The sequence below is a fragment of the Orcinus orca genome, chromosome 15 (genome assembly GCF_937001465.1).
Source record: "Orcinus orca chromosome 15, mOrcOrc1.1, whole genome shotgun sequence".
NCBI lineage: Eukaryota > Metazoa > Chordata > Mammalia > Artiodactyla > Delphinidae > Orcinus > Orcinus orca.
The window spans coordinates 73,123,149-74,178,052 of NC_064573.1; the positions used below are offsets into that span (position 1 = coordinate 73,123,149).

Here is a 1,054,904-nt window from a genome sequence, read left to right on the forward strand (position 1 = left end):
CCAAGGAATTGAGGAGAGGATATGGATTTGGAGAGGTGACGGATAGGGAGAGTGGCCTGGGTCCGGAGGTGATCCAGGATGGACTTCCTCGGGGTTCCCAGGCTAGAGGAGGGAGTTTAAGGCGTGGATGAGATGGCCCCCAGGAGGTTGGGGTGAAAGCACTGGAGGATCTCAGAGACCCAGAAGATGGGGGTGTGAGGAGAAGGAAGACGGGAAGGCGTTTGCCTCCATGGGAGTACTCTAAATTGAGACGGACCGAGAGAAGTAACTCCAAACGCAGTGGGTAGGCAGCCTAGGTTCTTCCAATCCGATGGAGTGGGGCTTAGAACTCTGCAAAAAAAAAAAAAAAAAAAAGGTGGGGGGTCATTCAGAGGGGAAGGTGCACAGCGGAGCCATCGAGCTCCTAAACTGGAAACGGGAAGCTCTGGAGGCGCTGACCTTTCCCCCAGCCTCGGTGGGGAGTTGGGCGCTGAGCCTCTGGAACCTGCTTTCCCGAATCCAGACAGAAGTCCGTGTAGGGCTGACACGAGGGAGCCGGGGAGTGAGGGAAACTGTGGCGACTCCTCACACTGGAGGGGGTTGCGGGCAGCGGCAAACCAAGAACCCGGGCTCGGGGCAGGGGGTTTCTCAGCAGACTATAGAGTCCACGGCTGAGGACGGAAGGGATTTGGGGGACCTGAGAGGGATTCTCAGAAAGGGTTGAGGGGAACGGACACTATTTCTACGGCGGTGCTGAATGAAGGCTCCCCGCTCGGGACGCGAGGCACCGAGAGGGTTCCCCGAATTGGATATGGGGGATATGGGACACTGGGAGCGGACTGAGGGCCGCTGAGGGGGGAACTCTAAATTAGGTTCGGCGGAAACTGGGGGCTCGGAGGGTGATTCTCGCTCGGACCGGGGGAATGGAGGGATCCTCACCAGTCGGAACGTGAGGGGATTGGGGTCTATCTCCCTCCCGACCCAGGGAGATTGGGGACCTCTTAGATTCTGGATAGCGGGGACCTGAGAAGAAGGACTGGGGGGCCCCAGATCCGGAACCGAGCTACCTTGAAGGCACCGGGAAGCGCTTCATTCCGAGAGGGCGTTCCCGCGGCCCGGCCCCCGTGCCGGGGTGGATGGGGGGTGCGGCCGCGCCCAGGTCCCGGCCCGCCTCGGGATTCGGGGTCTCTCTCGCCCTCGGGGACCCGGGAGCCCGGCGGGAGCGGGGTCCCGGCGCCGCCGCCTCCGCGGGCGCCCGGGCGGACCGGCGAGCGCTGGGATTTATGCTCGCAGGGCGGCGGGGGGAGGAGCCGGCAGGTCGGCCCCCGGCGGGCCCTCCCCTCGGCCGTCCCCGCCCGCCCGCCCGAGCGGGGTCGGGGGAGGGGGCAGCATGGCCTGTCCGTCCGGCCCCCTTCGCCGCGCTCCTCATCTGCCCCGCGCCGAGCGCTGCCGCCGCCGCCGCCGCCGCCGCTCCGCTGCCCGCGCCGCCCGCGGCTCCCGATGGAGACTGACGCGCCCCAGCCCGGCCTCGCCTCCCCGGACTCGCCGCACGACCCCTGGTACGGCCCGGCCCGGCCCGGCCCGGCCTTACTGGCCCGCGCCCGCCCCGGCCCCGCCAACATGGCCGATCCGGGTCGGGCCGGGCCTCCCCGGGGCCCGGGCCCGCGCCCCCTGCGCCCGGGCGCCCGGCGCTCACGCGGGCCCTTTGTGTCTCTCCTCCTCCCGCAGCAAGATGTTCATCGGGGGACTCAGTTGGCAGACTACGCAGGGTGAGCGAGCCCGGGAGCGCCCGCCGGCCCGGCTGGGCACCCGGGACCCCCCGGCGCCCCGGAACCGGACACCCCAGCCCGGCCCTGCGCCCCGCTGACCCCAGGCGCCTCCGCGCCCTGTTTCGCGCCCCGCCCGGGGACCCCGAGAGCGCAGGGCGATCGGCTAGCGCGCACGGCCCAGCGGGTGGAGGGGAGGAGATGAGGGGTTCAGGGGGCATCGGGGGGTGGGCTGAGCCCCCGGGACCCGCCGGCGGCAGCGCCAACTCCGCTCGCACCTGCGGCTCAAACTTTTGTGAGGCGGCTCCCGGAGCGGCGGGAACCCGGCCGGAGCCGTCCCCCCTCCAGCCCAGCTCGGCCCTCGGCTTCCTGGGGCCCCCAGTGGGCGCCAGGAGGCTCCACGGCAGCCGGGTGAGGACCGGGGGTGGGGGAAGCGGTGGAGAGCGTGCAGCCTGCTTGGCGCGGGGGCGGCCGGGCCGAGCCGGGGTCACTGGGGGCAAAGGACGCGGGAAGGGGGGAAGGGCGCGGGGCGCGGGCTGGTCCGAAGGCGGGTGTGTGGTTACAGAAGGGCTGCGCGAATACTTCGGCCAGTTCGGGGAGGTGAAGGAGTGTCTGGTGATGCGGGACCCCCTGACCAAAAGATCCAGGTGAGCCCCTCACCCCCTCCTCCTGCTCCCGGCTCGCCCCCCTCCGCCGCCACTCACTGCCTTGTAACCATCTGCCTCTCCCTCACTACCGCGCGCAGGGGTTTCGGCTTCGTCACTTTCATGGACCAGGCGGGGGTGGATAAAGTACTGGCGCAATCGCGGCACGAGCTCGACTCCAAAACAGTGAGTGGCCCTCGGGGCTTCGGGGGTCCTTTGGGAGAGGGAGGTCGCTGGAGGAGAGGGTCAGGCCTCTCCCCAGGGGACAGCTGGATGGGGTCCTGAAGTAAGGAGGGAGTTTTCTGAGTAGAAGGGCTGCCACACTCTGAAACTTTGTCACTAGAGTTGAGGGGAGACGGAGCAGGAAAATCCCAGGCCAGCTAGGAGATGTTACACCCCCCAACCCCTCCAGTACCGGTGAGGGAAGACGCAGCTACCATCCCCTTCTTGTACATACTAATCTTGATGCCTCAGAGAGGAGTTTGGGGTGGGGCTAGGTCCCACCCCTAGCCCAAATTGGGTGAGTCAGGGCTGCAGTGACCCACCCGTGGCTTCTCTGAACTCTAACTAGTATTTGGCTCCCCCCACCCCATTCCAGACCAATGGCAAAGCATCACTGAATCCCCCTCCCTTCTTCCTTCCCTCCCTCCTCCCCTGACTTTTGGTCAATGAGCTCCTGGCTTTGTGTGGAAGACGTGAACCTGCTTTGCTCATGAGGGGATTTATGAGAAGGGAGCTAGCTTGCCTGGAGACAACCCTTTCCAGCTAGATCTGAGGAGAAGCTGCTTGTTGGGCATTCAAACTCCAGGAACATTTTGCTGCTGTCTCACTGCTCCCCCAGTGTCTTGGGCCCTGCAGGGGGCGCTGGCACAGGCCCCAGCTCAAGGGGAGAGGGAAGAGGAGAAAGCAGAGGAGGGGTTCCTCTGTGATGGGGTGACTGCCTGCCAGGGGGCCGGGACAGTGCGATCTCTCACCACACTCCCCCACTCTCCTCCAGCCCTGGGCCTCCCTGCTTGGGTCAGTCATTGGCTCCTGTTTACCTGCAACAATAGCTGGTTGTGCCCAAGAATTTGTTAAATTACCTCCTGTCCCCGGCTCCTGTTATCTCTGCCCAGTGGCTCCCACTCCTGCTCGAAGTAATGAGCAAATGAGGCCAGGCCTCAACTTTGCCGGCTCTGAAAGGATCTTCTTGGCGCAGACTGAGTGACCCAAGCTGGGAATGGAGAGACAGTGGCCTATTGTTTTTGGTGATTATCTGCCATCAAGCTGCCTGTTCTCCTACCATCCCCTGTCCTCAGAATGCACTGATGGCTTCTGCAGCGCTCAGGAAGCAGAGATTTTGGGGCTGGGGCTGGAGCTGAGGGTGGGGGCATGGAAGATGGATAAGGGGAAGAGAGAGGGGAGGAAGGAGGATGAGATGGGCATCCTTCTGAGATTCGGGACTTGAAAAGGGCAAGGGCTTTGTGTTTGGCATTCTTCAGCCTGGGAAGGGAGGTTTATTGTGGGGAGTTTATTTTGGGTTCTGACTTTCACCTTTTATTTACTTGTTGGGTTTTATGTTGCCAGCTGTGAGTCAGAGTGGAGGTAAGGTGTGTCAGGGATTGGGTGTGTGTGGCTCTGCAGGACATAGCTTGGGTACCATCTCCCCATCAGTGTCTGCACATGGGGACTGTCTGAGGTGTGCTCTGGCAGCCTCCAGGAGAAATAGAAGGACGAACATGTCCATCGAGGTACGAAATCATACCTTCGGACAGGAGAATGGGCAGCTGTGATTATCCCTGGAGCCCCTTGGCATTTGGGGAGAGAGGAGGCATTGCCCAGTGTGGATTTTGGAGGTTCCTTCTCTGTGGATAGATTCCAGAGGGGGAACCAGGGAGGCTGGCCCTGGTTTGTGCCATTCAGGCAGGGAGGGACCAGAACCCGTTGCCTAGAACTAGGCTGAGTTTTGAACGGAAGGAGCTCTGGGGAAAGATAGATCTTCCCTGCGATTGGCTGGTGAACTTCTGAGTGGTTTCCACCCATGTGAGTGGCAAGAAACTCTGAAATGACCGGGCCTCAGAGGTCGTGCATTGATCACAGTGTCTCGTGCTCTGGCTTTTGCTGTTTGTCAGTACGAATATAGTACCCGGGAGTACCCAGGTGCATCTTGCTTTTCCCCTTTGGTTGTTCACAGCCAAGGGCAAAGGTGGCCTGCTGGTAATAGCACCTTTGTTTGTGCAATGAAGGGCAGTTCACAAAGGAATGCTTTCACCTGCATTATCTCATTTGATTCCTTGCAGCTCCCTCTGGGAAAAGTGGGTGCTATTGTCCCCACTTTGCAGATGGGGGAACTGAGGCTCAGAGGGATCAGGCAAGTTACCAAGATCACAGGCTTGGCCAGGGGCCCAAAGTTTCTGAGTTCAAATCCCGTGCTCTTGCGTGTCACCAAACCTGCGCTCTGCTTCACCCCAAGCCAAGCTGTATTATCAGGGAACTGTTTGTTTGTGGCCTCAAGAAGGGCTGTTAGATGTCGATGGTACTGGGAAAACAGAACTGAGTCTACCCTTGGTGGTTTATGAACTCTTATCTTGAAGCCTTTTTCAGGCAAAGAGTGTTTCCATTCACAAGGCTTCCGAAGTCTGGATCGCATACCTCACCTGGACAGGTATCTGTCAGGCAGGAAGGCCCTCGATATACCTGGTGCTGGAAGGAATAACACTTTGTTTACTTTTTTCTGGTTCTTGCTGAGGGCTAGACAACAAGTGCTTTGTAAGCATTACCTCAAATAATCTGCAGACAGCCCTTTGAGGTGGATGTTAGTATTGGCCCATTTTGCTGGTGAGCTCAAGCCTGAGGCTCAGAGAGGTTAAGTAATTTGTGCAAGCTCTCACAGCTGGGAAGCAGGGTAAGTGGGATTTGAACCCAACAGCCTGGCTCTAGGGCCTAAATGCTTAACTGTTACATTTTCCTGCCAGAGGCTGTGGTGGTTTCTGTCACCTCTGTGTCCTGGGATGAGAGAGGTCCTCAGATCTTCAGGCTGAGTGTGATAACCAACGCCCCTCTACCTCTCTCTTCCCTTTCAGATTGATCCCAAGGTGGCCTTTCCTCGGCGAGCACAGCCTAAGGTAGGTATGTGTGTGTCTGGGAGCAGCTCTGTACAACCGGCAGTGATTTTCCCAGCATTCCCTTCTATGGAAGAGGCTTCTGGTTAGAGTGTTAATGGCATGGACTGGGATGGGAGGAGGGAGGACTCTTCACGTCCTTGTTCTGTGAATTGCGGACACCATGCATTTTTCCGTCTGTGCTCTGGGGTGGACTAGAGAGAGGGGGCTGCATATATTGAGAGAAGAACCCCTCAGGTGATTCATTGCCCTGTATTTGAAGCCAGTACACTTTGGACCCTGAGTCTAATTCTGACTCTGGAGATCACAGCCTCTGTGCCTAGCACCTCTGGGGGGTCAAACACAGCCCAGACTTACTCTCTGAAGCTGAGCTAAAGTCAGGCCAGGGAGCTACCTCTGACCCCCCAATTACCACCCCTCACCTCTGGGGTGAGGTGTGTTGGGCTTGAAGAGTGGGAAGGGACCATGGTGTCTGACACCTGTTATCTTTCAAGCTGGATGACTGTGGCTGCCCTCCCAGGTATTCTTTTTCCCTGGTGCTGTGGCGAGTTTTTCTGGGTGTATGGAAAACAGATTTCTGAGCAGTTGAGCTATACAGAACTCAAAACTTTTGGTGCAGGACAGGAGCCTATTCCAGAGCCCAGGGCAACTAGCCACATCTTAATTTTTAAGCAGTCGAAAACAGGAGACAGGCGGAAGGCTGACTATAGTACAGAGATCAAGACCGCTGAGTCTGCTGATTTATCATGTGTCCTGGGACTAGGTCCCTCCTCAGAAGATCTCAATTCCTCCTTTGCAAGGGGTCAGTGGGAACTGGGATGCTTTAAGATTTTGAGTCATGTTGCCCAGCTCCTGCCACTGCGAAGGGAGAGAGGCAGGTTTTAGGAGACAGGAAAAGGGCATCACTGAAAGAGTCCAGCAGAGGGCCTGAAAGCAATTATGAAGCAGGTATTTGAAGGAAGCCGCACCAGGGAGCACATGGTCGGAATTGGGTTAATTCCATTAAGCAGTTTGGTGACAGAAGGTGCTTTAGTGTTAGGATGGGGCTGGGAATTGCCATGGATTAGCCATGCGCTCCTGGGGTAATTAGGACCATGTGTTCTTCGTAAAACAGGGCTGGGGCCACGGGGCAGCCAGAGGTTGGGTTGGGAGGAGGTTGATGAGGAAAATGTCGGTGTTGAGTTCAGGGGGACCCTGGGATGGGCCTTGGCCTCTCCCAGGAGGGGCTGGTGGGGTCTTTGAGGTAGGCTGTAGGTCTGGGTCACTAAGCCATTCGCCTTCCTGACACAGACCCCAGGAAGCGAGCCAGCCAGGGTGTGGGGTACACAGCTGCCCGTTACAGGCCTAGAGGCAGGGGTCCAAGGGGGAGCTTGGGGGGAGGGGGAGCTTCCGAGTAGCCGGGGCCACAGAGAGCTTGTCAGCTGGCGCCCTGGCAGGAGGGCTGGAGCCCCTGCTGGTGGCGGTAGGCCACAGGACTCAGATGCCCACTTTCTCATTCCCTCCCCTAACAGATGGTGACTCGAACGAAGAAGATCTTTGTTGGGGGGCTGTCAGTAAACACCACGGTGGAAGACGTGAAGCAGTATTTTGAGCAGTTCGGGAAGGTGGGTCAAAACTGGGGGTGCTGGCTGGGGGGTATGACAGGCCTGTAGAATTTTGGTCAGTAGCAAGTGGAGTCCAGCCAGGTCATTCCAATTCCTGCAAGAGTTGAAAAGGGGGCTGGGTCCTTTTGTGGGTGAGGCTGGGCCAACCCACCGTTCAGGCTCCTGGCCTATCTGTGGGCTTCGGACTCTGGACACGTCCCCAGGGAGAGAAGCCACACAGTAGCTGTCCCTGTTGTTGCCCTTCTCCTGCTTATCTTCACTCTCCTGAGGGAGGCTGTGCTCCCGAAGCCAGTTCAATCCAGTCACCCCTTGGCCTCCTGGGAGTTTGCACCTGTCCAGTCCACGGGCGGTTGTACCTTCCCCCACTCCTTCCTGGTGAGGATGATAAGGAAGCAATAAATATGACTCCCAGTTGTACTCAGGACCCTCCTTGCACAGGTGGGAGCTGAGGGGGAGGGTGCCGATCTCTTAGCTACTGGGGAGGGGCTGAAGAGACCACCCCAAATTCCTGATCAGTCCCGGAGGACTGCTTCTTAGCTCTGAGGTGCAGGGAGCTTACATTTCTGGGCCATTTAGTCCATGCAGAAGCAGATGTGGTGACATGAGACAATAGGGTGTCCCCAGAAAGGGGAGCAATGTGAACATCAAGGTCGCATGGAGAGATGGCTAGGAGGGGACCAAGTTTTAAGTCTGGGGCTGAAGTAGGGCTGCTGTGCTTAGTGCTGGGGTCCCTGGTCTTTTCTGACCTGAGACAGGCTGCAGGCTGGATCTCACTTTCCCGTCAAGGCTCTTTCAGTTCCCTGTTAGGCAAAGGGCACAGGAGAACGTGGCTTGGGAATGGGATGTGAGCTGGGGACTGGGTGGGTTTCCAGCCCCCCCACACACACTCCGTCTCTAGGGTAGAAGGGGAGAGGGTGGGAGGTCCCCTGGCCAGCGGATGCCGGCGATGCAAGGGCCAGAGGCCTAGGCTCAGGCGCCTCAGCGGGGACCCGGGCACAGGACCCAGGGCAGGTCGGCCGCCTGGGCCCCAGAGGGAAGGGCGCTCCTGGGAAGCAGCAGGCCCCGCTCGGCTCCGGTGGGGTGTCTTTGTGTCTGAGCGCCGAGCATTAGAGCTCGCACTAATCTGATCCAGCAGCTGTGATTGGAGGCCGCCTGCCCCCGGGGCCGGCGTTGCCATGGCAACCGGGCCCCAGGAGAAGCCGTCAGCGGCCGCGTCTTTTGTTCGGGCCTAAATCGGCGTTGGCATGTGAAACCGGCCCGGGGAGGCCAGGGGGAGCTGGAGAATAGGCTGCCAGGGAGAGAGGGGGACAGCCGGGAATGCCAAGGGCCCCGCGGCGGGGGGCCTCCCGCCCGGATCGAGGGGCCGCCGCCGAGGGGGTAACAATGGTCAGCCGCCATGGCTGCCACTCAGGCTTAGCGGCCGCCGAACTTGGCGGCTCCCACTGGTCAGCAGGCCTCGGCCGCCTCCCCTCCCCCCGCCCGAGCCCCCCTGCCCCTGGGTTCCCATGGAGACCAAAGCCTATTAAGGACACTGGGCTGGGAGCCTCTCTCCCCTCAGCTGGCCCCAGGAGGGGGACACTGGTGGGGGTCCCCTGAACCCCCAGCCACTTTCCTTGCTCTGTGCCCTGGCCTCAACCCCGGTGCCCCACTCTGGGTCTGTCCAGCCAAGGCCCAGGTTGAAGGGTCTGGGGGGCCAGCGCAGGTAGAGTGGGAAGGTTGGGTGGAGGAAGGGCTGTGGATTTGGGCTGAATCAGTTTTGGGTCCCGCAGGAACTCAAAGCTGCAGGATGGGGGAGGAGGGTGTGGCTGGTTCATCTACTCATTCGTTCAAAAAATAATCACAGTAGCACAGGTCCAGGTGCTCAGTAGGGTGGTCATGGTCATAACTGACACAGGCACTGTCTTCATGGAAACTTCAAAGCCAGTGGTGTCCAGCTGTTCTGTCTCTAGCTTTGCCACCCTCCCCCATGTGACTGTGGGTAAGACCCTCTATAATAAAAGTAATAATAATAATAATAATAATGGCTGTTACTCATTAAGCACTTACTGTATCCCAGGTACTGTGAGTTAAGAGTGTTACACGCACTATCTCATTTAACTCCTCCCTATAAGACACTGTGTATACCCATTTTACAGATGAAGAACTTGAATCATAGAGACATAAAGCTGCTTGCCAAGCTTACTTTCCAATTCCAGCCTGTCCTACTCAAAGCTTGTGCTTCTATCACAAGCCTCCTTTCTGGGTTTCTCTTTTCCCTGTGCTAAACATGCATTCTCCATCCAGTTTGGACGGTCTAGCTAATTTGGGATGTGGGCTCAGAATGGGTCCATAGCATGGGAGTTAGGGTGGCACTGTGCTGCAGGGCCCTGGGGCAGGAGGCTTCTTAGGAAGGGAGATGTAATATCCCTCTGAGATTCTCCAGGGACCCAGCTGCCTCCTGGGTCAGTGGAGGTGGGGTGTGTGCGTGTGTGTGTGTGTGTGTGTGTGTGTGTGTGTGTCCTGGTTCTCCCAGGGGAGAGTCAGGGGCCCAGTGCCGCTTGGTGCCTAAGAAGAACTGGAGGACCACCCAGTTCAGGGGCTGCCCTTTCCACTTTAACAAGGCAGATGACGGCCTGGAAAGAGAGCAAAGGAGAGTGGGTAAGAGGCTGTGCCCCAAGGCCTCAGGAAGTTTTCCTTTATCCCTTGGGTGTCTGACCATTTGGGGGAGGGTCAGCAGCTGGAGTGGGATGTGGAGGGGGGAGAGGCAGTATCAGAGGCAGCCCTTGATTTCCACCGAGGGTGAATCAGACCTTAGCTTAACCCCATGAGACAGCTGACACTGGCTGAAGAATTAAGAGGGCAAGGAGGGAAGCAGCAGATGTAGGCAAAGGGAAGCTCGGACTGCAGAAGGGAAGCAAAGGACTTTGGCTGTCCATGTATCTGAGAGGATGCCTTGAGGGAGTAGCAAGAAGAGAAGACTGGAGTCCAAGGGATGGGGGATTAATGTAGATCCTCCTCCTTCCTCCACCCCTTTCCCCTCCCCCAATCAGTGGGAGGCAAGAAGCCCAGGCACTGAACTCTACTTGCTTTAATTACAGCCTCTAGCAAAAGGAAACCTCAATTAGAGGAAAAGATCTGTACCATGAGAGGGGAGTTGGGTCTGGCTGGAATGGCTGTCCTCCCGGCCTTTTGCAAAAAAGGAAAGAGGCTTTCACTTCCCCACCTCATATCTTACTCCTATATTTTCCCCTCTAGCACCCATTCTATGCCTCCTCCTCCCAGGTTTGATCTGGGATTTGCTGGGTGACCTTGTGTAGGTGACTTCACGTCTCTGAGCCTATTTCCTTATCTACAAAATGAGGATCTTACCCTGCAAGGAATATGGAGGAGAGGATGGTGGGGCAAAGTGCCAAGCATATGTTTGGTGCTTAATATGTTCAGGCTGGCCCGTTGAGATTTTGAGGGTTGAATGGTGGTGCTGTGGCACCCAGTTGGGGTTGCAGATGGAAAGCTGTCCCCTACCCAGGGAGCAGGTTTAAGATAAAGCCTGGACTGGGCAAGAGGGGAACGGGTGTCGGAGCCCTTGCTCCTGCGTTGTGGTGGAGGCCCCCGTGTCTGGTGGGTCGTCCACGGTAGCTCTGTTTCAGGTGGACGATGCCATGCTGATGTTTGACAAAACCACCAACCGGCACCGAGGTGAGTTTGGCCCCCTCCCCCTTCCCAGGCCAGGCTGGGGGCCTGTGGTCAGCCAGGGGGCTACAGGTCACAGCTGCCCTTTCATCTCGCCTCCTGACATCCTATCCCCGAGGATCTGCATCCTCTCCGGGGCCTGGCCTTACAGAAGGCTTTTGTCCCGCCGTTTCCTGTGCTAGAAACTTGCCGAATTGCAGACACCCGAGAGGAGCAGAGGAGCAGACCTCTCCTCCCCTTGCAGCTGAGCCCTCCACCCCCACCCCAGCCGGTGTCTGCCTGGGCTTACCTTGTCCCTGGTAACCAGAGCTTAGACCGGGCCACCCCCGGGTCAGGCTGACTCCACAGCCCCGGGCAGTCTGCTCCTGCCACTGCCCCCTCGCCCCACCCATCGGCTGAGCCCAGCCCCCAGGACCCTTGCCCCTGAACCTGTGAGCATCTGGGCCACCGGGTGTACACTGCCTGGTTGTTTTTCTCCCAAGGGCCTTGCCTTCTGAGAAATCCCATTCCAGCCCCTGGGGCACACCCAGGAGGAGGCGGGGTTGTTTCTCCAGTGCCTTCAGAGCTTTTGGGCCTTTTAGCCTGTTTGGGGAGTGGGGTATGTGCTGGTGGGTGTGTGTGTGTTTTTGTCTGTGCATGTGAGGGTGTCTGTGTCTGAATAGTTTTGTAGATCTAGCGTGTCAGAGTAACTGTACATGTACACAGGGGCCTTTATGCATTTGTGAGCACTGGTGAGTGTCTCTGTGATATATGGGTACCTAGGTGTACCATATATCTGTGTATCTGTGTACAAAAATATATTTGTACACGTTCATGTGCATTTTTAAAAGTATTTGTGTGTGCTCTTTTCCCCTCCTTGGAAAGCATCTGAGGAAGAGAAAAGGCATGTTGAATGTTGTTTGCATCATAGCTCTGCCTCTTTCTAACTTGCTACGTGGTCTTGGGCAAGTCACTTCGCTGAGCCTTGGTTTTCACATCCGTGATTTGGGAGCTGAAACCCTGTCTCATCGGGTAGTTGAGAGGTTGCTAGGCTGGGAACAAAGCTTCTTGTTAACGCTTAGACACTTGCCTGTGAGGGGGGAGTGGTGTTATTGGTATGACTTGGGGCTGGGTTTTGACCATGAGCCCTGTTCTGAGCCTGCCTTTGCCCTCTAGGGTTCGGCTTTGTCACGTTTGAGAGCGAGGACATCGTGGAGAAAGTGTGTGAAATCCACTTCCACGAAATCAACAACAAAATGGTGAGCCGGGATTGGATGGGGTGGAGGTGCAGAGGGAGACTAGGGCTCCAGGCTGAGCCAGCCAGGGCTGCTTGGAGGTTCTGCAGGCAGGCAGAGGGGCCTCACAGTCAGTGGGGCAGAGCCAATTCTCCCACCCGCTGGAAATCTGGACAGGAAGACAGTGTCCCACAGCTGTGAGAAAGCATGGCTGGTGGGCTCAGAGGGACCGGGTTGAAATCCTTACTCCGCTGCTTACTAGTCTAGTCATTGGGCAGATGACTTCCCCTCTCTGAGCCTCAGTTTCCTCATCTGTAAAATGAGAGTGGCAGCAGTACCTCCATCATAGGGTTGGTGTAAGCATTCGATGAACTACTGCATGCACAGCTGATCTCTAGCACTCTGTGATTCCTCCAGAAATGGTAACCATGAAATTAACAATAAAGAGGCCTGCCAGGGAATAGGAGGGTGACCTGCGTCTATAGGAGGGACTGACCGCCAGGTCTCATTGCAGGTGGAATGTAAGAAAGCTCAGCCAAAAGAGGTGATGTCACCGACTGGCTCGGCCCGGGGGAGGTCTCGAGTCATGCCCTATGGAATGGACGCCTTCATGCTGGGCATCGGCATGCTGGGTATGTGCTAGGCCTGCATCTGCGGCTTCTTCCTGCCCAGAACTGCTCCCGGGGCTACCAGGGGCTGCATGGGTGTTGCATCTCCTCGGTGGTCTGCCCTCCTGTCTGTCTGAGTGGTTGGGTAGGAGTGTGGACCGAGGATCTCAGGTCTGCGGGTCCTAATGAAGGTAGGCCGATTTGGTTGTAGGGTGCTGCCCTCTGGTGGTGACCAAAAGAATGGTCCAGCTGCTCCTCATTAATTGGTCCTTCTGTCCATCCGTCCATTCTATTTTTTGTTCACCCATCTGTCCAGTAAACAGTTATTGAGCAACTATAAATGCCAGGCCCTATGCCAGGAAGTACAACGGTGACTTTCCTTGGAGCTTTATGGTCTGGCAGGGGAAAAAAATAAGTAAGAACATAAATAAATAGGTTTAGGATGAGAATTATAGGATGCCAAGGGAGCATGGTCATAGCAAAGTTGACCAAGACTTGGAGAAGCTAAGAAGGAAGTCACATTTAAGCTGAGTCTGTGGGTTGTGTAGGAGCTAGTTATGGGAGGTCAGGGAGCAGGGGAGGGAAAAAGTGGTCAGGCAGATGGAAGAGCATTTACAGACCCAAAGCCCTCTGGGAAGGTAGAAAGAAGGCTGCTTCTTCTTGTTCATTCAACTAATATTTATTGAGCAGCTTCTGAGAGAGAGGACCTGCCTTCATGGGGTTTCCCATCAAGTGGGAGACAGAAGTGAATGGGCAGTGTCACCACAGTGATTGGAGGCTGTGGGAGGCCCAAGGAGACACTTAAATCCACCTGGGGGTCAGGGAGGCTCCCCGGAGGAGGTCAAGGTTACCGTGAGCCTTGGAAGTTGAGCACGAATCAGCAGTGCTTGGGACCCACGACTGAGGGTGAAAAGTCTGAGCTGGGCCCCCAGGAAGGTCACAGTCTCCCTGGAGAGACAAGATGTATATACACAGAAAGAGAACAGTACAACGGGGTCTTTATGCTGGGGATGGGGGAGGGGTGCTCTGGGGACTCATAGGAGGGGCTATAGCATGGGCTAGAGGGTCAGGAGTGGGATCACAGATAGAGGGGTGAGGAATGTACCCGCCAAGTGGAGCATTGTCTTCTCCTGAAGTTTTTGTTTTAACTTTTTATTTGGAAGTAATTTCAAATTTTCAGAAGAGTTGGAAAAATAAAGTAGTACAAAGACCATCCATATACCCTCTACCAGATTCACCTATCGTTTATATCATACCCATTTTGCTTTTATCATTCTCTCTGTATGTGTACACACACACACACACACACACACACACACAGAGTACACTTGTGATTTTTTCCCTGAATCATTTGAGGGTAAATTACATACATTTTGGCCCTTTACCCTTAGATAATTCACTGTGTGTTTCTCAAGATTAGGGATGTTCTTTCATGAAACCACATTATAATTACCAATTTATACTGATAGAATATTTTAATCTAATCTATTATCTATTTTCTGATTTTATCAGTTGATCCAGTAATGTTCTTTATAACTATTTTTGTCCTCCAGAGCAAGTTCCAGGCTAGAATAAAGTATTGAATTTAGTTGTTCTGTCTCTTTAGCCTCCTGTGGAATATTGAGAAAATTTTCTTTTCAAAGCAATTCATTAGCTGGTTTCACCCCATTTAAAAAGTGGGGGGAAAAAAGAAAACCTCTAACCAGTAGTGAGAATTGTGGTTGAGAGACTTGGAGCCAGTCACATCTGAATTTGAATCCCAATTACACCATTATTACTCACTAGGTGATCTTTCTTTCAAAGCTGCAAATATCTATTATAATATATGTATACTAAGTAGCAGGCACCGTGTTGGTGTTTTGGAGAGACAAAAATAAAAGATGGGAAAGACAGAAAATCAGCACTTAAAGAAATCCTGGGATAAGTTCAGATATTGGTCATCAGTGCTATGAAAGGGAAAAACCAGGGTGACATGATAAATATTGAAAGGGAAAAACCAGGGAGGGTGACGTGATGAATATTTTAACTGATGAAAGGGAGGTCTCTTGTGTGATGACCTCTCTGAGGAGGTGACATTTGAGCTGCGTCTTGCACAATGAGAAGGACATAGTTATGTGAAAACCCGGGGAAGAGTGTTCCAGGCAGAGGAATCATCATGTGCAAAGGCCCTGGGGTGGGAAAGAGCTTGCTGAATTTGAGAAACAGCAGGGAGGCCAATGTGGCTGGAGCAAAGTGAGAAAGGGGCAGGGTGTAGATGAGGACAGGATGGAGGCAGGAGCCTGAGCATGAAGGGCCTTGATAAGAGTTTGGATTATTCTCAGCTAATAAGTGTCACCTCTCTGAGCCTTAGTTTCTCTATCTGTAAAATGGGGCTCCTAATAGTACCTCTTGGGATTCTTGTGAGGTTTAAGGAGAGAGTAAAGTGTGCAACAGGCTTTGCACAGGGCTTGGCATGCAGAAGGTATATGGTAAATATGACTGATTATTATTCATGATACAAGGTGGGGAGGGAAATGAGAGGCTCACATCCTTCCCTGCTGAGCTGTAGGTAAGGCATCTGACACTGGTCCCCTTGCCCTATCAGGTTACCCTGGTTTCCAAGCCACGACCTATGCCAGCCGGAGTTATACAGGCCTCGCCCCTGGCTACACCTACCAGTTCCCCGGTAAGTTCTTCCCAGTGTCCCTCTGCTGCCAGCATGTCCCTGGTTCCCGGGCAATCTGACTCCTCATGGGCGGTGTCTGGGGGTGCATGGCATGGGGGAGGTCTGCCTGCTGGAGGCTTGGAAGGAAGGGCACGTCTGAGGAAGGAGCGCCTTCGCCCCACCCATCCCCCCCCCTCCCCAGAAGCTGGGGGGACTCCCCGTGTGGCCCTGCATGGCACCCCTCCCTCCCAGGCTGATCTCTGCCCGCCTCTTGCCTTTCTCTCCTCCCTACCCGCCTCTGGGGTTGCCACTTCCACCAAAAGGGCATTGGGCTTGTGGTGGGGCAACCTCCCTGAGGGCCAACGTTGGTTGTGTCCTTACGGACTCACCGATAATGACCATGTGCTATGCTGAGCCCCTTTCAAGGCAGACAAGACCTTTGGAGACCCTGAATGCTGAAAAACAATTTAAAAGCAAGATGATCACCACCCTCATTTGTAATTCAAAATAAAAACAACACTAGGCCTTCTCATAAGTGGCGAGAAGCCCAACGAAGTTCTGAGCTTTCCCATGATGACTATTCAATGTTTTTTTTAATATCAAATTTCATATTTTTGCAAGGCTTTTGTTTGCTTGTTTTCTGGTCTTATTTTTCTAGAGGTCCCCTAAGCACTTGCACCTTGGGCAGTCCAGCTTGGAATCCTCTATACACGTGTTTTTGTCTAGTCCTGACAGTAATCTCTGGGGGAGGGCATGGTGATCCCCATCTTCTAGGTGAGGAAATAGGCTCAGAAGGGAAAAGTGACTGCAAAGATGACTCAGCTAGAAAGTGGCAGAGCTGCTCTAGGGTCATCGCTTCCCATCAATGCTTCCTTCCCAGCTCCTCCCCGCCCAAAGAAAATAGGAGGAAAGATGGATTCTGGGAGATTTTTTAGTGCAATTTCAAGACTTTTAAGAAAAACAGTGGGAACAGAAGCTCCAGCATCACCCAGTGCCCAGGGTATAGGTGGCAACTCTGCCCACTCTTCCCTTCTCTGTCTGTCTCCCTTCTCTGTGACTGTGTCTCCTTCCCCACCCTTGCCTGCTGGGGACCGTGCTCTCCCCATTCCCAGCTCTCGGGTCCTGTGCATGGCCTGTCCCCCCACCCAGTGTCCCTGTGGGTGCATTTGTCCTCCCTGGGCCACGCCCAAGAGGCCTCCCTGCATCTTCCTAAGCTGTTTTACGTTTCATTTTAGAATTCCGTGTAGAGCGGACCCCTCTCCCGAGCGCCCCAGTCCTCCCCGAGCTTACAGGTCAGTCGCTCGGATTTCGTACACCTCACAGGCCACATGGGGAGAAAGAGAATGACCCAGGAACCTTCCCAGGGAAAGCTAGCGGGACCCTTTTCTCCTGCCCTCCAGTCTATGAGGATGCAGCAGACTCGGGCACTGGCCAGTCTGTGTAGCTGCATGGCCCTTAAGGGTGGGGCATAGGGCCAAGCCCAGCAGATGGAGGCAAAGTCACTCATTCATCCATTTGACAAATATTTATCTAACGCCTCCCGTATGCCAAGCACCTTGTAGGCGCTGGGAGCCAGTGGTGAACCAGCCAAGGTCTCAAACTCAGAGCAAAGTGGGCCGGGTGGGGACATCAGGACATGGCAGTGGGCGTGGCTCCACTCAGTGCCAGCCAACCCTGCCAGGAGGGGATGCAGACCCACACCTTACAGATCTTATTTTCCAAGAGAGGCCCAAAACCCAGCTTTCACTTTCAAATGAATTTTTCAGTTATTTTCAAATGTTGGCAACCAATTTCAAATTTTTAAACCACTGCAGGCCAAATGCAACATATTTGAGGGCCAAATCCAGCCCGTTTGCAACTTCTGGGCAAGTAGGTGATGTGCTTGGCCATCCTGAACCATTTCTCAAGCTGGAGTTTTTACTTGGGCCAGTCAGCTCAGCTCTGGAGCTGGGGCCGGGGCTGAGGCCCAGGCCAAGGGCAAGGGGCGGGGCGGGGTGGGTGCAGATGAGGTGGGCTGCAAGGGGTTTCTCTGTTCAACCCGCTTCTCCCCCCACCCCATCCCCAGACTCCCCCCCAACCTAGCCGTGTGTGGAGGACGTGAGCGTGGATGCTGCTTTAGATGAGACCTTCCTTCCAAGGGATGCTCAGGGGGGCCCCAAAATGGGGGAGGGGAAAGAGGAACCTGGGGTGAAGGAAGGGGAGGGAGTCCTGGTGGTGGGGCTAATAGAGGCTCTTCCCTGAGCAGAGTGAGTGGGGGAGTGAAAAGGGGTCTTTCCTACTCATTTCAGAACTCTTGTGTTGAGGACCTACTGTGTGAGACACTGCCAAGCCCTGGAGGCAAAGCAGGGACCAGACACCCAAGCTCTGATCTGCAGAACTTGTGCTCTAGAGAGAGAGAGAGAAATGCTTATTATACAAATGAGTAATGCTTTACTGCTGTGATAAGAGCATGCTGGATTTGCTTTGTGGAAATGCCTAACTGGGCCCCAGACTAGACCTCAGAGCCCAGCCCTGCCGTTAAAGAACCGAGGAAAGAAATATCCCCTCTGCAGACATTTTGGCCAGGGAGGATGTGGGTTCAAGGCTAAGCAGTTCTTGGAGGTCTGGGGTCCAGACTATTCCCTCGCCTTCAAGAGACGAGGGTGTTTCCCTCGTGCATTTAATCAATATTTTTTGTGCCAAATGCTGTTCCAGGCAGTGGGGATTCAGCAGGGAATGAGACAGACGAGACCCATGCCCTCCTGGAGCTGATAGTCTAGTGGAGGGAGACAGGAATAAACAAGTAAATAAACAAGTATCAGATACTTTCTCAAGGTGAGAAGTTCCACAAGGAAAATAAAACGGGGAGATGTGCTAAAGTGTAAGTGTCAGGGGCGAGGGGCTGCCTCAGCAGGGGTGGTCAGGGAAGGCTTCTCAGAGGAGGTGATGTCTGAGTGAGAAAGTGCCAGCTCTATGAAGACCTTAGGCAAGTTGTCTCCCAGCGGTGCAGGAATGCTATCCTAAACTTTAATCTCCTGGCCCAATGGCCTAGCCAAGGACTTTCAGGGTTGTTTTTCAGGGTCCCTAGCGTCAGGTCCAGTTCAGGGCCAGGGTCACCAAAACAGCCCCCAGGGGCACATCTCGGGATGGGAGAGGGCAAATGCAAACTCCCCAGACCCTGGCTCTGGTTGGGATTGTAGCTTCTCAAGGGCTGCAGTGGCAGAGCCAAGCGGCAGGGGGCGCTCACCCCCAGGCCTGAGGGAGCTCCAGACTCATGCCAACCAATTATTTAAGCAGAGGTCCCTCCTAGTACTGTTCCTTCAGCTGACACTTATTAAACACCAACTGTATGCAAGGCAGGGTGCTAGGCGCTGCGGAGGTGGGAGGGGGGTAGACAGGAAATAGCCAGATCCCTGTGTCTGAAGAGGGGGTCAGAGAAAAGGGGATGAGGAGACTTGGAGGAAGGAGTGGTCATTTCTGCCTCGGTGGTGGTCAGGGGCCCCTGAGGCAGGGAACTGCGTGTACACGATGTATCGAGGACATGCTCACAGGAGAAGGGGAGCGAGGGGAGCCGGCCAGGCAGCAGAAGGAGTGAAATGGGCTTGTGGCCTGGACTGGAGTCTAGCTTCAGCCGGATCCCACCGGGGGGTAGGGGGGGATTAATACACCTCCTGGTTGGTCCCTTGGGGCGACAGCCTGGCTTTTGGTACCCGTGTCAGTCAGTCACTGGCTCCACTTGACTGGGGTTGGGAAGAGGGACATAATCTCTGTATACCCCTGGGCTAAGTAGCCCCCGTCCAGCCAAGGGCCCTCCCTGGAGAAGGGGGCAGCTGCAGGCGACGCTCAGAGCAGCTCGTGGGGGGTGCACCACCCGCACCCGCTATGAGGTTTGGTTGTTCAAGTGTGTCCGTCAAGTCCAGGGGAGAAGCTGAGGATCCCTGGGAGGCGATCCTTTCGCCTCCCTTTCTCCAAGAGAGTCCTTCTGCCTGACCCCAGGGCTGCACTGACCCCTCCGAGGTGGGGTAAGGCTGGAGAGGCTCTGCCCTCATCCCCTGCTGCCCCTCAGCTGCCACGCTGAACCGCCCATACCTTTCCTTCCAGCCATTCCTCTCACTGCTTACGGACCCATGGCAGCGGCAGCGGCAGCAGCAGCTGTGGTTCGAGGGACAGGTGAGGCCTTCTGGGGTGCAGGAAGCGAGGGAGGGGAGCAGGGGGCAGAGAATTCTAGAGGGGTGAGGAGGTGGCCCCTGCCACCCCTCTTCAGAGGGACTCACTTATTCATTCACTCAACGAATATGAACTGAGCACCTGGCAGGCTGGCCAGGAAGGAGACTGACGTGGTCTCCGCCCTCCAGAGCTTACAGGCTGGTGGGGCATCAGGTATTAAAAAGGCAGTCACACGGAAGGAAAATACTGCCCGCTGGGGGATGTCAGCTGTCAGAGGAGCTCACAGGCCTCTCAGGAAGGCTTCCAGGAGGTTGCACCTCTTAACTTCGCATTTGAAGGCAAACAGGAAGAAAAGTATTCCCAACAGAGGGAAGAGCAGGTGCAAAGGCTTAGAGGCCAGTTAGCATGGGTGGAGTGCAGGAGTGGGGAGTGGGGAGGAGGTGGGAGGAACCGGGTCCTGGGGAGACCCTGAACATTTTAAGCAGCAGAGTGATGTCCATTTTAGAAAATGCACGCAGCTGCAGGGTGGGTACAGGTGTGAAGGGGCTCCAGAGGGGAGGGGAGGTCAGTGAAGAGGCTGCTGAGTGGTCAGACAAGAGATTATGGGGGCCCGAGCTGGGGCTGGGGGTGGGGGTGGGTGGATGGATCCTGGAGGATTTCTGGGTGGCGTCGCACATGCCCCTCTGGGTTGTGGGGGGGAGGCAGGGGGGAGGGGCCAAGGTCAGGCTGGGTGGAACGGATTGGAGGGGATGCTGGGGGGTCACAGCGGGCGCCGGGGCTATCACCGTCTTCTTTCTGGGTTGCCAGGCTCTCACCCCTGGACGATGGCTCCCCCTCCAGGTTCAACTCCCAGCCGCACAGGGGGCTTCCTGGGGACCACCAGCCCGGGCCCCATGGCCGAACTCTATGGGGCAGCCAACCAGGACTCGGGGGTCAGCAGTTACATCAGTGCTGCCAGCCCCGCCCCCAGCACTGGCTTCGGCCACAGTCTTGGGGTGAGTGGCTGGACCTGGAGGACCCTGAAGTTGAAGGAGGGAGAGGCCTTGTCTGTCTGTGGGGGCAGAAGGGAGGCGAGAGATGACGGATGGAGAGAGTGTCACCAACCAAGGAACAGTGAGGGTTATCATTCAGTCATTCAGTGGACATTTAATAATCTCCTCTGTATGCCAGGCATTAGGTGTGCTCTGGGGATACTGTGCAAATGAGACTCACCATCTCTGCCTGCATGGAGGCTAGATTCTAGCTCAGGGGTGCCCTACTTTTAACCAGGGTACTGGTTAATGCAGATTCCCAGGCCCTACCCTGGAGAATCTTTTAGTGGGGGCGATATGGGCAGGGCTAGAGAAGGTCTGTGCCTCACCTGGGGCTCCTGTGAGAGACGGAAGGAGCCCCTGCGCTTTCTCTGCTGCCCCCAGGAATCTAGGAGTCAAATTCTTTTCTTTCCAGGGCCCCTTGATTGCCACAGCTTTCACCAATGGGTACCACTGAAGCAGGAGGCAGGTGGCAGGAGGTGAGGAGGTGGGCAGGGGCCTTGGGGTGTGGGTGGCACTGGGAAGGCTAGTACTGGGCAGCCTAGTCTGGGACATGGCCCCCGTCCCTGCCTTCATGGAACCCACAGCCCAACGAGGAGACAGACCTTCATCCCAGCAGTGGTCAAAGAACAGGAGGAGCGGCTCCATAAAGAATGTACACAATAAGGCAGAATGTGCTGCCTCTCAGGCGAAGATTTCTTTTTTCAGCACCCTTTTTTTTTTAAATTTTTGGCCGCGTTGGGTCTTTGTTGCTGCGCATGGGCTTTCTCTAGCTGCAGCGAGCAGGGGCTGCTCTTTGTTGCGGTGGGCGGGCTTCTCATTGCGGTGGCTTCTCTTGTTGCGGAGCACGGGCTCTAGGCGCGCGGGCTTCAGTAGTTGTGGCTCACGGGCTCTAGAGCTCAGGCTCAGTAGTTGTGGCGCACGGGCTTAGTTGCTCCGCGGCATGTGGGATCTTCCCGGACCAGGGCTCGAACCCCTGTCCCCTGCCTTGGCAGGCGGATTCTTAACCACTGCGCCACCAGGGAAGTCCCCGAAGATTTTTTAAGATTGATGATGCCCAGCCGTGATAAGGGGGGAGGACAATCTGCAAATTGGCTCAGGTTTTCCAAAGGGCAGGTTTATCCGGACTAAACATTCATGCCCTTAACACAACGATTCCACTTCTAGGCATTTATTTTTAAAACTGCAAATAACTGAAATGCCCATCAACAGGAGAGCAGTTAAACAGACTGCATGCATACAATGGAGTATTACTCAACTGGTAAAACAGGATACTTTCAACATATATGCGTATACAGAGAGTGAGGGGACGGGAGGACCCTGCACACACAGTCATCATGCTGTGTATGGTGGGGCATTTTGTGACCCAGTGACATTTCCTTTGTTCATTCATTCATTCATTCAAACAACTATTTATTGAGCACTATTCCAGAAAAGGGGAAGGTAGAAGACAGACAAGGCCCCTCTCACTCTACAGACAAAAATCAAGTGAGCAAGTGAGATCATTCCAAATCATGTGTGAGGGGTATACCTACTTTAGGGGTTCAGAGGGCATCTCTGAGAAGGTGACGTTTGAACAAATCCACCTATTCAAAACTCTATGGGAAGGAGGGTTTCAAACGGAACAGAAAATGCGAAGTGTACGAACAAAGCTTGCCTAGGAGGGGATTAGGGAAAGAGGGCTGCAGGAGGATACCTGTGTTCTGGGGGCCGCAGAGAGGTGCGGGGGCAGCACGCCCATAACCTGCCGCTGTGTTCCAGCGCCCCGGCCTGCAGCTGACTGAGGACCACGAGTGAGCCAGCAAGGGGGCGGGGACACCTCAGCCGCAGCCGCCTTCCCCTCCCCCGCAGCGACTCGGACGCGACCGTCTGCCCCACCCCCCCACCCCCCCACCCCCGGCCCCGGCCCCTGCCCTGCTGCCCACCCCCGCCGGACATCCATCGTCTGGCTCCCCTACTAACCTCCCCCTCTTCCCCAGCCTCCCCTGACCTGCCCTGCCGCTTTTATTTATTTTGGATTAGCCAGTTGCCCCCACCGCCCCTGGTTCTCCCCTCCCCTGTCGGGTCTGCACCCCGCTCTCCTTGCCGCGCCCCCCTAGGACTCCCGAGAAGGCTTTTGTATTTGTGCATAGCTAGAGTGAGGGCGGAGGGGGCCTGTTACAGGCCGCAGCCACAACCCTGGTTTTTTATTCCGATTTTCCCTCCTTTTCTCTTTCCTTTTTTTTTTTTTTTTTAAAGAAACCGTTTTTTAGGTTGTGAATGTGAAGCCCCAGGCCGCAGGGGGCAAGGGGCCAGGTGCCCCCCCACCAGCTGAGAACAAAATGTCTATGTGGGTGCGGGCCCCTGGCCAGCTCCCTCCAGCCCTGGAGAGGAGGACAGGGCTGCGTAGGCCAGGCCGAGCCCCTGGAACCATCCCGTCCTGTATCATATGTAAATACTGTGAGGTGAAGCCCACACCCCTCTCTAAGACCCCTTGGGGGTGAGGGCATCGCCTCGCCCCACCTGGCAAAGGTCTCCCCTCCACCGTGTTTCTCTACCTTCCTCAGACACCGTTACTGTAAGCTTGCAGGCCTCAACTGTGGCCGAGTCAGGCCCGCTCTCTCAGGCCCTAGGGGTCAAGGCCTTGGGCCCGCTCACCCCGAAAACCCAGTGTGGGAACGAGGGAAGAGAAGGGCTCACCTGGAGCCACTGCTGGAAAGGAATTAACTCTCCAAAGGTCTCCCCCTGCCCCCTACCTAGTCGGGCCTTCATGGTTTCTGCCCTGAGCCCCTCCGTAAGTGGGCATCGGGCGGGGGGGCACTTTGGGAAGGGGCGGACCCCAGGGGAAAGCAAAGGGCTTCTCAGGGAACCCCCAAATTCTCTCACTGAAGTTCCCCACCAGGATGGTCCCGTGGCCAGAGCCCCTTGGCTGCCCCAAGCCCCCCGAGCCCCCTTCAAAGGAAAAAGAGGCTCAGGTCGTGACTCCTCATGAACAGCGAGTGACCAGGCTGGCATGGCAGGGCTGAGGCCCCCCGCCGTCGTCCCCCCTCTCTGTGTCCTCTCCCCCAGGTCTGAGGCTGGGGTCCTAAGCTCCCTTCCCCATTATAGTCCCTGCCTGTGAAAACCCCCTTTGGAGAGTTAATTGTCTGTGTGAGGTGCTTAACCTATTAGCCCTGAGAACACAAAGCAATAATCTTTGTTACCGAGATGCGCGGCTGTTTGTGTTTTTTTTTTTTCGTTGTTTTTTTAAATGTTTCCTAATAAAAGAGAAGCTGCATTTTATTGGTTTTTATTTTTAATTTTCTACACGTTTGAGCTGAGTCATAAGAGACTTAGCTTCCCTCTCCTCCCCTTCCTGTGATTCCCCCACCCCACTGGGCCCATCCATGGGCTCAGGGCCCTGGAATTCCGTTTTCTGATTTGTTTGGGAAATTTTTTAAAAAGATGTTACACGGTGTTTCGAAGCCAGCAAGTTACCACCCTCCGGTGTCTCTTCTCTCCACATCTGTAACTTCTTTTTCCAGGTTTTATTTTCAGTTTTAAATTCCTAATAAATTATTTGAAAACGGGCCTGAGCTTGTGAGTGTCTTGCATCTCTCTGTGCGTTCAGGTCTAGGTACCCCAACGATACCCTTTTTCCCTTCTCCTATTTTCCTCCTGGAATAATCTCCACCTTCCACTCGACCCAGCTCCCATCTCCAACTCCTTCATCAGCCTCAAAAGCTTAGTGTTGATAATGAGATACCACTTCACACCCATTAGGATGGCCATCATCAAAAAAACAGAAAATAACAAATGTTGGTGAGGACGTGGAGAAATTGGAACCCCTGTGCCTTGCTAGTAGGAATGTAAAATGGCACAGCTATTATGGAAGATAGTTTGGTGGTTCTTCAAAAAGCTAAACATTGAATTACGATCCAACAATTCCACTCCTGGGTATACACCCAAAGGAATTGAAAGCAGGGACTCAGATACTTGTACACCAATGTTCACAGCAGCGTTATTCACAATAGCCAAAAGGTGGGAAACATTCCAAGTATCCATCAACAGATGAAATGGATAAACATGGTCTTTCCATACAGTGGAATATTATTCAGCCATAAAAAGGAATGAAGTACTGATATGTGCTACAACATGGATGAACCTTGAAGAATTATGCTAAGTGGAAGAAGCCAGACACAAAAGGACAAATACTGTACGATTCCACACATTTGAGGTACCTAGAACTGGCAAATTCATAGAGACAGAATGGGAGTAGGGAGTTATTCCTTAGTGGTTACAGAGTTTCTGTTTGGGATAATGAAAATGTTTTATAAATAGGTAGTGCACAACATTGTGAATATAATTAATGCCACTGATTGTACACTGAAAAGTAGCAAATTGGTGAGGGGCTGTAAAAAAGTGGTACATTTTGTTATGTACATTTTACCACTTTTTTTTTTTTAAGCTTAGCATCGGACCCCTTCCTCTGGTTTGCCTTTAACTCAGAGAATCCTAAGAGGGTAAGGTGGGAAAAGCAGCTCAGGTGGAGGTGGGTATCGCCAAATGGTTAGATGTGGGGTTTCCAACACCTGGCTCCTCCCCTTCTTCTCTGAGCTTCCTCTGCCTCTCTGAGCCTCAATTTCCTCATCTATTAAAGGGAATTATAAAGAAGCCAGACATAGAAGGCCACGTATTATAAGATTCCATTTATATGAAATATCCAGGAGCCACAGAGTTAGAAAACAGATTTGTTGGGACTGGAGGGAGGGAGGCAATGGGGAGTAAATGCTTAATGGTTAAGGGATTTCCTCTGGGGTGATGGAAGTATTTTGGAACTAGAGGCGGTGGTGGCACGACATTGTGGATGTGCTAAAAGCCACTGAATGGCTCATTTTTTAAAAAAATTATTAATTTATTTTACGTATTTATTTTTTTTGCGGTACACGGGCTTCTCACTGTTGTGGCCTCTCCTGCCGCGGAGCACAGGCTCATGGCTCACGCGTCCAGCCGCTCCGCGGCATGTGGGATCTTCCCAGACCGGGGCACGAACCCGTGTCCTCTGCATCGGCAGGCAGACCCTCAAGCACTGCGGCACCAGGGAAGCCCATTAATTAATTTATTTTTGGCTGGGTTGGCTCTTCGTTGCTGCACGTGGGCTTTCTCTAGTTGAGGCAAGCAGGGGCTACTCTTCGTTGCGGTGTGCGGGCTTCTCATTGCGGTGGCTTCTCTTGTTACAGAGCACGGGACTCTAGGCACGCGGGCTTCAACAGGTGTGGCTCGCGGGCTCTAGAGCGCAGGCTCAGTAGTTGTGGCGCACCGGCTTAGTTACTCCGCGGCATGTGGTATCTTCCTGGAGTAGGGCTTGAACCTGTGTCCCCTGCGTTGGCAGGTGGATTCGTAACCACTGCACCACCAGGGAGGTCCCAATTGCTCACTTTTAAATGGTTATTTTTATGTTATGGGGATTTCACCTCAAAAAATTTAAAAAGAGAACCATAAGAGTATCTCGGGTGGTTGTTAATTAAACGGGGAGGGCTGACAGGATCCAACACCAGGCAAGGCACAAAGTAACTGGTTGGTAAATGGTAGCTGCTATTAATCCCAGGCTGCCCCAGGTGCCTGGAAATGCATAATTGGGGCTCAGCAATGGCCGCCCCCTCCCGAGTGGGACTGACAGCTGCGGTTCACACATCGCGGTTCCCTTAGTGTCTACTGTGCACAAGTCACTCTTAGGCACTGAGAGGGTGACCAACTTGTCCTACTTTGCTGGGGACTTTTCTGGTTTGAAAACAGGAAGCGCTGTATCCCAAGAACCCTTCCGTCCCTGGAAGAAAAACAGAACGATTAGTCACCTGAAGGCAATGACTTCATTTGGGTTTGTAGCAGGGCGTCAAGTTCTGCTGAGATCTGAAAGAAGAGTAAGAATTAACTAGGCAAGGCTGGGGGCGGGAGGGGGTGGAGGAGCATACCAGGAGGAGAGACCAGCAGGGGCAAAAGCCTTGAAATGGGAGGAAGCATGAGAACGTCAATCAAGGAGCTGAGAGAAGGTCCATTGCGTCTAGAGAAGAGGGTATCCCACCCCACTACAGGCCAGGAGGTAGGTAGGGGCAGAGCAGACTGGGCCTCTAGGCTGCTTTTGTTTCTTATATAAGAGCAGCTGGGAAGGTGTGAAGGGTTTTAGCCAACAGGGTGGGAGAGTGATGACATGATGTAATCAGGTTTGCATTTGAAAAGGTCATTAGCCTATACAATAGGGAACAGATTTGAGATTGTGGAGGGGAGCACAGAGACACTAAGGAGACTGCTGCAACCATCGGGGCAAGAGATGCTGGGGCAAGGACCAGGGTGTTGGAAGTTGGAAGAAGGGTGTGGCTTGAGAGCTGGACTTGGGGTGGGACTGGATGGGGAAAGGGGTGAGGAGAGGGAGTATTGGGGAGAGTTCCTGGGTTTCTGAAGGCCTGGACTCTGAAGAAGGTCAGTTTCCTCGGTGGTTGTGCTCAGTTTGAGAAATATTCTCAGCTGAGCTCAGATGCAACTGGAGACAGAGATGGTGTGATAAGAGGAGGGATGAGAATAAGCCCCTTAGGATGACTCCAGCCAAATTGAACCCAGACCAGTGTTACCTAAAGCCTTCTGGGAACCTCCCAACAGCCACATACTGGGCTCAGTGCCGGACTAAGAGTCAGGAACATGTCGGTTCAAATCCTATCTCCACCACTTTCCAGCTGTGTGACTTTGAGTAAGTTACTTAAGCTCTCTGAAACTGTTTCATCATCTGTAAAAAGGGGAAGATGATGACAACAATAACTATGCCAGAAGATGGTTGTTTGGCTGAAAAACAACATGACACTCTTAGCACAGGGCCGAGCACATAGACGCACTCAGCAAATGGTAGCTGGTAGCTGCTTTGGGGAAGCAGGAGCCGCGTGTCCCAGGGGCTGAGCAGGTGTGACCTTGCTGGGGTGTGGGTACGTTGTCACCTGAAGGAGTCAAGAAGCTATACTTAGCTTCTTTCCACTGGAGAGTGTGTTTTTCCCAGGCTGGGAGAAGATGTACCGTACACACCTGTGCATGGGGCAGCAGTGGGTCACGGTACAGAGTATAGCGGCCTGGTGGGCTACTCAGTGACCTGCCAGGTCCATTCCTCTGCCACCTCTGTGTCTCCTGCAGAGGTTTGGATTGTAACATTTAGCACATCTCTTTCCAGGGGGAGAGGGTTCCAGTAGTGGCCTGACCCCTCTCCCACCAGGTGCTTTGCCTAAGCCCGGGCATAAGTCGCACATGGGAATTTGTCCAGCCTGCCCTTGTGGAAGGCCTCTAGCTGGCTGGGGGAGGGGGAGAGAAGGAGGGAAGCAGGCAGGACTAAACCTCCTTCTGCTCCAGGGGCCTTTGGCACTCCTACCTGCTACTACAATTCCCTGTCATGGGGTGATATTGAGGTATCATAAGCAGCAGATCCAACTCACATCTTGGTCCTGCTGTGTGATATTGGGGCAGTCACTTAACCTCTCTGAGCCTCCATCACCTCTGTAAACTGGAGTTTGTCATTGGACCTACCTCAGAGGTCTATGCCAGGTTCTTCGCATGCGCCCTAGACTAGTTAGCGGTCAGTAAATGGTAGTTAATACTATTAGCCTTAGAGGACTTTGTAGCACCAGCTATTCCTCCTTCCTCAGACCACCCCCAACAGGAGCAGTGCCTGTTCCTCTGTTTTGTTCTCACCCCAAAGAACCCCACATAAGGGGAACTTAGCATTTTGCTGGCCATGCCTCCCCTTTCCTTGGGCAGCCTTCACTCATTCTGGGGGCTGAAGAGGCAGAACCATTTGTCAGACTGATGTTGGGTCCCAAGCTAACCCTGTTCTTTCTCCAGAAGCTCTCACAGGCCTCCTCCCCACACCTCTGGGCCGGCACTGGGACAGGTGCTATACTATCCTGAGCAGCGTTGTCCAATAGAACCTTCTGTGATGACAGAGACATTCTATATTTGCACTGTCCAAAACAACAGCCCCTGGCTACATGTAGCTATTGAACACTGGAAATGTGGCTGGTGGGACCAAGAAACTGATTTTCAATATTATTTGATAGTAATGAATTTAAATAGCTACTTGTGGCTAATGGCTACCATATTGGACAGTTGTAGAATGTCTACAGGCAAGTATGAAGAGACGGGTAGCATGAACCCTGGGTCAAATAGGGTCTGAGTCAGGCCCAAGCAAATAAATCACTTCCCCTTTCTGGGCCTTAGTTTCCCCCATCTGCTTACTAAACGTTGTTTCAGTGTTACCACATTAGCTGAAGGACGTTTCCTGGGGCTCCTGGATTTGGGATGAAACAGGGAAGCCCTTCCAGATGGATTTCTTCTTTCTTGGCTCCAGTGCATGCTCAAGGGAAAAGTACAGAGAGCTGGAATCGTGGGGTGCGTGCGTAAGCAGAGGTCACAGGGTCAGAATTACCGGTTCTGCTCTGACTCACACACGACATAACCTAACATAACCTCACCCAAGGCGAAGGGAAGTGGCTCAGTGGGAAGAGGCAGGTGTGCGTTCAAGTCTTGGCATGGCCATTTCCAGCTCCACCCCAGGCTGAACCTCATCTAGCAGTTCTCATCTGGAAAGTGTCCTCATCTGGAAAGTGCCCAAGATGCATCCCAAGACAAGAGATGATCAAACCTAACACAGCCATTGGATGAAAATGACACTTTACCTCTGTGATCTTCCTTCCCCAAACCCATTAACCAATCCCCAGTCTTATCATGAGAAAAACATCAGACAAGTTCCAATATAGAGGCATCCTATGATACACCTGACCAGTAGCCCTCCAAACTCCCCAGGTCCTCAACAGCAGGCAGTCTGAGAAATTGCCATGGCCCAGAGGGGCCTAAAGAGACAACTTAATATAATGTGCTATCTTGGATTGGATCCTGGAACATAACAAGAACATGTGGTAAAAACTAAGGAAATTGGGCTTCCCTCGTGGCGCAGTGGTTAAGAATCTGCCTGCCAATGCAGGGGACAGGGGTTCAAGCCCTGGTCTGGGAAGATCCCACATTGCCATGGAGCAACTATGCCCGTGCGCCACAACTACTGAGCCTGCTCTCTAGAGCCTGCAAGCCCCAACAACTGAGCCTGCGTGCCACATCTATCGAAGCCCGCGCGCCTAGAGCCTGTGCTCCGCAACAAGAGAAGCCACCGCAATGAGGAGCCCGCGCACCGCAACTAGAGAAAGCCCGCACGCAGCAACGAAGACCCAACACAGCCAAAAGTAAAAATAAATAAAATAAATTCATATTAAAAAAAACTAAGGAAATCTGAATGAGCTATGGACCTCAGTTTATTATCATTATTTTTGATAATGATAATATATCAATATTGGTTCTGATAACATAATCATAACAAAGTACCATACTAATGTAAGATACTAATAACAGGTGAAACTATAGGTGAGGCTGTGGCAGGGTGGGGGCAGGTGGCAGGAGAGCATGAGGGAATTCTCTGCTCAAGAAAGATTAGTAAATGAATAGACAAATAAATGAAAATAAAACAATAGGGTCTCCGTAACTCAGAGGGTTGTTGCAGAGATCACATAAGAACCAAAGGGGAGAGCACCAAGTAAACCAATTATAAAATATTGTATATTATGTGAAATATCCAGAATAGGTAAATCTATAGAGACAGAAAGCAGATTAGTGGTTGCTGAGGGCTGGGGGAAGGTGACTGCTAATGAGGACAGGGTTTCCTTTGGGGAGAATGAAAATCTACTCGAGTTAGGTAGAGATGGTCGTTGCACAACTCTGTGAATGTACTACGTGCCACTGAATTGTTCACTTTAAAAATAAAATGGAGGACTTCCCTGGCAGTCCTGTGGTTATGACTCCCTCTGCGCTCCCACTGCAGAGGACGCGGGTTCGATTCCTGGTCGGAGAACTAAGATCCCACATGCCGCGCGGCCAAATAAATAAATAAAATTTTAAAATAAAATGGTTAAGAGTATAACAAATAACTATATAAATAAATAATAATAAAGTCTTACAATGTGAATTTCACCTAAAAATGTTATTTAGACCTTTGATATGACAATTCTAAAACCCTTTTTATTCTACAAGTCAGATCCAAGCCTTTAGAATTCCAAAGCCCAGGGTTTTCTTACAAGCCCACTGTGGGGAATGGGGAGAGGGGAGTGGTATTGATGTAGTGGGGAAAAAATTAAGTGTGTGCCTTAGAGTCAGACATACCTAAGTTTGAGCCCCTGCTTTGCCATTTGCTAGCTGTGTGACCTGAGGCAATTTGCTTCACCTTTCCGAACCTGTTTTCTCATCAGCAAAGTGCATAATTGATGGAAACCATTCAACGAGACCCACAGCCCAAATTCAAGCACGTGAGAGGACATGGAGGCAACTGTCACTTCCTTCCCATCCCCCTTCTCCCAGTTGTTCAATGGGGTTGACAGCTTTGCCACACACACACACACACACACACACACACACACACCCATATACACACACACACACAAATGATGAAGCTGGGCTGAGTGCAAAGGGGTGGGTGTGAGGGTCAAGATTCCAAGATGTGCACCTCCAGAAATAATCCCTTTCGTTCAAAAGCACTGATGACAAATATGTACACTACTTCCAATGCCCCCCAGCTGCCAGGGCTTGCTTGTTGTTCAGGATTATTTCTGGAACAGACAGACTCAAGGCCAACCCACAGTCAACAGGGAGCAAAGCAAACACTACAGTCTTATCTTGGGGCGGTGGGGCAGCTATAAGAAGGGAGGCCATAATGACATCAGTCTCTTGTGCACCAACTGACAACAGGATGAAACTCCTCGTGTTGGCTGCTCTGCTCACAGGTAGGCGAGTCCCCCCAGCTCCACCCCTTCCTGAGCTGAGATCTGTCTCCTCTGCAATGGGGGCCACAGGTCACAAGGCTGACCAGACCTGGAGTCTTTTTCAGGTGGGGCTCAGCATGGGGCTTAAGAGGTCCCATACTGGGGTCCCCTCAAATCCCCCCCGCAGCTGGCACCCTTTCAACCTTCAGGTCTGAACTCAGATGACCCATCTCAGAAAGGCTTACCCCTTCCATCCAAGCTAAAAGAGCCCCCTCTCCTTTTCCCCTACCATATGGCCTCAGTATTAGGTCTTCTCAGCACCTGTCTTTGCCTGCAGTGTGTCTGTTGTTGATTCATTTCTTTCTTTATCCCACACCCACACCTAAGCATGGGCTCCATGGGAGCAGGAATAGTGCTGTTTGCACTATTTATTGAATGAACTAATAGAATCAGAATTCCCTAGAATTCAAATCCCACCCCATTCAGCCATTGTTCATTCATTCACTCAACATCTATGGTATTACAGCCTCTAAGGCATCAGGCTCAGGGTTGAGACTGGGGACTCAGAGATGAACGAGCCACGCTCCCCGTCCGAGGAGCACGCACGCCCGCACACACACAGGAGCAGTAGCTTTGTGCAGGTCTAGCCTCTGCAAAGAGCAGAGCTGGCTGGATCAGAGAGAAAGAAAGTGGAGGGAAGTAGAAGGGGGTGTCTGGAGATGGGCCAAGGTAACCAGGCCACTCCCGTCTGAGCAGGCTCCAGGCTCTGCTCCTGGACACAGCCTCTGTGGGCTGCCACCGTGGAGGCTGCTCTTGGGGGAGAACGACAAGGTGCTGCCCTTCCTTCACCCTGGAGCTTAAGCACATGGCGCGGCTACAGTGTCCACAGCAGATCAAGCACAGGAAGGGCCTGGTATGGGGCAAAGAGATGACACTGATGGCCGATTGGACAGTATCCCCAAATCATTTAGCGCCATCTTCTCTTTAGGGCACCAAATTTCACAGGCAGGGCTCTACACAGGAGGTAAAGAGATCCTGCTTCCAAGTTGGCTGTTCCAAGCCTTGTGCTTGATTTGGGCAAACACTCAGTTAGAGGCTGACTTTGAAAACTTACTTAATAGATAATTATTGAGTATGTACTATGTGCCAGGCACTTTAAAAAATTCACATATTGGGACTTCTCTGGTGGTGCAGTGGTTAAGAATCTGCCTGCCAATGCAGGGGACATGGGTTTGAGCTCTGGTCCGGGAAGATCCCACATGCTGCGGAACAACTAAGCCAAATAAATAAGTAAATAAATAATTACTTTAAAAAAAATCACATATTGATGATTTCATTCATGTAACTCTTCATATATTTATTGAGTGGTTCCTTTGTGTCAGGCCCTGGGGAATAAAATCCATGAGGTCTGTCCTTGAGGAGTTTATGGTCCTATGAGAGGGAGGCATTAGATAGAGGGATACAGATTGTTCGAGGTACTATAAAGAACATGAAGAAAAGTGGTAGCAGAGGAGCCACTGAGCTTAGGTGGTCAAAGCGCCTCTTTGAAGAGGTAGCGTTTAAACCAAGATGTTCCAGCCTTTTGGAAAGTGAGCTGACCAGTGTGCCGGGCAGAGGGAAGAGGAGGTGCGTGGGTCCCAGGGCAGAAAAGAGGTTGTCCTGTTTCCTGTTGAGAACAGAGGCCACACAGGCCTCTCACTGTTCTTTACATTCCTGCCCCCCCAACCCTGTCATTCCCCCACCCAACCCTCCGTTTAGATTCCCCTGCCCTACACCAATTTTTCCACCTTCTAAAATAATATCTGATTTCCTTATTTATTACTTTTATTGCTTATTGTTTTTCTCCCCAACTAGGACATAAACTCAATGAGGTTATAGATTTTTTAATTTGCTCGATGATGTATCTCCAGCTCCCAGGACAGTGACTAGCTCATAGTAGGTGCTCAATAAATATTTGCTGGATAAATAACAGGGATAGTTTTAAACTATCATATGTTCACACCAAAACTAGTACACAAATGTTCATAGCAGCATTATTCATAATAGCCAAGGACCTCTCTGGCGGTCCAGTGGTTAAGACTCCGTGCTTGCAATGCTGGGGGCACGGGTTCGATCCCTGGTTGGGGAGCTAAGATCCCAAAAGCTGCGTGGTGTGGCCAAAAATAAATAAACATAATAGCCAAAAAGTAGAAACAACCCAAATGTCCATCAAGTGATGAATAGCTAAAAAAAAGTGGTCTATCTATACAGTGGAACATTATTCAGCCATAAAATGGAATGAAGTACTGATACATGTTATAACAAGGATGAACCTCAAATCGTTATGTGAAGTGAAAGAAGCCAGTCACAAAAGGCCATGTATTGTATGATTCCATTCATACAAAGCGTTCAGCATAGGGAAATCCATAGAAACTGAAAGCAGATTAGTGGTTGCCAGAAGGGAGGGGGGAAAGGGGAGCGATTGTTAATGGGTACTGGGTATTCTTTTGGGGGTGATGAAAATGTTCTGGAATTAGTAGGGATGGTTGCACAACTCTGTGAATATTAAAAACCACTGAATTGTATACTTTGGTTAAAATGGTGAGTTTTATGTTTTGTGAGCTGTTAAGAAAATTCCTATTCACTTTACCAGGTTCCTGTAGCCAGCTCTTTTCAGGGGAGGCAGCTGGCCGGGGTCACGGGGACGGCGCGGGGTCTGAGAGAGCAAGCAGGCGGTGGGGTCCCTGGGGCGCCGGCAGCCAACCAGGACGTATTCGAACTCTGACTGTGTCTTCCTGCAGTGGGCGCTGCCCAGAGCGGCATCAGCCCGCGGGCGTTATGGCAGTTCCGCGGCATGATCAAGTGCACGATCCCCGGCAGTGACCCCTTGCTGGATTTCAACGACTACGGCTGCTATTGTGGCCTGGGTGGATCAGGGACCCCTGTGGATGAACTGGACACGTGAGTTGATCTGCCGGGAGAGTATCCCTGGGATGGGGGGAGGGCACAAGCCAAAGATCTCACGAGGCACAGAAAGGAGATTTGCCTATTTGCTGAAGATAACACACGTTCACCTCATATAAACAAGCCTGAATCCAATGCTCTCCTCTGTCGGGGATGGAAAGCGGAAAGTCGGGAATGTAAAGTAGTGGGTGCTGCTTCCCTCTAGTGGCAGGACTTTGCAACACAAAACATCACTGCAAGGGTTCAATCTTCTGAAGTGGTGAAACCCTCACTGCATCTTCAGAATATAGGCTTGTACTGTATTCCTGAAACCATTTTAAAATCGCCTTTAGTAAACTTGAGAAAATGACTTAATTTTTCAAGGACCAGTACCTCTCAGAGCAGGTCAGCTAAAACATCCCCACCTGTTCCCGAGGGGGCACGTTCAGGTAGACCTGCTGCCCTACCCCTGCTCCTGCCTCAGCTCTGTCTCTCCCCTCTCCAGGTGCTGCCAGACACACGACAACTGCTACAGAGAAGCCAAGAAACTAGACAGCTGTACATTCCTCTTGGACAATCCCTACACTGAAAGTTACTCATACTCGTGTTCTAACACTGAGATCACCTGCAACAGTAGGTTTACCCCCTTCTTGGCTCAAAGGCCCTCAGTAGGCATGGGGAGAAATAATTGTAATGATAGTCACCACTGATTGATCATTTTCTTGGTGCCGGGCAGTGTCTCCTTTAATCCTCGAAACAACCCTATGGGATAGGTACTATATATTATCCCCATTTTGCAGATGAGGAAACTGAGGCTCAGAAGGCTGAGCTAATTGCCCAAAGGCACACAGCCCATAAATGGTGGTGTTTTGTTTTGTTTTTTACATAATTTTTTAAAATTTATTTATTTATCTTTGGCTGCATTGGGTCTTCGTTGCTGTGCGCAGGCTTTCTCTAGTTGCGGCAAGTGGGCGCTACTCTTCGTTGTGGTGCATGGGCTTCTCATTGCAGTGGCTTCTCTTGTTGCAGAGCACAGGCTCTAGGCACGCAGGCTTCAGTAGTTGTACCGCGCGGGCTCAGTAGTTGTGGCACATAGGCTCAGTAATTGTGGCTCCCGGGCTCTAGAGAGCAGGCTCAGTAGTTGTGGCGCACGGGCTTAGTTGCTCTGCGGCATGTGGGATCTTCCTGGACCAGGGCTCGAACCCGTGTCCCCTGCATTGGCAGGCGGATTCTTAACCACTGCGCCAGCAGGGGAGCCCCGGTGTTTGGTTTTTGCACATAGGTCTATATGACTCCAAAACCTCTGCTTTTAACTGCCATGCCATACTGCTTCATTGTTTCATAAAAAGAGCTAAGAATTAGCACGTATCAGGTTTTCATCACACGCCAGGTACTAGGCAAGGTGTGTATATGAGATAGGTTTTATTAAGCCCATTTTACAGTTTAGGAAGCTGAGGCTCAAAAATAGTCACTTGCCCCAAATCACACAACTTATGAGAGGTAGGGCCAGCATTTGAACTCAGTTGCTTCTGATTTTAAAGGCTCTGGTCTTAACCACTAAGTCATGCAGCGCTCATGGTGAAATGCATCACTTCATGAAGGCGGTTCTGAAAAGCAGACAATTCAGAGAGGTGTAGGGTATCGTCGTGTGAGACCAGTATTCTGAATTTTCATTGCCCTTCATTTTGCACTCACAGATACATCCCACTTTTTAAAAAACGTACCAACAACACTGGAATAACCATAATCCAACTCCCCAAGGGCCAAGAAAAAAATTACCTGGCATCTCATCATCCTAAGAAATAAATGGTTTCATGCCTCTGTGTTCCTTTTCACCCTTATCTTTGGAATAAGGCTTATGTCATTTTAACTTGGCTAGGCATGTGCCCATCACAAGTCCTTTGCTTCTTCTGCATGAAACACTCCCCACCAGATATCTGATTGAGTCACTCCCTCTTTCTAGATCTTTCTTCAGATGTTGTTTTCTCAGTGAGGTCTTCCCTCAACATGTTCTTTTATTTATTTTTTGTTTTTTGGCCGGGCGCCACGCCCGACCAGGGTTCGAACCCAGGCCCCCTGCAATGGAAGCTCGGGGTTCTAACCACTGGACAGCCAGAGAATTCCCTCAACATGTTCTTTTAAATTGCAAACACATTCCCTCCATCTCTCCAGCATTATCGTTTTTCTCTCTGCTTTATTTTCTCCACAGAATTTCTGAATGGCTGATACATTTATGTTATTTCTTCATTTGCTATCTCTCCGATAGAAAGTAGGATTCACAGGGACAGGGATGGTTGTCTGTTTTCTTCATTGCTGTATCCCCAGAATCTAGAGCAGAGTTTGGCATCCTGCTGGATGTAAATGTTTGATGAATGCACAGTCTAGATACAATCTTTCATTCTGCCTTTTCTCCCTTATCACCATGTTGTTGTTTATTTTTTTTGGCGGTATGCGGACCTCTCCCTGTTGTGGCCTCTCCCGTTGCGGAGCACAGGCTCCGGACTCGCAGGCCCAGCGGCCATGGCTCACGGGCCCAGCCGCTCCGCGGCATGTGGGATCTTCCCGGACCGGGGCACGAACCCGTGTCCCCTGCATCGGCAGGCGGACTCTCAACCACTGCGCCACCAGGGAAGCCCCCCTTATCACCATCTTATGACCATGTTTCCATACTGTTTCATAGTCTTCGTTGTTACTTCTTTCATCACTACATAAAATAGCTTTATTTGTTTACACAGTCCCCTGGTAACAGAGATTTTGGTTGTGCTCCACTTCAGAAAGCCAAATATATGGGAAATCATATTTTTGCACAGCAACTTGATCAGCAAGAGTTTCTTTCTATGGATTCTAGACTCCTTTACGAAGTTGATGAAAGCTATAGACACTCTCCCCAGGAGAAATACACACACACATTATTTTGCAAATATTTTTGCAAATAATTATTTTTAACTGCAACTGCCTTCTCCCCCCAAAAGCAGGTCAAGAAGCCTGCAGCAGATGTTTATTCACATGATTAACAATAACTTGCTACATACACACTATTATATATAAAATAGACAAGAAGGACCTACTGTACAGCACAGGGAACTATATTCAATATCTTGTAATAACTATAATGGAAAATAATCTGAAAAAGAATATATACATGTATAACTGAATCACTTTTGCTGTACACCTGAAGCTAATACAACATTGTAAATCAACTATACTTCAATAAAAAAATTAAAAGAAAAAAACAATAACTCACTAAATAATTATTTCATTATGCACACTTCATAATCTCGTTAAGCACTAATTTATGCTTTAATGGAGTGGGTGAGGAAAACATTCATGATTTTTAAGAGAAAGGAGCAGAGAGAAACAAAACCTTAATAAGATTATTGAAGGTAAGCAGATACACATAATTAAATTATGGATAATAAAGCTGAAATTTATTTTATTTTTTTGCATTTTTTTAACGTCTTTATTGGGGTATAATTGCTTTACAATGTTGTGTTAGTTTCTGCTGTATAACAAAGTGAATCAGCTATATGTATACATATATCCCCATATCCCCTCCCTCTTGCATCTCCCTCCTACCCTCCCTATCCCAACCCCTCTAGGTGGTCACAGAGCACTGAGTTGATCTCCCTGTGCTTTGCAGCTGCTTCCCACTAGCTCTCTGTTTTACATTTGGTAGTGTATATATGTCCATGCCACACTCTCACTTCGTCCCAGCTTACCCTTCCCCCTCCCCGTGTCCTCAAGTCCATTCTCTACATCTGCGTCTTTATTCCTGTCCTGCCCCTAGGTTCTTCAGGACCCTTTTTTTTTTCTTTTTTTTTTTAGATTCCATATATATGTGATAGCATATGGTATTTGTTTTTCTCTTTCTGAGTGACTTCACTCTGTATGGCAGACTCTAGGTCCATCCACCTCACTACAAATAACTCAATTTCGTTTCTTTTTATGGCTGAGTAATATTCCATTGTATGTATGTGCCACATCTTCTTTATCCATTCATCTGTCGATGGACACTTAGGTTTCTTCCATGTCCTGGCTATTGTAAATAGTGCTGCAATGAACATTGTGGTACATGTCTCTTTTTGAATTATGGTTTTCTCAGGGTATATCCCCAGTAATGGGATTTCTGGGTCACATGGTAGTTCTATTTTTAGTTTTTTAAGGAACCTCCATACTGTTCTCCATAGTGGCTGTATCAATTTACATTCCCACCAACAGTGCAAGAGTGTCCCCCTTTCTCCACACCCTCTCCAGCATTTATTCTTTGTAGATTTTTTGATGATGGGCATTCTGATTGGTGTGAGGTGATACCTCATTGTAGTTTTGATTTGCATTTCTCTAATGATTGGTGATGTTGAGCATCCTTTCGTGTGTTTGTTGGCAATCTGTATATCTTCTGTGGAGAAATGTCTATTTAGGTCTTCTGCCCGTTTTTGGATTGGGTTGTTTATTTTTTTGATATTGAGCTGCATGTGCTGCTTGTATATTTTGGAGATTAATCCTTTGTCAGTTGCTTCATTTGCAAATATTTTCTCCCATTCTGAGCGTTGTCTTTTTGTCTTGTTTATGGTTTCCTTTGCTGTGCAAAAGCTTTTAAGTTTCATTAGGTCCCATTTGTTTATTTTGGTTTTTATTTCCATGAAATGTATTTTAAATGTTATTTTTGTTGTTTCTTTTGGTTACAAAAGTAAACAAGGTCAAAGTAATGTAATTTCAAATTCTACAGTAATGTATGTCATGGAAAGAAGAAGGCACCTATAATCCTAATACCCAAGATAACCAGTTAGATGTATTGCCCTTCAAATTTTTTTGGCATATACTATGTATTCTTTCCCTTTAATAAAATATCATGGAAACATTTCCACATACAGACATAATTATTTTAAATGTCTATATAATGTTGTATTTTAAGGACATTCTGTAATTTTTTTTTGTAATTTTTAAAATATGCACTTTAGAGAAATTGGCTTATGAAACTTCACTAAGTTGAAATGTACAATACTTTGCTACCTTGAGTATATGTCATAGTATTTTCCATATGGTTTGCTATTGCTTGCCTATGTTATCAGAGTTCTGTGGTTATATGGGTTTTAAAAGCAGTGAGTACATTTAGAGGTGTGAAATAGACAGAACTTTCCAAAAAGCAGCTATCACACCTAGAATCACCAGATAAAACAGGCTGCCCAGTTAAATTTGATTTTCAGATAGACAAGAAATGATTTTTTTAGTCTGTGTCCCAAATATTACATTTATTGTTGATCTGAAATTCCAGTATTTTTATTTGCTTTATCTGTCAACCCTAAATTTGCACCAATGGAATGGCCACAAGATCATTTCAGTTAATTCTTCTTGCCCCTGGATTGTACAAAGCATGAACTGCCTTGGCTCAGTCCTCTGTTCTTGCCCTTTTCCAGGCAAAAACAATGCCTGTGAGGCCTTCATCTGCAACTGTGACCGCACTGCTGCCATCTGCTTCTCAAAGGTCCCGTACAACAAGAAGCACAAGAACCTGGACACCAAGAAGTACTGTAAGGGCTGAGTATCGTCCCAGGAAATTGTGATTCCCTACCTGCCCCATGGCTTTCACCTTACACCATGCCCTCCAATAAAGTACCTTGTTGAAAGTCCTCCCATTTGGAGATTCTTTTATTCTCTATCTAATGAACATGACTAAATCACTTCCTGGTCCTTTGTGAGCATCATTCCTTCTAGCCTTGGAAGTTGAATTAGAGGGATATTTCTAGGAAGTACCATAAGACTTTAATAATGATTAACAACCACTGATAATTTACTCTGTGCCAGAACTATGTGTCTCTAAATTTCCTGGACAGCCCTATAAGATTATTTATTTATTTATTTATTTTTGGCTGTGTTGGGTCTTCATTGCTGCGCACGGACGTTCTCTAGTTGCAGTGAGCAGGGGCTACTCAGCGTTGCGGTGCGCGGGCCTCTCATTGTGGTGGCTTCTCTTGTTGCGGAGCATGGGCTCTAGGCATGCGGGCTTCAGTAGTTGTGGCACGTGGGCTCAGTAATTGTGGCTCGCAGGCTCTAGGGTGCAGACTCAGTAGTTGTGGTACACGGGCTTAGTTGCTCCAAGGCATATGGGATCTTCCTGGACCAGGGCTCAAACCCGTGTCCCCTGTCTTGGCAGGTGGATTCTTAACCACTGCGCCACCAGGGAAGTCCAGCCCTGTAAGATTTAGACACTATTAGCAAATCCTATTTTTCTAAGCTGAACTTCAATAGGCCAGGTTACTTGCCCACCAAGATTCATCTAGTAAGTAGCAAAGAAGGGATCTGAACCCAGCAAGTCCAACAGAACACACGCTCTTAACCATGACCCTGCCCTGCCTGAAGTGGTGGGCTCCTCAGTTTGAGCCAAATATCACCCCCTTATTTCTCTGCCTCCATTTCCAACTGCGTTAAACATTTTTTCCTATAACTCCTTTCTAAACCCTTCAAAGCCTTCACCGCACTCTACAAGCTGATTTTTACACTGTAGTCATGAAATATAATTAACAATAACAGCTTCTACATCTTGAGCACCTACCACATATCACTGTGCTAAGGGCTTTCCGTGTCTCATCTCAGTAAGCATTCAAACCAGCTCTGTGAGATCGATGTTACTGCCCCCATTTTATGGATGAGGAACTAGAAACTCAGAGAAGTCACTTGCCTGAGATCACACAAATGGCAGAGTCAGGATTTGACCAGATCTGTCTGCTTGGCAATGCCTGAGTTCTTAACCACTAAGTCACTCGGCCAAGTTTCTCTACAAAGGTTTATGACTGCACTGGCACTGAAATTCACCAGAAAGAGTGGGGAGGGGCACAGAGGGAACTGAATTGGAAAAGCAAAGAGATGAGAAAGGATGATGTGGACTATGAGAAGCCATCACTGAGCAATTTTAAACCACTGGAGGCTGCTGGGTGTATGGTGGGCAGCAAAGGAGTGTGTGCAGATTTGTCTTTTGGCCCAGTTTCTCCTTCATTTCATTCATCCATTCAATGAATATTTATTGAATACTCTCTCTGGGCCAGACACAGTACAAAATGCTGAGGACACAATGTATTTGGGACTGGCCTGAAGACAATGATTTATTGTTAGTAGCTGCCTTCAGTTTAGTCTTCTCTGAAACTTTTTTCTTCTTGCTGTCAAACTGGCATATGCTACATAACATATGCTATGCTCTATGCTCCAGACTGTACCAAACATTTTGCACAATTACCTCATCATCCTCACAACAGCTCTATAGTATATACCTCCCCATTTTACAGATGAGCAAACTGGCTCAAAAAGGCAAGTGATTTGTCAAAGGCCACCCTCTCATAGATGGGACAGCTGATATTGGAACCCAAACCTGGATAATTTAGAGGAAAAGTGCCATCACACCACGAATTTGCTGAAGGCAGAATGAGGTGTCTTAATCACTTTTGTATCCCTATCTGCCTGGTACTGTCCTTGATACATGCGGCAGTCAATAAATAATTGCTGAATGAAGTGTTGGTCATTAGCTCTCAGGACCTTTTTGCAGGCAAGAACGGGACTATTGGCAAATGCAAATTCATCAAACCTAGGTAGAATGGCTTTCTATACATACTGTGCTACAGTATGATTGCAAGGGATACACAATTAAGTTAGACCTGGCCTCAGCCTTCAAAGAACTGTAAAGGTTATAAACGTCTTTCTTCTATGAAAGGCAACTGCAAGCCCCTGTTTAGATGGAAGAAAAATAAGTTTCTTTTTCTTTTTTTTGGTTGCGTTGGGTCTTAGTTGTGGCATGCAAGCTCTTAGCTGCGGCATGCATGTGGGATCTAGTACTGGGCCAGGGATCAAACCCGGGCCCCTTGCATTGGGAGCCCTCAGAGTCTTAACCACTGCGCCACCAGGGAAGTCCTGAAAAATAAGATTTTAGGGAACTGTTGCTTATTCCTATTTTTTTCGGTTGATAAACAACAAATAGAGAAAAGAGTCACCCAAGTACTCCAACTGGGCTCTAAAAACAGCCTCTGACGTAAAAACCTACCTCTTTTTATCATCCCAAGTGTTGGGGAAGAGAGAACTAATTCCTTTAACGATCTTTAAAGAGCATCTGCGGGGTGCTCACTACAGGAAACGGAATACGGGAAACACTTGTACAGTAGCTGGACCGAGAGTAATACAATGTCTGGATTACGTACATCCCAGAAGCCACAGTATCTTCACAGTGCTTAGCACATCACACACGCTCATTAAATAATTGTTCAACGAAGGTAGAGCGTCGCGCAACGATTTTCCGCAGGCGAGGAAAAACCGCGTTGCCGTATTTACCTTTTCGGGTCACGTGACCGTGCGCGCCCAATCCTGTCAATCCGTTGGCCACACCCCAGGGACGGAGGATTATGGAGTAGGAAATGTGATTGGGTATCTTTTGGGCACGTGGCTCTCGGTTCCTCTTTTCTATTGGTGAACAGCGGCCCAGTCCCCAGCCTACCTCCGCGCCTCCCAGACTCAGGCCCCGCCCCTCTCGCGCTCGGTAGGAGGCGGGGTGGGGGGGGGGAGGAAGAGAGTCAGCGCAGGCGCAGTGGTTGGCGTCCGCGGAAGGTGGGAGGCGGTCCGCCCTTCAGAATCCCGCAGGAAGGACAGAGAGGGCGAGTCAAGTGTGAAAAGACGGCGACCTCCTGTGCGTGTGACGTTGGGGTCAACTTTCTTACCGTGCGCGTCCCTCTCTGGGTCTCTCATTCCTTGCACACACGCACCTCTTCCCCCAGTTCCCTCTACTAGTTTCCGGCTGGTAACTCCTCCGTTTCATTCATCCTGGGGAGGCACCGAGGGGACCAGGAAAGTGGGGTGCAGGAAATCAAAATGGGGCGAAAAGGAGGAATGGCCAAGGAGAGAAGCGAGTAAATTTCGGACGAGCCAAAGGCCTCTGGGGCGTCCCAAGTTCTCACTTGAGTCCCCACCCCCTTCAAGAGAAAAAGAAAAGGTGAAGGAATTTGCAGTTCTGACTATGTTTTTGCTTTTGCTGTTGCCTCCGTTTGGAATGATCTCCCTCTCCCCGCTTGGTGATTGCCTATTCATATTTTAGGACCCAACTGGGGTCACTCTGAAAGTTTCTTGAGCCTTGCCCTTCTTCCTTCTCAAAGTACAGTTGCTTAGTTACCCCACCGAATTTCGAGAACATTCAAAAGAGAGAGCGAGTTCAAAACTGGACTGGCTTTGATTACTGGCCTGGTCACTTTAGGTGACCTTGGGCAAGTTACATAAGGTCTGTGAGCTTCAGGATCCTCATCTTTCCAAAGAAGTAACAGTGCGTGGATCTTAGGGTTGTGGGAATAAGGTGAGTAAATGCGTTGTAAAATGCTTCCTACAGTGCTTGTTGTAAATGTTCAATAAATACTGTTTCCTAAATAGAAGGAAGGATACTCTTTTTTTAACTTTTTGAATGAAAGAGACTTTAAATTCTATAGTGCTTTACAATTTTCAAAAGTTTCATACACGATTTCATATAATCCCATCATAACCCCCCACCCCTATATTGCCCATCCCCCCTTCCCTCTCCCTACTGGTAACCACTCATTTCTCCTCTATATCTGCGAGTCTGCTTCTTTGTTTTATTGACGTTTGTTGTATTTTTTAGATTCCACATGTAAGTGATGTCTTACAGTATTTGTCTTTCTCTGACTTATTTCACTTAGCATAATGCCCTCCAAGTTCATCCATGTTGCTGCAAATGGCAAAATTTTGTTCTTTTTTACGGCTGAGTAGTTTTCCATTGTATATTTATACCACATCTTCTTTATCCATTCATCTGTTGATGGACACAGGTTGCTTCCATACCTTGGCAATTGTAAATAATACTGCTGTGAACATTGGGGTGCATGTATCTTTTCGAATTAGTGCTTTTGTTTCTTTCCAGTATATACTCAGGAGTGGAATTGCTGGGTCATATGGTAGTTCTATTTTTAGTTTTTTGAGAAATCTCCATACTGTTTTCCACAGTGGCTGCACCAATTTACATTCCCACCAGTAGTATAGGAGGCTTCTGTTTTCTCGAAGAATATGCTTTATTTTCTTTAGAAAGGCTTTATTACATCAAGCAAAGCTTGGCTTTTGTAATTTTTTTTTTTTTTTTAAAGACAAACAGGTACACAAAAAAGAAAAGTGGCTCTGGGGAAGATCCGAGTGAGTCTACTCTAAGGAATACTCAATAGGAGACAAAGGTTTGGCAGGTAGGATGGCTTCCCCTCCCACCCTCCTCCCATACTCTAGTGATAATGGCTAATATCTGCTTACTCTGTCGGGCACTGTGCTGTGAGCTACACATGCATCATTACCTTGTTTAGTCTTCGTAACCACTCAATTGGGTAGCTCCTATTATCCTCATTTATAGAGACTGAAGCTTAGATAAAACAACTTGCCCAAGTTCACCTAACTACTAAGTAGCAAGACAGGGTTGGAAATCCAAGTCTGTCTATTTTCTAAAACTTTCAGTGCCGTGCTATATTCCTTTTCTATTAAATCGAGAAAAAAAAAACATTCTGCTTTCTTGGATGAGTTTAATTTTTTTTTTTCTTCATGAAGTGGAATTGATCTCTTTTGTGACAGAAATTACGGAAACAATCTGGATCTCAGAGCACCATCTTGAATCTCAACAAGAATAATATGTCTGGAATTAACTATTATAGCTGGTGGCAACCTTTGTTATTCCTCAGAGCAAGGTGACCAACTCATCTTTGTTTTAGCACTTCAAGTCCTACATCCGGAAAACCCCTCAGTACTGGGCAATCTGGGATGGCTGGTCACCCTACCTAGGAGTGTCGAATTTCCTATCCGTCCTGACTTTGATCCTCTCAGGAAATGTCTGGCATTCACTGAAGACTGACCTTTATGCATGTCCAAGCATCTCATGTGGGATTAACTCATTAAGTGAGCTAACATGTTGTAAAATACTTTGCACAATGCTTGGGATATAGTGTGCTCAACAAATGCTATTATTTTATTTCTTATTATTTATTTTTTGGCTGCACCACACAGCACATGGGATCTTAGTTCCCCGACCAGTGATCGAACCCGTGCCCCCTGCTGTGGAAGCGCGGAGTGTTAACCACTGGACCACCAGGGTAGTCCCAACAAATGCTGTTATTTAAGGGAGAACTGAGAGGATATTCAATTTATGACAGCATGAAAGAAGGAATATGAGTTAGTGGGAAGGAGATTCGAGTATTCTGTACTTGTTTGCCTTCATGACTTGTACTTACTAAAACTGTGATAGCAGAGCAGTTGTGGAAGCAACAAGGAAGGATATGACTGAAAGTCACAGCCAAAGCTGGGCTTATGCAGTTACAACCATGTAACCAGGGCAGTGAAAGCTGATAGCACCCGCTAGTAGAAGTCTGTTATTCCAACCGAGGGCACTTACAGCAGGTTGGGGACTGCTGTGCTGGTGGAGAGCAAAAGATGTAAAGTAAGGAGACCTGAGAAGCATCAGCTTCAGGAAATACCAGGTTCCTCATGAGACAAACTTTTTGCAAAGAATTCCATCTCAGGAGGAAATATGAACAAAACAAACATTCCTAAGGCCCTCAAGACTCGGTTTCATAAATCGTGCCAGCATTAGGTGATGAAAGAGCCTGCCTTCCCTCCCTCGCAGCCTAACCTGCTCTCCACTGCCCACATTTTAACCATTCCTGGCCGGGTGTACTGTTGGCTTCTGCTTCTACTTCTACTTCAGGCTGACTTCCTTCTAACTATAATCTTCAGACAAGTAGGAAGCGTTGCTGTCTAAAAGAACTGGGAGAAAGATCTCCTCAGATTCTCGTCCTGGCTCTGAAACAACATACTGTGGCCTTAGGTAAGTGTGGATCTTAGTTTCCTCAAAAATAAAATGAAGGGGGGATGGACTAAATTTCCTGTCCTGTCATTCCATGCATGACTCTGTGACATATTCTGGTAAAGGATGAGAGTACGGGAGGTAACACATCCTCTGTGAGCCACTTGAGAGCAAGAGGTTGTATCTTTGTAGCCTTAGTACCTAAATACAGTGTTGGTCAGTAACCGTTTATGAGATTTGTGGATGAGAATGGCTTGGGATTCAAAAGACCCAGATTTGAATGCAATTATTGGTGGTACTGACTGTGGGTAACTGAGCAAATCTGGTTCAGAGCACCTTAGCATCTCTATCTGCAAAAAAGCTGGAGTGAGATTTACCACAGCCTTACGACTCTCCAGAATTAATGAATGGCTGTGAGCGAACCTACAGCTGTGCAGGTGAAAAGAACTCTGTGTTTTCAAGATCTTGGGTTATCCCAGTCAACTGAAATTTGCTTCCTAGGCAGATGCAGGATGAACATGTATTGCTTGCCCTGATTTTAGACAAAAGACTACCCAGAATAGGCTGTGATTCTTTCATCCGCTTCGCTTTTTGATGATATCGTGCAGAAAGCTTTAGCCTGCGACAATGATTCTCTCTGGCTAACACAGTAATCAAACAAGTCTTGCTGCTTCCCTCAGCAGAAACAAATCAATTTAAGAACCCACTTGGGAATTCACTGTTTCCTCTCTGCAGACCAGGTTCAAGGCTGGTCTCATTCTGGCAGCTGAAATCAAGCAGAAATCCTTAGAGAACCGTGTCATAAAGCCACATTCACTTTTAGCTGATTAAAAAATATAAAAGTAACAGCCCACATACCTAATGTGCTATTTAAAACAATGTTTCCTCTATTCCTTGGTTTATAAAAAATTCATTCATATCATTGTTCGTCTTTTCAAAAAATATATCAGAATGGTTCAGTTAAAGACATTTAAGCATTCGGAATTATAAATTAAGTCGTTTCCTTCTCCCTTTACCCACATTAGTGAGATCCCTAGGTTAGTACTCAGGAGGTACATATTTCCTGGGCTATTTCTTCTGCCTGATGAGATAAAAAGGGAGAGAAGGCAGTATTCCTATCAAAAGAAGCTGCGGCTTTGAAAAAGTCCTCTTCAGGGGCAAATCTCATCAGCCAGAAGATTTTAATTCCTGGGCTCTGAAAGCTGCGGGGTTCAGAGATGGGCTGGCAGAGAGATGTCGGTTTGCTGCCCTCTGCAGGCGGCAGTTGGTAAGCCTCGATCAGTTAGAGGAAGCAGGGATGAATCCTTAGGGATCTGAAAAGAAATAAAACAAGTTAATGCCAAAATAAGCTGCCAGTGGGGTGGAGGAAATGATTGTGTACATCAGTCTACCATAAAAAACCCACAGCATTTAGGGAATGTCAAGATGGCCACTCTGTGCTGTTAGGTGCAAACAGGATGTAATATAATACTGTACTGCTTGATTCAACTTTCGTAAGAATAGATTTAGATTTAGTTATACCAGAACGTTAGATTTTGGTTATCTCGGTAGTGGGATTATGGGTAATTTGTATTAAAATCCTTTATACTTATCTGTATCATCTAAACTTTCTGTAATAAATATGTATTATTCTAGTAACAAGAACTAGTTAAAAAGTGATTTGCCAAGGCGACTTCTTGGGTGCTAGCAATGTTCTGTTCCTTGATTTAGATGCTCTACATCGTCATCAAGCTGTCCACTCATGATGGCTGCGATTCTCTGTATGTCAGTATACTTCAATTAAAATGGTTTTTAAAAAGTGGTGTTACCAGGACTCTCACACATTGCTGGTGGGAATGCAAAATGGTGCAGCCACTTTAGAAGACATTTTGGCAGTTTCTTACAAAACTAAACATACTTTTGTCATATGATCCAACAGTCTCACTCCTTGGTATTTACCCAAATGAGTTGAAAACTTACATCCACACAAAGACCTCCACATGGATGTTTATAGCAGCTTTACTTTTTTTTTTTTTTTTTGCCGCGCTGCGCAGCATGTGGGATCTTAGTTCCCCCACCAGGGATCAAACCCTTGCTCCCTGTAGTGGAAGCACAGAGTCTTAACCACTGGACTGCCAGGGAAGTCCAGTGGCTTTATTCATAATTGCCAAAAAGTTGGAAGCATCCAAGATGTCCTTCAGTAGGTAAACGATAAATACCATGTTAGTGAACAGGGGCAAGGAGTATATGGGAATTCCTGCACTTTCTGCTCAATTCTGCTGTGAACCTCAAACTGCTCTAAAAAAAATAAAGTCTTTTTCAAACTGGCTGTACTCCTCTGGGAATATATTAAAAATTATTGAATTGTGTGCAATAAATGAGTGAACTGTATGATATGTGAATTATATCTCAAAGCTGAAAAAAAAGCTGTTATATTTTTTTAAAGTGGTTGTACTCGTAGGTGAAAATATCAGTAGATATAAAGTACTGACACATGCTACAATATGGATGAATCTTGAAAACATTATGCTAAGTGGAGAAGCCAGACACAAAAGGCTACATACTGTATGAAATGTCCAGAACAGGCAAAAACAGAAAGAAGATTAGTTGTTGTCAAGGACCAGGGGGTGGGGAATGGGGAATCACTGCTAATGGGTACAGGGTTTCTTCCTGGGATGATGAAAATGTTCTGGAATTAGTGGTGATTAATGTGCAACTTTGTGAGTGTACTAAAAACACGTTAATTATATACTTTTAAAGTGTACTTTTAAAGGGTGAACTTCATGGCCTAGGAATTACATCTCAATAAAGCTGTTATTTTTTAAAAATGGGGAAAAAGGCAATGGCAGATTTTGGAACATTGTCTTAAATAGCTGTGTGCCTAGAATTCAAAAATCAGTCTTTTGAACAATATAGCGTAATGCACGTTAAAAAATTAGTTTCAATTAAGAATGGCCAGGGCTTCCCTGGTGGCACAGCGGATGAGAGTCTGCCTGCCGATGCAGGGGACACGAGTTCGTGCCCCGGTCAGGAAAGATCCCACATGCCGCGGAGCGGCTAGGCCCGTGAGCCATGGCCGCTGAGGCTGCGCATCAGCGCAGCCTGTGCTCTGCAACGGGAGCCTGTGCTCTGCAACGGGAAAGGCCACAACAGTGAGAGGCCCGCGTACCGCAAAAAAAAAAAAAAAAGAATGGCCATACATTAAGAAACCTAGACCCTTCTCTCTTTTGTCAGTGCTCTCAGTTGAGCGGGAACTGGAATCTGGTATCTGAGAAGGCATTTTACCATTGGCAGCAGAATTCAAGTGAAAGTCCCAGTTTCCGGGTCCGGAATATCAGGCTGTGGTCAGCGTGGGTCTATTAAAGGCAGCAGCTCTCCGCAACGAGAATCCAGTTTCAGACATGCCAAGTCGTCCGACCGTGTGGGCCCGATGTTCAGTATTGCAATTGGCAGCTTCCTCTCCTGGGCAGTGAGGATGAACCTGTAGCCCGAGTACACCTGTCGGAGCAGAAGACGCAGATAAGAGCTCTCTAGAGGCAGGAAGAGATAAACCAATAGGGAGCCTCTCCCGGGCTCCCCAGCCCGCAAAGGGGGCAGTTACCATCCCGACACCAAGTCAGTTACCTGCAAGGACGATCCCACCACCAGGAGGGAGTCGGCTTCTTTTACCCGCTTGTGCACAAAATCAACCTTGTCAGGGTTCACCGTGTCACCGAAGAAGACGACGTCTGGTTTCAGGGGCCCCCCACATCGAAAGCAGGGTGGGACCTGGAAGCTCTGTACCTGCTCCTCAGTGAGAAAGACGTCACCGTCCGGAGCCAGGCCATGGGCCTCAGCGCTCCAGGTGGGGTTCAGGACTTCAAACCGCTCTTGCAGTGCCCCTCGGGGAGTCTGCTCACCGCAGCCCAAGCAGAGGACCCTGAAACCAGAGAGGAGGCCAGCTGTGCTGGGGAGGCACGAAGCTACTGAAGACCTTTCACCCCCAACCATCTCTAGCTCCTCCGTCACCACTTTCTTTCCCTGACACCCACCGTGTTTTCCCCGCTTTATTAATACCTTTTCATGACCTCTTTAGCTACCACCTTCCTTCCACTGCCAACCTTCTAGAAAAACGTGCATCTGTTTCCTTACTACACACTCCCTGCTTAAACCTTCTGCTAGCTCACTTTTATCCTTAACATGACTGCAAAGCCTTTACCACATTTTACTTAGTGCCAAAACCAGGGGTTTTTTTTCCCCCTTCCCCCTCCATCCTCTGCTCTAATCATCTGCTGTAATTGCCGCTGTCCATTGCCATCTTCTCTTTAAAACACTTTCTGGGGAGTTCCCTGGTGGCCTAGTGGTTAGGATTCCGGGCTTTCACTGCCAGGGCCCAAGTTCAGTCCCTGGTCAGGGTAATAAGATCCCACAAGTTGCATGGCCCTCCAAAAAAAAAAAAGAGAAATTTGAGTCCTTTGTCCACTGCTCTGTGCCCATCGCCCATAACAGTGTCTGCACATAGCAGGCACTCACTAAATAGCTGTTGAAAGAAAAATGGAAGTTGGTTCCTCTTCTGCTCCTCCAGCCTCCAACCTGTTTTCTTTCCACTGTCCCTTCCTGGGGTGTCTCTGTGGTCACTGCTACAGTGCCTCTGTGCTAACAGTTTCCTCCTCTATACAGGACTCCACTCCTGCCCTCTCCCCCAAACTTTAGTCCAAGTCTCCTTGATGGTCCTGTCAAACTTAACTTCTGTCTTCAATCCCCCTCCACAGCTTCTCCATCACCTTCCTCCAGTTACTTGGGCTGAAACCCTTGGAAAGAAACTTGTTACTCAGTTTTCTCCCTTTACTCTCTATCTAGTCAATCATCAGACTGTGTTGGCTTTTTTTTTTTTAACTTAAAAGGCCTCCTATGAAATGACAAGAAGTCTTGGATTTGTTTTAAAATATTTCAAGAGACAGAGAAAGGATAAGTAGACACGGTAAAATCTTGATAAAACTCTTTGGATCTGGGTGATGGTATGTGGGAGTTCATCATACTACTCTCTTTATTTTTGTGGATGTTTGAAATTTTCATCATTAAAAAAAATTTTAATGGACCCATAGCCATCCTTAGCTCTCCCATCCCCTGATGCCACCTTGGTCTGAGTCTTTCCAGCTGACTTTCCTGAGCCACTCTAACTCTCTAATCCTGTCCAGGCTTCCTCAAATGCTATTTTTATCATATTGCTTTCTTGCTCAGAAACCACTAACAGTACCCTTTGGTCTCTCACAACAGACCCAAATTGCACTGCATGATTTTCAAATGCATCCAGGATTTGGGTCTAGCCTTCCCAGACAATCTGATTTCATACTAGCCTCCAATGAGACCAGGCCAGACTCTACAAGTTCCCTTCATTTGGAAAGCCCTCTTTCCCCTCCTTTGCCTAGTCATACCTGAGCTATTCTCCAGCCCCACCTCACCCATAAAAGATTACTCCAATCTTTACTAACTCTGTTTCTCTGAACCTGTAAAACATGTCTGTCAAGAACCACATAATTTAACAATCACGTGTGGAGTGGTTTGTTGTTAAACCTGTTATTTTTGCGTCTCCCACCAAACAGATTACAAAATTCTCACATATTAAGCAGACCACGTTTTATATTTTGGTTTTGACCTCTCCACACCAGCAAGTGGCACACCAGTAGCACACCACGTGTTGCAGACACCCAATAAATATTCTATGACTGGCAGACTGATTTCAGTCCTCAGAGGGTGATCTCTGGGGCTTACAGATAAGGAAACAGTCTCCAATTAGATACAAGTTACTGCCAGGGCTACATATGGTCATTTCATCAATATTTATTGGGTTCTGGCTATCCTGTGATCTATGTATCTAGGCACTGGAGACCCAGCAGTTTGTAGCATACGCTCTGCTCATAGTTCCCTCGGGACACTCAGAGGGCACCTCCCACAGTTCTCTTATAAGTTCCAGTGTCTCTCCTGTTTAGGGAGTTCCCTGGCCATGGAAGCCTTCTCCGCAGGAGCAGAGTCAGGTGTTAGGGAGTTAATTCCCCCAGAGTGACCCTCAGCCAATGAAGGATGGGAGGCAGTGGATAAACACCCCAGTTCCCCTTGACTTCCAGTGAGACGGTTCTGAAGCTGCTCTACAGTCAGAGAGCCCCTGACACGCTTGAGCCCCAGATGCCCCAAGCAGTAACCCACTCATTAGCAAAACCTTACCCTGCCTTTCCCACTTCCCTGTTTCACTTCCCATTCCCTCACTGAGTTTGCTGGGATCAACCCCAAAGTAAACAACTTCCTCCCAAATCATTTCCTCGTGGTCTAACGAAGACAACAGTGACCAGGACGGCCAAGGTCCCTGCTCTTATGGAGCACATGTCTGCATTCACACTGTTTAGGCTTTCCTGCACCTGTGCATGCATCCGTGGAGTTCTGTCAGGCGCTGACTCCCCGCCTTGGTGTGCAAGGCATCCACATTTTGGGTCACCAACCAGGACAGCTTTCCGAATCTCTCCCAGTTGCTCAAAGCCCAGTGTGCAGGGTTAGGCTGGTGGGAGGAGAACTGAGGCCAGCCCACAAAGTTTCTCGCCCAGTACCGCTGGCGGATTTGAGCGATCCGTACAAAATCCCCATGCTGGATGGGCCTCCGGTCCGTGCGGGCATAAAGTCCCACCTTTTCTGACCTGTAGTCTGGGATTCCCGACTCAGTGGAGATTCCTGCCCCAGTCATCACTAAGAGTCTCTTGGAAAGGGTGATAAAGCGCTGTAACTCTTTGACCTTCTCAGAGTCCAGAGGAGGACTTGGTGGCACAAATAACCCAGTGGATCCGCGTGAGCACTGCTGGCTGAGGTTTGGCACCCAGCGGCCTTTTGGTGTCCTGAAAGTTAACCCAAAGCTCATCCTCATTCTAGAGAGGGAAAAAAAAAAAGCATCAAGTGAGAAACTGGGTTTTGAAAACCAGGGTAACCAAGGGAAGGGGGGAGGGGCAAGATGGGGAAGGGGATTAAGAGGTACAAACTACTATATATAAAATAAATAAGCTACAAGGATATATAGTACAACACAGGGAATATAGCCAATATTTCATAATAACTATAAATCGAATATAAACTTTAAAAATTATGAATCACTAAGTTGTACACCTGAAAATGTCAACTACACCTAAATTTTTTTAAATTTTAATTTAATGAAAAAAAACCCACAAAACTGATGAATGGGTAAACAAAATGTGAAGTATATAAATGAAACAAGATTAACCAAGGGTTGTTAATTGTTGAAGCTGGGTGATGGGTCCATGGATGGGGGTTCATTATATTACCTATCTCCACAATAAAAAAAAAAATTGGTGGCGGGAAATTCCCTGGCAGTCCAGGGGTTAGGACTCTGCGCTTTCACTGCTGAGTGTGCAGGTTAAATCCCTGGTTGGGGAACTAAGATCCCACAGGCCATGCAAAAAAAAAAAAATTTTTTTTAAAGTAATTTCTTAGAGGAATGTTTGGATTGCAGATGCTCTAGTATGCCCAGAACAGTGGAAGTACAGAAATGCCAAAAGCCATGAGATGAAGGAAAAAAAAACTTCCCCCACAAAAAGAGAAAAAAAAAAAGAAGGAAGGGGGAGGGGAATGGCAGGGGGAGGGGGAGGGACAGGGAGAAAAGAATGGAGAAGTTTGAAGAGAAGCTAAAATGTGGAATGCTTTGCCTTAGAGGTAGACAAAACTCCAATATCTGGACCATATTAGCTTAGCAGTCATATAGTATTTGGAGAAAACATATTTGAAATTAAATAGACAAAGTGAACTAGGGCAGGTAACTGAAACATATGCCTGCCTCATGTTGCCCTTGATCTAGACAAAAATGAAAGCAAGAGCACACGATTATCAACAGAATAGAGATAAAAAAAGGGCTAAGCTTAGCCTAAAAATATAGACAAACCCTAACTAACTCTAGGCAAGAAACTAAAAAATAAAGAATGGACGGGTAGCATCCTTATTTCCCCAAAACAGCCCACCCTAAACAGGATTTGGGAGCAGGTTACTAATGAGATTTCAACTTACATCTGGAAGCTGCCAACCCAAAAGGTATCTAATAATCAGCAAACTGGTACTTTGAAATATTTTATGAGAAGGGTGACAAGAGCCAACAGCACCATATTGAGAAATGGCTGGGGAATAGGAATTTGTTGGCATTGCATACAATACTGTCCTCTGAAAGATAATATCTAGGTATGAGAAAAATGTACTGGAGAGTAGTACAGGTTTTTACCTAATAAGAAGGCTATCCAGGGACTTCCCTGGTGGTGCAGTGGTTAAGAATCCGCCTGCCAATTCAGGGGACATGGGTTCGAGCCCTGGTCCGGGAAGATTCTCACAGGCTGCAGAGCAGCTAAGCCCGTGCAACACAACTACTAAGCTTGCGCTCTAGAGCCCGCGAGCCACAACTACTGAGCCCGCGTGCCACAACTACTGAAGCCCACATGCCTAGAGCCTGTGCTCTGCAACAAGAGAAGCCCCCACAATGAGAAGCCCCCGCACCGCAAAGAAGAGTAGCTCCCACTCGCTGCAACTAGAGAAAGCCCACGCGCAACGATGAAGACCCAATGCAGGCAAAAAAAATTAAAAAAAAAAAGAAAGCTATCCAACCAGACCATATTTCCAGGGGTGGATTCCATGCTTATGAGAACAGCCTACTGATAGTGAATTAATCAATGACTGCAATACCTGGAAGGACAGCTCCCAGATAAACAATTCACTTGAAAGGTAAGCCCCCTTCCCCCCACAGATACTTAGAGTGTATTTATAATCTTGCTTTGTAATCCAAATCAATCTTTGGTAAAATTTGGAAGGGTGTGAGCTAGTTCAGCATCTAATAACTCACGGATGTAATGAACACTGGGGCCCCAGGCTTAGAGAAAAAATTGACCTTTGCTAGGGGTGTGTTGGTAAACTGGCTTCCCCTTTACCCTCCCCCTCAAAAAATGATAAAAGAAAATAATCCTATCGTGGCCAGTTTCAGGCTACCAATGGTTTATCTAACAACTGGCCAGTAAATTCCCAAATATTTAACAACTGACCCTCACCAGTACAAACTGACTCCACACCCTCCTGGGTCCTTTGAAGTCCAACCTGAAACAACAAGCCTACCTTTTTATTATCTTTTTAGTAATTTGTTTTGGTCAAGAATTTCTAATATGTTCCACAAAATAAAACTTTGTCCCCACACTAGACTATTTCATAACAGCCCAAGCCAATCTGTCTTCCTGATCTCCTAAGAACCTACAGCCAGAGCTCTCCTATGCTGGGGCCATCAGATGAAAATTAACTATGGCTGGCAAATCTGCCAAGGCTTTCTGCATCCAAGGGAAACTGCATATTTTGGTTTCTGAAAAGAAAGCGGGGGGGCTCTAAAAAATAAAATCTATTTTAAAAAGGAGGGAGGTAAACTAAAAAATTGATAAAGCAGAATTCTAGCATAATATAAGGCCTATTCTGTCTCTCCCAGTAACACCTGGCTGGTCAGAACTGAATTTCTTATAAACTTCAAAAAGTTAATGGTTTTACCTCAATATCTTTTTTAAGTCCCTTAATTGCTCATTGTTAATATATGACTATATCTAAAGATGTCTCTATCAGAGGAATACATTTATATTTTTAGTTAATACTATCCCTTGGGGGACCGTGTGTCCCATAAACCTACTTCCCATTTTATAAATCAGAATTATTTTATTTCTTCATAAACTAAAGAAGCACATTAGCGTTCCAGTTTAGCTGATGAAACTGTTGCTCAGACTTTTCGAGATTTTGATTTTATTAATGTAATTAAGCACATGCATATCTTTTATTCTATTTCCCCCATATTCTATTAGTTTACCCTCAATTGCAAATAGGGCTTCTTGGACAAGGTGAAGGGTAGTGAGACCTGACAAGGCATTCTACCCCAGCTTTTTCTAGCTGTAAAAACAAGGCCTTTATGTAATATTAGATAAAATGCAGAAATTCTCTAGTGACACGCACCCCATATGTAAACATTATTTTATGCTGGGCTTTCCAGATCTGGGATCAGGACCCTGACTTCTCCCTGACATTCCACAGCAGTGAACAGCTAAACAGATAATCCCGATTCCTGAGACCGGAGGGCTCGGGAAACCCCGCTGAAAAGACGCTCTGTTGGAACAGCTGCTCTCTCCCAGGTCCTATCAAAGGGCAAAGAGGAGAAGTGGAATCCTCAATTTATAGAAACCTGCAGCCCACACAGAACTCACTTACCTTTCACAGCTTAAGGGACACTCCGCGCCCGACAGGGGGACCGACTGGCTGTATGTGCACTTTGGGAAATGTAGTTCATTAACCTGAAATGATGCAAGAAAAACTACAAGTCCCACAAACCTCTGGGCTTCACAATCGAGGGACCCAGGTTTTCCAGTAGCGCCTCCTGTTGGCCTTTTGTGGTCAGAGGCTTCGAACCCTGGTACGCGATGTGCAGCTGTCTACCTAGACATCATCTCTTTGAGAGAAGCGGTTAGAGCTTGTATGTCATTGTTCTGAGTGCAAAATAGTACATCCAAACAGCGTTAACTTAGGAATTCATTCTTTAGAAGCTTTAGTAATGGATCTAGGTTTGACTCATCCTCAACTTCAGTGTTTCAGAACCTTTCCACTCATGGAAACGGAATCAAGTTCCCACCTTTCAGTGAGTTGTGAAGAAATACATTCACAAATAGCTGAAAAACTGATGTTTTTACAGTTAAAATGAACAATTAAAGTGAAATATAATATACAGGGACTAATGTGTTTACCCACGTGGCTTCTCCAACTTTCTCGTCTTTTTTTTGTTTGTTTTGGCTCCGTTGGGTCTTCATGGTTGGGTCTTCAGGGTTGGGTCTTCCTTGCTGTGTGCAGGCTTTCTCTAGTTGCAGCCAGTGGGGGCTACTCTTCGTTGTGGTGTGAGGGCTTCTCATTTTGGTAGCTTCTACTGTTGTGGAGCACGGGGTCTAGGCGCCCCGGCTTCAGTAGTTGTGGCACATGGGCTTAGTTGCTCCGCAGCATGTGGGATCTTCCCAGACCAGGGCTCGAAACCATGTCACCTGCTCTGGCAGGCAGATTCTGATTCTTAACCACTGCGCCACCAGGGAAGTCCCTTATTTCTCATCTTGTGTTTTTACTAAATTAACCAACACAATGCCTGGGTCTTACCCCCAGAAATTCTGATTTAATTGGTCTGGGGAGACACTTGGGCACCAAGTCGATTTACAAACCTCACAGTTGTTTCTAATATGTAGCCAGTGAGAACCACTGATCTGTAGCATTGCCTAAATAAGACATCGATTTCTAAGTGTTTTAGAATATATCAAAGGATATGCTAGCACTGACCTTGAAGACCACTCTAAGGAACCACTTCCCCCATTTTAAAATGAAGTGAGGGGAATTCCCTGGAGGTCCAGGGCTTTCAGCTTTAGGCTCCGAGCTTTCACCGCTGAGGGTACAGGTTCAATCCCTGGTCGGGGAACTAAGATCTCGAAAGCCACTCGGTGCCGCCAAAAACAAACAAGCAAACAAACAAAACTGAAGCCCAGAGGAGTAGTATGAAAGCTGGAGTCAGAGTCTGACTCTCATTGAATGCATAGCAGTAAATATTGGTAAAGTAACCCATTTCAGTAGTTTGGGAGCAATATCTCCAGCCACACCTCAAATAGGTCACTGGGCTGAGAGAGCCACCTGACATGAATCTTTTTTTTTTTTTTGCAGTACGCGGGCCTGTCACTGTTGTGGCCTCTCCCGTTGCGGAGCACAGGCTCCGGACGCGCAGGCTCAGCGGCCATGGCTCACGGGCCCAGCCTCTCCGTGGCAGGTGGGAAGATGGCATGTGGGATCTTCCCGGACCGGGGCGCGAACCTGTGTCCCCTGCATCGGCAGGCGGACTCTCAACTACTGCGCCACCAGGGAAGCCCGACGTGAGTCTTTTGTACCTTAGTTAACCTGACCACATTGGCTGGGAAAAAAATTAAAAAAGGATTAAAATATAGACTGGGGGGCTTCCGTGGTGGCGCAGTGGTTAAGAATCTGCCTGCTAATGCAGGGGACACGGGTTCAATCCCTGGTCCGGGAAGATCCCACACTGTGGCGCAACTAAGCCCGTGCGCCACAACTACTGAGCCTGCACTATTGAACCTGTGTGCCACAACTACTGAAGCCCGCGCGCCTAGAGCCCATCCTCTGCAACAAGAGAAGCCACGGCGATGAGAAGCCCGCCCATGGCAACAAAGAGTGGCCCTGGCTCGCTGCAACTAGAGAAAGCCCCCACACAGCAAGAAGACCCAACACAGCCAAAAGTAAAAACAAATACATTAATTTTTTAAAATGTATACTGGGAACTTTTATGAAGTCAAAAAATTATAGGGCTTTCCTGGTGGTGCAGTGGTTAAGAATCGCCTGTCAGTGCAGGGAACACGGGTTCGAGCCCTGGTCCGGGAAGATCCCACATGCCGCGGAGCAACTAAGGCCCTGCGCCATAACTACTGAGCCTGCGCTCTAGATCCCACGAGCCACAGCTACTGAGCCTGCGTGCCTAGAGCCCATGCTCCGCAACAAGAGAAGCCACCGCAATGAGAAGCTCGTGCACTACAACAAGAGTAGCCCCCGCTCGCCACAACTAGAAAAAACCCGTGCACAGCAACGAAGACACAGTGCAGCCAAAAATAAATAAATAAAAATAAATAAATAAAATTTAAAAAAAGAAAACAAAATTGTAATCCAGAATATTTTCTGCACACATGGGTATTTGATTAAAACCTATGGAAATGTCAAAACATGACACTACCCCCAATCCCAGGCAAATTTTATTGTGGAAAACTTCAGAGCCACATTATTTTTCCAGTTCTTCAAGTGGAATAAGCATCATTAAAAGACTGGCCAGGAACACAGGATTATTGTGCTTTTAGGCACCAAAGAATTTCATGTTCTGGGGAGAAGTTAGCTGAGTTTTCTATTTTTCTTAGTGCTGGGAAGTCATCTGTGGAAGATGAAGTCATCCAAGACAGCTGGTGAAACAATTTCCCTTGATAGCTACTGACAGGGTGTAATGAGCCACCCAATCGAGACATTCTCAAGGGCTGAGAAGTTCTTTGGATGACCCTTGTCTTTTTATTTCTCACAACTCCACCACACTAGGAATTAATGACAAAGTCCTTGGCTGGATCAAAATCAAATATTCTAAATTAATCAGACTGTTAGCCTTTCTTTTTTTCTGCTGTTTTTTCCTACCCTGCCAATTATGGCTGTGGAAAAAAAATTAACTACACATCAGCATCAAATAGGCCTTTTTATGTCATTTTTACATCTAGTTGATGACTACATAAATGTTCAGTGAGCAATACTTTGAACGTTTCATGTTTGAAAGTTTTCCTAATGAAATTTGGGGGGAAATATTTTCTCAGAGTACTAGTTGCATCTTAGTGAGTAGCAAAAACCAAAAGTCTTTTGGAGAGTACAGCTCAGAGCTGAAACAAGTTCAGACATAGGTTTCTAGTAGCTTTCCACTTGCCGAGCCAGTAACAGTGAAAGTTACTTCAAACTCATGAACTGTAGAAATAGCCTCTCTCCTCTGAATTAAGATGTCCACAGAAAACCTTTCCAGGTTAAACATAGCACATCATCCAGAAATTCTACTTCTAGATATAAACACAAAAGAATTGAAAAGAAGGACTCAAACTGATACTTGTATGTCAATGTTCATAGAAGCATTATTCACAATAGCCAAAAGGTGGAAGCAACCTCCTGTCAATCAAAGAATAAATGGATAACAAAATTCCATACAGTAGAATATCAGCCATAAAAAGGAACGAAATTCTGAAACATACTACAATATGGATGGACCTTAAAAACAAGGTATGAAATAAGCCAGACACAAAAGGTCAAATAATTGTGTGATTCTCTTATGTGAGGTACTGAGAGTTGCCAAATTTATAGAAAGTGGAATAGAGGTTGCCAGGAGCTGTGGGAGAGAGGAATGGGGAGTTAGTTTTTAATGGGAAGTTTGTTTGGAATGATGAAAAAGTTCTGGAGATGTACAGTGGTGATGGTTGCTGAACTTAGAAATGGTTCAAATGGTAAATTTTATGTTATGTATATTTTACCACAGCACCCTTACACTGAGCACATTTCTCATCCTCCCCAATTTATAGTCTGAATTAAGTTTATTAGCATGTTCCCTCCCACAATGCTTTGCTTCATTCTCCACTCAAAACTAAGTGAAATCAAGCAACTGAATACTGAGAAACAGCTTATATATTTCTGAGACATCTTAATATGATTGTATAATTTTCACCCCATTAATAATTAAGGGTTTTGCCTTGAGGCTCCAACTCACCTTTCTGAAATAGGAACCTTGCTTATTGGGAACGATGAGTAGGGGGTTATGTTCTCTAGCTTTGCGCAGTGGCAGTATCGTAGCCAATGAGGTTTATCCGAGGCGCGATTATTGCTAATTGAAAACTTTTCCCAATACCCCGCCGTGACGACTTGAAATATAGTCGGCATTGGCAATTTTTGACAGTCTCTACGGAGACTGAATAAGGCAAGTTTAAAGAAAGTATGTGTTTCATAACTACTGTAAACCTATGGGAGAATACGTTGTAAGTCCTAAGTCACAAACAGCGTGAAAGAAACGCTGAGAGTTCAAAATGACCAGTAGCTATATGCCCAACTTCAACTTTTCACCGTTATCAGATAGGGAATTGCCTTGCTAGAAAATCCTAGCACGTTACTGTCGTTTTAGGTTTTGATTTCAATAAAAGCGATTAGCTTTTGTTAACAGTTCGTTTCATACCTGTTCCTCAGTTTTAGTTCGTTCTTTACACTTGCGTGTTAGTTGTTGTCCAAGTCGTATTAATAATTGTTTTTTATTTCTTAATATTTATTTTTCTGGTTTTAACACCAACACTTCCATTTACTCGTCCCGTCTCGCATTACTCTCTGTTTCGGTTTTTTTCTTGTCGCTGTTCTTTAGAACGCGAGTCTTACCCGCAGCGTCTTGGTGATGTCATGGTAATTTGCATAAAATTCTCCAGCGTCCTTAGCGAAAGGCGTTCTTATTTTCGAAAGGTTAGGGTTCGACAAGAGTTGCTCTAATACCCGGCAGCTCTTCGCGCACACGTGTTTTAAACAGGAATGTGTGCAGGGAAATGCTTCATATCTCCCAGCTCGTTGTTAGTCGCTCACCCTCACGGTAAAGACAGTTGTCATCCATGGGGGAGGTAGGTGCGTGCTCATGCTTTCCAGCTTTGCGCAGTGGCAGTATCGTAGCCAATGAGGTTTATCCGAGGCGCGATTATTGCTAATTGAAAACTTTTCCCAATACCCCGCCATGACGACTTGAAATATAGTCGGCATTGGCAATTTTTGACAGTCTCTACGGAGACTGAACGAACCATGTTTAATAACAGGTATTGACTGCTTAGCTTGTAGAAATGAGTGTTTAGATTGTTGAGGTTTCTCTCGGGCTCTTCTTATTCTTACTAAAGCATTACTGGGTTTTATCGTTAAAAGTGAGTGGTGAGTCTGTTCCGTGTTTTCCGAACGTCACGGGTTCGTAGGAACCGACGTGAGCTTGAAAACCTGTCGTCCAAACATTTCCTTTTAAAGCGATTAAGAAAAAAAACACAGTGGGTTTTTTTAGGTTGTACTGTAGAGTCCTGGGCACAGCTTCGCTTGCAATTAAATCTCTTTATTCTTGGTGGGGTACTGATTTCCACTATAACGGCTGCGTATAGTGTTGTGCTGTTAGAAGGATCAGGCGTGTCCACGAACAGAAGGCCTGAGGAGTCCGAGCTCTGGGCGTGGCAGATACAGCTGGACCTGTTTAGGCCACCATCCATAAAATATTTTTCTGTTCTCTAGCAAAAGAATGCGGCTTGTTAGGGTGAAGGTGGTGGAACAGCTTCTACTGATTCAAAGCAGCACAGTGTGGAAAACCGCCCTAGCTGCAGATCAGACACAGTCCCTGCTTCAAGGAACTCACCGTTTTGAAAACACAGATAAACAACATAATTACAGATTATTTCAATGTTATAGACAGATGTGATGAAGCCATCCAGAAGACCAGCCGAGTTCCAACACCACCCACTATGGAGCACTTATTGTGTGCCAGACGCCGCATGAACTGCTTACTTCCTGTGCCAGACTCCATGCAAAGTGCTTGAGATGCTTTGTTTCATTTAATTCTTACAGAAACCTTTCTCCCCATTCCTTTTTTTTTTTTTTTTTACAAACAGCTCTACTGAGGCATAATTGATATTCAATAAACTGCAGATATTTAAAGCCTACGATTTGATGAGTTTTGAGAACATATATACACCCATGAAACCATTACTGCAAACCAGCTGGCGAACACATCCATTACTCCCCAAAGTTTCCTGATGTTCCTTTGCAATACATCCCTCCCTCCCAACTCTCCCCACTACCCCTACCCCATTCTGTCGCTATAGATTAGTTTGTATTTTCTAGAATTTTATAGGAACGGAATCTACGGTATGTGATTTTCTTGAGATAGACTTTTTTCATCAAACAATATGTCCTTGCAGTTCATCCAGGTTGTTGCATGTATCACTAGCTCATTCTTTTTCCTTGCTGAGTAGTATTCCATTATATGGAAGTACCAGGGTTTGTTCAACCATTCATCCATGGAAGGACGTTTGAATTGTTCCTAGTATTTTGCTATCATAAATAAAGCTGCTAAGAGCATTCCTGTACAAGTTTTGTAAGAAGCTGTCAAATTATCTTCCAGAGTGGCTTTCCATTTCCATTTTAGTTTCCACCTGCAGTTTTAAAAAATCTAGGCAAGTGCCCCTGACTTTTTATTTTAATTAATTAATTTATTTATTTTTGGCTGAGTTGGGTCTTTGTTGCCACGCGTGGGCTTTCTCTAGTTGCGGCAAGTGGGGGTCTACTCTTCGTTGCGGTGCGCGTGCTTCTCATTGCGGTGGCTTCGGAGCACAGGCCCTAGGCGCATGGGCTTCAGTAGTTGCCATACGTGGGCTCAGTAGTTGTAGCACACGGTGTCTGTTGCTGCACGGCATGTGGGATCTTCCCGGACTAGGGCTTCAACCCGTGGCTTCCGCATCGGCAGGCGGATTCTTAACCACTGCGCCACCAGGGAAGCCCCCGCCCCGCCCCCGCTGCCTTTTCTCTTTCCTTCATGACACTGATTTTTTGAAGAGTCCGAGACAGTTATCGTGTAGAAGCCTCACATTCCAACTTCACTGACTGTGTTCCCTTTATTTCCTGTAACCAAGACTTGATTCGATTCAACAGAACTTCAGAGATAGCGTTATGAACTTTGTATTGCATCTGCCACTATAATCGATGCTGAGTTTAAGCGCCAGGGTAAAGCAGTAACTGGTCTCTCTCTATTGTAAAAGTGCACTTTCCCCTATGTAATCAGTAATCTGTGGAATGAACAATCCTTGACATTTGGTAATAAAAGCCCTTTGCTTTCCACAACTACTCCCTTAAACCACTTCCTGATCAGTCATCAAAATATGGCTAAGTAAGATAAATTAATGTCACTTCTTCTCTGGAACCCAGGGTAGGTTTGCTGGGACCAAGGAATGCCCTGTGTTCAGGACCTGTGGTCCCAGGAAAGGGAAGAAGAGTCCCCTGAGGAGCCAATGTATTACATTTGAGCAAATATGATGGAAAGAGGGGGTCAGTGATAACTACCCAAAGGGACATCCTGAAGACCCCACTACGATTGTGGGAACTACAAGAGGAGTCGACGTGTGCTACCCAGAGGCTGAAATTTCAAGGAGCTAAAAATTTCCTTGATAGTGTGGTCTGAAAATGCACTCCAACCATTTCTTTTCATCTTAGCTGGTTGCCAAGATGAATAATCTGGGTGTCAGAACAGGCCTGGAGGAGACAGAACATGAATGCTCCCTCCCATGGCAAATTTTGTATTGATTGGAAAGTCAGATGATGCTCTGGCAAATACTCATGTGAATGTGTGTGTGTGTGTGTGTGTGTGTGATTTTCTTAGAATTTATAATAGCAAGTAAGTAAAATAATGACTCATTTGTAAGCATACAAGAAAGAAAAGCATGGAAAAACCACCAAGGGACTTCCCTGGTAGCACAGTGGTTAAGAATCTGCCTGCCAAGGCAGGGGACACGGGTTTGAGCCCTGCTCCAGGAAGATCCCACATGCCGTGCAGCAACTAAGGCCATGTGCCACAACTACTGAGCCTGCTCTCTAGAGCCCATGCGCCGCAACTACTGAGCCCGTGTGCTGCAACTACTGAAGCACGCGTGCCTAGAGCCTGTGCTCCACAACAAGATGAAGCCACCACAATAAGAAGCCTGTGCACCACAGCGAAGAGTAACCCCCACTCACCACAACTAGAGAAAGCCCGTGTGAAGCAACGAAGACCCAATGCAGCCAAAAATAATGAGTAAATGGATTTGCCTTAAAAAATAAATAAATTAAATGAATAATAAATACATTTTTTTAAAAAAACCCACCAAAAATATGAACAAAAAGCTTAAGGAAAGCAAAACAACTTTTTTAAAGGTAAAATTTATAAAGCATACATGTGATATTTTGCTCTCAGCTCTACTGGAATCTTTCTTTGTCTGGGTAGTTTGAGTTACAATGACTTTTTTTTTTTTTAATTGAAGTAAAATTCACAGAATGTAAAATTAACCATCTTCAAGTGGATCCATGTGATTTTTACATATTATTGGTTTCAGTTTCACAATCTAATTTTTTTCTGGTTGTAAAATTACTGCATGTTGGTATATAAAATCCAAACATTATATATATGCAGCAGTGACAGTCAAAGATCACCATAATCCCACCTCCATGGCTAGAGAAAATAGCCACAGATATGTGAGATTATTCCTCCAAATTGTTCTATTTACGTGTCAACCTAATTATTAACAAACATTGGATTGTATTCTACATTCAGTTCTACTATTTCCTTTTTCTTTCTGCTAAACTAATATATGGTGGACCTATTTTCCATGTCAGCATATAGCTCCCCTCTTCCCATATGGTATACCTCACTTCAGCTAACCAATCCCTATGGATGGACATTTGGGTTGTTCCCAGTTTTTCCCAATTATAAGCAATGCTATGATGAACATCCTTGGATGTTTGCCTACTCATAGGGTTTTTTGGGGGGAATTTTGCCTACTAGTGTGCTGTTTCTAGGGGAAATTTCTGTAGGTGAGATTGCTTGCACAAAAACCGTTCACATTTTGCATTTTAATTTTTTTTTTTTTTTTTGGCTGTACCGTGCAGCTTGTGGAATCTTAGTTCCCCAACCAGGGATTGAACCTGCAGCCTCGGCAGTGAAAGCGGGGTCTTAACCACTGGACCACCAGGGATTTCCCCATATTTTGTATTTTAAAAGATGCCCCCAAGTTGGGTCCCCCAAAACTGTACTGTGTATTCTCCCACAAAGCCACATAGGAAAGCGTCTGGAGAATATTCGATGTGTACGTTTGAAACGCTGAAGCTTTCACAGGACTCTTCTGGGTTAGGGAGGGGAAGAAGGAGGAGGGTGAATTCATATCCAGTTCCAACAATTAGTTGTTCTCTAGCTCCTTTCCAGGCAGAAAGCAGAGAGAAGGGGCTGGCTTGGGTGAGGTAATCCTGACCCTCTCCGCTTCCACCATGTATGGAAATATCCTTGGAAACATCAGTTCCAGATGGAGCCAACCCCCACCCCACCCCCTCCCACCCTGTCGCCCAAGCCAGCCTGGACCTACTGGCTCCAGAGGACAGAAAAGCTGGACTCTGAGGAGTATCTCATCAGGGAACGGGTCCACCAGCCCCCAAACAATCTTCCCAGTGTAAGTCCCTGCAGGCTGTCTGTAAGAATCACTGGCTTCTCTAGGTTAAAAATATCCTGTGCCCAAGGGGCCTTCAGTGTCTGTCTCAGAAGAGAGCTGGCTTATACTCTCCATCACTGGGGAAATGAACTGAGACCAACTGATTTTTTTTTTTCCATGAAGCTTTGAAACCAGACTTTCTGGGTTCAAATCTTTGCTCCACTATTCACTAACTGCGTGACCCTAGGCTACTTACTTAATTTCTCTGTGCCTCAGTTCTCTGGCTGTAAAAGGAGTGTCAGGATCATCACATCTATCTCAGAAGCCAGTGGGTCTCCACCCTGGCTGAGCACTTAAAATCACCTGGGGAGCTTTTAAAAATCCTCTTGCCCAGGTGCATTCTGGGTCAATTCAATCAGAATTTCTGAGCATTAGTTCTGGGCAAAAAATATATTTTAAAACTTCCCAGGAACTTCCCTGGTGGCACAGTAGTTAAGAATCCACCTGCCAGAAAACTATAAGACACTGATGAAAGAAATTAAAGATGATACAAACAAATGGAGAGATATACCATGTTTTTGTATTGAAAATCAACATTGTGAAAATGACTATACTACCCAAAGCAATCTACAGATTCAATGCAATCCCTATCAAACTACCAATGACATTTTTCACAGAACTAGAACAAAAAATTTCACAATTTGTATGGAAACACAAAATAGCCAAAGCAATCTTGAGAAAGAAAAACAGAGCTGGAGGAATCAGGCTCCTGGACTTCAGACTATACTACAAAGCTACAGTAATCAAGACAGTATGGTACTGGCACAAACACAGAAATATAGATAAATGGAACAGGATAGAAAGCCCAGAGATAAACCCACACACATATGGTTACCTTATTTTTGATAAAGGAGGCAAGAATATACAATGGAGAAAAGAAAGCCTGTTTAATAAGTGGTGCTAGGAAAACTGGACAGCTACATGTAAAAGACTGAAATTAGAGCACTCCCTAACACCATACACAAAAATAAACTCAAAATGGATTAAAGACCTAAATGTAAGGCCAGACACTATAAAACTCTTAGAGGAAAACATAGGCAGAACACTCTATGACATAAATCACAGCAAGATCCTTTTTGACCCACCTCCTAGACAAATGGAAATAAAAACCAAAATAAACAAATGGGACCTAATGAAACTTAAAAGCTTTTGCACAGCAAAGGAAACCATAAACAAGATGAAAAGGCAACCCTCAGGATGGGAGAAAATATTTGATAATGAAGCAACTGACAAAGGATTAATCTCTAAAATTTACAAGCAGTTCATGCAGCTCAATATCGAAAAAACAAACAACCCAATCCAAAAATGGTCAGAAGACATAAATAGACATTTCCCCACAGAAGATATACAGATTGCCAACAAACACATGAAAGGATGCTCAACATCACTAATCATTAGAGAAATGCAAATCAAAACTATAATGAGGTATCACCTCACACCAGTCAGAATGGCCATCATCAAAAAATCTACAAACAGGGCTTCCCTGGTGGCGCAGTCGTTGAGAATCTGCCTGCCAATGCAGGGGATATGGGTTTGAGCCCTGGTCTGGGAGGATCCCACATGCCGCGGAGCAACTAGGCCCGTGAGCCACAACTACTGAGCCTGCGCGTCTGGAGCCTGTTCTCCGCAACAAGAGAGGCCGCGACAGTGAGAGGCCCGCGCACCGTGATGAAGAGTGGCCCCCGCTTGCCACAACTAGAGAAAGCCCTCACACAGAAACGAAGACCCAACACAGCCAAAAATAAATAAATTTATTTTAAAAAAATCTACAAACAATAAATGCTGGAGAGGGTCTGGAGAAAAGGGAACCCTCTTGCACTGTTGGTGGGACTGTAAATTGATACAGCCACTATGGAGAACAGTATGGAGATTCCTTAAAAAACTAAAAATAGAACTACCATATGACCCAGCAATCCCACTATTGGGCATATACCCGGGGAAAACCATAATTCAAAAAGAGACATGTACCACAATGTTCATTGCAGCTCTATTTACAATAGCCAGGACATGGAAGCAACCTAAGTTTCCAACAACAGATGAATGGATAAAGAAGATGTGGCACATATATACAATGGAATATTACTCAGCCATAAAAAGAAACAAAATTGAGTTATTTGTAGTGAGGTAGATGGACCTAGAGTCTGTCATACAGAGTGAAGTTAGAAAGAGAAAAAGAAATACCATATGCTAACACATATATGGAATCTAAAAAGAAAAGGTTCTGAAGAACCTAGGGGCAGGACAGGAATAAAGATGCATACGTAGAGAATGGACATGAGGACACGGCGAGGGGGAAGGGTAAGCTGGGACAAAGTGAGAGAGTGGCCTGGACATATATACACTACCAAATGTAAAATAGATAGCTAGTGGGAAGCAGAGCATAGCACAGGGAGCTCAGCTCGGTGCTTTGTGATCACCTAGAGGGGTGGGATAGGGAGGATGGAGACGCAAGAGGGAGGAGATATGGGGATATATGTATATGTATAGCTGATTCACTTTGTTATACAGCAGAAACTAACACACCATTGTAAAGCAATTATACTCCGATAAAGATGTTAAAAAAAAAAAAAAGAATCCACCTGCCAATGCAGGGAACACGGGTTCAATACCTGGTCTGGGAAGATCCCACATGCCGCAGAGCAATTAAGCCCGTGCACCCAACTACTGAAGCCCGCGTGCCTAGAGCCCGTGCTCCGCAACAAGAGAAGTTACCACGATGAGAAGACTGTGCACGGCAATGAAGGGTAGCACCCACTCAATGCAAATAGAGAAAGCCCGAGCAACAACGGTGACCCAATGCAGCCAAAAAAATAAAATAAAATAAAAGCTTCCCAGGTCATTCCAATGTGCCAGTGCTGTAGAGATTTTGTGGGTATTAAATGAGATAATATAGGAAAAAGGCTCCCCATGGTGCCTGACACAGAGTTATATGCTTTGGTGGAGGTTGTGGGACCAATTATCCAAGCCTGGGTGGTGGTCAGGGAAGGCCTCCTGGAGGAGGGGGTGTTGAGCTGTGAACTGAAGGAGGAGAGAAGTTAACCAAGAGAAAGAGGACAGGATGCCTTTTAGCCAGGGTATCAGTACCTGCAGTGTTCTGGAGCAAGGAGGATGTGGCCTCTTGGAGGAATTGAAAGTCATTCCCAGAAATTCCCTGGCAGTCCAGTGGTTAGGACTCCATGCTTTCACTGCTGAGGGCCTGGGTTCAATCCCTGGTCAGGGACCTAAGATCTGGCAAGCTGCATGGTGCGGCCAAAAAATTGAAGTCTTTCCCTGTGACTGGAGCTGAGAAAGGAGAAAAGAGAGTTGGTGGAAAATCACTGGGCTTTATTCTGGTGTCAGGAAGATTTTAAGCAGGACAATGAGTGTGTGTGGGGGTGCCCTCCCCCCAAATTCAGAAACAGCAGGGCCTCCTAAGGCATTGTGTCCAAGCCCTCTGGGGAAATTGAACTTGCCAAGGGGTGTGTGACACAGTCCCCAAGCTCCCCTTCAGGAGCCATGTCCTAGACTGTAAAGTCAGACAGTCCTGGGTTTGAATCCCAACTTTGCCACTTCTTACTTGTGTGGCCTTGGGCACGTGACTTCATTTATGAGCCTCAGTTTCCTGGCCTGGAAAATAGGCATAAAACCCCCATTGGATCTTTTTTTTTTTTGCGGTACGCGGGCCTCTCACTGTTGTGGCCTCTCCCGTTGCAGAGCACAGGCTCCTGACACGCAGGCTCAGCGGCCATGGCTCATGGGCCCAGCCGCTCCGTGGCATGTGGGATCTTCCCGGACCGGGGCACGAACCCGTGTCCCCTGCATCAGCAGGCGGACTCTCAACCACTGCGCCACCAGGGAAGCCCCCCATTGGATCTTTGTGAGGATTAAATGAGATGATAATGTAAAAGACCTAACATGTTGCTTCCCACATGCTAAACAATAAATGTTCCCAATATGTGTGTCAGTGTGTGTAAAAGGCTGGTCTAGAAGAATCTACAACTGGTCATTAATTTTGGGGGGATTATGGATACTTTTAATTTTTATATCTAAGTTTATCTGTTGTTGTTGTTTTTCTAAAATTCTTTCTGCAATGAACAACTACTGTTTTTGTAAAGAAAACTTCCACATCTGTATTGTAAGCTCTGGAATTTATTCTTCCAAATCTTTTTTTCCCCTTAATCCCCTCTTTCTTCCCAACATCAATTAGTGCAGTGGTAAACTTAATTCATTAAATGGGTACTTAACAAATGTTATTCACACAACATAGTTTTATTCAGCAACTACTATGTGCTATGTCCTGTGTCAGGTACTGGGGTAGAGCAGTGAATGAGACAGACTTAGTCTCTGCCTTCCTGAAGCCTAGAATCTGGTAGGAGATGGACAGATGCAAATGAGTGCATAAGAAGTATTTAATTACAGCCGTCCCTCGTTATCTGCGATTGGTTCCAGGAGCCCCGAATATACCAAAATCCCTGGATGCTTAAGTGCCATAGTCGGCCTTCTGTATCTTCAGTTCTGCATTCACAGATTCAATTAACCATAGGTTGTGTAGTACTATCTGAATTTATGGAAAAAAAAATCTGCTTGTAGGTGGAACCACTCCACTCAAACCAGTGTTTTTCAAGAGTCAACTGTATAATTATGAGGAGTGCTTTCAGGGTGCTAAAAAAAGGTCTTAATAACAGGAGCCCTGACATAGTCTACCAGGCCAGGGAATGGTTTTCTGGGGAAATGGCTTTTAGGTTGAAATCCCCCCCAAATAATGATGTCAGCTATCATTTGTGTGGTAGTTGTCCAGTGTGGTAGCCACTAGCCACATGTGGCTACTGAGCCCTTGGACTGTGGCTAGTGGAAATGAAATGTGCTGTCAGTGTAAAATGCACATATGATTTCAAAGACTTCCTATTAAAAAAAGTGAGCTATCTCATTGATATTTTTTATATTGATTACAAGTTGAAATGATAACATTTAGGATAGACTGGATTAGGTAAAATATACTAAGATTAATTTTAACTGTTTCTTTTTATCTTTTTTAATGTGGCTCCTAGAAAATTTTTAATTACTAATTAAAAAAAATTTTAATTACTAATTTTAAAATTAAAAAAATTTTAATATGTGGCTTGCATTTTGTTTCTAGGGGATAGCGCTGAGTTAGAAAGTGCTTGTTAGTGACAAGGATTATGCTAAGTAGTAAATGTGTAGTATCTTGTTTAATCCTATGATGACTCTGACAGGTAGGTATTATTTATCTTCTTTCTACAGAGGAGGAAACTGGCACAAAGAGTGAATGGTCTGAGATTCACCACCAGCAAGGAACAAAGCTGGCATTAGAACCTGGGTGGAGTCAGTCCAATGAGCTGTGCACTTAACCTCTACCCCACACTGCTAAGTAGAGGGGCCTGTGGGCTGGGACAGGAAGAGGCATCAAGAGCCATCCAGGTGGAAGGAACAGCACATGTCTGAAAACACTGACATTCCATGGACTAGAGGGCCTCAGAACATTCGGCCGTGGAGTGATCCCATGGAGGATCTACTTTCTTGGAGGCTGTTTTCTCACCATGAGGATCCTGAATGAAGTTTTGGCAGGGCTGTCCACCAATGTCCTGTCAATGTCAGTTCTTTTTTTTTTCTTTTTGAGACTATTTTCCGTCAACCTATTTCCACTTTAAGAGTCTGTAGAAGAACAGCTGAAGACCACTCAGTGGTTGTTCTGCCCATTCAGTGGCCTGAGCAGTGGGAGCTGCAGACCAGCCTTCAGTGGGGGACTGCTGAATAGGCACAGAGGGCACTTGCACACCTTCGGACCAGTCTGCCACCTCAGGTTGAGTAGCAATGAACTCAGGAGGTGGGGCGGTCCATTCACCCTGAAATTCCTCCTTGGTCACAGCCTTCTCAGCTGCTGCCTGCTATTCCTTTTCAATCTCTTAAGGATCTCTGTAGAAGTAGAGATCAGGCATGACCTCCCATGGGTATTCACAGTAGATGGTGTCACGCATGTGCAGAACTTCCCCGGGCGAGTATCCACCACATCAGACCCACTGAGTGAGCTCCCTTATTGCACGGGATGACAATGTCCACACAGTGCAGAGGAGAATCTGTTACACAGACCAATGGTAGGCAGGTTCATGTAAGAGGCCTCTGTGAGAGGCAGGTGGTCAGCCCTGGGATCAGTAACCACCGGAAGTCTTGGCTCCCAGAAGGCTGCCTGGATCTGGTTAGTGAAGGTTCCAGGAGTGAAGCGGCCAGATATAGGAGTGGCTCCAGTGACAGCAGCAAAATTCAGCCCAGCTCGCTGGCCAGTATTCCTGGAGGATATGACACTGACATCAGCTGGGTTTTCAATGGCAACAATGGCACGAGCTGCCAACAGAAGCTTCTCCCAGGTTCTCTTCAGATTTATGATGTAGATGCCATCACTTTTCCTTTGTAGATGTACTGTTCCATTTGGAAGTCAAGGTTGGTGCCACCTAAGTGGGTTCCTGCTGCAAGGAATTTGAGGATATCCTCCTCCTTCATTTGCTGGACATCAAGGGCTCCGGACATTGTGAAAATTTCCCTTTAAGTTACGACGGGAATCCAGAGCAACGCCGTATGGACCCCTGTCTGGGTAGCGCGGAAAGGCAATACCAGTTCATCCTTAGGAAGTATGAGAAAACCTGGTTTGAGTTAACCAAGTCTGATGGCTGGGGGATGGGAGTCCCCGAGGGGAGGAAAAGGTTTGTTGTTTTTTTTTTTAAGATCCTTTTTAAAAAAATTTTTATTGATTGATTATTTTTGGCTGCATCAGGTCTTAGTTGCGGCACATGGTATTTTTTGTTGCAGCACATGGGCTCTTCGTTGCGGCACGTGGGCTTCTCTCCAGTTGTGGCACGCGGGCTTCTCTCTAGTTGCGGCCTGTGGGCTTCTCTCTAGTTGTGGCTTGCAGGCTCCAGAGAGCACGGGCTCAGTAGTTGTGGCACACAGGCTTAGTTGCCCTGTGGCATGTGGGATCTTAGTTCCCCAACCAGGGATCGAACCCGTGTCCCCTGCATTGGAAGACGGATTCTTAAGCACTGGACCACCAGGGAAGTCCCAGAAAAAGGTATTTTGGGGCTGTTTACATTAGGAAATCCCAAGCAGGGGTCTGAGTGTCCAAGGTCACCAGCACTGAACTCCAAAGACTGAGTTCTCCTTAGAATTCCACCCACCAAGGGCAAAATTGACGGCTCAATTGATGTCTTGTTCTTCCTCTCCAGGGAATATTGCTTTGAAAAAGGTTTTGAGACCTTTGAGACAGGGACAAGTGTATGTCCTGGGATTGGTCTAAGGATAATGGTTTCACTTGGCACAGTAGCAGGTTTCCCACACAGGCCTTAGCAAAGAATTCCCAGGTTCAGATCCCAGACTTCCCACTTACTAGCTCTGTGACCTTGGGTAACTCAATCTCTCTGTTCTTAACTTTTCCAACTGAAAAAGGGGATAATAGTGGTCATCTCCTAGGCTTGTGGTCAGAATTAAATGCAAAAAAGCATGGAAAGCACCCAGCCCACAGCCTGTTCATTATATTGATAGTACAATTATAATTGTTACTATTGTTCTGAAGAGAACGCATTTGACCTCCTCTAGAGGAAATGTGACATTACATCCCCGTTGTAATATCCCCTATTACAGTTTTAGCATACTGTTCACCCCAGAAACTCCAGGGCTTAATGTGAATTAGACTAACTGTGGGTTCTTCTTTATGCCTCTCCCAGCTTTAGCCCAGTGTCTGATGCAGGATAGGCACCCCTGCTAACCCCTCTGTACCCCCATTATCAGTCTTCACCTTGTATTCCATGCTGCAATTTCCTTCTAGTTCTTCCAATGCACCATGGTCTCTGTCTTGCCTAAAGGCCTTTGCATATACTGTTCCAGGCAGCTGGGAATGGTGTGAGGTTATTCATCCTTCATACAGGCCTGTTTGCTCTTCTGTCTGCCCTTTTGGACTAAATCCCAAGAAGGCAGGCACCATATCAGTCTTATTCATCATTGTATCGCCAGCCCCAACACAGGACCTGTTCGAAGGGAGTGCCAATAAATATCTCATCATTGAGTGAATGAATGGGTGATCTCACTATCTTAATCTTCCATTAAACTGTGAACTTTCTGAGGAAAGGGACTACAGTTTGCTTTGTTCCAAGTGTCAGGCACAACATCTGCCAGCCATTCAGCAAATATATATTGAGTGCTTACTACATGAAACACACAGACTAAGTACAGATATGAGCAAAAATGGACATGGTTTCTGCCCTTGTGCACTTTTAGTCTGAAAGGGAGAGAGACATTTATCAAACAATCGTACCACTAAATGTAAATTACAGCAGAGAGAAGTGCCTACAACACAGAAGTACATGGAAAGTGTTGGAAGGGCATGTAATAGACTGCCTAGCTGGGAAGCAGTCTTAGCTCTTGAATTTTAATGGAGGAGAATGTGGCATCCACAGAGGAGAGCCACTTGGTTCTGCCTTCAAAAAAGAGCTTGTCATCCAGCTTGAGAAATGACAGCTTCCAGATGCAGGGCCTTCAGGACAAGGCCACACACTTCATGGGCATCCCCAGCTGATGGCTGAACATGGTGGGGGAATTGGGGCCTGGACATTTCTGCCCACTGGGGACTCCTCTAATGAAATTTTGTTCCAGGGCTCTCAATTGAGTTGGCTTATCTTTGTCATATCCAAGTTTCTCCTTGCCAGTCTTGCCTCTTCCTCTTTCTCTCTCACAGGCATTCCTCCAACTCTATCTCAACATCTGCTTCCTGGAGGACCTAACCCGACACAGAGGGTCTTGAGGGCTGGATTTCTGTGGGAAGGGGAACTTTTCTTTTTTCTTTTTTGGCTGTGTTGGGTCTTTGTTGCTGCGCGTGGGCTTTCTCTAGTTGCGGCCAGTAGGGGCTACTCTTCGTTGTGGAGCACAGGCTCTAGGTGCACAGGCTTCAGTAGTTGTGGCTCATGGGTTCTAGAGCGCATGCTCAGTAGTTGCGGTACATGGGCTTAGTTGCTCTGCGGCATGTGGGACTTCCCGGACAGGGCTTGAACCCGTGTCCCCTGCATTGGCAGGTGGATTCTTAACCACTGTGCCACCAGGGAAGCCCCTATTACCCGATTTCTGACTCTGTGGGAGGAAAACCCCTCTGGAGTCTGGGATGGCAGTGGGGTGTTTCAGGAAATTATGCCCAGCGCTGGGTGTAACTTCCCTGTAACTTTTCCTTTACTGTCTAAGGTGGGGTCCTTTTTGCTCCATGCAGAGTTTCGGAAAAATCTCCGTCTATAGAGGATGGATATGTGGAAGATTAAAGGATATATAACCTCGAAAATATTGAATCTGGCCCCAAAGCCTGGGCTGCGAGCTTCACTGCCATCGATCCAGAGGGCGCCCCGAGGAAAGGTCCTCCAAATGTTCCTGGCCTCGCCTGGTACTGATTCGAACAGGTCCCTTGGGAGGCGACTTACTGGGAGATAGAAAGACGGATAAATCTGACTCTCCAGTGGACAGACATGTGATGAATGAGTGACTGATGGATTGTGAGATGTCAAGACAGGAAGATGGATCTGTTAGCCAGTCAGGCATGTGACTCTCAGACAGAGAAAGACTGACAGAGGGCCTGAAGGCCTGGCAGCGTCCCACCTGCCTGCTCGGCCACAAGGCGACGCTGCCGCCTCGCCCAGCGGCGCCCACCGTCCAGGCTGCGCGCGCTCTCGTGGGCCGGCGGCGGGGGCGGGTCCAGCGTGCTCACGGGGCGGGTCCAGCAGCCTCGCGGGGGCGGGGCGCGGGGCGCGCGTGCTCGCGGGGGCGGCTGGGGGCGGGACGCGCGGCGGGCGCGGGCGCGCGCGGCGGCGGCGCGTTCCGTTCCGGGCCGAGGCTCGCGGCGGAAAAGTTGCGCGGCGGTGACGAGCGGCCCCGGGACGGGCAGCGAGCGCGACGCCGAGCCGGCCTCCGGCGCCCGCGGCCCCGCCATGGACGACCTCGGTGAGTGAGCGGGAGGCCGAGCGAGTAGGCAGCGAGGGGTGCGCGGCCCCGAGCCGGTGCGGGCGCGAGCGAGCGGCAGGCGGAATCCCACCCGCGGCGGCCCGGGTCCCGGCTCTGGTTTCGGCCGGCCGGGGCTCTGCGGGGCCGGGATCCCGCGCTGGGCCTGAGTCCCAGGCCAAGGCCAGCCCCGCACCGTCCTCACAGCTGCCACCCCCTCGCTTCGAGGACAGTCCCACCTCCGGACCCTCGACCTCGGGGTGCCACCCCCATCTCCCAGAGCAGCTTCAGGGACCCTCTTCAGGGACCCACGTCAAGGACCCGCCCCGTCCGCCTCAGGGACGGGCCCCCACTGCCCGGACCTGACCACCTCCCCAGCTGTGGGACCCTCACTTCACAGACCTTTCCCCCACCCCGGTCGCATAGATAGAACACCCAACTTGGGGATCAGCTGCCTAATCTCACAGGCTGGGCCCTCAATTCCAGGATCCGCTCCCACCCCCTCGAGGACCACCCCTTCACAGGCTGACATCCCCACTTCAGGGGTAGCCCCACCGAGCCGACGCCTTTCATTTTACAGGTCAGATTCACAAGTTAGAGATAAGCCTCTGATGACACAGCCTCTGATGAGCTTCTGAGCTGCCACAAAGACAAGTTTCCCTCCTGTCCCACTGATCCCCCCAGTCCATTTCACGGACTGCCCTGGCCACTCTGTGGACCAGCCCCTCCCCTTTTATATCACAGATCAGCCTCGTCCTAGAAGAGTAAGCTGGGGAGACAGACTCTGGTGAAATGCCAGAGGAATGAGGTGGGAAGTGGGCCCCAAGGTATGGCCATCTTTGAACTTGTCCAGGCTGGTAACGTTCCCTCCACCCCCACCGCAGCATAACTTGCGGGAAGCCACGCAGGTAAGGAAGTTAAGGTGCCCAGAACAGAGTTTTACTGTTTTTGTTGTTAGTGGAGCTCCCAAATTACTCTTCTCAGTCCAGTCTTGATCTGGTGTTAGGGAAGGGGAAAGTATCTCCTGGAACCAGACACTAAACCCAGGGAGCTTGGTGCCAGGGTTCTAGGAATGCCTTGAGTGGTGTGAACTCCGGAGTGGGAGGATTCACTCTCCCTCCCTCCCCTTCACGCCTGTAGCTGGAGGGCCTCTGAGCCGGGGAGTTGAGGAGGGGGGAAAAGTTTCTTCTCTGTAGGAGCCTTGTCTTCCCTCTATGGACTGTGGGTGGCTTGTGTGACCGCTGATGCTTTCTCTGTCTCAGGCTCTGAGGGGTGGATTCATCAGACAGGACTGATGGGCCTCCCCTGAGCACACAGGGCACTAAATTAAGACTGGCTATTTGTAGGCACTGAATTTCCAAGGGGACAGGGAGGAGGATTGGGACTTGACTGCTTCCCGGAGGCTTCCTTTTGGGATCAGGGTGCCTCCCCACCCCACTGGCCCCGAGATCCTGGAGCTGGGTATGGTGTCCGGTCCTGCCTGTTTTGCAGAGTGAGATGGTTGCCAAGCATAGTTCGGCCTTTGGGTCTGGCTTGGCACCCATTTTTCCAACACACTCAAGGTTGGCATGGCTTTCAGGCAGGTATTTTTTTTTTTTCACATAAAAATAACTGAGCTGAAAGGAGTCTGGGGGGATATTTTTTCAATCAGAATCTGAAAGTCTCAATGCTTTCCCAGTGGGAATTTGCGAGCAGAGTTACTGTTTCTGAAACGCTGATGGGGGTTCTGTTGCTTCTAGACAGTCCCCTTGCTGTTTGAAGGACTGAGAAAGGCTTTTTAGAGTTCGCAGTTGAAGCCCGGAATTCCTGTCCTCTGACAGTCTTCCATTTAGGGCCAGGAAACTGAGTTCGTCTCTGAAAGGAAAGAGAGTGCCCTGGCAGAGTGGATTGTAGGAATTTAAATTTGCTGTTCGAGGAGTACTTCCCCGTACCTCAACTCATCTTGTCCTCACAGCAGCCCTTTTTGAGAGCCCCTTAGGGCCACTGCTATCATTACTACCTGTCTTTTACAAATTGAGAAAACTGAGGCTGAGAAAGGTTGATTCACTTGCCGAGGGCTGCACAGCCACAGAATGACAAAATCATGGCTATAAGCCTAATCCCTAGCTCCTAGGTCTGCAGCTCTGTGTACCCCGAGGCCTTTCTGCCTGAGGAGGGGTTGCAGTGGGGTATGGCTGCCACTTGTAACTTCTGCTGCTTTCCACCATAGGCTCCTCAGTTGTCTGAATCTGGGCTGCCCAGCTTCCTTGGCCTAAGCTCCCAGGGGGCCAGCCACGCCTGGCTGAGCGGAGCCTGGGGTGGGAGGAATGGGCTGTGCAGGAGGAGAGAGGAATTTGCCTCTGCGCTCAGGCTCAGGCCCCATCAGCTGTCTGGATGGCTGCTCAGCACCCTGCCCGTCAGCTGTTTTCCTAGTTAGGCTGGACACATAGGCCAGGCCTCTTGTTTTTATTTTTCTCCTGAGAGTGCTCTCAGCTGTGAGCCTCTTGGTCCCTGAAACAGGGGCGTTTGACATGTAGCAAGTCTAGAGGGGTCAGAGTCTCTGCTGTGACTTTTTTTGGTCTTAAAAAAAATTGGGGAACTCTCCCCTTCCTGGAGCTGTTAGTGACAAACTCACCGTGTGTTGTTTAATAAGTTACAAATTTATAGCTCTCTGGGCAGAAAAACATAAACACAGCATGTCCTGCCCTTCCGTGTGTGTTCTCTCTGCTTTGTGCTGCGGGGTGGCTGGTGGTGGCTTTTCTCATTACTGTTTAGATGCTGGTTTGGCTGGGAGTTCTCCCTGTTCGAGTTCTGGCTGGAGTTTCCTGGACAGAGTTCTCATAACACTGAGATGCACTCTGATTATGTTTTCGGACCTGACTCCTCTCTCTCCCCTCCTTCATGTGTCTAGTGCACTTTGGGGTGGGGGTAGGGGCAGTGACCACAGCTGGGGGCTAATAATGATCACGTGCGCTTGATGGGAGCCAGGCATCCTACTCAGCATTCCTTGGTATCTTCCCAGCCATTCCGAGAGGGAGGTGTTTAATCTCCGCTTTACAGATGCAGAAATCTGAGTCAGGGAAATTCAGTGGGGGGCGCTGGGATTGTAACTCAGATTGATCCAATTCCAGATTTGGTCATCTTCATTATAATAAGGTAGTAAATGCTCGGTAATTAACCAGGGGGATGAGCCATGGGGCCTCCTGAGTAATTGCTAGGTACCTTTTACATTTCTGCCCTGGGGGCCGTCCCATATGGTCATGGTGGCAAAGGGTGGTCTGGTTCAGGCCTTGATAGCTTTGCCTTTCCCATCCCTTGCAGGGGGAATAGCCAGCTGTTGGCAATGCCCAGTTGCTGCTGGAATCTGGACCTGTCTTCGTGCAGCTTCTCAGCAGTCTTGACCCTCTGGAACACAGTGCCTCATTGTCCTTGGGGGGAGTACTGGGGAGCAGGGGAGTTGCCTGGGGCATTCTGGGCTACGGAGCCTCTCTGTTCCATGGAAAGTCTGGACTTTGGGCTCACCCATCTGTGGTGCCTCTGTGTGTTAGGCTAGGGTCAGGGCACCCAGCTGCTGGGCCTGTGACAGGCGCGGCCCGTGGGGTGATGGTGAGTTCCTAGTGGGGCTCTGCGTCAGGGCCAGATCTTCTCCGGGGTTGTGTGCTAGTGAGGTGCAGAGCTGGAATTCAGACCCTGGAGTGCTGGATTCTTAAGCAGGTGCCCTTTCTGCTGGGCAGCCATAGCTTAGTGTGGAAATGTTCAGGCCGCTGGGGGCCAGAGCCCTGCCATTGTGGGTTTGAAGTCCCCCGAGGGAACATCTCAGTATTCTTTTCTTCCAGTTTGCCCAGGGGTGGCTGTGCATTGGCCAGTGGAAGGCCAGATTAACTGTGGATGTGCTGACCAGCCCTCCTCCCCTGTTTATTCATTATTCCTGAGTGTGCCAACTCTCCAAAGCTTCCCTTAGGCCTTTACCTTGTTCCAAGGCCAGAGATGTTGAAAAAACTTCCTCCCAGCTTCACTCTCGTTCCAGCCCTCCGCTGGGTTGTCCTGGTCTCAGTGCCTTCATTAATAATAACAGCCATCTGTAGAACACTTTTTCTTTTTTACAGTGTTTGCAGAACTCTTACTGTAATGTTTATTGAGCACTTACTATGTGCAGGCCCTGTGCTGGGTACCTTACATACATTGTTTCATTGAATCATGTTGGCCCTATGAGGTGCAGGTTCCGTTATTATTACTACTACCCATTTTACAGATGGTAAAATGGAGGCACAGAAAGGGTGTGCCCACTTGCCCAAGTTCTATAACTAGTGAGTGGCAGAGCTGGGATTTAAATGCAGATTGGGCTTGTAACCGTTTTTACATGTCTGTTCATGATACTGGATCGATCTCAGTTGCCTGTTTTTTTAAAAACTTTATTTATTTTTATTTTTGGCTGCATTGGGTCTTCGTTGCTGCACGCGGGCTTTCTCTAGTTATGGTGAGTGGGGGCTACTTTTCGTTGTGGTGCGCAGGCTTCTCATTGCAGTGGCCTCTCTTGTCACGGAGCACGGGCTGTAGGTGCGTGGGCTTCAGTAGTTGCAGCGCATGGGCTCAGTAGTTGTGGCTTGTGGGCTCCAGAGCGCAGGCTCAGTAGTTGTGGCGCACGGGCCTAGTTGCTCTGCGGCATGTGGGATCTTCCCAGACCAGGGCTTGAACCCGTGTCCCCTGCACTGGCAGGCGGATTCCTTTTTTTTTTTTAATAAATTTTATTTATTTATTTATTTATTTATTTTTGGCTGCGTTGGGCCTTCGTTGCTGCACGCAGGCTTTCTCTAGTTGCGGCAAGTGGGAGCCACTCTTTGTTGCGGTGCGAGAGCCTCTCATTGTGGTGGCTTCTCTTGTTGCGGAGCATGGGCTCCAGACGCGCGGGCTTCAGTAGTTGTGGCACACGGGCTCAGTAGTTGTGGCTTACGGGCTCTAGAGCGCAGACTCAGTAGTTGTGGCGCACGGGCTTAGTTGCTCCACGGCATGTGGGATCTTCCCAGACCAGGGCTCGAACCCGTGTCCCCTGCATTGGCAGGTGGATTCTTAACCACTGTGCCACCTGGGAAGCCCTTGGGTTGCCTGTTGGTTTGATTGCTTTCCACTTCTAGGATGCTAAAAATCTTCTCTGCCCCTTCCCACACACACATTCTCTGTTCAGTGTCTCACATCTTTTTCCTGTTCTCTGTGACTTCTTCCCTCTCATTTGTTCGTTCTTGGGGATGCCATGCTGAGGATGGGATGCTGGGCACTTGTGGCAGTGTCTCCTGCTCAGTGGAGGACCTCATTCCTCTCTTACCTGTTACCTCTTCAGTCACCTGTTAGCCTCAAGACAGGGTTGAGAGCTTACAGCACAGCTGCTGCGGAGCACCTGGGGCGGGTTCTGAGCTCCCTTTTCACTCCTTGTGGTTGGAATCAGAGCCCTCTGTGCCCCCCACCCCATACACTCTCCTTTCTTTGTTCAGGTGTTTGCACATGGCTGCCATTGGGAGCCCGCCCATTTCCAGAAGAGGAAGTCCTAGGAAACTTTTGAGGTGGAGAATTGAGGATGTCCTGTGGGAGGGAGAGAGGGAGAGAAAGCATTAGGAAGTTGAATTTTCCCAGAAATCTTGACAAACCAGCAGATTCATAGGGGTATCCAGGGGAGTTCCCTGGCGGTCCATTGGTTGGGACTCTGCGCTTCCACTGCAGGGGGCCTGGGTTCGATTGCTGGTCACGGAATCAGGATCCCACATGCTGGGCAGTGCGGCCAAAAAATAAAGGGGGGGCGGGCTGTCCAGAGATGGTCTCCTGACCTGGGATAGGCCTGGAGCCACCACGGCCTCCCAGGTCCACGTTGCCTTTTCAGTTGGAGTCACACATCCGGCCTCAAGCGTCCATTCACATCCAGATAAGTCTTCCAACTAATGGATTGATTGCCTAACCAGTGGGGCCCAGGGCTGGCCTCTCTAGGGAGGCCTTGGATGCTAGGCCAGTGACAGGCAGAATATGTGGTTGGCCAGGCCCAGCAGAGCCCCAGTGGCCAAATTTTCCCTTAAAGATGGCCTTTTAATGCTTATTTCTTGTGTGATTGTGGTATTGTGGTTTTACGGGAGAACATTGTTACTTAGGTGCATGTGAAAGTATTTGGGAGTGAAATATCATGATGTCTGCAACTTAGTTTTAAATGATGTAGTAAAAAAAAAAAGAAAGGGGTATATGTGTATATACTGTGTATATATGTCGAGAGAGAGAAGGAGAGAGAATTTGTACAAGTGTGTACAAAAAAGTGGCAAAAACATTAACTGTGACTGAATCTAGGTAGAGGGTATATGGGTGCTCATTGCAATGGCCTTTCAACTTCTCTGTATGTTTAGACATTTTCATGGTAAAAAGCTGGGAAAAAAGTAAGAAAACCTTGCTTTTCCATAGTGGGCTTGGAGTTTTTCGGTCAGGGGTGCTCATAAGTGACTACCTGTGGTTGACCTGAGTGACTCTCGGCCTCCCTGGGTGGGCAGAGACAGGAGCCAAGTGGTTCTGGGATGGTGGTGACTGGTGACTCTCAGCTGGGGTTGGGGGCATGTTGTGACCCATGCAGAAAAAAGGACAGGGCCAGGCAGAGACAGTGAGCTTCCCTGGTGTGGAGGGAGCCTCTGGGGTTATTTTGGGTATGGTGATGTTAACCGGACCAGTGTCGGGGCAAGGGAGATGCTGGGCTCTGGTTGGAGTTTGGAAGGGGTTGCCTGGGTGGGATGCAGAGCAATGCTTTACAAAAGGCAGAGAGCAGCCTCTGGGCAGCTGGAGACTGGGGGAGGGGACGAAATGCCATTTGCTTCACATCACGAACCTCCTATCTGTGGCCAAAGGAACACCATTAGCCTGTGGGCAGCGGAGGCCGGAGTGGCCCTAGGCTCTTGCTTGCAGCTCCGCTGGCTGTCCAGTTCTCCAGACTTGAGGCTCCCTCTCCTGGAATCCCCACTCCCAGGTCTCTCTTGTCTTGGTTTGTGCAGACTCAAATCCTGTCCACCAGGCCTCCCATCTGTTTGGGAGAAATAGCTGGGTTCCGGCACCAGTGGCCCCCTTGGCTTTGAGGGCCCTGGTGCCTACTAGAAGCATTTTGGGCAGCCAGTCGGCCCTCGTAAGAGGAGTGCTTCGCCCGAGGGTCTTCTGTGAGCTTCACTTCTGTCTGTCAGCAAGCAAGGATACAGAGGCTGGACGCTGGGTCATGATCGTGGGGTCGTCCTAGGGAGGTCTCAGAGCCGTGTCCAGCCTGACTGCCTGTTTGAGGAGCAGGATGATGTGTGCTTTATGGGGGTGGGGGTGGGGAGGGGTGGTGCTCGGAGGAAGCTTTATGTAATTCTTGGCTGGGACTCAGGTAATTGTTTTAATGAAATGGAATGCAGCTTATTCAGAACTCTCTTGGCAGAAACAGCCATGTTCTGTTCTGTTTTCTTGTTGGAGAGAACGAGTCACACACTTGCAGCCGTTTGAAAGAGTGGAACCCAGGGTGAGCTAGCATGAGTAAGGTAGGCAGAGGCCTCCGGGAATCTCCTCTCGGTTCAGCGCAAGGATCCTCAGACGGCTCGGCTCGACTCTCCTGGACGCCAGTCTGGGAGCCTTTTTGAATGAGCCATGGACACTCAGGCCTCTTGCAACAACAGAAAGACCCTGCTGCAAGTGGGCTGTGAACTGAGCCTGGAGCTGCTGCCTCCCTCGTTGTCAGGAGGCCTCGTGATGCGGACGTGGGAGCGCTCAGCACACAGCAGACAGACCCTCCAGGACGGTCTGCTATTTGCTGTGTCCCCTTTTTTCCACCTCAACACCTCCTGTAACTCCCCGCGCGCCCCCCTTACCCCGCCAGCATCTCCCATCAGTGTCAACATCCGTGGTCTAATGTGACCCATCCGCAGATACACCTGGATCCCCTTTCCTTCTGGTTTCCTTTCCACCCCATCTGCCCCTGCTAACTTCTTTAGCCTGCTCCTTTTTCTGTTTTGAATGCAGCCTGGGCCGTTCTTCCACGTTTTCTTTTTTGCTAAGAATGCATCTCACTCTGTAGCAGCCATATTTCCCCTCCCTTCCTTAAAACCTGCTTCTCCGCAGAACCCCCTGCTTCCTTCCCCTCCTCCTTCTCTGATCCCTTTGTGGGGCACAACATTGCATTTTCCCAAAGGTTTTTTCTGGGCTCCCTGTTTCTCTCCTAGGTACCCAGGTAAATTTATCTACTTGCGTGACCTCTTTTATCACTGGTGTGTTGGCAACTCCTAAATTTATATTTCCACCCCTGACGTGGATTCTATTGTCCAGATTCTTCCGGTCTGCACGCCAGCAAAGACCCAGCTCATTTCCTTCTCACTCTCTCTTCACAGCCTCATTTGTTGTCTGCTCTCTCTGTTATTGCCCCTTCCCTTCTCTTGGCCTGTGTTAAACCATTTCTGCAACAGTTTAAAATTTATTTATTTTATTTATTTATTTTTGGCTACGTTGGGTCTTCATTGCTGTGCCGGGCTTTCTCTAGTTGCGGTGAACAGGGGCTACTCTTCATTGCGGTGTGCAGACTTCTCATTGTGGTGGCTTTTCTCTATGCGGAGCATGGGCTCTAGGCTCACGGGCTTCAGTAGTTGTGGCACACAGGCTCAGTAGTTGTGGCTCGCAGGCTCTAGAGCACAGGCTCAGTAGTTGTGGCTCGCGGGCTTAGTTGCTCCACAGCATGTGGGATCTTCCTGGACCGCGGCTCAAACCTGTGTCCCTGCATTGGCAGGGGGATTCTTAACCACTGCGCCACCAGGGAAGCCCCATTTCTGCAACATTTTAAGGTTTAGGAAACATGTTCACGTACTTCATCATTGTTGATGATTCTGACAACAGCCCTTTGGAGTATGTGGTAGCTTCCTCCATTTTACAGATGAGGAAGCTAAACTGCAGCTCAGGGCACATAGAGGAAAGGGTCACACCCAGTGTCACCACAGATAATGTAGTAAAAACTTGATCTTAGGTCTTTGAGTGCCCAACCCCCTTCTCTTTTTCGTTCTTCATGTTGGAAACCTTAACGCAGAGATGGGAATTTGCAGGTTGGATTTGGCCTGCAGACCCGTGTTACTTGGCCTGCGTGGTATTTAAAAATATTCCGGGGCTTCCCTGGTGGTGCAGTGGTTGAGAGTCCGCCTGCCGATGCAGGGGACACGGGTTCGTGTCCCGGTCTGGGAAGATCCCACATGCCGTGGAGCGGCTGGGCCCGTGAGCCATGGCCGCTGAGCCTGTGCGTCCGGAGCCTGTGCTCTGCAACAGGAGAGGCCACAGCAGTGAGAGGCCCACGTACCACAAAAAAACCCAAAAAAACAAACAAAACAAAACAAAACAAAAATTCCGAATTAGTTGCCAGTATTTAAAGTATCAGGAGATTGCAACCAAAAATCCGTATGTTATTTCTTTCGAAAAATCAAAGTCGGCTACACTGGACGCCCATCCTTCATGGCACTGGTTTGTTGAATTCGACAGCTCCCGCCCTTGCATTGGCCCTCTCTCTTGCCTGCAGCGGGCCCACTTTGGAAGGTTCTAAAAATGCTTTCTTTCTGCCCTGCATTTACGGCAAACACACAGTTGCCAAGTCTAGGGGGCTTCTTGAACTGCATTCTCTGAGTTAGATTTGACTTCTGACCACTCCAAGCACTTAGCTCTGCCCGAAGTCTGGACCCTTGTCCATGTTGCAGAAAATAGCCTCCTGACCTGTCCGTCTCCTTTCACTCTCAGCCCTTAAGGTCTCAGCTGCAGTCACCTTCTTGAGAAGGTTTTTTTTCCGGTTAAAACTAGCCAACCTCTTGACCCTCCCGCTTCACTGTAACTTCACAGATCTGTGTACACTGGGCTTTTTTCCTTTTGTCTCCCCCTCTGCCCTGTAAGCCCATTGAAGACAGGGATCTTACCTGCTGTTCAAGTGTCTCTAACCTCCGAGTATGGCTTGGTTCTCTCTGCAGTTGCTTAATAAATATTTGAAGGTGGCTGATGATTAAATGAGTATGAACTGCAGACACCCATCATGATGCTGAACCTCCAGCAAACCACTTCCTCCATTGGAGAATCTGAGCCAGAAACCCTCTGGGTTCCAGGCAGGTGGGGAGGCAGCGTAGTGCCACAGAAAGAACACAGGCTCGCCTATCAGCCCCTCCTCTCCTGGGTCTGTATCCGTGCTGCCACTTGCCAACTGTGTGACCTTGACAGGTCACCTTATACCCTGAGCCTCAGCCCCCCCATCTGTGAAACAGGCGCATTTCCTGAAATGCTATAAAGTACTCAATAAACGGTAACGATTATCATTATTATTCCCTGGAATAATCTAGACATTGCTCTGGGGGGGGAGGTTGGCTTTCTCTGTCACCTTTCCACCTGACAACTCTGCTGCCTGTGTCTGCTGTGGCCTTGGTGGCGGGCATTTAGAGCACATGTACCTGGATGGCCATTTAGCTGGGCCTGGGGGAGGATTCTGAGCTCTGTTAGCTCCCCGGAGAATGTGATTTGGGACCCTTCGTGTCCCTGTGGGGTGAGGACGAGTGTTTGGGGCTCTGCTCTGCAGGTGAAATAGTCATGTTCTGGTGCTGGTGGTGTTAAGTTGGATTTTGATTGTGTGACATCTCGCTTCCCCTGAGCCTCTTCCGTGGCTTTGAGGAGGAAGCGGTGGAGGAGGACGTTGTTTGGTGGCTTGGTTTATACTGATTGCTCATCTAAGACTAAAATTTGAGAGCGGCCAGAGAGCTGCTCTTGGATCAGTGCAGGGCTTCTCCCAGAACTCGCAGGCCTTCCTCTGGCCAAGGCAAGCTGTAAAGGATGGTCTGTGACATCTACAAAACCTCCCAGGATGGGTCTAGGCCAGTGAGGTTCCTAGTAGCAGTAGAACAAGGGAGAGTTTGGTTTTCTGGGCCGTGAACTGTGGCTTTTGTCAGCTGAGTGGACCCAGTACCTAGGCTGCCCCCTGTCTGCCTCTGTACCCATTTAGGGGCAGCCGATCTGTTGGGTCAGTCCCAGACCCCATTCAGGTTTGAAGTGGTTCAGAGAGTCGTGGCCAGGCTTTTCCTTGCTCTCTGTTTCCAGGAATATTCCTCTTCCTTGGGTGGAAATGGGAGTGTCCCACAGCCTGCACTTGGTTTCCTCCGGATTTACCATTTGCCCCGTGGACTCCCTCCGGACTCTGCTGACCGACTGGGGTGGGTTCTCATCACTGGTGAGCTGCAGGACAGCCGCATGGGGCTGGCTCCTCTGGGGCGGGGATGAAGGAGCGGACACGGCGCCTGGCACACTACACTCGTGCCTCGTCGGAGACCTGACCTGGTTCCTTTCTGGGCTCGCTTGGTTACATGCTGCCCATCTTGGAAAGTCCTATGTCCTCACAAGTGGATGTGTGGTTTCCTCACCGTCCTTAGGAGCATCAGCCTAGCTGCATCTTTGGGGTGAGGGAGCTGTTGAGATAGCTCGGTGGCCTTGTTTCCTCCCTGTCTGAACCCCTCAGATGGTCTCTTCTGCCCTGTCCTAAAATTTCCAAGAATTCCTGCCTCTTCTCTGTCTTTGGAGAGCCGCATTGGAAGTCTTTTTGCCTGGTCTGCTGAGGCAGCCACGCCAGAAACAAGCTGGGGAAGAAGAGGAGTGTCACCTGGAGGTGGTTGTCATGCTTCCTGTGGTCACTTGTGATCTGTTCCAAAACATCCTGTTTTCACCCTTAGTGCAGCAGGAATTCTGACCTGGAGACAGCTATTATCTGCCTGATCTTGGACAGAGGCTCATCTGCCCCGGGGGACCCTGGGCTTGCTGGTTGCTGGCTGTTGATGGCATTGCCGGTAGCAGCTCCTTTCCTCGTCACTGGCTTGGGCTTCATCCCGGCTCTGCCCATTCTCTTCTCCCTGCTTCTACTGCCTGTGAGATTTTTCCTCCAAACGTTCTGTTGCGTGTGACCAGTCAGCCCTCCCTTCTCTGTGGTTCTGGACTTCAGTCTTTCTTAGAGTGGAAGGGGCCTTAGGATGTCACCCACTCCTGTGGTTGGGGTCTCTGCCGATCACCTCTTCAGTCAGAGCTGCTCACTTCATATCTGTTTATATATTGGGCTTCCACTGAAGACTGCAATTGCAAAAGGGGTTTTGTGGTTTTTCAAAAACTTGAAAATAAAAATGTAAAATCATTTGAAAATCACTTATGAGGTTCAACTCACCTGTTTTACAGAGGGACAAACTGAGACCCTCTGAGGAGAAAGTACTTGCCTGGGACACTTCATAGCAGAACAAGCCTGTGCTTTTTTCCCTCTTTCTAGCCCTTCTTGGGAATATCCGGCTTCCTAGTTTTCTTCATGTCTAGAACCACGCACTTGCCACAGTGTATCCTCAAGCCTTGTTTTCTTCTAGAGACCTTTCTCATGCCATTTTTTTGTTTTTGTTTTTGTTTTTGCGGTACGCGGGCCTCTCACTGTTGTGGCCTCTCCCATTGCGGAGCACAGCCTCCGGACGCGCAGGCTCAGCAGCCATGGCTCACGGGCCTAGCCGCTCCGCGGCATGTGGGATCTTCCCGGACCGGGGCACGAACCCGTGTCCCCTGCATCTGCAGGCAGACTCTAAACCACTGTGCCACCAGGGAAGCCCATCTCATGCCATTTTGTATCCAGTATTGTTACTTACTTTGTAAAAGTTTTTATGTCAAAGAAGATACATACCTATTGTAAAAACAAAAAAGAAAAAGGTACAGAGTGAAAGTCCTTCCTTCCTTCCCCCACCAGGGGTAACTGTAGTTAACAGTTTGCCGTGTATCTTACCCACCCATCTTCTACACATTTGTAAATACATAAGCATGCATGTGATATACATACCCTTCACTTTTTTAAAACTAAGATGAAATTCACATAACATAAAATTAGCCACTCTAAAGTATACAATTCAGTGGCATTTAGGACATTCACAATTTGTGCAACCATCACCTCTGTCTAGTTCGGAACATTTTCATCACCACCAAAGGAGTCCCTGTATCCGTTAAGCAGTCACTTCCCTTTACTCCCTCCCCATAATCCCTGGCAGCTACTAATCTGCTTTCTGTCTCGATGGATTTGCCTATTTTGGACATTTCGTATGAGTGGAATGATACAATACCTGGCCTTTTGTGTAGAGTTTTTGTTTTTTGTTTTTTTTGTGTGGTACGCGGGCCTCTCACTGTTGTGGCCTCTCCCGTCGCGGAGCACAGGCTCCGGATGCGCAGGCTCAGCGGCCATGGCTCACGGGCCTAGCCGCTCCATGGCATGTGGGATCTTCCCGGACCAGGGCACGAACCCATGTCCCCGGCAGGCGGACTCTCAACCACTGCGCCACCAGGGAAGCCCCATACCTGGCCTTTTGTGATTGGCTTATTTCACTTAGCATAATGTTTTTCAGGTTCATTCATGTCATAGCGTGTATCGGTACTTCATCCCTTTTTATGGCTGAATAATATTCCATTGTATAGATAGACCACATTTTGTTTACCCATTCGTTGATGGACATTTGGGTTATTTCCAGAATTTGGCTATTGTGAATAGTGCTGCTATGAACATTCTCGTTCAAGTATTTATCTGAATACCTGTTTTCAAATCTTTTATGTTTATATCACTTCATTGTTTATTTTTCTCTCGTTGTTTTTTTTTAAAAATTAATTAATTAATTAATTAATTTGGCTGTGCCGGGTCTTAGTTGCGGCATGTGGGATCTTTGTTGCCACGTGCGGGATCTTCCGTGTAGCATGTGGGATCTTCACAGGGGCATGTGGGTTCTTTAGTTGCAGCATGCCGTTTCCTGAGTTGCAGCACACCAGTTCTTTAGTTGCAGCACTTGGTTCTTTAGTTGCGGCATTCGAGATCTTTAGTTGTGGCATGTGGGCTCTTAGATGTGGTATGTGGGATCTAGTTCCCTGACCAGGGATCAAACCCAGGCCCCCTGCATGGGGTCTTAACCACTGGAACACCAGGGAAGTCCTTTCCTCTCTTTTTTTAATTCAAGTTTATTTACAATATTGTGTTAGTTTCAGGTGTACAGCATAGTGATTCAGTTTTTTGTTCTTTGGGGTTTCTTTTGCAGATTATATTCCAATATAGGTTATTACAAGATTTTGGGTATAATTCCCTGTGCTACACAGTAAATCCTTGTGCTTATCTATTTTATGTATAGTAGTTTTCCTCATTGTTTTTAAAGTTTATTTTACTATATTGTTGTAAATGCCTATGAAAAGGACTAATTATATTTATGTTCCTTTTAATATTTAACTTTTCTTTAATACTGATTATCAGTGTTATACACATTCATTGCAGAAGAACTTAAAAAGTACAGAGATGCACAAAGAAGGAAATAATGAAAACTCAGGGAGATAATCGTCCAGAGATAACCACAGTAACTGTTTTTATACATTTCTGTATAATCTCTTCAATGCATATGTATTTACATAATTGGGATACCAGTTGCCAGCATTAATATAACATTTACCCTGTGCCGGGCACAGATCTAAGTGCCTGACTTGCGTTACCATATATTTTTTTTCCTCACAACAACCCTTTGAAGTAGGTATTCTTATAGATGCAGATGCTAAAGCATGAAGAGGGTAAGTGACTTGCCTGAAGTGAATCGCTGGTAAGTGGCTGAGCTGGGATTGGAATCCAGAGACTGCTGTAAGCCACTGTCCCATACAGCCCCCTTTGATTCCTGTAGACTGTTCTGATTCCCACTCAGAGATGCCACTGGGGAGGGAGGAGGTGAGGGAGACAGGCTGGTATGTGTGCATGTGTGTATTTCGTGTGTGTGTGTATCACAGTGTGCTTGGGAGTGTAGTGATTGAGGAAACGAATCAAACAGATGCATGGCAGGTGTGAACACTGCCCTCCCACCCAGATTTGTCAGGGAGTGAAAACCCCTGGGAAGTATAGTGTCAGTTGGTATGTCTCTCTCTCCCCTCTGGGCGAGGTCTGTGGGCCCCGAAAAAAGAGAGGAGCCTTTCCTGCTCCTTGGTGTCCCCCAGCCACTTCTGCTTCAGCCCTCTGTGGGTTCTCTGTCCTGCTGCTCTACAACTTTCGGGTTATTTGATTATATCTTCCTTCGGCTTCCTTTTGAAAGTTTTTTTTCTCAGTTACTGAGCTTTGTCAATTAGAGAGTTGAACTCTCCAGCTACGATTGTGGATTTGTCTTTCTTTCCTTTCATTTCTGTCGATTTTAGCTTTATCTGGTTTGAAGCTCAGTTATTGGATGTGTATGACTTTAGGACTATTACATGTTCATGACGAATTGACTTCTTATCATTATGAAGTGTCTTTCTTTATCTCTAATAATATTCCTGTCTGGAAGTCCACATCGTCTGATTTTCACAGAACCACTCCAGCTTTCTTGATATTAGTGTGAGTGTGGTATATTTTTCTCCATTGTTTTATACCTATCAAACTGGTAGGAACTGTTTATCTGTGTCTTTATATTTAAAGTGTTTTTCTTAGACAGCTTATTTTGAATCTTGCATTTTTATCCAGTCTGACAATCTCTACCTTTTAATTGGAGTGTATAGACCTTCTAAGATTTAAAGTAATTATCAACACAATTGGGTGTAAGTTTACCATCTTGCCACTTGTTTTCTGTTTCTACCATTTGTTCTTTATTCTTTCTTCTTTTCCTGCCTTCTTTTGGATTCATGGTGTATCTTTTAAGATTCCATTTTATCTCCACTGTTGGCTTATTTGGCTATACTTCATTGGTTTATTTTTTTTTCACGGTTGCTGTATGGTTTACAGGTTTAACTTAACACAGTCTACCTTCAAATCATAAACCACTTCACATATAATGTAAGAACCTTACAACGGTACAGATATTCCCATTCTCCCCTCCCGTCTTTTGTGTTATTGTTGTCATAAATCTTACTTCTACTTATATTATAAAACCCACACTATGTTGCTAGGCTTTTACATTTACCCGCAAATTTACTATTTCTGGAACTCTTTGTTCCTTTGTAAAAAGGGCTTTTTTTAAGTCTGAAGAAATTAACAAAAATGTTTGCAAAACATTATTTTTTTCCCTTCCTCTCTTTTTCAGCTTCTCATCCAAAAACTTGTCGTCCTCTTTCTTTTCCTGGCGAGTTTCCCCTGCCTGTGGAGCTTCCCTCTGCATCGCTAATCCGTGCGTGCTTTTTGGCTGTCTCATCTGTGGCTTGGTGGTGATAATCAATGATGCTACCAGCTGCTTCAACTACAGAGCCCCATGGCTGGTGTTGCTAACACATTCCAGTGGTCCAGGGTTCAGAAAATCCACACATTCCAGCTCCCATCTCCTGCTCCTCTGCCCCACAGGGAGAGGTGTGACAGGATCCAATCTGCAGGATGCTGGGGCTGCATTTCTCCCTGTTCCTCCTTGCCCTCCTCTTCCCCCTCCAGGTCCAAGTGAAAGTGCCACCAGCCCCAGGGCCTGGCTGCCCGGGTACGAGATTCCCGCCAGCTGCCTCACTCTTGTGAGCCAGCCCCCTTCCCTGACCTGCCCTCCCCCACCCACAGAGGAAGCCAGACAGGCCACACAGTGAGTTGAAACCTTATGTACCACCAGGGGCTGCTCTGCTCAGGCCACAAAGTCTTGTGCAGTGTTCCTTTGATTTTTTTTTTCTTTAAAGGGCAGGAGTTGTGCCGGTTGGAGAGGTAACTAGATCACAGTAGAGGGAAATTTCCTGGGATAGAAGAGGAGGGAGGGCTGGGGCCCTGTGCTTATGTGTTGCTCACCCACATGGTGCTTGGCATGTATTGAGTGCTCACAGAAGACCGGAATGGCATGGACTGCAGTGGTGAGCAGGTCTCCGCAACAGATGGGCTTGGTGGGGCTGGGCTCTGCTCGATGCAAGGAGGTAAAGATGGATGGAGACAGACTCCCTGCCCTTAATGAGCTGTCACAAGCTGGTGGGACAGAGGCACTCAGGCAGACAGTTCCTACCGGTTTGATATGTGCTGTCATAGGGGATGTGCACAGTGCTTTGGGAACTCAAAGGAAAGGGACCTGGAGCCCTGTGCCAGGAATGTGGTCAGGGAGGGCTTCCTGGAGGAAATGGTACCCTAAGCTGACTCTTTGATGTGTGCTTATTTTAACTGGAGTCTTGACATTTAGAAAAGCCCCACACTTTCATCCTTTATATAAATCATAAGGATTTCCATAATAAGATTTGGGAATCTCTTACAGAAAATGCTGTAAAACCTGTACATTGTGGTGTATCTGTCCCTAAATAAGTGTTGTCTTCTCCCCTTCAATGTTGCTATAAACAGTGTCACCCATGTAGCATATGTTTGACTTTTTTTTTTTTTGGCCACACCATGCAGCATGAGGGATCTTAGTTCCCCATCCAGGGCTCGAACCCGTACCCCCTGCATCGGGAACGTGGAGTCCTAACCACTGGAGTGCCAGGGAAGTCCCCAGACTACCTTAATTTATGTGTGTTTCCTCATTGTAAGCAGGCTTTTCTTCCTATCTGGATTTTTTTTTTTTTTTGGATTTTTTTTGTGTATATGTGTTCTACCAATTAACTACTTTTGCAGTTTTAATCCTGTATTATTTCTCCTTTGTTTTGTGTAAAAGGAGAAAAATAAAAAAGCTGGAATCCCTGCCCCCTCCAAAATGTTTATTTTCCATAATAAGATTTGGAAATCTCTTACAGAAGAGACCCCCCCCCAGCATAGAAACCACGCGTTCCTATTTATTTAGGTAGGTAGAACGGATCCTTTTTATACTCGTGTTGCAGAAAAGGAAACTGAACTGTGATGAGTCTCAAGGGATAAGAAGGGATTTAGCCTGGAAAAGAAGACAGGAGAGTGGACGGCACAGCATGTGCAAAGGCCCGGAGGGAGGAGGCTTTTGTGTGTATGTGCTAATAAGTTCATGGGTTCTGCTGTGGCACCATGTGTTGTCCCAACAGGATCTTACAGAGTCATCAAACTTAGCCTGAGCGACAAGGCCACGGACAGTCGCTAGCCTTTGTTTCCCCAGTGGAATGACCTTTTTGGGTGGCCTTGGTATGGCAGTTGAGGTGGGGCCAGCCTCTGGGGCTTCTGTTATCCTCCACTTAGGTGTTGAGCTCTGTCAGTGCAAATTCTTCCCCGGCTCAGCTGGGGTGGAGCCCTGGGCCAGTTCTGAAGGGCATTTCCACAAGAGTTTGGGGCCTGAGATTGTGTCCTGGGCCCGCTGGCCCCAGTGGTGAGCCTGTATGCTTGTGTGACAGGAAGGACCTGGTTCCTGTGATAACACGCTTGACTTTAGCCCTCTTCCGGAGGGGGGCTGTCAGGGGATGGAGGCAGCTTTGTATTTGGATTTCAGGGCTGGACTTGGGCACCGCGGGAGTGGGCTGAGGGAGGGGTGAGCACTCTGAGAATTCCAGAGCCAGCTACATGTAGTTCACAGCTTCCCCACACCCGGGCCAGAGCACACAGGAGTGGCAGCACTGTATCGTTCCCCAAACCTCTGCTTCCTGGGCCCCGGAGAGATTCAGAGGTGGCTTGGCCAGGGGAAAAGAAAGGTCCTTGGGCTTGGGTAGCCCCGTGGCTCTGCCTGTCCTGGATCGCTGCCCTTGTCACCCTGACTCTCCTGTGTGCCTTCTTCCCCGAGGCCCTGCTTCTCCTCCCACCTGCCCTATCTCATCTGGTGGATGTTCCGTCCTCCCGCAGGAAACAAATGTGGGAGGCATCCTGTACTCCTCTGTCTTCATAGCCACTCAATTACCAGGTCTCCTTGATTTCGCCTAGTTTTATTTAGAGCATTGTGACTCTTGGGCCGCCTCTGGTCAAGCCCCGCCTCCCTCCCCGCTCCCCTGCACACACTGATGTAAAGCGCAAGCCTGGTCCTGCGTTCCCTCCCCCCCACGGTTTGCCCTTGTAAGTCCAGACTCCACAGCTCCTGCGCTCCTCTTCCCCCAAGCTGGGACTTGTGCTCTGAGCTCCAGCCCCCTCTGTCTGCCAGGCTGTGTCTCACCTCTGCCTCTGTTCCTTCCTGTGCCTGGAAAAAACCTCTGCTCTCTCCCCCTGGCCCAGATTATAACAATCTTCCACTAGTTAGCGCTCTGTGGGGACAGACACTGTTTTGTTTTGTCACTTTTTTTTTGGCTGCGCCGTGTGGCATGAGGAATCTTAGTTCCCTGACCAGGGATTGAACCCATGCCCCTGCAGTGGAAGCATGGAGTCTTAACCACTGGACCACCAGGGGAGTCCCCAGACATTGTATTTTTGCCACCTCTGTGCCCAGCATGGTGTTTGTAGACATTATCGGGGCCACCGCGGGTAAAGGTGAGGCGGCACCCAGGGAGAGGGATGGAAGGACAGGAGGAGGCAGGTCCTGGGGAATTCCCCCATCCCTATGATGTCAGAGGCTGTTATCATACCCAGTCTACAGATGTAGGAACTGAGCTCAAAGAGGTGCAGTGCCAGCAAGTGGCAGAGCTGGGACTTAGAAGTTTTCCAACTACAAAACCCACACTGCATTTCCTTGCAAACTCACGTACTTGCTGAGGCCGCTGGGTGTTGTGAATGGTTGGAGTGGGCCAAAAAGAAAGGGCGTTAGATTTCATGCTACAGCCAGTGGTGGCCCTGCAGGTAAGTAGACCCCTACTGGTAGCTCTTCTGACTGCTCCTGGGAAGCCAGACAATCTGGCTTTCATGGGAAATCTCTCAATTTATTAAGACTAACTCAGATTTCTTTTAAAAGCACAAACAGGGACCTCCACTGCAGGGGGCCAGGGGGTATGGGTTCGATCCCCGGTCGGGGAACTAAGATCCTGCAGCCAATAAAAAACCCACAAACACATCCAGGGAGTTGTGTGGTGGGATACAGCCTGCAGGCCTAGGGCTGGTGGCATCTGCCATATTCTCTGTTGCCTCCTTTAACCCCCCTTCCCCGGGTCCTGCTGCCTCTAGAATCCCCTCTGGAAGAAGAATCAGAGTTCATTACTTGAAAGAGCTCTTGGAAGATTATCTGGGCCAACCCTTAGCCATGTGTGGTTCCTATTTCACCAGAAGGGTAGGTAGGCGTGGGCAAGTAAGGAACTGTAAAATCTGTCCTCGCCGGGAGTCTGGCTCCTGGCCTGAGTGGCTGGGCTCAGCCCCACCCCCAGTGGCTGCTGGCACTTCCTGCTGTCGGCCACTGCACACTGAACTGCCCTTGGCTCTAAGGGTGGCACCACCCCTGGGATCTTCCCTCAGAGGACCTGGACGCCAGGCCAGAGCACCATGGCTGCGCTTTGAGCCTGGGTTTTGAAGTTTGTCCCTCTCACGTGGAAACAGGAGTCTGTTCACAGCCAGTGAGACTTGACTCCTCTTGTCCCAGCTCCTACCTCAACTACGTGTGGGGTAGGACAGTGGAGTGGGGGGACCAGGCACCCCCCCCCCGCCCCCGACTCCCTGCAAGGGACGGTGCCCATGGAGGGAGACCTCACAGTTCGGGGTACAACAGGGAGGGGTGGATGGGGACAGAGACTTGCACTTTTTTTTTTAAGTTTTATTTTTTTATTGAAGTATAGTTGCTTTACAATGTTTCAGGTGTATAGCAAAGTGCTTCAGTTATATATATCTTCTTTTTCAGATTCTTTTCCATTATAGGTTATTATAAGATATTGAATATAGTTCCCTGTGCTGTACAGTGTGTCCTTGTTTATCTCTTTTATATATAGTAGTGTGGATCTGTTAATCCCAAATTTATCCTCCCCTGCTTTCTCCTGTGGTAACCATAAGGAGACTTGCACTTTTTTAAAAAAATAAATAAATACATTTATTTATTTATTTATGGCTGTGTTGGGTCTTCGTTGCTGCACATGGGCTTTCTTCAGTTGTGGTGGGGGGGGGTTGGGGGGTACCCCTCTTGCCATCTGTCCTGGCTCTGCTGGGTTGGATTCCCGAGAGCCCCAGATGTCTCCTCCAATAAAACCCAAAGTAGGGCTGAGATGGATACTTCCCCCACCACCCTGGCCAATCTCCTGATGTAACCAGCTGGGCATGGTGGAGGGAGGCCAGCCATGCCAAGCCAAGCTGAGCCCTGGGACCTTTTCTGCCACATGAGCCCTGGGGCACAGACCACCCTGTTCGGTTCTTCCGTGAGGCTTGGCATCTGCTTGGCTCTCTGCTTCAGTTCTGGGGCTGGTAGGCTTCTAGGTGACGGACTACAGGGGCTTATTTTGGTTCTCTTCCCACCCCGTCCTCCTCCTCTGTACCTTGATGTCCCTACATGTGAGCCCTGCCAGCGAGACTGACAGTCCTTGGATGCTTTTACTTTCAGGCAGGTCTTTCCCTCCTTTTTTTCTCTTGTGGTTTCCCAGTGTGACTCTTGTTAGCCAAAGTCATGAGGACTGTGGCCTCCATCTGCTCCCTCCCTGTCCAGGAAGAGGCCGAATTCCCAGTGCAGAGAGTCAGCAAGGATATGGGCTTCCAGAGAAATTTGTCTTGACCGCCTCAGGAAATGGCTGGAAGCATCTCTCCTTTGTAGATCAGCGACACCATCCCACCAGGGCCTGTGTGGGGAGCTTGGGAAGGACTGGGCCAAGACTTGGGGCTCCTCCCTTACTCAGGAGGTACCAACAGTCAGTCAGGCAGCCCGAGAATTTTGTCTTGCCCCAAACCAAGCAGATGGCTTCCAGACTTGTGAAACTGGGAAGACCAGGGCTGGATGGCATAGATACTTCTAGGGAAGTGAAAGTGTAATTGAGGGTCAACTGGGGGCCACTGGCCCTGGCTCTTTCTTGCCCCCTCTGCCCCTTCTTCTCTGCTCTTGACTATCTCAGATAGTGGTTCCAACTGTGTTCTACAGTGTCATACCCTCCAGATGATACTCGTGACAGATAAGGATCATGAGCTGCCCATCCTTCTTCTGGAGGGTGCTGCCTGGGGTTCTGAGCACCTTCCAGCTCTTTCTGTCCCTCAGGAAAGCATATTGGAACACATGTGGATGGGCTGACAGGCATGAACCCATTTAAGCTTATTTTCAAACAGCGAAAGCAGGGCTTCCCTGGTAGTGCAGTGGTTGAGAGTCCGCCTGCCGATGCAGGGGACGCGGGTTCATGCCCCGGTCCGGGAAGATCCCACATGCCACGGAGCGGCTGGGCCCGTGAGCCATGGCCGCTGAGCCTGCGCGTCCGGAGGCTGTGCTCCGCAACGGGAGAGGCCACAACAGTGAGAGGCCCGCATAACACACACACACACACACACACACACACACACACACACACACACACACATACACACAGAAAAAACAGCTAAAGCAAATAAATAGCAGATGTCCATACTTTATGATCCTTAGCTAAGGACAGGTGGTGGCACACCTCAGGCTGATTGATCGTACATCGTACGAGAGATTCTTTGTCCCTCCCTCAGTTGGCTGTTTGGTGCCTTCAGTGGAGCCTTGACTGCCAGTCTGTCTCCTGATGATTCTCTTGCCACCTCTGCCTGATTCTGGTGGAGGCTGGGGAGCCACTGTGCCCCAGAACGATGGCCCAGGCTCCTCAATCTGTGCAGATAAGAAGAGGGCGGAGGTCAGCGCCTGGGGCAGCCCCATCTTGCATCATGCTGTTTGGATGGGCAACAGGGTGGAAAACACACTTGCAAGTAGACCTACCAGGCAGCAAGTTAGCCTAGAACATGGAGCTCCCCGTGCCACCACTAGGGGCTCATCTGTGGCACAGGGCCCTGCCTGAGGGGCAAAGACAGGAAGGGAGGCCCAGAGCAAGGGCCCAAAAGAGGCCAGGGTGGAGGGGCACCCCAGTGGCCAGCCTTCTTGGACTGCTCGAGGGGCTCTGGAGACTGGTGCTTTGGAAACGGAGAGTGTGGAGAGTGGTGACAGGCAGAATGAGGGACAGCTGCTGACAGCGATGTTCCTCTCCCAGTGGGGTGTCATGGAAAGAACATGGGTGAGCTCTGCAGTCAGACAGAGCTGTCCTCGTTGGGGTGGGGGACTCCGCCAGGCTGCAGAGCGTACTCATCAGACATCTCTGAGCCTCTTTGTCCTGATCTATAAAATGGGGTTGTGAGGCCTGCACGTTTCTCCCCATGCCCCCTTGTCTGAGCTTCTTTCTGGTCACGCGGCCCTGTCTTTACGTTCCTCTGTGGCACTCTGCAGGGCTCAGAGCCTCAGTGGCAGGAGCAAAGGCTGCTCTGCCCTGGGCTTGCTCTGGGAGGTCAGAGACTGAGCTCCTTCTATTGCCGAGATGCCAGCCAGGTTCAATGCCACAGAGCTCTCAGACTGCGGTGACTTCCCAGCAGGTGGCAGAGCTGGCATGGGGCTGGGGGGTGTTGGAGCCCTGTAACTTCTCGCTCTCGCCTCTGTCCTTGCTAGGGAGTGAGTTGGAGGCTTCTGGGCTCAGCTGATGTTCTCTGAGGAGGACTTGGAATGAACCCAAGGAACAGAGGGATGAGGTCAGTGGTTTGCTCAGCAAGGAGGCCCGAGTTAGTGACAGACCTGTCACAGCTCCCAAGATTCCTGGCCGCAGTCCCTGGCTCCGCCTCCTCCCCCTCCCATCCTTAGGGAGATGAAAGTCGGCAATGATGCCATGATGCGATGATGTGGGTTTCTTTCCCCTAGTGTCTCCTTGTGTCACAGCGGGAGGCCTGGGAGGCTCTCCCCAGCCATGGTGGTTTTCGCACACTTTTTCATTGATTACTCACCCTGTGCTCTATGAGCTATCTGAGTAACTAAAGCCCAGAATTGCCACCCAGGCTGGTGAGTGGTGTGGATTTGAACCTGTCCCCCTCTCTACTTGAAGGCCCGTTCTTTCCACTCGGCCACGCTGCCATGCAGGCTGGGATGCCAGGAGGGGTATAGAGAGAGCTATGTGATTGTCCCAGCTCCCAGCGTCACATGGGAAGACAGATCTATGGTATGGACAGGATGGCTTTGTGGGGCTGTTTAAATGTCACCTAAGCCCCCATGTGCATGTACAAAAAAGGTCTCTCTGAAGCCTCAGTTCTTATCTTACAATCATTTGCGTTTTGCACCTGACTCCATAAAGTAGCCTTTTAATTTAAGGCAGTGATTTCAATTTCTTGCTTCTGAGTCAGTTTTTTTTTTGTTTTTTGTTTTTGCTTCTGAGTCAGTTTGATCCTCAGAAGGTGTTCTGGGTTTACCTGTGCCCCTGGCCTCCACGCTCCCCCTGGGGGTGTGGATATCCCTGTAGATGATGGGGGTGGGAGGTATGTTCAGTGCTGTGAATAAAGGCACTTTGCTGGGGAAAGGGAAGAGGGGGCCCAATTTGGCCAGCAAGGCAGGTTGCAGTGAGCGGGCCGAGAAGGTAAGGGCCAGTCGAGGCTGTATTCTGAGATGCTCAAGACCAGAATGCCAACCCCAGGGGTTCCGATCTCGTTCTGTAGGCAGAGAGGGTCATGGTGGCTTGAGTATTCTGACTCTCTTTGGCTTGGCAAACGTCCAGTCACTGTCCGAGAGGCTCATGAGGGTATTCGCGCTGTGGATCTAGCAAGGGGGGAGGAGGTTCCTGCCCTCAGAGGGCAAGCGGTCTAGTGGACGCGCACAGAAGGGGTGAGGTTTCAAGTTCACACTGCTGTCGTCTGCTGCAAGGGTTAGAATGGGGGAGCGCAGGGCAGGCGCTGCCGGCGAGTTCGAGAAGGGGCCGAGCGTGGATTCGGATGCCGGTCTAAGTTGTTGGCTTCCTGTGACAGAAAGGGAGGCAAGTAAAGGGGAGAGGCCCCGTGAAGGAAGAACGGATGGTACTTGGTGACAGTGACATGTGGGGAGCTGGAAGAGGGCCGCAGGATATCACAGGTGCTGTAGGAGAACCGGGGAAGGCCGGCAAGAGAGAGTGCGGTCAGGAAATGGCCTAGCTGCCGGAGATGGGGAAGAACGGACCTGTCCTGTGGCCACCGTGAGCCGTGTTCATTAGTCAGAGCTTGACTGGTCAAGAGGGGGTAAGTAGTGCTATGAAATCCAGAAACATCGGGAAAAGACTACAGCTCATTCCTGGAACAGGCCAACTTTTGAACTTTCTGTTTGGGTCTCTGTAGGGCGGATGACTCACTTCTAAGCCCCTCCTAACCTCTGTTGATGATTAGCAGGGGTGAGAGGCCCCCAGAGCCGCCCTGCTCTGCAACAGACTGACTTGCCACAAAGCCCAGATTGCAGGAATGGATTGGGTGGATTTGGAATAGCTGAGAAAAATTCCAGCCCCTGAGCCGCCTGGGTTCAATGCTGTCTATCTTGTATGTAAATCCACGTTTTACCCTTTGAAGGAACCGGCGGGGTGGGCCTGGAGTTGGACCCTAGACATGACCTTAAAAAAGTCCAGAGTCTCTGGGTGACCCGAGGAGGTGATGAAATCTGACCAATGAAATGCGTCCACTGGGTTCTGGGCCCTCTGGAGGAGGGTGGGGCCCGCTGATCCCGGACCCAGAGATGAGTTATTTACAACAGAAATGAGACTCCGCTGTCCAGTCAGCCTGGACCTGCTGCTGGGCCCATCTTGGGGGGGTGGAGGTGTGCAAAGTATACCTGGGCGGCTTCTCCCACCTGTTGCTGCTTAACCTGCTGGAGCCCCATCAGATGGGGAAGCCGCTGTGGCCCAGGGCCTGGTCACTGGGGGGTCCTGTGTGGGTGCCCAGTGCAGATGGGGCCTGGCACAGTTGGGCTTCTGCCTGGAGCTCGGAGTGACCTCTGGAGTTGCCTTTCCGCCTTTATTCTCTCGTGTCTCTGGTTACCTGTGCTCTGTGACCTTGGGCGCCAGCCAGGCACCCAGTGAAGAGAGCCAACCTGCCTACACACTCATGTTGTGTCAGCCCCTGCAAGGAAGGGCAGACAGGAAACCGCCCTACTAAGGCATGTGGGAAGCCCAGGCAAGAAACGCCTCCTCCAGAGGGCCGCCTCCCACCTCTCGGAGCAGCAGCTTGGAAGACTCCTGGCCGTCTCCCCTGGTTTCCTTTGTGTCACCCCCAGCCCACACTTCCTTCAGGGCTGAGAGTAAAATTGCAGTTCCTGTTGAGTGAGGCATGAGTCAGCGAAGGAGAATGGTGGCTGCGTCTTCATAACCTCCAGGCACTGCTATTAAATATTTAAATGACACTCCAGTATCGATTGTTTCTCCTCCAACCCCTTAGGGACAGCAGTTCGCTGTCTGGGATTCAGATAATAGCAGTATCTTGGATTTAGACAAACTCCGAAGAGCTCCAGAAAGGTTCTGTGTAAATTTCACCGAAAATTATGTTATCTCCTCCTCAGAGCTTGCTATCAGGCATGGGAACAAATTGGGTTCTGCCCGTTTTACAGCTAGAGAAGATGCCCGACCCGATGACAGGCACCCAGCAGGCTGGGCCTGGAATCACAGCATCCTGGCACTGGCAACTTTCTCTGTTCATGGCTCCTTCCCCATCTTCCTCGTCCTCACAGTCCCGCTGTCATTCAGCCATTCATTCTACCTGCAGGGGATATGGCATCAAGCAAGATAGACAGGGCCCCTTAATTCTTGGAGAGGAGGCAGTCGGTTGACAAGAACCCAAATTGGCAGGGGAGGCCCTTCAGGAGATTGAGTTCCTAGTCGGTGTCCAGGCCCTGGGTCCCCGGGCTGGGTAGTACAGAGCAGATCTGGCCTAAATTGTAGATTGGCCCTTACTGGTCACAGATTTGTCTTTCCTCCCAGGACAGTTATCAGGATAAATATACCCAGCTCCCCATTCCTGGGGAGTTACTCACCATGTAAAAGTGCCCTGCTGCCCTGGATTAGATTACCTCTGCTCTAACTGCTCATGTGCTCAGGGCTGGGGGAGGGGGAGACACGCCTTCTCGTCCTGCTCTCCTTCCTAATCTGGAAGAGTCTCAGCAAAGGGGCCGAGATGAGACCATCCCCGTAGAGGGGAGCCGGTCCTGCTGTTTACACAGCTCCTTCCTTAGGAAGGGCCGAGCCCCGCTCACTGCTTATGTACTGAGCTTGGGCAGCTGTAAGGAGGCTGGGCAGCTTCTGCTCTGACACTTGAGGCCACCAAGCCTGCGCAGGTGGTCAGCAGGGGGGCCGAAACCTCTCTTGCCCACAGTTCTGAACCCAGCAAGGTAGGCAGGCTGAAAGGCTGGGTTTCTCCAGGTCCGGTGGGGAAGGGACTCACCAAACTGCTGCTGTCTCTGTTAGAGTCTGGGTCTCACCATAAATGGAGGGAATGGACAGTTGGCCCTGGCCTGGGAAGGCTTGTGCAATGGCAGTCCCTTACGGCTGTGCTGGAGCTCTCAGGGCAGTGTTTGCTACACCTTCCTTCTGCTTCTCAGCTCCCAAGGAAACACCTGCCTGAGCTGCGAAAGCTGAGTTACATTGGCCTGCAGAAAGAAGGTGGGTGAGCTGAGCCTTGTTCTTATTGTGGGCCTCTTCTAGGCTAGGTATCAAGAATATAAGGCATGTCAAGCTGGGGTCTTCCTGGTGGCCAAAGGACCCCACCTCTTTTAGATCGGCCTAGTGCTGGTGTGGCAGGGGAGCCTGTGAACTCTGGGATGGGATGATGCCCCACATGTACCTGCCCCATCATGAAGATCTGCTGGGCAGGCTTCTCCATGGTGACTTTGTTTTCCCCAGAATGGTGCCCCTAACTGACGATCTAGGATTGCAACATCCTTTGCCTTCAGGATGTTGAAGCGCTTTTCTCCTTCCCCTCCAGGGCTAACCATCTCTCTGGGAGGGAACTCCATCTACTGAGCATGTGCTCTATTCCAGGGACTGTGCTAAAGCAGGCACTTTATATCCACTCTCTCATGTAATCCTTACTCCTGTGAGTAAGGTGGTGGAATTCCCATTGGACGGACAGGAAAACCGAGGTACGAGAGCAGTTAAGCAGCTGGACGAGCAGCTTGGCCACAGAGCAGTTTGTGTGACTCAGAATTCCCCTGTGTGAGTTCTAACATCTCGTGTCCTCAGAGCCTGGGAGGGAGAATGAAATCGCTCTGGTAACCGCCCCCCGCCACATTTGAGGGATCCTGGATGGCCCTTTATCTCACTCTCTTTGGCGTCCATCCAGCTCTAGGTCTCTGATCTTGATAGTCTTTATCACATACTAAGAAGTTGCCAGGCTTGGGTAGGAGGAAGCCAGGCTTGTGAAAGAGGCTTGACTTGTCTTTATACTCCAGTTGGGGGTGGAGGTGGAGGTGGTTAGTTGAGTCTCTTTAACTTATTATTGGGCGCCGTGTGTCTGCGGGTCAACCCAGGCCCCCAAGCCTCAGTCTGGCGGAGATCCCCTATGTTGGGGACGTGAGGGGGCCTGGGGCTCCCTCCGTCCTGGGCGCTTGAACTGGTCTGGGAATATGAGGGGCGCAGCTGCAGCATTTGCCCTGGAATGCAGCCCAACTGGCCCCCGAGTCTCCTCCCTCCCAGCGCAGAGAGCCTGGACACCTGAGTCTTAACCCCCTCAGGGCTGCAGAGCCAGCGGCTACCCCCCACCCCCAACCCTGTCCTCAGGATTGTGCTCGGCAGGTGGTTGCTGGGGCCCAGGGAAGGGCCTTTCACCTTGTCCTGGCCCCGTGCGCTGTGCCCACCCACCCGCTTGCTCCTGGGCAGCCTCTCAGTGGAAGCCACAACCCCTCTGAGTGGCTGCTTAGGTGCAGCCGCTGGGCACTAGAAGCTAGGGCATGTATCTGTCTCTTGTGTCACTCTTGAGTCACGCCTTCAGATGACGTGTGCTGCAGGCACGGCCCAGAGGCTTGGCCCCCCGGCGTCGTTGTGCGCCTCCTCACAGCCTGCTCCGTCCCTCCAGCTCAGTCAGGCATTCCCTGGCACTGAAACTTTCCCGGTGCACCCATGGCCGGCTGGGGGCTCCCGGGTCTTCCCCGGCTCTAAAATTCCGTGATTGCGAGAGGTTACCTTCGGTTACTCCCCGTGGCGGAGAGCGGACGGGCCAATAGCTCCCTCTGGCGGGCAGCGGAGGACGGTCTGCACCCCTTCGCTGCCAGGGCGCAACAAGCTGGTTGCCTCTGGTGGACTGGAAACTTTGCATTAACTCCCCCATTCCCAGTTTCGAAAGGAGAACTCTCCCTCTCCACACATACACTGGATAGGCTCCCAGAGACCTGGGCTTTCCCTCTTCTCGGATGAAAGTGACAGAGCCTGCATCCGCTGGTCTGGAGAGGCAAAACGCCTGCAGAATCTAGGGTGATTTCCTCCAGCAAGGGGCTGGGAAGCCCCAGAGAGAGCTCTTTCCCCAGGGTGACTAGGGTGGTCCTAGTTGCTCTGACTTGTTCCGGTGGTCTCAGGCCTGGACCCAGAAGCTTAGTGGAGCGACGCTGAGGAAGTCTGAGGCCTTCCTTAGGCTGAATGAGTGAGCCCTGACTGCTTACTGCTTCTGTGTGTATGGAAGCCATCCTCCAAACATGGGGGAGAGAGGGTGTGTTCCAGCGGCACCATTTTCTCTGACACCTTCTTCGGGGTATGTGTAGAAGGAATCCTGAGCCTGCCCCTAGGGTATTCAGAGCTGGCACCAGGCAGTAACTATAGCTGAAAACTGGGGACCTTCCCCCCACCCCCGCCCCCACTGTGGACTGCAAGTGGACTCCATCTGCCACCTCTGTTCACTCAGGCCGGGGAGGAGTTTGCTGAGCTTGCAAGGAGACTTTGGCCCATCACCATTTTGCAGCCTTTGGGGAGAGAGCAGGCCTCGGCACCCATAGGAATCCAAAGTAGAGGCCAGCGAGTACTCCTCCGTGCCTCCTGTATTCCTGGCTCTCCCCTGAGGCGCTTGTGAGGGGTTTGGTGGGACAGTGGCACCAAGTCCTGTCTATCACAGAGCAAAGACCAAGGATGGAGAGAGAGGAGGAAGCTACACCGCAGAACCGGTGGCTGTGCACGTCCTAACTCTCACTCAGACACAAGTTTGGACAGTGGTGTGCCTCCGCTCTCTGACATCCACAAATGTTTCACTCTGTTTTTGGGGTGTTTTAAAAAAGATTTATTATTTATTTTATTCATTTTTGGCTGTGTCGGATCTTAGTTGAGGCATGCGGGATCTTTCGTTGCGGCGCGCGGGCTTCTCTCTAGTTGCGGCACGCGGGTTTTCTCTTTCTAGTTGTGGCGCGCAGACTCCAGGGCGCGTGGGCTCTGTAGTTTGCGGCACGTGGGCTCTCTAGTTGAGGCGCACAAACTGAGTAGTTGTGGCACGTGGGCTTAATTGCCCTGCGGCATGTGGGATCTTAGTTCCCTGACCAGGGATTGAACCCACGTCCCCTGCATTGTAAGGTGGATTCTCTACCACTGGACCACCAGGGAAGTCCCCAAATGTTTTCCTTTGAATGTTACTTTATTACTTTGCTTTTGCTTTTCTCTTCAAGGTTGCCCTTTTCTTGTCTTGCCCAGATCCTACCCATAGAGGACTTAGGAGAAGTCAGCACTTTGCAACCCAACCTGACCTCCTTGGAGGAAAATCTTTTTCTGAATTTCACAAAGCACCTGAGGTGTGGTGTTTGCAGCTTCCCGTGTACTATAGCATCTCCTATCCCATATAAAGCTCACGCCAGTGCTGTGAGGTGGGGAGCTAAGTGATTTGCTCTGTGGCTGTGGGTAGTGTAGATAGAGGAGCTGGGACTGAACTCAGGTCTGGCTTGACTCCACAGATCTTTTTTCTCCATCCCCCAGGACTGGTCCTTTTGACCAACAGATGTATCTGTGTTGAAAAGAGCCTGTTTAAATCATAAACCAGAATCCATCCGTGAACCAATAAGCCAGGCTTGCAGTCAGGTCATGAGTGAGATGGGAGAAGGTGTTTGGTGCAGAGGCTGGTGGTGTCCCTGGCTCAGAAGGTTTGACAAGGAAGCTTAACCATCTGTCTTCTATTGAGTGGAGCCCGAGAGACCCGAGTTCAGGTCCCAGCGGTGTCACTTCAGCCAGCTCAGGCAGTGTGATGTGCCTCTGCCTCTCTGAACCTCAGTTTTGCCATCTGTGCTAGTGGTATCGTGAGGAGAAAGAGAGGTGACACAGGTGAAACTCCTGGCACGTGGTGGGCATTCAGGCATGGCAGCTGCCCTTGTTACCCCTACTGGACTTGCACTTGTTGGGGGCTGGCTCTGCCCATGATGGAGAAGGAGGGACCCCACCCCTCCTGCTGGCTTGGGCCCAGAGGAAGCCAGGACGCCTTGTGAAGCCAAGGCAGCAGGTGTGGCTGTGGAGAGGCCACTGGGATTGGCCCTGGACACTGGTTCCTTTTCCACTGTTACCTAGACACACAGACTCCCTCTAGTTCCGGTTTGCTAGAGATAGGAAGTCAGACTTCTTCCAAAGGACCTGGAGGAGTCGGGGGCTGCAGGAACTGACCTTCCTTGGAAGTCAGAGACATCCCAGGCCTTGGAACGAGCTTCTGATCAGCTGGGTAGGAGCCTGGGGTAGGTGCTGCCAGCCTTGGGGGTAGGACATCAGGGCACGTAGCTGGGAGGTGTGGGCCCACAGACCCAGGCCCTGGGTGAGGCCCTTGCTTCTTACTTCCTTTGAGCAGGGGTGGGGTTGGGGACAGGGCCACCAGGAAGGATCAGACTGGCAGCTCTCGGAGCTTGGGCCCCGTCATTCAGGAAGTTGTACTGTTTAAATCTGGCACCATCTTGTGATCACAGCAGCCTCTTGCAGGGCAGATTTTTGGGGTTTGGGGCCTCTGAGGAGTCAGTCCTGTCACTTACCGGCTTTGTTATTTGGGGCCAGTCCCACCACCTCTTGAAGCCGGTTTCCCCGTCTGTAAAGGGAGGGTGAGAATTCCAACTTCATGGGGTATTAGGAGGATTAACTGAGACCACGTATGCAACGTGCCCAACACAGTGCCTGTTACTAGTAAACGGCCATGATCCAGCCATTGCTTTCTGGTGATTATTATCACAAGGGCCAGGGACCGAGTTCCCCCACTGCAGCAGGCCAGCAGTGGGGGGAGAGTGAACTAGTTGGTGACACAGCAGGAACGAGGGCATGGCATGTGGGGCCAGGCTGTGGGGCTGTTGAGGGTCCCAGGAGGGCAGGATCAGCAGCTCCTGCCCCCACCCCTCCAGCTATACCCTTCTTGTCTGGGGACTGGGGAGATGCAGGGCCCCCTGTGGGCTGCCTAGTGCCAGGGTAATGGAAGCTTGCACTTGAGGGCTGATTCGGCTCCCTTGCTGCTGTTAAAAGCAGAATAGTGGGGCCCTGGAGCCTCTGGGGCCAGGCTGCTTGCCAGGCTTCCGCAGAAACAGCCTACAGAGCAGTCCTGCCCCTCTCTGCTGACGGGGGCGGGGGGTGGGGGCGGGAACGCTGCACCAGCCTTGTCCCTCACACTTCTCACAGCAGCCCCGAGGCTCTCAGGAGGAGCTTGGAGCCTGAGGTTCGACTTCTACCTGGTCAGGAGGGCGGGTACCACGCCAGGGGCCCCTCCAGGCTGGGGGCTGAGCGGGCTTAAGCTCTTGGAAATTAAGTGGGACCTGGCAGTGCCCAGGCCCCTCCCCGTGACGTGGGGCCACTCCCACCCATTCTCTCCGCCTTGCCCTGCGGAGTCAGAGTGCGGGTTCCAGGCAGGTACTTCTGACTCCCGGCTGGCCAGCCAGCCAGCTGCACAGCCCTGTTGGAAGGGAACGCAGATGCCCGGCTCCCAGAGGTAGGAGAGCCCTCAGGGCGGCCCCAGGAACCTCCAGAGCACCTTCTTCGTGGCTGGGGAGAAGAGCTTTGGGAGCTGTTCTTAGCCAGGCTGGTCTGGGCTGGTACCTTCCTGACCTGAGGCTAGTCATTTCTCCCATGGGCGGGGCAGGTGCTCAGAAGTCATTAACTCTTGGGTGTAGGCAGGGAGGGCGCTGCCACTTGAGACTTCGTCCCCAGGATCCATTTTCTTACCCGCTCCCCACGCCTTCTCTCTGCAGACGCCCTGCTGGCAGACTTGGAGTCCACGACCTCCCACATCTCCAAACGGCCTGTGTTCTTGTCTGAGGAGACCCCCTACTCGTACCCAACAGGAAACCACACATACCAGGAGATTGCCGTGCCACCCCCTGTCCCTCCACCCCCGTCCAGCGAGGCCCTCAATGGCACGGTCCTTGACCCCTTAGACCAGTGGCAGCCCAGCACCTCCCGATTCATCCACCAGCAGGTAAGGTGGGGACAGGGCCTCGGAAGTCAGCTTCAGGGCACAAGGAGCTTGTCTGGCAGTGGCTCGGGGAGCCAGCGATCAGGGAAGTAGGGAGAAGAGGCGGGAAGCGTCTGGCTCTCCCCACCCGCCGCCGCCACGTGAGGGGGCAGTGACCAAGTGTTAATCACCTGTCTCCTGGTCAGAGTGTGGAAACTCCCTGGTGAGACTGGCTGTGAGCAGGAGCCTTCCGGGGGTGACTCGGGCTGTTCCTTTTCCTCCCCGGGGAGGCTCTGAGCACTGTCCTTCCTGCAGCCTCCATCCCCGTCCCCCGTGTACGGCTCCAGTGCTAAAACTTCCAGTGCCTCCAACCCCCAGGACGGCGTCGGCCTTCCGTGTCCCCGAGCTGGCGAGGAAGAGCACGTGTACAGGTACTGCCCAACTCCTCCCCCTGCTTGGGAATCCTGCGCATTGACGGGCAGAGGCCACTGAGGCCAGGGACAGGCACGGCACAGCGCTGGATGGGAGGGGGATTCTGCCTCAAGGGTCACTGGGTTAGACGGCAGAAGGCCTCTCACCTGGCCCGGTGGCCTTATCTGCCATCACCGTGCAGCAGCTGGGCTGGCTCTCACATTGCCCTGCGTTGAGGAAGGTTCAAGAACTGAAGCAAGACTTCCTTCCTCCCCTCTTCTTGCCACATCACTTCCCCGCTCTCCGTCCTCTGGCCGGTGGAGACGCTGTATCCCCTCTGCCTTATTCTCCTTGAGGATTTGGGGGCCACCAGAGCTGGGGAGCGTCTCTCACCAAGGTCTTCCCTTTGCCTCTCAAAGCTTCCCCAACAAGCAGAAGTCGGCCGAGCCTTCACCCACCGTCATGAGCTCCTCCTTGGGCAGCAACCTTTCTGAACTCGACCGCCTGCTGCTGGAGCTGAACGCCGTGCAGCATAACCCCCCAGGCTACCCTGCAGGTAGGACTAGGGCAGGCCCACCAGGCCCACCTGCTGGCCTCTGGATCCCTGCAGGGCTCAGGGCTGAGCACCTTTTCTCTTCCCTTATCCCAAGATGAGGCCAACTCAAGCCCCCCACTGCCTGGGGCTCTGAGCCCCCACTACGGCATCCCGGAGAATAACAGCCCGTTGGGGGGCAAAGCTGGGCCACTGACCAAAGAGAAGCCCAAGCGGAACGGAGGCCGGGGCCTGGAGGACGTGCGGCCCAGCGTGGAGAGTCTCTTGGATGAGCTGGAGAGCTCCGTGCCCAGCCCCGTGTGAGTCTCCACTGGGCCCTCCCAGGCAGGGGAAGGTCTCGCCCAGCCCGTCCCATGCTCCAGGGTCTGCCGTCTCATCCCCAGTGTCACCCGTTCCCTCTGAAGTGCCTGTTGTTTGCCAGGCCCTGCACCAGGCCTTGGGGGATGGTGACGAGTCACGCAGACACCATGCCTGCCTTCAACGAGCCACTATCCATCAGGAAGGACAGACACTGTGCACGCTGAGGGCACCCATAGCCCAGCAGCTGTCAGCACAGGCTTTGGAGCCACACAGTAGGGTTCACATCTTGGCTGTGCACTTACTAAGTGTTGTCTCTCAAGCCTTTGTTTTCCCATCTGTAGAATGGGATAAGGGGAAATGGGATAAGGGGAATAAGACCACCTACCTCAGTAGGGGTGAGACCCAATAACACACATAAAGCACGTGCACACAGGACCCATGGTAAGTGTCTACCGAGTCTTAGCTCTCCTTGGTGTTACTGTGTTGTTGGAACAACTTCACATGTACGTGCAGTGTTGTGGAGGATACACAGGATGCTGGGGCTTGTTGAACGGGCAGGCTTGGACTTGGTCTTCTTGGAAAGAAGTGCCGTTTGAGCTGACCTTGCCTCTCTGCCATCAGCTCACCTCAGTGCTCTGTCTTGCTGGCTGACAGCAGCCCCTCCCAACAATGGGTTCCCAGGAGAGACTGGGAGCTGGTGGGCTTCCCTGGGGTTGGGAGTGGCAGGACCCCAGTGTCAGAGCTGAGTTGTTGATCCCCTGGGGAGGGGAGGGACATGCTGGGGGTGCACGGGCTGGCCTCTGGGGTCCCCGCTGATGCCATGCCTGCGTACAGCCCCGCCATCACTGTGAACCAGGGCGAGATGAGCAGCCCCCAGCGAGTCACCTCCAGCCAGCAGCAGACACGCATCTCCGCCTCTTCTGCCACCAGGGAGCTGGATGAGCTGATGGCCTCGCTGTCGGATTTTAAGGTGCCCTGAGGTCCCTCTTCCCTGCCCTGGCCCCTCAGAACCCCCATCCTTCCCCTCCTGTACCTCAGCATGAGTAGCTTGAACTTGGCCCCTGTGTGTTTGGGTGCCTCGCCCTGAGCCTGGGACCCCGCAGGCGGTGCCCTGGCCTTGCCAGGATATGGGGGAGGGAGGGCCAGGCTGGCCACGTGGGGACTGAGCTGCCTCTCAGCCTGTGAAGGCAGGACGTGCTCAGCAGGACATTCCTTCCTCCCTGGGTGCTCTCAGCTCCCAGCCACCCAGGCGAGGGATCAGGAGGCTGGGACAAAGGACCCTGTGTCGATGGCTGCTCTTGGTAGGGGAGGGGGTGCTCTGCTGGGCCTTGTGGGATCCTATTCTGAGAGGTCATTTGCCCTGGAGCCCCATCTCCCACGCTGGCTGGCTGTCCTCAACACATCCTTTCTTTCTGCCTCTGGCTCCTGAATCCACAGGCCTCTTTCGCCATCCGCCTTCCATCCTCCACGGGCCTCTGAGTCCCCACAAGTTCTCTCTGGGAAGCCTCACCCGTCAGGCTACTGGGCCAGTCCTGCATGAGGCGCCCCATCTCCTCCCCGGGCCTGCCAGACCCGAGATGTTTTATTTAGAGGATGCAGTGCTTTGATGGGGACTGATGGTGACTGAACTCGCCAACAGTTGCTGACTCCACCCTTCCACGGGGGCATGACTTAGGGAATCGGAGGAGGGGAGCCGGCTCTTGGCCCCATTGGTGCCTCCAAGCCTCCCTTCGGCTGGGGTTTCACGGGGCGGGGGGGATGGGTGCGGCCTGGGCTTGTGGCCCTCATGTGCCAGTGGTTCTGAGTGGCCACCGTCAGGAGCAAGTACACTGGACTCAGGAGTTGGCCCGAGGGAGCCCTGCCCCAGCACCCTTTAGGCTGTGCTGCTTTTCTGAGATCCCTTGAGAAGCTGCGCTGGTTCTCACTGTGCCCCTGGAGCAAGGTCTCGGGGGATGTAGGAGAGCTGGGATTGTCTGGGAGAGACAGAGCTGAGAGCTGCCTGTGGCTGTCTGTCCCTTGATTGGTGCCTGGGCTGATCTCCCCGAGACCCACCTCACCTTAGCTTTTTCTCCCTCGTCTGTACTTGGGGTTGGCGGGGTCAGTGCCCAACAGGCATGGCTCAGAGGCTGCTTTCTGCTGCCTGGGTTTGATGGGAGCCAGGGATATGAAGCCCAGGAAAACCTTTCTGGGGGCTGGGTCTTCTTCCAGGGCCAGTCCTTATGCCTCAGCTTCGCCACCACCTTGGTCTTGTCAGTGTAGACGGTCTTGTCAGTGTAGATGGTCTTGTCAGTGTAGACGGGGACTCTCAGAGCCCTGAGGCCCAGCCTGCCCCTTGCAGTGGGCTTCCTTCCTCATCTCTCCCAACTCTCTCTCCTCTCCCCTCTGTCTTTTGTCTTTCTCCTCTAGACCAGCTCCTCTGCTGTGGCCTTGAGCTCCCCAAGGCTGCTGCCCAGCTCAGCTCCATCCCCACACCACATACTTTCTCCTCCTCCTCCTGGGCCCTATGTATTCCTGCCACCCCCTAGGAAACCCTCCCCTCGAGGCCACGGCCACACCCTGGAGGTCCTCTGCCCTGAGGACAATGTGACCCCCAGCTGGCTTGATTTGACTGGCCTTGGGGAGATGCCTGACACCCCCAACTCAAGGTCTCCCTCCACGGAGAGTTCTCTGGGGCCACCGGGTGCAGAGAGCCAGGCTCGTGTTTGGAGGGACCCACCAAACGCGAGCCTGGTGAGTGAGCTCTCCAGGGTGCCTCCCGGCCACACGCTACCCCACGCTGGGTGCACAGGTTCCCAGGAGGCTGGGGAACCCCAAGTGCTGTCAGCCAACCCTTTGTGCCCAGGAGAGGCTGTGGCTGCCACATGGGAGTGGCCGTGGGCTCTGGAGGCGCTTAGGCCTGAGTGCCCCCGGGGAGCTACGCCCAGCTTCCAGGAAGTAATCGAGCCAGCCGCCATGGCCGTGGACCGTCAGGCTATCTTACCGGATACCTGGAGTCTCACGAAGGCACGTGGACAGCAGAAGGAGAGGGCAAGGCCAGAGCCAGGGGAGCCAGAGAGCAGATGCCATGCCCCAGTTGAGGAGCAGTTAGGTGGAGAGACGGCCACGGGGGGCAGCCTGGTCAGGCCAGCCCAGAGACCCGAGACCCCCAGGAGGCCAGAGGGCACCACCGAAGCCGCTGCAGAGGCCAGGAGGGAACGGCCAGAACTTCCACAGGCTGTGGTCATGGACACACCCAACACCACGGAGAGGATTTCCACCTCTGGCCAGGCAGGCGTGAGCTCGCACGGCTGCTAGGCATGGCCCCCACGTGGACCACGCCTGGCTAATTGCATGCAGCCTCCCACTCTGCGCATGTTTGCTTGGGCAGCCGATTCCGAGATGCCATGGCCTGAGACCCTGACAACCAGCCCTGGGCAGTGGGCTCTGTGGGGCCAGCGGAGCTCCCTGGGCCCTGGAATTTCTCTTAGTGTCACCCTGCCTCTTGCTTGATTAAGGCTTTTTCCTTCAGATGAGCTTCCCCTGACATCCTGATGGGATGTGTGTAGAATGGTGAAAAGCATGGGCTTGGGAACCAGATAGAACTGAATACAAACGACGCCTCCAACACTTGCTCCCTGGGTGACCTTGGGCAACGCCCGCACCAGCCTCAGTTTTCTTCTTTAAAATGAGGGTAATAGACCATTTCCCCCAGAGCTGTCCAGAGGATTAAATGAAGTAATGCCTGGAAGGTGCTTAGAAAGAACATAGCACACGGTCCCCAATAAGCCGTGGCTGACGTTAACGGTTATTATTCGCTTCTTGATTAAAATGTTAGGCCCTTTTCAAAAACAAAGTAAAATAAAACAACAACAAATATAACCAAACCAGGACTTCCCTGGCAGTCCAGTGGTTAAGACTGCACGCTCCCAGTGCAGGGGGCACGGGTTTGATCCCTGGTCAGGAAACTAAGATACCGCATGACACACAGCGCGGCCAAAAATAAATAATAATAACCAAAGTGCTAGAAACAAGTAGGTTATAATGTAAACAAGGAAAAAAAAAACCTGGTTGAAGGATTTACTGTAAGGAAAGACCACATTTTTTCTACCACAAATTAGGAAGGGAGGGAGGGAAGAAGGGAAATTCTTATGCCCTTTCAAGAATGTCCACTTACATTCTTTCAAATAATTCTTGTAATAACCCTGTAAGGCAGCTGAGAAAATACTGTTACCCCATTTCAAGGATGGAGAAGCTGAGGCCCTGGAAGTGAAGTGTCTTACCCAAGGTCAGGGCTGACTTGGAGGGTGTCTGCTCTGCCCCCTGCCTCCACCCTAGCTCAGCTTGGCTCTTCTCTGGTGGTTTGGTCCTGCCCACCCCTCCTGGGGGCTCTCGAGTGTGGACTGAGCAGCATCTGCTGAGCCCAGAGTGGCCTGTGACAGCTTCCCTCCCCCCCCTCCCCAGATCCGCTCCATGATCAGAAGGAGCCGGGAGACCAGCCACGCTCACCCCATGTCCCGGGAGCCCTCCCCTCGTCGCCGGCTGGACCCCGCCACCCTGAGCAGGACCCCGTCCCAGGAGCGGCTCATCGCGGAGCTGCAGGGTCGGCTGGGCATCCAGCCGGAGGTGGAGGAGGCCGAGGGGGCCGCGGGGGCCTCTGCCCAGGACTGGCTGACCGAGGGCGTCGTCATCACTGTGCAGCCGTGTGGGAGGCGGGCTAGGGGGCAGCTGGTAGAGAAGGTAGTGAGTAGCTGCCCAGGGCTGGGCCAGGGCGGAGGTCCTCCAGTTCTTCCCCAGCAGCGGCCAGAGGGGAAGTTTGGCATGTGGCGGGGGGGTTCTGCATCCCGTGGCCTTGTGAGGCCAGCCTCACTCTTGGTGTCAGAGTGGGAGGGCCCCAGGGAGCCCCTACTTGCTGAGCTGATGTTTCCTCCACCGTTGCCTTCATCTCTCTCCCTCTCTTCTTCCTCCCAGGTTGTCTTCCCTCCTGGCTCTCCCATTCCCCTGAGAAGAACCTTCTCTGTTCTGCCTTCTCCTTCTCCTCCCAGCCCTTTGCTCCAGCATCGCAAAGACGCCTCAGCCAGCAGCTCTTCTCCCCGGCCCAGCCCGCCCACCTCCTCCACCCTGGGGCCCTCGGCTCTTCCTCGAGGTCCCCCCGGCGTCCAGAGTGCTGGGGCGGGGCCACGGGAAGACGGTGTGCAGGGCCCCACCCCGCCCACTCCTGCGCCCGACTCTGTGAGGTCCATGGGCTGCCAGACCGACGAGGACCCACTCTTCCCCCCGATGCAGGCAGGCCTCCCGGGGCCCTGACACCAGCCCTACCTGTCCCTGTCCTTATGCTCGAGTGGTATTCCCACTCTGCACACATACACATCCCCTCTGTTCCTCCATCCACAAGCCCTGCATGGTACCATGGTCCTTCCTGAGACCTGGCCTTGACCCTGGACCCTCGCTTAACCTGATGTCCACGCTCTCACCCCCGAGACATCAGCCGCCCTCTTTCTTCCCCGTGGGGCCTCCCCTCTGCCTGCCCCTTCCTGCCGCCCCTCGGTCCTGCCCCAGGCTCCATCTGAGGAAGCCATTCCCAGAAGGAAAAGCAAAACCTATCCCCCCGCTTCAGCCCCAGACCCAGTACCTGGCGAGGCCTCCTTGCTCTCCGGCCCCATCACCTCCCCTCCCTAAGTCCTGCACCTTTTGGTTGGCTTACCTCTCTCTCCCTCTTCATCTCTCCCTGGGCCTCTCTCTCGTGGTTGTTTTTCTCTAGACTTTTTCTCCTGATGTTGGTACTGCTAGTAGGGGAAAAAAAAACCATCCTTACATTTCATCCTAAAGTCCTTTTTGTGAAATGGTCCGATGACAAGGTCTCCTTTCTTCCTTAATTAAGAAAAAAGAAATTCTTATTCTTGTTTCCTCCCCTGTCTAAGATCCAGGGCCTGGAACAAAGAGCGGACGGAGAGCTGTGCTGGGCGGCCGGCTGGCCTCCGAACGGCAGCCAGAGCAGCCCTGAAGGGCAGGACGAGGGAGGGGTCAGTGCCAAGGCTGGGGCTTAATGTCCTGCTTGCCGTGTGTTCCCAGGGCTCGGTCAGGCCCACCGTGAGCCCCTCTGACACCAGAATGTCTTGCAGATGCCACTCCCACCTTGAGGGCTTCTGAAGCCCCTGGAGGGGCTGCACTTCCTGCCTCCTTCAGCCCATCTGTCCAGGAGAGGGGAGAGCCCCTGGTGCTGCGAACCTCATCCCCCAAGGCCCAGATGTCCTCACCTGCCTTCTCCCCTCTCTCCACAGTTCATGGCCCAGGGGAAGACAGGGAGCAGCTCTCCCCCGGGAGGGCCCCCAAAGCCTGGGAGCCAGCTTGACAGCATGCTGGGGAGCCTGCAGTCTGACCTGAACAAACTGGGGGTCGCCACGGTCGCCAAGGGGGTCTGCGGGGCCTGCAAGAAACCCATCGCGGGGCAGGTGATGATGGGGTGGGTGGGGCAGGGGAGGGAGCGGTAGGTGGGCACGGGACCTTGGCTTCTCTGGGAGGGTGCTTTGTGGCAGACCTGCGTCCTGAACCGTATCCTGCCTCTCTCCTCAGGTTGTGACCGCCATGGGGAAGACGTGGCACCCAGAGCACTTTGTCTGCACCCACTGCCAGGAGGAGATCGGATCCCGGAACTTCTTTGAGCGGGATGGACAGCCCTACTGTGAAAAGGACTATCACAACCTCTTCTCTCCACGCTGCTACTATTGCAACGGGCCCATCCTGGATGTGAGTTCCTGGGTGCAGGTGGTGCCACCTGAGGCTCAGAGAGGTCACATTACGTGGCCGAGCTCACACAGCTTGGAAACTGGGATTCACACTCAGGCCGGATGCACGGCCCGTCTTAATGCACATTAAGCAGCGCTACCTCTCATCCCCGATTCCCTTCTGCTGAGACTCCCAGAGGTTAGGAGCCCTGCCCAGGTAAATGGAGTGAAGTGAGGGCTCCCTCACTCTCCTGCTGTGTGATGTTAGGGAAACGTCTAGCCTCTCTGAGCCTGAGTTTCTTCCCTTATAAAATGGGAGTCACAATAGAACCTATGATCTCAACTGCACATGAGGATTAAAGGAGACAGAGTGTGCCTGACATATCACATTCTTCAATAAGTCAGAATTCTCAGTGGTATTCAGAGCACAGTTGGGAGAGACCCCCATCTTGGGAGTGTTATACTCTTTCCTTTGCTGGGGCTGGGGGCAGGGTGGAAGGACGGCCTTGCCTGTGGGTCTCAACTGTGGGATCTGTCCAGTGGGGCAGCGCTCAGCTCTGGTCCCACACTTTGCTTTCACAGAAAGTGGTGACAGCCCTTGACCGGACGTGGCACCCCGAGCACTTCTTCTGTGCCCAATGTGGAGCCTTCTTTGGGCCTGAAGGTACTGAGCGGTACCTTCTCACTCGCTGTCACCCGGAGCATTGGGGAGGCGGGGGCATGGTGGGAGACCTTGCTGAGGCTGGAGTCAGGGTGGCTCCTCCTCTGGAGGCCTCATCTGCCCCCCACACCCCCCCTCCTCAGGGTTCCACGAGAAAGACGGCAAGGCCTACTGCCGGAAGGATTACTTTGACATGTTCGCCCCCAAGTGTGGCGGCTGTGCCCGAGCCATCCTGGAGAACTACATCTCGGCCCTTAACACCCTGTGGCATCCTGAGTGCTTTGTGTGTCGGGTAAGGGGCCCCCAGCCCTCCTCTGGAGGGGGCCGAGAGCGGGCAGTGGGGAGAGAAGGGCCTACCTCACTGTGCTTTCTGAATCCGATTTACAGGCCCTGTTTGGGGGTATTAATGAGGTGAGAAGGCAGGGGGTACACTCCTTCAAGTCCAGTAGGTCCTGGGCCAGGGCTCGTACTGAGGCTGGCAGAAACCAAGAGCAAGGTGGTCCTGTGCAGCAGCCCTGAGACGGGTCATGTTTGGGAGAAGGGTGTGTGAGAGTGAAATGAGATAATGCAAGCATTTAGCCGCCTCAGCGGAAATGGGAAATGGTTTCCAGACTGCATTCTGGGGGGTAATGTCCCCCAGATGTTATTAGAGATCCAGTAAGTGTCCCCTGATCAAATAAGTTTGGGAAACTGTTCATTGCCAGACTTCTCAGAGCCTTTAATACCTAAGCGTGCCTTTGGATCTCCAAATGGGAATCTAGGATGCAGAGTTTGACCCTGGAACCCTTTTCTCGACACCAGGGTTTCTGGGCACACCATTAAGCCACCTGCTGAAGTGCCCAGGCGTAAGATCCATGCCTGAATTCAGGCAGTGGCAAGTCAAGGTCATTGGGAGACTTAAATAACGTTTAGCACCACACTTGGCACGTAGAGGATGCTCAGCAAGGGAGAATCATTTCGAGTGTGATCACCCTGACTGTCTCCTGCCCATCACCTGGGAGCTGCCTCAGCCCCCAGCCCCAGCCTGAGCCCCCTGCCCCCCCCCGCCCCACCCCTCTTCTGTCTCCAGGAATGCTTCACACCATTTGTCAACGGCAGCTTCTTCGAGCACGACGGGCAGCCCTACTGTGAGGTGCACTACCACGAGCGGCGGGGCTCGCTGTGCTCCGGCTGCCAGAAGCCCATCACGGGCCGCTGCATCACCGCCATGGCCAAGAAGTTCCACCCGGAGCACTTTGTCTGTGCCTTCTGCCTCAAGCAGCTCAACAAGGGCACCTTCAAGGAGCAGAACGACAAGCCTTACTGTCAGAACTGCTTCGTCAAGCTCTTCTGCTAGGCACACTCATCCCTTCCTCTGCCCCGCTTCCCGGCCCAGGCTCCCAACTGCTACTGTGACCCAGAGGCCTCGCTTAGGGGTGAAGGGGCAAACCCGACTGAAACTGGAACCACGTCCTTGGCTGGTGCAGGATGGCAAGAGGGTCCTGAGGGGTCCCGCCTGCTTTTCTTACCCCCTGCCAGAGCCTCTGGGCCTCCTTCCTCCTCCTGCAGCTCCCCCCAGGCTGCCAGCTCTTCACCCTCCCCAGAGGCAGAGGCTGGAGGGCTCCACCTGTGTCCCCACGAACCCGCCTGGCCAGTCCAGCACCCCACACTGGAGCCATCTCACTCATATTTCGGCAGTGGAGCTGGGGGTGGGGGTGGGGAGGGCAGGCAGGGTCACATGGGGGCCTCTTTTCATCCATATCCCCCCCCCACAACCTAATTATCCTTGTTTTGAGAGTATTGGGGGGACAGCAGCTCCCTCCAGACAATGCCAGCATCCACCCATCCATCCATCCAAGGGCGGAAGTGTCCAAGGGGCCACGGAAGATTCCTTGTGCGCCTCCTGCCCTTCCAGTCTCCCCAGGCCTGGGCAGCTGCCCTCCGACCCCTGTAACTTCTCTGGTTCTACTGAGAATGGCCTCTCCAGCAATAATGTTTTATAATCACTTCCTCCTTCTCCGGGGATGGTGTGAGGTGGGGTTTCACCCCGTGCCTGGACACTGTACCAACTTTGATAGATTTCTACACTGAGGTTTGAATTCATATCGTCTGAGTTGCTTTTACTTCTCTATACAAAAATGATTTTGAAGAGATTTTAAAGACGTCTCCTTTTGTACCTTTCCCCCGTGTGCACTGCCACTGTCCTGTGTATGCCACGGTGGCTCTGGTATATGGGGTTTGCCTTGTACTGAGGGCTTGGAGGGGGTGAAGCAATTTGTATTTTATTTTTTCTTAGCACAAGCAGGTGAACTGGGAGCAGCTCTGTGACTGCCCTTCTTTAACTTCACAGCTCACAAGGACTGTTTTTTATAAACTGCTGTATTTTGAAACCCCTTCCTTACTATCCAGGCCAGCAAGCTCTTCACCGAAACTGGCCTTAAGGGTGTCTTGCCCTTTGGGGCCTAGAATTCCGAACCTCATCCGTCCTGTTCCTGAGGGAGGAGAAGGGGGAAGTACACTTTGGGGGAGCTGTTTCCTAAGTAATCCATTAGGAGTGTCCACTCCCCTGTGAACTTTCTGGCAACAAAGAGAACATTCTCGGCCTTCTCACTGCTTCTCTGGGGCTCTTCTGCCTCCTCAGGAAAGCTGGTGTCTGATTTTGACCATTAGTCTTGTTGATTCCACTGGGTGCATCCCTTCCCCAAATTTCCTGCCCTCCCTGGAGACTGGTGTCCTGGGGAGAAGAGCCCAGGTCGTTGGCTGGGGGCCTGCTAGGATTCTCAGCAAAAGGACAAGATCTCGCTGAAGCAACAGGAAGCCCCCAGAGTGTTCTCCCCCAAGGATGAGATAGGTAGGGCTGGGGTTCTGGGTTAGTGGAACGGGGTCCCAGTGTGGTCTAAAGTGAGGAAGAGCCAGACCACTTCGCTAGCCTCCTAGCAGAGGCTGGGTGTGCTGAGCCTCTCAAGGAGGCTTCCCAGGGAGGGAAGAGGGTCCCTCCTTGGTGGCAGGGCTGAGAGCAGCCCGGGTCTGGGGAGGTCAGCCAGGCCCCGCCACGGGTCTGATGTCTCCACGTCTACCCACAGGCCTTATTGCTCTGTTTACAGTGACCCCTCCCCTAGAGGACCTGGGGTTTCAGAGGTCCACCCTCTGGGTCAATGGTTATTTGATGATTTGATTTTAATTTTTTTTCTCTGTAAACTTATAACCTGGCTTTTCCCCATTTCAATTCCTGTGATTTATGCCAATAAAGTTTGCCATTATTTTCACCTGTGCTAGTGCCGTTTCTCTGTGGTCTGGGATTAACAGCTTAGTCCCAGAAAAGATACCAAACCCTCCCCAGGCTCACAAGGACCACAGTTTGGGGGTAAATCATTGAAGTTCACTTACTTGAGGCCAAAGCCCTGGGGATGGGATCCCTGTCCCACAGGGCACTTGTGGTCCTCCTGGCTTCCTGCATGGGTCAGGCCCTGCCCACTGCAATTTGCCATGGATTCGCCAAGGGCATCCTTACATGGGCCTGGGGGTGGCCTTACACTCATGGATGGGGAAAGAGGTTCAGATAGAACCGACGTGCACAAGGTATCCTGTGAATGAGCACAGAGACAGGGTGTGAACCCAGGGCTTGTCTCTGTCTGTGTTCCTACATTGACCAGACACCACCACTCCCACGTTCCGGCACCACACCTCGGGTGTAAAACCTTCCAGTTGAAAGTGGCTTCACTTACAGTTGAGGATGGTTCTCGACTTCCCCCTGGTGGTCATGTCTGTATTTGCATGCTCCCTCGCTCTCGTCAGAGCCAGAACTCCAGTCCTGGGCCCTTGAGAGCTTCCTGGACAGCTTTGTAACTTCATAGTTTTCCTGTTGTTTGGAATGGTCCTCCAAAAGCTGCTTGTTGACTTCTAGTCTGAACCCTGACCCTTTCACAGTAAGCTCAGAAGTGAAAATCACCTTCACCCCTCACCCAAAGATAATATTTCCAGCCCATGTTGGATTTATTTCTATAAATGAACACAGTACACTTCATTGTAATTTGTTTTTTCACTCAATTATACTTTGTATTTAACCATGTCAATAAATAAATATGTGCATCATTTTTAATGGCTTCATGGTATTCCATTATATTGATGTACTATAATTAGAGACATATTTATATCATTAGAGCCAGGATGTCCTTGGGAAGTTACTATGTGAAAACGTATATACTTGGAAAAGTGCATTTGGAGGGAAACAGCCTTAAGGTTTGGAAGGGACTGTATAGCATAGTGAGGCCCATGGGCTTTCAACTTGCTCCTAGATTTCGGTTCTGAAGCCACCACTTATCAGCTGATGGACTTGGGTGTATTATTTAACCTCTGTGAATTTTCTTATCAATAAAAGTGAAATACTAATACTGTACCTCCCTGGGGGATTGTTGCAAAGATTAACAGTGGTAATGTGCACAAAGTACTTAGCACAATGCTGAGCATGCAGTTATATCAATACATTGTCACTAAAAAGAGATCTTAGCAGTAATGGACTCCAGCAGTTCTCTATACAGGCTCATCATCAGAGGCACCAGGAGGCTTGAAAACAACATACCAAGGTTTCTAACTTGGTCAAGTGAAAAGGGTGGAGATAAGGAGAACCCCTCCCCACTTCCGACCTAGGATCTAAGCTCATTCATTAAAAACATATTTATTTTATTCTATTTATTTGGTTGTGCCGGGTCTTAGTTGCAGCAGGTGGGCTCCTTAGTTGTGTCTCCAGGGCTCCTTAGTTGTGGCATGTGTGTGGGATCTCGTCCCCTGACCAGAGATTGAACCCGGGCCCCCCACATTGGGAGCATGGAGTCTTATCCACTGTGCCACCAGGGAAGTCCCAAAAGATATTTATTGATGTAGCACAATTGTTCAAATAAGTGTTGAATGAAGGTGTAATAAAATAAGTTGACATCTAGTGATTTCCTCCTATATTCCAGGAACTGTGTTGTCTTAAGACATATCGCTCTAGAATGTGAATACTATTATCCCCATTTTACCGATAAGGAAAGGGAAACAGAGGGTCAGCAAGGTGAAATCACTTCCTAAGATGACACAGCTAGCAAGTGGCAGAACAAGGATATGAATCCAAGGTTATCTGTCTGCAAACCCTGCATCCATTTATTCAACAAATATTTATTATAAGCTCACTATGTGCCAGGCACAAGGCAAAAATATCTGGAGAGAGACAAACAACAATGGAACAAATAAATTATATAGTGTGTTACAAGGTGTAAGTGCTGCCAAAAAGATAGAACAGAGGAAGGGGGGGAGTGGGAGTGGTTTTGGGGTAATTTTGAATAGGGCAATCAGGGTAGGCCTCCAGCAGGTGATATTTGAGCGAAGACTCGATGGAGGTGTGGATATCGGCAAGAAGGCTTCCGGGAAGAGGTAATAGCTAGTGCAACATCATCCGGCTGGAAGGAAATGAATCAGTAGGCAAATCGGAGATTAGATTATAGGTGTGGAGGTGGGGAACAGATCATGTAGAGCCTTGCAGGCTATTTAAGTTTTAGGCTTTTTACTGAGGGGAAAATGGGGAGCCTTTAAACAGTTCTGAGCAGATGAGGAAATGATCCGACTTAGGTTTTAAAGGATTCCTTTGTTTCGATAGGGAGAAGAACAAACTGCAGAGGAGACAAGAGACCATTCTGTTTCTAAACCATGAGCAATTTTTTTTTCCTTTTTTTTTTTTTCATGAGCAATTATTTCTCAGCTCCACGTCATACTCTTTAGTTGCGACTTGACCGGAAGAAACGTGGACTCAGCTCGCAAACTCTAGCGCCTACACGAGAGCGGCTCCAGCCCAGCAGAGGGAAGCAACTCTGAGAAAGGTCCTCCAACACACAGCAGTGCCCTCCTTTAACTACCTCGTTTAAAGGAAGCTTCCTGTTGGATGGAATGGCACCGATATCATCCAATGGTTGTCTGTATCAATCCGGCTCCTCCAGACAGACGTTGACCCCAGCCAATAGATGGGAGCGCTGTCCGCAGCTTCTAATTGGCTGCTTCGTTCACCTATAAAATATGCAAGCCGGTGCGAGGCCTTTCTCTCGTCAGGCGTCCTGGAGTGAGGTTCGTTCGTGACCTGCAGTCTCGCCCGGGACTGGCGGCTGGGAGGATACGGTTCTTCGGGGGTTCTTTGGTGGGGGACGCTTCGGGACTGCAGGGTCTGGGCCTGTTTGGTCTGGGCCGCGGCGGCGGCAAATGCAGCCCCGGGCCGGGCCGGGGCGGCGGGCGCCCGCGCGTGGTCTGCTCCACATGTGCCTTGGGCTTGGAGCCCGCCATGTCTTGGGGACTTGTGTCGGGGTGTCTTGAGCTCCCTTTTTCTCTTCAGTGACATCGTCTTTAAACCCTGCGTGGCAATCCCTGACGCACCGCAGTGATGCCCAGGGAAGACAGGGCGACCTGGAAGTCCAATTACTTCCTTAAGATCATCGTAAGTGCGGGGTGGGTCCCAGCCGCCCACCGTGCTGCTTCGGCCCCGGGCACTAACGGAGACAATCAGCAGCCATGTGCTGAGTGCCTACTACCACATTAGGTCGTTTTAGGCAAATCTCATTTAATCTTCCCAGTTTCCCGAGATGCGCGCCCTTTCTCCTCCCTTTGTTGCAGGTAAATAGGCTCAGGCACGTTAAGTGGCTCCTAGGGTAACAGCATTAACGCCCAGGTCTGTCGGCTTCCAAATAGCGCTCATCGTACTTTTACTCCCCTGTCTCCTTGTTTGGGAAGGTCTGAGGCAATGAGTGACTCATTATAAAGTCAAGTTGTTGCATATTCAGGTCCTATTAGTCAAGAAACTAAACTTTAAGTGAATGCTTTCTCTTGGATGGCCTTGAGTTGGGTCTTCCCCTGCCTAGAAATGCTAACCATGCTGCTCTTCAGGCATTAGGATGCGTTGTAGAGTTTAGTCCATTGTATTCTTCCCCATTCATTCAGGGTTTCAGACTCACAAAAAACTTAAAAAGAATTGTAAAATCATATACCCGCAACTTGGGTCCTACAAGCAGTATTTTACTGTATTTGCTTTATGTTGTATTTTGAATAATTTAAATCTAACCTTACTTGGAAAAGTATTTTTTTTGTATTAATGCAGCTGATTTGGTGAAACAGAAACATGCTTCATGGTTGGGAAAAATTAAAATGAAAGTTACAAGTAAAATTTTTTGATTGAATGTAGAAACATAATTTTTACCATTCATACTCAGCAAGCAAATCTTTGAAAATGTAGCGTTGTTTTAAGTCGGGCAGCTGGCAGTAAAAGGAATTGTCCCAGTCTTTGAGACATTTCAAAAGCATAGAAGAAAGGGAGTGAGATGGAAACCAGTTATTGTGGGATTTGGTTTCTATTAATCTCTTCCCTCTTTTGTCCTGTGAAACGTTGCTTGTTTGTGGCTTGTTTCTGTAGCAACTTCTGGATGATTATCCGAAATGCTTCATTGTGGGAGCAGACAATGTGGGCTCCAAGCAGATGCAGCAGATCCGCATGTCTCTCCGAGGGAAGGCCGTGGTACTGATGGGCAAAAATACAATGATGCGCAAGGCCATCCGAGGGCATCTGGAAAACAACCCAGCTTTGGAGAAGTCAGTTCATCCTCCTGGGCATCTTTATCCGCCCTTCTCAGTGTCCTCCTCCCTTTTCCTGGAGAAGAACGGTACTGAAAAGTGACTGTCTCCCATAAACTTCTCTTTGCAGACTGTTGCCTCACATCCGGGGGAACGTGGGCTTTGTGTTCACCAAGGAGGACCTCACTGAGATCAGGGACATGCTGCTGGCCAATAAGGTAAGGGGAGAATCAGGTTGGTTGGAGAGACCTTATTAATTTTGGCTCCTTAAAAGCAACAAAACTGACCGTTCTCAGGTTGTGTCTGTGGAGAGAAGACTTCTCACTGTTTCTCATTTTTTTGTTCAGGTGCCAGCTGCTGCCCGTGCTGGTGCCATAGCCCCATGCGAAGTCACTGTGCCTGCCCAGAACACTGGTCTGGGGCCTGAGAAGACCTCCTTCTTCCAGGCTTTAGGCATCACCACTAAAATCTCCAGGGGCACCATCGAAATCCTGGTGAGTGGACCTGGCTTGCCAGTGCTAGCCGGGCTCGGTTGCTGCCAACTTGCTGGATGTCCAGGTGTTAACTGCCAGCTCCCTTGTTTTTCAGAGTGATGTGCAGCTGATTAAGACTGGAGACAAAGTGGGAGCCAGTGAAGCCACGTTGCTGAACATGCTGAACATCTCCCCCTTCTCCTTTGGGCTGGTCATTCAGCAGGTGTTTGACAGTGGCAGCATCTATAACCCTGAAGTACTTGACATCACAGAGGAAACTCTGCATTCTCGCTTCCTGGAGGTACACGCTGTCCATTCCAGGCTCTTCTTGCATTAATAGTTGAGAGCGTGTCTAGCTTCAGACTGAATCCTGGCCATGCAGCTGACTAGCAGTGTAATAACCAGGGACAGTTGTTTAATCTGTACCTCAGTTTCCTTGTCTGTAAATGGCAATAACAATATAAGATTGTTGAAGGATCTAATGAATTTATGAATGTAAAGCCTTAGAACAGTGCTGGGCACATGGTAAGGGCTGTTATTCTAGGGTGTGCAGTAAGATGTGAGATTTTGAGTAGTGTCAGTGCGTCAAAAGAGGAATGAGAAGATGAGATAGTTAATACATCAGTGTTGCCAAGTACCCTGTCTTGGGAAGATGGACTCTTTCAGGGACTGTTATTGCTTAGTTTTTGCCACTAATATATCCTCTAGTTAACAAATAAGGTGGTAGGAGATATAATTCCTTTTTTATTGGATGAACGGAACATTGCAATTATACATACTCTTAACTCCAGTTACTTTTGGAAATCTCACTAGTGAATGAAATTCACATCTGGAACTAATTTAATGTTTTTCTCTCTTGGAATGCAATGGTTATGTTAATAGTTTATATTTTCACAAGATGGTGGCTTTTGACGTAAATGCCACCATCATGGTATAGGGAACGCCCATGTTGAGAATAACAGCAAAAAGCATTTATAAATTATTGGGTCTGAATTTCCCTGCCAGAAGCATTTGGTGTGAGGTGAAGTGTCCTGTGTGAGATTAATATACTAATCTAGCAAGTCTTGTTTGCTGTCGAGCTTTGCTTGGACTCAACAGCAAAGACATCACACCTGAAGTGTGATTTTTTTTTTCTTTTTTTTTTCTTCCTTCCACAGGGTGTCCGCAATGTTGCCAGCATATGTCTGCAGATTGGTTACCCAACTGTTGCATCTGTACCCCATTCTATCATCAGTGGGTACAAGCGGGTCCTGGCTTTGTCTGTGGAGACTGATTACACCTTCCCACTTGCTGAAAAGGTATAAAAAAAAAATCCACCAGGACCACAGCAGACCTGACAGTTATTAGCAGGAGGATAAATAGCTGCCTGTTAGTGTTTTTATAATTGTGTTTTATGTAGCAGATACATTTTTAAGAGTATAGAAACCCTAGGGGGACTCGTTCCAGGGCTCCCCACGGACACCAAATCCATGGGTGCTTAAGTCCCTTGTATAAAATGGTGTTATGTTAATTAATATTTCTAGGTTACTTACAATACCTAATACAATGTGAATGCTATGTAAATGGTTGTAAATACAATGTAAATAATTGCCCCCGTTCAGAAAATTCAGGTTTTGCTTTTCGGAAATTTTTTCCTTTTTTTGATCAGCAGTTGGTTCAATCTGTGAATGTGAAACCTCTGGATACAGAGGGCCAACTGTATACTTGAGGTTGGGAGGCAGGGGAGGCGTGTTCGCGACTTTAGAAATTACAAGAGACTTAAAGGGGGCTTAGTTAACAGGTAAGAGCTGGGCCTAAGATCACCAGGCTATACCCAAGCTGTCCTGTCTGGTCACTTCCAGAATAAGATTTCACTGATACGGAAATTGGTCCTTAAAACTTTTGAGCTCTGCAGAGGCTGAAGGGTTGTGGGTAGTAGGGGGTGTAGATGGACTATTTTGACCATGAACTTTTCCCCTTGCTTTAGGTCAAGGCCTTCTTGGCTGATCCATCTGCATTTGTGGCTGCTGCCCCTGTGGCAGCTGCCAGCACTGCTGCTCCTGCTGCTGCTGCCGCAGCCCCAGCCAAGGTTGAAGCAAAGGAAGAGTCGGAGGAGTCGGACGAGGACATGGGATTTGGTCTCTTTGACTAGTCACCAAAAAGCAGCCAACTCAGCCGGCTTTATTTGTGAAACAAGGAAATAAAGGCTTACTTCTCTTACAAGTCTCTGGATTTTTCATTTTGTGCATTTTGAGGTTATAGTTCTGTGTGCTAGAAACTGAAGCCATGGTAAAATCATAGAGCTTTATTTGGAGTTGACATTTGGTGTCCTCTTTTTTTTTTTTTTGCGGTACGCGGGCCTCTCACTGTTGTGGCCTCTCCCGTTGCGGAGCACAGGCTCCGGACGCGCAGGCTCAGCAGCCATGGCTCACGCGCCCAGCCGCTCCGCGGCATGTGGGATCTTCCCGGACCGGGGCACGAACCCGTGTCCCCTGCATCGGCAGGTGGACTCTCAACCACTGCGCCACCAGGGAAGCCCTGGTGTCCTCTTTGTAAGTGAAGGACTGCTCTCCTAGCATGCTGTACTTTTTGTGGACCCAGCTTTAACTGTATTCTTAATAAATAGAATTGATTCCATGACCATCAGGCCACTATCCTGGGTCACTCCAAGATACTTTGAGTAGGTGTCATATTGAGATAAGCACTGGATGAGTGCTGCCAGAGTTTTTCAAACTGGGTGGTGATGTGATTAATGATGAGTTTAGTGGTGACCGTTATTTAAGGAGACAGAACAGCTGATGCTGTAGGTGTTGTGAATCTTAGGTTTCACTTACCGATTTGCACTGGGTCACCCAGTAATGTGCTAGTTGTAACCAGGACTCAAAAGTTTTGAAAGCCGTTGCTAACAGGGACAACTGAGCTGTGCAGACCGTATTTGAACTAGTTACAGAGTTGGCAGGTCTGCATGCTGAATAAAACTTAAGCAACTCTGGACCATGAGGCCCACTACCTGCAGCCTCCCACCCTGTGACCTTGTCTTAAGGAGCTGTCCCTGGGCAGGCTTTTCTCTCAGCTCCAGAGTCCTCCCCTGACTGCCAGGTATACCCCTGTTTTTAAACCCTCACATTGTCCACCGCTGGGGTACAAACTCTTAATAGGATAAGACACGAGTTGGCTGCCTGCCTTTTAGCGAGCTCAGTTCCTGTTATCAAGGGAACTCCTCCAGGAAGCATCTAGGACACACTTCTGTAAAATGGTTTTCACGCAGGAGAGGCTCACACGGGGGTGTCTGGGCCGGACCTGCGCACTCGTGGGTCGATGTCTGCAGGGCGGTCGCGCCGCGTTACAAACCCTCAGGGACCCCCGTCTCCCACGAGGCCGGGCTGAGAAAGGCCCTGGGGAGGAGGCCTTGATAGTCCCCGGCGCTTACCCCGGTACCCAGTCCAGTTTCCCGCCTCGAAGCCCAGGCTGCCGCGGCCGCCATCCCGCCCGGGGGCGCCAGGCCCCGGGCCCCAACACTATCCCGGCCTCACTCTGCGGTGTGGGCCCGCGCTGTGACCCGGAAGCGCTCCGGAAGCGGTTCCGGAGTCAGCGCCGGCAGGATGGCGGCGGACACGCAGGTGAGGCGGGCGGCTGCGAGGCCAACGCGGCCAGCGACGGGGCGCGGACGGCGGCGGTCGGGCAGGACCGCTAGTGCCGCTGGCGTAGGGGGCCGGGGGCCGGCGGCTGCGGAGGGCGCGGTCCAGGGGCCGCTTTGGGCCGGTCCTTCCCGGACCCGGCTTCGTCCCGGCTCCCGGCCCGGGTGGCGCGGACCGGCCGCGGGCTCGAGGAATCAGGGACTCCGGCCTCGGCGGCTGGAACCCGTCGGGCCCTCCCCGGTTCCGGAGTTGCCGAAGTTCCTCTTTCAAGGAGTCTCTGCTCCATTTCTCCGAAGCCCTCCAGCAGTGAGCCCCGGCCAACGCCAACTCCCTCTTAAACTTTGTGTTCAGCAAATATTTCTCAAGCACCTACTATGTGCAGGGATTTATAGCATATTCTTTGGATTCATACAGATCTGAGTTGGAGTCTTGGTCAGTTTCAGTTTCTCTGAGACGCTGGGCAAGTTTCTTAACCCTGCCAATTCTCAGTCTTTTCATCCATAAAATGGGGCTAAACTAGTACCTGTCGTGTAGGGTTGTTGTGAGGAGTCAGTGAAAGAAAGTAGGACTCCATGTTGATGGTTGTTATTAGGTGCAGCGTTAGATAAAAGAACTGTCACAATTCAGGAAGAGTCTTGTCACCTTGAGTGTTATTACCTGTGAAGTGCCTCATAGTTAAGGGAAGAGCTGGGGAAGACCTTTTTCCTCCACCCCATCCTCCTTTTAGCCGTGTTTTAGGGTGAAAAGACAATATTATGGGAAAAGGAAATGGGTCTCTAAAGGACAGCATGGCTCACTTGGGTATCAGGGTGAGGAGATTAATTGATTTTGATAGGGAGGCCCTGAGGCCAGAGAGTGACTCCTTAACCTGAGCATTCAAAAGATGCGAATTGGGCTTCCCTGGTGGCACAGTGGTTGCGAATCCGCTTGCCGATGCAGGGGACACGGGTTCGTGCCCCGGTCCGGGAAGATCCCACATGCCGCGGAGCCTGCGCGTCCGTGAGCCTGTGCTCCGCAGCGGGAGGGGCCGTGACGGTGAGAGGTCCGCATACCGCAAACAAAACAAAACAAAAAAAAGATGCGAATTGCGAGTTTCCTGTGCAAGGGACGGGCTGGTAGTTTTTTTTTTAAATATTTATTTATTTAGGCGGCGCCGGGTTTTAGTTTCGGCATGTGGACTTCTTAGTTGAGGCTCGCATGTGGGGACCTAGTTCCCGACCAGGGAACGAACCCGGGCCCCCTGCATTGGGAGCGTAGTCTTACTCACTGGACCACCAGGGAAGTCCCAGGGGCTGGTAATTTGTTCCAAGTTTGTTATAGTGAATCCTGGAAAGAAAAGCATAGTCTCCTGGGTATTTTGAAAAGGGTTGGGAGAATACACGCTGACTGTGTAACATTAAAACTCAAATGCAAAAAAAAAATCTCTCCAGTGCTGTGTTGTTCAGTATGGTAGCTAGTTAATTAATAGGCAAGCGGCTACTTAAGTTAGCTAAAATTAAATGAAATTAAAAATTCAGTTATTCGGTTGCACTAGCCACATTTCAGTGCACCGGTAGCCATATGTGGCTGGTGACTACTGCATTGTACAGTGCAAAAGAACATTTCCATCAACACAGAAAGTTCTACTGGACGGTGCTCCTCTAGAGAGAAACCTGTGAACATTTAAGCTCTTTGCATCTGATCTCATCAGCAAATGACTTCTCTGAAGGATCTTCCTCAGTTTTATTCTGACAGGATCCCAAGTGGGTAACATTCATTTTCTGATTAAGAAAAAGAAGAGCCTTGAACCTGAAACACTCTTTCATCTTTGGGGGAGAAACTATAGCCAGGAATTTAATATTAGCATGGAAAAACAGCTATGTGAGAATTTTAGGTAAAGGGTGGATTATATATATGCATCTATTTTTGCTATCTCCTCCAGCGTCACTAAAACTAGTAAAGAGTTGGAAAAAAAAATGAGAATTGGAAGAATGGGGAGCAGACAATAGCAGCAAACTTTTGGAAGCTAGAAAGTGTTAAGTGGTAAAGGGCTCAGCAGACCCAAGGGAAATGAATCCTAAGCCAAGTTAAGAAAGCTGAGAACCAACCTGATTTACGTTGCAGAATCTCTGACAGCTGGGAATTGGTGGTATCAGCTAACCTCTGGAAATGAGGGTGAGTGGGGAGGGGCTAAGTTAGGAGGATTGGTTGAAAGCCCTTTTCAGATGCAGTCAGAGCCCCAGCTTTCTTTCTCCATCTTGGCAAAAGCCTGAAAGTTTTCTCTCTGGAGAAAACTTGTTCTGTGTAAAACAGGACCACACAAAAGTGTGGGAGGTCCAATATCCACGGAAATCATCAACAGAATAATTCAACATACTTTCTGCGAACGGAAGCATGTGTTTTCAGATCAAAAATGCTCAGTACAATGGATGAAAACAGACTCACAACAAAGCACATTAATGTGAAATTTTAGAACCTTGGACACAAAAAGAAGATCTTAGAAACTTCCAGGGGGGAAAATCAGGTCTCAGACAAAGGATCAAGAACCAGAATGGCGTTGGGTTTCCCAGCAGTAATGAAAGCTAGAACTCAGTGAAGAAAGGTCTTCAGTATTCTAGGAAAACTTCAACCTAGAATTCTGTACCCAGACAAACTTCAGGTAGGAGGCCAAAACATTTTCAAACTTGCAAGGACTTCACGAGATGGAGGATGTACTTTACCCAAACACAAGAAAGTACATTTTCAGGGTGATAGAGTCCCAGCTGTAGGAGATCACCCACCAAATTGGGGCAGGTAGGAAAGCACTGGGAGAGGCTTCTTCAGGAAAATGGAATTTGGTAGAATACCTGGTCTGCCTAAATGTATTGAGATTTAGACAAGTGGCAGAAAGTTTGAGATTGAATTATTAATTAGAACAGATAAAACAAGGCAAACTGAGGTGAGGAGGGAATGGGCATTGGGAGCCTTTATTTAACTCCAGGGTTAATTTTAAAAAAGCTGTGCAAGAGAGTAAACAGTTTATTAAATGGAAATTGAATACCATTTGCATATAATGTAAACTGAATTACTGGGCTAACCCATATTATGAAACAAAGGAATTGTGTCAGGGATATGGGGAGGGTCTCTGGTGGGGTTGAAGAGGGAGAGAGGTCTTTGGTAGAAAGGCAGAAGTAGCAGCACAAGCAAATTATTTAGAGATATGGCGATAACTACCGAAATAATCAGCCAATATTGGTGAAAGAGATTGTCCTTGTGTGTGAGGGCATGCGACTGATTTTTAGAGCAAACCTCCCAGAACTTTTTGACTCTTTAATTATATACGTGAATGACTATAAAAACAAGAGACAATATTAAAACAAATAATTTGTGTAGAAGACAGTTTTGGACATGATTTTATTCATTGCTAATAGAATTATAGCAGGGATTTATCTGTAAGAAGAACTCAGTATTACTTTCTCTCTCTATGCACCCTTGAGTCTTATTCTACTAATAAGGCCAGTCCGTGAAATACCCTCAAAAGAAAAAGAGGGCGGGTGTTACCCACTTGGGTCTTATTATGCCCTGCTCAACTGCTCATGTATCTACAACCTGCCTGCTTTGTAGCCTGTAGAATATTGTTCAGGAGCCAGATTTTCAGGAATATTTGCAAACTGCCGCTCTTTCTAGGTCTTATGCTTATGTCCCTGTGCAGGGGATGCAGTTGTGGTAACATGGATGGTGGTTGAAAGCTAAGGAGTTGTTAGCATCAGTTTTTAGACCTGTTGGTTTCAGGTTTAGTTTCAGAAATGCAGGTGCTGTGGCCCACAGGTCCAGTCTGAGCAGTGGCTTCCTCTCTGGGAGTTGGTTTCTTCATCATCTGTGAAATGGGGATATGGTGCCTGTCTGGAAGGCTTGCTGGTAGTAGTAGCTGATTTTGTGCTCAGGATGAGAGGTAAATGCTCTACATACACTATCTCATTTAGTCTCTGTTTAACAGTCATGAGGTAGGTGCTGTTGCCTGTATAGATGGGGAATCAGAGGGTCAAGGAAATGATATAATTTGACTGAGTTTCCACAGCTGGTAGGAGGCAGAGCTGGGATTCAATTTCTTGACCTTTTACCCGCTAGCCAACTGTGTTTATGAGTTGCCAGGATACTCCTTCTTATGGGAGGTTTACAAGAGATAATATAAAGGGAACATACCTGGCATTTAGTAGGCCCTTCCTAGATTTTGCATAGTTTGGAAGGGATATTTTCTGTCCTGAGGTCTTTGCCTTTGACCTTGCCTCTTTTTGTCCACGTTTAAATGAGGTATACTGAGTGGCTGACTGGTTGGGTTAAAAGCAGTACATCTCACTCAGCTGGGGGTGATTGTGTCCCCCAGGAGATGTTTGACAATGTCTGGAAACAGTTGGGGTTGCCGCAGCTGTGGTGGGAGGATGGGGTGCTGCTACTGGTGTCCATTGGGTAGAGGCCAGAAACGCTGCTCAAAATCCTACGATGTATAAAGGCAGCCCCCAAAGTCAGGGGTGTGGAGGTTGAGAAACCCTGGGTTAGAGAGCTTCACTGAGTTCTGCACCTCCCACAGCTTGCTCGCTCTCTCTGTTTCCGCCCCCCCGCCCCCCCTGCCCCCCCCCGGCCCAGCAATGTTTTGTAGTTTGACTGCTGAAATTTTTCTCTGTGGGCTTGGTCTTCACAGGTTTCTGAGACACTAAAGCGTTTTGCAGGGAAGGTGACAACAGCCAGTGTGAAGGAACGGAGAGAGATCCTCAGTGAGCTGGGGAAATGTGTTGCTGGAAAAGGTATTTTTTTTTTCATTTCATTGATTTCATTTCAAACTAAATAGGGTTCTCTGTTTAGAACCATGGCCTTCTTTTCCCCTCACAGCAACTTCTGTCTTCACTGTCAGTGTTTGCTTGTTATAATCCGCACTGAAGCAGTTGGGTTGGTGGAGAGTTTATCCTTCTAGGCGCCAAACCTTTTTACCAGTTTTAACCATTTGATTGGAAATAGTTCTAAAAGATACCAGCAGTCTTTCTTAAGTGATTTATTGGATGGAAAAACATTTTCTTTATGACCGGGGGCACCATTTTTCCCAGTCAGTGTTCCGTGAAAACAAGCAAGATGGTATCAAGTGATTGGCTAGTAAAGGATTCCAAGATCATGCAAGTTTGTGAGATGTCACATTTTATTTCTTTTATTTTTTAATTTATTTTATTTATTTTTGGCTGTGTTGGGTCATCGTTGCCGCGCGTGGGCTTTCTCTAGTTGCGGCTAGTGGGGGCTACTCTTCGTTGCGGTGCGTGGGCTTCTCATTGCGGTGGCATCTTTTGTCGCGGAGCGCGGGCTCTAGGCGCACAGTCTTCAGTAGTTGTGGCTAGCGGGCTCTAGAGCGCAGGCTCAGTAGTTGCTCCACAGCATGTGGGATCTTCCCGAACCAGGGCTCGAACCCTTGTCCCCTGCATTGGCAGGCGGATTCTTAACCACTGCGTCACCAGGGAAGCCCAGATGTTACATTTCAATCCAGTGTTTCCTTGAAACTCATTTTTGCCAAAAACCTGTTCAGGATCTGGGCACCACATTTTGGGAAATGCTGAGCACATGTAGTTACCCTGATTCTGTACCATAACCCGAGAGCTCTTGCTGCAAATTATGGGGCATGTATAAGACTAGTGTGCCTTCAACCAATAAATGCTCATTAGTTTTGAGTTTCCTTTTGGTGTGTTTTTACTATACAGCATTGGTTCTCAGAATGTGGTCCCTAGACCAGCAGTATCAGCATCACCTCAAAACTTGTTTGAGATACAAATTCTCAGCTCCACCCCAGAGACTCAGATTCACCAAAACCCTGCAGGTGGAACCCAGAGTCTGTGTTTTAACAGGCCCGCAGGTGATTCCTGTGTTTGCTGCAGTTTGAGAACCATGGCGGTATAGAATTGGGTCTCCGTTTCTGTCAGCTTTCACTTGTTGTTAGGAAAAAGCCTACTTCCTACCACCCTCTCACCCCCATTCTCATTCGCTGCTTCTGATCTACTGTTGCCTGGTTACATACCCAAGCTTGTTAAAGTAGTGTGTAAATTAAGTAAATTGCTGTTTGTGAGCTTCTGAGAGATTCTCCTGTGGATCAGAACTTCAGCATATGAGTGTTATGGCACCTTCAAAAGTCTTTCTGGTCACTTCTGAACAGAGTTCTAGTTAGAAAAGGCTGCCATGTGACAGATGCTAGCTGGACTCCCTGAACCATAATGGCTGACTCCCTGCTAAGTAACAGCTGAATACTACACTTTTCCCCATTTTGTGGAGTAAGGAGTTCGACATGTGTGGGTGAAGTTTATGAACTACTCAGGGCCTTTTCAGGGTGATTCTACTCTTCAGTCACCCTGAAATTCTACAATTCAGGGTGAATTACGTTTGTAAAATGTTTAGTAGTCTTTGATATACAAGTTGATTGGGGGAAGTTAACCTCCCATATGAAATTGTTAATTCTCAATTTCCTGATTTTGAGTCTAAGGAGGAGTCATTGCATAGTGATAACTCTTCTGGCCTCTCCTTTTGTTAGGGTAGCAAGCAGGTCACCAGGAGAGTTCATCAGAGGTGGTGCAGTGGTGCAGGGTGTTTTCTGCCAGGGCGAGGAGTTGAAGTCTTCCTCAGAGCTGTCGATGCGGATGGTTGGCCTGGCTCAGCCCAGTCTGGCCCTGAGGCCTCTGATGCTCTCCGCAGTTCTGCCTCGCTGTACTTGAAGCCTGAGACTCTGAGGTGGTGTCTGCTGTGCCTGTTCTTTCCAGTCACAGGCGTCTAGTGCAGAGTCAGAGGTGAAGGGCTCTGCGTTCTAGCCATGACTCTGCCACTTACAGGCTGTGGGACCCGGTTCAGGTTACTTAACCTGTGAGCCTGTCTCCTGGGAGTGAGGAGTGAATGAGAACACATGGGGACGGTGCTTGACTCGGTGCCTGGCTATGGTCAACGCCCAGTGTCTATTAGCTGTTATTACTACTGTTCTCTTAGCCACAACCTGTTCCCGGCTCCAGTCACTCTTTTCCTCCGTTACTGAGGTAGCCTCAAATCAGATGGACCAATACCAGGCTCAGGGCCCTGGGGGAGCTGGGTGCCCGCCCCTCCTTCATTCCCCATGCCCCCATCGTTCGGGTGCCTGAAGTGTGAGGCCCTGTGCAAGCCCTTTGTGGGCCTCCTGCTCTCGGTGCCTCCCACGCTGGTCAGTCTGACACTCAGCGTACATTTCCCCCGTCAGACCCTCCCCTCTTTGTCTGCGGGCTTCAGTCTGGCATGCAGAACCTGTCACAGGTTGGCTCTCCGTTATTGAGCACTATTGTTTCACTAGTTTCTCTTTCACTCAGCTGGCGTGCTTGGTTTTCCATGCCTTGGTTTCTTCATCTTAAAAATGAGCTCAATTGCAGTACCCACCTTACAGGAATTGAGTTAATGTATATAAAATGCTTAGAGCAGGGCCTGGTGCCTCATGAACACTGGTTAAGTGTTGGGTGTTGTTATTCCTCCTCCTCCTCACGCGCCCTGCACAGGCATTGTGCCTTCTTATCCCGTGCACTTCTGCTCATGTTGTTAACACCACTCTGCATGCAGGCCCCTCTTTCCGTTTGTCCACAGCCTACTCATCTGTTAGGCCAAGCTTCTGTGTCCTTAAAATCTTCAGAAACCTCTCTGTTATAGGTGTTCTTCTCTTTTCTGATCCCTCATAGTACTTAAGTTTTGTCCTATGTTTTAAAACCAATTATTAGAACGTACATAAAGAAAAGTACACATATCATAAGTGAACAGGTCGCTGAATTATCACAAACTAAACACAGCCATGTAACCAGCACCCGGATCAAGAAGCAGAACATTTCCTGTACTCTAGCACCTCCACTCGAAAGCATGTTAAATTTCGAGGGCACTTGTCTTGCCTTAGTTTCATTCATTTAACAGATGTTTGTCCGAGAGCCTTCCCGTGCTAGATGTTTCTTTAGAGTCCTATTTTGTCATTACTTTTTCCTGTTGGGAATTCTATCTCAAACGCCCGGGGAGTGTCCAGTGGGCAGAGGTCATGTCAGCAGAATGCCTGGCTCAAGCAGATGCCCAGGAAGTAGATTTTATTGAGTAGATTTTATTTTATTAACCTCTGTGTAATCTTTGGTTTTAGATCTGCCAGAGGGAGCAGTGAAAGGCCTCTGCAAATTATTCTGCTTGACTCTGCATCGATACAGGTGAGTCCCGATCAAAGGCCCAGTGTCCAGAGCAGTTTGTGCAGAAATGTGGTATAGGGTAGTGGTTAGAGCCCAGGCTTTGGAGCCAGACTGCCTGGGTCCTGCGCAAGTTACTGAACCTCTCTGTGCCTCAGTTTCCTCATCTGCAGAACAGGGATGTTGCTTTTACCTACCTCATAGGTGGTTGTCAGTAAGAGTCAAGTTCTTGGAACGTTGCTTGCCACGTTGAGTGCTCAGTCTCTATGCTGGCACCGGTCATGTGTGTAAAAGCACTTGGCCTAGTTTGAGGCCTATAGTAAGTGTTCCCTAAAGGTAGATGTTGTGCTTACAGCCTTAAGGCTCATTTGCCCTTATTAGATGCTTCCAGAACTCTCAGATGAGGTAGATTTATCCAGTTACTTCCTAATCCCATCATCTATGACCCACTGGAATACAGTGCAGTCTAATTTTCCTGAGAAAGACCAGGCTTGGCCTAAACCCCCCACCCCTGCCCCGAGTCCACATGTTCACCTTCCTCTTCTTTCCTCCGCCTAGAGATGCAGCCTCACGCAGGGCTCTGCAGGCAGCAATCCAGCAGTTGGCTGAGGCCCAGCCAGAAGCCACTGCTAAGAACCTTCTGCACTCTCTGCAGTCTTCAGGCATTGGCTCCAAAGCAGGTGTCCCCAGGTAAGAGGTAAAGGTGGTGGCCCACTGGGGGTTGGTGGAGTCCTACTCGTGAGAAGCCGGTGCAGATGAGCAGGCGTGAACATGCCTGCCCCTTTCCCCTTTGCAACTCTGAGGGGTGCCGGCAGTCTGCCTTCTGTATGGATGGAGAAGCCAAGATGTGAGGCCCAGCGGAGAAAACACTTTCCTGAGGAACAGGGTTGGGAAACCAGTGGAAGTAAGGCCATTTTAAGGAGAAACCAAATGCCCACTAGGCACTGAATGGAGGAAACCATCCTTTTGATCTATAGTTGTGAGTGCTAAGAGGTGGGAGTTTGGCACTCCTTGTCCTGAGTTGTCACAGATGATTTGTGGGGAACAAGTTTCCAGTTCCAGTTAGGTCAGTGGAGGGTCTTGCATAGCAGGCAAGGCCTTGCGGTGAGCATTCGTCCTCAAGATGGAGGCTGCTGCTCTGACCTCATCCCTCCCCTCCCCTCCCCTTTCAGTAAGAGCAGTGGCTCGGCTGCCTTGCTGGCCCTGTCCTGGACCTGCCTACTGGTGCGCATTGTCTTTCCCTCGAGAGCCAAGCGGCAAGGAGACATCTGGAGCAAACTGGTAGGTTCCCCGGGTCTTTGCAGTCGTGCTGGTCAGCTCTTTGCACAGAGTTGGGACATGTTTAAGCACCTTCTCTGGCCAGTGCTCTTAGTGCTGGGTGACCAGGCACTTTGAGTTACCCTGAGGTGTGTGACTTTGGTGGATGGGCATGAGTGCAGCATAATAACATTCGTCTATTTATCAAATATCTTTGAGCTTTCCTGGGTCAGGCATGGTGCTAGGCCCTGGGAATACAGTGATGAGCAAGAGAAACGTGGTCCCTGCCTTCATGGCATGTGAGGAAGACGTGACAGGCCAGAATGGGGAAGACAGGCAGAAAACAAGTAACCCAGAAAATACCAATTCTTTCCTCCTGTTCTGTGCCTGCTCCTTCCACATTCCCTATCTTGCCTTTCAGCATGTCTGCTAACCAGAGATGGCCCAATAGGCCAGGTTGGGAGATTCTTTTGAATGTCTAGATATGCTTAGTGGAGGGCAAGAGGGATGGTCTTATGGTTTAACAAAAAAGGAGTCTGAGGATCTTGGTATGGATTTGACTCTTAGCCATGAGATTTGGCCAGATACCTAATTTTGGAGCCCATTTCCCATTGCTGCAAAAATGGGGAAAAGTACCACTCACCCATCCGCCTCAAAGAGTTGCCATGAAGATGGGCTCAGAAGAGGTGTGAAAGGGCTGTAGAAACTTACAGAGGGCTGTGCAGGTAAATGAGGAGTGAGCACCTCTGCCTGACACAGCCAGCTTGTAAGACTTATTGAGGCCTCATCCCTGGGAGCTTATCCAGCATACTTCTGGGGATGACCATAGATTGGCCATCAGCAGTTGATGGAAGGATAAGAACACTGAAACCTCACAGGTAGTGGATATGCTGGAAAACCACCTTCAGAGTGTGGGTTCCATTGTTACCAAAAGGCCTTCTTGTAAGATGATTTATCATGGGCTCCCTCACTAGCATGTCTCCAATGAATTCTTATAACCGTTATCCAAGGTAAGTCAGTGTGGGTTAGTGAAGGGGAGGGGTCAACCCCGGAGTTGTGTTTATGGGACAGGATGCATCAGGAGCTTGAAACCGTGGTGGTGGTTTCTGTGTCTTGAATCTGGGTTTTTCCTTTGCTCATTGCTGATGTTGACTATACACATAGGAGTAGTTCATTCAGTCCCTTAAGTATTTGTTGAGGGCCCCCTGCGTGTCAGGTGCTGTTCGAGGAGCTGAGGCTGAAACAGGGGACAGGTGAGAGGACCTTACTTTCTCATAGCTTTCAGTTGTGGGGAGAGGGTGGACACAAACAGGTCCACATATAAATGACAAGGTGTAGAGTCGTGCAGCAGAAAAGCAGGCAGGAGGATAGAGAGAGTGGGTGGACGGTGATGGCGGGAGGAAGGCCTTTGGAGGAGGTACCATTTGAGCAGGGACCTGAAGGATATGAAAGAAAAAACCATGCCCAGATTATGGGTTAGAACGTTCCAGGAAGAAAGAACAGCAATATAGTTCTGAATGTGATATCAGCAAGCTTAAAAAGCTATTTTAATAATAATTTTTTAAAAAAGGTTCAGTATTCAACAGGTGTAGAATGATATACCAGTTTCCTTCCCACCCCTTCCCTAGCCATCTCGGTCCCCCTCTATTACTAGTTTCTTATGTAGTAGAGGTATTCTCTGTGTATATGACTAAATAGACCTTTTTATACAAGTGGTAGCATACATACAAACTTTTTTCTTTCGCCTTGTGTTTTTTTCCTTAACTGGATTTAGATTTGTTCCAGAGTATTATATAGAGTTTCTCATTCTTTATGACTATTTACTAATCCTTTGAGTGGATGTACCACGGTATATATATAACTAGTTCCCTGTTTATGACCACTTATGTTGTTATAGTCTTTTGTTATAAAAAATTGTTGCCATGAATAACTTTGTACATCTGCCATTTTGTACACATGCAAATGGAATTTGGCAGACTTCTTAAGCATGCCTTTTTTCTCAGGGTGGCAGTCCACTGCTCACCAGTGACCTTGGGTGTTCGTGGCACATACAGTCTCTGTGAGGCTTTTTTTTTTTTTTTTTTTTGCGGTACGCGGGCCTCTCACTGTTGTGGCCTCTCCCGTTGCGGGGAACAGGCTCCGGATGTGCAGGCTCAGCGGCCATGGCTCACGGGCCCAGCCGCTCCGCGGCATGTAGGATCTTCCCGGACCAGGGCACGGACCTGTGTCCCCTGCATCGGCAGGCGGACTCTCAACCACTGCGCCACCAGGGAAGCCCTGTGAGGCTTTTTAATTGAGCACCTATTAGGTGCTTCACTCTGGGTTGGATAGTGGGCCCCCCTGCAGGCAGGATCAGCATATCAGTGTTCACTTCTGTATCCACAGTGCCTAGCATAGTGCCTGCCACTTCATCAGCGTTCATTGCTTGTAGAATTAATGAAGGAATCGTCAAGGCAGATGAAGAAATATATGAAACAGAATGCTTATCCTTTTCCCACATGGCACTTAACCTTCCTGGAATTATGTATTCATTTGTGTGTTTATTTGTTTAGTATCTTTTTCTCCCTCTGGACTATGAGGTGCATGAAAGCAAGGACCGTGTCTGTCTTATTCTCCAGGTGTTTTCATTGTCTGACTCATAGTAGGTGCTCAACAAATACTTATTAAGAAGTGCTTGAGTGAACAGATGTAATTCCGGGACAGGGTTAAGTGGCGGGGGGCAGGGGGTGGAGGGAAGAGGATCTGGCTGGAATTGAGTGGGAGAGGCCTGGCGGAGATGACCTCAGGTTCTGGCGGGCCTGACGAAGGTCTTGGGCAGGCTATGAGGGCCATGGGATCTCCGCTCCCATTTTACGTCCGGACCTGAGCCTCCCTGTCCCTGCAGGTAGAGGTGCAGTGCCTGCTCCTGCTGGAGGTGCTAGGCGGCTCCCACAAGCACGCCGTGGATGGTGCTGTGAAGAAGCTCACCAAACTATGGAAAGAGGTGACAGGAGGCAGCAGGGTGGCGGTCATTTCTTCTTCCGTACCACCTCCACTGCCGTCTGATACACCTGCTTTACCCGTTCCTCTTCAGAACCCGGGACTGGTGGAACAATACTTGTCAGCCATTCTCAGCCTAGAACCCAACCAGAACTATGCAGCTATGCTGGGGCTGCTGGTGCAGTTCTGCACGAGCCACAAGGAGATGGACGTGGTCAATCGGCACAAGGCAAGTGGACTCTCTGGAGGGAAGGAGGGGGAGCTTGTTTTGCCCTGGTGGCCCCCAGCTGCTGGCCTTATCTGAAGTTTGTTGGTTTTCTCACCTGAGACCCCGGCCTTTCATGGTGATATATGAACTTTGAGGAGCTGGAAAGTTTCCCCTCCAGTTGTGGCTTGGGATGGATCCTGCCATAGTTAACGGGATGATGATTTGCCTGATCATGCAGTCATTTATTCACCCACACTGAGCATCTGCCTTGTGCCAAGCTCTGTGCCAGGTGTTGGGGATGCAGCAGTGCGTGAGGGAGCTGTGATCCCTTCCCGGGCGGGACTGAATCTGAGGAGGCTGCCGTTAGACATATCGTCATCTCATTATCTCTGTGAGACACGCTGCAAAGGAAAAGCGCAAGAGGCTGTGATACTCTGGTTGGGACTTGTCTTAGGCTGTGGGTCAGGGAACACATCTCTAATGAAGGAACTTAAAGGGTGAATAGGCGTTAACAAGGTCAAGAGGGGAGGAAGGGCATTTTGGGCAGAGAAAGCAGCGTGTGGGCAGGAATGTAGAGGAGGCAAAGTGCGGTTGGAGGGGCACGTGGGTGTCTGGGTGAAAGAGGGTAGCAGGTAGGCCTGTGAGCCATGCCAAGGACTTGGACTTGCTCCTAGGAGCCATGGAAAGCTGTGGAAGGCTTTTAGATGGGGAATGGAGTGATCACTGGGATCTTCATGCTTGACACCATGACATTTGGGGCACTGATTGGTATTTTTTAGAAGCAGTCCCACAAGAGGGATCTCAGAACGTCAGGGTCTAACCAGGTCTCTGTATTCCCTAGAGTGCCCTGCTGGATTTTTATATGAAGAACATCTTGATGAGCAAAGTAAAGCCTCAGAAGTATCTGTTGGTGAGTGTGAGGTGGCCCTTACTCACCTGGGCAAGCTAAATCCCATTTTAAATTCTGTGATTCAGAACCATCCTTTATTCTTGGTCTGTTCCCACGAAGGCTGGGTGCCTGACCCCTTTCTCTTTGTAGGATAACTGTGCCCCTCTGCTCCGATACATGTCCCACTCGGAGTTTAAGGATATGATATTGCCCACCATACAGAAGTCCTTACTGAGGAGTCCAGAGAACGTTCTTGAAAGTAGGTTCCTGCCAAACAGGACGGTGGGAGGGAGGTGAAGTTGCCTGATAAGCCGGGTCCCCACTACTTGGCAGCAGGAAGTGCTTGGGGCTGGGGGAGATGTATTCACTGTTTACCTCATTGGGCCCTTGGGAGAGAGATCAGGGACCCTTTTGAGAGTATGTTGAAAGTAATGGGCCCTCTTGCTGGAAGAAGCACAAAAGTATACCCACTTAAAATACTGCATACATTTTTAGAGGTCTAAGAACCTTCCGGAAACCAGGTTAAGAACCTCTGCTCTAGACAGTTTGACCTTGGTGTGGAGGTGGCACTTGAAACCATAGGATATGAGAGTTGAGTCTCTGTCTCTTTTTATCTTGGTAAGAGGTGTGGGTGGAATGTCGGAGGGGCAGTTTTTTGCTGATTGGGATGGGGCAGTATACAGCTTTACAGCAGAGCTGTGGGACAAAGGTGTGACCACCATGTGACCATACAGAGATGAAGAGTGGTCATGTCCTATGTGTCTACACAGCAGGCCTAAGCACTGGCTGGGGAGTCAGGCAGAAACGGGCATTTCCCCTGGAGGCCAACATGATGCATGCTTTCTGTCCCCCTCAGCTATCTCCAGTCTGTTGGCATCAGTGACTCTCGATCTCAGCCATTATGCCCTGGACATCGTGAAAGGACTGGCTGGTGAGTGTCCCAACCCCTCTCCAGCCCCTGGAATGGCACCTTGGGTTTCGGTTGTACTTACCCCTATTGTACAAAAAGGGGTAGGAGACAGCTCAGTTTAGAAATAAACTACAGTTGTGTAGTTTCTTTCCTGAGATCCTTTATAATGAGAACACAGAGCCAGGATTGAAGAGTTGGGAGCAGGGAAGACAAAGATGAGAGCCTGGCTACCCAGCTCTCAGCAGCTTCTGAGTTGCGGCTCTCCGTGTCCAGGCCAGCTGAAGTCCAACAGCCCCCGCCTGATGGATGAAGCCGTGCTGGCGCTGCAGAACCTGGTCCGCCAGTGCAGTGACTCCTCGGCGATGGAAGCCCTGGCCAGGCACCTGTTTGCTATCCTCGGAGGTGGGCAAGTCCTTCCCGGGCATGCGGATGGCCAAGGTGTGGCCTCTGGCATTCCTTGGGCACCGGGACCTGTTGGGGGCTTGGTGCTCTGAGTTTGCTTGTGTCAAGAATGAACAGAAAGAAGCATGTGCAGATCAGTGTGGATGGGGGTGATCTCAGTTTTAAGCATAGGCATTATCGTTTGCATAGGGGGAAAAAATAGAGGGAAATACACCAAAATGTTAATAATATTTTAGGTAGTGGGAACATGGGTGATTTTTAGATGTTGCTTTTATATTTTTTCTATTTGTCACATTTTCTGCAAGAACATATTATTTATTTCTTTAGTTAGAAAAAAAAAAAAAAGCCAGTACATGTGATGTTAAGCCCAGCTACATGATAGAAAGGCTGCTTCTGGAATCAGAAACTGTATCTTGATGTCACACACATGACTACCTTATTCACCCCCTTGGGAAATGTGGCAGATGTGAATTTTGAATCTTTGCTATCTCTCCTCTCAGGCTCGGAAGGAAAACTAACTATTGTAGCCCAGAAGATGAGCGTCCTCTCAGGTACAGAATTTCTCTACGGGTAGTAGGAAGTGTAGTAGTAGTAGTGTAACGTAACTGTTAGATAAGGTGAGTCCGTTGGATCTTGACACCTCTGACAGTTTTGGACATCCCAGTCTGGCTGCCGTAAAAGGCAGGACGTCTGATGGGGGATTGAGTGGGGGGTCAGTCATGGCCAGAGGAGAGGCATGGCTGCTGGGGAGGTGGGCAGTGACAGGAGGACTGGTGTGTTGGCAGTTTTGTGCTGATGAAGGGCTGAGCAGGGAATCCCCTGCCTTCCAGGGATCGGGAGTGTCAGTCATCACGTGGTGGCCGGGCCTTCCAGTCAAGTCCTGAGTGGGACCGTGGCTGAGCTGTTCATCCCCTTCCTCCAGCAAGAAGGTAATTGTGCACCATGGTGAGGGTGCAGCCTGGACCCATCCTTGACCCCCGGTTTTCACAGTTGGAGCCTGCCATGAACCCCTTCTGAGGGCCCTGCTTCCTCTCCCTGAAGCATCACTGCTTCCTCTCCCTTTACTCCTACTTGCTTTCGCATGCAACTGGCAGTGATGTGATGTGGGTCTAAGACATAGGGCTGACTGGACTTCTGCTTCTTGCCCTAGTTCACGAAGGCACCTTGGTGCACGCCACCTCTGTCCTGGCTCTCTGGTGTAACCGGTTCTCCACAGAAGTGCCCAAGAAGCTCACTGAATGGTTCAAGAAAGCCTTCAGCCTTAAAACCTCCACCTCTGCAGTGAGGCACGCCTATCTGCAGTGCATGTTGGTCTGCTTCCGAGGTGAGATGCTTCCCTCACAGAGGTGATCGAGGTGATCTTCAGGGCGTCATCACCGTTCCAGGCTTTCCCTTTCGGTCCAGCTTTTTTTGCATCATTTCCTCCTGAGCCACTGGGAGCATCTAGCTTAGTCATCCATAAAGCCTAGAATCAGAGCCCAGTCTTCACAACAGTTTCTGGCTTCTCCTCCTTATCAGACCTTCAGAATACAAAGCTTTATTCAGAGAGGAGCCACAACCAGAACCTGTCACTCTGTTTTCTGAAATCATGGAGAAATGATTCTGATAAGACTGATTTATAAGGTGTAAATTATATAATCTTTACACTGGACCTATTAGAAACAACAACTGCCCTCGCTTCAGTGCTAACAAACCTGTCATTTGGGCCTGAGCATCTACCTCCTTCCCAAGCACAGTGAGGGGAAACTTCAAATCTGTAGGAGCTTGATCCCCAAGGTAAAAATCTCTAATATTGATGTCCACCTCTGAGATGGGCTCATATTTCACTTAAAGTTTAAACTTATGATGACTGGGTTTAAAAAAATGTTTAGGAGACTCCAGAGCTGCCCCTAGAGAGGTGACCCCTTTCTGTACAGTGTCTGTACTTGTGTATCAGTTTGCAGTTTTGCTGCACTGATTGAACTTGATTTTAGATTGAGTTCTAAATAGCCAAGTCTTGGTTTAACCTAGTCTCTTTAGCTTGAGCTGGTTCTGCTTAATACTTTAAAAACAATCATAAAATAAACCTTTAAAATATACATTTCTTGGATTCAAATCCATGGCATCATCCAAATGAAATACTTGTTTCACTGTGAAATACTCTACATACCAATTTAGTAATTAAGAAAACATGGGTTGGGACTTCCCTGGTGGTTCAGTGGTTAAGACGCCATGCTCCCAATGCAGGGGGCCCGGATTTGATCCCTGGTGGAGGAACTAAGATCCCACATACTGCAACTAAGCCTGTGCACTGCAATGAAGACCCAGTGCAGCCTAAATAAATTATACATACATACATACATACACACACATACGTGGGTTTAGCTATAGTTTTAGTAGGTTTCTACTTTTTTTTTTTTTTTTTTTTGCGCGGTGCGCAGGCCTCTCACTGTTGTGGCCTCCCCCGTTGCGGAGCACAGTCTCCGGACGCGCAGGCTCAGTGGTCATGGCTCATGAGCCCAGCCGCTCCGCCGCATGTGGGATCTTCCCGGACCGGGGCACGAATCCATGTCCCCTGCATTGGCAGGCGGACTCTCAACCACTGTGCCACCAGGGAAGCCCTCTACTTTTTTTTTTTTGAACAGAGTTTAGTTCATAGGTCAGCAGATTGGTTCTGGTTTTGGGATTTGGGTCTGGAGGTTGTCTGGTGTGGGAGAAGAGCCCCAGAGAGAAATTAGTCAACTTGAGGTTTGCCCTGGCTCTCCCTCAACCAGCTGTGTGGCCTTGGGCAACTCACTTCACCTCTCTTGGTCTGTTTCCTTATCCATCAAGTGAATACCTGGACTATTGGACTAGTAAGGACCCTTCTAGCTCTAGCTTTATGGTTGTAGAGTTTGATTTAAGTCCTAGATTTTACTTCCACTTATTTGAGATATTTGAAAGGTAACTGAAGGGTGTTAACCATTCAGACATGGGTGACTAACTCCTTTCTCAAGTAATCTTGCCTCCTTGCGATTGGGGTGTTCTGTAAGGTGCTGGTTCTATCTCCACAGGTGACACACTGTTGCAGGCCCTGGACTTGTTGCCCTTGCTCATCCAAACAGTGGAGAAGGCAGCCTCCCAAAGCACTCAGGTTCCCGTAGTCACCGAAGGGGTCGCTGCTGCCTTGCTGCTCTCAAAGCTTTCGATGGCTGACTCACAGGCTGGTAAGAGTCCAGAGATGTCCAGGATGCTAGCAGACAAGGGCCTCTTTCAGAGTCCTTGGGAGGAGTGCCTTGATATTTAGGATTTTACAGGATTAGCTTGGCCACTTACCACACTGGGCAGTCGTAGGGCCACTTGTCACCTGCAGGGATGAATTTTATCTACAAGCCCCTGTCCTGGAGCATTGGAGCAACAGGGCAAAGGAGGACAGTGACAGAGTCCCCTGGCTGCACTCCCGCTGCACAGTGCAACACTGAGGCTCATCCCTGCAGATAAGTGGGATGTTGCTTTTAATTGGTTATACGTTTATAGGGTATAACATTAAAAGCTTCCCCTTAGCCATCCTGTCTTCCAGCCACTAAGTTTCCCTCCTTGGATAGTATTATCCAGTTTCGTGTCTAGAGTGATCAATGTGTAATTGCCGAAACATGCTGGGTGACATACTATACATGCCATATTGCGTACTGAACACATCTTGGAAAAGATTCCAAAATCAGTACAACAAAAAGAGCTTTCCTTTTTTTGTGGCTACACGGTATTCTGTGCTTATTTAGTCTGCATCCTACTCTGCATGGGGACATAGCTGAACTTCTTCCTGTGGTTAGAAATGGAGTTCAGCTCTTTTCATATATATTATTGTGTGCCATCTGACTATATACCAAGGCACTCGGCTACTTCTGTGGCGAGGAGGCAGAACATGACCCTGTTTCAGCAAATTTTAAGCTGCTTTACTCTACTGGGAGAGAGGATATGCAAAAGTTATCTGTTGTTTAAGGCAAAATGTGGCATAAGAGCAGTTTTGAAGGAGGGATTTCTTTTAGTTTAGGGGTTGGGTGTCAGGAAAAGCTTCATGAAGGAGGGAGCATTTGAACTAGGGCCCTGAGGGCTAGAAGGGTTTTCACTAGCTGGCCCAGTGTGAGTTCAAATGAGGGAAGGGCAGGAAAGCACCACATGTGGACCTCAAGTAGTTCAGCCTGGCACCTGGAACAGGTGGGAATTCCAGGTGGGAAGCAGCTCATCTGGGCTCCTGTGGGCTGCAGAGAACCACCAAAGCTTTTCATATAGGCAATGCCACCAGAAGAACCGGTTAGTTCTCGGAACCGGAGGACAGTGAGCCTGGGAGTGACCCGCCCCCGCTGAGGGAGAACTCCTGCCTGCTGCAACAGTGGAGAGTCTGTCAGCAAAGCCAGCCCCCGCAGCTTCAGCATGGCGGGGACTAGCCCTGGCATGTGGGGGGCTGTGTGGTAGAGTGACCTTTTGTTTCTTGCAGAGGCCAAACTGAGCAGTTTCTGGCAGCTAATTTTGGATGAGAAGAAGCAGGTTTTCACTTCTGACAAATTCCTGCTCATGGCTTCAGAGGATGGTGAGTCACTACCCCCTTAGTTGAAGTCGAGTTTGGGGCTGAGTCTCTGGTGGGTCTTCAGAGAGGATCCTTCCCTGACTGCCTGTTGTTTTGACCAGACAGCTCAGCAAAAACCTGGAGCAGAGTGATCTGGCCAACAGCTCAGCTTTTGTGGGAATGAATGTACTCCTGTGGGATGTGGAAGGCTAGGGAAATGGGAGAGAAGTGGGAGATTTGTGGAGACAGCACTCTAATAGTTGTGGAGCTGTGATATTAGGTGTAATTATAGTTGACTGGGTAATTGGTGCTGTCGTAGAGGTTTTCGTGCACTGAGAGGCAGCTGAGAAGCTCTGGCGAAGTGTGGCTGGCTCCACCCACACCAGGAGATAGAAGAACTACTGGTTTCTATCTTGGCAGAGAAGGAACAGTTGATCTTTAAACGTATGTTTAAAATTCTAGGTTGCCTTAGAAGTATTTGCCGCTAATTGGTGATTGGAAAAGCCTTTTGACTGACAAATCACAACATTCTCTTAATGAGCTACAACTGTTAGTCACTTCCTGATGTTTAAAAAATGTTTAGCTAATTTTTGAATAGAAGATATATTCACATAATACAAAAAAAAAAAAAAGACCCAAGAGAGTCTACACTGAAAGTTATACCCTTGCTTTGATCTCTAGCCACACAGTGTCCCTGGCCATGGAGAACCAATTTTATCAGCTTCTTGTGTATCTTTGATATTTTATATTTATACCAATAAATAACCTTATGTATCAGTTCTCTGCCTTTTTTACACAAGTGTTAATATTCCTACTGTATGCATTGTGCTGTCTAGATTTGGAAATAATTTCACGTCAGTATATGATGAGCACTCTCATTCTTTTTTAGAACTGCATAGTAATTAAAAAAACTATTTTATTGAAGTATAGTTGGATTTACAATGTGTTAATTTCTACTGTACAGCAAAGTGATTCAGTTACACGTATATATACATTCTTTTTCATATTCTGTTATGGTTTATCACAGGATATTGAATATACTTTTGCTTGTTCCAAAATACACGTGTGCCTATGGAGAACAATATGGAGGTTCCTTAAAAAACTAAAAATAGAACTACCACACGACCCAGCAATCCCCCTACTGGGCATATACCCTGAGAAAACCATAATTCAAAAAGAGTCATGTACCACAATGTTCATTGCAGCTCTGTTTACAATAGCCAGGACATGGAAGCAACCTAAGTGTCCATCGACAGATGAATGGATAAAGAAGATGTGGCACATTATATACAATGGAATGTTACTCAGCCATAACCAGAAACGAAATTGAGTTATTTGTAGTGAGGTGGATGGACTTAGAGTCTGTCATACGGAGTAAAGTAAGTCAGGCAGAGAAAAACAAATACCGTATGCTAACACATATATATGGAATGTAAAAAAAAAAAAAAAGGTTCTGAAGAACCTAGGGGCAGGACAAGAATAAAGGCGCAGATGTAGAGAATGGACTTGAGGAAGTGGGGAGGGGGAAGGGTAAGCTGGGACAAAGTGAGAGAGTGGCATGGACTTAATATACACTACCAAATGTAAAATAGATAGCTAGTGGGAGGCAGCCGCATAGCACAGGGAGATCAGCTTGGTGCTTTGTGACCACCTAGAGCAGTGGGATAGGGAGTGTGGGAGGAGACACAAGAGGGAGGAGATACGGGGATATATATATATATGTACAGCTGATTCACTTTGTTATAAAGCAGAAACTAGTGCACCATTGTAAAGAAATTATACTCCAATAAAGATGTTAAAAAAATACACGTGTGTAGTTAGCAAAAAAGAAAATTCATTAGATACATGTATATGTATAACTGAATCACTTTGCTGTACACCTGAAACTAACACAACATTGTTAATCAGCTATACTCCAATATAAAATAAAAACTTAAAAAAAATTCTAGTGAACTGTAACTTTCCCTTTACATTTTGGTGTTCATTTTCCAGCTCTTCCCAGTTCTTTCTGGATGTGTTCTCTATTTTAAAAACACTTGTGCTGTTTCTGTCCCCCCCGCCAGCCCTCTGTACCGTGCTGCATCTGACAGAGAGACTCTTCCTTGACCATCCGCACAGACTCACAGGCAACAAAGTTCAGTACGTGGGGCTCGTTTACTTTTCCCCTTTGGCCAAATGACACAAACCCTGACAGGAGCCTGAGACGTGGCGGTGTGTGAGGGGTGGAAGGCTGGCTGTGGAGAGCCCCACACCTGGCCTTACCCCAGGACGCCCTGTCCCTCTGCTGCAGGCAGTACCACCGGGCTCTGGTGGCGGTGCTCCTGAGCCGCACCTGGCACGTGCGCAGGCAGGCCCAGCAGACGGTTCGGAAGCTGCTCTCTGCTCTCGGGGGCTTCAAGCTGGCCTACGGACTCCTGGAGGAGCTGAAGACTGTCCTCAGTTCTCACAAGGTCAGGGCATCTGGGCTGCAGAACTGGGGCTCTCAGACCCCCTTAGCTGACCCTGCTTATGCTGTGGGATTTTAACTAGACTGCTCCTGGGCTGTTCTCACTCACTCAGACTCTGTGTGATGCCAGAATCTTCTGCCCTGGAGTTTGGGTAACACCTTGTTTCATATAATTCCTTTTCCTTTTCAGATGCTTTTCTTTCTTCCCATGTTTTATGACATGTAGCTCAACCTTTTTATTCTTGAGTAATGGAAAAACACTTCTTTTTTTTTTTTTTTTCCTTGCGGTATGAGGACCTCTCACTGCTGTGGCCTCTCCTGTTGTGGAGCACAGGCTCCGGACGCGTAGGCCCAGCGGCCATGGCTCACGGGCCCAGCCGCTCCGCGTCATGTGGGATCCTCCCGGACCGGGGCACGAGCCCGCGTCCCCTGCATCGGCAGGCGGACTCTCAACCACTGCGCCACTAGGGAAGCCCGAAAAACACTTCATTTTTAAAGCACTTTATAATTTTTAAAGTGTTTTCTACCCATTGTCCCTTTCAGTTTTTCACAATGCCTTTAAAAGGCTGACAGGCTTACTATGCTTATTTTGTATGAGTTGTCCAGGGTTCCGGTAGCTGAAATGACTTGCTCAGGGTCCCCCAGACAGTGGGTGGCAGAACTGGGAGTTGACCCGCAAGACCCGGCTCCTAGTTTCAGTGCTCTTTGTGACCTGTTTCACTGCTTCCCTCCTTCCCTAAGCCTGCTTGAGGGATGTGGGCCAGTGACAGACTTGCAGTCTCAGGGTAGGTCCCCTGGACCAGTGTCTGTTGCCTTCTTTCCCCCTGTGGGCTGTTTTAGGTGCTTCCTTCCAGGCCCATCTCATAACCTGTGGGTCCCAGTGCCGGGCACTGGGTGTCAGTATCCACACCAGCAGGGAGCCCAGAGAACAACATGAATGAGAGGCAGCTGCCTCCCTGGCATCTTCATCTCCTGTGTGCCAGGCCTGCACGGGGCTCTGAGCAGTGGGGCTCATGTGTTGTCTCCCCACAGGTGCTGCCCTTAGAGGCTCTTGTGACCGATGCTGGGGAGGTGACTGAGGCGGGCAAGGCCTACGTGCCTCCGCGGGTCCTGCAGGAGGCTCTGTGCATCATCTCTGGGGTGCCAGGGCTGGAAGGTGATGTCACCAACACAGAACAGCTGGCCCAGGAGATGCTGATCATCTCCCACCACCCGTCCTTAGGTGCGTGCCTGGGGCGGGTATTGGAGGGGCGGGGACTGTGTTGTAGGAGCAGGCCGGGCAGAAGGCCTCAAAGAGCTCCCCTTCCCTTCAGTGGCTGTGCAATCTGGCCTGTGGCCAGCACTTCTTGCCAGGATGAAGATCGATCCGGAAGCCTTCATTACTAGGCACCTGGATCAGATCATTCCCAGGATCACCACACAGAGCCCCCTGAACCAGGTAAGTGGCGTGTGAGCTGGTTTTGGTCTCAGGTCAGCGTCCAGACGGGAGATTCAGAGAAACAGGTGAAGGTGTGATGAAAAATGGGTTGAACCCTTGGGTTTCATGTGGCAGAAAGTGCAAACTAGTTTGAACACAAGAGGGAACTTGCTTGTTTCCTCATCTAACTGGTAAGACCCAGGATGTGACTGGACAGGGACTCAGGTGTCTTCAGGACCTTGTAGGTGGTGTATCTCTTGCTCTCTGTCCATCTCTCTGTCTCAGCCATCTGTGTCCCATCTCTGCTTTCCACGGTATGGGCTCCATTCTCAGTCTCCCCTTTTTAGTAGCAGGATAGCTATTCCAGGCTTCTTGTCCCCCATCAGCTCCAGTGGGAAAAGCTTGCGTTTTCCAGTCATTTCAGCTGGCATGGGGTCTTACTGCCCTGCTTGACCTGACTTGGGTCTTGTGCTTATCCTGAGGCCCATCCTGGTCTGGGTCACGTGCCCACCTCTGGAGAGGGTGGGGTCAGCTCCACCTGAACCACGGAGATTGAGATTGGGAGAGGAATGTGTCCCCCAAATCAGGGTGCTAGTACCAGGTAGGTACAGCTCGCTGAGAAGGCAGGCACACACTGTGCTTGTCCACTCCAGTAGGCAGTGCTCAGAAAGAGCAGGCAGTGGCAAGAAGAAGGGGAGCCATTGCCTGGGGCATTTAGGCCTGGCAGAACCCCTCTCCAGTGCCAGCTGTGGCGCTCACTGACCATGTCTGTGTTTGTCTGGCAGTCTTCCATGAATGCCATGGGCTCCCTCTCCATCCTGTCCCCAGACCGGGTCCTCCCTCAGCTCATCAGCACCATCACCGCTTCTGTGCAGAACCCAGCGCTGTGCCAGGTGACACGGGAGGAGTTTGCTATTATGCAGACCCCTGCCGGGGAGCTGTATGACAAATCCATCATCCAGAGGTGAGCCCCCACTCATGGGCTCAATAGCCCCCAAGCCTTAGTTTTCTTTTTTTTCTCTTTCCTTTTTTTTAAAAATTAATTAATTTATTTGGCTGCGTCGGGTCTTAGTTGCAGCACGCGGGATCTTTCGTGGCAGCATGCGGGATCTTTCCCTGCGGCACACGCCCTCTTGGTTGCCACGCACGGGCTTCTCTCTAGCTGTGGCACGTGGGCTCTAGAGCTTGCGGGCTCAGTAGTTGTGGTGCTTGGGCTCAGTTGCCCCGTGGCATGTGAGATCTTAGTTCCTCAACCAGGGATTGAATTTGCGTCCCCTGCATTGGAAGGTGGATTCTTAACCACTGGACCACCAGAGAAGTGCCTGTCAGATGGAGACTATGTGTCCTTTGTAGGGTCTTGTGAGGAGTAAATGAAACAATCTATCTGTTGATTGGAGGAGTGCTTGCTGTGTTCTAGGCACAGTACTTAGGCCTGGGATACAAGAGCATGTAGAGTATCCAGCACTTTCCTGGTGCATATGACTTAAAAACTAGCTGGGGTTTTATGGCTGGTGGGAGGCTGAAGGGCCTGGTGACTGTTTTGAACCTGGCTGATCACCTGCTCTGGTGTTTCAGTGCCCAGCAGGACAGCATAAAAAAGGCCAACATGAAGCGAGAGAACAAAGCTTACTCCTTCAAGGAGCAGATCATCGAGCTGGAGCTGAAGGAGGTGGGTACATGGAGGCCTCACACACGGGGTGGCCTCAGGCGGGTCTCTTGGGTCATCCTGACCCATGGCACACTCCTCCGACCTCCCCACTGATCCTGGGTCCTCCTGCCACACTCTTTATCTGCCCTTTCTCAGGTAGCTTTCTCTACGCCCAACTCAAGGAAAACAAATTTTTCTCTCTGCTGGCAGTAGTTCATGTATTTCCTCTGCTAAGTGGTGTTGCTTGATTCCATGCCTGTCCCCGCAGCTCCTGGAAGGCCGGGACCTATCTGTCCTCTTGATAGTAGGCATAGGGCCTGGCACAGTGTAGCCGCTGGGGCATCGTGGTTTATCGCTCTATTCGGCAGTGACAGAACTGGTTCTGACAGGAGCAAAGCACACAGGGCTCTTTCCTGTCTCAGAGCCTTTGTTTGCTCCTCCCTCGGTTTTTTGTTTTTTGTCCTCCCTCAGTCTTTACAAGGCTGGGTTCTTCTTGTCTTTCACGTCTCTGCCCACATATCCCCTTCGCGGAGAGGTGACCCCTCTGCCCACCCTATCCAGAGTAGACCCCGCGCCTCTTCTCATTTGCTATGCATCATATTTATTCCTTTCATAACATAGGTCATGATCTGAAGTCACCTTGTTTATGTATCTGTTTCCCTGTTCGTGGTCTACCTGCACCCACTAGATTGTCAGCTCTGTGAGGATAGAGACTTGGTCTTGTTCTCATGGTCTCCCCAGCATCTAGAACAGTGCCTGGCACCATGTAGGTGCTAAGTAAAGACTTATCAAATGAATGAGTGCTCTCGGTCTTTGCAGGACTTTAGCTTATACTGGAAGACAGTGTCTGTAGGGCGGGCTGGCAGGAGGGGAGGCTGAAGCTGCATGGCTACCAGAATACCCTTTTTAGCACCTGGAGGGACTTTTCTTTTCTCTAACGTATAAAGGCCCTTCTTGTGTTTGTTAGTAGAGAATCCAGCAAGAAATCCCCTCTCTACTGCTCTCTCTGTTCTGTAGAAACCAGGTGGCTGTGGACTTGTGGGAGTAGGGGAGGCCACATGGCAGGTTGGGGGGCCAGGTCACAGACATAGAACTGTCCTGGTGCTGACTGGGGAGCTGAGCGTGCCCTGCTTGGTGGGAGGGAGGGAGTTCCCTTCCCTGGAGATGGATTTGCTTTGCTTGTTCCCTTCAGGAGATAAAGAAGAAGAAAGGCATAAAAGAGGAGGTGCAGCTGACCAGCAAACAGAAGGAGATGCTGCAGGCCCAGCTAGACAAGGAGGCGCAGATCCGGAGGCGGCTGCAGGAGGTAAGCAGTCGCTGCCACCACACGCCTGTGCCACGAGAGTGTTGGGTTGCCTGCTCCTCGCTGTCCTGGGGCAGGGCCCCGCTGACTGGCCTTCTGGGGTGACTCTGCTTACAGCTGGACAATGAGCTGGAGGCGGCGCTAGGACTGCTGGACACCATCCTGGCCAAGAACCCGTCCGGCCTGACCCAGTACATCCCTGTCCTGGTCGACTCTTTCCTGCCCTTGTTGAAATCTCCCCTCGCTGCTCCCAGGATCAAGAACCCTTTCCTGTCCTTAGCTGCCTGTGTCATGACCCCTAGGCTCAAGACTTTGGGTTAGTCCTCGTTGGCTGGCTGTGGGCATGACCCCGGGGCAGGATGGGGGTGGACAGAGATGCCCCCGAGTGCTCGTGGGGAGGCACGCAGTGACCTAGGCTACTGACTTGTTTTCCTATGGATACAGCCTCAGGCATCTCAAGCAGCGTATCCTTGGGAGCACACAGTGCCGCCTCCTCTCTCCCATTTTATGTCTGCTGAGTCTTCATTCTGAGGGCCAACTTTTAGATGCTAGTCGGTGATCTTTCTGTAGCAGTGTTTTTTTTTTTAATAAATTTATCTTATTTATTTATTTATTTTTGGCTGCGTTGGGTCTTCGTTGCTGTGCGCGGGCTTTCTCTAGTTGTGGCAAGTGGGGTCTACTCTTCTTTGTGGTGCGCAGGCTTCTCATTGTAGTGTTTTCTCTTGTTGCAGAGCAAGGGCTCCAGACGCGCGGGCTTCAGTAGTTGTGGCGCATGGGCTTATTTGCTCCGCGGCATGTGGGATCTCCCTAGACCAGGGCTCGAACCCCTGTCCCCTGCATTGGCAGGAGGATTTTTAACCACTGCGCCACCAGGGAAGCCCTGTAGCAGTTTGAAATTCAGTGGCAGTGGGATGGTTTGGTGCCACGTGGCCTGTCTGTGTAGCCCAGAGCTCCTGAGCAGCCACATGTGGATGACCAGAGGTCTCTGTGGCCTTTAGCTTTCTGTTGGCTGTGGAGAAACAAAGACCAAGTGGGGTGGCTGGGAATTGTGGAGGCCTCGCTTTATGGGTTGTTTAATGACCTTGAGGGTGAACATACCTTGAGCCTGAGGGGTATGTTCCCTTCAGGGTGAGGCTGGAGTCAGGCAGTACACATAGAACCTGCCGGAAGTATTACCTGGCTAGCTGTGCTGTTGCATGGAAGGTGGGAGGACCACATGGATAGAGCTGAATAACTCCCAACTGAATAACCCTTGGGTGGCTTATGCCTCCTCTCAGCGCACTTTTAATTCCTTAGTGTCAGAAGGGTATCTCCTTGCCGGCCTGCCTACCCTTTGGCACTGTCCTGGAGATGAAATGAAAATTAGGTTGAGGATACTTAGGCAGAGCAGAATTGATTACTATTAAGTCAGAGGGACATGGCATCTCTGCCCTGGGTCCCTGGTTTGCACCTGGGCCAGATTCTGTGTCTTTGCGAGGGTCATCCCCTGCTGGGTCCCTTCTCTTGGACACAGGAACTTTGGTGAGCCACGTGACTCTGCGCCTGCTGAAGCCAGAATGTGCCCTGGATAAGTCATGGTGCCAGGAAGAGCTGTCGGTGGCCGTGAAGAGGGCGGTGACCCTGCTGCACAGTCACACCATCACCAGCAGGGCAGGCAAGGGAGAACCAGGTAAGGGACAGGACGGACAAAGGGCACGAGGCAGTGTGAACCGTGCAGGGATTGCACGAGCTATGGCGCTCCGTACCCCGGGGCTCTCTGAGGCTGTAGCCTCCAGTGAGTCTCTTCCCTCCCTGGCCTTGATTTCCTCATCTGAAAAAGGGGGGATGGACGATTTTTGAGTCTGGTCCCTGGTATTCTGAGTCACTGTGACCCCCACTGAGGGTTTAGTTCTTGCCATTGGAAGCTACTTGTCTGTTTTAACTCTCACATTGTGGAACTGGGCAGTGTCTGGGGTAGGAGCAGGATTGGCTTTAGAACTGGGCTACTGCCTGTCATCCCTCTTGTCATGCCACATGCTTCAGGGTGTCAGGGCCTCCAGCCTTCCCCCCACCCACTTGCCCTGAGGATGGACACGGAGGCAGCCGTGCTCGGGGTCCTGCCCAACCTACAGGATCCATCTGCTTCTTGCTCTCACAGACGCCGCGCCCCTGTCCGCACCAGCCTTCTCCTTAGTCTTCCCGTTTCTGAAGATGGTGCTGACCGAGATGCCCCACCACAGCAAGGAGGAGGAGGAGCGCGTGGCCCAGATTCTTCAGATCCTCACCGTCCACGCCCAGCTGAGGGCCTCACCCAGCAGCCCGCCAGGGCGTGTGGACGAGGTTGGCCCGGGGAGCTCGGCTCCCTCTCGGTTTGAGGGCGTTGGGGAGGCAGGGGCTTCTGACGCTTCCCATGAACAATTCTGGGGGGGAGGTCGTGCAGCATATACATATACCTATAGCAGCAACCATTGGTGAGGAGAACCCAAATGTTCTATTCAGTGTGGTTGTCAAGACCTCACAGAAGCTTATGGGTCTCTTGTGTCTGATAGTTTCTGACCCAAAGAAATTGAAGGATTTTGTATTAATTTATTGTTTTGTTTCTAACTCAGAAGATAGTTCTGATCACTCTCTCTCCCTTTGACTTGCTTATGATTGTGAGACTGGAGCTCATTCATTGAGGAGTTTTCTTTTTAATAGATTATGTTCTAAAAATTTGCCAACGTAATGCATGTGTAAAATTCCAACAGTACAGAAGCAAAAAGAGAAATGCCACTCCCTAGAGGTAACTTGCTAACAGTTTGGCCTATACCCTTGTGGACTTTTTTTTTTTTAAGCACATTCAAAACTCATACCCACAAACACAGTAAAGCAAAAATGGATTGCACTGCTTCTTTCATGGGACGATATTCTGTGGGTCTCCTCCGGTGTCCGGATCCATGTGATCCACGTCACATGGATCTAATTTCACAGGCTGCGTGGGGTTCTATGCTGTGGGTTCACCATGGTTTAGTTAACTTTTTACTTGCTGATTGATATTTTAAGGTTGTTTCTAACGTTTCCATATTTTGAACATCGCTGTGGTGTGCCCCCTTGTACATTTATGTCCCTTGCACACTGTGTGAACATTTCTATAGGACAGATTCTTGGGCATGGAATTGTTAGGTTCTGTGACATGTTCTGAGCTATATCCTCACTGAGTGTTTTCTTTTCTCCAATCCTAATACAACCTCACGTAGTGGTAATCTTGCCAACGATGGGTGAAAGAATGGTGTAATGTTTTATTTCACATTTTTTTACTTTACTTGTAAAGTTCAGTATCTCTTCATATGTTTATGGGCCACCTGTATTTCATATTCTGTGAGTTTCAACCAAGGTTAAGAGTTTATTTATTTTTAGTCCCTGAAGATCTGGTTGACTGGGGTTGGCTCCTGTGGATTGAGTTGTAAACCTGACAGGGTTTCTACAGTGGAGTCAGCAGTATGACCCAGAATGTTCCCCTGTGGGTGAGAGGGTGCTGCTTCATGTGCCACCGGACTTGGTTACAGACCTTCCCTGGAGCTTCACCCTGACTTACCTTCTGTTCTCTCTTAGAATGGCCCAGAGTTGCTGCCTCGTGTGGCCATGCTGCGCCTTCTGACTTGGGTGATCGGCACACGCTCTCCCCAACTGCAGGTGATCTGGTTCCCAGTTGGCTTTTGCTGTGACTCAGTTCATGACCCCAACCTCAGGATCTAGTTCTCTCAGCCCTCAGTTCTGGCCTTGGGCAGAAGGGCTGCTTTTGAGAGCCAGCCTGACTGTTCTCAGCTGGTGAGGGGTTTTGCTTGGGTCCTGCCACTGGCCTTGGCCTGGCGCTGGGGTCTGAGCCCTAGTACGGCTGTGGGGTGGGCGTTCTCAGTTCAGATTCCTCCCTGGGCTCCTCAGCCCATCACCTGGCTCCCCTGCCTGGCCCCATAGTAGGAAAAAAAAATTAGGGAACTGAGCCCAGCGGATGGATGTCTTCCTCAGGTTCTGGCTTCAGACGCCCTGACCACCCTGTGTGCCAGCAGCAGTGGCGAGGATGGCTGTGCCTTTGCAGAGCAGGAGGAGGTGGACGTGCTGCTCTGCGCCTTGCTGTCCCCCTGTGCTAGTGTGCGGGACACTGCGCTCCGGGTGCGTGCCCACTCCCTCTTGAGGCTACCTTGGCATCCCTTGTCCCTCAGCGTCCCTGTTCGAGCTGCCCTGATGGGAGATGCCGCACATATGCACCAGCGTGTCCTGGAGGCAAAGAGAAGAGGTCACAGAGTGTGGTTTGGGGTCATTCTAGGAATTGGAACAGCTAAGCAGTTGTCATGTATCACTGCCTATTTTTTTCTTCACCTCGGAAGACTTCACCTAATTTCTAAAACGGAATGTGGATCTTGGTACTTTTATAGACAGATATAACTCACAGGATTGGTTCATTTCTTCAACCTACTACCTTATACTTGCTTTCTCTTGGTGCTTTGGGACCCAAAGCTAAAGGATCCCCTTGGAATATGAGACATTGATTCCCAGATGCCAGACTGCAGGCTCCTGCTATTGCTCTGTGACAGAGTTTGCACTGGTCCTTGGTAAAAATGTGAAAAACAATGGCAATGTGGCAGATAGTTCCTAAAACAAAGGGAATGTCCTTTTTCTGAGGTTTTGTCTGACTTGCGTGTTTAGAGTTAAATTTTAAAATTTTATGTTAGAAAAGATTCTACCGCTATATGCCATCATTTCATGAAAGAAAAGCTCTTTGAAGAGCAGCTAATGAGCTGAACTGACTCATGGCATTCCCAAACCAGTGCTGTCCAGTGGAATGTTCTGCAGGGCTGGAAATATACATCTGTGCTGTCCAGTGTGGTAGCCACCAGCCAGCATATGGCTGTTGAGCACTTGAAATGTGGCTGGTGCAGCTGAAAAAGTTAGAGTTCGTTTTAAATGATTTCACTGTGGAGACCCACGTGCGGCTAGTGGCTACGTCTTGGACGGTTCAGCCCTAGCGGGAGGCAGGGTGGTGGCGGACAGGTCAGAGGCTCTTCCCAAAGGTCATGCCTCACACGGTGTGGTCCCACCCCCTCTCAGGGGCTGTTGGAACTCCACATGGTATTGCCAGCGCCTGATACTGATGAGAAGAATGGCCTGAACCTTCTGCGGAGGCTCTGGGTGGTCAAGTTTGACAAGGAGGAGGAGATCCGGAAGCTGGCAGAGAGGTGAGAGCCGTCGGAAGGCTGGTTTTCCTGCTCTGTTCTCTTTCCCCTCATGAAATAACTGGACCCAGCGTGCTCAGCCTACAGAGGGAAAAAGGGTTGGGTGGTCGGGTTTGGCAGGGCCCGTGGTGCAGATCCTTGTCTGACCAGCTCCGCCTTTGGTCTGCTACAGGCTCTGGTCAACCATGGGCCTAGATCTGCAGCCAGACCTCTGCTCCTTGCTCATCGACGACGTCATCTATCACGAGGCAGCTGTGAGGCAGGCTGGGGCCGAAGCCCTCTCCCAAGCAGTGGCGCGTTACCAGCGGCAGGCGGCGGAGGTTATGGGCAGGCTTATGGAGATTTACCAAGAGAAGCTCTATGTGAGTCGTCTGTGCACCGCGATGCAGTCTGGGTGTGTAAGGGTGGGTTGGACCATTTTCAACCTCCCACCTGCTCCAAACAGGAGCCATACTGTGGCTCAGGGTGGCTTGTGCCTAATCTCCCGTCTCACCTGGGTCATTGGCTTTATTGGAGAGAGCACTGCAGTGCATTGATCAACCTGTCTGTTGCAGCGGCCGCCCCCGGTGCTGGATGCTTTGGGACGAGTTATCTCAGAATCTCCTCCAGATCAGTGGGAAGCCAGGTATAACAGTTGCTTCAGCCTTGTACCACTCAGTGCTTTCTGAGGTGTGGCAGGTTGGCTGGGCTGGGTGCTGTGAAGAGGCAGCATGGGATAATGGATCAGCGGAGGGAAACAGCAAGACCTCCCTCTGAGTCAGAGACCTGAGTTCAAGTTCTGGCTCTTCCTGGCTAGCTAGACGACATGTTTCTCCTTTCCTCCGAGGGACTCTGTTTCTGTAGAGGTCCCTGGGCCCCTCCTTACTGCTGTAGCTGAAAGAATAATAGTACTTAGCCTTTGTAGAGTATGTCCACTTCTGAATGCCTTCACATCTGGTTCCTTCACCTCCCTTTCCTCCTCCCCTGGAGGGAGAGGGGTAGGCGATGCACTCACACATGGGGAAACAGAGGCAGAGCTGGTCCCCTCCCCAAGGTCACCCTGTAGGAGGTAAACTCTGGACAGATAGGAGGTCTCTGTTTTACAAGTGGGCCGTTGCCACACCAGTGGGCACAGCAGTGGGTAAGCACAGGGCATTGGGCTCTGTGTTGTGCTCTGCCCCTGAAGCAGTGTTTGCTGTTGGCAGGCTCACTCTCCTAGTGACATACTGGGATAGGTGCCACCAGCAGGGGAGGAGGCCTCTGGCTTGCCCTTGCCCCTGCCCCCCTGACATGCTCCCCCTTCTTTCCTAGGTGTGGCTTGGCTTTGGCCCTGAACAAGCTCTCCCAGTGTTTGGACAGTTCTCAGGTGAAGCCACTCTTTCAATTTTTTGTCCCTGATGCCCTCAACGACCGAAACCCAGATGTCCGGAAGTGCATGTTAGATGCAGCCCTTGAGACGCTCAACACGCATGGGAAGGTAAAAGATTTCAGCTAGCTGAGGAGGTGGGGAGAAGGCTGGGCCAAGGTGGGCTGAGCAGTGGTGCCACAGGGATGCTGAGTGCTCGAAATCCTGGCAGGGCACTAGCCCCCGTGGAAAATTCCATTTGTATTTCTTTTGAGTCATAAAGACCCCCCCAAAAGGGTGTTAAATTCTTGTAAGTCTGCTGCAGTCCTGCCAGAAAACTGGGAAACCCGCTGGCACTGCTGGCTAGCTTGTTAGGATGCCTGTCCCAGAGCCAGACTTGGGCTTGGTCCTGGGGCAGAGACCGTCATCCCCAGGCACAGCCTATGGGCTGATGTGAGGCTCCAGGAGCTCTTGGCTTTCCAGGAGAACGTCAACTCGCTGCTGCCAGTGTTTGAGGAGTTCCTGAAGAATGCACCCAATGATGCCAGCTATGACGCTGTGCGGCAGAGCGTGGTGGTCCTGATGGGCTCTCTAGCCAAGCACCTGGAAAAGAGCGACCCCAAAGTGAAGCCTATTGTCGCCAAGCTCATCGCCGCTCTCTCCACCCCCTCCCAACAGGTACCTGCCCCCTGGCCTGGGGCCCCAACTGTGGGTGGGCAGTGGGACGCTAGGGACAGAGTTGGGTATCAGGGTGCAGAAGGCCCAGTTCTCTGCGAGGAGTCGTCTCGTCTCGGGACAGCCTGGTTTATAGTCAGGAATACTCACCTCTGGAGGGGGAGTTAGTTTGTTACTTTGTTCTAGTAGACCTCTTAGATGTTTTCATTTTTTTCTACTCATTTTCTAAGAGTCATTTTTTGCATTTAGAGTAAACCTGTCCCTGGGGATACAGAGGTTTAAAAAAAAAAATGAATCGTTCTTGTTGTGTTAGCCTTTTCCTGATCCTCTCCCTGTGTTAGTTATATGTTTTGGGGGCCTTGTGATGCAGCCTCCAAGCCACAGTGCAAAGGATTTTTTTTTTCTCTTATTTAAAAAACACATTTACCTGTATTTTCTGTTATTTGCATTTCGGACAACCCAGAGTGTCCTCCTCAAAGGCACAGTTGAAAACCACAGGTTTACTGAATTGTGGTCAAATAGTCTGTCAGAGTACCTGGCCTCCCAAGCTTCCTGCCCAGGCCCCTGGCTGCAGACTGCCTCGCTGCCCTGGTCGGGCTTCATGAGCTGTGGCTGGAAGACGATTGACAGCATCTTTTGGGACTGCTTGATTTGGACCTGGCCCTGTAAGGCCCAGCCCCATTTCCCTGACTGACAAATTTGAAAACTGAGAGACTTGGGTTGTTTTTAAGGAGGCACAGTAGCATGCTTCTCTCTGGATCTTCCTCTGTGAGTGGGTTTAATCTTCCTGAGGTTTTACCCCACCTGCCCAGGCCTAGGTTCTCTCTTCAGACCAGAAATAGCACCGTAATGGCTGATGCTCTCCTGGCTAACAGATGTAGCGTGCACCCTGACGGAATGCGGGTCAGGCATGAGCTTGTACCGCCATCTGCCTTTCCGATGCTCTGTGTGGTCTGACAGGCGGTGGCTGAGATGGGGCTGGGGGACGTCTAGGGGTGAGGTGCTGCAGAAGACTGCATCGGCTGCCAGGGCCTGGCTGTGGTTGAGCTGCAGCACTGACGCGGCGGGTCCCTCCCCCAGGTCCAGGAATCCGTGGCCAGCTGCTTGCCGCCCCTCGTCCCCGCCATCAAGGAGGACGCTGGAGGGATGATCCAGAGGCTGATGCAGCAGCTACTGGAGTCAGACAAGTACGCTGAGCGCAAAGGGGCTGCTTACGGGCTGGCGGGCCTGGTAAAGGGCCTGGGCATCCTGTCGCTGAAGCAGCAGGAGATGATGGCTGCGCTGACTGATGCCATCCAGGACAAGAAGAACTTCCGCCGCCGAGAGGGTGAGTGTCTCCAAGCTCGGTGCCGCCCAGCGTGGGAGGTCAGTCCCCATGGCTGCCAGAGGAGGGAATCTGGCTTTTCCTCCCCTGCTGAAGGCTGGCGTTTGTGTGTGTGCTGCAGGGGGGGCACCTGTCTGTGAGCCATTCCATCCCATCCTTGCTGATGCGGCCCGGACTTCCCTTTTTTCTAACTCAGCAACACCCTCAGCTGAGAGAGACTTGCCATTCTAGCTGTTAGTGCTCCCTGTTCTCACCTCCTTTCTGCTCAGGGGAGGCAGAGGGGCTGCTCCCTCACGGGGCAGCCACTTTAGTCCCACAGCTGCCCTGAGTGTTTCCAGAGGGTGAGGAGGTGGTGGGGAGCTTGTCCTGTGGCTGCCCCGAGAGGACATCCTGTTCCCAGCCGTCCTGCCTTCTCCCCCAGGAGCGCTCTTTGCCTTTGAGATGCTCTGCACCATGCTGGGGAAGCTCTTCGAGCCGTACGTGGTTCATGTGCTGCCCCATCTGCTGCTGTGCTTCGGGGATGGGAACCAGTACGTGCGTGAGGTAAGTCCTGAGGCTGCACTTGGGAATGGCTGGCAGTGGTTCGAGGCCCCTGCTGCTGGCAAGCCCTCTGCCCGCATCTTGGACACTGGTTACTGGTACGGACTCCTCTGGTTCCCAGTGAAGTACTGAAGCCCTGTGAGGTGAGAAACCATGTTTCTCCTGCTCAGCTGTCTCTGCGGGCCTGGGCACAGGGTCTGACGCAGTAGACCCCCCCAGTGAGCGTTGGTCACCAGGAGAACCCTCGGACCAGCATCAGGCCTTGACCCTTGCGTAGCCGAGGAGGCCCCTGAACATCTTTTCTCCTCCCTTGAGGCTGCAGATGACTGTGCCAAGGCTGTGATGAGCAACCTGAGTGCTCATGGGGTGAAGCTGGTGCTCCCCTCCTTATTGGCTGCCCTGGAGGAGGAATCCTGGAGGACCAAAGCCGGTAAGGCCACTCCCTCCCTCCCTCCCTCAACTTCCTGTTCTGAAAACTGCCCTTACAGGGGTCCAGAGCCACAGCTCTCGTGCTGTGTGTGCTCCCCAGCCCAGGGATGAGGCCAAGACTCTGGTTAGGCAGCTCATTCCTTTATTAGTTTGTTGCTTTCTTGCAAAGAACAGGCCTCTCACAGGAGCCACAGACCTAAGTCAGGAAATCGCAGAGCTTTAAGGCTTGTCTGTGGCTAGGTCTGTGATTTTAAAGCCTTTCTCCCCACCCCATTAAACCGCCTTTTTTTTTTTTTTTTTAAATGAATCAATTTTTATTTTATTTTTGGTGGTGTTGGGTCTTTGTTGCTGCGCGTGGGCTTTCTCTAGTTGCGGCAAGCGGGGGCTATTCTTCATTGCAGTGCGTGGGCTTCTCACGCAGTGGCTCCTCTTGTTGTGGAGCACGGGCTCTAGGTGCATGGGCTTCAGTAGTTGTGGCACGCGGGCTCAGTAGTTGTGGCTCGCGGGCTCTAGAGCGCAGGCTCAGTAGTCATGGCACACGGGGCGGGCTTAGTTGCTCTGCGGCATGTGGGACCTTCCCGGACCAGGGGTTGAACCCGTGTCCCCTGCGTTGGCAGGCAGATTCTTAACCACTGTGCCACCAGGGAAGTCCCGAAACCCCTTTTTAAAAAATGTAATCTTATTTGGAATCCTAATTTGTAAAACAGAGTTGCTCAGGTTTGGGGAGGGTCAGCATTGGGGCTTCCTCCTCAGTCCTTCAGGCTTCCCCCTACATCTTGAAAAATCACAATCTTAATCAGTCTCCTCATTTGTGGATGAGGAGACTGAGGCCAGAGAAATTCAGTGAATTGACCTTGGATCACTGTCAGCTCTAAGCCAGGTCTGGCCACTCTCCCCAATACTGCCCAGCCTCTTGCCCAGGCTCAGCAGGCCTCAGGAGCATTTTGCTCGCTTGGCTGGAGCCCGGCCCTGTGCCCTCTTCCCGGGACTGCTGGAGCAGTCTGCAGAGGAGCAGGCCGTGTGTCCCTTGCCCGGGCAGCCAGCCCAGGCGACTTGCCAACCTGTGCTCAGTGATTTCATGCTGGGCGTGTGTCTGCCGTCTGCAGGGTCGGTGGAATTGCTTGGGGCGATGGCGTACTGTGCTCCTAAGCAGCTGTCGTCCTGCCTACCCAACATCGTGCCCAAGCTCACAGAGGTGCTCACCGACTCCCACGTCAAAGTGCAGAAGGCCGGACAGCAGGCGCTCAGGCAAATTGGCTCCGTCATCAGGAACCCGGAGATCCTGGGTACGCCTCTCCCACGAGGGCACTGGCCCCGGTTCCTCCTCCTATCCCTGGACACTGCAGGGAACATGCACCCATTCAGCTTAGGCCCTCTGAGGACAGATATGTTCACATTGAGGTAACCTCTAAATTTGGGGGAGCCCTTTTCCTACGATAATAAGTGGAAAGTAGTTTGGAAGTGGTCTGTTTTCCTGTTGGTCTGGAGCAGTCATTGACTGCTCAGGTAGGGAAACTGAGTTGTTGGCCCAGAAATAGCTTGACTCTAAGGGAGCCTTGAGGTCAACAGATAAATGACAAGCTCTGGACCACATCTGCATCATCCAAAGTGTTAGGTTTTGGGGAACTTTTCTATTCTCTCTCATTCCAGGAGGCCTGTGATAGAGGGAAGGTTAGGGAGCTTACTTTTTACTGTGGTTATTTCTTGAGTAATTAGGGAAAGATTGATTTCTAGAAACAAACCCCAGCCAGCTACCTTGACCAGTACTGTACTTGTTAATTTTTAAGCTTCAGCATAGAACATCGGTACCCATTCAGTGCCTTTCAGCCTGAGTATTTCCAGACTCGTTTTCATTCAGAAAATGATGGGTTTTTGTTTTTGTTTTTTAAGGGATGAATAGGTAGATGTGGATTTTGTTGTTGTTTACAATGTCCAACACCCCTGGGGATTTCTAAGGCCCAGAATAGTCTCATCTCTATCAAATGAATGCCTTCATTTTCAGAATCCAGCCTGGGGCCTTTTTTTTTTTTTAATTGCCTAGTTTGTATAATGTAAAATTCACTTCTCAAAAATGTACAACTTAGTGGTTTTTAGCATTTTCACAAAATTATGTAAGTATCACTGCTGTTTAGTTCCGGGGCATTTTCATCATCTCAGAAAGGAACCCCACACCCACCCATTAGCATTCACTCCTCATTTCCCCTCCTACCTCTAGCCTCTGACAACCACTAATCTATTTTCTGTCTCTGAGTTTGCCTATTCTGGACACTTCATGTAAATGGCATCATACAGTGTGTGGCCTTTTATGTCTAGCTTCTTGCATTTAGCATTATGTTTTCAAGGTTCATCCACACTGTAGCATGTATCAGTACTTCTTTCCTTTTATGGCCCAATAATGTATTCCAATGAATGAGTATACCACATTTTGTTTATCCATTCATCAATTGGTAGATGTTTGGGTCGTTTCCACTTTTTGGCTGTTAATATTGCTATGAACGTCTGTATCCAAGGTTTTTTTTTTTTTCCCTGTAGGCATGATTTCAGTTCTCTTGGTTAGATACCTAGGAATGGAATCGCTGGGTCATGTGGTAACTGTTTACCTTTTTGAGGAAGTGCTAGACTGTTACCCCACGCGGCTGTACCATTTGACATTCCCGGCAGCAGTGTATGCGAGTTCCAGTTGCCACCTCTGTTATTGTCTGTCTTTTTGGTTACAGTCATCCTCGTGGGTGTGAAGTGGCATTTCATTGTGGTTTTGATTTGCATTTCCCTAATGACTAATGATGTGGAACATGTTTTCATGTGCTTATTTTTCATTTGCATATCTTCTTTGGAAAACTGTCTGTTCAAATCCTTTGCCCATTTTTTAACTGAGTTATTAGTTTTTTGTTGTTGTTGTTTTCTGTTGTTGTTTTTTTTGGTCTGCGTGCTTGGCTTGCGTGATCTTAGTCGCCTGACCAGGGATTGAACATGGGTCCTGGCAGTGAAAGCACCAAGTCCTAACCACTGGACTGCCAGGGAATTCCCTTAAAAGTCTTGACCAGCATGTGTCTTTGTAGTTGTTGAATTCCCTGGGTTTGTGGAAAAGATAAGCCAGGTATTCCTCTTGGAATTCCTTCTGCTGGGCTGATGGTGCTGAACTTTTGAGAGCTTGTTGTACCTGGGCTTAGCTGCTCTGAGTATTGTGTGCTTCACTCCCACCACTGGTTCAGGGGCCTTTGGTGTCTCCAAACAGTTTTTTCGCAAGACCACTTTGGGTTGCTGCTTCCAGAATAAGATCCATGTTGTCCAAGTAGCTCTCCCACGGAGGCCCAGCACTGAGGCTGCAGCTCAGTGCCATTGAAGCTAGCCCACAGGTGCCCCACCAGACCACAACTGTGCAGTGCAAAGGGGTGATGGCTGCTGTCCCCACACCACTTCCTCTTGGGGAGCAAGAATAGAGTTGCTCTTTGCAGACAGGCTGGCTTCCTCAGTTGGCGATTCGCGGGGCTCTAGGGAGGGGTGACCTTGGACTCCCTTCTCTTTTGGCTCCCTCTAGTGCTGGGGATCCAGCAGATTTGCCACACCATAGACTTGTACAAAGCAGGCTCTCTCTTGTTTGGACATGCAGCCATTGCCCCAGTCCTGCTGGATGCCCTGACGGACCCCTCTCGGAAGACCCAGAAGTGCTTGCAGACCTTGCTGGATACCAAGTTTGTCCACTTCATTGATGCCCCGTCCCTGGCCCTCATCATGCCCATTGTCCAGAGAGCCTTCCAGGACCGTTCCACGGACACACGGAAGATGGCAGCCCAGATCATTGGCAACATGTACTCCCTGACAGACCAGAAGGTATCAGCCTATCTGGGGCTCGTACAGGACAGACTAATGGATGCTGGTTTAGGGCACAGAGTCCCTACTGACAGTAGACACAGGAGAGCTATGAGCATTTGGCCCCTGATTATATTTGTGGGGAGAAATGGACCATTTGGGGGTGGAGGGTAGAAATCTAGGCTCTCTGGGCATCTTCCAGAACATAGCGATACAAGTCCTTACTAACTCAGACCCCAGGTGAGGCCTGTCCCACTGGGCTCCTTTTATAGATTGACAGGGAGGAAAGGTCCAGCCTTGCCTTTGACGACCTTTCAGGAGTGTTGGGAAACCGGCTGCTGCTTTGACTGCTTGTCGTGTTTTCTTGTTGAAAGCATTTGCTTCTGTAAGCCTCTCAGAGGAAATTAGCTAGTTTGGGAGATTGACTTTGTTTGTTTACTTGCTCCTAGGGGCTTGGATGTGTGATCTCACTACCACAGCTCTGCTTTGCTTGCTGAGGCTATGGGCACAAGAGATAAAGTGGGAAAGTTAGTCAATCCTAGGAAATTTGGGATAGTTGGAAAACCAAAAAATTTTATCCATAGCCCTCCAAAAGCTAAAATAATTATTGTTAATGTTTTTAAATTACATGTAAAAAAATGATATTTCCGGGCTTCCCTGGTGGCGTAGTGGTTGAGAGTCCGCCTGCCGATGCAGGGGACACGGGTTCGTGCCCCGGTCCGGGAAGATCCCACATGCCGCGGAGCGGGTGGGCCCGTGAACCATGGCCGCTGAGCCTGCGCATCCGGAGCCTGTGCTCCGCAATGGGAGAGGCCACAACAGTGAGAGGCCCGCGTACCGCAAAAAAAAAAAAAAAAAGATATTTCCAAACATAAATGTATTTCTAAGTTATAGCAAGTTATTCATAAAACTGAGTTTTTAATAGTTATGTAATATTCCAACGAGTTTATATATCATAACTTATATAATTCTATTGTTGGTCATACAGTGTCCAAGGTTTTTTGCTATTTTAAATGATGCTGCAGTGAACATAAGGCATTTTCTATATTTAAAACTGTTTCTGAAAGCTGAATGCCGTATCAAGAGACATAAACCTTTTAAGGTGAAGAGAGTGAAAAGATGATAATGCAATTCTGAAAGGAGTGCCAAAAGAATTTCCTAGATTCCTGAGTCTGGGCAGCCCTTGGTCCCAGGAGGAGGAAGAGCATTGAACTGCATCTGGGGGTTCACTCGACCTCTTGAGGATGGGCCTGGGGTCCCTTGTAGGTTTCCCTGAGCAATCACATGGGCCTTCAAGGAACCAGTGGGAGTGATGGGGGTTCTTTGCCAGTGACAAGCACCCCTGTGAGCGCTCCTAGTCAACAGAATGGTGTGGTCAGGGTCCACCGTGAAGCAGGGCTGGAGAAAGCCGGAATTGGGCCTCCCCTGAGCCACCTCTTCTGTTATTGCAGGACTTGGCTCCTTACCTGCCAAGCGTGACGCCTGGTCTGAAAGCTTCTCTTTTGGATCCTGTACCTGAGGTGAGTCTGGGAGGAGAGGGGGCAGGAGCTCGTTATTTTAGCCCAGTCCCAGAAAATTGATTCCTAAGAATTCCCTATAAGCTGCATTTGCGTCTGTCTGGTAAAGGGAAGGAGACCCTAGGGCACCCCGCCTTGCTCCTGCATGGTCACCTGGTCTTGAGCCGCATCTCCTCACCATCCCTGCTCTTGGTTACCTGACAGGTGCGGACGGTGTCTGCAAAGGCTCTTGGAGCCATGGTGAAGGGCATGGGGGAGTCATGCTTTGAGGACTTGCTGCCGTGGCTGATGGAGACACTGACCTATGAGCAGAGCTCTGTGGATCGCTCAGGCGCTGCGCAGGGTGAGGCAGGGCGGGCCCAGGGGCCAGACCGGCAGTGCCCTCTGGGAACCCTTAGATCTGATGGGCTCATTCTGTCCTTTTCTTGCAGGGTTGGCCGAGGTCATGGCTGGCTTGGGGGTGGAGAAGTTGGAGAAGCTGATGCCAGAAATTGTGGCTACAGCCAGCAAAGTGGACATTGCACCCCACGTCCGAGATGGCTATATCATGATGTTCAACTACCTGCCCATCACCTTCGGGGACAAGTTCACTCCTTATGTGGGACCCATCATCCCCTGTATCCTCAAAGTAGGCACCAGCGAAAATGCTGAGGATAAAATTACTGAGGAGGGCAGGACACATGTGCTCTCCCAGAGAGCTAGGGCTCCCCGCCAATTGGGGCTGGGTGGCAGGAGTCCTCATCCTGCTCTTCAGGGAGTCCCATTTCCTCTTAGGTTTGGGTGCCTAGGGGGAGGCAGTTCTGGCTGACCCACCCTCTGTGTGCACAGGCTCTTGCTGATGAGAACGAGTTTGTGCGTGATACCGCTCTGCGTGCGGGCCAGCGGGTCATCTCCATGTACGCCGAGACGGCCATAGCCCTGCTGCTGCCCCAGCTGGAGCAAGGCCTCTTTGACGACCTCTGGAGAATAAGGTGAGAACTCAGGCGGAAAGAGCCAGTGGCCATAGTTCTGTGTTTGGGGAACTGAGAAATGAAAAGCAAAATGCTGCGAAAAACTCTCAATTTTTCCAGACCCTCACTTTTAACCATTTTGTAACTCCAGTATCCCATAGCAGTGTCTTCAATTCTAATTCTCTTCTAAAAAGTTTTCTTTATTCAGTCCTTCAGTTTGTGTCAAAATTTTAAATGCGAATACTTTTTAATCTGAAAATTCTACTTCTAGGATTTTATTGCAAGGACATATTTAGTCAAGTGCTTAAAGATGTATTTAGAAGGATGTTTGTTGTGGTATTGTTTATCATTTGAAAAACTGAAGGTAGGTTTACAAAAGTCATCGCACATCCACACCATGAACTTTGATTTGGCCATTACAAAGAATGGCATAAGGACTATGTCAGCTGACACAGAAAGCTCCTCGACCTATTGTTGATGGAAAGGTGCGGGCCATGGCCCGGTGTATGTGGTGCAGGCCCACTTCACACATGGTGTGTGTGGGAGGGTGATGTGTACAAGGGTGTCACTGGAGTGTCAGAGTGGTTGCCTGGGTGCTGGGAGTCTGGGTGATTGTTTACACTCTCTTTATATTTTTTTTGTATTGTTTGAATTTTCAATTTCAATATTGTATTTCTGTAATCATTAAAAACAATAAATCTGGGCTTCCCTGGTGGCGTAGTGGTTGAGAGTCCGCCTGCCAATGCAGGGGACATGGGTTCGTGCCCCGGTCCGGGAAGATCCCACATGCCGCGGGGTGGCTGGGCCCGTGAGCCATGCCCACTGAGCCTGCGCGTCCGGAGCCTGTGCTCCGCAACGGGAGAGGCCACAGCAGTGAGAGGCCCGCGTACCGCCAAGAAAACAACAACAATAAATCTAATTTAATTTGAAGAGAAACAAAAGTTTATCCTTCTAGGCCTCTCCTTATGTCTGTAGTTCTGATGATCCACATTCCTGGTTTCTTGTTAATACTTCCCTCTGTGCTCTCTTCTCTCTTTTTAATAACTTTATTATAGAAATTTTTGTATCTGCTTTTAAAAAATGTCCTTTTTTATTATTAAAGTAATGTTCATTAGTAGATAACTTGGAAGGAACATATGTGGGAGACTATAAAGAAATGAGTATCGTCTGTGACCTCTCCTGTTCTAAGAGAACCGCCATGAGTGTTTTGGGTACATTTCCTTCTATTCTCTTTTCTGTCTAGTGGCTTGGTTGTGCACTGAGACAGCCTCCTGTGACTGTGTGACTCTGTTCTTGGCCTCCTCAGGTTCAGCTCTGTTCAGCTCCTTGGGGATCTCCTGTTCCACATCTCAGGAGTCACAGGGAAGATGACCACAGAAACTGCCTCTGAAGATGATAACTTCGGAACTGCCCAGTCCAACAAGGTGTGTGCCTTATTTTGATTTTCCTCCCTCTGCTGATGGTAGGGAGACTCCCTGGCACTCACACTGTGGAGGCTTCACCACCTCGTGTTCTCTGCTGCTTTCCACTGTTGCAGGCAATCATCACTGCCCTGGGGGTAGATCGGCGGAACCGGGTGTTAGCAGGCCTGTACATGGGCCGCTCTGACACCCAGCTGGTTGTGCGGCAAGCATCCCTGCACGTCTGGAAGATTGTGGTCTCCAATACCCCCCGCACCTTGCGTGAGATCCTGCCCACCCTCTTTGGGCTCCTGTTGGGTTTCCTGGCCAGCACGTGTGCAGATAAGAGAACGGTAAGTTTCGCAGGCCTTGCTTCTGACCAAGCAGCCCCTGATGCCTCTGATGCCTGCAGAGGATGGGAGAGTCCCTAGGGTCCCCTATCTAACACGGGAGCATTTATTTATTTACTTAGTTATTCAACAAATACTTATCATCTACTATGTGCTAAGCAGCGGCCCAAGACCTGGGGAGATAGTGGAGAAGAAAGGCAGCCTCGTGGAGCTACAGTCTGGTAGAGGAGATGAATGTTAATCAAATAATCACAAAAACAGATGGAAAATGCAACTATGGCAAGTGCTATGTGGCACTGCTAATGCTTATAACAGGTCAACCAGCTGGGGGTCAGGGAAGCCTTCTCAGAAGAAGTGATGCTTGAAGATGAACGATGAGTGAGCATTAATGGGTGGGGAGGTGATGAAAGACTGTTCCAGACCAAGGGACTAGTGCTTGAGATACCAGGATGGGATGTGCACAAGCCATGAGGTGGGCGGGAATGCGGCCAACAGCAGGGGCTGAACGAAGGCCGGTGCAGCTGGAGGAGAGGCCCACCAGGGCTGATGATCGCTCCTGCCAGTCCTCTTTGGCCCACCCCCAACCCCCATCCCTGGCAAGCAGATGTGTATTTGGCTCTGAAGAAGGGTTTGCATGAGGCCTCAGAGGAGATGAGTTTTTTTCCTTAAAGTGTTTATCCCAAATTCAGGGTCCGCTTTCCTGGGCAAGAGCATGAGGGTTAAGTGACTTCTAGGCCCCAGTTTTTGATCCAGGGAAATCGGCCCTTGACTGGGCAGCACATGATGAGTTTCTTGGTCGTATATAAGGTGCCAGCTTTTGCTTTAGGTTGTGTAGGTGTGTGTGACGCAGAGAGATCATTTTATTTTGTCATGTTTTGCAAGCACCGTGGGGGCTCTCCAGGGGTAAGAGCGTTTGGGAAAGTTAAGTCTGGCTTGGATAAAGTCTGGGAGGTTCCAGGGCCCTCATTCTGGAGTTGTGCATGGGGTGCCCTGGGGTTTGCGGGGAGTCGATGTCCTGACTTGAGCTCTGCCGACAGATTGCAGCCAGGACACTGGGAGATCTCGTCCGGAAGTTAGGGGAGAAAATCCTACCTGAGATCATCCCTATCCTTGAGGAAGGCCTGAGGTCTCGGAAGAGTGACGAGAGGCAGGGAGTGTGCATTGGGCTGAGCGAGATCATGAAGTCCACCAGCCGGGACGCCGTGAGTATCTCCGCAGGGCCCTGCGGGTCCTGCACCTGACTCAGAGGGCCAGGGAGGTTACAGGACAAACTGCACCACTAGCGACACTTCACCCTCAGGGACATGCGAACCTCGCTCCAGAGGGCATTGCTGGCAGCAGGGTGCCGGCAGGGCCGCAGTGCATTGGAATTTCCCTCTCAGCTTTCCCATCAGTTTTACAGGCTATAAGACCTAAGCGATTTAGAGGCCTGGAGTAGCTTTTGGAGATTGGAGATAGTCTTTCCCTCACCACTCCTGAGGTTGCTCCAAGAGTAATCCTTTTGTGTCACTACATCAGTTCAGTTAACACGTGTGGTGCACTTAGCGGAGAAAGGAGGTGCGCGTGTGTGAGTGGTGGAGGGCGGCAGAGAGCAGGAGGGTGTGCTCGTTCTCAGAGGGAGCGGAGTAGATGAGAGTGAGTACCCAGTGGGTGGAAACGCATTGTCTCCAGCAATGAGACTGTTTCCATAGCAGCTACATTCAAGAGGGTTGGAGTCCTTTTCACTGACCCTACTTTTCTACGGTAATTGATCCTCCAAACATTGATCCTCCCCAACGTGGGGAGTAGGTTGAGAGTAGGCATAGAGCTCTCGATTGGGATGAAAGCACCAAAGCAATGAATGGGTGGCGGGTCAGAAATTCGAGCACGTAGCCAATTGCTCAGCCTGAAAAGCCTCGTCTGATTTACAGGATTCTTCTCCTCCTGTGTGTATCAGTATACGTATTACATTTGGGGTTTTATATTTGCATTTTTCAAAGAATAAAGGTAAATTCTGTCACCAAAAGAGCTGTGATTCATTAAATAGTAAGTGCCCCAAAGGCTGAGGCCTTGCTGGTGGCCATATTCACATTTAGTCCTTAGATTCATAGGGGGCGTTGCTTTGGTGGAATTGGTTGCAGAGGAAACAGAGCTGTCATTGGCCCCGTTGCAGACGCAAAGACTTCATAAGGAAGCAAGGTTTTTTCAATTTCAATTTTTATTTTATTTTTATTTATTTATTTATTTATGGTTGTGCTGGGTCTTTGTTGCTGCGCCTGGGCTTTCTCTAGTTGCGTCGAGCGGGGGCTACTCTTCGTTGCGGTGCACAGGCTTCTCACTGCAGTAAGAAGCTTCTCTTGTTGTGGAGCACAGGCTCTAGGCATGTGGGCTTCAGTAGTTGTGGCATGCTGGCTCAGCAGTTGTGACTCGCGGGCTCTAGAGCGCAGGCTCAGTAGTTGTGGCACGTGGGCTTAGCTGCTCTGCAGCATGTGGGATCTTCCTGGACCAGGGCTCAAACCCGTGTCCCCTGCATTGGCAGGTGGATTCTTAACCACTGTGCCACCAGGGAAGTCCCAGGGAGCAAGTATTTGAGTTGAGACTTGAAGAAGGACTCGGAGTTTCCTATGAAGATGAGCAAAAGAGTCTGGGGAGTGGAGGCCACATCACTAGGGTCCTTGACATGAGAAGGAGTTTGAAGTTCCTGTAGGAGACCAGAGTATTTGGAGAACTTGCCGGAAAAAATCAGGCTATTAATTATTAAGTCTGGTGAAGGCTCCTTGGGAGTAGATTACACAGCCTCTCTGCTTTTTCATACTTGTGCATTTCCACAGAAACCATCTAAGTTAAAAAAAAAAAAGTCAAGCCCAGGGAGCAGCGGTGGCCTGGCTGGGCCAGAGGTCCTCACCGCCCCCCTGCTGATTTCCTCTCCCTCTGCCACGTCGGGTTCAGTACACCTGTACCGTTGCAGGTGCTGTATTTCTCCGAGTCCCTTGTGCCCACGGCAAGGAAGGCCTTGTGTGACCCGCTGGAGGAGGTCAGAGAGGCGGCGGCCAAGACCTTTGAGCAGCTGCACTCCACCATCGGCCACCAGGCTCTGGAGGACATCCTCCCGTTTTTACTGAAGCAGCTGGTGAGTGGCTCTGCCCCACACCTACCAATCGGGCTTTTACCGTCTCTGTAGAGGCAACATGCCGGGGGCTGATTCTGCCAAGGCAGCCGCAGTGTGGGCCCCAGAGGGAGTGGGTGCACAGGATGGGATTTGGCTCTGTGTTTCTCCTTTGACAGTCAGTCCATGTGGGTGCAGAGGGAGGAGGGGAGGAGACTGGAGAAGGACGTTGGCGCCGGCCCGTCCAAGACAGTGGAGGTGGAGACAAGAGCCGGCTTCTGAACATTGCCCCCATTGCCCCTCTGCAGGATGATGAGGAGGTGTCAGAATTTGCCTTGGATGGTCTGAAGCAAGTGATGGCCATCAAGAGCCGTGTGGTGTTGCCCTACCTCGTGCCCAAGGTAAGTCCCAACACGTGGCAACCCTCTGGCCCAGAAGCCACAGCCACATCACTGTTCCCCGGGCCTGCGTGAAGGCCAACTCTGAACTCAGATGCTGGGAGAGGCTGGTGACTCTTGTAGTGGGATGGGATCTCCCAGAGCTTAGCGCCGCGGCCAGCACAGGGCAGCACCCATTGAGTTGCTGTTAATCATTCCGCAGCTGACGACCCCACCTGTCAATACCCGGGTGCTGGCTTTCCTTTCGTCTGTGGCAGGCGACGCCCTGACCCGTCATCTTGGTGTGATCCTCCCGGCAGTCATGTTGGCCCTGAAGGAGAAGCTGGGGACTCCAGCTGAGCAGCTGGTGAGTGTCACAGTCACTCCTGCAGGCTCTCTAACCCTGCCCCATCCTGTCCTGTCCTGGAGGAGCTGTGCTCAGCCGAGGCATCCCCTGTGGTTTTAGGAGATGGCCAACTGTCAGGCTGTGATCCTCTCGGTAGAAGATGACACCGGGCACCGGATCATCATCGAGGATCTGTTGGAAGCCACCCGCAGCCCTGAAGTGGGCATGAGGCAGGCTGCTGCCATCATCCTCAACATCTATTGTTCCCGCTCAAAGGTGGACTACACTAGCCACCTGCGGAGCCTGGTCTCAGGCCTGATCCGCCTCTTCAATGACTCCAGCCCTGTGGTTCTGGAGGAGAGCTGGGATGCCCTGAATGCCATCACCAAGGTGAGGAGCTGTGGACCCCACAGCCAGCTTCTGGTTGTGGACAATTCCAGGCGCTTATAAGACTAGACTCCTAAGGCACCCCATGTACCTGTCACCTAACTTCAGCATCTGTCGATTCGTGGGCAGTCTTATCTATACTCCCACCCACACCTTTCCGCCTGCTATATTATTTTGAAACAGCCTTGAGAGGGTTTTACCTAGAACTCTGACATCCTCTCTGCTTTTTCCCGGCTTCCCACAGAAACTGGATGCTGGCAACCAGCTGGCACTAATTGAGGAACTACACAAAGAAATCCGGCTCATAGGGAATGAGAGCAAAGGCGAACACGTGCCAGGGTTCTGCCTTCCAAAGAAGGTAAGCCAGGGCCCGTGCAGGGTGCGGCAGGCATGCGGTCTTCCTCCGCCTTCCCCTTGGATCCCAGGAGGTCGGGCCGCTGGAGCAGCCCGTGTGTTAATCTGGCTTAGTGCTTGCTCTAGGTGCCATTCTGCACCTTCACAGGCAGCGTGCTTCGTCCCTGTGGTGACCCCTTGGGGACAGCGTTCATCATCTTCGGTTTAAGTGGTGGAAGCCACCTCAGACAGAGTGAGTGAGTGACAGCAGTGCAGGTACCCTGTGTGGTAGGCCTGCTGGGACTCTGCTCTTCTTGTCACTGTCAATACTGTTCCCCAGCCAGCACCATCTCAGGCTGCGACCCTGGCGGCCTGAATCGATCTCTCATGGAGTTGAGGAGAGATTGGCTAACAGGAGCTCCTTGCTTCGGGTGGGAGACACCTGGGCCCAGAACCTTTGAGATTTGACTCTCAGGTGTGGTTCTCTTGTCAGGGAGTAACCTCCATCCTTCCAGTGTTGCGGGAGGGCGTCCTGACTGGCAGCCCAGAACAGAAAGAGGAAGCAGCCAAAGCTTTAGGCCTGGTGATCCGCCTGACCTCAGCGGACGCCCTGAGACCCTCCGTGGTCAGCATCACTGGCCCTCTGATTCGCATCCTGGGGGACCGGTTCAGCTGGAACGTGAAGGCGGCTCTGCTTGAGACACTCAGCCTTTTGCTGGCCAAGGTGAGTGACTGATGAGTTCACACTCTCAGTCCATTCAGGCCTTAGAGAATGGATTTGTGTGTAGGATGCTGGCACGCGGTGTCCCGTAGAGGCGGGGTGACAGCTTATCTTGGGGAATCGGCAGAGCAGAGGGAGTTAAGACTTTGGAGTCAAGACGCACTGCACATGGTCAATTCCAGGTCCGCCACTTGGTAGCTGTATGGCCAGAATGACCTTGGGAAAGTTACGCAGCCTCTGAGCCTGTTTCCTCACCTGTGTTTTGAGAGTACTAAGACTGCTTGCCTCTCGAAGGGCGGTGTGACACAGGGCTCAGATAAAATAACATCAGGCACGAGGCCTGACACATTCTAAGCACTCGACACACCAGTGCATGTTAATTGCTATTATTTATAAATGGGTCAAAGGACAAAATCCAGGGCCATGTAAATACAATTAAAACCTTGTTCAAAAACATTTTCCTTCTTTATGACCGCCTCATAAATGAGGTGAAAAGAATCTGAGGAGAGAATGAAAAGGAAGTCTGAGAGCAACTGCAGTTAACTTCAGTTTTTGCCCAAGTGTCAGAAGCAAAGATTGAACACATTAACTGTTTCTGATGTTTTATAGTGTAATAATTAAGCCCTTTGGATTTAAAAAAGCATAAACAGCCAGGATTTGTTGTTGTTAAAAAAAAAAAATTTCTTACTTGAGGTTTGGGAACAAAAGCTTAAGATTTGTAGCTTTTTCCTTTTGGGAGAAAAGTGTGGGGAGCATCTTCCCAGATAAAAAATGGGATCGTGAGCATCAGCCTCATTCTGTAGGAAATTGAGTCTTTTTTTTTTTTTCTTTTAAATTAAGTATCATCTTTACATTCTGTGCTGTTCTTTTCTGTGTTTTGTTTTGTTTTTTTAAACTCTGTATACAAATGGAGCCCTTCCCTCCTGGAATTTGTCCCTTAGGCCACAAGCCAGGTGCCACCCATAGGCAGGTGGTTCCCGCCGCAGGTTTGCCAGCTTCACTCTGTGGTCTGCCTCCCAGCTGCCTGCAAAACCCCGACCCCAGTATCTCCAAACTTTAATTGGCATTGAACCTCCAAACAGCTACTTTGATTTTCCCATTTAGCAATAAGTAAATCTTTCATCTTGGACTCATCTGTATTTTGTCACAAATGTGCCTGTTTTTCTATGTGTGGTCAGGGATTAGAATGGATTGTTAATGAGGGGGCGCACATGTGTACAAGGATGACCTTCTGAGGCTGTTTCATAGGATTGTTCTGAAGGCTGAATGTTAAATGCTCAGTAGATGGTACCTGCCCTTACACACCTGGTCCATTTCCCTGTCTTTGCACTAAAATGTTTTTCCATGGTACTGACAGCGTCTCCCAGCCTGCTCTAGTGTATTTGGAGACAAGGGTTTCGAGTCACTTGTCCACGTGGACAGGGCTTCACTAAGCCAAGTCCACGGCTCCCTTGGTGGTGGTGGTGGTGCTGGTGCTGCTGGTGGTGCTGGTGGTGGTGGTGGTGGTGGTGCTGGTGCTGCTGGTGGTGGTGCTGCTGGTGGCGCTGGTGGGGGGATGGTAGTGGTGGTAGTGGTGGTGGTGCTGGTGGTGTCATCTTCCCAGTGCAGCGCAGGATGCTGAAAACGGAAGAGGAGACTGAGTGTGACCTCTCTGTGCTGGGTGCCCCTGCCTTAACGGGACATCTATTCCTGGCCTATGTGTGGGAGCCAGGGCAGCTTATGGTGGTTTGTGATCATTTGTTTTTGTGCCTGTAGTGCACTGTGGCCCTGGATTCCACCTCAGCTGTGCTTTTGGGTGTGGGTCTCTCAAACAGGTTGGGATTGCCCTGAAGCCCTTCCTGCCCCAGCTGCAGACCACTTTCACCAAAGCCCTGCAGGACTCTAACCGGGGCGTGCGCCTGAAGGCTGCTGATGCACTAGGGAAGCTCATCTCCATCCATATCAAGGTGGATCCTCTCTTCACAGAGTTGCTGAACGGAATCCGGGTCATGGAGGACCCGGGTGTCAGGTAAGGCCCTGGTGGGGAGAGCTGTGGCCGTGGGGAGGCCGGGCAGCTCCTGAAGCAGCCCGGGCCCTGCCTGTGCGGCGGGAGCATAGGTGAAGCAGAGCCAGGTTTTAAGTTGGGTGTATTGGTTCTGTAGGGACACCATGCTTCAGGCCCTGAGGTTTGTGATTCAGGGAGCAGGGGCCAAAGTGGACGTGGTTATCCGGAAGAGCATCGTCTCACTCCTGCTGAGCACGCTGGGACATGACGAGGTACAGCGGCAGGTGGACGTGGGGCTGGGGGGCTCGGCTGGTTTCCCTTCTCTTTCCTTTGGTTAGCATCTCTGCTTTGTGTTAGAAGAACTTGGTCAGTAGTGATAATCACTCCCGACATTCATATCACTCTGTGGTTTACCACGCCTCTGGTAGTGAGGGAGACAAGGCGCGTCTTGATATCAATATTGATATCGATGATGTGTTGTATAGATAAGGAAAGTAAGGTTTTTAAAGTCCCAGGTCTCTCATTCATTTGTCCTCTAGTCTTAAACAAGTCATTTTCCCTCTCTGCCCCTCATTTCCCCAGTTGTAAAGTGAAGAGTTTCGTTTATTGGTTTAGGAAACATTTGCTGAGCTGAAGGGCCTAGCCCAGAGGTGAATGAAGCATGGGCACAGCCCTCAGGAAACTGTCTGGTGTCTGTCCAGGTGGGAGGGCTTAGCACTGTTTGAGAGGGTGAGACTCACTTGGGGCTGCACCCTAGCAAGTGGTAGAGTCAAAACCAGCACCTGAGCCCCATGACTCCTGGTTCTGTTCTGATGCCGTTACTGTAGCCCTTCCTGACCCCGTCTAGAAGCATTTGTGAAGTACCCCTTGACAGCCCAGTGCTGTAGCGGGCCCAGGAGGGCTTGAGCCTCTGAGAAGAATTTTCTCTTTGCCCTCTGACAGCCCTCTGCTGCGTGGCCAGATGTGCACTGTGGGGCTGATCTCTGGAGAGAGGCCCCTGGGTTCACATGGAGCTACACCCCGTCGTCTGCCCATGCATGGGGCCGACTGTCACGGCCCTCTAGCCTTCTCTGGGGTACAGATGGGAGACTCCACCTTCTTTTGGTCACAGTCTGTCACGGTTTTTATAGGGCCATGCACAGTGCAAGCAAAAGTTAGTATGTAAACCAATTTGCATTTCACCACAATGGAGCTTAAAATAGATCCAGAGTGGAGAGAGTGGCTGTCGTGTCAGAGAGAGCCAGCTTTAGCCTTGCTTGGCACCTGGGCAGGGAGCTCAGAGACCCAAGGTGCTGGCCAACCACCCTCTCCCTCAGAACTTGCGCTGGATCGAAGGTGGCAATCCAGAGTGCCAGCCCAGCTGATGCCTCCCCATGGGCCCTTGAGGCTCTGGTTGTTTGTTTTGTTTTGGGGGAGGCACGCCAAGTTGGCACTTCCTAATACTGTAGCACATAACCTGAATCCACTGTGTGGTGTCCCGTAGTTAGCTGGCAGGGAGAGCAGCAGGGCTTGTTATGTACGTGGCTTTGGTTTTGACACAAAACACTCGGCCTTTACCTATTGCCTTGGGTTGATCAGCTCTTCAGTTTAACTTCCCGGGACAAACCTGAGTAATGTCGGGGCAGCAGGGAGTCTCTCTGGACATAGGCGGACACATGAGCGGTTCGGGGGTGGGTGTGGGGTTGGGGGTGGAGCTCCAAGTGGTCCTCTGACCGCCTTTCCTGGGCACTGTGGGCGGGAGCTCGCGCCCCTCCCCACCTCACAGGGCTGTTGATAGTAACTGAGATAATAAATATGAAGCATTCAGGCTTGTAAGAAGAAAGGTGCTATGTAAATATAGTTATTCTTGCTATTACGATGATGATTAACGTATGCACACAGGCTGGAGTTTTCTAAAATTAAGTGCTGGGTGTGTAATTTTTAACACGGCACCAAGTGGCAGCTGCAGTGAGTGGCAGTCCCGCTCTGGCGGTGGGAGCGTGGAGTGCCTGGAGGGAGGACTGGACTTAGGGTCCGCCTTCCTTCCAACGTTGTTCCCGCGGAGCCTGTGTGGGCTTGCATCCCCATTCACTGCCTTCTCTGCTCCGTCAGGACAACACTCGCATCTCCTCAGCTGGGTGCCTGGGGGAACTGTGTGCCTTTCTGACGGAAGAGGAGCTCAACACTGTTCTTCAGCAGTACTTGCTGGGTAGGCCTCTTGTGTCCACGGGGGGCTTTCTTTTCAGGGCCTCTCTGTCTCCCCTTCCCCTCAGAGGGTCTTCTGACAGTGGGACCACCCTCTCCTTGGAAATTCAGCTGTTAAAACAAAATGGAGTTTCTGGGGGTTCTGCAGCCCCGAGTGTTTCGGCTCCAAGAACACAAGCCACAGTCTGGAGCAGTTTGTGAGGGATGGCTGCTTGACATCCACTCGGGGCAGGGAGGCCTGTGTGCAGCGTGGACTGGGGTTTCTGCCAGGCTCTGAGCTGCCACATGAGTCTCAGGTTGGGGAGGTGGGCTTCGTGGGTGGTGGGCCATGCTGTGAGGTACAGGTTGACCCCAGTGTGTCCTTGCACCCAGCGGACGTGTCTGGCATCGACTGGATGGTTCGGCACGGGCGGAGCCTGGCTCTCTCCGTGGCTGTGAATGTGGCTCCCAGCAGACTCTGTGCAGGCAGATACAGCAGTGAAGTTCAGGACATGATCCTCAGCAATGCCATGGCAGACAGGGTAAGGCTTTGGGGCAGCCAGACTTGGTGCTCAGAGACCTGGGTTCAAATTTTACCTTTGCCAGTAACTTACTGTGCCCTTGGACTAGTACTTGATCTCTCTGGGCCCCAGTTTCATCATCTGAACAGTGAGGAGTTTGGGTTGGAGCATCTAGAGGTCCCTTCTAGGTCAGAAGGTCTCTGATTCCTGACCTGGGAACTAGTGACTCGGGTTTGGTTCATCTGCCTCACAGCCACGGCAGACCCTCTCCATGAGAGCTGCCGGGGGGTGGGGACTGGTGGGGAAGAGGCAGGGTCCCTGGAAAGTCCTGGGGAAGGGCTGGTGCCTGGCCCTGCTGCCCTGAGGACGGAGCCGGAGGCCACCCCGTCTAGCTCTCTCCTCTCTCCACAGATCCCCATTGCTGTGAGCGGGGTCCGGGGCATGGGCTTCCTGATGAAGCATCACATCGAGACAGGAGGAGGACAGCTGCCAGCCAAACTCTCCAGCCTGTTCATTAAGGTGAGCAGGGCAGCCAGGCTTGTGAGAAGGACCCGTGACCAAAAAACACTAGAGCTGTGTCCTCTGTATTCTAGGAGCTCTCCATGGATAGCCTGCGGGATCTCTGAGCCCATAGGGCTGGAATGCAAAAGAGTCGTGTGTGAGCTTTTCTCTGGAGGAGTGCCCAACTTTTTGTCAGGATGTCAAATAGACCTATGACCCCAAATCACGCTAAGAACCTCCATTTTAGGCATTCTTTCTAGGCACACCAATTTTGCAAACTTTGGGGCAGACCTGGGTTCAAATCTTAATAAACCTCCTCTTCCCTGCCTGCCTTTAGCAGGCATGACACTTACTAGTATGGCTGTCGTGGTGGCTGTTGTGGTGGCTGTGAGACCCAAGGAGGAAAGCTGGGGAGCCTGATGGCGAGGCCCCAGCCCCTGTGTAATAGAGCACACTTCTCAAACGGTTGTGTGCACACAAGACAGAACCAGAGTCTGCATGCTAAGAGATGCGGCCGAGCCTGAGACCCTGCCTTTGTAACCAGCTCCCAGGCAATGTCAGTGCTGCTGGTGCGTTGACCTCGCTCTGAGTAGTGAGGTTCCCAAGGCTGACTGCACCACCCTGCAGGCACCCACAGTGGAGAGTTTACAGGGCCCCGATTAGATTGAGCCTGTATGACGGCATCACCCTGCATGCAGCTTTTATCAGCGTTTATTACTGATGACCTGCTGTGTGCCCAGCCGGGCTAGACCCTGAAGGTGTAGAGGTGAACAGGGCAGACAGGATCTCTGGAGGTGGAGGTACACAAAAAGCCTGTGGGAAGGCTCTGATTTAGATGGGGCTGTCGGGGAGACCTCTAAAGGCTGACGTTTGAGCTGAGCCCTGAAGGATGAGAAGGAACCAACCAAACGAGGATCTGGGCCAAGCACGTTCCAGGCAGTGGGACCAGCCAGTGCAGAGGCCCGAGGCAGGAAGCAGCATGGTGTGTTTGCAGAAGCTGAACGCCCACGTGGGCCGAGAGTGGTGAGCAAAGGAGAGACTGGCATGAGATGAAGTGGAAGAGAATAGGGTCCGAATCACACCTGGTTATTACCCTCCCACAGTGGGGATGGCATCGGAGGGGAGCAGTGGGGTCAGTTTCCACGATGAAGAGAGTGTCAGGGCAGAGTCTGGGCTGCTTTGAGAAACAGACTGGATGTGCCTGGCTGAAAGCCTTGCGCTCCTCTTCATAGTGTTTGCAGAACCCATCCAGTGACATCAGGCTGGTGGCTGAGAAGATGATCTGGTGGGCAAACAGGGACCCACTGCCTGCCCTGGACCCCCAGGCCATCAAGCCCATCCTGAAGGCTCTTCTTGACAACACCAAGGATAAAAACACCGTCGTCAGGGCCTACAGCGACCAGGCAATCGTCAACCTCCTCAAGATGAGGCAGGGAGAAGAGGTGTTTCAGGTGGGAATCTGGGACTGGCGTGCCTCCCCTGGGCGTCTGTGGGCACTGGCCTTGCAGGCCTTCTGCATGACAGTGTTTAAGCATCACTCTTCACTGCCACCCCGTCCGTATGCATGAGTGTTGACAGGCAGATTGTAGTCGAGTGACAGGTCTGGTGCCTAAAAACACATTCCTCTACTCCTGAGGTGTTCAGACGTCTTTCAGCAGCAGAGTCCCTTCTTCAAATAGACTTTCACGTGGCACACAGCCCTACAACAGATCCCACAGTGCTGCCCGTTGAGGCCCAGAGTCCTGTCACTCAGTCCCCTGCCCGCTGAGCAACCTTTAAAGCACTGAACAATACCTCACCACGTGAAAGACGTGATGAGTGGTTGTCTTGGCTTTCCCTGGATCCATCTGATTCCCTTATTTTGCCAGATTCCACCTCAGTGGTTCTAGTCCTGGGTTAACATTCATTTTTGTCTTTGATTGGAGAAATCTGAAGCCATATTTTCTGACTTCGTCTCCTTGTTTCCATCTTCCCCCCAGTCCCTCTGCAAGATCCTGGACGTGACCAGCTTGGAGGTGCTGAATGAATGCAACCGAAGGTCTCTGAAGAAGCTGGCCAGCCAGGCCGACTCCACGGAACAGGTGGACGACACCATCCTGACCTGACAGACCTGGGCCTGTCCACTGGGCTCTGCATCAGCATTTCAGCTCCACCTCTTTGTTCAATGTTTTCATTTTTGGAAATACGTTTGTTCTGATGGGGAGCTTAGGAGATGGCGTTCCCAGAAAGTATTTTAATATTATCAGCAGACCACAGCCAAAGCCTTAAATCAAACCCACACACAACTGAAAATTGCCTCCTCCATCTCTCACCCTTTTCTTTGGAGACGAGAAGGAAAAGCACATTGGTGAGCCTCACCCAGTGGTAACCAAGAGCTGCTTGTCCGTTCTGCATGTAGGTCTGGAACAAGGAGGCTCAGACTTCAGCTTCCTGGTCTCCTGTGCTTGAGCTTTGGTCCCAGGGCCAGTGCTGCCAACCTTTGCCTAGATCCTGAGGGGCACAGAACCGTGGAGGCGTGCCCAGTGTGGTGTGCCTTGGTGTGGCTTTTCAGCATTGTGTAGCCCAACTGGATCTGACCCTCCAGGTGACAATGACACACACATAGCCCCAGCAGTTCGCAAGTCAGGAGAGGGGTATAGGTTAAATGCAGGTGGTTTGAAGGAGGGATGTTTAATAAAGGCTTTGATTTAATCTTGATAAGCAGATTTAAAAAAATCTCCAAACATCCACTAAACATGAAGCTTCCTGCGTCAGGAACAAGGCAAGACTTGCAGCTGTTTTCATAAGCACAGTCAGCAGTCTGATTTCTGGGCATCTCTCTCCTGCTCTTGGAAGTCTTGTAGATATCTACAGACTTCTTTGTCCTGAGGTCGGGTATCAAGGGGGGTGCAGCCAGGCCTGTGTTCTCACCTGCTGTGGAGGTTACAGGGGTCGAATTAGCCACCTCCCTGCTCTGTCCTGACTCAGACCGGTAGGGAGCTTCTGGGAGTCAAGTTTTAAAGAGAAACTCTTCCCCTCTGTGGAATAAGAACAAACCACATTCCTGTAATCAGAATTGCCAGAGGAAACCAAAGTTGCAGTTCAGCATCTGCCTCCTTTATGAATGACTTCCTTCCTCCTAGTTCTTGGAAGGCTCGTGATCCAAACGTCCTGTCTGATGGAGCACGCTCCTCCGGGCCCAGAGACGCAAGTGTTTCTGGGCTGTTTCCCTGGTCACGATATGGAACAAACTTCTATCAAAATTTCTGGTCAGAGCTGTAAAAGGAGGAAAAATTGAACATGGTGGTCGCAGACTCACTTTATAAAGGGCCTGAAGTGCTATACCAAAAAAAGCAAGGCTTTGCTTATTAATGATGCAGCAGAGATAGAAAGTAGCCTTGTGACTCAGCACTTCTGATGAATAAGACAAGGTGACCTCTGAGATAATTGCTTTCTGTGCCTGAGCCGTATATGTCACAGGACTTCCTATTTTCTTGCAGCAGACACGGTCTCATCAGGCTCACTGTAAATGTAGAATCCCAGGGCTGGAAGGGACCTTGAGAGGTCAGCTGAGCTGATCCCCATAGCCAAGGCAGCCAATAGTTACAGCTCTTGGTAGCCATGGTAACTGTTCTCTGCTTCTGGGATTCAGATGGTCATCAGCATCCTCCCAGCTGCCTGGGGCATATGTCCAGCAAGCCGTCTGCATATGCAGTCACCTCTGCCAGTTAGCTGTGGGGAGGAAGATGAAGTTCCTATGTGAGGGGGCGTGGGCTGGGAGACCTCTTTTAAGCCCCTGAGGTAAATCTTCAGTGTTTCCTCTAGAATCTTAGAGGCTTATGTCTACCTCTGGTGTTCAGTCCCTAGTCTGAAGTTGGGAGGGGAGCCTGATGTACTTAGAGGTGGAAGACACTCAGTAAGCAAAATCCAAAGGAAAAACACCAGTTCCAGTTCCAGAAACTGGAGGAGGATGAGATCTCTCTGTTCAGGATAGACGGATAAAGGTTGATTTACAGACGGAGATGACTCAGAGGCTCCCTGAACATACTGAATTGTATTTCCTGAGTCTGGAAGGAGGGTGTGAGCTCCCAGGAAACGAGCTGTGAAGGGCTGTCACAGCCATGATGATGGAGCAGGCAAAGGGCACCCCGTCAGGCCAGAGTCATAGCAGTCCTGAAAACAGCTGCCCAGACTGAACGAACATCCTGGAGGAAATGGAGCTTAGCTGCAGAGACCAAAGCTATTTGCCCTGGTGGTTGGTTTAGCCTTGGACGAGTCACCCAACGTTTCTAGGCCAATTTTCTCATCTGTATAATGAGGAATTTGGAGTGGAAGCTCTCCATATGTCTTAAAGTTATCTTTTGGGGGTTAATAGTAATTAGATGACATTTGGCATTTTTTTCACTTAATCCACTCAACCTACGGAGTAGTTTCTCTTATTATTGTTTTCCTGAGGAGGAAATTGAGGCACAGAGAAGTCACAAGGCTAATAAGTGGCGGTCTGTCCCCAGAGTCATACATATCCTTAGCCTTTCTCTTATTCCTACTGAACTGGCTAGTTGGGCACAAGCACCTGCCACTCTTTAGGCCGGGGCCTGCAGGCCTCTCACATCCTGCAGCACATGAGGTAAAGTGCTGAGGCGGCTCCAGGTGACTGGCCCGGGGCCTGAGCCACCCCAGGCCTCCCCCGGCAGCTCTGTGGGCTGAGCCATACCTAACCCCACGTACAGGACCCTTGCTGTCTTTAGAAAAGACATTTCTAAGACTTCCATGATCCTCTAGAGAGGGGACTCCCATCTTTCTCTGCCATGTGTTTGAAAGGCAGTGACAAAATGGTGTGCCTTTAGCTAATCCAGGGAAAACTAAACAGCATTCTCAACCCTTTAACTCTAGGAGCCTCTGGAATCATGGGCGTCAAGACTATTTTAAAATGTTGGGGAGTGTCACATGGTTCATGTCCCTTCTAGGAACCAAAGGTGAGTTCCCTTGGTCCCACTGCTGTGATGCCGGAGGGCTTGGGAGAAGGGCAAGGGACCTGCAGGGTCAACACTATTTTATTGGCAGGGATTTGGGGACGTTATTTTACTGAGAGCTGATCTCAAAACAAGACAGGCAGTTGGGAATGTTTTTCTTCTGAGTACAGTTCTGTGCAGACTGGTCTTTAACTGCTACAAGCCTTTCTAAATAAGAACAGTAAGAAAAACAGGAGCCAGCCTAACTTAAAGATCTAGGTTCTAAAATATTTTTAAGGAAACGCAGCTATTGCTTTAGAAGTCTAGTACAGGGACTTCCCTGGTGGCGCAGTGGTTAAGAACCCGCCTGCCAGTGCAGGGGACACAGGTTCGAGCCCTGGTCCGGGCAGATCCCCCATGACGCGGAGCAACTAAGCCTGTGCGCCGCAACTACTGAGCCTGCGCTCTGGAGCCTGCTTGCCCCAACTAGAGAAAGACAGCATGCAGCAACGAAGACCCAACACAGCCAAAAATAAGTAAAAAAAAAAAAAAGTCTAGTACAGAGCGCCCTAGTGGAGCTGCACAGACTTGGAAGTCAGGTTTAAACCATGACCACTACATATTAAGCCAGAGCATGTCCCCTAACCTCTCTGAGCCCATGTCCTCATCTGTACAGTGACAGTACAGTGACAAGCCTCACAGGCTTGTCTGGAGTGAATGAGGTAATGCCCTCCATACATGGCTGGGCACGCGGGAGGTGCATATGTGGAAGATGTGATTAAAGTGAGGTATACTGACAAAAATGGACTGAACAGTGGGCACCTAGTACCATTTAAGGTGCGTCGCAGTGCTCTTATCCAGGGGGTAATTGCTGGACCCAGAATTTACAGATGTTAATGTTTTGAGCCTGAAGTTTGAAAAGCTATTAACTTAAAATCAGATTTTTCTTGCAGAGTGATTACTGCATTTGAATATCTAAAACACTGAAAAAGAGGTGTGTAAGCACATGGTTGGGGCTTCACTGTGCCTGGGCTGGAAAGCACTCCCCTGTCATTGCTGGAGCAGTGCTTCCGACAGGAGAGGCCAGGAGCCTGTCCCTGTTTTATGAGTACAGTTGAGGTATGGAAGGAAAGGAGCGTCTCTGAGGTTGTGTGGCCAGTTGGCTGCAGAACTGGAAAAAACCCACATTTCTTGATAACTCTGGTCACCACGTCCCAGGGCCATACTATAAAAATACTTTTGGAAGGTGAATTTAACAAAGGAAGCAGTCAAGTTCTTGGCGTGTGGCTCTCTGGAGTGACTAGGTTTCACCTTTCAGAAGAGGTGGAGCTCAGTTATTTCACTGGGTGGTTCTGAGCTGCTAGGAGGGTTCCCTGCAGGCCTCCCTGGTGGAAGGGTAGTGTTGATATTAACAAAGCTTAGGAAACTAGAAAAACTGGTCCAAGGATTATTAGCTCAGTGGGATTTCTGGGTGAGACTCCTGAGTGTGTCTGCATGGAAACACCGGTCACTTTGTGATGCTGCTCTGAGCTCTCTGGTTGAGATGGCAGCCTGGTCATAAGCTACGTTAGATCTTTCTTACCATTTAGGTTCCCATGGAAAAGGGAGGTGGGAAGCTGGGTGCAGCAGTATCTAACCCAGAGTTGCTCAAACATTTTGCTTCAAGACTCCTCCACACTGTGAAAGATGATAGAGGACCCAAAGAGCTCTGGCTTATATGTAATTTGCCTACTGATACTTACCATCTTAGACAGCAAAACTGGTCAACTATAAAAGCTTTATTAATTCGTTTAAAAAGAATAAATCCATTACATATTAGCATAAATAACCATAACAGATATTTTTTCCAAAACAAGCCATTTTATTTATTTATATTTAAAATTTTTAAAATTTATTTTGGCTGTGTTGGGTCTTTTTTTTTTAACATCTTTATTAGAGTATAATTGCTTTACAATGGTGTGTCAGTTTCTGCTTTATAACAAAGTGAATCAGTTATACATATACATATGTTCCCATATGTCTTCCCTCTTGCATCTCCCAAAAGCCATTTTAATGAGGAGAGTGGCATTGCTCTGCATTTTTGCAAGCCTCTTCACTTCTGGATTCTCATGTCTCCTTCTGCATTCAGTCTGCTGCAATGTCACATATCATGCAGGCGCTGGAAAACTCCACTGTACACTTGTAAGGAATGAGTGGAAAAGGCAAATGACATCTCAGTATTGTGAAAATGTTTCAACTTCACAGATCCTTTGAAAGGGTCATAGGGAGTCCTGGTGTCCCCAGCCCATACTTTGAAAACCGTAATCTCGAAGATGGGAGAAAAATCCTACTGAAGGGTTTAGTGGGAGGGGGTTTGACCCTGATAACGTGACAGACCCCAAATTTGGCCCACTCCTCACAGAAAGCAAATTCCAAGAGAGTTCAACCAGATTCTTTTTTTTAAACTGGATTATTTCTGATGTTCCTTCTAACTCTTTAAATTCTGTGTGTGGCTTCACTTTAACTGAACAGAAACCAAGTGCCTACCATGTGCTAGTCCCCAGCGGATATCAGGATGGTCAAGCATCATCCTGCAGTCAAGGAACTTCATGGTCACTTGATTTGAGGGGGCTGCCGAAGCGCAGGGCAAAGCGATTGCCAAGTCTCTTGATATGGCCTCAGGCATGCAGGTGAGGGGGTAAAGGGCCAATTCCCAGTCCCATCAAAGGGAGAGACCAGATGGTTCCCTTTAGTCCTTCCCTCTTGGACCAGCATGTTGGATGGTGCCCCATCCCACTCATTTGAAGTCCGACAGTCAGCGTACCTGCCCTCTCAATTCTTGTTTACACCGAATTCCCCCATTACATGATTGCAGCATATGCTTCCTCCTTCGATACCTATTTCAGCAACTTTAGAATCCATTGCTGACCAGTCTGAATTGTGGATTTCACAGGTTCCCTCCAGGCCTCCGCCACACTGGCCCTCATCTCTCCTACTGCTACCCTGAGGCACCTCAGGCATGAGGGTCCCTCTCCTTTACCCTCAGCCTCTGACACCACACTTCTTTACGCTCCTCTTTGCCAGTTGAGCTTTTTAAAGTGCTCTTAACCCATCTTCCTTCTACCCTTACTGCTCAGTCCTTACTGTTCACTGGCTGCCAATCCTCTACCTACGCTATCCTGAAAAATACTTTATTCACCCCACTGTTCTCACCAGCCACTCCATTTCTCTTTTCATTCACAACCAAACTTACTGAATGAACAGTATATACCCACCCCTCCACGGCATCACTTCCTGTTCTGTAAACCTGTGTACACTCCTGTCCCCCTTACTCCTTGGTTTTTCCTTTTAACACATATTTGCATTCTCAGAATGTAAGCTCCACAGAAGCAGGGATTTTAAAGCTTTATTTACTGCTACATCTCCAGCTCCTCCATCAGTGCCTGGCACACAGTGAGCCCTCAAATGTACGTTGACTCATCTTCCCCAATTGTACCATAAGCTCCCCGAGGGTGGGGCTTTGTTTTGTTCCTGTTACATCTTCAGTGCCTGGCACCTAGTAGGCACACAATACTTACTGAATTAGCAAAGGAATCCAGTTGTCAGGTAAATTTTGTGATTTTTATCTTATTATTTTCTTTTTGGCTGTGCCACGTGGCTTGTGGGATCTTAGTTCCCTGACCAGGGATCAAACCCGGGCCCCTGCAGTGGAAGTGCAGAGTCCTAACCACTGGACCACCAAGGAATTCCCTATGTGATTTTTTAAAAAACACTAATTTGGTAGATATCGTTTGCATACTATCTTTTGCATCTGTCCCTTCCTTCTGTTACCTCACACCTGGGCTTCGGCAGTAACCTTTATAGCTCTGCAGCTGAAATCCGTCCTGCATGCTTGCACCAGATAACTTTCCCCAAAGATTTTGATATTGCTCCTCTGCTCAAGAACTTTCAATGCTTCCCTATTGTAGTTTCTAATGTATGAACAGGTGGTACTGCAAAGCTCATCTGTAAGCTGGCTGTTCAGAACAGTGGAACAAAGTTTCCCATCAGTGGCACATAACTGCTACTTACCTCAGATCACAAAAGTTTATGTCTATTTCTAAATATAGACTTTATAATCTAGCTACCATAACATAGCTCCAGTCATTGAATTGTAGTTTAGATAATTTAAAACAATGTTTCTAGAGAAAAATGTGCTCACAGTTTCATTTTTGGGAGCCAGGCACACATCCTGGCCTGCAGGGGATTCTCCCTCAAAGCTAAAATAGATGATCCTTACGGCTGTGACAGCAGCTATCTAAATACACCCGCCATTCACAGCTCTCTAAATTCCAATTCCATCATGAAATCTTTATGATGAAATCCTTTCCCCATCATTCTAGCTGAAAGTGATAGCTCTCCTCTGAAGTCTAGGCTGCTTGACAGCTATTTCCTCTCTTGTATTGTCTTGTATATTTTATTTCTCATGAGTGTGTCTTATCTCTAATGAGACTGAAAGCTCCTGGATTGGAAAAGCTCTATCCTATAGTCTGTGGCACATAATAAATAGTGAGTACTCATTAAATGGCTACTTGAATAAATGAAGGAATTAATGCCTATTGCTTTCCAGAAGGCAGGCAAGTCAGGAGTCTGGATAATGGCCAATTCTGTTCTACTTCTTCAAAGTATCCTACAGTCCTGATATCAGGAGGCTGCCTTGGGCATGTGTGCTTGAGTCTGCAACAGGAAATGGCCGAAAGCATGAATGAGTCAGTGGAAAATGACCTTGGTTTAACAGCATTAGTTACTGTTTATCACATGCCTATATGAGCCAGGTAATTTGCAAACATACCTCAAATCTTTACAACTATTCTGAGGAAACTGGGGCTCTGAGACATTGTGATGTGACTTTTCCAAATCTCGAAGCTTTTAAGAGATGGAGCCAGGATTCTAAAGCATCTGAACCAAAGTCTCTGATTCCAGAGCAGGTTGAGAAGATGATCTAGAGTGACCTGCCTCACTGGCTGGTCAGGGGAGGATGTGCTTGCCTGGGGAATACTCTGAGGCTTCTTTTTTCCCTTATATTTCCTAAAACTGTTGGATCAAAGGCGATCCCACTAACCTTTCCCAGACCAAGAAGCATTTTTTTCAGTGATCATATGAATAGCTCCCCTCCCAGCTAGTACTTTTGGATCCCAAGTCCATGTTCTTTTGTCATCACCAGGCTGATTCTCAGCTCCTGGAAAAACAACTCAAAGTTTGAGTCAGATACTCCATGTGCTGTTCAAGGATCTTCCCTGCAACACTGTTTATAATAACAAGAAATTATAAACATGAATGCCTATCAACAGCAGAGTGGTTAAATACCACCATATGATGGAGTGCCAGTACCCCGCTGCTGTGAAATGACAGAAGGTTTAAGTATGTTGTTAAAGAGAAAAGGCAACTTACATACACATGTGATTGCACAGGCAAAGAAAATTCATTGAAGGACATTTATGCATTCAGAAAATATTTGTTAAGCATTTTAAGGTATCCAAGAAACTTATTAACAGGGGTTACCTGTGAGGAGTGGGTCTGAGGGAAAAACAGTAACTTGTGCTTTTTGGTAAGCTTCTGTACATTTAAAAAAACTCCACAAGCAGTATTCTGTATAAAGTCAAGATAAAAAGAAGTTTGAGAAAACAAGTAGAAATATCCAACAGGTACTTGACTAGAAAGGGACAGGGCTGTACAGAACTTACAAGTAACAATTTTTTTCCCTTCTACAAATGAGGATGGCGGTAGGCGCGTCCTACTTTTAGTGCAGGAACTTACTCTAAAACGGGAAAAAAAAAAACCCCTAGGGCTGATGATAAACCGAATACCGCTTAACCTCTGCGGCCCAGGTCTTCCTACCACGCGATCTGGAGAAGTATTATCTGTAGATGGTGTGCAACTGAAGCCGCGGGAGCTGCTGCTGTCGATCCCAGGGGTGCATCTTACACGCCGGGTCATTCATCTCCCAAGTTCTGCGTCAAGCTGGAAGAGACGCTGAATCTGGAACCACCCACCCAGCTTTACCAACGGGGCAACTTAGGCTTCAAGAGGTCACAGGGCTGGGATGTGACTTCGCCCCAGCGCTGACGTCAAAGGCCACACTCCTAACACACTACGTCCCGGCTCCTGTCCTGTAAAACTCCGCAGCCTCCAGCCGCCTAGGCGTCCTGTCCACAGCCCCGGGACATGGTGGAGGGCCCGGTGCCAGCACCCCGGAGGCAGCGTCCAGACAGAAGGGAGCGAAGTGTCCGAGTCCCCAGTCCCGAGAAACCGGGAGCTCGGCCTAAGAGCCGCCCCGCCGGTCACTGCCTGCCAGTCTTTCTCTCTCCGCAGCGCTTGCGAGTCTTGAAGATGAAGAAGCGAGTCCGTCCCGGACCACGGCCCGGCTTCTCCGGCACTCTCCGCTTCTTACAGTTAGGTTTCGACCGCAGCTCCGCTCTCCGAGACTTCCGGGCAGGGGGGCGCGGAGGGCTGGCGGCGGCGACGTTCACAGACGGGACGCAGGGAAGACTGGTCAGCGCCCGCGAGACCCTTCCAGAGCGCATGCGTAGTGCGTGAGCGCGGAGAGGGCGCGGCTGGCCGCAACCGCGGCTGCGCAGAGGCGGTGCCAGGCGCTGCGCCTGCGCAGTGGCGGGGCGGGGCGGGAAGGAGGGAGGTGGTGGCAGCGGCGGCGGCTGCTGAAGAGGAGGAGGAGGAGGGGGAGCGGAGGGAGGTGTTTCTGTCAGTTCCGGCTGTTTGTTCGGGAAGTGGATCCGCCGCTGCCGGAGCACCCCGGAGGGAGCTGCGGATCGCGAGGCCAGCACCGACCCCGCCCGCTAGCGCTCGCCTCCCCCGCCCGCCATGGCCCGGGACTACGACCACCTCTTCAAGCTGCTCATTATCGGCGACAGCGGTAAGGGCCGCAGCGGCCGGAGGCGGCGTGGGCCCTGCCGGGCGCGGCCCGCAGGAGCCTCGGGGAGGACAGGCAGTCGGGGAGGTGCCGGCCCGCGCGGGGCGGGCGGGGCGGCCGGCGGCCCCAGGGGCGCGCGGAGAGGCTCCGGGCCGCGCCGAGGTGAGGCTGGGGTGCCGGGCTGCGGAGCAGGGTGCGCGAGGCTTGGGGCTGGGCGCCCGGTCCACTCGCCGCGCCGGTCCCTGCCTCACGTATGACCTTGGTCAAGTCGCGCGATCTCTGGAGTTGGAGAGACCTGGGTTCTAGTCCTGGGGCTACCAGCTTCCTCACTCTGACCTTGGGCGAGTTGTTTCGCCTTTCCGAGCCTCAGTTCCCTCATCTGAGAAGTGGGGACTTGCCTCGGTGGGTGGTGTGAGTATTGGATGAGATACAGCTGGAAAAGTGCTTAGTACTCGAGCTGGCAGAAAGTGAGCTCCAGTTAGATGTTAGCTGTTGATGTGTTATCAGTAGCCTTTGTAAGCCTCGGTTTCTTCCTCTGTAAAATGGGCATATTCCCAGAACCTGCCTCATGGGATTCCTGTGAGGTTTAAATGAGGTAAGACAGGTAAAGCACTTCGTGCAGGGCCTGGTACATTCCTGCTGCATTATTACCTCTGTATGGTTCCATTTCCTCATCTGTAAAATGGAATAGTAATAGGATCTACCTCACTGGGCTGATTGAGTATTCAATGAGATAATGCACACACAGTGTTCAAAACAGATCCGGGCACATAGTGAGTGCTCAGTGTGTGTTTGCTGTTACATACTGTCTGCTGCTAGACGGGTGTTGGAGGTGGGTTGGCCAACATTACAAAAGTGCTTTGACCATTTATACACTCCTGTAGAGTTCCTAGCTCCCTCTCCAGTGCCTAGTGCAGTGCCTCACACTCAGTAGATGCCTAATGTATACTTATTGAATGAATGAATGAATATCAAGTGTCTTAAGAAAAGATAGGCTGGTTTCTGAGAAAGAGTGGAAGTTTTTTTTTTTTAACATTTATTTACTTATTTAGTCTGTGCCAATTCTTAGTTGCGGCAGGTGGGCTCCTTAGTTGCAGCATGGGAACTCTTAGTTGTGGCATGTGTGTGGGCTCTAGTTCCCCGACCAGGGATCGAACCCTGGCCCCCTGCATTGGGAGCGCGGAGTCTTACCCACTGGACCACCAGGGAAGTCCCAGGGTGGAGGGTTTTAGAAGTGTTTGGAGTGTGGCAGGTAAGCAGGTTTATGGGGTGACCAAGGGGTCAGGGAGGCAGGCCCCAGGAGGTTTATGGGAGCATAGCTGAGGTGCTGGGATTTTATGATGGGGAGGGAGGCTTGGGAATGTGCCAGACTTATAGACCAGACCTGAGTTGAGTGTTGGCAGCAGTGTCATGTTACTGGAGGCAGGGGCCAGGTTGGTGGTGGAACCCATGGATTGTTAAGAAAAGAGGGGACCAAATCAAAGGGGTTGTCAGACCCTGATGTGGGAGTGCTGTGACGGTGTCATAGCTGGACCAGGAAGGTGGGTGGGTCGTGGTCTCACCGTGGAGCCGGGTTGGGACGTGGCTGGTGGTTTGGATCAGGTGAAGGGTGGCTGAGGCTTCTGAGGCTGCTGGTGGAAGGGAGAAAAGTTAGGGGCTAACTAGGGAGATGAAGAGTAGCTGTGGCTGGGGGAGGAGTTAGAAAGGTGGAGGATGGATTCCTTGTGGTTTCAATGAAAGAAAACCAGACAAGCTATGTAGCCTCGCTCTTGGAGATGGCCTCGGGCATTTCACGGGGTCCTGAGGCTTATGCCTTTCAGGTTTTGATTTCAGCCCTCACCTTGGTTCTGAGGGGCTGGCACCAGGGTGATTTCTCTTCTTTTGGAGTTAAAGTCAGGCCACCATGGTCAAGGTCCCTATCCCTCTGCAAGACATCTGGGGCCTGTGTATTGATATACAAAAATGAAAAGCATAAGCTTAGCCAGAAGATGCACCCTATTGGCTTTTCTCCCTGGTGAAACCCAGGGGATGGTTTTGGCCCCTTTCTCACTGTACATTTTGCATGGTGTATTGATTTTTCACTCAGAAGTTAGGTGTGGGAGAAGACTCGCTGGGTCAAGATTTATGTGACCTGGTTCCTTTTTCAGTCCGAGCGTGTAGGACTACGTTGTGTAGAGGAGATGGATGTTTTACAGTTTAATTTCTCCTGACAGTGAGCTGATACTCAAAGCCCGATGCTTATGAGGCTGGGAGATGGTAGCCATGGAAGTTCAAACTAAGCTTTGGCAACTGAGCAAGGAGACTAACATCACGCCCTCCCCTGAACCTGGCTCCTTATGTGATGCTTCCTTAAGGTTTTTCAAACGATTTCATAGACACTCTCTCATTTGATCCTTACACGTTGCCTGTGTGGTTTGTCAAATAAGGAAACTAAGGCTCAGGGTAGCTGACTGTCTTGCCCCAAGTCACACAGCTCTTCAGAGGCAAAGCCAGGAGTTAATGCACATGACGCTTTGTGAGCAGCTGGTGTGGGGCCTGGCACACAGTAGGCCCTCAATGAGTGTAAGTTTCTTTCTGTATAAATCTAGAGCTCTTCTTCCCACTCTGCCACATTGTACACGCTTCTGGAATACAACCCCTCAGCTTTTGCAGCTCTTGTTTGTGCCTAAGATTGTATACTCTCTCTTATGCTCTTCTGACATTGGCTCTGATTTGTAACAGCATTTCGTCCGATCCATGGGCCCAGCCAGACTCATCCTTAGAACCTGGAGGCCGCAGTGGCTGTTGAAGGTCTAATTGAAGCTTTCGACCTCACAGATGAGTGAACTGAGGCTCGGGGGTGCGGTGTGTGTGTGACCTGTCTGATCCTATACAGGGAATTAGTTCCTGAGCCAGGATTAAACCTGAGAACACGTTACTCAAAGGTCTAAGGGTTTCCAACAGTCTAGAACCGAAGCAAAGAGGGATGAGGGAACTAGAGAGCAAGGGAGGAGCACGGCCAAGGGTGGGGGCTTCTATGGAGGCATTTTGAGGACCAGAGCATCTGTGTAGGGCAAGAGGCAGAAGGCAGGGGCAAGAAGGAGTTTGATGCAGGGAGAGCAGTGGTGACTGAGAGTGGGGGGTAAGGTTTTTGCAGAGAGAATCTGTCTCCCTGCTACCAAGAGGCATCAAGGGCCAGGGCCTGTGCTCTCTGCAGGGTTGAGGGTGATGGGGCTGGCCTGTCGGGGTGCGTGCTGGACATGGCCCTTGGAAAGCTGCTGACTTCGGCTGTGGTGAAGGCAGATTGGTACCCGTCACTTCCTCCCCTGGGCGGGTGCTGCAGGGTGGATGGTAGCAGCATGTGTTCCTAAGGTGGCTTCTTCAGGGGTATTTAGGAAACGGTGTTTCTCTGCATGGGTTTCCCTTCCTTTCAGCGGGGAGAGCAAGGCCAGAGGTGGGTGCTGGCCTGAAGAAGCCATTGACGTGGTAACTGTAGTGGTTTTGAGCAGCTCTGCAGATGAACTTGGGGTGAATGAAGAGCACCCGGAGAGGCCAAGCTGGGGGGACGCTGCTGCTTCCCTGCTTCACGCAGAGAGCACCCCCTGCCCTTAGACGTATGTGAGTCAGATACCATTTAACTTAAAAAAAGGATGCTGCCGCCCCCCGAAAGTTTGACCACCTCTGCTGCTTGGGCTTCTTTTACTGCTGCAGCTGTAGCGTTGGGTAGCATGGCTGTCTGTGATTGGCATTGGCTTAGTCATAAATTCACTAAACAGTGTTTTGTTGGCCCCTACTGAGTGCTGGGCCCAGCTTCCAGCCCCGTGAACGTGCAGGGCAAGTGGAGCGAGACCTCCTTCCTAGAGGAACTCATGGCCCAGTGGCCCAGACACAAGGTTTTTGCTGAGTAAGCGGGCCAGGAGGCTCCAGGAGGAAGCAAGGAGCCGGCAGGGCCGATGGGGTGTTGGCGCTGGTCAGAGCGCCGTGAGGGACTAGCCCAGGACTGGGGCTCTCCTCAGGCTGGGCAGGAAGCCTCGCAGAGGAAGTGGCCCCAGCGCGGCAGGCTGAGGCTGAGCGGCGGGGACCGGGGCTGCGGCACCTGTCTGCTCAGAGCTGCGCCCAGCCTGTCTTCAGGATGGTCAGACCCCGGTTCACTCCATGAGACAAGTTCTTCTGGGCATCGCTGGGCGACTCACCCACTTGGAGAGGTCCCCAGAGGAGATCGTCAGAGAGGACTGCCCAGAGAGGACGCCTGGGTCAGCTGGGAATGGGGCAGCGGCAGCTCCCTCTGAGTATCTGGTGAGCGCATGGGTTCCTCCCCACAGCCAGGCACACACACTCAAAGTTCGCTCTTAGCTGGGGGCGTAGGCGTGGGGTCTGAGACCCTGGGTTAAGATCTTCTCTTGTCTAGCTTTGATAGCACTGCTGCTAAGACTCTGACAGGCATGGGACACAGGAGCCACTTTGGGTTTTTTTGTTCCACTTCCCGAAGCAGATGCAAGAAGACCTCCCAAGCAGCATGTATTGGCAAGAGCCGTGGAGCTCCAGGGTGGACAGCCCTGGATTCAGATCCAGCTCCACGCCCCTGCCGAGGCCCCTAGACCAGCCGTGTAGCTTCTTGGAGCCTCTGATACCTCATCTTAATAGATGCAGCTGGACTTGCAGGAACATCCGAGTGCCGGCCACACGCAGTGCCCTGCGTGTGCTAGTGCTTTCCTTCTGTGCTCGGTTGACCCAGCTGGCTTGGGGGGAGGGCAAGGGCGGAGACAGGAGGACACAGGGCACAGGACAGGTGCACCTGGAGGCTAAAGCTGCCGTGTGTTGAAGTAAAGGGAAGCCACCCCTATGACGGTTCTGCCTGTTCTTGGAACAGGAGAGACTGTGGGAAGTGAAATGGTCTGAGCACCCTGAGCACCCCTGAGCTGAGGGGTGTCAGGCGGGCGCCCCCCTCGCCGCCCATGTAGCCACCCGTGGCATCAGCCGGGGTGAAGGTGGCCGACAGTCGGTTCAAGTTGTCTGCGCCTCACTTTCTTCATGTGCAGAATAGCCCTGAGGATCTCCAGGGTGCTCTGCAGCCATGCAGGCCCTTGTCTCTCACCAAACCGAAGCTCCACATGTGATGTGCATTTTCCAGGGACTGCATTCTAGACACACCTTGGGGCCAGTATCCCTTGGTCAGCCTTCCCCTGCTTCGTGTCCGTCGTTGGGTCTCTTCCTTGGGGTTGCTGGGCCTGGCCCTCACACGGGCCCAGCTCGTGTCTTACACTGAGATGGAGGAAGAGGTCAGAGATCCAAGGGGAGAGGTGTTCTGGTGCAGGCTGGTTGGGGAGGAAGATGGGTGCTGCTCTGCCTCTGAAGAGTTAGGACTCGGGACCATCTCCCTGAAGAGGGGTAGGGGTTGGAGTGGGGACCCGGGCCTCCTCTCATTTCCTGCTTTCTCCCCTGCAGGTGTCGGCAAGAGCAGTTTACTGTTACGTTTTGCAGACAACACTTTCTCAGGTGAGTGTGCCGCTGGGATGCTGCCGGGTGTTTTGGTTTTAACATCCCTTCCCCTGGCGCCAGAACACCCTGGCCTCTGCCTAACGTCAGAAAAGTCCTCATTCTGATTGCCAGACAGGGGAGGAGGAGGAGGAGGGGGCGTAGGTTAGAAGTCTCTGTGGTCGGTCTTCATCTATCTTGTTCAAAAAAATCCTCCTGCAGGCCCATCCTTTTTCTACTCAGGGTCTTTTTTGTATCCTAACATTTAAAAAAGAAAGAAAAAGACAAGTTAGGACATGCCTGTATAAAGTGTCAAACAGGAAGGCTCAATACAGTGAAAAAGGAGCACTGCTCCCCACCCCCTGCCCCACCCCCATCCTGGGTACCCTGGTAGCCTCTGCTCAGTGTGATGTGTCTCTCACTCGACTCCACACGCTGTGGGCCAGTCACTTGCCTTCCCCTCGGCATATCAAGGATCATCCTTGCACGTCTACATACAGACCTGTGGTACTTTTGAATGGCTGTGCAGCTTCCTGGGCTGTTCAGGGATGCACATTGTTCATAACAGTGTTCTTGATGCGTGCATGCTTTCTAGTTGCCTCTATTTTAAGTGGTGCTGTATTTCTTGGGACACACTGTGTGTTTATTCTTGCATAAAAGTGGAGTTACTAGGTCAGGGGGTATGTGCTTTTAAAGTTTTCACAGGTACTGCCAGTTCGCCTTTCACAGAAGCTGTACTAAGTTGAAGAGGTCTAAAGAGCCCCTTGTCAATGATGATAGGTACTAGGTCTTAGTGGTGTTCATTTTTGCTCAGCTGATAGGCAAAAAGTGCTGCTCGTTCAGTCTTGTGTTTCCCTGATCACTGGTGAAGTGGGGCACATTTTCATTGGTCGAGCACATCAGGTTCAGTGCAGAGGCTTTGGGCTGTCTTGGCCTCTCTGATCGAGGACTGATGTGTGACTACCTCTGGGAATTCCCGTGATGCAATTGAGGGGCGAGCTTCACTTAGGAAGTGATTACATGGTGGATGCCTCTCTCTTGAGGAAGGGAGAGGTGGGTTTCTCCTGACAGTGGCCCTGCACACCCCTGGTGGCATGACATTGGAAAGAGTTGTCTTCTCTATGTGACCATGAGTGTGACTGAGTCTCAGCTCATCTTTAAAAGTGGGACCGATCCCCATCCCTCCCACGTAGGGTTACTGCGAGGATTCCCCAGGACTAAGTAATCTCTCAGTAAACACCAGGGGTTTGTCGTTGTCTCCTGTTCGAGAATGGTGACTAGTGGGCACTTCTCACTGTGCTGGAAAACATTCCTCTTCCTCCTTATGTCCCTCTGACTCCCCCTCCTGTCAGCTCTCAACTCTTGGAGGGTTCTGTTTTGCAACCTCTCTCCTCCTTTCCATTTCTACTACCAGTTCAGACTGCTGTTGATTCTAGCCCGAAGCATTACAGCAGCTCCTGCCCGTCCCGTACCAGACTGCTGAGTTTATCTTGCTAATGCATGTCTCTGGCAGGGTTTCCTCTGTTTAAAAACCTCAGCGGTCCTCTCAAGTGAGCAGAGTTCACAGCAAGGTTTCTCCACTGTAGCACCACTGATGCTCTGGGCCCTGTAGTTCTTTGCTGTGGCGACTGTCCTGTGCATTGAAGGATGCTGAGCAGCATCCCTGGGCTCCACCCACTAGATGCCAGCACCCTTCCCCCTCCCAGTTGTGACAGCCGAAAATGTCTCCAGACATTTCCAAGTGTCTTCTGGGGGGTGACTCAACAATCCTCTGTTGAAAACCACTGGCCTTCATAATCTATCTTCAGTTCACCTTTCCAGCTTCCTACCTCATGCTGTCTGTTCATGCTTTTTTGTGTTTTCACTAGCTCGCTCACTTATTCAGCCATCAGCTGTGTATCAAGTGCCCACAGCACTAGGTGCTGGGCTGCTCTCCTTGGTGTAATCCAGTCCCCGCAGAGAGCCAGATGCCGCCTTGTCCTCTGTGCTGCCTCAGTTCTTTTCTTCTGGGTGGGATGTCTTTCCCCCAGCTAATCTCAGCCTTTGAAATCATACCTATTCTTTCAAGCCAGGTCTAAATGTGACTTGCGCCCGAGAGCCTTCCTTGATCTCCACCCCACTTTGAACTTTGACCTTTCCTATCCACTCTACACACTTGATAGAGTCAGTTGTGTGTGTGTCTTGTCTGCGGCACCGGGTCACACTGTCAGCTCCAAATGGAGTGAGAACATGGGCTCTTCTAGCATTCGGGCCTTTGTAAGCCTGGACAGGACTATTCTGTTGCCAAAAATTCTCTTTAACTCCATCTTTCACACAGATGCCCCAAGAGAGCTATTTACAATGCAGCTCTCATGCTTGGATTAAACCCTTCAATGCCTCCCTGTCACACACAAAAGAGAAAGTCCAAGCTCTTGAAAATGGCACAAAGGCCAAGATCTGGCCTTGCTCACCTCCACCCCGAACCTGCCTCCCTCCGTGTGCTTGACCTCAGGTCACTACCCCCCGCCCCCCCCGCCCCCCCCCCCGCCCCCCCCCCCCCCCCGCCCCACTGCTACGTTTGCTGCCATCTCCTCTGCCGGGAGCAGTGTTTTTCAAATTGCAGGGCGGGACTTAGTTTTATTTTTTTAGTTTTTATTGGAGTATAGCTGATTTACACTGTTGTGTTACTTTCTGCTGTACAGCAAAGTGAATCAGTTATACAAATACATATATCCACTCTTTTTTGGATTCTTTTCCCATACAGAATATTACAGAGTAGTTTCCTGTTATATATATGTAATAGGTTCTTATTAGTGATCTATTTTATTTGTATATAGATATATATATTTTACATATAGTAGTGTGCATATGACTTATGTTTCAGGAAGTTAATTTTGTGGGTCATTTAAAATGTTAATGCATCATAGGCTCCCACCGTTCCCAGGCCACAGTGAACGTGTCCATGCCCCGGCCACTCTAGTAGAGGGGCATGTCCCCTCCCCCCAGTCACGTCCCCTGTTTTATTTTCTCTGTGGCACTCGTTGCTCTTGAAATTGTCTTCTTTATCACTGTTTCATTGTATCCTGTCTGTTGCCCTCACCTTGGGGCTCGGACTTTGTCTTTTTTGTTCAGGGCTGTGTGTGTCCTCCAGGCACTTGGAGTGAGCGGGGGCGGGACAGTGGAGCCCAGGGTCACCTGTGCCATTTAGGGCGTGGTCTGACCAGGGCGGCCTGTGGGCCCTGCTAACATCTGTGTGTGTGCAGGCAGTTACATCACCACGATCGGAGTGGATTTTAAGATTCGGACTGTGGAGATCAACGGGGAGAAAGTGAAGCTGCAGATCTGGGACACGGCCGGGCAGGAGCGCTTCCGCACCATCACCTCCACGTGAGTCAGGCCAGCCCCGCTCCTGCTCAGACCCCTTGCCACCGACATTCAGACACAGTTGAGCCACTAGTGCCGGGTCACGATAGAAATGCCACTGGGGCGGGCCCCCGCGACTGTTGGGAGGTGAGCTCCTTGCCGGCTGCAGTGGGTGGCGTCAAGTGGGGTCCTTCCTCTTCCTGAGGCTGCAAGAAGAGGAGGGGGCGTGGTGGGACAGCGCGCGCCAGTCCGCTGACCCTCTGGCCTTTGGTTCCTTTGTCTTTAAAATGGGGTAGCAGTGGTGATGTTGGCTTTGCCAGGTGGTGAAACACTTAGGCAATGACAGTGCTCTTGTTAGGTGTCAGCTGTGACAGCCGGGGTCATGGGGTCAGCCGTGCAGGCTCCCGTCACCACCCTGACTTCCGGGAGGGGGCTTCCCTCTGCTGGGAGGCCTGGAAGGAGCACTGGTAGGTAGGAGGCCGTTGGGCGGCCCCTCCTCCCCAAAGCTGTCTACTGGGAACCCAGCTCACGCTGAGGGCTGTCCTCCTTTGCTGCTGCAGTACCTTTGTAATTCTTAGCTGTAAACAGGAGGAAAACCTAGCTGGAGCGCCAGACAGCAGGGGTCCTGTGGAGTGGCTGTTGGTTAATGGAACAGGTTCCAGGAAAGAGCAGGGCTATGAAGGCAGACACTTGGGAATTTACATTTTTGCTCTGCTGTGTGACCTTGGGCAAGTTGCCTAAACTCTATGCTTCAGTTTCCCAGGGGGCTTGTCTTTGGGATTTGCTTTAATGCCAAGTCCAATGTGCTTGGGGACATCCACGTGTGAACATGGATGATGCCATTGAGCTCCCTGCAGCTGGTACTCTCATCATCCCTGTTTTACAAACGAGGGAGCTTCTGAGGGGGTCCTGCTCCCTGTGATGGGCAGCGCCTGCGCTCCACACTGGGGTGTGTGCAGAGCAGGAGCCAGCGCCTGGCCTGGAGTAGTCGCTTCTTCCATCGGCCTCTCCTTTGCCTCCCCCAGCAGAGCCTGTGTGAGTGGGGCTCTTGGGAAGGCACGGGGGAGTGTTGTCTCCTCCCGGCAGGGTGAAAATGGGGCAGACCCCCGGCTGGCCACCCATCTAAGAGGTGGCTCAGGATCTGAGGGGTGGAAAGTGTGAGGGTCGAAGAGCCCTCACGGTGGTGGCTGGGAGTGTCGGGGTGTCCAGGGGTGCCAGCTGGGTGGATGGGTGGCCCTGGTCAAGGGGCTTCAAGGGGCCAGAGCCTGAGCAGGCCTGGAACGGGGGCGGGCTTCTGTCACTGGGCCAGCCCTGTGGTGAGCACACGAGCCAGGATCTGTGACTCCCTGAGACCCCGGGGGTCCCCAGTCCTGGGGGCTGCCCAAGGCAGGTCTCTGCAGCGACTTCCCGATGAGCTGCCTGAGCCCCCTTGTGTCTTGGCAGCTGCCAATGAGGCCTCAGCTAAGGAGGGCAGCTCGGGTCAGGGGGTCCTTGGGGTAGGACAGACATCATGAGCTTTGGGCAGCCCAAGCATCTAGGCCTGAATAAGACCAAGACCTCTTGTCGGGGTCGGGAGGAACGGGCACTGACCCCCAGATATCCTTACTCTGGGCTGGGACTGTCGCCAAGGACCTTACCTGCTTCATTTCATTTAATCCTGATAAAAAGTCCTGTGATTATCTCCAGTTTACAGACAAGAAAACTGAGGCCCAGAGAGGGTGAAGTAACCTAGCTTGCTTGGTTAGGAGTTGAACTGAGGTCTGGCTGATGCCGAAGCTCTTGCCTTTAACTGGTCCACAGCTCTGCTCTCTGCTGGCCCTCCACGGCCAAGGGACTGGGGCCGGGGCTGAGGCAGACGGCAGATGTTCTGGTGCCTCCTGTGGGTTAAAACCAGTCAGGGAATTCAGGGCATCTGAGGATACTGGGCCTGTGGCCACAAGAAATGCTCCAGGCAGGGCAGTGGGGCGGGGGAGCCTGAGCCCTTTCAGCAGAGAAGCACGGCCCTGCCCGGCTGGCCATCCTGAGGTCAGCTCCTTCCAGGGCATCGGGAAGAGGGTGAACTGCCTCACTCATCCTCTGGGGGAGAACTCCGCTGCCTGCAGGCAATCTGGGTTTGCACGGGAGGGGAGAGTGCCGCACGCCAGTCGGCCTGCCTGGGGGCTGAGGGAAGGAGTCTGGAGTTTGTTTCAGGAGTTTGTTCTCTTCCAAGGATTGGGGCAATCGGGGGGCAATAACGTGGCCTTTTCTGATTCAGGGCATTAAAAGAGAAACTAAAATTGCATGCTGTTAGCCTGCTGAGAACGCCCTGTTGTCCCCCTCACTGTTTCTTGCCTCCTGGTGGCTGGGGTTCACTGACCCTGAGCTGTGGCTAGGGGCACGGGCTGGGGTTGGGTGCTGAGGGCAGAGGGCGAGGCAGAGGCAGGGAAGCCCCTTCCGTACCTGGCCCTGGGCTCAGACCCAGGCTGTGGCTTGCAGCAGTTCACTCCACTCAGCCTTACATCCTCACTGGTGACGTGGTGACCCTCCTGTCTTGTACCAGGTGTGGCAAAGATCAGTAAGGTCGTGGGTGTGAAGCACCGGCGCTGTGCTGGCATAGAGCCAAGTTGTGGCGCGTGGACGTGATGACTGATGCAGGAGGAGGTGGAAGCCCAGCACACCGGTGCCCTCCTCGCCCGAGCTCTGAGCTCCGGACTGGTTCTCTCGGGTGACACCCCCTTGCCTGGGTCCCGGAGAAGGCGGAGGGTCCCGGGGAGCAGTGGGGGCTTGTGCTGGGGCCGCGGCTGTAGGTATTTCTTGGCATCTTCAACTGTCTTCAGCAAAGGAGGGTCTGGAAACACAGTCCACTGCTCGCATGTCCTTTGTTGGAGGGGGACAATCATCTGTCCTCACCGGTTCCCGGCATGCTCTCCTGCACCTGCTCAGGTGGGTGTCCACCAGGTGGACCCAGGTGATGACCTGGTGCTCTAGGGGGCAGGGAGGGGCAGGGCCTGGATGGCTTGATTGTTCGGGCTCCCCAGGGCAGGGCGCTGTGTCCCCAGGAAGGCAGAGCTGCGGGCAGATGAAGCTCCTGGGGGATGTCAGCGGGTGTCTGAGGGTGGAGAGCCGGGGTCGTGAGAGAGGCTGGGCTTTTCTCACTGCCTTGGTGGCCGGCCTGGGGAAGCTGCTATTGCTGCTGCCTGCCATGCTGTCCCTTGGCTTTCTTCCATCTGTGTCGGGGGCCCAGATTGTCACTGAAGGAATAGTAATAGTGATAATAAAGAGCTGGCCCTTGTGGAAATATGTATTATCTCCTTAGTCCTCATAACCACCCCAAGAGTCCTAGTACCCCCATTTTACAGTTGAGGAAACCGAGGTGCCATGAGGTGCACGCAGTAACCTTCCCAGGGCCCCACAGCCTTTCATAGATGGAGCTCGTTTGACCTGTGTCCTGTGATCGGGCCTTGACTGTGAGGGGTCGGCCAGAGTGCTGACGGGCAGGCAGGTGAGAGCACAGCTGCACCTGCCAGCCTGGCCGGCCCCATCCTCGTGCAGCCTGTGGTGCCTCAGAACCGCCACCTGGGAGGGGCTGCTTTCCTACGGGCTTGGGGCCCTGATGAGCCCCGGGAGGGCAGAGGCGCTATGGGCTGGGTCGGGGGGGAGTCCCCGTCTACCCGTGAGCACGGCCTGTTGCAGGCAGTGGTTCTTACCCTCGTTGTTCTCAGAAACCCCTGGTGAGTGAGAATCTCTGCAGCGCTGGGTGATGTGACGTGTCAGGGTAAGGGGTGTCACCTGGCTACTGGGTCAGTGAAGGCGCTCTGGAGAAGTGTGAGGCTCTGTCCTCCTCTTCCTTCCAGGGTTGATGTCCTCCATCTGTCCTCCTGAACCATGTGAGTGAAGGGGGATGTGGCGTCTGGAGAGGAATGTTCACATCCTCCTGCCTTGCAGACCTTCCAGCTGACCGTAGGTGCCGGGGTCTGTGCTTTTGGATGCGTCCTGATGCCCAGGTCATTTCCATGCCCTACCTGCCCCCCGGCCTGGATGAGCCTGGAGTGGCAGGAGGGGAGGTGCCCACCTGCCCCCAGGGGAGTGAGAACAGACCTTGGCAGGCTTCACAAGTGGTGCGTGTTCTTGGAATGGCATTTTACTATGACAAATTTGAGGACAGAAAAAAGTTTTGAATGTTAAAAAGAGGACAGTGGTAATATGATGTCAAATGCAAACATCGCCTGAATTTTAAAAATAAAACAACTTCAAAGAAGTTTCAAGCTGTTGGCAGCCTCTGAACGATTTGGTTGGCCACCGCAGGGCCGAGCGCTCCCCATTTACCGTGCCTGGGGAGCAGCATGAGCAGCAGTGCTGCCGGCGTCCTACCTGCTGGCTGGGCTCTGGATGTCCAGCCGAGGCCGGAGGGAGAGGAGACACCAGGCGTGCTGGGGGAAAGCACTCGCCCCCTCGCCGTTTCCCAGCCGCTGTCTGGATGCAGGCAGGCGGGTCCTGCGAAGGGGCTACTCTTGTTTAGGCTGAAGCTCTGACGCAGACCCTGGCCCTACAGATATTATCGGGGGACCCACGGGGTCATCGTGGTCTATGACGTCACCAGCGCCGAATCCTTTGTCAACGTCAAGCGGTGGCTTCATGAAATCAACCAGAACTGTGATGACGTGTGCCGGATACTAGGTGAGGCTGGACCCAGCAGGGTAGACAGTGGGATGGAGGGTGGCAGGGCGTTCCCACGGGGCTGGGCTGACCCTGCTTTGCCTTGAAGTGGGGAATAAGAATGACGACCCTGAGCGGAAGGTGGTGGAGACAGAAGACGCCTACAAATTCGCCGGGCAGATGGGGATCCAGTTGTTTGAGACCAGCGCCAAGGAGAATGTCAACGTGGAAGAGGTGAGGCCTGCGCCGGAGGGGCAGGGGGTGAGCACGGCCCAGCTCTGCTCCACCACCATGGCCTCCTTGCCCCATCCTGGCCTGCCCGGGGCATCCAGGTGGCCGACAGAAAACATCACAGTAACGGCCGTTGAATGAGTGCCTCCTGTGTGTGCCAGGCCTTGTGCTAGGCTCTTTACAGGTGCCACCTCATATCTCACCAGTCCTCTGAGGTAAATTAGTCCCATGTTTCAAATGGGAAACAGGTTCCAGCTCGTGAGAAGCTGAGTCAAACTATGACGTGCTCCACACCACAGCCGTGCACAGTGTCCACTCAGTCCTTTGCCTCCCCGTCCCTCCCCACTGTCACCTCTTCCTGCTCTCTGGCTTTCCTTGGGGCCTTGGCCTCCTGTAGAGACCAGCTAGCTTTCCTGTGGCCTCCAGAGCTTGCTTGGGTGGGTGTCCGGGCGAGCCCCCAAAGGCATCTGGGGAGGCACATCCCCTCAGACTGGCTGGGCCTCTAGACCGGGGCAGCCTCCTGTCACTTAATGCTGCAGCTGCTGGAAAGCGCTTGTGAGTCTTTGGAGAAAAGCAGGACCTTTTGCCACAAGCCCAGGCTGGCTGCCCTCATGGCTTCAGGAGGGTCCTGCCTGTGGGGTGTGGAGCCCAGGGGCGCCAGATCCCACTGCATCCTGGGCTCGGGCTGCCTGATTGCAGGGACCCCGGGCGCCTGCGTCAGGCTAGGGTCACAGTGTGGGCTTTTCCACTTAGGGGCCTGTGGCGGGGCCCTGAGTCCTCTCCACGCTCCACTGTTGCTTGTGTAGATTAGGGTGGGGTGAGAGCCTCTGCCTCCCGGGTTGCGGGAATGAGTGAAGCAAACTATGTCACGTACTTGCTACCTTTCCCAGAAGTGGAGGAGAGCTGTGGGGTGGTCCGGGGAAGGTTCTAGGCAGGGTGTGCAGGGAGGTAGCGTGGAGCGGGCAGGCTCTGGGTGCTTCTGGTCCGTCGCAGGGGCACCTTTATCTGTGTTGTCTGGAGTCCAACTGAAGGAAAGGAGTTCTTTCTCCTTTAAGAGAAAGACTGGAAAACCCCTTCCCTGAGACGTAGCTCAAAGGTCTTTGATGTTGTTCCTCTTTGACCTTTATAATTCACCACCTCCTTCTAGATAGGGTTTGAAGACACACATACAAAAAAAACTCACCTGTAGAACTAGAAAGCTGGGCCTGGGGAGGCAGGGAGTTGGCCACGCTGTGATGGGGCCTCCACGCTGGTCTGAGGCCTGCCCTGCCTCCTTCACCCTCACAGATGTTCAACTGCATCACAGAGCTGGTCCTCCGAGCAAAGAAAGACAACTTAGCGAAACAGCAACAGCAACAACAGAACGATGTGGTGAAGCTCACGAAGAACAGTAAACGAAAGAAACGCTGCTGCTAATGCCCCCAGCCCACTGCAGAGACTGCACTGCGGCCACTCCCCCTGCCCCAGGCCAGGGGGCTCCTCTCCTGGGGGACACTGTTTCGTGCCGTTATTTAAAGAATTCTCTCCACGTTTTTGTACCGGGAGGCGCCATCGGCACTTCCTCCCCTCCCCCATCGAGTGCCAAGAAGGTGTTGGACAGCCTGCCCTTCCCTTCTGGCGCCCCTGCCCCCCGGCCAAGGCGCCTGGGCCCGGCGAGGACGCTGCCAGCCAAGCGGACTGATTAACCGGAGTTTGTACATAATGTATATTGCTTTAACCAGCGCATCACCCTTGTCCTGCTCTGGCTCTTGCCTCCCTAATGCCAGCCTGCTGCGACACCCCCTCCCCACCCAACCCCAAGTTACTGCCAGCAGCTTCCTGAGGGGACAGGATTACATGCTAGACATACCTTTTGCCAACCTGGGCTGGTGAAGTGGGCTCCACGTGACTCGTTCTCTCCTGCAGGCTGTCGGTGTCTGTCCCTGGCATGTAGGGGCTCACCCCTGTTCAGGGCCTCTGCCGGCCCAGCTCCCTCCCCTCTCCATCCCATCCTGTAACCATTCTGGCAGCTGAGGAAACCTGGCCTTGAAGTGGGCCTGGGGTTCCCATCAGAGGCCTGGCCCTTCATTTCCACAGAAGGAGTCACTCCTGCCCTTTGGCCAACGGATTTCTTGTCCTGCCTTCCAGATGCCTCTGAGCTACAAACCCAAGGGAGCCGTGGCTTCTAATTTATATACCAACCTGTTTTGGTTCCAACAGAAAGGTAGGGGTGTGTTTGTGCAGGGATGGGCTTGCAGGGGGACTAAGGAGCATCATTTTAACAGATAAAGAAAAATGAAGCCAAATCAAATGAATTAAGTTCCTCATACTCTTTTTCTCTTACTGAGGTTTGGTTGGCACAGCAGCAAAAGTTGTGGCCGCCCCACTTTGGGTCCAGTGTTTTTAGAAAAACTGAATGGCTTCCTGTCATCGTGGAGCCGGGCTCTTGGCCGAGCGGCTCTGCCTTCCCGGTGGTTTGCTGGTGGGAAAGGAGGGGCCTTCCACCCCGGTCTCTGTCGGCCCAGGGCCTCCCGCTGAGTCTTGGGTCTCCGATGCAGCCCCAGGCACCTTTGAGTGTGGGGAGTGGGTGCCAGGGGCCGCTGGGCTGTGGGGACAATGTCTCTGAGCTGCACGCAGGCAGCCTTGGATCACTGACAGGACTGTTTTAGTACAAAGGTAGCATGAGGATTTCTTAGTGAATGGGAAGGAATGGCCGCTGGGGCTGGGAGCCAGCTCTGACCCACCGTGGTGCCCTGGAGGAGAAACCAGGGTCGTCTGCACTTGATGACTGTCACCGCCACCCCCTCGAGACGCTTCATTCACCTTTCCTCTAAAAGGATCACGTAACCTGGGAATAATTTATTTCAACACCATGATGTGTTTTACGAGATTTCCTTTCCTAGGTGATTTCCAGGCCAAGCCCTGATTGGACAATCACATCACAGATCTCACTGCACATTTTCCATGTCACTGTTGATGGGTTTTCAATCAGTAAAAAACTGGGGGTTTCTTGTGTCCTGTCTCGCCACTTCCCCAAACTGCCAAAAGCCCATAGTTCTGTGTGACAGGCCTTGAGGTGGGAGCGCTGGGCCTGGGAAGGCGGTGCTGTGGGGGTGACAGCAGGTAGCCCTGTCTGGTTGGGGTGCTGAGAGCCACAGCATGGTCTCCATCCTCAGGACCGTCCTGGTGACCACAGGTCCCGTGGAGGGTGTGGAGAGCTCAGGCCTCCTGGGTGGGCCACAGCTCGGCTCTGAGGTGACACTGGTGTGGCAGTGCTTGCAAATTCAAGCGGCAAGAGGAGGGGGTCCTGGAAGTTTCCAGCCCAGGCTAGACGCCACCGTGGCTTCTGGCAACTGGACATCCAGACCCAGGTGGTGGGGTGATTTGGTGATGACAGTGTGCCTGTCCCGCTGAGTGTCACACACGTGAATGGGGGGTGGGGGAGGGGGAATTCAGGGCTGGACCGGCATCCTGGTGGACCTGATGTGAAATTCCTGTTGAACAACAAAACTTTTAAATGGTTTGCTAGGATTATTTCTGTATTGAAAGTTTCTAATTATGCTTTTTAAAAAAATACTAAAAATAAAGGTTCAAGCTGCCAGATTTTCTTCCAGGGTCTGTTTCCTCTCCTCCAGCTGTGCTCTGGGTGGGCCTGGCTGCTTCCCACCCATTGTGTCCAGCTCTTGTTTGTTCTGGTCTGAGTCCTGCACAGGTGCCCATCAAGGCTCAGGGATGCTTTCAGAAGCCAAGTTTGTTTTCTCCATGAAAGGTGGGTCCAGGTTGAGCTTCCCCTCTGGCTGGGAGCACATGTGGTAAGATGCCAGGGGAAATGCCATGTTTATTCTCCGTGTGCCCAGAAGGATGCAGCGGAAGCTTTGCCTACAGTGATTTCTTTCTGCCTCAGAGTCTCTGCCAAGCTGTTGGATCTGCTCACGGCTTGGTAAGCGGTGCTGGCAGGGCCTGCCTGTAGCTGGGCAGCTGCGGCGCTGGCAGGGAGCCCGGGGCCAGGGTGGGCGTAGACATGGTGCCTTGGGTCACTGCTCACAAAACAACTGTCATTGATGGGCTGCCTCCACTCTCCAGGGGAGGTGCCTTTTCCTGGCTGAATCCACTGATTTTGCACCAACGCATGAGGTGACCTCCCAGGTGCATGGGTGACTCACTATCACTGCCTTTTCACAGCCAGCCAGCCAGCGGTTTGAAAACGTAAAGCTGCATTCTGCCCAAACACCCCCTCTAGGTACCCAGTGACTGAGGCGAGAAGCTCTGTAGAAATTCATTTTATTCTTGAGACTATTTTCAAAAGAAGCAGTGGTGTGCTGTTTTTCTAAAAATATGCCTTTATAGATTCATATATAATATGTATATTATAAAATCCATACATGTATTTACATGATTGCTACATACAAAATTACAGCACTGTGGTATGTACATATCTATAGGTACATTCTTTCCACTCATCCCTGCTGTGCTTTTCCCTTGTGAGGGAGGGAGACGAGCCTTTGTAAAGCGGCTTGCGGGCTGGCTCAGTCCGGGTGCCTCTGAGTCAGGGCCTCAGCAGAGAAGGTGAAGTGGTCGCTGAGGAAGGATCAGGAGTCGGGTTGCCGGGTTGGTCCTTCTGTGGGCCTGGTGGGCAGCATGTGGAGGCGTCCACCCCGTGGTGCCAACACTGCCCTTGAGGTGGAATGGCTGACCACAGACCCCTCTGGAGCCATTCTGTGGCCTGGACTTGCTTGGCCAAGCCAAGAACTTGTAATAGGTAAGGGGTGCCAGGGGCCTGTGGGAGGAGCAGACCCCTCTCAGCCCTGGCGCCAGGAAGGGGAGAGGACTGAGGGCTAAGCCTCCAGAGGGCCCTGTTGAGGAGGAAGGCCTGCACTGGAGGGGGTCGGGGAGGGAGGGCAGCAGTGGCAGGGGCTGGGGCAGGCCCTTCTCCCTCTTAGGCTCGGGGTGGCCTTAGCCAAGCCCCGGCAGGGCCCGCTGTGGCCGAGTGCGAGCGTAGCCCTAGCCGTCAGGCCCCACAGGCTGGGGCTCCTGGCCCGTAGATGCTCCAGCAGAGGTGCATGCACGCGGGTGAGGGGCCGCTTCCTCCCTGGGCCAGGCGTTGCTGGAGGGTGGGGTTCAGGCTGAGGCCTGGTGCCCTGCAGGACTAGGCCCCCATGGCTCAGACCAGCTGGGGGCAGCCAGGGCCTCCTGAGGCATGCAGAAAGGGCCTCCATTTCTTCCGTTCCCCGTATTCCAAAGCAGAAGGGCAACGGTGCTTGGGGTTGGGCACGGGAGTCATTGAGGGGTAGGCGGGGTGGGTTGTGATCCATCAGGTCTGAGCAGCAGAGCCCAACCAAGGGGCCACTCTGGAGGCAGTCCGAGCCCTGCTCAACAGCAGCGGATCCCAGGGAAGCCCAGGCTGTGGGGACAAGGCTCCTGCCCATCCCTCTGTTGAGAGCAGCCTTCTGAGGCCGAGTGGGCCCTCCTGGACGACTTGGCCCCTGTGTGGGTGGGCAGTGCGGCTGCTGAGCCTGGCCCGGGGGTGGGGTCTGGTGTGCACACATGGTGCACTGCTCACATGCCCCCTTTTCAGTCGCCTCCAGTGCACCCATCCTTGCTGGCCTGACTCCTCCCAGTTTAAATTTTCCTGAAGAATGAGAAGAGCCGTTTGCCTTCAGCGGTGCTGGGCTCATCGCCACGCCCCGAGCCGTGGGCCCTGGAGAGGGCAGCAGCAGGCCGGCTCTGTTCCTTCAGGTGCGTGTCCATCAGCTGTCGGTCAATGACCCTGTGCATGTCATCCTGCAGAGGGCAGAGCGGAGGGGGCTGAGCAGCTCTGACCCGGCGCTGCGGGTGGGCGGGGAGGTGGCAAATGTAGGAAGCACGAGAGATGAGGATGAGGGATGAGACGAGTGAGCGGCTGCAGCCACGGCTGCCCCGATGCGACCAAGCAAGCAGCAAGTGTGGATGCAGTGCGGGGACACAACAGTAGCCACGCGGCACCTCCAGTCTCCTCAGCGCTTGGGATGGCTTCTCACTAATATTACTCCCTCGGCTGACCCCGCAGACCAGGTGTGTCTCTGTGGGCCCAGAGGATGGCCGCAGCTGATACTTGCCTGTCTGCCTCTCCACCCAGCCTGCCAGCCCACACCAGTGCTCAGCCTTGCCTGTGACCGGCCCTCTCTGTCCTGCTTCCTGTGTCCCCTTGGGTCTGGGTGGGCACCTCTCACTTGGTACCCACCCCCCACCAAACCCTGGGGTGGCCTCAGCTTGCCAGCTCTCCAGCCTAACATCCTGGCCACAGGGGGCTTTTCCTGCCCCTTCATCCCCTTCAAATTACTACCAGCCTGAACTGCTGATGCCCATGCACCCCTGGCAGGCCCACGTGCGAGGTCACAGGCTCCCTGGTGCCGTCCTCGCTGACCACCAACCATGCGCTCGGCCCCCACTGGCAGAGGCCAGGGGCCATCACCATCTTCGGGGCTTGTCTTGCTCCAACTTACGCCCACTTCCTTGGCTTCTTCAATGGGGTAGCACCTTTCCCCTCCGGTGTGTTAAAGTTGCATAGAAAACTCCCCCTTCTCCCTGACTTCACCATACGGAACATCAGCTTTTACGCCACAGAGTGGCTAACGGACGGAGCAGCTCCACTCTCCATTCTACTTGCTAGATTCTGAGTCTGTGCAAGATTCCATGGCGTTCCGCCACTAACATATTATGAAAACTATTGGTTTAGAATCAAAAGCAGCCCTGTCTAGTAACATCAGCCGGAAACACAAGCATCTGCCTGATTCCTTCACCCTGAACCCGATGGGCTCTGGGATGTCCTGGTGAAAAGACCGAGCCTTGGGCCGAATGCTGGAGTGAATCAGCTGCTCGTGTCTGTTCATGCACAGGACTGTGAGGCCTGCTTTCAGGCTGGGCGTTTCCTGAGGTCGGGGAAGATGACCTCAGCAGCCCAGAGCAGCTGCTCACTTGGTGAGCACAGGAAGTGGGCTGGCTGGGCCCCACTCCCAGCTTGACCAGCTTGTCCACCACTCCTACACACTCACCTAAGCTCTCACCAGTCACTCAAATGTCTTTGCAAGTTTCAGTGTGAAACAAAGGGACTTTCCTGACCAGGTCACCAGGTGGCGGCGGGTGTGGACCCCTTGCTCACGTCCTGCTCTCCTGCCTTCCTCCTCTCTTCATATTCAACTTCCTACCTACACCTCTCCTCCTCCTCCTCACAAAAATGAGATATAGTCCCTACTTTGAAGGTCCCCGTGTCGTGTCAAATCCTCAGCACAGTGCCCTGTACTTGGGAAGTGCTCCATAAAAATCTATGTTGTTAAGTGTTCTCTGGTACATTGCAAACTGCATTTTTTTTATACTTTAAGATTTATCAAGATAATTCCGTGAAATATATCAGTTCAAAACTTCGTACACACACATGCATGAGCTGCTCATAATTCCATGCTGGCCGTTACTTCTATAAAACAACCCATTTATGAGGAGGTGGAACCAAGAAACCAGGGCCAGACAGGTCAGCCTGTCAGTACTGGGCCACCTGCTGCCGCGCTCACCGGATGTGACAGTGGAAGGAGGAGGGAGGCCGCTCGATCGATGGCATGGCACGCTGTACGGAGATGACGCCGGCACCGACACACAACACGGTGGACCACAAGGGAGGCGGCAGGGGCGGGACTGCGATGGTGGCAGGGAAGAGGGTGGGGGGATGAGGGCTCAATCTCACCTCAAAGGCAGGAGGGGTGTACAACTAAAGCTGTTGATACGGGAACTGAGAAAGGCCACTAGATCAGAAACCAAAGGAGCCAGATAGTAAAAAGCCCTGAGGAAGCAAACTGTAGCCGAGAGAAAAGAGAGAAGAACAGGGGCGGTGAGCCAGGAAACAGCAGCTGGCTTTGGGGCAGGAGGCAGGGAGCCAGGGAGCAGCTCTCTAGGGGGGAAGCCAGTGCTCCTGCGGCCAGCCCGGCAGGGCCCTGGAGGGACAGTCACTTCTAACCTGCCCTCCATGTGGGGCTTGCCTGGGAAAGCCCAAGGGGACTTTTCATCTATCTGGTTAGGATTTCTTGGGGAGAAACAAGAATGGTTACACCCACATTCTGAAGTTGTACTACCCTAACCTCATTAACAAAAAGCAAGTATGGCCCTGGCCCAGTGGGCAGCCACGTTGGCTGAGTGGACTCTGACAACTGTGGCCCTAGAGACGGACACACTGACTCATTTTCCCCAGACCTGTGCCGGGACAGTGCTCTTTGGAAAAAAGGAAGCTGGCCTTTGAGAAAGGGAAGAGCATCAGCTGCTGGCAACCCAAGGATGGCTGAACTACAAACATCCAGTTGTGAATTTTCAGTCAGTCATATAAGGCTTCCTGGGCCCTCCACGTTAACGGCCGTTTCTTTCTAGCTAATTTAAACAAAGCCAGGACAACTAGCTGAAGGAGGCCCCTGTTCCAAGCCTAGAGGTCGGCACAGCCTGGGGTTCCTTGCTCTCGAGAGCATCTTCCTTTAGGCATTCTTCCCCAGGGACTGGGGGACCGCGAGCCCTGAATTTCATCAAGTGAAGACTGGGATTACTGCTCACCCCACACGCATGGGACCCTCCAGTAACAAGCTCTCATTCCTACACTCAGCCTGGGTTCAGAGACTCTCCCTTACCTGCCAAGCCTCAAGCTGCTGCGAGAGGTTCAGTTTCTGCTGAATGGCATCCAGTAGCTGGCTGTTCAGAGACATCATGTCCATCTTGCACTTGGCGAGTTCCAGCTCCACAGCGTTCTTCCTGAAAACAGACAAGCCAGGGTGAGCACGGACACCTTGTGCCAGAGGCATCAGGTTCTTTGCCTGGGGCACCTGGAGTCCTCAGGATGAGGAAACAGCCTCTGACCCCAAACTCACAACAAACAGTAACTGTAACAGTAACTATGATGTTACTTGTGGAGGGTTGGAAAGTTTTGCAATATGCTTGCATATACATTTTCTCAGTTTTCATAACCAACCTGTAGGTGAAGGAATAATCTGTCATCCCATCTCAAACAAGAAGTGATTAAAAAAGAATGACACTTAAATCAGGACTAGAACCCAGAGATCAAAGGCCTCACAGCACTAAGGAACTAATTTTTCCCCCAAAAGGCCAGTCCCCTTGGAAGTTGGACTTAACCTCCTAGTGCTCTCCTTCTCACTAGCAATCCCCCCTTTAAGGGGTGTGTGCAAAGGCAGCCACACAGTGGTGATCATCACAGCTTAGCTAATCGTTGTAGCCAACAGTTAGGGTAAATTATATGATGGAATACAGTCACCAGTAACAACCACGACACTGTATATTTACTGACAGTGGGGCAATACTCCTGATGCATGCTGAGCGGAGAAAAAAAACAAGAAACAAGGTCACATATGATACACGCTTTGTAAAAGAAAACTTTCCTGTATTTGAAGGTCATACACAAAAATGTCTACTTGGTTATCTCTGGATGAGGATCACTGATGGGTAATTGCTCCCACACTTTTGCATTTTGTATTTTCACATTTTCATGTTTTACATATTATTTTGTGCACCTTTCCCAACATTCCTAAATCATGGTTGTTCAACGCAAAGGACAATTTTTGGGGAGCCAGGGAATGGGAATAAAAAATGCAAGAGACTAGCTGGGCAGCTTCTGCTAGGTGGCACTGGTTGCCCAGCTGCCAAAATGAGCATTATTTAGCCCTTATCTTCATCAACCGTTACCTTTTTTTTTTTTTTAAATAAATTTATTTGGCTGCGTTGGGTCTTTGTTGCTGTGTGTGGGCTTTCTCTAGTTGCGGCGAGTGGGGGCTCCTCTTCGTTGTGGAGCGCGAGCTTCGCATTGCAGTGGCTTCTCTTGTTGCAGAGCATCGGCTCTAGGTGAACGGGCTCAGTAGTTGTGGCTCATGGGCTCTAGAGCGCAGGCTCAGTAGTTGTGGCGCATGGGCTTAGTTGCTCCGCAATGTGGGATCTTCCCACACCAGCGCTCGAACCCGTGGCCCCTGCATTGGCAGGCGGATTCTTAACCACTGTGCCACCAGGGAAGTCCATCAACCGTTACCTTTCACATTCAAAAGGGCAAAACTAACAAAACTCCTCGTCGCACAGAACCAGCGACCAATGTGCATGGCCTTGAGAGGACCCACCGCAGAAGCTGCCCAGCTCACATCAAAGCTAAGCGCGGCCGGAAGCCAGAGCAGTTGGGTTAACCTGCTTGGGCCACCGCGCGACCAGCACTTCGTCTCTGGCCTCAAGTCCACCGAGCAATCGGTCACTTCCCCCGACACTCCAAGGTCCCCAGAACGGCTCCCCGCCCACTCTTCCTAGAGAAGCCGCTCCAGACCTCTCACACCAGGACCGCCCACCCGCACTGCAGCTGCAGGGACAGGAGCCGAGCCTGTCCAATCAGCTCCGGCATCTCAAATGCCGCACGCTGCTCCCGTCACGCCCGCTGCCATTGGCTGGCCGCAAACTGCGGAAATCCTTGCAAGGTGCGGGTTGTCATGGACGCCCGGCTGGCCAACCCCACAGTCCTGGAACATCAACGCAAACCCCTAGTGCCCCGCGGCAGGGCAGCCTCTTGAGCTTACAGGCGTCTCCCGGCAGGTGTCGCCACGAACAGCCTGAAGACCCCAGAATGTGCTGAGTAATGCTGCTGGCGGAGGGGCAGAGGTCCAGCAGCAGCTGCGGCCCGCCACGCACCGAGGGGTCCCCTTCCTTCCTGAAAGCCCCCCGAGCTGGGTCCACCTTGCAGACCTAGGTGTCACAGCCTTGGACTGCACCCTCCGGAACGTTTGCTCACCAGGGAATCTTGGTGCTTCTCGTTCATGGGAAACCCCAGACAAGGAAAGCAATGCTGCAGAACTCCCTGATCAATACATTAATGTTTTTGTAAAAAATATTTTTATTTCACCAGGTCCCAGTTACGTCATGCAGGCTCTTAGTTGCAGCATGCATGCAGGATCTAGTTCCCACGACCAGGGATCCAACCCGGGCCCCCTGCATTGGGAGCACGGAGTCTTACCCACTGGACCACCAGGGAAGTCCCTAAATCAGTTTTAAAAAGGAATATTTCAAAGGGCTAGAAGAATTCCTTATTTAAATGAAACCACTAGCAACTGACTCCTTTTTGTTTTTGTAAGGCAGACTGCTAGCCCTGGATTTTTTTCACTGAGGACCTTTCACCTGCAAGGAGATAAAATTGTTACTTAACTTAGCTGAAACTCACCTATTATATAGGATAAGGAACACCTTAAGGTTGTTGCTGTCCAGTGAAGAGAGGGAAGTTATTTTTCTTGGGGGGTTCTCACCCCTGTCTGCACATTAGAATAAGGGGGTGGGCGTAAGGGGACGCTTTTAAGAAGTTGCCCCAAACTCAGAGATTCAGACTGAATTGTTCTGGAGAGGGCTCTGGCAGGGGGAGACTTCCCCAGATGATGCTAAAGCACAGCCAGGATCAGAGATGATGTATATGAAAGAATCTTGTAAAATTCTTAATGGTCCTATACATATATGTGATTCCCCCACATTGAATGATTCCTTAGGTCTCTTGTCTGAATTTTTGTATACCCAGAATTTCACGTCTAAGGGACAGAAAAAGAACTATCCTGGAGTGATCTACCTCCCTAAGGGCCAGCCCTGTTTTACAGGGTCCAGGAAGGACAGGGGCTTCACTCCAGAATTCTCCCTACTCAGGGAGAAGAGTGTGCAAATCTGTTCAGTCAGACCCCAGGAGGTTAACTGGGCCTTCTTTGGCAGCAGGAAAGGACACGCATTTCAAGGTAGATTTGGTGATTTCCTCTGTCACCCAAGTGTCAGACCTAGGTGCTCTTATTTTAAGGGAGGGGACTGGACAACTGTTTTTTCTGCTCTCCTGCATCCTGGAACTTTCTCTGGCTGTATCTCCCACCTCCCATGCTGATGACAGAGTATGGTCAGAGCTTGATGGTCAGCTCTCCTCCGCCTGTCTAGCTGAGAGAAGGTGACCAACTAGACTCTACTTCTAACTTATTCTGCTTCTTATTCCCATTGGGCTTCGACAATTAGTACCCTAATTTTACCATTTTATTCCCTAATTGTTTGGCACAATCTCATCCTTTGTTATTCATAAAAGTACGGTCTCACTCCAAAGTATCACACTGCTATTCAAGTATTCAGTAACTAAATCCACCAGGAATGGCAAAGATAACACAGGTTTGTGAGCCTCACTAAGGATAATTCCAAAATGAACTGGAAATTGAAAGACAACCTGATACGAGATTCTGACCAGATAGACAAGGGGACCCAAAGGTAAAACTATGAAACGGAGATGATGGAAATGATTAAAGAGAACAGAAGGGAGGGGAGGGGACAATTGTATATGGAAGTGAAAAGTGGGAAGGTGTGAATTTTAAAGTCAGAAATTAAAATGTGTCATATTACTTTTTAAAAAGGCAAATAGTATCTATTTACAAATTGTTTTAAATAAATTCATTTTAGCTTCCTGACAAGCAGCCTTGAGGTAAGGGGAAAGGATGTGGAACAGGAGTCAGAGACTTGAGGTGGAGGCCAGTGATCAGCACTGGCTGTGATCCCGGGAAACTTCCTCATCTGTAAAACTGGGATTAAAAATTTTACTTCTTGCTGTGGCTGGGATGATGAAAGGATGAAGTGTTTTGTAAGTAGTAAAGTGATGCACAAATGTTGTTATTAATGTGTTGTAAAGCCCCCAAAGCAGGTGCATTTTTAGTACCTTTTACCTCCTCACACTCAGTGTATACGGCAGATTGAGTGTGTGATAAATAATTTTCAGGGGAATGGGGAATATGTAAATGTTCTTTGCTTATGTACCGCCACATATTTTGAATGTAAAAGAATGCATTTATGCACTTCTTCTCTGCCGGAGAAAGCCCAAAACATTATTTAAAAATGACCCAGGGACTTCCCTGGTGGCGCAGTGGTTAAGAATCCGCCTGCCAATGCAGGGGACATGGGTTCGAGCCCTGGTCTGGGAAGATCCCACATGCCGTGGAGCAACTAAGCCCGTGCGCTACAACTACTGAGTCTGCGCTCTAGAGCTCGAGAGCCACAACTACTGAGCCTGCGTGCCACAACTACTGAAGCCCACGCGCCTAGAGCCCGTGCTCTGCAATAAGAGAAGCCACTGCAATGAGAAGCCTGTGCACTGCAACAAAGAGCAGCCCCCGCTCACCGCAACTAGAGAAAGCCCACGTGCAGCAACGAAGACCCACCACAGCCAAAAATAAATAATTAAAAACAAAAAGAAACAGTGAAATTACAATGTTAAAAAAAAAAAATGACCCAGTTTACTACAAATATAAAGGACAGAGAAAAATGTTAAATGACACTCTGGGGATGCAATCGAACTTAGAATGCAGAAAAACTATGAGATAAAAGATCCAGTTTCTTCAATAAATGCAAATTGGAAAAAAAAAAGACGGAAGGGGAAGTGTTACAGACTTTTGGGACATAACGAGTAAACAGAGTATGTGGACTTTGGAGTCTGATACTTATCAATTATAAAAAGACATTTATGGGACTTCCCTGGTGGTCCAGTGGCTAAGACTCCACGTTCCCAATGCAGGGGGCCTGGATTCGATCCCTGGTCAGGGAACTAGATTCCACATGCTGCAACTAAAGATCCCACATGCCACAACTAAAGATCCCACATGCCGCAACTGAAGATCCTGCACATGGCAACGAAGATCACTAGTGCCACAACTAAGACCCGGCACAGCCAAATAAATATTTTTTAAAAAATACATTTATGGGACAACTGGGGAAATTTGAACCCTGGATACTAGATGATATTAAGAAATTGTTTTAAGCTTTTTTACGTGTGATAATTCTGGTGTGTGTTTTACAAAAAGAATCTTTTTCTGATATTTATGTGAAAGTGTTTATGGGTGAGATGACACAATGTCTTGTGATCTGCCTTAACGTAGTCCAGAGGGGAGGTGGAAGAAGTGGGTGGCTATAGATGAAACAACACTGGCCATATGCTGGTTAGTGTTGAAACTCAGAGGTATATAGGTCGGAATTCATCTTACGTTTTTCACTTCTGTGTATGCTTGAAGATGTCTATAATGATAAATAAAATATCATAAAATAACAAACAAAAACAACCAAAAAACCTAAAAATTAAAAAGTTGAGGTATATAATGATATTGGAAAGCTCTCTAAGATATAAGTGGAAACAAAAACACAAGACATGTGGAGCAACATCTCACTGATGTTTTTTTTTTTTTTTTTTTGCGGTACGTGGGCCTCTCACTTTTGTGGCCTCTCCCATCGCGGAGCACAGCCTCCGGACGCGCAGGCCCAGCGGCCATGGCTCACGGGCCCAGCCGCTCCGCGGCATGCGGGATCTTCCCGGACCAGGGTACGAACCTGCGTCCCCTGCATCGGCAGGCGGACTCTCAACCACTGCGCCACCAGGGAAGCCCATCACTGATGTTTTTAAAGAAATCTGCAAAAACTATATTGTACACCTGTATATGCATAGGGAAAAAAGCTGCAAAAAATGCATACCTGACTTTTACCAGTAGTGTCTGTGAAGAAGAATGGGATTAGGAGTGAGGGCGGGTAGCGGGGAAACTCTCACTTTCAGTTTTCTATTCTTCTGTATGATTTAACTTTTAAAATTGAGCACATACTCATGTTACTTTCAGTTAAACAAGTGGTGCCCACTCACTTTGCGATGGCCTCATCCCGGTCCCTGATGGCCTTCTGAAGCTGCTCCTTTGGTTCCTTGTCCTCAGATGTCATTCTGAGTCGGTCTCTCTCCTCCTTCAACGCAGTCATCTCCACACTCAGCAGTGTCACCTAATGAGAGACGAAGGGGATAAACATGATGATACCACTGCTGCCGGCCTGGGGTGTTTCCCTCCAAGAGGGAGGAAAGAACAAGGCCCAGGCAGGCTCAGGGCCTATGTGCAGGGCAGGCTGGTGACTTCCTGCTGCCCCCTGCTCCAGGAGAGAGGAGGCCTCATGCTAGGCTGGAGCTCAGTGGCCAGGGAAGAGCTCAGCCCTGGACTGCAGCCCTGGGGCCAGATCCCTGTTGTACAGAGCACAGCACCTCCTTCATTTCAAGGCACTCTCAGGGACCTAATGAGTGAAGGCCACACACGCATCAGGGCACTGAAACACATTTTTGGGGGTAGGGACTCAAGTTTTGTTTCTAGCCATCTTCCACTCAACATGGAACACTGCCCTGTGTTTCACAGGCCCCTGGCTGGTCCCAAAGCCTGGAACCTGGCTCCCATTTCTGTGACAGCACTTGACGCAGCCTGGCTCTTTCACCTTCTTCCTTCAGCTCCCCAGGTCAAAGCTACATGGAATTTAGACAGAAAAATGATGTCATCACCTTTCACTTCAAGCCTGTTACCTTTTCTGTCGTCCATGCCTCAGTGAATGGCACTAGAGCCCATTCACTGGCAGTCAACCTTTGGTGGTGAGATGTCCCTCCTAGGGGCTCCCTCAGTGACCACAGCTTAACCCACCCACTGTACAGAGTAACCCCTTGAATACCTTGAGCTCTGCCATGCGAGAAGTGTGCCCTATCTATCTGTGTGTCTCAGAGCCTGAGTGCATACAATGCTTAATCCCAAATGCTTGTGCAGTAGACAGTTGTCATTTTTGGGCTAGTCAGCATCCAAAATCCCTTCCTATCTGGGGCATTCCTGGCTACATGGACCTTGGTAGGAGGCAGAGCATGCCCTCCCACTAAGGAAGCCAAAAGAAGAGACATCCTTTCCTAGGCGCCTTGGTCCCCCAGCTGGGGCTGCAGCTCTTGAGGGTACAGCAAAGCCATCGGCCACTGGGAAGTTAGTACATGGACAACAAATGGATTTGTTGCCCCACTCCCCATGGCTTCCTGTTTTGGAGCTCAGTTCTCCAGCCTTCCTGTTGATTCTGTAAGATTTCAGATTTAATTCCAATATATTCTCTTTCTGCTTAAGTCAAGCAGAGCGAGTTTCAGTTGTCTGCAACCAGAAACCCTGCCTGGTAGAGCTTTCAATAAATATTTGTTGAATGAATGGAAGGCGGGGAGCCCTTCGTCTCAGTTGATAGGATCAGACTAGAGTCAGGATGCCTGACCATGCCCTCTTATTAAATATTACACACACTTTTACATCTTTCCAAGGGGAGATCCATCCATACAGGTCTTTCCCTCCCACAAGGGGACAGACATCACCTTCTGTACACTCCTCTGCTCTTCAAGGCCCAGGTCTAATCATCTTTAGACAATGAAGCTGAGCAAAGGCCCCAGGACTAAGGCCGAAGAGCAAGTTTCCCTGGAGGTACTTTGGACCCCCCCAAGCTGAGGCAACACAGTTGCCAGCTCCTGGGGTAGCAGCCACTGAGGAGCAAATCAGAGGACACCCAGTAATGAAGAGGTATACAGGACAATTTGTTGTCGCTATGGGCAATGGATTTTGTACTCTCAGGTGCGTGGTAGGGAATGTACCTGGTGCTCTGTGCTTTCATGGCAGGGACAGCTCCAGTGAGCTGGGTGAGAAGCCTTAGGGAAGAACAGGCTGGGCAACTGCACAGGCCAGGGCATGCAGGTGCAATGAGCCTTGAGGCAGATGAGGCAACAGGTGAGAAGCCCAGCCTCACCCTATTCTTAGCAGGTTCCGCAGCCTGGTAGGCCAGAACTCAAGACCCAGAAAGCACCTGGCAGAAACAGCCAGCCCTCCTCAGACCAAATGAGCCCTGATGTGGCCTCAGGCCAGCTGTGGGACAGCCAGGTGTTCTGCCAGCTGAGTGAGTGACAGACAGAACTACATGCTAGGCAGGAAATGCCAACATTTAATGTGCTCCAGACAAAACTCCACAAGAACTTTTTGCTTTGGCCTGGAAAACCTGATCAAGGTAGAGACTGCCAGCTTAGGAGTGACAAAGGACTTATCCTCTCTGAGCTGCACATAAGTTCCATAAAAAGCAGGAATAAAAAGAACTATTCTGGGCTTCCCTGGTGGCGCAGTGGTTGAGTCCGCCTGCCGATGCAGGGGACACGGGTTCGTGCCCCGGTCCGGGAAGATCCCACATGCCACAGAGAGGCTAGGCCCGTGAGCCATGGCCGCTGAGCCTGCGCATCCGGAGCCTGTGCTCCGCAATGGGAGAGGCCACAACAAGTGAGAGGCCCGCGTACTGCAAAAAAAAAAAAAAAAGAACTATTCCCCACCATCAAGTTGTTGTGAGGATCAAACAAAATAAATAACATCAAGGGCCCCGCTCAGGGTGTAAGTGCCTCCCCCTCCTCCCCCCATATAGACCTTCCTGCTGTCATGAGGACCCACTGGGTTTATCTGCTGACTTACGTTACAGCCACCCCTAAATCCACTTTTCCCCATTAAGGTGGGTGTCCTCGAGATTGAATAGCATCAAAGGAAACATCCTGAAGTCATATATCCAGGGCTGACAATCATTTGCATGCCTGCTCTAAGAAAGGTGCTGCACTAGACGCTTTAGGAGAAGACAAAAGTACGTCAGACCTTGAGCTTGTTCTTGCGGGGGGTCTAAGGCTGGACTGGGAGGATGAGATGGGAGTGAGCGTAACCATGACAAGGCAGGGCCGGGGGGCTCCCTGAGGAAGGGAAGCAAGAGAGTTTTGAGGAGGAAGTGAAACCTGATCAGGAACTTGAAGGATAGGGCTGGGCTGTATGTGCAGGTGATGGGGGAGAGTCTTCCAGGCAGAGAGAGCGGAAGAAAAGACCCAGATGTGGGAACACAAGGGCAGCCTGTGCCACGCCCATCTGTAGCCTACATTCAATTCTGCTAAAGCTAAGGAGGTGAGATGGAAACAACAGGAATGGAGGCTGGATGGCTGGATGCAGCCAGACCGTGGTGCCAAGAGGGCTGGAGGCTTCCCATTACTCGATGATGGGAAGTCAATCTAGAACGTGCAAGCGGTGTCCCATGTTCAAGTTGTGCTTCAGAAAGATGGATCCATATCATATGGAAGGGTGACTGGGCTGGGGGAAGGCAATCAGCTGGGAAGTGAGGACCAAAGGCAGGGTGTGAAAGAACGAAGGTCTGAAATGGGACAGTGGCTAGGAGGATGGAGGAGAGAGAACCTGCTGAGATTTTAGAGGAGGGGTCACCGAGATCTCATTAGTAAGGGCCTCAACTGCTCCCAGCACACACTCCCCAGAGTTTTCATGTCCCTGCAGTAACTGGCATGTGCTTCAGTCAAGCATAAAGGAGCCAAATGACCGGGTTGGGGACTGTGTTTCTTACTGTGCCTCCCCCGACCTGGCTTATTGGCCTGGGAATTGGCGAGGAGCCAAGAATAACTACTTTTCATATTGCTCTGCAGGTCCTCCCTGGCTCCCGGCAGCAGCTCCAGACCCCATGGGCAGCGCTCACTGGAGAGCTGCAGGGATGGGGGAGAAAAGGCTGAATGCGTGGGCAGGGAGCTCTCCACGGCCATCACGAGGGCAGGAGGCAAGTCTTCAGGTCTGGCTATGGGTTTCTGCCTCAAACAAGTAATTATCAATTAAATTAAACCTGGGCTCTCTTTTATTTTAAAATTTGGGTAGGCCTCTGAGGGGGTGGGGTACTGCAGGCACTTCACCTTCCAGGCCCCATACCTTTTACCTCTGGCCTAGCTTCCAGGAGAGAAAAGAAAGCAGTGGGAGTGGAGGCTGGATCATGGGCGAGGTCAGACCATGGTCTAGGATCCATTTGCTGGAACCTCGGTCACACGCCACCTTGTCTGGGCCCTGCTCCCCAAAGGGTACAAAATTGGCCTGACTCCCCTCATGATAGTGAGAGGCCCTAGAGTGCAGAGGCCTTGTCACATCCACCCAGCGCCTCTCGAGGTCTCGGGCAGCACAGGCTTGCGCTGAGCTAACTGCACTAGGCACCTCTGCCCGCCATGATGGCTGCCATTTCCACTGTCCTGGTAATTCAACCCGCATCCCATTCACTGCCCTGGGAGGTCAATGTTACTCCCAAGGGACGGCTTGGCTAAGAGGTTTGCAGCTTTGACTAAGGAAGAGATGACCCCTGGCAGAGGCCCAATTCTATATCCTATTTGGGACCAAGCGTAACCATCTGCTTGATGAGGTTTTTTGAAAGGGAATCCACAGGAATTGACCTAAACCAGTTATCAGTTGAACTTTTAAGGAAAATTCCCTGGTAGAGATGGTCTCCTAAATAGTTCCATAGCAGACTCTCAGCAACCTCCACCTTGCTAATGTTTCTGAACCCAATAATGCCCTCTCGGGTTTCCAGTTTTCTAATTCAGAGAAGCAACAAAGCGACTTTTATTAATCCAAAGAACTCTTATATCTGCTTTCTCTTGCATTTTATTCTTCGAGTTTGGAAGGTGTGACACTCCCCCACCCTGCCCCAGCCAAACGAACGACCACCTGAGGGTCTTAGGTTTTAGGCACAAGAATGTCTTTGGCTTCCCAACCCTACTTCCCAGGGGTTGGCCAGGAACAAAATACAGCTTTCAGGAGCATCTTCCTGTCCTCCTTATCTGGTCATTCACAAGAAGAAGAGAGCAGTAATGGCTGGGGGTACAATATCTTCCAAGAGAATAATACTAGAAAGTCTAATGGGTACAACCAAAAAAAGGCAGGAGTTTATTTCTGTAAGTTCCTTTAAATTTAAGAAATACTGACTGAAGTGAAAGCCAGGCTTAAATTCCATCTCTCAGCAATCTCTTCCTGTAGCAGGAAGGGATGACTAGCTTTGGACAAGGAAAGAAGGGGGTAGGGTTTAAAATGGTACCTGTCTGGTGTCCCCCACAAGTGGGACAGAACCTCCACACGTGACCCCAGTCAAAGGGAAGAGCGTTTATTTATCTCCTAGGATAGATTTTAGAAGCTCCTTTTTGGGTGGGGCTGCTCCTAAGCCCTTTAAAACTTTTCAGATCAGAATATAGATGTCCTTCTCCAGTGTTCTTAAGAGATGAGATCATGATCAAACAGGAGAGGAACACTGAGAGCAGCAGTAAGTGCCTCTAAAGCTGAAAAACAGGCTGGCAGAGGTGACGGCACTTACAAAGGGAGAACAGGCCTGCAAAGATCAATTGTTCCTCGGTTTGCAAACTTCCCTGCTCAGAAGCTGCTGGAAAACCATCAATAAGCGTCCTGGGAGCTATGGCACTTTAAACTGTCAGAATCCACCCAATTATTTGGGCTCTGCAGAGGGCAGTGTGTCGCTGGAGGAAATGGAGGGTCAAGCTATTCTTATCCCTGACAATTTCACTTTGGCCTAAACCAGAGGACTGTCTTCTTCGTGGCCACGCAGCATGTGGGATCTTAGTTCCCTGACCAGGGATCAAACCCGGGCCCCCTGCAATTGGAGTGCGGAGTCTTAACCACTGGACCACCAGGGAAGTCCCAGGCTTCTTTTCTTGAAGACACCCAGTTCACCTCAACTTTAGGTCACCGCCCCTGAGATCTGTCAGAGGAGAGCTGCTTCTCAAAGAGACGTGGGAGAGGGAAACTCACAGGGGTCCTGAGGAAGCTGGGGACACGTGCACATCCTGTGCTGGGGTGAGGATGGGGGTGCTCACCTGACTGTGGAGCCGCTGCAGCTCTTCTAGGCTTTGCCTCAGTTTACCCCTCTCTCCCTCCATGAGTTCCCTTAGGGCTCTCGAATCCTCACTGGTCTGCCTTATCTGTTCTTCTAAGGAGTCATCATCAATTCTCCGGGAGCTCTGACAGCAAGAGAGAGAGAGCCGGCCAACCAGAGAGGTGGTGAGAGTGGAGGGGAGTGGAGAGATGGTTAGTGGGAGAGATGCAGAAGGGAGAGAGAAAGAGGAAAGGGGAGCAATGGAGAGGGGAGCAGAGAGATGGTTCGGTTTGGGGAAACACAAGATAGTGGGGGGATGAGGAGGAGAGGGGGAGAGAGGAGAAAAAGAGAGGCAGAGGAGGGAAGAAATAGAGGGTTAGAGAAGAGAGATTCTCTTGCTCAATTTCAACGTGCAAACAACAACTAGACATTTATTTTGTTTCAGGTTTCGGGGAAGGGAAATTGTGTGGAGCCAACAGCACACCTCACTCTGACAGCTCCCTTTCCCACACTGACCCGGCCTCCACACTACAGTACGTTCCACAAATCAACACAGCATGTTCAGGTAAGGACAACCACCCTTTCACCTTACTTCACCTCATATGGGTAGAGAGATGCAACCATTCTGTAGGAGGAGGAAACCTGAAGAAAAACAACAACCCGAGAGCTGGGGTGGTGAATGGAGAGTAAGTCTGGCAGAAATCTGACATGAAGCTGGAAGAAATGCCCGTGTGCCTAGGAAGCCTGTGGGAATGTTCCTCTCCTCCACAAGAGGAGCCACATCTGGAATTCTAAAAGGCCCTTGTTGTTGATCATCCCAACTTTCCGTGCTTACTTCTAGCCTTCGAGCAGAGAAGCTTCAGATCTTTTAACTTTGCCTGTTCACAGCTAACTCCACCACCAGGACCAAGGGACTACAGAAAAGTAACTTGCAGTTTTTACCAGGATGCAAATTTCTACAGTCAAGGCCTCCCAGGAAAGCCCTCACACTCGAGGTCCCCGTGGCCTGCACGTAACCGCATGGAGGGAGGCCTCCTCTGCATCCTGTGCCTGCAGGAAGGGACTCTAGAGTCTTCCATCCCCAGCATCGGGCCCTCTGCCTGCTCCCCAGTGTTCAGTGCTCTCAGACGAGGGCTCAGAAGAAATTCTTGCAGACGTTATAAGGTTCCAGTTCTAGGGTTAACCTCACCCTCTGCATTTGGTTTCAACCTCCCACCAGCCAGGTTCTGTGGAGCAAGGAGCTCTCAGCTTGGCCTCTTACCGTGGGCTCCATGCCATCCACAATGCTCTGTATCAGTCTCTTGAGCTCGCTGAGAGCAGTGCGCAAGCTGCCTGCTGGTACATCCTTGGCAGACGACGTTTCTGAAGACTCGTCCATTGAGGAGTCCGTGGAGACGGCCGAGTCAGCGCTGTCATTTCCTCGAAGGTGTGAGCAGAGATAGCGAACCTGGCAGTAGGCCTCCCAGAGCTGCAGTCTCAGCTGCCCCACAAAGAATTATTCCTGATTATGGATTCTAGAGAAGACTGCCACCAGCCATCTTCTTCTAGTGTATGAATCCAAGATACTAGTTATAGGGAAAGTTTTTTTTTTTTTTTTTAATCACCTGTCCCAATAAATACTGATACTTATTCTGGGCCCAGTACACCTATACAGAGTCCCAATTCTTATTTTCCCTGTCCTCAAGCCCCTCCCATTTGCACGTAAAGCACAACTTTATACAGTCTGTTACTTTGGTGGAAGTCAGCGCATGATTGGGGGAATGAGTGGTTATGAGTAGAATGAAAAGAAGCTAATTGGATGGATCACGAATGTTCTAAAACCCTGTCAATACAAGAGGTATGAGGCTGATATTAGTCAACAAGCATTTCCTAAGAGGCACTGCTTCGTGACAGCTCCAGCCAGCAGGCCTAGGGGCTTGCACAAGTGCAGACCACGGGCCCCTGCCAGGCTGAAACTAAACAGCAGGCACGGGGTGACAGGGATGGCCGACGGGCTCTCAAAGGCCAGGGTCTGCCCCAGGATCCCTGGGCAACCTCACGTGCCACAGCGGTGGCGATGCCAGCACCTGCTCTCTCTCCTGCTCCAGCTCCTCGGCCTCCATGCTCTGCTCTATTTCAGACAGGAGGGACGTGCTGGTGGCTGCAGAGCTCTGCAGACTCCTCTCCTCAGTGAGCTCCTCCACCTTCACCTGCAGCTGTCGGTAGGAGAGCCGTACCTCCTGGAGCTCCAGCTGGCTCTGATGCAGCTTTCAGAGAGACAGCAAACGGTGGTGAGGTGGGCTGAACCCAAACAGAAAAACTGACCCTGAACCCAGTCATGCTTTTAGATCCTGCTACCAGTTTACAGAAAAATACAGAGGAGGGAAGAACTGGCTAGACTATGTTAAGGGGATGCAGTCAGCAAAATCCAGATTTGGGAAATTCTATAGGACAAATAGCTCAGTTTCTTCAACAAATAAATTTCAAGAAAAAAAAAAGAAAGATAAAGGGGGAACCTATAGATTAAGAGACTTAAGAAACATATCAGCCAACTGCCACATGTGGGCATATTTTAATTTGTATCTTGATTCAAGTGAAAAATGTGAAAAACAATGACATTTATAAGACAATTGAAAATTTGAACACTGACTAGATATTTGATGATATTAAAGGAAATATTGCTGAAGTTTCTAGGTGTACTAGTCCTGTGGTTGTATTTTTTCATGTTCTTATTTAGAGGTATTCTTTATTTACAGATGAAATTATAAAAATTCTGGGATTTACTTCAAAATGAGAGGGGAGCAAATGGATGTAATGAAGATAGGGCAGGACTGGCCAGGAATGGACGGTTTGTAGAGCTGGACAATGGGTTACGTGGGATGTCACTGTCTTATTCTGTTTTTGAGTTCATCTGAAATTCTCCAGAATAAAATGTTCAACACGCAAACATACAGGCATACAAAGTAAGGCACCATTAGACTCTCACCAGAATGGCTAAAATAAATAATAGTAACAGAATAATAATATCAAGCTCTGATGAGGATGTAAAATAACTGGGACTCTCATTTCTGGTGGAAATGGAAGATGAACCACCACTGTGGAAAACTGTTCGGCAGTTTCTAATGAGTGAAATGCAGATCTGTCCTACTATTCTATGATCCAGCTGTTCTATCCTATGATCCAGCTGTTCCACTCTTAGGTGCAGACCCAGTAATAAATGACTGAAAATGCAGATGAAAGACAAACAGGATGTTCACAGCAGCATTATTCATAAAAGCCACAGATGGGAAACAATCTAAACACCAATGAAGATAGAATGGATATATTCACATGCTGGAATACTACACAGCAGTGAAAAAAAGAACATACTGCTACTCTATGCCACAACATGGATGAATTTCTTAGACATGATGTTCAGCAAAAACCAGACACAAAACAATATATAATGTATGATTCTATTTATAAAAAGTTCCAAAACTTCATTGAGATAAAAGAGATGAAAGTCAGAATAGAAGTTTGCTTTTGAGGAAGTGTTAGCGTATTGACTGGGAGGGGGCAGGAGGAAGACTTGTGGGTGCTGATAATGGGCTATGTCTTGATGTGGATGGTGTTCACAGAGGTATATATAAAACTTCAACGGGCTATCCACTTATGATCTGTATGCTTTACTATATGCATGTTGTACTTTAATGAAAAAATTAAGAGGAAAAGGGTTGTTTGGAAAGGAGCTAGGGGTGGGATCTGGAATAACATCTGGGCAGTAATACCAAGAGTTCCCAAACCCATGGGAAAAGCAGTCTCTCTCTACTTTGTGTCATACCTCATGGTTTACAGATAAGGCCCTAGGCCTGGGAGGGGCCTTACATAGCACTAGAAGCTCAGAGGAGGAGAGCGACACCAGTGGTAGAGAGGGGACAGCAACGCAGGCATCATGACCTTCGGGCCAGGGCTCCTTCCCTCTCCTTCGTTGCCACTACTTCACCCTTCTCTACATTCTCTGTGGCTCCTTCCCTGTGGAGTCCAAACAGGGCACTGCTACCTGGTGAGGTTGTTACTGCTGAATGTAAGGGGAGACCCTACTGTGGCTGCTAAATGCCACACTCTTACTAATATACTTCATCACTATACTTACTTTTAGCACAACAGACCCTAATTGCAGAATCAATCTGTTTGCTAACTGCTATGCACATGTCCATATACTACACGTGCACAGGAGCAATGTTTCCTACTCTTGTATTTGTGGACTGCCCACCCTCCTTTTAAAATATATTTTTGGGGGTGAGGATGGGAGAAGAACTTCTGGGGATTTAAATTTAATTATTTTATGCTTTTATAAAATAGCATTTCTGGGTCATCCCTGTTCATTAAAAAGAGTGAACACTGTATTGTCTTTTCCAGACTGTCATCCAGGTGGGCTTATGGCTCCTGCAGAGATGCAGAGACGAAGGGGCAGTGGGCAACTCAGAGCTCTGTGGTTCTCATGAATGGGGCAAGCTGCCTTGCAGAGCCCGCAGCCAATCATTTTGGTGCCCTGGGAGCCTCTCTTCTGCTGGTCCAGTATCAGAGAACATTTGCTAATGGCACCAGTGGTCTGGATGTGCCTTAACTAGGAAGAGTTTGGAGCCTGGCTGCTTGGAGAATGAAAAAGGAATTGGCAAGCCTGCTCTGCATGGTTCCAGTGGATCAGCAATACCTGCTGGTCCAGTGGGAATTCCTCCAGCCTTGGTTTTGAGGAAACTCAGAAAGAAGAAATTAGGCTTTGGTTTTTTTTTTTAAGATATGCCTAGGAAGCATTCGGCACAATTACAAACGGCATTTACTAAATTGACAAAATGCTTTGCAATTATTTTCTAGACAACTCCACATACATCTCAGCAGGAGAAGTTCAGCACAGACAAGTACAAGTTCTTAGTCACTGGACAACATTAGTTCAATTACTCATGCACACTCAAAGGTGCTTAATTAATTATAACAGCAAAAGAACAAAGACCAGGACAGGTCTGCCCTCTCTGGTCAATAATTGATCCAAACTCAGAAAAACCAAACCAAAGCAAGGAAGAGTCTATTAAACATAAGAACCCTCTAACATAAGAAATATCACCCTTTATAAAACAAAGATGAAACCAAATGTATTTATATGTATGAACAAGGAAGACACCAAATGTCTTGTGATTGGAGAGTATACTAAGTTCAATACTCATGCCCTTAAAGCTGGCAGAAGTGGGGGCACTCTCCCCATTTTACGTTGCAGGAACTGAGATGGTGTGATGTTAAGTGATTTCCCTAATGGTACACACCCAGAGTCAGGGCGAGGTCTAGACTCCAGTTCATTTGCTTCCTGGGTCCCTACAGTAAGCAGGGCCTGTATTCTCTGCTGATGAAAGCCACCCACTGATTGGGACAAGGCCCCTGCACACATTTATAAGATGCTCAGCTTGGTATGAAATAGGGCAGTTAAGTTGCCCTCAGAGGGACAAATCCTTTACTGGGTATTAAGAGTTCAGCAAAATGCCTGATTTTTAAATTTACTGGGTGCTCAATAAGTAATAATTTTTATCCCTGCTCAGCCTGAAAAAAAAAATCAGAGTTGGATTTGATCAGTGGTTTAAAAATCTGTGTTTGACAGTAGAACCCCAGTTACACAGTAAACCAGATTAAAGGGGGCTACTCTGCCTGTGGCAGCCCTGTTGCCCTGCCTGCTCAGCCTTCTTCTCATCCCTTGTCTGAGGAAAAGGATTAAAATCATGGGATTAGATACATTCCAAGGCCACTAGCTCTACATTTTACAAGTCTGATTTAGGACCATTCACCTACTCCCTGAGTGAGCTGAAATTTCTATTTCTGTATCAGTACAGGCCATTTCATCCATAGAACTAATTAGCAACACCTTAAGGAGATTTTTATATGAATAAAAGGAAAAAAATTACAAATAGTTCGGAAAGATGAGACTTCAGCCCATAAATGCAGATTTTCCAAATCAAGGTGGGAACTCCCTGACGTGATGTAGGCCCTGCACTAACTCTTACTCTTGAAGAAGCCCAATTGGAAGACAGCGAGTGTGCAGATGGTGAGGATGTGAACATGGTGTGACTGGGGACTCTGGCTGCTAGAGAACAGCCCACTGTGCCAGCCAGGCACCGCATGGTCCACACTGGTCCTGGCTCTTCCCCATCTCCAGGTCTCCCATTCTTGATATGAAATAAGGACTTTTCATTTGTGAATTCATGCTGAACTAGAAGTTTGTTTTAGGCAGGGCCATTTTCCCATTTTTCTGTACTTCTTTTCCTTCTCCTCTCCATACTCTACCTCAGCAACCCTCAGGAGAGTGCCTGATGGGGTAATAAATGCTGAAACACTGACTTCCAGAGGCAAGTGATACACTGGAAGCTATCATTGAGCACCAGGTAAAGCAGGTAGGAGGGTCCTCTTCTGGATTCTACCAAGGACTTACTGCACTTCTTAGGATAAAGGATTCATCTTTCTAAGCCTCAGTTTTAGAATATATGCAAAACCACTCTGTTCTCTGTAAAGCGGCATACAGATGTTCATGCTATTATCGTCGTCAACCTTAAAATATGAACAAACTCCGTTCCATTTTGAAAACTGCTGTGAGGCTTCAGCCAGCATCATTTTCTATTCAACATTTACTGAGGCCCCACTCATACAAAGTTCTGAGCTGAAGGTATAAAAGCATGGAGAGAGAAAAACTGTTAATTTGCCCTAAAAGAGGTTAATCACTCAGATGGCCATTTAACTGATGGTGTCAAGTGACCTTAGCCTAAGAGGTCTCCTTAGCCTAAGAGGTCTCCCCAACCGAGGGCTTTCCTCAACAGCCAACTGCTGAGCCCAGTGGGGCCTTCTGAGGCCTGGTCTTTGGGTGGGGACACACCTGGCACTTGAGTATACTTGGCTGACCACTTCCACACGAATGGCACCATTGCAATCTACTCCGCTCCCTGGCACACTCAGAGGACGCCCAAGGGGAAGCAGCGCATTCTTAGCCACTGGCCCCAGTGGTCCTAGGCTAGCACGGCAAAGCTTTCTCGGCAGCAGATGCTACACTCTATTTCTGGGGAGGCTGAGTGATTATCGTTTTGTTTAGGGGGTTGTTTCCTGTCAAGTGTGAGCTTTGGGATTCAGCTGAGGCCTGGTGGCAGTTCCCAAATAAGTACAAATATAGCCATGAAGCAATTTCCTTTAGGAAGAAAAGAGAGGCTAATTAGGCTCATAGAGGGGTCAGCCTGTGCCTTTGTTAACAACTGGCAGAATCAGGATATAAGTCTTGCTGTGTTCAGTGGGCAGCTTCTTGGTTTCTGTTCAGTGCCAGCCAACTGAATGCATCAGCCTGGGGAAGCAGCAGCAGAGAGCACTGTGAGCCAAGCACAGAGTCACAGGATCCCTCTGAAATCTCCGGCAGGTTTCACAAACCCCAGGAGGCAGAACAGCACTCCTGGTGTTCCAGTCATGTTAACAGCCCAGAAAGAACTCAGTGAAACTGCTCCTGGGGCCAGTGGCTCAGAACAAATTGGAAGGATGACCTGTGGTAGCAATGCGCTTGTTCTCGGCAGAGAAAGGCCAGCCCAGTTAGCAGAGCCTGAGGAGAACCATAATCGGGCCCAAGGAGAGACCTCTCAGCTTTACCCACTCCTGACCCCGGTAGTGGCACTGGCCTCCCAGCCTTTCCCTTTGGCTGGGCAGCTAAGCACTCCTTTGACCTGACCCTGGTCCTACATGACTGCTTCTCTGCCCCAGTACCTGGAGGTCTTTGTCATGGCCCTGCCTCTCCAGGATCAGCACCCGGTCCTGTAGCTCCTCCACAGTCCCTTGGAGCAGGTCATTCTCCTCTAAGGTGGCACTGAGACGGTGCTCCAGCTCCCGTTTCCGATCCGACAGCATCTTGATCTGAAAGGGTGGAGAGCCACAAGGGTGGTGTGGAGTTACACCCGGGCTGATGAGTAGGGAGGGAGGGACCAGCCCCGGAACATGAAGGCAGGTGTCTCTCCAAGTGCTCTGCGCAGGGCCCTGGTGCCTCTACCTCTGAAGGAACAGCTGTGAACTCTTAAGCTGAGGAGAAAACCCCTCCCCTTTGGAAACCTGTCTGGGAAGGGGTAGGAGTTGAACTTTGGGGAAGCTGGAATGTGGGGTGCCAGGCAGAGGCAAGGAAGGTTAGTGCTCTCTGGAAATTCCACAGATAAGACAGAGGAGGGCCCCACCTTGCTGCCTATAACTTTTTTTTGGCCCTGCCGCACGGCATGTGGGATCTTAGTTCCCTGATCAGGGATCAAACCCGTGCACCCTGCAGTGGAAGCACGGAGTCTTAACCACTGGACCACCAGGGAAGTCCCCTGCATACAACTTTACTTCAACCCCACAGTTTATGGGGCAGTGGAACCTAATCTGTGGGACCATTCTTCTTTCTCAAGTCCTGAGCACAAGAAAATGCCCAAGACAGTCTCTGGAGCTGCTGTATTCTCATATTCTATGTCTCTCCTTTGTCCTTCCCCCACTGCTGGCAGGTCTGGCTCTTGAGTCATGGTCCAGACCCCGGGTTAATGGGGGAGCCAGAAGGATACAGAAAACAGAGCAGTGCCTGCATCAGCCCGTGTCCTGGGAAGGAACATGACATACACACAAGTAAATAACTGATTTTACTTAAAGTATCTTTTGCTTGAGCAAGAAGTTTGTGAATAGAAGCAATTTTTCTCTTTTTATTAAACAGGTTGATATGTTTGTACACTGAGTATCTAGCTAGTCTCAAGAAAGATACAGACCTTCTTTTAGAAAGGTCTGTCTTGTCTCTTCCGTTTCAGTGAGAAAGCAGAGGAAAAGAGGAAAGAGATGCTGGGTAAGAAGCCGCCCAGCACTCCCCAAGGCCAGCGATGCTTCAGCCCAAGAACACTGCCCTGCTCAGGGGCTATGGGAAGCCTTCCCAAATCCCTTCAATTGCTAGTGGCCTTGGGAACTTTCGGAGTCCTGCAGGTCCCCCAGCTCCTCCCATTTATCAGTTTTCTGCTAGAATGATCTCTCAACCAGTTTCTTGTGAATATTCTCCTGTTGTGTTTAAGATGTTCTCCACACTCTCTAGTCTAGCATGACAACAATTCACTAAAAGGACCAACCTCAGACTGTTTCCAGGGGAGATTTGGAAATGAATGTCTAACTTGTCCCAAGTCCTCTGAAATCTTTACCTTCCCCCTGCTTTTTGGCTGTTCTCACTCTCTGAATTCTGTTCATAGGGCACAGATCTTCCCTGGCCACCCACCTATCAGATAGGATGCTGTCCTGGGGAAATGAAGTATGTGGTCTTTGTCCAGAGGGATCAGGTATCTGGCCAAACAAAGAAACACTGTCTCTCAAGTGTGCACCTGGGTAAGGGACCGAAAGGAGCAGGCCCTTTTGTGAATGGGTCCACTATTCCCCACACTGAAGCAGCGTTACCCACATGAAGGGAATTCTTACTCTAGTTGGTTTTCATTTAAATACCCTCTGACCTTTACATTTTCCTTCCCATGGATCACCTTTGTTTCCCAAGTTCCACTTAGTGAAGTCATGAGGTAAATATGGTTCTGATACACAGCCCCACCCCTTAAAAAAACTTAGCAATTCAGCTCTATGTGAAGTAACTTATTTGAAATAAACAATTTCATAGCTTGGCTTTTAAAAGTAGCAGTGTTATTGGATGAAGCAAGGAATTGGCATTAGGCAGCCAACTCCCTCACCCCATCCTACATACCCTGAAACCTGGGACCAAATCTGGCCATAAATATTCCTGGGAAAGACCCTGTGTCATGAGGGTCTAGAAACAGTGAATTGGGGGCGGTGGGGAAAGGAAAACAGGCAACTCGATGGAGTCAGACTTCGGCAGAGGTGGTTGAACAGCACATCATGCACACAGACCGTCACAGACAGGCATGCCAAACCCACCAGCACCAACTACTTACTTCAAGAACCTGCTGCTCAATACCAGTAGGAATTCCAAGGGAAGGGAAGAAGGAAGGGAGAGCCAGGAGAAAAGAGAAGATATGGACAGACTTTAGGAAAAACATCTTCATGTCATTTATGAAGCAGGAGAGCAGCCATCTGGGCCTCTTGGGCCTGACCACGCTGGCTGGTTCCTTCAGGGGTGCACGATCATGTGGCGCTAGACCGTCCCTCAAAGTGTGACTCAGCCAAAGGGCTACTGTTCGGACACTTGGCTGAGGGGTCCTGGGAGCAGATTAGGTGGAAGCCTCCTCAGGAGGCAGCCCCCATTTGGACTGGTGATAGGACCCCTCCCCTCTCCTCCCCACAACTGGATTCTCAAAGTATTGTCCCCTGAGTGCTACTTTTTTCCCCCCTCTGGCCCTCTCAGGCCATAGACCCTGCCTGCCCTCTCATATACTTTCAATAACATTACTTTCTTCCAAACACCACACACAGTGCTTTCCACGTATTAACTCATCAGATCCTCACAACAACCCTATGGAGTAGACACTTCTATTACTCTCAGTTTATAAGTGAGAATAATAGGCCCTATAAGATGGACTGAACTGGACCCAAATGGAATGGAGGAAGGGAGGATTCCCTTTCCAATCTTCTATTTAGGATTGGCATGGATGTTCTTTGAGGGATCAACATATTCAGTAAAAAGTAGGGCATTCATAATTTCAGCACACTCAGCAGTAACTCTGAGCAACCTTATTTTTCTAGACAACAGGCTACCTGGAGGAACATGGTCAAGTGTTCCCCATTTAGTTTCTCACAGATATGTCTCCCTAGAGATTTTAGATAGAGCAGGTTTTTGTTCAGAGGGCTCCTTGTCTAAAAGACCTGGCACAGCACCTCCAATGTGAAGAGCACTTCCATCCAAGCACTGCTGCACGGGGAGGCTCACCTCGGCCTGAAGGCTCTCGAGTCGGATGATGTGCTGGTTGGTTGATGAGTTTTTCTCCCGAAAGTCTTCTCTGAGGGCATGGACTTGCATAGATAGCTGTCTCTCAACTTCTGATGCCTGCAAGCAGAAGAGACCATAGAGCTGATTTAGAGGTTGTACAAAAGAGGACTGATTTGCCTTTCATTTCTCAAGCATCTCTTTGCAACTCTATTCTACAAGTACACGATGAGAAACTGGTCTCCCATCCCTGGTCCCTTTGTTCCCTCACACCCAAACAAGACTAACCCCTATCCCTACCTCCACCATGAATGACTCTGTCTAGGTCTAAGACCACTTTGCTGATCAGAGGAAACAGGCCTAGAAAATTGTAAGTTCTCAAATGTTAGTTATCATCATTATGATTCTGCACACAGCAGAAGCTCAGCAAACATCTAAATTGAGAGACATTCTCAGTATTTTACATGGAAGAATAAGACCAATATACCTAATACCTTAGAAATTCCTTTATTTCTCCCATGCATTTCCTTAGTGGGGCCCAGGCAAATCATCTCTGTCTGTATTTCTTACTTCCAGTCAACATGGGTACGATTTAAAATACCCGGTTCATGTCTGTTAAGATTTTTTCTGTTCATTCCTCAAGGAACTTTCGATTCTCTGGGGAGTGCTGGCTGAGGTGCTCGTTTCCCACCCTAATCCATTTATTCTCTAATGCTGAAACACAGCAAACACCAAATACCATTTGGTGTGTCAGCACCTTCTCTTGAATATGCAGGAGAGTACTCTGAAAGAATGCACCCTTGGAAAGATATGAACTCAGTCATCCTCCGGAGGGCCCAGCCAAGCCCCCACTGAGGAAAGCCCTGAACCCTGCCCTGTGGAGGAGAGCCACAGGACAGGTTAAGTAACTGCCTCAGTGCTTTTCTGAGGCCAAATAGGGTCAGTAAGCTTTATGCGTTCTCAGGAAAGATCACGGTGTGCAGAAATGGTTGGGAAAGGCTTTCAGAGGAGGTGGGATGGTAATAATGTTGAAATGGTAGGCTAGCTGTTCAATGAGGCTCTTACAGTAATGGTTATAGGTTCAACAGTTCCTTTTATCTTCAAGTGCTGTATAACCAATTGTCCATCTTTTTTTGGTTCCATAGATTCAACAAACGTGCCCCCTGCCCCAGACTACAGCGCCACAAGAATCAACCTATACTGCTAGTTTTTAAACAATTACAAAACATACAACAAAAGAAAATTAAACCATCTCTTTTTCTTCCTTATTCTAAATTTAATTTTAGACACTACCAGCTTGTTTCTTAATCACTTAGAAACACATTTGTCATCCTTGCCTAAAAATAAAATTAGTATTATTTACTGAGTACTTCACTATGTGCAAGAACTGTGCTAAATGCTTTACCTCAATTGTCACAACCAAAGTAGGGCCTGTCACCCTCAATTTACTTCCAAGGCAACAGGCTCAGGGAAGTGAGGGAACCTGCCCCACATTTTAGTGAATGACAGCATCAGAATGGTAAACTTTGGGCTGTCTTACTCCGAAATTAGGACTGCAATACTGCCTTCTTACACAGTATCTTGAAATAGTTTTTCCTATTTCTATCACTCACTATTGAAACTAACTTCATGAGTCCAATTTAGAAAGGCTTGTTTTCTTTTTCTTCTTCTTCTTCTTTTAATACTAAGCAATTTTATTTGACTCTTGAAATTTCTTCAAATAGAATTTAGGGCCCATAAGGAAAATTTCCTCTTATAAATGCTGCAGTTCGACTGCCTATACTGAATTCAGTTGACTATCAGGGTTTCAAATATGTTCAGATTACAAAGCACTGGGTAATTCAGGCAGCTGACCTCATTCTGAGCATCACTGCCTTGACATGAATCATGAGACAACCACAGAGATGCACTGAGGGCTACAAATCTAGCCCAGGTGGTATCAGAAATGCTCCTGTAGACAGTCTCCTCTCAAAGTGATCTTCCTAGAAATAAAATTTGTCTCTTCCCTCCAGGAAGCATGACACCAAAGTCTCAGCTCCTAACCACTATGTTATAATGTTTCCTTTAATTGTCTGACTCCTCAGATGTGCCCAAGGATATACTGTTCACAAAGACTTCTAACCTACAGCTCTCATATGAATCTCCAACAGCCCTAAGAAGCAGGAACTGATGGCCTCATTTTGCAGACAAGGAGGTGGAGGCTGAAAGGAGTGGCACTGCCCTGGTCTTCAGCCTCCCGGTTCTGTGCTCTCCCACCACACCATGGCCACCTCCAGTCAGGTGGCCAGTCATTTGTCTGTGATGGTGATGGAGGGGAACGGATCAATCAGACATATAAGTACCATCTGTAAGGAGCTAATGCACCTTCCAAAGTATATTATTTTCTTCTTTTTCAGAGATGGAAACTGGCTCAGATACTTAGACCTGACTACCAGAATGAATATTAGCTATTTCTGCACATAAATTAAATAATAATCTCTGAAGTTTGACATAACTCTAATGTTCTAAATGCTTTCTGAACAAAGTATCAGAAAGGTTACAAAGCCAATTTTAGTTCCATAGTGGATTTCAGAGCTTCTTTGAAGTTCTTCAAGTAGGAGAGTAAGCCAGAATAACAGTGGTCTTTCTGAAGAGATCTGCCCTGCTCCTGAGAGGAGGGATGTATGATGAAAGGAAAAACAAGTTAAGGGTCAGATGGTCAGGGTTAAGAGTTCCTGTCCTACCATAGATATGGGTATGAGTTATATGAGTCATTTAACCTCTTGGAGTCTCACTTTCCCAATTTATAGACATATTCGTCCTTTACACTGTAATACAAAAAAGGCAGGTTTGAAGGTATGCCCATTTCCCTATTTGTAATTCAGGACTTTGTGGGATTGAGTCTAATCACTGAAGTGTAGGGAAATAAAGAAAGGAAAGAAATATCACATTGCTACAAGTTTAGGGCAACTAGGATCAGTTGTTTGCTTTTTAAAAAAACTCAAGTACGGAGAACACCATGTGTATATTATAAGGAGCTGTCAAACGCATAAGTCCACTGAGAACAGCCTGTTTGGTGACTTGGCCAACATCATGAAGGTCAAGCTAAAAAATACAGGGAAATACAGAAATATTCGGCAGCCATACCTTTCAGTTCTGTTCTCCTGGTGGCCTTGCAAAGATAAGCTATTTAATATCCAGGAGCCATACCTCTCTTGGAGATAAAAAACTTTCTCCTTCTAAGTTTAGGGCAGCTAGTCATGGCCCTGGGACCTTTTTTGGTGGTCGTGGGGTTATATTAGGATAATTCATTTTGAAAGCAGAAAATGACAGGCATGGGACTTACAGTTTACTTCTCAAAATGATGAGTTTTGACTACTGTACCTGATTAAGCAGCCAGTAACAGCTGTGGCAAAACTGTGGCAGAGAATGACATCTATAATCATAGGTGAATATAAGAAAAGATGGTATGCTTTTAGCTCAGATATTCTTTTATTCTTAAACTCTTAAATTTTTTTAATAATAAGAGTAACAGGTGACTTCCCTGGTGGTCCAGTGGCTAAGACTCCACGCTGCCAGTGCAGGGGGCCTGGGTTCGATCCCTGGTCGGGGAACTAGATCCCACATGCACGCCACAACTAAAGAGTTTGCATGCCGCAACTAAGAGCCCAGTCCGCAACTAAGAAGAAGTCCACATGCTGCAACTAAGACGCGGCGCAGCCTAAATAAATAAATATTAGGAAAAAAAAAGAGCAACAAATGTTTAGAGAAAAAAAATTAAGACGAACTGAAGGACTGAAATGAAAGTTTAAGTCCCCACTTATTCCTAATTAGTAGTACCACTCTCCAGTGATATATCTAATATCATCCATATTAGAGATACTTCTTGTTAGTCTTTGTAGAAATTTTCTATTCATATCTATCTATCTATCTAAAACATTACTAAAATTTTGGCTTTAAAAATACATATAGTGTTTTAACATCTTTCTATGTCAATATGTAAATCTACCTTATTCTTTTTAACAGTTGTCTGGCATTTAGTTATATGAATATACCATAATTTATTTAACTAGTCCTTGCTTATGAGCATTTATAGAGTATTTCAATTCTTTGCTATTATAAACAGTGCTTTCAAAAAATATCCTTGCTAATCAATCTTTGTACTTGTAGGAGAATACCCTATAAGTGAATAAATTCCTGTAAGTGGAATTACTAGATAAAAGGAATGCATATTCATTTTTATAGGAACTGCCAAACTGTCCTCCAAAAATGTTGGATCAATTTACTGTACCCCTACTGACAGAGTGCAAATATGCCTGCTTCCTAATACCTTGCCACCACTGGGTATTGTGAAATGTTTTAATCTTTAGATACTTATTTCTAATGTTCTCAAAAACATCTCTTTTACTTTCATTGCATAAAGATTGAATAAAGAAAACAAGACATTCAAGAAATAACTCTAGTTCTGTTAAAGAATGCTGAAAAGTTTAACACATACATTTCTTGAACTATCTGAAATGAACTACTTTTATAATCTGAGTGCTCAGGTAATTATTTATTATTTAATTAATCCTCAAATTGGCAAAAAAACTGACAGTGTGTTCCTTCTGCCCGATATGCTTGATTTGGTCAAGTACCATCTAGGCCAGATTACTTTCTCTCCACTGAGCAGAGCTGTTCCATGATTACTTTTCCAATTGACATGATTAGCAATATAAGAATATTTCACTAAACTGTAACATTTTAAATTTGTTTAAACTGGCCAAAGTAGAACTGTTAACTACATACTTTTTTAAACTTTTTTTTTAATTTTTATTTTTGGCTGCTTTGGGTCTTCATTGCTGTGTGTGGGCTTTCTCCAGTTGCAGCAAGCGGGGGCTACTCTTTGTTGTGGTGCGCGGGCTTCTCATTGCGTTGGCTTCTCTTGCTACAGAGCACGGGCTCTAGGTGCGTGGGCTTCAGTAGTTGCAGCATGTGGGCTCATTAGTTGCAGCACACGGGCTCAGTAGATGCGGGAGCACGTGGGCTTCAGTAGTTGTGGTGCATAAGCTTATTTGCTACGTGGCATGTGGGATCTTCCCGGAGCAGGGATCGAACCTGTGTCCCCTGCATTGGCAGGCAGATTCTTAACCACTGCGCCACCAGAGGAGTACCAACTATATACTTTCTTGTTAAATGGAGGCAAGGAAGTTGCATTAGTTACACATGAGCATCCATTTAACTTATTTGTGAAAAGAAAAAAAATGAGCCAATTAACTTAGAAATTATAGTAGGAGAGATTTACCATTTTATTTTTATTTTTTAATTGAAGTATGATTGATTTACAGTATGTGTTATTCAGTTGTATAGCAAAGAGATTCAGTTATACACACACACACACACACGCTTTTTCAGATTCTTTTCCACTACAGGTTATTACAAGATATTGAATATAGTTTCCTGTGCTATGAAGTAAGTCCTTGTTTATTTTATATATAATAGAGATTACATATAATAGAGATTAATATAATCTATTAATCCCATAAGTTTGTTTTCTATGTCTGTGAATTTGTTTCTATTTTTGTAAATAAGTTCATTTGTATTATTTCTTTAGATTGCACATATAAGTGATATCATATAGTATTTGTTTTCCTCTGACTTCACTTAGTAAGATAATCTCTAGGTCCATCCATGTTGCTGCAAATGACAATATTCCATTCATTTTTATGGTTGAGTAATATTCCATTTATTTGTGTGTGTGTGTGTGTGTATGTGTGTGTGTGTGTGTGTTTGTGTATTGCACACCTTCTTTATCCATTCAGCTGTTGATGGACATTTAGGGTTGCTTCTATGACTTGGCTATTGTAAATAGTGCTGCTTTGAACACTGGGGTGCATGTATCTTTTTGAATTAGAGTTTTCATCTTTTCCAAATATAAGTCCAGGAGTGGGATTGCTGGATCATATGATAACTCTATTTTTAGTTTTTTATGGAAGCTCCATATTGTTCTCCATAGTGGCTGTCCCAATTTACATTCCCACCATCAGTATAGGAGGGTTCCCTTTTCTCCACACCCTCTCCAGCATTTACTATTTGTAGACATTTTGATGATGGCCATTCTGATTGGTGTTTGGTGGTACTTCATTATAGTTTTGATTTGCATTTCTCTAATAATTAGTGATGTTGCACATATTTTCAAGTGCCTGTTGCCCATTTGTATGTCTTCTTGGAGAAATGTTTATTTAGGTCTTCTGCCCATTTTTTGATTAGGTTGTTTGCTTTTTTTTTTTTTTTTTGATATTGAGCTGTTTGTATATCTTGTAAATTAAGCCCTGTTAGTTGCATAATTTGCAAATATTTTCTCCCAGTTCGTAGGTTATCCTTTTTGTTTTTTGTTTCTTTTTGGGTCGCAGCACGCGGCACACAGGATCTTAGCTGCCCGACCAGGGATCGAACCTCCCGCACCCCCTGCAATGGAAGCACATAGTCCTAACCACTGGACTGCCAGGGAAGTCCCTATTTTTCAATTTTCAGTTTCTGTAACAGAACCCCAGAATATGGGTTTGTTTTGAAAATACATTTTGTTGATTTTCCCCCAATCTTTCTACGTGTGTATGTACAATTACCCATGATCATATTACTCATATAGATTTTTTCATTTTTCATTTAGCCTGGTTTCAGAAACATTTCCATGTTATTTATTATTACACTTCTTAATTGTCACTTTAAGTGACTGCATAATATTCCATCAAGTAGATATGTTATGATTTCCTTTACCACTCCCTTATTGTTAGGCATCTGGGATTTCCCCATATTTTGCAATTATAATGAATACGTGTCACCCTGGTGGTGGTAGCAGAACTTTACTACTAGTAGAAGTGGAATAGAAAACCTAAGTTTTCCAGTAGAATGGAAAAACTGAGTCAGAAAAGTAGATGATTATACTTTAGAATAGAAAATCTACACCAATTTGAACCGAAAATGGGTTTATGATTAGCCTTTGCTTAACTGGAAAATCCAATTAACCTGAAGTCTGTATTTTCTTACTTTCAAGGTCTTATAGTTAAAAACTTTCAAATTTGGTAATAGGTGCCATGAGCCTACTGATAGTAAAAAGGAGGCTTATCATGTAATATGCTATCTTGATTATTTATAGTAATAAAAGCAATAGCCATCTACTAGATGGTAAGTAAATGCAAAAATGTATGATAGCCTTTTGTTCTCACTAGGCTTTAGTATGCCAATCCCTCCCAAAGCCTTTCAAAAATAAAACTCAGAAGTTAAGTTTGTTTTGTATTTATATTTTACTTAATATATAAAGATAGTAAGATTTTCACCAATACCTTTCCAAAGAGGAGGTTTCATTTCTGGTAATACAGTGGGATAGGTTGTTTGGACTGACCTTCCTACTGAAAACAGCTAAAAATACTGGATAAAGTGGAAAAGATTTCTTAAAAGCATCAAAGAGCTGACAAGATAGTAACGGAGTCACATTAATATTTCACATATGCAAATTATTACAACCAACCAATGGAACACAAACAGTAACAAATAAGCCTAACTACACCACAAATAAATAGCATAACCACAACTGTAGGGGGCCAAGAAGAAAATAACTTACTTAAATAGCTTTGGAAAACAGTCTTTTGACTGTATACTGTAAGGTTCAGGGAAAAAAGAACTCTACAGAGCTCTGAACTGTAGTTAATAAACTTGTTTCTCACAGATGTATGGTTTAACAATTCTAACATTACTGTATGTGTTTAATAGAATTGAACAAATAAGTAAATGTACCATGGATAATGAGAACTGGATTCTCTTGTGGAAAAAAAAAGTAACAAATAAAGAAAGAGGGAAGGCTAACATGAACTCTGTGGTACTGGATTAGAACTGGAGACATCAGAATGAACTTACGGTTTTTAATACATATATAAATGGAGAGACTGAGAAAGGATTATAGATATCTGTTTATGAATGTGTTAGCATTTCCACACTTATTTCCTAATTCTGTCTTCTGAGAGGGCCTAAAAGTAATGACATTCTACTGCTCTCATTGGTTTCTATATACCAATCTCTAATAAATGAACTAAAGCTCCTTGGAGAAATGGCTTGTTCCAGCATTGGGGAAGGAAAAATACAACATGAGCCTGGAACATCTTGTGATGCCAGAAAGAAAGGAAGTGCTCAAAAAATGATGGAGGTACACTGAATGGACATAGGAGTCAACTCGAAGGAGCTCCCAATGCCTAAGGCTGGGACCATATGATCAATAAAACAAATAATGACAGCAATGGATTATAATGTGTAGAATAAGATAAATATTCATGAGTCCACAATGATAAGTAAATAATTGGATAAATTAATTAATAAGGGAAGAGAGGCAGCTCTTCCTTACAGAAGAATTCCAATTAGTAAATGTAGAAGGACCACTAGAGACAGAAAATCACCATTAGGCAAGCATCACAATAATAACTGTTCCAGGCAAGAGCTAGAGGATGGGGACTTCCCTGGTGGTTCAGTGGCTAAGACTCCATGCTCCCAATGCTGGGGGCCCAGGTTCAATCCCTAGTCAGGAAACTAGATCTCACATGCCGCAACTAAGAGTTCGCATGCTGCAACTGAGACCCGGCTCAGCCAAATAAATAAATGAGTAAATACACAAAAAAAGAGCTAGAGGATGAATGCTAATAACTGGTGGGCAAAAGTCTGACAAGAAACAGGATATTTATATCTCCCTGTAAGACTTATTAATTACAAAGAGGAAAAGAGTAACTTCTCAGTGGAGAAGCCTGGCAGATGCTACCTTAGCCGAGTGGTAGAAGTTAATATCACCAGTAAAAAAATATATATATCAACACCTCATGTCCTCAATATGAAGCACTGAAAAGGGCACAACTGCATTTCTGTGCTATTGCTGCAAAATTGCATAACCTAATTTAATCATGACAAAACACTAGACAAACCCAAATTGAGGGACCTTCTATAAAACAATTCATCATTACTCTTCAAAAGTACCAACTTCAGGAAAAACAAACCAACACTGAAGAACTGTCAGAGATTGCAGGAGACAAAATAAACATGACAGCTAAATACAATATGGGAGGTTGAGCTGAAACCTGGGCCAAAAAAAGGATGCTGGTGGGAAAATTGGCAAAATTCCAGTAGGTATGTAGATTAGTTAATATTGCCTCAATGTTAATTTACTGGTTTTGATAACTGTACTATGGTTATGTAAGATGTTAGTATTAGGGGAAAATAGAAGAAGGGTATATAAGAATCTCTATTTTTTTCCGTAACTTCCTTATAAGGCTAACATTATTAAAAAAAAAAAATACCACATTGGTAGTGCCACTAGACACTTGGCAGGAGAAAACAAGTCATCTCTGAAGGATGGTAACTTCATCCAAAGATCAAATAATTTCCATAAATAATTTTCTAATAAAAATAAGCAGATTGGGCTTCCCTGGTGGTGCAGTGGTTGAGAGTCCGCCTGCCGATGCAGGGGACACGGGTTCGTGCCCCGGTCTGGGAAGATCCCACGTGCCACGGAGTGGCTAGGCCCGTGAGCCATGGCCGCTGAGCCTGCGCGTCCAGAGCCTGTGGTCCGCAACGGGACAGGCCACAACAGTGAGAGGCCCGCGTACCGCAAAAAAAAAAAAAAAGCAGATTATAGTAAAACAAAACCAAAAATACCCATAGAAACAAATACTCATGAGCAAGAATCACCACAAACAACAACAGAAACATTCATAATGACTTCAGATACTAGAATTATCAGATATAGATTGTAAGACAACTGTGATTATGTTTAGATAAATAAAAGACATGATTAAAAATATCTCTGTGGAACAGGAAAATATAAAATACAACTGACCAGACTGAAAATGACACAAGATGTCTAGCAATAAAAAACAATCCTTTGAGTTCACATAGCACCATGGACACACACCTCTAGCAGAGCACATATTACATTTTATTACAGTTATCCATTTGCATTCCTTCTCCCTCACCACATTTTATGCTTTTTAAGGTGAGGGATGACTGAGTCTAATTCATTTTTGTATTCCCAGTGGATAGCACAATGCCTGGCATATGATAAGTATGCAAAAAATGTCTGAACTGAACTGAACTAAATATCTTTCATGGCTGACAGAAACTGCCCTTGAGCAATTAAAAGAATCAAGTCTAAATGTATAGTAGTATAGCTACTATAGGATGAAAAAAACAAAAGTAAAAATCTCCAAAGAACTAGAGTAGACACACAGACCCCCAAATTTAAGTCAAAATGTTAACAAAAGTTTATTAAGCTTTTACTGTGTGGCCAGATTTATGCTATGAACTAGGGATACAATAGTGAGGAAGACAGATCTGGTCTCTACTTTAGGTTCTAAAAATGTCAGAGCTGGAACTTACTAGAAAAAACAAACCAGTTATTTGAACTCCCTCATTGCACAGATAAGGAAACTGAGGCCCAGAAGGGATGCATAAGGGTCACATAACGAGTAACTGAAAGGTAAACAAATGAGATACCAATTTAGGGAGAATGACTGAAAAGAATGGAAAACCAAATCACAAAAAACAGGGACTTAAAATTTTAATAGCAATGCAGTTGATAGAGAAAGGTTAGAGAATGAGAAAACCAAACCAAACCTGAGACATAGTAAGTAGAGCACTGATGTTTGCAAATATTCAAAGAAAAACATTTTCTTTTCCTGGTCTCTCATCTTGGGTTTCAACTAGATTAACTATTTTAATCTCTCTCCTGCTAGACTTTGAGCCCTAGTATCCACATTATTTAGTACATCACTGGTGCTTAAAACATATTTGGAGAATGAATGGTTTATGTTTTATCAGAAAGTCAGTTTTCCTATCAAGTTCTATTTTTCACTTTAGAATACAGAGTATCCTCTCTAGACTTTGCAAAGTACTACTTTACTACCAAGCCAAAGTAAACACAGAAACAAACACCTAACAATTCTTTCAAGTGAAAAATTTAAGATTTTAACAAAATGAAGATAAGTTTCATAATGATCAAGCTTTTCATTTTATTTTAGCTTAATGAGATTATGTTTTTCTGAACAACCCAAAGTTCCATGCCTGTTACAGGTAGACATTTGCCCATCTAATCCATGTTGGGTTACTGGGTTCTTGTAAGTTTATGCTGTTACATGATAATGGTGTGGCTATGGACATCTGCTGTACTACTTTACTAATTAATACTATCTTAGTTCAGATATGTGATGCAGACAGATGAAACTCACTTTGTACCCAAGATTTATGTAGAAGGATGTTCACTGCATAATTGTTTGCAATAGTAAAAGACTGGAGGCAACCCAAGTGTTCACTGTTAGCAGATTGGATGTATCAGTGCAATGGAATGCTATATACATCTACCTGCACTAATATGACAGGTGAGAACTCTACCACTGAATCACCCACGCACTGATTACTTGCATTAATATGGAAAGATTTCAACAATGTAATATAAAGTGAAAAAAACCCCAGCATATTTGATCCTATTTACCTAAGATTATGTGTATATGTTTATTTAAGTGCACACATGCATAGAAGGCCTGGAAGGCTGTTCATCAAAATGCTATCAGTGATTATCTCTAGAGGATGAGATTCCTAGTGATGTTCATTTCAGAAAAAAATTTGTCATAAATTTTGAATATTCTATAGTAGTGTGTATTATCTTAATAATTAGGGAAAATAAAGTTATTTTATTTAAAAATAGGTAGGGCTTCCCTGGTGGCGCAGTGGTTGGGAGTCCGCCTGCCGATGCAGGGGACGCGGGTTCGTGCCCGGGTCCGGGAGGATCCCGCGTGCCACGGGGCGGCTGGGCCCGTGAGCCATGGCCGCTGGGCCTGAGCGTCTGGAGCCTGTGCTCTGCAACGGGAGAGGCCACAACAGTGAGAGGCCCGCGTACCGCAAAAAAAAAAAAAAAAAAAAAAATTAACATCAAATAAAGATCAGAAATTTTAGTAATAATGAGGCTTGGGAGAGTGATACAACAATCACAACAAACCTCAGACAGCATAAGCTTAGAAAGATTGAGGGGGAAGAGACGTTATTATTATTACTTTTAAACTTTTAAAGTTCTAAAACTTACAGTTTCATGTCCCTATGAGGTATATAAAAAATACAAGACACAATCTCCATCCTCAAGTAGCTGAAGGAGAATGAGATGAACACTCGTGAAGAAGCCAATATAAGGTACAGAATAAATATTTGTACATACTGACAGGTAGTAAGAGAAATGCACAAATAGCTCAAGACAAAATATCGTAGATGTCTTAAGAGAAGGAACAACAAAGAATACAGCTGTGTGATCTTGAGAAAACTATACAACCACTATACCTCAGTTTCCTCATCTGAAAAATGGTGATTAAAAGATCTACCTTAACAGTTATGCCAGCATTAAAATGAAATAATGTTAGGGAACCGTGGACCGGAACCATCTGCCCCGGCCAGGCATGAAAATAACTGCTTGCATAAGTTGTCTCACAAGAGAAGGTCCCAATAGGGAACAAGGAACTGACAAACTGCCGCCAACCAGAAGAATGAGGAGGGGCCGAAAAGAGGGAGGAGATGCCAGCCCATAATATATCCTGCCAACCTCCCAGAAACACTCACGCTGGAATCCATATTGACTGAGAGATGTGCATGCCACCAGGAAAAGCCCTGAGTCAGACCAAACATGGGCATGAGCAAAACGACCGGGCACAGACAACCCGGAAATTAACCCCCATCTCCACAAAACCCGAGACTTCGAGCCACGACGATGCAGAGCAGTTCTCCTGGGTTCCTCACCCTGCTGCTGCTCTCTGCTTGAGCGCCGCTTTTCAATAAAGTCTTTTGCTTCATCAGCACGTATGGCTCCTCGGACAATTCATTTCTGAGTGTTAGACAAGAGCCCCTCTTGGGCCCTTGAAGGGGTCCCTCTCTGGTAACGATAATGTAGATAAAATGTTTAGCACTGACTAAATACGTAATATGTTATAGCTATTACTATTATTTATGATAAAGTGAAAACTCCAAATAGAATACTGACATTTGCTCAAAGGAAAACATGCAATTTGAAAGTTGAAACCTCCGAGACTATCTGGCTCTAACCACTAATTTGGTGGCTGATGAAACTGAGGCATGGGTCAACAAAGTGAGGCCTTTGATATGATTTGAGTGAGCGAAAGTAAGGTCCTGCCTAAGATCACACAGCTAGTTGGCGCTTGACTACTATTTTCAGTTTCTTTCCATTTCAATACCATTATTTTTCTTTTAGACAAAAACAGAGTCACATATTGGATGATTTTCAGGGATGCCAAAAACTCATCCCCTAGAATAAGGAAAGCCCGATGCCACTAACAATGTTTATTACTCATGGGAGGGAATGCCTGCTTATATGAGATATGTGGAAAGCTGCTCTATGACATTTAGAAAGTGTACGCCCACCAGATAGGGGCCATGTCTAATTTTGTTTTATTTGAAAGAACTTTAAAATTAGAGCACAATAACGGTTTTATTATCATCCTTTTCATCATTATCACAAACGTAATCCCTCAGCATCAAAGACCTTAATTGAAAAAGAAAAAAAGGAGAAATGTTAATCCACTTTTGTTTCTGGACGAGGGCCATTATTCAATGTCAGATCCCTACTGCTAGTTAAAAAATATATATTTCAGAAGAAGTCAGAACAGATTTTTAAATTTTTATTTTTAAATGTTCTATGAGGACTCATATAATAAAACAGGCCCTAGATACTGCCAATATACTGTATTCATAATCAAAACTTTTCATTCATGTAGTATTTTTTTCTTTTTTAAACCAAAATGACACAATACTGTGTTCACTAGATGGCCTGGCACTTTGCACTAACTCCAACATGGATAAAACACTTGCTTTCTATGCTTTTAATTGAGGATACAGAGATGAATAAAACTCAACTCTTGTGGGAAAACTGTCTTCCAAATTCAGGCTCTGAAAAGAACACGGTCTTTCTTCTCTACCAGTTACTGCATTGTGTAACCTCAGGCAAAACTGCAGCACTCTTTGTGCCTTAGTTTCCTCACTTGTAAAATGAGGATAAAGTGGTAGCTGCCTCAAAAGGTCATTGTGAGGATGAGATAAATTAATCTATGTAAAGTGCTGAGAAGAGTGCCTGGTGCACAGTAAGTACTGCATGTGCGAGCTGTTCTGTTGCTACTATTGTCTGCATCACTATTATAGCTCTAATAACCTCAAAGATCAACTGAATTGAAGACCTGATGTTCAAGTCATTGGCCCAGAAAGTCTAAAAGATTAAATACAAAAGAGGACAGATCTTAAAAAGCCTAAGAAAATTTGGCATAGAGATTGATTGGAGAGAATGACAGCCCTCACTGAGGCCGTGTTGCAGAGAATCTAGGCACTCTCTTTTATCCATGGATGTGGTGTGGTGACCATAGAGAAACCTTGAAAGGTCTCAGGGGTAAAAAAGGGGAGTGGATATGGAAATGTAGCCAACCTAAAAGAATTACTATCCAGCTAAACTGAGGAACTGCATTGTCTGCAAGAACATGTCTATCTTGGAACAGGCCTCCCTGTTCCCTCAGGGTTGAAAATACCATGAGCACTGCAAACTTCCCAGAATTCGAAATGTTTATGCTTTCAAAAGATTACAGGGAGATACTTGGAAAAGAAACTGAGAACCTTTTCATAATAAACAGGAAGGCTGAGGGGGAAGATAGATACTTTGAACGACATTCTACTTAAATTTTAATTTAGGTCAGTGATGGGAATGGGCTGGGGTAAGTAGACACTTAGGAGTCCTTCACAAGAAAACAAATGGTGTTGTCCTAGGGACACACTCAGGATTCCCTTAGAAAATAACTGTCACAGCTAATCCTAATAAAGAAAGAAAATTCTAGTATTATTAATGTTTTTTATTTCTTTTGGTCATATGGCTCACCCGGGGACTCATCTAGACCTTAAAGGTTGGAATGTTCAAATATTCCTGTTTGGAGGTGGGAAAGGGTTTAGGAAAATTTGCTTTCCAAACTGGTGGTCACTTTCTTCTTCCCACCACCATAAAAACAAAACTATTAATCAAATTATGCTTTTTTCTTTTTTCCCTGTACAAGCCTCTGTGATTTTGCTTATGGTGTACTCCCTTCTTAGAATACCTTTCCCTGAAAATTTTCACCTGATAAATTCTTAACCTTAATGGCCCAGTTCAGAGGTGACACCTGTATCGCTTTTATAATCTCCTAGGGTAAAATGACTACATTATTTGCAGTCCTGTAATAATACTCTATTTTGAGTATTACATACTCTATTCTGTTTATTTGTTTACTACACAGTCTGTTCTGTTTATTTGTTTACATGTGTGTTTCTCTCTTACACTGTGAATGACTTAAGAACAGGAAATTGGAACTCATATTAATCTTTGTTTGCTTAAAAAACGTATACAGCACATAGTAGGTGCTCAAATGTTTACTGTATGAGATAAAATCTGAACACCTTAAGTGAGTACTTTTTGAGATAGTCAAGCTAAAACTGGAGAAAACAGAAGTGGGATTAAGCTAAACCACAGGAGTGTCCCTTTAGCAAATTTCCAGCAGGATCATCAGGTAATTAATGAGATAATTCCCTTTGATTTAAATAGCCCATCCCCAGGAAAGGGCACTATTTCCTCCTATAGGTCATCACCAGGACTCAGGCGGATTTACTTACTGCTTTGATGTAAATTACCTATGACTGATCTGCTGATTTGCTGATTGGTGCTTCTACATATACCTTCACTCTGCTTTTGCATGTGGAATCTTTTAATACTCAGAACCCACAACTTCTTCCCCTGTGCCTTCTATAAACCTCACAGAAGTCTTTCTTTTATAAGGTCATTACTGATTGATAGGAAATAGATTTGAATGAAATCCTTTTTGGAGCTTGTCATTAAGTAGGCACCCCCGGAAGTATATATATGGAAGTAGGCTTTAAATTCAGATTTATTTGGGACTTCCCTGGTGGCCCAGTGGTTAAGAATCCGCCTTTCAATGCAGGGGACGTGGGTTCAATCCCTGGTCAGGGAACTAAGATCCCACATGCCACCGCGGGGCAACTAAGCCCACACTCTAGAGCCCATGCACCACAACCAGAGAGCCCTCGTGCCACAACTACTGAGCCCACACGCTCTGGAACCCACATGCCACAACTAGAGAGAAGCCTGCGTGCTGCAACGAAAGATCCCGCATGCCGCAACTAAGACCCGATGCAGCTAAATAAATAAATATTTAAATTCACATGTATTTTATCCTGAAGAGAAGCCCATGTTCTTTTAGTTTGGGTTGAATGCAACAAACTAAATCTGAGGAAAAGAAAGATAATGAATATTTATTAAGCACTTTCCATTTCCAAGCACTGCTCTAGGTAACACGTTATTTCATTTTATCTTAACAATGCTATAGGATATGTCCTGTTAACCTGTTTTAAGGATGAAGAAAGTGAAGCTAAATGAGATTAAGTCACATAGTTGAGGTCACTTAATCAGTAAATGATAGAGCTAGTATTCAAATGCAGGTCCGATCTGAAAGCCAATGAAAATGCCACTCTACAACCACACCCACAGGAAAAGGCTCCTCACACCTACCTCTGGTTAGGTTTACCAGCAACAACCAGACCTCCAGTGGGCACTTCTTCCTGAATGCTTTCAGACAGCTTTTGTAATTTATCTCCAGCCCTGACCTCTTCCCTAACTTCAGGCTCCTCTATCTAACTGCCTACTCAACACATCCAGTTGGATAGCTGATGTGCATCTCAAATTCAATGTATATGAAAACCGAACTCCTCGTTCTAGGGCCCTCCACCCCAACACGCTTTACCTGCATCTTCCCTTTCTCAGGAGATGGCAACTCCATTCTTAGAAGTTTTAGGCCCACACAAAGGAATTATCACAGATTCCTTTTTTTTCCCCTTCTACCCACCACATCCAATCCATCTACAAATCCTGTGGGCTGTACCTTTGAAATTTACCTCAGAGGGTTGTTATGAGCATGAATGAGTTGATATTTATAAAGCTGTTAGAACAGTGCTTGGCATAAGCATTATGAGTATTTATGAAGCAAAAGAAATATCCATCATCCTACCGCTACTCTCTGTCCCCACTTTTCCACCCTAGGTCTGGCCAGTATCATCGTTCACCTAGACTACTGACTGCAGTAAGTCATCACCTAAGTGGTCTCCCCCTGCTTCCAGCCTTGCGTGTCCTCCTAGAGTCTACTCTCCAAACAGCAGAGCAATTCTTTAAAAACCCAAGTCATATCATGTCACTACTCAAAACAATCTAGAGATTTTCCATCTTACTCAGAATAAAATATAACAAAGTCCTTATCATGGCTTATAAGACTCTAAAAGATTCCTGCCCTCACCCGCCCTCATCTCTGATCTGCTCTTTTATCCACTGTGTTCTCTCTGTTCCACTCATCCTGGCCTCCCTGCTGTCCTCAGCCCTGTCGAGCATACTCTTCATCACCAACCGTGCATTTGCTATCCCGCTGCCTGGAACGCTCTTCCCTTAGATATTCACAAGGCCTGTTCCCTCACTCACTCGTGTCTCTTCCCAAATGTCATCTCATCAGAGAGGCCTTCTTTGTTCACCTGACCCCTACATGTGTCAATCTCTAGTACCCCCCTGTTTAATTTTAATCTAGAGCACTTATCACACATGATACTTAGCTTGTTAATTGAGTTATTGCTTCTCTCTCTGCCCCTGACGTCAGTTCCAAAAGGGCAGGGGCAGGGCCTTTATTTCATTTGTCACCGTAACCCCAATACTCAGAACTGTGCCAGGCACATAGTAGACAAATTTGTTGAATACAGGGAAAATGTGTATATATTCATTCATTTTCAACTTACAGTTGTCTATAACATACTCCTAAAATGTCACAGAGAACAAAACAAATTCTATAAAATACCCCATATTACAGGATGAGTTCAGTTTTCAGTAGGAAAATTTTATTTTTAAACATTAAGAATTTTATTTTTAAATCTTTCATTTGAGTAAAACTGACAGAAGATGAGTGAAGCCAGTTTTACCTTTGTACCTAATTACTTACCAGTAGTCACAAAACTCTATCAATAGTTACAAAAATATCTATAACTGGGATATAAAAGCCTTTTCCCCCCTCAGATTTACCTTATTGGTTATGTCCGTTTTGCAAAAACTATTCTAACAGAATTCAAGCATAATGATATTCCCTTATGGAAAAAATCCATGGCAAGATTTTTTTCTTAAAAATGTCTCCCACAGGGGCTGCCCTGATGGCACAGTGGTTGAGAGTCCGCCTGCCGATGCAGGGGACACGGGTTCATGCCCCGGTCCGGGAAGATCCCACATGCTGCGGAGCGGCTGGGCCTGTGAGCCATGGCCACTGAGCCTGTGCGTCTGGAGCCTGTGCTCTGCAGCGGGAGAGGCCACAACAGTGAGAGGCCTGTGTACCGCAAAAAAAAAAAAAAAAAAAAAAAAAAAATCCCACTAAATGTTCAAACATGGAAATGTGGAAGAACAGGGTTTAGATTTTGGAGACAGCAGCTAAGTGGCTGGGTGATCTCCTACGGGACATCCTACAAGTAAATTTGGGCATTTGTTGATGAAAATACTTCTCACAACTTGCCTTACTAAGATTATATATCATCTGATGGTTGCCATGGAAATAGCAATAATGCTAACAAGGTTTGGCTCCATAGGGTTTTACCACTGGGTGCAGAATTACTTTCTGTGACATCACTGGGGAAGCAATACAGATACTATGTGGGGATAAAAGCCGGTGAGACTTAAGTAGGGGAGCCCAAACTCTTCCTCCAAATCAGAGCCAATCCATCCCTCACCCTGATAATACCTATACTTCATCATCTAAGTTCTGATCCGCTTTAAACACTACATCCTCCACAGAGCCTAATAAACCCTAGCTCTCAGTTCTTGCTTCTGTCTCTCAATTCATATTTTTAAAATGGCCTTCATATCATAATTTAATTATCTAATGATAGCATCTTACATGGTTCCCCAGATGCAAACTGAATGAACAATCCCTGAGTGCCTATCCTGCACCAGGTACCAGTGCTAAGTGCTGTCACGTGAATTATTTCCTGAAGTCCTCATAATGATACCTGTTAGGCAGGTATTAGTAACACACTATTTAGATGAGGAAACTGAACTTTGGAGAGGTTAAGTTACTTTCCCAGTATAACAAGTTATTTCCTCAAAACAATCACTAGCGTTTGACTATAGGCTCCTCAAGGAAAGGGTGGCTCACCTCTTGCCACTTCTCCAGGATTCAGAAAGGGCTTGGCTCACAACAGGCAATCAGTTGACAAAAAATGACTTAAAGAAAACCAACAGTGAAAAAAATAAGAACTATGCTTGGTATAAGCAAGTGGGGAGGCAAAGACTGCTGGGACTTTTGTTTGTTTGTTTTTGTTTTAAGAAATCAAACATACTGAAAGACTTCTAATGATGTCCATTTACTATTTTGAAAAAAATATTAATTAAAAGATATTATATAAAGCTCTAACTATGAACATACTGTTTGGTCATGACCAGTTGTGAGATATGTTGCAAGTCATTTGTTATTACTAACAGAGTAATGAAGTAAATATTTCATTTCTTCAGAAAATTTCAATAGTCACAAATTCAAAATGTTCACTCGCTATATTTTCTTGACTAGAAGAGAAAAGGTATTGTATTATAGTTAGAGCTAGCTCTCTGGGCAAATTAAACATGTGTCTTGATGGAAAAAAGGTTAAGAACCAAAAAGTATTGGGACAGGGATCACCTGTCACGGGACTCCATTCCTAACTGGGTGAACATAAGCAATTCATGTAAGCAATCTGGCCTCGGTTTCCTCAGACCTTCAAACACATGGGACAAACTAACTCTACCCACAGCCAAACCACCCTTCAGGGGCAATTAGACGTTACTTTGTGTTCTGAGTTGGCATCTGTTCTATCTTCTTGTTTCTCCAAAATGGTGAGGGAGCAAGAGGAGCTTACTGCTTCTGCAAACTGCCTAGTGTGTTGACTTCGTGAAGACGAAACCCATAAGCCTTGAAGTTGACTCAGTTTTCTCCTGAGAAAAATGGAAGGTCAAAGGATGAGTCTCTTTTTAAAAATTCAGATTAAGAAAAACAGAGGGGCTTCCCTGGTGGCGCAATGGTTAAGAATCCGCCTGCCAATGCAGGGGACACGGGTTCGAGCCCTGGTCCGGGAAGATCCCACATGCCACAGAGCAACTAAGCCCATGTGCCACAACTACTGAGCCTGCACTCTAGAGCCCGTGAGCCACAACTACTGAGCCCGTGTGCCACAACTACTGAAGCCTGCGCACTCTAGAGCCTGTGGTCCGCAACAAGAGAAGCCACTGCAATGAGAAGCCCGCGCACCACAACGAAGAGTAGCTCCAGCTTGCCACAACTAGAGAAAGCCCGTGCACAGCAACGAAGACCCAACGCAGCCAAAAATAATCAAAATAAATAAATTAAAAAATAAATAAACACACCTAAACTTAAAAAAAAAAAGTAAGTTGTTCCAAGTGAATGTCCACTTCTCAGGAAGAGTTAAGAGATTAAAAGCATATCTCACCTTCTCAGCAATTAAGTACATAATGAAAACCCATTTCCGACTTCTCCAATGTGTTGGAAAATTGATTAGTTAATGTCTGCGAAGGCTTTCAAGTATAAAGCGCTATCTCACTGCTAAGCACTATTCTATTTAAACTTGTTTCTGCTTCCTTTCTGTCACCTCCCGTCTTATCTGGGATGCGATGGTGGAGATTAATTAACTGCAGTCTTATAAACCTGAAACTTCTCGGGAGCAAGGAAGCTTAAAAAGATAGAAATGAAAATTTCCGCACTTTCAGACAGAGGCTCATTTAAATGTCAGAATAATTATTCCAAACCAAAAAGAATCCAAACAACCTGCCACCTCAGAGCTCCTAGGTAGAGGAGAAGGTGCCGTAAAAATCAAAATGATCATTCATTAATAGACCTAACATATTAAGAGGAAGAGCAAAAAGCAACAATTCCAAATAACATGGTAATCCAATACTATTCCAACACACAGTTATTGAACATCCACCACAGGCAAGGAAAGATGTTAGGCACTGACTAGGACGCAGCCCTGCTTTCAAGGAAGGACATGAAACAGGTAAATGAACACACGCATTTTACATCTGCTAAAGTGAAAGCAACAACATAGAAGCATGCATATTAAAACATTCAACTGATAGAACTTAAGTTCTGGAAAGTGAATCCTCAAAGCATACTGAATCAATGTCTTTATTTATACATTTGATCATGGATAATTGCTATTTCTATACAATGAGAATCAACAGCTCTAAGCTTTCCCGCCAATCAGCCATAATTACTACATAAACCCAAATGAATGGGTATTAGGAAGCATGAAAGAAGTACATTTCCAGATGGACCTAGAGTTTATCATACTAAGTGAAAAAAGTCAGACAGAGAAAGACAAATATTATATGACATCACTTATACGTTGAATCTAAAGAATAGTTCAAATGAAATTATTTATAAAACAAAAACAGGGACCTCCCTGGTGGTCCAGTGGTAAAGAATCCGCCTCCCAATGCAGGGGACATGGGTTTGATCCCGGGTTGGGGAACTAAGATCCCACATGCCGCAGGGCAACTAAGCCTGAACGCCTCAACTATAGAGCCTGTGTGCCGCAAACTACAGAGCCCACGCATTCTGGAGCCTGTGTATCACAACTAGAAAGAGAAAACCTGCATGCCACAACTAGAGAGAAGCCCGCACACCATAAAGAGCCTGTGCGCTGCAATGAAAGATCCTGCATGCCTCAACGAAGGTCTCACCTGCCGCAACTAAGACCCAATGCAGCCAAAAAAACAAAAACAAAAAAAACCAAAAACAGACTCACAAACATAGAAAACAAATTTATGGTTACCAAAGGGGAAGTGGAGGGGGGGGAGGGAGGGATACATTAGAAAGAAAAAAAAAGGAAAAGAAATACATTTCCAGATGAATCTGAGGAAGAAAACGAGTCTGATGATCCAATACAAGGAAATTGCTTACTGATTCTATAGTTTGCTGCCACACTAAACAAAGTGTAGCTAGTTTACACTGTAGAAGAATTAAACTAGAATAAAGGCTATCCTTCTGATTATGGAGTAAATCCACAGAAGTCCTGAAATTATCTTCCATGGTTACACTTTCTGACCCATTAATTTTACTGCTAGGAATCTATCTTGAAGAATAATCAGAGAAGGGACTTCACTGGTGTTGCAGCGGTTAAGAATCCACCTACCAATGCAGGGGACATGGGTTCAAGCCCTAGTCTGGGAAGATCCCACATGCTGCGGAGCAACTAAGCCCGTGTGCCACAACTACTGAGCTTGCACTCTAGAGCCTGCGCCACAACTACTGAGCCTATATGCTGCAACTACTGAAGCCTGCGTGCCTAGAGCCCATGCTCCACAACAAGAGAAGCCACCGCAATGAGAAGCCCGCACACCGCAACGAAGAGTAGCCCCTGCCAGCCACAAAGGAAAGGATTGATTACCATAAAAGTCTGGAGAGTGGTTCCTCTGGAAGGAGGGGGTATGCCTGTGGAGGGGCTTGTAAGACCTAGAGCACAGGGGCTCAGCTAAGCCAGGCTGACTCCTGCCCACCAGCAATGGTGAGATAACAAATAAAAAGTTTGCTGATCCCTGCATCCCTTCAAAGAAATTGGCATATGAAGCCGAATTCCAGTTTGGGAGTCTCCTGGATGATCTTATATGCCAATCAGAGTCATAAAATCACATGCTATGGTCTCTCCAGGAACCAATGGCCCAGAAACTTCTGTTCAAGCCCAGCACTCCCACTCCAGGGAAGGAGACCCACCACCAGGCTGCAGCTCTCAAACCCCTCTGTGTTTAGTTAACTTTAGTATCATGATTTTAGTTAAAAATAAGTCCAGTCATGCCTTGATTGTACTTCGCATGTTCCCAAACCTGTACTCATTAAAACACAATTCTTGGTTTGTCAGGTAATCTTATCCATTTGAAATCTTCTTAATCTCATTTTTACAGATAAAATATAATTTATGTTAGTCTAAAACTAATACTGTTTCATTTTCCAATATATGAATACTAAATTATATGAACCAAAACCATATGACCATAGGAATCATAGGAAAGTTACGTGCGAAAATTTAGTTGGTGATATGCTATTTTTATCAAACCGTTCAATGACCACAAAGGATGAGAAATTATGTTCCAGTATTTGGTGGTGCTGAAAGCAGAATCCTTCAAAATCAATGCCTGAAAACGCCACAGATTACATGTCTTGTCAAAAGTGAGAAAACACAACTGAATAATGGAGGATCTCACATTATCATCATAAATGTACATCTACTAGCCAAAAATGTTTGATTTGAATCCAGTAAGCTTTAATATATAACCTCCAGTTAATAGGCAATGCCAGGGAATAGAAGAATGAGCTAAATGTCACTATGAGGAAGCAGCCAGACAAATACAGAAGCTGGAACTTTCTACAGGTCAACTGGCCCAGCTTCCTCAACATGTCAATGAAAAAGAGGAATTGTACTACAATAAATAATACTTAAGGGACCAGATATAATGCAACAAACATAATGCATAGTCCTGGATTGGATTCTGGTTTGCAAACCAAGAGTAAAGTACATCTTTGAAGGTCAATTGGGAAAATGTGAATATGAGCTTGAAATTAGGATAATGAAAAATTACTGCAGTGAAAATAGAGACTCCACTTTTAAAGGGTGCACACAAAATCCCACCTGCTCCAGGACCCAGGGCAGAAGCAGTAATTTGAAAGGAGCCTGGGTCAGACACACTTGCTGATCTTGTAGAGTCTCCCCGAGAAGCAGGAGGCAACTGGAGCTCACCCTAGGGACAAAGACACTGGTGGCAGCCATTTTTGGGAGCTTGCTCTACCATGTGGACACTGGTGTCAGCAAGTACCATTCTGCCCATCAACAGATGAATGTATAAAGAAGATGTGACACACACACACACACACACACAAACAGGAATATTACTCATAAAAAAGAATGTAATTTCACCATTTGCAACAACACAGATGAACCTGGAGGGTATTATTTGCAAAGTGACTGACAAGGGATTAATCTCCAAAACATACAAACAGCTCATGCAACTCTATGTCAAAAAAACAAACAACTCGAGCGCGGTGGAATGGTCAGCTGAGTCTCCCGGTTGCGTCTGGGAAGAGTCAGCGTGAGGCCGCGGTGTGAGGGCTCCAGGGACGGCGGAGGCGACCGCCGCTGGCTGGGGCTCGGGGCCTAAGACCCGAGCGTCGACACCACCCGCGCGCTCCACTGAGTGCCTGGGGCCGCCGCCAAGCACAGACCATGTTCATGGTGTGCCTGACTTCCCAGCTGCTCAGGGCTGTTCCCTGGGCAGGTTGTAGTGGGCCTTGGCCTGTCTGCGAGGTGTTGGGCAGGCATGCCTGCAGGCCTCGCTACAGCATGCAACCAATAGGCCCAAGTGGGGTTGCCTCCCTCCCTGACAGGCGGGTCCACATGGAGCTTGAGGAGATGCTGGTCCCCAGGAAGATGTCCATCAGCCCCCTGGCGAGCTGGCTGACCGTTCGCTACCTCCTGCCCAGACTGGATGCTGGGGCCCCAGGGACTGTGTCTCCAGCCCAAGTCTATGAGTGTCCACCCAGCCAAGTGGGGGAAGGGGTCGAGCAGGGGGGTAAGGAGGTCTGGGACGCACCCCAGATACAGTCCAAAAACGTGCTCAAGATCCGCCGGCAGAAGATGAATCATCACAAGTACCGCAAGCTGGTCAAGAGGACCTGGTTCCTGCGGCAGAAAGTCAGGGAGGGACGCCTGAAACGGAAGCAGATGAGGTTCAAGAGAGACCCGAGGCGCATCTGGCGGAAGGCGGGCCTGAAGGAAGCCCCCGCAGGCTGGCAGACCCCCAAGCTCTACCTGAAGGGCAAATGAGTCTTGTGTCTCCCTCCCCCAGCCCTGTTACTGCTGATGAGCCACCGTAATAAATATTTGGAGAACTTAGCCATCAAAAAAACAAACAAACAAACAAACAAACGAAACAAACAACCCAACGAAACAAACAACCCAATCAAGAAATGGGCAGAAGATCTAAATAGACATTTCTCCAAAGAAGACACACAGATGGCCAAAAGGCACATGAAAAGATGCTCAACATCACTAATTATCCGAGAAATGCAAATCAAAACTACAATGAGGTATCACCTTACACTGGTCAGAATGGCCATCATCAAAAACTCTACAAACAATAAATGCTGGAGAGGGTGTGGAAAAAAGGGAACCCTCCTACACTGCTGGTGAGAATGTAAAATGGTACAACCACTATGGAGAACAGTATGGAAGTTCCTTAAAAAACTAAAAATAGAACTACCATACGATCCAGCAATCCCACTCCTGGGCATATATCTGGACAAAACCATAATTTGAAAAGATACATTCACCCGAATGTTTACTACAGCACTATTTACAATATCCAAGACATGAATGCAACCTAAATATCCATCAACAGAGGAATGGATAAAAAAGATGTGGTACATATATACAATAGAATATTACTCAGCCATAAAAAAGAACAAAATAATGCCATCTGCAGCAACATGGATGGACCCAGAGATTATCATACTAAGTGAAGTAAGTCAGACATAGAAAGTCAAATATCATATGATATCACTCATATGTGGAATCTAATTTTTAAAAAATGATATAAATGAACTTATTTACAAAACAGAAACAGACTCACAGATTTCAAAAACAAACTCATGGTTACCAAAGGGGAAAGGTGGGAGGGAGGGATAAATTAGGAGCTTGGGATTAACATACACACACTACTATATATAAAATAGATAACCAACAAGGACGTAATGTATAGCACAGGGAACTCTACTAAATATTCTGTAATAACCTATATTCATTCTTTTTCAGATTATTTTCCTGTATATGTATAACTGAACCATTTTGCTATACATCTGAAATTAACACACCATTGTAAATCAACTACACTCCAATAAAATTTTTAATTTTTAAAAGAAGATGTGATACACACACACACACACGGGAATACTATTCAGCCATAAAGAAAAATGAACTTTTGCCATTTTCAACAACATAGATGAACCTGGAGGGTATTATGCTTAGTGAAATAAAGTCAGAGAAAGACAGATACTGTATGTTATCACTTATACATGGAATTAAAAAAATAAAACAAACTAATGAATATAACAGAACAGAAACAGACTCACAGATATAGAGAACAAACTAGTGGTTACCAGTGGGAAGAGGGAAGGGGGAGGGGCAGATTAGGGGTAGGGGATAAAGAGGTACAATCTACTATGTAAAAAATAAATAAGCGGGCCTTCCCTGGTGGCACAGTGGTTAAGAATCCGCCTGCCAATGCAGGGGACACGGGTTCGAGCCCTGGTCCAGGATGATCCCACATGCTGTGGAGCAACTAAGCCCGTGAGTCACAACTACTGAGCCCACGAGCTGCAACTACTGAAGGCCACACGCCTAGAGCCCGTGCTCCGCAACAAGAGAAGCCACCACAGTGAGAAGCCCACGCGCTGAAACGAAGACTAGCCCCCACTCACAACTAGAGAAAGCCCGAGCGCAGCAACAAAGACCCAACGCAGCCAAAAATAAATCAATCAATCAATAAAATTATTTTAAATAAATAAATAAATAAGCTATAAGGATATATTATACAGCACAGGAAATACAGCCAATATTTTATAATAACTTTCAATGGAATATAATCTAAAAAATTTTGAATCACTATGTGTACACTTAAAACTAATGTAATATTGTAAATCAATTATACCTCAATAAAAAAATAAGTTAAAACAAAATCTCCAAGGCAATGAATAGTAAGTGCTAAGTCAGTGATAATGAGCTCAGAAAATGAAGCAATCACTGCTAGAATGGTGAGGGAAGTCTTCACGAAGGAGCTGAACTGCCAGCTGGTCCTGGAAAAATGGGCAGAATTTGGATAAGCAGAAACTGCCCATTCTTTAACCCATCCGTCTGCCTAAAAGTGACAGGTCTATATGGAGGACAGCCTGGCTAGGCCATGAGATACTGAGACCAAAAGCCCCCCCAAATAAGCAAGCAAGCAAGCAAGCAAACAAACAAACCTCCCTTTAAACCCTAATCAGCTGTTCCTCGTTTTTGTCATGGCTCATGCCCAGCGTGACCCCAGAGCCACACCAGGAAGAGGAGCATTGATTTATTCTGTCCTCATTTTCCTAAAAGATTCCCTCTTCCTGGCTTCTGAGAATGGAATGTTTTGCCTCTGAGAAAGGAATATTCTAACACAGGTATGTGTGGGCCTTCGTATACATGTAATGGATTGAAGGGAAAGTATGGTGGAAGGAATTTTATTTTGAGACTGTCAAGGCAGCAGATACAAAATGCCCTTTGCAAACTGCATAGGGTTCTACCACTTTCATGAATGCACACACTCCAGTCTTCTTTTTGTGTTTTGATCTGACTCAGTCATTCATATATTCAATAGACGTTTGATAAGCACCTATCATGTGCCTGGCACACAAAGTTACAGACACAAATACAAAAGAAACTGTAAACAAACGCTGAACTCTAGTTAATGGTATACATCCTAAAGTATTAAGGAGTAAAGTATACTGATGTCTCCAACTTCCTTTGAAATGCATCAGAAAATAAGATAAAGTGATGGATAACTTGATGCCTTGCCTGTAGCTGGTAGTCAGTTCTCAATAAATGTTTGCTGAATTTGTGAAAACCAAAACTAGAAAAATTTAAACAGAGTAGATTCTAAGTTCATATCTGGAAGCATATTCTATCTGTGAAATCTGTTCAAGTCTAAAGTTTTTGATCCTCTGGGAAATAGGACACCTAGAGACAAACTGGAATTTGTTATGTCCAGACTGTGGATCACTCAGGTGCTGTGGGAAGCAGCAGAGGCAAAAAAGAACTCATGGGACTTCCCTGGTGGTGTAGTGGTTAAGAACTCTCCTGCCAATGCAGGGGACACGGGTTCAATCCCTGGTCCGGGAAGATCCCACATGCCACGGAGCAACTAAGCCCGTGCGCCACAACTACTGAGCCTGCACTCTAGAACCCACAAGCCACAACTAGAGCCTGCACACCACAACTACTGAAGCCTGCGCACCCTAGAGCCCATGCTCCACAACAAGACAAGCCACTGCAATGAGAAGCCTGTGCACTACAACGAAGAGTAGCTCCCGCTCGCCCCAACTAGAGAAAGCCCGCATGCAGCAACAAAGACCCAATGCGGCCAAAAATAAATAAATTTAAAAAAAAAGACACTTGAAAAGATGTATGCACTTCCATGTTCACTGCAGCATATTTACAACAGCTAAGATATGGAAACGACCTAAGTGTCCACTGATGAATAAGCAGATAAAGAAAATATGGTGTACATATATACAATGGGATATTATTCAGCCATAAAAATAATGAAGTCTTGCCATCTGCAACAACATGTATAGACGTAGAGGGAATCTGCTAAGTGAAATAAGTCAGACAAAGAAAGACAAATACCATATGATCTCACTTATATGTGGAATCTAAAAAAAGCAAAAGCAAAACCAAAAATATACCCAAGCTCATAGATACAGAGAACAGATTGGTAGTTGCCAGAGGCAAGGGTGGGTGAAACAGGTGAAGGAGGTCAAAAGGTACAAATTTCCAGTTATAAAATAAGTCATGGGGATGTAATATACAGCATGTTGACTATAGTTAATAAAAGTTTTTATAAGGAAAAAATTTTCTAACTATGTATGGTCACAGATGTTAACCAGATTTACTGTGGCTATCATTTTACAATATATACAAGTATCAAGTTATTATGTTGTACAACTGAAACTAATATAATGTTATGTGTCAATTATACCTCAATTAAAAAAAAAAAAAGTGAAGTGGAGAGAGCAGACATCCTTGCCTTGTTCCTAACCTCAGGAGTCTTTTGCCATTTAAGTACGTTACCTGTAGGTTTTTTGTAAATGACCCTTATCAAAAAGTTCTCTTCGATTCCTAGCCTGCTGAGAGTTTTCATCAGGAATGGATGTTGGATTTGGTCAAATGCTTTGTGTCTGAGATAATCATATGGTCTTTCTCTTTTAGTATGTTAATAGGTGAATTATATTAATTAATATTTGAAGGTTAAATCAACCCTAAATTCCTAGGATAAACCTCACTTATTTTTAATTTATTTAGACTTTTACGGCCCATAATATGGTCTATCTTGGTAAGATGTGTACTTGAAAATAATGTACATCCTGCTATTGTTAGGTGGAGTATTCTATCAAGTCTAAGTCTAATCAGACCTGGTTGATAGTTGGTTCAAGTCTCCTATATCCTTATTTTCTGTTTACTTGTTCTATCAGTAATTGAGAGAGATAAACTGAATTGTGAATTTGTCTATTTTTGCTTTCAGTCCTATCACTTTTTGCTTCATGTATTTTGAAACTCTGTTATTAAAGGCATAAACATTTAGGACTGTTATGTTCTCTTGAGTGACCTCTTCACCATTATGAAATGGGCTTCTCTATTGCTGGTAATATTCTTTGCTCTGGAATGTACTTTATTTTATTACATTATTTGATATTAAATAATGTAGCCACTTCAGCTTTCTTTTGACTAGCAATAGTATGGTATAATTTTTCCATCCTTTTATTTTTAACCTTACTTTTTTATCCAATCAGACAGATTCTGCTTTTTAACTGCTGATGTTTTAACCATTTACATTTAATGTGACCTATTGATAAGTTTAGGTTTGAGTCTATCACCTCCTATTTGTTTTCTATTTGTACTATATGTTCTTCTATTTTTCCTCTCTTTCTGCCTTTAAAAAATTAATGAAATATTTTTATGATTCCATTTTATCTTGTTTGTTGGCTTATTAGCTATAATTCTTTGTTTTATTATTTTAGTGATTGCTTTAGGGTATATGATATTCATTTTAACTTACCACAGTCTACCATTAAGTGTTATCCTTCCACTTCACATATAGTATAATAATTTTATAATAGCATACTTCCATTTCTCCCCTTCTGACCTTTAGGCTATTGTTGTAATGCATTTTATTTTTACAAATGTTATAAACCCCATAATACACTGTTATCATTTTTGTTTAAATAGTCAATTATGATTTAAAGACATTTCTATAATAAGAAAAAAACTGTATTTACATATAATTACCATTTCTAGCTCTCTCCGTTCTTCCGTGTAGATCCAGATTTCCACCTGGTATCATTTTCCCTTTTGCCTGAAAAACTTCTTTTAGCATTTTTTTACAGTGTAAATCTGCTGATAAATTATTTTGTATATCTGAAAATGTCTTTCACCTTAACTTACAAAATATATTTTCACTGTGTGTAGAATTCTAGATTGAAACATTTCTTTTCAGTTCTTTAAAGATGTGCTCCATTATATTCCCGCTTACATTATTTTTGATGAGAAATATGATGTCATTCATTTCTTTGTTCCTCTTTACATACTGTGTCTTTTTCTCTGGTTGCTTTTAAGATTTTCCCTCTATCACCAGTTTTAAGCAATTTGATTATTGTGTGCCTTAGTGCATGTAGCAGTTGGGTCCAACCAGGAGAAAGAAATCACATAGTAGATTAAGAGGGGAAATTTAAGATGAATGGATAAAGAAGATGTGGCACATACATACAATGTAATATTACTCAGCCATAAAAAGAAACGAAATTGAGTTATTTGTAGTGAGGTGGATGGACCTAGAGTCTGTCATACAGAGTGAAGTAAGTCAGAAAGAGAAAAACAAATACCGTATGCTAACACATATATATGGAATCTAAAAAAAAAAAAGGTCATGAAGAACCTAGGGGCAGGACGGGAATAAAGATGCAGACCTACTACAGAATGGACTTGAGGACATCGGGAGGGGGAATGGTAAGTTGGGACAAAGTGAGAGAGTGGTAGTGTATATATATGAACATATAAACACTACCAAATGTAAAATAGATAGCTAGTGGGAAGCAGCCGCATAGCACAGGGAGATCAGTTCAGTGCTTTGCCACCACCTAGAGTGGTGGGATAGGGAGAGTGGGAGGGAGGGAGACGCAAGAGGGAAGACCTATGAGGATATATGTATAAGTATAGCTGATTCACTTTGTTATAAAGCAGAAACTAACACACCATTGTAAAGCAATTATACTCCAATAAAGATGTAAAAAAAAAAAGAGGGAATTTAATATAAAGGGTTATTAACCATGATAAAAGAGTAACTAAAAGAAATAAGGAAACCCTATATGGTACACTATAGCTGAATGAGAATATCCATAAAGGACAGATGTGGAAGGGTTCAGACCTCATTGGGAGGAGGTATGGTATAGCCCCACTGGATAGCAGAGAAGTCTGCTAGTTTGACCAGGTCAGAGGTGGTCTGGAGTTCCCAGGCAAACAATAAGCTATACTGTGGAGTGCAGGTGGGGAGCAGGTAACTGGCAACCAATGACATGCAGGAGAGAGTCTGAGTGTTGATGGGGGAAGGAAGCCTTCAGAGCACAGGGTCACATGGAGGTTCTAGTTTATATGTTCAAAGAGCTGAAGAAAGGACAAGGGTGCAAACATTGCAAAAAGACCATGTTGTGGAAGGCTACACCAGATGTCCTCACACTGACACCTCTGACCCCCAACCGGCACCAGAAACAGCAGGAGAGCTTCTTTCTCCTACAGTGTCCCTCTAGCACCAGAGCCCTGTATTAAGAAAGCTTAACATCACGCTAACTTTAAAGAATTCCTTTGTTTATCTCAGAGTGTGTACTGAGGGTGCATCTGGCGCTGAAAGGCAGTAAATTGTTAACTGACAGTGTAGTTTTCTTCATGTTTCTTTGTCTGGTGTTCCTTGAACTTCTCAGATCTGTGGGTTTATACTTTCCATCAAGTTTGGGTAATTTTCAGCAATTTCTTCAGATATTATTTCTGTACTTCCCTCTCTTTGGGGAATCCAATTACATTTGTATTAGGCCACTTGAAGTTGTCCTGCAGCTAACTGATGCTCTTTTCTTTTCCTTTTTGTGTTTCATCGTGGAGAATTTCTATTGCTATGCCTTCAAATTCCCTAATCTTTTCCTCTGCAATGTCTAATCTGCAATGAATCTTGTCAGTGTACTTTTCATCTCAGACATTGTAGTTTTCATTCCTAGAAGTTCTATTTGGATCTATTTTATATATTCTGTGTCTCTACTCAACTTCTGAACATACAGAGTACAAGTTATAATCACTCTCTTAATGTTCTTCTCTGCTAATTCTAATATCTGTGTCAGCTTTGGGTCAGTTTCAATGGATTGATTTTCCTCTTTATGGATCATGTCTTCTTGCCTCTTTGTTATTCCTATAATTCTTTTTGAGCTTTGTTCTGGGAAACAGTTAAGTTACTTGGACATGGTTTGATCCTTTTGAATCTTGCTTTTAAGATTTGTTAGGCAGGTCCAGAGCAGTGCTCAGTCTAGAACTAATTATTCCCTACTACAAAGGCAAGACCTTCCTGAGTACTCTACCGAATGTCTAATGAATTATGAAATTTTCCTGTCTAGCTGGTGGTAACAGTGCCTGTTGCCATCACTGTGTGAGCCCTGGGCAACACTGCTTGTAATTTCTTCAAATTCCCAGTCTTGACTAGTTTGCTCATGTCTTGTGCTAATCAGTCTCTGCTGAGCATTCAAGAAAGAACTTCGCAGATCTCTGGTTCTCTCCATCTATCTTTTCTTTCTGATACTCTGTCCTATGAACTGTTGCTGCACTGGTCTCCCTAGACTCACAGCTCCATGTTAACTCAGGGAATCTACTGGGCTCTGCTCAGTTCCTGCTCCTGATGTCAGAGCCTGGAAACTCAAGGCAGGATGGGACAATTGTAGGGCTCATCTCTTTTGTTTGCCGTCCCTCAGGGATCACTATCCTTCATTGTTTGATGCCCAGTGTCCTGAAAACTATTGTTTCATATAGTTTCTTTTTGGTTTTTCTTAGGTAGGAAGGTAATCTGGTTCCTATTATTCCAGCTTGTCTGGAAGGAGAAGTTCCCAATATACTTTTATATATTTTTTATTGAAGTATAGTTGATTTACAATATTATATTAGTTTCAGGTGATTCAATGATTTTTACAGATTATACTCCATTAAAAGTTATTACAAGATAGGGCTTCCATGGTGGCGCAGTGGTTGAGAATCTGCCTGCTAATGCAGGGGACACGGGTTCGAGCCCTGGTCTGGGAAGATCCCACATGCCACGGAGCAACTGGCCCATGAGCCACAACTACTGAGCCTGCACGTCTGCAGCCTGTGTCCCGCAACAAGAGAGGCTGCGACAGTGAAAGGCCCACACACCGTGATGAAGAGTGGCCCCCACTTACCACAACTAGAGAAAGCCCTCACACAGAAACGAAGACCCAACACAGCCAAAAATAAATAAATAAAAAAAAGTTATTACAAGATAATGGCTATAATTCACTGGGCTATACAATATATCCTTGTTGCTTATCTATTTTATACACAGTAGTTTATATCTTTTAATTCCATACCCCTGTATCTTGCCCCTCTCCTCTTCCCTCTCCCCAGTGGTAACCACTAGTTTAGTTTGCCTTCTATATCTGGGAGTCTGTTTCTGTTTTGCTATTTACATTCACGTGTTTTATTTTTTTAGAATCCACATATAATGATATCATACAGTATTTGTCTGACTTATTTCACTAAGTATAATATTCTCTAGGTCCATCCACATTGCTACAAATGGCAGAATTTCACTCTTTTTTATGGCTGAGTAGTATTCCTCTGTGTGTGTGTGTGTGTGTGTGTGTGTGTGTGTGTGTGTGTGTGTGTACACCACATCTTCTTAAGCCAATTGTCTGTTGATGGGCGCTTGGGCTGTTCCCATGTCTTGGATATTGTAAATAGTGCTGCTGTAAACATTGGAGTCCATGTATCTTTTTGAATTAATGTTTTCATTTTTTTCTGAATATGTACCCACGAGTGGAACTGCTAGATCATATGATAGTTCTAATTTCAGTTTTCTGAGGAATTTCCATACTGCTTTCCATAGTGGATGCACCAATTTACATTCCCACCAACAGTGTATGAGGATTCCCTTTTCTCCACATCCCCGACATTTGTTATTTGTAGACTTTTTCTTTTTTTACAAGAGATAGACTGACACCAAGCATTGTAAATGGATGACCACAACAAAAGCAACAATGATTGCAATTACCAAACACAAAACACACTCATACTATGTCATAATATTGACATTCAGTCCAGTAATCCTCCACTGTAACAGCTCCTTTACTTTGCAGTGAAAATTCATTTGTATATTCTTTGCCTCTGAGTCCTCGTGGGATTTTTTTTTTTATTCAAACAAAGTCACAAAAATTATAATCATCCTCATCAGTTCACTCAGTCCCATGTTATTTGTAGACTTTTTGATGATAGCCATTCTGACAGGTGTGAAGTGATATCTCATTGTTGTTTTGATTTGCATTTCTCTAATAATTAGCAATGTTGAGTATCTTCTCATGTGCCTATTCGCCATCTGTATGTGTTCTTTAGAAAAATGTCTATTCAGGTGTTCTGCCCATTTTTTGATTGGGTTCTTTGTGAGGTTTTTTTTTTTTGATACTGAGTTGTATGACCTGTTTATATATTTTGGATATTAACCCCTTATCAGTAATATTGTTTGCAAACATTTTCTCCCATTCAGTAGACTGTCAATGGTTTCCTTTGTTGTGCAGAAGCTTTTAAGTTTAATTAAGTCCCTTTGTTTATTTTTGCTTTTGTTTCTTTTGCCTTACCAGACAGATCTCAAAATATATTGTTACAATTTATGTCAAGGGATGTTTTGCCTATGTTCTCTTCCAGGAGTTTTAAGGCTCCAGGTCTTACATTTAGGTCTTTATCCATTTTTTTTTTTAATATGGTGTGAGAAAATGTTCTAATTTCACTGTTTTACATGTAGCTGACCAGTTTTCCCAGCACCACTTATTGAAGAGTCTATCTTTCCCTCATTGTATATTCTTGCCTGCTCTGCTGTAGATTAATTGACCATAGGTGCCTGGGTTTATTCCTGAGCTCTCTATTCTGTTCCACTGATCTATGTGTCTGGTTTTTTTTTTTTTTTTTTTGCCAGTACCAGGCCATTTTGATTATTGTAGCTTTGTAGTATAGTCTAAAGTCTTGGAGGGTGATACCTCCAGCTTTGCTCTTCTTTCCCAAGATTGCTTTGGCAACTCAGGGTCTTCTGTGGTTTCAAATAAATTTTAGGATTATTTGCTCTAGTTCTGTGAAAAATGTCATGGGTATTTTGATAGGAATTGCAATAAATCTGTAGATTGCTTTGGGCAGTATGGTCATTTTAACAATATTAATTCTCAAGTCTTTTAATCTTATTTGTTTTTTTCTCATGCTATTTTATTTTTAATTTTTATTGGGGTATAGTTGATTTACAATGTTGTGTTAGTTTCAGGTGTACAGCAAAGTGAATCAGATATACATATACCCTTTTTTTAGATTCTTTTCCCATATAGGCCATTACAGAGTAGTGAGTAGAGTTCCCTGTGCTGTACAGTAGGTTCTTATTAGTTATCTTTTTTTTGTGTGTGTGCAGTACGCGGGCCTCCCACTGCTGTGGCCTCTCCTGTTGCAGAGCACAGGCTCCGGACGCGCAGGCCCAGTGGCCATGGCTCACGGGCCTAGCCGCTCCACGGCATGTGGGATCCTCCCAGACTGGGGCACAAACCCACGTCCCCCGCATCGGCAGGGGGATTCTCAACCACTGCACCACCAGGGAAGCCCCTAGTTATCTATTTTATATATAGTAGTGTGTATATGTCAATCCCAATCTCCCAATTTATCCCTCTACCCCCTTATCCCCTGGTAACCATAAGTTTGTTTTCTACATTTGTAAGTCTCTTCTAATCTTGAATAAATTCCCACCCCTATCTTTTCGTTTTCTATGACATTGAATAGACCCAGCCAGTTTTCCTATGGGATGCCCACTTTCCAGATTTGTCTAATTGCTTCCTTGTAGCAATTAGACTTGTTCCTCTAAAATAGGGTTGGCAAATTTTCCTTAAAAGTCCAGAAAATAAATATTTTAGGCTTTGTGGGCCACGTACTATCTCTGTCACATATTCTTTTTTGTTTCTTGGTTTATTTGTCTTATTCTAACAATCCTTTAAAAATGTAAAAACCATTCTTAGCTCAAGGGCTACAGGCTGGATTTTGGCCTAAGCGCCATAGTTTGCTCCTGCTCTAACCTCTGCATTTTCTGTAAACTGAAAGTCAATCTAAAAGCCTTGAACAGATTCAGGTTAAACAATTTTTACAAAACCCTTCACAGGTGATGCTGTTTACCTCAAGCTGCACCCCAACAAGAAGCACATAATGCCTGGTTATTCCACTTTCTGTGATGCCAAGATAGACCACTAGGTTAAGGTAATCCCTCTATTGTAAAGTTGTGTTTTTCCCCTTGAAATAACCAAATAATCTGTGGGGTTATATTTCCAATTCTCCATCTGCCTCTCAACTAATAATTTTTATCATCTGTAGATGGTTTTTGCCTGAATCAGGTATTTTATTAGGAGTTGAAATGGTGATTCCTAATTATACCATTACTTCTACAAATATTAGCTGGTATTCTTACATAAAAAAGAACATACCCTCATTACCTGGAGTTATTTGGTTACGTTAAAACAGTTGCTACTGGCCTTCCCTGGTGGTGCAGTGGTTGAGAGTCCCCCTGCCGATGCAGGGGACACGGGTTTGTGCCCCGGTCCGGGAAGATCCCACATGCTAAGGAGAGGCTGGGCCCGTGAGTCATGGCTGCTGAGCCTGCACGTCCCGAGCCTGTGCTCCACAATGGGAGAGGCCACAACAGTGAGAGGCCCGCGTACCGCAAGAGAAAAACAAACAAACAAACAAAAAAAACAGTTGCTACTAGAAAAATGGTCAATTATGTCCTTCCATTGGTGTTTAGAGTAAGGAGTTGATATTAATTTTTAAACTGTGGGGTGGGGGAAGCTTCTCTTTTCTGAGATTTATCATAGACTCATGGATTTTTATATATTTATGTGTATAAATCAACTGCAGCCATTATTCTGCCTAATGCTCCAACTGTCCCAACTTTAGCCAGTGCGGGTCCTTTCAGACTACCTTCTGTGTCCTTTGACACAACTCCATTAGCTTGTTTTCACTTGAAGTACACATATAATTATTCCATTAGATTTTGAAAGCTTTCCTGCTTCTAGCACAAAATGATGTCTCAGGCTCACCCTGTTAAGTTCTTACTCCAGACTTGGAATGACTCTTTTCTCCAAGGAGCGCTGGTTCCTTTTAGTGGGCAATGATATTTAGGAAGTGAAATCTGTGCATTAGGGGTACTCATTACTACCAGTATATCACTGCTTCTAGGCCCTCTGCAGACACAGCTAGGAAAAAAAAAAAACATGATGAAACTTGTCTTACATGTTCTGATTTATACTTATCTATCTGTCCTAAGCTTTTTGACTCTGATTTATCTGATATTGACTTCTTGCCTGATTATTTTTCATAGCTGTCCCTCATACCCATTCTCTTGTTTATATCACACCTGCTGTTAACTATTAAAGCATCTCTTGCTAAATACTGAGGTGTTACTATTCCTGTCCCTAAGTTGTATGACACTGCATGACTTTGACCATGAATCTCATTAAACAAAAATGAAGGGATACTGCCATTACAATACTGTGTAGCAACATTCACTTGCTAAGCACTAATTTTATAGTGTCACATCTCTATTAATTATTTACCTAGGAGAACAGTCAGATTGATTTTAAAAAATCAAATTTTGTTTTCTATATCACATTTTATAACCTTCTGAGCATTAGGGCACTGTGAATGGCACCGGAGATACAAACAAGTCAAAGACAGTCTTTAGCATGAGTAGTAGTATACATACAACTGCTATTTACTAAGCCAGCAAGTACGCTAAGAACTTTATATATAGTCTACAATGCTAACAACCCTGTAAGGTGTATAGTATGACTCTGGTTGTGTTTTTAATAATCTCTATTTTTTTCCACATGAGAAAAATGTGTAGTTGCAAACTCTGAACTCAATCAACACAGCTAGTAATCAACAGAACCAAAATAAATCCAGATTCATCTAGTGCCAAAACCTGAATCCATCTCACTATGTCACATTGCCTCCTAGAAGGAGTGATGATGGATGAAACATGCCCTTACTTCAGCATGGCTTAAAGTTCTTGCTTTCATTCCACACAACCTCCTTTCAGACACTGACTAGGCCACTTAAGTGGAACCTGAGAGGTTCCTCCAGCAGCTTGGTGTCATGCTAACAGGCTATCCCAGAGACTCTGTTTTGCTTAATGCCTCTATTAATGAAGGAATTAAGATATTTGTAACACTGACTCCTGATACTGAAGTAGGCAAGAATGGCTGTCACTAATCCTGGTTTCACATTAGAATAGTAATTCTCATCCTTGGTCACACATTATAGTCACCTGCTTTTAAAAAAAAAAAAAACCTGATGTGCAGGTCACATCCCAGAGCAGTGAAATGAGAATCTCTGGGGGTGGGACCCAGGAATCAGTATTAAGTGCAAAAGCTACCCAGGTGTGGGCTTCCCTGGTGGCGCAGTGGCTGAGAGTCCGCCTGCTGATGCAGGGTATACGGGTTCATGCCCCAGTCCAGGAAGACGCCACATGCCGCAGAGCGGCTAGGCCCGTGAGCCATGGCTGCTGAGCCTGCACGTCCGGAGCCTGTGCTCCGCAACGGGAGAGGCCACAACAGTGAGAGGCCCGCATACCACAAAAAAAAAAAAAAAAAAGCTACCCAGGTGATTCTTAGGTGTAATCAGGGATGAGAATTAGCTTTAGAATACAGGAATAATACTTGCTAAGTGACTCTGATAAATTAAGGGTGGGGAGGAAAAGAAGGTTCCAATCCGAAAACGATGAGACCAAATGAAATGGATAGATACAAACAGCATTTTGAAGTTAGCAAGGAACTAGTATGAAAAGCAGTGTTTCCAAGAATCCATACAGTCTCCATTCCAAGGCAGTTTGACTAAAGGAGAGACTGCTATTATTTTAGCCTGGTTCAGGAAAGTTAGAATTCTCACCTGTATGGCTCCAAAGCCTACACTCTATAGTCAAGTCACACTGATCCCTAGTAGTAATAGCTGTCACTAATTGAGCACGTATTATGGGCCAAATGCTTTAGTTTCTAAACAACTTTATCAGATAGGTCTCTATTTTATAGAAGATGGATAAAAAGATAGCTTATATTTATTTCTAAACAAGTCATCTGGACCAGTAGCTCCCAACCATGGATCCTTGGGGGACCCTGAATTGCTGCTAAAAGAGTGCACACAAAGCACTGCCTGTAGACTAAATATATGATGTCATTAAATGCTGTTGTGATTACAGGCTATAAATCCTTCTAGAAGTATTACTAATTCCTTAATGTCTTTTTTATTCTTTTTTATCAACCTGCAGATACTAAAATGAAATCTACTATCAAGTGAGAGTATACAATTTTTTTTTAATATTAAAAAGGGGTCCTCTTGTGTTGAAACGAACTCTCAGACATCGATGGTGGTAATATAAAATGATAAAGCCTCTTTGAAAAGCAGTTTGGCAGTTACTTAAAAAGTAACACAGAGACATACCAGACAGCAATTCCACTCAAGAGAAATTAAACGAACGTCCACACACAGACTTGTACATGAATCAAATGCATGATCATAGCAGCACTATTCATAGCAGTTGAAAACTATAAACAAATCAAATGTCTATCAACCCGTGAGCTGATAAACAAAATACACTATATCCATGCAAGGGAATACTATTCAGAAATAAAAAGGAACTACTGATATGTGCTACAATGTAAATGAACCTCACAAACACTATGCTGAAGAAGCCAGACACACAAAAAACTACCTGTTTTCTGATTCTACTTATACAAAATATCCAGGAAAGGTAAATCAATACAGATCAAAAGCAGATCAGCGTTTGCATGGGGTTAAGGGTGAGAGAGGGGGCAGGGGGTGGAAACTGACTGCAAAAGGTCACAGAAGAACTTTTGCAGGGGTAGGGGTACAGAAATGTTCTAAAACTGGATCACAGTGATGGTGGCACAATTCTATAAATCTGCTAAAAATAACAATTGTACACTTACAATGGGTGGATTTTATAAAATATAAATTATACCTCAATAAGGCTGTTCAAAAATATTGTAGGGCTTCCCTGGTGATGCAGTGGTTGAGAGTTCGCCTGCCGATGCAGAGGACACGGGTTCGTGCCCCGGTCCAGGAAGATCCCACATGCCGTGGAGCGGCTAGGCCCGTAAGCCATGTCCGCTTGAGCCTGCGCATCCAGAGCCTGTGCTCCGCAGCGGGAGAGGCCACAACAGTGAGAGGCCCACGTACCGCAAAAAAAAAAAATATATATATATATATATATATATATATATATAGTAGAAGGTCACTGGATTAGATTTTTAAGAGGAAGGTCAGCATACTGAAAGACTGGGAACCAGTGATATAGACAATAGTGAAGGAATTCAGCAAGTGGGAGCGTGCATTAAAGGAAGTAAAATATAAATCCTCTGGGTAAAATTTTTTAGTAAACAGTTATATTTGCTATACACTTGAACCATGGAACTAAGTAATATATGCCTATTTGACTTGTGAATGTCATCTTTTTAAAAAAAATTTATTTTATTTATGGCTGCGTTGGGTCTTCGTTGCTGCATGCAGGCTTTCTCTAGTTGTGGCCAGCGGGGGCTCCTCTCCGTTGCGGTGCGCAGGCTTCTCATTGCAGTGGCTTTGCTTTGTTGTGGAGCATGGGCTCTAGGTGCACAGGCTTCAGTAGTTGTGGCACGTGAACTCAGTAGTTGTGGCTCATGGGCTCTAGAGCACAGGCTCAGTAGTTGTGGTGCATGGGCTTAGTTGCTCCGTGGCATGTGGGATCTTCCCAGACCAGGGCTTGAACCCGTGTCCCCTGCATTGGCAGGCAGATTCTTAACCACTGCGCCACCAGGGAAGCCCGTGAATGTTGTCTTATACTCACTCTATTTCAAACAAGGTGTTCAGCCCCCTGTGGGAGGTGCCCTGACTGCACAGCCCTTGACTCAACAGAATCAAGGACATGAATTAACCGTAACAGATAACAGAACATAAATGACAAAAGAAAAGTACTAAAGTGCTCTTGGTAGTCAGTAGGAGAGATTAAAATAGGTGGGGAAAGGGACTTCTCTTGTTGTGGAGCACGGGCTCTAGGCACACGGGCTTCAGGAGTTGTGGCCCCCAGGCTCTAGAGTGCAGGCTCAGTAGTTGTGGCGCACGGGCTTAGTTGCTCTGCGGCATGTGGGATCTTCCCGGACCAGGGCTCGGACCCGTGTCCCCTGTATTGGCAGGCGGATTCTTAACCACTGCACCACCAGGGAAGCCCCTTGCAAAGAGTTTAAACTCTGTTTTTTTCAGACTTTTTACAACACACATTTGCATAAAACACAGCTTTTCTTGCTCTGTGACCTTAGATGAGTCACATCCTCTTAAGGGCCTAGTTGTTTCCTCAAGTGTGAGATAAAAGAGTCAGAAAATAAAAGCTAAGTAACATGGGTTAAGCTTGACCCTCAAAATTGTAATATGAAGGGGTTCTCACCATCTTAAAACTTTATGCTAGAAATCTAAAGTCAAATTGGTAATTAACTACTCTTTCAGTCTTCAGATCAATAAGCCTTTTCTGGATAATACCAAGCATTGCTGGGATAAAAACCAGTTAAAGACACAGTCCCTGCCTTCATATTGTCTAAAACTCAGGAGGAAAACAAACATCATTATGTGTGATACTAAATGGCAATAAAATATAGACCTCAGGCTTTATCATTTAGATAAACTGAGTTTGACAAAGAGCATCCTCAAGTGTCCCTAACCTTTAAGGACAAGGTCAAAGATAATGCTTATATTCCCTGGGTAGCCCTCCCTACAGAAGGAAAGATGCTGTCTGTGTGGTGCATGAGCTGGACACAGTATAGCAGGTCTCCTATTCACAGTTCATAACTTGTTAGGTTTATTTCTGTGAAATAATTATGGAATAAAGATCATAAGTGATGAAGTATATCCAAGGTTCAGTTAATACCTCATTTCCTTAATTTATATAATATTAGAAAACATGGAATTGACATCTATTACTTAGGTCTTATCATTAATATAGATGGAAAGCCATATGCTAAAACATCTCTGACATCATGGTTATGTCTTGCCTGTACTCTGACCCTGACCACAGCAGTGTCATAGGAGAAGGAATAACTGGTATCCATAGAAACATCACCAGACTGGGACCATGTAAAAAGATGTAACCTAGCAACTGATGACGACAGGTGTGCGTAGGGGGAATTCTTCCAGTTCTGCAAATGCTAGACATACAGCACTGAATGTGACTAGTAAAATTAGGGTAATATGGAAAATCTGACTTATTCAGAGAGTTGGGAATCTCAGGTTTGTAAAAGCTTAATACTATGCTGCATAATTTTAAACAGGAAAAGCATGTACACACCTCCTCGCTGCCTACATCATCAGTTGTGTTCAGGGAAAGTACCTTGTATGTCATGACCAGAATGGAAAATAAATTTTGTAGTGGCACCAATCATCTCAACCTCTCTCTGTCTCTCATACAGAGGCAATGAATTTTGGTGAGATGAGAAACCATCCCTGGTCTCAGAGAAGGATGGGTATGTTCTATATGTAAAGAAGGCAGCATTACAAAACAACCAGACTCCCAATATACCACATAACGGGAGAATGTTTCCCTTAAGAATTTTCTTTTTAATAGAGATCACATAAATATCTATATATATGTGGACACTTAGAGAGTGAAAGAACCATCTAATTCAATCCCCTTGTTTTACTGACACAAACTGAGACCCAGAGTGAGGATTTATTTAAGTTCGGAAAGTTAGTGACGGAGCATGGGCTAGAACTGAGGTCCTTCTGCTTTCCAGGCCAATTCTTTCCATTAAAACAGGATGCCATTTTTTTTCTTCATGTCTAAAGAGGAACACTATTTGGACTTTACGGAAATGAGAAACAAAAGCCACTGAGATCTAAGGGTTAATCTGTTACAGTAGTTAGTGTTATCCTACCTAATATAAAAATGAATGTGTCTATACTACCCCAGGGCAATCTGAAAAACAGATCTCTTTTTTTTTGGAAATTCTGGATCAGGTTACAGCTTCAAAGGAATTTACCCAATTTCTAGAGATACCACCTGAGTACAAAAAGACCAACAGCTTCTCTATTTGGAACAAAATGGTGCATGTGGTACTGTTACAACTACGTCTGCCATCCTACTTAGAACTGGTAGAATCTTAGTAATCAGCCACTCCAACTCCTTAGAAAACTGAAGCACAGAAAATGAAAGTCCAGGGTTCTTTCTACTGACGGCATTATGGCTAAGACTGGCTAGCTGTTCACCCATCCACTTCTCCCTGGGCACAAAGCTGGCCTACACTTCCCAGTCTCTCTGGTAACTGAGTGCAGCCCTGAGACTGAATTGTGACCAGTGAATAAGTGGAAGCTACGTGCACAATTTCCAGGCATGGTCCCCAGAAAAGTTCCAGGCTCTTTCCCTCCTGCTATGACCTTGGAAGCCACCTGTTGAAGGTGGCATAGTCACAAGACGGAAGGAAATGGCTGGGTTACTGAATCACTGCCTGAAATGAGAACCACCCACCAATCTGGAATACCAGTTTTTAACTTCCCAGTTAAGTTACTGAGATTTGGGGAATTATCTGTTACAGAAACTTCAGTGTTATTTAATAAAACTATAACTAGGGTTATCCCTCTGCAAATAGTGAACACTACTCCTTTGGTTTTTTTGTGAAAAATAATCATAATAATTTTTTTATTGCAAATAATCAGTATATTATTTACTCCCAACGAGAGCCTTCTTTTATTTGTCAGTCAGAGCCCCACTGGAAGTAGCAAAGGACTAGGACTGCAGATCTGGCAAGTCACTTAACTTCCCTGGGCCTCAGCTTTCTTAACTATTTGTTAATGGATTAGTGATTTACAAATCATGTTTTAATACACAGCTGAAAAACCATTTTTTCCAAATAAAAATTAAGCAGAACTTCAATATAAGAAACATAAAAATGCTCAGGTTGAAATGGAAATGGGGAAGGGGACAGGAATCCACCAGCTAAATGTCCCTTTCAGCTCTTCCTTCCTTGAAACTATTCTGAGGCACTTCTTGGAGACCTACGGCTCCTCAGACCATAGTTTGAGAACCACTGACCTAAACTAATGGCTTTCCAAGTTATATGGGGTGAGGTTTTTCCCACTCCATATGCTTTCCCATATATAATCTTATCAGAAGGCTCAATAAACAGATACAGATAAAGGTTACCTTTTATTAATATTAAATGTGTTATAAATTTAACTGTCTACGATTTATAAGCTCATTAAAAATAATTAGGTCTTTTAAAAACAATCTGAAGGGCTTCCCTTGTGGTGCAGTGGTTAAGAATACTCTTGCCAATGCAGGGGACACAGGTTTGAGCTCTGGTCCGGGAAGATCCCACATGCCACGGAGCAACTAAGCCCATGGGCCACAACTACTGAGCCTGCAAGCCACAACTACTGAAGCCTGCGCGCCTAGAGCCTGTGCTCTGCAATGAGAAGGCACCGCAATGAGAAGCCCCCGCAATGAGAAGCCCGCACACCACAACGAAGAGTAGCCCCCGCTCGCCGCAAGTTGAGAAAGCCTGCGCACAGCAACGAAGACCCAACACAGCCAAAAATAAATTAATTAAAAAAAAAACAATTTGAAATTGGAGGATAAGGATGATAGTGGTAGCACTACTCAATATTGATGAATTTGTGGATTTAGCTTTGATTTTAAAGTACTGAAATAAATTTTTAAATTCACCCAGTGAAGTAGTTACAAATGCCACCAGTTTTTACACCACTCATCTTACAACAGTATAATACCGTTTAGTTAACGGAGAGGGCACAAAGGCAAGGTAAGCTGGCAGCACAACCTGAGGTACCAACGGTCTTTTACCTGTTTAATGTGACATTCATCTCAAGAGAGCACATTATACGTATTCTGGTAATAGTTCTTCAAAGTGACAAAATTTTAAAAATGCAATCAAATTTGTAGAACCTCTGAAAAGAAAACATTTTACAAACATTTTCTAGTCTGGTCCAGCTAGACTAAAAGCTCTTTTTCAGTTCTAAAAACTATATTATAGCATTGGATCATTGTCCTGGACTCAAATGAAGAGCAATGGGGAAGATGCTATCAGAGTCGAAACACTACCTGCTTTTCTGCTGATTAATTTACTCACTGAATACACATACTTTATTTTTCAAGGTAACAATATTTAGGGACCAGAACTATGGGTCACAGCCAGCACAGGTAACAAAAGAGTACATAATTTGCAGCCAATTTTTTTCTCTGCCAGTAAACTCCAACCTTACTACCACCTGCAATTCATTTGCCGGGTACCAAATAGAGGCCTCATCTCACACCAGGCAGGGGCAGCTCAATTAACTCTGTTTTCATCACTCCAACACAATACACTAAGCTGTCTACAGAGACCAAGGGAATCCAGATTTGAATGTCAAAAAAAAAAAGCTGACTGCCAATGTATTAAGTCAAATCTAGCAGCATTAAGAAGATCTACTCCCAGGATTTCCCAGGTGGTCCAGTGGTTAAGAATCCGCCTTCCAATGCAGGGGACGCAGGTTCAATCCCTGGTTGGGGAACTAAGATCCCACATGCCACGCGGCAACTAAGCCCACACACTCCAACTACTGAGCCCAAGCCCCGCGACTACAGAAGCCTGCGTGCCGCAACAAAAGATCCCATGTGCTGCAACTAAGACCTGACACAGCCAAATAAATAAAATATTTTTAAAAAGAGAGAAGATCTACTCCCACAGTGATTTATCTGACTCTTGGGTCTTGCAAACCCCCAAATTTAGACTTAATATCCCAGAACCTTAGGCTCTCCTCTTTTGAAAAAGATAATCAGAACATGATATAGTTGTAACTAACAGAAACAACCTGAAGACTCCTGAATCAGGAATGGCTCCCTGTCTGGGAAAATAATGAAGAGCAGGTTCAAATAATCCAGACATGAATCTACCAAAAAAACACCCATATGCTGAAGAACAAGCAATTACCACCCTAATGTGTTTAACCTACTAATTAGCATTAGTACCAATCTGAAAAAAGCTGAAAATGTTGTCTTCACAGAGGAGAGCTCCTATATGCAAAAACCCGTTTTCTCTTCTAGCTGAAGTGAGCCTCTCAACAAATCCTTCTCAATCCTTGCAGCACACCTTTGATAATAACAGAAGCTGCTAAAAGTGGACCCCAAGCCTTTGGATGCATTTTACTCAGTGACTCTGAAGTTAAGGGGCATCCAACACAATAACATCCAGCAAATATGAACTAAAAAGAAAGCCAATAAGATGGAAATACATGTGAGGAGGTTTTTGTTTCTGACTACCCCTCCTTGAAAAGGTACAAAAACCAATCCTGAAACCCGTAACAAGTGCAAAGCCTTGAGCAAATGTCACTAAACTTCTGATGCTCAGTTTCCTCATCTGTCAAATAAAGAGTAATTACTACCAGTTCCAGTGGTAATGAGACTAGAGGAGGTCCCATGTGTCCCTTTGGAAATTTAAACTACTGTTATTTGGTTGGGAAATAATTTTGCCTTCAAAACTTCTTTCAAGGGTAAGCTGACTAAAAACTGCCATGTCTTTTTTCTACAACACAACACCTGTAAATGAAACAGACTTTAAGAAGTAAAATACAGCCCCATGCCCCCAAAAGCAACAAAAGCTCATTCAGCAATTAAAACTACTTTTGATGAACAGCTGTTGTTGTTCACTGTAAAGTGTTCTAGAAACAAGGATGGTTGTGTGTCACCAGGCAGAGCAACCATGACACTAATGGTCATGATTTTAAAGCCTTTAACTTTGAGAAAGAAATCTGGGAGAAATTTGCTTCAAGAAGTATATGGATGCAACGGTGCTAATCCCAAATGAGCTGTTTAAAGAACAGGGATCTGTTTACTCTTCAGGGGAAAATTAGCTTTTCAGGGAAGATTAGCTCCAGCTAGTACGCATCCTATCTTCTTTGTGTGTGGATAAGACATTAGAGGCAGACTGAGGAATACAGCTCTGAACAGGCAGGAAATAAAGCACCTGTTTGCACCAATGTCCTCCTACTCATGTCATCCCACAGACACCAGCTCAGAAGAGGGGCTCTTCTAGGAGCTGAGAGTGTGGGGGACAAATGAGAAGGAGGGCGGGTCACAGAGGGTATAAGTCGGGGTTGGGGGAGTGGGTATTCATCTGAATACAGCTTCAGTCACTCTGAATAAATTCCTGCTGACAACAAACAGAAGATGGTAAAACAGAGTCTCAGGCACTGAGAGAGCTCATATGGCTGTGGGAAATTTAACTCAATATTTCACCTCAATACAACAGAATTCTCATTGTTCTACTTATGTGAAACTAACATGGATGTTTAAAGGGGAGCTCAAACTTAGTCCAAAAATAATTATTCGATTTTATATGCCAACCTACCCCTCTCCTCTAGTCTTTGGTCTCTCAAGTTAATGATGCCACCATTCCTTCAGTAGCTCAAGACAAAAATCTAGGAGTCATTTCTTATTATTCTTTCCTTAATTCCCTTTCTCACATCCATCCATTCCATTAAAAAGTCCTGGTTGGGCTTCCCTGGTGGCGCAGTGGTTGAGAGTCTACCTGCCGATGCAGGGGACACAGGTTCGTGCCCTGGTCCGGGAAGATCCCACATGCTGCGGAGCGGCTAGGCCCGTGAGCCATGGCCGCTGAGCCTGCGCGTCCGGAGCCTGTGCTCCACAACGGGAGAGGCCACAACAGTGAGAGGCCCGCATACCGCAAAAAAAAAAAAAAAAAAGTCCTGGTTGGTTCTATTATACCTTCAAAACATACAACCCATCGAACCCTTCTCACCACCTCTATTATCAAAGCTACTGCCAAATCTCCACTGGCGAGTGGCTTCTTCCCTGACCTCTATGCTTGCACCCCTGGCCCCTATAATCCATTCTCCTGCGATAGCTAGAGTAATCTGCCTTGGGTCTTCGTTGCTGCGCACGGGCTTTCTCTAGTTGCAGTAAGCAGGGGCTGCTCTTCATTGCGGTGTGTGGGCTTCTCATTGAGGTGGCTTCTCTTGTCGCGGAGCACAGGCTCTAGGCACGTGGGCTTCAGTAGTTGTAGCACATAGGCTCAGTAGTTGTGGCTCACGGGCTCTAGAGCACAGGCTCAGTGGTTGTGGTGCACGGGCTTAGTTGCTCCACGGCATGTGGGATCTTCCCGGACCGGGGCACGAACCCGTGTCCCCTGCATCGGCAGGCAGACTCTCAACCACTGTGCCACCAGGGAAGCCCTAGAGTAATCTTTTAAAAACAGTTACAATCAGGTCATGATGCTCCCCTGCCAAAAACCCATCACTGGCTTTGAAGCACACTAAATAAAACCCCAAATCTGTATCATGGCGGGAAAGGCCCTACATCATCTGACCACTGACTACTTCCCTTTGACCTCACCTCCTACACTCTTCCTAAGCTGACTGCACCCTGGTCACATCAGCCTGCTTTCCATTCATTCCTAGGCTTTTAAAGGCTGTTCTCTTTGTTTGGAATGCTCTTCTATCAGGTGTCTCCTCAAACTTCACCTCTTCAAAGATTCTTTCCTGACAACTCTATCAAAAATTGAACTGTCCCCACAGCCACCACTTTCTCCCCCTTACCTGGCTTTATTTTACTCCTAGCTAGTTATCACTACCTGATTTGCAGTTTTTATGTACTTTCCTTTTTTTTGTTTTTTAAAGCTGAATCAACTTTAATAATTAATTCAGTTAGGGTGAAAGTGAGTTAGAGCTGCCTTGTACCAAATTCTCTTTCAACATCAGAGAATGTTGGATCTACACACTGGGTTCTGGTCCACACATTGAACCCTGATACGGAAGAGTCTCCTGGAGAGGCAGGAGGCAACTGGTGCTCACCCTGGGGATACAGACCTGTATATTCTTCACTGAATTATCTCTGTTACCCAGTAGAGTACCATCATACATAGTAGATGCACATTATTAATATTGGTTAAATGAGTAAGTGATTTTTTCTTTTTTTATATGATGTTTTAGTTTTTATTTATCAAATTATAGGGTATAATTGCAACTATTATGATTATAAATACACAATTGCCTAGAGTATTTTTTCTCATTAAAAATAAATTATAGGGGCTTCCCTGGTGGCGCAGTGGTTGAGAGTCCGCTTGCCGATTCAGGGGACACGGGTTCGTGCCCTGGTCCGGGAAGATCCCACATGCCGCGGAGCGGCTGGGCCCGTGAGCCATGGCCGCTGAGCCTGCGCGTCCGGAGCCTGCGCGTCCGGAGCCTGTGCTCCGCAACGGGAGAGGCCACAGCAGTGAGAGGCCCGCGTACCAAAAAAATAAAAAAAAAATTATAGCATAATTGGATATCTCCATCTAACTTTATTTTTTTAATTTATTTTTGGTTGCATTGGGTCTTTGTTGCTGCACGTGGGCCTTCCCTAGTTGCCGCGAGTGGGGGCTACTCTTCGTTGTGGTGCGCGGGCTTCTTCTTGTGGTGGCTTCTCCTGTGGAGCACAGGCTCTAGGTGCACGGGCTCAGTAGTTGTGGCTCACGGGCTCTAGAGTGCAGGCTCAGTAGTTGTGGCACACGGGCTTAGTTGCTCCACAGCATGTGGGATCTTCCTGGACCAGGGCTCAAACCCATGTCCCCTGCGTTGGCAGGCAGGTTCTTAACCACTGTGCCACCAGGGAAGCTCCTCTCCATCTAACTTTTAATTTATTCTAGCTCAATTACATAGAGCAGAGGTTGGCAAACTTTGTTCTTAAAGGGCCATACAGTCTCTGTCACAACTTCTCAACTCTGCCATCGTAGCATGAAAGCAGCCACAGACAGTATGAAAATAAATGGGTGTGGCTGCATTCCAATAAAACTTTATTTACAAAAATAGGCAGCAGCTAAATTTGGTCTGTGGGCCATAGTTTGTCAACACTTCACATTTTAGCCTGGTTTTTTCTTTTTATTGCAAAATATAACACATATAAAGACAAATACATAAAACACATATGTACTGTTTAACAAATAATTGTAAAATAAACACCCATGTAATTATCACCAAGGTCAAGAAGTAGAACATACCAGAAGCCTCCTCCCCTAGCACCATTCCATGATGACAAACATCCTCTTCCACTGCTCCTCCCTGCCCCACTCCTCCTCCCCACCTCACTCCTCAGGGAACCAGTATCCCGACTTTTGTGATGAAAAACACCTCAGTTTTCTTTATAGTTTTACTACATATGCACGCAGAATGACAGGTTCTTCAGCCTTAACAAAGATAAATGGTAGGGTGAGTACAGACTACTGAAACATTTTTGGTGGGCAATATGGTAATATCTATTAAAATCTTAAATGTACATATCTTTTGACCTAGACATCCCACTTCTAGGAACCCATCATAGACAAATGATAATATGAGTGCAAAGATATATGAACAAGGATGTTCACTGCAACAGTGTTTGTAACAGTAAAATACTGTAACCAGTGCACATGCTCTTCAATAGGAAATGGTTACACTAATTATGGTACATCCATATGTACAAGCAATACTATATTCAAACATTAAAAATATAAAAAAAAGTAAGATCTACTGAGTAAAAAAAAATGAACAAAACCATTCTATTTGAGAAAAAAAGCAAAAATAAATAGAAAAATTATGCACGTGAGTGTGTGTGTGTGTATGTAAAAATACAAAAGAATTAACACCAAACTGTCATTAGCACTTTCTTTGATGGAGAATCAAGAATTTTCACTGTTTACATCAAACATTTCTGTATTGTCTGAATTTCATTTTACCATGAACATGCATTCTTTTTGCCGTTGGAAAAAAACAATGTATACACATATTTTCTTAATTTAAAAACCTGTAAGTGGAAATTTAAGGCGGAGGCAAAATTGAAATTCCTGAATATCTACTAAGGGATATTCAATAAGGCTCAGCTTCTTAAGAAGCCACCCCTCTCCTAGACAGAAAAACCAAGTTTCACAAAAAGAATACCCTACTGAGTGCCAGGCTTTCAGAGACATAGATTTCAAACTGCCTGGTTTCACCTGAGCTGCAAGTGAATCTTTGTTCCTTCATTTCAACTTCTCCATCACCAATCTTCAGACTATTCCTCCAGGTATTTCTTGGCCTAAGCCCTTCAAGTTTAAAAATGCAGGCTTTGGTTTCTCCTGGCCTTGGACCTAGGCCTAACTTCCTGTTGAATTCTTTTTATCTCCTTCCCTATCTCTGATTCTACAGTAACAACCTTTTTTTGGCTTCACGCAGCCTTTGGAACAGTCCTTCTTGCATATTGCCCCAAATATTGCTTCTCCTATTGGCACAATTAGATAGTAACCCAAAGCCTTAGTGACTAGGCATTTGACCACAATTCTGGATGTAAGGAACCAGGCAGAGGTTTGTTAGAGACACTTGTAGAGCTGCAGTGAAGGGGGAAGGAACTCATAGGGAAGGCCCTGGGAAAATAAAAAGTAAAAGAACATAGCACAGTACTAAAACAATAATAAGAAGGGGAAAAATGGTCTTTAAGGTGAATTCTCAAGAGTTTTACATCCAGGGCTGTACACTGAGCAACTATACATCCTCGATGAGGCTCTGTTCAAGAGCACTCACTATACAGCTTTCCAAAGAAAACCTCTGACTGCCTCCTTCTTTATACTTTGGACAATTTGGGGTTCTAAGAAAAGATGACAGACAGTTGGAGACAGTTTTGTCCAGATTATATGCACCCAGCAAAGGAGGGAAAGCCATAATGATACCCAAATAATGGCCAACCATCCCATGAGACAAGAGAACTATTTTTTTTTTTTTTTTGGCTGCACCGCACAGCTTGCAGGATCTCAGGTCCCTGACCAGGGATTGAACCTGGTCTGCAGCAGTGAAAGCCCAGAACCCTAACCACTAGGCCACCATGGAACTCCCCAAGAGAACTTTTTGGTAAAAGCGAAAATGTTCATTTCCCTCTCCACCAGCAAGATCAGAGGACTACAGGGCCAGTCACTCAGTAACTGACCAATCTACAGACCACCGGAGAGACACAGCACAACGCCAAAGTACTTGCAGGTTTTACATCAATACACAAAAAAAGCTCTGTCCATTCCATAGTCACTCTTCTCAATTCATGGAAGTTTGGGGTTTCATACAATTACAGAAGGAGTATCTATGAAGACAACACTAAATTTCTAGGCAACTGGGTCACCATTATCTACAACCTGCCTGTCACAGCGCTGACATGCATGGTTCCTTTGACCACTGGTTTTCACATAGCACACACGTGGCATAACAGTGAGTCTGAAACAGTCTAGAGTGCTCTTCTATGGAGTGCATGGAGGGGTATTGTAATCTTCAGAAAAACAGAGTTCTAATTTCTTTATTAGGTACCCTAGCCAAGAAAAAAAATAACAACCAACAATCTTTTATTGAATGCCCACTCTACTAGTTGCCTGTTTATAACGATAAACAATACAGATGTGATCTCTATACTCAGAGAGTGTACAATCTAACAGGATCCATCAAAGAACCCTGTTCCCCTGACTCTTCTAGGCTGATTCCTCAACCTGCAGGTCTCATCTCAAATGTTACCTCTTCAGAGAAGCCTTCCCTACCTATCCTTTCTAAAGTCACGCTCTTCTTTCTGGTCATTTGCCACCACATCACCCTTTATAGTACCTATTACAATCTATAATTATCTTGTGGATTTGTTTAGTTATTTAAATCTTTCTTCCTACTAGCTTCACACAACAGAAGTCTTGTGTTTCCCACTATATCCCCTGTGCCTTGCTCAATTAAGTATTTGCCAAATGTTGAATTAAAGATCTAGGGACTTCCCTGGCAGTCCAGTGGTTAAGACTCTGCACTTCCAATGCAAGGGGCGTGGGTTCAATCCCTGGTCAGGGAACTAGAATCCCACAGGCTACACAGTGTGGCCGGGAAAAAAAAAAATCTAAAAAAAAATAATAATAAAGGTTTCATTAGTCTACACAGAAGATCTGAATGCCAGTTGGTCATGAGAGGAAAAGTAGGAGGGAGGTGAATCTGGGACTTTTTCAAATAATAAAATTAAAGGTTCTAAATCTCTCCCCATTGGATTGGTCATGGTAGACCTTAGCTGTATGGTCACAGGCATAAGCATCTTTGGTGAGTAAATATGTTATTGAGTGTATGCAACCCACAAAGAAAGTGGCACCAGGGACTTCCCTGGTGGCACAGTGGTTAAGAATCCACCTGCCAATGCAGGGGACACAGGGTCGATCCCTGGTCTGGGAAGATCCCACATGCCGTGGAGCAACTAAGCCCGTGCACCACAACTACTGAGCCTGCGCTCTAGGTCCTGCGAGCCACAACTACTGAGCCTGCACGTCACAACTACTGAGCCCATGTGCTGCAACTACTGAAGCCGCGTGCTGCGCAACAAGAGAAGCCACCGCAATGAGAAGCCCTTGCACCACAACAAAGAGTAGCCCCTGCTTGCCACAACTAGAGAAAGCCCACACGCAGCAATGAAGACCCAACACAGCCACACACACACACAAAAAAAACAGAAAGTGGCACCACTGTGAACACCCCCAACACAGACAGTACTAAGATCCAAGAGTTGAACCTGTTGGCAAAAAAACACCCCAAAATGGTTGTTATGGGTTGAAATTCGTATGTTGAACTCCAAACCTCAATACCTCAGAATGTGACCTTACTTGTAGATAGAGCCTTTTCAGAGGTAATCATATTAAAAAGAGGTCATTACAAGGGCTTAATTTCCAAAATATACAAACTGCTCATACAACTCAACAACAAAAAAACCCAATTGAAAAATTGGCAGAGGACCTAAATAGACACTTCTCCAAAGAAGATATACAGATGGCCAATAGGCACATGAAAAGATGCTCAACATTCCTAATTATTATAGAAATGCACATCAAAACTACAGTGAGGTACCACCTCACACCAGTCAGAATGGTTATCATTAAAAAGTCTACAAATAACGACAAAAAAAGTCTACAAATAACAAGTGCTGGAGAGGGTATGGAGAAAAGGGAAACCCTCCTACATTGTTGGTGGGAATGTAATTTGGTGCAGCCACTGTGGAAAACAGTACGGAGATTCTTCAGAAAACCAAAAACAGAGTTACCATATGATCCAACAATCCCACTCCTGGGCCTATATCCAGACAAAACTATAATTCAAAAAGATACATGCACCCCTCTGTTCATAGCAGCACTGTTCACAATAGTCAAGACATGGTAACAACCTAAATGTTCATTGACAGATGAATGGATAAAGAAGATGTGGTACATATATACAAGGAAATACTACTTGGCCATAAAAAAGAACAAAACAATGCCATTTGCAGCAACATGGATGCAACTAGAGATTATCATACTAAGTGAAGTAAGTCAGAAAGACAAACACCATATGATATCACTTACACATGGAATCTAAAATATGACACAAATGAACCTATCTATGAAAAAGAAACAGAATCACAGACATAGAGAACAGACTGGCGGCTGCCAAGAGGGACGGGGTTGGGGAAGGGATGGAGTGGGAGGTTGGGGTTAGCAAATGTTAAGCTTTTATACATAGAATGGATAAACAACAAGGTCCTACTGTATAGCACAGGGAACTATATACAATATCTTATGATAAACCATAATGGAAAAGAATATAAAAAAGAATGTATATATATGTATAACTGAATCACTTTGCTGTACAGCAGAAATTAACACAAAATTGTAAATCAACTATACTTCAATTTAAAAAAATAGATGTGGTGTATATACACGATGGAATACTACTCAGCCATAAAAAAGAATGAAATAACGCCATTTGTAGCAATGTGGATGAACCTAGAGATTATCATACTAAGTGAAGTCAGAAAGAGAAAGACCATATTATATAACTTATATGTGAAATCTAAAATATGAGACAAATGAAATTATGAAACAGAAACAGACTCACAGACATGGAAACAAACTAACGGTTACCAAAGAGGAAGGGGGGGTGGGGGAGGGATAAATTAGGAGTTTAGGATTAGCAGATGCAGAATACTGTATATAAAATAGATAAACAACAAGGTCCTACTGCATAGCATAGTGAACTATACTTAATATCCTATAATAAACCATAATGAAAGAGAATATGAAAAAGAATATGCATATATAACTGAATCACTTTGCTATACACCAGAAACTAACACAACATTGTAAATCAACTATACAACTATGTAATTAAAAATTTAAAAACAAACAGGTCATTAGGCTGGGCCCTAATCCAGTATGACTGGTGTTCTTATAAGGAGAAGAAATCTGGAAACAGAGACAGATATACAAGGAGGGAGGAGACACAGGGGGAAGACGGCCATCTATTACAAGGCAAGGAGAGCAACCTGGAGTGGATCCTTCCCTCATAGCCCTCAAAAGGAAACAATATTTACAACACCTTGATTTTGAACCTCCAGCCCCCAGAACTGTGAGACAATAATTTCCTGTTGTTTAAGCCATTCAGTCTGTGGTACTTTGCTACAACAGCCCTAGCAAAATAATACAGTTTTACATAACCCTCTAAATTTTTTATTTTAAGTTACCTTGGCTCTTCAGTCAAGACTAAATGTTACGATTTTTTTTTCATTAAAAAATCCACACAGCATTAGAAATTCATGGGGATATAGACAGTGCTGAGACAATAAATCACATAGAAAACACAGCTGGACTCCTATGTCATATCATAGTAAAAACTAAATTCTAGACAGATTAAAGATCTAAATGTAAAAAACAAGTCTTAAATTTTTATAATTAATATAATTATAATTAATACAGGAAAATATCGTCATGACCTGGAGGACAGGCTTAAGCAAAACACTAAAGTCAAATCATAAAGGAAATGATTAATAAATTTGACTTCACTAAAAGAACACACCTCTGTTTGGTAAAAGAGTCCATAAACAAAATGAAAATATAATACCATCAAGAATGTGTAAAAAAAAAAAAACTCTTACACACCAATAATAGGTGAAGGATATAAACAGAACTTTCTATAGTGCCTAAACTGTGTTACAAACTGTAGTAGCTTAAATTAGTGAATAACCACTTCAGGACTCTAATACCGATCAGAACTCTGATATCTTAGCTGCTGCTGTTGGGGAGAAAATCATCTGCAGGCTCTGGAAGTTTCTGCTAAAAACGCTGTTATATTTATGTATCAGAAGGATTCTCAAAAAACCTCCATGTTAAGCATTTATATCTCCTTCTTCTTAGGCAACAAGCATGGCCCATATCTCGCCTTTCCTCTTGAAAGTAAGGCCCACTGTATTCTTTCTACTTTTGATATAGTTCGGAGGATAAGTGTTTAACATGTCCTACACCCCCACTGTCAACGCTATCATAGTATGACTTTCTAACTTAAAAAGTGAATTATACTCTCTCCAGATATGTCAACCTGAGTTTCACAAAAATGAGTCTCACGGAAATTTAGGAGCTAGAAGAGAATTTAGAGGGCATTTTGTCCAAATGAGCAAATGAACTGGGATAAGGGTATCCCCAGGATATATGCAGCAGTGTTGGTTCTAGGTGCTATAGAATAAACCTGACTCAACTCCTAGGAGGGTCAATTTTACACAAATATTTTTGAGTAGAGATTTGACTACTAAACAAAATATTTTTACATGCCAATATGTGCTGGGGACACTTCAGATTCTTCCACTCTCTCAAATTAGAGAATAAACATTGGACAAGATGCAGAAATCTCATCTACATGAGGAGGACATGATAATTACGATGGCTACCATTTATTGAGCACTCACTGTATGCTAGACATTGTGGTTAGAGCTTTACAAACATTAACTCATTTAGTCCTCATAACAGCATCAGATAATAGTAATAGTGTAATTGTTTCCATTATACAGAGGAGGAAACTACGATTTTAAAAAGTGGAAAAACTTTCCCATACTCACTCAGCTAGTAAATAGCAGAGATGGTGTCTGGTCCCAGGGCTGTCTGGGCTCCAAAGTCTGTGACCTTAATTGCTGCCTCAGAAATTTGAAATTGAGGCACAGGAACCTTCATCAGTCTTGAACCAGAGGAGCCTTAATTAAGTCACATATCTTTCTGTCCCTCAAGTTTTCTCAGCTATAAAATTACAACAGTACCCATCCCTTCCTTCCTCATAATGAGGATCCAGAAGCTTATGGGATACATATGCTCACAGCATCCTAATTTAGAGCTGAAAAGAACGTTGATCACACAAACACTTGAACATGAATGTGTATGGCAGTCTTATTCATAAAAGCCAAAAAGTGGAAACAACCCAAATGTCCATCAATTAATGAATCAATAAACAAAATGTGTTATATCCATACAATGGAATATTCTTCAACCATAAAAATGAAGTATTGATATATGCTACAATGTGGATGAACCCTGAAAACATTATGCTAAGGGAAAGAAGTCAGTCACAAAAAGTCACATATGTATGATTCTATTTACATGAAATGTCCAGAACAGACAAATCCATAGAGACAAAAAGTAGATTAGTGGTTGCCGGGGGTCAGGGTGTCAGATAGGGTGTTAGGTGGAATGAGGAGTGACTGCTAATGGGTACAGGCTTCCTTTTTTGGGGGGTGTGAAATGTTCTATTGTATACTTAGATAGTGGTGATGTACACTTTTAAAAAGTAAATGTTATGGTATATGAATTCTATCTCAATAAAGCAGTTATTTAAAAACAAAAACATGGCAGCAAAGAAATACATTTAAAAATACTTTGGACAAATAAATCAACTATACTTCAATAAAAAATACTTTGGACAAAAGCATCACAGAAATATACTACATTTTAGATATTATACATTTCATGCTTATAAAAACACATTATATACATTGTTAGAAAAGCATGGCCTTCTACTACTTTTGCTGGTTGTTAACTTGTCCTAGGAGAATCTTAATTCACTTCAAAGTACCCAATTCCTCTAGTTCCTGAATACCCAGTTAATAAAATGATAATAAAATGCAATCTAAACTGGCGGCTGATGGAAACCCAAGGGGCTTGGCCTGCTTAAAAAGAGAAAGGGAAAAAAAGCCGCAAAACTCACCAAGGGCCTACATTCAAGGCCAGAGAGGATAACAAGAATCTAGATCTAGTGGAAATGTTATCCTCCTATATTCCTTTGGGAACAGCTTATCAGTATTTTCTACAGAGAAATTAGGCAGAGGAACCTCAACTATAAAGATACTCCCTTAGTAAAATAACCATCAACACGGAAACATATTAACTTCATATTCTGCTTAACATAAACACATTACCTCATTTTCATTTCAACAGTACTTGCATGAGGTACAAATTTTTACCTCCATTCTATTTATTTATTTTTAAATTTTATTTATTTTATTTATTTATTTTTGGCTGCATTGGGTCTTTGTTGCTGTGCAGGCTCTAGAGCACAGGCTCGATAGCTGTGGCACATGGGCTTAGTTGCTCCACGGCATGTGGGATCTTCCCGGACCAGCGCTCAAACCTGTGTCCCCTGCATTGGCAGGCGGATTCTTAACCACTGCGCCACCAGGGAAGTCCCCAACCTCCATTTTTTTTTTTTTTTTTTTTTTTTTTTTGTGGTACGCGGGCCTCTCACTGTTGTGGCCTCTCCCGTTGCGGAGCACAGGCTCCGGACGCGCAGGCTCAGTGGCCATGGCTCACGGGCCCAGCCGCTCTGCGGCACGTGGGACCCTCCCGGAACGGGGCACGAACCCGTGTCCCCTGCATTGGCAGGCGGATCCTCAACCACTGCGCCACCAGGGAAGCCCCCCAACCTCCATTTTAAGGATAAAGAAAGGGGGCTTCCCTGGTGGGGAAGGGGGCTCACCCTGCCTCCACAACAAGAGAAGCCACCGCAATAAGAAGCCCTTGCACTGCAACGAAGAGTAGCCCCCACTCGCCACAACTAGAGGAAGCCTGTGCGCAGCAATGAAGACCCAACGCAGCCAAAAATAAATTTAAAAAAATAATTAAAAAAAATAAGTATAAGGAAAGGGGGACTTCCCTGGTGGTCCAGTGGCTAAGACTCCACGCTCCCAGTGCAGGGGGCCCGGGTTTGATCCCTGGTCAGGGAACTAGATCCCACATGCCACAACTAAGAATTCGCATGCCACAACTAAGAATTCGCATGCCACAACTAAAGATCCCGTGTGCCACAACTAAAGATCCCACATGCTGCAACTAAGACCTGGTGCAGCCAAATAATTTTTTTTAATAAAAAATAAAAATAAGGAAAGGGAAGCACAAACAAGATCACCCAGTTAATGAGAAGCAGAGTCAAGATTCAACATTCCAAGCTCAGTGCTCTCGCTATGTCATATTAATATTTGCTTTCTCTGGCTACCTATCTTTCACCAGATCAGAAAGCAGAGTTGAGTCAGCTTCTGCTCACGTTATTTTGTAACATGGACTTAGCTCCCAAGAAATAATTTCCTCTTAAATTGTTCTGGTTTGTTGTATTCCTTTCGTAAGTTACCATTAAGAAACACTAGTTCAGAATAATTATGAATTTTTTTTGAACAAATAAATCAATCTGGCCAGGCCTATTTGGTTAATCTTTCATGAATAATGAATAAAGCCTCAAAAACATATAAAATCTTGGAGTTCCCTGGTGGCGCAGTGGTTAAGAATCCGCTTCCCAATGCAGGGGACATAGGTTCGAGCCCTGGTCTGGGAAGATCCCACATGCCGCGGAGCAACTAAGCCCGTGAGCCACAACTACTGAGGCTGCACTCTAGAGCCTGCGAGCCACACTACTGAAGCCCGTGCTCCACAAGAGAAGCCACCGCATTGAGAAGCCCGCGCACCGCAACCAAGAGTAGCCCCCACTCGCCAAGTAGCCCCCGCTTGCTGCAACTAGAGAAAAGTCCGCGTGCAGCAATGAAGACCCAACGCAGCCAAAAATAAATAAATTTATTTTAAACCCCCCCAAAAAACCTATAAAATCTTACAAGGATACAGATTCCCTTCCCGGTTGCTAAAAAAGATTTTAGAACTGAGTCAGAAAGGCTACTGAGCTGGCCCTATAATGTCTTCTTGAAGAACTTGTCCAGCTCTTCCCTTCCAGCCAGTCAAATGGTGATTTGATTCCCTAGATGAGAAACCTGCAGGCAAGATCTTTAGCTCCACCTACCACCTGAATTCTCACCTTCACGTTCTGATAGCTCCTGCAACTAGCTATTTTCCAAGTTATTAGGCATCTCTCTCCTTCTGTCTCTCCCCTGCCCCCCACAATCTCCCTCAAGATACCCTGTTCCACTCACTCCTTCCATACCTCTCCTTCTTCCTCTCCGTTTCTCTAGTGGTAGCATTTACTTTACACTTTCCTGTGAGGCATGAAGGTTTTGACCAGTCTCAGGGTTTGCATGGGAAGCAACTATGACAAAAACTAGTAAAATAACTTCACATGCTGCTCTAGCTAAGCCTTTCCCAGAGACTTAAGCATCAAACACTAACTATGCAGACAAGGGCAGTACTCTCCTGTGAAGGTTTGTGCTTAGGGATTTTATCAGAGTAGTTCTTTTTCCTCTGGTAACTGAACTCGTTTTATTTTCAACTTGTAAGAAGGTTTGAGGTATGATAGTAAATCCAGCTCTTAATTTTCAAAAGTAGGTGGCTTTAGAGACCAGGGCATAAACAACATTCCTGCATTTGTTAAAAAGTATGTTCTGTATTTAAATTAGATTTCCACCTACTCAGCCCTCAAACTCCTTCTTTGCAATGATTCTACAACCTTGACTTCGGTTAATTAATACATCCATGACACCACCCTATAAAGGTACAAATAAAGAACCTTTACTTAATGTGGAAATAAAGAGAACAAATTTTATATACAGATACACATACCTCCCTTCATATTTAAAGAATAAGAAGGAGTGTACATTCACAAATGTAGTACCAATGAAAATCATTTGCTCTAGAAAATTTCCCTAAGCTTTTCAATTTAAAGGCGGCACCATTTAACATTTGAACTAAATGCATTAACATAATTTTACCAGTGACAGACTTTCGCTAGGTAAAAGAATCACAGACTTGTAGAGATATAAGGAACATCGAATCACTAAGCAAACTCTTACATTTTAAAATGAGAAAACTCCCAAGTTAAGTGACTGCCAAAGTCCCACAGCTGACTAATGACAGGCAAGGGTCTTTGCTCCTGACACCTAGTTACCACAGCTGAAATTCTTATAGGTGAAAAATACTTCATTTGTTGATATCAATACCAAAGGCAACAAAAATCAGAACTACTCTTACCTTATATATGGTTGACATTACACAGAAACTCTGTTTCAACTTTTAGTATTTTATACCATAAATTCTTAACTTGTGACTCACCCTGCTGAGTTGATCCAATAACCTTTGGTTCTGTTCTGATAATTCCTGGACAGCCCGTGTTTTTTCTCGATCTGCTTCCCGTAGATGAACCTGCTGCCTCTCCAACTCATCCTGAAGCTGTTTCACATCACTCTCCAGCTCGGATACACGCCCTTCCCACTCCCCTTCTCGGTTCTCAAATCGTCTTCTTAGTTCGTGTTTCTCTTGCTCTAAGTGCTGGGTGAAAAATGAAGAGGATTTTAAAACCATTAAAATTTCCAGGGACTTCCCTGGTGGTCCAGTGGCTAAGACTCCGCGTTCCCAATGCAGGGGGCCCAGGTTCAGTCCCTGGTCAGGCAACAACACCCCACATGCCGCAACTAAGATCCCACATACGGCACCGAAGACCTGGTGCAGCCAAATAAATAAATAAATATTAAAAAAAAAAATCCAGATCCTTTCATTTTTCTCTTTTCACACTCTTCTAACTTTTCTTTCTCCTAGTCAGTCAGCACAACAAAACACTCTGCCACGTAGGAGAAGTTGCCCATTACACAGCTGCAAAAATATTCCCTTCTTCCAGAGCAGGGAAGGCTGATTTCACAAACAGAATGCCATTCCTACTGATAATACTTAATGTTTACTCTTATCCTTAGGAATGGGGGTTCTAGACTTAGGAACTCACTTGAAATTTAGTAAATCATCCGTTAATTGGTAAAATATACATTTAAACAACTTAAAATGAGTCCTTAAGAAAATTTCTTTTGCTGTCATCTATTATGCCTGGCATAATAGCAGGCACTTAGAATCACAGAATTTTCAGAGCTAGAAAGAACTCCAGAGATGCTTCAGATTAACCACCTTTTCTTACAAATGAAGCAGCAGAAGATAAGAGATTCAATAACAAGCTCAAGGGAGAGCTGGGATTTGTGTCTTAGTCACTTGACTTTGTTTAATGCTCTAAATCACAACTCAATATTTCCTGCTATATATAGCATTGTATTTCAAAATCATTAAGGCAAGTTCAGATTCAGGCCCACTTTATTAAATCATGACTTATTAGCCTTGCATATTTATTTCTGATCTTTTCATTCATTCTTGAGTGCCTGTTATAGGCTAGCCACTGACATAATGGTCCTTACCTTTATGGAGTTTCCATTCTAGTGGGAGAGGTTGATAAAAGTATTAAATTGTACAGCGTGACAAATGGTATGCAGGAAAAGTACAGATGGTTTGAAGTAGCAGCTCGACAGAAAAGAACTCTTTTGGATTGAAGGAAATAAGAACATCTTTTTATTTCTGTGAGATAAATACAAATTTGTCTTTTCAGAGGAAAGTATGTTCTCCTACTTAAAAAACCTAGTATGTACAAAAAAGCCAAGCTATACCTCAGGGAATACATGAAATGTAAAGCAATGGTCCTCAACTTTTGTTGCTGTCAGAAAATCTCTGGTATAATTGTTCAAAATATATCCACCTAAATACTAATTCCAAAGATGTGATTCAGTTAAGAATGAGATGAGGCCTAGGCAGGCATCTATCTATCTATCTAACTATCTAGGTTCTATTGGAAATTCTGATGCACTGAAGGTTGATATCAAGCACTGAGATTGTCTCAAAAAGCTAAGATGAGCATTTGAATCGTCACCTTCAGAGTACTCAAACATCTTTTCACCTTGGGAACCTACACTCTTATTCTACCCAAGTTCTCATCTTTCGAATGTTTTTTGGAATGCCTCTTTTGGAAAGCTTTAAGGGCCAGTGCACAGTTATATAAGAATATCAGTCCCATTACTTCACATCTGAGATGTGCCTAAAAAGAGATTATCTCATTTCATCTTGCCATTTTATTCCCCTAATTTTCTCTGAGTGACTTGTAAATGTTTCGGAAAGTCTAATTTACCCCCAAAAGATGCAAATTTACCATGACAGAGCAGTCAGAAAAATTAAAATTCTCAGAACATCAGCAAAGGCAGTTTTCACTGAAATAAGTGTATATAGCCTCCAAAGTTGACCACTTCAAGGGAATAATTAATTTTGATATAGCCACTCTGGTATATTTGTTGAAAAAGTCACATTATAGTTATACTTTATACAGCCTCAGTTTTGAGCACAGGGGAAAAGGAATGACAAGAGAGGGACTTGTACTCCTCAGCATGAAAATTTTCTGCTCTACGCTTCCCTCACTTTGCTAAACTTCCAAAAATGAGAATGTTTTAGTCACTATACAAATTTCAGAAAGATGAAATGCAGAAGTAAATGGTAATTACCAGCCTAAAGCTGTGATACTTGGTTTTACTGAGTTTTTCCAAAATGGAAAAGATTGAGCAGAAGGAAACAGCAAGAACTCAGTAATCACAGTGGTACTGAGAGGCCAGATAAATTAGGTTTGTGTTCTAAAAGAACAGAGAGACTTAAAAATATTCAGCAAACAGCTGTTAGTGAACAGCCCAAGCAAGCAACTAAAACAATCTAATCCACTTGCAGGGGGTGGGGCAGGGTTGAGGACAGGTGGTGCTGATCAGTCTATTTTGTCCTTACATTTCTTTGCACAAGTGACAAACTTCCTAATTCAGGTTTCCCAATACTTTAATTAAAAAAATCAAGACTTTCCTATTAATGAACATACAGAATTTAGCCTTTTGTCTACTCTGAGAAAAGAAAGGTTTCTCCTAGAATTATACTTTCAATTAAGGCTAAATTAACCAGTAAACTCTAGGCAGAGTATCAGCAAGTGTGGAGGTCAGGCTCTGCCCATGCTATTCCCTGCTTCTTGGGGTTATATGGTATTTTAAAACGTAATATCTACAGCTGAAACTAATATAATGATGTATGTCAATTATACCTCAATAAAAAAAGAAAAAAGTTAATGTCAAAACTATCAAGGTCATCAAAAACAAGGAAAGTCTAAAAGTGTTACAGGAAAGAGGAGACTAAGAAGATACACAAACTAAATGCAAGGTGGTATCCTGGAACAGAAAAAGACATTTGGCAAAGGCTAAAGAAATCTGAATAAACTAAGGATATTAGCTAACAATAACGTATTAGTATTGGTTCATTAATTATGGCAAGTATACAATGCTAATGTAAGATGTTAATAATAGAGGAACTGGGGGCAGGGCATATGGAAACTCTCTGCTGTACCATCTTTCCAATATTTCTGTAAATCTAAAACCATTCTAAAAAAGTTTATTTAAAACGCTGAAAAAACAAAAGTTAATATCATTAGCCCACCTAAAATTGGTTGTTACAGAAATGGATTTCTGCAAAGAACCAAAAAAGCAGCGCTATTCTCCCAGGTCCAGGATATGGTTCTTAAAAAATACAAAGAAAAATACTATTTTTTAAGTGGACCAAGCACTGAATGCAAATAAGGACCCCTGCGTTTGCTTATCTAAATGTACTACCCAATTATGAATCATTTTCCCCTTACTTGTTTTGCTTCTTAAAAAAGAAAACAGTGCTAGAATCATTAGAATTGGCCTAGGGAAGGGGGAAGAAAATGTAATTGAGGAAAAAGATTACCTCTGCAGTAAGAGATAATTCACTCTCAGCTAGAATGGGAAAAAAAGGGAATCCTGGACTTTAAAAACATATATATATATATATTTTTGCCGTATGCGGGCTTCTCACTGTTGTGGCCTCTCCTGTTGCGGAGCACAGGCTCCGGACGCACAGGCTCAGCGGCCATGGCTCACAGGCCCAGCCGCTCCGCGGCATGTGGGATCTTCCTGGGCCAGGGCACAAACCCGTGTCCCCTGCATCTGCAGGCAGACTCTCAACCACTGCGCCACCAGGGAAGCCCTAAAAACATATTTTTAAAAAACTAAACAACGATTTAATCTCTGAAGAAAAAAGTGTATAAACCCAAGTTACTTAGTTTATATTCTGGGGGAAAACAAAGAAACTACTAAGGACCTGGCTGGATATGTTTTAAAAGCAAAAGGGCTAACTGTAGATGCAGAAGAAATAAAATATCTAAAGGCATTAAAAAGAAAAATTAAGCATATGAGGGGCTTCCCTGGTGGCGCAGTGGTTAAGAATCCACCTGCCAATGCAGGCAACATGGGTTCGATCCCTGGTCCAGGAGGATCCCACATGCCACGGAGCAACGAAGCCCGTGCGCCACAACTACTGAGCCTGTGCTCTAGAGCCCGCGAGCCACAACTAGCTCGTGCTCTGCAACAAGAGAAGCCACTGCAATGAGAAGCCTGCGCACCGCAATGAAGAGTAGCCCCCGCTCACTGCAACTAGAGAAAGCATGAGCGCGGCAACGAAATAAAGGATGCAGCCAAAAATAAACAAATAAATAAATTTATATTAAAAAATTAAGCATGTGAAAATCTAATTCAGGGAATGAATAAAATACAGGATAGTCAATTTAAGGGTGGGAAAAAAATGACCAAAACCTTACAATCTCTCAAATTAAATTGAATCTTCATTCATCTTTAAGAGATGCCTAACTAAAAAACTTCTATGTTAACCTTTAAAGACTTTAAAGAGTGTGCCTTTAATGAGAGAGCAGTGTAAGATCAAGTACTTTACGTTTTAAATGACAAAACACAATCTTGGGTTTGGCGCACAGAACTGGAGAGGTATTCAATAATAGCTAATGAATAAGTAGAAAAGATCTTGAAAATGACTTGGTTCTGAAATTAGAAAGGTGCCAATTTTGAAGTAGTAAGTAAGCAGATGGGACAAAAACAAAACCAGTCTCATTATTTAATAGTCAAACCAACATTCTCTCAGAGTCCTCTCGTGTTTATCTTTCAAACTAACCCGTGAGAAAATGTGTTTGACTCCACTGTCTGATAGTTTGTAGAAAATTACAAATGTTTTTTAAAGTAATGGCTGGTTCTCTACTCCTAAATGTTGAATTTAATTGAAAATCTAGCAGAGTGGTTGTATTAAACTTTAGAAAGAATTTGTTCAAGCAGACATTCTAAAATCTAAGCTGCTTAAAAAATATACTTACAGGTGTAATTTGCAAGGGAAAACTCACTTGCAGGTATCAAATGAAATAGTCCCGTTATAATGAGATTTGTCACTCTCATATTAATACTAAAAGAATTAACAAGAAACTAACGACAATACCTTGATAATTTTAAGTGTACTTTTTAAAAAAAAACAAAAACTTTTAATGATAATTTTCAGATATACCTAGAAGAAACTGTACAACTGAACCCCTTCATCACTCATTAATATTGATTAGTGATCAATATTTCACTTTTTAAAAGTTATTTTTCAAATTGTGGTAAGGCATACATAACATAGAATTTACCATATTAACCATTTTTAAGTGTACTGTTGGCTTAGTAGTGCTAAGTACATTCATACTGTTGTGCAACCAACTTCCAGAAATTAAAAATAAACTTTTAACACTAGAGTTCATATGCTGACCTGAGAGGAGTGAAGATTTTTTTAAAGTTTAATAAGAGGTTTTTTTTTTTTTTGCGGTACATGGGCCTCTCACTGCTGTGGCCTCTCCCCTTGTGGAGCACAGGCTCTGGACGCGCAGGCTCAGCAGCCATGGCTCACGGGCCCAGCCGCTCCGCGGCATGTGGGATCTTCCCGGACCGGGGCACGAACCTGTGTCCCCTGCATCGGCAGGCGGACTCTCAACCACTGCGCCACCAGGGAAGCCCTAATAAGAGTTTTAAACTATTTTATTACTATCTATCAAGTCAACAGCAAAAAGTCAAATGTAATTTATTCTTTTACAATAGAACCTTTCTTGTTACAGAATTTGAATATCTTTTTCCTTTGCTGAAGACATGTATAAAGGTTCCAAATGGAAACCAGGATGTGTATAACTGCACACTCAGGATTACCCTGAAATCTATCACTAATCAAACTGACTGATATGATGTTCCTTTCAAGTTAGCTGTCTCTTTAATCAAGTCGCTCACTGAAGGAATTTCAAATCACAAGCATAAATCTCTGTGGTAGTACTTGTATATAGAGCCTGTAATCAAATCTCTTAAAAAAAAAAGACACCCTTTTATTCCTAGACCTCTACTTCAAGTGAAAATTAAACAATTCAATTCACTGGGCTGCTTTTTGGCAGTCTACCTATAGGTTTCACAAACCACTTTTCAGAGAGGTATCTCAGGAGTTCATCGACTGGCAGACCTAGTTAAGAGGCCAACTGAACTACAGGGTTACAGTGGTTTCCTTTTTTTCTTCCCTGATTTACTTTTGATATGTCGTTGGAATACAGACACACTTCTTATTATAGAAAAGTTTCTGAATCTACATTCTGACTGACCCGCAGCAGTGATATGGACCTCATTCACGGCTGTCCTTTTCTCTTCTAACTAAGAATAAAAAGAACTGGTTGCAACCAAACTGGGTAACAACAGTACATGCACAGGCAGAAAAGGATAAGCTCATCCCCACTGCCATGATGCGCCTCCCCTACCCCCACTTTAAAAAAAAAAATCTAATTTTTATAAATGGTGGCAACCTGTACCACTTTCAAGGCCCTTTTCTAGTTAAGGTCAAGAAAACAAACAGGCATAGCTGCAAAAGACTTTGGTCCAGAGAAGTGGCAGAAATCTTACAGACACTTTAAGGGGTATTTATAACAATGGTTAAAGTTGTATGGTTCTCACAGGTTGCATTTGGCGAACCAACTGCATGTGTGAGACCCAGAACAGAAACAGAAAAGTACTGTTTAAATACATATAAATACTGAGGTCCAAATCAAATCCACAACCAGTGGTCACATGCGGAGCGCAGGCTCACCTGATTTCTGCAATGGAACCATACTTCCTAATCCTTAACTATTTGAAGGCTATATAAAGCTCCTTTAGGGGCACTTGTTTCCCACAACTCTGAGCTGCCGGGAAGTTAAGACAAGGGCATCTGGAGGCCTTAACTCCAAAGCTGAAACGCTTTAGGCTAACACCCTGATTAGCGATTAACTACTTCTCTGAAAACATGGAGCATATTTTAAATGCTTCACGACTTTCTAATTTCTCTGTGTGTGGACATCACCTCAGTGCTGTACAAATAAATGTCATACTGTAAACTCTATTTTAGATGCTGTGTACAGTACGTATACAGAACGGCCCACAGTGTTTGGAGCCGTGCATAGACCCGTTTGCTGTGAGTAGGGTGGGAAAGCCAGGTGGGTTCAATGAATGCCCTCGTCTGATAATCCAAAACCCTCCATGCTACCCCGCTTCCAGGTGGTTTTCTGTGAGGGAGGATGAGCAAGAAAGGTGGGATGGGGTGGGGTGGGTGAGTGGCTCCCGAAGCTACCGAGGGCCGGCAGGCGGGTGCCTGGGCTCCCCCCCACCCCCCGCTTCCCACCCATCCCAGAAGGGACGTCCTCACCTCCAGCTTATCTGTCAGCTCCTTGTGCATCTGCTCGTACTGCCGGCTCATGTCCTGGTTCCTCTCGAGCAGTGCCTTGCCCAGTCGGGCCGCCAAGACCAGATCCTTCTCTTTCTGCCGGATCACCGACAGCAGCTCGGGATCCTGGGCGGGCGGCGGCTGCAGTTCGGCCCCCTCGGCTGGAGGCCCGGGCTCGGCCTGAGGATGCTCTCCGGGGTCGGACGGCCGTTCCCCGGCCGCCAGCAGCGCCAGCTCCTCCTCTAACGCCAGTTCCAGCTCCCCGGGGCCCCCGGGGAAGGAGACAAGGGCGGCGGCGGCGGCTGCGGCTGGATTCCCGACTGCGTCCGCGGCCGCGGCGGGCAGCTCCATGCAGCAGGCGCTGTCCGGCTCTGCGGGTGCTGAAGCGCGGCCAGCCAAGCCCAGGCAAAAGGCGGACATGGCCCGCGCGCGCGGAGCCCGCAGCGGTGCGGCCCGGCCGGCGCGCGCCAGGCTGCAAGGGGGAGGGGCCCCGTCGCACCGCCCCGCGCCTCTCCTCACGCCGCGGCACGCGCCCCCCGGGTCTCCGAGAGCCCTGGGCGCGTCGCGCGCCGCCCCGCCCCTCCCCCGCTCCGGCGGCACGCGCCCCCTTCCCCCGCCCCCGGGCTCAGCTGCTCCGCGAGCGCTGGGGAGGAGGACGGGGTGGCAAAGGGAAGGCTGAGAAAGCGAAGACTGAGGGAGGCGAAGCGGGAGGGGCGGTTGCGAGGAGGAACGCCGCCGCCGGCTTTTCAACCACCCTGTTGCTGCTGCTCCCGCTGCCGCCTCTGGCCGGGCAGCGCCTCACGGGGCGGGCGGCGCTCCGCTGTCGCTGCGACGCTCGCTGCTGCTGCTGCCGGTGGCCGCTCTCTGCAGCCGCGCTCCATGTCCCTCGGCTCGGCGGCAGCCCCAGCAGCAGCGGCGGCGACAGCGGCTGCTGCAGGGGCCGAGGCGGCGGCTCCACATGGCGCGCCGCGCAGCCCAACGAGCTCCTTCCTGACTGCCTCAGCTCCTCCAGTTCACCCGGACGGCCGCACCCCGCCCAGGGCTTCCGGCCGCGCCCCCTCTCCCCGCCCCTTGCCGGCGCCTGACGCGCACGGGCACCTGTTCGCCGCGCCAGCGCGCGATTCGCCGGCTCGTGGGTCTCCTCAGCGGCGCCCAGGTGGCGCCGACGGCCTTAACCCCTGCGCTGCCTCACGCCTGGCGGCGGCTGCGCGCGCCGCCCGTGGAGACAGCTGGCGCAGGCTTAACTGTCCGGGCGGCTCCCCGACGCGACCGCGCCTCCGGCCTCACGTCCACCCGGTGTGGCTCCGCCCCCAGCACGCTCACCTCGGGGTGTGGCCTCGCGCGCACCTCCGAGCCCGGCCTCGCCCCTAGCCTTGTTCTCACCTTAGGGGACGGCCCCACCCCCCGCCTCACTCCCGCTTCAGGGCTGGGGCGTTTCTCTGGGTCCAATGGGTCTCAGTCTTAGGTGATCACCAAGGGGACTGAGGACATTTCTCCAAGACGGGTGGCCAAGCCCGACAGAGACTCGCAGCCACGGCTTGTGGGTCTGAGCCCCCGTGAGAGCTAAGCAGTCAAGAGAGGGAGCCCTAGAGAGCAGTAGGAGGGATGACTTCAGAAACCCAGCATCTCAATGATGATGACTCAGGGATATAAGGGACCAGATGCCTCAGAGATCAGCAGCCCCGAAAGAAAGGGGTTATGTCGAGAAACAACGGAAAAAACTGCTCACAGATGGAAATACGAAGCAAAGACGCTCCATGATAACTTCCGTTTATTAGGCGCTTAGTATGTGCCATGTCTTGTGTTAAGTGCTTTATACGCGTTATCTTAGATAATCCTCTCAAGAATCTTAAAAGTCAGTACTATCACTCTTCTCATTTTACAGAGAAGGAAATTGAGGCCTTGAGAAGTACAGGATCAGATCCAGACAGGCTGACTCCAGGGTTCACATATATATCGTTATTCTTTACTTTCCTCACATGTAAGTGTTCAGGAAGGTAAATAGTAATTTGTGATCAAGATGGCCTGTGTCGATATCCAAGGTGCTATCAGGAAAGCTTACTGCAATGATCAAACCAAGGACTGAAGAACCTACTGGGTGATTCCAGTCAGTTCTTGCTTTGACCTCATTGGTAATGCTCTGTCTTCTATTTTCAGAAACAATCCCATCTGAAGCTAGAATTGGTTACTATTCCCTTTCCTCTTGGACAACAACCCATTTTTGAGTTAGATCGTATTTTGATTCTTTTCATTACAGTAAGATGGAATATTTCAGGACACTGAGCGGCTGAAATGAGTCAAATGGTTTCTCATGGCTTTTTGTCCTTATTAAATTCAGAGCCTAAACAATACTCAGGTATATACATCACCTTCTACCCTCAGGCTGAAGGTCAGAATCCTAAAGGTCCTGAGCCTCAGGGCTGACTTTGTTCTCTTGTTGACTGAAGAGGAGACAGACCATAGAGGGGTTCCCACATCAGTCTTAGAGCTAAATTTTGAAAGTTGACCATGGTACCTTTCCAACAATGCATTGTTCTCACACTTTTTATTATGCCCTCTTGAGCAGAAATTGTGGGCCCATGGTGAGACCCAACTGAAGAATCCCTTTTGTCTTTTTTGATCAGGAAAGGAGAAGTTACTCCTATAAATAGATTAGGGACACACATATCAAGAGCAAACAGAATTCCTAATTCAAAGTCGTTTGTTACAGCTATTTATTTTTCCTGATGCAGACTTGCAGCCTGTCTTTCCCTAAAGGTCTTTTTCTTGCCTTCCTTAAACTCAATGGTCCTACTCTATTAGACTTGCCTGTTACTGTGAGAATGAACTATTACAATGCTAACTCTAATTTCTGAGGATCCTTCTTCACAATGTTCCCCTGCCTAACCGGACTAGGAAGTGATCATTTTCTACTACAGGTTTGGCCCTAAGTACTATCTTCTTGTGAATAGTCAAAGGAGACCAGCCCAAGTTTGGAGAACTATTTAGAATAGTGGTTCTTATACTTTTTGGTCTCAGAACCTCTTTACACTCTTAAAAATCATCAAAGATATCAAAAAACTTTATATAGGCTTAGATATTGATATTTACTGTATTAAAAATTACAACAGAAAAAATTTTAATTTTTATTTTAAATATTTAAAATAAACCTGTTAAATCTTAACATAATGTATTTAATGAAAAATATATATTCCCCTCCAAAAAAAAATGAGCAAGAAGAAAGGCATTGTTTTTCATTTTTCTAAATCTCTAATGTTTGGCTTAACAGTAGAAAATGGACTTTCATATCTGCCTCTCCATTCAATGTGGTGATGTTTTGTTTTGGTTGAAATATATGGAGAGAATCTGGTCTCACAAAGATGCAATTGGGAAAAGGAGGAATATTTTAATAGCCTTTTCTGATTGTTGAAGATATTTTTCTTTGATAATACACCAAAACTCGGCAAGTGATAGCTTCTTAAAGGTTAGTTGCAAGGTGGAATCTAAAACCACATCAAGGAAATCCACTGATCTACCTTTCGCTTTGAATGGATCTTTTACCCATGTGTGATTGATTCTTTAAAAGTATGTATCAGTCATTGGGAAAATATTGGTTCACTGAGTTATGCAGATCTTCCAAATATTGTCACATGTCATTATACTATATATATTTTAAAATACCATTCATTAATATAACCACTGATCTCATCAGAAAGGTCTTTATGTACTGGCAAGCTATCAAGCTCACTGAGGTGTGTATGAGTTTTCCAAAATTCTTATTTCTACTGGAAAGCTCCAGTTTTATCATTGGTAACCATAGTGTCTATTGTTTTCCTTGAAGTGACAGACTTGGTACATTCTTTTTTTTTTTAATCCAAAATGTGTTTATTGGGATGGTTTTCCATTCATTTTGATTCAGGATGCTTTTAGTGCTGCTTCTGTCTAAAGGAGCATCCTTCTGTAAGCCTTACTATTCCTCCTGTAGGCTGGCAGAGGACAGTAAAGCAGCCAACACAAAAAACTACTGTTTGTGCATGGCTAAAGATGGTTGTGATTTTATAGCATCCTGGGTATTTCACATCCATGAAATAGGAATTGGGGCTTTGCACCAGGTGCTTCTTCTTGTGTTTCCTCTTCTCCTCTGGAGAGGGATGAAGGGGATCCTTTGCGAGAGGCACGTTCTCGTGGGGAGGTTGTCACTGCCAGAAAGGGTGGTACATTCATTTTTGAGTAAATATCTGCCGGATACCCAAATCTGAATACCAAAGTCTGTCTATCATTCATTCAAGTAAAAACGGTGTTCCATGAAAAACGTGACTAGTTCAACTCCTAATTCAAATGATGGTACAAGGGCTTTATCTCAAGACAACAACATACTTAGGTATGCAGCAGAAGTGCTTTATCGGTACTTTCCATTTCATCACATGGAATATTAAAAAGATGTGTACTCAAGCATTGGGATTTAATAAAAGTACTGCTTCATCAGGCACATTTTTAAATGAAATTAGCTTTCTTCTTCTTCTTCTTGTGAGCACATAGTAGTGAAGAATAACTCGCTTTGGTACCACTGTCATGAATCATGCTAAGGTATCAGTAGAGTTACTTACCCACTATTCCTTTTGCATTACCAATGCCAATGTCAACACAGTGAAAAACAAAAATAGTATTAGACAATTAGTATTATGTCTACTAACATGAAATTATGAAATAAAATATGAGATTATGAAATTAGTTTTACTCTTATTAATAAAATTAGAATTACTATCATTGCAATTATTATGAAAATAGTGCTTCCTTCCTTGACCCTCTGAAAGGCTCTTTGGGACCTCAGGAGCTGACGAACCACACTTCGAAAATTGCTGATTTAAAGCCATTCGAGACAGGTCAACCCTAAGCTAAGAAGAATGAACAAGTACCTCCCCACATGGAAATTAGTGGCAGGATTCAAAACTCATCAAAGCAAAGATATAAAAACCCTCGGACTTCTAAGAAGCTTATTATTTAGTTTATTCTGCTTCATACTATAATAATAGTGGCTAGAATATATTTAGCATTTAATTCCTTAAATCCTTTATGACATCTCATTTAATCCCCACAATGACCCTATAATGCTGGTATATAACACTAGTATATACTAGGACGTGATACTATGATGCTGTCTAACTCTAAAGTGTTTGCTCTTAGTTACTAAGCCTCACATTTTCATCATTTTTATATTCCTTTATAATATATTTGCTTCAGTGTTGCTTTTGGTACCTGGATATTTTGGTGAACTTAGGTATGACCCATCTTAACGTGCAATGGATGGATTTCCACATAAGTGCTGTCACATCACTAAGAGTAAAGCATGAAATGTTTTATTTTTTAGAAACCCTGATATTTCCAAATATGATAACACTCATCGAATTTCCTCAAACTGTTTATTTTTATTAGCATCCTGATCTGCAAAAACTGGAAAGTGTAAAAGACAAAACATATTACAGAAAATTTGTTTTTGAAAAGTTAAGTGTGGAAGAAACATGAGGAGCTGGCAAAACGTGATAAAGCAGTTCTGCACTTGGTATTTTCATTCAGCAATTTTAAGTGTGTGTGCATTTTTTTAAGTTTTATATTTTACTTATGAACTAGTCATGGGAACATAAAAGTCTCAAAAATTCCTAAAATGTTACCCAAAAGCTTTTTATATTTTTTGGAGATGAATTGACTCAACATTTTGCAAAGTGTGGTGTGTGTACCTCTACTGATTCTCAACTTGATTTTTAAGGGAAAAACATTAACTTCAGTGGCTGATGCTCAGTAGTGTCAGTCTTTAGCAGATACCCTGCCTTGCCTGGTGTAGGCGTGTGCTTTCTCTGCTACCTATCACGGTGCCCCAGCATGCCCTGCTGGGACTCCTTCCCAGCCCCTCCCATCTCTAGGTTCTCACCTTGGCAGCCCCTCCCACCTTTCCCTTCATCCTCTCAGGGTCCCCTCAACCCCACCCCACACTCCCTTTTCCCTTTTACTTTTAGGTTGTTATTAAGATAAAAAGATTTCATGTATGTACAGCACTTAAAATAGTGCCTGGTACATGGTAGGCACAGTGTGGGTGCTTGAAAAATAAATACATAAAATAACTGAGCACAGAGAATTCCCTGGCGTCCAGTGGTTAGGACTCCGAGCTTCCATTGCAGGGGCCCGGGTTTGATACCTGGTTGGGGAACTAAGATCCTACAAGCTGCGAGGACTTAAAAAAAAAAAAAAAAGCACAGGTTTCTCCCTCTGACACCGTGATTTTTCATATCTTTTATGTCTGACTTCTTTTTCTTTATATGCCTGTTTCCTTTTTTTTTTTTTTAATTGAAGTATAGTTGATTCACAATGTTGTGTTAGTTTTCCGGTATACAGCAAAGTGATTCAGTTATATATGTATTCTTTTTCAGGTTCTTTTCCACTATAGGCTATTACAAGGTATTGAATATAGTTCCCCATTTCCTTTTTTTTAAAATAAATTTATTTTATGTACTTATTTTTGGCTGTGTTGGGTCTTCATTGCTGTGTGCGGGTTTTCTCTAGTTGCGGCAAGCGGGGGCTACTCTTCGCTGCAGTGCGCGGGCTTCTCATTGTGCTGGCTTCTCTTGTTGTGGAGCACAGGCTCTAGGCATGCGGGCTCAGTAGTTGTGGCTTGCAGGCTCTAGAGCACAGGCTCAGTAGTTGTGGCGCATGGGCTTAGCTGCTCCGCAGCATGTGGGATCTTCCCAGACCAGGGCTCGAACCCGTGTCCCCTGCATTGGCAGGCATATTCTCAACCACTGTGCCACCAGGGAAGCCCCTCCATTTTCTTTTAAAATAAATTTATCAAGTTAAAAAATAGTCAACTCAATAAAAATAATAAATAATAAAGTGTCATTGGGTAGAGCAAAATCATGGCGGTGGTATGCAAATGACTAAAGTTGGCATATAGTGCAGTTACTGAGAGTGATGACCTGAGGCTCCTGGATTAGATCTGTGTTTAACCAGCTGTGTACATTTGAGAAAGGAATTCAGTGTGTTTGGGCTTTGGTTTCCTCATCCGTATGGTACAGGGTTGGGCTGGATGATCATCTCTGCATCCTCTAAACCAGTGGTTCTCAACTGGGGGTGATTTTGCCCCCTGGGGACATTAGGCAGTATCTGGAGACATTTTTGGTTTTCACAACTGGGGATGGGGGTCGCTATTGGCATCCAGTGGATAGAGGCCAGAGATGCTGCTAAACACTCTGCAATGCATAAGACAGCAGCACCCACCCCCAACAAGAATTATCTGTCCCTAAATGCCAGTAGCACCGAGGTTGAGAAATCCTGATCTAAAACAACAGGCTTCTACAATCTGACCATGGGATTTGTTGCCTGAGAAATATATAAATGGGTTATACACAAGAGAGGCTGTGATGTGAGCCCAAGGGTGCCTTTGGTTGCTCTTAAGAATTCGCATCTGGAAACCAGCTCATAATAGAGCCATACCACTTAGGCAAACAAACAAATAAACAACAACAACAACAAAACCCTTCTGTTTTGGGCTGAATCGCTCCCAACATTGACTAAATTGTTCCCTACATTCACTCTCTTCTAGTGATTTGGCAGTCTCCACTGCTCAAACTCATCAGAAAACAACTGCTTTATGCTCAAGAGTTGGGTATTTTCGGGTCTTCCAATGCCCAAATATAGAAAGATTTGTGATTTAATTTTCTGTGCTCACATTTTCCTACTTCTTTTCAATGATCTTGGCCCTAAACACACTACTGATGTGTTTTGTACATAGATCATTCATCTGAAGCTATTTTTAGACACTTCCTAGTTTGTTTGCTTTTTTTTTGCGGTACGCGGGCGTCTCACTGTTGTGGCCTCTCACGTTGCGGCGCATAGGCTCCGGACGCGCAGGCTCAGCAGCCATGGCTCACGGGCCCAGCCGCTCCGCGGCATGTGGGATCTTCCCGGACCGGGGCACGAACGCGTGTCCCCTGCATCGGCAGGCGGACTCTCAACAACTGCGCCACCAGGGAAGCCCCTAGACACTTCCTAGTTTTATTTCATTTCAAGAATTTGCCAAATATTTGTTATGTCTTATTCTTTCTGCACCACATTCTGATTTAATCTGTTGGCTGGCAAGTTAATTATACCTATTGATACTGCTCATAATAACACGGTTTCTTAAGTGAATTCCCCTCCCCCCCATTTTCTCTTTATTTTTCTTTGTCATTTTCAGAGTAAACTGATTGTAGAAGTAGTATATCATCCAGTTGCCAGGACAACTGAAAACTTTTGCTGGTGGATAGGCAAAATGCCTTTAATCTATTTTTCATAGTTTGTGTTATCACTGCTACTACTACCCTTCTTGCTCTTAGTAAAAAGCCTAGATGGGCTTCTTGGTGCCTTTCTGTGATAAAAGGAAACATCATTATCTGAAGAGTCAAGGTTTAATTGCCTGTTCTGCAGAATGTAGTTTTGTTTGTGTCTGAGGTGTATATGTAGGCAAGTTAAGTGTTCTGGGAAGACAGGTGGAATAATGCACCAGTTAATATTGGTAATTTAATTTATACTTGACAGTCACTGGGAGAAATAAGCTTTTATTGGGGATTAATTTTTTATGGTGAATTTTGAAATTCCCAAGTCATGAAGAAGTCCACTGGATTATATAGTTATCAAGGTAGTTGGCCAGTAAGTATTAATTAAGTAACCATCAGAAGTTGGTATGGGTTTGGTATTAACATTATAAAAGCCCTTTAGGATTTAGGAAAATACAAATCCCTATCCTCGAGAATGATTCCATCATTGCTTGTGTAAGAGAGTGTGGTCAAACTGGGCAATCACCAGTCTCCTATGGCTTCTCTATAGCTCACACCAGAGGAAATATAATATAGTGGTTAAGAACATGGTTGCTAGGGTAAGACCCAGTTTCCAAGTGAGGCTCCCTCAGTTACTAGCTGAATAACCCTGGGTAAGTTAGTTAACCTCTCTGACCACCAGGCATTGTGTAAGTAAACAATTTTGTTCGCTAATGTCTTCTTAAGGCCTAGCACAGTGCTTAGGATAGAGTAGGAACTTGATACATTTTTATAATGAATGATGTATGTAAAGCACTTAGCACATTGCCTAGCACAGAGTCAGTGCTCACACAATAAGACGTTAAAAAAAGCCACCTTGGGAATTCCCTGGCGGTCCAGTGGCTAGAACTCCACACTTTCACAGCCAAGGGCATGGGTTTGATCCCTGGCTGGGGAACTAAGATCCCACAAACCGCTCAGTGCGGCCAAAAAAAGCCACCTTGATCTCAGAATGCCAGATGTGTTACATATTAACTTGGTCTGTATGGTTGATATTAACCTCTTCATTTATCCAGAACATTTATTGCATAGAAGCTGTTATGTAGGAGAAACAAGGATTTATATGTTATGGTACTTGCCCTCAAAAAGTTTACAGTTTAATAATGGATAGAAAACGTGAATAGAAATAACTATAATAATAACCAGTATTGAATTATATTAAACAGTATATTAAATACCTTATAAACGATGCTTTGCATTTTTTGGAATTCAGAGAAGGGAGATATTATTAGATACAGTAGCATAAAACTAAAAGTCTGTGTGCTTTCTATTATCACTATGAGCTGGCAATTCTAAACAATGTCAGTGGCAACACATTCTTACCTCCCCCCTTGGCATGCCACTGACAATATTTGACAAAATTGATCAAGGAACACTTCATGACTGTGGCCCTTAAAGGACATAGGGAATTATATGGGCAAAGATGGAAGGCAAGGCAAGTAGAGAGAACAGCTTCTCCAAAGACCCTGGGGCAGGAAGTTGTGTTTGGAGAACAGCCAAGGAAGAAGAATAAAGTTGTAAAGGTAAAGATAGGTTGGCATTGGCTCCCAGAAGAAGGAAAGATGCCATTTATTGAGTGCCAACTACGGGTAGCCAAAGGATTGGCTTACATTGTCTAGCTTAAAACTTACAATAATCTTTCCACTTGGGTATTATTACCCCCATTTTATAGATGTGGAAACAGGTTCTGAGAGGGTCAGGGTCTTGCCCAAAATCCTGCAACTAGTGAAGGGCAGAGCTGGTATTAGAACAGAGATCAGATTGCTTATAAAACCTGTGGTCTTTCCACCTATGTAGCTTTGAATGCTGAGCTGAAGACAATGGGGGGCCACTGGAGATTTTAAAATCGTGAAGTGATCTGAATAAAGCTGTAGTTCAGGGAGGAGAATCATCGGGCACTGGTGTTAAGGATGAGCTCACGGTGGGAGTTGGGAATCAGGGAGGCCAGTTATGATGCTGCTGGAAGAGTCTAGATGAAAGGGATGATGGAAATGGGGAAAAGATGTCAGAGAGGCTGAAAAGAAAGAATTGCTAGGATTTGGAGACTGACTGGAGATTAGGGAGTGGAAATGAGGAAAAAGAAGGATGCAGAGATGCCTCTGAGGTTCTAACCTGGGAAACAGAATGATGGTGCTATTGCCAGAAACAAGAAAGCCAGAAAAAAGAGGGAGAATCACACAATCATGCCCTTCGATCTGGCTATGGCTGAGGACATTTGGCCTGCCCAGGGAAATAAGACAAGCATATAATCAGTATAAACATAGCAATTCTAAGAGTGAGTTGTTGATGAGATGTTGGTCAGGAATTATATCAATGAGCTTGAAAATGAAAAGAGTTTCCTCATCTGGAAGAAACCTCCTTAAAGGAAGCTACACTGGATGGAAGAGAAGGGCTAGAATACTTGACAGGAGGAGAAAGGTTATTCTCTGTAGTTGGAAAAGCATTAGTCAAGGCCTGGCGATAGGAAACAGCTCACAATGGCTCCATGCCTGCGGGAATGGAAGCGCCTCTCTTTTACTGGGCCAGGGTGACTACAGGTGGAGTGACCGTTTCCCCCATCTTCCTCAGTTCCCATCTGTAAGCAAAGAGCATTGGACTTCTCTTCCTGACAGCTCACTCCACCCATCCACCCCCAATCTAATAAAGGAAAGGATTAGGGAGAGAAGCAGGCCTCCCTGATGGGTTTGGAAAATAACTGCATAGAAAAAAGCTGGATGCATGTTCTATTATACATTTGCAATTACAAAAATCAAGAATTTGCAAAGGCTTATATTCAAGAAGGCAAATGAAATCACCCAATTAAAAGAAAAGAAGATGGCAAGGACTCAAAAACTGGTTACAGAATGTAATTTAATTGAAGAAAAACCAAGTATGGCAAAGGTATAATCTGCATTTCCCCTGGGTCTCAATTGAGTGATTCAGCTTTTTTTAGTAAGTGGGTCAGAAAACTGTTAATCCTATAATGATTTTGTTCAACTGCATTCAGCTGGTACATTTGTTTCTTGCAGATTTTAAAAAGCAAGTATGTTAAGACTGTCAAAGTTGTTGTTAACCCAATATCACATTGCTTTGTTTATCACCCATGAATAATGTATTTATTTTCTTGATTGAAGTCTGTCCTTTTAATTGACAAGTAGTGACAATATTGTTTGAGGTTTTACTTTGAAATTTTGTGTTTTGTGTTGCATAGCTCTATGGTATAGCTGATACAGTGATACCATATAATAGGGAGTCTCAAACAGAAATTTAACAGGACAAGCCATTGCACTACATGAGGACAAATATAGGAGCTGATATATTGGTTTTGTGGAGGCAAAGCTCAGGTTTAAAAACATAAGCCATGAGTCACCATGGAAGAGCTACTTTTTTTCAGTCAGTCCCTGGACGTAGTAATCTTAATTAACATGAGTCCTATTCTAAAATGTGGACCTGCTCTTGATGTGCTGGCAAATCAAAGATTTCAAAGCCTTTTAGACAATAGACCAGGGCCAGGTCATAGATGTCCTGAAGCTCAGTTTTCTTATCTGAAAATGGAGTTTAAAAATAGTGCTTACCTTAGGGCTTCCATGGTGGCACAGTGGTTAAGAATCTACCTGCCAATGCAGGGGACACAGGTTCGAGCCCTGGTCCAGGAAGATCCCACATGCCACGGAGCAACTAAGCCCACACGCCACAACTACTGAGCCTGCGCTCTAGAGCCCGCGAGCCACAACTACTGAGCCTGTGTGCCACAACTACTGAGCCTGCGCTCTGGAGCCTGCAAGCCACAGTTACCGAGCCCACGTGTCACAACTACTGAAGCCCATGCACCTAGAGCCCGGGCTCCACAACACAAGAAGCCACCACAATGAGAAGCCCTCACACAGCAATGAAGAGTAGCCCCTGCACGCCACAACTAGAGAAAGCCTGCGTGCAGCAACGAAGATCCAATGCAGACAAAAATAAAGAAATTAAATAAATAAATTAAAAAAAAAACCCTCATATTAAAAAAAAAAGTGCTTACCCAGGGGCTTCCCTGGTGGCGCAGTGGTTGAGAGTCCGCCTGCCGATGCAGGGGACACGGGTTTGTGCCCGGTCTGGGAAGATCCCACATGCCACAGAGCGGCTGGGCCCGGAGCCTGTGCTCCGCAACGGGAAAGGCCGCAACAGTGAGAGGTCTGCGTACCACAAAAAAAAAAAAAAAAAATTTTTTAATTAAAAATAAAAATAAAAAAGATAACCAACAAGGACCTACTATATAGCACAGGGAATTCTGCTCAATGTTATGCAGCAGCCTGGATGGGAAGGGAGTCTGGGGGAGAATGGATACACGTATATGTATGGCTGAGTCACTTTGCTGCGCACCTGAAACTATCACATTGTTAACAGGCTGTACTCCAATATAAAATAAAAAAAGTTAAAAAAAAATAGTGCTTACCTTATGGAGTTGTTGTAATGATTAAATAAATAAATACATGTAAAGCGTTGAGAACAGTGCCTCGCACATAATAAACACTATATAAATGTTGATCTTGTTATTGATGGGAAATTCTCCAAGGCATTATTACCGTATGAAGTTTGTTGGTAGACAGAGTCTGACCTCACGGAACACATTTGCTTCTTTTCTGTTGGAATCTGCATAACTCTTATTCTCAAAGCACAAAGTTGCAAGGGATTTACCTTGCTTGTCTATTCTTACCTCTTCATTTAGTGCCCCTCCCTCTGCTTCCAGGCACCCCACACCCTCAGGATTTTGTGCTCTGGCAAGACAAAGCCAGCACCCCACAGGCAGTAAGTACCCCAAGCTCTGGCCTTCAGATAGCCCAGCTTGCAAGTTCCTAAGAACTGGTCACTGTAGCCAGTATGAGAAATTGACTGATGCCAATGAAGTCATGACTGATAATGACAATGGATTACACACAGGTATGTTTTAACCTTCCTGGCAATTTATTGCCAACATCCAAAAGAATGCTCTCAAATTGTAGAATTTAATTGACTGAGATTGGCCAATAGGGAAAAAACCCTATTTTTTTGGTGCCACCTCTCAAGTCTATAGTTTTCTCTACTGTCCCTTGGAAGAATTCTGGGCCATTACAGAAAGAGAACTTTTGCTCTTGTTGTGAATTCAAGGGGTTTTATGAGATTTGCAGGACTTTGGGTGAGACTAGAGAAATTCTTGGGCTAAATTAGGGGTTTCCAGGTGTGGGCAAGCTGCTGAATAGTAAGTATAAGGTAGTTCCGGGGCAGGTGCAAAAGAGTAACAATGAAATGGAGCTGGTCTGAGCCTAGGACAGACATTGTTTCTTTTGGAGCAAACTAGACTTGGTCCAGGGGACCTAAAGCAAAGAGATGGACTGGCCACCATTCACTTTGCTGCTTTCTAATTGTGAGTCAGTATATGTTGCCAAAACTAGCAGATGGTTCAGAGAATCACAAAATATGGTTAAACAATTGGTAAATAGAACTTACAAAGAAAATGTGAATGAAGAGAATTATTTAACCAGAGACAGGTAATAACATACCCTGTGTTATTTTACTGAAGGTTGGTTGTCTCAGTTCTCCTGGAAAACAGAACCAATAGGAGATATCTATCTATCTATCTATCTATCTATATCTATCTATCTATGTATCTATCTATCTATCTATATATATATGTAGAGAGAGAGAGAGAGAGAGATTTATGATAGAAATTAGCTCACATGATTATGGAGGCTGAGAAGTCCCACCATCTGCCCATATGTCTTCTGGAGAAGCAGGAAAGCTGGTGGTGCGATTGAGTCCAAGGCCAAAAGCTCAAGAACTGGGGGGCTGCTGTTGTAAGTCTAATTCCTAGTTCAAAGGCCTGAGAACTGGAAGAGAAACTGTCCAACAGCAGAAGATGAAAGTCCCAGCTCAAGCAAAAAAAAAAAGCATATAGAGCTTTGCTCTGTTTTTTTGTTTTGTTCAGGCCCTCAACTGATTGGAGAGGGTGAACTTCTTTGTCAGTCTACCGATTCAAATGCTAATCTCTTCCAGAAACAGACGCACCCAGAAATAATGTTTCACCAGCTATCTGGGCATCTCAGCCCAGTCAAGTTGACTGCTAAAATTAACCATCACAGTGGTGATCAATTGTTCGCTAATTGCACTGAGGGTTTTAATTAAACATCAAAGAAAACTTTCAGAAAATGCTGGTTGCCTGACTCTGGGATCATTTACTGAGTTTACAGACTTGCTGGACACCTTTAAAAAACTGGGGAGGTGGGCTAGGATGGCTTGGATGTGGCCATGGTAAACATCTAAATATGAATGAATGATACACAAATGCCTTATCTCTATTATAATTAACCATGAAAACAGAAGTTAGTGTGTATTGACCTAAGCTCACCCACTATATTGGTCACATATGTCAGCATGTAGTGACAATATTTCCAGAAAGTTCTTGCCCTTAATTTAACACTTAAGTCATTATGGTAACTAGCCTTTGCAATGTCTGCAAACAGATCAGGATGGTTTGTGTCAGCTGTGCAAAGTTTTGACCATGAAAAGTGAAGGATACAATTTTTATCAAAGACAGCTGCGACTTCCATGATAAAAATTTCTTTTCATACAAATCGACTTTGACTTTAAAGCTAAGATTAAATCTTCAGGACATAAGTTGGGTTACGGAAGCTCATTAGATTCTTGTGTAATAGATATTGTGAATTAGGTATTACCACAAACTGTTACTCTTAAGAAATGAATTCATGACCATTTCCTAGGGATGGGAAAGCTTTCTATGTCAAAGCCATCTTGAGAACAGTGAAAAGTCCATTGTTCACACAGGTTTGGGCCACTTACCTCATTTACCTTCCACTCGTTTTTCCCTTGAAGTTTTGAGTAAGTGGGACTCCCTTTTGGGAGAGTGCAAATATAGGAGAGAGAGGAAGAGGCCAGAGGAGAAAGAGTGGAAAAATTAAGCGAAGAAACTGTTTGATCAGGGTGTCAGATCAGAGCCAGCTGTCTCAGTCAGCTAGCAAGGGAAAGGGGGTTTTAGATTTGTCCATGTTTTGGCCAGTTAAAGGGGGAACTATGGAGAAAGTCAGAGATGTGCTGGGGATTTTTGTTTTCTTTTGTTTTTTGCCAATTTCTTTTTCTCCTTGAAATGAACACCAGGGAAGTCATTTAAGGTATAGAATCATTGTACAAAACTGAGAAAATATACAGTATCACATGCAATTGCTCTCATAAAAATGGGAATGTCCCAAGAGGATAAATTTACCAAATTTAGTTATGCTGCAGCTCACTAAAAATTGAACCCTAACAACGTAACTTTTAGGGTTTATTCTTTTCAGAACACATTCTTGGGGGTGTGAAGCATAGTCATCTGGTATTATTTCAAATGATGATTAAAAGTGAGTCTTTTGTGGTAAGGAGTTCTGTTATTTTTATTTACTTACTTATTTATCTATTTATTTTAAGCCTCCTTGTCAACCACTGTGGTATAGTTCTGCTTATTTTAGGAAGCATGCATACAATTTGCCATTATTGTATTCAGTATCAATTATCCACTTGCTCTGTGTGGGTGAGTTGCAGAGTTGAGAATTTCCTTAAGAAAATGAGTTGTGATTTTTAAGTTTACTTTGATCACTTTCTTATTTCAGCTGGCTACCTGGGGTGAAGAAAAGCTCAAAAGACATCTGATGCTGCTTTTAACTTTTGGCTTGAGTCATACAGATTGGATTTAACTTTAATGAAAACAGAGGAAATAAACTCTGAATGTATGTGTTTGTCCAAATAAATATGTCTTGGACAAGAAGCCTGAGTTGTTTTTAAAAATTCATAAAGAATGCACTTTTAACTTTTGCTGTTTGAAATCTCAGGTATTGCTTAGCCTAAAACAATCAGGCCAACAAAATGATGTACTATTAGATTCTTGGCAAAAATTTTTTTAACTCCACCCAACCTCCCCTCCCAGGGTCTACCTCTCCCTTGTCAGCCCCTGCTTTCCCCTCATCAACACAAAGACACCCTCATCAGCTTCAGCATGGTAATGAGCTGGGCCCCGCCTGCCTTATTTTCTTTCAACATAGAGACTGTTTCTCAAAGTCCTGTTTGTGATTAACTAACCTTGGTGGTTACGATAACAAAAGGTGAAACAGTTCAAGCAGCATGTGGGAAATTTCCTTTACAGATGGTTTCTTTCCCTTTGGTGGAAAAAACAGAAACTATTGGATGGCATATATTGGCTCATAATTAATCATAAGCCAGGTTTGATATCCATCGAGCTGACTCTCCCAGAGTGTTCTGATTTATAGGATTGCCTCCTTAACAAGAAGGTAGGTAGTTCATCCTCACCTCTGTCTGGGTCTAGAAGGAGTTAAGCCGATGAAAGATTAAAAACGTCTTGGACAAAAACATCTTAGATCTGGCTTTTTATCCAGAAGAATTTAAAGCAGGGTCTTGAAGAGATATCTGTATATCCTGTCCACAGCAGCATTATTCACAATAGCCAAAAAGTGGAAGCAACCCAAGTATCTACTGACGGATGAATGGATAAACCAAAGGTGGTAGAAACACCCAATGGAGTATTATTCCTTACCAAGGAAGGAAATTCTGATATGTGCTTCAACATGGTTGAATCTTGAGGACATTATGCTAAGTGAAATAGGACAGTCTCAAAAAGACACTTATATAAGGTACCTAAAATGGTCACATTTCTAGAGACAGAAAGCCAGATGGTGGTTGCCAGGGTCTGGGGAGAAGGAAGAATGAGGAGCTATTTAATGGCTGGCTATTGAGCTTGCCTTGCAAGATGAAAACGTTCCAGGGGTTGGTTGCACAATGCCGTGAATGTACTTAACAATACTGAACTGTGCACTTAAAAATGGTTAAGATGGTAAATCTTCTGTTACGTGTATTTTACGACAATAACAATACCTGGAAAGAGGAGTCAGTGAGAAACACTGACTGGTGCCAAGTTTGAGACCGCGACAGGGAGAGGCAAGTGTTGGGTCCTGGACACAGATGGGGCTGTTGTGGTTGGCACCAGCCGTCCCCCTTCGGGACTGAAGGGCACTTGTCACAGCTGACACACCCCCGTTACCAGCCCTCAGCTGTCAGCCTTGTGTGAGAATCGCCCTCGGCAGAAGAAAGCCATCCTACCCAGTGTCACAGCCACTTCCCCAGGGCAGCTCGCATCCAATGAGAAGTCAAGGCAGGGGCAGAAAAGGCCCAGTCCTCTTGGCCCCAGATGGGGACAGCTCTGAAGGGTAAGCCCAGCTTCAGATCTCCCTGAGGGGTCAGCTGGAATCTCACTGTGACTATGTCACAACTTCTCTCTCTGTCCCATCTTGCTTCCTTCACTTGTCCCACAGGTGTCGTGCTGAGAGCCTTCTCTAACAAACTTCCTGCCTGCTAAGCTCAGCGATAAGGGTCTGAGTCACATCACCAGCTAAGACACCAAAGCCAGCAGCGGTGGTAGCTGAGACGAAGGTGAATCCAGACCGGGTAGTGGAGGAGGAAGAGAATGGGGACCAACTGCAGCAGCAGGGGCCGCGGCTCAGCCCACTAATTCCCGCTTCCAAGTTCTCCCTCAAGAAGAGAGACCCACGGGGCCATGGAGGAGCCGGTCCATGGAGGAGAGTACATGGAGGCGGGGTCCAAGCAGAGCAAGAGGTGGACTCTGGTAGGCACAGAGATGTCCCATTCAGATAGATCCCTCTTCAAGGAAGGGCTTGCTGCCCAGCTGTGAGGAATGCGGTCAGCAGATGGCCTCCAGCTGTCAGCTTCTTCAGGGTCAGCCTCACCTGAGATCATGCCCTTCCCAGGGCAGCCTGCATCAGGGCTAAAAGGATGAGGACATATAAAGGAATGGCTGTTTTGTCCTATGAGTTTCCTGCTGGGTTGACCCAATGTTTGTGTCCCCGTAAAACCTGTCTGTTGAAACCTAATCCCCAAGGTGATAGTATTTGGAGGTAGGATGTTTGGGGGATGATTAGTGCCCTTAACAAAAGAGACCCCAGAGAACTCCCGTTCTGCCATGTGAGGTTATAGCAAGAAAACAGCTGTGTGACCTAGGGCTCTCATCAGACACAGAATCTGCCAGCACCTTGATCTTGGACTTTCTAGCCTCCAGAATGGTGAGAAAAATGCCTGCTGTTTATAAGCCACCCAGTCTATGGTATTGTGTTTTAGCAGCCCAAGCGGCCTAAGCCATGGGTTGACCAAGGCTCTGTCAAGCTTGCATTTGCACTTTGCCTTCTGCCTCTTCCCAACCTTTAAATGTCCTGCACCCCTCAAAAACTCCACCTTGGTGTTTGCTTCCATATAATCCAACACAACATAAGCACCGATACTTTTAGCAGGTATTTTTAACTTATTTCATTGTCTACCACATTGTAGGTCCTCACTAAATGTTTGTTGAATAAATAAACAATATTAACTACTATGTAAAAAGCATTATTATGCTGGTTATACAAAAAAGAATAAGAAATTCTGTCTTCATTGGGGCTTGTTGTTCCATGCCCTCCTAGCTTGCACAATGGGCCCATGAACAAAGTGACTGGGGTGGCAGAGGTGGAGACGGTGCCTTTCTCACAATTATACCCAATGATCCACTTGCTGATTCTGTGCTTCTCGTCCCTGTAAACTTGGGCTCTCTAGGGTAAGCGTTTCTAATTTTTGGAGGAGCATTTAGGCTGGGGGACACAGGGAGGGTTCCACTGAATTGCACATTGTGACAACACTTAGTCACTTTGGGCTCCTCATGTCACTGAACCGACAGAGAAGGGAGTTACTGCACTACCTGGGTTAATCGGTTCTGATTGCCGGGGGAATTACTAGGGCTGCTGCTATAGTTGGCCCTTGAACAACATGAGTTTGAACTGCAAGGATCCACTCATACTCGGATATTTTTCAATAGTAAATCCTACAGTACTACTTGATCTGGTCTGTGGTTGGTTGAATCCATTGTTGCTGAGGAACCATGGATGCAGACAGCCAACTATAAATTGTATGTGGATTCACCCCCTCGTAGTTCAAGGTTCAACTGTATTTAACAGGGGCAGGACAGAGAATGTCTGGAACCCAGAGGGTTCACTAGTGTTATCACTTGATACTTCTATGCTTGGGATGACTGTTAGTGGGCAGTTACAATAACTGCGACCCGACAAGGGCACCTAATCATTTGCACCCCTTGGGGATGAACGTCTGGGTATTCCATCAGGCAAGTCACCTTGACCAACAAAAATACTAGCTGAAGATGAGGGAAATCCAGGTGGGTAGTGGAGGAGGGAGATGATAAATGAATTATGGCCCTAGGACTTGCTATAGCAGTAGAGACTGTGTATTAGTTTCCTATTGCTGCTGTAACAAATTACCACAAACTTTGTGGCTTGGAAAAACATAAATTTATTTTCTTACAGTTGTTTAAGTCAGAAGTCTAAGATGGGTCTCACTGAGCTAACATCAAGTGTCATCAGGGCTGTCTTCCTTTCTGAGGCTCTAGGAGAAAATCTGTTTCCTTGCCTTTTCCAACTTTGAGAGGCTGCCCACATTCCTTGGCTAGTGGCCCCCTTTCTCCACTGCAAAGCCAGTAACGTAGCATTACTCAGATCCTTCTTCTGTTGTCCTGTTTCTCTTTAACCACAGCTGGGAAAAATTCTCTTATTTTAAGGATTCATGTGATTAGATTGGGCCCACCTCGATAATCCAGGCTACAGTCCCCTTCACCCAAGTCCTTAACTTTATCGTATATGCATTTTGCCATGTAAGATAACATATTGACAGGTTCCAGGGATTAGGATATGGATATCTTTTGGGGATGGGGCATTATTCTTTCTACCACAGACTGTAACTTGTGTCACTAATCCTCTTGTCTCAGCCTTCCTGGAGTTTGTGACAGCCACCTTCCTGAGACAAACTCTGTAATTGACTGAACTCGTTTCTCTCCTCTTTGGGAAACAGTAAGGGCAATGTGGTTCTTACAGACACAATGGTGGCCCAATATTATCCTATGGAAGGGCGTGAATGGACCTGAGTCATGCAGGGGAATTGCACTTTATAAACCTTTCCAGATTTCTCGACTACCATCTTCTTTCTTCTTTCCTGATCAGCTTCCTACCCACACTGAGTTATCCTTCTACTTCTGGGCTTGATGCAATGCCATGCATGGGAATTTTCCAGCCTGGGTGGCTGCAAGGTGCCAGGTTACACAACCAGGAAGTGTAGGGAAGTTAGTTTCCCAAGCAATGAGTCTTGACCACTGGGAAGTGGGAAATGGGAGAGAGCTGAGCAGATACAGTCCCTCTCCTTCCTCCCCTTCACAGATCCCTCTTAGCTGTGGTTTCTTCTGTGGCTCCTCTGGAAAAATCCGTCTGCCAAGCAAACAAGCTTCAGCTTCCTGCTGTGAATGATTGGGATCAGTGGCCAGCATGGAAATGCATCACGTTGCTTTGCATCTTTTCTCACCTCTTTTCTCTTTTTTTCCCACATCCTCACTTCCATAGGATTTTACCTCCTAAATAAAGTGTCAGCACATTAATCTTTGTCTCAGTCTCTATTTTCTAGATGAACCAGGCTAAGTAAGTAGAACCAAGGAAAGGAAACTTTGTTTACGATTGGGGAAGGTCCATAGTGTCAGGCCTCTGGGTGCTTATCAAGAAGGTTGTAAGATTGTAGAAAAAACTAAAAAGGAAGGCCCTAAAGGCGTGTTTCCCTGACTTAACACTTCTGTTGAGGCAAGCCTCTACAATTGGAGATAAAAAAGGGAATGTGGCCTATTCAAATGTCACAGTGACACAGAGAATGTTAAGGCAGAAGGAATTCAGAACTTAAGGGGAGAAATTCCATAAAGCCTTCTTTCCTATAAGCTACAGTCTAGTTTTTCATCCATCCACCCATCCATCCATCCATCCATCCATCCATCCATCCATCCATCCATCCTCTACTGAGCACCTCCTTTGCATCGGGTACCACACTAGGTGCTAGGAAATAGCAGTGGAGGGAGATAATGATTCTGGTCCTCACGGAGCCCACATTTTGCAGGGAAGACAGAAAGGACACATATAGATGAAAAGTGCAGGATTAAAGGGGAGAATTTTTTTAGGAGCTTTTGGTGTCAAGAACCGGATGGTCTCCTATTACTACAAGCATATGAATGGAAATGAGCAAGGCAGAAATCTCAAAAGGCTGCCAGGTCTCATGGGAATCCAGATAAAAGCATACAATTCAGCTTCCCTGCATGTGTGGAAACTGGATCTTGTTGGGTTTCTGAATGACTAGATGGTAGGCAGGAACTGTAAGGCCCTTCAGATCCAGTGCAGTGATCCCAGCTCTATTATTTCCATGAATAAGCTACTATAACAAACAGACCCCAAAATACAGGGATTAATCAAGTTAGACATTTCCTCCTTTCTCACATTCTTGCCCATAGGTAGGAGTTGGTCCAAGGCGATGAGGCAGCTCTGCTCCTGGAAGCTGAATGGGGACCCAGGTTCCTTCTGTGTTGTTGCTCTGCCATACCGGGGTGGGTACTGTCTGTATCTACACAGTCCAAGCTGGCTCTCCAGCACTGCATCATCATTTGATCCTGTGAGAAGGGGGGAAATGGAGGAATTGAGTGGGCAAGTTGCTGAAGTGACACACTTCACTTCCACTTGTTCTACTGACAAGAACTAGTCACATGACCACTCCTACTGCCAGGGAGGCATGGAAACAGTCTCTAGCTGGGCTGAAACTCCTATTACTAAAAGGAAGAAAGGGAGAATAGGTACTGGATAAGATGGCCAGAATTAGCACATAATAATCCCAGTTAACATTGAATTTCAGATAAACAACAATTTTTAGTATAAGTATGTCCCATTTAGACATATTCATTGTTTATCTGAAAATTATTTGTCAGGTATCCTCAATTCAAAGCTAACCGTGTGTCCTATATTTTCTGTGTCAACACTAATAATGGGGCACAAAGAGCATTGTCACTTTTGTCACTGATATTGTCTTTTTGCATTGGCTACAAGTGAGCCATTAAGGCACCCAGGTTCAAGGGGAGGGATTAGAACACCTCTTGATGAGGAGGGAGTGACAAGGTCACACTGCAGAAGAGTGTGTGGGATGGAAGTTATGATTGTGGCCATCTTCGGAAAACACAGTTCGTCTTACACGTTTTATCTCATTTGAGCAAATCAAATGTCACCCCTCTTAAACACTACTTTCATCTCTCTCTTGCACCAAGTCTGTTTAAGGGCACCTGACCCACCCTGGGCTCTCTCCCAGGAATCTGAAATTGGAAGTAGAAAGGAAGGAAATGGGAGGAGACCTGGAACAAAGTGTGTGCTCTTTAATGGCAGTGCTCTGGAGAAAAAGTTCATTAGCTGCTATTGAATTCTCAAAACTCACCCTTGGTTTCTTCCTTTTATAAATTTTAATTGTTCAACTCTTCCTTTGATGCCACAAAATACCTCTAGCATCCTTTCATTAACTTCTTCTTCTCTCATTCGGTTTTTTTTTTTTTTTTTTTTTGGTTTACACTAACTATAGGACACTTCTGTTAATTGCAATCAAAATTTTGCAAGCAAGACATTGCACACAGCCAAATTTAACCTTGAAAGAGGTATAAAAGACAGACACTCTTTGGGGAATATTTGTCATTTCTCCTGAGGCATCTATAAAAGACATCACTTTTGTCAGCAACAGGACTGAATATGCCACCATGGTTTCTATTTTACTGTTGTTGTCATTGCTGTTTAAAGAAACTATCCACCGTCTGTGTTATCAATAAATAAGAGGTATAGATTTATGGTGACAGCTATCACTCCAGTATTAGAAAGGTAGAATTTGAAAACATTTCCACTATTAGACTGGCCAAGAAAAAACTGACCAGTGGAAACTTTATTTACTTTTCTCTCCAATCTAATAAAGAGGGGGGAAAAAAGGCAGTGGGGAGCAAGAAAAACAGAGAGAGGATAAACAGTCCAAGCAGCCTACAAACTGAAGAATCATATTGGGATATAGAAGCATCAAAAATGAGAAAATGCTAAGGAGATACTTCCAGGTAAAGGGTCCTGATATTCAGGCTTAGCTGGGAGGTTTAAAAGATAAACTAATAGGAGAAGTTTTGATAAGAAAGTCTTAGAGAAACACTTCTTGATACCTGAGAGGTATGATTCAGTGCAATGAGAAAAACAAGAGGGGTTGTTGAGCGTTACCTCTGGGGGAGTTGAAAGAAAAGAGCAAATTACTTGTATTCATTTGGGATGGGCCATGTGAGCTCATCAGATCCTTCAGAGCCCTATGAATCATCCTTGGGGTTTCTTAAGGTTTTACGCTCCTAATCATTTAAGCTGCTCTTTTCATGTGTGTCGCGACCAGCACAGTGCCTGCTCTCTGTGATCTTCCTTCTCTGCTCCCCTCCAGCTCCCTGGAGGGGATGGCTGTTGGAAAACATTATAATGACTTATAATGTTCTTGAAGCACAGACCACAAGTTTCTGGATGCCGGGCACCCTTCAGAAAAACTATGAAAGAATCACAACATGCTCAAAAGTGTGACGGACTTAACAATCTGTCACCCAAAACGTGCTGATCATGTGGAACAGTAGCAATCAGATTCATGGCTAACTCTTGTGAAATAGAAACGTGACACTTCAGTGGCTGCCAGGTGGTGCTTAAATAAACTGGGACACTTCACCTTGAAAGCTTTCAGTAAGTGCTGGGAAGCTGTGTCCTGTAAAAACAGAAATAAATGATTTTAAAAGCCCTGACCTCGGCCTAAGAGTAGCTTGGTCCCGTGCTGTACAATGTCAGTCTAGTGCTGTTGAGCACTTGGATTGAGGCTAGTGTGATGGAGGAACTGAAGTTATAATTTTAATTAAATTTTATTCGTTTCAATTTTTAAAATCAAGGTGAAATTCACATAACATAAAATTAAACATTTTAAAATGAACAATTCCATGGCATTTGGTACATTCACAATGCTGTGCAACCACCACGTCTACTCAGTTCCAGAACATTTTTATCGCCCCAGAAAAGACCCCGTACTCATTAAGCAATTACTCCTCACTCCTCTTCCCCCAGCCCCTGGCAACCACCAATCTATGTTCTGTCTCTATGGATTTACCTATTGTGGACATTTCATATAAACAGAATCATAAAATATGTGACCTTCTGTGTCTGGCTTCTTTTACTTAGCATAATGCTATTAATTTCCATGTTAAATTTTAAAACTAATAAACTTGATTCCATTACTGGAAAAACTTTTAAGTATTTTTGGAATTCCTTGGGTATGTGAATCTACTTTTTTTTTTTAACATCTTTATTGGAGTATAATTGCTTTACAACGGTGTGTTAGTTTCTGCTTTATAACAAAGTGAATCAGTTATATATATTCATATGTTCCCATATCTCTTCCCTCTTGCGTCTCCCTCCCTCCCACCCTCCCTATCCCACCCCTCTAGGTGGTCACAAAGCACCGAGCTGATCTCCCTGTGCCATGCAGCTACTTCCCACTAGCTATCTATTTTATGTGTGGTAGTGTATATGTGTCCATGACACTCTCTCACTTTGTCCCAGCTTACCCTTCCCCCTCCCCATATCCTCAAATCCATTCTCTAGTATGTGTCTTTATTCCCATCGTACCCCTAGGTTCTTCATGACATTTTTTTTTTGGCATTTTTCACAGAAGTAGAACAAAAAATTTCACAATTTGTATGGAAACACAAAAGACCCTGAATAGCCAAAGCAATCTTGAGAACGATAAATGGAGCTGGAGGAATCAGGCTCCCTGACTTCAGACTATACTACAAAGCTACAGTAATCAAGACAGTATGGTACTGGCACAAACACAGAAATATAGATCAATGGAACAGGATAGAAAGCCCAGGGATAAACCCACGCACATATAGTCACCTTATCTTTGATAAAGGAGGCAAGAATATACAGTGGAGAAAAGACAGCCTCTTCAATAAGTGGTGCTGGGAAAACTGGACAGGTACATGTAAAAGTATGAGATTAGAACACTCCCTAACACCATACACAAAAATAAGCTCAAAATGGATTAAAGATCTAAATGTAAGGCCAGAAACTATCAAACTCTTAGAGGAAAACATAGGCAGAACACTCTATGACATAAATCCCAGCAAGATCCTTTTTGACCCACCTCCTAGGGAAATGGAAATAAAAACAAAAATAAACAAATGGGACCCAATGAAACTTAAAAGCTTTTGCACAGCAAAGGAAACCATAAACAAGTCCAAAAGACAACCCTCAGAATGGGAGAAAATATTTGCAAATGAAGCAACTGACAAAGGATGTCAGGGCAGACAGAAAGGACACATATAAATGAAAAGTGCAGGATTAAAGGGGAGAATTTTTTTAGGAGCTTTTGGTGTCAAGGATTAATCTCCAAAATTTACAAGCAGCTCATGAAGCTCAATAACAAAAAAACAAACAACCCAATCCAAAAATGGGCAGAAGACCTAAACAGACATTTCTCCAAAGAAGATATACAGATTACCAACAAACACATGAAAGAATGCTCAACATCATTAATCATTAGAGAAATGCAAATCAAAACTACAATGAGATATCATCTCACACCGGTCAGAATGGCCATCATCAAAAAATCTAGAAACAATAAATGCTGGAGAGGGTGTGGAGAAAAGGGAACACTCTTGCACTGCTGGTGGGAATGTAAATTGATACAGCCACTATGGAAAACAGTATGGAGGTTCCTTAAAAAACTACAAATAGAACTACCATACGACCCAGCAGTCCCACTACTGGGCATATACCCTGAGAAAACCATAATTCAAAAAGAGTCATGTACCAATATGTTCATTGCAGCTCTATTTACAATAGCCAGGTGATGGAAGCAACCTAAGTGTTCATCATCGGATGAATGGATAAAGAAGATGTGGCACATATATACAATGGAATATTACACAGCCATAAAAAGAAACGAAATTGAGTTATTTGTAGTGAGGTGGATGGACCTAGAGTCTGTCATACAGAGTGAAGTAAGTCAGAAAGAGAAAAACAAATACCGTATGCTAACACATATATATGGAATCTAAGGGGAAAAAAAAAGGTCGTGAATCTACTTTTTCAAGTCTAAATTTTTGAAATCTAAATACAAAGCAATAATTTCCAATCAAATTTATCATCTCGGGAGTTCCCTGGTAGTCCAGTGGTCAGGACTTGGCACTTTCACTGCCGGGACCCAAGTTCAATCCTTGGTTGGGGAACCAAGATGCCGCAAGCCGCACGGCATGGAAAACAAATTTATCATCTCAATTGAGATATGCTGTAAGTATAAAATAAGAAAGAATGTAAAAGATCTAATTTATCTTTTTAAAAATTTATTTATTTATTTATTTATTGGCTGCGTTGGGTCTTTGTTGCTGCGCGGGGCTTTCTCTAGTTGTGGTGAGCGGGGGCTACTCTTCATTGCAGTGTGCGGGCTTCTCATTGCGGTGTCTTGTCTTTATTGTGGAGCACGGGCTCTGGGTGCCCGGGCCTCAGTAGTTGTGGCATGCGGGCCCAGCAGCTATGGATCGCGGGCTCCAGAGAGCAGGCTCAGCAGCTGTGGCACACAGGCCCAGTTGCTCTGCAGCATGTGGGATCCTCCCAGACCAGAGATCGAACCCGTGTCCCCTGCATTGGCAGGCGGATTCTTAACCATTGCACCACCAGGGAAGCCCTCTTTTTTAAAAAATATTGATTACATGTTGAAATGATACTATTTTGGAAAACTAAGTTTAATGAAATGTATTACTAAAATTAATTTCAACGGTTTCTTTTTATTCTTTTCATTGTGGGTACTAGAAAATGTAAAATTATGTGTGTGGGGAAAAAAATTATGCATGTGATTCACATTATATTTCTATTGGACAGTGTTGGTCTAGTCAAAAGATCTAACTCGGGCTTCCCTGGTGGCGCAGTGGTTGAGAGTCCGCCTGCTGATGCAGGGGACACGGGCTCGTGCCCCGGTCCGGGAAGATCCCACATGCCGCGCAGCGGCTGGGCCCGTGAGCCATGGCCGCTGAGCCTGCGCGTCCGGAGTCTGTGCTCCGCAACGGGAGAGGCCACAACAGTGAGAGGCCCGCGTACCACAAAAAAAAAAAAAAAAAAAGATCTAACTCAAACTAGATACTAATTCAAAAAAATTTTTGAGCACCTACTGTGAACTTTTTTTTTTTTTTTTTGCCATGTCACATGGCATGCAGGATCCTAGTTCTCTGACCAGGGATTGAACCCATGCCCCCTGCAGTGGAAGCACAGAGTCCCAACCACTGGACCGCTAGGGAATTCCCTACCATGAACTTTTTTTTTTTTTTTGCTATCATGTGAGAAAGTTGGTTAGAAATAATGTTTGCCAATTTTATTGACCTTTCCTTAGACTTTACCCTGGACCAGAAATTGGTTATGTGTTAAACTGGGGAGTTTGATAAAGCTTTCCTCCTCTCCTGCCAGTTACTGATGTTCATACAGATCAGAATCACTAGGAAATGTTTTATGATACAATCATTAAAATATTTTAAATGAGGGAAAATAAGGGATGTTTGCTGGCCTCCCTGCTTTTTAACTCATACTTAATGATATACTCTCAGTTTTGGATGAAACAAAAGTATGCATCTTTCTGCTATTGAGAATAGAAAATAAGCACTTGTTTATGTACATTCACTCATCAACATATTGGATGGATATTGTGTGCACTATGATTGGTGTTGAGTATTCAGCAGCAAAAAACCAAACAAGGTACCTGTCCTCAGGAAGCTTACATTCCAGTGAAAGAAGACAGAAAACCGATGAATAAGATAATCATAGATTCTGACAAGTTCTATGGAAAAAAATTGATATAATGATTTGGTAAAGAGTAACTTTATCAAATGGTGGGGAGCGTGTGTGTGTGTGTCTCTAATTTAGGTCAGGTAACTGGGCAATCTCTTTGAGAAGATGACATTTGAGCAGACACTTGAAGAAAAAGGATTCAGCCATAGGAAGAGCCATGGGAAAGGCAGTCCAGGCAGAAGGCACAACAGACGCAAAGGCCTTGAGTTGGAGGAGAGTTTGATGTGTTTGAAGAACAGAAAGGAAGTCATATGACTAGGATGTGGTGAGCAAAAGGGAAAGGGATAGGAGATGGGATTGGCAAGCAGGAGCCAACAGCAGCCAGTAGGTCATATTAAGAAGTCTAAATTTTATTTTAAGGGTAATGGGGAGCCATTGAAGGTTTTAGAGCACAAGAGTAACCAGATGCTTTTCTTTTTTTTCACACAGATGATCCAGTAGTAGCTTCAACGACAGCTGACCCTGTTCAATAATTGCCAGAAAGAACTAAGAACTGATTGGTTTGGGTAGGTGCCCTCCAATATTCAATAGTATTTTAGTTAATAATTCCATATACCAAGACACCTTGCATGTACCCTGTTTGCACCAGGGGCCCAAGAACCCCCAGGAGATAACTCATCAAAAGGAAAGACAGATCAGTCAAATAAATAAGTCAGACTCAAAATAAGGTTAATATTTGGCTAGAGTTTGGATGGGTGATTTCTGAGGAGTGCGGTGTACCTGTCACTCAGATTAGTTCTCACGACCAGTCCTTATGGACTTGCCATGCCTGAGTTTTATGTGGCTATGGCTGTAAGTAAAAACTAAGGGGGTTGTTTAATGAAAACCTCTTCTTGGTCCCCAAAGCAATGTTGGTCTAGCATCTCATCAACACGGTGGAACACAGAGTGGTTGGGAGGCATTCCCCTTGACTGAACATCACCATTGAACATCCAACTGCTTTGGCACCTGGCACCTTGTGTTAGTTAGTACCTGATAGGAGGCAGCAGTGCCTGGTAGGAAAGGTGATACCCAGTGATACAAGGTGGAGATGACTCTTGGATAAAGTGGAAATCAGTCAAGGTAGTCGGTCATAAGCAGCAGAAATAGCAGCATGCCTGGTTGATACAGGGGTGCCCAGAATAGGAGAAAAAGAGGAAAAATCCACAAACATCGTAGCTGACTAGACTTGTTTCTGACCATATGTGACTCCCTCCTGGGCACCCCCAGAAACCCTGATAGGGAGTGAACTTTGCAGGAGCCTGGAGTTCTACAATAAATAGCAGATGAGGGTACGGTGAGCTGTTTTGGGCTGGGTTCCCCAAGAAGCTCATTCTGAGACAAGGATTCAAGGGCAGGTAGTTTATTTGGGCAACGATCCCAGGAAACAACAGGATGGGGAGAGGGAAAGGGCGACACAGAAAGGAAGACAACCAATAAAGGGCATGTGGCAAGCAAGTGACTGCTACAGGCAAGTGGAGCTCAGCATCCCCAGAGGGCACTGGGATACTGCAGAGAACAGGCCTCACATTATCTCAGTGGAAGGAGAGGAAGCTGGGAGATTCCTCTACCAACACCCATCCATCACTGGGTGGGGCTGTTTCTAGGGAAACAAACTCTTTGGAACTTCCAGGCCATCCTGCTTGCTGGCCGGGTGTGCTTCCACAGCCAGAACAAAGCCCTCACTCAGAGTCACAGGTGTAGCAATGAGCATCCTTTGGTGTATAAAGAGGAGTGTTGAGGGACTCTGGGCAGGGCCCCAGCTGCATCTACTACACAAGAGACTACACCAGGCTACAAGCATAGAGGAATTTATCATATAGTCTCATTTCTGGCCCAATTTCAGTCCTCATTCTTATTTTTTCTTTTTCTCCCTTCTCTCCTACTTATAATTTATGCAATATGGCTGTTTGATGTATCCTTGTAAGCTGCCTTAAATCTTTTTCTGGAACACAGCAGCACATAAATAAATAAACACTAGCAAGGTTTAACATTTTCCCTTTATTTACTGACCATTTTTCCCTTCTCTGAACTTCTTGGACCAGAGCCTCATTTACCTGCATCTAGCTCTGTGCTGGGCACATCAGAGGCATTTTATCATTGTTCTGTAGACTGGCACAAAGATATACAGTTGGTTTATAAACTGACTCTGTGACCAGAAGCAGATATAGAGGCACAGGACTCTCTGGCCCCTTCTTTCTTGAACCCAGTGCTTAGAACAGTGCCTGCACATAACAGGTGCTCGGTAAATATCTGTTAAATGAAAGAATGAGACTTGGAGGACCTATATCCATAAGGGTTCCCATAAATCACCATTTAGAAATCCATCAACATACTGGAATTGTGTGCTTTGTAAGGTCAAACTTGCCCTGGAAACCACTATCATGTGGATGTACTTATTTTCATGAGCACAAGCTGGAAGGCAGGGACTAAAGATAGATCTAGAGATGGTGTTTTAAAGTATATACCCAGCAGGCTCCGTGCATCTCAGAACACCCAGTGCTAACTCAAATGCAGTCCGTTTATGAACGTAATCTTTGCTTGTAGGTGTCCTGGCAAACTGTTCTCAATAACATCCCTATTGAGAAACTGGGTTCCTCAGGAATCTCAGATGCTAGAAACTGAGTGACTGCTTTACATCCCATGAATCAGAAAGAAACTGTTGTTTAAGTGGTGGGTCACATGCATGTAGGTATCTGGGTTTTTTGTTTTGTTTTGTTTTTTGCTGTAATACTTTTCCCCTTAAGAGGCAAGCACAGTAGTTTTATTTAATAAAACACTAACTAGAAATTTTTTTTTTGGCTGCATTGCACAGCGTATGGGATATTAATTCCATGACCAGGGACTGAACTCGGGCTCTCAGTGGTGAGAGCATGGCGTCCTAACCACTGGACCACCAGGGAATTCCATAAAACACTAACTAGAAATTTAAAAGTTTAGCCTTTGAAAAACAAATTTTTCCGTTTAATAAATCAGCATTACCCATAAGTAGGTTACTTCTAGGAAGCTCCATTTTTATGTAGATCTTAGCAAAGAAGGAGAGAGAAATAGTTTGGCACTTCTGCTATTTGTGTTTAAATTAAGATAAAATTTACATAATATAAAATTCATCCTTTTAAAGTGAACAATTCAGTGGTTTTTAGTATATTCACGATGTTATGCAAACAACACCACTATCTAATTCCAGAACTGTTTCTTCACCCCCAAAAGAACCCTATACCCATTAGCAGTCATTTCCTATCCCCCCCTCTTCTTAGCTCCTGGCAACCGCTAGTCTATGTGGATTTGCCTATTCTAGATATTTCATATAAATCGAATCATACCATATGTGACCTTTCCTTTCTGGCTTCTTTCACTTACCAGGATGATTTTAAGTTTCATCCATGTTGTAGCATGTATCAGTACTTCCTTTTTTTATGGCTGAAGAATATTCCATTGGTGTATGGATACACCACACTTTGCTTATCCATTCATCCATGGACAGACACTTGGCTGTTTCTACTTTTTGGCTATTGTGAATAAGGTTGCAGTGAATGCTGGCATACAAGTATCTGTTCAAGTCCTTGCTTTCAATTCCTTTGGGTGTCTACCTAGGAGTGGAATTGCTAGGTCATATGAGAATCACCTGTTTTCCAAAGTGGTTACACCATTTTACATTCACACCAGCAATGTATGAGAATTCTAATTTCTCCACATCCTCACTAACACTTGTTATTCTGTGTGTGTGTTCAAAGTATAGCCCACCTGGGACCTCCCTGGTGGTCCAGTGGGTAAGACTCCATGCTCCCAATGCAGGGGACCCGGGTTTGATCCTTGGTAGGGGAACTAGATCTCGCATGCATGCTGCAACTAAGATCCCACATGCCGCAACTAAAAAAAAGATCCCACGTGCCATAACTAAGGTCTGGCACAGCCAAAAAATAAAAATAAAAATAAAATAAAGTATAACCATCCTAATGGGTGTGAAGTGGTATCTTGTGGGTTACCTCTGTTATTTTTTTTGAAAATTTAAGTTTCCCCCTGTCCTGGAAAAAAAATCCATTTTTCCCCCATCTTTCCTCTTTCATACACTTTTGTTTTGTTTTGCTTTTAGAACAATTTTAGGTTTACAGAAAATTGAGCAGACAGTATAGAGAGCTGCCATATACCTCTTCTCTCTTCCTGTCACAGTTTTCCCTCTTAGTGACATCATACATTAGTGTGATATATTTGTTACCATTGTTGAACCAATATTGATACATTATTATTAACTAAAGTCCCTAGTTTACACTAGGGCCCTTCTTTGTGCTGTACATTGGTATGGGTTTTGACAAACACGTAATGTTATATATCTATTATTGTAGTATCACACAAAGTAGTTTCATTACCCTGAAGATCCTCTGTGCTCTACTTATTCATTCCTCCCTTCCTCCCCCAAAGTGCTGGCAACCATTTATCTCTTCCTATCTCTTTTAACTAGAATCATTTTTGACTATAGTTTTGTCTATTCCAGAGTGTAATGTAGTTGGAATCATATAGAGTTTAGCCTTTTCAGAATGACTGCTTTCACTTGTTTGTTTACCTTTTGAAGGACATCTTGGTTGCTTTCAGATTTGGGCAATTATAAATAAAGGTGCTATAGGCATTCTCAGATTGAGTGATGACCTGGAGAAGCCAATGCCATTGAACGACTGTTTATTACTTACATTCCTGAGAGAAGGGGACATGCTATGCCACTCAGGGCCATAGGGAAGGCATCAGGTTTTGATCAGGAGGCAGAAGCAGGAATAAGAGAAAAGCCTAAGCCAGAGCCTTTATTGGAGTTTCTGCAGAAAAGGAGAGACAGTTAAACAGTTTAGGATGGGCTCCTTTGAATAATTCCAGTGGGCTCTAGGGCATAGGAGCTGTCTTCAGTTGTCTGGGACCTGATTCTGGGATGATTAAGACAGAGGAAATATTGGGTTGGTATGTGAGTTACATAAGCAGGTGGGTGGGGACGTGGCACTGGGTCAGGTGGTCTGCGCATGACTAGACACATTCCAGGCAAGCAGTCCACCTCCCCTAGGAATTAGCTAGCCCTATAAGGGCAGTTTCCTCTCAAGTCTGAAAGGTCCCCCAGGATGTCAAAACATCGTAAGATACAGAAAATAAAAAACATGATGAATACACTGAGTTTCCCTATAGGGATGGTTTTGGGATAGGTTCTCTAGAAGCAGATGCTTACATGGGGTTTGGGAAACAAAATGCTTATTAAGGATCAGCCCGTCTGAAAGGAAAGGAAAAGTCTAGTTGCAATACTAGCTTGACAAAGGCTTGGCCAACCCAGAGGGAAGCTCTGGAGTGAGGACTGCCCATCAGACTGTCCCGCATCTGGAGGAAATGGGCAGCCGTTACAGCCTGGCCTTGCTTGGTCAGCAGTGCAGGCTGCTCTGGGAAGGACGTGACCTTGAACGAGGCAGCTCTCTGCCCCTAAGGCAGACCCTGAAGGAGCTGACAGCTGGGGGCCATCTGCTGACCCCACTCCCTGCAGGTGGACAGCAAGTCCTTCCTCAAGGGGGAATGTGGGCGGCACATCTGTGACCGCCTCAGGGATCCTGTTCCAGTTGGCCTCAGCAGTTGCTGGCTTGAGGACACACTCTTATTGGCTACCTTTCTTTCCCTGCCTCACTTCCACACTCTCCTTTACCTCCCTAATAAACTACTCTCACCGAAATCTTTATCTTAGAATCTGCTTTTGGGGGAACTGAAACCAAGACACATCCAACTCACCTTTAGAGTGATGTCCCTTGGGGCCGTTCTGGCAGTTTCCAGTTATATAAATGTACTTTTCTTGCATTACATATACTTAGGGTGATTCCAGTCCTGGTTTGTTCAACATAATTCCTGTTTAATATGTTGCCCTGATGTTCCATTCCATTGATGCCCCTTTTTATCTTAAAACTATCCTGGTTTGGATGATACATTTTATGATCAACCTACAACTCTTTAAAGTGAGTGACCCTTAATAAGATCCATGGACAGGGAAAAGTGGTTTCTTTTGATCTTGAATGCCATCAACTCATAGTTTATTTGGGGTGAATCATCCAATTTTAGAGCTGGAAGCAACTCTATGGCTGGCTTATCCATTGACTCAGCCTTTGGCTTATCCATTGACTCAACCTTTCTTTTTTTTTTAACTATTGGAATGCACATGGTTGGATATTCACGTTTATAACAATCCCATGGGAATTTCCAATATGCCAGCTGTAACTCCACTCCTTTCCTCCTACCAGGAAAGCATATTGAATGCTGGCAAGAATTAACGTTGTTACAGGGATAATGTATTATTTTTAAAAAGATGAATCATTCTCAAGTCCTGGTACTTTAACCATTAGCATCAAATCAGTCATGACACAGTTCATGACTGATTGAATTTGAGAACTGCTGATCTCATTCTAAATCCCTGCATTACATAAAGAAGTCATTTAGCCACATGGTGGCTCCATCTTCTCACCTGGAAATGGGGATGCTAAAATCCCCTTCCCTGTCTGGCTGAGTTATGGTGGAAGGCAAATGAGATAATGAATGTAAAAGCTTTGGGAAAGGGACTTCCCTGGTGGCGCAGTGGTTAAGAACCCGCCTGCCAACGCAGGGGACACAGGTTCGAGCCCTGGTTTGGGAAGATCCCACATGCCGCGGAGCAACTAAGCCCGTGCACCACAACTACTGAGCCTGCGCTCTACAGCCCGCGAGCCACAACTACTGAGCCCGTGTGCCACAACTACTGAGCCTGCGCTCTACAGCCCGCGAGCCACAATTACTGAGCCCGTGTGCCACAACTACTGAAGCCTGCGCACCTAGAGCCTGTGCTCTGCAACAAGAGAAGCCACCGCAATGAGAAGCCTGCGCACTGCAATGAAGAGTAGCCCCTGCTCGCCGCAGCTAAAGTCCATGCACAGCAATGAAGACCCAACACAGCCAAAAATAAAGTTAAATAAATTTATATTAAAAAAATGCTTTGGGAAGTATAAATCCTTTGAACCAATGGAAGCCATTGTGGTGGTATCTGTAGACGGGAAGAAGCAGCCATATTTGCTAAGCATTTTCTAGAGCCACACCAGAATTTACAAAATAGCTGAATTTGCACCCATCTGGTTTGCACAGTACATCTATGAGTGAAAATTTTACCAGTGCTCCTGGTCATTATGTGAATTCTCTTTACAACTTTGCTAAGATGCCTTAGTCAAAACCCAGTGGTTGCAAGAGAAAAAATCCAACATGAATTAGCTTGAATAAATTGGCTCACATAATGAAAACATGGGAACGTCCTGGTTGGAGTTGGCCACAGCGATGGCTGGAACCCGAGACTGGAACATCGCAAGGATTCTCTGTGTCTCTCACCCATGCTGTTCTCTATGTATTGGCTTCGTTTTCTCAGAACAGCTTCTTCAGTAGGTGTGGGCATGGCTACTGAATGCTGGGCTCCCATCTTTACCTCTTTGTGATCATAGAGGAGAGATACCCTTTTCCCCTCCCTGCCCCCTCAGATTAGTTAGAAGAACCCTAGAGAGGTACTCTGATTGGCCCACCCGTGGACCAATCATTGTATTCCAGGAAATAACCTGTAAACTAAGCCCGTTAAGCCAGATGCCCACACCTCAGATCAATTACTCAAGGGCTTCTCATGTACACAGTTGCTTCAGGGATTTTTGGGAGCTGGCAACCATCAGATCTGTGCCTATCATTCAGTGAAAATAAAGTCTTATAGATTGTCAAACCTTTATTCCTAATGAATCTTTTATATTCCTAGAGCTATAAATAGTAAATCCTTTCCCTTTCCTTCCAAATGCAAATATTTTGAATTTTTAATGATTGCTTTCCAAAGCCTACTTTCAGAATCACTCTTCAAAAGGTTTGTGCCAACGTATACTCCCACAAACAGATGGTGGTAGGCATTCTTGAATTGTAAACTGTCACTGATCTATGCTGGTGGTTCTCCATTGAGGGTGATTGTGACTTCCCAGGGTATAATGGCAATGTCTGGAGACATTTTTGATTGTCACAACTGGGGTGATGCTACTGGCTTCTAGTGGGTAGGAGGAAGGATGCTGCTAGACATCCTGCAATGCACAGATAGCAGCTCCCCACAACGAAGAATTATCTGGTCCAAAATCTCAATAGTGCTGAAGTTGAGAATTTCTGATCTATGCAAACAGACATGGTCTTTATTTTTGTATATAGAGAAGTCTCAACAAGAAGACTTGCCTCGACAGAAAAACTTTGGCAGCACACTCTATGGCTGGTCTTGGCATAGGGAGGTACACTTGAAGTCCTATTTTCCCAATTTGGGAGGAGGGCATTGAACATGGCAGGTAAAAGTTTTCAAAGTGCCCAGTTAAACTGCTTGGAAAACTCACTCTCCCAAGCTCTGCTGGACTCTGTTTTAAGGATAGTATTTAAAACACTTTAGCAAAAAGAGGGGTAGCTCAGTATACAACTGAATGTGAGAATTACCCATGCTTGGTTTATTTCTATTCTGATCCTTGGAAAATAATAGTCATATACTATCATTAAGGAAATTTAATGCAGGACAAAATAGAATGTAAGAAAACCCCCACTAACAGGGTCTGGTCTCAGCAAATTATACAACAGGAAATAATTTAGCTTTCAGCTTCCTGGTTTTGTATCTTTCTCCATGTCACTCACTGCCTCCCTCTACCCATTGACCCCAACTAATGGTACCACTTGCTGCTTCTTTTCAGAAGTAGTAAAATGAGGCAGTAAAGAGTAGACTCTGGCATTAGCCCACCTTAATTCAAAGCCTGACTCTGCTAATTACTATTGGTGAAACTTTGGGCAAATTACTTAACTAAGTTTCCTCATCTGTAAAGTAGAGATGATAATAGTGCCTCCTCATAGGGTTGTTGTGAGGGTTAAATAGGTAATATACACAAAGAACTTAGAGCAGTGCCTGGAACATACCAAGTACTATGTAAGTGTTAGTAATGTTATTTTCAATTCTCTACCACTTTATCAAAACCTGATGTTAGACCAATACCCAGTTTGAAGGCTTAAATGAATGGGAACAACTGAGTGTGGAGTGATGGTGATAGCCTTTGGGTTTAAGAACCTGAAATCTCAGGACTTCCCTGGTGGCCCAGTGGTTAAGACTCTGCACTCCCAATGCAGGGGGCACGGGTTCCATCCCTGGTCAGGGAACTAGAGCCCACCTGCCACAACCAGAGATCCTGCATGCTGCACGCTGCAACAAAGATCCTGCGTGCTGTAGCTAAGACCCGGCACAGCCAAATAAATAAATAAATATTTAAAAAATTTTTTTAAAGAACCTGAAATCTCAACTGACAGTACCCCACATACAACCCAGCCAACACATTCTCTACATACTTAAAGCTCATCCAGGAATAGAAATATCTAGAGCAGGGGTGGGCAAACGATAGTCTGAAGGCCAAATCCAGCAAGCCTTTTGTTTTTACAAGTAAAGTTTTTCAGAACCCAGCCACACCCACTTTTTAATGTATTATCTAAGGTTGCTGTTGTGCTATAATGGCAGAACTGAGAATTCACAATGGCGGAGTTGAGTAGTCACAACAGAGACTGTACAACTTGCAAATCCTCAAATATTTCATCCACCACAGGACAAGTTTGCTGGCCTCTGCTCTAGACCCTTGCGACTCAAAGTAGCAGTCTGTGTACCTACAGCATCAGCATCACCTGGGGACTAGTTAGAAATGCAGAGTCTCAGGCCCCACCCCAGACCAAGTGCATCAGAAGCTACATCCCCAGGGAGTTTGTGTGCACAGTAAGACTGGAGGACACTACATAGAGTACACTTGCTTTCCAAGGAAGAGTAATTTATGACTTTCAGGGTTCCTTCTAACGCTAAGCTTCAAGTGAGGAACTTAGTTGATTCCTTTTTACTTTTTGTTTAAAATTAATTTATTTTATTTATTTTTGGCTGTGTTGGGTCTTTGTTGCTGCACATGGGCTTTCTCTAGCTGCGGTGAGTGGGGGCTGCTCTGCGTTGTGGTGTGCGTGCTTCTCATTGCGGTGGCTTCTCTTAGTGTAGAGCACGGGCTCTAGGGCGCTTGGGCTCAGTAGTTGTGGCACATGGGCTTAGTTGCTCCACGGCATGTGGGGTCTTCCTGGAGCAGGGATCAAACCTGTGTCCCCTGCATTGGCAGGCAGATTCTTAACCACTGCGTCACCAGGGAAGTCCCCTTTTTACTCTATTTTAAAAATTTACTTTTAATTGAGTTATAATTGACAAGTAAAATTATATTACTTTTAGGTGTACAACAGAATGGTTTGATATATGTATACATTGTGAAATGATTACCAGAATAAGTTTAGTTAACCTCCATCACCTCACATAAGTTTTTTTTTCTTGTGATGAGAAATCTTAGCAACTTTCAATTGTACAGTACAGTATTGGTATCTTAGTTGATTCTTATTTGTCTCTCACTGATCTGAAATCTTAAACTTTGGGGGTATTACTTGAAATTAATAAATTTTGAGCTGGAAAAAACTTTAGAGAAGCCATTTCTTTCTTCTCCCTCTTCTTGGTCCATTTTCCTTTTCTTTGTCACTTTTAAGGTTTTATTTATTTATTTATTTTTTGCCTTCTACCCAGAATAAAACTAAAGAAGTAATATCAATTTGGTTGTAGCCAGCGAACTAGGAGTCAGATAACGTGGGTTCCAGCCTCATCTGAACTCTGCTCTTTCCCTGCGGCAAGGGCCTGTGCAGGCTGGGTCTCAGTTTCTTCACCTGCAAAATGGGAATAATTTTACGTGCTCAGGGCCTCCCTCACAGGATTGCTATGAGGACAAGTTGCAATACTGTACGTGAAAATGCTCCATCATTGGTAAAGGAGCATAAAAATGTAGGGAATTATTTATAGATTGCCTGGCATAGAGCCTTGAATACAGTAGGTGCTGCATAACTGTTGGGTAGAATTTTTTTTTTTCTTGTGGGAACTGCTCCAATAACAGCCAGCAGATGGCAGCAAAAAGCAAGCTTCCCCTCAGAGGCTCCCTCCGGTCCGCTCCCGGGGTTTTACAGTAGTAACGTAACTGAAGGTTCTCCCTGATTTCTAACAGGTTCATACCCCTTCACTCACTTTCTGCCCACATTTTTGAGGGCACTAGGGACTGGGCCTGCTGGGGCCGATGGAGAAGTTGGCCCTGAGTGAACTCATCCATTTCCATTTCTCCGACTATTGCCTTTGTTCCAATGACACTCAGGTCTCCATCACCAGCCCCATCATCTTCCTTGATGGCACAGCTGACCATCTAGTCACTCAACAGTATCCACATAATGCATCTGGTCCAAAACTGAACACATTGCTTTTCTCTCCAAATCTGCTTTTGCTCCTATGTCCTTATTTGCACCACTATCCAACAAGTCATGAATGGAGAAACCTCAGGATCATCTATGACTCTTCCCTCTCCTTCATTCTCCACATCCAATCAATCACCAAATCCTGCTAACACCACCGCCTGAAAAACACTAGGGAAAAACACAACTCCAAAGCAGATACAGACTCGTTTTTAAAACATTCACAGAAAAAACACTGAAAAACACACATCGAACTGTTTCACTGTTTGGAAGACTGGTGTTTTCTTTGTGCCTTCCGCTTTTCTTCGTTTTCTAAAATTTCTGCACTGAGCTTGTGATTCTTCTGAAATTAGAAAATTTTAAAACCTACAATAAATGTTATTTTTCTCCCAAAAGTATATGTACACACAATTGCTAGGACATCACACATAGCTCTAGTGTACTAACATGCAAAAATAATTTGGCCGTGAGTACAATATTTTGCCAGGCATCTGTGGTGAGGCTGCACAGTGGATCAGCTAGCACGGTGACCCTGTAAGCCCTTCATTAAAAATGTCACTTCCAGGCTTCCCTGGTGGTGCAGTGGTTGAGAGTCCGCCTGCCGATGCAGGGGTTCGTGCCCCGGTCCGGGAAGATCCCACATGCCTCGGAGCGGCTGGGCCCGTGAGCCATGGCCCGCAGAGCCTCTGCGTCCGGAGCCTGTGCTCCGCAACGGGAGAGGCCACAGCAGTGAGAGCCCCGCGTACCGCAAAAAAAAAAAAAAAAAAAAAAAAAAAACCGGCACTTCCTCCACACATGGCTCCCAGAAGCACTTCACTTTTGGATCCATTTAATGTGGAAAAAATTTCTGCTGTAGAAATTCATTGTTATCTCAAGTTTATAGAGAAGATATTTTCTTCTCATGGAGTAGAGTGCCAATACCTCTGAAGGGAAGCAGAGCCCTGCCCGAGTCCTTCTTTCAACAAACATTTATAGGGCGCTGACTTAATGCCCTAGTTTTAGGAGTCTGGGTTCCAGAGGTGAAGGAGACATTCAAGGTCCCTGCTCTTAAGAAGAGGACATCATATAGCTGGTAAACAGATGAACAAGATGGTTACAAAGAGTAATAATGTGAGGGTGGTGAGGGAGAAAAACTAAATCAGTAGGGGTGGCTAATTTTGGGTTGTGTGATCACCCCATAGGAGGGCACATTTGAACCAAGAAATAAACTACAAGATGGAGCTAGCCATCTGCAGAGCTGCTGATAGAGCCCAGCCAGAGGGAATGGCAAGTAGAAAGGCCCTGGGGCAGGAACAAACTTGGCTTATTTGAGGAAGAAAAAGGCCAGTGTGGTTTTCGAGAGGTAAGCCAGTGAGGAGCAATGGGGCAGATGAGGGGGAGAAGGTGGACAGAGTTCAAGCAGGGTCTTGTAGTTTATTGATAGAGGTTGGATTTTACTCCAAGTTAAAAACCAACAATATACAATAGCTTACACGTATGTATTATGTACCTACTATGTGCAGGTACTGTTCTAAGCATTTTACAAGTATTGTTTCATTTAATCATTACAACAACCCCGTGAAGCAGGGATTATTATAATCCTTATTTTTCCCGAGAAGAAAACAGAGTCATAGAGACTTAAATAACTTCAGGTTACACAGGTAATAAGCAGCTGAGCTGGGATTTGAACTCTGGATGGAGTTCTACTTCTGTACACTGTCCAGTGAACCAGGCATATGAACTCTACATCTAATGTGACCAGAAACAAAAAGCTTGTTCCAAACCAATTCCATCTTTGCCACTGTGAGATCATCACAATAATTTGTATAAATAATTGGAAAAGTCACTTGCTTAACAAAAACATATCAAATACCTTCAATGTGCCAAGTATTGTGTGGGTTGTGTTTTTTTTGTTTTTTTTTTTTGCGGTACGCGGGCCTCTCACTGTTGTGGCCTCTCCCGTTGCGGAGCACAGACTCCGGACGCGCAGGCTCAGCGGCCATGGCTCACGGGCCCAGCCGCTCCATGGCATGTGGGATCTTCCCGGACCGGGGCACGAACCCGTGTCCCCTGCATCGGCGGGCAGACTCTCAACCACTGCGCCACCAAGGAAGCCCGGATTGTGTTTTTTATACATTTCTATCATTTTGTCTCCTCAAAGCCAGCATCTTAAAAAAATCTGATAAATGACTTCCTGCTTCAGAACTCCACACCATCTTGCCACCATTGTCAGCCATCGCTTAATAATGGTGGTAATGAGCAAAACAGCCAGGGAGCCAGCCCTTTTATACCAAGAGTAGAAATAATAGAAACAATCTCTTAAATTGCGATAGCTTTTAACCGTTCTCCAAAGGCTTCCCTACTTGCTATTTAACTTGATCCTCTCAACAATCCCTACTCTTTTCCAGTTGGATGTGCCTGTGTGACTTGCTTTTGACAACGAATTGTGAGCAGGAATGACAGCACAGCTTGGTGGGGCTTTGAAGAGCCAGTTCGTGATTCACCACAGCTTTTCCCTTGGTCATGACCACCAATGGCTCTCAAGATGATGGTGGCTCCATCAGCCTGAATCCCAGGGTGACTATGATGAACAGAGCCTCTTGTCAACAGAAGATGGACATTTAGTGTGAGCAGGAAATAAACCTTTGCTGTATTAAGCCATTGAGATTTTGAGTTTGTTGCCTTGGTATAACCTAGGCTAGTGGTTCTCGAATTCGAGCCTGCATCAGAATCAACAAAAGACCTTGTTAAAACACAAAATGCTGGCCCCTCCCTTAGATTTTCTGATTCAGCACATCTGGGGTGGAGCCTGATAATTTGCATTTCTAACGAGTTCCTCAGGGCTGCTGCTGCAGCTGCAGGGACCATACTTTGGGAATTATTACCTCGCCTCTCCTTACCAATTCAATATTATCCCAAGGAAATATTACTCAGCCATAAAAAAGAATGAAATAATGCTATTTGCAGCAACATGGATGGACCTAGAGATTATCATACTAAGGGAAGTCAGTAAGAGAAAGACAAATACCATATGATATTACTTATATTTGGAATCTAAAATATGATACAAATGAATTTATCTATGAAACAGAAACAGAGTCACAGATATAGAGAATGGACTTGTGGTTGTCAAGGGGGAGGTGGGGGGGGAGGGAAAGATTGGGAGTTTGGGATTAGCAGGTGTAAACTATTATATATAGGATGGATCAACAACAAGGTCCTACTGTATAGCACAGGGAACTATATATCCTGTGATAAACCATAATGGAAAAGAATATGAAAAAGAATATATATATATATAACTGAATCACTTTGATGTACAGCAGATAATACAACACTGTAAATCAACTATATTTCAATAAAATTAAAAAATATATATTATTCTAAGGAAATCAAAGCTCAGGCAAAGCTTGTTCATTCCTTCATGTATTTACTAAGCCAGCTACGTGCCAGGCGCTAACCTAAGTTCTGCATAATCAGTGACAAACAAAGCAGACACAATCCTTGCCTTCTTGTCTCATTAACTAGTGATTTGCTCAAGTGTACACAGCTAGTGGTGGAGCTAGCAGTTGAATCTGTGTCTTCTTACTCAAAATCCAGTATGTATTCCACTATGCAATAAGCAACATTGACAAACACCTCCTTGGTTGCTATTTATTTCCCCCTTCAATATCTTCTAATATGGAGGTAACTCTTAGTTCGGGGTAATTCTCAGACCCTTTGTTTGTGGACGGGTTTGCATTTGCAAGTTTGGAGAAGGAAGCTTCAGTGGGGGTGAGGAATGTGAGGGGTTCTCAGCCCTGTGAGGAGACAGGAGAAGAAGGGAAGCCTCCCTGATGGCACCTGCAGAAAGAGAGAAGTGAGTACGGAAGTGCTGTAGGTACTGTGATGCGCTGTCCAGATTCCCCTTCAAGGATGAAGGACTTACTCTCCCAGCTGCTGGGTGTATTGCTGGCTGGCAGTCCTCAGCTCTCAGCTCCCTATGAGGACTACCTCTCCTAAAGAGAGCCACTTCATCCAAGGTCTCAACCCATTCCTATAACCAATAATTGATGGGGGACCAAAAAGCTCTGAAAGGCCAACCCAGCTCCAGCGTTCTTCACAGGGCCAGCCTTCGGGGTGACTGCATCACAGCTCAACTTTTCCCAGTCCTGCTTTCCTTCCGTCCCTTCCCAAAGGTTGGGGTCCCAAGAGCACTCTTTAATAAACACCTTTCATGCTAATCTTCATCTCAGAGTCTGCTTTCCAGCAACCCAACCTGTGACAGGGGATTTCAAGGTATCTGCTGTGGGGTACCTTGAATCTAAATCTTCTCCTGGTCCCTTTCAAAAGCTTTGGTGAAATTGGCATTTCTCACTCATGCTTTTGTGAGACAGCATTATAGTGGATAAAATGATGTCCTCCCCAACCAAAAGAATTTTTTTTCATGCCTACATGGAACCTAAGAATGTGACCTTATTTGGAAGTAGAGTCTTTGCAGATGTAACTAGTTAAGGATCTCAAGATGAAATCATTCTGGATTTAGTCTGGGCCCTAACTCCAAGGACTGGCATCTTTATAATATGAGGAGAGGAGGCAGGGAGGCCCACATGCAGAAGAAGGCCACGTGAAGACAGAAGCTGAGATTGGGGTGATGTGGCCACAGGACAAGGAACACCTGGCACCAACAAAGGCTGGAAGAGGCAGGAAAGATTCTTCTCTGGAGTCTTCAGAGAGAACATGGCTCCTATTTGGGACTTCTAGCCTCCAAAACTGTGACAATTAAATTCCATTGTTTTAACTCTTCAGTTTGTGGTACTCTGTTATGGCAGCCTTAGGAAACTAACACAGTATTCTATTGATGAGGAAAATGAGGTGACAGCTGACCATCGTATGAATGGAAATGAAATGTTCAGTGCTGGGCATGGAGTAGGCATTCAGTAAATGCTTGTTGAACTAAACTGAACAAAATGCTCATAAAGGGGAAGAATGTGTTTCTTAGGATAACTTCTTGATTTATTTTCTTTAGACTCTGGGCATGTGGGCATCTGCTAATATGCATAGTTGCTCATGGTATTTGAGTCTATCCATGGAACTGTGGAAGGGTCAGTATTCATTTTTGGACAATTCTAATAACTCAAAAGTTAGTCACTAATGAGGTCCCTGCAGGGACCTAGATTTATAATTCTAAAATGTCCCTGGCCTTTTCTTCCTTCCTTCCTTCTTCCTTCCTTCTTCCTTCCTTCTTCCTTCCTTCCTTCCTTCCTTCCTTCCTTCCTTTCTTCCCTCCCTCCCTCCTTCCTTCCTTCTTTTTTTGCTCCTCCTGGCCCCTCAGGAGAACTCCAGTTCTATTTTTAGGCACCTAGGCAGGTGGATAACAATGCAATTTATATACAAAGGTTATTTAAGAGCTCTTCACAGCATTAAATGTGAACACCCTTGCTAGTGCTTGTCTTGTTAAGTCACAGCTCAGTCAATCACCACCACATGCCTCAGTTGGCCTTATCTGTAGAATGGAGCTCACACTTCCTTTTCATAAGTTAGCAGCAGTAAGAGAATAAAGTGAATTACCTGATCAACTCTCATAAGCTCAGCTGCTCCTCTGATCACTTTTGAAAGTCCCAAATCATTTCTGAATCCTGCAGGTTGGGTCTTTGGATCAACATCACACAGAGGAGAGTTGTGTTTATCAATGGCCAGAGATGTAAAATAAATGATTTTCTGAGCTTTATGTGGGTTGTTAAGAGCCCGGCATTAGCCCCAAGACGCTAGCTTTCTTTGTTCTTGCCTACTTCTTCACACTTAGGACTATAGGAACGATTTTCAAAGACTAACTAAAATCACAGTGAAAATTTCCGGTCAATCATAAATTGATTTTCTTGCTTAGGTAGGACACTCTAAAAGATTCCATTGGAGGATGCAGACATAGGGTTTCTATAACTGAAGGGGCTCAAGGAGGATCTGTGAATACCCCTTAAAGTGCCAAGAGAGCCTGCAGAGCTTGCTTTGGGAGTTGGGTCCTCTTCAATGACACATGGCCTGATGTTCCTCCATCTCTTACCCCCTAAAGAAGTAGCAGGTTATTCTTATTAAGAGACAGTTGTCAGTGAGGGTGCTTTTGATTGCAGCCTAACTCCAGATGGCTTAAAATTACAGGCAATTTATTATCTATTTGCCCACAAAACTCAACGTCTATACATAGGGCTCCCTTCAGGTAAGGCTTGATCCAGTGGCTTACAGAATGTCACCAAGCATCTTTCTTTCTGCCTCTCCGTTCTAACTCCTATAGTATTGGCATCATCTCCAGAGTCTACCCAGTGGTCCTATGGCTGCTCTGGATTCTGCTACTTTTAGTACATCTCATATCTTCATGCCACACCATTTAGGGGAGGAAAAAATAGATCTTCTGGTATCTCTCTCTTTTTTTTTTTTTTCTTTTTTTCTGGTATCTCTTACATGAGTCCTGGTGTAGGGCTAGCCAACTGGAGGATGAGAGGTCATGTGGAGGAGAACTGAGGCTCCTCAGATGACAGTCAGTCCCCACTACCAAATATTGAGTGAGACCATCTTGATCTTGTAGCCCAGCCCAGCCAAACTTCTAGCAACCCAGGAGTATCGCTTGCTGGTCCCACCAATATGTAGAAAGACAGCATCTCTGATGCAACTTAAACTTAGATTAAAGAAGGTTGGCCATTGTATTTATACTTGGAAAATAACAACTACTAACTCATATAGAACATTTTTAATGTACCAGGCACTATGCTACCTTTACATAGCATTTCTCCCTACAACAGTCCTGTGACATAGGTACTGTATATTAGCTCCTTTTTATAGATGATGAAACTGAGGCGCTGAGAGATGAACTGACTTGTTCAGAGTCATACAGCTTGTAAGAGCCCCCGTTGCACAACCCTGGGGAAATGGAAGGGAAATCATTCACGTGGACTGCAGCGCTGGAATTTTCCCTCGGGGGCACAATTCACATTGCATTCTATGTGTATATGCTGTCCAACTTTGTGCTTTTTTACTCATTATTCTGTACTGTACTGACTCCAACTGCCCGTTCTGGATGCACAAATTAGGCCAACAGAACCTTTGAGAGACGAAGGATACAAAATAGCGTGACATTAGCCATCAGTGCCGTGCTGGGGATCTGGAGTCTTGGAAGTCATCCACAGCCAGGGAACTTAGCAAGGGGGTGGGAACCAGTCGGCAAGCATTAGATGGAACCCTGAAGCTGCAGCTGGGGACCCAGGTAAGACTATGTGTCAATCTAGGCTGGTATGCAGAGACTAGAAAGGCAGAAACTTTAGAAGGCAAAAAGAAGGGAAGTGGTCAAGACTGGGTGGCTGGTTGGAAGCTAAAAAATACACTGATAGAGGCAGACAGCAAAAGTCCCTGTGCCTTTGCTGCAAACTCGGGCACTCTCTCTCCCAAACTGGTTTGGTGGGTGCCAGTCCCAGGAGTATCCATCATCGGGAGCAACAAAGAGGGTGAACTTGAGAGGTACCACTGACATAAAGAAAGCAAGTACCCAAAGCCAGGAAATGTATACCTATAGCTAGGTATGAAGGTGTGTTCCCCCCCCTCCTCTCTTTCTCTGTGTCTCTGTCTCTGTCTCTCTGTCAGTTTCTTAGTCCAGGCCCTGAACCTTGGCAATAATAGGAATCCATATTTGCACCTCATTGGAGGAACATGCCAGAGACTTGAAGGCCTTCCATCCAGGTTACTAGTCCACAGGATCAGCACGATCTCAGGAACTTGCACCACAGGGCAAGTTTGAACAGGGGTCTACTCTTTATAAAGCTGTTTGGGAGGCTTATTAGCATGTTTGAGGTTCTGCCAAAGGTTTGTAATAAAAACACAATGGAAGGACACAAGAAGTTTTAGGGAGATTATTTTCTATAACAAAACACTCTTCTAAACAGACCCCACTGGTTTATATTCCATTCCAGGACTCGATTCCCTCTTGCAAGTGCAAAGGTCTCTATGCCATGTTCTACTGAGTCAGGTAAGAAGATAACTGTCAACTCCACATTCTTAGGTGCAGGTAACTTAGATTTTTTTTGGCTGACAACTCGAATAATGCATGCTCATTATTAAAAATAATCGGATGTGGCCAGGTGAGGCAAGGCCCCCAACGGTAACCAGAGCTCTCACCCTTGGTCCACTCTGAGGCTGCATTCAGTGTTTAAATGCAATGCTAGGAGACCAGTTCCAGTCTGCTATACATGATGGAACGATAAAGTTTTACTGAAGATTTTTTGGAGAAGGTGTGGAAGAAGAGTGACATTGCATACCACGTGGCAAACATCACAGCAATTCCCTTTAAACATCTATGTTCCACTGGAATTTCCTCTCTAAATATCAGCCTCCTGGGACTTCCCTGGTGTTCCAGTGAGCAAGACTCCAAGCTGTGGTGCTTCAAGGACAAAGGACGACCCTGCCTGAAAAGGTTTCAGCGTCACACCCCCTACTGGACTCTTAATCACCCTCCCTACCATGTTTCCATGGTTACGAAATTCCTGAGCCCACCTGGGCAATGGGACCTGTCCCAAATAAGGAAAGGCATCTGCCCTGTCCCAATCCCACTCTATAGAAGGAAGGTATATGTGCCTCGACCAATCAGTAAATGAAATTTTCACCTCGGACCATTCTTTTGTTCTCTGGCTATAAAAACTGACTAATAGCACATGTTTGGAATAGGAAGTCAGCCCACTGTTCTGGGAGCAGCCCTTCCCTCTAATAAATTCTATCTTCTTTACATTCTGCCTTGTGTCTGGAAATTCTTTTCCAACACGCATTTGGACCACGACACGCGCTCCCAATGCAGGGGGCCCGGGTTCGATCCCTGGTCAGGGAACTAGATCCTGCACGCGTGATGCAACTAAGTCCACATTCCACAACTAAGAAGCCCACATGCCGCAACTGAAGATGCCATGTGCCGCAACTAAGATCTGGTGCAGCCAAAAAAAAAAAAAAAAAAAAAAATCAGGCTCCTGTCCCCCATCCCCTTCTCCTTCCCTGTCTCTGTCTTTGTTCCCCATCAAAACATAAATTCCCCTCAATGGTCTGGAAGAACTCAGTTCTGGCTCTCAACTTGCCTATCCCACTCAAAAAGAGAAAAAGCTCAGTAGATGGCTGATTGTACTCTGACCCTTTTGAAAAAGAAAGCAGCTCAATATCCAATTATTTGTCAAGAATGGCTGGGAATGGGCACTGGAGCTAGCTTTCTCAGGCTTGAGAGACCTAACTGCGTGTTTTTCTTCTCAGTTGCACATTCAATGAAATCACGGTGGCAGCTTGAAACGGGCCGTGGTTGTAGCATTTACAGCACAGAAATTGGCGAACACTGTAAAGCACCACCTCCCCCCCGCCCCAGAAGCTAGTTCTTAAGCATTTACCAGCATACAGCTGGACCCACTCTACAAGATATATCTAAAAGTTTTTACCAAACAAAATTAGGTCTTGTTCTGTGGAAGGCAGTGCCAGGAGGTGGGGTTAGGGTGGGAGATAATTTTTGACGTCAAGAAAATAAAAGATTTCTCCATATAGTGACATGTATAATATATATTGTTAAAGAGGAAAACCACTGGCCCCAAATGGCATCACTTGTGCTAGTGCCCATGGTACCAAACCTAGATTTCATACCTAATCTAATTGCAGTTTTGACCTTCACCAGAAATGCAATCTTAATTAACCAGCTTGGAATTTTCTGGTCAGCACCAATGTGGTAATCTGTCATGTGGGTCCTCTCCATTCCCCCCACCCTCACTCCTGCACCAGTGGATGGGGAGGAGATCTGCATGATAATATCCCTGCCTGTTACCTCCCTCCAAAAAGATATCCTGGCCTGAAAATAACCCTTATTTTCTTCTGCTAAGAGCTCCCTTGCCCCACCCTTCTTCCTATAAAAACGTTACATTTTGTACAACCCCTAGGAGTGCCCTTCTAGTTGCTAAATAAAATGCTGCCTGATTCCTGAATTGCTGAAACCAGCCAATTAGATCTTCAAATTTACTAGGTTGAATTTTAGTTTTTCAACAATATAGAAAGTTTAACTGCCATTGCTTTCCCCTCTCACAGCATGCATTCTCCCCAGATAACCACTGTTAAGTTCTGTATATACTTTCCTCATTTTTTTCCCAAGCATCCACAATACTCTTGTAATTTGTATGGGATTATGCTCTACTTCCTGTTGCTGTCTTACTTTTTTTTTTAATCTAACAAGGTATCTTGGACATTTTTCTTTGTGCGCATAGAGTTAATTTTTAAAAGTGGATGCATAGTATTCAATTGTGTGGCTCTAGATATGGAAAGTAATGGGAAGGGCGTTTGAAGGGGAAATTAAGCATCTGGTCTTGGCCCAGTTTACAGTTGAGAATTATCCACTGCATGGGCTCTCCCTGTGCGTGGCCTTTAAGGCAGGGTTTCTCAGCTTTGGCACTACTGACATTTGGGCCAGTTAATTCTCTATGATGGGGGTGCTGGCCTGTGCAACAGCCGGAGTTAGTACCACCCTCATGTCCAAAGGTGCAAGCCCGGGCTCCAGTTATAACTACAGCACAACACACAACTCCAAAACTGCGTGCCTGTCAACAGCGACAGCAATGATCTTACTCATGAATCTGCAGTATGGGGACAGGATGGCTTGTTTGTGCCACTGAGGTGGGTCTCAGGCAGGCGACTGGAATCACCCGAAGGCTTGCTCACACCTGCATGGGGGCAGAAGGGAGCTGAGCTCCCTGAGCCTCTCTCTGTGTCTCTGTGTTTTCCCACCTGGTCTCTCCAGTATGGCAGCTTCCGGGTAGCTGGACTTCTTACCTGGTGGCTCAGGGCTGCAAAGCTGTGTGTTCTGAGGGGAGAGGGCCAGGCGGGAGCTGATCACCTTTTCTGTCCTCGTCTCGGGAGTCACTCAGCACTGCTTCCACCTGCATTGTAATTGTTAGAAGTGAGATGTTTCCAGGGGTGAAGGATTAGACTCTTCCTTTTGTGGCAGGAGTGTCAAAAACCTGCAGACTTGTTTTAAAACCATCTCAGGGAAGGAGTAATTACCAGAACCCAGACATGGCCGCTATGTAGAGAGGGCTACCTGACCAAAGCTGTGGCCCCTGGGAGAGGAATATCCCTCAGTCTTCTGCTGAGAGGGAGGTGGGGAACTAATAAGCAGGCCCCCTTCCCACCACCTGCTGGTGTCCCAGTTGGCTGAGCCCGACTGAGCCAGAGGGCAAGGGAGCTAGTGGATGCAGCCCATGCAGGCTCCCGGGCACATGGGAGGGGTGGGGAGTGCTTCTGAAGGGGTCAGCAGAAGACGCCCAGCACAGAATACACCCTAGCGGTCACTTTTCTTAGCGCTGTCTCCATCCCTTCTATAGCTCCTTCAGGCTGGACAATGTGCTATTTCATCCGGAAATGGCCGAGGTGCTTGCTGTCCTTGACTGGGAACTCGCTACCTCAGATGACCCCCTTGCCGACGTGGCCTACAGCTGCCTGGCTCACTACCTGCCATCCAGCTTTCCCATTCAGCCAGGTAGGAACTGCCGCTGGGGGAGTAAGGGATGGAGCCAGCGCTATTCTCAAAGCATAGGACAAACTTGGCTAAGCCACTATTTCCCCATGTTTGTTATGGTTTTGCAATAAAAGATAACCAAGAACATTTAAGTAAACAGAATGGCTGCTAAGTCCAAACGGTGATGAACAGGTCTGATTGCCTCTAGGCCTTTTCTAGTGGGCTGCTGAGTTCTCACTGCCTTCTGCTCCAGTGCCTGGGGATAGCTGGATTGATTCTGCCATTAAGAATTATCCATTCTAGGGACTTCCCTCGTGGTCCAGTGTTAAGAATCCACCTTACAAGGCAGGGGACGCGGGTTCGATCCCTGGTCAGGGGACTAAAATCCCACATGCCGTGGGGCAACTAAGCCCACATGCCACAACTACTGAGCTCATGAGCCTCAACTAGAGAGCCTGCGTGCCGCAAATTACAGAGCCCACATGCTCTGGAACCTGCATGCCACAACTACAGAGCCCACACACCCTGGAGCCTGCGTGCCACAACTAGAGAAGAGAAAACCCGCATGACACAACTAGAGAGAGGCCCGCGTGCCGCAATGAAAGATCCCACATACCTCAACAAAGATCCTGCGTGCTGCAACCAAGACCCGATGCAGCCAAAAATAAATAAATAAATAACAAATAAATCTTAAAAAAAAAAGAATTATCCATTCTATGGATAAAGAAGATGTGGTACATATATACAATGGAATACTACTCAGCCATAAAAAAGAATGAAATAATGCCATTTGCAGCAACATGGATGAACCTAGAGATTATCATACTAAGTGAAGTAAGTCAGAAAGAGAAAGACAAACATTATATGACATCACTTATATGTGGAATCTAAAATATGACACAAACGAACTTATTGATGAAACAAAACAGACTCACAGTCATAGAGAATGGACTTGTGGTTGTCAAGGGGGAGGGGTATGGGGGAGGGATTGATTGGGAGTTTGGGGTTAGCAGATGCAAACTACTATATATAGGATGGATAAACAACAAGGTCCTACTGTGTAGCACAGGGAACTATATTCAATATCCTGTGATACAGCGAAGGAAAACATAAACAAGACAAAAAGACATCCCTCAGAATGGCAGAAAATATTTGCAAACGAAGCAACTGACAAAGGATTAATCTCCAAAATTTACAAGCAGCTCATGCAGCTCCATATCAAAAAGACAAACAACTCAATCCAAAAATGGGCAGAAGACCTAAATAGACATTTCTCCAAAGAAGATATACAGATTGCCAACAAACACATTAAAGAATGCTCAACATCATTAATCATTAGAGTAATGCAAATCAAAACTACAAGGAGGTATCACCTCACACTAGTCAGAATGGCCATCATCAAAAAATCTACAAACAATAAATGCTGGAGAGGGTGTGGAGAAAAGGGAACGCTCTTGCACTGTTGGTGGGAATGTAAATTGATACAGCCACTATGGAGAACAGTATGGAGGTTCCTTAAAAAATTAAAAATAGAACTACCATACAACCCAGCAATCCCACTACTGGGCATATACCCTGAGAAAACTATAATTCAAAAAGAGTCATGTGGGCTTCCCTGGTGGCACAGTGGTTGACAGTCCGCCTGCCGATGCAGGGGACACGGGTTCATGCCCTGGTCCGGGAGAATCCCACATGCCACGGAGTGGCTGGGCCCGTGAGCCATGGCCGCTGAGCCTGCGCGTTCAGAGCCTGTGCTCTGCAATGGGGGAGGCCACAACAGTGAGAGGCCCGCGTACCGCAAAAAAAAAAAAAAAAAATCAGATACCTGGGAGAGGCTGGGGTTCCAGCATCCAGTCCTGTACCACCCTCCTCCCCTACATGTCCTAAAAACGTTGTTCTTCTGTGACCCCCTCAAAGGTTGGAAGCCCACACAAAAGAAAGTTCTTGCTGGGAATGGCAATTCAAATCAGTTGTATTGATTTCACAAAGATGAAGCAAACCGTTGAGACCAAACAAATATTTCACAAGACACTCTGTACAAAGAACAGAAGTGGTCCAGTGTGTTTGGATTACTGAGCAAACCTGAGATTCACACCCTTCTGAGTTGAGACCGTGTTTTTTTTTTTTCTTTGAAAAGAAAATGCTCCTCTCTAAGGGCTCAGGTATAGTATATAGTACTCCAGTCCCATCCTGCAGAGAAGTTTGACCATACGTGTCAGGAGTCTTACACGGTGCCATAGTATTCACGTGGCTGTTCCACTCACAGGACTTGGTCACAAGGAGTAATTAGAGTTGATACTAGGAGGCTCACCACAGCCGTGATTATAATATGTCGGAAACAACCTATAAGGACAACAATCGGAGCCTAGTCTAGATAACTGTGATATGGGCATGCAGTGAAATTCCAAAACAATGCTATAGAAATCTATTTCTTTCTTTCTTATTCTTTTTTTTTTGGCTGCGCCACGTGGCATACAGGGATCTTAGTTCCCCGACCAGGGATGGAACCTGTGCCCCTTGCAGTGGAAGCGTAGAGTCCTAACCACTGGACCGCCAGGGAATTCCCTAGAAATCTATTTCTTAATATATAGAGAGATGCTCTTAAATGAAAAAAAACAAAAAACAAAAAACAGCAGGCTACAAAGCATTATATAGAGTATGACTCCATTTGTGGTAAAAAGTGCAGATGTATGTATATGCATGTACAAACAGTATAGAAGGGTATCCACCAAATATTAAGTGTAAGTGACTAGATGATGGGATACCGGGTGTTTGTATTTTCTTTTTTTGTCTGCAAATGTGTACTATTTCTGCCATGAGATATATTATTTGTGTCATAACTATTTTTAGTTAAAAAAGCGGAGGGAGAAGGATCCCTTATAACCTTTTCTGATCACTTGTGGCTTTCAAAGACTGTAGAATCCCCGTTGCAATAACGGTTGGCAACAAGGGGGCTCTGGCAGCCAGACTTTGCTCCCGAGGGCGCCCTCTTGGCCTGTGAGGCGCCCACAGTCACTGCCTAGTTTGCAGAGTAGCCCCGGGCCAGAGGCGGCTCAGATCAAGCACTGTCCCTGCCTGGCAGCGGAGCCTGCCCAGAAGGGGTTGGATGGCTGGAGTAAAGGGGTTCCCGGAAGTAATTTGTGCAGCCACCACGTTGACTAGCTCCGCAGTGCCCACGAACTTTGTCTGCATTTGACTCTTCTCCCTGGAAGTTTCCAGTGGCTGGAGAGCTGGCAAAGTGACAAATGCTGCATGGTCCCGCTTCTGCCCCTCTTCCCCTCCAGCCCTCTCCTGTGTGCTTCCAGCCACCTCCTCTGCAGGGCACAGCCCCGAGCCTCCCATCCTGTCTCCTGTGTCCACAGGCGAAGTCCCGAGTGGCCTTTGGGAAGCCCCTGGTAGAGGAGGGCACGGTCTTGGCCGACACCGCCCAGTCCCGCGTGGAGATCGAGCAGGCCCGGCTGCTGGTGCTGAAAGCTGCCCACCTCCTGGACGTGGCGGGAAGGAGGTAGCAGGCCGAGGGGCCTCACAGAGGACAGGTCCTGAGGTCACGGTGAGGGACTGAATCTGTAGGCTCGGACTCTTCCCTCCCCATTCAGCAAACCACAGAGAAAGCGCTTGGCTCCTTGACATAAATAACTTTGACAAACTCTCCTTGGGACTGCTTGGGCAGCTTTTCAAAAATGGAAAAGGTACAATAAAAAAGGATGGAACTGGGCTTCCCTGGTGGCACAGTGGTTGAGAGTCCACCTGCCGATGCAGGGGACACGGGTTCGTGCCCTGGTCCAGGAAGATCCCACATGCCGCGGAGCGGCTGGGCCGCTGAGCCACGGCCGCTGAGCCTGCACGTCCAGAGCCTGTGCTCCGCAATGGGAGAGGCCACAACAGTGAGAGGTCCGTGTACCGCAAAAAAAAAAGACTGAACTTTCTGTTTTATTGACCCGATGAATTTCAGGGTCCAAGACAGCGGGCCTGACAGGGCCACACGGCCCCCGGCCTCAGCTACAGCCCCGCCTGGACTTCCAGGCATCAGGCAAGCTAAGAGTAAACAAGGGAATTAGCCAAAAGAGAAGCTCTACTTTCGGGTGTGACTTTATTCCTTAAAAGGCTCTTCTGAGGGCCTCTATCTCCAAGCACGATGCCACGCTGACCCCTGCCTCCTCCAGCTCTCCACGGGCCCTCCACCCTTTAGCCGAGAGCCTCAGTACGGGTGGGGGTGACCCAGACTCAAGTTCCCAGTTTCTTGGTTCTCTAGTGCCAGCATTGAGGGCTATAAGGGACTTCACTCAAATGCCCACACTCAGGGTAGATCCTTGCAGCTCAATTCCCCAGAGTCCTGGCTGGCCTTGGTCCAATGTCCAGTTGGAAACAGAGTGGCCATGACCCTGAACAAAGCACAAGCCAGACTACACACCCACTCACACTACACAACATCCTGAGTCATCCTCCTAGTCACCACCGCCTCCCCCTCCACCCTCCTTGGTGCTGGATACACACTGTACACGAGGCAGGGCTGCCTCCTGGAGCTTGCGGTCCAGCGGGACCTCAGGTTCTGTTCTGCGCTGTAGTTTCTACTCCTCCCTGTGAAACCGATCATTCTTCCAAGCGTTCGGCCCTCTGGTCTGCCCTCCTAACCACACTCCCTCTTCCTTGCAGGCTGCAGGTTTGGATATTGCCATGATTTAAATGGTGGCCCCATCCATGGCCTGCTGAGTGATTGATCATTCTATTCTGGTGAGCACAGACAGCGGATTGGTGGTTCCGTTGAATCATTTACAACAGATGCAAAACTCCCTCTCCTTCAGCTGCCCTTCGCGCACACTCACCACGCGTGACTTTCCTTTTCCTCCTCAGAACAATGCTATGAGGGGTCCTATTCCCTCCTCTATTTTGAATATGTGGAAACAGAAGCTCAGAAAAGTGAAGTGACTTGTCCAAGGTCACTCAGCTTGCAAGGAGCTGAACTCAGATTTGGGGAACCTAGGTCCTTCTTTGAGCAGGCCCAGCCTCCTAACTATGCAGGGTTGCCTCCTTCCCAAATCTCAATCCCTGGCCCCAACAGAGGGATTTCCCGATGGCAGAAGTCACCTAGCAGAGCAGACCTGGGAGTCTGGCATCCCTGGGATGGCAAGTGCGGGCCCACCTGAAGTCTTCCAGAACATCGTTATCACACAGGTGTCAGGGGACATGCCTGGGAACGTGGCTGTTACGAGCTCTTCTGAGATCTTAGGAGCAGGCACTTGTTCCTGGGGTGCTCAGGGATGAGGGCTCACCCAGGGCTTCCCCCTTCCTGCACTGTGTCTTCCAGGCCTTCAGAGCAGCAGGGCTGAGCAACAACTACCTACTGGCTCAGTTCTTCGCCTGGGCCTGAGCCCTGCACTTTGCCCTGATGAGGTGCACAGGGCGGCAGTGGCCAAGACGGAGCTGAAGTGCTGCATTTAGACCCACAGGACTGCAGGAGCCCAGTCGTCCCTGCAGGGCCTGCAGGGCCTAAAACTTTAAATGATGTGCTTTGAAAGTCCTGATATGTGTGATTCTTGCACCCTGCCCGGCAGCTCTGTCCTTCCATCCTTACTGTGAACTCAGCCTTGGTGGGTCCCCACAGAAGACACTTCTGTGAGAAGCCTGGAGTTGCCTGTTTCAGGCAAGGAGGGAGGGGATTAGCCAAGAGCTGAGTGGGTTTCAGGACAGAGGGTGGAGAGCTGGTCTTCAGTCCAGGCGCCCGGTTGGGCAGCCAGGCCCCCTTCTCTCTGGCTGTGGCGGTAAAGGCTGTGGGACTCTGCACGAACGTTAGGAGTCCTGCTGGGGTGGGGTGCCCATGCTCGCTCCCAACATGGGGCCTCCTACTCCACGCCTCCGCACCCCCGCTCCCAGCTGATGGCTGCAGCCTACAGACCCAGGGCGGGAGTGCTCCTGGGAAAAAGGAATGAAACCCCAATCATGAAGCCACTGCCATCTGATATTCTTCCTTTGAATGTACAAAACACAGAACACTGACATCTATTTTGCAAAGGAACTCTGGGAACACAAAAGAACAAGAAAATATACCTCAGAGATGTCACGAATGTTCAATGTCACACAAAAAGAATGGAGAATAAAGGCTCACACTTCAGCCCCTGTCTCAGTACATCAGTTGCCTCCTAGTACCTGAGTTTACTTGGGATTCTGCCCAGTGCGTCGACCCACTTGTATGCATGGGGGGCACAGACGTGGTGACCCCTGGTAGGTCCCGAATCGGCTGCCTCACTGCTGCTCATGTAAAGGTCAGCAAAGGACCACGGCTTTCTGGTGTGTGAGGGCCACTCCTCCATCTGCTCTATAGTTAGAATGTTCTGGGGGGAGGGGAGGTGGTGGGCAATATGTCATTACAATTCAGAGAGCAGTATTCTTCCCTCGGAGAAAGGTGGACATGCTTGCTCACCTGAGGTCCGAGCTCTTCAAGGAATGGGTGTCCCATGAACCCAGGTGGCAGGCAGAGATAAGCCACTGGCTGTTAGGACCTGGACTGCTAATCTCATGATCTGGGATGATGTAGCAAAGAGCTGCCCATTTCAGGTCAGACCAGATGGGCAGGGACCCTCATCCCCTTGGCTGCTGCATTGCAGACTTGACCTCTTTGAGGGAACTGCTTTACTGGAGAGAGCGCCCACCTGCTGCAGCCAGGACAATGGGCCTTCAGGGTACCGGGGAGTCATGAGGGTGTTGTGAAAGGGCTTCCCAGACATTCTTGCCCCAGTGGTCTGGGGAGACAGGTCCTACTGCTTGTTGCTCACAAAAGGTAAAGTTAAATTCAAACCCCCAAACGAATTGCTGTCACAACACCAGCTGCACTGGCAAACAACCTTTTGCAAACTCTAGCAGGGTTCTAGCAGCCTAACCTCCTGTTTCAAGCCTTAGGAAGGAGGAAGATGCTTTGAAAAAGGAAGTGCTTTGGCCGGTGGCCCAGTGTATCACGTGGCCCTAGAATTTCTCTCATGGCCTCTGAGGTTAACTTTGCTTGTTAAGTAGTACAGCTGCAGGGATGAAAATAGAAGCAGTGCTGTGGGGCGACTCCATGTGTCCCTCAAATACTGTGCTGCAAAGTGGGGAGGCCCGAGGGTGGGACAGTGAACACTGCCTGAAGGATGCGAGTCACAGAGATGTGGCCTCCAGCAGCCCCTCAACCAGGGTCTCCCATTCTGTGAAATAATTCCACTCATTGCTGTCAGTTGCACCCCACCTCTGGGCCTGGTACTGGTCTAGGCCTTGGGGAATGAGCAGGAAAACAAACAGGTCAAGCTGCCATTATCAAAGGGCCCATATCTCAAGTAGGGGATGGTGGTGAGAGTCCGAGACCATGGTGGGTGATGTGGGTGCTGTGGTGGGTGATGAGGGTGCTGTGGTGGGTGATGAGGGTGCTGTGGTGGGTGATGTGGGTGCTGTGGTGGGTGATGAGGGTGCTGTGGTGGGTGATGTGGGTGCTGTGGTGCGTGATGAGGGTGCTGTGGTGGGTGATGAGGGTGCCGTGGTGGGTGATGAGGGTGCTGTGGTGGGTGATGTGGGTATGTGGTGGGTGATGAGGGTGCTGTGGTGGGTGATGTGGGTGCTGTGGTGGGTGATGTGGGTATGTGGTGGGTGATGAGGGTGCTGTGGTGGGTGATGAGGGTGCTGTGGTGGGTGATGTGGGTATGTGGTGGGTGATGAGGGTGCTGTGGTGGGTGATGTGGGTGCTGTGGTGGGTGATGTGGGTATGTGGTGGGTGATGAGGGTGCTGTGGTGGGTGATGAGGGTGCTGTGGTGGGTGATGTGGGTATGTGGTGGGTGATGAGGGTGCTGTGGTGGGTGATGTGGGTGCTGTGGTGGGTGATGTGGGTATGTGGTGGGTGATGAGGGTGCTGTGGTGGGTGATGTGGGTATGTGGTGAGTGATGTGGGTGCTGTGGTGGGTGATGTGGGTGCCGTGGTGGGTGATGTGGGTATGTGGTGGGTGATGAGGGTGCTGTGATGGGTGATGTGGGTATGTGGTGAGTGATGTGGGTGCTGTGGTGGGTGATGTGGGTGCTGTGCTGGGTGATGTGGGTGCCGTGGTGGGTGATGAGGGTGCTGTGGTGGGTGATGTGGGTGCCGTGGTGGGTGATGAGGGTGCTGTGGTGAGTGCTGTGGTGGGTGATGTGATAGGCACTGCTGGGGGTGAGGAGCTGCGGGCTCAGGAGGGGGGACTCGTTCCAGAAGAGGCATTTGAGTCAGACGTGCATGACATGAACAGGCAAGCGTGCTTCAGAAGAAGGAGCAGCAGATGCAGAGGCCCTGGGGGGCAGCCCAGTGTGTCTGGGTGAGGAGCACAGAGAGTGGGAGGTGCCAGGTCTCGTGAGGCCTCAGGGGCCTTGGTCAGGAGTTTGGTGTTGATTCTAAATGTGAGTTTAGATAGTGGTGTGACTTGCTTTGATTTGAGTTTTTAAAAGATCCTTCTGCTTTCCAAAGTTCACCAGGATGAAGAAGGAACAAAGGAGGATTAGAGCTGGTTCCCTAATGCTGCAGAAGGCTCCAAAAGAACCACCCACGAAATTAAAATTAAAATTAAAATTAAAAAAGAAAGAGGGACTTCCCTGGCGATCCAGTGGTTAAGACTCCATGCTTCCACTGCAGGAGGTACGGGTTTGATCCCTGGTCGGGGAACTAAGATCCCGCATGCTGCATGGGGCAGCCAAATAAATAAATGAATAAATAAACAAACAAACAAATAAATAAATAAAATAAGATAAAAAAGAAAGAAAAGAGAAGGAAATCCAGGGCAATGGGGGCAGAGCCTTAACAAGATACGAGCAAAGAATCTAAAGGATAAAGGAAATCTAACCTGGTCCTCATCTGGCTTTTTCCCCACCTTCAGCAGACAGTTGGCATTTCTGGTGGGCCAATGCTGTAACTAGTGTGGTGATGCGCCTGCACCGTGCTCCTCTGGAGTGGGGTCAGCGTGTGGTGTGGGTGCACGCTGGGCGTGGACAGGCTTGGTGTGGTGATGAGCGTGCCTGACCAGTTTTATCTGTGGCACACTTAACATCTTGCCACCAGCCCTACGTGGCTGGGCCTGCCTTCCTATTAGCCTGCCTTGGGATAGGGAACAAAATGTGATCATAACATATTAATGATTTTTTTTTTCTTTCTCACAGCAATTTTCTATCCCCAAACAATTGAACACACATTCCTCTGCTCGTCTCTTGGCATCAGGGGCTAGATTCCTGTAGGGCTGAGCCCTCCCCAGCGGTCCCGTGACAGTCCCCGGGCCTCAGGGCTCCATCCAGGATGCCAGCTCTGGAGAGGCTTCCATCCTTCCCTTCCTATTCTCCCCCACCTCATGCTCCCTGCAGCGACTTGTGGTCTTGGCATCCACAGCTGCCTGTGCTCCTCCAAGCCCTGATTTCAGATGCTGTCAGATAATTCCAGAATAATCCTAGAGAGGCTGTAAGAGACCAGATTTCAGGCAACTCGCCTGGGTGCGACCCCTTCAGGACGTCACTGGGAGTGAAGTTGAAAGAACAGGCTCCAGCGTTCTCCACCAACATTCCCATCCTAGAGTCCCCAGTGGTTGTCTAAGAGATGGCTCCTGTCTGTCACCACCCGGGACTTCAGAGTTCCCCAGGGATGCCTTGGGGATGCCAGGGCTGTGCTGCAGCTCACCTCTCTGCAGTCACAAGGAAACCCAGCGTTGAGCCCCTCTGGGACATCTGGATTGGTATTTATACTGCCCTCCACGGTGCCTTGTGGCTACAGCCCTCTCCCCTCTATTGACCTCGCCAATGTGTGTGAGCGTCAGAGCAGAAAGATGGAGGAGTCCCAGACTCCAGCAACCTGGGGTCCAAACCTGTGATCACCTATTGGACAAGTACTCTGGGAACAGAGTTCTTTTAATCAAGATGGCTGAATAGAGAAATGATTTCAGGGAATTCTATATCTTATTAGCATTAGATAGATAACCTAGTGGTAAGGAGCTGTCACAGATAAACAAAGACAGACACTACAGTATTAAGAACAGATATTAATCAGTAATATGCTATTTCATATATGCTATTTTCTAGTAGGAAAGTGGGCCCGGCATAAACTGACCTCAACTTCCATTTGTACAGAAGGCATTTTAAAGGGAGAATGAGGGCTTCCCTGGTGGCGCAGTGGTTGAGAGTCTGCCTGCCGATGGACGCGGGTTCGTGCACCGGTCCGGGAGGATCCCACATGCCGTGGAGCGGTGTGGGCCATGGCCGCTGAGCCTGCATGTCCAGAGCCTGTGCTCCGCAATGGGAGAGGCCACGGCAGTGAGAAGCCCACGTACCGCAAAAAAATAAAAAAAAATAAAAAGGGAGAATGAGAGAGCAGGCGGGGGCAATGGCGGGGTTTACACATGGAATTGCCTGCTAAATCTATAAAAAGTGGGAAGGTGGAGGGCTCTGGTCCACATGAAGCTTACCTGTGTTTGCTAACTGGCACTTAAGGAAGTTTGGCTCCTAGCCTCTCAAAGAGACTGGGAGATAGGGCCCTATCTTGAGGCGTTGGGTGGAATAAACAGTAACTTCTGGCAGCTTTGAGTTTTCTCAGGCAGGCACATTTGCCAGGCTCCGGTGTGGCCTTGAGCTATTAGAAACTGTTAGTGTTTGTTCAGGTCTTCAGATGTAGTGGGGGTAGACTACATCATGTGTGCTGCAGTTTTTATAGGCTGAGGTTGAGGCTCAGTCAGGAAGAGAGTTTAGGGACTTCCCTGGCTGCCCATTAGTTAGGACTCGGTGCTACCACTGCGGAGGCCTGGGTTCAATCCCTGATCAGGGAACTAAGATCCCGCAAGCTACGCGGTGCGGGGAGGGGGAGGGGGAGGGGGGAGGGGGGAGGGGGAGGGGGAGGGGGAGGAGGAGGAGGAGGAGGAAGAAGAAGAAGAAGAAGTAGAAGAAGAAGAAGAAGAAGAAGAAGAGAGCTTAGAGAAGCCTAGCAAGAGTCCTGTCAAGGAGAGGCTCTTTGTCAGCTGTGCTTCTGGATTCCAACTTCCCTGGGTTTCAATCCTGCCTCTGTAACAGACAGGCTGGGTGACAAGAGGGAAGTGATTTTTCATCTAGTAGGGCTATTTTTCTCATTTGGAAAATGGGGAGAACAGCATTCCCTCCCAGGATTGTTTGAAGATTAAATGAGCTGACCCACAAAGATTACATATGAAGCCTGCAGTACATGCCAGTGTTTCACATGGCTGGAGTCCAGAGGGGGCTAAAGAGGAGGCTGTGCTTCAGCTGAGATACAGTCCTGCGGGGGCCCCACCAGGGCCTGGCACAGCTGGACCAGCTGAGGCTGCAGCCTCTCACAGGCTAATGTGCAGAGGAATGAACACGGGGATCTGGTTATAGTGCCGAGCGTGACTCTGCAGGTCTGCCTTCCTAATGCGCTCACCGTTAATGCTGCTTGTTTGGGGACCCCATCTGGAGAAGCTGGGCAAAGAGAATGGCTAGACTCCCCTCACTTCATCCCCTGGATGGAGTAATAGCTCCTAGGTATTTAGTACCTACCAGGTGCCAAGAACTGCACATGTATTATTTTGAACCCTTAAAACAACTGGCAGATACATTTTGCTGCCCATTTAGGAGGTGAGGAGACTGAGGTTCAAAGAGTTTACATGACTTGCCTAAGATCACACAGCTAGTCAGTGAATTCAAACCTAAACTACGAGACTGTAGAGCTCTTTCCACTTGGAGGCATGGATTTTTACCATCTCTGAGGGGCTTCCTGAGAGGTGCTGGCTGCCTCACCCGGAAAAGGAGGAAGAGGAAAAAGCCCCACCCAACCAAGGAGGGCATGTCCTGCCATGAAGAAAGTGTGTGAGTATGTTTCCAGAGCCGGGGAATCTCGGGGGTACCTCCTCACTGCCTTAGGGGGCAGTCCGTGTGGTGGGTGTGTCTCCTCCAAGGGCTGGGCTGCAGGTGGGGCAGGGTGAGTTGCCTGCGTGTGTGTGTGTGCGCGCACAGGCAAGTAAGGAGGGCAGCCTGCACACAGGCTGGATCACATTTTTTCCTCTTGCCTCTGAGAGAGAATGTCTTCCTGTTTAAATGTTGCTTTGAATTAACCCCCACCATTTTTTGCAAAAAACAAAACACACCTTCCATTTGATAGTGTCAGTGTCCCAGCACTGGGACTATATAAGCAAAGAGCTAAAATCTCATTTTAGATGGACACCTCAGTTACCACCGTTTTTGGAGAGCAGGTGGAAGTAGATCTTTTTCAACCTGAAAACACACTGTTGGGCCATAACAATGAAATGTTTTGGAGTACTTCAAAGTTAAGACTTTGTATATTTTCTTAGAGGAAGTGAATGACTATTTCTTACCCACCTCGGTGCTTCTCCCAATGATCTCAGCACTGTGGGAGGACAACATTTATTCACGTCAAAGTGTTCTGCATCTCTCCCCTCTGTGGTACCTGAAAAGAAGTTACATTTTGCTTGCTTAGTTCCTCCCCCTGCTTCATTCTTCTTCCCTTTAAGGATAATTTGCTTTTGTCAGTTCCTTTCCTGGTAGTGAGTTCCATAGACAAGGGGCAATGGAGAATAAGAAAGTTGGACCCAGAGAAAAAAGAGATTAAAACAATCAGAATAGGGATTTCCCTGGCAGTCCAGTGGTTAAGACTTCACCTTCCAATGCAGGGGGTGCAGGTTCGATTCCTCCTCAGGGAGCTAAGATCCCACATGCCTCGAGGTCAAAAAACCTCGAACGAATATTGTAACAAATTCAATAAAGACTTTAAAAATGGTCCACAGTCAAAAAAAATCTTAAAAAAAATCAGAATAAAGACTTATAGAAGAGCACGAAAACAGATTGAAAGAAAGATGGAAGAAAGAATAGAGCCAACACAGATTGTCAGGGAGAAATCTAGGTTGAGAGTTGAATTGTATTTAATGCTTTGGTCAGACTGAGCCAAATGGAGCCACAAATATATTAGGGTTTCAGTACATGCAGTTAATCTTAGGCTGCAGTGTTTGGTTGACCTTGAACTGAAAATTGTGTCAAAGCAGCTAAAGGAGGCTAGTGTGGTTACAGAAGTCTTCCCCAGAAGACGGGATTTGAGTTGAATCTTGATAGGTAAGATTTCCTTAAGCAGAGAGGGTAGGATGGGCATGGGGAAGATGGGTCCCCAAAACTAGGGGACCAGGGGTGAGAAAGCTGCTGGTGGGGTATGGTGAGCCACAGACGAACAAACCAGAATAAATGAACCTGTGAACCAACGTGTGCTAAAATGATACACACAACCATGCACACCAGTGGGGATCCAAGCATGTCGCCGCACGCCATCTCAGCATAAATGAATGTCTATATGTTAATGCATTTCTCCTTGCTGTCCCCACAACCAAATTTACTGTTTTTCCTGGCTTCCACTTCTTAGTGAACAGCAGAAGGTAGAAATCTCAGCACCATCTTCCACTCCTCCCTCACCCTCATCTCTACCAAGTGACCTGCCAATTCTACCTCCATGCCCTCCTTCCTAACCATCCCTGTTGCTTCTAACCAGGCCCTCATCATTTCCCAAGCCAGCTCTCTGCTTCCAGGCTGTCTCTTCTTTACAATTGATTTTCCATGCTGTCTCAAGAGGGATCCCTCAAAAGCATATTTGCAAACTCATCACTTCCAGGCTTGAAAATCTTGGTCAAGAGAAATGTTAGTACAAGAGATTAAGACTTACAAGAAAGCTATAGTGGCCACAACAGCATCATACTGGCATGTGAATAGGCAGATCCATGAAACAGAATATAGTTCAGAAATACTCAACTACTCGAGGGCATTTAGTAAAAAAAGATGGCTTTTCATATGGGTGGGGAAAAGATTAATTATTGAATAAATGGTGTTAGGAACTCCAAGTAACATCAAAAAAAAAAAAGAAAAAGAACTGGATCTCTAAATCTTTCCTTGTACCAAAATTAATAAAAGAATCAAATTTTAGAGCATAAAATATGAACAATAAAAGTACTAGAAAATAAAGAAATACTCAATAAGGGGTGCTGGGAAAGCAGAAGAATGAATCTGGACCCCTATCTTACATCACTCACAAGAATTAACTCGAATTAACTGGAATAAAGACTTAAGCATAAAACTCCTGGAAAAAAAAACATGAAAAAATCTCCTTGACATCAGTCTTGGCAATAATTTTTTGGATATGACACCAAAAGCACAAGCAACAAAAGCAAAAATTAATAAGTGGGACTACATCAAACTAAAAAGCTTTTGCAGAGCAAGTGTAACAACAAAATGAAAAGGCAACCTTCAGAAGGAGAAAAATATTTGCAAATCATATATCTGATAAGGGGTTAATATACAAAATATTAAAAAAACTCATACAACCCAATAGCAGAAAAACAAATAACCTGACTAAAAAATGGGCAGAGGAACCAATAAACATCTTTCCAAAGAAGACATACAAATGGCCAACAGTTCCATGAAAAGAGACTTGCCTCACTAATCATCAGAGAAATGCAAGTCAAAACCACAATGAGATATCACCTCACACCTGTTAGAATGGCTATCAACAAAAAGTCAACCATAGCAAGTGCTGGTGAGGATGGGGAGAAAAGGGAACCCTTACATACTACTGGTGGGAATGTAAATTGGTACAGCTACTATGGAAAACAGTATGGAGGACTACCTTTTGATCTCTCCATCCTACTTCTGAGTCCAAAGAAACTAAAATAACCATCCCAAAGAGATATCTGAACTCTCACGTTCATTGCAGCACTATTCACAATAGGTGAGATACAGAAACAACCATCAACAGATGAATGGATAAAGAAGATGGAATATTATTCAACCATGAGAAAAAAAATCCTGCCATTTCAACAACATGGATGAACCAGGAGGGCTTTATGCTAAGTGAGATATGTCAGAGACAGAATGACAAATACTGTATGACTGTATTTGTATTGGTATCTGCAAAAGGTAAACCCATAGAAACAGAGTAGAATGGTTATGGTGGTTGTGAGGGGCTGGGGATTGGAGAAATGAGTAGATATTGGTCAAAGGGTACAAACTTCCAGTTATAAGATGAATAAATTCTGGAGAGCTAATATACAGCATGGTATTACAGTTAACTATATTGGTAATATAGTTAACAATATTATATACTCGAAAGTTGCTAAGGGAGTAGATCTTAAATGTTCTCACCACAAAAAAGAAATGATATTTAGGTGATGTGATGGGGATGCTAGTTAATATATCAAATCAACATGTTGTATACCTTAAACTTACACAATGTTTTATGTCAATTAGATCTCAACAAAGTTGAAAAAAAAAGTACTTGAAAAAATATACGAGAAATTAAAAACAAATAATCTCAGAGTGGAAAAGGCTTTCTAGACATACTATAAAAGCCAGAAGGCACAAAAGAAAGCATTGGCCAAAAAACCCCACCAAAAACAAACAAAAAAATCTCTAAAACAAAAATAAAAACAAGTTATAGACTGAGTAAAGAGATAAATGAGGACTGACAGAAAGTATTTGCACTACATATGACAGAATAAAGGTTAATTGCTTTGATATAAGTGAAGTCCCTACAAATCAATTTTAAAGAAACCAACAACCAATCCGATAGAAAAATGAGCAAGGGACATGAACAGTTAGTTTGTAGCACATGAAGAATATGTGACTTTACACAGGCAAAGACACTCAAGCTCATTCCTAAGAAGAGAAATTCAAATTAATGCTATTTTTCATCTACCGGATTAGCAAAGGTAAAAAAAAATAATCTGATAAGCTGTATTTGTGAGGGTGTGAGGAAACTCAGACATGACAGGGGGTGGGGCATAAATTGATCAAACCTGTATGGAGAATAATATAGTAATAGCTATACTTAAATTGTAAATATCCTTCAGCTTAGTAGTTCCATTTCTATGAATTTCTCAAGCAAGACAAGGATATACATTGCAGCATTGTTTATAATGACAAAAGATCAGAAACAACCTAAATGGCCATTCAAGAGCACTTTCCTTGGGTGCAGCTACAGAAGATCTCCCACACACATTACTAAGTGAAAAAAGCCAGATGTCCTGGGGAAGGGGAACAGGAAGTGGGGTCTGGGTGCTGCATTCAGAGAAGAGAGGGAGACTCACTTCGCAGTTTATCTCTGCAGCTGATCTCCAAACTTATTCCCCCTTCTTCCTGGGAACATAGCCTGTTTTGTAGACTCCTTTACATGGAGGAATGGCCACATGACTGAATTCTAGCCAATGAAACAGGCTCAGCCCAGAAAAACCTCCCTTGTGCCACCCTTAATGCTTTTTTCTCTTTCGGTTGTCTGGAATGGTGCTGAGACCTAGGGCGACTTTGGGAATCAGGTTTTGACCTCAGAGTCACCTGGAGGGGAACTACTGTGTGAGACTCATGTGGGCAGGGACTTTATTGTGTTTAGCCATCAGAATTTTGTGGCAAATCTATTTCAGCAGCTTTATTAACTATTACGGTATCCTTTTGACATCATATTAGCTCTTCAAAACAAAGCAAAACTCTCTCTCTCTGCTGGTCTCCTTCAGACGCTGGATCAACATCTTTGCCTGGTACTTCATACTTGGGCCTTGTTCAACCTCTTTGGCCTCAGTTCCAATGGCTGGAGTCTTAAACAGCTCCCCAGACACATGCCACCTAGATGTGCCCCTTTCCTCTGCTTCTCTGCTGTCAAAACACTTATCTCTGACCAGCTCAGCTCCTCCTGCCAGGTTTCTTCACTCCTTCCTGGACTTTTGCTGATATTTACCTAGTTGAAATGCACACATTTCACCTGGTGTCTATCTGCCTTCCTATCCTATGTCCTCTCATTCCTCCCTGTGTCCCCAGTGCCCAGCTCTGGGATGTCTATGGAATAAAAGTTTGCAAGATCCTTACTTCCAGCCTTGCCCTCCTGTAGTCCATTTTCCAAAGAAGGAGAAACCAGTTAGTTTACGATGCAAATCAAGCAAGTCATCCTGAGGTAGGAGATAGATGGGCCCCTGGGCCAGACAGCTGGTGTCTGTCAAGTGGTGTTTGTCCACTCTAAGGACAAAGCTAGTGGCAGAAGCTGAGCTCTGCTGAAGTAAAGAGATAAGATGACCACTCCTGAGGTCAAGGAAAACTTCCCTGTCTGCACATCTGCAGGAAGGCTCCTTAGGGTTCAAAAAGGGAGGGGGTGCCACCCCATAATAAGTGTGGACATACCCCCACAGGCCTCTGAGGTGGGATCCATTTTAGCAAAAAGATGTGCACACATGTTGAGGATGTCCTAGGACTCGTCAGGTGTGAAAAAAGAAACAAGATAATTGGCCAAGGGACTTCCCTGGTGGCACAGTGGTTAAGAATCTGCCTTACAATACAGGGGACACAGGTTCGAGCCCTAGTCTGGGAAGATCCCACATGCCTCGGAGCAACTAAGCCCGTGAGCCACAACTACTGAGCCTGCATGCCACAACTACTGAAGCCCGTGCACCTAGAGCCCATGCTCCACAACAAGAGAAGCCACCGCAATGAGAAGCCCGCGCACCACAATGAAGAGTAGCCCCCGCTCACCGCAACTAGAGAAAGCCCATGCGCAGCAACGAAGACCCAACCCAAACAAAAATAAATTAATTAAAAAATATATAATTGGCCAAATGTAAACAAAGACCTGGAAGAACTGTCCTGTATGAGAGATTTAAATCACCTCTTTATTGCACTCCTCCTCATTAGAGAGGACGTCCATACCCTTTCTCTCTGGGTATGTATTTCTGCCTAACTTCTGACTTACATAAATAAACTGCTTCTCTGTGTGTTCTCCCATACAGTTGTGCTGTGTCTCTAATAGTAAACTTTGTACCTGATTTTACAGTTTTTGCCTCTTTGAACCATTCTTGCTTTCAAATGGGGGAAGGAGCCAGGGCCACTTTGCTTCTAGCCTCTAGCCCCTGGTGGTCTAGCGGCTAGGATTTCTGGTTTTCATCTAGGCTGCCCAGGTTCAATTCCTGGGCAGGGAACTAAAAATCTCTGCTCAGGACCACTCACTGCTGTCTCTCCGAGATCTATCCTTCCCTTCCAAATCCCTCGCCACTGCCTCTAAAATCCTTCCACCTCTGGCCCTGCCCACCTCTCTCACCTCACCTCTCAACCCTCTCCCCCTTGTTCACTGGCCTCCAGTTTTTCCCTTTCTGCAACACAAGTCAGATGTCCCATCTCAAGGCCTTGCCCTTGCTGTTCCTCCCCCTGCAATGCTTCCCTTAGTCACAGAACCTTAACAATTCAGGTCTCAATTCCTGACCAAGGGATTTAAAAGCAGTGCCTTCTGCCCCAACTACCTCTTCACCCTATTCATTTCCTTCACATCCCTTATCACAATCTGAAATTACCTCGTGTTTGGTTTAAGGTTGGCCTCTCCCACTAGAGTGTAAGCCCCCTGAAGTCAGGGCCAGGGTCGCTTCGGTTCTTGCCTGTACACATTAAGGGTTCAGGCACACAGTAGGGGTTCAGGCAACGTGCGGTGAACTCGCCAGATCCTGACACGCTACACCCACGGCGCGCCACGCGCAGGAGGATCTACCTTCGAGCCCCACCCGCCCCTTCGCGGGCGCGCGCGCGTATTGGCGGCGAGCAGCCGAGGCGCAGCTCCGCCTGGGGCAGGGGAAGGCGCGGGTACGCCCCAGGGCCCCGCTGCGCGCCTGCCCATTGGCGGTCGCGCCGGGGACGGGAGGGGGGAGGTCGCGCACGGGGCTGCCCGCCCGGCCGTCCTTCCAGTTCAAGCCGCCAGGGCTCCGCTCGGCAGTCCAGCGTGAGCCTCGGCATGTTGCGCGCAGTTGTGCTCGCCGCCGCCCGGCCCTGCCAGGGCCGCCGGCTGCTGTCGGCCGCCGCCACCCCGGCCGTGCCGGCCCCCAACCAGCAGCCCGAGGTCTTCTACAACAAGGTGAGGCCGCCCCAGCGCTTTGTTCTCTGGGGACGGAGGCCGCCCGGTGGGAAGGGACTGTATCTCTTCGGGCCTCAGTTTATCCAGCTGGGACTCGAGGGGTCTGCTGCAGTTGCTGTTTCCGCACATCTTCCCTTCCCTGCCTGCGAGCAGTTTGGCCCCTTCGCCGCCCCTGACACCTCGGTTCCATTATGCAGCTGTGACTTTGGCCACTTATTTGTCTTGTCTGGCCGCTGCCCGTCTTCCGGGTTCCATCCCCCGCCCCCTCCCCCATCCCCAGTCGTTCTCGGCTTTCGGGCCTTGGTCGTCCTGTGTCTGCGCAGAGTCTTCACGACATCACCCACCCAGAGGACATGTCCATTTAAGACCCTCTTTGCAGGAACAGTTTTGTCTTTTCGTAGTCTTTTATCCCTTGACTCATGCCCTCGTCCAAGAACGTCCAAAAGGAAAAACAAAAAGGAGTCCTTTTCAGCTAAGGGTCACCAGTTCGCCGAGAGGCCAAGGCCACGGCCGCGGCCGCTCGGCGTCCTGGCACTTCCACTGCTGGCAACTGGGAAAGGGTGGAGACCTTCGCTAACAGCGCAATCCCCAAATGGTGTCTGTGCCTTCCAAGGCTCTTTCTTTGGTCAAAGAAAGGAGGGACTTTCCAGGATAACTTTGACTCCCAGTAGCTGATTTCTTGCTCAATCAGGACTTGGGAATATTTTTTCTTTTGATCTTTGAGTTTGGGTAAAGTGCTGAAAGTCACAGAGAAGGAAATTGGTTATGAGAGTTCATTTTGTTTGTGTAGTTGCTGCCCTTCTCTGAGCTTCAACTTCTATAAAGTGGGAAGGGGTCAGAGGGTGAGCACAGGGGTTCATACACCACGTGGGCACTTAACAGGAGTAACAGCTCATATTCTCTGTGTACCTCCTTTGCACCTGGCACCAGTCTAAGCATTTACCTGTTGTGCTGTTTAATCCTTAAACAGCCCGGTGGGGTAGGTACTGTGATTATCTCCATTTTACAGTTGAAGAGACTGAGTTACAAAGAGGTTTAGTGAGTTACCCAAAGACTCAAGTCAACGGCAGAGTTGGGGTCCACATCTAGGCCCCCAAGAGTAAGCCGATAACCAGAACCTTCCATGGTACTATTGTTGCAGCTCTGGGTGGGAATAAAGGGGTCACTGCTGACTTAGGATGCTGTAGAGATGGCCCCTGGCTGGCTGCTTTCAACAGGGGACTTGCTTGTCTGGTCAGGAGCTTGGCTGCAAATCTGCACAGAGACAGTGGGTAAAGGCACATCTGTGTGATTTAAAGGGTGTTACAAATGGTCATTTGCAAGGGAATAAAAACAAAAGGTAAAATAAGATGCCCTTTGCATAACACAAGCCAAAAAGGCAGCGGCTGCTGCTCCTTAGGCTGCTTAAGGAGGAGTTCATGCTTGGAAGACTTGAACATCAAGCAGAAATATCCTCAAGGGAAAGGCAGCAGCATCCCAAGCCTTTGTGGCCGCAGGATCTAATGAAGATCATCCTCCTTTGTGCTTATGTGGAGGTGAGGAAACAGGGTCCAAACATGCACACAGCTCTGGTCGATAGCACGAGCCCTGTTCTCTAGATTTAGTTCATAAGGTAAGTTGGAGCAGAGTGAAATCTTCCTGCAGCTGCTTTTCTTTATCAGATTTTTTTGAGATCCTAAAAGTAACCCTTGGACTTACGTGCTGGTCCAGTGGTTAAGACTCCACGCTTCCACTGCAGGGGGCCCCTGTTTCGATCTAAGATCCCACAGGCCACGCGGTGCAAGAGAAAAAAAAAAAAGAATGCTATTTATAAAAAAAAGGAACCCTTGCTCACTGTATACAAATGCAGAAGTAAGTAAAACTTCCCGCATACCCCATTGCACTCCCTTCAAGAGCACTGTTAACTGGTAGGTCTGTGATCCTGCAGACTTTTTCTTTGCCTCAGTGTGTGTGTGAGAGCGTGCACCAGGTTTTTTTGCTTTTACTTAAATGAGATCCTTGCACTTACTGTTCTGAAGCTGTCTCATTGAACAATGTATCTGGATTGTCTTCTTAAACTAGTACATTCAGATCTTATTTATTCTTCCCAGGGGTTGCAAAGCAATCCGCATGAGCAATCCACACTCTGCTGGAACAGGCCCCTTTTAAAGCTTCTTGGGCCATTTTCAGTGTTGAGTTGTTGCAATCCCTGATGGCAAGAATGCCAAGGTCTAATCCTAACATTTTGAGTCTCTTACCAGGAGCTCTAGGTACAAACTAGATCATATGCCTGGACATTTCCCTGGGGATTATTGATTCCTTGACGTTCAGTGAACTGTTCTGGAGTCTGGAGTTTCCCCAGAAGGAGCTGTTCCAGGCTTTGAAGTTGCTTCTATAGGCGCTGGATTTTCTCACCCAAGGGTATTTGGGGGAATGTTGCATTTCAAGCTTGTTGGGTCTCTCCTTGAAGAGGGGGTGGCACAGGCAATAGGTCTTTTCCTTCCCACATCTATTTCATAACCAGAAGAGTCTATAGAGTGGGGTGGTTTGGTCAACCTTCCTGGGGTCCTTTTGCCTCTACTTGTCCTGGGTGGAGCTATCGGGCTGGGGGAACTTCTTTGTTGGGTTAGGGAGATTACAGGACAAGTTCCTCCCCCACTCACCAGCAGGGACCTGTATGGGGAGCTGATGATGGCCAGGCTTCATGAAGATCAACATTTCTCATCCTTGGTGGGTTTCAGGGACACAGCTCTGTCAAGGAAACTGATTTTCATTTTTCATTCCTTTTTTCTTCCCTGACTTGGAGAGTAATTAAGATCTGGAAAGACAACTCAAAGGAAAACTCAAGGGAGTGTGGTTTCAGCAGAGTAATTCCTTTGGATGAGGTGTGACTAATACTTTTCATCTTCAACATCACCAGTTCATGTTGGTTGATAATAATAATGAAGATGAGAAAAATCACTGGACACTATTTCACTCTCTGGACTCAGGCTGCCTGTCACTCAGTAACATCAATCCGGGTAGGTTCACTCATTCAAAAGACACCTCAGCAACCCCAATTCCAACCAACAAAACAGGCAAGAATCCCTGATCACGGGAAGTTTGCATCCTAGAAGACAAGCGAAATGCATAGTATGGAGCAAGCTGATCGATCGGCGCTATGGAGAAAAATAAGGCAAGGAAAGAGGGATATGGAGGGTGGTACAGTTACTTAGCTCTGTACCTTAGCTGCTACATCTGTAAAATGGGGTAAAAATCCCATCTACATCATATGGTTGCTGTCAGGATAAAAGGGAGGCATCCTTGCACAGCCCTTAGCAAGTGCCTGGCTCATGGCTTCTTGCACCTCCGTATTTACTGCAGCCTTAAATAGGAGATAACAGTGAGGCTTTTGAGCTTCGAATATAATGGTGGTGTAACTCCATTTTATGCGGGCACTGTTGTAGTTGTAATTTGTTTCCTGGAGGGCTGCGCTAGGTTGCGGTAAAGTTGAATGGGAGTTCGGGGTGAATTAAATTTGTGTCTTGGAAACTCCCTGGCATTCCAGTGGTTAGTTCTCTGCGCTTTCACTGAGAGGGTTCAATCCCTGGTCAGGGAACTAAGATCCTGCAAGCTGCGCCTTGTGGGCAGGAAAAAAAATTGTGTCTCTATTCTTAACCTCTTGACCACAACATTCAGGAACTAAAGAGAAAACTGACAAAAAGAGAATTAAAAAAGGGTCTCCTTATATCGAATTTTCTGATTCCAGTAGTAATACATCCTCAGTACAAAAAGTCAAGCATTACAGAAGTATGTGAGGTGGAAATTCACTGGACATATACATAGGCACATATAGATGTTCATTGCTGCATATTAGCAAAAACCAAGAAATAAGCCAGCCTGCCTTCCATGGGGAAACAGATGAACAACATATGTTACAGCTACAGGAAAGAATAATTCTGTGCACACAGTAGTTAAAGGAATTAGCTGGAACCGTATGAATAATGGATCTCAAAAACAATGTTTCAAGAGGGGAAAATGTCTCCTACTCTGAGTGATGTGAAACTAATTAAAATTATCAAAACAGACTTTCTGTCAAATGTGGATAAACATAGGTCCATATAAATGGCTAAAAATATCCTGGAAGGAAAATGCTCCTTGGCGTGAGGGCACGGCTGCATAGGGAATCTGCTTGTGGGCAGTGATTCAAGGGGAGTTTAAATGTTTTATTTCTTTAAAAATAAGTGGCCTATAAGCTAATATAAAAATGAAAAATAAAAGAAAAACAGTCCTCTGATATCCCACCCCTGCAGATAATCACTGCTAACAGGTGGTATATACAGAATAGGAGTTTGATTTATCTTGTTTTCCTTGAGAGATTGTTATGGAATGAGCCAAAACCTGTGTTGGGCTAAGCAGTGGTTTGGAATGGCTGTGTGCTGAATGAGTCAAGTGACGTATCTCCACACTGATCACGTTGCTTTTATTGCTTGTTTAGGAGTTTTAAGATCTTTGTAGAAATAATAGAAAGTCCAGGAATGTGAGACCAAAGGCCTTGGAGGATGAGGAAAGAATGTTCAGGGAGACATTCTGGGGGAGGTGGCTGCCCTTGGCCTTAACCCCAAACTAACCCCGAGGTACCTAAATGATTGTGTGGATAAGTGTGAATGTGGGTGGCATTCCATGTTTATGTTTCTCTCCTTATGATCTGTTTTCTCTTAGACATAAATTACCCAACTGCCACTGAAAAAGCAGTTGCCAGCAGGATTCACCCCAGGATAGAAAGCCACAGCATTTCCTCACTCCTTCTTAGGGAAAATAACATATTCCAGGGGTGTAGATTTCCTAGGTAACAGATCCCTAATTCTTTCATGCATCAAAGCTTGAAAATAAAGTCTTTCTAGAATGGGTCCTACATCTGTAAATTGGAGCTGCTGAGTGGCATTTAACCTTTTTTGGCGACCTTGGGCAGATTATGACTGTCCATTGCCATGGGGTGGAGGTGGCACTAGAATATCACTCTGTCCTCGCTTTGGTTAAGACTCCTCTCCAGGGTCCTGCAGTCCTGCTCCCAGCTCTACTGTCCTGCCCCAGTTTCTCACCCCTCCCCACAAGTTTCTATTTGCAGTTCCTAATCCGCAGGGGCCTGGAATAGAAGATATCCGAGGAAGCCACGGATCATGTTATCCTCCAACTCAGTAATTCTAAATACGGTAACCTGCCCCAGCTTTGCAAAGATGCGTGTCTAAGGATGTTTGCAGCAGCAGCACTGTCAGGAATACAGGCAGACCTCATTTTATTGTGCTGTGCTTTATTGCACTTTGTAGATACTGCGTTTTTTACAAATTGAAGCTTTGTGGCAACCCTGCATTGGGCAAGTCTGTTGGCGCCGTTTTCCCAACAGCATTGGCTCACTTCCTGTCTCTCTGTCACATTTTGGTAATTCTCACCACATTTCAAATCCTCCACCAGCAAAAAGATTATGACTTGCTGAAGGCTTGGAGGATGATTGGCACTTTTTAGCAATAAAGTTTTTTGTTTTTAAATTTTATTTATTTATCTATTTTTGGCTGCATTGGGTCTTCGTTGCTCTGCGTGGGCTTTCTCTAGTTGCAGCGAGCAGGGGCTGCTCTTTGTTGCGGTGCACGGGCTTCTCATTGCAGGGGCTTCTTTTGTTGTGGAGCACAGGCTCTAGGCGCGTGGGCTTCAGTAGTTGTAGCACGTAGGCTCAGTAGTTGTGGCTCGCAGGCTCTAGGCGCAGGCTCAGTAGTTGGGGCGCACGGGCTTAGTTGCTCCGCGGCATGTGGGATCTTCCTGGACCAGGGCTTGAACCCATGTCTCCTGCATTTGCAGGCGGATTCTTAACCACTGTGCCACCAGGGAAGCTCCAGCAATAAAGTATTTTTAAATTAAGGTATGCACATTGATTTTTTTAGATATCATGCTATTGCACCCTTAATAGACTGTGGTATAATGTAAACATAGCTTTCATATGCACTGGGAAACCAAAAGATTCCTGTGACTCCCTTTATTGCAATACTTTATTGCGATGGTCTGGACTGAACCCAAAATATCTCTGAGGTCTGCTTGCAGTGAAAACTTTTCCTAAAAGTGCATTTGTAGGACATGATTAAATAAATTGTGGTCCGTTAGTTTTGAAGATTGCTATGTTGCTTAAAATAATGAGGCAGATATGCCTGTGGAATAACGTCCAAGATAAACTTACTCATAAAAGCAAGTTACAGAATAAAAGTCCATCATCGGACTTCCCTGGTGGCACAGTGGTTAAGAATCCAGTCCTGGGGACACAGGTTCAATCCCTGGTCTGGGAAGATCCCACATGCGCAGAGCAACTAAGCCTGCGTTCCACAACTACTGAGCCTGCGCTCTAGAGCCCGCGAGCCACAACTACTGAGCCCGCGTGCTGCAGCTACTGAAGCCCGAGCTCCTAGAGCCTGTGCTCTGCAACAAGAGAAGCCACCCCAGTGAAAAGCCCACGCACCGCAACGGAGAGTAGCCCTCACTCACTGCAACTAGCGAAAGCCCGTGCGCAGCAATGAAGACCCTACGCAGGCAAAAATAAATAAATAAAATAAATAAATTTATTTAAAAAAAAAAAGTCCATGATCCCCACTGGGAATGGACACTCCCCATGTCTGTCCCGTTCCCTCCAGGACCCCAGCACGAGTGCGGGTCCTGGCACACAGCAGGTGCGGAACCCAGAGCCCCCTCTGTTCTCCCCCACCCTCACTCTGCAGCTACGGGGCCCTTTTGGTTCCTTGTGTCCCCAAGCCCTTGCCTCAGGCACCCCCTCTGGTCCTCACTGTTGCCTGTTTGTTTCTGCTTCTCTCTTCGTTTGCTTGTCGATCATGTCTCTTCTCCCGGGACTTCGGTTCAACGAGCCAGGACTTGGCTGTTTCACTCAGTGCCCAGCATGGCAATGGCACTGGGTTAACACTAACCACTGCATGGATGAGTGACTCCAACTTATAAAATGCAGCGAGATGTATTTATTAAAACGTAGAGAAAATAGAGCACTTTGATGGAAAAGCTCTATGAGTTTTGCCAGCAGTCCAGATTCAAAGTGTCATCTTCTGATTCCATGAGGCTGTCTGTCCCTCTGCTTCTGGAAACTATAATGGGGAAGTGTGAGCCCGGTAGGACCCCCTCCCAGGGAGAGTGAGTTAACATATTATGTAAGTTAGGCGTTGGGTTTTTGGCCGAGAGGTTATGAAGCATTTGGCCTAGAGTCCACTCTTGTGTTTATTCAAGATGAGTCACTATGAAGCTCTCCCCACTTGAAGCAGAACTTTGGCAGAGGCTTAGTATGAGAACGGTTCTCACCCTAGCTCCCCCTCCCCAAGGAGGGCACCACTGAAGTCTGGCTTTAGGAGAAGGGAAGTGGGAACTCTAAACAGAAGGAAGATTCCAGGTTCCTGCAAACCCCAGCTTATCCTATTAGTTAGAAGGGAGGATGGACTATTGAAAATCCAGCAGTGGAGAGTGACTCAACAAATCCAGGGCATTGAGAGGCAGACAGGGACCAGGGAGTGCTCTTTCCAGGGTCCTAGACAAGATCAGGGGACGGTGTGGGCCCCGCCCAGGGAGGAAGGGGTGAGGACCTGGGGAGTTTAACCAGACTGGCCCACTCTCCGCTTCATACTTCCTGATCTTTGCAAAATAACAACGAAAATTTTTTCAGGATAAACTAATTTAGTATGCTGCTGTGCAGGTATCTGGAGTAATGTACTGACTGTGGTGGTGAGACACACTGTGTGTGGGGTCCTGGCTTAGGAGCTTACACCCCTCGTTGAATTTAGTCCTCACATTTAAGCCCCCGGCTGTGTCATCCCCAGAGACTGATGAGCATCTGGAAATGAAGGGATTGGCCCCAAGGTCACAGCTTGTGAGGGGTAGAGCCAAGATTCGAACACATGTCTGTCTGGCTTAGAGGCTGGTGCTTTTTATAGCACCCATAATAAAAACTCAAAATCAAACTGGCAGCAGGGCAGTTAAGTAAACCATAAAGATGGAGATTAGGAAACGAGTTCTGACCTCCTCGAAGGCAAGCATGGGCTCTGACTGGAGTCTGGAGTTGGGGGGAAGAACTGGGTGAAGAGCACAGGCCTTGGAGTTCCGAAGACTTGGGTTCAAATCCCGGCTCTGCTCTCACTGCTGTGTGACCTTGAGCAGGTGGCTTGACTTCTCTGTGCCTCAGTGTCCCCCAACTGTAGGGAGGATGCAGCTTACCTAGGTTTGCTATGAGGTTTAAATGGGAATGATCCAGTAATGGAAAGCTTCTGGTACAGGGGCTGCCACATAATGAGTAGCCAGGAACGGTCAATAGCCATTTCCATGACATGCAGGTGATGGGTAGAACATTCACATGATTCCAGGTGCTGACATCTTGGTCAGCAGAAGGGAACAGTACAAGGCCAGCCAGACTCACCCCCACCCACTGCGGCCTGCCTTTCTCTGTAGCTGACCTCCTCCTTAAAGTGCTTCAGTGAATCAGTGGGTGTGAGGCTGTGAAACCTGAGCCTGCACTCAGGGTGACAACGGGAACAGATGTTTGGAGTGGTCACAGGCTGTGTGCCAGGCTCTCCTCCTTCCTCCACGGGTGTTACCTCTGCTCCTCCCCGTGGGCTTCACTCTCCTCCAAGTTCACCAGGAGGCGAGGCCGATTCTCAGAGAGGGGAGCATGTGGGGAGGGTGTGGCCCAGTCCAGCTTGAACTCGGGTCCAGCTGGCTTCCAGCCTGAACTCTTTCTGCTACACCTGTTCCCTCCACTGGAAACTACCTGTTGCCTGCTTCCCAGCTCTCTTGCAGGAGGAAACAGGGGTGTCTTTTCCCTTCAGATTGATGATCAGCCACCTAATGTGAACCCACACACATTTCCAAAGAACCTGGCTGAGTGACTGCAGACAACTTCCCAGGTCCTAAGCCGGGGCCAGGCCATGTTGGGATGCTGGGGCCCAGGAGAGCCCTTGGGGAAGGAAGGCAGAGTGGCCTTGGACAGGTGTCCTTGCCTTCACCCCACCTGTGACCTTTGCCCCAGCCTTGGTTAAAGTGACTGAAGTGACCTCAGCCCCCTCTGGAAAGACCAGTTTCCCCAGCCTCAGGGGACAGCTTGCTGGGAGATTTCTGCTCTGCTCCCCTGAGGGTTTCACAGGACCTGCCCTCCTCTCTGACCCCATCTCCTAGCACTTCCTTCCTGGTTCATCAGTAACTCTGGCTGCCTTTGTTTTTTCTCAAACACACCAGACTTATTCCTGCCCCAGGGCCTTTGCACTTGCTGTTCCTGCTGCCTGGATTGTTCATCCTCCCATTCTTCCCATGGCTGGCTCCTTTTCATCAGTCAGGGCTCAAGTCAAATGTCTGCTCTTCAGAGAAACCCTCCCTGACCATCCCAGCTAGAGCTCTCTATCTTCCTCCACTTCAGTACTCTCTATGGATCTTGTTTTTCTCCTTTGCACTTATGACTGCAGTCTGAGACTGCCTTGTATATTTGATTGCTTCTTTATTTTCTGTGCCTACCAGAACGCCAGCTCCATGAGAGAAAAGTTCCTGAGTTTGGTTCCCACTGTGTCCTCAGCCCTAGAACCGTGCCTGGCCCATTGCAGGTGTTCACTAAATATTTACTGAATGGATGAAAGAATAATCTAACTTGGTTCTCATAACAACCCTACTACAGTAGTGTGGTAGAGGAACAGCGGTTGCTAATTCTTCGTTGCTCTTCCCAGGCAGAGGTGGAGGCTCTCCTCCCTCCCTGTGAATCTGGACTGGGCCTGTGACTCATGCTGACAAATGGAATTGGTGGCAGAAATAAGGCCATGTGACTTCTGAAGCTAGGTCTTAAGAAGCCTTTCAGCTTTTGCCTGGTGTCTTGGAACACTCTCTAGGGAAGCCAGCTGTCATGTGAGAGGTCTGACTAGCCTGAGTCTGCCATACAGTCAGGAAGCCCAAGCAACCATGTGGTGCCAGACATATGAGTGAAGAAAGTATCTTGCACCTGCAGCCCCAGGTGCCCTCGCTCTGCAACCACATGACCAAGCCCTGCCCAGCTGAGCCTAATCAATGGACACAACTGTGAGAGATAATAATAAAGCATTTTAAGCTACCAACTGTTGAGGTGATGTTACACAGCAGTATATACAGATTACTGATAAGAAAGGAACATAGTCTTCATTTCTCAGGTCAAAGAAACCAGGGCATTGGAAGGTCAAATGACTTACCCACAGTACTTGGCAGAGTGGGTGCTCCAGCTTGGATTGTCTCCAAGGCCTGTGCTTTTAACTTCTAGGCCACATCCCTCTGAAGCTAATTCCTATTTGTTCTTTCTGATTTTTTTTTTTAAACATGGCTGGTGGTCAGTATCAGGTTGAGAGCTGGTCCTGAGGACTTTCTTCCTTCTCATTGTAGATCTTCATAAACAATGAGTGGCATGATTCTGTCAGCAAGAAAACTTTCCCCACCATCAATCCATCCACTGGGGATGTCATCTGTCATGTAGCTGAAGGGGACAAGGTGAGATATGGGAACTTAACTTCAGGGCAGGGCTGAGTGGGTTGGGGGTGCACAAGGTTTCATTCTCTAACATGTTTTTTTATGGTTGAAACTGTGTGTATATTACTTTCATAACTAAAAATGCCAATTAAACTTTTTGAGTTAAGTGAAACCACAGAAACTCTTCCTTGCAGGTAAAAGTGCTAGATTGTACCCGGGTTCAAGAATTCGTACAGTTGTGCAAAGAAGATGTGGAACATAAATACAATGGAATATTACTGCACCATAAAAAGAAACGAAACTGAGTTATTTGTAGTGAGGTGGATGGACTTAGAGTCTGTCATACAGAGTGAAGTGAGAGAAAAATACTGTATGCTAACGCATATATATGGAATCTAAAAAAAAAAAAAGGTACTGATGAACCTAGTGGCAGGGCAGGAATAAAGACGTAGACAGACGTAGAGAATGGACTTGAGGACACGGCGGGGAGGGGGAAGCTGGGGCGAAGTAAGAGTAGCATCGACATATATACACTACCAAATGTAAAATAGATAGCTAGCTAGTGGAAAGCAGCAGCATAGCACAGGGAGATCAGCTCCGTGCTTTGGGACAACCTAGAGGGGTGGGATAGGGAGGGTGGGAGGGAGGCTCGAGAGGGAGGGGATATATGTGTGCATGTGGCTGATTCACTTTGTTGTGCCACAGAGGCTAGCACAGTATTGTGAAGCAGGTTATACACCAATAAAGATATATTAAAAATAAAATATAAAAAAATTCATACAGTTGCAGAATTGTAGACTTGGAATTTAATTTGAGAACATCTAATCCAATCTGTCCATTTCAGACCTGGAAGTTGAAGGTCAGAGAAGGGAAGTACAGAGCTAGATGGAAATCTTCAGCAGAATTCAGATCTCCTGAGATCTAGCTATGGTGTCTATAGTATATTTGGATTTGATTATATATACCCATAGTAATGAAAAAATACTAATTTTAAAGTTAAAAATTAGACTTTCAGGGGCTCCCCTGGTGGCGCCGTGGTTGAGAGTCCGCCTGCCGATGCAGGGGACACGGGTTCGTGCCCCGGTCCGGGAAGATCCCACATGCCGCGGAGCGGCTGGGCCCGTGAGCCATGGCTGCTGAGCCTGCGCGTCCGGAGCCTGTGCTCCGCAACGGGAGAGGCCACAACAGTGAGAGGCCCGCGTACCACAAAAAAAAAAAATTAAACTTTCAGTAAAAAACATTTCATTTATTAAAATAGAAAAAGCATTAAAAATAATTCAAGAATGCCTCCTGTCCTCTGCTTTAAAACAGTCTTCTATATGTACATTTAAGGCCTTTCTCCCTTTGCTAAAAGAAAGTGTGAATACTTTCCTGGCTCATAGGGTAGTCTAATGGTAAATGTATTTAATATTAATGAAAACCATGCTCCGTACCTCCTGATACACATCTCCCTATATGGAAAATGCTAGCTGTGTTGATTTTATTGCTTTCCCAGGAGAGGGAAGCTGGTTAAACCTGCATTAGTTGGAGACTGCCAGTAGTCTCCGAAGGAATGGTTAATTTCACTGGGCTTGTTTTGAAAGGAAGAGGGGGAAAAATGGCCAATTTCTTAGTGCTGATCCCTGAGTGCCTCTCCCTACGTTAACTCTGGGGGATTTTGAAATGGAAACCATCAGGATCCTCATTCCCACCATGACTGCTGGGAAGGAGAGAAGCCCAGTCATTTAATTCTGAAGCTGGTCAAACAGAGCCCTTTTGAGGCTGGGAGGAACTGTTTGGGGCAGTTCCCACACAGGCATTGACTGAAGCTCCTGTGGGCACGTTCGGCAGCGGGGCAGGAGGCGTTTGGAGGTGGTTATTGCTGAGAAGGCCTGAAGTACCTCGGTGGGTGTTTTCCAGGAAGACGTGGACAGGGCAGTGAAGGCTGCCCAGGCTGCATTCCAGCTGGGCTCGCCCTGGCGCCGCATGGATGCGTCCAAAAGGGGCTGGCTGCTGAACCGCCTGGCTGATCTGATTGAGCGGGACCGGACCTACCTGGCAGTAAGTTCTCTGCCCTCTCCCCTCTCATCCCACATGGTGAATGGATGTCCCACGGATAGCCAGGAAAGTGTTGCCTTGCTGACAAGTAACTGGCCAGAATGGCGTAGGCTGGACACCTTTGGGGTACCCTCCTGTACCAACCTGGGAAGCCTCTTAGTGTTTCCTTTGATGCAGTGGGTTTGGCTAAGAAAGGAGGAGACTCGGGTGGGGAGGGGGCTATGATGGGGAAGCCTTCCTGGAGAGAGACCCCCCAGAGGGATGGACACCTCTCCCAGACCCTCTCTGTGTGGTGGGCCTCCTCCCTGTCTGCAAGAGGCAGAAGAAACCAGGAGGCAATACCCTCTCCTCCCCCAGTTCATACTGCACATAGCAGCCAGAGTGAAGCTTCTAGAAGGCAAATTATACCATGGCACTCTGCTCTTAAGCCTTCCATCACATTCTGTGTCCTTAGGATAAAGCCCTGTTCCCTCAACATAATCTACTAGGCCTTCCTGATCTGGCTCTATCTCCCAACTGTGGCCCTCACACACACAGCTCAACTCACCAGCTTTCCCTCAACTTCTTCGCTGCCAAGCTTTGGGCCTTTGCACATGCTGTTTCCTCTGCCCAGGGTACTCTTCCCTCTGTCACCATTCATACCTTCCCCTTTGCTTTGTTCCTTTTACATATCCTTCAGGTTTTAGCCTAAAGGGTGCTTCTCAGGCTGGAGTTTCTCCAGCTGGGTTGGGCACTTTGTAACACTCTTTTAACACTTGTGACTAATTCATGTCATTATTTGCTGGCTTTTTGCTCTTTTTTCTTTTTTTTTTTTTTAACATCCTTATTGGAATATAATTGCTTTACAAAGGCATTTTGTTCTATAAGCTCCATGATCGCCTCTGTATTCCTAGCACCTGGATCCGCCATAGAGTAGAAGCTTGAAAAAAATATAGTGAAATGATTGAATGAGAAGTTGGTGCATCCTTCCTCCCATCCCCCTCCTCTTGCTCCCTGCCATTGAAGAGGCCCAGAAATGCCTCAAAATTCAGCACAAAGGGGCCACCAGCCCTTCTCAGACCATGCTGAGCCTCAATGCTGTTTGTCACCCGATTTACTGATTCATTCCTGTGCCCCCGTGTCCGTGTTGATCTTGTTGTCTTTGCTCAGGCCTTGGAGACCCTGGACAACGGCAAGCCCTACGTCATTTCCTACCTGGTGGATTTGGACATGGTTCTCAAATGTCTCCGGTATGGGCTCAGGCTTCCTGTTCTTTGTTCTGGCCGTGCCAGAGGGGAGGGAGTGTTGCTGGAGGGGTGGAAACAGAATAATGTAAAAGGATCCACAGGAGTTGGAGAAATGTATTCTAGTTAGACTCCATCTCATGGGAATCATCCCTCAATACCAAAACTGTAATTGAGTCATACACGTTTTCTCTATCAGTTTTGGTAATTTATATGTTAGTTGGAATTTGTCCATTTCTTCTAGGTTATCTAATTTGTTGACTACAGTTGCACATAATATTGTCTTATAATGATTTTTATCCCGTTTTTATAATGTCCCCACTTCCATTTCTGATTTTAGTTATTTGTGCTTCTCCCTTTTTTTCTTAGTCTGGCTAAAGGTTTGTCAATTTAGTGAATGTTTTCAAAGAACCAGCTTGTGGATTTGTTGATTCTCTGTTGTTTTTCATTTCACCCATCTCTGCTCTGATCTTCATTATTTGCTTCCTCTTGCTAGCTTTGGGTTTAGTTTAATCATAAACATTTTAATAACCAAGAAATACAAGATGAGGAATAAGAGCTTTGTCAGAGCCCTTGGGTCATAGGTAACAGGAACTCACTCAGCCTAACTTGGGCAACTGTGGAGAGTGAGGGGTCTGAAATCGAGAAGGCCATTCAGTCTAACTGCTGCCTACTTGCTTCCTTCTTCTCTCGACTACACTGGCCTCTCCTGGGGCCAGTCTGCATGTTGGAACCCGGTTGCTCACACCTGGGCTGGCTGCTGTATGAGTGCTTCTGGCCAGACTAAGCTGCAGTCCCTTAGTCCTCGTGCCAAATTCCTGGAAGGGGGGCTGACTGACTGGCTGGCCTTGAGTCTGACCAGATGTGGTTCAGGTGGACAGATCATTGTTCAAATAATGGCTGTTCCTCCGTGACCATGTGGACAGAGGTGGAGGGGAAGAAGCGGTGCCAGAAAAGTATGGGTTGGACAACAAAACTGTAGTTATCCCCCATAACAGGGTTTCTCAACCAGGGCAGTTGCGTCTCCCAGGGGACAGTGGCTAATGTCTGGAGACGTTTTTGGTTGTCACAACTGGGAGGGAGGGGTGCTACTGGCATCTGGTGCATAGATGCCAGGGATGCTTTAAAAATCCTGCAGTGCACAGGACAGCCTCCCACAGCAAAGAATTTTCCAGCCCCAAATGGCAGCAGTGCCAAGATAGAGAATGCTCTGCAAGGACGCCCCAGAGGGAGCAGCCTGGTGAACAGCAGGCAGAGCCCCAGGCCTTCCTGTGTTTTAGCAGAGTGCCTCTGTGCCCATTAAATACCTGTTCTGAGGCGTGCAAACACACGTAATACAGACCTGGGAAGAAGGGAGCAGCGATGCCTTAATTTGTACAGATTGGCAACTCCGTGGCTATTTTTCTCCCTGGCGTCACAAACCTATGTTCACACCCAGGTCAAGTCTGGTCTCAGGCTAACCTCAGCAGACACATTCATTTCAGAAATCTCTCTTTTACATTGCATGTTGCATCTCTCCCCCATCTTTCATTCTTCCTACTTCCCTGAAAATCATCACATACTATAAACACATGACTCTTCTTTTCCCCCCAGCTCTAATTTGCTGTGTTTTTGCCATTTGTGTCCCTGTGTGTCTGGATGGTAAGCTTTACAGGGTTGGGACCCAGTCATTGATTTGTTTCTGGTCACTGTTCACTCAGTCTTAGTACAATGCTCTGCACACAGCAAGTGCCAGCTGTTAGATGGGTTTGCACTTTCCCACTAGAGTCGATCCATGGTTCTCAGATGCTAATCTGTGGTGCTGGGCTGGTGCGACAGTCACAGTTTAATAAATCTGAATGTTTATTAAAAATACTGATTCCTGGGCATCAGCCCCAGAGTCAGTTGAGTAGGTCAGAAGTGGGTACCTGGAATTTGGTGTTTTTTATGAGCACCCCAGGTGATTCTGAGGCTTAGAGGTTAGTTACCGAGAATGAATTATTGTGACCCTAGCAGTTAAGTCTTTCTGGAAATAAGCCCAGAGCCAGGGCAATTATCAGAAAGACCCAGTTGGACCAGTTTGAGTCTTCTCTTTCTGCCAGAGTTTACAGGGGTCCCTGACAGTCATTGACGGAGTTTGGATTTTTTTTTTTTTTTTTTAAGTTACTATGCAGGCTGGGCTGATAAGTACCACGGAAAAACCATTCCCATTGATGGGGACTACTTCAGCTACACCCGCCATGAACCTGTGGGAGTGTGTGGGCAGATCATCCCGGTGAGTGTTAGACTCATAATAAACAAATGAAGGTTTATCAGGAGTGCTGTGAGAGGCAGCAATCTTGGGCAGGTTCATTGCCAAGGTGGGAGGGTCTGTGGGGTGATGTTGGAAGGCGGCCTGGGCAGTGGTTGAGAACATGGTCTTTAACAAAGCCAACCAGCCCTGCCACGGGTGAACTCTGTGACCTTGGACAAGTCACTTATCCCCCTAGGACTTGGTTTCCTTATCTGAAAAGTAGAAGTGATAGTAGCTGTCTTAGGGCAGTAGGGAGGATTGAAGGCGGTGATGTAGCATGGTGCCTAGTATGGAAAAGCATGAATGCGAGTCACTAATATTATCATCCACCACCTGCCTTGTTTATCTGTCTTAAATCTACAATTGAGTGGTGAGGGGAACACGAGAGGTTCAGAAAACCTGGTGTTGCTTCTGCTCCCTGGTTGCCACTTTCTGCTGCCAGTGCAGCTCTCGGCCGAGATTTCGGGAGTGGCTGTTGTTGATTGCAGTGGAACTTCCCGCTCTTGATGCAAGCATGGAAACTGGGCCCAGCCTTGGCGACTGGAAACGTGGTTGTGATGAAGGTGGCTGAGCAGACTCCACTCACTGCCCTCTATGTGGCCAACTTGATTAAGGAGGTGCGTGGCTTGCGTCCATCTTGACCTCTATATGCCTTTGTAGAGGCTTGCTCTATAGGAGTGCTGATGAGGGGCCCCCGTAGTGGGGACGGGTATTTGTAGAGAAGGGAGTGAACCCCCCTCATCCCTGCTCATCACACTTCAGCTGAAGTGACCCGCACCACCTCTCTTCTACATTGGGTTTCATTGCAAGACCCCTCTGAAGGATGAAAACCATTCTAAGTGAGTGCCATGGGGGCAGGGGCAAAGGGCACAGGGAATTCCACAAAACAGGCTCCTTGCTGCACCATTTGGAATTCCTGAGCAGTACCCGGTAAGACTGCTCACCTGTGTGCTGGGCAGACTGCCGCAGCTTCTGGGAGGGGATGTGTATTCCTCTGTCCAGACCCTTTGGAGCGGGAGAACGACTCCCAGTGTCCCTGGTGTTTGCCTACAGGCCGGCTTTCCTCCTGGCGTGGTCAATATCGTACCTGGATTTGGCCCCACGGCTGGGGCCGCCGTTGCCTCTCATGAGGATGTGGACAAAGTGGCCTTCACAGGCTCCACTGAGGTAAGGCATCCTAGGACCTCAGGCTTGTGGTATGTTTGGCTCAAACGCTGCCAGTCCTCAAAGGATGATGCGTTCAAGACTATCCTGGCGGTCCAGTGGTTAGGACTCGGTGCTTTCACCGCTGTGGCCCAGGTTCAGCCCCTGGTTGGGGAACTAAGATCCCGCAAGCCGTGCAGCGCAGCTAAAATAAAGTAAAATAAGATTAGCCTCTGGGTACTGCATGGGGGTCTACCCCAGGACTGCCTTTGAGTAGCTCAAGTGAGGGGCCCCATGTGTGCCAGCAGGGACCATCAGGGTGGAACCCTTTGTGGATTGGTTGACACTCCAGTTGCTGTAGGGGGGTGGCCTGGCATCCCATGTGGGATAAAGAGGCCAGGACTGTCTATGTGTAGACTTTATAAAGCCCAGAGCTGACTGCCTGCCCAAGGTCAAAGCACCTCGGCTGTGTCAGACTCTTTGACTGGCACTGCCCTGGCAATTAAAGAGAGTGGGCTAAAAAAAAAAAAAAAAAAAAAAAGAGAGTGGGCTTTAGGGAGACATGAGTTCAAATCCCAGCCTTGTCATTATGACATGAGGCAATTCACTGAGTGTCTTTGGGGGCTCCATTCATTGTGTTTAAAATGAGGATGGCAGTGGGCTTCCCTGGTGGCGCAGTGGTTGAGAGTCTGCCTGCCGATGTAGGGGACACGGGTTCGTGCCCCGGTCCGGGAAGATCCCACATGCCGCGGAGCGGCTGGGCCCGTGAGCCATGACCGCTGAGCCTGCGCGTCCGGAGCCTGTGCTCCGCAACGGGAGAGGCCACAGCAGTGAGAGGCCCGTGTACCGCAAAAAAAAAAAAAAAAAAAAAAAAAAATGAGGATGGCAGTATCTATGCAGTACAGACAGTGGGTGTGGTGTAGTGGGAAAGATAATGCGCTTTGGAGTCAAACTAACTGTTTCAGCAGCACTTACTTAGCTATGCGACCTTAGGCAAGTTAGCCTCCTGAAGCCTCCTTTTCCCCATCTATAAAATAGGGATAATAACTGTGCCCACCTCCCGGGGTTGGCCTGAGTGAGATAAAGCTTATGATGTATTCAGCAAAAGTCTAGCCCAGAGTAAGTGCTCAGTGAGTGAATGGATGAGTGAGTGCCGCTCTGTGCCAGGCCCCGGAGAGACAAAGACATATAAGCTGCCTGGGGATTCCTTAAACATAATCACCTTGAAAGCAGGGACAAAATTCATTTTTCCTATCCTTGAATTCTTGGAAGCCTTCATTGCATGACTTTAGAGAAGGCATGCTGAATAGTATAATAAAGGTGATCTTTAAAATGATCCCCGAGGTAAAGTTACCTTCAGACATTCAGTCTGTATGCAGAGATGGCGGTTGCGGGAGGGCAGAACTGTGGCCTAGATGACACAGTCCAGGCTCGCTCTTGGCTTAGTCACCACCTAAATTAATGCCTCGAGGGGATGTTGAGAATCTTGCAGATGGGATGGTTTCTTTCTTTCTTTTTAAATTAATTTATTTTTGGCTGTGTTGGGTCTTCATTGCTGTGCACGGGCTTTCTCTAGTTGCAGCGAGCGGGGGCTACTCTTCGTTGCAGTGCGCGGGCTTCTTTTTTTTTTTTTTTAACATCTTTATTGGGGTACAATTGCTTTACAATGGTGTGTTAGTTTCTGCTTTATAACAAAGTGAATCAGTTATACATATACATATGTTCCCATATCTCTTCCCTCTTGCGTCTCCCTCCCTCCCACCCTCCCTATCCCACTCGGGCTTCTTATTGCAGTGGCTTCTCCTGTTGCGGAGCACGGGCTCTAGGCGCAGGCTTCAGTAGTTGTGGCTCGTGGGCTCTAGGCGTGCGGGCTTCAGTAGTTGTGGCACATGGGCTTAGTTGCTCCGCGGCATGTGGGATCTTTCTGGACCAGGGCTCGTACCCGTGTCCCCCTGCATTGACAGACGGATTCTTAACCACTGTACCACCAGGGAAGTCAGATGGGATGGTTTCTTGACCGCGGTATGTGTGCTCATTCAACAGATAAGCACAGGGGTTCTTTGTGCCAGGCTCTTGGAATATGGAGGTGAGAAGCACCCCATCCTTGCCCTGTGCTAGGAGATACCATTTAAAACACTGTGAGAATGAGGCAGGATAGCAGGTCTGAACTGGTGCTGGATGCAGTTTGCCCAAATGTGAATTCTGACTCCACATTTACTGTGTGACTTTGGGCAAGTGACTTGACCACTCTGAGCTATAGCTCCCACATTTCTATATCAAGGGAAAGAGTCGGCCCTACCTCTGAGGTTGTTGTCAGGGTTGAACTTAATGCACACAAAACACTTAGCACAGTGCCTGGTATGTAGGTGGTGCTGAGTGTGTAGAAGCCACACAGCAATGACCCTGCTCGTGTCGTTACTGACATTGTCATCCTACGAGCTCAGAGGATGGGGCAGTGATGGTAAGTGAATGGCCAGATTTGGTGAAATTCTCCAGGTCTCTTGTAGTCCAGCTACTCCCTCAGGTTGCGGGGGCTTCTGTTCTGTGTGTCTGAGAACATTTGGTTTTGTTTTCCTCTGCTGAGTTTGTCTCTGTTCCCGCTTCCCTGTAGGTTGGCCACCTAATCCAGACTGCTGCGGGGAACAGTAACCTCAAGAGAGTGACCCTGGAGCTAGGAGGAAAGAGTCCCAATATCATCATGTCAGATGCTGACAGTAAGTTTTCAGGGGGGAGGTCTGATATCAACCTGCCGCTGGCTCTGTATTCTGTGGTTCCACTCAGTTCCGCAATCCTCAGCATCCCTCGGATTGGTTTCTGCCCCCAGGGCCTCAGGATGAAAGTAAGATTCCTCAGCATGGCCCTGTGGCCTACACGATGTGGCCTCTCCCCCAGCCTTTCTCCTCTCTGCTCCCTGTAATCCAGCCAGGCTGAGCTACTCACTTGCACAAGAATGCAGCCTGCTTTCAGATTAGACTACTTTTCCTCCATCACATCCTTTTTCCTGGTCCTGCTGAGGTGCTCCCAGATTCGTCCTCCTTGAGGGAGTCTTCCCTGATGGCCATAGGCCAGCTGGTTTGGTCCTCCAGCCGCCCTTGGCTCTATTACCATAGTGGGTGATGACCACTGTCCTTCGTGTCTATCTGCCACTTGGTCTCCACACTCAGAGAAGGGAGCGATCGGCCCTGCCTTGTTCCCACACAGAGTCTGGCACCCAGCAGGCATGAACGCTGTTGGTAGTGTTAATGGGTTAAGGGTAGCAGCCACTGGGGCCAGGCTCCTCCTTATCCTCTTCTTATGGTTGCCTTCTGCCTCCGCAGTGGACTGGGCTGTGGAGCAGGCCCACTTCGCCCTGTTCTTCAACCAGGGCCAGTGCTGCTGTGCAGGCTCCCGGACCTTTGTGCAGGAGGACGTTTACACCGAGTTTGTGGAGCGGAGTGTTGCCCGGGCCAGGTCTCGTGTGGTCGGGAACCCCTTTGACAGCCGGACTGAGCAGGGGCCGCAGGTAAGCCCAGTGGTTGCACGCAGGTCTCGGTGTCCGGAGCCACCATGGAGAAGCGGAAAGGGCCTTGGACTCTGAATCCGGCAGGCCTGGCTTCAAGTCTCAGCTCTGCCAGGTACCAGCTGTGTGCCCTTGGGAAGCCACATGCTCTCTCCGAGCCACCATTCTCTCATCCATAAAGCCTGTCCTTCGTAACTCACAGAGTGGCCGTGAAGTGGAAATTAATAATGGAAAGCCCTTTGTAAATTACATACACATAATAAATATGAGGAATGGCTGTGAGAAAGGGAATGCATGTTTCCTGGACCTTGGCCATCCATATAAATGCATCTACCGGAAAGACACACACATACCTGTTGTTAATCGCAGTTACGTCTGGGAGGAGGGCGGAGGGCTGTTGTAGCAGAGGGACTTCATTTCACTTTATACTCTTCTGAGCTGTTTGATTTAAAATTTAAAAAAAAATTTTTTTTTTTTTACAGTGAGCATGTATTCGTTTTAACTAATAAAAATACAGTCAATAATAATTATAACAAAAGGAAACACAGTGCCTCACCCCATCACATCCTGATCCTTTTTCCAGCATTGGCCTTAGACCCAGCCTGTCTTGGGCTCACTCTCCACAGGGCCCTGTGCTGGCCTCCTCCAGCCTCCTCCTTCCAGGGATGAGGAATCCACTGGGTCAGGGATGCTTCCTCCCACAAATCCCTTGCACGCGGCCCTGAGCCCACTTCTGGGGCCAACAGGGGCGTCTCTGCAGGCTTCATTGTCCTGGGGATGTCTGCGTTCCTTGTGTCTACTCCCCAGGCTCCAGTGCTGGCCAAGGCAGCCTTTTTTTTTTTTTAATTAATAGATTCTATTCTTTTAGAAAAATGAGCAGAAAGTACAGAGTTCCCATATATCCCCTAACCTCCCCATCCCCTAGTTTCTCCTATTATTAATATCTTCCATTGGTGTGATACATTTGTTATAATTTGATGAGCCAGTATTGATATATGATTATTAAATGAAGTCCGTAGTTTACATTAGAGTTCACTCCTGGTGTTGTACATTCTGTGGGTTTTGACAAATGAATCAAGACATGTACCCATGATTACGGTATCACACAGAATAGTTTCAGTGCCCTAAAAATCTCCTGTGCTCCACCAGTTCATTCCTCCCTCCCCCTAACCCTTGAACCACTGATTTTTTTACTGTCTCTATAGTTTTGTCTTTTCCAGAATGTCATATAGTTGGAATCATATAGTCTGTAGCCTTTTCAGATTAGGCTTCTTCCTCTTTTTCTTTCTTTTTCCCCCAGATTGCCTTCTTTTACTTAGCAATGTACATTTAAGTTTCCTCTATGTCTTCGTGACTTGATGGCTCATTACTTTTCATGGCTGAATAATATGCTACTGAATGGATAGGCCACATTTTCTTTATCCATTCATCTGCTGATAGACCCTTGGGTTGTTTCTACTTTTTAGCTATTGTGAATAGTGCTGCTGTGAATCCCAGCGTCTTTTTTTCTCTCATTTTTCTTTGTGGTTTGTGGCTATATAATTATTAAGGTAATACAAATTTGTATTAAAAACTTCATAAAAAAGAGTTTAAAGTAAAAAATAAGATCCCCTTGTCCCCTTCATGTCCATTCCTCATAGGTAACCACATACACACAGAGTTACATTTTGGCATGTTTGTTTTAGCAAAAGTAGGGTCATATAATATATATCATCCTACAAGCTTCCCTCCTCTTTACAGAACATTTTAGGCTGTCATTCTGTGTCTGTCTGTGGACAGGTCTGTTGTTAATGATGCCAACATATGGGTGTGCCATATTAACCAGCTCCTCTACTGATGCATACTTGGGATTGTTTCCACTTCTTGCTTCTGTAAGATGTTCCCCAGTGACTATCCTTGTTCAGGTCCCTTTGTCACATGTAGAATAAATTCCTAGAAGTTAAATAGCTGGGTCAGAGGATATGAACATCTAATTTTTTGTCTGATATTAATAAGCCATTTGCCCGAAGAGCTGTACCAGCTTACAGTCCTTTCTCTTTTTTTTTAAATTGAGGTGTAATTGACCTATAATGTTGTATCAGTCCTTCTAATAATGTATGAATATTACAGAGTATGCAGCATACCCTTGGTATCAATGTATTTTCTTACTATTTAAAATTTTTAGTAATCTCATACTTGAAAAACAAAAACAGTAGGCTTGATATTCATTTTGATATTCATTTCTTTGAGGGCTAATGAGTTTGGTGGAATCTATTCTTATGTTTTGGGCCTTGCTTATTCATGATCTGGCCCATTTCCCAGTTGGCTTCTTGCCTGTGTGGTTCTAAGCCTGAAGCCGGGAGAGGTATGGCTGTAGCATCTCTAACTCTGGGCTCCTTCTCCCTCAGGTGGATGAGACTCAGTTTAAGAAGGTCCTTGGCTACATCAAATCTGGGAAGGAGGAGGGGGCGAAGCTGCTGTGTGGTGGAGGGGCGGCTGCTGACCGTGGCTACTTCATCCAGCCCACCGTGTTTGGAGACGTGCAGGATGGCATGACCATCGCAAAGGAGGAGGTTAGCATGCGTCCAGCGCTCGAGGGAATGTTCCTAGGAGGAGAAGCGGACAGTTCAGTCCAGCATCTTGACCCAGGACCCATCCGCTGGCCTTGGGCCAAATCCTGGCTCTATGCATAAGACAAATGATTTGCAATTCACTTCTGATCTTGTGCCTCTCCTCTTCAGTCTCTTATGGCTGCCAGTGGTTGGGGAGAACGTCTGAATTCCCCAGCAGAGCCTACAGGTCCTTTGTGTTCTGGTCCCTGCGAGCTGTGAGTTAAAGGAATGACTCTTCCCAGCCCTTCTCATGGCCTTCATGTAAGCAGACACTGGACTAGATCAAAGGGCTGACTTCCCCACATGGCGAGAGTCCCTTGATCTTCTTTCCCCCTTGGCACTGATTACGAACGTAGGGCAGCAACTCCATCTCATTCATTCGTTCATTTCACAAAAAATTTTTTTAACACCTTTATTGGAGTATAATTGCTTTACAATGGTGTGTTAGTTTCTGCTCTGTAACAAAGTGAATCAGCTATACGTATATATATATCCCCATATCCCTTACCACAAATAATTTTTGAATTCCTACTATGTGCAAGGTGCTCTACAGACACTGGAGATCCAGGGGTATCCGACATGTGTACTCTGCCCTTGTGGATTCAGACTCACTCCACTTCCCCCAGCAGGATGAAGCCCTTTAGTGGCCCTATGCAGGGAAAACATTATACTGCCACCCCCTTTCATGGATAATTCAAAATAAAATAATATTAAAATGCAAAATCAGGGTAAGAGAGTACAACAGAGTTCTGCCTCTTTTCCCATCATGACTACTTCGATGCTATTTTTTTTTTTAATCTTGATGGAAATGGAAAATATCCATTTTCTAGAAGGGCAGGGGCTGCCTTTGCTTTGCTAGTGCCCGAAGTGCAAGATGCCCCGTCTCGCAGTCCTCGCTCCAACCATGATGGGCTCCTGGCAGTCTTCTCGCACCTCCGTCTTGACACTCTCCACCCAGTCCTAGAATCAGTGATTTCTTCAAGAAGTCCTAGTTTCTTTAGTGGAGAATCGTATGTTGTAAGAATGGGTGCTGCGTGTGCCGGTGCCTGGAACTCCATTTCCCTCCTCCCTGCTCCTCATCCTCACTCTGGTTTGGCCAGTTTCTGCTCGTGTGGTGTCACAGCTTGACTATCACCTCTCGAGGCCTTCCCTGATCCCCTGCCTCCCATCACTCAGGCCAGGTACCTCCTCTGGGCTCCCACCACTTGTCACGGTCACATGCCAATCACTTGATTACATCAGGATCTGTTCCCCGGGGTCTCTCCCCTGATAGGGCTGAGAGCAGCCACACCCCAACCGCAACAAGCACACCTAGCTCCCATGTTTTGGTTTCTGAAGCCCACTAAAGCCCACTAAAAGGAACCAGGATGCCTTGAAGAAATGGCTCAGAAATAGGGCAGGGAAAGTATAAGATAAACTCAGAACATCTTGAGATCAGAGACCCTATTTTGTTCATAGCTTTTTGTTCAGCATCTAGTGTGTGCCTTGTTGAATGACTGACTGAAATTCTTTGAAACTAAATTTCCATGTGACCTGTCAGTGCAAGCCCCTACCTCACAGGACTGTTTAGAAATAAGATAAGGTATGTAAGGTTCATGGCACACAGAAGGTAACCAGTCCCCTTAGCTTCCTTCCCTTTGTATTCCAGTGAGTGTGAGAGCTGTCTTCTCCCTCTGGAACTGTTAGGGTGTGTCTGGAGGCTTGCTACCACATCTGGAATCATCTGCTCAGCGCTGTGGAAAGCTGGGTAATAGGTGGTTCCGTGTCTGCCCCACCCACCCATTGTGCTCTCTAACCCCAGATCTTTGGGCCAGTGATGCAGATTCTGAAGTTCAAGACCATAGAGGAAGTCGTTGGGAGAGCCAACAATTCCAAGTACGGGCTGGCCGCAGCTGTCTTCACAAAGGACTTGGACAAGGCCAATTATCTGTCCCAAGCCCTCCAGGCTGGCACCGTGTGGTAAGTGCCTCCCAGCAGCCTCTCACAACCCAGGTAGAGATCCCCAAGCCAGGGTCTTCTGGAATCCACTACTCACATCCCAGAATTGGGGTGCCGGGCTTAGTTCCTCCTGGGTCAGGGTGTGGTATAGCAGATGAGCATGTCCTTCCCCCTCTGCTCCAGATGAAACTTCCTTCCGGTGCATATGCCCGTGCAGCTGTTCTTGGGCAAGCAGATGGATGACTGGGGCTCCTTACCAAGCTGTAACAAGAGCAGGAGACCAGAGCTGAGGGCCCACATCTATGTAAACACTGGTCTTAAAAGCTTAGCACCTATGGCACACCCACTAGGATGGCTGTAATTTATTTATTTTTAATTTTTTTAAAAAAATTATTTTATTTTTGGCTGTGTTGGGTCTTTGTTGCTGCACGTGGGCTTTTCTCTGGTTGCAGCAAGTGGGGGCTACTCTTTGTTGTGGTGCGCGGGCTTCTCATTGTGGTGGCTTCTCGTTGTGAAGCACGGGCTCTAGGCATGTGGGCTTCAGTAGTTGTGGCTTGCGGGCTCTAGAGCGCAGGCTCAGTAGTTGTGGCGCACGGGCTTAGTTGCTCCGCGGCATGTGGGATCATCCTGGATCAGGGCTTGAACCCATGTCTCCTGCACTGGCAGGCGGATTCTTAACCACTGCGCCACCAGGGAAGCTCCGATGGCTGTAATTTAAAAAACAGAAAAGACCAGGTGTTCGTTAGGATGTGGAGAAACTGGAACCCTTACACATTGCTGGTGGGAATGTAAAATGTTGCAGCCACTAGAAAAGTCTGGCAGTTCTCAATAAGTTAAACATAGAATTATCATAGGACCCAGCAATTCCACTCCTGGGTACATACCCAAGAGAAAAAAAACATACATCCACACAAAAAAGTGTATCTGAATGTTCATAGATTATTCACAATAGTCAAAAGGTGGAAATAACCTAAATGTCCATCAGCTGATGAATGGATACACAAAATGTGGTTTATCTGTGCAATGGAATATTCAGCCATAAAAAGAAATGAAGTACTGATAACCTGCTACAACATGGAAAACATAATACTAAATGAAATAAGCCAGACACAGAAGGTCACATGTTATATGATTCCATTATATGACATGCCCAGAATAGACAAATCCATAGAGAGAGAAAGTAGATTAGGGGCTGCCAGAGGCTGGAGGAGGGGGGCGAATGGGGAGTAACTGCTTATTGGGTATAGGGTTTCTTTCTGGGGTGATAAATGTTCTGGAATTATATAGAGGTAATGGTTGCACAACATTGTGAATATATTATAAAGCACTGAATGTACTATAAAGCACTTTTAAAGTGGTGAGTTTTAAATTCAGTTAAAATTTAATAATTAAAAAAAATTGCCCCAAAAAGCTTAATACCCAATTAGCAAAAATGATTCATTAAAATGGGAAGGATGAGATGACTTATGGCTTTATTTCATGTGGCCTGCTTTTGACTTCTATATAGCTAGCTATTAGTAGGGTTCTACCCATCCATTTTTCTCAATAAAATTTTAGAACAATACAGGAGGTCCGAGGGGTATGATGCTTATCCTCCACCCCAAAAGTTACTTCTGAAATCTCATCTTAAATTATAGGGTCAACTGCTATGATGTGTTTGGGGCCCAGTCACCGTTTGGTGGCTACAAGCTGTCTGGGAGCGGCCGGGAGCTGGGAGAGTATGGGCTGCAGGCATACACTGAAGTGAAAACTGTGAGTATGGGCACCTTCTCAGCCCTCTCCCTCGTGCTGGGGTCCATCAGTATTGACTGCTAGTTTCTTGTTTTAAGCCATGGAAGCTACCAAAAAGCGTAAAGACCCAGTCTCTGCTGTGTCTCATGAGGAATAAGTAGGGACTTGACCACCACTATGCCTACACAGTCCTTTGCTGGGCTTTGTTATACACTGAGTTCTGTAAAACCTGAGAGGAGGCAAAGATCCCAGTGGGCTGAAGCAGCGAGGAAAAACTTCTAATAAGAATCAAGCTACGAGGCATTAGATATCAAGGGGCGTATCCTTTGCTTCTGCAATCCTGAAGAACTAAGCAGAAATAGAAAGAAAGCTTTACTTCCCTAAATAGCCATCACAGCATTCTCCAACAGGGAAAAATCAGATGTAACCTAAACGCCCAATAAATTATGGAATATTAAGTAGCTGTTAAAGTATTTTTGTAGAATATTTGATATGAAAAATGCTTATCCTTTAAAGTAAAAAAGGAGGATACAAAGTGATATATGCAGTATAAGCCCAACTTTAAAACTGTATATGCCCATATACAGATACTCAGATATCTTTATCAAAATGAAAAAAGACAGGAAAGATACTAAGGTAAAAATTATTTTCTGTCTACAATGAATACTAATTATAATTTAACCAGGAAACATACTCACAAATGATATTTTAAGAAAAGAGAAATGGGCACAGGGCAAGCAAACCAGCCTGGGGGTGGGGGGCGGCGATGGGAGCAGGATGAGAAAGGGGGAACAGAGCAAGAAAACGTAAACAGTGGTCTTCATTCAGTATATACTATACAGCGTGAAACTCTAATAAGATACAACCTAAGCTCTCAAGAAGATCACTGGAATAAAGTAAACATGTTTACTTGTTTATTGAAATGTTTCCATCATATACAAGAGGTGAGACCCAGATTTGATATTGACATTGAGATGTCATTAGCCTATAACTGTTCATCAAAACAATAGTTGTGGAGGAGATTATTTAGGTATGGAGTGAGGGAGGAGGGAGGCCTAGGACTGAGCCCCAAGGAACTGCAGTATTTAAGGATTGACTGGAGGGCAGTGGAAGAGCCTGAAAAGGAGAGGCTTGAGTTGAGGTGATTTGTGGAGGAAGCCAACTGTAAGCTGCGAATGCTGGGGCCCTCAGGAAATGAGATGTTGGGGAGAACTCGAGAAGGCTTTTGAAGAAATGGCAGGACTTGATGGCTTAGGAGGGTTAGAGGATGTGGGTGAAGGGGGCAAAGCTGATTCAGCCCAGCATCCACACTGTGCTTGGTGCTCATGATAAAGAGTCCTGTTAAAAAAAAAAAAAAATCCTGTATTTTGAGCTTTAGGAACTTGAATGATAACACTAACAAAAATAAGGATTTTTGTGTTATCATTCACTAACAAAAATGACTGTTGCATGCTAAAGGTCTCAGAAGTCAAGTTTGCAAGGGGGACTGATGAGAAAATTTCTTTTTATTTTTACTGAAAGTTTACTTTGTGCCAGGATCTGTGCTAGACTGTCTTATGTATGTTACATCATTTAATGCTCACAACAACCCCATGAAAGAGATATTGCTGTTACCCCATTTTACAGATGAGGGAACGAGTCACACAGAGGTGAAGCACTTGCCCAGTAGCGGGGAACGATGGGATTCAACCCCATATCCATCTGAATCTGGAACCTTCCCCCTAACACGCTGAGACACCTGTGAGCTTGAGCACATTATCTTTTCCTGGCTCTGATTCTTGTGGAGGAACATATGGATCTCGGTCAGGGTCTCTCAGCCTTGGAACTGTGGACACTTGGGGTTGGATAATTCTTTGTGGTGGGGCTGTCATGTGCAGCGTAGGATGTTGAGCAGCATCCCTGACTTTTGCCCATTAGATGCCTGTAGCAGCCCTCCCCCCAACTGTGACAATCAAAAATGTCTCCAGACATTGCCCACTGTTCTCTGGGGGGCACAGCTGTCCCTGGTTGAGAATGACTAGGTCAAGGGGAGGCAGAGTGTGATCTCATGCAGAACACAGCCCTAGCGGTTGCTGGGATTGGCCACTGGCCATCGAGATGTTAGAAGTCAGGAAAGCCCTTCTGTTTATAGCTCAGGCAGCACCCAGCTGAGGGGGCCTGCAGACCAAAGGGAAGCATGAAGATTTAACAGCTTCTCTGCACCCCTCTTACAGGTCACAGTCAAAGTTCCTCAGAAGAACTCATAAAGAACCATGCTGGCTTTACTCATCCAGTGATGGAAAGTTCAAGGAGATAAGCAACAAAACCAAGAAAAATGACCGTTGCATGCTAAAGGTCTCAAAAGAGAAATTCTGCCAGAAAAATCTCTTGGATCAAGAAAGTTCCAGAATTTGAATCAATAAATAGGGTGGGTGTGGGACAAAGGGTATATGGAAAGCCTTTTAAACTGCAACAATACTACTAGCTTTCAGGGTGATCTTTCAAAGATAGATTCAAATATCTCATCCATTCCATCTGAAACACTTCTGTAACTTGCCTTAATGGGGGAAGAAAAAGCCATTGTTTACCACTGTTCCATCTTTGAAGTAGCAACTAGCACCTTTCTTTGTATTCTGGACTAAAACTCATTAAAAACAGTGCTGCTCTTCACTTTTTAGGTAACTCTTCCTCCATCTCAACCCAACGAGATGCTGTCACATAGATATGTTGTCCCCTCTGTGTGTATGTCACATTGTAAACAACTGTCACCCATCCCCTACTGTGGATAAATAGCCTTTGTTTCCTGCACGTAGTTAACAGATGTTTCCGGCCTGCCCATGTGTGGTGGGCCCTGTACGACACACTGAGGACGACACCTACACAAGACTCCCGGCCCCTGCCCTCAGAGAGAGGGAGGTAAACCAGGAAACACACACTTGACACCCAAGGTTGGTTCTCAGTGTTTTAAGTTCAAAAACTTGGTCAGAACAAATGAGACAGATTCCTGCTGGACCAGTTTCATAAGAGATTAATTTGAAATCCAGATGTCAATTTACTCACTTTAAGTGAGGTCTGTATTTCCAATAGCCGGACCTTTTGAATCTTGTATCAAGAACACTGCCTTACTTTAGTCAAGGGACCTGGCAAATTAGTAATCAGTATTATTAGTAAATTAGGAATCAGAAGATTCCTTAGTGAGCAATGGAATTGGAGCAAAAAGAATTGAATCACATTAGTAGTTTGTGAGTGATCACATTTGGGTCACAGATTCCTTTAAGAATTTGAGGCCAAGTTTGATCCTTTCCTGAGGAAAAAACACCTGTATAATATTTGCAGACAGTGTCAGGGAGTGATGGAGCTCACTGGTTGACCCCTGGCTTTATTTCACTGAGGCTAAGCCACATCTTGATAGGCGATCCCTATTCCACTAGAGACTAATTGGACTTCTTTGAATAGCACTTCTCAATTTTTGTCATATATGCATATACCTGTACTATCATTTACTTTTTTCTTTAAACTGACTCTTATTTAGATAAAAATTTTGAAAAATACCTTACTGCAATACCTAAAAAAGAATAGCATTTAACTGCCATAAATAGAAGACATTATAAAAAAGATGAAACAATGTTACTAAATTTAAAATAATGAAATACAAGTAAAGCTAATCTTTTAGATTTTATATATGTATGTATACAAATTAATCATTCTATAGCTGAAATAAGTGTACCTCATTGAGGAGACAAGGATTTTATGACCAGTCAGCAGTAATGGGATATTCCAGTTGACGTTGCTTCAAGAAATGATTCTGTATTTTAGCTTTGATGATGAGCAACAGCAACAGTGCCATTACACGTGAACCGAGCAGCAAAGGGCAGAGCTTTGAGCTCGCCCCCGTTCTCCCATCTTCTCTGCAGCTTCTTAGGCTTAAGGTGGTGCGCGGTGGCACCAGGTCAACTGAAACGTCTGTCCCTGTCCTCATGGCACTTGCATCTACCTGGGGAGAGAGGCATTAAACATAGGGATATAACAGGAAGAGGGTGTTCTGAGAGTGCAAAAGGGGATGCCTGGCCTAAGCTGGGCCTGGTGGAAGAAAAGGTCACGCCCCTCACACATGCATCCATCATAAACACTTACTGGGAGGTTACTGAGTGCTAGGTACTGGCGATGCAAAGACGAATAAGACTTATAAGACACTATCTAGAAGCTCAGGATCTGGTGAGGGGAACAGACTCTCAAAACTGATGATTATAATATAATATAGATGCCAGATATTGACAATGAGAGCGATCAGGTAATGACATCATGGAAGGATAAGAAGGGCCCCTGCTGACTGCAGGCAGGGAAGAATGCTCCCTAGACAATACTCATGTATTTTACTTGCTTTCCAGGCTTCTTGGCAGAAGTTAAATTCTTGAAGGTTTGAGCCTGGGTTATTTGCCTATAATTTACGCCCTTTATGTAAATGGGAGTACCACTATTATCTGCTAAATATTTACCCTAAGCAATAATAAATGCATGTCAAAGTCTGATTTTCAGAAGTTAAAAACATGACTCCTATGTGAATATAAGATGAACACAGGTCAAAGATTTTATTAATTAATAAGATGATGAAGCGGATAAACAACAAAGTCCTACTGTATAGCACAAAGAACTATATTCAATATCTTGTAATAAACCGTAATGGAAAAGAATATGAAAAAGAATATATATAACTGAATCACTTTGCTGAACACCAGAAACTAACACAACATGGTAAATCAACTATACTTCAATTAAAAAGAAAAGATGATGAGTCAGGTTCAAAAATCATTGAGGAACTGGCCGTTTGTGGACTTTTTTTTTTTTTTTTTTTAATCTTTTTTTTTTTTTTTTTGCGGTATGTGGGCCTCTCACTGTTGTGGCCTCTCCCGCCGCGCAGCACAAGCTCCAGACGCGCAGGCCCAGCGGCCATGGCTCACGGGCCCAGCCGCTCCGCGGCACGCGGGATCCTCCCAAACCGGGGCACGAGCCCGCGTCCCCCGCATCGGGAGGCGGACTCTCAACCACTGCGCCACCCGGGAAGCCCCGTTTGTGGACATTTTAATAAAGGTTTTTGCAGCAACGAAGACCCAACACAGGCAAAAATAAAATATATAAAAATAAATTTAAAAAAAAGATTGCTAGGTTAGATACAAAACTGGTTAATGTCCTAGAAAGCAAGAAACAGTAACTAACCATGAGCATTTTGTTTTTACCAGAGAGAAATCATTTGCAGCTGTACTGGACATAAATCTATATATAAATTATAGGTCACTTCACAGAGTGAGCTCTTAATTAGTTAACAGCAAATTCAAACAATGCTACGATCTCCTAGGGCAGAGTTGACAAGCTTTTTCTGTAAAAGGCCAAGGTGATAAACATGTTAGGCTTTTCAGGGTACATAACATCTCTGTCACATTTTCTTTTTTGGTTTTTAGTTCTTTAAAAATGGGGGAAAACCCAACATTCTTAGCTCGAGGGCCGTACAAAAATCGGCCACGGACTGGATTTGGTTTCCTGGCCGTAGCTTGCTGACCCTTGTCCTAGAAAATGAGAAAATCATTGGGTGGGCCTGTGAAATGGGGTTAGGCATGACTTTGAAAGGACATTCATTGATCTTCTTGGCCATATTTGTAAGTTTTGGATAATTTACAAATATGTAATTAAGACAAAGTTTGCCTTTGTACCACCTGAAGTCATCTCAGTAACACCACTGGTGGGCAAAACTTACTTTGGGAAACAGGATTCCTTGTACATCCCAGCGCCAAGAGTCTCCCTCCAGCAGTTCAGACTGAACAAATTCATAGCCTTCGGTTCACTGCTTCTCTGACAAGATTTGGGAACTGCCCAAGCCAACTTGGAGGAGAGAAATGGGGGGACCTGAGATTACCATCCCCTTGCAGCAATGTGTTAACAAATCATTCTGGCAATTTTTTTAGATTTTTAAAATTTTACCTTTTTTCCATTCATTTATCTATTCCTTGTTTCAGGAAGTCTTAAGTAGCACTTATCATAGGCTAGGTACTGTGCTAGGTAACTGCTTCCTCAGGGAGTAATGCTGGTGACATTACTGGCTCCCAATGCTTAGTCTAGCTGTGGAGATAATGAAACAAGCGATTGCACTAAAGTGAAGTGTCACAATAAAATGACTAGACACTCCCAGATTGTGGGATTACAGTGTTGGGGGCTTTGTCACCTTCCATGCACTAAACACATTTTTTAATGTAATATTTATTTTGTTAATCATAATAAACACACTTTTAATGTTTTGTTTTACTGGTTACAAGGAACAGTGAATTAGGAACTATAGAGGCAAAACTAGCATTATATTACCTAGTTTGGTGTCTCTCTCACTGAGTTACAAGGTTCTGACTCTTCCACTCCTTGATTTTGTTCCCAGTCCACATTTCTCAGGCAAAAATAACAACCTAAATAAGGATAAAAGTTTATTTCTCTCTCAAGTAAAAGAAGTCCAAAGTTGGGCAGTTAAGGGCTATTAATGTGATTCCACAAAGTCTTTAAGCAACCTGGGATCCTACTATTTCAATGTTCCATTATCCCTAGAGTATGACCCTCATCCTCAAGGTTTAATATGGCTGCTAACATTCCAGCCATCACATCAACATTCCAGGGAGTAGGATGGTAAAAAGGACAAAGAAAGGTGGGACACTCTTCTCTATAAGGCAACTTCCCAGAGGTTGCCCACAAAACTTCCATTTATATGTCTTTGGACAAAATTAAGATACATGGCCACAACTAGCTGCAAAGGATAAGGAATATTGTCTTTTTAGCCAGGGATCAGCGTGCCTAGCTAAAACTGAAGTTCTTAATTCTAAAGAAGAAAAGGAAAATGGATTTGGGGAGGCAAATAGCAATCCCTACCATGATGTGAAACAGTACCCTCAAAATTTTGGGTGATGCCTCTCCTATGCCTAACCTTACCACTCCAATTTAATCCAAATCTCATGATGTAGGGTGAGAGTACTGGGAAGATTTTCTGAACAGACAGTGTATTACTTAAGAATATTTTAGTTGCAAGTGTCAGAAAACCAAACCAGTGTAAAAAAATGGTTCCTATATTCCAAAATCCTGACATCTCAGCTTTGGCCATGGCTTGATTCAGAAGTTCAAAAAGTTTCCATCTCTTGGCTCCACCTCTGCCAGGTGGGCTTCATTTTTAGACCATACCCATTTTGGTTCTGGTGGGTCTGGATCCTTAGAAGAGCCAACTGACCTCAACAGCTCTCATCTCACACCCAGCCAGACTCAAGTCCACTGGCTAGGAGAACGTCCCTTTTTGCTAGCCCCAGCAAAGAGGTTCATGCTAATTGGTCCAGCTGATGTGACATCCTGCCCCTCCCTCAACCAGTCACTGTAGCCAGAGGGTTGAGATGTGATGATTCACTTAGACCTGAGTCATAATGGTCCACACTTGTGGCCAGGACTGGAGTCCCCTCTAGTCCATCTGGGCTGAAAATGAGGGAGGGATGGATCCCCCAAAGAATACTGGTGCTCTTACCTGAAGGAGAAGACATAGAGATTGGAGAGTTTCCCGAGTTACTGCCGACCTTTTAATATTTCAGGGTTGCCAAAACCCCTGTTGGGGTGAATTGGAGAAAACAGAGGAATGTAATGTTTCTTGCCCCCAGTCCCTGTGAATTAGACTCATTGTAATTGTAAGAGAATCTGTTTTTCAAACTAACAAATAACAAAGGAAATGCTAGCTATTAAGAAATGTCTATAATGTTGATTCTGACATCCTAGACACATTAATCTCCTTGTGCTTTTAGTGACAAACCAGTTAGAACACTAGCTATCTAAGCAAAAAGATCTCAGGTTATAACCTAATCTCTCTGGGTATTTGGATATGGGTCAGTCACAGGAGTATTGGGTGTAAAGCTGCTGTTTCTGCCTTTAGCCTTGCCCAGTGCCCAAGAGGAAATGGCTGAATGAGGGACACAAGGAACTACGCAGCCCCGAGAACCGAGCTGATGAGGCGTTTTCTAAGTCTAGGCGCCACCTCGTGGTCAATAAGTACAACTACAGTGTCATCCACTCCGAGAGCTGATAGGCTAGACCTACCAGGCTGGTGTCTTTCAAAGATGGTGTTACACAAATGATTTTATTTACAAAACAGAAAAAGACTCACAAACTTATGGTTACTAAAGAGTATAGTGGGGGGCGGGGAGATAAATTAGGAGTTTTGGATTAACATATACACACTACTATATATAAAATAGATAAGCAAGGACCTACTGTATAGCACAGGGAACTATATTCAAAATCTTGTAATAACCTATAATGGAAATGAATCTGAAAAAGATTATATATAATATATATATATATATATATATATATAACTGAATCACTTTTCTGTATACCTGGAACACAACATTGTAAATTAACTATACTTCAATTTTAAAAATGGTTAAAACAAGCAAAACAAAACAAAACATGGTGTTACATACAACAAAACTGTATATGGGCAATACCTAGCAGGCAAATGCAATGAGAGAATCAAGAGGCCAGGGTCACATACCCAGAATAACTGAAAACAGGGACTCCAACAAAAACTTGTTTACGAATGTTCACAGCAGTACTATTCATAATAGCCAAAAGGTGGAAACAACCCAAATGTCTATCAACAGATGAATGGATAAACAAAATGTGGTCCATTCACATAATGAAATATTATTCAACCATAAAGAAGTAATGAAGCACTGATACATGCTATAATATAGATGAACCTCAAAAACATGATGCTAAGTGAAAGAAGCTGAACATAAAAGGCCACATATTGTCTGATTCCATGTTTATGAAATGTTCAAAATAGGTAAATCCATAGAGACAGAAAGTAGATTGGTAGTTGCCAGGGGCTGGGGAAAGGAGGAAAGGGGATGGATAATAGATATGGGTTTCCTTTGGGGTTGATGAAAACGTTTTCAAACTAGATAGAGGTGATAGTTGCACAACACTGTGAATGTACTGAATGTCACTGAATTGTTTACTTTAAAATGGTCAATTTTATGTGAGTTTTACCTTAATTAAAAAAAATTAGCCGCCTTACCTCTGGGCCTCCATTTCCTCACGATCCCTACAGTAACATCCAGTTCTCACTCAGCTCTTTTGTGAAGAATAAAAGGGAACTGATATTCATTTACATTGATTTTATTAACCCTTTTCTGAAAAGGAAATAAACAAACACGGTAAAAAAAATGTTCAGTGAAATATACCCCTAGCTCCCAATCTGGTGGCCCCAGGAAGAAGTATTTACTGTGTATCTACTAAGTGCCAGGTGATGCTGATGCTGCTGGTCTGGCGGCCACACTTTGCAAACCACCGCCTGAGGAAAAAATGTATCAGGTCGTTCTTTGACCCTTCCATACAGAAACCCTCATTTCCTTAATATGAGAGGGATCTGAACTTCCTTCAGAAAGACTTGTGTTAGCTCTTTTTTATTTTGAAATTATTTCAAACTTAGAGTTTTGAGAAAAGTACAATCATCTCTCATATACTCTACCCAAATTCATCCATTTTTAGCATTTTTCTCCCATTTGCTCTATCCCTTCTTACCCCCCTTCCCAACTCCCATTATATATTTTCTTTTTTTTCTGGACCATCTATGAGTGAGTTGCAGGCATCATGCCCATTTACTTCTTAATACTTTAATGTGTTTGAATTTTTATCTTGGATACTCCCTTAAGTAACCACAGTTCAGTTACCTAATACAGGGAATTTCATTTGATACACACTGACCCAATACTTGTGGGAGCTTTTGACAACACTAGGAACATCTGAGGAACAGGATTATCCTGGGGGAAGCTGGTGATATTTCCTGGTCCTACTCTGCCTCCTTAGAGACTCTTATATGCCAGCTATGATCCAGGAAGAGGGCCCTCACCCAAACCATGTTGGCACTCTGGCCTCAGACTCCTATCCTCCAAAACTGTGAGAAATACGTTCCTGTTGCTTCTAAGCCACCCAGTTTGTGGCATTTTGTTGGAGCAGCTCGAATAGACTAAGATAGCACCTGCCCTTCACTCATTTCTGACTCCTGCTGATTCCTCTCTTCAATCCCATTGCAAAGGGTAGAGATAACGATATCAGTTCAGTATATTACCTGGCAATAACAACAATAAAAACCATCATCACCATAATCATCTGAGCATTTAATGATTTATTTTTAAAGCTATATCAAAATGTCATGTTCCTGTGTCTCGTTTCAGGTAATCTCTGTGTCTTGTTTCTCAGCTGAAAAGTGGGAATCACAGTCGTCAAATGAGATATTGTAACTCTTTGGAAATTGTGCCTTTTCAGAATCTTACTTTCCCCTTGGGGCTTCAAAAGGCTACCAAGTGAAGTGGTTGTTTAATGGGTATAGAGTTTCACTTTTGCAAGATAAAAAAGTTGTGAATATACTTAAAACTACTAATTCATACACTTAGAAATAATTAAGATGGTAAATTTGATGTTTTACGGTTTTTACCAAAATAATACTTAAAAAAAAAAAAAACTACCAAGTGAGACATCTGAGGAGCTGTCCCAGAAGAGGGATGATGTTTCTGTGGCTCCCAAAGGAGAGACCCGAGCCAGTCAGTGAACAGTGAGGGAAGCAAGCAGGAAATCTCTGGCAATGGGCAGGAAAAGCTGCATGTGGGAAGGTTCACGCCAGGTCAAGGGAAGTGCTCCAGCAGGGGCTGAGGAGCCGCAGAAATGCAGAGCTGCACTGTGGGCACAGGGTTGGACTTGATGATTGCTAGGGTCCCTTCCACCTCAAGAGGCTGAAGGATTTGAACTGAGTCAAGTTGAGCAAATGCTAGAACTTTCCATTCACAGACTGTCAAATTTTATTATGCTATATTTGAGGAACAGAAATTTAGGTAAAAAACCAGTGCATGCTCTCATACTATAGGAGAATATAACTTGGTATGACTTTTCTGGTAGGAATCCACTGCTAAAAATTTATCCAAGATAATAAATGGACAAGTGGACAAAATATGTTTATTTCCTAAGTGCTCTTTCCAAGCACTATTTGTGATAGCAGAAAACTTCAAACAACTTAACTGTCCATTAAGTGACCACTTGGTGACACTCAGAGGGTCGAGACGTCAATCTATCAAGCAGAAGGGAGATGTTTGGGGCAGGATGAGGGATAGCAAGTACCAAGAGAGACTGGATGCTGCTCCTCTTTGCTTCTCTCCACAGCCTTCTCCTTTCTCTGCAGGTTGGCTTTCACTGCTTTAATATTCATGCAGCAGACGATGACTGCCTCAGCCTGGACAGCACGACTCACGGTTGGCTTAATGTTCCAGTCTCAGTTCCCATGAGCTTGATAGGTCCAGCTTGGCCCAGAAGTCCATTCCTGAGCCAGTCAGCTGTGGCTGCAGGATGGGGCCACATGGTACTCACTAGATGTTAAGCCCATCCCCTAAGCAGGGGCTGTTGGGTGATGGGCACCCTGGAGGTGTCTACACTCACTCATCAGTGTGGTCCAGGAGCAACTGGCAGCATCTATAGCACCAGGCAGCTTCTTGGCAATGCAGATTCCCAGGTTCCACCCCATACCTAATGAATCAAAATCTGCATTTTAATAAGGTCCTCAGGGGTCAGTCTGCATTAAAGTTTGGAAGACACTGATTTATCACAAGAAAGGATGGTTCCTTCCCATTTTCTTCCTTCCTTCCTTCTTCCTCCACCCCCTTTCCTCATTAAAATGCCTTTACTGAGGTATAATTCATATACCATACAATTCACCCATTTATTTAAAGAGTACAATTGAATTTTTTTAGTATGTTTACAGAATTATACATCTATCACCATAATAGATTTTACAGCATTTTGACTGCTCTAAAAAGAAGCCTGTACTCCTTGGCTGTCATCCCCTAATCCCCCCCACTCCCCCCACCCCAGCCCCTGGCAATCACTAATCTACTTTGTCTCTAGGGATTTGCCTACTCTGGCTATTTCATGTAAGTGGAGTCATACAGTATGTGACCTTTTGTGTCTGTCTTCTTTCACTTTTTTTTTTTTTTGGCTGTGCCTTGCAGCTTGCAGGATCCTAGTTCCCTGAACAGGAATCAAACCCGGGCCCCCTGCAGTGGAAGCACAGAGTCCTAACCACTGGACTCCCAGGAAAGTCCCTGTTGGGAGTTTTTAAAAATTATGGATTCAATTTCATTACTGGTAATTGGTCTCTTTATATTTTCCATTTCTTCCTGCCTCAGGCTTGGTAGATTGTACATTTCTAGCAATTTTCTTCTAGGTTGTCCATTTTATTGACATATAATTGTTTGTAGTGATCTCTTATGATCCTTTGTATTTCTGTGGTGTTGGTTGTAACTTCCCTTTCATTTTTATTTATTGGAGCCCTTTTTCTTTTTTTCTTGATGAGTTTGACTAAATTTTCAAAGAAACACCTCTTCGTTTCATTGATCTTTTTTGTTGCCTTTTTAATCTCTATTGCACTTATTTCTGCTCTGATCTTTATGATTTCTTTCCTTCAACTAATTTTGAGTTTTGTTTGCTCTTCTTTTTCTAGTTCCTTTAGGTGTAAAGTTTGGTTGTTTGAGATTTCTTTTCTTGTTTCTGAGGTAGGCTTGTATCACTATAAACTCTCCTCTTAGAACTGCTTTTGCCGCATCCCATAGATTTTGGATCACTGTGTTTCCATTTTCTTTTGTCTCCAGGTATTTTTTTATTTCCTCTTTGATTTCTTTGGTGAACAATTTGTTGTTCAGTAGCATATTGTTTAGTCTCCACATGTTGGTATTTTTTGCCATTTTTTTCTTGTAGTTGACTTCTAGCTATCACTGTGGCTGGAAAAGATGCTTGATATAATTTCAGTTCTCTTAAATTTATTGAGACTCGTGATCTTTCCTGGAGAATGTTCCATGTGCCCTTGGAAAGAATTTTCAGTCTGCAGCTTTTGGATAAAAAGTTCTACTTACATCTATTAAGTCCATCTGGTCTAATGTGTCACTTAAGGCCAGTGTTTCCTTATTGATTTTCTGTCTGGATGATCTGTCCATTGATGTAAATGTGATGTTAAAGTCCCCTACAATGATATGTTACTGTCAGCTTCTCCCTTTATATTTGTTAGTATTTGCCTTATGTATTTAGATGCTCCTGTGTTGGGTACATATATAATTGTTGTATCTTCTTATTGGCTAGATCCCTTTATCATTATCTAATGTCCTTCTTTGTCTCATTATGGTCTTTGTTTTAAAGTCTGTTTTGTCTGCTATAAGTATTGCTATCTCAACCTTTTTATTTCCATTTGCATGGAATACCTTTTCCCATCCCCTCACTTTCAATCTGTTTGTCTTTAGATCCGAAGTGAATCTTTTGTAGGCACCATATATATGGGTCTTTTTTTTTTTAACCATTCAGCCACTCTAAATCTTTTAATTGGAGCATTTAATACATTTACATTTAAAGTAATTATTGATAGATATGTATTTGTTGCCATTGTGTTAACTGTTTTCTGGTTGTTTTTGTAGTTCTCTTTTGTTCGTTTCTTCTTCTTTTGCTTTCTTCCTCTGTGATTTGATGGCTATCCTTAGTGTTGTTTGGATTCCTTTGTCTTTCTTGTGTGTGTATCTATCATAGGTTTTTGGGTTGTGGTTACTATGAGGTTTATATATAACAATCATATATACATATGTGATTATTTTAAGTTGATCTCTTAAGTTTGAACACATTCTAACCACCCTGCATATTTACTCACCACTGCATTTAATATTTAATGTTTTTGAAACCATATTTTATGTCTTTTTGTTTTGCGTAGCCCTTAACTACTGATTATGGATATAGATAATTTTACTACTTTTGTCTTTTAACCTTTCTACTAGCCTTATAAGTGGTTGACCTACTACCTTTACTGTATATTTGCCTTTACATTTTTCCTTTAGTAATTTTTATATTTCTAGTTGTGGTCTTTTCTTTTTTTAAAGATTTCTTTATCATTTATTTATTTATTTATTTAATTTATTTTTGGCTGCATCGGGTCTTAGTTGCGGCATGCAGGATCTTTCATTGCAGTGCACAGGCTTCTCTCTAGTTGTGGCGTGTGGGTTTTCTCTTTTCTAGTTGTGGCACACAGGCTCCAGGGTATGTGGGCTCTGTAGTTGTGGTGCGTGGGCTTAGTTGCCCCGTGGCATGTGGGATCTTAGTTCCCTGACCAGGGATTGAACCCACGTCCCCTGCATTGTAAGGTGGATTCTTTACCACTGGACCACCAGGGAAATCCTGTGGTCTTTTCCTTTTCACTCAGAGAAGTCCCTTTCACATTTCTTGTTAAGCTGGCTTATTGGTACTGAACTCTTTTAGCTTTTGCTTGTCTGTAAAACTCTTTGTCTTTCCTTCAAATCTGAATTATAACCTTGCTGGGTAGAATATTCTTGGTTGTAGGTTTTTTCATTTCATCACTTTAAATATATTGTGCCATTTCCTTCTGGCCTGCAAAGTTTCTGCTGAAAAGTCAGCTGAGAGTCTTATAGGAGTTCCCTTGTATGTAACTACTTCCTTTTCCCTTGCTGCTTTTAATGTTCTCTCTTTAATTTTTTTTTCTATTTTAATTACAATGTGTCTTGGTGTGGACCTCTTTGTGATGATCTTGTTTAGGACTCTGTGCTTCCTGGTCCTGGATGTCTGCTTCCTTTCCTTGGATAGGGAATTTTTCAGCTATTATGTATTCAAGTAAGTTCTCTGCCTCTTTCTGTCTCTCTTCTCCTTCTGGGACCCTATAATGTGAACTTCAGTATGCTTGATGTTGTCCCAGAGGTACCTTAAACTATTCTTATTTTTCAAAATTCTTTTTCCTTTTTCGTGTTCAGTTTGGGTGATTTCCACTACTCTGTCTTCCAGTTTGCTGATCTGTTCTTCTGTATAATCTATTCTATTGTTGATTCCTTCTTGTGTATTTTTTATTTCCACTATTGTATTCTTCGGCTGTTTGGTTCTTCTTTATATTTTGTTAAGCTTCTGTGTTCATCCATTCTTCTCCTGAGTTCATTGAACATCTTTATAATCATTACCTTGAATTCTTTAATGGCTAGATTACTTACCTCCACTTTGCTTAGTCTTTTTCTAGGGTTTTACCTTGTTCCTTTGTTTGGAACATATTCCTCTATTGCTTCATTTTGCCTAATTCTGTTTTTAGTTCTATGTATTAGGTAGATTGGATACAATTCTCAATCTTGGAGAAGTGGCCTTATATAAGAGATGTCCTGTGGGGCTTAGCAGCACCTTCTCCTCTGGTTACCAGAGCTATACACTCTAGGGGTGCCCCCATGTGGGTTTCATGGGTCCATCTGTTGTCACAGGGCTGACTGGTAGGCAGGGCTGGCCTCCAGCCCAGTTGGCTGCCAGGCCCTGCCTTGTGTGGAGGCTGCTGGCCTACTGGTGGGCGGGGCATATCCCTGCATGGCTGGCTGTTCAGCTTGGGGATCCTGGGATCCCCAACTGGCTGGTGGCGGTAAGGCCCTGGTACTAATAGGCTAGTAGGAGGACTCCAAAATGGCACTTGGCAGAACCAATGTCATGGTAGAATGAGCTCCTAAAAATGGCTGCCACCAGAGTCTGTGTCCCCATGGGGAGTCCCAGTTGACTCCTGCCTCTCCTGGAGGCCCTCCGAGATCAGCAAGTGGGTCTGACCCAGGCTCCTTTCAAATTATTGCCTCTGTACTAGGTCTCAGAGCATGTGAAATTTTGCATATGTCCTTTAAGAGCCAAGTCTGTTTCCTATAGCCCTCTGGTTCTCCCATACAGAAGCCCCTCTCATCTTCAAAGCCAGACGTTTTGGGGCTGGACTCTTCTGGATGGCCTACCCTGAAGGTGTGGGTCTTAACTATACTGTATCTCTGCCCCTCCTATCTGCCTGGTTGTGGTTCCCTTTCTTTTTTTTTTTTTTCTTTTTGGCCACACTGCACAACTTGTGGGATCTTAGTTCCCTGACCAGGGATTGAACCCAGGCCCTTGGCAGCGAAAACACAGTCTTAACTACTGGACCTCCAGGGAATTCCCTGTAGTTCCTTCTTTCCATCTTTAGTTATGGAAAATCTGCTAGTCTTCAGGTCATTCTCATCAATAGTTGATCTGTAAATAGTTGTAATTTTGGTGTGCCGATGGGTGGAGGTGAGCTCTGGGTCTTCCCACTCCATCATATTGGCCACACCCATAAATGTCTAATTCAAAGACACCCAGTCTACAGTATTTCCTTATAGCAGCCCAAGCTATGACAGATTTTGGTGCTGAGAAGTGGGGTGCTGCTATAACAATTACCTAAAAATGTGGAAGCAGCTTTTGAACTGGGGAAAGGGTGGAGGTTGGAAGAATTTGGAAGTACATGCTAGAAAGATAGATGTTTCTGGTGAGGGCTCAGAAAGAAAAGAGGAGAGGTGGAGAGAAAGCTTTCATTTTCTTAGCAAACACATAAATAATCATGAAAAGAGTGTTGGCAGAAATATGGATGGTAAGGTCCACTTTGTTGAGGTCTTAGAGGGAAATGAGGAACATGCTGTTGGACAATGGAGAACAGACGATCCTTGTTATAAAGTGGCAAAGAACTTGGCTGAACTGTGCCCTAGTGTTTTTGCAAGGTACAGCTGGAGAGCAATGAAAATGAATATTCAATAACTGAATTATTTCGCTGTACACTTGAAACTAACACAATATTGTAAGTCAACTATACTCCAATAAAATTTAATAAAAAAGAAAAAATCCTGCTGCAAGTAAAAGATCAAAGTTAAATATTTAAGTCATATTTGTAAAAAAAAGAAAATGAATATTCAGTGAAGAGATTTATAAATAAAGTGTTTGAAGAGTAGCTTGCTTCCTCCTGACTGCTTACAATAAAATGTGAAAGGAAAGAGATGACTTAAAGAAGGAATTGTTAAGCAAAGGGAACCAGAATTTAATGCTTTGGAAAATTCTCAGCCTGTCCATATCCCAAAAAATGAGCAAATGTGTTTGGAAGAGAACACTAAAGGGTGTGGATGGACTATCAAATGATAAGAGATTATTGGATTACAGGAACAGAAACACTGCCTGTTTGTGCTGAAGGGGACTGAGGTGGGAAGAAATGCTTTCAGATGTTGATTCTACAGGACAGGATGATAAAGCTACTTGGCTATGAATGTGTACTATTCAAGAAAGGGGAAGAATGATCCCAAAAGCAATTCAGAAATCATCAGGGCCATCACCTTGGTTTCAACAGGACAGACAGGCTTCATCTGAAGTCATGGGGGCAGGACCCTTGCCTGGGCAGAGCTGCAAAGGCAGGACCACAACCCAGTGGATCCGGAGGGCAGAGCATCAAACCAAAGAGGATTATTCTCGAGCCTTAAGATCTAAAGGTATTTGCCTTGCTAGAATTGGACTTGGTTGGGACCCATCACTCCTTTCTTCCTTCTGATTACTCCTTTCTTTCTTCTGATTACTCCTTTTTGGAATGAGAATGTCTACCCTATGCCTATCCCACCACTGTATTTTGGAAGTAGATAACTTATCTGGTTTCACAGGTTCACAGCTAGAGAGGAATTTTGTTTCAAGATGAATCATACCTAGAGTGTCACCTATATCTGATGTAGATAGTATTTAGATACTTTATTTTTTTAAGGAAGGCTTTATTCTTTTTTTGACTGCACCACACAGTATGTGGGATCTTAGTTCCCTGACCAGGGATCGAACCCATGCCCCCTGCAATGGAAGCATGGTGTCTTAACCACTGGACCACCAGGGAAGTCCAACAGTATGTAGATACTTTAGACATTAGAGTTGATTCTGAAGAGTTAAGACTTTGGAGCTGTTGGAATGAAGTGAATATATTTTGCATGTGAGAAGACATGCATCTGCAGGGCCACATATTTTGTAATAGCAGCCTGAACTGACAAAGACAGATCATGTTTTCCTTACAGGACCCTGGGTTTGATTTTGCTTGAAAGCCATAGCTTAATTTTAGCCCTGGTTGCCATCTAGAGAGACTAAAAAATTTCAAAATCATCAAGTCCTGACTCCTTATTGTTCAATAATTTATCTCTCTTCTCCCATTTTACTACAAGAAGCAAGATGAAACCAGGCAGCACCTTCTGCTTGGTAACTGCTTTAGTTAGATCACCCAGTTCACTAGGAACATTTTCTCTTTCCACATACCATACTTGCAGATGATACTATTGCTAAACCTTCTGCCACTTCATAACAAGGATCCTCTTTCCTTCAGTTTCCAATAACATGTTCCTTACTCCCTTTTGAGCACTCATTGGCAGCATCATCAAAGTCCAGATTCCTACTAAGTTTGTTCAAGATAATTTAGGCTGTCTCTAACACACTCCTCAAAATCTTTCCTGCTTCTGTCCACTGCCTGGTTCCAAACCACTCCCACATTTTAGGTAGTTGTTAAGACAGCACCCCATTTCCAGGCACCAAAATCTGTATTAGTTATCTATGCTGCATGACAAATTGCCCCTAAATTTAGTGCTTTAAAAACAGTTATTATCTCACAGTTTCTGTGGGTCAGGAATTTGGACACAGCTTAGCTGGGTGCCCCTGGTACAGAAGGTTGCAATCAAGTTGTTGGCCAAGGCTGCAATCATCTCAGGGTTCAACTAGGTGAGGATCCATTCTAAGCTCACTTATGTGACCACTGGCCAGGCCTCAGGTTCTCACTGACAGTTGGTGAGACATTAGTTCCTTGACAATATGGAGCCCTCTATTGGGCAACTATAGTGGGCTGACTAGTATCCCCTCCCCCATTCATGTTCACATGGAACCTCAGAATGTGGAAATAGGGTCTCTGCACATGTAATTAGTTAGGTTAAGATGAGGTCATACTAAATTTGAGTGGGCCCTAAATCCAATGACTGCTGTCCTCATAAGAAGAGAGAACATAGAGGCACACAGAAAAGGTCATGTGGAGATGGAGGCAGAGACGAGAATAATGTACCTATAAGCCAAGGAATGCCAAGGACTGCTGGAAGACTCCACTCTTCCCTAGTCTTCAGAGGGAGCATGGCCCTTATGACACCTGGATTTCAGACTTTTGGCCTCCAGAACTGTAGAGAATTTCTGTTGTTTTAAGCCACCCAGTTTGTGGTAGTTTGTTATGGCAGCCCCAGGAAACTAATAAAGCAGCTCACATTTTTGACCTGGCTTTCCTCAGAGCAAATAAGCAAGAGAATAGGAGAGAGAGGGGTACCCAAGATGGAAGCTACAGACTTTTTGCAACCTAATCTCAGACATGCCATCCCATCATTAGAGGCAAGTCACTCGATCAGCCCACGAGCAGGGTGAGGGGATTAAACAAGATCATGAATACCCAGAGGTGGGCATCATTGAAGGCTATCTTAGGCTATCTACTACCTCCCCAGCAAAAAAATGGAAAAAATGGAGGAAACCTCTCCTTCCTCAGGGCTCTGCCTTCTCCATTCCTTGATTCCTTCAACAAATATTTATTAAACACCTACAGTGGGCCAGCTGTTGGGGATGTGACCAATAATACAGACAAGGTTCTTTCCCTTGAGAGTATTTAGTCTAGTGTGGGAGAGAACACTAAAGAAAAAAAGCAAGTGGATATATAAATTAAAATTGTGATAAGTACAAGGAAGTAAATTATGAGGTAATAGGAATATCTGATTTAGATTGAACCAAGGGTCAGGCCTACTCTTTCTGATAAAATAGTATTTCGAATGTGGTTGAAGACTGTGTAGAAATTGGGCTGTGTGTGTTGGGTGGGGAGAGTACGTCTCTAGATAGAGAAATAGTATGTGCAGATAACAGCCAATAAGTTTAACTGCCAGACTCAGAACATTTAAGGGCAGGGATTTCATCTCTGCATCTCTACTATGTAGCAAAGTGCCCGGCACAGAGAGGCACTTGATAAATTCTTACTGAATGAATGAATGAATCCAAGGTACCTTCTATTTCCTAACTGTTATAGATAATGTCAATTCAAGTCATTTCGAAGTTTCCTCCCAAAGTTCACTGCTGGATCACTGTTCTTATTTGTATTAGGTAGCATAAACAAAGCTGCTATAATAAAAAGATGTAAATAGATAAAAGCTCAACACGAGAGGTTTTTGTGTTTTTTTTTCCCCCTCATATAACAATGCTGAGTGGGTGTTTAGGTCAACAGGGCAGAGTTCTCCTCCACCCAGGTATCTTCCATCTTAAAGCCTTGCCTTCTCCAGAACCTGGTCATCATCTTCCAGCTGGCAGAGTAAGTAAGAGCATCTGTTGACAGATTTTCTGGGCCAGGCCTGGATATGTGCACATCCCTTCTGCTCACTTTCCATTGGGGGAGAGCATAGGCATATGGCCACTTTAAGGGGGTTGAGGAATGTACTATAGGTGTATGGCCAACAAAGAGAACAACTAAATAAGTCAAATACTTGACTTATTCTCTGGTACATTACTCAAGAACCTCAAATTAACCAGATAAAAAAGAACTCTGGATTCCCTGCTTTCACTCTCATCTGAGTCTTTCATTCACTGAATGGCACCACCATCCATGCAAGTTGCTTAAGGCAGTCTCCTGGAAGTTATTCTTGATTTGTTTTTGTTTTTTTGGCTGTGCTACGTGGGATGTGGGATCTTAGTTCTCCACCAGGGATCGAACCCATGACCCCTGCAGTGGAAGTGCAGAGTCTTAACCACTGGACCGCCAGGGAAGTCCCCTTGATTTGTTTATTTTCATCTTCCACGTGGAGTCCTTCAGGAAGCCCTTTCAACTCTACCTCCAAAACATATCATAAACCCATCTATTCTATCTTTACTGCCACTTTCTTAGTTCAAGCTTCCTAATAATCTGGGTTATTCCAAAAGCATTTTAATAACTTTCCATGTCTCCACTTTCGCTTGCCAATATTTCATTCTCCATACAGCAGAGTCTTATCTTTTAAAACATAAATTTGATCATATCACTCTTTAGTTTAAAACCTTCCAGTGGCTCAGAATAAAACCCAAAGTTCTCACCATGACCCCTAAGGGTGTATATGATACAACCTCTGCCTACCTCTCCAACCTCATCCTTTATCACTCTCTGCTACTCACCCTGCTCCAGCTACAATGATCTTGCTGCTCCTTGACCACATTTACCTTACTTCCACTTTAAGACTTTTGCACTTGCTGTTCCATCTGCTCAGAAATCCCCTTGGATTTCCAATAGACAGTTCCTTCTCTTTAGAGGTCTCCGCTTCAAGGTTACGGCCTGGGAGACCTTCCCCGATCATCTACTTGGAAAAAGCCCCCACACCCAGTTATTCTCTTACCTCAGCATCCTATTTATTTGCTTTTTAGTATCCACAAACTCTGTTTTTCCCTCTTTATTTTCTGCTTCCCTTTCTTGAAAATAAGATCCATGAGCAGGTACCGTGTCTTTTTTCTGTTTCCCCAGGGTCGAGTAGGCGTGGCACACAGCTGTGCTCAGTAAATAAGTGAATGAATGAAGAGGCATCAAGAGGTAATTAACCAAAAGCTCCTGCAAGGTTCTTTGACAGATTGTTGGTGTCGTGTAAGGAGCACAAACCTGGGTTCCCGTTCGGACTTGCCCACTTCTCAGCTGTGCGCAAATGAGTGCCGCTCTCTGAGGGCCTCAGTTACTGCATCCGTTAACAGGAAATAAGCACATACTTACCTGAAAAGGCCAAATGCCTACTTTATAAAGGAGAAAGGAACTAAGAGAAGAAAAGAGCTTCACGTAAAATAAACGCTCCGTATATATAACTTATTATACATAATTGTTTTTATCGTAGGACCCGCCCGTGGCCTCAGTTTTCTCTTCTCTATCACTAGTCGATATCCCCGGCTCCTTCCGCAGGGTGTTTCTGGCGCCACAAATCTCGTCCGCGGCACTAGGAGAAAAGAGAAACGCTCCCGCAGCCACGAGAGTCCGGTGGTGAGGCCCAATAGCCCCGCCCCGCGAGCCTGAACCTTTTACGTCATCAACTCGGCGCCAGCGCTGCGGAGGGCCCGGGGGCCTATCCTGGGTGTGGCGCCACCTTGGGGAGGCCTTGGCGGACGCCTGCAAGTCAACTGCTTGGTTCGGGGGCGGCTCGGAAACCGCAGCTGACCGTGACGAGGGGCGCGTGGAGCCGTGGGGACACGAAGTCGGGCGGCAGGAGAGGCGGCCCGGAGCTCAGGCAGGGCACAGCGCCGGCAAGCGGGCGCTGGCGGGGCTGCCCGGCGCGGGTGTCCCGGCGATGTGTGGCGCTGAAGCGGCCGCGGGAGCGGCGGCGGCGGCGGCGGTGGGCTCGGCCTCGGCTTCGCGGCGGTGCCGGCGGCGGAGGCGGAGGCGCAGGCTCCTACTCAGGACCTGGCGAACCCGGGCCTAAGCGGCGGCCCCGCGAGGCCCCAGCACATCGCCCCGGATCGGGGCCTTCCCCGCCTCGCCCTGCCCCGGGAGCCTGCCTCCCCGGCCGGGGATGAGGCCGGGAGGCGGCTGCGCGGGGCCCAGCACAAAGGCTTGTTCCCGGGGGCCGCTGCCGCCGCCGCCCCCAGCCTAGAGCCGCCCGCCGAGGCCGAGCCGGCGCCGGGGCCGTCATCCCCACAGGTCCCCGGGGGCGGCTGCTGCCCGTCTCCCCGAGACCCCGGGCCCCGAGCGCTGAGCCCCTTGTTCCTTCGGCTGCGGCGGGATCCGGCAGCTGCGCAGCCTCCGCTGCTCCCGGCCGTGCGGGCCCCGCGGAGTATGTGGGAGGAGAGCGACATGGAGAAAGCCATCAAGGTAAGGGGGAGATGCCCCCTTCTTCCCCGCTTTGTCTCTGTGACATTCCTCTCGGCTCCAACCTCAGAAAGCGGAGAGAACTTGGAGCAACTCCCGGGTTTCGCTTTTCACTGGGTTCCGTGGACTGCGTTTTACAGCATTGGGGTGAAGGGTTTGTGTGTGTAGGGAGGGACATCCGACTCTCTCCGACTTAACCTGCTTAAAGCAGGGATATGATTCCCCGCTTCGCTAGAATGGAAGGTGAGTGGCGTGGAGATACTTGATGTGAGTAGGACGGAGGGGGCCCCACTACTGTTTTCGATCATTCCCCAAGTGCCATTAGAATTTGTTTTCAGATGATCTGCTGCAACACCACTTGGAGAGCTGGACCTTACCCATCGCTCCAGATTTGTTTTAAATCTGCTGCTGCGGAAGGAGGTGATCGCCTTCTTACAAGACCTGTCCTTTGGCAAATAAGTTGTTCTCACTTTTCCGTGTGGTCCCTCCCCTATTCCTGTTTCCTTTTCCTTCTCCTCCTAGGTAGCGCTAAGTTTATTTAGAAGGAGCTAATGGTGTCCTGTAAGTTACTGCTCTGTTAACCAAAATAAAAGCAAATATGTGTGTTCCAAAGTGTCCCAAATAAAATGACACATTTTTTAAAACCTGCTTTTTACTCTTTTTTAAACAGGCAGACATTGAGGCATTCAGTCACAGGAGTCAGAAAGTTATTATTTAGCTGTACTTAGGAAATTAGGTTCTTATGTGAATTGAACACTAAATCTTAAAGTTTGATATGTATTATTTACTTATTTTACAGTATTAGGCTAACTCTGTGCATTTAAGAATTTCATTTTCCCTTGAGGGACAGGCAACTTGGGGTTATTTTCCCCATCAAGACACAATCACTACAGTCAATAACTAATTAATAACTTACACATCTAACAATTTTGGGGGTGGTAAAGTTTATAGAAGTCATCAGTCACTTCAAAGAAAATTCACCATTTAAACGAGGCATCAAAACAGAACATACACATTAAGGAAGATCAAACTTTAAATAATAGAAATAAAGGTTCTAAAAGACTACTTTGATAGATACATTTTTTTTCTTTTGGTTTGGATTTTATTGGTACAGCGTCGTGAATTGCCTAAAGTTATGTGATTGGGTTGTGAATCAAAATATATTTGGCAGATTTTTAAATTCAAGAAGTATTATCTGCTTTGTGCCAGGTGCTGTCTTAGGCACTTGTGGTGCAAAGCCAGACTCCTAGATGTCCCTCTTTCATAGAGCTTCTATCTAGATGGTGGAGTTAGGTAATAAACATTGCCAGGTGATATAATTAAGTATTAAAAAGTGGGGAGTACTACGTTAGGAAGGGTAGGCAGGGAAGGCTTTCCTGAGGAGGTGTCATTTGCATAGAGCTTTGAAGGGAATGAGGGAACAAACCTCCACTGTCTTGGGGAAGAATATTATAGGCAGTGGGAACAGCAGGTACAAAGGCCCTGAGGTAGGTGCGGGTCTCGTGTGACCCAGGAACAACAAGGTGGCTGGAATGCAGAGATAGAGATATGTGATGAGATAGGTGATGGGAAGCCACAGTATACACAGGGCCTTGTAGGCCATTGTAGGAACTTTGGCTTTGACCCTGAGTAGAAGGGGAAATCTCAGAGAGTTTTGAGCAGAACAGGGACATAGTTCTAGTGGGCAAATGTATAAACGGGGAAGCAGTGTTACTGAGTGGTTGTTATAGTTTCTCCAGGTTGACTGATGAGTTGAAATTCAGCCTGGCCATTCATTTAACTGTGTCCTTGAATAAGTCACTTTACTTCTTTGTCACTTAGTTTCCTCATCCATAGGAAGAGGATAAAAGAATCTCCTCAGCTTAGGGTTTTTTTGAGAATTTAATAAGCACATGTATCTAAATGTGCTTACAGTACCTAACATTTAGTAAGAACTCAATGGATATTAGCTCATAGCAACCTAAGAATGGTTTAGAAAGAGTTGGGGTTTTCTTCAGTCGGTCACTATTGTCCAACTTAGTTTTCTTAAAACTTTTTAGCTTTTCTTCATGTATTTACTAATAGGTCATTGGTGAATCTTCCTACTAATTTGGGTGTGTCCAACCAATACAAATTAGTGGAGTTGAAAATATCTGATCTAACAACCAGTACTGACGAGGATATGTTCCCTTGGCAGCAAGCCAGCATCACATCAAATAAAACTTTTGGTCTGTGGCATTGTGTTGTATTCATTGTTTTGCTTTTTTGAGGCTGTCCCTCATTTGGTAAGAACTGAGACCTCTGGAGTTCAGCTGGAAAAGCTATTTCCCTGGGTTCTCACCACAACATTTAAACTTCTGCTGCCTGATTACCTGAGAGTGGGTGGATTGGACTTTAAGATCTCATCCTATTACTCTTCAAGGTATTAGGATAAGGCCAACTGGCTACAACCATAGACTCTGTCTTCTCATTTCTGTCTCTACTGCCATAGGCCATGACTTCACTGCTCCCAAGTCACTTAGCTAAACCTAGATAATGAACGTTTTGGGATTAGAGATTGCCTTACATATTTGTTTTCTGTTGTATATGGCAGAGTTTTTAATACTTTATGAACTTAACGAAAATTCATTTTCTTAGTTTTAAAAACATTAAAAAAATTGCAGTTATAATTCACATACCATAAAATTCGCCCAAGGTAAGTGTATAATTCAGTAATTTTTAGTGAGTTTATAGAGCTGTGCATCTGTCTTCACAATCCAGTTTTAGAATTTTTCTATCTCGCCTCCGTCTCCCCCACCCCACCCCTGTCCCTGGAAAGTTCCTTCTGCCTCATTGTAGTCAGCCTCTACTGTGACTCCCCACCCCAGACAACTGCTGATCTGCTTTCTGTCACTATTCTTTTGTCTTCTCTAGAAATTCCAAATAATCAAAATTATATAATATGTAGTCTTATGTGTTTGGCTTCTTTTACTTATACTTTTGAGGTTCATCCATGTTAGTGCATGCATTAGTAGTTCACTCCTTTTTATTGTTGAGGAATGTTTTTATTGTTTATCCCCTGTTGATGGACATTTAGATTGTTTCCAGTTTTTAGCTATTATGAATAAAATGATAAATAAAACTTGTCCATACAAGTTTTTGTGTGAACGTATGTTTCATTTTCTTCTGGGTAAATACCTATGTGTGGAATTATTGGGTAGTACAGTAAGTTTATGCTTAACTTTTTAAGAAATGGCAAAACTTTTCCAAAATGGAATTGTTCCAAGACCATTTGTTCAAAACATTGTCTTTTTGCTTGTTGAATTACCTTTGTTGAAAATCAGTTGATCATAAATGTATAAGTTTATTTTTGGATTCTCTTTTTTTCTTCTTTTCCTTTTTTCTTTTCTTTTTTTTGTTTTTGTTTGTTTGTTTGTTTGATTCTCTTTTCTGTTTCATTGATCCATATAACTATCCTTATGCCAGTGCCACACTGATTTGATTACTGAAGCTTTATGGTAAGTTTTCAAATTGGGTAGCATGAGAACCAACTTGGTTTTTCTTTTTCAAAATTAAGCTGGCAGGACTTCCCTGGTGGTCCAGCGGTAAAGAATCTGCCTTACAATGCAGGGGACACGGGTTCTATCCCTGGTCAGGGAACTAAGATCCCACATGCCGTGGGGCAACTAAGCCCACACGCCACAACTACTGAGCTTGCACGCCTTAGCTAGAGAACCTGTGTGCTGCAGACTACAGAGCCCACGTGCCCTGGAGCCTGTGCGCCACAACTAGAGAAGAGAAAACCTGCCCGCTGCAACTAGAGAGAAGCCCGTGAGCTGTAACAAAAGATCCCGTGTGCCGCAACTAAGACCCAACGCAGCCAAAAATAAATAAAATAAATAAATAATAAATCTCAAAAAACAAATAAACCCCAAGAAACCTAGGAAACTGAAGGTTTCTCTATATATAAAAAAATTAAGTTGGTTATTTAAGTTCTTTGTATTTCCAAATAAATTTTAGAATCAGCATGTCAATTTCTACCAAGAAAAGTGTGCTGGGATTTTGACAGGGATTCCATAGAATCTGTTGGTCAGTTTGAGGACAGTTGCCATCTTAACAATATTGTCTACTAGGCCAAGAACATGGTATAACTCTCCATTTTTTTCCGGGCTTTCCCCTATTTATCAGTGTGAGTCTTTAGTGTATAGATCTTCTTTTGATAAATTTATTCCTAAATATTTTATTCTTTATGACGCTATTAAGAGTGGAATTGTTTTTAAAAATAAATTTATTTATTTAGTTATGGCTGCATTGGGTCTTCGTTGCTGCGCGCGGGCTTTTCTCTAGTTACGACGGGGCTTCTCACTGTGGTGGCTTCTCCTGTTGCGGAGCACGGGCTCTAGGTGCGTGGGCTTCAGTAGTTGTGGTGCACGGGCTCAGTAGTTGTGGCTTGCAGGCTCAGGAGTTGTGGCACACAGGCTTAGTTGCCCCGCAGCGTGTGGGATCTTCCCGGATCAGGGCTTAAACCTGTGTCCCCTGCATTGGCAGGCGGGTTCTTAACCACTGTGCCACCAGGGAAGCCCCCATTTCTAATGTTAATAACTTGTGTTTTTTCTCTCTTTCTCAGTCAGTCTAGCTAAAGGTTTGTTAATTTTGTTGACCTTTCAAAGAATCAGCTTTTGGTTTTCATTTATTTTTCTCTATTTTCTGTTTTCTACTTTATTGATTTCTGCTCTACTTTTTAATATTTCTGCTTGCTTTGGGTATAGTTCTTTAGTTTTTCAAGGTAGAAGCTTAGATTATTGATTTGTGATCTTCCTTTGTTATAGAGGTATTGATAGCTAAAGCAGTGTTTAGTGTTTTCATCTAAATGCTGCTTTAGCTGCAGCTCATACGTTTTAGCTTATTGCGTTTTCATTTTCCTTCAGATCAAAATATTTTCTAATTTCCCTTATTATTTCTTCTTCATTGGTTATTTAGAAGCATATTACTTAGTTTCTATATATTTTTAAATTTCCCAAATTTTCTTCTGTTGATTTATAGCTTAATTCCATCATTGTTGGAGAACTTTACATAATTTTAATTTTCAGAAGTTTATTGAGACTTATGACCTAGCATGTGGTTTATCCTGGAGGATATTCCGTGTGCACTTAGGATATATATTCCCCTGTTGTTGAATGGAGTGTTTTGTAGATGTCAGGTCAGGTTCATTGATAGTGTTGTTTTCTACATTCTTGCTGATTTTCTGTCTAGTTTATCTGTTATTGAGAGTGGAGGTTTTGAAATCGCCAACTATTATTTTTGTTTTTCTTTTCAATATTTATTTATTTATTTGGTTGCACCAGGTCTTAGTTGCAGCAGGGGGGCTCCTTTAGTTATGGCACTTGCACTCCTTAGTTTTGGCATGCCTGTGGGATCTAGTTCCCTGACCAGGGATTGAACCTGGGCCCCTGCACTGGGAGTGCGGAGTCTTAACCACTGCACCACCAGGGAAGCCCTTGAATTGATCTTATCATTATAAAAAGTTCCTCTCTTTCTCTATTAACATCTTCTGTTTTAAAGTCTGTTTTATCTGTTGTCAGGTATAGCTACTCCAGCTTTCTTTCGGTTACTTGTGGTATATTTTTTTCCATTCTTTTTTTTTTTTTCATTTTTTTAGTAAAGCATACATAGCATGAAATTTACCATCTTAACCATTTTTACCTGTATAGTTCAGTGGTATTAAATATACTCATAATGTTGGGCAACCATTACCACTATTCAACTCCATAACTCTTTTCATCTTATAAAACTGAAACTCTACCCAGTAAGCAGTAATTCCCCATTGCTTCCTTTCCCCCAGTCCCTAGCAACTGCCATTCTACTTTCTATGATTTTGACTATTCTGAATACTTCATATAAGTAGACGCATATAGAATTTGTCTTTTTGTGAATGGCTTATTTCACTTAGCATAATGTCCTCAAGGTTCATCTGTGTTGTGGCATATTGCAGAATTTCCTTCCTTTTTAAGGGTGAATAATATTCCATTGTATGTATAGCCCACATTTTGCTTATCTATTCATCCATCAGTGGGCACTCAGGTTGCTTGCATGTATTAGCTATTGTAAATAATGCTACTTTGAACATGGACATACAAATATCTCTTCAGGATCCTGCTTTCAGCTCTTTTGGGTTTATACCCAGAAGTAGAATTACTGGATCATATAGTCATTCTATTTTTAAGTTTCTGAGGAACCACCATACCATATTCCACAGCAGCTGTACTATTTTACGTTCCCACCAATAGTGCACAGGGGTTCCAGTTTTCTCCACATTCTCTCCAATACTTGTTCTTTTCTGTTTTGTTGTTGTTGTTGTTTTTAATAGTGGCCATCCTAATGGGTTTGAGGTAGTATCTCATTGTAGTTTTGATTTGCATTCCCCTAATGATTAGTGACATTGAGCATTTTTCATGTGCTCTAGGCCATTCATGTATCTTCTTTGGAGAAATGTCTGTTTGAGTCCTTGGCCCATTTTTTGAATTGGGTTGTTTGGGGGTTTTTTTGTTGTGTTTTAGGAGTTCTCTACATATTCTGCATATTAATCCCTTATCAGATATATGATTTGCAAATATTTTCTCCAATTTTGTGGGTTGCCTTTGTTACACTGTTAATAGTGTTTTTTGTTTGTTTGTTTGTTTTGCGGTACGAGGGCCTCTCACTGTTGTGGCCTCTCCCATTGTGGAGCACAGGCTCCGGACGCGCAGGCTCAGCAGCCATGGCTCACGGGCCCAGCCGCTCTGCAGCATGTGGGACCTTCCCGGGCCGGGGCACGAACCCATGTCCCCTGCATCGGCAGGCGGACTCTCAACCACTGTGCCACCAGGGAAGCCCCTAATAGTGTTTTTTGATGCACAAAATTTAAAATTTTCATACCATCCATTTTGTCTATTCTTTTGTGCCTGTTCCTCTGGGTTTTTTTTAAAATTTTTTTATACAGCAGGTTCTTATTAGTCATCCATTTTATACATATTGGTATATACATGTCAATCCCAATCTCCCAATTCATCCCACCTCCACCCCCACCCCCCACTTTCCTCTCTTGGTGTCCATATGTTTGTTCTCTACATCTGGGTCTCTATTTCTGCCTTGTAAACTGGTTCATCTGTACCATTTTTCTAGATTCCACATATATGTGTTAATATATGATATTTGTTTTTCTTTCTGACTTACTTCACTTTGTATGACAGTCTCTAAGTCCATCCACGTCTCTACCAGTGACCCAGTTTCACTCCTTTTTATGGCTGAGTAATATTCCATCGTATATATGTACCACATCCTCTTTATGCATTCATCTGTCGATGGGCATTTCAGTTGCTTCCATGACCTGGCTATTGTAAATAGTGCTGCAATGAACACTGGGGTGCATGTGTCTTTTTTTTTTTTTTTTTTTGCGGTATGCGGGCCTCTCACTGTTGTGGCCTCTCCTCCGGACGTGCAGGCTCAGCGGCCATGGCCCATGGGCCTAGCTGCTCCGCGGCATGTGGGATCCTCCCAGGCCGGGGCACGAACCCGCGTCCCCTGCATTGGCAGGCAGACTCTCAACCACTGTGCCACCAGAGAGGCCCTGAACAACACAGATTTGAACTGTGTGGGCCCACTTATGTATGGATTTTTTTTCAGTAAAGATGGATTACAGTACTAAATGATCTGTGGTTTGAAACCATGGATGTGGAACTCCTGATACGAAGTCTGACCCTAAAGTTATACTTGGATTTTGTTTTTTTTTTTGCAGTACGCAGGCCTCTCACTGTTGTGGCCTCTCCCATTGCGGAGCACAGGCTCCGGACGCGCAGGCTCAGCGGCCATGGCTCACGGGCCCAGCCGCTCCACGGCATGTGGATCTTCCCGGACCGGGGCATGAACCCGTGTCCCCTGCATCAGCAGGTGGACTCTCAACCACTGCGCCACCAGGGAAGCCCCTATACGTGGGTTTTTGACTGTGCCAGTGCCAGCACCCCTAACCCCCTATCTTGTTCAAGGGTCAACTGTACTTCATTCCATGAGTCTATATCCTTATTTAAGACAGTGTATAGATTAAAAATATATATATTTATTTATTTATTTGGTTGTGCTGGGTCTTAGTTGCGCCAGGCGGGCTCCTTAATTGTGACTTGAGGGCTCCTTAGTTGTAGCTCGCCTGCTCCTTAGTTGCAGCACATGGGCTCCTTTGTTGTGGCTTGTGAACTCTTAGTTGTGGCATGCATGTGGGATCTAGTTCCCTGACAAGGGATAGAACCCAGGCCCCCTGCATTGGGAGCACGGAGTCTTAACCACTGTGCCACTGGGGAAATCCCAGTGTATAGATTTCTTTAGCAGAACCCAGTCAATGTATTTGTCATTGATACATTTGAGGTAGTCCATAATTTTCTTCAATAAAGTGTCTTAATTGACCCATGCCTTTTTACCTTCTCTTTGCCATTAAAATATGTGAGAAAATATGCCATCTACACATAGAAGAGTTCGCTGATGTGAGAATGTTACTTCTTTTGCCCAGCTGGGCTTAGTGAAGTCTTAGAACTGGTTAGTGTTTATGGCACCATCAACAAATGTGCAAGAATTAAACCTGGTAAAGAGGACAACAGACGTAAGAAAAACAGGGTTCAGAGATCAGGGCTGTAGAGAGATCTGGTAGTGCTTCTCTTACCTTCTGCAAAGCCAAGTGTCAAAACTTCAGTCAGAGCCTCTATAATTTGAACTTTCTTGGCTGTCCATTAGGTAGAGTACCATCTTAATAAGCACCAGTGCAGTGAAGAATTTGGTCTAATATTATTTTTACATCCCAGGAGCTGGACATATGAATAGTCCTTTGATCTGACTGTAACAAATAATTCCGTAGAATGAATCTGTCTTTTCCATTGAGTCTCCAGTGAGTGTATGTCTTCATTAGAGGCCTGGCAAATTTTACTCTACCATGAAGCATAGACTATGCTCCAATTCTTTCTTTCCCAATTCTGTCTTCCTCTCTGTCTTCTCAAATACTTCTGAATCCGGCAGGATAGGCAGTGGAAACATGAAGGAGGTAGACAGGTTAAATGGGTAGGTTTGAATTCTGTTTAGGAGATGGTGAGTGGAGACCTGGGACCTCCCTAATTGGGCAGGATTCATTCCTAATCCTCATGCAGGGGCCTGGGCAGTTACCCCTGATAGCTGGGGATGATGCCAAAGATGAATGATGCTGGGGAAGAGGCCAAAGCCATAGTTTCTAGTCTTATCAGTGCCTATAACTCACTGTGTGACTTTGACAAGCTCCTTAACCCTGATATACAGTTTTTCAGAAGAGAGTTTGTGTAATGATTTTGCTAGTCCCTCGCAAATCAATGTCCTTCCATCACCTGGTTTTAGTCCACCTTTCTAGTCATTCATTCCATAGTTATTGAGCATTTACTATATGATGGGAACCTTTATCAAGAACTGGCAGCAGGAAGGTGTGGAGATGAAGGCTATTCTAAACTTGTTTTATACACTTACATATTCATTGGACAGAAGCTGTTTTCATCTCTGAACTTATCCTGGTGTCTGGCACTTACTAACTGCTCATTGAGTTTGTGTTACATGGACAAATATTCTGTTCCTATACCTGGGAATCAAGATTCTGTTGCTAATTATAATCTATCAGATTTTCATTGCAACAAAACAATTTGATAGTCTCATGAGTTTTGGCCTAATTTCTCCAGGTCTGTAGTCGGTTTTCTGTTCTACCCGTGGAACCCTGAAAAATGAATTTTAGCCTACCACAGTTTAAGTGTATGGCTTTCTTGCCTAAAAACATATGGCAACAGAAGCTCAATATTTAGTGACTACACAGTAATTCAATAAAAACTTTAATTAATTTGTAGAGGCTGTATCTGGAACTATTGAAAGCTATTGGAATCTATTAAAACTGTGAAGAATATAGTTATACAGTGAACGTGACAATATCTTTGTACTCAAAATAGCACTTGAAAACTAGATAAATGTACTACAATATTTATTACTATTTTATTTGAACTTTTAAGTTTTAATTTATTCAGTTATTCCAATCTGATCAACTTGTTCAAGGATATAGACCTCTATATCATAGCAGCATATATCAGACCAGTCTTTCTAGAATCTCAGAAAATATATTTGACCATTTGGCAAATAAGTACTTAGTAGTGAAACATTTTGAAAGAATATCTTCTTCCCACACTCAAGAAAAAAAAAAAACCACGAGTACTTACTCACATGGACCTCGCAGATGAGCTGAAGAATTTCTTTTTATCCTAAAGTTTGCCTTCTCTTGTTGGAAAGCAATGCCTAGCATAGTCCTGTAGGCGAAATGTGTAATTATAAAGCCCTACACAAAGCTCTACTTATCAGCTTCTTTCAGAAGCTGAGATGTTGAGCATTAAGGTTTTCTGTTGTCCCACCTCTGCTTAACTATTCAGCTTTTTAACTGGAGAATCATTCTCTGCCTCCTCCATTTTTATTTTAATAGGAAACCTCCATTTTAGAGGAATACAATATCAATTGGACTCAGAAGCTGGGAGCTGGAATTAGTGGTCCAGTTAGGTAAGAGACCCATGTGCAAACTATGACACAATTGTTCTCAAGAGGACCTGTTCGAAATACATCTTAAGTTAGAAGCATTAGGTTTGCCAGATTTGTGAAACAGCCTTAATTTAACAAGCAGAGGTATTTATGATAGGCTTTTTCTCATCCATTTAGAAATATATTTAAGTGACGAAGTCACATGATCTGTAACAGAATCATTTAAGATGTTGATACCATGGAGCCACTGTATGAGTCACTTGTAGCCAGCAGAGGCCATTTTGTCTTTCTTGGCCAGCATCAAGTTGATTTCACATGTCTAAGGCCTGTGAAGGGTGGGCGAGATGCCTTTCTGCCTTTCCATCTGCTAGACCTGGGGGCAAGTTTGTTCTGATGTGCCTGGATATATTTTTGATTAGAAGCACAGTTCTCAAAGAACAGCTTGCTAAATTAGTTTTCACTGTAACTTAGATAATTTCTGATTGAACTTTTTTCTCCAAATCTAGAGTCTGTGTGAAGAAATCTACCCAAGAACGGTTTGCACTGAAAATTCTTTTTGATCGTCCAAAAGCTAGAAATGAGGTATGGTCCTTTATTGCCTTGATTTGCCTAAATATTTGAAGTGCCTAAGAATTATTCTTTTTACAAGTAAGGCAGCTTCATGGAGAGAATACAGAGATTCGCAAAGAATTTTATGTTCATACTTACTCTCTTTATATTCATACTTTTTGCTATTCCATGTTATCATTATAAAGCAGTTCTTCATCCATCAATACCAAAAGCTGTTAGTGAAGTCTTGCTTCCTTTCAAACCACCTTTTGTTCTTTTTCAATTAATGCGATTCTTATACCCCCAAATACTCAGGTTTACTTCAGCTTTTGCTTATTGGAAAAGGTCTTTAAAGAGTGGAGATAAAATAGTATGAGGAAGGTTCTAGTGAATAGTGTATTGAAAAGATGTTGCAGGAGAACTCTGAGGATGTATTTCTAGTTTTTAATAATAGGCATTTGTTTAAAATTATTTGGATGTGGTGATGACATGTTAATAATATGCAATGAAGGACTTATTCTTTTGCTTAGAGATATATGAATAATTTCTGAAATAAGATGTATTATTTACCAAATTTTTCATTTGCTAATAGATAGGACAGTAGAAGTAAATAAACCTGTTGGCGAGGTTTTTTTCATGGAAAGAGCATTAAGGAGGTAATTTCTGTATGAAAACACTTTTTTTTTTACATCATTCCAGGTGATAAGGTTTTTTACTGTAATAGGCTCATCCACGGGCCTAGTGTGGTCAGTTTTGGGGGGAAAGTTTGGAGAGAAAATGTTGGCATCCCCTATGTACAGAAACATTTCCTCTGTTCTTCTTTAAGGTACGTCTGCACATGATGTGTGCCACACACCCAAATATAGTTCAAATCATTGAAGTGTTTGCTAACAGTGTACAGTTTCCTCATGAGTCCAGCCCCAGGTAAGACTACACAGGGTCATTATCACATGACCACCTCTCCATATGTAAGCCAAGGTGTAGTGGGGTCTTCTTTTCTTTTGTGCCCTCTTTCTCTCCCTTCCCTTCCCTCCCTCCCTGCCTGCCTCCCTCCCTTCCTCTTTCTTTTTCTTCTCTCCTTTACTTTTTAATTTGGAAATTTTCAAACATTTGTAAAAGAATCATGTAATGAATCCTTAAGTACCCATCACCCAGCCTCAACAGTTATCAACTCATTGCCAGCCGTGCTTCATCTATACCCTACCCACTCTCCTGGCCCCCCCTGAGTAATGTGGAATTAAAACAGATTCTATTTCAAATTAGCAAAAGGAGACCAAATATTATTCTAGGCAATGTCTTAGAAGTTGATATGGCAAAAAGCCCTTATTGCTGAATCTGACATTCCTTTTAAAGGAAGAAATCAACATCATTCTTTTAGCCTCCAAATGTTTGGCAAGCTCATTGGGTGTCATTCTAAATCTTTTCCAGGGAATTCAAAGTTAAATAAGGTATGGTTTCCATTGAAGGGACTGAGATGTAAACCTATTATTCTAGCAGTGTGATAGGTACCAAGGAGAGGCATGCATAAAGTATTTTGAGCTTACAAAGGAGGAGAGCTGCCCTCTGTAGGCTAGGGAGGCGAGGTGTCTCAGAGCAGTTACGTGGGGGCGAGGACTTGAAGGGGGTGAGTAGGAGTTTTCCAGATGGAAAAAGATGGAATTTGTAAAGAAGAATGGGAAATCAAATGATTATTTCTTAAAATTGTGCTCTGTTGGTGAAAGCATTTGGATGGAAGCTGGAAGCATTTATATCAAAGAGTGGTAACCAAAATTCGGATTTTTTTTTTCACAACATGAGAATTTTTGCTTTTATTTAGTAGCTGTGTAACCCTATCTGGCTATCTTGCTGGGCATGCTGTGGGTCATATGGAAAACTAGTGGAGTGGGGGCAGGGAGTAGAGAGGGACACACACACACACACACACACACACACACACACACACACACACACACACACACACACACACACACACACACACACACACACACACACACACACACACACACACACACACACACACACACACACACACACACGTGAATAACCAAGACAGCCCAACTGAATGACTTGATATTCATGTCCTATACAAAGTCGTATTCTGTTTTCGATACACTTTCAGTGTAGCTTCCATAAAATGTATATACAAGTTAAGTACAGAATCTTCAAAAGGATCATTGTCTTCAAAACTAATTCTTCTGCTTTCTTTTAGCTTCTTAGAAACCTTTAGGTCAGGGATAGTCCTCATTCATAGTGTCCAGCTGGTAGTGACAAGGGATCCAACTCAAAGGGGCTTGGTAGGACTAGATTTAGGAAGTAGTAACACTTTGTAGATGAGGTATCTAGGTTAGCTACTTGATGTTTCAATTTTGTTTTGTTTTGCTTTGTTTTTTAACTTAACAAAATCAAATGCTTTCAAACAGGGCTCGACTCTTAATTGTAATGGAGATGATGGAAGGGGGAGAGCTATTTCACAGAATCAGCCAGCACCGGCACTTTACAGAGAAGCAAGCCAGCCAAGTAACAAAGCAGGCAAGTTAACCCCGGGTACCAATCAAACTGCCAACGGTGTTGGTTAACAAGCACAATTTCATTGGGGGGAATAAAAGAAAGCTTGAAGAAAAGCTCTATTTGATCTCTCATTGCCTGCTTTGTTATGTAATTAGAAAAGATGCCTTGACAGGAGGAATGTGACCCCCTTTTATGCTTTGGTGGGGGGAACCTGTATTCTTAAGTGGTTTTCAATTGTTTGCCTATGATAAGATTTAAATAAACTCTGGAAGGAAGGTAATCTTAACTCCTTTTTAGATTGTAGATAATCTTTAGACGTATAGCTTCCAAGCACTGTTATTGGACTTTGAGATAAAATGCTAGTGATACTACCTGAAAGACTGTATGGTGTAAAAATATGTTCTAAGGCAATTACATATAAGATACTTTATGCTTATGAGTCACCTTTCCCTCATCAGATTTTAATAGTAGTCTAAGGTCTTTGTAATTCTGGGTTATTCCTGGTTTTATGTTCTCTCTATTTTGACATCACATTTTATTGCTAGAGGAATGATGTACGTCACAAACAATACTAGGAATCCAACTGGAAATAACCTCATGAGGAGATGAAAAAGCTAAACCCTCAAGGTTTCTCTTCAGGCCAAGCAAGCAAAGCAGAGAGAAGCAGGACACGTAGCCCAACTGGTTCTTAATGAAAAAATTCTTCCAAATTTTCTGTGAGCCTCAAGCATTTTTTGATGCCTCCTTTCTGGTAGGGAGGAACTGATATTTGGAATGCCAAGGCAATTCCATACAGAGTGTTAAAGAACAGATAAAATCTGTTCTATTTGATTTTAAAAATTATAGCTTGTATTTTTCAAATATTAGGCCTAAAGGATGAGCTCTGATAATCTTCTGTAAAACCAAACTCCTTTAAATCCACCTAAACGGGCAACATTTTCAACCAGTGGGACGGGCAGATTAGAACATCAGGTGGAAAAATCCATTCAGCTGCTTTCTGTTGTTCTTGAAAGCAGAACTTCAAGTTGGGCTCCCTGAAGAGTGCAGGTTTCCTCTGAGTCAGGCGTTAGTGCCACTGCCCTGCTAGGGGGAAGCCAGGCCCTCTGAAGACTGCCTGGCCCAGTGTTTGCTTTGCAGTACTTGTCACATCTCAGATTAATGGAAGTGCAAGTATTTCATTTTTCCCATTTCATACAGGATTTAACCATCAGTTGATTATGACAAAGAATTGTTTTACTGTTGTATTTTTTCTTTTTGTTGAACAAAATACAGCTTAATTCATTTCTATTTCTTGATATCTGAAATCTTACTTAATTTCTGCTTTAAAATTGAAAACTGACCACAGTCTTAATTGACTTAGTAAGGATCATTTTTTAACATCCTGAGTTCTCTAAACCAGGGGAATTAAAGAGCTATCTTTTCTAAGATATGGTTGCTCCATTATGTCCTTTCCAGATAGCTTTGGCTCTACAGCACTGTCACTTGTTAAACATCGCACACAGAGACCTCAAGCCTGAAAATCTGCTCTTCAAGGATAACTCTTTGGTGAGATGACTTGCCCTTCTGTATTTTAGTGCTGCTACTCTCAGTATAGTTCAGGAACAGTGTGTAGGTGTGTATATGTTTGGAGTGCTCTGAATCCATGGTGAAGAGGCTTTAGGCCAAAGCGCTGCAAGCAGCTTACTTTTCCCATATCTGTTTCCTTGCTAGAGGCTCAGAGAAATTGTACCATACTCCTGGCATCGATCATTTTGGATGACACTGATGTGTGTTTGTACATAAGGACTTTAGATTTTGGATATTATTTGGAAGGACTTTGGGAAGGGGCAGGAATCTATATGCTGTTATATGTTACCTTGGAACTTAGTGGTTGTGTTCAGTGTTAACCCTCATAAGGTGTGTTTTCCTCTCCAGCTCCAATCCATGCCCCATGCACTGTGTCCCACCAGATAACTTACTCTGGCTATCATGAAGCTGATGTTGAGGGTGAAGCAGCACCCTAGATTGATGAGAGATAATGGGCCAATAGAGTCAGGAAGCATCTTGATTTTAGTGCTGCCTTTACAAGTTATAAAACAGGGATAATTGTGAGTGGGTAGAAATTCCTTACTTCTGTATTACTAAGAACAGTTTCTAAATATGAATCATTGTCTCCAGAGCTGAGGACATGCTACTCATAGGTTCAGGTCTCAGCTAGAAACTCCTGAGAGCTTAAGGTAACATGTCTTGCACCTGCATTTTCCTTTAACGTTTTCCGAGAACTCTGGAGCAGTGACTCCCATTTGTTTTATTTCAGGATGCCCCAGTGAAGTTGTGTGACTTTGGATTTGCCAAAATTGACCAAGGTGACTTGATGACACCTCAGTTCACCCCATATTATGTAGCACCTCAGGTAAGCATGTGCTGTTTCTTCCGTAGGATGTGTCACCAAGCTGCCTGTAGACTCACGTTTCTTCCATTCCACAGCATGAGTGGGTATATATTACAAATGGAAGGAGGAGGACTCAGCTTCACAAACCTATAGGCTGCTTAATTTGGTGCAGGCATTTTATTCTTTTAAAAGCAGCCTTATTGAGGTATGATTAATATACAATAACATACTTCTACATTAAGTGTAGTTTGATGAGTTTTGACAAATGGATACTCCTGCGTGAACATCACCAAAGTCAAAATACAAAACATTTCCATCACTTCAAAAACTGTCTTGTGTGCCTTTGCAGTCATTCTGCTCCCAACTTAATCCCCTTAATTAAAACCACTGATCTACTTTGTCATTATTGGTTAGTTTTGCCTGTTGTAGAATTTCATAAAAATGGAATTTTGTACCTTTTGTGTTTCACTTCTTTGGCTCAGCATGTTTTTCAGATCCATCCATGTTTCTGTGTGTATCAGTAATTAGTTCCTTTTTATTGCTAAGTAGTATTCCATCATATGACCAAGCCACATTTGTTTATCCATTCACTGACTGATGGCCATTTGGGGTTGTTTCCTATTTTTCACCATTAGGAATAAAGTTGCTAGGAACATTCATTTACGAGTTTTGGGGGACATACCCCTACCTTTAGGTAAAATCTTTTTCCAAAATGGTTGTATGCACCACTAATGTAATGTAAATGTTCCAGTTTCTTCACATTCTTATCACCAACTTATGTTTGTTAGTGTTTATAATCTTGGTCATTCTGGTAGGTATGTTCGTGTTATTTCGTTATGGATTTAATTATAGCATTTTCCTGATGGCTACTGTTGTTGAATATTTTTTCATGTGTCTACTGGCTGTTCTATTGTGAAATATGGGTACAACATTCTGTTGTGTAGTATGGGTACAAATCTTTTGCCCTTTTTGTGTTGTTTAATAAATGAGATATAAGAATTTTTAAAATTATATTCTGGATACAAGTTCTTTGTCATATATATGTATTAATATTTTACTGCTGCTGTAACAAATTGCCACAAACTTAACTTAACTTAAAACAGCACTTAAAACAGCACACATTTATTACCTTACAGTTTTGGAGGTCAGAAGTCTGAAATGGTTCAGGATGTCAGCAGGACTGTGTTCCTTTTGGAGGCTCTAGGGGAGAATCCATTCCCTTGCCTTTTCAGCTTCTGAGGCTACCTGCATTCTTTGGCTTGTGGCCTCTTTTTTTTTTTTTTTTTTGCGGTACGCAGGCCTCTCACTGCTGTGGCCTCTCCCATTGCGGAGCACAGGCTCCGGACGCGCAGGCTCAGCGGTCATGGCTCACGGGCCCAGCTGCTCCGCAGCACGCGGCATTCCCCCAGACCGGGGCACGAACCCGTGTCCCCTGCATTGGCAGGCGGACTCTCAACCACTGCGCCACCAGGGAAGCCCTGATTTGTGGCCTCTTCCTCCATTTTCAAAGACAGCAGTGTAGGTAGCATCTTCCAGTGTCTCTGACTCTGACTGAGGATAATTGGTCAGATTATCCTGGGTAATCCAGGATAATCCCCCATCTCAAGATCCTTAATTTAATCAAATCTTAGAAGTCCCTTTTGCTATGTAAGGTAACATATTCATAGATTCCAGGGATTAGGACAGGACTTCTTTGGGAGGCCATTATCCTGCCTACAACATATGTATTATGAATATTTCTCTCAGTCTGTGGCTTGCATTTCAGTTTTCTTTTTTTTTTTTTTTTGGGCCGTGCCACATGGCATGTGGGATCTTAGTTCCCTGATCAGGGGTCGAACCCATGCCCCCTGCATTGGAAGCACAGAGTCTTAGCCACTGGACCGCCAGGGAAGTCCCCATCAGTTTTCTTAATGATCTTTTGAATAGTAGAAGTTTTAAATATTGATCAAGTCCAATTCACCAATTCTTTTTTTCAATGGTTAGTGCTGTTTGTTCCTAAGAAGTCTTTCCATATCCATGGAGATGAAGATTTTCTCATGTTTTCTTATTAAAGGTTATAGTTTTAGCTTTTACATTTTAGACTGTGATCCATTTGAGGTGTGTGTGTGTGTGTGTGTGTGTGTGTGTGTGTGTGTGTGTGTAAAGGGTCAAGCTTCTTTTTTTCCCTTATGGATGTCGTTGTTTCCATATCACTTGTTGAAAAGACTATCCTTGCCTCATTGAATTACCTTACAGTTTTGTCGAATTGAATTATTTTGCAGTTTTGTCGAAAATCAATTGACCATATATGTGTTGGTCTATTCTAGGCTCTATTCTGTTTATTTCATACATACGTCTATATATCATCTGGATCACTGTAGCTTTATATTAAGTCTCGACCTATATTAAGTCTTGACCTCAGATAGTGTAATAAGTCCTTCAAATGTATTCTTTTTCAAAATTGTTTTCACTATTCTGGATCCTTTGCATTTCTCTGTAAATTTTAGAATTCAATTCTCTATGACAGAAAAGCCTCCTGGGATTTGATTTGAATTGTATTTAATCTATAGATGAATTTGGAGAGAATTGACATCTTAACAATATAAAGTCTTCTATTTAATGAACGTGGTATATCTTTTTTTTTTTTTTCTGTATGTGGGCCTCTCACTGTTGTGGCCTCTCCCGTTGCGGAGCACAGGCTCCGGACGTGCAGGCTCAGCGGCCATGTCTCATGGGCCCAGCCGCTCCGCGGCATGTGGGATCCTCTCAGACCGGGGCACGAACCCGTGTCCCCTGCATCGGCAGGCGGACTCTCAACCACTGTGCCACCAGGGAAGCCCAAACAGTATATCTTTCCATTTATTTAGGTCTTTCATTTTTCTCAGAAAGATTTATATTTCTTAGTGTATAGGTTTTATACCTATTTTCTTAAATTTTTTCCTATATTTTATGTTTATGGAAATTATTGGAAATGATATTTTTAAAAATTTCATTTTCCAATTGTTTGTTTATAGTTTGTAGAGAAATAAATGATTTTTGATCCCTTGAATCCTGGGATCTTGCCTAAATCGCTTATTAATTCTAGTAGATTTTTTTAATAGATTTATTAAGATTTTCTACATACAGAGTCATGTCATCTGTGAATAAAGATAGTTTTACTTTGTTCTTTCCAGTATGTTTGCCTTTTATTTCTTTTCCTTCCCTTACTGTGTTGGCTAGAACTACCAGTTGAATATAAGTGATGAGAGCAGACATCCTTGCCTTGTTCCTGATCTTACAGAAAAAATGTTCAGTCTTTCACCATTAAGTATGATATTAACTGTTATGTTTTTTGTAGATGTCCTTTATCAGGTTGAGGAAGTTTCCTTCTGTTCCTAGTTTACTGAAAGGGAATGTGTTAAATTTTACCCAATGCTTTTTCTGCATCTATTGAACTGATGATATATTTTTTCTTCTTTATTTTGTTAATATGATGAATTAATTGATTTTCAGGCATTATACCAATCTTACATTCCTAAGATAAAACTCAGTCATGATGATTGATTTGTTTTGCTAATATTTTGTTAAGGATTTTGTGTTTTTTAACAAAAGGGATATTGGTCCATAATCCTTTCCCATAATGTCTTTGCCTTGTTTCAAGGTATCAGGGTAATAATGCTGACATCATACTATTAGTTGGGAAATGTGTCTTCCTCCTTTATTTTCTGAAACAGTTTGTGTAAGATTGCTATTTTGGAGTTTTCATTGTGGATTTTTAATGATGTAATCAATTTAAAAATAGGTATAGGTCTATTGAATTTTTATATTTCTTCTTGAGCCAGTTTTAGTAATTTGTGTCTTTAAGAAATTTGACTGTTTTTTAATTTATTGGCATAAAATTATGATAAGCCCTTATTAACCTTTTAAATCTTTGTAGGATCTGTAGAGATGGAGGTGGAAGTCTAGAAGTTGGCTTGCTGCTTCTGCAGTTAGTCCTTTAGTATGGGAGTAGGGAATTGAGTCAGTCTACTTAGGAGTTGAGCTTAGTGTGAGCTCTGTTGTTGCTATTGTTATTTTTACTGTGTCACTGGCTTGAGATTCCTCTCTTGTTACCTTGTGCTTAGGGTGGGGTTTGGGGTGCCACAGGTTTGTGTGTTTTTTTGTGTTTCTTCTCCATCTTTATCTTTAGCATTGGCTGTGTGCCTCTGCCTCAGAGGGGCTTTTGCTTCACAGTCTTTTTCTGCCACTAACAGTGGACTGCTGTTACTTATTACTTGGTGCTTGCTAGCCTGATGGAGGGTGATGGCAACGATGGGTGGAGAGGTATCTCTTTTCTGAACCAGCCTCAGTCTTGGTCAGGTCCTGTTTTCTTGGTTCTTACCATGGTTCGTTTATCCACTCATCTATTGATGGACATATACATATATATATAGCTGGTGCTTATTCTTTCCGAGATTTGTTTTATATAAGCCTTCTTTAAAAAAATTTTTTTATTGAGATGTAATTGATACATGATAAACTATACATATTTAACTTGCACAACTTATAAGTTTTGACATACACACACACTCATTAAACCATCACCACAGTCAAGGTAGTGAACATATTTGTCACCCCCCAAAATTTTACTGTGCCCCTTGAACTCCTTCCCTGCCTCTCTATTTTTCCCTTCATTGCCAGGCAGCAGTTGATCTGCTTTCTGTCATTATAGTTTGCATTTTCTGTAGATTTATATATAAAGTAGCACATCGTATGGTATTTTCTTTTGGGGGGGGTTTCTTTCACTCAGCAAAATTACGTTTAAGATTTATCCATGTTATTGCATGTATCAATAGTTCTTTCGTTTTTACTGCTGGGAAGTATTCCACTATGTGGATATACCATGGTTCGTTTATCCACTTATCTATTGATGGACATCTGGGTTGTTTTCAGTTTTTGGCTGTTAAAAATAAACGTGTTACAAACATTTTTGCACAGGTTTTTGGATGGACATTTATTTCCTTTTCTCTTTGGTAAATACCTAGAGTGGAATGGCTAGATCATGTGGTAGATGTATTTAACTTACTTAGAAACTGCCAAGTTGTTTTCCAAAGTGGTGTTCAATTTTACATTCCCATCAGCAGTGTATGAAAGTTTCAGGTCCTCCACATTCCTACTAGCATTTGGTATGGACAGTCTTTTTATTTTTTATTTATTTATGTATTTTAATTTTTTTTAATATTTATTTATTTGGTTGCGCTGGGTCTTAGTTGCAGCAGGTAGGGTTCTTAGTTGTGGCTCACGGGCTCCTTAGTTGAGGCTCGCCAGCTTCTTAGTTGTGACACGTGGGTTCCTTAGTTGAGGCAGGCAGGCTCCTTAGTTGTGGCTCGAGGGCTCCTTAGTTGCAGCTTGCTGGCTCTTTAATTGCAGCACATGGGCTCCTTAGTTGCAGCATTCATGTGGGATCTAGTTCCCTAACCAGGAATCAAACCCGGGCCCCCTGCATTGGGAGCATGGAGCCTTAACCACTGTGCCACCAGGGAAGTCCCCTGGACAGTCTTTTTAGCCATTTTAGTGACTGTGTAGCAGTATTTCATTGTGGTTTCAATTTGCATTTCCCTAATAACTAATGATGTTGAGCATCCATGGTGCTTCTTTGCTGTCTGTATATTTTCTTTGGTGACGTATCGGATCAGATCTTTTCCCCATATTTTAAATTGGATTGTTTATTTTCTTATTGCTGAATTTTACAGTTTTTTAAATATATTTTGGATATAAGTCATTTATCAGATATATGCTTTGGAAAGATTTTCTTCCAGTCTGTGGCTTATCTTTCATTCTCTTAACAGTGTCTTTTTTTTTTCTTTTTTTAAAAATTGAAGCATAGTTGATTTACGGTGTTTCAGGTGTACAGCAAAGTGATTCAGTTACACACATGCACACACACACATGTATATATACTTTTTCAGATTCTTTTCCATTATAGGTTATTTCAAGACATTGAATATAGTTCCCTGTGCTATACAATAGGTCCTTGTTGTTTATCTATTTTATATATAGTAGTGGGTATCTGTTAATCCCAAATTCCCAATTTATCTCTCCCCCACTTTCCTCTTTGATAACCATAAGTTAGTTTTCTAAGTCTGTGAGTCTGTTTCTCTTTTGTGAATGAGTTCATTTGTATCACTTTTTTAGATTCCACATATAAGTGATATCACATGATATTTGTCTTTCTCTGTCTGACTTCACTTAGTATGATAATCTCTAGGTCCATCCATGTTGCTGCAAATGGCATTACTTCATTCTTTTTTATGGCTGAGTAATATTCCAGTGTGTGTGTGTGTGTGTGTGTGTGTGTGTGTGTGTCTATCACATCGTCTTTATCCATTCCTCTATCGATGGACATTTAAGTTGTTTCCATGTCTTGCCTATTGTAAATAGTGCTACTGTGAACATTGGGTGGCATATATCTTTTCAAATTAGTGTTTTCATCTTTTCTGGATATACGCCCAGGAGTGGGATCACTGGATCATATGGTAACTCTATTTGTAGTTTTTTAAGGAGCCTACATACTATTTTCCATAGTGGCTGCACCAATTTACTTTCCCACCAACAGTGTAGGAGGGTTCCCTTTGCTCCACACCCTCTCCAGCATTTATTATTTGTAGATTTTTAAAAAATATTTATTTATTTGGTTGTGCTGGGTCTTAGTTGCAGCAGGTGGGATCCTTAGTTGTAGCTCACCAGCTCCTTAGTTGCAGCTTGCAGGCTCCTTAGTTGCAGCACTTGGGCTTTTTAGTTGCAGCAGGTGGGCTCCTTAGTTGTGGCATATGAACTCTTTGTTGCGGCATGCAAATGGGATCTAGTTCCCTGAGCAGAGATCAAACCTGGGCCCCCTGCATTGGGAGCGTGCAGTCTTAACCACGGTGCCACCAGGGAAGTCCCTATTTGTAGACTTTTTGAGGATGGCCATTCTGACTGGTGTGAGGTGGTAACAACATCTTCTGAAGAGCAAAAGATTTTAATTTTGGTGTGAAGGCCAATTTGTTAATTTTAAAAAAAAATTTTATGGACTCTGCTTTTGGTTTTCTATCCAAGAAATCTGTCTTAACTCAAGACCACAAAGATTTTATGCTACAAGTTTTATAATTTTAGGCTTTACATTTGGGTCTGTGATCCATTTTGAGTTAATTTTTGTATAATGTGTGAGGTATGGATCCAAGTTCATTTTTTAGCATTTGGATATCTAGTTGTTCCAGTACCATTTGTTGAAAAACTATCTTTACTGCATTGCTTCTGAGCCTTTGTCAAAAATCAGTCGAATGTATATGTGTGGGTTTATTTTTGGATTTTCCACTCTGTTCCATTGATCTCTTTGTCTGTCTTTACACTAATACCATACTGTTTTGATTATTGACACTTTTTAATAATTTTTGAGATAAGGTAGTTTTAGCCCTCCAACTTTGTTCTTCTTTTTCATAGTTGTTTTGGCTATTCAAATTTCTTTGCATTTCCATATGAACTTTAGAATTGGCTGTTTACTTCTACAAAAAAGCATGCTGGGATTTTGACTAGGGTTGTTTTAAACATATAGTTCAGTATGGGATCACTGACATCATAACAATATTGAGCCCTCTGACCCATAAGCCAGCTGTATTTTTGTCTTTGGTTTTGCTCAGCAATATTTGTATAGTTTTCATGTACAGGTCTTTCACATGTCTTTTTAGATTTATTCTTAATTTTTTTTTTTTTTTTTTTTGCGGTACGCGGGCCTCTCACTGTTGTGGCCTCTCCCGTTGCGGAGCACAGGCTCTGGATGCGCAGGCTCAGTGGCCATGGCTCACAGGCCCAGCCGCTCCGCGGCATGTGGGATCTTCCCAGACTGGGGCACAAACCCCTGTTCCCTGCATCGGCAGGCGGACTCTCAAACCACTGCGCCACCAGGGAAGCCCAATTCTTAAATTTTTATGCTCTCATAAGTGGTATTTTCTTTTTCAGTTTTAATTAATTCACCTTATTATTCTTGTGTGAAAACACAAGCCTTGTGCAACACAAGATGGTCAATGAATTGCTTATAGGGAGCCTTGGTGAGCACAGTCCCCTTCGAGAGGTCAGGTGTAAGATAGCTGTAGGTCTTAGAGGTGGCATCGAAGGTGGCCTTGGTAAAGTTGCCCAACGAGCCTGTGCAGCCGCTGACCAAGGGGTAACAGTTTTCAGTGCCTGCTGTCAGCAGCAGCTTTGTGGCCACGAAGACCAAGACACTAGCAGTGGATCTGGGTGCAAGGATGAAGCATACCAGCAGAGAGCTGCAGTATCCTGTCACCTTCAAGGAACTGTATGGGGTTTGCCAATCTTGTGTTTCCAGGAGTCCCATTACCCATGACAGCGGAGTGGTTGGCCAGGAGGATGGCCCTGTGGATGGCAGTGGTTACCTCCTTGGAGCACTTAACACCCAGACCCATGTGACTATTACAGTCCCTCATGGCAACAAATACCTCAAACCTGAACTGCTGGCCAGCACCATTCTGCTTTCACTGCTTTCAAAGGCATAAGGGACTCCCCTAGGGAAAAGTAACCTCAGATCGAGAGGAAGAAGAGATAAATTCTCCTTCAGGGACTTAATCTTCATGTCCTTGACCTCGGCAAACACTGATAATAAATTGCTGATTCCAAGAAAGAAAAAAGTTTTTGAAAGTATTTATGTAGAGTTTTTTCAGTTGTTGATTGTTGACTGCCAGTGACTACCCTCTTCAGCCTTCCAGCAGTCTGTCTCAAGCTGCAGGTCGCTGGTGTGATTTTCAGTAAACTGTCCCCTTTGGTGTAACTCTGACAGGTACTGGAGGCACAGAGAAGGCATCAGAAGGAGAAATCTGGCATCATACCTACCTCGCCAACACCCTACACTTATAACAAGGTAGGAGAGGAGATACTAATCTTTACCCCTTGGGTGTAGCCCCTCTTCTCCTATGAGGTGTTTGTGGCCCTCTGGGAAGGTGGCAAATTCCATTCTTATCCCTTAATATTGCTGCCCAAGAGGCTGAAAGCAGCCACATATGCAGAAGAGTGGAATTCAAGTATTTGTCTGATGAAATAAGATTCATACCAGTTTAGGTTTTGCAGCAGGAACCAAAGGCTATGGTCACCTGGAGGTTATTTATTTGGCTAGCTGTACAGTCCACTGATCACATTTAAAGATATGTTTGTCTTGCTTTTTTGAGGTGGAGGCCATTTCAGAGAATATTATTTGTCCATTTATGGTGCCATTCTTTCTAACCCCATAAAATACCCAACTTAGAACAGTGTCTAGTACACATAGCAAGTGCTCCCAAATGTTACCTGGTACTTCACAGTTCTTAATCAGTAGCCTACACATCAATCTTCTCTGTTCTAAAGTATGAGAGGTTTAGGGCCTCTTGAAACAGGTCCTAGAGGTCCTGGAGTCACTGAGTAGATCAGAAAAAAATGATGCTGCTTGGGGACTCCAGGTGATATAGATGGTAGAGAGGGAGCTGAGGATGGTAGAAAGGCAGGCCAGCTCTTCCCGGTCCCACACCTTTAGAGGGCCCCACATATTCCTAATGCATGTGCGTGCACACATGCAGGCATACATATTGAAGAACACACAGGCTTCTGTGGCACTCAGGACCCTCCACTTGCATTGGCACTGGCACTGGCACAGCATGACCAGAACGCTAAACAACTACTTTCATGATTAACACTGTTCAGTCCCCAAGTAAGAACTGCTCCACATCATCTTGATCTACTTGCAAAACTGTAGGCAGCTGTGCCCTTATATAGTGAAGGTTGGAAATGAGGGCTGTGCTGATTATAGTCAGTCAGAAACTGCTTCCTGCTTCCCAATGCAGACAGGAATTGAGTGGTAGAAGCACTTAGCTAACAGAGATATTAATTTACTTGATACGGTCTTCTCGTCATGAATACAATGGATTCTTGTGTGATACATTATTTCCCAGTACTATTTTTTTCTCCTCTTCCTGTTCCATTTTGTGAATCTAGTGGTGTTTGTGAATTAGCATGGCATTCATAAAATTTACACTCCACAGATGAGTAGTATATTGAAATAAGTTCATATTACTTTTGAATGTGTATATATGTTGGTCTAGTTATAATCTTTATATTGGCAACTAAGTGAACACTGCTACATTTACAAATAATTTTTTAAATAAAAATAATGTAAAAAGATGTAGTTAAAATTTCAAAAGTTAAATAAATACATCAACGTTAATTAAAAAGAAAAAGAGGCAGTAGGCCAGGTGACTTGCTGTGACTCCACCACCATTCAGCTGTATGATGTTGGTTGGTGCACTTAGTTTCACTCTTGACAGATGACCTTAGAGATGACAAGATCTCTGTAGTATCAGTTTCCTCATGTGAACTATTTTTTAAGATTTCTCTCCACCTCTATAATTTTATAAGTATGTTCTACAGCATGGGTCATGTCATCTATAAATGTCTACTAGTATGATGCCAAGACATGGCTGAGAGTACCTGAGACACCTCATTTTCCAGGCTTCACTCAGAGCAGCGCACAGCTGTGGTGTGAGGAGCGTGTGGCCACAGTGGCAGGTTCCCTGGGCTGCCTTTCTCAGGTGGACACTGCTTTTGTCCTGCAATTCAGGAGGACAAGCCTCTGTGTTGAAGCCTCTGAGGACCCAGTTTCCGAGGCAGGTAGAGCTACGTTTAATTAAAATAGGAGTCCTTTATTAATAAGCATGCTGTGACTACAGGCCATGAAATCACCTTAATATCTACAGACATGGTAGTTGGTGGCAGTTTTGTTTTGTTCAGAATATCTTCCCCAAGAATGGTCTTGCAAATGGACACAGTGAGTCCTTCATGGCCAAAGGATTGCTTTTAGCCTCCTGTTTTTCCCTGCAGTGCCTATCCCTAATCTTTGTCAGACTGCTTTGGGCCTTTATAAAATGACTTGTGCTGTTTTATAGAGTCAGCCCACCTGTGTCCTAGCTGCTTTGTTCCTGCACCCTCAGCCCTGCCCAGGTGGACAGAGTAAATGTTTCACAACCAGCTGGCTTATATCTACCACTTTTCTGGCTGGGGACAAAGTATCCTACATCTGTACCCAATAATCAGGTAGCAGCTTGGGCCTAAGCAGTGAGAATAAGTGACTATTTTACCCCAGACTGGCCTTGTATATATGGTGTGCACATGTGTAGGTTGGTAGCACGTAACAAATAAGGAGAGAATGGTTAATTCTCTTAAGACTTCCTGAAGCTTTTACAGTCTCTGTGAAGTGATTCTCGGAGATATCAGCCTGTGTATATCAGGGGCTGTTTCTGGGTCAGTCCTAGGGACTTTATTTTAGAGCTGTGCCTCTGCTGTGAGTGACCATGTTCTTTTTGCTTTCAGAGCTGTGACTTGTGGTCCCTAGGGGTGATTATCTACGTGATGTTGTGCGGATACCCTCCTTTTTACTCCAGACACCACAGCCGGACTATCCCAAAGGATATGCGGAGAAAGATCATGACAGGCAGTTTTGAGTTCCCAGAGGAAGAGTGGAGCCAGATCTCAGAGATGGCCAAAGATGTTGTGAGGAAGTGAGTCCCCAGGCCACTGCGGGGGGAGGCCAGGGAGGCCTTAGAAGTGGTGGAACACAAAGGAATGTTGGGTAAAGGAAAGTCCCAGGCACACTCCTTCTCATTTTAGCATCACAGAAAATTTTCCCTGGAGCCTGAGATGAGAGTTCTCAGTGTCCACACCTTGGTGAAATTGGAGCTTTGCTCCCTCCTGTTGCACTCCTAGAATTTGTCCTTAGGGTTGAATCCAGGTCCCTTGGTAGCCATTGTATCTGTGAGCATTAATTTAGGACCTTAAATGGTAACCCCCCTGGTGTACCCTTCCTGCACGGAGGTTGGTCATTTGGGACAGACATGATTCCAGGAACTGAACTGGGGTGCTAAAATGACCATGATGCTTTTGGCTTTTCATTCCTTAGCTGCTGTGGGAGTGTGTGATTGGTTGTGCAGGGCCTGGACCCCACCTCCTGCCCTTCCTACTGCTAGTTGGTTGCTCTGGTGTATATTAAGATGGAAAGATGTAGAAGAATTAGGGGTAGTGAATGGATGATGGAGACTTGACATTCAGAGTCCTTTGGAGAAATTAGCTAGAGCACTAAGAAAGAAGTCAGACCTAAATATGAGGTGTCTTTGCTTTTTCTACCCACCTGTGTCAGAGGCTTAGCTGACTGGAACTTGGATGCTGTTCTGGTATCCTACTGCTTGTTCTTCACTGAGTAACTTTTCCTCTTTTGGTTTCAGTTTCTTCATCTGTAATGCGATAAAGATAAGCATTAAAAGGGCAGTACCTGGGAACTGTCTCCTAACAGTACAGCTGTTTCTGTATGGAGATTACTCTCTTTCAGAAGTGAGCTTGTTCTGTTGGTGTTAGGTGTTTATGTATTCAAAAAGGGACTAGTTTCTAAAATATACAGGTGAAAGTTTTTTAGGAGGGTGGAGGCAATGTTTAAATCATCATTTGTCTTCCTATGCTCTTTCCCTGCTGTATTCTCAGTTACTTAACCAAAATATCAGTATCCTCTAATTGGTTCTTTGGAGTTCTGTAGAATATATTTCCTCTCCCTAGAGCAACATTGATTATCTTCTTTCAGCATTGAGATTCTTTTCTAAATAATCCTTTCTTTAGAATCTGTGTTTGTTCACAATGATCCAAAAGGTTACAGAGAACATGAAAGAGCAAGTAGGCATGTTGTCCTGACTCTGATGTTTGGAATGGGAGGCTATGTATTTGGAAGAAGGTGCTGTAAGAGGCCCAGGGAATATGCTGGGGTGAGCTAGGAATTGCATTAGGATAAATGTACAAGATGTAAAGAACTATGGTCAAAAAGCCGATGGTACAGAACAATACATTAGGCTTAGAAGGAAATGCCATCCCCTTCTCAGAGATTAGATTTTTAGCTTTTTGTTGTTGTTTTGTGTGGTTTTTTTTTTTTTTTTTTTTTTTTTTGCGGTACGCAGGCCTCTCACTGTTGTGGCCTCTCCCGTTGCGGAGCAGTAGGCTCCGGACGCGCAGGCTCAGCGGCCATGGCTCACAGGCGCAGCCGCTCCACGGCATGTGGGATCTTCCCGGACCTGGGCACGAACCCGTGTCCCCTGCATTGGCAGGCGGACTCTCAACCACTGTGCCACCAGGGAAGCCCTAGATTTTTAGCTTTTGAATGTCTTTGGAATAAAGGGTTCATGTCCTGCCAAATGGTGACAAGAGTTTTATCACAAGTAGCAACCTGGATTTTCAGAACCGTATGACCCCTCAATTTTACAGTCACTGTTAGCCAAAAGAGCACTTTGAGTCCCTTTCGGAAATTATAGCCCACTGTCCTAGAAACATTAGTCTGGGGATTCAGTGTCTCAGAAACTGTAAGCCATATGTAAGATTACTTTACTGAACCTAGAACTCAGTCTGAGGTATCACTGGACTAAGCCTTTTCCTACCATTCTTATCTCAATTTATTTAGTATAGAAAGAACTGCGTAAGGACAGAGTGCCCTCACAACTAACGGTTAGGGACGAGAGCCCCACCTCTGTCCTGCAAATAGAAAGCCTAGGCTTGTAAGAGTTGGTGGAAAGTCAGAAGCTGGAGCTGGTTAGAGCCAGACCCAGGAACTTCCCGGCCTCTGGAAGCAACTGCATGGCAGCCCTGTTGGCCTTTTCTCCACAGGCTCTTGAAGGTCAAACCAGAGGAAAGACTTACCATCGAGGGAGTGTTGGATCACCCCTGGCTCAACTCAACTGAGGCCCTGGATAATGTGCTACCCTCTGCTCAACTGATGATGGATAAGGTTTTGAATGATGCTTATTTTGTTGGCCGAAAAGGCTGTGTTGGGAAGGAATGCTGAGGCTTGACTCAATGAGGGGTTAAAGGCAAAACAATGCAGAGCACACAGTCTTTCCCAGAGAAATATCTCTGGTCTTCCAAAGATCAGGATTGGAAATAAAGAGATTATTTCCGTAAAAGACCAGATCAAGGCCTGGTAAATACACTAAGGGAACACTCAAAGGACTATCCTTCATATTTGTGCTATGGGGTTGGGGGCCCAGAGCAGTATCAGACACCGTTCTTTTGCCCAAGGAGTTTAAACAAGACTGGTTGGAAAGACCAATAAACACAAAACAAAGAGGGAACATTTTCAGACATCAGAGCTTTTGCATGCTAAATTTTCTGTGAATGCTATGGAAATTCAGAAAAAGAGAACATTTTTGAAGGGCTGTAATTAGGGAAGGGTTCCCAAAGAGAAGGCAAAAACCATCACAATTATTAACTATTGTGTGGCATTTTTTAACCCCTTTACATGTTTAACCCCTTTACATGTAATGAAGCCTGACTTCATTGATGGGAAGTTGGTAAAATGGGTGTGGCAGACCTGGCTTTGAAAGTAGACAGAGGGGTTTAAGTCTTAGTAGGACATAACTGAGAGGCTATTGTAGATTTTTGAGAAGAGATTTGCCACAGGGAAGGTGTTTAGGGATGGTTAGTCAGACTTGCAGACTTCCCAACCTAATACTTTTACAATAATCTAGAAGCTGAGAAGCTGCTCTAGGAGCAGAGAAGTAGAGATGAATGAATAGGCTCAATATTTTTGAAGACAAATTTCTACAATTTTTGGTGACTTACTAGATATAAGGGGACAGTGGGTGGCATATCTGGTGACACCATTGACAGAGGGAAATCAGGAATGAGGCTGGTTTTGGGTGAAGGGAAGTCTCTTAGGTTTTAGATATTGTTTAAGGTGGTAGATGGATGTGTGGTGTGGAATCAGAATGTGGCTGAGAGGGAAAGGCAGTGACACAGACTTGAATGTTACTGACTTAGAAGGGATGGAGTTGAAATGTAAGCGAATCAGAAAAAAGAATGCTAAGACCTCCCTTAGTTTAGCTGGAGTATGAGAGAGAAAGGAGAGCTAGAAGGAACAGAGTTTTCTGCTATCTCTGATTTATGTGCAGTTGTCTTCCTGGTTTAAATGTGCCCAGTAGTCCAGAAATGGTTTGTTTGGTCAGTCCAAAATACAAAAGGATTACTTATACCCTCTGGTTGTCAGCAATTGAGTGTTACATTGTGGCTTTCCTCAAGATCTTGAAATGGAGAAATAAGATTGCCTTCTGGAGTTACTTTAAGATTAGTGTATAATGAAGCCAAGTATGGATATGCATAATCTTCTTAATGAGGAGGAGTAGCTCCTGGGCCTATAAGATGGAACTGCAATGTGACAGTGTATTCCCATTTTTAAAGAAATGATGTGGTCAAGATGCAGGCTGGTCAACTTTGGAAGTGTAGAAAAAATGTCCACATATGCAGAAGCTGAATAGTGTCCATCTAAGCTGTGCCTAAGAGATGGAGCCTGAGCTCACAACCTTGAGGTGTTCCCATCTTTTTGGTCGGGCTATCACGGATAAGGAAATAGATTCAAGGGTCTGGGGGTGTGTAGCCAGGGCCAGTTAGTATAGTTCTCTTAAATGAGTTCAAACTCTTCCTGATCTAATTGCATGCTTACCAAGGAACTATTTTTGTAAATTGTCAAATTTTGTTGTTGAAATTCAAACAACACGGAGGTATATAAAATAAAAAGCAAAAGTTCCCTTTCATTACCCTGCCTTAGTCTCACCCCTCAGAGGTGAGGTGACCTATGGCTTGATGTATTCTTCCTGATCTTTTTCTGGGGAGACACACACACACTCACAGAGTTTGTCTTTTTTTTTAAATACAGAAGTGGGATCGTCTCATTCTTACAAAGCCTTTTCTGATTATTTGCCTTCCCTTATTGGTCTGCCCGTAGTAAGAGAACGCACTGGTCATAAAGACAGACTTGAAGAGTGCTAGACCTTATGACAGTTATTTCTCATTGTAAATTAATTGACTGGCTTATAGATCAGTTTGTGAGGGTCTACTATGCTCACCAGGTGAAATGCTTGGGGTTCTGAGCCATCAGGGCTAAGGTGACTGTCTACACCATGGGGGCAGGGAGTAAATGCCAGTCAGGGAGGCTTCTCAGGTGGCAGCCTGCTAGCTTTTCCCCTGATGTACATGTATGACTCTCTTTACACTTGCCCTTGCCAGTGACTATGAGTATGAGCCTTGTTAGTATTTCTTACTTGCATTTCTGTCAGCCCACAGGAAAGAAGGGCTAGCTGTTGGCCTGGTATTCCCTGGGCCCTGCTGATCCATGGGGAAGAGTCCTCTGCCTTATCAAAATTTGTATACTGCCAGCATAAGAATGAAATTGCCACCTTAGTTCTTTGTGATTCTCCTTCCCACTGTCTTAGATTGGCTTTTTAGGTGCCCAGAATGTGAAAAACTGATGGCAGTGTTTGCATTCAGGCGGTGGTTGCAGGAATCCAACAGGCCCATGCAGAACAGTTGGCCAACATGCGAATCCAGGACCTGAAAGTCAGCCTCAAACCCCTGCACTCTGTGAACAACCCCATTCTAAGGAAGAGGAAATTACTCGGGTAACTGAGCTTATTTCTTCAGTTCTCCCTCATGGCTGGTGTGGTTGAGTACAGGGTTCTGAAAGGTCAGCCAGGGGTCTGCCCTTTTTTGTCTCTTAAGAGGGTGGAAAGGATATGTTCTTTAAATAGCATCAGAAGTTGGAGATACTCTATAGTTACTTATTTATCTGAAAAATCTGTTCCTTATGTTTAGCATTAACATCTGTTAAGAGTTGGGTTTTGGGGTCTCACCTTGTTATTACCTCTCTCCCAAACTTCTAAAGCACCAAGCCAAAGGATGGTGTTTATATCCACGACCGTGAGAATGGAGCCGAGGATTCAAATGTTGCCTTGGAAAAGCTCCGAGATGTGATTGCTCAGTGTATTCTCCCCCAGGCTGGTAAAGGTCACACCATTTATGAATGCTCTGTGCGTGTCTGTGTGTGTGCACGTGCACATGACTAAAGGAGTGGTTTAATTTGAAGTTGTCTGTTTCATCTTTGTGTTATAAGAAAATAAGTACATTATATAGTTTGTGCCCACTGAAAAGAATGGACAGTGGGAACTCAGAAATGTGAGGCTCTGGCCCACCTTTGGTTTCCTGTAAAATTTCTAGTTTCGGTGTAATTGCCAGCGTCAGACACAGCACGTAATTTTGTATTTTCCTAGTTTGTTAATGAGATTACAGGATAGAGGATGGAAAATGGAAAATGTGAACAGGGTCAGGATTAGGTTGGGAAGGTCAGGAGCGTTGGGAAATACCATATCCAGAACCCTTAGAGTACAAGGCTGTCATTAACTTGTGAATATAAAGAGACGATCTCCCAAGTTCAGAAGTGGCCCTGGCTGCTACTTGTATCATGGGCAGGGTGGGACTTAAACAGAAGTCCTTTCGAGTGAGAGCTCTCTTTCAGTATGTTCTCTTTCCACCTAATGGGGTATGATGGGCTTTTCTCAGCAGATGAATGAGATGCTTCAAGTAGTAGGCCAGGAAACTGTTGAGTTGACCAGTCTTCCTAGATTCCTTGGCTTTTAAGGGAACTTACTAGTGTGCCTCAGGTAGTCTTCCAAAGTAAGAAATGAGCTTAGGAGAAAGAAGGTAGCCCACTCAGCCTTATTCTCCCTCTCGCTCATGGTCTCTTAAGTTAACCAGGTGCTTTTGCTCAGCAATAGTCTGACATCCTGTGGGATGCCTATTTCCCATCCCCCAGTGCTAAGACTCCGGGGGCATCAGGGAATTTGTGTGAGGTGGTCAGAGCAGGAAGAGTTGAGAAACCAGAAGCGGTCTACATCAGTGGTCCCCAACCTTTTTGGCATCAGGGACTGGTTTCGTGGAAGACAATTTTTCCATGGACTGGGGGCGGGGGTGGCGGGGGTGGTTTCAGGATGATTCAAGTGCATTACGTTTATTGTGTGCTTTATTTCTATTATTATTACATTGTAATATATAATGAAATAATTATACAACTCACCATAATGCTGACAGGAGGCAGAGCTCAGGTGGTAATGTGAGCGATGGGGAGTGGCTGTAAATACAGATGAAGCTTCCCTCGCTTGTCCACCGCTCACCTCCTGCTGTGTGGCCCAGTGGTTGGGACCCCTGCTCTACATGTAATGTAGGGACTAGAAGTAATGATAGTCTGGTAAAGCTTGCACCTTTAATCATCACTTCTCAATAAGTTGGACATCATGTCCTTCCATCTCTGACACTAAAATCCCATGATGCTGCAGGAAAATGCAACTTCTTCTTCATCTTTATCAACAGGAGAGAATGAAGATGAAAAGCTGAATGAAGTAGTTCAGGAAGCTTGGAAGTATAACCGGGAATGCAAACTCCTAAGAGATACTCTGCAAAGCTTCAGCTGGAATGGTAGGAGTCTTAATTATGCCTTTCCCCAGGAATGCAGAGAAGTAATTGTGTTTAGAATATGTAGGATCTCTGGGGGCTGAGCTGGGACTGTTTTCAGGTAAAGTAGGGCTGGCGAGTGAGTGGAATACTGTGGGACAGGGGGTTAGCCCTACAGTAACTGCCCAGGCGTATCTGGACATCTGGCCCTTTCGCTTGTTTTCCAGAGTTCAGATGAATTATGTGTCGCAGATTCATTGCTGCAGAGCCCCCGTCACATACCACTTGGGCAAAAAAACAGTCAGATCTCAGAACTCCTTCCAGATACCTGAACTGTTCACTGGGTCATTAAGGAGCAGTATACTCTGAAGGGGAGAAAGAGGGCAAAGTACCACAGAGTCCGCCCTGCTGATCTGCTTAGCTTAGAGAAGACCTGTTTCACTGAAGAGTAGAGAGTGCCAAATCTGCTGCTCTTTGAATTTTTTTCCCCACAGGCAAACAAGGTACAGGTGTGTTTTTTGAGCTGCTTTTGTATTGTCTTTCTACTTTAGCAGACTAAACTAGACTTAAGGTCTAGGATGCTCAGGGAAGGAAGCAAACTCATTGCCTAGCTTGATTCTTGGACATGAGAAATCCAAAGTGCTAGCCTGGCCATTCCCATACTTGGAGGAGATTAGCTTCCCTAGGATTTTTTTTATTTTTTAAGATTTTGAAATATCAATACAGAAAAGTGATCACATTTGAGGTATGCACGTCCGATGAATTTTCACAAAGTGAACACTCCCATGTAACAAGCACCTAGAACATGTAGTGGAGCATGTGCCCTCTTTTAACTGCTACCTCCCTCCTCACAAGGGTAATTATGATCCCAGTTTCTAGCAGTGTATATTAGTTTTGCCTGGTTTTATATTTTATGTAAGTGGAGTCAGAGAAGTCTATGTTCTTTTGTGTCTGGCTTCTTTTAGTCAAGATTATATTTGTGAGATTCAACCATATTGTTGTGTGTAGCAGCAATTCATTCTCATATATATGTATGTAAATATATATATATTCTCTCTCTATATATTTTTCTCCATATATATATACACATATATATTTTTGTATTTATATTTATTCATTCTGCTGTTGAACGGACATATGGGTTGTTTCCAGGTTTTGGTAATTAAGGAAAGCACTGCTATAAACACTCTTGTGTACATCTTTTATGAATATTTTAATGAACTCATTTCTCTTATGTATCTAGGATTGGAGTTGCTGGTTCATGGGGATATTCATCTGTTTAGCTTCAGTAGGTACTGCCACCAGTTTTCCAAAGTGGTTGTACCACTTTACACTTCCACTAGCAGTGTTTGAGGGTTCTAGTTATTCTATATCCACACCAACCCTTGCTATTGTCTTTTTCATTTTAGTCATTCTGATTAATAAGTACTACTGGTATTGCGTGTCATTTTACTTTGCCTTTCCCTGATGACTATGAGCTTAAGCACGTTTTAATGTTTATTGGCCATTTAGATTTTGTTAAGTGCCTATTCTTTTGCCCATTTTTCTGTTGAGTTGTATCTCTCTTATAGATGTGTAGGAGTTCTTTATATAGTCCGGATATGAGTTCTGTTGTCGACATACATATCACAAAGAACTTCTCCCTCTTTGTGGTTTCTTGCTGTGCTGTTGTACTGAACATTGGATTTTTACGGCCAGGTTAATAAGCTGCTCAGTTCTACTTGAAAAATGGGGGAATTGAACTGCTTTTGATCAGTGTTGGTGATGGTTCTTCCATGGTGAGGGTGAATTTGACACTGGTGAGATGTACCATATTGGGTCCCTGTCAAGAATCTTATCACCTCCCAAACAGTTTGGAGACTGACCTTTTTCTTTTTTGGGTTTCAGGTCGTGGATTCACAGATAAAGTAGATCGACTAAAACTGGCAGAAATTGTGAAGCAAGTGATAGAAGAGCAAACCACATCCCACGAATCCCAATAATGACAGCTTCAGACTTTGTTTTTTAACAAGTTGAAAATTTATTCATTAATGTATAAAGTAATTTGTATGTAAATTAATAAATCATAATTTCATTTCCACATTGCTTAAAGATGCTGTATAAATTTAGATACAGGATTTACTAATAGTATAGTTCATTTGTTTTTAAGAAAAGCTCAGTTCCTAATATATTATTACTTTAGGATTGTTTAGTCATATATGGTAAAGCTGACAGATGGTATTGTCAAGCAAGATTGTTTTATTTGTAATAAAGTATACAAAAACCATTTGCCAGTGGTAGGCAAAGGACCAACTATACTGACCTTAGTAAACAGTTGAATCAAGTACTGTGGAATCTGGTTTCAATTGCCCTGTGTATTTTACTTTCTGCACTATCAGTGGATTAGCTCTGGTGCCAAGAAATTTTTGTGGATCCATGTTGCAGACTGCTTGCCTGTTACAGGGTGCCACCTCCCATGATGGAAGAGGCAGGGAGTTGAGCCCTCACTTCTCTTATCCCTAACTCCCTAGAGAAGAGTGGTAATATTCCTTTTTTGTCATATTTTTTTTAAAGGTATTGGTGTATTTCTTAAATCTAATGGGATTCTCTATTGAGTTTATTCTTTTCATGTTTAACCAGAGCTTCAGCCCTCCCACCTCCATGAGATCCTACTTTGTCCTCTCCCTTTCCTGCAGCCCTCACCAGCTCCATTGCTTCTTATCTCCTTTCCCTGTTCTTCTGGCCCCTTTTATGGGATGATTTTTCTGAGAAAGTTACATATCATAAAAACTGGACTATTGGGTTAGCATCTAAAGATGGTCCAAGTTTTTTCTCTTAAAGCTACCCTTTTTCTCTAACATTTCTGCCTGGGTTTCATGGTGGCATCCCCTGGGATGCATGTATTTTATTTATCACCCTTCATTTTCAGGAAGCATGGTTCTGGCCCAGAGATCAGATACTTGAATAGAAAACAAGGCTGGGTGCTTTTCTACTTTGCTGTTGTACATATGGGCATCCATAACACACCATTTTTATTTTTTTTTTTAGCAGTTCTTGATTGGTGGTTCTGTGTTGGTAAATGGGAGAGCTAATAGGCCAACTCCAATTCACAGAGGAGAAGAAAAGGATCAGTAGGCTCAGTTATTCAGTTTCATCCCATCAAATTCTCTTCAATCAAAATCAACCCCACAGAGCTCACTTATTTTCAAACTCTTCCACTTTGCTGAGTATGTCTTCAGGGTGACATTTGCTTAGTATGTCCCATATGTGTGTGAATGACTGTAGGAATATATGATAAAAACATTAAGTATCTCTTAGAAATTACCTTACACATTGGTTCCCTTTTACTTTGGAGAGTTTTAAATTCAAGGCATTTTTTGAGGTAAGGCTCACTAATCTTCGGTGATTGATAACTGCTACAAATGGATACCCTGTAAGGAGAATTCAATACTTTTTTTTTTTTGCGGTACGCGGGCCTCTCACTGTTGTGGCCTCTCCCGTTGCGGAGCACAGGCTCCGGACGTGCAGGCTCAGAGGCCATGGCTCACGGGCCCAGCCGCTCCGCGGCATGTGGGATCTTCCCGGACCGGGGCACGAACCCGCGTCCCCTGCATCGGCAGGCGGACTCTCAACCACTGCACCACAAGGGAAGCCCGAGAATTCAATACTTTTAAACATGGCAAAATCTAACAGGCAGCAGAGAAAAACAAAATGTTTTCTTATTTACTAACCACAAAACTTAGCTGAGAGTTGAATTAAGGGTTGAATTATTCTGTTTTTTCAGTGAAATGCAGTCTTACAAATCAAAATCACTTCTTACAATCAGGAAAAACTCTGCACTTGTTTCTGGAACAACTGAATACCTGTTATTTTTCTTATCTTAGGGTAGAGGTTCAGTGTTCACTTGGGAGAGGAAGGCAGTAATTAACTTTGTTACTCTTTTTCTTCAGAGGAATCTTCTAGCATGCCCAGTCTACCATTAACTTCTCAAATTTGTTATCTGGGTGTCTTCTAGAGGCTCAAGATGATTTCCTTCCCTGTGTGGTGAATTTTAGGCATGATCTAAAAGGGTATCCAAAAGATTCTTCCTTTTACTCTGAGCAGCAGTTGCCCGTGTTTCTTTAGTTTGAATTAAACTGGCCGCGAAAATGAGTGCTGTATCCAGACAGGTCCATGCTGAAAGTTTGTGAATACCCTGGAGGATGCTCTAGCTGTTGTAACTCAAAAGTGGGTCCTATCCTACAGAGAGCTCCTTGACAAAACAACAGCTTCCAAAAGACTCAGCAATGTTTGGTCTTTAAAGTGGAGTTTTGTTTATGGAATTTGTTTGTAGGCCAGTAGCAAATTCTGCTTTAACTTTACCAGTCAGGTTTACTAATAAAACATTCACATGTACTGGAAGTGAAACAAAATCATCCTTGTCTCTTTTGGCCTGTCTGTCTAATGCCTGTACCTGCAGGAAGTTCACACTGTAAGAACAGTTCTCATAGGCAGGAGGTTAGAGTCTTCAGTTTTCCTACATGATTTGCTAACCCTCTGCTTACTATAAAACCATTACTCAAATACCTTTAGACTTTACCATAGTTATTAATCTGCTTGATGCGAAACAACTTTTGTATTTTTCTGGCTAATGTATTGTATAAGCTATAGGAGAACACCTGTGAGAAATTTATTGTCTGAAACATATGATAGGAGGAACTGCTTTTTAAAAAGAGTTTTGTTTTTGTATTCATTTGAGATAGAACAAGTTGAAGGAATTATTGGTTGAAGAAGTCAAATGATTTAAATCAGATCTTGTGTGTGAATGCTTGCGTGCGTGTGTATTTATTGAAGAAAATGTGTCTCAATTTGAGAACTGGAAAATTGGATATTTGATTTTAATTATATTTTTATTTATTTAAAAAAGTAGAAGTGGTCTTTCATTATTGATTTTTTTGTCCCACAGAATGACTTAAATTTTCCCTGCCTGTTTGGTTAAGACACAGGGGAACATCTTAAATCTGTGATAATTTCCAAGTTACATAATTTTAAGAGGCTTTCCTCTTATACAGAACACAAGGAGAAAAGAAATCCAGCTGGAAATCATTTCACCATTTTTGCTGTAAATTTTTTAATATGTTTGTGATATGATAGTATTAATTTTCTTGCTAGATGTGGATGATTAATTTTTTCATCTGTATTAGGAATTAAATATTATTAATTGGGGTTAATGAGTTGATCTACTCTCATGCTTATATCTGAGCTCTTGTAGTACTATTCCATTCTCTTTTGAATTATATAAGGCATTTCTCCATTTTTGTGTGGTACTTACAGCCATAACCCTTATTTTGAAGGTTTTATATTGTAGATATTTGACTTAATATAAAATTATTTTTATGCAAGATAAAAGATGTAGAGTCTTTAGTTCATCTTATGATGCAAAGGAGAATAACTGGGCAAGGAATGTGGTTAAATAGGGCTTTTTTCCTTTTAAATTTATACTGCTAAATACACCAGGAGATCAACATCAAAATCAAATCCAAGGACTTCCATAGACATTACAGTTCAATTTTAGTTACGAAAGCAAAGAAGTCTTTAAAAAGCTCTTATACAGTCCATTTTTATTTTCTTGATGAAATGGTAACTAGATACCTGGTTAATCAGAGTTTAGTTTTATTCCAGACTTTGTTTTTATGTTGGGAGGAACTGAACTTTGATCTTAGTCACTTGTAAGTCTCCGTAGTGAAACTGAACTCCTTTCATTTAACACTTAGTACGTTTGTGCATTAGGAAAACTTATTAGAGGAAAATTATGTTTATATGCAGACACAAAGTGGCTAAACTCATCTGTTATGAACAAAAGTTAATGAGGGAGAATTTGTGCATCCACATACAAGTTTTCTTGAATTAAAGGAGAAAAACCAGACCCTGACAAAGGAGGGCTGGACTGAAAAACAGTACCCTCAATACTACAGAAATGAGGAAAAGAGGTAATGGGCAACAGAGAGCTTCGTCCTGCTCTGAGATCCCGAAGAATCCCCATCCCCTCCCCCCTGACCTCCTGCCAGAATGTTGGGTTTCAAAGAATGCGCAGATTAACGGATATCAGGAGTAGCGTGGCCCTGGGCTGAGGATAAGGATAATTTACCTGAGTAACAGTCCTGGCTGAATCATTACAGGCCTTCTACTTGGTATATCTCTGTGTAAGCGTAAAGGGAACTTAGCCAAGGAGCATTAAAACCATTGCTGTTGGAAGGAAGTCATATAGTAAGGAAACCACTGAAGGCCAAGAGAGAAAAGCAAGAACAGAAACACAGCCCCAAGGTCTGTAAGACTCAGAGTTGGGCAGTGCCCACCCATAAGGGAGCCAGCATAGATCTGAAGTGAATACCTGTGACGGAGGGTCTGCGTGTCAGGGAAAGCTGCTGCTGCTGGACATAGGCCCTGCATCATCAACTGATTTAACATGGCAGCGTCTGTGACACACTCTGCCTCTATACTGCCTTCTCTACGGAAAAACCAAGTGGCCTTGAAGGAGGGTAAGATGAAGTTTCAGACTTGGGCTCAGCAGAAGAGGGATTTGAGGCTGGGGCCAGTGCCAGGATCTTCATGTTTCAGTTTGAGGATTGTGTTGCTGTTGGTGATTTCTCTGCCAAGCTTGTACTGTGATCTGGGATCAGTATATTACTCTTCCTATGAAACAGTCACCCCCAAGAGTCTGACAGTGGAAGGAAGGGAAGACCAAGTGGAAAAGCTCTCCTATGTGCTATTTATGCAGGGCCAGAAACAGCTGATTCACCTGAAGGTGAAGAGAGACTATTTTGTGAATAACTTTCCAGTCTTCAGCTACCACAATGGCATCCTGGGGCAAGAAATGCCTTTGATCTCACATGACTGTCATTATGAAGGCTACATAGAAGGAGTCCCAGGTTCTTTTGTTTCTGTCAACACCTGTTCAGGCCTCAGAGGCGTCCTGATTAAGGAGGCAAAATCCTATGGCATTGAGCCCATTCACTCTTCAAAACGGTTTGAACATGTGTTGTACACCATGGCCCGTGAAGCTCCAATCTCCTGTAGTGTCACTTCCAATGACAGCCAAGTGGCATTCACCAGCCGGCAACAAGAGAGCAGCAAGCCTCGCAGTCGGCAGGTGCCATCCTACTTGTGGTCACATACCAAATACGTGGAGATGTTTGTCGTGGTCGACAACCAGCGGTTCCAAATGTGGGGCAATGACATCAATGAGACAGTCCAGAGAGTAATGGACATCATTGCTCTGGCCAACAGCTTCACTAGGGGAATAAACACAGAGGTGGTGCTGGCTGGAATGGAGATTTGGACCGAGGGGGACCTCATACAGGTCCCAGTGGACCTGCAAGTTGCACTCAGGAATTTCAATAGCTGGAGACAAGAGAGGCTCTTCCATCGTGTGAAGCATGATGTTGCCCACATGATCGTTGGACACCATCCTAAAGAGGATACGGGGCAGGCATTTCTCAGTGGTGCCTGTTCAAGTGATTTTGCAGCAGCCGTTGAATCCTTCCACCATGAGGATGTCCTCCTGTTTGCAGCGCTCATGGTCCATGAGCTTGGGCACAACTTGGGTATTCCGCATGACCATTCGGCCTGCGTTTGTAAAGATAAACCCTTTGGCCTCATGCGTGAAAATATCACTAAAGAAAGTGGCTTCAGCAACTGCAGCTCTGACTTCTTCTACCAGTTCCTCTGGGAACACAAAGGGGCCTGCCTATTTAACAAGCCTGGGCCCAAAGGCCGCGTACGGAGGGATTCCCGCTGTGGAAATGGTGTTGTAGAAGAGGATGAGCAGTGTGACTGTGGTTCTGACTGTGACAATCACCCATGCTGTGACCAAACATGTAGGCTGAAGGAGAATGCAGAGTGTAGTGATGGACTCTGCTGCGTTAAATGCCAACTGAAATATAAGGGATTCATGTGCCGTCCTGCTTTGGGGGAGTGTGACCTCCCAGAGTATTGTGATGGTTCCTCTGGAGAATGCCCCATAGACAGCTATAAGATAGATGGTACAATGTGTGATAGAATTCACTATTGTGCTGGAGGTCGCTGTAAGAACCCTGATAATCAGTGCATGGATATATATGGGTTCTCTGCAAGGTCTGCCCCAGAAAACTGTTACATTTCAATGAACAGAAGAGGGGACCGGTTTGGAAACTGTGGTATTACCAACTCACCTAGGTTAAGATATTTGAAGTGTGTAGATGATAATATATTTTGTGGGAAACTTATATGTACAAATGTTAGACAGGTACCACAAATCAAACCAAATCATACACTGATCCAGGTCGCTCATGAAGATGACTGGTGCTGGAGCATGGATGCCTATAACACTACTGATATCCCTGATGATGGAGATGTACACACTGGCACTCTTTGTGCTCCAAACAAAGTCTGTGTAAATTACTCTTGTACTGATTATGCTGTGCTCAAGTATGACTGCAAACCAGAAGAAATGTGTAATGGTAACGGAGTTTGCAACAATTTTAGGCACTGCCATTGTGAGGCTGGCTATGCTCCCCCTGACTGCAGAGGTCCAGGAGATGGTGGTAGTGTAGACAGTGGTCCACCTGGCAAACCAACTGAAATTCAAAGTGTAGGTGTAGGTGGCGGTTCTTTTCATCGTAGCATTGAGTTTAGAAATGTTGGCAAGCTAATTTTCATACTCCCTTCATTTCTTTTAATATTGTTGTTAGTTTTAATATTTTACATTACCCTCAGGGCTGTAAATGAGTCAGTAGAGACCCTAGGGCGTACCTTGGAGGAAAGTTCAGAGGAAACCACTAGTAAGGGATTCTTAACGGAGTTTCTACCAGTGGGGCTACAGGAGGAGGAGTCAGAAGAGAAGGACCAAGAAGAGGTGGCCCCCCCACCGGAGGAGGCCCCCTTGCCGCCGCTGGAGGCTCCCCCACCGCTGTAGGCAATGCTGCTGCCGCCGGAGGCCCCACCACCAGGAGAGCTAGCACCATAAGAGGTAGCAGGTGAAGGAAAAGGATAACCAAAGGCAGAAGTGTATTGGTGGAAGAATCCAAAAATATCGAATATCTCAAGCACTGAGTGGGAAAGAGGGGCTCAGAGAAGCAAAGGTGAAGTGAGAATTGATGGCTCCTGTAGCTCTGAACAGGATATATAGTCTACAGAAACATACTAACATGGGAACAGAGATGCCCCTGCTTTCAGTATTCATTTTAGTAATTTGGTTATATGTTCATATATGAACTCATAAAATATTCTATATTTTTGCTGTTTTCCCATTTCATGAAACAATTTTATTTAAGCTCTTCTCATGAATCATACCTATCAATATCATCATTCATTTGGGCCAATTTCTGATCTGAAATTACTTTTCAGGGCCTACCATCTTCCATCTACATTGTTTGATACACAGTATTATCTCTACCTATGACTATCACAGGGTCATTAATCCCACTCATAACACATTATCTTAAAAATGTTATCTGTTGAGTAATCTAATTTGCCCCAAAAGTTGCTATTCACGAATAAAAGGTAATTTAAAATAAATAAAAAGCTATTTTAAGATGAAGCATCGCTTCAGACTCCATACAGCCTAGTCCTTGAGGCTTCTTTATTTTGGGGCTCTCTTGGAAGGGGCTACATCTGATCCAGGGTTGTCCGATCACCCTGGGTCTGGGTGCATGGGGGAAGGGGAGCAACTTAGGCAAGAGACAACCTTGTCTAGTGCAGAGTTAAATTGAAAGTATTAATTGTTCCTTCTTTTCTGTTTTTCGACTTTACTTATTATATTTATTTCTCATTTCCTTTTTAAGTTAACATATTGTTGACTGACAGTCCAAAGGAACAGAGCTTTGGAGGGTAGTCAATTGTCTGTAAAGAGAGCACAAAGCACATACAATAAAACATGCATTCTGTGCAAGACACTGTGCTACTTTACATTTGTTGTCTTAATTTAATCCTCCCATCCACCCTATGAGACCTCCATCTTGTACATGAAGAAACAGAGACCAAAGACTTTTGCTCTAGAGTTGATAAGGGGTGGAACCTGCATACGGCCCCACGTATGACTGAATCTACATTCGCCACTGCCTCATGAGCCTGTTCCTTTAGTAAAAAAAAAGTGAGCAGGAAGACAACTGACATGTCCTTAATTGCCCAGGTGATTAGTGATGCTGAACACCTTTTCATGGACCTGTTGGCCATCTTTATGTCTTCTTTGGAAAAATGTCTATTCAGATTCTCTGTCCATTTTTAAATTCGACTTTTTTCTTTTTGATATTGAGTTGTATAAGTTCTTTTTATATTTGGATATTAACCCCATATCAGATATATGATTTGCAAATATTTTTTCCCATTCGATAGGTTGACTTCATTTTGTTGATGATTTCCTTTGCTGTGCAGAAAGAAGCCTTTTAGTTTGATGTAGTTCCACTGTTTTTTCTTTCCTTTTTTAATATTTATTTATTTATTTGGCTGCTCCGTGTCTTAGTTGCAGCATGCAGGATGTTCATTGCCACGTGAGGGATCTTCCTTGAGGCATGCAGGATCTTTAGTTGCAGCACGCAGGCTTTTAGTTGCGGCATGTAGGATCTAGTTCCCTGACCAGGGATTGAACCTAGGCCCCCTGCATTAGGAGCATGGAGTCTTAACCACTGGATCACCAGGGAAGTCCCTAGTTCCACTTGTTTTTGCATTTGTTGCCTTGGCTTTTGGTGTCAAATCCAAAAAGCCATTGTCAAGGCCAGTGTCAAGGAGCTTACTGCCTATGTTTTTTTCCTAGGAGTTTTATGGTTTCAGATCTTATTTTCACATCTTTAACCCATTTTGAGTTAATTTTTGTATATGGTATAAGATAGTGATGCACTTTCATTTTATGCATGTGGTTGTTCAGTTTTCCCCTTTATTGAAGAGACTGTTCTTTCCTCATTGTATATTCTTGGCTTCTTTGTTGTAAATTAATTGACTATATATGTATGAGTTTATTTCTGAGCTTTCTATTCTGTTCCATTGATCTATGTGTCTGTTTTTATGCCAATACCATAGTGTTTTGATTACTATAGCTTTGTAATATAGTTTGAAATCAGGAAGCATTATGCTTCCAGCTTTGTTCTTTTTTATCAAGACTGCTTTGGCTATCTGGGGTCTTTCATAGTTCCAAAAAAATTTTAGGATTATTCGTTCTATTTATGTGGTAAATGTCATTGGAATTTTGATAGTGATTGCACTGAGCCTACAGATTGCTTTGGGTATTATGGAAATTTTTTTTTTTTTTTTTTTGCGGTACGTGGGCCTTTCACCATTGTGGCCTCTCCCGCTGTGGAGCACAGGCTCCAGACACGCAGGCCCAGCGGCCATAGCTCACAGGCCCAGCCGCTCCATGGCATGTGGGATCCTCACGGACCGGGGCACGAACCCGTGTCCCCTGCATCGGCAGGCGGACTCTCAACCACTGCGCCACCAGGGAAGCCCTATTATGGACATTTTAACAATAATAATTCTTCCAACTCATAAACACAGAATATTTTTCTATTATTTGCATCTTCTTCCATTTCCTTCATCAATGTCTTATAGTTTTCAGTGTATAGGTCATTCACCTCCTTGGTTAAGTTCATTCCAAGTATTTTATTCTTTTTGATGCAATTATAAATGGGATTGTTTTCTTAATTTCTCCTATGATAGTTTGTTATTAGTGTATAGAAACACAACTAATTTTTGTATATTGATTTTGCATCCTACAACTTTACTGAATTCATTTATTAGTTCTAACAGTATTTTGGTTGAGTCTTTAGGGATTTTTATATATAACATGTCATCTGCAAGTAGTGACAGTTTTACTTCTTCCTTATTTTATTTTATTTTTTTCCCGTACGCGGGCCTCCCACTGCTGTGGCCCCTCCTGTTGCGGAGCACGGGCTCCGGACGTGCAGGCCCAGCAGCCATGGCTCACAGGCCCAGCCGCCCCGCGGCATGAGGGATCCCTCCAGACCGGGGCACAAACCCACATCCCCCGCATCAGCAGGCAGACTCCCAACCACTGCACCACCAGGGAAGCCCACTTCTTCCTTTTTGATTTGGATGCTTTTATTCCTTTTTCTTGCCTAACTGCTCTGCCTATGACTTTTAATACTACGTTGAATAAAAGTGGTGAAAGTGGGCATCCTTGTGCTGTTACTGATCTTAGAGGAAAAGCTTTCAGCTTTTTCACCACTGAGCATAATGTTAGCAATGGGCTCAAATTTCATTCTTTTTTTTTTTTTTTTTTTTGTATGCGGGCCTCTCACTGTTGTGGCCTCTCCCGCTGCGGAGCACAGGCTCCGAACGCGCAGGCCCAGCGGCCATGGCTCACGGGCCCAGCCGCTCCGCGGCATGTGGGATCTTCCCGGACCGGGGCACGAACCCTTGTCTCCTGCATCGGCAGGCGGACTCTCAACCACTGCGCCACCAGGGAAGCCCAAATTTCATTCTTGAGTAGAATTCATCATTTGGGGTGGGTGTAGACCAAAATCTCACTGAAGTGTTCTCTTAAAAAAAACAAAACAAAAAACAAAGGCAATCTTTCTCCACCAATGAAAATGCTGAGCAACTTTAAAATAATTTTTCACCTGCTTCTATACATAAAGCTGTCAAAATATTTAAGCTCCATTATTACACAACCTAAATGTACAACGTTAGATGAATGGATAAAGAAGATGTGGTACATATATACAATGGAATATTACTCAGCTGTAAAAAGGAACAAAATTGGGTCATTTGCAGAGATGTGGATGGACCTAGAGTCTGTCATACAGAGTGAAGTAAGGCAGAAAGAGAAAAACAAATATTGTAAATTAATGCATATATGTGGAATCTCGAAAAATGGTACAGATGAACCTATCTGTAGGTCAGGAATAGAGTTGCAGACGTAGACAATGGACGTGTGGACACAGGGGGGTAAGGCGAGGGTGGGACGAATCAGGAAATTAGGTTTTACATAAATACACTACCATGTGTAAAATAGATAGCTAGTGGGAACATGCTGTATAGCACAGGGAGCTCAGCTTGGTGAGCTGTGACGACCTAGATGGGTGGGATGGCAGAGTGGGAGGGAGGTGCAAGAGGGAAGGGATATAGGTATACATATAGCTGATTCACTTCACTGTACAGCAGAAACTAACACAACATTGTAAAGCAATTTTACTCCAATTAAAAAAAAAAGGCTATCTTCCTCCAGCAACAAAAATGATGAACAACTTTAAAATAATTTTTCACCTGCTTCTATACATAAAGCTGTCAAAATATTTAAGCTCCGTTATCACACTCCATAATACATGTCATGGCTCCAGGTGATTACTCGGGAATGAGGAGATGAATCTTTCGTAACCCTCCCCCCAGAAATATGCACACTCCACCACCTTATGTTCTGTTATGGAAAATCCTTCTAATTCCAGATGCTGATTGGTGGGGGGAGCTAAATACTTTGACTATGACCTTACCTATGAGATAGATTTTGTGTCTTTGAAACCTGTAGCATAATGAACTATAATTACAGACATTTCAAATTCTCAGTAGTTTTTGCTTAATCAGAGTCAAAGGCAAAATCTGCATTTACTTGTGGGAGAACCTTTCGGTGAAATTTTAAGATAAAACTCAAGGCCTATTCCTCACTAGAGTGGTTGAGACATGATTTATATACAGCTCGACTAAACTTAAAGATGAGCTGTCTTCAGTGTAGGCAAAATTACATCCTTATGGAGCTCATTGTAATGTTGATCACTGAGAAGGAAGGATTTTGTTGAGAGAAAAGTTGGAAGTTGGGGACCTAGGGTTTGTTTAAGAGGGTCCAGGTAAAGGACCGAGGCACAAGAGGCTGGAAGGTACTGCCCTCTGGAAGACTGCTGCCTCTTGAGTTTTGATGCATTGATGTCACACATCCATTATCTCCTGTTTTCTGAATTGTAATCCCTGTTATTTTCAGAAAGCCCAGACCCAAATACTTTTTAAAAATGGGATCCTATCCTACATGCTCCATTTATTTTGGACTCCCTCCCTTTAAGAAGATGCTATCTTAATTTATTTCATGATCATCTCCTTTTACCCCCTTCACTGGCTGCAGCTCTCCTCACTTTGTTCTTGAAAGTCACTGCTAACTTAGTGTACAACTTTCCATATCCTTTTCCATAGTCATGTAAGTATACATATATAGAGTGTGTATATATATATATATATATATATATATATATATATATATATATAGTGTGTTTTAGGGGTAATCTTTTAAAACTGAGTTCACATTATTTATATTCCTTTGAATCTTGCTTTTCTCTGCATAGTGGCAAGCTCAGCAAGTCATCCTATATTTCGAAATCATTTCTTTTCACGACTGCATAGTATTCCATGGTATTTTGTTAAGTATCTTCTACAGTTAATTCAACCATTTTCAATAGTTGGCCATGAATTTTGTTTCCATGGTTTTGTTTTTAGCCTCTACAAATAATACTGCCAACAAAATACTTCTAAATACACAAATCTGAATATAGTACATCTAGGATTTTCTTCTGGGCCCTATTCTCCAACTGTGCTATCTTCCTATTATTCCTTTCTCTTCTCCACCACTCCTCTTGGCAGAATTCTACTCTCAGGATGACTGACAGACATGTTCAGGAAACTCAGACCAGGTGAGAAGCACCTCCCAGTATCATGCTTCAAGCAATCCTGTTACCTTGAGTTAACTCAAGCTTTGGCTGCTTGTGTTGTGCTGGTTCTGAGAGGCAGTAACTCCACAGCTAGAATTCATTATTGTTAGCAGGGGATAAGGCCGAGGTGATTTATGGGAGCCTGCCCCTCTCCTTTAAGGCCTTGCAGAGGTAGTTTCAGAGGACATCTCTCTATGAAAAAAAAATTAACAAATTTTCCCAGACACCTCATTAAGGGTTTAGGAATAGTACGTTGGGCTTTGGGGCCTTCTGCTCCTTCAATGCACTCACTAAAATGGAATCTAAACTTCTAATCCAGGCATACCACTTCCTATACCACTGGCCAACTCTAGGGTTATTTTGAGAGGTTGGCTAAATCATTTGGGTTTTGAAGTCATAGTGATTTAGGTTTGAATCTCTACTCATCTTTCTTTGCAGTGAGTTTGGATAACTTAATTTTACCCTATGAACATCAGTTTTTTTCAACCATAAAACTGGATAAATCATAAATACCCTGCAGTGTTATCGTGTGGATTACTAATATGTAAAACTTTTAGACTTCTGCTCAGAACAAAATAAAGTCAATAAATATTTGTCCAGGTTACTATTGTTTTCCTTTGTTGCATATCATATTAACAAATTAGGTCTTTATAGGGTATTTCCTGCCCATCCTACATCCTCTTAATTCTCCACAAGTTGTAACAAGTTATAAATCCCAGAAATTTCTAACTAGGGTCTACCCTGAAATGAGGACTCAGTTTATGCTTTCCAAAAATTCCACCTACATTTAACTAGATCAAACTGTCTTCTTTTTTGTAATACTTATCTTCTTAAATGAATATTTATGGGAAAAAAACCTGTCAGGAACTTATAGAAGAAGAGGGAACGGGTAGAGTGGGCAGAAGGATCTTCAGAGAAGGAAAGTAAGGAGCTGAGTTAGCCTCAGCGTATGTGGTTTTGCCTAGAGTTTAGTGGTCAACAAGTATTGACTAATAAGTCTCTTATCGGGACCCAGCTCCACGGTTGAGCTATTCACATTCATACCTGACCATCCATTAGATGTCCCAAACTGGTACTTTCTCATGTCTTTTCTTTTTTTTTTCAATTGAAGTATAGTTTATGTACAATGCTATATGTTACAGGTAGACAGTATAGTGATTCACAATTTTTAAAGGTTATATTCCATTTACAGTTATTATAAAATATTGGCTATATTCCTTGTGTTGTACAATATTGTCTTTTCTTATTAATAACACAAATGTCTTTGAGGTTAATAGAAATAGCTCAATTTTATATATGAGGCTCAGAAAGGAGAACTGTTTGGCAATGTCACATAGTTAATTAGTAGCAGAGTCAGGACTGGAATTTTAGGTCATTTGATTTCATCATCAGTTTTCTTTTTGGTATTAGTGATGTGCTGGAGCAAGTTAATATTGCTGGTGAGAGCTCACTGTAGCATATCTTACCAATTCTGTGTTCAGTGACATCATACTGGTAGCTTGAAATTGGCCATGGTGGTGGGAGTATTTACAGCACAGAAATAGGTAAATCATACAAATTTGAGTACCAATTGTCAAACGCTTACGAGCATATCACCACAATTATTTCTAGTAATACAAAGAAATTATAAACCATGTTCCCTGAATCCAAGGAATTTATAATCTACCTGTCTTTGTAGACAAAACAATATTATATGAACCCAACTGGTTGTGATATGTATAGGACTAACTGTAAGTTCATTAATAGAATAATGTAAGTTCATAACACCAAATAATGGTCAATTGATCAAATGTAGGCGATAAATCCATGGACCTTGACTTACCCTAGAATTATGAACCAGGATTAAAATTGAGGGACTTCCCTGGCGGTGCAGTGATTAAGAATCTGCCTGCCAATGCACGGGACACGGGTTCAATCCCTGGTCTGGGAAGATCCCACATGCTGCGGAGCAACTAAGCTCGTGCGGCACAACTACTGAGCCTGCGCTCTAGAGCCCACAAGCCACAACTACTGAGTCTGTGCCCCTAGAGCCTGTGCTCTGCAACAAGAGAAGCCACCGCAAAGAGAAGCCCGTGCACCGCAACGAAGAGTAGCCCCCGCTCGCTGCAACTAGAGAAAGCCCACATGCAGCACCGAAGACCCAACACAGACAAAAATAAAATAAATTAAAAAATAAAAAAATAATTAAAAAAAGATTAAAATTGAGAAACTAATGGTCAATATCTTTACTGTGAATTGCTATTAAATATGAAATCTGACCTCAACACATTTGTTCACTTTTTCATTGATTCATTCTTTCATTCAAGCTTTCACATTCAAGAAACATTTATATGCCAGGAACTGCACTAGATGCTGAAGATAAAAACACAGATTCTGGATGTGGAAAAACTGGAACTTCTACATATCATTGGTGGGAATTTAAAAATGGTGCAACCACGTTGGAACAAAGTTTGGCAGTTCCACAAAATGCTAAACATAGAGTTACCATATGACCTAGCAACTCCACTCCTATAAACATATATATCCAAAAAATATGAAAACATACACCCATACAAAAATTTGTACACAAACGTTCAGAGCATCACTATTCATCCCCAAAGTGGAAACTATGTAAATGTCTATCAGCTGAAGAATGGATAAATAAAATGTTGTACAGCTATACAACAGACCATTATTCAGCAATAAAAAGGAAAGTAGTACTGATACATGCTACAGTATGGATGAATCTTGAAAACATTATGCTAAGTGAAAAAAGCTAGTCACATAAGGTCACATATTATATCATTCTATCGATGTTAAATGTCCAGAACAGGCAAATCCACAGAAACAGAAAGCTGGGGTGGAAGAAGCTGAGGGGGAAAGTGAGGAGGGACTGCTAACCAGAACAAGTTTCTTTCTGGAGTGATAAAAATGTTCTAAAATTAAATTGTAGTGATAGTTGCACAATATTTATTCTAAAAACTTTTGAATTGTGAGCTTTAAAAGGGTGAATTTTGTAGTAGCTTAATTATACATCAATAAAGCTATTTTTAAAAGTAAAAAAATTAGGGAATTCCCTGGTGGTCCAGTGGTTAGTACTCCACACTTCCACTGCAAGGGGCACGTGTTCGATCCCTGGTTGGGGAACTAAGATCCCGCAAGCTGCGTGGTGTGTACCAAAAAAAAAAAAAATTATAAAAGTAAAAATATTAAATATAAGGCTAAAGTCCCCTTTTATCAGTAGTCCTAATCACTTCCTAATCCTCCTCATTGGGAACCATTATTATCAGTTTAGTGTATTTGTTTCTAGACCTTCTCTTAAGGTAGAAAGAAAATATATAGTATTGTTTCATGTATGTAAGTATAACATAAATAGTACCATGCTTTTTTTTTAACTCATTATGTCTTGAAGATGGGTCCATTTATATATAAGCTCCTCAAAGAAAGTGCTCTGGTGGGATCTTGGGCATTATAAATGTATGTAAGTATAACATGTATGTAAGTATATAAGTATGTATGTAAGTATAACATGTATGTAAGTATAACATAAATAGTACCATGCTTTTTTTTTAACTCATTATGTCTTGAAGATGGGTCCATTTATATATAAGCTCCTCAAAGAAAGTGCTCTGGTGGGATCTTGGGCATTATAAATGCTTACTGTATTTGATGTAATTCAAATAAATAGCATCAAGATATTTGGGGAAAGGCATTGTCATTTCTGCAAAGGATTTCATGCCTGGCTAATTCCCTGGACCTCCATGGTGGGTTAAATATTCCTGATGATATAGTAAGAACTTTGCTACAATCTTCTTCAATTAAAAAAAAACTTTGCTCCAGCAAAGGGTTGAGAGTACAAGCCCTGGGACTTTGTATGGAGGAGCCATACTGGAGGTAAAATAAGAAACAGGAGAGGGTCACGTCTGGAAAGCCAAGTGCAAAAGTGTTTCAAGGAGTGATCAACAGTATTTATGTAGGTGATTAACCAAAAAGCTTAACTAAATGGGATTCTAAAAATTAATATGAACATACTTTAAACTTGAATATTCATCTATTGGACTATTGTTTGATGTGGTAGGTAAGAACCTTTATTTCTGTTTGGTTCATTAATGGAAGTAAAATGTAAATAGAGAATGATTCGTGATTTTTTTTAAAAGAGCCTCTCTGCCATTTACAGTTGTCGTGTTCACATCTAATGCTATAACATATATTTTCAAGTAGCTTTTCCAAATCATTTGACTCAATGCAAAAACGTTTTCTCTTTACAGTCACATCTTAACACTTTATGTAATATTTAATTGGGTACTATAGTCATAGGTACCATAGTCATAAGTATAACTGGCACAAATAGGTTTGGAAATAAACATATCTTGGTACTTGGTGGAAGCAGATATGTAAGGAAAGTAGATATTAAAGTATAGCCTACTAATGCTAAATGTCCAGTGAGTTGTGACTGTCACTTTGTTTTAGAGAAAGAATGGAGAACATCAGTTAATGAAATGAGTAGGTCACTTTGTTTTACAGAAAGAATGGAGAACATCAGTTAATGAAATGAGTAGGTAAGTGAAGGGTAAGAGAACTTCCAGTACATACCAAAATATTAATGTTAAATGAGTATGTTGGGCATTATAGGATACTTTAAAACAATTACAGTCATCACCCCAAACTTATAAGGTCAGTTAGGCTGCAGTTTAAAAATGTGTCCTGAAAAGACAGACTCTTCAGCAAGTGCTGTTGGGAAAGCTGGACAGCGCATGTAAATCAATGAAGTTAGAACATACCCAAAAATAGACTCAAAATGGCTTAAAGATGTAAATATCAGACATGACACCATAAAACTCCTAGAAGAGAACATAGACAAAACATTCTCTGACATAAATCATAGCAATGTTTTCTTAGGCCAGTCTCCCAAGGCAATAGAAATAAAAGCAAAAATAAACAAATGGAACCTAATCAAACTTAAAAGCTTTTGCACAACAAAGGACACGATCAACAAAACAAAAAGACAACCTACGGACTGGGAGAAAATATTAGCAAATGATGCAACTGACAAGGGCTTAATTTCTAAAACACATAAACAGCTCATACAATTCAATAACAAAAAACCAAACAACCCAATCAAAAAACGGGCAGAAAAGCTAAATAGACATTTCTCCAAATAAGACATACAGATAGCCAACAGGCACATGAAAAGATGCTCAACATCGCTAATTATTAGAGTAATGCAAATCAAAACTACAATGAGGTACCACCTCACAGTGGTCAGAATGGCCATCATTAAAAATTCTACAAATAATAAATACCAGAGAGGGTGTGGAGAAAAGGGAACCCTCCTACACTGTTGGTGGGAATGTACATTGGTGCAGCCACTATGGAAAACAGTATGGTGATTCCTTAAAAAACTAAAAATAGAGTTGCCATATGATCAGCAATCCCACTCCCAGGCATATATCTGGACAAAACTCTAATTCAAAAATATACATGCACCTGAATGTTCACAGCAACAATAGCCAAGACATGGAAGCAACCTAAATGTCCAGCAACATGAACATAAATGGATGTTCATGAATGGATAAAGAAGATGTGGTATAGATATACAATGGAATACTATACTCAGTCATAAAAAAGAATAAAATAATGCCATTGGCAGCAACATGGGTGGGCCTAGAGGTTATCATACTAAGCGAAGTAAGCCAGAAAGAGAAAAACAAATACCATAGGATATCACTTATATGCGGAATCTAAAATATGACACAAAATGAACTTATTTATGAAACAGAAATGGACTGACACACATAGAAAACAAACTTATGGTAACCAAAGGGGAAAGTGGGTAGGAGAGGGATTAGGAGTTTGGATTAGCAGATACAAACCACTATATACAAAATAGATAAACACAAGGTCCTAATGTATAGCACAGTAAACTACATCCAATATCCTGTAATAAACCATAATGGAAATGAATAAGGTGTATATATGTATATAGGTATATATATGTATAACTGAAGAATAGGTATATATATGTATAACTGAAGAACAGGTATATATATATGTATAACTGAATCACTATGCTGTACACCAGAAACTAACACATTGTAAATAAAGTATACTTCAATAAAAATAAATAAATAAGCAAATAAATAAATAAAACTGGGAAAAAATTCATGGGAAAGGGGAAATCCTAGGAAAGTTCTCAGTCAAAAGGGAATATGTGAAGGAAGTTGATAATAATATCCTGTGCCTGTGTAGCACTTTTTATTTTACAAAGCATTTTTACAAATATTATTGAATCATCAGAAAAGCTCATATAGATATTATTTCCACTTTACAAACGAAGAAGCTGATGCCCAAAGAGAGTAAATGACAAAAATAAAAAAATTTGCAAATAAACAAACTGAGTCTTGAATTCGGGTTTCTATGTTAAAAACAAAACAAAACAAAAAAAACCTTGTAGTAAGGCTCCATATCACAGTCCATGAAAAAAATTGATTTACCATAGGATGTAGCATTCAATTTCTTAAAGGCTACAAAACAAATTTAAATATAAGGAAGAGAGATTTTCAGAAGGTGGCAGCAGCAGTGCAATTTTTAAAACTCTCCTCAAGTCACCCCATAAAAACAGACAAAGCACTATGATGGTAAAAAATCAAACCCTACAAGCAACAACAAAAACAGGTGATAAGTCATCTTACAAACCCCAAGGTATGGTGTATAAGGACAAACTACCAATAACTCCAAGACCCAAGTGGTAAATAGTACCTGTCATGGAGAAAGCAGAGAGAAGTAATGGGATGCCTATTGGACCTGAGAACAGGATAAAACCGAATATCCAACAGATACTCGCTGGAAAGCATAGTGAGCCAATTTGAAAAAAAGCACCTGAAACTGAAGTTTCTGACACTTCAATTTTGGGGAGAATGCAAGGGGTCGATTGTAAGGGGTGAAGGGGCCAGAGAAGTCTGAGGCCTACAACTTTAAAAATTAAAGGACAAGGGCTTCCCTGGTGGCGCAGTGGTTGAGAGTCCACCTGCCGATGCAGGGGACACGGGTTCGTGCCCCGGTCCCGGAAGATCCCACATGCCGCGGAGCGGCTGGGCCCGTGAGCCATGGCCGCTGAGCCTGCGCGTCCGGAGCCTGTGCTCCGCAACGGGAGAGGCCACAACAGTGAGAGGCCCGCATACCGCAAAAAAAAAAAAAAAAAAATTAAAGGACAAAGTCTTCTAGGACAAAGTCTTATGCTGGGGAGAATCTGCTGTTAGTAGAATTCAAATTGTCCAGGACGAAAAGGCAAAGGAAAGAGATTTTAACTGGAAACACTTCCATTGTTTCACTAATTAATATGTTATTTGGCATTACATTTTGGTAAGTGGTCTTTACCATGTTTATGTAGTATCTTTGTTTTCCCATTAAAGTTTTAAAATAGGAATAGCCAGTGAATTTTAACAACTTTTTGGCATGCATTCATATGTTTATATTTATTTCTCCTTTAACTTTTTTGTGTGATGAATTATGATGATACATTTCTTAATGCTAAACTCATGCTTATGTTTCTGGCATAAATTCTTTTTGAGCATGGTGTTTTCCTTGAATATACTACAAGGTTCTATTTCTAATATATCTTTTAAAATTATTTTAATCTACATTCAGAAAAAGTGAAATTTATTTTGGAGTTTTAAAAAATGCCATCTTTATCAAGTTAGGGAATTAAGATTATATTACCTCCAGGCTTCCCTGGTGGCGCAGTGGTTAAGAATCCGCCTGCCAATGCAGGGGACACGGGTTTGAGCCCTGGTCCGGGAAGATCCCACATGTCGCGGAGCAACTAAGCCTATGAGCCACAACTACTGAGCCTGCGCTCTAGAGCCCACAAGCCACAACTACTGAAGCCTGTGTGCCTAGAGCCCGTGCTCCACAACAAGAAAAGCCATCACAATGAGAAGCCCGCACACCGCAATGAAGAGTAGCCCCCGCTCGCCACAACTAGAGAAAGCCCACGTGCAGCAACGAAGACCCAACGCAGCCAAAAATAAATAAATAAATACATTTTAAAAAATTATATTACCTCCATAAAGAATTTTTCATATTTTCCTTTGGATTTTAAAATTTAGCGATGATAGAGTTGCACAAATAGTTTTGTATAATTTAAAATCCTCTGTACCCATATTATACATTTCTAACATTCATTTTTGTACTGTGGTAAGAACGCAACAATTTTTAACAAAAATTTAAGTGTACAACACAGTATTTTTTTTTAATTGGGGTATAGTTGTTTTGCAATGTTGTGTTAGTTTCTACTATACAGCGAAGTGGAGTTCTCTGTGCTATACAGCAGGGTCTCATTAGTTATCTATTTTATACATATTAGTATATATATGTCAATTCTAATCTCCCAATTCATTCCCACCCACAACACAGTATTGTTGACTCTAGGTACAATGTTGTACAGCAGAGACCTAGAAATTATTCATCTTGCTTAACTGAGACTTGATGTCATTGATTGGTAAATCCCCATTTCCCCATACCCCAGCCTGTGGCAACCATCATTCAACTCTTTGATTCTATGAATTTGACTAATTTAGATACCTCATATAAGTAGAATAATGAGGTATTTGTATTTCTGTGACTGGTCTATTTTACTCAGCATAATGTCCTCAAGGTTCATCCATGTCGTCACATGTTGCAAGATATCCTTATTTCTTAAGGCTGAATAGTATCATATGTATATCACATTTTCTGTATCTGTTGATGAACATTTAGGCTGTTTCCACATCTTAACATCTGATTATTGTGAATCTTGGCTGCAATGAACAAGGGAATGCTAATATCTCTTTGATATCATGCCACTCCTTTCTGGCCTGCAAGGTTTCTGCTGGAAAAAACACTGAGAGTCTTTTGGATGTTTCTTTGTATGTTACAAGTCACTTTTCTCTAGCCTCTTTCAAAATTCTCTGTCTTTGACTTTTGACAATTTGATTATATGCACCTCAGTGTGGATTATCTTTAGATTCATCTTGCTTGGTGATCTCTAGAGTTTGTGGATCTGTATGTCCACTTGCTTCTCTATATCTGGGAAGTTTTCAGTCAATTTTTTGAATATGCTTTCTGGTCTTTTTTTCTCTCTTCCGACTGGGACTCCTATAATGGTTGGCTTGATGATATCCTGAAAGTCCCTTAAGCTTTCTTCACTGTTTTTCATTCTTTCTTTCTGTTTTCTCCTCTGACTGCATTATTTCCAAAGTTCACTGATCCTTTCTTCTGGTTGATCTAGTCTAATGTTGAACCCTTCTAGTGAATTGTTTTTCAGTTCAATTATTGTGTTCTTCAGCTCCATGACTTCTGTCTGGTAGTTTTTAATATCTTCTATCTCTGTGTTGAAATTCTCACCTTGTTCATGCATTGTTCTCTTGACTTCAGTGAACATTTTTAAAACAGTATTTTTGGATTCTCTATCAGGTAAATAATACACGTTCATTTCACTAGGGTCAGTTTCTGGAGATTTATCTTGTTCCTTTAATGTGGAACATCTTTGCCTAATTCTTCATATCTTTGACTTTCTGTGTTGGAGTCTGTGTATCAGACAAACCAGGCACCTCTTTCAATCTTCATAGACTGGCCTCATACATGAGAAGACCTCAACCAATAACTCTGGCCAGAGATTCTAGGGGCCTCTACCAACTCTTTCTCTCCCCAGGAAGCAGCAGGCATCTGTGTTTTTTATATGCTTGCTTTGTGCTAAGCCAAGGGGAGGAGCTGTCTTTAATTTTTGCCAATTTGATTACTGTGTGTCTTGGCATGTTCTTCCTTGGGTTTATCCTGCCTGGGACTCTGTGTACTTCCTGGGCTTGGGTGACTGTTTCTCTTCTCATGTTAGGGAAGTTTTCAGCTATTATCTCTTCCAATATTTCCTCAGGTCCTTTCTCTCTCTCTGTTCTCCTTCTGGGACTCCTAGAATGTGAATGTTGGTGCAACTGACGTTGTCCCAGAGGTCTCTTAGACTGTCTTCGAGTCATTCTTTTTTCTTTATTTTGTTCTGCGGCAATGATTTCCGCCATTCTGTCTTCCAGGTCATTTATCCATTCTTCTGCCTCACTTATTCTGTTATTGATTCCTTCTAGTGTATTTTTCATTTCAGTTATTGTATTCTTCATCTCTTTGTTCTTTAGTTCTACCAGGTCTTTATTAAACATTTCTTGTATCTTCTCGGTCTGTGCCTCCATTCTGTTTTCCAAGATCTTGGATCATCTTTACTATCATTATTCTGAATTCTTTTTTGGGCAGATTGCCTACCTCCACTTCATTTAGTTGTTCTTCTTTGGGGGTTTTATCTTCTTCCTTCATCTGGTACATAATCCTCTGCCGTCTCATTTTCTGCAATTGTGGTTTCATTCTACAGGCTGCAGGGTTGTAGTTCTTCTTGCTTCTGCTGTCTGCCTCCTGGTGGATGAGGCTGTCTAAGAGGCTTGCACAGGCTTCCTGGTAGAAGGGACTGGTTCCTGCCCACTAATGGGTGGAGCTGGGTCTTGTCCCTCTGATGGGTAGAGCTGTGCCAAGGGTTGTGTCTAGAGGGCTATGGACTCAGGAAGACTTTAAGCAGCCTGTCGGCTGATGGGTGGGGCTGTTTCCACCCTGTTGGTTGTTTGGCCTGAGATGTCCCAGCACTGGAGTCTGCAGGCTGTGGGGGTGGGGCCAGGTCTTAAGAAAATGGTGGCCTTCAGGAGGGCTCATGCTAATGAGTACTTCCCAGATCTGCTGCCACCAGTGTCTCTGTTCCTGCAATGAGCCACAGCTCCCCACTGCCTCCACAGGAGACCCTCCAATACTAGCCCAGTCTAGTAGGCCTGGCCCAGTCTCTTACGAGGTCCCTGCTTTTTCCCTGGGTCCTGGTGCACATGAGACCTTGTGTGCATGCTCCAAGAGTAGAGTTTCTGTTTCCCCCAGTCCTGTGGAATTCCAGTGATCAAGCCCTGCTGGCCTTCAAAGCCAGATTCTCTGGGACCTCCTCCTCCCATTGCCAGACCCCCAGGCTGGGAAGCCAGACGTGGGGCTCAGTACTTTCACTCCTGTGGGAGAACTTCTGTGGTATAATTATTTTCCAGTTTGTGGGTTGCCCACCTGGCAGGTATGGGATATGATTTTATCATGATTGCACCCTATCCTACCATCTCACTGTGGCTTCTTCTTTGTCTTTGGGTGTAGGGGATCTTTTTTGTTAGGTTCCAGCACTTTTTTTTTTTTTTTTTGTCAGTAGTTGTTCAGCAGTTAGTTGTGATTTTGGTGTTTTCATAAGAAACAGTGAGCTCACATCCTTCTACTCTGCCATCTTGTCTCTGTCTCAAGCTAAGGTTCTTGACAAGAGCTTTTACTTTTGATGAAGTCCAATTTATGGATTTTTTTTAATGGGTCATGCTTTTTGGTACCATGTTTAAGAATTCTTCACCAAGTCTTAGATCCTGAAGATATTCTATGTTTTCTTCTAAAAAGTTTTATATTTTACATTTATATCTATGATCCATTTGAGGTGATTTTTTTTTTTTTTGTAGTACGTGGGCCTCTCACTGTTGTGGCCTCTCCCGTTGCGGAGCACAGGCTCCAGACGCGCAGGCTCAGCGGCCATGGCTCACGGGCCTAGCCGCTCCATGGCATCTGGATCTTCCCGGACCGGGACACGAACCCGTGTCCCCTGCATCGGCAGGCAGACTCTCAATCACTGCGCCACCAGGGAAGCCCCTGAGGTGATTTTTGTATGAAGTGTTAGGTTTAGGTTGAGGTTCCTCTTTTTTGTCTATGTATATCCAATTTTCCAGCACAATTTGTTGAAAAGATGCTCCTTCCTCCACAGAATTGCTTTTCCCCTTTTGTCAAAAATCAGATGAACATACATGTGTGGGTTCTCTATTTCTGAATTCTCTATTCTGTTCCATTGATCTATGTGTCTATCCCATCACCAATACTACACAGTCTTGAAACTCAGTAGAGTGGTCCCTCCCACGTTACTCATTCCCAAAATTATTTTAACTATTCTAGTTTTTTTGCCTTTTAGAAAACATATATTCACAATAAATAAATATTTCACACTGTGTACATATATATCAAATCATCATATTGTACACTTTAAATATATAAAATTTTATTTGTGAATTATACCACAGTAAAGCTAGGGGGAGAAAGTTGAGAAGAAAAAAATGCCAAGAGCTTGATAGAAAAAGGGGAAAAGACATTAACCGACAATTGTTAAAAGATATAAAAATGGCCTTTAAACATATTAAAACATTTCAAATTCACTCAAAATCAGAAAAATACAAATTAAACAATATCGACCTGCTACTTATCACCTATCAGTCTGGTGAAAATTAAAACGTATGGCATGGCAATATACTCTGTTGCTTAGACTTTGGGGAAACAGGCACTCTGATACACTGCCAGTGGAAATGAAAACTGGCAAAAACCTTCTGAAGGGGAATTTGGCAATATCAAACAAAGCTACATATGCAATTAGCATGAACACTACCTTCTCATTTCTAGGAATTTTCCTCCACAAAAATATATATGTGCAATATTATTTGCTGATGATAGTGTATAATTTCAAAATAATATAAACAATGCAAAAACCCATACATAGGAGAGTGATTGAATAAATTATGGTACATCTATAAAACTACTATGTAGCTATAAAAAAGAGAATGAGGAATATTTCTATAAACTGATATGGAGTGATTTACAGGATGTATCTTTAAGTTTAGAAAGGAAAGTGGAAAATATTATGCTACATTTACATAAAAAAAAAGGGGATACAAGGAAATGTATCTGCTTATTTGTGCAGAAAGAAATACAGGAAAAATAAACCAAGTACTATTGAGACTGATGAATGAGAAGTGGGTGGAAAGAATAAGGACATGGGAACAGGTTAAAGGCTTTGAATACACGTTTTTGTATAGTACTGACTTTTAGAATCATGGAAACATTTCACATACATTTCCCTCCAAATCATCAGCAACATCCCAAATGTGGGGGCAAACCAGAATGAAATACAAACAGTAACATATGACCCTAACTGAATTAAAAATGAATAACATGACCATACTGAATAGGTCTGGATAGAAAAGTACCAATCTAAATAATTTTGGGAAACATTATTGCAACCTCATACTGTAAGGCTAAAGATAAAAAGAACTGAACATATTGGGTTGACCAAAAAGTTCCTTTGGTTTTTAAGTAAAAATAAAAGACACATTTTTCCTTTTCACCAAGAACTTTATTGAACAACGTATTCACCATTTTGTTCCACTACCTTCTGCCATTTTTCAGGCAACTTCATAATTCCATCTTCCCCAAACTGTTTAATCTTTTTGAGCAACGAACTGTTCCAGGTGCCTTTTACAGTCTTCCAGGGAATTGAAATTTTTTCCATTAAGAGAATTTTGTAAAGACCGAAATAAATGGAAATCCGAAGGTGCAATGTCTGGTGAGTATGGCAGATGAATCAGAACTTCCCAGCCAAGCTGCAACAGTTTTTGTCTGGTCATCAAAGAAACATGCAGTCTTGCATTATCCTAATGGAAGATTGTGCGTTTTTCTGTTGACTAATTCCAGATGTTTTCCATCAGGTGCTGCTTTCAGGTGGTCTAATTGGGAGCAGTACTTGTTGGAATTAAACGTTTGGTTTTCTGGAAGGAGCTCATAATAGAGAACTCCCTTCCAATCCCACCATATACACATCATCACCTTCTTTGGATGAAGCCTGGCCTTTGGTGTGGTTGGTGGTAGTTCATTTCACTTGCCCCACGATCTCTTCAACTCCACATTATTGTACGGTATGCACTTTTCATCACCCGTCACAATTTGTTTTAAAAACAGAACATTTTCATTATGTTTAAGTAAAGAATTGCATGCAAAATACGGTCAAGAAGATTTTCTTCACTTAACTTCTGTGGAACCCAAACCTCAACGTGAATAACATAACCAAGCTGGTGCAGATGATTTTCAACGCTTGATTTGGATATTAGGAGTATGTCGGCTATCTCCCATGGTATAACTTTGATTGTTCTCAATTAACGCCTCGATTTTTAAAAAATATTTTAATTAATTAATTTATTTGGCTGTGCTGGGTCTTAGTTGCAGCACGCAGGATCTTCATTGCAGCATGCGGGATCTTTAGTTGAGGCATGCAAACTTTTAGTTGCAGCATGTGGGATCTAGTTCCCTGACCAGGGATCGGACCCAGGCCCCCAGCATTGGGAGCACGGAGTGTTAGCCACTGGACCACCAGGGAAGTCCCTAATATCTCAATTTGATCACTAACAACTTCAACTAGTCTACCCGACCATGGAGCATCGTCCAGCAAAAAATCTCCAGCACGAAACTTTGCAAACCACTTCTAACACATTCAATCAGTCACAGCACCTTCTACATACACTGCACAAATCTTTTTTTGCATTTCAGTTGTGTTTTTACCTTTCTTGAAATAATAAAGCATAATATGCCGAAAATGTTGGTTTTTTTCTTACATCTTCAATATTAAAATGGCTACGCAAAAATTCACCAATTTTGATAAGATTTTTTAAAATGCATGCTGATATGACAGCTATCACGATACAATCTACCAAAATTGTTTCAAATGAAGTTAGAGACAACTAAGCACTACTAGAGCCATCTTACAGAAAAATCTGAACGAACCTTTTGGCCAACCCAATAAACACTGTTCTCTAGTTCATATATTTGCTTTTCACAGAGGCATGGGTTAGTTACTCTAAAAATACTTTACATGTATCCTAGGATTGAGCAACTAAACAAACATATTGTGAATAATTTTTTTTAAAAAAAGGAAAAGGATTGGATGTTTGAAATGGGCTGTATGGTACAGAGTAGGGAATGGTGCAAAAGGCATTAAACAGCAGAGGCCTGTGACCTACCCAGAAATCCACAAACCTCTGCTCTGGAAGTTAAGTTTCAATGACTCAAAACAGTACTGGATGACGGGAAGGGAAGGCTGTTCCATGGGAACTGGGACTAAGAGAAGAGGTTATATATTTTCTTTTCTTGGGGCCTGATCCTGGATCGTTGTACTGACTGGACCTCTGAAAGTTTCCTCTCCTTGGTATACTCCTCTATGAAGACAGCAGGAGCTCAGCTAAGGAGCACTAAAACTGTTGTTCTTTGAGGGTGGTTGCAAAGTAAGGACACTCCAGAAGAGAGAGAGCTCAAGAGGAGTAGGAAGAGACATAGTCAAAAGGTAGGTGTCATCATGTAATACTCTGAGGGTGGGAGCAGCTATCCTTCTGGCAGGCAGCATAGCTTTGATCTTTGGCCAAACAACTGTGTCACTGACAAAGACTTGGGTCCAAGGGAAGTCAACTCACAGACAGAGGTCTGGGATCATTTGCTGTTTCACTTGGGCCATGACAATGACAACCCCAGTTAGTTACTTTGCCTGCCCCCTGTCTTGTCTTCTATGAAATCAAGTGGTCATGGATAAGGTTTGGAGTGATGTTTCTTCAAGGAATGCCGCTTAGGGCATTTGAGAAAGGGCCCTTCCCATATTAAGCTGCATGTCACTTTATTGGTAATTGTGACTATTCTTCCAGGGATGCACTGTAGTGGGAATCTCTTTATTATGAAATAGTCTTCCCTAGGAACCTGATGATGTTCAGAGAACTAGAAGAAAAAGCAGAAAAGGTGTCCAATGTCCTGCTCAAACAAGAAAAATGGCATACTATTAAGTTGAAGCAAAAGAAAGAATTATTTGTCAAGAAGTTCCCTGTTTATACACATCAAAATGGGAAACTTAAAAAAAAAAAAAAAATGGGAAACTAGTCTTGCTTTTATTCAGGATGACTGAGTATTCAGAGGACGACCTGGATTCTTTTGTGACAATCAGCACTTGCTCAGGGCAAAAGGGAATCCTGACCTTAGATGGCACTGTCTTTGGTATCAAGCCTATATATATTGAGCATATATGGTTTACAGCATATCTTTAAAATCAGGTGAGTCTTGTGTAATCCGTGGAGATAAGCAAGAGGAGCTCTTAAGCACTTCACAATTTCAGAGCAAAATAGAACCTTCCTCAGTTCCTATGTCCTATATGTGGCCACTTCCCAAGTATGTACAAGTTGATTGTGGTTGACAATAAGTGATTCCAAATGTGGAATAATAATGTTACCAAGACCACAAAGATGTTAATAGATGTCCATGCTCTGGTCAATAGGTACACGAAGGATATAACATGAAAGTGGTGCTTACTGGGCTAGGGATATGGATAGAGAAAACCCTTGTGCAAATCTTCCTGAATTTGCAGGAAACACTTCAAAATTTTATACACTGGAAAGGCCGGAATCTCTTGAGAGGGGTGAAACATGATGCTGCTCATGTGATTATTGGCCAAATTCTTGGGAAGTATGAGGGCCATGCATTTCTCAGTGGTTACCTGCATTGCCAAGAATGAAACCATTGCTGAATCTTTCTTTCATGAAGATACACCACATTTCACAGCTTTCATAGCTCATGAGGTTGGCCATGACTTGGGAATGAAGCATGACCACGTGGCCTGCAAGTTCCATGGCCAGCACCTCTGTACTACGCATGAATTTATTACTGTAGATATGGGCTTCAGCAACTGCAGCTTCCACTATTTCCACCAGCTGTTGCATAAGCACAGAGAGGGCTGCCTATTTAATAGAACTGAGCTCCAAAGCTCTTTTTGAAAGCCATATTGTGGGAATAAGATATTAGACAAAGGAGAAGAATTTGACTACGGCAGTGTTCTTGACTGTCAAAAGGATCACTGTTGTCTGCCCTCATGCCAGCTGAGGAAGGGTTTAAATTATGCATTTGGATCTTGCAGCAAAAACCGCAAATCTCTAAAAGCAACCACAACTTGCCACCTCAGCGTGGATAAGTGTGACCTCCCAGAATACTGTAATGGCACCCCCAAGTGCTGCCACACGGACACCTACAAGCAAGATGGCACTCCTTGCAAGGAACAAGGTTATTGTTGCCAAGGCCGGGGTTGAAGCCTGGAGAATCTGTGTGTTAAAATCTTTGAAAGGGGCACAAAGGTTGCCCAGGAAAGTTGCTAACATTAATGAATACCAAGGGAGACAGGTTTGGAAACTGTGGCAGTGAATCTAAAGGGATATTTAAAGTCTTCAGCAAGTGCAAGGCCAGAGATGTAAAAAGTGGGAGGCTGCTATGAGAAAACATCCAAAGGCTCCCATGCATTGAAAAACATCAAACACCCAGTTCCCCATGCAGAACACATGGTATTGGGGTGCAGAGATTTTTTGAAGCTACAGACTGGGCTGATGAGGAGGAGGTGAAGGATGATACAACATATGGTTCAAGGAAGATCTGTATTAATCAAAGCTGCATAGATACAACTGTACTCCACTATGACCGTAAACTGGACAAGTCATGAAGTCATGGGAGGGGTATTTGCAGAAATTTTAAGAACTGCCACTGTATCTATGTCTATGCCCCTCCTACATGTGAATTCAAGGGTTACATAGTTTGAATAGTGGCCCTCCTACTCTCAGCATGACGAAGAGTTGATAATCCCAATCTTGCCAACCATTTTATTATTTTCCATTCCTACTATCTTTTTATTTGCCTACATCTATAGAATATCTAAGACCAGTGTCAATGCAAAAAATTCATCAGAGAAGCAAGATGAACAAACCTGACATATATTTGATAATTATCTTCTTTCTGGTAATAAAGTCAAATATGAAGTGATACCAATAGGACATTTTAAGAATTGGACTCCTAAATTCTGGTGTCCCTCAAGGTCTACGGAAATGAGAATCTTGCTTCCATCTGTCTTTCTATATGCTGAATTCTTATTAGTTTTTAAATTAAAAGAAGTTAAAGCAGCTCTCTAGGTAAGGCAATCTTTCTTGTTCTGTGCTACCCAGTAATCTGTGTTATACGTCTTAGGAGGCCTCAAGATGTGTTCTTGACATAATGAAGTCAGGTTACCATCCATAGTAAGGCTGAAGCTCATGGCCTAAAACCTAAAGAACTATTATTGAGCTCCCTAACATTTCTACTGAGAACTCCTTTGGAAAGATCTCTGGAACTTACTTTTCAGAGTATACTGTCTAATGCACCATTATAATCTACTCTGTCAATTTCCTCTAATCTTAAGGATTTTGCCTTGCACTGATGAAGGGAATTTACCAGGTGAAAAGTATCTGATTATTAGTTCCAGATGTTTTAGTTGATTGTCATTCCAGTTTTTGTCCATTTGGCTTTCCCCTTTGTTTTGGCATCATAGTATCTGATGCCCTGGCCTCAGTTTGGCCTTGTTAATGACTTAACTGGAGAGACCAAACATCACTTGTTATGTGACTAAAGAGGAAGAAACATTAAACATCCCTACCCATGAATGAGGCTCTTCAGTGTGGGAATCTTTTATTTCCCCAAAGGTTAAATTCTACTTGTTAGTCATTCATTCATCTGTTCATTCATTTATTCAATACACATATATTTAGCACTTACAGCCAGATTGAACCATGTAAAATTGATATTAGACCATTTTCACCTACAAAAATGGCAAGTTCATATGGTTCAACCTAATTCTACGTCCAAGCACTATGAAACCTACCTTGGGTTTTTGCTTATAAATGAGAGTTGAGAAGTTTTTGATTCAGAGTTTTAGTCCTGATTTCTCTTAAATCTTATTATCCACTGTAACTTCAAAAGACTGGCCTTAATTTTATGGAGCAGGAAGGTTCCTATTGCTAAGGCCTAGAACGGCATGGAATATGTAAGAGACTAGGATGTGGTGTGTATGAGGATCACACTATCACTTTTTTTTAAATTAATTAATTTATTTTGGCTGCGTTGGGTCTTCATTGCTGCACGCGGGCTTTCTCTAGTTGCGGCGAGTGGGGGCTACTCTTCTTGCGGTGCACAGGCTTCTCATTGAGGTGGCTTCTCTTGTTGCGGAGCACGGGCTCTAGGTAGTGCGGGCTTCAGCAGTTGTGGTTCGCGGGCTCTAGAGCGCAGGCTCAGTAGTTGTGGCGCACACACTTAGGTGCTCCACGGCATGTGGGATCTTCCCTGACCAGGGCTCGAACCCGTGTCCCCTGCATTGGCAGGCAGATTCTTAACCACTGCGCCCCCTACTATCACTTTTTTTGGCAGCTTCTGTCCTTGCTTCTTCTGAGTTTCCAAAACTCTTCAAAAAATGTAAACCCAGGACTTTGTACAACCAAAAGGAGAGTAATAGCAATGTGAAGATCTGAGAAAGTTGTTGCATGCCACACTACTTCCCCCACAACCATGGAGTAGAGAGCCTGGAAATACTTTATATAAATAATAACTTGGAATTTATTTTTTGTAGAAGAGACTTAGACAAATCTAATATCTATTGAAATAATGAGTCTATCTCTTAGGTGGAAAGTGGCTTCATCTCCCTGAATAGTGACTTTACTTGTGAATCAGAGAATAATGATTAGATCCCACCCACTTCACCTAGAGTAGCTACTAACCATGGCACTACACTCCCTTTCACTTCCGTAGTTTAAGGCATGGTTAGAAAAGACTTAAGATGTTCTTCCCAAACATTCCTCCCAAACCATTAGTGTAGAATCATTCCAGTTCTGGATGTTCCAGTTTTACAGTTTCAAAGAATGGTGGAGGTGCTAGTAGCAAAAGCAATGGTAGACTCCAGCGGATCTAGGCCTCTGCTATAGAATCTCTTCTGTGAGCATAATAATGGTGTCTGGGTGTCTGCATCATGCCGAGCTTCTTGCTTTAGTTGGTAGAACTTGTACTGTGTCCAGCTGTATACTCCACAGTTGAGCAGACCCTGAGATGATGCTGTTAGAGCCTGGAGGAGATGAAGGGGTGATGGAGCCCATCCTTCAGATTTTCAGAGATTTGGGGAATAATTTCCATTCCTCTTATTTATAAATCACTGTTATATTTATTCTATCTCAAAAATCAAAATTTGGTGTCAGTTTTTAAAAAATATTTTTCTAGCTCTTCCTGAACTCACTCTTCACACCATACCTTGTTATGGATGACTGAGAGTTAGTCATATTTCTTAGTATATACATAAGGATAATGAAGTCGTTTCAATGGCCCTCCTTACTGCCCCATTTCCCAGGTTAGGCTTGAAGAAACTGCCCTATCACCATAGTCGGATAGCCCAAAAAACCCTTCTTAAATCTGATAAAGGATGAAAAGAGAGAACCATTTTTTCTTTACTTCTCTCTCTCCATTCACCTAGAATAGCTAATTTATCCCATTCATTTCACTCTGGGTGAGAGAGAATCATGTCACTATCAGAGTTTCATAAGAACATTATCTGGTAGATCTTTTCTTTTGTTACCCATCCCTTAAAAAAAAACCACATCAATGAAATGAAGTTGGCCTGAGATATACATGCTCTGGAATGCATGGCAGCACTTTCACAAAGGTATCTACCTCATCTGTGAGGAAATTTCCACATTCTTCATGACTGAATATAAATAATATATTTCTCTCTTGCAATGCAGAAAGAAATACCCTAAGGGGAAAAATTGTGCTTACTGAATAATGGCAATGTAAGAGAACAGGATAAGAGAGTATAAGAACAGAAATGCTGGATGTTCAAGGTGTTACCTGGAGAACATAGAGGGCCATGTGAAGTTTGGTGTCCTGTGGCTTAGTCATCTTTATGATCATCAGAATGACAGCTGTGAAAACACAAAGTATAAATCTTGCTGCCAGCCCTGGCTGCCTGAGCATAATTTTTTTCAGTATACACGCCTAAGCATTGTGAGAATTATAGGCATAATGAAGACTAGCAGTGAGATTAACCAGTTATATAAACCACTGGCCTCAGATCTCCAACCGCTATTCCTCATTGATTAAACTTTGCAGATTATTAGAGTAGCAATGGTGGCAAGACATACTACAGGAACATCATAAGTTACAATTCTTAACTTCTTATGTTTACCAAGCTCTTTCATAAACATTATCCTATCTGATCCTTACACTTTAACTTTATGTAGTAGAAAGGGCAGGTGTTAATGTCTCTGAGTTCTGTCAGTACATTTCCTCTCATATCATCTCACATCTAATTCTCTTAATTTCTAAAACATAAGAAGATACGGGTGGAATGAAGGTAAATTTTACATGCTGGACAGAAATTTGTAGTCATCCTTCTTGGTGAGACTACTTTGCTTGACCACAATCTAATGGTTACCCTTTTCATTGCCCAAATCTTTCCATTAAGATACCCACCTGGGCCCCAGCAGCAAAAGAAGGCCACGGGGTAGAAGCGTACTCGCTGCTCCACAATGTGAATCACTGCCCACTGTTCACTCCCCAGAAAGCCAGTCGATTTCAGAAACTTCTTGTAAAGTGTCTGGGCTTGAATGAGTAAGACCTAAACATGAGTATAGCGGTGAGTAGTCTGCCTAAGGCTTACTAAAACTTCCCAGGTCTAGCCTATCATTTTGGAGAGATCCTTCTCTTAGGATCTGACAGCAGGAAAGACCATCCTCCTGTCTTTACCATCTGAGACCAGGCTTTTTTTGAGAGAAAATTATCTCTAGAGTGATCTTTTGCTTGGCCAGGTAAATTGACAGATATTAGTCAAACTATATATGTTCAATACATAAACCTTACATCAACCCTCAGGCTTTCGTTTTTCTCAATGAAGTTAATCACAATATGCATGGGAAGTTAAAACTAAGATCTAACCAGATTCTCTTTTAAAACACTTTATTAAAGGCTGTGTTGCAGGGAGATCAGCTCGGTGCTTTGTGACCACCTAGAGGGGTGGGATAGGGAGGGTGGGAGGGAGACACAAGAGGGAGGAGATATGCGGATATATGAATATGGTGAATTACATGTACAGTAGAGCTGATTCACTTTGTTGTAAAGCAGAAACTAACATACCATTGTAAAGCAATTATACTCCAAAAAAGGTGTTTAAACTAAATAAATAAAGGTTGTGTTATTAAGTGTTCTGTGCTTAATACGCCTAAAATAAATACTTTAGCACTGTGACAGAGCTTAAATTCTCAACTCCCAGAAAAAAAGTTTTAGGAAGTCTCTTCTTGCACTTAGATGGAAAACAGATTGTTTTTCCCTTCCATTTGGGAGCAATTTGAATACGGTTTAGTTAATGAAATAAATATAAATCAGTTCAATGTCCTTTTTGTGGGGAGTAAATTAGGTAATAAAATCTGTCCAAATCTGAAACTTTTTCTAATAATCCAGATCCACTCTGTAAGTTAATAACCCAATTACTTAAGGTTAGCCATGTGGTTTCCTTTCCCCACAGACATAGGAATCATAAAGAGGCTTGAACTTATTTGAGAATATTTACATCTAGTAGAATCAGTTCACCGTTTGCTGATTACAAAAGAATCAGAATGCCAGTCCTGAATGCCCACTGAAGCCTGGGTTATTCTGAAGGAGCAAACAGGAATCCCTAGGGTGCCAGGTTTTGGGACACATGTCTCTCCTGTCAATCAGTTCTAAATGAAAACCATCAAGGCCATTTTAATATAAACTAGTCATTGTGCATTCTTTACAAAGTTGCTGATTTGATCTAAGCTATCTCCATAACTTATTTTTGAATTGTCAAAGAAAATTTTCCACAATTGTATTTCATTCACAGATGTTAGTTGTGTTAGCAAAAGGAAAAAAACTGTGGGATAAAGTTGGTCTGCAACCAGATAGTTTATAATTCCTGAACTAGCATATGAAAAGTGGAGAAAATGATACTGGAAAGTAGATATGACAAATAAAAAGGCATGTTCACTTGCTTACTGATTTCGTACTGGGCAGTTATATATAAATAATGTATTGTCCCATGGATAATTACTTGTCCATCAGTCTGATGATGTCAAATGAGTATTTAATAACTGTCTGAGTCACTCAGCACTTTAAACCCAGTTAGACATAGCATAAATGCAAATTTATAGTCAATAAAGAATTGAGAAAAGAAAACTCTTTAATTATTTGGAAAATTAAAACAGAGAAGATGTCCTGTGTTCCAGAGTATCATACTTTATAAAGAATATACCCGACACATACTAGTTTTCTGGTCTGGTCCTCCATGAGGATCCACAGGAACACATTATTTCTAGAGTGAGCATAATTCTCGCATAATGAATATAGGCTCTTTTCCCCACTCATCATTTGATCTTGGGAAGTCCAAAAGACTGAGGTAGTAATTAAATTATCAATATCTGCTAGACACTTTCTTAGTTCTAGGACTATGAGAAGTGCCTCTCCGCCCCATCTTTCCCAGGCCTGGGTATACTGCCCCATCCCACCCAACCGCCCCCTCTCTTTCCATAAAGGCAAGTAGGGTGGCACCATACCACAATGGTGAGGAGGCTGAGTAGAAAGCTGGCCAGGAAAATGATAAGCCCATAAAAATAAAGTGTGCTACAGACTGATATGTTGGCAGAAGGCAGGACTTTAGCCATGGATGTTGGTGGTGAGTACATCAGGATACACCTAGGAAGAGAATCAATGGTCAGGAATGTTGCTACAGGTATAAGACCAGAGAGATACCTATTTGGTGCAACAAAAGTTAATGAGTATGTAATTTAACTTATCATTTAGCTAAGCCTTGCCCATAATACCTTATTCCTTCTCACTGACACATAATCATCTAGTCATTTTGTGTTGTATTTCTGCTTATATATTTTTGGCCTTGACTGTACAACTTGTCCAAAGCCCATTTCAAATACAAGCACCTTGGCCAGAATGTATGTACAAAGTCTTCCTCCATCTTTGTTTGTAGAAAAGAATAGGTGCAGTCTATTATAAAAATGATAGGTTTGGTCCTTACTTACCTGTGGCTCTGGCTGAAGTTGCGGAAACATTCACTGGCATTGCCCAAACAGAATACAGGTATCATCAATAGTAGAGGTATCAGGCTGGGAGGAAAAAAACTTATCACCCTAATATTCAAACTTTTTTATGCCATTTTCCCTTTGCAAAATATTCTCCTGTCCTTCTTCCAACTCCATCACCCCACCAGCTCTCCGCAAATACATATATTTAATTCCTTCAAGAAAAGTACCTCAAAAACTTTAAGTATACCTTCTTTTCAAGCTCTGGGGGAAGTGGAGTGGGAAATGTATTTTATACCTAGGTTAATAAACCCTAACAGAGTTTCACAGAGAGTCTCTGGGAGCTGTATGATCAGATTAAAAATCCAAGTGGGTAATCGTGAAATGAAAAAGCTACCAAGGAGCTCTGTGATCAGTCTGTTTCACTTTTCATGGTGACCAGTAATAACTTCATTCTCATCAGCTCCTTCCTGAGAGCTTTTCCAAAGCACAGCTTTAAGTAACCAGTTATTTATGCAGCTAAATATATCCAGATCCCTATAAGAGGAAAAGATCTAGGAGTAAAAGTTATAAAGTCTAAAACCAACTCAATGTGACTACCACTTTAGGTGAGATCCAGATCCTTTCTGAGCTTAATAATTTTAAGAGTCTCACCCAATGTTATAAAGGTGAATAAGATCTTGAAAACCACCTACTACAACTTTTCATGATATATGAAAAGGAATTAGAAGTCAAAAGACTTAAAGGGAACTATTTATTGAAGGTCACACAGAGTTAATGGCAGAATTGGGACTAAAACCTAATCTGAAACTTCAAATTGCTTGCCTATTTTACCTGGGAAAATGGAATCAATGATCACACATTTGTTGTTTCTTACTTAGTAAAGCTCTGTGAGGACTCAGGAGTGACAGAATCAATGGAAATAAGGGCATTGTCCTCCTATTTGTTCCTACCTAGACCCAAGACTAACAAGAATCTACGCCTTGCTAGGAAGGAAAGCAAAAATCTTACCTTGACAAAATGATGGCTATTTGACTAACTCGACAGGTATAACCTATAACCTATGAAAAGAATAAATGTGAGTAATGTCTTAGGATATTGCCAATCATATTACAATAAATACCAGATCATCACTTACCATTTGATAGTACAAAAATTCCCAACAGCAGGTTTACTTCAGTTAAGCAATATTTGATATAAAATTCAATGAAATAGGGGGCTTCCCTGGTGGTACAGTGGTTAAGAATCCGCCTGCCAATGCAGGGGACATGAATTCGAGCCCTGGTCCAGGAAGATCCCACATGTCACGGAGCAACTAAGCCCGTGCGCCACAACTACTGAGTCTGCGCTCTAGAGCCCGCGAGACACAACTACTGAAGCCCGTGTGCCTAGAGCCCGCGCTCCGCAACAAGAGAAGCCACCGCAATGAGAAGCCTGAGCGCTGCAGCGAAGAGTAGACCGCGTGCAGCAACCAAGACCCAATGCAGCCAAAAATAAATAAATTTATTTTTTAAAATTCAATGAAGTAGATAGTTCCTTAGCACTGAAGATAACAGACTTTTATCTGTATTACTATATTCTAAAAAGTACACCAAAAGCCACAAAGAGGGCCTGTAGAAAGTAGCTTAATATAAGATTTGGATACCACAACAAATTCTCTTAAGAAGAAAGGCAAATATGAAATCACACCATAATCCTTCATCTTCTAATAATAGTTCAATCCTCTCCTCTTTTAGATCAAGGGAGGTGTAGACTTTTCAGACCATATGGGTGGAGTAAAAGTCTATGTATAAGACGACCAGCAGAAACCATTATAGGCCAGTTTCAGTATAATAGGGCAGAGTCAGAAAAGCCCTTTGAATATAAGACCTATCTAGAAGAAAGAACATTTCAAAAATTCCCAGTTGCATTAGACACTGTAAAACAACTTACAGAAGAATGGCCCATATCCACTAGGAGTCTATGGAGAGAGATTTTGAAGAGAACGTCTTAATATAATAGAAAACAAAATTTTTTCTATTGGGTTGGCCAAAAAGCTCCTTTGGTTTTTAAGTAAAAATAAAGACACATTTTTCATTTTCACCAGGAACTTTATTGAACAACGTATTCACCATTTTGTTCCACTACCTTCTGCCATTTTTCAGGCAACTTCATAATTCCATCTTCCCCAAACTGTTTAATCTTTTTGAGCAACGAACTGTTCCAGGTGCCTTTTACAGTCTTCCAGGGAATTGAAATTTTTTCCATTAAGAGAATTTTGTAAAGACCAAAACAAATGGAAATCCAAAGGTGCAATGTCTGGTGAATACGGCAGATGAATCAGAACTTCCCAGCCAAGCTGCAACAGTTTTTGCCTTGTCATCAAGGAAACATGCAGTCTTGCGTTACCATGATGGAAATTTATGCGTTTTCTGTTGACTAATTCCAGATGATTTTCCTCAAGCGCTGCTTTCAGTTGTTCTAATTGGGAGCAGTACTTGTTAATCGTTTGGTTTTCTGGAAGGAGCTCATAAAAGAGGACCCTTCCAATCCCACCATATACACAACATCACCTTCTTTGGATGAAGACTGGCCTTTGGTGTGGTTGGTGGTGGTTCATTTTGCTTGCCCCACAATCTCTTCCATTCCACATTATTGTACAGTATCCACTTTTCATCGCCTGTCACAATTTGTTTTAAAAACAAAATGTTTTCGTTACATTTAAGTAGAGAATCACATGCAGAAATACAGTCAAGAAGGTTTTTTTCACTTAACTTCTGTGGAACCCAAACCTCAACGCGATTAACATAACCAAGCTGGTGCAGATGATTTTCAACACTTGATTTGGATATTTTGAGTATGTTGGCTATCTCCTACGTGGTATAATGTTGATTGTTCTCAATTAATGTCTCAATTTGATCGTTATCAACTTCAACTGGTCTATCCAACCATGGAGCATTGTCCACCGAGAAATCTCCAGCACGAACTTCGCAAACCACTTTCGACACGTTCGATCAGTCACAGCACCTTCTCTATACACTGCACAAATATTTTTTTGCACTGCGTTTTTACCTTTCTTGAAATAATAAAGCATAGTATGCCGAAAATGTTGCGTTTTTTCTTCCATCTTCAATATTAAAATGGCTACACAAAAACTCACCAATTTTGATCAATTATTTTAAAATGCATGCCGATATGACAGCTGTCACAATATGATCTAACAAAATTGTTTCAAATGAACTTAAAGACAACTAAGCACTATTAGAGCCATCTTACGGAAAAAGCCAAATAACCTTTTTGGCCAATCCAATATTTTAAGGCAGAGATCATATTATATTCTGGAATGCCATTGCTAGGGATCAATAAGGATTAAGTGAGCAATTAATCAATAATCAGAGCTGGGGGCTTCCGTGGTGGCGCAGTGGTTGAGGGTTCGCCTGCCGATGCAGGGAACACGGGTTCGTGCCCCGGTCCGGGAGGATCCCACATGCCGCAGAGTGGCTGGGCCCGTGAGCCATGGCCGCTGAGCCTGCGCGTCCGGAGCCTGTGCTCTGCAATGGGAGAGGCCACGGCAGTGAGAGGCCCGTGTACCGCAAAAAAAAAAAAAAAAAAAAAATCAGAGGTGGGTAACTGATTTTCCCTAAGAACTTTGGATCAGGAATAGCAAATGATTTAAAGTAGAACAGCCAGTGTCGACTTCAGGTAAAATGGGAAATAAGTAAAATTAGTCTTTGGTGACCTCTCCCACTCACGTTTCTTCTTCTCTTTTTATTCTATCTTCTATCCATCATCATGTGGCTACCCTGTGTTTAACTGCTGTTCTTATCCACTGTCAATGAATCTCTGGTAAAAAGCTTACTAGTAATAGTTTAGGGCCGAAGTCTTCCTGGGGTATTTAAAAGAGAACTCAAAAATGAAAAACAAATCTTCAAGGCTCCTGATATAAAGCTATAATGACAGAATAATAGGCAGTGGGGGCAAATTTGGAGATAGAGTTTGTTTTCTTGGAATTAGTGTCATAGCATGGGTTATAAAGAGAAGTATCAATACTGCATTTGTATGCATAGAAAGCAACAGAATATTATATATGAGAGTTAATCTTACATCTCTCCTTCTATTTTCCTTCAAAAATTAAATTGCTCTGTAAGCAACAAGGATATATTATATGGCACAGGGAAATATAGCCATTATCTTGTAATAACTTTATTTTTTTAATTATTATTATATTTTGCGGTACGTGGGCCTCTCACTGTTGTGGCCTCTCCCGTTGCAGAGCACAGGCTCCAGACATGCAGGCTCAGTGGCCACGGCTCACGGGCCTAGCCGCTCCGTGGCATGTGGGATCCTCCTGGACCGGGGCACGAACCCGTGTCCCCTGCATCGGCAGGCAGACTCTCAACCACTGCACCACCAGGGAAGCCCCTGTAATAATTTTAAATGGAGTATAATCTATATAAATATTGAATCAATATGTTGTACACCTGAAACTAATATAATATTGTAAATCAACTATACTTCAATTTAAAAAAAAGGTTAATTTGTTCTACTACCAGGAGCCCAAGACTCAGGATAATATTCCCCCATGTTGTCCCCATCCTTGGCTTCTGGTCTCATGACTACTTCTTTAGAGAATAACTCTGTGCCTGAAGAACTTCTCTCAAATTCCAGTTAGTCTCTTAGCTTATGAGTGAATGAATGAATAAAAACTTTAAATACTATATCTATACATTTCTTGAACTTCTTTGACATTAATCTGCTTGAAGGGAGGGAACTGAACTAATTGTTTCTTTGTAGTATCTTCTAGCTCCAGGATTGTAGGATTATGTAAACAAACATGTAAAATGGATATATAGCCGTGGGTCATTACTAAATTGCAGGGAGTTAAGAAACTATACAAGTTGAAAATATAAAAGAATAATTATAAGGGTTGAATCCTCAGAGGTAAACAAGAGATAAAGGGATCAGAATATAGTCCTGGGCTGTACAATACAGTAGCCACTAGCTTCATGCGGTTAAATTAAAATTAAGATTAAATAAAATAGAGATTAAAAAAATTAAATGAAATAAAAATTCAGTTCCTCAATCGCATCAGCCACATTTCAAGTGCTCAGTAGCCACATATGACTAGCGGCTATAGAACTGAACAGTACATAAAATATTTTAATCATTGTAAAGAGTTCTATTGACAGTACTTGTACAGACTGTAATATCCTGTCTGGGATGCTGATAAGGGGGTCTCGTCATATTAATTTTTCAAGGATTTCCTTACCGCACTTTGTCCTTACAACAAAAAAGAAAAAAAAGAGAGAAAAAAATTTAAAAGCATTCTATACTCCTGCCCTTTTCCAGCAGTATGTATCTAGAGCAAGGCTACAAAAAGCAAGAAGAGTATCTTCTTAAGAAGTCAGTCAAGTGAGAATTTAAGAGTATTGTAGCATTTTAGAGCTGGAAGAAGACATTAAAAATCACAAAGACCAGCACTTCATTTTTATGATGAAAAGTTGAGGCCCAAGAAAGGGAGATGACATGTCCAAGGACATACAGGAGATAAATGACAGAACTAGGTTTATAAGACAGATCTCCTGATTCACTTTCAAATGCTCTTTTCACAGTGCTATAATAGCATTTATTCATTCAACAAACATTTGCTGAGTTTCCCCATATACATGACAGTATACCACTTTCATTTGTTCTAGAACTGATGTGTAGGCTCTGGAAGAAGTATGTTGGGAGGATTTCCAGATTCACTTACTCCATGGTGCTCTTGAACAAAAATTCCCCTTCAAAAAGCCACAACAGAATGGATACTACAGAAATAAAAGGGCTAGAATATTTGTAAGATATGTATAGTAAGATTAAAATACATAAAGACATTTAAAGAAATGAAAATTGCTAACATCAGAAAAATGTCTTCTGTTAAATCACTTAGTGATTTACTGAAAGAATCAGAAATAAGAAACTAAGTGTACTATACAATAGAATACTACTGAGCAATAAAAAGGAATGAATTACTTAGACACACTACAATGAATGAACTTCAAAAGCATTATGCTGAATAAAATAAACCAGACACAGAGACTACATTTTGTATGATATATGAAATGTCTATATGAAATGTCCAGAAAAGGAAAATCTATAGAGACAGAAAGTATATTAGTGGTTGCCTAGCGTAGGGTATGGAAAATGGATTAACAGTAAATGTGCATGAAGGATCTTATTGGGGCAAATAAAATATTCTGAAACTGATCTATGATGATAATTTTACAACCTGGTAAGTTTACTTTTAAAACCACTGAATTGTACACATGAAATAGGTGAACTATGTGACATGTAAGATATGTATACACAAAAAAGAATCCAGATGTACTGACTCACTGACTTTGTGTTCTCCTCTCTTTTTGTAATGCTAGACAGTGCCCCAAACTCTTTGTGAACCAAAGAAGGAAAGACAGTTGCTCCCTGGATCCATCTTGTTTTCTGATTACCACACATGAATTCCTCTGCCCTTCTTCACACCAATACCTGTTACCCACACATACCAAAGAAATACATCAGAGAAGAACAAACACCCTCCCTTTCCAATACCTGTAACCCAAATCCCATGTTAGCTGGCTGAGCACTTTCCCTAACTGCTCTCCAAGATCTTTTTCTTTACTCTAAAAATAATGACGGATTGGCATAGAGCCAAGAAGGATTTCCCTTACTGAAAGGAACCAGGCAGGAATGGCAAAACTATAAATAATATTTCCTATAATCAAATCCTGTTGGTGGTGGCGGTGACGGCAAGAGAGAAGAGGAAGTCATGTCAACAGACTGGAAACTACGCCAGTGTTGTTTGAGTGCTGTTTGTCAAGGATGTATGGGTTTGTCTTAGCATATTGTTCATAACTATTAGCTCTGAATAAAACTTACCAGTGGAACTGTGCTCTGTCCACTCTGGTGGGGTTTCATCCTCAGCTCTTTGTACAGGTACCAGATGTAATTGACAGTGTAGAAAAATGAGGAAATGTAGAGTATCTAGGTGAAAATCAAAACAGCCCATCATAACTGTCCCACTATGGCTTCCTTCAATTTTCTACATTATTTTCTGCTGTAAGAATCCTACCTACTGGTCTATTAGTAACTTACCATCTACTATCCATACCATGCAAAACAGGGCCAAGTCTGGGAAACCTACCCAAGGCCTAAAATATGTCCCAGGTTTCTTATTTTATCCTTTTGAATATTCAGAGGAACCACAGCATTATCTACCTCCTCTCACCCAACTGTTCTAATTTTATGAGGATATCATAGAATCTTCTTCTATTTTATTTTTTAATTGCAAAGGACATAAGAAGGGTACAAATGACCTTGTTTACAAAACAGAAGTAGAGTCACAGATATAGAAAACAAACTTATGGTTACCAGGGGATAAGGGGTGGGGGGAGGGATAAACTGGGAGATTGGGATTGACATATACACACTACTATATATAAAATAGATAACCAATAAGGACCTACTGAATAGCACAGGGAACTCTACTCAATACTCTGTAATGGCCTATATGGGAAAAGAATCTTAAAAAAGAGTGGCTATATGTATATGTATAACTGATTCACTTTGCTGTACACCTGAAACTAATACAACATTGTAAATCAACTATACTCTAATAAAAATTTTCAAAAAAGAAAAGGCCATAAGAATTTCCATTTCTAATAATGATAGCCTAGGCTGTCTTAACCAAACTTTCCAATCAAAAGAACAAAATATGTTGAATAAAATGTTTTTTAAATCTTTAAAAGCATCAAAGAGCTGACAAGATCACAATGAACCAGCAGCACAAAATCCAAGAGAAGGAATTTCTGCTTCCACCTTTGATGAAATAACATGAATAGAATTTGTCTTTCAGCCTTAAAAACTAAAAATTGGACAAAATATATGAAAACACCTTGTTTTCAAACACTGGATAACATCATTACAGAACAGTAATCCCTGAAAGAAGAAAAACGAACAAATTGAGTTCATCAAGTTCCCCAGCTACCTGGCTAGGAAAAGTGAGTACAGTGATGGGGAATCCAAACAGAGACAAGCTGTCCTGGTGAGTTGAGGAGACATTTCAGTGTTTGGGGAGGCCAAGGCAGCTAAAATGTGTGAAGCAAATTATCAGAGAAGAGGCGGACACACAGAGACATAGTGCTCTGGAGATGTGCAGAGGTACCTTCAAGTCTTTGATTAAGTATTGATCTACACACATGGGAGAGAAAGCCATGAAGAGAAGAGAAAGAAGCACCAGAAAGGAATAGGTGGAACAATCTCCAAAGGAATCCCTGAAGGAGTAGTTTGTGTTCCCATCAGCCAGTGTGGAATGACTTCCTAATCCATAGGCTGGAAGGGCAGTACTGTAGAATAATAAGGTAGAATCATAAGAAGAGTATTGCCTTACTATTGGGACCAAATTAGCTGTACATGAAATACTTTCCTAACTAAAGCTTGAAAGCAAGCCTTCAAAAAATAAAGGATCAAACAGACTCAGAGTTAACTATATATAAGACAAAATCCCCAAATTTAAATGGGATTTATATATGTATATAAAATTTATGCATGTCTATAAAACCTAATACCCAACAATGTTAAATCTAGAATGTCTGATGTCTACTAAAATATTGTAAGTCATGTAGATAAGCAGGAAATTATGGCCCATAACTAAGAGGAAAATTAATCAACAGAAATGGACCCAGATACAACATAGATTATGAAAATTAGGAGACAAAAATGTTAAAGGAACTATTGTAAATATACTCAATATGTCCAAGAAGGTAGAGGAAAGCATGAGCACAACATTGAGAAATGGAAGATATAAAAAAGATCCAAGTTGAAATTATAGAGATTTTAGAAAAATTCTAGAAAAATATAATATATGGAATTTAAAATATGGAAAATTAAAAACCGCAAAAAATTAGTAAACTTGAAGACACAGAAATAGAAACTAAAATGAAACATCTAGAGAAAAAAGACTGAAAAAAAATGAACAAAACTTCAGTGAGCTGTGGAATACAAGTGGGCTAACACACCTGGGATTGGAATTCCAGAAGGAGTAGAGAGGAAGGGAGAAACAAAGAAAATATGTTTGAGGAAATAATAACCAAAAATTTTCCAAATATGATGAAAATATTAACCACCATGTCCAAGAAGCTTAACAAAACCAAACATAAGAAACATGAAGAAACCACACCAAGGCACAAGGTAATCATGAATATAGATGCAAAAATCCTCAACAAAATATTAGCAAACCAAATTCAACAACACATAAAAAGAATCATACACCATGATCAAGCTGGATTTATTCCAGGGTCACAAAGATGGTTCAGCATATGCAAATCAATCAATGTGATACACCACATCAACAAAAGGAAAGGCTAAAACCACATGATCATCTCAATAGATGCAGAAAAGAGCATTTGACAAAATTCAACAATTCATAATAAAAATTCTCACCAAAGTGGGTATGGAGGGAAGACATCTCAACATAATAAAAGCTACTTACGACAAACCCATAACCAACATAATACTCAATGATGAAAAGCTGAAAGCCTTCTCACTAAATTCAGAACAAGACAAGGATGCCTACTCTCACCACTTCTATTCAGCACAGTATCGGAAGCCCTAGCCACAGAAATGAGACAAGAAAAAGAGATAAAACGTATACAAATTGGAGAGGAAGAGATAAAACTGCCACTATCTGCACATGACATGATACTCTATAGAGAGAACCCTGAAGTCCCCCACAAAAACTGTTAGAACTAATAAATGAATCCAGCAAGGTAGCGGAACACAAGAATATATAGAAATCTGTTGCATTTCTTTGCACTAACAATGAAATATCAGAAAGAGAAGGTGAAAAAACAATCCCATTCTAAATTGTATCCAAAAAAAAAAATACCTAGGAGATGAAAGACCAAGGAGATGAAAGGTGTATATACTGAAAACTACAAAACATTGATAAAGGAAATAGACGATGATTCAAAGAAATGGAAAAATATCCCATGTGCTTGGACTGGAAGGCTTAATATTGTTAAAATGGCCATACTACCCAAAGCAATCTACAGATTTAATGCAATCCCTACTAAAATAACCATGACATTTTTCACAGAACTAGAACAAATAATCCTTAAATTTATATGGAACCACAAAAGACCCAGAATTGCCAAAGCAATTCTGAGGAAAAAGAACAAAGCTGGAGGCATAATGCTTCCAGATTTCAGACTATACTACAAAGCTACAATAATCAAAACAGTGTAGTATTGGCACAAAAACATATATATAGTACAACGGAACAGAACAGAGAGCCCAGAAATAAACCCACGCACCTAGAGCAAAAAGACACATGACATACATAGGTCAACTAACCTATGACAAAAGAGGCAAGAATATACAATGGAGAAAAGACAGTCTCTTTAACAAGTGGTGATGGGAAAGCTGGACAGCCGCATGTAAATCAATGAAGTTAGAACACTCACTCACACCATATACAAAAACAAACTCAAAATGGTTTAAAGCCTACATATAAGACATGACACCATAAAAGTCCTAGAAGAGAACATAGGCAAAACATTCTCTGACATAAATCGTAACAATATTTTCTTAGCTCAGTCTCCCAAGGCAATAGAAATAAAAACAAAAATAAACACATGGGTCCTAATCAAACTTAAAAGCTTTTGTACAGCAAAGGAAACCATCAACAAAATGAAAAGACAACCTATTGAATAGGAGAAAATATTTGCAAATGATGCAATGAACAAGGGGTTAATATCCAAAATATACAAACAATTCATACAAATCAATATCAAAAAAAAAAATCAAACAACCCAATCAAAACATGGGTAGAAGACCTGAATAGACATTTCTTTAAAGAGGACATGCAGATGGCCAACAGGCACATGAAAACATGCTCAACATCACTAATTATTAGAGAAATGCAAATCAAAACCACAGTGAGGTAACACTTCACACCAATCATAATGATTACCATCAAAAAGTCTACAAATGAAAATGCTGGACAGGGTGTGGAGAAAAGGGAACCATCCTACATTGTTGATGGGAATATAAATTGGTACAGCTACTATGGAGAACAGTATGGAGGTTCCTTAAAAAACTAAAATTAGAGTTACCATATGATCCAGCAATCCTACTCCTGGGCATATACCCAGAGAAAACTCTAACTTAAAAAGATACATGCACCCCAATGTTCACAGTAGCACTATTTACAATAGCCAAGACATGGAAGCAAACTAAGTGTCCATCGACAGATGAATGGATAAAGAAGATGTGGTTATACATACACAATGCAATATTACTCAGCCATAAAAAAGAATGAAATAATGCCATTTGCAGCAACACAGATGGACCTGGAGATTATCATACTAAGTGAAGTAAGTCAGGGAATTCCTTGGTGGTCCAGTGGTTAGGACTTGGTGCTTTCACTGTTGTGGCTTGGGTTCAAACCCTGGTCGGGGAACTAAGATCCTGCAAGCTGTTCTGCGTGGCCAAAAATGAATAAATAAATAAGTGAAGTAAGTTAGACAATGAAAGATGAAACATTTATATATGGAATCTAAAAAAATGATACAAATGAACTTATTTATAAAACAGAAACAGACTCATAGACATAGAAAACAAACTTATGGTTACCAAAGGGGAAAGGTGGGAGGGGGATGGATAAATTGGGAGTTTGGGATTGACGTATACACACTACTGTATTTAAAACAGACAACCAACAAGGACCTACTGTATAGCACAGGGAACTCTGCTCAATATTCTGTAATAACCTAAATGGGAAAAGAATTTGAAAAAGAATAGATATATGTATATGTATAACTGAATCACTTTGCTGTACACCTGAAACTAACACAACACTAAATCAAAATAGTCCAATATAAAATGAAAACTTTTAAATAAAAATAAATTAAAAAAATAAAAATTAGGGCTTCCCTGGTGGCGCAGTGGTTGAGAGTCCACTGCCAATGCAGGGGACATGGGTTCGTGCCCCGGTCTGGAAAGATCCCACATGCCGTGGAGCGGCTGGGTCCGTGAACCATGGCCACTGAGCCTGCGCGTCCGGAGCCTGTGCTCCACAAAGGGAGAGGCCACAACAGTGAGAGGCCCACGTACCAAAAAAAAAAAAAAGATGGAAAAAAAAAATTTAAAAAAATGTTTTTAATTTTAAAAAGTTTTAAAAAAAGATGTGGTATATATACAATGTAGTATTACTCAGCCATAAAAAAGAATGAAATATTGCCATTTGCAGCAACATAGATGAACCTAGAGAATATTATCCTTAGTGAAGTAAGTCAGAGAAAGACAAATATATATGATATCACTTATATGTGCAATCTAAAAATAATACAAATGAATCTGTACACAAAACATAAACATACTCAGATATATGAAACAAACTTATGGTTACCAAAGAGAAGAGGGAACGGGGAGGGACAAATTAGGAGTATGGGGTTAACAAATACAAACTACTGTACATAAAATAGATAAGCAACGAGGATTTCCCATATAGCACAGGGAATTATAGTCAATACCTTGTAATAATCTATAATGGAAAATCTGAAAAAACATATATATAGAACTGAATCACATTGCTGTACACCTAAAATTAACACAATATTGTAACTCAACTACACTTCAATTTAGGAACTTCCCTGGCAGTCCACTGGTTAAGACTCTGCACTCCCAGTGCAGGAGGCACAGGTTCACTCCCTGGTTGGGGAACTAAGACCCCGCATGCTTCATGGCACGGCCAAATAAATTAATGAATTAAAAAAAACTATACTTCTAATTAAAAAAGCGGACATCATAATCAAATCACTGAAAGTCATGGGAAAACAGAAAATACCAAAAGCATCTAAAGCAAAAAGACACATTACATACATAGGAACAAAGATGAGAATGATAGCAGACACAATGCAGAAACAATCAGAAACAATGCAATCCAGAAAACATTAGGAGCAACATCTTTAAAATACTGAAAGGGAAAAAAAAAATCTGTCAACCCAGAATTTTATACACAGTGAAAATACCTTCCAAACAAAGGAAAAAAATAAGGACTTTTTCAGACAAACAAAAGCTGAGAGATTACACCGAAGCACACCATTACTATAAGAAATGTTAAAGGAAGTACTTCAGGGAAAAAATGTAGTAACAGATAGAAATTTGGATCTACACAAAGGGATTAAGAGCATCAAAAATGTGAATCATTTGGTGCTTCCTCAAATAATTAAACATAAAATTACTGTATGATTCAACAATTCCACTCTTAGGTATATACCCAAAATAATTGGAAATAAGTATTCAATCACATGCACGTGCATGTATATAAAGGTGAAAAGGTAGAAGCAGTGCAAATGTCCATAATCAGAAGAATAAATAAGCAAATTATGATGTATACACACAGTGGAATATTATTCAGCCATAAAAAGGAATGAAGTACTGATACATGCTACAATGTAGACGATCCTTCAAGACATTATGCTAGGGCTTCCCTGGCGGTGCAGTGGTTAAGAAGCCACCTGCCAATGCAGGGGACATGGGTTCAAGCCCTGGTCCAGGAAGACCCCACATGCTGCAAAGCGACTAAGCAACAACTACTGAGCCTGCACCACAACTACTGAGCCTGCACTCTAGAGCCCACGAGCCACAACTACTGAAGCCAATGCACCGCAACTGCTGAAGTTCGTGTGCCTAGAGCCTGTGCTCCACAACAAGAGAAGCCACCGCAATAAGAAGCCTGCGCACTGCAATGAAGATTAGCCCCCACTTGCCACAACTAAAGAAAGCCCACACACAGCAACGAAGACACAATGCAGCCAAAAATAAATTTATTAAAAAAAAAAATCTTCCCTGTGTAAAAAATAAAAAAAGACATTATGCTAAGTGAACAAAGCCAGACACAAAAGGTCACATTTTGAATGATTTTATTACTACATCAAATAATATAGAATAGATATAGCCATAGATACTAAATTCAGACTGGTGGTTCCCAAGTGTTGGAGGTAGGAAAGACGGGGAGAAACTGTTTAATGAGTAAGCTGTTTTACTTTGGAAGGACAGAAATGTTTTGGAACTAGATAGAGATGGTGGTTGCACAACACTGTGAATGTACTAAATACCACTAAACTGTTATTCACTTTAAAATGGTTAATTTCATGTTATGTGAATTTCACCTCAATAAATTATTTTTTAAAACCTTCGTGCATAGGACATTATTAAGAAAGTGAAAAGACAACCTAAAGAATGGGAGAAAATATTTGCAAATGATATATCTGATATGGATCTATTATTCAGAATATATTTTAGGGCTTCCCTGGTGGCACAGTGGTTGAGAGTCTGCCTGCCGATGCAGGGGACGTGGGTTCGTGCCCCGGTCTGGGAAGATCCCACATGCCGCAGAGCGGCTGGGCCTGTGAGCCATGGCCACTGGGCCTGCGCGTCTGGAGCCTGTGTTCTGCAATGGGAGAGGCCACAACAGTGAGAGGCCCGCGTACCGCAAAAAAAACAAAAACAAAAAACCAGAATATATTTTAAAAACTCTTACAACTCAACAACCAAAAGACAAAGCTGTGGTGTCACTCTACACAGCTCACCTCCCAATACACACCGAGAGTCCACACAGGCCTCCACCAGCTCTATGGAGCAAAGAGGGCCGAGAGCAGTGGAGGCTGGGAAAGTGATTGGCTGTGAGGGACAAAGGACACCTGCATCCGAGGCTGCATCTGAGTAGAGTCGCAGGCACTTACACAGGCAGCACATCAGACCTGTATCTGCACATGGGCCCTCCCCCCCTTGCTTTGGCACTCCCCTCCTCAGGGGCAAGAGACCTGGTGTGGGGAGAGCGAAAAACACACACTTAAAGGGAACAGAGCCAGCCTGAGTCCAACCCTCAGGGGTTCTGCTCCAGTAACTTGGGATCAGACCCTGCCCCACGTAGGGTCATGATGGCCACTGAGCAGAGGGAAAGCCCTGCCTCACACAGTGCCAGTTCGCGCCCCTCCATCTCCAGCCCCACTCCCTACTGGGGTGATAGCTGCCAGCACACCCTGTGGAAATATGTGACTGGCATACAAGTCAAATCCAGCTCTCCCACCAAAGGCACCGGACACATGCAGTCCGTATAGGGACACTCCCTCATAAGAGCACCCCTTCAAAACTGCAATAGGTAACTATTTCACCTAAATTCATAGAGGCAGAGAAAGTTACACAAATGAAAAAAGCAGAAGAACTACTCTCAATTGAAAGAGAAAATCCCTGAAAAAATGAAATAATGAAATGGAAAGAAACAATTTACCAGATAAAGAATTCAAAACATTGGTAATGAAATTACCAATGTTAACTGAATTAGGGAAAAGAATTGATGCAAACAGCGAACATTTTAACAAGCAACTAGAAGATATAAAAAAAGACCCAATCAGAAATGAATAATTCAATAGCTGAAATAAGAAACAACACACTAGACGGGATGAATAGCAGACTAAGTGATACAGAAGAATGCATAAGTGATCTGGATGACAGAATAATGGAAACAATCCAATCGTAACAGCAGAAAGAAAAACAACTTTTTAAAAAATTAAAGCAATTCAAGAGATCTCTGGGATAACATTAAGCATACCAACATTCACATTATAAGGGATCCCAGAAGGAGAAGAGAGAGTGAAGGGGATCTAAAATGTAATTAAGGAAATTATGGCTAAAAACTTCCCAAACCTGAAGAAGGAAACAGATATCCAGGTACAGGAAGCACAGAGGGTCCCAAACAAGATCAACTCAAACAGACTCACAATAAGACATATCATAATTAAAATGGCAAAAGTTAAAGAGAATACTAAAGGCAACAAGAGAAAAACAAAAAGTCATATACAAGCGAATCCCCATAAGGCTAAGAGCTGATTTCTCTGCAGCAACTTTACAGGCCAGAAGGGAGTGGCATGATTATTCAAAGTGCTGAAAGGGAAAAACCTGCAACCGAGGATACTCTACCCAGCAAGACTATCATTTAGAATAGAAGGAGAGACAAAGAATCTCTCAGATAAGCTAAAACTAAAACAGTTCATCAATATTAAACCTACCCTAAAAGAAATGTTGAAGGGTCTTCTCTAAGTGGAAAAGAAATAAGAATCTACAGGAAAGGGGAAATCCCACTAGGAAAGGCAAATATATATATGGTAAGGACTGGGGATCAACCATTAAATAAGCCAGTATGTAGAATAAAAGATAAAAAATTGTAAAAGTGACTATGACTACAATAAATAGATAAGGGATAAGCACAAAGATGTAAAATATGGCATCAAAAACATAAAATGTTGGGGAGGTGAGTAAAAAATGTAAATATTTTAGAATGTGTTTGAACTTAAAAATTACCAGTTTAAAACAAGTTGATATAATTCTAGGTCAACATATATGAGTCCCATGGTAACCACAAATCAAAAACCTACAATAGATACACAAAAACTAAGAAGAAAGAAACACAAGTATACTTCTAAAGAAAATCATCAAACATAGGGGAAGAAACTAAAAGAAGAAATGAACAGAGAAGAACTATAAAAACAATGAGAAAACAAGCAATAAAATAGCAATAAGTACATATCTATTAAAAATTACTTTAAATGTCAAGAGACTAAATACTCCAATCAAAAGACAGAGTGTGGCTGACTGGATGAAAAAAACAAGACCCTTCAATATGCTGCCTACAAGAGACTTCACTTCAGGGCTAAAGACACATACAGACTGAAAGTGACAGAATGGAAAAAGATATTTCAAGCAAATGGAAATGACAAGAAAGCAGGGGTAGCAATACTCATATCAGACTAAATAGACTGTAAAACATAGGCTATAATAAAAGACAAAGAAGGGAATTATATAATAATAAAGGGATCAACACAGAGGAGGCTACTACACTCATTAACATATATGCACCCAATACAGAAGCGTCTAAATATATAAAGCAAATACTAACAGACATAAAGGGAGAAACTGACAATAATAAGTAGGGGACTTTAACACCCCATTTACATCAATGGACAGATCATCTAGATGGAAAATCAGTAAGGCAACAATAGACTAGTTGGACTTAGATATCAACAGGCCGTTACACCCCAAAACAGCAGAATAGACATTCTTTTCAAGGGCACATGGAATGTTCTACAGTATAGATCACATGCTACACCACAAAACAAGACTCAACAAATTTAAGAGGATAAAAATTATATCAAGCATTTTTTCTGACCACAAAAGTATGCTAAATACATTAAAGGGATCATACACCATGATCAAGTGGGATTTATCCCAAAATGCAAAGATGGTTCAATATCGGCAAATCAATCAGTGTGATACGTCACATTAACAAATTGAAGAACAAAAATCATGTGAGAGGGGCTTCCCTGGTGGCACAGTGGTTAAGAATCTGCCTGCCAATGCAGGGGACATGGGTTCGAGCCCTGGTCCTGGAAGATCCCACATACCATGGAGCAACTAAGCCCGTGGTCACAATTACTGAGCCTGTGCTCTGGAGCCTGTGAGCCACAACTACTGAGCCTGCATGCCACAACTACTGAAGCCTGCACGCCTACAGCCCGTGCTCTGCAACAAGAGAAGCCACTGCAATGAGAAGCCCGCACACCACAATGAAGAGTAGCCCCCGACTGCCACAACTACAGAAAGCCCGCACACAGCAGTGAAAACCCAATGCAGCCAAAAATAAATAAATAAAATAATAAATTTATAAAAGAAAAAAGATCATGTGACAATCTCAACATATGCAGAAAAAGCTTCTGACAAAATTCAACATTCATTTATGATAAAAACTCTTAACAAAGTGAGTATAGAAGGAACATATCTCAACATTATAAAGACCATTTATGACAAGCCAACAGCAGCATCATACTCAACAGTGAAAAGCTGAACGCATTTCCTCTGAGATCAACAACAAGACAAGAATGCCCACTCTTGTCACTTCTATTCAACATAGTATTGGAAGTCCTAGCCACAGCAATCAGACACGAAAAAGAAATGAAAGATAAAAGGAATGCAAATTGGAAAGGAAGAAGTAAAACTGTCACTGTTTGCAGATGACATGACACTATGCATAGAAATCCTATAGACACCAAAAGACTATTAGAACTCATAAATCAACTCCATAAATTTTCAGGATACATAATTAATATGCAGAAATCTGTTGCGTTTCTATACACTAACAATGAACTACTAGAAAGAGAAATTAAGAAAACAATCCCACATACAATAGCATCAAAAAGAATAAAATACCTGGTAATAACTCTAACCATGGAGGTAAAAGACCAGTATTTGGAAAACTTTAAGACACTGATGAAGGAAACTAAAGATGACACAAACAGATGGAAAAATATCCCATGTTCATGGATTGGAAGAATTAATACTGTTAAAAAGAACATAGTACCCAAGGCACTCTACAGATTCAATGCAATCCCTATCAAAATACCAATGGTATTTTTCACAGAACTAGAATAAATAATTTAAAACTTTGTATGGAAACACAAAATACCTTTAATAGAGAGAACAATCTTGAGAAAGAAGAACAAAGCAGGAAGAATCATGATCCCTAACTTCATATTACACTACAAAGCTACAGTCACCAAAACAGTATAGTACTGGCATTAAAAACAGATACACAGATCAATGGAACAGGACAGAAAGCCCAGAAATAAACCCATGCACTTATGGTCAATTAATCTACAACAAAGAAGGCAAGAATATACAATGGAGAAAAGACAGTCTCTTCAATAAGTGGTGCTGAGAAAACCAGACAGCTACATGTAAATCAAATTAGAACATTCCCTAACGCCATATAAAAGAATACATTCAAAATGCATTAAAGACCTAAATGTAAGACCGGATAATATAAAACTAGAGGAAAACATAGGCAGAACATCCCTTGACATAAACACAGCAATATTTTTTTGGATCCTTTTCCTAAATAAAGGAAATAAAAGCAAAATAAACAAATGGAACCTAATTAAACTTAAAAACTTTTGCAAAGCAAAGGAAACCATCACCGAAACAAAAAGACAACCTACAGAATGGGAGAAAACATTTGCGAATGATATGACTGATAAGGGATTAATAGCCAACATACATAAACAGCTCACACAATTCAACATCAAAAAGCAAATAACCTGATTAAAAATGGGCAGAAGAACTGAATAGACATTTTTCCAAAGAGGAAATGCAGATGGCCAACAGAAACATGAAAAGGTGTTCAACATTGCTAATCATCAGGGAAATGCAAATCAAAACCACCATTAGAGAGGAGCTTCAAGATGGCAGAAGAGTAAGACGCAGAGATCACTTTTCTCCCCACAAATACATCAGAAATACATCTACATGTGGAACAACTCCTACAGAACACCTACTGAACGCTAGCAGAAGGCCTCAGACCTCCCAAAAGGCAAGAAACTCCCTACCAGGGTAGGGCAAAAGAAAAAAGGAAAAACAGAGACAAGAATAGGGACGGGACCTGCACCAGTGGGAGGCAGCTGTGAAGGACGAAAGGTTTCCACACACTAGGAAGCCCCTTCGCAGGCGGAGACTGCAGGTGGTGGAGGGGGGAAGCTTTGGAGCCACGGAGGAGAGTGCAGCAACAGGGGTGTAGAGGGCAAAGCGGAGAGATTCCCACACAGAGGACAGGTGCTGACCAGCACTCACCAGCCTGAAAGGCTTGTCTGCTCACCCGCCGGGACGGGTCGGGGCTGGGAGCTGAGACTCGGGCTTCAGTCGGATCCCAGGGAAAGGACTGGGGTTGGCTGCGTGAACACAGCCTGAAGGGGGCTAGTGTACCACAGCTAGCCGGGAGGGAGTCAGGGAAAAAGTCTGGAGCTGCTGAAGAGACAGGAGACTTTTTCTTGCTTCTTTGTTTCCTGGTGCGCGAGGAGAGGGGATTCTGAGCACCGCTTAAAGGAGCTCCAGAGACGGGCACGAGCCGCGGCTATCAGCGCGGACCTCAGAGACGGGCATGGGACGCTAGGGCGGCTGCTGCAGTCACCAAGAAGCCTGTGTACAAACACAGGTCACTCTCCACACCTCCCCTCCCGGGAGCCTGTGCAGCCCGCCACTGCCAGAGTCCCATGATCCAGGGACAACTTCCCCGGGAGAATGCACGGCGCGCCTCAGGCTGCTGCAATGTCATGCCGGCCTCTGCCACTGCAGGCTCGCCCCGCATCCGTACCCCTCCCTCCCCCCGGCCTGAGTGAGCCAGAGACCCCAAAGCAGCTGCTCCTTTAACCCCATCCTGTCTGAGCGAAGAACAGACGCTCTCAGGCGACCTACATGCTGAGGCGGGTCCAAATCCAAAGCTGAACCCCAGGAGCTGAGCGAACAAAGAAGAGAAAGGGAAACTTCTCCCAGCAGCCTCAGGAGCAGCGGATTAAATCTCCACAATCAACTTGATGTACCCTGCATCTGTGGAATACCTGAATAGACAATGAATCATCCCAAAGTGAGGAGGTGGACTTCAGGAGCAACGATATATATATATATTTTTTCCCTTTTTCTCTTTTTGTGAGTGTGTATGTGTATGCTTCTGTGTGTGATTTTGTCTGTATAGCTTTGCTTTTACCATTTGGCCTAGGGTTCTGTCTGTCCAGTTTGTTTTGGTTTTTTTTTACTTAAAAATATTTTTTTCTTAATAATTATTTGTTAAATAACTTTATTTTATTTTATCTTCTTTCTCTCTTTCTTTCTTTTTTTTCTCCCTTTTATTCTGAGCCGTGTGGAGGACAGGCTCTTGGTGCTCCAGCCAGGCGTCAGGGCTGTGCCACTGAAGTGGGAGAGCCAAGTTCAGGACACTGGTCCACAAGAGACCTCCCAGCTATACGTAATATCAAACGGCGAAAATATCCCAGAGATCTCCATCTCAATGCTAAGACCCAGCTCCACTCAACGACCAGCAAGCTACGGTGCTGGACACCCTATGCCAAACAACTAGCAAGACAGGAACACAACCCCATCCATTAGCAGAGAGGCTGCCTAAATCATAATAAGGCCACAGACACCCCAAAACACACCACCAGATGTGGACCTGCCCAACAGAAAGACAAGATCCAGCCTCATCCACCAGAACACAGGCACTAGTGCCCTCCACCAGGAAGCCTACACAACCCACTGAACCAACCTTAGCCACTGGGGACAGGCACCAAAAACAACAGGAACTATGAACCTGCAGCCTGCAAAAAGGAGACCGCAAACAGTAAGTTAAGCAAAATGAGAAGACAGAGAAACACACAGCAGATGAAGGAGCAAGGCAAAAACCCACCAGACCTAACAAATGAAGAGGAAATAGGCAGTCTACCTGAAAAAGAATTCAGAATAATGATAGTAAAGATGATCCAAAATCTTGGAAATAGAATGGAGAAAATTTTTTAAATGAAGAAACATTTAACAAGGACCTAGAAGAACTAAAGAGCAAACAAACAGTGATGAACAACACAATAAGTGAAATTAAATATTCTCTAGAAGGGATCAATAGCAGAATAACTGAGGCAGAAGAATGGATAAGTGACCTGGAAGATAAAATAGTGGAAATAACTACTACAGAAGAGAATAAAGAAAAAAGAATGAAAAGAATTGAGGACAGTCTCAGAGACCTCTAGGACTACATTAAATGCACCAACATTCAAATTATAGGGGTCCCAGAAGAAGAAGAGAAAAAGAAAGGGACTGAGAAAATATTTGAAGAGATTATAGTTGAAAACTTCCCTAATATGGGAAAGGAAATAGTTAATCAAGTCCAGGAAGTACAGAGAGTCCTAACAGGATAAATCCAAGGAGAAACACGCCAAGACACATATTAATCAAACTATCAAAAATTAAATACAAAGAACAAATATTAAAAGCAGCAAGGGAAAAAAACCAAGTAACACATAAGGGAATCCCCATAAGGTTAACAGCTGATCTTTCAGCAGAAACTCTGCAACCCAGAAGGGAGTGGCAGGACATATTTAAAGTGATGAAAGAGAAAAACCTACAACCAAGATTACTCTACCCAGCAAGGATCTCATTCAGATTTGATGGAGAAATTAAAAGCTTTACAGACAAGCAAAAGCTCAGAGAATTCAGCACCACCAAACCAGCTTTACAACAAGTGCTAAAGGAACTTCTCTAGGCAGGAAACACAAGAGAAGGAAAACACCTACAATAACAAACCCAAAACAATTAAGAAAATGGGAATAGGAACATACATATTGATAATTACCTTCAATGTAAATGGATTAAATGCTCCAACCAAAAGACACAGACTGGCTGAATGGATACAAAAACAAGACCCGTATATATGCTGTCTACAAGAGACCCACTTCAGACCTAGGGACACATACAGACTGAAAGTGAGGGGATGGAAAAAGATATTCCATGCAAATGGAAATCAAAAGAAAGCTGGAGTAGCAATTCTCATATCAGACAAAATAGACTTTAAAACAAAGACTATTAGAAGAGACAAAGAAGGACACTACATAATGATCAAGGGATCAATCCAAGAAAAAGATATAACAGTTGTAAATATTTATGCACCCAACATAGGAGCACCTCAATAAATAAGGCAAATACTAACAGCCATAAAAGGGGAAATTGATAGTAACACAATCATAGTAGGGGACTTTTAACACCCCACTTTCACCAATGCACAGCTGATCCAAAAAGAAAATAAATAAAGAAACACAAGCTTTAAAGGATACATTAAACAAGATGGACTTAATTGATATTTATAGGACATTCCATCCAAAAACAACAGAATACATATTCTTCTCAAGTGCTCATGGAACATTCTCCAGGATAGATCATATCTTGGGCCACAAATTAAGCCTTGGTAAATTTAAGAAAATTGAAGTCATATCAAGTATCCTTTCCGACCACAACGCTATGAGACTAGATATCAATTACAAGAAAAAAATCTGTAAGAAATACAAACACATGGAGGCTAAACAATACACTACTTAATAACCAAGAGATCACTGAAGAAATCAAAGAGGAAATCAAAAAATACCTAGAAACAAATGACAATGAAAACACAATGACCCAAAACCTATGGGATGCAGCAAAAGCAGTTCTAAGAGGAAAGTTTATAGCAATACAATCCTGCCTTAAGAAGCAAGAAACATCTCAAATAAACAACCTAACCTTACACCTAAAGCAACCAGAGAAAGAAGAACAAAAACCCCCCAGTTAGCAGAAGGAAAGAAATCATAAAGATCAGATCAGAAAAAAAATGAAAAAGAAATGAAGGAAACGATAGCAAAGATCAATAAAACTAAAAGCTGGTTCTTTAAGAAGATAAACAAAATTGATAAATCATTAGCAGACTTGTCAAGAAAAGAGGGAGAAGACTCAAATCAAGAGAATTAGAAATGAAAAAGGAGAAGTAACAACTGACACTGAAGAAATACAAAGGATCATGAGAGATCCTTTGTACAAGAGAGATCATTTGAGATCCTAGATACAAGCAATTATATGCCCATAATATGGACAATCTGGAAGAAATGGACAAATTCTTAGAAATGCACAACCTTCCGAGACTGAACCAGGAAGAAATAGAAAACATAAACAGACCAATCACAAGCACTGAAATTGAAACTGTGATTTAAAATCTTGCAACAAACAAAAGCCCAGAACCAGATGGCTTCACAGGTGAATTCTATCAAACATTTAGAGAAGAGCTAATACCTATCCTTCTCAAACTCTTCCAAAATATAGCAGAGGGAGGAACACTCCAAAACTCATTCTACGAGGCCACCATCACCCTGATACCAAAACCAGACAAAGATGTCACAAAGAAAAAAAACCACAGGCCAATATCACTGATGAATATAGATGCAAAAATCCTCAACAAAATACTAGCAAACAGAATCCAACAGCACATTAAAAGGATCATACACTATGATCAAGTGGGGTTTATCCCAGGAATGCAAGGATTCTTCAATATATGCAAATCAATCAATGTGATACACCATATTAACAAACTGAAGGAGAAAAACCATATGATCATCACAATAGATGCAGAGAAAGCTTTTGACAAAATCCAACACCCATTTATGATAAAAACCCTCCAGAACGTAGGCACAGAGGGAACTTACCTCAACATAATAAAGGCCATATATGACAAACCCACAGCCAACATCGTCCTCAGTGGTGAAAAACTGAAAGCATTTCCACTAAGATCAGGAACAAGACAAGGTTGCCCACTCTCACCACTATTATTTAACATAGTTTTGGAAGTTTTAGCCACAGCAATCAGAGAAGAAAAAGAAATAAAAGGAATCCAAATTGGAAAAGAAGTAAAGGTGTCACTGTTTGCAGATGACATGATACTATACGTAGAGAATCCTAAAGATGCTACCTGAAGACTACTAGAGCTAATCAATGAATTTGGTAAAGTAGTAGGATACAAAATTAATGCACAGAAATCTCTTGCATTCCTATATACTAATGATGAAAAATCTGAAAGTGAAATTAAGAAAACACTCACATTTACCACTGCAACAAAAAGAATAAAATATCTAGGAATAAACCTACGTAAGGAGACAAAAGACCTGTATGCAGAAAATTATAAGACACTGATGAAAGAAATTAAAGATGATACAAATAGATGGAGAGATATACCATGTTCTTGGATTGGAAGAATCAACATTGCGAAAACGACTCTACTACCCTAAGCAATCTACAGATTCAATGCAATCCCTATCAAACTACCAGTGGCATTTTTCACAGAACTAGAACAAAATTTTTCACAATTTGTATGGAAATACAAAAGACCCCGAATAGCTAAAGCAATCTTGAGAAAGAAAAACGGAGCTGGAGGAATCAGGCTCCCTGACTTCAGACAACACTACAAAGCTTCAGTAATCGAGACAGTATGGTACTGGTTCAGAAACAGAAATGTAGATCAATGGAACAGGATAGAAAGCCCAGAGATAAACCCACACACATATGGTCACCTTATCTTTGATAAAGGAGGCAAGAATATAAAATGGAGAAAAGACAGTCTCTTCAATAAGTGGTGCTGGGAAAACTGGAGAGCTACATGTAAAAGAATGAAATTAGAACACTCCCTAACACCATACACAAAAATAAACTCAAAATGGATTAAAAACCTAAATATGAGGCCAGACACCATCAAACTCTTAGAGGAAAACATAGGCAGGACACTCTATGACATAAATCACAGCAAGATCCTTTTTGACCCACCTCCTAGAGAAATGGAAATAAAAGCAAAAATAAACAAATGGGACCTAATGAAACGTCAAAGCTTTTGCACAGCAAAGGAAACCATAAACAAGACAAAAGGACAACCCTCAGAATGGGAGAAAATATTTGCAAATGAAGCAACTGACAAAGGAGTAATCTCCAAAATTTACAAGCAGCTCATGCAGCTTAATATCAAAAAAACGAACAACCCAGTCCAAAAAAGGGCAGAAGACCTAAACAGACATTTCTCCAAAGAAGATATACAGATTGCCAACAAACACATGAAAGAATGCTCAACATCATTAATCATTAGAGAAATGCAAATCAAAACTACAATGAGGTATCATCTCACACCGGTCAGAATGGCCATCATCAAAAAATCTACAAAGAATAAATGCTGGAGAGGGTGTGGAGAAAAGGGAACCCTCTTGCACTGTTGGTGGGAATGTAAATTGATACAGCCACTATGGAGAACAGTATGGAGGTTCCTTAAAAAACTAAAAACAGAACTACCATATGACCCAGCAATCCCACTACTGGGCATATACCCTGAGGAAACCATAATTCAAAAAGAGTCATGTACCAAAATGTTCACTGCAGCTCTATTTACAATAGCCAGGACATGTAAGCAACCTAAGTGTCCATCAACAGATGAATGGATAAAGAAGATGCGGCACATATATAAAATGCAATATCACTCAGCCATGAAAAGAAACGAAATTGAATTATTTGTAGTGAGGTGGATGGACCTAGAGTCTGTCATACAGAGTGAAGTAAGTCAGAAAGAGAAAAACAAATACCATATGCTAACACATATATATGGAATCTAAAAGAGAAAAAATGGTCATGAAGAACCTAGGGGCAAGATGGGAATAAAGATGCAGACCTAGTAGAGAATGGACGTGAGGATACGGGGAGGGGGAAGGGTAAGCTGTGACAAAGTGAGAGAGTGGCATGGACATATATACACTACCAAACGTACAATAGATAGCTAGTAGGAAGCAGCTGAATAGCACAGGGAGATCAGCTCGGTGCTTTGTGACCACATAGAGGGGTGGGATAGGGAGGGTGGCAGGGAGGGAGATGCAAGAGGGAAGAGATATGGGGACATGTGTATATGTATAACTGATTCACTTTGTTATAAAGCAGAAATTAACACACCACTGTAAAGCAATTATACTTCAATAAAGATGTTAAAAAAAACACCATTAGATTTCACCTCACACCTGTCAGAATGGCTATTAAGAAAAAGTCAACAAATAACAAATGTTGGCGAAGATGTGGAGAACAGGGTACACTTGTACACTGTTGGTGGGAATGTAAATTGATGCAGCCGCTATGGAGAACAGTAGGGAGGTTTCTCAAAAAACTAAAAATGGAACTGCCATACAACCCAACAATTCCATTCCTGGGTACATATCTGAAAAAAAACAAAAACACTAATTTGAAAAGATATATGCAACGCAATGTTCATATCAGCATTATTTACAATTGCCAAGACATAGAAACAACCTCAAAGCCCATCAGCAGATGAATGGATAAAGAAGAAATAGTATCTATATACAATGGAATACTGCTCAGCCATAAAAAAGAATAAAATTTTGCCATTTGCAGCAACATGGATGGACTTGGACAGCATTATGCTAAGTGAAATAAGTCAGACAGAGAAAGACAAATACTGTAAGATATGTGAATTCTAAAAATACAACAAACTAGTGAATATAACAAAAAAGAAGCAGACTCACAGATATAGAGAACAAACTAGTGTTTACTAGTGGGTGGGGGCAATATAGGGATGAAGGAGTCAGAGGTACAACTATTGGGTATAAAATAGGCTCAAGGATGTATTGTACAACACAGGGAATATAGCCAATATTTTATAATAACTGTGAATGGTAACCTTTAAAAATTGTATAAAAAATAAGTAAATTAACTGCAAAGAAAAAAAAGAAAGATTCTGAACATCACTGAGATCACTCAGCATCACTGAACATCATCTGAGAAATACAAAATCAAACCACCATGATGTATCACCTCCCACCCATCAGAATGACTATTATAAAAATGACAACAAATAACAAGCGTTGTAGAGGATGTGGAGAAAATGAACTCTAGTGCACTGTTGGTAGGAATGTAAACTGGTGTAGCCACTATGGAAAACAGTAAGAAGGTTCCTCAAAAAAACTAAAATTTGGGCTTCCCTGGTGGCGCAGTGGTTGAGAGTCCGCCTGCCGATGCAGGGGACACAGGTTCGTGCCCCAGTCCGGGAATATCCCACATGCCGCGGAGTGGATAGGCCCATGAGCCATAGCCGCTAGGTCTGCGAGTCCGGAGCCTGTGCTCCGCAACGGGAGAGGCCACATCAGTGAGAGGCCCACGTACCGCAAAAGAAAAATAATAATAAAATAAAACTAAAAATTGAACTACCTTATGATCCAGCAATTCCACTTCTGGGTATTTTTTGAATACAACAAAAACACTCGAAAAGATATATACACACATATGTTCACTGCAGCATTACTTACAATAGGCAAGATATGGAAGCAACCTACATGCCTATGGATAAAGAAAACATAGTGTCTGTGCATGTGTGTGTGTGTGCGTGTGTGCGTGTGTGTGTGTGTGTGTGAGAGAGAGAGATGGAATATTACTTGGCCATAAAAAAGAATGAAATCTTACCATTTGCTACAACATGGATGGACCTAGAGGGTATTATGGTAGGTGAAATAAGTCAGACAGACAAGGACAAGTACTGAATGACTTCACTTATATGTGGATTCTAAAAAACCAAACAATGAACAAACATAACAAAACAGAAACAGAGTCACAGATACAGAGAACAAACTGGTGGTTGACAGAGTGGAGAGATGTTGGGGGATGAGTGAAATAGGTGAGGGAGATTAAGTGGTACAAACTTCCAGTTGCAAAATAAATGAATCTCGGGGTGAAGTGTACAGCATGGGGAATATAGTCAATAATAATGTACTACTATCTTTGTATGGTGACAAATGGTAACTAGACTTATCATGGTGATCATTTTGTAAAGTATAGAAATGTAGAATCACTATCTTCTGCATCAGGAACTAACATAGTGTTTGTAGGTAAATAATGCTTCAAAAAACAAAGTCATAGAAAAAGAGATCAGATTTGTGGTTACCAGAGGTGGGGGTGGGAGGAGGGGGAACTGATGAAGGTGGTCAAAAGGTACAAACTTCCAGTTATAAGATAAATAAGTACTAGAAATGTAAAATACAACATGATAAATATAATTAAAACTGCTGTATGGGGCTTCCCTGGTGGCACAGTGGTTAAGAATCCGCCTGCCAATGCAGGGGACACGGGTTCGAGTCCTGGTCTGGGAAGATCCCACATGCTGCAGAGCAACTAAGCCCGTGCACCACAACTACTGAACCTGAGCACTAGAGCCCACAAGCCACAACTACTGAGCCCGTGCCTCACAACTACTGAAGCCCGTGTGCCTAGAGCCCGTGCTCTGCAATGAGAAGCCACCACAATAAGAAGCCTGCACACTGCAACGAAGAGTAGCCTCTGCTTGCCGCAAGTAGAGAAAGCCCGTGTGCAGCAACAAAGACCTAACACAGCCAAAAATAAATAAATTAAAACAAACAAACAAAAAAACTGCTGTATGTTATACATAAAAGTTGGTAAGAGTAAATCCTAAGTGTTCTCATCTCAAGGAAAACTTTTTTCCTTTTATTTTTATCTACATGTGATGATGGATGTTCACTAAACTTATTACGGTAATAAATTCCTGATTTATTTAAGTCAAATCATTATTCTGTACACCTTAAACTTACACAGTGCTATATGTCAATTATATCTCAATAAAACTGGAAGAAAAAAGTTTATCTCCTATTGACAGCAAATAGTTGGATCTCTGCCTCGATTCAATTGTTTAATCCGTTCACATTTAATATTATTATTGATATAGCTGTATTTTATCTGATATTTGCCATTTATCTTCTATTTATCTCATGTCTACGTTCTCCTTTGTTTCTCCTTTATTACCTCGTTTTTGCTTAAGTGAATATTTTCTAGTGAGCCATTTGAATTCTTTAATTTTTTTTTTTTTTTTGTGGTATGCAGGCCTCTCACTGTTGTGTCCTCTCCCGTTGTGGAGCACAGGCTCCAGACGCGCAGGCTCAGCGGCCCTGGCTCACGGGCCCTGCCGCTCCGTGGCATGTGGGATCTTCCCAGATTGGGGCACGAACCCACGTCCCCTGCATCGGCAGGCGGACTCTCAACCGCTGTGCCACCAGGGAAGCCTAATTATTTTTTTTTAAACATCTTCATTGGAGTATATTTGCTTTACAATGGTGTGTTAGTTCCTGCTTTATAACAAAGTGAGTCAGCTATACATATACATATATCCCCATATCTCCTCCTCTTGCGTCTCCCTCCCACCCTCCCTATCCCACCACTCTAGTTGATCACAAAGCAACGAGCTGATCTCCCTGTGCTATGCGGCTGCTTCCCACTAGCTATCTATTTTACATTTGGTAGTATATATTAGTCCATGCCGCCAGTCTCTCACTTTAATTATTTTAAACTATACTTTTGGAGCTAATTTCTTGGCGGTTGCCCTAGGTTTTAAAATGTACATTTTAATTTATCAAAACTGACCTCATATTTATACTAACTTAATTCCAATAGGATATACTCCTATATAATCTTTAGATACATATTTATACTAATTTAATTCCAGTAAGATTACTCCTATATAGCTCCATCTACTCTCCTTTTTATTTCTATTTTTTATTCGTATTACATCTGTATATGTTAACTATACATTGTTACAATTATTGCTTTCTATAATGTCTTTTAATGAACCTAAGAGAAGAAAGGGGAGGACAAATCTATAAAGTTATATTAACCTTCTTATTTATCACTTTTGGTTCCCTTTATTTATTCATATGATTTATCATCTAATAAAATGTTCTTACTGTAATATAGCCTTATTCCCACCCTAACTTTTGTGTTGTTATTGTTAAATATATTACATTTATGTATGTTATAGGCCCAACAATATAATACAATTTTATAGATAGTTTTATGTGATTGCTTTTTAAATGTAAGCTGGGACAAAGTGAGAGAGTGGCATGGACATATATACACTACCAAATGTGAAATAGATAGCTAGTGGGAAGCAGCCACATAGCACAGGGAGATCAGCTCGGTGCTTTGTGTCCACCTAGAGGGGTGGGATAGGGAGGGTGGGAGGGAGACGCAAGAGGGAGGGGATATGGGGATATATGTATATGTATAGCTGATTCACTTTGTTATAAAGCAGAAACTAACACACCATTGTAAAGCAATTATACTCCAATAAAGATGTTAAAAAAAAAAGAATTGAGGGCTTCCCTGCTGGCGCAGTGGTTGACAGTCCGCCTGCCAATGCAGGGGACACGGGTTCGTGCCCCGGTCCAGGAAGATCCCACATGCTGCAGAGCGGCTAGGCCCGTGAGCCATGGCCGCTGAGCCTGGACGTCCGGAGCCTGCGCTCCGCAACGGGAGAGACCACAACAGTGAGAGGCCCGCGTACAGCCAAAAAAAAAAAAAAAAAAAAAAAAAAGAATTGAGAAGAAAGAAGCAGAAATATGTAATCACACTGTCTTTCACCATTACCTACATAATTATTTTTATTGGAAATCTTTATTTTTTCATGTGGATTCACATTATTGTATTGTATCACTTCCTTTCAGCCTAAGTAACTTCTTTTAATATTTGTTGTTTTTTTTTTGGCCACACCACGCAGCTTGTGGAATCTTAGTTCCCTGACCAGGGATCAAACCCAGGCCCTTCAGAAATTGAGACACAGATGTAGAGAACAAACGTATGGACACCAAGGGGGGTAAGCGGCAGGGGGGGCAGGGTGGTGGTATGATGATTGGGTGATTGGGATTGACATGTATACACTGATGGGTATAAAACTGATGACTAATAAGAACCTGCTGTATAAAAAAAAATTAAATTTAAAAATTAAAAAGAAACGAATATATATATAGGAATACAAAAATATCCAGCACCCAATTAAAAATTACCAGGCATGCAAAGAAGTAGGACATTAAGGCCCATAATGAGGAAAAATATCAATCAACTGAACCTGACCCAGAAACGACACATATGATAGAATTAGCACACAAAAATAGTTATAAAAACAAAAACCCGGGCCCTTGGCAGTGAGAGCACGGAGTCCTAACCACTGGACCACCAGGGAATTCTGTTTTAATATTTCTTGTCTGCTAGCAACCAATTCTCTCCATTTTTATTCATTTGGGAGTGCCTTTATTTAATCATCATTTGTAAGAAATAGTTTTGCTGGGTATAGGACTCTCTTGGTTGGCAGAATTCTTCCTTCAGCACTTTGAATAAATATTCCTCCACTTGTTACATGTCTTTAGGAAAATTCCCAGGGGCTTTAAATAGTTGTTCTTTGTTTTGTGTTGTTTATAATTTTGACAGTTAAATAGCTGCTTCACTGGGGATAGTGTCTGCCAGGCTCTTCATAGCATCTTTCCAGAAATCCGGCCTCTGTGATATTCAGATTTTTAAAAATATCTTTTAATCACCAGGTTCCCCTTCCATTTTTTGGTCTTTTTTAAATAGAAGAAACAAGATTTTTTTTTTCCTATAGTTCCCCACAGTCTGGATTGTTCTAATTGCATCCCTATTGAGACAGGCTGGGACCTGGGACCCAGGTCTCTTTGCTGCAGTGCTTGCACCTGGGTCTCCTCAAGCAACAAAATACAAAGAAACCACACAGGACTAAAAATAACTGTGTACACGTGCAGTTGGGGCAAATTATGAACAAGATACAAAAAGACCAAAACCCCACATAGCACCACCAAGGGGATAGGCAGACCACCTAAGCCACCCCTCTGCCCCAACCCCTGGACCACCCTTACCCTCACTACCCTCAGGGAGTGAGGAAGGGAACCTGTTACTTGTTTTTGCTCCCCCTGCTGCAGCAGGGGCCCCAATAAAGCCTTGCCTGAATTTTTTGTCTGGCTTCTTATCAATTTCTATTGATTAGGCCAAGAACCCTGGTTGATAACACTATGGTATAGTTTATCATATTTTTCTGTCTCTGTATTTCCCATATATTAGATATATACCACCATCCCAATAGGTCAATTTCAGATTTGATAATTTTTTGCCAGTAATACTTCGTAGTTTGTGTTGTGTTCTTCCATCGGAGACACATAAATCAGATACTCTCTCTTTTTGTAATATAAGCAGTTGTCAGTGTTCAATACTTCCATCTTCTAGTTTATTGGGGGAACATTACTTTTAAAGGATGGATACTGTTCACTACGTGCATGTACCATTATTTAGTAAATCATTCCGTAAGAGGGATATCTGGGTTCCAACTTTTTGCTATTATAAAATATTATGTATGAATATCCTTGCAATTCTTTGCCCAGTTGTGCATACATTTCCTAGATTCCTAGAAGTAAAATTGCTGTAAGATATGAAAAATTATTATTTTGAGAGATGTCACCAAATTGCCTACCAAAAATTTTTTTACCAATTTATATTGCCATCAAATATGCCTGTTTTCTCACATTCTTACCAGCTGGCGTTACCTGTCTTTTAAATTTTTGCCATCTCATTATCACCTTAATTTATACTTTAATTATTAGTGGGGTTGAACATATTTTCATTTATTTGCCTTTGTACTTCTTCTGGGAGTTGCTCATTTACACATTTTGTGGGTCAAATTCCTTCACCTCTTGCAAAGTCCACCAGACTCAGCCAAACAATCAAACTCACATGACTACCATTAGCCACATTTTATACTCAGAAAGATACGGGCCAGGAGACACAGTGTAGGAGCAGGGCAGCATCAGGCATTTCTCTTCATTGAAGACTTTGTGGCACTCCAGGAACTAGTCACTGCCCCCATCCATACCAAGTGAAAGCTTAAGTATTAGGGGACACAATCACATTGTCATTATCAGGGTGTGAAAACCATCTTGGTTTATGTCTCAAATAGGAACCAATATCTCTTTTACTGTCCATGAACTTAGCTTCCAGGTTCTCTGTAAGGAACATGCCTAATTCCAAGATTCACTGTATTCAGAGAAGCCTAAAGATATCACTTCCTAACAGATATTTATATTTTATCTACAATCTTCCTGGTCTAGGTGTATTTTATCTAGCAGAGGTCATTTTTACCATAATCAATGTTGCCTGGTAACAGAACTGATGTTCCATCTTATCAGGTATCCAGGAGAAGAGAGTAGAAAATTAATTCAAGGTCACATTTGTCCACAGAGACAGAGAAAGGAGTTTTTCTTAATACTTTTCCCACACCTTTCTAAGCCTCAGTTTCAGTACAAGAATAAAAGTATCTACCTTTGTAGGGTTGCTGTAAAAATAGCATGAAATAATATATATAAAGTACTTTTTGTAGTCCATGGCACATAGTTTAAGCATTCAAAAACTAGTATGTGTCATTATTTACAGGGATTTTGCAAAGTTATATTGTGATATTTAAATAAAACTAACAGGGAAGTTGTTATTAAAAATAACAGAGAAAATAATGGATGTCAGTTGAGTCACAAAAAGATATGGGGTGTAGCAGTCTCAGTGTCAGAAAGGAAATCAGTGGCAAGAATTTGGGTGAACTACATGAGCTCGTGTACAAACAGCCTGAATGAGATCACTGGGTAAAATGCCAGGTCTCCATTTTTCAGTGGCTAACCATAAAGTCTTGTACTACCTATATCTGCACTGCCCAATAAATTAGTTACTAGACACATGTTGTTATTTAAAATTAAACTAATAAAGTTGAAATATAACTTAAAATACAGTTCCTCACTCATTCTAGCCATATTTCAAGTACTCAATAGCCCAGTGTGATTACCGGTTACCATACTGGACAGCGCAGACAAAGAACATTCCTATCACCACTTATCTTGAGGCCTGACGTTACATCCTTCCTTACATTGCCTGGCTTCAGACCATTTTACTGTTCAAGTTGCTCAGGAAAATAATGAAAGAGAGGAACCTCAGATAAATACATTTTGTTCCTAAGATGTATAGTAAGAAGAGGCTGAAACTTTTGGTTAAGTGAAACTTTTGGTTTTGTTACCCTTTCTGTGATATTTTTCTCAATTTCTCCAGTTAGAATCAATCACTTCTTTCATATTCCTAGTTTATACTTTTATTAAAGAACTGAATTTGCTTTGTGCTGTAATGATTTATATAAAGTATATATGTCCATCCTCCCATTAGGTTTTAAGCTCCTTGAGGTGAGGAACCATATTTGTATCTATATTTATACCACCATACACAGAGCCAATCTCACCTTCTAGAAGCTTAGCACAGAGCTTTATATACAGCAGGCACTCAACAACATGAGGTGAATTATTACTAGAACTGTAAACTCCATGAAGGTAGGAAATTTATCTTTTTCATCAATGTGTGCTCCAGAGTGTAGTATAGTGACTGGCACATTGTAAACACTCAATAAATATTTATCTAATAATTTTGAGTTCCTTTATCCAAGGCCACAGGCAGGTACAAATTTAGCTTTCTGAGAAGATGTGTAGAGAAAGATCCCCCAAACCTAACCATCATTACTAAGGTAGACATGTGAGAGAAGTGATGGTCTATAATAGGAAATAATGTCCTCTAAATTACATGGCTCTCCAACACTGGCAGTAAAATTTTAAATGTGATCTGATTCCCTTGTCTTCCCCTCTCCTATTGCTTCCATGCTGAGGCTGAAGTCTTATGAAGCAGTAGGTAATTTCATTTAAGCCCAGTAGAGGGAATCAGGATGTCATTATATCCGATACATTCCTCCACCCTCACACTAGACACATAAACATTCTAAATTTGACCTTTCTTGCAATTTTCAGATTTAAAAGTTTGTTAAAGCCTGAGAGGTATTCTTGTCAATAACCTTGACCATTGTGATTAATGTTAACATTCTACAATGTCAAACAGAATTGACTAATCGTAAATTTATCATCTTAACTACTTTGTATTCTTTTGAGAAACTTAAGACTCATCAAATCCATCATCTTTATTTTCCTAAAATCCCAGTAAGGCAAATAGTTATTGAATGGTTACCATGTACAAAGGAGAATCTATAATAGGGAAGACAAACAAGAACACTCCACTCAATCTTATATTTGTATGATGCTTTATAACTGAAAAGTACTGTAACATATATGCTGGCATTTATTTACCCAATTTTTGTGATGAGAAAACCAAGACTATAAGTGATTTAGTTTTTTAAAGTGACTGAAGGTCTGTTAGGTGGCAGAAAGTATTTTGCTTCTATTACTAAATTAATAAAAAACTAATGTAAAAAGTTATTTGCCCAAAATCTCTCCTACACCAGCTGGAGGCAGATCCAAGAAGGTAACTCCAGAGCCCTGGTTTTCAACCAGACTTTTTAATTGCCTGTGTCTAAATGAGACCTCAATAGCTTATTTAGTGCACTCTTTTACAAGATGAACATATCTAAAACTATCTCAAACATGTAGTTTTCTACTTCTTTGTAAAATTGTCTTGAAAAGATGGCAGCCCAACCTTGTCACAGAAAATAGAGACAGAGTACAATTAAGTACAAAAATACTCTCAGATGAGGTTTTCCGAACAATTTAATTCTGCCTCTATGCAGTCAGAAGCCATTTTCTGAGGAACAGAATAAAAGATGGGAGAGTTCCACTCTAATGTAGACTCTAGACATCCCAAAACACTTAGGATGATAGGTAAAGCTATTTCTATTACATGGACCTAGGGTACAACGGATTTTTGTTGCTGTTTTTCAGTGCTTACTCCTAACAAAGGGAATTGGTCATGATACAAATCTGTTCTGCTACAGATCAGACATGGTGCCACGGCATTAATCAGATGTTGGCTAAAAGAGGTAAAAGCTAGCTCAAGGGGGCTAGGATCAGAAATATACCCATATAGAATGGCCTAGTGCCTCTCAGCATAGCATTAATCCAGGGAGGTGAGCTATGAAATAGCAAAAATTATTTGAACTCTTTTGATATTTAATCCATTAGAAGACCCTAAAAATCACAGTAAGAATGCTATGTAAACCCCCAGCCACTCTAAAATTTAAGCCTTGAAGTTAGGCAGGTTAAGTCCAAGAGGTCAGCGGGGCAGTGAGAATACATTAACTAGCAAAGATCATGAAATCTAATCCTAGATGAAAGAATCTTTTATTAGACCCAGATTTCTATTGCCAGACAGATTCAGAAAGTAACAGATAAGTAGCTACGTGGAGGAAAAGAAAGGCCTGACGGTCAATTCTGTTCTTAAGGAGGTAAGCAGAGATTCTATTTTACCTCCAGAAATAATTATAATTTTAAAAACAACAATAGTTTACACTAAGGGCAAGCACTTTGCATTTGTTATCTATTTAATCTAATAAAGAATCCTACCATTATTCCTATTTTACATGGGGAAACTAAGACTTGGAGAAATTAACCTGCTTAAAAATCACACAGATAATCAGAGATGGGATTTGAACAAAGGTCTGTTTGACTCCAAATCCTTTGCCTTAACTCTAAGCTACAAACTTCAAGTCATTTGCAATCTAAACTGGCATCTCTAAATTACCTGACTAGCACATTCTTTCAGGAAATGAAACGGTTCATTCAGAAAAGATGACTGTTGACATTTCAACTTGTGCCAAAATAAACACTAGAATAGCCAAGAGTAAATAAGAGAGGCTGGACAGTGTCTGGCGCTGTCATTTCCCCCCCATCTTGTTTCTCCATAGCAGTTATTTTTGATAAACAAAAATATTAGCACAGTAATACTTCCAGACCCTTTTGGGAAAAGCATGGAATTTTTTCCTGACCCCAAGACTGATCTGGGGGACAATCATACACAACCAAATTAATCCTCTCAGTGAAGAGCTAGTCATCTAACAGAATTTTTTAAATCTCAGTATTTTAGACTATGGATCAGATTCCATCTTTCTGAGCCTGATGCTGGAGTCTAGACAAAGTATTCTGATCCAAATACTATTCCAGTACTGTAACATCTACTTAGCTGGTTGCCTGAGCTCACAAAGAAACAGCACTTGGAAAACCCCACATCTCAAGTTATTAATCAAAGACTAAAATTACTTCTGATGGTTTGGTTCTCAAACTTACTTTGCTCCTCAGGTAAGTTCCAGAACAAAAGACTGAGATCGGCTGGGACCTGGGACCCTTTACCAGAGTGCTTGTACTTGCACCTGAAGAAACATCTCCTCCAGCAACAGAATACAAAGAAACTATAAGGGACTAAAAATAACTGTATACATATGCAGTTGGGGCAATTATGAACCAATAAGATACAAAAAGGCCACGAATCAACTGCCATTTCTGAGGTGCTGGGAGCAAAGGCAGGTACTGCGCATGATCCCTGCACACAGCATCACCAAGGGGGTGGGTAGACCACCTAAGCTGGCCTCCTGCCCAACCCACGGATCCACCCCTACCCTCACCAGCTTGCCACCCATCCCACGAGCAAGGGCACCTGTTACTTGCTTTTGCTCCTCATGCTACAGCACGAGTCCCAAGAAAGTCTTGACTGAATTTCTTGTCTGGCCTCTTATCAATTTCCATTGATTAAAGAGTCCAATGATCCCAGTCTGTAACAATAATAGCTCTTGGTAAATGGTTGATTTCTTCTGTTTCAGTTCAGTGAAGTGGCATAAGAGTGACCCAGCTATATTGAGCCAGTTCTCTCCCCAGTCAGCTCTGGGTTTCCTACAAAACTCTTTTCATTATCTGAATCAGGCAGGAACCCAATAACTGTAGGCACATAATAAAGTTATAAGAAGTGAATAAGCCTGGTTCTAATTTGCACCCCACATCCACCCCAGTAGAGGAGAAAAAGCTCAAAACAGAAAAATATTCATGCGTCCTGAAGCTTTAGCATCCTAAACCTGGAAAAAACTTTGAAAGGAGATTTAGTACAATAATTTCCAAATGCTGGTTTACAAATTAGTGCTGATCCCTGACAAAACAGTCATTAGTCTAAGAAATACTGAGAAAAATATAGGCTATGTTGTAAGTTTTGCATACGGCTAAATTTACTGATTTAAAGAAACGATCCTTTATTCTGAGATTATATTTTGCCCAGTTTTTAAGTATCAATTATTATTCCCACAACTAGGGTGCCTGTAGGCTGCTGGTGGGGGACTCTGACGCCCAAGGAGATGGGAAGAACCCCAGAGTGAACCGGTAGGATGTAGGGGGACTGAGGGGGGGAGGAGGAGTGGAGGCCAGACAGGATTGGCGACCCTGAGATGAGGGAGATCAGGAGAGGCAGGTGGGAGGGACTCTCCGGGAGGAGCTAAGGGTGATGGCCTGGCCCACTCGGGGCGGGGAGCCTGCTGAGCTCCCAGGCTGGTCCCCTGCCATCCAAGGCACTCCCTTACCCACCTGGCCACATTGGTCCTGGGGCCATAGGAGGGAGGCCAGGAAGATCAGGAGAGTCAGGCAGGAGGGGCCCTCCCAGACCCCAGACCAGAGGAGCAGGAGAGGAGAAGAAGGCGTTTGCCCTGCCCACTCGAACCCAGGAAGACTGCTGGGCTCCCAGGTGAGGTCCGCTGCCCTCTGAAAACAGGGGTTGGGGGCATGCCTGGGCCCCTTCTGTTCCTTGAGCCTAAGCCCCACTGCCCACAGCCCACAGGGGTCCTAAGCATTGGCCCTGCCCACCACCCAAACCTCGCCCTTTTTTTTTTTCTTTTTTTTTTTCCTCCTCCTCTTTTTTACTATTGTGGTACTGATGTACCTTCCGGTTGTGATTCACCTATATTTTTATTTTTACATTCTTTCTATCATGTCTGTTAGTTTCCTAGTCTAATCTTACTTTTTGACTTTGGTATTGTTTTTTTTGCCACCCCACGTGGCTTGTGGGATCTTGGTTCGTGAGCCTGGGGTCGGGGGTAAGCTCCTGCGCTGGGAGCTCTGAGTCCGAACCACTGGACTAACAGAGAACCTCAGAACCCAGGGAATATTCATCGGAGTGAGGTCTCACAGAGGTTCTCATCTCAGCACCAAGACCCAGCTCTACCCAACAGCCTACAAACCCCAGTGTTGGAAGTCTCAGGCCAAACAACCAATAAAACACGAACACAATGCCACTCATAAAAAAAAAATGAGATGGCAAAAAAATATGTCACAGATGAAGGAGCAAAGTTAAAACCTACAAGACCAAATAAATGAAGAGAAAATAGGCAATCTACCTGAAAAAGAATGCAGAATAATGATAGTAAAGATGATCCAGAATCTCAGAAACAGAATGGAAGCAAGGATTGAGAAAATACAAGAAAAATTTAACAAACATCTAGGAGAACTAAAGAACAAACAAACAGACATGAACAACACAATAACTGAAATGAAAAATACACTAGAAGGAATCAATAACAGGATAACTGAGGCAGAAGAACGAATAACTGAGCTGGAAGACACAATGGTGGAAATAACTGCTGAGGGGCAGAATAAAGAAAAAAGAATGAAAAGAATTGAAGACAATCTCAGAGACCTCTGGGACAACACTAAATGCACCAACATTAGAATTATAGGGGTCCCAGAAGAAGAAGAGAAAAAGAAAGGGTCTGAGAAAATATTTGAAGAGATTATAGTCGAAAACTTCCCTAACATGGGAAAGGAAATAGTCACCCAAGTCCAGGAAGCACAGAGAGTCCCATGCAAGATAAACCCTAGGAAAAACACACCAAGACACATATTAATCAGACTAACAAAGATTAAATTCAAAGAAAAAATATTAAAAGCAGCAAGGGAGGGCTTCCCTGGTGGCGCCGTGGTTGGGAGTCCGCCTGCCGATGCAGGGGACACGGGTTCGTGCCCCGGTCTGGGAAGATCCCACATGCCGCGGAGCAGCAAGGCCCGTGAGCCATGGCCGCTGGGCCTGCGCGTCCAGAACCTGTGCTCCGCAACGGGAGAGGCCACAACAGTGGGAGGCCCGCGTACCGCAAAAAAAAAAAAAAAAAAAAAAAAAGCAGCAAGGGAAAAACAGAAAATAACATACAAAGGAATCCCCATATGGTTATCAGACGATTTTTCAGTGGAAACTCTGCAAGCCAGAAGGGAGTGGCAAGATATACTTAAAGTGATGAAAGAGAAAAACCTATAACCAAGATTACGCTACACAGTAAAGATTTCATTCAGATTCGATGGAGATGTCAAAAGCTTTTTGACAAGCAAAAGCTAAGAGAATTCAGCACCACCAAACCAGCTTTACAACAAATGCTAAAGAAACTTCTCTAGGCAGGAACCACAGGAGAAGAAAAAGACCCTCAAAAACAAACCCAAAACAATTAAGAAAATGGTAATAGGAACATACATATCAATAATAACCTTGAATAAATGGATTAAATGCCCCAACCAAAAGACACAGACTGGCTGAACGGATACAAAAACAAGACCCATATATATGCTGTCTACAAGAGACCCACTTCACACCTAGGGATGCATACAGAATGAAAGTGAAGGGATGGAAAAAGATATTCCATGCAAATGTAAATCAAAAGGAAGCTGGAGCAGCAATACTCATATCACATAAAATACACTTTAAAAAAAGACTGTTACAAGAGATAAGGAGGGACACTGCATAATGATCAAAGGATCAATCCAAGAAGAAGCTATAACGATTATAAATGTTTATGCACCCAACATTGGAGCACCTCAATATATAAGGCAAATGCTAACAACCATGAAAGGAGAAATCGACAGTAACACAATAATAGTAGGGGACTTTAATACCCCACTTAACAGCAGTGGACAGATCATCCAAACAGAAAATAAATAAGGAAACACAAACTTTAAATGACACAATAGATCAGATAGTTCTAACTGATATTTATAGAACATTCCACCCAAAAGTTGCAGATACACTTCCTTCCCAAGTGCACACAGAACATTCTCCAGGACAGATCACATCTTGGGTCACAAATCAAGCCTCAGAAAATTTAAGAGAATTGAAATAGTATCAAGCATCTTTTCTGACCACAACGCTATGAGACTGGAAATCAATTACAGGAAAAAAACTGTAAAAAACAAAAATACATGGAGGATAAACAGTGTGATACTAAATAACTAAGAGATCACTGAAGAAATCAAAGAAGAAATTAAAAAATACATAGAAACAAATGACAACAAAAACACAACGACCCAAAACCTATGGGATGCAGCAAAAGCAGTTCAAAGAGGGAAATTTATAACAATTCAATCTCACCTCAAGAAACAAGAAACATCTCAAATAAACAATCTAACCTTACACTTAAAACAACTAGAGAGGGCTTCCCTGGTGGCGCAGTGGTTAAGAATCCGCCTGCCAATGCGGGAGACACGGGTTTGAGCCCTGGTCCGGGAAGATCCCACATGCTGTGGAGCAACTAAGCCTGTGCGCCACAACTACTGAGCCTGTGCCCTAGAGCCTTCGAGCCACAGCTACTGAAGCCCACGCGTCTAAAGCCCATGCTCCCCAACAACAGAAGCCACCGCAATGAGAAGCCCGTGCACAGCAACGAAGACACAATGTGGCCATAAATAAATAAATTTTTAAAAAAAACTAGAGAAAGAAGAAAAAAGAAAACCCAAAGACAGTAGAAGGACAGAAGTCATAAAGATCAGAGCAGAAATAAATGAAATAAAAATGAAGAAAATAGCAAAGATCAATAAAACTAAAAGCTGGTTTTTTGAGAAGGTAAAGAAAACTGATAAAGCCTTAGCCAGACTCATCAAGAAAAAAAGGAGAGGACGCAAATCAATAAAATTAGAAATGAAAAAGGAGAAATCACAACTGACACTGCAGAAATAAAAAGGATTATAAGAGACTACTACAAACAACAATATGCCAATAAAATGGACAACCACAAAGAAATGGACAAATTTTTGGAAAGGTACAATTTTACAAGACTGAACGAGGAAGAATTAGAAAATATAAACAGACCTATCACAAGTAATAAAATTGAAACCGTAATTAAAAATCTTCCAAAAAACAAAAGTCCAGGACCAGATGGCTTCACAGGCGAATTCTATCACACATTTAGAGAACAGCTAACACCAATCCTTCTCAAACTCTTCCAAAAAATTGCAAAGGGAGAAACACTCCAAAGTTCATTTGACAAAGCCACCATCACACTGATACCAAAACCAGAAAAAGATATCACAAAAAAGAAAATTATGGACCAATATCACTGATGAACATAGATGCAAAAATCCTGAACAAAATACTAGCAAACAGAATCCAACAGCACTTTCAAAGCATCATACACCATGATCAAGTGGGATTACCCCAGGGATGCAAGAATTCTTCAATATATGCTAATCAATCAATGTGATACACCACATTAACAAATTAAGGAATAAAACCATATGATCATATCAATAGATGCAGAAAAAGCTTTTGACAAAATTCAGTACCCATTTATGATAAAAATCTCTCCAGAAAATGGGCATAAGAGGGAAACTACCTCAACATAATAAAGTCCATATATGACAAACCCACAGCAAGCATCACACTCAATGGTGAAAAACTGAAAGCATTTCCAGTAAGATCAGGAACAAGACAAGGATGTCCACTCTCGCCACTCTTATTCAACATAGTTTTGGAAGTCCTAGCCATGGCAATCAGAGAAGAAAAAGAAATAAAAGGTATACAAATTGGAAAAGAAGAAGTAAAACTGTCACTGCTTGCTGATGACATGATACTATACATAGGTAATCCTAAAGATGCCACCAGAAAACTACCAGAACTAATCAATGAATTTGGTAACATTGCAGGATACAAAATTAATGCACAGAAATCTCTGGAATTCCTATACACCGACAAATGAAAAATCAGAAAGAGAAATTAAGGAAACACTCCCATTTACCTTTGCAACAAAAGGAATAAAATATTTAGGAATAAACCTGCCTAAGGAGGCGGAAGACTTGTACTCAGAAAACTATAAAACACTGATGAAAGAAGTCGAAGATGACATAAACAGATGGAGGATTATACCATGTACTTGGATTGGAAGAATCAATATTGTGAAAATGACTATACTACCCAAAGCAACTTACAGATTCAATGCAATCCCTATCAAACTATGAATGGCATTCTTCACAGAATTAGAACAAAAAATTTTACAATTCATATGGAAACACAAAAGACCCCGAGTAGCCAAAGCAATCTTGAGAAAGAAAAATGGAGTTGCAGGAATCAGGCTCCCCGACTTCAAACTATACCACAAACCTACAGTAATCAAGACAGTATGGTACTGGCACAAAAACAGAAATGTAGATCAGTGGTACAGGATAGAATGCCCAGAGATAAACCCATGCACAGATGGTCACCTAATTTACGACAAGGGAGGCAACAACATACAATGGAGAAAGGACAGCCTCTTCAATAAGTGGTGCTGGGAAAACTGGACAGCTACATGTAAAAGAATGAAATTAGAACACTACATAACACCATACACAAAAGTAAACTCCAAATGGATTAAAGACCTAAATGTAAGACCAGACAATATAAAACTCTTAGAGGAAAACATAGGGAAAACACTCTTTGACATAAACCACAGCAAGATCTTTTTTGACCCACCTCCCTGAGTAAGAGAAATAAAAATTAAAATAAACAAATGGGACTTAATTAAACTTAAAAGCTTTTTCACAGCAAAGGAGACCATAAACAAGACAAAAAGACAGCCCTCAGAATGGGAGAAATTATTTGCAAATGAAACAACAGACAAAGGATTAATCTCAAAACATACAAACAGCTCACGGAGCTCAATAACAAAAAAAACAAACAATCCAGTTAAAAAATGGGCAGAAGACCTAAATAGATATTTCACCAAGGAAGACACTCAGATGGCCAACAGGCACACGCAAAGATGCTCAATATCACTAATTATTAGAGAAATGCAAATCAAAACTACAATGAGGTATCACCTCACACCAGTCAGAATGGCCATTATCAAAAAATCTAGAAACAATAAATGCTGGAAAGGGTGTGGTGAAAAGGGAACCCTCCTGCACTGTTGGTGAGAATGTAAATTGATAGAACCACAGTGGAAAACAGTATGGACGTTCCTTAAACAACTAAAAATAGAAGTACCATATGACCCAGCAATCCCACTACTGGGCATATACCCTGAGAAAACCATAATTCAAAAAGGGACATGTACCACAATGTTCATCACAGCACTATTTACAACAGCCAGGACATGGAACTAACTTAAATGTCCATCGACAGATGAATGGATAAATAAGATGTGGCACATATATAAAATGCAATATCACTCAGCCATGAAAAGAAACGAAATTGAATTATTTGTAGTGAGGTGGATGGACCTAGAGTCTGTCATACAGAGTGAAGTAAGTCAGAAAGAGAAAAACAAATACTGTATTCTAATGCATATATATGGAATCTAAAAAAAAAAATGGTACTGATGAACCTAGTTGCAGGGCAGGAATAAAGAAACAGACACAGAGAATGGACTTGAGGACACGGGGTGGGAGGGGGAAACGGGCAAAGTGAGAGTAGCATCGACATATATACACTACTGAATGTAAAATAGTTAGCTAGTGGGAAGCAGGTGTTAGCACAGGGAGATCAGCTCAGTGCTTTGTGATGACCTAGAGGGGTAGGATAGGGAGGATGGGAGGGAGGCTCAAGAGCGAGGGGATATGGGGACATGTGTATGCCTATGGCTGATTCACTTTGTTGTACAACAGAAACTAACACAGTATTGTGAAGCAATTATACTCCAATAAATATCTATTAAAAAGAAAAACCTAAATGATGAAAATATTCCTTTTTTAGGGAAGTAAGTATTTCTGTCTTGATATCCAGGTTTCTAAAGAGTATTAAATTAGGTACCAGGATGCTCCAATAACATGGAAAAAGAAAAAAGAGTCAAATTTGGGTTTGCTTTTGTGACATAATAAGAAATATAAGAGTAAGCTGGGACAAAGTGAGAGAGCGGCATGGACATATATAGAGTGGCATGGACATATATACACTACCAAATGTAAAACCGATAGCTAGTGGGAAGCAGCCACATAGCACAGGGAGATCAGCTCGGTGCTTTGTGACCACCTAGAGGGGTGGGGTAGGGAGGGTGGGAGGGAGAGAGACACAAGAGGGAAGAGATATGGGGATATATGTATATGTATAGCTGATTCACTTTGTTATAAAGCAGAAACTAACACACCATTGTAAAGCAATTATACTCCAATAAAGATGTTAAAAAAAAGATTAAAAAAAAAAAAGAAAGAAATATATATTTGGTCTCTGTCCCTGGTTGCTGACACAGAGCTCAAAAACCCTTGGAATTTCCTGGGTGACAGGAGTGTCTTTTGTTCTAATGAGGCAATTCGTGGTAGGCTCCTGGCTAGCTTCAGGATTGGGGCTGGTCACCAAACAGATCAAGCCATAATTAGAGGCTTGGAACTTTCAGCCCTATGCCCAATCCTCCGGGGAGGGGAGAGAGATTGGAAATTGAGTTAATAATTGATCATGCCCACATGATGAAGACTCAATAAAAATCTCTATAACAGTGGAATTCAGAAAGCTTCCGGGTTGGTGAACACATCTGTGTGCCAGGAGGGTGGCCCACCTCAGCTCCATGGGGACAGAAGCTCCTGTGCTAAGGACCCTTTTGGACCTTGCCCTCTCTCTCTTTTTAAAAAAAAATATTTATTTATTTATTTATTATTATTGGCTGCACTGGGTCTTCGTTGCTGCGCACAGGCTTTCTCTAGTTACGGTGAGCAGGGGCTACCATTTGTTGCAGTGGGCAGGCTTCTCATTGCTGTGGTTTCTCTTGTTGCAGAACACAGGCTCTAGGTGCATGGGCTTCAGTGGTTGCGGCAAGCAGGCTCAGTAGTTGTGGCTCATGGGCTCTAGAGCGCAGGCTCAGTAGTTGTGGTACACAGGCTTAGTTGCTCTGCAGCATGTGGGATGTTCCTGGACCAGGGCTCAAACCCATGTTTCCTGCATTGGCAGGTGGATTCTTAACCACTGCACCACCAGAAGTCCCCGTATCTCTCTCTTCATCTGGCTATTCATCTGTGTCCTTCATTATATTCTTTATAATAAACTGGTAAATGTTAAGTATTTCCCTGAGTTCTGTGAGCCATTATAATTGTATTATTAATAGCAAATTACCAAACCTTAGGATGGGGTCATGGGAACTGTGATTTGTAGCCAAGTTGGACAGAAGAGAGGGTAACTTGGGCACCCACTTCTTGCAATTGGTGTCTGAAGTGGAGACCTGTCTTGTGGGACTAAGCCCTTAACCTGTGGGATCTGTGCTAACTCCAGGTAGTTAGTGTCAGACCTGAACTGTAGGATACTCACTTGGTGTCTGGAGAATTGAGGAACTGGTTGGTTGGGAACAACACATTTGGTGTCAGAAATGTTGTGAGTAGAGAAAGTTTTCCTTTAGCTTTTTAATGTAATAATAGAACAATCAATTATATCATCTAATTCCCAGCTCAAAAGTGGAGAAAATAGAAAGTATTCTTAAACAATTCTTACTGAGTAGTGGTAAAGGTGAAGGTTAGGTCCTAAAGACCTACTTAAAATATTTTCATCTGAATTTGTCTAAGGAGAAATTTAGCTATGGTACCAGACTCAAGGTGATCTCTTAACTAACTAACTAGTTATGATCTCATAAGTAGTGCTAGGAAACTCTGATTCTGTAAAACTGATGCCTGGGTGTGCTCTCAAGTTAAACAGGTAAACAGTAATGGATTATCAGAAGATCCAGACTGGCTACATAAAAAAATGACTCTGAATGGAAATTTCCACTCTATAGACAGGTGAAAAGGGAAGAAACAAGGGTCGCTCAATCCACCCTTTTCCACTGGATTCCAATCAGGAGAGGGAAGAAAAAGGCAGTTCTCCTTTCAGGGGTGGCTGTGGCTCACTATGGGGACAAGGACACAGGTGGTAATGGGGAATATTCATTGGTATGAGCTCTCCTGAAGGCTGCCATTTTGACACCAAGACCTGGCCCCACCCAACAGCCTATAGGCTCCAGTGCTGGGACATCTCAGGCCAAACAACCAACAGGGTGGGAATGCAGCCCCACCCATCAGCAGACAGGCTGCCTAAGTCTTCCTGAACCCACAGCCACGTCTAAACACACCCCTTGAAATGGCCGTGTCCACCAAAGAGACAAGATCCAGCTCCACCCACCAGTGGGCAAGCACCAGTCCCTCCCACCAGGAAGCCTGCACAAGCCTCTTAGACCAGCTTCACCCACCAGAGGGCAGACACCAAAAGCAAGAGGAACTACAATCTTGCAACCTGCAGAACAGAGGCAGCAAACACAGAAAGTCAGACAAAATGAGACAGCAGAGGAATATGTTCCAGACAAAGGAACAAGATAAAACCCCAGAAGAAAAACTAAGTGAAGTGGAGATAGGAAATCTACCTGAAAAAGAATTCAGAGTAATGACAGTAAAGATGATCCAAGATATCGGAAAAAGAATGGAGGCACAGATGGAGAAGATAGAAGAAATGTTTAACAAAGAGCTACAAGATATACTGAACAAACACAGTTGAACAATACAATAACTGAAATGAAAAATACAGTAGAAGGAATCAATAGCAGAATAAATGAGTCAAAAGAACAGGTAAGTGAGTTGGAAGACAGAATGGTGGAAACACTGACATGGAACAGACTAAAGAAAAAAGAATGAAAAGAAATGAGGACAGTTTGAGAGACCAACATTAAACACACCAACATCTGCAGTATAGGGGCCCCAGAGAAGATAGAGAGAAAGGGCCTGAGAAAATATTGTAAGAGATAATAGCTGAAAACTTCCCTAACGTGGGAAACGAAACACTCACTCAAGTCCAGGAAGCACAGAGAGTCCCATACAGGATAAACCCAAGGAGGAACATGCTGAGACACACAGTAATCAAACTAACCAAAAATCAAAGAAAAAGAGAAAATATTAAAAGCAACAAGGGAAAAGCAACAAATAACATACAAGGGGATCCCCATAAGGTTATAAGTTGATTTTTCAGCAGAAACTCTGCAGGCCAGAAGGGAGTGGCATGATATATTTAAAGTGATGAAAGGGAAAAACCTACAACCAAGAATACTCTACCCAGCAAGGCTCTCATTCAGATTCAAGGGAGAAGTCAAAAGCTTTACAGACAAGCAAAAGCTAAGAGAATTCAGCACCACCAAAACAGCTTTACAACAAATGCTAAAGGAACTTACCTAGGTGGAAAAGAAAAAGCCACAACTAGAAATAAGAAAACTACAAATGGGAAATCTCACCAGTAAATGGAAACATAAAGTTAGGAAATCATCCATAAACAAAGCCAGCAATCGTGAGAAGAGGAGAGTACAAATGCAGGATATTGGAAATTTATTTGAAATAAAGAGACCAGCAACTTAGAACAATCTTTTATATACATAGACTACTATATCAAAAGCTCCTAGTAAGCTCAAACCAAAAATCTACAATAGATGTACACACTAAAAAGAAAGAGGAATCCAAACACAACATTAAAGATAGTCATCAAGTCACAAGAGAAGAGAACAATAGAGGAAGGGAAGGAAAAAGACCTACAAAAACAAGTCCAAAACAGTTAATGAAATGGCAATAAGAACATACATATTGGTAATTATCTTAAATGTAAGTGGATTAAATGCTCCAACCAAAAGATACAGACTGGCTGAATGGATACAAAAAACAAGACCCGTATACATGTTGTCTACAAGAGGCCCACTTCAGATCCAGGGACCCATAGAGACAGAAAGTGAGGGGATAGAAAAAGGTATTCCATGCAAATGGAAAGCAAAAGAAAGGTGGAGTAGCAATACTCATATCAGACAAAATAGACTTTAAAATAAAGATTGTTACAAGAGACAAGGACACTACATAATGATCAAGGGATCAATCCAAGAAGAAGATATAACAATTGTAAATATATATGCACCCACCAAATGAGCCAAAAAAGGAGAAATTGACACTAACACAATAATAGTGAGGGACTGAAATACCCCACTTACATCAAAGAACATATCATCCACACAGAAAATAAATAAGCTAACACAGGCCTTTAATGACACACTAGACCAGACAGACTTAAATGATATTAATAGAGCATTCCATCCAAAAGCAGCAGAATACACATTCTTTTCAACTGCACATGGAACATTCTCCGGGACAGATCACATGCTAGGCCATAAAGCAAGCCTCAGTAAATTTAAGAAAACTGAAATCATATCAAGCATCTTTTCCAACCACAATGCTATGAGATTAGAAATCAACTAGAAGAAAAAAAAAAACTGTAGAAAACACAAACATGTAGAGGCTAAAAATATGCTACTAAACAATCAATGGATCACTGAAAAAATCAAAGAGGAAATAAAAAAAATACCTAGAGGGCTTCCCTGGTGGCGCAGTGGTTGAGAGTCCGCCTGCCGATGCAGGGGATACGGGTTCATGCCCCGGTCCGGGAAGATCCCACATGCCACGGAGCGGCTGGGCCCGTGAGCCATGGCTGCTGAGCCTGCGCGTCCGGAGCCTGTGCTCCGCAACGGGAGAGGCCACAACAGTGAGAAGCCTGCGTACCGCAAAACAAAAACAAAAACAAAAAAAACCCTAGAGATAAATGAAAATGAAAGCATGATGATCCAAAACCTATGCGATGGAGCCAGCCCTTCTCTGGCTGGAAGCAGCATTTCTCTGGGCGCCAAGGTGAGAGTGGAAGTGGTGTTGTGCAGGGAGTGGGGGGCAAGGCACCACGGGTCGGCAGGCAAGGCGCGAGGTTCACGGTGCTGGGCTGGATGTCAAGGATGCATTCCAAGACAGTTCTAAAAATATGTCACCAGCTCCAACCTTATAGTTGACCTAGCCATGGAAAACCTCATTGGAACCTCACGAGATCAGACCATACTGAAACTCTTAAAAACCCTTCCCATCAAAAAGTATCGGGGGGCTTCCCTGGTGACACAGTGTTTGAGAGTCCATCTGCTGATGCAGGGGACACGGGTTCGTGCCCCGGTCCGGGAGGATCCCCTGGGCCCGTGAGCCATGGCTGCTGGGCCTGCGCGTCCGGAGCCTGTGCTCCGCAGTGGGAGGGGCCACAACAGTGAGAGGCCCGCATACCGCAAAAAAAAAAAAAAAAAAAAGTATCAGGAAAGAAAATCAGGAATGATATATACCTACGACTTCAAGAAAGTTCCTGTATAAGCTAACAGTTTAGCAGATCAGCTAGCTTCTTTGATCATCAAGCAGACGTAGTCAACCCAGTAACACAAAAGAGGAAAACGTCTCTATATCAGTGTTTTTCACATTATGCATGTGACCCATTTAGTAGGTCATGAAATCAATTTTGTGAGTCACAATGAACATTTTTAAAAACAAAATAAAAAATATCAGAGTGCTTTGCATGAATCCTTTGCCAGAATTTTACACCTTGCAAGGAATACTAAGGTCAGTTTCAATATGTGGAAAGATATTTGATGGAGGGGATATGAGGAATAGAATGTACATTGATTGCCTAAGAAATGGTTTTTCAATCATTTGTCTGCTGATGTCTTATTTGGTTTTCATAATAACAGGTTGATGTGCAATCTAGTTTATATATTACCATGACTTGCAACTGGATATAAAGTCTGAGATGTTCCACTGAGATGCAGCTGCAAACTGCATTTTTTGGAAAGATGTTATCTAGGCTATAAAAAAAATATATATATATATACATGAATGGCAATTATAGTTAATGGCAAATATTATAACTGCCTCTTTTCAAAATTGCTTTTAAAATGGATTTCTTTTTTAAAAGAAAGAGGAATAATGACGTGAAATATGCAGAAACATGTTCAAGTTCTACAGCTGGATCTCCAAGTATGAATAGTGACAATATTGAGAAAAATGTTGACTCTAATCTGCAAACATCAACTTCGTTTGAGCCACATTTCAAAAAGAAAAACGTAACTGCAAGACATTATAATGAAGATTATTTAAAATATGGTTTTATCAAAAGTGAAAAACCCTTTGAAAATGACAGTCTTCAGTGTGTTATTTGTAATAATATTCTTGCAAATGAAAGCTTAAAACCTTCAAAATTAAAAAGGTACTTAGAAACACAGCATGCTGAACTTATTGATAAGCCTCTTGAATACTTTCAAAGAAAGAAAATAGATGTAAAGTCATCAACACAATTTCTTAGTTGCTCTACTACTGTTAGTGAGAAAACATTATTATCATCATATTTAGTTGCATATCATGTGGCAAAAGAGAACATGGCTCACACAGATGCTGAAAAAATTATTCTTCCAGCATGTTTGGATATGGTGCATACAATTTTTTACGATAAATCTGCTGATAAATTAAAAACTATTCCTAGTGATAACACAGTATCTCTTCAAATTTGTACGGTTGCCGAACATTTAGAGGCAATGCTTATTACTCAGTTACAGTCGGCAATAGACTTTGCAATCCAGCTTGATGAAATCACAGATACTGGAAGCTGCACAGCACTTTTAGTCTATGTCAGATATGCGTGGCAAGGCGATTTTATGGAGGATTTTTTGTGTTGTTTAAACTTAACCTCACACCTAAGTGGATTATATATTTTCACAGAATTAGAAAGATGCATTGTTGGTCAGTATAAATTAAACTGGAAAAACTTCAAAGGAATTACAAGTGATGGAACAGCAAACATAACTGGAAAACAGAGCAGAGTAATTAAAAAATTGCTACAAGTTACTAGTGCTGCATGGAGTCACTGTTTTATACATCGTGAAGCGTTAGCGTCCAGAGAGATTCCACAGAAGCTCATGGAAGTACTGAAAAATGCAGTGAAAGTTGTTAACTTTATTAAAGGAAGCTCACTAAATAGCCGAATGCTTGAAACATTTTATTCGGAGATTGGAGCTAATTATACCCACTTACTGTATCATACCAAAGTTCGTTGGTTGTCACAAGGGAAAATACTAAGCAGCGTTTACGAACTCAGGAATGAGATCCATGTTTTTCCCATTGAAAAGAAATCTCATTTGGCAACTATTTTTGAGGATGATATTTGGGTAACGAAACTGCCATATTTAACTGATACTTTTGGAATCTTTAATGAACTACGTTTAAAGCTACAGGGGAAAAACAGTGATATATTCCAACATGCCGAACATATCCAAGGACTCCAGAAGGCATTATTGTTGTGGCAAGTGAGGCTTAAAAGCAACTGTCCTAGCTACTACATGTTTCCAAGGTTTTTGCAGCACATTGAAGAGAATGTTGTTAATGAAAACATTTTGGAAGAAATAAAACTAGAGATATTGTTGCATCTCACTTCTCTATGTCAAACTTTTAACCATTTATTCCCAGAAGAGAAATTTGAAACATTAAGACAGAATTGTTGCATAAAAGATCCGTTTGCTTTTTGAAACCCAGAATCAATAATTGAGTTAAACTTGGTGCCTGAAGAAGAAAATGAATTATTGCAGCTCAGTTCTTCATATACATTGAAGAATGATTATAAAACACTAAGTTTATCAGCATTTTGGATTAAGATAAAGGAAGACTTCCCTTTGATAAGTCGAAAGAGTATCCTGCTATTATTACCATTCACAACAACTAGTTTGTGTGAACTAGGATTTTCAGTCTTAACCCAGTTAAAAATAAAGGAAAGGAATGGATTAAATGATGCAGCAGATATGCTAGTAGCATTATTCTCCTGTGTTCCAGACTGGAATGAACTTACGAACAGGCAAGCACGCCTACCACGTTAAATAAATCTTTTTTTTTAATTGGAGTATAGTTGCTTTACAGTATTGTGTAAATAAATCTTACCTGGGTTTTTTGTTTTTGCAAAAAAAAAAAAACCTATGTGACACATCAAAAGCAGTTCTAAGATGGAAGTTTATAGCAATACGATCTTACCTCAGTAAACCAGAAAAATCTCAAATAAACAAGCTAACTTACACCTAAAGCAACTAGAGGAAGAAGAACAAAGAAAACCCAAAGTTAGTAGAAGGAAAAAATCCTAAAGAGCAGAGCAGAAATAAATGAAATAGAGATGAAGAAAACAGTACAAACGATCAATGAAACTGAAAGCTTGTTCTTTGAAAAGATAAATAAAATTGATAAACTGTTAGCCAGACTCATTAAGAAAAAAAGAGAGAGGGCTCAAATCTATAAAATTAGACATGAGAAAGGAGAAGTTACAATGGACACCACAGAAATGATCCTTTGATCATAAGAGACTACTACAAGCAACTCTATGCCAATAAAATAGACAACCTAGAAGAAATGGACAAATTCTTAGAAAGGTACAATCTCCCAAGACTCAACAGGAAGGTACAGAAAATATGAACAGACCAATCACAAGTACTGAAATTAAAACTGTGATTTAAATACTCCCAACAAACAAAAGTCCAGGACCAGATGGTCTCACAGGCGAATTCTATGAAACATTTAGAGAACAGTTAACACGTATCCTTCTGAAACTATTTTTTAAAATTGCAGAGGAAGGAACACCCCAAACTCATTCTATGAGGCCACCATCACCCTGATACCAAAACCATACTAAGATACCACAAAAAAAGAAAATCGTAGACCAATATCACTGATGAACATAGATGTAAAAATCGTCAACTAAGTACTAGCAATCCGAATCCAACAATACAATAAAAGGATCATACACCATGATCAAGTGGGATTTATCCCAGGGATGCAAGGATTTTTCAGTATTCTCAAATCAATCAATGTGATACACCACATTAACAAGTTGAAGAATAAAAAACATATGATCATCTCAATAGATGCAGGAAAAGCTTTTGACAAAATTCAACATCAATTTACGTTAAAAACTCTCCAGAAAGTGGGCATAGAGGGAGCATAACTCAACATAACAAAGGCCATATGTGAAAAACCCAGAGCTAACATCATACACAACAGTGAAAAGCTGAAAGCATTTCCTCTAAGATCAGGAACAAGACAAGGATGTCCACTCTCGCCACTTCTTTCAACATAGTTTTGGAAGTCCTAGTCATGGCAATCAGAGAAGGAAAAGAAAGAAAAGGAATCCAAGTTGGAAAAGAAGAAGTAAAACTGTCACTATTTGCAGATGACATGATACTATACATAGAAAATCCTAAAGATGCTACGAGAAAACTACTAGAGCTCATCAATGAATTCAATAAAGTTGCAGGATACAAAATTAATACACAGAAATCTGTTGCATTTCTATACACTAACAGTGAAAGGTCAGAAAGATAAATTAAGGAAACAATCCCATTTACCATCAAATCAAAAAGAATAAAATACCTAGGAATAAACCTACTATGGAGGCAAAAGACCTGTCTCTGAAAACTATAAGATGCTGATGAAAGAAATCAATGATGACACAAACAGATGGAAAGATATACCATGCTCTTGGACTGGAGGAATCAATATTGTGAAAATGACTATACTACCCATATCAATCTACAGATTCAATGCAATCCCTGTCAAATTACCAATGGCATGTTTTGCAGATCTAGAACAAAAAAATCTTAAAATTTGTATGGAAACACAGAAGACCCTAAGGAGCCAAAGCAATCTTGAGAAAGAAAAACGGGGCTGGAGGAATCAGGTTCCCTGACTTCAGACTATACTATAAAGCTACAGTAACCAAAATAGTATGGTATTGCACAAAGACAGACTTATAGATCAATGGAACAGAATAGAAAGCCTGGAAATAAACCCACACGCCTATGGTCAATTAATCTATGACAAAGGAGGCAAGAATATACAATGGAGGAAAGATAGTCTCTTCAATAAGTGGTGCTGGGAAAACTGGACAGCTACTGTAAGGGAATGAAATTAGAACATTTTCTAACACCATACACAAAAATAAACTCAAAATGGTTTAAAGACCTAAAGGTAAGACCAGATACTATAAAACTCCTAGAGGAAAACATAGGCAGCACCCTTTTTGACATAAATTGCAGCAAAATCTTTTTCAATTCGTCTCCTAGAGTAACGGAAATAAAAACAAAAATAAACAAATGGTGCCTAATTAAACTTAAAATCCTTTCCACAGCAAAGGAAATCATAAAACGAAAAGGCGACACAAAGAATGGGAGAAAATATTTGCAAATGAAGTGACTGACAAGAGATTAACCTCCAAAAGATGTATGCATCTCTATGTTCACTGCAGCACTATTGACAGTAGCCAAGACATGGAAGCAACCTAAATGTCCATTGACAGAGGAATGGATAAAGAAGATGTGGTACATATATACAATGGAATATTACTCAGCCATAAAAAGAATGAAATAATGCCATTTGCAGCAACATGGATGGACCTAGAGATTACCACACTAAGTGAAATAAGCCAGACAGAGAAAGACAAATATATGATATCAGTTATATGTGAAATGTAAAAAAAAAAAAATGATACAAATGAACTTATTTGCAAAACAGAAACAGACTCAGAGACTTAGAAAATAAACTTATGATTACCAAAGGGGAAAGATGGGGGGAGAGAAAAATTAGGAGGTTAGGATTAACATATACACACTACTATATATAAAGGGAACTCTACTCAATACTCCGTAATAACCTATATGGGAAAATATTTTTTAATTGGGGTATAGTTGTTTTACAATGTTGTCTTAGTTTCTGCTGTACAACGAAGTAAATCAGCTATATGTATACATATATCCCCTCCCACTTGGACCTCCCTCTCACCCACCCCTATGCCACCCATCTAGGTCTCCACAAGGCACCAAGCTGAGCTCCCTGTGTTACAGAGCAGGTTCCCACTAGCTATCTATTTTACACATGGTAGTGTATAAACATCAATCCCAATCTCCCAATTCATCCCACCCCCATTCCCACCTGCCGTGTCCACACATCCACTCTCTACATCCGTCTCTATTCCTGCCCTGCAAATAGGTTCATCTGTACGTACCATTCTTCTAGATTCCACATATATGCATTAACATATGATATTTGTTTTTCTCTTTCTGACTTCACTCTGTATGACAGACAGGAAAAGAATTTGAAAAAGAATAGATATGTGTATATGTATAACTGAATCACTTTGCTGTATACCTGAAACTAACATGACATTGTAAATCACTTATACTCCAATATAAAATTAAAATTTTTTTTTTTTTTTTTTGCGGTACACGGGCCTCTCACTGCTGTGGCCTCTCCCGTTGCGGAGCACAGGCTCCGGACGCGCAGGCTCAGCGGCCATGGTTCACGGGCCCAGCCGCTCCGCGGCATGTGGGATCTTCCCGGACCAGGGCACGAACCCGCGTCCCCTGCAACGGCAGGTGGACTCTCAACCACTGCACCACCAGGGAAGCCCTAAAATTAAAATTTAAAAAAAAGAAAGAAAATGGCTCTGCCTGTTTACCTAGGGCTGGTGGAAAACTATACTTAAGCCAGACTTGGAAAGTTTCAGGCTTCAGTGCTATTCAGTTTAAAAAGAGACTTCAGAGACAAGAGAGGTCTCACTGGGTGGTTAGAACCTTAACTCTTAAAAGAGGTGTTGAGGGAGTTCTCTGGTGTCCTAGTGGTTAGGATTCCTGGCTTTCACTGCTGTGGCCCAGATTCAATCCCTGGTCAGGGAACTGAGATCCCGCAAGCCGTGTGGCACGGCAAAAAAAAAAAAAAAAAAAGAGGTGTTGAACTATATACAATGCAGTTCTGGTTTGATATTGACCAAGATTTCCTAATCTCTGATTCAGTGTACTTTCTACTATTTCTTTTCTAATGGATTGTACAGCTGGAGCATATTTTATCTTCTCATCGGCTCTCCTGGGCCTGTTAGCTTTTGGTAAATGATTGATTTCTTCTGTTCCAGTTCAGTGAAGTGGCATAAGGGTGCTGTGGCTGTATTGAGTTAATTCTCTCTGACCAGCTCTGGCTTTCCTATAACTAGCCAAACATCTGGAACAGAACATCTAGGCAATTTCTGACCAATTTTGGGAGGAGGCACTAATGCCTCGACAGATCAGCACAGTCAACCTATCTCGTCAAGGGAAGTTTCTGCCTTATCAAACATATTTCTCCATAGGAAAGTATCAAAAATGAGGTTCTGAAACCTTGCCAAGTGGAGAGATAAACTGAATCCACTTTCAGGACTAGGAAGAAGCAACTCTTGGTATAGGATACAAGATTAACATACAGAAATCTGTTGCATTTCTTTACACTAACAATGAAGTATCGGGAGTTCCCTGGCAGTCCAGTGGTTAGGACTCTGCACTTTCACTGCTGAGGGCCTGTGTTCAATCCCTGGTTGGGGAACTAAGATGCCAGAAGCAACACGTGGACATAAATAAATAAATAAATAAGTAAATAAAGTGTTCATCTGTTTTAAAAAAAAGCAATGACGTATCAGAAAGAGAAAGTAAGAAAACAATCCCGTTTAAAGTCACATCAAAAAAAATAATAAAATACTTAGGAATAAACCTGACCAAGGAGGTGAAAGACCTATATACTGAGAATTATAAAACACTGATAAAGGAAATTGAAGATGATTCACAGAAATAGAAAGATATCCCATGTGCTTCGATTGGAAGAACTAATATTGTTCAAATGGCCATACCACCCAAAGCAATCTACAGATTTAATGCAATCCCTATCAAATTACCCATGACATTTTTTACAGAACTACAACAAATAATCCTAAAATTTCTATAGAACCACAGGAGACCCAGAATTGCCAAAGGAATCCTGAGGAAAAAGAACAAAGCTGGAGGCATAACCCTTCCAGACTTCAGAAAATACTACAAAGCTATAGCAAACAAACAGTGTGGTAGTGGCACAAAAACAGATGTATGGATCAATGGAACAGACTAGAGAGCCCAGAAATAAACCAACACACCTACAGTCAATTAATCTTCAACAAAGGAGGCAAGAATATACAATGCAGTGTATAATTCAGTCCGTGGTGTTGGGAAAGCTAGACAGCCCACATGTAAATCAGTGAAGTCAGAACACTCCCTTACCCCCTACACAAAAATAAACTCAAAATGTCTTAAAGACTGAAATATCAGATATGACACTTTAAAACTCCTAGAAGAGAACATAGGCAAAACATTCTCTGACATAAATCGTAACAATGTTTTCTTAGGTCAGTCTCCCAAGGCAAAAAAAATAAAAACAAAAAAATAAACAAATGGGACCTAATCAAACTTAAAACCTTTTGCACAGCAAAGGAAACCATAAACATAATGAAAATACAACCCACAGAATGGGAGAAAATATTTGCAAATGATGCGACTGACAAGGGATTAATCCAAAATATACAAACAGCTCATAGAACTCAAAAGCAAAATACCAAATAACTCATTCAAAAAATGGGCAGAAGACCTAAATAGACATTTCTCCAAAGAAGACACACAGATGGCCAACAGGCACATGGAAATGTGCTCAACACTGCTAATTATTAGAGAAAAGCAAATCAAAACTACAATGAGGTACCACCTCACACAGATCAGAATGGCCATCATTAAAAAGTCAACAAATAACAAATACTGGAGAGGGTATGGAGAAAAGTGAACCCTCCTACACTGTTGGTGGGAATATACACTGGTGCAGCCACTGTGGAAAACAGTATGGTGGTTCCTTAAAAAACTAAAAACAGAGTTGCCATATCATCCAGCAATCCCACTCCTGGGCATATATCTGGACAAAACTCTAATTTAAAAATATACATGCAGGGCTTCCCTGGTGGCACAGTGGTTGAGAGTCTGCCTGCCAATGCAGGGGACACGAGTTCGTGCCCCGGTCCAGGAAGATCCCACATGCCACAGAGTGGCTGGGCCCGTGAGCCATGGGCGCTAAGCCTGCACGTCTGGAGCCTGTGCTCCACAACAGGAGAGGCCACAACAGTGAGAGGCCCACGTACCGTAAAAAAAAAAAATATATATATATATATATATATACATGCACCCAAATGTTCACAGCAACACTATTTACAATAGCCAAGACATGGAAGCAACCTAAATATCCATTGACAGATGAATGGATAAAGAAGATGTGGTATATATACACAATGGAATACTACTCAGTCATAAAAAAGAATAAAATAATGCCATTGGCAGCAATGTGGATAGACGTAGAGATTATCTTACTAAATGAAGTAAGTCAGAAGGAGAAAAACAAATACCATATGATACCAAATTTGTGTGGAATCTAAAATGACACAAATGAACTTATTTATGAAAGAGAAATAGACTCACACACATAGAAAACAAATTTATGGCTACCAAAGGGGAAAGGGGGTGGGGGAGGGATAAATTAGGAGTTTGGGAATAGAAGATACAAACTACTGTATATAAAATAGATAAACAACAAGGTCCTACTATATAGCACAGGGAAGTATACTCAATATCCTGTAATAAACCATAATGGAAAAGAATATGAAAAAGAATAGGTATATACATGTATAACTGAATCACTTTGCTGTACAGCAGAAATTAACACAACACTGTCAATCAACTATACTTCAATTTTTAAAAAAGAGAGAACATTGGACAACAACAACAAAAAAGAAAAAAGCCACATAAAATAGTATTTTTTTTCCCTCCAAACTGGCAGAATTAATCAGGAGGAAATGCAACGGGGAATATTAAAAGTTTTACTTTAATCTGGAAGAAACTGGACATTTTTTTCTTTTCTAAAGAATAATTTAGACATTCATTAAGAATTATTTATATAGTATATTCTCCTGAATCTGCCAAGTTAACCCTGAATATCAAAAGGCTGAAGTTTTTTAGCATAATCTCAGTCCCTGAGCTTTATTTATGACATCTGTACCAAGCACCTGTGATTTAAAAAACACTTGATATTACAATAATAACACAATGAATCCTGGCCTAATAAACATCACATAGGTGGTTAAAAAATACACTTTATAGGGTTTCCCTGGTGGCGCAGTGGTTGAGAGTCCGCCTGCTGATGCAGGGGACACAGGTTCGTGCCCTGGTCTGGGAAGATCCCACATGCCGCAGAGCGGCTGGGCCCGTGAGCCATGGCCACTGAGCCTGCACGTCCAGAGCCTGTGCTCTGCAACAGGAGAGGCCACAACAGTGAGAGGCCCGCGTACCGCGAAAAAAAAAAAAAAGAATCTGCCTGCCAATGCAGGGGACACGGGTTTGAGCCCTGGTCCGGGTAGATCCCACATGCCATGGAGCAACTAAGCCCGTGTGCCACAACTACTGAGCCTGCATACCACAACTACTGAAGCCCGTGCGCCTAGAGCCTGTCTCCGCAACAAGAGAAGCCATAGCAATGAGAAGCCTGCACACCGCAACGAAGAGTAGCCCCCACTCGACACAGCTAGAGAAATCTTGCGCGCAGCAACGAAGACCCAATGCCAAAATAAATAAATAAATAATTTTAAAAAACCCACACACGGGGGCTTCCCTGGTGGCGCACTGGTTGAGAATCTGCCTGCCAATGCAGGAGAAACAGGTTCGAGCCCTGGTCTGGGAAGATCCCACATGCCGCGGAGCAACTAGGCCCGTGAGCCACAACTACTGAGCCTGCGCGTCTGGAGCTTGTGCTCCGCAACAAGAAAGGCCATGACAGTGAGAGGTCCGCACACCACAATGAAGAGTGGCCCCCGCTCGTTGCAACTAGAGAAAACCCACGCACAGAAGCAAAGACCCAACACAGCCAAAAATAAATAAATAAATAAATTAAAAAACAAAACCCACACATGTGTTTAAAAAAATAAATTTATATAAGATAGGTAACATATTAGTACATGGATTTCATACCACTAACTACATATTAGTATTTTCCTACTACATTGAAACAAATTTCTCCTCTAGTAACAAATCCCAGAGGAAGCATCCAGCAGTGAGTACAGACTGCATATTAACCTCTACTTTTTTCACATCCCAAGTCTCAGAAACATTATATACTGATGGTACTATGTGGGTGAATCCATTGATAAAATCTATGAAAGATATATAACTCATATATAATCATATGTAGTATTTCCAAAAGTTAATGTTTATTAATGTAATAAAAAACATGCAATAATCTCAAAAGATGTAGAAATATATTCCATTACATGGAAATATGGTCACACTATGTTGAATAATAAAAGCAGATTACCAAAAGTATTAATGTGTTATTTGTTCTAAAATGCATATACCTAAAGAGAAGAAGACTGGAAATATATAATATACATAAAATATTAAAGAATGATTATATCTGGGTGATTTTAATTATCTTTCTGCTTCTCTGAATTTCCCAAATTTTCTGTAATAAGTAAGTAGTTTTTTAATGGGGAAAAACAATAAAAGCTATGTTTCAAAGTGTAACAATAAACAAAAGGGTCCTGCTTCCCAGGATGGATTATCTTTGCTTCTTATTTAAATAAGCGTGTGCCTTTCGTACAAGGTACTATGACAATCTAGTAGCACTCACCTGTCCAACTGCTTGCAAGTTATAGCAGACGATGTCCTTATTGGCTGCTGAAGTTCCATAGAGAAGTGCCTCAATGAGCCAGTATATCCCCAGGAGGAGGTCAGAGAAGCTCAGATAAACGAGTGGCCTTATCTGTAAAGGAATAAAATTCATAATTTCAAAAATGATATAGACAGGAGAATGTAACAATTAATTACTTTTATGTTTTACCCTTCCAGTAGAAATCTGGGCATAATTTTTCTGGGGCCTCTGCTATTGGTTGACTGGGGAATATAAAGGAATACTCCAGGTAGGAAGTAATCTGTAATCACAACTATCCCAACTGTTCTGGAACCAGACTATTCATGGAAGTATTAGCATTGGAAATTCTTCCTCAAGGAAAGAGTGAAAAGATGAGAAATTCTGTGATGGAGACATACCACAAATGGGAAATTTTAAGTGCTCTAGCTGCACAGTCAACATCTTCTAACAATAAGAAATGAGGGGCTTCCCTGGTGGCGCAGTGGTTGAGAGTCCACCTGCCGATGCAGGGGACACGGGTTCGTGCCCCAGTCTGGGAAGATCCCACATGCCGCGGAGCAGCTAGGCCCGTGAGCCATGGCCGCTGAGCCTGCGCATCCGGAGCCTGTGCTCTGCAGTGGGAGAGGCCACAACAGTGAGAGGCCCGCGTACCGCAAAAAAAAAAAAAAGAAAAGAAAAGAAATGAGATTATCACCTGAGTGTTTTAGGATATGGTTGAGAACTCAAAGAAAATGAAAACAGGTTTTTTTTTAATCTTCATAGAGTTTAATTTGCATTTTTCTTTTTTCTTTATTGAAGTATAATTGCCAAATAAAACTGCAAGATAAAGTATATGTGATGATTTGATGTACATATACATTGTGAAAGGATTTCCCTCAAGTTAATGAACACATCTATCACCTCACATATTTACCTTTTTGCATATGTGTGTGAGAACATGTACGTTCTATTCTCTGAGCAAATTTCAATTGTACAATAGTGTTATCAACTATTATCACCATGTTATGTACTAGATCCTAAGACCTTATTCATTTTACAGGTTTTCATATCAATGAAAGTCAAGGTGGAGAAAAATATCAGCATGAATTGTATATGTTGTCTTTCAATTTCTATCTACATTGCTGAAGTCTGTCTTTCTCATTTTCTAGTATCCTTCTCCTTTTGGCCTCCCCAGTCCCACTTTCCTGAAAATAGTTTTGGCCCCTCTGTAGAGAAAATTATAATATGTTTATTGAAAGATACCAAAGATCTAAGGTGAAGAAATATACCATGCTCATGGACTGTAAGATCCAATGTTATGAAAATGTCAGTTCTCCTTAAAGTGATACACAGATTAAATGCAATCTCAATTATGTATCAACATATCTTCTTGTGGAATTTGACAAAGTTGGCTCTAAATCTGATATTGAAATACAAAATATCAAGTTAACTATGACACTCGAAGAAAAAGGAGAAGGAGGACTTGTCCTACACATACCAAAACAATATAAAGCTGGACACAATATAAAGCAGATGCAGTGGACTAGCCCAGAGATGGACAAATAGACCAATGGAACAGAACAGAGAGCCCAAAACAAGCCTAAGCGTATATATATAAACGTTTTTTGAAAAATAAGTTTATTTATTTATTTATTTTTGGCTGCACGTGGGCTTTCTCTAGTTGCAGCAAGTAGGGGCTACTCTTCATCACAGTACGTGTGCTTCTCATTGTGGTGGCTTTTCTTGTTGTGGAGCATGGGCTCTAGGCGGGTGGGCTTCAGTGGCTGTGGCACGTGGGCTCAGTAGTTGTGGCTCACGGGCTCTAGAGCGCAGGCTCAGTAGTTGTGGCAAACAGGCTTAGTTGCTCCGTAGCATATGGGATCTTCCCAGACCAGGGCTCAAACCCATGTCCCCTGCATTGGGAGGTGGATTCTTAACCACTGCGCCACCAGGGAAGCCGCTATAAACTATTGATATATGATAGAGGTGGCTTTTTAGATGAATGGAGAAAGAACAGTCTTTTCAAAATGTGATACTAGAACAACTGGGTATCCATATGGATAAAAATTAAATTGGGCCCCTACTTTCTACCTCACACGCTCAAAAATCGGTCCCAAGTAGTTTAAAGGCCTAAACGTGAAAGACAACATTTATAAAGGGTTTTTTTTAAGATAATATAGGACAATGTCTTTAATTACTGGTTAGGGAAAGTTTTTCCTAAGCAAAACACAAAAAGATCTAAAAGAAATAGTTGAAAAATTTGCCCACATTCAAATGAAAAATGTCTGTGTCAAAAGACACCATAAAGAAAGTGAAAAGACATGCCACAAAGTGGGAGAAGATATTTGTTAACACATATGACTAACAAAGGACCAGTACCCAAACAATATTAAAAACAAAGCACGGACTTCCCTGGTGGTCCAGCGGTTAAGAATCCGCCTGTCAATGCAGGGGACATGGGTTTGAGCCCTGTTCTGGGAAGATCCCACATGCCGCAGAGCAACTAAGCCTGTGTGCCACAACTGCTGAGCCTGTGCTCTAGAGTCCATGAGCCACAACTACTGAGCCCACGTGCCACAACTACTGAAGCCCGCACACCTAGAGCTTAAGCTCCGCAACAAGAGAAGCCACTGCAATGAGAAGCACGTGCACCACAGTGAAGAGTAGCCCCCGCTCGCCGCAACTAGAGAAAGCCCGCGGGCAGCAACAAAGACCCAGCGTAGCCAAAAATAAAATTTACTTTTAAAAAACAAAGCAAACAAAAACTCTTACAAAGCAATAAGAAAAACCAATAGAAAAAAAATGGACAAAAGATTTGAACAGGTACTTAAGAAATCCAAATGGCTGTAAAAATGTGAAAATATGCCTGACCCCATTAGTAATCAAGGAAATTAAAAAATTAAAACTATAAGGAGAACAAAAGTCAATAAATCAATCAATCTACAATGGGATGAAAATTACACACCCATGGCAAAAATTTTTAAAGTCTGACAATATCAAATATTAACAGGAACATGAAGCAATAGGACATTTCATACACTGCTGGCACAACTATTTGGAAAAAGTCTGGCACTATCTAGGGGATATGAATATCCTATATTCTGTTATTAGGTAAAATCACTAGAGAAATTTTTGCATGTGTGCATCAGAAGACATGTACAAGATTGTTTATAGCAGCACAGATAGATATATTGTGGTATGTTCATAATATAGAATGCTAAGCATCAGTGAAAAAGAAATGAACCAGAGCTGTACACAACGCCATGGACAAATCTCAGAAGTGATACTGAGGGAAAAAAGCAAATCACAAAGCAATACATACCAAAAAATAGTATTATCCCATTTATGTCAAGTTCAAAAATGCAAAACTAAACTGTTTAGGGATATATCCATTACTGGTAAAACTATACATAAAAGCCAAGAAATGATTAAGCAAAAATCTGGATAGTGGTTACTGCTAGAGGTGAGGTTGTGATTGGGAAGGAGCACAGTAGGAATGTTTGGGGATATGAGCGATTCCTATTTCTTGTCCCAGGTTTTGTTTATAGCCATCCATTATATAGCACACATGAGTTTTATGCCTTCTAAACCATGGCTGGTATATCTCACAGTAAAAAAGTAAAGTTAAAAATTTTTGGTGCCCCCACCACTGGGCCCACAGGCTGGCCCGGTCCCTGGGATGTGCCCCCCCTGCAAAAAAATTACTAAGTTATCAACAGATACTACCTAATATAAGAACTAATCTCCTCAACTGTACAAAAGGGAATTTTTCTCATACTGTTCTTCCAAATGAGAGGAAAGTTAAGATGCTAATACCTTGCCAATAGGGGTAAATGGTCAAGCTGCTTTGGCTAACACAAACAAAAACAAGTGAAATAATATTTTAAACTGTATTTACTAAATATCAGATACAATTATTTTAACAACATATATCCTTTGCTACAAGGAAGCCTGTTAAGGTTCCAGCCAGGTGGCATATTCATAGATTTTACTGGTCTATGACCTATCACAAGTTTATAACTGTTAATGGGTGAAAAATTAAAACTGAATACAAAATAAACTCTGGAGCAGAAAGGCGGCCAAGAAGCTTTTGTGAGCAAGAACATAATTATGGTCATTGAGTCAATAAATAGCCTTATATATAGGGAACTGTTGGCCATTAAAACACACCTAAGGTCTTTGGCACAGAAATAAAGGACAAAAAGAGGTTTACATACTTTCACTCATGGTTGGAAAATCATGAGTTCTAGTAACAGGAGATAAAATCAATCAATTAAACAACAAAACTTAACTGAGCACCTAGTATTGAAATTAAAAAAGATTTCACCCCTTCTATGTTTAACAAGATACTGTGTCAAAGGTAATACAGAGAAATGTATGATACAGGTCACGCTTTAAGAAAAATACAAACAATAAAAAATTTTTAAAAAGGGACTTCCCTGGCAGTCTAGTGGTTAAGACTCCGTGCTTCCACTGCAGGGGACACAGGTTTGATCCCTGGCTGGGGAACTAAGATCCCACATGCTGCGCAGCACAGCCAAAAATATTTTTTTTAATAAAAAAATTAGGGCTTCCCTGGTGGCGCAGTGGTTGAGAGTCCGCCTGCCGATGCAGGGGACGCGGGATCGTGCCCTGGTCCGGGAAGATCCCACGTGCCGTGGAGCGGCTGGGCCCGTGAGCCATGGCCGCTGAGCCTGCGCGTCCGGAGCCTGTACTCCGCAACGGAAGAGGCCACAACAGTGAGAGGCCCGCGTACCGCAAAAAAAATAAATAAATAAAATTTTAAAAATTAAAAAAAAATTTAAATTAAAATAAATAAAAATACAATCAGCATAGTGCATGGTAATAAGAAGAAAAAGCTTAAGACATGATCCTAAATATGAAAGCAAAAACTTTAAATATATTTGTACTTGTCTCATTTAAATCAAGAGCAAAGTAAGGTGCAGGGACGGAATGCATTGTGTGAAAGGCTTTCCCTAAGGAGGTTCTGGGTCCAGGTCTAACCTGGTAAGGTAAAACACCTAAAGCAACTCATATTTATACTCTTCCAAAACCCTGCTTCCGGGGCTTCCCTGGTGGCGCAGTGGTTGAGAGTCCGCCTACCGATGCAGGGGACACGGGTTCGTGCCCCGGTCCGGGAAGATCCCACATGCCGCGGAGCGGCTGGGTCCGTGAGCCATGGCTGCTGAGCCTGCGCGTCCGGAGCCTGTGATCTGCAACGGGAGAGGCCACAGCAGGGAGAGGCCCGCGTACAGCAAAACAAACAAACAAACAAAACCCTGCTTCCTGATATTTCTAGTGAAATCAAGTTACAAAGAATATCAAAAGTGACCTTCACAAGGAAATGAAGTGCACTTCACACAAGTGCAGCAAAGTATATCTGCCTCGTGTTTTTTTTTTTAACACTGGCTGGCCTGGGTTACTTTCTTCTCTCTTAAGGTTGCCTCTCTGAGTTACTCTGAGTTACTGTCTAATCAGCTAGTCCCCTCAAAGATTTCCCATGGATTTCTCCAATTTACTATAATCATTAATTTAATAATTTTTGTCTTTTTCAGATTATGCCTTCCATGTGTTTATGCTGTTAAAAATGTTATTTGATGAAGAAATAAAGGAAAACGGTGGAGCGTGGCTGACATTTTTAAGCTGGAAAAATTGGAATCTTCCCTATGCCAAAAAAGCAGAACGTGTAGGAACCACTGAATTAATGATTACTAAGGTCCTTCAGGCTCTGGTTATGTGAAAGGTATGAGAACCGAAGCCAGACAAATTAAAGGTCACATCCCAGGCCAAACCAGACCCTACATCTTTATAAAGCTCTAACCCACTGTTATGGCAGAGGTCACCCTAGAGCAGTGGTTTTCAACCAGGAGTGACTGCCTCTCTCAGAAGACATTTGGCAGTATTTGAAGATATTTTTGGTTCTCACAACTGGGTGAGGAAGGTTGCTGCTACATCTATTGGGTAAAGTCTGCTAAATATCCTAAGATGCAGGACAGCCACCCATAACAAATAACCATCTAGCCCAAAAGGTCAGTAGTACTGAGAATCTCTGCTTACCTCTCTCCACAACGTAACTTATACTTTATTAACTTAACCACATCTGAACTCAAATTTCAACAAACATTCAGGAAAGAAACATTAGGGAACTCCACATCACAGGAAGATGTGTGGCCTAAGATTACTTTGGCAGGCAATTGACAATACAGTATCAAGACTTCTACTTTCTAGTTTTACTTACATAGTCACATTCTACCTCTGAAATTCAAAATTCTCTTTTCATTAGACATTATATTTCAGTGGTTTAAAAGTGTATGTGAGAAGAAGCTTTGGAACAAGACAAGTCTGCCTCAACTTCTAGCTCTAACACTTACTAGCTATGAGACCTTAGCCATAGCTAAGCTAAATGTGTCATTTTCCACTTTACAAAAGCTCTCTCATACATGTCCTAAACTACATTTTGCTTAATTTTGTGCCACTTGGCCTGATTAGAAAAACAGTTTTGTTACATTTTTCTTAAAATCTTTTTTTTTGGGGGGGAGCACACCATGCAGCTTGTGGGACCAGGGATTGAACCTGGGCCACAGCAGTGAAAGCCCAGAATCCTAACCACTAGGTCACCAGAGAACTCCCTGATTGATTTTTTTTTTAATACCTTAAGTATATACTATTTTTATTTGTCAATTATACCTCAATAAAAGGAAGCTTTTTGACTTGACTTTTTTGGTATGAATAGTTTTACATAGGATGTATTTTTGTTCTATTTTCACCATTAAATTGTAATTGCCTAGAAAGCCAGAACAGCAAAATAAATACCTTTTGTATAGCAGTGTTTGAACTATTTCCAGCCCCACCAGCAATTTTACCAAGATATGAACATCAGAAAACTCACCTCTAGGCAGGACCCTACCATGCTTAGAATGAATATAGGCTTCAAACAATACTCTGTTTCTTTGACTTTAATAATTAATGCATACCCCCCAAAAATCTACATTTATCCACTAATCCACATTTAGTCAATTCCTCAGTATTCAAAATTATAATTAAAATAACTACCTAAAAGAAAAGGGAGACCTTTGGGGCAATGTCTAAAATATCTCAATGTATTATATCAAAACGACAAATTTACAAGCAATTCATAGCATTATTCCATCATTTATAGGGGACACCTTTCTTTTTTATTTCAAAGGCTAAGTCACAAAAAGTTCAAATCCAACACAGAAAGAGACTGCTCACCTCTGGAGATTTCTGTATGTTCTGGAATACAGCATAGGCAATAAGTGAACTTGAACCTATAACACTGGCAGAGATAAAAGACTATCATTAAACAGGACAATTGGGGCTCCTTTGTTTTTGCTACTTTTTTTTACAGCTTTATTGACATATAATTGATGTAAAATAAACTGCACAAATGTTTTAAAAATATGGAATGCTTCACAAATTTGTGTGTCATCCTTAAGCAGAGGCTATGCTAATCTTCTCTGTATCATTACAATTTTTAGTATATGTGCTACCAAAGTGAGCACTTCACAACTGATTTTGCAAATCAATCCTGTTGAACAAATTGTCCTTTGATTTTCAGATGTTACCCTTCAATCTGTTTTTTTTGTTATTATTGTTGTTTATGTTATTACATTTTATTAATCAGATAATGTCAACATGGTAAAGAACAGCATTTCTAACTAATGAGTAAAAGCAAATCCCCAGGGAAGAAATATATATATAGACACTTCAGAATTCTCCAGTTTTGCTTGTCTCCAGTTTTGCTAGTTGTACTAGTTCAAACAGTCACATTACATGAGGTTAAATAAACTTACCTCAGAGTAGCCATAACAAACTGTATCCACTGTATTGCAGGAAATAACTAAATAAAAAGAGAAAGTAAGAATAAAATTAAGCATTTTAAATTTAATATTCAACCTTTCTCTAATTTCACTGTTTGTTAACTATCTGTGCAAAGCACAAACTCTTCAGTGCCTAATCAAAACACACTACAAGTCTGAGAATGAGTAAAAAGGGTGAATAGGCCCCTGGAAAGACAGGGGGGCTCCTTTCTTCCTCCCTTATTGCTACATTGCTGGGAAACAGTAAGATAAAAAGAACAGACAGGTGGATAGAAAATGACTGAAGGAAAAAAAGAGAGTTGGATGAGAAAATTAATAAAGGGAAGAATAAAATGGAAAAGAGGTAGAAAAAGTTAAATTTTAAGAGAGAACAGACAGATATGTGGAAAGAATGGGTAACAGTAAAGGCAAACAAATACTAAATAAAGTTAACTGACAGAGAGCTAGACAGACAGAAAAAACAGAATAGTAAGCAACAGGGGAAAAGGAAGAAGAAAAGTTAGTATGGAAAGAGATGCTGTGAGTGAAAAATACAGAACAGGGAGGAAGGAAGGGGGATCGAAAAACGAAGAGAGGGGCTGCTTCTAGTCTCACCAAGTCCCAATTATCCTCCAAAATGCTAGCCTCCAGTAGGCAGGCCATACGGACTTCAGCCTCAGCTAAATTCAAGCAGCCTGATCCTTCCTGGTCAGGTTCTGAATCCCAAGCAGTAAACAGGTAGCTCCACCCTTAACCCAGCTGGGCTCCTCCCTACCCAATCCTGCCCCGAATCTTGAGGGCAAGGAGAGAAAGTAGCGACAAGTGGAGGAGAAAGCCAAGCAGAAAGAACAAAAATAGAAAGAGCAGGTGACAAGGAAACAAAGTTCTAAAAAGCATTAGGAATTGTAAAAAGGGGCAAGATGTAGGACTAATAACAAGTACAGAGAATGAGTTACCATGAAAACGTAAATAGAGCTGCAAGAGAGAAATAGAATAGAAAAAAGGGAGAGAAAAATAGGGAAGAAGGGAGGTCTGTTTGAAAACTGTCCTGTTTAGGGACAGAAGCCTGTGTTGGGGAAGACAGACTATATATTTACTCAATCAGTAAGTTTTTAGTAATATCTGGAAAAGGTGTGAAGAGAAAGCGTTATTAATGTCTCATAATACGAATGTTTTCTTAAATATTCTGTACCAAAATTCCCACCATAAATATAATAAATGTAATATTATATAATATTTGTAATATTATATTTGTAGTAATATTACATTTATAAATGTAAATATATTACTAAATTATACAATTCATTGAATATGCTTATGTTTATATATCAACTTTGTGTAAAATGCTGTGTTATGGAAAATATAAAGACAAAAAAGATCAGACCCAGACTTCCAGGAGCTTATAATATAGTAGGAAAAATAGCTTGAATACCAAATCTCAAATAATCTGTACACAAAATAATATACACTGATTGGCATTTGAACATTATTTGGAAGAACTGATAAAATTTGGACAAAAACTGGGGGAAGGAGAAAGCAGAAGGAAGAAGGTTTCATTTACATAACCATTTATCTTTCATCTAACCATACACTCATACATTTTACAAATATTTATTGATAACATAAATTAGATCATTTGCATGGCTTGAGTAATTTAAATATATTATTCATTTATTCATATGAAATTAAGAATATCATGTGCAGTGGAATACAGGACATTGTTAAGTAGAGGTAGGCTCTAATCACTTTGCTTACATTATTAGATAAACAAATTAAATACCAGTATATTTCTGGATCAGAAATCCCTACCATAAAATCTTAGGGAGTCTTTTGAGGCTTCTAATCATATGTCTATCTAATAAGGGTGAGGGGACTAATGACAGTCTCACCAAGTGATAAGAGAATGCTTTTGGACAAAGGACTCTTGTCTCAGTCAAGAACAAATCTCAGATTGTTCAGAGAACAACCATAGCAAATCAGTCTGCTGCTCTTGACAAGAGAACTTTTCTCTTTTGGCATCTATTCTAAAATGTCTTATGCCACCAACCAACATTTGGGGGTTTACTTTTCTATTTTTCTCTCTAAATTAAGCCCCTCCCTTCTGTATATTTAGCACTGTTCCCCTTTGAAGTGTCTTTGGAATCATAATTCTCCCATTTCCTTTTCTACAAGGGCTAACCCAAGCCCAAATGATGAACTGGGTGAAATTTATTTTCAGTTTTGTCTTTTCTTTTTACTTAGCTCCTTAGCAAGCTCAAACACATCTCAGTTCTCAATGTAATGGGCTACTACTATATATTACATATCAATTTCAGTTAACAGATATTCATTAAACTTCTATCATGAGCAAGTTACTGCAGTGGATACAAAGTCAAGAAAAACACCTATGTAGTAAAGTATTTTAATTTAAGTAAAAACAGTACTTAAAGAAAATTTCTAGTAATAATAGCTACCAATTATCAAGTGCTTTCTCTGTAAGCATTTTAATCCTCAACACAACCTTTGAGGTAAGAAGTATTAAACAGTGAGGCTTAAAGAAGTTGTGTCATTTTCCCTCTGGTTACAGAATTATCAAGTGGTAACACCAACATTCAAACTCAGTCAGTCTGATCATAGTTCTCACTCTTAACACATACAGTACTCTTAACAGGAAACTGGTCAATGGGAAAACAGGGAAAGGTAATTTAAAAAATTAATGGGACATCAAAAGAATTATTAGGCAATTGCTTCTTAGATATGACAACAAAAGTACAAACAACAAAAGAAAAAAATAGATAAATTGGTCTTCTTCAAAATTAGAAACTTTATTGCTTCAAAGGATACCATCAAGAAAGTAAAAAAGACAACCCACAGAATAGGAGAAAGTATTTGTAAACCATATATCTAATAAGGGACTTTTATGTAGAATATATAAAGAATTCCTACAACTCAATAACACAACCCAATTTTAAAATGGGGAAAGGTTTGTTTTTTCATTTTTTGTTCTTTTGGCTGCACCTCACGGCTTGTGGGATCTTAGCTCCCCGACCAGGGATCGAACCCGGGCCCTGGCAGTGAAAGCATCAAACCCTAACCACTGGACCACAAGGGAATTCCTGGGCAAAGGTTTTTAATTAGAGATTTCTCTCCAAAATAATACGAATAATTAATACACATGAAAAGATGATCAACATCATAAGCCACCAGGGAAATACAAATTAAAATCACGAGATGACATTTCACACCTACTAGGATGGCTATAATAAAAAGACGATAGCAAGTGAATGTTGAGAAATAGGAAACCTCATACACTGCTGTGGAAATATAACATATTGCAGCCACTGGTCAGGGAACTAAGATCCCACATGCTGCGGGGCAACTAAGTCCATGCGCCACAACTACTGAGCTTGTGCGCCTCAACTACAGAGCCCACGTGCTCTGGAGCCTGCACCACAACTAGAGAAGAGAAAACCCGCACCCCACAACTCGAGAGAAGCCAGCGTGCCGCAACAAACAGCTCACATGTCGCAATGAGCGCCACAACGAAAGATCCCACATGCTGCAAGGAAGATCCCATGTACCGCAACAAAGATCCAACGCAGCCAAATAAATAAATTAATTAATTTTTAAAAATGTCCCAAACAGGCAAATTTACAGTGACAGAAAGTAGATTAGTGTTGCCTAGAGCTAGAAAGGTAGTTTGGGAGGGAATGGGGAGTGACTGCTAATGGGCACAGGCTTTCTTTTTAGGATGATAAAAATATTCTAAAATTAGATAATGGTGCTGGTTGTACAATTCTACGAATATACTGGAAACCACTGAACTGTACACTTTAAAAGGATGAATTATACGGTACGTAAATTATATCTTAATAAAGCTGTTATCCAAAAAAATGACGTTTGGGACAAAAGCAAGGAAGGATATATCCCATTGCTGAAACTCATGGTATAGTGATTAATGGATAACATGTTTCTGTCTCTCCTACTGAAAAGAATAATATTTAGAATAAAAAGTGTAAAACATTGTAAGAGGGAACTGAAGATAAAGATTGTAAGAGAGCATCTGACTGCTCTAAATGAATACAGTACTCCTGGCCTGAACAAACTACACTCCAGGGCTTTGGTAAAACTTGCAGGTTAACCCAATAAACCATTGAATGAAATCTGAGAGTTCATGTAAAACTGGAAAAATTGCTAGAAATTGTAGAAATTGCTAGAAGTTGTAGAAATTGTAGAAAGCTGTTGATAACTAAAAATTTTTTATAAGGAGGATAGTAGAATCTGCAAAGATCTTAGTATTTATCTCAGACAAGATTCTAGAATGAACTATCCAAAAGATGTGTTTTTATCAATTTATTTATCTTTGGCTACATTGGGCCTTTGTTGTTGGGTCTTACTTGCTGCACACGGGCTTTCTCTAGTTGTGGCAAGTGGGGGCTACTCTTCGATGCAGTGCACAGGTTTCTCATTGCAGTGGCTTCTCTTGTTGCAGAGCTTGGGCTCTAGGCACGCGGGCTTCAGAAGTTGTGGCACGTGGGCTCTGTAGTTGTGGCTCGCAGGCTCTAGAGCACAGGCTCAACAATTGTGGCACACGGGCTTGGTTGCTCCACAGCATTTCGTATCTTCCTGGACCAGGGCTCAAACCCGTGTCCGCTGCATTGGCAGGCAGATTCTTAACCACTGTGCCACCAGGGAAGTCCCAAGATGTGTTTTTAAAGAATTAGAAAAAAGTAACCATTAATTCAACATGGATTTATTAAAAAAATCATGCCAGACTAACCCCATTCTCTTTTTGGACAGAATTACTAGACATGGTGTATATGGTATTTTGACAAAACATTTTGTGAGAAATTTCATGATATAAAAATAAGAAAATATATTGGGAATTCCCTGGTGGTCCAGTGGTTGGGACTCAGCACTTTCACTACTGGGGCCCAGATTAGATTCCTGGTCAGGGAACTAGGATCCCGTAGGCCGAGCAGTGTGGCCAAAAGAAAAAAAGAAAGAAAGAAAAGAAAAGAAAATGTAGACCAAGTAGAAGCACAATTAAGGGCATTTCTAAATAAACCTAAGGTAGTGCTAACTAATTCATAAATATCAACTTAAAAATGCCTTCTAAAAAAAAAATGGCTTCTAGTGGAGTGAACCAGAATTCTGACTTGACACTGTTCTGTAAAACATTTTCATCAATAACTTGAAAGAAAATACAGTGAGCATATTTATCAAATATGTGTGTTACTTATCTATTGCATCATAACAAATGTCCACAAATTTAGCAGCTTAAAACACACGTATTATCTCACAGCATCTGTGAGTTAGGAGTTCAAGAATAGCTTAGTTGGGTCTTCTGCTTCAGTGTCTCTCACAAGGTTATGACCAAGATGTTGACCAGGGCTGGGTCTCGTCTGAAGGCTCAAATGGAGAAGGATCTGCTTCCAAGTTCATACGGTTGTTGGCCTAATTCAGTTCCTTGAGGGTTGTGGGCCTGAGGGCCTCAGTTCCTAACTAACTCTTGGTGCAAGGCTACACTCAGGTCTTTGCCATGTGGACTTCTGCAAGATGACCTCCTAGCGACATGGAAGTCTCAATCTTATGTAAGCAAATGACTGAAGTGACATCCCATCACCTTTCCTGTATTCTATTCATCATAGATCTTGTCAACACTCAAGGGGAGAGGATTACACAACAGTGTGAATACCAAGAGGCAGGCATCATTGGGGGCTATCTTAGTGTCTGCCCACCACTGTGTGTTTATCCAACATGTCAAATACTTTTCCAATTCAGATAATTTGCAATAGCTCTTCCCTCTCTGGAATGCTCTTCCCCCAGATAATCACATGACTAGCTCCTCATCCTTCAAGCATCAGGTCAAATGTCATCACCTCAGAGATGGAACATTTATTTAAATTCCAAAATATCTTGTTTGTTTGTGTGCCTATTTCTCCTTACTAGACTGTAACTTCCTTGGGGCCAGGCAACTTATCTGTCTCATTAACCTCAATATCTCTAGTGCCTAAAAGTGACTAAAATAGGCATTCAGTATTTATTGAATGAATGTACCAAAGTTGTGAGGGATAGATCTTATACTTTAGAATAATGAGTTTTATTTAATAATATAATAATATAAAAGTTAATAGAAATAAATGCAAGTATACTGCACTTGGGTCTAAAATATCAACGGGACAGAGATTAGGATGAAATGGTAACCCAATCCCATTTACCATCACATCAAAAAGAATAAAATACCTAGGAATAAACCTATCTAAGGAGGCAAATGACTTGTACTCTGAAAACTAAAAGACACTGATGAAAGATATTGAAGATGACACAAACAGATGGAAAGTTGTACCATGTTCTTGGATTGCAGGAATCAATACTGTTAAAATAAGCATACTACCCAAGGCAATCTACAGATTCAGTGCAATCCCTATCAAATTACCAATGGCATTTTTCACAGAACTAGAACAAATTTTTTTTAATTTGTATGGAAATACAAAAGACCCCGAATAGCCAAAACAATCTTGAGAAAGAAAAACTAAGCTGGAGGAATCATGCTCCCTGACTTCAGACTATATTACAAAGCTACCATCATCAAAACAATATGGAACAAAAAAGACACACTGATCAATGGAACAGGACACAAAGACCAGAAATAAACGCATGCACTTATGGTCAATTAATCTATGACAAAGGAGGCAAGAATATACAATGGAGAAAAGACAGTTTCTTCAATAAGTGGTGTTGGGAAAACTGGACAGCTACATGTAAATCAATGAAATTAGAATATTCTCTAACACCATACACAAAAGTAAATTCAAAATGGATTAAAGACCTAAATGTAAGACTAGATACTACAAATGCTGGAGACAGTGTGGAGGAAAAGGAATCTTCCTACACTGTTGGTGGGAATGTAAATTGGTGCAGCCACTATGGGGAACAGTATGGAGGTTCCTTAAAAAACTAAAAATAGAGTTACCATATGATCTAGGAATTCCACTCCTGGGCACATATCCAGAGAAAACTCTAATTCGAAAAGATACATGTACCACTATGTTCAGAGCAGTGCTGTTTACAATAGTCAAGACATGGAAGCAACCTAAATATTCATCAAGGGATGAATGGATAAAGAAGATGTGGTATATGTATACAATGGAGTATTAGCCATAAAAAAGAATGAAATAATGCCATTTGCAGCAACATAGATGGACCTAGAGACTATCACACTAAGTGAAGTCAGGCAAAGACAAATATATGATACCACTTATATATGAAATCTCAAAAAATGATACAGGGACTTCCCTGGCGGTCCAGTGGTTAAGACTCCATGCATCCACTGCAGGGGGCATGGGTTTAATCCCTGGTTGGGGACTAAGATTCCACATGACATGACGTGCAGCCAAAAAAAAAAAAAAAAAGATACAAATGAACTTATTTACGAAACAGAATTACACAGACATAGAAAACAAATTTATGGTTACCAAAGTAGAGAGAGGGGAGAGGGATAAATTAGGAGTTTGGGATTAACATATACACACTACTATATATAAAATAGGTAAACAACAATGTCCTACTGTATAGCACAGGGAACTATATTTAATATCCTGTAATAATCTATAATGGGAAAGAATCTGAAAAAGAATCACTTTGTTGTACACCTGAAACTAACACAACATTGTAAATCAACTATACTTCAATAAGAAGAGAGCAAAATTTTTTTAGAAAAGAAAAAGTTAGCAACATTTTACTTTAAAAATCTAGAGTCATTCTATCCAATAAATATGTAATGTGAGCCATATATGTAACTTAAAAGTTTCTAAAAAACTTTTAAAAAAGTAAAAAGAAACAGGTAAAATTAATTTTAATAATATATTTTATTAACCCCAATATTTAGAATTTTGTCATTTCAACATATAATCAATGTAAAAATCACTGCAATATTTCACTTTCTTAATTTTGTACTTTGTAATTCAGGGTGTATTTTACACTTATGTCTCAATTCCTGCTAGCCACATTTCAAGAGCTCAGTAGCTACATGTAAATTTATTTATTTATTTATTTATTTCTGCATTGGGTCTTCGTTTCTGTGCACAGGCCACCTCTAGTTGTGGCGAGCGGGGGCTACTCTTCATTGCGGTGCGCAGGCTTCTCATTGTGGTGGCTCCTTTTGTGGCAGACCACATGCTCTAGGCCCGTGGGCTTCAGTATTTGTGGCATGTGGGCTCAGTAGTTGTGGCTCACAGGCTCTACAGCGCAGGCTCAGTAGTGGCACATGGGCTTAGCTGCTCCGCGGCAGCTAAGATCCTGGGAAGATCCTGGGATCTTCCTGGACCACGGCTTGACCCATGTCCACTGCATTGGCAGGCAGGTTCTTAACCACTGTGCCACCAGGAAAGTCCTACATGTAATATTATAAGTGGCATTTTTATTTACAACTAGATTGTAGAGGCTCTTGCATTTGAATTTTATGCTGCAGAGGTGCCGTTATAAACTTTTGAGCAAATAAATGACATGACATAATTACCATATAACTCATCCTTAGTGAGTATGTAGTATATGCCAGGCCCCATTCTAAATGCTTCCTATACATTAATTTAATCCATTCACAATCCTATGAAGCAAGTATTATTATTATCCTTTTACATGATGCTATCACGAGTAACATGTTGGCAGTGTGCAGGATAGATTAAAAAGGGAAGAGACTGGCAAGAATTAGGTTATTTTTATTTACTTATTTACATCCCACTTTGACCTAGATAGTATTTCAGGTGTCTTATGACAGTGCATAAGATAAGACAAAACAACATGAATTGAACATGGGACAAAAGGAGAAAGAAAAACATCTCTGTTGAAATGATCTGATCCCTGGATGTTAAAATCTCTATGCATTTTTTTAATGTTACTTTATTGAAAAAACAATATTGAAATAAGAGAAATCTAAAGTAAAAAGTTTGCTGCAATCTCATCTAGTCAAAATGAGTTTTACTTTTGTTACTTTAAGTCTTTGTCCTTATGCATATTCAATTTTTACATGTTTGTAGTAATTCTATAGCTAGTATTTTATATTCTACATTTTTGCTCAACATTATTCCATAATAACCTTTTTTCCTTTTGTTAGAGTCTTATTTTCTTTCTCTCCACTCCCCTGAACTGTAACCAATGCAAAAAGCCTGGTATATTTCTCTACATCATTCTCTATTCTCATTAAAACATATCCAAATATATATATATATATATATATATATATATACACACACACTTCTATACACACACACACATATACAGATGTTGTTGCAGTGGTATGGTAGGTTTTTTAAAATGGGATCATATATTTCTGTATACATTGCTGTTCTCACCTGTTATTTCATGGATATCTCTCCACTTTAATATAAATAGTTCTAATCAATTTTGATAGCTGTATAGTATTCCACATAAGATAATTTATCCAACAATTCCTCTTGTGATGGACATGTAGGCTTTTTTCAGGTTTTGTTTTTAATTTCCTTTATTTATTTTTTGTTCTGCAAACAATTCTGTGGTAAACATCCCTACATCCCCGCATATATAATCTCCTTCTTTGCTGATGTTTTTATTACTAAAAAACAGATTCCAGAATGGAATTCTTTTTGTTCCTCAAGTATTTCAAGCTCTTTTTCATTCTGTATTATTTTATTGGTCACACCATGCAGCTTGGGGGATCTTAGTTCCCCCACTACATATCGAATCCAGGCCCCCAGCAGTGGAACCACAGAGCCCTAACCACTAGACCGCCAGGGAATTCCCTCTTTCTCATTCTAGAACCTTTGCACATACTAGGTTTTTTTCCTAAAATGCTTCCTAACATAGTAATGTGTAATTTAAATTTATTTATATAATTATTTAATGTTTGTTTCATCAATCAAGGGTAAGTTCCTTGAGAGCTGAATCCCATTCATGCTTTAGGTCTTTTATCAGCTCAAATATAATTGTTTGTAGAGGTTTTCCATGCACCTCAATGCAAATTTATTCCCCCTATCATATTCTTTCATAAGCCCTCAACTTTTCTTTCTTAGAAATCATCACAATTTGTAATTATATATTTATTTGTATACTTATTTAATGTTGGTCTCTCCTCTAGGACTGCAGGGAGCACATCTATTTTGTTCACCAGTGTAACCCTTGCCTCCAGAAGAGTGTGTGGTGTGTAAAAGATGTTCAGTAAATAGTTATTAAACATTGAAAGCTTCTTGGGACTTCCCTGGTGGTCCAGTGGTTGAGAATCTGCCTTCCAATGCAGGGGACACAAGTTCGATCTGTGCTTAGGGAACTAAGATCCCACATGCCATGGGGCAACTAAGCCCGCTCACCGCAACTACTGAGCCCGCGTGCTCTAGAGCTCGCACACCACAACCAGAGAGCCTGAGCGCTCTGAAGCCCACACGCCGGAACTAGAGAGAAGCCCACAGGCGGCGATGAAGAGCCCGCATGCTGCAACAAAAGACCCCACGTGCCGCAACTGAGACCCAATGCAGCCAAATAAATAAATATATTTTTAATTGGTATGATGTGAATAATCCTGCTATTAAAAAATATTGAAAGCTTCTTAAAGGAGGATGGGCTTGGAGAAAATCATACTGTGGAGTAAATTTTCCTTCTATAACAATTTTTTAATGTGAAATCTGCTTTAAGTGTTCATTAAGACATCTATGTCAAAAAAACTAGTGTTAATATCACCAAAACCTTGCAGGGGAAAAGCAATTAGCTCTAAGGGATGGGATAGCTCCAAAGTACAATATGTGATCTAAGAAGGGAATGCAGAAAGGACCAGTGGAATTTTGAGAGACAGCTATGGAATAGTTCCTCTTTCATTGACTTGATTCATTTATTCACTGCACAAGAATATACTGAGCATCTACCATGTGCCAGACACTGTTCTAGGTGCTGGGGATATAACAGTGAACCAAAAAGACAAAACAAAAATAAAAACAAAAACAAACCCATCCCTCACGGGAAACAGATACTTAGAAAAATAAGCAGGGACTTCCTTAAGTGGTCCAGTGGTTAAGAATCCGCCTTCCAACGCAGGGGACACAGGTTCAATCCCTGGTCGGGGAACTAAGATCCCACATGCCGTGGGACAACTAAGTCCATGCGCTCTGGAGCCCGTGCACCACAACTAGAGAGCCCATGTGCCAAAACTACTGACCCGCGTGCCCTGGAGCCCACAGCCCACAACTAGACAGAAGCCCGCACGCCGCAACGAAGAACCCACATACCGCCACGAAAGATCCCGTGTGCCACAACTAAGACCTAATGCAGCCAAATTAATTAATTAATTTTAAAAAAGAAAATAAGCAAATTATACAGTATGTTAAGCTGAAGAGTGCTATGGAGAAAATAATAACAGAGAGAAGGGAGATGGAAAGCAGGAAGGTATCAGGGAGGAGCAATTTTTTTTTAAGTATGGTCAGGGTAGATCTTAGGAAGCTGACATTGGGTCAAAGACTTGAAGGAAATGAAGGAGCCGGCCATATGAATATCTTGAAGAAAAGTGTTCTAGAGGGAGAAAGCCAGCACAAAGGCTCTGAGGCAGGAACATGCCTTGTGTATATGAGAAATAAAAGATGTCAGTGCGACTGGGGGCTCACCAGCTTGATGATGTTAGAAAAAAAGATGGGAGAATTTATGTATTAGTTGTCTTAGCAGACCATGCCATTTTCCTTCTCCCTTACTCCAGCTGCTACATTGAGTCATATGCACACTCAAGTAATATACCTTGTCACCTCCTCCTTCCTACCTCACCCAGGTGAGCCTTTTGATTATCCACAACAGAGTCAAGTGTGGGATTTTATGACTTCCTAAATATGGAGAGTTTTACTTGGCTTATTTGTGTAGATTGTTGTTGTCAAGGTCCTGAAGCCAAGAATCTAATTATACCATGAGGTAACTGACTGGGACCAGGGCACTATTAAAAGGCAGCATTAAGACAATTACTGCACTTTTGCAATTCATAACCAAAGTACCAATATTTCCCTTCCCTCTCCAACCAATCCACTCCTTGCACTTTTTTCAAAACCTACTTCTAAACTAATCATGACTAAAAAGTCACTCCTGATCAATCATAGTAACTACTGTAGATGTACTCAATGCATTTATATACTCAGAAGTGGATAGTAGCTCCTTATTGACTACAGGACAAAATAGCAATTTCCTAATTTGATTTTCAAGATTCTCCCCTACCTGGGCTTAAAACTGTCTTACTATCTACTGTTTTGAGAACTCCCTCAAGCAAGCCGGTCATTCCCCAAAACATCATGCTCATTTCCACTTCTGCTCTTTTTTCACTTGTTCTCCACCTAAAATGTTCTCCGTTTCCACCTCTTACATGAAGCTTTCTTTAACCACCTTAGCTCACAGTAATTATCCCTTCTTCTAACTTCTATTCATTTGTCTATGTGGTGCATTTTCTTTAATAATTTATTAGGGCAAACTCAAAATAAATTTTTCTGAACCTTCCCAACACACACACACACTGGACTCTCTCAAAATTTCTATCTAAACTGGCTGCCCAAGATTGGCGATTATCTTTGATGACTACTTTATACATACATACATACCTACACACACATTTATTGGACACATGCAATGGTTAACTTGGTGCTAAGCCCCTTATAATGCATTATATAATTTATTCTCTTACAAGCATATCCATTTGTTCAAGTCTTGTGAATTCTACCCTATAAAAATTTCTCAATTCCAACCTCACCTTTTCATCTTTCTATTAGGTCCTATTACAGGACCTTAATCTCTCCCACCAAGACTATTGCAGTGAACCTCCCTGACCTCAGCTTTCTCCATTCCAATGCATCCCCTTTATTCCCGAGTGACAGCAAATCTAACGTCACTCTCCTAGCTACAGCCTCTGGTGGCTCCAAACCCTTTAGCTTGATAAGACCCTTTACAACGTGCCCATTTACCTTTACAGATTCATCATGCTTTCCCCCTTGCTAGAAATATCCTTTGGTGTTTGCCCTGCAAACACCTCCTCTTCTCTCAAGATCCAGTTCAAAAGTCATCTCCCGTCTATAACTTTCCCTGACATTCCTGAGCAGGGCTGACTGAATCTCCATTTGTGCTTTCACGAGACTGTAATATAGTCTTAGTTTCTACCGATTACACTATAATGGTTATATTGCTATTCCCACGTCTCCTTCCACCACTGAGTTTGTTCAGTACACTGCTATCTCTTTCCTCTTGACTCTGTATTACCGCAAGCAAAAACCAGGATCTGGTGTAAACTATCCTGAACAAACACCTGTTGAAGAGAATTACTAGGATTTAAAAAAAATATATCTTCAGGGCTTCCCTGGCGGCGCAGTGGTTGGGAGTCTGCCTTTCGATGCAGAGGATGCGGGTTCGTGCCTCGGTCCGGGAGGATCCCACGTGCCGCGGGGCGGCTGGGCCCGTGAGCCATGGCCGCTGGGCCTGCGCGTCCGGAGCCTGTGCTCCGCGGCGGGAGAGGCCGCAGCGGTGAGAGGCCCGCGTACTGCAAAAAAAAAAAAAAAATCTTCAGAGAGCCCAGGACACAGCTCGACGGGTACTCAGCTTTCACGGAAGGCTGTTTTTATAGGAGCCTGGAGCCTCCCTGGTGAGGCACTCACCACAGAGTAGGTCTCATATCGGACTGGGAAGCGGCAGGAGTGGCCCTGACTGCCATACTGACGAATAGCTGAGTCTCACTTACCACCTCGGGTCGTGGCTAAGGGAGGGAGAGGAGTATGACTGAGGGGTAGTAGCACAGTCAGACTGACAGACTAACCGAAGGTAGCAACAGGTCCCAACCGACTGCCTGACGGACCAAAGGCAGGAAGAAATGACGGCTGGCCTCGTCATCTTCGAAAAAGAGGATAGCCATCGAAGAGCTGCAAGGACGCCAAGCACGCGCTTCACGCCGCGGCTCACGCGGAGAAGGACGGGAAAAGAGCAGGCTGGTAGCACGCCTCGCTGAGTGCGCGTGCGCGGCAGTCTCTCCTTCCTCCTCTTCTTCCTCCCCTCCCCCAGCCTCCCCGGCACTGCCGTCCAACTGCCACGCGGCCAGGCCCGCTCTCCCTAGGCCTGCTGGGGCTTCGCCGAGTGCGCACGCGCGGCAGCTCCATTTCCCCGCCCCTCACGTGGCTCCTCCCTCTCACCACGCCGGCCTGGCTGTACACGTGAGCGCACCCGTGCCCGCCTTCCTAGCCACGTGACTCCCGGCTCCGCGCTTGCTCCACTACAGCCTTCCTATCCCTCACTGCCAGAATCCGGCGTTATGGCTGCCGCCGTTCCCCGCGCCGCTTCTCTCTCCCAATTGTTCCCCCTTCTCCTGTTCCTCCTGCTCCTCTCTGCTCCGCAAGGAGGCAGCGGCCTGCACACCAAGGGCGCCCTTCCCCTGGATACAATCACTTTCTACAAGGTAACGGGGCGGGGGACATCGCGCACAGGTGCAGCCAGACTGCCCAGGGGAGCGCGCACCCGTGGGGGACACAGGGGACAGAGAGCTGGCAGGAGGTGGTCTGTAGCGACAATCCCGTGACTTCCCACCGTCCTGTAGGACTGGTGGAATCTGGGCCGAGGCCGTATCATGACCATGGAGCATACGTGTTCCAGGGTCCTCGCGCACCTTTGCAGTATTTGCACTTGCTTCCTCTTTTGCAAGAGAACTGCAGAGGTGCAGCCGAGGGAGCCGGGTGCCTCTTCCCGTCGCATATGGGAAGAGGGCGGTGCCGGGCGAGATCCAATCCTCAAATCCCAAGTAGGAGACTCGGAGGGCGGTACTAGGCGGACGCCACCCGTCTGTGGTGGGGCAAGGTTGGAAACGCGGCTCGTTAGCCTGCGTTTCAGCGCCCCTCTCCCTTTGGCTTGGCTTGGATTGCAGCCACTGTCCAGATATTCTGCGTCTCCTTAAAAAGTGCTAGGGTTAAGAATAAGCTTCGGTTCAACCACCCTACAGTGAGTGTCTTGGGCCTGGTGACAAATCAAATCGGGTCGAGACATGGAAGGAAGGATTCGCCTCTACCCCCGCCTTCATATTTACAGAATTGGGGTCTTGGCCTCGGTAAATGGACGTTGGAAATATTGAAGGCTGAATGCAGTCCCAATCCCTTAATTTTACACCCACTGGCACCTTTTTAACTTCGCCTATGAGATGGGCAAGCTAAGTGTTGAGATTTATTAATTTATTTTCTTAATTTGTACCCACTGCTGGGAAGTGAACCAAGAAGTGAAACCAAGAAGTGGAGCTCTAAATCTCTAAATCTATCTCAAGTGGTTTAACTACTCTTCGTATTTTCAAAAGGGTTCCTTGTGGAGTTGGCACCTGTGGCTCATTGAATGCAAAGTTTCAAGAATTTAAAACTTTGCTGGTTGTCAGGCACACACCCCACAGCACCCTTTGCTTTAGGGGGCTTTCCTGGCAAAGTGACATCCCTACCACCCAACATGGATATGGGGTAACATCACAGACCACATGTGACTTAGAGGGAAACTGCACTGTAACAGTAGTAGTATTTCCTAATCAATTGGTGTGCTTCCATCTTTAGAGCTACCACCCTAGTCTAGGCTATGGTTATGTAGCCTCCTCACTAGCCTCCCTGTTTTCACTCTGGAGCCTCTCAGTCCAGTAGCCTAAGTCCTACATGATCTGACCCTTGCTTCCCTCTCCTCTCATCTCCTAATCATTCTCCTCTTTGTGCCCTCTGCTCCAACCACATATGCCGTGCCCTCTGTCCTTTGGCTGTTCCTAGCTCAGTACTGCCTTAGGCCCTTTGTACTGGCAGTTCTTTGTGACTAGAACATTCTTTGCCCAATCTTTGAAAGGCTGGTTGCTCCTCGTTGTTCAGGCTTGGGTTAAATGTTACCTTCTCAGATTTCCCCCTCCCCCAGTCTAAAGTGCCAGTCACATTACCCTGTTTGATTTCTCTGTAGAGCACTCATCACTGATTTTTTTTTCTTGTCTAGTGTATTGTGTCCCACACTAGGATATTATATGCTTGTGAAGAACTACCTTGTGTATCTTGTTCACTGATCATCTGCACAACCTAGGAGGTTACCTGTTACATAGAAGATGCTCAATAATAATTTGTCGAATGAATGAACAAATGTTTTCTCCAGTCCCTTTCTAAATCTCACTCTCTTCCTTCACTATTGAACAAAAGGGGAGCTTCCTAGGGTTACCATATCCAGGAGACTTGTTCCGTGCTTTGCCTTTCAGAGATTTCCAGTGTCTTTTTTTGTTTCTTGCCCTTTACCATCACTAAAAATGAGAAACCCTGTCTGTTTTCTTTACTGCTGTGTTCAATTAGAACAGTGCCTGGCACATGTTAGGTCCTCACTACCTTTTTATTGAATGAATGAATGAATAATGAATTCATCTATACATTGAAGAAGCAAGTCAACTAAATGTAGTTTATGGTGGAGCTGATTCCTCAAGGATGAAGAAAGGAGAGACTTCTATTTCTTTCTCTTTTTTTTGGCCGCGCTGTGCCACATGTGGGATCTTAGTTCCCTGACCAGGGATCGAACCCGTGCCCGCTACATTGGAAGCACGGAGTCTTAACCACTGGATCACCAGGAAAGTCCCGAGAGAGATTTCTAAAGCAGTTAAGAGGTACAGGTTGAGTAAAAGAACAAGAAAAAATTAGCTGTGCAAATGTTTGCCATTCAAAACCATTCTGCTGATGGCTAAGAATGGTGAAAATAAAAGATGAAGGCCTCTCAATTCTATTTCAGTGTTACACCACTGTATGATTATTAATATTATTTCATAATATAAATGTAGGCCCCTTGAAGTTAGGTTTTCATGTGTTCTTTTATAAAATTTTCCTGGACATGTAGCATCTGCTATCAAAGCCTGCCCTGGTTTTGTTCATTTATCAGATATTTTCAGAGCATCTGCCACATGTCAGGGCACTGTTGGGCACTAGGGATAATACAGCAGAAAACAGGTCAGAGACGGTCCTTATTCTCATAAATTATATTTTAGTGGAGAGGACCGACAATAAGCAGATAAGGATTTCAGAGAGTGATTAATGCAGTGAAGAAAGTCGAGGGCAGTAGCCTGCTAGAGTATGATGGAAATGAAGCAGAATTAGATGGTATGAGTGGGGGAGGCCTCTCCGTTAGGAGATGACATTTGAACTGAGCTTTGACAACCATGGAAAGAACCAGGGAGAGGGCACTCTAGCCAGCAGAGACAGCAAATGAAAAGGCCCTGAGTGGGAATGTTTGGTGCGTTGAACTGAAATAAGGCCAAATGGGCCAGAGGGATGTGATCTGATTTATATTTTTAAGTCTTCCCTGCTCTTAGACTCCAGAACTCAGAATTTTTGGGGTCAGTGACCACTTAAGGATTACCTGTTCTGGTCCCTTCTCCCTCTTCCCTTGTGTCCTCTGGTACTGTTAAATATTTTTGAAAACCTAAAACGAAATGGACAGCAACCCACAGTAAGAAACAAGGACTAACAAAAACTGGACTGATGTCAGCTTGACTTAATTATGGCAGGGATTGCCTGTGATGAAAAATTAACCCATAGTGATGACTTTGATTAGAAAAATTAAAAGTTGTAGGAGGAGGGGAGGCAGTACTACCAACCAGAGGCAGCTTATTAGATAAAATCTATGCATTAGGGGCTTCCCTGGTGGCGCAGTGGTTGAGAGTCCGCCTGCCGATGCAGGGGACACGGGTTCATGCCCTGGTCCGGGAATATCCCACATGCCGCAGAGCGGCTGGGCCCGTGAGCCATGGTCGCTGAGCCTGCGCGTCCGGAGCCTGTGCTCCGCATCGGGAGAAACCACGACAGTGAGAGGCCCGCATACTGCAAAAAAAAAAAAAGAGTAGAGCAACTGAAAATCTATGCATTGGGTGAAACCATCAAAATGAAGTTTTAGAATTCCTCAATAAGTTAAATATAGAATTGCTATATGACCCTGCAGTTCCACTCCTAGATATATTCCCAAAAGAGATGAAAACAGGTGTTCAAACAAAAGCTTGTACACAAATGTTTATAACAGCACTATTCACAAATAACCAAAAGGTGGAAACAACCCAAATGTCCACCTACTGGTGAATGGGTAAACAAAGTATGATATATCCATACAATGGAATATTTGGCCATAAAAAGGAATGAAATACTGATGCATGCTACAACATGAATGAATCTTGAAAACATTATGCTAAGTGAAAGAAACTAGACACAAAAGGTCACTTATTGTATGAGTCCATCAGAATAGACAAATCCATACAGACAGAAAGCAGATTAGTGGTTGCCGGGGGCTGGGGGAAGGAGGATTGGGGAATGACTGCTTAATGGATACGTGGTTCCTTTTCGGGTGATGAAAATGTTCTGGAACTAGATGTTAGTGATGGTTGTGCAACACAGTTAATGTAATAAATCCCTGTGATGTAAATTTTACCATAATTGAAATAGAAGTCGGATCCTGGCAGTTTAGGTCTTAGAGATCTAACTTCAAGGAAACTAGTTTAGGGAGGGGACATTGTCCCAAGCCTGGCCTCTCAGCAACTTCCTATGAGCCCTGAAATTGCAGAGTGCAAACTCTGGACTCCCTAGCCAGAGCATCCTCCGTGGTGCCAACTCCTTTATAGACGGTTGTTTGGTTTGGCTCAGATTTCTGGTTGATTGCCAGAGAAAGGCCCCTGGGATGATGGGCACGACAGGGGCCAACGTAAAGTGGCTAAGGATGCGTTTCCTTAGCCTTACCAAAAGGGCCACTGGAGGAGAAGGCCTTAGTACATCTATAGCATTGTTTGTTCCAGACAGTTTGATTAGTGTGAGCAACTACTTAATGGGGTACTCAGTAGTAGACACCGTCAAATTGTTAAGTGAATCAATGGGTGAATGAATGAATGAAGGTTAGTATATGAGAGCTTGTCTCCCTTGTGGGCTTGTTTTCCACTGTGTTTCTTAAACAGGGGTCCCTTGGGAAAGGGAATTAGCCCCAGAGGCCCTTGGGAACCCCCACTTGCTCAGCTCTGTATGCCCTCAGGTCATTCCCAAAAGCAAGTTCGTCTTGGTGAAGTTTGACACCCAGTACCCGTACGGTGAGAAGCAGGATGAGTTCAAGCGTCTGGCTGAAAACTCGGCTTCCAGCGATGATCTCTTGGTGGCAGAGGTGGGGATCTCAGGTATGGATAAGTCTGGGATGACTGAGGAGGGCAGAGAGGGAGGAAACTAGGAATTATTTCCCTACTTATAGGGGGAATACCCAGTGCCTTTCTGTCTGAGCCACACATGAGGAGTATAAATGGGGTCATGTCCTCAAGGAGTCTGGTACCCACAGTAAGCTTAGCTTGAGCAGATTCTGTGACCACAGAACCTCAGCTCAGCCTTGCAGGTGCCTGAGGGGAGGGAATTCACCGTCCTTCACCCTTCACCCACACTGACATCAAACTTATTGTGAGAGCTTGGAGCTCTCCTTGCAGGGGACTGTAGTCAGAGGGGGTGCCTTGCCTCCCGGGGGACAGCGTAGTCAGTTTTTCCATCTTCATTTCAGCTCTTTTGTACCAAAACTATTGGGTTTGGGCTTTAGCTCAAATCCACCAGAGCTGCCACTAAACCAAGGGTAGCTCTCAATGATAGGGACAACTTTAATACATAGTTGCCAACATTTAGTGGTTTTTCAGTCTGTAAAGATGTACACAGACATTGCATTTTTAATCTTCACTTGAACCTCGCCTGAGAAGCGAGATGCATTATCTCCTTTTTATACTTGAGGAAAACTGAAGCTCAAGGAGCTTAAATGATTTGTCTCAGGCTGTGGGGTAGCAAGGGGCTCATGCAGAACTCCTCCTAAGTGTGTATTCTTAGGAGGAATGCAGTAGGTTCTTCCCTCTCTGCTTCCTCCCAGCTGAGATGCCACAGTTCCCTAGTGAGCTCTTGAGTCTGGTCTTGGATAGAGGTAGCTGTCACACTTCTTCAGGGCAGTTGATCAAGTCTAACTCAACTGTGAGTCCACTCCTTTGGGGCTTTAATAATATTAACAATAGCTGACATTTCTGAAATGTTTATTATGTGCCAGGCCACTGTGCTAAGTGTTTTACATGTATGTCATCCTGTGGCAACTCTGTGAAGAAAGTTTTATGACTCCCCAAATGAAGAAACAGATGCTTAGAGTAACTTGCTCAAGATTATAAAGCGCCAGAACTAGGATTGGAACCCCACACTTCCTTTACTACTACCCAGTAATAGGTGGTCTTGGCCATTTCTTCTTGGCCAGGTGTAAGAAACCAGTTGTAGCCCTTGGGGCTGCTGCTGCCTTTTGGGAAAGACATAGCAAATACTAACAGCTACCACATATTAAACACTTAACTCTGCCGGGTTAAGTGCACATATCCCCGCATTGGGTCCTCCCAACAGCCCTCAAGTGGTAGGGACTGAGTTCGTTACCTACCACATATTCACTAAGCTCCAGCCAGACTACGCTTTGTAATCCTTAAATATACCCAGCTCATTCCTGCCTCAGAGCTTTTGCACTTGCAGTCCTTTCTGCCTGAGACACTCTTCCCACAAATTGACGTGTCTGCTGTTGATGTGTCTGATATGTCTTCTACATATTCAGGTCCCTCAGTTCATGTCATCTTCACAAGGAGGCCTTCCATGACCGACCGAAGTGGGCCTTCTCACCCAGTCACTGTGTCATATCACCATTTTATTTTCGTCATAGCACTAATCACTTTGGTTCATTTGTTTATTCTCTCTCTTCTCACTTTTTGAAGAGTATGAGCTCTTTGAGGTCAGCGAGCTTGATACTCTTAATCACTCTAAATCACAACTAAGTCCCCAGCACTTAGAACAGTCCCTGGCACATAGTGGGCATATAATAAATATGCAGAATTCCCCTTTTTCAGATGAGGAAAATGACGTTCAGAGAGATTAAAGGATTTGACTAATGCCACATGGCTAGGAAGTAGCAGAGGAGGAATTCAAACAGCCGAGATTCTTCTTCCCCTCAGCTCAGATAGGCTTCACAGCAACCTCCTGCCATACCTTCCTCATGTTTTATTCCTCATTTCTGGTTTCTACTCACAGATTATGGTGACAAGCTGAATATGGAGCTGAGTGAGAAATACAAGCTGGACAAGGAGAACTACCCAGTCTTCTACCTCTTCCGGGATGGGGACTTTGAGAACCCAGTCCTATATAGTGGGGCAGTTAAGGTTGGAGCCATCCAGCGCTGGCTAAAGGGACATGGGGTTTACCTAGGTATGCCTGGTTGCCTGCCTGCATATGACACCCTTGCTGGAGAGTTCATCAGGGCCTCTGGTATGGAGGCCCGCCAGGCCCTCTTGAAGCAGGGGCAGGACAACCTTGCAAGTGTGAAGGAGGCTGAGAAGAAGTGGGCTGAGCAATACCTTAAGATCATGGGAAAGATCTTAGACCAAGGTGAGGACTTCCCAGCCTCAGAGATGACCCGGATCACCAAGCTGATTGAGAAGAACAAGATGAGCGATGGGAAGAAGGAAGAGCTCCAGAAGAGCCTAAACATTTTGACTGCCTTCCAGAAGAAGGGGGCCGAGAAGCAGGAGCTATGAAGAGGCACTCCAGGGTTTTCAAGGGTTTGGTGGGGTGGGGAGGGGTAAGCTACCTGCTGGCTGTGAGACCCTTCTGGGATATAAGGGAGTGGTAGGAAAAGTGGCACTAAACCAGAAATCTGAGTATGCCCAGATATTGATGCTGGTGTGACTATGCTTGGAACATCGCTGTAACCAGTCTGGTATAGCTGGTACATTTACTCAGATGGCTTGTGAAATTCCCCCTCAGAAGGAACTGGTGCTATAAAGAAGAGTGTACTGCCCAGGTTTTTGATAGATAGAATTCTGATTCAATTAAAGTTTCTGTGTTTTGGTTAAAAGGACCTGAAGCCATTCAGTTTTCTTTTACAAATTATACTTTGGCCTATGACCTGCTTTCTCCTTTGAATTTATTTTTTAATCTAAGGTGGTGTGGACTCTGCTCTACCGGGGTAACAGACTACCAATAACTGCTTTTTTCATACAGAAAATAGTACATTACCTGGGACCCACTTTTACTAAGATATATGGAAGCGGAGGTTGCAAAACTCTGTTCCCCAAGCATAAACTACTATAGGTACCCCACAAATAATTTTTATAAGCATTTGGCTCATGGTTGCTTAGCCTCCACTTGTTACTATGAAACACATGTCTGCATTGAGGCAGTGACAGCATCTCAAAAACAGGGAACATGAAAAAGTATAAACCTGAGCCCACCTTTTGGGGAAAGTCAAAAATGGCAGTGAGGTATATCCAAGTGCCCACTTTTTGTTAAAGGAAAAAGAGAATGTTGGGGTGGAGTTAATTCATAACTGAAGAAGCAGGCAAGAACTTTTTCAGGGCTCAAATAAGGGCATTTAGTATCATAGGACAGAAAGGAAACTAGGAGGAAAAACAAACAGCTCCTCTTTCTACTGTGTGTGTGTCTGAATAAATGATCTCAGCCTATGGGTTCATATACCCTTGGATAAATCATGTCATCCGCCTGCCTGAAATCCTCCAGTAACTTCCCACTAAATTTAGAAATCTCATTTCTTCCCCTGGCTACAAAATCCTGATTGCTCTAATCCCCACTCCACCTTCTATCTCAATCTGTACCCCTTTTCCGCTCCTTTCATTAAGTCCCAGGCACTTGAGTCTTTTTTTTACAGTCTCTGGAACATGCTCAGCAGTTTCCTGCCTTGGGGCCTTTGACTTGCATTCGCTTTTCAATAGCTGACTCTTCATCATTCAGGTCAGATGGCACCACTCAAGAGGTCCTCTTGTGACCCCACGTATCACATACCCTGACATATTTTATTAATCAGGACTTAATTACAAACTAATATTTATTTTTATTGTCTCTTCCCCCACTTCAGCCACTAACTAGGATATAGAGTTCATTTACCATTATATCAGCAGAGCCTAACACGGAATCTGGCACGTAGTAAATAAGTGCTCAACACATAAATGTTGAATTAATGAATGCGAGCACGCAAGGTACTTTAAACAAAATAACTAGTGGCCTTGGAATAATTTTAAATTCACAAATATTACCTTCTTGCTGAGGAATATAACAATACAAAATTGAGATGACTTACACCATTTAAAAGGTTGTGGCTTCTAGGAATCTGAACAAAAATGAACCAGGCATAAATGCCAACTTAAGATGAAAGTGTTTAAATAAATTAACCCATCCATTTTAAATAGATTTGCTATGCTTCACTTAATTCTGAAGAAGGAAGAATATATACTTCCCATATTAATAAATCACAGCAAAAAAGTAGGAAGAGTTTCAATAACAAGGCTGTAGATACATTGAAACCCCTTTTTATATTAAAAGTTAGAATGAAAGACAAATCCAGATTGAACATAGTGATTGCAAAATATAATGCAATTTTGAACAATTAAAATTATGAAAATATACAAAATTGATGGGCAACACAGCTAGGCATTTGTACATTTTCCATTATGTGGAGAACACTAAAAAGTTCTCTACCTTTTATCCACATCAGATAAATGATTTAAACCAAATGTTTGCTTTGGAGAGTCTTAGGATCTCAGTAGTATAAAAAGCAGTAATTTTTCAGTCTGTAAACAGTAGTCGTGTTTTTTCTCCTTTTCTTTTTTTTAAATATCAGTTTTCCACACAGAAACAAAATAAAACAAAAAACCCACACAAACTAAAAACAGCAGCAGCAGCAATGAGTTATTTGGGAATTCTCTTCAAATACCAATTACATACAATTGCTGGAGAGGGTGCTTTTTACTCATGTAAGAATATATGTGTATATATATATATATATTTTTAACTGTACACAATTTATAGTGCATGACAATTTCCAAAAGAACAGATCAATAAAAGATATTGGCCATTTCTGCATAATTTCATTCTTTTTACAATTATCTCAAAATGTAAGAGGTTGGATGTAATTGAAATGCTACATTTAGTAGGGAAATCAACATGTAACAAAGGAAGCATAACCCCAACGTAACATTATCTGTCACTAAAACCAGTAGAGGACCCAGATGCCCCTAGGCAAGAGACTAGGTAGGTAGACCACTGGAGTCACACACTGTCCCTGAGGACCAAGGCCAGCCCACTGAGCACACATATGCTAGAATGATCACTGTCAGTTAATAGACTTGTTTCAAAGAACATTTCTATTTCTACGTATAGTATTTTTGGATATTCAAAGAAACATCATTTCAAGAACACATGCCATACACACATACCCCCAACCCCATACACAAAGTTCCATCTAAATAGACCATAGTTTTATGAAATTATGATGTTATTAAGTTAGATTCAGAATCAATCAGAATTTTTAATTCATCTTGTTCAAGGCAGTTCTTTTCTTTCGGGGTGGGGTATAACAGTTGTGGCTACCAATTAACATCAAAACTGGTTTTTTTAAATTACTGGATAGACTAGGATTTCCAACAAGTCTTATTTTGACCATGTAATTCAGTAATTTTCAAAAAAGTTTCCCTACAAGTTGAGACAGTTATTAATCACCCTACCAAATTGTGAATCTAAGAAAGTCAAAATGATAGGGACAAAATGCAATTGCTTTGCATACAGAGATTTTCCAAGCTCTTTTTTCGTTGCTTTTAAAAGAAAAAAGTATCACATTTCACTGGAGAAGTGAGTTGGAAAGGACCTTGAAGGTCTTCAAGACCAATCCTCCATCAGATATTTGAATCTCCTCATCAAATTCATTTCTTTGCTTTTCAGAATTATTAACTTTAACGGTATTTGGGTAACAAAGACCAAAAACAGAGGCACAGATTCAAACACAAAAAAGTTACCAAAGCAGTTGTATAAAATGTGTAACATTTTCAAGAGCAATGTTTATCTTTTCTGTCAAACCAACCTCTGAAGCCATAGTCTTGGGGAGCTCCAGATGAACAAAGTAAACACCATCCTGGTAATAATTCTCAAGTTTGAAAAAGGTAAACTGAACCTCAAGCCCAACTGATAACATTTCTTTTGCCAGCCTAAATCTTAAAATCTAGGTTAAATCCATATTAATATACATTCCTTCCTTTCTTCCTTCTCAAACCTCCCACTTAAAAAACACTAAAGTATTAAATCTTTACTTTCAAGCATATATACATGTATATACATTTACATATACATGTATATATGGTTGAAAATATACGTATATATGTAAAAGCATATACATATATATATATAGCTCACAAAACCGATGACACTGGTATTAGACTTGCCTGCATAAATTATGTACACCTCTCTTCTTTAAAACAGTGATTCCCGTCTTTCCCAAGTAGACAAAAGACAGCAAGCTAGTCCTCAGCAGGCTTATCAGTGGTCTGCACTACTTTCCCCTCCAAACAGCTGTAAGGTAACAGAAGGCTACTTCTGATTTAACTCTCACAGGAGCTAGGATGGGGATGTCTCGGCCATTGGGATTATTAAGCTGAAAACCGACAGCCTGTGGGCATCGGAGTGATGTCCTTCAGTGGCAGGTGCTTATGCCAAATTTATTCTGAGGTCCTTTGGGTACCTGCCTTGGGTTCTGTGGGAGCCAAGCATTTGAGGAAGCCTCAAAACTAAACTGCTAATGTGGAAAGAGGGCCTGCTCCCAATCATGGTCCCCCTCTTCTGCTTTCTGCTTCCTAAGGCTCAAGGACCAGACCAAAACACGCACTGCTATAATGGTAGGGCCATTCAGCTGCTCTGAGGTCAATGCTTTATGCTTAATTTCTATTGCTGCTTTCCCCCCACCCCACCAGATGTTTCTGGTGATAGAGGGGAAGAAGAGTGGGGTTCTCTTGTGGCTGCCATATGCATATGAACATGTATAAAAAGTGGTCAAACCCAGATGAGGGTCCTGCTTCTGGTTTATATACAATAATTTAATCAGTTGTACACATTTAATACCTAAAAAATTAATTCACGATCAAAGTCCTTCATGCATTTTATGAGGAAGTTCTGGATTAAAATGATGGTCAATCAGATGTAGCTTTTGCCTGGGAAGATGATGTCATTTTCTGTTGTAGAGTCATCAGTGCTTGTGGTTTACACTAACTTAAATTTTTAGTTTCTTTGTAGTCTCAAGTCTTTTTTTCAGCAGCTCCCCAATTTCCAGAAGTGAGTGCAGGTAACTGCTCTGCACCTTCCCTTGTACAGTCTTTGAAAATTTTCTCTCTTCCTACAAAGGAAACAAGAATTAGTGGTCTTGCTCAGAAAGCATTCCCCCAGATTAGAGATCCTCAGGTATAAATTAAAATTACCACTACCCCTGGTCTCACTGCAAGCTCCATCAGAATAGAGTGGGTCATTTTCAATTTCATTAAATGCAAAGATGGCTAAACTCATCACAGATGTATATTTTTCCATGTGACTTTTCACTGAGACCCCTGTTGCTTTAGCATTACCAATCTTTCAAGTAACCTTTGTTATAAATTATATCAAGTCGGAAAAGCGAGATTTCTGATTTCTAGTTTTCATCAAGAGAAAAAGTTAGGGGCTTCCCTGGTGGCGCAGTGGTTGAGAATCTGCCTGCCAATGAAGGGGACACGGGTTTGAGCCCTGGTCTGGGAAGATCCCACATGCCGTGGAGCAACTGGGCCCGTGAGCCACAACCACTGAGCCTGCGCGTCTGGAGCCTGTGCTCCGCAACAAGAGAGGCCACGATAGTGAGAGGCCCGTGCACCGCGATGAAGAGTGGCTCCCGCTTGCCGCTTCTAGAGAAAGCCCTCACACAGAAACGAAGACCCAACACAGCCATAAATAAATAAATAAATAAATAAATACTTTTTTTAAAGAAAGAAAAAAGTTAGAAAATTATTACTAAGTACTTTAGCCATAAAATTACTACTATTTTGTTATGAGCTGTACAAAGTGGAAAAATTGAGATTTCTTATTATTAGTTTCATCGGAAAAAAAGTAGAAATTTATTATTCATTTAGACTTATCACAGCCACTTTTTAAAGGCATCAAATTTACCAGTATCATCTTTTCTAGTTACAATATTGACAGGCCTCCCTCCATGTTGACAAAGTCCACGATCGTGTTCCAGAGGCCAAACAACTAAAAAAGACCAGTTTTCCTAAGGCTGCTCAAATATGTGAGTTAAATATTTGCTGCACGTTTGACCTGTGGTAGAAAGCACAAAAAATAAAGGGGATGGAGTGTTCAAACGCAGAAAGAAGGTTGGCTGAAAACTGGTTAGCTTTACATGAAGTTGGCAGTACTTTAAAGCCCAAAAGAAACCAACAAGTTTCTGACCCAACAAGTGGGTCATTTTATGACCCAACAAGTGCATAAAAAGGTATGTACACAAATACATTTCATTCAGTACTATATGTAAAAGCAAATGTATAGAAACAACCTAAAATATGTCCAATGGATGTGGTACATTCATATTTTGAACACTATACAGTTGTTTAAAAGAACAAGATTGATCTAGATGCAGGAGCCTGAACAGAACTCTTGAATATTGGTTGAGTGAAGAACTCATTGGTTGAATTTATGCTTCTGAATAAAATAAAGTGTATATAATTTACTTTAAAAAAAACCTAACAGATGTTAGAGTACATTATAAAGTTACATTAAGACCAGATGGATTTTTAAAAAAGGGTGGGGAGGAGGACACTTCCCTGGTGGTCCAGTGGCTAAGACTCCACGCTCCCAATGCAGGTGGCCCAGGTTCAATCCCTAGTTGGGAACTAGATCCCACATGCATGCCACAACTAAGAGTTCGAATGCCACAACTATGAGCCCACATGCTGCAACTAAAAGATCCCACATGCTGCAACAAAGACCTGGTGCAACCAAAATAAATAAATATTTTAATAAGGAGGGGAGGGTGTCTTGGCATACAACCAGTTTCAGTGGATACCGCTAGGGAAGAGGAAAGGGGACCAGGACTAGAGGTAGTACTCCAGAGGCCTTGTTCATAGTGTTTCAAGTTTAGAAAGAAAGGAAGGAAAGAAAAAAGTGAACCTAATGTAAATGGAACTGAAGTTGTTTTTTTTTCTTTTTTTTTTTTTAACCCAAAAGAAAGTACTAAGCACTACATGGATCCAATATTTGGTGGCCCGTGCTGCTCAGTATGTTATATGTATCATGACTTTAACAAAATAAGGCAATATACAGCCATTATTGTTTTGTTTAATCTTCACTATAACCCTATGAAGTAGGTATTATTTTATCTGAGCAGGACACTATGGGGCCTTCCTGGGACAGGCCTTCCCCCATATCCTCTGCTTTAGCTCTTCTCTGAAGTACCTAGATAATAGTATTTGATGCAAATTTCCTGAGTTGTTTTGCAGATGTGAAATCAATCCCCCCACCAAATGGAAGATGTTAACTACTTGATGACCATGAGCACATAAGCCCCAGGCCTCCTGGAGCCTAAGGACTGATAAAGTTAACCCCTGTGACACCACCCTGTTCCCCCATCATCAGCCAATCAGAGAACTGTGCACGATCTGATCACACACCCTGCGACCCTCCTCCCTCACCTGGCTTTTAAAAATGCTTTGCTGAAACCCTTCAGAGAGTTCTGGGCTTTTAGGGCATGAGCCACCCGTCTCCTTGCGTGGTCTTGCAATAAACCTTTCTCTGCTCCAAACTCCAATGTTTCAGTTTGTTTCGGCTCACTGTGCACTGGGCATGCGAGCTTGCATTAACATTATTATGATTTCCATTTTCCAAATAAAGAAATTGAGGCCCAAAGAGGTTAAGCGACTTTCCCAAGGTCAAAAGATGAAGACAGAACCAGGGTTTGGAAAATCTAGCAAGTAGCCCAGAGTTAAGGATAACCTCTAGAATAATCAAAATGAGAAATCTTATTCCTCATTTCAGGAGGCAGATAGATCTTTCAACAAGAACAACCACTCAATCCTCTTGACAACAGCAGGGCTACTATGCCTGTCACCTTTGTATCCAACAGTCCTTCCCACATACCACTGAGGCAGGAGATAGATGGGCTCCAGGCTAGGCATTTACAACTTGCCTCCTGTTCACACCTCATGGGATGAGGAGAAGATGAGCTCCAGGCTGGACATTCATTACCAGTCCCTATTTACATTTCCTGAAGCAAGAGACAAACGGGCTCCAGGACTACATGTTTATGACTAGACTCCTGTCTATATTTCGAGATGTGCACCTCAATATAAAAACCAGCAACAGGGGCTTCCCTGGTGGCGCAGTGGTTGAGAGTCCGCCTGCGGATGCAGGGGATACAGGTTCGTGCCTCGGTCCGGGAAGATCCCACATGCCGTGGAGCGGCTGGGCCCGTGAGCCATGGCCGCTGAGCCTGCGTGTCCGGAGCCTGTGCTCCGCAACGGGAGGGGTTACAGCAGTGAGAGGCCCGCGTACCGCAAAAAAACCAAAAAAACAAAAAAAAACAAAAAAAACAGGAACAGGGTAAATAACCGGACACTGGGCATTTTTATGGCAGGGACAGACTGGGACTAAACCCTATTAAATGATCCAGAGGTCACACACCTCCCATCCTTGGGGCAAGGGAAACACTACGCATGTGCAAAAGCCTACACAGCGTCAAAAAGGCAGGAGATGCCAGACCATAGTAAGTCCTGCCATCTCCTCCCAGAGGCCTTTGCAGTGGGATCCATCTTAACTTAGAGGTGCGTGCGCACCCAGGGGAGGGTCCAGAAACAAATTAGCCCTGGGGTCAAAACAATACAACTGGCCAAAAAGAAGACAAAGACCCGGAAGACTGACACCTTATAAAGGATTTAAACTTCCCAAAGGCGCTACTCTCTGAGTTCGCCCGTGCATCTTTCCGCATGTACTTTGCTTTTCCAATAAACTTTTTACTTTTCTTTACCTTCTGCCTCCTTGCCTGAATTCTTTCTTGCCAAGGCATGTAAGGACTAGGGACCCAGGCCCTAGCTGCTGGCCCCTGTGGTCCAGTGGTTAGGACTCCCAGTCTGGGAACTAAGATCTTGCTTCCTACTACTGCTCACTGCTGCTTGATGCAAGCTGCCGCTTACTACTGCCTGCGTCCGAAATCACCATGGGCTCTGGCTCTGCCAAATGACTCATGGTGCACCACACAATTCACTTTCCTGCCTCTGTGCTGTTGTCTGTGCCTCCTCCTGCTTGGGATTCCTTTCCTCCATTCCTGTCTGCCTGGTGAAAATTTATTAATCCTCAGATGTCCCCTTTCCAGTGAGACTCTTTTTGACTCACTCAGATTTCTGTGCCTATATCGTATCTCCAATTTAGTAATTTGTATGCATCGCTCTACAGCCAGACTCTCTACAGTAGGTCTTTGATCATTATATTTCTACAAGCTTTAAGCCCAACAATAGTGAGCTCAATAAATTTATATCTACTTATTGAAAATCTCAAAGATGTCCGGCAAAGCCCAACCACATGAAGCAATGTGACATCTGTCCAAGTGTGCAATCCTTAAGATTTTAAAAAATAGGTACTATAATTTCGAGTTCTTACTTTTCTATACTATTCACAAAAGGGGATGGGAGTTTAGAGCACAGAATGAGTTTGCATTTAATCTAAAAAGTCAAAAGTTAAACAGCTCCAAATCTACTACTATGAATTACCAGATCTCTTTATAGGTAAAAGGGGTCCAAAAGAACTAGCAAAGACCTTTTGGCATGCATGTGGGGGCGGAAGGCAGATTCCTGCCTGGGATCTACCTGTTTCACAAGGATTTAATTACTAGGCCTTTACTGGGTAACCAAGTACCTGGAAGTCATAAAGGCTAATGGCAGACACAAATGTGTTTAAAGGTGACAGAGAAGAGGGAGAGGTGGAGGTGGTTCTGGATGGTGGGACTGGGAGGTGCTACTCTCTATTTTCTAATTCTCTTGTAACAAGCATACATTTTTGTCTGTAGAGAAACAGTGAAACACTACAGAGCAGTTAAAAGGAACAAGGTAGATAAGTTACTTATATGTAACGATCTCCTAGAGACTAAACAGAAAAACAAGAGACTAAACAATATGTATAATACGCTATCATTTGTGTTTAAAGGCAAGATGTGGGGGGGAGGGGCACGGTCATAACGTACTTGTAAATGGGTTCTCTAACTCAGGAAGATTACACAAGAAATCATTGATAACAGCAGTTCCTTCTAAAAAGGGAACTAGGGAATGGGTTAGAATGGAAAGGAGGCAATTCACTGGATTTTCTTTCTTTACTCTGAATTTTTTTTTTACCATGTACATATTTTACTTTTTAAAACAATGTAAGGCTTAAAAAAAGGAAGACAAAAATACTAAAGAATTAATAATCCATCAATCAGTACCTCTAATTACCACTGAAGTCTATATTCATTCTAGTGCACATAAGAAAGCAGTTGAATATATAGCTTAACTGGCTAAAACCAAACTTCTAGCCAACACTTGTCTGCTTTCTTTAATCAGTCTTTGGAAATGTTAAATGCTCTGAGCCCTTTCCCACAGTGAGCCCTTTTTTCAAAGCTCTAACATGTTGACATTTTACAAAAGAGGGGTTTACAACCTTTTAAAGCTGGTGTGCCAAGCAAGATTCCATTCACTCCCTTCCCTAGAAGGGCCTGGGTGGAGGTCTTAGGCTAGGATGATGCCTGCCCTCAGATTGCTGGATGAGCTTCCTCATCAGCAGAGGCTTAGGTCAAACTACTCAAGGAAAGCATTTCCTCATGATCGGAGTTTCATCACTGGAACAACTAGCCAGAATCAGGTGGCTCCACCATTGCTCTTCTGGCTCCTATCAAAATCCTAAACCTACTCCAAGCTGGTGCATGTTAACTCACCTGACACCATTTGTTTGTTTTATTTAATTAACTTTTTTAAAAGAATCCACTTTTGTTTTTTGGTACGCGGGCCTCTCACTGTTGTGGCCTCTCCGGTTGCGGAGCACAGGCTCCGGACGCACAGGCTCGGTGGCCATGGCTCACGGGTCTAGTCACTCCGCGGCATGTGGGATCCTCCCAGACCGGGGCATGAACCCGCGTCCCCTGCATCGGCAGGCGGACCCTCAACCACTGCGCCACCAGGGAAGCCCAAGAATCCACATTTTTAAAAGTGAGACTTTATCAGGGATTTTGCTAGCAGAATTTTAAGAAACCAGCCTAAAATAATGATCAGGAGAAAACTGACTAGTACCTTTGATTCCATACTTGTTTCCATTCCTTTTTGGCTGGCCTCATTATTACTGACATAATTAGTTCTGATGTCCAGCATCTTTCCTTTTCCATGTGATAACTGCTGGGCTGGCAAAGAAACCAGCCAATCCAACAGCAGGTAAGTTCTCAGTCAAGGAGATTGTCCCTGAATCTCAAAAGTATGGCTGGTTTCCTATGGTGCTCAAAACAGGGACAATACTAATTCTACCCTTCAACAATTCATCAGTTGTTTTCATAGTAAAAGAACACCCCCAAAAATGTATTCAAAGGTGGAAAGCAGGAGGGGGGATGAAGGGAGAGGAGACACCACCACCACCAAGACCACAGCAAAAAACCAGTGCCAGGCACCTTCTAATCACAATTCCCATAAGGAGAGAATAATGAATTAAAAATTAACTTGTCCCTGTGATAACAATAAGAACACTTGAATATCTATATATAACTTATTGCTGATCAACTATAGTCTCTTACCATACAGTCTCTTACCAGTGAGAGGGAAGTGTCTTCTAAAATAAGTTCTTCAAGTTTAAGTGCAATTAGATGTGTTTCAAGTCCTTTAATATGATCCACAACATTCGAAATTAAAGTCTGAAGCCCAGTAACATAGTCTTGGAAACTGGTAAAGACAGGTGGCTGGAAAAAAAGATTTTTAAAAAGTTGAAAGATTATCAAACGTATTTCTCCCATGCTATATCACATAAGATATACTAATTTCATGCTATAGCATTACTTAATTCTATTAATAGTAACAGGATGGGACTTCCCTGGAGATCCAGTGGTTAAGATTCTGCACTTCCACAGCAGGGGGCACGGGTTCAATCCCTGGTTGGGGAAATAAGATCCCACATGGTGTGTGGTGTAGTCCCCGCAAAAAAAAATAGTAACAAGGATAGATATAGTTTTGGATATTAAGAGAGTCTCTCAAACCAAGGTAAATTTAATAGCCACCAAATGCTAACTCAGTAATGATGACTTTTTTTCAGTGTGGTTTTATTTCACTCTGGGGAAGTAGAGGTGAAAAAACAAATAAAAAATCTTAGTTGGTCATTATTCAACTTCAGGTTGGGAATCTCCTAGAACACTAAAGGAGATGAGAAGAACCAAGTCTTCATTTCTTCTCTTTATGTCTTTGAGATTTCCTCTAATGTTAATAACAGAAACAGAAATTCCAAATTCTAATGGAAAAAATGATGGGTGACAACAATCAAGAAAATTCTGAAAAAGAGCCGTTAAGGGGAACTTGCCCTAATAGATATTAGAGTATATTATAAAGTTACATCAAATCCCGATGGGACTGGCATATAAGTAAATTGACAAAGACTGAAAGAACACAAATCCCAAGATAGAGCAAAGAATATAAAGGAATTTAAATGGTTACCTTTCAAAACAGTGGTTTTCAAGTGGATGAATGGTACTGAATAGCTAGCTAGACATATTGTGAAATATAAAATAAATAAAATAATAAATAACAAAATAAATTCCAGACAGATTTAAATACTTAAATTTTTTAAAAAAATCCATCGACGCACCAGAAGAGTATTTAGGTAGTGGCTTTTGCGATCATAAATTGAAAAGGTCTTTCTAAACATAATACTAACCTAAGAACTGTTAAAAAAAAATCTTGGGGGAGGGGCAATAGGTGGGTGGGGGAGTAGGAGGTACAAACTACTGGGTTAAGATAGGCTCAATGATGTATTGTACAACATGGGGCATATAGCCAATATTTTGTAATATCTGTAAATGGAAAGTAACCTTTAAAAATTATACAAGAACTAAAAAAAATTTTTTAATCACCATACATTTGGAAATTATTGAATAGCACCTAAACAAAACAATGGTCAAAGAATAAATCACAAGAAGTATTAGAAAAAAATGTTTGCTATGTCAGATGAAGATATGAAGTACCAAATTTGTGGGATAAACATAAAGTGGTGATTAGCAGCAAATTTGGAGTCCAAATCCCATTAGAAAAAGGATAAAACCATAAAACCAATGATCTAAGCATTAATTCAAAGGAGTTAGGCATGACAAAAAATCTTATTTTTTAAAAACTACTATACTGACAAAAAAATCACTCAAGTTAAAAGACATGTCAAACTGAAAAAAACTGCATCATATATGAAAAAGGATTGTGTTAACACTACTATGTTAAGAGTCTAATAGCTCAAAACATATCAATGGAAAAAATACTACCACCACAATAGGAAACTTGGGCAAAGACAGAAACAATATCAAAGAAATCCCAGCAGTGATACAATTTAAAAAACAGATAAACACAAGAAAGCTAGCCAATCAACTAGTTAAGGCCAGCTTTTCACTCAAGAAGTCTTCTTTGAAGGTGCAACATCAATAGAATTTTTTTAACGCAAATTGGAAAAAGGAGAGTACCAATGTTTGCCTATCAAATGGGTAAGGATACAGACACACCACACCACTGGGGAATGTAAAAACAGGTAACTCCAGCTTTTTGAAAGTTCGCTTCACGCCACTTAGCTTTCACGAAAGACCTACATTAGTACCTGTTTTGGCTAACCAAAAGAAATCCAAAGAGGATTTTTGCTTTCACAGGAAAAAGGCGGCGAAAAGCGTTTGCAGCAAGCTGTTACAGAAGCAGCGCACACCCTTAGCAGCAAGAGTGGCACCGGAAGTGCCACTCAACATCAAGCCGCCACAGCGGTGAACTATGTCTGTAAGCATCTGTGCTTTATCTCAATTTACTTTGTGCATCCATTGTCCTAAGGTAATTGCTTCTTCCCTTTATGCCACCTGGGCTTACGAAAGGTTTCAAAGGAATGCTATACTTCTGGATAGCAGGGAAACCTGTATACATAGTAATGTCAGATCTAAGAGATAGCCTAAGGAAATCATATTATAAATTCATCTTGTGTTTGTCCTTTTTTTTTTTTTTTTTTTGCGGTACGCGGGCCTCTCACTGCTGTGGCCTCTCCCGCTGCAGAGCACAGGCTCTGGACGCGCAGGCTCAGCAGCCATGGCTCACAGGCCCAGCCGCTCCGCGGCACGTGGGATCCCCCCGGACTGGGGCACAAACCCGCCCCCCTGCATCGGCAGGCGGACTCTCAACCACTGCGCCACCAGGGAAGCCCTGTCCATATTTTAATAGCAGCACTATTTATAATATTAAAAGAAAATCAGAACTAAACATTCAACAATGGGAATAAGTTATGATATATTAATATAACAGGATAGTACATAACCATTAAAAGTAATGAGATACATCTATATTTGCTGAAATGAAGAGATGTCTAAGATACCCTATTAAGTGAAAACAAAAACAAATAGCAAAGTTGCAGAACTTTCTACAGAGCATGATTCTGGTTTGTATGCAGTGGCTATCTCTGTTTGCTGGGAAAACGGGTGATCTTCACTTTATTCATATATTTAGGTTACACTGACAATCAGAAAAATAGGCGGCTATTCTCATTTTTGGAAATTAGAAAAGCAATAACTACAAAAACTCTCACAAAATTCAAATACCAAAAGCTATTGACAAGTACTAGGAGTGTAGGTTTTCATTAGAAGAGAAAGTAATCACACAACTCTGATCAATTCTTTCAAACTGCACTCATGGTCTGTTAAATTATCTTGAACAAAGTGAAGGAGAGAAATGAATGAATGGCAACACTCAGGACAAGTGTCAAATCTAAAATTGTTACTGAATTGTGCAGGAAGTTAATATTACTAATAAATCCATCAACATTTTCAAACGACAATGTTACTATATTCCTACAGTGAACAAAAATCTTCCATTAATAATAAGATAAATTCGAACATTAACAAAACAGCATGCCATTAGAGAATAAATCCTAAACATCTTTCCTTATGAAAAGGATATAAATTATGTTAATGTTTTACACATGCAAAAATTATATCAATTAAGATGGGAGGAAACTCCAAAATTGAATACAAACAGAAATAGATGAATCTTATTTACATCACACTAATATAATCTGATTTTTTAATTCCAGTGCTTTTACAGAGTACCTCAACTGTCTACATTCACTGGAACATATTCTAAGGACAAAAAAGAAATGCAAAAATTTGAACTTTATTTAGTGGGTTTGTTATTGGAACTGGTAGTGGAACCAATGTACTAATTCCAAAACTATTTAGTATTTATTGTAAAACAGCAAATGAATAAATATATTGATGCTGTTGGGAACCATGGTTCTTACTCTGAAAACTACAAATATGGAATGAGGGAAGGAATGGAAGGAAGAACACTGATATTGGACTAAAACTGGAGGTATCAGTAAGAATTAATTATTTAAAACTCTGTGTGTGTGTGTGTGTGTGTGTGTGTGTGTGTGTGTAAATAAATTTCCTGTCTCTCTTCATGGCCATTAACTAGAAACAGTAAAACTCTAATAGCAATTAGTATACCTAACAACTAGATCTTGGTATTTTGAATACCATTCCCCATAAAGGAACCAGGGTTCATTGAAAAAAATGACTGATTTCAGTTCAGTGGGTGAGTACAAAGTGCTTGGAGCATTTTTGTTGTTTCAGACAGTAAGGGCTCAAAGACCAATGTTCAAGGACGGGAACCAGCTTAAAGTGGCTCCCATTAGCCAAATCTGTGCATCCAAAAGAAAATGATGATAATGGTTTACAAGGTAAATTTAAAAAAGAATGAGTCCACAGTGATACTAAAATAGTGATATTAAAAATATACAGCTCTATTTTTACAGAATGCCAGTTAATAAATGATAAATGATTGGTAGAATTTTTTTAAATCACCATTGTGGAACCACCAAAGAAATAAATGATTCATGCAAGTTAGACTAACAATGGATGTTAAAACCAGTGGGTGAAAGGCTGGTGGGGAACAGAATATTCAGAGTCTCAAAGCATCATCTCACAGATTAATTACACGGGGAGGAAAGACACTCTTACAATAAAGAAATCCGGCAGACACTTCCTTTATCAAATAATTAAACCTGAAATTATCAATAATGGGACATAACAACATTAGTGCCTAATTTAATTGCTAAAAAGGACACAGCATCTATGTTTAACCTAAATCTATGGAAACAATTAGCCAAATCCAGACTGTGGGATAGTCTACCAAAAACCTTGCTAGACTTTTCAATAATAAAGACAAACAAAAGCTAAGGAAGTACGCTTGATGAAAGAAAGGTACAGAGAAATGACAACTAAAAGCTGTGTCAGATCCTTAGTAGGATTCTAGTATTTTGAAAAAGACTATACAGGATGTAACTGGGATAACAAGGAAAAGTTTAATATGGACATTATAATATTATTGTATCAATATTAAATATCTTGAGTATAAAAATATCTTGAGTATTATGGTTTTGTAGGAGACTGCCCCTGTTCTACACTGGTGTGTTAAGTATCACAGTCTGTACTTTTCTTTCAAATGGTTCAACAAATTGGGGTGGGGGAGGTAGAGAATGAAAGAGAGAGAGAGAGAGAGAGAGAGAGAGGAGAGAGGGGGAGAGGGAGAGGGAGAGGGAGAGGGAGAGAGAGAGAGAGAGAGAGAGAGAGAGAGAGAGAGAGAGAGAGAGAGAGAGAGAGAGAGAGAGAGAGAGAGAGATAAAGCCAATGTGGCAAATTGTTAACAAGTGGTGAATCTAGGTAAGGATGTCTGGGTGTCATTATACTAGTCTTTCAGCTTTTCTGCAGGTGTATATTTTTTTTTAAAAGCTGGGGAGAGAAAAGGAATGCATATTGGGTCCTATGATCTCTTACAAAATGCAGGAAAACAGTGAAAAGAAAAGGCAGCATGCAGCCAGATTGTTACTTGTGTTTTCTCTGTTATTACCATGATGATGCTGGTTTCTTTTTTCTTCTTCTTCTTTTTCTGTAAATTTAATTTGTATGGTCGCAGGACACTCTCACAGTAACTGGACACCCAAAGGATAATAGAAATAGTCTGAAAGAGGAAAAATTGCAAATTCATCAATAAGGATTACACTCAAGATATCTATCAAGAACAAAGATTATGAACTATACAAATTCTATGCAAACAGCTCTTCTATGCAAATCTCTTCAAGTTCTCTTGTAACTCTCCACTCTCTAATTTCTACAATCACCACACTGATCCAGGTCTTCTTCATCTCCCACTCAGAATACTGTCTTTATTCTTTCTTCTGGCTCTCCCAGCTCTAAACTCATCCTCTACTCCAGTGGTCCCCAACATTTTTGGCACCAGGGACTGGTTTCGTGGAAGACAATTTTTCCATGGACGGGGGGATGGTTTGGCGATGATTCAGGCTCACTACGTTTATTGTGCACTTTATTTCTATTATAATAACACTGTAATATATAATGAAATAATTATACAACTCACCATAATGCAGAATCAGTGGGAGCCCTGAGCTTGTTTGTTCACTTGCCACTCACTGATAGGGTTTTGATATGAGTCTGCAAGCAACTGATTTATTATGGTCTCTGTGCAGTCAAACCTCTCTGCTCATGATAATCTGTATTTGCAGCCACTCCCCAGTGCTAGTATCACTGCCTCAGCTCCACCTCAGATCATCAGGCATTTAGATTCTCATGCGGAGCACGCAACCTAGATCCTACAGTTCACAGTAGGGTTCGCGATCCTATGAGAATCTAATGCCGCTGCTGATCTGACAGGAGGCAGAGCTCAGGCGGTAATGCAAGTGATGGGGAGCAGTTGTAAACACAGACGAAGCTTCGCTCACCTGCTGCTCACCTCCTGCTGTACGGCCCAGTTCCTAACAGTCTGTTAACAGACTGGCTAACAGTCCGTGGCCCGGGGGTTCAGGACACCTGCTCTACTCAGCCCAATTTTCTTTCACTTCCTTGCAGGAGATGGGGATCCGTTAACCTCCTTTTCACTGAAGTGAAAAGTCCAAATTCCTAGGTATGGAATCCAAAGGTTCTGTAAAATATGCCTCTCCCCACCCACCTCTCCATCCAGGTAAGATACTGCCTCACCTGCAAACCTTAAATTGTGTATGAAGAAATCTCCCCAGTTGGTCAGCACATATTCTCCTTTGAATTAAGTTAGGTGTTTACACGTCTTCACCTATGCTACAGTGTATTCATGTACATATATACACGCAATTATTTCTCATTCACTCATTAAGTATCTCTTAGGCACTTAAAATGTCACCAAAACAGAGAATATTGCCTTCAGGAAGCTTACAGACTAGTAGAAAAAGAAAGTAAATAAACATGTGACAAAATAAACGGAAAAAAGATAATGGATTATGAGTGTTTGTGATCCTTCTTTCTCTCTCTGGCTAAAAGAAAAAAAGTGTTTTGCTACATCAGCTCCTGGATTCTCTTTCATAATGCAGAATCTCAGCAATTAGTGAACAGCAGCAACAAATTTAGAAAGCTGGCAGAATTAACTTAAACTACATAATAGTTGAGTCAAAAAGGAAAATGAACAGAAGAGAGCTAGATTTGCAGTGAATCTGAGGAATCTTTAAAGATTTGTAAAGCAAATTTCAAGAAGTTTTACCCTAACATTATGAATGAAATTCTCCTGATACCCTTGGAAGGAATTAGTTCAGAAAACTGAAATTGCTTTTCAATTAACAAAAGGTGGGAGTGAAGGGTTAAATTACAGGCATAAGGTGCCTATTACCTGTTCATTTTTGAAAAATTAATCCTGCATACAATTAAGGAAAACTGAGTTTTTCACAAAGAGAACAAAAACATACCTCAACCAAGAAGACTAGATTTTCTAAAAGAGTAGGATGTGTTTTCAAGTTACCATCTTTAACTTCTAAGAGATCACCTTTACATTTACTAAAGACATCTGAAAACAGAAAAATAGTTTATGGTTTTATTCAGCTTTTATTTCAATGTTATTTTTAGGAACACAATGCACAATCTAATAAAGAATAAGCAAATATAAAGACTTAACCCAGAAAGCTCCCCCACCCCTATGAAACAAACACCAAAGAATATCTGTTTTAAGCTCTTTATTTTATTTTATTTTATTTTATTTATTTATTGTTTTTGGCTGCATTGGGTCTTTGTTGCTGCCCTCAGGCTTTCTCTAGTTGTGGCGAGCGGGGACTACTCTTCGTTGCAGTGCGCAGGCTTCTCATTGCAGTGGCTTCTCTTGTAGTGGAGCACAGGCTCTAGGCGCGCGGGTTTCAGTAGTTGTGGCACGTGGGCTCAGTAGTTGTGGCTCGTGGGCCCTAGAGCGCAGGCTCAGCAGTTGTGGCTCATGGACTTAGCTGCTCCGCAGCATGTGGGATCTTCCTGGACCAGGGCTTGAACCTGTGTCCCCTGCATTGGCAGGCAGACTCCTAACCACTGTGCCACCAGGGAAGCCCTATTTTAAGCTCTTTAAAAAGCCACACAACTACTGCTCTATTGTCTTCAAAACATAAAAGGCAGACTTATAAATTATATATTCTAGGGTCTAAACACCAGCTACGGGGACTTCCCTGGTGGTCCAGTGGTTAAGACTCCACACTTCCAGTGCAGGTGGCCTGGGTTAATCCATGGTCAGGGAACTAGATCCCACATGCACGCCGCAATTAAGAGTTCACATGCCACAACTACGGAAGTCCACGTGCTGCAACTAAGGAGCCTGTGAGCCGCAACTAAGGAGGCTGCCTGCCGCAACTAAGACCCAGCGCAACCAAATAAATAAATAAATAATTTTTAAAAAATAAATAAAATAAAATATGGGATAACTGTTTAAAAAATAAATAAACACCAGCTACGCCTTTCCAGAGATAGGCCATTGGCACAATAAAAATAAGACTTCAAGTGGATGGTTTAAAAGAACTTGTGCCATTATAGACTAAAAGACCAATGTGCATGGTAGAAATGCACCTTCATAACAAGTACCAGGTTTTATTCTCATAATCCTGATCATCTTTTAATTCACAGTCTTCATTTGCACAACAAAATAAAAGACTTTTTAGGCTCCTAAAAAGAAAGACCCTTATAGATTTAAAATGCACAATAATCTATAATGGAAAAGAATCTGAAGCTGTACACCTGAAACTAACACAGTATTGTAAATCAACTATAGTTAAATAAAATAATAATTTTTTTAAGTATTTGAGAGAGTTAAAAGAAAATGCATATGTATATTCTTTACCAAATAATTTCATTGCTAGGAATTTAACCCCAAGGAAATACTCAAATAAGTACCCAAACAATTGTGTCCCAAGATATTTATGTCATCATTGTTATGCATAATATATTATGTACTCAGAGCATATAAATAAATCTGGTACACTGATACAATACTGTGGAATATTATGCAGCCCTTAAAACAAATGGGGTGTGTATATAACTGTCATGGTAAAATGTCCAAGATAACAAATAATTAAAGCCAGAAAAGCATGTATTATACCTTTTCATATATTTTTTTTAAAAATCACTACTATGTATTTCCATACACACACATATGACTGTTTAGGTGGTATGCAGAAATACAGACTGCAAAGTGCCAACAGCACATACCTACTTACTTCTGCAGGAATGGGGCTGGGAAAGGGGAAAAGACCATACCCACTTGTGTACTGTTTTACAATAGGTGTCTACTACTTTTGTAATCAAAACTTTTTAAAGTTAGAAACAAAGTCTTTAAAAATACCAAAAACGTGTGTATTATTATTTTTCAAAACCTCTTGCAAGTTTCTATGAAAAAATGAGCTATTGTCAGACAATCAGATACAATATGGGAATCCACAGTAAGACCACTTACCTTTTAACTGTTCTAGTAAAGACTTAAGACTATTCTCTACTCGCTCCTGGATCTCCATTGTATCCTCTAAAATTGAAACACAATGAAAAACTTTCAATTCAATTTTTAGTAAGATAAAGAAGCAAGACCAATACCTGGAAGCATAGGCAAGGACATTTTGTTTTCTCTTAAGACCCACAGGCCTCTAAATTCCATTACTGAGAGAAAGATGAAGGACAGGAAAAGGAGAAAAGGGAAGAGAAAGGGAAAGAAAAAAGGCAAAGAAAGGTATTAATTACTGTTCTGCCAAAAGCACTACCTAAGATTCTCTAGGAGGACCAGAAATCTATGTGTTTCAAATACTCTAAATGACAGGATCCACAAGCCTTATGACTTGTGAAAAACAAAACACAAACAAAAAAACATGACCTATATGGTATTTGTGACTCTCGCTGGGTTGACAGCTTAGAAGAAAATCTTTTCTCTACAAAGTTTAGGCCTTCTTCTTTCTTTTTTTAAATATTTATTTATTTATTTTGGCCGCACCAGGTCTTTGTTGTGGCATGCGGGATCTTTAGTTGCAGCATGCAGACTTCTTAGTTGTGGCATGCAAACTCTTAGTTGCGGCATGCATGCAGGATCTAGTTCCCCAACCAGGGATCAAACCCCGGCCCCCTGCATTGGGAGCACAGAGCCTTACCCACTGGACCACCAGGGAAGTCCCTAGGCCTTCATTTTTAAGTAAAGAATTTAATCTGATACAAATGAAGTTATTTATAAAACAGAAACAGACTCACAGACATAGAAAACAAATTTATGGTTATCAAAGGGGAATGAGGGAGGGATAAATTAGGAGTTTGGGATTAGCAGATACAAACTACTAGACATAAAACAGATAAACAACAAGGTCCTACTGCATAGCACAGGGAACTATATTCAGTATCCTATCATAAACCAGAATGGAAAAGAATATGAAAATACATGTATATATGTACAGGTATAACTGAATCACTTTGCTGTACACCAGAAACTAACATAACATTGTAAATCAACTACACTTCAATTTAAAAAAAATTTTTAAATGAATGAATGAAAATAATTCAACTTGAAATCCAACAATATTTCAACAAATCAAGGATTTCTTCAACTTTTGGCCCTAAAAAATGATTTTAAATATGGAACAGACTTAAAACAAAAGTGGGAAAATGAGGGAAAGGGAGTGAGCAGCATTTAGAGGTGCGGGGGTGGGGTGTGGGGGGCGCAGCAGGGCGGATTAAAAAAAAATATGGAATGGACTTAAGCTTCTAAACATTATTTTGTAAACTGTTTAATGGACTTTCTTGTATAGCAAACCAGAGATTCCAGAACAGCTTCCACCTCCCATCTCCTCCAAATTTTTCCAAATATGTGAGGTTATAGATATTTTGTTGCATTTACTAAGTTTTCAGTGACAAAGACGCTGTAAACATACTCATGCAAGTATACACTTACCTAAACCATTGATGTCCAGCTCATAAATATCACTAACAAGATAAAAAGAGCTGGTCTGACACTGAGAACAGCCAGAATTAAAGAATCCAGCCATTCTGGTAGGTACAGGACCAAGGAAAGGATACTGGAAAGGAAAAAAAGTTCTTTAAATGTTCTTTAAATCCACTGAAATTTAAATTCATAAAATACAAAATGAGAAAACAAGGAACTGGATAAAAATCTATCTCCATGATTAAGTTACAAAGCAGTGATCAGCAAGCTAATAATAACCAAATCATTATGGTGAAAACAGAAATGCTGTATTAATTTGTTGACAGGTATTAAAAAGTTTACCATCACAAAAAAGCTATTTTGCTTTTCCTCACTATCCAATTTGGATACTGAGGAAGCATCTGCAATTCCCCAAGTTTAAAAAGTTTGTCTTTTTCCTGTAGATGCCATAAAGTGGGACAAAATACTGTTCTTTACTACTCACCCATCCCCAATTCCTATTTTCAAAAAGACAGTCACATATTATTGCAGCTTTGATTGTAAATACGCACTGATGATACCTGAATGTCCTTCTCAATAAATCGCTTTCCCGTCTCCAGGGCCACCTCCAGCTGTTGAAGGAGCAAACGGAAAATATCAATCCGGGAGGATACTCCATTCTCAGTGGTCTTCTCTGAGTTCTCTGGCCCAACAGAATGGTTAAGACTTGGAAGTCCACTGATCAGCCTCAAGGTTAAGGAACGGATTCTTAACCACATTGTCTCCTCCTCCAAGGAAAGTTTCTTATGTTCTTCAGAAACATCCCTTAAAAAGAAACATCCACAAACCATCCATTTTATTCATGTTAACTTTAAAGCTTTCAAAGTTCACTTTCATCAGTCAAGACGCCTTTGAATGGTCTCAGCTGTCATTTAATAGCTGAATGATCTTGGACAAACCAAAACAGTCCAAGTCCCCATTTCGGTATCCATAAAATGGGAAAGATAACCTACCTAACAGGTCGTTTTCCCCTTACATGAGATTCATTTTTCTGATGATAAAATACATAATATAAAAAATTCAAATGACAGAAAAGTAAAAAAAGTAAAAGGAAAACGGGACCTGATAACCAAGAACCCACAATATATATATATTTTTTAACCACCAAAATGGTTTTATTTTTGACTGCCAACATGCACAACAATGCATTACTTTGGTTTCCTTAAACATTACTTAAGTATGCATTAGAAATATATGTTTACATTTAAGAAATGTAACACATTAAAAAACTCCTCCATAAACAAATTCTTTCTCAATATATTTTCCTGCTTTGTTTCACACATAAATAACATAATCTACAAAGTAATAAATAAAACTATTAACTCTTATGACCTAAAAGTATATACAAATTTTGGAACCTGACAAGAATGTCCTTTATCTGATTTTATATAAACAACAACATGCAGTATTTGCAATGTTTTTTAATTAAATGAATGACTTACAATCAAAACTTTTATTTTCTCCCAACCAGTTCTCCCTATAATAGACCTTCAGTGTACTTGGTAAAGATGTCATGTATTTAAAAAGTCAAAGTGGTCAAAAGACTAGATTTTTAAAATAGAACAGAAGCTTGCCATTAAATATTATTAAGCCTTATTAAAATCACTTCTGTTTGTCTGAAGAACAAAAAATGCTCCCAAAGAGTATATGCTTGTACTATCTTTTTTTTCCTTTTTTTTAAAATTTTTGGCTGCGCCCCGCAGCATGTGCACCCCTCACCAGGGATCAAACCCGCACCCCCTGCATTGGAAGGTGGAGTCTTAACCATTGGACCTGATTTCCAGGTAAGTCCCTATACTATCATTTAAATGGAAGCTAACAAAGTCTTAAAAAAATCAGATTAAATTTGTATTAGTCTTGGGAAAAATATTCCACTGAGATTCTGTTATAGGAACAGAATCCATGCTATCCTAAGTTTTCTAAAATTTATTTTGAACCATCACTTCAATTAGTTAAAACTTTCAGGGTAAAAATGACACATAAAAACGATCTTAGAAAGGCATATTTAGAATTCCTGATACAGAACACTTGATTATTTAGTTTTTGTTTAATGACTGGAAATCTTTATTCCTTCAGAAAATAATAACATTATTTGTTGAGTGATACCATCTATTTAGTGATTTACTAGATAACCACTCAAGGTATATTAAGTAAGCACTCAAATTATTTTTATGTAACAAAAGTAAAAAACACTTTTCATGTTGGAATTATTTCATTATGCATTATTATTTTTAAGGCCGTGATTTACAGAGTATAAAAATTAGAAAGAAAAACATTCTCAATTAATATTCTCACTAAATTTAGATGATTCAAATGATAAATAATAGTAAGCTAAGCACTGTCACTAGATTTTAAATTAGATTTTAAAACCTAAGTTTCTAAGTTTCATTTTTCAATCAATACAAATATGATCTGCTTCACACTATTAACTGCCAGTCAAACTTTGTTTAAAAAAACTAAATATTCTTTGTTAAAGAGCAGTTTACAACAAATGTTTTTCCATGCTCTTATAAAAAAAGATTCTGATATGCATAATGAATCTAAGTCAAAATCCACAAATGGTAGCCAAAATTGTCAACTTTCAGCCTAACACAACATAAATCCAGTTATTCTGCATAAACAATTCAAAATTAAAGTTTATAACGGAGGGCTTCCCTAGTGGCGCAGTAGTTGAGAGTCCGCCTGCCGATGCAGGGGACATGGGTTCGTGCCCCGGTCCGGGAAGATCCCACATGCCGCGGAGCGGCTGGGCCCGTAAGCCATGGCCGCTGAGCCTGCTCGTCCGGAGCCTGTGCTCCGCAACGGGAGAGGCCACAACAGTGAGAGGCCCGCGTACCGCAAAAAAAAAAAAAAAAAAAGTTTATAAGGGAAATATCAACAAGTCATAACTACAATATTACTACTGATGGAGAACCCACAATATTAACATGCTTGGTATAGATCCTTTCAGACTTCTGCAATACGATGTACGAAAATGAACTACAAATATTTATGTAATATACTTTAAACAGATAAAATGGGTTCACAGTGTTTATACTATTTTGCAAACTGCATCTTTTTATGACAGTGTGTACAGAAAACAGTTAACACAGGGCTTGCCTTGTGGTGCAGTGGTTAAGAATCTGCCTGCCAATGCAGGGGACATGGGTTTGAGCCCTGTTCTGAGAAGATCCCACATGCCACGGAGCAACTAAGCCTGTGCACCACAACTACTGAACCTGTGCTCTAGAGTCCATGAGCCACAACTACTGAGCCTACGTGCCGCAACTACTGAAGCCTGCGTGCCTAAAGCCCGTGCTCCACAACAAGAGAAGCCATGACAGGGCTTCCCTGGTGGTGCAGTGGTTGAGAGTCCGCCTGCCGATGCAGGGGACACGGGTTCGTGCCCTGGTCCGGGAAGATCCCACATGCCGCGGAGTGGCTGGGCCCGTGAGCCACGGCCGCTGGGCCTGCGCGTCTGGAGCCTGTGCTCCGCAACGGGAGAGGCCACAACAGTGAGAAGCCCACGTACCGCAAAAAAAAAAAAAAAAAAAAAAGAGAAGCCATGACAGTGAGAAGCCTACTCACTGCAACCAAGAGTAGCCCCCACTCACCACAACTAGAGAAAGCCCACACACAGCAACGAAGACCCAACACAGTCAAAAATAAAACAAACAAATAAATAAATAAATAATCCCCCCACCAAATATTCTTTAAAAAAAAAAAAGTTAACATAGCAACCGTGAGGCTATCATCTTCAGAAGGGCCTACTTGCAAGGTTGGCCCTTGTCTGATGTCTGGGAACCTAGCAGGCCAACCATTCCCTAAATGACAAGAGTGGCTCACCTGCCTAGATTGTTCGTACAAATTATGTGGTTAAGGGTGTACAGTGCTTTCCTTCTGGGAGTCTGAAATACTGGTACATGCTAGATAGACTGAGGGTGCCTACATCACCAGCCGATGAAAACCTTGGGCACCAAATCTTTAATGGGCTTCTCTGGGCAGAAATATTGCACAGAAATACTGCATTTTTTGCTGCTGGAAAAAGGAGCACACGCTCAGTATATTCCTTCATAGGAGGGAGAGAACACTGGAAGTTTGTGCATGGAGTTTTCCGAACTCCACCTGTATGTCTTTCCCTTTGCTGATCCTGTCATGTATCCTTTTGTTATAAAACAACTTAGTTGTGAGTCCAACTACATGTAGAATCCCATGAGTCCTGGCAAATCCCTGAATGTAGTCTTGGCAGCCCCCAAATTACAGCATATTCAGAACTACCTTCTATACATGTCTCTGCATACTTGTGCACTTATTCCTTAGTTTCCACTTTCCTAGAAGTGGTTCTCCTGAATTAAATGGTACACAGCCTTTTCAATCTTGATACATATAACTAAAATTCCCTATAGAAAGGTTATATAAAGTTTTACTGCCATATAAACTCACAACAACCACTTTCCCATAACCTAGCTGAGAACAAGGATTAATCTTTTTTTATGGGATAGGTTAAATCTTCGTCTGATAGATTAAAATACAAATCTTTATTGCTGTAAAGTACATTTCTTTAATTTCCTATTAAACCCTTTGCCCCATTTGTTTTTCATTTATCTTCTTCTTATTGATTTATTGAGTTCTCTGTATATGTGAAGGATATTAATATATATGAAGAAATTTACCAATTTACCAGATACCTCTAGAACTTGTTAACAAATTTACTTCTATACAGAAGACTAATATTTACAGGTCAAATCCTTTGTTTCCAGATCTGATGTAATGCTGAGAAAGACTATCCCAACCATTTAAAAATATTTTTTATATTTTCTTCTAAGTTTTAACATATAATCTTTAATCCATCTGGAATCTGTTTTCATGTATGCTGTGAAGGAGGAATTAACTTTTAGATTAACCAGTAATCTCAACATAGGGGTGAGGTTTTCTTTTCTTCCTTTGGCTTACCTATATTTTCTGATCCCTACAATAAAAATGTTATTATATATACATAATATATAATATAATATATAAAACTCTTAAATTCATCTTGATTCTTTAAAAATAAATTGCTTGGGGTTAAATTCAAGTTACCTGTCTTTTGGATCCCAGCTAAAGAAAACATTTAAGTCTCTGTTGTCTCGCAAGGCTTCCCATGGAATGTCATCTTCTTCTGGCCGAAGATTCATTGACTTTATACTTTCTGCTAAGCTGGTTGATCTGTGATAATGAAAATTTATTTAAGTATTATTCAATAATAAAATAGTCATGAAAACATGTTAGCCAGGACTTTGTTTTACTAGAAAGAGAGAAAAGGAAAGAATAAAGGAAGAAAGGAAGACTTTATTTAATATTAGGAAGTAAAAGCTCATATAACGTGAAATAGAACCAAGCACTGGTTCTGGCCTGCTACACAGCAAAAGAAAGGCATCTGGAGGCCCAACCAAAATAAAGTTCATCAGCATTAATTCCTGAAATCCCATGTTTGCAGGGTATGGGGAAGCTTGTAAACATAATATGGGCCAGGGATGATGACCATGGCCTAGCTGGTTTCTGTATGGAACCTGGGATGGTGCTGGCAGTACCCTATCATTCCCCATGACAGGCACCTTCCCCTTTCTTCCCTGTCCCCTCCTACATTTTTTTTTTCCCATTTTTCCTTAGCTTAAGCCCGCTAATGACACCCATGAGGCCCATTAATGGCTCTCAGCATCTGATCTAATCTCTTAGTTCCTTATTAGCTCTTGTGCAATACTTACACATTTGCTTCAAGTAGAAGGTCTAACAACATCCGTTCAGTACGGACTTGTGCAAAATGAAGAGAATTATTCAGCCTGTTCCTAAAAGCGATAAACTCTGGGATCTTCTCAAATGCACCATATTTGTAAGCTTGAATAATATATTCTGAGGTCTGGGAAGGAAAGACATCACCTTGGTATAAACATTTCACATGTCAGGTAACGAAGACATACCTTGCCAGACAAAACAAAACAACACTCAAACTAAAATTAAGATGTTGAATCTAATCTTTAAAGTTCTTGGTCACCAAACAGAATATCAGCTTTTAAAAATGATATTTTTCTTCTATCCTCTACTGGAGTCAAATGTCTTCTTCACTAATATTACTACTAATAATATTTAGCTGCTGCTACCACCATGTAGACTTTCTCCTAGCAGTTATGTTCATTTCAACAGGACTGAAGGTTTTGTTATACCACATCAGTCAAGGTTTTGGTTAGTGCCATTGTGGAAGGGATATTACTCCATGTTTTTCTGCATCTAAGATAAACTTTGTTTTATACAAAGTTCCCAAAATACCAGAATAATATAACCATCCCACCACCACCACAAATAAAAATTACTGTCCTTCAGAAAAAAGACAGGCTGCTCCTTGGTTTTGTTTACTTCTGAATAATATATCACAAACATAGGAATATGTGTATTGCATCAAGATAGAAGACACCAAACAAAAGACCTATAAAAATTCATGTCATCATCCATTCTGAGGGCAGAAAATGCAAAAACCAGGTTACCTGTCCATCCAAACTACTATGCTAGAAAATCCCGTAACATACACCACATGTGCTTTAATTAGATTAATACATATATACAGATGAAACATGAACAGAGGCAAGATAAAGAATCCTAAACAGAAATTCTGGCACAACAGAAGAAAATCTCAGGGAAGAACATTTCATGGGTGTGGGCCTACGCCATCAGGATCGGAAGTCAGAAGGGCACCCTTTTGGGCTAAGTAAAGTACTAAACTCAAAGTTGATGTCTGCCCCCAAAGATCCTTTCTAGAAAAGACAGTCTTTTTGCACAGCCTCAGTCAGCTCTGCCCCCATCTCCATTATGACCGAATAATTTGCCCAATAGGAAAATAGGCCAATAGTCAACAACATACCCTCTGATACACAGCCTCGCAGGGTTCATTTCAGGCCGCGGGATTGCGCCACGGGCGCTAATTCAACTGCATTCGATGCGGCTTTTAAACCCCCATGGGACACCTCGGCGAGCTGTTTGCCTGCAGTATCTGGAGAAATTAAAGACGGACGGACACAAGAAAATTAAAAAGATTACTTGTGATCCTGCAGGTTTAAAGAAGGACTATCTGAAAAAGCTCAAGTGTACCTTCTAGCTTGATTAAAGGACAGTGATACGCTCAGTCAAGAAGAGGCCAGGATACCCTAAACACATATGCCTATCCAATGGCCTCTTGGTTTGGAAAACATAGCAAGGTTTACCAACAGCCCTTGCAACAGGACCTTACAGTTTGAAAAAAACGGCTGGTTAGGAACATATGATCCAGCAACTAATCAGGATAAAAATTTGACTTTGGTGATTCCAATCAAATTTATTAATTACAGTTCCAAAATATACTATGGTTAAAGGAAAGAACTCAGCCTTACCAAGTGCAGAGGAAGTTTTAACTTCTGAGTGGTCCATGGAATACCACTTTAGAAAAAAGGCAAGAGAAAAATAAGGGGCCACAAAAAAGGAATGCAGTCCTTTAACAAACTAAGAAGGCAACTATAGTTCTCTGGCTTCTTTTTTTAAGATAGTCCTCCTTTAATACTGCAGTAAAGTATCACTGCAGAGCTAGAAAAGGGCCTGGGCAGCTACCAATAGGACAGACTGAGGAAGCACCATGATTTGAAGAAACAACGACCTATTGGAACTGCAGGCAAAACTGGAAGCCATGGGTACTTTAAAGACTTCTGAGTATCAGAGAATGTTGTCTGTACCCATTTCTACTCATTTATGCACCAATGAGGCTATTGAGATCCCATATGGATTCCTGAAATGAACCCTGGTCACTGTAAAAATTAGCGAAATACATGGACATCAAACCCTTGAATAATGATCTTCATGAATACCTAAAATGCAGACTTGTAAAGGCAATTTTTTTTAAAGTACGAACATGGAAGTTACTTTTGGAGATATGTAAATCTAAACTCTAGTTTTATATTATAAAACTCTATTCCAAATAAGATGACAGCAGACAACGACCTTTCCAAAAAGAAAACCCCTACATCGACCTTCCAAATACAACTTTCAATCCCATAGCACAAAGCCTTACAAAGCAGATTTCCATTTAAGGAGTAGATGTTCTTTCAAAGAGCTAGTTGGTAATTGAAATACATCAGTCACTCAAGGAAAAACCATCTGGGGGTGCCAAAAACTACCAAGAATAAAAGATGTAGAGCATAGAGCTTTAGCTTTCCAGAGATGTATTTCTAATACTATCAGAAGGTTTAACACATACAGTGTAACACTACAATCGTGATCTTTCTTAGCTTCAAACTCCTGTAGGAAACAGTCCACACCACAGTCTCCATTTTCCTATTCTGGGACTTGGGCTGGGCATTACGGTTTAAAGTATGTTTTCCTTGCTGTACTGTGTTTTGCTTTTACCTCCAGAACCTAGCCCCCTCCATGCTCTCTCCCCAGTTATCTACTTTAATGTGATTAAATAGTTGTTTTCTTAGTTAGTAGTAATAAAAATAAATTTCAAGCAGAGAGTCCTAGTCCCAGATTAATAAAATGCTTTACTTTTATCAGCTTCAGCATCACATACATTCAGATGAATTAGTCACTCCTGTCACACACAACCATCAGCAAAATATCAAACAAAGATACAAAAAGCCACTGAGGACAACATGCCCTCTCATATCACTCCTGGGGATCTCCTTTCCCTATTACAATACTTTCGGGTGGGTGTGGGTGTGGGTGTGGGTGTGTGTGTGTGTGTGGGTGTGGGTGTTGTTTTCAAAACACTTCTTCAGACACAGTATTTGTGGGAAGAAAAATTAAGGCTTGATTTTTATTAGTATAAAATAATGTGCCTTTATTGACCAACTCACGAACAATATAGTTCTTCTAGAATGCTGGATGACTGAAAACTGGAGTAAAACCAAACACCAGGCTTGGATTAATCCCTTATTTACCCCCCACATCCACATCAAGCTATTTGAGAAACAAAAGTTTGAAAAGGATTCTTCACTATATCAAATGTTTACTTAACCTCTTCCTTAGAAACACAGTAATCAGAGCCAGAATAATGAGATTTGAAATACACTTTTCTTTTGATTTTTTCCTCAGTTAGTGAAACTTCTTGAAAACAGAGAAGGGCAAGCATGGATACTTTTTTTTTTTTTTCATTTTTATTGGAGTATAGTTGCTTTACAATGTTGTGTTAGTTTCTACTGTACAGCTAAGTGAATCAGCTATATGTACACATATATCCCCTCTTTTTTGGATTTCCTTCCCATTTAGGTCACCACGGAGCACTGAGTAGAGTTCCCTGTGCTATACAGTAGGTTGTCATTAGTTATCTATTTTATACATAGTATCAATAGCGTAGATATGTCAATCCCAATCTCCCAATTCATCCCACGCTCCCCCATTCTCCCTTGGTATCCATGTATATGTCTCTATATCTGCTTTGGAAACAAGATCGTTTATACCAATTTTTTCAGATTCAACATACATGCATTAATATACGATATTTGTTTTCCTCAAGCACAGATACTTGAATATACAGTGAAAACTCACAGATTTATAACTCAACTGCCCACTTATGCTAAGAGATTTTAGAACCAAGGTCCTAGAGATGCCCTTCTGACAGTGAAGCCAGGCTAGCAGCTTCTGAGCAATATGTTTAAACGCTGATGCCCACTTCTGTCTCTCCCTGATCAGAAGCTAGGGCACAAAATGAGGTTTGAACAGAGATACAATCACTGTTGGGAAGTGGAGCCATGGGTGGAAAGGGATAGAGCTCAAAAGCCAACTGATGATGCAAAGATCACAACCCCGTGCTACACCAGCCCTCTAGGTCATGACCTGAAGTGTGTCAGAATATACTTATTGCAAGATGAGAACAATAAACCTATATTCTATTGGTCAGAAATGCTTTTGCCCTGTCCCAGCTTTCTATTTAACACAAGCTTAAAGAATTAGATGGAAGATAATTAGGTATAGCAGTCATATTTACAAATGGGTTTTTAAAAAAATCCTCATGAGTGCTTTGCCAAGAAGAACCTCAGAAACCAGCTTCCTTCCCAAGTTTCTTAGTTGCTGTCAGACCATGAAAAATGGAACACTATGGGCAGATACCTGGCATGGCGAAATTCCAGGTGATGAGTCTTAGAAGCACATGAGAAGCAAGCAGGTAGTGTGACCACTGTAGAGAGGCACCTTATCTCCACATATGTTCCTGGATGGTTTTACATACCTCGACTGAGTAGAGACCATATACTTTTTCCACAATAACTTCTGCTTAACTGACAAGTGGAGATCACATCTGCTTGCAGTGAAAAATATGGTGCAAATCCCATCCTTTCATTATGGCACATAAAAGCTCTATCTTATTTATTGTTACTTTAAAAAACATACTACTGACCTAAGTTTCTTAAAGAGTCCTGAATTGGTCAATTTTATAATTGTAAGAAAAGATAAGTATACTCTGTTGATAAAGAACATGGTGGTTATCAACTTCAGAAATCAATAAAAGTAAGTGAGAACAACTGCTATCGCAAAATCATATACGGCATCCCAGGCTATACACTCTTATGGGCTATTTCTTATACCCTTAGAAAGTCTCTTAGAGATTAAAACACAGACCTAAGAGGCACTTCATATTCTGCTAATACCCAGTTTTAAATGCACCTTCTCATGGATTCTATTAAACATACCCTTACGAACAAACACAAAAACTCCTTACCTCTACCTAACAGCCTTGGCCAGTAAGCTATAGACTAAGGGCACATGTGAGTACAGCGTGGTGCACCTTAATATGTGTACTTGTGACCCGAGGGAAGATGCTCTCTGAATCATGTTCTTTCAGCAGGCCAAGACCATATTAAAAAATAAATTTTTTTTTCACTTACATCTTTCTGGTTGGAGTGGAAAAACCTGAGTGCGAAGTTACAGGACTGGGATGCAGCAGCATACTGACCTAGGGATTCGGCGTATCGGGTCAAAAGGTAACTAGGTCGGAAGGAAAGAAAAAAAAAGGTTATACCTACCCACCTCTAGTATCAAATACTACACTTCACATTACTATGGTAGAAAAACAGCTAAGCATACGAAAAGTTAAAACATGCGGCCATAGAAATGATCTAATTCACAGAATCAAATTTTAAAAAACAGCAAAGTTAATTCAGTTTTGTGGGAGACCTAAAGCTCTATGCCATGCTTTCTTACACTCAGATGATTAATGGAACACAAGTTGTTAGAGAACAGAATATTGTCTTCCTAAAACAGCTCTACAGGACACAGAGAAAATACCCTTGATTCATCACAAAGAATAGTCAAAATACAAATTCAAAGGATCTCTGGGGTCAACATACAAGTGTCAACCTCAACTGCAAGGCAGAAGTAAAGACTTGAAAACAATGTGTGCTAAGAAAAAGAGTTCAAAGTATATAACTGTTACCTGTATCTGGGGAAAACTTTTTTTTTTAACCATTTCTAAATTGTACGCATTTGAAATTACCACAAAATGCTGAGAAAGATAAAACTCTTTCTGCTTTGCAATGGGTCATAACAGGTGATTAATCTACAAAGCTTAATACCGGGAACAACTTTTCTGCTAAAATCAAAATGTTAAGAATTCCATATATGAGGACCCCACACTGCTGTAGCTGGCTGCTCATTATTCAGAGTATATACTACCAACCCAATGGTGTCATGCTGGATATGCTTAGCATCAAGGCTGGAATACAGATCCACCACTGGTTCAAATGCCCCCAGCATACAGTAGATTCGAACAAGCAGCAATTTGAATTGAGCATTGGAAGGGCTGTGAGTTAGTCCCTCTTCCAGCAAAGTCAGGGCCTGCCACACAGCGGTCTCATCACCTAGAACCAAAATATAACAGCATTATCCACAGACCTTGACAGCAAATGGGGGTTTCTCAAAACTAAAAAATAAAAACTAACTGACACCATCACCTCCCCTAAGTATTCTAAGGATGTGGTTGGGTGGCAGAGAACAAATTTTAGATACACACCTGTAACCAAAATAGGGAATTTCCCTGAAAAGACAGTCCCTCAATAGTTACCTCAGTTCTTAAACCTGCATCTGCAAAAATGATGCAAACTTTGAGCTGCCAGGTCTTAAAGAGAAGTCTGGAATCTCACAGGATCCTAGATTCTGAGAAGAGATGGACTTTGAAGGAGAAGTAGAATCCACCAACCTTCCCAGTACAGGATTTTCTCTACAAGACCCCAGACAGATGCTTTCTCTTGACATCATTTTTCTTCCACATGTAACTCTACTAACAGATGTCAACTAATATTTGAAAAAAGAACTGCTCATTAATAACCAAACTAAAATGATACACATTTTTGGCCTACTAAAATTCAAAACGTTACATGCATCAATATTCTTAAAGAAAAAGTAATTTCTCTTTTATGAAATTATCTGAAGAAAATAACATGAAATGCAGATAAAGCTTTATATACAAAAACATTCACTGTACTAATAATGGGGGGATGATTAAGTAAACTGTAGTTACACCCACACAGGGAAACACCATACAGCCATTTAACGTTAACAAGGAGTTTCTAACAGCAAGGGAAAATAATTATGCAATAATGATCAGTAAAACGTACAGAATTCAAACTAGTATGAAGAGTTCATCTCAAGTATTTAAAACATTCACAGAGAAAGAGAGAAGGAAATATGCAAAAATGTTAGTCTTTTGGAAGTTGGAAAAGCGAGATTAAAATAAACCATTTGCCAAATTTTTACGAGCTACTTTTACAGTTAGAAAAAACAGCTAAAATAAAAAGCTCCCCCTCAAAAAAACAAAAAAGCTCCATGCACTGAGCTTTTAAAATTATATTCTATATGCTTTTTTCCAAAAGAAACAAGACATAACCAAAAATTGGGGATTTAGATAAATATCATCCATAATCCTACCTAAACTATGTAAACCACCCATGATCTACTCAAACTACCATTGTGATTAATGTACTGCTTTTGAACTATCAATTATGTATACATAACATTACTATGTAATGTATCAATTATAGCTCAATAAAACGAGAGGAGAAAAAATGACATCCTTCACTCCCTATTTTATTTTTGCAGCACAATTTTACACAGTAGTAATCATGGCATACACCCGATTTTGTGTTTTCCCATGTTGCTCCCTGGTATTCACAGTCATAATTTTATTTAATTCAACACTCAGTGACCTAAACTCTGCAGTAACACTAGATATAACACCCAAAGATAAGAGTCATAGGTGGTTCCAGGCCTCAAGAGGTTCAGAATTGAGTAGAAGAGATAGTTGGACAATTATAGATAATAGATAATTTTTTAAGTCCTACTTATTCAAGGATAACCAATATCAGAATTTTTTTTAAAAACTTCTTGAAGATCTCTTTTAAATAGAAACAAAATTTCAAAGTAAATAGTAAAAAAAAAAAAAGGTTTAATTTACACTTCTGAACTATTAAACCCAACATTATGATGACACTTATCATCTTATTTTATTTTGCAAAATTTAGAATATAACTACAACTCTATGCCAAATCAAAGAGCATCAAGGGTTGATGAGGATTTGGGGGACAGAATTTTTTAAATCAAATTTTATAATATAACAAAATGATATAATAAAAAGATATAAGATAAATAAATTCTGGGGATATAATGTACAGTATGGTGACTACAGTTAACCACACTGTACTGTGTATTTCAAAGTTGTTAAGAGAGTAGATGTTAATAGTTCTCATCACAAGGGAAAAAAAAGTAGCTATGTGAGGTAATGGACTTTAACTAAACTTATTGTGGTAATCATTTTGCGATATATCACTATATTGTATACCTTAAACTAATACAATGTATCACTATATTGTATACCTTAAACTAATACAATGTAATGTATCAATTATAGCTCAATAAAACTAGAGGAGAAAAAATGGCATCCTTCACTCCCCATTTTATTTTTGTAGCACAATCATAAAGAATTGCTTTTTTGCAAAAAATATTTGAGAGCATCATCAATTTAACCTTAAAATGCTCTTCTTAATCCTGTCACATTCAAATCAGTCTCTTTCAACATCCTCACCAATTTTCTATACATTTCTAATTTTTGTCATATCCACCTTGAACAATGACTATTGTTCCAGCCTACAACTGGAACATTCAACATCACTTTCACTGACTTCAAGAAACCTTGCATCTATATATATATAATATCTAGAACTTCCCATGTATTTGCACTGTATGATTTTGGACAACCCACCTAACTTCTTTCTCTCTGCCCTGTATTTCCCACATCTGTAAAACTGTAACAATCTTAACTGTACTGTTACAAGGTTTAAAATTAGCTAATTCATATAAAGCACTTTCAAGTGCCTGATGATCCACAACTGTTAACTGTTATTACTATTATATGGTCAGATATCTTGCTCCAAAACCAAGAGATTAGCAAAGCCACAGTCACTATGAGCAAGAATAGATGCCAGGAATAAGTGGGGAAGGGTACGAGTAGGGGCCAAATTACTAAGTAGTCAGTTCATTAATGGTTTTACATTAAGATGACTTTTACAGCCCTATGCAACCTCCTGAATGTGGGGTTCCAGATATCAAGTACTCTGATGAAAAGGATTTCATCCCCATCCCCGGTACAATACAGTATAACAAGTACTATCATATGGATATACACAACGTCCTACAAAAGTTCAGAAGGGGCATAAAATCTGCAATGAGGAAGGGGGTGAAATCAAGACAGGCTTGTCAGAGGCACTGTTTGAGTAAAAGTGAGATGAAGGAGGTAAGAAAGTTATTTCAAAGAGAGGTAACATGATGTTCAGTGATAGTAGCAAAAAAAAAAAAGTAGATTTAGGGCCTTAAGTACTAAGAATCTGGAGATGTAGACAGACACTAGATTATAGAGAGCATTGTAAACCATCCTAATAAGGCTGACCTTTATCCTCAGGAAAACAGGGCATATCTGAAGGATTTTAAGCATGAGAAGATAGTATCAAAATTGAGTGCTTGGTTAAATGACCCATGAGGGCAGGGTTGTGTCTGTCTTGCACAGCACTGTCTCCCAGCCCTGTTTCTTCTGCAGTTTATTCTCATGAATAATATGCAATAAGTAGCTAAAGTTATTTTTTCTCAAAAACTGCTAATAAGAGAAAATGTCAGAAAGTGAGACCTAAAGAAAAGGCAATCTCAGTACCATTTGCTGAATCATCCTTCTCTTGCTTAATGACTCATGAAGCTTCCTATACCATGCAGTATATATTTGTCTTAAATGGGCTAATCTGAACCGTATTCCAAAAAAAGTGTATTTTCCTATATAAACTGAAGTGAACAAAAATGGCTCTTTCATTCCATGGACCCATACATCTATATCTGAATCAGTTTCTCTGTATTTTAATTATTGTAACTTTGTAATAGGTTGTTTACTCACTATGCAGAAATATTTTAAAACAGAACAGATATCCACTGATTTAAGATTATCCTGATTACAGAGAGGAGGATACTTGGAGACTTTGGTTCTTCTAGAAGCACCCTGGAGAAGGGCAAGGAAGAAAAACCTAAAAGCATAAATCAAATTCTTGGATTATATACTTAGTCTAAGGATTTATAGTCAATAAAAACAAAGAGTAAAGTTAAACTGAAATCACTGCTCTTTACCTGTTTCTCTCCATATATCAATAAGCACATGGACAGCAAGGAGACAGTAATAGTCTGAAAATTGCAATTCGGTTTTCAAACAGGATTTCCCTATAGGGAAAAAAAAAATCATATCTGTATTTTAAGATTTGTTCAATTATTACTGCCCCAAAGGAGTTTTTTTAAAGCAAGAAAGTGACAGGAGGAAGAAGAGAAAAAGAGGAAAAGAAACTAATAAGAATGGAGTAAATACCAGAAGAAAAATTTAAGCCATGAATCAAAAGAGTCAAAAGAAGGTGAGACCACACTCAGCTGGAGCAGAAGGAAGGGTTCCAGAATAGAGGTGGTATTCCAAATGGTCCCAAAAGGAGAGCAGCAAGATTTGGAAGGAGGTTTTAGGTGAAGAAAAGAACAGAATCCAAGAGCCATGTACAACTAATGTAATATTATGCTCATTACTTCACCTAATTTTTTAGAATACAGTTAGAGAAATACTAATATCATCTAGTCAGATAATTTATATTTTATCACACATATCTAAGCAATCTGAAGATCATCTACTTCTAAACTAAATATTTATCTCACAATTTACAATTCTTTTGGGTCATTTACACAGTCTATATATTTAGAATATTAAGGCCTATAAGCAGAAAATATGACAATTATCATAAACTCTGCAATTCATCTGAGCCCCACTGTGATAAAGAGTTGGCTGGCCAGATCAGGAAGAATATGGATATCTGGGAGCCAATTATAATTTTTAAAACTCCAAGCTTAAGAAAGGCTTTGCATTTTATTACCTGGATAGTGTTCCCACTTGACAAAATATTTTCCTTGCCAAAAGCATTACAACAGCATGCTATGAGAGATAAAAAACTAACTTCTAAATCTTAGCGGATCAGGGAACTACTGCACATTTTGAAAGGCTGCTCACCAAATTCTAGTCCATGCTGGTACCTTAACATCAATTCTCTGACCACACTCAATTTCTGATTTTTATCCATCATGTGGTACAAGCCAAGTAACCTCGTCAGCTGCACCACACACAAATGTTGCTGCAGAGCTCTGATGTCAGCAGGCAGTGCCAGCTTATCCTCTGTTGGTGTTGACAAAGGAACAACTCCAAGTAACTGATTAATAAACTGCAAAGTTGAAAGAAAAAAGAAGTACAGGTCTCAAAACAGAACTAGTCTTTAGTAGGCCACAATTAACAAATACTGAAATGGTCTAGAAAATGGTATCAAGAAAAAATACAAATTAAAACCCCTTTAGTATACCATTTTCTATCTAACAAAATTGCCAAAACAAAAACACTTCTAACAGCACACAGTGCTGGTAAAATTCCAGTGAAACTGGCACACCCATTCATTGCTGGCCAAAAGTATTATGTTAATACCATGTAGTATATGCACTAAAAGATTAAAAGAACCGTGAAAATGTTTCCTAAATTACAATAGATTGACATAATATGTAACGTAGCAATGAAAAAGTTTAATTAGGAAGACTGTAAAAAGAACAATTACCCCAAAACAAACCTATTATATTGATATACTACAAATAAATTCTTAAAGGAAACATTATACATTGAAAGGAATGGTTGTCCTGTCAATAGCCTTAAATTGTTTTTTTGATTAAAGCTTTACTTTTGAGATAATTATAGATTTGCATGCAATTGTCAGAAATAACACAGTTCCTGTGTACCCTTCACCCAGTTTTTCCTAATGGTAACTTTTTTTTTTTCCCTGTGGCCGTACCGCACGGCATGCGGGATCTTAGTTCCCTGACCAGGTATTGAACCCATGCCCCCTGCAGTGGAAGCATGAAGCCCTAACAACTGGACTGCCAGGAAATTCCACCCCAATGGTAACATCTTGAAATAAAATGTTTTTAATTCTCTAAATTCGGTATAAATTTTTAAGAACACCAGTTCCACAACCAGTACAGTTGCAATATTGGCAGAAGTGAGAAGGGACCCCTGCATCACATACAGGGTGTCTGTTTAAACTTCCCACATGGTCGTATACTATACTCTTCAGCTGTTAGGATGTGAGAAAATGCTTGGGCAGCACGAGTTTGGAGTTATAAAAGGTGTTTATGGACAGGAAGTGCAGCCAAGGGGTCACAGGCATCACCCTTGTGTCTTCCCTATATTTTGTGATCCAAAACTAATAAATTATTTTTAAAGCAAAAAAACCCAGTTCCATTTACACATGTATTAAACACAGGCTATTTTCACTCCCTTCCAAGATCCTATTAGGATGACAGTAAAGAACAAAAAAGGAATCAACCCCAAAGGATCAAGAACATGTGAAGAGATGACAGCAAATAATAAACATTAACAAGATTTCAAAAGATAAAAAGCAGAAGGGCAGGTGGTAAGTAATAACCAATGTACAGGGCCAAGAAAGCTGAAATCCAACAGTATGAATGGGGAGACCACCAATAAGCAGCAAGCCTCTTCCAGCCACAGAACCTTGCAAGACTCAGAAATTAAGGGCAAGAGGTACGTCTGAAAGCTAAAGTGCTGGTGGGACTGAAACAGAAGAATTTGCTAAATTTTAAGAAATTAGACCCCTCCCCAAGCTCACTGACTGACTTCCTAAACCCAGCAGAATCCACGGGTTTTCTTTACTCCCAGGAGATACTGAACCAGAGACACTGTAGACTCAAAGGGAGAATGGAACAGATCTATCACCTCATGTTTCAGAATACACTAAGAGGAGTTTTAAACTTTTATGGTTCTATCAGATTGATTGGGGTGAACTGAACAAAAAAATATTAACTCCAAGAAAGAAAGTTAAGAAAGGTAATCTCCACATATACAAAGTGGCTTAGCTGTGAATATTTAGTCATTAAAATATAAATACTGCATAATTACTAAACTATACCGGGGGAAAAGTAGGTAAGGGGAGAAGTGGGATGTTATGAACAAAATTATTGCCTTCCACAGTAAGATACCAATAGATGAAGACTATAACTGTAAAAATAAACAAATAGCTAAATAAGCCTATAATTTAGAAATATGGAGTTAAATAACAGAAGAAGCAGTTAAGGGTTGAAAGTGATTTGCCTGTACGGAGCCAGAATCAGGGCTGAAGAAGGCAAAGAGCTGCAATTGTTTTTCAATATAAGCCTTGTAGCACTATTTGACTTTTTCAATTTTATACATGTAATTTTTGGAAACAAAAATTAAATTAAAATAAAAATCCTACTCAACATGCAGTTTCACATCTGTAATGACTTTACTTCAATTTTCTACAATTGTATGAATTTTAATTTTAATTATTATGATCAGATAATCACATTTGTAACAAAGAAACTGTGGCACTAGTGTTCATGTTTTTGATTAAGTACCTATATAATTTCTATTGCCAGCTCTTCCATTCTTGTAAGCCATTTTATATACTAGTTATGTTTATTATTAAGGCCTTCTTTATTGAATGCTAAAGAATCTTCCAAACAGGTTTTGTCATGAAACAATACGTTCATTTGCTATTCTAGTCTGTACAGTTTCACTGCTACACAAAAAGCTTCTTTAAAAACTGGAATTATTTTATTGTTAGCTTAAAACCCCAAGGCAAAGGAAGCAAAATACAAAAACGCCTCTATGGGTGAGCCTCTTCAGGATCACTGGACTCAACGGCCTCCTCTTAGGGGCCAGTCCCATTTTAGAATGCGTCTCCTAATTCATTGGGACAACAGTTCTCAGTCTGAACCTTACTTGGACAGTTTGCAATCCTCTGACAAACATACTGCTGAGTGGCAGGATTTTTAGCTATTGAAGTCATTCTACATTTAAAAAGTTGTGGCAGCAAAATTACCCCTCTCAATTAAAAATTTACACAGGACTACAAAACTCACTGCAACAGCTTTAAACCCTTTGTCTCACTGAACAATGACCACCTCATCACTGCTAGTATTTCACTATTTCTAGAGGGTTCCTCCCAGTAGATTATTAGTATATGCAGTCACAGAGGTGATCTAAGATTTTCAAACATGCCAATAAAGTAGAGCTTCTGGTACTAAAATTTATGCTAGCAAACCTATATGAATCTCAGCTAAATGCGATATAAGCATTCCTCTAATGCTTTCCCATCATTTGATGCTTTAACTTACAAGACAGTAAGCACTATAAAACATGATCAATCATTCCTTACCTTAGCACATAATATGTGCGACAAACACTTAGTGAATGAATCTTTCCCACATGGTTTTATTTTCTGCTTAAATCCCTCCAGTAACATGAAACTCACACACTGTGTTTTTTAGAGAATTGTGACTATAAAAAATATCTTTCTCTCACTGAGCCAAATTCTTAATTCCCTGCAACAACTTCTTGCTGGCCCTGTTCTCTTCCCTCTTTTACAGGACAGCTTTTCAAATTATGAGAAATAAAGTACTCTGTCATCACCATACCAAACCTATCTCTTCCACTCAACCATTTCTCTCTCATAGGCTTTCAAGTCTTTCTATAACCCAGAACCCTCTTTTCTGGATATGTTACAATTTATCTAGAAAACTTCTAAAGCTTAGCCTGTGCCCTATAAGCACAGCAACCCAAGAACAACTTTTTCTAAGCCAAAGTGAACAATGGTAGTCATTTCAGAACCCAGTAGAGACCACTGGCTCCTTAACAGTTTGGGAATGCACTGCTCCATCTGCCCTAGATGTGTAACCTCAAGACTGCCAAAGTATCAAGTGCTGGTGAGCTAAGGATATGGTCACGAAACAAATACTGTAGTCATTGCCACTGTGTTCCCACTGAGTTTCACTCATTCCATATGGGGATGATAGAGTCTTTCTGGAAAAACAGGTTGTGGTAGCCCTGTGATAGCAAGACTTCCAACATTCACTAATTAGAGTTTTTTATGACTAAAGCTGACCAAAGTCACAGACTCTCTTGATACATATCAGTATTTCTTTACATGATGTTGATATACATATAATTGATTTACATTGATTCTATCACATCAAAAACTCCCAATAGATGACAATTAACTACAATATGGTACCCAGGCTTAGATCCCAGAAAAGAAAAAGGACATTAATGGAAGAGCTACAGAAATATAAAGTCTAGAGGCCAGTTAACAGTAATGTACCAAAGTTAGTTTCTTAGTTTTGACAAATATACCACTGTAATTTAAGATGTTAATGTTGGGGAAAGCTGGGCGAAGGGTAGAGTATAACCTTCTTTACTATCTTTACAACTTTCCTGTAAATGTAAAGTTATTCCAAAATTAAAGGTTTTTTTTCCTTTAATTTTATTGAAGTATAGTTGAGTTACAATATTGTATTAGTTGCAGGTATACAGAAAAGTGATCTGGCTATGTATTTTTTTCAGATTCTTTTCCATTACAGGTTATTACAAGATATTGAATATAGTTCCCTGTGCTATACAGTAAATTCTTTTTATATATTTTGCTATAGTAGCCTGTATCTGTTAATCCCATACTCCTAATTTATCCCTTCCCCTTTGGCAACCATAAGTTTGTTTTCTACATCTGTGAGTCTGTTTCTATTTTGTAAATAAGTTCATTTGTATTATTTTTTAGATTCCACATATAAGTGATATCATATATTTGTCTTTCTCTGTCTGACTTACTTCATTTAGTATGATAATCTCTAGGTCCAACCATGGTGCTGCAAATGGCAATATTTCATTATTTTTTATGGCTGAGTAATATTTCACTGTGTATATATATACCACATCTTCTTTATACACTCATATGTTGATGAACACTTAGGTTGCTTCCATGTCTTCACTACTGTAAACAGTGCTGCTATGAACACCAAGGTGTGTGTATCTTTTCGAATTAGAGTTTTCATCTTTTTTGGATATATGCCCAGGAGTGGGATTGCTGGATCATATGGTAGTTCTATTTTCAATTATTTAAGGAACTTCCTACTGTTTTCCGTAGTGGCTGTACCAATTTACATTCCTACCAACAGTGTAGGAGGGTTCTCTCCACACCCTCTCCAGCATTTATTATTTGCAGACTTTTTGATGAAGGCCATTCTGACTGGTATGAGGTGATACCTCATTGTAGTTTTGATTTGCATTTCTCTAATAATTAGTGATGTTGCACATCTTTTCATGTGCCTGCTGGTCATCTGTATGTCTTCTTTGGAGAAATGTCTATTTAGGTCTTCAAGTTTATTTTTTTTAAATCCCTTAGATTTAAGAGTCTCAGACTGCTTCAGCAAGAATGAATCATGACTTGACATAATCAGCAATTAACTGCTACAGTTTTGAGCAAATAAGAGACAAGATATTAAAAGGAAAGTCCACTGGACTTCATCAAACTTTAAAACTTTGCTCTGAGAATTCCCTGGCGGTCCAGTGGTTAGGACTCAGTGCTTTCACTGCCGGGGCCTGGGTTAGATCCCTGGACAGGGAACTAAGATACCGCAAGTTGCATGGCATGGCAAAAAACAAACAAACAAAAAAAAAAAAACTTTGCTCTGCAAATGATCTTGTTAAGAGGATGAAAAGACAAGCTACAGACTGGGAGAAACTATTTGAAACCACATATCTGACAAAGGACTTGTATCTAGAATATCTAAAGAACTCTCAAAACTCAACAGTAAAAAAACAAATCAACTAGAAAATGAGCAAAAGACACTTCACTGAGGAGAAAATACAGATGGCAAATTAGCACAGGAAAAAATGTTCAACAGCATTAACCATTAGGGAAATGTACATTAAAACCATAATGAAACATCACTACACACTTACTAGAATGGCTAAAATAAAAAATAGTGACAACACCTAATGTTGATGAGGATGCAGAGAAACCAGATGACTCATACATTGCTAACGGGAATTTAAAAGATATAGTCACTGTGGAAAAGTCTGGCCATTTCTTTAAAAAACTAAATGTGCAGCTACCATAAGACCCCACAACTGAACTACTGGGCATTTTTCTCAGAGAAATGAAGACTTAGGTTCCCATAAAAAAACCTGCATACAAATGTTCACAGCAGCTGTATTTGTAATAGCCAAAAACTGGACACACCCACATGTTCTTCAACAAGTTAAAGGAATCATGGTACATCCATACCATGGAATATTATTCAGCAATAAAAAGGAATGGACATGGTACATGTAACAACATGATGAATCTCCAGGGAATTACGCTGAGTAAAGAAAGTCAATCTCTAAAGGTTATAAATAATATGATTCCATTATATAACATTCTTAAAATGACAAAATTATAGAAATAGAAAATATCAGTAGTTGCTGAGGGAGAGGGATGGGGAAAGGAGATACAGGGAGGTGGCTGTAGGTAAAAAAATGTAGGGAGCACATGGAGGGACCCTGGTGGTGAAACTACTATGCATCTTGTCTAGGTGGTGGTCACATGAATCCATACACTATATACGGCACTAAATATACACACACAAACACACCACACATATACACACAAATGAATGCATGTAAAACTGATGAAATCTGAATAAGGTCAGTGGATTTTATCAATGTCAGTTTCCTAATTATGACACTATACTATAATTATGCTAGATCTTACCATTGGGACAAAGTGGGTGAAGGGTATACAGATCTCTCTGTATTATTTCTCTTACAACTGCATGTATATCTACAATTATCTCAAAATTTATATATATATATATACACACATACACACACACACACACACACACACACACACACACACACACACACACACACACACACACACACACACACACACACACCAGAAGAATCCAATTATCTACCAGGGGCTTATTCTCATTGCGGCTCAACTTTACAAGAAATCATGCCTTTAATCTGATAGCACCTAGACTACTTGGCTTGATAGCACAGTATCTTGATATCTCATGTTCACCACTTTCACCCATTTTAGAAAGGAAACCCAAACACTTAACCTAGTTGCAATAAATACAGGTACCCAACAGAACTCTGCTTACTTTTGTACACTGTGTAGCAGGCAAGAGGTCAACAAACACCTTGAGGTCTGTGAAACAACAAGGTTTATCCCCAAACTTTTTAAAATACTGGAACATTAATTCTTCTGGATCACCTAAGAGAGAGGGGGGGGGGAAATATCACTAAATTATTCATGGACTGAAGCAATCTCTAATTTAAGTGAGAAGTCTGACTTGAAAAACATTTATTTCAATTAAATGAAAATTTTGCTTGAATGAGAATGAGGATGACAATGAGGGCCGGAAGATAGCTTGCCAGTTTAAAAATAAATACTAAAAAGGAGCTGAATCTTGCGAACTCAGTTTACCTGTTATTACACTGAGGAAATGTGAAGTTTTTCATTCAATTAAAGTTTAAATAGTTTAAAAGTTTTCATTAAAGTTTAAAGACAAGTTTATATGCAAACATTAAACAAACATGCTTTTCTCCACAACAGTTCCTGAACTACTTAACAAATATTAAATACATGTTAACTAAATGAAAGGTAGTGTTTGTTAACAGGCACAACAACAGAAGAGAAAATAAATGGGAAGAGCCACGGGCCAATAACTCCAAAGTCACTCACTATGGAAAATTTAAACCTGGATATGCAGAAAGCTACCAATTCATTTTATTTTTCCTCAAATTAAAAATAAAAATAATAAAAGTAAAATACTTTCAAATTGGACTAGATTTAGGAAGGAGAGATTTTTAACAAGGTCTCTGTAAGATTTTAGGTCTTGGTTCCTGCTCACACATTTCTGGGAACAGAGATTTCATGGCTTTAATCAGATTCTCACATGCCTCTGTGATCCAAAAGAGACTAAGAATCACTCACTGGTCTGGTAAAAAAAAAAAAAGAAAAAAAATTTTTTTGTGTGTGGAGACAAATTTGTAAGATTCAGGCTGGTGAGAGAGAAGAGAAAGACAAGGGATGAATATAGGAAGTGTGAAAACAGATCCAAGTAGTTTTATATCCAGCTTTGGAAAGAAAGCAACTTTTTTTTTTTTTGGCCACATCAGGCGGCTTGTGGGATCCTAGTTCCCCGACCAAGGATCGAACCCAGGTCCCCTGCAGTGGAAGCACGGTGTCCTAACCACTGGACCATCAGGGAAATCTGAAGAAAGCAATTCTTTGCAATATACTTTAACAATATTTTGCTGAAGGTCGCATAAAAATTTTCATTTGCAATTCTAAAACAAACACCAACTAAAGTAATTGAGGTAGACCCAAAGAAAGAAGTCAACATGGAATTCAAAATTGGTTATGAATAATCAACATAAGAAATGACAGAGAGATAGCCACAGTTAATTTTAGAATGAGCTGCAAAGAACATTAATTACATGATTAAAATGGACAAAGATGTTCTAGGATAGGTTTTAGGTATTGAGAAGTGCTCATCATCTCAGGACAACTGGTCCCTAAAGAAAGCTTCTTAAAGTTATTCAACTTTTAATGAGAACTAAATTTCTATAATGATGAGTGGGGAAAAAAGTTTTCTTTGGAGCTTTATCTTAAAAAAATGAAACTAAAAAAATTTTTAAAGTTTATTCTCCTAAACTTAAAAAATTTAGGGTATAATTAAAACTAAAGCTAATTCTTAGTATGAGCAAAGAATTACTGATTTTGGGGGGAGTGGTGCTTTTTTCCCCACAAAACTGTGAATTAGTACAATATGACAACATTTACTTCTTATGTAGTATGCTCAAAAAGAACCATTTTACAAAAACCTCTAAGGGCTTCATCAAATTTCCTGAAGGCCTCTATTAATGCTTTACTATCCAAATCATACTTTTCTCCCATCTTGTCATTGTCCTAATAAATTTTCTCCTCAACTGTTAACTGCTCTTTAACTGCTCTAACTCTGCCAGATGTTATTTCGTCGATGGTTTTGTGAGTGCTTAGGGTAGATTTTCAAGAAAACTTTCATTCACTTCTTGAAATCCTGAAACTTTTATAAAACTGGCTATTTACTTTGAAATTGATTTTGACATTATTGCTGGGTCAGCAAAAGAACGCCTGACAAAGACTCTGATGGAATAGGGAGAGATGCTAAAGTTAAGCCGAGTTGCATGTGTGATTGAGGGCTAATTTTATAAGTGATCCATTCATTAGTTAATATTTTCAGGTTATGAAGACATTTGCTTCTCAAACACAACTTTATCACTGTAGGCTTCAGAGAACAGATACTGCACTTGGGTACTGAGGGCATCCCTGTATCTTCTCCAGGGTTCCCAAATATCATTACAGCTTCTTACCCAGTTTGTACTCATCATTAAAACCTTGACGTCGCAAACGTCTAATCAGCTCCAGTTTAGCCAGATGTGGTCCTCGGAGATGGCGAGAACTTTTAGATTCTTCTGCTATCCGATCTTCTATAAATCTCACAGCCTCTTCTGCAGAATAATGTACTTCTCCTTCTAAAGAGCTAGGTATAAACACATGAAAAAGGTATTTTGTGCCTCTATCAAGCCAAATTGATTTTAAGAAACAAATTAAAAATAACAGAAAGTACTGTGATAATTATAAAACAACACAAATTAGAATAAAAGAGAAATATGAGCATATTCTGACAGTTAACATGGCATATGATTCCTCTCAATTTTGTCATTTGATTATTGCAGAGTGACTAACCACCTCTACCTCTTTCTTAAAAAAAAGAATGAATAATTTTGCATATATAAAATATTACCTAATTAAAAACATAAGTAAATTTTATTGCTAGAAAAAGGAGGCTGAGAAAAATTAGATGACTTACTTAATATTATAAAGTAAGCCTCAGTTCATATTTGGTATCATAAACCCTATTTTGTTATTCACTTTTTTAAAAGAGCTCATTATATTTATTGTGGTATTGTCTGTAATAGCCCCCAAAACAGGAAACAGCAACAATACAAGTATCTATCAACAGCAGACAGATTAAATGAATTTGGTACATTTCTAAAATGGAGTTCTCTTAAGTCATTAAAAAGAATTAATCAGATCTGTATGCACCATATATGGAAAGATGCCCAAGATACACTTTAGGGGGTGAAATACGAAGTTGTAAACCATTACATCTAACATAATTGCATTCTTACGTTAAATAAGAATAATTATATTAGTATATGCATAATATAAATAAATCTGGAAGAAAAGACACCAAACTGTCTTTTCCAAATAAATCTGGAAGACACCAAACTGTTATCAAGAGTTATTTCTGTGTCAATTACATCTCAATAAAACTGGAAAAAGAAAAAAATCATCCTGGGATGATAGGAAAACTAGGAACTAACACTTTCCACACCATACATTTCTGTACTAATTTAAGATTTTTACAATGAATACATACTTATTTTAAAATTTAAAAATGGAAAAATGTCTTGCTTTGAAAGGGATACATTATTGAGACAGAAAAAGAGAATTCAATTAGGCTTACAATGAAATCATTTTGCTACACCATACTAAAAAGTGTTGTAATTCAGGAAAGAAGACAACTTACTGTTCACCTTCAGCAGGAGGAGTCCAGGCTTCTTCAATCAGTCGAAAGACAGAATCGAAATAAGTCAGATAGAACTGCCAGTCATCTGAGCTAAAATCAGATTGAATGGTGCACACAGGATTAAACCCAAGTTGTGACAAATCTGCCTGAGGAACCATGTTATTCAACTTATTTTCTAAGTTATATTTTAGTCTTTACTAGGAGAAGCCCAACCTTCCCTCTGGGTTTCTTCTACAGCCCTAAAAGGGCAACAACTCCAGAGGCATTTTCAAAGTCAAACATTTTCAAGAAACTCCTCTTTCCTTCAATAAAATGACCAGGTGTAAAAAACTAATATTCTCAGGACTTCCCTGGTGGCCCAGTGGATGAGACTCCGCACTCCCAATGCAGGGGGCCCGGTTCAATCCCTAGTCGGGAAACTAGATCCCGCATGCATGCCGCAACTAAGAAGTCTACCTGCCACAACAAAGATCCCACGTGCCGCAAGTAAGACCCAGAGCAGCCAAAATAAATTTAAAAAAAAAAAAAAAACAGCTCATGCAGCCCTTAATAAAAAACTAATATTCTTAACAGAAAACTCCCCACATTAGTGCTTTCTAGGGGGGCTAAGGGGAGGGTCTCTCTTTTAGACCAATATTGAGTTTGACAAATTAATGACTTTTCAGCATTCATTCTGAATACTTAGCACCCTGGTGGCATAAGTTCCATTACACCTCTTTATCGAAAGATGAAGGCTCGGGCTTCCCTGGTGGCGCAGTGGTTGAGAGTCCGCCTGCCGATGCAGGGGACATGGGTTCGCGCCCCGGTCCGGGAAGATCCCACATGCCGCGGAGCGGCTGGGCCCGTGGACCATGGCCGCTGAGCCTGCACGTCCGGAGCCTGTGCTCCGCAACGGGAGAGGCCACAACAGTGAGAGGCCCGCGTACCGCGAAAAAAAAAAAAAAAAGATGAAGGCTCATTAAAAACTTTAAAAAAAAAATCCAGAACACACAACTAAAAGATTTCACTTTATGCCCAGAAATCTCAAAGGATATAGACCAAAAAAATCAATGGTGAGACCTGAAAGCCCCACTCCAGTCTCATAGTCCAAAAAGAAGCATCTACTTACTTTTTCAGTAAGAGGCGCCGAGAAAGGGCATTGCACTCTGGCCACCTGCTCAGCTTCTTGTACATAGCCATGCATTTATTTTCCCGACTCTGAATCTCACTTGTTAACTTCTCTACAATTAAAAGTTATAAAAGTTGGTAAGCTGGTTTCATTTCTGCTCAGAAACCAGAACAAAATCCATATACAAGAAGGAAACTGTCACATTTTCTTATTCACTCTCTTAGAAAATGGGACCACTATTAGATACAAACTACTATCTCACTAAAGATTACTTTCCTGAAAGGAAAAATCGTATATTTCTGATACTAAACTTTCTAATCCTTTTCTTCTACAAAATACAAGGATCCAGAATGTCTTGAGTTGAGGATCTAGTGTGTGGGATACACATAAAATCCCAACAGCGTCTAAGGACTGGTATATTTAGACCTGATATATTTAGACCATAGACAGACCATCCATACATTTCCAAAACATTGAATAAGCTTGGACTGGAATGAGATGAGAAAGGGGAGATGTTATGAGGAAGATAAAAAAAGAAAAGAGATGAATCAAACTCTTCCAACAGTTGAGAACAAAAAAACTAGGACTATATTTCTGACCAAATTAGATATGCCCTGTCCTTTTAGAATGGTTTAGCAGATTAAGGATGCCAACAATTACATTATGAATTTTCTATAGAGAATCTAAACTGTAACTATCCATACAACTACAACCTAACTGAATAAAAACAAAGTTGACTTGTACCCACCTGCAAGGAGGCTGAAGTTAGAGAGTAACATTAAAAATAAAAATAAAAACAGAAACAAAACTCTTCCTACATTTTATATAATTAATGTACTTAACTCAGTTACTTTTACAGTTTTGTGATAGCACAAAGTCTAGTAAAGGATATACATACTTGTAAAAAACAAAGTCTTTTTAATGGCTGGACCTAATGAGAGTTCTGAGGCTACTCATCTACAGTTAGTTACTCCCAATAACCATAAAGGCACGATTAAAAAACCAGGGTTGTCAAAACGATAACTGCATTCCCACGAATTTCTCCTAAGGAAATCAAAGATGTGTAAATATTTAGGAACCAAAATCTCCTAAGTGTCCAAAAATAAGGGAATAGTTAATGCTATCTATGAAGTTCATACAAATCAGTTTTCCAACAACAAAGGAGGAAGTATTTTCACAACAATGGAAAAGAGCTAACTTCTTTAACATGTAAAGTACTCTTGCAAATCAATAAGCAGATTAACCAAATTTTTAGAAATAGGAAAAGGATAAGAAAAAGAAGCTCAGAGAAAAAAAATATATTAATGGCTTTTAAACAAATGAAGAAATAATTATCCTCCCTCATAACTAAATAAAAACTGTAAGGTATGTTTTACCTACCTCATTGAAAAACATAAAAGGTTTGATATGGGACTTCCCTGGTGGGCCAGTGGCTGACTCCACGCTCCCAATGCAAGGGGCCCGGGTTTGAACCCTGGTCAGGAAACTATATCCCACGTGACACAACTAAGAGTTCACATGCCACAACTAAAGATCCCGCATGCGGCAAGGAAGATCCAGCATATGGCAGCGAAGACACGGCCCAGCCAAATAAATAAATAAATATTTTTTAAAAGTTTGATCTAAAATTTTGCAAAGAAACAGGACCTCTTACAATCTAATAGCAAATACAGCTGGTGGAAATGCACACTGTAGCCTCTTAGAGGGCAATTTGGTTTATAGCAAAGATGTTCCTTGCAAATAGCCTAAATACCCTTCAAAGATGAGCTATGTAGTAAACTGTCTACGTTTATGCTATGGAACACTGGGCACCATTAAAGAGAGTGAGGTAGTGAGGTATATCTCTAAGACACACTGTTTAGGTAAAAAAACAATGGGTCTAAGAGTATGCAGAGAAAATGTCACAAACTCAAATGCCTTCATAGGACAGACACAATAAACATTTAAAAATTTTAAAGAAAAAAAATATTTAATAAGAACATTGTGCAGAGTAAGATTACACTTAGGGTCAAGGTACAGTATATTCTCAATTGTGGTTTAAAAAAGTGGGGGGCCCCTTTCTGCCTCCGCTGCCACCATGGCGCCCAGTAGAAAGTTTGTGGCAAAGGGGGGCAAAAAAAAAGAAGCAGGTCCTGGGGCTTCCCTGGTGGCGCAGTGGTTGAGAGTCCGCCTGCCGACGCAGGGGACACGGGCTCGTGCCCCGGTCCGGGAGGTTCCCACATGCCGCGGAGCGGCTGGGCCCGTGAGCCATGGCCACTGAGCCTGCGTGTCCGGAGCCTGTGCTCTGCAACAGGAGAGACCACAAAAGTGAGAGGCCCGCATACCGCAAAAAAAAAATAATAAAATTAAATTAAAAAAAAAAAAAGAAGCAGGTCCTGAAGTTTACTCTTGACTGTACCCATCCTGTAGAAGGTAGAATCATGGATGCTGCCAATTTTGAGCAGTTTTTTCAGGAGAGAATCAAAGTGAATGGAAAAGCTGAGAATCTTGGTAGAGGTGTTGTAACAAACGAAAGAAGCAAAAGCAAGATTACTGTAACTTCTGAGGTAGCTTTTTCCAAAAGGTATTTGAAATATCTCACCAAAAAATATTTGAAGAAGAATAACCTATGTGATTGATTACACGTAGTTGCTAACAGCAAAGAAAGTTACGAACTGCATTACTTTCAGACTACTCAAGGTGCAGAAGAGGGGCTTCCCTGGTGGCGCAGTGGTTAAGAATCCGCCTGCCAATGCAGAGGACACGGGTTTGAGCCCTGGTCCGGGAAGATTCCACATACCACGGAGCAACTAAGCCGTGCACCACAACTACTGAGCCTGCACTCTAGAGCCCGCGAGCAACAACTACTGAAGCCCACGTGCCACAACAACTGAAGCCTGCACGCCTAGAGCCCATGCTCCACAACAAGAGAAGCCACTGCAATGAGAATCCCACACACTGCAACGAAGAGGAGCCCCCACTCACTGCAACTAGAGAAAGCCCGCGTGCAGCAATGAGAACCCAAAGCAGCCATAAATAAATTTCTTTTTAAAAAAAAAAAAGGAAGAAGAGGAGGAAGATGAGGATTAAAACTCAATTATCTGGGGACCTCCCTGGCGGTCCAGTAGTTAAGACTTCACCTTCCAATGCAGGGGGTGCAGGTTTGATCCCAGGTCAGGGAACTAAGATCCCACATGCATCATGGCCAAAAAACCAAAACATAAAGCAGAAGCAATGTTGTAACAAATTCAATAAAGACTTTAAAAAAAAATGGTCCACATCAAACAAAACAAAACAAAACAAAACAAAACTCAATTATCTGGAATATTTTGTATGAGTTCTTAAATAAAACTTAGGACCCCAAAAACAAAAAAAAAGGGAAGGGGGAGGGGAAAGATACTACTTTAGAAGGATATACAGAACAGGTAACTGGAGAAGGATGTAGAGGGCAGAGGGTTGGAGATCTGGGGTAAAATCATACTCCCTGAATTTTCTGAATCCATGAATTATTTTCATTCATTCATTCATTCATTCATTCACTCATTCGGCTATGCCAGGTCTTAGATGCGGCACATGGGATCTTCGTTGCCACGTGTGGGATCTTCCTTGTAGCATGCGGAATCTTTAGCTGCAGCATGCGGGATCTTAATTGTGGCATGCAGGATCTAATTCTCTGACCAGGGATCGAACTCAGGCCCCCTGCATCGTAAACGCGAAGTCTTAACCACTGGACCACCAGGGAAGTCCCCATGAATTATTTTCAACTAAAAATTATTTTAAAAAAATAAATACAGAAAAACCTGAAAGAATCTAAAATGATCGCAAGTGATTTTTTAAAGTCTTTATATCTTTGTTTCTGTATGTGGAAGAAATTTTCCACAATAAAATGTCATGTTTAAATAGGAAAACAAAACAAAAAAAACTTTAAGAAAACTCTAAAAATTACCTCCTAATTTTCCTCTGATGACATCCAAGGCTTCCTGGTACTTTCCCAAACGTTCTAGGATCATATAATAAAGTTCAACCTTACAAAAAAACAAACAAGAAGTGCAACCATTGAAACTTTTCAATAATTAAAAGATAAGTCATTTGTATGTTTTTAAAAAGCTATCTAACAGAAAAGAACACTATATCTTCAAATAAGATGAAATTAACAGTGACAATCAGACCATAGTATCTCTCCTATCTATATCTCGGCAGAGTACTTTCTGGAAACATGCTAGAACCTCACTCATTATACCTAGGCTGGGGAGTTCCAAAGCTTCACATTTACACAAAAGGCAAGAGTGAGGACCCAGTTCTCTAAATGGAATAAAGCAACAGTTCATAATATTGTAACAACATCAAAAACATGCAAATACAAAGTGGGGTTTAAATTACTCACTTCAGCCTCTGCTTCTATCTTGTCCTCTTTTACCATTTTTTCTACCATTCTCTCAGCAAGGGGCAGAAACATCGTTTTTGAGAGGTTTTCATCCTGTGCTGATATAGACTAAAGGAGAAAAGAAAAATGTTTGCACTATTTATATTATTACCATGCAGACCATTATTGTGACTCTGGCACATAATTATCAACCCACTATGTCAAATATCAGACCTAATTTGAACTTGAGAGTGGTTTGCTTTATAGGAGATTTCTTTACTAAAGATTCTTATCGTATGCATTCTTGAAATACATAGTTTCCACAATATGACCTAACTTTTAAATATTAGACCATTCATACATTTTTTTCTAGAAATATGTTAAGAGGGGATACGTTTATACTATTTAGTATATAAAGGGTACCAGGTATTTGAAGAGTCAAAAACCTTTGAGATGTCTTCTTGAGACCTTCACATATTAGAAGGAAAATGCCAATTCCTTCTATTTATAGTATGGCTTACTATTAGCTACAGTTACCTTAGCATGATATTAATCATTTTAACATTGCCAAAGATTCTGCTCAGAACTCATTTACCCCCTGAAAACAACCTTTCAGGGTAGCTATTATGCTTATTTTATAGTTAAACTAAGGTTAAAAGATTCCCCAACAGCTCAAGAGACATGGTGAAGCCAATGTTTGAAAGCAGACCTGTCTGAACCCAGAGCCTCTCTGTTCTTAACCTACATTTTAACTCCAGAGCCTCTCTGTTCTTAACTGCTACATTTTAACTCCTTTCTCCCCATCCTCTCATACACAGTGTCTTATCTTGGTACTTATAGCTGCTCTGGGAGATGAGCATCTCCATTCTGCAAAAGAGCAGACTGAGGCTCAGAAAGCAGAAGTGATGAAACAAGGTCACCCAGTTCAATGATCTGTTCAACAACCAACAATAGTGCCTTAAAGACAAACCTCAAGTTAAAATATCAAACATTTCGAGGCTCATACTTGATCAAGTAACCCAGTAATGGATCTAAGATTCAGAGGAAATACACTCTGTGCTACACACAAATAAACCAATATATCAACTCAAAAAGAATACTAAAACTCCTCAACTCAAAAAAATCAACTGACAATATGTCACATCCCTATTTGACACATGCTGCAACACATTACCCAAGATGTTCAGAGGACACATTAAGGACAATTACTATATACAAAAATAAAAACAAATCTCAATCCCATTCTGAATGCCATACTCACTTGCATTATTAAGCTCATCACAGACCAAAAGTAGTAAGGGTTTTTGGGGACAATCTTATATAGAGCCATGCCAGCCTGAAAGACAGAGAGCCATAAATACTTAACTTAGAAAACATCATACAGAGGGTAATTAATGACCTAGACATGTGGCAAGAAGCTTCCTAGGAAAATAGCAACATGTTTACATATGCTGGTTACTGTAAGTGCCTAGTAACTTGATGGATGTTGTCTACAGCATAACAATAGAGGTAATCCCAAAGGTGAATTTTTACAATATCAAGAATGATATTTCATCTTTTGAATCAGATTTTCTTAAACTGAAGACCCAGTGTTCCTAGAGAATACTGCAATCCAATATAGTTCTGGTAGACTACCAAGCAAAAACAAAAGTTGGGTTATGAATGTATATCAATAAACTTTACTGAAGCCATTGCACTAATCAATTATAGTAAAACAAAGAAATCCAGACAGTATATTTAAACTTCAAAATCAGACAAAATTACTCTAACATAATTCAAAAAATAATTCTTAGGTTAGGAAAATATTCAGGTTCTTTCAATATACCATTAATTAGAACTGAACCCTCTCATTGTGAAATGTGTAATATGCAAACACTTAGAAGTAGGAACATGGCACAAAGGAGCAAAGTAGATCTATTCACGTAAAACTGAGAATCTGTCCATAATTGCCAACTAGTAATCAATGCTAAGAACTCTGTCAGCTAATTATCACAGTTACTATTTTATTTTTTAATCTTTTGCCTATCTTCAATCCACTTGAAAAAAATACATGGAGCCCCTATTAAGTGGAAGGAAATGTCTATTCCTGCCAAGGATACAAAGATTGAGTCCCGATCCCCAAGGCACTTAAAAGCAAGGGAAAGAGATAAGACAAATATTCAAACGACTAAAATATTCTTGGCAATAAAAATAAACATCCTATACAGGGAATTCCCTGGCGGTCCAGTGGTTAGGACTCGGCACTTCCACCGCCAGGGCCAGATTCGATCCCTGGTCAGGGAACTAATAATATCTCACAAGCAAAGCGGCACGGCCAAAAAAAAAAAAGAAAACAAAAACACCCTATACAAAAACACCACACTAGGGTGTTTCCAAGGAAGGCAAGGTTAGTATGTTTATTTATTCCTTTCTTTTTCTTTTTTTAAGGAAAAGTAGGGAAGAGCATTCTCCAAAGTAGCAGTCTTTCAGATGGACCTTGAAGGTGAAACAGAATGTCTATAGGCAAAGATGGGGGGTAAGAATACATATACAAATAATACAATTATTTGGGGTGAATGGATAAGTGAATGAATCAATTCGAAGTAGGAGCAAAATGAGTAATTAAATAAAAACATTAAAGAAAGAAAAGATATATGTTGACAAGAACAAGTAGGACATCTAGCTGAAACAAAAAATTAAGAGCAGGAGAAGGGAAAAGGGCTAAAAGGTAGACAGAGGTACCTTTGTTATAAGGCATTCCAAAAGGAGTCTATACAGAGTAAGCAAGTGATATGTATAAATCTATACTCTTCAAGGAAGAGTATTTTAGCAGTACTGTGAAGAAAGAAAATAGGGAAAAATAAGAGGTGAGGCAATGAAGAACTAAAGCAGGATGAGGTAGATCAAATAGAAAAAGACACCTCAGGGAATTCCCTGGCAGTCCAGTGATTAGGACTCCGAGCTCCCACTGATGAGGGCATCGGTTTGATCCCTGATCCAGGAACTAAGATCCAGAAAGCCCCGTGGCCAAAAAAAAAAAAAGAGAGAGAAAGAGAGAGAGAGACCTCAAAGACACTGTGGAGGTAGAATCAAGATGATCTGGAGACAAAATGGACATAGAAGATGAGAAGGAGAGTCTAGAATGGCTTGAGGTCCCTGCTCTTAACACCAAACTGGAGAAATGAAATGGAAAGTGTTAGAAAACCAATTTTATTTGATAACTTGGGGAAAGAAAACATTTTTATAATGACACACAGAAATAAAAAGGAATAGAATATTAAATTAACATGAACTTTTAACATAAAAGAGAAATTTCATGCCCACACCCTACTATCTTATAGGTGATAGCATTCTGCTGCTACAGAAAACTTTTGACGGGAGAGAAATTTGAAAAACATGGCTGCAAACTGGTGACTCAGAGAATAGGAATGTCACTTACAGAAAAAGGAAAGTCTAGTCACCATATGAATGACTAGCAACCCTTTATTCAAGGTGGTTTTAAATTTACCTGCCAGAGATGATCTGTGGGGCAGAAGTCCTTAAATCTTCTAATTCCCTGGCTTCCCTCCCTCTTACCTCCACCAGTTTATGCAAATCACTCATTTATTTAACAAACGTTTATCATGAAGTGAGGATTCAGCAGTGAACAAAACAAAAGCCCTTATGAAACATAACATGTAATTTATAAAATACCTATTACCCCAGACTGACATTCCCCTTTCAAAATAAGCATACATATAAGCTAGGAACTGTAACTACCTTAAGCAGCAACAAAGGCAGAATAAAAATCAGACGTTCCATTCTGAGACATTTAACACTAGAGGACTCCATTCTTCCAACATATTAGACTAAAATAATGCAAAAGCAGGCTATGGTTAAAACATATTAAGAAACCATAACTACTAAGCCACATCAAAGCTATGTCTCCAAAAAGCAAGATGCAAAATTGTATATATCTCTGGCAACATGTAAAGTTAAACCATACAAAAATATAATCTGTTCAAGTGGTAGATTATTTTTTTCCCTTTTTCAAAATTTACCTTAATATTGCTATTGCATGAACTTGTACTTTTTGTTATTTTATAAGTGTGTGTATAATATATATTTCAAAAATATATTTTGTGGGATCATAAAATTAACACATGCTTAAAAAAAAAAAAAGAAAGAACAGAAATTAAGATGGAAAGTATCCACAGCCCTATATCCTGGCAACATTTCGGTACATATACTTAATAAGGAAGGGTGGAGGGGAAGGGAGTGAGAGAAGGCCATTTTACAACCTGCTCTTCTCACTTAACATATATTGGGAATATCTTTCTACGTCAACAAATAAAGACACACAGTACCATTTGGGGGGGGCGGGGTGTTGCATTATTTTCTACCACATAGGTGAACTATAATTTCTTTCACTATGTCTGTATTAATGTACATTTAATATACTTTACTTAAAACATATTCCTAGGGGCTTCCCTGGTGGCTCAGTGGTTAAGAATCCGCCTCCCAATGCAGGGGACATGGGTTCGAGCCCTGGTCCAGGAAGATCCCACATGCCATGGAGCAACTAAGCCTGTGTGCCACAACTACTGAAGCCTGCGTGCCTAGAGCCCATGCTCCACAACAAGAGAAGGCACCTCAGTGAGAAGCCCGTGCACCGCAACGGAGACCCAACGCAGCTAAAAATAAATAAAATAAATTTTAAAAAAAAACAAAAAAATATATTCCTAGAAGTAAAAATGATACTAAGGATTTATATGTATATATGGTTAGTGCTGCCAATTTAAAAAATATATACCCATTTTACAATAAAAGAAAAATTATAATCTGTGAATATTTTTCCTGAGAACGTATCAATACTCCAATGATAAATAAAATGATAAAATTTCTTGAAAGAATTATATTTGGGCCAAAAAATCTCTTCCAATTTAAAAACTTACATAAGCAAATACAAAAACTGATTTGAAAGAGAAAGGGTTTATCTTAATATAGTATCTTCCACCCTCCCTGGTCTACCTATCTATTGTTATAGTTTGATATTTCAAGTAAACAAGACAAAATAAAAATCCAAGTAGGAAAGCTGCCTTCCAAACACATTATACCCACAAACAAAGCATTTCTTTAAAAATTCTAGCTTGACTTCATAACCCTTTATGAGCTTAAGAGTGCAAATTTCATTTCTCTGGAATGCCAGCTTTATGCACCTCTTAGTCCAAATGTATCCAAATAAGGCTCCTTCACATGTGTACAAGGAACACCTAAAACGTGCTAACTGGCAGATAAGCTGCATCCAGAAAAAAGAAAAAAAACAAGCATCCCAAGCAATAGGGATTTTCCCGCCATGGATTTAAAAATCTTAGCAGGCTATATAAACAGTTAAATTTAAAAAATAGATATAAACTTTTACAGTTAATCTTTCTATAGTCTGTTCATTTTCTGCTCTAGGATTTCTGCCCATTTTCTGAAAATATAACAGCAATCTGATGCAGTGAGACAATCTGAAGCCAACTTACCAGAACCAAACAAAACATACCATCAGGCCACAAAGGAACAATCACATTTCCCAAAGAAAACATTTAAAGAACTTGAATAATTGTTCATCTTTAAAACACACACAAAAAATAACTGGCTGATCTCCACATGCAAATACATAGATTCACTTCTACACATATATGCAAACACACACATGCAGACACACATACCACTGCAGTTAAACCACATTAATAGAAAATCCTGCAGCCCAGGAGGTTTGGGCATCAAGTTACCTGTTGCATTTTCTTGTATTCGCCCACTCTGGCATAGGCCATGAAGAGGTGAGAGTGATATTCCTCACTATTGGGAACTTTCTTCACAGCTGCCTCATAAAGTTTTGTGACTAACTCCGCTAAAACAAAGAGAAAGAGAATTTTCTTTAATTACTTAAGTATAACAAATCTTAACAGCATTTAATTTTTTTCCTATTTGGAGGAAATAGATGTCTTCTATCATTAAGGAAGAAGAAAGTATTTGCTTTGCCTCATCTGCTCATTACTCTTACCTTGCTTAGGTGTTTTCTGATGAAGCATGGAATAGGTCAGGCCTCCCCATGACGTTTACAATGTACAAGACCCTCCAGGATCTATCTAGCCTTTCTGTCTTCTTCCAAACTCTTCCCTCCTGCACTTTATGCTCTAGCTACATCAAACTACTTGTAGTTCCACTAGATTCCCTGTACTGTATCAGACCTGCATGACTTTAACACTGTTCCCTCTGCTTGGATTCCCTTTTCCTCTCTTTTCTACTGAGTGAACATCATCCAAGACCCAGTTCAAATGTAATCCTTCCCTGAACACAATCTCTGCTCCTCCATCCCAGTTTGTACACTGCTTCCTTCTGCCATCTTTAAATCTTTTAAATAACACTCTTATACAATTTATTAATATATAATGCAACATACTATCTATTGATCTATGTTTCCTCATAGACTATGAGTAACATGAAAGCAAAGAATACCTTTCATCTTTGACTCTGATACAATATTTGTCATAGAAAAACATTCAACCAATACTTGTAGGACAGATAATTTTTTTTTTGAAATGGTGGGAGAGAATCCATATCCCTAAATCAACATAATCCCTAAATAATCAGATATAATACCTGAACTCTTAAGTTTTATCTTTCATAAGAATGAAACACAAAATTGAACTATAAAATAACATTTTCTGCCTGCCAGGTTGGCAAAAAATTTATTTTATTTTTTTCAGTTTTACTGAGAAACAATTGACAAAAGCTGTATATTTTTAGGAGTGGCTTGATGGCAAAATTTTTTAAGTCTAAGAATACCAATGACGGGACTTCCCTGGCGGCGCAGTTGTTAAGACTCCAAGCTCCCAATGCAGGGGGTCCGGGTTCAATCCCCAGTCAGGGAACTAGATCGCACAGGCATGCTGCAACTAAGAGCTCACATACCACAACTAAGGATCCCACGTGCCACAACTAAGGAGCCAGTGAGCTGCAACTATGAAGCCCGCCTGCTGCAACTAAGACCCAGAGCAAATAAATAAATAAATAAATATCACATTAATTAAAAAAAAAAAGAATACCAATGACAAGCATGTGGAACTCTGATACACTGCTAGTGGGAAGGTAAATTTAGAAGATAAGTTGACACCATGTTTATCTTTAAGCTGAACCTACCCTATGACCTAGCACCTCCACTCTAGATTCTAGTGCAATCAACCAGTGAAGTATTCTGTGGCAGTAAACATGAATTAACTACAACCACTTGGATATTAGATGAAAAGTGCAAGTCACAGAAAACGTACAGCATGAATCTATTTATGTTAAGTCCAAAATAAGTGAAACTAATAATGTATTACTTAGAAAAACAAATGTGATAAAGATTTAAAGACAAGCAAGAGAATAAAAATATTCAAGATAGCAAATCCCTCTTAGGAAGTTAAAGGGGAAATGAGATTGATGAAGGACACACAGGAAGTCTTCTTAGTACAGACATACCTCATTTTATTGTACTTCCCTTTACTGTGCTTTGCAGATATTGTGTTTTACAGATTGAAGGTTTGTGGCTACCTAGCAACTAAGCAAGTCATTAGCACCATTTTTCCAACAGCATTTGCTCACTTTGTGTCTCTGTGTTACATTTTGGTAATTCTCACGATATTTCAAACTTTTTCATTATTATTGTATTTGTTATGGTGATCTATGACCAGTGATCTTTGAAGTTACTAGGGGCACCACAAATCACAACCATATAAGACCCTGAACTTAACAAATATGTGTGTGTTCTGTGCTCCACTATCTGGCTGTTCCCATCTATCTCCCTCTCCTCAGGCCTCCCTATTTTTTGAGACACAACACTGAAATTAGGCCAATTAATAACCCTACAATGGCCTCAAGTGAAAGGAAGAGTGCCACATGTCTGGCACTTTAAATCAAAAGCTAGAAATGATTAAGTGTAGTGAGGAAGGCTTGTCGAAAGCCAAGACAGGTTGAAAGCTAGGCCTCTTGTGCCAGTTATCCAAGTTGTAAATTCAAGGAAAAGTTCTTGAAGGAAATTAAAAGTACTACTCCAGGGAATTCCCTAGAGGTCCAGTGGTTAGGACTCCGACCTTCCACTGCAGGGAACACAGGTTCAACATCTGTTCAGGGAACTAGATCTCACAAGCCGTGAGGCACGGCCAAAAAAAAAAAGTACTACTCCAGTGAACACATAAATGATAAAAAGGTGAAACGTAGAAAGTTTTAGTGGTCTGGATAGAAGATCAAACTAGCCACAATATTCCCTTAAGCCAAAGCCTGACCCAGAGCAAGACCCTGACTCTCTTTAATTCTATGAAGGCTGAGAGAACCGGGAAACCAAAAAATTCATATGACTCACTTTACTGCAATATTTGCTTTAATGTGAAACCAAACCCACGATACCTCCAAGGTATGCCTGTACTGATAATGCTCTATTTCTTAAATTGGGTGGTAGGTTTATGAATGTTCATTTATTCCACATCAAATGTTCTAGTGCTACATAAAACATATTCTTCTATAATATGTATTACTAAAGATATGTATTTCATAATAAAATATTTAAGAAATCAACAATGAAAAACTTTATTTATAGATGAAACTAGGCAGACTACCTAGGATATGCTTAGAAATAATCTGGCAGGCAGAGGGGTATACATAAAATTGATCATGTCTCAATAACTGCTGAAGGTGAGAAATGGGACACAAAGGGATTTATTATGCTATTCTCTGTTTCTCTGTTTGAAGTTTTCCATATTAAAAAGTGGAAAAAAAAGCAACTCTTTCATTTAGCAAATCAAAATGTCATAAATGAAATTCAAGTCCTCATTCCAATCCAAGGACCCTAATACATGTAAAATATCCACTCTGCCTACAGCCTTTGCAAGCCATGGTTAATGCATTTTTTACCTGTTGCTATCCATCAAATCATGAGTGATAAGTAAATCGGACAAACAGAGAACTCAGAAATACCCAAAAAATTAAGCAGTTTTAAAGACAATGAAAAGAAAGAAACATACGTCGATGCATCTCCCGGTAAAGAATGGTCAGTGCCTGCAGCGAGTTGTCGTCTGTGGGTTCAAGGGCTGCCACCTCCTGCGCCAAGGTGAAGGCTTCCTCTTGCTTTCCAGTTCTCTGTAAACCAATTGCTTTTAAAACCTGATAGAAAGAAAAGACAAATCAGTTTTAAAAGGACAGAAAAGGAAATATGAACCAAAGAAAGACAATTTGAAATCACAAAATAAGTTATAAGGTATGCCTAGGTTGTGAATCAACTATTTTACTAAAAATATCAGCAAATAAAGATTATTGCCAGGGCTTCCCTGGTGGCTCAGTGGTTAAGAGTCCGCCTGCCAATGCAGGGGACACAGGTTTGAGCGCTGGTCCGGGCAGATGCCACATGCCACGGAACAACTAAGCTCATGCACCACAACTACTAAGCCTGCGCTCTAGAGCTCGCGAGCCTAACTACTGAAGCCAGCGCCTAGAGCCCGTGCTCTGCAACAAGAGACACCACCACAATGAGAAACTTGAGCACCACAACAAAGAGTGGCCCCCACTCGCCGCAACTAAAGAAAGCCCATGCAGCAACGAGGACCCAACACAACCAAAAATAAATAAATTAAAAAAAATAAAGTTCCCTTAAAAAAAAAAAGATTATTTCCTATTTCAGTCATATTCAGAATGCACAAAACAGAATGCACAACATTGCTTAAAAGGACTTTGTGGGGTGCGGGGGGAAGGACTTTGTGAAAATAAAATAATTAAATTAGATAATTCATGTCCAAAAAAACAAGCAGCTAGCTTTTAATTAAATACTCTTTATGGCATTTCATTTAAGTGATCAGGCAAATAAATGGCCTAAAAAATACTCTGAAAAACACAGTCACTAAAGAGATTAAACACCTCTTCCCTTTAAAGATTACAGTACATAACCCACCAAATATAAGTAACTCAAGGGCAAATGAACTTACCTTAGCACAATGAAGATCCTTATGCTTTTTCAACAATTTATCTGCTTGCTGAATTGCCATTTTATTATTACCATTATCAAGATAATCTATGAAAATAGAAATTATGAGTTATTATATTCCTTCAAAAACAAATATGAAAAATGCATAGGCTAGTATCAGCTGTTTCAGAAAGTATCCTAATTCGGTATTAAAAACATCTTGGAGCTGATTTTAACTCTAAATGGCTAGGATGGTCCAGAACACAATCTTAAATTTCTATAGTCATCTCTCATCCAAGAGCAATATAATCCAGTTATACTAATCCTTAATGAAGATTCAAGACCAAATATATTTAGATGATAGATGACACTAATATTTTTACCTATGGGAAACAAATGGGTTTACTAGCACAAAAATTAAAATATCAAAAAAAAAACAACCTTTATTACATTCAAGCTTCAAATCTACCAAATGGACCACGTTCCCTCAATAAAATGTTCAGTGAATCTTACTATGCCACAGAGTTAAGAATAATTCTTCGAAGAAAAAAATAAGAACCGTGAGTGGGGGAGTAAATCCAGCAGTATCAGGAGTAGACAAGGATGTAGGGAAAGCAGCACTTTCATACACTCTGGTTGAAATAGAAACTAGCGCTGACTTTGAAGAAACATTGACTTCTAGGTTCCCTAAGCTATGCGTCCATTCCAAAATTCAAGGCATATGGAGACCTGCTATAAAATTGTGTTAAGGAAGAAAAGCAATCAATTATTATTCAAAAGTCTAACAAAAGCAAAGATTAATTTTCAGATGAGAGGATCTGAAAGAAAATGATTAGTGTTTTAGATGGGAAACAGTGGTAGCTGTCAATTCTATATATAGAAAGATGACTAAACACAGGCCAGTCCACAACCTACTACTACTACCAAGTCCCTCTTTGCTCATCAAGGTCCCAAATCAGCATAGGGACAGACAAAACATAAACAACTCAAATTAATCTGTGGACCAAATGCTGGTGAGGACATGGAGCAAAAGCAGCTCTCATTCACTGTTAGTGGGAATGCAAAATGGCACAGCCACCTTGGAAGACTGTTTGGCAGTTTCTTAAAAAATTAAACATACTCTAACCATATAATCCAGCTCCTTGTTATCTACCCAAATGAGCTGAAAACTTACTTTCACACAAAAATCTGCACGCAAATGTTTATAGCAGCTTTATACAAAATTGCCAAAACCTGGAAGGAACCAAGATGTTCTTCAACAGGCAAATGGATAAACAAACCGTGGTACAGCCATCCATACAATGATATATTATTCAGTGATAAAAAGAAATGAGCCCATGCGCCACAACTACTGAGCCCACGTGCCACAACTACTGAATCCCACGGGCCTAGAGCCTGTGCTCCGCAACAAGAGAAGCCGCCACAATGAGAAGCCTGCACACCACAACAAAGAGTAGCCCCCACTCACCACAACTAGAGAAAGCCTGCATGCAGCAACAAAGACCCAACACAGCCAAAAATAAATAAATAAATTTATTTTAAAAAAAAAGAAAAGAAAAGAAATGAGCTAGCAAGCCACAAAAAAATATGGGGGACTCTTAAATACATATTGCTAAGTGAAAGAAGCCAACATGACAAAGCTACATACTATACGATTCCAAGTGTATGACATTCTGGAAAAAGCAAAATTATAGGCAGAGTAGAACAATCAGTGGTTGCCAGGAGCTGGGGGAGGAATGAATAGGTGGAGAACGGGATTTTTCAGGGCAGTGAAACTATTCTGTATGATACTGTAACGAAGGATACATGTCATCATACCTTTGCAAAATGCATAGAATGTGCAACACACAGAATGAGCCCTAATGTAAACTAGTAAACTATGGACTTTAGTTAGCAATAACATATCGTATTGGCTCAGCAACTGTAGCAAATGCACCACACTAATGCAAGTGTTAATAACATGGGAAACTGGGGGAGAAGAGAGGTGTGTCAGGGTGAATAGGAAGGAACTCTGTACTCTCCACTCCTTTCCTGTAAACTTAACCTAAAACTGCTCTAAAAAATAAAGTCAATTAATTAAAAATATATATCTAATAAAAGCAAAGATTCATTTCTAGAAAAGGAACGTGAGAGTGTTATAAATGGGAAATAGGGTGGTAGATGTAGATTTGAAATACAGAAAGATGACTGAACTCAGGCTAGTTCACAATCTACTACTACTATTGGTCCCTCTTTGCTCATCAAGGTCCCAAGTCAGCAACAGGGACAGAGGAGGCACAGACAACTCAAGATCATCTATGGCCCTGGTGGCCCAGGGCCAAATAACAGAAATACACTATCATTTTACCTAACGGTTTCAATTTTTCTCCTATGAATACTTTACCACAACCTTTAACAGACAGCTACATGAACACATGAGTTTCATCTCTTTAGTTTTTCTTCAATGCACCTAATGTTGATGAGCACCAATAACGCTAGGTAAAAAGATTAAGAAGCCTTACTCTGGAGGGAATCACAATCTAGAAAAGATCAAAGACTTAACACTCAGGTAGAGAGATTAGAGAATCACAGAAATCACAATCTTGGCCTGAATACCCAAATATCTAATACCAGTTTTCTTAAGTCCTCATCTCAGCCGATAGGCCACCATTTGTCCTTACAGAATAACTGACAGAGACATTTCAGCTCAATAAATGATATCTTCTCTTCCTAATAACTTGGTGCTGATCTCATGCTGAGTGAGTTCTAAGTTACGTCTGACTCAGTCTTCTTGCAAGACTCCAGGTTCACAAAACATATCTTGAAGTCTTCTCAAAGAGCAGGTATCTTTGATGAAACCCCAGCTCTGAGGGTCTGCCCATAGATGGATCAGACCAGAGGTTAGGACTACAAGGATATTGAACTTTTCCCTCTGTTGTTGACAAGGCCCTGATATATAAATACACTGCACCCATGCCCTCTTCTGTGGGCATGGTTTCCACAGACTGCTGAAGGGGTAGAATTGGATGAGCATGTCTAGATCATGCAACTGAAGTCTAATGGAGTGGACATTTGACCCAAACTGGGTAAATCAAGTTTCTTCCTGGTAATTTGTAATTACAACACTGAAATCTGTAATCAGAAAGCTATGGACAGACTTCCCTGGTGGCACAGTGGATAAGGCTCCACGCTCCCAATGCTGGGGGCCCGGGTTCGATTCCTGGTCAGGGAACTAGATCCCACATGCATGCTGCAACTAAGAGTTCACATGCCACAACTAAGAAGCCCACATGCCACAACTAAGGAGCTGGCAAGCCGCAATTAAGGAGCCCACGTGGTACAACTAAGGAGCCCACCTGCCACAACTAAGACCCAATGCAACCCAATAAATAAATGAATATTAAAAAAAGAAAAGAAAAGAAAGCTATGGAGAACCCCATTTGGAAGGCAATAAATATCTCCAGTTTGAGATTACTAGTGGCAGCTCCAGAATCTCCATTTGGAAGGAGCCTTGGGAGATGCAAGTTAGTTAATGGGGAGTGAAAAAAAGGAGTTATCTCTTGACTCTTCATTCATATAACATTTATAAAAGAATAAAGAACGTCAATTATCTTTATCAAAAAATTGGGGGAGGGGCAGTGCTGATTAAGCTTGTAGAGGGAGGCTAATGACCTCTCCTTACTCTATTCTCAGCTTGGTGTGGCCACAAAGTCAACATGTTGGGCCCCAGGTAAACTGATGAGTAAGCAGAAAAAACCAGTTTGAAGAACCTAGCAGAGAAAAGAAGAGCCACAAACAGATAAGAGCAGAGATGAGCATCTGAGAAAGAAGCTTCAGATCCTGACAGCTTTCCAGTTTCCATCAGGCTCTAGAACACTGCATTCCTGCCCTAAGCTCCCACAAGGGTTTATAAACAACCTCCCTCTACTTGAGCTTGTGTCAAAGGGTTTCTGTTCCTTGCACCCAGAAGAGTTTTAATTTTAACTAAGACACCCCACCACATTTAGACTGCTGTCAAGGTCCCCCTTCCTGGACACCTAGGTGATTGCTGATTAATTGGTTGCTGAGGCTTTTGGGAAAGTTTACTTCCATTTTACATTGCTGACTTTGTAATATAAATTATGTAGCCAGGGCTTCCCTGATGGCGCAGTGGTTAAGAATCTGCCTGCCCATGCAGGGGACATGGGTTCGAGCCCGGTCCGGGAAGATCCCACATGCCGTGGAGCAACTAAGCCCGTGCACCACAACTACTGAGACTGCGCTCTAGAGCCCACAAGCCACAACTTTTGAAGTCCGCACACCTAGAGACCGTGCTCCGCAACAAGAGAAGCCACCGCAATGAGAAGCCCACACACCACAACGAAGAGTAGCCCCCACTCTCAGCAACTGGAGAAAACCCGAGTGCCGCAAAAGACCCAATGCAGCCAAAAAATTAAATAAATGAATAAGTAAACTTATTTTAAAAATAAATAAAATAAATTATGTAGCCCTTGGAGAAAACAGGCCCATAAAAATGATACCCTAAGTCTGTTTTTTAGCCTTTTTAAAACTTACTCAAGGGTAACTGTGGCTTGACCATGAGGACTGGTATTGTTCCCTTAATATGAGGAGTAAGCCAAGTCAGCCGTCCACAAATCAGGCATAGGAAATAATAAGATGATGATGTATCAGTTAAAGCAGTGTTTTTCAAAGCATGGTTATCACTCCAACTAAAATGGTTTTAAGTGGTCCTTGCAGGCAGCACTAGATAACACGGATAGTGAGAAAACTGACCTTTTGTAATATTTCCCTTATATTAAGGAGATAGTCTCAGTTTGGTATCAGCCTGTCATTTCTTTAACACTTGCTGATGCCTTTTTTTTTTAATGGAAAAGGAACAGGTCTCAGATTTAGAGTTTCTCAACTATCAGAAACTAGTTAAGACCTTAATAACATTGTTTTGTTTTCACTGTGTGTACTTAATTTTATGGTTTTGTTTTCTCAGGGCAAGTGACAGGTATTCCACTGATGGTAATGATACATATTATTTCTATTTTTAATTTTAAAAATTTATTTATTTTTGGCCACGCAGAATGTGGAATCTTAGTTCCCTGACCACGGACTGAACCCATGCCCCCTGCAATGGAAGCGAGAGTCCTAACCACTGGACAGCCAGGGAATCCCTCCCACTGTCTCTAAAACAAACTTCAAAATCCTTAAAATGGCTTACAAAGTTGAGTCCCTCTACCTCTGTAGCCCCATCTCACCCTTCTCTACATTCCAACCACACAAGTCTTTTCTTAGGTCATCAAGTACATACTCTCTCTGTCTATCTTTCTTACACACTCTGTCCATCACTCCTTTCCATCTGATCACCTGACTAACCTTTGCTCTTTTTTCTTTTCCAAAGTAAAATGTCACTTCCACAGAGAACCTTTTCTTGAAATGTTCCCAACAGTCGAGATGCCATAGTGTGTGCTCTCACGGTAACCGGTACTTTTCCTTCAAAGTCCTTAACACAAATGTAATGATTATGTATACTATTGTTTAAAAAACCTCTTGAGACTACAAGCTCCCTGAAAGCAGAAATCATGTCTGTGCTGTCTGGTACTCTCTCATTCCCTGAATCTACATTGTGCCTAGCACATATTAGGCTCTCAATAAATAAGCTGAATGAAGAAAGGAATACATAAATGAACAAACTGTATAGGAAAAAAAATCTTCTAGAAATTGAGTAGTCTATCAGGGGAGTGAGAGATATATACATACAAAGTGACCACAACAGGATGTTCAAAGAACCAATTATTAGTGATGGCTTCCTGCTATTAAGTTAGATTTTTTAGTCTTTTCAATTAATTTCTTAGGGGACTCCCCTGGTGATGTAGTGGTTAAAAAAATCCGCCTGCCAATTCAGGGGACATGGGTTCAATACCTGGTCCAGGAAGATCCCACGTGCTGCGGAGCAACTAAGTCCATATGCCACAACTACTGAGCCTGCACTCTAGAGCCCGCGAGCCACAACTACTGAGCCAGAGTGCTGCAACTACTGAAGCCTGCATGCCTAGAGCCCGTGCTCCACAACAAGAGAAGCCACCGCAATAAGAAGCCCGCGCACCGCAACAAAGAGTAGCCCCCACCTGCCACAACTAGAGGAAGCCGGCGTGCAGCAACGAAGACCCAACACAGCCAAAAATAAATAAATTAATTAATTAAGAAAAAAAACCCAGACATTTAAGAGTGAAGACAGAGGGAACACAAATTTATTGGGTGTCTACTCAAAACCCAGCAAGGTACCGTTAGCAACTCCATATTACAGAAGAGGCTCAGGGAGGTAGGTTAATTGACAAAATCATAGCAGAGAGTGAAACCCAGCTCAGTCTGGCTCTGAAGGTCTGCACCCTTCATTGCCTCAATTTCTCTAGACAGAACTCTTAGAGCAAGAAACTATATAAGTACAGATAGCTCATTGATCCTAAGGAGACAAAGAACAAATTTGAAATTTATTTTTCTTTTCTTTACTACCTTGCCACAATCCAATCACTTCAGTGAACACACAAAAAACATACCCCAAATGGCCAACTGGTTTCTCCTAATTCTCAAGAAGATACTAAGTGCAGTATTTTTAATTAAAGTATTAGTCAGATGCTCTGACAGAAGCAAGAGCATGAACAAAAGAATGAAAAGGAAGTATGCACCTTTAAAACCCGATTTACACCCACCATCAGGCGTGCACTGGGGTAGTTCCAGCACTGACTGCCTCAACACCACCAGGCTAAACCTGCTGCATTTGGTCTTGGTAAATCATCCCAAACCAAATGTGTTCCCTGGCCATCTGCCCTGCTGAGAAGGCTGTGCGCCAGTCATCACTGTTTATTAGGGGAAAAGAACATGGACAAGAATATTCTGCCCTCAGGAAAATGTTTCAAACACTCGGTTTACATCTGAGCAATTTTTTAGTAAGAGCTGGACTTGGGTGCCAGAAAGGCACCGAGAAGCCCGCGCACCGCAACGAAGAGTAGCCCCCCTCCCCACCCCCCCACCCCCCCCACCCCCCGGCTCAGAGCAGCTAGAGAAAAGCCCGCGTGCAACAACGAAGACCCAACGCGGCCAAAAATAAATAAATAATTTTAAAAAATAATAAATAAATTTATATAAAAAAGAACGTCATCTGAATGAAACCATACAGTATCTGATCTTTAAAAAAATTAATGTCTTAAATAATAAAAATAATACATGTCATAGTAAAAACAAAAATCCAATAGTTCATACAGGTATAACATGAAAAGAATTATTAGACTCTTAATCTTGCCCTATGCTCACACTACCCTCTACTCTATGCATTCTTCCAGGAATGTTCTGTGCATTAACATCTGTCTTTTTAAGTTTAAAATGTTTTTAGAATTTAAAAGTCTAAGAGCTTTTTAAACGGTCATAATTTCAGAACAGGAGAAAACAGGTTGTGCCAAGTGACTTTTCTACAGAAAGGCAAGATAATCTTCACTCACCAAGATGCCCTGCCCCGCCCAGGCAAAGGACAAGACTCACTGAGCTAACACGGCCCAACAGAAGGCTCAGAATACATACAACATCTGACCGAAGACCTGGGAAGTTTTAATAACAAACTATAACAGAATATTTACCTGGAGTCTGGCCACACATGGGAAGGGAAATGTCCTAACACACCAAGGAAGTGACTATCATTCAGGAAACACAGCTGGGAAATATGTTACACCTGATTCAGGCTAGAGCAAGACTGCAAGTCAGGAACCATCAAGGACCTACTGTAAAGCACAGCGAACTCTACTCAATATCCTGTGATAATTTATATGAAAAAAGAATCTAAAAAAGAGTGAGTATATGTATATGTGTAACTGAATCTCTTTGTTGTACACCTGAAACTAACACAACGTTGTAAATCAACGATGCTCCAATAAAATTTAAAAAACAAAATAAGTATTAAAAAAAAGACTGCAAGTCAGTAACACATATTAGAACAAAGGATCTTGTGCCATAAAAGTAAATGTGTGTGTGTGTGTATTCTAAAGACTATGGAACTTTGAAACCTCTATTTTTATTTTGCAATTCTTGCATCCTATAAAAAAAATTTTAATAAATGAATTTTTTATACTTTTTTTATACAGAAATTCTTATTTACCTATCTATCTATTTATTTATTTATGGCTGCGCTGGGGCTGTGCGCAGGCTTTCTCTAGTTGCGGTGAGTGGAGGCTACTCTTCGTTGCGGTGCGCGGGCTTCTCATTGAGGTGGCTTCTCTTGCTGCGGAGCACGGGCTCTAGGTGCGCGGGCTTTAGTAGTTGTGGCTCACAGGTTCAGTAGTTGTGGCTCGCAGGCTCTAGAGTGCAGGCTCAGTAGTTGTGGCGCACGGGCTTAGCTGCTCTGCAGCATGTGGGATCTTCCCAGACCAGAGATTGAACCCGTGTCCCCTGCATTGGCAGGCGGATTCTTAACCACTGTGCTACCAGGGAAGTCCCCTATAAAATTTATTAAGTGCCATACCTGACCATCTTCCAACTCTACCCATCCCCTAACCACTAAAAACATTTTAAAACAGTAATGGTAGAAGAAAGCACTAGGGCTCACCAAGTCACATGAGGATACAACATCTGTTCAGAACCACATAGCACAAGAGAATAATTTTAGCAAAAGGAGAAAGAATAATAAAGTAGGTGTTCTGGAAGGTCAAGGTGGTTTTCAAAAACCAAAAATGCACTACCCAAACTTACCAATTTATGAGTAAAGAGAAGCACTCTGAAGATGTTCAACTAATCAACTAGCTATTTCATACCTAGACACCAAAAATAGAATTTCAACCCACCATAATTTCACAATTAATGACCCTGTCCACTTCTATCCTCAACAGTATCAGCAAGAGCTGAGGTCATAGGCAAAGTTTCTAACAGCTGTAAAATCCTAAACCTTGGCAATATAAATAATGCTGCATAAAGATCGTGATGCTGTGGGATCTGAACTCAGTGAAAGGCTGAGCTCTCCAGTGGGAATGCCTGTGTTCAAATCCCAGCTCTACAGTTTACTAGCTGCAATTCTGAGCAAGTTAATGTCTGGCATTCAGTTTACTACTATGCTCACAATAATCCTACCTACCTAATAGGACAGTTAGCACACAAATAAGCACTCAGTCAACACTGAGTGTTGTTGAACTTTTGGCTGGTGGGCAAGCACCACCATGCATAAGCATGTTCATCTGTCAGCTAATGAAGGTCCAAATTCAAGAACGACAGTGGTTTAGGGATACTAATATATTTAAACACAAAAGCAGAGGCTGTCCCAAAGTCTAGAGGTCAAAAGTCAAAAGTGCTGAAGTCAAGGTCAGTCTTTCTTTTCCTATTTCTGTCAGTTTATATTAATTGCCTTGGAATTCCTAAAGAAAGTATTTTCTTATCTTCTTCCCATGTAACTATAACAAAAGCTACATAATTCTGGCTTCAGTTTTGAGAATAGGACCTATCACATCTGTTTAACATATCCTGATGTTTACCAGCATGAAACGGACTAGAGGTTTTCCTTATTGGATAGTTTCAAAACATTATTATTTCTAAGTGACTTATGGGACCCCAAAGGCATTTTCTTTGGTCCTCAAGAATAATTTTAGAAATCCAATTATTCCTGAAAGTTAAAAAAGAAAAAAATCTGCAGGCAGCTGCTGCAGAGAGCTGTAACCAGCCACCAATTGTGAACCCTGGATTCAGTTCCTACCCTCAAGCACCCTAACATATGTCATCTCTGCCCTTTAAAATGTATACTGGAGGGCATGAGAATATGTAGCCCTGGGAAAATGGAAATCCACCACTCTCCACCTACGTGACCTTTGGCAAGTCAGTGTCTCCAGCTCAAAGTGAGGTGATTTCTAGCACAGTGGTTAAAAGAGTAAGCCTGGGACATTCCACAGGGGTTAATATCCTAGCTTCATGTTAGCTGAGTGACCTTAGACAAATTACACATCAGTAAAGCCCCAGTTTTCTCATCTGTGGAAAGAAAAGGGGGAGAGAGAGGGAAGTGGGACTGGGGGAAAGTAGCCACCTCCGAAGAATGTGTGAAGATTAAATACTTAAGACCAAGGACAGTGACTGACATAATTAGCAGTCTATACATACACATTAGCTATTATTATTATTTCTCACCTCACAAGGTTGTTGTTGAAATGAGATGCAAGAGCAAAGCATCATACAAATTACAAAAAGCACTACCAATTGTACCAGAAACATAGTTATTACCCCCTTCCAAAAAAGTTAAATGATCTCAGCTATTGCGAAGAAGCCTCCATTTAGTAACATCCACGTTACAAACAAGAGGTCTAATTCTGCAAAAACCACTGAACTTGAAGCCTTCCTCACCATGAACTGAGCTAGACCAAGACCACACAGCCATCTAAGAGGAAAGGAAATACAAAAGGGACCACTATCAAATTATTGAACAACTTGGTTACTGAAGAGGTATTTCTCCCTGACTCAAATGTGTGATTTTTCACAACCGGGATAGCAAAATGCCATCAAGGTCTTAAAGCCTGAGGGTTGAGGTCAACGTTATGGAAGGGGATCCACTTAGCACGCGGAAGGCAAGCTGCAGAGAAAAACCAGAGAAGCTTCAAAAAAGAAAAGCCCTGCATGCCCCTCGACACGAGCTATTACAGTCGCTTCACCGCTATTTTGGGCCCAAGCCAACCTCCCCCCCCCCCGCCTCGCCCCACCCCGCCCCCGCCTCCCACGTGTGTCCAGAGCAGCTGTTCCTCCGCCAAAGAGCTCTGGATTGGGATCCTCAAATCCAGGCCTGCTCCAGACTCGATCTGGGTGACCTTGCGTCAGCCCCTTCCCCTCCCGGGACCTCTGTTTCTCCATGTGCACCGAGTACAGTTAGTCAGACAACACTTTAGGCCCCGTTCCCATAGGTAAAAAGTCTTGAGCGGGGAATTTTCCCTCAAGTAGGGTGTCCCACCCTCACGCCGGAGCCAGCTTCCACCTGCGGGCAGACCTCGGGTCTCCCTTGGCGTGGCCCCGACAACATAGCCTGCGTGTAGCGCAGGTCTCTACGAGAGGAAGTGTCTCACAGGGCTCGCCTGTCAGGCCAGCTCTGCCGACCTGCCGCTGCCCTGACCGCGCCGCTGCCACCTCAGGGCTCAAGAAAGCCAGGCCAGCGCTTACGCGAGGCCCGTGGCTGCGGCCTAGAGGCCCGCGCGGCCCGCCCCCTGTGCCCGCCAGCCCTGCTCCCGGCCCCTCAGCGCCCCTCCCGGGCCTTTGCCCCGGGCTCCGCAGCCCTCGGCGCCTCTGGCTGGCAACCAGACTGGCCCCAGGTACTCACCGTAAATGGGCCGGAGGCGCCTGTCGTTAGGGTCCTGCACATGGCCCCGCGTCGCCATGATGACAAGCGCAGAACCGCAGTGCGCACGCGCGGGGCAGGCCCCCGGGAAGGGGCTGTTAAAGGGCCAGCGCCGATCTCTCTCTGTCGCAATGGTCGCGGGGTTGTGACAGAACGCGCCGGCGCGGAAAGGGACGACACCCACACCGCAAACCCCCCGCCCCAACTCCCAGTTGTCACTTAAATGGATCCTTTTCCTCCCCTTTGCTGGTAGAATCAACCTAGCTGGTAGAAGCGGCCGTTGCTATTAAAATCCCTTCCGAGTCACATACTGGAGAGTGAGGAAAGGAGGGGAGAAAGTCTTGGTCAAAGTTAGGGCTCTGCTGCTCCTGCTTATCCTGTTTCTCCTCTGTGCTGTAGGACCAGTTAGACTTCTCTTTGTTTAATTGTTGAGGACCCGGGAACTCCTCTGGGAAGGTGACCCAGGGGACAGCAGGGGACAGAGGTGCTGATCAACAGTAGAAATCTGCCAGAAAAGTTCAAGATCCCTTCACCCCTATCCCGGTGCTCAGCCAACTAAGAAGAACCTTAGATCTATAGTAATCCAGTCAATTTATTTATCAATTATATCTCAGTAAAACTGGAGGGGAAAAGTAATTCAGTCAGTATATGCCTAGACACTGTGCTGCAAGCTCCAAATGTATTATCTCATTAATATTCGTAACAACCCTAGTATCCCCCTAGGAGGTAGATTTTTTTAATTTAATTTAATTTATTTATTTTTGGTTGAGTTGGGTCTTCGTTGCTGCGCGCGGGCTTTCTCTAGTTGCGGCGAGTGGGGGCTGCTCTTCCTTGCGGTGTGCGGGCTTCTCGTTGCGGTGGCTTCTCTTGTGGTGGAGCACAGGCTCTAGGCGCACGCGCTTCAGCAGTTGTGGCTTGTGGGCTCAGTAGTTGCCACGCGAGGGCTCTAGAGCGCAGGCTCAGTAGTTGTGGCGCACGGGCTTAGCTGCTCCGAGGCATGTGGGTTCTTCCCAGCCAGGGCTCGAGCCCGTGTCCCCTGCATTGGCAGGCGGATTCTTAACCACCGCGCCACCAGGGGAGCCCTATTTATTTATTTATTTATTTATTTATTTATTTTAGTATTTAATTTATTTGGCTGCACAGGGTCTTAGTTGCAGCACACGGAATCTTTAGTTGCAGCATGCGGGATCTAGTTCCTTGACCAGGGATGAAACCCGGCCCCCCTGCATTAGGAGCTCGGAGTCTTAACCGCTAGACCACCAGGGAAGGCCGGGGAGGCAATTTTATATAGATAGTGTGGTCAAGGATAGCCTAGCTGAAAAAGTGACAATTGTCAAAGACTTAAAGAAAGTGGGAGAGGGAGGGAGCCAGGCAGGTGTGCCAGGCTCTGTGGGGTCATGACCTAAGGCCACACTAGTAACTGTGATTCAAACCTAGGTCCTTCTAGGGGCTTCCCTGATGGCGCAGTGGTTTAGAATCCGCCTGCCAGCGCAGGAGACACGGCTTCGAGCCCTGGTCCGGGAAGATCCCACATGCCGCGGAGCAACTAAGCCCGTGCGCCACAACTACTGAGCCTGTGCTCTAGAGCTTGCGAGCCACAACTACTGAGCCCGTGTGCCACAACTACTGAAGCCCACGCACCTAGAGCCCGTGCTCCGCAGCAAGAGAAGCCACCGCAATGAGAAGTCTGCGCACCGCAACGAAGAGTGGCCCCCGCTCGCCGAAACTAGAGAAAGCCCACGCGCAGCAACGAAGACCCAACACAGCCATAGATAAATAGATAAATAAATAAACAAACCTAGGTCCTTCTAGTACAGAACCAGAGTTAACCCCTCCACTATGCTGTCTCAAACCCAGTAAATATCCCCAGTGTCAGCCTTGACCAGCTGGGGTTGACCCCTTCTATTGGTGTTCCATCCCTCTTCCTTTCTGTATCTTTTAGGGTGTAAGAAAATGATTCTCCAACTTTAGTGAACACCTTGGGAAACTTGATAAACATGAGTTTCCTGGGTTCTACCCCCAGAGGTTCTAATTCGATCCGAGGACCCCTCTTTGAAAAGTAACTAACTAATGGATCTAAATGAAATGATTTTAGAATGCACCAGAAGAGCAAGTTAGAAATTGCTATTCAAATTTTAAATATACATCCCCAGGGGGAAAAAAAAAACTGTAATGTTAATAGTAGCAATAATGATAGTGTGTGTTTATTGAGCTCTTATTATGTGCCGGAAACTGTACTAAGCTCTTTTACATACATCATCTTATTTCATTCTCACAAACTGGTGGAATAGGTACTATTGTGATCCTCATTTTAGAATGAGAATTTTGAAGCATAGACATATTAGGTCATTTGCCCAAGATCACACAGTATTCTCTGGTGAAATTTGTGGTGGTCTCACTCCAAAATCCACACTCTTAGCAGTTAACACCAAAAGTATTACAGTGGTTACCTCTTAGGAGAGCAGATGTTTTCTCCTCTTACTTCATGCATAGCTGCACTGTTTGATTTGTTTATAATGAGCGTTATTACATTTTTAATTTCTAAAAGGTCTTTAAATTTCTGTTTACAAAAATCACACACACAAAAAAAGGTAAACAATGTCAAGCCAAAATAAAATCCTTTTATTCCAAGGAGATAATCAGCAGACCACAGAAAAATATAAAATAGAGATTGTTTCCTGACAATCCTAAGGTCCTAACTATCCATCAAGAGGGACTGATGAAATAAATTATGATACACCATGAAATGGAAAAAGGCAGCCATTAAAATTAATGAAGTAGGGCTTCATTTATAGATATGGAAAGATGCCCATGACATGTTGAGTTTATAAAGCAGGTTGTAGAAGAGTATGGATGGCATGAAAAAAAATTATGTGGACAGATAGCTATCTAGCTAACATAGACTAGATTTCCATGGTGGTCCAGTGGTTAAGAATCTGCCTGCCAATACAGGGGACACGGGTTTGAGCCCTGGTCTGGGAAGATCCCGCATGCCACGGAGCAACTAAGCCCGTGCGCCACAACTACTGAGCCTGTGCTTTAGAGCCCACGAGCCACAACTACTGAGCCCACGTGCTGCAACTACTGAAGCCCGCGTGCCTAGAGCCCACGCTCTGCAGCAAAAGAAACCACCACAAGGAGAAGCCTGCACACCTCAACGAAGAGCAGCCCCCGCTCGCCACAACTGGAGAAAGCCTGCGCCCAGCGATGAAAACCCAGCACAGCCAAAAATAAATAAGTAAATAAACAAATAAAAATTTTAAAAAATAAAATATTTATTTAAAAAAAGACAGATGTCATATATATCTAGAGAGAGATCTAAAAGGACATTTACAAATGTGAAGCTTCCTCCTCTCTTAATAATGGAATTTAGGGGCCTATTAACTTAATTTTTAAAAACTTTTCCTTACTGTTTGAATTGTTTATAATTTTTTTTAATTTTAGTAGCAATGAGCACACCTAACATCAAGATTTTGGTTTCTAATACCACTCTCCAATGAAAGAAAACAGGGCTTCTTGGGGAAATGACTGATTCAAAGGCCGGGGCAGGAATATACCAGATAAGCTTGAAGCATTGACAGAAAGAAGGGAAGTGCTCAAAATATAAAAGGATGGAGGGATACAGGAGTCAACCTGAAAGTACTCCCAAGAGCCAAAACTAGAACTATTTGAACAAGAAAATAAATAACACAGTATTGGATTATAACCTAAAGTATAAAATATGTAAACATACTAAGCCCATGCTGATATAAATGTTATCAAATAAATAAATGGAGGAGAAGAGATTCATTGTCCTTATAGAATTCCAAGCAATGTGTGTAGATACTCCTTGCTCCAGAAAGTGAAGCTTAACTTTTCCCTTCCCTCCTGAGTGTGGGCTCTAATTATTGACCAGTTTCCAAAGAGTTGATATAGAAAAGGAAAAGTAATAACTTCACAGCTAAGAAACCTGATAAGCACTACCTTAACTAAGGGATCAAAGTTAACATTACCAGTGAAAATTCATGTTGATATCATGTACCCCAATTTGGGGTGATGATAAGGGAACTTCACTTTTGTAGTATTTTTTCTGGAAAACCCATAAACCCAGACTAGTCATAAGGAAAACATCAAAAAAATCAAATTGAGTGACATTCTGACAAGTACCCTTCAAGACTGTCAAGGTCATGAAAAATAAACAATGAGAAACTGTTACAGACCAGGGATGTCTAAGGAGACATGACAACTAAATGTAATGTGATATCTTGGTTGGTATCCTGGTACAGAAAAAAGGGCATCAGTGGAAAAACAGTTGAAATTCAAATAAAGTCTAGAGTTTAGTTAATAATATTGTGCTAATGTTGGTTTCTTACTTTGATAACTGTACCATGGTAATATAAGATGTTAACGTTAAGGGAAACTGGTTGAGGAGTATATGAAAACTTTCTCTACCCTCTTTTCAACTTTTCTGTAAGACTAAAATTATTCCAAAATAAAAGATTTTTAAATGCATTTTTTAATAATGGGGCGGGGGGCTTTTTTTTTTTTTAAACCAGATGCACCGGAAATTCTCATCCCAATTCTGTCCTGAGGCTAGCTGAAAGAGAAAATCCTGGAAGCAAAGTGCACAGAGAAATTCTCATCGAGAATGGGGATGGTTGGGGGGTGGGGGTGGGGGTCCCTCCAATGAATCTATAATCTGTGATCATCATGGAAAATCCTTCCTAAGGCTGAGGAGGTTTTAAAATACCCCAGATAGAGAGCTTGGCATTGGGGGAAGTTCCTTCCCAGATCAGTGGTTCTCAAGGCACGGTCCCTGATCAGCAACATCAGCATCACCTGGGGACTTGGTAGAACCACAGATTATTAGGCTCTACCCCAGACCTACTGAATCAAACACTCTGGGAGTGGGGCCCAGCAATCTGTGTCTTTACAAATCCTCTTGTGATCTGAATTCAGACAAAAGTTTCATTCTTCTGCTTTAGGTCAGAAGTGGGCAAATTATGACCCACAGGCCAAATCTAGCTTACTACTGTTTTTGTACAGCCCGTGAGCCAAGAATGATTTTTACATTATTAAATGGTTGGGGAAAAATAATCAAAAGAAGAATAATATTTCACAGCACGTGAAAGTTACATAAAGTTCAGAGGTCAGTGTCTATAAGTAAAACTTTATAGAACACAACTATGCCCATTCATTTATGCATTGTGTGTGTTTGCTTTGGTGCTGCAGCTGCAGAACTGAGTAGTTGCAACAGAGACCATATTGCCCAGAAGGTTAAAATATTTACCACCTGACCCTTTACAGAAAAATTTTGCCAACCCCTGCTCTAGAATAATGGAAGCCATCTAAATACTCCCAGGGTAATTGGGATTGATACATGTACACTATTGATACTATGTATAGAATAGATAACTAATGAGACCCTACTGTATAGCACAGGAAACTCTATTCAGTGCTCTGTGTTGACCTAAATGGGACGGAAATCCAAAAAAGAGGGGATATATGTATACGTACAGCTGATTCACTTTGCTGTACAGTAGAAACTAACACAACATTGTAAAGCAACAATACTCCAATAAAAATTAAATAAATAAATACTCCCAGGGTGATAAATAAATAAATACCCACAGGGTAGAGTCGTCAGATAAAATATGATGCAATATTTGGGGCATACTTACACTAAAACAATATTCACTGTTTATCTGGAAAAAAAAATCACATTTAGCCAGGTGTCCTATATTTTTTAAATTGAGGCGTGTTTGATTTACAATATTATACTAGATTCAGGTGCTCAGGTGTTCTGTATATTTATTTGCTAAATCTGGCAACCCTATCCCAGGGAGAACACCATGCTCCCCAAATCATGCTAACCAAAAAGAATGAAGGTCAGCAATGTAGCCAAAAATAAATTAAAAAAAAAAAAAGTCAACCTCCTCCCAAGGCTGTGTATACTGATCAAGTCTAAAGTGCCACCCCCAGTCCACCCCACCTCCCCACCCCCGTCACTGTATCCCATTATCCTGTAGTATGTTCTTCATTACACTTATTATATAAATGTATCTTACATATCTTAAAAAAAAAAAAAAGAATGAAGGTCAGGAGCCTCCAGTAAGCTGACCCCAGGCTTGCTCTGAGGTGATGTGGCCAGGTAGGACCGGGCTGAGGTTGGGCTTGGAAAGCGGAGAGGTGGGAGGAGACATGGGGTTCATCTATGGTACAAGCAAAAGAGCCGATGAGTTACCTGAGTTTCAAGAATTTCCCAGAATGGAAAAATACAGCACCTTAAAGGGGGCACATACGAGGCTCCTGGCCAGGACTGTGGTTACTTAGATATGTTCTTAGGTTACCTTTGATGGCCTGGCCCCAGAGGAATGCTGACACTTTTCACCCTGTTCCCTGAACTTGGCAGGGCCAGAGCCTTATGGACCTACCTAACAGAGACCTCTAGATCCTTGAGTCACCGTTCTGGGTGGAGTATGTTTCCCTCCACCGTGAAAGCCTGTTTGGCATTCAAGCAAAATGAATGGGCCTTTCTCTTTTCTTATTCTTACCCCTTGTCCTCAGAAACTAAGGCTGAAGCAGTCACTTGGCTCTGGGCCTGTCCTTACCTGCTCCCTGGGAGGCAGCTTCCACATCCTTTGGCCTGAATCATTTCAGGTAACAAATGAGAGGACCCCCCAAAGAAGCCAAGAACCTATCCTTCTTACTGTACATTAGAGCTGACATTATGGAAAAATGCTTGGTATACAACAGATGTTCATTATATAGTGGTTTCCATTTCATTGACTTAGAACAGGGGACCAAGCCCTTCATTCTTGTCCTATGTGGTGGCAGATTTGCTCTGGTGAGAAACTCTCTTGCTCACGAGCATCTTAGGCACACAGGTGCATTGTGCCAGTAGCTGGGGGACACAGGGCAGGGGATTGCATTACTTGGATATGGTGGTTGTGGGTATCTCCACTAGATGACTTTTCCAGTTTTTCTTTGTTTTTCTTTTTTCTTTTCCACCTTGATCCAATACCTAACCCTCCACAGAATAAACAGAACAGTGACATATTTCATAGTTTTCATGGTTGATTTCCTGCACTTTTGTGTGTGTGTGTGTGTGTGTGTGTGTGTGTGTGGAACCTACCTGACCAGGGATGGAACCATGCCCCCTGCAGCGGAAGTGCCGAGTCTTAACCACTAGACCACCGGGGAAGTCCAGATTTCCTGCACTTTTGACAATAGAATAAACAGCAACTCTGGCTTTGAAATCAAACAGACTTCGGTCCAAATCTGGGCTCTGACATTTATCAGCTGTGTGATCCTAAGCAAGTGACTGAACATCTCTGAGCCTCAGTTTCTGCATTTGTAAAATTATGATGATAAAAGGACCTACTTCATAGGGTTGAGGGGAAGAATAAATGTCCATGCAAAGAAACAGGCAGAAAGAAAGCATTCAACAACAGTTATGTACTATTATTATCTTTAATATTAGTATTATTACTCCCTTCTGTTAAAACTGCAGAAATCACCTCCTGATACTTCAGAACACCAAGGAAGGAATTTTATCCAAGTCTGTCCACCAGGTGGCATATGAGTGCTAAATTGCCTAGGCCACTTTTGTACCAGAAGGATCTCATTTTAATTGTTTTTTTAAAAATAAAACGTAGCAAATATTTTTGTAAGCAATATTATATATGTGTGTGTATATATTTATTTATTTATTATTATTATTTTTTTTTTTTGGCTGCGCTGCTTGTGAGATCTTAGTTCCGCGACCTGGGATTGAACCTCCTCACCCCAGCAGTGAAGCACGGGGTCCTAACCACTGGACCGCCAGGGAATTCCCTATATCTTTATAATCTTTATACTCAACTTTATTGAAGTGTTATTTACATACCATAAAATTCACTCGTTTCAAGTGCACAATTCAATGATACTTTACTACATTTTGACCAAGTTGTGCAACCATTGTAATAGTTTAATTTTGGAACATTTACATCACCCTAATAATATCCCTCTATAAGCTATATTTCCTAACTTAAAAAATTATGAAATGTTTGGGAACTTCCCTGGTGGTCCAGTGGTTAAGAATCTGCCTTCCAGGGCTTCCCTGGTGGCGCAGTGGTTGAGAGTCCGCCTGCCGATTCAGGGGACACGGGTTCGTGTCCCGGTCTGGTAAGATCCCACATGCCGCGGAGCGGCTGGGCCCATGAGCCATGGCCGCTGAGCCTGCGCGTCCGCAGCCTGTGCTCCGTCCGCAACGGGAGAGGCCACAACAGTGAGAGGCCCGCGTATCGCAAAAGAAAGAAAAAAAAAAGAATCTGCCTTCCAATGCAGGGGACTCAGGTTCGATCCCTGGTTGGGGAAATAAGATCCCACGTGCCGCGGGGCAACTAAACCTGCATGCTGCAACTAGAGAAAAGCCCGCGTGCCTCAACTACTGAGCCCGTGCACTCTGGAGCCCAAGAGCCACAACTAGAGAAGCTCGCAACAAACAGCCCGCACGCCACAATGAAGACCCAGCACAGCCAAAAAAAAAAAAAGTACAATAAAAAATTATGCAATGTTTCAAAATCTGTAAAAGTAAATAAAATAATAACAATGCGTGCATATCACACAGGTCTAACAAATGTTACATTTTATAAGCATAGACTTGATACTGCAGGTACATTTCTGCATCTCCTCACCTCCCTGCCTCTCCAGAAATAGCTAGTATTCTGCTATTAGCCAGTGTCCTTCCTTCTATGTTTTAATATTTTTATTGCATGTGTATGTATCCATAAACAATATATGATAGTTTTGTTTCCTTTAAAATTTCCATAAATGTTATCATACTATTTATAGAAAAGTTGTTTTTTTTAACCTAATATTGGGTAAATATTCTCTAATTTCACCTCACAAAGGTTGTATCAATTTGCATTCTCACAACCAGTGTGTGAAAACTCCAGTTTCCCTTGCCAACAGTGTGCTCTCAAAGTTTTATCTTTTATCTTTGACAATCTCATAGTGAAAAATGACATCTCAGTATAATTCTAATTCATGTTTCTCAGGTTATGAATGATACCTAGCATATTTTAATCTATTAAAGATCAATTTGTAATTCATTTACTTTTATCAATCTGGTCATGTCCTTTGGCCTTTTTTTTTCAGTTTGTCAGACTTTTCTTATTAATTTATAGTCACCCTTTATATACTAAGGAAATTAACCTTATGCCATAAATAGGTGTTTCAAATATTTTTTTCCAGTGTATTGTTTGCCTTTTGACTTTTGGGATACAGGGGCAGGGTTTGCAATGAGAAAATGTTTTATTTTTTTCAGGCTTTTCCTACCCCAATATTATTTTTAAATTACTTTACGAATTCTAGTATTTTTTAAAATTATTTTTTAATTTATTTATTGGCTGCGTTGGGTCTTCATTGCTGCGTGCAGGCTTTCTCTAGTTGTGTCAAGCAGGGGCTACTCTACGTTGCGGTGCGCGGGCTTCTCATTGCCGTGGCTTCTCTTGTTGTAGAGCACAGGCTCTAGTCATGTGGGCTTCAGTAGTTGTGGCACGTGGGCTCTAGAGCACAGGCTCAGTAGCTGTGGAGCATGGGCCTAGCTGCTCCACGGCATGTGGGATCTTCCCGGACCAAGGATCGAACCCGTGCCCCTGAATTGGCAGGCAGATTCTTAACCACTGCACCACCAGGGAAGTCCCCGAATTCTAGTATTTTTGTGGTTTCATTTTTAACATTTATATCTTTTATCTGTTTGGAATTTTATTCAGTGTGAATAATGAGGTAGGGTTCCAATTTTATCCTTTCCCGTTGCTTCAAACCATATTTATTGAATAATCCATCTTTTTCACAAAGCACACAATGCCATCTTTATCATATAATAAATTCCATATGCATTTCTGTCTAGTCATGGAACAGTTTGCAGTCTCCTTTCAAGGGCAGGTCAAAGCTGGAGGCCACAAATAAAGAATCTGCAGAGCTGGCTGGAGTCTGTGTTCTGAGTCAACTTTCTCTATACAGCCTCTGAGTTGCTGAACTCTGGGGAGAGCCTTGTCGGCTGCATTTGGCTGCTGGATGCCAAGAAGGTGGTCTTTGATTTAGAAAGATGGAGTTCTCTGGTTAAGATAAAGCATAAAAGGTAAGAGATTAAAACTCACAAACTGATTCTAAAATTTATATGCAAATGACCTATAATAGTCAAGATAAATCTCAAAAAAAGAGGAACAGAGTAGGAGGACTTAACATTACCAGATTTCAAGACGTACCATAAAGCCGCAGTCATTAAGACAGTGTGGTATTGGCCTAAGATAGACAAATAGATTATTAGGACAGAGAGTCCAGATACAGCCTCCTACATATCCTTGGATTTATGACAAAGGCCCAAGTGCAATTCAATGGAAGAAAGAAATCCCCCCCTCCCCCGCTCCCCAGTAAATGGAGCAACAGGATATCTCTTAAAAAACAAAAAACCCGGGACTTCCCTGGTGGTCCAGTGGTTGGGACTCCACATTTCCACCGCAGGGAGCATGGGTTCGATTCCTGGTCATGGACTAAGATCTCACATGCCCAGGTGTGGCAAAAAACAGAAAAAGAAAAACAAAAAACCCTTTACCCCTTCCTCAGACCATACACAAATATTAACTCAAGATGGGTCATAGAATTAAATGTAAAAAAATAAGGCTTCTAGAAGAAGACATAGAATATCTTTGTGACCATGGGGTAGGCAAGGATTTCTTAAATAGGCACAAAAATCACAAATTATAATAGATAATTCTTCTCTTTATTCAACATTTGTTGAGTGCCTACTGGGTGCCGTTCTATGCTAGGTACCAGACATGCCTTAGAGGAGCTGGTTCAGTTTAATGGGACAGACAGGTACCTCCTCAGGCAACAATACTGTAGCTTTCTAGGGGCTCTGATTAGGTAATCACAGTAGGCAGTGGTGGCAAGAGGAGGGGAACCTTACCCAGAGTTCTTAGAAGGCTTCTTGGAATATGTGAAATCAAAGCCAAGCCTTAAAGGATGAGGGAAGTCTGACAGGTTGTAGCAGAAAGAAACAGTGTTTTTGAAGTGCTGGCAGGGACGGAGTTGGTGGGTAGAACTGCAAGATATTCACTTTGTGGAGAGCAGGTGGTTGGGACTGGATATAGTTTCAAGAATGTGTGTATGTTGTTAATTTTCCTTTAATTGATCACTTAAGCCAGAGGGTTCTCCAAGTTCACTGAGCACAAAAATCACCCACAAACTTCTAAAATGAACATTCTGGGACGCTGCCACAGAAATATTTACCCATTTATCCAGTAGGTGTGAAGTGGGCCTGAAAATCTGCATTTTAACAAGCAGATTTTCCCCCTCTCCCCCAATGACGCTAATTCTGCCAGCCATCAAACCACCCTTTGAAAAACAGTGATGATGCATTAAGGTTCTTCCCCCTGGGAAATGGAAAGTACTTTCTTAGGCAGCATGGGGTAAGAGAGCTGGGAGCTTTTCTGGATAATCAGACTATGATGCAAGTAAGCCTAATAAGTCTCCTCTGGAACCAGAAGGACCCTGTGCAAGCATCTGAGGGATGAGGAAACAAGGAGGCAAGAGCAGCAGCTCCTGGGAATTCTGCCTAGTAACCAGGAGGTCTGGAAAATTTCCCAGCATGCTCTGGGGACTCAGGTCCAATCTCCATTCTCCTTATGAATATGTATGAGCCCCCAGAAGTCAGCTGGTTTCCTAGCCTCCTGCTTCAGAATTGACAAAATAATGTAAACACTACAGAGCCTGAGGACATACACATAGCATGTTTCAGGGCCTGGCACCTCGATTAGGAAACTGTTTTCTAGCAGTGGTTTCACAAGTATTTCTCCAGTAATAGATGAATATACTTGTGATTATGTGCAAAATATCAAACAAAATGGATTTTTTAAGGACTGCCCTGAAAGTTCTACCTCCATCAACAGGGTTAGTGTGTATGATGGATGAGTGCCTTTCCTATAGCAGACACTGGGTTGACAACCTAATAGCAACCCCCCGGGAATTCCCTGGTGGTCCAGTGGTTAGGACTCTGGACTTTTACTGACAAGGGCTGGGGGTTCAAGCCCTGGATGGGGAACTAAGATCCCACAAGCTGCACAGCACAGCCAAAAGAAAAAACAACAAAGTCGTTGCTAATAGCAACCTCTCCTTTATTCCCTGGCAGAGGCCTTATATCCCCTTCCTAGCTTGTCAATTGTCTAAGCCTATCTGGGTCATCATAAGGGGACCAGCTAATAGATCAACCCCTGGGGTCATTGAGAAATAGAAGATAGAACCCAAAACTCATAGGTGGAAATTAATAGGCTAGTGGAAAATAAAAAAAGCAAGGGCTAACTATTAAATACTTGAGAATCACCAACTCATGAGAGCTGCAGATATTTATGAATACATGGATGGCTGGAACTTTTAATAAACAAAAACTAAATAAATGCATACCCTACAGCCCTGCCCAGCAATTGCACTCTTGGGGGTATATCTAACAGAAATAAATGTCATATCTAACCAAGAACTAGAATATTCATTCTTGGGTGGAACAGAAACAAACCAAATGTTCATCACTGTAGAATGAGTTAATAAATTGTGATATGCTCACAATTTATTTGGAATACTATACAGAAATGAAAATGAACAAACTAAGGCTATATGCAAGAACATGAGTGAATATAAGAATCAAATATTGCATGAAATAAGTCAGATACAAAAGACTATATAATGTATTATTCTGGTTTTTGTTTTTTTTTGTTTTTTGGCTGTGCCATGTGGCATGTGGGATCTCAGTTCCCTGACCAGGGATGACCAGGGATTGAACCCATGGTCCCTGCATTGGGAGCACAGAGTCTTAACCACTGGACCGCCAGGGAAGTCCCCATAATGTATTATTCTATTTACAGGATGTTCAGGAACAGGCAAAACTTATTCTTATTTATTTATTTGTTTATTTGAGATATAATTGACATAAATTATTGAGTAAATTTAAGGTGTACAACATGTTGATTTGATTTGATACATTCATATATTGCAATATGATTACTACCTCAGCATTAGCTAACACCTCTATCACCTCACACAATTATTTCCTTTCTGCGGTGAGAACACACAACTTATTCTTTTTTTTTATTTTTTTATTTTTATTATTATTTTTTTTTGCGGTACGCGGGCCTCTCACTGTTGTGGCCTCTCCCGTTGCGGAGCACAGGCTCCGGACGCGCAGGCTCAGCGGCCATGGCTCACGGGTCCAGCCGCTCCGCGGCATGTGCGATCCTCCCGGACCGGGGCACGAACCCGTGTCCCCTCTATCAGCAGGCGGACTCTCAACTACTGCGCCACCAGGGAAGCCCCACACAACTTATTCTTAAATGATAGAAGTCAGAAGACTGGTTATCTTGTAGGAATAGGGAATAGGGTCATACAGGGAAGGAGCCTAAAAGAACTTACTGGTGCTGGAAATATTCTATTTCTTCATCTGGGTGGTGGTCACATGCATGTATACATATGTAAAAATTCATTGTGCAAACTCCCATCCTAGGTGGAATTTCTCCTAGCAAAATGAGAACATATGTCTACACAAAAACCTGCATACAAATGTTCGTAGCAGCATTAATCATAGTAGCCAAAAGGTGGAAACAACACTTTATTAGTTTGTTATGGCTGCTATAAAAAAGTACCACAGACTAGGTGCCTTAAAAAATAGAAATTTATTTTCTCACAATTCTGGAGGCTAGAAGTCAGAGATACAAATTGTCAACAGAGTTGGTTTCTTCTGAGGCTTCTCTCATTGGCCTTTCTCACTGGCTTGTATCTTAACATAGTCTTCTCTCTGTGCGTCTGTGTCCTAATTTCCTCTTGTTCGAAGGAAACCAGTCATATCGGATTAGAGCCCAATATGACTCATTTTACTTAATTACCTTATTTTACTTAATTACCTCTTTAAAGACCCTGTCTCCAAATACATCACATTCTTAGGTACTTGGAATCAGGACTTCAACATATAAATTTTAAAAAAAATTTTATTGAAACATAGATGACTTACAATGTTGTGTTAATTTCAGGTGTATAGCAAAGTGATTCAGTTATATATATATATGTATTCTTTTTTAGATTCTTTTCAATTATACATTATTACAAGATATACATTATTACAAGATAGTTTCCTGTGCTTTCAACATATGAATTTTTGAAGGACACATTTCAGCTCATAACAAGCCCAAATGTCCATCAACTGATGACTGGAAAAACAGAATGTGGTATATCCATTATAAAAGAATATCATTCGGCAGTAAAAAAGAAATGAAGTATTGATCCGTGCTACAACATGAATAAACCTTAAAAACATCATGCTAAGTGACAGAAGCCAGTCACAAAAATGTACATGTTGGACTTCCCCGGTGGTCCAGTGACCTAAGACTCTGCGCTCCCAATGCAGGGGTCCAGGGTTTGAACCCTGGTCAGGGAACTAGATCCCACATGCCACAACTAAGACCCAATGCAGCCAAATAAGAAAATAAATAAATAAATATATATATATTTAAAGTACATATTGTCTGACTCCATTCATATGAATGTCCATCATGGGTAAATCCATGGAGACAGAGAGTAGAATAGTGGTTGCCAGGCCCAGAGTGGAGATGAGGGAGAAATAGGGAGTGACTACTCATGAGCTCAAATGTTCTTTTTGGGGTGGCAAAAATGTCCTAAAATTAGACCGTTGCACAACTCTGAATATACTAAGCCCCACTAAAATGTTTAACTGGGTGAACTGTATGATACGTAAATTATATCTCAAGAAAGCTGTTATGAAAAATTCATTGCTCTATACCCTTAATATTTCTGCACTTTATTGTGTGTCATATACCCCAATACAAATAAAACAAATCAAAACTATATGAGTCCCAGGGCTTCCCTGGTGGCTCAGTGGTTAAGAATCCCCAGCCCTGGTCTGGGAAGATCCCACATGCCGCGGAGCAAGTAAGCCCATGTGCCACAACTACTGAGCCTGTGCTCTACAGCTCACAAGCCACAACTACTGAGCCTGCGTGCCACAACTACTGAGCCTGTGTGCCACAACTACTGAAGCCCACGCTCCTAGAGCCCGTGCTCCACAAGAAGAGACGCCACCGCTCGTCGCAACTAGAGAAAGCCTGTGCACAGCAACGAAGACTCAATGCAGCTAAAAAAATAAAACCTCTATTAGTCCCATAAACAACAAGGTCCTACTGTATAGCACAGGGGACGATATCCAATCTCATGGAAGGGAACTGAGATCCTGCATACCATGCGGTGCGGCCAAAAAAAAAAAAAGTATATATATGTGTATAACTGAGTCACTTTGCTGTACAGCAGAGATTGGCACAACATTATAAATCAACTAGACCCCAATTAAAAAAAAAACTATATTAGTCCCTTCCTCCAGAGGTATTCAAGAAGATGGGTGGAGAGGAAGAAGGTATATGCTCACTGCCAGAGTTGCCCTTCACTGTATCTGAAAAAGTGCCAGAAAGATTAAGCATGCAGGCAAGTGGGACCAGGGACCTGAAAATGGATGGAGCTGGGGAAGAACTGAGGGAAGTAAAATAGGATGCCTGAGAATAAAACGGAATTCAATTCAATGAAAACAAATTTGATTTTGGCCAAACGAAAACAAACCTACCTTTTAATATTTTCATATGAAGCAGTCCATAAAGAAAACCATCAACCACTACAAAACAGAGATGACCGTCAGGAACACCTTGATGCAATTCTGCAAGTATGAATTGAGTGCCTCCTATGTGTCAGAGTCTGTGCGAGGCACCAGGCCAGGAATATGTGACTCCAGACAGCTGCTGGGAAGTACACGGGGGAGGAAGGGAAGAGAGACGGTGTTGGCTAGAGACTCAAGGAAACGCCTCATTCAGTTAGGCAAACCCCTAACCTTGAGCAGGGGCTGAGGCTGAGAGGAGCAGAGGATGGGGGCGTGTTTGTGTGTGATCTGGGGCTTCAGGGAAGTGTTGGGGAGGAGGAAGTCCATTCTGGCTTCTCAGACTGGGTAGTGACAGCTTTAGCTAGAAGAGAGGGATCGCCTTCCCCATCCGGGCTGGGACTTGAGTTTGGCAGAGCAGGGAAGAGTAAGGCAACACCTATCCTGAGGGCTTTATCAAAATTCCACTCCAGTCAATGCTGAATCTGCCTGAGCCAAGAAGGGAAAAGTTCAGGCCATGCTCCCCCAAGTTCAGATTCTGTAAATCCAGGTTGTGTTTGCAGGTATGAGAGACGAGGGGTAGTCTGGGATCAGACATTTAAATTTTTTAACAAGCCCTCAAATGATTCTGGTGCAAGTGGGTGGGAGGTAGGGGGATGTTTCTTAAACTATAGTTGGAGAAACACTGCCTAAGGGGAACTGCATCTAATCCTCTTCTACAGATTTGTCTCCTAGTAAAAAGTCTCACCTAAATCCTTTCTGCTGCTGCTGTAATCACCACACACTTGCCTGCCTCTTTTGGTCGGAAATAAAATGTTTGATAAACTTTTTAAAATTTCTGCTGTTGGGTACAGGCCAGTAAAAGCAAGGCAACCCAGGGAGTTAAGTGAACTTTTGAGCTTGTCATTATTTCTAATTTATTCTTTGCTACCATGGATGATGCCTCCCACTGTAAATTCTGAATTCAGAGGAACTTCTGGGTCACCCATGGAGGGGAAGAAAGCTAGTTATTCCCAGGAGATAGGAGCGCTATTCTTTTGTTTATTTATTCAAAATATATTTATACCAAGTTGGCATGTATGTGGAACAACTGGAACTCTCATACACTGCCGGTGGGAATCTTAAATGGTACAATCACTTTGGGAAAACAGTTTGGCAGTTTCTTATAAAATTAAAACACAGGCTTACCATGTGGTCCAGTAATTCCACTCCTCAGTGTTAATCCAAGAGAAATAAAAACATATGTCCTCCCAAAAGGCTTGTACAGAATGTTCACTGCAGTTTTATCTGTATTAGTTAAAAACAGGAATCAATTCTATCAACACAAATTGTGGTATATCCATATGCTGGAAAGCTACTAGACAATAAAATGGAATATTTTATTGATATGATCAATAGCATAGGTGAACTTCAAAAACGTTATGCTGGGACTTCCCTGGTGGCCCAGTGGTTAATAATCCACCTGCCAACGCAGGGGACACAGGTTTGAGCCCTGGTCCGGGAAGATCCCACATGCTGCCGAGCAACTAAGCCTGTGTACCACAACTGCTGAGCCTGCGCTCTAGAGTCTGTGAGCCACAACTACTGAGCCTGTGTGCTGCAACTACTGAAGCCTGGGCTCCTAGAGCCCGTGCTCTGCAAAAACAGAAGCCACCGCAGTGATAAGCCCCCACATCGCAACGAAGAGTAGCCCCCGCTCACCACAACTAGAGAAAGCCTGCGCTCAGCAACGAAGCCAAAACTAAATTAAAAACAAACAAACAAAAAAAACAATTCAAAACATTATGCTGAGTGAAAGAAGCCGGACACAGAAGTGGACATACTGTATGATTCCACTTATATGAAATTTCACTCTGCAGTATATAAAGCATGATATGGGCTGCCAGGTGTTGGGTGAGGGTGTGGATTGAGAAAAGAATGATTGAAACTCTCTGTATCTTGATTGTAGTCATAATTACAGATGTCAAAATTGTACTGTGCACTTAAAAGAGCTGCTTTGTTTGTAAATTATGCTTCAATAAAATAAAAAAATAGGGTAAAAAATAAAAATATATTATGCTATAGATCACTCAACTAATAAGGCATACAAAGCATTCAGCAAGTATAAAAATCTGACTATGATTCATCAGTACATTGTGTGCAGGTCAGGAGCAGAGGGAGAAATATGGATTCTTTTTTTTTTTCTTTCTGATTACAAAAATAACCCACTTGTAAGAAGTAATTCTAAGTCCTTATAAACCCAACATTTCAGAGGCCACCACTGGAAATGGATTATTCCTCCAGTTTATTTCTAAGCCTATTCTAACGTATATTATTAGAGAATCCTATTAAACATATTTTGCTTCTCAACTTTCTTCTTCATAAAACAATGTATTTCCCGTATCTTTTCATACTTCTTTTTACTTTTTGTATATTTCCATTGAAGTATAATTTAACTGGTCTCCTTTTGAGGGACCATTTGTTGCTATTTTCATTCTTTTCTTTTTTTTTTTTTTGCTCAGCGCAGCATGTGGGATTTTATTTCCCCAACCAAGAATCAAACCCATGCCCCCTACCGTGAAAGCACAAAGCCTTAACCACTGGACCTCCAGGGAAGCCCATCCTTTTTTCATTCCTGAAAACAGTTATAGCCATCCTTGTAATTACACAGCATGAAGATTCCTATATGTAAGTTGGTTTCCTAGAAGTTTGTTGGTCAAGTTGCTTGGTTAAAAAGAATAACAGTTTTGGGCCTCCCTGGTGGCGCCGTGGTTGAGAGTCCGCCTGCCGATGCAGGGGACACGGGTTCGTGCCCCAGTCTGGGAAGATCCCGGAAGATCCCACATGCTGCAGAGCGGCTGGGGCCGTGAGCCGTGGCCGCTGAGCCTGTGCGTCCGGAGCCTGTGCTCCGCAACGGGAGAGGCCACAACAGTGAGAGGCCCGCGTACCGCAAATAAATAAATAAATAAATAATAACAGTTTCAAGGAGGGGAAAAAATGATTCCTTTTCTGTTGCTGTGGCTGCAGGACCTCTGTGGGGCGGGGCTGGGGAGGGAAGGAGATACACGTTCTCAGAATGCTTTCTTTATCAGACAAGATTATTAATTACAAGGCAAAAACCCAACTCTGGCTGATTAGTGAAAATGGATTTTTTGTTGAAAGGATTCTATTTAGTTCACAGAATTGGGGGAAACTTTTGTTATAAACTGAATAACATTTTGTGGATCAGTTTGAGACTAGAACCACCACTGTAACACTGCTGCTATGGGGAAATCTGTTTCAAAGTTCAGAAACCTGTTTACAAATAACCTGAATTCACTGCAGTTGGAGACCACACCTAATTAATTGCTGTGACCCAAAAAGACTCTGTGGACTCTCACCGTGGTGGTTGGGTGGTCTTACACCTTAACTGTTGTGTTTCACCCCCAGCTGGCTGTACTTATTCAATTCTGATGCTAACTATCTGGAGTTAGCACCTGACTCCAAAGGTGTATGGGCTCAGTCCCTGCGATATGGCGATATAACAAGAAATAAATGTTTGGACTTGTCCTAGTTCCTGGCCTAAGAGCTTCTAAAATCCTTGGAAAATTCCCTGAGCGTTGGTGGTGAGAAGAGTTTTTTGTGACTCATTATAAGCTCCTTTCAACCATGCTTGAGTTTATACTAATGAGGTGACTTTTGGTGGATTCCTAGATAGCTTGAGGGTGAGGGCTGGTTACCAGATGAATCAACCATGTGATTAGAGCTTTGGAAGTTTTAGTCTTACCTTACGCCCACCTCCCAAAGGGAGAGGGGCTGGAGATTGAGTTAACCACAAATGGCCACAATGATTTAATCAACCATGCTTGTGTAATGGAACCTCCATAAAACCCCCTGAACTATGGCCTTCAGAGAGCTTCCATGTGTCAGGAGGGTGCCGCACTTCAAGTCCACTGGGACAGACACTCCTGTGCTTGGGACACAGCCAGACCTTGCCCTACGTACCTCTTAGTCTGGCTGATCAACTGTACCCTTTATGATAAACTGATAAACGTAAGCAAAGTGTTTCCCTGAGTGCTGTGTGCCAATATAGCAAATTATCAAATACGAGGAGGGGGTTGTGGAAACCTTCAATTTATAGCCGTTTGGTCAGAAGCATGGTGACAAACTGGGCTTTTGACTGGCATCTGAAGTGGAGGAAGGGGGAGTAGTGTTGTGGGACTGAGCCTTTAACTTGTGGGATCTGTTGCTAACTCCTCAGGTAGTTAGTGTGAGAACTGAATTAAATTGTAGGATACCCAGCTGAAGACATTTGTTGTCAGATGTTAATTGCTGTGAGTGAAAAACATCTTACTAGTTCTCAACAAGATGGCCCTCATGTCAACTGCTAGTCACATTTGGGGGTCCCCAGACCAACCATACTTCTGACCAACTGGTTACAAATTCAGGGTTTCCCATGACTCCCTTAGGTTTGGTAATTCACTAGAAGGACCCACAGAACTTGGGAAAGCACTAAACTTACAATTACAGCTTTATTATAAAGCACTAAACTTACAATTACAGCTCTATCAGAAAGCATAGAGATCAGGAACGGCCAAATGAAGAGACACATAGGATGTAGCCTTTAGGGGCAACACAGAGCTTTGGTGCCTTCTCCCTGTGGAGTGAGGGTGAGTCATACTCTGGGCACACAACAGGTTCACCAACCAGGAAGCTCCCGCCAGCCTAAGTGCCCACAGTTTTTATTGAGGTTTCGTCACCAAAGGCACAATAAATGAAATCACTGGTCATGTGACTGAACTCAGTCTCCAGACCTCTCCCCTCCCTGGAGGTGGAAAAGCCCAATCCTCTAATCATGTGATTGGTCTTTCTGGTGACCAGCCCACTATTCTGAAGCTATCTAGGGGCTCAATTTGAGTCACCTTATTAGCATAACATAGACACTTCTGTTGCTCAGGAAATTCCAAGGTTTTTCTGTGCCAGGAACCAGGGACAAAAATCAGAGACATTATATTCTTTATTATACCACAGCAGTATCACACTCATTGTCATTACTATTGTGCCTGTCTCCTTGGTAAGCTTCTGGGAAGGCAGGGAGCTTGACCTTTGTTTGCCACATATGGTGCCCTCTTTAAATTTGCTGAGGAAATCAATGAGGCTGGTGCTGATGTAGTTCTGGACTTCAGGTATTGGTTATGCTGTATTCAAAAACAGCACCTTGTAGCCAAAATGTCTATCAACAGGGAACTAGTTGAATAAATCACAGCACATCATACAATGGAATTACTACTGAAGAAGTACGAAGATGCTCTAGATAGATGTGCTAATAATGAATAGAGTTCTAAGGCAGAATGTGTAGTACTACAAAAAAAGAGTCAAGGTGCAGAACAATATAGAATGGTATGTTCTCTTTCACATACAATGAAGAGTGTTTAAATCCTAACTGTACAGCCTACTGACCATTTACTAATAAATACATCCGTGTTTACCACTTTGCAGATCAAATTATAGAACATTTCCAGGACTTGGAAATCTTTCTCATATTTCCTTGCAGACCATACTCTCCAAATGGGAACCATTATTCTAACTTCTCTCACCTTAGATTAACTTTGCCTGATTTTGAACTTTATATCTTTGGAATCAGAGAATATAGTGCCTATTTAAACTAAGCATTCTATCCTGTTATAAATAAATAATGCTTTGTGACCTGCTTCTCCTGCTTACCACTATGTCATGAATGTCTTGCATTTATAATTTGCAAAAAGATGATGACTTTAAATTGTTGCATTGTAAATAATATGCTCTCTGCTATATTTAACTATCCTATTTTTTTTTTTTTAATTCATGAGGGAGGAGTTCAGAGAATCCATACAGGCAGCAAGTGGAGAAACTAGAACCCAGCCCTGCGTGTCAGGCACTCACTTTTCCACTGCAAAAAGCAAAGTGCTCAAATATGGGCAGTCTTGCAGATGTCTCGCACGAGGGCATTATAATAGCAACAAGAATGACTAATAAGTATTAATGGCTCATGACAAGAGAACAAATGCCATTAATTATCTTAATATATAAGGCATGTTAGTAATGTGTGTACAGAATTATTCATGCAAATATGGTTAGCCTGTGTCAGGAGAAGTTGCTGGGCGCAGACCTGGGCTCACAGCTTCGGTCTCCGCCGCTCCTTCCAGATGTGTATGGGTTGGGACTTCCAGGGACACGCCCCCGTGGAGCTCTGAGGAGCCAATCGGAGCGTGGAAGGCGGGGCTCTGGGAGCGACAACGGTGCTATCCAATGGGCAGAGAGTCTGGGCCGCTCCTGGCCAATGGGCGCGCTCCTCCAAGACGGTCGGAAGTGGTGAGGCGGCTCCGGGGGCCGTTGTTCAGCGCGGGGGCCGACTGAAGAGGCTCAGTGTCTTGGCTGGCTGGTCGGTTCGGCGTCCTTCGTCTCGTCCCAGGTGAGAGAAGCGGTGGCCAGCCCCTGGGGAGCCTCCTGCGGCCTCCAGTTCGGGAGGAGGCCGGCGTCCCGAGGGCGGGGTGTGTGGGCGAGGGTCTTCTGGGCCCGGGGGTCGCGGGGGTTTCTCGTAAGGAGAAAAATGCCCGCGCCGCGGCGTCTCCCCTGGCCAGTATGGGAGGCCGTACTTTCTTCTCTGGAAACCGTAGCCTCGACAGCCCCTGGCGGCACCGCCCCTTCCAGGCCTTGGCCGCGGGGGCTGGGAGGCGGCCGTCGTTCCGAGCGCCGCCGTGGGCACCGCGCCCCGGGCGGGGCTGGGCCCGAGTCGCGAGCTGCCAGCCTCAGGGGTCGCGGATGGCCTCGTGCGGACTTTAGGCCGACGGGCCCGTGTTCGAGTCACCACTCGGAACAACTGTGCGACGGCTGTCTCCCTGGACTTCCTCTTTCGCGGTCTCTGAAATGGGGATGATGGCTTTCACCTCGTAGTGTTGTGGTCTGGATTAAAAGACTGTCCGTGTAAAGCGTTTAGCAATCAGTGAACACACAGTAAGTGGCAACTATTATTTGTGAAGCTGGTGCCCTCTCCACTCCCCATCTCGGACGCCCCCTGGGAGGGGGCAGTTGGAAACCGCCTCCTCCTGGGTGTGGACCCTGCGGTGGTGTCTCCACCGCCTTGGGCACAGGAAATCCCGGGGGTGCTGGCTGACCCCTAAGAGGGGCGCCTTCTAAGGTTTGAAGGAAACTTATTCTACCAAAGCGCTTCCATGCATTCGCTCATTTACTCCTCCCAGTGACTCTTTAAAATATTGTCAGTTGTCTGCGTGAGGAACCTGAGGCTCAGGGAGGTTAAATCACACATCTGCTGAGTGGCAGAACCAGAATTGGCCCTCAGAGGGGCCGACTCCGAGCCCTGCGCGTCACCCCAACTCCCTTGTTGCTAGATAACCGGGCACTTCCCTCGTCCGAGGCTCTTACCTTGCCTTAGTGGGCTGGAATAATCTAAAGTAAATACAGGTATTAAAGTTGCAAGGGCATTGCTTTCTGTATTGACATCTTGTTGAGAAAGAAGGAAACATTTTCAGTGGTGAAACCTGGCAGACACGATCTCAACTAAATGATAAAAGTTAGCATCATCCGTAATAATAAGACTGTTAACATCATGTGCTTTCTGGTATAATGCACTGAGATGAGCACAACATCGCTTCTATGGTATTTCTGTCCAAAATGTATTAATCATGAGAAAACATCAAATGAACCCAAGCTGAAGTATATTCTACAGAATAACTAGCCAGCTCATTTAACAAGGTTATGCAAGATGAAAGACTGAAGGAGTTCCCTGGTGGTCCAGTGGTTAGGGCTCCGTGCTTCCACTACAGGGGGCACAGGTTCGATCCCTGGTCAGGGAACTAAGATCCTGCATGCCTCCAGACCAAAAAACAAACAAAAAAAAGAAAGACTGAAGAAACTTCCCAGATCAAAGAAGATTAAGGAGAAATAACAGCTAAATGCAATATGTGACTCTGGATTGCATCCTGAACCAGAGAAAGGGCATTAATGGCATGATTTGTGAAATTAACTAATTGTAGATTAGTTATTAGTATTGTATTAGTGTTAGTTTCCTGCACTTGGTCATTTTACTGTGGTTATTTATGATGTACTGGGTGAGAGGTATGTGGGAAGTCTTTGTGCTGTTTTTGCAAGTCAAATTATCTTAAAATGAAAATTAAAAAATCAAAAGGTAAAACCCTAGTGTGTTGGGTATTAAATGAAATGCACTGGTTTTGGTGACATTTTCTGTGCACTGTTTTTTTTTGTTTTGTTTTTGTGTTTTGCATGTCATTCTTAAAGCAGAAATGAAATTGAAAGATCATACTTCTTCCTTTGTTGTTTTCAGGAACAGCTAAAGATGGCTGAATTTCTGGATGGCCAGGACACTCGACTGTGTGACAACTGGTAAGGAATCTAAGAAATGTTCTTGGAATGAGGACAGTTCTTTCAAGAGTTGGGTTATTTATTGGCAGGTTAAAATTGGAGCCATATAATACGTTGTGCAAATATGTGGGACTAAAGCTTTTTTAACAATTTTGGATAAAATTGCCCGTTCTAGAAATTCAACAACATGGTTGGTTAGGTAGCATAGAGTAGTGACTAGACTGATGGGATGAAGCTGGGATTCAGCGCTCTGGTTCCTACCATTAATTAGTTAATGACTTTTGGCAAGTCACTTGACTGCTTTGAAACCTCACTTTTCTGACCTATAGGTAAGGGAATTTATTTTTTGTCTTCCTGGAAAAATATTGTACTTTTAAACTTTTTTTTGCTTTTTTTTAAAAAAAATTATTTATTTGGCTACACTGGGTCTTAGTTGTTGCATGCAGGGTCTTTAGTTGCGGCACGTGGGATCCAGTTCCCTGACCAGGGATTGAACTCGGGCCCCCCCTGCATTGGGAGCGCGGAGTCTTAGCCACTGGATCACCAGGAAAGTTCCTGCTTTTTAAAAGATGCTTAAAATATAATGAAATGTTCGGACTAGAGCAGTGTTTTTTTTTTTTTTTTGCGGTACGCGGGCCTTTCACTGTTGTGGCCTCTCCTGTTGCGGAGCACAGGCTCTGGATGCACAGGCTCAGCAGCCATGGCTCATGGGCCCAGCTGCTCCACGGCATTTGGGATCTTCCCGGACTGGGGCACGAACCCGTGTCCCCTGTATCAGCAGGCGGACTCTCAACTACTGCGCCACCGGGGAAGCCCTAGAGCAGTGTTTTTTAAAGTACGTTGCAAGGATTTCCCTGAATGGCTACAGTGGCTGTCTTGAGGTTGATTGGGAGCAAGGTTTAGTGTGAACTTGGCTCTACATGTACAACCAGAGCAGCTCAACTGTTTTTTTTTTTTTTAATATATATATAAATTTATTTATTTATTCTTGGCTGCGCTGGGTCTTCCTTGCTGCGCACTGGCTTTCTCTAGTTGTGGTGAGCGGGTGCTACTCTTTGTTGCGGTGCGTGGGCTTCTCATTGCAGTGGCTTCTCTTGTTGTGGAGCACGGACTCTAGGTGCCGCAGGCTTCAGTAGTTGTGGCATGTGGGCTTAGTAGTTGTGTCTCACGGGCTCCAGAGCGCAGGCTCAGTAACTGTGGTGCACGGGCTTAGTTGCTCCGTGATATACAGGATCTTCCTGGACCAGGGCTTGAACCCGTGACCCTTACATTGGCGGGCGGATTCTTAACCACTGTGCCACCAGGGAAGCCCCAGCTCAACTGTTTTTATAAAGGATTTTGCTGAAGGAATGTTCCACTGCTTTAAAAAAAAAAAAAAAAAGAAAGTCTAGTCAAAGTCTTCCAGCAGTCCAGTTTAATCATTATCATTTCATGATTCCAAAACTGTTAGTGGAAAGACTGGATGCAGACTTGAATGTCAAACTTTCTTATTTTGTTGTTTTTAACCGACAAGAGTGACAAGAAAGAGCAACTCTTTCTTGCTGAAACGAAACTTAAGAGTTCAGCTAGTAATTCCTGGTTGGGATTCCTGGTTGGGATTTCTCAAGAACCTGGTATTTCAATGACATACAAATTCCCTTACTGAAAGCAAAAGAAAAAAGCAAAGCAGAACTATCTGTGCTATGTTTAACTTACCAAACTGTGTTAGAAGGTGAGAGATTTTTTTTTTTTTTAAGTCAGTCACAGACCTCATTTTTTTAAAATAAATTTATTTTTAAAATTTATTTATTTTGGCTGCGTTGGTCCTTTGTTGCTGTGTGCGGGCTTTCTCTAGTTGCGGCGAGCAGGGGCTACTCTTTGTTGCAGTGCGCCGTCTTCTCATTGCGGTGGCTTCTCGTTGCGGAGCACGGGCTCTAGGCACATGGGCTTCAGTAGTTGCAACACACAGGCTCAGTAGTTGTGGCACATGGGCTTAGTTGTTCCGCGGCATGTGGAATCTTCCTGGACCAGGGCTCGAACCCATGTCCCCTGCATTGGCGGGCAGATTCTTAACCACTGCGCCACCAGGGAAGTCCAGAGATTTTTTTTTTTCTGTTTTGAATGGTTATTAATTATTGGTTCAGTTTCATTAATAGATATAGGCCTATTCAGATTATCTATTTCTTTTTTTTAATTAAAAGTTTATTTTATTTTTTACAATTTTTAAAGTTACTTTCCATTTACAGTTAATACAAAATATTGCCTATATTCCCTGTGTTGTAAAATACATCCTTGAGCCCATCTTACAATACTTTGTACCTCCTGCTTCCCATCCCCTATATTGTTCCTCCCCACCCCCCACTCATAACCACTAGTTTCCTCAGTGTGTCTGTGAGTCTGCTGCTTTTTTGTTATATACACTAGTTGGTCATATTTTGTTAGATTCCACATATAAATGATATCATACATTTGCAACTATTTTCTCCCATTCAGTAGGTTGTCTTTTTTTAAAATCATTTCTTTATTTTTTTCCCATGTTCAATATTAGTTATCTATTTTATACATATTGGTGTATACATGTCAATCCCAATATCCCAATTCTTCCCCCCCCACCCCCATCCCCACTTTCCCCTCTTGGTGTCCATGCATTTGTTCTCAGAGATGTTGATAAGGAAAATAGTTTGACCCAGATTGTTGAAAGGTTGAGCCAGATAAAAAATTTTATTTTTTTACTGCCTTTTTCTTTCTGCTCAGCTTCTTGGCAGCATTAGGATATAATCAGAACAACTGCTGGTCACAATATTCTTTCCCTGCATAGAATTAAGATTGTATTTCTGTGAGGGTGTCTTGCCTTATAGGGTATTTTTTCTCCTGTGCTACTATTACTTTTGCCATTTTAAAACTATTGTAGCTCTGTTTAGGTTTTATGTGTACTGTTCCTGATGCAAAGTGTAATAATCAATGATACAAATATTCACAAGGAAACATTGTGATTTTATAAGAAAACAGACAAATTGGCTTTAACATCAGTTAAGATATTCTTATTTTATCGGTCCACTCCAATTTGAAGGAATTTCAAACCTAGGACAGTAAATAAATAACTATGCTAAGGGAGTTTTAAAAAAAAAAGCAGGGGGCGGTAAGTTAATGGAAAGCTAATGAAAACAAGGTTATTCAAAGCCAAAGCAATTTATTTAAAGAAAAAAAGCAGATTAGCATGGAAAGCTGACTAAGCCAGCACAAACCTCCTGTCTGAGTAGTCCTGTTTAAATTCCAGGTTTTAAAATTTTGTCTCTAGAGTCATATTCCTGTTGTTCCTTAAGAAAAGTTAAGGTACTCATAAAAATATAAGCTGCGATTAAACCTGCTGGGCCAGTAAAAAGAATAGTTTGTTGTGATTGAAGATGATTTTTGCATGTTATCTCTTTTATTACTGTATTGTCTGATTGATGGGAGAGTTTGCAGGAGAGTTTGCGTCTAGGGAACAGAAACTTCAGTGTTAGAAGGCTTTGACTTTTTACTTTTGCGTGGCTCGATGTGTTTAGCATTTGGAAGGCTACTGGGGATTTTTCTGAAAGCCTTGGCTTGCCTTTCATTCATTTCTATCTAAAATGAATTTCATCTCTAACTTGGCTAGTCCTTCCTTGGGGCTTTTAGCAGTTTTATCTAGAATGGAATTGTGTTCTCATTTATCTCACTTAGAATGTCTTGATTTTATCTGTAAGTAGGTAGCAAGTATATTGGTATTTTGTCTGGTTAGTACATTTGGCGGAACTACCTTGGCAGTTAAATTTAAAAAGAAAGCAAAACCATCAGGCAACTGTTTCATGTAATCATTGCAAATAGCTTTTATCTTTTTCTTTCAAGGTTTCCCAAGAGGTGAAAATGTGTAATAGTAAATGCTCTGTGACCTTACCTAACAGCTGCTTTTGATTCTTGCTTCTTTATGTTATGGTCCTTAATATATTTTAATTCTAAAATTTTAGTGGCATTATGTATGTGGAATGCTCTATGTCAAAATAGCCCTGTAAAATAAAAACTGTAGACATTTATTTTCTTGACTTTAAAAGAAAATTATTGTCAAAATTATGGAAAAAGAATGTAGAATCTCAGCACTGTAAGCAGTAGTTACTGGCTTTAATTTTTTGTGGCATTTGTGCACATAGGATTTGCAATCAGGATACAGCTTTGCTTCTTGCATTTTGTTGGTGTACCATATTTAACTAGCTGTTCCCTTCGAGTTTAGATATTTTTAATGGTTTTCAGTTTTTTACCATTTTATGACACTAGTGATAATCTTCATAATTCCAAGAGTGGAATTACTGGGTCTTTAACATATAATTACAGGGTCTTTAAATACTCTTTAAGCATATAATTTTATGGTCCTAGAGATGCATTTGTAGACAGTTTATTTTAAAAATTTTTTAATTATTATTTTTAAGTTAATTGATTAATTTATTTTCAGCTGCGTTGGGACTTCGATGCTGCGTGCGGGCTTTCTCTAGTTGCCGGGAGTGGGGGCTACTCTTCGTTGCAGTGCGTGGGTGGCTTCAGTAGTTGTGGCTCACGGGCTTAGTTGCTTCACGGCATGTGGGATCTTCCCGGACCAGGGCTCAAACCCATGTCCCCTGCAATGGCAGGCGGATTCTTAACCACTGCGCCACCAGGGAAGTCCTGTAGACTGTTGAAAAGTAGTGGTTTTATACTACCACTAGCAATATTTTAGAGTACTAGTTTCATAACATCTTTAATAGTGGGACTAATTTTAATATTTATTAGTTTAATAGAGTTAGATGATAACTTCCACTATATATTTTAATATTCCACAGTTTTGAAAAACTTAGGCTGGGTTAATTTAAAACCAGTGGTTTCCTTAGAAAGCTGGGAATTTTGGAGAAATAGGGGAAGTTAAATGTATTGAAACATTGGTCATTTCCCTCTTTATCCATTGGAGTTTTCTTCCCATTTCTCACACTTGATTGTTATTCTGTATCACCTTCCAGTTTTGGTATGAGAGCTGCCTTGATAGTTCTACTTTTGGATAAAAATGAATTTGCATTTTTTGGTGTCTTGGTCTTTGAGATTGGGAGTATGACTATCGCTGGAGGCACATCATTCATCCTACTTTGAAATGTTTCTTAGACTATGAAGATAAAAACTATAAAAGAAATAAGCTATCTACAACTTAACGTGGGAGAAGGTTTCTATAGTATTCAGCTTCAGAGGCAAAATGGGTTATTAAAGATTTGTTGTGTAACTATCTGTATTTATCCTGTTCAGTATTTTATTTTCTGAAAATTTATTCTAGGTGACATACTTATAGGCACATTCTTTTAATGCATCCTTTAGTTAGACTGTGAAGTTGGAGCTTTCTCACGGTCATAACCAAATGAGTGAAAGGAAGGCCTTTGAATATTACGTGCCTCTAGTTAGAGTGTATATGTACTCTGGGAGAGGGGTTCAGGATTTCATTTCTGTACATTTCTGTAGTAAATTTCTGCAGTGAATGTAGTACATTTCTGTACATTTCTGCAGTGAATGTAGTACATTTCTGTACATTTCTGTACAATGTAGTACATTTCTGTACATTTCTGCAGTGAAGTTTATATCAACCCAGCCACAGAGCTTGGTCCCAATTAGCGTCTAGCCTGCTTTGAAAAGACACGTTGGACATAAAGGAGGCAAGTTCCCCTTCCCCCACTGACGATCCCAAAGCTGGCATCTGCTCCTTTTGGTTTGATTTTTAGTGGAATAAAATCTACTGAGATTAAAGCTATCTGAGACTGAAAATAAATGGTAGGCTGTTTTTTAAATAATCCTGGAGTGGATCATTGTGCTTTGGGGCATGGATGGTTTTGGAAAAGCCTAGCTCGGCTAGCTCTTCCTGGCATCTGACTATATGCTGTTAGTTGTGATAAGCTCTGACATCTAGAAAGTGAGGCTGAGCTTTTAGAGATAGTGCATAGCACTGATAACGCAGAGTGTTGCACAGAAGACTCAAAACCTTCAGGAGTTAATTCTTGAAAAGCAGGGGTAGTAACAGTCGTAAGAGCTTATACGCTAGATACTCACTAAAGAGAAATAATGGAGACTAAAGATTGGACAGGACAGATTTCCGTGTGATACCTCTGGGCATAGATGTCAGTAATTCTTGCCTTTTTCTCTGATCTATTTCTATAGCAAAAAAGAAATTCCTGTGTTTAACTTTACCATCCATGAGATCCACTGTCAAAGGAACATTGGTATGTGTCCTATCTGCAAGGAACCATTTCCCAAATCTGACATGGAGACTCACATGGCTACAGAACACTGTCAGGTGAACCACCAAGTACTTAGATGTTAATAAATGGATTATACTTGCTATTGTGTAATAACAAGTGAGCATGTTGTCACAAATAACTTACTGATTTTTGCTTCTTACCCTAGGTGACCTGCAAATGTAACAAGAAGTTGGAGAAGAGGCAGTTAAAGAAGCATGAGGTTAGTTGCCCTGCACTATGAAGGCAGTGAATTACCATGGAGCCAGTTCTATTGAGATTACAGAGCCACATGCAGAGCAGAAAGCCAGTGTTGTTGAGTCTTTGTTCTCCACCAGCTCCATGCACACTGCCTCTCAAAGCCTATTTGAGACTTTGTTTGCTGCCAGATTTGACTGCATGGCTGCTGTGCTTTATGCTCAAGCCTCAGAGCCTTTTTCCCTTTGGAACCGAGTCATTTCTCCTGGGGTTTATTGGCAGGCTCACTTGAGTGCTAAACCAAGCCTGGGATTGCCAGTGTGGTACGACCTCTAGCATACAGCCTGCCTTACATCTTATAATTTCATTTTGACTTCTTGATCACTTGGATGACATGCTGTTTACACCCAAAGAAATTCTCAGAGAGCATTTGATGAGAGAATATAATTTGGTCCCTAGTTGAGATAAAATTGGCTGTAGTTGAATGAGTATGTGTGTGTGTATATATATATATGTATATACATATATATATATGTATTTCTTTTTTTTTTGAATGAGCCTATTCACCAGTTAAAAATCCCAACAACTATTTAGTTGGTGGTCATGCAAGAGTGTGTGTACGTATGTAAAAATTCATCAAGGTATGCATTTATGATTTGTGCATTTCATTCTATGTATCTAAAAAGACTATTAACTTATTAATTTATAATTTTAAAAGGTGATTCATATTCAATGTAGAAAACTTGGAAAATATAAAAAGAAAGAAAGAACTACTCATGACCCCACAGCTCAGAGATAAACATCTCATAAATAATTTAGCACTCTTACTGTCATTATTTTATCTAAGCATTTGACTTACGTTTTACTAGGCCTCACCAGCAAAAGGGGGGTTATGATTGAGGTCATATTAACAATAATAATAAGTATTTCTTTGGCTCTTAACATCTACTTGCTGCATAAAACAACTCCAATCAATTGTTCCCCTCTTCTCCTTTTTCTCCCAGCTATTTCTGGGAGTCATATGGTGATAACACCAATCATTATGAACGTACAAGTACAAAGTATTTCCTAACATTCCTGCAAGTCAGGCTATGACAGTTGTAGACCACAGATTAAAGAGTTAAAAAAAATTCTCCTTTAAAAAAAAAATGTTGACACTTTATTTGCTGTTCTTGTGAGTTACTAGCAATTTTTAGGGTTGTTAACAAAGTACTTTTATATTATGTGGTGTGTGCCAGCAATTATTTTCTCTTTTGCTTTTGAGTAACTTAAATCAATGGCATTTATCTGATAAAACTTTTCTTTAAAAAAAAATCTTTCTGAATTGATATTATAGCTACATGGTATATAATTTTAAAGCCACAAAGCATATATATAAAAATTATCTCTCTTCCACTCCTCTTCCTAAGCACTCTTTGTCAGTTTCTTATGTTTTCTGTAAGAGATATTCCATGCATATACAAAATGTGAAAAATGTTTGAAGTATCATTTAGAATAAAACTTGGGTTTAATTTGTATGAAAAGAAATTTTGCTCTTTGACACAGTGGTTATAAAGTGTCTAAACTTTAGAAGTGATGTTATATGAAAGTTCTGAGTTTAAGTTCCCAAGTTTTGGAATGTCCATATCATAGTAACATATTCTTTCTTATCTTTTTAAAGGAATATTAATTATTTAGTGCTTTAGTGGCGATTTCAAATTAAGTATAAAAGTTTTGTCCTTCATCTGCTGAATACATTCACATTCTTGGGGTCATCTTCATTGGTGATTCTTGACTTATTTGGTCAATTTAAAGCCAGTGCTGGGCTTCCCTGGTGGCGCAGTGGTTAAGAATTCGCCTGTCAATGCAGGGGACACGGGTTCGGGCCCTGTTCCGGGAAGATCCCACATGCCATGGAGCAACTAAGCCTGTGCGCCACAGCTACTGAGCCTGCGCTCTAGAGCCCGTGAGCCACAACAACTGAGCCCACGTGCTGTAACTACTGAAGCCTGAGTGCCTAGAGCCCGTGCTCCGCAACAAGGGAAGCCACCACAATGAGAGGCCTGCACACCGCAACAGGGAGTGGCCCCCGGTCGCCGCAGCTAGAGAAAGCCCACGCACAGCAACAAAAACCCAACGCAGCCAAAAATAAAATAAATTAATTAAAAAAAAAAAAAGCCAGTGCTATATACAAATGTGCAGATTTGAAAAATCAGTGTCTTTCTAAAGGACAATCCCTTTTCCTCATTGCCAGGTACTTAAATCGGAGTAGTAAGGGGAAATTGGTCTGGGGGAGCTTTGACAAGCATATATGAATTGCTGTGCTTTTGCTCTTTGCTCCTGGGCTTCTCTGGCGGATTTTGGGTTACTTTGTAATGTGTGCACAAAATGATGGTAGGGTGGCTGAGTGAGTAGATTCCTTATAAGACTTTCTTTTCCTTTGTAGAACTTGGTGGCAGGACAAAGAGGGAAGGGGTGACTCTTAAATACATAGAAAACCATGGCAGGCAAAGCTAGGGTTGGAAGAGAATATTTTTGTAAATACTTTTTACTTTCCTTGCCCTGTACTTTATAAAACATGGCCTCTCTTAGATTCACATATTATCTGCCTCATTATTCTGTTTTGCAGGAGACTGAGTGTCCTCTACGACTTGCCCTTTGCCAGCACTGTGATTTGGAACTTTCTGTTCTCAAACTGAAAGACCATGAAGATTACTGTGGTGCCCGGACAGAGTTATGTGGCAACTGTGGGCGCAATGTCCTGGTGAAAGATCTGAAGACTCACCCTGAAGTTTGTGGGAGAGATGTGGAGGAAAAGAGAGATGAGGTTGCCATGCCGCCTAATGCATATGATGATTCTTGGGGTCAAGATGGTATCTGGATTGCATCCCAACTCAGACAAATTGAGGCTCTGGACCCACCCATGAGGCTCCCTCGAAGGCCCCTGAGAGCCTTTGAATCAGAACTTTTCCAAAGTAGAACCACCAACCAAAGGAGCATGACAGCCCAGTTTCCAATTCAGAATAATCTATGTGAGTTGTGTTTGGGATTAGAAAACTGGAATGGTATCAGATCTTAGGGCTGGTAGGAACAGGGCTTTGGAGCCAAATAGATCTTAATTATAGAAACCTGATTGTAGCTGGGTAACATAAGGAAGAATACTTAACTTTCCTATAGATTGGAATAACAGAACCTCTTTGCTATTGGATTTTTGTTGGATGACAGTTAGGGTTGATGGATGACAATGCTGTTAATAGCTGACACTGAGTATACCCTATGTGCTTAAAGGCATTTACAAAGTGCTTTAGATGTATTAACTCATTTAGTTCTCACAACAGTTTTATGAGGGTGGGTCAGTGGTAGAGCTGGGATTTGAATTCAGGCAATCTGACCCCATGCTTTAAGCCATCCTGCTATAATGCAGAAAATACATATAAAATGCCTAGCACAGTGCCTATCTCTTAGTTATAGCTCATTAATATTGTTTATTAATAAAAGTTAGAATAATAATGGAAGCTTTTATCATGGCAGACTTAACATTTGGAGTCCCATGAGCACTGAAGGGCTGGGCCTCTTTTGTTCCTGCACAGATTCCTATAAACCTTGAATATTTGCTAGGCATGGACTTGAACTAAGGGATGGCACCATCTTTAACGTTTCTTGAATACTGGCTTTTTTTTTCCTTCCCCAGTGGAAGAACAAGAAAGGCAGGAAAGGAATAGAAGCCGACAGACCCTCAAAGAGGGTGGTGAAGACAGTGCAAACTTGGATTTCATGTTGGCCCTAAGTCTGCAAAATGAAGGCCAGGCCCCCAACTTGGCAGAGCAGGACTTCTGGAGGGTCATATGTGAGGCAGACCAGTCCCATGAAGGTCCCGGTGCTCTGAATGACATAAGGGGTATGTTTGTTTACACTAGCCTCTGTCTCTACAGTTTTTTAAAGTCTTACACTAAACAATTTATATAAAATTGAAAGTTTTTCATGAGATAGAATTTTTTAAAATTTTGTTCATTTGCTTTTCCCAACTTTTATTTATTTACTTATTCATTTACTTATTTATTTATTCATTCATTCTTGCATGCATGCATGCATGCTGCCCAGTTGTGTCTTAGTTGTGGCATGTGGGATCTTTAGTTGCAGCATGTGGGATCTAGTTCCCTGACCAGGGATTGAACCCAGGCCCCTGCATTGGGAGCGCAGAGTCTTAACCACTGGACTACCAGGGAAGTCCCTGTCATATCTTTAAACATGTTAAAAATACTTGTTTTTCTATTGTGTCTGAAAATATACCTAAAGTCTATTTTTTGCTATTTGCTGTTTCTACTGACTCTCAACGGTGGCTTGCTGCTTCCCTCTGTGTGCGTGCGTGCGTGCGTGCGTGCGTGTGTTTTAACATTAAGTTTTCTGGTGTGTTCCTCTGAGGGTATTTATATATGCTTCTAGCAGGCTCCTGGGGATACTACTGACTGGAATAATTTTAAATTGAAGTTTTGGCCTGGGCTTCTTAAAACCATAAATGTGAATTTATGTAAAAACATAAATGTAGATTCTCTACTCAAACCCACGTAAAGGCCAAACTCTGGTTACTGTTCCTTAGTAGAGATTTTTCCCTCTTCTATGTAGAGCCAAAGCTTAGTTAGGCAAGTTTCCTTACCTCCTCGCATCGTTCACCCTCCCTTGTTCAACAGTCTGACTGAGGCTGTTGTGTTTTGGGATGCCTGGGATTAAAATTACTCTTATTTATTGGGGTTGGCCAAAACGTTCTTTTGGGTTTTTGTAACATCTTACAGAAAAACCTGAACGACCTTTTTGGCCAACCCAGTATTTTCTCATTTAAGTTACTTTTATTCAGCATCTTTTGTTTATATTTTGTACTGGGAGGGTTTTTCTTCTCAGGATATTTGTCTTCCAGTAATATCCAAGCCTCAGTTTCTTCATCTGTAAAATGAGGGTCATGTGGATCTACTTCATAACATTTTTCCTGAGGATTGAAATAATGCACAGAAGGTTTTTAGATTACTGACTAGGGTTATGACACATTTAAATTTCTTTCTTAATTGGAGTAGTGGGTAAACTACTACTTTACTGCTTCTCAGGAAATGGTGACAAGTAAATCTCTTTCTGTAGTGCAGGTTTTTTGCTTAGGGTTTGTCTCTTAAATAGTTTCCCTTCAAGGATTTTCAGCCCCACAAATTGCTATGTCCAAGAAATTGCAAAGGAAATCAGACTTTCCTATCAAACCCCCCAGGGGGGATAAAAGGTAGAATCAGGTTTGTTTTTGTTCGAGTCTGACTGTGTGGCCTGATACCTAGGTGCAGCTGATGAGACCATGTTGCCTTGTGAATTTTGTGAGGAGCTCTACCCAGAGGAACTGCTGATTGACCATCAGGTGTGTTGTGAATTACCTGAGGGCTTTAAGCTTTAGGGAGGAATATGTGCAGGCCCTATTGGTGTTGCAGGCCACACGAGATCTTGAGCAAACTATTTTAATACAACTCCTGTGATAGGAGTAGCAACTGTGTTTTTAACCCTGGGGTGACTGACATGTGGGCATGAGAACTCAGCCTCATTCCCTCTTGGGCAAAGTAACATTTACACCAGCAGGCCCAGTTGCTGACTCCGTTCTGTGGTGATAGTGTACATCTCTACTGACCATCTTGTAATCTGGTCTCATCTCATGGTACATTTGATTTATTGGAGCCATACTGAAGTCCTTGCAGTTCCCGGGAGGGTCAGGAATCTGTTTTGCACTTTACTTTTCTGCCAGCTACCCCGCTTCCTTAACACACCCCTCACTCATAGACTCAGTTCAGACATGACTTTCAGGAAACCATCCTGTGGAATGCTCTGAAGGCTAGGCCAGAGGTCCCACCTGCATGCTCCCCGCAAGTCCTGTGCCCACAGCTCTCTTAGCCTGTTACCCTCACCCTGTGGTGTTGTCTTGCTGATCCCCTGTTGGTCTGCACCACTCAGCTGAGTTCCTTGAGAACAGGTTCTGGGTTTTCTTAGTTTCTGGAATCTCTTAACGCCTGGTATATGAAAGGTGTCAGGTATTTTGAATGATTGAAGGTTCTTGTGCTATTTAGGAATGATTAGAGAGTAGCCTTTGTGTTTGAAGAGTAGCTCCACTGATGGAGGGAGCCACTTTTCCCCTCAACACTTACTCTCTGATTTGGTTTGGCCTAGTCTGGCACTTCCATAGCTGTTAAGTAGTCCCTGTGCTCTGGGTGGAACATGCATTCCCCCCGTAAGTGGAACAATACAGCATCTGAATACATCTAGTATTTGGTTTGGGAGTAGCATGAGAAAATCCATTAATAGGGATAACAAAGAATATTTGGGCCTCTCTTACTGTATGACTGTGGGAAGAATCTTGAATCTTTTCAAATTAATTTAAAAAGAATAATCACATTAACACAGTAAAAAAAAAATTAAAACAGTACAGAAATGTTTAAAATAAAAGCAAAGTGAGTGTTCCATCTGTGTTCCTCTGACCCTTCTTAGTCCCTCTCCCCAATATTAAACATTATTAAGATTTTGTGACTTATGGAAAATATTTTCAGAATGTAGTTTGTTCCTTAACCTCTGCTTTTTTTTTTTTTAACCTATGTTTTTTGAGACAGACGAGTTGTAACCCTTCATGTGCCTTACCTCCGATCAGTGTGGGCAATGCTTCTCCCAAAGGGGTGGAGGACCCTGATGTCATCTTCCAGAAGTTGATGCAGCAGGCTGCAAGTAACCAGTTAGACTCTTTGATGGGCCTGAGCAGTTCACCTTCTGTGGAGGACAGCATCATCATCCCCTGTGAATTCTGTGGGGTCCAGCTGGAAGAGGAGGTGCTATTCCATCACCAGGTAAGAACACTTGGAGGACCTGTCCACTTCTTCCATCCTGTTGATCCTCTGAGCGAACCTGAGGCTTTTAGAGCCAAGAATGCCTCTTTGGCCTTTAAGTTGTGTGCATACCTGATCTGGCTACTGGCCATGTCCTGTTTTGTGAGCTGTGTGAGGTATAAAGTACCTCAGGCCTTTGGACTTTCTCTGCCTTCTGGCAGTGGAAACCATCCTGTCACTAGCTGTGGCCCAAGGAGCCAGGACTCCATTTAAGCAGGCATGGAGGACTTGCCAGAGGGTTTAGAAAAGCATTTCCCTGAGGTCATCGACAATTTCTACTTTTGACCAGGTGGGTTCTTCCCTGTTGGGGTGGCACTTGCGTCTTGCATTCCAGGAGACTGGGATCTAATTCTAGCTTTGCCATATGGTTGGTCTAAGATAGGTCCCATTCCCTCACTGGGGACATCTGTAAATGAAGGAGTTAAACTAGATAATCTGAAGTCCTTTTTCAGCTTTTGCAGTCTAGGATGCCAGCATCTTAATGGAAGATACGTTCTCTGCCCCATCTTGTTTGTCGTGGGAGCTAACACTGAAGGTATTTCAGGGGCATTTCTGTGATCAATGCCCTATAGCTAGCTGTTGCTAGAACACCACACATTGCATTTCTGTAATAAAGACTTTTGCCTTTGGATCAAGCAGTAGATAAGTCACTGCTTGTTGTCTCCTCAGGAGACTACAAAGTAAGCAGTGGTGCAAATACTCTGTGGTCAAAATGTAGGCATGCTTTTCTGGGCTCCTAGGACCAGCTCTTCTTTCATCCCTGAACAAATCAGAGAGTGCTTCTGTCAGTGCTAGTTGGAATGATTGCTCTGTTCCAGGTGTGCTTCCTCTTAGTCCCAGGCCCTTCCTCTCAGTGGTTGTCAAAGTCATCCTGTCCCATCGACACCCCCCCCCCCCCCGCCAGCCTCCCCATAAGGTGTGTTCACCCAACCTGCTGTTCCTTCCTTTCCTCCCGCTGCTCCCTCTCTGAGGAATGACTCAGTCCAGAGGTACTAATTCTGGTTTTTCTTGTTAGGACCAGTGTGACCAACGCCCAGCTACAGCAAACAACCACATGTCGGAGGGGATTCCTAGTCAGGATCTCCAGCCTCGACAGACTTCACCAGAGCTACCCAAGAGGCGTGTCAGACACCAGGGTATTAGCCAGGGATGAGCCAAGGCTGCAGGTCTGCTGCTGCCTTGGGCCTGCTTTCCACTTCTCATCTGCTACTCTAAAATGGGTTTTACCTTCATCCCAAATGAGCAAGCATAGTACGAGCTCACTGGGGACTCCCTTGGGGCTACCTGTGGTCCTGTGTTAGACTCAGGTGTCTCGGGTGTGTAGCTTTATAGGGTAATGGCTTTGGGGACAGCCATGAGCTATGCATATCAGTCAGTGCTTATTCAGCCGCTGGTCCCTGTCAGTACATTTAGCGGATGATTGGAAGATAATTTTCAGCCTTACTGTGGCTGCCCTGGGCCCCTGCTTCTAGTTGAAATATGCTCAACTAGAGTAGGATAATCAAACTTATTATCAGTATTCTTATTATGTAATAGTCTCACAACTAGGCAAGTAAAATTGCTTTTGAAACCCCGTTGCCATTAGAAGCCCAAAGCCAATTAGAAATGATTCTTCAAAGTTTGCTTGTGCACCATTGTTGACTAGTTAGTGAGGACTTAGGCGGTAAGTGTACAGTGTGGATTAATGTTTCCAACCCTGTCCTGGAGACATGGGTTTCAGCATCCTTTAGGGATGAGGCAGTCATCTTTTACCCAGCATCTTTTGTTCCTGCTCCAAATCCAGCACTAATAGCAAGAGCAGCCTTTTCCCTAAGGCTGGTGCTCTTTTCTCTTCTCAGGAGACCTGTCTTCTGGTTACATGGATGATATCAAGCAGGAAATGGCCAAAGGGCCCACCTATCCTCTCCCTGCCAGCAGACCCACTAACAATATGACGGCTACTTCTAACTGCCTGACAACATCCACATCAGGCCCCAGACCTGGGTGCCAGCCCAGCCCTCCTCGCGCTCTGAAGCTCAACAACTTAGACAGCCAGGGCATCCAGGGGCACAATCGAAACAGCCATAATGGGGCCCTGGCTCCTGGGCACGTTCCAGTGGTTCACTCCGCTCGAAGTCTCTACCCAGAAAACCTTGTGCCCTCTTTCCCCCGTGGGCCTTCAGGGAGATGCGGAGCAAGGTGAGAATCAGTGGCCTGGGAGTGGAGCTTGTGGGTGGCTCAGGAGAACGTGGAAGTGTGGACTTCGCTTGTATTGTGGCCTGATTCAAAATGTTCCTTTGCTCTGTGTGTTTTTTTTTTTTTTTTTTTTTGCGGTACGCGGGCCTCTCACTGCTGTGGCCTCTCCCGTTGCGGAGCACAGGCTCCGGACGCGCAGGCCACGGCTCACGGGCCCAGCCGCTCCGCGGCATGTGGGATCTTCCCGGACCAGGGCACGAACCCGTGTCCCCCGCATCGGCAGGCGGACTCTCAACCACTGTGCCACCAGGGAAACCCCTGTGTGGTTTTTTATTCATTAGTTTTATCTGCTACTGGAGAGCTGCTTTTGTCTGGTTCCAGCTGTTCTGTTCTGAGTTTTCTGACTTTTGCTTGGGGCATCTCGGGAACTAGTTTCCAATCCTTCTCTTTCAGTGGCAGGAGTGAAGGTGGCAGGAACCCCCGGGTCACCCCCACGACCGCCAGCTACCGCAGCAGAACTGCAAAGGTGAGCGGGATCCAGCCCAGAATGCTCATTGAGGACTCAGAAGTGGGTGGGCTGGTATGGTTCTTGAAGTCAGAAGCAGCTGGGCAACAGGCCGGTTGTGGCTGAGGACTGTTCTTGTGCTTTTGATGAGGAGGTTTCCATAGAAGCCTGACATTTCTGGCGCTCTTCAGGAGGAGTGCTGCTTTCTTACTTTCTACGTAAACTTCGTCTGTGTTCTATTGTTCAACAGGCAAAACCCTCCAAGCAGCAGGGAGCTGGGGATGCAGAGGAGGAAGAGGAGGAGGAGTAACAGTGTCTGCAGGGAACTTGCGCATCGGTTCCATCTTTCCTGCACAAGTTGCCGTGGTGCAGCCCCGCCCCTTGGGTTCTGTGGGTAGGGGCCATCTGACAGATGTAACTTTTTCTAGGCTATGGCCATTTTGTGTCTTTTGAGATTGTGCTGTGGGAGTTTGGGGGTTTGAGGGAGGGTTAGCAGGGAGGCTGTTGAGAATGTTTCAGCTTTAGCTGCTGCCTTTTGGCAGCATAAGTTACGGCCTCTTGGCCCACCAGGGCTTCATCTTTTGACATGCTGTCACCACTGCTTCATGGTGCTGTGTGGTCCTGGTGAAAAGAGGGAGGGTTCTAGAAACCTGGTCCCCACCAGTGAGGTGATGCTCTTCATGTGGTGGCCTAAATTGGGGAACTTTTGGATATCCTCTCCTGTGTACTGCCCATCCTCACTCTAGAATTTGGGCCTCTGGTGTGCGTGGAGGAGCTTTGGTAAAGTGTTCAGGCCAGTTGCAATATGTGTTAGGAACGAGGTTTGGAGATGAGTTGAGCCACAGGTGAGCGGACTATGTACAGGCTTTGTTTTAATCTGCTTCTTTGGCATTTGGCATCACTGCCTTCTGTTTCTGATGGGGAGCATGGCTCCTTTGCCTTCACTGCCTTCTGATGGGAAAGGCTGGGGGCTCTCTGTCCCCTCCAGGGCCATGCTGGGCTCTGTGCTAATCAGGAGTGAGGCCTAAGCTCATGGCTTGCTCTGAAAACCAAGAATCAGAGCCCCCTCCCCCTCTTTTTATTTTACTGTTATTATTATTATTATAATTATTAACATCCTTGTGATAGAAATAAAGTTTGTACTTGGAGTTCAGCTGAGTCTTGTGGTTCCTTCTCCTGTGTGCTCTTTGGAGACTTTAGGGAGACCAGAGTGGACTGGAGTCAGCTCTGAAGAATGGGGGAAGGTGAGCAGGGCTAGGTTTTCTCTGTGCTTCTTGGAACCCCAGCAGATCCAGCATCATCCTTCTCAGAGTGCCAGACATTCAAGGTATAGTTTTCTCTTTTACTGGAGTTGGAGGAAACTGACAGGTGGCTGCAGCTCTGGGGATGATTTGGGGTGGGCTGGGGGCTGCCTCCAACTGAAGAGAGGAAGGCAGATTCCTCAGAAGCCTCAGTCCTGAGAGTTGTTGAACCTTAGCAGCATTATTCATTACCCCTCAGCACCTCATACTTTGCCCTGGACCATCTAGTACCTTAGCTCATTTTGAGCTCATTTGTTTTTCTCTCAACAACCTAGTGGGGGTGGGAAAGGTAGGAAGAATTGCCCCAATTTCATATGTGGAAAGGAGTGACTTGCGTAGGCTATGCAGCTAATTCATGACAGCTGGGACTCTGAATTATACTGAGATAAAGAAAAAGGGGGACTTCCCTGGTGGTCCAGGGATTAAGACTCCATGCTTCCACTGCAGGGGGTGTAGGTTCAAAAAAGGGGATGGAACCCAGGCTCATGGCAGTGAAATCGCCAAGTCCCAACCACTGGACCGCCAGGGAATTCCCTATTTATTTCCTCTTCCGTGAACTTTGATGGTTTGTGTCTTTCAAGGAATTTGTCCATTTCAGTAAGTTGTTTAACTTATTAACATAAGGTATTCATAATATTCCCTCCCTTATTATTTAAAAAATATCTGTAAAGTTTGTAGTGATGTCACCTCTTTAATTTCGTTTGTTGATAATTTGTGTCTTTTCTCTTTCCCTAATGTGTTTGGCTAGAGCACGGATCTCCAAATTTTTCTTTGATAAAAGCCAAATAGTAAATATTTAAGGTTTTGCAGGCTATACTGTGTGTATTTCAACTACAGTAAGCCCCCTACATACCAACCTTCAAGTTGTGAACTTTCAAAGATGCGAACGTGAGTTTGTGTGTCCAGTCATGTAAGTTAGTTCACGTGTCTGGTGTACATTGTCACGTGTGTGCATCCTCTACAAGTGGCTGTGTTTCTGTGTACTGTACAGTACTGTATGGAGTACAGTAGTACGGTATCTTTATTTCAAGCCCAGGACGTCTAGAAGCAAACGTAAAAGCAGCAGTAATGTAGCTGGTACTGCTAAGAGGCGCCAGGAATTGGAGGCCCAGAGAAAGGACGAAGAGAGACAAGAGGAAGAAGAAGTAAATGAAGAACCGAAGAGATTCATGACGCAGGAAATGGCAAGGGAATTTTCTTTATCTGAGGAGGCACTGTTAGTTTTTGAGGCATAGGAACCGAATGTAGAACGGTACACGAAGGTTACAGCAGCCAAAGTGCAATCCAGTGCTACCATGTCACCTATGACGAGAAAAAAAGGAGCTAGACATCACTGGATCGTTTTCTCAGGAGGGTAGATAGAATTGAATCCAGCAAGGAACCAGAACCTGTGCCATCAACATCAGGCATGAGTGAAATAGCAGCTTGCCCTGTGTCTCCTATTGCTGGCAATCCTTCAGCTCTACCATCTCCCACCTCCTCTCCCTCCTCCAGTCAGTAACTTTTCTTGCCTGTTCCCTCGATGCCAGCCTCTGTATGCCAGCTGTTGCACTGTACTACTGTACTTTTCAAGGCACTGTACTGTAAGATTAAAAATGTTTTCTCTATTGTGGGTTTTTTTATGTATTATTTGTGTGAAAAGTATTATAAACCTATTACAGTACAGTACTATATAGCCGATTGTGTTAGTTGGGTACCTAGGCTAACTTCTATTGCACTTAATGAACTCACTCTCGGAATGGAACTCGTTCATTTGTACGGGACTTATTGTACTCAACAACGCTGTTACAGAGTGAACACAGCCATGGACAATACACAAATGAATGGGTGAATAAAACTTAATTTACAAAAGCAGGTAGCTGGATTATGGGCCATAGCAGGGCAACTACTGGGTTAGAGATTTATCAATTATATTGATCTCAGAAAATTAACTTTGATTCCATTGATTTCCTTTACTGTTTTTCTGCTTCCATTTCATACATTTCCTATTCTGATTTTTATCACTTCCTTTCTTTTGCTTACTTTGAGCTTAATTTTTTCTTTACCTAGTTTCTTAAGGTCAAAGTTGAGGTCACTGTTGAGATCTGACTTCTTTTTAAATATAACTGTTAAGTGCTTTACTTGCATCTCACAAACTTGATGTGTCTTTTCATTTCATTCAGTTTAAAGAACTTTGATTTCTTCTTTGATTTATGGGCTATTTATTAGTGTGGAATCTAGTTTCCAAATATTGGATATTTTCCAGATTTGTTTTTATTGTTTTTAATTTCACTGTGGTCAGAGAACATACTCTGTATGACTTGAATCTTTTAAAATTTATCGAGACTTCTTGTGTCCGTAGAATATTCTCCAGGCCATGATTGTTCTGTATGTACTTGAAACGAATGTGCATTCTGTTTTGGTTGGATGAATGTTATAAAAATGGCAGGTTGGTCAACATTGGTTGATAGTGTTTTTCAAGCCTTTATATCCTTACTGATTTTCTGTTTACTTGTTCTATATATTATGGAGCAGGAAATCTCTTATTATAATTGCGGATTGTCTGTTTTTCTTATAATTCTATAATTTCTGTTCCATTATTTTCAAGTCCTGTTATTACATGTGTAAATACTTATGATAGTTGTGCCTTTGTTTAATTGGCCCCTTTATTATTATGAAATGACCTTCTGTATTCTTTGTAATATTTGCTGTGAAGTACACTTTGATATTAATATAGCAATCTTAATAATATTAACAGTCCTCAGCTTTCTTAGTGTTAGCACAGTACATCTTTTCCATCCTTTTATTTTAATTCCTATTTGTATCTATATATTTAAGTGGGTTTCTCAAAGACGGCATATAGTTGGGGTTTTTTTCCATTGTTTTTTGTCTTGGTTTTGGGTCCATTCAGACAATCTCTCTTTTAATCGAGGTGTATAGGCCATTTACATTTAGTGTGATTATTGATATGATTGGGTTTAAATATATAATTTTCTCTGTCTTTTTTTTTTCTCTTTTTTTGCTTTCCTTTGGATACTTTTTATAATTCCACTGTACCTCTTTTGTTGACTTATTAGTTATTACTGTTTATTGTATTATTTAAGTAGTTGTTTTTTTGTGTGTGTGGTACGCGGGCCTCTCACTGCTGTGGCCTCTCCCATTGCGGAGCACAGTCTCCAGACGTGCAGGCTCAGTGGCCATGGCTCACGGGCCCAGCCGCTCCACAGCATGTGGGATCTTCCCGGACCGGGGCACGAACCTGTGTCCCCTGCATCGGCAGGCGGACTCTCAACCACTGTGCCACCAGGGAAGCCCTAAGTAGTTGTTTTAGGGTTTATGGTATATACTTTTTTTGGCCGCGCCACATGGCATGTGGGAATCTCTGTTCCCCAACCAGGGATCAAACCTGTGCCCCCTACAGTGGAGGCCCGGAGTCTTAACCACTGGACCACCAGGGAAGTCCCATAGGGTTTATAATATGCAGTTTTAACTTTTCAGTCTACCTTCAAGTGATATTATGCCATTTCATGTTTGATATTACAACAGCATATTTCATTTCTCTCCTCCCAGGCTTTGAGCTATTGTCATAGTTATTTCTGCCTTTGTTACAAATCCCCAATATACTGTTGTTTTCTTTATAAACAGTCAATTATCTTTTAAAGAGATTTAAATAGGAAAAGTATCTTTGGGAGTTCACTGGCAGTCCAGTGGTTAGGACTCAGCGCTTTCACTGCCATGGCCCCAGGTTCAATCCCTGGTTGGGGAACTAAGATCCTGCAAGCCGTGTAGTGTGGCCAAAATAAATAATAATTTAAACAGACAGAAGGTTATTCCCATATAGATTTTTGGTTTGCAGTTACCATGAGGTTTTGATATAGCAGTCTATATATATACAAGATTGTTTTAAGTTGCTGGTTTTTTAATTTGAAATGCGTTTCCAATATCCTGCATTTGTACTCTCCTCTCGATTGCTGGTTTTGAAATCATATTTTTGTGTGGATGATTTTCTACCTTTACTGTATGTTTGCCTTTACCTGTGAGCTTTCCCATTCGTGATTTTCTATCTTCTAGTTTTGTCCTTTTCTTTTCTCTCTAGATAAGCTCTTTCAGCATTTGTTATAAAGCCGGTTTGGTGGTGCTGAATTCTCTTAGCTTTTGCTTATCTGTAAAGCTTTTGATTTCTCCATTGAATCTGAATGAGAACCTTGCTGGGCAGAGTATTCTTGGTTGCAGGTTTTTCCCTTTCATCACTTTAAATATATCATGCCACTCCCTTCTGGCCTGCAGAGTTTTTGCTGAAAAATTAGCTGATAACCTTATGGGGATTCCCTTGTATGTTATTTGTTGCTTTTCTCTTGTTGCTTTTTTTTTTTTTTTTTTTTTTGGCTATGTTGGGTCTTTGTTGCTGTGTGCGGGCTTTCTTTAGTTGTGGAGAGCGGGGGCTACCCTTTGTTGCGGTGCACTGGCTTCTCATTGCGGTGGCTTCTCTTGCTGCAGAGCATGGGCTCTAGGCGTGTGGGCTTCAGTAGTTGCAGCACGCAGGCTCAGTAGTTGTGGCGCACGGGGTTAGTTGCTCAGTGTCATGTGGGATCTTCCCAGACCAGGGCTCGAACCCGTGTCCCCTGCATTGGCAGGTGGATTCTCAGCCACTGCACCACCAGGGAAGCCCATCTCTTGTTGCCTTTAATATTTCTCTTTGTCTTTAATTTTTTTAAAAACTTATTGGAGTATAGTTGATTTACAATGTTGTGTTAATTTCAAGTGTACAGCATAGTGATTCAGTTATACATATACATATATTGATTCTTTTTTTATTCTTTTCCCATATAGGTTATTATAGAATATTGAGTAGAGTTTCCTGTGCTATACAGTAGGTCCTTGTTTGTTATTTTACATATAGTAGTGTGTGTGTGTGTTAATCTGAAGCTCCTAATTTATCCCCGCCCCCTCCATGTTTCCCCTTTGGTAACCATAAGTTTTTTCTTTTTTTCTTTTTTTGCGGTACGTGGGCCTCTCACTGTTGTGGCCTCTTCCATTGCGGAGCACAGGCTCCGGACGCGCAGGCTTAGCAGCCATGGCTCATGGGTCCAGCCGCTCCATGGCATGTGGGATCTTCCCGGACCGGGGCACGAACCCACGTCCCCTGCATCGGCAGGCGGACTCTCAACCACTGTGCCACCAGGGAAGCCCCATAAGTTTGTTTTTGAAATCTGTGAGTCTGTTTCTGTTTTGTAAATAAGGTCATTTATATTATTTAAAAAACATTAAATTCCACATATGAGTTCTTTTTCTTTAATTTTTGTTAATTTGAATACTACCTGTATTGGTGTGTTCCTCTTTGGGTTTATCCTGTATGGGACTCTGCACTTCCTAGACTTGAGTGTTTCCTTTCCCATGTTAGGGAAGTTTTCAGCTATTATCTCTTCAAATATTTTCTTAGGCCCTTTCTCTCTTCTCCTTCTGGGAGAAGAGAGAAATGTGAATGTTGGTGCATTTAATGTTATACCAGAGGTCTCTTGGACTGTCCTCATTCTTTTCATTCTTTTTTCTTCAGTCTGTTCCACAGCAGTGATTTCCACCAATCTGTCTTCCAGCTCACTTATTCACTCTTCTGCCTCATTTATTCTGCTACTGATTCCTTCTAGTGTATTTTACATTTAAGTTATTATATTGTTCATCTCTCTTTGTTTTTTAAATCTTCTAGCTCTTTGTTAAACATTTCATGTATTTCTCTGTGCCTGCATTCTTTTTCCAAGATCTTGGATCATCTTTACTATCACTACTCTGAATTATTTTTCAGGAAGATTGCGTATCTCCACTTCACTTAGTTTTTCTTCTGGAATTTTATCTTGTTCCTTCATCTGGAAAATATTTTTCTCATTTGGTCTTAACTTTCTGTGTTTGTAGCCTCTGTTCCTCAGGCAACAAGATTGTAGTTCCTCTCGCTTTTGGTGTCTGCCCCCTGGTGGGTAAGGTTGGTCCAGGCTTGTGCAGGCTTCCTGGTGGCAGGGACGGGTGCCTGCCCACTGGTGGGTGGAGCTGGGTCTTGTCCCTCTGGTGGGCAGGGCTGTATCAAGGGGTGTGTTTAGAGATGGCTGTGGGATCAGGACGACTTCAGACAGCCTGTCTGCTGATGGGTGGGGCTGTGTTCCCGCCCTGTTGCTTGTTTGGCCTGAAGTGTCCCAGCACTGGAGCCTGCAGGCTGTTGGGTGGGGCCAAGTCTCAGTGCCAAAATGGTGACCTCTGGGAGAGGTCATGCCAATGAATATTGGCTGGGGCCTCCACCACAGTTGTCCTTTCCCCCACAGTGAGCCACAGCTGACCTATGCCTCCCCAGGAGACCCTCCAAGATCCACAGGTAGGTCTGGCTTAGGCTCCTATGGAGTCACTGCTTTGCCCTGGGTTCCAGTGCACATGAAACCTTGTGTGCACCTTCCAAGAGTGGAGTCTCTGTTTCTTCCAGTCCTGTGGAGCTCCTCCACTCAAGCCCAACTGGCCTTCAAAGACAAATGCTCTGGGGGCTCCTCCTCCCAATGCCAGACCCTCAGGTTGGGGAGCCTGACATGGGGCTCAGAACTTTCACTCCTGTGGGAGAACCTGTGATGTAATTATATTTGTTTGTGGGTCACCCACCTGATGGGTATGAGATTTGATTATATCATGAAAGTGCCCCTCCTACCGCCTCGCTGTGGCTTCTTGTCTTTGGATGTAGAATATAGTTTTTGGTAGGTTTGAGTCTTTTTTTGTCGATGGCTATTCAGCAGTTAGTTGTGATTTTTGTTTGTAAGTGAGAGGACGTGAGCTCAAGTCCTACTCTGCCATCTTGTCTCCTCACTTTATCACTGATTTTAAGCAACTTGGTTATAATGTGCCTTTGTACAATTCTGTGGCATTAAGTACATTCACATTGTTCTGCAACCATCACTACTACCTATTTCTTTGCTTCTTTAAATTCATTAAACATCTTGCGTCTTTGAGTTTATAGCTTTCAACCAAATTCAGAAAAATTTCAGCCATTCTTTCTTCAGATATTTTTTTGTTTCTCCATTTTCCCTGTCTTTGGGGGATTAAATTTACGCATATATTAGGCCACATGAAGTTGCCCCATAGCTTATTGGTACTCTTTACACTTCTTTGGATTCTTTTGTCTGTGTTCAGATGGATAGTTTCTATATGTCTCCAAGTTCACTAAATCTTCTGTAGTCTGATTTGTTGTTAATTCCTCCAGTGTAGTTTTCATTTGGGACATTGTAATTTTTATCTCTGGAAGTTAAATTTGGGTTTTTATATTTCTCAGGTCGCTACTTAATATGTAGTTATAATAACTGTTTTAATTCCCCTGGTCACTAATTTATCATTTGTGTACTTTCTGGGTCTTCTTGTGTTGATTTTTTGCATGTTTGGTGGTTTTGATTGGATGCCAGATATTCTGAATTCTACCTATTTTGGTGCTGGGTATTTTTGTATTCCTATAAATATTGAGCTTTGTTTCTCATACTTAGTTACTTGGAAACAGTTTGATCCTTCTAGATCAAACTTGTAAGCTTTATTAAGTGGGACCTGAGCAGTGAGTAGCCTAGGGCTAATTTTGCTCCACTACTGAAGCAAAACTGATGCCCCATAAACTGTGTTTTCCACACTGGCTGTTGGGAAAAGGAACTATTTCCTGTTCTTTGACAGCTCTAATCCTTTTGGCTGGTTCTTTCCCCAGCCTCTGGCAGTTTCCTTACATGCATGGGATTATCAGTACTCAGTGAACACTTGAGTGGGATTCTCAGCAGATCTATAGAGCTTGCTCTCTGTATAACTCTTTCCTTTTTGATACCCTGCCCTGTAAACTAGCTGCTTTGGTCTCCTTGGATGCCTCGACTTCTCCTCTCAGGGAGACTGTTGGGTTCCACCCTCAGTTTCTCCTCCCTTTGCTGCTGACAACTCTGCCCCAACTGTAAGCAGAGGCAGTGGTAGGGCCCACCACATTTGTTTCTCTTCTCTCAGGTCTCTGTCCTTCATGCCTGTTGTCTGATGGTAATTTGTCAGGTTTTTTGTATATTTTAGAAGGGAGGGTAAGGTTTGGTTTCTGTTTATCTATGTTAGCTAGAATTAGAAGTGTCTTGAAAGCATTACTTTCTAGATTGTTATAAAATCTGATGCCATTCTGATTTGCATGTAACCGGTTTTTTCCCTTGAAGCTTTTTAGGGTGTCTATCTGGTGTTTTGAAATTTCCCCATGTTGTATGTTGGTATAGATTCTTTGGAAACTCATGTCCTCTTGAGTTTTTCAGAATTTTCTTGTGTTATTATTTTGGTAATTTCTCTCCTGTGTTCTTTCTTTGCAGATTTCCAAATTATAGTTGGATGTCGGCCCTCTTAGACCATTTTTTATTTTCCTTCATATTCTCTTTTGGTTTTTTTGCCCTACTTTATGGGAGATTTCCTCAATTTTATCCTTTTATCATATTATTTCTGATATTAATTTCCAAATTAATGTTTTTCATCTTCTCTCACAGCCTTTTTCTCCCCTTACTTAATGGACACAATATTTACACTTTGCGCCTTAGTTGTTTCTTGGATATCTTGTTCTACTCCCTGTACTATTTCCTGGGAGTTGTTTATTTTTGTTTTGGTATTTTTATGCTGTACTTTTCCACAAACCTCTGATGTTTCTGGGCTATCTGTATATACTTAAGAGTGAGGCACTTGAAGGTGATGAGCTCTCTTCACCATTCACTTTCACTGAACAGTAGGCTGGCATTTTCACTGGAGAGCCCAGGCTGGCAGGATCTGTAGGTTTTTCCTCTGGGTTAGTTCAGGGCAGGGTCTTCCAGCCTGCTGTAGGAGCCTGGGGTGGGGTGGGGGCAGGGGCTGGAGCCCTGAGCATCTCAGGTAGTTTCTCCAGAATATAACTTCCAGCCTTCTGCAGGGTGGTGGGGACTTGAATTTCTGCTTCCTACATGCATTTCCAGTCCTTGTTTTTCCCTGGCACATGAGGCCTCCAATTCCTTCCCTTTACAATGTGTTTTGGTTCTGTGTGTATGTGGCGGGGGGTGGGGGGGGTATGTGTAGGATGGACACGGGACAGCGAGAAGAGGGCAGAGCACTGATTTTGGATAGTAGTTCTGAGCTAAGTCTTTACTGCTTCCCTGTACTTCCTTTTGCACAAAGTAGTTCTAAATCCACTGCCTGTGCCCAAAGGAGGACACGTGGTCTAAGAGAGGCCCAGACTCTTCCAGTGCAACAGTCCACTTGAGGAGAATCCTCACACTGGCACAAGAGTACAGACCAGCTCCAGGACAAGGAGTGGGCAGAACCTGCAGGGTTAGGTTTACCTTTGACTTTGGATTTCCATCCCTTTAATCAGACTTTCTGTATGAAAACCATAGACTATAAGGAGTCGAGTGGGGGGCAAGGGGTAGTTTATAACCATAATGGAGTAAGAACCACATCAAGTGTAAAGAGACCATAATAATTAGAAATACTTTTAATTCCTAGCTTCTTGGCGACCCTCAAGTATCAGAGCCATCCAAGCATGTTGGCCTTCGAATCTTCTCAGCAAGAGTAGATGATCACACAACTCTTAAGGTAAATCAAAATTAGATGAAGGTTATTTATTGGTGTGACTTTTCCTGTCATGAGCTTCTTTTACACAGCCATGGTGTAAATAGCATCAAATTGAATGAAAAGTTTGTTAGATGCAACCATAAATAATTATAATAAATATACATCAAGTAACTTTACAGCACACATTTTTTTTAGGGCCAAGGTTTGGATCTGTCTGGACCTCAATGTGCTCTCTGGGAGAAGCAGTCGTGTTAGCAGCAGGTATTTTACTCACAGCTGTCATCTAGTCAAGTGATGGGCCAACAGAAGCTTTCCAAACCCCTCTTGGGGAGGTAGCTGACAATTCTGAGTCCATTCAAGGGATGGAAAGGATGGGGGCGGGGGGGGGGGACCAAGATGGAAAAATACAGGGAGGAAAAACCACTTCTAGTAAATCCAAAGGCTCTTTCATTATGCAGAAATGAAATAAGAGGATCCTTGTTGTCAGGACTACATCCTGGCGTGACCCGCGCCCCCCCCGCCCCCAGTCAAGGGGGCTGTGGCCCCCAGGAGGCAGTGGCCTACCGTATTCCTTCCAATTAGGGAAACTGCTTGCAGGCACCTCCAGACATGACTGATCCTGCATCAAATGTAACTGATGCAACCGGAACAATTCATCCAGGTTTATCCTTTCCTTAGGTCGGGGAATCTTTTCTATAATGGTCCTTAATTCATTTCCTAAGAAGAACACGGAGGAGGTGGATGCGAATGCCTCTAACTCTAAAATCCACACACCTTTCCAACAGGCCAGGGCCACAGCAGAGAAGGGAGGAGCAAATCCTCTCTCACCAGCATTCACGCTCCAAAACCTTCTAGACAGCACTCACTCAGAACTTCCAATATTCACAATATTATACAATAAATACAGCGATGTGATTCTGTGAGAACTGGCAAGGCCCAAAATGACAGTGTCCAGCAAGATGGCATATGCTGCTCTCGAACAAAGTACCAGCGGACAAAGACCTACTCAGGGCACAAATGCACTGGGGCCGCAGGTGGGCTGCAGCAGCTCAGCCCTGGCACACACTCACATGGGGTGGGGAGGGGGTGCCGCGTGGGCCCGGCCAGAGGGGCAGAAGGACCCTGGTGTCTCCATCTGGACTTGAAGGTCTTAGTCACTGCAGTAGGCCCTGAATTGAGCAGAGCACCTCAGACAGCTCTTTTTAAAATGGGGTGTAGCCTTTCCTCTGCTCCTCACATCACAAATACCGTAGTGAGGAAGGGACGTTTCTGAGTACAAAAGTGGGGCAGGCTTGAGTCATGTGCTTTCCTGTTCTGAGCCTCAGAAAAAGGCCCCCAACTTGAGCACTGTCCCTCCAGCTCCAGGGGTCCTCTCAACTCCTGAGCTGGGACGCACCTGGCCTGGCTCTGCGTACTAAGGTCAGGGAGGAACCCTTTGGTCTTCTAATCCTGGGCAGCACTCAGTGGGAAACTGTCGGACCGGGGCCCAGAAGAGTCGGACGGCAGAGAGGGCTGTCTAGGTGGGAAGGGACGGGGGAACCACTGTGGGCTTTTCTTCAGGAAAACCCAGACCATGGACAAGGGTCTAAAGCCGGAAGATTAACACGTAAAGCTCCCTGTGTGTGTCTCCCAGGTTTGGGTAACTGGCCCAACCATTTCAAGATGGAAGGAGGCTTGCAGGAGCCACGTCCAGGAGAAACTCCAGCTCAAGGCGGAGGGGCAGGGCTGGCCACACACTTGTCTGTGAAGACGCCCTGCAGAAAGAACAGGTGCTCTGTGGGCCAAGGGCATCTCACTACCAGCTTCCTGCTGGGTGGTTCTATGATGTGGAACCAACTGGGGCCTCACAGCCTCAGAACCTGGTGGCCATGAAGGAACATGTCCAGGAAGATCAAATGAGACAGGAGCTGTCTGGGAACTAAACTATCCTACAAACATACCACAAATAGGTAGCAAAAGAACCAACCCATCACAAAACGTACAAATACATAAGGTTAAGTCTTCCAGGAAGTCCTGGAATGTGGACAAAGGTTCGGAAAAGCAAAATGTTGCCAACTCCTCACGCAGGGCCCCGGAGGGATGTGCTCGCAGTGGCAGGCTTCCTAAGCCAGCAGAGCGGTGCCTTGGTGACAGCCTAACTCGGGCTCCCTCCCCTCAGCCACTCAGGGGGTCTTCGCGATAGTGAATGGCACAACGAAGTTTCTCCAGCATGATTTCCAGAGAGGAGTACTGGGGAAGCTTGATCATGAACATGCAGGTCTCCACTCGGATGTAGCGAGAGTCTGGGGAACCTGTAGGAGAGACATCGGGCCAGCGTTAGAGTGCGGGACTGGATCCCAGGGAGGCCTGGCTGGACCCTCTGCCTCCAGGTTTGCCTCTCTGGGCTGCTCCAAGTCAACCCCAAGGCCCAGTCGGGGGGATGAGGGCCTGGGAGGCTGGATTCTGGAGGAGGAAAGGGCAGATACACAGCTGCTGTACAGCACAGGTACCAAATGGCTGACCCATGACAGAATCTGACCGCAGGCAGGTTTGTCTGGCCGGCAAAGAGTTTTGATTTTTTAAATTAATTTTGCTGCATTTAAAAGTTGGAAGATTAAAACACTTCTGGATTTTAAGCTTTTAAAAATTTCAGAAGACACGTCAGCGTCGGGCCTATACTGCCACTTGGCGAAGGTCAGGTTTGGGAAGCACATGGCCCCAAGCCCACCCCACCACCCCTGGCCTCTCTCATTTACATTTGGGCCTTGGTGTTCGGGGTCCCTCTCCATTGTTCTTCCCCCCTCATGCAGGGCCTAGCAGCCCCAGCTCCAAACGGGGCCCATGTGTCCCTACCTGGAACATGACCAGGGGAGGCCAGTACCTGCTGTGCCATCCGGGGGGGCGATCTTCATGGGGTATGGGGGCACATGGGCTGTGTCGGGGCCCCCGTCTTTGCAGGGGCAGGTGAACGGGATGCGCTCTTGGTTGCAGGCGAACTTGATGAACTTGCACAGCTCCTCCTGGGCAAACATCTCCAGTGCCCCCCAGAAGAACTCGATGTGCTGGTCCGTCTCCATCAGGCCCACCTGGTACATGGTGTGGGCCTGGGGAAGAAAGGTCGCAGACGTGAGCAGGCCTGGGCTTCTAACCCAGTGCCCCCCGACAAGGCTGGGCCCAATCCCGGGGCAGGGTGCAGCAGGGAATCGATGGCTGCAGGACACAGGGAGGTTACAATGATGACAAGGACCGCAAAGGCACACTGTCTGTGTGACTGTGGCCTACGCGCTAGGCCCGACAACAGGGGTTCTCCATACATTACCCCACTGACCCCGCCGGGCAGGTCTTGTCACTCTTCCCATTACAGGTGAAGTCACTTGGGCAAGGTCTCCCAGCTGGCATGGGCAAAAGCGGGCCAGGCTGAACAGTGGAGGGGGCTTCCCCTCAGGCTGGTGGCTTAATTCATGGGCTCGGGAGGCAGGGGATCTGCCACTTCCTGGCTGGGCGACCTTGGGTAAGTGACCTGTCTTAGCTTCAGTTTACACAGCAATGAGACAGGGGTGAGCACAGCTCCTCTCACATGTGAGGAGGACAGAGTGCTGGGGCCCAGGAAGTACTAAGACATGACAGGCCACTGCCAACATGCCTGTCAGCCCAGCCGGCCCAGCCACCGACCTTCAGGAACTCGAGGTTGATGTAAGGGAGGCCGCACGTCCGCAGCTCCATCTCCAGCGGGCTGAGCGTGGTGAGCAGCTGCAGGGGGATGATGGCGCCCAGGCCCGCGCGCACGGCTGTCACACACTCGACGTTCTGCAGCTCCCGCAGCCGCAGGCTCCGGATGGCTGCTGCGTAGATGTCCTTGTTCTCCCACCTGCGGGGGTCGTGGGTGAGAGGCGACGCTCAGGAGGCTGCTCCGGGGCCTGGGGGCCACACCCGCGCGGGCAGAGGCCCCCAGGCTGTCACCCGGATTTCCCAGGCCCGGCAGCTCAGTGAACTCCTCTCCTGCTCTGGGTGTCACCCGCCCCAGACCTGCTGTTTCTGAATAAAGTCCTTCCACTGAAGATACTCCACCATCTTTCCTGGCGCCCACCGTCCTGCCTCACACCCTCCCCCCAGTGGAAGCCGCCGGTCCCCTGACCTAGGCCCCCACGCACTCACGCCACAGGGATGTGCCGGCCGCGGCTGCACAGCTCCACCTCCTCGCCCGCCATGGTCAGGTAGGTGAACCGGCAGCAGGGCTTACTGGGCCCGTCGGGGCTCTCGATGGCCAGGTGCTGGGAGGCAATCTCGGCGCACAGGGCCTCCAGCTCGCTCTCGTCGTTGATCTGGAGGGAGGCACGGCAGGGCGGGGCTGACTGCCGCCCTGCTCCCCAGGCCCTCAGAAGAGGGAACCCCTTCCCCAGTTGGGCAGATGTCGGTCATTGTTCGGGTGGGGGCTACTGTGGCCTGGCCTGCCAGCCTTGCCATCAGTTCAGTGTTAGGCACGTGACCGAGGCCTCGCCAGTGAGACCCAAATTACAGTTGCCCTCTTTCACTGGTGTGGACACGGCTGAAGGCGGTGCACCTCGTGCTGCTGGGGCCATCTTGAGCTCACTCACTGACGACATCATTGGAGCACCTGGATTCAACCCTGTCTGAAGCCAATCTATATCTGTACTTTTAGTTTTAAGATCAAATCACTAAAAAAAATTTCTTTCCTAAGCTGGTTTGACCTGGGGTTTCTGTCACTTGTCACCAGAGAGCCCTGACTTAATTCTACCTGTGGAAGGTACACGGGCTACCCCCTCCACCATCTGGCCCACTGACGTGCATGCTGGGCCACCGAGGAGAGGATGGGATCTGACCCAGGGGAGAACAAGCCTGTAGCCTGGGACAGTGAAGGCCGCAGGCAGGCACCCCCGACAGAAGTTCAGGGCATTTCTTTCTGGTTCATGTGCCTCCCCCGCCTCTCCCGGGGTGGTTCTGTCTCCCAGCACCGTCTGGGGCCTTGCCCATCCCCTCCAGACAGAAGCCTTGGCTGGACGGTCTGCCTGGACGCCGTCTTACCTCCTCTGCCTGCCTCAGGCCTTTGCTGCCACCCACGCCCCCGGGAGGACTTCTCAGAGCAGCGCCTGGCAGCTACTCATAAATCCCCAGCCCGTGGAGGGCATCCTGCTTTGACCCTTTAAACAATTCATCGTCGGCCCTCTTTCCGCTGAGAAGCCAACTGCTGTCCAGGACCCCGGCTTTGCTGCTCCCGTGCGCTGGCTTCCCTCAAGTGGCAGCTAAGGGGACTACAGAAAGCCTGGCAACGAGGCCCCTCCGAGGGCCCTCAAGTCTGGCCAGTGGAGGCCGATCGGCCAACCCCTCCTTCAGCAGATGTCCTCTGGAGAGCAGCCTCGCAAGGCCCCTGACACAAAGTCTGCCCCCCCGGTGATCAAGAGCCGCCGGCCTCGGGGAGGGCTGGATCACGGGCCACCTCCACACTCTGCCGGGATGGTCTCTAACCTGAGGAGCGCGTGTGGGCCAAAAAGCTCAGGCTTTCCAGCTGGCCAGACCCGAGCTCTGCTAGTGGCTTTGCTCCCGGCCAGCCCACCGCTCTGAGCCTCACTTCCCTCCTGGCCTCACTGTGAGGGCTTCTGAACACAGCCCTCCAGCGTGGGCCTTACATAAACGGAGAGCAGTGGGGCAGCTCCCTGACAACAGACGTGAGCCCAGCCTGGCCTCAGCGACTCTGCCGAACCAATGGACGGACCTGACCACAGCCTGAGCAGCGACCATAGGTGGGCTGGTCTGCGTGTGGAGGGGAACGGTCGGACACTGCTGTGATCTCACTATCTCTGTGTGTCCCAAGGCACAGGGGAGGGAGGAAGAGCTCCGTTCCCAGCGCCCTGCCTAGGTGATACCCAAGAGTTGATCTCCTGTGCTCTTCGTGAAACTCTGAAACCAAGCTCTTAAAAGTGAAACTGGCTCTGCTTGGAGCACCTCCCACCCAACACTTCTACTCCTTTAGCTGCCGGGAACCCTTCACCCCTGTGTCCTCACGAGGCCCAGCAGGCTGGTTAAGTCACCCCTGGGCTGCTGCTGTCTGCAGGGAGGGAAGACTGAGGCTCCTGTCCCCCTGAGACAAGCCTGGCCAGCAGAGATGCCTTATGCAGCCTAATGTTCAAGAGATGGCAGTCAGTCCCCAGGTGGGGACACAGAGGCCATGGGGTGGCAATAAGGGCCCCAGGGGCACTGCTCCGGGCCCCACTGTCCCCCAGAAAACGTGGGCTTTTCACTTACACTCTCGAATTTCTTCACATAATTGTAGGTGAGTATGTCTGCTTCCTGCAGGTCTTGGTCAGGGTCCAGGGGCTCACCCACCAGCGTCTTCCAGAAGGAGGGCAGGAGGTCCAGGGGAAGAGGGACATCTGCTCGAATCGCAATTCCCAGCAACTGGCCCAGGAAGTGCAGCAGCTGCTCCTCCCCGTAGGTGATGGGGCTTGGGGTCAGGATGTACTTGCCCTGGAAGTGGAGGCAAAGGTGAAGTGACTGACGTGGGCCTCTGCTCCCCGCAGGAACATGGGTCCCAGGCCCACGGGACCCACGGCAGGCAGAAGCATGTCCAGCCAGAGCAGCAAGAGCACCGCCCAGACCAGGAAGGCTTGTGAAAGGGCTCAGAGCTGATGAGGACGCGCACCCATGAGCCGAGCCCCTGCCCCTCAGGGAGCCAACCGCTGGGCCACCAGCCTTGGCTGCCCAGGCCTCGCGTCTTACCTTGTTCTTGTTGACGGCTGAGCTGGGGCACAGCAGGAGAAGGGAGAGCGAGGAGCTCTGCAGCTCTTTACACACCTGCCACAGGAAGTGGCGGAAGGAGCCGCCTGCGGGACAGATGGGGACCTATCAGCCTACCCTGCCCGCAGGCCCTGTCCCCACCGGGAAGTCAACTCCTCTGCCCCCTGGGCTGCGGCTTCGGTGGGTGGAAACAGAACCCGCCCAAGGGCTGGGAGATCCGGGCTCCAATCTGTGGGGCCACTAACTAGCTGCGTGGCTCCTGGGGAATCACTTCTCTGACGGAGCCAGCCTCCGCACCTCTACCTAGCGGATGGGGGCAGTCACTGTACCCACCTCCCAGGCTAGTTCCAGGGATTCAACGAGATCAAAGGCAGATCCTACGCAGGTCACTTCTCACAGCTGCAAGCTGACACCGATACAAGGGCTTGTGGGACCCGTGTCCGTCCCCTGCGCTGGGCCAAGAGCAGGGCCCCATGTTTTCCTCAGCACTGCCTCCTGCCAAGCCCAGGGCTCAGTGTGTGTCCAGTGAGAGCATAAATAAATGGATGGACACACGCAAAGGGCAACAACAATGATCAGCTCCTCTCCTACTGCCATTCCAAATGTGCCTTTGGGTTTCTTGCAAAACTCCTCTCTGTGGCTGGGTCTCCTCTTGCCCTTCCCCATGCATCCCATCAGTGTCCTCAGGTCAGGAAGCACTGAGGACAGCTGCGCTCGCGGAGGACTTGCTTGGGGACAGATGTCAGGGCCTGGCCGCTTCCACGGAGAAGCAGGACACTCCCGCCTGCTGAAGCCGCCAAGGGCTGGGCTTTAGAATCCGACAGACCTGGGTTTGCACCCCAGTGATGCTGCTGACCTTGGGGGAGCTACTTAACTTGGTGGAGCCCCAGTTTCCCTGCCTGTAAAGTGGGACAGTGCTGGTGTCATGAGGAGCGTAAGGTGTTGAGCCTGGGCCTGGCACGTTCTGGTATCTCAATGAACAGAGCTGTTCTCAGAGAGCCTCCGAGGTGTGCCCAGAGGATGCCACGGCACTGGCCGGCAAGGAGGCTGCTGCGGGAAGTGTCCCATGATCAGGGCGGGAATGGGAAACAGCGCTGCCCCAAGAGCTCTCCCCACCCAGCGCGCCCAGTGAAAGAACTGTCTTCTCCCAAACAGCGCATTTCCCGAACGTCTGGGCTAAACGGACTGAAAGGACCACGCAGGAGCATGTTCTGAGCGGCCATTCCTCCTCCCTGCAGCGTGAAATGGCAGGATGTGCCATTCTGATCAAGGGCCCCCCAGACCCCTGTCTCTCATGGGGCACACACAAGCTTTTGGCCCAACCAACCCTCAGCCAAGGGCTCTTCCTGGAAAAGAAGTCCAATCCACACTGAGGGCGTCTCTCCTCAGCAAGAAACGCACTCCTAGCACTGATCAGAAGCCCGGTCCCCAAGCCTGGACAGTGCTGGGCTGAGGTTCCAGGCCAGCGGCAGGTGCCACATCCCCAGGGGACAGGGGCAAGTCCAGGGGGGCTGGGTTTGGAGAGCCTGGACAGATGTCACTTGGGGGCAGTCCTGGCTTCTGTGCAGAGCAGGGTAATGAGGATGTGGCTTGACTCTTGTTAACAGGTAAGATATTGGGCCATTTAGGCTGAAAATAACCCCAGGAATGTTTACATTCTAAACACAGCCTTCACCCTGAACTGGCTGATGGAGGGCCTGCGGGGGCCACTTACTGGTGCCGTGGACCTCCTCCCCAGTGAAGCGGATGTTGAAGGCATAGGTGGGGTCACCGCCACTCGCCAGTCTGACACAAAGCTGGGAGGATGGCACCGAGGCCAGCTGCCTGGCCGCCTGGCAGAAGTAGGAGTTTTCAGAGGCTCTGATCTCCCCTGGAACGAGAGAGGAAGTGCCAAAACCTCTGGGTGGCCATCCCCTGCACCCCAGCACAGGAGAGCCGCATGGCCAGGCCCCGGCCTGCTGGGGGCAGCCACGGCCTCCCTTCTGCTCCTGGAACATCTTCAATCTTTCACGTCTGCCACGTGGGTCCCTCGAGGAGCCCGCCCCCCAACCCCACCCTCCACCACCCCCCACCCCGTTCTCCACGTGGTCAGCCCCTCCCACCCTTCCACGTGTCTCGGGAGGCCCTGCACCTGGGCTCCTCTCACGTGCCCCTCCCGACATCTGTCCGTTCACAGGCTGTGGCGGAGACTCCTGGCTGCCTCCCCAATAACTAGCCTCCCCGCTTTTTTGGTGCTAGAGCCCTGATTTTAGCACGTCCACGGCCAGAACGAAGCCCACCTCCCCTGCACTGAGGCGCGGCCTGTGCCGCTGATGCCCCCTCCCTCTGCTGCCTGGATTGGGAGCTTGGGAGGGACTGGAGGGGGACATCACAGGCTGGGACATAGAGCAGGGCAACAGAAGCACCCACGCCAATGAGGGATGTCAGAGCAGCCCGGGACTCTCACTTCTAGAACCTTCTCTTATGTGCGAGAAATCAACTAGTTGAAGGACTGCTGCCTGCATCCTCTGGTCTGTGTAGCTAATCTCACCTCCCACGATCTCCAGTGGGTCCAGAGTAATCTCCGGTGCCGCATGGTCAGCTGTCCTCTGCACTGTGGCGTTCAGCACCCGATTCATGACGGTCACCTTCGTGTCATAAAAGATCAGCCCTGGAGGGAGGAATGCGGTAGAGGCTGGGATGGGGTGGCTTCCCTTCCTTCCCAGTCACCCCGAGGCCTGGCAGGGGCCACACTGTCCCCTGTGGGTCCGTCCAGTCTCTTCTGGGACAGCCCGCGGGCCCCTGGGGGGATGTGCTGCTGGGGGCATAAGAGGTCCCGCTCCACTGGAGGGTGATTAGTTAGTCTCCACCCAAATGTGAACGCAGGATTAAACCCTTGGACCCTGTCATGCCCACGAGACGCCTCGCTTGCAGGAATACAAACCCAAATACATAAAGAATAAGGAGGTTTCTGTGGCCACTTCTGAAACAGCAAAAAATAAAAACCACGGAAGTGTCTATCAATAAGGACATGGACACCTACACTGTGGACAGCAAGGCAAGGAGGGTGTGTGTGTCGACAGGCAGAGATCTGCGAAGCAGAGGTGCACAACAGAATGTATAAGAGGATACCCAGGTTTTTTTTGGTTTTTTTTTTTGCGGTATGCGGGCCTCTCACTGTTGTGGCCTCTCCCATTGCGGAGCACAGGCTCCGGACACGCAGGCTCAGCGGCCATGGCTCACGGGCCCAGCCGCTCCGCGGCATGTGGGATCTTCCTGGACCGGGGCACAAACCCATGTCCCCTGCATTGGCAGGCGGACTCTCAACCACTGCGCCACCAGGGAAGCCTGATACCCAGTTTTTGATTTAAAAAAAAAAGACAAATGTGTGCGTCTATATGTATGTGAATAGAAAAGTCTGGAAGGACAGACTCATCTGTTAGTGATGGTCGTCTCTGGGATGCAGGAACATTGGAGGCAGCTAGTGAGTCAGAGCTTTACGTTTATGTATTTCTAAATAATCTGAAAACTCTTTTAGTAAATTTAGTTTTTCAGAGCATATTTGTTTTCTTCAGAGCATAATTAAAGTAACTGCTCTTGGGTGGAACCACTGCTCCAGAAAAGATTCGCGTGTCCAAGGACAGGCTGGGGGTGGGGGAGGTGGGGCCCTGGGCAGCTGCAGGAGTCCAGGTGATGCCGGAGACCCCACCCATCGGGGTAGGCCCAGGAGGCTCAGGCACTGACCTTTGGCCTCCTTCAGCAGAGCCGCGATGCTGTGCGTGTACATGGGCGTCTGGCGCAGCTCCACGAGTGGCAGGAAGAAGGTCTCGAGCGTGGTGTTCAGGGACTGCAGCAGGGCGAAGCGCAGGCGCAGGCTCTCGATGGGCACATCTGCAGGGCATGAGGGGCGGTCAGGCGGGGGCTCGGCCCAGCGAGGCCGAGACTCTCCGTCTGTGAACGATGCAGGTGGCCTGGTCGCAGGGAGGGACAGGAAGGCTCCCGCGGTGGGTTTTATCCCTGGAACCCAGAGGCTGTTGGTGAGTGAGAGATCCCGGCTTCCCTGAGCCTGTGCCAAGCAGCAGCAGAGGGCGAGGCCCGGGCTCGAAGGGGACCTGAGGGTCCACTCAGCCGGCCTTTGCGGCTGTGCCGGGGCTGCGTACCATTTGATTTTTAACTTTTAACTCTGAAGTAATTACAGGCTCATAGGAAGTTTCAGAACAAAGTAGAGTCCTGTGTACCTTTCCCCCAGCTCCTCGTGGTGTGACCTCACGCCTTGAAACCAGGAGACTGTTACATGGCACACTGAATTTTACTTGTCTGCCCTCACGTACATCTCCTCTCTAACCGTGAGACTGACGTTGGGACAGTTCACGGCCACGTTCACTGTCGCGGTATCCGCAAGAGAGCGAGGGCTCGGACTGTGGCTGAGTGAGGGTGAGCAGGCTAAGCGGGGCCCGAGGCGTGCACACACCCCAGCACCGGAGCGGCCCAGGGCCTGTTGCGTGTGACAGGGCTTATGCTCCAGGGGTGGATTTACGGAGAATGGCCGTTTCTGTGTGCGCGTTGTTGTTGTGTGCGTTCCTAGCTTTTGATACAAACATGCTGCTCTCTTGTAATTAAGGCTAATGTCTCTGACACACGCTACCAGACTGCCCTGACCCCGTCTCACCCCCAACGCCAGCCTGGCATCCGAGGCAGCCCCTAGGCAGGGGCCTGGGTGTGATGGCAGGGGTCTCGCCTCCCAGCCACTGCACTTGTGTCTGCCGCTTGGCTTGGTTGCGAGGAGCACATAATAAGGCCTCACAAACTTTAATTTGGCCACAATCACAACTTCTCGTCTTTCTCTCCTTTTTATACCCACCTGTTCACAGCAGGTGTTCCTAGGGATTTTTGTAATGGGCACAGAAAGGGCATCTAGTCCTTCTAAACCACCCCGTGCCGTCATGGGGCAGGCCCCCACAGGGCGGTCCAGGGGGAGGACCCTGAAAGGCATCCCCCTGGGGCCACATACTCAAGAGACAGGCCACTCTGGGGTCGGCGGCGTCTGTGGGGTCCAGATACACCTCGTGGGGATGCAGCCGCGCAGGCGTGATGGCCAGGTGGCGGCACAGCCGGTTGATGTACTGCACGAGCGCCACGTCCATCTCCAGGGTCCACTTCCTGGAGGCCTTGTGTGCGTGCCGGACGTCGATGCAGGCACACCTGGGGGCGGGGAGAGGCAAGGTGGGGCGGCGGCCGCTGGGGGACTGCTGGGTTCCTCCGCAGCCACGTCCCAGCTCCCGGAGGACCTTTATAAGACAGCCTCGCCTCCCAGGCATTTCTTGGTGCCCAGCCAAGGTGCTGACTGCAGAGGAACTGCCTGTCCTGAGGGGAAAGCTCCGTTCTAAAGAAACAAGCTGAGCAGGCTGAGGGGATGGCAACACGCATCCCCACGTGCCTCCCTGCTGTCTGTAGGCAGCAGGGCTTTAGGGTTAAAGACGGGGCACTGGAGTCCTTGGGTGAAATCTAGGCTACAAAGCACACCTACTTCCTGAGCCTCAGTTTCTTCATCTATGAAATGCAGCTGGCGATAGCACAGCCTCGCGCCGTCAGGAGGAGTCACTGAGAGGACACCTGTGCTGCACACAGCACGGTGCCCCGCCCCTTCCGAGGGCACAGCACGTGCCAGCTGCTGGTGTTACTGAAGCCGTCATCTTTTACCCAGCGATCCCACCCCAGGGTTCCCCTACGCGGCTCCTTGAGCAGGCAGGCAAAGGTGTGTTTGTGAGGGCTGCCTTGCTACAGCAACATCAGCCATAAGCTACACCACCCCCAATAACGGACTGCTCGGCAGCCGTTAAAGTCATCTGGTAGAACAGTATCAAATGACGTGGAAAAATGAAAAAAGCACACTGCAGGACACTATTTCCTGTCTGCTCCCCGCTACAGTGCTGAAAACATCTACTCCTGGAAAAATGGTGGGAGAGGTGTTTACTGAAACCTTTCCAAGTGATTACCCCTGGGCACAGAATCACAGGAAATCTCCTTTGTGTTTGAATATACTGCATGAGGTTTTTATCGAGTGTGTGTGTCCTTATTCTACATTGAGCTATTAACCCAAGAAAGGCCTGCAGGCAGGCAGGTGGGTGGACAGGTGCCTCTCGTTCCAGAACCTGTGGCACCTCGAGGGGGGTCACATGCCACACAGGGTGCATCGCGCAGAGGGTCCTGTCTCAGGGAGGTGGTGGAGCCTGGTGCCAGGCTCTCGTCACTGCAGGCCACCTCTGTCCTACCCTAGGAGTGCTCCCAGAGAGACCTAGCGCCTTCAGGAGGTGATCCCCTCTTCCAGGCTGGATGTGTCATCACCGTGGCCCCATAACACAGGTGAACCAGCCCTTCCAGCTGTTACAAATGTGTCACCTTGGAATTAATTTGCAGTCCAATTTGTCCCCTTTTCACTTGGAATGCAGTTTCTAGTCCAAAATAGGTGATTCTGCTTTTAACGAAAACCCCCAAAGTCGTGTCTCTTACTGGTTTCTAAAACCAGTCGAAGAACTTGGCCCTGTCACCATGATCCAAGGCCCATCTGGGCATCGACTCTGAGCCTTCAATGAAGGTACAAAGTGCTGGTGCCAAGCAGTAAACAATTTCTCAACTCTGAAAATGGGGTTTTAAAAAAGCATGCTTCTGGCAGCCATTCCTTTGAGGCCCAGTACATCTTGCTGTGGGAACGGGCGTGTAGGCCTGTGTGTGGCAGAGCCAGAGGGCGAGAGCAGGGAGATTTCTTTTGGTTTGCAGACATCTTGCCTGCTTGGGATTCACTTACAGCTAGAAAGGGGAAACCATATTTAGTTTGGCCCTGGAGACCTGGTGACTCGTGACCTTGCTGTGCTCCTGCCTGGGAGTGAGAGAGGGCAATGGAGAGTGGGAGAGAATGTGTGAGTCCAAAGAAAAAAGATTCTTTGGAATAAGAAATCATCCCTGTAAGGGACTGAAATGTCCCCTTCCCGCCAATTCATATGCTGACGCTCTAACCGCCAATGTGACTGTATTTGGAGACAGGGTCTTTAAAGAGGTCATTAGGTTAAATGAGGTCACAGGGTGGGGCCCTAATCCAATAGGACTGTTGTCCTCATAAGAGGGAGAGACACCAGGGATGCAGGCACACAGAGGAAGGGCCACCTGAGCACACAGCACAAAGGTGGCCGTCTGTGAGCCAAGGAGAGCCCTCCAGAGAAACTAACCCTGTTGACACCTTGATCTTGGGCTTCCAGCCTCCAGAACTGCGAGACAGTGAATTTCTGTTCTATAGAACACTGTTTCAAACAGGCTGGAAAATCCACATTAACAATTAGGAAATATGGGGAGGGGGAAGGGTAATCTGTGACAAAGCGAGACAGAGGCATGGACATATATATACTACCAAACGTAAAATAGATAGCTAGTGGGAAGCAGCCGCATAGCACAGAGAGATCAGCTCAGTGCTTTGTGACCATCTAGAGGGATGGGATAGGGAGGGTGGGAGGGAGGGAGATGCAAGAGGGAAGAGATATGGGAACATATGTATATGTATAACTGATTCACTTTGTTATAAAGCAGAAACTAACGCACCATTGTACTCCAATAAAGATGTAAAAATAAATTATACTCCAATAAAGATGTAAAAAGTATAAAAATAAAAATATTGAAAAAAAACAATGAGAAAAAATTGGAAAATAACTCAATAGGCATTAAAAACAGGCCAGATGGAATGGCTTCCCTGGGAGTAATTGCTTGGGGAAGCGTCTAGTAGCTGAGAACAATTTTTTTTTTTAACATCTTTATTGGAGTATAACTGCTTCACAATGGTGTGTTAGTTTCTGCTGTATAACAAAGTGAACCAGCTATAGGTATACCTATATCCCCATATCCCCTCCCTCTTGCGTTTCCCTCCCTCACACCCTCCCTATCCCACCCCTCTAGGTGGTCACAAAGCACCGAGCTGATCTCCCTGTGCTATGCGGCTGCTTCCCACTAGCTGTCTGTTTTACGTTTGGTAGTGTATATATGTCCGGGCCACTCTCTCTGAGAACAATTTTTACACAAGGTATCAACTGGGTTGACAGCCTCTTACCTCTCAAAATGAAGATCGTAACCACAGGATAAAATCGCCCTCCAGACACTACGGATGTCTTGCTTGGCTCGATCAATAACAAACTTGTGAAATCCTTCCAATGTCAGGTACTTTTCCTCAGGGACTGATGGAAAAGTGTTCACAGTGTTAGGAATCGGTGAGAAGTGGGGGTCCCACAACATGCTCCCACTGCACCCCACCCTCTCTTTCAGGGCCCAATTCATCTAACCCCCCCGTCTCCTGCCGTCACTCCAGGGTCTGTTAACAGACTGTCTCCACCCGACTGCTCAAGGACACACATAACCCCCAACCTGACGGGTCTGAGCAGCTGCCTCACCTCCTCGGGCTGGTGACCAAGTGGTGCAGCACTTTCCCCCCAGTCTCGTCTTTCTGTATCTCAGAAACATTCCCGACTGACTAAGCAATTTTTGTGACAATAATAGCTTTCTCCAAGTCTGCTTGGGCCTTTAGGAAGATAAGGTTCTAATGTCCCAGGTAAGTGCCCTTCTGGAAGAAAATTTCTGAGCAGATTTTCAATCTTTACTTTCAATCGCAATCATCTATTCTTCCCTTGGGAGTATGGTATTTCTGGAGCTGCTATTCTAACCTCCATCAGTTCAGGTCAGCAGAGATGGAGTCCTGGAGCAATAATCGCAGTTGGCCAGGGATGTCTTCCGTGTCTTGGGCAGGGCTGCCCTGCCTAAACTAAAACCCGAGGGAGCCAGGCGGTCAGGGAAAAGCAAAGAGGCTGGATCCCAGGCTGCGCCGCCATCTCTAGGATGGAAGCAGCCCCAAGCCCGCATCAGGCCCAAGTTGCTTGTTCACCTTCTTGTTTTTTGGTGGGTGACTTTTCTGGGTCCTTTTCGTCCGGCTTGCTCTTCTCCGGTGACTTCGGCTTCACGGTGGGCTTCTTCTCGCTCAAGGCAGTCCTGCTGTAGACCAAAGCACCAGAATCAGAATTCCTCACGCCCACACCTCCTCCTGGTGGGGGGAATGCAGAACCTCACCAGGCATTCGTTCACCCTCCCCCAACTACAGCTGATGGTTCAGACAGGGCGGGGGTCAAGATCAGCTTTGTTCTGACCAAGAAAAGTTTCCTGAGCAAATTATGAGGACAATTTGATGCTTTAAAATGTGGAAAATCTCGAAGAGACACTTTTCAAACTTCCTTTCCACATACTTCAGAGCTGTGCTGTCCAAGAAGCAGGCACTGGCCAGATGTAGCTACTTAAGTTTAAATTGATTAAAGTTACAAGTCCAGTTCCTTGGTGGCACTCGCCGCACTTCAAGTGCTCAGCAGCCACGTGGTTAGTGGCCACTGTGGTGAGTAGCACAGACAGAGAAATGCACATTTCCATCGTCACAGAAAGCTCTATGGGACAGTACTGACTCAAAAGCCCCGTTTATGTATAATTAATTAATAAAATTTTAAGACACTTTTTTCTCTGACGACTTAAACAAGTCCTCTAGAGACTTCTGCTCCGTAGTACTTCACTACCTGAATTTCAACTTGAGCGTCATAAACATGTTTCTAAAGAAAATTCTACTAAGTATGTGTGCATATCCACACATGGAATATTATGGAGCTACTTTAAAAGAGGAACGGGGGACGTTCTTTTTGTGCTGACATCTCCAAGATCAGGAGTAAATAGAAACAGCAAGCTACAGGCATTTTGTACAGTTCCCGACCTCTGGGTACGCGTACACTTGCTCGTGTACACCCAGAACAGTTCTGCAAGGCTACGAAAGTGACACTGCAGCCTCAGGGACAGGAGCTGGGAGGCTTAAGGATGGAGAGGAAGAGGAGTGGCTTTTCAGTGCATATGCTTTTGAATGTTGTACTAGTTTAGCCATTTACAATGTAACAAGATAATACGTATGCACAAATAAAACATTCTGCACTTAAATGTTAAAAGCAGTTGCTACGTTGGGGGTATTTCAGTGTTTTCCAATATGCACGGGTGCACTTTACAGTCTTTCTACAATAACTGTGCATTATTGTGTGGGTAAAAGAAGTTAGACTTTTTAAACAATTCTGTACATTTTAGATGTTTTATTAATTCAGACTGGTCTGCTTTCCAGCCTGCATGGTCCAGATTTTACTATCCTTATGGGTAAAATGAAACGTTCTCTTCCAGCTGACGAAGGCAAGGGCGAAAAGGACCCCGGCAGCAGAGCAGAGAAGAGCCAGATGTCTGGCTCCCCCAAGGTGCCGACAGCCTCCCAGGAAGCCTGCTAGGAGGTGGCCCCACGTCCCCCTGCCCAGCCCACCTTCCGAGCTCCTCGGTCACCCACCTGACGCTGTTGAGCACGGCCTTGTCCTTGGCGGGTGGCTTGGTGATGGGCCGCTTGGTGCTCACCACCTTCCCGGGGTGCTGTTCCTTCCCCGCCTTGCTGTACTTGCTCTTGTCGAACTTGGGTTTTGGCACGCCGTACTTCCTCAGGATCTGCGGAGCACCGGAGGAGGGGGGGCTCAGACTCAGCCCCAGGGGCACGCAAGGCCCAGCACGGGTGCGGCGGGGATGGGGTGGCTACCTGGGTGAGCTGGTCCTCCAGCACCTTTTTGGGGGGCCGAACATTGGTGAAGAAGAGGTGGAGGAGGTTGCCTGGCGTCTGGGAGTTGATCTGCTCTTTGCTGAGATAAATGTCAGACACTTTGATGGGCTTTGCTGGTGTCAGGCTCAGCATCTGCTCTGAGTGGGCGCAGCTCTTAAATATCTCCGTCAGCACCTCTCTGGCCCCGGGCACCAGCTTCTCACCTGTTACAGAATGGAGGGAGGGCAAATGGAGCGTGCAGTGAACACGCTATGTCAGGATAAGCCCTGCAGCATCTGATTTACTTTTCATCAATGATTTATTTTTGAAAGTGGGTAATGGGTGGTTAGTGGTGATGATGAGCTGTCCGCTGAGACCTGGTGTCCCCTTTCTGCACGCACACCTCAGTTACACGCTCAGCCTTCTCTGCCGTGAAGTGTGGTGCCGTGAGGTGCGGCCCCGTGACGTGGACCCCTCCTGGGCCAGTCTGCTTCAGGCAGGACACAGATGGGCTCCAGGCTAGGCATTTACAAGTGGCCTCCTGTTTACATTTCTTGGGGCGAGAAAAAGATGGACTTCAGTCTGGACACTTGCAACTAGCCCCCTGTTTGCATTTCCTGAGACAGGAGATAGGTGGGCTCCAGGTTAGCTATTTAGAACCAGCCTCCTGTTTGCACTTCGAAATAGAAATAACAACAGGAACAGGGTAAATAGCCAGGCTTTGTTTCCTGTGGACACTTTGAGGTAACAGTTATGGCCGGGACAGAGAGGGGCTAAACCCTGTTCTGAGTAAAGATCAAGAGGTCACATAATATATTTCCCATCCTTGGGGCAAGGGAGACATTGCACATGCACAGAAAGGCTCCTTGGGGCTCAAAAAGGAAGGGGCACCACCCCATAATATGTGATGCCAAGGCCCTCCCATAGGCCTCTGGGGTGGAACCTATCTTGGAAAAAAGTTGCGCACGCCTGTTGGGGAGGGTCCTAGGGCAGGGCAGAGTGTGGAAAAAGAAACCAGGTAATTGGCCAAAGGTAAACAAAGACCCGGAAGAACTGCCCTATAATGCATGACTTCACCGCGTCTTTACTGGGCTCCTCCTCATCAGGGAGGACACCCACACCCTTCCTCTCCCGGTGTGCATCTCTGCCTTGCTTCTGTCAACTCAACAAACTGTTTCTCTGTGTGTTCTCCCACTTGTTGTTGTTCTGTGTCCCCAATAATAAACTTTGTACCTGTTTTTACAGTTCTCGCCTCCTTGAGAAACACATTTTTCAATGGGGGTGAGGGCCAGGGGAACTTTGCTTCTAGCCTCTAGCCCTTGCTGGTCCACCGGCTAGGATTCCTGGTTTTCATCCAGGCTACCCAGGTTCAATTCCTGGGCAGGGAACTAAGATCTCACTTCACGCCACGGCTCACTGCTGCTTCTCTGAGATCATGTTCTCTTCTGCACTCATCCCCGCCACTGGCTGCGTGGAGATAACAAGCCCCCGAATGGCAGACCTCAGGGCTCACCCTGGACTCTTACATGTGCAAGAAATGAACTTCCACTGGGTCTGAGTTACTGTACTCTAGGGTCTCTTTATCATGGAGGTTGAACCTCCCTTAACTTCAACATGTCTGTGATGGATAGTCCCCAGGGAGCAAGAGGATGTAGAGGCTGCAAGTACTTTTAGTGCAAAGTACAAGTTGTTCAATAGTTATTATTAGAGGATGCATTTGAAACCTGGCCCAGCCAGCAGGTGGAAAAGAAAGTTCTCTCAGATACAAGAAAACTGTCCCTGAGCACGAGAAAAAAAACACTTGTTTTTTTTGGTCCCCAAATAAGCACTCCAGAAGATGCTCTCACCTTTCCTAAGGGGCCAGTCAGGAATGTTCCCAGTGGAACAGGATGTTCCACTGCATCTGCATGTTCCTCGTGGCCAAGGGCCCCCACCTGCGGGCAGAACTGACTTGCTCATCACACCCTGTCCTCCTGCCCAGCCTCCTCATCCCCTCTCTCTGACGGTCTGGCCCTCCAGAGGCACACCCAGCTCAGGCCGGGCTTCAGGAGCCAGAGCACAAAGGTCCCCTGGGCATCTGGGCTGAGGGTGAGGAGACAGGTGTGTGGAAGGCGTGGTCAAGATCTAAGAGCTGATTCAGTAGAACCACAACTTAAAGAGTCTTGAGCAAAATGCGTGTGGCTGTAACATGGCAAACGTGTTATCAAAAGACTGAGTATCTTACGTGGAAGGTTTGACCATAATACAATCAGGAGCTAGAACTAAATTCGGATTAAAGCATGAAAAGACTGGCAAAGCATTAATTATGGCAGAAAAAGACCCCAGGGTTCCCACAGATCGTACACTAGCCACCCCCACGTGGGGAGCTGAGAGCCGAGTGAGCACCGTACTCACTAATAAGGGAACAGGGCTGAAACCAGGGCGAGGAGAGAGAGGCAGCCCCTCACGCACAAGAGTCCCAAAAAACTCAGAGATCAAGATACACATTGTAACGCGGTCCTTCAAAAAAATCAAAATTAATACAAGAAACACATGATGAGTGAAATATTAAGAGTACTGTGCTGAGCCATATTAAAGCCTGATGCAAAAGGAAAAATCATTAATACTGATCCTGTCTTTATTTAAAATTTTAACAGTTTGTTCACCATGGATATTTTGCATTAATTTTGACTTTCATAAGTATTATATTAAAATAATTATTTATCTAGATTACTGAGTTGTTTTGGAGCCCCATTAAATTCTGTGGCCTCATTTACCTCACTCTCGTCCCAGCCCTGTGGGAGTATTTCAAAATTTCATGACTGGGGGATAATAATTTGAAACAACAACAAAATCCATACTCAATATTACATTTCTGTCCTCAGAAAACATAAAACAGAACAAACTCAACAACTCTATTATGAACTTTCAAACAATATTAAAGAGTTAGAAAAAACATAAATTTAAAAATTTGAGAGAGACTGATGCAAAATAAAGACAACACCACAAAGAACTACAGTTATAAAAAGAAAGGAGAAAAATTGCTGCTGCTTCTGAAGCGAAGCTGGGGGTGAGCTCTTGGCCTCAGGATCTGCTAGATCCAGCTCTGTGGGGCCTCGATAGAGCTCGGGTCCTGGCTGAACAGAAGAAGTGGGGAAGCCAGACAGGGTAGGGTCCCCCCGCATAAGAGCCACCAGAATGACAAAGTGGGACTTTTGTGAAAAAGGAACCGGAATCAGTTCTTCCCCAAGAATTCATTTTAAAGGGCGAGGTGTTAGCTGTCCTCAAGCATATTGACTAAATGATTACCAGCAATGTACATGGTACATTCTAGCTCTAGAGGACAGAACAAAATAAATACGCTTGAACTCAAACAAGGGGAAGCCTGACTAGACAAAAGGAAAAAAGCAACTTGAATGCAAGCCCACATTCAAGGCTGTGGCAGGAAACAGGAGCACCTGAGGGCTTGGTGTGGGGGGCCTGTGGCAGGGCCTGCCCGCTGGCCTTCAGAGCCCTGACGGCTCTCCTGGGGGAGCAGCAGTGTTCTCTTCACATCGTGTACACAACGCACCTTCTGTTAACCAAGCAGTGAACCATCTTCCCAACATTCCCTGAGTCACTTCTTAAATCTTTGACCCCCAGAGCTCCTCTTTAAGGTAAGATGTTAAAAACAGGGAAAACAGGACATGGAGAGGGGTATGATTTTCTTTTTTGGCCGTGCTGTGTGGCTTGCAGGATCTTAGTTCCCTGATGACCAGGGATCGAACCCAGGCCTGTGGCAGTGAAAGCACTGAGTCCTAACCACTGGACTGCCGGGGAAGTCCCAAGATGGGTATGATTTTTGCTCAGGTTTTTTCCTATAAATTTCTAAAAAAAAGTCTATTAATTTAAAAAAATCTATAACCTACCTTTAATTGACTTATCATTGAAATAATCTTCTAACCCTGGGCTCCCCTGCGTATCAAACAAACTCTGATTTACTACAGACACAGTGAGTATCTCTTCCGTTGACATTTCCATCAATTCATCTTCACCATCCAAACTTGACAAACCAATCAAGTCATTATTGTTAAATAAACTCGCTCGGATTTTCTCGATTTTGGCTCGGGATCTGATCTGTGTGAACAAGGAAAAGGGTAAGGATTTGAGTGGAGAGACCAGTCACTCAGCTAGCTGTATGAACTTTCTTTCCCTCCCGTCTGTCCCTGAAACCCTCTACTGTCTTCAGTGTTGGGAGCACGGCCTGACCGGGGCAAGCTGGGCTTCCCGGCAAAGTCTCTTGTATGTGCCGAAAGTGGTAACTTGCAGGAGAACAGCTCAACTGGACATCTCTGTTGCTAAACCCCGGTCAGGTCTGTGGCTCTACGCAGATGCCCCGGGGGTTCAAGTCCACGCTTGGCTCCGAGAAAATCCGCAGGGAGAAGGTGGACAGATTCTGGGAGGAAGCCAACCCCTGGATCTTTGAGCTCTCCTGTCAGAGCCCGTGGGGTGGGGAGCAAGGGGGTGCAAGTTCTCCTCCTAGTGCCTTCCCCTCCATATCTAATAAGGGCGAGGATGGTTTTTACTCTGCACCCGACTCCCGTTACACAGGGGGCAGGAAGACACAGGTTGCAGGATTTCTAAACAAGGAGGCCCAGAAAACACATGGGATCTTGAAGTGGAAATGTAATCTGGCAACACGCGCAGCATCTGAAACTCAGAATCACTCCGAACAGAATGGCAAGTCTGTTCTCTCCCTGCTCAGTGGGGATCCCTCCTGCCAATGGCAATGGTTAAAACAACCCAAAGCCACTCAAAAAGAGGCCACTGGGGCCTGAGTTGGAAAACACTCGATGATGCCCACCCATCAGGAAAGGTCAGCCCCTGGAGCCCCTCCCACACTCCGCAATGAACTGTATTTACTTCCTGACAGACTTGCTATCACACTCAAAAGACGGGACCTCAAATACAGATAATCAACATGATTGATCACTGCTGTTTCCAAGAGCTGCCTCAGGGAGCCCGCTAAGTGCCCCAATGTCACCTATTACTTAGTCCCTTGGAAATAATATTGGAAGGCTTAAAGAGGCCTGGGGGATTCTAACCGCTCATGATTTAAGTGGTTGCCAAGGCGTGAGGTGCTTACCTCCACAACCGCAAAGCCTTTGATGGGGCGTGCTGTGAGGGGCTGGTTGTCCAGGGACGTGACTGTGTACATGGAGCCCATGTCTGACACTGAGGCCGTTTCTGCGTTGTCCAGTGGCTCCCCCAGGCTCCCAAGGCTGCCCAGGCTGCTGGTGCTGCATAGGGAAACGTCCAGGCTCTCCTGGCTGGACACTACGTGGGGCTCCAATAAGCCCGCAGGGATGGGCAGCTCTAGGCCCGAGGGCAGCGGTTCCGTGGAGACGTCGCTGACCGTCTGCAAGATGCCCTGGGAGCTGCAGATGGAGGCTTGACTGGTGGACGCAGACGCGCTGATGCTCATGGCGGGGGTCGGGCTGCGGGACGTGCTGACCTCCAAGCTGTCTGTGCTGGGGAAGCCAAGGGTCTTCTCTGGCTCAGTTTTCCCATCACCGCCCTCGGCCTTGTCTTTTGGCTTCTTGGGGTCTTCGTCCTGCAGGGGGATGTAGATCTCGTCTTTGAAGACCCCGCCGTGGGCGTTGCAGGCCTTGCGGATGGCGCCTCTGACGATGCCCTCGTCCAGGTGGGTGGGGATCCCAGAGATCACCAGCAAGCGGCTATGGGCGGTGGGACCCACCAGGGCCTGGCAGGCGTCGGCGATGGCGTCGCTCGTCACACCCAGCCCCTGTGGGTCCTTCCTGGTGAGGTGCCGGAGGATGATGAGCAAGGTCAGGGCGCGGTGGAACCACAGCATGTCTTCAGGCTTGCCACCCCCGATGCTCAGCACGGTGGGGTCCGAGTCTACTGAGCGCGAGGACTGGCGCTTCCCGGAGGAGGAGGCCTTTTCCCGCTTCATCTTGACTTTCTTCCTCTTGGACAGGAGGCTGGGGCTCTGTGGCGTCTGTCCTGGGGAGGACGACGAGGAGGACGACGAGTCGCTGAGGTTTGGGGCGGTCGCCGACGTCACCCCGCTGGCAGTGACACTCATGTTGGTAGGCAGGGTCACCTCGGCCACCGCCAGGCACCCTTCCATGAGCGCATGGAAATACGTAGAGAACCTGCCCTGGTCGGTGGCCGCCACGGTCCCCGAGCCACCGCACGTGCTGCCCGAGACCCAGCTCTGCGTCTCCTCGTCGTACAGCTTGTGGAGCTCCGACTGCAGGGCCATCAGCATGGCCAGGCAGGGGTTCAGCTGGAGGGCGATGGACGAGGACAGGCCGGCAGGATGCTTCCTCTGCTCCAGGCTGTGCACTGTGCGCAGGAGCTCTGCCAGGAGGTGGAAAACCAGCTCTTTCACGCAGGCCGCCATGTCTGTGGTCCACAGGAAGTTTCCTGAGGTGAATGAAAGCAAAAAAAAAAAAAAAAAAAATCACCTATACAGAGCTTACTATGTGCCAGGCACTGTTCTAAGGCACTTTAATGGAGGCAGCCCTCACAGCGACCGCGTGAAACAAACATTACATCCTTCATCCCCATCTCACAGATGAAGAAACGGAGGCTCAAAGAGCTGAAGGACTCACACGGCTGCCACACAGTCACACAATCTCACAGGGCAGAACCGGGCAGGCTGGCCCCAGAGCCGGTGGCCTACGCCCCTGTGGCAGGTGACCGCATGGAGCCAGCTTCTACAGCTCTGACCCTGAAATCAGTGTTTTCTCTCTCATAAACTTATTAAGCAGGTTGGTGACAAATCATTAGCATAATGTTTCCTGAACCATGGGATGCTCACTACTGGGGGCATACAATCCAATTTTACCAGATAGCTCAGAAATACACACGGAAAAATGATTCCTTTTAAACTCCTCTTTCAGTCCTGATTTTGTCAACAAGAAAGCCTCACTCTGGGGCTAGAATATTCTTAATAGAGAATAGCCCAGAGACCCAGAGCCTTCGACAGGGAACAGTAGTTAGCCAGAATTCCTTAACAGTAACTGCTTAACTTTTTAATTTTATAAGTATCTTCTAGTTATGGCAAGGGATACGAATTTTCTGTTTAAAGTAGCAAGATAAAGTTCCTTTTAAAATTCAGTATAAGTTTAAAAAAAGGAGAAAGGAGTTCATTGCCATAAAAACAAATCAATAAATGGTGATAGGCATGACTTGTAGACGTGGTAGAAATCACATAAAGGTGGCATGAGAATGACTGAAGTCTAGGAAACACTGTCTAGAATAACCGTGGGCCACACATCTGTGCCAAGGTCCCCTTTGTGCCAGATGCGTGTCTTCTATCCCCAGTCACATTGTGGACAGGGAGTCCCAACGGCCGGGTCTGGCTGACTTACCGAGAATCCCAATTAGGCCCAGCACCCACGAAGGAGGGGACTAGGCTGACTGGTCTCGGGGTGATGCTGTTTTGATAATTCTAATTGGTAATGAACTCATGGCTGTCACGGGACATGGTGCTCATGGAGCCACTGACAGGGAATAAAGGCCAATGCGGTCTAAGGCCAGGCCCTCATGTGCTCCTATTTCCTTCTCTGTTGTCCTTCCTCTGCCATTGGACATTTTTGGAAGACGATGGCCTTGGAGAGAAATCTCCACCAAAATTGCAAATGGTGGCCCGAGAGCTGAGACCGGCCACATACACCTCGTTCCCACAGCCAGTGGTTCCCTGCTCACCTCTTCCAACCCCCTGCCCAATGTGTTTTAAAGAATGTGAATTAGTTGTCAACATTTAGAAACTGGGAAATTCACATCAATATCTAGATTTCTGGCTTTTCTTGAAATAAAAAGTGACAGTATCTGGCAGGACTAGGGCCACATTCTTATACAGCAAATGAGTAGTAGGGCTCAGTGGCTGCCCCACAGGACACGTGCCCTCCAGTTCCCTGGAGGTCGTGGGTCCACTTCTCTCTCGAATTCCTCTCACTTACATCATCTCCCTGAGCCCTGAGGGCACCTGAGTCTGCCAAAATGTTTTTCCCGCCAACACCAACATTTTGTATTTTTGAAAAAATACAAAAATATAAAAAAGTTGAACACCTTATACAGTCAATATTTGGATGCTCACCACCTAGATTCTACCATTAACATTATTACATGTGTAACAAAGCTGTGTTTGTTTTATTACACATCTATCTATCCCTCTATTCATCCATAGACTCATCTTAGTTTTTGATTATTTCAAAATAAGTTGCAGATATCAGTATTTTTATCCCTAACCACTTAAGCAGATATATCATTAATTAAAACTCAATATTTAGAAAAATTTTGAGGTAAATTTATATGCTAAGTTCACAACTCTTTAAGTTTACCATTCCATGAGTTTTGCTACAATGCCATCTCTCTGTAACCTTTCAGGTGCTGTGAGGTCATAATGTTTGAAGGTGAAGGGTGGTATGAAAGTGAACAATGTTACAGAATCAAAGTTACAATAATGGCATATGTTAGTGCTTTAAAGTAAAGTATGATAAAATTAATCTTATTTTCCCAGTTACATGCCACCCCTCAAAATAATGAAAGTACCCTGCAAATCATGGATTTGGAAGTCTAGGCTACACTTTCCACTCAATTCCCCAAGCCCAACTGACAACAAGCTGACAAGAGCTGTCACCACCCAGGCCACTGTGGTCACCCCAGGCGCACCAGCCAGCTCCTTCCCCAGGCACCCGGCCAGCTCCACCAGCCTGATCCTGAGGGAAGGGAGGCCTCACCGAGCAGTTCCACCACTTGCAGGAGGACGGACGTCGGGATGGTGTCAGGCTCATCTTCAGATCTCCCTTCGCCATCCTCCGACTTCCAGGACAGCAGCTGCTCTGCGAAGGCCATCGCCAGTGGGAACTCAAGGGGCAGAGAGTGTAACACCAGCACGGCTCCGGGAGGGGGAGACACCCCTAAAAGAAGCGCCCAGAAGGAAAGCTCATAACTGGTAGCACCCGATCAAAACAAGCTTGCGATAAAGACCTGCCAGGTGTGCGCAGAGAAACAGGGCCGGAAAGCCTGTCCACTCATGCACTGGGGGCGAGAGGAAATGTCACTCCCCACACTCCAGATGGAGTCAGCCGCAGGCGCAGGAGGAGTGGAGGACATCCTCCAAGGAGTCCACCTGTTGGTGTGAGAATGGGACAAAGGGCAGCAGTGGGGACAGGGAAGGATAAACATCTCCCTGTCAGTCAGATACCAACCAGCCTGATGACCTGGCATGGAAATAGGAAGTCAGACTTTAAAAGATGCTTCACTGGAATGGTCCCAGCCTGGTAAAGAAATAACCAGCCCTTTGGTGCAGCTGCAATCCCATGGGAGCATCAGCTTACTTTAGATTTACAGAGTGGACCAGCAGGGGGGCCCCCAGACTTCAGGAACTACCAGAATTCTCTTTTACTGCCTTCGGTCATTGTCATGGCCTGAATCTGACCGAAGCTGCCTACGATGAGAGAAGAAAGACCCTGAGGTCTGATCCCTGTCACACCCTGCACCGCACCCCAACCCCCTCTGCAAGCACTGGTCAGACATAAGCTGGGGTACCAGGGGTCTCTGGCCGGCTCAGGAGGAACCATGTTGACTGGCCTGTACTTTGGGGTGAATGTTTATTTGGGGAATGACAGGTAAAACAGAGATCTTCTGTGTTTAACATAAATTTTAAAAAACAGTGTAGGCAAAATACAATGAAAACAATAGACCCTAATAAAAAGAGATCATAAACTTGTTTAGCATTGACCAAATACCTTAAGACATGTCCTTTCATTTTATTCCCTAAGGATGCAATGTCTCCAGGATTGGAGCTGTGCAGAAGCCAAGGCCCAATTTTGGCTGAAAGTTCAAATACATCTTTAAAATTGTCTCTAGCAAACATGTGTCCATCTTCTCCTGTCCAACATGCCCAGGACGTGCAGTGCAAGTCTGAGACTAGGTTTCCCTTCCTCTGTGTGTTGACTCAGAAACAGAGTCAGCTGGCCCCAGTCTACAAAGCAGACAGTCAGCGAGAGCTTCAGGATTTACAGAGATGGAGACCTCATCTAAATCTAAGTCTGCAGAGGCTTAACAACGGATGCTAAGGAGACAAGACCACTTGGGCTTCCCAGCCTGGCCACCACCAGGCTTTGTTCAACATTGACATGGGGAGCAGATGATCACTGAGGCCCGTGCCCCAGGGAGCCACATTATACCTGAGAGAATTCAGTTTTAATGAGAACTTGAAGGGCAGCCAGGATTATTACAGCTAAATGATGGGACTGCTCTATTTAGATCATTCTGAACAGCACACGCTTGTGAAAGAAAAGGAAATCCCCACTGTAGTCTGGGCAGCATCTGCCAGGTCTTCCCCTGGCAGGAAAGGGAGAACTTTTAATCCACTGTCTCTGAAATACACTGCCCCAAGCAGTCCTTTTCTTTACCCATAGGAAACGGGAACACAGGACGGTAGAAAATCCTTTCAATTTTCACAAAGAAGGAAAGCAGAGAATGACTTCAAAGCTGTTCTTATTACCGGGAGCTAATTCAGAGACTTACCCAGTTTGATGTGGACTTTGTCTGTGGAGAGGATCACAGAAGGGTACTGGTTGGTGGTGGGAGGCGGCGTGAGCCCCGTGTTGGCCGGAGATGCGTCCCGCGGGTAACAGATGGCCTCGATGAGGTTTAGCTGGCCATTTCGCTTCACTTTGTGGCCCAGCCCGTACACAAGCACCCGCGCCCACGGCGCCTTGTACAGAGAGGAGCTGAGGAGGAGGAATGCGTGTGAGTAGAGTCCAACCATGTCAACAAACACTTTGTTGTGAGGGGGTGGTGAGAACTGGGCACACGTAAGTCACCTCCATCACATTTAGAAGGTCATTCTTTATATAGACTAATTTCCAAAACATGGAAATTAGGGAAGAACTGTAAATCATGTTCAAGTACACTATGCATTAAAGAATAAAAGCAATGAGTTTTTTTCTTCTGTAAATTGCACCAGAATCTGTCTTACTTTTCTCTCCCCATCACCATCTTCTACAGTACGGGCAACTTACTCTTTGCGGAATCCAGACTGACTTTCTTTGCAAGATACTACGACAAAAGCCGCCCCGGGGAAATTGACGTCCATGTTGACCTTGGACTCGGAAATTGGAAACTCTTCGGAGGGGAACTGCTCTGGTGCCGTCTGCAGAGACATTTAACAGAGAAAGCCACGGGTTAAACACAAGAGAGCATTTCCTTTTCCCAGCTCCCAGGCAAAGGAGAGCCAATGCATACACTGTAACAGGATCAGGAGGACAAAAAAGCCCTCTGGGAGGAAGGACACCATGGATGGGACAGGGGAGGGGAGCTGCGAAGAAAAGCAGACTAGTGGGGTTTGGGGAAGAAAGTGTCATTTTCAGCCAGCCAATAAGATTTCCAATTGAAACCTGTAACCCCAATTTAGGGACATCAGAACTTTGGACTTTTACCTGCAGGAAAGAGCAGATCTGTTTCGTCAGCTCCAACAGGCTTTCCTCACCCTGGTGCAGGGTCCGAGTGATGGCCACGTTGAGCCACTCTCTCACTGTCTGGGAGCTGCCCTGGTAGAAGAGGTCCGTGGCCGAGCAGTTCTGGGAATGGATGCAGTGCTGCAGGGACTGTGCCAGGAGGATGGAGCTGGAGCTGATGGTGCCGTCTGGGGACAGGAAAGAAAACACAAGTCAACAAGAACAGCAGCAGCCACGGGCTGTGAGATCCTGAGTAACGAGCCAGGAGCATCCTGTCCAGAAAACCAGGATGGGTTCGCTTGGACATACGTCTTGGATAATAGACGTTACCAGTCAGATATTGCAGGGGGTGGGGGATTCAGGAGTTCGGCGGCCTTTAACTTTTTGCTTTCTTTTAAGCTACAAAACTGTTGCCTAAAATAAAAACCTGAGTTGAAGCCCAGGTCTACTAAGCAGGTAGAAGTGGAGCTGCTTGGATTCAGGGGTTCCCAGAGCCTGACCTATCGGCTGCCCTGGCCAACCTGGAGTTTCACCAAGGAACCACTGGAGTAGCTCAGAGTGGAGTTTATAAAGCAAGTGTTAGTCACTGTGGCAAAGCTTCTTCCACAAGCACGTTAAAGCTTTTCAGGCCTGTTTTGGAGCCTCTAATTTCTTGGGGTGGGCCACTGGACCCCACGTGCTTAAGTGGCCTGTGGAGACGTAGTTCACACAGGCACTGGCTGGGACCCCATGGCTGTGAGAGATGTCCTTTATGCTTAGAATGCCACCTGCCCTCTCACTCCTGCTCCCATCTTAGTAGCTAGGAGGTCAAGGGAAGCAGGCTGGAGGCCAAGGTGCCAGAGGAAGACAGAAGGGGCCCTTCAGTCTTCAACTGGGTTGAGGGCAGAGTCATCACTTAGTATTCACCAAGGGAGCGAACACACAGCATCAGCCCACACTCCAAGGGCCCCACGTTGAGCAGATGCACACAGGCTGGCCCATTAAAACAGCTCCGCTTGAGGTCACGATGAATCAATTAGGTCTCTTTGGTGGCGTTTGATGGCAGGAACGTTTTCCTGTCTTTACACGTCAAACAGAATGTCTGTGACAACAGTACATGACTAGATTTCATAAATAAGACTTCATTTTCCTTGATCCACGATTAGTTTGCTTAATGAATGCTTAATAGGTTAATGACTAAATATGTCATCTAATACACTTAGATTTTTCAAAGAGTGAGAAAGCACTGCAAAGACAGCTGCAATCTTTCGTGCAGTTTATCTACACTAAGTCTAAAGGTCCTGTGCTGGGACTCCTCCCCCTGCTCATGTGGAGAACAAGGACACTAAGCACAGCTCCTGCTTGGCGCCCAGCTCACCCTCAGGGCTATTCCATCCTGGGCCTAATTTCTGCAGTGAGAGCAGCAAAGCCGAGGTTTACCTGGGAGGGGAGGAGCGAGGAGCTGATTGGACAGCAGCTGCAGGTGCTCCAGGGTAATGTCCCGGATGGCAGGGATGTGGAAGAGGCGGGTAAACAGGTGAGGCAGCTTGGGGGCGAAGATGTTGAGCAGGGCCATGCGGCAGTACAGCCTGGCCAGTGCGGCCTCGCAGCGCAGCAGCTCCCTGCAAGGGAAGGGCAGGGGACAGGCACTGAGCTCTGACGCTCCAGCCTCCACACTGGGCTGGGCCACGGGCCGCTGAAGGGGAAGGACCACATCTCAGGCTTCTCTGGCCTCATGCTCTGTGCTCCAAGTTAGACACTTGTGTTTTAAACAAAAAGCCACATTTAGTTATGTTTGATTTTTCCCAACTCAAAAACCACTGTGGAAAAAGAAATGAAAATATATGTTCACATAAAGACTCACATATACGTGTGTTCACAGTAGCATACATATAGTAGCCAAAAAGTGGAAACAGCCCAAATGTCCAACAACTGAGGCACGGTAAATCCATACAATGGAATGTTATTCACAAATAAAAAGGGATGAAGCAGTGACACGTGCTACGACATGGATGAACCTGGACAGCCCTGTGCTAAGTGAAAGGAGCCAGACACAAAAGCTCACATATTATGAATCCATTTATATAGAGTGTCCAGAATTAAGCAAATCCATAGAAACAGAAATTAGATTGGCGGGGTTGAGCTAGGGGACAGGAGAAGGGGAACTGACTACTAATGGGTGTGGGGTTTCTTCTTGGGGTGATGAAAATGCTCTAAAACTGAGAGTGATGATGGTTACAGAATTTTGTGAATATACTAAAAATTGTTGGCCTGTATACTTTAAATGGGTAAATTACACGGTACGTGAATTGTATCTCTGTAAAGCTATTATAAAAATTTCAGTGTGGGCATTTTTTTTTATGTGATGAATTTATGAAGTGATTGGCATTCACCTTGAATAATAGCTCATTAGTGACTAAGCAGGTCTCATTTAGAAATGCATCTCTTGGTAAAGAATCTAATCTAGCTAATACTAAGCATAGGGGAGGCTCCCTGTATTTTATTAGCTTATCACCATAGTTAAAAATTCTGCTGGTAGTAAGCACTTAATCAAGAAGGCAAGTTAGAAGTAGCCCTTTTGGAATGTAAATTGGTGCAGCCACTGTGGAAAACAGCAGTGGAGGTTCCTCAGAAAACTAAAAGTAGAGTTACCATATGATCTAGCAATTCCACTCCTGGGCATATATCCAGACAAAACTATAATTCAAAAAGATACATGCACCCCTCTGTTCAAAGCAGCACTTCACAATAGCCAAGACATGGAAACAACCTAAATGGCCACTGACAGATGAACAGATAAAGAAGATGTGGTACATATATACAATGGAATATTACTCAGCAGTAAGAAAGAATGAAATAATGCCATTTGCAGCAACATGAATGCAACTAGAGATTATCATACTAAGTGAAGTCAGAAAGAGAAAGACAAATACCATATGATATCACTTATATGTGGAACCTAAAATATGACACAAATGAACCTATCTATGAAACAGAAACAGAATCATGGACATAGAGAATAGACTGATGGTTGCCAAGGGGGAGGGGGTTGGGGGAGGGATGGATTGGGAGTTTGGGATTAGCAGATGCAAACTGGTATATATAGGATGGATAAACAACAAGGCTCTACTGTATAGCACAGGGAACTATATTCAATTTCCTGTGATAAACCATAATGGAAGAGAGAATATGAAAAAGAAAGTTTTATATATATATATATATATATATATATATATATATAAAAATAACTGAGTCACTTTGACGTACAGCAGTAGTTAACATTGTAATTCAACTCTACTTCAATAAAAAATAAGTTAAAAAAAAAAAAGAAGTAGCCCTTTTGTGTCTATAAAGTCTAGGTCTAAACCCACTCCGAGCCAACAGGGGTCACTTGATATTACCTACTGACCCAAATTAAAGGTAATGCTGGTCCATCATATAAAGTGAAGACAAAAAAGAAACCAGCTAAGATGGTGCATGTTAGGTGGTTTCTTTCTCGGCTCCACCAGTTTGTAATATTCTTGCGCCAGAATTTAAAACAAACCAACTCCACCTGCTTCTTCCCTCCTCAGAAATTTGTCTGTTGACAGTACTAGCACAGCTCATGAGGACCAGGGCAGCAAAACAGATGAGGTCTGACTATGAAAGCTGAAAGCCCTACAGACTCCCCCCAGCTCTCTCCTCAGATTGCAAAGCCTCAAGTTGCCAGGATGAAGCTGGAGTGAGATTATTTTTGGTCGACTCTGCAGACTGTTAACGTCCCTGAAGTCTCTGCTGAGGAGCCCCCCTGACTCTTCATTCTCTAAAGTCCTCTGTCAAACCCACGTGAGCACTTTAGGCAGAGTACACCTCTGATGAAAACCCGTACTATGACCAGAAATTCCATCATTGTATTCATCAAACAAATCTATGGCATATTTCATATTTCTCCCAATACCGAGATCACCACATTAATACTGACTGTAAATGTCCTACATCTGCAGCCTGATTGTAACCTTGCGAAGCACTTTCTTGCCTTTTCTCTAAGTTGCTAGTCAACAGTCAATAGGTTTCATCTACCACAGAAATTTGCCAAAAATATGACTGAAAATCTTATTAAAGAAGTTTTAAAAACTTTAAGAGTACCATATTGATATTCAAGCATATATGTTTGGGGATCCTTTTCAACAAATATGTGGAGTCTACAGTGTGAGCCAGGGCCCAGATTAAGCACTGGGAGCGCTAGCAAAGAATCAGACAAGGTATCTGCTTTTAGGAAGCTTATGTTCTAGAGGGAGGAGACACACAATAAACAAATTAAAAAAAAAAAAAAAGCAAAAATATCAGGTTCTGGAAGGGAAGTATTGATAAAATACAGTGTTATGACAATGTGCTCCTGTGGGCTTACTTTACAGGGTGAGGCAAGGCTTTTTTGGAAAGGTGACATATTCATTGCGATCTGAATGACAAGAATGAGACAGCCGATCCACCAGAGGGCAGACAGCAGAAGCAAGAAGAACTACAATCCTGCAGCCTGTGGAACAAAAACCACATTCACAGAAAGACAGACAAAATGAAAAGGCAGAGGGCTATGTACCAGATGAAGGAAGAAGATAAAACCCCAGAAAAACAACTAAATGAAGTGGAGACAGGCAACCTTCAGAATAATGATAGTGAAGATGATCCAGGACCTTGGAAAAAGAAAGGAGGCAAAGATCGAGAAGATGCAAGAAATGTTTAACAAAGTCCTAGAAGAATGAAAGAACAAACAGAGATGAACAATACAATAACTGAAATGAAAACTACACTAGAAGGAATCAACAACAGAATAACTGAGGCAGAAGAACGGATAAGTGACCTGGAAGACAGAATGGTGGAATTCACTGCTGCAGAACAGAATAAAGAAAAAAGAATGAAAAGAAATGAAGACAGCCTAAGAGACCTCTGGGACAACATTAAACACAACAACATTCGCATTATAGGGGTCCCAGAAGGAGAAGAGAGAGAGAAAGGACCCAAGAAAATATTTGAAGAGATTATAGTCGAAAACTTCCCTAACATGGGAAAGGAAATAGCCACCCAAGTCCAGGAAGCGCAGAGAATCCCATACAGGATAAACCCAAGGAGAAACATGCTGAGACACATAGTAATCAAACTGGCAAAAATTAAAGACAAAGAAAAATTATTGAAAGCAGCAAGGGAAAAGCAATAAATAACATACAAGGGAACTCACATAAGGTTAACAGAGTTTCTCAGCAGAAACTCTACAAGCCAGAAGGGAGTGGCATGATATACTTAAAGTGATGAAAGGGAAGAACCTACAACCAAGATTACTCTACCTGGCAAGGATATCATTCAGATTCGATGGAGAAATCAAAAGCTTTACAGAGCAAAAGCTAAGAGAATACAGCACCACCAAACCAGCTCTACAACAAATGCTAAAGGAACTTCTCTAAGTGGGAAACACAACAGCAGAAAAGGACCTACAAAAACAAACCCAAAACAATTAAGAAAATGGTAATAGGAACATACACATCGATATTACCTTAAATGTGAATGGATTAAATGCTCCAACCAAAAGACATAGGCTTGCTGAATGGATACAAAAACAAGACCCATATATATGCTGTCTACAAGAGACCCACTTCAGACCTAGGGACACATTCAGACTGAAAGTGAGGGGATGGAAAAAGATATTCCATGCAAATGGAAACCAAAAGAAAGCTGGAGTAGCAATACTCATATCAGATAAAATAGACTTTAAAATAAAGAATGTTACAAGAGACAAAAAAGGACACTACATAATGATCAAGGGATCAATCCAAGAAGAAGATATAACAATTATAAATATATATGCACCCAACACAGGAGCATCTCAATACATAAGGCAACTGCTAACAGCTATAAAAGAGGAAATCGACAGTAACACAGTAATAGTGGGGGACTTTAACACCTCATTTACACAAACGGACAGATCATCCAAACAGAAAATTAATAAGGAAACACAAGCTTTAAATGACACAATAGACCAGATAGATCTAATTGATATTTATAGGACATTCCATCCAAAAACAGCAGATTACACATTCTTCTCAAGTGCTCACGGAACATTCTCCAGGATAGATCACATCTTGGGTCACAAATCAAGCCTCAGTGAATTTAAGAAAATTAAATCATACCAAGCCTCTTTTCTGACCACAACGCTATGAGATTAGAAATCAATTACAGGGGAAAAAACATAAAAAACACAAACACATGGAGGCTAAAAAATACGTTACTAAATAACAAGAGATCACTGAAGAAATCAAAGAGGAGGGGCTTCCCTGGTGGCGCAGTGGTTGAGAGTCCGCCTGCTGATGCAGGGGACATGGGTTTGTGCCCCAGTCCGGGAAGATCCCACATGCCGCGGAGCAGCTGGGCCCGTGAGTCATGGCTGCTGAGCCTGCGTGTCCGGAGCCTGTGCTCCGCAACGGGAGAGGCCACAACAGTGAGAGGCCCATGTACCGCAAAAAAAAAAAAAAAAAATCAAAGAGGAAATCAAAAAATATCTAGAGACAAATGACAATGAAAACACGACGATCCAAAAACTATGGGATGCAGCAAAAGCAGCTCTAAGAGGGAAGTTTATAGCTATACAAGCCTACCTCAAGAAACAAGAAAAATCTCAAATAAACAATCTAAACTTACAAAGGAACTAGAGAAAGAAGAACAAACAAAACCCAAAGTTAGCAGAAGGAAAGAAATCATAAAGATCAGAGCAGAAATAAATGAAATAGAAACAAAGAAAACAATAGCAAAGATCAATAAAACTAAAAGCTGGTTCTTTGAGAACATAAACAAAATTGATAAACCATTAGCCAGACTCATCAAGTAAAAAGAGGGAGAGGACTGAAATCAATAAAATTAGAAATGAAAAAGGAGAAGTTACAACAGACACCGGAGAAATACAAAGCATCCTAAGAGACTACTACAAGCAACTCTATGGCAATAAAAGGGACAAACTGGAAGACATGGACAAATTCTTAGAAAGGTATAACCTTCCAAGACTGAACCAGGAAAAAATAGAAAATATAAACAGACCAATCACAAATAATGAAATTGAAACTGTGATTAAAAATCTTCCAACAAACAGAAGTCCAGGACCAGATGGCTTCACAGGTGAATTCTATCAAACATTTAGAGAAGAGATAACACCCATCCTTCTCAAACTCTTCCAAAAAATTGCAGAGGAAGGAACACTCCCAAACTCATTCTATGAGGCCACCATCACCCTGATACCAAAACCAGACAAAGATAATACAAAAAATGAAAATTACAGACCAATATCACTGATGAATATAGATGCAAAAATCCTCAACAAAATACTAGCAAACAGAATGCAACAACACATTAAAAGGATCATGCACCATGATCAAGTGGGATTTATCCCAGGGAAACAAGGATTCTTCAATATATGCAAATTAATCAATGTGATACACCATATTAACAAATTGAAGGAGAAAAACCATATGATCATCTCAATAGATGCAGAAAAAGCTTTTGACAAAATTCAACACCCATTTATGACAAAAACTCTCCAGAAAGTGGGCATAGAGGGAACCTACCTCAACATAATAAAGTCCATATATGACAAATCCACAGCAAACATCATTCTCAATGGTGAAAAACTGAAACCATTTCCTCTAAGATCAGGAACGAGACAAGGATGTCCACCCCCGCCACTATTATTCAACATAGTTTTGGAAGTCCTAGCCACGGCAATCAGAGAAGAAAAAGAAATAAAAGGAATCCAAATTGGAAAAGAAGAAGTAAAACTGTCACTGTTTGCAGATGACATGATACTATACATAGAGAATCCTAAAGATGCCACCAGAAAACTACTAGAGCTAATCAATGAATCTGATAAAGTTGCAGGATATAAAATTAATGCACAGAAATCTCATGCATTCCTATACACTAATGATGAAAAATCTGAAAGAGAAATTAAGGAAACACTCACATTTACCATTGCAACAAAAAGAATAAAATACCTAGGAATAAACCTACCTAGGGAGACAAAAGACCTGTATGCAGAAAACTATAAGACACTGTTGAACGAAATTAAAGATGATACCAACGGATGGAGAGATATACCATGTTCTTGGATTGGAAGAATCAACACTGTGAAAAAAAATCAACACTGTGTAGATTACCCAAAGCAATCTACAGATTCAATGCAATCCCTATCAAACTACCAATGGCATTTTTCACAGAACTAGAACACAAAATCTTAAAGTTTGTATGGAGACACAAAAGACCCTGAATAGCCAAAGCTATTGGCAAAGACACCTACAGTCTTGAGGGAAAAAAAAAGGAGCTGGAGGAATCAGACTCCCTGACTTCAGACTATACTACAAAGCTACAGTAATCAAGACAATATGGTACTGACACAAAAACAGAAATATGGATCACTGGAACAGGATAGAAAGCCCAGAGATAAACCCACACACCTATGGTCAACTAATCTATGACAAAGGAGGCAAGGATATACAATGGAGAAAAGACAGTCTCTTCCATAAGTGGTGCTGGGAAAACTGGACAGCTACATGTAAAAGAATGAAATTAGAACACTCCCTAACACCATACACAAAAATAAACTCAAAATGGATTAGACACCTAAATGTAAGACCGGACACATAAAACTCTCAGAGGAAAACACATGAAAAACACTCGTTGACATAAATCACAGCAAGATCTTTTTTGGCCCACTTCCTAGAGTAATGGAAATAAAAACAAAAATAAACAAATGGGATCTAATGAAACTTAAAAGCTTTTGCAAAGCAAAGGAAACCACAAACAAGATGAAAAGACAACCCTCAGAATGGGACAAAATATTTGCAAATGAAGCAACTGACAAAGGATTAATCTCCAAAATATATAAACAGCTCATGCAGCTCAATATTAAAAAAACAAACAACCCAATCAAAAAATGGGCAGAAGACCTAAATAGACATTTCTCCAAAGAGGACATACAGATGGCCAAGAAGCACATGAAAAGCTGCTCAACATCACTAATTATTAGAGAAATGCAAATCAAAACTACAATGAGGTATCACCTCACACCAGTTAGAATGGGCATCATCAGAAAATCTACAAACAACAAATGCTGGAGAGGGTGTGGAGAAAATGGAACCCTCTTGCACTGTTGGTGGGAATGTAAATTGATACGGCCACTATGGAGAACAGTATGGAGGTTCCTTAAAAAACTAAAAATAGAATTACCATATGACCTAGCAATCCCACTACTGGGCATATACCCAGAGAAAACCATCATTCAAAAAGACACATGCACCCCAATGTTCACTGCCACACTATTTACAATAGCCAGGTCATGGAAGTAACCTAAATACCCACCGACAGATGAATGGATAAAGCAGTTGTGGTACATATATACAATGGAATATTATTCAGCCATAAAAAGGAACGAAATTGGGTCATTTGTAGAGACGTGGATGAATCTAGAGACTGTCAAAAAGAGTGCAGTAAGTCAGAAAGAGAAAAACAAATATCGCATATTAACGCATATATGTGGAACCTAGAAAAATGGTACAGATGAACCAGTTTGCAGGGCAGAAATTGAGACAAAGATGTAGAGAACAAACGTATGGACACCAAGCGGGGAAAGCAGTTGGGGGGTGGTGGTGGTGGCGTGATGAATTGGGCGATTGGGATTGAGATGCATACACTGACGTGTATAAAATGGATGACTAATAAGAACCTACTATATAAAAAATAAATAAAATATAATTTAAAATAAAAAAGAATGAGACAGCCATGCAAAGTTCTGGGCAAAGCATTGCAGGCAGAGGGAACAGCATATACAGAGACACTGAGGAGGAAACAAGCTTGGTGTGTGAGAGAAACTGCGGAAGGAGAGTACACTGGGAGAAGCAGATAGACTCTGAGGCTCGGGGAGGGTTTGGCGAGCCAGGTTAAGGGTTTGAATTCTACTCCATGGGAAGTGGAATGCCATAGGAACGTTTGAATTAGAGGAGAGAGATGAATGATCTGATCTGTGTTTCTAAAAGATCACTTGGCTGTTGTGGAGAGAAGGGAGAGCTGAAGCCTAGACCAGTGTGGTGGAGGCGGAGATGGAGAGAAGCAGTCTGGGATGTAGTTTGGAGGAAGAGTCAATGGGACCTGCCGATTGGTTACGTGAGGCAGTGAGGACAAAGGGTGACTTGGGCACCCCTCACAGACGTGGAAAGACCGGTGGAGAAGAAGGCCTGAATTCCACCTCACATGCGACATTTTAGGCACCTATTAGATTAGCCTTGTCCATGTAAGAGCTGACTTCGGTTAACTTGTTTTCAGCTCAGTTCTAAAAACCTGACAAAAGTAGTATTAGCCATATATGTATGTATGTATGTATGTATGTATGTATGTATGTATGTATGTATGTATGTGTGTGTGTGTGTGTGTGTGCGTGTGTATATGTATTTTTTGGCCGCACTGTGCGGCTTACGGGATCTCAATTCCCTGACCAGGGACTGAACCTGGGCCATGGCAGTGAAAGCCGGGAATCCCAACCACTAGGCCACCAGGGAACTCCTGAATATCAGCAATATTACCAGGCATGTCGCTTATGGTCAAAACCACCCCCAACTGGCAAGCTGCACTGGGAGGACTGAAAAAAGAGTGCTCTTGGTGGGAAGCTACAGTTTCGGGCTTTCCAGAAAATGGTGACTCTTACTAACTGGGCCTGCCTCTTGCAGAAATCCCTAGAAGCTATGCCTGTGGAGTTGTTACAAAAGATACCGGCTTCTATTTGGGACGTGGGGCTCTCAGCCATCACGTGAACACAGCGACGTTAAGTCTATCCCTCACACCTGGGTTGTCACTGGGTAGGTGGGCGGGGTCAAAGAATAGCCTTTGAACTTCTGTGTGGATGACTATGACTCCTGCTGAAATGTATGCACGACACTTCCCTGTGGCACGCCACACTTCCCATCCTGGATCTTTCTAGGTGAAGCTAGTGCCAAGTATCGCCTGTTTGGGTCTTGTGAATTTGATTGTCAAGTTGAACTTAAGACCACCCAAATGGGGCGGTGAAACATCTGAGTGGAGATGGCAAGGAGGCAGTTGGATACGTCCATCTGGTGTTCCAGGGAGAGGTCTAAGCTGGAGATACACTCAAGTTGCTTCAAAATTGACAATATAATGAGAAGTTACAATGCTATTGGATGAACAGTATGAAAAATAGTTTATGGGAAGTTTTATCAGAGAGCTCCATTTATCATTATATTTTCTTCTGAATTGTTGCAAGAATTTTTATGACTGAAAGAAGGAATTTGCAGGTGCATGTGAGGGAATTTTGCCAGATCTTTAGGATTTAACCCACAGACGGCAGGCACAGGTCTCCTCAGACCCCCGCCAAGTGCTGGGCACAAAGGAGCACTCAAGGAATACCTTGTTAGTTTAACAGAAATGAGCTGGCTGCTCACACAGTGCCTGGACTCCTCTTAGCTGTGTCTTGACTCGGTTTACACTTTAGAACTTTTCCACGTTCTTCAAATCTCCAGACACCCCTCAACACCCCCAACTTACAGCAGAGTATCCATGGCATAGGCCAGGTGATACTGGATGCTGCAACTGTTCTTCCTAACTCTTGCAATTCGCTGTTATCTTTACTAGCTGCCTCTGTCTCTCTCTTAGCTTTGAAAGAAAAGCCTTCTTTGTCAACAATGAATGGCACATGTGATAAAACAGAGTAAGTGGATTTCTGTGACCCACTAGAAAGAAGGGCTCAATTTTACCTGTGAATTTATTTTTTATTTATTTATTGAAAATTTCTGGCCATGCCACGTGGCCTGTGGGATTTTAGTTCCCCAACCAGGGACTGAACCCAGGCCCTCGGCAGCGAGAACTCGGAGTCCTAACCACTGGACTGCCAGGGCATTCCCTTACCTGTGAATTTGAAGGTTGGTATTGTCCAGGGTGACCAGCCCATTGGTGGCAGTCCTTCGGTAGCCTGCTGGGGGCCTTTCCAACATATCAATAGGATACCAGTATCGGACCAGCACACCTTCGCTTCGGAGGTACGTTTCTACCTGCACCAATTCATTTACCTACAATAGAAAAAGGAAATGTCTATTTGGTTTTTTATTATTTTTTTTAATTTATTTGTTTTTATTTATTTGTTTTTTGAGCACTGACTTTTTTCCCCAAGTTTTAAAATACATATGTATACATATAAGACCAAACTTTTATAGCAGTAAATACTAGTTTCATGTCACTGATTGAGGCTAAAAGTTCAAAGATATCTGGATAGTGTATTTAGTTTTTTCATACCAGCTGGAAAATTTTAATTGGTACAATAAATTAAAGAACTTCAATGTAATCATGAGTTAGAAATTTAAAGAGAAGAGTGGTATATTTCAAGTAACAGTTCAACATGCATTGTTGCCAGGTAAAATTTATGTTCATTGTTTTTATGTTAGTAATTTTGTAAAAGCAGGAAATCTGTCTGATCGCTCTATTTTATTGCTAGGAAAATAAAAATGTAAGCTCATGAATACGTATTCTGGATTCAAATAACAATGTAATCTTTATTTAGGGACTACTATTGAAACAAAGGGAATCAAACCACTTGAGACATAACAGAATTATTACTTTAACAAAATGTCTATTTTTCTAATTTTCCTTTCACACATTTCCATTGCTGAAAAATACTGTCAGTTATGTACTTTCTGATAACCAGAATCAGAGCTTGTCTCAGAAGGCAGTGGGAGATTAACAGTATTACTAATGGAATTTTCTACTTGAAAGTTCACCTTAGTAAATCACCAGCCAACAGCCTCTCTTAAAAATGTAATGATTTAAATTATACTCTGGTAAAATGGAGTCAGTTGAAGATGTAAAATTTTCAATTTCAAAGCATTAGTGATACCTAACATTATCTGTATCCGTAGACAGACAGATACCAAAGCTTATCTATGTGGTGATAGATACTTCTATATCTGAGACTCTTAGGCTTGATCTGTGTATTATTTCATCAGTTTTTCCTGCATGGGAAACAGAAATGCAAGCATGTGCATGTAACCTAAGGATTATGTAGTCACAGCCTTCAAGGCCTCCGTTTTCAAAAGAAAGCTTCGGCTTGGCCCTTACTCTCTTCTATTCTTTCCCCCCTGCCACCCCACCCCACCGTAAACCTTGCTGAGCCCCATGAGAGGGCTCTGCAAAGCTGAGAAGAAAACAACTGATCTAGTTTAATACACTCATTTTACAGACAGGGAAACTGAGGCTGCGAGAACCAGTGAGATGACATGATCAAAATCACAAAACTATTTCTTTGAGTCTGTATGACAATCATGACAATGACAGATCATCCATTCATCAAGGCCAACAGGAGAATTTTACCTTGGAACTTGGTAGATATAAGGTAGGGGCAGCCTGAACATGGTTGATGGAAAAAAACGGCAGCAGCAGCATGGTCTGAAGGCGCTGACAGCACTGAGAGTTAAGAGCTTACGTTCTACAATCAGCGCTGATCTGGGCCCATGAGAAAATCTCAGGCAAGTCATCTGGCATGACAGCACTCAGCCTGGTTTCTTTATCCCTAATTTGAAGAATAATCTATCTGTATAATCACTTTTTAAGGTATTTGGAGTCTGGGCATGAAAGTCTCAGTGTATATAAAAGGCTGTTCACTCACTGAATCAACATCTAAGACAACTCCATGAAGCCCAAAGGTTTTCAGCATCCCTCGGATGGCAAATTTTGGCAGGGCAGTTCCAACAGTACTGCTGGCTACGTTATTGCTGTCTGGAGAGCGGGTTACTACTGTGAGACCTGAGGAGGGTAGAGGGAAAAGTTTTTTCAGCAGCAAGTACCATTATTATTTTGGGACTCTATATTTTAGGGTCTAAAATAACTCTACGGCATTTACCAATACCCTCAGTTTAGCCATAACCCAAAAGGAACACGGCTCAGTCTGGAAGATAATAAAACAAAGTATTGTAAGAACTCGGGCAATTCAACAATAAAAAGACAAGCCAATTAAAAAATGGGCAGAAAATGTGAATAAACATTTTTCTAAAGAGAAAAGATATGCATGAAAAGATGTTCAACATCATTAATTAGAGAAATGCAAGTCAAAGGCACAATGAGATACCACTTCACATCCATTAGGATGGCTATAATCAAAAAACAGGCAATAGTAAGTGTTGGCCAGGATGTAGAGAAATTGGAACCCTCATATGTGCTGATGGGAATGTAAAATGGGGTAATCACTTTGGAAAACCATCTGGCAGTTCCTCAAAAAGTTAGACATAAAGTTACCATATGACCCAGCAATTTCACTCCCACATATATACCCAGGAGGAATGAAAACATGTCCACACAAAAACCTGTACACAAATGTTCACAGCAGCATGATTCATAATAGCCAAAAGGTAGAAGGAACCCAAGTGTCCATCAACTGACGAATGGATAAACAAAATGGGGTACTATCCATACAATGGAATATTATTTTTGCCATAAAAAGGAAGTAACAACATGAGCTACAACAGGGATGAATCTTGAAAAATTATGCCATGTGAAGGAGGCCAGACACAAAAGGCTGCACGCTGCATGAGTCTATTTTTACGAAACGTCCAGACTAAGCAAATCTATAGAGGCAGAAAGTAGATCAATGGTTGCCAGGGGCTAGTAGGAAGGAGGAATGGGGAGTGGGGAGGGTACAGAATTCCTTTTGGGGGATGAAAATGTTCTGGAATTAGAGGCAATGGTTTGGTGGTTGCACAACTTTGTGAATATACGAAAACCACTGAAATGTATACTTTAAAAGGGTGAATTTTATGGTATGTGAATTCTCTCTCTAAAAAGAGGAATTAAAAAAGAAAAGTAAATATATATGCCTGCCCCTGCCCATGATGTTTGTGAAGGTCTAATAATGAGTTGTTTTATTTCCTTTTTGTGCTTTTCTGTATTTTCATTTCCTCAAGATATGCAATAGATTTTTAATCAAATGAATAAATACATTGTATAAAATTCCAAAAAGCACAGTACAACCACATATTCATGGTTTATTAGCTGGGCAGCCAGGACTAAGCCCGAGAGGCCTATCTGCAATCCTCCACCCACGCCCCACTTCTCTCTCAAGTGCCCTATCTCACCCTGCTCGTGTGAGTGGTTCTGGGAATGTGGAAGAGGCCCCCAGAGGCCAGACAGCTTCTACTTGTGCCCCACCAGGAAGCCTAGGGCCACACATGGGAGAGCCTGGAAGAGCTCACATCACCCAGAGTAAGGAGAGTCACCCTAGAAGAGCCAGCAGCTGACTGGCTCAAACTCATGCTTGGGAAAACGCAACTTCTCGTTTCAGAGGAAGTTTAATAGGTGAAGGAAGGGGGGGAAGCAAAACCTTTTCGAACTTTATCAATTGTGAACTTGTTTGCTTCGTCCTTAATGTCTTCAATGGTGGGAAGATAAAGGTCTCTTGGGATGCCACCATTCTCCTCGTAGAGGAATTCAACCGTCTGCCGGGCGATATCCACCATGCCTAAAAAATATAACAGAACTGGTAACTCTCCGAAGAGCACACAATCTTCAGTCCAGTCATGACACTGACCCATACTTAAAATGAAGAGATAAGGGGAATTTGTGGGAGTATGTAGCCTTTTGGGAATGGTAATTATGCAGTGTCAGTCAAGTTTAAAATACTCAATGCCCTACTTCTAGGCATCTCTCAAATCTATCCCACAGGAATACAAGCACAAGTGTGTAAAGGTATAAGAACAGTCCCTGCAGCATTGCTGGGAAATATAACAGCAACAAAAAAAGGAAATAATGAAAGTATTCATCGACAGAGAACGGTTAAAAACGATGGTACGTTATTATGTAGTCATTTCATTTCAGTTAAGTCAAGAGAACAAACTATAGGACAAATGGAGAGAAAGAAGAAAGTGAGGGTAGTGTTTTTTTCTTAGTTTATGTATTTTTGTACTGTGTTTGATTATTGTTACAATGAACACATGTTGCTTATTTAACAGAGACAGAGAGCTTCATCAACTTCTTCTATCCAGTACTGAAATTTGCTCTGTCCTTCCTACTCAGAGGGAGAAGACATCATTATATTCAATAGCAACAGCCACAATTAATTAATAAACCAAGTAAATAAATGTCCAAGGCCCTGAAGAAAACAGCACTGTGGGGAGGACAGAGGGGTGGCTGCCACTGCTGCCCCACACACACCGCTTGAGAAGCTGTGGGTAAAAAACACCCGTTGACAGCATTTGCCTTTAAACAAGGCTTATCTCTATCACACTCATCTACCACTCCTTTCTTTGCTGACCTTGCTGTAATGAAAAGGCATAGCAATTTTCTGAGCACAGTTAAGAAGGGGGCTGCCCTTAGAGGAGGATGTGTAGAGAAAGAAGTGTCAGAGAGAATAACAAGAAATGTGGCCTGACGGCAAAATATGGTTCATGCATACGAAGCAACACTACTTCATAATAGATAGGAGGGGCTTCCCTGGTGGCGCAGTGGTTGAGAGTCTGCCTGCCGATGCAGTGGACACGGGTTCGTTCCCCGGTCTGGGAAGATCCCACATGCCGCGGAGCGGCTGGGCCCGTGAGCCATGGCCGCTGAGCCTGCATGTCCGGAGCCTGTGCTCCGCAGCGGGAGAGGCCACAGCAGTGAGAGGCCTGCGTACCGCAAAAAAAAAAAAAAAAAAAAAGCCACAACATAATAGATAGGAACAGGAAGTTCCCTGGCTGCCCAAGGGTTAGGACTCAGCGCTTTCACTGCTGGGGCCTCGGTTTGATCCCTGGTTAGGGAACTAAGATCCCATAAGCTGCGCAGTTCGGCCAAGTAATAATAACAATAATAGATAGGAACAGAATATTGGTACATAATACAGCATTAGTGAAATATATGTTAAGTAAAAGGAGACAGACACAAAAGACTACATATCATAGGACAATTTATATGAATTATCCAGAAAAAGCACTGGGACTGGGAGTAAGGGCAGGTATTGACATCAGACTGACACTGGAGAAGCTTGCCGGGCTGATGAAAATGCTCAGAAACTGTACTGTGATGATGCATGACTTGTTAATTTACTATAACTCATTGAACTCCACATTTAAAATGAGTGAATTTTATAGGATACAAATTGTATCTAAATAAAGTTGTAAAAAATAATCAGCAAAAGGTAGAGGGTATGAGGTGCAGTAAAATGAATTTGGCAATACGGTGAAAACTGCCTGAAGTCGGGTGATGGGTAATGCAGATTCATTACATAATTTCTTCTACTTTTGTGTATATTTTAAATAGAAAATATAAACAGACCAATCACAAGCACTGAAATTGAAACTGTGATTAAAAATCTTCCAACAGGGCTTCCCTGGTGGCGCAGTGGTTGAGAGTCTGCCTGCTGATGCAGGGGACACGGGTTCGTGCCCCGGTCCAGGAAGATCCCACATGCTGCAGAGCGGCTAGGCCCATGAGCCATGGCCACTGAGCCTGCACATCTGGAGCCTGTGCTCTGCAACGGGAGAGGCCACAACAGTGAGAGGTCTGCATACTGCAAAAAAAAAAAAAAAAAAATCTTCCAACAAACAAAAGCCCAGGACCAGATGGCTTCACAGGCGAATTCTATCAAACATTTAGAGAAGAGCTAATACCTATCCTTCTCAAACTCTTCCAAAATATAGTAGAGGGAGGAACACTCCCAAACTCATTCTACGGGGCCACCATCACCCTGATACCAAAACCAGACAAAGGTGTCACAAAGAAAGAAAACTCCAGGACAATATCACTGATGAATATAGATGCAAAAATCCTCAACAAAATACTAGCAAACAGAATCCAACAGTACACTAAAAGGATCATACACCATGATCAAGTGGGGTTTATCCCAGGAATGCAAAGATTCTTCAATATACGCAAACCAATCAATGTGATAAACCATATTAACAAATTGAAGAAGAAAAACCATATGATCATCTCAATAGATGCAGAAAAAGCTTTCGACAAAATTCAACACCCATTTATGATAAAAACCCACCAGAAAGTAGGCATAGAGGGAACTTACCTCAACATAATAAAGGCCATATATGACAAACCCATAGCCAACATTGTTCTCAATGGTGAAAAACTGAAACCATTTCCTCTAAGATCAGGAAAAAGACAAGGTTGTCCACTCTCACCACTATTATTCAACATAGTTTTGAAAGTTTTAGCCACAGCAATCAGAGAAGAAAAGGAAATAAAAGGAATCCAAATTGGAAAAGAAGTAAAGGTGTCACTGTTTGCAGATGACATGATACTATACATAGAGAATCCTAAAGATGCCACCAGAAAACTACTAGAACTAATCAATGAATTTAGTAAAGTAGCAGGATACAAAATTAATGCACAGAAATCCCATGTATTCCTATACACTAATGATGAAAAATCTGAAAGAGAAATTAAGGAAACACTCACATTTACCATTGCAACAAAAAGAATAAAATACCTAGGAATAAACCTACCTAAGGAGACAGAAGACCTGTATGCAGAAAACTATAAGACACTGGTGAAAGAAATTAAAGATGATACAAACAGATGGAGAGATATACCATATTCATGGATTGGAAGAATCAAGATTGTGAAAATGACTATACTATCCAAAGCAATCTACAGATTCAATGCAATCCCTATCAAACTACCAATGGCATTTTTCACAGAACTAGAACAAAAAATTTCACAATTTGTATGGAAACACAAAAGACTCCGAACAGCCAAAGCAATCTTGAGAAAGAAAAACGGAGCTGGAGGAATCAGACTCCCTGACTTCAGACTATACTACAAAGCTACAGTAATGAAGACAGTATGGTACAGGCACAAAAACAGAAATATAGATCAATGGAACAGGATAGAAAGCCCAGAGATAAACCCACACACATATGGTCACCTTATTTTTGAAAAAGGAGGCAAGAATATACAATGGAGAAAAGACAGCCTCTTCAATAAGTGGTGCTGACAAAATTGGACAGCTACACTTAAAAGAATGAAATTAGAACACTCCCTAACACTGTATACAACGATAAACTCAAAATGGATTAAAGACATTAATGTAAGGCCAGACACCATCAAACTCTTAGAGGAAAACATAGGCAAAACACTCTATGACATAAATCCCAGCAAGATCCTTTTTGACACACCTCCTAGAGAAATGGAAATAAAAACAAAAATAAACAAATGGGACCTAATGAAACTTCAAAGCTTTTGCACAGCAAAGGAAACCATAAACAAGACTAAAAGACAACCCTCAGAATGGGAGAAAATATTTGCAAATGAAGCAACTGACAAAGGATTAATCTCCAAAATTTACAAGCAGCTCATGCAGCTCCATACCAAAAAAATCAAACAACCCAATCCAAAAATGGGCAGAAGACCTAAATAGACATTTCTCCAAAGAAGATATATAGATTGCCAACAATCACATGAAAGGATGCTCAACATCACTAATCATTAGAGAAATGCAAATCAAAACTACAATGAGGTTATCACCTTACACCAGTCAGAATGGCCATCATCAAAAAATCTATAAACAATAAATGCTGGAGAGGGTGTGGAGAAAACGGAACCCTCTTGTGCTGTTGGTGGGAATGTAAATTGATACAGCCACTATGGAGGACAGTATGGAGGTTCCTTAAAAAAGTAAAAATAGAACTACCATACGACCCAGTAATCCCACTACTGGGCATATACCCTGAGAAAACCATAATTCAAAAATAGTCATGTACCACAATTGTTCATTGCAGCTCTATTTACAACAGCCAGGACATGGAAGCAACCTAAGTGTCCACTGACAGATGAATGGATAAAGAAAATGTGGCACATATATACAATGGAATATTACTCAGCCATAAAAAGAAACGAAATTGAGTTATTTGTAGTGAGCTGGATGGACCTAGAGTCCGTCATACAGAGTGAAGTAAGTCATAAAGAGAAAAACAGATACCGTATGCTAACACATATATATATGGAATCTAAAAAAAAAGGTTCTGAAGAAGCTAGAGGCAGGACAGAAATAAAGACGCAGACGTAGAGAATGGACTTGAGGACACAGGGATGGGGAAAGGTAAGCTGGGACGAAGTGAAAGAGTGTCATGGACATACATATACTACCAAATGTAAAATAGATAGCTAGTGGGAAGCAGTCCCATAGCACAGGGAGATCAGCTCGGTGCTTTGTGACCACCTAGAGGGGTGGGATAGGGAGGGTGGGAGGGAGATGCAAGAGGGAGGAGATATGGGGATATATGTAAAGCTGATTCACTTTGTTATACAGCAGAAACTAACACACCATTGTAAAGCAGTTATACTCCAATAAAGATGTTAAAAAATTTTTTTAATAAAAATATTGAGCATTCAAAAAAATTTCAAATAATAAAAAGTTTTCAAAAGATTGAAAAAAAAAAGAACTGTGGCCTGATATCAGAAGATTATGGAAAAATAGTCTTTTATAACATTTTCCAGAGGAATTGGGATAAGAGAAAAAAATACTCTGCTGTCTACTAAGCAGGAATCTGGGACTATGGGGAGAATGTGAAATTAAAGCATGCACAGCACCGAGATGGTTTCATTGCCCTTCTTGGGGTCCTGACAACAGGAGGCTGACCCACCCTCACAGAGGTCGTCCTTTGAGCACTAGAGCCATCTACCTGTTCTTGTTTCAGCCTTTGCCCGGTTATATTGAAGGAGACTGTGTTTGAAAGGTAAATATTTTATGTTTAAATTAACATAGTTCAGATGATCTGCCATGGCCACATGGATGGGTCCCGAGAAGACGCCTTGGCAACTGTGTCAGAGGCCAGAGGTATTTCTGGGTGACTCAGGAGGCCAGGAGTCATCGGTTTGGCTCTGGTCTGGCAGCCACCTTTGGATAATCAAATTTCCTGCTGTGCTGTTCACATTTTCCCTCCTGCAAACTGGGAGCAGAGAAGGAGAAGGCACACTTGGCCACAGACATTCAGGATGGCTCTGGGACCAAATGGTAAAAGAAAGAGACATCCTGAGTTAAGCAGAACTTATGTGAAAATAAAGGCACAGTAACCCATGATCATATACAAGAGCTTTCCACCCTTATACTGTAAAGACTCTTTCTCCCTTTCCTACTCTCCCGGAGCAGCAAGAAGCACCAGTCTCCCTCAACAGCTAGTGCCTCCTGTTTCTAAACACAGCACTGCTTTTGCTGAATTAGCCCCAGGTCTCGGCTTCAATACTATGTTGGGAGAGGGGCCAAGCTAGACTGGGCACCCCAGTTATACCCACGGCGGTCTCCTGATCAACCACACAGCCCTTCCCACAATGTAGTGCGTCATTTCATTACCTATTTCCCACTAGGATGTGAGCTCTGGGAGAAGGAAGCATCTGTGTCTTGCTCGCAGGATAGTCCTTAATCCCTAGCAAATGGCTTGACCCTGGGAGGCATGTGTCGCATGTGTGAATAAGTAAGTGGATGAACCGCTGACTGAATAAATACAACTGAAACAAAGCCTCCTAACTCTGAAAGCCACTGACCTGCTCTGGTGCTTCAAGGCATCACACTGATTAAGGAAAGTTATCTGAAAATAAGGTGAGGTCTATTCTGCAGTCTGAAAGGGCATTTTCTTTCAGATGTTGAGAGTGAACGGAGACGAACGAATTTTCTATCTGTAGGATCTACTACAGCAGATCACTTTGTTCCTTTGTTTAAAACCTCCCAAAGGCTCCCCATTTTACACAGAATAAAATCCAAAGTCCTTGCTGAGGCTGCCACTTCTCCCTGCTTCCTCTCATCTCTTTCCTGCTGCTCCCCCCTCACCCTCTCCTCTTCAGAGACACTGGCTTGGCCTCGCTGCCATTCCCTCAACCACACAACTTGACTCCCACCCGAGGATCTTCCTAATGTTGCTCCCGCTGCCTGAAACCCTTAGGACAGAAGAAAAAAGAATATTAATTATCTGTCCTGGTTTGGGTCGGCAGCTAAAAGAGGGCTCTGATAAGAGCAGAAAGCAATTACACCATGTCATAGGATGTGTGGCTATTCCCACAGGTTAAGTATAAACACGATCATTCCACTGTCATAGGTCTTAGCTTTGGGGACAGAAAGCATAAAAGAAAAAAAAAACATATATATACACATGCACACACACACAGACACACACACACACACAGATTAGTCCTGACACCAATCTGAGAAAAAGGAATTACTCAGCTATCGCTGGAATCAGGGATTCGGTATATCAGTTGGTCAAGAAATAAAGGTCTTTTGGTGGTTCTTCTCCTTACTTGTTCCTAGTCTCAGTCAGGACAAAAGTTAAGAGGAGAAAGAGCAAATACTATTTCCTTACACCACCTCTGACTGCCACAATGATGAAAGAAAACACAACTGATGCTCCACTGGAAGGGCAGCTGTGCCTCTTGGGAAAAGGCATCTCTGCATCTCCCAAAGCAGGTGTTTCACAGATGAGGAGAAGCCTGAAAACAGAAACCAGCTATCTACACTTACGACTCCCTAACAATCCACTGTCTGCAGTCAAACTTTGCACTATTCTATGTGCCCAGTGGGAGAAAAATCTCACCATCATCGTTGTTACTGTGACATTTAGAACTACATTAACTGAATGCTGACCATATGCCAGACTCTGTTCTTAAAAGATTTATCTGTATTAACTTGTTAATTTTTCATATACATATGAGGTGGTTACCATTATTGATTCCATTTGAAAGGTCAGGGAAGTCTAGAAAGGTTAAGTAACTCTCCCAAGGTCACCAAGCTCGTAAACAGCACAGGTGTGACTTCAGAGCCCAAGCTATTAACCACCAGGCCATCCAGCTTCCTAGTATAACCATGCCAGCTTCATTCTAGCAGCTCATCAACCCAAAATACTGAGTCAAACTGACAAGCAAAGAAAAGCCTAGCAAAGAAAGCAAAAGACCATAGAGTTCAGTAAAGGCCCAGGTAGAAGACATTGTTAAGTCTAGCCCAACTTCAGATGAGCCCCTCTTTTCTGATTTACATCCTGAGTTTCATCTAAACACATCTCTTCAAGTCATGAAGTGAGTTCCCTAGGAAAACATAAAGCACCAGACCTAGTTGTAAAGCACCCTTTATCTGGTCCAGGCCCGATTTCCGCTCTGCTTCATTGCGGAAGCGTCTTCGGATAGTAGGAAAAACCTTGGTCTCCCATGCTTTCACCAGCAGAGCGTAGTGGTCCTCCTGGAAGGAGAAGGCAAACGTGAACAGGGAAGGAACGCCTTGTACAAGAATCAGTCCTTCCCTGACTTACAGCTCTCACCCTGAGGTCTTCACCCCCCTCAAATGCCAGTGACAGAAACACACCGTGCAGACCACCAAACTAACTACACCCTCAGAAGCCAGGGGAGGCAACAGATGGCCTAGGGCAAGCTCTTCCTTTCCCTCTAAAGCCATATAAACACTTCACATGATCCACAACTTTACTGCTGAATTACTATCAAAGTACTTTATTTCTCTAACATCCGGATCGCTACTGGGCAATAGAACCAAACAGATATGGCTACTGATATGTGGTTTAGAAAAATGAATACCCCAGAGCCACTGTTCCAACACAATGAGATAACCGAAAGCGTAACAACTCTAGCCTTGCACTTGCACGCTCAGATCAAAATATTCCTCGTGGCTTGTCCTGGTCACCAGGGAGCTAAGCAAACGCTCATAAGTGGGGCTCTTACCTGTGGGATGTCATCGTCATCATCGTCATCACTTTCGTCATCTGCAATGGGGGGCGGATGGGGGTCTGGGCCAGAGGTGATGAAATTCTCATAGCTGAGCTCTACTTTATAATGACAGGAAGTGTCACTATCATATTCTGTAACAAAGCACAATGACAGTGAATTCTAGGCAAGAGCACATGAACTTCTTACCCTTGGACAGACCAGATTCTCCTAATTTGTGTGATAGAAAGACTCTTAGTTCTTGGAGAAATTTTAAAGCTCAGCATCAAGGAATAACTAATCATCTATCATTTCCTATTTGGGAATCTTAAAATAGTTTTTATGGGCATAATTCATTCAACTCAGAGAAGACTTTGGAAGGTTCTTCATCATGATAAAGAATTAGACAGACTCTTAAAATGATTTTCAAACCAGTATCTCAAAGGCCAAATATGGCTGCAGACATCTCATTTTGGGAAGCTCACTTTTATTCAATCTTATTATAAAATTTTTCAAATTATCAGGAATGTTTTTTAGTGCACACTTATACACCCATCACCTAGATTCCACAATTAACATTTTATTATTCTTTGATGGCTTCAGTTTTTAAAAAGTTTAAAAAACGATTAACATTTAAAATTAGGAGATTTTATGTAAAATTCTGGGGCTCTTAGCTGTCTTATAAAAGTAGACAATCTTTCAGACTTGCATTTCCATGTGGCAATATTCTGCTGGCCCTGAGTCGCGGGCAGGCTTCCTGTATGTGGGGGACGCGCTTTCTAGCCTGCCATGCTTCCTCCTGCTCCCCATTTTGTTTCACCGGGCCTGTTACCCAATTACCAGTGGGCACTGGGGTATGTCCAAGTTAAATGGATTTACGGAATTAACAGCATTTGCATTCCCAGGAAGCAGTGAGGCCTTGGGAGGAGGTGGCTTACGTTGCTGAGCAGTGGCCACGGCAGCAATCCGGCACGGTGGCCCATGAGTGCCCGGGTCTGACGCAATACTGGTGCCAGCATCATTGTCACTGTCAGATGCCATGGCAAAGGGCAGGGCCTCGAAGTTAGCGCTGATCTCCTCTGCCAGGTCGGTGCATAGGTCGGCAGCGTTGCGGTGGGCCTGCCCTTCAGCATAGGCAAATGGGCGGGAGCCAAAGTTAGCTCGCGTCTTGGTGTTCTGGAAAGGAGACCAAAGAAAAGACTTGAAAGGACTTAGGTTTATTTATGCATTCATTTCTAACCCCTCGAGGTGAACTTCATGGCAGAGTCTGTGAACCCAGGCAGAGGGGCTGGTGCACCTGTGGACGCAGGCGCTTCGAGCTCTGCACGGCCCCCACTGCCCCTCGCCTGGCACTCACGCTCTTTGCTGCTCAAACGCAGTGACCTTTCTTGTTTCCAGCACTGTTCCTTTCTACCTGATGCCACTGCTCATGCTGTTCCCTTCACCTGGAACTTTCTTTCCTCCAATTTTGTCCATTTAAACTGGTTAATATTCCAGACCTGGCTCAAACATCACTTCTTCAGGGTAATGGGGATGTGATCAGATTTGCTTGGTACTTGCTTCCATAAAGTCTACAATTTTCAATCATATTGTGATGATTAATTTTAAATGTCAGCTTGACTGGCCACGGGGTGCTAGATTAAACATTATTATTGTTGGGTGTGTCTGTGAGATTAGCATTTGAATCGGTGGACACAGTAGATAGCCCTCCCCAGTGTAAGTGGGTACCATCCAATCCGTTGAGGGTCTGAATAAAACAATAGGCAGAGGAAGGAGGAATTAAACCCTTTTTCCGTGCACCACTGCTTGAGCTAGGATATCTCATCCCATCTTCTCTTGCCCTCCTAGGACGCAGACTGAATCACACCACCGGCTCTCCTGGGTCCCTGGCCTACAGACAGCAGGTCATGAGACTTCTCAGTCTCCATACTAACAGGAGTCAATTCCTCAAAATAAATCTCCCCTCCCACCTCTGTCTACACACACACACACACTCTCTCTCTCTCTCTCTCTCTATATATATATATAGATAGCTCCTATTGTGGGGTGTTTTTTTGTTTTGTTTTGTTTTTTGCCACACCACGTGGCATGTGGGATCTTAGTTCCCCCGACCAGGAATGGAACCCGTGCTCCCTGCAGTGGAAGCATGGAGTCTTCACCACTGGACTGCCAGGGAAGTCCCTCTGTCCTATTGGTTCTGTTTCTCTGGAGAACCTTGACTGATACACACAGTGTTTATTAGTTTGTGATTATATACATACACATATATATTTATGCAAATGTTTGACTAATGTCTGACTCCTCCAACTGGTTTTAACTTCATGAAGACAAAGACCATATCTGTTTTGCTCATTGTTATTATATGTCCAGAGCTTAGCACACTACTTAATATATAGTAGGTACTCAATAAATATTTGCTGAATGAATAGAACAGGTTGCCTTAAATTATTGACATCTTTAATTCACTGCACAAAGTGAGAAAAGATGCTACTATCAGAGGCATGGTACAGGGCCAGATTCTACAAGATCTTCTAAGTCATTATAAAGACTTGGGCTTTTACAACATAGACATGGGAAGCCACTGACTTGTTGAGAGTAGAGGAGTGACATACATGATCTAACCAACATTTTTAAGGAATCACTGTGGCTGCTGTGTTGAAAAGATGTGTAAAAGGGCAAGAACTAAGGGGCTGGTAGGGAAGGGAGATAGAAGAATATTGTAATGTGCTACCCAGAAGATAAGGGTGGCTGGGCCATGACTTAAGTGGTCAGATTCCAGATACATTTTGAAGGTAGGGTCAACAAGGTTTGCTGACAGACTGGATGTGGAGCAGGAGGAAAAGAGAAGTCAAGAAGGATGCCAAGGTTTTTGGCCTTAGAACTGTAAGGATGGAGGTGCCACTTCCCAAGACAAGGAAGGCTAGGGAAGAAGCAGGTTAGGGTATGGGGCAGAGTTAGGCTCAGTCTTAGACATGTTAACTTTGACATGCCAATGGAACATCTATTTCTAAATGTTGCCTAGACTGCTGAATATCTGTGTCTGGAATTTAGGGAGAGATCTGGGCTGGAGAAAAGGACTTGGGAGCTACCGCCGTGTAGTGAGTAGTAATGTTTCACAGAACATTAACTGTTAATAGATGCTCCTTTAAAAACAAAAGAGTTCCATGATTAAGTATATGTGCAGGGATGCTGGGTTAAATAAAGTTGAAGTTTTGAATCTTTACCGAAGGATTCCTCTGAGCTTCTGACATACTAAAGTGACCCGAGACGGTCACGTTCGAAACTTACTTAATGACAGACTCATTTTACTGCCATTGGAAAGAACACTAGTGTCCCTTGCATTGTAGTTTTGGAAAGACTGCCAAAAGGAAGTCAAAGCAGTTAAGCACTCAGGTTCAATGCAAAGGAAGGACCCACTTCTTCAGGTTTGTTTGTGGTTCCTTCTGTTATCAGGTACCACATGTTACGTCAACAAGGCCACGTTTGGTGTCTTTAATTTTTCCATTCTTGATGGAATAAATTACTGAGGAGAATTTTGTTTCCTTTCCCAAAAAGATAACCTGCCTTTTTCTGAATGTGAACCACAGGCCACATCCCACCCGAGACATCTTCAAGATATGGTGAGAGGCGCTGCCCGCAGTATGTGAAGTACACTCGGCCTTTGGCTGGCTGCCCTGGAGGAGGAGGCGTTCCCTCGGTTCTCTCCCAGCCAATTCCTGCCACGTCACCTAGGGCAGAGAACAGGACGGAAACACTTTTTTTTTTCCTTTTATTGACTATTAACTAAACTTTCAATTTGCAACTGGCATGAGACTACATATCATTGACTATCTTGGCTTTTATTTATTCATGCCATCAGCTACAGGTGAAAAAGATATGGAGTACCTTGTATTTATATATATAGAGAGTAACACAATAGAAATAAACAATTTCTGTTTAGAAGAACAAAAATACCTAGTGTCTGAGGTTAAGTTACTTACCACAATTACACATTAAATTTAGCTTTTATTTTCCAGGCAGCCAAGACAAAAAGGGAAAACACTGGGTATGATTTTTTTTTTTGGGGGGGGTATGATTTTTTAATAGAGGAATACAAGTTTTTCTCTTTTGACGTGTACCAGATTACTTATGCATAAAGGTAAAAAGGTATTATTTTCTCAGTAAGTTTGCAGAAGACTTAGAAAGGATCTAAAAAAATATAATTTTAAACTCAACCTACAATGTAAGCTAAACATACACCATTAAATCACATTCTGTCCCCTTACTCACATGTATTTAAGGCATTTTTGCAGGAAGCGAAGATCATATAAGGCAAGCTGTTTTCTGATGAAGTGACTAGATATTGTGGTAGAACCTAAAGAACCAAGGGGACCATATCCACCACATCAGCACTATTAGAGGCTGTCTCAGGCAAGCTGCTAGCACACGTAGCTTTAAAATTAACCTGTTGTAAACTCTCCAATAAGCGCATGAAGTTCTGTGATTCTGTTTTTGATCAGAGTCTCATATGATTTTGAAACCACTAGGCTGGGCTTCCCAATGGCTGGGGACTTGTCACTGTTCACTATGGCACCCGAAGGGCCCAGAAGAGGGCCCAGCATGTAGGAGATGCTCAAAGAGTATCTGCTGGTCAACAGACACTGAAAGTGTTGGTACAGAGATTGGGATCCTGTTGTAATAAGTGGGTTCCTAATTCCTATTCCCACACAGACACATTTCTCTGAGAAAGAGGTAGTATGTTTGCTTGAGGTCTGGTCCAAAATATTCTCAAAAACTAAAGTATGATCAAACAAAATAACAATCAACTATAACAAACGAATAGAACGCCCACTATGGATCCCCTGCTGTCTCTACTACCCCTCGCTTTGTGCTTAAAGCACTTAAGTACTCAGCTGAGATTACAGAGTTCTCTCCATAAAGTAAGAGAGAAACAACTTGCCAGGAAGTAATTTCCAAGGCATAACTTGACCATAGCTGAAAATACCATGCTCACTGGAAAAGTGCAATTTAATAAACAGCTCCCTCAAGGATAAGCAAAATTACCCCCCAGACTGCTACAAGAAGTTATCTATTGGGTTCAGTGACTTAGTAACCCCTACGCAAGCATCCAAGATCATCTATTATACTTAATAATTTCAGTTTTATCAGAGATGATGCTAAGATGTACTGTCGGAAAATAAGTAGCCAACATGTTTGGCTGCTTCTAATGTCAAGAGGACAGTGTCTATATTTTGCTACTTCTGGAGCAGGTAGGACTGATCCCAATTCATCTACTATTACCAGATGAAGTTAGTTATATGGAGGCTTAAAAAGAAGAGGGGAAAGATATTCTTTTTATTGAATTGACTACGTGACTGAAACATCTGGGCAGAAGATGTGACGAAGCTGGACCAGATGTTTAGGCTACCAAGAGCAAAGTCTACAGCATGTATCTTTACCTATTGATAATGAATTTCTTGAGTGCCTCAAGGCAACTGGTAGAGGGTTTTTTTTCAAGCTATTCATCAATGAAAAGCTGATAAAAGACCAAATTTTGGAGAAAAGCAAAATCTCAGATTCTTCTGATGATGGAGGAACGAAAGTCAATGTGACTCCTAAGTTACCAGATGGAGGCTTTAATGATAACAGTGCCTCATAAAATGAGAGGTTTTGTGTAAACTAGGGGACAACAATGACAAGTATTTCATTTTCACTGGAAGACAGTGTCTGTTTTCAGTTGCCAAGTTTCATTAATTTTAACCTATTTTGACCCAGACCTGGGAACAACAGAAATACACAGGGTTAAAAAAAAAAACTCCCACCGCACTCACCAGGAGAGAGAGTCACGTCTAAGCGAACGCTCTTCCACTGTAATAAACTGGAGCCGTTGTAGTGCACGGCTCGGCCATTGCTGTGAAAAAAACAAAGAGAAGTCAAAGACAAGGCTAATCAGTCAACACAGAGGAAGGTAAGTAGTGAACAGTAGCATGAGAGTAATCAGAAGAGAAATCCTAAGAGCTATTCTCATTCACTAAATATGAGTATATTTCCAGCTGGTATTTTCTACATTTTTTAGAGTAGAGATTAAAATGATATTACTTTAGTTTTAAAACACCCACATGAAAAAAAAAAACCCACCCACATCCACTACTTTTTTTTTTTTTTTTTTTTTTTTTTAATAATAGTGTTAGTAGCCACTTACTTATGGAAAAGACAAGTGCCCACTGGATTAGTCCAAGCCCCATCTCTTTTCTCTGCTTCTGTAGCAAAGCCAAAGGAAACTATTGGTCCAGTGTCATCATCACTATCTCCATAGGAAACAATTTCAATTTCCCAGTAGAAAGATGGGGCCTGAAGAAACACAAGAAGTGCGCAGACAATCAGAGGGCTCACTGTGGGCCCTTGAACTTCCTCTTTCTCTCACATTTGAAGGAAAGAGGCAGAAGACAGTATGTCATGTGATTTCTCACCTGAATGGGCAGTGGTGAGGTGGCATAGATAAATGTGCCCCGGGGCAGACCGCCCCCAGCACTGGGGTCAGCAAGGAAGGTGACGGAAGTGAGGTGCGATGAGAACATGCAGGCTCGGACAGGTGGAAATACTCGTGAGGGGCTCCACGTAATCTCTTTGGGCTGCATTGGGGAAAGACACCCTCATTCAATAGAATTGCAAACACAAAATGGAGATGTTGAGATTTCAAGTGACATTTCTTCTTTTACAGATTTCTAACTTTCTTATCTTGAAATAATTTCAAAGCTACAGAAAAACTGCAAGAATACAGCAACTTTTGTATACTCTTACCTAGATGCACTGATTTTTTTGTGATAAAATTCACATAACGTACAATTCACCCAGTTAAAGTGTACAATTTAATGGTTTTTAGTATATTCACGGAGTTGTGCAACCATCACCACAATCTAATTTTAGAACATTCCTGTCCCCCTTAAAAGAAATGGTACCCATTAGAAGTCAATTCCCATCCTCTCTCCTTCCCAGTCCCTGGCAACTACTTATCTGTCTGTTTTCTGTCTCTCTGCATTTGCCTGCTCTGGACATTACAAGAAATGGAATCATACAATATGTGGTCTTTTGTGACTGGCTTCTTTCACTTAGCATAATTCAAGGTTTATCCATATTGTAGCATGTATTACCACTTCATTAATTTTACAGGTTGAATAATATTCCATTGTATGAATATACCCATTTTACGCATTCATTCATCAGTTGATGGACATTTACATTGTTTCTCTTTTTCGGCTATTATGAATCATGCTGCTAAGAACATTCACAGAATGCCAATATTGAACATTTTTGCCTCTTTTGCTTTTTTTTTTCCCCAGTGTAACTTGTTTTTCCCTGAGTCTGCTTTTTCTTTTGTTTTATTCACTAGTTTGTTGTATATTTTAGATTGCACATATAAGTGATATCACACAGTACTTTCTCTGTGCCACTTTGGCTTTTTAGTCACTCTTTCTCTCTATGTATACTTATTATTATGAGATGAACTATAGATCTAATTTCAAAAACGTTTTCTTTTTCTGTTATTGATAACATAGAAATTATTTACAAATCAATGAGTTCTGCTCCCCTATCATCTTTCGATATTCAGAATGACAAATCAACGTGCTTTGACATTCAAGGATGAGAGCATGTCACTGCAGAGCATACACCTCCAAATGGCTTTGCAAACACCCATTCTCAGTGCCATTAACATGCTGCTGGGCATTCTGTAATTCTTCAGGCGCGTGCTGCAGACAGGCAGCAGGTGTGGGACACTGCAGAGGGCTCACCTGTCTCCGGTCAGCCTGCAGTGGAGGTGGCGGGGGCCGAGCACAGTCCCGGTAGAGCATCCTCAGCCGTTCACACTGCACTTCCACAACTGCCAGTCGCTCTCCTGGAAGGGGAGACATTGAATATGTGAAAATAAGTCCTACAACTCCTGAGAGGGCTCCAACTCTTCTGGAGTAGGGTCAGAGCAATAAAATGCTTACAAAAGAAGATTATTCAAATTCTTACAAAAGAGCAAATACCCTGAGACATCTTTGTCTACTACGTGTAGCGCAGCAGCAAAGCAATGGGGTCAAGTGCATAGGCTCTAGCGTAGGCTGCCTGGATTCAGAATCTGGATCCATTACTTGATATTTACCATCTCACTTCCAATATAGGGGTAATAATAGTACCTGTGCCTCACAGGGTGGCTGTGAAGATGAGCTAAAATAACACAAGTAGAGCCTTTAGCCAAGTCCCTGGCACAGGGCAAACACTCAATAAATGAAAGCTCTTATTATCATCTACTAAATGAAAACTACTATTTTTTTTTTAAATTTATTTTTGGCTGCGTTGGGTCTTCGTTGCTGTGTGCAGGCTTTCTCTAGTTTCAGCGAGCGGGGGCTACTCTTCGTTGAGGTGCACGGGCTTCTCATTGCGGTGGCTTCTCTTGTTGCAGAGCCCGGGCTCTAGGCGCGCACGCTTCAGTAGTTGTGGCACACGGGCTTAGTTGCTCCGCGGCATGTGGGATCTTCCTGGGCCAGGGCTCGAATCCATGTCCCCTGCATTGGTAGGCAGATTCTTAACCACTGCGCCACCAGGGAAGTTCCCGAAAACTATTACTCTTATCATCTAAATTGATTTTCTAAAAGTCTATAACCTGCTGAACATCTCCTACGAGCAAGGCACAGTGCTAGATGTTGGAAAATACAAAGTTAATATGAGCTGAAGTCTCCGGTCTGGGAGAGATAAGACATGTATATGCATACACACATACAATAAAGAACACAGTGCAAGGCTAGAGTGTGTTATTATGTGACATAAGACACAAACACAGGCACAGAGGTGTGACTTCATTCCAGGAGCTAGAAAGGCTTAATAATCAGATCTCAGAAAAGTCAGAATTTCAATAAGCAGAGAAGGAAGGGAATTCTGGATGGCTTGGCACTGTGACACTACTCTAGAATAGTCAAGAGTTAGATGTCTCAGGAGTACCTCACATGACACACAAAAATTCAAAATGGATCAAAGACCTAAAAAACCTATAGCTAAAACTCTAACTCCTAGAAGAAAATACTGGTATAAATATTTATGACTTCAGATTAGGCAATGGTTTCTGAGATAGGATACACAAAGCACAAGCAATGAAAGAAAATTTGAGAAACTGGATTCATAAAAATGAAAAATCTTCGTGCTTCAGGGCTTCCCTGGTGGCGCAGTGGTTGAGAATCCACCTGCCGATGCAGGGGACACGGGTTCATGCCCCGGTCTGGGAAGATCCCACATGCCGCGGAGCGGCTGGGCCCGTGAGCCATGGCCACTGAGCCTGTGCGTCCGGAGCCTGTGCTCCGCAACGGGAGAGGCCACAGCAGTGAGAGGCCCGTGTACCGCAAAAAAAAAAAAAAAAAAAAAATCTTTGTGCTTCAAAAGACACTTGAGAAAGTGAAAAGATAACCCACAGAATGGGAGGGAGTACTTATAAATCATATCTGATCAGGGACAAGTATACCTAGAATATATAAAGAACTGTTATAACTCAACAATAAAAAGACAAATAACCTAACTAAAAACAGGCAGCAAAGCTGAATAGATATTTGTCCAAAGAAGATATACAAATGGTCAATACATATGTGAAAAGATGCTCAACGTCATTGGTCATTAGGAAAAGGCAAATGAGATACCATTTCACACCTACTAAGCTAGTTATAATAAAAAAGACAGTACCAGTGTTGGCTAGAGTATGGAGTAACTGGGACCCTCATACGTTGCTGGTGGGAATGTAATAAGCACAGCCACTTTCGAAAATGGTCCCTCAAAAAAGGAAGCAGTTCCTCAAGTTAAAACATAGAACTGCTGTAAGACCCAGCAATTCCACTCCTATATATATGTAACAGAATTGAAAACATAGTCATATGCACAAAAACTTGTATATGAATGTTTATAGCAGCATTATTCATAATAGCCAAAAGTTAGAAACAACACAAGTATTCATAAATTGATCAATGGATAAACAAAATGGTCTATCCATACAATGGAAAGGTATTCAGCCATGAAAAGTAATGAACTACTTGATACCTGCCACAATATGGACAAACCTTGAAAACATTATGCTAAGTGAAAGAAACCAGACACAAAAGGCCACACACATACTATATGATTCCATTTATATGAAATGCCCAGAACAGGCAAATCCATAGAGACAGGAAGTAGACTGACGGTTGTCAGGGGCTATGGGAAGGGGGTGGGGATAACGAATATAGAGGGTTTTCTTCGCGGGGGGTGGTTATAAATGTTCTGGAATTAGTGGTGATGGCTGCACAGCTCTGAATGTATCGGGTTGGCCAGAAAGCTTGATAAGGTTTTTCTGTAACATCTTATCGAAAAACCTGAACGAACTTTCTGGCCAGCCCAATGTAAAAACCCACTGAATCGTACGCTTTAAAATGGTAAATTGTGTGGTATGCAAATTATATTTCAACTTAAAAAGATGTCTTAGGAAGAATAAGATGTACTCTAATAAAAGTAAACCACAGAATATGTTTAGGATAGTAGCAAGAAAGATTTATTGACATACCTAGTACCTACAGACACTTAAGACACCTAATATAATCCAATGATATGGATTAGAGAGTGATCAAAGATAAAATAGTCAAAGTGGAGCCAGGAGTGAGGCCAGGCCATGAGGTACGTGTCTAGTGTTCTTTATTTACACCTGGGAGTCAGGGACACAAGTCTAGATCTGTGCTTGCCAATAGACAAACCAAAGAGGGGGAAACTATTTAGTTATAGATTCGTGGAGTCCATTACATAAATGTAAAACTGGCTACTCATAAAGAGCCCAATTATTTTTAATAAACATTTTCCAATTATTTTTGTTAAAATGACTTAAAAGTTATTCTGAGAGACCTGATACACAGAATGCTGGAGGATACAGTGAATAACATCTGCAGCAGTGTCCTTATAAGCAACCAGTAACAAGTGTCATGGAGATACTTCAATGCAGATAGGTGGAATCAGACCAAATAATAAGGGAAAAGCAATTCTTAGGAAGAAGGAAGGGAGTGGGGGCTGTTTGGCAGAGTTGAGGCATGTCTGCCATGAAGTAGGCTTAACATAAGAGGAGATTTTTATAGCACCTAGTATGAGAATAAAAAGCTCCTAAGCTACAAATTCAAGAAAGAAAAGGCTGATCGTATTGTACTTTCGCCATAGTAACAAGTAAGTGCCAGACCCGGCTGTAAATTCATTCCAATCTATAAATGACAACTTAACAGTAGTAACTGCACTTAGGAAAGCCAGCCTCTCAGTGACAGCTCTATGCACCTGACAAGCAGCCACTCAAATCAGGGCTTCAGGAAGGTAACTGTGATGACAATGGGAAAATACAAAGTGCGAGAAGGAAAAGTTTGGAGAATAATGCATATGCCTAAACATGAGATAAAAAGTACCCGACTTAAAAGAGCTGGTAGTGGAGATGAACAGAAAAGAGATAAATTTCAGGAGCATTTCAAAGGAAGAATCAGATATGGCAACTGATTGGATGTGGAAGGACTCAGTGTCTGAGGGTCAACAATAGCCCGAGTATAACCAAGAATAGGGAATTCGGAAAGGAGAGTGGATTCCAGAGTAAATGATGACTTTGGTTTTAAATGTGGTATATTCATGAGGCTGGGGCTTGCGGGGGGTTCCTTCTATGAAAAATAGCTACCAGGCCTGCACCTCAAGAGAAGGACTGCCCACAGCAGAAGCCATGAAAGCACAAGGAAGGGCAGATAAAGCAAAGAAGGTGGGTCAAGGCAAAACTTAGAGCAGTTTCTTCAAGTGAGCTGTGAGGGCCACTTGCATCACACTGCCCAGGCCCACCCTTGGCTTCTAACTTTTTGGTGGAGCTTGGAAAGCATTTTAAACGTGCCTCCCAGAGATTCTTACAAACTTTCCAAGTGTGAGAACCTCTGGCTCAGGGAATGTGTACATTTAGGAAGGAGGGAGAAAAGGAAATCTGAGAGATTCTGCTATCTGTAAGAGTATAAAAAAAAAGTTGAGAACTTTTTCGGTTTCTATATGTCTCTTCTTCAGTTTCACAATCTATTTCCTATGCTGTTTCAACCAAGGGATCCAGTTAACTCCCCAGGAATATTTCTTTCTTTCTTTTTCTTTTTTTTTTAGTATTTATTTATTTATTTGGCTGCGTCGGGTCTTAGTTGCAGCATGCGGGATCTTCGTTGCCGCGTGCAGGATCTTCATTACAGCTGTGGGATCTTTAGTTGCGGCATGTGGGATCTAGTTCCCTGACCAGGGGTCGAACCCGGACCTGCATTGGGAGCCCAGAGTCTTAGACACTGGACCACCAGGGAAGTCCCCAGGTATATTTCTTTATGAGAAAAAGCTCTGTAGTGCTATCTTCCTAGACCAAATGGAATTAGGTACTCTTTTCTTTGGGTTAGAGAAGCTATAAAATTTAGCTATGAGTGAGTTAACATTACAGTGGCCAAGTCCGTGGCTTAATTCATCCCAGATGAAGTAAAATAATAAAAGAAACTCATTGAAAATTTTTTCATTTTAGAGAATCAATATATTATCACATATACATTTTATGACACTTTCATATATGAAATTTAAAAATCTTGATACATTAAAAAATAAAAATCAGGGACTTTCCTGGTGGTGAAGTGGTTAAGAATCCACCTGCCAAGGCAGGGGACACAAGTTCGAGCCCTGGTCTGGGAAGATCACACATGCTGTGGAGCAACTAAGCGCATGCACCACAACTACTGAGCCGGCGCTCTAGAGCCCGCGAGCCACAACTACTGGGCCTGTGTGCCACAACTACTGAAGCCTGCGTGCCTAGAGCTTGTGCTCCACAACAAGAGAAGCCACTGCAATGAGAAGGCTGTGTACTGCAATGAAGAGTAGCCCCCGCTCGCGGCAACTAGAGAAAGCCCGTGCGCAGCAACAAAGACCCAACGCAGCCAAAAAAATAAAATTAAATAAATAAATAAATAAATAAATAATCGAAGAACTCTTTCTCCTCTACCCACCACTTTGGATCTAATTTATTAAACAGCATTTCTTCTGAGCACAGGCTCTGACTCCCTAGCAGGCTATAAGAATCCACTACTGGGGCTTCCCTGGTGGCGGAGTGGTTAAGAATCTGTCTGCCAGTGCAGGGGACATGGGTTCAAGCCCTGGTCTGGGAAGATCCCGCATGCTGTGGAGCAACTAAGCCCATGTGCCACAGCTACTGAGCCTGTGCTCTAGAGCTGGTGAGCCACAACTACTGAAGCCCGCATGCCTGGAGTCCATGCTCCACAACAAGAGAAGCCACCACAATGAGAAGCCCGCGTACCACAACGAAGAGTAGCCCCCGCTCACCCCAGCTAGAGAAAGCCCACATGCAGCAATGAAGACCCAACACAGACAAAAATAAAAACAAATAAATTAATTAAAAAGAAAAAAAAAAGAATCCACTACTGTGTTGAAAAGTAATTCAGATATGGGTTTTTTTTTTTTTTTTTGCTACATTGGGTCTTCGTTGCTGCACACAAGCTTTCTCTAGTTGCAGCGAGCGGGGGCTACTCTTCGCTGCGGTGTGCGGGCTTCTCATTGCGGTGGCTTCTCTTGCTGTGGAGCATGGGCTCTAGGTGCATGGACTTCAGTAGTTGTGGCACACGGGCCCAGTAGTTGTGGCTCACGGGCTCTAGAGCGCAGGCTCAGTAGTTGTGGCACACGGGCTTAGTCGCTCCGCGGCATGTGGGATCTTCCTGGACCAGGGCTTGAACTCATGTCCCCTGCCTTGGCAGGCGGATTCTTAACCACTGCGCTACCAGTGAAGCCCTGTTTTTGTTTTTGTTTAAATACAGGTAAATGACTCAGGAATCAGCAAACTTGGATATCTACATTTAACCTCAGAGTTCTTTCTGATAATCTAATAAGTGAGTTATTAAGGACTGTTGCACTTGACATAGGACAGTATTTTAGAATATAAATCGCTAATGTATAAGCTCATAGTCTTCTCTTTTGTAAAAATTAGTAAGAACTTCCCCCATGTTTCTTTCCAACTCCTTCTTACCACAGGGTTCTTTTCCACAGAAAAAAATGGGTTAGTGGGTTATTATTAAAACCATTTGCTCTAAATTATTACGATTCCTGGCTTGTACATTAAGTACCAAAGTTAATTTCACAGAGTAAGATCCCTTTATTCCATAAAATATATAAAAGATACCCAGAAAGAGTCCTATAGAATAGTAAGTGATTCATTCAGCAAGTTATATGCTTGCTAAAATCAGTCAAATAAGTCTTAGGATGCAATCTAAGCCAAGAATATTGAAAGCAGAGGCAGGGAACTACATACCGTAAGTACAAAAAGTAAATTATAAGCAAGTATTTAGCATAAGTAAGTTCACCCAAGAAAGCAAGCTCCTTTTCTTTTGTTCTTTTTCCCTTTTCTTGGGGTCTCTCTGAGGTTTTTTTTTTTTTTAATATTTTATTTATTTATTTATTTGGTTGCACCAGGCCTTAGTTGTGGCAGGCAGCCTCCTTAGTTGTGGCACATGTGCTCCTCAGAGCTCACTGGCTCTTTAGTTGTGGCAGGACAACTCTTAGTTGTGGCATGCATGTGGGATCTAGTTCCCTGACCAGGGATCGAACCCAGGCCCCCTGCATTGGAGCATGGTGTCTTAACCACTGCGCCACCAGGGAAGTCCCTCTCTGAGGTTTTTTTTAACAGTTGTTGGCTCCAGAGAACCATGCTTATTAAGGGAAGGAGATTTGAGAAGTAAAACAGATATAGAATGAAGACAAAAAGTGAAAACAAACCAACAGAAATCACTGCCACATGAAAAAGGATAAAAATTTAAGGACAGAAAAGAGATTAGAGAGTTACTGAAAAAAAGCAAACAGCATGAGAGACAGTAAATAATATAGATAACAGAAATGACCAAAAAAAAAAAAAAAAAGGATAAAACTAAAACCATTAGGGAAGGGAAGGATATCCACTTCTTCCTTACAGTTTATGAAAATGCTAGTAATAGAGCATTGGAGAAATGCTAATCTAATTGTGAACAATTACATTTACAGTCCTACTATGTCCTTGGGGATAAAGGGTAAATTTTCACTTAAAAAACACCCAGGCCAACTATCAATTTACAGGAAATTTGAGGACCAAAGGACACATTAAATGACACCACAGGATATAATCAGCAAAATCCAGACTGTGGGAAACTCTTCAACAAATAAGTTGCAACGGAAGAAAAGATACTGAGGGGAATTTTTTAAAAAAGAGATTTAAAAGACAGCAATGAATTATAATAGATGAACTTTATTTGGATCCTGATTCAAATAAACAAATGTAAAAACAAGTATTACTTTATGAGAACATTAGGAAGTTGAACACTGACTAGATATTTAATAATATTAAAGAATTACTGTAAATTTTTTAGATGTGATACTGACATTGTAGTTATTTTAAGAGTCCTTATTTTTGACACACATACTAAATTATTTATGGATAAAATAAAGGAATATCTAAAAATCTGATTAAAAATAATCCAGGAGGGTGCAGCGTAGATGAAACAGGATTGGCTATGAGTTGATAACTGTTGAAACTAGATGATGGAAACGTGAGGGTTCATTATACTAAAAAAGTCTCTCTATTCTTGTATTTGTTTGAACTTTTCCATAAACACACACACACAAAGATGGATGTTAGTGCAAATTCTTGATTCTGAATTCAAATGTGGCCAATGACAATAGTCAGAAAGTATCTGCAGCTCTAAGGACAGCTCATACATAATTCTAATTGAGAAATAAAGGCAACTGATTAATATGAATGGGGAAAAGAAAACACTCTGACATAGTGGTCCTAAAGTTAAATTGAAAAATGCTGATTTCCTAGTTGGCATATACTGAAGGTTTTTATTTACATTTCTAGATCTGAAATGAAAGTAAATTGTGGTAAGTGTTGTGTTTAGAGTTCAGCTGTTGGATGTGTACATGAAAACAGTTAACATTCCATTATCAAATTATAAATGTGCTGACAAAACTTAAGACAATAGGGTAGAAAGGAAAGTAACAGGTACTTACCAGCACTGCATTCCTGGGCTACTAGGTTGAGAACTTCAACAGCTGCTGGACACTGCTGTATGAATTCTTCACAAAATAAGCTGTCTTCTAAAAGCTGGGCCATGACCAGGCATGCTCTTAATGTTAAAAGATTTACAATATTTCAAAGTCATCAATGGTCATTCTCTAAAAAGTCAACTGTGAAAAACATTTCAATCAATTTTATCCTCTAATTTAAACAAGGTTCAAACTCCCCATTCCTCTTGCTTTTTTTATGAGCTGGACTGGCTGGGAAGTATATAACTTCTCTTTTCCCCCGCATAGTAACTGCTGACACTGCGTGGACAATTGGAAAAGGGAAAAATGGCTGCCACCTCCCTAAATGAAGTCACCAAGTGCCAGGTGAGAAATCAGCACCATCTCTTAACAGCTCTTCCTAACCGGCGCTCCATGGGCAATATTAATGTTCTGGGAACAAGAGAGGTCCAAACGCTTGGGAAATCTGTATGCTGATCTCTCTCACCTAACTCAAAACACATATTAGAACTTTCTGACAAGTTTCATTGTCAAAAGAAACTTGCTGTTGTTTCATTGTAAATAAATGTATTTTCTTTCCAACTCCAGTACTTGCGAGCATTCCCTAATTTTCTCCTCAGCAGTCTGGAAAGCAGATGGACCAGATAGGTACTAACGTGGTCCGAACCACTTTAAAAAAGGCAAAGCTGCAGAAGAATTCCTGTGACAGGACAAAGTTCTTTAACCAAAGCAAATCAGTGGAGCCTTATGTATGTGCTCTATATATCAATCATATTTTGTTTATTTACTTTCTTAGGGAAACAGCTAAACTTTATTTCAAAGTGCAGAAACAGGGGAATGCAACAAAAACTGTAGTAAACATAGCACAAGAGGATAGTTTCTGTTACTCAGTTTGGCATGAAGTTCACGCTGCGGACCCACTAAGCCTGGTGCAGAGGGGCCCATGGAGGACCCCTGTCTCTGTGCCTGCACCACCTCAGCACATTAGGGGATCTTTGGAGGGTGCTCACCTTGTTCTTATTTCAGCCAGGAGCCGAACGACTGCCATCACAGGAGCTGACCCATCTCCTGTTGCAGGAAGTGAGGTATGAATAGAGAGACTTCCCTCCTGAGGAAGCAACATGGACTGGACTGCCTGTACTACCTTCTCAGTAATGGACAGTTTATGAAGAGGCAATGCCTGATGGCGGTGGGGGGAGGGGCATGGCAAAAAGTTAAATTCAAGTAGTTAGTTTATAAGAAATGAGGGTGTTATTATCATCTGGAGTTAATTCTCAAAATTTCAGTTAAAAAGAATCAAATCACCATACAGAATTGCAAGCTAGACCCAAACAATTAAACATACAATACACTGTGGAATATTCCAAACCAAAGAAATGAATTTTGTCATCCAGGTAAAAATTTCCACACAAATGTTACTATTAAATGATTATGCCCAATAGGTAAATACACGTCACAAGCAAAATTTAAGAAAACCAAGTATTTGTGCTTCTGTACTGTGTATGTGCATATTACTCATTACAGTACGGTTACCATCTGCAGTAACATTTTAAGATGCATTTAAAAATCACCTTACCTCTGATCTTGGAACACAAAGTCTAGACAATGGAATAGTCAGTGTGTCTGATGCTTGCGACGTCTTTCTACAGTCTATGGGTGGGAATTTGACTGTAGCTATACCTTCCTGTTCATTGATAGAAGCCACTACTCCGACGCTTCCTGATATTCCTCTACCTAAAACCTAGAGACACAGAGGGATTAGCACTACCTACCAGCTCTGATGGTGTGAGCAATTATCTGATGTGACAAGTGGGAAGAGGAAACTTACAGCTGTCATTACCGGCATTACAGTAATAGTTTCTTATAACGCAGATACCAAGCCCTGAACATGAGTTAAAATAATAGGTCCTAAAACCTTACATCGAGGTGATCACAATATGATACAAATTCACACTTTCAATTCTAAAATACTGCCAATATTACCACCACCACAGGACACAAGTATTGTAGTTAACATTACACGGTATTGTACTAATATCTGACTAATCGGCAGCATAGTGTGGATTAGAAGCCACGAGTTTCTTAGCTTAAAGGAACAAGGATTTTTGTCCAACTGGGTGGATGATACTTGTCTTACAAATGAGCAATTAATCAATCAATGGACTTATATACAGGGGAAAGCGATGACTTGGGAAAATGGTGGCTGGTTACCTGAACCTCAGACCCTATCTTGATTGTCTCTTTGAAGCCTCCAAGTGCACACAGTGCAGCGACAGCCTGGCGGGCGATTCTCTGAAGTTTGGCGAGTTTTCTGCCACTACTGCTGCCATTTTCCAGAATGCTTTCTGCATATTTCCCCAATTGTGGAATGTACATCAGCGCACGAGACAGAACCTAAGTGTAAGAAGCAGCCCATGCAGTGGGAGATAAAGCTCTGGTTGTTTTGATACTAAGCATGATGCAGTGTCTACAACAGTGCCTGGGTCCCATGTGCTAAAGGAACTCTGGATATGAGAGGGGTGAAATAATTATCAGGTATGACCACTGACATTCTTGGCACATCTGCCTTACGTGATTGGACAGAACTGGAAATACACAACCTCAAAATATGGGAGAATCAAACACTGTTAATAAAACCCCTAAACTAAAGCAAAAATTTATTTGCAGGAAAACCATAACAGCATACTACCTACATCTCAACACCCAAGTACCTTTAGGACACGTTATAAGGTGTTCATATCACGAATGACTGGGAAAAGGGAAATTGATTACCAAACCCTAGTTTTCAGGAAACTGAACTATTGTTTGTAAAGATGAATTACTGACAGAGCACTCAGGGAGTGTAAACCACACAGAGGCCTCCTTGGGACTTAGTAAGTACACTTAACAAATCCAATAAAGCAAGGCCGCATGATTTCCTCATGTTAGTACCAATCGAATACAAGCAAGAAGGAGAAACAAGGAGTGCCATTCTTTTCCTGAGAACACTAGCCTGCCTTCCGTGAAATCAGAACTGGCAGTGAAAGGGGATGTGGGTTAACAGAGTTGAAGCTACTGAATCAAAGCAAATTTCAGGGGAAATACAGTTAACAAGTATATCTGGCCAGTTTGGGAACTCTCTCTTTGTTAGAATGTCCTTTGCTAGAACAGAACATTAACTTCTGTCTTGCTTCCTGTTTTAAGCAGCAACAGCGTACTAGCCTTCTCTGCTGTCGTGGTCCATATCTGAGCAGCATTTGACTCAGGCGCCATCAGCAAGCTGTGAAGCAAGGCGATCACTTCTGCGGCCATGCTGTTTGCCACGTGCCCACTGATGAAAGGTCGGACAGGGTCGGTCCTGCAAGTGTCAACAGGGAGAAGTGTCAGTGCCCAGTGATGGTGAATAAGGCAGATGAGTGGCTTCAGGCTTGGCACCAGATGCAAACATTTTCTAGTTATAAATACTGGAAAAAGTGCGTTTCAGTGACTCCCATTCTTTCTGGTAACTGAAGAAGCCTTGGAAACAATGGACCTCAAACCTTTAACTGTATAAACCATTGTGATCAAGGAAAGGACCTACACTACATCTGCCTCTGGCTGGCAAGCACAGAACCTCACACAAACTTCCCAGGGGCAACACACATTTATCTTTCCTCCAACTAGAAAGAAGCTTCTGTGTACAGTTGGGATGGTGACAAGTATCGTTTGGATGAAGTAAAGGCAGCAAGGACAGTTTACTATTTCCGCTACTCAAAAAAACTATAGCTGGTGTTCCTGGTGGTGGCCTTTCTCAAAAAAAAAACAATCCTCCAGCCACAGATGTCCACTCAGCTCGGAGGGCCTCCCTATTTGTCCCTCACAACCTCGGATCCACCTGGATGGTCATCACTTTCTGACTTGACTTTGAGAACAACTACTACAACGGATGGGTATTTTAAGCCCTCAGTCCTCATTTCCAGCAGGTCAAGGGGAGGATATAAAATTAAAACCCTCAAAACAAATCCTTTACAAAGTAAGTCTGAGAAGAGTGCAGACAGCTTCCACCCTGTGAAAGGTTTTACCTGGCAAGTTCAGAGTTCCTCTCTCGGCAAATGGAAGTTTGGGCGGTTTTCTTCTTGTCCCCTGTGGACAGTCCACTCACAGTCTCTGGGTTGAGCGATTCCACGGGTGGCCCGACGCTGACGATGAGGCCTGACTGTGCCCACTTGGTTGCTTTTCGCAGAGCAGCTGCCGCCTCTTCTGTAATCACCTCACAGCAGCCACCCTGGGGATCAGATTGAAGACATTCATATTCTTTTTGCTCTTCTCAGCACTATACTTTAAAAAATCTGTTTCCCCTAATCCAGGCTCATTTTTATAAATTCATATATTAAAATATTATATGTAGAAAGTTAAATCTCCACAAACATCCTTTGTCCTCATCCAGTCAGAGATCACTGTTAGTCCTCTAGAATTTTTTCCATGCAGATTCTGACATACATAATCATAGGCCATGCTACGCAGTTTTTTTTTTTTTCACTACGCAGTTTTGATTTCTTTTTTATCAGTTATCAAAACATCATGAATTGTGATCATTGATATGAACCTGATACCATAAAATATCATGAATATCCATGTCTATATATTTAGACCTACCTGATTATTTTTATAGTTGTACAGTATTTCATTATATGAATGTAATAATTTCTTTAACAAATCCCCTATTTATGGGTACACAGATTCTATTTTGTTTTTTACAAACAGAACTGCCAAGGACAGGCTTGTCTCTGGATACTTGAAAATGCCTATTTACCCTCACCTTGGCAATAATGGGTACCATCGATCTTAACATTATCAGTGCGACAGGTAAAGATGATACACTACTATTGTTTTATTACCTCCCTTTAATTATTTATCGTGTAATCTGTGAACCTGAGCATAATTTTTATATTTTCACGGGCTTTTTTGTCTTTATTTCTTATTATCTATTATTATTACTCTTTTAACCTTTCACCCTATGGTCACTTTTTTTTTTTTTTTGATCACTTTTAAAGTATTTTTAGGCTGTAGAACTTTCTTAACAGAGCTAAGAAAATTTCTAGGTCAAAACCAAGAGTTCTCTTCTACATTTTAACGTTAATGATACACTGATTTTGACTAGTTCTCTTGAAAATGGCCTCAGTTAAGCCACTGTCTTCCATTTCTCACCCTGTGGTAACTTGAAATTAAAAAAAAAAAATTCTCCTGAAAACCTGAAGCCTGGCATATGTTCTTCGACTGTGGGTCTTGGCGGAGCGGGTTCCTTCATATTGGGGTTACCTTTGTCATGTCTCGGTCCATTTTCACGACTTTCTCCATGTTGGCACCAGTACCAAGTCGGAAGGGCCGTCCTTCTGAGCTACTAAAATGGGAAGGCAGAGAGAGGCAATGAGTTTACAGGCATGGTCACAGATGGGGGAGGCCTCAGTGAGTGATCTAAATCCCAAAGTGAGGGGATTTTAAGAACAGCCTGGATTGCTGCCTTGGTGTGAATGACTGGATCTTCCTTTCTAATAATTCAGCTCCCCCTGCCTCCTAAACCTGGCTCTCAAAAAAATCTTTCACCAAATTTGTACTATGACGTTTCACAGTGCCCAGGAATGTTCCTTGGAAGTTTCTTCATCTATGTGCTGACTTGCCCTGACCACGCTTAGTAGTGCTTTCGGCTGCCATGATGGCAGACAAGGGATCCAATTATGAGGATGACACCATCATTCAATCATTTATTTGAAGAGAGGACTCTTCCATCTGAGACATAAACACCTCTCCTAAATTCCCTTGTGCTCTGTGGGATCTTCTCGTTGTCCTGGATTCCACTGACAGGGCCCTGTAGATTTGTAAACTTTGGACAGTAATTATATATTTTTACTTCCTTGTTGAGCAATCATACCATTCATCCTTCGATTAAATAAAGCTATAAAAAAGTTTCTTATTTCTTCACCTCACAGTCAATGGTATCCCTAAATTTACTGATGGCTGAAGGATGCCAATAACTGAAAACCAAGCTGCATTATTCCTTCTCAAAGCCCAGGTCACACTATAGACTCCTCATAGGACACAAATGATACATTCTCAACAGGATTTTCACTCTGTTGGGTCTGGAGAGACAGTACCTTTGGGTTCTGCATTAGAGGGACCTGCATTTATATTTCAGCTCTGCCTCAGTTTCTCCATATGGAATGACAGGGATGATAGTAACATTGATTACCTCTTAGGGGTGTTAAGAGGGCTGAGACAGTTGATACCTGTAAGGGGCTTACTCAGCACAGTGCCTGCGACATGGCTAGTGCTTGATGGCATATAGCTATTACAATCATCACCTTAGTAATGGTTGGAGAACTTCATGGGATGACTGGTCTTCCCGCTTGTGGATAAAGATAGAGAGCTTGCCATCCACTGCTTCACTCTCTTCTCCAGGGTCTTTATCTCCTTTTAAGGAACTCTTGGGGCTGATTTTTGTCAACGTGGTGTCAGGTTCGGAAGCAGTTGGAGAAAGGACTGTCTGACATCCTTTAAGCAAACAAAAAAATTGCGAAGTTGTTTGTGCGGCTCCCCTGTATAAGGAAAGCACTGGCTTTGGAATCTCTCTTCCTCCCTCTCTCCCGCTAGTCCCTTCTCCGCTCTCTCTCCCTTTTATCACAGGAAGCACAGCTGCAGTTGTGGACAAGGGAAAGCTCGGTCTGACCGTCCACAGGAAGTGAGCGCCTCAGTGCCAGTCTTCCGTCCAGGAGGCTACTCACCTGGGACCACGTAATCTGCTAGCTTTGCTAAGAGCAACGAGGCGATCTTGGACGCTGGGTCGCTGGGATCCTCTTGCTCGCTGTTTAGGGAGGGGACAGAATAGCTCCAGGGTGGGAGCTCCACATTCCCACAGTCTTCTACGCTCATCAGCGGGAGTGCCGCCCGGCACAGCTGAAGAATGATAAGAACCAGCTTTGGGGACGGGCGTTGGTCAAGCAGCAGGGAGAGGAGTTTGGACACACAAGCTGGCTGGCTCAGGATGGCTTTACCTATGTGACTCCTGCAAAAGGAGGAAGAAAAGGTCCACAATGCTGAGAATGTTATCTACAGAAATTCAGAAGCAGAAGTTCCCTAGATGAGGTTGAACAAACTGATGACTTCATATTTAATGAGGAAGACACAGATTTGGCAATACGTTTTTATGAAGGAGAATTAAGGGTTTTTGTAAACATCCGATGAAAGCTCATAATTGACCAATAATACTTTAAAAGATTTTTGAATATTTTCTGATACTTGATGTTTATTTAATTGAGATCCTATAGTTCAGCACGATTCACAGAACACCAAGACTTAGAAACCCAAGCTAGGAGGCTTTTAGTTTAGTCTTTTATTCCTCTTTAAGAAGTGCTTCAAGACCAGAGATCATACAGTGTTGTACTGGCCTCAAGAGTCTGGGATCTGCCACAGCTGAACCTGTTACATTTCAGCAGAAACCAAAGAATAAGCAGCCTTATGTGGACAAGCTTTTGTGGGCCCCACAGCTCACACATGATTAAACCTCCACAGAGTATCTTCTTTTAAAGACACAGCATGAGAAGGCGAATTAATTACAGGTCCTGGCTGATTATCCTTTAATCTTGCTATAATGAAGGTAAAGATGTTTGGTTACTGAATGCAATTGTACTGACTCAAAAGGCTAGCAGCTGTTGCCAGTCAAGTATTGAAGCAAATGATAATATGTTATTTTATGATGTAGATATTCACCTAAATAATTTTCTTATTTTGGAACTAAATGCTATTTTTCAATGACTTCATCCTCTGCTATTTTTCTTGATGCAGGAGCATATCAGGATGGCCTAGTAAGATGTTTCTAAAGACAACCACCCGCAAAGGAAGCCAAATCACTCAGAGGAAAAGCCACCTCCTCCCACAGCTCCAGCCAGGCCTTCCTTTTTTTTTTTTTTTTTTTTTTTGCGGTACACGGGCCTCTCACTGTTGTGGTCTCTCCTGTTGCAGAGCACAGGCTCCGGACGCGCAGGCTCAGCGGCCATGGCTCACGGGCCTAGCCGCTCTGCGGCATGTGGGATCTTCCTGGACCAGGGCACAAACCCGTGTCCTCTGCATCGGCAGGCGGACTCTCAACCACTGCGCCACCAGGGAAGCCCCAGCTGGGCCTTCCTTACCTCGAGAGGTCATTGAGAAGACTCAGGACGTCCTGGAGGGCATCATTCCCGGCAGCCTGGTTGCCACAGCTCTCTGTCGCTCGGGCGAGGTGGTTAGTGAGAAGGCTGGACACCTGACGGGCCAGACCTGAGTGCACAGCGTCTGTGGAGCCGCCTTCAGAGTGCAAGAAAGGAGAAGCACAGTGAAAGCTCCAGGAAGGCATGGCGAGTCTGCAGGTGTGGTGAGCCTGCATTAAAGCCCTCCCTTCGCCCAATTTTCCTTTAACCTGCTCAGTATTTCATTAGCCATCCAATTAGTGTCTCCTCATTAGATAACAACTGAACATGAACAAGGTAACAGTAACTTGAGAAATGATTCAGTGTTGGGGAAAGACATTCCTCTTAATTAAAACTGAATATAATTCATCCACACAAAACCCAGAAACATACTTTGATTGACAGGCAAGAATCACCATTTTACTGTGATGAAAATATCTTGATTTTTTTTTTTTTTAGTGAGGTACAGTTTATGTACAATATAAGTTACAGGTGTATAACACAGTGACTCGTAATTTTTAAAGGTTGTACTCCATTCATAGTTATTATATAATATTGGCTATATTCCCTATGTTGTACAATATACCCTCGTAGCTTATTTTTTACACAATAGTTTGTACTGCTTAGTCCCCTACCCCTATAGTGCCCCTCCCCGCCCCTCTTCCCACTGGTAACCACTAGCTTGCCCTCTATATCTGCGAGTCTGTTTCTGTTTTGGAAAACGTCTTGATGTTTAACTCACACCCTACCTCTTCTCAAACACAATAAAAGACATTTTGGGGTCTTTCTATTTTCATTGTAGTTCCAGAGCCTTCCCCAAACATCTCTCGTAAAGGCCACAAAAATTACTTGCCATTTACTGTTCATTCTACCTAGAAGTCTTCTTTATCCTTCAAGAAGAACTCACATATCACCTTCTTTGGGGAGCTTTGCCTGATCCCTAGCACAGCTGGTCTGTAGGGACCTCTATGCTCCCATAGCACTTTGTGTGCACCTTGATCATGGCATTGATTGCCCGGTAATTATTTGTTCATTGGTCTATTTCCCCCACTGGACCATATATATATATATATATATATTTTTTTTTTTTTTACATGGATCATCACAGCATCTTTATTTTTAATTGGACCATATTTTTTAAGGTGAGGAACGATGCCTTATTCATCTTATGCCTGGCTCTCAGGACAATAAGACACAGAGTGAATGAATAAATAAACAAGCTATATACCTGGGATACTATGGAGAAGTTATCCTTCAAGTTTACTTTTTAAATTGGATTGGTGACTGAAAATATAATCTGAAAATAGCACCTCAAAAGTGCAACTGGAAAATCATTGCATAAAAATATTTATTCGGACACCGTTAGCAGTGTTGACAGAAAGGAAATGAAAGATGTCTTCAATTTCCTGGGGTTACTGTACTCCTTTCAGATGGTTATCATTCCTCCCCACCCCCGCAGCTTTACTGAGGTATGATTAGCAAATAAAAATTGTATATATTCAGATTGTAGAACGTGAATTTTTTAAAAGGTGTACAACGTGATGATTTAATATGCATATGCATTGTGAAATGATTACCACAATCAAGTTAGTGAATACATCCATCACCTCCCATAGTTACCTTTCTGTGTGTGTGGGAGGGGATAAGAACACAAGATTAATTCTCTCAGCAACTTTCAAGTATATATAAAGTATTATTAATTCTAATCACAATGCTGTACATTAGATCTCCAGAACTTATTCATCTTATAACTGAAAGCTTGTCCCTTTGAACAACATCTCCCCATTTCCCCCGCCCCCTAACCGTGGCAACCACTGTTCTACTGTTTCTATGAGTTTGGCTTTTTTAGATTCCACATATAAGTGAGATGGCTGCAGTATTTGTCTTTCTGTGTCTGGCTTATTTTACTTAGCATAATGTCCTCCAGGTTAGGATACTCTTTACTGTCATAGAGTAGTAAATTTTCATAGAACCATGCCGATGAAGAGGCTCCCATGATAACATAATTGATTCAACCAATCTACTTATGTAATTTAATATAGCTTTTCTTTCCCCCATCCAGCACAAATACTTAATACATAAACACATCAATAGAAGAAATCAATGAGCTCTAGAAAGGAATCCTGCTTCTCACCTTCTTCTTTTTCCCATTCAACACAGCGGTTGGCAAGCACCTGGAAGGCTGCCCAGGCCATGGTGGCCACCTTCTGCTTCTTGGTTTGTTTCTCACTGGAGCTGGACTCAGTCTGACTGCTCAAGCTGCACAGTCGATCCATGAGCTGAACAAGGCCACTGCGCACCAGGCACTTCTCTTCACTCCTGGGCCAGGCAGAAAGGGTTGAATGAAAGAAATATAACTGATTAGCCCTTAGGAACTTCTCACTTAAGATTCAGGTTATCAAAGGGTCATAAAACATGTCAGTATAGTTTCTTGTCCACAACTTAGGATACCAATGTATAACTCAACATAGAAATTTTTTAGAATGAGTATTTTCCTTCATAAATAATGAACGTCAAGTTCTGGTTAGTTCGTATACAACAGCAAAGTAAAAATCGATGGAATCAACACAAGGTTACCATAATAGAAAAAAACTACATACTTTATCATAAGGGGATTCAAAGAATGACTTCATGAATTCTTGACATTTTCAAACTATTAATCAAGTAACTAAGAGAGGAAATAAATGTGCAAAGGCAAAAAATTTTGCTCAGTATATAAGTAATTTCCTAGGGACCTATTTCTTTCCTTCAAACTTCTCCATTTTGACACTGTAATATAATTCCCTAATGGGGATCCACGCTTGATCATGCAGGAACTCAACAATAAGGAATTTACATAGTAACTTTAAGTGTCTGTCAGGAGACAAGCTCATTTAATCAGAGTGATAGTGTCACTGGATAATCAAAACCAAAAAATCCAATTTTTTAATTAAAAAATATTTCTGTTTAATCAACTACATTGTGGTGTACCTTACTAACAATAAAAAGCATTTCCTTGCTTACCTGGTGTAAGGTATAGTACATAAGAGTCCGATGCTATTCGCACAAGCGATAGGGTAACGGGCGCACAAAGAGACAACAGAAGTCATGGTCTCGCCGAAGGCTTCCTGGACCTGCTCGACCATCCCACCACAGGTTAGTTCTTCAATTCTAGGGAACAGAACCAAAGCTCAGACTTCCTCAACCATGTCAAGAACGGCGATAGTGAACACAAGAGCAAGAGAGTTCTTCTGAGAAACCCAAGAGTGTCTAGATGAATCCAGAACTGAAGGAATCTTGGAGATCAGTGTTTCCCAAACTGCAGGATCACAGAAGGCTGTTGGGCAGGATTTCTAAGTGTGCCTCAAAGACAACGCCCACACTCAAGAAAAGTCTGGGAGGGCTTCGCTGGTGGCGCAGTGGTTAAGCATCTGCCTGCCAATGCAGGGGACAGGGGTTCGACCCCTGGCCCAGGAAGATCCCACATGCCACGGAGCAGCTAAGCCCGTGCGCCACAACTACTGAGCGTGCGCTCTAGAGCCTGTGTGCCACAACTTCTGAAGCCCATCCGCCTAGAGCCCATGCTCCACAACAAGAGAAGACACCGCAATGAGAAGCCCACGCACCGCAATGAAGAGTAGCCTCCGCCCGCCACAACTACAGAAAGCCCGTGTGCAGCAACGAAGACCCAACACAGCCAAAAAAAAGAGAAAAGTCTGGGAAATCCCACGTTAAGTAAAGGTAAGCTGGGTTCCTCACTGCAGGACTACTCAGAATCTTTTAAGGTTAAAGTCTTTCATATCTCTAGGAGCAAGAGAATGGCACCCAACATTTCTCAAACTTATTTAATAATGAAACCATTCATTTGAGGCATGGCTACGACATTCCATGCAGCACTGAATACTGTAAATGCAATTGCACTAGTGAGAAAACCAAGACACAAATAGATTAGCGAAGCGTCCTTTGCAAGTTCGTACTCTGATTATGAGCAGAATGTGAGAATCCTGTTGGGAAATAAGACTTTCCCAATGTAAAAACACAACCTGGGATAGATTCTATGGCAATTAATGTTAGCTGAAAACTGGAACTATCGGACTTATCTACAAAGATATACAACATAATATTGTTTATAATAGTAAAAATAAATAAAAACTAAGGTTTAAAAATAGGAAATTGGCTTAAAAAAGGTCCAGGGATATGATGCAGTGCTATCCGAGCACTAAAAACATTATAGGAGATCACTACGGTTAGACTAAAGACTGAACAAATACACTAAAACATTAATAGGTTTTATTTTAAGATGCTAGATTTACAGGTCATTTTTATTTTATACTTTGGGATTTTCTGCATTTTTTTTTTTAGATGTCTGACACATGGCATTAATAATGTCATGAGGGAAATGTAATGAGGGAAAAAGGAATAATGCTGCCAGTGTTACAGAGAAACTACTCTGGAAGTAAGCTGTGGCAGTCACTAGTGTTACTCACTATGCCTCTGGGCACCGCTGCGGTTGGGTGGGCATGTGACTAGTCTGGCCAACGAGCCAGAGCTCTGACAAGGGCCCTGAAAGCTTTCGAGATGGTGGTCTCCTCCTCTGTCCTGAGCTCTCTGTGAGTACCATGAGCCAAGACAGACCTGCAATGGATGTGAGCAAGAACTAAAATTTTGTTTCTTCCACAGCAAAGAGCAGCCCCCGCTCCATGAAACTAGAGAAAGCCTGTGTGCAGCAATGAAGACCCAACGCAGCCAAAAATAAATAAATAAATTCAAAAAAAAAAAAAAAGAAATTTGATCTAGTAAAAATAAGCACCAAAAATATAAGGATATAAGGTTGTTGACTGCAGCACTATTGTTAATGCAAAAGGAAACCAAAACAGAAAGAAGGAAGAAAGGAAGGGTGGAAGAAAGGAAGGAGAGGGAAAGTGAAAGAGAGAAAGAAACAATAAATGAACCTAGGGCTTCCCTGGTGGCGCAGTGGTTGAGAGTCCACCTGCTGGTGCAGGGGACACGGGTTCATGCCCCGGTCTGGGAGGATCCCACATGCCGCGGAGCGGCTGGGCCGGTGAGCCATGGCTGCTGAGCCTATGCGTCCGGAGCCTGTGCTCCGCAACGGGAAAGGCCACAACGTGAGAGGCCCGCGTACCACAAAATAAAAAAATAAATGAACCTATGTGTCCATCAGTAGTGGATGAGTTAAATAAAATATAACCATCTATACAACTGAGGTCCATGAAGTTCTTAAAAGCTATAATGCAGATCTATACATATTAACATGAAAAGACACAGATATCCAAGATATATTGAGGAAAACAACTGATTACAGTAAGGCCTGTGTAATATAATCTGAATTGAGTTTTAAAAAAATCATACACATACACACTTAAGCATACAAAGAGAATGAAATAGCTATTACGTATGCATAGTTGATACAACAAGCTCTTAATGAACAGAGTGGAATTTAGGAAGGGAGGGAAGGAGACTTTTACTTTCTGTTATATGTGCTGAATTTTTAAAATTAAATCCTGTACCAGTTTTGTTAAAGTATATTATTTTATGGGAAAACATTAAAATCTAAGATCTTGCTCCAAGAGTAATCTCTGGAATGGCTTTTGCCCATTCCAGACAGGACAGTATAAACTAACAGAAACAACTGACCTGGGTCCTCCCTGAAGGACCATTGTCACCGGACCCACAAGATGTGTCACTCCCCCGACTCGCACGGCAGCCGTCAGCAATTCCCGCATGTGCACCAGCGCCTGCTTGCGAGTGTTTCCCCGCCGCCACCTTGTCTGCGCAGCCAAAAGAAAGCTGCTGCTGGACACCTGAAACGCATGAAAAGGAAGTACACCTGACTCCTGCTGTCACACGACCCCTCGTGCTATCCACCTGTGGTCGGCAAAACGTGACGTACAGCTTGGTCAGGGTTGGTGCCGATGAAAGCAAACAGCTGCCCCAGCAGGACGCTGTAGGTGGGCTTATCCCTGCTGTCCTCGATGGCCAATGACTGCAGGAGCGTGAAGGAGCTGCTGCGGTGGCTGGTCACGTGGCGCCGCCTACAGCCAAACAAGAAAGCCGCTCAGGGAGTGTGTTGCGATGACAGCGCTCAGCCGCAGGTGGGAATCCGACCTTGGCCATTAGCTATTTACCTCTGATTTGCTCTAGTAAATTCCAAATCTTCGTTACCAATCATTTCCAGGTCAGAAGGAGCCGACATGCTGCGAAGAAAAACAGGCTGCCGCACAGCATGAGATATCACCTTTGTTTCAGAGGCTGATTTACAAGCTGGAACAGAGAGGAAGAAGAACGTTGACATATCTGCTATCCTATTTGTAAGGATGGCAGCAACAGCGAAAAGTAACAAGGAACCACCGAACTGTCTAAGAGTATCTTTGCTTTCCAGTTCAGCCACCAAACCAGCTAGCACAGCACACAGATGATTTTTAGGCCAATTTTTTTGGGGGGAGGGCGGGGGGCACCGTGCCGCACAGCTTGTGGGATCTTAGTTCTCCAACCAGGGACTGAACCCAGGCCTTCAGCAGTGAAAGTGCAGAGTCCTAACCACTGGACTGCCAGCGAATTCCCTAGGCCAATTTTTTAAAACCTTGAATACTGAGGTTTAAAACCTCGAATATCAAGGTTAAAAATTACTTTATCTTGAAAAACTAAACTCCTTTTATCAAATTGGGTTTCCAAAGAAAGGCTGAAAAATTCATTTAATTTCGTAAACCATCAGTGTTAACTTTAATATTAAGCATTCCAAAAAGCAAGAGAGGACAGTAATTTCTGGAAGCAAAAAATCTTAATTCAAATAAATCCAGATCCTTTTTTTTTTTTTTTTTAGAGATGGCCTTTGTTCCCCCTTTAATGTTGGCTTTATTTAGCTGACTTATTGCCATTTGGTGATACCTCGCTTTGATCATAGTTGATGTGAGTAAATATCACACTTTAGCTAGAATCTGACCAGCCCTTCCTATAAGATATACACTCCTATCAAGGAAATAGTTGTTTTGTAAAGGAACACTTTAATGGAAGCAGACAAAACTGCATGTGAAGACAGGTAAAGAAAAAAAGATGTTAAGAAAGTTGAGGTCATTTTGAATCTGTCTTAAAAATGGTTAGATAGCTTCAATCTAAAAAAATTATAATTTTTGAAGACATTATCTCTTAGGAAACTACTGGTTCATCATCTCTAATGCCAAAAGCCTCTTGGAAAGCACCACCAGGCTTACTGAGTGGGTAAGTCTTTCATGGGACCTTTAATGAACACGGGCTAATGTGGCCAGGGACATGGTGTAGCTGACCATCTTAGCATGTGTTCATACTGCACACCTGGCATGCCTCCCCTGCTGCAGGGGAACCCTATTACTGGGGTCAGAAACCTGGGAGTCATCCTAGACTTCTCTCCCTAGTGAGAGGAGCCCTGGGCAATCAGATGGGATGAAAACAAGTTCACTTGCTCCACAGTGTCCATCGGGCAATGGGTCTAGACAACATGGAGTCTTTCATTTAAGAACATGTTTATGGGCTTCCCTCGTGGCGCAGTGGTTAAGAATCCACCTGCCAACGCAAAGGACACAGGCTCGAGCCCTGGCCCAGGCAGATCCCACATGCCGCGGAGCAACTAAGCCCGTGCGCCACAACTACTGAAGCCCGTGTGCCGTGCTCCGCAATAAGAGAAGCCACTGCAATGAGAAGCCCGCGCACCGCAATGAAGACCCAACGCAGCCAAAAATAAAAATAAATAAAATAAATTAAAAAAAAAAAAAAGAAGAAAAGAACATGTTTATGACTTCTTCTCTCAGGGTAAGAATTAACACTTGCTATTATGGGCTCTGCCCAGTGTGTGGATCTGGCTTAAGCAAGAAGACTTGTTGATTTCCCTGAGAAATGCGTTTTCAAGCTAGCAATTAAAATGTGACCAGGAGGGCTTCCCTGGTGGCGCAGTGGTTAAGAATCTGCCTGCCAATGCAGGGGACACGGGTTTGAGTCCTGGTCCAGGAAGATCCCACATGCCACGGAGCAACTAAGCCCATGCGCCACAACTACTGAGCCTGCACTCCAGAGCCCGTGAGCCACAACTACTGAAGCCTGCATGCCTAGAGCCCGTGCTCCGCAACAAGAGAAGCCACCACAATGAGAAGCCCGCACACCACAATGAAGAGTAGCCCTTGCTCGCCGCAACTAGAGAAAGCCCACGTGCAGCAACGAAGACCCAACACAGCCACAAATAAATAAATAAAATAAATTAATTTAAAAAAGAATGTGACTAGGAAAAAAATTAATAGTGGAAATTCATGCTAGAAGGTTCCACATAATTACTAAAGAGGAAATGCAAACTCAGCTTCAAGTAAAGAGAAAAATATGATGCATTCCAGGATTCACAACGTTGACTAATTATATGTTACTATGAAAATGGCAATCCATAATCTAAAAATGAGGGGCACTGGGATTATAAAAATACATGTTATTGGGCTCCTTAGATGCTTCCCCTCAAAACTAAACAAGGCAAATGACGAGGCACCCCTGATGCTCAGATGACTCACAAAACACCACATGAATTCAATGAAAAGTACTTCTTGGCTGGAAAAAGTAAAAGGCAAAATTAAAAAGTTGAAATTTCCTTTTCTTCCTTTCTATGAGTACACAAGAGTGATTTTCTTTTTTTTTTAAAGCAGCTGATGTATGTTTTATGAACAGACTAGCGCAGACAGCCTTTCAGGGCTGGCTGTCAGCAGTACCCGGTGTTTCTGCGGGGGTCCCTGAGATGCTTCTTGTGAGGCCGGACTGGGCCGCAATGGTGACGTGCAGCAACAGCTCAGCTCGGTTCATTAGACTCTTCACTAACGTCTTCGTTTTAGCCAGTGGGTGCGAGGGTTTCTGAATAAGAGAATTCACTTCTTGTAGGAACTTCTCCCTATAAAGAAAGACTGATGTGCATTTAGTTGTCCTCTGGTTTACCAAAACTAAAGTGTTTCATTACAAAGGATATGAGAAGATAGAGGGGAACCTAAGCAAAAGTAATCTGATAAATATTGCTCGCCTTCCCCCTTCCCCATCCGAGGAGAGCCGTGCTATGAACTGTGGCCAGTTTTAGTTCCTTTTGCCCAGTTTCAAGTGCCTATATGCTAACTTCTGAAGGCTAAAATCAAAGTTTCCAAATACCAAATAAGTTCCAACTCTAAAATATTTAGTTGAATGCACAATATTTTTTAAAATATCTGTTAAGAGATGAGATTTTTGTTTTGAGCATCAAAGTGATAAATTAGCTTTACACAGTTACTAACATCACTAACCTCAGAGATAGGACCATGTTTTCAAGATCATTTCCATCAAAGGAGACTTCCTTCATTGAACACAAAAGTTCTAGTTCTTTCATTTTGTTCTAAAGAAGGAAAAATCAAGAAAAGATCATATGCAGAATCTGCAAAAACTGAGTTTTACTGTACGTGTTAAAAGGAACAGAAAATTTCAGGGAAAAAACCCACCTTTGGTCCATATTTCTACACCAGAAGCACATTTGTAAGTTACTATTTGATATTTTAATGATTAAAAATGGCAATGACTACTTTCTGGGGATTTCTTCAGTGCTTATAACTCTTTTATTTTTTTTTTAAAGGCTTGAAAGCAGAATTTGATAATGATGATAACTGCTTTATAAAACTATTAATTAAATAAGGAGTAACTTATTCTTTGTATCATTGACATGCTAATCTAATCAACCTTATTTAACCCTTTTTAAACAATGGGTATGTTTCAAGGTATGCAACATTTTAAAAATCATGTTATCTCTACGCACACAGTATATACCATTGTACTACAAATAGCAATGCCCCAGTGATGAGTCATACAGCTTGCTCACCTCATTAAAATGGTAATCATAGAAGAAAGGCATGTTGTTCTCCAGCTTCCCCTGTGTGGCATCATCAACCTCACTTTGCCATTTCTGTTCCAATTCTGCAACACTCTGACACATTAAAATATAAAACAATGTGAAACTAGATGCAAAATAAAAACAAATGCAATCTGTAAATTCAGAAATTTTAGTTGCAATAATCTTTTTAAAATTCAGATCACTTTTTAAACTTCATTAAATTTCTAGGAAAGAAGTCATCTCCCACAGTTATAAGAGACATCTAAATGTTTTAACTTTCACTTACCTGCAGCTGTCTCTCCATGGCATTGAGTTTCTTAAATGTCTCTCCCATGATTTTACACAATAAATCATATTCCTCAGCATGTTCTTCTTGATACTGGAAATTTATTAGGGACTGCAGTGCATCAACCAAGTTCAAGTGCTTAATGACACATGATACCACCATTTCCTCCATCACGTCTGGCTGGATTACTTCTCTGCGATCACAAGGGAAACCAGTCAGCTATATGACTAGAATTGGTAAGTTCTCAACTTACCAATACGGTATTTTATAGATGGAAGAGTGTACGCTTTGATTTAAGTATGTTAAATATTCACCACACTTTCTTTATTACAAGTTGGCAATAATTTGATATATTTACCTGATAAAACTGACATTGGCCGATGAAGCTGAAAATCAAAATTAAACAGACTTCATTTTCTATGATTTGTATATTTTGAGCTGGTGTTATATTAGAGCTGGAATAGGTCTGAGGTTAATAAAAGATCTTTGGCACGATATATCTGCCAATTAATTTTATGCAGTATTATGGCTGGTAGTATTTTGGGCGTATGGATGTTGGGCTGAAAACAACGGTGCTTTTCTACTTTTTCATGTTAAATTTCATCTATTCTTCAAATTCTTCTCTCTGAAATGGCCAACCTTGCCTCAGAAGGCAGAGCAGAGGCCTGCAAAACAGACTTAACTTTAAGCTAGAATACCACAAAGACATTGGTAACTGCAAGACCTCACATTCTAGATTAAAGATTACCATCTCTCCAGGCGTTGAAAATAAAGAAATGTCTCTAGACCCTATGGAAACCAAAGTTGATGACTACCTTCAAGTAGAAGGTCAAACCACCTGAGAAAAACCTAGAATTTGTCAAATGTTAGCATGCATCAGAATCATATGGAAAACCTGTCAAGACACAGATTACTACTGGGCCCCATCCTCAGAGGTTCTGATTCAGCAGGTGTGAAATGGGGCCCAAGAACTGACAAGTTCTCAGGCAATACTAACGTTGCTGAGCCCACGCTTTTAACCCACCGACCTGGAACACCACCTGGGGGTACTCTCCAGAGCACCTGGTTAACATTCATCAAGTACACGTAAAATGAAAGGTTCATCTGCTAGACTACAAGAAGAAACACACCCCCTTCGCTTGTTTAAACATTTTTTCATTGGGAAAATAAAGTGCTGTATAGCAACATACTTTATACTTGGTCTAAATTGAGGTCTGGCACGCCCAGAAATTTCCCTGAGCTTTATCATGATTCCTGGAGGCAGCCTGATCCGGGGCAGGTCAAAGTAGTTTCCAACAGGAGGCACGAGGACGTCAGAGGGGTAAGTGAATTCTCTGTCTTCCTCAATGGTCAGAGGCAGTGGAGATGGGCTTGGAGTAAGGGCAGGGGAGATCACACCATTGGCCTCCACCTGCCACTGGCACCTGAACATAAAGAAGAAGAGATTCTTCACTTCCTCTTCTATCTGGAAAGCTACTTGAAGTTTGCAGATATATCGATATTCAACATTTGAAGGATCACATTATGTATTAAGTATTTATTCATCAAACCTCCTCCAGAGGCTGAAGAAAAATGAGCATTATATGAAACCCCATCTTTGGGACTCTACCTCCTCCCCAACATTTTATTATGAAAACTTTAAAATATACAGAAAAGTTGGAAGAATTACACAGCTAACACTCATATACCCACAGCCAAGATTCCAGAAGGAACACTTTGCTATGTCTGCTTTATTGTCCATCTTCCCATTCTTTGGGGGATCCTTTAATTTAAGTATACAGTACTTGGGTTGGAGAAAAGCTTACACAGTTCAAGGGTGTAATTTCAAACTTAGTAAAGTAAGGGCCACAAGGCACTCTGATGTAATCTTCATCTTATTTCTTAGACACAGCGATACCCATGGGATTGGCAGGCAGTAGGCACAATCAGCTGGGAAATGTACTAAAAGTAGTTTTCCACATAAAGTCCTTCTTCCTTTGCGAGCAAAACTAGTCCAATTTGAGCCTTTTCTTACCTTTGTAAAAGTTTGGACCGCAGCAGCTCCTGACAGGCTTCTTCTTCTTTGGTAATTTCTGGTCCGTTGTATAGGATTCTTAACATAGAACAAGCTAACACAGACAGACCTAAAGCCAGGTCTACCAGAAAAGGTAAGCCTCCCGACACATCCTCTGAAGACTCCTACAATGCAGACAGGGCAAACCAGACTGGTCAGTTACACGGAGGAGCACTTCACCTGCGCTGCACCACACTGCACTGTCCCCAACCACAGGGGCTCATGGAGCAGTATCAAGTATCATTGCTACGGGACACAGAGACAGCACCCAACACCATGAGTAGATAGACGGCGGCACTGGAATGACCACAGAGTGAAGTCTCAACACAATTCTGGAGAGAGAAGAGTCAGTAAGACTCCATATTAGAAACAGCATAAATCACAGGCAAGATTTTTTGGATAGCTTCCTCTCTGCTGTACCTATCCAGGTATAAATCACTATTTCATTTTGTCATCTCCATTCTGTGCTTGAACGAAGATGCTGTCAATGATTACATTGAATTCATTCAATAAATATTTATTGAGTGCCTACTGTGTACCAGCCATTGTTCTAGGTGCCTGAGATAAAGCAGAGAACAAAACAAAGAGGCCTGCCCTCATGGAGCTTACATTCTAGCAGATAATCCCACTCCAGAGATCCTTGGCTTGGTTAAACTTAAGCAACCGCCAAGTCTGAAAATACGTTTTAATTTATTTAAATAGATTTAATTTATTTAAATAGATTCCTGGGAGGAAGGTAACTGGTACTGTTAAAAGGAGTAGATTAAACCTATATACAGAGTGTAACATGAGTAATTAAGCAGAGACAGATCTAGACTAGCAAGAAGAGCCTTTGGGAACAGAATAAAAATAATCCGATTCTACTACTCTTAAAACCCAGAATCCAAGGGCTCACTTCTACCAGGTGTTCGAGTCTTCCTCACCCTCTGGAAAGATGCTGGAGGCAGACCACCTCTCCAGGCTTTGAAGACGGAGCCCCTAGCAAGGGATTCTTTCTGTGGTGCTGTATTGATTTTAGGTCCCAGCTAGTTTTAGTCCATACAACTACTACTTCTATTAGTGGTCTACTGCTGCCAAATGGAAGAGATGGATGAAACAGCAGCTCATATTTTGCCTCGTTTCCAAGGCAAATATGATGTACATAACCAAGGCACACAGGAAAAAGTACACTATGCCCACAGCAGTGGTTAGATTCAAGTACCTGAGCGCGAACTGTGCAAGCAAAGCCCCACATAGCTTTATCGGGAGTGTTGTGTTCACGGCCACTTCTCATTTCAAAGGAGAAGGTGACTGTATCTCCTTCCACCTTAAAATTTAAGGGGGGAAAATGCACTTTAAAAACAAGACACAATTTTCAAGAGAGCAATGAATTTCAGAGATTTACTTTCAGAAGGACCACAGCCAACATTTCACTTCTTTTCTCACTCGCTTTTTGATTCAAATTCCATCCCCTCTCATCTGGATGCCAACCTTTCAGCTGTCTCTCCTGACCAGGTAGCTTTGGGAATGAGGCATCTGTGAAATGGCCACGATTGCCCAATAGCAGGATCAGAGTAAAGATCAAATCTTGAACGTAATTTCAATAAAATCCTCAGATTTCTACACTTTCTGCCCTCCCCCTCCTCCATCTCACCACCTCACTTGTGCCAATAAGGTGGGCAAATAGCCATTAGCTTGAAGAACACAGAGTGATGAAAGACCTTGCTCTGTATTGCTGAATCAATACCATGAGTAAGAAACAAAATGCAGGAAATCAGAGAACGATTAAAAGTATTGTGCTGATCCAGATTTGGACGCATCTGGACTATACCTCTGGAGGTAACTTGCTGCCTATGGCTGAATTAAAGAGGGTACATAATATATGTGAGATAAAGGTTCTGGGAGCAGACTCTGGAGAGGTTTTCAGGTTTTAGTGGGCATTTCAGTTCATATTCATATTCTAGGTAGATATGTTATAGTTCAAGGGCCCACATTACAAAGCATGGCTCCAATCTCATCAGTCTGAGAATGGATAGTTATTTTTGCTCCAAAGGCCCCAATTCATTTGAAAACACTGATTCCACATTTTAAAACGGCAATGGCCCTATGGTTCTAGGACACCCATCACAAGGGAGTCTAGAGAATAAGTGAGTGGGAAGAACTAGCAGTCCTTTCAATGGACAGGGAAAGAAATGCTGTGACAACCTCAGCCCATGGAGTAACCTATGGAACAGATAGATACAAGTTCTGGAGCGGATAGGGGTCTGATGCCTTACGAGTGAAAGGAGGGTCATTCTGAACAAAGTAGTGAGTTTACAGGCCTACTGAGGTAGCCCCACCTCAACAAAAGCCCCCGTGGCAAATGTCTTCTAGAAATAGAGTTAATACTTGGGCCCACGGGGAATGCAAGTTCATTTTCTTTTCTAGGAAGCAAATGTGCCTGGATACCATACCTTCACCAAGTCTTTCGGCCAACCAGTTCCTAAGACACTACGGCTGCCATATCCCAGTGTGTTGCCTCCATACTCAGCAACCTTCCTACTGTTTGTGTTAGGCCCCGCGTATATCACCAACTTCAAAACAGAAAATATACTGTTAGACTGTAAAAGAAAAACAAAAACAACATCTACAAATAAAAAGGCTGCAAAAAAATGTTTGTTTAAAAATACATTTATAACCAGGCACTGGTGTCAGTATAACTAATATTTCCCGATTTTTTTTTTTTTTTTTTTAAGTACAACTGATACTTGTTTAGATGCAACCAGCCATTGGTATTTACAGGGCAGCCACAGAGTAGTATCAAATATTACTGCAATTTAATTGGCTTGGGGACCTCACATTAAAATAGTTATACTCAGCTATTATATGTATTTTTAAAAGTAGCTATTTTAATCCTAAGTAATGACATATAGCCCATTAATAACAGGTATAGTTTGCCCCCTTAAATCCTCCCCAAAATTAATAAAGTGAACAAATACAGATGGCAAGATGGTTATACCTAACATAAAAAATGAAAGTAAAAAAAAAATTCAATGAATAAGGATTTTTTAAAAATGCAACAAATTGAAAATAAGCCATATATTCTTAGAATGTTGCTTAATGGTATAAAAAGAAACGACACAAATTTGGGCCAGAAAGGGGGCTGCTTCTTCTTGGGTCAGTTTTCATGTATCAATATTTTTCTTCAATGAAAGCTATTCATTTATATACAATTAACCAACTTTCTAATATGGAGGAAAAAACATTTAGACATCATTTGGCACTCAAATACTTTCATAGGAAGAATAAGGCTCTGGCTCCTGTAAATACCTAATTCTGTCTTGTATTGCACACTGTGACCACCTCTGAGCTCAGTTTGGATCTAAAAGCTGCACTTTTAGCCCTGGATGCTTAATCATTTTGTGATTTCTTACCCTTCTGCACCTTTGGGGGACACCAGCCAGGGACCACTGGAAAAGTAAGAGTTACTTTTGTCCATGTAGTAAGCCTCCACATTTAACACTAATGTCTACAGCACGTGGAGGTTAGCTTACATCAGAAGATGCAAGTTACTGTTTTTTAAAGGAGAAACAAAATGACACCCTCTAAAATGGCAACCTCTTCCATTTCCATTTTAAACAGTCATATTATTTGAATGTAGGAAATGGGGGTAGCTACTGCCAGGAGCTGTGAAGTGGGAAAGACTGATGCCAGGAGATATATTTTTTGAAAGGCCCACTAAAGAATTTTCTAAATTCTCTTGCTTCCAGCTAAGGTGAGAGTTTGAGGGGCAAGTCTTAAACCCCTCCAGACATCTGGGAATCTTCACTACCCTAAAAGATAAGGGGAAAGAGGATTCTATAACTTGCCCAATAATGTGTTTCACCATCTCAGTATACACAGTTAAGAAGTTCCCTATTTTTACCCTAAAACTCTCCCTTGATGGGATTTAAGACCATTTGCCCTTATAGTTCAGAGAAAAAGACAAGATAGCTAACAATCTACAAAAAAAAATCCTGTGTACATAAAACACTATCAGACAATCCTGCAGTTGTTCTTATACATTACACATCACAATTTCATTAGCCTTTCCTTGTAAGTTCAACACGATGGTTTACAATGCAACAATTAGAGACAGAAGAAAATACTTCAACCCCTAACATGATTCCTTTTACTTATAATTGTTCAGCCACTAGGTTGGAAACTATATTTCCTCAAAATCTATGTGGGCCCTGAGGTAATGGCAAAGAAGAACAAATAATTTAAATAAATATAAACCAGATCCTAGGCACATCTGAAACCCTTCTAAAAAGCCACCTTCTCCCAAAAGATACATGAGAAGCCCCAAGAATTGGGCAGTAAGACCTTTTTAGATGAGTGGACACCCACATCTACAGGAATTCCAAGCACCGAGGGAAGGCAAGAGTGAAACAGCATGGAAAAGAAAATTTCCTTTGACTTGGATCTACATCTTTGAAAGCTTACAAAAGTCCACTTTCAACACATCATTAAAACACTGTTCTCAGACTGCAGAGGTGCTGGCTCTGACTCCCCCAGTCACTACCCTTCAAGGCATTATCTTAAGAAGCTCTCCTAAGAGGTATCTGCAGACAGAAATAAGTCAAGAATGGTGACCAGCAGCAAAGAAAAATAAGAAGCATCTAAGAAATCAGCTTATTAGAGGTGAAACCAATACTAAATCAGTTCTTGCTTACTTTGTCATAGTCATATTGTGAAGAGCATCTGCTATCAAATCTAAGGTATAGGCAGCGAGCTCCGGGGATATGGACAGTTTCTTTAAATTTATAGTTGTCTCTGACAGGATGGACTGTTTCCACAGTCTTCCCAGCAGCCCATGGAGCAGGAATCTTTAAACCAGTGAGAAACCCTGGCTCTTCCTTCTCTTCCAGCATTCTAAAACCAGACAAAGGGAAAGTGATTGAACTTAACAGCAAGGAAAGGAAAATGTATACACAATAAAATACAAAAGGTTAAGAAATTTTGCTCTAATTTTCCACAACATACAGTATGACAGCACTGTAACCAGAAACATTTTTAACATTCCTGTATCTAAGGTTCTTTTTTCTTTGTTAGACAATATGTTTGCATTTTCCCCCCCTTTTTTCAAGGGGGAATCCCAATTCATATCCAGGAGAAGATCTTGCCAACTCTCATTTAAAATTCCTTGGGGGTAGGGGGTGGGGGGGAAAGATACTCTAAAGGACCTTTAAGATTGGCCACTTTCCAAATCCCACAGGAAGTGTCCTGTAAAGTTTCCTTTGTTTATATCTAAATGTCAATTGTTGAAAAACCCATGAGACTGCATGACTACTTTTACTATAATTTTTACTAAGGTGCCTTCAAAGGTCCTCTTCTCTACTGTCTTTGAACTCTCAAGGACTTCACAGCCCAAGACTGTGGAATACAAACTCTTGTATCCTAAACTTAGCTCTTGTGGATTTCTCTTACTCCCTTTCAGCTCTGCGCTATCCAATGTGGGGGCTACTTCGTCCAATGTGGCCATTTAAGTTGAATCTAAATGAAACACAGTGTAAAATTCAGTTTCTTGTTCACATTGGCCACATAGCAAGTGCTCAGTAACAGCACGTGGCCGTGGCCAACAGCATCGAACAACAAAGATACAAATTTTCATCACCGCACAAAGCTCAACTGGACAGCACGCTGCTCTAGAGAAACTCGAAGTCCTTCCTTTCTGATCAATGTTTTTAAAGACGGCTTTAGTGAGATGTAATTGATATATAATAAGTGGCATATATTTAAAGTGTACAATTTGGTAAGTTTGGCCATATGTTACACCTGTGAAGTTTCCTCCATCCTCTTGGTAATCCAGGTGGTCACTTCTTTGCTTTATTTCACTAGAAATTACTTTGTATTTTCTAGAGCTTTATATAAATAGAATCATACAGTTTGTACTTCTTAGGTGGCTCTGGCTTCTTTCACTCAGCATAAGTATTCTAAGACTCATCTGTGTTGTTGAAAATATCAGTAGTTCATTCCTTTTTATTGCTGAGTAGGATTCCATTGTATGGCTATACCACAGTGTGTTACCCCTTTACTTGTTGATGGACATTTGAGTTGTTTCTTGTTTTGGCCTATTCTAACTAAAGCTGTTAATGAACCTTCACAAAGAATCTGTGCTTTCTTTTCTTTTGTGCACATACCTAGAAGTGGAATAGCTGGGTCATATGGTAGATGTAGGTTTACTTTTTAAAAAACTGTCAAACTGTTTGCCAAAGTCAAACATCTCCATTATTTGTATATGAGAACTTTTCAGTTTTGAACTAATCTCTTGATCTGTGGGGAAATTTGTTCTAACCTGTTCCTATAATCTCCAAAGCAATTCTCTAATTATCTGTAAAATTTTGCCCCTGAAGTCTCCTTCTTTTCCCAGTTAGAAAAATCATTGTTGTAAAAGGAGTACTAGGCTTTCGCCAGAAGAAAACGTGGCAGAGGTTCCTGCAAGGAAGCAGCATCCCTTACCTCTCATCAGGGAACAGCCTGCCCTTCTGGTCTGATGCACCACATGGGGAACAGCCCACCTCAGCAAAAACCGGACACTGGGTTTTGAGCAGCAAAGCCGTCTGAAACACAAAATCATCATGTCCTAAAGTGCTTACTTGTCAGTTGTTGGGATGGTACTACAGCCAAACTCAGAATTCTCACTTAAATCATCTTTTTACAATCCTAGCCTGCTCTCTTTCACTAAGAAATGCTTTGCTACTTAGACCACTTAATATTGTTTTATTTAACACTGGAATGGAATATATCATTTATATTAGTTACCAATATCCAGCAAGGGCTCAGGAGACTAAATATAATGAAAGGATCTCAGCTGCATCGTAGACAGCATTTTTACAGCTGACCGGCAATCAGTATTTGTTAAAAGATTGCAGTAAGTAATTCAGTCAAACAAATTAAATGTTTTCCTTTAATATTTCAGCTTATTTTTATGACACAGTGTTTTTCTTCATTCCACCTTTATTTCGCTTTATTTCCTGCTCCTGAAGAGCAGTTCACTTTGGCACGCCTAGGATCATACCTGACTGGTATAAAGTACCAGCTGCACTAGCTGAGGCATCAGGGCATCGGCCATGGTCAGAGTCTGTAAATTTGGATGCATCAGGGAGGTCAGTAACACAGGAAGAAGGTGACCGAGCATAGTAGCCTTAGTAACTTGTTCCAAGCCTTTTAACCTACGAAAGTTCAAGAAAACACACAGCTTAAGCAGTTCCCAAGCATGTAAAGAAACTATTATCATTCTTATCTGACAAATTCTCTTAAACTGCACCTCCTTAAACTAGCTAAGCACTTACCTTTATAGCAATTCAGTCTACAAATTTCCCACCTACCATGAAGGAGAGGGAGAGAACAGAAATCTAGTAATAGATTTCACCTCCAACCTGTGATTTTGCCCCCCAAAAAGTTTACATGGTGCATTTCACAGCACCTTCGAAGCACTTTATAAATGGGTTCTAAAATGCAAACAGCTACTCTAGTTACCACCTGCCAAGTCTCCTTGCCTCTGGGGCTGCAGGTCACAGTGCTGCACTGAGTCTCTGATAAGGAGCCAGTGAATGGCTACAACACTGACTCAGCTGCCCAGAGCAGCGATACCCACTTCTGACCTAGAGAAACTGGTTCCTGTCGGGGACAGAGGCAGGCAGATTTTTAATCTGCCTTTAAAATCACGTTCTTTTTCTCCCCCCTGGTTTTATTGATATATAACTAACATCACTGTATAAATTTAAGGTGTACAATTAATGATTTGATATATGTGTATATTATGAAATGATCACCTAAAATCACACTCTTAATATCCCAATCCTCTGCTAGAAGAATTAAGGTATATGACTCACCCGAAGAAACATGTGTGTTATGTAAATTCTCTAAAACTGCTTAGGGTACTGGGGCTGGAACCGGAAACAACCCCCACGTCTCCCCAGCTCTCAGACTGTACTTCCTCCCCAGGGCAGATCTGCACCACGTGCCAGCAGTGAACCTTACATGTCCTAACAAGCCCCAGTGCAACACCTTTCTGGATTATATTGTTCTCAGTTCCAACCTGCCCACCTACTCTCTGGGAGTAGGCGAGAAACAGGGACATGGGACAGACAGGGTTACTGGAGGAAAAACACACTGCATGATTGTTTCAGATCAGTATCTCAACACTGAAATCATCAATGAACACAGGATGTAACTCATCTTTGACAACAAACCACAGCAGAAATTTTAATGGGGAGTATGGAGAAAGAGCTTTAATACCAGGAAAGAGACGTTTACCCTATACATAGATTACTCCTGTATTTGGAGAAATAAAATTACCGTAAAATCTTGAGATATCATGTCAGTATCGTCTTTTGCATAGCAGTTAATTATCTGTATCACTAAGTCACTTCTACCTCCCTAAAGTACTTACCATAAGGGAACTAAGTGCACATAGTGCTGAGTTAGATAATTAAAGGAAAGGCCAATTTGGGAGTGTTGATGGTAGAAGACCCAAGTGACAGAGACGATGGTGTCCACCACACCTTGCTACCCTTAGATCGTGGTTGTCAGCCCAGTCCCACCTAAAAGCACCATTAATTGAAAGTTCAACTGTGTTTGGCTTTGAAACACTTGCCATTTCAATCTGTTCTCACAAAGATCCCTCTATATTAAATGAACATTTGATGTTCTCTTCTAAAAGATTTCCCTTTCATAAGCAAATTCTTCTTCCTGAATGGCAGCAGGTCACAGTTCACAACCCATTTCCTCACCTCTGCTCCCGGTCAGCTATGTCACTATTTATGAGGGCAGTTGTGACCTGCTGTAGCATTTCCAACACTTCATCACATCCAGTCAGGATTTGGGTGGCAAGAGCCAAAATACTGACCTTTAGCTCCTAGGTAGAAAATATCATAAAATTATTTTTAAGCTTTGTGATGAATATACACTTACAATGACAACATGAAATGATGTATTTAATGATGCATTTCCAAATTAAATAATGAGGTGGCCAGAATAAGCCCAAAGCAGTAAGTTCCGCTAGGATGGCAAGTAACAATTTGAGTTGGGAGGCTAAGGTCTGGAGTGCTGACAGAAATACGCAGTATTTCACGGGGAGCACACCGAGTCCCCAGGAGAAAAGGCATTTCTCCCATCCCCTCCAGCACAAGAGAGCTCCCGGTGGCCAGCCCAGAAAATGTCCAGGTGGAAGATTGCCTTGGGTGGTATGAGGATAGCTAAAGAGAAAAACAGAACAGTAAAAGGCGCATGTATAGGCGGTGAATAAAATGAGACAAAAACACAACATTCTGAAACAGTACAAGTGACCTTTTTACTTAATGATTTAAAACATTACACTTGAAAAGAGGCAAGTTAAAAAATTCAACTAAAGTAGCAGGCAGTTACAGGCTATTAAACATTAAAAATAACTATTGGAGAGTTCACGGGAGTACAAATACTAAATAATGTGTTAAGAAACACTAGTTAAGATCATAGAAATGTTTAGTTTACAGTTATTTTCTATTAGGGAAAAAAAAAATACAACCAGACTAACCCTTTAGGTGAAATCTATATCTTTTATTTTTCCCAGAATTCCTAGATAAGCCAGCCTACTCTGCCTTTACCAAGAGTATTTCCTTCCATGGGTTAATTAAGAACTTATAACATTTAACCTTTCAAATAAAAAACATTGGTTTTCATTGTTGGAATTTTCTGGAGTCTTTTTGGGGTATTATTTAGATATTTTTATCATTAAGAGAAAAGGAATTCTGAACTGACTAGACGAGAAAAATCATGGCTTAAGTCATACTAATCAATCCTATCGGCCTTCACCTACTGACTACATGCCGGCAGCAGCACATCCAGCTACTGCACAGGCCTCAGCTCTAATCCTCACTGCAGCCTCACAAGGGAGATGTTATGGCCCCTTTTTACTGATTAGGAAACTAAGGCAAGATAAGTTAATAAATAGTGTCAGCAATTTAAATGATTAATTCAGGTATTTCTGCCTGTTTAAAAATTGATTACATAATGAGATAAACCCATAAATATGAACTAGCAGGTATGTAAAATCTCTTATTTATATAGTATATATGCATAAAAGGGGTAAGAAAAGGGCAAACTATAGTGGCTTTTATCTTTAACTATGGCTTCCTTAGTTAATTTTTCAGTGTGTTTTAGTCAACATTTTAAGGAAGAATCAAGTTATTGATTTCTCTAATTCTCCCACAAAGATAAAATTCTGAAGAACAATGCAAACAACAGCCTCAAGCATCTGTCAAAATTATAACAACCACGGCTATAAAAAAAAAAAATCTGTGGATTGCTATAAATTGCCATGTGGGAACAAATTATTGAGTTTACACAGAAGCTAACTTAAAAATAATTATAGAAAATGGAATGAACTATAGGTTCAGAAATTATTCAACATAAGGATTGTGAGAAAATTATCACCTTTTAAAATTATTTGAATCAAGAGAACATAATAAACCAGCCAAAATGTCAAAACTGTTTAAAATGTTATGCTCCCTGATTTATCTATATCTATATACATATATACATATACATACAGATATATATTTATATATAAAACTTTCAGGTGCGTATGAGATCACTTGTAAGTGCCGTATTTTATAGTTCTTAAAAAGAGATGAAAATAAACAAAGGCACAAAAAGACTGACAGGAGCACGTGGATAACACATTATGAGAGTGTCACAAATATGGTAACCACTGTGCAATGACATAAAAATCTATGAAATGAGCGACCTAATATTACCTCGCACAAAAATATAAGCCACATGGTGAAATCTGACGTCATAATACACAGAAATTTAGCCATTTAAGCTGTGCTTTACACACTGGGTAGAAAGCATCGTTAGAATAAAGCTTGGTGTTTACCTGTACCTTCAATGTCTCTCCCTGCAAGGAGTTGTCACTGTCATCATTCTCATCAGGTTTAATCAAAACAGTGTTACTGAGAAGGTGGTTCTGAACTGCCATCAGATAGCGCAGGCAGGAGGATGCAGCCTTTAATACAAATAAGGGCGTTTAAATGACCTAAACCCTACTGAAAGAAGGGCTCATGTAATCCTCATGTTTTTTAAAGATTTCGACAAGGGAAGCAAAAGAGAAAGTACAGAAAACAGACCAAGTTAGTTTCTCAGGTGACTTATTTCCACATGGCTTTTGATACATAATTTGACACATTTACCATAACTTTCTGCCTTCTGCTACATATTTCTCACTAATCACTTCAATACTTGAATTTTTGCCTCTTAATAATTAATTCTTCCTACCCACTCTTCCCCTCACATGCATCTCCATGAGAGAAGACTCTACCCAAACCCTTAAAAGAATCTTTTATTTCTTATCAGTCTCTGTAAAACACTGATGGTTTAGAAAACAATGTTAAATTAAAAATTAATAGAAGGGAAATCCCCACCCAGTATTTTAAACACAATGAAAACATCCAAATTCAGTCTAACAATTTATCGCACCAAGACATTTAAGCAGGAGGAATAAAGTCTTTCGAGAAAGTACTTGAAGTGGATTTGTCTTTTCTACATTTCTAAGACAAGCACAGTCATTCATTGACTTTCATCAATTAAGTCTGTCCTTGCAAAGTATGTGTGTACACACACACTTCAACACAGTAAAATGAAAACAGGGAAACTTGATATAATTTTGCTTTCATTAAACACATTTTTACTTACAGGCACAGTTGAAAGGAGTTTTTGAAAATCATCTTTAGAGACAGTTTGGCACTTGGTGATTAAGATACAGGATTCTCGTACAACAATCTTCAGAATGTAGTGTAAAAGTTCGTCATTTAGTCTTTAAAATGCAGGAAAAATGTAACAATAAGATACTAATGGTTTAATAATAAAAGGATAAAATTTATACAATGGGTACAAGATGACAAATAGAAGATACAAAATTCACTGGTTCTCTAAGTAAACCATCTTACTCAGTGATGATTCTAACAACTAGGTATATTACCTAAATCAAATTTATGGAAACACAATGGTACTTAAGCACCTAGTTCAAGTATTTTATAAATAGCTTGAGAGACACACCTTCTTCCCCTCACCAGCTCGAACCACACCTTCACCCTCTCTCACAGACCAGCAATTTGATGACACCCTCTACCAAGATTTCTTAAATAAGCTCCACCTGTTATTTCTGCTAAGTACCCTTCTTCCAGGCTCAAGTTATTTTACTCATTAAACTGAAATGTGCTATTATCATTTCTTAGGGCAACTGTGGGATTTATTATCTTTCAACTGATCCACAGTTTAGACTTAACACGCCAATTATCATATAGGATATTATAGGAGACTAAAGTTGATCAAACACATTTAACTGTAAATTAATTACTGAGAAAAACACATAGAAAAGGCTAGCAGTGAATAACATGACATCACATCACCTGTAATGATCATCCTCCTCACTGCCAAATCGGTTGTTTTGAAGCTGTTCAGCTAAATTGGTTAGGATCACATCCCGCAGCTGGGAGAGGCCGCTATTTCTCTCTCCTAACACAGAACAAAGCTCCATAAACTACCTTGATAATTACACTTAGAAAACTGATGTTATTTAAAAAAAGTTTTTAAATGAGCAGACTGTCGACAACCTAGGGGCACCAGGCATATGTACTTACACAAACAACAGCAGCAAAAACTATATCACAATCAGTCAGACTTTCTTTAACCAGTACATCCTGATTTAAGTGTAGTTACTGTCTTGACATTTCAGGAAGTGTGATTTCTAATTCCTCAAACTAATATTGCTTATAAATGCAGGGTGTCTTTAACATGGTGAATTTTGTCATTGTCATTGAGTCTAACTTTAAAAGTTGGATTTTAATGTGTGGGGAAAAAACTGGCTTAGAAATCCCAAGAAATCATTATCTTTAATGTTCACTAAACATCTACAGTGAGGTACATTATGCTACACAGTGGGGATAGAAAGAGGTTTATAAAACTTGACAATGCATAGAACATGGTTTCTGCTTTCCATCTAGTTTAAGTGTTGGCATATGTGCATTTTAAAAATAACACTGAGATCAAGCCTCGGTAAATTTAAGAACACTGAAATCATATCAAGCATTTTTTCCAGCCACAACACTATGAGATTAGAAATCAATTACAGGAAAAAAAACTGTAGAAAACACAAACACACGAGGCTAAACAATCTGCTACTAAATAACCAAGAGATCACTGAAGAAATCAAGGAGGAAATCAAAAAATACATAGAAACAAATGACAACAAAAACATGATGACCCAAAACTTATGCGATGCAGCAAAAGCAGTCCTAAGAGGGAAGTTTATAAAATAACGTTGACCAACAGATATGAAGAAAAATAAAATAAAATTCAGTCATTTCCTTAGGGACAAAAAAGGTTGTTTATTCAAGGGTAATTAAAGGATAATTCTCACCTTCTGTTAAGACCAGCTTAAGTAAGTTATTGATTTCAGTTTCACCTGGGTACAAGATATTTAAACCAGAGCTGAAATGACAGAAAAGTCGAAAAGCTTTTAAACACGTTCTAGAAAATCCAAATTCTAAATATTTAAATTTTTATTAAAAGATGCCAGTTTGAGTACAGTTTCACCACTAAGAAAGCAACTGAAACTAAAGTCACTGTTGTGATGTAGTCCAATGACCTCCCTGATAAACAGTATCCCTCTCCTTCTCATATTTGTGAATTACCAAAATGATAACTTATCTGAGGCTAGATGCAGAACTGGTTAAAGAGAATTGAGCTATAAAAAGTCAATGTATGGAAATCCAAAAAAGAGGGGAGATATGTATACGTATAGCTGATTCACTTTGCTGTACAGCAGAAACTAACACAACACTGTAAAGCAACTATACCCCAATAAAAATTAATTAAAAAAAAAAGTCGATGTAGTCAAACCAGCTATATGCAGAATGTGCCAAAAAATCATTTGGGAAGTCAGTGGCAGAGCAAAGACTAGAATCCAGGTCGATCTGCTGCCAAAGCCTGCTTCTTAACCACCTTGCCACACTTTGACCCATATGAGAAGAACATCCAGTTGCAAACCACCAAAATATCTACTTAAAGGGATTTTTTTCTGGTCTTGTTTTAAGATCCGAAAGTGAGATGAGGAGTGTATGTACATGGACAGCCTGAGTCCTCTGGGAGTGGGGCCACAAACTTCTCTCCAGTTAAATTATCCTCTACACATGAGGTCCTGACTGTGGGATGGGGTAAGAGACATCCAGGCAACCAGTCTGAAGGGAAAGTTACAATGCAGTCCAGGAGAAGCCCTCTGCAGAGAGCACTGAGAAAATCAGGTGCTGATTACCTGATGGCAAGGCAGACTTCCTTCTGAATTTCAGGGCAAATTTTATCTTTTGGTGCCATCAACAACTGCCAAAGAAGCAACCCCGACCGTCGAATGATGTCTCGATTCCTTTCAGTTTGTGGGCTGAAGAAAAATTTAAACACCACCTACAGAAACATAAGGGGTATATCTGAAAATGCTAATTCTACTGGGGATAAAATTATCCCTATGAAGAAAGAACACGCTAGTTATCCTTTTATTTTTCATGCTAGTTATTCTTATGAATAAATACCCAGGTGGATTTTTAACGACAATCGCTTCTACTGTGTAATGGTATAATTATAGTAAATATTTTACATATATTAATTGCAATGAGCTATCAGTACATATAGCAATACTCCATTAACTGCAGTGCTATGAATATAATGATAATTCTAATTACAGGATTAGAATGTGGTAAGATGCAAAACAGGAGTGTTATTACACTTTTCTTCTGGTAGAAATTAGCTGACTGAAGCCAAGGTTTGTGTTTCTTTTTCTCTATTTTTTTTATCTCCAAACAGTGTATTTACCTGAAAGACAACGAGAATGCAGCGTATGATACAGGTGTCTCCATTAACCATGGCCTTCTCCATAATGTCACAAATACTGCTAAGATGGTGCGCTTCAATTGGATGCTGCTTGCCCAAGACACTTGTGATTGGAAGATTGGGGTTGGTAGCAAGAAGATTGAGTTGGTGTATGCACATCGCACCAACATGGTGCAATAATTGGTTTATAACCTCATTCGTGGTTATAGCCTCTTCTAGAAGATGAAAAGGAAAGTCAGTGAGGAAAGACATCTCTGGGTGGCCACCAAGGAACATACCTCTGACTTGCAAAAGGTGCACGCACACCAGAAGAGACTATCTTGCCTCCAATCTCTCCCACTACTGCTGGAGAACCCTTTTCCCTGCCACAGAATGCTGGGGTGAAAACACCTGGGAATTTCCATTTTTTTAAAGAGCATAAGTAGCTACCACTTCTTGAGTCCTTTCTATATGCTAGACAATGGGCTGAATGCTTTACATGCTTTACCTTACAATATCATTATCAACTTAGACTATTTTAGCCCTGTTTTGTAGAGGAGTGACTCAAGAATTAGAGAGGTTCAGTAACTCGCCCTAGGTCACACAGCTACTAAGTGGTAGAGCTGGGATTTGAATTCAAGCCATCTCAGCTCAGATCCCATGGTGGTAACTATTCTAGAAAAATCTCTTCATCTTCTATGCCTCCTCTCTGGTAACACCCACCACCCTCTCCAGCCGAGAGATATCTCCTCCCATGGTACCTCAAATATTTTACACATTTTGATCTCATTTAGTTACCACAGCCTAGACAGACATCAGTTCAACCTTGGTTAAAGAGAATTGACAAGCATCCTCTTATATAACAATAAATGCCTCATGATAGTTATAGACATTCAGGGAATGGAGGTGAAAATAATCTAAACAGGCAAAGTACAGGAAAAAAAGATTGTTTTTTCCCTTAAACCAGCTGAAATGAACTGCATAAAAGAAACAAGAAAGTAGGTAACCTTGGAGAGTCAGGCTTGGGTGGGGTGACCTTAGAGCTGCAAAAGGATTGTGGGCACCGTGAGCTATGAGGAAAGGACTCAAGGAAAACCTATCAGAAGGTAAACCCTGCCAAAACTAAACTTTTCAATTGCATATTAACCCTAAGGCCTGGCTGGGTCCCCCTCTCTTCTGTGCCTTTATGAGTCCTTGATCTCACAACAACAGAATTCAGGTTAGTATTGTTTGTCTTCACCGAACACTTTTTGAAAGGTAGCTTTGGGATCTACCCAAATAACTGAGGTCTTTAAATTTCATTCTGAGTTAGATGGGAAGCCAGTGGAGGTGTCTGAGCAGAAGAGTGACAGATCTGACTATGTATATTGTAAAAGACTCTGGCTGCTGTGTGGAGGTTAAGCCTAAGCAGGGTGGAGGAGGGCGACTGCAGGGGAAATAGGAAGACCAGTGAGGGGGCTACTATGATAATCTGGGTGAAGATGATGGCCTAGACTAGAGTTGTAGCAGCAGAGATAGAGGGAAATGGTTAGACTTGGAATACATCTTGAAGATGGGAGCTGACAGGATTTGCTGATGTCCATTTGGATGTGGGGTATTAGAGAAAGAAAGTCAAAGATAACTGTAATTTTTTGGTCTGAGCATATGAAATAATAGTGATCCATACAGTGGAATATGGAGGACTCGGTAGGTGTAGATTTGTAGGGGGGAGATACAGGGAGTTTGTTTTTGACATGTTAAGTTGAAGATGTTAGATATCCAAGTAGAGACAAATACATAGACTGGAGTTGAAGCAAGAGGCTTGGAGATAATAATTAGGGAGTCACAATATATAAATTTCTTCTTTTTTGCTGTTTTACAAGATACAATTTACACATACCATGAAGTTCACCCATTCTAAGTGCACAAAACAATGTTTTTTAGTAAATTTATACAAATACCAAAATCAAGAGTGACAGCAGAGAAATTATTACTGATCCTATAAAAATTAAACTAATTATAATACTAGGAGCAACTTTATGCCAACAAATAAGAAAACTCAGGGCTTCCCTGGTGGTGCAGTGGTTGAGAGTCTGCCTGCCGATGCAGGGGACACAGGTTCGTGCCCCAGTCTGGGAAGATCCCACATGCCGCGGAGCGGCTGGGCCCGTGAGCCATGGCCACTGAGCCTGCCCGTCTGGAGCCTGTGCTCGGCAACGGGAGAGGCTGCGGCAGTGAGAGGCCCGCGTACCGCAAAATAAAAAAGAAAAAAAAAAAAAGAAAAAAAAAGAAAAAAAAGAAAACTTAGATAAAATGCACAAATTTCTAGAAAGACACAACTACCAAGACAAACACAAGAAGAAACAGAAAATCTAATAGATAATTCCAAAGTCTCAAAGTATCACCTCCTCCAAAATATTAATTACTGTGGTAATTAACATATGTCTCTGATGTTTTTCCTTCCAGGAGGTGGAGCTTAATTCCCCTTCCCATGAGTGTGGGCTTAATGTCTTGCTTCTAACAAATTGAATATGGAAGGGGAAGAAGCTTTCTTCACTCTGCAGTGAAGAAAGCTGGCATTTAAACCAAGTGATCAATTTTAATATCACTAGTAATAAGTCATGTTGCTATCATGTACCCTGTGATATGATGTAAGGAGAAAAGCACTTCACCTCTGTGGTATTCTTCCCCCAAATCTATAACCTCAGTTTTAAAGGAGGAAACAACAGATGACCGCAAACTGAGGGAAATTCTACAAAATATCTGACTGGTATTCCTTAAAAGTGTCTTCTTCTATTCTTCAGATAGGATAACTCTATCCATCTATATCCAAGTTTGCTGATTATTTCTCCCACCATCTCAAATCTGCTATAGAGCTACTCCCGTGATTTTTTCTCTTCAGTCATTGAACTTTTCAAATCCAGAATTTCCAACTGGTTCTTTTGTCTTTTTTTTGTTTTTTAAATAAATTCTGTGTTGAAATTCTCTGTTTAATCATGGTCATCATACTTTTCTTTAATCTTTTAAACATGGTTTCCTTTAGTTCTTTGAATTTACTTCTAAAGGCTGCTTTGGAGTCTTCATCTGCTAAGTCTAATATCTGAGTTTTGCCTGCAGTGTTTAGCTACTGATTTCTCCTCCGCTCACTTTGTTTTCTTAAATTCTTATTTCTATTTTCGTTTTTACTTTCTTTCATTTGTTTATTTTTATTATTGTCATTTTTATTTTTAAGCCTGCCTTCCTAGTGGTTACCTCGTCTGAGTCAGAGGTTGTGCTCAAACACCCTGAGCCAGTAATACTTCCACCCTGGATGGAGCCACGTTTTCTGGGAGAAGCACATCAAAGTTTAGGCAGTTTTAAACTATTCTGTGCTTTTCACCTTCTGTGGGCCCTCTCAAATCTCTGCATGTGTATGCAGGCTCATTTTCAGCCAGGCTTGTGTGAACAGCTTGGGCCTTCTCTGGCTTCTTCTCTGCAGATGTTTGGGGAGCTTACGAAGGCCCTTTGTAGCTTTCTCACTACCCACATCTCACTAGTAAATTTCTGGCTAGTTTGCTGGTTCGATGCTTGCCCTAACCAGGACCACAACCTCAGGCTAGCTAAGCCACTGGTTGTTGCTGTTTGTTTGCCACCAAGACCACTACTGTTATGGACATTGCTGCTGTGTGTGAGTTTTTTTCCATGCTCTGCTCCAAATCAGTCAGCCCCTTCTGGCAGCCAAGCTGCTGGCTTCCATGATCTGCCCCACCCTGATGGAATTACTGCACTGACTGAGCTTAAGGTAGGGGACAGGAGTGTCCGCAGCTAAGAACATCACAGACTTCTACTGTTCTTAGCCAAAGTTCAGTGGGGGTTTTTTTTATGAATACCGCATCTCAATTTGGTATATGCCTTTGGTCAACTTCCAGAGCCTAGAAATAGTTAATTTTTTTTTAGTTGGCATTTTAATTTTATAGAAATAGTTATTTTTGGTAATTCAGTCCACTTTATCATTGCTTTATCAGGAGAGGATTTGCTGAGCTACTCACTACACCATATATACCACTATAGTTGACTTTGAAGTCAAAAGATTTTACGTTAATATTAACTTATATTAAGAATCTTAATATTAAGAAATATAAAGGTCCTTTACCAGATAGTCTACCAAAATTGTAAGTCTGTGTATAAGTAAGTTGTTATTAATGCAAAATATTATAACAGCATACATAATCCCACACCAAGTACAAATAAAGAATGAACTTCTGTCCCAAAGTTCTGACAATTTCAGAAGGGACATAACAATTTTCCTTTAAAAAAGTCTGTGGACCACCTCAAAAGCTCTATTTATTTACACACTTATTTACTTAATCATAAACCCATCAGATAATAAGAATTCTAGGTTTCTAAATTCAAAGAGGGAAGGCTGTTGACACATTTTGCTGCTTGGGCTATGTTGCCACTTACTAATGCTGCTGTACTCTCTCCTATTTCATGGGGGAAAAATCTCTTCCTGTAGGACTATGAGTGCACCTTACCTTTGGGCTCAGTGATGATATGGCTGACTCCAAGTCTCTGACAGACGTAATGGAAGGCCTGATTCCCAGGATTACACCATTGATCGATATAGTCATTCGAGCATGTCCATAGCATGTTGTTCACTGTATCGTAACAGGCACCTGCAAAAAGAACATCCTTTATTCAACTATCATACCATTGACTGCTTGATACATACTTCTCATAGCAGTGCTAAAGAATGAAAGGGCAAGGATTCTCCCCAGTGCTGGCAAGCCACATCCCACATCCCCCCAATGCTGACAAAGCATTAGATTGGGGCTCAGTAGGAAGGCAGGATTCAATGTCTACTCGGCTTAACTCATATGTGAGAATGGAATAAGCCTCATGGAATAGAAAGTTTTTAGTAACTGACTTACATGTGACCTTTTTAATTCCAAAAAGGATTTAAGTGGCTTACAGTAAAACCCAGGTACAACAGGACTAATTAACATTAACACACAGTAAAAGCCTTAGTAACTGAGCCCAAAACTTAGATATGAGCTCCCTAGGTGCCAAGGCAAAGAGAAAATCCAATGCGCTAACATAATGCTCATTTTCTAACAATAAGAAGTATACTAATCCCTCAAGGAAAATAAACCTTTTTAATGGCATAAACTTTAAGAAGAATTTGTTATAGACAACATTACACAACCTAATGGACAGTATCATCAATAGTAATTTATGCAGAGGAATTTCACATATGACAATTTCTTATACTAATCCTCACAATTAAAGAGGAGCATAAAAAAATTCTTTCAAGGAAACTAGAATACGATAGAGAATTAGCAAGAGTTTTTAAGAGAAATTGCTTAAATTTTGAATTTTCCAAGGAAAATAAATGTGGGCATTTATTTCTTACCCAATCCTGGTACAAGAGCACCACGCCCCAATGAGCTTCCAGCAGCATCTATGAGATCGGCACGACTTGTGAATTGACCATCCGAAATATTATACACCAAGCTAGAAGCTAGGACTTCAGAAACAAATATTAAGCTGTTTAATAAGCCTTAAGATGATGGTTAGCTTAAACTTTAGCCTCTTAACAAGACTTTATAAAAATCACATCTTGGGCTTCCCTGGTGGCACAGTGGTTGGGAGTCCGCCTGCAGATGCAGGGGACGCGGGTTCGTGCCCCGGGCCGGGAGGATCCCACGTGCCGTGGAGCGGCTGCGCCCGTGGGCCATGGCTGCTGGGCCTGCGCGTCCGGAGCCTGCTGTTCCACAACGGGAGAGGCCACAGCGGTGAGAGGCCCGCAAAAAAAAAAAAAAAAAAATCACATCTTTTTTGGTTGTCTACCAGTGGTAACAATGAGGAGACAAAAGACACACATTAAGACCACAAAAAGAAAACTGTCATAAAGCCTTTTCCAATACGGTAAACCATATTTTTGAAAGTGTTTTTAAAATGGCAACTTTTACATACAGGTTTTTTTCAAGATAGATTGTCAAAAGGGTAATTGCAAACGGGGTTATGATTATTAACATCACAAGGTAACAATATTTACAAGAAATATTTACAATATTTACATATATTTGGTGCTCAAAACAGGTTAGTGGATGTTTAGTTGCTATCCTTCCAAGCCCTGGCTCTAAAACCTGGAAACACTTCAGCCTTTTCCCTTAACACAGGGAAGTGTAGTGATGACAAGCATGAGCTTTAGGATTCTGAATTTGAATTCCAGCTCTACCACTTCTGTGTGACCCTGGGAAATTTACCGAACCTCTCAGTTTCCCCATGTGTAAAGTGGAGATAATAAAAGTTACCTACTTTATACAGTTATTGTGAAGATTAAATGAGTTTAAATATATCAAGGATCTGCTTTTTTTTTTTTTTTCCTGAGAAGGTTTTATCGTGGCTGCTGCTTTCCTCATGGCGGCCAGGACACTCCTCAGCTCCTCTTGCTTCCTCTTGGCACAGATGTATGTCCCCACCCTTTTCTGGATGAACTTGAGGGCCTGCTTGTTCTTGGAGACCCTGGCATGCTACTCCATGGCATGCAGCTCCTAAGGGGCAAAGCCACACACCTTTTGGATCACATCTTGCAGGGCTGTGCCTCAGCTTGCTCATGTTCTTGGTCACCTGGTGGCCCTTGTTGAGGCCCACGGCCATGGGGCAGCAAGAAGCCATGGCGGCTGCTCTTCAATGGCTGCCATGGCAGAAGGGCCTAGCTGCTATTATTGATATAACTTTCTTCCCCACTTTCCAACAGAAAATTCTAGCACTGTCTCTCAAGTTCCTTTTTCTTATTCCCATCACCCTAGTAATCTGGATTCTCATCACGTCTGACTTGAGCTATAATCTAAACTGTACTCTTTGTTTCTTTTCTATTGTTCTGTCCTGCACACCAACAAAATGGTCTTCTCCAAATCTCTTTTTCATTGTATTTACCATGCATATGCCTTTCCCCTATGTGGCCACTTATATGAATAATAGCCATTTTTCATGACTTAAACTCAAAACTTCATGAAGTCTCTCCCCTCTACCCCACTCAACAATGACCCTTTCTTCCTCTGATTCTGCAGCACTTACATCTGCTCCCCATGGTTCAGGCAGTGATACAGCATTGTATATCATTTTCTAGTTGTTTCACACACCTGCATCATTTCTCCCAACCAGACTATGAGCTCCTCAAGGCAAGCACCACTTTTCCCACTCACTGAGTAGCCACCACAGTGATCAATGTGGAACAGGACATAGAAAAAATTTAAGCATTTATTTATTTGTTGGTCTAAAATAGAATCACTGGGTAAGCTATATCCTCATGAAAAAAATGGCACCGTGAAGGCCTGTTTTAATCAAATGGGGCTAATCTCAGGTGAGTGGAAAAAACCATGCCAAAAAGACTAAAAAAGAGTTTCAGATGATTAATGGTGAATAAAAAGACAAATAACCCAATTTTAAAATGGACAAAGGATTTGAATAGGTATTTCTCCAAAGAACATATACAAATGGCCAATCAGCACAAGAAAAGATGTTCAACATCATTAGTTGTTAGGGAAATGCAAATCAAAACCACAATGAGATACCACTTCATACCCACTATGGAGTACAGCTATTAAAAAAAAAAAAGAAAAAGAACAAATGTCAGAGAGGATGTGGAAAAATTGGAGCCATTGATAATGAGACTCTAAAATGGTACAGCCGTTCTGGAAAACAGTTTAGCAGTCCCTCCGAAGCTTAAACATACAGGTACCACATGACCCAGAATTCTACTCCTACACATATACCCAAGAGAAATGACAACATGTCTACGCAAAAACTTGTACATGAATGTTTATAGCAGCATTATTCAAAACAGTCAAAAAGCAGAAACAACTCAAATGTCAATGGATTATATTCATACAATCAAGTATGATTTGGCCATAAAAAGAAATGAAGTAATGATTTGTGCTACAACATGGGTGAACCTTGGAAACATTACGCTTAAAAAAAAAAAAAAAAGCCAGTCACAAAAGCACATATATTGTATAATTCCATATATTTGAAAAGTCCAGAATAGGTAAATCCATAGAGTCAGAAAGTAGATTGGTGGATGCCAGGGGGTGGGGAAAGGGGGAGATAAAGGGACTGACTGCTAATGGGTATGGGGTATCTTTTTAGAGTGATGGAAATGTTCTAGAATTAGATTGTGGTGATGGCTGGACAACTCTGAATATATTAAAAACCACTGAACTGTATACTTTAAAGGGGAAAATTTTATGGTATGTAAGTTATAACTCAATAAAGCTGTTTTTTGTTTTTGAAGTGAATAGTAAATTTACATCATTTACCCGAGGGCTAAAGGAGGCATCCTGGTCACATATTAGAGAAAACAGGCTGTTGAGAAAAAGTCTAAGCCATTTGATTCTAAAAGCAAAAAAGAAGACTTCCCTGGTGGCGCAGTGGTTAAGACTCTGCGCTCCCAATGCAGGGGGCCCAGGTTCCATCCCTGGTCAGGGAACTAGATGCTGTATGCATGTCGCAACTAAGAATTCGCATGCCACAACTAAGGAGCTGACGAGCTGCAACTCAGAAGCCTGCGAGCACAACTAAGGAGCCCGCCTGCTGCAACTAAGGACCCTACGTGTCGCAACTAAGAAGCCAGCGAGCCGCAACTAAGGAGCCCACTGGCTGCAACTAAGGGTCCTGCTGGCCGCAACTAAGGAGCCAGCCAGCGGCAACTAAGGAGCCTGCAAGCTGCAACTAAGGAGCACGCCTGCTGCAACCAAGACCTGGTGCAACCAAATAAAGAAAATAAATATTTAAATGAATTTTTGAAAAGTAAAGACAAAAGAGTTTTGGAGTTGTTATGAGTATCTAAATCCCAAACACGTGCCCTACTTGAAATGGCCTAAAGGTTAAGTTGATACTAGATAAATGGTTTTATTTAAGCTGTTGAGGTTAAATTTATATCTGCAGGTTAAAGTTTGGGTAAGAAATGCTTTTTTAAACATCTAAATGTGAAATATAATCCTTCAATGGAATTATGGGGAGGGGGAAGGGTAAGCTGTGACAAAGCGAGAGAGAGGCATGGACTTATATACACTACCAAACGTAAAATAGATAGCTAGTGGGAAGCAGCCGCATAGCACAGGGAGATCAGCTCGGTGCTTTGTGACCACCTAGAGGGGTGGGATAGGGAGGGTGGGAGGGAGGGAGACGCAAGAGGGAAGAGATATGGGAACATATGTATATGTATAACTGATTCACTTTGTTATAAAGCAGAAACTAACATACCATTGTAAAGCAATTATACTCCAATAAAGATGTTAAAAAAAAAAAAGCAAATTATTTTTAAAAGACAGAATATGAAATTTTGGAAAATGAAAATAAGTAAACTGATTTTAAAACATTTTAATTTTATGTGCCTAAACAAACTTTAAGGAAAAAAGGAATGTTAAAAAAAAGGTGTTACCATATATAAAAGGAATATTTGGGGTTTGTTTTTGTTTTTAGAAATACTCTAACATACTTTATTGCATATGATCACCAAACAATGATGTGAGATACTATTAGCCTTTTATTTTTTCAGATGGGAAAACTGAGGCTCAGAGGGGTTAAATGATGTCCCTAAGGTAAGAAAGACAGAAAATGGCAATGTAAAAGGAACATTTTTTTATTCTATATTATTTTCTCTTTTTTTTAATTGATTTATTTTTATTTTATTTATTTATTTTTTTTTTGGCTGACTTGGATCTTTGCTACTGCCCAAGGGCTCTTCTCTGGTTGCGGAGAGCAGGGGCTACTCTTCATTGCAGTGTGAAGCCTTCTCATTGTGGTGGCTTCTCTTGTTATAAAGCATGGGCTCTAGGCACATGGGCTTCAGTAGTTGTGGCACACAGGCTCAGTAGTTGTGGCTCACAGGCTCTAGAGCACAGGCTCAGTAGTTGTGGCGCACGGGCTTAGGTGCTCCGTGGCATGTAGGATCTTCCCAGACCAGGGTTTGAACCTGTGTCCCCTACATTGGCAGGCGGATTCTTAACCACTGCACCACCAGGGAAGCCCTATATTATTTTCAATTTAACTATTTGTCCACTCTGAAGCCAAAATCACATTGCTTTAATTACTATAGTATGCCTCCCTCTTTCATAAAAATATATGTACACTTATATCCCCATATCCCCTCCCTCTTGCGTCTCCCTCCCACCCTCCCTATCCCACCCCTCTAGGTGGTCACAAAGCACCGAGCTGATCTCCCTGTGCTATGCGGCGGCATACGTATAGCTGATTCACTCTGTTATACAGCAGAAACTAACACAACATTGTAAAGCAATTATACTCCAATAAAGATGTTAAAAATAAAGAAATACATAAAAAATATATACATGTACACTTAACAGTAATGAATTTTTGCATATATTATTTTGTATCATATACATTTTTATGTGTCCTAAAATGGAGGTATTTCACAGACGTATTTTCATAGCTCTCCAGTGGGTAGAGTTCTTGCAGTGTCAGTAAATAAAGTGGCAACAGATTATTTCCTAAAATCTTCCTGACCTCATTATTATTTCTAGTAATTTTACAGGACAATAGTTTTCAGAAGTGTACTATTATACCACTTTCAAAAATTCTATTTTTAATTCCTCCTAGCCTATAACTATACTGATAAGGTTTTTTGTTGTTATCAAAGAGCATCTGTAATCAGAGCAAGTGTAAAATCACTATTAGGAAAAACCTTAAATTTCAAAGTTAGGGACAAATTGGGAAAAGAGCCACAAATAAAGTTCACTTACTTTTTAAAGATGACAAACCACTTGTTCCACCAAAAAGAGACCGGGTAGCAGAGCTGCCTGATCCCCCTGGAGGTGGGACCAGCATCACCAAGTATGTACCACAGGTGTAAATGGGCGTCTTCCGAAGCATTTTTAGAGGAAGGCCACAGCTAGTATTTGCTGGTAAAAAGGAATGAAAATGGTGAGCAGAAATAGTTGACACACAGATTAATTTGACTACCAAGCCAAATTAGAGTATAACAAAGGGGCCCCCAATTCTAACAATAATACACTCAGACTCAAAATACAGAGCAAGAAATAATAAGCTAAGGGCAAAATAATGATCTTCTGTCTCCACAGCCTGGTCCCAAGCCTCCTGGTTACATGACCTGAACATTTCTCAAAGGTGTTCCCAGTATTCAATATGTCCTTATGTCTTTTAAAAATCTTTCAATGGACTTGAGGACACGGGGAGGGGGAAGGGTAAGCTGGAACAAAGTGAGAGAGTGGTATGGACATATATACACCACCAAGCGTAAAATCGATAGCTAGTGGGAAGCAGCACATAGCACAGGGAGATCAGCTCGGTGCTTTGTGACCACCTAGAGGGGTGGGAGGGAGACGCAAGAAGGAAGAGATATGGGGATATATGTATATGTATGGCTGATTCACTTTGTTATAACGCAGAAACTAACACACCATTGTAGAGCAATTATACTCCAATAAAGATGTTAAAATAAATAAATAAATAAATAACATAAAGATCTTTCAAAAGAATGAACCCTCACATGGACTAAATCTCAAAATAAAAGAAGAATCCTACTGTTTATGTTTCCCCCTAGGAAACTGTGCTCCAGTAGAGATCTTTTCATTTTATATAGAACAAATTATTAACAGGTTTGTGATATTAAATTTATTATAAACAGCTCTGAACATGGAATCTACTAGAAATTTCAACCCATAACTAGTTAATAAAAGCTTTCACAATGTCTATCACAAAATAACTTTATGTCCACAGAATTTATAACCCATGATGTATTTTCTTTTTTTTAGGGTCAGTGACATAAACTATCATTAGGAAAATAATTATTGTATCTAATCAAGAGGTATAAAATGTACTTTAATTTCCCTTACTCACTGGCAGATCTGAAAATGTAGGGTGAATTTAACATTTTCTATATATTAGTCCAGTGAAGATTGACGATGGCAACAGAAAGAGTGCTTTACCTAGGAAGCTGTCAAGGTATAAAATATGACTGCCTACATAGACATAAAATTATCTTTAGATGGTTTAGATTAGAAAAATTAGACAAGTGAAACCGAATCTGTCATTTGCTTTGAATGCCTGTGGTTCTAAAAAGCTCCATTTTTTAAACTTCCAAGCCGCCAACAAGTATATTTTTCATTTAGGACATAAATCCAGTAGCATAAATTTCCATAAGTAAGAAACCCAAAAGGGGCAACGACTGAAAAACTAGCAACTTTGTGAGCATAACCACACAAAGAGCATAACCACACAATCGTGGTTTTCACCAAGATGTTTTTAATATACATACTCTTATTAACATGGTAATAGGTATTAGTTTATCACAGAATTAAAAATCCTAGACCCGCTGAATGTTGAATTAATTGTCAAAAGTTCACTTAGCCTATAACTGGTGAATTTTTATGTAGCAACCTCAGGTTAAATGAATACATAGAGAATGTGCATAAAAGTATGAGTGAAATCACATGTTTAGAGTTACAGATACCAGTTTTCACAGGATTCTAAATATACCCTTGCCTTCTGAGTCCACTTTCTGATATCACCCATGTTTTCTTATGTAACAAACATCCTTTTAGTATTTCTATTGTGCAGGCTAGTATTCAATTTTCTCCCAAGGGACAAACCCAGATCAAGCCTTCAGCTTGTCAGGAAAATGTTCATTTAGGTAATAGGACTGTCCTCTACAAACTATTTCCTATAATTCAAATTATCCACATACCCAAGTTATAACAACTATTAATAAATTCCCTACTTACATTTGATACAATGGAGACCTGTGGAAGTAACATACTATCCTTAAATTCTAATACGGACTAATAAGTATTTAAAATTTGATAGTCTCACAATGAATTAATCACAAATATTTTCTCTTCCTAACATTTCAATATATAAAAGGATTAAAGCATAAAACTGCATTAAATTCATTAAACATATATTAATTCAGATTCATTTTTCTATACATGGCTCTTTTTCTAGCCTGATCTTTTACTACAGGTCATGATTTGTTATAAATTCATGTAGTTGGTATGTAATATGAAAACTCCTCAAGAATAATGGTTCTTGACTTTGGGGGGGTCATAAATGGCCTTGAACATCTGATAAAAATTATGATGATACATATGTTATTTAAAACTTTGGGAGAGCATATTTATGAACCTCTGAAAGGCTTATCCCCATGAAGAATTCCTGCTTTAAAAGTACAGAACAGTGTGTTTAGAAGGCTACCTTTTATTGAGAAAAGAAGGACAATAAAAATACATAAATTTGTCTTTCTAAATTAATTTAATTTCTCTTTGCATAAAAAAACTCTGACAGGATAAACAAAAACTAATAAATAGAGCTACCTATAGGGGGTAGGGTGGGGCAAATACTGAATATACAAGGACACGGGAGTAAGATTTCTCTGCATATACCTTTTATATTGTTTTCACTTTCAAACTCTGTAACTATTTTCAAATATTAAAGTGCAAACACTAAATGCCAAATTCCAGAAAAAGCAACCTCTGTTGTGGAAGGTTTGCCTCTCATTTTCTTGGTCAAGAATGTATTTAGAAAAACTAAAAATAGAACTACCATATGACCCAGCAATCCCGCTACTGGGCATATACCCTGCGAAAACCATAATTCAAAAAGAATCATGTACCACAATATTCATTGCAGCACTATTTACAATAGCCAGGACGTGGAAGCAACCTAAGTGTCCAGCAACAGATGAATGGATAAAGAAGATGTGGCACATATATACAATGGAATATTACTTGGCCATAAAAAGAAATAAAATTGAACTATTTGTAGTGAGGTGGGTGGACCTAGAGTCTGTCATACAGAGTGAAGTAAGTCAGAAAGAGAAAAACAAATACCGTATGCTAACACATATATATGGAGTCAAAAAAAAATGGTTCTGATGAACCTAGGGGCAGGACAGGAATAAAGACGCAGATGTAGAGAATGGACTTAAGGACACGGGGGAGGGGGGAAGGGTAAGCTGGGACGAAGTGTGAGAGTGGCATTGACATATATACACTACCAAACGTAAAATAGATAGCTAGTGGGAAGCAGCTGCATAGCACAGGGAGATCAGTTCGGTGTTTTGTGACCACCTAGAGGGGTGGGATAGGGAGGGTGGGAGGGAGATGCAAGAGGGAGGGGATATGGGGATATATGTATACATATAGCTGACTCACTTTGTTACACAGCAGAAACTAACACAACATTGTAAAACAATTACATTCCAATAAAGATGTTAAAAAAAAAGAATGTATTTAGTGAAGATGATGCTAAATGAGTTTTTTACATTCATGAAGCAGATGCTAAATGTGAAAACAGTTTATACTAACAGTAATGATAAGGTATTTACCATTAAACACAGAGCTGCTTTGAATTATTACAGATTCATGCTAATTCATGTCCACAGCCAACAGTATGTATTAGCTTGGAATTAAAAAAAATGAAAAGTGACTGGAAGGACATTAAAAACGGTGAACTACGTAAAGCAAAGTGCTTTGTACGGCACACTGTAAATGCTCAATACAAGTATTGCCTGAATTCCACAGGCAGCATGCACTAATCACAAGCTGAATGTACCAAGCCATGAAAAGGCATGGAGGAATCTTAAAGGCATATTACTAAGTGAGAGAAGCCAATATGAAAGGCTACATTCTGTATAAATCCAATTACATGACATTCTGGAAAAGGCAAAACTATGAAGACAATAAAAAGATCAGTGGTGGCCAGGGCTTGGGGGGTGGGGAGGGATGAACAGGTAGAGCACAGAGGATTTTTAAGGCAATAAAAGCACTGTATATGATGCCATAATAATGCACACATGTCATTATGCATTTGTCCAAACCCACAGAATGTACAAGACCAAGAGTGAACCCTAAGGTGAACTATGGACTCTGGGTGATTATGATGTGTCAGGGTGGGTTCATCAGTTGTAACAAACGGACCACTCTGGTGGGGATGTTGATAATAAGGGAGGCTGTGCATGTGTGGGGGCAGGAGGTAGACGAGAAATCTGCACCTTCCTTTACTTTTGCTACGAACCTAAAACTGTTCTAAAAAATAAGGTCTTAAAAATATATATAGCTGAAAAAGCGAAGGGCAGCCTACCTGCCTGGTCCTCTTTCAGGGTGTTGGAGATGGTGGAGCCGGTAAGGGCAGCCAGCGTTGCGGATGGCGAGGCTCGGTAGCGTGAAAGTCTGCTCAGAAGCATCTCATTAATGCTTTTTGCAGATTCGCCCTCTTTTCTCATTAGAATTGTGCGTTCCTGAAGCGGGTTGGCTACAAATACACCATTTTCAACCTAATATTTAAAGAAAAAGAGGTCCTTAAATGATATCTGTTTCCATTCATTTAGCAAATTTCTACTTGAGAAGTGTATTATTGTCATCTGGTTACTCAAAAACATTTCCCAAAATTGTACCTGAGTAGGTGTATACCCCAAAACCTAACTGCTCTACAGAAACTGAGAACAAAAGGAAGGCTACGAGAAGTTTGAGAGCTTTCATTTTTCATAATAGCCCAGATTTTAAAAGTAATGAGCTAAGTTTAATAGGTTCTATGGAAGGCTGTTGATTAAAATTCCTTATATTGAATTCCACAGGCAGCTCTCACTAATTACAAACTTCTGACAGGTACAAGTAAGATGAGAGGAAAACAAGTCAATCAGATCTTGATTTACCACTAAGTACAACTATGAGGATAATGTCTTCTTGAAATATAATTGGCTAAAATCCAAACTCTGTATTAACAGCAGTCAACACTAGCCCCAGCTGCTTGGGTACTGGCAGAGCAATCGTGGAGAAAGGCAGACTTTGTCTGCTAAAAATATACGCCAGCTTCAACTGGATCCTTGCTGGTACTTGGCAGTTCTTCCTTCATCACTTGATTATTCCCCAGAAAAATCTCTGGAGTGGTGATTCCAAAATTCCTTCACCAAATTTTGAGCTTGGCTTTAAGCAGACCACCTGGCTTTCTTTATTGCTAAAAAGATCCAGACCACTTACTGTAAGCTGCTCCCACTCATCTCTCTTCCCACTCAAGAATCTTTGTATCCAGCCTCATTTATTCCTTTCCTCTTTTTTGTTTTTGCGGTACGCGGGCCTCCCACTGTTGTGGCCTCTCCCGTTGCGGAGCACAGGCTCCGGACGCACAGGCCCAGCGGCCATGGCTCACAGGCCCAGCAGCTCCGCGGCATGTGGGATCTTCCCAGACCGGGGCACGAACCGGTGTCCCCTGCATCACCAGGCGGACTCTCAACCACTGCACCACCAGGGAAGCCCTATTCCTTTCCTCTTAATCCAGAGGAAGAAGCACTTCACCTCATGTTATTTAAGGAAGAAGCACTCTGCCTCCTCTCTAACTGCTCCCTCAGTTATCTCCCATCTGCCCCTTCACGCTCAAGGTCTCCCTCTCTGATTTCCTGGTGTCAGGTATTCACAGGCCTCCGGGATCTTAAACAAAACCTTGGTGGCCCATTGCAATACCATCCCTCTTCTCCACTCCCACTCACTATCAAATGTCCCAAATGTATCTCATGCAGCCTCTGTACCCACTGCCCCCTCCAGACCCAGGCTCCTGGATCTGGCTGCAGTCTCAGAAACAGATGCCACTAGCGAAGGTGGGCAGGACTAGAGATAAGAGAGAACAGGAGTATAAAGCGGCAAGGCTTCCAGAAGCAAATAAAAAAACAAAAAGAAGTACAAAGTGAAAGGGTGGTAGCAGAGAAGAGGCAAGAGAAAGAGAGCAAATTGAGGAGCACAGCCAGGCGAGGTTCCCGGAAGGGCTGGACCTGGTGGGGGGAGGCTTTTACAAGACATTCACAAATGGTAAGGGAATGAGTTTCTTAGAGAGTTCGAAATCCTGTTTCTATTTCCTCCCCTCTGCTTTTTAACACTTTGCAGCTACTTAACTCAGCTCCCTCTAACAAGTGGACATTCTTGATGGGCCGAGAGTAACGTAGAACCAAAATCAACCTTTTTCTTGACTTCCGTGTAGGTTGTGCCACGGTTGCCAGAACTCTTAAGGTTGTCCTTCCTCAGTCTCAGTGGTAGAACACAATCCCAGTTTGTTTCTTTTTAACATGAACACTTACCTATGTGTAAGGGACTCTTCTAATGAGCAAAGCCAAGATAGTTCCTGCCCTCCCTGTTCTCCTCTTATTTGCTGGTTCCCATCTCCACTTACCTAAATGGGAGTTTGCTTAGAGTTAGACCCAGCCTCTGGTGTCTAAGACCTCTGCCTGAAACACTCTGTCCCTAGATCCTCCTATGTGTGGCTGGTTCCTTCCCATCATTCGGGTCTCAGGTAAAATGTCACTGCCTCAAAGAGGCCTCCTATGATTACCAATCTAAAGAGGAATCTCCTCCATCCACCCACCCACCCCCCACAAGCCAGAGCACATCACCCAGTTTTATCTGCACAGCATTTACCATTCTCTGAAATTATTTTACTCATTAATTCATTGATTGTTTGACCTTCTACCTTCCCCGCCCCAACTGAATATTGGCTCCCTGAGAGCCGGGATCCTGCCTGCCTTGTTCACCATAACATTTCTAGCACTCAGAGGCACGCAGTAAATACTTGAAGCTTTGCTGAGTAAACAAATCGGTGCCCTGGCCCAAATCCAATACCAGCTCTCCGAGGTGGCTCCCACGTTTCTATATACAGACCCAGCCTTGCTACTGAGATCTAGTGCCGCTTCTCCAACTGCCTCCCACTCCCCAGCATTTCGACTGGAGCAGCCTTCTGTCGCCTAAAATTTAACACGTCCACATCTTACCACATCATTTTACACACACACACACCCCAGCTAGATTACCCTTTACCAAGTATAGCTCTAGTTCTGTTGCACGACTCCAAATATGACCCTTCAAAGGCATCCAGATAAAAAGCAATCACTTGGCATTCAGAAGCATTACCCAGACTAGCCCTATGAGAAAGACAGCAGATAGCTTAAGAAAAAAAATCGTATCATTGTGTTCAAGTGCTTCGAAAATACTGAAAAGAAAACCTGATAAAGCGCCTGTGAGAAGCAAGGAGGACTGGGCTTTGGTGCCCAAGTGGTAAATCTGGGAACCTCTGTCCTTAGCTAAGAAGCTCTTTGGGATGAAAAAGCTACTACTGATTTAGAAAGGAGGGGAAGAGCCTGGGAGGAGTAAGAAGCAGCACAGAGTTAGTAACGATGAGAAGCTTCCCTCTGGCTCCCTTCCTGGCCCAAGCACCTCAAGCCCGATGACCATCCAGCCTCTCAACTGGTCTCCCCATTTCCACTTTGGCCCCATATGCTTTACTCTCCACACACCAGCCAATGATTTATTTACAAATGTAAATAAAACCATCTCCTTCCCTGTTTGAAACCCTGCAGCAGCTTCCCAACACACTTATAATAAAATCCAACCTACTGGTAAGGTCCACAGGGTCCAACATCCACTGACCTCCCTGGCTGGTCTGCCTCTGCTCCCCCTTTCTCACCACACTTTCAGCCGCACTGCCTTCTGTCGCCCCTCCAAAATGCCTGTACGCTAGGCCTGTACTTGCTGATCCCTCTTCCTGGACTGGACTAGTTCTGGTTTGCCCGAGACTGTCCTGGTTTTAGCACTGAAAGTCCCATGTCCCAAGAAATCTCTCAGGCCCAGGCCAACGGGGATGGTTGGTTGCCCTCCCTGGCAGGATGGATGGCTGCTTCTCATCATTCTCGTCTCAGTTCAAATGTCCTTCCTCAGAATGGCCCTATCTGCCAGGCAAACTGGAGCGGCTCCCCACTTCCATGCCCCCTCACTCTGTATCGCATTATCCTGTTTTATTTTCTCCCCAGCATTTATCACTTGCTGAAATTATTTTGTTCTTGTTGTTTCCTTTCTTACTCATTCCCCACACTCTAATGTAAGCACCTTGAAAACAAAGGCTTATTACCCTGCTACCCAGACAAGGCACTGGATTAACACAGGAAGGATGAATGAAGGGCATCTCAGTCAGCCAGATCATAATTTAAAGGAAATAATAAACCCATCAGGTGAAGGGGGAGATGGACTTCTATGAACACATGAACACTCTATGACATAAATCACAGCAAGATCCTTTTTGACACACCTCCTAGAGAAATGGAAATAAAAACAAAAATAAACAAATGGGACCTAATGAAACTTCAAAGCTTTTGCACAGCAAAGGAAACCATAAACAAGACCAAAAGACAACCCTCAGAATGGGAGAAAATATTTGCAAATGAAGAAACTGACAAAGGATTAATCTCCAAAATTTATAAGCAGCTCATGCAGCTCAATAACAAAAAAACAAACAACCCAATCCAAAAATGGGCAGAAGACCTAAATAGACATTTCTCCAAAGAAGATATATAGACTGCCAACAAACACATGAAAGAATGCTCAACATCATTAATCATTAGAGAAATGAAAATCAAAACTACAATGAGATATCATCTCACACCAGTCAGAATGGCCATCATCAAAAACTCTAGAAGCAATAAATGCTGGAGACGGTGTGGAGAAAAGGGAACACTCTTGCACTGCTGGTGGGAATGTGAATTGGTACAGCCACCATGGAGAACAGTATGGAGGTTCCTTAAAAAACTACAAATAGAACTACCATATGACCCAGCAATCCCACTACTGGGCATATACCCTGAGAAAACCATAATTCAAAAAGAGTCATGTACCAAAATGTTCATTGCAGCTCTATTTACAATAGCCCGGAGATGGAAACAACCTAAGTGTCCATCATCCACTGAATGGATAAAGAAGATGTGGCACATATATACAATGGAATATTACTCAGCCATAAAAAGAAATGAAATTGAGCTATTTGTAATGAGGTGGATAGACCTAGAGTCTGTCATACAGAGTGAAGTAAGTCAGAAAGAGAAAGACAAATACCATATGCTAACACATATGTATGGAATTTAAGAAAAAAAAATGTCATGAAGATCCTAGGGGTAAGACAGGAATAAAGACACAGACCTACTAGAGAATGGAGTTGAGGATATGGGGAAGGGGAAGGGTAAGCTGTGACAAAGCGAGAGAGAGGCATGGACATATATACACTACCAAACATAAGGTAGATAGCTAGTGGGAAGCAGCCGCATAGCACAGGGAGATCAGCTTGGTGCTTTGTGACCACCTGGAGGGGCGGGATAGGGAGGGTGGGAGGGAGGGAGACTCAAGAGGGAAGAGATATGGGAACATATGTATATGTATAACTGATTCACTTTGTTATAAAGCAGAAACTAACACACCATTGTAAAGCAATTATACTCCAATAAAAATGTAAAAGAAATAATCATAATAATTTAAGGTTTAAAAAGCAAAGTTAAAAATACTTCCATGTCCCCACAGTCTACTCCACTACCTCCCCGCTGATTTCTCTCCTTTTTTCATTGCAAACGTCTGGAGAGAATTATCTATTCTTCACCACCATCTTTTCCACCTCACTTCTCAGCCAGCTCCATCTGGCTTCCACCCCTTACCCTCCCCAACAGCTCTTGCTAAGGCTACCACCAATAGCCTCCATATTCTCCATTCAAAAGACCTCTTTCAGGCTCAATCTTGACTTCTGAACAGAATTCAATGCTGTTAATAACCAAGTTCTCCTTCTTATAAAAATTTATAAAACTTTATAAAAATTTAATTTTTTTAAAGTCTTTATTGAATTCGTTACAATATTGCTTCTGTTTTATGTTTTGGTTTTTTGGTCACGAAGGCATGTAGGATCTTAGCTCGCCGACCAGGGATCGAACCCAGATCCCCTGCATTGGAAGCCGAAGTCTTAACCACTGGACTGCCAGGGAAGTCCCCAAAATTTAACTTTTTATAGCCCCTTTTTAAACTTTTAAAACACATAGAAAGATGAACGGTGGAAAGCAATGCCTTCCCCACTACGTTCCCTCCTCAGACGCAACTAATGTTTCCAGTTTCTTGTGATGCTTCCACTCATTCAACAAGTATCTAGTAATCACCTATTGTGTGCCAGGCACATTGTTCTAGGTGCTGGGGACACAGCAGTCAATAAAAGAGAACAAAATCCCTGCCCTGGAGCTGACATTCTAGGCAAGGGAGACAGTCAATAAATAAGCAAATAAACTGGCAGTAATAAGAGCCACAAAGAAAAAGCAAGGTAAAAGGGATAAGGAGGGACAGGATTATATTTTACATAAAATAATTTATAAAGAATTGTCAGAAAGGTCTTTCTGATAAGGTGATATTTGAGCAGAGACCTAAAATAAGTGAGAACAAGCCATCTGGTTACCTGTGCGATGACAGCCCAGCACAAAGGTCCAGAGGGGGGAGCACATTCAGTGTGTTTGTATGTCAGCAAGGAGACCAGGTGTGGCTAGAGTGGGGTGAGAGGGGGCCCAAATCACACAGTACCTTTACAGAGGTGAATGGGATTTGGGAGACACTCTGAAGATAAAGCAGACAGCATATGACTGGACATGGAATTTGGGAAGGAAAGAAAGAGGAATAGAGAGGGACACCAAGGTCTTTGGCCAGCACTGAAAGGACACAGATGCCATGAACTGAAATGGGAAAGCCTGCAGGAGAAGCAGGTCTGGAGTAAAATCATGAGTTTGGTAGAGGGCATGTCTAGCGTGAGGGAACTATCAGACTTCCAACCGGAAAAGTCTCATATTCTGTGCATATACAAACACCCACCCACATCAATACGCATCTAGAGCTTCAGGGACAGGTTTTGGCTGAGGAGCAAATTTGAGCATTATCTGTATAGAGATGTGTTTCAAGCTACAAGATAGGATGAGATCAACAAGGGAGTAAGAGCAGATAGAGAGAAAGGGTCCTGGAAATAGGTCCTGGTGCCCGTGACTGTTGAGAGGTAGGGAAGACAGGCTGGGCAGGAACAACCAGTGACAGGAGAAGTCCTATGGGTGTCCCAAAGTCCAAGTGAAAACCTTTTCAAGAATGGCAGAGGGGGTGAAGCCACGTTAAATACTGCTAAAAGGTCGAGTAAAAAGAAAACTGAGTTGCCCTTGAATTGACTACTGTGGAAGTCCCTGATGAACTCGGGAAGAGCTGTTTTGGTGGTGTGATGAGGATACAAAACTGATTGGAGCAGGTTCAAGAGAGAATGGGAGGAAAGAACACAGAACAGTAAAAATAAACTCTTTTAAGCATATTGCTGTAAATGGGAGCCAAAGAATAGGGGAGTGGAGGCGGGTGTGGGTCAAGGGAGTTGGTTTTGATTTTTCAAGGCTGGATATCCTCTCATGTATTTGTACGCTGTGGTGAGTGATCCACTGAGAGAGGAGAGCTGTTATCATAGGAGAAGGACAATTCCAGAGAGAATCCACGCCTCCCCGCCAGCCACAACTTTTATCATACAGCAGGTAGTGATTATACACAGTGCTCTGAACCTAGCTTTCTGTACTAAACAATATAACTTGGAAATTAATCTACTTCAATAGATGCAGATCTGCCCCATGCTTTTTAATGGCTACACAGTGTTCCCTTCTGTGAAAGTACCATAGGCAGAAAGCCAGATAGATATCTATGTTTACCTTCCCAAGTCAGCATTTTATTTTATCTTTTAAATATACTTTTGATGTGGGCCATTTTTTTAAAGTCTTTACGGAATTTGTTACGACATTGCTTCTGTTTTATGTTTTTGGTTTTGTGGCCACAGGGCATGTGGGATCTTAGCTCCCTGACCAGGGATTGAACCCGCACCCCCTGCACTGAAAGGCTAAGTCTTAACCACTGGACCACCAAGTCCCCCAAGTCAGCATTTTAGAAGCTGCTAAACTAGTGGCCGGTGATGCTTAAGAATTTTTTATCTTATGATGAAAAATTTCAAAAATGCAAAAATAGTGAATAGTATAGTGAACCTCCATATATCCATCATCCAGATTCAACCAGATACGGCCAAATTTAACCAGATACGGCCAAATCTGTTTAACCCACCCATCTATTTTTGCTCAAGCATTTTAAAGCATATCCCAGACTTGGGACTGACATATACACACTACTATATATAAAATAGATAACTAATAAGGACCTACTGTAGAGCACAGGGAACTCTACTCAATACTCTGTAATGGCCTACATGGGAAAAGAATCTAAAAAAGAGTGGATATATTTATATGTATAACTGATTCACTTTGCTGTACACCTGAAACTAACACAACACTGTAAATCTACTATACTCCAGTAAAAATTTTTAAAAATAAATAAAGCATGTCCTAGACATCATGTAATTCCACTTCTGAATACTTCACTACACATCTCTAAAAATATGGACATTTTCTTATATAATCACAATGCCATCATCATACTTTAAAAAGAAGAATACGGCTTCCCTGGTGGTGCAGTGGTTGAGAGTCCGCCTGCCGATGCAGGGGACACGGGTTCGTGCAGGAAGGGACACTACTACTACCTAGAGCTGAGGAACAAGTAATAAAAGGTTAACTATAAGTTACAAAGATATTCTCCTCCAAAGAGGAATTAAAATGAATGAAATAAATACATTAGGAAGAAGGAGGAAAGAAAGGGGATGAACTGAGCCAAATGCTCATCTATCACAGCAAAAAACAAAAAAAACAAAACACACACACACACACACACACACACACACACACACACAATATATATAGGGTTAGTAAACCAAGAAACAGCAATATAAGCCTTTTACTTAGAAATATGAAAGCAGCCACCAGAAGAAGGAAAAGCTGACACCATTAAAGTAACTGTCTATAAGGAACATGCTAGGGATGGGGCAAGAGACTCTCACTTTTCATTATGAGCCTAGATGTGCTACCTCAAGTTTTAATCCATGTACATGTTTTTCTTTGATATAGATATTTTTTAATTTAACAAAAGCATATAAGGGAAAGGGGAATTCTTTGATGTTTTCCCATTATTCTTAGGACAAAGACCTAAATCTTTTAACTAGCTCGTTAGGTCTGTTTAAAAACAACTTTTTAAAAAAGGCATTTCTAACAATTTAATTATGAACGCATCTTCTAGTAGTACAATCTCTAGCAGATCAATTCAAAGACTCACTCTGGCTAAGACATTTTATAAGAAAAGATAATGATTTGACAATACTGAGAAACTAGATAGAAAAAAAAAAAAGAATGTACAGTTAAAGGTTACTAGACTGACAGTTAACTGGCAGGATGGATGACTTCTTTCCCAGAACAAGTTTTAACCCCATTAAAGTTTATCAGAAATTGCTTCAGTGTTTTTTTTTTCCTTCAGGAATGCTAATTTCTTCCCAGAAGGAGGTTGTAAATTACATTATATAAAAAGGTTTTGTCACAGACCTGGCTTGGGGCAATTTTTTCTTTACAAGTCTCTACAAATATTATCTAGACCAGTGCTGTCCAATAGACCTTTCTTCAATGATGGAAATGTTCTCTATCTTTGATGTTCAACATGGTAGCCACTAGCCTGCCACATGTGGCTACTGAGGACTTGAAACGTGGCTAATGCAACTGAGCAACTGAAGTTTTAATTGTATTTAATTCTGATTAATTTAAATAGCCACATGTGGCTACTAGCTATTATATTAGACAGTGCAGATCTGGACCATCATGGTTTCCAGTCTCTCTTTGCCCCAAGCTCTTCTCTCTGCACTCAACCACTCTGGCCCGCTGTCCTTTCCAATAAAACACATGCTCGCTCCCTCCACAGAGCTTTTCCATTTGTGGTCTCCCTTTCCTACCATGTTCTTTCCTCCCTATTCCCCAACTTCTTCATCTGGTTAGCTACTACTTTTCCTTCACTACCTCAAATTATGTTGTCCACGTATCTGTTCACTTGTTTATGGTTAATGTTTTGTCTCTCCACCACCACCACAACTCAACCCACCCGCAAAAATTCAAGCTCCATTTGAGCAAGGGTCCTGTCCCCCTTGCCCATCACTGTATTCCCACCACCTAGATACCACCATGCCTGGTTCTCAGTAGATACTTAGCCAATATCTAATGAATGAATGAATGACTGCCTTCTCACAATATCAACTGTCATCTCTCTTGGGGACTCCCAATATCCATCTGTAGACCCAATCTTGCTAGTGCAATTTAGTTCCAAATTTCCAAGAAGCTTATGAGCATTTCTACTTAAAAGCCCACTGTCTATACATTAACTATCCTTATCTCCACTCTGTTGCTAGATTAACCTTCAAAAACCTTGCCTTTATTTGTGTCATACAACTCCAAACAAAGAAATCTTCAAAGACATCCAAGAGAGAAGTCAATTTTCAGGCAAGAGTGAACACACTGTACAAGTACTCCAAGTTTCTTAGGTCCTTTGTAAACCAATTATAAAAAGAAAGCAAGTAAAAAATGTCTCTGCAAAGACATAAAATGAGAAACTGAAACTTACCACAAGTTCAAAAATGTCCATGAAGACAGAATGTCCCTTAGGTGTTTTCTCATTCAGACTGGCAGGAGACCAGATCCAATAGAAGTAAGTACCATCTGAAGAAAGGTGCACGGTGCTCATAGTGCTGCCCACAGGGAGGTGATTGGCTGGCATTGGCACCATCTGGCACACCTGAACATGAAAGGGAGGAAAACTTCATTAGTGTGACATGTAAATTCTGATTCTATCAGTTCATCATTAATGCCATTAAGTCCAAGAAGAGAATTCAATAGGCCTCCTGGTCAAAATAAAACTGACATTTACCTCTAAGAATAATATATGAAAATTATATGACAGAAATATAAGAGTTCATACAATGGGCCATGCAATAGATTAAAAGATTCCTGAGATTAATTCCCATTACATTTTAATAGGAAAAAGTATTACTAAACACTTTGAATCTGCTATGCACGTGTGTTTTATCAAACACTTATTAAAAACAAAGTTTTTTAGGGGATATGGGGATATATGTATACATATAGCTGATTCACTTTGTTATACAGCAAAAACTAACACAACATTGTAAAGCAATTATACTCCAATAAAGATGTTAAAAAAAAGAAAAAAACAAAGTTTTAGAGAAACAGTACTTTCTGAAATTCCCTTAGTATATAAATTTAAGGCTTAAGTATATTTAAAGGACAGGAACTATATCTTATTCATCTTTATATTCCCAGCACCTAATTCAGAGTCTAACTCAGAAATTAATAATTATGGAAGGAAGGAAAAAAGCAAAGGTGAGAAAAAAACAAAAGGGAAAGCAGAGAAGAGGGAGAAGGAGTAAAGAGATGAAGGTACACACAGATCCTCACTTTGCACGTGAGGGCTTACTGAAATTCACCACGACCAGCAGAAGGAAAAAGACAAACACCCATTCTCTGTATTAGACATGAAGCATGTGTTTCTAATACTAAACATCTTTCAGTTTCAGTGTAATGAATAAGTTCTGCATATTTCATATTAAATGTGCAATTACATACTAATTTTTACTGCCAGAGAAAAGCACTTAAAATAAGAGAAAATGAGAATCAAGAGAACTGCTGACTAGGTTTAAAAAAAAAAAATCCAAGAATAGAAACAGGACTGAAAATCCCCAAATAAAAATAATTAGAGAAGGTCAGGTGTATTTAGGAGACAGTAAGAATGACCTTCAGTTACTCCATCTCTTCGGGTGGGTCACTAGTTTTCCTAAGGTTACTTTAGACCCCTGAACTCATTTCATATGAACTTTTTTCCAGACTTGTTTTTGCTACCTCAAAAGTTAAAAAAGTCATTTAGTTGCTATAACCACACTTTGCAATCTGTAATGCCAAGACATCTAGAAAGTTGACAGCTACTGAATGGCTTAAGCTACCCACAAATTGTTCCAACGCACCAATCTAGTTAGTGAGAACACTGCTTTCTTGGGCATCAAAGTTTTTGCAAAAGCACAGAGGATACTGACATTACTTCAAATGTAAACCACGTTCCAAGATTTAACATCTGTTTAAGTCCCCAGGCTATTTCAAATTGCCTGTTCAAATGAGAACAGGCAATGTTCTCATCTATCTGCATTACTGATAAGAAATGAAGTTAATTTGGCATCTATTAGTTATTTTATTCATCTAACAATTTTTGAGGGCTTCCACTGTGGTGCAGTGGTTAAGAATCCGCCTGCCAGTGCAGGGGACACAGGTTCGAGCCCTGGTCCAGGAAGATCCCACATACCGCGGAGCAACTAAGCCCACGCGCCACAACTACTGAGCCTGTGCTCTAGAGCCCGTGAGCCACAACTACCAAGCCCGCGTGCTGCAACTACTGAAGCCTGCGCATCTAGAGCCCGTGCTCCGCAACAAGAGAAGCCACTGCAATGAGAAGCCCGTGCTCCGCAAGGAAGAGTAGCTCCCCTTCGCCACAGCTAGAGAAAGCCCGCGTGCAGCAACAAAAACCCAACACAGCCAAAAATAAAATAAATAAAATTAAAAAAAAACAAACAATTTTTGAGCACCTCCTATGTGCTCTGCAGATGCAAAGGTGAGCAAGACTGTTCTCCAGGAAAGGCACAGTTGAGTGACAGACAAGAAAAGATGTAACATCCCACTTAAGTCCTGGATGTGACTACTCTCAGGGCACTCACTCCACAGATAGTAACTCTAACCGTTCAGTTTGACTTTGGCTGAAAGGCAGAAAGTTGTAGCATAAAGAGCTCAAACTCTAGAGCAGATGGGTTCAAGTTCTCATGCTGCCATTATTGTGTGGCAAGATACTTAACCTCTCTAAGCTCACTCCTTCATTGAAGGACAAACACTTACTGAGTGCTTACAACGTGCCTAGCCTCAGGTGCCTTAACTGTAAGATGAAACTGCCGTAGTCACACCTCACAGATAAGGAGAGGAAGTGTATGTAAATTGCCAAACCCACAGCCTGGCAAAGAGAGACACTGTTATTATCAATTATCAATCAAATGTTGTGCTACATTCTAAGGACACAAAGATGAGTAAGACAGGGTCCTGACCTAAAGGTGTGTGTGTGGTCTTGGGGAGGAGTTCGACACAACAGCAGGCGATTTCAGTATAATATAGCAAGTGCCATAACAGAGCGCTTTAAGAGCACCAAGGATGAGCTCAATCCCAAGCGCACAATGATTTTATCTAAACTCATTTCAAAGCTCCCATTCCCACAGAAAGGCTGTTTAGAACAAATTGAATAGGGAGATAATGCCTTCCCAAAATAGATCTAGTTAAAAAAAAAAAGCTGGGATTTATACCATCTTTGACTCTCTAAAATTTTTTTAATCCTAAAAAAAGTTTGTTGGCCTTAGTAACTCTTAGAGAGCACATTCACTCAGATCATGTGGGAAAACTTAAGACATTAGAGAAAAAACAGAATGCCCAAACGATGACAGTTAAAAGGATGTCACTCCGGCAGGAAACTATATCAGCTGTGTTATTATTCCTTCTGATGATGTCACAAACTTCCCTTACTGTCGTCAAAATATAAAACACAAAGCCTTGGTGTTCTGTTTACCTGAAGGGTATTCTGGTCAATGACCTGGAAAAGAGAGTGAGGTTTATTGTCAAAAGATACAGGCCGGTGGAGAAGACTGCCACTGCCAAAAGCAATCCATCCTGGTTCCAGCTCCTCATTCCGGCAGTACACAAAACCTCTGTGGGGAAAAACGGTATACAGGCTAAGTCACCAGGTCATGTCTGAAACCCTGCAATGAGTTACAACAGACAAAACAACATTTCCCTCCTAATTTCTTTTCAATAACTAAGTATGCAAAACATCTGATGGAGAATAAACATATTATATTAACTTTGAGACTGACAAACTATGGCAAATATTAATTTCCCACAACAAATTGGAGAGGAGAAAAAGTTGGGGAAACGGTCTAATTGAATATACATAAGGATCTCAAACTGTGGTTTCTTTTGGCAGCAATTCATAGATCTTATATTCCAAATGAAAAAAAAAAATCACCACTGATCCAATGTCAAATCCAAGAACAAAAAGACTTAACTCGAAAAATACCCATTTATCAACATGGAGAAGTCATTAATATAAAAATTCTGATCACAGAGGAATTTCTGGCTAGAAGCTAGAAACAATGATTTTAGGGCTACCAAACTCTTTATAGAGTCAAAACAAAGCTGAAATGCATTAACAGAACCAGAGAAAGAAAGTGACAATAAGAGAAAACCAGTCATTCAGACTTGTTTAGTCACTCATCAGTCTATGGGGAGTTAGCACACACTCCCGGGTGTCTTCATCACAGATTTAGGTAATGAGGAAAACGTTCCAGCCAAATCATTCAGCAAGTTCCATGCAACTGACCTGAGAGTACCATGTAATCCAGACCCCAATTTGCTTACTCCTCTTCCAACTGAGTTAGTAGTATACAGGTAAAGACCATCTGCCGTGACACAGCGTCCCAAGTCAGCATCTGAAATCGTTTTTTCACAAGTAAATTATATACATGCTTTTTCTAATGAAATTATAAACGTGCTTTTTCGAATGAAAAAGCCATTAGGAGGCTGAATGAAAGATAATCTCCCATTTCTTAAATAAGTGCTTCTTGGGAATTCCCTGGCAGTCCAGTGGGTTAGGACTCAGTGCTCTCACTGCCGGTCCCCAGGTTCGATCCCTGGTCGGGGAACTAAGATCCCTGCAAGCTGCACAGTACTGCCAGAAATAAAAATAATAAAATAAGTGCTTCAACGTGACTTCCAGGGAAGATGGCTTGAACACCTGAAACAAAACTCCAAAATGAAGGTAGGATTAGAGACCAAGATCAGGGAAAGAGGTCAGATAGTTATTAGCAGAAGAACCTGGTTCAGTCTCTGCCAAAGATTTGTTTTCCTTTTTTTTTTTTGAAAAGCAAAAATACATTCCTAACTCCAATCTGAAATGACTAAGCATACAATACTTTCGCTAAGGATTGTGTAATAAAAAAGGTGTGAGATTTAAGAGTTTGGGGCACTTATTAGTTGACCTTGGGCCTCTTTAAACTTCAGTTTCTTCATCTGTAAGATGAAGATAATATGTACCTCAAGAGTTACTGTGATGGTTAAATGAGACAACATAGGTAAACACCCACACTGCTCTCTGGTACAAAGCCAGGGCCCCATGAATGGCAAATGATTTTATGTTGATAGACTGATGATATACATTGAACTAAAATCTACTCCTTGTGGATTTTCCATCTAGAGATCCTAATTTTAAATTTCTGGAGTGACACAGCACAAAAGTATAATATCACTTCTATTTAAAAAGAGCAAGTATGTTTACCCTCAGGGGTATCTTCCCCAAGCTTAAAACAAATAGTATCTCTCTGAATGATAGTAAATGGTTTACTAACATATTCTAGAGAATTTACCTTAATAAGAGAGCTTACAAATAAAACTTTGTTTTTATTTTCAAAATCAATCCACTTACTATGTTTAAGTGGAGTTTCTCTACTATTTGCCATATTATAAGAAATCCAGTGTAACAGCACTCAAATTAGTACTCAGTATGTGGTTATCTTAAAAATTCAGCCTACTAATCCAAGATAACCAAGACTTGTTCCTATTAGTTCTTCAAAAAACAGTTAAAAGTAGGTAATCATTTTCAAAATATTAATTTCATTCCTTAAACATTTTATTTTAACTTAAAACTTATAAATATACATTTATTCATCACTCTTTAGATTAAGGCCAAGGCCTTTTGAGTATGGATCTGACAAGGAGTGAGAGTCAAGGTAACAGAGTAAAACAAGATTGGCCAGAGTTGACACTTGTTGAAGCTGAGTGATGGGTATACAGGGTTTACTGTAGTATGCTTTCAACATCTGGGTATGTTGAATGTTTCCACATATTAAAAATTAAATAAGACTACTTTTTAAATTTTTATAAGAAAAACATTCTCTAGCCAGGAGCAAAACCAAAGGTACAAGAGAGTGAAAAGCATACAGATCAGCTTAATACCATCATCCTCAGTAAGAAATTACTCCAAAGGAGATACTAAAAGGAGTAAAAGGAGAGAGTAAAGAAAGGAGTTTTGGTTTTGTATGAATTTATAAATTTCCACCTATAATGTTTAAGAACTTCTTGGGCATTGGAGGCTTTTTGCTTCTCCTATTGACTCTAGTTGAGTCAGTGAAGATAGTAACTCACATCCAGAAGTCTTGCCTCTGTTCCTCTCACCACTTTCACATGACTGTCTGGAAGAAACAGTGGACCGTGAAAAGGCACAGGCACTGGATGAGAGGTGTGGGGATGGCCCACTGCTTACACTGAACCCCATTCCCTTACAGTTACCTAGGAAAGCTGTCCCCATCAAAAGTGTGAGAAGGGGTGGGCAGAATAGACTCTGAATCCCACTCTAATTTCTTAGAGAATACAATTTCTTAGAGATTGGCTTTGTTGAATCATTCTAAAGCATTCCATTTTTAAAAAAAATAAATTTATTTATTTATTTAAATTTTTTTTGGCTGTGTTGGGTCTTCGTTGCTGCACACAGGCTTTCTCTAGTTGCGGTGAGCGGGGGCTACTCTTCATTGTGGTGCGGGGCTTCTCATTGCGGTGGCTTCTCTTGTTGCGGAGCACGGGCTCTAGGCGCACGGGCTTCAGTAGTTGGTGGCACACGGGCTTAGTTGCTCTGCGGCACGTGGGATCTTCCCAGACCAGGGCTCGAACCCATGTCCCCTGCATTGGCAGGCGGATTCTTAACCACTGCACCACCAGGGAAGCCCTAAAAGCCTTCCATTTCTAAATGTAAATAATTCCCTAGGGTTTTTTAAATTCCTATTTTATCACTTATAATCACAAGTACCAATTACAATAACAAACAGGTTTGGAAGCAAGGCAGACTCTTGGCAAGCCTGCAACTCCGTAGGTGGGAGCAGCAATGCACAGACTCTAAGAAGAGCCTACTGGCCTCATGGGTTTTGTGTGCCACGGCACCGGTCAGTACATCTACCAAGCGAATAGAGGCCTAATTCACCTGGTAAGTCAGTTAACTGCAGGTCATTTCAGAGACCTTCTGCCATTTTCACTGAGATCACAGAATAAACAGATATGTAATACCTGTAAAACTGTAAAAACATTTTAATCTAGTCTCCTTTATTTAAAGGGGATACTTAACAATTCATGCTCCTTTGAACACTCTTTTTTTTTTTTTTTTTTTTGGCTTGTAGGACAGGAGGTTCACCAACACACACACAATAAGTTACTAAAAGAAACAGCATCAGGCAACAAGACCTGATACTCTATTCGTGGACTTAAGGCTCCCATGCCCAAATTCAAATACCTAGGAATTTAAGTAATTCATGCTTCCTTGGCAGGACTGTACGGATGATCCTTTTCCCTTGAGATAGTAAAACCTATCCATTTTCTTACCTCACCGAGTATCAGCTTTTATACTTTTACTGATAAAGCAGACAATGATTACCGTGTATAGGAACCTTGAGCTCTTAATTAAAAGGAATACAGAGTTATATCTAAATTGTTTTCCACAATTATCTAAAACCACTCTTTTCATATCTTAATTTCAATCACAGGACCAAAACCCTTGCATTACCTTTATTTTCAGAACTGGAGCCAGTGTTGCTATCTGGTGCAGGCAACATGTCTTCATACCCCCATGATACTATGTGTTTGCCACCAAGCAAACAGGAGGGGGATCCAGGTCCCCCTTCCAAAAGCAACAGCCTAAATAGGGGAGATAGAGAATCATAAAGACACCGAGACTATCCATTTCAGCAAGAAGATAAAGGTCTACTTAACATCTCAAAGAGCAGAAAACTAAAATAGTTCTACACAAATACTATACATCTGAAAAGACATTAACACTACGTATATTTTTAAATTAGAAAATTACGAAGTAGTGCTTATGGAAATGTTATAATAAAATTGTAGCTGTGTGTAAAATGCATATATTTTACATGTATACATATCTGAGAGAGAGATAGAGAGAAGGGGTGGGATGGAGAGAAAGGGGTATGAACTAGGAAAAACACACACAACATTAGGAGTGGTTATCTTTGAGTAGTGAGATTATGACTTTCACTTTTTTCTTTATACCTTAACATCTTATTATCTTGAAACCTACAATAAGAATTCATGACAAGCTATTGCATTTTTTTTACCACAAAAATTAAAAAATGAAAAATAACATGCTCTAGGAAAACCTTCCAAGAAGGAAAGAAACAAAATTCTTACTTAAGATGAAAATAACATACTTATTTAAAAATGAGTCATTAATTGATTAAAAAAAAAGTTTAGCAATTTACTTATTAAAAGAGCTTTTATGCACAAGGATCCCTTGTGTAGAAGGAGGGTGAGGATCCAAAGTGACAACTTACCTATACAGCACATCGGCTACAGGCAGGGACCCTAGATCTGTCTGCTTCTGTAATAGATGGACTGTATGAACAAAAGTTTTCAATGATCCCCTAAAAATAAAAGGAAGGAACAGAAAATCATCACAACTGAAACGTCAAATAAGGTTGTTAATGTCAATTTTATTAACCACACGGGGAGCTTCCAAATTGAGTCTGCTTCTGCCAATCAGTAGATGTGTTGTACAAAATGTCAAAATAGACGTGATTCTTACCATGCCAGTTATGATATTCTTCTTGTATTTGCAAAGGTAAATAATGTTCCCCTAACATAAAAGTTCAAAACATAAAGCTCAAGCACAAAGAATGTGTGGCTATTATGCCTGATACTGTTTCATCATCAAGTTGATCTCTAGCTGAAGGAGATATTTCATAGGAAAAGGTTATATTTAAAAGTGTAGCAGTATTTCTAGGCTTAATTTCTTAATCTCTTTGTTAAGTTCATCCATTTTACATAAACATCTCACACATTAAATATGACTGAAGAGGAAAACATTCAAAAATTAATACTTTGTGCTGAGAGGTGTCCCTTCTGCTTTCCCCTGCTGTGCAGTATGTGACCGTAATGCTTGCAGAGCTCACTAAGACCCAATTTCCTTTTGGTTCCCAAAGCTTGAGGCTCTGGGAAGTCTATACTTTGGTCAGCAGGATCTAAAAGAAGGTAATTTTAAGATGCACGAGACTTACCTGGCCAGATCCCAAGTATAAATCACCACAAGAACATTTCCTGAGCTAAACGATCGCCAGTATCAGATGGGTTGACTTCAGATTGCTACCTTATTCTCTTAGCCAAGTCTTTAATTGCTAGGTATCACGTGCCTAAACCCCAAAAAGAAATGGAATACCTAACACAGGACCAAGAAGGCCTAGAGTCCTCCTTTTTTTTTTTTTTTTAAATTTTATTTATTTTTTATTTTTGGCTGCATTGGGTCTTTGTTGCTGCACGTGGGCTTTTCTCTGGTTGCAGCAAGTGGGGGCTACTCTTGGTTGTGGTGTGCAGGCTTCTCATTGTGGTGGGTTCTCTTGTTGGGAGCACGGGCTCTAGGCGCACGGGCTTCAGTAGTTGTGGCACACGGGCTTAGTTGTTCCGCAGCACGTGGGATATTCCCGGACCAGGGCTCGAACCCGTGTCTCCTGCATTGGCAGGCGAATTCTTAACCACTGCGCCACCAGGGAAGCCCGAGTCCTCCTCTTAATTGCCCCTTTCACTATCTCTGGTGTTCAAAGAATCAAAACCAAAGAACCATATAAGGCAGGGAGGCAGGAGACACAGTATAAAAGCACAAGTTGAGAGTCAGGACCCACAGGCTCTGAAACCCGGCTCTGCCACTCACCAGCGGCACCATCTCAGTCCTGTTACCAAATTCCTATGGGTTTTTACTTCTTCATCTGTCCAATAAGGATACCTCCCTGGGGTACAACGAGGTTAAAAGAAAGGGGCAAAGGCACAATGGAACATTTAAGACATTAAACCAAATATAAGATATTATTAGCTGCCAGATTCAGATTTTAAGAGTAAAATTTAGGGACTTCCCTGGTGGTCCAGTGGGTAAGACTCCATGCTCCCAATGCAAGGGGCCCGGCTTCAATCCCTAGTCAGGGAACTAGATCCCACATGCATGCTGCAACTATGTCTGCATGCTGCAACTAAAAAGGTCCTTCATTCTGTAACTAAGACCTGGCACAGCCTAAATAAATAAATAGTAAAATTGAAACACCTTCCATGGCTCCTAAGCCCCTACACGGTCTGGACTCTCATCTCCTGCCCCTCTCCTGCTACCATTGCATTCCAGCCACCCTGCTCACTTTGCTGTCCTACCCCAAGCACAGAAAGAGGATCAGATTTGTGCCACTTGCTGCTCCTCTTGCCTGGAACTCCCTGTCACTGGCTTTTTTGCATGGCTGGCTGGCTCTCATCATCTAGGCCTCAGCTCAAATGTCTCCTATTCAGTAAGGCCTTCCCTGTTATCTCTAGCTAATGCCGGCCCCCACCTCCACTTAAGTCATTCTCTATGATTAAAATATCTTGATTTGTCTTCTTACAGTGAACATCCCTCTCAGAAATTATCTTATATATGCATTTGTTGCTAGTTGTCTGACTCTCTCAGTCTCATGTAAACCTTGCAATTTTAGGAACCATTTACCTTGCTCACTGCTGTATCCGCACTGCCTAGTAGAGTCTCTTGCACGTGGTAAATGAGCAATAATGACTGACAAAATGAAATCCACTCAACTGTAAGATTAGAGACCATGAGTCACCATGAGTCATTATTTCCCTAAGACCTAGCAAGGTTCCTGGCACATCAGATATGTTCAATAAATGTTAGTTGGTTGAAATGAATGAACATCTTCAAAATATTTTTTTGGAAACGCTGTTCTGTCTTTGAGAGCATCAATCTCAAAAGTTCAATAATATGCTCCTAAATAACTTCATTAAAGGAGATGATCTAACACTGAAAAGTAAGTGACTGAGGTAAATAAAGTCCAGAACAAGGTGTTAATATTAGCAATAATGTAGGCACCATCTAAAACAAAAACAAAAATACACACCCAAGAAGAAGAAAATAAAAAACACTCATTTCAATGTTTCTGCTGAACGGAATTTGGAATCTCAAGTACCTGAAGCGATTTCAATAACTCTCTCTTGGTTCAGACTAAATTAGGGTACATAATAAAAAAGTGAGTTTTATGATCCCATGTTCATTAAAAACATTTGAAACTAAAGAGTTGATAATTGGGCTTCCCTGGTGGCGCAGTGGTTGAGAGTCTGCCTGCCGATGCAGGGGACACGGGTTCGTGCCCCAGTCCGGGAAGATCCCACATGCTGCGGAGCGGCTGGGCCCATGAGCCATGGCCACTGAGCCTGTGCGTCCGGAGCCTGTGCTCCGCAACAGGAGAGGCCACAACAGTGAGAGGCCCCCATATCACACACACACACACACAAAAAAAAAGAGTTGATAATTATTCCAAACATCCTAAATCTGTCTAAAGATAGGACTATCTAAAAGCAAAATTTCCCAAAGTAGGACTTTTGCATTAATAACAAATCTATTTAGGGCTCAAAACTGTCTTCTGCATATCCAAAAAAAATAAATCAGTCCAATATAAAGCCTTTACAGGGAAACTTATTTCAGTACCACCCAATAATGTCTCCAGAATTAAGCTCATGTCAGGATTTCCATAATCAACCACAGTCTTCAAGGATCTAAAACTAGGCTATGACAGTTTGCTGAGGGCAAAGAAACTGACAATAAATGCTGCTGCCATTGTGCCTTAAAAATAGCTTCAGATTCAACCATTTGAAGGTCAACTTTGAAACCATAAAAATAGGGAAAGGAGTCTTATAGCTAGGAACTTCATAATCCTCCAAGAAGAACTTTTCCACATTCTCTTTGCTAACAAAAGGAATAACTCAATCAAAGAAAAAATTATGAAGGGAGAGAGATTAGTGACACTAATCTATCAGACCGCGGTCCTAATTGGTCCCTAGACAATTAGGTTAGAAGAAAGCAAAGGTAGTGAAACTTTTTCTCACAAATATGTGAGAGTGATCATACAGTTTACTGGGCAGGAGAATGTATGAAATCCTCTCCTGGAAAAGTAACTCCAAGCACATTTCCTATTGACAGTACATCAGTAACATCAACTTACAAATGAAGGACAGTACACTATTAAATCTTGCTACACACAGAGAGATCTTTCAGTTAAATTGATGGAGCCAAGCGTCAAGGTCCAGAAATATAATTTGTGACCAAGTCTGTGTGACTGAGTTCAGGTGAGTAATAACCCATTCACTCACTGACATACTCCTTACAGACATGCAGGAAAAAAAAATTAAAAGCTCTACATATTTTTTGACTGTCCTTCCAGGAGAAATACAGATACAACATCCTCTACTAACTACCTGATGTAAAACAGTAACCATCTAAGGGTGAGTAGACAATGGCAAGTGCTGATTCTCCATTTTAAACTGTTTAAGCTGTTATCATGGTATAACAGAAAGCAAAAACTTGAACTTGGGTTTCAACTCCAGCTCCTGGTACCAAGTTTTGGTGGAAGCATCTTATGCATTGTCAAGGCTGCAAAATTCAATACTGAAAACGAAGAAGGACTTCTGAATGTTGAGACTTCCAACAAATACGCTTGCCCTCTTATTCACTCACCCAACCCAGGAAGCAGCCATCACAAGGTCACCAGTTGGCACCTTTGATTTTCCTTACCTGGCACATGCCAAAGCCACCAGGGCAGCAGCAGCATTTTCTTTTTGCTTATGTGGGATGTGTCGGCCTGTGTCAGAAGTCTCCTCTAGCCAAGAGCACAGCAAAGTTTCAATTCCATTCAGACAGTCAGCAGGCTCCTTGGTCAAGCTCAAAGGCTGGCAGTCGCGAAGGCAGTTCAATAGCACCTCAGCAGTTATGTTACAGAGAGAGGGGTCTGTTCTACTCTGGGATTGAATAAGGGGGAAGACCAGCAGGAGCCCCATCCTTGACGTGAAGGGAGCTTGCTCGGGTTGCTGCAACAAGCCCTGGCGTTTGAGCAGGGCCAAAGTTTCTTCGTCACCTGAACTTTCCCTTTCATGCTGTTCTTCCAAGGCCAGCTGGCGCTGGGCATTCCACAGTCCTCGCAAGGCATTCAGGCGGTATTCCAGCAGGCGGGCATACGCATTGCTCTGATTCCCACAAACTGAGCGCAAACGTTCTGCTAATTCCGTCGGATTCTTGGTCTCAAATGTTAAAATCTAAGGAAAGAACCAATAGAAAAGTTGGTATGTATTGCTTTCACCACTGCTCTCATCTATGGAAGCAAATCTATCCAATGGTATCTAAAAATGGTCCACATCAAAAAATCTTTTAATTGTGGCCAAAGCCAGGTTGCTGATAGAGATTTTTCTCCTTGGCACTTCTGCTAATGCTCCTATTAAAAGTGAGATTAGAACCCAAATCATGAAAATAATTAAGTGTGGAGGTCAAAAGTTAATTTGAGTAGCTTATTTTAGAAAGTTGAGGTGTAAATATTTATTCAATGCTCAGGTTATAAATCTATGTCTCTAACTTCTATTACCAGGTAGGTTGTCAGTGAAAACAGAACAAGTTTCATCTTCAAGATCTAATATACCAACTAATAAATGATTATTTATTATTCTTTGATTTTGAAGAACACTCCATTCTTACTACTGCTAATCCACTCTTTCAATTGGTGACATGGTATAGATTTATCCAGTTCATACTGATAATGGATCCACCCCTATTTTCTCACCAAGAACATACAAGTATCAGGAGACCTCCTTGAGATTTTCAGCAGCTGGGGAAATGATAAAACCATTAAATCCTCAATCAACTAGGAAAGGAAACAGCTATGAAGATAAAGAATCAAACTAAATTCATGATGCAAATAATTTACGCATATAAGTGTGACTAAGTTAAAATGAACAGACTGTTGTAACCAACAAATAAGAGGCCACTCTTGGAACAAGCACATTAAAGCAGATTATCAGGCGCCAGAGGTGTCTGGTTCTCAGTAGACCAGAAAGTCAGGGTGGGGAGAGGCTTGGAATAAAAGCAAAGAAAATTCTGTCAAGTCATTGGCACTGAAATTTTAAAGGGTCATAGGTCACTTTATTTCTCTCATAAACCTGCAAAATATTTTTTTTAATCTCAAATTTTGCCCTTAAAACTGTTAGCCCAATAAAACAACAAGAACTTCCAGAGAAATGTAAACCCTGTAGCTGCCTAGCTTAGCTATACATGCAAGTCGCTAAACTGAACTGAAAAAATGTTCAGTTTGAAAACAAATTCCAATTCAAAAAATTAACTACGTATGTATCTCATTTAACTGATTTGAAAAAATATTCATTGTTTTAAAAAGTAACCAATTCAAACTTCAGTCCTAGTGTGTGAGATCAGAAATAATATCCAAATGCCATAAAATTTCAACCAACAACGTAGCAATAAAAAGAAATGAACCAGTGATATCTACCACCTCAGTGAATCTCAATGGCATTTTATTGAGTGAAAGAAGTCAATTTCAAAAGGTTCCATCTGCATTATTCTATTTATATGACTTTCTGGAAAAAAAAAATCTATAGTGATAGAGAACAGATCAGTGGTTGCCAGAGGCTGGGGTACAGGCAGGGTGTGACTATATAGGGATAGTATGAGGGAGTTTGAGGAGGCAAACAAACTGTTCTATATCCTGATTGTGCTGGTGGTTACGTGAATCTATACATGTGTTAAGATTCATGGAACTGCACACCCACTCCCCCCAAAAACGTCAATTCTACCATATGACAATTTTAAAATAAAATTTAAAACAGTTCTAATCAGGCTATGGTTGTATTCAACTAGGTATCATTGGGCAAAGCAATATTGCAAATTATATTATTAAAAATAAGAACTAGGGACATTTTAATTTAGTTTTTAATACAACAGTATCAAATAATGATTGATTAAATGTCCTTTATCATTAAGTCATACAAATTGTATTTCCCTACCCTTTTGTCTCGATTCATCAAACACAAATTACCCTTTTGATTATTTTTTGCATGACAGCAGATAAAATAACTCCAAATTCCTTTAAAAACGATCACATTTCAAGGGCAACCATCTACCCTTAAGTAATTGTATCTAAGGAAGCTAGATTACTTTTTTTTTTTTTTAAGATCACTCCCCAAAAAAGTCAGTAACCAGCTTCCACCATTACGATCAACAACCAAAGACTGAGATACTTTTAATGTTGTGAAAAATGAAAAAATTTTAAATTTGATCATCTCAAGGTATGAAGATCTAAACAAATAAATTTTGTTGCATTTTTTTAAATGCTTTTCAATACTGATTTTGTGATCTCTACCCAATACAACTCTTTGATATAAAATACATATATGGACTTCCTGGTGGCGCAGTGGTTAAGAATCCACCTGCCAATGCAGGGGGCACAGCTTTGAGCTCTGGTCAGGGAAGATCCCACATGCCACAGAGCAACTAAGCCCATGTGCCACAACTACTGAGCCTGTGCTCTAGAGCCTGCGTGTCACAACTACTGAAGCCCTTGCACCTAGAGCCTGTGCTCTGCAACAAGAGAAGCCACCGCAATGAGAAGCCCGCGCACCAAAACGAAGAGTAGCCCCCGCTCACCACAACTAGAGAAAGCCCAGGCGCAGCAACGAAGACCCAACGCAGCCAAAGATAAATTAATTAATTAATTTTAAAAAATTATTTTTAAATTAATTAATTAATTAAATACATATGTGCTCCAAATACATTTTTACTTATGCTACACTGAGCGGCAACTTATGTTATATGAAGCAACTACTAAAAAATTCAATACAGGCTTTTATTGGACACAAGAATCAAAGAACAATTCAGTAATATTAAACCCAGATATTTAGTTTTATTACCAATCTCAAACATAAGTGCTTCTGAAATACGATACTTCATGGTTCATAAAATGATGTATATGACAGAATCTGTAGCTAACTCCAAATATTAAGATTATCTGAAAAAATATATACTATACTTCTGTATTTTTCTGATGGTTCTATTTTTACAAGCACTTCAGTTATATTTTTGGCATTCCACTTGAAAGACAAATATTCTGAAAGGATTTGAGTTATAATATAATTAACAAAATATTATATAATATACACGCTTAAGTGACTGTTATGTTTATTGATTTAACAGTATCTAAAGCACACTATGCTTTCAGAAATCCATTAGATTACTCAGCATTATCCATTTCAATGGCCTTATGAAAACTAAGAACTGTCTGATATGCTGCTGTTTTTAAGAATTCTAAAGTTTGAAGGTCATGGCCTAAAATCATTTTATAAAGATATCATACCTTTGGGTTTTAGTAAGTCAGCTATGGAGGATCTATTCTGGTATTTATGAATATTAAATGATTTGTCTCATATCCTCATATAAAACCACTGCTCTTAGTAATGGCTCTTGACCAAGATAAAAGACTGTAATGTCATTATAAAATTAATACTTTTTCTTTAAAAAGGAAAAAGGCTATTTAAGGAAAAGGGAAGATCCCTGTCACCCTTAATCAGAAGACAGGTTTGCTAACTGTACTTTGGTGATAATGCTGAAGTCACCCCGATTAAGGGAACGACACTCAAAGCAATTCGTAGCCTTAATATAATTTTATCATACATGACATACATATTTTTAAGCTAAACAACAATCATTCTGGAAAGCTAAGAGAAGGTAGGCAAAATATTCTTTGCCAGCTAAATCTGGCTTTGAACAAGACTCCAATATTTGACATAAGAAGTACAGAGGATCAGGACTTCCCCTGTGGTGCAGTGGTTAAGACTCTGCGCTCCCAATGCCGGGGTCCCCGGTTTGATCCCTGGTCAGCGAACTAGATCCCACATGCATGCCACAACTAAGAAGCCTACATGCTGCAACTAAGGAGCCAGCATGCCACAACTAAGAAGCTTGCAGGCTGCAACTAAGGAACCCGCCTGCCGTAACTAAGACCTGGTGCAACCAAATAAATAATAAATAAATATTTTTTAAAAAAAGAACTATAGGGCTTCCCTGGTGGCGCAGTGGTCGAGAGTCCGCCTGCCGATGCAGGGGACACGGGTTTGCGCCTCCCATGTGGGAGGATCCCACATGCCGCAGAGAGGCTGGGCCCGTGAGCCATGGCCACTGAGCCTGCGCGTCCGGAGCCTGTGCTCCGCAATGGGAGAGGCCACAACAGTAAGAGGCCCACGTACGGCAAAAAAAAAAAAAAAAAGAAGAAGTATAGAGGATCATCTTTTAGCCAATTTTTTTTTCATTTGGGAAAACACAGAACATACACCTGTCAGCCATGATGAGAAATGTAAAACGCCAACATGCATTTCAAGTAAATATGGTAGGGAGAATAAGAATATAGAGGCTTTTCAAGTAATAGAGAATACTGTATAAACGCATAAGGAAATTAACTAGACTAATAATTAGTAGAAAAATCAAGATTAGGGAATGAACTACAATATTCCCCTAAATGTTAATCTCAATTTCCATCTACTTTGCTCTTCAGAATAGCAGAGATGTAATCCTCTAAAAGGGTCAAGATAGACACTAAAAGATATATTATCTCCTACCTCTGAAAGAAACAGAAAGTAATCCCATTTTCAAGAATTTATCCTGAAGAAACATTCCAGAAATAAAAATGCACAGAGATTTTCACTGCAGTCTTATTATAGTGGAAAAAGTGGAAGCAATCTCAATATTCAGAAGGGTTCAATTAAATTATAACATATCACAATGGAATATTATGCAATAAATAAAAAATAATTAAAACTACACAATAAAAAGGAGCATAACAACTGTATATGGGGCTTCCCTGGTGGCGCAGTGGTTGAGAGTCCGCCTGCCGATGCAGGGGACACGGGTTCATGCCCCGGTCCGGGAGGATCCCACATGCCGTGGAGCGGCTGGACCCGTGAGCCATGGCCGAAGAGCCTGCGCGTCCGGAGCCTGTGCTCCGCAACGGGAGAGGCCACAACAGTGAGAGGCCCGCGTACCGGAAAAAAAACCAAAACTGTATATGCCCCATAAAAAGGACTATGTAAAACATGCTTACTCAATTTTGAAATGTCATTGGTATTTGTGGTAATAGAAACATGAGGGTTTTTTTCCTCTGTTTAAAAAAAAAAGAAATAGTGATGACAAGTTGAATAGTTTATATTGAAGAAAAGCAGTCTTAACTAGAGCCGGTATTTTACAGAAGCAAACGCTACCTTTAAATAACTGCTAGTCAAACAAATAGGGACACAATTGATATAATCAACATTTGGGGGACATATCTGACAAAGAACAATCACAAGTACCATAGGAAGTGCTTTCCTTAAATCAATTCACTAGTCCCATCTATTGAATTTTGGCAGCAGTTTCTCTCACTGAAGGACTGGTGGTGGGATGGGACAGACCACCACAGATGCTGGGAACTATCAGTAAACAATAAAACGTTTCACTCTCCAAAAAGAAATGATATTTAAAACTCAGGATCACTCAAGCTGCAAATAAATTACTATACTCTCTAGTACGGCACATTAACTGATTCAATTCATTATATGAACCTGTCAGCATAAAAGGAATTTATACCTGGATTATTCCAAAGCAGATCAACTGGCCAGACTCACAAGCCCAGGACAAAACTTTTCAGTAGAGTCTATAGAATACCGAAACCCTCTCAAATGTTAGAGTGAGTTTTTAAACCCTTCTACAGATTTTCCTACCATTTTTACATTATGAAGATGGCAATCATGGCCAAATTGAATTGCATATGGCAACTCAAAGATCAGAAAGATTTCATGTGAACAAAGTAAATGAATCACGAATAGAAGGATGGAATTCTATCTCTAAAACGAAAGCCTAAATCAAGAGTGGATCCCTTATCAATTAAATTAGACCCTGAAGCTGCATGACCTTATCCAGTCTTGGAAATACATGTTCAAACTCTCAACATCACCTATTTTTTTTAAAGGGTCTTGGACTTCCCTGGTGGCTCAATGGTTAAGAATCCACCTGCCAATGCCGGGGACATGGGTTCGAGCCCTGGTCAGGGACGATCCCACATGCTGGGGAGCAACTACACATGGGTACCACAACTGTTGAGCGTGCGCTCTAGAGCCCGCGAGCCACAACTACTGAAGCCCACGCGCCTAGAGCCCGTGCCCCGCGACAAGAGAAGCCACTGCAATGAGACGCCCGTGCACCACAACGAAGAGTAGCCCCCACTCGCCACAACTCGAGAAAGCCCGCGTGCAGCAACGAAGACCCAATGCAGCCAAAAATAAATAAAATTTTTCAAAATGTTTAAAAAAATAAAATAAAATAAAAGGGGCTTTAAGGGTCTTAAATGATAACCACAATTAAACTTCACACTTTAACTCATGAGTTTTAGCCCCTAGCTTGGTGCCAAAACTAGGAGTGGACCCTGACTTGTCACCAGACTAATTAGCTGTGGCTCAGCCCTTATAAAGCTTTCTCCAGCACATGGTGATTTTTCCCAGATCTCTGTCCAACTGCTTTTGAGAGCAGGATTGTTAGGACTCTGAGGACTCCCACATATAAGAAATCACTGTTCAGATTCTTTTTCATAGAAGTTCCATCTTGTCCTGTCCCTGCCCAGTTTTCATCTTTTGTCATGTTCCATGATCAGGGTCCCATTTTTCCATCTCCCTGCTGATGTGGCCTGAATGTCCATACCACTCAGTCTAAATCCTACCTATCATTCAGAATCCAGCTCTGCTCCACCGCCAACTTTGAAAAACTCTGATTTCCTCCCTCTTTTCTTCCTCCCTCTTCCCCTCCCCAGAATAACTTTTTGGTGTTCCCGTATTGTCCAGGATATACCTCTATCTGAGGGTCAGATACCTCTATCAGAGGGTCAGATACAAACTCTAAGGATAAATGTGTCTGGTATTTCAATAGGAAATGTATCAATGATTTGTTTTTAATAAATGATGTCCATAAAGGAAATGTAGTGAGTGGTATATAGAGTGATTCTTCAAAGCTGATCTGAGGCATAGAGTTCAAATCTAAAAATTTCTCTGTTACAAAATCATTTTTTTCACCAACACAATATCTTGACAAAGCCAATACAGATCATCTTCCTATGCTTAGTAATCAACAAAATAAAATTTGGAGAAAGATGTAGAAATGAACTCTCAAAATGGTTTCAACACTATAAATTTTATTATTAGGAGTATTTAAAACAAGATATCTATGCAAGGACTAACTTTACCTGTTATTGCTTGAATTACGTACTTAATGTAAAGACTATCATTGTGACATATTCACCAAATGCTTAGCATAAATATATCTTAGTAAGAAAATCACTGTTGACAATTTACAAATACAAAAATATAACAAAGAAGGAAATTATAGAGCTCCCAATATGTGTAACACATACCGCACTCTACTATAATGTTATTTAAATCTATCCCCCCTTTCAACTGTGAGCTCTGAAAGGGGGAGACCATGTCTTATTCATATTTGTACCCCCAGAGCTTAGCACAGTGTCTGGCAAATAAAAGTTTGATAAATTAATGAATAAGAAGATACATAAATTCCAAGAATAATTCTCTTAAGATGTACATCTGGTTCCCACTGTACATCTGAGTAACCTTCTCTCACTTGGACTAATTGTGATTCTGCCTTCTGGAGCAATGGAAAATAATTCTTCCTCTTCCACGTAAGACTATTTCAATTAGATGAAGAAAATATATGTGACAGGGAAGGGAACATGAGGATATGAGTTAGGGCAGTTGCTCAACCCTGGCTAAACATTAGAACTGCCTTGAGAGCTTTTAAATAATACCGAATAGGTCCCACCCCAACCCGATTAACTCAAAATATCTAGGGATGGAACCTAGTTTTCGTTTTTGTTTTTTTTTAAACTCCACAGGTGAATGCAATGTGCAGCCAAGATTACAAACCACTGAGTTAAGGAAACTAGTTTCTAGCCCAGCCTCTGCAAATAACTCTCCCCTTATGCATTTTACTTAAATTCTCTCAGTCTGTGTTTCTACATCTATAAAATGACGGGTTTACACTGTTAAGGTCAAAGGAAATAATGTATAGGGAGTGCTCTGAAAAACTTGAAACTGCTAAATAATTGTTAGGACATTAAAGATGCTTCCTTATTTTGGACCAGGTCACCACCAAGAAAGGGAACTTTTCCAGATAACCCTATAAGGAAGACCCAACTAGATAAAACCTGGGAGTGCTGAGGGTGGGGTAAAGGAGGTTTGAATTAAACACATGCTTCATTTGAGCCACCACCATTTTTAAAAATGTTAATATAATCTTAATACATTAGTAGAATTTCAGTGTCAGAAGCAAGGGAGGTAATAATCCCATTTATATTCTGCAATGGTCAAACTATAACTGGAATATCCTGTTCAAAGTACCTCATTTTAAAAGGTCTTAAACAGACTGGGTGTCCAGAGGAGGTGATTTGACTAATCTGGCAATCACGTCACATGAGAAATGGTAAGGAACTAGGGATGCGTGGCCTACAAAGGTGAGTTGGAAGGGGGAGCTGCCTTCATAAGTTTCAAGGGCTGTCATGTGGAAGAGGAAGACTTACTCTCGTCCCTTATTGCTCCAGGAGAGGCAGAAACAGGAAGTTACTGGGATGCACAGCCTAACAAACAACTTGATAATAATTCAAACAGAATTCCTGGATGTATTTACTCTTCAAAAAAGATTCTTGGGATCCAATTATAAACATTGTTTCAAAAGGTCTAGGATTACCCCGGAATCTGCATCTAAAGCAGGCTCTCTGGATGACTCTGGGTAGTCCTTTTTTTTTTTTTAATATAATGACCTTTATAAAAAGGCTTATTTTAATGTAATTCACACACCATGAAATTCATCCACTTAAAGTATACAATCCAATGGCTTTTAGCGTATTGACAGTTGTGCATTCATTACAATTTTAGAACATTTGCATCACCTCCAAAAGAAAGTCTGTACCCATTAGCAGTCACTCCCCATGTCCCCCCAAATCTTTCAGCCCTAGGCAATCACTAATCTACTGTTGCTATAGATTTACCTATTTTCTTTACATTTAATAGAAATGGAATCATACTGAGGGGTATTTTGTGACTGCCCTCTTTCACTTAGCATACTGGTTAAAATTCGTCCATGTTGTAGTATGTATCAGTACTTCACTCCTTTTTATTGCTGAATAATATTCCACTTAATGGATATACCATATCTTATTTATCCATTCATCAGTTAATGGACACAAGTTCTTTCCATTTTTTGGCAATTATGAACAATGCTGCTATGAATATTCAAGTACAAGTTTTTGTATGGACATAGCTTTATAACCAAGAGGGATGAAAACATAAGAGTGAAACTGCCAAATCATATGGTAACTGTTTACCTTTTGGAGGAACTGTTAAACTGTTTTCCAAAGTGGCTGCACCATGTTACATTCCCACCAGTAATGTATAAAGATTTCAATTTCTCCACATTATTGCTAACACTTGTTATTAGCTGTCTTTTGATTAGAGCCATCCAAGGGGTCTTGAAGTGGTAACTCATGTGGTTTTGATTTTCATTTCCCTGAAGGCTAATGATGTTGAGCATCTTTTCATAAGCTTTTCATCTTTTCATAAGGTCATTCACATATCTTCTTTGGAAAAAGGACAGTCCATTTTAAAAATCAATAATTCTGCCAAGCCAGTAAGGACAGTAAGTTCAATGGACAGAAACACATCAAATACATTTAAATCCACAAATTTATAATATTTTTTTAAAAACCCACCATTGGAGGATGTTGGCAAACCAACCCTATTTTTGGTAAACTGGTTAATATAGGGAAAGAGTCAATCATTTACCCTGCCTTTCTTATATAACCTGTCCACCTAGGTAAGCAAACAGTTGATAAAAGAAAACTTCTCTGTATAGAAGAATTCCAGCTAATAAATGAAGGAATGACAGGCTATCACCATTTTGCAATCTCAGTGTACTAGATCTAGGCATTGAGCTTTAGCAGCTGCAAAAATAAGCTGACATTATGTGCCTAATGATGAAAATATACACTACCACCCGTAAAGCAATCTTGCCAAAAAATAAAGGAAAAACAAAACAAACTTAAACATGATGGAACTGTGGTCTAGAAGTGAGATTCAAATATGAATTTACAGGAAATAGAGAGGACAGAAAAAAGATGTTAAACTATGCCAAGGGGGTGCAATAAGCATAATCTAGACCATAGGAAACTCAACAGGACAAAGAACCAACTTTCTTCAACAAATAAATTGCAAGGGAGAGGAAAAAAAAAAAGAGAAGAGAAGGAGAAGTAATATGTAGTTTAAAAAACATTATATCCTTATTTATATCCTCATCCAAACAACCTTTTAAAAATATTAGCACAATCACAATTGGAAATGTGAATGCTGACTGCGTATTTAATTATATTAAAGAAATATTGTTAATTTTTAAAGATATGAAATATTATGATTATGTTTTTTTAAAGGAGTCCTCATCTTTTAGATACATGTTGAAATACTCATGGATAAAGTGATAGGATGTCATGGATTTACTTTAAAATAATATGGGAATAATATGGGAAAGAGAAATAGGTGGCAGCATAGGTGAAACAAGTCAGCCCTGAGCTGAAAATTGTCCAAGTTGGTGATGAGTACATAGGGGTTCATTATGCAATTCTGTCTGCTTCAATATTTTGGGGCAATTTCCCAAATTTTTATGAGAAAACTGTTTTTTAAAAAAAAGCTTGCCAAAACCAAAAGCTTAAGAGGTTCTAAGAGCCCCTCCACTGGTCACAATCAAGAAGAAACTGGATGGCTCTTTATTACAGTTCTTGTAATGTAAATGACACACAAGGATTTCTTCTTCAAATGTTAGGATTCTATTAAAGAGAGCAGTCTTTAAAAAGACTAGCTAAATCACCTCAATTAGCCACTTAATTTTGCTAATAGAAACTTTAATAAAAACTTAATTTTGCTAATAGACTCTCAAAAGTGTGTAAAAACAACTATGATTAATCTAGTTTCCTACGTAAATATATTTGCTTAAATGCTTACCCTTAAGGAGCACAACAAAAGAACAAACAAATTAATCAAATGAGGATATACATTTTAAAATTACTTTTTTTTTTTTTTTTGCGGTATGCGGGCCTCTCACTGTCTTGGCCTCTCCTGTTGCGGAGCACAGGCTCCGGACGCGCAGGCTCAGTGGCCATGGCTCACGGGCCCAGCCGCTCCGCGGCTTGTGGGATCTTCCCAGACTGGGGCACGAACCCGTGTCCCCTGCATCGGCAGGCGGACTCCCAACCACTACACCACCAGGGAAGCCCTAAAATTACTTTTTAAAGTGCCAAATGCAATTCATCCCTAAGGTACAATTATTGTTAGTATGTGCAATATGTTTATCATCAAACAATATACTTCATGAGACAAGGGCATGATAACATTTTCTGGGATTGATGACTAAACATCTGTTCCCTCAAAATACATGCACAAATATACTATCTTCCTGAGCAGCTAGGTTATAGTTACTGCCTCCCCCCACAAAATACTATTTTACCAACTTATGTTTAGCCAAAAAGATTTAACATGGGATAGAGTAAAAACAGAAACCTAAAAAGCATGCCAAATCATGTAATGAGTACCAAAGAATCACTGGATTATTTTCAGGAGAAGGAAGAATGTGTGCAGAAAATATTAAGTTTAGTGGTTAGGAGACGAGGCAAGAGAAATAATACATATAACACAGTATCTGTAGCATATGTATTAATTTAACCAAACCCCTTCTCTACATTACTACAGTATTCAATATCAACATTTTTACCTTCTCATTAGTGTCGTTTTTTGTTTGTTTTTGCATTCTGAACTAAATTTTTTTAAGTTTGTACTACATTTTATAAAATTGCTTAGAAAAATCTCCTGGTAAAATGCAAAAGAATCAAACTACTGAGAAGAATGGGAAACAATAGTAATTCTTAGACACTTCTGGTGGAAACATAAATTTGTACAGACACCTTAGAAAACAATTGGTATTGTCCAGTTAAAATGAAAATGAAAAAAAATAAAGAATTGTTTTAGCTCCTGGTGGCTGCTATGACAAATCACCATACTTAGTGGCTTAAAACAACAGATATTTATTTTCTCACAGTTCTGGAGGCCAGAAGTCTAAAATCAGTATCACTGGGCCAAATTCCAGGTGTTGCTGGCAGGGCCGCACTCCCTCCAGAGGCTCTAGGAAAGAGTTTGTTTCTTGGCTCTTCCATCTTTCGGTGCCTGCTGGCATCCTGGCCTGTGGCTACATCACTTCAATCTCTACCTCTGTGATCACGGGGCCTTCTCCTCTTATGCTCGGTGTAACTTCCGTTGGCCTCTCCTCTATTAAGGACACTTGTGACTGCATTTAGAGCCCACCTGATAATCTAGGATCATCTCCCCAGCTCAAGATCCTTAACTTAATCACACCTGCAAAGATCCTCTTTCCACATAAGGTAACATTTATAGGTTCCAGGTATTAGGACCTATTATCTTTAGGGGCCATCCTTCAGCCTGCTCCATGCATATAGCCTACAATACAGCAATCCACTCCTGCCTAATTCCCTACACAAACTCTTGCACATTAACACCAGATGACAAGTACAAGAACATTTACGGCAACATTGTTTACAATAACAACAAAAAAAACAACTGGAAACAAATATTCATCAACAAAATGGATACACTGTGATGTATTCATATACTTACACAGCAGTGAAAACAGAAGTACAGCTACACACATCAGCATGGAAGAATCATGTAACACATGTGGAGCAGAAAATAAAGCAAGTCACAAGAATTACATATGGCATACTACATTTATATAATAAGGTCTTAAAACACACAAAACTGGGGCATTCCCTGGTGGTGCAGTGGTTGGGAGTCCGCCTGCCGATGCAGGGGACACGGGTTCCTGCCCCGGTCTGGAAAGATCCCCACATGCCGCGGAGCGGCTGGGCCCGTGAGCCATGGCCGCTGAGCTGCGCGTCCGGAGCCTGTGCTCCGCAACGGGAGAGGCCACGGCAGTGAAAGGCCCTCGTATCACACACAAAAAAAAAAAAACCAAAACACACACACACAAAACTGAGCTCTGTAATGTTTAGAGTTGTGTGCATACTATAAAACAATACAGAAAAGAAAAACAAACACAAAATTCAAGATAGTGGTATCCTACGTGGGAGAGAGGGAGGGCTGAATTGTGGAGCATGCAGGGGTCTTTTTTTTTTTTTTTTTTTTTTGCGGTACGCGGGCCTCTCACTGTTGTGGCCTCTCCCGTTGCACAGCAACAGGCTCCGGACGCGCAGGCTCAGCGGCCATGGCTCACGGGCACAGCCACTCCGCGGCATGTGGGATCCTCCCGGACCGGAGCACGAACCCGTGTCCCCTGCATCGGCAGGCAGACTCTCAACCACTGCGCCACCGGGGTCTTTAAAGGGATTGGTAAGGACCCATTTCTTAACTGGTTGGTGGAATAACAGAATATATTTTTTTAATTTAGTTTAATTTATATATTCAAAAGTTCTACGCAAAAATACATACCTTCCATATATACCATTTGAATTCATGATATATTTAATAATGAAAATGTTGTAATTCCCACTGTTTATTCTAGCTCTGTAAAGCAGACCAAGATCATTATCCCCACTGCTGATAAGCACTTAATGGTTTCTCTAGAAACACGGTCACAGTCTAACGAGAGTATTCCCAGTATCAGGTGTGAGTAGCTCAAGCACTTCCCATTTGTAGGAAGAGTGTGAGCGGGTGGCACAAGCTAAGCTTTGGATGATGCGGCAGTTGGCTCTGCCTCCTGGAGGATGTGCGGACTGTCTAGGGAGACAGAGACTCTTGATGCCTCCCAGGGGATGTGTGGCAATGCCGACAAATATTTTGGGTCGTTACAAGTACAGAGGTGTTACTGGCATCTAGTGGGTAGAGGTCAGGGACGGACATCCTGCAATGTACAGGGAAGCCCCCGCAGCAGAGAATCATCTAGCTGAGGGTGAAAAAATACTGCTCTATAGTAACCATTTGATTGAATGCATGCAATAAGCCTAACTACTGCCACCTGACATTGAGTGTGACGAACAACCTCCCATTAGGGACATAGGAAGTCCCGGTTTGCAAAATTTGTCAATCCTCAGAATTGTGCACAGGAGGGATTCTAATCATATACTCAATTAAAATACAAGTTCTACAGATAATTATTGTTACCAGAGGGATTCTGATAGATTGTAAACTTCTCAAGGGTGCACACTTATATTCATTCATCTCTTTATCTTCTGCACTAAAATCTCAGCATGTTTTGAATTCTTTCTCCTGAAATAAGGCACAGAGCACAGCACCTGGCATGTAGTAAGCACTCAATAACATTAGTTAATATTAGTTGAAAAACATCTTTTTCAAATTTATTTCAAACTCTCTCATTATGGCTTACAACTTTGTCTATTTTGTTCCCTAGTGTATCCCAAACACCAGAGAACCTGTTACATGACAGATGCTCAATAAATATTTACTGAATGAGCAAATGACTAAAGATGCTACCTGACAGTGCACATACATGCCCAACAAAACAAAACAAAACAAAACAAACAACAGAAAGCAATAGACACAATAAGGCACCGTTTGCAAACACACTCCTAGATCAGTACTTCCAATGACTTCTTTAGTCAACGTGAACAAAGAAGCTGAAATCAGTGTCATCTATACTTTGATTATAAGATCAGAGACATTAATTTTAAACCTGTAGCCTGTAATTGTTTGGCTGGGGTAGGCAAGAACATGAATAGGCACCAAACGACCACTCCGTAAAAATTACCGATAACCATGGCTGACCCCTAAATACCTCTAAGAAACATGAGAAATGCTGCATCTTTTATGCCACGAAATCTTGCCCTTCTCATCAATTCCTGCTCACAGCTGCGCCTAATTAAAACTGCCTGGAAACCTCGTCTATCACTTTACTGGCTATTTTTTCTACTAAATCAAGATTCCACTTTAGAATTCAAATCCATCTGTCTCCCTCAGTCTGCAAAGAACAAATGTTCAGTAAAACTAACCAGCTAGCTAAAATTAAATGTACCTTTTGTAGTTAAGACTTAATATGCTGTTGGGGGCAGGGAGCAAGGAGTATAAGGAAAAACCACTAAAAAAATAAGGTAACAGGGCTTCCTTGGTGGCGCAGTGGTTGAGAATCTGCCTGCTGATGCAGGGGACACGGGTTCCAGCCCTGATCGGGGAAGATCCCACATGCTTTGGAGCAACTAAGCCCATGCGCCACAACTACTGAGCCCGCACGCCTAGAGCCCGTGCTCCACAACAAGAGAAGCCACCGCAATGAGAAGCCTGCGCACCGCAACAAAGATAGCTCCCTCTCGCCGCAACTAGAGAAAGCCCACGCACAGCAACGAAGACCCAACACAGCCAAAAATAAATTAATTTAAAAAAAATCATTATTAAAAAAAAGGTAACACAAAGCTTAACTATATTAAATACTTAACCATATTAGATTACATATTAGATATGCAACTCCTATCTTAGCAAATCAGGGACAAATCCAGAAACTCATGGCTAAAAAAGATTTACGTCTAAAGGCAACTTTCTGGAGAATTTTACACATGTCAAACATTGCTCTTCCAAAATAATTACATAGGGCTATCAACCCCAAAGTTTTGCTCGTCCATTTTCCTCTCATCTGAACATTAGAAAACCTAAATGGGCTCAAAATCTATAGCTTCACTTTTTTTTTTTTTTTAGCGGTAGGCGGGCCTCTCACTGTTGTGGCCTCTCCCGTTGCGGAGCACAGGCTCCGGACGCGCAGTCTCAGCTGCCATGGCTCACGGGCCCAGCCGCTCCGCGGCATGTGGGATCTTCCCGGACCGGGGCAGGAACCCGTGTCCCCTGCATCGGCAGGCGGACTCCCAACAACTGCGCCACCAGGGAAGCCCTATAGCTTCACTTTTGATATCTAAAATACGGATGATTCATTGCTGAGCTATTGGTCCTGTCCCATGATCAGAAAAACATAAGAAAAAAATCCACTTTTTATGGCCTTTATCTGGAACCTACAACTTCAAATTTCTAAGAGTTTTATAAATTATGACAGCAAAATACATAAAATTCCCCCTCTTAATGCAACTTTTATTATCACTGCTGAGTTATTAAGTCCTTGCCTAGATATGATAAAGGAGGAACACATGAAAAAGACCTATCGCATTATGGATTTTAACAGCCAGAAGTTGCTTCTGTGAGGTTTTGGATTGATTAATTTTTGCTGCCAAAGCCACATATACCAAGTTATACCATGTTATACTTACGTCCTGAAACATCAAAAAATATCTAAAGTTCAATTTTTCTTTCCAACATGATTTTTTACCAAAGAAATCCTTTCTCTAGTAAACAATGAAACAGACAACAAAATGAAGCATTAAAAATTTTACATCTTGGGGGCTCCCCTGGTGGCGCAGTGGTTGAGAGTCCACCTGCCGATGCAGGGGACACAGGTTCGTGCCCCGGTCCGGGAAGATCCCACATGCCGCGGAGCGGCTAGGCCCATGAGCCATGGCCGCTGAGCCTGAGCATCCGGAGCCTGTGCTCCGCAACGGGAGAGGCCACAACAGTGAGAGGCCTGCGTACCGAAAAAAAAAAAAAAAAAAAAAAATTTACATCTTGGAATTTATTTCAAAAACACTACAATTTACCACATCAATGCAATGTGTATTTAACTTACAACATTCCATGCTACCCAGGGGTTACCAATAAAATGAAAAATGGGGTTCATTCTTTTTCTTCAAAATCATGTAACTGCAATTTTCAAATTTCACTAAAACTCTTAAAACTATAGACAAAATCACTTCCAAATACATTTAATTTTTTTTTTTTTTATTGCACGGAAAATGTGCTGGACCAAATTTAACAGAAAATAAATTACCGCCAACTAGGTTTAAAAATATTTTTGTTGGGCTTCCCTGGTGGCGCAGTGGTTAAGAATCCGCCTGCCAATGCAGGGGACAAGGGTTCGAGCCCTGGTCCAGGAAGATCTCACATGCCGTGGAGCAACTAAGCCCGTGTGCCACAACGACTGAGCCTGTGCTCTAGAGCCCATGAGCCACAACTACTGAGCCCGCGTGCCAAAACTACTGAAGCCCATGTGCCTAGGGCCTGTGCTCTGCAACAAGAGAAGCCACCGCAATGAAAAGCCTGTGCACAGCAACGAAGAGTAGCCCCCGCTCGCCCCAACTAGAGAAAAGCCCTCATGCAGCAATGAAGACCCAATGCAGCCAAAAATAAATAAATAAATAAAATTAAAAATATATATATATATATTTGTTACATAGATTTGTTGTAAATGGGTTCAACTAGCATGATGTCCTAGAGCATATAGGTAGCTAGTGATACTGACATTCTCTCAAAACTGTACTTCAAATTTTTGATAATACTGCTACCTTAACAAATACTACTGAATTCTCTTTATAAATAAATAAATAAATCCACATTCTTCAAATTCAATTCAACAAACTTTATTTCTGACGTGGTTTCCAATGTACAAAGTACTGATAAGCACTGTGAGGATTCAGAAACATTTGGAGGTACAAAGACATTGAACATTATACTGGAGAAAAACTGGAATCAACCTAAAATGTCTATCAACAGGAGAAAGGCTAAATAATCTGTGAGGAAGTTTGAAAGAACGAAGCTGAGCAATTCATATAAATAAATAAGCAATTTGTATATATAAAACATAATTATATATAATAATGAATTATATAAAATATAATTATATATAATCCATATATTCATATATACACAGTTCACATTCAATTATATATAACTCAATATAGTTCACATTCACATATATAATTCATACACACACACATACATGAATTAAGCTCTAAGATACACAGAGTGGAAAAAAACAAGTTGCAAAAACATGCATATATGGACATACGTACGCTACCAAATGTAAAATAGATAGCTAGTAGGAAGCAGCCGCATAGCACAGGGAGATCAGCTCGGTGCTTTGTGACCACCTAGAGGGGTGAGATAGGGAGGGTGGGAGGGAGATGCAAGAGGGAGGAGATATGGAGATATATGTATAGCTGATTCACTTTGTTATGAAGCAGAAACTAACACACCATTGTAAAGCAATTATACTCCAATAAAGATGTTTAAAAAAAACATGCATATAACAACATTAATTTTTTAAAAAAAACAATACTACACATCTTCTAAAGGTAGCATCTTCAGGCTCCGTGAACAAACAAGCTCAGAGCTGAGATGAACATGCCTGGAGCAGGCCAATTATGGCAGGGGGACAATGGAATGGGATTTGAATAGGGCTGAATGTGAATCTTAAGTATCTCTCCAAAGAATTCCTGAGGCAATTTCAGATCACTTCAATTTCTGTAATAAATTTTGATTTCCATTTACGTAGAACTTTCACTCTTGAGAAAACTTAAAATTTTAACTCCAAAGCATTTCCAACTCTTAATGGCTTTATGGAGAAAAATCAACAGCCACAGAAGCATCCTACAATGTCCTGCTTTAGTGAAACAACTGAAGCTGTAAACCCAAAACTGCAGGGGGGTTATAACTGGTCCTGTGATTTCTAAAACAACTTGGATGAGTGTTCAGCATAAAGAACACGGCCTGGTAAACAGCCACACTGTAAGAAACTAAGCAAAACAGCAATGTCTCTGTTCAAAATACAAATTCCAAGCCTAGCTTAACTCAGAGTTCATAAAAAGCTCAACACAGCAGAGGCACATAGGTAATAACAGAAAAGAAAGGAGGCTGGAAACAAAAATGGCTGTAGGTCTCTGGACTATCTCGAGTTTTTCCTATTGCATAACAAAATTTTTGCATTAAGAAAAAATCATAAACAATCAAACAATACAAAAACAATAAACAAGACTCTAAACGCTATCTATAAGAACAAACAAAAACTAACCAATCAAAACCTTAATGATATAAGAAACACAAAGGTAAATAGCAAAATAAGCAATTCAAGGGCAATTAAGTACTTTACAAAAGAAAATTACTAGTTATATATTAATCACATTATAACATTTGTCTACAAAGACTGGAAGTAAATTCATGAAATTATGGAGTACAAGTAATTTATATTTTTCTTCCTTTTGCTTTTTCAAATTTTCTCCAGAGGACATGTATTACTTTTGTAAGAAGTTTTTTTTAAACTTTCTTCACTTTTAAAAATCCAAGTATAGGAAGATGGCGGAAGAGTAAGACGCGGAGATCACCTTCCTCTCCACAGATACACCAGAAATACATCTACGCGTGGAACAACTCCTACGGAGCACCTACTGAACGCTGGCAGAAGACCTCAGACCTCCCAAAAGGCAAGGAACCCCCCACGTACCTGGTTAGGGCAAAAGAAAAAACTAAACAGAGACAAAAGGATAGGGACGGGTCCTGCACCAGCGGGAGAGAGCTGTGAAGGAGGAAAAGTGTCCACACACTAGGAAGCCCCTTCGCGGGTGGAGACTTCGGGAGGCGGAGTGGGGGAGCTTGGGAGCCGCGGAGGAGAGCACAGCAACAGGGGTGCGGAGGGCAAAGCGGACAGATTCCAGCGCAGAGGATCGGGCCGACCGGCACTCACCAGCCGAGAGGCTTGTCTGCTCGCCCGCCCGCTGGGGCGGGCGGGACTGGGAGCTGAGGCTCCGGCTTTTGTCGGAGCGGAGCGCCGGGAGAGGACTGAGGTTGGCGGCGTAAACACAGCCTGCAGGGCGTTGGTGCGCCGCGGCTGTCCGGGAGAGAGTCCGGGGAGGGGTCTGGACCTGCCGAAGAGGCAAGAGACTTTTACGTCCCTCTTTGTTTCCTGGTGCACGAGGAGAGGGGATTAAGAACGCTGCTTGAGAGAGCTCCAGGGACGGGCGCGAGCCGCGGCTAAGAGTGCGGAGCCCAGAGACGGACATGGGACGCTAAGGCCGCTGCTGCCGCCGCCAGGAGGCCTGTGTGCGAACACAGGTCACTAGCCACACGCCCTTCCGGGGAGCCTGTGCAGCCCGCCACTGCCAGGGTCCCGGGATCCAGGGACGGCTCCCCCGGGAGAACGCACGGCGCGCCTCAGGCTGCAACGTCACGCCGGCCTCTGCCGCCGCAGGCCCGCCCCACACTCCGTGACCCTCCCTACCCCCCTGCCTGGGTGAGCCAGAGCCTCCGAATCAGCGGCTCCTTTAACCCCGTCCTGTCTGAGCAAAGAACAGACGCCCTCCGGCGACCTACACGCACAGGCGGGGCCAAATCCAAAGCTGAGCCCCTGGGAACTGTGAGAACAAAGAAGAGAAAGGGAAATCTCTCCCAGCAGCCTCAGAAGCAGCGGATTAAAGCTCCACAATCAACTTGATATACCCTGCATCTGTGGAATACCTGAATAGACAACGAATCATCCCAAATTAAGGAGCCCTGTGGATGAAAGGCTCTTGGTGCTGCAGCCAGGAGTCAGTGCTGTGCCTCTGAGGTGGGAGAGCCAACTTTAGCACACTGGTCCACAAGAGGCCTCCCAGCTGCACATAATATCAAACAGCAAAAATCTCCGAGAGATCTCCATCTCAACGCCAGCACCCAGCTTCACTCAACGACCAGCAAGCTACAGTGCTGGACATCCTATGCCAAACAACTAGCAAGACAGGAACACAACCCCACCCATTAGCAGAGAGGCTGCCCAAAATCATAATAAGTCTACAGACACCCCAAAACACACCACCAGACGTGGACCTGCCCACCAGAAAGACAAGATCCAGCCTCATCCACCAGAACACAGGCACTAGTACCCTCCACCAGGAAGCCTACACAACCCACTGAACCAACCTTAGCCACTGGGGACAGACACAAAAAACAACAGGAACTACGAACCTGCAGCCTGCAAAAAAGGAGACCCCAAACACAGTAAGATAAGCAAAATGAAAAGACAGAAAAACACACAGCAGATGAAGGAGCAAGATAAAAACCCACCAGACCTAACAAATGAAGAGGAAATAGGCAGTCTACCTGAAAAAGAATTCAGAATAATGATAGTAAGGTTGATCCGAAATCTTGGAGACAGAATGGACAATAGAATGGACAAATTACAAGAATCAGTTAACAAGGACCTAGAAGAACTAAAGATGAAACAAGCAACGATGAACAACACAATAAATGAAATTAAAAGTACTCTAGATGGGATCAATAGCAGAATAACTGAGGCAGAAGAACGGATAAGTGACCTGGAAGATAAAATAGTGGAAATAACTACTGCAGAGCAGAATAAAGAAAAAAGAATGAAAAGAACTGAGGACAGTCTCAGAGACCTCTGGGACAACATTAAACGCACCAACATTCGAATTATAGGGGTTCCAGAAGAAGAAGAGAAAAAGAAAGGGACTGAGAAAATATTTGAAGAGATTATAGTTGAAAACTTCCCTAATATGGGAAAGGAAATAGTTAATCAAGTCCAGGAAGCACAGGGAGTCCCATACAGGATAAATCCAAGGAGAAATACGCCAAGACACATATTAATCAAACTGTCAAAAATTAAATACAAAGAAAACATATTAAAAGCAGCAAGGGAAAAACAACAAATAACACACAAGGGAATCCCCATAAGGTTAACAGCTGATCTTTCAGCAGAAACTCTGCAAGCCAGAAGGGAGTGGCAGGACATATTGAAAGTGTTGAAGGAGAAAAACCTGCAACCAAGATTACTCTACCCAGCAAGGATCTCATTCAGATTTGATGGAGAAATTAAAACCTTTACAGACAAGCAAAAGCTGAGAGAGTTCAGCACCACCAAACCAGCTCTACAACAACTGCTAAAGGAACTTCTCTAGGCAAGAAACACAAAAGAAGGAAAGGACCTACAATAACGAACCCAAAACAATTAAGAAAATGGGAATAGGAACACACATATCGATAATTACCTTAAATGTAAATGGACTAAATGCTCCCACCAAAAGACACAGATTGGCTGAATGGATACAAAAACAAGACCCATATATTTGCTGTCTACAAGAGACCCACTTCAGACCTAGAGACACATACAGACTGAAAGTAAGGGGATGGAAAAAGGTATTTCATGCAAATGGAAACCAAAAGAAAGCTGGAGTAGCAATTCTCATATCAGACAAAATAGACTTTAAAACAAAGACTATTAGAAGAGACAAAGAAGGACACTACATAATGATCAAGGGATCGATCCAAGAGGAAGATATAACAATTGTAAATATTTATGCACCCAACATAGGTGCACCTCAATACATAAGGCAAATACTGACAACCATAAAAGGGGAAATCGACAGTAACACATTCATAGTAGGGGACTTTAACACCCCACTTTCACCAATGGACAGATCATCCAAAATGAAAATAAATAAGGAAACACAAGCTTTAAATGATACATTAAACGAGATGGAGTTAATTGATATTTATAGGACATTCCATCCAAAAACAACAGAATACACATTTTTCTCAAGTGCTCATGGAACATTCTCCAGGATAGATCATATCTTGGGTCACAAATCAAGCCTTGGTAAATTTAAGAAAATTGAAATTGTATCAAGTATTTTTTCTGACCACAACGCCATGAGACTAGATATCAATTACAGGAAAAGATCTGTAAAAAATACAAACACATGGAGGCTAAACAATACACTACTTAATAATGAAGTGATCACTGAAGAAATCAAAGAGGAAATCAAAAAATACCTAGAAACAAATGACAATGGAGACACAACAACCCAAAACCTGTGGGATGCAGCAAAAGCAGTTCTAAGGGGGAAGTTTATAGCAATACAAGCCCACCTTAAGAAGCAGGAAACATCTCGAATAAACAACCTAACCTTGCACCTCAAGCAATTAGAGAAAGAAGAACAAAAAAACCCCAAAGCTAGCAGAAGGAAAGAAATCATAAAAATCAGATCAGAAATAAATGAAAAAGAAATGAAGGAAACAATAGCAAAGATCAATAAAACTAAAAGCTGGTTCTTTGAGAAGATAAACAAAATAGATAAACCACTAGCCAGACTGATCAAGAAAAAAAGGGAGAAGACTCAAATCAATAGAATTAGAAATGAAAAAGGAGAGGTAACAACTGACACTGCAGAAATAAAAGAGATCATGAGAGATTACTACAAGCAACTCTATGCCAATAAAATGGACAATCTGGAAGAAATGGACAAATTCTTAGAAATGCACAATCTGCCAAGACTGAATCAGGAAGAAATAGAAAATATGAACAGACCAATCACAAGCACTGAAATTGAAACTGTGATTAAAAATCTTCCAACAAAGAAAAGCCCAGGACCAGATGGCTTCACAGGCGAATTCTATCAAACATTTAGAGAAGAGCTAACACCTATCCTTCTCAAACTCTTCCAAAATATAGCAGAGGGAGGAACACTCCCAAACTCCTTCTACGAGGCCACCATCACCTTGATACCAAAACCAGACAAGGATGTCACAAAGAAAGAAAACTACAGGCCAATATCACTGATGAACATAGATGCAAAAATCCTCAACAAAATACTAGCAAACAGAATCCAACAGCACATTAAAAGGATCATACACCATGATCAAGTGGGGTTTATTCCAGGAATGCAAGGATTCTTCAATATACGCAAATCTATCAATGTGATAAACCATATTAACAAACTGAAGGAGAAAAACCATATGATCATCTCAATAGATGCAGAGAAAGCTTTTGACAAAATTCAACACCCATTTATGATAAAAACCCTGCAGAAAGTAGGCATAGAGGGAACTTTCCTCAACATAATAAAGGCCATATATGACAAGCCCACAGCAAACATCATCCTCAATGGTGAAAAACTGAAAGCATTTCCACTAAGATCAGGAACAAGACAAGGTTGCCCACTCTCACCACTCTTATTCAACATAGTTTTGGAAGTTTTAGCCACAGCAATCAGAGAAGAAACGGAAATAAAAGGAATCCAAATCGGAAAAGAAGAAGTAAAGCTGTCACTGTTTGCAGATGACATGATCCTATACATAGAGAACCCTAAAGATGCTACCAGAAAACTACTAGAGATAATCAATGAATTTGGTAAAGTGGCAGGATACAAAATTAATGCACAGAAATCTCTGGCATTCCTATATACTAATGATGAAAAATCTGAAAGTGAAATCAAGAAAACACTCCCATTTACCATTGCAACAAAAAGAATAAAATATCTAGGAATAAACCTACCTAAGGAGACAAAAGATCTGTATGCAGAAAATTATAAGACACTGATGAAAGAAATTAAAGATGATACAAATAGATGGAGAGATATACCATGTTCTTGGATTGGAAGAATCAACATTGTGAAAATGACTCTACTACCCAAAGCAATCTATAGATTCAATGCAATCCCTATCAAACTACCACTGGCATTTCTCACAGAACTAGAACAAAAAATTTTGCAATTTGTATGGAAACACAAAAGACCCCGAATACCCAAAGCAATCTTGAGAACGAAAGAAGGAACTGGAGGAATCAGGCTCCCTGACTTCAGACTATACTACAAAGCTACAGTTATCAAGACGGTATGGTACTGGCACAAAAACAGAAAGATAGATCAATGGAACAGGATAGAAAGCCCAGAGATAAACCCATGCACATATGGTCACCTTATCTTTGACAAAGGAGGCAGAAATGTACAGTGGAGAAAGGACAGCCTATTCAATAAGTGGTGCTGGGAAAACTGGAGAGCTACATGTAAAAGTATGAGATTAGATCACTCCCTAACACCATACACAAAAATAAGCTCAAAATGGATTAAAGACCTAAATGTAAGGCCAGAAACTATCAAACTCTTAGAGGAAAACATAGGCAGAACACTCTATGACATAAATCACAGCAAGGTCCTTTTTGACCCACCTCCTAGAGAAATGGAAATAAAAACAAAAGTAAACAAATGGGACCTAATGAAACTTAAAAGCTTTTGCACAGCAAAGGAAACCATAAAGAAGACCAAAAGACAACCCTCAGAATGGGAGAAAATATTTGCAAATGAAGCAACGGACAAAGGATTAATCTCCAAAATTTATAAGCAGCTCATGCAGCTTAATAACAGAAAAACAAACAACCCAATCCAAAAATGGGCAGAAGACCTAAATAGACATTTCTCCAAAGAAGATATACAGAGTGCCAACAAACACATGAAAGAATGCTCAACATCACTAATCATTAGAGAAATGCAAATCAAAACTACAATGAGATATCATCTCACACCAGTCAGAATGGCCATCATCAAAAAATCTAGAAACAATAAATGCTGGAGAGGGTGTGGAGAAAAGGGAACCCTCTTACACTGTTGGTGGGAATGTAAATTGATACAGCCACTGTGGAGAACAGTATGGAGGTTCCTTAAAAAGCTACAAATAGAACTACCATATGACCCAGCAATCCCACTACTGGGCATATACCCTGAGAAAACCATAATTCAAAAAGAGTCATGTACCAAAATGTTCATTGCAGCTCTCTTTACAATAGCCCAGAGATGGAAACAACCTAAGTGTCCATCATCAGATGAATGGATAAAGAAGATGTGGCACATATATACAATGGAATATTACTCAGCCATAAAAAGAGACGAAATTGAGCTATTTGTAATGAGGTGGATAGACCTAGAGTCTGTCATACAGAGTGAAGTAAGTCAGAAAGAGAGAGACAAATACCGTATGCTAACACATATATATGGAATTTAAAAAAAAAAATGTCATGAAAAACCTAGGGGTGAAACAGGAATAAAGACACAGACTTACTAGAGAATGGACTTGAGGCTATGGGGAGGGGGAAGGGTAAACGGTGACAAAGTGATAAAGAGGCATGGACATATATACACCACCAAACGTAAGGTAGATAGCTAGTGGGAAGCAGCCGCATAGCACAGGGAGATCAGCTCGGTGCTTTGCGACCGCCTGGAGGGGTGGGATAGGGAGGGTGGGAGGGAGGGAGACGCAAGCGGGAAGAGATATGGGAATATATGTATATATATAACTGATTCATTTTGTTGTGAAGCTGAAACTAACATACCTTTGTAAAGCAATTATACTCCAATAAAGATGTTAAAAAAAAAAAATCCAAGTATAGTTGATTTACAATGTTGTTAGCTTCTGCTGTACAGCAAAGTGATTCAGTTATACATATACGTACATTCTTATTTATTTTTGGCTGCATTGGGTCTTTGTTGCTGTGTGCAGGCTTTCTCTAGTTGTGGCGAGTGGGGGCTACCTTCGTTGAGGTGTGCAGGCTTCTCACTGCGGTGGCTTCTCTTGTTGCGGAGCATGGGCTCTAGGCATGCGAGCTTCAGTAGTTGTGGCATGTGGGTTCAGTAGTTGTGGCTCGTGGGCTCCAGAGCGCAGGCTCTGTAGTTGTGGCACATGGGCTTAGTTGCTCCATGGCATGTGGGCTCTTCCTGGACTAGGGCTCGAACCTGTGTCCCCTGCATTGGTAGGCAGATTCTTAACCACTGTGCCACCAGGAAATCCCCATACATTCTTTTTTTATATTCTTTTCCATTATAGTTTATCATAGCATATTGAATATAGTTCTCTGTAAGAAGTTATTTTAGAAAGAGTAGAAAGCAAATGTCTTTCTTAAAGGTGCTAGAAAGCTGTAGTTCAGGAGCTCACAGAAGAGAACTGTTTGGTAGTGAGGGAACTACATTTACAAAATTTACCAAATGTTTACATGCCAGAAGCTGTGCCAAAAAGTTTCCATTCACTGTGGTCCTTAATCTGGAAAATCATAGCATGAGGCAGGTAAGTAGTAGTGCTGTCCCCATGAGATAAGGAAATGGCTGGTTTAGGGGGGTTGGGATAAATTGGGAAATTGGGATTAACAGATACACAATACTATATAGAAAACAGATTAAAAAACAAGGACCTACTGTATAGCACAGGAAACTATATTCAATATCTTGTGATAACCTATAAAGGAAAAGAATCTGAAAAAGAATATATATATGTGTGTGTGTGTGTGTGTATGTATATATATGTGTGTGTGTGTGTGTGTGTGTATATATATATATATAAACTGAAACACTTGCTGTACACCTGAAATAGTGTAAATCAACTATACTTCAATAAATAAATGAATGAATGGAAAATGGCTGGTTTAGAAGGTTAAACCAATGACCAAATCACTTCATTAGTAAATGGTGAACTGGGATTAAAAGGCAGTCTGTAAACTTAGAGCCCACATTCTGAACCACAACACCAGTGTTTCCAACACATCTTAAGAAGCATCTTGGGCTTCCCTGGTGGCGCAGTGGTTAAGAATCTGCCTGCCGGGACTTCCCTGGTGGTGCAGTGGTTAAGAATATGCCTAACAATGCCGGGGACATGGGTTTGAGCCCTGGTCCGGGAAGATCCCACATGCCACGGAGCAACTAAGTCTGTGCGCCACACTATTGAGCCTCCGCTCTAGGGCCCGTGAGCCACAACTGCTGAGCCTACGTGCCACAACTACTGAAGCCCACGTGCTTGGGGCCTGCGCTCTACAACAAGAGAAGCCACCACAATGAGAAGCCCACGCACTGCAATGAAGAGTAGCCGCCACTCGCCACAACTAGAGAAAGCCCACACGCAGCACCAAAGACCCAATGCAGCCAAAAATAAATAAATGATTTTAAAAAAAAGAATCTTCCTGCCATTCTTCAATATACGCAAATCAATCAATGTGATATACCATATTAACAAACTGAAGGATAAAAACCATATGATCATCTCAATAGAGGCAGAAAAACCTTCTGACAAAATTCAACACCCATTTATGATAAAAACCCTCCAGCAAGTAGGTATAGAGGGAAATTACCTCAACATAATAAAGGCCATATATGACAAACCCACAGCCAGCATCGTTCTCAATGGTGAAAAACTGGAAACCATTTCCACTAAGATCAGGAACAAGACAAGGGTGCCGACTCTCACCACTATTATTCAACTTAGTTTTGGAAGTTTTAGCCACAGCAATCAAAGAAGAAAAAGAAATAAAAGGAATCCAAAATGGAAAAGAAGAAGTAAAACTGTCACTGTTTGCAGATGACATCATACTATACATACAGAATCCTAAAGCTGTTACCAGAAATCTACTAGCGCTAATCAGTGAATCTGGTAAAGTAGCAGGATACAAAATTAATGCACAGAAATCTCTTGCATTCCTATACACTAATGATGAAAAATCTGAAAGAGAAATTAAGGAAACACTCCCATTTACCACTGCAACAAAAAGAATAAAATACCTAGGAATAAACCTACCTAAGGAGACAAAAGACCTGTATGCAGAAAACTATAAGACACTGGTGAAAGAAATTAAAGATGATACAAACAGATGGAGAGATATACCATGTTCTTGATTGGAGAATCAAGATTGTGAAAATGACTATACTACCCAAAGTAATCTACAGATTCAGTGCAATCCCTATCAAACTACCAATGGCATTTTTCACAGAACTAGAACAAAAAATTTCACAATTTGTATAGAAACACAAAAGACCCCAAAGAGCCAAAGCAATCTTGAGAAAGAAAAATGGAGCTGGAGGAATCAGGCTCCCTTACATCAGATCATATTACAAAGCTACAGTAACCAAGACAGTATGGTACTGGCACAAAAACAGAAATACAGATCAATGGAACAGGATAGAAAGCCCAGAGATGAACCTGGGCACATATATATGGGCACCTTATTTTTGATAAAGGGCACCTTATTTTTGATAAAGGAGGCAAGAATATACAATGGAGATATGGGCACCTTATTTTTGATAAAGGAGGCAAGAATATACAATGGAGAAAAGACAGCCTCTTCAATAAGTAGTGCTAGGAAAACTGGACAGCTACATGTAAAAGAATGAAATTAGAACACTCCCTAACACTGTATACAACGATAAACTCAAAATGGATTAAAGACATAAATGTAAGGCCAGACACCATCAAACTCTTAGAGGAAAATATAGGCAGAACACTCTATGACATAAATCACAGCAAGATCCTTTTTGACCCACCTCCTAGAGAAATGGAAATAAAAACAAAAATAAACAAATGGGACCTAATGAAACTTCAAACCTTTTGCACAGCAAAGGAAACCATAAAGAAGACCAAAAGACAACCCTCAGAATGGGAGAAAATATTTGCAAACAAAGCAACTGACAAAGGATTAATCTCCAAAATATACAAGCAGCTCATGCAGCTCCATATCAAAAAAACAAACAACCCAATCCAAAAATGGGCAGAAGACCTAAATAGACATTTCTCCAAAGAAGATATACAGATTACCAACAAACACATGAAAGGATGCTCAACATCACCAATCATTAGAGAAATGCAAATCAAAACTACAATGAGGTATCATCTCACACCAGTCAGAATGGCCATCATCAAAAACTCTAGAAACAATAAATGCTGTAGAACGTATGGAGAAAAGGGAACCCTCTTGCACTGCTGGTGGGAATGTAAATTGATACAGCCACTATGGAGAACAGTATGGAGGTTCCTTAAAAAACTAAAAATAGAACTACCATACGACCCACCAATCCCACTACTGGGCATATACCCTGAGAAAACCATAATTCAAAAAGAGCCATGTACCAAAATGTTCATTGCAGCTCTATTTACAATAGCCAGGACATGGAAGCAACCTAAGTTTTCAGCAACAGATGAATGGATAAAGAAGATGTGGCACATATATACATTGGAATATTAATCGCCCTAAAAAGAAACAAAATTGAGTTATTTGCAGTGAGGTGGATGGACCTAGAGACTGTCATACAGAGTGAAGTAAGTCAGAAAGAGAAAAACAAATACCGTATGCTAACACATGTATATGGAATCTAAAAAAAAATGGTTCTGAAGAAGCTAGGGGCAGGACAGGAATAAAGACACAGACGTAGAGAATGAACTTGAGGACACGGTGAGGGGGAAGGGTAAGCTGGGACGACGTGAGAGAGTGGCATTGACATATATACACTACCAAATATAAAACAGATAGCTAGTGGGAAGCAGCTGCATAGCATAGGGAGATCAGCTCGGTGTTTTGTGTCCCCCCAGAGGGTGGGATAGGGAGGGTAGGAGGGAGACATAAGACGGAGGGGATACGGGGATATATGTATACATATAGCTGATTCACTTTGTTATACAGCAGAAACTAACACATCATTGTAAAGCAATTATACTCCAAAAAAGATGTTTAAAAAAAAAAAAAGAATCTGCTTGCCAATGCAAGGGACACAGTTTCAAGCCCTGGTCAAGGAAGATCCCACATGCCACGAAGCAACTAAGCCGGTGCGTCACAACTATTGAGCCTGCATGCACCCTAGAGCCCGTGAGCCACAACTACTGAGCCCACATGCCACAACTACTGAAGCCTGCGTGCCTAGAGCCCGTGCTCCACAACAAGAGAAGCCACCGCAGTGAAAAGCCTGTGCACCGCAACGAAGAGTAGCCCCCACTCACTGCAACTAAAGAAAGCCCATGTGCAGCAACAAAGACCCAACGCAGCCAAAGCTAAAAAAAAAAAGAAATTTTATAAAAAGAAAAAAAAAGAATCATCTTGAGCACTAGTTAGAAAAACATACCCCCCTACACCTTCTATCAGAGGACCTGGAAATCTTATATTTAATAGGTGTCCCAGTAATTCGTACCAGCTATAACTTGGAAAACCCATCCATTCTGCTACCACTCAAACTTTCTGTTTAGGATGAAGCTTATTTCAGCATACAAACTGGCCCTAATTTCTATGAACTGTTTAAACGCCAGATACTACATTCTCCAAAACACAAAACAAAAGAAAACCAAGACAGTCTATTGATTGAAGCCACTCTTGGGTTTCCAAACAGAGAAAATGACTACTTTATAACATAAAGCAGGAGGTAAAGCTTTTGTGTTGAGGCTGCCATAGTTTCTGAATTTCTACAGCCTCTGCAAGTGTTCTGATGAGAGTCACCGGTGGCTTGTTTTCCCCAACCACAAACTGGGGAAACCGTGGCTGAGGAAAGGAGGAAGGAGCAGGAGAATGAGTTCAGTGACCTCCCTACTCTGTTGCTCTCATTTTTGAAACTAGGAGAAAATGAAATATGGATGTGGAATTTCATATTCTTAAATAAGAGCCTTCCTAGTAGAAACAGGTTATCAATTATTTGAATTATTATTTCATACATACATATATACAGGCAATGGTGAGGTCCACCACAAACTGGAAAATGCGAGTTCCTCCTAAAGGCATTCAAACATTTTGTAAAACTCTGAATGCCAAACAAAACCTATTTGTAGTTGAATCTGACCTTCTGGCTACAGTTTGCAATCCCTGTGGGCCCAAATTCTTGTTACCTCAGTTTCTTTTTCTAAAAATATGTATCATTTATTATATAAAATATATATTTATATTTCATGCAGGGGACAAATGTTGAATTTAAATATCTCTTGTTTGTCAATCATACTTCAATAAAGCTGAAAAAAACCTGTGATGATAAATGAGTTGGCATCTGTCAAGTAGGCTCTTTGAAAAATGAAACTCAGGACTGGGAATCACCTAGTGATTGAAATACTAAGCCAGATAAAATGAGGAATTTACTTGCACTTCACTTACCTACCAATAATCATCAATACACACATTGATATTAGGAATAATATCAGACACCTAGTGGATAGAACTTGGAGCTACGATTCACAACCTTCCTTCTATTCCAGAGCTGAGAGATACATCACAGTCACCCCAGTCACCGTGGTTTCCTAACACAGTGATGCTCGGGGCAGAAGGAGAGGGGGCCCCATGGCAGGTGTTAAGAATTGCTGATTTAGAACATAAGGACAGTATGTTGGCCCAAGCTGTGTTCGCTCTCATGCCAATTGCTTGCCATATGAACTATAAACACATTCCATTTATATGGATGACGTGTACAATACACAGAATTCCCTGCTTGAGCTTCTTCAGGCTGTCACTTCATTGGCTCTGCCAAGTCCTTGCCCCAGGCTTGAGCAGAAACAGCTCACTTCTTAGTTTGGACAAACCACAGAGATAAAACAGTGGAGTACAGTGAACATAAAGGTTGAATGTTTTTAAAGACCAAGCATTCTAATTGAAGTAGAAAAACTTTATCTTTTATTTATTCAGATCACTGCAGCACCAAGTTATGATTGCTTTGATATTAGGAAATGAACTAGATTGGGTTTCCCTGGTGGCGCAGTGATTAAGAATCCGCCTGCCAATGCAGGGGACATGGGCTCAAGCCCTGGTCCGGGAAGATCCCACATGCCATAGAGCAACTAAGTCCGTGCGCCACAACTATTGAGCCTGCACTCTAGAGCTCTGCAGCCACAACTACTGAGCCCAGGTGCCACAACTACTAAAGCCCGCATGCCTAGAGCCTGTCCCCTGCAACAAGAGAAGCCACCACAATGAGAAGCCCGTGCACCACAACGAAGAGTAGCCCCCGCTTGCCGCAACTAGAGAAAGCCTGTGCGCAGCAACAAAGACCCAACACAGCCAAAAAATTTTTAAATTTTTTTATTAATTTGTTGGGACTTCCCTGGCAGTCCAGTGGCTATGACTCCGTGCTCCCAATGCAGGGAACATGGGTTCGATCCCTGGTCAGGGAATTAAGATCCCGCATGCTAAGATCCCGCATGCTGCACGGCGTGGCCAAAATAAAAAAATAAAATAAAATTTTAAAAAATTTGTTGCATGATATTTCCATGTCAAGTTATTCTCCAGTGAAGACTCTAACTGTCAAAGATAAGGCATGCTTCTTGGGGACAAGTCAGATAAAACATTTAGTTTTGCTTCTCTCTCTCGTTGCATGAATCTCAACTTATCCATGCTGAGAACAGATGGCAAAAGAAATTGGCGCAGACTTCAGCTGAGGCAGTACCAACAGGATGGTCAGCAGGAAATACATTATTCTTAATTTCAACCTTTTCCTAGAAACAGTGCCTGGAATGTTATGGAGTAAAACTGGATGAGCAAGTGTAGGAAGATTTTATTTTTGGCAAGGTCTGAGTGCAAAGGAGAAAAACGAATTGACTAAAGAAACCTACTTAATTCTAGAAAAGCAATAATGTTGAGAATACCTCAAATTATTTTATATTTCAAAATTTTTCTATTTGGGGGGAAAGGCTATTGGTAATAAATATACAGCACTTTTAATTTTGGTATCAAATGTCTTTTTAGACTCAAAACCCAAAATAAACATGCCATTCTCACAACATGCTGAAAGGAGGAAGGTAATAATCATTTCTGAGGAAACAGCATATGTTATTAGAAAAAATTATTATTTTGTGTAACTTTTCTTGTTTTGATTTCACTGACTTAGGAAGCAATACTGTCATACTCTCCTAAGCTTCTAAGCAGTCTAATGCAAATTCCAGACTTTGCTTCTTAGAGGTTTAAAGTGTCTATTTTGTTTTTCTTTATTAAGGATATGAAGCCAATGAAGAGGCCCTCCCCAATCTCTCAGTATATTTTTATCTAATAAACTTTATGTTTTAGTGTTCTTGGATGGATTCATTTTTCTAGGCTTCAAAAGAATCAAACATCTTTACAGCATCCCTCAAGTGAATACGACTTTATTTCATCATAAAAAAATAATCCAATTTTAAAAGTTTAAGGCTGTCAGCAAGACACACCCTCAGTTTTTACGTCCACATGCAATCAGCTCTGATTTATGATGCCAATACTTTGGCCACACATCACACCACCCTCTGCTCTCCTGGTTATTAGACCTTTCAGTGAGAGGGCTGGATCAACTCTTCGGGCTAACATGACTAGCTCAGTCAGTTGGAACCAAATACTAAGTTGTGGTTCAATCTATTGGGTTGGCCAAAAAGGTCGTTCGGGTTTTTCTGGAAAAACCCGAACGACCTTTTTGGCCAACCCAATACATTAAGGGCCTGTCAGTCTCCTAAAAGCTCCATCCTGTGTCAGAAATCCAATGGAGTGTGAATGGCTGCATAAATCATCACCTTCATTTATCAGCCACCTCGTTTCCTGTTCTAGTCATCAGTTCAATTCAGGTAAGAGTTTATTTTCTATACCTTGCAGATCTAAATGATCTGAACCCAGCTTTCTGTGTAGGTGCATCAAGTAGCCAGCCCTTGCACAGCCCTCCTGCCTCACTTTATCAGTGTTTACAAAGAACTCAAATCTCTTTGCTTCCAAAGTAAATCAAGCTTCCTGTGAGAACAGAGGTCCCCAGTGCAAGGAGAGGCCAGAGGTCATCATCAGCTCTGACACACTATCACTTCTCACCAAATACGCCAGGGTGGAGTTTGTTTAGTGTCTGCCAGGACACAGATAAGGGTGTACAGCTGGCCCTCCTTCTGCTATCTCAGAATATGGCTCACAATGCCACGGAGCTCTCCTCTAGGTAACCAATTTATAGAATCTTTTAATAGTAAAAACAAACAAACAAAAAAACAGGTGAGGGGTTTAGGAAAGAGGACTATTTAAGCAGGTACCCCAACAAAGACAACTCTGGAGACTTTTAGATCTATCGACTATTCATAGTGACAAACTGATGGATACAAATGAATCTCATGCTTCAATACCTAGAAATTTCTAGACAAAGGGGTAAAAGTGAAAGTTTTTTGTTTTGCTGCATCGCACAGCATGCGGAATCTTAGTTCCCCAACCAGAGATGGAAGCATGGAGTCTTAACCACTGGACCACCAGGGAAGTCCAAAATGTGAAAGGTTTTAATTCAGCAGGTTTAGTTGGTTTTTTCCCCGTTAAAGCTACAGATAGGGGCTTCCCTGGTGGCGCAGTGGTTAAGAATCCGCCTGCCAATGCAGGGGACATGGGTTTGAGCCCTGGTCCGGGAGAATCCCACATGCCGCGGAGCAACGAAGCCCGTGCACCACAACTACTGAGCCTGTGCTCTAGAGCCTGCGACTAAGCCCGTGCGCCACAACTACTGAAGCCTGCGTGCCTAGAGCCCGTGCTCCGCAACGAGAGAAGCCACCACAATGAGAAGAGAGTGTACCACAACAAAGGGTAGACCCCACTCACCGCAACTAGAGAAAGCCTGTGTGCAGCAACGAAAGACCCAATGCAGCCAAAAATAAATAAATAAAATAAATAAATTATTTTTTTAAAAGCTACAGATAAATCATGAAAGATCATAACAGAATACTTTTACATATTTTTTATGCTATATTGCCTGACTTAAATTGTGCCAACTCACAAGAAAGATTTCATTACCAAGGCCATCATATATACTTACTCAGTAATACAGCTTAACAGAGAAGACACACTTACTGTGTTTAAGAGGCAAAAAGTCTAATCCAAGGTATGTCAGTCACTCATCTTCCCATTCCTCAGTTTCCTAGCCTTTAAAACAAAGACAGAATGACCCATAGCTGGCTACCTTTCAGAAATGTGACTAAATAAGGTACATGTCTAATATGCCCATTCTCTATCATATATTGGTGCTTTAGTTCAATTTAACAAATATTCAGCAAACATACCACACTGTGGATAGTAAGTAGGCTGAGGGGCTCTCATTCACAAATGTACATGCAGTTATGGGGAAACTGAGAAATTTCCCACTAAGCAGGTTTTTGTTTTTTATTTTACAGAATGCCTAGCTCTTAAAATATATCAGGAAACTTAAAATATGTCATAGTTTCAATATGACTTAGAAATAAGAAAATCACCAATAAACATAAGACATCTGTTTAGCTTTGGCCACATGAGGTCCCTTAAAAAGAAAAAGAAAAAGAATAATCCAAAATAAGATCACTAGGTACAATCCTTGCTGGCCTAGGAATAATAGGAGGCTAGCAAGCCTATGGAAAAGCCTAAAAATCGTAGGGCTGGAACAGAAACATCCAACGAAAACACTTACTATGTTAGATGAATGAATTACTGTCACTCACTGAATATTAGACTACATAAAATAGGAAAAGCTTGTAAACAAGCTTTTGAGAGTAGATTTTACTTTGTAAAGTTGATGAGGATGATATTTTTGTTTTCTTGATGGTATAGAAATATATAGTTTCTACATGCACAGAAACTACACCTTATGATAAGGCTATATTCAAGCTGGTCTTTCACTTCTTGATTTCTTTCTGCTATTCACTTGCATCCATTCAAATAAATACGATAGGATAACAATGAGAAACTCTGATGAAAGGATAAGAGGAAATGGTAAAGATCATCCGACATCTCTGAGCTGCCAAACTATGATTTAAAGCAAGAATCCCCATCTATTCCCCGTTATCTCAAGGTAGGTTTATAAAATTCTCAAAACAAAATTCATTTAGATTCACTTTAATGGTAAGAAATACATTCAAAGTTCCAAAGCTTTTGAACTATGTTTTGAAATTTAAACAGGATGGGTTATGATCTAAGAAAGGGGGAGAAAAACTCACTCTTTCAGAACATTTAACATCTTGAAATCAAGACCCAAAAATCCTTCGACAGTTCCTTGCTAGAGAAACATAAACTACTAGCCAAAGTCTTTCCTTAATATCCAAGAACACAACTCGATAAATAAGAATCTAGGGATTTCCCTGATGGTCCAGTGGTTAAGAATCTGCCTTCTAATGCAGGGGGCGCAGGTTCGATCCCTGGTCAGGCAACTAAGATCCCACATGCCGTGGAGCAACTAAACCCATATGCTGCAACTACTGAGCTCACACGCTCTAGAGCCCACTTGCCACAACTACTGAGCCCGCGCACTGTAATGAAGAGCCTGCATGCCACACCAAAAGACCCTGCATGCTGCAACAAAGATCCCACGTGCTGCAACTGAGACCTGATGCAGCCAAATAAGTAAATAAATATCAAAAGAAAAAAAACGGAGGGACTTCCCTGGTGGCACAGTGGTTAAGAATCCGCCTGCCAAGGCAGGGGACACGTGTTCAAGCCCTGGTCCGGGAAGATCCCACATGCCGCGGAGCAACTAAGCCCATGCACCACAACTACTGAGCCTGCACTCTAGAGCCCGCGAGCCACAACTACTGAGCCTACGTGCCACAACTACTGAAGCCCGCGTGCCTAGAGTCCGTGCTCCACAACGAGAAGCCACTGCAATGAGAAGCCCGCACGCCGCAATGAAGAGTAGCCTATTATATATATTAGTCTATATTATAGACTATTTAGTGTTTATCAGCTCTCTCACAGAAGAACATATACCACTAAAAGAGTTCTAGTTTCTTATTTGTCTTTCATATTTTCCAAAATGTGGCTCTTCCTTGAGTTTCAACATGACTGCTGAACAGAGATAAATTTAGTTATTTTAAGAAACTACAACCAGATCTTTTCATGCGTCAAAGCAAAATGCCAAAATAAATTCTAAACCTTGACTTTGAAAAGTTAGGCTAAAAGAAACATTCATTTCCTATCCCCCTAAGATCTACCTGCTTGCTAATGACATTATAGAACTATAACCTTTAAAATGTGAAGGGTAATTTTAATATCATCAGCCAAATTTGCCAAAATGTAATATGTGCTCGACAGGATTAATAATACTGGTTCTTCTTCTGAAGTTCTTCAGCCTGACTCCTAAAAGAAACAGAAAGAGAGGAAAACCTGGATGTGTTATTCAAATGCTCCTACTAAAACCAGGGAGTGACACTTCAAATCTCAAATTGTTTTAAGTCATCACTTCAAAACTACTCTCAAACATGGTATATGCTGGTTATTTCAAATCCTAGCTCAGTCTCAAGCACCACTGATGTTAAGAATTTGAGGCACTTCCCTGGTAGTCCAGTGGTTAAAAATCCACCTTCCAATGCAGGGTTCAATCCCTGGTCAGGGCAACTAAGCCCACGTACCGCAACTAGAAAGAAGCCCGTGCGCCACAATGAAGAGCCCACTTGCCGCAATGAAAGATCCCACATGCCACAACTAAGACCCGAGGCAGCCCAATAAATAAATAAATTAATTAATTAATTAATTAAAATAATTTTTTAAAATAAATCTTTAAAAAAAGAATTTGATTTTAAAAAAAGAATGAAATTTTGCCATTTGCAGCAACATGGATGGACTTGGAGGGTATTATGCTAAGTGAAATAAGTCAGACAGAGAAAGACAAATACCGTATGACATCACTTATATGTGGAATCTAAAAAATACAACAAACTAATGAATATAACAAAACAGAAGCAGACACACAGATATAGAGGACAAACTGTGGTTCCCAGTGGGGAAGGGGAAGGGGCAAAATAGGGGTAGGGGATTAGTAGGTACAAACTATTATGTATGAAATAAGCTACAAGGGTATACTGTACAATATGGGGAATATAGCCAATATTTTGTAAATATAAATGGACTATAACCTTTAAAAATTGTGAATCACTATATTGTACACCTGTATAAAATACTGTACATCAACTATACTTCAATTTAAAACAATTAAAAATTAATTTTTTTAAGACATGAAATAACCAAAAAGTAAGCCTTGTCCAAATAAAAACGAGGCTCAAAACGAAAATATGTGATATGCCCTACAGACCAAATATTTATTCTACATTTAAATCAGCATAAGATTAAGGATGTTCCAAATAGGATTTTTTTTTTTTTTTTTTTTTTTGCGGTACGCAGGCCTCTCACTGTTGTGGCCTCTCCCGTTGCGGAGCACAGGCTCCGGACGCGCAGGCTCAGCGGCCATGGCCCACGGGCCCAGCCGCTCCACGGCATGCGGGATCCTCCCGGACCGGGGCATGAACCCGTGTCCCCTGCATCGGCATGCGGACTCTCAACCACTGCGCCACCAGGGAAGCCCAAATAGGATTTTTTTAATGTGTCATTCCATTCCATTATATGGATAAAGATTTGTCCTATTACATTATGTGTATGGTATCATATGGAGGTGGATGGTATTGCCAAGCAAAAAGCAATCCTTTCAGGTTTCTTAACATTCAAATAGTTTTTTAAATTTGCCAAAATGAAGTTGCATAAATCAAAGGGATTCATTTCTAAGGATTATTGGTTACAAACAGAATTTTTAAAGGGGTGACATTTGAGGAGAGTCACTTAGCTCAGTCACTGACCTTTCTTTATCCTTAAATAGGGAGTGGCAGTTTCACGATCTTGAGTAATACGAAAAATGTCCCTCAAACCTGTAAACCACAGTAAGCTAAGAGCCTTTGATAGTCTATATTTACTGTGTCATATGTAAGTTTAACTACAATTTAACTCAATTAAAAAATCAGGACGAGACTAATTTCAAAAAGTAGCCAAGGATTGCTAAAAATATAAGGGCTATTATATGTGGTATTAAATTGCTTCAAAATGGGAATGCCAAAAAATATTACAACTATGTACTTTCCAAAAGCTGAATGACATGAGAAAACTGACAGAAGCCCCAGTGCTTCTCACTAGATCTTTTCCTTCCCTTATCCAAGGAGATAATATTGATATATGCATACTGCATAATGATGTACTCAAATATTTATGGATATGACTAGCTACCAAAGAGTTTAAGTTCCTTCACCCTTGCTGAGCTAAGGGTTTAGTAGCACATTAAATGTTATAAAGTATCTCCAAGAATCAGTGCAAATATATATTACAGTTCTACTGTGTATAAATCTCTCTTCAAAGCATAGGCTAAGTTTAAAAAGGAAAAAACCGAGTGGCTTGTATTTGAAAACAAGCAGTGTCGATTTTAATCACCCCATTTCTGTAATGTTTCATTTATCTACTACTCAGATCTCTAGCTTCCTCACCCAAAATAAATGCAAACTTTTAAGAAACAAGGAAGCTATTAGTTTTTGAGAGCGTACTATATGCCAAACATTGTGTTAGATATTCTATATCAGTGCTTCTTAAACTGTCTTGGGTGGAGGATTGGTTTTTCCCAATCCATTGTAGAACAGAAGTTTTGTAAAATACAATAAAATCAATTAGCACCTCCAAAAAAGTGAAAAAAGACACAAAATTCAAGTCCCAAGTTTTATTACGTTCAACAGATATAAAACTAGTCTAGCAATCTGTTATGAAGTTTCTAAGTGCTTACTCTCAATTTCTGTACTTACCTTTTTGTTACGGATGAAAGTTCATGGTATGTGGCCTACACTTAGAGTAGCATTGCTCTATATACAACCTATTTAATTTTCCAAAGTCTCCTAACTCTTAGTAAATGACCACAATAGGCTAAAGGAACTCAGTGTCTTCTGAAAAAAAAGCTGTATTAAATAATCTCAAGATCCTTTTCAGCCCCACAAATTCTATGATTCTGAATGCTGAAGATGTGATGTGACCAGCAAATAAACGACCTAATGACAGCCACTTCTGTCACCTCAGTGGAGTGACTAAAAGAGGACAGGCAATAAGAAGAGGGAAGAATAAGCTCAGAGAAAAGGAATAAGAATTTAACTGGGAGGCAGATACCGAAAGTGAGGAGATGTAGCCGAGTAAGAGGGATAAACAGCAACTACCACAGCTTTTATTTGGGAGCATTCAGGGTGGGGTGCAACTCTCCTACAAACAAATCAGTTTCTATAAACTGGACGTAGTAATAATTAAATCTAAGTCATGAAAAAAAAGATTAAAATATAACCAAGAAATGGAAGTTTTGACAGGTGATCAAAAGTTGGCTAGATATGTGTGTCAATGCCGAAGCCTAAAGGCTTAACCACTGGGCTCGCCCTCTGTGTCAACACATGCCCTAAAGACTCCTGCATTTAGAAGTCCCAGATCTGTCACTGACTCAATATACCACCCTTCTTTAAATCCGATATTCTGTACGGTCCCACATATTAACATTCATTCTAAAAGCAACAGGCAAAGAAAGAGCCATAAAATATAGTACTTTATACACATTTAAAAACCAGTCCTGTGCAAGATAAATATATAGTTGCTTATCATGTAAGTGACTGTTTGACTCTAGTAGCAGGAAGGGTGACATTTTAGCACCAAACAGAACTACTTAGAGAAAGGTGAATCTGTAGATCAGAATTTGGGGAGAACCGTTCTAGTTCTGGGTAACGCTGTATGTCCCAATTATGTGGAATTACCACACAGTCTTGCAACCAGAGAACCTTTGAACTAAAAAGTCCTGTCTCCTTTGCCACGGGTGGTACTCAAAGTACGGTTTCTATCTGTACTCTCTGGAACTGTGCTACACATATGTAACTGTTCGTATCTGTTTGAAAAGATTCATTGTTTCAGTTGTTTCAAAGTTTTCCCACTGGTCTGCTATCAGAGTTAAAGCCACCCTTGGTAATATGGCTATTTTTGTTTTCTAATATGTTAAGTTTCTAAGTTTTTCATACTCTAATATTCTCAGAAGTACCACCTCTATCACCTTTGTGGATTGTTGCCCTATGGAAGCTAATTTCATCCAAAGGGAAGAACAACGGCCCTGAAGAAGGGAGCCCTTGGGACCCGCCAGCCTGACCTGTGATGAACACCAGGAGGCCAAGACGGCTGTAGTGGAGTGAAGGGAAGGAGGGTGGGTGTAGTGGGAGCTGAAGTCCAGAGATATCTGCTATGCATCAGCTTCTATGTGCATTAAATACCTCTGGGGGGAACCACTCTCTCCTGCAGAAGTAGAGTTTTCCCTGAACTCCCTTTTGAACCTTAAGAATTTTGAACCATGTGTTGCTTTTCTAAAATTTTTAATAAAGCACCTAATGAATCCACAGACTTCACATGTAATTTATGTATTACTTACATGATCAGAAATATGAACTTGATTATGCATATAAAAATGTACAATTAAACAGTGAAACAATCCTATCAATTTATACAGTTATGGCACAGTTCTGAAGTTTCTCATTCTAACTTATGGTAAATAAACCTAGATGGTCATACATGTGTGTCGTAGCATACTTAAAGAGAAGAATCTCACTATTTATAAAACCACTTCCCTAATTTTAAAAACTTTTCAACAGAATTGACTAAATATCCGACAATAGAGGAATGGGTAAATAAATCATTGAACATCCATATAATGAAATACCATGCAGACTTTAATATCTATGCAGGTATTTAAAATTATATTCTCTGGTACATGAGACAGAAGTGTAAGTGTACATGCATAGAAAAAAGTCTGAAGGGAAACACATTAAAATATAAACTAAACTCATCTCTAGGTGGTAATATTATTTTCTTCTTTATACTGTTTTTACATTTTGCAAATTTTCTAAAATTCTAACATTTTAATTTTTAAAATTTTAAGCATTTTGTAATGTTTTAAATTATGACTACAAGCCTTATTATGCTAATCAGTAACTAGATTATGCTAAATCCTATAACTTTTGTGACAGTTCAGTCCTTAAGACACTGCCACTCAATAAAAGCTGGTAAATGGACACAGCTGACTGAAAGCCCTGAAAAAAAAAATCTCTACATGAAAATGTTCCAAATATACACAACAGTGCTCAAGTTCACTACCTAACTGTAGAACAACTAAGTTAAACAAAAATTCATTCCAATTCATTAAGATTTTTCGAATGATGAGCAAAACCAGGTATTTTCAATTGACTCCCTCTAATCTAGCGGTTTTCAGAAATCTCTTGGGAATCCATCATTCTCTACGCAAAATTCATTATGCTCTACACAAAATCAAAGGTCTTAACCCCATATTATCCACATTCAAGCATTAACAACATTTACGACAACTGTTGGGATGTGTTCTCTCTTCGTATCTAAAATGCAAAGCATAACTGCAATTATTAAAATTCCTAAAGTCTCACCTGAACTACTTTTAGTTCACCAAAAATAACTATCTATTCTTATTCTCTATTAATGAATTTTTCCTCACCTATGTCCTCAACTTATGATATTATTCATTAAATCACACTCTTTCACACATTTTAAATGCCCCTTTTAACATTCAGTTCAATCAATATCCAAAGTTGGAGCTCCTACTATATTAGTAGGTACTCAACATACAATATGAAATGGCTGTTCTCAAAGAGCTTATAATATAGTAAGGGTGATCAAGATGCAAATAAATAACTTTAATATATATAAGGCAGTGCTATGGAGATACAGAAGAGAGTATGACTGCTGCTAACTGTAGGCATCATGAAAATTTCATTGAGGAGTGGCATTTGATCTGCCACATGAAGGATAAAGGGTAGTGTTCCAAAGGTGGAGATGGGGTACCCCAGGGCAATGGAACCCCTTAAACCAAGGTTGTAGGAGTAAATGTGGTGAGTTTGTAAAACATGGGGAAAGGTGGGGGGGGTGGGCAAGGATTAATGATATAAGACTAGAAAGGTAGATGGAGCCAAAGCATAGCTACGTTGAATTATTATCTTATTTTGCAGGAAATGGGAAGCCACTGAAGATTTGAGCAAGAAAGTAACATAACTGCTTTAGGAAGATTACTCTGGCAGCCACGTGTAGATTGGGCTGCGTAGTTCTTATTTAAAATAGCTGCCATTAACTACTGTCTCAGAGACAATAGGTTATTAAGATCAAGTGCAACCTAAAGCAGAGGTATAGTGGAAAATCACTCAAGAAATGAAAGAGTCCTAATTATATGACCTTGTACAAATCATTTTGCTTCTCTAAGCCTTTTTTTCTAAAATAATAAATATCTCCTCTACTGCCTCATGGAGCCACTGAAAAGATGAAATGAAAATAGTATATATGGAAGCCCCTGGAAGGCTTGCTGGTCATAAGGTCTCTGTCACAAATACTCAATTCTGCATTGTAGCATGAAGGCAGATAATATGTAAATGAATGTACTGGTTATGTTCCAATTAAACTTTATTTACAAAAACAGACAGCTGGATATGACCATGAGGACCATAGCTTGCTGCCCTCCGTATACAGAAGCACTGGCCAACAGAAATAGGTGAAACACATATGGAAATAGGTGAAACACATATGGAAATTAATATTTTCCAGTAGCCACATTTAAAAAGGTAAAAAGAAATAGATGAAATTAATTTTAGTATATTTTAATTTAAATAACATATTTAACCCATCATATCCAAAATATTACCATTTCAACATTTAATCCATTTAAATATTATTAGGGATATATTTTACATCCTTTTTGTGTGAAGTCTTCAAAATCTGATGTGTCTTTTACACTTTCAGCACACTTCACTTCTGACGAGCCACATTTCGAGGGCTCAATAGCCACATGTGGGTAGTAGCTACCCACTGGACAGCACAGTTCTTGTGGCTACTTAAGTAAAACTGCTAAACTTTGACAATTCAAGCATAAAATAACAATTTGAACAATAAATGAAACCAAAATCACATAACAGTACTCTATGGAGAAGATGAAAGCAAAATGAATTTCGAACGTGAAAAATAATGTTCTCCTGGGATACCAACTGTTACTGCTTGAGGCCACCTGTTTAAAACGGTTCATTATTAGCAGTATAAGATACCAATATAAAGTATGTTGATGAATTTTTATTCCCATAGTTTCAGTTGACCAGACAAGGGGGAAAAAACCAAAATATTTGGTGAACAAAAAATTGTTCTATTTCAAAAGAACTGTTTGTCACTTTTTAGCAAGTATTTAATTTTCTTAAGAAAAATAGTTTCCTGGTTAATGATACCACATTTAGCAAATGGGCAAAGATCAGATTACCCAAGAAAATTATTATTCGCTAATAGCTTACAGTTAGTAGATAATGGGAAAAACTGTAGAAGAATAACATATTCTACCACAGAAGGGATTTTCCAAAATGTGGTTCACTTTTCTTTCAAACAATTGCAAACTATGCTAGTCGTCAGCAAACTTCGACCAAAAAAGGGAGAGATGCTGGCAGAAAGAGAGTCTATCTCAGGGGCCTCTAACCTTCACAAGTTTGGTGATGCTTACCAACCCTTCTCCAGTTACATTTTTAAATGCATAAAACAAAATACACAGAATTATAAGAAACCAATTACAGTATACTAAAATACAGGTACCAAAATACTTTAAGAAACAAATTTGTGATATCAACATAGGAACTTCACTATTAGTACATTGAATAACAAGATCTAATACTTGCCATAATTTCTAAGTGGTGGTGAGATGAGCATAAACAGTATTTCAAGATATGTTCAACAAATGTAATATGATATGAAAATATCTATGATTTCTACTGGTTACAAGGTCACAGGTACTGCCAATACTACTAGAGTTTGTTGACTACATTCATAATAGAAGGAAATGCTGCATTCTAGCTAAAGGTATGTGTAAATAAACATATAATTTTTCCCATCCAAGTTCACAGACCGCCCTGAATTCTATTCAGGTTCAGAATCCCTGACGGAAAGCAAACTTTTATTATAAGCTCATCCAAAAAAATTCTCCCTCCAAAGTTCCCCAAATGTATTTTTACCTTTCCACCACCCATTTTGCTCCTTTCTAGATTAAACAAACCAGTAAGTTGTCTTTCAGCCACACCACAACTGGATGATCAGGAAGGAATCAGTATCAAGAAATAAAGAAGGTAATTATTCTATTATAGGCCACTGTTTTGATGAAAATATGTTGATAGATTCTCCTTTAACATTCTTAATGATTCTATTTCAGGAGTAAGAAAAGCAAATATATCAATAGAAATAGGAGGTCCAGATTTTCTAGTCTGTCCTGTAAATAGCTGTATCTTTTATATGAGACTTGGTTCATTTGAAATCAGTAAAGCAAACCACAGAGCTCAAAGAAAATACAGTAAACACAGAAAAGATCCATTACAAATACAAGCTGAATGTTAATATTTTGTTTGGTACAAAACCACTACTTGAACCACACATCTGTAGTTATTAGTGTTGCTAAACCTACAATTTGCATAAAATAGTTTGCAAATTATGTATCTCTTTGTTGTTAATCTAAAATTGCTACACGTTGTGCTCTGACCTGGTAATTCAGCCGACTGCAGGTTTCAGTAGAAACACCAGGGATTCAAGTTGTGTCCACTTCAAAGTGTCCCATCATGGAACATTAATTAATTATTCTACAACTATGCTTAATAGCACTTCATAAACTCAAAGCTCCACACAAATATTCAACATTATTGGGAGGGGAATTATAACAGCACTATAAAAATCCTTTTTAATTATAAACTGCCAATAATAACAGGTTGCAAGAACACACTTTTTTGTTGTTATTGTTGTTGTTGCTTTTAATTTTTTTTTTAATTTTCATTTATTTATTTATTTTTGACTGTGTTGGGTTTTCGCTGCTGCGTGTGGGCTTTCTCTAGTTGCAGCAAGCGGGGGGCTACTCTTCGTTGCGGTGTGCAGGCTTCTCATTGCAGTGGCTTCTCTTGTTGCGGAGCTTGGGCTCTAGGTGAGTGGGTTTCAGTAGTTGTGGCTCGCGGGCTCTAGAGCGCAGGTTCAGCAGTTGTGGCTCACGGGCTTAGTTGCTCCGCGGCATGTGGGATCTTCCTGGACCAGGGCTTGAACCCGTGTCCCCTGCATTGGTAGGCAGATTCTTAACCACTGCGCCACCAGGGAAGTCCCTGCTTTTAAATTTTTAAAAAAATTTTTTATTGAAGTATAGTTGATTGAAACACACTTTAATAATTACCACAAATTTGTAATTTACCAAACTTTATCAAGAAAATAACACTGCAAAAAAGAAAAAGAAGAAAATGACACTCCAAACACTAAAAATCTTTTGGGTTTATTTATAATAATATATATAAATGTGAATTTAAGAAGGAAATAGTAAAAAAATTAGTTAATATGGCTATTTCTGGATAATGCAATCAAAGGATATTTCTTTTCTCTTTTACACCTTTAGTGCTTTCTCCATTTTCTACAACATCCATGTGTTACTTCTTTATAATCAAAAAAGTTCTGACAGCATAAAAATATAATGAACTGGGCTTCCCTGGTGGCACAGTGGTTGAGAGTCCGCCTGCCGATGCAGGGGACACGGGTTCGTGGCCCAATCCAGGAAGATCCCACATGCTGCGGAGCAGCTGGGCCCGTGAGCCACGGCCGCTGAGCCTGTGCGTCTGGAGCCTGTGCTCCGCAACGGGAGAGGCCACAACAGTGAGAGGCCCGCGTACCGCAAAAAAATATATATATATATAATGAACTATCAATTATTTTCTATATAGGTCAGAAAAACATAGAATTACTCCTTATACTGGCATATAAGAGAGAAAATTTTAAGACAATCTGAGTCCAGATAGTCTGCCTAACAAATGCTATGCACTCTGAACACACTTCAGGGGCCAGTGCATCTCTTCCCAGGGTGGGCAGCTCCCTGGCTCTGCTGGCCTCTGGCAGCATCCCCAGACCATCAGAATACAAAGTTGTTGTTCTCTCCTGCCTATATATGGACATAGTCTGTATTAACTGGATTACTGACTAACATGAGTACATGCCAGGAGGCGAAGGCGATCAAGCCACAAGAGAAGTCCTCTGAAGTGAAGTGATAACAGCCAGGCAGCAATAACAGAAAACCCTGGCTTCTTTCAGCTGAGCATGATTTGGCATGCAGGTCCAGGTACCCAACTGTATCTATTGGACTGATCTTTTGGAGTGAAAGCCATTGACTTAAGCAAATGATAAATTTAAGCAAATCCATAAGTTCTAAAATGGTCTCTATGAGGGTGTGAGGGAAAGAGGTCCTATCAAGCACTGTTACTTGGGAGTATGAATTGGTGTAAGCCACTGTGGAGAGCAATTTGGCAGTGTCTCTTCAAATGTAAAATGGTCACCTATGACTCAGCAATTCTACTTCTCAGGATCTGCTCTAGAGAAATACTCCCACATATGCACAAACAGGCATGCAAGGATGTGCACTGAAGGACCATTTTTAATAGTGAAAAACTGAATTTCAAACAACAAAAATAACCATCGTGGTAAGCTGAATAATAACCACCACCCCCCCTTGCCAAGATGTCCACATCCTAATCCCTGGAACCTGTGAATGTGACCTTAGATGGCAAAAGGGACTTTGCAGATGTGATGAAATTAAGGATCCTGAGATGCGGAGATTACCCTGGATTATCCGGGTAGGCTCTAAATGTAATCACAAGGGTCCTTGTAAAAGGCATGCAAGAGGAATCAGTGAGAGGAGAAAATGACATGATGACAGATCAGAGACGAGGGTGATATACTTTAAAGGTTCGAGGAAGGAGCCACAAGCCAAGGAATACAGGTGGCCACTAGAAGCTGTGAAAGAGGCAAGGGAATGCATTCTCCCCTAGAGCCTCCGGAAGGAACCAGATCTGCCAACACCTGACTTTAACCCAATGTGACTCATTTAGGACTTCTGATCTCCAGAAATGTAAGAGAATAAGTTTGTGTTGTGTTAAGCCACTAAGTTTGTAATAGTGTGTTAGCATTGCAACAGGAAACTAACACACTCATCAGTAGGAGAATGGCTAAATAAGCTATGGTATTTCCGGAGTCTTGTACAGCACTTAAAAATTGCAATAGATCTATATGTGGAGACATAGAAAAATCAAAACATATCATTGAATCTAAGAAGCAAGTTATAGAATGATATGTCTAGCATCAAATCTTTTTTTTTTTTGATGTGGACCATTTTTAAAGTCTTAATTGAATCTGTTACAATATGACTTCTGTTTTATGTTTTGTTTTTTTGGCCGCAAGGCATGTGGGATCCTAGCTCCCCAACCAGAGACTGAACCCACACCCCCTGCATTGGAAGGCAAAGTCTCAACCACTGGAGCACCAGGGAAGTCCCTAGAATCAAATCTATTACGCAAAAAAGAAAAAATAATAAAAAGTGTTATGTACACACACACACACACACAAACACACCCCACACCACACACATAAACATACACATTCAACAATGGTCTTGAAGAATATACCAAAAAAATTTATCATTGATTTAACCAGGGTGGGGAGTAGATGGAAACAGGACTAGTGATGGTAGTCAAAAGGAACTTCAGTTTAACCTGCATTTTTTTATAAGAATGTATTTATGTATTGGTTTTTAAAGAACTTAATGAATACATAAAAATGTTAATGCAGCATCAAAGTAATAGTGATACAATTTCTGCAGTCTTCTCTCCTTCTGAAGTAATTATGCATTTGTCCCATAGTTGATCACCTGCTGTTATTTACATTTGTCTACAACTATTGACTAAACATCTTGCAAAGCAGACTACACTCCTTGTGTTCACCCCACCATCACCACTGTAAAACAAGCCAGAAAGAGGGGTGGAGGGAGGAGAAAGCATGGGGCACCTTCAGGAACTGACAGTCCTTTCATAATTATCACCACAGGTACCTTATATGACTTAGGAAAGAACAGGTGCATGACAATCCCCCCAGTAGCCCTGGCCAACAGGTGGTATTTTATGGCAGCCAATATGGAAGCCAAGAAGACAGATAATAATCAAAACTGATTTATTTAGCAAGACCCTAGGCATACAATTGGAGGAAAACTGAAATGAAGACTATTATCTCATCTGCCAGCCAGATTCCAAACAAACTGGGAAGGAAGAAAATTCCAAAGGGATCACACCAAAAAAGCACTATCTCCACTATTCACTACTAGGAAAAAAAATTTGTTGATGGGATAGTTTTGCTTTCATATACACTGGGCAGCTAACTGAATATACATAAAATAACTTCTCAGCAACACAGCACCTTCCAAAGAGAGTTCATACACTGTAAGTACATAATCACAACCATCCTTAACTAATCCTTACGTTAACCCTATTATTATCCCCCTCTTACAGATGACTAGGCAGTCTAACAATGGTTTTGAAGCCTCGACCCTGGGCTGGAATCAGACAGATCTATTTCAGCCTCAGCTTTACTAGTAACCGTATGACCTTCATCAACTTCACTTCTGTGCCATGGCTTCCTTATTTGTAAAATAAAGATGACAATAGTAGCAACCTCATGAAGTTGCAGTGAGGATTAAATGAGATAACGGGTGGGAAGTGCTTAGCACAGAGCCTGGCATGCAATATGCTGACACTGTTGTCCTCGTGGTGGTAGAGGTGGTGACAATGATGACAAAGAAGTTGCAGTGGAAGAAACCAGGGATTATTAAAGGTAATTGAACTTGCCCAAGGTCACGGGCAGAGCTAGAGTTTCAATCCCAGTCTGACTCTTTAAACCTGACTTTAACCTCTAGGCAATACTGCCTCCCACAGTCTTCAAATACATCGTCCTAACTTTACAGCTAGCCAGTCATACCCGAGAACTTTTTTTTTCCTTTTTTTTTTTTTTATTGAAGAATAGTTGATTTACCATGTTGTGCTAATTTCTGCTGGACAGCAGAGTGACTCAGTTATAAACATATATACATTCTTTTTTTATATTCTTTCACCTGAGAAATTTTGAGCCATTTGCTGAGGTCACAGAACACTGTACCAAGATTCAGCGACTCTTATTCTAGTGCTCATTAATTACCTGATAATTAATTGTTAGTGAACAGAGGCAGTTTATTCATTTATTCATTAACTCTTCCAAATCTAGAATTTGGAATTCTCTAAAAGTACCTAAACACTTTCCAAAGAATTCTGACCAAAGGATAAACAGGTGGTAGTATCCTCCTAGGAGAACAGATCAACATTTATGAATTTAAATATCACCTCAAAGCTTTCACTTAAGTGTAACATAAGTATTCAAAGCCTTGACTATTTAAGCTGATCACCTCCAAACCCAAAGGTTCCTTCCCTTACATGATTAAAAACAAAAAACAAACCCAAAGACCTATTGAGCCTTTTTCACATCAGTAAAGCATTCTGGGCTTCTGCGGGTTTTGTTTTACTGAACTATAACTGGCATACAATAAACTACACATATTTAAAGTGTACAATTTCAGGAGTTTCAACGTATGTATACATACAACATGAAACCATCACCACAATCAAAATAGGGAACATTGCCATCACCCCAAAAGTTTCCTCATGCACCTCTGTAATCCTTTCTCCCAACCCTTCCTGCCTGCCTTCATCCCCAGGCAGCCACTGGCAAGGCCCTACTTGATCTGCAGACCTGGCCTCCATCTCCTATCACTCACTCTCCTTTCCCCCTTTGCTTACTGGGCTCAGAGCCCCACACTAAGGATGCTAAGGATGCTTCCCTCTCAGGGACTTGGCTCTTGCTGTCCTCCGTCTGGGATGTGCTCCCCCCAGGAGCCATATGGTACACTCTCATTTCTTTCAGGTCTCAAATGCCATCCTGGTCTTTCCTTTCCAGTCCACTGTATGTAAAACAGAGCCCTTCCCCACACCATTACTCTCCATCCCTCTTACCCAGCTATACGTTTCTCCATAGCACTTATCATTTGACATATTATTCACATGTCCTATATTTGACAATTTGTTATCGTCTATGGAAAGCAGATGCTTTCCATAACTACAGATTAGTTTACACTTCCTAGAACATCATATAAATGGAATCTTACAGTATGCACTCTTGTATGACTGGGTTCTTCCACTCAGCATAAATCCAAGTTGTCAGTATCAACAACTCATTCATTTCTATTGCTTAGTATTCCATTATACGGATGTACCACACCTGTTTATCCATTCACTTGTTGATGGACATTTTGATTATTTCCAGTTTTTGGCAAACACAGATAAAGCTTCCATGAACATACATGTTCAAGTCTTTGAATGGGGCGGGTGGTGGGGGGTCCTTATAAACAAACACAATGAAAGATGAGAAACACTAACGAAAATGCTTGGGTTCAAAATTAATCTAAACTACGGAGTAAAAAATATCTTGGCCACCTTGAGCAAGTCAATTAGCTTCTCTAGCAACATCCAGATGTATGACGCCTGTCCCCACCTGGAATTTGTAAAGAAAAATGAGACAGGAAGCTGAATTCTTTTGGAACTTCCACAAAGAAACTAATGCTTTTTTCTTGTAAATTACCTTAATTTTAAAAAGACTAATAGTCTATGAAATGTAATGCAAAATTCAATAATATTTGTCATTTTTGAGCTATTGCTTTTTTATTTCTCTTGAATTTATATTTATTTCAACACTTAAAAACTAATTTCCTGCATGCTTTCACTTTTTGCCAAAAACATAAAATTAAACACAGATAGCTATTTCAAAGGCCAAGAAAGAGCTTCACTCTGCATCTTTAATCTGCTCAAGTAGATTCAAAGCCCTTACCTACAAGGCCCTACTTGATCTGCAGACCTGGCCTCCATCTCCTATCACTCACTCTCCTTTCCCCCTTTGCTTACTGGGCTCAGAGCTCCACACTAAGGATGCTAAGGTTGCTTCCCTCTCAGGGACTTGGCTCTTGCTGTCCTCTGTCTGGGATGTGCTCCCCCCAGTAGCCATAAGGTACACTCTCATTTCTTTCAGGTGTCAAATGCCATCCTGGTCTTTCCTTTCCGGTCCACTGTATGTAAAACAGACCCTTCCCCACACCATTACTCTCCATCCCTCTTACCCAGCTATACTTTTCTCCATAGCACTTATCATTTGACATATTATTCACATGTCCTATATTTGACAATTTGTTATCGTCTATATCCCCCACTAAAAAAAAAGCTTTTTTAAGAACAAGGATTTTATTTTATCCCCTGCTATGTCCCCAACACCCACGACAGTGGGCTCAGCTCACCTCTGAATTCCACAAACACTTGTTAATGAATTTGTTGATTAAACACTATTGACTGAAAGACAAACAAAAAAACCTTCCCTTTGAAATTCACTGAGAAGAAAATTTTTAATTCCAATCCTCTGCTATTGCTTAAATTAAAATGCTAAGTTAACACTGATCTACCTCTTAGGATGGGTTCTTTTTTCGGATTCACATTTATCTTTGAGCAGCACTTACATAGCGAAAAGAACACTGGAATTCAAAGCCAGGAAAGCCAGGGTCTAGTCACTTGTCCTGCCATAACTAGCTATGCTACCAAGCCAAAACCTCTCCTGATCTCAGATAACTTCTCTCTAAAATGAGGGAAACAAGTATCTCTAAGGTTCCTCCTTGCTCTAAAATTCTGAGACTCTATTGCAGCTAGTGCAGTCTTACGCGTTAAGGTTGCCAATCATAAATTAGTCACCTCAGTTTGAGTCTCATCTTTCTTAATCCAAAATTGTTAACTGAAAGATTCTATATAACTATAAAATCCTGTAAAAATTGGTCACTTTCACCCAGATGTCCAGTGGAAGGAGAGGCTTGGAAGAGCCTCACAGGGGTAGTAGCATTTCAAAAGTTAGTTTTTAAAAAGTTGATGAACCTCTAATCTTCCTCAGATGTAAAAAGAGTAAGTCACTAGAAAGGAAATAAAGATACCTGTTTATTACCCTATCTTTACCCAGTTATTAAACTTAAAACAATTACAAATATGAGTATCATACATGCATGAAGGTAGTGGAATATTATGATTAGGAGCAGATATGTTTGAGGCCAAACAGACCTGGGTTAAAGTCCAGGCTCTCTTCTCCAACTATGTGTGATCTTGAGCAAGTTGCATACCTGCTCTGTACTTTACTTGCCTTACCTGTACATGGGTACAATATTTACAACTGTTACAACAGGTAACAATATTTAGCTACCAGGATCCCTCCCCACTCTTTTTTAAACCAGGATCCCTTGGAGAATTTAGTAAAACAATGCCTGACACATAGGATACACTTACTCAATATTATTATCATTAAATATGCAAAACACAAACCTAACAGCCACAAAAACATTCTTAGCTATTTCTCCTGATACTATGTTGCCTGTATAACATGTGGAAAGAAATGAAAAAAGTTCTGACTACATTCAGAAATGTTTATCACCCGTATACATATTGGTTTCTGAGAGGTCAGACCATAAAAATTTTTTTTAAGTTTTTAAAAAATCTTCCAGGCCAGAGAGATTCTTTCTATTAAATCATTCATCTGTGGAAATACCTGACAACTACTCAGTACATTTGTACAGTAAACATCTTAGGAAAGCCAGCTTAACAGCTCAGGTATTTTTAACTAATCCTACACTTTTTAATAATAAATAAATTACATACGTATAGAAATTTTGGATCTGTGAACTTTGTCTCTAAGGAACAAAGAGCATCTGCCTTCCTCATTTCACATACAAGAGAACCAATTATATCAAAAGATTCCACCATCATAGCATAATGCCCCTTGAGTTTTTAAGCATATAAGACACTCAGACACACCTTGCTTTTTATAGAAAAGGCCCAAATGAGACATAATAAAACTATGATTCCATGTTCAGAATTCCCTATCAATTTGCACATGCCTTATTTTTTGGTGGCCAGACTGTAAAATAAGTCATTAAGAGTTCACAATGGGAATGCCGCAGCCGCAACTTCAACTTCAAATCCAGACACAAAAATATAGAGGAACGTATTCGCATCTCAGACACGTCCAAATGTCTCCGCCAACGGGATCCCATCACTGCCGTTTCCAGAAACACATAGAAATGGGTTTTAATCCATTTCTATAAATGTTCGTTGTGCTGAAAGCCAAAGTGCCCGCAAAACCGCATAACACAAAAGATTCCTCGCATTCCGTTTATAGCCAGTAGACAAGCCATCCTCTCTGCGCCCTACCCCAGAGAGTCCTCCTTGCGACAACAAGAATTTCGTGACACCCCATGCTACCTACACATCAAAATGTCACCCCACAAAGTGGAGGGGGAGCAGTGCCTCGATGAACCGATCCTGCCAGTACTGCCACCCCTGGGCAAACACGAAACCAAGAGAAGTCGGTGGAAAGTTCCCATCCATCCAGCATATTTGGTTTCCTTCTGCCCCCAAACCCAGCGGCACAATTGCTGAGATTTGCTTTTGCACCTGCCACGGCTCCTAAGCCTGGGCTTCTCCGCGACCCCCGAGCTCATAAAAAGGCCTTGCGGCCTAAAACGCCCGTGACCCTTGCGGATAGCGCACCGAGGGCCGCTGTAGCATCCCCCTCGCTGTCCACACTGCCCGCTTCCCTGACAAAGGCCCCGTGTCAATCCGAGGCACGACACGGAGTAGTTGCTGGATTGCCCATCGCGGACCGGCAGCTGCCACTACCTTCTCCCGAGAAAAACAAACAAAACACACACGCGCACATACACACACACACGCACAGCACTAGGGAATGACGAGGTGGGGGGGGTGTAGAGCGTTAAAATTAAAATGTCCCCAAAGCTAAGCAGCCTGGGTGTGCCCTGTAAGTGCGTCCAAGGGGTCCGTGGGGGAAGGGAGACCGGGCCCGGGAGGCGGCGGCGGCTCCTCCGGGGCTTCAAGGCCGTGCCGGGTGATGGTCTAATAAAATGTTGGTAGTCGGAACGTTCAAAATGAACCCACAAATGAAATCCCCGGCGGGGATTGAGGCCCCGAGGAGGGAGGGAGGCGGGTGGTCTGCAGACTCGCGGCGCGGCCCGCACCTGCCTGCCCGGCGCCCACACACACCTGCTGGGACAGCCTTCGTGGGCCTCGGGGTCGGGGTGAAGCGGAGATGAGAGGGCCCGACCCCGGGAATGCGGCGCGGGTGGGCTAATCTGATGGCGGAGGCCGGGGGCAGCCTTGCTCACCTCCAAGTCGGTGTCGGCGGCCTCCGGGGCCCCGAGAATCTCGCTGGGCAGCTCGGCCAGGTCGGTGACCCGGATCAGCCCGTCGTGCAGGAAGATGGTCTCCTCCTTCACCGAGAGCCACTGCGCCGAGTCCGCGGCCGCCGCCGCCGCAGCCGCCGCGGCCGCCGACGAGCCCATGGCCCCGGCTGAGGGGTTGGCGGTGAGGAGCAGCCGCCCGGCCAGGGGAGACGCGAGCAGTAGCCGCCGCGATCACCAGTCCATGGCAGCAGCCGCCGCGCCCGCCTACAGCACCCCGCTCGCCGCCTCGCCCGTGGAGCTCCGCCCTAGGAGGTCCGAGCCGCCATCCTCCCACCCCTGGCCCCGGAGACCCTGGCCCCGCCGCCGCCGCCGCCGCCGCCGCCGCCGCCGCCGCCGCCGCCGCCGCCGCCGCCGCCGCCGCCGCCGCCGCCGCCGCCGCCGCCGCCGCCGCCGCCGCCGCCGCCGCCGCCGCCGCCGCCGCCGCCGCCGCCGCCGCCCTGAGGAGCAAGATCCGCCTCTGCCTCTCGGCAGCCAACTGTCAGTGAGACGCCATGTTGGGGGCGGAGCTCCCGGCATGCCCCGCGGAGCGGACAATACCGGTCCCGCCCACCCGTTTGGCCCCGCCCTCCTCCCCGCAGACCGGGGGCAGCCGGGTCAGCAAGACCTTATCCGCCTCGCCTGCCACTGCATCTTCCCCTTAGAGTGACCTCCCACGCCCCTTGCTATTCGAGGGCGCCCTGAGTCTGCAGTGCACCAAGAGAAGAGGGCACCGCCTCCCCTCCTCCCACCTGCTCAGGTGTGCACTCCTCTCTCTTCGGCCAGAGCCCCCATCCTGGGCCCCCGGGCAGAGCCTGGAGGTTCACTTTCACTCTCACATTTAAATGAGATACGTGCAAAAATCTGGCGCAGAATAAGCGCTGCACATTTGTTCATAAGCACTTGGTAGAAGCGCACGGTAGGTGCTTCATATTTACTACAAATTCTAGTACCCAATAAGCGCTCAAAATCTGGTGAAAATAAAGCATGGGTCACAGTGTTTGATGTCCAGTGTCTGGCACTTAATAAACGCTCCGAGAGGGAGTTAAAACTATTGTTATATTCCATCAGTATTCAACACTGATTGACATACACCTTAAAAATATGCCCGCCATCCCACTTTTACTAAAACAAGAAAGAACTATGTGTGTAGAGAAAAATGTGCGGGAGAATAAGTACCAAATTGTTAATGTGAATTGCCACGCAAAGTAGGACCAGCCTGGAATGGTTGAGGTGAGATTATCTTTGTATTGCTTTTATACTTAAAAAATAATAATAATAAAGCGCTCTTTGGTATCAAAGTACTTGAATACATATGTCCACCAAAAAACCTGCATAGGGCACTTTATAGCAGCTTTATTCATAATTGCCAAAACTTGGAACTAACCAAGATGCCCTTCAGTAAGTGAATGGATAAATAAACTGTGGTACATCCAGGAGCTTCCCTGGTGGCGCAGTGGTTAAAAATCCGCCTGCCAATGCAGGGGACACGGGTTCCATCACTGGTCCGGGAAGATCCCACATGCCACGGAGCAACTAAGCCCATGCGCCACAACTACTGAGCCTGAATGCCACAACTACTAAAGCCCGTGTGCCTAGAGGCCGTGCTCCACAACGAGAGAAGCCACCACAATGAGAAGCCCACACACCGCAACTAACAGCAGCCCCTGCTCATCGCAACTAGAGAAACCCATACACAGCAAGGAAGACCCAACACAGCCAAAAGTAAATAAATAAATAAATTTATTTTAAAAATAAATAAAATAAATAAACTGTGGTACATCCAGACAATGGAATATTATTCAGCACTAAAAAGAAATGACTACCTGGGACTTCTCTGGTGGCCCAGTGGGTAAGACTCCGAGCTCCCAGTTCAGGGGGCCTGGGTTCAATCCCTGGTCGGGGAACTAGATCCCGCACTCATGCCCAACTAAGAAGTCCACGTGCCACAACAAAGATCCTGCATGCTGCAACTAAGATCCAGAGCAGCCAAAATAAATAAATATTTAAATAAATAAAAATAAAAAGAAGTGACTATCAAGCCATGAAAAGACATGGAAGAAACTTTAAGGCACATTACTAAGTTAGAGGAGCCAATCTGAAAAGGCTATACACTGTATGATTCCAACTCTGTCATATTCTGGAAAAGGCAAAACTATGGAGACAATAAAAACATCAGTGGTGGCTAGTGGATTTGGGAAGATAGGGATGAGTAGGCAGAGCACAGAGGATTGTTAGGGCAGTGAAAATATTATGTATAATACCATAATGTTGGATACATGAAATTATACATTTGTCCAAACCCATAGAATATACAACACCAAGAGGGAGCTACAGTGTAAGCTGTGGACTTTAGGGATTATGACCTGTCAGTTAGGTTCATCAGCTGCAACAAATGTACCACTCTGGCAGGGGATGTTGAAAATGGGGGAGACTATGCGTGCATGGGAGCAGGGAGTATGTGGGAAATCTCTACACCTTCTCGATTTTTCTGTGAACCTAAAACTGCTCTAAAAAATAAAGTTTTAATAGAGAATGAATGAATGAATACATTAGAACATTAAAGTGCATACCCTTTGATCCAGCAATTCAACTTTGAAGAAGTTGTCCAAAGGAAATAATCAGACCCATAGTCAAGGATGTACATACAAGGATGTGCAGCTCAGTATTGTTTGTAAGAGGAAAAATTATAATCAGTTTAAATATCCAACAGTGTGGGACTGGTTAACTATAATAACGGTATACCCATAACATGGAATATTATGGAGCCATTCAGAATAATGTTTATGAAGAATATTAATACAAGTGAAAGTTCATGATATATTGGTGAATGGAAAAAGTCAGGCTAAAATAGTAAGGAAATTTTGAAATTTAATTGTATTTACTGTATGATTGCATTTTAAAAATTACACAGATGTATGACTATAGGTGTAGAAGGAAAGACAGGGAAGGTAGCATGTCTGATAACATTTGGATGAATCTCAGCAGTGCATTTACAGGTAGGTGACTGGAGGATTTGTGATTTGGGCTTTGCAATGTTTTCCAAGTTTTCTCCTAGAGCATGCACTACTTTTTAAAAAAGCAAAAAAAAAAAAAAAAAAAAAAGGGCTGCCCTGGTGGCGCAGTGGTTGAGAGTCCGCCTGCCGATGCAGGGGACACAGGTTCGTGCCCCGGTCCGGGAGGATCCCACATGCTGCGGAGCGGCTGGGCCCGTGAGCCATGGCCGCTGAGCCTGTGCGTCCGGAGCCTGTGCTCCGCAACGGGAGAGGCCACAACAGTGAGAGGCCCGCGTACCACAAAAAAAAAAAAAAAATCTATTGAACACCTAGGAATCAAAGTGTCTCCACTCATATAACCATCATACTACCCTTCCAAGTATTCATTAATAGCCCCATTTTACAAGGAACTGAGGCTCAGAATTAAGTGACTTGCACCTGCCTAGGAATTGGCAGAACTGAGATTTGAACACATAGCTGGCTCCATCCTGTACTGCCTCCCTCCCAAATAAGTAATTCATATACCTTGCACTGTTACAACAATCTCATGTGCCTTACAATGACTGTTAATTTCATTTTCATGATATTTATCCCACACGCATTTCCTAAGCTCCTAGCAGGTGTCAAATCCTGGGAGGTGTACAGAATGGAGATATTATTACCCCCACATTCAGCTAGGAAACTGATGCACAGTTGAATACTTTACTCAATATCTCACAGACAGTAAACATCAAATCTCAGATGTGAACCCAGGTCTGTCTGATTCTATAATCCCAGCTTCCTTATTTTGTCTCACACCTTCCAAATCCAATGGCAACCATCAGTTTTTGAATGCTCAGGTTTTGGAATCTAAATAACCTTCTAGTGTGGCTCAAAATAAATTCTCCTCCCCATATTGTTTATATTTCAAGATCAGGAGTCTAAATGCCAAAGAAGTACAGATCTTTCTTGACCTATGATGGGATTATGCCCTGATAAACCCATCATACGCTGAAAATATCAAAAGTAGAAAGTCTCACTGAACATCATAGCTTAGCTCAACCTACCTTAAACGTGCTCAGAACACTTACATTAGCCTACAGTTGAGCAAACTCATCTAACACAAAGCCTCTTTTATAATGAAGTATTGAATATCTTGTGTAATTTATTGAATACTATACTGAAAGTGAAAAACAGAATGGTTGCATAGATACTGAATGGTTGTAAGTATATAGGTTGTTCATCTATAGTGGAAGCTTGCTGCCACTTCCTGGCATCATGAGAGAGGATCTTACCGCGTATCACTGGCCCAGAAAAAGATCAAAATTCAAAATCTGAGATTCAGTTTCTACTGCATGTATATCACTTTCGCACCATTGTAAAGTCAAAAAATCTATAAGTCCAACCATCCTAGGTCGGGGACAGTCTGTATCGTCCTTCACTTCAATTAATGAAAACAGCACATATCCAAGGCTGAAAGTCTTTAGACTGCATACTGAATAGTTATTTAAATCTGAAGTTTTAAAAAGCCACTTTAGTCTTGATATGCTTACTGTTTTCATGGTATATATTGTCCCACAGTTTACTTTCCACCTGTGTTCATATTTACTATGTATGTCTCATCGTATGTAGTAGGGTCTTATTTTTATTCACTCAGTCATCCTCTGCCTATTAATTTTAGTGTCTCAGTCATTAACATTTTATACAATTATTGATATGCTTGGATTTACGTCTACCATTTTGCTGTTTTCTATTTGTCCCTTTGTGTTTTGTTTCTATGGTCCTCTTTTGATGCCTTCTTTTTGGTTATTTGAAAAACTTTTATTATTCCATTTTAATTTATCTATTAGCCTTTCTAGTATCTCTTTGTATTATATTTAGGGGCTACTCTAGGGATTATAATATATGTATCTAAACTTTCACAGTCTACATAGAGTTAATATTTACCATTTTCTGTAAACTGGAAAAACCTTAAAATAATAGTCTTTTTATCACCTCCAAAAAAAAATAGTTATTTAATATTTTAGCAACAGTAATTAATTAGTCATAGGACTGCATGGCTGCCACTGTACCACGATGAGGCAGCTGATGAATTAGTATTTATAGAACCCCCTCTGGAAAAAGACCATTTACTGGGAATTTCTAGAACAGATCAGCAAGACAAAGAAAGTCCCTGCTCAAAAGAACTCTATGCTGGAAGCCTGGAGGCAGAGAATCCAAATTTAGTCAAGATCACACACACACACACACACATACACACACACACACACCGTACACACAGGAAACATCCATTCATGGAATCATAGAAAGGAAAGGTTTATGGTTTATGACTTATTTTCTTCGGCAACCCTCTGGAGGAAGCATGAGAAAGCAGGAAGAGCTATGAGTAGATTGGACTTCAGTTTCCCCTTGGAGGCATCTCCCCAGGAGAGAGCAAGCTTGTTGATGGAGACTGTCTCTCCGCTGCCCCAGCTGCTGATGCAGTGTTCACTGGCCTTGGCTCAAGCTGGGGCCCCTCTGGGATTTTGCAATATCTCTCCCTTCTGCTGGCTTTTCTGCACCAGCTGACTGTCTAAAATGAGTCTGTAATCCTTACCAGGCCCACAAAAATGCGAGTGTAGCCTGGAGATAAGTGGTCCTTGATAAGCCTTAATAGAGCTTGAAATAGCTTTAAATAAAGCAGCCATGTTAATTTTTAAAGCCTTTCAGAACACCAAGGAAAAAAACACATGCCTACATCTGCTAAATAAATACGTGCACGCACATTGACAGAACCTGTGGGGGAGATTGAGTGTTTCCATCTCACTAATCACAGTCTCAAAGAGTAAGCACACACACCTACTCAAAATCTTTTTTTCCAAGTGATCTGGTCGGCCCTGTTTTCTTCTTTTTTTTTTAAAATTTATTTCAAGGAAGATTCTGTCAGCTCATAGGTGAGTCTACGAGGCAGCAGAGAAAGGAAATCGGATGAAAAAGCTTTTGAAAATGAAGAGGGAGAAATTCTCCTTAGAGCTCCCTTGATTACGGTAACTTAAGGGACAAGCCTCCACGTTGATGAAAAGCTAAATGATGAAAAGCCCAACGATGAAGCAGCATGACGTGCAACTGTCATTGGAGGAATCAGCACCTTGGAGCTCCGAAAGATGCCACGTCCTCTCTCGCCCCCTTGTGGACATCAGAGGCCGTACCGCACTGGAATTTCCAATTCTTACTTAACAAATTTGCAAGCACTTCCCTGCTGCAAACAAAAACTTACATTAAAAAACGGTAGCCCTCACAAAGGAAAAGTGGGCAAAAGACACAATCTTAGAGTTTGCACAAGAGGAAAAGCAAACACTCTATGTTTTCATTCATTCAGTATTCACTGAGTGCCTACTTTGTGCTGGCAAAATGTTAGGTTTGGCACTCCTCTCTAGGAAAAAGGCATCTTCCCTCCCTCCAGAAGCTTAGGATGGGGAAATGACTTGGAATAAGTAATTCCAAAGGGGATGAGAAGTCCAGGGACCTGATCTGAGAAATGAGGAAGGTTCCCTGAGGATGTCCTGGGGGGGGTTTGTTGTTGATCTTTCAGTTTTTTTGAGATATAATTGACATACAGTACTGTGTAAGTTTAAGGTGTACAGCATAATGATTTGACTTACATACATCATGAAGTGATTATCACAATGAGTTTAGCGAACATCCATCATCCCATATACAAACAAAAGAAAAGAAAAAATGTCTTTTCCTTGTGATGAGAACTCTGAGGATTAACTCTCTTGACGACCTTCATATATAACATACAGCAGTGTTGATTATATTAATCAGGTTGTACATTACATCTCTGGTACTTATTTATCTTATAACTGGAAGTTTGTACCTTTTGACCACCTTCATCCAATTCCCTCTCCCCCACCCCCATTTCCAACTCCCACCTCCACAGATTTGGTAACCCCAAATCTGATCTCGTTTCCTATGAGTTTGTTTGTTTGTTTGTTTTGGAAACATAATTGACCTACAACACTATGTTAGTTCCAGGTTCACAACATAGTAATTCGATATTTCTTCACATTACAAAATGACCACCATGATGTCACATTTAATGCTGGTAACTGGTGTGTATGAGTTAGCTAAAGGAACGTGAGGATGGTGGGTGGGAAGATTTAGTAACCAAAGAAAAGCATTTGCATGAAATGCAGGATGCGTAGTGCTTGAATCATGGCCTGCGTGGATTTGGGTCCTACCTCCCTTGTGTGTTACCTTTGACAACTTATTCCTCACATCTGTGCTGCATTTTCCCACCTTAAAATAGGATGATAGTAATGGTACCGACCTCATAGCACTTTTGTGAGGATTAAATGAGTTAATACGGGCAGGACCATTAGCACCATGCCTGGAATGAAGAAGCTCTCAATGCATATGAGCTATTATTAAATATGGCACCATTTTTTACCTATTAATTCAAAGATTTTCATTTGAACCCAGGCATGGTGAAGTTCTGGGGTAAACACACCATCTATTGCTGGTGGCACTTTAAATCAGTATGGTCTTTGGGGGAAAGCACTTTGGCCACACGTATCCAAAAGGCATAAAAGGACCATGCCTTTTGATCCATCGTTCCACTCCTAGAAATTTACCCATAGAAAATTTTCATCCAACGTGGAGTTATTGGGGCTTCCCTGGTGGCACAGTGGTTAAGAATCGCCTGCCAATGCAGGGGACACGGGTTCAAGCCCTGGCCCAGGAAGATCCCACATGCTGCGGAGCAACCAAGCCCGTGCGGCACAACTACTGAGCCTGCGCTCTAGAGCTCTCGTGCCACCACTACTGAAGCCCGCGCACCTAGAGCCTGTGCTCCGCAACAAGAGAAGCCACCGCAATAAGAAGGCCGCGCACCACAATAAGGCCGCGCACTGCAACGAAGAGTAGCCCCCGCTCGCCTCAACCAGAGAAAGCCCACGCACAGCAACAAAGATGCAACGCAGCCAAAAATTTAAAAAAATAATAAAATAATAAATTTAAAACAAAACAAAACAAGGAGTTATTAAGTTCCTACTCTCTGCTAGGCTCTTATAACTAAGTCATAGCTCCTATCCTCAAGGAGCTTAAAATCTAATGGGGGAGAAGACAAGTAATCCAAACATATGCTGCAGGGCAAGAAGTCCTGTCAGTGATGGGACAGGTTGAGAGTACAGACCAGGAGCACCTGATCTGTATTTGGGATGAGGCTTGGGGCGGGGACACAGAAGAGCTAGAGCAGCGGTTCTCAACTGGGGGTTATTTCACTGACCCTGGGGACATTTGGCAACGTCTGAAAATGATAATTATCATCATGACTAGGGTCGGATGCGACTGACGTCTAATGAGTAGAGATCAGGGACGCTTCTAAACATCCTACAATCCACAGGACAACCTCCCCTGCACCCAACAAAGAATTATCCAGCCCCAAATATCAATAGCGCTGAGGCTCAGAAACTGATCCAAAGGGATGATTGAAATTAGTCAAGTGGGGGAAGGCTCGTAGCAGAGAGGAGTATTCCAGGGCTTCAGAAGAACATGCGCAAAATCTCAGAGGTGAGAGAGAAAAGGGTAGATTAGAGACCAGAAGAATAATAACTCATATTTGTTACTTCCCATGTGCCAGGGATGCTTCAAATATACTCACCACAACCAAACGGGGTAGGCACTTTTGTTATCCCATTTTACAGATGGGGACATCAAGGCACTGAAGGAGGAAGTTCTCACAGCTAGGAAGAGGCAGAGCTGGGATCTGAACCCAGGGAAACTCATTCTGGAACCAGTCCTCTGAACCCCAAACTAGTGCCAGAAGCTGCCCTTTCTAGCTGAAGAGTTGAAGGGCAGAGATTGTTAGGGTGTAGGGTGCAGATTGGAGAGAAATAGCTTGAGAGGAAAGCAGGAGTCTGATCAGGAAGGGGCTTGTGAGCTATGTTAAAGGAATTTTCCTGAAAGAGCAATGAGAAATCAGCAGAGAAATTTGAGGAGAATGAGAGAATTGCCTTTGCATATTTATTTTAAAATTTTTTTAATTTACTATTATTATTATTAGCCTTTGCATTTTAGAAAGATCCTCTGGTTGCCTTGTGGAGAATGGCTCAGCCTATAGGCTGGATGACTACTTGGGCTGTCGTAGGAATCCAGACGTGAACTTGAACTTGGGCTTAGGTGAGTGTCTAGTGGCATGGAATGAAGTGGGTGAATTCAAAAGCACTTGAGAAGATATGGGAGTTTAGGGAGTGGCTGAGGGGGGCTATGAGGATTAAAGGCTGGGCACCTGCCTGGGAGACATTCTTAGTTTGGTAGTGCTGTCATAACAAAGTATCACAAACTGAGCGGTTTAAACAACAGAAAGTTGTCTCACAGCTCTGGAAGCTAGACGTCTATAATCAACAGGGTGGGTTGCTTCTGAGGGCTGTGAGGGAAGGAACTATTTCAGGCCTCTCTCCTTGACTTGTAGCTGGCTGTCCTCTCCCTGTGTCTTCCCATTGTCTTTCCTCAATGCGGGTCTGTGTCCACATTTCCTCTTCTTATAAGGACACCAGTCTTATCGATTAGGGGCCACTCTAATGACCTCATTTTAATTTATCACCTCTGTAAAAATCCTACTCCATAACATAAGATCAGACCCTGAGGTACTGGGGGTTAGGACTTCAACATAGGAATTTGAAGGGACACAATTCAATCCATAACAGAGATGGAGCTATGATTCCCTGAAATAGGATGTTTTAGGGAAGGAAAATGAGTGGGAGAACAGAGCAAGAAACTATAATTCAAAAGAAAACAGTTGTATTCAAAAGCCCATTTATTTATAATGATGTACATTTATATGAAATAGTATGAAGCCATTAAAAAGGATAATTAAGAAACTTTGACAGCAATATAAACATTTATGAAATAATAGTCTATGAAGAAAATCAAAACACAGGAGTTTACCTACACTAATATGGACTACATATGTGTGCATCTAATAACTTGAAAAAAGTGCAGAGGAGGAAACTGTTATGTGAGGAGGAGAATCTGCGGGTGGATATTTTCATTTTAATATCCTTGTCATGAAGGAATTCAATCTAAAGCAGCACTAGGACTCCAGGATCACACTTGTGGGGGGTTTTCCCCCACAATTTTAGGATTATTTTAGGCTGTGCCCTGGAAGTTACTTATTTTTATATCAGAGCTTGTTTCTTTTTCATAAAAATTTGCATTGAATGTTGTAATTAGTAAAAAAAAAAAAAAATCAATTTGTTGATCAGATTCCTGCCACTGTTCACATTGCTAGGGTATTTTAGTTTTTCCTTGTCCTCCTTAAACCAGTCCTCATTTAGAGTGATCTTTCTAAAATGCAAGTGTGGGGACTTCCCTGGTGGTCCGGTGGCTAAGACTCCATGATCCCAGTGCAGGGGGCCTGGGTCCGATCCCTGATCAGGGAACTAGATCCCACATGCCGCAACTAAGATCCTGCATGCTGCAACTAAGACCTGGTGCAGCCAAATAAACAAAATTCTTTTTTTAATGATTTTTTTTTTTTTTTTTTTTTTTGCGATACGCGGACCTCTCACTGCTGTGGCCTCTCCCGTTGCGGAGCAACAGGCTCCGGACGCACAGGCTCAGCGTCCATGGCTCATGGGCCTAGCCGCTCTGCGGCATGTGGGATCTTCCCAGACCGGGGCACGAACCCGTATCCCCTGCATCGGCAGGCGGACTCTCAACCACTGCGCCACCAGGGAAGCCCTTTAATGAATTTTTTAAAAAATAAAAATAAAATGCAAGCGTGATTATGAAGTCACTTCCTGGCTTTAAAATCCTGTACTGAGGGGCTTCCCTGGTGGTGCAGTGGTTAAGAATCCACCTGCCAATGCAGGGGACACGGGTTCCCACATGCCATGGGCCGTGCGCCACAACTACTGAGCCTGCCCACATAGAGCCTGTGATCCACAACAAGAGAAGCCACCACAATAAGGAAGCATGCGCGCCGCAATGAAGAGTAGCCCCCGCTCGCCGCAACTGAGAAAGCCCACGCGCAGCAACAAAGACCCAACGCAGAAAAAAATAACTAATTAATTTTTAAAAAATCCTGTAGTGATCTCTCTTGATTTCCTCTGGGTCCCCACAAAATCTTCACGATCAGGCTCTTATTGGGCAAAAGTGTCACTTCTCACAGTCCCCAGCCCCTTTCCACCTACTGAATGTTCTAAAATACTTAGAGTTCACATATATCATCCCTTTTTCTGGGTTTTCCCTTTTCTGGGCTTTTGCTGTAACTTTGTGGTAGATTGGAAAGTGTTCTCAATTCTTTACTTTCTCCGTTTATTAAAGTCATACATCCATACTCTTTATTATGTGACTATACTGGGGGTTGAATAGTGTCTCCCAACTTTGTGTCCACCCAGAACTTGTGAATGTGACCTTATTTGAAAACAGGGCCTTTGCAGATGTAATCAAGTTAAGATGATGTTATACTGGATTAGGGTGGACCTTAATCCAAAGACTGGTGTCCTTCTAAGAAGAGGAAGAAAAAACTTTTCTTGGCCACACCACGCGACACGTAGGATCTTAGTTCCCTGACCAGGGATCGAACCCATGCCCCCTGCACTGGAAGTGCAGAGTCTTAACCACTGGACCGCCAGGGAAGTCTTGAAATTTTTTTTATGATAATTTTTTTTAATTTTTATTTTTATGGAAGTATAGTTAATTTACAATGCTATGTTAGTTTTTGGTGTACAGCAAGGTGATTCAGTTATGCATATATATATTCTTTTTCATATCCTTTTCCATTATAGGTTATTACAAGATATTGAATATAGTTCCCTGTGCTATACAGTAGGATGTTGTTGTTTAATCTGTTTTATATATAGGAGTTTGTATCTGCTAATCCCAAACTCCTAATTTATCCCTCCCCCACCTTTTCTGTTTGGTAACCATAAGTTTGTTTTCTATGTCTGTGAGTCTGTTTCTGTTTTCTTTTTTTTGCGGTACGTGGGCCTCACACTGTTGTGGCCTCTCCCGTTGCGGAGCACAGGCTCCGGACGCGCAGGCCCAGCGGCCATGGCTCACGGCCCCAGCCGCTCCGCAGCATGTGGGATCTTCCCGGACCAGGGCACGAACGCGTGTCCCCTGCATTGGCAGGCGGACTCCCAACCACTGTGCCACCAGGGAAGACCCTGTTTCTGTTTTGTAAGTAAGTTTACTTGGATCACATTTTAGATTCCACATATACATGATATCATATGATACTTGTCTAAGAAGAGGGAAATTTGGACCTTTTTGGAGATACAGAGGAGCCATAGAGGGAAGACCACGTGATGACAGAGGCAGAGATTGGAGTGATACTTCTACAAGACAAGAAACACTGAGGTTGGTGGGCAACTACCAGAAGCTAGGAGAGAAGGATAGAATACATTCTCATTCGGAGCCTCTGGAAGGCATCAACCCTGCTGACACCCTAAAGTTGGACTTCCAGTCTCCTGAACTGTGAGACAATGGATTTCTGTTGTTTTAAGCCACCCAGTTTGTCGTACTTTGTTACTGCAGCCTTAGGAAGCAAATACAGGGTCTTTCCCAAACTTCCCATCAGAGCAGGTGGAGTAAATTTCCCTGACCCATAAAGCTGGGCTTGGCCTTGTGACGTGCTTTGGTCAATGGCATTTTAGCAGACGTGATGTGAGCAGAGGTCAAATATTCTTGTTCAATTTGTCATCTGTCAATAAAAGCACACACTCCGGGAGCTGCTGGTCCCAGAATTGGACATGTGGGGAGGCCTGAGCCACCAGCCTGGAGCCAAGCCCTGCAGATCTCATCCTTGAAGAAGAGCCAACCCACAGACCCTGGAGGGGTCCACTACATGCTTGCTATTATCAGCCACTGAGTTTTTAACCCTAAGTCCCTAGTGCCTGGCATGGTGCTTAAAGTAGCTGCTTTGTAAAGGCTTCTTAGTGCTAAATGACTTTGAATGTGCCTTACAAAAACAGTTCACACATGAATTCACAATGTTGTATCACCTTTTGCAGCCACTGCAGCCCCCCCCTGCTCCCACCCCTCATCTGCTTCTTTACCTCACCTCAAGCCAATGTCAATCTTGATCAAAGAAAGTCACCCTGGCTTCTTTCCAGTTCTTTACCTCTTGTACAACTGTTCCTACTCCGGGCCTTTGCACATGCTGTTCCCTGGCCAGATTGCACTTCCCACCTGTTTCACTTGGCAAACTCCTATTCATCCTTCAGGTCTCAGCTACCTCATAGGGAAATTCCTTGGCTCCCCCAAACATGACAAATCCTCCTGTTTCTCAACCTCTTTGCACACTATACCTTTTCTTCGTTGTACCTATCTTAACTGCAATTAAATAATTATTAATAAAAATTTAGATGCCTGTCTCTTTTGTTAGACTGTATACATTAAATGTATTTTTAAATATATTAAATACTTATTATTTAATCAAATACTTATATATTAATTAATGCTTATATATTTAAATACATATATATTAAATATTGCATATTAAACTTTTTTTATGTTTTTTTAATGACTTTCTCATATTTTTTATTTGTTTTTTGGCCACGCCGTGGGTACCATGCAGCATGTGGAATCCTAGTACCCCGACCAGGGATCGAACCTGCACCCCTTGCAGTGGGAGTTCAGAGTCTTAACCACTGCACCACCGGGGAAGTCCTTATATTAAATTCTTAATGCCACTGAACTATATACTTAAAATGGTACATTTTGTTATATATAATTTACCACAATAAAACAATTCTAAAAAAAAAGTATATATTTTGCTTAGCAAATAGGACCACATCATTTGCCATTATTAGCATATTGATTATCTGAAAGGTAAATGAATAAGCAGCAAAATTAGGATTCAAATCCAAGTCCACTGGATCCCCCAAAGCTATAACTTTAACCTCTACACCATTTTCAATTGACCTGCACTCAATGAATATTTTTTGAATGAATTATTCCACACCCTATTTTCCCAAAGAAATTCCAATTTTATACTTGTACAATCTATGGGGAAATTCAGAACATGGTTGCCTTTCCTTACATGTATTTTCCACTTTGACACTGTTTTTATTTTGAATTATATACATGGAGGGTAGCACTGGGGTCTGTTCAACACTTAGAGCTTCTAGGGGACTTCCCTGGCGGTTCAGTGGTTAAGACTGCACTTCCAATGCGGGGGGCGTGAGTTGGATCCCTGGTCCGGGAACTAAGATCCCACAAGCCTCGAGGTGTGGCCAAAAAGCAAACAAACAAGCCACTTAGAGCTTCTAAAGGTGAGAATCAGGCCTTGGAATGGAGCAGGAACCCTCCCCAAACCCTTGTAACCAGAGCTTGGCAGGTGGTGTAGGCTAAATAATAGTCCCGAAGTATGTCCCTGTCCTAATCCCGCAAATTTGTGGATATTATCAATACTTTATATGGCAAAAGGTACTTGGCAGGTGTGATTAAGTTAAAGACCTGATAAAAATATATTTGGTCTTTGTCCTGGGTTACTGACACAGAGCTCCTAAAGCCCATGAAATTTTCCTGAGTGATGGGAGCGTCTTTTGTTATTCATAAGGAGCTCTTTTTTAAAATTTATTTAATTTTTTTTGGCTGCATTGGGTCTGTTGCCGCGCGCGGGCTTTCTCTAGTTGCGGCGAGCGGGGGCTTCTCTTCGTTGTGCTGCTTGGGCTTCTCATTGCGGTGGCTTCTCGTGGAGCATGGGTCTAGGCGCGTGGGCTTCAGCAGTTGTGGCACGTGGGCTCAGTAGTTGTGGCTCTCGGGCTCTAGAGCGCAGACTCAGTAGTTGTGACGCACGGGCATAGTTGCTCTGCAGCATGTGGGATCTTCCCAGACCAGGGCTCGAACCCGTGTCCCCTGCACTGGCAGGTGGATTCTTAACCACTGCACCACCAGGGAAGCCCCAGGAGCTCTTTTTTATCACACCTGAGTTTATGTTAATGAGGTGACTTAGGGTAGGGACCCCTAGCCGGCCACCAGAAAGACCAAGGGATTAGAAGGTTGGAAATTTCAGCCCTACCCAGACTTAAGGAAAAGTGGGGAAGGGGTGGTAGTGCTGGTGATTAAGCTCCATAAATACTTGTGAGCTTCTTGGTCGGTGAACACATCAAGAGGTGCTGAGAGGGTGGTGCACCCAGAGAGGGTATGGTGCTCCAGGCACCACCCTTACCTTGCCCTATTTCTCTCTTCCATTTGGCAGTTCCTGAGTTGTATCCTTTATAGCAAACTGGTGAATGAATATAAGTGTTTCTCTGAGTTCTGTGAGCCATTATAGCCAATTATCAAACCTGAGGAGGGAGTCGTGGGAACCCTCCATTTGTAGCCAAGTCAGACAGAAGTGTGGGTAACCTGGGGACCCAGTACTTGTGATTGGCATCATGTGAGAGAGTCTTGTGCGACTGAGCCCTTAACTTGTGGGGTCCATGCTAACTCCGGGTAGGTAGCATCGGAACTGAATTGTAGGACATTCAGTTGGTATCTGCAGAGAATTGGAGAATTGCTTGGTGTGGAAAACCCACACATCTTGGTGTCAGAAGTATTTGAGTGGAGAAACTCATCTTCACAGGGAGATACCCTGAATTATCCAGTTGGGATGTAATCACAATGGTCTTTATAAGAGAGATCTAGGATCAGAGGAAGAAGGTGATGTGAAGACAGAAGCATTTGCACTGGTGTACCTAGGAGGAAGGGATCGCAAGTCAAGGGGTATGGGTGGCCACTCACTACCAACAGCTTGACATTAGCCCACTGAAACTGATTTTGGACTTCTGACCTCCAGAACTGTAAGAGAATATATCTGTGATGCTTTAAGCCATAGAGTTCGTGGTAATTTGTTACAGCAGCAACAGGAAAACTAAACAAGAGGTATTTGGATGCTAAGGAAGTAGGATCTCAGGCACGAGGTTCCCAGCCTTGTCCGCAACAAGCAGTCCTGCCCCAAGCATTGCACAGATGCGCCAGAGCTGTAGGAAGCAGGTGGACTGGAAAGGAGGACATCTCAAAGGTAGAGATTTGGATTCCACCTCTGGAACCTTGCTTGCTAAGGGACTAGTGCAGTGGTTCTAAGTATGATCTGGGAATCCTTAGCATCCCTGAGAGTCTTAAAATGAACCCATGAAGTGAAATCCATTTATCATGCTGCTACTAAGATATTGTCTTTTCACTTTCATTCTCTCACGAGCATAGAATAGCTTCCAGAGGCTGCAGGACATAATATGTGATAATGCAACAGATTGAACACAGCAGCACATATGAGAAGCCAGCTGTCTTCTATTAAGCCAGACATTAAGCAATTTGCAAAAATGTAAAACAATGCCATTCTTCTCATTTTTGTTTTGGAAAATGTTTTTCACAAAAATATTGCATTAACATGGAATGGTTTGTTGTCTTTAAAAACAAATCTTTTAATAATTATTTGGTCTTGATATGGTATCAATAGACATAACCCACATAAATAAAAAATTCTTTCATATCTTTAATAATTTAAGACTGTAAAGGGCTCCTGAGACCAAAAAAAGTTGAGAACCACTGCTTAATGTACAGAAAGATTTCTTGTGGCCATTTTTACAATCTACCACATATATATAATCTTTTTTATCAAAATGAGATACTATGTACTTTACATGACTTTTTTTTGTATATTTGTGATTTCTTCAAGATTCCTAGGAGTCTTGATACATATTATAAAGTTGCTGTCTTGAATATTCTACCCATCTGTATTCCACAAACAGTTCATGAATGTTCATTTCAACAAATCTTCAACAACATGACGTGTTAAAATATATTTTGCTAATCTTAATAGGTAAAATCAGTATCTCATTTTAAATGTACATTTCTTTACTAGGGAAACTAGATCTTTTTCCGTAAATACTAGTAATATATATGTCTTCTTTTGTGAATTGCCTTTTTGTCTATCAAGATTTGTCTTTTTCTTACCAATCTGAATTTTTAACAATTTATATTTTGTGGGTATCAATCTTGTCGTTTTCTTTTTTTGGGGGGGGGGGCCGCGCCACACAGCTTGTGGGATCTTAGTTTCTTGACCAGGGACCGAACCTGTTGTGCCCCTTGCAGTGGAAGCTCGGCGTCTTAACAGCTGGACCCCAGAGAAGTCCCTTCACAAGTTCTTATGCAGCTACTTCACTCTTTGTAACACTACATCATACTCCAACGTATGGATGTAAACTACTGATCCCCTACTGATGGAACCTTTGGTGCTGCAATGAACATCCTTGCATATACCTAAGAACTGGTGTGAATATGCATGAACAGAAACCTTATTTTTCAACACCCTGAAGGTAGCTCTAGCCCTAAGCTCACAGACACTGATAAATCACAAATACCTTTTCTTTATCGTAATACATCTGTCAAGTGGACCAGACGCTTGCATTGGCCTGAGCAATGTTTCCTTGCTCCTGGGTAACCTACGTGACAAGTCAAATTATCATTATTATTTAGTAGGGGCCAGTCACATGGTGGGAAGGGCAGTTCAACATACAGGGTGTGCAAAAGCTCTGAAGCAGGCAAAACAGCCCAATTTGAGGAACTAAAACTTAATATGTTGAGGGGCAGAGTAAAAATGAGTCGACTGGAGAAATGGGCCAATCAGGACTCGTGGCCATAATTTTGGAGCCAAACCTTAGAGTGATAAGGAGCCACTTAAAGGGCTTTAGTCAGAAGTGATGTTGGAGTTTGTTTCAAAAAATGCATCAGAACTTATCACTATATACCTATCAGTACAAACTTACTGGAACCGTTAGAATTAACAAAGACAATCATGGGAATGTCATGTACAGCACGATCACTATTGTTAATAACACTATATTGTATATTTAAAAGTCATTAAGAATAGATCTTAAAAGTTCTCATCACAAGAAAAAAAATTTTATAACTATGTATGGTGATGGGTGTCAACTAGACTTATTGTGATCATTTTGAAATATACACAAATAACAAATTATGCTGTACACCTAAAACTAACTTGTCAATTATACCTCAATTGAAAAAAAAAAACCACCTGAAAATAGCCAGTGCTGAGAAGGAAGTGGAATAATTGGAACTGTTACATATTGCTGGTGGGATACAAAATAGGTTTGAAACTTTCTTACAAAGTTAAACTACACAACCCAGCCAATCCTACTTGTAAGTATTCTAACCCAAGAGAAATGAAAACATATGTCCACACAAAACCCTGTATGTGAATGTTAATAGTGGCTTTATTCATAATCTCCAATAATTATAAACAACCCAAATATCTTTCAATGGGTATTATTTTAGAATAAACAGTGACACAATGATACAATAGAATGCTGACTGACAAAAGAACTACTGAACCATTAATGTGAACAAATGTCACAGATATTATGCCACAGAATATATTACATGATGTTCTGGAAAAGACAAAACTAGAAAAACAAAAATTTTATCAGTGGTTACTAGGAGTGGAAACTGGCTTTTGGAAGGAACTTTGGTGGTGCTTCCCAAACTGCAGAGGCCACTGCACTGCACACACAAAAAATCAATTCTACCAAATGTAAATTATCAATAAAATAACTTAAAAAACCCACGTCTAGTGACACATCATTTTAGGGAGCCTGTAGGGTAACGGGCACTCTTATACATGAGTATAAATTGGTACAACCTCCATGGAGGGCAGTTTGGCACCACCTACCAAAACTGCCTAAATCCTGACTCAGCAAAAAGCTACTTCTTACCTGATGCTTGCTCATCTGTATGCACACCGCAAGTTACTCACTACATCGCACTCTGTTACCCAGCACTTTCTGAAAGTTTGCTTTAACCGAAAGAACTTCATTTGTACCTGTCTTTGTTAACTAGAAAAAAATCAAGATTTTCACTTTTATGAAAAAAGGCAAAGGGGGAAAACAGCGGTTTTGTTTTGCAGAGAGCCACTAGAGACGGCAGCATGTCTGGGCAGTGGGAGTGGCACCGGCAAGCTCCTTCCCTGGAACTACACTCTGACATCTCAGCATCCAGAGCCGTCACTTTGAACTGTAAGCATCTGTGTTTTATCCCATTTTATGCCTCTGTTAGCAAGATGTGTCATAAGGTAATTTCTTCACTTTATGCCATTTTGGCTTACACAAAGTTTCAGAAGCATACTCTACTTTTGGATAGCAGGGGAAACCAGTATAATTACAAATGACGGAAACCCAAATATCCATAGAATGCACTACTACACTATGCAGCAGTAAAGATGGACACTTCCTATGGAATAATCAAATTCATTTGTTATCTATATAACAGCATGTACTGCACATGGGGTTTTTGGTTAAAAACAGGGCAAGGTAAATAATTATACTAATTTGTTGTGTATGCTTTAAGAAACTAGATACACAAGAAACTAATAGTAATGACTATGGAGAGGGGCTGAATTGGGCAGAAATGGATGTTAAGTCATGGAAAGGGAGGAAAGTTTGTGGCCTGAGAGCCCACACTTGTTTCTTATCCATGTACCGTTAGTACTGACCTGTTGTTCAGTGATGGCTGTGGAAATGCCACGACTTTGTATTGGTAGGTGCCGGGTGAAAAAGCTGAGAAGACACTTAGGAAGCTAAGGATGTTGATCCAAAGAGGGGATTCCACTGCAGCTGATAGCACTCCCCTCCAATCCCACTCCTCTTAGTAGAGGCTAACATCCCATCAAATTGGCTGAGCCATACCACACCTTCAGGCAGATTAAAAAAAGAAAAAAGACACAAAGGAAATGGACCCAATTATTTAATTAGGTTCTTTGTAAGAAGTTTAGAACACTACTTTGTGAGGATAAATTCCGTTTGTAAGAGCGAACACAGAGCGGAGGTAGCCCTGGAGCTGAGGAACAGCTTTGATTCTTCGCAGAATTTGTGAGTCCACAGCTTTCTGATCAACCTTCCGCTGCTCTGTAATCTCGTATTTCTAAAGAAAAAGAAAAATCATTTAAAAAAAAAAGGGCACAAGTACCAAACTCCACATTAACTAAGAAATCCTACATCACAAGTACTCAATCCCAGGAATATTTAGAAGGCAATTTTTAAAAATTAATTATTTTTATTTTTGGTTGTGTTAGGTCTTCATTGCTGCACACAGGCCTTCTCTAGTTGTAGCGAGCGGGGGCTACTCTTCGTTGTGGTGCGCGGGCTTCTCATTGTGGTAGCTTCTCTTGTTGCAGAACACAGGCTTAGCTGCTCCGCAGCATGTGGGATCTTCCTGGACCAGGGCTCGAATCCGTGTCCCTTGCATTGGCAGGTGGATTCTTAACCACTGCGCCACCAGGGAAGTCCCTAGAAGTCAACTTTGATAATTCTTTCCTTGGAGGGCTCTGAAATACAACCTATTTTTAATATAATAATAGCAACTCTTGGGCTTCCCTGGTGGCGCAGTGGTTAAGAATCCACCTGCCAATGCAGGGGACACGGATTCGAGCCCTGGTCAGGGAAGATCCCACATGCCGTGGAGCAACTAAGGCCACGTGCCACAACTACTAAGCCTGCGCTCCAGAGCCCATGCTCCACAACAAGAGAAGCCACCACAATGAGAATCCCACGCACAACAAAGAGTAGCCCCCGCTCGGCACAACCAGAGAAAAGCCCATGCACAGCAACGATGACCCAATGCAGCCAAAAATAAAATAATTAGCAAAATCTGGAAAAATATTATTTCCCAGATAGTCCTCATTATTTACAGCTTTTCTTTTTCCAACAATTCTTAACCTTGTTTATTTTCACTCCCAAGTAGGAGAGCCAGAGCTATTAGAGGCAAAGAAAGAAATAGCTTACCTCTCTCTCTGTGTCGAAGATCTCACCTTCCTGGTGCCTGGGCTTACGCAGTTTCTTCTTCTTGAAGTAAGCATCAGTGAGATGTTCTGGGATTTTCACACCACTGATATCAATTTTGGTGGAAGTGGCAATGACAAATTTCTGGTGTGTTCTTCGCAGAGGAACTCGATTGAGGGACAGAGGCCCTAAGGGGGGAAAATATAGTGAGGGGAAAGGGGATACAAAGATTCAAGAACTGACTGGATTTGAAGAAACCTGTTGAAGTTCTAACTTTTCTCTGGATCCAAAGAAATTCCAAACTGCTTTCTACTGTCAGCATCAGGCTTTTTTCAAGATCTCAGTTTGTCCAAGGCTCCCCCCATCCTCAAATTTTAAAGTTACCCAGATTAGGAGAGAGCATAGTCACTTATACAGATTGGTCAAAAATCACTGGTCCTTGAGGACAAATTTAAACTGAGCACTGTTTTTTGGAGTAAACAGTTCACTTTTCCCCTATCCAGGAACTCCATCCTGGTGCCAAGGGCAGACCAAGTCTTATGAAGACAAGTCTTATGAAGGATGCATTCCTAGGAGTTAGTAGCCAACCATTCTGCATTTTAGGTGGCAGTTATACCTGGTGATACGTTGCCACGCAAACTTTAAATACCTGCTTCCTCAGACCTCCCGTGTACATAAGGCAATGAAATAGGGCAAAGAATCTCATGACACTGAAACTTCTATTTAGGTGGGAGCAAAGTGTATACTTCAAGCATTTAAAAACACATGCTTCAGGACTTCCCTGGTGGTCCAGTGGGTAAGACTCTGCGCTTCCAATGCAGGAGGTCTGGGTTCGTTCCCTGGTCGGGGAACTAGATCCCACAAGCATGCCACAACTAATGATCCCGCGTGCCACAATGAAGATCCCACAATGCCACAGCTAAGACCAGGCACACCCAAAATAAATATTAAAAAAAATTTTTTTTTAAATAAAAATACAACCTTCAAAAGAGTAAATCCCAAGAGTTTTCATCACAAGGAAAAAAGTTTTTTCTTTTATCTAAATGTGAAGATGGATATTGAACCTATTGTGGTAATTATTTCACAATATATGTAAATCAAACCATCATGTTGTACACCTTAAACTCGCAAGAGTGATGCATATAAATTATTTCTCAGTAAAACTGAAGGTGGGGAGACCTGCAAATTTCAGAGTATATTAAATCCAAGGATCTTCTTACCAGTCACAAGTAGCAAGCCACTGCTCAGCTGCTTCAGGAAAATGACCCTCTGTAGATTAAAAAGAAATGCTAGATGGTTCCACAAATTAGAAACTGACTTCTGAATTAATCAAATCACAGGTTCCTAAATTTGGTAAAAAAGGAAATTTCTACATATGCATATGTGCAGCAGTTCTGGAAGTAACTTACCAAACTAATAACAGGGGTGACTCTAGGATACGAGCAGTACTTTTGTGTGCTTGATTTTTAATGAGCAGCCACTACTTTTAACATTAAAAAAAAACTAGTACCCTTTAACTCAGTAATTCTATCCCTGCAAATCCATCCTAAGAAGTTAACTCAAATACATAAACATTTTTGGGTACAGGGACATCTGAATCACCTGTAACAAGTAGTATTACCAACGACAGGAATTGGTAATAAGTTATTGTCTATTATTGACTAAACACGTTATGATAGTGACTGGGTTGTTGGTTTTGTTATGGATCACTCTCACCTCTCCCACAGAACCTCTTGCTACTAACTGCAGTTCACACAGGTAAACAAATCCTATCCAGAGAACAAACTTATTAGGATCAAGTACTCCAGGTACCTCAAGTGTCATGCTCTGCTCACCTTGCCTCTGTGGCGCCCAGTGAGGATAATCAGAATGGTTCCAGGAGTGATGCTAGCACGCAGTTTTCTCACATGCTTACTGAAGGGTTTTTTGCCGTGACTCAACAGCTTTCGAGGCACATCTTCAGTAGGATAATACCTAGGCTGGAGAGAGCCCATAGGTCCAACTTATTTAAATAATCTAATCAAGTCAGTAGAGCTGGTTGTGAGGTCAGTGAAACCTTCACTACAATCCTGTAGTTACTTGAACCACTTTATTCACACTACTGCATTTTCACTTCTAATATTTTAAAGGTAGAAAAGATCAACGCTGCTTCAATAGCTTTACATGCAAAACATAGGGTGGAATCCATTTAACTGAAGGAGCTGTGTCCAAGCAAAGAGGGAAAGCATCAAGCAAGTTACCTTTGTAAATTTGGAATAAACCAAACTTTAGAGATGACATGGCAAGCTATCATTATATACTGTTGTGTAGCAGTGATTCTCAAGTTTTTCTGGGGTCCCTGACCCTCTGGGGTCCCTACTTCTCCAGAAACACACGCCTGACACAATTTTGTATGTTATGAAAAAAGGCATGGCTTGTTTTCCAACTCAAATTAAGTGTGTTCATATGCTTCACATTAACATGCATCACTTCCATCTTATTCATAAAGAATAAATTGTATAAAACCATAAACATTAGTTTAGATCAAGACTGCCAGTTCATTTATTGTAAAAATAAGACCCCACACAGGGCTTCCCTGGTGGCACAGTGGTTCAGAATCCGCCTGCCAATGCAGGAGACACGGGTTCGAGCCCTGGTCTGGGAAGATCCCACATGCCGCGGAGCAACTAAACCTGAGCGCCCCAACTATTGAGTCTGCGCTCTAGGGCCCGCAAGCCGCAACTACTGAGCCTACGAGCCACAACTACTGAAGCCCCCGCGCCTCGAGCCTGTGCTCCACAGAGAAGCCCCTGCACCGCAACGAGGAGTAGCCCCCCCTCTCTGCCACTAGAGAAAGCCCGCGCACAGCAACGAAGACCCAATGCAGCCAAAAATAAATAAATTAATTTTTTAAAAAGACCCCACACAAAGACTCTTTCGCTTATGACAAGTAACTCAAAATAATCTATTTCTAACTGTATCATTTTAGTGGACGGTCTTTCTTTTACCACAAACATTAATACCTAATAGAAAAATCAGCTCACAAAACCTGTGACAAGAAGAAATCAAAGCGCCATTTTCCCTCTGGTGCAGTAATATTCAACTGTGAAGAGTGTAATACATTTGCAATAGTCCCATAATGGAAATCACAGAGCAAACCTTTATTTTTCACAGAGAAAACGCTGGGTCTTGTGCATGGTAAAGAGGGGCCAAGAAACACCCACTCTAGTGGACAAATGTTCTACAGGTCTGGGCGCACCCTAGGCTCTACGTATGGTAAGTCTCACAACAACCCTGTGAGTCAAAACTTTATTCCCATTTTACAAGAAACAAAAGCACAGAAAAGTAACTCTACTTAAGAACAGTAAATAATAAAGCGAAGTTGCAAACCCAGAACTATCCTCCATTAATAATCCTCTGGTAAACATACACTTCTAAAACCTGAGCACACACACAAAAATCCTCACAGGAGGGCTTCCCTGGTGGCACAGGGGTTAACAATCGCCTGCTAATGCAGGGGACACGGGTTTGAGACCTGGCCGGGGAAGATCCCAACATGCCACGGAGCAACTAAGCCCGTGCGCCACAACTACTGAGCCTGTGCTCTACAGCTCACGAGCCACAACTACTGAAGCCCGTGCTCCACACCAAGAGAAGCCACCGCAATAAGAAGCCCACGCACCGCGACGAAGAGCACCCCCGCTCACCGCAGCTAGAGAAAGCCTGAGCGCAGCAACCAAGACTGAATGCAGCCAAAAAAAAAATAAATAAATAACCCTCACAGGATTCAAGCTTCAACTAAACACCCAAATTACAATCTCCTCCAAATCTTACCATTTTGCGAAGTTTAACCACCCGGGTACCACCATTCTTGTCACCACCAACTGGTTTTGTGACAGTAGCAAGAACTTTCACCTTCTTTTTCTTTTCAACCTAGTAGGACACAAATGCGTCAAAAAGTCAGAGGCAGACAAACGTTTTAATGTTAAGACATAATGCTCAGGGCTTCCCCTCATCCCTTACCTTGGATTTAGCTGCTGAATACTTCCTCTTGTACAAGGCCTTTCTGGAATACATAGCCGATCGGGAATATCTGCCAATTCCTCTGACCAGGACAGGGTTTCGGCTGCAGTGGGGCTTCCCCTTCTTAACCTGCTTCACCTTTTTAACCTTGCCACCAGCATCAGTCTTCTTGGCTTCAGGTTTTTTCTCCTTAGTATCTGGCTTCTCAGGCTTTTCACCCGCCATCTACCAATACATATATTTTTTAAAAAGGCATTTCACCAATTATCTCATAGCTATACATCGACAGGCCTCCCAGACTGCAAGTCCTTGTCCTCCTTCTCCATCCTTTACACCCCTCCCACTATAAGATACAGGCCTTCCTCCAAATCGCCACACATCTGCAACAATATCCATAAATGGTTAACTTTTACGTTGTGTCCCCAATACCGTATAACCTTCTTGACGATTTGAATATATCTCACAACTATTATTTGTTCGCTACATATATTTAGAGGTCAAAAGTCCCTATTCCATTATTTGTTTTACGAATTAGAAATCCTAGACTTCGCTTTAACAATCTCCACAGCCAGAAAGCAGCGAGGCTGTAACCTGAAACCGTTTGCTTTCAGGACTTTTGCTCTTATCAGACTGTCTCACTCAAGAAATTCCGTTTAGGAGGCGAAGACACACACACACAAATGGCCCAAACTCAGGCCAAACTGAAAAATGCGAAGCCCAGCAGGCGACTTCCGGCCGCGGACGTCGGGAGACGGGAAAAGTTGCACTTGTGCTCAGTCTCAAATCCACAACGTGGCGGAGACGAGCTCGGCGTCGTCTTTTGGAACGCAGGTCCCGAATTCAGAAAGCGCGCCGCCGCCCTTGTCCCTGCTGCCCCACTGGCCCGCTACGAATCCCTGGAGGGGCCCTGTTTCCCCAGCCCGGGAGGGTGGCGAGCAACCGGAGCCCCGGAGCCTCTGCAGCATTCCACCTCACACTGTTCGTGCCCCACAGCACCCTCTTCGTGCCCCACCGTAAACCCAAGCGAGAGAAATGAAGGGTCTGGGAGGCCTCCCAAATGGCCCTGAGCGTGTCCGACCCCTGCAGTTGTCGACTTGATACCCTCCTGGTTAAGATGGCGAAGGATTGGGATCCTGAAATAGAGTCTTGCAGAGAGGGGACGCCATTCTTACCTTGCAAGATGGGAAAGAGAACTAAGACACCGGCTTCCGGTCTATAAGCAATCACGGGAGGTGTCGAGTCTCACGTCCTTCCGGGTCAGGGGCATCATGGGAAATGTAGTTTTTCCTCGTTCGTACTGTAAACAGAGCTAATTTTCTCAATAGGAGGCGAAAGTGGAGACATTTTTTCCTGAAAATGCTTCATTTTATAGACCAATAGAATTCTCAAAGTACTTTTGGGAACCGGCATAAAGTTGAAACTTTTTATATTTGCTTACCTGTGCTATACAATAGGAAAAAAGCTAGAATTTAAAATGAATAAAATATATTCCTGTTCTGAAGAACACACATTCAAGGGAAAAGCAAACAGGTAAATTAATAATTGTAAGTTATTTCTTCTGGGAGATTTAGGAAAGTTTTGCACCAGAGTTTGTTTTTGTGTTGGATTTGGAAGAATAGATACAAATTTGGCAGATGAAAGTGTCAATTGGAACAATAAATGCAAGAGGCATGGAGGCATCAAAGAGCATGGTTGTTTATTCCCTCTACAAGCATTTCTGGCCACTTTGTACTCTATTTCTTCACTTCTAAAATGGAGATAGCCATATCTACCTCACAGGGTTTGGGGGAAGATTAAATAAGTTAATGTACATAAAATCACTAAGAATGGGCTTCCCTGGTGGCGCAGTGGTTGAGAGTCCGCCTGCTGATGCAGGGGACACCGGTTCGTGCCCCAGTCCGGGAAGATCCCACATGCCGCGGAGCGGCTGGGCCCGTGAACCATGGCCGCTGAGCCTGTGCGTCCGGAGCCTGTGCTCCGCAACGGGAGAGGCCACAACAGTGAGAGGCCCGCGTACCACACACACACAAAAAAAAAATCACTAAGAATGGTATTTGATGCATGGTAACGGCTAAATAAATGTTAGTTCTTGTTGTCACCACCACCAGCATCACCATGTACAACATGGTTGTGGATGATGTAATGGAGCAGGACCCTGTGGGATCTTACTATGTGCCAAGTATTCTGCTAAAAGTTATACACTACGGATAAATAAGAGCAATGCTGTATGCTATGTGCCTAGAACTGTTCTATGAGCCTTGCTTTATTTTATTTAATCCTCCCAAAAATTCTATAGAGGATACTATTATGAGGAAACTGGAACTCAAAGAGGTGCAGTAACTTGCCCACAGCATGGATCTGATCCATAGAGTGCACTCTTTTTTTTTTTTTTTTTTTTTTTTGCGGTGCGCGGGCCTCTCACTGCTGTGGCCTCTCTCGTTGCGGAGCACAGGCTCCGGACGCACAGGCTCAGCGGCCATGGCTCACGGGCCCAGCCGCTCCGCGACACGTGGGATCCTCCCGGACCGGGGCACGAACCCATGTCCCCTGCATCAGCAGGCAGACTCTCAACCACTGTGCCACCAGGGAAGCCCAGAGTGCACTCTTAATCAACAGTCTGTAAAGATTAAAGAGCTGACTAATGAACGTGAATAAGAGAGTTCTTTGCTCATATTAGAATTAAAAATAAGAATAGTTATTGTCTTTTGCAAAACAAACAGCACAGTATATCTTATAGTTTTTGTTTTTTAACTGCATCAAAGCCCTTAAGGTAACATGTACACAATGTGACATCTTTTGGCTTGAATTTTCCATTCTCTTCCATTTGTTGCTGGTGGCTAGAGCTTTTCACCTTGATGTATCCAAACCATCGTTTCCGTGTCCCCTGGAATCATGTAGCCTTTTTCTGGTTCTGGTTGACTGAGGATACATACATAGTGATCAGATGCTTCTGAAAGCCTCAGAGATTCCAGTGGGATCCTTCAGACTATAGTAAAGGCAGAATTGCCACGTTTGCTGAAACATGTGACTTCTAAACATGTCTGCCTCCCATACAGATTAAGGATGAGTGTGATCTTAATAGGCTGCATGTTATACCTGTAACCCAAAGTGGGTCCAGCTGCTCCCCGCTCAAAAGCCATTAAAGAGGCAAGGTTAGTGAAAAGGAAAGCTTGCTTTATTTTGGATGCCGACAACGGGGCAGGGGGAGTGGGAGGGGGGAACTATCCAAAGGGCCGACTTTGCCCCCACCCACCCCTGACAATCAAGGGCAAGAGTTTTTATAGGCTGAGGGAGGGGGCTACATATAGAAACAGCACAATCAGCTCTGACAGTCATCTTGAAATGGGTTTTCGGTGGTCTGAACAGTGTCATCTTGATTGTTTTAAGTACACTGAATCCTCAGTTCCAGGGCTGGTTTGTTCCCATTTTCTTGAGGCCAATTCTTGGAATCATGGCAGCTTATGTCATGGCTACAGTCTGGTCATCATGTAGTTAACTTCTTCCACCTGGTGGGGGTTTTAGTATCTATAAGACACTCACAGGATATGGCTCAGAATATCATCTGTAGTCTTTGAGAAGGAACTAAAGGTCCTTGACTTTGCTTACGGACTAAACTACTATTGTTTTCTCCTGTTTGACCGATTTTCTTTGCTTCTGCATTTTCTCACTTCTCTGATTAAACTTATTCTTTGTCTAAAGGTTTTCCACAGACAAAAGGCAGGCTGAGGACAAGTGGGGCAAGGACCATAGGGTCCTGCTCCATTTCATACCCATTTAGGATTATTCACTGTCCATGCATGTAATATTTTCAAGGAAAAGCTTAGGCACAGCTCTTTTTTGAGACTGGGAATGTCGGCACCTTTATTTGTCCAGCTTCCTGAACAAAACACCTCTTAGAAACTGCGACTTTAGAAAACGTATCAGAGTGAATAAAGTGCAGAATTGTTTACTTGAGCCCCTCAAAAATTCTGACAATCTCAGAGACTTTCACATAGTCAGTGCCCCAAAATGTTTGTGAAATGACTTGCCATTGAAATCAAAATATAATGAACACCCTCTTGTGTTTTTTTGAGGTATTGCAAAATTTAGCATTCGTTAGTTGGGAAAAATATCATCACTCTGTTATAAACGGTATGATTAAGCACCGGGTTTTGCCACTATAAAGTGCTCATAAATTTGTTCAGTGCTTTATTAATTACAAAGTAAACATTTTTGCAGACACTAAATCGTTTTAAGCCTCAACACGACTTTCCTATGAGGTAGGACTTTAAGATGAAAAAACTGAGGCTTGATTACAATAAATGTCTTAGCCGAGGTCACACATACATTTACATTGAATCGTATCTCTTTGTGCTACAGAAAGACAGAAAACCAGTAGGCAGTTGTGCTGCAGAAAGGGTATTATCCTTCTAGCCGGGGATCACTTGCTATCTGATCTTATGATAAATCTCTGCACATGAGTTTTCTTTTTTATAAAATGGGGATGATATTGACAATATTAATAATAACTCCCTAAAGTTTTTGAAGAAACTACAATTATTTTTATTGAAAAATGTGAAAGTGAAATATTATATTTATTGCATTATTTTTCGAACATCTTTATTGGAGTATAATTGCTTTACAATGTTGTGTTAGTTTCTGCTGTATAACAAAGTGAATCAGTTATATGTATACATATATCCCCATATCCCTTCCCTCTTGCGTCTCCCTCCCACCCTCCCTATCCCACCTCTCTAGGTGGTCACAAAGCACTGAGCTGATCTCCCTGTGCTATGCTGCTGCTTCCCACTAGCTATCTATTTTACATTTGGTAGTGTATACATGTCAATGCTACTCTCACTTCGTCCCAGCTTACCCTTCCCCCTCCCCGTGTCTTCAAGTCCATTCTCTATGTCTGCATCTTTATTCCTGTCCTGCCCCTAGGTTCATCAGAACCATTATTATTTTTTTTTAGATTCCATATATATGTATGAGCATACAGTATTTGTTTTTCTCTTTCTGACTTACTTCACTCTGTATGACAGACTCTAGGTCCATCCACCTCACTACAAATAACTCAGTTTCATCTCTTTTTATGGCTGAGTAATATTCCATTGTATATATGTGCCACATCTTTATCCATTCATCTGTCGCTGGACACTTAGGTTGCTTCCATGTCCTGGCTACTGTAAATAGTGCTGCAATGAATATTGTGGTACATGACTCATTTTGAATTATGGTTTTCTCAGGGTATATGCCCAGTAGTGGGATTGCTGGGTCATATGGTAGTTCTATTCTTAGCTTTTTAAGGAACCTCGATACTGCTCTCCATAGTGGCTGTATCAGTTTACATTCCCACCAACAGTTCAAGAGGGTTCCCTTTTCTCCACATCCTCTCCAGCATTTATTGTTTGTAGGTTTTTTGATGATGGCCATTCTGACCGTGTGAGGTGATACCTCAGTGTAGTTTTTTTTTGTTTTGTTTTGTTTTTTTTTTTGCGGTACGTGGCCCTCTCACTGTTGTGGCCTCTCCTGTTGCGGAGCACAGGCTCCGGACACGCAGGCTCAGCGGCCATGGCTCACGGGCCCAGCCACTCTGCGGCATGTGGGATCTTCCCGGACCGGGGCACGAACCCGTGTCCCCTGCATCGGCAGGCGGACTCTCAACCACTGCGCCACCAGGGAAGCTCCATCAATTTTGTTTATCATCTCAAAGAACCAGCTTTTAGTTTTATTGATCTTTGCTACTGTTTCCTTCATTTCTTTTTCATTTATTTCTGATCTGAACTTTATGATTTCTTTCCTTCTGCTAACTTCGGAGTTTTTTTGTTCTTCTTTCTCTAATCACTTTAGGTGTAAGGTTAGATTGTTTATTTGAGATATTTCTTGTTTCTTGAGGTAGGATTGTATTGCTATAAACTTCCTTCTTAGAACTGCTTTTGCTGCATTCCATAGGTTTTGGGTTGTTGTGTTTTCCTTTTCATTTGTTTCTAGGTATTTTTTGATTTCCTCTTTGATTTCTTCAGTGATCTCTTGGTTATTTAGTAGCATATTGTTTAGTCTCCATGTGTTTGTATTTTTTACAGTTTTTTTTTCCCGTCAATTGATATCTAGTCTCATAGTGTTGTGGTTGGAAAAGATACTTGATACGATTTCAGTTTTCTTAAATTTACCAAGGCTTGATTTGTGACCCAAGATATGATCTATCCTGGAGAATGTTCCAAGAGCACTTGAGAAGATGATGTATTCTGTTGTTTTTGGATGGAATGTCCTGTAAATATCAATTAAGTCCATCTTGTTTAATGTATCATTTAAAGCCTGTGTTTCCTTATTTATTTTCATTGTGGATGATCTGTCCATTGGTGAAAGTGGGGTGTTAAAGTCCCCTACTATTATTGTATTACTGTCAGTTTCCCCTTTTATGGCTGTTAGCATTTGCCTTATGTATTGAAGTACTCCTATGTTGGGTGCATAAATATTTACAACTTTTATATCTTCTTCTTGGATTGATCCCTTGATCATTGTGTAGTGTCCTTCTTTGTCTCTTGTAAAAGTCTTTATTTTAAAGTCTATTTTGTCTGATATGAGATTTGCTACTCCAGCTTTCTTTTGATTTCCATTTGCATGGAATATGTTTTTCCATCCGCTCACTTTCAGTCTGTATGTGTCCCTAGGTCTAAAGTGGGTGTCTTGTAGACAGCATATATATGGGTCTTGTTTTTGTATCCATTCAGCCAGTCTATGTCTTCTGACTGGAGCATTTAATCCATTTTCATTTAAGGTAATTATTGATATGTATGTTCCTATTACCATTTTCTTAATTGTTCTGGCTTTGTTTTTGTAGGTCTTTTCCTTCCCTTGTGCTTCCTGAGGAGAGAAGTTCTTTTAGCATTTGTTGTAAAACTGGTTTGGTGGTGCTGAATTCTCTTAACTTTTGTTTGTCTGTAAAGGCTTTAATTTCTCCCTCAAATCTGAATGAGATCCTTGCTGGGTAGAGTAATCTTGGTTGTAGGTTTTTCCCTTTCATCACTTTAAATATGTCCTGCCACTGCCTTCTGGCTTGCAGAGTTTCTGCTGAAAGATCAGCTGCTAACCTTATGTGGATTCTCTTGTATGTTATTTGTTGCTTTTTCCCTTGCTGCTTTTAATATTTTTTCTTGTATTTAATTTTTGATGGTTTGAATAATATGTGTCGTGGTGTGTTTCTCCTTGGATTTATCCTGTATGGGACTCTCTGTGCTTCGTGGAATTGATTGACTATTTCCTTTCCCATATTAGGGAAGTTTTCAAGTCTAATCTCTTCAAATATTTTCTCAGATCCTTTCTTTTTCTCTTCTTCTTCTTGGACCCCTATAATTCGAATGTTGGTGCATTTAATGTTGTCCCAGAGGTCTCTGAGACTGTCCTCAGTTCTTTTCATTCTTTTTTCTTTATTCTGCTCTGTGATAGTTATTTCCACTATTTTATCTTCCAGGTCACTTATCCGTTCTTCTGCCTTAGTTATTCTGCTATTGATTCCATCTAGAGAATTTTTAATTTCATTTAGCATGTTGTTCATCATTGTTTGTTTGCTCTTTAGTTCTTCTAGGTCCTTGTTGAATATTTTTTGTATTTTCTCCATTCTATTTCCAAAATTTTGGATCATCTTTACTATCTTTACTTTGAATTCTTTTTCAGGTAGACTGCCTATTTCCTTTTCATTTGTTTGGTCTGGTGGGTTTTTACCTTGCTCCTTCATCTAGTGCATATTTCTCTGTCTTCTCATTTTGTTTAGCTTACTGTGTTTGGGTTCTCCTTTTCTCAAGCTGTAGGTTTATAGTTCCCATTGCTTTTGGTGTCTGCTCCCAGTGGGTGAGGTTGGTGTAGGCTTGTGTAGGCTTCCTACACAAGGTGGAGGGGACTGGTGCCTGTGTTCTGGTGGGTGGGGCTGGATCTTGTCTTTCTGGTGGGCAGGGCCGCATCTGGTGGTGTGTTTTGTGGTGTCTGTGAACTTATTATGATTTTAGGCAGCCTCTCTGCTAATGGGTGGGGTTGTGTTAATGTGCTGCTAGTTGTTTGGCATGGGGCGTCCAGCACTGGAGCTTGCTGGCCATTGGGTGGAGGTGGGTCTTAGCGTTGAGATAGAGATCTCTGGGAGAGCTTTCGCCATTTGGTATTACATGGGGCCAGGAGGTCTCTGGTTGTACAGTGTCCTGAACTTACCTCTCCCACCTCAGAGGCTCAGACCTGACACCCAGCAGGAGCACCAAGGCCCTGTTAGCTGCACGGCTGTGAATGTGGCAGTCTCCATTCTGAAGTCAGATTATGAGGGTCTACAGTAGCTGTTCAGCTATAAGAGGATGACTTGGGAGCCCTTTGTCTACGAGGCTGTCTCCAGCAGCTGGTGGCTAAAAGAGTAGGTCTCCGCATGTGATGCCAGAATCTTAAATGTTTATACAGAGGTCTTCACTGGGTTCAGTCACGGATTTGGTACAGATGGCCTCAAGAACACCTTACTCTCTCAAGGCTGTGTGCTTGAAACAGCTCCTAAGCCTGAGGGTCTACAAGCTGCAGGAAGACGAGACCGCCCAGGGCGGCCTACAAGGCATGATTCTTGCCACGAACCCTCCTCCCTAAATGTTAATATTAAGATCAACATAATGGCTCACTCCCTCACTCAATTTTCTCATAAGGAAGTTCATGCAAACACCATCAAGAAAACCCAAAACAACAACAACAAAAACACCCTGCAAATAACTTGGATATCTACTAGCACAGGAATTGACTAAATAGTGAACATCCATACTATGGAATATTATGCAGATATGGAAAAGACTGGGTTACATCTCAGTGTTCTGTCCAGAATGGGTGCATCGGCCGAATGTGGTTATTAAGAACTGGAAATGTAGCCAGTTCACACTGAGATTTTACACATTGGCTGTAAGTGTAAAATACACACTGGGGCTTCCCTGGTGGCACAGTGGTTGAGAGTCCGCCTGCCGATGTGGCGGACGCGGGTTCGTGCCCCAGTCCGGGAGGATCCCATGTGCCGCGGAGTGGCTGGGCCCGTGGGCCTTGGCCGCTGGGCCTGCACGTCCGGGGCCTGTGCTCCGCAACAGGAGAGGCCACAACAGTGAGAGGCCCGCGTACAGAAAAAAAAACAAACCACACACACTGGACTTCAAAGGTTTAACAAGAAAAAAAGAAGGTAAAATAACTCAATTTTTTATATTTATTAGTTATATGTAGAACGATATTATTTTGATATATTGGGTTAATAAACATATTTTTCAAATTAATTTCACTTGTTTCTTTTTACTTTTTAAAAGTGTGAATACTGGACGTCCCTTGTGGCGCAGTGGTTAAGAATCCGCCTGCCAATGCAGGGGACACGGGTTCGAGTTCTGGTCCGGGAAGATCCAACGTGCCACGGAGCAACTAAGCCCGTGAGCCACAACTACTGAGCCTGCGCTCTAGAGCCCACAAGCCACAACTACTGAGCCCATGTGCCACAACTACTGAAGCCCGTGCGCCTAAAGCCCGTGCTCCACAACAAGAAAAGCCACCACAATGAGAAGCCCACACACCACAATGGTAGTCCCCGCTCGCCGTAACTAGAGGAAAGCCCGTGCACAGCAACGAGGACCCCGTGCAGCCAAAAATAAATAAATAAATTTATTTTTAAAAAAGAGTGAATACTAGAATCTTTAGAATTACATGTATGACTCACATTATATTTGTATTGGAAAATCAGTGCTGGTCTAGAGGGATGTTCATTATATTTTAAGAGAAAAAAATAAATCACAGAGTTTTATTTTTATACATATATACACACATATGTACATATATACACATATGTATGTGTAATATATACATATTATGAACCCATAAATATATACACATATTATGACTGCATTAAAAATATCTCTATATATGTTACGTGTTTGAGTGAGCGTGGGTGTGGGATATGTGTGTGGGTTCATGTAAGTATAGAGAAAAGTGTGGAAGGATACACACCAAACCATTAACCCTGGTGGGGGTTGGAGAAGGGAGGTTATATACATTGTAGAGCAGGGAAAATTACTGTTTTTATTTGACCTGTTTCAAGGAGCTCGTGTTGTTTTTGTAGCTGAGAGAGAAATTAAAATAAAGTGTATCTAAATAAATATTTCTTAAGCTTGTTATATGCCAAGCCCTGTGCTAGGCTCTGGGCATATAAAGATGAAGACCTCCAGGGAATTCCCAGCGACAGGGTTTCTATTTTATTCTCAGGAAGTAGTCAAATGGTGTGCGCAGTGAATATTTCCTAGAGGAGCTAGTTGAGTTGGAGCTGAATCTTGCATGACACTTAGTTTTCCAGATGGAGACGAGTTTAAAGGGTATTCCAGACAGAAGGAATTAAACTTTGGAAGACAGGTATACAAGAAACAGCCAGAGGCCTTTGGAAACTGCCAGATTATGTGAGGAAGTAGAGGTAAAGGAAACTGAACAGGTAAGCATAGTTCACTTTTAGAAGGGCCTGATGTGTTAACAGAAGGATCTTCATTCAGTGCTAAAGGCTTTGAACTTCCTTCATAGAACAGGACATGACTAGATTTGTATTGTAGAAAGATCATTCTAGCTGCGGAGTGTACAGAACACTGGAGAAACTGGGGAAGCAATGGTTTCTGCATTCAAAAATCTTACAGTTTGGGAATTCCCTGGCAGTCCAGTGGTTAGGACTCAGCGCTTTCACTGCCGTGGCCTGGGTTCAGTCCCTGGTCAGGGAACTAAGATCCTGCAAGCCTCACAGCAAGGGGTGGAGGCTGGGGGAAGCTTACAGTTTACTTTGGAAAAGAGACAAATGATAACCAGCATTTATCACATGCTTACTTTGCCAGGTACTGTTCTAAGTACTTCACAAACATTAACTCTTTTATTCTTCACAACCTACCCTATGGTGGGTAGAATTTTGATCCCTCCATTTTACAGAGAAGTAAATTGAGACACAGAGGACTCAAGTGACTTACCCAAGGACATCCAGGCAGGCAGGCAGGCTGGCTGACCTTTGGAGATTAAGAACTTAATCCTCATATGATATTGTGTCTTAGGTTTATAATGGAGTGTGTTCAGTTCTAAGCTAGGATAGCTGTCTTGGGGACCATCTAAGATGGACTGGGAGAATCAGATTATTCTATTCCAGAGGAGATGACCTCTAGCCTGAGATCAGTGGCATGGACGAGAGTTCATGGGGATGGGGGTCAGAATCCTCCAGGGAAACGGAGTAGATTGTTTAAAGGCCCTGAGCTGGGAGAGAACATGGCTATTGAGAGGAACTGAAAGTTTTTCAGTATGGCTGGGTCATAGAGTGGTGGGGAGAGAAGGGACTAGTAAAGTGAGCTGGGACAAGACCAGGTGGTTGTTAAAAATTTTTTTTGACTGCATCCTAAAAGCAATGAAAAGCCATTGAAGGGCTTCCTTGGTGGTGCAGTGGTTAAGAATCCGCCTGCCAGTGCAGGGGACATGGGTTCGAGCCCTGGTCCGGGAAGATCCCACATGCTGCAGAGCAATTAAGCCTGTGTGCCACAACTTCTGAAGCCTGCACGCCTAGAGTCCATGCTCTGCAACAAGAGAAGCCACTGCAATGAGAAGCCTGCTCACCAAAACAAAGAGTAGCCCCCATTTGCTGCAGCTAGAGAAAGCCACGTGCAGCAACGAAGACCCAACGCAGCCAAAAATAAATAAATAAATAAATTTATATATAAAAAAAGAAAAGCTATTGAAGTGTTCAATTTAAGGAGCAACTTGTTTTGCATTTTAGATTACTGTGGCTATTATGTGGTGAATGGATTGGAGAAGGCAAGCCTGCAGGCCTAAGATCAGTCAGGATGTTGTTTGGCTCATCTGGGGGGCCAGGCTTCAGGGGAATGGAGAGAAACAGGCCGGACAACTGCTTGTTGAATACCTATTACCTAAATTAAACTGGCATATATTAAATACAATTTTTTAAAGGATTTTTGGGTAACATCAATGCTGAAGCAGTTAGCATACTGTATGAGAATTCTTTGTATAGGAATGAGATGTGGAGCACTGGGAGGAAAAAATGAGGATTTTGGAGCTCTATAGATGTGGGTTTGAATTCTGGTTCTGCCATTTACTAGATCTGTGGCCCTTAATGAGTCACAGGAGCATTCATCAGGTAAAAAAGCTCTACCTTCTCACTCTGGTCTGAGCTACCTCATCTCCATCATCTCCAATATTACAGTATTCTACTATTCTGAACTGGTCTCTGTTTCCAGCCTTGCCCTCTTGATCCAATAACTCAAAGTACCCAAAGTAATACTTTTAAAGCATAGATTACATTCATTTTCTGCTGAAAATCTTTCAGTGGCTCTCCATTTTACTGTTCATTTAAATAGCCTCTACAACCCCATACCATCTCTACCCCTTTCTCACCTCCTTTCTACTATTCTCTTTACATCTCCTATACCCCTCCCATCTCCTACTGTGCTCCAGCCAGAGACTTCTTCATTTTTCTTCAAATACAGGAGGCAGCCTCCTGCCTCAGGGCCTTTGCACCGGCCTCTCTCTGACCTTTAAATGTTCTTCCCCTAAATTATTCCCACTGACTGCTCCTTTACTCAAATGTCATCCTTAGTGAAGCCTTCCATAAGTAACCTATTTAAAATAATATAAAGGGCTATGGAAAAAAGAAGGGAAATGAGGACCGGAGTATTATCTTGTGTGTTTTATTTATCTTGATTACTGTAGCTCCTCCCATGAGAACACCAGGATTTTTGTCCTTTCAGTTCACTGTTGTAACCCCATAGTCAAAAATCAGTGCCTAGCAGATAGAAAACACTCAGATGTGTCCTTCTAATGATATTTAATACAGCTAATAATCACAAAGCACTTATTAAATAAGCCAGGCCTAGTTCTAAACATTTTACGTATTTAATCCTCCCCATAATCCTACGAAGAAAATACAATTACTATTTTCATTTTACAGAAATGAAGGAATGGAGGAAACTGAGGCTCAGAGAAACCAAACAACTTTCCTAAGGTTACACAGCTAGTAAGTGGAGCGACTATTTGTGGAATGAAATGAATGAAATTCGACTTGGCGCAGGGATGGAGATTGACACGGTGGGAGCGGATGCGATCAATTCACGCGAGTGCGTGCAACTTGAGCGCGCAATGCACCGCCTGACGCCAAGATGTAAAAGAGGGTGAGACGGTGCTTTGGAAACAGCGCGGAGAAAGCTCCAGTGAGCCACCGAACTGCCATCACCAGCCGCCGCTCAGTCCACGGCGGCATGGAAGCAGGAAGTAGCGGCGGGCGTCGCGTGGGGTGACGTCACAGCGGCGCCGGCAGCGAAGGGCGGGGGAGGAGGAGGAGCGAACCGGGCTTGGGGGGCGGCTGCACAGTCTCTGGGATCCCCAGGCCTGGAGGGGGGTCTGCGCGCGGCCGGCTGGCTCTGCCCCCCGTCCGGTCCGGAGCGGGCCTCCCTTGGGCCAGCCCGATGTGACCGGGCCCAGCGGAGCCTGAGCTAGGAGCGGGTCCGTCGCGGAGCCGGAGGGCGGGAGGAACATGACATCGCGGAGGTGAGGAGCCCCGAGGGCCCGGCGCGGGCCTCGGCCCGGCCCCCGCCGCTTTCGTTCAGCCCCGCCCGGGAGGAGGCGGCCCAGCTGGGCTTCGGACTCCCGCCCGGGGTCGCGGGGGCAGGCTCCGTCCCAACCCCCTAGCCCTCCCGGGCCCGGGGGTCCGGCCCCACCGCGCCCCCTCCCCTCGGGTCCCCATTCATTTCCTGCCTCCCCGAGTTCCGGCTCCCGCAGCCCTGGGGATGCCCGTCTGGACGGGGCAGGTAGAACCGCCCGGGGAACCGCGGACGCCAGCGGCCCGGCTCGGCGCCGCATTCCTGACCCATTGCCTCATGAGAATTGCCTCATGGTGATTCCGAAATAACCCCGCTCACTTGGGGAGGCTCCTCGGCCTGGGACGCGGGAGGGGAGAGTAGGGGCCAGTTGCGCGGGGCCAGGCCCCCGACGGTCGAGTCGCTCTGGGTCCCTCTGCCTCTTGCGCGCATTTGGGGGCTTTACTCAGGATCCCTGACCCCTTTATATGCCTCTTTGCATCTCCTTTCCCCCCCACCCCTCACGTGCCAGAAATGGAAAAACTGACTGTATCTGCAGCTATTAGAAGTATTTCCTTCCTCTGCGATCTTCGCTTTGGGAGATGGAAGGGAAGGGAGCTGTATGTCTAGTTATTTAATCCTTCACAACCTTAAAAGTCAGGTAACATTAATTACCCCCGTTTTACGGATGTGGAAACTGAGGCTCAGAAGAAACATGCTAGTAAATGATAGGATTTGAACCTAAGAGTCAGAAGGAAGGTTAGTGAATTAATGAGATCCTTTGAAAGCTCAGGGTAATCATACTACTAATAGCTAACATTTATTTAGCTCTTACTGTATGCCAAACAAGTTTAATCCTTGCTATAACTCTATGAGGTAGGTATTGTTATCCCCGTTCTAAAGATGAGTAAAGTGAGTTTCAGAAGTTAGGCAACCTGGGCTTCCCTGGTGACACAGTGGTTAAGAATCCACCTGCCAATGCAGGTGACACGGATTCGGGGTTCGAGCTCTGGTCGGGGAAGATCCCACATGACCCGGAGCAACTAAGCCCTTGCGCCACAACTACTGAGCTTGTGCTCTAGAGCCCGCGCTGTGCTCTAGAGCCCGCAAGCCACAACTACTGAGCCCATGAGCCACAACTACTGAAGCCCGCACGCCTAGAGCCCGTGCTTTGCAACAAGAGAAGCCCACGTACCACAGCAAAGAGTAGTCCCCGGTCCCCGCAACTAGAGAAAGACCATGCGCAGCAACGAAGACCCAATGCAGCCAAAAATAAATAAATAAAATAAATAAATTAAAAAAAAAAGAAGTTAGGCAACTTGCCTAAGGCCACTCAATCAATAAATGATGGAGCCAGAACCCTCTTGTTAATTACCAGGTTACTATTATTTTATAAGTATTGCCAATAATTTGTAAGCCTTAATTTTGTTGTTAAACAGTAGTGTGATCTACTGTTTTCAGATAATGATCCTGCTATTTTGTATTTCCACTCTTTATATACGATTCATATATAAGACCCATTGTTTAGACTTCATTATCCTGTTATGGTCACCGTCTTAGACATTTGAGAAACTGTTTCAAGCTGTTGGAGTTATTTGAATGAGAGACTTTTCAAAATATTAGGAATGTCTTCTTAGAAATACCTGCACATTATTCATTCATGGAATGAAAAGAGAGAGAGAAGAAAACTGAAAACTTGGGAAGTGAGTGATTTGGACAGGTCTGTTGGCAAGTGCTTACAGATCTGGGTAATATATAATTGCATTTCAGCAGAACAGTGTATAGCCTCAAATGTTTTAATTCCTTAGGGAGCTTTTAAATAAAACAGTTGTCTATTTAATCTGTCAAATAGTCATTGAGCCTTTTGTTCCTTGTGTCTGCTCTTCCAGACAAGTAAGGATCTGCTTCTTTTAGGAGACAAAGACTGGGGGCTGGGAGTGGGGTAGGGGCTGGGTAGTAATAGACCCTACATTGTCCAGCTTGTTAGTTTAGAAGCCAGGAAGTGTGGGTATAGCCAAAGCAGCAAGTGGTAAAGATGACAGTTTGAAACGGAGTAATTCCTCCTCTCCTCCAGCCCTCCCTTACCTATTATGGAAAAGAAACGTGTGCCACCTAAAAAGCAGATTATGAATGTAACACACATAATTGGGGATTATTTATTATTATTTTTCAGATCGTAGGTCTGTTTTATTATTTTAACCCAGCTTTATTGAGGTATAAATGACATGCAACAAATTGCATATATTTAAGTGTACAATTTGATAAGTTTTGACACGTGTATACACTCGTGAAACCATCACCACAATCAAGATAATGAACATATCCATCACCCCTTTTGATGGCTCCTCGTGCCCTTTATAATCCCTTCCTTGTTGCCAGGCAAACACTCTTCTGCTTTCTGTTACTATACATTAGTTTGCATTTCCTAGAATTTTATGTAAATGGACTTTTATGTGTGGCTTCTTATGCTCAGCAAAATTATGTTGAAATTCATCCATGTTGTAGTGTGTGTCATATAGTTCCTTACTTTTTATTGATTAGTAATATTCCATTTTATGGAGGTACCACCGTTTATTTATCTATCCACCTATTGATGGATGTTTGGGTTGTTTCAGAATTTGGCTTCACAAATAAAGCTGCTCTGAATGTTCATGTCCAAGTGTTTGTATGGATGTATACTTTCATTCCTCTTTGGTAAATACCTATCAGTGGTATGGTTGGATCACATAGCAGATGTATATTTAACTCTTTCAGCAATTGCCAAACTTTTTCAAAGTGGTTACCATTTACATTACCATTTACATTACCATTTACATTCCCACTGGCAGTGTATTAGAGTTCGGTTCCTCCACATACTGGTCAACACTTGGAATGGTCAGTTTTTAAATTTTAGCCATCTAAAGGGTGTGTCATTGTATCTCATTGTAACTTTTTCCCCCATATCAGCACTTTTAAATTTTAATTTTACTTATTTAATATTTTAATGGAGGTATAATTGACATAGAACATTATATTAGTTTCAGGTGTACAGTATAATGATTTGATATTTATTCATTGTAGTTTTAATTTGTATCTTCCCTGGTGACTAATAATGTTGATCATCTTTTCATGTGCTTATTTGCCATCTGTATATCTTCTTTGGTGACACGTCTATTTGATTAAATATTTCCACCACCCCCCCTTTTTTTTTTTTTTTGTGATACGTGGGCCTCCCACTGTTGTGGCCTCTCCCGTTGCGGAGCATAGGCTCCAGACGCGCAGGCCCAGCGGCCGTGGCTCACGGGCCCAGCCGCTCCGCGGCATGTGGGATCTTCCTGGACCGGGGCATGAACCCATGTCCCCTGCATCGGCAGGCGGACTCTCAACCACTGTGCCACCGGGAAGCCCTAAATATTTTCCCTTTTAAAATTTACTTGTGAAAAAAAAATGAAATTTACTTGTTTGTTTTCTTATTGAAATTTGAGAGTTTCTTATTCTGGATACAAGTCTTTGATCAGAATTGCAAATATTTTCTTTTAGTCTGTGGCTTGTCTTTTCATTTTTTAAAATGTCTTAAATGGAGGTTTTTAATTTTGCTGAAGTCCACTTTATCAATTAAAAAAAAAAAGGATCATGCTTGTGGTGTCATTCCTAAGAAATTTTTGCTTGACCCAAAATGTCTCAAATGTTTTCTCTTGTTTTCCACAAGTTTTATAGTTTTAGCTTTATGATCCACTTTGAGTTAACTTTTGTATGTGGTATGAGGTGTGGCTGTATCTTCTCTTTTTTGCATATGGGTATCCAGTTGTTCTAGCACCATTTGTTGAAAAGACTGTTCGTCTTTATTGAACTTGTACCTTTGTTGAAAATCAGTTGTCCATTTATATGTGGGCCTATTTCTAGACTCTCTTCTGTTCTATTGATCTATTTGACTTTCCTTATGCCAATACCACATGATCTTGTAGCTTTATAACAAGTCTTGAAATCAGATAGTGTTAGTCTGCGAACTGTGTTCTTTTTCAAATGATTTTTAACCTCAGAATTAATTCATTCAACAAGTAGTTATTGAACCAGGCAGGATGAAGCAGTAGAATAGGCAAAGATCGTTGTTCTTATGGCTGAAAGAGAAAGTGGACAAACACATGAATAAATGAGACTATTTCAGGTAGTAATAACTGCTGGGAGGGAAAAAAATAAACCAAATGTGGAGAATGTGGTTAGTTTTGATAATGGGTTTAGGAAAAATCTCTGAGGAGGTGATCATATGAGCTGACTCCTGAATGACTAATATTCTGAATTTTGTTTTGTTTAATTATCAAAGTAATTCTTTTTTCATGGGTTTAAGGTTTAGAGTTTGTATGCATTTAATAATTACAATGTCATATATTCAGTATGCTGATACATCTCAACATCACAGGTAAGGAAAGGAAGGTATGAGCAATTATATGATTCTCCCTCCCACCCAGGTAATATAGCAATGCTAGTGCTGAGTTTAGATTTTGAGATTGCTCGGCTGCCCTACTCTGCCTTGTTTAGCTGACAAAACTGGCTGTATTCTTCAGCATCTGGTGCATCTTTTGCATTTGCTTTTGTTCCTCTGGAAGGTAGTGTCTGAGGGCTTAAACTGAGAGGGCCAGGAAATTTAGCTCGTTCTCAGACTCTAGGCTTTTGATTTATCTGATGCAGGTCAGGTACATTTGTCCCAGGCTCTCCTTAGTGGCCCGGTTTGTTTCTATCCTGTAGGAGTAAATAAACTTGCCTTACTGAAAAATAACAGTTCTACGTCTTTCCAGTTGAAACTGGGTTGTCTTTATTAATGTCTTGCCCCGATATAAGCTCGGGTTTTTGTCCAGAGCTGCTCAAATGCAGGGGCTACTGCTAAGATCACTTACCCTTCTTGAAAGTGTCAGTGTGGCGAATGTTAGAGAGTCACATAAGAGCTGGAAAAGCAGAGCCAACCCTTGTTTGTAATTGTTACTAGCGGGCCTTGGTGTACTTTGTTAGGCAGCTATGGAACAATAGAAGATACTGTGCTTATTCCTCTTTCCCTTTGGGAAACACAGACAGCACTTGCTCTCCAATGCTTACCTTTTTAAGGAAGGGGAAGGCAAATACTGATGTTTGGCAGGTTCTGTGGCAGTTGTAGCCTGCAACCAACGGTTTGAGACCCTCCCCGAAATGGATTCAAACACCCTAAAATGCAGCCCAGTTCATTACTGAGTTTTGGAGGGTTGTGTGCATTTAGCAAGCTTGTATATGCTGTGGTCCTTGGCAGCACTGAAATATGAAAGATACGATTCATGTTCACAAGGAGCATTGAATTTAGAGAGGGAGACAGACTTGTAGGCCAGCATCAAATGAGTTTGATGAACATAGTACCAAACTGAAACTGAAATTTGTCAGTATAGAGTATACTGTTTAGAATACGTACCTACTTGTATACTGATATACACGTTCATGCACACTGTATATATGTCTGTCTATACGCACATACATATACACACACGCAATATGTTTATTTTAAAAATAGTAAGCTATAGATCCAAGTCTGTGTCATTCCATCGACCCACTCTAATGAAACACTGACCCATTCATTCAAGAACTTGGGATTTAACTTATTTATCGTGGGATTACTAAGTGCGGGGGGCACTGTGCTAGGCATTGGGTGTTCCAGGTTTTAAGGAAACAGCAAGTGCGGGAGTGCTGAGGTAGGGAGTTCTTGGACTGCTTGAAGGACAGAAGGGAGCACGTGGAGGAGCTGAGATAGGGGCTGTAGGTGGAGACTAGACCACACAGGGATTTTTAAGGTCCTCACTGTCACGTGGACCATGGAGAGGAGTTTGGGTTGTATTTTAAGAGCAATGCAAAACTGTAGAAGGATATGATCAGGGGAGTGGCGTGAGCTGATCTATTTAAAAATATCCCTCTAGCTGCTGTGAAGGGAGGATTGTAGGAGGCTGGAGTGGACCCAGGGAGAGCAGACAAGAGAGAGAGAGGCTTTGAACAGGGTAGAAGCCATTTGTGGAAAGACTTTTGGAGGCAGTTTCCATTTATTGTCTTGTCATCAGAGCAGAGATGCTGACCAGTGAAACTGTGAAAAGATAATGATTTATAAAGACATAGCAGCTATCCACTACCATTAGAAAGCTAGCTGCCTTAACTTTTTTTCTTGCCTCTGTTACCTAGAATGCTTGTCCCTATCGACTGCCCCTCCCTTGTGACTCATCCTTTTCCCATAGAAAATTAAAATTTAATTGGAAAAGAGGAATATTCTTGTAATCTGCAGAAAGTACCAAACTCTAAACTTTCTCCCCAAGGACAAAGATAATGATTTTTCTGGAGCAGCGGGTAAGAAAGCTATACCCAGTATCACTTTATATTTAGGCAAGAAACTGAAATAAGACTTCAGATCCCTAGTTTAAATTCCCTTCTTAGCATAGCAGCCTTGAGAATAAGTTCCTGAAATTATTGGCCTGCTTGACTGTTTCCCCACATCACTGGGGGAAGGGGACATAGATAAAATATTCAGCATCATTGTATTTTCTTTTTGGTTCATCAGCATTTTTTTTTTTTTTAAACTCACTTGACATAAATAAGGTCCTGGCGTCAGTGAGCTAAGCCTTTGCAGAATCTGTATTCACTAATGAGGGATTTAGATTTCTGGTAGGATTTCTGGGCAAATAGTTTGGGTTTGTAAACTCTCTTGGAGGCAGGGATTCTGTCTTTCCTTTCTTCAGGCCCACTCAGCACAGGGCTGATTTGTTTTAGACATTGATTTGAGGCTCTTTTTCATGAGTGTTGGTGTTGTGTGTGTATGTGTTTTCAAGCTCTTTCTGTGAGATGGGTGGTACCGACCTGGACCATGTTATGACCTGAGAGTCTTAATAAATAATAGACAGTGCCAGAGGATGACCGATTAGAAGGGATTGTCAAGCTCTGGCAGGTTTGCAGGGGTTAGAATGTGCAAGAGGAGAACGTTCTTCCCCCGCTTCCATGTGTGACGTTTTCGCTATGCCATTCCTCTCTCTTTTCTCCTCCCTGGTTTTTCTTCATTCCCCGAAGTTAATTCAGGCAGCAGTCATTCACCAAGTGCCCACTGTATACATGAGGAAGACTGGAAATTTATCTGTTTTTTCTCATCCTGTATGGACGCACCTTGTTGACAGACCCAAATGTAGATATACTAATTTGCCCTTTTCCCCTCCTTTTAGATAATACAGATACATTTACATTACCTTTTGGGGAGACTAACCTCTGCTATTTGAATTCACACTAGGTGGGAGATGGAGGCAGGATTTAGAGATGTACAGCCTCAGTACCTAATATTACCAGTGTAATAATCCTTGAGGCCAGCTCTATAATATCATACTAGTCCTATTAACTCCACTATTCTTCCTTACCGTCTCTCACTCAGATCTCAGGGGTTGAATGAACTCTAACTGCTCTGTGTTAGCGATAAGCATGTTGCAAATCACAAAACTGCCAGTAATTGCACTACAAATATTAAACATGTAATTGGGAAAGACTTTTTTGGTAAATACAAAGGCTTTTTGAAAAAAATAGCCAAGGAAGGAGAGTTTACAGTATATCAAAACTCAAGTGGGTGGGTTATGGAATAGAACTTTCAATTTCTAATTATATACTGTTTGAGATAATGTAGGGACAGCTCCTGAGCTGTGAAGTTCAGTTTTTGAAAAGGCAGTGTAACATAAATGATTCATATCTCAAAATGGTCTGTGTGAAACTAACATAATTATGCAAGAGAAGAATCTATCTGCATATCTTCCACCAATAATAATAATGATAACAACAGCGATAACACATGTTTATTAAGCCCATCCTCTGTCTAGCCTTTGTGCTAAATGCTGGTTACTAAGTTTCCCCTGTAAACATCACTCTCCTGTGTTCACTCTTTCGTGTGTGTGTGTGTCTGTATGTTCACTCTTAAAAATAGGTATAATTAGAAGTTGGTTGGAAATGAAATAATAATGGTTTATTTAATAAAGGGCTAAAGAGACCACCTGCCTTATCTCCTCTGCCAATCTACCTGATGGGTGGTGGTTGTAGTTACCTAGCGTCACCTTCAACAGTGGAAGTCACTTTTATAATGTCCCTCAGCATCAGCAGGATACTCTACATAAGTGTTATTTTTGTAAAATATACAAAGGTGAGAACACATGGTTGTGAATGAAGACCATCTACAGTCAGAGTTCTGCTTTAGAAATTTTTAGAAATAAATAGCAGAGTGTAATGGTTAAAAGTTTGACTTCTGGAGTCTACTTTGCACGCTGGCACATGGCAAACAGTAAATGTAGCTACAATTTTAACCAGTCATAATATATAATGGCCAGTAAATTATTTTTTCCCTTGCTATCAGAGCTAGTTGATAATTGAGGGGAAAAAAAGTGTATGTAATAATATAAGCATGGAGAAGTCTTTTCTATTTTATAATTTATAAAGTTTTATTAAATATAAAATATTATTAGTAGTAAATAATAATTCTGTCTTCTCTTTTTCTCCATACTCTTTCTTGATGTAACTTCTCATCTCTGTCTTATTTACTTTCTTCTCCCAGTCATCCCCCCTTTTTAGTACCCATTGCAGGGTCCTGTTAAAATCTGTGCCTTTATTGTGTTTTATTCTGACATAAAACTAAATTCCTAGTTCCACAGGTGAAACTCCTTGGAGTTTTTTTCTGTGCTAAGCACTTTATGTGTATTAATTTATTTCCATTTCACAACAGTGCTGTGGGTTAGGTTTTTCTAAACATAGCAAGAAACCCAGAAGCCATAAAGGAAAAAGCTGATAAATTTAACCATGCCAAGATGAATTTCTTTGGGTAAAAAAAATAACCACAAGCAAGTAAAAAGGGAAAAAAGCTAAGACAAATATTGTCACATGTATAATAAAGGATCATTTTCTGGTTCTATCAAGAAGAGCCCCTTTAAATCAGTAAGAAAAAAAATCCAATAGAAAATGAACAATGACAAGCTGACAACTCACAGAAAATGAAAAAAAAAAGTGGTCTGAAAACATGAAAAAGTGCTAGTCTCACATAGAAATGCAAACTAGAATGGTACCATTTTCCATGACTCGGATAAAAAAGTTTGGTAATATACGTAGTAGTGGCAAAACTGGGAGAAAACGAGCTTTCATGCTTAATTCATGGGAGTCAAAACTGGTACCTTCTTTTGAGTGTGGTTTGGCAAATTTGTCAGAGTAAAAAAAAAAACTCTTGTCAAAGCAGTTTTATTTCTACAATTTTAATTTACAGATATTTATTTACTTGTAAAAGTGTATAAAGATGATTATAAAGGGTGTGATATGCTGCATTATTTGTAATGACAAAAATCTATGAATAATATAAATGTCCTCTAATAGGGATTAAATTATAGACGGTACATTTTTATAATGGAGTAGTGTATAGCCATTAAAAAGAATGCTCAGGGACTTCCCTGGTGGCAAAGTGGTTAAGAATCCGCCTGCCAATGCAGGGGACATGGGTTCGAGCCCTGGTCCGGGAAGATCCCACGTGCCACGGAGCAACTAAGCCCGTGTGTCACAACGACTGAGCCTGCGCTCTAGAGCCTGTGAGCCACAGCTACTGAGCCCGCGTTCTGCAACTACTGAAGCCCACATGCCTGGAGCCCGTGTTCCGCAACAAGAGAAGCCACCACAATGAGAAGCCCGCGCACCGCAACAAAGAGTAGCCCCCGCTGGACGCAACCAGTGAAAACCCGCGCGCAGCAACAAAGACCCAACGCAGCCAAAAATAAATAAATTAAAAAAAAAAAAAAAGAATGCTTGCACGGAAAGATCTTTGCGTCGTAGTAAGTGAAAAAATTGGGGTGTAGATCAGGATTGCATTTGTGTATGTGTGTGTTCCACACAGGCTGGTATGTGTGTGTTCCACACAGGTTCCACACACACGCATTTGTGTATGTGTGTGTTCCACACAGGCTGGCATAGAGAGAGTAGTGTGTTTGCACACATGCACACGTAGGTAAGTATACGTATGTATATGCACGAGACATTTCTCAAAGATTAGGAAACTGCTAACTAGTGACTTCTGATGATGCAAGGGAAGCTTAGGCTTTTTCTCGGAATTTCATACCTATATGTGCTGTTTTAGTAAATGAATTTTAAAAGGTTTTAGAAAGTTTATGTTTGTGTTCTCAACAAGATTCTAAAGGACATTGAGTCTATAAAAAATTAGAGCTGCCTGAAGTAGTTGGCTGAGATAAGGAAAGATGAAATGGGAATGAAAAACAGGAAGATAAACAAATAAAAAGATCTTGCTAGAAGCAGTAAAGAGTGCCCTTGAGGCAGCCCTCCCAGTGGTGAGGTTGAGGACAAACCTGAGAAATTCTTCTAGAATCTATTTTAAAAAAGAAAGAGGAGATAACAGTGGTGACAGTAAGGGAACAGATCCCCCATAGGTGGTGGCGGCCCAGGCTGGATGACCGGTATTTAAAAATGAAGCAACCTCTGAGCCCGCAGTATTTCATTTAATGAAGACCAATAATGGAGGAAGATGCTGGGAGAGAGCTGTAGAGGGGAGACAGAATGGTTTTTCCCTTCGTTCACTTCATTAACCTGATAATTGTAGGTTTAAGGACTTTTTTTTTTTAAATACTGCAGTATAACCATCATTATAATTTTAAAATAATTAGAATCTTATTAAAATTAGGAGCAAGGTGTCTGCCTTCCGTATCAATGAAGTAGCTGTCTTTATCTGGTATAGGTATCGGTGTTATATTTGCTTCATGAAAGGAAGTGGTACGTTTTCCTTTCCTTTTGACTCTCTGGAATAATTTATAGAGCACTGGGATGGTCTGGTCTTTGAAAGTTTGATAGAATTCCATTTTGAAACCATCTGGGCCTGGTGCTTTTCTGTGGGGTAGTTTTAAAATTGCTTTCTCTATTTTTATATAGAAATTGGTTTGCCTAAGTTTTCTCTCTAATGGACTCAGTTTTGGCAGTCTTTATTTCCCTAGATAATTATTCACTTCATCTAGATTTTATAATTTATTTGCACAGCAGTCTGCAAAATAGTTTCTTTAAAAATTTTTTTTCTTCTGTTTCAATGCTTATTTCCCCCTTGTCATTTCTTGTTTTGTGTATTTGTGATTTTTTTTTGTACTCCTGAATAAGTTAACTAGTGGTTTGTCTATTTTGTTAATTTTAAAAAGCAGGATTTTTATTAATTAGATCTACTACTTTTTTGTTTTCTTTTTCTTTGATTTTTGCTTATTTATTTATTTATTAGCTGCATTGGGTCTTCGTTGCTATGTGCGGGCTTTCTCTAGTTCTGGCGAGCGGGGGCTGCTCTTCGTTGCGGTGTGCGAGCTTCTCATTGTGGTGGCTTCTCTTGTTGCGGAGCACGGGCCCTAGGCGTGCAGGCTTCAGTAGTTGTGGCTCGCGGGCTCTGGAGTGCAGGCTCAGTAGTTGTGGTGCATGGGCTTAGTTGCTCCGCAGCATGTGGGATCTTCCCGGACCAGGGCTCGAACCCATGTTCCCCGCATTGGCAGGCAGATTCTTAACCACCACACCACCAGGGAAGTCCCCTGCTTTTATCTTTATAAAATAGATTTCCTTCCTTGTGCTATCCTTTGTCCTTTTTCTAGGTTTTTTTTTTTTTTGAACTGGGACTTTATTTTTATTCTCTTATATTTTTTATTAATGTTAGTTGTTTGTGTAGTGAATTTTCCACTGATAACTCCATTAGCTGTATCCCATAGATGCTGATATGTAGTGTTTTCATGGCCATTATTTCTTTTTTTTAATAGAATCCATGATAAACTTTATTTATTTATTTATTTATTTATGCCTGCTTTGGGTCTTCATTGCTGTGTGCAGACTTTCTCTAGTTGTGGTGCACGGGCTTAGTTGCTCTGCGGCATGTGGGATCTTCCTGGACTAGGGATCAAACCCCTGTCCCCTGCATTGGCAGGTGGATTCTTAACCACTGTGCCACCAGGGAAGTCCCGCCATTATTTCTTACAAATTGTGTAATTCAGCTTGTATTTCCCCTTTTACCTAATTGTTGTTTAATGGAAGGTTTTAAAATTTCCAGGTAGAAGGGCCTTTCTGTTTTTTGCTTTTGTTAGTGAAGTTCAGGTTTATTGCATTGTGATATTGTTCTGTGTAATACTTCTACTTTATAGGGGTTACTGTTTTCCTTGTGACTGTATATATCTGATCAATTTTTATGGAAATGCTCTAGGCGCTTGAGAAAAATGTGTAATTATTATCAGGGTGTGGAGTACAATATATGCACATAAGATCTACCCTATTGTTTATGTTATTTAGATTTTCTATCTCTTTACCTATTTTTTTAGTCTATTTTATCTTGTATTGAGTGTGGTGTATTAAAGTCTCCTATTATTGGTGTGTTTCCATCTGCATTTCCTTGCATCTCCTGTAGTTTTTGCTTCACAAAGATGATTGCTGTGTTTGGTACATAAATATTCATAGGTTTGTTGATTTCTTTTAATAGCAAACTCATCCACATTTATTGTTATGACTGATAGGTTTGGTATCAACTCTATCATAACATTTTTTAAAATAAATTTATTTATTTATTTATTTTTGGCTGCGCTGGGTCTTTGTTGCTGTGCATGGGCTTTTCTCTAGTTGTGGAGAGTGGAGGCTATTTTTTGTTGTGGTGTGCGGGCTTCTCATTGTGGTGGCTTCTCTTGTCGTGGAGCACGGGCTCTAGGCACGCGGGCTTCAGTAATTGTGGCTTGCAGGCTTACTTGCTCCACGGCATGTGGAATCTTCCCGGACCAGGGCTTGAACCCATATCCCTTGCGTTGGCAGGCGGATTCTTAACCACTGCACCACCAGGGAAGTCCTCTATCTTAATGTTTTATACTTACAGTTGACCCTTGAACAACACAAGTTTGAACTGCACGGGTCCACTTATGCACGGATTTTTTTCAATAAATATGTAGTACAGTATGATACAATCTGCCGTTGGTTGAAACCATGCAGTTGGAAGCAGAACTGTGGATATAGAGGGCTGACTATAAAGTTATATATGAATTTTCAATTGCGCAAGGATCGGTGCCTCTAAAGCCCATGTTGTTCGTGGGTCAACTGTAGTGTTTCCTTGCATTGTTTCTCACAAGATGTGTGTGTGTATGTATGTGTGTGTGTGTGTGTATATATAATATATATATATTATATATATATAATTTTTTTCTAAGATGTATATTTAAAAATTTTTTGTTTAAAACCGTTTTTTGAGGGGGTATTTAGGAAGGTTTGTATTTTTTTAAATCTAGTACTTACACCTTTTTGAATGTCCTTAGTCCTCTGTTTTGTTATTTGACTTTTATTATCAGGCTTATCAGATTTTTTTCATTATCCTTAAACACCCATCTATTGCCTATTGCCTATACAACAATGAGTTTTTTTCTGTTTTCCTTTTCCCATTTTCTAGTTGTAGTAGTTCTACTTTGTCACAGTATATAACTGTTGTACCTTAGTTTTCTACTCTCATTCCCATCTTTGTTTTAGTCTTACATGACATTTATAGATTATTAAATGCTCACCATCGGTTATTTTGTCAATGTTGCTTGTTACAACAAGATAGATAGATAAAGTTTATCCTCTAGTAGATTCATCAGGAAAGACTGATAAGTACAGCATTCCCTTACTTGTTGTATGTTGAAACTTGTTTTGTCTGTAGCGCTGATAGTTGAAGGATAACTTAGCTGGATATAAAATTCTTAGTTTACCCTTTTCTTTCATTGAGTTTTTAAAAAATGCTTGTTCATTTATCAACTTGCTTTATATGTTGGCTTTGAAAAGTCAGATGCTAATCTAATTTGTTACAGTAAGTTATTTGTTTTTCGTGGAGGCTTTGAAGATTTTTTTTCCATTTGTCTTTAAAGTGTAATAGTTTCATTAGAACAAGTGCCAGAGCAATTATTCTGGGCTAATTTTCCCAAGTACCTGGTGGTCCCTTCCAATGTATAGATTCACATCTTATTTTATTTGTTTTCTCAATTTAGGTTTAAATATTAGTTCTGTTCCATTGCGTTTCCCCTCTCCCCTTACCGCAATTATATGTATGTTGTTTCTTCTTTGCTTGTCTTTCATATTAACCATTTTCTTTGTGATCTCTTTTATTTCTTTCTTCATCATATTTTATTCTCTTCATTGTTTTCCTCCCTTTCTTTAATGCCACTTATTAGATTTTCATTTGAACTTATTCTCCTTTGGGCGTCTAGTAATTTAGTTTTCATTTCTGAGATGATTTTCTTTTCCTTTTTCTTTGTGAGTTTGATCAACTCCCTCTTCATTTTTTCCTACTTTTTGTCCACTTCTGTTTTTTTTTTTTTTTTTTGTGGTACGCGGGCCTCTCACTGTTGTGGCTTCTCCCGTTGCGGAGCACAGGCTCCGGATGCGCAGGCCCAGCAGCCATGGCTCACGGGCCCAGCTGCTCCGCGGCATGTGGGATCTTCCCAGACCAGGGCACGAACCCATGTCCCCTGCATTGGCAGGCGGACTCTCAACCACTGTGCCACCAGGGAAGCCCTGTCCATTTCTGTTTTTAACTTTTAAATTTCTTATTCAGAGTGTTTTTTCATATCCCCAAGTCTTGAGTATATTTAATTCAGATTGGAGTGTTGTCTCATAGTTTTCTTCTGCATCATGGGTGTTTGTCTGGGGTAATTTTCAAAAGCTGACTGATGTGTGACTCTTCTTTTTTATAGTAACTTTATATAGACTTATACTTTTTTCCTATTTATTTTGTGGCTCTTAAATATTTTAAAGGTTCCTAATTCAATGGCATTTTCTTCTGTCAGTATAGAAAAGTCCAGGTTTTTTTTTTTTTTAGTGGATTTGTGTATCTATTTGTGTTTGCGGTAGGGGAGAGGTTATTTGTCCTCTGGGTTTTTTGTTTGTTTGTTTGCAGGTAAATAAATTTCCTCCTTCTACTTCCTTTCCTTGTTGTCACCTAATTGCCAAATGGATCCTGTCTCTTTTTTGCCTTTTTCTTCCCCAGAGACCATGCATTTCTAACACTACACCTTAAATCATTCCCCTTTCCTATAAATAGGGCTCTGATCTACAAGAAAACTTTTTCAATATTTTCACACTTAGGGTGGACTTTCTCTTTCTGGAGGTGTTTTTACAGCAATTTTAGGCCTGCCACTAGCTCCCCTGTTCTCTCTGACATGCAGTTTTTCTCAGAATGCCCTTGGCTTGGCACAGAGGGTTGCAGTAAGAAGATGAGAGATCACTACTGAGATTTGGTATGTCTTCTTTTTTTACTTACAGGTAATTTGGAAGTTTGGGCATTCTCTGTCTTCTACTTTTGTTGAGGGCATGGTTAGGTTATTGTGTGGTTTTACTTGTTCTTTTTTAAAAATTCCATATTTAAAAAAAATTCCCGTTAGTTTTTAATTAATTAATTAATTTATTTATTTATTTATTCTGGCCACACTGTGTGGCATGGGGATTGAACCCATGCCCCCTGCATTGGAAGCGTAGAGTCTTAACCACTGGACTGCCAGGGAAGTCCTCTGTATTGTTTTTGAAGGATATGTGGGAAGATGTGAATTTAGGCAGTCATCATTGTCCTTGGCTACCCTGAAGTCCAGGCACTGTTATAGACACTTTATAAATATTAACTCATTTTATCCTCTCAACACCCTGTGACACAGTGCTGTTGCTATTCCCATTTTATAGATGAGTTAACAGTTTAAATAAGTAGCCTGGGATCACACAGAGCTGGGATCTGAACCAAAGTAGTCTGGTTCCAGAGTCCGTGCTCCTACCCATAAAACTTTGCCACCACATGCCAACGATTGTCAGCTTTTTTACTTCTGGGGTCTCCTCTTTTTTTTTTTTTTTAAACCATAAACCCAATATTCTAAAGAGAATTGTTTCGTAACCTGTATTCATCATATAATAATTAGTTTTCCCTTTTTGTTGTAGAAGAAAACATATATGCCACTCAGCTTCAGACTACCACACCAAGTAACATAATTGTTTTATAGCCAAAAGCAAGAGAGATTTGACATTTTAACTAGCTTATACAGGTAGACAAATTGAAGATTAACGTAAGATTTTCACTATACTTTTTGAAAAGTTAAAAGTAACTGGAAGCCTTCTGTTATTGCTTTTTGATTCCCTAGGACTGTGGGGACTCAGGTGGGAACCATAGATTAAAGAAGCTGTGGACAAGATTTAAAAAAAAAAAAAGGATAGTTTAGTAATCATACTGTATGCAAAAGTATTGAATGCTGGAATGATAGGTATCTTATAAATTGAGGTTGAGTTTTCCCTGGGTAAAATTCTGCCTCGATCTTCTGACAAGCTCTCAGAGGGAGTAAAGAGCAAACTAATATTTTTTTCCTTTTGATCTGAACCCTGTGATTTTTCTCTAGGATAATCAGAATGATGTTTAGATTTCCCCAAAAATGCTAGTAAAATGCTATAGGAAAAATTAAAAAGAAAATAAATTTCAGTTAATGTAAACAACAGGAATGTTGATAGACTATGTCTAGATTCTTGCCTTTTCTGATTATTTCTTGTCAGAACAATCTTATAGTTATTGTCATGATTGTCAGTAATACCTAACTATTAGTGCTTAATATGTACCAGACACTCAGATGATTAAGCATCTCATATTTAACATGTACCAGGGCTTCCTTCCCTGGTGGCGCAGTAGTTAAGAATCTGCCTGCCAATGCAGGAGACATGGGTTTGAGCCCTGGTGCAGGAAGATGCCACATGCCGCGGAGCTACTAACCCCGTGCGCCACAACTACTGAGCCTGCACACCTAGAGCCCGTGCTCCGCAGCAAGAGAAGCCACTGCAATGAGAAGTCCACGCACCACAACAAAGAGCAGCCCCCACTCGCCGCAGCTAGAGAAAGCCTGCGCGTACCAACGCAGCCAAAAATAAATAAAAAATTAAAAAAAAAAAAGATTTAACACGTACCAAATCTAACACTTGATTTTTCCTCTCCCCACCCTTTTTCCACATCTCGTACGTGGTACCGCCAACCTTCCACTTGCCCTGACATGATACCTAGGAGTTGTTCTTACTCCTTTCTTTCTTTCCCATCTCATATGTAATAGATTAGGAAATCCTGTTGGCTACCCTTAAAATACTCCCAGTTGGACCGTTTATCACTACTCCTTCCACCACTTTGGTCCTTGGTACCACCATCTCTTGCCTGGATTATCACAATAGCTTATTTAACTGATCTATGTGCTTCTACCCTTGCACGATAGCTTGAAGATGTTTTAAAAATATAAGTCAGATCACGTTGCTCCTCTGCCTAAAACCCTCTAGTCCTTTCCCATTTCACAAAAAATAAAAGCTGAAGTTTTTACAGTGTCCTCCAAGGCCCTGCATCATCAGGCTTTTCATTACCTCTCTGGCCTCATCTACTGCTCTGTCCCTTAAGTGTTTTGCTCCAAGCATACTGGCCTCTTGAGTGCTTGAGCATGTCAAATACGGTCTGCCCCCGTGCCCTTGATCTTGTTCCTCCCTCTGCCTGATATGTTCCTTTCCTATATGGCTGCATATTGCTGCCTCATTTCTTCCAGGTCTGATCAAATGTTACCTTATTGCTAAGGCCCTCCCCACCACCCTATATAAATAGCATCCACCTCAGCCCCAATCCCACTGACCATGCCCCCAGCCCCATCTACTGTGCTAGCAGGATCCCAGGCTCCTACCACGGGGAAGACAAGGAGGAGGCGGTGACCAAAGAGAGGAAGGGAAAGGGATTGGGTTGGTGTTTTTATTTGCTACTCTACTAATAAGCATTTTAGCTGTGACGGTGTGGGAAGTAGTGCCGACAGAGTCCTTTGTTTTTCATTGGTCTATTTCTCTCTCTCTCAAGATGGTTTCACCCAAATATCACTGGCGTGGAGGCAGAAAACCTACTGTTGACAAGAGGAGTTGATGGCAGTTTTTTGGCAAGGCCCAGTAAAAGTAACCCTGGAGACTTTACACTTTCTGTTAGGTAAGTTGCAAGAAAAAGAGAGAATCCTGAGAGTGTTTTCCAGGGGGGAAATGTTAGGACCACACTTGGACAACTTGTGACCCTCATTTAGAGCCTGAAGGTCTGCCTGCTGCCCCGTGGATGAGGCCTTGCCAGTGCCCTGGCCCACAGATCAGGTGTGATTCAGGCCTGCTGTGGGGTTCGGGATGTGGCCTCCTGAGAGTGAGAGGCTCGGGGAGTCAGCAGAAGGGGCCTGAAGGTGGGCTTTTTCTCTCTTGAGAGGCCACTGAGGATGAGCTGGAGCACAGCATAGCAAGTTCTTAAAGCCTGGGTCGATCCTGCTTCAGTCCAAAACAAGGCTCCATCCTCGTTCCCTGCATTTTTCCTTTCCCACCTGTTGATTACGGAATGGGACAAATACTCTCTAAGAGTTTCTTCAAACAGCCTCACAGACGTAGAAAACAAGCTTATGGTTACCAAAGGGGAAAGTGGGGTGGGGGAATAAATTAGGAGTTTGGGATGAACAGGTACACACTACTATATATAAAATAGATAAACAACAAAGGCCTACTGTATAGCACAGGGAACTATACTCAATATCCTGTAATAGCCTGTAAGGGAAAAGAATCTGAAAAAGTATATAACTAAATCACTTTGCTGGACACCTGAAACTAACACGACATTGTAAATCAATTATACTTTAATTTAAAAAGAAAAAAGAAAGAAAGAAAGAAGGAGAAGAGTTTCTTCAGATCACTTTTCTTTTTCAAGAAATAAAACATCACTGAGGAAGTTGTGGTCCCGTTTGTTCCCCTGCCCAGTCCCATTCCCCTCCCTCTTTCCTCAGAGGAAACCACCATCAAGAGGTTGGTATATCTCCTTCCTGAACGTGTTTTTATACTTGTACTGCATTTGTGCTATGTGTGAATGATATGAGGTTGGTTTGTGTGTTTTTAGAATTCATATCCATGGCTTTATAATGTACGTATTCTGAGACTACCTTTAAATTTTTTTTGAGTTCTGTGCTGATACATATAGATCTAATTATTAACTTTAATGGCTATATAATATTCGAAGGTGTGCATATACCACAGTTTATCCCACCCCCTATTGTTGGACACTGAGTTGTTTTTAGTTTGTTTAAAATTGTTTTGAACAGTATTGGCAACATCTATTACATGTTTCTTTGGACACATGTGGGAGAGTTTTTCTAGAAATTGACTTTCTCTTATATACTCAATCTCCTTACTCTAGCTCATTCCAGGAGCCAGAACTGAACTGCTCTATGAATTTTCTTTTATTATTATTATTTTTAAATAAAGAAGTAAGGAAAACATGTTCTGAGGATTTATTTAGGACTCCTTCGGGATTTGGGAAGTCCCTTTTTGGTATCGATTAGTTTCTCAAGGAGCTCACGTTGTTGGCTTTTACTTCCGTTTTGCAACAAGGAGAGGGCAGAAGCCTTCATGAATTTTCCCAGGCTTATCCTAGTACAGACTTCTAACCTACAGTTGAGTGACATTTGACCTGTAAGAGTTTGGATGGAGATTATATAATAATAACAACAATGATGTTGAGGAGGAGGATGATAGCAGACGTTATTGAGGGCTTGACATATTCCAGGCCAGCTTGCTAAGCACTCTCCACATATCATTTTATTTAATCTCTCCAACAACCTATGAATAAATGCCACTATTATCTTCATGTTAGGGGTGAGTAAGCTGAAGCACAGAGGTTAATTTACAAAGCTGGTTTCATAGCTAGTAAGTGGCAGAGCCAGGACTACAGAACTGGTGAGGTTTTTTTTTTTTCTTTTTCCTCAACTTTTTATCTTGAGAAATTTCAGCCCTGTAGGAAAGTCAAAAGATGAGTACGGTGAATACCCACATTCCCTTTACCTGTTAACATTTTGCCATGTTTGCTCTTTTTCTCTGAGTGTGTGTGTGTGTGTGTATACTCTCCCCTCCCCCAACCTTTTGAAAATAAGTTGCAGATGTCAGGATGCTTATTTTTACCTCTGAGTACTTCAGTGTGCATGACCTATGAACAAGGACATCCTGTATAACTACAATATCATGATTATATATAAGAAATTTTAAGTGATTCCATAATGTTATCTAACACACAGTCCATATTCAAATTTCTCTCGTCATTTCAATAGTGGATTTTGAAGTCATCCCTTTATTTCACATCAGGAAGCACAAAATATCTGTTTGCCCCATCTTCTGGAGTGTCATTGCGTCTAGGCCCTTTTAGTAGACAGAGCTGGGAAATAAATACTTATATATTTAAAACCAAATTTTAAATATATCAGTATCAATAAATATATAAATATATATCAGACGAGTCTGATAGCTCTAGTTCAGCCCAGTTTACCTTTTCCCATTCCGTATTTGTGTTTCCCTTCTGTAGAGAGAACCGTGTTTCACAGCAGCATCAATGTATGACCTCATTTGCCCAATCTTCTAATACAAAGATAGTTTCAGAATTACTATACCATTATCATTTCTAATTACAAACCCATTAAGTAAAGTTCATGATTTCTCTGGAGTGTTTCTGTTCACAGCATGTATCCCACTAAGGGTGTATAATCTGTACTGTGTTCAAAAGCTACGGGAATTAATTTTCTGTGTAGTTACAAACTTACTGCAAAGTTAGAGTCATTTCTTTCTTTCTGTATTCAGTTTTTTGGTTTTGTACTCATTTTTTTGATCCTTGTTGATTTTATTTTTTGAATATGTGAAACATTTACAAGATTTAAAAGTCAAACTGTATAAAAAGGTATATTCTGACAAACCTTATTCTTATCCCTACCCTGTGTACCTTATTTCCATCCCTGTAGGTAACCAGTTTTATTAATTTATGGTTTATCCTTCTGTGTTTCTTTTCACACATGAAGTGGAATACTAAGTCTATTTCTTTGTAGTTTACTTTTTTCACTTACAGAAATCTTTTAGTGATCTTTCTCATTTTTTAAATTAACTGCATAGCATATAACTTTATACAATTTCCTAAAAATGGGAATTTAGTTATTTCCAATATATTACAATGATAAATAATACTGCGTTTAATATGATAACATTTTGCATATGTTTTGTGCTTTTGGAAATGTATCTTCAGAGGTGAATTCCCGGGAGAGAGATGACTGGGGCAGAGAGTCAATATATATTAGTATAGTTTTTCCAAATTCCCCTCCACAGTGATTGTACCATTTTGCATTCTCACCAACAGTGTCTGAGGGTCCCTGTTTTTCCACAGCTTCCAGTTGAGTGTTGTCAAGCTTTTCACTTTCGTCATCCTGATAGGTGAGAAATGGTATCTCAGTGAATTTTAATTTCTCTTATGATTGAAGCTGAACATCTTTTAATAAGGTTAAAGGTCATCTGTATATCTTTTTGGTGAACTGTCTTAGAATCAGTGCTTTTAACAACTCTTAAACTGCCAAGTTTCACTTTATATATGTTTTCTTATGTATATGATGTATATTATAGACACTGAGATGCATGTGTGTGTGTGTGTGTGTGCATGCATAAATGACAAGTTTATTGTTCTAGTTTTCTACAGTGATCTAATCTTTTTGTTATGTGCCCATGCTAAAAATTTGATGATTAGGTTGCCTTAGTTAGTCAAGGAAGATCCCCTTTTTTTAATTTTGAGGAAAAAAAATACAGAAAAATACAAAAAATTATGTCCAATTACCCATATTGTATTTATTGCCAGTCATTTTTTCCTTCAAAATAAAATATAAAAAAAAAGCAAAATTTCCCTTTTTTCACCACCCTTCCTGCTGTTCTTCTCTTTGCCACAGAGACAGCTACTTTCTGAGTTTGGTGTATTTCTTTCTAGTTCATTAAAAAAAAAAGTACAGGGCTTCCCTGGTGGTGCAGTGGTTGGGAGTCCGCCTGCCAATGAAGGGGACTTGGGTTCCAGCCCTCGTCCGGGAGGATCCCGCATGCTGCGGGGCAACTAGGCCCGTGAGCCACAACTACTGACCCATGTGCCGCAACTGCTGAAGCCTGCACGCCTGGAGCCCCTGCTCCGCGGCGGGAGAGGCCACCGCGGTGGGGGGCCCGTGCACTGCAGCAAAGAGTGGCCCCCACTCACTGCAACTGGAGAGGGCCCGCCCACAGCAATGAAGACCCAACACAGACAAAAATAAATAAATAAAATAAATAAATTTTTTTTAAAAGTACATATAATAAGTAATATAACATAAAAGTAATATAATAATAAAATATAATATATATGTATGTCTGTGGTCTGTGTCATGAATAATGTATAATATTACTTGTGTGCATTCTGAAATTTTCACAAATGGTACATGCTGAGCATATCATTCTGCATTGTGCTTCTTTCATGCAATATCATGGTTTTTTTTGGCTGCGCTGTGTGGCTTGGGGTATCTTAGTTCCTCAACCAGGGATTGAACTTGGGCCCCTGCAGTGAAAGCGCTGAGTCCTAACCACTGGACTGCCAGGGAATTCCCAGTATCATGTTTTTGAGATCCATCTATGTTGCTTTATAGTCCATACCTGAAATATCTGTTTTTGTGATATGTTAAGTCAAGGTTAGAGACAGAAAGCTGAGGTGTTAAAATAGAATCAGGTGTAGCTGGAGGAGAGAGACCCAGAGTACTTTTTTTACCCACTGGAAAAGATTGTAACCAAAAATTAGAAGTAGATATTGTTATTAACATTGTAGGACAATTTTTCTTATTTTCCTACGTTTCCATTTTCCTTTATCTTTAGTAGAATTGTGTTTATATTTAACAGAGGCTTCATCAATAACACTATAGGGTCAGACTAAAAAATAAAAAAAGGTCAGTGATTACCATTTTGGGGTTGCCAGACCCCTTGGGTCCACAAAGATGATTACGGGTGTCCTTGAGATGTACTTAATAGTACAGAAAACCAAATGGAAATCATCAAACTACCTAGGCTAACTAAAATACCAAGTTTTAGAAACTTTTGGTCAGTGTTGTCAATTCATTGGGTTGACATACTAGCTATCTCACATGGGAAACTCTGTTAATTATATGTCTTTAAAATGATTTTTAAAGATACAATTACATATAGTATCTTAAGTGTATATTGAGATGAGTTTTGACAAATGTGTTTATCAATGCAACCAGAGCTCCAATCAAAATCTTAAGTATTTCTATCACCCTAGAAAGTTTCTTGGTGCCGGTTTCTATTCTCCCTCCCCCTAAGAGGCAACCACTCTTCTCTTTTCTATTCCCATTGACTAGCTTATTCTACAACGTCATATAAATGAAGTCATACAGTATATATTCTTTTGTGTCTGGCTTCTTTCTCTTAACGTAATGTTTTTGAGATTCACCTAAGTTGATTGTATATATCAGTGGTCCTCTCTCTTATTTAAATTGCTGTGTGATATTTCATTGTATGAGTATTTGTGTATCCATTTTGGCCATAAATATTTGACCTTTCAATTTTTTTCTACTACAAAAAGGCTGCAATGAATATTCTTGTACAAGTCTTTTGGTAGCCATGCAGTTTCATTCCTTTGGGGCAAAATACTAGGAGTATGTTTGCTGGATTATAAGGTAAATGTACGTTTAATTTTAGCGATATTTGTCTTGATTAATTGATGAGAAAAATGATTGTCACTTAATATACGCAGAGCCCTTTGTGTTGAAATGGTTGACTGGTTATTTCACTCACTGCATTTGTTTAGGAAAAGCGTAAACTTGCACATTCCTTGGGTTTTTTCAATGTTTAGGTGAAATCTGATAACGAATATGAGATCCGTTTTTACTAGTAGCTCTTTATTTGTCTTTTACCCCCACTTTTCTAATGGACTATTTTAGAAGAAATGGAGCTGTCACCCACATCAAGATTCAGAACACTGGTGATTACTATGACTTGTATGGAGGGGAGAAGTTTGCCACTTTGGCTGAATTGGTCCAGTATTACATGGAACATCATGGGCAATTAAAAGAGAAGAATGGAGATGTTATTGAGCTCAAATATCCTCTGAACTGTGCAGATCCTACCTCTGAAAGGTCAGTTACATTTTCGTAACTGCAGAGTCTGCATCTCTCCCACGCCATAGGTGTGAGGTGAATGCATTATGGGGGTTTGACTTCTGTTTCTCAAACTGTAATCTTAAAAGTGTTACTAAAGTAAGAGTAATAGGATCAGATTATTCTCAGAGTGGCCTTTTCTGAAGGCCACCTTTCTGAAGCAAAAGCTTCAGTCAGTGTTACTTACACTCGTTCTACAGAAGTCTCAGACTATTCCTGTATATACTGGATACATGCAATAATGTTAAGATTATTGACCTTGAGCATTATCGAACTTTGAGCGTTAGGAGAGGAAAACAAATGATAATGGGAACACCAAAATAGCAGTTCCCTGTAGTAGCTTCTGACCAGCTATTCAGCAATGCCACCAACAGATGTCAGTTTAAGCTCAGAAGTGGGAAAGCAGAGGACTCGGTCAGATTTTTCATCAGTTCTTTTATGTTATATCCACAAATGTGTGAGAATGACCCTAATTAGAGGGAATCGTATTATTTCAGAGATCTTTCCCCAGTGTTGGAACTAAGCTGATGAAAGCTGGGGCTTGACTTAACTTGCATTAATTTTATTGGTTTTCTGCATTCCCAGTCTCTTCTCTCTGACTCAGTACCAAATCAGGGTCTCTTAATTAGGTTTGAATATTTTCTGTCTTCAAGTAGGTTTCTTCTACTTATACCTTCGTGTCACTGGTATTTTATGCTGATAATTTGTTTTCCAGCCAAATTATTAAGCAAAAGGCTGTCAGCCAATTCTGTGCAGTTTATTTAATTTTACTCTGTTCAGTTGAGGGTAGATGAAAAATACCTCGAAGTATATTCCTTTAGTGTTGAGCCATTAGCAGTATGTGCTGTGATCATGCTTGTTTCCTCACCAAGATCCTGAGGGAAAAAGCCACATTATTAATATGACTATGTTAAGATGTTTTCTGTAGTAACTTAGAGTAGCACTGTTTCACAGTCTGACCTCAGATGGCCTACATTAGGACTCTGGTGTGCTGGTTAAAAATGCAGATTGCTGGGCCCCATTCAGACTTAGTGTATTGGTATCTCTCATTGTGAGGCATGGGAATTCACATTTTTAGCAAAATCCCTTGCCTCTACTCCAAGTCTTACGTGCATTAAAATTTGAAATGATGACCCAGTGGATAGTACAAGGATGTTGACAGCAAACTTGGAGGCTATTGAAGTATAGATTGGAAATCTGGAAAAGCTTGGAATGCCTGAACTAATTTATAATGAAGATCCTTTTTAATGTAGTGTTTGCATGCCAAAGCAAGGGCAAACATTCAAATGATTCTCTGTCGCTACCATAACTCTCTATTATAACTTCTTTAAATGACTGTAATTAAATAATTGGTCCTTTTAGGGTTTGGCAGTGGAGAAATGACAAACTGCCTTTTTAAAAGATGGGGGATTTAAAAGAAAATAGGAAAGATTGAGGATATTTGCCTCCAAATGATTGTGGGCTCATTTAGGGAGTTTAATGGTCATTCTTTTTTTTTTTGGCCGCACCACGTAATCTGTGGGATTTTAGTTCCCTGACCAGGGACTGAACCCGGGCCATGCCAGTGAAAGCCCGGAATCCTAACCATTGTCATTTTTCCTGCCTGCTTGGGATGCAAATTCTGTCTTATGTGGAATGGATCAATCTCTTGGAGGAACGTGCCTGTTTTTAATTGTGTTGAGTAGAGGTGACTATGTACGGTAGTTTTGTGAAAGAATGTTGTGAACGCATGGCAGAACTCAATTGATTTTTCATTTAAAAAAATTTAGGTGGTTTCATGGACATCTGTCTGGGAAAGAAGCAGAGAAATTATTAACCGAGAAAGGAAAACACGGTAGCTTTCTTGTGCGGGAGAGCCAGAGCCACCCTGGAGATTTTGTTCTCTCTGTCCGAACCGGAGATGACAAAGGGGAGAGCAATGACGGCAAGTCTAAAGTGACCCATGTTATGATCCGCTGTCAGGTAAAACCCGGATTGAACTGTGGGTCTGGTGAAACGTCATCTTTGGGTGGTTTTTTGGCTGGGAGAAGACCGACACCATTACTTCCAAAGTCATTTAGTTAAGGGCTTCTACACTTTTAGTACCTTGTTAATTATAACTGTTTCATCATTTCCGAACTTTATTAAATTACTTATTTCCTCTCTATCTCTGGCAGATTAAGTCATGCCTCAGTACGTCACCTTCTGCCCTGCAGTATCTTTTTTTTTTTTCTTTGGCTGCATCACGCAGCTTATAGGATCTTAGTTCCCCGACCAGGGATTGAACCTGAACCCTTGGCAGTGAAAGCACCGAGTCCTAACCACTGGACTGCCAGGGAATTCCCAGCCCTGCAGTATCTCAGTCTGTGCTTGGTTACAGCTGGAGTCTGCCTCTGTCTTAATTTCTAAAGCTATGGCCTCAGCTTCTCCCTTGGGTCAGCACAGTCTAGCCTGTGACTACATGTACTTTCATATTATAGAATTCTGGTTAAGGCTGGGAGAACTGAACTCACCATTTCTTGTTTTTAATGTGATGGCTAGACCAGGGAGGTTGGTTCTCAGTCAACTACATCAAACTTTGTTTTGACATAGTTTCCTAAATAGCAACTGTCTATTCACTTATTGCTTTGGTTTTTCAATAAGATTAAAAAAAAAAACCCAAAAAAACCCAGCTTTATTGAGATATAATTCACACACCATACAATTCACCCTTTTAAAGTGGACAATTTGGTGGTTTTTAGTATATTCACAAATTAGGCAGCCAACAACGTTAATTCCAGAACATTTTCATCACCCCAACAAGAAACCCTGGGTTCATTACCAGTCCCTCCCCATTTTTCCCCCTCCCCCCAGCTCTTGGCAACCGCTAACCTCTTTGTTTCAATGGATTTGCCTATTTTGTATATTTTATATAGATGGAATCATGTAATATGTGGCCTTTTGTGACTGACTTCTTTTACTTAGCATGTTTTTCAAGGTTTATCCATGTTATAGCATGTGTCAGTAAACTCTTTATTGGCAAACATTTTGTTGTATGGATATATACCACATTTTGTTTATCCATTAAAAAATTAATGGGCATTTTGGGCCATTAATTATTATGAATAATGCTGCTATGAATATTTATATACATTTATGTATTTATCATTTTGTGGTATTCTCTGTTTGATGAGCCATCATGTTCATATTTTCTTTTAATTTATACTTTCCTTTAGTTCTTTGAATATATTTATACTAGCTGGTTTAAAGTCGTTGTCTGGGCTTTCTCAAGGACAGTTTCTGTTGAATGCTTCCCACCCTCCCCCCCACCCCCAAGTATGGACCATATTTTCTTGTTTCTTTGCATGTCTCATAAGTTTTTGTTGGAAACTAGGCATTTTAAATAATATAATATAAATCCTTTGCCCTCCTTTCTCAGGCAGTATTATTTGTTGTTGCTACTTTTTCTTGTTCCTGTAGTTGTTGTTGCTGTTTGTGTGTTCAGTGACTTTCCTGTCTTCGTCTTGCGTGGCCACTGAAGTCTTTGCTTGGGTAGCTTAGTGATCAGTTAATGATTGAACAGAGATTTCCTTAAATGCCTTGAAACATTAAATCTCCCAGCCTTTGCCAGGGAGGCTCTGTGTGTGTGTGTGTGTGTGTGTGTGTGTGTGTTGGGGCACGACTGCCTTCAGTGCTCTGGCACCTTAAAACTCTGCCTTAGTCTTCACTTCCTGCTTGCACAGAACCTCAGGATGAGCTAGACGTAAAGATTAGGGCCTTCTTGGATCTTTCCTGAACTTCACACAGCCATGCACGTGCACATGCACATGTCCTTCTAGATTCTCAAGGATATGTTGGAGGTTTTCAGAGCCCCCTGTGGACAATGTCTGGATTTTCCTTTTAAGTTTTTGATCAGTCTCTTATTTGCCCTGACTGGTATTGCTGCCTTAGGCCACTGTGATATTAAACAATTGCTGCTGATTGTTTTTGGGAGATCCCCTGAAGGCCGGCTGAGTAAGCTGTAAGTCAATCAAATAAAGACAAGCTCTGAAAATAAGGCTTTCCCAGGGAGCTGCTAAACAGATCAGACAGTGATAATTGTCTAGGGATAGGTCTGGAAAGAGCTCCAAATCCATCTGTCTACTCCAGTTATGCTAAGCTGCTTTGTTTTCACAGCTACTGTGGTTATGAGACTATTGGTTTTCAAGGCTACCAAGAAGCTGGGGAGAGGTAGGTGGGAATAGGGCAAGTTAAAAGGCCACAATTTGTTGTTCTCATCAAGGTCCAATCTTTTTCTTGAATAAATGCTCCTTGAACTTTATTGGTTAATTTTCAGAGTTCTGAAAAAGTTGATGACAATTTTTGCCAGGGTTCTTGTTACTTTTGTGAAAGAGCAGAGTTTCAGAGGTCCTTACTCTGTCATTCTGAAAGTGCTTCTTCCCCCCTCACTCGATTTATTTTTAAATAAAAGGTCATACCCAAATATCTTCATGTATCATTTCTAGGGTTTTGTATTTTCTAAGTTTAACCATTTTCCTGTTGTTTTCCTGAAACAGCCTATTCTGGTCTCCTTGTCAGAAAAAATTTCCTGGTCTCTGTTTATAATTTCCCTTTTAAATTTTCATTAGAAGATGAAAGTAAAGGCTTGTATACTGGACTTCAGTGCTGCCTCACCAGCCTTAGAGCTTGTTGTGTTTCAGAGAGAAGTAGTTATTTATCTTCTGTTCAGCAGCCTTGTGTGTAGTCACTTAGCCTAGAGTATAAGTAAATAGTAAATATGGTTTTTCTTTTTTTTTTTCTAACTATTTAGTTAACCTATGAGGGAGAAACTTTTTTGTGGCCTAGTTAATGTTGGATACTTATTTAGAGCTTCTCACACCTCACAATGAACTCTTTTACATTGGATCTGCTTCTCCATTTTCATCATCTTTGTTGCTTCCCTTTCTTTGTGCTCTTACAGCTCTTCAATCTTTCCATTATTGGGGGAGAGTTAGTCTCTGTACTTGAGTTGGGAAAAACAGTAATTTAACATAAAGGTCATGAACATAATTTTTTTTTTGTCTTGAAAGGAACTGAAATATGATGTTGGTGGAGGAGAACGGTTTGACTCTTTGACAGATCTCGTGGAGCATTACAAGAAGAATCCTATGGTAGAAACATTGGGCACAGTACTACAACTCAAGCAGGTAAGCATTTTGGAAAGCTAAACTCCCCCTCCTTATAGAGTTTAAAAAGTCCGAACATAGAATATTCCAAACAGACAGAAGTAGAATAGTATCGTGAACCTCCATGTACCCATCACCCAGCTTCAATTACGATCAACTCATCAAATCTTGTTTCATTTATTACTCCACTCACTACCTTCTTCTTGTAGTATTTGGAAACAAATTCTAGATAGTACATCATTTTCATGATTATCTCCGTATGTAATTCTAAAAGGCCTTATGGAGTTTTTAAAGCAAAGTTTTTATCAAATTTTCATTGTAGATGCACCTTTGGTTACCTTTAGGTGATCATACCTTTACATTTTGGAGTTATTGCTGTTTCAAAGCTCACACTTATTACTTAGTGGCAAATGATACCATCTCTAACATTGTGGTCTATTTATAAAGAAAAATAGTTTGAATTTATATCAGCAAAGTGTGTGGAGATTGAAGAAACATATACTTCCTGAAAGAACAGAAAGGAAAGTGAAACTCTATTTGAAAACATTTACTGTGAACTTCCTGTCCTTGCCTCTATGAACACCAACATAGAAGTCTTTTTTTTTTTTTGCATTAACACTTTTTTCTGTAATACTTTCTTCATTTCACACCAACTGCTGAATTTGATTAGCCCCTCAACACAACTCGTATCAATGCTGCTGAAATAGAAAGTCGGGTTCGAGAACTAAGCAAATTAGCTGAGACCACAGATAAAGTCAAACAAGGCTTTTGGGAAGAATTTGAGGTAAGTTTTTAAAAAAAATTTTTTTTACATGATTTATTAAATCCTGTTCTTAATGGAAGAGAAGTTGGTTTTATGTTTGGGATTGGATCTGAAAGACTCGGATCTGCGTCTTTTCTTAATTTGGCCATTGATTGACATGGAACAAGTTGCTGAGGGGGCTTTTTCAAATAGAGCTGCATTATGTTCTGGGAGAAGGGAGTTGGCAGTTAATATTACATGGATGAGCCAATAGCTCCATTTGGGTCTTTTGGTTTGGACTGCTGGCAAAACCCCAGAAAAAGAAAAGAATCTAATTCTTCGGAAGATTTCCAGCATTGGCTGTGGTCTTTAGAAAGAATCTATAGCTTTACTGCAGTGAATAAGTGAAAGACAGTTATCTCATGGTGGTTTTAATCTGGGAGTTGAAATTTATATCTTTGAGAGGTTAAGGGAACTGATTTCTTTCCTGAAACCAGCTTGGGTAGGAGAATGTCCCCAGTGGGAGTGGGCTGTGTTCCTCTTGCACTGAAGTTTGTCACCTGCCAACTCATTGTAATCTTATTCTCTCCGTTATCATCCCTGTGACAGAAAACTTCGTCAAAAACAATTTTTTTTGTGTGTGTGCCATATTTACCTTCATAGTTATTCTTAGCATGTAGCACAGTGCCTGGTACACAGCAGAAACTCCATAAATGTTTGTTGAATGAGTATTTGCATTTAGCTAATATTTATGTTATTTTATTAATACTACTCTGTTTATGGGAATGATTATTCCATACTTTTTGTAGGACTTTAGAATTCATAAATATTTGTGGAATGAATGAACAAATGAATGGCCACACGAAGTCCTTTTAACCACAGTATGTCAGATCAACTTGGTGAGATATTATTTCCATTTTACAGACGAGGAGCCTCAGACTCAGGGAGGTTAAGTAAATTGTCCAACTTCTGTACCACGAATATTGATTAAATTGCAGCACTGAGGATGTGTACAGAATAGAACAGTCATGGTCATTGCTGAACATTGCTAACCAGGGACTTGACCTCACATTTATTCTTTTATACCAGCATTGGGTTAGTCACCAAGGACACCATGGTGAACAAGATGGACAGGGTTTCGTCTTTAAGGAGCTTTGAGTTGAGAGAGGGATAAGTACAGAAATTTTAGAAATCTTACATCAAAATTTGAATGAAAAGCCTATTTTTAAAAACTTTTTATTATGCAAAATTTCAAATATATACAGAAGCAGAGTGAATTGTATAATTATAGCAATATATACCTATCACTCAGCATTAACAATTGTTGATATCTGGCCAGTCTTTTTATTTTTTATAAATTAATTTAATTAATTAATTTATTTATTTTTGGCGGCGTTGGGTCTTCGTTACTGCGCATGGACTTTCTCTAGTTGTGGTGAGCAGGGGCTACTCTTTGTTGAGGTGTGCGGGCTTCTCGTTGCGGTGGCATCTCTTGTTGTGGAGCACGGGCTCTAGAGCACAGGTTCAAAAGTTGTGGTACATGGGCTTAGTTGCTCCGTAGCATGTGGGATCTTCCTGGACCAGCAATCGCACCTGTGTCCCCTGCATTGGCAGGCAGATTCTTAACCACTGCACCATCAGGGAAGCGCCTGGCCAGTCTTTTTAAACTATACCCCACTTAACTCCCCCAGCCCTGGCTTATCTTGAAGCAAATCCCAGATGTTATTTCATCTGTAACTATTTCATTAAAAAAAATTATAACCAGAATATCATTATCACTCCTAAAACTATTAACAATAATTTCTTAATATTAACACATATCCGTCACTGTTCACATTTTCTTGATAACACACACACACACACACACACACACACACTTGCAGATTGTTTGAATTGGGAAATGTTTTTTCCCCACTTGATTATGAAAAAAATTTTGAATATAAAATAGATTTGTATAAAGAACCCCCATGTACTATTACCAGTTTTACCAGTTACCCCCGATATCACATGAAATATCATAAATATTTCAGTATTCCTGGAATTCTTAAAAAATTAACCAAAACACTACTACCACATCTAAAAAAAGGTAATAAAAATTCATCAAATAGCTAGTCATTGTTCCAATTAGGATAGCTGTCTTTTTTTTTTTAATTTGTTTGTTGTTGGATCATTTTTCAAATAAGTTCCCCATGGATCTCTCTTTTTAAACTCTGTTTTTTTTGTCTTGTTTTGTTTTGTTTTGTTTTGCCGTGAGGTTTGTGGGATCTTAGTTCCCCAATCAGGGATCGAACCTGGGCCCTTGACAGTGAAAGTGCAGAGTCCTAACCACAAGACCACCAGGGAATTCCCACTGTTTTTAAAATCTTAAGCCTCTTTATATTCTTACTCTCCTTTCAGCCTCTCTATTCCATCCTTTCCCCTCCCTTCCTTTCGCTTCCACTCCCTTTTCTTCTTGCTCTGTATTAGTCCATTCAGCTGATATAACAAAATACCATAGACTGGGTGGCTATACACAACTGAAATATATTTCTCAGAGTTCTCCAAATTCTGGAGTTCTGGAGGCTGGATCTGAGATCATGGTGCCAGTATGGTCCGGTGAGGGTCCTCTTCCAGATTGGCAACTTCTCATTGTATTCCCTCCTGACAGAAGGGGTGAGGGAGCTCTGTGGACCTTGTGTATGAGGGCACTAATCCCATTCATGAGGGCTCCACCCTCCTGACCTAATCACTTCCCAAAGGCCTCACCTTCTAATACCATTACCTTGGGCATCAGGATTTCAACATAGGAATTTTGGGGAGACACAAACATTCAGACCATAGGACCCTGTTTTTTGTTACTGTTTTTGTTATTGGAGAAAGCAGGTCCTTTGTCCAGAGAGTTACTTACGATCTGGATTTTTCTGAGTGTGTCTCTGTGGTGGATTTTAACACCTTTCTCCCCTGTATTTCTTGTAAGTTGATCTATCTAGACACTTTGTTAGATCCGGTTTTTCTTTGGCAAGACTACATATGAGATGGTGTGTCAGGAGGTGCTTATGTCCTGTTGCTTCTCTTTTTATTTTCTAAGCATCAACTGGTAATTATTGCCTAGATCCATTCACTTATAAGGTGTGTAATAACTTTATCATTCGTCATTATTAGCTGGAATATTTCTATAAAGATAAGCTTTTTGTCACCAAGGCAGGATATACACTTGATTCTTTCCTGTTTACTAAGTAGTTTTAAAAATAGCGTTCTCCAAAAAAAGTTTTTTTTATCAATATGTACTCATGGATTTTTTAAACGTATTTAGTGTGCTTCTATCTATGGCGTTTATTATTACTTCTTTTGCTCAAATTATTTTAGCTTTGACCAGTGGGAGCTTCTGCAAGCTGGCTTCTACTCCTTCCTATACAACTCTGGTAGTTTTTGCTAGATTCCTTACTTTCTGGTGTAATAAGTTGTTACAGTGCAATACATTTCCCATGTCAGAACTGGAATCAGTCATTTCTCCAAGGAGTGAGTTAGCTTTTATCTCATTTTCCTCCCTTTCTTCCTTCCTTCTCTTTCTTCCTTTCCTGGGAAGTGGTATTTAGAGACTACAGTCTGGGAGCCAGAAGTGTTTATTGTTGTCAGGTTGGTTATTTCCATCTCAATGGGTGGAGCTAGAAAAAATTGTTTTCTTGAAATAAATTATGAGTCCAAATGATACTTCCAATTCAAATTTAGGACTCAAGACTAGTAAGACTTCCGTTACCCCCAATAATATCATTACTGAAAACAGTTTAATTTTTTTTTTTTTTTTTTGCGGTACGTGGGCCTCTCACTGTTGTGGCCTCTCCCGTTGCGGAGCACAGGCTCTGGACGCGCAGGCTCAGCGGCCATGGCGCACGGGCCCAGCCGCTCCGTGGCATGTGGGATCTTCCCGGACCTGGGCACGAACCCGTGTCCCCTGCATCGGCAGGCGGACTCTCAACCACTGCGCCACCAGGGAAGCCCAACAGTTTAATTTTTTTTCCAGCTTTTATTTTTAAATCCTTAGGGTAGATCCTTCAGAGATGTATAGTCAAATTACTGTGCTTTCAACTCATTTGTAATAGTTCTTCTCTATGTGGTTATATACTAACTGGATATACAGCTAGGTTATTTGTTTCATTTTATGTTTGGATTTCAGAAATTTCTTTCCATAAAATTTTATTTACAATTATATAAAATATTGCCTTTGATTCTAAAGTCAAATATAAAAAGTACATTCAAAGAAGTTTATCTTCTATCCCTGTCTTTTCCTCCTTATATTTATAGCCATTTAAAAAAAAGTTGAAGTTCATTATTACCTTTCAAAAAGTATAAGCAAATATATATCTGTAATTTCATAACCCATCCTTTCATGGATAAATAGTAGCATAATTTTACATACTTTTTTCCAACTTCTTTTTTTTATTACATTGGAGATCACTCCACAGTAGTATCTACAGATAGTCTTCATTCATTTTTACTGCACAGTACTCCACTGTGTGGATGTACCATAGTTTATTCAACCTATTGATGAGCATTTGGATAGTTTCCAAATATATTACAAAGAAGATACAATGGATAGCCTTGTGCATGCATATTTTTCTCTTTTTGCTGATTATTGTTAATATTAACTTTTTTTGATATTCTGTGTTAAAAAAAAGTGCTGATTGTTACTCATCTTTAATTTTTTTTTTTTTTTTGCCGGGCCGTGTGGCTCGCGGGATCTCAGTTCCTGATCAGGGATTGAACCCAGGCCACAGCAGTGAAAGCGCCGAAACCTAACCAACTACACCACCAGGGAACCCCCTACTCATCTTTAATTTTTATTATATATCCTACATGATTTTGGTTAGCATATTTAAAGTCTGAAAAGTATTTTTAATTAAAATTAAAAGATATCAAACCTTTTTGGTAAATATAAGAAGTGAGCTAGGGGCTTCCCTGGTGGTGCAGTGGTTAAGAATACGCGTGCCAATGCAGGGGACACGGGTTCGAGCCCTGGTCCGGGAAGATCCCACATGCCGCGGAGTAGCTGGGCCCATGTGCCACAATCACTGAGGCCCAGGCACCTAGAGCCCATGCTCCGCAACAAGAGAAGCCACCACAATGAGAAGCTCGCGCACCGCAACAAAGAGTAGCCCCTGCTTGCTGCAGCTAGAGAAAGCCCGACGCAGCAACGAAGACCCAAAGCAGCCAAAAATAAATAAATTAATTAAATTAAAAAAAAAAGTGAGCTATTTTTAAAAAATTATTTATTTATTTATTTATTTTTGGCTGCATTGGGTCTTTGTTGCTGAGTGCAGGCTTTCTCTAGTTGCGACGAGTGGGGGCTACTTTTCATTGCGGTGTGCGGGCTTCTCATTGCAGTGGCTTCTCTTGTTGCAGAGCACAGGCTCTAGGTGCACGGGCTTCAGTAGTTGTGGCTCGCGGGCTCTAGAGCACAGGCTCAGTAGTTGTGGCGCACGGGCTTAGTTGCTCTGCGGCATGTGGCATCTTCCTGGACCAGGGCTTGAACCTGTGTCCCCTGCATTGGCAGGCAGATTCTTAACCACTGTGCCACCAGGGAAGTCCCAGTGAGCTATTTTGTAATCTAGTCCCATTTTTATGTTACACTTCAAAATACCTGAGGCCATCATTTGCACAGACCACTTTTCCTATAAAGTGACTATGAACTTTAAAAAAATTACAGCAGCAAATTGGGTATCTGGTGCAGTGGTGGATTCTTTAAGTTCACTTAGGCAATGCTTAGAGAAACAAAGTCAAACCTTCTTACAGCTTGTGGCAGTAGGGAGTTTTTTATGATCCCTTTGGCGGGGTCAGGATAGAACTTAGAAGGAAATCCTAGCCTGACTTTTCTGGCCATGGAAAAAGGTTGATTCTAAACGCTGACCTGATGGTTTCAGTCCGTGACATCTGAAATTCAGTTCATCTTTTATACATTATTAACAACAAAATGGGGGAAAACTGAGTTGGCTTTCAGGGGAAATGGAAAAAAACAAGATCACATCTGTACTCTACTAAGTCCTCTGTAGATGTCAGACTGGGGTGATAAATTGTCAGGCACTAAATCAGGGCATTAACGTTTCATTTAAACTGAAGCTAGATCCAAATAGCTGATGGCCTGCTTTCTAGATCTCTTATGTACCTGCTTCTTAAATCCAGTCAGTTTTCAAAAAATTGCCCTTTAAGGTTGTGGCCAGGGGAATAAGGCTGAGAACAGAATGAACCATTATAGAAGAACTTAGGTGTGTGGAAGCAGAGACTCATTAAAATCTAAATCCTCTGAAGCTGAAGTTTGATCCAACAGCAAGGCATTAATTATTTTAGTGATTGTACCTTAGTTGTTTCCCAGAAGGTGATAAATTTGGGATCAGTTCCTTCTTACTGTGTGTTCTGATGGTCTTTAAAGTGAACCAAAGCTCTAAATTGCAATGCCACTGATAATTAAACTCTGATAGCTATGTTTTGTTTGTCTGTATGCCCGGCTTCTCGTTTTCTGTGAAACTCTTTGTGTTCTTTTGGGTAATTTTCCCCTAGAAGACACTTACAAATTACTTCCGATTTTGATGCATCTTAAAATACGAAGTCTCTTGTGAAGCTCTTTGGTTCTTTTCTCCTTTGCTCCTGAAATAAATTCAGGTTGGTGGTTTTCTTCAAGGATATGTGGTATGGTCAAAACATTGCAAACCCAAGTTTTTAATTTTTCCTATAGAGTCCCCATTTTTTTTCCTTTCTTTCCCCAATTCTTTTTACTGTGGTAAAATGAGATTGTCCTTTTCTGTAAACATCTTTTGTCTCCTGCATATCTCTGCCATGACTGTAAAGAAGTGGAAAGTATTTCTAGATTTGTTGAAATGAAGTAAAGTTCTGTCAAAATGAGATGGACACTAAATAACTGATCAGGCAGGTTTTGATCCTGCAATTTTGTCCCTTCGTTGTGCCAGTTACCCGAAACCTGAATTCAGCCCTTGTGTGTCTCTGTGAGAGGCATATCGCATGGCTGCATTTGTAGGGTATCTGCCCTCTCTGTGCCTGTTCTTCCCTTTTGAGTCTCTAGACCTGAGTTGCCAAGGGGCACTGTGAGCTGAGCCTGGATGTCATCTAACTGCAGGACCCAAGCTGAGGATGGAAGTCTTGCTGTTGATAGTCCTTCGGCTGCCAGACTTTGCCTTCACCCTCCTCTTCCATCTCACTGCCCCCTCTGTATCCAGAACCTCGGCTCTCCACACACCTGCTTCGTTCTTCTTTCCCTGCGGAAGGTTTCTTTGCTTCTTGACTTACGAACTTTACTTCTTACCCCTTTCAGATATTGAAACTGGCAACTTTCAGTCATTGTATCAAAGTCTCAGCGATTTTCACTGGCTCAGACGCCATCCATCTCTGGTCCAAGGACAGCATCACATAGAACAAAGACATCTTCATGGACCACTGTGTTTGGGGAAAAATAGTTCTCAGATGAAGGTTATAGGGAGTTGGGCAGACATCCCCAAAATATCTCCCCCAAACAGTAGCCATTGGTGGTGGCAGTGATTAATTTGTTCATTCATTTAACAAATATTTATTAAGCACAGACTCTATGCTGGAGTCTCTGTTCTAGGTTCTGGGGATGTAGTAGAGAACAAGTCATAGTCTTTATCCTTGTGGAGTCAATTGGGAGAGACAGACAGTAAACAAAGAAGCAGGTAAGTATTCATTATGTGAGATGGTGATAAGTGTTGTGAAGAAAATAAAGTAGGGGAAGATAAAAAGGGCGTGCTGATGGGGGCATCACCATTTTACATAGAGCTCTCTGACAGAGTGGCATTTGAGTGGAGACCTGATGGAAATAACGGAGCAAGGCATGCAGATAACCTCAGGAAGAACATTCCAGGCAAAGGGAACAGCAAGTGCAAAGGCCCTGAAGTGGGAATGTGCTTAATGCACGTGGTGCACAATCAGCGGACAGGCCAGTACTATCAGAGAAGGGTGAGCAAGAGGGAAATGTAGGTGGAGCCATAACGGAGGGGTCAGATCCCATGGGGCACTGTGGTCAGGGTAAAGCTGTTGGCTTTTACTTGGAGTAAGATGGAAAATCTAAGGAGAGTTTTGAGCACAGGAGTGAGGTGATCACTCAGGTTGCCACATGGAGGACAGTCTGTAAGGGGAAGGACAGAAGCAGCGAGATGGGCAGGGAGGCAAATTGCAATAATTTGAACAGAGAAATAATGTTGGCTTTGACCAGGGCAGCAGCAGCGGAGGTGCTTGAGAACTTGAGACTTTTTTGAAGGTAGAATTGTCAGTATTTGAAGGTAGAGTTGACAGATTGTATGGTTAAGACAGAGGTGAGGCAGGATAAGGTGAAAGTTTTTGGCTTGAGCGATTAATTAGTAGGATGGAGTTACGGTTTGCTTAGAGGGGGAAGAATGGAAGGAATGGGTTTGGGGGAGACTCGGAGGGATGAGTTTTGGGGGAAACTGGGAGGGATGGGTTTTGGGGCAAGTGATCAACTTACGTTTTAGACATGTTAAAGTTTGAACTGCCTATTACATACCTAATGGGAATATGATTCTTCAGCTAATTCAATTGTGTTACAGGTGGGATTGTACTAGAATGTTCTTCCTTCCTCACGTCACCTTGCTAACGTTTCTTCACTCTTCAGTTCCCAGCATCAGGGTCATTTGTCATTTTCTCAGGGAAACCTCCTTGATCCCTGTCCCTATGCCTGGATTGATTCTTCCTGTTATATGTGCACATAGCAGCAGATCCTTTCCTTTGTAGAGTTTACCATCCTTGGAATTCGTGAATAATTTGTGTAGTTATTGGTTTAATGTTTGTTTCTTGTCACTGTGAATCCACAGAAGCAGATGGCGTTACGAGGTCTGTTGGAATAAAAAGAGGTCTTGTTCAAATGAAACTGTTGGTGAAAAAATAAAGAGACAAACTTTGATCCTGCTGTTTTATGTCTGCTGTGTGCATATTATCTAAAAAAATAGTCCGGGTCAGTCTGTGGGCCTCACAAGGACAGATAGTCCTGTTTTGTTCACTGTAGCCCCAGAATCCAGCAGAGAGCCTGGCACACAGGAGGCACAAAATAAGTATTTGTGTTGTGTTGAATCTGAGCTGTTTTCCATAGCAAGAGAGACTTGTATTGGCTTCAGACCCTTTGCTTATATTCAATAGGGAACAGCTTTCTGATGCTTAAAAAGTGTGGAGGAATGTTCTAGGCTTTGCTTTGAGATGTTCGTCTTTATTCCCATGCAGTTTTCATTTGGAGCCCCTGTTTGAGGCTTGGTGAATGCACGTTTTAGTCTCTGAGACCCCTCTACACACTTGCTTAAAAGGATGTCATTCAGGGTTGCAGTAATGAATTTCAGGCAGATTTTAGTTTTGAACCCTCTGTTTCTGATTAAAAAAAAAAACACAGTACACACAGACAAACCTTCCACAACACCTTTTTAACTGGGGTTCTATTTTCTCAGCTCTTTAAAGCTTATTTTCCTTAGTAATTGGATTTTTTTTTTTAAAGCCCAGCCTCCTTCTGTTATACAAGCCTCTCTTCCCTGTCGTGGTCTGAAGCTGTGCTCCGTTTGCACGGGCATCGCAGGCATTTCTCTGAAAGCCACACAGATGTCCTGGATTCCACCAGCAGCTCTGCCAACCGACAGAGGAGCTAGTGCCTTTCTTCAAACCCACAAATTCTACTTGGAGATAGTTAGGTTTTATGGAGACAAGGCTTTAACTGCACCCCAAAGCTGTGTCTCAAAAAATAATTCTTGCTGGTGATCTCTAGTGGAAATCTTCTGCTTGGTGACTAAGCAAAGCCATATTGAACAGCTACCCCAACCAGGGCTCCAGCCTCATGATTAAAAATGCTCCGGGAGGGCAGCCTTGAACTGTCACCAGGCTTTTCCATCCAGGCCTGAGCTCCCGGCTGCTTGATAGAAGGGCTGCTCCCTTCTGGTGGGCAGAGCATCACAGTGGCTAAAGGGTTTTATTCCGCAAGCCCCATTCTGGAGAAATTCCTTTGTTTCCTTTGAACTATTTCTCTTTCAGCCCACTCCATCCACCCCCCCGCCCGCCCTTGCTTTTGTTCTGTGCCCCTCCAGTGTCAGGTTTTTCTCTTTAGAGTTGTTTTCATTTGCTGGAGATGCTTGACATCTTTACAGAGAACTGAAGAACCGAAGGTGCTTCCAGGTGCTTTCACATCTCTGCTGTACCTTCCCCTTTGCCTTTGAACAACCTTGCTGCTTTCCACACTGTGGGCCTGTGCTGCAGCCTCCATTTCTTCTTAGCCCCCTTCTTCTTTAACCTTGGAATGTGACAGCCCACAGTATGCTGAAGTAACACTTTGAGAAGACACCAGTGGCTTTCTTATTAAGATTAAAAAATAGTCTTTTCTCTGGCCTCTTTCTTCCGTGAGCCGCTCCTGAGACAGCTGTCCAGTTCCTCATTCCCACCATTTTCTTGTTTCTCTGATCCGCAGCGGCATGTGCCTGGTTTATTCCTTCCTCCCCTCCCTTGTGCTCTTCTTGCTGTTTGTTGCTTTTTCTTCTCCCAACCAGTTAACTCTGGTGGTCCTCCAAGACGTGGTCTGGGCCCTCTGCTTATCTTGCTTTAAACTTGCTTTTCACTGAGGAGCACATCCATTTTCACCCTCCTCTGATTACCGCTAAGTTTGTGTTGCTTCCGGGCTCTGGCTCTACCTTTTTTTTTTTTTTTTTTGTGGTACGCGGGCCTCTCACTATTGTGGCCTCTCCCGTTGCGGAGCAACAGGCTCCGGATGCGCAGGCTCAGCGGCCATGGCTCACGGGCCCAGCCGCTCTGCGGCATGTGGGATCTTCCCAGACCGGGGCACGAACCCATGTCCCCTGCATCGGCAGGCGGACTCTCAACCACTGCGCCACCAGGGAAGGCCTGGTTCTACCTTTTGAATTGTGCCTTCCACACTTCTTCTTGGCTGTAATAGCTCTTCAAACTCAAGCATTCACAACCAGACCTGTTATTTTGTTATTTTCCCCTTCAGACCAAATATACCCTTTTACTTCTCATCTCTGGTGGTTGTCCTGTGTATTCTCTGACCCTGTAGGCTGGAATCCTCAGAGCATCCCTTAACTCATCTTTCTCCCATACCTTGCCATTCACCAGGTCTGGTTGATTTTTCTTTCCTAGTTGTCTTTGTGGTCTTAGAGGAAGGAAAGAAATTAGCATTTATTGTCTGCTTGGTGCTGCATTTTGGGCTAGGGAAATCATCTCATTGCATCCCCAGATCTTATGCGGTAGGTAGATCTTGTGTCCCTGGGTGCTCTGAGAGATCAAGGCACCTGCCCAGGACTGCCCAGGTGGGCAGCAGCAGAGACAGGAGTCTCGCCTGATGCCAGGGGTGCAGGCTCTCATCGCCTCACAAGACACCAGCTGCCCTTTTACTCTCGGCCTCTGCCCTTCCATTCACCCTTCATGCTAATCTACTCTCAGCATTTCTCCTGTCACTCTTCTGCTCAAAAACCTTCAGTGGCTCCCGATTTCCCACCAGAGGCATAGCATTTTCATTTTGAATATGAAGACACTGAAGCCCAGAAGAAGGGAGAAAGTTGTCCCCAAGGATGTGGCTAGCAAGTAGTTGGCTGTGGTTTGAACTTCCAGAACTTCTGACTCTAAGTCTACCGTGCTGTGCTTCTCAGCTGTTGAAGATCTCCCGCCCAGTTCTCAAGGCCCCCCATCTCCCCACCTAACCTCATTTCCCACACTGACAGAACTCAGCTTCCAGGCCCTTTGACCAGTTTCCTTCACCCTAACTCTGAGGCCACTAACTCTGGCCTCTTAGCCACCTTTGCTTATGTCCCTAACTTGCTGGGATGTTTTCCTCCCTTCCTTGTACCCATCTTAGCCCCTCACTTGCCTCAGGCCTCACCTCCTCCCAGAAACCTGCTTCACTTAGTTTTCATGGATCTCACTCCCTAAATTCCACACCACATAATTAATTACACACTTAATCATAGATTATTAATGATAGATTTGTCTTGTACTGTTTGCTGCTGTTTCCTATGTCAGAACCTCTTCTCCTCTGGGGACCGTGTCTTCTAGATTTGTTTTTCTACTTCACCTTGTTGGAGGAAGGAGGTGACTTAACTTCAAACAAGCACCTGGAAAGGAACCAAATCTTGGATTGGTTTTGTCCCTCACGGTGCTTTGTAAGTGCTTGTCCATCAGTTGGGACCTTCTCTGGTGATGAGAATCTCCAGCTGCCCTTTCACTCCTGGATGATGCCGCAGACTCATTGGGGACGAGCCTCCCCAACTCCACCGTGGGGAAGTGGTGACAGGCCGTGCAGCATGGCATCTGGAAGTGGGGGCTTTCACCTGCTGGTGGTGCCTGGTAACACCACAGAGTTTGCAGTAAAGAGGACGGAGTGAGAATTCTAGTGTTCCTCTGTGCGGAGGGCAGATGCCAAAGGGAAACAGAAGTTCATTCAGACCGGGAAGAAGGCCCAGTCTGGCGCCTGTCTACGTGGTTACTGCTGTCTTATTATTTGTGGCCCCCACCAGAGAGGCCATCTGCCTGACAGCCGTCCTCAGCCCTCTTTCTCTCCTTCAAGTGACCAGCCGTGAGTGGGGTAGGGGGAGAGTTAATAGGAGCTTTTACATTTTTATCTTTTTATAATTTATAAAAACGTTCTTTTATTATTGAAATTTTCACACACGCCAAAGTTGAGAAAACAGGACGATGGACCTTCTTTTTCCCAACACTCAGCTGTAACACTTATCAGTATTTTGTTGATCTTGTCTCCTCCCCTTGTAGCTTTGTTTTTTTGTTTTGTTGTTGTTTGTGGCCACCTAGCGCAGCATGTGGGATCTTAGCTCCCCGACCAGGGATCAAACCAGTGCCGCCTGCAGTGGAAGCGTGGAGTCTTAACCACTGGACCGCCAGGGAAGTCCCTGTAGCTTTGTTTGTAAAAATACTGTACAGTTTGGTCTGGCCTTAATGGTTAGTGGCGTTATTTTTTTTTCCCTTAGCAATTTGTCCCTGTTGCTCAGAGCAGTGCAGGCAAATGGTTCTCAGGCCACTGTCCTGGCACATGGGGCCGCCTGGCTGTGCCCATTCATTTGTTGTTTGTCTGTCTTTCTTTGATCCTGTTTCTCCACTTGCATTCGTGACATTCTGGTCAAGAGCCGGTTCCAGTGGTCTTTAATCAGAGGACTTTGGAAGCCTGTGAGGGTCTCTTTTGGTCATCACGGTGACTGGGGGTGCTGCTACTGGCATTTAGGCTGGAGGCTGGCAGGGGTCCAGGTGTGGGGAGCACAGATGTTCAACAGCCATAGCTGTGAGGGACCGTTCTGCATTGTGAACACCTGTTCCATCCACACTCGGTCATGCTGCTGGGCACGCCTAATGTACGATGTGGATTGGGGATTGCCTTTCTCTTCATGCCTTTTATAAACGCTTAAAAGTTTGATATAATCCATTTGTTGATCACCGTTGATTCATGTAATCAGGTGACTGTAACTAGCCTCTGGTCCTTTCTGAGGGTTCATCCTTGGTTGCAAACCCTTTGGTTGTTTTACGTGGGAAAATGGGGTATCTTACAGCCTGTGCCCCAGCTTTCTCGTTGCCTGTCCCACGCCTTATCACTGGCATCCTGCCAGGCCCAGTGGAGAATGGGGATGGAGACAGTGACATTCAGCCGCAGGTCATTCACAGCTTTTGGTGCCCTGGGGGCAGCTGAGAGGGAGGTTGTGGAAGATCATCCTTGAAGGGATTGTAAACTCCTGGGGGCAGGGCTTGGTGGCTATTCTCCTGCCTCTTCCGGCCATCAGCCTGCTGCTGCTGGGGAGGAAGCGCCCCTTAGCAGGCGGTAGCTGATTATCTCGGGTGCAGTCGGGGAGCCTCTGCAGGCAGAACATGGAAAGTGACAACTTCTGAGTTCTTTTTATTTTCAGTCTCACTCGAGATGGATGGCAGCCTTCCACTGTGGGAAATGAAATGTGTTCAGGCAACTTGGGCCCCAGGCGCAGATGAGAATGGGCTAATGGGCACGGAGGAAGGAGCGGGGCTGGAGGGGGAGAGGCACACTGTTAGTCATTACTAATCCGTGACAGCTGCCAGCCAGCCGCTGGCGGTTAGCACCCTACTGCGCCTGGGACACAGGGCCTCTGGGCCTGTCCTTTCTGGAACACTCCAGGGCCCAAACTGTCTCAACTTGTGTGCTGTTCAAACCTCAAATCCGCATGGAAGATGCAATTGGTAACTTAATGCAGGATGAGGGAAGCCAGAGGCTGAGCTGAGTAGATGGTCTAGCCAACATGCTATGGGTATTGGTGAGGATTTCCCTGGCCTGGAACTCTGGATTATTCTAGCAAAGTGTTCTTGGTGTGTGAGATGATTTTCTGGGGCACCCCATTACAGTAAGATCAAATTAGCGAATGAGGAAGGTTTTTCTCTTTTTTAACCCATACCCATTCCTTTTGACGTGGCTTAGGAGAAGGTCTGAGTACAGTTTTAATATGCCTCTAACACCTACCTCTAACACCTGCCAGTGTCCCTTTTCCTTTACAGAGTCTCAGGCATGCTACAGTATCCAGGTAGAATTTGACAATATTTTGTTTTTATTATATTCCTTTTTCTGGTTACCTTCCATATATGGCAAGTGATACTGGTTTTCATGTGTGCTAGTAATATGCAGTTTCCTTTTGAAATACATTTTCTGAAGGGAAAAAAGAGGCTGTTAATTTAAGAAAACAATTGATATAACAGGTGATGTGCTGAGATGGCACAGCATCTTGAAGATGCTTTTCAAATGACTAAAGATCGGGAAATGCTGTTTTAATATTTTGCCTACGTGGTTTTTCTTTATGTTGAAGGCCAGGCCGGCAGTGTCAGCATGGGATGCTGAGTGTGGGCCCTGCAGTGCCGAGGCCATCGCCATGATGGTCTGTGGTTTGTATGTCTCCCTCCACCCCCTTCTGTATTTATTTGTTCATTCAGCGGATACATTTTGAGTGCCTACTTTGTGCTGGATGCTGTGCTGTTTGCAGGCAAACAAGGGTGGTCCATGCTCTCTAATAGAAGAGACAAGATTGCAAAAACGTAGCTGGGATTCAGTGTGACGAGCGTACTCACGGAGGGAGGTGCTGCAGCCCTTGAACTGGTATTGTGAGCCACAGGGAGGTCGTGCTGAGTGGGTCAGGAGAGCTTCCCAGAGGAGGAGGTATTTGGGGTAGGTCCTAATGAGTAAGTAAAATGTAACCATTCATAGGTACTCAAGGCAGAGAAAGGGAATTCTAGGCAGAGGGGATGGCATGGATAAAAACATGAAGGCCTGAAGAAACATGGTGAGTTCAAGACCCTTGTGTATATTTGGTGTGGCTAGAGTGTAGACAGTGCGCCTTAACTCTTAACACCAACCCTATGGGGTAGGTAATTAGGATTAGCCCCACTTTACACTTGAGGACACTGAGGCACAGACAGGATAGTAACTTGGCGAAGCAGCAGCTGAGGTTAGAGGCAGGCCTCCATTAGCTCAGAGAAGGTTTCCTGAGTTGTTCTGAAAAGCGTGCATTTGATCTTGAAGGCAGAGGGAGGAACTGAAGGTGATTAAACAGGGCGGGCCTGGGTGAAATCTGCCTTTTCTAGAGATTGCTCTGGCAGTGTGCCCTCCACAAGTGAAGCATCACTTGAGGTTTGTTTCATAAGTGAACACTTGAATGCTTTGCTGTCAAGTTTGTTTTGAATCAAGCACCTAGTTATTTCCTAGTATGTGTCCCGCCCTCTCCCCACCCCATTGTAGCTTTTGTTGATGTTGTTTCTCTTCACTTGGTTGATGTTTAAGTGATTGATTGAGTTCATAGTGTTTGAACCTCACCTTAATGTCTAATAATCAAGATCAAACTTTCTTCCTAACACAGCAATATTGAACGGTAAGGCTGGCTCACAGTTGAGAGGAAATGCCAGCTCCAAGAAGGCAAAGGGCTGTAATTACTTAAAGTGACCTCATTTAAGAATTTTGAGTGACCGTTTGATTGTCAGAGTTCTGCATACATTGTATTTTATTTCTGTCCAGGTTTCCACTGGCTGAACACTTTGGTTATGAGCTGAGTGTCAAGGCCAAATATTGCATTTTGAAACTGAGAGTCAAATTAGCAATTTAAACTCCTGACTTTCGTACCTGTCTGTGAAATTCAGATAAATGAAATGGAAATCTAACAGGGCTGCTGTGTTACGAAATACTGACTCTGCCTCTCCCTGTAGAGAAATCTCTAAGGGAAAATCATTTTAGCGTATATAAATATATTAAAAATATATATAACACACTTTCCCCCCCTTTATTTAGTCTTCCTTTCACTTTCTTGATTTGCCCCATTTGTGATTTCCCATTCAAATTAGGCTTGTTTGAAACCAAGGGTCCCTTGAAGAGGCACTTGTGGTAATTTTGAAAATGAAACCTACTCCTTGAAAATACTTCAGCCTAGCTTGTCCACCTTCCTGTCTGTTTCTGCAGCTGGTGCTTCTCACCACTTCCCCACATCCTCTCTTCCCCTGGGGCCAGCTCCACGGTGGCTGCCTAGTTTAGGCTCTTGCCCTGATCGCGTTCCCCACCTCCTTTACCTGCAGAGGTGTCCTTCCTGACCCCTCGCTTTGGGTGCCCGAGAGTTCTCCTCCTCCGTCTCTGGCTGCGGTAGAGGATAGGGGCCCCCTCCCCTCAGAGCATAGGAGAGCGGGTGTCTGTGCAGACGCAGGCTGGCTGCCCAGGGCACTGACATGGGTTTGAGGCATAGGAGGACTCCAAAGCCTTGCTAACAAAGCTTGCATGCCCATGATCTAGTGGCACCAGAACTACTTCTACTGTCCCCCAGGATCCAAATTTGAGAACTGACTTTCAGCTTGCTCTGAATCAATCAATGGTAAAAGGCAGATCATAAAATCCTCAAGAACATGGATCATATGTATTATTTGGATGCTGTCTACCAATGCTCACTGGCTTTCATTCTTAATAATTGTTATTTTAAAAGGTTTCTCTTCTTATAAATATTTATTTATTGTAGCAAATTTAGGCAAAAAACAGTTAAAAAAGAAAAAGAAAGAAAAGAAAAAGAATAATCCCACTGCTCTCAAAAAAATAATCCCCGTTACTTTTTTGGTGTACATCCTTCTGCCATTTCTTATATACACAGGTGCATGCAGACATATGGGCTTATGTAAGACACTGTTTTGGAAGTTTGAGCTGCTTTTCAGTTAATACTTACTCTGATCATCATTCCAAGGCATTAAATATTCTCCTAGGATATCTTTTAAACGTCTGTAGAACATCTTTTGTATGAATGAACGAAAGTGTTTATTTAGGCAGTCCTTTCTGGTTGGACATTTATGTTGTTTCCAGTGTTCCTGCCACTCTTGATATAGCATTAAGGTGAGCTTTCTTGTAGCTGTTGCCCACGACTCTGGAACATTTCCTAGGAAAAATTCCCTAAAGTGGAAGTGCTGGGTCAAGCTTTTTTTTTTTGAAGCTTTTGGTGCTAATAATATTTACTTTTGTTTCTCTCTAGACACTACAACAACAGGAATGCAAACTTCTCTACAGCAGAAAAGAGGGTCAGAGGCAAGAGAATAAAAACAAAAATAGATATAAAAACATCCTGCCCTGTAAGTATCAATGTATTTCTCCATAATAGTCATTCTTGGAGGTTTTGATTCCCAGTGTCTCAGTAACTTTTCTGGGGGCCATGTGCTTTCTCAGCAGATCCAAGGCCTTAGCTTCTTTTAATTGTAAGTAGTTTCCAAAATAATCAGCTGTTTTGGGGATGGATGGCCTCATTCACTGAGTTCCTGTGATGTTGATTACGGAGTAAAATTGCCACTGGGAGGCTTAGTGTGTGGTTGTTTCCTTCTATTAATTAATTTTGTCTGCGTAGGAGAGATCATCTCAAGGCTTGCCATCTCCCAGGGTCTCACCATCAGGCTCAAGGGTCCCAGGCTTGTGTCCTTGCTTTGCAGCGTCCAGCCCTTGGGTCTTGGGGACAGCACGCCTCCTTTCTGGGGCTCTGTTCCCTCATCTGGGGAACAGACGAGCTCCTCCTGGGGGTTCTTCCAACTGTTCCCTTCATCTTTTCCGACATCCCTCATCCCTTGAGCTCGAATTACTGGAGATTCAGGTGCATACCTATGCTTTGCTCAGAAGCAGACCTTGTGATATTCATAAAGCAATACCTCCTTAACACCCAGGTGCTGCCAGGTAGAGCCTGAGTTGAACTGTAGTGAAAAAGAGGCCCAGAAGGAGGTAGGCCTTGGGTGAGGATCCCAGAAATGGCACCACACAGTTGTGATAGCTCACCTCCCCTGAGTGCTGTCTCTGTGCCAGACTCTGAGTCCATATCTCACTTAATCCGTATCCCATGCACACAAAGCAGGAGTTCTTATTATCCCCATTTTAGGGACCATTTTAGCAAGGTCACAAGTGGGAGTGAGTGCGAGAACTGGTACTGGAGCCCCCAAAGTCACTGCTCTTAGCCCTGAGCTCTAATGCAGGGTCTCCAGAGTGGGCTGGGTAAGGCAGTCTGCCATGGGACAGGGAAGGAACATTTAGAACATCTCTTGATTTACATCTTTTATCAAAAAAAAAAAAAAAGAAAGTAAATTTTAAATCTGATGTGCAGCTTGATGGCAGAGCGTGCATAATGTTTTTACCCAATTTAAAAATAAGGCTTGTGTGGGGCTTCCCTGGTGGCGCAGTGGTTGAGAGTCCGCCTGACGATGCAGGGGACACGGGTTTGTGCCCCGGTCTGGGAAGACCCCACATGCTGCGGAGTGGCTGGGCCCGTGAGCCATGGCTGCTGAGCCTGCGCATCCGGAGCCTGTGCTCCGCAACGGGAGAGGCCACAACAGTGAGAAGCCTGCGTACCGCAAAAAAAAAAAAAAAAAAAAGGCTTGTGTGTATCTATAATTGTATATATATTTCAGTGTTCAAAAACTTTATTATTGAAGTTTATTGACAGCATGATCAGATTGGAGAGCACTGCTGTAATGTCTCCTCAGGCCAGAGCTATTTTGTCAGATACTGTAAACCCATCCGGGGTGTGTGTGTGTGTATGTGTGTGTGTGTGTGTGTGTGTGTGTGTGTGTGTGTGTGTGTGGCATAGTCTTTCTGTATACATAGGTGCGCACACACAGTGTATATGTATATCACATCCATATAGATATTTTTAATGTATGCAGGTGAGGATGGGAGAAAGTGGAGGCATTTCTAATACTGAGGAGAGACAATGAGGAATTTGTAGAGAATCATTTTGAGCCACAGCATGGTCCTAATGACGTTGGGGAAGCATTGCCCTCTTTATGTCTTAAGTTTTCATTTCTGCTCAAGAGGTCTAAATGGTACTCATTAGTAAGATGTGGGGATGTAGGAAAAGATGAAGGGAACAGTGGTATGCAGTATCTATTGATAAATAGAATATTATTGCCCTTTCCTCCCTTAAAGATCCCAATCAGATGTTTCTTCTGATTAACATCATATTCTTTAAAGATGGGGAGTCTGAAGCAAAAGAACATTATTCTAGTAAGACATACAACTTTATTACTATTTCTCAGTGTAAAATGCGTTGCTTCGGTAGAACACTCAGGTTTTTTAAACATCAGTAATGTACTTTTGTATAAAATTTGGTCAGTAGATACTATCATCAGAATCCTGTTGTCTAGATACTGTATTTAATTCTACTTCATTAAAAAAAACACCCTTTTTATTATGGAGAGTTTAAAATATATTCAAAAGTAGACAGAATAGTATAAAGAACCCACACGTACCCATCACCCAGCTCCAACAATTGTCAACTCCTGCCCAATCTTGATTCATCTATATTCTGATACACTTCTCTTCTCTCCCTGAATTGTTTTGAAGCAAATCTCAGACATCATGTCATTTACCTGTAGTTTACTCTTCCTCTAAAAAAACCCCCAAAAACAAAAATAACTTTTGTTTTGAAATAATTTTAGACTCACAAGAAGTTACAAAAATATATAGAGGGCTCCCATGTACCCTTTATCCAGCTTCTCCCAATGATAATATTCTATATATCCATAGTACATTATCAAAACCAGGGAATTGACATTGCTACTTTATTCTCTTAAAGAAAGCATTATGAGGCATCATATTCAGATTATAGTTTAGGATTTAGTTTTTAATGTTGTTTTATCATGAAATGAGCAAAACTTGGACTCGTTGAGGATGAACTGATTTGTCCTGAAGAGGTCTCAGTACCTTTGTGACCATGTTCTCTTTTTCTTCCAGTTGATCACACCAGGGTTGTCCTACACGATGGTGATCCCAATGAGCCTGTTTCAGATTACATCAATGCAAACATTATCATGGTAAACTTTGTTTCTCGTGGTGTTTTCTGACTGTATATTGCTAGCCAGTTTTTGTATTTTAAATCCTTCCTCATGGCCTGAGAGCAGTTTTCAAATGTTTGAAGTATTTTCTTCCTAAATTTCTAGCCTGAATTTGAAACCAAGTGCAACAACTCAAAGCCCAAAAAGAGTTACATTGCCACACAAGGCTGCCTGCAAAACACCGTGAATGACTTTTGGCGGATGGTATTTCAAGAGAACTCCCGAGTGATTGTCATGACAACAAAAGAAGTGGAGAGAGGAAAGGTATGCTATATACTCTACTTTTTTGAAGTATTGGACATGTCAGGTTGAACATGTTAAGAACTGAATAGGGACTTCCCTGGTGGCGCAGTGGTTAAGAATCCGCCTGCCAATGCAGGGGACACGGGTTCGAGCCCTGATCCAGGAAGATCCCACGTGCCGCAGAGCAGCTAAGCCTGTGCGCCACAACTACTGAGCCTGCGTTGTGGAGCCCATGTGCTGCAACTACTGAAGCCTGCGCGCCTAGAGCCCGTGCTCCACAACAAGAGAAGCAATCACAATGAGAAGCCTGCGCACCGCAACGAAGAGTAGTCCCTGCTCACCGCAACTAGAGAAAGCCCGTGGGTAGCAACGAAGACCCGACACAACCAAAAATAAAATATAAATAAATTTATTTAAAAACAAAAAGCTGAGTAAACACAGTAAGCTTACTCTGACCCTCTGGAAAAAAGGGAGTAGGAGAAATTTGATATGACGTACTTTGGTGTAGTTTTCTTTTTTTCTTCTTCTTAGGGTTCATGGAGCTTCTTGGGTCTGTGGGTTTATAGTTTTCTTCAAATTTGAATAACGTTTACTATTTCTTCACACATGAACTGCCAACCCACCCTGTCCTGGGTTACCAATTACACATATATTAGGCTGTTTGAAGTTGTCCTATAGCTCACTGAGACTTTCTTCATTTATTTTCAGTTCACTTTTTTCCCTCTGTTTGGGATAAGTTAGATAAGTTTCTTTTGCTATACGTGTTTCAGTTCATCTTTTCTTCTGCAGTGTAGAGTCTGCCGTTCATCCTATCCAGTGTAATTTTCACAGTAGACATTGTCCTTTTCATTTAAGTTTTATTTGAGTCTTTTTAATATATCCTATGTCTCTCTTCTTAACATGTCCATCATTTGCTGTACCTTTTGAACATATGGAATATATTTATAATAATTTTTTAAATGTCCTTGTTACTAATCCTATTATATATATCATTTCATTTTTCCATTTTAGTGGTTTAAGGTAAGAGAGTAAATCCAGTTTCTGTTACCCCATTGTGTCCAGAAGCAGAGGTCATAAAGGGAGTGTAAGAAGGCCTGTCTGGTACCTTCAGGGGATTAGAGGACTAATCAATAAACATTGATTTCACTTGTCATGTGAACTATACTTAGGACTTCTAAGCATTTAAAAAATTAATTTGAACTATCCAGACAATATATTCAGATAAACATTCAAACTCCTTACAATTAAAATTACCTTTGTCACCATCCCTTGTCCACCCAATTGTTCCCTCCTCCAACATAAACCCTCTTATCAGTTTGATGCGTATTCTTCTACACTGTCTTCTTGGCATTTGCATATGCATGTGTATAATAGGCATTATATACCTACATTTGCACATGTATATGTATTCACATACATACATGCTCCTATAGAAGTATATAGTGCTATTTTCGGACAAGTACTGTATGAAAAAGTGCTGTCATACAGTAACTTTATTGTGTATCTTGGTTTCTTTTCTCCCCACCTAATATATGTTCTAACTTCTTCTGTTAGTACATATTGGCCTATCTCATTCTTTTTAGTAATTGCATGGTATTCCATGGTATGGATGTACTACCATTTGTTTAACTGTCATATATTAGGCATTTAAATGTTTCAGTTATTTCTCTTATAAACAGTGCTGAAGTGAACAATCTTGTTCTTGCTTTTGTATGTGGTAAGTGTTTTTCTAGGTCAGATGTCAAGAAGAATTGCTAGGTCATAGGGGGTGTGCATGTTGTAAATTTTTTAAAAATTTTTTTAATTTTTCTTTTTTTCTCTTGTTTTTTTTTCCATTTTTGAATTTTTTTTATTTTTTCTTGTTTATTTATTGTTTTTGCTTTTGCATGTTGTAAATTTTAATAAATTCTGCCAACTACCCTCTAGAGTGGTTGTCCCAGTGTACACTCCCCCCAAGCAACATATGCCTAGTACCCATCTCCCTGCACTCTTCATGACACTTCAGGTTTTTAAAAATTATAACATCCCACACCTATGGAGAAGCAGACAAATCCCACTGAGTGACAGCTCTGTGTGTTATCCCAAAGTGAACCCATCCATTGTGGATTTTTTAATATGGAAAAGTTCTCTGTTTTTGTTTGTGTTCTAGTCAAAGTTCTTTTTATTTAGATATACTTTAACTGGTTTATGTAAAAGTTGCATGGAACGTAGCAGTCATACCCTATAAAAAGACAGATGGGTGATTTTGGATTTTAGCCCTTCTAATGTAATTTTCATATCAGTTGTGAAAGGCAATGTGATTTTGTAAGATTTTTGTTATTGTACTGCTAGTTGTTACACTTTTGAATACCTTTGAGGCCAGGTCTGGTCATTGTGAAACAAAGGCTTCCTCTAGCAGCTGCCTGCAGTAACAGTAGATGTTCTTGAATTAATGGACAAGTTAAAATGTCTTCATAGTTTTTGCTTCAGGTGAGTGTCACCTGTTCTAAGTATGGAAAGGAAAACTGAGCCCTCCGTCCTGCCTGTTGCCTGATTGCAGTTGTAGGAGGCCACCTGTTCTCAGAGGACTTGAGGGCTGTGAAGAGAGGGTTCTCGGGTCACTTCAGAGGGATCAGGATTGGTCCCTCTCAGAAGAGCTGCCAGAAACGCCTAGAATAGACAGACGTTGGGCCAAGTCACTCTGCCCCCAGCTCCTTACCTCCTTCTCCCGGCCTTTGTCTGTTTTCTCATTCTCCCTCTGTACTCTGCTGCCGGAGAGGAGGACATGATGGACTTTCAGTCTCCCCGCGAGCGTTTCTGGTAACTTGTTCGCCTGTTATCCCCTCCAGTGCACAGAAGAAAAACCAGACTCTGAATTCCCTTTGATTCCTGGGCTTTAATTTAAAAGCTAAAGTATTAGCACTCACATTTTAGAATTTGTTTGCCAAGGTTTACATCAGAGTTTGGGAAACTGGGAGGAGGGCACAGTAGATTGCAGACATGCAGAGTCAGCTACAATGTTAGGAGTTGTGATTTAATTTGTCTTCTTTTGAGCGGCCAGCAGTCCTCAGAATTGTTTGGAGAGTGGCAGCATTGCATACATTTAATAGTCAAAGTGTTTATTTGGGGATAATAAAAATTGTGTCAAATCTGTCAAAGAGGTTTTTGGATCTACAGGATCGTGGAGGGAAAGCTGAATTCAGAATAATACATAAAAGACCACATAAGCCATGCTAAGCAGAAAAGTAAACGCTGTCCATTAATTCTTCTGTTGACCTTTCCTCCTGCCATGTTTTTCTTCTTTCCCTCAGTCATTGACTGTGGGGATGTCTGCAGCTGCTCTCTGATTTCTCGTTTTATAACAGTGAATTTCTCTGTCTCCCTAATGCACAAGGTAGATTTCTCTTGCTGATATTTGTGTCTTGGTTGTTGTTGAAAGTGAGTGGTGTGGGTGACTGCTCCCAGGAGAAAACAAGACGCAAAGGCATTCTCTGCCCAGGACATATCACCAAAGATACGCAGACTCATCTCTCATTGAGCAAAATATCTTCCTCTTTGGCAGCCAGAATGATTCCCTTGGTGCCATATTCTCCAATCTGCCTGCTCTGAAGCCAGCAGCTATTGCAGGCTTGGCGTTCCCAGGCACCCAGTTAAGCGAAGGTGACGTGTGTAGCAGGTATCAGATGGATCTGGATATAGAAAAAGCAGCTGGTTCAAAACCCCATCAGCTGCCTTTCTGTGCTGGAGTTATTCACACTTGGGTTAGATAAGGCGGGGAGACCTCCTACACTGGCACGGAAATGGACCAGACAGTCTGGCTCGTTGGGCAGCCCATCCACCTCCAGAGCCCCTGCTTGCCTTCCCTGCATAGTGACTGGTAGATCTCTGGAATTCAGAACTGAGTGCATGCTAGGCAGCACACTCATACTGGGTAGTCCCCTTCTTTCTGCCTCTTTGGTTCTTTAGAGAGAAATAAGCAAACACTGACTCTCCTTGGACCTGGCTTAAATTAGGCAATTTTGCAACAGCAGCTTTCTCTTCCCACTTCTCCCTGGTTCTCCACACACGTGCTTTTCTTTTTGAATTCTTCTTTCCTTCTTTCAAAACCCAACAGTTAGATACCAGACAGGCCGTTTTCCATGTTAGTGGTCATCAAGGAAGACTTGAACGTTGGTTTTCTTTTGGTTTCGGCTTTCATGTCAGAGTTCACAGAGATTAACTGTCTTTTCTCTGATCCCTTCCAGAGTAAATGTGTCAAATACTGGCCTGATGAGTATGCGCTAAAAGAATACGGGGTCATGCGCGTTAGGAACGTCAAAGAAAGTGCTGCTCATGACTATACGTTAAGAGAACTTAAACTTTCGAAGGTTGGACAAGTAAGTATATTGTCGTACTTTAGAGACTTTGGTAACTGCGCATGGTGTGCGCTAATCCAGGGTCGTGCGGTTACTCCTGTCTGCATACCTTCAGGCATTTGTTCACTCACTGAGTAACATCCATCTATCAGGAGCCTTCTATGTGCCAGGCACCGTCAAGGTACTACTGATACATCGCAAACCAGACCGGCACAGTCCCTGCCCCCACAGAGCCTAGGGAGGTGGAAGGTTAAGGAGTAAATAACCAACTAAGCTTTCCGATTGTGCTCCAGCTGTGAAAGCCACAGGATGGTATGTTAGAGAGTGACTGGGTACCCGAGATGGAGTAAACAGGGAGGGCTTCTCTGAGGGGGTGCCACGCAAGCTGAGACCTGAAGGTGGAGCAGCATCCAGAGGGTCAGGAGAGGAGTGTTCTAAGCGGAGGGAGCAGTGAGTGCAAAGGCCCTGAGGCCTGTTCAGTGACGAAATTCCATGGCATCAGCTTTTAATTGCTTGTAGTTCAGGTTTGTCCCTGGGGTGACTAACTTTGAATCCAACAAGATTTGGATTCATTATAATTGCATGGTGAGAGGGGCTTACTTTTTCAAAGTCCTTTGGGGACATAAAGGTAAGCGAAATCGCCTTTGTCCCCAGGGAATTGCAGTCATGTAGCCGAGAGAAGCCATGTATGCAAAGTCCTGTGCTGTCGAGCAGGCATCGGCTGTCACACCCGTCTAAGGTGCTGGAGTTCTGCCGAGGCTGGGCTTCCAGCCGGGGCATCAGGGAGACCGTCTCAGAAGAGGGTGGGCCTTTAGGTCGGGGTCTCTGTGGGAGAAGATGGCGGAGAGAGGGCCTCCCAGATGAAGTGTCATTGTCAGCCAGGGTTCTGAAGTGCCAGCGTCAAGGAAATGGGGTTTACAGGGAATGAAGGCAAGTGGGGAATTGAGGGAGTAAACGGGTTGAGAGAGGTTGGGACCAAGTTGGGAAGAGCCTTAACTCTCACGTGAAGAAATGTAAATTTTAGGGACTTCCCTTTTGGTCCAGGGGTTAGGACTCTGTGCTTCCATTGTAGAGGGCCCAGGTTCGATCCCTGGTTGGGGAACTAAGATCCCACATGCCGCAGGCATGGCCAAAAAAAAAAAAAGAAGAAATGTAAATTTTATTCATTGGCTGGTGTTGGACCCGTGACGGTTCTTGTGCCAAGTGGACACATGTGGAGACAGGTGCCAGGAAGGTGTCCTACAGCCCCACCGAGGGAAGAGTGGGATGGAGTGACTCCAGTGGCCAGGACGCCTGTAACCAGGAGGGCTCCGCAGAGGTCTAGGTCTGATGGCCTCTCTCCACGTTTTGCTTCTTTTCCCTTCCTTTGGAAATGAATATGATATAAAATGCCAGAATAAACTCTAGAAGAGAAGCGAGGGATGTGAGAGACCCCTTGGGGGGGTGAAGTCTGTAGGGTGTGTAGGGATAGTTTGGCTATTGGAGGAGGAGGCGGAATCAGACGTCGTAGGGTTTTGAGTCTGAGTGGACGGTGGCACTGTGGCAGAGGTCTGAAAAGCTGGAAGATGTACAGGATGGTAGGGCTTGAATCGTTTGGGTAAAAGATGGTAGGGGCAATGGAAAGAAGGGGACTGACTGGAGATAATTGTGGATGTAAATGTGAAGGGGTTTGATGATGGTGTGAATGAGGGGCGAGGGCTGCAGCAGATTTGAGGAGGGAGGGAGGATGAAGCGCAACCTGCTGGACACGTAAAGTTTGAGATGCCTTTGAGACGTCAAGGCGAGGATGCCAGGGAGGCAAGGGTGGAGGCTGGATGAGGAGGGGCGTGGGATCTAGAGCATCGTGGATGGGTTGGTTTTGATCGATGGGGGTAGCACTTCTTGGCCACAGGAGGGAAAGAGGAGAAGGTGGCCACAGATATAGGGAGGGGAGCTGACAGGGATTTGCTCTAAATTCTCTATCAGGCCTGAGGCAAGGCCATCCATTGACATTCAAAGGGAATAAGAAGAGGCGAAATGTTTGAGGAAAGTAGGGAAAGGATGAAATAGTCATTGTGTAGCAAAGCAAGAAATCCAGTAAATTTCTGGGCAGTGCTGAGTGCCCATTGAGGTGGTGAAGATGAACATTCAGTGATACCAGTCACCTGGTGTGAGTTTTCTCCAAGGACACTCTGTTCCTTGGGTACAAAACAGAGAAAGTGGGTGGTTATGTTCGTCCAGGCTTGGGGCTTTGCTGGGGCGGGGCGGGGTGTGTGTGTTTGTGTGTGCAGTGGATGGAGAGAGGGTGGAGGGAGTGGAGGTCTGTGTTGGAGAGTGGCTGTGAGGAGAGTGCGTGGAATCTGAGCTGGGCAAGCCAGCAGCAAGGGCAGGAGGAGGCAGGCAGAGGGTGGATGGAGGGGCTCAGTGGTCTGGTGAGTTCCCTGAGGTGGTCGGGGGACTGAAGTGAGCTGGAAGCCTTGGCAGTTGTGGTCCAGGGTGGGATGTCAAACTTCTGATGTCAGCGGGGGTGCAGTTGTGGGGAGAGGGTGGAGGTTCAATTGCAGAGACTGAGAGAGGAGTTGTCCAGCAGAAATGAGACAGAGATTTAGAGGACATCGGACAAAGATTCCGGATAGGTTTTTCTTCAGGTTTAGTGATAAACTACCCATCTTCTCATCATCAGGTGTTTCTCAGTAGCAGGTGGATTTTTCTTCAGTTTTAGTGATAAACCATCCATCTTCTTGTTATCGGAGATTTGGGAGGAGCAGGTACGGGAAATGTTGGCGTTTGGGTTTGTGTTTTGCACCCTCGGATGCAGGTGCTGACATGGGACCAATCATTTCTCCAGAATTGCTGGTCACAGATTATCTGCTGTTTTGTAGAGCTCATTCCATGTTTTCTAAAGTGCTATCACATGATCTCATTTAAGCCTCCTGATTGCTTGGGAAGGAGGGGTGGGAGCAGAGACCTCAGTGGCCATTTACGAAGGACGAGGAGCAAGGATGCTCCGGGCGCTGGATCTCTCTCGTTCCCTGTCCTTTCTGTGACCCTGGTAGCCCCCTGATCTTTAGCTCACTGGTAACATCCAGAAAAATCTTTTTCTGGCTCAGCAAATTAAATGCACATAATTCAAGAAAGGATCTTGATTGTGGTTCAGATTCCCTGGATGTTCTGAAGGTTACTGGTGGTGGACACTGGTCTAGTTATACTCTCTCTCTCTTTTTTTAAATCGCCTTTAAAAATGTTACTTAGCTTGGATTGTCTCCAGATATGTCGGAAGAAGATGTAGTAACGAATAGTGCCGTTACAGTGATCTAATCTGGGTAGACCCAGAACACAATGCTTTTTGTTTTTTTGTGGTCTTGGTACCCTTGTTGACCTTTATTAATGTCAGTCCTCAGAAGAGCACCAGTGTGCTGAGTCTCTTAACTGTCTCCTGCGCAGTGGCTGTGTGTTTAATTGACGTTGTTTAGTCCTCACAATGGTATTGTGACTGAGAGATTCTTATCTCCATCGGCAAATGAAGAAGTTGAGGCTTAGAGATGTCCAGGGGCCGCAGTGAGTGTGAATCCTGAAGTTTGGGCCTAAATCCACCCATCTGATTGCAAAGCCTGTCTTCTTATCTGCTTTGCAGCAAACAGAGGTTTAAATATCATATTATAATAAAAGTGTGTGTTGGGGGAGGGGAGGAGGGCCAGGTACAAAAAGACAAAGAGGAACAAGTGCTTGAGGGAATACCCGTTTTCTCATCTGGTGGGAGGAGAGCCCTGAGTCCCAGAGGGCTCAGTTGCCTCCCAGGTAGAGCTGCACTTGGATGAGGAGGGTCAGGGACCTCATCTGCCCCTGGCTGAGGATTCAGAGACCGATTCAGGCAGTAGTTTCCTGAAGAACAAATAGCCGTACAAGACATCTTGGTTCTTATGGCAGAGGCCAAGGGTTGCCTCCAGGATTGCTCAGCCAGACCCAAAAGGAGGAGAGATCTGGGAAACTCGTGCAGGGGACCTGTAAGCAGTGTGTGAGGAGGCTCTGTGCGGGCCTGGTCCCCTGGCTCACGTAGGATCTGGGAAAGATGGGGACAAGACGAGTCCTCAACCCCTTGATTTATTTAATTCTTTTCTGGTTTTTCTTGGCTTTACTCCAGGGGAATACGGAGAGAACGGTCTGGCAATACCACTTTCGGACCTGGCCGGACCACGGAGTGCCCAGTGACCCCGGGGGCGTGCTGGACTTCCTGGAGGAGGTCCACCATAAGCAGGAGAGCATCACGGACGCGGGGCCTGTGGTGGTTCACTGCAGGTGACGAACCCTCCCACTTCTAGGGCGCTGCCTGTCCCGTGTCCTGATGCCCAGGGGGCTTGTTTTTACCTGCCCATCCCCAGCTCTTTAACTGAGGGAAAAATTTAATCTTTGTTTGAGGCATTAAGGGACCACTTTGACCCAAAGTACATTTCTTCTAGATCCTACGGGACCACCGTGTACCTGGGGGTGGTGGGGCACAGGGTGGTAAACAGTCCTTATTCTCAAGGAGCCCTTAGTCTGGTAATGTTTGCTTGGTTTTCTTTGTTAATATAATAATTTAGGATTCATCTCTTTGATTGTGCTTCTGTTCTCTTTTTCCATGGAAATGAGGTATGTTTTTTCCCCTGACAATATACTTGTTTGCTTCAGAAGATTTGGACTGCTCCCCATCCAGGCTTCTAGAAGCCAGGCCCATGGCCTCTGCACCAGAGTTTGCAGGCTGCTGGTGCCCAAGCTTAGGTTTCATGATTATACTGGGGAAAGTTTGGTTTCCTAAATCTCTTTCATATGCAAGTAGATGTGTGTGAAACGTTGTTTATTCAGTTCTTTAAAAGCTCCCTTTTATTGAGCACTTGCTCTATACCAGCATCTGAGCTCAGTGCTTTTTCATCCGTTACTCATATTTGATCCTCACAACAACCTATTTCACAGATGAGGAAACTGAGGGTCAGAGAGGTTAAGGGAGTGGCCTCAGGCACATTGTGCTGGAGAAGCTGGACTCCAAGTGTAGGATGGACTGAGTCCAAAGCCCCGTGCTCTTTGCTAATATATTTGCAAATATAAATGGACAATCTAATAAACACTCCCAAGAGTAGACATTGTTTCTGTTAATATTAATAGCTTGGTTTTGCATATAAAACCCTCATGAATGACTCCGTTGTCCTCGCTCTTCATCCTTCTGCCCACAGTGCTGGAATTGGCCGAACAGGGACGTTCATTGTGATTGATATTCTTATTGACATCATCAGAGAGAAAGGTAGGTCATCTGGAGGACAAGAAGCTACAGTTCCTGTTTTCAGTTTATGGAAGGAAAGTGCTAGTGAAAGTAGCCTGTAGAAGAGAATTGAATGTTAAAATATTTTCACAAAAATCTAGGCCGGAGACTTCAGCTTTCAGTATGTTTGCCAGAGAACAGAAGTGATGCTGTTTGAGCTTTTGGCATAAAACAAAGCCTAGGAGCTGTGGGTGCCACTGCTCTGGTCTTTTGTTGAACATGCAACTGCCTTGCTGATGGTATGGGACGGTGCTGTTGGAACGTGAGGGACCCCTCACTGCTGACCCTTTACGCTGTAATCTTCTAGGATCCTTGGTATTGGTCAGAAGGCCAGTGCTGTAGCCCTTGGAACATGTTCGGTTAGAACATTAAAGACTTAAGTTTGCTTTATCTCTGAGTCTGCTAACAGTTGTGCATTAAACCACTTCACATTGTCTCTGCAGTTTATCCTGATACTCCATGGTGCTTGCTTTGTAGGTGTCGACTGTGACATTGACGTTCCCAAAACCATTCAGATGGTGCGGTCTCAGAGGTCAGGGATGGTCCAGACAGAAGCACAGTACCGATTCATCTATATGGCCGTCCAGCATTATATTGAAACACTACAGCGCAGGATTGAAGAAGAGCAGGTACCAAGCCTAGAAGGCTGGCGTGTGGATTTTCAGTGGTTTTCTCTGGGCAGCTTGGATATGCTCTCCTTCCATGCAAAAGGACAGGCTCTGATAGATAACTGTCTTTCTTTGAAAAGGTGAAACAAGTTCCCAACCAGGAAGGGCCTCTCTGGAAACGAATTATTCCCTACTTCACAGCTCTGATTTTTCAGTATGGAGTAGCTCAGGAAGGAGCACCAGGCCTGACAGATTGGGGAAACAGCCACAGAAAAATTGGGATTTTCCCAGGCTCACACGGCAAGCTTAGAACGCAAAGCCTCAAAGTTTCCAGCCTGTTCCACTTTTGGTCCAGGCGATATTCATCCTGATTCCATCTCTTAAATGAATGCCTCACTCTTAATAGCACATGGGGGTTTGAACCACCAATTTGGTCGAGTTGGAAACAGTAAAATTTCAATTTTAATAAGCCATGCATAATGAAGAACAATGTGGCATTGGTGCCTTTCCATTGGAAGCTATTCATAACAGACACAAAGCTGAGTTAAAGAGGATTGAGGAGACTGCTCTTTCCGGAGCTTAGACCTATCTCCCTCCCCAGCCCCAGCCCCAGCCCCATTGCTGTGCTGCAGACTGGATGGTGTCTAAACATCAACAGGGTTTGCCTGCTTTACCCTGTTTATTGCCTTCCAGAAAACTCAGCTTCTCAAAATAGGACCTGCCACCTAACTGAAAGATTTCTAGCCCAGCAGCATAGCAGCCACGTTATCAAAGTGTGGTTAGCCAAAGTTAGTTAGTTTAGTAGGTTCTCAGTCCACACAGAAATACTCACTAGATTGTTTCCTTGTACAAAAACATCTTCAGAAGCAGTGTGTGTATAGAAAGCTACCGCCAAATAGTTAACAAGCTACTGGTTTTGAACTTTACTGCTTTAAGTCTGACTTTGTGTTATTGTAAGTGCTATGAACTGTTTAGATGGTTACTGTAGGCTATTTTATATTTGTCTTCCAGTTATATTAATTTGGGCCAGGAATACTTAAAGCATAAAGCTGCCCAAAGAGAAGGACTCCTAATAAATACAAGAGAGGATAGTACAGTTGGTACAAATGGGAAGTTATTCGGGAATATCTTGAAGAACATAATGTAGTCTTGTTCAGAAAAGCTGGGGGGAAAGCTCTCTATTTCACTCAGAAGCTTTGGTCTTTCTTCTTGTTTTGGAGAATTTAGGGACTTTCCCTCCCAGCTTTTCTGGCACTTCAGATCTTCCCATTACCATATATGGTCCCTCTGACCCTGAATTTGAAGTTGTAATTTGGATTTAGGAACTACTTAAAAAAAAACCAAAAAACCTTTATTGCTGCTCTTTTATTGGAGGTGAGGGGTAGGAGAGGTAGAATGTAGACAGAATGTAGTCTACAGAATGTAGACGATAGAAACTGAATGTCCCTGGTAATCCCATCCCAAGAGTACTAGAATGCATGCATGCATTCATCCACTCAGCCAATACTTTTTTGGTGCCAATATGTGTCAGCACATGAACTACTATTTGGTATATGAGCCTTTGGATTTATGTAGCCTAAATATATGTAGGCTTAGATTATATTTATTTTTAAAAATTAGATCCTGTAATATGTTGTTTTCTGCATTGTATTGTTTGATTCAGTGTAGGAACTTGCTACTTGATTTAGTGGTAAAGTAAGAAGTACTTTATTTTAGCAGAAGGTTTAAGTGGCAGACTTAAGACCATGAAAACCGGGCTTCCCTGGTGGCACAGTGGTTGAGAGTCCGCCTGCCGATGCAGGGGACACGGGTTCGTGCCCCGGTCCGCGAAGATCCCGCATGCCGCGGAGCGGCTGCGCCCGTGAGCCATGGCCACTGGGCCTGCGCGTCCAGAGCCTGTGCTCCGCAACGGGAGAGGACACAGCAGTGAGAGGCCCGCGTACCGCAAAAAAAAAAAAAAAAAAAAGAACATTAAAACCACCTGATTTTTAAATTAAGCAAAAGAACAAAACTCATTTAGGATAATTAATTATTTTGAAATACAGTCATTTCCAAAATTATGAAGCATTAAGGACCTTTGGGAGTGGAAGAATGTGCTACAGAGGGGTAAATGAAAAAAAGAAAAGGCAGTAGAGAAACAGACAGCATTGGAAGGAGGAAATGCAGAAACAGGTGGGAATCTAGAGGAAATGCAAATGAGCAAGACTGAGAAAATTCTCAGCTCTTTATAAATGGATCTTCTCACACTCTGCTGTTTACTTGGAAGTAGATTTCTTTTGTTAACTTCCATTTCAGAATTAAAACAATTTTTTTTTTACTTGCAGAAACAGTATAATAGAATTCCCTTCACCCACCTTTCCTGACTGTTAACATTTTAACACATTTACTTTATCACTGATTCATATTCTCTCTCTCTCTCCATATGTATATACACACACACACATATATAAATAGCTTTATATATACCTATATAATTTTTTAAATGAAATGTTTGTAGGTTGCAAACATTAATGTCCCTTTGCCTCCAAATACTCTGATGTGTATTTCCTAGAAATAAGGACATTCTTTTATATAACCATAGTAAAATTATCAAAATCAGGAAATTAGCACTGATACAGTAACTATTTTCGAATCTATAGACCGTGTTCAGATTTTGCCAATTTGTCCTACTAATATCCTTCGTGTGGTTCAGGGTCACGTGGTGCATTTAGTTGTCATGTATTTTTAGTCTCCTTTAATCTGGAGCAGTATTCAATCTTTATCTTTCATGACCTTGACATTTTTGAAGAGTTCAGACCAGTTACTTGGTAGAATGCTCCTCAGTTTGGATTTGTATGATGTGTTCTCTTGATGAGATTCAGGTCATGCATTTTTGACAGGACGGTCGCAGAAGTGATGCTGTGTCCTTCCTGGTACATCACATCATGAGCTCCCTCTTGGTTTGTTTCACTCCTGGCGGTGTTAACTTTGATCACTTGGTTAAGGTGTTGTCTGTCTGATTTCTCCACTGTTACGTTGCTGTCTTTCCCTTTTTAATTACTATCTTGTAGGTAGATACAAGAAACTATATAAATGAACAATTTTTCATCATACTTTTTGCCTACCAGTTTTATATTCATTCACGATTCTTGCCAGGAAAAATTACCACTGTGACATTTGCCCAATGGTGATTTTCTCTTTTCACCATTCCCTTTTCATTTATTAGATGGAAGCCTACTATAAGAAATAGCTTTCCCATCTTCCTTATTTATTTATTCATTTATTTATTTATGTCAGAATGGGTTATAGTCCATTACTGTTACTTATTCTGTTGCTTAAACTGTCCCAAATTTGCCTAGTGGGAACCCTTTCGAGTTGGTTCCTGTATTTTTTTGATATGTTCCCATTTTTGATTACTTCCTTACTCTTTTTGACACCACAAGATGATCTAGGTTCATCTTGTACTTTCCCAGCCAGTTTTCTAAGGAGCCCTGATGCTTCTTACTGAAGAGTGGTATTTCAAAGCCAAGATCTGGATACTGGGTATGTTTGTTTGTACTGGTATAATATTCTTTGAATTGCTAATTAGCAAATTAATTACTCCTCTTGTCTAGCTCTCTCTATATAATCCCTCTCTCTCTCTCTCTCTCTCTCTCATATATATATGTGTGCGCGTGCGCGCGCGCATGTGTGTGTGTGTGTGTGTGTATATATATATATACACACACACACACACACATATATGCATGAGGCCATGCCTCCATTTGTCCTATTTTATTTGTTTCCCTAGCCTTGTGCTTCTTCACATATCTTCCATAATCTCCTTGGTTCAATAAAAAGGTGTTCTCACATTTGTTCATTTGTTTATTCATTCCTGCATTAATTAAAGTCAGTTGTATTATGTGCCAGGCACTGTGCCAGATCCTGGAAATATAAGTAGTCATGTTCCTGAAATGGAAATAAATCCGTACGATGGAGCAGAAGGAGTTAGAGGGAGAGCATGGGGCGTGTTGGGCGAGATTAGGAAAGTCAGCAGAGGCCAGATTTCGAGGGGGCAGGTCTTGCAGGCCATATTGAGGATTTAAAACTTTATCCTAAGGAAAATGGGAAATCACTGAGGATTTTGAAGCAGGGGAGTGACATAAAAAGATCCTCAGGTCTTCCCTGGTGGCACAGTGGTTAAGAATCCCCCTGCCAATGCAGGGGACATAGGTTTGATCCCTGCTCCGGGAAGATCCCACATGCCGTGGAGCAGCTAAGCCCATGCGCCACAACTACTGACGCTGCACTCTAGAGACCTCGAGCCACAACTACTGAGCCCGCGTGCCGCAGTTACTGAAACCCACGCGCCTACAGTCCGTGCTCCGCAACAAGAGAAGCCACCGCAGTGAGAAGCCTGTGCAGTGCAACGAAGAGTAGCCCCCGCTCACCACAACTAGAGAAAGCCCACGCACAGCAACAAAGACCCAACGCAGCCAAAGATAAATAAATAAAAAATAAATAAATTTATGAAAAAAAAAGAGATTGTCATTTTAAAAAGAGGGCCCTGGCTTGAGAGGGAAGGCTGGGTGGGCACGAGGCTTGAGCAGCTGCAGGGGGACCAGCGTCAGTGAGAACCGATGGTGGTTTGGACAGGATAGCAGGGGCTGGTAGTGAGCCCAGGGAGAGTAGAACCAGTAAGATTCTGTGATTAGATGCGGAAGGAGTCAGGGTGTTTGTAATCCTGACATTTGAGCCCAGAGCACCCTGGATGCATCATCTTGTTGTTCTGTAACTTAGACAAGAGCATTTTCATTTTACTCTCTCCCTGCTCTGGGCTTTTGGGCTTTTTTGTAATTTAAGGTTTAAGAATGTAACTGGGTTTACTCACATGGCAAGATAGTTAATACCAGATGATTTTAGAGCCTCATGGTTGGTTCCTTCTTTCAACCTTGGCTGTGTGTCAGTTGACAAGACCGTAAGATTTATTATAAACATTGCAAGCGACTTGGTAACCATGCTATGTCATTGAATTCCAGGGAGGATAGATAAATTTCAGATCATTTTTTTAGACCTCCTCTGAAATAAGTTTCCCTCCACTCCTCAAAGCAAAATAAAACAAAATGGAACAAAACAGCCCCTACCCCCTGAGAATTTTTCTTGATCTATAAGACAGCCTGGGCTGTCATGTTCCGAGAAACAAACCCATCTGACTTGTGAATCAGTTTTATTTCTTGTTTTTCCAAAATAAGCTAAAAAGCTCCAGCATTTTTATGTTATTCCTCAAGCTGCTATGATTTTTAAAAATAATTCCTGTTCCATTTGCATTAATTATTCCTCATTGGAAAATTCTTTTGTCATCACTTCATGTAGAAATATTGATTTTGATTTTCAAGAAAGTGTGTAGTAGGGAGAAAGAAATGGGGGGATGGAGTTTCAGTCATGCAAGATGATGAGGTTCTAGAGATCTGCTGTACACCAATAGCAAGTGGTTAACAATATTATACTGTACACATAATGTTTTGTAAAGAGAATATATCTCATGTGTTTTATTTTAAACCACAATTTTTAAAAAAGTGTTGAGTAGAAAGCATCTTTATGCTTCAGTTTATTTATTGTATATTTAAATTTTTTATTTAAAAAAATGAGTTAGGGGCTTCCCTGGTGGCACAGTGGTTGAGGGTCCGCCTGCCGATGCGGGGGACGCGGGTTCGTGCCCTGGTCCGGGAGGATCCCACGTGCCGCGGAGCGGCTGGGCCCGTGAGCCGAGGCTGCTGGGCCTGCGTGTCCGGAGCCTGTGCTCCGCGACGGGAGGGGCCGCAGCGGTGGGAGGCCCGTGTACCGCAAAAAAAAAAAAAAAAGAGTTAGGATTTTAAAACTTTTAAGTGATGCTCTCTGTCAATTCTTCCAGCTAATATTTAATTTTAAATTATATTGTATCTTTAAAAAAATTACTTCTTATGTAAGTCAGCATTTCAGTGCTAAAAAGTGTATGGCTGCTATTCAGAGGTGATTATTCACAAGGACTTTAAATTTTTTTTTTTTTTTTTTTTTTTTGCGGTACACGGGCCTCTCACTGCTGTGGCCTCTCCCGAACGCACAGCCCAAGCGGCCATGGCTCACGGGCCCAGCCGCTCCGCGGCATGTGGGATCTTCCCGGACCGGGGCACGAACCCGTGTCCCCTGCATCGGCAGGCGGACTCTCAACCACTGCGCCACCAGGGAAGCCCAGGACTTTAAATTTTTAAAACCAGTTCAAAAAATTCAAATACTATATAGACTCAATGAAACATTTTCTCCTCGGATTTCTTTTTTGCAACTTCTTCCCTAGACTATAAGTTCTGTAATGACTGCAATTTATAATAAATTGGTTTGGCTGCTTTAACAGAGGCTAAATAATAGTGCCTTAAACAAGATAGAAGCTTATTTCTCTATAGAGAAGTCCAAGCTGGCAGGCAATTTGGGGATCAGAGGGTATAGGGCGGGGACCTAGGTTCATCCAGGGACCCAGGTACATTTGGTCTTGTCCCTCTACTGTCCTTTAGGATGTTTCCTTTTTCACATGGTTGCAGAGAGTAGGAGGAAGTGGAGGGCAAGCAGCTGCCTGTTAACGTAGGAGTCAGACTTTCTCTGTCGAGGGTCAGACGGTGAGTCTCTTAGGATTCCCCGTTACGTATGGTCTCTGTTGCATACTCTCTCTTTTTTTACAACCCTTTAAAAACTATTAAACTTGTGATGAAGTAACTACTCTTACAAGCCTTGCAAAAGGTCTGGGCTAGATTTGTCCCATAGGCCATTAGTTTGCCACCCCCTGTTTTAAGGTTATGACTAGAAATTGCACACCACTTCCTCATCTGTTAAATATGGCTGGGACTTCCCTGGTGGTCCAGTGGTCAAACTCCACGCTTCCACTGCAGGGATCGCGGGTTCGATCCCTGGTAGGGGAACCAAGATCCCCCGTGCCGTGTGGCGTGGCCAAAATAAATAATAAATAACATAAATAATAAATAGGGCTAATAATAGTATCTATTTCAAAAGGTTGTTATGAGGATTAAAATGAGATAATATACTCAAATAGTGCCTGACACAAAGCCAGTGCTTAGAAAATTTTAACTGTTTTTACTGTAATAATAATTGATATTTAACTCTGTGAAAGAGAATTAGCACATTTTTCTTTTATCTTCTGATTTTTGTCATGGTTTATGACATTTATATCTATAATTATGACAGTTGTTCAGTGTTAGTGCTGTATTTAGATCAAAACTCTAGTCCTTTTATCACGGTATCTGTTTCTCTGAATTCTTTGTTTTGATTTTGATTTATCTCTGTTGGCTAGATTTCATTACTAGCTTTTTTTTTTTTTTAAGATAATTGCATTCTAAGTTTTTGCATGCTTAAAAATGTCCGAACATTGGTTTTATATCTAAAGGGTAACTTAGTAGGGTATAAGATTCTTGGTTTTTTTTTTCCCCACAGGATTTTTTGGAATTATGTGGCTGTGTTGGAGTCTAAAGTCAATTTGATTATCCCCCCTTATATGTGACTGACTTTTTCTGCCTGGAGATCCAATCCAGGCATATTCTTTATCGTTGATGTTTGGGAGATTGATTGTGAAGTTTTTCCTTTTAAAATGCAGATTCAAAAAAATAAATAAAATAAAATGCAGGTTCAGATTTTTTTTTCCTTTGAGATTTCTGGAACATTTTCTTGCATTATGTCCTAGAATATTTTTTTATGTTTTATTTGTTCCCATCTTCAGGAATTCCATAATATATATCAAATCTCTTAATAGCTTTCTCCATCACTTTTATGTATTTTATTAATAGTTTAAAAAATATGTTTTCCTCTAGACTGTTTACAATGTCCCTTTCTATGTTCTTAGTTATTTAATTTTTTGCTACCTCTAATTAGACTTGAACTTACTATATTTTGTGTCTTTCTTTTATTTCCTTTTGTTGCTTCGCCAGCTTGCTTTTCATCTCCTCTGTTGTCATATAATCTCTTATTTACACTCTTTTTTAAGAAAGTGCATGTCTGTAAAGTCTATGATATTAAGGCAGAACTATTTGTGTTCATCTTTTCTTCTTTCTTTGTTTAGGTTCTTTTTTGATGTGTTTTCTCCATCTGCCTTTTGCTCTTTGCTCCCTTTTTCCTTTTTGTACCTTCCCCCCTTCTTTATATAGGCTCTGTGCTGACCCCTTCATTACCGGATAGTCCATAGCGAGGGGAGGCAGGGTGGCTGAGGAGGTCCACAGCTTTGCTTGGGTTTGTTGTCTCAGTGCCCTGTTACCTTCGCCCTGGGAGCACATCCGTGTGTTGGTGTTCAGGGGGTCATTCTGACACTTTGCAATGCCTGTAGAGTCAGAGGGGTTAATAATGCTCCCTCCTACCCTGCCTCTCCTCTAGGCCACCTCAGCTGGGAGGGTGGCAGTGGACGGCAGAAAAGGCTCTTCAGACTGTGGGCCTTTCTACTGTGTTGAACTGGCTCTTGACAAGCCTTCCCCCACTTCTCCTATGGCCTGCCATGGCTCAGCTCCAGGCCTTTCACTCCTGGGACAGCGACATTCAGGGGTTTCTTTTTCCTGCTACCATCTGAGGGGTATGTGTTACTTCTCAGCTTCCTTCTTATTTTGGTCCAGTTTTCACAGTACTATATCAGAGACACTTTATAGTTTGTAGATTGGAGTTGTAGCATTCCCTTGTTTTATGTATAGTAAGATTTTCCATTTTTTATTTAGCTGTTGTTTTTGGTGAGTTTTGAGCAAGGAGAGGAAAAAGAAATTCCACTGGTGGATTTAAATTTCTTTTATGCCTTACATTTTATTTTGAAAAATTTAAAACATTCAGTACCACACCCATAATAGACCATTTCCTTTTGTCACATTTCTTTCAAATCTTTTTTCTTTTTAAAAGCAATCAAGTGTAACCACTATATGGCTGAGATTCCGTTTGACACCCACCCCCGGGGCCACCCCTCATCTTCACTCTCGGAACCCCAAGGCAGTAACTAGCCTTGCAGTCTCTTTTTGTATTTAAAAATTTTTAAATACAAATATCTGTATACAATATATGACATTGTTTTTATGTTTAGAATGTTTAGCAAGATGATACACTGTTTCATTGTTTTGCAGTTTGTGTTTTTCCACCTAACATTGTGTATGTAATCTGTTTTGATACACACACACACACACACACACACACACACACGCACTTTTCCTCTTCACTGTTGCATATTATTTCGTGATATGAATGTGAGGTATTCATTGTGAGGTATTCAGTGTTCTCTTGGTGAACATTGTTAGGAATAGCACGTCACTGGACATCCTTGTCAGCTCTTTCTAGGCTTGGGTGTGTGAGTTTCTCAAGAAGTAAATGTTCAGCGTTGTAAAATATATGTGCCTTTTCATCATTACCGGATACTAACTAGTTGGTACTATCAGTTGTGTACCAGAGTGATGGCACCAGCTCACCCTCTCAACAACAGTGAATGAGAGTCACTGCTCTACGTCAGTATTTGATACGGATACTCTTTCTAACATTTACTGTGTCTTGAATAATCCTGTAATGAAGGCAGCATTATATAATGAAGATAACTTGATGGATTAGATTTTCGGAATTCGTTGTTTCTGGGTGAATTTAGGAGGAAAGAATGATAAATCATCTAACTAGAGTCCTACCTAATGCAGTTCATTCTGTATCTGAAATGAGATTACATTTTACTGGTTTTCTCTGCCTTTTTTCCCCCAGAGTATCATTGGGCTGAAAGTAAAGTTTTAAATGTGCCAGAGTTTTTTCTGGAGTGGGGGTGGGGTGGGGACGATACGATAAAGTGTATTATTCTGCTAAGAGTGTTGCCATCTTTTGTACCTGTGTGCAGTTTTTACTTGGAGTGTGTTTATTTCTGAAACTCTTTTCCCACCTGTTTACTTGAAAATCATTAAATGTGTTGCAAGTGAACTATGAAATGATTAGATGCTAATGTGTCAAAGAACGTGTGAATTCTCTCTTAGTCCAGAAACAGGTACATTTCATTTAATACAGTAAGTTGTTAATGCATGACTCTCTGCTTTTGAATTGTATGGTTCAAAGGTCCTTTTCACCCATATGATGTATTTACATGAAGGAGGTGAATTCCCTGACATTTGATCAACATACCAGTATTCAGGGTCCAACTTGTCTGTCTGTCAAACTCTCTCTCTCTTTTTTTCTTTTTAATGAAATGCCTTTTTGACTTCTTCATTCCCTCAAAAAAGTCACAGTTCTTCATATATGCAATCTTCACTTTACAGAAAAGCAAGAGGAAAGGGCACGAATACACAAATATTAAGTATTCCCTGACGGACCAGGCAACTGGAGATCAGAGTCCCCTCCCACCTTGTACCCCAACGCCGTCCTGTGCAGAGTAAGTAGAAATGAAGGAAAATCCTTTTACCTGAACATAATCCTATAGAAAAGCTTTAAAAAATGATACGTCTTTGCAGCACATGCCTTTCCTTGGTGCACATTATTGTTGCCTAACTGGTTCTTGAGTGTGCCAGTGGCTAGCTAAACTAAATTTTAGTTGACCTAACCTGAAGGCTGCTTGCTACACTGGCTAGGAGTCTACGGGACTGTACAGATATCAAGTGCTGGTTCTCCAAGGAGAATCTAATTTTTAAAAAGTATTTTATTTATTTGGTTGTGCTGGGTCTTAGTTGTGGCAGGCAGGCTCCTTAGTTGCAGCTCGCCAGCTCCTCGGTTGTGGCATGCAAACCTTAGTTGTGGTGTGTGGGATCTAGTTCCCTGACCAGGGATCGAACCCGGGACCCCTGCATTGGGAGCGCGGAGTCTTAACCACTGTGCCACCAGGGAAGTCCCAAGAATCTAATTTTTCTTTTGATGGGGTGTGGATTGTTGCAGAGGTAGGTAACACCCTTTTTGATGAGTCAAGACTCTTGGCTATGTAAAAGTAAGTAAATTGACCATCCATGTGTCAACACAATCATGGTCTAATTTTCCACAGTCAGCAGAAATCTACTGTGGGTATTTAAACCAGGTTAGCAAACGACAGCCCCCAGGCCAAATCCGGGCCACGGCCTGCTTTTGTACAGCTCATGGACGGTTCTTAAAGGGTTATTAAAAACACACACACACAAAGAATAATACATGACAGAGACCGTGTATGGCCCACAGAGACTACATTATTTTTAGTCTGGTCCTGTACAGAAAAACTTTGCCAACTCCATGTTTAAACTAAAACGTGATAAGAAAATATTCGTTAAATCAATTATGTGAATAACAATTGTAAGTTATTTTTTTTCTGTATATCCTAAAGTCACTCTCTGGTATAACATTTACTTTTTATTTTCCCCTAGGAGTCTTATCCCTGTTTGCTTCTGATGTGGATTTTTAAACCCCTGTTGGCTTTAATACTCTATATAAATGTTTTTGATAACATATATGAGGCTCGTATTTACATTTGCTTTCTATTTAACATTGAAATGAAATTATATAGCAAAAGTATGCTCTCCACCAAGCTGCCTCTTCCTTCTGCCTGCTTTTTTCTTTCCCAGCGGACTGATGGGGAAAGTTGATTTTAAATTGCTATCTGCAGTGATTTGCAGTGGAACCAGCACATCAGGGCTCCGATCCTTGCCAGAAAGCTTTCCCTACATGTTGGCTCAACAGAATTAGCTCTGACGACTCCCTTTTTACCAGTGACCTGCCTGTGACTAATAGGTTCTCTGCCTCTCTGTTCCCGTTGTCCCCCTTGTAGGGTGCAGACCCAGGAGACCCCGGCCCCTGCTGCTTGTTTCAGCTTGTTCCTCTCTGACCAGCCCAGAGCTGCTGGGTTCCTCGTCCCCCTGGACTGTTCTGGTCTCCACTCTGCTCAGCAAAACAGAGTCTGGGGGCTTCCCTGGTGGCGCAGTGGTTGAGAGTCTGCCTGCCGATGCAGGGGACACGGGTTCGTGCCCCAGTCCGGGAAGATCCCACGTGCCGCGGAGCGGCTAGGCCCGTGAGCCATGGCCGCTGAGCCTGCACGTCCGGAGCCTGTGCTCCACAACGGAAGAGGCCACAGCAGTGAGAGGCCCGCGTACCGCAAAAAAAAACCAAAAAAAACAGAGTCTGGGCTCTGATGCATTGCCCCTCCACCCTGGGGCCCTAAACTGCCGGTCAGCTTCATGTTCACCTTCATGTCGCTGGATTGGGGGCTGAATGGATCTGTAGTCCCTGCCTAACCGTTCCTACACTTTGCCTTTACATTGCTCTGGCCCATTCAGATCCTTCTGCCCACAATGAATACCATTCTTTTCTCTATGCACATGTCCCAGCTTCCTTCAAGGTCTAACCCAATGCCTCATCGTACAGGCCTACCTCGCTCCAGCCTCCTGGAAAACAACTCTCCTTCCGCCAAACCCTGGGAGTACAGGGACTTGAGGCTCTTACTTCAGAATTATTTTGCTGTGTGTTCTGTCCGATATCCTCTCCTATAATGTCAACTCCTGGGGGCAGGAGCTATGTCTGCACCGCATACGGTCCCCAGAGAATAGAGTATGTGCATTATAACTATCATGTAAGGTTAAACAGTATGTCTGCGTTTTTATTAGTGTCGTCTTCCTTTTCTTCTTTTCAGAATGAGAGAAGATAATGCTAGAGTCTATGAAAATGTGGGTCTGATGCAGCAGCAGAAAAGTTTCAGATGAGAAGACCCGCCAAGACTTCAAGCACAGAAATAGGTATTTCAACAAAAGTGCTCTACTGGTTAATTGTTTATATCATTTGTGGCATTTTGAAGCAGGCAAATAATTTGTGACTGTTTTAACAAAGTGAACCACAATTGAATTTTAAAACCCAGCCTCTTTTTTCTTCTGCCTGTATTTCTTTCTCCAAGCTGGATTCATTAAATATTGAAATCAAATACAGAATTAATTCTGTGAAGGGCAGGGTTAGCACTTACAGAAAAATGGTTGATACTGGTGATGAAGGGCAGATATCATCATTCCTGCAATTTTTATTAAAGTAGGTTAACCCACGCTGTGCTGGGAGATGATCTGTAGGGATCTAGGGACTGTGGGGACATGGCACTGGATGGTCAGAGTCAGGATGCCTGAGTTTTCACCCCAGTGGGCCTCTGACTGGCTGGCTGTATGACACAGGGCACTGGACTTCCTGGGCCTCTGACTGGCTCAACTCCACATCCCTTCCAGCTCTGATGCTGGGAATTCGTCTCCCTTGTACGTCTCCTTCCTTCCAATCACCTTTTTAGACAGGGACCCAATTGTGTGATGTATGTTTAAAAGGTAAGTTTTTAGCATTTCACGTCGAAATTCCCATTTCAATGAATAGTATATTTAAAAGCTCTAAATCTACTTTAAAATGGTTTACTGCCTTGCCAAACTTTTAGATGTATGCTCCTTAAAAATTCTAACTTATTTCTTTGCCAGATGTGGACTTTCCCCCTCTCCCTGAAAAGATCAAGAACAGATGCAAGAAAGTTTACATGAAGAATGAATTTGAATTTGGAAGGCTTGCATTGTGGTTGACTACCTTTTGATAAGCAAAATTTGAAACCATTTAAAGACCACTGTATTCTAACTCAACAATACCTGATTTCCAATTACTCATGTCCTCAGATAAGAAGAAATCATCTCTATGATGTAGACAGTGTTATATTTTATGGAATTTTATTTTAAATTGAGGAAGCAGTTAAATTGTGCTCTATATTTTCCAGATGATGGTGATTCAAATTCTAGTTATTGGCATTTTTTCTTTTGATAACCTCAACAAACTTAGTTTCCCCCCTGCTTTGTGGGGAATGATAGGGCACTTGTAAGAGGAAAAATGATTGGGGATAATTAAGTAACAACACCCTATAGAAGTGAGAACAATTTCATTTATCATCACTTATCCAGTAGTGGATAATGCATTTTGATGGCCTCTTATTTTGGCTAAATAATAATTAAGCCAGTGCCCCAGACTGTCTCCCCTTGCATTGCCATTGAAAAATCATGGGGGCGGAAATCATGGGAACTTAGGATAAAAGGCATGGTTTCTTCTTAGCAGTTGACCAATTACCATTCAGCCTGTTGACTGAGAAACTCGTGGTGGGAAAACGTTTGTCATCTTTTCTTTTCATTTGAGTAATTGTATTTAGGAAAAAATGCATCTATGGATAACCAGTTTTGGGTTATCACTTGTTGCTGACAAACCACCTTAAAACTGAGTGGCTTAAAACAACAACTGGCTTTTCCCCATCTCTTCAAACTGGGCTGGGCTCAGCTGAGCGGTTCCTCTCCTTGTCTTGCTGGTGTCACTCGTGGTTGGCAGGATGGCTGGGCCTCTCCATCTGCATGCGGTCCTCAGGTCTCACCTTCTCCACGTGGCCTCGCCCACAGGGTAGCTGGACCACATTTATGGCAGCTCAGAGGTCCCAAGGGTATAAAGCAGTAGTGGCCAGGTTTAAGACTTAAACCCAGAACTGTCACAGCATCACTTCTACTGCCTTCTATTGATTAAAACCAGTCCCAGGCCCAGCTCCGATTTGGGAAGAGGAGACTGCACGAGGTCATGAAATGGAGGTGAGGTTCCTTGGAGGCCCCCAGTGTAACAGAACGTCAGAACCAGTGCCATGGAAAAACAGCTAAAAAAAGAGGTTAGCAAAAGTAGAAGCTGCTAGTGACCTTGGGAAGCTGAAGCTGGTTATGATAGCTGTTGTAAGCTGGAAGTCAGGCAGAAACAGAGGGCCTTCAGCGAGCTTCCTGAACCAGTTCTGCTGGCTCTTAGCATATGTTCTAAACCATTGCTTTGGGAAACTGGTCTCTTAAGGTTGGGTGTGTTCGGGAGGGCAGAGCATTTGAAAGCAGAGCCGCCTCATTGCCCTGGCCGCTGCAGAGGGAGGTGAATGGGGTGCTTTCTTCACGCCCCTGGCTTCAGTCGGGCCCCACACCCATGCACGCAGTCAAGGCTGCAGTGCGGAGGGGCAGTTCTCATGAGGCCACTAGTCAGATTGAATTAGCAGTAGCTCATTTTTGTTTTAACCAAGCAGTAGGATTTGCTAATGTTCTACCTGAAGTGCCTTCTCCAAAGACATCCCTCTTTGCCCTGTGTGTTGAATCATCATTCAATGAGTGTATTTCAATTGAAGCATCATTGGTGGACTTTGTAAAGATAATAAAATGCCACGGCAGCTTTGCTGTTAAGTCATGATCTCCTTAATTGAATTCTTCTTGCTTTGTCTCCAGAAAAGGAAGGACTAGATCCAACCCTGTTAGTAGCTCCTTTCTGAGGTCTTTACCTCCTTTGAAACCCTGAGGTTGTTTGGGGAGAGCCTGGCTGCCATTTTCACAGACAAAATTACATTGACTTCTCCCCCCACCTCCCCTCCCCCCCATCCATTGAACTTAGAATTGTTGAAGGTAATTACCTTCTAAGAGGAATGTAAATGACTGCTGTCTTCTTGTCAAGCCTGTAAAGAAAGAGATTCCAGTTCAGTACTTGCAACAAGGATCTTGAATCCTGTTATTTGTATTGCATTGTCACATTGAATGGTCCTCGTTTTTGCGATAACGTTTTGACTCTGGACTTTGGGGGCAAGGTCTTTCACCAGCATACAAGGATTTGATTGTACAACATATCTGCTGCATTAACGTCTCTGCCTGTAGCTTAAGATCAGTTGTTTTTGCACTTGGAAACACCTGATCCTGGGCAGCTTCGTTTGTAATAGGACATTGATTTCATTTAGATTTCCCTCCACGAAGTCAGCACCTATTATGTGGTGTAAACTGATGCCAAGACAAGATTAATAGTCCCTAGGTTGCCTAGGTTTGTCGTGTGTTTGGTAAAGGTGATTGCAGGTTCTCCGGTAAGACTACATGGGATGGATTCACGTGGAGGGGCTGTGAAGATGGGGGAGGGGGAGGTGAGCTTGAGGTGCGGGTGTAAAAAAAACAGTGGAAATGGAAGTTCCAAAGAGGTGGTTTCTGAGGAAGTCAGAGGGCCTGGGACCACAGCAGTCAGTAATAGTTGAATCAGGTTACCTGGAAAATAGGTGTGATAGCTACACGTCTGTAGTCTGCTTCTGCGTTGCTGGTAGACATTAAATTTGCACAATATTCCCATAGCTGGCTAAGTATTTTAAAATTACAAGCATAGGATTTTATATTTGGGGTGAAGAAATTATCTGGCATGTGGTATTGGGGTTTTTTAAAAAAGCCAAATTTCAGAGTCTTAATAGCCTGTTTTTTTTTTAAAAAAACAAAACAAAACAAAAAGACACCTTGTATCCAGTGTGTGGCCCTCCTGAAAATTCTGGTCATCTCGCCCTTTGAAATTGGTGACTTTACAAATGTGGCTAAATGGGGATGAGAAAATACATGTACTACTTTCTTGGTGTTCGTGCATTCTTTACGGAGCCCAGTTGCTTTGGAACAGCCAAGAAAATCATCAAGATTATTTTTAGGGGTTATTAAGGGGTTACTAGGGTTTTTAAGAACTAATATAATGTCCTGGGTTATTTCTAGTTCAGAGGAATGTGGAAAAAGGTATGCAATTGTGAAGTGTTCTGTTGTAGCTTGTTAATCCGTAAGGGAAACTTAGACTGTAGACGTAAGTACAAACCCAGTGCAGTTTTTGTTTTCTGTATGTTGTTGGCGGAATAAAGTTTTACATCGTAAGCACATGGCCTCCCTGATTTCAATATGCCTTTATTAGGATCTGTATTAGCCCTTAATTTCGTTAAAATCTTTTTTCCTCTTCCTCTTGAAAAATAAGTTCCAAAATATAGTTTATTATACCTTCCATCCTTAAAAAGTTTGTTCCTTTTTTACTATGGGCAGTTCACATAAGGCAAAAATATTAAACAGTTGGTTTTAGTGTGTTGTATAACTTTGCTGTATATCAAACTAATTTTTACAAGTTTTCATCCTAAACCTCAAATCATGTAATTAATAATTTGCCTGTTTATTTATGACCTAGTTGTGATTCTTTTATTAATAAAAGCTAATGGAAAAGGATCCTTTATTAAGTCGATGACTAGATCTACAGTTAATTTTCCTGCAGTATATGAAGTATTGTACCAGAGTATTAAAAGATATGTAATATTTTATTGATAAATCTCTCCTTTAAAAGGAATACGTTTTAGGATGTCATCATTTTGATGTGAATCATGTAAATGTTGATAATATGCACTGTTTATTATACATTAGTGTTTCAAGAGATTCACTTAATTGCCTTTTTGCCCACGTATATTATGTAGTCTATTTGCAATTGTTTTTTAAAAAATGACATTAAAAGAATAGTTTATGTAGAGAAACATTAGTGGATGTTAATTGTCTCCTCACCTGTATTTATGGGTGTTAGTTCAACTGCTTTGCTAGTTGCAAAGCTGTATTATCAGAGTAAAAGTGTATTTGTAAACTGTATGGGAACTAAAAATTAGGAATAAAACCATTTTCGTATATTATGGTATTTGTCATTTACTTCATCTGAAATGTCCAGGAAAAACTGGGATTACAGGTCCCTTAACCTCTTATACTAGCCAAATGCTGACGTTTTGCAGCTCTTATCTAGAAGGGAACCTGGAATTCAGAATGAATGAATCAGTTCCTCAAGCATTTGAGTGCCTATTTTATGAGTAGCTTTGGGAGACAGGGAATTTTATTTGGAAGAGTAAATAGCGAGTAAAAAGTATGTCTGTATAATGTATACAGGACATGATTAGACTTCCCTGGTGGTCCAGTGGTTAAGACTCCACGCTCCCAATGCAGGGGGCCCACGTTAGATCCCTGATCAGGGAACTAGATCCCGCATGCCACAACTAAGAGCCAACATGCCGCAACTAAAGATCCCACGTGCCACAACCAAGACCCGTAGCTAAATAAATAAATAAATAAATATTATATATTAAAAAAGAATCTGTGGGTGGTTTATGGACAAAGAAATTCATGTGTTGCTCAGACTTGTTGTCATGTCTCTACCTGGTAAGGCCATAGACCGTTTTGGGTACAAATTCTCTTCCATTCAGCAAAGATTAAATCCCCACTAGAAGCTAGGGACTGGGAAATGGATGAATAAAACAGTTATACAGGTAGTTATTCGATTAGAGTAAACAATAAGGGTATTAACTGAAATTGATGGTTACATAGAGGAATGAATTACAGGGAGTTAGGATTCAATGGTGAGGATCACTTAAGCTTATTCTTGACCAGTGGGGAACCTTGTGTGTGTGTGTGTGTGTGTGTGTGTGTGTGTGTGTGTGTGTGTGTGTGTGTGTAGAGAAAGAGGGAAACTGTCCTTTCATTTTCTTATGGGTTCAGTCAAGGCCAGTTTCTTTGGATCTCTTTTTAGAAATGAACATGCAAGGCAAATAGCTATTTCTCTATTCAGCTCTTGCTTCTCCATTCATCTCTGAACAAAGAATAACTCTCTCTGTCATGATCTATACCAGTGGCAGTTCTAGCACTCTTTTGGACACATTTTGCAACAAAATATAGTACATATTTATGAGTGTCTTTATTCTCTATCCATGCATCTACTTACTGCATTTTTAACCATTCAGTTCTTGATGAAATATAAATTCACTGTGTTGGATAATCTAGGCCAGTTTTGCTAGGACTTCCTAGTATAGAGTATAAATTATGGTTTGGAATGAGCTGTTTCATTCCGAATGTAATCATTATTGAGATAACATTTTTCAAGGGAAATATCAAGTTCATGTCATAAGGCAAAGGATTTTTTTTCCTGCATTGTAAATGTTTTCATATAAATTTACAAAGTCAATAAAGTTACATTGTAATTTAGTTTTACAATTAATGAATCATCCTTTATTAAGAAAGATAACATCTGTTCATTCAGGATTACCCTAGATAACTCAGGTGATCTAGGTCTTCCAAGTGATGGTATTTTTTTTTTTTTTTTTTGGCCACACCACGTGGCTTGAGGGATCTTAGTTCCCGGACCAGGGATCGAACCTGGGCCCTCGGCAGTGAAAGCACAAAGTCCTAACCACTGGACTGCCAGGGAATTCCTGGTGATGGTATTTGAATGTGGCCTCATGATTCATGAGGTCTTGTGTGCTTGTCTTTTACTTTGTTTAAAAAATTGTTTTAATTGTAAAATACGGGTAAAACAAAATTGGCCATTTAAACCACTTTTAAGTATACAGTGCAGGGAATTCACATTATTGTGCAACATTAAACCATGATCCGTTGCTAGAATTGTTTTCATCATCACAGCTGAAATTCTGTACCCATTAACCAATATGTCTGCTTAAAAAAATTTCCCCCCCTTAGGCTTAAAGCTCTTCTGAACTTAAAAATTGTGTGTATTTTTTTTGAGTAGATAATACGTTCACTTAGAACAAAGTGTAAAAGATTCAAAGAGCATACAGTGGGAAATCTCGTCCACACCTGTCTCCCATGAACAGTCTTTCTCATTATCCCCAAGGACCGAGAGCAACTTTGAACATATGCCTCACTGTAAGTGCTGGTTCCCAGGGTTTACATTTGTTACTTGGATGTAGAATGTTGAATTGTGCCCCAGTGAGGCTGACCCTAGTTATAGCCCTACCAGCTTCTTTCCTCACACCTTTATCAAACTACCTTTCAGACTTGAGCCCTCATCTGTCTGATAGGTGAACAAAGATAGTTCAGTGTAACTAAATTTGCATCTCTCTTAAGAAGGAGGACAAGCATCTTTTCAAATGCTTTGTTTACGCTTTTCTGTGAACTCTTTAGGTCACTTGCCTTTTTTTTTCTTTCAAGTTCTGGGTCTGTCTTATTTTGAGTTTAGGAATAAAGATACTTAATTCTCTATGACTGACTGACGACTGAAATTACTGAGTCACCAGGATCAATTTCTATAAACCGCCCTTTAGGTGCATATGGGATGCACCTGTCTGTGCATTTTGGTTTGGGCCTTGCTGTGATTGTCATTCTCAGTGGGGATGAGGGAAAGCGTTCTTGCCATCACCAGGATGCTAAAGCTCTATACCAGCTACCATGTGAGACTGGTCTTAATTATCTGGGCCAGTGAGTTGAGAATTACTTCAGATTTTCTTTCAGATTCAAAAGTGCCAAACAGTAATGCATGCATGCATCCATTCAACCACTTTTTTTTTTTTTTTTTTTTGGCTGCGTTGGGTCTTTGTTGCTTCACGTGGGCTTTCTCTAGTTGCAGCAAGAGGGGGCTTCATTGCAGTGCGCGGGCGTCTCATTGCAGTGGCTTCTCTTGTTGTGGAGCATGGGCTCTAGGCGCACGGGCTTCAGTAGTCATGGCACACGAGCTCAGTAGTTGTGGTGCATGGGCTTAGTTGCTCCACGGCATATGAGATCTTCCCGGACCAGGGCTTGAACCCGTGACCCCTGCATTGGCAGGCGGATTCTTTTTTTTTTTTTTTTTTTTTTGGCGATATGTGGGCCTCTCACTGTTGTGGCCTCTCCCATTGCGGAGCACAGGCTCCGGAGGCGCAGGCTCAGCAGCCATGGATCACGGGCCCAGCCGCTCCGCGGCGTGTGGGATCTTCCCGGACTGGGGCACGAACCCGTGTCCCCTGCATCGGCAGGCGGACTCTCAACCACTGCGCCACCAGGGAAACCCGGCAGGTGGATTCTTAACCACTGCACCACCGGGGAAGGCCCCTCAACCACTTTTTAATGAGTACAGTGAGCCGTTGACTAGGTGCTGTGAGGAATACAAAACAAGTATCTGTCTTGATCCCTGTCTTAAAGAACTTGATGGCCCATTTAGGGAGAGGAGACACACACAGGCTGAATACAAGATGGAAAATAAAACAGCTATGGATGAGCCCTGGATCAAGACTAAAAGAGTAAAAGGAAATGATGATAATACCCTTCATTTACTAAATGACAGTTAAATGTGCCAAACACTACCAGAGATGATTTCAAAACCTGCAAGGCAGGTATCCTCCCCCATCTGTTTTGCTCACAGCCATGTTCCCAGTGCCTAGCATGGTGCCTGGGTAGCTCAGTATTTGTAGGATGAATGGCTGATCCCTATTTTACAGATGAGTAAACTGAGGTTCAGGGACACGAACTGACTTATCTGAGGTCCCATGCAGTAAGTGGGGAGCTAGGATTTGTTGAGCCCAGGTGGGTCTGACTCCAAAGTCCATGCCCCCTCCTTTTCACCACACTGGCCCCTGAGGAATCCCGGGAGAGACCGAGGGCTTCACACTTAGCTGGAGGTGGGACCCAGTGGAGCATTCCTGGAGGTATGGCGGGCAGGCAAAGCCACAGAACAGCAGAGCACATGGTTGGGGGCGGGGGAGGGGGAGGGCTCAACTTGGCTGGAGCCCATACCTGGAGGCCAGAATGGGAGGTAAGGTTGGGAAGGCAACCTGGGGCCTCGACCAAGAAGGGTCACCTTTTTTGTTTTTTGTTTTGGGCAGAAGATGGATAACTATTTTTTTTATTTTTTTAATTTTTTTTTAACATCTTTATTGGGGTATAATTGCTTTAACTATTTTTTTAAAACTGCTTTTTAAAAATTGAGATGTAATTCACATTCCATACAATTCACCCGTGTAAACTGTACCATTCAACAGTTTTTAGTATATTCACAGCTATATACAACCAGCCCCACAGTCAATTTTAGAACATTTACATCACCCCGAAAAGAAACGCTGTTCCCTTCAGGTGCCACTCCCCAGCACCCCCAGCCCTCTTATACCTAGGCAAAAACCCCCCAAAGCCTTTTTAATCAAAAATTTTGGGTTAAATCATAAGATTTCAGGGAGACCTTCCCCATCTGTCTTAGGTCAGGTTCTTGAGAAGTGGAGCCTGCGACAGGAACTCCTGGGCAAGTGATTTGCAGAAGAAACGCCCTCCGGAGAAGGGGAGAGAGGGAGGCAGGGGAGGGTGGGGAAAGCAGGACTTGGTCGCAGGTGGAGGTAGCTTCACTCTGATTCCCTGGGGGCAGCTGTGAGCTCTGAGCAGTCAAGCCCAGCGCCAGGGGAAGGCTGCACCTGCCTCTTTAAGATCTGGGCTGGCAGTCTCAGCATCTACTCCACTGGTGCAGGACCTGGCATGACCACCACCCTGTTATTTTGGTCAGAAACCTAGGGATCGTCCCTGACCCCTCCCCCATTGCGTGTCCAACCCAGCAGACAGTTCTGGCCACTCTACTAAAGTATATCTATCCCTGGCCTGTTGCATCTCCCTACATTTACTACTGCCATCCTAGTCAAGCCACTGCTGTTTCTGAAGGTCAAGGAGACAGGGCAACAGTATTCCTGGAACTGCTGGAAATGCAGAGTCTCAGGTTCCCCTTCAGCCCTACTGAATCAGAACCTGTATTTTTTTACAAGATCAGCAGGGGACGCATGGGCACGTTTGAGATGAGCTGCGCTGGAGGATTTCCACGTGGAGAGAAAGGTCATTGGAAATTATACCCGTGCTTGGGTCAGTTCACGTCTGCAGACAGAGATTTGGGAATCACTTGATATCACAAGAGTAGCCATGAAGAGTAAGAAAAATCCAAAGACTGGCTCTCAAAGAACAAGACAAACGTCATCCCATAAGGTCTTGAAAACAGCTTCAGATATTCTTAGACATTGCACCTACCAAAACCGAGTCTGTGAAATCCCAAGCATATGTTAAATCCATCTAACTATGGGAAGAGAAGGGGAAAAAAATGTAAAGGAAGCAAACTCTAAAATTAAAGTCTGTTTGGGAGGTGACAGATGTCTGGGTCCAGATAGATTTCTCGACTTGTAAAAAGTAGTTTTTTTCATCTTCATTCATACATGTTTGATGGTTGCTTCCCCTATTACTGTTTTTTTTTTCTTATACAGAAATCAATTTCCTTCTTTCTAAAGCTGGATTCTCTCAAGTGTTAGTTTGTATGAAGGTTTTAGAAAATATCTAACAAAGGTTTGAGTTGTGGACAGAAAAGACTCCTGAGCTTTGGCCATACAAATGAGCCTCTAGCAGTGGCCTATTGTGAATTGATTTACTGCGTTTAATACCTTTTCCACTTTTGAAAATGGACTAAGATCCTTGTTTGGAACCAACATAATTCCTCTCTATTTTTTATTTATTTATTTTTTTGGCCACACTGCATGGCACGTGGGATCTTAGTTCCCCTACCAGGGATCAAACCCATGCCCTCTGCAGTGGAGGCACGGATTCTTAACCACCGGACCGTCAGGGAAGTCCTAATTCCTCTCTTTAGATATAAGAATAAACCATCAAGTTTCTGCTAAGGGTAAGTTAAAATATATGTTTTGATACAAGGTGTTAATTACATTTGAGTTTTAGACTCCAGGAGGAGATGGAACATTCTGTTCTAGGCATGTTGATTTAGTGGGAAAAATCAGGGCTTTGGAATCCCACAGTCTTGAGTTTGTTTCCTGGTTTTGTCACCTTCTGGCTATAGGACAAGTCAGTTCAAGCCTTTGATCCATAGATTCCTCTTTAGGAAATCTACCTTGTTGTGAAGGGCTGTTGAGAAGTTTAATGGCAGTGGGTGACCTGGCACATAGTAGATGCTCAACCAATAAACATGTATGTTCTCTCTATAGGGCTTGGGAATGTCTTGCAGGCCCTTGACATAGCCTGTTCCTGGGTTATATGAATTTACCAGCTGATGGCACGTAGCAGGGATGATGTGAACGAAATTCATGGGTTGCATTAGAGTTTACACAGCCCTTCCAAGAGGTAATGGTCGAGCAAAAACCTTTTACTTTTATTATAGTCAATAAGTGGGAAATTGCTTCAATCTGGGAAGGAGGTTGATCTGAAAGAGCTGAGAATGGGGACGGGCTGACAGTAAAGACCAGGTCATGCGTTTTGCCCACGTGACTTTGGCAAGTAACTTAAGCTTTCAGAACCTCACTGAGAATGGGGTGACAATCATAATATACTGCCTGTGCAGATAAAATGAGCGAACAGACATAAAAGAACGGTTGTTTGTAGGAGCAAAACAATGGAAGACCCTCAAATGCCCCTCTACAGAAGAATGGATGGGATCAATTGTGGTGTTTTCCATACACTGATTGATGTGTAGGGAAAGAATAGGAAAGGAGTGGATCATGTCAACATGGACGAATCGTAACAAAGGGACAAGCAAATCGTGGGAGAAGATGAACGGGATGAGATCCTTTATTTTGCGTGCTCAGCCACATGCAAAAACAAGTAATACAATGTTTGGAGAAGAAAATCATTTGTAGTCAAACTCTGAAGGAAAATATGGGGACGATAACCCCCACTCTCTGGATAGTTGTTGCTTTGACGTTGGAAAGGGATGAGGCTGGATGAGAACAGAGAGGGGCAAGTGGGGTTCCAATGGCTTCCAAGATGCTTATTTGAGCCGTTTTTTCATGTTATTAATTTGTGTGTCTTATTATATAACCTGTTTACATGATAGGAGCATATGTTCCATATACTTCTGGATTTTATGACATTTTATAATGTATTTACACTATAAGATTATATGTTCCACATTTTTTAATGGATTTTAGAACATTTTATAGTATGTTTATATTATATGTCCTATATATTGTTTTGAACATTTGAAATATTTCAGGATGAAGCATTAAAAAGATTACGCTAATAAATGTGACAAGCACCTTGTGAATAGCGAGCGCATTGCTCAAGTCAGCGTGTGTAACAGCCAGTAGCTGCTGTTCGTTGAGTGATTGCCAGATGCAGGCACCGTGCCAACGGCTTGACCTGCATTCTCTGACTACATCCACACACCACCACACCCCGTAGGTGCAGTTATTATCTTCATTTGACAGATGAGTAAATCGAGGCAGTTAGCCAACACACATCGACTGAGAGCTTAAGTGCCAGGTCCTGTACTGTTACACTTGCATGTTATCTTACTTCATCTTTTGGCAACCCTGGGAACTCCACTGAAAACACAACTTTGACCAGGGGTCGGCAAACTTCTTTTGCAAAGAGCCAGAGAGTAAATATTTTATGCTTTGTGGGCCATGCCATCACTGTCACGACTCTGCAGCTGGCGTACGACAGCAGCCAGAGATAATGTGTAAATGAATGACCGGGGCTATGTGTCAATAAAATTTTATTGGTGGACACTGAAGTTTGAATTTCATTTAATTTCCATGTGTCATAAAATTTCCTTTTCCTTTTGATTTTTTCCAACCATTTTAGAATGTAAAATTTTCCTTCACTCACGAGTTATTAAAAAACAGGCAGCAGGCTGGATGTGGCTCGTGGGCTGTAATTTGCCAAACTCGGCTGTAGACCATCAGTTTCATGAGGGCAGGAAACTTCCTGACCTTATTCAGCATTGTACTCAGCACACCATCAAGTGCTCAGTACACATTTGGTGGATGAATGAGTGATACACGCTGATATCTCAAAAGTCAGATGATGGCAATGTTTTCTCTCCACTTTGGGCAACCATCTTGGACATAACTAGGGTGAGCATTTTTTCAGGGGGTGCTGTTAATAATGATGTTTGTCCTGGTCAAACCAGGGTGCATGGTGATCCCAGCGTTCCCCATCAGGGAGATGACTTATCACAGTGACAGCAGGACACCGGCTACGTCCTATATGCGTGAGTGTTACTGATTTTTCCCACAATTTCTAATTTGAAGATTTCAATGTGCAAAAGAAATGCAAGAATAATAGATTAGTACAATGAACACTCACATAATTGTCACCCTGATAGAGCCATTTTTGACATGGTGCCACATTTATGCCATCTATCTATCTGTTACCTACCTACCTACCTACCTATCTTATCTACCTACCCACTTATCTTTTCTATCTACCCACTTACCTACCTATCTTTATCTATCTATCTATCTATCTATCTATCTACCTATCTGTCTCTATCATTATTTTCCCTAATAATCAGGTACAGACATCATGACACTTCATCCTTCAGTGCTGCAGTGCCCAAGTCCTAAAAACATCCTCATCTTTCTTCGTAATTACAATACAGTGTTCACCCTCAGGAAGTTAAACATTGACACAACACCATTGTCTAAGATACAGTCAATATTTTAGTTTCCTCAGTTGTCCCCCAAATGTCTTGCTTTTCTGGGAAGCAGGATCCAATCAAAGATCACACATGACATTTAGCAGTCCTTTTGATTCAGTCTCCCGGAATTTAGAACAGTTCCCGTCCCTCTTTCTGTCTTTCACAACATTGGTGTTTGAAAAGCACAAGCCATTTGTCTGTACTAAGTCTGTCGATTTGGATTTGTTTGATTGTTTCTTGTGATTAGATTGGGGTTAAACATTTTTGGCAAAAACAATGTGGGCAACGTTGTGTCCTTCTCGGTGTGTCCCATTAAGAGGCACAATGGTGTCATTTGTCCTGTTATTGATGATGTTAACCTTGATCACTTGGCCAAGGTGATATTGTCTGATTTCTCCCCTGAGAAGGAATCTTTCCCCTTCATAATGAACATCTGCCATTTTTTTTAACTCAAGGGAAATATCATTCAGTAGAAGAAACCACTGAAGAGTGTAAACAGGAAAAGACAAACAGGTACAAGGGGTCCTGTCTGGCAGACAGTTTGCCCAGCTTCCAAGTTCTTGCAAGCTCAGTCGTAACTGAATGTAAGTGGTGCATATCTCCCGGCTCCTTGCTTTGTGGCTATATGTATGCACAGCAGCACTCTTCACCCAGCAGCTGTGGATTTATTGATTGTGTTAGCTTTCCACGATTCGGTGGTTCGGGAGGGCTGCTGGGGGCGGCAAATCTTGCCTTGGCCGTTGCATTAGTTTTCACTTCATGTAGCTAGAGAGATAGAGCACGTGGCCGGCCTCCCTTCCTCTCTATGGCCTTTCCAAGGGCAGCTGTTTGGACACGTGCCACCGTGTTCCAGGCCACCCTTTATCTCCCCTGATGATTACAGTGGTCCCCATATGGTCCCTCCAATATCTGCCCTGCTCTCTTCCTTACCCCAGTCCATTCTCCTCCAAGCAGCCCCAGTGAACTTCTCAAAATTCAAATCAGATTATTAACCCTCTTCTTTAAACTTTGCCTATTGTCTTTAGAATAAATATCTAAATACTTACTCTGGCCTACGCTGGATGGTCTGGTCCTTACCTTTCTCTCAGAACTTATTTTCTTCCACTCTTGTCTGTCCCTGGTCTCTGCACCCCAGCCACAATGGTTTTCTTTCTGTTTCACAAAAATGCTTCTGCCTCAGGGCTGTTGCATATGCTTCACTGTTCTACTTGAGATCTTCTGCTTTCATTCTCCCACTAAGGTAACTACTTGTGTTGTATGCTCACTAGAGACTGGCTTAATTTCTGGTATGGCTGGATCCAGAGGCTCTAGTAAAGTCACTGGAGATTTATCTGTTGACTCGTTGTTGGCTCTATTCAGGCTGTTTCTTTCCTCATGTTGGCAAGATAGCTGCCAATATCTCCAAGCCTACATCATACTCCCTCAGCAAATCCTATGAAAAGAGAGTACCTCTTTCCTAATAGTTCTTATAAAAATTATGAGGTTGGCTTTAATTGGATCACCACAGCTCACATACCCATTCCTGAGTGAATCCTTATGGCCAGGGGGATGGAATACACACACTCACTGGTCAGACCTGGGTCATTGGAAGGGGGTGTGTATTGGCCTTTCCTAAGCCTCATGGACTGAGAGTGGGGGTGATCCTCAAAAGAAAACGGGGTGCCATTACCAGAAGAAAGGGTGTGGGTGCTGGGCAGCAATATAAAAGGTGCTCATTACTGACTGTTGTAAGGATTTAAAGAGATCATATTTGAAGCACCCCTAGCCCATTTTTCTGGAAGATAATAAGCATTGTATAAGTAAAAGCAAAAAGAAATAACAAAATGAGAGTCAGCAAGATTTGGTGTGCTATGTGGATGGGTGGGATGGAGATAAGGTACTTGGAGGCCTCAAGTCTGGAGTCTGGGTTCCTGGGAGGTTGGACAACCTTTAACTAAGAACAATGTGGGGAAGGGCTGGGTGGGTGGGAGGAGAAGCTAGTTTGCCCTGTTAGAGCTCGTGCACGCGCACCCGTGTGTGTATGTGTGCGTGTGCGTGTGCACGCGCGCGTGTGTGTGTGTGAGGTGTAAGTGGCAGTCATTAGAGGCCATTAGTTTTCTTTTTTAATTGAAGTATAGTTGATTTACAAGGTTGTGCTAATTTCTGCTGGACAGCAAAGTAATTCAGTTATATACATACAGACATTCTTTTTAAAAATTATTTTCCATTACTGTTTATCGCAGAAGATTGGATATAGTTCCCTGCAGTGTACGGTAGGCCCTTGCTGTTTATCCATTCTAAATGTGATAGTTTGCATCTATTAACCCCAAACTCAGTCTATCCCTCTCCCTCCGCCCCACCTCCCGCCCTTGGCAACCACAAGTCTGTTCTCTACGTAGAGACCATTAGTTTCAGTTCCCTGTTTTTTCAGGTGAGGGGCACAGACCCTGTAAGACGGAAAATAATTGGTTCACCTCCCACAGCAACAAACTCCATCTCCTGGTTTCACTCCCCCAAGCCTGATGTTTTTATTTTTATTTTATTTGTTAGTTTCCCTTTGTCTTGAGGGATGCTCATTTGAATTTATTTTGAAAACCAAAGGAGAATATCGCAGGCATTTTCAGTGGCGAAAAGAATTGCATTTCCTGAGGCTAACTGCTACAATGATTGCAACCTACCAGTGTTCACAAGCTCTAAGAGGGCTGCTAAAATCTTCACGTTTATAGCTGTCTTTTTCATAAGGGCAGTTTGGAGAAGGTGAAAATAGTTGAAGCTTCTGCAAATCATTTTATGTAACGGCCATTGACTGCTTCTCAAGTTTTTATGAAATTTTATAAAAGCCTTTTACATTTCAGGGCTTTCCATGTCCAGCGTCTGAAGATATGAACCCACTTAACAGAGCTGAACTGGGGCTCTTGGTTGTGCACGTCTAGGAGAGATTCCAGGCATCCTTATGTCCAAAGAACCTCCAGCTTGGCTGGGAATGACATCTGTATTAATTTTCCTGTGCCCTTGGGCAGGCCATCTTCATGACCTCTGTTCTCCCCTGTCATTGAAATAGTGGGTATGATGCAAAGGATAATTTTAGATGATACAAGTTTGGAGCTTTAAATATCACCGGATCACCTGGTTAAAGTGTTGTACCTTGTTCAATTTTTTTTTTTTTTTTTCTGTTGGGCTGTGCCCCAGGGCTTACAGGATCTTAGTTCCCTGACCAGGGATCGAACCCGTGTCCCCTGCAGTGGAAGCTGGAGTCCTAACCACTGGATCGCCAGGGAATTCCCTTCCTTGTTCAATTCTATTTCAGTCTTTTCCATGAAGAAACATCCAGCTTGGTGCTAATATAGTTTTAATGCCAGGCATTGGCTAGTCTCTCTTTCTAACAAAGAAAATTTAATAACATTGCTTTTTTTTCTTTTAAAAAATTTTATCTTTTTAAATTGAGGTATAGTTGATTTACAATATTATATAAGTTTCAGGTGTACAAAATACACCCCTGCCAATGCGGGAGACACAAGTTCAATCCCTCGTCCGGGAAGATCCCACGTGCCTCGGAGCAACTAAGCCCATGCGCCACAACTACTAAGCCTGCGCTCTAGACCCCGTGAGCCACAACTACTGAGCCCATGTGCTACAACTACTGAAGCCCGTGAGCCACAACTACTGAGGCCTGCATGCCTAGAGCCTGTGCTCTGCAACAAAGAGAAGCCACCTCAATGAGAAGCCCACGCACTGCAACAAAGAGTAGCCCCCGCTCGCCGCAACTAGAGAAAGCCCATGTACAGCAACGAAGACGCAATGCAGCCAAAAATAAATAAATTAATTAAATGAATTTATAAAACAAAAATAGTGATTCACAATTTTAATTAATTAAGTAATTTATTTTTTTGCGGTACGCGGGCCTCTCACTGTTGTGGCCTCGCCCGTTGCGGAGCACAGGCTCCGGACGCGCAGGCTCAGTGGCCATGGCTCACGGGCCTAGCTGCTCTGCGTCATGTGGGATCTTCCCGGACCTGGGCATGAACCAGTGTCCGCTGCTTCAGCAGGCGGACTCTCAACCACTGTGCCAGCAGGGAAGCCCTGATTCACAATTTTTAAAGGCTATACTCCATTTATAGTTATTATAAAACATTGGCTATATTCCCTTGTGCTTTATAACATACCCCTGTAGCTTATTTATTTTATACATATTTTATACATAGTAGTTTGTACCTCTTAATCCCCTACCCCTATATTGCCCTTCCCCCCTTCCCTCTCCCCACTGGTGACCACTAGTTTGTTCTCTATATCTCTGAGTCTGTTTCTTTTTTGTCATATTCACTAGTTTGTTGTACTTTTTAGATTCCACATATAAGTGATATCATACAATATTTGTTTTTTTCTGTCTGACTTATTTTACTGAGTGCAATACCCTTCGAGTCTATCCCTGTTGTTGCAAATGGCAAAATTTCATTCTTTTTTATGGCTGAGTAGTATTCCATTGTATGAATATATATATAATATTTGTGTTTTCCCTTTCCCTCTGTCTGTGTAGCCAGTGAGAACTAGTTTTCCATTTATTTATAACACTAGCAACCACCACCACTAACATAGTGCTTACTAATTCCAGGAACTTTTCTAAAGATTTTACATGCATAACTCATTCAATTCTCTTAAGAGATAAGTTATTATTAGTATTCTCCACTTTAGAAAAGAGAAAATCAAATCACAGAGAGGTTGAAGCACTTGCCCAAGGTCACACAGCTAGTACGTATCAGAGGGGGGATTTGAACCCAGTAACTCCGCCTCCAGAGCCTGTGCCCTTAACCATTCTACTTTGCTGATGCATGACATAATGTTTCCTTTTAAAACGTATGTACCAAAAAAATAAAGGGGGGGAAGGTGAGAGTCAATTATATAAAATAGATAATAAAGCATGCATGACAAGGACACAGTAAAATTGTGACCATGGCTTTGAATAACTGAAACTTGGGAAATGCTGAACACTCTAGAAACCTAGAATTCTGTAAACGAGGAAAATGCCTGCATTAGGGAAGTAAGCCAGATGGGGCCTCCTGAGTATATTCTAAGCCACAGCACAGGTAGCTCACAAAAATTGCTTGTAGAAAATGAGAAATGTCTTCCTTTCATAGCCACGGAGCCTGGTGGTGTCCACTAAGGGTGTCAGGCATGCTGGACCCCTTCAATGTGACCTTGCTCGAGGCTGAGGTCTAACGTCCTTTCGTGGAGGTGCCAGCTGCCTCTGGAAGGACCTTCATGTGGCAGCTGGTTCAATGTACTGTCTGTGGAATGAGTGTGGGGTGTGCCGGCTGACCTTCGGAAAAGTAATTAATGGGCCTTAATTACTCACGTCCTCTTGGGTGGCAGAGATGGGATGGAGGGGTCTGCACACAGCACCCGAGACAGCTGTGGGCAGAGCTCCTCACCTTCTATGTCATCCCATCTTCCTCTGTTTTGTTTTTTTTGTTTGTTTGTTTTTAAAGACATTTATTTATTTGGCTACATTAGGTCTTTCGTTGCTGCACGGGCTTTCTCTAGCTGCAGCGAGCAGGGGCTGCTCTTCGTGCACGGGCTTCTCATTGCGGTGGCTTCTCTTATTGTGGAGCACTGCCTCTGGGTGCGCTGACTTCAGTAGTTGCAGCACATAGGCTCAGTAGTTGTGGTGCCCGAGCCTTAGCTGCTCTGCGGCATGCAAGATCTTCCCGGACCAGGGCTCGAACCCATGTCCCCTGTGTTTGCAGGTGGATTTTTAACCACTGCACCACCAGGGAAGTCCTGTCTCCGTCTGTTTTGCAAACAAACTCTAACACTGACCTTACTCTAACTAACCTCAACCCGAATCCTCCGCTTCTCCCCTGTATCTGCTCGTTTATCGGCTCATTCCCTTTCCAGATTTACTCAGGTATAATTGACAAATAGAAATTGCATATATTTAAGGTCTACACCGTGATGACTTGATATACATATACATTATGAAATGACGACCAAAGTCAAGTTAATTAATGCATTCGTCACCTCACACAGTTACCATTTTCATCCACTCATTTATTCACTTACTTGTTCATTTATTTTTTTCTCCTGTATTTATTGAGCACCTACTATATCAGGTAGGGTTTCAGCAGGAAAGAGAAGGCACACTTTAACTGGGTAATTGAGCAGAGTTTGGTAAAAAAGACTATGTACAATGATGTGGGTGTGGTCAAGGGAATTAAAAGGCATATTGAGGCACTGAAGGGCTAGCAGAGAAAGGAGCGTTACCACCTCTCGGGCAAAGAGAGGGAGTGCAGTTGGGAGGACCCAGCGACAGGTGGCGCTGTGGAGGAGGGGTCGCTGATAGAAGCAGGAGGTAGGGGTGGTTGTCAAAGCAGGGAGGGGCCAGAAGGAAGCACCCAGATCTCTTCCTCCTCCTGCCTTCCTGGCACATCCTAGATCACTTCCTATTGCCTCTCAAACTTGCAGATGGAGTGTCATTAATTTTCATGTATCAGCACATATATGCTGTTACAGTAAAGAGGAAACTAAAATATTTCTTTTACCTAATGCCCCTTCGAGAGGGAAAGAACAAAAGGCAGATCGAGAGGTCCTTGTCTTAGAAACAGATGAAGAATGAACATTTTTCTTTGTGGAAATAATGCTCTTCCTAAAGCTTTAATGTGCAAATGATGTGTGACTGTGACAAAAGAATACTATCTAAGACATTGTTAGGAAACAAACCTATCTGATTTTGCTCTATATTATGCCTGTAAGACAGAACTCACTCACTGTACTCACTGTAACTCACATTGAGGCTCAGAGAGGGCAAGCAGCTTGCTCAAGGACACACAGTATGTTTGTCAACGCAATTCTGGAGCTGAACCTCAGGTCTCCTGCTTCCTCATGGTGTGCTTGTTCCATTTTGTCATCATCTGTGAAACTGTCTTCATTTGCTGCCTCTCTCTAGGGACAAGCCCAAGTCCTCACAGTCCCTGGAAGAAAGTGCAGTGTTGTTATTTAATCTCCTCAGCTGCATTTCATCTTTTCCAAGTGTTAACGGCATTTCCCATGATGCAACGCTCCAAACAAATGCTGGATTTTCTTCTTGGCCCTTTGCCAACTCAGAGAGTTCACAACATGGTGATTTTGTCATCTATCCCTGAATGAAAAATTTCATTCTAGCTGCCTCTGCCACAGGCAGCTTGGTCAGATCAGAACCTGTCACCTCGCCTCCCTCCTTTGGTGCCACACCCCAACTTTCCCATTTGTGAGGGATGCCATCATATACTCAGGCTCCCAGGCTGTCAAACCTCAGACTGGTCTTTTAATCTTTTCTCTTTTATTCCCTTTAACCAAGTCATTATGAACTCCTTTGCTTTTTGCTAAGCAGTATAGACTAGCAGTTTAAAAAAAAAGTGCATGGCGGTGGGGAAATGTTGGCATCAGACAGATCTGGGTTCAAATCTTGGCTCTACTATTTGTCTATGTTTTACCTATGAGACATTGGGCAGGTTCCATAACCTCATCGAGCCTCAGTTCCATGTGCCACCCAGATCCCCATTCAATGGAGGGCTTGTTGCCCTCACTGCTGGGGGGTGCTGACAGCCAATGACCCTCAGCTGTTAATCCCTTCAAGGATCCCTCAGCTGCAGAGCCACCTTGCTCTTTTCCCTTCCCGGACCAGCCCACAGATCAAGGTGGAGTATGAAGGCCTGGCCATCTAGACCCAACTCTGAACATCACCAAGAAAGGAAGGAAGGAAGAGAGGGAGGGAGGGAGGGAGGGAAAGAAATAGATAGAGAAAGAAAGAAAGAAAGAAAGAAAGAAAGAAAGAAAGAAAGAAAGAAAGAAAGAAAGAAAGAAAGAGAGAGAGAGAGAGAAAGGAAGGAAGGAAGGAAGGAAGGAAGGAAGAAAGAAAGAAAGAAAGAAAGAAAGAAAGAAAGAAAGAAAAGAAAGGAAGAAAGGAAGGAGGAAAGAAAGAAGGAAGAAAGGAGGAAAGAAAGAAAAAAAGGAGACCCTTTGCCTCTCAGGCAAAGGAATGGGGTTCTTATTTAGGGTACTGGCATCCACAGTAATAATAATGGAGCTTGGTCTCTGTTTTATCAAACATTTTGTCCTTTCCCCATTTATCCTGAAAGCTAACTTTTTTTCAGGTTGTCTCATTTTTACAAGACACCCTGCTGGGAGGGAATTCCAACATCTGAGGCGTGCATTTCCTGTGATTTGCAGGGTAATGACTCAGATTTTTGCATATTTTTAGGAGAGAGTAATGCACAAGTAAACCTAATGTACAAAGACCCATCCCACTGTGGACCATTCCAGGCTTTAGTTCCCTCTAGCTGCTCTTCTAGGGTCCTGATTATCGTGCTTCCTCCCTCCTGCTGCTCCACAGAGTGGCCTGCCCCTGCCCCCCAACAAGTTCATCCAGTTGAGAGGATGATATTTACATGATTTGAATAATAATTTTGCATAATAGAGGCTCTCATTTAAATGATGTAAATTTCCTCCTGTCCTCTGTCTAGATTATTATTCATCCATTCAGTGAGATCACTTTTAAGGGATGTGATAGAAATATTTACAAAAGACAGAGAATCGAGTGTGGAGGCTTTGATGATTTCTAGCAAAAAATGAAAAAAAAAATGGTTTTGCTTTGTTTTGTTTGATACATTTGAGGGCGGAGGCTGCAGCTGAAGGCATAACCTTTTTATGAGACTCAGTGGATCTTAACACACTATTTGCCCTGAGTCAGTTGGTGGGGAGTGGGGAAATTGGGGATGGAGGATCCATCTCGGTCTCTGGATACCTCTTGTGAGATGTACCTAAGGATTCCCTCCTACCCTCCCCTTCTTCCCTCTCTGTACCTTCTATGTCTTCTGTGGATGCAGACCTGGTGAGTATTTACCTCCTATTCTAATGGAAGGAACAATGAATTTGGGGTTGGGCATACCTGGTGTACATCTGTCCAGGTTCTTTGGTTGTAAACAACAGAAACCAACTTGGGCTCAGTTAAGTCAAAGGCATTAATCAGAAAGCTCAGGATGTAGACTGGGGGAGAGGGGACATCCAGTCAGCCCAGCATGGGTTCCATGCTCACTTCTTGGCTTGGGGTGATGAAGGCGCCCCTAACATTTGCAGGCCCCAAGGCAAGAGTGCAAAGGGAGGCCCATATATCATTTATTTGTGTATTTGAAAATTATACATCAGGCAAATAAACTTAAAAAAAATGTGAACTACCTTTATACCTTGGCACAAATATGGGTTTGAATTTAGAATCTTGGATTCCTGAGAGTCATGGGCCCGAATGTGATGACTCAGGAAGAGCTCATGGCCCACTCTCCCTTCTCTCCTAAACTTTGGCTCTGTCCCCATACCCCAAGGGGCCTCAGGTAGATCCCCAGTCCATTGGATGCGTGGACTGTTTTCTACCCCCAACAAACAGCTTTCCCTTGGCCCAGGCAGGTGATGTCAGTGGAAGCAATGGCCTTCTCAGTCCACCTTTCGTGTCCTCACTCTTGACCAGTCAGGGTCCCATCAGGAAACAGCTGGCAGACCCTCATCAGGATAAGGGTTTAATAAAGGGACTATTTGTAAAGGTTCAGGCAGGCTGTAGGAAGCCAGGATGGATAGCGCAGAACGTCAGGGCTAGTATAGTAGAGCTGTAACCACTCCTGCATCCAAAAGACTGGGGAGGGAGTGGTTCTGGAATCTGGGATGGAAAGGACCACATGGGCAGGAGTTGTGGCCTTCAGAGGAGGGTTACAGTCAGTCTTAGTGACCCCACTGGGAGAGAGCCAGTAAAATAAATAATACAATCACATGCTCTTTCTGCCTTCTGATCTCCTGTTGGCACCTCCCATTGGCCACACCCAACTGAAATCCAGAGGGCACGGGAGCCCATTGGTGCCACCCACAGGCTCAGCCTCTGGAGTGTGACGCACGTGAGTACAAACAATAACCTAGGCATGATGGTGGATGTTGATGGCTTCCTGCTCTTAGTGCTGGGAAGCAATGGGGGGTGGTGGGATGTGGGGCAAAGAGGAGTGTGCAGACCCCTTTTGAAGACGGGAGCTGCAACCCAGCTCTGGCCAATTATCATCCTCAGGGGTGTGGGCTAGTATTGCCAGGTGCTCTGAGTTTTGACAGCAGCAGGTAATCCAGATTTTGAAAATATGACATTTAAAGATTTAAATGCATTGGCGACTAATTTAAAAAAGATTTTAAAGCACAGTGCAGGCGATATGGGGATACATGTATATGCATAGCTGATTCACTTTGTTATAAAGCAGAAACTAACACACCATTGTAAAGCAATTATACTCTGATAAAGATTTAAAAAAAAAATAAAATAAAGCACAGTGCAGGCCCAATAAATCCCATTCACAAACCAGATTTGGCCTGAAGCTGCTCTAAACAGAAACTAATTTGAGGCTTTTGTCTCCAGTCCAAATCCCCAGGAGAGAGAGACTCTGACCTATTTTGGTTCAGTTGTCCCTTGCTTGGTCCAATCAACCACGGCTGGGGCGGGGTCATGTCCCCACTGCCCACTCAGCTAGGGACAGAAGAGTCTGTCTGAGAGCTGGGCAAGTTCCCTTGAGGGCAGTTATGATTTGTGGATCTACTGCAAGGATTTACTCCTGAATGATCAGGAGGTATGTATTTGTTTCTTTTTGTAGCTGTAACAAATGATCAGAAACTTAGTGGCTTAAAAATCACAGATTTATTATTTCACAGTGCTGGAGGCCAAAAGTCCAAAATGGGCTACAATCGAAGTGTCAGCAAGGCTGTGTTCCTTTCTGGAGCTCTAGGGGAGAATCCATTTCCTTGCCTTTTCCAGCTTTTTGGAGGACAGCTGCATTCCCTGGCTCATGGCTCCTTCCTCTGCCTTCAAAGCCAGTGGTGGCTGGTTGAGTCTTTCTCATGTCACATCACTGACACTGACTCTCCTGCCCTCTTCTTCCACATGTAAAGGACCCTTGTGATTACATTGGGTGCCCCCAGATAATCGAGGAGAATCTCTTTATTTTAAGGTCACCTGGTTTGCAAACTTGATTCCGTCTGTAACTTTAATTCCCTTGTCATGTGAAGTAACATATTCACAGGTTCCAGGGATTAGGATGTGGACATTTTAGGGGGTCTATTTTTCTGCATATCACAAGGTGGTATCTGCACTTTGCTGGTCATCTGTAAAATGGGGATAATTTTGCCTCCTTCATGGGTTGTGAAAGGGTTCAGATGAGAGAACACCTAGCTCATTCCTTGGAAGATAGTAGGCACCCATGTTGGTCCCTTTCCCTTCCCCTTCTTGAGCTATTAGCTTTAATCTGGATAAGCCTCAGTTTCTTCATCTGTTAAATGGCAAAGATATACCAGTCCCACCTACCTCGAAGGGTTGTTCCCTCATTCATTCATTCACCCACTCATTCAGTATTTATTGAGGGCCTACTATGTGCCAGTCACTGTGATAGGTGCTGGGACAGAGCAACAAATAAGGCAGACATGAGGTTTATTTGCAGGTGGAGGAGAAAATATTAAATAAGGAAATAGATAATCATAATTTCATATAGTAATAGGAGAAAGAAGACAAATAAAATATGATAAAGGAACAAAGAATAAAGGAGACAGTGGGGGGGCACGGGATGCTATTTTAAATACAGAGATCAGAAAATAACATGTCTGAGCGACATGTGAAATGACAGAATGTTTGTTGATTGACTTCATGACATTATGCTGATTTCCAGCTTGATTATGGCAGAAGTGGATAAGCTGTTTTTTTTCTTTTTAAATTAATTAATTTATTTTTGGCTGCGTTGGGTCTTTGTTGCTGCATGCAGGCTTTCTCTAGTTGCGGAGAGCAGGGGCTTCTCTTTGTTGCGGTGTGTGGGCTTCTCATTGTGGTGGCTTCTCTTGTTGCAGAGCATGGACTCTAGGCACGTGGGCTTCAGTAGTAGTGGCTCGTGGTCTCTAGAGCGCAGGCTCAGTAGTTGCGGCGCACGGGCTTAGTTGCTCCGTGGCATGTGGGATCTTCCCCGACCAGGGCTCAAACCCGTGTCTCCTGCATTGGCAGGCAGATTCTTAACCACTGAGCCACCAGGGAAGCCAGATAAACTGATTGTTGGTAATCTGTGCGAATTACATAGATTTCTTCCATAAACATTTTAAGGTTTTCTGGCTTCCTTTTTCTGTGCTGAATTTTACCATTTTTTAAAGAAGTGACCCAAAGGGCAGATTCATCCATCCTCTTAGAATGGCATGGACATTTCTCTGAATTAGCTCATGTTCCTTCTGGAGGGCTCTTAAAGCAGCAGAAAGAGAGACCCTGACAGCCCGGTCCATGCTCTGTCTGTGACCTGCCCTCCATGCTCAGCTGCTGGGAGCCTCGACAGTCTCATTAACGTTGGAAAAGCACTTTGGGTTCCCAGCTGAAAGATACCAAGAAAGGCAGGGCTTAATTATTTTGTTTTTCCCACATCTTCAGTGTGCAGAAAGGCCATCAGAGGCAGCCAGAAACTTCTCCATCGAGAATAAGAGGCTGCAGTTAATGGAGGGAGGAGAGGAGACTGGCAGAGGCAGAGAGAGAGAGGTGGAGCCCAGAAAAAGTATTTCCCGGCCTCTCGCTGAGGACGGATGGGTCATGTGCTGGTCAGTCCCCTCCCTCCTATGCCTGTGACCCATCACGTTTCTAGGCTGCCAGTGACATCAGCTTCTTAGGGTCCATTCTGGTCAGACCCATTTCCCTTTTCCATATCAGAACATGGCTCTGTGACCCCACCCCCCAACCCCAGGGGTCTCTAAGTCTTTCTGGGGCGGTCAGTGTAGCCACGAGAAGATGGACACTGGCTGGAGTAGATGATAATAATAGCTTTGAGTTACTGTGCACCATCTCCCTCACTGACTTCCCACCACAGCCCCCCATGGGAATGATTATCCCCATTTTACAGATGCGGAAACTGAGGCTCAGAGAGGATAAGTGATATGCCTAAGAGAGTGGATGAGCTGGGATTTGAACTCAGCTCTATCTGGATTCAGCATAATCTGTTGGCTCTACTTGCAAAATAAATACCTGCCCACTTTTTCCCAACCCCACTGCTATCACCTGGTCCAGCCACTATCACATCTCAGTAGCCTCTGCCCTGGTCTCCCTGATTATATCCTCCCCACCACCTTCTACCCTCCAGTCTGTTCTCATCCCAGCAGCCCCAGGGACACTAAGTCCTCCTCTGCTCAAAACTCTTCTATGGCTCCCATCTTACCACAGTAAAAGCCCAAAGCCTCACCCTAGCTGACAAGCCCCCTACGTTCCTTCTTTGTCCTCATCTCCTGCTCTTTATCCCTTTGTTCACTGTATTTCTTTTTTTTTTTTTTTTTTTTTGCTGTACACGGGCCTCTCACTGTTGTGGCCTCTCCCATTGCGGAGCACAGGCTCTGGATGCGCAGGCTCAGCGGCCATGGCTCATGGGCCCAGCTGCTCCACGGCATGTGGGATCTTCCTGGACCGGGGCACGAACCCGTGTCCCCTGCATCGGCAGGCGGATTCTCAACCACTGTGTAACCAGGGAAGCCCAGTTCATTGTATTTCAATCACACAGGCCCTCTTGTTCTTCCTTAATCATACCAGGCACACTCCTACCTCAGGGCCTTTGCACAGGCTGTTCCCTCTGCCTAGAATACTCTTCCTCAAATAGCCACCTAGGTTTATTTCAAGTCTGTGCTCAAAAGTCACCTCACTGACCTTTTTCTGACAACCCTTTTAAAAATTGCCATTTTTTCCCCACTACCCCTGATTTCTCCCTCTTTCCTTATTTTTCTTCCTGGCAGTTCTCATTATCTAACACACTCTATCTCTTATTTATTTTTGTCTGTTGTTCACCCTTCCCCTCTAAAACGTCAGCTCCATGAAAGCAAGGTGTTTTTTCTGTTATGCTCTCTGCTCCCTCCCCAGCATCAAGAACAGTGTCTGTCACACAGTAGGTGCTCAATAAATATTTGTTGAATGAACGACTCCAAAGCTATCATTCTGTCCACCACACATACTGCTTCCCTAGACTGGCTTCCTGTCTGTAAGAATTCCACATCCTTCCAATACTTGCTATAGTCAGACATTTCAGTTTTCTCCAATGCTTGGGTATAAAATAGTATCTCACTGTGGTTTTCCTGTGCATTTCTTGATATGCCTGGGAACTCAGGTGTCAACATGTCTGAGGAACAGTGGAGCTGTGTCCCCCACCTCAGTCAAGTCCAGACCTCCAGAGTAGACCATCTCTCAGGATTTCTTTCTTTTTTTTTTTTTTTTAAGAAAGAAATGGAAATTTTTATTTAAGCCAAATTAGAGGATCATAACCTGGGAAGAGCATCTCAGAAAGCTCTAAGAACTGTTCCCGGGATTTCTTGACAAAATGGGAAATGGGTCTTTGTTTTGGATTATAATAAGACAAGTGACTTATGTAAAACAAAAGTCAGTATCTGCTCTGCACACCGGCTTTAATATTTAGGGATAATTTAAACCCAAGGAAAAGGCAGAGTTATTAATAACAGTTGAGGGGAAGTGTGAAGAGAGAGTATGTAAATCTTCAATTGAAAAAGCTACTGTAGTTAGCGTCCAAAATAAGACCCTGCTTAGCATGCCGTTCTGCTCATTTGCAAATTAAGAGATGTATTGTTTTAAAAATAATTAAGTCTAATTTTGCATGTTTGGGAGGTGGCTCTCCACTGGCTTAAAAATCTTTATTTATTTGCAATGTTCTGAATATAGTTTAATCTCCAGCACTAAGCTAAGCATTTGCTGCTTTATGTACTCTCAAATGCTCACCGAGGCAAAGCGGGTATCTATCGCTAGAGGAATGATGTCTGGGGGCCCCGGAAGTTATATTTTGGGGCAGAGCACGGATCTTAGCAACAACTGAGTCCAGTTTTCCTCATTTTACATGTAAGGAAATGGAGGCTCAGAGAGGTTAAGGGACTTGTCAAAGGCCACACAGCAAATCAGTGGCAGAAATGGGATTAGAATGCAAGCCCCTTCCAGCCTCAGCCGTTGTATTTTCCACTAAGATTGTGTGTTCCACACTTCAGTCA

The 1,054,904-nt window shown here is 43.4% G+C and overlaps 20 protein-coding genes, 6 long non-coding RNA genes, 5 other non-coding genes and 4 pseudogenes across 93 annotated transcripts; 20 read left to right on the plus strand and 15 right to left on the minus strand.

The window, feature by feature from the left end:
- The first annotated feature begins 1,337 nt into the window (after window positions 1–1,337).
- Window positions 1,338–23,955, plus strand: MSI1 (musashi RNA binding protein 1). Of its 4 annotated transcripts, none has more exons than XM_004281424.3 (15): window positions 1,338–1,538; window positions 1,708–1,748; window positions 2,311–2,392; window positions 2,491–2,575; window positions 5,452–5,493; window positions 7,002–7,094; window positions 10,721–10,769; window positions 11,919–12,001; window positions 12,492–12,609; window positions 15,170–15,250; window positions 16,465–16,521; window positions 19,310–19,378; window positions 20,183–20,370; window positions 20,822–20,885; window positions 22,168–23,955. In XM_004281424.3, the coding sequence occupies exons 1-14, from the start codon at window positions 1,480–1,482 to the stop codon at window positions 20,861–20,863; spliced, it is 1,089 nt and encodes a 362-aa protein (XP_004281472.1). In that variant the 5' UTR covers window positions 1,338–1,479; the 3' UTR covers window positions 20,864–20,885; window positions 22,168–23,955. The 4 variants fall into 4 exon arrangements, with proteins under 4 accessions (XP_004281472.1, XP_049553901.1, XP_033264533.1 ...); XM_049697944.1 differs by having other exon boundaries at window positions 20,216–20,370; XM_033408642.2 differs by lacking the exon at window positions 16,465–16,521.
- A 7,142-nt stretch (window positions 23,956–31,097) lies between these two features.
- Window positions 31,098–39,743, plus strand: PLA2G1B (phospholipase A2 group IB). Its single transcript, XM_004281425.1, has 4 exons — window positions 31,098–31,217; window positions 33,977–34,136; window positions 34,624–34,751; window positions 39,533–39,743. Exons 1-4 carry the CDS (start codon window positions 31,148–31,150, stop codon window positions 39,655–39,657), a joined length of 483 nt encoding a protein of 160 aa, XP_004281473.1. The 5' UTR covers window positions 31,098–31,147; the 3' UTR covers window positions 39,658–39,743.
- Window positions 39,744–42,672: 2,929 nt separating this feature from the next.
- On the plus strand, window positions 42,673–46,809 carry LOC117197272 (uncharacterized). Its single transcript, XR_004477801.2, has 2 exons — window positions 42,673–43,437; window positions 44,237–46,809. It is a non-coding gene; the product is annotated as an uncharacterized LOC117197272 (long non-coding RNA).
- Window positions 44,141–56,281, minus strand: SIRT4 (sirtuin 4). Of its 2 annotated transcripts, none has more exons than XM_004281426.3 (5): window positions 56,155–56,280; window positions 52,302–52,799; window positions 49,534–49,828; window positions 49,195–49,407; window positions 44,141–47,243 (listed from the first exon to the last, which is right to left on the minus strand). In XM_004281426.3, exons 2-4 carry the CDS (start codon window positions 52,796–52,798, stop codon window positions 49,255–49,257), a joined length of 945 nt encoding a protein of 314 aa, XP_004281474.1. In that variant the 5' UTR covers window position 52,799; window positions 56,155–56,280; the 3' UTR covers window positions 44,141–47,243; window positions 49,195–49,254. The 2 variants fall into 2 exon arrangements, with proteins under 2 accessions (XP_004281474.1, XP_049553792.1); XM_049697835.1 differs by having other exon boundaries at window positions 44,625–47,243; window positions 49,693–49,828; window positions 56,155–56,281.
- A 3,953-nt stretch (window positions 56,282–60,234) lies between these two features.
- LOC125961224 (uncharacterized) lies at window positions 60,235–62,207 on the plus strand. The gene is made up of 2 exons (XR_007471647.1): window positions 60,235–61,139; window positions 61,783–62,207. It is a non-coding gene; the product is annotated as an uncharacterized LOC125961224 (long non-coding RNA).
- On the plus strand, window positions 60,311–60,451 carry LOC117197295 (U4 spliceosomal RNA). The gene has a single exon (XR_004477870.1). It is a non-coding gene; the product is annotated as a U4 spliceosomal RNA (small nuclear RNA).
- On the plus strand, window positions 61,163–61,303 carry LOC117197292 (U4 spliceosomal RNA). The gene has a single exon (XR_004477867.1). It is a non-coding gene; the product is annotated as a U4 spliceosomal RNA (small nuclear RNA).
- A 9,455-nt stretch (window positions 62,208–71,662) lies between the features above and the next one.
- LOC101276630 (40S ribosomal protein SA-like) lies at window positions 71,663–72,366 on the minus strand (annotated as a pseudogene). The gene has a single exon (XR_007471534.1). The product of XR_007471534.1 is annotated as a 40S ribosomal protein SA-like (transcript).
- A 3,206-nt stretch (window positions 72,367–75,572) lies between these two features.
- PXN (paxillin) lies at window positions 75,573–120,585 on the plus strand. 8 transcript variants are annotated; one of them, XM_049698617.1, is made up of 15 exons: window positions 75,574–75,737; window positions 108,512–108,738; window positions 109,030–109,145; window positions 109,545–109,681; window positions 109,776–109,977; window positions 110,813–110,948; window positions 112,385–113,251; window positions 114,419–114,694; window positions 114,926–115,240; window positions 115,876–115,977; window positions 116,236–116,406; window positions 116,528–116,701; window positions 117,262–117,343; window positions 117,484–117,632; window positions 118,410–120,585. In XM_049698617.1, the coding sequence occupies exons 1-15, from the start codon at window positions 75,725–75,727 to the stop codon at window positions 118,674–118,676; spliced, it is 3,234 nt and encodes a 1,077-aa protein (XP_049554574.1). In that variant the 5' UTR covers window positions 75,574–75,724; the 3' UTR covers window positions 118,677–120,585. The 8 variants fall into 8 exon arrangements, with proteins under 8 accessions (XP_033264629.1, XP_033264630.1, XP_049554574.1 ...); XM_049698618.1 differs by having other exon boundaries at window positions 112,385–113,245; XM_033408738.2 differs by having other exon boundaries at window positions 75,573–75,737; window positions 114,419–115,240.
- Window positions 120,586–123,376: 2,791 nt separating this feature from the next.
- On the plus strand, window positions 123,377–127,578 carry RPLP0 (ribosomal protein lateral stalk subunit P0). Its single transcript, XM_004281429.3, has 8 exons — window positions 123,377–123,412; window positions 123,675–123,776; window positions 124,746–124,921; window positions 125,034–125,121; window positions 125,251–125,397; window positions 125,492–125,677; window positions 126,534–126,674; window positions 127,343–127,578. Exons 2-8 carry the CDS (start codon window positions 123,723–123,725, stop codon window positions 127,505–127,507), a joined length of 957 nt encoding a protein of 318 aa, XP_004281477.1. The 5' UTR covers window positions 123,377–123,412; window positions 123,675–123,722; the 3' UTR covers window positions 127,508–127,578.
- Window positions 127,579–128,914: 1,336 nt separating this feature from the next.
- GCN1 (GCN1 activator of EIF2AK4) lies at window positions 128,915–185,753 on the plus strand. The gene is made up of 58 exons (XM_004281430.3): window positions 128,915–128,975; window positions 133,651–133,753; window positions 137,107–137,170; window positions 137,705–137,836; window positions 138,319–138,427; window positions 141,288–141,386; window positions 141,477–141,611; window positions 142,432–142,500; window positions 142,630–142,738; window positions 143,336–143,410; window positions 143,663–143,791; window positions 144,292–144,342; window positions 144,622–144,720; window positions 144,942–145,115; window positions 146,824–146,976; window positions 148,245–148,337; window positions 150,377–150,452; window positions 150,604–150,763; window positions 151,792–151,981; window positions 152,073–152,197; window positions 152,962–153,140; window positions 153,752–153,845; window positions 155,017–155,130; window positions 155,245–155,443; window positions 156,641–156,796; window positions 157,265–157,446; window positions 158,698–158,778; window positions 159,112–159,255; window positions 160,192–160,319; window positions 160,489–160,678; window positions 160,871–160,941; window positions 161,607–161,772; window positions 162,124–162,318; window positions 163,396–163,642; window positions 164,061–164,182; window positions 164,495–164,609; window positions 165,715–165,894; window positions 168,219–168,439; window positions 169,870–169,938; window positions 170,140–170,278; window positions 170,367–170,563; window positions 170,764–170,906; window positions 172,192–172,309; window positions 172,423–172,638; window positions 173,673–173,837; window positions 175,583–175,744; window positions 176,029–176,121; window positions 176,321–176,464; window positions 176,564–176,833; window positions 177,075–177,188; window positions 177,657–177,887; window positions 179,699–179,892; window positions 180,026–180,140; window positions 181,960–182,056; window positions 182,425–182,573; window positions 182,964–183,071; window positions 184,286–184,504; window positions 185,033–185,753. Exons 1-58 carry the CDS (start codon window positions 128,958–128,960, stop codon window positions 185,156–185,158), a joined length of 8,016 nt encoding a protein of 2,671 aa, XP_004281478.1. The 5' UTR covers window positions 128,915–128,957; the 3' UTR covers window positions 185,159–185,753.
- Window positions 185,754–189,749: 3,996 nt separating this feature from the next.
- Window positions 189,750–193,591, minus strand: LOC125961326 (uncharacterized). The gene is made up of 2 exons (XR_007471925.1): window positions 193,505–193,591; window positions 189,750–190,162 (listed from the first exon to the last, which is right to left on the minus strand). It is a non-coding gene; the product is annotated as an uncharacterized LOC125961326 (long non-coding RNA).
- TRNAG-UCC (transfer RNA glycine (anticodon UCC)) lies at window positions 191,637–191,708 on the minus strand. Its single transcript has one exon. It is a non-coding gene; the product is annotated as a tRNA-Gly (tRNA).
- A 1,074-nt stretch (window positions 193,592–194,665) lies between the features above and the next one.
- On the plus strand, window positions 194,666–212,112 carry RAB35 (RAB35, member RAS oncogene family). Of its 3 annotated transcripts, XM_004281431.4 has the most exons (6): window positions 194,674–194,873; window positions 200,295–200,345; window positions 203,567–203,690; window positions 208,198–208,322; window positions 208,411–208,535; window positions 209,820–212,112. In XM_004281431.4, the coding sequence occupies exons 1-6, from the start codon at window positions 194,822–194,824 to the stop codon at window positions 209,946–209,948; spliced, it is 606 nt and encodes a 201-aa protein (XP_004281479.1). In that variant the 5' UTR covers window positions 194,674–194,821; the 3' UTR covers window positions 209,949–212,112. The 3 variants fall into 3 exon arrangements, with proteins under 3 accessions (XP_004281480.1, XP_004281479.1, XP_033264488.1); XM_004281432.4 differs by lacking the exon at window positions 208,411–208,535 and having other exon boundaries at window positions 194,666–194,873; window positions 209,820–209,926; XM_033408597.2 differs by lacking the exon at window positions 194,674–194,873 and having other exon boundaries at window positions 199,152–200,345.
- Window positions 212,113–212,776: 664 nt separating this feature from the next.
- On the minus strand, window positions 212,777–309,252 carry BICDL1 (BICD family like cargo adaptor 1). 7 transcript variants are annotated; one of them, XR_007471922.1, is made up of 11 exons: window positions 308,760–309,252; window positions 301,440–301,655; window positions 239,869–239,997; window positions 236,763–236,909; window positions 231,095–231,274; window positions 230,290–230,508; window positions 229,030–229,173; window positions 223,186–223,316; window positions 217,151–217,271; window positions 216,226–216,334; window positions 214,155–214,292 (listed from the first exon to the last, which is right to left on the minus strand). XR_007471922.1 is itself a non-coding variant. In XM_033408596.2 (10 exons), exons 1-10 carry the CDS (start codon window positions 309,195–309,197, stop codon window positions 214,131–214,133), a joined length of 1,875 nt encoding a protein of 624 aa, XP_033264487.1. In that variant the 5' UTR covers window positions 309,198–309,252; the 3' UTR covers window positions 212,777–214,130. The 7 variants fall into 7 exon arrangements, 6 of the variants coding, with proteins under 6 accessions (XP_033264487.1, XP_049554579.1, XP_049554581.1 ...); XM_033408596.2 differs by lacking the exon at window positions 216,226–216,334 and having other exon boundaries at window positions 212,777–214,292; window positions 239,881–239,997; XM_049698622.1 differs by lacking the exon at window positions 216,226–216,334 and having other exon boundaries at window positions 212,777–214,292.
- On the minus strand, window positions 228,777–228,849 carry TRNAW-CCA (transfer RNA tryptophan (anticodon CCA)). Its single transcript has one exon. It is a non-coding gene; the product is annotated as a tRNA-Trp (tRNA).
- Window positions 263,960–264,942, plus strand: LOC101284705 (aurora kinase A-interacting protein-like). The gene has a single exon (XM_033408598.2). It carries the CDS (start codon window positions 264,232–264,234, stop codon window positions 264,829–264,831), a length of 600 nt encoding a protein of 199 aa, XP_033264489.1. The 5' UTR covers window positions 263,960–264,231; the 3' UTR covers window positions 264,832–264,942.
- Window positions 309,253–310,096: 844 nt separating the features above from the next.
- On the minus strand, window positions 310,097–378,202 carry LOC117197274 (40S ribosomal protein S27-like). 4 transcript variants are annotated; one of them, XM_049698638.1, is made up of 6 exons: window positions 375,737–378,202; window positions 371,976–372,063; window positions 358,963–359,069; window positions 330,457–330,626; window positions 322,777–326,882; window positions 310,097–315,576 (listed from the first exon to the last, which is right to left on the minus strand). In XM_049698638.1, the coding sequence occupies exon 6, from the start codon at window positions 312,839–312,841 to the stop codon at window positions 312,683–312,685; it is 159 nt and encodes a 52-aa protein (XP_049554595.1). In that variant the 5' UTR covers window positions 312,842–315,576; window positions 322,777–326,882; window positions 330,457–330,626; window positions 358,963–359,069; window positions 371,976–372,063; window positions 375,737–378,202; the 3' UTR covers window positions 310,097–312,682. The 4 variants fall into 4 exon arrangements, 1 of the variants encoding a protein (XP_049554595.1); XR_007471924.1 differs by lacking the exon at window positions 322,777–326,882 and having other exon boundaries at window positions 314,160–315,576; window positions 375,737–377,719; XR_004477813.2 differs by lacking the exon at window positions 310,097–315,576 and having other exon boundaries at window positions 319,931–322,938; window positions 375,737–377,719.
- A 97-nt stretch (window positions 378,203–378,299) lies between these two features.
- ALDH2 (aldehyde dehydrogenase 2 family member) lies at window positions 378,300–408,072 on the plus strand. Its single transcript, XM_004281435.4, has 13 exons — window positions 378,300–378,525; window positions 388,906–389,010; window positions 390,889–391,029; window positions 392,176–392,255; window positions 394,392–394,503; window positions 395,010–395,138; window positions 395,575–395,688; window positions 398,276–398,378; window positions 398,982–399,166; window positions 401,551–401,715; window positions 403,556–403,713; window positions 405,330–405,444; window positions 407,637–408,072. The coding sequence occupies exons 1-13, from the start codon at window positions 378,406–378,408 to the stop codon at window positions 407,667–407,669; spliced, it is 1,560 nt and encodes a 519-aa protein (XP_004281483.1). The 5' UTR covers window positions 378,300–378,405; the 3' UTR covers window positions 407,670–408,072.
- On the minus strand, window positions 394,463–417,295 carry LOC117197283 (uncharacterized). 6 transcript variants are annotated; one of them, XR_007471930.1, is made up of 6 exons: window positions 414,488–417,295; window positions 412,940–413,017; window positions 411,754–411,848; window positions 411,152–411,513; window positions 409,130–409,396; window positions 401,248–404,399 (listed from the first exon to the last, which is right to left on the minus strand). It is a non-coding gene; the product is annotated as an uncharacterized LOC117197283 (long non-coding RNA). The 6 variants fall into 6 exon arrangements; XR_007471927.1 differs by lacking the exon at window positions 414,488–417,295 and having other exon boundaries at window positions 412,940–413,757; XR_007471931.1 differs by lacking the exons at window positions 411,754–411,848; window positions 414,488–417,295 and having other exon boundaries at window positions 412,940–413,757.
- A 9,871-nt stretch (window positions 417,296–427,166) lies between these two features.
- MAPKAPK5 (MAPK activated protein kinase 5) lies at window positions 427,167–464,652 on the plus strand. Of its 12 annotated transcripts, XM_049698636.1 has the most exons (15): window positions 427,842–428,134; window positions 435,864–436,015; window positions 438,588–438,661; window positions 439,147–439,222; window positions 440,016–440,113; window positions 441,610–441,722; window positions 443,157–443,242; window positions 443,994–444,089; window positions 452,839–452,919; window positions 455,394–455,581; window positions 457,719–457,839; window positions 460,374–460,504; window positions 460,768–460,889; window positions 462,249–462,353; window positions 463,573–464,652. In XM_049698636.1, exons 2-15 carry the CDS (start codon window positions 435,965–435,967, stop codon window positions 463,680–463,682), a joined length of 1,452 nt encoding a protein of 483 aa, XP_049554593.1. In that variant the 5' UTR covers window positions 427,842–428,134; window positions 435,864–435,964; the 3' UTR covers window positions 463,683–464,652. The 12 variants fall into 12 exon arrangements, with proteins under 12 accessions (XP_049554585.1, XP_049554593.1, XP_049554584.1 ...); XM_049698628.1 differs by lacking the exon at window positions 435,864–436,015 and having other exon boundaries at window positions 427,167–428,134; XM_049698627.1 differs by lacking the exon at window positions 427,842–428,134 and having other exon boundaries at window positions 435,974–436,015; window positions 464,217–464,652.
- LOC105748614 (40S ribosomal protein S2-like) lies at window positions 452,009–452,536 on the minus strand (annotated as a pseudogene).
- TMEM116 (transmembrane protein 116) lies at window positions 452,687–584,257 on the minus strand. Of its 4 annotated transcripts, XM_033408699.2 has the most exons (12): window positions 583,992–584,253; window positions 570,212–570,258; window positions 569,631–569,694; window positions 562,398–562,529; window positions 507,643–507,747; window positions 501,763–501,812; window positions 500,752–500,835; window positions 500,272–500,410; window positions 498,176–498,320; window positions 497,552–497,625; window positions 456,208–456,310; window positions 452,687–452,841 (listed from the first exon to the last, which is right to left on the minus strand). In XM_033408699.2, exons 1-11 carry the CDS (start codon window positions 584,085–584,087, stop codon window positions 456,221–456,223), a joined length of 1,026 nt encoding a protein of 341 aa, XP_033264590.1. In that variant the 5' UTR covers window positions 584,088–584,253; the 3' UTR covers window positions 452,687–452,841; window positions 456,208–456,220. The 4 variants fall into 4 exon arrangements, with proteins under 4 accessions (XP_033264590.1, XP_033264588.1, XP_004281486.1 ...); XM_033408697.2 differs by lacking the exons at window positions 452,687–452,841; window positions 456,208–456,310 and adding an exon at window positions 474,533–496,775 and having other exon boundaries at window positions 583,992–584,257; XM_004281438.3 differs by lacking the exons at window positions 452,687–452,841; window positions 456,208–456,310; window positions 583,992–584,253 and adding exons at window positions 474,533–496,775; window positions 583,834–583,963.
- On the plus strand, window positions 464,791–473,128 carry LOC101277376 (disintegrin and metalloproteinase domain-containing protein 1a-like). The gene has a single exon (XM_012537305.3). The coding sequence runs from the start codon at window positions 468,754–468,756 to the stop codon at window positions 471,238–471,240; it is 2,487 nt and encodes an 828-aa protein (XP_012392759.2). The 5' UTR covers window positions 464,791–468,753; the 3' UTR covers window positions 471,241–473,128.
- Window positions 551,777–554,741, plus strand: LOC117197282 (protein FAM200B-like; annotated as a pseudogene).
- Window positions 569,813–569,920, minus strand: LOC117197297 (U6 spliceosomal RNA). The gene has a single exon (XR_004477872.1). It is a non-coding gene; the product is annotated as a U6 spliceosomal RNA (small nuclear RNA).
- Window positions 584,258–584,326: 69 nt separating the features above from the next.
- On the plus strand, window positions 584,327–592,081 carry ERP29 (endoplasmic reticulum protein 29). Its single transcript, XM_004281441.3, has 3 exons — window positions 584,327–584,624; window positions 589,214–589,352; window positions 591,256–592,081. The coding sequence occupies exons 1-3, from the start codon at window positions 584,481–584,483 to the stop codon at window positions 591,756–591,758; spliced, it is 786 nt and encodes a 261-aa protein (XP_004281489.1). The 5' UTR covers window positions 584,327–584,480; the 3' UTR covers window positions 591,759–592,081.
- A 1,449-nt stretch (window positions 592,082–593,530) lies between these two features.
- Window positions 593,531–667,558, minus strand: NAA25 (N-alpha-acetyltransferase 25, NatB auxiliary subunit). Of its 5 annotated transcripts, XR_007471921.1 has the most exons (25): window positions 667,246–667,556; window positions 655,975–656,060; window positions 655,021–655,159; window positions 651,751–651,869; window positions 647,274–647,348; window positions 646,034–646,141; window positions 645,596–645,674; window positions 641,671–641,782; window positions 640,563–640,652; window positions 639,340–639,509; window positions 637,083–637,195; window positions 630,088–630,295; window positions 629,175–629,264; window positions 625,195–625,375; window positions 624,404–624,503; window positions 619,271–619,422; window positions 618,606–618,731; window positions 614,069–614,312; window positions 613,518–613,641; window positions 612,048–612,113; window positions 610,033–610,130; window positions 608,154–608,264; window positions 602,837–602,983; window positions 597,193–597,342; window positions 596,269–596,395 (listed from the first exon to the last, which is right to left on the minus strand). XR_007471921.1 is itself a non-coding variant. In XM_033408685.2 (24 exons), exons 1-24 carry the CDS (start codon window positions 667,301–667,303, stop codon window positions 596,273–596,275), a joined length of 2,934 nt encoding a protein of 977 aa, XP_033264576.1. In that variant the 5' UTR covers window positions 667,304–667,504; the 3' UTR covers window positions 593,531–596,272. The 5 variants fall into 5 exon arrangements, 4 of the variants coding, with proteins under 4 accessions (XP_033264576.1, XP_004281491.1, XP_049554576.1 ...); XM_033408685.2 differs by lacking the exon at window positions 597,193–597,342 and having other exon boundaries at window positions 593,531–596,395; window positions 602,822–602,983; window positions 667,246–667,504; XM_004281443.4 differs by lacking the exon at window positions 597,193–597,342 and having other exon boundaries at window positions 593,531–596,395; window positions 667,246–667,438.
- Window positions 667,559–689,199: 21,641 nt separating this feature from the next.
- Window positions 689,200–708,398, plus strand: TRAFD1 (TRAF-type zinc finger domain containing 1). Of its 2 annotated transcripts, XM_004281445.4 has the most exons (12): window positions 689,200–689,336; window positions 691,227–691,285; window positions 697,424–697,559; window positions 697,670–697,723; window positions 700,307–700,709; window positions 701,369–701,575; window positions 702,990–703,066; window positions 704,301–704,531; window positions 705,586–705,706; window positions 706,409–706,748; window positions 707,199–707,271; window positions 707,501–708,398. In XM_004281445.4, the coding sequence occupies exons 2-12, from the start codon at window positions 691,239–691,241 to the stop codon at window positions 707,558–707,560; spliced, it is 1,749 nt and encodes a 582-aa protein (XP_004281493.1). In that variant the 5' UTR covers window positions 689,200–689,336; window positions 691,227–691,238; the 3' UTR covers window positions 707,561–708,398. The 2 variants fall into 2 exon arrangements, with proteins under 2 accessions (XP_004281493.1, XP_049554359.1); XM_049698402.1 differs by lacking the exon at window positions 701,369–701,575.
- A 6,502-nt stretch (window positions 708,399–714,900) lies between these two features.
- Window positions 714,901–722,765, plus strand: LOC117197273 (uncharacterized). The gene is made up of 2 exons (XR_004477809.2): window positions 714,901–717,845; window positions 718,020–722,765. It is a non-coding gene; the product is annotated as an uncharacterized LOC117197273 (long non-coding RNA).
- HECTD4 (HECT domain E3 ubiquitin protein ligase 4) lies at window positions 717,980–915,327 on the minus strand. 10 transcript variants are annotated; one of them, XM_049698394.1, is made up of 77 exons: window positions 914,933–915,071; window positions 894,829–894,900; window positions 859,273–859,790; window positions 855,017–855,106; window positions 854,233–854,363; window positions 851,008–851,116; window positions 850,198–850,336; window positions 847,153–847,323; window positions 836,909–837,101; window positions 832,552–832,710; window positions 827,196–827,309; window positions 826,318–826,458; window positions 821,828–822,060; window positions 821,277–821,422; window positions 820,383–820,453; window positions 819,373–819,478; window positions 818,657–818,777; window positions 817,842–817,970; window positions 815,716–815,840; window positions 813,999–814,152; window positions 813,440–813,540; window positions 811,654–811,852; window positions 809,413–809,559; window positions 808,182–808,286; window positions 806,942–807,105; window positions 806,118–806,351; window positions 804,928–805,120; window positions 804,630–804,734; window positions 804,064–804,152; window positions 803,509–803,684; window positions 800,917–801,052; window positions 800,682–800,823; window positions 800,426–800,592; window positions 797,795–797,941; window positions 796,926–797,110; window positions 794,756–794,909; window positions 793,352–793,632; window positions 792,932–793,121; window positions 791,892–791,973; window positions 790,655–790,857; window positions 789,816–789,951; window positions 788,826–789,008; window positions 788,191–788,355; window positions 787,625–787,794; window positions 786,600–786,715; window positions 778,322–778,425; window positions 777,002–777,163; window positions 776,734–776,882; window positions 776,363–776,442; window positions 774,117–774,280; window positions 771,491–771,728; window positions 770,571–770,707; window positions 769,950–770,076; window positions 762,247–762,384; window positions 760,540–760,676; window positions 758,790–758,950; window positions 748,305–748,486; window positions 746,868–747,073; window positions 746,451–746,581; window positions 745,954–746,159; window positions 744,159–744,338; window positions 740,531–741,837; window positions 739,314–739,521; window positions 735,427–735,650; window positions 735,187–735,338; window positions 733,717–733,823; window positions 732,892–733,015; window positions 729,811–730,001; window positions 728,544–728,690; window positions 727,351–727,470; window positions 726,535–726,690; window positions 724,803–724,906; window positions 724,329–724,550; window positions 722,223–722,389; window positions 721,740–721,935; window positions 720,949–721,171; window positions 717,980–720,379 (listed from the first exon to the last, which is right to left on the minus strand). In XM_049698394.1, exons 3-77 carry the CDS (start codon window positions 859,533–859,535, stop codon window positions 720,243–720,245), a joined length of 12,852 nt encoding a protein of 4,283 aa, XP_049554351.1. In that variant the 5' UTR covers window positions 859,536–859,790; window positions 894,829–894,900; window positions 914,933–915,071; the 3' UTR covers window positions 717,980–720,242. The 10 variants fall into 10 exon arrangements, with proteins under 10 accessions (XP_049554351.1, XP_012392785.2, XP_033264478.1 ...); XM_012537331.3 differs by lacking the exon at window positions 894,829–894,900 and having other exon boundaries at window positions 809,413–809,532; window positions 817,848–817,970; window positions 914,933–915,327; XM_033408587.2 differs by lacking the exon at window positions 894,829–894,900 and having other exon boundaries at window positions 817,848–817,970; window positions 914,933–915,327.
- LOC125961305 (uncharacterized) lies at window positions 797,940–800,027 on the plus strand. The gene is made up of 2 exons (XR_007471854.1): window positions 797,940–798,511; window positions 799,451–800,027. It is a non-coding gene; the product is annotated as an uncharacterized LOC125961305 (long non-coding RNA).
- On the minus strand, window positions 828,100–829,314 carry LOC105748615 (60S ribosomal protein L36-like; annotated as a pseudogene).
- A 19,353-nt stretch (window positions 915,328–934,680) lies between the features above and the next one.
- RPL6 (ribosomal protein L6) lies at window positions 934,681–939,978 on the minus strand. The gene is made up of 6 exons (XM_012537307.3): window positions 939,732–939,978; window positions 939,543–939,641; window positions 937,565–937,708; window positions 936,950–936,998; window positions 935,733–935,917; window positions 934,681–934,872 (listed from the first exon to the last, which is right to left on the minus strand). Exons 1-6 carry the CDS (start codon window positions 939,954–939,956, stop codon window positions 934,720–934,722), a joined length of 855 nt encoding a protein of 284 aa, XP_012392761.3. The 5' UTR covers window positions 939,957–939,978; the 3' UTR covers window positions 934,681–934,719.
- A 13,064-nt stretch (window positions 939,979–953,042) lies between these two features.
- PTPN11 (protein tyrosine phosphatase non-receptor type 11) lies at window positions 953,043–1,031,365 on the plus strand. 7 transcript variants are annotated; one of them, XM_033408760.2, is made up of 17 exons: window positions 953,043–953,273; window positions 971,157–971,279; window positions 977,092–977,283; window positions 979,074–979,266; window positions 982,332–982,448; window positions 983,098–983,211; window positions 1,000,680–1,000,776; window positions 1,002,608–1,002,685; window positions 1,003,415–1,003,494; window positions 1,003,621–1,003,779; window positions 1,007,982–1,008,113; window positions 1,012,201–1,012,367; window positions 1,013,279–1,013,346; window positions 1,013,842–1,013,993; window positions 1,024,220–1,024,332; window positions 1,026,544–1,026,646; window positions 1,027,355–1,031,365. In XM_033408760.2, exons 1-16 carry the CDS (start codon window positions 953,260–953,262, stop codon window positions 1,026,611–1,026,613), a joined length of 1,869 nt encoding a protein of 622 aa, XP_033264651.1. In that variant the 5' UTR covers window positions 953,043–953,259; the 3' UTR covers window positions 1,026,614–1,026,646; window positions 1,027,355–1,031,365. The 7 variants fall into 7 exon arrangements, with proteins under 7 accessions (XP_033264651.1, XP_033264650.1, XP_033264652.1 ...); XM_033408759.2 differs by having other exon boundaries at window positions 953,044–953,273; window positions 977,089–977,283; XM_033408761.2 differs by having other exon boundaries at window positions 953,045–953,273; window positions 977,089–977,283; window positions 1,012,213–1,012,367.
- Window positions 1,031,366–1,054,904: the final 23,539 nt, after the last annotated feature.

Coding starts and splice junctions, on each gene's coding strand:
- MSI1 (XM_004281424.3), top strand. CDS start 1,480: ATGGAGACTGACGCGCCCCAGCCCGGCCTCGCCTCCCCGGACTCGCCG. Junction 1,749..2,310: donor CAGTTGGCAGACTACGCAGG/GTGAGCGAGCCC, acceptor GTGTGGTTACAG/AAGGGCTGCGCGAATACTTC. Junction 2,576..5,451: donor ACGAGCTCGACTCCAAAACA/GTGAGTGGCCCT, acceptor CTTCCCTTTCAG/ATTGATCCCAAGGTGGCCTT.
- PLA2G1B (XM_004281425.1), top strand. CDS start 31,148: ATGACATCAGTCTCTTGTGCACCAACTGACAACAGGATGAAACTCCTC. Junction 34,137..34,623: donor CCTGTGGATGAACTGGACAC/GTGAGTTGATCT, acceptor TCCCCTCTCCAG/GTGCTGCCAGACACACGACA. Junction 34,752..39,532: donor CACTGAGATCACCTGCAACA/GTAGGTTTACCC, acceptor GCCCTTTTCCAG/GCAAAAACAATGCCTGTGAG.
- SIRT4 (XM_004281426.3), bottom strand. CDS start 52,798: ATGAGGATGAGCTTTGGGTTAACTTTCAGGACACCAAAAGGCCGCTGG. Junction 49,829..52,301: donor CTCCACGGATGCATGCACAG/GTGCAGGAAAGC, acceptor CTCTGGTTTCAG/GGTCCTCTGCTTGGGCTGCG. Junction 49,408..49,533: donor TGGTGGGATCGTCCTTGCAG/GTAACTGACTTG, acceptor CTGCTCCGACAG/GTGTACTCGGGCTACAGGTT.
- PXN (XM_033408738.2), top strand. Junction 115,241..115,875: donor CACTCTTCCCCCCGATGCAG/GCAGGCCTCCCG, acceptor CCCCTGTCTAAG/ATCCAGGGCCTGGAACAAAG. Junction 117,344..117,483: donor AGCCTTCTTTGGGCCTGAAG/GTACTGAGCGGT, acceptor CCCCCTCCTCAG/GGTTCCACGAGAAAGACGGC.
- RPLP0 (XM_004281429.3), top strand. CDS start 123,723: ATGCCCAGGGAAGACAGGGCGACCTGGAAGTCCAATTACTTCCTTAAG. Junction 124,922..125,033: donor AACAACCCAGCTTTGGAGAA/GTCAGTTCATCC, acceptor TTCTCTTTGCAG/ACTGTTGCCTCACATCCGGG. Junction 126,675..127,342: donor CCTTCCCACTTGCTGAAAAG/GTATAAAAAAAA, acceptor CCCTTGCTTTAG/GTCAAGGCCTTCTTGGCTGA.
- GCN1 (XM_004281430.3), top strand. Junction 153,141..153,751: donor GACAAATCCATCATCCAGAG/GTGAGCCCCCAC, acceptor CTGGTGTTTCAG/TGCCCAGCAGGACAGCATAA. Junction 162,319..163,395: donor TCTCCACCCCCTCCCAACAG/GTACCTGCCCCC, acceptor TCCCTCCCCCAG/GTCCAGGAATCCGTGGCCAG.
- RAB35 (XM_033408597.2), top strand. CDS start 200,117: ATGGAGGAAGAGGTCAGAGATCCAAGGGGAGAGGTGTTCTGGTGCAGG. Junction 200,346..203,566: donor TGCAGACAACACTTTCTCAG/GTGAGTGTGCCG, acceptor GTGTGTGTGCAG/GCAGTTACATCACCACGATC. Junction 208,323..208,410: donor TGACGTGTGCCGGATACTAG/GTGAGGCTGGAC, acceptor TTTGCCTTGAAG/TGGGGAATAAGAATGACGAC.
- LOC101284705 (XM_033408598.2), top strand. CDS start 264,232: ATGTTCATGGTGTGCCTGACTTCCCAGCTGCTCAGGGCTGTTCCCTGG.
- BICDL1 (XM_049698622.1), bottom strand. CDS start 309,197: ATGTCCGCCTTTTGCCTGGGCTTGGCTGGCCGCGCTTCAGCACCCGCA. Junction 236,910..239,868: donor AGGCCGAGGTGAGCCTCCCC/GTGCAGCAGTGC, acceptor CCACCCTTTCAG/ATCAAGATGCTGTCGGATCG. Junction 230,509..231,094: donor TGGAGCAGGAGAGAGAGCAG/GTGCTGGCATCG, acceptor TTTGTGGGGCAG/CTGAGACTGCAGCTCTGGGA.
- LOC117197274 (XM_049698638.1), bottom strand. CDS start 312,841: ATGGATGTGAAATACCCAGGATGCTATAAAATCACAACCATCTTTAGC.
- ALDH2 (XM_004281435.4), top strand. CDS start 378,406: ATGTTGCGCGCAGTTGTGCTCGCCGCCGCCCGGCCCTGCCAGGGCCGC. Junction 391,030..392,175: donor GGGACCGGACCTACCTGGCA/GTAAGTTCTCTG, acceptor GTCTTTGCTCAG/GCCTTGGAGACCCTGGACAA. Junction 401,716..403,555: donor TGACCATCGCAAAGGAGGAG/GTTAGCATGCGT, acceptor CTCTAACCCCAG/ATCTTTGGGCCAGTGATGCA.
- MAPKAPK5 (XM_049698636.1), top strand. CDS start 435,965: ATGTGGATCTTCCCGGACCGGGGCATGAACCCGTGTCCCCTGCATCAG. Junction 443,243..443,993: donor TCTTCAAGGATAACTCTTTG/GTGAGATGACTT, acceptor GTTTTATTTCAG/GATGCCCCAGTGAAGTTGTG. Junction 462,354..463,572: donor GCAAAGCTTCAGCTGGAATG/GTAGGAGTCTTA, acceptor TTATGTATCTAG/GATTGGAGTTGCTGGTTCAT.
- LOC101277376 (XM_012537305.3), top strand. CDS start 468,754: ATGGCAGCGTCTGTGACACACTCTGCCTCTATACTGCCTTCTCTACGG.
- TMEM116 (XM_033408697.2), bottom strand. CDS start 584,087: ATGGCTATCCTCTTTTTCGAAGATGACGAGGCCAGCCGTCATTTCTTC. Junction 501,813..507,642: donor GACAGAGCACAGTTCCACTG/GTAAGTTTTATT, acceptor TTCTTTTCATAG/GTTATAGGTTATACCTGTCG. Junction 500,411..500,751: donor AACTTCAGCCAGAGCCACAG/GTAAGTAAGGAC, acceptor TTCTCTTCCTAG/GTGTATCCTGATGTACTCAC.
- ERP29 (XM_004281441.3), top strand. CDS start 584,481: ATGGCTGCCGCCGTTCCCCGCGCCGCTTCTCTCTCCCAATTGTTCCCC. Junction 584,625..589,213: donor ATACAATCACTTTCTACAAG/GTAACGGGGCGG, acceptor GTATGCCCTCAG/GTCATTCCCAAAAGCAAGTT. Junction 589,353..591,255: donor GGCAGAGGTGGGGATCTCAG/GTATGGATAAGT, acceptor TTCTACTCACAG/ATTATGGTGACAAGCTGAAT.
- NAA25 (XM_033408685.2), bottom strand. CDS start 667,303: ATGGCGACGCGGGGCCATGTGCAGGACCCTAACGACAGGCGCCTCCGG. Junction 630,296..637,082: donor CTGCTACACAGTGTACAAAA/GTAAGCAGAGTT, acceptor TCAACTTTGCAG/TTTATTAATCAGTTACTTGG. Junction 624,504..625,194: donor ATCCAGCATGACACCATTGG/GTTGGTAGTATA, acceptor CTTCCGACCTAG/TTACCTTTTGACCCGATACG.
- TRAFD1 (XM_004281445.4), top strand. CDS start 691,239: ATGGCTGAATTTCTGGATGGCCAGGACACTCGACTGTGTGACAACTG. Junction 705,707..706,408: donor GAGGCGTGTCAGACACCAGG/GTATTAGCCAGG, acceptor TTCTCTTCTCAG/GAGACCTGTCTTCTGGTTAC. Junction 707,272..707,500: donor ACCGCAGCAGAACTGCAAAG/GTGAGCGGGATC, acceptor ATTGTTCAACAG/GCAAAACCCTCCAAGCAGCA.
- HECTD4 (XM_033408585.2), bottom strand. CDS start 915,109: ATGGGCTCGTCGGCGGCCGCGGCGGCTGCGGCGGCGGCGGCCGCGGAC. Junction 800,593..800,681: donor GCACCAACCCTGACCAAGCT/GTACGTCACGTT, acceptor CATGCGTTTCAG/GTGTCCAGCAGCAGCTTTCT. Junction 748,487..758,789: donor ACCAACCTTCAAATTCACAG/GTAAGGGAATGC, acceptor CTTCCCTTGCAG/GGAGCTGCTGCGCTGCGAGG.
- RPL6 (XM_012537307.3), bottom strand. CDS start 939,956: ATGGCGGGTGAAAAGCCTGAGAAGCCAGATACTAAGGAGAAAAAACCT. Junction 937,709..939,542: donor TGGTTAAACTTCGCAAAATG/GTAAGATTTGGA, acceptor GGCTCTCTCCAG/CCTAGGTATTATCCTACTGA. Junction 935,918..936,949: donor TGGCTTGCTACTTGTGACTG/GTAAGAAGATCC, acceptor TTCCCCCCTTAG/GGCCTCTGTCCCTCAATCGA.
- PTPN11 (XM_033408759.2), top strand. Junction 1,003,495..1,003,620: donor TCAATGCAAACATTATCATG/GTAAACTTTGTT, acceptor CTAAATTTCTAG/CCTGAATTTGAAACCAAGTG. Junction 1,003,780..1,007,981: donor AAGAAGTGGAGAGAGGAAAG/GTATGCTATATA, acceptor GATCCCTTCCAG/AGTAAATGTGTCAAATACTG.